Source organism: Bombus huntii, chromosome 11 (genome assembly GCF_024542735.1).
Source record: "Bombus huntii isolate Logan2020A chromosome 11, iyBomHunt1.1, whole genome shotgun sequence".
Classification (NCBI taxonomy): Eukaryota; Metazoa; Arthropoda; class Insecta; order Hymenoptera; family Apidae; genus Bombus; species Bombus huntii.
The window spans coordinates 12719800-13873232 of NC_066248.1; the positions used below are offsets into that span (position 1 = coordinate 12719800).

A 1153433-nucleotide genomic window follows, 5' to 3' on the forward strand; every position below is an offset into this window, starting at 1 on the left:
TATGTTGTTTACATATTTTATTATATTTATATAACGTGTTAAAAAATATTTCTACAGTTTGGCATAAATTTGATGAATTTAAAAATACGATATTTATATTTTTCTTTAATTTCAAATGCTTATGTATGATACTGTGTTGATGAATATGCCAGTTTAATGGATCACGATTATGAAGTAGTAACGATTCGATTGACAAGTAGCTATTTAGTAAGACAATTGAAGAATTGAGAAATGTGGAATAAGAAATGGAACTGTTTAGAAACAGCGTGCAATCTTTGTTAGTAGAGAATGTGCAATATTAAGAACAAGAAACTATCATTGAGTCGCTGTTGCATTATTTATTTAATGATTCGCGAAACACATATATCCAACTAGCGATATTTTATAATAGACATTATATTAACGATGATTTATAAATAATACACGTACAGAATAATAAATATATAAAAATTCGCGCGACGCTGCTTAATTGCAACGTATTTGCAATTGCACCTGCCCAACTGTATGATTGTAATACTCCTATAGGCGTTAAACATTTACTACCGTTATACTAATCGTAAGTATTGCGTCAGTACCCTCCCTTTAATTTATTTTTCTATATATGATCATAAAATATAAACTCAAAGGATGAATCACATATTGCAATTGTATTCGACATTTTTATTTCTTAAATGTCATATTTTTGTCATGATAAATCATGTTTCACGTAACGCATCATAAAAACGATTTATTAATCGAAATTGGAGGACACCAACGAATACGAGCGAGTACAGAAAATAAACTATGAAACTAACAATAAGTCGAATTGTAGTATCTACTTCCGACGTATATATTTATTATATATATAATACTTTCGTTTTTGCAAGGTAAAACACGATGAACATCCGACAATTTTAATTTCTTACAAAAGAAAGAAACGATCAGGTACTCCGAAAAGAAGCAAAATTACGCTCAAGATGCAATCAAAGGTTTCCACGAATTGGAATCGTTTTGGTCCGATGTCGAAGAATCTTCAGACGATTGTAACATCATTGCTTCTGGTCTGAAAAAGTCGATAATCGGGTGGTAATTATAATTGATTCGCCTCTGCGGTTCTTGGTACTCGTCGTCGAAACCACCATTTTGTAGCCTTGACGTTGCGTCCATTTGCAAATCGTATGGTTGACTGTATCTGTGTAATTCCAAATTTATTTAATTCAACGTCCAAACATCTATAGGTTTTACATCCTTAAATTTAAATAAAAAGTTCATTTAAATTCAATTCTAGATTTTTCATATTTAATGCAATATTTAAAATTTAAATTGTTATTACTTCTAAGTAATAAAAAATTGCAAATTTCGGATTTTTACATTTTAAATAATTCAAAATTCCAGGTTAAAAAATTTAAACTTTAAATAATTCAAATTTAATTCCAAATTTCAGATTTTTTAATTTAAAACGTAAGATTCCTGACTTTATGTCATGATACGTAAGATCATTGATGGTTACCTATTTAAAATCGTACTGTTCGCAGTCTCGGTTTGTTCCTCAACATGAGACGTGGATTCTCTTCTATATGGTGGTCTATTGGGTCTACTTGGTCTAGAACCTTTCAGTAATGGTCCAGTATATCCTGGTGCTCTAGTATTCGGTGCGTGTTGCTGAGGCAATTTATCGAATGGCCTTGAACTTGTAGACGAAGGTTTCTTTGGTCTTGTTCTTACAGGTAGAATAAACGGTGGTCTACTAGGGGTAGTTTCTACTGTAGGTTTTTTATTGCTTGCACCTGCAAGGTTTTAGAAATTTGTCCCACATTTTCACCTGGTTTTATCTTTCAAATTCTTTCACGATAAATAAAAAGAATGTTATATCTTTGATCAATTTACATACCAAGAGATGAATCGAAAGGGAACTTGTTTAAATAATTTAATTTCGGAGACTCTTCAAAGTCATCTTTTTGATCGCTGGTGGCGAAGTCAGATCCAGGAAACGATTCTTTAATTCTGAGTGATGGGTCCTTTTGATGAGGTGGAAAAATATCAGCGTAACCGTGCACATGGCAACTACAGCAAGATGGAACTTTAAAAATATCCATGTGAAGACCCAATTTATTATCCCAGGTTAAAAGTCTATGGTAATTGTACACTTGCATGCAAGAAGATCGATAGTTCTCTGATATGAAAGAGCAGCTCGACTGGGGGTTTCTGAAAGCGAAATTTAACGTCAGAGTGTACAATGGTAAAAAATTTCGAATAATTTTTTCCTGGAAATTTTCTTCTGCAATATTTCAATTTGCCTTGTTAACGTGGTAAAGTATCATTCTCTTATTTTCAAGGAATATTCAGCTTCAATACCACAAAGAAGATATTTTGCTCACTGATTTGTAACAAAGTATCGAATTTCGATTTCTATCGCGAGAGAAGATCCTCCGCTAAATTTTACTGGGAAAGTGTTAACCGAATCAGTTGCATTCAACTACAAAAATAAATCATTGGAACGAACGACCGAGGTAAACGGAATTGCCTTTTAAACCGAGCAGGAAATCTCAGCTTTAACCGTGGCTAAAAGACAATCTTGAGCGTAAAGTAGAAGGAACGTTCTGGTAGATTGCTGATTTTATGTAACGCTTGATGCGAATTAATTGCGATTGTCTTTTACTTACGAGCATTTCTCCATTCGTAGAGTTTGCGTGTGTTCACCGGTGTTTATTATGTATTTCCAAATACCGGAAGCGGCTCTAGCTAGTTGTGGTCGTGCATATTTGATGACGGATGGACACGTGAAACCTTCTTCGACATTTTCAAATGATGAACTTGCATCGGATCTTCTAAGATAAATTGATATGAAATTGACACGAATTAATTTAATAGAATAGAAAATAATCTTACATAATAAAAAATTATTGTGATTTATAAAAAGAAAACTTCGATAGATATTATGATTCAGTGTAAAATGTATATAATCCTGTATCATGATACCACGCGTTGCTACAAAGCATCGCTGTTGGCCCCAGTTGCCATTCAACAGGAGCACAATAGAACTAAACCTTTTATTCGACTCATTTCTTAAACAGAAATTCCTATAATTATAGAATTACGAGTTAACAAAGACGAATTCTAGTTAGATAAATTTTAGTTATACAGTATAAATCTGATATAATTTATTTTAAATAAAGTTGAATATAAAACAACGAGTAAAAGTTGGGATCTATAAATGAAAGAATTGTTATATTCAAATGAGAAATTAATTCGTCTTTCCCAATTGAAGAATTAATAATTATTATAAGTTTATGAGTCTCACCTCCTAATTTCATTACTCTCGTATCGATTTTCATATTTATTTTCCAGGGGCAATGCAATCGGAAGACTTTCGGCAGATTCGTCAAAATCTTGCGACTTGTAATCAGTCAACAATGCAGCGACCATCTCCTTGTTGCCTCTCAGACTCCTCGTAATCGCCTCGCTAAGAAAATTTCATTCTATTTAAATCCACGTAATAATAAACATAATAATAAATTCAATGAGGATTATTCTTCTTTTAATTTAATTCGTAACAACTTTCTCACAATTCAACGAAATCATGAGAACAAATGGAAGAAAGGAAACGAAAGTTTTGACAATTGCTTCCACGACTTCCTTCTCTATCTGGATACCCATAATTCCTAATTAAAAAAACAACTTATGGTTATGGTTATGAGAAAACGGAGGTCGAATAAGCATTGCGCAATGAACAATTCGAACGTGGAATCGTAGAAAAGCGAGCGCACTTTCTTTTAGTTAAACGAGCCTGCGAATTGTCTTTACTATCGTGAAACGACGTTTTAATTAACGTTAATCCCTGTTCATCAGAGAAAGTTTAATTTAAATGCGAGACACTGAATTAGTTGCGTAATTGTTGCAACTTGTTGGAGGGAAGAGAGGAAAAAAGAGAAGAAAAATAGTAATACATGAAACTTACTGTGGGTAATCAGCTATTTCGAGACAAACTGTCTTCGTGAAGAAAGTACATTCTTTTTCTGTTGGATCTCGTTTTACTTCTGTGGGCCGTCTGGGTGGTCTTATTAGTGGTGTTCTCGATAGATCTGGAAAGTAATTATTATAGATCGATTTTGTTATATGATTGATAGACTGAAAATTTCTATGCATTTATGGTAAAATACACAAGATAAAACATTCATTAAAATTAGATTAAGAATGTTTATGTAAATTCATATTTTTACGAATAGAAAAGAAATGAAACCATACTATGAAGTTATATTGTGGCTATTTTATATATTTTTGTATATCATGCTTATTTTTACATCTTCCCGTAAATTTCCCGTAAATACACAAGAAATACAGATTTATATTTTTGCGAGCTGAGAAGAAACAGAACCTCAGAGACTTGTTTTTTTCTTAAATATTGTAACAAGTACTATAAATATTTTATATACGTATTCTGCGCATTTCTGCATTTTCAAATTCTCAATAAACGCTCGAACATTGTCTAATTATAATATTTAGTAACTGAAACAAAGTAAATTTACATAAACATACGCAGTCTATTACGTAATATGGAACGTATTAAACAAAAAGTTTCATGCAATATCCTGTCCGAAATTTGTTAGGACTAAATATAGAATAAAAGTATGAAAAATAACCTGCATAGACATTCCTTCGATTTAGAGAAGTTGGTCTTCTTGGAGGAGGTCGATAACCAGGTCGTTTCCGCAGGTTGGGTCTTATAATTCTCAATTCTTGTGGCTGTAATAAAAAGAGAAAAAGAAAACTTATCATAATCAGTGAACTCTGATACAGGCTATTTAAGCTATTTCTTTATCTCGTCAGTAGTAAACGAACATGTATTCTTTTAGAAAATTCTATTTATCGGTCGAGAAATCTTAATTACACATAATTAACAATATATGTTCCTCGAGCGTCCGTTAGCCATTTTAGCCTGGTTGCTAATTAGTATTCAGTAAGGAAGGTTTCGCGGCATCCTTTGAGAAATTTACATACATAGTTTTGCCCGAGATCCTCTGAAAATTACGACTGGTAATATAATAAACACACTAATTAGAAACTCGTGAAAGTAATCGCGGAAAAAATATATGTTGTCATCAAAAAGAAAAGCATTTTCTTGGAAATTATCACGTTTCAAGTTTTTATGTTTTAACCTTTTAATTTAGATTTATACAGGGTGGTTGGTAACTGATGGTACAAGCGGAAAGGGGGTAATTCTACGCGAAAAAAGAAGTCGAAAATATAGAATAAAAATTTTTCGTTTGAGGCTTTATTTTCGAGAAAATCGACTTTGAATTTTCGCTCGGTACGCGTGCACTTTATCACGTCTCGTTACAACGGATCTCACTGTAGATCGTTGTCTCGATGGAAAAATTAAAAAAAAAAAATTAAAAAAAAGAAATTAAAAGAAAATTTTTATTCTATACTTTCGACTTCTTTTTTCGCGTAGAAACACCCCCTTTCCTCTTGTACCACCAATTACCAACCACCCTGTATATTTCTAAAGATTTATAGAAGATTTTTTCAAAAATTTATGCATATTGTATAAATGACAATGTTTAAAGAAGGAAAGGATAAAGGATATCATTTTAGAAATCCCTGTATTAACAAACCTGTTTTACACAGATCTTTGCGCGTAATGTTACGAACAGAAAGTTGAAGTCCGAAAATACAATAATTGCACGGAATAGCGGCCACATATGACAAAATTGTACATTTCGATATGATTTACGATAGAAAGGAGTTCGAAGTATGACTTTCTAGGAATTTTTCTTGTAACGAGGTAAAGAGCCATCAATCTTTCATTTGAATACAATAATATTGGACCCAGAACATCGTATTTACTGGGAAATGCAAAGCGATTCAGAAGTTGCTTCTTTAGCGTTCGTCGAACCTTGTACAACCATAAAAGTGATTGAAGTTAAATCGATGCCTGCTATTTGGTATTTATGGGTTATGCAGTATAATTTACTTTCCTATATTAGGTATAGAAACGTGCTAGGACGAATAAATACATAAAAGTGATTGCCAATAGAAGTAAGCTTTGCAATCATCGCGACGCGACGTCATCCTCGATCGGAACAGGGTCAACTTTACAATACAAAAAGGGTATCGAGGATGAGCTAACAATCCTTTATAATTCTATTAAGTGATACTATTCTTTTTTGAGTCACTCGCGTTAGTTTTTTCTTAGATGGTTATTTTTTCATATACCTTATTCTTTTCCCAATTTCGTTCTTTTTTCTACAAACGAAAGGATACTTAATGTTTGAAGAAATAAATTTAACATATACTTAAAACGAAAAATCATGTATATTAAGAATGAAACAAATCTTGAATATTTTCTATAAATCTAAGAAATTTTGCAGCAATAGAGAGAAACGTCTGAATACAAAATGATTTAACAGACGTAATGGTGTTAATCGAATAATTTATATAAAATATATTTATATCATCAAAATACTAAATAATTGACAACAGAATAGCATAATTTGTTCTTTTTATCGCTTACCTCAGGCAATTCTTCCAATCCTTCCTCATCACCAGTGGGATCATCGGATATGACCTTCGCGATGTCCGCGCTTTTCGGTAGCATGAGTTCCCTGCTGGCATTTTGTCGACTTCCATTACTCAATAGTGCACGAACTTTTTCCAATTGCTGTTGAGAATTATAATAAATGAGAAAATAATCGTGATTGACCTTTACAAAAAATATGCAACTTTCACAAATCAAATTGATCAACTACCCAAATACAGGACTACTTTCCATTTTGAAATTTTTCCATGTTGATCAATGTGGCTTCTGAATAGCTCATGCTTGACACATTCTAATATTGCTTTCCAGTTTCTCTAAAAATTTTGTAAATCAGCAAACCAAGAAAAGGAAGAATGCTTCGAAAAGCAACTATAATACATTTATAACTTCACATGGCAGAAGCAATTTACAGAATGTAATGTATGTCTTAATAAATTTCAAAGATGACTATAATTGTCAAAGTATAGTTTTTCCGAAACACATACGGATGTGCACGTATTGCAAGGTGTGTTTCATGCAGGTCTGTTTTCGTGTTCTCATCAACGCTAATACGTTAACGATATGTTTAGCTCGTTAAATTAACAGCAGTTAACCCGACTAACACGGCGTGTAAGCGTTATTTAAGTAAATAGAAACTTCTTTCACTCACACTCTCTCGTAATTTATCTGTCCTGTTCTTGAATGCTACGTCGTTGATCTTGATGGACGTGACCGTCGTCTCGTTGTTTTCTTTATGATCGTTGAGATCCACGTCGTCTTTCAAATCCTTCTCAACGCTGACGTCGATCGAGGACAGTAGCACGACTGCCTAGAGAGTGAAACGAACCCCGTGTATTCGCGTAAACTTATTATTACCGCCGAAAATTCTGGGTCAGCGAGATCTCAACTCAGACACGCTTATTCTTCATTTATTCTCGACGAATCTTCTTCAACTATTAATCATATTTTCACTTTGTAAGGTAAAACGTATTTTCTATAATTCGACCTCGAATTCGCTTTCGTTCGTGCGATATTTAAATGATTAGATGCAGAAAGTTTCCAAGAAGAGAAGAAATAACGTTCTAAAAATTTTTGTAAGTTTTAAAAGAAGAAGTTTGAGAAAAGAAAGTGCTTTGAAAGAAAGTTTAAACGTACGAGGAGCTATATTTAGATTGGAAATATTTTAAAGAAAGATTTAAACCTATTAATTCCTGTTATATTTTTTTTTTAAATTCATGGTATTGAAGTTACATTTTAAAATGTCACGCAGATGTCTGTACAATAAATGTACAGTTTCAATTAGTTTGATTATTGCCATTCACCGACCAATTTACTCCACAGATAGTCACACATATGAATATTAATCGAAATACTAAACCACAGTTAGTAGAAATGTCCATATTAATAGTCCTTACGAGGATATCGGATACTCATACACCATGTAGACAAATAAGTACTGTTAATAATAATTCCTTGATTCGATGTAAAATTCGATATCTTGAGCTAGCTATCGAATTATCAATGACTTATTGTCATCTTCGAATATCTGATTAATTATCCCTTCTTCGTTTCCACACAAAATATTAAACTTAATTTAATAAATTCTATATTTTATATAAGAACAATCCTTTTCCTTTATCCAAATAATTACGATTCGCCAGATTCTGTTAAATAGACAAAACAGAAAATCATCGTCCAGGAACACGTTCATTGACTTCCATTCTCTTTAAATAGATTTAATTCAACGACTTCTACATTGTCCATAAATTCTTCCCTTTATTTCAATAAATTATTTCAAGGAATTGTGCACCTTTTACAGAAGCTTCGTTTTACATTATCTAAGTAATTATGATTCAATAAATTCTTTTAAACAAAGAAAGCAGACATTCCCCCTTTAAAACCACGTATGCATATTTCCATTTAATTTACTATAAATAAATTTAATTCAGCAAATTTCATATTCTCTGTAGAATATTCCTCTTCTATAGATCTAATAAATTCTATATTATTCAAATTTGTATTTTTCATGGAAACTTCCTCTTCCTTTAATTAAACAATTATAATTCAATAAATTCTTAGACTATGCAAGCAGACATTGCTTCTTTCAGGAACACGTATACCGTCTTCCGTTTTTTCTTTTTTTTTTTTGTTTCTCGCTGAGACAGTACAGTTTATCGCCTAGACGATCTTTTATTCGAAACAAATCCTTTCCCTTTCATAATCGTAACAACGATAGGATTTCCCGGCGGATACAATAGCACAATTCTTCTATTATGATTGCGGGAATTGATCGCTAGGGAAACGTTGTACGGGCGAGCTTCTCGTTTCTGTGGGTCTGGATATCACGGAAGAAATCTTTGGCGCGTGGTGGAAGCGCGAGCCATAGAGAAACGTTAATTTCGTTTACGTTGCAGCGGAAGTGGCGTTGTAAAGTGACGGCGCGTAACGCGTCGTGAAATCGTCGTGAAAACACGACCGAGTGGATTTAACGACACGGACCACGTGTCGGTCCGGTGAAATTATGTGATTTTTTCTCCGGACGACGCCAGTCTAGGAAATGATAAAAAATGCACATAGATACAACACGCTCGCAATTCGCGGGTGAAAGTCACGTTGTTCCGCATCCATGATTAGTTTCGAGCAAACGCAACTGCCGGTGTGTGCAGTCGCATGCACGGATTTTTCTGCGATTGGGAGATTGAACGAAAGTTTCTATTGAACAGCGTTCACGCGCCATAGTTGCATCGAGTAAAATGTAAATCATGCGATCGATGACGAGCGTAGTGGTCAAGATAATGAATTCATTTATTACGTTTACCTGGTTTCTCTGTTTCAATTTAAATGAATGGTTGTGTAACTTTCACCCCGATGCAGGACCTTGAACAGAAGGGTACTTTCTAAAATATGAATTTCTTAATGATATCGATGATATCAGTGTTTCTATCTTAGGGTTATCCTAAATTGGGGACAAAATCGATAAGATCTAGCCTGAGGTGGATCTACGATTGTTTGAGTGGAGTCGGTATATTTCTGAGAATTTAATAATCTCCCGCTCTTACTTTGAGCCATCTAACAGGATATATCACTTAAGTATAACACGTCAATTTTAATGAAATTTACATGAGATAATTCCTAGAAAGATATTTGACACATATTGTTTTTTTCTAAGGGGTAAAATCAGTTTCTGAATACAAACAAAAATGGTTTGGACAAGAGTCGTGAATTTTTAATGGCAAATTTTGCTACATAGACAATTTTTCAAAATATTTAATAATTTATGTAAAATACATATAATAAATTATTAAGTGTGATTCAATTCTATTATATTTCAAATATGTATATATGCATTTTCATCCTTGTTCATACAAATTATTTATTAAACTCATTCCAGTTTATTCTACATTATTTAACCACTAACTTTATGCTAATTGTTATTAAACTTTGCTAATTACAATTTGACTTCACAAAGTAATTATTAACGACAGCTGTACAGTTGATTTCTTTCTTATCAAATTAAGTTAGATACTATCGTATCATGGGTGGTCTCGTAGCTACGGAAAGCTGTAACTGGCTACTTTGTGATCTGTCTGACGTCGAGTTTAGCATAGCCAAAAGCGACATTCTGTCACACCTCTTAACGATATCCTTGGACTGTGTATCTCAGTTTCCACTAACGCCACCCTTATCAGTTACAACACTGTTATCGCATTGTTATCGTTTCAATAAATTATTATTCCCATTGTTCCATCCCTATGGGACATTTCTCGAGTTTCTATAGTTCTAACACGGACCACAATGTGTTCGAGATTTCCTAACATAGAAAGATAAGAGAAATGCGAATACGAAGTGTTTGTGTTAATGTTGCCATTGCAGGAAATGGTCGATGTAACAACACGTGTGGAGACTCGACAGTATTAGGCCACGTGAAATAACCATAAACGTGGAAATTCCAACATATCCTCTGCTGTTTGCAATGAGCGCTGACCTAGTAACCATGATGCTCAGCAGAAGGAAGAGCTACGATTTCACTGAGTGATCCTTTTTTCTTTTTATATCGCGGGTGTTCATCAATTCTTAGCCAATAACGTACGATTTTTCAGGATATTTTGTAACATTGTTGTACGATTATTTGTTTAAAACACGTGTAACATTTCCTGGTGTTTTGTTATTCGATTAATATCGATTTCTGGTGATCTTTCTTTTTACTTCTTCGTAGTCTTCCGAATGGAGGACTAAATATCGTGTGTATATGTATATTATATATACGTAATTGTATATAAATAAAATCTGTACATGGATTCGTCTTTTTGTTTTATAAAATATTATTTCTGTAATATTATATCGTATTAGGTTGAGTAATTAATTCATTTACATTTTCTCAAAACATCGAATGTCGACGTTAATGTACGTCGAGTGTAATTACTTTGATATAAAATCTATTCTTTTTAAAAATGTAAATTTTCATAAAAATCCACAATCGGCGCTTGTGAATTCCGTTCGCCTGTAATTAGCTGAGAAATCAACAACTTTCGAATACCATATTATATTATAATGAGTCACAAATTTTGAAGGAGCCTCATTTAAATGCTTGAAACGTTAATACCTCTCGTGTGAATGGAAAAAATACAACAATACGACAGGCTTTCTACCAATACATGTAGCAGCTTCTTTTTATAACATTTCCTTCGTACACGATGTTTTTTCTTTCTCGTTACGAATATCGACGTCGTTAAATTCCTCGAGTTACAAAACTTTCATGAAACATTTCATAAGGTAAAACATTTCACCTTAGATTATTATCGAGAACTTTCACCGTACTTATCGTCCTAAGAAGATATACACTTGTTGCAAATTATAAGCCGGTACATCGATATCATTGATTTATTCCGACGTATCAAATCAAAAGATCTGTTCAGTGAAATTTAATACGTAATTATAATTACGGTTCAAAGGAATTACTTGTAATTTTAAAGATGGAGGATCTTTCACAAATCAGGTAGTGCCGTAATCACATCGTTGGTTTGTTCAAATAACGATATATTTAAGAAAATCTTTGATTTCAAGATGCCTGCAAAAATTAACTTCGATAATGAATTATTTGATTACAACATAAATTATTCTATTTTTATCTTTATTTGTATATATATATTACAATCTAACATTTTCAAGAATAGTGTCAATATTTTACTTAATAGAATAATAAAATATTAATAATGAAGTAATACTATTTAATAAAAAGAAGGTCGCAATTAGAAAACAGCCTTCCTGTAATAATAAGCAATACATATAACAAATGTTTTATTACTGATCCTTAAAAGCCAGAGACCATTAGCTGAATCATAAATGAGCAAAAATTTGTCATTATAAAATGCTCAGGTAATTAATAACTTTCTTTCTGAGATTGAGTTCTAGAAAAAATTTACTCCTCTTGACTGTCTCAGTCTTTTACTGAACAATGATGTACATAATTTGTAAAATACAGTTTTAAATACATATTTTAAATATACTAATACCATTTACAACACTACACAACTTATCTTTGTTTTGAAGATCAATAGATTGTACGTTAATCTGTTAAATCAAACTTTCAAAGAACCATCTCATTCGAGAATTTTACAAAGATCAGTTAAAGGTAACTAACGTGAGTTACAATATACGTAAATTATATCGCATGATAGGTGATTTCGTCAATCAGAAACGAACAGGAACTGATGACGAAGCACGCACATTGAGCTATCTATCGAACAACCTAATTCTCAGGGTCCAACAAGGAAGAAACCGAAGGAATAAGCAAACTGATCGATTAAATACGATAAAAGGAATTGCCTCTATTGATAAAAGAAAAAACACGCGAGTAGTTGCACGTTCTGCCAACGATCTTATATTTGTAATCGTCGATAAATCTTTCACTCGCCAGCACGTGAGAGGGAACTCATAGCAATTAAGGGAATCTATTTACTTTTCCTGATTCCGTCAGGTTACCGGATCAAGGCCATGCAAAGGTTGTTCCACTTTACGCGAAGAGAATCACAGGCGCAGAGTGTTAGTCATCCGTTCTTCACGAAAATACGGAAACTTCTTTCGAGTTCCTATCGACGAACTTAGGAATGTTTGGTTGAACATGTTACATATCAGTGATGTGACGTTTCATGTTTCGTGTTTCATCATTAGGAACTAATTAACGGGATACCTTACGGTTTATATACGTATATAAACGTGATATATATATGTATTAATCAAGAACAATTACTTCGAAGATTGCCTCCTGGTAATTATTAATTATCTCTGTACATATTAATTGTCGATCAATACGAAGATGTTACAATATAGCTTCGTATGTGTCATTTTTATCTTTATTGAAAAATTTAACGTGTGAACTATATTGTATATGTACGGATTTTAATACTTTTTCTCGAAAATTGAAGACTTCAATGAAAAAGAAAAAATCAAAAACAATCAAGTCACATAAAAAGCAAACTGATGAAATACTTGAAACTACTTGAAAAATTTGTATAATAATAAATTTGTACAAATTAGATATGTTCGGTTTGATTTCCGAGTAACTTAATTACAAGTCAATAACAAGTGGCAACACTTGGTTGCACGTGAATGCTTCGGACTAATTTGAACTTTCTTAGATCATTTTTGTAATGTTCATAACTAAAATATTAGGATCATTTATGAAATCGTGTCCATGAAAGTTACTCGCGATTAAAAAGCCATGGGACATTAGTTAATTATCGACAAATTGGCGAAAGTAGAATTGTCTGGCATGTTCTCATACATTTAAGACAAGACACGTGTTTAGAACCATTAAAACTACCAAAATTAATAATATAACAAAAATTTCAATTTCTTACCACGGTGATAAAAAATAGTCCACGCGTCATCATCATTCCTTCATATGATCTCTCATCAAGGTCTTCTCACTTCTTCCCAACGCACAGTACCACATTCACTATCACCACCAATTATTTTAATCCTGTTTTTCAATACTAAATACGCTTAAATAAACTATCTTTCAAGTACCAATACGGCTAATATCTAATAGTAATCAATTAGAAAAATGGAACAAATCACTGAACATCGATATCAGCCTCCCCTATCGATTCTCAATCATTCACCCAGCAGTTCTTCAGCAAAAACAACGTGCTCCGGTTCGACGACAATTCCTCAAGCCTAACAAAGTCTCTGAAGCAATTAATCGACGTTGCTTGAAGTTCAATCGCACTTCTCATCGACGTCCACGGAACAACGACGTCTGGAGGCTGCGTGTTCCACCAGGGGACGAAAAATTGTGCGCTCGTGGAAGCGCACCGACCTCTGGTTACAGCTGCCGCGGAACGGGCACGGTCCTCGTCTTCATCAGGTGGAAGGAGAGATGCCAAAGGAGAAGAAGAATCGTGGCCCGATGCCTGGCGGGTCTCACGTGGGGATAATGTAGGAACGAGCGTGCTTCGTCCTGCGTGTTCCCCCCTCGTCGAGCCATGACCGAGAAAACCGGACGGCCGGATAAGCGTGTCGTATTCGAGAGGAGGAAGAAGTCGGCCAGTCGATCTCCTCCTTTGCTCTTCTTCGGCTCAGCCTACAGCTTTACTCATGGGGAGCACCGACAGAGTGGTGGTCGCCCGCATCACCCTTGATACGACAGCACGTGACGTTTTCACCGCGATTGTTGCTTTTCATTCTCTTGCTTCCTTACTTTCTTTCGTTGCGTCTTTCTTTCTTTTCTTTTTTTTTTTCTTTTGTGGAAATTTGTTTTATCGTCACTGTGAGTAATTTGAAATTTGTATGTTAATTGTGTTGGTGAAATTAGAGATTTTGCCTATTTCGGGAACTTGTGCCGTAATGTAATTTGGAACTTCTATTTTAATTATGTTGGTGGAATTAGGTATTTTGTCCCGCTCACTTCCATACTTTTTTTCTTTCTTTTCTTTTCCTTTCCTTTTTTCCTCCTTCTTCTCTTGCTTTTTGTTAGTAGCGGTTGTTCGAAGTAGTAGCGGCTTTTCAAAATTAGGAAATTTCAATAGATCAACGTTATTAGATGAAGTAATAAAAGATTTGTGAAGAAACGAGTGTACAGTCGTAGAATTAATACAATTCAGTATATGAGTTGAGCTTCCTTGCTCCAATGAAACTTTTACAAACTGAACACCTTGCAAATGAAATATTTATGAACAGATGCTTCCAATGAAAAACGACGCAGGAAAATATATTCTCACTAATTTTCGTTACTTTTTCTAGACGATAAAGTGAAATATTTTCAAGCACCTATGATTAAATTCTCGTGATCGAATGAAAAATGACGTCTGATTCGTCTTTGGAAGTGACGCGCGACGTTTTCTCCGTGATTGCTGTCATTAGCACGCATGTAACTTTCGATGTAAATCGGAGTTCCATCTCTACCGCGATCTTACCTTTGTCTGTCTTCATGCACGAGTAAATTTGTATGATAAAAGGCGCAATACAAGTGGTTTTATAGAAAGGACATAAATCTTCATTTACTTCTCCTGAATATTTTTCTGACTCTCGTTATACATTAAGAAAGAAAGATGCTTTCATTAAAACGAAATATCATCGTCTACAACTATGATTCAGGCAACAGATGGTTGATGATGTTTTCTCTTCGAATCCTTCGATAAGGTCCAAGTTGAGAAAAGAGGGTAAGATACAATCTGCATTTTGAAATACTGGGATAAAAGATCGACCTATGTATCGTTCGATGTCACGTTGGGAAAGCTAAACTATTTTAGAAAGTTAAGAGTAATGCTTTAATCAATGTCGATACACTAATTTCGTAAGTACAGGACGAATCAACATTCATATACGTGTATACGAGTATCAATGAATAGAAAATGAGACTATGTTACTTTCTAATCTTTCATTTATTAACATTAATAAAAAATATATCGTGTGTATAGATACGTTGAAATTCATACAAATTAATTTATAATCTTGTTTGAATTGTCAGAGCGTTAGTAGAACGTCAAAGAATGTAGAAAATAAGGTATAATAAAACTCTTACTTCTATAAATACCTTATTATAAAACGTATCTACATAAAACGTACACTCAAATAAAAGATTCTAAACATTGCAATCATTTCTACACACATCAAATAATTTTATTAACAAAAAATTAATTTTCATTAAATCACGGCCAAACAACCGATCATTAAAATAAATCACAGCGATTAAAAATTAGTACGTCTACATCCTGTTCTTTATTTTCGCGTATATAAATTTCCTGGTTCGAGATATTAAATCCTGCAGTATTTCAAGTTCGTTTTTCTCGTGTTTCTAATGGCGTTGTTGCGACGAATCGAAGGGTGAAAGCGACCAAGCGTTTCCGAATCAAACGGCGCGAGTCTTCGAGTTAAACCCACGACCAGCGTTCGTCACTCTCACATAAGGCACTCAAGGAAGTTTATGAGATATTCACGACCCTTGCCGTAGTCTGTAATTGGCGACATTCTGTATAGAAACGAGCAGTCGTCTCGACGTTTAACGCAACGTTCGGTAGAACGAAATTGCAGATAGAACGTGATTAACTTGCAATGAAGCAACTGGTTTTAGATATCTTGAGAAGCGAGAGAAGGTATTGAGTCCTCTGGATACTCTTATCGCTGTTTATGGGATTCTTAGTACCTATTACGTTTCTATTGCAGTGTTTATTAGTAAGCAGAGAGGCTCACTATAGGTGTAAACTATTCTTACCCTCATTAAATAGACCTAAGATAGACCTATATTCTTGAATAAACAATAAAATAATAATATTATATGCTTAAGATAACTGTTTATGCTGTATACTGATATTGTACTAAATATATGGTTGCAATGAATATTTTATAATTTCTATATATATTTCCAGATTGGTTCCAAATTTTACCAACATAATTATGGTCATTCGTGTCTGATTACGGTGTCGATGAAACTTCAAAATATTTTACAGAACACGTACAATATATACCTAAAAATTTTCTAGCTGTTCAAATATTTTCATTAACTAGTGTTCGTTCGTCAACCATGCTCTAACATTTCATATCAACCCTACCTTGACAAATCTTTCTCAAAACATTCTCAAATACCTTTCAAGCAATCCAGAACACGAAGACAATCGATAAACCAACAAATTTCGATCGTTTTGTAAAGCCACGATCCTCTTTAAGCATCCTCCTAACTCCACTCGATAAATATCCAACTGTGAAACTGTCAGGGGCACGCGTAAACTGTCACGATGTACTTGGCTTGGTAGATACTTGGCGCCGTTTCCATTGTCCTTCGTGGCGAATCTGCATTCCGAAACGGCGCGTGCAACCCGCATAAAGATCGTTGGAACGCGGCCGTGAGGTGTTTCCTCTGTTAAACTTAACGATAGCCTGTGTATCGTGGCGCGGCGAGTATTTAAAGCAGTCGTGGAAATCGAAATAAACGGACGACGAATCGATCGCGAAACGATCCGCGGCTCACTTAACTCGATAAAGAGAATGGTTATTGCCAGCGTGTGAACCATTCGCGTACATGTATTCAAGTGCATGTTGAGCTAGAGAGTAGGTCTTGTTGTGTCGGAACGCGTACGACCGTACGAGTTCAAGTTAAAGTGGTAAAAGGAATATTGTAACCCTTCGTTCTTGATTTACGCATCGATGCGCTCGAAACCCTGCGACTAGAAACCCGGCGATGTTAACGACGCTTTCGATCGGATTCCATGGAAGATTTAGAGTGTTCGTAAAATTTGTCAACAAGTATCAAACGGTTTGTCGTGGATCGATGAAATTAAATGGATTTAGTTTGGACGAATTGACTTGAATATTGTCTAAATAGAATATTTGGAGAATCATTATATAAATGATATATCGTTCTATGTGGATAGATATATTGTAGACGAGAGTAAAATAATTTGGCTATACTGTTTATGACTTAGATGTACGCAAAGTGTGATATTTAAAATAGAAATTAATATTGACATATAAGTTATTTATTTTATTTGCAGATATTAATTTTAAAGATTATCATAAGTGAGTGTTCTGCGCAACACGTGCTTTTTAAATGAAAGATTAAATGTTTCATTATTATTCGATTCTAGACGAAGAGCAGGAGAGTCATTGTTTTCAGTGATTGCAAATACGGTACTGTAGTACAATATTAAAAAAGATTAATATAGAATGATATTTCAATTCAAGGGTTTAATTCAAGGGTTAATTAAAGAAAATGATATAAATAAACTTATTATTTTCCTATGTTATTTCTAATATAGAAGTAATATTCTAGTTAAAATGATTCTTTATTTCAAATTTTTACTTTGTATCCTCGTTTGAAATGAAACTTGCCCAAACCTGGAATAAAATACTCAGAAACTACGGAGAAATTGTAAAGAGTAAGTTGAAATTTTATTACCTGTGATACTAAAAAGGTGATACTACGATACCTTTTTTGCATGCATCCTTACTGGTTACAATTATACAGGCGTATCTTTTTGTTATTTGTACAGATTAGTGGAAGTTACTTTCACTGGACATTTGAAAGACTATTTGAGCACCACATAGCAATATAATTTACACGACGGCTGAAATTACCCGTTTTCCTTGTTCGCTCCTTTCGTGAGAACCAATTATATTCCCTCTCAGTCGTTTTATACTTCCGGTACCCGTATAACGTTACCGTTATAGTGATTGTTATTGTAATGTACAAGCTATTTATTCTTTTCATTATATTCTCACTCTTTTTTGGTTTTTAATATGAAGTTAAAACTCATAACATGTTGTCCACGCTTAAAAGTCGTAATATGCTATATTCGATTTAACTCTTATTTTTACATTTTACTAAAAATATAGTATGCTCTGTATGTCATCTTATTATTTGTACACCGTGCTTGAATATAAAAATGTTTCATTCATCTGCACTAGCAATTAAAGAATTTTTAAGATCAAGTATTTATCCATTCGTTGTAACTTTCCTTACCGTCTGTATGTGATATCAAGAAGCATCAAATTATCTAGAGCTCATTTGCGCTTTATTGCAATAATTCTACTGTAATATATGTTATTACATATTACATACTATTGTATATTAATATGCAATAATTCTACAATAATTCTATAATAATTCTTATATGAAATTCGAAATTTTACAAATCATAAATTACAAGTTAGTAATTCCGATAAATTCTCTTGAACAATGCCAATACGTTTGATGGTAGAACGAATGAAGTTGTACATATAAAATTGTAAATTTATAAGAAAGAAGTCTATAACTTATAATTTGCAACTTGTCGATTCACTGTCATGATTTTAATTGTGATTAATTGTGCAAAAAAGTCAAGAAGAAGAATTGACCTTCGAAACAAGAATCGTCAAGTCAAGACCTCAAGGCTGCCGATCTCTCTTATTTCAAAGGATCAAACGATGTAATTCGTTCTGCTCACAAAATTGGAAGACGGATCTGCTTGAAAAAGCCTGAAAAACGTCTCGCGTCTGGAACCAATCGAAACTCATTACTGCGCGGCGGTGCCTTTTGTTTCTACGAGGTTCTCCTCATCCTCAATTCGTTGCTGATCTTTGTTCTCGCGAAGGATGGTAAATGCAAAAACATTTCGTCAGAAACTTATTTAGCCGATATCAAAAACCATCCAACAGCGACGGATAACATACTAACGATATTTTCGATGCGATACACACGTTCTGATGTTATTTCGGCACGTTTTCAGTAAAGTGAAACGCGCTTATTTCGAAGAATATTTGGGTCGGCGGCTCGTTAACATTACTATAAAAAATATGGTGTTGATCAACGCAAGACAGAATTTTCAACTCGCCACGAATGAAAGTGGAACGTGTCGCCGCGATCTTACTTTTAATCGCGCGTTCGTCCCAGGGAATGGAAAGGATCTTCTAACTATCCAGCAATTATTTGTTCGTTTTACGACCATAAGTTATCGCGATAAAATTAATAACTATCCAGCAGGAATTTTATCGCTGGACAAAATATTTGACGTACTTTCAAATGATTTCTGTATATTATCATATAAATGCAGATGAGAAAGTTAGTTCTAGCTGTCAGTTCTAACTGTAAGCTAGAAATTCATCAAAATGAATTTTATAAAACATTAATTATTTGAACGACTTGATGTATTAATAATGACAATATTAATAATTTTTGCTTTCATATCATTTCAAAATATAGTGTTTGTGAGATATCCAATATAATCGAATGTGATTTGAGATACTCTCGATATATGTTAAGTCGTTTTTCATCTTCATTAAATTCTTATGTTGTTACCTCGATACCGTTGCTGGATCTCTAGGCGAAAGTCTTTCCATAGATAGCAACCGCGACCTAGTCACGTGGAGGATGTTTCCTGCGTAAATCTCCTCAAGTGATCCTCATGAGACTACAAGGCATCGTACTTAACTCGTTAAGTCACACCAATAAACAAGCATAAATTATCATCCTTCAACATTTAAAGAATTTAATTTTAATTAAGATTTAAAGAAAGATTTGAAGGTTACTCAAGATCACATGAAGACTATGCCAAGGTTATTCAACAGTAACTCCGAGATTGCTTGAGATATTTAAGGCCATCTGAAGGTCATTTCTAAATCATTTGGTTGGTTACAAGGTCACTCTGTCGCTTAAATGAATTTAAGAGATCTATTTTGAAGATCTACAATAGTGAGGAAATATACAGGGTGAGCTAGTTCTTTGAGTCAAACGTTATCAGTAGATTCCATAGGTCAAGATAAGAAAAGAATGTCATACAAGCCTATGTCATTGGAAGCATTGTAAAAGAGTTATATCGACGAGTAATAAACGAAAACTTCAAAGAGTATTAATAATTAATAAATTAATAGCGAACATTTTGAAATGGTGTTATAGCTGAAGTCGTAGAAGTATTACGATTGGATTTACGCGTTAACCCGAAGATATCGGGTTGAGTCGGGTCAAGAATTTTTCCCGGGGTCTGGTCGATTTCCCGAAGGTGTCTCGTATTTCCGGAAATTCCGAAACTCTTAAGAAAGTCGGAACTCCCGAGAATTTCGGGATTCTCGAGAAAGTGGGAATTCTCAGGACTTTTGGAATTCTTGAAAATTTTCAAATTATATAAGCTAGAATACTGAGCAAAAAAAAAAAGGGGGCGAAGTACATGATAGATATAATATTTCATTATGAAGTATTATAATTTGCTATATAATTTTATAACTCTTGAATCATGACAATCTCGAATTACGAGATACTTTCAGGATCCGAAACGACTCGTATTATACGAATATTGGATTTCTGATATTTTCGGCTTTGCGAACACCTCTAATTATGTTACATTCTGACTGTTGCTACTTAAGTATTTCTAATCTATTCATACTTTGTACTAATGCACGCCCACTGTCACTCATTCCGTATAACGTTTCTTTTTTGTTATAGCACCTTTTTGTTTAACAATGCTTCCAATGACGTGTGTTTTTTAACATCTTTTTTTATCTTTATCTATAGAATGTATTGAGTATCTACTGTATGTATTAGGTTGTCCGGAAATTTCTTTTCCAGACACGTCTTTTACAACAATACATCTTTATACAAATATGAAACCTAATTTTTCGAGCGTTGTGATCTTTAGTTTAATAGAACAAAATGGATCATACGTAATTCGATAAAATAATATAAAACGGAAAATATTATGCATCTCATTATTTCCTTATAGAACGCAGGAAACTTTTCGGACGACTTAATATATGTATGTACATGATGTACTGTATAATATTATTTGTTCGATATTTTTCACATTCTACAACGTATAAAATCTATAACATTAAAAATACATACATATCCATAATAGTTTCTACATAATAACTTTTACATTTTGTAATGTATATGAACGAAAGCGAAATACACTGAATGAACTAAATTTACAAGTATTTTTCCATCGACGTAAGATCTCATTCGATCTCATTCGATCATCGAACTACCCATCACTATAAACAGGTTTCGACGTTTTACGACTATTTCAAGATTTCCGGAATGCGATCCAATTTACGATAACGATCCTTACCCCAATACATGTTGCAACATACGACAGCTCTGAAAACTACTGCACGAGACGTTCATACATATATGCCATCCACGCAATTCCTACTGACAATTCTCGAGGATGATTGGAGACGTTCAACGATTCTTCGTGCGTTCCGCATGTTTCCTTTAGGGCCAATCTGATTCGAGTGACTCCTATCATATTCACTTTCAGTTCCTTCTAATATATTCGTTCGATGCGTTTATACTATAATTGATTAAATGAGTTGAAAGATACGAACCTTAAATGTTTCAATATTTATATTGTATATATAACGTGTCCTTCTGTTTGTACTTTTAGCTATTTTATATTTTAACTATTAATGACAATTCGATGTTAAATATTTCTATCGCTTTCTATCCACGATATACAAAAGTATGTAAAATAATTCGCTACGAAATTCTTCACTACGAAATTCTTTAGTATACGAATTCTTCACAAGAATAAGTATCAATAGGAATTTCAGATGCACGAGGATATTACACGCCCATCAAGTCACCGCAAATCGAAACGTCACGAGACGATAGGGTGTAAACTCGTGGAGCGTGAGCTTAATTTCATGCCGGGCAAAAACTAAAATGGCTCGCCATCTTATCTGATAGTCGGCGATAAATTACAAAATCCTTAGTTCAATTATTGCACTATAACTCGAATAATTCACTCAGCCGTAAAACATCGCGTGATGCGAGAATTCAATTAACGCACCAACTGTTCGCGCCTTTTGCGGAATCTTTCCACCGAAGAACACTACCGTTACAAGGATTGCGTGATAAAGTCTTAAAATTATGCAAACAACTTCTGAAAATTTTATGAGAGAAGCCCAGGCGGGGATAACGGAATCCAATTTTACCGATTCAGCTTGATGAAGCTTTCATTGACCACTCGGAAGTTTGGATTTAATTGCAAATTGTATTTGGTTTCACAGTTATTATTAATCATTAATCCCTAAATATGTTTATTGCATTAATAAGTAATAAATTAAATAATTTTGCCTTTAAATAATTATTTTATTACGGCCCTTGAATTTGGCAATTCATATCATAAACTTAATTGATACATCAACCGACGAACTTATTTCGATGAAAAATATTACCTGCGTTTCTTTTTAAGGTTTTAGGAAAAAATTCAGAAGAAGATTTTGGGATTACATACCTTTTAGAAAGTTGGTCACCACAAACAGGTATAATTACGATTTAAAATCGTAGGATAATAGAGACAGGTGAAAGTTTTGTGATCATCAACATCATACTGTAATGAAGATGAATCTCTTGTTACACAGAAATAAATTATCAGGGAGTACATTTATTTGAACAGGAAATATCAAGTCTAGAAATGCAATATGTATAAGATTAAATTTACTCTAACTACCTATATTATTCCTAAACTTGGCTACTAATACAGTATACTGATAATAATTTTTACACATAATTTCCCATTTACACACTCTACTGTTAATAAAGAAATGGAAGTTTCTGAAATTCGATTTCTAATGCGCTACTTCAGAATACATGTTAAACGATTTTATCACAGGTAACAGATTGCTGTAATAATTTGTAAACTCATTATTTAATAGATATATTATTTAATTGCCTATACACGATTAAATTCTTTTCAAATTTTTCAAATATTATTCTCTCTTTGTTTAACCGTTTTTAATAAAAATTTAAGATAACCGTGTCACGTGTAATCGTGCGTAGGAATGCACCCTCTTTGATGCGTTGGAAGCAAGTTAATTAAGATGCAAGCAGTAAAAAAATAATCGAGAAACAAGAAAACTCACGCACGATATCATCGTAACAATTCGTTGCTACGATTTCGCAATTAAACCGGCGGGAGACCGAGAGTTTAATTGAGGCCTGCATTCTCGGTCAATTATTCGCGCATTCTTCACGCGAAAAATGCAATCATTCTATATATTAAAACATTTTCCTCTCTTTACCCAGATAGGTATTAATTAAACGAAAGCATATTAATTAAATGCTATATTTAATTCTTGACTCTTTACGTGACGTTTCGGCTTCCATCTTGTTTATTCAAATTAGTTATTTTAATTGCAAACTTTAATCTTTTTCATTTTTAATTATTAATTTTGATCGTGGCATATTATTTTATAGTTTTTATGAGTTAAATCCATAATTTATCGCTACATATACCTATCTAAATATTTCTAAAACTTTTTAAAGGGAATAAGAATTCTTAACATACATATAGATCCTTTAAGGAAATTTATATCGATTACAGGGTACCGAAGAAAAATCGCTATCGTACATGTATATTAATGAATAAAATTAATGGAACTATTATAATTATTTAGATGCCTCGCTAGGGACATAGACCTTTTTATCATATCTTCCACGTTGTTTTTATCTTGTATCATCGCTCCTAAACTTTTACTTTTTTCTCGCTGTTGTACGTTATAAATGAATCTATTTACACAGTTTTGACAAAATCCGATTGACGACCTCATATGTTTAAAGTGATTAAGTAATTCACTGGTCTATGGTAATCAAAGACCAAGAAAATTGTTTATAAAAAAAATAAGAACTGCGTGAATTTACGACAACGTTTACTGACAAAAAAATCTTCTTACAATAGTTGAGTTTACATACAATAATTTGCATTTTTTTGGGGGCAGGGGTAACAAAGAACGGCAGGCAAAAAAAAAAAAATAGGAAAAGAGTATGTATATATGTGATCGGATCGCAAAACTACGCAAAAAGTAACGCCACGATAAAGTCTAAAAAAATTGACAGAATCGCTTCTCTTCGATATTATAGAAGCGAGGTCGGGATTCTCGAAGAGATGAGTCGACGTTCCATTTTAACGTACAAAACTTAATAAAACAATCAACCGACAATGATGGGGCTTTAATCGGCTCTAAAGGGAAGTTCTCGTAATATATCGTATAAAAAGAAGAAAAAAAACGTACGAAGATATCACAATCCAGAATAATAAATTTACACGCGATTTCTGTGCTTAATTCAGGACCAATCGCCACCCCATACGCATTAAGAAAGACTAGAATGATTAAGAATATTAATCGACGATTGGAAACTTATAAACGTACGTGTTTAATAACGATTCGTTAATAATGATACGGATAATAATAATAATTATTACAATAATTCTCGATATAACTACGATGAGACGATCAAGAAAAATTGTTCTTCTGTTTTTTCAACTTTTTTTTTTGATTGACACGACGCGTTTATAATAATGCGAGTTTATGTACAATGATTATAAGTGAGAAAAATACATTAGACAACTGGAAAACGATGTACGTCGATCGTTTTGCGTTGTCATGAGATTTATGCGATGGGTTGCGTAATTGATCGTTTACATATCGGAGTCTTTTTTATTTCAAAAAGTTTTTGTTGAATGCGAGCAAAGTTAAACAATATGGAAGTTTCTCTATCACCTTACTTCTTCGTTTTTTCCTTTTTTGTGTGTGTTTGAATCTTGTTATAATATTGTTATTTTATTCTATATAGTAAATCATGTTTGTTGCATTATGTTGAACGAAAAACACCGATATGAACGAACTTTCAACGACTGGCGCATTAATTGAAGAAAATGACGCTAGACATAGTGTAGTAATACTAAACGAAATACTTAAGAGAATCTTAGACATCTTCTCCGCGTTGAAAGAAAGAAACAGTAAAGAACGCCTGTTATCCCTAACTGTACAGACTGCACGTTACTTTACCATCGTATTTGCATTGTTAAATCATCCTTCTCGCCTCATAATTCGCAATTTCGTTTTCGTTTTAACAATAAAATCACTCTCACACATATATGCTATCGATTGTCTTTCCATAATTTTACGTTCGATGCAAAATATTCTTCACCTTTCACGAATCTCATAACATATCAGCACTTTTTTTTCTGAAACCCGTATGCACCCGTATCAAAACGTTTCAAGAACAAGATGTAATATTGTCGAAATTGTTCTTTAATATATACAGATTCCGTATACGCTTCGAGAATTACTTTTTTTCACAGATTTGTTTGTCCTAAGTACATAGAAGTGATATAAAAAATTAGAATCATATATGGACGGATTCTGATTTTCACATCTCGCAACAGATATTTGGAATTTTTACGAATTCACAAATTTCACGCATTACCAGATCCATGTTGAGGCAAAAAATCTCTCTCGACCACCTCCGCAAAACCGCGCAGATTACCTCATACAAAGAGAAACATCATATTCCATTCACATTCACGCGTTCCACAAGCATCGATCAGTTGTCGATACCTTTCGAATGGATCGAAACAACCAAACTTACGATCAGAATTTCACGAACTTGAAATTGTCCACCTGTTCAAGACAGAGGATCGATTATTGGACATGAAACAATCGTGTTTATGAACCGATGGTCCAGAATGCTCGATTATATGTGACAAAAACGAGCAAACGACAGAGAAACGATTTCCAATGAATCTCTATTGGATGATGCTCAATCGGTGCATTCTGAGGCGAAGCTCTCGAGATCTACGTAATGTCCGTTCATATTGTCTTCGAGTAACTGCGCCAGATCCCTCCTTAGAGTCTGGAACTCCGGCCTGCGGTCTGGATCAGCCTGCCAACATCGGGATATCACCCTGAACAGCTCGCTTCGACAATGCGAAGGTCTCTCCAGCCGATAACTGTTCTGCACGTTTCGCATCACTTCTCGTGCCGTCATGTCCGGGTACGGTGTCGAACCTGCGTTAGGGAAATTAGTTCTTTTGTTATTGATAACGTTGATAATATAATAGGAAAAATATCTCCAATAAGATATCATTAAATATTTAATTAAAAAAAATTGCAATACTTCTAAGTAACATCTTATATTATGATTCACAAAGATAAAATAGTGCATTAAAAAATACATATCTGTTTTATAAGTTGTAAATTATTAAGACAATTACTTAAATGGGAATGGCAAATAGAAATAAGGGAATTAAATAATTACTTAAATATAAAATAAAAAATGAGGAAATGATAGAATATTAATAGGACTACGAAAGTATCAAGAGTAAAAGAGACAGAGAAATAAAGAAAAGCGAATGAGCGAACGAATTAATTAAGAATTAGAAGACAAGAGTCGACGAAGAGTTAAGATTATAGAAGTAAGGAGGAAGGTTGTATTATTATTTTATCGTCAATATAGTTACTATTATTTCATTTATAAAGTAGTCAGACTTAACACTAAAGAAATTTGGAACTGTGATTGGAATATAAAATACCAAATTCGAGAAATCAATGATTCACACATACCCAGGGTGACGATCTCCCACATCAAGATCCCGAAGCTCCAAACGTCCGTCTTAGTGGTGAATAGCGAGTAGATCAATGACTCGGGCGCCATCCACCTTATTGGCAACGCGTTTCTGCCGTGTCTCGTCTCGATCACTTCCCCATCTTCGTTCGCAAATCTGGACATACCGAAGTCGGCGATCTTGCACAGCTTGTTATGGTCCACTAGCACGTTCCTCGCGGCAAGATCACGGTGGATGATCTGCAAAATCGAACAAAAGCACACGGCTCGATCAACGTTCCTCCATGAGACAGTGACCGCAGGTGGACGTCCTGTTACGCAACCGCACTATAGTTACCACATCGCATATACAAGGTATCAAGTGATAGAGCGAGCAAAGTCGAATCCTCGAACTGGTTGGATTGTCGCGTAGAAAAGTCTCAAGACCTCTTCTACCACCAAAGGTATTCTTCGACGACGGGACTCGACGAATAGATTTTATGACCCGCGGATTCTACGTTGCTCGGCTTCGTAATACGGCGGCAGAGACACGTTATTGCTGATTATTTATTGTACGTCTGATTTATCGCGTGTTCGTCGTACTGTTATTCGCCGCGGAAGCCTGAGCTTGATTTATTTTACGTTCTCATGTGGCCAGCCACCGCGGACCTCGTGAACCGTGTGCTTCAATGGAAATTGCTTGGCGTACCGGTAAATACGCCTGAAATTTAATTGTCGTACGACCTCGACGCGTCGATCAAAGTCGGTGATGATGTTTGAGCAACGATGAAAGCTTCGATTAAACTAGTGAACAGTACTGGACTGTGTTGCAGACTTCCGTCATAGATGATTACAGGTTCAAGTCTCCGGGGAATATTCGAGGAAATGGTACAATCGTTATATAACACGAGTTTGGATGCAAAGCCTAGTCAAAAGTGTAAATGGTTGAGTTTCTTTTAGTTAAGAACCTATCGTTAAGAACCTATCAGTTAAGAACCTATCAGTTAAGAACCTATCGTCGGGAGAAAATATATTTAACATAGCAGTAGCAATTTTCTCAAAAGCTATTTTTGATCGATTAACCGATCAACAATGTTGATCCGCGTACATACATACATTTCTCTGACCTCAGAGGATAAAATGGACCATCATCAATGAATCACCAAAGTCTCCATATTGAAAATCAAAGTTACACAATAAAAACACGCTATGAATCATCTTATTACCAATTAATTAACAGAAATCTTTCACAGAATAAACAGCAGATTATTGTAACTTTCCAAGAAAATTTTGTTTCAAAAGAATATTCAAGAAACTTTGAAACAACACGGAAGAGTACGAATTAGGCTGTCGGAAAATCGGGTGAGCGGGCTCTCGCCGTTCGACCGTGGCCGATGCTAATGAACTTGCGCTGCTCAATGTCAAGGCGAACTGGATATACATACGTCTTTGCCGTTTCTTTAATGACTTCATCTTCTAGATTTATAGCGCGCCGCGCGACCACCGGTGCAAAACTCGAACGCGAGTCCATTTGTCGTGTCGACCTGCTCGTGTTTCTGCCCGCTCCTCAACGTTTTGTACGGATGAAAAATATATTTTCGCGACTACTTGCGCGTAACATAAGATACCAGTGTATCTATGGTATGCCGGCGTTACCGTATCAGAAGAAAAAAAAAGATGAAATATCAAGAAGCCAAGCGATTTGTATTCCGATCACGTTTAAGTCACGTTCTCGTGATAAATATTTTGGACGCGTGTCGTATAATTGATAAATAATCTAAAATTGTTTCATTGCTTACGTATTATTATCTTTATTACACTGACAGGAGGAAATTTTGCTTTTCCAGCTATCGTTTTAACTGTCATAAATATCCTCCGTTTGTTTTAAATTTGTCTGTGTTTGTGTCTTTCTTTTCATTTTTATCTTGAACTTGTCGAAGACTCGCGTTATTTAAAAAATGTCAAGTGAAGAAAATTTCTAAAAATTATAATTCTGTAAAGTATTCTCGATTCTATGATGTTACGACGTTAAGCTTCATCCTTCAATATTGAGAGGAAAGACGATAAATAATTCAGAATAAATATTTCCCCGGATGTATATCCGTATTAATTTGCAACCGAAACAATACCTCCACGGTTCGTGCGAAGTAAGCATAATGATCTCGATCTTAAACCAATAAGCCTCGCTGTTTCGAGGCTTTAAATCATTTCATCTCGTTCGTGCATCAGCCGTGGCTTCCACTTTCAATTAAGGGTACTATGTATGTCGGGAGAATTATTGGAGGAACAATTCTTGAGAAGAATTTCTGCGAACTCGTATATAATCTTTGATTGAAATCGACATCCTGACTCGGTTGCTCTTTGCCCGTCCTTCCAACGACGAACATAGCATACTGATTCCAATCGAGACTTCGTTCCCGCTGTTCGATGCCTCGAGCAGCCTCGCCGCGTGCATCTCCATCAACTGAATCATAACCGGTCGATGATGATATTTAGCTATTTACCATTTTTTACCTTGCTACTGCATTGTCATCGATATTCGATAAAAGAAAAAGTCTGCGTCGCTGCGTTATTCCAGTAAAAGTGTCAGGTTGATCGGAAAGTTTTGTTGGTTCAACTTTTAGCAAGACGGAAATTGCTTATTACAATCGAAACCTTTTTTATCTAGTAACTCATTTGAGTTATATCTATCCAAGTATTAATAATTCATTCCTCAATTGCTTAATCTATATGTATATATTTTTTCAGCGTCCAGTATTTTATGGTATATTTTTGTCTATAGAAAGATTTTCAGGAAAGAAAAGGAATCGATTGTTTTAATTAAAATTCCTATTTATTAGTCTTTGATATAATATTCTAGCAATTTATTTAGTAAATTTACGTAGTGAACTGTTAGTTTTTTATTTTTTATTATTAAAGTATTCTCTTAATGCATTTACAGTCTGATTCTCAGAAACCTAGTTATTCTCTTTTGGAAAATAGTTCTATAAAGGTCTAATGGAATTATTTGAAAGCGTAAAAAGGTTGCGATATCTACCTTCATGCAATGTTTCTGCCTGACATTCGTCTAAGGTTCACCTTATTATAAAACAACTTACTCATCAAGTTTTCAAGAGTAATTAATTTTCCGAACAAGGCACAACATCACCTTCATTTGAAAACTCCAATCATTTTGCAACACATACGAAAAAATGATTAAAATACCTCGTGACTCATGAGCGTTCATGTTCGCACTATGAAGTACATGATTTGTTATTCTAATACGTCGGCAAAGGGAGGATTATGGAATAGATGACACGACAGAAGCACGAACCAGTCAGATGAATTATGGAAATGATGCAGATACGTGTTGGTTGCTTCGTATGCTTGTATAAAAAGTTAAGTAAACCAGTTGCTAAGGAATGTTTCATACGATGCAAAAACTTCATCCATAACGAGTAATATGTTTTTAAATGAATTTTTCACACTCGAGAAGATAACGACGAGATTCGAGTTGCACCTTTTAAACGATGTTATAGCTAGCAGAGATAGTTAACGTACAGTTGAAGTTTAAGGCACGTTTCTCGCGGTTGGTAGAGCGAAAAAGAACCTTGATGTTCTCCATGCCGGAATGTACACTACCGTTTTCCTCCCGATGAGTAATTATCGTCCACTAACTTCAGAAAATTAGCTTTCACGCGGCAATTCTCCGAAGACGATTACGTGAACACCATTCGATATTCGTAGAAAATAATTATGAACGGTTCATTCGATATTTGCCCTTGCAAGAAACAGCGTGAAATTATTCTAATCGAAGGTTTACCATCGGTAATATTCCTTCTATAGTTGCTTCCACAGAGATGAATTTCATTTTTGCGCCATTGAAACTGACTATTACATTTCGAATTATTAAACATGTTATAAAATGAAAAAAGTGAAATTTAGGAAATTGTGTACAAAAAGAAGCTCCAAAAGATATATTATTCGAATATTTACGCAGGGCTATAAAGAAAACGAACAATAATTTAGAATGTTGACTTGGACTTCGAGTCACGATACTATCTCAAAAAAAGAGTCCATTAAACGTCGTTGAATGCATAAAAATGTCTGTTTTATGGTTCCGAAGCGAATCACGTGCCTTCAGCAAGGAGGTTAGAACCGTAATATTAAACGCGCTCGTGTCACTCTACGGTTACGGCGGCATTACCAGCTTCGAGTCACACGTTTTTTGGCTTGAAATTTCATAAATCGACAATAAACATTCGACACCTCTGACAGTGCCCCAACTTGGATCTTAGCATGATTTAAAATGTGTCCGCGGATGCCTAACTAATTTTTTTAATCTACGTAAACGACTTGGAACCATAAGATCATTTTCAGTACTCTACATTTCTAAGATTTCGATCTTCATAGAATCCCGATTTTCTTCAGCAATATTTCAACAACGAGATTTTATTAACATCGAACATTTTCTTTGATCAATTTGTCTCGACAAAGTAATACAAGTTTTTTTAATTATCCAGTTTTTAAATCACCATATTCAACATCCTTTCTAAAATTATTAATTTTTTGTAAATCTAAATAATTGAGCTACTTAAAAGTTGGAAACTGGTTCATCGTCGAATAAATTTCATCAGACACGAGACAAAAAGATATTAGGTCTTATGCTAACTTTCTTACAAGGAAAGAACTCGCTTTAATCGATACAAACTTCTTCGCGTATTCCCGCTAATATAAGTTTATTGCTGTTCACACCAACTTACGGTTGTAGGATGATCGTGTCAGAATTTATCTCATTTGACCATGTCATCCATTTTTGCCCACTGACACAGATTCACTGGTGAAATGATCTCTGGTCCCGCGTCTTTCCGACGCTAAGAAAATATTTGACGTACAAATACCACCGGCAAGCTGTTTGTCATGTCGTCGCTTTTTCACTCGCGACCTTCAGTCGTAACGTATAGGCAACCTCGAAGGACGAGGTATTCGGTTTTTAATGCGGGGTACTCTTTTGACACGTAGATGTTTTTGAAACACATTGGAGACTTTAAAGGCGATATTTTATCGTTTCATTATCTTCGTTATTGAGAAGCTTCGATTTATGGCGAGTTTATAAAGCTTTGTCAGATTAAAGAATATACTACGTGAAAAATACACTACGCGAAGAAAGGAATTTTCGCATAGAAAAAAGTATGAAGAGACTAAATCAAATAGGAGGGGGGGGGGGGGGTTGAAAATGAAAAGAAAAGAAACTTTTGCACAGATACAATTTGGAAACGTGGAAATGTAAGAAATTACATCAAGCAGGATTGTAAATTTGCAAAAGAGGAATTTTTGTATAGAGAAAAATTTAGAAACATAAGAATATAAGAAATTAAATGAAATAGGGATGTAGATTTGAGAGACTGAAGCTTTGCATATTTTGTGTAAAAAGGTATAGAGAAAAATGTTATATTGATTACGAAAGAGAACTATTTCATCTAAGTTAATTTCCAATTAAGTTACCAAAAATACTGAAAGTTTAATCATTGACATTCTTATGAATTAATAAATTTGTATGACATTTACGAAGTCTGAATCTTTCCTTTGTTGTTGCGGGATGAAATGCAGTATCGATCATAGATTTGGAAAGAATTAAGAACAAGATCGGCATGGCACGGATATAACAACATCGGGGGTAATACTTTGATATAATGTTACAGTAAGTAGACGGTCGCTGTATCGTTTTGGCTTCGTCTCTAAGATTCCTTTAACACGCGAGCATGTAAGGTCATAATAAATTTTCGGCCAACACCAAGAAGCCTCGTGAGCGTAATGGAAATACAAATAAGGGGGGAGTGATAATTTAAACGCGACCACGAAAGGGTACTTTTAATAATTCACAGATATTAAAAGCTGTACGTGACGCGATACTTACGATTTAACGTCCTTAAAAATCAACATGATAAAAAGATTTAGCTCTAAAGTATTTCAGATTATTAATAGATATAGTATCGTTTAATTCACTTGACAATTAATTTCTCTTGAAATAAAAAATACAGAAAAGATGAGATGGATTTTTGAAACTATGTTTCTATAGTTTCGTATCGCATAAATTCACGTTTTCAAAATCTCCTATTAGAAAGAATTGTACATTTAAGAGTTAAAATCTATTCTCAATTCATTTACACATCGTCATGATAATCTACAATAAATTAACCGAGGAAAAGTGCGAATAAAATGTCGCGTTAATGCACAATTGCGTTAAGAAACACATACACCAAAATGATTTATATTAAAATAAACAATAAAAAAAATCAAAAGAAATATACATAGTAAAATCAGAGTACACTCTCACCTTTTTTGACGCAAGATACTCCATGCCTCTTGCCACGCAGTATCCAAAAACAGTGAGATCCCTAGAGGTGAGCGCGGCCGAGTCCTCACTGAAATTGTAGAAATCCTGCCTGGTGCGATGATCACGCAGGTACGCCAACAATTTCCCGTACATCACGTACTCGAGTATAAGATAATGAGGCTCTGCGAACAAGCATACACGATTACACAATTAAACGGTCTTAAAGCTTCGCGAAATTGCAGTTTGATCAGCATTAACTCGGTGAATGAAATAGCGCGTACGATGCCGTGCATGGGATTAGGGGACCCCATATGGTGAGAATACGAAGAGCTGTACTACACAGTGAGGCCCTTAAAGTAATTTAACCGGAGCACTTTCGGGCCCCCGTAGGTAGTATCAGGCTGATTGTAACATATGGGCCCACTTTTGCTGGCTGCACGAGCTCATAACTTTCATATTAGGATAGCATTACCAGCCTTTAATAATTTTCGTTTGTTAAGGAGCGTTCTTTTCTACGAGTAGATTTGTTCCGCGCAAGACGATCTGTACACTCAGTCATAATATTTGCACGGCGAGAAATGTAACATGGCGAGTGGATAACGCAATCAAGATACAGTGAATTCTAAGTTTGGACCGGTTGTGTTGTTACGATGCTGTTACTGGGGCTAACAGCTGTACTCTTCAACAATGAATGTGCTTGCTGCTGTTATCATGTCGACAGCATCGGCAAACTTTAGTCAAATCTTATTCAAGGATTATAATGTAGAGTATAGGAACTGATCTTTATTAAACATCGGTGTAGTTTTTTATTCTTTAGATCTTTATCAAATTACAAAATTTCATACGACTTCATTGTTTGATTAAGCAGTTCCAATTTTTAGCTTGCGGTGTAAAAGTCATAAAATCTGGCGTGGAACATGAGAAAATTACGCAACCACGATAGAATGATCATAAGGACTCGATTGAAATCATCTTGGAGTCATATTTGATGATTTGTAAAATTATAGTAATCTAGGTCGTACATTTTGGTCTTTCACACAATGCCTTGAATGAGGCCTCCACGATCTTGTGATTATTTTTCCCTTATGTTTCTACTTTTCCAAGGAAGAGACAAAATTTCAGTAATGTAGTGTCTTTGATATTTAAACATGTTATATACTAATTCAGCTTAACTAGTTGTTATCCAAAGCTGCTACAGGGGAAATAAAGTGTAAAAACCTCGATGAAGCTTTTTTCAGACGGTCATCCTAATAAATATCCTCAATCTCGTATTTCAGAAACTGATCACCGCTAATTTAGAAATAAATTACTACCGACATCAATAAATGGTAACGAAATTCGTGTTTCGCACCTGGGCTAATCGGATTCTGAACGAACGAGACGCCGCTACAACCCCTCAAAAGGCAAAAATTTGTCACCGGTAATTGGCGGTGGTGACATAATTAATGTCACACGCGATACTTTATCGAAGAGTATCGATCTGTCGCGAGATCAGAAAAATACGACACTAAATGGATCCTTACTTGCGCTCCTAATTTATCCACGATAAAATATTATAGAATCTCCATGTTCCATGTGAATAACGCCGACTCTCGATTAAACCGTGAAAAGAAGAAGAAGAAGAAGAAGAAGAATAAAGCGGAGAGAAGAAAAACGTCGGTATCATCAAAAGAACTCTTTTAAGGATCGTGAACTCTGAACACCAGGGATGTCAGAAATTTTTCAACGTGCCACAGATTTGTTTTTCAAAGGAAATACCTAAGCAAACTGACTAATTACTGTCACACCTTTACCTAGAAATACTTGCTTGAATTACATTTATCTTCTTCTTTTTATTGCTGATGGGAAATAATGCCAAATATTCTGCTAAAGTTCGACACAGCAGTTCATAAATATTTTTCCATCCTTGAAGACAGTCACAGTCCTTTTATTTAGTCCCTCTTTTTAATTTGTTGAAAGGGATCCTTTTGACAAGAACCGGCCGTCAAAGGACGAAAACGTCGCTCGGAAGGAATTCGAACGCGCCCACCATGACCGAAACGATAAATACGGGGGGCCAGAAATTTAGATGCCGTAAATCTTGCGAGTAGGTTCACGCAGGCGTGTTTTTTCTTCTACACACGTCGAACGTAGTCGAAGGACTTTCGGGGTGGTGCATCCCAAAACGAACACGCCACGTCCTCCATGGACCTTGAGGGTCGCCCACAATTATTAGAACCTTTTACTTCAACTCTTTCTTTATACGACCATCTCAAAAGAATATTTTTCTTAAAAGAAAATTCTTCAAATATTCATCAATAGACTGTGGATAGTTTATGCATCTATGAAAAAATGTAAATATACACAACCTTACACATAATACAACACATAATATTTGCAATAATCTCTTCTAACTTTTGCAAGTAGCTTTTACGAGTTTTTGCACCATTATCTCCTAATCATAATTTAAATGAATGATCGTTCTATATGAAACCAGAAGGTGTCGCGATACTTATAGTACTAATACATTTTCCATACAACTATCAACATATAGCTGACAAAACTATCATAAATCTCATACAACCTAATATAGTATCACGAAACCTACAATAATTTCTCTTCGAAAGCTTATCGTACGTAAAACCTAATTTTTCTAAACGTATCAAGAAGCTATTTCCCAGAAGGGATTACATTTTATACTATTACTAGACCAGCTCTGTGTGCATTAGCATACAATCGCGAAAAAGACTATTCCGCGCATAAATATCGAGGGAAGGCCGTAACGACGTCAAATCCAGATCGACGTCCAAGCGGACCGATCGTATCAATACCGGTGTATCCTCTTCCGAACCCCGCTACGAACCATCATTTCGCCGACTTAATAGACGTATTGTGCCACGAGGATCGTCGCCGTGGGGACGCATATGGAAATTTATACGATGAGAGCGACGATACCGACGAGCTTCCAACGAAAGACGTATAATGGGCCTTCCTCTTTGAAATCTACCACGACTAAAACTTCGAGATTGTCTCGTTGCTGTTTTTGACGTCTCAACCATCGGATTTGTCATTAATGCAGTTGTTGATGCATATGCAACTTAAACTGAGAAACGAACTTTTAGTTCTATATCTAATTGTTTGTTTATTATTCTTCTATTTATTCTCAAGAATCGATACTTTGAAAAATTCTTCTGATGTCCTTGGCATTGGATTTATTGACAGTGAAACATATTTATGCAATGATGCGGATATGCAGTTTTGATAAGAAGAAGAATTTTTGCCATCACTTGATCGTTGATCTGTTTATTCTCAAGAATTGATTCTTTGAAAGATTCTCATCGATGCTGTAGAAAGAATTTTTGAATTTCTTTTTTTCAAGGGAATGGTACTCGAAGAATACTCGGTTTATCGTATTGAAACAGCTGGTCATTCTTTTATTGTCCGATGCGATTGTGTTTCGTTGCGTTCTTCGTCGCAGTTTCACGCGTATAACTGCGCACAATCGACAACTGGAAAAACGAAAAACACGACGGCAATTCACTGGTTTATCCTCCCATCGAGATAATTGCGACCAATGTGAAGAACTGTGATTATTTAGCCATCCTATGTCGATGTAATAGCAATTTATTATACCTCAATTAATCAGACAATAGTTACAACCCATACGCAAGCAAATAGCTTTTAACCATTTCACGCTTCGACTTTTAATGCACCACGAACTTGCACGATAACGTTGTAAAATAAAATTTCCTTTCCTCGATGTTTCATAATCGATATTCGTATCACGATCGGTATGTGCTGAACTTAGCAAAAATGTATTTCACGCAATTCGCTGAAGTTGGTAAAATTCACAAATTAGCGAATTCCATATAATTTCTTTACACAATACTTTATTGTACGTTATTTCCAAACAAACCATTCAGAAGCGAAAGCAATCAACTTCGCTTTTCATAAATGTCTTAATTTCATTATTCCAGTTCAGAATTAGTTTTGCCCTTCTCAAAACCCAAACTATTTATTTCCATAAATTGATTCACTGTAAGAAGGTGACACAAACAATCGTAGATATAAAGAAAATTCTTAAAAAACACAATCTAACTTTTTTCCACTTTTTAATACATAATATTAACCAATGTATCTTCTTAACAATTCAAATACAATAACGGATTGTATTCTTTATCGCACAGTGTCTCTTAGTCAAAGAAAAAAATCGAATTCTAACATTGTCGCGATTATCCAACCGATTGGAACTCATTAATCCTTCCTTCGTGGTGGCTCTGCGGAGGCAGTTCTCCAGAACTATTACTCAATTACCTGCAGGATGATCGCACGTAAACAGCGAGTCCTCCTCCGCTGGTACCAGCGATCGATCTTCCTTTTATTTGCAAAACAATAGTGCACGCGTGTAAATGATTACGGTGGTCGGTTGAGACGGAGACGAAGGAGAAAGAAGACCTATCATTGCTGACTCAATGACGAGGAATGCATCTCTCTTGCGATCCCCTAACGACGTCTTCAATATGCATTACGCCGTGTTTCACGACGATACGATCTGTGGATGGTCGTCGAAAACAGGGAATCGTAAATAATTAAAGATGCGCTAGTCGGCGAGATAAGCGCGATTTCAGAGGCGACTACGATCAAAACCAGTTATTGTGTGTAGTTTCGTAGTCTACGCAACGCAGGTGTGAATTACTATTTAAGCCATTAATTCTCGGGAAACGCGATGGCGTTGAATAACAGGGAGGAAAACGTGAAGAGCGAAACGAAAGAGATTGGCTCTTCATTTTGGGATTGAAAAAATCCTCACGACTAGATTTTTATACGTTTATGGAAAATTCGAAAGCACATGCGTGAATGCACGCGATTTATGTACAAAAGTATATAAAATAATCGAAGTAAAATACTCGTTATAATATTTAGTAAGTGAAATAAAAATTAAGTTCCATTTTTTTGGATATATTCATAGAAATAAAAAATTGCATAGAGTCTACAGTATCGTCATCACAATAGGAATATTAATGGAGACGTTATTTTATGCGATAGACGTCAGAAAAAGACCGAAGAACAATCGTTTGACAACATGGATGGGTTGGAATGTAACTTTTCAAACAAACGAAGCCTCTTCTTACAATTAGAATCTTGATTACTTAATCATCGTATTTTGCAATCTCCGTAAACGAACTGCCACTTAAAACTCCACTAGTTTTTGTAAAGCTAGTCGCTGACGTTTACACAGGCAAGGTCAGGAATAAGTGACTCGTGAACTTGGTAACAAAGTAATATCTGCCGGACTCGAATGCGAAAACAACACCTGCGATATTTATTTAACAAGTACTGAGTATTCCATTTCCAACACTCCATCGCATTCCTTGTGCAAATATAAGGATGGTTTAAGAAACGAGATATTACCATTTTAGACAAATTACAAAAATAAGGAATTCTTTAATAGATTTTTTCTTACACATTAAATAATACCTTTACTTGGACTTTTCTTTGTCTTCTTTATAAAAGCATTAAGGTAAGGAATGACATATTGATCTAAGAAATGAAGAACTACCTTTATTCATATTATCTCTTATACTAATTACAAAAATAAAAATATTTTTAAGAAATACTTCCTCAGATATTAAGTATTTTGACATTATAATTGAGGTGTTGTCTGTGCACATATTAAATGACATGATTTCGAATTAAAAACTGTATGAACTATGTTGAAATTAATTTAATTGAGCCTACCTTGTTCTGTACAGCAACCTAGAAGAGTTACGACGTTCGGATGGCTGCCAAGTTGCTGCATGATTTCGAGTTCTCGAACCAGATCCTCCTTCTCTCGTTCGGAAGCACCTTCTTTGACGGTTTTGACGGCTACTAACCGGGTCGTTCCTTGATGACCAGTCAAATCGTCGGCTTCAGCCTTCCAGACCTAAACGACCAAAAAATACAACGTGAATTCGACTTTCTAATAGGATTTTAATTATAAACTCCATCTTCTGCGTGAAACTAGGTTTTAGCGTTCAGAATTGCATACGATATTACACGTTAGACAGAAAATTATGTAATAAATAAGTATTACCTAACGAATGTCTTTTGGTTGAAAAACATACGTTAGTAGCAATTAAAACAGTATTAAAGATCAGTACACTAAATGTTGCAAAGTAATTTTCTCGTTAGATATATCTTAGATTGTAATTCTCACAAAGTATTTCAAAGAAAAGAATCGGTAATGTATAAAGAATTCTTATACAATACAGTTGTATAATAAAAGAATTCACATGTTGCCGACAATCGACAAGGTATTCACTGATTATTTGCTTAATAAGAAGCATAGTTCCACCTAACCAGTATTCCAGGAATCACTAAATCAAAAGTAATTCGAATGTCTATGCAAACAACAACTGTTTATTGAACATTTGAAGTCCATTATATCACCGCGAGTTCCACGGATCATTACATAAATGATAAACAACGATCTATCTATCGTCCATTGAAACACATGAAATCAATAAACGTCCGTAAAATCGTCATACGATCGAACAATTTAATACACACTTAATAAAAATAATGAATAATAGATTAAGAAATTTAGTGAAAAAGATAATAAAGAATTTAATACAAAGAAAAACTAAATATGCATCATACATGTATAATTTTCTTTCCTCTACTTTTTATTAATGAGTCACTCTCGCCAGTAAATAAATGAATAAAAGAGTGTTTCACAAGAGCGTTTCAAGAGTTGTAACCGAAATTTCGCGGGCGGCGCGCGTTTCACGTTAACGTCGGACGATTTATTATCGCCGTCTCTCGCCTGAGGACTCGCTGTTCCTGTTCCGTTCGAGGGAGAGACTAACGCTTTACCTGGCCGAAGTTTCCTTGGCCGAGGACCGTCTGTAACCTAAGCTTATCTCTAGGAAACTCCCATCTGGATTCTTGCGACGACGGAGGCGGTGGTTTCTCCGCTTCGTGACACTAAACAGAAAAAGAAGACTGTATTGAATCGCGAACGATAATTATTTAAAAATGCCTGACGAATAAATCTGAGGCCGGCCAGTTCCTTTTGATGTACCGCGACTCCGGGCGAAAAGGTGAGCAGAATGGCGTTCTGCGTCGTGAATTATCGTTTCTTCGCGGCGATTATTTTCAAATGAACCATCCAAATAGACGCAACAGCATGGAACTACGCCGAAATGGCCGAGTATTATTGTAATTTATTTTCGTAATTTTTTATTCACTTACTTTAATTAAGTTAACCCTTGATTACCTTTTGTGAAAAATACATATGATTTATATAAAGATTTTAACAACTCTAATAACGTGTATAAATTATTCACGAATAGAAAAAGTCTTATCTGTTATGATTACTTTCTGATAAAAGTTACATTCTATCTTATGATTTTAAATATGTAACCGATTATCGTAGAAACGATAAAATTGAACACGTAAATAATTATGTTATTAAAAAAAATTTATATTCTATTCATATGATTTAGAAGATACATAAGATATGCGACTACCAAGTGTTGTATCCTCGGAAGCTTCGTGATCGCCTTCTCGATGGATGTTTTGAAGTCACCATTTTCAAGATTCAGCGCGTCTTTCCGGCAGCTTATTTCCGACGATGTGTCCGACTCCTCCAGTACCTACGAAAAAATCAACGTCATCGTGTTGTACATGCAGTCGACAAGAACGATCGAGCGTGCAATTTACGAGAAACTTCGATTTCCTTCGAGTATTTTCGCAGCTCATAAAGTAATCGTGACTCGAGTAAAGGAATCGAGTCTGCAATAACAAGTAGTCATGTTTTATCGATCGTTTTGTTTATTTAATTACGAACGTTCGACAAGTAGCACGGCGTTTCGTTATAAAAAGAATTTATTTATAGCCGCTCAAGAAATATGAATTTCGTGAATAACGTTGATAAACATGAAAATATTATGAGAGTGAAATTGAAAATATGCAAAATACGAACGAACGTTAGGATGTCAACGAAGAAATATGTGTTTGACGCAAATACGAGAGAAAATACGTGACTGTTCGCACTTTTGCATTCGAAGATCATCTTTGTTACATTTACATCGTCTTTGAAGAAGCTGTTTCCTGCATACCACGATAAATCAGTAATTTTTCAAGACGAAAACACGACGTGGATAAAGCGGGACACGGGTAGCTCTTTATCATGGAAAATGATTAATTTACGTCAATACTTATCCCTACTTAAAAATTTATACATTTTTTATTGGTTGATTCTGAAAAATTCAGCGAAGTTGAATTTCATTTTCTTTTTTTCCTTTCTTTATACAATATGTTAAATTACTGCGATTTTTCAACGGTTGCAATTTAATTTTTTTCAACTTTTATGCTCATCAGAGAGTGCGCAATTAAACGCTTATCGAAGACAAAGACGCAAACGATCTTCGCATTATATAATTTACTTTCTCATTATTTCAAGACACTGTACTATCCGATAGATCGAAACACACGAAACGATACACTGTATTTTTACGGGAAAAAAGGCAACGGATTATTCAATCGATACAATGAACCTAACCATCGTGATCGGACGTTCATTACAAATCCGGTGAATCACTGGCGATCCTTCGCGAACCGTAAAAATTAGTCGACGACCGAGTTGTTGTGGCCATTCGCGGCGAGTTCAGGGACAAAGCGCGAAGAAATTTGCAAAAAAGCGATCGCGTCACGATGCCTGATTTGGTTTTCTACTCCGTCTATTTCAACCAAAAGATTAGTATTTACGTAAAAAGTAATGATATCGAGCGTTTTTCTTAAACGATTGCAGAGTTCTCTTCATATTTTTTATTGTAATAATAATAATAGTAACAATGAAGAAAGACTTATGTAAGACCCTCAGAAGGCAAACTGATCAAGTAAAAAAGAATCCAACTAACACTCGTCATACAAACTAATCTGACGAACCTTCGCCAAACCATTCCAAAATAGAAATGACTAACACACGTCTCATGTTTTTTATCGGCAGTCATACAAATATTTTCCTCGTCTGAGACCATTCAAAAAATTATGTCACAAATTCATTACCAACGAAATCCATCACGATCTATAAATTATCTGCAGAAACTCGAATAGTCGTATCGTTAACGATCGCTGAAGGCATTCGCTTCCTAGTACGCGCTTATGCGAAAGCATTTCCAGTTACAAAGGAGGAGGAAGTGGCGATCTTTCATTATGGTTCATTCAACGCGAACTCGGGGATACGCGCCAGCTCGATCTTAGCGACGCACAGTGTATCCAATAGCAATTCTAGTAAATAAAAAATAGTAATTAATAAGAGCCAGCTTCCTGTATCTTTTACTTGTAGCGATAAACATACGAATGAGTGATTATAGTCATAAAATTTACGAAATTCGAGATACAAGTAATTCTTTCTGTATTAGCATAAGAATAAGAAATTACAAATTCGTAATAAGTAATAATAATAAATTCATAATGAAAATTTATGTGTTTCTTGTAACTGTAATTAGACTATAAATTTTTATGCATTTCTGGGACATTTAGAAGAGCAAAGACGCACATAATGCTCGGTTTTTAGGGTAATTATTGAAAAGTGACAAACAAGCACACGCACGTGGATCTACTTTGCGGAAGATAACGAAAGTCTTGTCTGTTAATGGCCAGATGATAAATGCTCGCGGTCGACGATAATCCACGGGGCCAGCGTAACGGTACTTAAGTGGCACTGGTATACAATTCGCGTTTCGATTTAGCGATCATCGGCCAGATACGCTTTACGGTACACAATCGTAAATCAAAATTTTTTGTCGGGATAATGCGGCTGGTGAGCAGCAGGCTCAAGAGGAAATTACACCGCTGGACGAGAATCACGGCGAATAAAAATGAAACGTTTAGCGGCTGAAGGATACCATTTCAAACGGCCACCCCTCGGCTACACGATTGGGAGCGTCGCTTTCAAACCGTCCCGTCGAACAAACTCGGGTAGATAACCTGGGAGAGAAAATTTTCTAGGGGTGAGACTCGAGCAAGATGTTTTTATTTCAGGGCGTTTGATGTAAAAACTGCTCTGGCTAAAACGAAATGTTTGAGACAGAATTTGGAGAGGAATGTTTTTCCAGACATAGAAGTTTTGTTGTACGATACACTCATGCATAACGTATGGATAACATTATAATAGAATTTCTAAATCTCATTATACAACATTGAAAATATTAAAAAATTCCTTGTTTCAATAATTTTATCTTTGATTAGTTACACTTTGCCAATTTATTACCTACTTTCACATATTAAGAACTCTGAATCTGGCAAATTATTTGTATTTCTCATTATGTTATATCAAAATTCTGCTCTTTAACCATAAAGAAGTATTAAAATCAATAAAAATGTACTTATCATGGTTTTCTCTTCCATACGATCATCACTTGTTATACGTGAAATGTAATCCTACAGGTTCAACTACTATGAATAAAGTATGCAACATTTTTTAATAAAAATCTAGAAAATCTATTACATCCATCTACTCATAGCACTCATGATATAAAAAATAATAGAAGATAACTAAAAAAAGAGTTACAAGCTTTTCTTTGATGCTTTAACAACTCGATCAGTAGACAAAAGTAGTGCACACAGTTCGAGATACCGGCCCAAAAATAATCAGGTCACTGACACCAACCTTGTTCCTACACCTCTGCGAACTTTCACGTGAAACGGAGTCTGGCCACTGGACCAACATCAAACGTCACTAGACCACTTTCATCCGGCGACCTATATTATATAGCACCTCTACAAATACTTTCTAATGCTGACACCCTATATTCACAACTCCGTATGTAAAGACTTAAAGTATTCTAACATCTGTAGACATATTCTATGAATATATATGATATGATATATGGAACATTTAAAAATGTCATTAATACCATTATGAGCCTGAGCAGACTTTGAAAACAATCTAAAAACGTATATAGTAATGACAATATATCTAATACAAGCATATATTCCGCAAAAATCACAAAAATATTTAAACAGTTAAAGATACATTATATTAATTAACATCAATATTCAGTGGAGCCAGGCTTTAACGCCTATAATTAGCTGAAGATCATAGTCGTAACAATCGTATCTCACTACATTGCTAATGAAATTTCAACATATGGACATAAAAGTTTTCTATAGTAAGTGTTCAAATATTACTTCCGTGAGGTACTGTATATCCACTTTAACCGAAAAAAAATCTCACTCACCTTACGATTCCTAAGTATCAGTCTTCTTAGAATTAGGCCAACGCCAACAGCGATTGGAAAGACGACCAGTGTCGCCAGGATGTAGCTCACCACGGCTACAGTCTCCTGCGATGCAATGGCATCTCCATCGTGTCTCTTCGATATCACTTCACTGATATTCACCGATTCCCTTGGACTAACCGATATCAATCCACTTTCAAAGAACGTCCTATTCAGTTCGTTGGAATATACAGAGGTGTTGTATTCCGGCAGAATCGTGTGGTGATAAATTGGCCTATGTTTCGTTCGATTGTTACTACTTCCGCCCGTGGATCCTCTACCTGGACCCGTCGGTGGAACCAGCGTGGTCGTATCACGATTTTCTTCCTGTTTATCCTTCCTTGTGCTTTCTGGGACGCGGATAGAATTCGTTTCGTTCGTAGCACTTTTCGGGGTAACCGTGTCGTTGGCTTTCTCGGTCGTTCTCGAAATCTCCGGTTGCTTCGTGCTCACCGGAAGTTCCGCTCGTCGTTCCATACTGCGGGAGAACGAGTTCACGGGACCAGTGTTGTTGAAGATATCTGAAGTGTTGTATAGATGCATTATAGGTAGCACGTCATCTTTGTCGGATGATGCGTCCTGAGATTTATCAGACAGGTTTCGGCCTCTAACTTCAGGTGACCTTTCACCAGACGTTCGCTTTCCAGTTTCTGTCGACGGATTTGTGGATATTTCTGACTTTACTCCTTGCGAAGTCGAATCTGAAAACGGGACAGGTTTCACTTCTGAACTCGGTATTTTCGAATCAGAGATTGTACTTTGGTTTTCGGGAATAGTAGAAATTTCTATTTGAACCGTGGTTATCGTAGTGGTCGGAGCTTCCGTTGTAGTGAACGAAGTCGGTGCACCAGCTGTAGTCGTAGTTACGGTGGTGTCTTTTGACCTGTACATCTTTTGGATTTCCGAAGGATGTAGGTTAGACGTTTTAGGTTTATCCAGTTCGATCGTTTTGATATCCGTCATAGCGGAGTCCGTTGGCTTCAAGGTGAAAGTTTCTTTCTCGACTGACGCTCGACTCGCTTCCGTGATTATTCTGGGTGTAACCGGAAAAACTGGCGCCGACATCGGCGTGGTACTCGTTTCTTTGGGCACGATCGTTTCGTCGGCCGTCGCGGTCACTGTCACGGTCGGCGAACCACTTCCGTTATTATTACCATTATCCGCACTACTCTCGTCATTCCTATCGGACGCGTTACCATTACTAGTGGGAACACTCTCGTTTTCACTCTCAAACTCGGTATTTTCGTCTTTGGTATCAACGTTCGTATTTCCACTTGGTGAAGTGACCACTTCTGTCACATTGTTTCCATCTTCCTCTGTGGTATTCACAGGTGTCTGAGGAGTAGTACAATCGATCGTTTCTTCCACGGAGGGAGGAAACGAGATCGTAGTAGGCGAAACTCTCTGCTGCATTGTTACGCTTTCCGCCGTCATATTTTCCAAAATGGTACTTGTTCGATTCACATCAACTTTTGCTAACCTAAATCCTCGACCCTCCACCACATCCTCTACATTCTTCTCCTCCAAATTTTTCTTATCGCTGACCAAATAAGATCCGGACCCATTCACTTTACTTAAATTCTCTTCTACGATCTTGCTCGTCCCTTTAACTCTTCTATTGGATACTGTCTGCCCATTTGTTAACCTTCGTCTCTTGCCTATTACCGGGGGCACGACGTCCTCTTCGGGACTTGCTCCAATTCGTTGATTGAGCACTGCGCTGGCCGACTTCCTGAGAAACCTCCTGTCGTTAAACCCCTCCAAATCCGTATTTCTAACTTTAGTGTGATTCCAGCGGACGGCGCCTCGGTGGCTCGGTTCCGTCGGCTTCGTTGACCTCGGCCAGGTCTTGTTTACGCTGGTCAGCTGCACCAGCGACGTTCTGTTGACCGCACGTTGCTGCGACTGCGGCGGCGCGACTGTAACCACTTTCCTCTGTCGTTCCCCCACCAGGTGAGCAGCGGACGCTCCACCGGCTGCGGCTGGTTCGACGGTCGTGCCGGCACTGAGTTCCGCCGGCGCTCGGCCTGCCTCTATACCACTACCGGCACGAGGAAGCAGAAGAGACAGCGGCGGTGGCTGACGCCGCTGCGCTGATCCGGTCGTTATCTCGGTCGTACCGGTGCTCCGCTCTGGACCTCCTTGTTCCTCTCTGCTTAACCCAGGTCCGGTGTAGTTGCGCAATAGCCGCGTCACGTTCGTTATCGTGTAAGCGTACACGTGCTGCTGCTGCTGTTGTTGTTCCTGCCGCTGATGTCGATGAGGATCCTGATTCCCCTCGTGCTCTACCTTGCTGCTTCCTTCCAGCTGCTGCTGTTTCTGTTCCCGATGTCGAGACTTGGACCGAACTAACACCGGCTCGATCGTAAACGCGCCTAACTGAACGTCGCTTGCGGACCAACTCGTAGACGCGATCGGCGTGCTCGATGCAACCGCGTCCGCAGCGGGAACATCGCCGGAAGCCAAGCTGCGAACTCGTTCCATCGTAGAATCGACCGGTTTAACGGTATACTTCTCCGCGGCATCTGCACCGATCGCGAAACTCTCTTCTAAACTCCCCTCGGTTACGATGATCCGCAGGGTGGACGTCTCAGGAGACGCCCAAACGATCCGAAATGGCTCGGTGGTCGATCGACCAATCTTGTCTCTGGAAGTCGAAGTCTCGATGTTATTACTCTCGCGGGAATTAGTCACGTGTACTTGGTCCGCTTGCGGTTCTTCCGTTTTGAAGATATCTGGGTGATCGTTTATGTCGTATACATCGATCCTTCGTATCTTTTTCTCCGTCTGCTCTCCGTACATTTCTGTATCTGTAGTCTCTGGAGGATTCTCATATTCAAATACGGATTTGTTTTCGGTACTGACGTTTACGGACAAATTATTGTACTTCCTTCTTCGTGTGTAACTCTTCATTGCCTTCGTATGCTCCACGCGGTTCAACGTTGTGGAAGCGGTTTTGGACTCGTTCGTATCCGCAGGACGATGCTTAAAACTGATTTCACTTTCGGTCTGGTCGTACATGTTCGCGGAAACGGGCTGCGCGTACGGTATCTGGGTCGAGTTGGTCGCATTCCTCGTTTCAACGGCCACGTGGGTTGCAGCACTTCCTCTCTCGCGCCGCAGCTGGTCCGCAGCGTCAGCGTGAGCGGACGAGTTATTGTCGCGAAATTTATCTCCAGAGTTTGTTCTAGCCTCGCTGCCGTTTCCTGCCTCCTTCACTGCGATCATATTCGAGGCGATCGCCCCCTCCGTTGGCCTGGCCTTCCTGTAGTAAACGCCATTTTCCGCGCTTCTAAATGCGTTCTTAATCTTCGAGACCTTATTCTTCTCGACCGTCTGCCTTTCTACGGCTATATTCATCTCTTCATTGATAATCTCTTCCAACCTGGGCACTGGTACAGGCGTCGTAGCACTGAATCTCTTCATGGAATACCTTCTTCGAGAACTGGGTACGGTTGGCACGGTTGGCGTGGATTCAACCGAATTGTTCCCAGTTGTATTCTGCGTATCTGGTTGAATCTTCTGACCAAAATATAGAAACTGTGACATGTCTTCTACGGGTATATTACTTTCTACCGGTCTAAAGTAATTGTACAGAGATTCTGGCATAGAGACAATGTTCTTTTTACGAACTTCCGTATCGGAAGCTTTCTGTGTATTTACGATGACAGTCGCCGAGGATGACGAAGAGGAATTTCTTTGATTAATTGAATGGTTGCTTTTAAGGTTACTAGAGACTGGTTTATCTTCGATAGCAGAGACAGTGAGATTCTCATTGCTCAGTTTTGTTGAACTTTGCTCGATCGTTTGTTTGCCTTCTACGTCCTTCGATACGAATTCGATGTCCACATCTTTGCTCGACAGTTCTGACACGATGATTCTACTTGCTGTTTCTTCGTCCTGTTTAATGGTAGCTGGTGCGGTTACGTACATTCCATGCCTCGTCTCTTGAGCCTCGAGAACATCCGGCGAATCTTTCGCGGACGCGTCGAATGGTCTTGGTGTGCGGTTCAGATTCCGAGATTCGATCGGCCGTTGGCTGAAGATCTGTCGTCTTCTCGCCGCGAGGATGCTGCGAAGCGCCTGCTCCCTCTTCGCCTTCGACGACGGTAGCTCGGCTTGAAGGGACATGCGACCCTGACGATGATCGCCGATCGAGGAATCTGCAAACAAACAGTTCGTCGTCAACTTTAACGAACAATTCTTAACTTCAAATACAAACGACGCATTTTTCCTTCTTTACCGAACAATAGAAATTATTTCTATTTAACAAATTTCTTTTGGGCTGGAGGATTATCTTCCGTGGATTGGAATTTGATTAAATATACACCTTTCTTCTTGTGACTTCCGCAACGTAAATCAAACAATTATAATATTATTACGAACTTGGCGGTCGAATATTAAAATCAAACGAATTCGTGCACACTCATCAATTTTTGAATTCGGTGACTTATATTAGCGCTTTACTAATTCTGTATAGTTCGTAATTGAGCATTTTTGTTAATTTCTAATAACTTATAATTAACTTTTCAAGATTACAAATATTTATGTAAAGTCATAATTTTTCGAATTAAAGAAATGAAAACTACGCAGAAATTTGTTTCGTTACTAAATACTCTACTTTATTTTTGCATGTTATATTCTATTCATTCTATTCATTTCTTAATCTAAACACGCTAAAAAATCCGTAGTTACAATACATAGTAAGCGAAACTAATTTCCATTCAGAATTCACTTCCTTAGTTACACATCTAATAATGTAAATTTGCATAAACATGCACGATCTAGCAATTACGTAAGAAATCAGTTTGATCGATCTAACTGCGCACCAAATCATTGGCTTGAATTTGACGCGCGATTTTAATCGGATCATGACTTCGGGGAATTTCAGCGGTGTGACGGGCCACGAAGAAGGTGACGTAAAGAAGCAAACGTTCACTGCCGCGTACGGAACCGTGAAATAACGGTACAGGGTGCGTGGAACCCTGCGTGGAGAGAAGAATGAAAAAAGGAGAAAAATAAAAAAGATAACAAGTCCAGTCGGCTATCCGTGATCTTAAGAAACGTTCCGCTTATTTCGATGTTCCATGAATTCGGTCCCATTCACGTTCTGTTTATCCCCGGTTGGTCGATGGTGTGCAATTTGAATGGAATGCGGTGTAAATCGACCGATTGATAATAATTAGCCTCTGAACAGATGATCTAAATGCTCGATAAACAGGTTGAACCTACTTTTGGTAGGTATATCATGACAAGAAACGATTACGAGCGAGTCGAACGAACGATGGAAACGATAGACTCGTTTGTTAATGTCGCGAATGAGAACGATTAAATAACTAATTGGTCATACAATATTTAATTTTCCAAGATCGCTGTTTGTTAAATAATGTCTGGTTAATCTCAGACTTGTATCGTAACGCAATCAACTACGAAACGTTGGAAAGATACTTTTGCATTGATCTATTGATTTCGTGAATTCTTTTGGCGTATATTATGCGTGTTTCAAAAACGGGAAAAAAGAAGGAAAGGAATTCGTAGCCGTGAGTACGAGCTCGTGTAACAACTGTATGTTTTACTATTTCTCGACGTATTGTTACGGATCCGTTTACATTAACCGGACTTTCTCTCTACGAATAGAGCCGGAACGAGACGGAATTGCATGTCGTCGTGATTATGTAGCACCGCCTTATTCTGGTCAATTATTCATATCGAGATCACTGAACACCGTAGACGCTTCGTTCATTGCTCTATACCTCTATGGAAACGTGAAATCGATCGATACTGATTGCAATCTTTTATAGATGAACGTAAGATTTAAGGAACAAGATCGAAGAAAAAGGCAGTGCTAATGTATTGACTGAAATTAATTATATTGTACACTCAATCATGTTTGATTCTCAAACCGTCTGAAAACGTGTTGTAATCGTTTCATTACGACTGATTTATTTAAAGGATGTTATCTTAGATGTGAAGAGCAATTTTTCTTGTAGAAAGAACGTGAGTAGTAGAATAAGATCGGTAGTCTGTGAGAAAAGAATTTGGTCGATCAAGTACCAAGGCCTCAGGTCGAGTTACCTCGTGCATGTAGACAAGAGGAAGACTTTCATCGTGATCGTGGATACATCGGCAGGAGAAGGAGAAAGGATCTGATAGTACCGTTAGTAGCATTGAAGTATAGTACTCGTTTATCGTTCTTGAACTTCCGAACAGATATTAAGGAAGACTCTCAGGAGAAAGTTAAAGAGTTTACCATTATTTAAAACATATTAACATATGTTTCTTCTGATAACATATAACAGTTACATTAATTTCAAGTATTAAGTTAATAATGACGAAGGAAACGATTCCTATAAAAATCATTAATATAAAACTCATAAAATGTAACAACAGACAGCTTAAATTCAATACTAACTTTTTTATCTCACTTATACATAAATTTAAACCTATTTGTACAATGCTTAACTACCAACATCTAATTTTGAGACACTAATACTCATACGAAATTTACTAGATTCTGATGAAAATTGAGTGCTGCTATGTATTTATAAAATTAATGTAACACTAACTTTAAATTTTAATACAGTACAAATTGCTATTTGAAAATATTTTATATGTTTATAAACAGAATTTAAAAAGCTACCAAGCAAGCGTAAAGAAACATATCGCCTAGAACCCAATCAGATTGTTTGTCAGTAGTTAAGGAATCAATAAAATTTGGATTTCTCTAAAAATTGTCATTACTTGTGTATTTCGTATATTATATTTCTGTGACACGCTTTGCATCCAATGAAAGGAAAGTGGTGTCACCCTCTGTAGGGTCCACGAAGCTAACGGTGTCCCTCAATGAAGAAAGGATGCGGTTGAAGTCAAGTGTCAAGGTCTCGGGTCAAACCACTTTATAAGTACGGACGAGAGGAGATCTCTATCTCGACTCACGGTACGACAAAGAGAAAAGTGGAAAGGGTGTGATAACACCGTAGCGGTATCCCAAGGTAATTACATGGTACCAGTTTCCTTATAAGCAAACAGAAATAAAAGATATTGAAGAAGCGACCTGCCACGCGGACGACCAATCCCACCGACTCGTGTCCATTTTTTCCATCACATTCTCTGCTAATCCAAGTTATTTCACCGTTCAGATTGGTTTTAGTATTATCAGAAATACTACGCAGAAGAAATTATATCTGCACTAACTTATCGGTACATTTATTTGAAAAAAAGACGTTTGTGTATACATAACTTGTTGGCTAAAAGAGGATATCTTAATATGATTCGCAATTAGTTTAAAAAATGACTTATCATGTTTCGCTTCTGTAATCCTTATTTACGATATGTTTCAAGACAAATGAAATACAATTAATCCTTGGTTCGTTCTAGCGTTAATATCTCGGAGAATAATCAAAAAGTAAATAGTTCCTATTTCGTATGATCCAAAGCAATCTACCATTTTTACTTTAAATATCAATATTCTAAGCAAACATTGAAGTTTCCAACCATCCTTTTTATCAGTGTTCGATTTTGCACACGATAGGTAGATTTTTATCGAATTCATTTTTTACGACGCCGATATCTATCTCTTAACAATTACATAAATAATAAATATGAAAATTTACAAACAAAGAGAAGTTCCCGCAGCGAAATAATTGACGGCGTGTAGTCGTGTCTGGGGAATATTCAACGTGAAATTTATTCGTAAGATGTTACAAATCAGTAACGCGTTCGTAATTAAAGGCGGTCGATAAATCAGCGAATCCGCTAGTTCTTCCGGCAACGTTCCACAGGTTTCGCGATAATTTACACTTTTTCTTGACGCCTATATCCTAGGTACGGATGGACAAAATTTTATCCGTAGGCCGCGACGATGTTACACGGCGCGAGAATGACCGCATCAGGCACTTACGTCTCCATATGCACGCGCATAACTTACAAGTCTACGACACGTGGAAAGCAGTTTTAAGCGCGCGAGAACCGCTTCCGTGGTAAATCATCAGTGACGGGAAAAGGGATGCCTCCGTGCACGGTTAACACAGTTGTCTTACTGTTTCCACGTGAAGCGTAAATTATTCATTAATTTCCTCCGTTTTTCCATTTATTACACTTTGTCTTCCTTTCTGTTAAATTAATTGGTCCTTATTGTGTTTTAGAAATTCATTTAATTTCTGTAATAATTAAATTTCCGTAATACTCGAATCGTAAGATGCAGATAATATTAGCCAGCGTTTTACGAATATAACTAAAGAAATGAAATCAAAATAGAAGGTTCCGCTTTATCAACGGCAAGAATATGGTTGATGTCTAAAAGCTCTACAAAGCCTTCTGCGGCACTTTTCAGATCGTAACTTATCAAGATTGGACAAAAACTTCCGAAAAAAAGTTTTATTGAGGTCAAGTATAATTGGCAACCCATCAACTTCCGACAGCTCATACGTATTCTTGCATGGAAGGAGTGCCATAAACTTCACGGCAAAACACCGTATTTCGCGAAACGAATTACAAAGCAAGAAAGAAACAATTAATTTAATGACTTCATCAATATATCCATGATAAACGCAATCTACCATGCGTACATTTTTACCAAGAAATTCCTATGTATAAATATTGCTTTGTTACATTGGAATACAGAATTTTTATACGAAAATAAAAGATTAATATTAATCTGGTTAGAATACCATTATTACAATGAACTATGTCAAAAGTGTAGAGGGTATATTAAAGTTGATTCAAAATTAATGTGATTTAAGGAATCGTTTCTCTGGTGGTTGATAAGAAAACTAACTAGATGCACTATATTTACGTTATACACAGGCAAGGAACGCCTGGGGGATCTTCGTTCGTGGCTTTCTCACACGCGATGGTACATCGACATCTTCCACCCTATCGTGCGGTTAATGGGCAATTCTCGTTTTGTTTCACCACGAAAAATGACCCCTTCTCCAACTTCAGTCAGATGAATGGTTGTGCGAATCGGAGGAATTGACTGCCACGCAATTCCGTCATTTTTGTTCCCAGTATTCGATGTCGTTTAAATAAAACTTGACAGAGGATTGTAAAACATATCCAACTTCTTTTCTTCGGTGCTTAAATACGATTTACTTATTTTTGGATTTTAAGCTTTCACGGTGAACAGATGGTGTTTATTTATGAATCTTCGAGTTCCAGTCGTATTATCAGTATGTTAGTATGATACCGGTATGTTGATGTTGTTTATGTTCAACTATAGACTTGGTATTACGTTGATTTTTACGAGCACGTCTTAGGATCCTGATTGATGTTGTTTTCGAACGATTCAGTATTTTGATTATTGGCGTGCTCAAACCACACAACAAAGTCGAGATACGCATAACCAACGCTCATGACAAAAACGTGAGTACCAGATCTCGTTCACTCAGCAAAACCAGATATGATTGCTATGAGAACATGCACTTTGTTGCATGGAACCGTGCAAACCGGTCGCAATTTTCAGAACCGGATGACCTGGAAAAAATTTTAAGGGCGTTACAATTGCAGCTTAATCGACATTTTATTTACTTGTTTTCCAGTGAAATAGTTTACTCGCGTATTGCGCTACGTGATTCTGAAATTATTCACAAATTATACAGAGTAGAATTCCATAGAAATTAGACCCCAAGTACTGAATCATCAAGTGGTAATCTACAAAATTGCATCACAAATTGCAATATAATTTTGAGAATAAAATATTAAACTTCTTTTACTCGTTATCTCCTTCCTCTAAATAAACGTACCCATTTTTCAGAATCCAAAAAGTCTAAGTTTAATTTGTAACTGGTATAGCGTTCAGAAAACATAGCGGCTAATCAAATATCAGCAAATATCTGTCGTCTCTGAAAACTGTTCAAAAACCAAACACTGAAGAATATGAGCTCAGCGTATCCCAGAGAACTCACAAGTACAAAATCACTGATCGTCGAAACATTTCAAGCGATTCACCAAATTATCAGGGATTGGTGCATAGGAAGATCGGGGCAGAAACGAGCCCGTACACCGTTGTTATTCAATTCGAAGTATCGAATCGCTTCCACATCGACGAGCGGGCATTTTTGTCCGGCGCAATCGTAGCGGTTAAACGTGAGGTCCGACACCGAGCCATGGTCTTGGTCCTGCATCCTGAGGTCCTGAATAATGCAGACCACCTATTATCCCTTCCGGAATCGCGAGTCATCATCTGACCTTCTGCACTGGCGCGCAAGAATCCGACGTTGCACGGAATTCTAGAGGGGTCCATGGGTGTCCTCCCTGTCCCGCCGGTGAAACCGGAGGAACCGACTGGCACAGGCGAAAAAAAGAATTGGCGGATAATAATAATGGCAGAGGGAGAAGAAAGGGGAGAACTCGGTGGCGAAGCTGGCGTCGCAACAGAAGAAGGCACGAGAAGTCGTGGGTTATCGCCGCGAACGTGACCGCATAAAAGATCGTAATGTTTTATGTGAACACGTGTATAAGGAAGGTCAGTGCTGTTCTTTCTGTCCTTGTTTCCTTGATTCCACTACGGCTCTCTCCGCTAGAACAGCCATTGTTCCGCGCGGAAAACAGCCATGTCGCCGGACGATGTAGCGATTACTGTTTCTTCATCGATCACGACGGCCCTCGAGTCTCTTGTCCTTTCATGGGATCGTATCTCGCGTCTCATACGGAATTATATACATATTTACGAATTTTAAACATCAAGTGGATGATAGAATCTGGTGACAGGATTTTGCAAAAATTGGAACGAAAGTTGTTAGTATTTGAACGAACATCTTTTAGTTGAATCGCAGGTGTTTGAATAAATTATTATTCGATGTGGAGGTATCGAATAAATGAATACTTTGTGATATGTCGAAATGTGTATTTACGAGAATGTACAGTTACTAGAAGAAGCATTTGCATATCATTATATTTATTACAGCATTTATACCAGCATTATGTTTAGTTAAATCGAAATATATCGAATTTCGTATTACTCTGTAGTACTTTCATGTGATTAAATATGATTATATAATATATATAAATATTAAAAATGAAATGTGCTTGATAAAAAAAATGCTTTATTAAAAAGTAATGGTATTTACAGCGTAATATGTAGAACAAAGTACAGTATAGTTTATGTAGCTATTGCATACACTACCTAATTGAGTTCCAGCTAAACTACGATTATGCTCCGTACAATTGATAAACTGTTCTAAACAATGGCTTTTTGATTCCTGTCTGACTCTCACTGTGAATTTTATATTTTACCAATACTTGTGCGTTGTTATCCATATTTTCGTGAAAGTGGTGTCATATTTGAACAATTACAATATTTTTATTGTTGTATTTCACGATGGTGTTTCTCTGATAGTTCAATGAAACATTCATTAAAGTCATTAAATTATCCAAACGCTCAATAACGTTAATTCTACGTAAATTTTGATCAAAGGAAGGTATTCAAGGTATTTCAAAATGTTAAAATATCGCTTCAAAGATCTAACTTTGTAGGGTTTGTCGCGTGGAATTTCGGATGGAACAACGGATGGTACGCTTTTACGAGCGCGCGACTCGGACTGTGCACGCGCCACAAAAGGAGGAGCGCAAGAAGTGCGCGAGATTCGCGCCAGATAGAAGTCGGTCTTGTCGCGCCGTTCCGACTGACGTACAAATTGTCGGACGGCTACTTTAAAACGAACAAGTGTTCATTACTCGTAGCGCGATAACTTTGCCCGCGTCCGCGGCTCTCCATCGTAAATTCAAAGGCCGAAACGGACTGCGCTCGGCGACTAAATGCTTGGAAACGTTCTTGTATCCCCAACTCGTCTCTTGTTTTAATCCAGCCACTTCGTCACCTCGTGGCCTTCATTGTCCTCGAGACTCGCGGGTAGCGCGCCGATTACTATAAGTTACTATAATTGTTCAAGCGTGTCCGCCGATTGCGCGGACTTTCGATGTACGTGCTATATAGTATCATATTTTTCGTCCTTATTCGGATGTACATGCGCGGTACGGCGATTCTAGAGAATTATTGCGATGGTTCCAACGCGTTCACCTCCCCCAGCGTCGTTTAACTTAATTTAGCCGGTTAATAAAGTTTCGAGCCACTTACGCGCAAATGTGATTATCGTAATACGTATGGTTTGATGTTCCAGCAACGTAATTGCCGCGTAATTTCGTTTGAATGTTTTTTCTGTGTAAAAGTGAATTGTCCGCTTGAAGGGTAGTATTAAATTTTGCATTTAGGTTCGTTCGAGAACAATTAACTTAATTCGCGTTACGTGATGTAAAGTTAGTGGTCGGTTGTTGAATTCAATTTTTATATGCATGCACGAGACAGAGGTAGCATCTTGGCAATTTGCTGGCTTTGTCTTAAGCTGGACAGGATCGTAATCACGCTTCAATGTTGTCCAAGGCATTGTGCATAAGATAACTCGTAGGATTGCTCCGTATCTATGAGTACTATCTCGGTATTTATGCCGAAGCCGTGACCCTGTGACAACGTGGATGCCATGAATGGCTCCTTCTCAAAGCAACCAAAGGGGAGATTAGTAATCCGCGTAAACGAATTATTTTGCGTATATGTCCTTCATAAAGAGCTGAAAATTTTGCACATTTCTTGTCGAAAATGTTGTTACAGTATTATTAAAATTTTATTAATCTAATTATGAGAAAAATCTTTGATCAAATTTGATAAAAAAACTCAATAACTATAATAATTGTATTAGGGTTTTAGAAAATCTTAATGGAAAATTAAAAATTGTTTCATCATAACTTAATAAATAATTTCCATCAAATACGCTTAGTCATCGCGTAATTATCCGTGGAAACCTCATTTTACAGACTTGACGTAATCAAGGTCTCGCCTAATGGTTTTATGTAATACTCTTGAAAGATGTAGATTAACGACCCAGAAGACCAGACTGGTTCTTCAAACGTTCCTTTTCCTTACAACATTCGTGAAATTCGTTAAAAAATATTCGTCAATGCTTCCGACTCCATTTGCTTCAATACATTTACCTCTGTTGCTCTGATAAATTCTCTTTTGTCTTCTGGCATCCGAGAACTTTATTCTATTTTTTGAGATATCAATTACCTGAACAGATCAATTAATGAACAGATAATTCATTTAACACAAACACTAATTGGGTAGAGAAAAAGTTTGCGGAAGTTATTCGTTTACAATTATACTACACGTCTCGAAGAGTATTCATTAAATTTATAATAGATGTGGTAATAACCATAGCGCGTATTCGCATTAAAATCTGTTGGATCAGTCTCGAATATTCATAGAACCAGATGTTCGTGTTAGCCTCGGGGCGACCGGGGTCTATCACAAACAAAATCGATAATATCGAGATCATTGACCCTTCCGTTTTTTTCTCATTATTACCACTCGATTATCGGCATCGATAATAATTACCTAATGATATTCCGAATTTATTTCTTTCTTATTCGTATCGTGTTCCAACCAAGTTACAAATCATTTATAGTACCGTGTTACGACCAAACGATTATGCCAATCATGGACTTTAAGAACTATGAGTGATTTATACGTATTGTTATGGACGCTTAGGAAATTTTGCAGAGAAGTTGCTACCGATCGAAAGGAGGTAGAACGAACTCGATTCCTGTAGACTAGCAATATTCATCTAATTAAAGCAATCAATCGTCTGCAAACAGAGTTACGTATAGCAAATAATTACAAAATTTATAAAAATTTTACAGACTATGTACATTTGAATCGACTATATTCTTTAAAAGAATTAATCTTTAAAATGGTTTCTAGAATTTTGATCCATCACTTACTCCTAAGATAATTGAAAACATTTCTCACGATGCAGTATTGTTTCCAACTCTTAAATAATTTATAAATCCATGCATAAAAAATTCACGCGAGAATAAAACTGATCGTTATGCATTGAATGGAAAATTATGCATATACAAAGTAGGCGTAAAAAATCATAAAATAGTTGCACTTAATGAACGCTACCGAGGAAGCAAGTAAGAATTTCAATTGGAAGCTGGCTGTTTTAAAAAAGCGAACGATCGCATGATCCTTAAGTGACGCACGAATGCATTCAACGCACATATGATGCGCACATGTTGAACAGGTCTAACCACCTGTTGGACACACTCCCTTTGTTGCACGCCATTTTTCGGAACAATACTCGAGGAATGGCAACGCAACAGGTTACATGCTCTTCGAACACGTTCAACTGTACCCGAATGTTTATTACCGTGTTCTGCAACCTGCGTCCGTATCTGCTACGCCAGAGAAACGCGTTCGACTATGATGAAAACACATTAACCTACCGGTGAAGCACGATTTATAGGAATCGAATAGAATTGATGGAAAGGATCGTGAGTTCAATACAATTTAATGTTTTGAAATATCGTGGCACATGAAAGTATCCGAACACTTGAAGAAACCTTTCATAAATATCTTATAAGTGTTATATTACACATTCTTAAAATTCATTAACACTGTAGTGAAGCACGACGAACATGATAGTATTGGTAAAATTTAGAAGGGATTTGAAAATGTATATAGATGTTACAAGATATTTATTTCAAACATATTCACGAAAATTATCAAACTACTTGAGTAGCTAATTATTTATTACAGTATCAGGTCACGATATTTACTAATTGCAAGATAATTTTTTCAGTGCATGTTTGCAATAAGTTTCATACAAATTCTACATACCATTTTTTTGAATTGGTTTGAATCTGGTCGGTGCTAATGGAGTCCGAATACTTTCGTGAGTTAATGTATCTTTGATATACTATAAATAACAAATTTTATTCAGTAAAATAGTTTAATTTTTGTTAAATTGCTTTCTGTTCGATAAGTTCACAAAAGTTGACATTTTTGTTTTGTTTCCTTGGCTGGAGGAACGTATTCTATTCTGAATAGTACTGACAAATTGTCGAATGCCGTTCGACAATTGATACAAGCTGAATCGCCGTGAAAGAGCTAATTGCTAGTCATTGAATTCCAAAATAATAGGCATTCGTCGATCATCACGAAACGACGAATTCATTACATAATTATCAATGAGTTATTTGTGTTCAGTGACCGGAGTGTCCTCTGCGACTCGTCCCGCCGGAAGCGGATACACGCTTCACGAAAGACGACCACAAGTGGAACGAGCCATGCATGTACAGACGCAGTGGCAGTAGGTGCGCCCGTGTGTGTCAGACGGAGAACGCTTTTCTGCCGTGTAAAAATGGACGATAGCTGTGCTCTGTTTTTTTTTCCTTTCTCTTCTTCTTTTAATAGCTCTTCGGTGAAAATTATAAATTATTCTTTGCGCATCTTCACTAAAAACAATAGAAAAAATGTATTTCGCTCTAATATTTAATGTTCTGTTTCTTTGTTTTGTAATACTCTTCTAGTGAGGATTATAAATTATTCTTAAGGTATTTTTGTTAAAAATAATAGAAAAAGATAATTTTATTCTTGCGTGTTTCTTAAAATTGACGTTTAATTTTTAGTCATTTTTGAATCGGAAAAGTCGAAGTTATTGAGCAGTGAAGATTTCACGGTAGATCCATCAATGAAAACTTTCACGAACGAAATCGAATCGACAGCGATCAGCGAGCTTAATGACCCTTTTATAAAACGTTTTATAGCAACCATCTATCGAAAGTTTCCACGTTCTGCAATCTGAAAATGCGCTCATGGTTTCTCTTCGAGACTTGTGTATGATTTAATGGAAGATCCCAAGAGCTATTATGCAACGAGGAGTCGGACCGATGCAATCTTCGGTATGTAATCATAGTTTGAACGATTCGCGAGTTACTGCCGCAGGACTGATCACATGTGTGCGTCTTTATTGCTGGTAAGTCACTTTGGAAACGTGGGAGTGACCGTGACACTTCGTAAAAAGTTGAAAAATTTCTGGTTTACGTATTGAAATTTAAGTGCAAATAATCGTATCTTTTCAAGTATGATATAACAATAATGGTTATCATTCTACATATTTCGGATCTTTTTACATCTTTCTTGCAATATCTCAAAATAAAGATACGGTAAAATAAAGCAAAGCCGGATTAAAATTACAATACGTAATATACAGGTATAATTCAGTTAATTTTGTTTAGAATTTGATGTTAACCACAGAACTCGTGTCACGCTTATCGATGTCGAATCTTAAGCCTGTTTCACAAGGAACTAACACTGCATCGAATGTCCGTTTAAGGACCTTTCGGTAGCATCGATAAAGTTACGCATGCGATTACGTGTCGAAGATGTTATCACCTAGAGCGTCGTTACATAAGATTTCCAGGGACGTACAATAGGGCCCCGATGTTCCATTAAACCGTATGCAAATATCGGGAGAACAATGGAACGCGGACGGTCAGATCGACGTTCGCGAAAAGTCAGTGGTCGGCTGCCGGAACGCTTCCTGGATGTGGTAAGCGATCCACAGGATCCATGAAAGAGGATCCTAAAAATTCGAGATCGTACCCAACCCATCTTGCAGCTACTCGAATCTCGAACAAATATTTTAATTCTTCCATATTAAAATTCCAACGTATCAATATTTTTATATTACAATACTACTATCGACTACATTCTTTTGAAAATATAGACTTATACATATATGTAATAATTAATTATTATTCCAGGCTACTTTTAAATATTTTGATAGAACAGAACGTTTTTCTATTTTCCTTTTTTTTTCGAGTGTTCTTATTTAAATTTAATAGCAAAGAAAGTGATAATCACCAACTTTTTACTGTGAAATACTTGTTAGACATTTATTATGATTGTGTATGAAAAATGAATCCCGTTAGACACGCTAACCCGCAGGCGTCAATGATTCGATATAAATTATAACAAATTGTACGACAGTGGGGTATTAATTTACGGGCCGATGATTTAAGATATTGCGTACCGTGCGTAATTGACGCCTCGTTTCCGTATCCAGCCTCCTTGACAGCAACAGAAATTCATCTTCTTCCTAGAAACCATCGGATCTCGAATGTTTCCTGGTAACGGAATTCGAATCGTTTCTCGGTGAGCACGTGATCGATCATGCGTGCCCGACACGTTCGTTATCTCCGACGACGTTCGTGGGTCGAAGATCATCCGGATTCTACGAATCATTCCTCTGCTTCTATTCAAAATTTAACTTCGGAGAATTTATAAAAAATTGTAGAATACTCTTTAAAGCTTCATCAGCCGCTCGAAGCATCTTCAAGCAGGTTCTTGCGATATTTATGTCAAGTCACGAGGAAAAAATATGGAGTTTCTCTGAGGAGCTGAAATATTCATAAACTACGTTACTTAAGTATCGAACATTTTCCAATGATTTCCTGTAAGGTATTCGTGGCATTTTACAATCAGCAACAAACGATAGAAATACCAATGAACGCGGTTTTGCAGCGGAATCCTTCTTCCTCCAGAAGGTTAGCGGGCGTACCAACGATCACGATCAAGATCATTGACTTCTCACGAATGTAAAGCGATCCCTTGAAAGCCTCCGTTCTGTCGGTGCGATCTTTCGCCCGGATATCACGTGGACACGGAGAAAGGAAGGAATTATCAAAGTCGTGCATCGCCACCACGTCACGAACTGGCTCACACAGAATTCTTTCTATCGCCACGATGCTCTGTATGCCCTTCCCTCTTTCTCATTCTTTCTTTATATTTTGGACGGCACAGTTAAGCCTTATTTATACCTTCTTTTATATTCTGGATCTCAGAAGATATGTTCGTAATTTGTCCGTGGCACAAGATGTTTTCTTGATCTCTTTCTGTTACCTTTATGCTTGCGGCAGAAAAAAATATGATTCTTTCTCTATGTTTTCGAATGAGAATTTTGAAATACAAGATTGCTTTGTATCTCGTATTTCTAGTATAATACGTTCATCGTTCAAACCTTTAATTTCTATTCAGAAAAGAATAAAATATCCAGTTTAAATATCGTTTAGATATATGTTCTTTTTCTAAATATATTTTATCAGATACGTTATTTTTAGAAGGACCATTAAAATCTGTTCGAAATAAGCACGTACAACGAGGATAGCGAATCATCCAGCTGAATTAATCCAAACTCCATACAGGGGACTCAAAAACATTCTTATGTGAATTTAGTCACACACTAGACGAACGTTAATTTTGATCCAATAACAAAATTATCGGTAGATTCAGTACAGTTACAACATAAAAATTGATTTCAAACTTTTATTCGTAGCTGAAGAGAATCCTAAAGAAAATATTCTTCATAAGAGGGGAATACCCATTTACGAAATAACGCGATTCGAAGAAAAGGAAAATCTTTGTGGAATGATATATCCTTTTATTAAATTACCTTCCTAACCTTCTTGGAAGCTAATACGGAAGCAAATGAATAATCATTATATTTATGATCGCGAAGCATCAAGTTGACAGGTGTTCTCTGGATGAAATGTAAAAGAATCTTTCGAGATTCCTCGAGTTTTTCTCCAATGAAAATGTAAATGAGCGAGGTGATGCATGTACAGGTAATCACGACACGATATTACTGTTCGTTTTCTGTTTATTTTATTTTGCGCTCGTTGGACATCGTATAAGAGAAACGGTCGATGACAGATGGCGATTGTCCAACACTAACGACGTGACCGTGATCTTGAGAGTGTGGCCTTGAATGAGCATTTCAGCATCGAGCAAAGATGGAAAGTCATACTTGCTTTCGGTTGATCGCTGCTACTACGCTATCCAGGCGTTCCATTGAATTTATTCCCTTTATCAGTTCGTAAGTTTCCCGGCAATACCAGTGGCGTGATAAAGTCGAGCCTGGGGAGCTGTTTAGATCTCTCGATACTCGTCGCGCGTGCACATGCTGCTCCTTCCAAGATTATTACAATAGGATATTGCTGAATCAATGGAGTTTCAGAAGATCGATTCGGGTTATGAAGATATTTCAGAATTTAAGATAAATTTATGATACTAATACGTTCAATGTCTTGTAATCATACATGATGTATAGTCTGTTTTTTAATATGCATAACGTACCAGCCGCTAATATTAGAACACCTACTTGTCATTTGTTTATTTATTGAATATACAGATATTAATAATAATAGCCTTGGATATATTTTTTTTGAATTAAATTCTTAGGTAGCAGAATCATAAACTGACATATTTTTAAATTGATGAATTCGGTGCAACAGATACTGATTCTTTTGTCGATATAGCCTTCCTTTGGTTACCAAAATCCTATAGATATAAGATAGATGTAAAATATAAGGTATATATAAAATATATATGTCGGGTTCACATTATGATTAGGATCAGGGGCGTGAAACGAATCTTCATTTGGATTAAACATTGTTGTTATGCAATAGAGAAGATATTTACTAGTGCAAATATGATTATTACAGAATTTGACAAGTAACCGTGGTAATTAGATACTCGAGATGCTAATGACAATGATCCCAGGCCCAACAACGAATCCGCGGTCAACGGGATAACAAAATGCGCCTTCCTTCAAAGTCCAAGTTGTACCCAACTTCCTTGTCTACGGTACAAGTATTACTGAACTAACTCTTTGTTAAAACGTAGAATATCCACCGAGTGTAAAGACGCTATGTAACTCGCTAATGAGACGTCACGAGAGAATGACATTCCGTCACGATGATGCTGCAGAGGAAAACTATGATGGGATGTGTCTAAGGACACGAGATCATCGGATTCGTCGAGGAAAGCCTTCATTCGGAAAGTGAGGGTTCCTGTTAATTGGTCAATTTCTATGTTGGTGGCTGAAGAAGGATGCTAATCGCCCTTGAGAGAAAGTTGCTAGCGGGAAGCGTCGTTTGTGAGAAAAGCAGATTTCCCGTATTTTCCCGTAGTAGGTGGTAGATTCAGGGACTGTTAGGATAAAGACTGTTTGTCCGTTTGAAGGATCTTAGTTAACTAAATCCTAAGATTTATAGCGGGTCCTCAGACTAGCTGAATACGTACTGTGGAGATACATCGACATCTGGTAATCATCTTGCCCGAAGAATAGGGTCTGTGTGTGGCGAGCCACGGAACAGAAGCTGTTGGAATGTTTACTATCGCGTGCCGCTACAACTATTCCTTTTAACTAGATCTATAGAATTACTCCACATCTCTGTTAGGTAAAAACGTTCAACCTGCGACCGCGGCTACGTTCAGCGACTAGTTGTCGCCTCGAGCCCAAGCTCATTATCACAAATCTCGGACAATTATAATCGAGTTAAATTATAAAGATTAAAATATTGGGGATTTTCCCAAGAATTCCAAAGAGAAGGCCCCGGTATCCTTTCATCTCTGACATATATAAGATATTATTTAGCGAGTTCTCGCGATATTTGACATCCAACCAATGGAAAATAAATCAAAAGTTGCATACAACTTACCGAAGCCACATTTGGAATTACCGTCATCGCAAGTAATATCTATTTTTGCATCGAGGCAGACAAACATATTTGCGAAACGAAGGCCAACGAAGGAGAGTACAGAACTAAAAGCGCGTATCTTAAGTGGCACTCTTAATACATCGGAGGCTCTTAATGCTGCAATTCTATTTTTATCTTCCTTTCGGGAAAGCATTTAATCCGATGCTTTAAAGAGAACAAACAAAACACGAGACCTTCTACCTCTTCGATGATAACGAAAACGTATGTACTCTCGAGCCACCGTGGAAAACATTAATTACCGAAACAATTTAAAAAATTACAGTCTCATCAATTCACGTCGAGAGAATTTAAACATCACTCTTGTAGCCAAACAAATTAACCTTCCACTAACATTTTGTCGGAAGAGGTCTATACATATGTATCATCAAGAGTGCTTCCCGTCTTGCAGTATGTTGCATGTTCACTCATAGAGGTGAACGTAATCTCTGCTGCAGGGTGTTACTCGTACCAAGGTCCCTTGATGTACGATTCACCGTGATCATCAGCTGAGCTCGTCTATCTTCGACCATTCCGTCGCCACATTTTGCACGAACATTGAACTTTGATTACGGGTTGGAAAGGTAGATGTCGTGCTACTATGTGTTACATACTAACGAACCTGCTCGTATTTCGGTATTTGGCTTGTCGTTATTAGAAAGACGAAGATGCAACAATCGTGTCCCGTGGATCAGATTTTTCTCTCTTACGATTCGAGTCACACGAGCCAGCCGTTGTAGCGTAATTAGTCACACTGGTGGTAGTTTTAATTAGCGAATTGACAATTAGCCGTTGGTGTAAGGGAATTTAAAAACGAAATGTACAACCTTCTTCGAGATTCTAAACGTTCCCAAAGATAACATGGGAACAACGTGATACGGTATAGTTTGTTGATTTTCTAAATTTAATAGGGCTAATTATAAATTTTAAGCTTCGCTTTAAAAAGAGTAACTTGAGATAAAGTTAGACCAATAACGTGCCTCTGTTAGAGCTGAAGTAAGAGAAAAGATATGATTATAAAAGTTTAAATAACTGAGATCTTGTATGTACAGCATGTATGATCGGAATAGATAGTACAGAATATTTACTCGATGATCGAGCGGATCGTCGACTGTACACACGCCGATCATTTACACGCGATCTTCTTCCGGCACGTAATACCGTGGCTAATGAGCCTACGTATCTTGAGTACAAGTTACATAAACATGTGGATGCATCCCGAGAAAGACGGAATAATTTAAACAAGAAAGACCAATACGATGGTTTACCTGCGAGAACTTAAACGAATAGCAATCTTGGCAAGCATTACATGCAGTAACGTTTTGCTAGATCTAACTATATAAATTAAGATTTATTATTATTATCATCTTAACTATAGTTAAATATCTTATCTATTAGTTAGGAGTTTGAATCACTTTTCCAACTGTTCCTATACTGAATCAAAGTCGTAATTTTATTATTAATTTTAAGTTGATACTACCTTGAATCATTTTTGGCGGGAGAAGTTTTCGGAAATAGCAGAATTCTAAATGAATCTTTGTTTAATCCTTATATTCTATGAAACACGTGATTTCAAAGTCTTAGGGGAACAATGCAGATAACAATCAAATTAAAAGGCATTATTCTGTTGTATTGTTAAAACTATAGACTACAAATATATATATGTATAAAATTGTAAAGAATATATATTCAAGGAAATAGGAAATAGACTTTGGGTGAAGTTAATAGAGATTAATTTTTGCAGAATGTGCAGCCTACGATCGCGTCCTCCCACCAATGTGAGACAAAGCCTGTAAGGATACAGGGATAAGTATCGTTACATGTGCCAAGCCACAGGGATAGTCATAATGTAAGCATTGAACCGGCGACGGTGCCTGAACTGTCCATTGTATTCCGTAGCCGGAGTCGCAGGTTCGGCTAGCCTTGAAGCAGTGAACCTCCCAGCGCGACAAGATGATGCATTGTTACAATGCGCGGGCCTATAGTTGCCCTTTAGGGTCACGCAGAAAATCGCAAAGGTTAAGAGGTATCAACGTAGGTGCATCTATGTATGTACACCCCAAGATGTATAAAACAGCCAACATTTGGATTTCGATGGCATCAAACAATTCCATTTATTCACATTACACGCACAAATAAAATCAAATAATTGTATCATAAGAAAATTGGTCGTATGTATGACAAATATAACAAATAAATACGCGACAACATATATTATGTAAATACTTTATATAAAACACATAAATAATACACAAATGTGAAACCTTGAAGGTGGAGTCACAGGATGCAATTTGGGTCACACTGAGGTCACGGAACTTGACTTCCATGTTCTCAGAACAGTACAAATCGAATCTAACTACCCTGAGATTGTGGGATCTAAGTCGAACCATGATTGTGGGACCTCTATAACCTCGAGGTGGCAGAATCCGAATTCGATCACCTCGAGGTCGTATGACTCAAATCGAAGTTAGCAGGCATAGGCTATCATAACACTATATGTACAGAGGTCAACGGATCTAAGTTTGACTAGTTTGGTATAAACGATACGATTCTGAAGTATTCTCGTAATTTTGAAGGTGTTGAAGTAAAATTCTATAGTCCTGAAATCTTCCCCATTGTGTCCTACAACAACAAGATCCCAAATAAATCTCGTGTCATCAAGGTCATCGGGATCATGATTCTGCGACCTCGTTCTAATTTATCACAAATACCATGACTTAGAATGGCCTGCGATGACCCAGGGGCTTGTATTTAAACCCCTATTGTATTCTATGTTGTACGATCTAGAGGCTGGATAACGTGAATTCCATGACTGTGTGGACATAAATAAATATTCATGGGCTGATCTGATACCATTCCACTACTACAGTAATTAATTGCATTATTTGTTGTCTATTTAATGATAAAATGTTAATTTAACGACAAAATTTCTATGAAATATTACTACGTTAGAAGTACGAACTAAGAATACATTCGTTTTTAGACATTACAGATATTTATTCGTTATGTCATATATTTTTAAAATATATTATTCTACATGCATAGTATCTAAGTTCCTCAAATATAAAGGGAACTATTTCGGTTTCAAGCATCGCTCAATATAACGAACTAAACACTCAAAAAGGTTAAGATAAAGCAACTAAAACATATTCTTCCTGATATAATCAAACCATTACTGACTATCTCTCAAACGTACCAAGTTATCAGTCAACAATTGCGAAAAACGATAAACACAGAAGGTGGTAACACGAACGCGGTTCATCTGTTTGGTACAAAGTTCGTGGTGATTCTAGTGGTCCGTAGGTGAAAGAAAAAGCTCAATAATGGATATCGATGATGTTGGAAGAGACATTGGCACGTCCGCACGCATTCCGGCAGCCAGTTATAAATCACTGATTCGTATCTCGGTAAGGCCCCCTTAACCAAATGGATGCTACTGTCGATTTGAATTACTGCCCTTACTCGGCGAGAGCCATTGCCACAGCCGACATCGACGAACAAACGGTTCAAAGTTCTATGTAAACTACCGCCCACGTTTACATTCTCCTGGGCCACGAGTGGTCCGCTGTTGGCTCTTCTCGTGTGTGAGAAGGTTCTATGTCCTCTGCTCTTCTTCAAGAGTGATCTAAGGAAACGTCTGCAGGGCTGGAGCCGGGCGCTGTCGCACATGACTGCCGGCGATTTAGAATCGGGGGTGATAGCGACTGAATAAAAGATGAAGGAACAACCGCGCGGATCGTATCTCACGGAATAAGGATTTCGTAAAAGTTTGCGTCCGGTCGAGACGCGCGAATCCCCACGTTCGCTATCCGTCTTCCTTTTACTTCCACCAAGGAATCTCATAGAACGACGTTGATAAATTGAGATTCTGACGTAAGCTTTCTGGAGCGTCTTACTTTCTTCGAATCAGAATTGATCTTTAACCACACGGCTATCGTCGATTGCGCGAATTCATTAGGGAAATACGGTGATTTTGATACAGTTTACCTCTTTCATTTTTTATCGCGTCATTGCTTTGTTGTCTATAATCACATCAGATAAATATTGACCATTTTCTTCAATACTCTCCATAGTAATCGGGAATCTACATTGTAATTCTTGCGTAATGGTAGCGATTTTTCCCACAATTATTCCCGAGTTCATTCTACAAGGAAAAAGAATAGCTCTAGAATAGATTCGGTAGAAGTGATAAGTTTGTGTCATTGTGATTTTCGCTGAAATAATTTTATTAGAATGCAAACAAACATTGCTATATTTCTAATTTTTATCAGTGAACTTTAAACACTCACTCAAGCATTAGAATCTTCCTCAAAACTTTTGATTCCTAAAGTTCTTCCATAATTCAATATCAATGAAACCTCACGACGATTTCCAGGAAATAGAATAGAACTGTTGGTAATTGGATTTCCAGAGAACCTAGCTGAACATATGGCCTCACCTGCTAAAGAATGTGATCTCACAGACAATAGAATCTATTCTTTTTAGCTAGACCCTTGTCAGGTCTCACAGATCTGACCTGCAAATTGGATTGTCAATGACGAAACATTCAACGAATCATCTCGGTTTTGGCACACTTTTTATGACTGGAAACGTTTCAAAGTGTTAGATGTCTGTGTGCATAGAAGACAGTATGAGTCGAGTGTGAGATTGCGTAGGCTGCGGAAGATGCGTCTTGAAAATGATTGTCTCCGGTGTCTGGAGACTACCTTCGAACGAACGTTAGCCTGTCTCGTGGGGAACAATTGTCTATTGTGCTTTTTTAAGAAATTGAGTTCGTTTAATGAACCCTGACGAACAACTCTGTCTAACAATTATACTTAAAAACAAATCTGATTTTAAACAGAACATTTATTATTAAACTGCGGTTTGTGCATTTATATTGAAGTTTAAAGATGAAAAAATGTGCGAAATTTTCTTACGATGACTATTGACGATGATTGTAAAATAAAATAAAATAAAATAAAATAAGAAGGCAATTTTGATAACGTAAGAATTTTAATCTCGCTCGTAAAAAGATAGAAAATGTGACTTATCCCTTGTATTTTTCATATAAAGTATCCGAAATATAATACTCATTATAATATTTAAGTCAAACAAATTTCTGCGCAAATTCCATTTCATTCATAAAAATATAAATTTGTATAAATATTCACAATGTATTTATGATTTGTTCGAAACCGGTACACTTTCAGTATTTGTAACTCTATAACTTTGTAACGCTATAACTTTGTAACGGACCTTATCTAACTTTTGATCAAAATTGCCAACAAATGTTCAGCAGTGTAGAATGTAGACCCCTTTTAGATTATCTACAGCTGACTTATTGCGTTGCATACAATGTTTATTATACTTCGAAACGGTTCGCTGTATGCTATCTCGTCACGAATTGTCGGTCACGAGAAATCCCAAAAATAAGGAGCTCGAGGTCGACAACCAGTCTGTCGTTCGACTCGAGGCAACAAGTGTGCTTTCAGGGTGACTGATTACGCAACCAGCGATACATTAAATCGATTGACGCGTATCGATAGAATTGTGTGAACTCGCAAGCAGCGCAGTTAGTATGCAGAAGTGCAGAGTGTCTGCAGCTACAGTGCCTAGGAATTCCGCTTGAGAAGGGTAATTTTAGCTTCTCCTTGTTCCCCGACCTTGCCAACTTTGTGAAACTCGCACGTTTCCAAGCGCGAGCATCGGCTGAAACGAGAGACGAAGGGTGCTTCTGAAGGACAAAAGTTCGTGGAAACTGAGGAGAATACTTGAAATAATAAAAATAAAAAGAAGCTCTCGTGCGGAAATTTACTCTTCTCAAGAGTGAAAGATTTAAGAATTGAATTGTTTGAGAATGCAATAAACTTGGTTCATAAGCAACACCTGATCAATTGTCGATCTTCGACATGGCGAAATTAATTGCTAAAATGCCAATGGAAGTAAGAAAAGGCATCGCGTATCGAATTTGCGACCTATCACGCGTATTGAACTTTCCACTTTCCGCAGATACGTGCATATACGCAATACCTGTGAAGCATATGAATATTTATGAACTTTAGGAAACCACGCCTAGTAAAAAAAAAAGTTTTCTTCAAAGTTCTCTCTTCACAAGCGTTGTTCGTTTGCCATACAGATAAGAAAATAATCCTCTTCCTGTGAAATTCTCAGAAGTGAAACCAACAAAAATTCGCAAAACCGTATAGAAACCATATAAAAACATAAGAAACAAGACGTCCAATAATTTAATCCGTTAAAAACCATGCAATAGTTTGTAATAATGTTATAAATACTCCAATTTCTATAAACTTCGTAAAATTGTAGAATCTAGGTGAAAGAGATAGCGACAAAAAAAGATATCAATCGAGTTCATGAAATTTCCTTCCATAGTTACAATATTTAAAAAGAAAGAATAAAATAATGTAAATAAAATGAAAAAGATTGCAAATAAAACGTTTCGTTAACGCAGCATTGTCTCGTAATGAGTTAATATTTTCATCTAACCAATGAAATATCAGTCAGACTGCCACTTTGCAGAATGTCTATCGGTCGATTCTCGTTTCTCTGACAATAAGTATATTTTTCATTCGAGAAGTCTCGAACCCTCCGTAGGCTTGTCCGCCTTCACGACGAAAAGTGAGTTTCAGAATTCAAATCGGAACGTAGGCACACGTGCGTAGAGAGCTGTACCATTATTCCAAGCAATATACACGGAAACCACGAGCATGAGCGCGCGCGCGCGCACGAGCGTTTCTGCATTAGCTGGTGGCAGCAGGGACATCGTGACAGCCACGGCTCTGAATCATTCATTCGTCCCGTGGCGTTGCAGCGCCCGTTGCACTTTCGTGGTCCTTTTTGTCGTCCTACCATATCGCGGTTAATATTGTACGTACACAATGCAACATCGTCTCGAGGCGTAGGCAGCCCGCAAAAGGGAGAGGCACCATTCCCCCCAAGGGTTTTCTACCTTCCTTCCGTTCACGTTTTATTCCCATCGGTCTCTTTCACTTGTTCCAACCGTGACGAATTTTGTTGCGCTAACATTCTGCACGCTTCGTAGTTTCCATTTGATGCGAGACTGCGTGGAAAACATTTCTGCTTTTTATCAAGATCTTTGAAGAGAGAATTGGTATATGTAAATGTTAATTCTCCCCGTTTGTCGTGGTCAAATGTCTTCCTCTAAGGTGTTTCTAATTGGAATATGCTATTATAATTAGATTGCAGATGGTTATGCATTGATACGAAAGGTGCAAAAATGTATAGAGTACACATAATAAAAGGGTGAATTTAGAAACTGTTGCCCTATAAAAAGAAAAAGAAAACATCATGACTTATTATATTTTTCCCCTGTAGTATATATGTACAAACTATCCAAAGTAAAATACTCCTTATGATACATAGAAGATTCATCGCTTCAATTGCGTTCATGTAAATATGAATTTACATAACATCCAAGTTTAATCACATGCTATTACTATATTATATCAAACAAGTTAATCTTAGTAACTTTGATATGTATAAAATCAAGGAGACCCATACGATATTCCAATAACACTGAATCTCCTAAAAAAAGATCCGAACCAAATCAGCAATTCCAATAAATTCCAACAAACATTAGTAAACCGTATCGAATGAAACATCGCACGTGAAACCCAGCTCTTTTAAAGTCTACAAGCCCGTAACACAGTTCTCGAGGAACCATCAACCATCCAAGAGGCAATATTCCCGAGGCACGTTGAGAGCTTTATCGAAAAAGCTGGGAAGCAAAAGCACGGCAGTAGGCGCGCGCCCCGCTATGTATAGGAAAACGTCGAGGCGGTTGATATACCGGCAGTTCCGCCTGGTGGAATCACATAGGACGATACAAACTGGAAAGAGGGGAAAAACGACGGGAAGAAGAAGGACTTGGCCGGTACTAGGAAGGGGAACGGACGAAGAAATACTGGAGCCGTGAGCTTCGTACCGGCCGTCTTCGTTCCACTTCACGAGAATGGACGGTCGGTTGGTCGTGCGCTCAACTTGTGTACCGTCTTAAGGCTGCCGCGGCCCTTGCTCGCTACGGTTATAACGCTGCCGAGCAGCTCGAAGAATGTTGCTGAGGAATCATAGACGGACGTGCTGCGAGTGACTGCCACGCAAAAGGACATTAGAGAACTAGGCTCGAACCCAACGCCGCCGCCACGTACCTACAACGCCGCCACTCGTTCCCGTGACTCTTAGAATTTCCTCCAGCCGTGTACACATCCTTTAGCCCTCCTCCCCAGTCTCGTCTTTCTTCACGTTCGACGGGAAAATTGAAATGCGCACGGCCACCTCGCGGAAGGAGATTTTTTTATATACCTTGGAAGGGAGCCAGCGGTTTGTGTACCTCGGTCAGCACGACTTTGCTCGCAGTTCAGTAATTTCTTTGGTCAGACATTTTACGTTCTTTAAGACTGCTCCGTGTAATCGTGTAAGTTCACTGTGCTCCGTGTATTTGAGGTTCTCGTCGAGCTAACTTCGTTTCTTGCTTTTTGGGGAATTTACATTGAAATTGGAATATTCTTTCGACAAATGTTTAATTCATTTTATATGTTGAGTCGTAGAAGTAGGGCATAGAATTAATACATTATCTTCTGCTATGTATTTAGCGAAGTAGAGAAAATAGAATTATTTCTAAAGCAATGGTACTTGATTTGTACCTCCGATTTTTTCGAACAATCCAGTACTTTAGAATAGTAATTATGAGTAATTAATAATGAATACTTGCTCGACTTACCTTTTATTCATTCTGGACATTTCCAAACAACAACAGAAATGCAAAGTTCTGTGTTGGAATTAGTAACAAATTTTCTCTCAACTTATTCTGGAAATTGTAAAACGTTAAAAGAAATGAAAAATTGTATAGAACGTAAGTGATATATGAATGAGTTCTGTAATGAAATAAATTCTTGCACATTTATCATTATTCTTCACGATTTCTGCAACAACAGCTCAAAGTTCAGAGATACATCGAAGACAAGCGTATTCCAGAAAGATTGACAACAATCGTAAATGAAATTTTGCAACGATTACACTCTCATTACACTCTGTGAACCATTATACGCATTGAACGTTTCTCTAATCTTTGCGCGAGGTCTCGCACGTACGTTACATCGGATAATTCATGCGAAGTTCTCGGGGCTATGGCAAATGCTACTTGCTCTCGGGATCGATTGAGAAACGCCGCGAAATTAGACACATCTTAGGTACGTGTTGAAATTATCTTCCCGTGAAGGGGGCCAGTATCGCCGCACTCTCACGGTTGCACATTGTTCCAAGAGCGATTTATGCGCGTGCTGATTGAATTATGTAATTACAGCGTGGCGCGGCTTTAAGCGGATTACAAAGTCGATTATGACGGCGGAACGAGTTGCTTGGCCGTGGCCGACGATCGTTCGTGTTCGTTTCAAGAACGATAGTTCAAATTCGAGGAGCTGTTCCGAATAAGAAACCTGAGTTATTCGAATAATCGCAGTCGAATGAAAGATATAACATACGGATTTTATTGCTTTTAAATGGATTTTATATCGACAACCGATGATAATTCGATTACGGGATCATTTCTTGCGACGTAATTTCTTTCCAATTTTTTTTTTTTTCGAGTAATTTGAGTAATTTTATATTTGTAATACAGCTACCGAGAAATTTTCATCCATAAATAATTTGGATAATAAGTAGAAATAATATTTAATTCTACCGTATTCTTGAACCGAAATATTCTCCTCGACTAGCAACTTGGCGATATGGTGTATTTTATTCAAGAAACGCATTGAAACCAGACACTGTTCACCCCTCTCCGTCACTAGACAGTCGGACTCACCGCTGCCAGCAAATGGAGAGATAAAACTCGCGACTATACACGTTCCCATCGCAAACGTTAAATCACCTATTGTTCGGGTAAAAGAAAAATCGAATTCGTCGCTTCTTTTCAAATATTTCTTCCTGCTATCGGATTACTGGCTCACTGGAAATCTACCTGTAATCAGTAAACCTTTCCATTCATGCTTTTGAGAGGGAAATTGAATTTGCACCTTGCTAAACCAAATAAACGTTGCCTAAGAAGTCTAATTCGCAGTTACTCTATCGGAATCACCAACAGGTTACTAACGATGCGCTTTTCGTTCAAAAAACATTTAAACAATTTATTGTTTAATTATATCTCTTAAATTAACGAAGATATCGATTTAAGAATGTATGCAAATTTAAGAATTTTGAAGCCTTGATTATTATCTCTACAGTATTTATTTAAATTACTCAATTTACGTATTACTTGAAATACTTATGTATCTAATATTTATACACTGCAGTATGATTATTTTATATAGAGTACTAATTAGAAATCGTCAATAAGTCCCTACGATTCATTTTAAATTCGTGATTTCTCGTTTGTTATTCCTCAGCGTGGAAGATCGAAAGAGTGATTCGCATGTTCGAGGAACAACCGAAAGGAGACGATGCGAAACGAGAAATCTTTTCGTCGACACGCCTAGCTGCGGCCTTGCACGGGGCATTGCGTGGTCCTTTCGATAGCCGCGATTATTCTCGCGGGAATAATCGATCCTATCGTTTCATCAGGGTCGCATTGTGGCTCTGTTGGATGAAACGAATTCCAGCCGTTTCACGTTCCCCGTAAGCGAAATGCGTCGCGTTCGATCGCCTAGGCGTCTCTCTTTGAGAACGAGCCGATGGGAAAGAAAACGAAACGACCGCGACGTTTCGCCTGCAGAGAAAAGAAATAGCGTGCACTGGACATGGGATGGAATCGATCGTCGCTAGAATGTGCGTTTTAAAGATCGAAAGATTGAGTCCGCTATACCATCCAACGATTGTACCGATTATGATCGAGGTTCGGTCGAATGATCTATTATATTCGTCAAGTAGAATGACGTGTTATTTTATTGGTCGAATTACATAAGTCAATTCGTTTGTAAAAAAACCGAAGAAATATAAAACACGTCTACAATTTAATCGACAATTTATTACAATATCGAAGCAAAAGGTACAAGAAAAAATATGAATTCAGACATGTGAAAACGATGTAAATTTCAAAATTAACTCTGCTATACTATATCTGTACATAATCTTATGCTATACTGAAAAACTTGTAATCTGTAGATAAATAAAAGTAGAATTTAATACGAAATATAATTTTATTGGCATAATATTCATTTCAAACAAGTCCAAACCTACTTGTATTAATCATGTTCTTATTGGAAGATTATCAGGCAAATATAAATAACAAAAACCTTCTAGAAATAGTAAGAATGAAAGTAAATGGGGAAAATAAGGTTAAAATCACATCATGTTATTAGAAAAAATTTGGTAAAATGTAAAATTATGTTACAAACATTCTTACGACTAAACATGAAGCATCATCGACCGTGTACCAGAGATCGATGCACGAGCGAAGAACGGACGGCTACGCATAAAAGTCCACCGATCCAGAACGGAAGGATCTACGGTAACGCGAGAGCGAACTCATTCATTCGTTTCATCCCGATCGTACGGGCGAGATGATAACTCGACTGTACGCTTCGCTGGCATTCCCTCGCCTCGGTTAAAGACCTAACCGAGCCTTACTTAACCTAGCCTAACGCACAATTCCATAGAACCCTTCCTTCCTTCCTTACGTGCCGACGCGCACACAGGGACTATCACCGACAGCTACGTTGGAAGAGAGTGCAGCCATTTTGTTATATAACTCGCACGCGAGCATCCTCCTCCTGGGTCCGCTAGAAAAACGCTTAGACAATGCTGCCTCGCGGCTTGCATCCTATAAGGACCGTCTAAGATGCAACGACCCTACCGGGACGCTTTGTTCTTCCATCACCCTCGAATAATTACAGGAACCTTGAACAAACTTGTTGCTTTGACGAGCTCAGAGTCACTGATTAGAATTTCCTAATTTAAATTTCATGACGTAGTTGGAATTTTTGAATTACAATGGAAGTTGTAGAGAGATTATAATTTTTCGAAATTTTTACTAGAATTAAGACTGGATCGCATAAATAAGATTGTAAACTTAGTATCGTGGAGTAAGATTTGCAACACCCTTGAATTTCTTCAGTATGGATTTCTATTTTACTCACAAACAGTTACGGGGACTTTGGGACAATCTTACTGTGATCAATTTAGAGCCACTGATCAGAATTTCCTAATTTAAATTTTACAATGCAGTTGGAATCTTTGTATCGAAATAAAAGTCGAGATACGAAGTTGTACAAGTTGCTGAGAGACTTTACAAGGGGGATAATTTCTCCAAAGTTTTACTACTATTAAGATTTAGTCGTATAAATGAGATTGTAAACCTAGCATGGTGGAGTAAGATTCACGACAGCCTTGACTTTCTTCAATAAGAATTACTATTTCACCCTTGAATGATTACACGAATCTTGTAACAAACTTCTTACTTTCACAAACTTAGGGCCATTGACTAGAATTTCCCAATAGAAATTCCGTGATATGGTTAGAACTTTTCAATTGGTATAACAGCTGAGTCTAACGAAGTTTATAAATTTGCAGCAAGAATTCCCCTTGCAAAAAACTTTAAGGAATCCTCAAAATAAACGACGAGGGTCCAGAGTAAGAAGACAATGGTTCCAAACTACTAGAACAAAGGAAACTTTAAGTATGGGCGTTATGGTAGCTGGGCCAGGAAATTTACGTGGTCCACGAGACCGCGTTTCGTGTAAAGCTCGAACCAGGCCTGGAAAAGAGAAGGATCGAAACGGGGAAGAATTCGTGAACAAGACAGGGGCCGGTGCCCGCTTTGGAAAGGGGCAAGGAGAACGGGAATAAGCGTTAGGGTACGAAAGGGAGAGACGAAGTACGATTCGAAGGAATCGTAAATTGCCTAAAGGCTGCGTGGCCATCTGTTCATCCTGGTATCCGTGCAAACCATTGTCAGCTATTTTTTTCTTCCTCCTTCTCCACCTTCTCTTTCTCTCCACGGTGCTATTTACTACGGACCTATAAGGGTTTGCGAGCAACAGCACGGCCACGTGTTTCTCTCCTCGAACCGGTGGCATTCCCCGGGAGTTGGGCCCGGATGGAAAACAATGCTGACGGAAATGAAAAATCCACAGAAATTCTGTAATTGCCAGGCCTGGTATTTCACGTACGTGCATGCGTGCATCTATTCTGTAAACGGTCGAACTCGTGTCAGCGCATACTTTACAACAGATTCACGGGAGTACAGTGGGACGCGGATATCCATCTGTTGTAAACTCGCCACCTTGTCGAGGATTCAGCGTGTTCCCTCTGAGATTGCTTGAATCGTTGGTTGTAGGGATTCCTTGAGGATTCATTCTACTGGCACCACGATATTTTATTAACGAAAGGCTCAGACGTGTCTTGTTACGTATATCAAGTAAGAATTTAAGAGGAAGATAATATCAGAAATTGAAATAAACGTTCCTCTTCTATATGTATTAGGTTGATACAGGTCGTGGAGTAACATGGACTGTGGTTTTCATATGAAAATAGAAAATTGCTCGTTGGCAATTGATCAGTGATGTCTTCTCATTTGTCTTTTTGTAAACCTCTATCTTTCCTTATTATGTTTTTTATTCCAATTAATAAAGCTATAGTAACAACTTTCATTGTTTTATTTATTTAAACATGTAGTTGTTACTATAGCTTACTATAGTTGATAGAAAATTTGAGAAAAATTAGAGGAAGAAAAAATGAGGCTGTTACGACGCCTAAAACATCTGCACGCCAGCCCGCGCGACCGGACAACAACCGACCTGCGTAACGGCACTTCGACCCTCAATAAACCTAAGGACCCACCATAACTTTCACTTCCCTGCATTGTTTAGCCATATGTCTTCAATCCGATTGTCTTGAAGAATTGCTAAAACCTAAAAATATGCTCGAAACACAGTCGATTTTATAGGTGTCCTTGGGTTTATTAGTCGCTTTTAAAACACGGAGAAAGCGGGTATGCACCCATTAGGAAAACCCAAATAGCCCTGTAATAAAACAGGCTAGGTTTTCTCATACACACAGTCATTTACGCACCACGATGGTAGAAGACTCCCTACTCATCCCTTCGAGCAGTAGTGCAGCATGACCAATCGACACCGCGGTTCGTTACCCTCACTTTTCCTAACGGAAGTGGGACCAACGAATCCGCGTTCTTTAGGCACAGGGGCACACCCACACCGAACTTTCTTCCGTATTAAACAAAAGAGCGACAAACAGTCTCCAACTAACGCCTAACGCGACAGTCTACCCACTAACGCCTAACGCGACGGTCTACCAACTAACGCCTAACGAGACAGTCTACCAACTAACGCCTAACGAGACAGTCTACCAACTAACGCCTAACGCGGCAGTCTACACCTAGCGCGAGAGTCGCATACTTCACGCAAATCCTTTTGTAACTAAGTGCTTGGAAATATATACTTTATAATACTGTGAATCCCAGTGTTATACCAAATCAATCACCCCTTATTATCTCAAAGGAAATCAGGGGATCGATCAATTCGTGGTGTCGATTGTTATAATCGTAACGGGGATTTACGACCCCCGTTGACGACTCTCCACGCGAGTACGTCTCCCCGCGATTGGTCGAAATTACATGGTCCTTCGAGCCGGATCTCGTGCCACCAAAAAGTGCACTGACCAGTGACTATATAGTGTCGTGTGAGATCCAAGTTCCAACCACTTAGTCAACTGAGCAAGGGAACCGCCGTCGGAGAGAAGCACCTCCGTCGCGCAGCATCTACACGAGCCCACGCCGCATCGTAACGATTAGCAACAGAATCCCAGATCAACGTCCATTTGATCAAGGTAAGGGCGTTCATTATCAAAATCAAACATGGCCCAAGCTGAATCAATCAGCACGTTACGGCGGAGACGAGGCGTCCTAGCCCGTCGACTTGCAACCATAAGGCGCGAACTCGATGAGTACGAAGCGTCTGGGAAGGCAAACAGAATCTTCCTAGCATCTTGCCGCAGCTCGTTCGATGAGCTTTGGAAGAGGATACTCGAGGTCCAAGAAGAGTTAGGTGTGGTAGATGAGGGGGAAGATGCACGGGTAGATTCGTTATCGCAAGAGCATCGGGAGCTTGACATGCGGTTCCGAGAGCTCTTTGAACAAATATCAGCAACAACCCCGTCGACTACAACAAGAGGTGAGACATGCCGGAAACCAGAGCCGACCACCGTTCCAGAGGTCCGCGTGCCCCAATTCGACGGTGCCCTCGAGAATTGGACCTATTTTTACGACACGTTCACATCCATAGTGGACCGTAACGAAGGTTTGACGAATGTCCAAAAGTTCCAGCATCTACGCTCATCTATAACTGGACGGGCCGCACAGAGTATCCAGTCATTAGAACTCACAGAGGCCAACTATTCCATCGCGCTTGATACACTGAAGGACAAGTTCAATTGCCCCCTCCAAATCTGCATGCGCCATTGGAATCTGATGCGCAATTATCCGGAAATAAAAAAGGAAACTCCAGAGGCCCTGGAGGATTTGCTGGAAACCATCAGCGTAAATCTAAAGGCGCTCGAACATCTAAAGGAGCCCGTCACTTCAAACATAGCGATGATCGAATTGATCGCGTCGAAGTTGCCCGCGTCCAGCCTGCGTAAATGGCAACGCACACTGCCCCGCCAAAAGGTGCCATCCTATCAGCATCTGATAGACTTTCTCAAAACACGGGCGAACGGGACTCAATTCCTCTCTAAAGAGAAGGAATCAAAAGGGTCAACACACAAACACCGCAGTCAGCGAACAACCATACCGCATGGGCGAACCCTTGCTACAACCAGCAGAACGGTGGTGTGTCCGACCTGCAACGGACATCACGAGATCAGACACTGCAAAATATTCAAGGCCAAATCAGCGACCAAACGTTTTCAAATCGTGAAGAAGGCATCGTTGTGCATAAATTGCCTAGGCACAGGACATTCGCCGACACAGTGTACATCGGGTTCGTGTCGTATCTGCGGTCACCGACACCATACGTATCTACACCGCGAAAAAACCCAGGTAGATTCATGGTCGTCGAGCGGTCGATCTTCGAGCGGTCGATCGTCGAGCGGTCGATCGTCGAGCGGTCGGTCGGCAAGCGGTTGGTCGCCGAGCAGTCGGTCGTCGGACAGTCGCGCATCGAGCGGTCGGTCGTCGGGCAGTCGCGCACCGAGCGGTCGATCGTCGGGCAGTCGTTCATCACACAAGCGAGCCTCCACCGAACAATCCCCATCGGGATCATCGAAGTCGCGGTCGTCCCACAAATCGAGGCGAACATCCGATACTTCACGGAAGCATACATCTTCGGTTCCAAGAGGTACGAAAGAGCATTCCTCGTACGAGTCACGCTCAGCCCGGATCCGGAACACCACCCCAACCTCTTCATCCAAGTCCCAACCGGGGCAAAACTGACTGTCCGAGACTACGACAGCAAGGGGGATCGGACTAACAAACACATCTCCCCACACCCCTCTGCATCATGATCTGTTGGCCACAGCACAGATCAAGGTTTTGAACAAACAGGCACAACCAATCCGAGCCCGAGCCTTACTCGACACTGGGTCGAGCATGAACTTCATGACCGACAGGCTCGCGAACTCCCTCGGTATAAGGCAAAGGAGATGTGCGATCCAGATCGGAGCCCTCGACAATTTGAGCACCACGGCAAAACGTTACACCACGGCCACCATCACGTCGACGGACGGCGAGTACAAGAAGACATTGAGATTTCTTGTTATCCCGGCCATATCGATCCTCGTACCAAGCGAGCCCATCGATCCCTCGAGTCTGGGATTACCCAGAAATATTCATCTAGCCGATCCACAATTCCATTGCCCAGCCCCGATCGATGTTTTACTTAGTACCGGATCAACATTCGCGTCGCTGTGCATCGGGCAGGTCAATCTGGCACAACCAGGCGAACCTGAACTACGTCTACAAAAAACACGCTTCGGCTGGGTAATCGGGGGGAGTCCCACGTCCCAAACCGCGATAAATACGTTCCACGCAACCACAACGGCTCTGCAAGAGGACCTCGCACGGTTTTGGGAGATCGACGAGGGACCGGCCACTACTCATCTTTCGGAATCGGAACGACTATGTGAAGAACATTTCCGAAACCATGTCCGACGAACCAAGGAAGGCAGATACATCGTTGCATTACCGTTCAACGAAAGGCTTTCCTCACTAGGGTCATCGAAGGCCGCTGCAATGAGCAGGCTCGCCTCTCTTCATCGCCGATTCCAACGCGACAAACAATATGAAACCGCGTATAGTGCTGTGATTCAAGAATATTTAGACTTGGGTCACATGACAAAGATCAACACGGATCACGCCACCGACCACGGATATTATTTACCACATCACGGCGTGACCAAGGAATCGAGCGACACCACCAAGCTACGGGTTGTGTTCGACGGCTCAGCTTCAAGTACCACGGGAGTGTCTCTAAACGACGCCCTTCATACGGGTCCGAAATTACAAGAAGACCTGAGGAGCATCCTATTGAGATTCCGGTCATTTCAATATGTCCTTACCGGCGACATCGAAAAGATGTACCGCCAATTCCTCCTACGTCCAGAAGATCGTCCCTACCAAAAGATTCTGTGGCGTGCCGACAACGGAGAGATCGAAACTTACCGACTCAACACCGTAACGTTCGGTCTATCCGCAGCCCCGTATCTGGCCATCCGATGTCTCAAACAGTTGGCAGAGGACGAGGGACCTCGATTTCCGAGAGCAGCGCAGATCCTACGGCGAGACTTCTATGTCGACGATGCGTTGACCGGAGCCGATACGAAGGACGAAGCCCTATCAATCAGGAATGATCTCACGAGATTACTTAAGCTAGCCGGTCTAAATATCCGCAAATGGGCCTCAAACGATCGGGATCTGCTGAGAGGGCTACCTGAGGAAGACACCAAGCAGAAATTACATCTCGGTGAGTCATCCACGTTAAAAACACTCGGCGTCTTTTGGGATTCAGCCGACGATACCATATTATATTCGGTCAAGACGAACAGTGACACTTCCCGAATCACAAAGCGATCAATCAGCTCAGTCATCGCACAAATATATGATCCACTAGGATTGCTCGCGCCGGTAATCGTTCGAGCAAAAATGATTTTGCAACAAGTCTGGACGTTGAAGGTAGATTGGGACGAATCCCTTCCGTCAGACGTACACACAGCATGGATCAAATACCACACCCAATTGCCGTTGTTAAATGCGGTAAGGTTCCCTCGGAAGACCATCCTAGAATCCGCAACGAAAATTGAGCTCCACGGATTCTGTGACGCTAGCGAAAGGGCATATGGGGCGTGCGTCTACGTGCGGACGACTGACCGAAAGAACAATATTTGGACTCGACTCCTCACGGCGCGGTCGAAGGTAGCGCCGCTCAAATCGCTCTCCATACCACGTCTCGAATTAAGTGGGGCACTTATTCTGACGTCCTTGATTTCGTCAATACAACAGGCCCTGACGACCAAGATATCGCGAATAGTTTACTGGACTGCCTCCACCATCGTACTCCATTGGATCAGGTCTTCGCCGCACACCTTGAAAACATTTGTGGCGAATCGAGTCGCTGAGATACAGACCAAGACCAATATCTCCGACTGGCGTCATGTGCCTACCGACGATAATCCAGCGGATCTCATCTCCCGAGGCCAGACGCCCAAGGAATTCCTATGTCCGTCCATTTGGAAAAACGGGCCAAGGTGGCTCCTGCAAAGCGAAAGCTATTGGCCGGTCTGGAGCCCGACACCGGTAGTCGACCTCCCGGAGCAAAAGAAGACGATCTGTCTGAGGACGAGTGTTAACGACAACACTCTCCTCCATCGCTACTCGTCTTGGCCAAGACTAATAAGAATCGTCGCCCGGTGTCTTCGATGGAGACATAAGCAACACCGAACTGCCCATCTCACCACAGACGAACTGACCGCGGCGTCAAAAGACTGGTCCCCTTACCCATCCACCCAGATCCAGACGAGGCCGAACGCCCACACGGAGCGAAGGAGGTCACCAACGACACACCAGACTCCACCGCCAGAATTTGATCGGTGCCCTCTCAACGGGGGGAGGATGTTACGACGCCTAAAACATCTGCACGCCAGCCCGCGCGACCGGACAACAACCGACCTGCGTAACGGCACTTCGACCCTCAATAAACCTAAGGACCCACCATAACTTTCACTTCCCTGCATTGTTTAGCCATATGTCTTCAATCCGATTGTCTTGAAGAATTGCTAAAACCTAAAAATATGCTCGAAACACAGTCGATTTTATAGGTGTCCTTGGGTTTATTAGTCGCTTTTAAAACACGGAGAAAGCGGGTATGCACCCATTAGGAAAACCCAAATAGCCCTGTAATAAAACAGGCTAGGTTTTCTCATACACACAGTCATTTACGCACCACGATGGTAGAAGACTCCCTACTCATCCCTTCGAGCAGTAGTGCAGCATGACCAATCGACACCGCGGTTCGTTACCCTCACTTTTCCTAACGGAAGTGGGACCAACGAATCCGCGTTCTTTAGGCACAGGGGCACACCCACACCGAACTTTCTTCCGTATTAAACAAAAGAGCGACAAACAGTCTCCAACTAACGCCTAACGCGACAGTCTACCCACTAACGCCTAACGCGACGGTCTACCAACTAACGCCTAACGAGACAGTCTACCAACTAACGCCTAACGAGACAGTCTACCAACTAACGCCTAACGCGGCAGTCTACACCTAGCGCGAGAGTCGCATACTTCACGCAAATCCTTTTGTAACTAAGTGCTTGGAAATATATACTTTATAATACTGTGAATCCCAGTGTTATACCAAATCAATCACCCCTTATTATCTCAAAGGAAATCAGGGGATCGATCAATTCGTGGTGTCGATTGTTATAATCGTAACGGGGATTTACGACCCCCGTTGACGACTCTCCACGCGAGTACGTCTCCCCGCGATTGGTCGAAATTACAGAGGCAATTGCGTCGAAGCTTCGCTTTCTAGCCAAGTTTTCACACGAAGGTTTAGCACATTTCTAATTCAGAAAATATCGTTTTAGAATAATCTCTTATGATTCTAGAAAACGATTATGATACTATGCCAGAAATGTGAAGGACTTAAATTTCTCTGACAGATGCAATCTCGAAAAATCGAATAACTATCTTGACTAGCATCTTCAATTTAACTCACCGTGGATTCATGCATCGGAACGTATTTTCTTCTTGAGTGAAGAAGCGCGAGCGCGGTGCAGGCGCGAAGTACAACCTTTTTCTACCCCTGAAGATTGCCCTCCGGCCTTCGGTGCACCACGAATCTGCATGCGGTAATGACTTCCTGCCGTAAACCGGCAAAATAATAAAACCGAGTGATCCCGTTACTGCGACGCGCGCACATGTATTTCAAACGCGTAACGAGGCGAGCTGTCGGCTGACGCCAACCGCATTCTCGTGCGTCCGTCAAATTAAACTTATCCCGAAAATAGAACATGCAAGGTAACTGAAGACATCTTGAAGCGAATTTAATGGAGGTTATTCGATTTACATGAACAAACATTCCGATATACAGGATTCGTTTAGCGAGTTTCATTTTACGCATCATAAGGTAGTTAAAGCTTTTCTTGGCTAATTTTAAGTGTGAGGAGAAATTTTATGAAAAATTTTATCAAAAGGAATCAAATTAGAAAAAAAAGAAATCGATCTCTTTCGAAATTATACGTCTGAGAAAAACGTATAAGTGGCTCGCAAAAGTATTCGAACAGTTATCATAAAAAATTTTTATGCATATATTGTATGTGCTATATAAAACATTTAAAAATTCTATTGTACTATAATGAGACACGATAGTCATGATTAAATTGCTCGAATTTAATAAAAATTGATACAATAATTTATTATAACATTTACCTAGTGATTAATTCCCAAGTATTTCCAGTACTTTTATATGAACACAAAAATTTGGTACTACGAAAACGAAATGTAGAACCTGATAAAAAAGTGCTTCATTGGAAAATAAGAGAATCTATATGCTAATACTTTTTGGAGCTTAATCAAACATATACTGTTGTGTATAGATTCGACCATCGCTATTATTTTTAAAGTTGAACCTAACTCAACAAAATCGAAACTCAAATCAACTCACCTCGAAACGAAGAAAACCTAATTCCCTGAATAATACCTTTAACAATGAACTTTCTTAACACTGACCCGCATTGATCACGCACAGACAGTGAAGCTCGAAGTGAAACGCTAGCGCATTGTAGCGCACAATCGCGTTGTGCAACGATACACGAAGCGTTTCGTGGCGCGTATCGCGTGACATCGCGAGCCACGCGCAAAATTCGATCGTCGGTGCGCTCGAAAGACGCCGCGAGAATTTCGATCCCGAGGTGAACACGATGCCGGTCGCGATAATCCAAGCGCGATCTTTATTACAGCGCGCACCTTGCGGATCGGCTTGCAAGCGGATCTTCGCCACGGCTTTGTAGCTTCGTACAACCTGCATGCATTAATGCGAATACGTCATGCGGTACAAGCGGAGCCCATCAAGTTGCGCACCTTTAGAATGATATATCTTGTATAAGATAGATCCATTGATGAGCGATAAGCTCTAGTTCAATGAAAAAATGAAGCAATCTTGGTTAATTGAGAAGCTTAAATGGAAAATGGTATAAATTGTTGGACAAGAATTTGGATTTTTGTAATTGTACGGTTAGGTGAGAATAAGCTCATGTATCAAAATTAAGTATCAATAATTCTAAGGGAAAGGCTACATCTTGTCGTATTTATTTGTATTAATAATGACATTCGGAAATAGGTATAATCTTCAAATTCTTGTCTTTGCTTTAATTATAGAAACTTGCTTTTGTACTTCACAGAAACCGTGTTTATCTGTTTTAGGATTTTTGTATAATTTCTATCTTAAGATTGTTATGCCAATCGTGTAATGGAGATATTAATAATTGACATTTTACTCTCCGTCCATCAAGAATCCATCACTTGAAAAATTGAAATTCTTCTATTTGATGAAGTTTACTATGTAGAATTGATTGTTATATTATAACGAGATAATTCTATTATATGAAGTACAAGCCATATTTTGATCAATTTTATAAACTAAAAAGTATTCAAAAGTCATGATGTTTCACACACTCGTTTTTAAATTTATCTTAGAATTTACCATAATTTAGATGATCTTCCTACGACGAATAAACTTACAAAAGTAAGTCACTTGTTGCTTGAGTATTGAATATCAATTGTAAATGTTAATCAAGTTGATGAGTATGGCCTCTACGAGGCTCGTTTCTTCTAATTTAAATTATGACAGATTGTAGAATATCGTTTGTCAAAACTTTTCGTATTTAAAAAATGGACATTGTTTGATAATAAGTTAATAACATTGTTCCTTATACACACCTGTTTCCTTGTACTTTTTGTCAGTAGCACGTAATATTATGGTCAGGCATTACACAATCGACAAGTGAATAAAAATCGCAGAAGGACCCGTCAATCCTTCTACAAGGTAGGAACGTCTCTCGGGTCGAGAGTGCTTTGAAAAAGCAACGCTTGTATCGTTCGCGTCCATCTTCCCACATGTCCGGATGATTATCCAAAGTGCCGAGTGGCCGTCAAACAGTGTAGCCACCGCGTTGCATTCGGTAGATTTCAACGTCAGCATTGAACAACGACCTACACGCGATAGGGGAAATCGAGGAATCGTTAATTATCGTACACTTGACGTCAACATTTCATTTTCTTTGTCATCTCCAGAATAGAATCGTTTGAGATAATTTCTTACACCATTTGAATAGACGTATACGCAATAGAACACGCATAAATTCAATAAAAATCTACGGCGATGCAGTTAAAATAGCTCTACATACATATAAAGAACAATCAGGAAGTACAAAGAGAGCACACGTGAAAGTATATTCCGAGAAATAGAAAACAGCGACTGTATCTAAGAACACTTGGTAATTAACCTAATACTACTATGCATTAATATACATTACAAAAGAGAGCCTAGTCATTATGTAATTATAATAACTGCATTGCTACATTCGTTTAATCTTGATAAGCCAATCACTGAAACACAAGCTCAAATTGATAATAATATCATCCGATAGAAAATAATAAATAGACTAGAAATTTCTATACTATTTTCTTATGAAATTTTCTTTATGAAAAATTTTGAGGTACCCCAATGTGCAGGTAGTAATAAATAAAAATCGTGACATTAATAAACCTATTCAAAAATAAGTAAAAATTCTCGAAAGTTCCAGTAATAAACACATATTTTAACAATAAAACTTGAACTAATGGAAACACTATTTTGTAACGAAAGCTGTTCCATCACCTCCTGGGGGCTAAGGCAATTTTCTCTTAGCGTGAAATCCGAAAACCGTCATTGTATTGGTCGACGCATTAGATGGCAGACGGTTGAAACTCGTCAAGGTGTTCGCGTTTCCCGCGGTTTACCCAGCAGGTAGCAACGGTTGACGAATGATGAGTGGCGACGCTTTCGGAAAAATCAAGCCGGTCCCTAATTATGGCGAACGTTGAACCGCGTAAGTCTGTTCGTTCGTTTTCATCGAGAGCAGTAAGTGGCTGGCGCGTTCTCACCTTGGCCTTCGTCGGTTGCTCAAGGTTACGATACGGTCGACTACGACTCATGAATCACGTTTACGATCAAAGTTCGTAAATGCTCCGAGCACGTTTCAACTATTCACTGGGTCACACGCATAAAGTGGGACCAATGCGTTTGACATGGTTGATCGAGAAAGGAAGAGGAGAGAAACGTTTCTGGATGATCGAAGCGGCAAATATGGATGATGGAGAAACGTGGTTGATGGCCGGGTATATGGGTTGCGGCAATTGAGTTTATCTTGTGCTAATGACGAGCAAAAGGAGGCCGGCGGAGTATATTGATGAGAATTGCTATGAAAAATGATTGATGTTGATGAGAATGCTCGACGACGGTTTTGGATGCTTCTGTGGTTGAAAGGGAAAAGTGGAAAGGCGGTGATGATTTCTAGTATTCCACGATGAAATAACCTTAATGATAAAGTTTACCTTTAATAACGAATATCTGACAATAAATATAATCCTATGGAAATGGAAGTCTCAAAGATTTCTTCTCTTTTTCCTATCGTCTCATTCCTTGCATTTTTTCTCACCTCTGTCGTTCCTTTCGTTCTTCGACTTTTATTTTTATGATTCTTAGAATTGATCCTTCAAATGTAGAGACTCTTTAAGAATCCCAATTTCATCATGATGTTGCATATCCCATAAAATTGTTGCCCTTTGGGAAAAAAAAGCCCTTGGAATGATAGAATTCTCGCCTGACGTTTCCATTGAAAAAGGTAAAACACGCTGATGTCTCCATTGAAAAAAGATAAAACGTTGCACGCTACTGCCAGTATTAATCGATCTCGCTACTTGACGCCTTAATTTACAATCTCGCTACATCGCGAAGGCAATTACGACTGAAGGATGTACATAAAAGATAATTTCCTGAAGTTGGTCATTTGCAATGAATAAACTAACAACAGAATGATAATTGTCACTTTATCAAGAACACGGCCCCTATTCACATTGAAAACAGGAAACTAACGATTAGTCATACTATTATTCGCAACCTCGTGTAGATTAATACTCTGTCTTTCTTACGTGTTTTACGAAAGTACACTCACTTTTCCACGAATCCTTCTCGATCGCCGAATGAATCACTTCACAGTACCTTCTTCGTGCCTCGAGGCTACGTCACGACAGTTTTAGTACATTGTACGTCGCATACGTTTAAACAGCTAGCCGCAAGTACAATAGCGACGCTATATCCGATTTGCCAGCCTTTCTAGAAAAGAATCCTGAAAAATTCTTTGCAAGTACGTGTCCCCTTCGTAGTCGTGCCACGGACGCGAGTTAAGAAACTCACCTTGTAATACATTTCCATAATGATCCGGAGCTTCATATCTGATTGATTACAATAATTGAATTTATCGCTTGTTCGCGGCATTGTACATTTGTTTCAAGATTTATGGTGTGCGTTATAATCGAACGCGTAAACAATCAACCACGATCAACAATGGCTCGACATCACCTTGCTTGGATCATCCTTCATCTCCTTTAAAAAATTCTACCTATCATCACTTGCGACAATGAAATGGTCTCCTGCGTCAGAAGAAGAGACAATAAATTTTCTAATCGTAGTAATTTTTAAATCATTTATACCAACATCTCTGATGAAGAAGCAGTTTGCTTCAAATTAATCTTTCGATATTTATCTTATTTCTTTTATTTCGATTACCTTTTACCAAACAGAAAAATACGTGTCAAAAATATCGCAAATTCTGCATCACTAAGAATTCTCCGAAAACCAGCTAACACAGGAATCCACAATGTCAGAAGACGAAACATAGCTCGCTACGTTCGTGGGAGCCAGCGTGTCAGTCTACGCAAAACTCATCACTCAGCTTCATGCATATTTAAATGACACCTCGCAGCCACTTGATTCAATTTTCTTTCGAGCGCTACGTGCCAACTATTCGCTACCATCCCGCTCGAAACCAACAGGTCGATTCACTTTCACGTTCGCGTCTCATGCGAGCAAATCGGAGATAAAGACACAGCGCTTATGTCAAAGACGATGGCGCGAGCGCGAGGAACCCAGAATCCGCGAGATTCACAGATTATTCCGTGCAGGCTCTGTTCAATATTCTCACCGCGCTGTTCAATATTCTTACCGTGCTACCGTTGCTTTCCATGTCGCCGATCGAATGCTTTTACACGCGCACGAAATCCAGAAGTCGTCGTCGGTCCCGAGCTTCTACGAAGAAATAAGTTCTGCCGCTGGGAGCGTGACGCTTTTACCGAAAGCGAGAGGGCTATCGATCGCGAAGGATATTGCAGGAAACCTTTCTTACGGAGGCCTTTTTGAAAATCGAGTCGAACAGAATGTAATAACTAAATATAATTCGTCGCGAATCATTGAAACTATTTTTACAACTCTATTGCACACTTATGAATTAACATTACTCACGAAACTTTATAGACTATCGATATTAATATATTTTTTTACATAACTTTGAAGAATTTAATTAAACAAGCAAATTAAGTATGCAATTTATTTTACATAATATATTTTCACAAATCAGTATAAGAAATTGATCATTAACACTAATAATATGCGTTGTAAAACACTTTTGTGAATATATTATAAGCGTTATTCGTTTGGTGATATTTTAATGAAACACGATTATCAGGATCGTATTGTTGAAGTTCGAAACAAATCTAAAAATGCACACAAAAGCTACGAAATATTATACAATATGTACATGTATATATAGAAGTATATACGTATATATAGACATTTTTTATGACAAGTTTTCAAATACTTTCAGAATCTACTATGCATGATAAATCTCATCAAAATCAGGCATATGATAAATCTCAAACGTTTTTTTAATAAAACATTCATTTTACATTAACGTATCTTAATGGCACGCGTATTTTCGATCGAGTAAATATTTACGAACGATACTATAAAATCATAGGTACATCGTTTACGCGTTTCGTTCCATATGAATTTCGCTCAGCATCTGTATTCATATCACTCTACTTCTACGCGTCTCGTTACGTCCGCATGCGTCCCTTTACGTCCCCTTATGTCTCCGTAGTGTCCTCTTAGTGATGCGCCTCGCAGGACTTTAAGGAGGACTCCCGTCGCACACGGGGACATTTAAATAAGCTTCAAGCGCTTTGTCGAATCCGACAGACCGTCGGATTAACTCGCCGAAAACCGTCTCTACCTTCTCCTCAATACAGACGAACGACAAATAAAAATTCACTAACACGTGAATCGCGTCGACGATATCCACTCGTCTTCTATTCAACGCACAAACGAAATCTTTTTTCTCACGAAGAAATGGCACGATGCGTTGAAAAGCAACGAGTTCTTTCGTTTCTTTTCGCGGCGCTCGGTAATCGCTCGACGAACGAAAGGATTTTAGATCGGCGTCTCTGTCTCCGTGGACGAGCGCAATTTCCACAGGTCGGCCGGCGTGGCAAAAAGCTTGAGAGATCTACCCGCGTGTGTCGTTTGCGGCGGCCGTACGCCAGCGACAGAAGTGGTCAATGCCAACGGTGTCGTTCACCTCGTGTTCGTCGTCGTTGTCTGCGCGGACAGCCTATGCCGCGTGCACCCCGCGAGAGCTGGAGCATAGGAAAAGAGGGACGAGGACACGGCCGGAATCCACGGTGGTTCGTTTGCGCGTCATGACGTTTAACTGGCTCAAGAATGCGTGGCATCAGTGTGCCAATCGAGTAAGGTACAGTAAGCTTATTTTAGTCATTTAGGTTTCAATCTTAAAATTCAAGATCTGAATAATTGAGAGTCTCGTAAATTGACAAATTACAAAACGAATTATCTAATTCGCCTCTAACATTCTTCTTAAACAAATAACACTTGCAACACAATATCGTCGAATATTCTTATTATTGCAATCGTTTTTTGCATGACAGACGAGAGCATAGCTATCCTTAGAATGAAAAAATGTCCTTCTTCTATTTCTGGAAGGTTTCTTATTTCCCGAGTATGAGGTTGTTTCATGGTTATTGGAAACCTCAATATTCCCGTGACGTTGCAAATGAATAATAGTATCTGTATATCGCATGAAGGAATTATCGGCGCGAACGAAGCAGCGTAAAAAGGACGTTAAAGCATGCAGCATGACCGCGTTGATTTTGCCGTGTCAGAATATAAATGATGATCAGCGTGCTTGTTTGAAGCGCTGTTTAAATAAGTCGATGCTTTTTAAAGAACTTTGAGAAGTATTTTAGCGCCGGATTAAAAGCCGAAAGTTTGTATTGCAGCGAATAAGAGAATATTTTCATTCACAATATTGAACTAATATTCTCGTTTCTGATTGTTAAATAGCCGTTCATGTCTCGTCTTACGTTGAAGATAAAATATCAAAGTGGTATCAGAGAATTTCAAGGTGCAATAGATGATTTAGATCAATTGTTTTTAATCAAGACAAACGATGTTTCATAATATGCAACAAGTTTAATTATACTGTGCAATATTCAAGATTAAACTTGGAGACGTTTTAGCTTGACTGACTCAAATAACATTAGTACTTTACTATAGTAAGTTTGTCTAGTAACTTTCGATCGGTGCAATGACATCGGCGATCATCGTTGGTGCAAAGGTACACGGCGAGAAAGAAAATGGTGAGAGGAGGGCAGGTGGAAGGAAAGAGGGAGCTGACGAGATGCCGCGCTGGAGCAACTGTGGAACGGTGACAAGAAAAGCAGCGAACGCATTTATTTTAATTGGAGGCAACGTACTTCTATCCGCGTGGCGGCTACCACGGCGCAAGGACGCGGACGTTTCTTCTGCCTCTGTGCCGGAGGATAATTTAAGGATTCATTGTAAGTGTGACGCCCGAAACGAATGGCTTCCCCTCGTCATCGCAGTTCAGAGGGTCCTGACTAGCCTTTGGGAACGTCCGCTCTTCTTCGCGAAGATTCGATGAATTCTTCGAACGTGCCATATTTTTGCTAAGTAATTGCGACAGCTCCCAGTTCGGAAGAAGCTTTTAGTGTTCGTTAGATCGCTGAAGGCCATTTCGTGAAGATCGTTAATCGTTGTACTGGATAGTAATAATTACAGTGAAATAAGAGAAAACACAGATTTTTGTGAAAATTGTACGTGTATGTTCTTGTTAGTTTTTTGGATAAAATTAACATTCGATTTCTAAAAATACGTACACCGACTGGCCATAAATATCATGACATTTACTGGTTACAATCACCGGAAATCTTTAACAAATTTTACTTTATTTAATATCTTACATTACAAAACTCCAATAATATGAAATGTCTAAGAACAAAGTAAAATAAAGTCAATGAAAAGCATTCAGTTCGTATCGAATATCAATGCGTGTCTTAATATTTATGACATCAGTGTACACATGTTGAAATTTCTTTAATGAACGATATTCTATGACGTTTTTATTAAAATTATACGATATAAGAATTTACATCGACTACAGTTTCCTTAGAATATCAGACGTTAATTATTGCACGTATAAATTGTAGTTTTATCCGGAATAGGTCAATAATGAAGTACGATGCTGATTGAAACATTTTAAATTAATTAACGAGTAGATTTGTAAGGAATTGCGTCATACAAGAAAAATAAGGATTTCGCGCGAATACCATGGTCGAGTTGAGCTCCACGTAGCAGGTTAACTATCAAACCCGATTCTCAATAACGAGAGGTCGTGATGTTGGTAACAAGAAGCGCGGGCCGAGTGTTTGCTTTTAATTGGCGCCGCGTCTGCCGGAATCGTAAGAGCGTGCGTTTCTTCTTAGGGTAAGGATAATTTATTTCGTTTTGTGTGACAAGCGAATTCTTACATTCTCGTGAAAAGCCAACCACGATCTCCTCACAGTACTAATTTCTCTACCATTCAATTCTTCGAATTCTTTTCACTTTTCATTATTTAAAGAAATCTTTGTTGCACATATGTATTTTCAAACATTTGTAAAAATTTCTCCAAGGAACATTTATTAATGAAATCGAAGATTTTTTTGTTACAATCTCAATATTTCTCTAGTACAAAATTATCTTTATCGATTTTCAAATACTTTATTAATTAGCTGTATATCGTATAGTTCATAATGATGCTGCAAAAGAACGTGTCTCGCCAAAGTCTAACAACAATCTCGAAACGCCACGACCGGTAGAAGGGCACGATGAATATGTCCGACAATCTGTCATCGCGAGTAATGTACAAACCAGGCCATGACGAGGAGAAAAGAAAGTGCAAGATATTCGACGTGATTGGATAAAAATGAATTTATTTAGCAATTAATTTACCATTAATATCTGTCCGCCTTTATGCACGATAAATTCGATACGAAACAACAAACGTTATGCTGTTTCGTCATTCATATTCTTTTTTTTCATTCGAAAGTGGTCTGTTATATTTGTATGGGTGTAACTTATACGGCTAACGCGTACGCGTAAAACAGCACAGAAACACCACAGACAAGGGCCTCGTAAAAGGCGCCATTAATGCGATGGCGCATCACACTGCGTCTAGAAGGCACTTCTCCAGCCGCCATGACAGAAGCGGCTATTAAAGTGATTACAGTGGTGGGTACCCCCGTAAAGCAATTATTATGGGGCTGAATTTACATTTATTCATTGCGTCCTGGGACTGAGAGCTCATGCTTTATACATGCCTGGTAGCTAGGACTACGCTACCTTTATGCAGCCACGGATAATACGTGCATCGACCGATGTTTCTTCGAAACGTCTGTCTGTTTTCTTTTCATCCATCCCCTACTTCGTAGTTTTCGGCCGAACCGGAGGAAGAAAGAGGAGGGTGACAAAAACCATCCAGTAGCAGAAGAACGGGTCTTGGGAATTGGTGGGATATGTGAAAATGAGTGGAGCGGATTTTAAATTGTATCTGGAATTTTTTAATACAGCGAGCTAAAGCGCTGAAAATGTTCTATTCTTTAGGTGGTGAAAACGATAGAATTTCATTTATCTCAATTGCATTTATTGCAACGAAATTTTAATTATTTGAGCATGAACCGTTATTATATTATAGAATGAACAAAAAATGGTAGATACTGGAAAAAATACTATAAATAATGAAATGTAGAACCTGATAGAAAATGCATCATTGGAAAATAAGAAAAATATACAAATACTTTTTGTCGCCACACAACTGTTCACATATTTCCTTAAAGAGCAATAAAACCAACTTTATAACAACGATCGCCACTCAAGTAATTGTTATCTGACCTATAAGATTGTACTTTCTTCTCCTAATATGATAGTTAACCGATCTCAACTGTGATCGACAATTCCGAAGAGAATAAATACTTTTCAGCCAGCACTGAAAACGACCCAAAATGTTGCAAAACCGACGATGAGCTCTTATTGACTAGTTTCTCGAACATGAGACAGACTCGTATAATACGTTGGTTAAATATTCGAATGAAACTGCTTGGAAGAATCTGTCGTCGAGATTGGAAGTTCCTTGATTGATCGGCATGTTCGTCGAATAATTAGTTGTAAGATCAAGCGAAAGCACGAGTTCTTGCCCTCGGTGTCTACATTCGCGTCGGTATGATTTCTCTTCGCACGGAGGTGCTGTGATGGCTTTTGCGGCCGGAACGTCGATGAACGAACGATCAACTTACGTAACCGGTGTACGCTCGCTTTAATGTATCCGTTTTCTGCGCACGAAATTCCTTTCGTAATTGATTCTTCCCCACAAAGAACATACTCTTGGCTTTGGTGGTAGCTGCCTTCTGAAAACCTTTCGTTACGTGGTCTTCCGCGTTCGAACGCGTCATTAACGCCCGTAAAAACTTCGAAGACGCTAACGAGAAAACAAAAGATTCGATGGAGAATGATCGATTCGAGCAACTGTCGGCAAATGATGTCAGACGTAATTGAAGAATTAGCGCGTGAAGTCATTGTGTTATAGTTAGTAAAAAATCTACAAAAGTGTTCCGTTTAACCTTGAAGTCGCACTAAAATTATAAGTCTGCTGTCTGGTCCCTTAGATGATGTCAAGTATCAACTTCAATCGTATTCGATTCCGAGAATCTTTCTTACAATTGCCGTCACCGTGATTTTTTCAAAAGGAGAAACTATGAGTCAGGTATAACAAAGTCGAAGAACGTAAGTAAGATTTGCTTCATATTTTGTACTAATTTTCATATCTTATACTTTGTCCATCACTCTGAAATTTTTCACAATTTTCCTCTTCCTCACAAAATTCCTTCACAAAATTCTAACAAGGCATGAAGTTCCTTATAGACATATTATAATAAATTCAAATAAGAAAATAAAGCTTACGGTATTTTCTATACTTATTTCCACATTTTACGCTCTATACATTACTCTGAAAATTTTTCACAATTTTTCTCTACTTTAAATGATAAAAAATTCTAACAATTAAAGATTAAGGATTGTAAAATATTTTTGCTATTTGAGGAATGAACTCCTTGACTTCGTTTCTCCTCGTTAGGTTGAATCTGTGCGATGTCGATATTTACTTAAATAGTTTGCATTAAAATCCGAATTCCTAGGAAAGTTCTAAGCGAGCAACCATGGAACAAGCAATGTATTTAGGTTTTCTAAGGCAACCATTGCTAATCCGTAGCTGGTCACGGTGGATGAGGGTATATTGCATTTGCGTGTTACCTCTTCCACCGCGGCCACATATCTGCATTTATCACCAACTTTTCTGAGAGGATTTTGTCCCTAGCTCGTGTCTAGGTGATCGTGCACGGCTCTCACCGGGGCATGGCGGTATAGTAAGTCACGATGAGTCCGACGATGGTGCGGCGGAAACCGTATCGGCGGGATATGCGGGTCGTGCGAAAGTCGGGCTCGATTTGTCGATGCACGACTCACGAGCTGAGTGGCCACGCGAACTCGTTCCACAATGTACGCAGTATTCGGGTTATGTTCATGTTCCGAACGCCGATGAATCGATACAGATTTTTAATTTCAAGATTGTCACATTTTTACTTTTCTCTTCTACTACTAAGAACGTTCATGTATTCTATAGGAAGGCTATTTCTAGTAATGCTAGAAGTACCGAAACAGTCAAATTTATCTTGCAATTTGTTATTATTGTTATCTTCTTCTTATACTAAATGAACTGATGGAAGTACCTGTTCCTTGAGAATTGATTAATTTAGTGCAATCGTTCAATTTGCCATCTAAGAAGCTCATATATACGAAGACTTTTATCAATATCTGTAGTTCTGTGCCTTTCTTAAAAATGTTGTACTAATTGCAAGATAGAAAGCAATTTCTATTAGAGAGATTAGATTACCTCGGACAATGATACGAACGTTCTCTGATGTTCTCCTTCTCGAAATACTTTCTAGTTCATTAAGTTCGAACGACTTTCTCAACGTTAGTCTGGCGCGGAAAATTAATCGATACCGTAATACAGTTTCTGCTTTGATTATCGTCCGCGTGTGTAATGTATGACTTTCTTTGGATGCCGATTAGGTTGACTGCCTCGAATCAAATTTTTCCGATAAAACTTTATCTTCACAAAGAACAGCATAATTTAAACCTCAAGCGCAATTTATTTTTCATTTTAGTCTTTTCTGACTAAACTGACGTTGCGCTGATACGGTGGCCGTGCACGAAGATAAACGACGAGTTAAATGGTTGCGTGGTAGTGTAGCCGATCGTGTGAAAATCGATGGTCGACCTTCGATCGGTTCGTTAAACCAACACTGGTTGCACATGCGACAAAATGCAACCGGACGTGCAACGTATCCGCAATACTATCGTGCCACTGCACTGCTGTATACTTTATATTCGTATCCTCGTCCATCAGGTAATTCGAATTACGACAGAAGTGTTTCTCGTCGGGAATTCGTTTCTTCTTTATTACACCGTTCCCGCATTTTACTTTTACTCCAATCCTTATCTTACAAGTAATCACTTCTATGTGTAGAATTTTTTACGACTAATTATAATTGCATTTCTATGATTCATTACCGGGAAAACTTTTCTACTTTCCGTAATGTAAACTCCGGTTATTTCACTTTTTTTTTTGGTGGCTTTACGATTCTTGGATTAGTCAGGTGCTTAAGATTTGATGGAAGAACCACTTAGAGAGATTCTAGTCTTTGAAGCATTGATTATTTAATAGGTATGACTTAGGTACATAGATACTTCCGGCTGCAAATTATCGCACACCTGACTTGGTCAGTCCAGGCCCAAGGCGTAAAAAGGTGTTAATGTTGATAGAGAGTTGATGAAAGCCTGTACTTGAAAGCCTGTGATTTATAGAACTAAAAGTTCTTAATTTCAAATATTTAGAAAGACAAAAATGTAGGAATTAGAATTTTTGAAAGGTATATTCTCTTTTAGCAGAGATCGATCTTTATAATAATTCAGCTCGTCGCATCATAGCGAACGATACTTCATTAGTCAAACCAATCAATCAACGTTTCGAAGCGTACGTCAGTAAAATATCCCACGAAAGTAGAAGTCAACCAAGTGTCCAAATGCGGGTGCACGCATCTGTAACATTGTGCGTCATCGGTGCACGTATATGAACGTGCAATCCGGTCTTCAACAGACAGTGAAAGCTATGAAGAAGCTTTAATGGCGAGGCAAATTGCGTATCCCGTTGTAATCTAATGAGTGTCGCGATAACGTAAGGAGAAATTCGATGTACTTCAAACGACAAGTTCTGACATACCTAACCATATACACCTTTCTATTTGTACTCTGATTATCACTGCAAAATTAATGTTGTAGATATCAATAGCAATTCCTTTGACTAAAAAATTGTTAAAGAAACAAAATTTTAAGCTTACTTTTTCTATCTTTGATTCTTGAATTCGAAATCTCGAAATTTTTAACCGGCAATGACATATAAATAGCCTAATTTTTTAAAAATAAAACATAAGAAAAGCTGGTCTAATCATCTTCTGTAATTCTATGAAACAGTATAATGATTTAAAATCTTTAACCAGCAGTATATGCAGATGAACGTCCCTAACAAATTCTGAGCTGCCTTTACGTTTCCTTTTAATTCTGAAATCCGATGGAACGATGATGATACCAAATTTTTAATTAGCGTTGTACACAGATCAACTTTCCGAAAATAAAACACGACAGAAGTTGGTGTAGTTATCTATTTTTCATGTCGTTCTCCGTTACAACTTCCTGACACGATGGTCAGGTCACGTCCTCGGCTTCGAACGAACTTGCAACCGCGAGACCGGCGTTTTATTACTAACAACAAGTCGCCATCCGGTATCGTTTCTATCAATTACCGTCGTCTGCGCTTACCGTAACCGCCAGGATCGTTGTTTCCGTGAAAGCAATTTCGCTTGCTTGGAAAATCGCCGATCTTAATAATGATTCTTCTATGTTCTACTCTGTATCGAAACACACAGGTGAAAGCGTATTTTTTCCTATATATCCTAAGATTTTAACGTCGTTCGAAAACATTGTCGTTACCTAAACGCGTTATTTCCTTTGGAATTCTCGGCTTGTGTTATTCGAAACGCTTCTGCAAATGGTCCATAAAGTGCGACGTTACGGTATCGTGAATTGAAGATCGTAAACGGTTTCCTTTTCGGGAAAGATTTCTTCGTTTTGGATCGTTGTTATAGACAATAAGGAAACGCTATATTTTCGTAAATTTTACAGACTACTCGTTCACTCAATTATGAAATATTTAATCGATCTTTGTAAACGATATATTCTCTAACCCTATATTAGACCTACAGATCAAATTATACGTGCAATAATTTGAACAATCAATTTCCTTTCTTTTAAGTGGATATAAAATATTTTAGTGGAATTTCATTGCTTGGAAATCCACGAGGACTTTTATTCATGTAGAATGAACGGTTGTTAATCCAGAAATTAATTATAAAAGATAATAACTGCGAAAAATTAATCTGCGACATTGCCTGCAACGAAGCGCTTAATTATCAGTCAAGTATGCGGATTCGTTTAATGAACTAACGAGATAATTCGGTAACATGCGGTCGCTGAGCGCTTCGTTACGGTAATCAGACACAAGGCCAACCTGTATTTTCACCTGCAATTCGCTGAAGTAAAGCCAAGAAGCAAAGTTTGCAACAATGCCTATCTAATTGCGGGATTTACCGGATTCGCGGTTGCGATACGTTGCGTCCCTTTTGATACCATTGCTTCCTCGAGCCAGCTAAACGCGTCGACTGTCGAAATTGCCAATTTATTACGCGATTGATGTTACAATTTTCATAATGCCAATTAATGTACCTTAAAATCACTCATTAAATCGCATAAATTTCTTTCGAAAACATAGATCTCTTTAAAAAAAATTTAGAGGAATATTTGAGATATACTTCTTGTTTGTAAATGTATTAAGGTTTTGGTTCTAATAACCTGGTTTTACCAGTTTACAGGACCTAACGTCACTACGATATCTAAATATTGATTCTTCCTTCCTCTTTCACTGGAAACGAACGAAAGATTATGCAAGTCCAAACAGACGGTTAAGCCTGTCCTTGCAAACGGTTCTCCTCGCGTTTCCCATATTGGTATTTCATCACCGTTAGATATCCGGAGATGTTACGAAAATTAAATATTGAAAGAAGAGAGAGGACGTTTTGGTTTCGTAATCACGAAAATTTTCACGTCCTGATACCTTTACGAAATCAGGAAAAATAAAATCACGATTGATTTAGTACACTTTTATACGAAAAATTCAATTTTATTATTTGCCTACTTCCATGGAATTATTTTAATATTTGTTGCATTTATTATTCAACGATAATTATTTTCAACAAAATCGTGTTTAACAAGGAGAATAAATAAGTTCGTTTCATACCAAATATTTGCAATTTTGCGTTAGTAGTCGATAAGTCTCAACGAAACATCCGTTTCCGTGCAGAAGGTTTCAAGCAGTTGGCAGTAAATGCATCATACCGTACTTCCGATAAAGCCAGATATTCTCACGCCACAATAGCATCCGGTCAACATACCTGGAAAAGAAGAGCGAGCAAGCTTGAATTAGACCGAAGCGACTTGCGAGCGTAATTGCGGAACGATGTGTAAATATGGAAACGTGAAAACAACCACGGTAAAGGAAAACGTAGAACATAAAACGGTGTCAGTATGCTACAAGCATGACGCTTGGTATGTCATAACTAGACTGCGAATGTTTATGCATCTATAAGAAATTTACTAGTATTTTACAAAAATGTGTAGAATGCACATAATGTATTTAATATACGGTCGATGTTTTAATATATTTGATCTTATTATCTCCCATAAAAATTAGAATTTACATAAATGTCTACAGTCTAGTCATAACATATTTACAATATGAGATATCAAGTCCAAATGAATAACACAGACAGAGGAATTTTAAATATGTTTTAGAGATATCTTAATCTCTAGAGATCAAAATCGTACCAAGACCATGGTTTAAGGAATGCAACCAGGACACGGATCGAGCTTTGAATCTAAGAACTCAATGATCCAAGACTAAGCCTCCAGTTTAATATCTTAAATCAAATACCAGTTACTCTATAAACTAATAATAGAAGAATCCTGTGAAAGAAAATAAAGGAAACAAGTTAGGCTACTAGATTAAATCCAATTAACTTTTTCCAACAATAAATTTTAATATTACCGATCGAATAACATAAAACCATGGACCACTTCATAAATTATGAATCACGTATAATGTAACACCAACTTACGTTTCTAATTTAAATTCTGTCAACTTTTCTCCCTCAGTTTAACATTCGCAATTTTAATATCGCCGATCAGATAACAACAAAACGACGCACCGGATCTGCATAAGTCGCGAATCGACTCGTCTCTAGTTCCCTTATCGCAGAACTCGAATGACATTTAAAGCATTTAAACGCTCTGTTTTTGCTGGAGAACCGATCGAACAGGCTTATTGGCGTCTCGCACTTGTTCCCGTCGAGGCAAGTGCCCCTAGACTTTGCAGATTCACCGCGAACGCGCACCGGTTTGAAAAATCACGGAGCTGTCGAGAGACACCGGTATGACAACTAGTTCTCGAGATCGTTCGAAACGAGCATAGGGAGACAGGGCGAGCGGTGCCGAGCGAGAAAAGAAAATTCTGCGACGTAGACTGTACGAGAGCCAGAACTTGTCGGACTTGTAAGGACGCGATGAACCTGTTGCAAGCGCGTATATGCGGGAACCCGCTTGAATTTACGTGCCATCGATCGCTGCATTGAATATTCCTCGAACGACAACCGGTGGAAAACGAGCCGAGTAATTTGTTCGAGATCACGAGTGAGTCGAGGGGACTGTCCTTTGGGAAATTTGCATGATTAGCGTGTAACGATGAGTCGCTGAGGAACGAGGCCTCCGGGCCAGTTACATGAGATGCAAGCCAGTTTAAAGTATGATGGATCGTGCTCATGGTCGAGTAGGGTATTTTCGATAATCGCAATAATAGCATGGTAATTTTAATAAATTCTACAGGGATGTGTTTATCGTGTAGGAATTTTATTTGTTGAATATTTCTGGCTTTGATGGAAAGATGGAATTGTATGATTACATTGTTGGTCACATAATACATGGATTTATGTACATATTATATATGCGTGCGGAATTGGGCACGCAATACGAAATGATTTTTCTATACAAATTATTATATTCTTGTGTAACATTCACGCAACAATCGTGCTTTTACAATCTTATTTAAAGGATTTGTTCTTTTATCAAAACTTAAATTTTCTACTTTTCAACGATCCTTATTACACGCTGATTCTTATGATCAAACTGTCAGATATAAGACCAGCCATATTTTAAACACGTATGTTTTGAACTACATAATGTCCACATAATAAGTTTAATTGGTATTCTTTTATTCGAGTTACGTTCTCGACTTTCAGTTTTGTCAAGAGAACGTCGGCTAACCAAAAAGAATTCATTCCTTCAAAAGGAGCTGCGAGTTAAAAGCTTAGACCATTAACGTGTCTGATCAAGACGGAAAGACCGACTTTCACGCTAATGACAATGGCCACATCGTGGGTACTGAATCGTTTTCTGGCCGGACGCGCCGCAAGCGAAAGGACATGTTCGGCGACAAGGCGCGAAAGTGAATCCATGTGTACCTCGAACTAATCGGCCGATAAACGCGTCTGAAAAATCGGGACTACGACATCCAACTTTACCCTCCTTCCTTTTACGGGAATAATACTGAACGAGCCAAGGTAAATCTGATTCGCTTTCGAGAGATCTACTCGCAATCGAACATTTTTGTTTAATTAATATCGACCCGAACGAGAGCAATTTCAAGAATTTGTTAATATTCTTGCCGTGATAATCAGAGTATTACAGCTACGCTGCTTCTACTGAGATCTAAATTGTCATTAACCGAATTATGTCTTATTGCGACTTTGTTTAAAATTTAATTCATCGATAGTGCATATACATGTCAGAAGAACATTTTCTGGATATCAATAATGAATATCTTTATGTGATGTTCTTTAGAATGAATCGCGTGTAATTGATATAAGTGATGCCTATAATGAACAGTTTATAAATAGTTTTAAAAGTTCAATTTTTCATTTAGTACGCCATCAAATCTAATTTCATCGAACACTGGTACACACCTATGCGAATCAATCCAAAGGTGTGGTGCGCATTATCCTTTACTGTTCTTCGTGGCTGTCTCCATTCATTAGGCTTGTTTATTACGTCGGTGTAAAATCGAAGGTTTACGAGTAATTGTTCGAAGATGCTTATAATTTCCAGGTGCTTAGGGGAATGGTACTTAGAAGCATTTCTTTGAAACTTGTTTACTTTGAAACAAGACCAGTTTGATACCTTATATAGGAAATATATTCATCTCCAACCATTATAAAAAACAATGAAATTTTTCAATCTAAAAACAATGATAAGACTGCCAATTATAACGCACTTTTGTATTCTCATAAACATAGTTAAAGAAATAGAACATAGATAGAAATTTGTCTCATTTACTAAATATTATAATAAATACTCTACTCTGGATATTTCATATATTTTGATATTATTATACGCACTGTATGTATTTTGGCATTTTTAAGTTTCCCATTCGTCTACCAACGATCATATCAACAACTCCGAATTCTATTTTAACAGCTTTTGTAGAAATAAAGCAATTTTTTTCCAAATGCTCTATTAGTATAAATAAGATCGTTTAGAACGGTTTCATTGGACTGAAAGGAATGTCATAACTAAACAAACAATGGCAATGTACGGGCAGCGCGTTAATTGACCGCGAAGGAGACACGCCGAAAGTTTCGGGCGGGAGACGTCGTTTTGATCGTTCAAATTCGTTTTACGGTTCTCACGTGGTATTAGCAGCCGTACGTGAAACGCGTTCTTTGAGACCTGGCGACCACCCAGAGACGACTAGCCGATACGAAAAATTCGACCCACGACGCCATGAGATAACAATTACGCGACTGTTACATAAAGCAACCCAGAAACTCGGCGAAGTTCGCCCGCCGTGGAACGAGCGGAATTTCACGTCGCGCTGCTGCATTCGGAGTCATGCTATTGTATAGTCGTGGCATGTACGATCGTTGCTCGGCCTCATTTCGCTTTTCGTGTATTTTAAGTCGTTCTACTATCCAAGAAATCCGATCTTTTTAATCGCGTATCGTGAATCCTTGTAATGGATTCTTATGGTGAATTCTTGCAGTGAAACGAGTGCTACTAACGCTACTGCGTTCCACTGGTGTTGATTAGGTCGTATGTATGATACAAAATTTACTATTTTTCTGTATAATTATCGAGGTTACATTAATTAATTATCGAGTTGATGCGATATTTCACGACTCCTTCATACGATTGTTGCGATTCATATAGGTTTGTAAAGATTCTGATCTCTGAGTGCGAAACTCAAAGATCTATGGATGTTGCTTGATACGTACGTTATTTCTCCTTCTTGTTTTTATTTGTCTCTTTATTCCTTTTTTTGTTTTCCTCAATTTAGTGGCGTGTAGGTATAATTGATCGCGTTTGTACTTGTTAACTTGGCAGATAAACTTTTGCGAAAATATACCTGCCTTTGGTCGGTTTTAAACATCAGATCTGCAAATTTTTAAGATTCTGTGTTATATTCCCGATGTATGTAAAAATATCAGAAGTAATTAAAATCGCAAGATACAACACTTTTGCGCGATTAAAGTAAGAAGACTGCAAAATAAATGATGGTGGTGGTAGCGCAATTATTGCAAATATGGAAAGACTGGCGAACGCCTCAGGCAAAACCAGTTAATTTGAGCTAATTGCGTGTCTGTTGGATCATAATATTCAGCCTGAGTCACTTTATAACGTATGCATACTGTATAACATGCGCATGCCATCTAATTACAGGTAGAAAACTAAAAAAAGCTACCTTTTTTAGGTTTTGTAATGATAGGTGTCTTATTATCGGCATCTGCACTTGACATTCACCCTACATGCCATAATGGGTATTATTAGTTTACGCACAAAATTATTTCAAACATTTAATACATCGTACATTTAAATGTTCTGTGGATATATGAAATTGTTAATAATCCGAATTTTAATAGAAAGTTCGATTAACGAACCGATTCGCTTGAACCTTCCACATGCAAAAGAAATAGTCACGCACCTCCTCGATAACGAGGTTTCAGTCCACCAGAAACCTTGTCACACTTCTTACGCTAATCGATAGCGTGAATTAACAAGAAACGGGAAAGAAGAACTACCGTTCTTCTGTATGCTTATTTATCGCTACTCAAGCCCCGAGCTAAAATACTTCTTTGAGCAGCGATTAAATTACGCACGTACGAAATTTCTTCACCGATCCAGTCTCCGACGTAACTGTATATTTTTCGCAGCGGCACTCTCAGAACCTTCCATTCTCACAAATTAAAATAAAACAACCACTACGGAAAATCAAACCAACTTCAAGTATAGGAAAAAAGAACTTTTTACACTTTTTCATCTTAGAGGTAAAAATATCAATGTAAATGCAACGAAATATTTGCTATTTATTTGAACCTATCAAGGAATATATAATTTATACAAATATCGTAGATTGACACAATACTAGTTCGCTGATTCTTCCCACTAGGATTTTTCATCCAAATGATAGGAGCACAGATAAGTAAATGGAGTTCAGATAAATGGATTTAATTGATAAAAATTTAATTAATCACTGTTGATACGTTACTTACGCATTAGAAAATTCTATTTCGATGAATAGAATTTTAGACAAATAGAATTCTACTCTCCGTAGAAGCACAATTCGAAAGAAAATAAAGAAGCGGAAAGAGTCACGCTGACGTGTAAAAATAGGACCACGTAACTCTCAGGTGATTACGAATCAATAAATTCAGTTTATTCCAGGAACAAAAATTCTAGAGTACAATGTAACTACAAATTTGCAGCTATGCTATGAAAGGGAAAATGAAAGTACAGGGAAGATTACATATTTTGAGAGGTCGCTATCGCTCAATCTCGTTTGCGTATCCGCGTGAAACGTGGAACGTGATCGTGGAACGGGGCGAAGTTCCACGAAGTGGTCGTCACACGGGAATCGGTAATATCCGAGAGATTTGCATGTTTTATACAGTCGCGGTACGCCCAGCAATAAAGGAGAATGGGCGGGAACCGATGCACCCTGACGCAAAAACTCATACGGCTGACCGCATCGCGGATGTATCCCTTGGCAGACCCTCAATTATATTTCGATACGTCGAGATTTAAGGTTAGGGGTCGACCCACGTGGCAACCAGGGCTACCCAAAACAATTTTCGAATAAACGAGCCCTTCGTTGCCTTTTTTTCCTTTCTTTTCTACGTAGCCTTTAGCCCAGCAATATGGTTTATTAAAGTTTACTACTAAAGTTAATATGGTTTATTAAAAGTTCATCATCAGTGGACAATTTGATATAAAGTCGGCGTATGAAGAAGCAAGTTTTTCATTCCGGTTAATATAAATTGGATGACGGTCTATTTTTTGTTGTATTTTTGAATGAAAATCCTAATTCTAGAATTTTTCTCTGTGCAAAGGAATTAATAAGAAATTCTTGATATTATATTCTACAATAAACGATCAAGATTCGTATTAAAATGTAAAAGATCAAGGCGAGGAATTTAGTGGAAAAGCGATCTAAGTGGATTTTTCCTAAGAATGAGTTACACGTATACAAGTATTTATCAGAAGAAAGATTTTCTTAGAAATTTCCAAATCCTTGTAGCTACGTATAGTACCTATATATAGCAAGATATTTTCATGTTCGAAAGCATACGGATTTCTGTAGTTCGATTTAACTTCGCTTAAAGTTCGATCGAATTAAGGTTCTATTATTTGTATCATCTTTCATTTAACAATGAGCTTAATTGTTTTTTAGGGAGATGAAGATTGGAACATGTTTATTGTTAGAGAGTTGACGATTGTAGTAAACTCACATATGTATTGATTATTGGATACACTTAATTGTTTAAGTTCTCTTTTCTACTTTTGCTTTAGTTAAAGGTGGTAAATGAAATGATTGACAGACACTTATATTGTGTACTTGATTGTTCTTTGAACAAAGAGCTCGATAGAGTTCTAGTAGCGAATGCATCCTGTGTTTCTTATTCATCTTTTCTGTTCTTTTATGCAGTCCATGAAATCATGTAATGATGGAAAGTAGATATTTCATTGTTAAGAAATCAAATTAAAGGTTGAAGCGAACTACTAAACCGAATGCTAATCTTCCATCCTTAATCGATTACCGTAATCTTTAATTTAATCTATCCTTCTATTCTTAGTCGCCATGCTATAATAATATGCAATGGCTGCACAAAGTACTGACAAATTATCCTGTCTATCATAGAATTTAATTACGTCCAAGTATATTAAACTTCACACCATTTAACACTACTTTATATGACTGCTATGAAAATAAAATGTCACAAATATTGGATCAAAAAAAACGCTTCGTTGAAAAATAATGTTACGTGCCAATACTTTTTGCAATCGCTATAAAATCTTGTTGCATCATGGTGGCTATTATAATTGTCCCGTGTTTAAAAATTGTTACCACTACTGTAGCAATTTTTAAATTCCAAAAGAAATGACTAGCTTCATGTCACAAAGTCATTTGCCAAAAACCTTCTCCATGGTCTATAAATTAGCATCATCTCTAGGATCCTGATAATTACTATCTAATTATCTACGGAATTAATGAAAAGTAGGCACACTGTGCTTAGAAGGCACAGAGTCAAGAAAATTACGCTCCCACGGATTTCTGATGATTGGTAATAATCGAAATCGATGGGACTCGATCACGAAGCTGTCGAGCTCTTGTTCATTTTTTTCTCTGAACGAGCACAGACAACGCAACGAGCCAAGGAAGAGGTTCACGTTGATTTTTCTATGGACTAATTATCATGATAATCAGTGACTGTCATGAAAGTGGCACGAGGTTAACAGTTACACGATTCACAGAGTCACGCGCCGATGGTAAGGAAAACCGTCGTCGTCCCGTCAGGACAAAGATCATCGACTAGATGACATGGAAACTACGCCAAGGAAACAAGTATGACATAAACGAGTCCTCTTCTGGCTTCGCGTGTTACAGATTGTTTCCGTTCTTTTTTATTCCTTCTTTTTGTTGCGAAGAAAAAGGAATTATATAGGAATTATATTGAATGGAAAATATTGTGGCGCTCTGTTACGCAAGTGTGACACAGATTACTTTTATGTAATAATTCTTGGATAATGGTAACGGCGCGTCAATCGTTTTATTATAACATTAAATATTGTAACTATTTTATTAGACAAATATTAGTATTCTGAAGAAATTTTCATTTTAATTGTTATACTCTGACTTCGATTTGAAATTATCCAAAGACTTGCTTTTTGTTAACACGGTGAGGGGATGTGTCGTGATAGGGTCGGAAGGAAAACTCAGATTTATTCAACGATAAATGTTTATTCACTGTAATGTCAATGAGTACACTTGACGCAGGACTCGCGATTATATTCGGTTCGCGAATGCGCGGTTATAGGTTAGAGCTCGGATAGCTATGATTCGAGATGCGCTACGAGTGCGGACAATGATTGTGCGAGATGTCGAGAACTCAGGTAATTATTCGGCTCGAACCGCGTAAGTGTAACGATCGTTGTGTGTTGACTCGCTGTAATAGACTGACTTTTTTGTCGCGATGCTGCTGCGGAGGAAGACTGCGTTGGGATGTGTCTAAGGATGCGAAGGCATCGGATTCGTTGAGAAAAGCTTTGGTTCGGAAAGTGAGGGAAATGTACGTTAATGTTTATTGGCTAATTCGTGTTGGTCGTTGGAAAAGGATGCTAGCTGCCCTTGAGAGGGTGTTGCTAGCGGGAAGCATCGTACGTGAGAGATAGCAGATTTCTCGTGTGTCCCCGTGGTAGGTGGTCGACTTCGAGACTGATAAACAAAGACTGTTTGTCTCTTTGGAGGACCTTAGCTAAAATAAATCCTAAGATTTATAGCGGTCCTTAGGCTAGCTGGAAATATTCGGTACGAATGTATCGACATCTGGCAATCATCTTGTCCGCAGGTATAGGTGTCGTGCGTCACGCGACGTAAACTGTTGGGAAGTTTACTGTCAAGTGCCGCCACAATGGAACAATTTGTAGATTGGAAATGACTGGTAATGTAAATCAAGATTTTGAAAATTTCATTTTAGACACTTATTTAGTCAATTCTTACGAGTATAATCCTTTCCAGTTTCATAGCTAATTAAACTATAACTTTCTTCTCTACCACAATACGCTTTCCCGATATAAAAAATATACTGAATTCCTTATAATAATAAACACAGGATACTATTTTATGACAAATAGCAATGAACTGACATACTCTACTATAATTCTCAGTCGGCCAATTGCATTGAAATCTGAATATTGAATTACGAAATAAAATATTAAATGAAGTAAATTTCTTGTCTTTAATTTTGTCACGATCGCCCTTCTCTTTATCTCCTCGTTTCCGTATTCATCGGATATTCTAAAAACACAAACGCAAAACAGCCTTAAAAGGGGATACAATGGCCGCGTTTTCCAACGCTAAATAAAGACAGCTAAAATAGAATCGCGCAACTCTTTATGCTGGTAAATAACGAACCGATTCTAATCAATGCGATTTGTTTCGCGGCCACTTCTATGCACCAGAGAATCAGAATACATCTATTGAGACGTTTCCCTTTCTAACGAGCCTCTTGCTTCCTTACGAATGCGTTCAAGACCAATTACTTGAGAATCAAACATAAAAACGGTGAAACTTATGAGGCAGTCATCTAAGGAAATGTTGCTTTTAATTATCTTTATTTCTTCAAATAGTTGAATAATATCTTTTTTCTATTGAAAGACTACTACTCTTTCAGGATATATGGATTCAGAATACACTTTATACACTATACATCTTATTAACAAAATTATTATATATATATATAAGCAGTATAAGAACAAGGATCTTCCGAAAGAGACTATTTAAAAAGATTCTTTCTCTTCACATTTCCTTTTATGTATCAATAATAAATGTATACAACTCCACTTTTTAACATGAATCAATTACAGAAAGTGAGTAAAAAGATGCTAGTCAACCAGATAAATTTAAAAATATATAATTTACATATATTTACATTTATATATATTTTACCTTTCTCCATTTCTGTAATTGATTCATTTAAAAAATGGAGTTGTGTACATTTATTATTGATAGATAAAAGGAAATATGAAGAGGAAGAATCTTTTTAAAATAGTCTCTTTCGAAAAATCCTTGTTCTTATATTGCTTTTATACATATATTTTCTAATTTCATGCTTCATTAGCTTGGAATATTATTATTCATGAAAGGCATGATTTAAATCGTAAAATAAATTCTAATCAATCAAAATTACGTTGTTTTTACCTATTAGATATGTATCAACAGATACACTTCCTAGGTGAAAGAAAGAACTTTAAGGACGGAAGAATGCAAAATTGCACCAACTACTTCCTTCCGTTACTGTCCGTTTAACGATAAGCATCGATTCCAAAAATCCGATCTATTGAACCGAATGATCAGTGAAATGTTCAGTGAGTGGCAGACTTTCAACGATAACGAGCATTCATAATTATGCTGTGAACTGTTATGCTATTTCCATAATTTACTTTCAATTGGCAGTCTACTGCCGATCCCAACTATACCTACCGTTCTTATAGCCTTTCTACAGTCTTTCACTTGCATCGTTATTTCTCACTAAAACATCTAAATCAAATCTCTACGCCTTAACAAATTACCCCTCTAATTAGTAGAAGATAATATAAGAAATCATATTCTCACATTAATGTATTTTATATTAAATTATATCCACATTGTGAACTCATGTATACGCGTAGACTACGAATGTTTATGCATTTATGGGAAAATGATATGAAAATGCACCGAATACATACATAAAAGATCCAAACTATAATACTTGCTGTAATAATATATTTTGCGAGTAAAACAAATCTCTGAGTAAATTCCATTTTTCATAGCTACATTCATAAAAATATATGCTTACATAAATGTCCGCAATCTGCACGTGCGATTCTACTAAGGATCTATACCGAACTATTAATAAAATTAAATCTAATATGTAAATTTCGCCATCTTTCTAGCGATCTGGAATCGCAAGTGGCATTGTCTGAAACGTTTAAATCCACATTAACTATCTGCAGTCTTTGTAAATCTCGCGAGTCTCTGTATCTAAAAATATGAAATAACCAATTTCCCAGCAATCAACTCCCGAGAATTTATTTCGGAATCTCCTACGAGCCAATTAAACCAACCAATTTACCAAACCATTACGTTATCTAAGATTCACACGCTGCAAACTAAAGACTCGCATCTCCATTATCGACGTACGTTTTCAATTAACTTCGCGAGCCGATTCGTCGCGATATCCCTGTGGTTTTTGCACGGGACCAACCTGGTACATATATACTCCGTGACGAATAATCGGCTTAAATGGGACGAGTTTTGCTGAACGGAGGTTCGAAAAAACCGACAGGAACAGGCGGGATGTTGCGAGGAACCGTTATACACTCTCGGGTCATCCGGCTATCCGCGATAAACTGCGCCTCGTCGAACACGACTACCGCAGTAAAATTCGACCGAGTCCACACTCTCGTTTCTTTCTTTTGGCTCCGAGTCCCTAGCGCCGGCAGACGACGCACGCTCGCTTCCTGGTGCCAGAGATGCCATCGATTTTCGATAGCCTGGATTCCACGACCGGTTCGTTTACCTCTGTCGATGCTCGCTTTTTACACGTACACACATTGCGGAAGTATTCTGGATGAATGGCTTCAACCCCGCCGCGCTCCTTGAATTTATATCTTTCAAATTGAATCTTCTTTCAACAAAAAAGATGGCTTTAATACTTGAAGAAAACGTTTCGAGTATAATTGAAACGAGAAATGATGCATATCGACAACGATTGGTTTTGTGTTAAGAATTTTTAACAGAACGCGATTAATTACTCTATTTTGCGTGAAATTATAAGACAAGAGCCTATAACCTGTAATTTGTTAATGGTCGATTCGTTAAAATTATTTTGTAAATTATTTCATAAATTATCTAATAAATTGTCGTGCAAAATAATCGGGTTCCTTTTACTGTGAATAACGACGTTGTTCGAATTGTATTTTTTAAATTAATCACAATATTAATATGACAATTTATGAATATGTTAAAGAGTTGCAATCATCTTTCCAAATTAAAAACTTATGTTGTAAATTGACAGGAATACCTCGTATGCGATTTTAATCGTTATTTTATATTTCACAAAGTTCATTACTTGTACGTCTTAACCGCTCGGCAGGCAACAGTGATGTAACAACAAAGCGCGGCGTTTATCATACGATACAATACACAATGACTCGTTGATGACAACAACAGGTGTCGTGATTACACTAATTCTGTGTCTAATCTAACAAAATATTATTTGCGATACATATATTTTTGGTTTATACATTTTAATGTGATTATTTCTCAGAGAATGCAAATTAGACAGCTCCTTCATTAATACGGTAAGTTATATAATAGTTAATATTCATATATTGAGTTACAATGTAGAGGAATAGTTCGAAGGAAGTTGAGAACCTGCTAGCAAGCTGGGAAGAAAAGTCAACGTACCGGAGGCAGGTGGCTGGCACTCTTTCACGTATCACGCTTGAAAGTTTGATAGTAATTCCCCAATCGTGAATTCACGGCCCGTGAAGGAAATCGCCGTAATGCCATCGATGTACCGTTAGATCAGTCGTTTAAATATTTGTGCATCTCTCGAAACATGACATTGGGTTTGTTTATAAGATCCTTCGATTCGCCAGAAAGTATAACTTCGTATATACATATGTGTAAATTGCGTAATGTCGTGTAGAGTCGATCTGTGCGTATCAAAACTGAGAACGTTCAACGCGTTCAACGATTTATAGATACATAGAGCGATGGAATAGATCTTCAATAAGGATGCAAACAGAGATGCGTAATTAGCATTGAAGGGATAAGCGCAAATTCGCGTTACGTCGTCACGTACGAAGTTACACCTCGAAATTATCTGTGCTCAAACGCCTGTTACGATGCACAGAAAGTAAAAAGAGCGTTACTCAATTCTTTACTCTTCTTTCATCACCGAGAAACCTTTCCCATACCATTGTATTTTATAGATTTTTGACGTCCCGCCGCCAATTTCGTTGCAAAATCTCATGTTTCAGTGATTTCACAATATCGTGTGTTTTTCCACATCTGTTACACCCTAGCGTCTGCTTATTTTCTACCATTATTGTTCCTTATTATCAACCCAGCTTACTTTTTATTACTATTTGCTTCTATGTTACTATTACTGTCCGTTTCTAAACGCGTTGCCTTAATTTTATTGAGTTCGTACATCGTCGTCTATTGATCGCATTAAAGTAGAAGAAACTTAATGCGAAGTAATATATCTGTTCAATGTGAAGAAAATGCACAATAACGAGCTGGTTATTCGTCATCACGAGTAACCAGAATATTTGTGTGATCTTGTTCCGAATTTATATCTGAAAAAGATCTGAAGAATATTCTACGAATTTGTTATCCCTAACGACAGCCAAATTATAAAATAAGATTTATAATGTAAAATTTTATTGCAGAGAATATTTTAATATGAATAATTTAAAGAACCTTTGTGCTTAATAGCAGACAGTTTATAAAATTTATAGTGCTAAATTTTATTGCAAAGAATGGTAAATTAAATGAGAGGCAATAACCGTGTTGTGCATCATTTCTCATAACGCTAGCCATAATTCGAGCGAAGCCAGCATGAATCGCGCATTAACCGCGCTTCTTCCTTTTTATCAAAGCCTCGTATATGCGATTCCTATGTATCGTCTTACGGCCCTGGCCGATAACGTGATTGCACGCGATCGTGCGTAACGATTTCTCGATCATTGATGGTTCGTAGGAAGTACGAGTCGCGAAATTGCGCTACACGGAATATCCGGCTGGAAACTATTATCGTAATGCACGAACAACTCTCACGACCATATCGCTAATAGACTATAATGGCAAGCCGTGGCTAATTTATAGTTAAGATATGACAAGACATTTTGGAATTTCTTTCGAGAATTAAGGTGAGCAGCTTCTTCCTTTGGCGATTCTTTCACACTTTTTGTGATCCTTTAATGCAAAGTCTACTTATTTTGTAACCATTGGAGATTGGATTAACCCCCTTACCAATAACGTAGCAATTTTCGTTGGGAAAGTTCGTTGGAGTAAATAAACATATTATTTAGTGTTCTTCTTTTAAGGTTTTCATTCAAACCTATACATTTTAAATATCCTTCAAATAGATGATTTTTATCTTCCTTTACTTAATGCAGAGAGATTCAACTTTTTTTCCGATAGCGCATTAAAACAAACAAACAATAATTATTTTTTTAAGATCACTCACGAAATATGCAGCCAGGTTACGATTTAACTCTCACGTCGATAACCTTAAATCTTCGCATGGTGTACTTACGCTAAAAATTAATTATAAAGGAATTATTACAGTGACGGACTGCTTGCTCGAAAGCACGTAAATCGATAAGTCTTTCTACAAGCATCGTGCAACAACCTGTTGTTTCGTTCGAGCTTAAATATTACCGTTCCTTAAGGTTAATTTTTAATATGTGTACATGCTCGATGCAAATTATCGGTTTATGAAATATCTCGAGAAATTGTTGTTCTCGCGTTACTGGACCACACAGACGCGTTACGAATGGGAATATCGCGCGTGACATTAATATGGAAATAAGAGGCGATCGATTTGAATTTTACAATCGCCAACTCTCGTTTCCATTTCGGATACCGAGAAAACTGTGTCCCCCCCTCCCCCCTCGCGTTATTTCCTCAATTTATAGTGCATACTTTCTCGCTACATTCGGTTTAATTTTCACATGATTGCATTATTATACAGCAACGATATTTAGATCCTTAAACGAATAAATACGATGCAGTTTCACGCGTGTACGGGATTGCTATGGTGGTTACGTGCTCGCTACGACCTCGAGCTATTGATCATTGAAATGTACGCGACGATAATACGCCAAGTGATCGTGGCATCGGGACAGGTATGGATGAAAATTGCCGAGAACTTTGGTTAAGTATACTGGACGGTCGTGAGAATTCTTAACCTTTGCAGCGTGGTTATCCTTCAAACCAGCAACGCGTGAAGCGATTGGAATTTTGTTCTCTTCTTTGTAATTTTGTCGTAATCATTTTTGTGAGTAGATACATATAGTGTTACAGGGGCGAGTTAATAATACATTTTACTTTAATATTTCCTCGCTATGTTGTAATCGTAAATCAACGAGACGATTATTGCGGAGAAAATCAACACGTTAGTCGAAGAAACGTTTAATCAAGATAAAAAGTCGATATTCAGGATCCTACGTAATACATAAACATGGTATTCAATCTTATTGATTCAGCAAGATGAAATAATAAAGTTCTTTCTCTCGAATTATGCATAAGTGTACCCAGAGAGAAAGGAGAATGAGAATTGATAACGAAGCATACGTATACTCGTGATTATTATTTTTACGTTTATTAGTCTGACGAGTATAGAAATGTTCTCCTATAGCGGTTAATCGATTCTATTAAAAATTGAAGATCGTTTTTACAATGAATTTGACACACAGTGTCGAAATCATTGTAAATATTAAATAAATACAAGGGGTGGAGGAGATACGAAATTATGTACTAAATCAAGAGAAAAGAAGTGAATAACAAGTATTTTTAATTCCAATCCTAATGTAAAATTATCATATTAATATTTATCAGTAATTAAACGACCTACTGAATATCGAGGGAACTGAGTTAACCCAAGCATCGTTAATTAACCAAGTATCGTAAACCTCGACGTAACTTCAAATGCAACGTAACGCACACGCGATCGTCGAACTACTAATTTCAATCTTAAACCAAGCGAGAACAAAATACTCACGAAGATTCTGTCTTATCGTCTATCACACAGGTATGAAAGTAGCTCGTAATGTTTCGAAGCTCTCTGTAAAAATCAATAAATACGCAGACACGTGGAGTCGAATGGTGGAAGCATTATCCAACGGAATAACGTACTAACTATGCGCCCTGAAGAGCCGTGCAGTACCAGTGACGCGAACAAATTCCCTTGAATAACTCAAATCTGTAGTACAACCGCATGGAAGTTATCAAACTGCCATGGAATACGGATGCGCGTTATTACCGCTCACGCGTGTATATACGCGCCACTCCGATCCGATCTCGAAAGAATCCACGCCAAAGAATGGCCCGACACGCCACTTCCGAGAGGAATAAATAACGCAATTCTGACGGTGGCTGAATCGCGAACGAGCTATCGGAGTCATTTATCAGGCCGAACGCCGCATTGAGACTACGACCACATAAATTCCCACTGATAAAATATAATTCCGCTCATAGTTTATTCTCTGACTTTGATTCTTGCAGATTTCTACCCTATCTCGTGTTTACACGAATTGGATATGATTTTCTTTAACTCGAAAAGACGCATCGTTATTAATACGTAAGAAGATTTATATTGGACAACCAAGAATTTTTGTTTCAGAGATTTTGGATTTTACTTGACAGAAGGGAATGATGCGCAATATATGCAAAAAGAATTTTATTTACCAACATAGATACTCTTACTCTGATGAATGATCGTTTAAGTACATCGTATCGTACAAACGAAGATGTGGGTTATACCTTTGTTTCGCACGTTCAAACGAACGCATCATTTACGATTAACGTCCGAAGGGAATGACTGAATAGAATGCAGTTGCAACGGAGGAATTGAGAAATCTGTTTAATCTGCAATTAAGGATACATCACAGAGACCGAGGATATTAATCAAGCTCAGCGTTTACGTAAATCGAACGTGTGCGAAAAATCTCTTCCGAAAATCAATTGCTACAAGCACCGTCAGAAAACTACGTATAAATCCTCCAAGATACATCGCAAAAATCTCACCGATAAATCATCGAACCTTAATCTCCGAGTCCCCCGACGTTCGTATACGTCGTTGTTGTTCGTATACATTTGTTGTTAAGATCCTCCTTTGTTAATTCTATTATCCAAAAGGAGAAAAAAGAAAGCAAATCCGCGTTGTAGAGACGCAAAACAAATCGTCTATCAGTTTCCAGAGATTCTAAAAGAAAGTAATCACGAATAGTTGGCGGTGACTCGACAAAGGGACACGACTAGCTACCGAACTCATTTATTCGCCTAACAAAATTCTTTGTCACAACGAACTGCCTAAATCCGCGAGAGGTTCACGCTTATGCTCTACGCCAGGTTGGAGAGACACTTTATCATCGAGGCTTTCGCAGGTTGCTTCGTTGTTGAAATTAATAAGCACCAAATAAACGAACCTGGCAAGACAAATGGTGGCGCATTGTGTACCGCGAGCGTGGTCGTGGCCGGCTTATTTATTTCGCCGTGAACACCACGGCCCTCCATGCTCAAACACGACCGCGTGATTAAGGAGATGAACGGATACCGTGGCCCACGATTTCCGTCCCCTTTTCAACCGCCCCGCAACCTCATTTGCTCCGATTTGCTCCGACCTTGTTACTCAGCATCGCCGGATTAACCGCCACTCGACATGGCGCCTGGAAGTTTCGATGTATACGCTGTTTCGTAAAATTGAAGACTCGAAAATTTAAAGATATAATTGGACATTCTGCTAGGTATTTTGATCAAATAATAAAGCGAAAATTTAATGAAAATTTAATCAGATTTCGTGATAGGATTGGAGTAGTTGGAGGTTTCTGGAGTTGTGAAATACATTGCGTACTATACTGAGATGGAAAGACCTCAATCTTATACGAATTTTTGGCTATATTTCGTATTAATGGCCGAAGTGGTTATGTGTACTCTTACAGAGTAATGGCACAAGATGTAGCAAGGTGATTTTTAGAAATATTGATATAATTTTTCTGGCACGATTATTATTCTGGTATTATAGACAAAAGCAATGATATTACGAGTTCTGTATCTTTTAAAATTTATCATTTATTTTACCATTATATTTTTTTATTTGCCATTATACATTTACTTGTGCCATCTTTATAAGACGAAAGAACTTATGAATACTTAAATCATGAAACTGATAAGAACCATAGTTAACCATATTGATTTCTAGAAGAATCGTATGATTAAGAGAAAAATTCGTCGCGAAAGGTTGATCGTGTGAAGAGTTGCTTGATGCAACGCAAAGCTTGACGAAACCATCTGTACCATCGGTTAGTCTTCTCTCCAGCCCTGCATAATAGGAATGTATGAATAGTTTACAGAACCAATCGAATTCTTGCAAAACAAGATAAACCAGTTAGTCTTGCTCCGCGATATTAGCTGCACAAAGATGAATTCTGTTAGTGGTACACGTTCGATAGAAAGAAAAGCTATCCTCCGCGTCATAAATCGTCTTGGAGATCGATTACCCCTTTTGAATGTGCACTGAGCTCCCCAAGAAGCTTCGAAGTCGCGAGAAGATTCTCTGGAAGCTGGCCTCGCGAGACATGTTTCTTCGAAGCAAAGGACTTTTTGCAATGCCTCGGTCAGCACGATCGAACCCGAACCACCGTCCGGTATGCGTTCAACGTTATAGATCGGAATCCCTCGATGCAGCGGCAATGTGACGCCCTCGTTGCGACGCGGACGTGGCACAAGTAGAGGATCGGCCGAGCATAAATCACCCACGGAGAAATAAATGCCGGACTGTATATTTCTCCGCGTGGGGATATATACGAATCGAGGCCGCATGTTACTATAAATCAACAGATTGTCCGCGGAAAGGACGCTGCTGGTAGTCGTCCCTCCGTTTCTCTGTCGTTAGATGGAACAACGAGTATGCACTTGGTATAGAAAAGTACAAAACTGTGTACTTCAGGTTCTAGATCCCCATAACTTTTGAACTTATGAAACAAATTGTGTAATCAATATCGCATTTATTAAATGTCTCCATAATGAACATAAAATAATACAAATAGTATTCAAGAGTTCAATTGTAGTACTTAAATTAACAATAAAACAAAATCCCTTTATTCTCTGACTTTGATGTCCATGGAGAATGGGTCTTGCTTTTAATATAAACTAAGAATAGTAATATCGATGATTGTCGGGTACATCGAATTTATAAACAGTAAAGATGAAATATACCCACTCAGCATTCGTTACATACCGTGTAAAACGTTTGTCCAAATGGCTTATTACTGGCCATATTACTTATGAAAACGTACGCAAAGGTAGTTGTCATTATTATCATTAAACAATTGCTAAATAGTGGTTTTGTATTGGTTTCCCCTGTTAGCCAACCTAGCCTCGCAAAGCTTGTTCTCCCACGATTCTGATGCCAATGTTTCAAATACTTTAGGTGGGTACTCGATGACCAGGTGCGGTTCAGACTGACGGTGATTGATCGTGGCGGTCGATCCCGTCAGATTCGCGCAGTATTTGAAATTCTACGATGTTTCAGGAGTGGCCGAAACGGCTAGATGATTGATGCCGGATCTCTGCTAATGAAAAGGTGATGGTAACACGAGGGACTTTCTCTGCTCGTTAAGGAATTGATTTCGCAGCTTTCGCGACGTGCACCTTAACGACTAACGATCGATTAAATTGGTAATATGATTAAGAAACAATAGGTCTTAGATGGCCAGAACAATGACAGGTTTTTCCATGAAATCTATATTAGAATTCGAACAATGGAGAAGACAGTAGAAATGAAAAGAGAAATAACGGATGAAATAATAAAGAGAAAAGCACTGAACCGATATTTAATTCCAGCAAGCTAATCATTTAATCGATTCTACCATCTACGTACAAAACAAAAACAACCATACCAAGATTCCATTCCAACTCCTGTTGCAGTTGCCTGGGGTAAAGCTATCGAGAAACATCCGTTCGAAGTCGATCGCCATTACGATGGTGGATCAAAAATCAAACGGCGACTGAATGCATCTCGAGTTCCGTCAATTAACGACTCGTTACGTCTCGACCATGAAAAGGAGACTGTTCTCTTTTTTTTTTTTTTTTCGTTTCGTAAGATAATCTGAGGCTAGCAAGGGAGCGTACCGAGGCCATGGTATAATTAGAGAGAGACTGGAATCACGGAGTTCGGTCGAAGCGAAAAAATATCGATTCCACATTCTTCGAAGCGCATACCATCCGGCTCGATAATCTCTCTGGCTTGCGAGAGAGCTACGAATCGCAGATCGCCAGGTATTCGAACCGTACCTAAAATCAGCAACTGCGATCCGTCTCGAGTTAGCTCATTATCTTCCAGCTCTTTTGATGCTTCTAATTGCTGGAACGATACGGAAGCGGAGAGAGAAGGAGCGAATCAGCGTGAACGGAATCGCGTGATTGCTTTTATCGATTTCTTCAGGGTATTCGGTCCGATACCAGGCAATTCTATTAGGAACCTGACTGAAAACGTTCCACATAATTGATAGGAAAGATGTCTGATTTGTTCTATGATTATCTCGCGACGATATCTTTGAGTCGTTGATCCGAAAGATCGATGTAATAGTTCCATTAAATTCGAAGAGATAAACGAGAGAGGTAGTAGTCGCTATCGAATCTTCTTGTAAATTTGTAGTGTAGTAATTTATAGTATAGCATGTCTGTTATTAGACTCGCGAAAGCTTGTTGTCTGCTATTTAGATCACTTTCTCTGTAATAAATTTTGAAAATTACGCGTTTGAAACGAAGAACGAAGAGATTTTGCTTCCTATTTCACAATACTTTCACACCTGTACGAACTACGGAAAGACGTAAAAGTGTAACATCCTTTCACAATTGATTACACAATCGCGCTGGTTGACTCTAAACGTTGTAACTGATTACAAGAACGCTTCCTTGTAGAATAAATCCATAGGAACGTGTACACCATTATCGGGGAGTTTTTTTTTTTTTTAGAAAAAGAAGATGTATAAATATATCGCTACAAGAAGTATTTGCATACGCCCTGAGTTTCAAATGAAGCTTCATTTTATAAAATTCTACATTTCATAATATCAAACTTTTCTAGCGGTACAAAAGCATTTCTAAATGATATGAAACGTTGAAAAAGTAGATGGATAAATACTTATGTGGTAGACGATATGTCAAAAGAGATTTGGACAATAGTTAAAACACATAAGTCAACTGAACTGCAAGCGAAGTAACAGAGCTTCCGTGACCATCAATTGGGAAATTAATTTACGCGGCGCCGTACGTCTGCCACGAACGAGGAACGCCGCCAAACAAAAATATGGCCTATGACACCAGTACCGTAAAACACGTTAATATCGTACGGAAACCCCTGACCACCTTACCGGTTAAAGCGGCGAAGACTAAGGACGACCTCGTGGCCAGAATGAGGAGCGGTCGTAATAATCGTGAATCATTCCTTTCCTTCTTTCTCTCTTCTTCGTCGAGTCGTCCAGCTTCCTTCGCACGGGACAAAAAAAATTCAAACAGCGCCTACGCACCAACCCGCCTCAAATTGTTCTACAGCTTTACGGCCGTTCCGCCACTTTTCAGAAGCGACTCGTCTTTTTTTTTAAACTCCTTTCTTACGGTTTTTCGCTCATTTAATGGAGACGATGTATTGAAGTTCTACAATTTCACTGGGTAGTCTGACAATTTCAAAAACACGAATTCGAGAAGCTTATAAGCTCCTGTCTTCGACGAAAAAATTTCGGTAACTATGGATTTGTTCTCGACTGAACTGAGACAAGACAATATTCGGTAAAAAATGAGGTAAAGCTATTGTTTCATCAAAGCATATTCTTTTTATATTAGCGATGATTTTTGGAAATGATAGGATTTATTATGGAGTCTTATAGTGTTATATGACTCACGAAAATATTACTATAGAAAATATTCATATTGTGTGTGTTATATGAAATATTTTGAAATTTCATTAGCACATTAGAAATGTTTTGAGATTTCATTAGCATGGCAAAAATTTCGAGATATTATGTGCATTTAACGAATGCTTCTATCTACACCACCAGTACAATTTATCGCAGAATCGATCAGCTGCTAGATTTAAGAAAGGCGCATCGATTTCAGAAACAGAAAGTGTTACGATATTTCCCTAATCGTCGATTCGGTATAACCTTCGACTGTTCGACGAGAATTTGAATTTCATGGCGAGGCGGCGCAAGCAGAACGAAGGAAATACGCTCGCGTGCGGTCGTCGTGTACTATGAGGCTGCTTGGCAATTCAAATCGGCCGCGAATCAAAACTCTATCAGCATTCACTGAAACGGCGCCGAATGAATAAACAGCCAGCGAAGAGAACGTTCGGAGCCACGGTGGAAAGCGGCGGCGAAGTTGAACCGTGATTTCTTATTCCAATGGATTCGCAGGTCAAAGGCTCGCTCGTCATGGTCCTCCTTTCGCCGCGGTTAATGGGACGCGATTCTACTTGATTAACGTTTAACGGCGATACTCAGCATAGCTCCACATTCCTCTTGATTTCTTGTTGTAAATTGCGAGAAGGTTGATGCTCTTTTGCAATCACGAACGAATTGATAATAGCGTGCAAATATTTCCAGTCAGATAATTTTTTCGCTTTATATTCCGATAGTAATATCTAAGGAAATTTTTAATATCATTCGATACAAGGGTATAGTGATAAATAAAATAAAACGCCATGACGAATAAACATCATTGTATAATTAGCTATAGCGAGTACGAAAAGTATTTCTTTTCCTTTTGTTTGTTAATAGTTTATGGAAGAAACGGACAATTTCATCGAGACACTTTTAAACGATACGCGCGGTATTAATTGCCAAGACTCATTAAGGGGAAACACGGTTTTTTAGAACACAGCGGAACGAGGTGCGTTCCGTTGAACGAGTTTCTGGATCGTTTAATTCGGGATTTAGTGCTCGTTAAGCGTATCAAGGGACGTCAAGCGTCGGGTTTATAAACCGAGTCTAAAACCGTGAAGGAAGAGGGAGAGATTATTAATCGAGTCGAAAGTTCTGTCCATTCACGTTGATGAAAATGAATGGAATTTACTATGACCTTCCTTGTGAATCTTCGAATATTTTACTACCTTTGATACCCGATTGTATACGGTTTCAAATTATATATTCATAGACACAAGGAATGTGATACAGGAAGTGGAGAAAATTGTCTTTCATTTGTAATGGATGAAAACTTGACCACAGGAGAAATTTCCGCGCATGCTAGAGAAAATAGTGAAAAGAAAGGAAAATCGACAACGGAGGAGATCGCGGAAGGAGCTCTTTGTTGCCTAAGAAAACAACCGATCCCCGGCCGGAAATAATATTTCACCGGGGAAGAAATAACGAGCGCCTCTCTTTGGGGGCAAGACACGCTCGATGTTCCTCCTGTTATGAGATTTTACGGCGGATGCGCACATTATAAGATTTTTGTGCGTGCAAGAAACGAGCAAAAACTGAGCGTAGTTTATACAGCGAGCGTCTCGGGACGATGTTTGGCAAGAAAACATTTCTTCCGGTGTTCCAACGCAGTCAGTTCGCAGCCTTTTTAGAGTGAATTTCTCGCCAAGGACGCATCGCGATACAAATAGCGATCTCACCGAACGAAGTCGCGGTTTAAACCACGGTTAACGCAATATGGTAATACCATGAAACATACGCACGATAATTCCATCCATTGTTTCTGAGAGTTGCTTGCTTACTTCGGGCCACATTGACGACGCAACAAATTAAACCGTTATATTTCAATGAACAATTTATTAATCGAGTAATCAATAACGATAAATAACATGCAAGCTTTTCTCGGCGATACCTGGTTTATAATTTTATACGTCCAAACTACGTCCTTTACGAATGCAACTTTACATCCAAAGAAAGTTTCCTCTATGTATATTTACAGTTGCTGACGAAAGTATTCAAGCATTTGTAAAGCCCCCTAACGAATATATTATGCGTCTAATACGAAACATTTTATTTAATAAATATTTAGTATTTATTTATTATTCGATATTTAGTGGGTCCATCTTCAACATTCACCGCATACCTGAGATGGCAAAATATAACACATACAATATACACGTAAAAGTTTCCTGTGATAAGTGCTCAAACACTTTCTAGCAAACCACTATATGCTCCGACAACACCTGGGTATACCTTTGCGACTCCATACGACTATCCCATATCACCCATTCCATCGATTCACAATTCACACCTGCGACCAACTCGTCCTCTATTCTTCCCCTAGCGTCGAGCAAGCAGATGGAAACCTTGATGTATTGCCGACAGGATCAAAATGGTGCGTTCCACGAGGACATCTCCCTTTGAATCTGCGGCAGGCAGGATCGCGGTGGAACGAGACGAGTCGATTCAACGGGGAATCGAAGACGAAAAATGCGGTTGACACGGGCGGAAGGCCGACTGATTATTTCCAAGGATGCATCGGCCGCGTCCGGAGATGGATGTATCTGGCGAATCTCTCTGGTTGGTTTGCGCTACGTCTCCATAGGCTGAAGGCCTCGCGAGCTGACCTCTTGCCATCGGCAGGCGTGCACGCTGCATAAAAGAGCCAGCGAGGAGCTCATCGAGCGGCGTCGTCCCCTTTGATTCGATAATAATTATCGACCTCGTGATAAAAAAAATATGTACGTGCACGCGCGAACATCACATGCTAGAGACAATGAAGCCAAGCTATATGGTTACACGCGTTCCAGCCGGAACGTTTCTTAATTACGTTCGAAGTATTCTAACCTCGAGCGCTAAACACGATCCTCGGATAATGGTATCGTCATCAACATGGTCGATGACACGGGAGATCGTTTTTTTCTTCCCTACGTTGCGTCATGTGCGTTTCAGAATCCGTTGCAGAGAGAGTATATATGGGTCGAATTATTTTTATACATTTTTAGTCATTGTTGTTTCATCGTTTTTCTGTTTTTTTTTTCATATGTTTCTTCTCGGTTTTCTGTTTGGGTACTTATCAATTGTCGTATTGTATCTTCTACAGCGTTCATTTTATCGATTGAATATTTTTTACATCGTCAATTTTGATTGGAGTTTTATACAGGATTGATTTTATCAATTATCGTCTAATTGAATATGTTTTACGTCGTCAACTGCATAAATTGCCTAATTGGGTATTTTCTGCACCGTCAATTTAATCAATTATTTAATTGGATATTTTTTACTTCGGCGAAAGAAATGCCATGGTTCATCGAGACTTGTTAAATTTCAATTAAAATATCGTTCCTCTCGGAGAAAGAACTACTGATATTAGGTACATTCAATGCACACCAAGTAGCGTGGAAAATTGCGGTAATTTGTGTCAGCGTGTCGATTTCGCGAAATCGTGGAAAACAAGAGACGCTGCGATTCTTTCCGCTTTCCAATAATAATAACCGAACCAAACGGTATAATCCTCGTGCTGTGAATCCGTTTGCCTCAACCTCGAGTGATGAATAAAATTCCCAGGTGTCGATGATGTTTTTATCGGCTTAATCGACGACACTGGAGTCCTTAAAAACCGACGAACGACGATAATCGGAGAAAGAAAATTATCGTGCCGAAGGACGCGGACGATTAAGGAAATTACTGGAAAATTATAAATACCATAATTGAATAACTACCAGAGGTAAAATCATCGAGAATTCAATCCGACCTCTATCTGAATGACTAATCCCTTCTCCGTTATATTGTAAAATATTTATAAATTCGTTCAGTGTCCCAAAAATTCTGCTGAAAAATCAAGCCTCAAAAATCAAGCCTCGTCAAACGATCACGATAATATCTAAATTCTCGTCTCGTCTCTCGTCGTGCTTCTTCGAAAGAAAAACAGAAGAACAAATCGAAGGGATCCATTGAAGAAAACGAAGATCTACGATCGTCTCGCACGAAAGTCAAACTAGCGAAGGATAAAAAATATTCGTGACTATTTTCTTCTTCGAATCCTGTTGGAAAGCTACACGAGAATAAGGACAGGGAAGGCTATCGTGCGCGTCGTCTCACGTTCGAGATCGAAGGACAAGCGTCGATCGTTGGCGAAAAAGAATCGGATGCTCAGTGCCCTGGTCGCAAATTACCCGAGCGGAACCACGAAGGAAGAAAGGGTCCATTTCAGAGTCAAAGGTCCGCCGGTGAAACGAAGGCTAAGCAAAGGGTAGGTTAGAATGATTGCACGAGACGGTTGGGAATTTACTGCACCATAGAAGTTCTCCCCCGACTGTTTTAGAATCACTATCGAAGTGCAATATGCGCCGCGGCTGGACTTCGCGCGAGAATGGATGAAATTTACTTTTTTTTTATTCGTTCTCTTCCTCTACCGGCTCTTGTGTATCTTCCGTTGCAATGGAATACGCAATAGCCAGCCTCCAGGGTTTCTACATGAACCCACCACGATTAGGTATATACCTTGTGAGTATTGTGTGTAATTCGGTAAGACGTTGGATTCGTGGAATGTCAGATGTTACAAGTTTATTGATATATTTTATATTTTTCGCGATGAAAAATTTGATAAATATCGAAAAATCAAATATTTGTTGGCAATACGTACGATAATGTGGAATAACTAAGCTTCGAACACAAGTTTACGCAAATTGGTATCTTTGACAGAAATTTTCTTTATTAAAGTAACTTTCTCTCACTCTACGTTTTTTACGTCTTTAAATTTCTTATATACATATATCCGAGCACCTGCAATCTAACAATAACATGTTCTTCCTTATTCAAGCAGGAAATGAAAGAGCTCCAATAATAATTATTATATCGTATAAATATCGTAAATAGAGGAATACCATTTCCTTATTATCTATTATTTAATTTCCTTTAATTTTTTCCTCTTACGTTATACGATAAGGCTACAAACATTATTTCATGCACCAATTACCGCATCTAACGTGTCTTAAATTCAACTTCCGAGATCAGACTTAGATATCTCGCCGGTTCTATCAATTCGTCGATAGTTTGCGCGGCTCTTTAGCGATCATCTCTCGCCGTGCCCCATAATCCGCGTTAATTAACATTCGAGACGCGCGTTTGTAAACGAGCTAGCCGGTACCTCGAGATAGACGCAATTTCGCAATACGCGATACATTCAAATGCTAATGTTACTAGAAAGCGCTGCTCGGCGACTCATCGAGTCGAATCAAGTCGAAACTCGGAAAGCGAAAGGATCATAATGAAAGAGGAAACAAGGGAATTCTAAGATGAAAAATCTATAATCGACTAGAAACTTTGATAGGAATTTTTGATAGTTGGTGCAAAATTGTAATAAATTCATTCGTGTCTTCTTAAAAGAGCACGCGCAGTCTCGTCACTTTTATATAAAATTTTTCCATCTCTCTAAAAATATATATCCTTTATCAAAAAATTCAAACGGGTATTTTTATATTCCTTAAGCAACTTTTATAAATTCTTCGAAATGTATATATTAGTAGAAATCGAACAAACTTAGTTATTCAATATAATGTGTAAAGTTTTAGAATTTAATAGAATATGTCATAACAATACATTCGTTTATACTCAGCGGTAAATTATACAAAGCTATTTATATAGCCATCACCTTTACACATTGCTTGTCCGTATTTTTGCTAATTTTTAATTTTTCAACCTATCATTTAATGTCATACATATCGGATATAATAACAGCGTAGAATTGTTGCGTAGACTTGCGTAAGAATGAATTTTACAAATCGGCAAAATTCTCATCTCACAACGATGAAATATTACACAGGTACCTAAGAACAGTTAACATAACTCTGACACGAAACAACGAAGAAACATTGAAATAATGCGTCTAATATATTGTCATAATACACAATGCCGCGAAATAATTAACGGGTTGGAGTTGCCACGTTCGCGTTTAACATTTAGACAGTTACGAAGAAAAATAGGCTCCGTTGCAACGTTACACCCATACGCTTTCTCGCTAAACACGCCGCGCGCTTTGCCATACAGGAGGATGTCGATATATCTTTCGCCACGCCGCACATAACCACCTGTATGGTAAGGAGAGAATAGAGTATTCATGTGGCACGGAATAACGATAATTAATTAGAGAATTGCTTGATGGAAAGCTGGATGACCCAACGTTCCATTCTTGATACTTGCTACGCAAGTCCAGATCGAAGAATTGTATGGAAATCTGCGAGCATCCTTCTATTTTCATCTAACGTTCCAATCTATTTTTCATTTGGTATGAAGAAGTAAAAAATCGAAGATTCATTTGTATTTACTTCCTTGAATATATTATCGAATATAGCATTGAATATATCATTCATTTCTCGCAATAACATTTTTTTGAACATTTACTTTTAAATGTCTGCTTGCCTCAAAGTAACAAAAACGATAATTTCAACTGAAACAATTGACGAGAAGTAAAATTTGAATTATTCTTTAACACTAGTTTACAATGACAGAACCAAATGTTGCGTGTTTTTATATTTTCTCCTTCTTAAAAGATTGTAAATAAAATCATTTATTTACTGCCATTGAAGTTTCAGATGCTCGATAACAAACGTAATATCAAAGCAGAAGCTCTCGAATATCAAACAGGGTCTTATTCTACTCAAGAATCGATAATTCCAATGAACAAACTAACCAGTAATTCGATACCAGTAGTACTGCCGTTCGTGGTGTGACGCATTAGGATTTTCCAGGAGGAAAGCGCGACTGGATATACTGTCGCTGTTAATGGCGTTATTAAGAAGAATCCGACGTACAGAACGTGACGCGCAGGTGCGTACAGGGCGTTGCAAAAGGTGCAACGCGACCGCCGACGATTTTATCGAAGCCAAGGAAACCTGTTAGAAGAAGTGTTATTGCGATGCGCTGGTGTATCTGTATGTACGATCGCTAATAAATTCCAGCAACTCTGAGCCGCGCGGCTCCACTCATTTTCCACAGCTAACGTGGCACCGTCTCTTTCTCTGCTCCTCTATCTCCTTATCCCTCTTCTGTACCCTAATGTAATCCTCGATTGAGTTTGCGTGCCTCGACAATGACGCGAAATATATCTTCATACGTTCTTAATATCGAATAAATTAGTACCATTCGTTACTTTCTTCGCGTTCGTGACTTGAACACACTCTTCGCGCTCACGTTTTACCTATGTATGAAACGACACGTTTGAAAATTCAGAACTCTGTTCATATTAATTCCAGTTGTACGAATTCAAGTTATTTGGCCAACTTGATTTATAGAACAAATATCAGCAAGTACGAAATTGAAAATAATATTACAACTTCACTTGAAACTGGAAATTTCAAACTGGAAGTAACAAATTCACAGTAGCCAAGGTTTCTAGCTTAGTTAAATTTAAATTGGAGAACTGCACTCCGTTTGTTAGAACAAACTTTCGATTGATACCTGATCAACTAAACTCCTTTCGGTTGAAACCACTTATTTGAACGCGAAGCTATAATCATAAAATTCTCTAAAAAAAGCCTACGTAATAAGGAGAATCAGTATATCCCTTTAATATAAACTGTTATAATATGAATCATATGTCTCTGAGGAAGTTCAACGAATGAAACTCTATTAAACCAAGAAATCAGACATAATCATCCTAACGTAGTTTCGTTTCCATTAATTCCCATTCCAAACACGAATAAAACCAATAAACCAATAACAAAGAAAATCACTATACTGCTTTAATATCAACTATTTGTTCCCTAATGAAATCCGACAAGTGTACTCTACTACTACACCAACAAAATCGACGTAATCTTTCCAACATCCTTTCATTTCCATTAATCCTCTTATCCTCGATGAAACCAATAAAACTAAAGGAACATCCGCCATGTTAGAACCTCTAATTACCACAGTGGAAATCCGGATATAAAATATGCGTTCGTCCGTTTCGATAGTATTACGTTTCAATTAAAATCGTCGTATCTTGGTGCAGTCGGCTGTGCAGAAAAAAGAAACCTACACGGTCGTCCTCTAAAACCGGCTGACTAGGATGTACTCGAGTAGCTCTTGTTTCTTAGCGGACGATATATGAAAGCCGATTGCGTTTATTAAACTTTGAGTAGCGACGAAGAACGATGTCCATTAGGCAGCATAATTCCTGGCAAAAATCGTGCACGTTTCATTAAGCCACGATTTCGATCACGGCGCGGCGCGAGAAACTTTTCAAGGTGAACCTATCGGGGATGCACAATCTCTTTTTCTTGCTCCCCTGAAAACAATTACCGACTGGCTCTCGCGAATAGCGTCTCGTATACACAACGCAACGTCGGCCAGCGCAACGAATCTTCATCGAGATACCAGACCTCCAGACGTGTAAAATATAAACGATGCTGGCATTTTAATTGCTAAGGCATTCGTAACGCATATCCTTAGTATAGCTTTCCTTCTTTTCGTCGAGAAGCGATGAATATGAAGGGTAAATGTGTAGAGCTTAGCTCTATTACAGATTGTAGAATAACGTTGCGTTACTCGCTGATTCGAAACGTCGATGCATTGGAAAATTGATGTGTTACTTATCCACCAGATCCTTTTGATCTGAAGCTTTGTAATATGATAGAGTGAATCAATACGTTTAACTTTTCTTGAAAGAAATAGGATGTATATTGGTAAGATAGATAGGACGATGATACTCGAAGGTCTTCGGTTTCTGTCTAACAAAACGAAGGAGTAAGTGTTAATCTAACCTTCAGATATCCTGGAGTACATTGAAGCAACAGTGATAATGGTATGTAGCTCTGATTTACTCGTTAGTTTGCTATCAAATATTATGTCGATAGGTTGATAATTAATTATTCCAATACAAGACAATATTAATAAACAGATGAAAATGTTTATGAAGACATCGACACTGCTTTTTTACGGGAGAAGCATGTGTAAGGGGAGGATCGATTGAGGACGTGGGAGGATGCAGAAATCTTGTGTCGAGTGTGTCGATATGATTTGTTGCTCACTTCCCGCCTGGTTACTGCCAGGAAACAAAACATAATTCATTACGCTCGATATCCAGCTAGATGACTGTTCAGTTTGTAAGAGAGAATATAGAAAATTAAAAACAGAAAATTGATCGACCTTTTATATTTTATTTTGTTTTCATGAATTCTCCAATTTATTTATATATCTAATAATTTTGAAAATCAATGTAAAAAGTCGATAGATATAATAAATATGTGGATTAATACGACTGTTAACTGGTATCATTGTGTCAATTGCATTAATACGCGAGGAAACAATGACTCACCATCGTCACCACAATAACAAGATAACCATCCTACGTCACATATTCACAGGTTTTTTCGCCGCACATATATCAATGTTTAGCAACGCCACGAGACCGTCTTAGGAATGACGATCCTGCAACGCGTTGTCCCACTTCTCGTTCGAACGATCATTGAGCAAGTATCGAGCGAACCTCCGCGGAATCGTGAAACACGACCACCTTTCAGAGCTCTATTTTTATCGAAATAAATTGGTTGTTCCACTAAACGTATCGTTAATTCGATCGATTAAAAAACGCTTGTTCGTGCCTTTTCTTCTTAAACAAGACACTACGTTCAAGATTTATGACCTTGATACGGATTTATTAGCTAGCTTCCGAATATTGATCGTGGAAGGTTACTAAAACACATTTAGCTTACCTTTAAACTTCTACAAGTACAGAATTATAGGCTGATAAAGAAAACTGTAAACGAAAATGTGACGTAATTTATTTAATAAAAGAACGGAGCTATACGTAAAACAACAATCGGTATTTAAATAAAAGATGGAAATAATTCATGTTTCTCAGTTAACGATTTAAAAAACTGTTATAAAAGAATGAATTCTAGAATGACACTTATCATTCCCATTAGAATTCCAATATCTTCTCTAAAGATTGGAAGGGACATAAAAATGCGATATCGCAGACTTCTTTCACAGAGACAAAGGATAGGAATCGATTTAGGCACCACGACCTACTTAAACAACCAACTAAGCGTTGTTCGTAGTACCGTAAACCTAGGCAAAACTGATAGAACAAGGTTTCAGAGATGAGTTCGCGTCTCTAAGCTTCGCATACTCGCAAACTCGGTTTACAGTTACTTGGCCTACCCATGCGAGACGTTCAACCCATGTGTACACGAGGATATTGCGTTATCACTAGCTGATATCGGTCGTTAAACAGAACTAACCTGCCCTCGGCTATCTCTGCTATTTGCGATTCATCTTACATACCGTGAAGAGATATAGAGGAACTTTATAATAGAATACATCAGAAAATTACAATAGCTGCTTGTTATCAGAAAAGCATCATATTACGTCACAAAACATGTATGTGACAAAAAATTGAAGTAACCCTACTTTATTGTATTTAAAGTTAACCCTAACTAGAGACAATTTGTTGAGATTTATGCGTTACTCGTGCGCATCAATACGTAATTAATAAAAATACACATGTAACTTTTACATTATTCATTTTGGCACACAAAACTCACGAGACTCAAAAACTTGTTACATTCAATTAACATATTTATATATAATTAGACATAATACATATAATTAATATTGTACATTATATTACATATAATTAATGAATTTCTGTGCGTTTGTGAAAAATTCTCAATTCATGTAACATACAAAAGTATATAAAATATTCAAAGTAGGTTACCCGTTCTTATAAAAATATAGTCTATTTCGCAATAAGCTAAGAGCAAACGAACAAAGACAAAATGCATTACAGTTTCCTTTCCAGCGATCCTGACAGTGCTAATGACAAAGGCACTCCATAGACAAGGGTTAAAGGCGTTCGTTCAAAAGTAACCGTTTATTATACCGATCGATCATTTTACGTTCCTCCTTCCACTTACGCCCGTGGAGCAGCGATCCCTCAGTTTCTTGCGGTGTGCACCGATGAGTTTCATGCAAATGGATGTTGCTTTCGTTTCAGAGGCGCGCGTACGACAGGCTCGGGACGCGCGCCTGACAGGGATGCACACAAGTGCACGTGACTTCCTGCAATGTGCACGAGGTTCTCTACACGATCACCCTGACAAGATGCGCGCTCGGTACGATTCCTACGCGTGGGCGTTGCGTTGCTTTCACTCAACAATACGCTGCGTTGCGTCCGGTAATTGGTATACATACTGATGCGGTCTCTCCCTCTCTCTTTCTCGATGAGGGGCTCTCTGACTTGGCAGAAATGTTCAATTTCGCGCGAGAGGGAAGAAAAAGAAAGAACCGAGGATCGTCATCCCCGTGGGGCTTCGAGATATAGCAGTGAGAGAACTCGTCAAGAGAGAAAGAAAGGGACTTCAGTTGCGGGCAGGCGCGGGACTTTAGTTAAACAAATTGGCTGGCGCATTAAATTTTAACGAACGGCGTAGGAGCACATGTATGAATCAATTGTATGAAGTCATTTATTATTTAAATGGAGGCCATTCGTAATGGGTAGTGGTAATGGTAACAGGCTCGGCTCTAATGATCCCACGAATCAGCTACAAGAATAATAAATACATCAGAAACAATATCTCGGTATGTTGAAACGAGCGTTCGTACGCTGTTAGTTGCACGATTTAGAATGAAATTATGCTCGCGACTGTTTAAAGCCTCGCTAAATTCCTCGCTCGTAGCCCATTGTTTATTGCCAATAAATTCTTCAGTCGTAAATTAGTTTTGTTTTACCGCCGTCTATCCCTACCACTCTTCGCTTTATAATCCTCTCCCTCCAACGTTTAATTACAATAGAACATCCTTCGATGAGAGCCATACACTTCTCTAGTACTTCATGTTGCCGGCGCTACGGTTCGCCATTCATAATCGATTACCTCTCTAAACGCTATACCTCCGACTACCAAAAACGAAAATCAAAAGGTTTTACGAGACTACAAAGGACGGCGGTAAAGCAACTAAAACACTGACTTTTCTTCTTTTACGATATTTTATTTTTCACCCGGCGAGTACTTATAGTACCATTATACAGCCTAACGTACATCGCAAGCTGACACGACGCTTGGCGGCCATGGTCTTTCACGGTTATATGTCAAATAAATCTTCGTTATATCAACTTTTCTAGCTCGAAAACAAACAGGTTAAATAAAAAAAAAAAAACAGATTTTTCCTCATTGCCTCGATACTATATTAAAGACTAACGACGACTCATAACGTACAAGTTTGATTATTCTGTGCAAAGATCAAGGTTGAATTTTACGATGTTGAAACTTAGATGATTTATACAATCGTACCTCACTATATACATATGTGCTAAAAGATATACTAAAAGGTATGCGTAAAAATTACATGTGGTCATATTCTGCCATATTCCTCCCTCGCTGCGGAGACCTGGTTTATCGATATCGTACTGAGCTTCTCAGGCAAAAGGGAACCAAGGCAGAATAAGGAAAAAATAAGAAGAAAAGAAGCTCAAGGGCTTTTCAATAAAACTTATAGTCCTTATAAACCATCGCCGGGACAGTGCAGCGGCATGCGGCCTGCACGCAAGGGTAGGAACATGCACTTTATAATAATAGTAAAAATAACGCGGCGGCGGCGGCGGCGGCGCAGCATGCGAACTTCTTGCATGCAAATAGATTGCAGGTAGACTCGTAGGTACCTTGGTATCCCGTGTGCTACACGTATATATACGTTGCTCTGTAGCGACGTGTATTTCACCGGGCCACCAGACCATTCGGCGCGTCCAACTCTGCTTTTTTAGTCTGTTGGTCGCCTATTTCCCTCTCATTTTTTCTCTTATTCGTCTCTCTCTATCTCTTTCAACGACCAGTTTTATGCATCGATTATTGAAATAATTGTAACGCCTACAGCTGTCGTGCGCGAACACCGCAAACGAGTCTTTATGGCGTAATCATTGTCGGACGAATACGGCTGCTCCATCTTTACGACCCTGTTATTTATTCGGATCGCGAACCAGCTTCGAACCGGACGTTCGTATCGAGTTCTTTCGTGAAACTCCACGAGAGATTCGTGAGTTAGGTCGTCGATAGTGGACCGGACCTTGAGTGGAAGTAATGATCGCTGATAGCGGTTTTAATTGTTTCTTGCACTTGAAGCGAAACGATCGTTTAAATTCTTCTTTTAAATCGATTGGGATAGGTCGTACCTTCCATAAATGTTGTTTTTAAAAGTATTGTAACAAAGAATGTAAACGTAACGATGTGGATTCCTGTCTTAACGATAATTACGTTAATCCACTCCTTGAGAATTAATCCTTGTTAAAGTTAAGAAAAATTGTACAACACGAGAATAGCTTCATTTGCACAGTTTTAATTCTGTGTATCGTTAAATAAATGTACAAGTATGGAGTTATCTTATCGACTGTCTTACAGAACAGATCTGTCAACAAAGAGAGGATAAAGCAAATGAACCGTTTTAAATCCTCTCAATTTTCTATCTCGCTGTTTTCTATTTTCAATCTCGCTAATTCTTATTTCATTCGCTTTACCACGATTTGCGTATTTTTACATTGCATTGTTATTAGAATTTGTAGCAAACCGGCAAGAAATATTTCTACCTTATAAGCGTATTAGTACGTTATAGCGTATTTGTACATTTTAAGTAAGTATTTGTAAGATACAAGTGGTCTTAAACTATGTCGCGTAAATAACGAGGTATACATTGACTGTCACGATCGCCTTCTGGTAGCGACCACCTTTCGAATGACATCGCTGCACGAGATGCTGTGAACGCATTCAAACGCACCAAGGGTCGGTCGAATCTCCTCGAGTTTCTTTCTGCGTCGTTCGGGCTTGTACACGGATCTCCCGACAAGAAAAAGGAAATGGAAAACTGAACGTACTGTAATCCACGAATAAAGGAAAGAATAAAAAGAACGACAAACCTGGCACAGCTACGATAACAATATATTATTTTATACCAAACTTCTCTAAATTCTAACCACTGAACATACATGATAAACGACTGTCATAATTAGCAATATAAGATACAGGTACAAATGCAGCTAATACTTAAGCAGAATTAGTTTTCATTCCCCCGCAAGCTACGTCAGTCACCCATAAACTACGTTCAAGCATGGTGCTTATATTCCTAGGTCCAAGTAAACAGAATGGAATGAAAAGGAAGAAATACAACGAGTGACGAGCCTGCCGTGAAAACGCTATACTTTGGCGTATATCATCAAGCACAAGGTGATAAACGTTCGAATTAATGTAACCTGCAAAAAATCCCTACTTGTTAAACATTATTTTTAGCCGACTGTTAAGACTACCGAGATACCGTGTATTCGTCGTTTGCGCAAGAAGCTACGAATAAACGCGTAACGACCAGTTTCTACCCCATGGCGCGGTAATCGAACATTAAGGAGCATTTACAGGCCGTAGGCATTACACATCATCGAAAATACCGAATACCGGTCACTGCGCTTACGCGTGCGCCGTTAATTGATCGAACGCACGCGATTTTGGTATTTACGATCGTTTACACGGGACCACTGTTCATCGTTAAGAAGCTACGTAAAGTGTATTTGACGCCGATTTCGTGAACGAACCACCGTGTGTACGCTTGGTACGTCGCGTAATTCTTCGATGGCCGATTAAAGATAGCCTCGAGGACCTCGACACCTGTACGCCTCGCTTAAACGTCTCGATCGTATGTCATTCGCGCGAGGATGCAACGTTCCTTGAAGAATGTTCCGAACGAGCCATGTTCACCGGTGGTCCGTCCACTCTACGCGCAGAAGCGACTGCGAAACGTAAAAATCTACTGTCAACGCTTCTCCGGTTGTGTTCACGATTGCGCTGTCGAGTATCTTGAGTTTCAATGGCAGGAAAAGGGTTTCGACTGATTCGTCGATGAAATCCTGACGTCAGAGGAAGATAATTTCTGACCGTTTGAAGATGATTGGAAATTCTATCGGCGGGTTTGAGTTTGAAGGATTTGTTTCTGGGATGGAGTGATGTGAATGGAATGGTGGAGACGTCCTCGTGGTTAACAGTAATTCATTCTCGACGAGTTTGAGTAAGAATGTTTTTCGTAGAACTGATTATAAGAAGCAAGACTCTTGGACGGTGTACAATTCATTTTAGGCAAGGAATTTTAATGACGAAGATAAATAAGTTGCAGAAAAAGGAGAATTCCTGTTATTTCTAAAACATTGAAATCTAAGAAAATTTATTATTTCTAGGAAAAGTGTATGAAAATATCAGAAATTTTTGTTTTAATCGAAATTAATATTCATTTGTAATTATTTTTCAACGAATTTACATTATCTTTCGTATCCTACTTTTTAACATTGCAGCTATAAAAAAGGATTCCAAGTGTTCACTGAATATTTTTTTCGATCGCTATCATACATTTTCCTAAATCCTACATTTTGTTTGAAAAAATTTAAAGAAATTGACGAATAGATTATAACATTATGACTATTACTCAGATCGTAATTAATTAAAAAGTTTGATAATAACTCAAGTATTAAGTAATTCGGAAATATTTAAAGAAGCAAGAATGCTTAGTTAAGGAGATCATGATTTTACCGCAGCATTGTGTCAAAAATAATTGCACACGTGGTCTGTGGTAACCTACTCAAGAACCAATATCCCTCGTATTCTGTTTCAAGACATTATTCATCGTTTTGCCAGCTGTCGGCTGGGTGGTACGCGCGCGTACTCCCACGAAGAATTTCCGCTACCGTGGGTGGATTATATTATGCAATTTCACGGACAACATCGGCGATATGTAAGCACAGGGGATTAGGATTGCAGCAGCGTATCAAAGGAAGCGGCCACGTACGCCTGTGTGTATGTCGGTAGCCTGCCTCGTCTTGTAATCGTTGGATGCTGGAAATACAGTGGATGCGGGAACACCGCTCGAAAGATAAATTTTGTTCGCGATAATCGGCGTGACCATCCACGACTGCATTTGTATAATTTGATATTCTCGATATTGCTGGCGATGGTCGGAACAAAACAACGTACTCGCTCGATGGCAATATTGGAATCGGGAATTGCGTGGATAACGACAAAGAACGAAATATATTTGAATATATGATCTTTCATACTTGACTGATCTTGTCACATTTTCCCCGCCGTTATAAGTATAATTATTAACATAATATTCAATTAAATTCATTCTTAATTTATGTTTAATTCATTCTTAATTTGTAGTATGTGTATATTACAGGAATGAATTAAGATCTGAAGTTGAGAGTTGTAACAATGACCATTGTCATTTGAAAAGGTGTCTCGAGATCAGAAAGTTAGAAAGCACCTTTTATTAAAATTTATGAAAAAATGATTTTTTTCATTTTTCAAGAATAACTTTAATCTAATTCCTCCAAGAACCTTAAATTTCTCTGTGATAGTTAACTAGGTAACTAATACCAGTGCATATAGAGCCATATCTTAATCGAAGGACTTTGATACCCATACCTGTAGTTATCTATAGTCAGTTAGAAACCACTAATGGACATTTTTCCCAAAACTATTCTTACTTAATACTTAATCACCTATTATGGATGTTTCTGAGAACCCCTATACTTATATAAACACAATATTCATCCTGAGACGGTAATATGATAAATTATCGATCACCCTGAGGGCAACCCCAATCGACAATATCATTTTACCGTGATGAAATTAAGGCTTTCAAACATGTCGACATTTGAGTAAGCCTACTCAGGCAGAATTTAAGCAATAAAATACAGTACTAGAAAATGAAAGGAGAAATTCCATCGATTAAGAAAACAATGCAAACACGTTAAAAAAAGCATCTTGGCAATAAGATGGAAAATAATGAGGAACTAAAGAAACGAAATAGAAATTTCTGCAATAAAAGAATGCAGCATGATTTTACGGCCACATTAAATCATACTAGCTGAGAATTTATAGGTAAAAGTACCGTTTTATTTCTCATGCAAAGTCTATAATTCTAATGTAATGTACGGATAATAACTCATACAAATGAGACGGAACAGGCTGAAACAAGAAAGTTGTAAGATAAATGTAGATTCCTCGATTAAGCAGCTGTTCGATGACTCAGAGCGCAATGTCTTCGAACTTTTCGATGCAATTAAACTTTATTGCAGATTCAACTCAGTCTTCACAGAGAAATTTACAAAATGTTACAGAAAATAAAACGAGATAGAGGAAGATCGACGATGAATTAGGTGCTTTCACCCAACAACATGAAGAGAGAATCGCAAGTAAAAGGAACTCGATAGCGAAAAATAAACAGGACGAGATCCATGGACGATTTTGCTTTCCTTTGGCGAGACCTTTCTTCCCGCCATTAACCGGCATGCATGGGAACCGTTAGGTGAAAGGGAATCACGGAGCTGTGTACAGTAAATCGAAGAAACTCTTTCGCCGGTTTCTGCGCCGCGAGATTGTCTCGCAATTCAATGGTAGGCGGGTGCACACCTTCGACAGAGACCAACGACGATAATTTATGACGGTCATTTGACTGTTCCGGAATCGGACGATCAGTCTACACGAAACTACAAAAAATTTCATTACCTTTTGCGTGAATTCGGCCGTTCACGCCTTGACGAATAGATTTCATTCGGCAAAAGCAGTGATTCATGTTGGTTTGATATGATCTTGGTAAATTTTAAGATTAGATATGTATTAATGTGAAATATAGATTATTGTCCAGTATGTAGATATCGCATAAAGAAATTTTTTGCCTAACCTTCTTAGTTTCCATGATTTATAGAATTTGCCTAATCTTTATTCCATTTGCATAATTTGCCTAAGATTCCTGTTAATATTTACTTACTTGAATTAACAGCTTGTCCTTGCAATCTTCTACTGATTTGAGATTAAATCCAACTAATGACGTATTACGTAAAAAAGTAAACTTCCGAATGATATAATTAGCAAACACAATTCCCAAAATATCAAATAGTAAACGTCGATAAATCGAAATGTCATCTGTTCAGCAAATATGAATTTCAAGGTAGGACAAGTTGGAATGGAAATCAAGGCGAGAAGGCTATGGAAGCCTCTTGGCTGATACATGTAAATTCAAGGCAACGTAACTTTATCCCATAATGCTGAAATTTATAAAATAACGAATATCCAATGACACCCGAAAGTGCCCATACATATTTTCACATAGCTTGTGAATTCAGAATTATAACATTATACATATCTGCAAGGATGATTACACACAGACTACTAAATAAAATCAAGTCTACTGAAACAAGTCTGGGGTATATTATTATATCATAGCTTAATCCAAGTAAGAAATGAATTTAGTAAGAAATAAAGGAAATATATAGATGAAATAATATATTCAAAATTTGTTATATTCTATCTATTCAGATCTTTTATTCTTCATTATTTCCGTGTTCTATGTCCAATCTAGATTTGCCCTATTTTCTATATTCATTTTATGAATTTTATTCTACACTCAATATAGAGTCCAATCTATCTACCCGCATTAATATTCAGGTACAATGAGATGCGGTACATTATCGTTATATACATTTGCCTATAACGCATAACTAGATGTTCTTAAATATACAAGCCTATATGTTGCTTAACAGCTTAATATATTAAAACAAATATCGTTGTTGGCAAAAGCATGTATTTTATTTACACAATGCACATACTTTCTTCGAATACGAAACAAGAAGCTAAATAATATCCGGACGCTAATGTGAATCGCTGTATACCCGTTCTACGTTCTATAACATAGTCAAATCCACTATCGTAACCTAAACTATTCAAAGTCTACGGAAATCTATGAAATCACCGATCGTTGTCGATACAAATTAACCACCAGAAAGATTTCCCTTCGAATAAATTGTAAACTCTCCTAGAGAGACTCGCGCCAAGTTCCTACGCTGTTGAGAAAAATCAGGGAACTCCAGCCGCGAAACCCATTTCCGAGGGAGCGGAATCCGCGTTTGCAAAATGAATTACCACGTATTAACGCGTTGCGCGGCAGGATGCGTGTGTACACCGGCTGCAATCGCTCATAAGACGCATTAACGCCGACTGACGCGTCTCGTGCATACTCACCGGTCGTACACCTGCTTTATTAACGCGGCCGTATCTTCTAGAAACCGGTAGAGGTCGCATAGAGACTTACACGTCTTGCACACCTCCGGTTTGCACGGTCGCGAGTCCGCGCCAGTCTCGCCTAACAAACGGAAAGAAAAACAAAATAGAAAGAAAAAACGGCCGCGTTAAATTATTGGCATAGCTGGTGTCACGGTTCTCGCGTGTATATTTTAGAGGCAAGCCAACCTCGCTCACTGCATCTCTCTTCGAATACGTAGCTGGTGTTACCGCGAATGCATCGCCGGTGCAACGTTGCACCTATATCGCCGGCCTTTTGTAAGATCATAAATCGCGGGCCAAGTGAAAAATCCTGGGCTTATTCGCGCCGCCGGATCGGATGTCCGGCGAATGTTTATCCATTTACGGTTTCTCTGATAATTTACCCTAGTCGTTAGCGCGAGCAAGCCATTTTGACGCTCGTCCACTGGAGGAGAAGAATGGTTAGATCAGTGAGTAAGAGGAGGCTGTAGGAAACATGTCCGGTTGGAGAAGCTGCAGGTGATTCGATCTTCAAAAAATTGCTCGTTAAAGATGTTTTCTTGTGAAAGTATAATTTGCAGGGGGCATGGTTTATGTAACGGGATGGGAAATGTGATGTATGTAATAATGCGGATACGTTTTTAAGGTCAATTAGGGGTTAGATTATGGAACACGACGAAATGATTACACGATTAATTTAAAGGTGGGAAAGTGATACACACAAAAAAATGATATATATATAACATCCGAATTTATCCAAAGAATTTTATTGTGAAGTTTCGAGACTTTAGGGTTATATACATGTAGTAAAGTATTTTAACGTGATAATCTATTAGAACATGATTGAATTAGGTAATAAATCTAGGTGACAATATTTGGAATAAATTTGTCTGTAGCTTAGTTACATTCTTTATCCTGTTATTTGTTAATCACCTGCAGTTTGGCGATAAAATATGCTAGAGAAAGAAACTATAGCGAATTGTTTCAATTTACGAGGGACACGAGATAATTTTTAACAGGTGACTGAAATTACATAGATTTATCTCGTTTCTCATGATTGTGCTAGGTCGACTCGATTGTAATAGGTCGAACAACGAGCCCAGGAACTTTCCCAGACATTAAACGACGCGGTGAATACCGATAAAATGTGACAGATATTTCGTTGAACCTGTTGTTACACGAATTTTAGAATCCGGCCTGTTAGGAAATGATTCTTTACACTTGCGATAAATCCGAGGGCACGGTATCCTAGGAATTTCAGCATCCTCTGGAAATGTGTTCCAAACGATTTTCCTTTCAGCACATTAGCCAACGCTTGCGAAACGGCTGTTACATTCTGGCGATACGTCTGTGTCTCCATCAAAATCCTCTAAATACGCGTTGCTCAACGTCTTCCTCTTGTTCAACGTTATTCAATAGTTACAGCAACATCTTAAGCATCGGGAAATACGAAAACAAATTTGAAGATCGTTAATCGTAGAAAGCGAAAACACTGTTTCGTTTCAAGCCGATATCCTCTTCGATTTGTTTATAATACTTTCGTGAGCAACTGCAGAATCTCATTCGCGAAATCACTTCCTCCATTCTCTATCAGACAATGTATCCTCAAATTGGACATGTACATCCCAGAAACAAAACACGTACACACGAAGAGAGAAATACCATTAAGGTGAATAACCAGCAGGAATAATATAATACGAAGTCAGGTGAGGTAACATCGACAAGGTATCAATCAAATTATACAAAGACGAAAGAGAGAAAGAGAGAGAGAACATAATAGGAAACAAGCAACCACGGGGTAAGCAAGGTATACTATACGGTCGGCCATAAGTATTAGGACATCTACTGATATTTAGTACAAATCGAATGTTTTCCACCACATTTATTTTCTACTTATTTTACTATAAATCTGTTATTTTGTTCACGTCATATTTTATTTGAATACGAGTCTGTTATGTTATTTACACGTGCCACTTGATATATATTATTAGAAAAAGTAAAAATTGTTGGATTTTTAGTACAATCAACCCATCTATAAAACGATTAATTGGTTCCACGGTATATAGAAATCGCGTTAAACGAAACCAGAACAATGTGATGGAAACATTCCTGCTACCTGTGGATGGTTGTGAAGTTATGCTATATGGAACCGGCAATTTTTGCGTCGCGTTATACCGAAACCGCGTTTTCAGTTTGCTATGTTATAAGAGGGTTCAACGTATTTATGGCCGACAATATACGTGAAAACAAGCTGTTATTTCATCGAAAGGTTTCTATCTCGGTGAGGATCTGTGATATCTGGCCATCCTACTATGACGATTCGAATCCCGTTTCGCGTGTTCGATAATCATCTTAACGCGGAACATCGCACACGCATCAGCGTGCGTACACGCGCGAACATGTACGCGATTCCACACCGCAAGGTTGTCGAACTTGCTCGGGTGAGATCCACTAGTTTCCACGGCGGAAGTGCGAACACAGCGTTCCTTCGATCGCTAGCTAACATTGATTACCCCGAGGTACTATAGAAGGAATCGATGATTGCTTGCTAACCAAGGGAATTTCTGAAGAATTCCGTTTATAGATAACGCTTGATTTTTTAACAAACTTTCTTTTAATTGATTGTTTACGAAGCAAAGAAACGTTAGATAGGGTACCGTTAGGGAAGAATGTCGCTTGTCGATGTGGAGGAGGATTATTGAACAGTAAATTAAGTTTATGATTAAGCTGATGCTTCCTGGAAATGATGAAGGATGGCTCATTGTTAGCTAGGAGATATTTATTGAGTGAATATTTTTCTTCTTCGTAAATATACCAATTGCTTGATTGCACTTTACGGTAATTTGAATAAATTTAAACTCATTTGTAATTGATGAGCAAATTGAAAATGACTATGATGCAACTTATTAAAATTTATAAAGAGAAGATAAATAGAGAGATGGAATTTTAATAAAAATTCTGAGATTTTACATCAACTATATATCGTAACGAATGTTTCGATTTTAACGTGTTTTAATATTTTTACGTGCTGTGTATACGTTAAGTACACCTTCAAATTCCAATCTAGCCATTTATCTTATCCTTCAACAAAAACAAAAAACTTCCAGCTCCTGGCATTTTAGTTTATTTGAATTTAATAAAGAACAAAAAAAAACACCATACCGTAGTATGAATTATACGTTTCGATCATTCTAGACATTTAAAAGGCATCAATCAAAGGAAGAGAAAAGCTACTTACGCAAATCACATTAGGTAATCCATAATTTACTCATAAAATCATCCACGCACAAATTAGCGGAATTAAATATCAACTGCGCCTGACTAAAATTAATTACTCTGAGAAAATACTATTCACACGATGGGTCAAATTTTACACGTGCACTTGTTTGCAAGAACATTCGACCCTGCATGAAACTTGCCGATCGATTTAATCGTTTGAAATTGTTTGGAATCCTCTGTATAATGTTTTTCGTGATTCTGATCGGTCGTTGCATTCGAGGTTTATGATTCATCCGCGCAATTGTTGATCGTTGAACCTAATCGGCGTGTTTTACGTCATGAAATTGCATAACGATCGACTGAAAGGAACAGAACGAGGAGTTTACTGCAATTTCAATTATTCCAGTGATTTATGATCTGATTTATATCACGTTTTGATTGAAAACCTGGCAGACACGACGAAACGTAACCGACCATCGATTGGTCCGGTGCCCGAAACCAGTCGCTTGTTATTCCCACGGTCAGATGCGCAGGAAATAACGGGAACATCCTGGCGATGATTACGATAATGTTAAAACATGGCCAGCTCTCACGAAATTAATGACTGCCTGAGCTCGTATGGTCTATTCATTCGTGCCTGCTGCCTGCTGCCGAAGGTTATCGAACTTATGGGACCCATCCACGAGTCCGTTGCCGCTAATGGCTGTCGTTTGTCGCCATCGACTTTCGAGCACCCTCTTGAAACCAAAGTCTTGTTCCTTTGTTAAAACATATGAAATATGTAAGATCTTTGCTTGAAACTTTTAAAAAAGGTACAAGGGTTGAGTTCGATATGAAGGTAGTGATAAGAATATTAATAAAAATATGGCAAGTGAGAAAAAGTTGTATTTCTTTGCTATAGTATATGAAACGTGTAAGGTTCTTGCTTGTAACTTATAAAAATAGTATAACGAAGGGTAAAGTTCATACAGGTAACGATAAGTGGTAATGATCTTTCGGTAAAAATATAATGAGTGAGAGAACATGTAAGGCCGTCTCAATCGATTTCCTGTAGTTACCTGTACCTGAGTGAGGATATCTCCTTCGACCAGATTTGATACCTCGAATAACACATATAAAAGGCATTTACATGTTCCGAATCAAAATCAGATTATTAAAGATTAGCAGAACAAAATTTGTCAGAATTGTAATACATCTAATTGTACGATAATAAATTTCTAGACGAATAATGAAACGAAGAAAAATTCTATTGAAAACAAATACCGATACACTGCTCCAGATAAATCTCCGATTCGATCAGATTCAATGATAGGGATCTTGATTCGTATTTCGCAAAGGTTCGAAGCATGGCAAAGAGAATCGGTCTCGCCTCGTTACAGCGAGATCGGCTTTAGTCGTCGCTAACGAGCGATTAGCCGACATTGGTGCTACTGGGCGAAGAAACTGATGGTAACGAGGTCACGAGTAAGTAGACAGGCAACAACGTTTCGCTTTCGTTATCGCTCATCATTCGCTAATTACGTAAGCATCGTGACAGTGAACACCACTTTGCACGTCGAGCTGGTAAAAAAAACGAGCATTTTGCAAAACGATAACCGTAGAAAATCTCGAAACCAGAATGGCTACTCTACGAGAAAAAGAGCAAAAGTTTCTCGTTGATGTCTCGACAAGCTTTGCGCATTATTTCACGGGATCAACTTTCTTTTTTTTTTTTATCTCTCCCCATTACTCATCCGAAAATGCCATTTTAAATTCAGTTTCTTGTTCCGACCGATGTTATTACGAGTTTTTCTGATATTTTCTCCAATTCCTATTTTTATAAATATTATGCATTATTCAATTAAAAACGGGAACAGGTGTTCATACTCGTGTATGTTATGATCTGTGAGTTTCTATCATCTAATTTGCTAATCCAAACTGACGTTTCAAGAAACGGAATGACTTACAAATTTTTAAAGCAAATTGTAAAATAAGATTGAAGCGAGAAATTACACGTGGTAACAACGATTCTTGAATGATTTTTCATCAAACGAATCTTCATTTGAGAACAGAAAACATCGATTGAATAGAAAATAAACCAATGGGCGTGAAGTTAAAGTGAGAAAAGATGGTATTTGGCGTCTACAGAGATTACGGTCTTTCAAATAATTTCGTGTGATCGGTCGTGTTACCGACGAAACATCAGGAGTTTACATAAATACATAGCTGGGAGGAGTGTTCCAATTGTGAATCATTTTCATCGGGAATGTAGGTGCCCTTAAATTACGTCGGTGAACGGATCGGAGCACTGTGTACCCCAATTACAGCCAGGAGCTACGAAACTTGGATTCTTAATGCAATCGTCTCTTGTTGTGGTAAATAGTTAGGAATGCCTCGGCTCATCGAGTCATTCTGCTTCTTAACGAATTCCAAGCGAACTCTTTTAAAGTAACAAACAATTTCAAACAATTTCAAAGTAAACACGATAAAGATTCATTTGCGATAGACAATGAAAAAACAACTACATGTACTTCCATTTGGTTAAGATCTATCTTGCAATTATTCTTAGGAGAAACAGATTTGTTACCACGAATATGTATTTAACAGATCTACCAGATAAGATTTTATTCTTGGAATATAACAAGTGAAAAAGCAATTCTGACAGGATATCGCAATTATCTACCTCCAGACCCATTAATAATTAATTCGTCGATAAATCGATCAGTACAGAACCGTTTTCACGATCGAGCAACAAATCCCACGCGAATATCACTATTCCCTCTATAATCAATCAGAGAAACCAAAGTAAGACGCCAAGTGGAAACCAAGGAGCGAGAGAGCAGAAATTTATACGTCGCTGCGATTATTACGAAAAATATTTTAAAAACGATCGATCATGCTTTTATATTTATATACACTTTCCACTCTACGAGTATTAGCCTCGAATATTACGTATTGGGTTAAACAATGAAAACGAACAGCGAACAATTGTAAAACAATAAGCAACCTGAATTTAACTGTCTAAAAATCTTGTAAACTTGATCCCTCTGGTTTAAGCGATCAGACGACAAATCGCAAGCGAATATCTCTACGCTCTGTACAATCGTTGAAGGAGACTAAAGTAAAACACCAAGCGGAAGCTGACGTACAAGGAAGCAACATATTTTATGCAATCGGTGCAATTAACCACTCGCGCATCTCTTGGCTCTTAACCAACCTCTTGCAACGAATCCCGAAGCACCGACAGGCTCTTAAACTTCTTGGAGTCGCGTCAAGACTAACCACGGAGTGGTAACCAACCAACCCGTCGTGCGTCTTATGCAATTGACGTAATCGACCGAGAGAATATGTTCGGTTTTTGCTTTACGAGCAACAGGCCCGTAATTATTCGCGCGAAGGAAATGCCCTCTTCCTGTGTGAAAGCCTCGCGAAGAAGCACTAATCGGCAGAAAGGAGGAAAGGAAGAAACACTAATTGTCGTAGGCGTGTACCAGTAGCCTAAATCAAAGCGTTAATCCGTTAACGTTGACCTATAGAACTCTCTTCGCGAGTGGAACGTTATTATGGTCGGTGAAACTCATGGGAAAACGGTTTCAACCGACGCAGAAACGTGCTTTCCAAAGATACTACTGGTTATTTATGCACGTATCGTAGCCACCAAAAGGGGCACAGAGCAAGCCAGTTCTTTGGTGCTGTGCGGTTTACGATGCGCAGATTGCTGGGTTATGTGTGGAAGCGTTATGCAAGCTAATTAATTCGGCCGCAAAGCGATCCGTTTTGACTCAAGGTACTGTTAAATAGCGAACGTTTCGTACGGAATGGGCCTGCTTAAGTATACCGTTTGTTTTTAATGAATGAAGAGAGGATACGGACTCGTTCGCCTGATCTCGTAGCGCGGTTTCCGACTAACTTTATGGAGTAATGAAAGTAAGACTCTGATAGCTGCAACGGAGGAAAGAAAGTAGTGTTACTGATGAATTTAAATGACTCGAAATTACATTGTGTAATTTTTGTACTCAGTTTAGTGACCATTATGTAACTCCAGTAATCTTCAATTTTGGAGAGCAAGGAAATTTAAGAAATATTATATCTCGTAAATAAATCAAACGGGAATCGCGAAATAAATATTTTTATTTGCGGAATGTGTCACGAATCGACTGTAGTAATATTTGGACTTATCTAATTTTTACAATCCAAAAATTTGTACAGAAAAATATACACTGCCACTTAGAAAATCCCCGACGATTTTAGCATTTTATAGAAACGAAACAATTTCAAAAATTGATTTCATACCAATAGATTCTCACTTAGTATCGATTAACTTCCACTTGGAAACGTTCTTTCTTTAACCTATCAGGATCAAAAAAAAAAGATATCGTGACAATTGATTTATGAGTGAAATTTTCTGCACATACAGTTCGCGTGTTTCATGCAATGCAATATTAAAAACGGTAGAAACGTGTCTTGAGGAAGTGTAGATAGACAAACGTGGTATTTCGCTTGCAAATATCGTGGCAGGAATAGACCGAGAGGTTAGACGAGATGTGAAGAGGTTTTCTCGGGGAAACGTCGAAGCTGTATATTGCTCGTGAGCAGAAGCTCTCTGCATACATTACGTCCGTGCTCGTAATAATGTGCGCTATGTTTCTCGACTGGTTCCGATGTAACGTAAGACGTAAGCCACGCCAATAGCAGCGCCTTTATGTTACGATATTGTGTAACAGGATAATATTATCGCAGAAACAGCTTCCGACACTTGCTTCTTCGTGCTCGGGCTGCGTGTAGTGTCACTTCATCCGTGATTTTCTTAATGTTCCTGGTAGCGGTGATATTATCGGGATGAATGACGTTTAAATAACACGCGTTAGAATATCGTTTGATACTCGAGATGTATATAGTAACGTTCTATTTATGATTATGAAACGAATCTTTTTTTTCGTTTAATCTTTTATAACATTATTTAACATACATATAAGTTACATGTATATACGTTTACTTCTTAACTTTATCATCTTTCCTATTATTGTATTATTCTATTTTACTAATACACCATCCTACTAACTACTAAGTATTATTTCTCAAATTCCAGACGAAACAAACAAGACTTATTAAATTTCTAAACAAATCTAATCTTTAAAAAATACCAATTTGATTCGTCGTAAGGTAATCACAAAGTAGAAGGATACAAATGATAATAAACGTGGAATAACCGTATTGTATAACAACTATTTCGTAATCCGCGTCGCATTCATACCACTCCCCCCGCTATACCTGCGTCATCAAACAAAATAATTCAATAAACATTCACTGTTATCCCCGTACATGCTGCCACCAATTGTTGCGTGTACACCGGACAATTGACAACGCACATAATATCCAATTCTCCGATTACACAATGGGAAAAAGGATCAATTTGCATTCAGCGACCCCGGCACGAAACGCGATTCGTTCCCCTCGGTGTCCATCGGACGCAATGATTCACAATAGAGTTACAAGAGTTACGGCTCGATTGCCACACATTATCCACATTCCACGTTGGCGATCGAAGGGATTCCCTCGGCTTCCTGGTGAAACGCAATACCAGATTTCAATCCGCGTGGCGCGCGTGTGCATCGTGGCTATGCCCCCATCGGTGAAATCGAGATAGCAAAACCCTCTTATCTGGGAACATCTATCAGAGACCTTTCGACCCCAGTGATTCGTCTCTCTTGTCGAACGTGCCTACATACCTTTAAACTTAAACGATTCGTTCCATTCCCTCGTACCGTTCACTCGGTCAATTCTGATCGCGTCAGGGGCGTGCTTCTTCCTATTTCACGACTTTTGTGGATCATCGCTCTATGCCTGATGCTTTAGGAAAAATATCTGCATCGTATATTTGTCCTTTGAAAAAATTTACCTTGGATGACGATAAGCGAGGTTGTGAATAGAGCGTTGTTATCAAGCTTCATACTTGGGAAGACGTTAAATCGTTGCTATTGACATTGAACTATAGTCCAACCTTACCTATAGTAACCTTATCTATAGGTTCATCGAATAGAAAATTGTGTATATTGATTCCTTAATGCTAATAATGAGAAGTTGGATTTACGTAATATTTGCTGTTCTAACGTTATAAGTTATTATACGAGAATGAATCATGAGAAACAGCATACTTAGATATTTGATTAAGTATTTTCACACACAAATACCTACCTTGCTTTTGGATTATAGGAATTGAAAAAGTGCATCGATTGGTGTATAAAGAGTAAATATTTTAAAGAATATCGATCAAAAAATGAACCTGAGAAAAAATTTTTTCCAATGTTACACGTGTCTCTCTCTCAATCTTTTCTATAAATTACAAATTTTCAAAAATAATCGGCTCAATAGAAAGAAAAGAAGCAACATCGTTACACGATGCACTGCAGGCATAGGATCGTTTCCCGTCTCTTCGCTCATTTAATCCTATAATCAGCATCTGAAGACGTTCGTTTAGCGAGTGGGAGTACACGAGGATCACGAGAGAAATCGTCGGTAATTTCAACGACGTTCGAACCACCGTGAGAAGAGATCCACAGGTTTGTAGTACGCACCTCTGCTACCTGATTGTTCTTAAGTGCTTTCAGATTCGCTTGATCGGCGCACGATGTACCCGGTGAAATCATCGTGCTTGGGAAAGATTAAATACAAGTCGAAAGACGATAGTAAATCTCGATACTACAAATAATTACACAGTATTCGTTATTATGTACTGAAATGATGTTTTATACGCAGATGAAAGAATCATGTGAGAATTTATTACGATTCTTATCAAAATGTTACCTGGTGGAAATAAACGATTAACATTGCTTAAAAAAATAATCTTACACGTTGTATGAATCGACTTTTATACGGGATATTAGAAACAGATGCGAAATTTATATCACAACGATTAGTTATTATGGGTTCCTTTATCTTGTCCTACTTTCCTCTCCCTTCTCTATGAATATTAAAAGAAAATAAGCAAATATCTTTGTTCGCTGAACAAAAATTTCGCAAATGGTTTCGAAATTTAACCCAGATCAAAGTCAGTATTTTTATTTCATCTCGACTCGAAGTAAACTAAAGTGATGTTACATTTTATTTCGATCTAATTTATAATGTTTCTTTTCTTCGTTTTTAATTTCATTCGAAACTTAAGTCAAACCAAGCTAATAGATATTTTCAATGAATAATGAACAAAACAAAAACACAAATGAACAAGAGTATCCCACAGAACGATATGTTCTCATATAATTTTCACTGTTGTCACATAATGAGAGGAATGAGTGCGTTTAGAGTTTACGATCTCAAAGTATCGTTACTTTCCATGTCCGGCCTGTAAGTACTTTTTCACGCTTGACCCGCGAAGAATCGTCGGAGCCAGACGTTTTCACAGCGTTTTACAAACATCCGGTGACTGGAGCAGAGAAAGTTGAAGAGGAAGCGCAGCCGGACCGCGTAATTCACGTCAAGGCGCGCGTCTCCGCGTTCGTTCTAGGACGATTTCATGGTAATTCGTAACGATGCCCATAAAGGTCAAGCCAGAAGGAACGAGCTGCTGGCAAGGAGTTCACCAAAAATGGCTCGGCAACACGTTGCTCGCCACGATTTACGATATTGATTTTAAAAACGATCGATTGTGTGGTATCGACGCGGAAGAGAATCTTCTATTTAAGCAGCATTCGTGCCTTATTAGAGCGCTTGAAATATCGTGTGATTAGGCATACAATCCCTAATTAGGCAATTTAGGCTATATAATGAAATTGAACACTGAACAATAGTAAAATCACTAACCACATTGGACTTGCTGAAAATTTTAAACTTTTCATCCAAATAAATCAATCAATTCATTCAAGTTCATCATTCAGTTCGTTTCTACCATCTCGATCGTATGTCATCTCGTCACCTTAATCAACGAAGTGCTTTCGTGCAATTAATTATCTGCGACTGCATGCAGAATTTACGAAACATTGATATACAAACTGAGATATGAATTACAAGGACATCACGAGGTATGGACATTAAATAGGATATCACTAATGTAAAAATATTCATTGATTCTTGCAAAAATTAATGAAAGACTCGGAAACTTAATATTCTTGTCCTTGAATTTTGCTTTTGATCTTTTTTAAATTATCTTGCAAGCTTCATTATTGTTGAAGCAATAGCATTGTCAAAGCATGCTTGTTGCAAGCATTATTATTGTCAATATCCAAGGTTCTCAACATTATCGTACGTAAAAGACACTCTGTACGACCAATTGTCAATACTATGTTAAGAACCCTGAATATTGACAATAATATTGATCGTCTAAACGGTCCGTAATAATTTAGTTCCTAGTTGCTTAAAGATTCATTAGATAATCTATAATTCTGATAGTATCGTGACCATCCTCTTACGTTCCTTTTGCTAGAGTAATGATACTTGTCCCGTACTTGACAAATGATGCTCCAGTAGACAATGTAGAATTTCTTCACTTCCGACGCGCAAGATCAGTTCCACCTTACATCGCTTTCGAAGATGTAATCAAAAAATCCCAATAGGTATCTGTTTCTCAAGCAATCCACCTGATGAGTCTCGGTTTTAGCTCTCTTTACCCCGATGACTGGGCGAAAGGATTCTTTTGTGCGTCCAAGTTTTCGAGTTCGCAGGACTCGTCTGACTATCGACCGAATCACCTTGTACAATGCCGTGTGCATAAAGAGAAGTCCTCAGCTTGCTGCCGGCAGCGTCGAAATTAATTCTCGTTACATTGCAACAGATAGGGTTCGTGATAACACAGAACGCGCAACAGGTACATAGATCGATCGTGCCTGACAAATTCAGCACCAAATGATACGATGACACGCGAACTCTCTTTCCTGACTCGTCGCTCAATCTTCCATCGAAAAGTCAGTTGCAATGATTAACAATGTAATTACCCAGTTTAGTGACCCGCGAATAATTAATAAGTTACATCGCGAGAATCTGATATTCCTCTTTCCTTTAATGTACTAGAATAATAAATACATTGCAAAACCCGAATACAAAATACACTTTGAAAAAAGAGATACTTTGTCATAATGCTATAAATATTTTAATCTTTTCAAACTTCAAATTTAACTGTTTCAAACTCAAAAGCATTGTGCAAAATTCTTGGAATTTCTTTTTATAATCACAATATAAATTCGATAGAATCCAATAGTGTGAATTGATTGAAAAGAAACTAAAAACAGCAATAAGCGTATGGTAATGGAGGAACGTATAGACTCGCAACCACTGGAAAGTTCATCGTTCTCGAGAGTTTCCCGAGGAAAAGAGTTCCGCTGAATCATTGGTAGACGAACGGCGCACGCGGCGCATCATAATGATCTGCCGGCGAGGGCAGAGCATAGAAACCGCGAATGAAAAATCACTGAACGAGCAAGCAACAGTCCAACGAACATCTCCAGGACCGCGGCCCGGTAATTTATGGTACGGACAGCGTGACGTGAGAACGCGCAATTTACAGGCGCGAATCGTTACGACATCTATATACACAAGCGCTATTTAATTTCGTTTTGATCGGCGCTCATGGATACTCTGCCGAGTATATTTGTTGTAACCATTTAAGAATACTGGATCCTAATGGTTTTTCAATTATCTGGCTTCGAGCAAACGAAAGATTTCTACGCCGGTGACGATGTTGTATCGCACAAAGTCAACTTGATGCAAACACTCGATTATACGAAGAAATACACGAGTATGGATACGAAGTATTTGATAACTGGTGATAGAAAATTTAATAGATGTTTCTATAAGTCAAAATAAGAGGAAAATGAAAAATTTAAAGCTCTATTTAATAAGTATTAACGTTTTAACTTAGTTTGAAAATTTGTTTATTAGTTACTGACATTTAAACATTTGAATCTTTCGTCATTAATTATCGATATTTTAGCATTTCAATATCCCTGAGATCCAGTAAACTGCTGCACATAAATGAATAGTACCTATGGTACAGTACTTAACTATAACAAGTATAATATTTTAAGATCTCGTTTGACGATTAGCGTTTTATTCGCTAACACTACCTAATCTTTGTGACAATAAACGAGAAAAATCGCTCAGCTGCATCTAGTCTAAAATCATCAGGTCCAATTTCCAGTAATATGGAGCTAGTTTAATTTTGTCGAGGCAATTAAACAGAGAGAAAAAGTACGCTCAACGAGAGTACTTGCTTTGTTTTTCATAGTGGTAGGCTGACGTGACAGCCACTCGTAATTCAGACTAGGTGAATATCAGGTTTGAACGGCAAAGAGGCGTTTCGAGCTTGGTTCTACCGATAGATTTGCCGAGATAACCCTTAATGCCGTGTTAATTATCCGTTGCTGGCCAGCAATTACCATTGGAGTAGCAGCACGCCCCAAATTCCAGGCCTGCCATGCTTTATGAAAAAAGTATTGTACGGCGATGGAACCGGCCCCCGATCGTGCCAACGATGCTTTATCACTTTTTTTCTCAACACACTGGCCCTTGTACACGCCACTTTTTGCGGCCTGTATTTGTGGGTTGGTCTGGTGAGGTGCTGCAGGGCTTCGTTTTTATATTTGCAGAGAGAAACTCGAGACATTGGCAGGCCCTCGCGAGCACTTTCGTTAATTTTAATTGCGCTCTTTCGAATGATTAATAGAAATTATAACCGAAAACAATTGAAGATTACTTGGAAAGTTCAATGCATTTTTCTTATGAACCTTTATGAGGTAATGAAATAATTGAACAAATGGATCTTAGGCAGGTTCAATTCTATCTGTCCAATTCGATACATATAATATCATGTCATTATTATTCATTTTGTTCTTTATAAAACTTATTTAAGAGGCATAAAAAAGATTCCAAGACTCCAAAGACTTGTAAAAGTTAGCTGAATAAATTGTACATTATTTATATATATACAAATTGTACAATATTTTGTACATAGAGCAGTAAGTTTCTATGCGAACGAACTATCGTTTAAGTGAGTTTCAAATGAACTTTATTTGGAATTAAATGACTCACATGCAATATTTCGAAAGATACAAGCTAGTTGCGTAGGGTGTGATTTGCGAGTTCCATAATTAAATTCCTGTTTCAACCACACGAGAGAAAGTGATAGGGTTAGTCAAAATCAAGTTGGAACGAATTTCACAACAAATTTTTCATTGACATTTTTACCATTTCACTGTGGTCGAACCGCATAAAAATTCGTGACACGCGTATAAGAAAATAACAAGGACGAACCGACTGTTCGCAGCTAATACTTCGATATCAGCCAAATCGTCCACTTAGCGATGGTTACGATGGAATTTGCGGTCGAGGAGTTTGCGCTTTACCCATGATGCCACGATGAAACGTTCCCTCGTGATCGACTTTCGATATTATCTCGCGGGGCAAAGCTATGGATTACAGCTACGAAGTATACGTACTAAAAGTTATAAGATACAATTGTTGAGAATTGTGGATCTTAATTGCCGAAATGAAAGTAAAGGAACACTAAGGTTACACTTAGAATTCATATTGGAATAGTTTTAGATTTATTTAATAAACAATTTCCAGGATCTTCGTCGATATACATTTGCACGCGTCTCAACATTTTCTTTGTCTCACCATCTTCCATACCACACTGCCAACGGAACAGTTGCATTCATCTGTTTTTCGAGACGCCGTGCACACACATACTTCCACACACTAATATTCACATACGTGTGTCACTACCACGCGGCCAATCTAGTCTAGTACACAAAATTATACTCAATTATACTATATTATATCTCAATGACAATATCTATAGAAACTTCGGAACATCCAGATTCAACGATCTGAATTTCCTTTAGTTTTCTTTCTGAATAATCTTTTTCGCATTAAAATATTTCAATAATCCTCGTCAGGAACAAATAGAAAGAATGAAACGTATAAAAGTCCAACTAGCTGTATATAATATGTATAGCGCATACAAGTGGAGGTAATAAATTTCTCGACGAGTAGACGCAGAAGAGATTGTAACAATTTGATCATAATTACGAGAGGCGATACGATCGTCATTTGGCCGCAATTACGTGTCTTGATAGAACGCGTATCACTCTCGTAACAGGTTTCTTCTGTGAAACATAATCCGCTCGGTGAGCATCGATACGACCCTCAAAGGGATCCATGTCTGAATAAGCAGCGTTAAATTCAAGCAACACGAAGCGAACACCGCGATGCGTCCCGCGTGCACGTGATGTTGCAGTTCGTTGCAATTAAACCTCGCAGGCAATTGGCGTGCCAGTCCTGTTATTACGATCAGATAATCCGAGCGTAACGTTCTACGAGAACAGGTGGATGGTTCAAGGGCACCGTGTGGCCTCTAATGCACGAAACCTTCCCTCGTCTGTCTTCGCTGCATTTTCACTTTTGCCCAAGTTCGTGAATCACAGCGTGGCGCAACACGTTTCGCTAATTGGATAAATCCATTCATTTTGATGAAACGCCCAGCAACTTGGACGGTGAAAAAACGAATTTAGTAGAACGAAAGTAGGAAGAATAAGGGGGATGAGTTTATTATTCTCATGAGAATTCTACAGAAGAGTTTACGATCTTAAAGAATGAAAGATAATGAAATTTACTCATTGACGTTATTTGGATCATCGCGATCAAAGTAGCAAAGTGTAATTTCACTAATTTGAAAAGTTTATTCAGAGAAGCAAAAAAATGGCACACAGCGTACTTTAAGGTTGCACAGTTCGATAATTTCCCCGCGGAGACACGCGCTTACTAACTCATTTTTACTAGGCAATATATTCCGAAGTGTTTTCTCGAACGTTTCGTGCGCGAGTCCGATATATCACGATGGCAATCAACATTATCTCACATCGCCCCGTCCTCTAATTATAAGCCGCCATTGAAAGATATACATTTCTCAAAGTTGTTTCGTGCCTCGAGGGTGCATTGTCCTTTGAGAACATATTAACTGAACGACCATAGAATAATGTTAAAAACGCAACAGTCCAGCCATCCCTTCGATAGTGTCCAGTATCACTATTCGCCATATTTCATCTGTGCTTTTCGTGCGATACTCCGTTCATATTTCAGGCTTATCAACGCGTGCCCAGAAGGTCTCACGCTCTATCTTCCCCTTTTTTTCTGCTCCGTCTACGCCACCCCACAATTATAGTATGATTTTTACGAAAAAATGCAACGAGATCCTTTATTCATTTTTATACAAGGCCATAAATAATGCAGATACGACGAAATGTGTGTCGATGGGAATTTTTCAAGACAGCGCGGCGTCTTTCGCTCGAAGGCGGGCTCATCGAAAAAGAACCAATGATTCATATACATATTAATACCGCCTCTATCCCCCTTTTAAACTCGTATTTATAGCTCTCCGAGAAGCAAAGCTATGCTGCTAAATTCCATGAACCAGTTCCTTCGCGTATTATTCGAAAAGGAATTGTATTAAGAGCGATCAGATAAATCATGCGTCTATAGTCAAATACCAACATAACGATCATCCTATCGTTCTAAGCGATATTTATTAACAATACATTGGCTTCAAAGTCCAATCCCTATGATTGCTTAAATTCCGATCGATTAGTACATCGCTGATAATCTGAAAATCGGATTTTGATTGTTCGAATCCAATGAAATTCAATGCAACGCTTTCATAGTGATTAGGTACGATTTTAATTATCTCAACGCTCGTTGTCTGTTCATCTAGCTGGTCCTTTTCCATTTACATTTAAATATTTAACAATTAAAATACCGGAAGGCTTATCCGCGGAGCTGTTTAAAACCATAGATACAACAATCCTGTTCTAATCATATACCTGTGTAATGCAAGTGACCGGAATGGTATGATAATAGTCACGCGATTTCCAGCAATCGAACTGATCGATTGAACGATCGAATAAACGATAGTTAACAACAGGGTAATTTGATGGCTATAGTTGATTGTATAGAATTTTAATCGCACAACGACGAAAGAATATTCAATTTTTCGAATCTTTTATTTAAAATATATATTATGAAACAAATCTTTATCTCGAAAATTCCAAACGAAAGATACGGTAGCTTTATTCATAAATAGGAAAGATGAAATGCTTTATGATAAATACCATTCGATGCATTCGTGATTTCGCTTCAGTGATATGTAAGGCCACAACTATTTATTTATTCGACAAGATAAATGGAATCTCTTCCAAATCACAAATTGCGATTTCTTCATTTGGTGAAACTTCGAAGTAAAATATCCAACGTTACGTATAACGATGTAGCCTGGTATTTGAGGCAAGTATGAAAAATTAGAAAAATGAAAAAAATACAAGTTTCTGACTCCATCTAAGTATAAAATTTACCATTCAAGTTCAAAGTTCGTACGATTGAATAAAATAATAAAATTCCATCGAACGATTACCGCGTTTTCTCGATAGAAAATTCTGTTATTGCAGAACGTGAGTCGTTCACCTAAGGTTACAATGCGTCTTAAACGAACATCGATGCGAAAACAGTCGGCGGCGGAACTCGCGGACGAATAATTATTATTGAATCATCCGATTACGCGGCGTAATCTCACGGCTGATCTCTACGCGGATTAAAACGTTGCAACGTTTTTTCTTAAGGGATAAATCCGGTTCCTCGACGCGATAAAAGCGTTTTAATTAAGTATTGAACAGCGTACGCTTGTTATTTATTTTCATTCGTTCCATTATTCATTCGCCCCTATCCCATTTCTTCGCCTATCTTCGCAACACAGTTTCAAATTAAGCAGAAGACTCAACTTCGTCCTGAGACCACTGTAATTCCTATCTCACGACTAACGATCGTTGTTGAACTCATTTTCTCTACTTACGATTTTTTATTAAATTCCGGTATTCTGGAATTCATCGCAGCTTCACTTTTCAGTAATTTAATTTTAGTCTTGCGATTACAAATGCGTATATTATGCTTTTAGTGCCTCCTTGAACATTTAAAGAAACGAAAACTACGTTCTTGAATATCAGTTATGCAGACTAATATTAATTAAATTAAACTAACAATTAAGTGAACACAATAACTAAACTAACATTATTCCTTTCTTACAAAATATCGTGGGCTTCTCACCGAACAAATTTTTATAAATACGAGTAAAGAAAGAAAATCTAAGCGGATATTTTATATATTTCTTTATATCATATGCACTTTGTACATTTTTGCAGCTTCTTTCCCATAAATCCAAAAATATCCGCAGTCTAACGACTCCAAACTGTCGACTAATGGTCTATATGCTGCATATATTACACATTTTTTTTAAACATCTTTCATTTTGATCTCTCCGATACAAATTTCATATCGTAGTCGTCGTTTAGTTCTAGAGTTAACAAAGTGGTGCTCGAACCGAGGCTCGTGTCGCGGTGCTTGATAAGTGCGAATGTAATGCGAATTTCGTTGGTGGTTTTATTGTGAATCGAGCTAGTCGCGCACTTGCCAATTTACGAGCAACTTGTTCAGCTGGTAGCTGAACTAGGTGGAGCTCTCTTGTACACACGGTAGTAGTACGCGACCACGATAAAACGTTCCGTTCGAAGGGTTGCCGGTGCGTGCTGGCGCAGATAAATTTCGAGTGTAGAAAGCGATTATAAGCGACGTTGATTAATGCTACCGTAATGAATGGGCATTCTATAGGACTTACCAGCATGGATGGGTGTATACTGATGGACCTTATCTTATTGGTATAGAAGGTCGCGCAAGAAATAATGTTTTTGCGATGAACCACTCGGATAATAGACGACTAATGGCTGATGAGCTAAGGTTTGTTTGCAGTTAATTGATTATTCAAGAGTCTTTTCTTAACTACGAATATAGACATTCTCCCACGATCTTGCTACGTACTCTGACACTGAACTATAAACATTACAATAATCGAATCTGTGTTTGTAAACTCCATTAAGAAAAACAAAACTATATATAGTGGCTCGCAAAGTGATATAATGAGTTCTCCATGGTAAATATTCAAATATTTTCACGAGCTTACCCACAGAGAACTACTGTTCTTTAACTCTATTGAGGCTAACACAGTTATTGAGAAACAACAACTTCTGGGAGACCACCTTATACCTCCGAACGTCTTCGTTTTCCTAAAGCGATTTCATTGGCAAATGATCGGAGCTTCGATCGAAGTGAATTTAAACCGGTTTGCGTATGCGTAAAGTTGATCGAGGTAAGGATAAAAAAGGGGATAAAAAAGGACCAATAGCCACGTTGTTTCGAGTGACTACGACCGGAGAAACGTTCGCGCGATATCTTCTCGCGGAATCCGGAGCGGAGACGCGTCTCTCGCGAAGTGAGCCGTGCAAACTTGTCGCGTAAATCGTATCAACTCGGTGTGTGTATAGTGCGGCACCGCGGTGGCATGCAGAAACAACTGAACTGCGGCATCGTAAACCTTAATTTTTTTTTGTACCTACCTGTTGTTCCTCTCTGTCCTTCTGAGTCCTCTTTCCCTCTTTCGGTGAATGGAAGCTGCCTCTTTCGCTCCGCTAGCAAGTGGAGCACGCCTATAAAATAAATAGCGGCGAACCTTGCCTGCTTCGGTTGCTATTGAACTTTAGAAGTCGCCATAAACCTTTCAGTACTCCTTTCTCCGTTCGTCGCGCTCGAGTTCGCGCGCTCCGACTCGTAAGCGCTGCGCTAGCCAGAACGCTGCTCGTCTTATCGACTCGCGATTAAATCGAGCTACGTCCTTTACCGATCGGAGTCAGTAAAGTTAACGAACCTCGAAGAAAAGGGTGAATGACCTCGTGTTAAATCTCTTGCTATGAGTTTTGACGTTTCCATTGAAATACAAACGAGGAAGATATATAACAGTTGAAGATCGCAAGAGAAAAATATGATAAGTTCGTTTTTGTTGATCCTCTGACTATTATGCCATTTGGTGGATAAACGTGAAACGGTTGAAGAGAGGAATAGCTTGATATTCAAATTAATATTCAAAGATATAAACCTTCTGAAAATATGTAGGTATTTATTACAACATTTAATACGTAAAATAAATTTTTATTCAGGATTCATTTCAACAAAATATGAATTTTCATAAGTATCTAGTTCATAAATCACTATTAATTCAAGTTTATAGGTATCAAAAGTAACTGTCCTTACTTCGGCAGATTGTTCACTAAACAATTTTCTAAAGAAATAACATTCTAAAATAACGTTGTTTCTTTTAAATTCTTGGTTTCCAATTTTTAAATTCGCAGCAGTTCGAAATCTCTGCTGGTAAATGATTCTGGAAATTTGATTACTGTAAAAAATATAAATTGGTCATTTTCGTCATTCTGACGATTTTAATATTACAGTAAACTGAGTAAGTGTTCTTGATCGGCACGTTCACGTGTGTTACAAGCCGACCAGTATAACATTCCACTCGTGAGAAACGCGCTCACGGCTACGCGATCAGTTTCTGTTAGATGATTCGATTAACCTAATGACAGTAGGTGGGCACGAATCTAGCGATTTTCCCGGTTAAATTCCCCGCGTTATGCACGCGAAATGAATTGCAGCACGATTGGCCTCGCGTCAACGATCGGTTGCGTTCGATCGACCACGATGACTTCGATGTCTGCTAAAGGCAGCTTCTCCTCGTGGGATCGCGTCATTTACTCTAGTTCATTCACTCATCGTGACTTTGACTCGCTTGCTGCTTCGTTTCTATGTAAGCTACTTTTTCCTGGGAACGATCGACTACTGTTTCAATCTGTCCTCGTGATCAAGACCTAAGTCTATTCTAAGCTAATGACGCACCTACGAGACGCGTAAATGTATTACTTATACTTATCATAATAATAGTAACTATGTGTGATTCAGAGATTTTACAATCCAAACGAAATTAACGGCTATTCGATATTTAGTTCTTGTATAATCTTTCAAGTTTAGGTAAATAAATTAGATAAATTTGAAGAAAGATTTTCGTTTTTATAATAAAATTTCGAACTTTACTGAAATATTTGCTATAGTTTCACGAAAGATCAAAGGAGGCAAATCTTTGTGTTTGCCTCTGTCGATTGGTGTAATTATTCTTTCCTCCATTCTTTCTCATTCAAAATTCAATCGTTCCAGAATTAGTAATTTAAGGTACTGATTAAATGAATCCATCTTTTCTATCTCTATGTTGAGAATCACATCTTCAATCCTCGTACGGAAACACAGATATACAATCACGTCGATACAAACTGTGTGTTAGTGTTATTACTATAGCATCACAATCAGCAAGCAACCATTGTTTCTCAAAGATAAAAAGTAGAGCCTTGAACTTATCTCGATAGTGCATTCCGAGAGATCGATCTGTCGAGCGATCACGAGTTCACGATCTATCATAGAGCCCTCTAATTGTCGATTAGCGATATAAGGGTTGGCCGATCGTGATTGAGAGTGCCTTCACGATATCGCGAAGGGGAGGAAGGGGAGACATCGAATAGGTCGAGGAGGTCTCTTATTAAAGTACAGACAAAATGATCGGGTCGTCTTTGAGGAGTGAGTGCCGCTTGTCAGCTTATTGTAGCACGGGGCAAACTAACGCAGCTATCCATTTATCGGCCTCCCATCAAGATAACAAGACTTTTTTCCTTCGTTAACAACGCTCACGAGGATAGCGCACGATCCACTGGACAAGACCCTTCATTATAGCCCTGCGTAATTAAGCTTTGTACACGAAAAGAATGGTTCCCTTTTACATTCTTTTTTCCTCTTCTCTCCTTCTGTCGTTTGGCCATCAACCTTAGTACTATCATTTTGCAGAAACGCCAATAAGTCGCGGTAATACGATGGCGCTATGGCGATGGTGTTAAACGATGTTACAAAAGTTCTTGGTTTTCATAGCAGAAATAAGTAGTCGTTTCGATATTTCATGATGCCACGATATAAAATAGAACAGAAAATACCGAAGTATGCTGTATAAAATGTTCTAGTTAAAATGTCGATAGTAAATACTGGAAAATTTATTTGTGATTCTGAGTTTTCACTTCGAACGATCTATGAATCAATATTCTATGCGATTTTGAAGCTCGTTAACGAAACGTTTCAGAGCAAGGGTTATGGATGATGAGTATATTTCGTGCAGAGAAGCGAGGTTTACGAATCGCGTGAGTTACGATCGTGGCCAGCGGCCACGTACCTATAACCGACACAATCGCGTCGTAAAAAGTTTAATCGCGTATAAAGACACGTACGTACCGCGAATCAACTTTCACGTCACGACGTGCAAAGTGGATGCGTGCCGTGAACTCGCGTCGATTTATTCTCGTTTTCGCGATACGCGTTCGACCATTAACATTGGCCTTCCTCCGCCGACCTGTGCCCTCGGGCGACAATTTTATTTCAAATTACACGTTCAATTTGAGGATCGTTCTTCATTAGCTCCCGTTCTGTAATTGTCGTTTATCAATAGCTAAATTGCCATTGAAACTCAAATGGAGCAAATAAGGACACGAGAAAACGTTGATACATCAATTATGATTATTCAAGGTACGAACGATATAACGTGTGAGAAGTAAATGAGGAACGATATACGGGCGAAAAATAAAAATTTCAGACGGGAGTAATTGGAGCCATTAATTCTCTAAGAGTCAACTGCTTCCAGTCGACTGAACGATGAAAAGCTAAATCGCGTGTTCGAATTACCATTTGAAGCGAGAAAACGAGATCATCAGTCCCGGCAACCTACGGCCTTCGCCTCGTTATATTTCTCCCCTATATTGTTAAACGAGATTTACGCTGCTCCGTAGCAGTAAACCATCCGCGATGCAGTTTCTTGGCACTCGGACTGATTGACCACCTAGCAAATGGTCGTACACCGACCTCGGGGATTAACACGTTTGCAGCATAACGCGACACGAACGACATTGCCTAAGAACGTGCGCTATTGTTGCTTAATCCGACGTTGATGTCCTTATCAACCGTCTATAAACTCGCATATACGATACACGTACAGTGGGTGACAAAAATATTTGAACATTTACCGTAAAAAACTAATAAGAAGTTTTGAAGTTACACAATTAAGGATACTGTGTATCTAACGCACAAAACGAAGTACGCGAACATTTTCTCGAGAACGCGGAGCGTAATCAATGATCGCAATACGATTATGGTTGCGTCAAGATCTTCCGCGCGCGAGAGATCGTATCGCGTCCCTCGTAGCTGTATCGTTACAACGCCGGGGAATAGTTAATAAGAATAACAGTGAGTAACGTTCCTCACAAAGCATCGTGCGGCCAGTCGAGCATGTGGATCCCCTTACATAACGCAATCGGCAATAAATGTACAGGGTGTGCCGCGAATCTATTGCCAACTGATTCAGTCGCTGGTTCGTACGTTTACGTGACGAATGGCAAATGTGAAGTTCTGTCGATATCGATTCGATGAATTGTGGGACCCTTGCCAGATAGGTTTGTCGTTGAATTGATTTGTGATTAGAGGTGATTGAGGTTGGAGGTAGATAGATTGGTGGCTGTGTAATTGAAGTTCCATGGCATTGATTGAAAGCAAACAAACATTAAGACGATGTGGTTTAATGACGATAATAATAACACGTTAGGTTATTTCCTATATTTCACTTTTATTACTATTGAAACAATAAAATTCTTTTTTCTCGAAACTACAAACAAAACTGTTCTCTGCGGATAGACAAAAAACGGTTATAAGTAATAAACTCGTTTCCCATGATCTTTAGTTCAACCCATAAATATCCTAATAATATTTCACAATGTATACACAGCATGACTTCGATCCTTATTATTTTCGTAATCTTTTGCCATCGAAACACACTTGAAAAAATAAGAGGTCGAAGCACTCGAGACTTTTCCCTTCTTTAATATCGTAAAATCTTTAAAGAATTAACGATTAATTCACGATACACCCTATGTATAATACCGATTTCTTCGTGAAAAAACAATCGTCTAACTCGCTGAAACGAGACCATCTTCGACATTAACCACATTTCATCTTCGTCCACTGGCAACACGATCGAAGATACGAGTTCTCGTAGACTTTAATAAACAAGTTGTCTTTCTCGCGCGTACATCAACTTTTCCATTAAACTTTCGACGAACCGTTGTCTCTCGTTGAACACCCACGCATTTCGTCTGACACGAGTCTCCCCGCGATAACAGCGCAGCGTAAACGTTTGTGATGTAACACACGAACCTCCCATCGATGCCCTAGAACCTCTCGGTGTCGGTGATTTACGGAATCCAACTGTTTGCGAGGCGTTTTGTGTACGTTTGTCGTTCCACGGTTACAAAACGCTCAATGTCCGGTCGGAACGAGAACCTTGCTTAGAATGTACCATCTAAATTTCTCATGGACGATTTACTGCTTCGAAGTTACATCTGGGGCAGTTCCACTCGAACGCGCTTACTGGATATTACGAAATTCTCTCTTCTGCCATGGATGATGCTTGTGATTCACAGAGTATCTCATAATGTATGGATTTTCATCCTTGAAACAGAATGTACTCAAAGCGAAACATAGTATTACGAAAAGAAAATAATTGCTAAGGAGAAGAACTATTTCTTCGACGCTATATTAATTTTACGTGAGAAAAATTATAAGAATAACGAATTAAATGATGATCAAGTAGATAATCCTCAATTTTTTGCATATGATAATTTCTTTATTTACGAATCCCCTAATTTTTGTGTGTCGTTTTATTTTTTAATTAATAGTCACTTTGTTAGAAACATTATTTTATAGTGACCAGAATTGACATAATCGAAATTGATTTGCTCTCATGGACTATCATGAAGTTGAAACTGATTGGATCGAATCGTTCGTGATTATAAAAGTTTCCTGTTAAGGAATTACCTAGTTAACGGGTAAAGCTTCTTGCAGACAGATTGAATTACGCGTCGGGGATTTCTAATGCTCGATTAGTACCCGTTTGGAAATTCGTGGCGGAGTGTTGGTTCTTGCTATTCGTGTGCAACGCCACGATACTCTTACAAAGAATACGAATGTGGCCATTGTCGCGAACAGTTTCTTTCACAGACCTCTGGAAAGCTGAGTGTATGGTGATTTTTTTCAGAAGACAGCGCGATACGTGGAACATGAGAACAATGTACCCAGGACAAGTGAAAGCTACATATATTTGATGCGTTATGTATTAAGATTCATGCGTTAAAACCGTTCGTATACATTATCGTATTCAGTGACCGCAACGATATTAAATATTCGAATTTTTCACACGATTCTTGAACTTAGAAAATCACGATGTAAAAAGGATTTGTTGTATTTATAATGTACAAAACGTCACGAGAAAGATAATGATAACTTTGATCCTAATAACTACGCTGTAAATATTTCGGACAAATTTACATTTTTACGAAAATAATTAAAAAGATAACATCCAGACAATTGGTATTTTTTCGCCTATTGTTCTATTATTGGTAGTACTATATAGTTTGAATATTTAATATATTTTTGTTCATTATGTACGTTCTATGCATTTCTGTATCTTGAAATTTCTCATCCGATACTGAAAAAGTATGAAAAATATTGACGAGTTACAACACTTCGAGTAGAATGAATATTTAATTTCCATTTCTGGTTAATTCTTTCATCGTGTGAAAGAATAAACAACGCGAATGAAACGCGCTGTTATAACACTGACAATTTAAGGGAGTTACCTTCATAAATTCTATAATGACTTTTACCATTGTTTTTAACATGCCCCGGTTTCACTACCGAGTTATTCGTGTGTTAATACATTCACCAAGCCTATACAGACACATCTATAGCAACTAAGAAAGCTGACCTCGTGGATGGCTCTATAAGGCTTGAAAAAAGCCGAACGTATGCCTCGAAGGTGCAATTTATGACTTCGTCATTAAAATGTATAAAGGTTCTGCTTATCACGTGCAACGTCGATGTATACGACGCGGTATATTGCGAGGCGGCCTTTTACGCCGCGAAGAAGCATCAGTTTCTTCTGCAATGCCTAACAGCGCCAACAAAAATCAAATCGTTCCAAAGTAAAACCTAAAAAACGACCAATAATTGTCGTAGTATGATTTGCAGATAACGAACGTCGTTGGAATAAATTGAAAGTTAATTGGACTTTAAAATTCAATAACGATACGCGTCGCTGCATCATTTATCATCCCTGACTGTGTTTCATGCTCACCCTAAACAAACAAAGTTAACGTTATTAATGACCAACCAAGAATTCTTCACTGAGGCATGGCTTGAAAAATATCTATCGCGAAAAGATCTCCGAGTTGTGTAAAAAAAGAAGGAGATCTAAGGAAAATCATTTCACTTTGCAAGCCGCAGGTAAAGAAGGTTTATAGACGTGCGATTTTAAAATCCAATATGTTGTCAGCGAATCTCAGGTCAGAACTATCTGTACATCTGATTTTCGGATTAAATACGTGTTGTGTTACTTTCTTCCATGAAATATTAATAACATTAGAGTTACGTAGACTAGTATTAATCGTTTCTTAAAAAACACCCTTCGTACACCTCAAACTATATCCTCCATAACGATCTCAAAATTCTTTTCGCTACAGAAGAAATAGGTAGACTATCATCAAAGTATCAAGCTGCACGAAATGTAACAAGAATGCTAAAACAATAGGCAGTTGATCTACTACAGGCGAGAGCAGAAGCAAGCCAAAATTATCAAAGATCAAGTACAAAGACCTAGAGGTCGGTATAAAGATCGGTATCGTCGCTGGATGATGTCTCTGCTCACGTCAAATCACATCACAACACATTTGCTTATTATTCTATATGCTAAAGAGTAGATTGTAAATAATGCAGAGTAAAATAAAAAAGAGTAAACACCGTGGGCCTATTTTCAAGTATTCCTTTGCAACTATTTCACGTTAAAATACTTCGTTTTAATCAACAAATGAAAAGCGATATCAAAATTCAGAAAATCAACAAAAGTATTCTTCGTCTGCTATTAATCACGAGGATCGATTTATCTCTTCTGCGTTTTTCCACGTCGCTTCAGAACGCATCGTAAACCGCTTACTCGAGTCTTCAAGGATTATCGACTAACGATTGCTGTCCTCCGTGAAGAGCTCGATGGGTGTGTACGAGATCCATTTTCGGAACGTTGGAGAAAAAAAGTTGCAAACAGCATGTCGTCACTCGGAGCCACCCCGCGGCCTCGCGACCGACTTTATACGGCTCGCGATGCGAGTTAAAGAATTCTACGATCGAGAGTAAATCCTGGCCTCGTTCGAGAGGAACGACAGCTATTCCACGCGCGTAGGCATACGACAAGTTTGGAAACGACACAGTTATCGCCAGCTGATTACGCTAGACTTCCGAAGGAAAATCGACCAACCGTAACACGATCTCAAATCGTAACATCTTTCCCTGATCCATCCTGCGCGTCAACGATGGCAATTCCACTTTCCATTGTTCCAGCTTGTTACATTGTGCTCCAGATATGTCTCGATACGTCGTTCGAAGCATCTTTGTGGAACATTTAATGGCCCAAACACGACACCCTATTTCTTTCACGATGCCTGTTGGTTTCGAACAGTTACGAAAATTCATAGGATCTCATGATTTTGTAACCGTAAAGCATTGTGCTTGTAGTTAACGAGTCTACGACGGAACCTCGTAAAACCAAGGATATTTACCTCGAATCCCACGAATCTCGAGTTATTTACGGACTCTACAGGTTCACAGGTATCGAATCACGCGAGTTAACGATCGTTGATATCAGATTCTGCCAATCACCATACACTACGGATTCAGAATCTTTTCTAATTGTAAGAGTCTAAACTATTACCGCGGCCCTCTTGCACAATCGAACTAATATTGTTAGTAAAATTTAACAAGTTAAATGTTACAACTTACCGGTATCAAGAAATACCCTTAAAAAACAATGTTAAGTTTCTTAATAAACAAAAATGAGCTCTGATAAGTTACAATCATTCGATTATTTTATCAAATGCAAAATTTCAAGATTGGAAAAGTGAAGTCTATAAGCGACAACGTGTAACTTGTCGATATATTGATATTATCAGTCAGGAAATTATCGTGCGAAGACGACTTATCGATTAACAAATTTTTATGTTAAATTTTACAACATCCTTGACCCGAACGTTTGTCCCATTCAAAATTTAAGCTTGTTATACTCAGCACACGTATTTTTTTATTGCACGTACCAAGTATGTTCGAGTAACTCCATAAACGTTGTCCGATCATAATCAAGGGCCACGAGCTTCCTCTGTAATGTCGTAACGGTGACCCGGGACATTTCACGGCGACACGCGTGACAATTGTTCACGTGTTGAAATCACACATAATCCACGTCGGAACCGTGTCGAACAAGGTCGTGGCAGAGTCGTGTGTCGCAAAGCCGACGTACCTAACTGCATTCTTGGCCCGCGAGCGCGTAATTCACTCGGCAGGCAATTACCAACGGACGACGTCCACCTTCGGATTTATCGAAATTGGAACACGCTGCGAGCGATAATAAGGAGAAACCAACCGGATGAACCCTGCAGCTTGTCGCCGCGAGTTAACAGGATTACGGACGAGCGCAATTAATGGCCGTACTGAATAATCGATGCGACGCCTGCGCATCATCGCGAAAATAAACCGTGTCGCTCGATCCGACTTGCCGCCATTTACGATCTCTCGCTGCGTTTACGGCTGGCTTTACGAGAATGATTATGCTTTCCTTGCTTTTGCCTTTTTTAGCGAAATAAAATGTCTAATTAAATAAGCTGAAAATGGTGTAGAGGAAGGCAGGTTGATATTATCGGAGATTTCTTACTTGGTATGTTACGCGTTCTTAGCAGCATTTCAGATTATTTGATTTTGTTATTGGTCGAACCACGGAGGGAAATCCACGCCATAAGTATATCTGTAACGAAACACGATGCTCGTTCTTACCTGAAACAGAAAATAGTTTCCCATTAAGTTGGAAACTCTCACTGCCGATTTACATCTCTCTATTCTTAAGTATTATTTGCTATGTACAGTTACATAACATGATTGTTCCTTATTTATGAAATAATACGACCCCTGATACTTTTAACTGAAAAGTAATTACAAAAGGCTATCAGATATTTGATATTCTTTATTTCGTTAAAATTCACAACTCGTAACTTCTCCCATATGGGACAGATATCCGAGGAATGCGAGCAAAAATTAACACACAATTTCCCTCAGCGGAACGTTTCCCGCGCGAGATCCTATTCTCCTTGATGCCGAGTCTCTCTTTCTCCCGTACATTTCTACGGTTGCGTAATCTAATATGTACTAGAAAAAAACGGTTCTCTCGTACGCATACGAAACGCAGTTGATCACCGTGAGACTGGGCAAAACGCCAGAGATAGGAATAAAATCCAACAACCTTCTCAGGGGTCGTTTTCTCGATACTCGACCAATGTTCGAGATTGTTAATCCGATTTTTCTGCGTCTTCTCTCTACGGTACGAGCCGAGCGGAGCTCCGATCGATCGTAGTCTCGAACCGAGTCAAGGTATCGAGTTTCAACGTATACAACGCCGCGTACTGTGAGACAACTGGGCGTGTGATGTACCGGGGTCGTTTCGGTTGGCGAGTAATGCGACTGCCCGCCATTAAACAAGATATACGCGGCTACGACCGGTTGGATTTCGTATGTTAATTTGATGGTGACGACACTTTGAGGAACGACGCGACGGTCGTCCGGCTGTGTGTTTCGTCGGATCGTCAAAGACGGCCCCAGGGATCCCCCATCGCACTCTCGTGTGTCTCCGAACAATTCGTTCATCGATCATATGGAAATTAGACCTTAACACGAACCTTTATTCAGGTGTCCACAGAGGAAACTAACCGTGTTATGAGAGTCATAACTTTTTGGAATAAGAAATTGATGAATGTAAAAATGAATAAAGGGGATTTAACACTAATCTTGCCAGGTTCGATCAAATGATCGGTTTCAAAATTTAATGTAAAGTTGTACATTCATTGTTATTTCTTTTCTTCATCTAGCTTTATGTAAATTCTTATATTATCTGATTGATCGATTTCTCAATTTTTACTGATATAAGAATTTACCTAAAGTTGGATGAACAAAAGAGACGACGAACGTACAATCTTTAATTAAATTTTGTAACCGGGCTTGATTAGTATTAAAGAGTAACTCTTTTAATCGGATTTACATAATGAAGATAATGATGAGAAATAGTTTTGGAATTGATTGGGGAAATTGGGAAAGATTTTGGAAGCAACTTTGTCGAATTAAGTGCGTAATAAGAAGTAAAATTTAGTTATTTAAGAGTAAATTTTAACAATGGAAAATTAAAATGTAGGTAGAATATAAAAGAAGGGAGAGTGTAATTTGAACACTTTATCCCAATTTTATACTTCTATTGGGCACAAAGTTTGCCAATTCAAATGCATATTGGATTTCAAATAAATCGTAACTTTTATTTATAAACCTAAATATAAAAAGTGATATGGACTTCAACATAGAGGTTCACTTAGGTAGGAAACCGATTTAAGGACAATTTCCAGATCTTATTTAAGATTTTCTTAATTCTCTTAATTATAGATATTCTTTCCATGAACATTATCTAACATCACGAATAACTTATAATGACCCAAAATATCTCTCGTATAGTAACATAAAAATTATACTTACCGTTTCTGTTATCTATCATACCACGTATATTAATTTGATAACACTGACATTATAAGAAAGGCCGACTATCCCGCTGTATATTTCGTTGAGACGTCAAGCGTGCCCCCGGGAGTGTGTATTGTAATATTTGTAATACGCCTTCTCCGTTTCGTAGCTTCATGGCTTATGGGTTCGTCGATCATGCGTGTATAACCGCCGCAGCACAATTCCCATATCTTACACAGCGAAATCTCTTGTATAGCAAGAGATATTACAGTTATAAAAGTATTTATACTTATTATTGACGTGCACGATGAACACAACGATGGCGAAGCAAGGTGTTGTTGATGGGGTATTCAAGAGCGCGCTTATGTGCTCGAATAATGTATTTATGTGCCATTGAAATATGAAACAAAGAACCTTCCATCATTTCGAACGGTGGAAAAAGGGAAAAAATTTCAAAGGAAGGCTATGAAATTAAAACATAAAAATAAATTTCTCGAAAAATATTGATATAAAAAAGTTCAATGGGCCGATTTTTAGCGCCTATTATATATCTGAAAGAACTATTCATACAGTATATTAATTTTTTACTAAGCATATGTAATATCGTAAAGTAATTTGAATTAGAGATCGGTTGAAATTAGAAAAAATCGTCGTCTTTCTGTGGTTCGTTTACATTTAAGAGCGCCTATGTAACTAAAGTCACCTAGTTCTTACAGAGATATGAGAGAAACAATAAACAACGTTAGAGCAGAAGGACGGTTTCGTGTTTCAACGGGGGATGACCGAGAGGTCAGAGTATGCGAGTCGAAAAGTGTGTGTGTTGCGAGAGTCAGAGTTGATCGAGACATCGAAGAGTAGAGTTGAGAGAATTGATCGAGTTGTGAGTGTTGCTAGTGAGAGAGAGAGAGAGAGAGAGAGAGAGAGAGAGAGTGTTAGATTCGTTGTGACGAGAGTTGCCAAATAACTGTAAAGTTATTTGAGATAGATACGAATATCGCATTTAGTTTCAGTTAAACAAACATGTATATTCAATTTATTATGAATACATTGTAAGTAATCAGGGAAAAATTTATATCTTAATTTCCACGATACTACATATATATATATGTCGGAGATGAAAGAACATCGGAGTCTTTGGAATTTTGATTAATCCCGCAACATTATAACTTAGAGTCTACTATAGCTGTAATTAAACAATTGTAGTTATTCAATCCAATTGTAATTGTTCGAGAGTTGTGATAATGAGCTTGGGCACGAGGCGACAGCCAGTCGCCGAACATAGCCGCGGTCACGGGATGAACGCCTTGTCTAACAAAGGCATGGAATAATTCTATAGCTCTTAGTTGAAAGCTATAGTTATAGTTATAGAAAGCTATAGTTGAAAAGGAAATAGTTGTAACACTCGACAGTAAACATTCCAACGGTCTCTGTCCCGTAGCTCGCCACACGCAGACCCTATTCTTCGAGTAAGACGATTGTCAGATGTCGATGCGTCTCCGCGGTACATGTTCGGCTAGCCCGAGGGCCCGTTATAAATCTTAAGATTTAGCCAACTAAAGTCCTTCAAACGGACAAACAGTCTTTGTCTCAACTACGGGAAAATAGGGGAGACCTGTTTTTCAACGAGCGGCGTCTCCCACTAGCAACTTTCCCTCGAGGGCGGCTAGCATCTTTTTCTAACCACCGATATGGAGATTGACCAATTAGCAGCAACGCCAATTTCCCTTTCTGAACGAAGGCTTTTCTCGACGAATTCGATGATCTCGTGTCCTTAGACACACCCCATTATAGCTTTCCTCTGTGGCATCATCGGGACGGGAAAGACATTCTCGCTCGCGATCTCATCGATGAAAAGAGTAACCCCTTACGACCGGTGAATATTACGCGTCCGACTTAGATTTTGTGAGTACGTTCATCTATCATCCCGTCGACCGCGGATTCGTTATTGAACCTAGGATCATTGTCATTAGTTTCTCGAGTACCTAACTACTACGGTTACTTGTCCGGTTCTATAACAATCGTACTTGCACTAGTCAATGTCTTCTCTATTGCATAACTACAACGTGTAACCCAAACGAAGATTCGTTTCACGCCCCTAACCCTAATTCTAATGTAAACCCGACATATATGTTTGCAATACAATCTTGTAGCTATCTTGTTGCTTCTACATACATCTTCAGTTTGGTTTAAAATTTTACCGATTTAGTATTGCAATGCTATATCGTTATAACGCTAATGAAACCTCAAAATGTCTTGCATAACACATACTATATACACGTAGAAGTTTTCCATGGTGAGTGTTTAAATACTCCCGCGAGCCACTATCGGGCTATAAAATATGTAAAACCTGTATACTTTTGATACATAACAACGATGTTTTACCGCACGAACTACCAATTTGAATATTCAACGTCTGTTAACTTGTAACTCTCGATACACGGTGCACGCAAACTCATTCTTCCGTGCTCATAAACAATTCAATCATACCCGCACGCATACCTGACCTTATGGATTCGATTGTTCCTTTCTCACGACTGAGTACTCCTTCAGATATACATACACGAGTATGTATATTGCATATGTTCTGGACAACACACGAATGACAGATACAAGTTTCGTTACTTAACCAACGATATCGTCGAGGAAGGAATAAAAAATGCGCTCGTACCGTTACCAAATCGAACGAGCTCTTAATACCTCGTAAAAAGGATAAATAAAACCATAACGCACTTAATAGTTACGCAAACGCATCATAGATTTACGATTTGCTCTGCCTCGCAGAAAATAAAAGGTTTCTCGGAAACGTCGCATTGGAATTCTCGATGGCACGAACCAATAAGAAATTCACATGTTTCACAATGCAATTATTACATAGGTATTTTGTCGAAGAATCTTTTTGTTTCAACTTTCACGAAATTGCTACCGTTACAAGAAAGAATTAATTGTTCTGAATTTTACCTTGGAATTTTTCTTTTTTAATACTGTCTTATTGTCGATTAACAACCGTGTCAAGAAGATTTACTTGGAGCTCATAATTCTTGTAAATCTAGAATAATGAAACTCCGTTATCGGTTGGGAAAAAGGCATTGATTAACATAGAAATTACTTTGATCCGATGTACATATGTTATGAGGATTTAATTATGCAAATACATGCAGCATATATATGATTAAAATCTTATTTAGAGAAACGACAATTTATATGCAGTAAACTAACATTTTGCGCTTTATAATCTCAAAAATGTTTGAATTATCAAACGATTATACATTTACATATTTGAAGAATCACATGGTGTTTTAATGTACACCTATAAAGAATAGTAATAGCAAAAGGTAACGGCGGATAAATTATGTAAATTGTTAGTTGCATTCAGAGATAATGATACAGAATGCGTCGAATATGTTTAATCGAATTAGTAATCGTTCGAGAATACGATAAGTGGCAATGTAATTAATACATGCAATTTTCATTACTTAATTCGAGTGTTACTCGAGCAAAGTGAGAGAGCGCACACTCGGTAAATTACCCGTCGCTTACACTCTGAATGTCAGCAATTTACAACAAGGATAATACGATATTAAGCGTCCTCAAGCGTATCACTAAACGGAAATAATTATAGACCGTATATCTATAAAATATGGTAATAAACTTGTTAAAATAGACGACTTTTATCGTCTCCGCGCGATAAAACTATAACGATTCTCTGTGAAAAAAAGAACCGAAGGTCAAAATTACGTTGAAATCGTATGCAAGAAAGTTATTCGCGTTCTACGAGTCCAAGGTTTCCGTATCGAGGAAGCGATTAGCTTAACTGTGAGAAATCCTTTCCCTATTCAGAATACCAAGTATTGTCACGTACGAAGATCAACTGGAATAAATGCGGTTAATCGTTATCCTGTTGCGAAAGCCCAATGACAATTGATAGACAGATTGAATAATAGATACACATCGCAGCCTTGATTGTCTTGCACAATAATTTACCGAGTAATAATATTATTAAATTAACAAGCTACAAGTTGCAGCTTAGAAACTTCTTCTTTACAATTTTATAATTTTACGACTTGGAACAGGATCATTAGACGAATTGTCATTTGTAAAATTTACTTAAAAATTTAATTTCTTTTATTATATTACTGCTATACAAGAAAATTTATTAATACTTGTAGCTAGGAACTTGTCAAATTTACTAACGATATTAGTTTAATTGTGCAAGGAAGCTGTTGTAATAAATTTATGGTAAAAATGTTAGTTTATTTGCGTGCTATGTTCTGTGCGATATCCAGAATAGATAATAAAATATATCGCTTATAGTAACGCACACAGAGTAAATATTCGAAGTTTTTCGACTAGATAGGGGAATTGTGATGAACATGGATACTCCCTTGCCGATAATGTTAGTGGTGTCCGAAACGTAAAGAGAGAGGCACGCTTGGTAGCAGTTTGTTTCACAAATCACCTGGCCAGCGAGGGTCACGTTCACGTACACACGTGCGAGCGTGCGTTCCACCTTCCATCTACGACGTTTTATCTTTCCTAGGCGATTTATGCCTGTGAGTCCCTCTCTAACATCGTCTCCTAGACAGCTTGTACAAGCACTACGCCTCTCAGCGGCTTCTCAAAGGCCACCGAATCCCGCTACGCTGCTTACTTTACGAGTTAGAATCATGGGAGGCGATATTTTCAAAACGAATGTTTCACTCGCACCGGACCAGCTATGGGACGCCCCGAATCTCTCATTTTTTGGATGGAAAAAAATGCTGCGCTCGGTAGCAGTGTTAGCGACAAGATAGACAACAAATTTATAATATTAACGCTACATCCTTTGTTCACTTTGAAATATTATACAGTTGCAACTAAATTTTGGAATATTTAAATTTCTTAGTATTTAATCATTCGAATTCTCAGACTTTCAAGTCTTTATATTTAATTATTTAGCGTCCCATTCAAAGAAGACTATTAAAATCTGAGAGAGTGAGATCACTCGTGCAATCGGTCATCTCACAGACCCTCGAACTACCTTCAAATGACCCCAACTGCCAAAACCTAGGAACAGTCGGACAAATCAGGTAATGTTATCTACAATGACAAATGGTCCCGTCAGAAATTCACAGTATATGATACCATCTGACCTGTACGTTCTTAAAGTTTCATTAAGGTTGCACCGCGATCCATCATCCAGACTATCGAACTTTCCAATCAACAGCATCGTTAAAAATCCTACTATAAAATATCTAATAAATCGTAAGATTACCTTAACGTTTGGAAACTTGAACAAAACGCACGTTTCGCGAACGTAACGTTAGCTTACGCAACGCGAGCAATGGAAAAGATTTGAAAGCCAAAGAGAATAGGGACAGAAGCGTGGATATCTGCATAGAAAGAGTGCGTAAACCGCGGATTGTGTACGATTCAATAGGCTATTTCCTACCAAACATAAACGAACATACGAACGCAAATGTTTTACGATCGAGTTCGCTTGTCAGAAGTCCGCAACTTTTATGACGATTCGCAACATCCCGGTGCTCTTTGTTCATTGTTCTAACCACGCCTTCGACACAAAGGAGGAATAAATTTCGTAAGATCTTATCCGACAACATTGAATATCGCCGATCTATACCGAAAATACTGTTCGATCGATCAAGGTTAAATTAGAATAGCGAAATATACTTTCGAATTGCGCTATATTATATTATATATATTATTATTTATATATTATTATATTATATTATAATATAACAAAAATTCTTCAAGATAAATACACGAAAATCGATCATCCGTCGCGCTTAATGAAATCCAAATTGTCTCATGGAAATTTCTCAGCAAGACCACTAATAATAGAGAATGATCGACGTAATTACACGCTGGATTTAAGGAAAGAAAGTAATTTATTTGTACTGTCTAATCGGCCTTGTTTCATGATGGCACTCGCAGACTTTAATCGCACTAAAATCGCAACTGTTATATTCGTTCTTTTTACTCTGGCGCCGGTCGATTTACGGGAGAGGTGAAATCAGAGCATCGCGTGTAGAAAGCTAATTTCCTTCAAATTATATTCCCATTATGCCGATTAAAGTTGATATTGCAACATATTTCTATTATAACTCTGAATTCTGCAGTTTCATCTTTAATAATCTCCCCGATCTTCGATTATATTAGACCAGGACTCTCTTGTACAATAACCTACCAACCAGTAATATTCCTAAATTGACAAGTTAGAAATCACAGATTATGAATCTTTCTCTTCTAATCTCACAACTTTCTTTCAAATACAATCAATTTTATGATTTACGATTACAATCAACTATTTTGTAATTTCTAAAATTGTGACCTGTCGAATCTCTTTTTTACTAAACGTTGCTAACTAGATCCATGATCGAACTAAATTTCGTATCATTTAGTAGTACTTTCATACGACGATAAAAATTTCATACCGTGAAAATAAAACGCGGAGCCTGATACAAAAAAAAAAAAAAAGAACAGGTTCGTTAAAAAGTAAAGATATTTGCAAATATTTTCTGTAGCCATTGTGTGTGAGTACTTGAGACGCGAAGAATAACGTAACGCTGACAGACATCGACAGACAGGGACACGGTTGTCGAACCTTCATCGCGGAGACGCCAAGGTCGGGATAGGACAAGCTGTCGGTTTTTCAGTTGGCTCACCGTACAGCCGGCGACACACTTACGAGACGTTGACCTCGCGACTGGCTCCGTAAACACGGTGAATATCTTCATTTGCGTGTTTGTAGGCGTCCACGATGCCCGTATGCACGCGGAATAAGTGGGCAGCTGCAACGGCGCACAGCTCGAATACTATCTGGGTAACCCGGTCCCAGAAACTCGTTCCGCCCTTCCGTGGACCACGTTCGACCGTGTAAAACCCGTGTTCGCCCGGTCAGGAAGCGAACACATCCAAATTCTTTCTCTCTACGTAGCGACAGCTGAGCTCCTCCACGCAGGAACAGGAACTGTAATCGATACGGTGGTTACGTTCACCAAGATACTCGCGTGTCTTCGATACTCTCTGAGATAATTCTCGTAAGAAATAAGGATGTTATGGGTAATTTATTGGTGGATTATTACGATCGTGGAACTTCGCTGCTGGATTTCATCAAAATACTGAAATTCGTAAAAAAAACTATTTACGTTGTGAAGCTGCTTCAGCCCATTAAGCATCAAGCGGTAGTTTATCATAATGTTATATGTAGTTCGACTTTCTTAAATTTCATAAAATTGTGAGAGAAGGTGACAGTAATAACGAGGAAAATGGTATTGAGAAAATTCTTGGAATTTCTTTTTAAGAATTTTCGTAAAAATTCTTTATATTGAATTATGTTTTTAAGGTGTTTGATGAAATCTCAAAGCATAATTTTAGTTTTGGTTCTATATATAATACGAGTTTATTCATTAATATCTACATATACCGTATATTGTAAGGTTAAAACGGAACGAGGAATTCGTAGGACGAAACGAATAAAAAGTAGTTGGCGACTTGCTCATTTTATGTGGGTCACCCGGTTCCAAAACTTGTCTCGTCCTTTTAAGGATCTTCCAAGTCCAGTTTCGTCGAATTCTGCAGGAAGCAGCGAAATGTCACGCGACGAGATTCTTTTCGAACCAATGTCACTGTTCTTGTAACGAGTCAACACTCGCGAAAGAATTATAAAATTGCACACGTAGTAAATACCGTGCGAGTAGTATTTTTTTATGTGCAAACGTAACATAGTCTTAAAAGTATTTATTTGCAAAGCGTGTTAGCGTCGAAGCAATAATAATATAATAACACGACACCGGATACCATTGACCCAGATATATTCTACAGTGATTTGCCTGATCTATTAGCACAATAAATCATCAAGGTACGATTATTACCGTTTCAAAGAGTTTGGTTCACCTGCTAATAGCGGTCTGAGGCTAACACGAAGGTTTCGTAAACGAACCTTAACGCCCCCGTTCGAATTGTAAACTGGTACGTTGCCTTTGTTCCAGACTTCTCTCTTGCAACCGGCTACAAATAGCCGTTAATGGTACTCATTTCGAACAATTGTTAAACGCAGAAAGATCAAAGACAAAAGTCACATACGAGTACACAGTGAAATTCGAGTCTCATTGTGTGGTACAGAAAATGCTGCCGTGATTGAGCATATACGGACAAGAATAGAAACAACGCACTTGTAGCCACTAGTGGCGAACCTATTAAATTAGATTGGGTCACTGATAATGGTACCAATGCCGGTTAGACGGTGCTGTAATTATTTCGCGACACTAGTACCGTTGCTGGTTACAGTTAAATAACATCTACTCGAGTTTAACGATAATTTAATTTTCGATGTGTAAACTGGTAGATAATTATAAGATTAAGAAGTTTTATGTAAATTTGATTTTTCTGAACGTAACTAAAGAAATGAGAGAGAAATAAAAATTTGTTTCGTCTTTCCTTATTTCGTATATTTATACGGATACTTTTCAATATTATATAAAATTGATTAAACATTCTAATCAGCATTATATCTTTTCTGCGAATTGAAGGAAGAGCATGTGTCAGATGACACATTTGACATCGATTCAGATCAAACAAACTGTCTTATTAACATTCAACTTTCTCAATCAGTCAGTTCAAAGATAAATTCACTTGCATTCTTTGTGTCTTTGATCCAAACTGATATTTTAATTAAATTCTATATTTCATGTGACGCTCTCGCTGTATAAAAAACAAGACTTTAAAGACAAGAACCGTCACAAAGAGTCTTTTAAGTAAACAGACTCGATAAATATAAAATAAGTAATTCGTGTTGGTTATCAATTTAATTCTTTATTTTTTAGTTACAAACTCGAAAATCATTGAATCACAGCTTCGACTCAGTCTTTTAAAAACGATCAACTACCTGACCGACCAAAAAATCGGAGATCCCAATGTAACTCGATAACAGGGGATTCTTAACGTATTAACTTGTTCTCGATATAGATACGATATCGGTATTGGAGAGCGGAAAATGATAACGGCGGAGTTCTCGAATCGTGTCGATCGTGTCCCGCAAACCATCTGTGCACTTTCTCCGCTACGATCGGCGGGAACACAGGGAGATCTAGATTCCGACAAACGGAGAACGTGAACTTTCGAATGCGTAGGTTACCTCTTGTGTCACCTTTCAGGATCATTACCTCCGATGTCGTGAAGTCGAGAGTCCGCCTGCGTGGTTCTCCACGGAACATTCTCCAATGTGCCATTAATTGAGTTCTCGGAGTTCTTGTGAATGCTATGTGAAAGATCGTGGCATAATTCTCCTTTCGCTTAGTTGCCAACCGATCGACTTTCATCACGAGTAGAATACTAATATCTATGTAAATTTATATTTTTACGATGTGGATTAAGGAAGTAGAGGCTAGATAGTCACCGTGCCAGAAGTTTAAAATCAATACGTGTTTTACAGCATTGAATAATTTGAGAAAAGCTCAGCTCAGAATTCTATCGATCTAGAAAATTCTTTTCTTAAAAATCTATCAAAATATGGAAAATTATCATTGAACTCTAAGAATTTAGAAAGAGAACAGTTGAAAATTTTGATAGATCGGAGAACTTTTTTCTAAAAGATTCGTCGAGCTTGGAAAATTATTATTGACATTAACGGCATTCATTTCTAATTAATCGTAAAATTACCAGGAAATTCGCTATAGACACATCTAGAGGAACGATTCCAAATTTTTGATCAACGGTGTATTTTATCCTTTAAATATCACTTTGGATATTTTGTATATTTCTACATATTTACATTTCCCACAAATACACAGACATCCGTAATTTATTCGCGAGAATCGTGAGTATTCACGATATGAAATCGAAAACTGTGTCACAGTTTTAGAAAGTCTGAACGTAATATGGGCGACCGTTCTACCCTTGGTTGCGGTTCTTCTTCGAAAGGATGAGTCGAGTCGAAAGGGGAATCCTCATCGAAGAGAAAGTGCACGTTTGCTTATTAAATATTTCATACGCGTCGTAATTATTAACTCGCTTACGAACCTCTTCTTACGTAAAGGCTAACAATTTCAGCGAGAGAGGATCTGAAAGAGAATATATATCTCGACAGATCGATCGGTTAGATAAACTGGCTGGAGATTGTTCAATTCCGTACGTAACAAAGTAACTACACCGTAAATAACTTCACTGGCAAGAGATGCGCTCGTTCGTTTATTTGGTCAGACGAAAGATACTTGGAATTGATACGATAAAAGATCAGTATACTTCTCGTTTCTAAGTTTTTCCTTGGTAAAACGTTTCTTACTTTATTTATAACGATGTAGAATTATTTTTTCGAAAGAACAAATTTTTACGACGAGAAGCAAGAAGTGTCTAGAAACGACAGTCGTAAAACGAATTGTTAACGGCGTGAGAAGGAAGAGTGAACTAGAAAAGAAGGTATAAAGACGAAGGGAAGCAGAAATTATTTGACAGCCGGGTTCCACTGGCCAACTAATCTAAATAAAATAAATGACAGCGGAAAAACATGCAAAGGGTGTTTCTCTAAGCTGATCTACCACACGTCTTCATTGGTTTCGTTTCTGCGAATTTTTGTTCCTTTTTCGACTCTTCATTCTGCCTACTAAACGCAACCGTAGAAGCACTCTATACTTGGCTTGATATCCATCCTTGTAAAATGGCATCGCTGATATTAAAAGGTAGGAGATACTCATCAAAGTATAAAGTAACCAACCTTTATAAAGTTTGTTTCTAAAAAAAAGGGGGGGAAATTCTTCGACGGATAAAAATGTAAAAAACGAGATCAGCATGATGCAAATAATCAGTTCGTAAGGAGACTGTTTGAGTTCTTCTATTGATTTTCAGAGACCAGAATTTAGATCGTATAACATTATAAAGATGCTTCAACCTTCCAGAGTAGAATTGAAAAAATCTTAATTAAAAATCTGATGATAGTATATTCTATTGCCAAAAAATTCTAAATAATACATGCAGTCCTGTATCTACATACGTAAAATACAATATCAGAGAAACCGCTACAATGAATAAACAATCAAGCCAAAGGAACAAGAACGAACTAAGGTATCTGTTAGCAGAAACAGATTAGATCATCGAAGCAACCCATATAAGACCGCGCACCCTACAAGGGTCAGAAAAGGAACAAATTTAGACATTCCAATTTACATTCTAAAAACTGAAAAAAGAAATCCTCAGCAATATATTTGGCGAAGCGAGCCGAAGAAGATATTTCCTGCGTAAAATGGAAGTGACTATACTTCGTCGCTCCTGTTTCGAATTCGATTCCCACCGTTATAATTTCACCTGAGGGCGAGAAGATGATGCAAGTCTATTAACCGAATTTATAGAGGGCTTCGAGGAATCGAAATGCAATTTCGAGCGTCCTCCCGCAGCGTAGGACGTGGTAGAAACTCCCTGTATCGGCTCTAAGAAAGGCACGAGATACAAGGGAGCAGAGAAACGGTAGATGGAAAAAGAAAGGAACTCAAGGAGCCAAGCAGATAGGAAGAAAAGGAAGGACGGAGGTTCTAGGAACCGTCGTGCTCGCGCATCTTCATTATCCTCGTTCAGGGCCTAAGGGCATCCGTGTATACAACGGTAGAACCGTGCTTGGACTCGATCAATTAGCGTACAGACTTCGTGATCCGAAAGCGCAAAAACGAGCAAACGAAGATACACGTGCAGATGCACTTTCCGCTTATGAAAGTAGCGAACGCTGTGCAGTCCCTTCTCCCTCGTTTCGCTAACGAACCCGTGTCGCGATACCTCGCGAAACGGTTTCCTAACTTCCAATAAATTTCTACATGGAGATCTACCGGTTACGGATTTGATTTATATCAACGTTACTTTCCGTATACCAAGAGAATCGAGCACTCGAAAATGCTAACGTTTCGTTCCTAATTATTTTTGTTTTATTACGAAAAGAGGCAGAAGAAGTTTAAGTCTTTTTATTGAAGTAATTGAGATCTCCGTATAGAGATTATTTCACAATAGGTCGTACATTATACGTAATGAAACAAATTACAAAAGAGAGAGAGAGAGAGAGAGAATCAAATTTTGATGAAATATCTTCATCTAAAAAGGCCAACCAGCTCGCTACGGAAGTTACTTTCTTTATAGTTCTCGTTAAACATGTCATTGCGTAATTACGGTTAAGAAAATCAAAACATCGGCTATTTTTAGACAACGTGTAAAAAATGAGCGTAATTACACGAATACGACACACGAGAGAACAATTAACCACGCGACGAAAGAATCGGCGCACATCATTTCAACCGATCTACGCGTTTGTTAAGTGAAATGAGTCACGAATTCAGGTGTTCACCTGAAAACATACGGTGTATTCAGTAGTTGACACACGTTGACGAGTAATGCGGCACGATGACAAGCGACTATGACAAAGAATGTCCTCGTACCACATATGCATACTAAAGAAAAAACATATTTTCGTTCATAATAATTGGTTGGTAACGCCAATAGCGTAATGTAGCTAATGACTTTTTCTTTAAGTAATTATTAAACTGTGAATATTTATTCATTCATAAAAAATTAAATGACGCCAAAATGCATAGAATATACATGAACATATTAAATATCCAAAATAAAATATTCGACGTGATACTTAATAGGTGAAACAAATCTCTACTTAGGTCCTACTTTTATAATTATTTTACTGAAAATATAAGTTTGCATAAATATATATCCACAGACCAGTAATGATAGAGATTGTAATTCACTAGCGTATATAGCAATAAAACATTAACAAAACAATAATGTAGACAGTTATACCAAAAGTCGGGACACACTAATGACACAGTGCCAAGGCAACAGAGAAACACCGCCCAAGTAACAATGGATACAGTCATATTAATAATCTCCAGCTAGCTCAAGAAAATATAATAGCACAGGGCTAACAATAAGAACATAACAAATTACTTGGAGATCCTGATGTACAAGTCGAACAACTCTTGGGGCGTGGGACGAAGCATAATCAAGTTATGAACGCAAATGTTACGATCGCAGATTCGAATGACTCGGTCAAGAATGATGCAGAGCACACAGACCTAGATAGAATTAGCCCTAAGGGCCGAGGTACCAGTCTGGGGCGTACTCCGACTGTGAGTCGAGGGATCCGACAAAAGCCTATCCTTCGAATCGAGAGACCCACTCTGGACCAGCCATCTAGGACCTGAGGCGATTGTGCAGTCATGGTGTCTGGCAACCTCTGACCTCTTGGTCCGGATTGAGTGTCTCGACCCTAGGGTTGGTCCTGTTCAAGTATCTGGTCTCACGACTGATCCTGGGCGGATTTCCGTACTTAGAATTGGCACTGGTTGAATCTTTGGTTGCGGAATTTGTCTTGACCAAGTTCATGGATTCAATTTATGTAACTCTTGAAATTTGAATAACCTTCGCTTGCTACTGCTGAGTCATAGGAAACTGATAAAGGGATAATAGTCGAAGATCACAGGTAAAGAATATAATAAACAATTTTAAAATTCAGTAATCAATTCCATGTTAGCATAATTTTCCTTTTATATATACATATATCCATTTTTATATCTTATTGATCATTCCAGAAATAATTCTTCGCTCGATTGTGTTTCTAAAATTTTATACATTTACCAGCTATCTTCAGAAAGCTTGTATTTGTGAATCTAACGAGTTGTTCTGTATTTTACACTGCGAAACATGCCACGTTAAATAAAATCATGCTCAATAATATGAATCCAGAATTGAATTTTTCGATGTAGGAGTACCAATGCTACGTTTCTAAGTGAACAAAGTCCAACGTATAAAAATGTGGTCCGCATTGCATTAATGCTTTCAATAATTAAGCTGACTTTAATCTTTGATCAAATCTTAACGATACCGTTAAGACTTACGATACTGTTATGATCATAAGACAATAGACATCATAGTTATTTGTATCAACACCATATCGATATAATTATCGACACACGTTATTAACTATTATTTACGCTATCATTAGAAAGTGCCCATACGTGTTTAACGCCCGTTTCCATGCACCATATTCGATCTTAAATCAATCAATTCATCGCGTTGGCTTTACAGCTTTGGCTTTGCAGCATTAGCTTTAGCAACGTCTCGTGCGTCGCAATAAGATATCGATCCAGAAAACGTGGGTGTATTAACAGCACGGTCGCATGGTAATGGAACCGTTCAAAGTCAATTGCCCGTTTCTACAAACAGCTAGATGCAATTCTTATTACCGGCACGCGTGCACGCCAGACAAGCGCGATCAGTGGACGAAGTTTAATGCTGCTCCGATCACAGACGATTTCATAACCGTGACCACCTTACGGTAACGCGGTTGGTGACTTCGACGCTCGCACAAGCGCTGCTTTTCTCACTGCACACCGTCGAGTTTCATCTTCACTGAGAATTATTAAAACTTTAAATTTACGACAATCTATGGTAATTTGTCTCTGTCGGTGTCATATTTGGATGAAACAGTAGTAACGTTACAATTTTTATCCAAAATGACGCAGCTGGAAACTTCAACGCGAACAAAGGCACGATTTTGTCATGACAAATTTTCGAGCTTGATTTTCACTGGATTCTTCTTTCAGGTTAAGAAAGTTTATGATAATATGTCACCGTTGGTGTCATGTTCTTGTCAAAGGATAATATTATAAACTTTCTGTCCAAAGCAACGAGACGAAAATCACAATGTAAGTATAAGCGTAATCTTCTCGCTGGACACTGCCGAGTTTTATCTTCACTGAGAATTCAATCTTTAAATTTATAAACGTTCATGGTAATTTGATGGTGTCGTGTCTGTATGACACAATATCTGGCCAATTATGACATAATAACGGGACTCTTCAATGTGGATACAAGCGCGATGTTTTCATGGTAGATCGACCAACTCGATCTTCATCGTGTTCAGTTTTTCAGTTCAAAAAGATACATGGATATTCATTACTGTTCGTGTCATATTCGCGCAAAAGAATAATGATATTATACTTTTTCTGTTCAAATGTAAATGTAAGTGTTATATGAGGACGTTGAGAAATGTTATGACGAAGAATTGTTCATTGATGACGTGGCTATTGAAATACGACACGATTATTCCGCGATTTGTCATAACGATAACGAATTAAAGCTTCGAGTCGATCTGTGATTCCTTACCAATGACAGTTCTAAACCGTATAATTACGAATCGATAATGTCATCGAACCGATGACGAAGCAGGGAGTCGAGATTGGATGTATCACAATCGGTCGTTACCGATACTGATTTTCAATCATTTACTATGCAACTGCGACAATTAGAAGTTTCCGAATCGCCGAAATGATTATAGTTAGATTATAGTTCAAGATAATGGTGAACATCTCGTTAGTAGAGTAGAATTTCTTACCATTCTAAACTCTCCTTTACTCGAATTGTAAATTACTATTATTGTAATTATTATTATTTATAAATCTTCGCTAATTTAATTAGATTTGTAAAATATACGGTTATGAAATTCATATCCAAAGATTTAGTTTAATGTTAATGACCGTTTAACGGTTTCACAGCGAAAGCGAAAAGTTCGTTGAAGACAAGAAAATCATCGTTTTCTCTATTCTTTTCGATGATAATGGGGTGTACGGTATTTAGATGCATGAGTTATACCGTTAGGTAACGATATAATTATCGTGGACAACTAAGAGAAACTGAACCTTAAAAGTTTAACTTGGTTTATGATCCTGAAATTGCAAGGCACAGAAGAAAGTACTTTCGTTAACATCGTCTTTACGCTCACTGATTTCAGTTATGAACATGAGGGACCGTCGTGAAAGAACCGGCAAGAACTTAACTGTACTTTGTACCGAGAGAAAACGACGCTGGTATTATTCAGAAAAAAAAAGATTTCTGTTTTCTAGTTGATACAGCGTGACAGTCGAAATAAAGACGTACGCTATTCTGCAATGTAAGTACATTACTTATATAATCAGAGACGAACTGAATTCTAATTCGTAATATTCCGAAAGCGGATAACATTTATATTGTGCAACTTTTTTTACTTGAAGTTCCGAGTCTACTTACAGTTATTATATAACGGATGTCATCCTTGTATTTTTAAATTATTCCATGTCACGTTATATTTATGTTCATATTGTATATCATTTTGTGTTATCATAAATACATCGCATTTTGTCCTTTCAAATTCTTATTTACCAAAACATAACTTCCCAACTCATAAATTAAACGATTGTCTCTCCTATAAAAACTTCTACCAAAGAAATCAAAATGAAAAGTATATGAAAAAAACATAATATAAAAAGGAAAACAAGCTTCGATCCGTATATTTTACAGAAAATCATTCAAATTCCTAAAAATGCACTGTTAAACATTCTGATCATCTAAGAGGTAAACGAAGATAAATCGTCTTCTTAAATCACATGATCGAAAACATTCTTAACGTTGATGTCTAGATTGCAGATTTTTATGTTCAAATTCATATTTCTTTCCAGAATATAATTAAAAAGGCACAGATTCCATAGAAAGTTGTTTTATCTACCAAGTATTACAGAAAGTATCGTAAAGTATTTTGGGTATGCTATATATTTTCAAATTTCCTACAAATGCGTAAAAATCCACTGTCCAGTGACGTCCCTCAAATCCTCGATTTCTGCGCGTTTTCAAGCCCGCCTTTTTCTTAAGGACCTGAGAGATGAGCAGGATTGGAGCGCCGGTGCATGCGCGCATGCACATCGGTGCGCATATTCGCGGTGCATCGGTGCATACATGCGTGTCGGAGGAGCTGCAACGCTTGGCGGCGGTGTAACAGCGGGTCCGTAGGTGGCTTAGTGATCTCATGTTTCATATTTATACTCTCATCTGCATATTACGAGCGGGGTGTGCCTAGGTGGCTGCTAGCCGCTCTCGCATGCACTGACAGCTGGAATGCGCTGGATTAGATTGCCCAGAGCGTTTCTCTCATAACCTGCCGTGAATACGGTGTTCCTTACTCCCTGCGACAGCCATCCTTCCATGGAGAAAACGTTTTTTCAAATGACGGCCTCGATGATAAATCTATTTGATTTCGTTGTTGCTAGATTCTCTGTTGTATACGTACTCGTATGACCCTGGCAGAGTTTAGGTTACAGATCGGATAAGGGATGAAACTTTATCTTATCTCTAGAACAAAGGTTCAGCAGTTCAGCTCAAACATGCCTGAGACTTTTCATAGCGATGTAATTTTTCCTTTATTTGCGAAATAAATTGAAAGACCTACGTGTCGACCAAATTTTTAATTATCGTTAACCGCTTTCAGAAACCAGCCATATTTGGAAAAGAATGTCGGACAGTATCGAAATTTGAAATTACTCTTTCGAGAAAATGATAGACATTTAAACTGTTTAGAACTCGCATCGATCAAGTCTATAAATTGAGAAGTACAGATAAGTGATGGTGTTACAAACACTTAGAACGTATCATTATTTATGTTTCTTAAGTACCGAAGATTGATTATCTACTTACGTAACGAGATTAAGAAATTAATAAATGGTAGAGTTGATTACGAGTGCTTAGGTTTCTCAGAGATTCACATCTAGCTTAAATATCGGATTGCAGAGTCTGAACTCTCGGTGTACAAAGAATTCTTTCTATTTAGACGAACGAAGATTCTCGTGTGAGAAACGATTTCTCCAATTCGCGGATCGAAGAACGTTGATCGGGGAAAAACGCACAGCATTTCCCTATTTCTTACCTAAAGCATTACGTTACGCATCTCGGTTTCGTTTCTCGCGAATAACGATTAACCTGTTTAACCACAATTAACGGTACCGTGTCGGGTTTTCAATTAACAGTTGCTACAAGGGTAAGATTCAATCGTCACGCGACCGGATAGACTTCGCAGCCTTAAAGGGAATACAATGTCGAAAGGGGAAAGGAAGCGGGGGAGGAGAGAGAGATATCTTGCCGCAGTGTCTATGCTTGTTTAACGAATGAACGCGTATAGCGTGCAATTACATCGCAATTTGTCGCGACGATATTACCGCACGTTCATTGGACCACTTTTATCGCCTTGAATTTCAATGCCAATAAAGACAGCCGATGCCTGCTTCCGTATAATTCAGAGAACAAATTGGAAACATCCGTTTTCACAAAAATTAATAACGAGTGAACGTCGAAGATAATATCTCAACCGAGCATGCAAACTTTTAAGCAAGAAACAAATATTTAATTATGTAAACGCTATTTACGCAATCGTTACTGTTGTTTCAAAGTCATATTTACATGTGTTAATGACGATATTTCGTAACCACAAAATATACATGTATACATGTATCATACAAGTGATAATCAAGATAAAAATGAAAGTGATAGGATCTTAATACATCTGATTTTTTCATGCTACAGCAGTTGTATTAAATTATTAAACGAAAAGCAAACACCAATGCTCGTTCATAAGAAAATATATTGAACAAGAAGCAAATGCCAATGATTGTATATCCATCTGATTTGATTTTCTGTAATTACTTTCTATTTCATTCGACATTTCAATAGAAGGCTCGCCACGAAGACATTAGAACCGTATAGGTGGATACGACAAGGATTCGAAAGAAATGGACGATTTTTAAAAACATGACGCGTATTTGAATCGATACGTATTGGCAATCTTGTTACGTTTCTTCAATCATGTACCATCAAGACAAAATTTCACGATTAGCATTGAAACATCAGATAGAAAAAGAGCGCGACCGAATTCGTATTAGTGGCAGATCCAATTTCTGAATGCAAGAAACGATTGCATCTAGAAGAATCGTAAGAATATTATGGTCCACAAGCGACCGGTGCATAGACCACAACAATTTTTCTGTCGGACTCGTTGAACCGGAGTGAAATGTTACCTCTCCCTTGCTCGCTCCTCTCGCTTAACCGCGGTGTAATGTTACTACGTAAAGGTGCACTCCATAAAATCCCATAAAAGTTGCCGCAACTAGCCTTTCAGAACACTGGCACGGACGGAAAATATGGATTTTTATCTTGGGCCGCGACGTAACGCGTGCAGGAATTTTAAATATGGGGTGCACATGGGAGCGATAAATTTGCTCGAACGGCAACCTACGATATTGAACTTTATGCTAGCGATACGCACAAGAAACACAAGTTCGCTGCCAGTAAAAATTCCCTGTTCTGTTATGTTAACACTTTTTATGGCATTTCAGTTCTTCTGGCATTAAAGTTCTATTATTAGGGAGATAAACTATAAAGTAGAAAGTGAAACGTTTAAGATTGAAGAAACTACGTCATAAAAACTGTTTCACATATCGAAGATTCAAAGATTTTCCAAGCAAAAGTAATTTCATTGAATCTAAATATGTAAATTTACGCAAAGAGAAAGATGATTCGTAGTAGCATTTAATTTCTCATCACTGAATTCTAATTATCGTGAAATTAATTATTGTTGTTTTTTAAGACACTGCCATGAGATGCAAATAATTGAAAGACACTCTATTCAGTCTTTTCTCCTCGGATAAAATAAAGATTTAATTGCGGTAAAAAGGAATAAGACCAAAGGAAAGTAGCGGAATATCTCGAATCGAGAGCAACATCATCTAGTCTTCTCCCAAGTTGACCATCCTTCTCCTTTCTCCCGCTACGCCGACAGAAATTTCTCTTTCATTATGTCCAAAACGACTGTAATTACGCGGGCAATATCCTTTGGAACAAGAAAAATCCAAGGCTATAGCGGTATTCTGATTGTCATCTCATAGATTGAACCTTAATACGTGCTTGTTCAACCGACTCTTAAAGGTGAATACACTGATCATACAATTCAAGAGGAGATCAGCTTAACGGGCAAAGAAAATTACCAGGTTATTTCTTAACAGATGGTGGGTAACAGAGAAAGAACGGAATAAAAGACGAGAAGACTTAGATGGAACTTAAGAAAATAGCTGTGTTCTTAATTCAATAAGATCATATTAACTTCATACGAAAATTAGCATATTTATCCATTCAACTTTCAAAGCAAACGTAATTTAATTATCAATTTGATTTAGTTTTCAAAGCAAGTATGATTTAATTATCAACTTGAAGCTTAATCAGTTCGTTACTATTTAGAGCAACTATTCAGAGAAAAGAGGAACGTAGATGTCAATGATGGTGATATTAATAGCTATGCAAAGCACTAGAATGCAAGATCAGGAATCTTCCTCGGAAGTGTCGTTAAGCGAAGCAACAACAAAGTTGAGAAAATCAACTTAATGACCAATGTGCTTCCAGCCAAAGGCAGGAAGTGTTCTTTCGAACAGAGATGAGAGAAGAGAACGTTACTGAAGATCGCAACAAGAGCTAAAAACACGCAAGAGGAAGGATTCTACTCTTCTTTTCCATTCTTTTCTCATCGAACGAGCCAAATTAATTGCTCGAAGCTAATGAAGCAACTCCCTTCGAGCAAAACAATCCTTCTTGTTCGATCAGTTCATTGAACTCCCCCAGTTAGTTACAGGGATGATCAGCTCATTAATTGTTCGAAATTAACAAGCTGATTCGAAAGATGCGATCATTCGGAGTCTCATCGACCGGCAAAACATTCACCGCGACTCTAATGAAAATTTACTGTTCATTTTTCAACTCTTATATTTCCGACGAACTAGTTTATATCCTCTTGCTTTCCTTTCTAATCGTCTCCAACGTTATCTACGAGATCGTGCTGTTACGCTCCATTTAACGTAAGCTGAAATTAGATGCTGTATATTGCCTTTTTTGTTAAGTAGAAATGTATAGAATATCGCATTTAAAGACGGGATATCTCATATGAAGACCGCAGGTGGAAAGCATATGAGTCACATTTCCTGTCTTTCATAGAAGAGCAACTTTAAAGTTCAATATGTTGTTAACTAATTCCATGCTAAAACTATCTTCCTATTTGATTTTGAAGCTATGCGTTTTTGTCACCATCTTAAACGTCGAAAAAACATTAATAACATTACTTATACAGACTGATATTAATTAAATTAAACTTCCAAAGGGGCCTATATCTTCGAATCTATCAGATTATTCCCTTCTTCAATTCCATAATTTCATATTACAATACTTCTTTTCAACCACCAAGTGATATAAAAATCAGAAAGTTAACGAAAATGTATTTATTGTACTGTAAAGAAAAGAAGATAATAGATTCGATATGCCCGAAAATGCAGTTCAATGCAACAGTGACGTGATCCGTTTATCAAGCTACGATTAAAACGCGATAAAATTCAACAAGATAATCGGTGCCCAGAAGGAACGTATAAATCGAGAGAAAGGTCTGACCAGGGCATATCATGCGCGACGTACGAGGATTACGCGGATAATAAGGATCCCAAGCTGAATAATCGTGCCCCTCCGGATCCTTGCGACGCCCTTTAAACGTTAACAAGTAACGAAACTCCCCTTATCCTCTTAGACAAGAGAACCCCGCCAACGTCACTGCTTACTTCCAGCTTGCTTCGAGCTTAGTCCGAGAGACTAAGTGCGCCAAGTGTCTAAGCTACTCGGAGAGGGTTGCAAGAAACACGCGGACGAAACGCTAAACTCGGCGAAAGGATTAATGTTCCCATCCTGCGAGTGGCATTGTGACGTTTAAGAGGACCGTGAATCGCGGCGTGCCATGCATCACTCCTAGCTGCTACAATATGCGTATGTACACAAACCGCGGTTGCATCTAAGCTAAGGCGAAGTTATATTAATGGCACCGTCATTAGTTCCACCGTAGGACACTCGCATGCTTTGCGCGGTAAGAACGCCTCTGCTTTCTACCGTCTCCCTTTATGCAAGCTTCTTCCTGCTCGAGTGTCTCTCTCTGGTCTCTTGTCTGTGCGCCTCGACCCTTCTCTGTTCGATAGAATCTGCAGGTCTTTCGAATTGCTTCTTCACTTTTGTAGCAGACTAGGTTTAGATTGTTTACACAGTGGTGGAATTATAAGCTTGTCAATCAGTTTGGAGATACGATTACAAGTTCGAAGATGATTCCCTATCTGAGATATGAAATTATTTATAATTAGAAGCAAGAATTTAAGAGGGAGCCTGTGGCAGTGATATTCTTCGAGATTCCTTTCGTATCCAGTGTGAGAAGGTGTGGAGCTAAGGAATGTTCTCTTAAAAACATATAGAATAGTAATCGAGGAGTTTGCAACGATATTTAAGATGTATTAAGTTGTATGGCTAAAAATGCAAAAGTTTAATACTACGAATATTAATCGGTTATGTATTATATCATGAATTATAATAGGCTTGACAAAGTGATTAGTGAAACGTGTTAACTTTGTGTTGTGTTAAAATTTTTAAATGATGACCTCCACGCCATGAAGCTAGTATTTTTCTAGATTCTACTTTTATCTTTAGAATCTACTCGTCAAAAAACTATGATGTGTTATACAGAAGAAGTCACGAATTTGCTGTGCTCTAAAACGAAGTTTAGCTCCTTAAAATTTCCTAAAATTATGCACCATGGGCGTGTAGAAATCAGAGCAGGGAACGAAGGGAACTGAATTTGATGATACGCTTTCTTCAAACATTTCCTTTTCAGGTCGGTGCAGACTGAGAACGTAATCAATGTCGGAACGATTCTATCGTGGCTCTTATTTTCTTTCGCGCTCGAGGATTTGCCTCACAAATCAGAATCAGTCCCGAAGCGAAATTTGGATTGTACCTGACGGCAGACAGAACGAGACGAGAATGAATTTAACTTTCGATGAGTCACGAGCTGAAAGACAAAACACACGAAGAGAATCCTTAGATACGTTCTTAAGATAGAGCTTTCGACGCAACGTTTACTCGCGAATCGGGCATAAAATCTCACCATTTACGTATATCGCTAACCCATTGTGCTCTTTTTTCGACAACTAATCGGCTATATCGCAAATCAGACAGCTAAACAGGTAGTTCAAAGTATTCCGGCGAACCGCAAAAGCAAAAAAATCTCCTCACCTGACATGGTAGCGATTTCATTTTCGGCTCCACTGACGTTAAAACCCTATAGAAGCATCTCGCTACCCGTCTACTGTTTTCAATCCGCTTGTTCAGCTCGTACGATTCGTTGCATCGTGATCGGAGTCCACGCAAATTCGTTTCGCTTCAGCTCACTGACAAACTGCTAAACATCTTTAACGCACGACCAGAACAACTGCCCTAACCAACGGTTTTTTAGAAAACAAAATTAATGTTGGGTTACAGACAGATTCTTACTTAGGAATATGAAATAAAATAGTAAAAAGCATAGTCTTTCCGAATAACTTTCAATCCTCTCAAACCTCTGTTTATTTAGATCTCAAATTACTTTCTCAACTTTTCAACGATTCACATAAAATTCCTACATATTTCTGAATAATACTGCAATTTTATAAGTTTCAAACGTACAACTATTTTGCGACGAGCAGCCAAATGCAGTACCTTGCAATGCCAAATTTCTATATGAATATTCTAAAACGAATAGATATCTGATATAAAAATCCACGAAATTTTCGATCGCTCGCCATCCACGTAAATTCTCACTCTCGCGTTAAATATTTCTCAGCCGAAACATCCCAATAACTATCAAATGCTCGATTTCCAAAGAGGCTGTGAAAAAAGTACGTTCCAATTGACAATTTCCAACAACAAGATCAACACACGTAGCTATGGAAGAGCGATCACTACGAGCTCATTCCTTGAATAATACCGAAGATGTTTTATTGTGACCAGCGTACTCGAGGAGAATCGATAGACGTGTAGCTATTACAAGAGGATTCGCTGCAGGCGGAGAAGATATCTCGTGCATACCTCACCTAGGACGATCGAGTTCATTGTTGGACCTAACCTTCGATAAAGCCTTTGTCCCTGTCCTTTTCTTTTTCTCCGTTTCGTACGAAGCTATCCATTGTTCCGAGTCAGCGTAATTAGTAGACCTTGAGGGATAATCTCTTCGTTCAACGACTCGTGTCTTAGCGGGAGACACGATCCCTTCATTCGTGACTTTCAGACAGTTTGATGAGGCAGATAAGCCTGCTCGGATGAATGCAGTCGTATCCTCCAGCTATGTTTTCCGTTGCTGTCCATCCTTGTGGACCTGGTGTGATTTTAATTTCTTGCTGCGGAGATACGAGATGCCTGGGATCTGAATCGACCAGTAAATACATATACACGTATGGAAAATATGTAATGAATATGGAAATCCGTTTACAATGTGAAAAACAAGTATCTAGTTAATATACTCAGTTATCTCTTTAAAGTGTGTAAAACTTGTTTTAAGCAAATGTGGAAAACTTGTTTCGATGAATATACCGTATGCAAGAGTTTTCGATCAGCTATGTTACTGGTCTTTCAACGACAGGTACTAAGTGCATTCTTTTGAAAATGTTTTTATATACTGCTCCATGGAATGGAATCTTTAGGTACTCTTTTCGTGTGTTACTTTTTATTTTATGATTTTTTACGACGAATAAGTTTGCTGAACATTCTGCAATATGTTGAATACGTATGAAGTCACTTAGAAAGAAAAACAGCTTTTGAAACGTCGGAAACAGAATGACAGAAAGTATGAAATGAATTTATTACAACATTATTCGACAATGTTAAACATTATGAAATTCGCTTATAAAAAAAATTCATTTAAAATTATTTAAAATTATGACATTATTCATTATGTATAATATTTTTCCATAGAATTATATAACATTAGTTTTGCCAAATATCGTTAATAGAAAAAGTCGGAAAACATTGACACAATGCTCGGAACCTCCGAAACTCTTAAACATTCACGATAAGAGGATTCTAAATTTTACGATGAATATTCTATTATTTTATTTCGTCTGTTATCCAGCGGTGAATCTTGGCACAAACGATCGTCTAATTACGTTCTATTTCGTTCGGCCGCATCCAAAAGTAGCCCGGCTTTGTATCCCACTTTTGGATGAAAATAATCTATCCGCGGATCTCCAGCACGGTCCCACGATTTCTACATCGTCCGTTGCGTTCATTAGGACCGGAGATCCTCGCCACGAGCACGGTGCCATGAGAAAATAAAACGAGATAACGAGGAAAACGGAAAGCAGATAATAAGTAGTCGAAAGAACGTGGAAGGTTCTCGAAAGGGGGAAGCTGTCCTGAAGATAACGCGAGATCGTGCCGCCATCATTGCATTAAATATCCAAGTAATCGAATATTCTTTAATTAAAAAGATATTCTGAAAAGTTTTCACAAATTTTTACTATCTGCCCCAAAGGTATAGACTTCTAAAAAGAATCACTCTCTTTGCTCAAGGGAAACGTTTAAAGAAAACGAAGATAACCCAAAGTCATATCAAGCACAGAACATGCTTTGAAGAATACTGCATTTAATTAATAAAATAATGACCACTGATGGTTTTTAAATTACAAGACGTGTATAATTATACATCATTCCTTTCCTGCCTCTTTTTCTTAATATTTGAATGTCTAACAATCGCGCGAAGCATATGACGTGAATTTATACGTGAATACTCGGTATATCAGGATTTATTTGTCTGTATTTATGCGTTAAATTTTGCCTGCAGCTCGACTGTGACTTACATTTACGACGCAATTTATTACTTTGAACGGACAATAATGTTTTTACTTCTAACACGTAATAGTTTTTTGCCTCTCTTTTTTTTAAATCAAAATCGCTGCCCAAAATGATCTTGTATAATTTATCTTAAATAATACGTCTATATGTAAAGGTGAAACTCGATGATATATTTTTATACGAACGAAGGAATTTTTTACTTGAACAGATGTTTCAACTTCTTCGTGTGGAAGTAAGTGCAGATTCTATACGTATAATAGCACCCACAATCGTGGTCTCTCGATTCGCATCTCCATAATAATCCGTTTCGTGGAAGTTGAACGGCTCGTTTACGATGGATCTTCTACCTGCAGCCTTGAGGTGGAACGATCCATTCCAATTTGGCGATTTGCCGAACGCACGTCTGACATCACGTGCTTCGAGTCATCACGCGAATAATCGCGCAAATTATCGGAATTTCATTCCCTGTAATATTCGTACAAAATACTCGAGAACCGATTCTGCATTCCCTCATTACACAAAGTGTTTTTCGAAGAGAAGATTATATTCCGAGATTAAATTTATCAGAACATCGTACGTGTTCTTCAGAAGTGACACAACTCGAACAATTTCTTCGCGAAAAACGAAGAACTATCTTTTATAAAATTTATTTAGAAATCTCACATAGAAATTTAATTAATAAATAAAATTGAATACGAATAGATGCGAATAATTGTAAATAATTTATTAGAGGGACGCGCTAGCCATCGCAAAGAGAAGATCGACTTTCGGCCGACTGCAAAGGAACACTTTCGATATCGTGACCTTTTTCCATGCACAAAGAACAATGCCTGCCACGCAGAAACGCATCGTCAATCATTAATCAATGCCCTGCGAAAACGTTGGAACCTATTGTTCGGCGGCGTACAAATGAACTCGTTGCCACGGAAGAAAGGAACGAGACGCCGCAAAAGAACTATCGAATAGTCTGAACAAACCTTGACTGATTTCGACCCTGGGGATCATCGAAAGCTCGCACGATGAAATTTCAATGGGATTTATTACGCTCATCGATCAGAGTACATCGATCGATATAAATAAACGATTCCTGCTCGCGTTCTTAACGAATCTATACAGAGTTAGAGTTCACCTTAAAATCTTCTATGGATAAAATTCAATGAACAGAACTTCAAAAATCTAGCCATTGAAGACCGCTGGAAAAAATCATGATAACATTTTCCATTCTTTACAGAGAAGAGGTTTCAAAGATGAGATAAATGATTCTGCCCTGTTGTATGGTCCTCGGTTTGTGTTCGATTCGACTAACAAAGTGAATTTGATATACGCGAGTATGCTCATTCAAAATTTATTTAAATACTTGGAACGACCGTGTAAAAATTCACTTACGGCATTTACATCGCTACACTTGGTGGGTATGATAATTTTCTCTGAGAATACGGAAACGCAATAAGCACGTGATAAATGCACGGAGTCATTTTTCGCGTATCAAGGAAGAGATAAATTCGAACGTCTGTCGTGAACGTTGAACCAAGGTGTAGAGCTGTTACTACTACGAATACAAATTACATCAGTCATCACTGATCCCGGTGTTCACTAAACAGCAACAGAAAATACATATTCATCTGGTTGGTACTTAACGTTGTCACACGCTACAACAACTCGATATATTATAACGAACCTACGCAGATTCACGTAGAAACCTACTCCGATTTAAACTAGACGCAATTCTCGTTTCTACTACAACTGTAAATTATATTTAAGGCATTAAAATCCACCAGTGTTTGAAATAATTTCTTTTTGTCGAAGAATTTTAAGAGGGAAATTAATGAAAACAGACCCTACATTTTATCAGAATCTATCAACATTCCATTTGGTATATTATAATTCTAACAAATTTTATATTTTATTATTAGAATTTTAATTCACTGCTGGATATCAAACAGAGTATCGTATATTTCGCTTACTGGTCAACACTTATTCGCTTCAAAGTTTGCACAATAATCGCACTAATACAAATTATTACTATACAAAGTTTTATCGTGCTGCAAAGGTTACGATCTGGTTTACGTTAATGTGATCGGCGTTATAAATATCTTCCTTCGCCTTTTCATCGAGCGCATCTCCAAGAATTAAGATGCTCGATCCAGATACAAAAGTCAAAATGTTTCTGAATGGTGGATTACAACTTACGAGGCTTCGCAGAATGTCAGACTGATTATTGCGCCATGGCAATCTTCGTCGGTTTATGATTGGAAGAAGAGGTGCGATCGAATCTCAACAGATCTGACACGGCACGATATTGTTGCCGGAATACGGTGAACGGAAGATAGCTTTATGGGAATGGAGTAAATCCTTGGAAGCTAATGATATAATCGAAGGTGACTTTCCTGCAACCAGCCACGAACTCCTCACCGCGATGATAATTGCCATTAGGTACGATTACGTTGAAACGGATATATCGTTTAGAATTTTATTGCTACCGCATCATTGCCTATATCTATGATTACAAACGTTTTAAAAATAGTATAATTCTTCGCAATCTTTTTATGCTAATATGACAAATGTACATTTTATTCGATGGTGAGGAAAATTATTACTTTATTAGATAAGAGGATTTTCAAGAATATATACGAGTAAATTCACGTGTCTCGTCGTGAAGCTTTGTAAGCTGTCACAATTAAGTGTCGATTGTCATCTTACGCGTCATCTCACAAATTTAGTTTCTACCAACACGAATCACGTGGATGGATACGATATAAAATAATAAGAACTGTATCTAACAGTAAAATAGAAACAATACGACAATAATACAGTAATTCTACAATGATTTTCGTTCAACGCGATTCGACACTCAAACTTCGTTTCTCTGATCCCCTGACTCTTATTTTCAGTAATCTCTCGATACTCAATCATACCGCAATCTTATAAATCTTACACGCGCAACACATATTCCTGCCACGTGCAATCAAATCTTCGTGTCGCACCTTGCATATCAATCATCCACGTGTATTTTCTGAATTGCTGCTCTCTCGCCACCAGCGTTCTAGCATCAACATTCCACCGAATCACAACCACTCGTCACCCACACGAATTCTCAATCTCATAACGTTACTCCAACGATAGATTTTTCATCGAAGAAAATTCATATTAATACCACGACGATTTGTAAATCTCTCACCGATCGAAACACGCCGACCGTTAAATGATTGAAACGTTACCATGGAAACGGGATGAGATCACTATTAATTAGAAGGCCTGGCACGTAACGTGTCACGTTTTTCCCGGGAAATCGGCGAACAAGCGTTAAGCCTACCCGATTTGCAATGCAGATGGACCTCCTCCACGTGTCTCTTTTTGCAACCTACCTTTTCCTTCGTGAGCTTAGCCAGGATTTCGAGTCTGCAGCGGATCAGGATGCGCGCCATAGACAGGACCTCGCGTTATACCATCGATCACGTCGATTATGAAATGATCGTTAAACAGCCCGCGGTAACGTCACCGATTTCTAACCTTGCGATAGTAATAAACACTGCATCCGCGTATCGTGTACTGTCTAAAGCCGCGTCCTCACTACGCTGAATATTATATCATAGCATACACAACGTATATAGTATTTCATTATATATATAGTATTCGTATATATATTCACGTATATAGTATTCATTTTTCTAGTATTAACAGATATCAGCTGGAAATTTTGACGAATACTTTTTGGAAATTTTTCGTTAATGTCCACATCGAAGAGGAGATAAGATATCGTTGGAATTTTGTAGCAGTAAAGCTAGATTTAAGTAGACTTAGACTTGGTAGATTTAAGGATTCTCTAGACTATGAATGAAAAATATTTGGACGTCAAATATTCGTTATATAGCGAGTAAATGTGCGAAGTACAGAGAACTCTTTGTTTAATTCCATTTGCCGAATATCGAATACGTGGAACCAACTTTAAACGAACTTCAAAAGAAGCTGTGAACGCGCACAAATGATAATTTTTTATTAATTCTCAGACTACAAAAGAGACATGTAGCTAAACTACTAACCATATCTAAGAATCTGAGATAATTTAAAAAACACTTGCCGTTGCTCCTAATATATTTCAACAATCCTACAAACATTTCATCTACTTAACGTACATATAATGAAAAGAAGCTTAAATCACAAAAGCAAAAATATGGTAATCTCAGGTTTAAGGTCTCGACGCTAATTGCAAGTACTCGCAAAAGTTATCTACCTTGTTCGTATGCAACAAGTAGCTAGCAAACGTCCATGAACCTATCGCAAAGCCAATGGATACGCGGCTTAACGCGAGCTTACGCAAAGAGGTTGGAGCTTATTCGCGGCACAACGCGCCACAAATCAAATAACATATCATCTTGTTGCTCTTCCGCATAGCCACGATGCACATTCTCGATTCCCCAGTTGCATTCTTCTACGCTGCAAGGCAGTAAGACGCAGAGGGAAAAGGGATGAGGATCGCCGGTTGCGACAAAGTATAACGACTACGAAATGATTTATCGACAGCAGGACCGTCGACCTGTTCCATTCTGCGACGAGAACGAAACACGGAGCCAAGGGACGATCCGATGGAGAAGGTTGTACTGTATTGTCGCTTGTTTGTTGGAGGAAACAAGAGGAATAGGAAACGAGCTTGCGAACGGACCACACATAAATAGTTCACGGATATAAAGAATCTCGTATCGAGTCTGGAGAACCAGCGGAGGAAGGTAGAAGAATGTACAATGCTTTGGAAAAATCAGAAAATAGAGAAGCGGAGAATATTGATAGTAAGTATTCATTTATTCATTTATTCATATATTCATCAAAATTAATGGGTAAAAACCGCCTGAAGTGTAGAGAAAAAGAACAGAATCAAAAAGGAGCCGTTGTCGAATACTAAAAATAGTGGAATACTTGTTCGGTCTAAAATTAGTATGTGAACAAAAAAAGTTAAGACATTTGCAGAAATTATTGACATTAATAAATATCAAATTAGTTAAACTGTCCATAAAGAGTGCTATGCTGACCCTGGCGTTGTAGGTAGCTGTGTCTTAAAGCTGGCCAAAATATTATTAGTCCAAAGGAAGATACAATTTCGGGACAAATAACAGCACCATTGAAGGCCTTGAGGGCGAACAATGGGTCAAACATAAGACGGCGACGCTCAGTATGATAAGCTTAAGACGAGACAGCATCCTTGTATAGTCGTGTTCAAATGTTATGGGATCAAGAATTTCCTGTTAAACTGGTTTTTGGAAAGTCTTGGATTATTGAACTGTATTGAAAAATGAAATCAAAAATTATTTCTATGTATTATTTCTTCATAGATGTATATATATATATAGTGTACAATTATATCAATTGAAACATAATCAAGGGGTCAAAATATCAAGAGATCAAGTATTGTAGAAACAAGAATTTCGTGTTAAGCTAGTTTTTGAAGAGATAAAAATTATTTTTATTATTCAATTATAATCTACAGTTACAGGGATTGTAACGTAGTGGGGATTAGTATTTAATCGACAACAGATCATTCCACTATAAAAATATATTTCGTACTTCTCTATGAAACTTGCATCCAGCACGCTCCTTTCCATTCATCAGAATTCGGTGCGCGTGGCTGAATGAAATTCTTGAGCTACCGTATTTATTAACCACGATATCAATTCTCGCTGCATGAGCAACGTAAAGCACTCGCGAAACGAATTCTTAAGCCGATCCTGTTTTCGATCGATCTAAAACTCGCATACGCAACGAATAATGCCGCGAACCTCGCGTGTGTAACCTGTGTGCTCCTTGAAAATAAATCATTAGCAACCGTGGGAAAGATTGCAACTGCCTCTTGACAGAATTCGAGAGTGGGCGATGTTCGTATCTTGCTGTTCTCGATAAAATGAAATTTCTCGATAAGCAAATCTAATCCTCGACTAGTACCTGTAACGTATTCTATATTTCGTATATTTCTCACGTATTATGAAAACTATTGAAATAATTTTTTAGGTTCGGAGATATGCTCGATAGAAATCTTTATGTCTATATCCATTTTTCTTCCATACACATTTTTTCTGACATTTCTTGTCGAAATATAATTGTTGTAAGTTTTATAGAATCTCAGATAACTATTTTGATTAATATAACATATTTTTCGTTGTTCGTATTACATTTTTCGTATTTCGTATCTTTCTAGTGTATCACGGAGCTGCTTAAATCAGTTTTCAGGTTCAAAGGAATAACTAACGAAAAAATCTTTATGTTTACCATTAAACTCGAGTTTCGCTTAAAGTTGTTTTATTAAAACGTAATCGCTGTAGGTTCCGTAAAATCTCGGAGAACAGGATGGTCAACAACAACGCACGTGTTAAACATTTCTCTGAAATTATATGTTCCATGGAGATAAAAAATTCCGTGGCCCGAAGAACAACAGAAAATCATCCGGTGTACGTGTTAAGCTACCTGACGCAGGTGATTCACGGCCACACGAGAGTTAATTTAGATCACTGGATCGATAGGTTCCTTACTCGAAGTGGACCTCACGTGCACGTTACACTGCTTTCGCTTTTTCAAATGGATCGCTGTACCAGATAATACGTTTCGTTGGGGAGGAAGAGATCGAGCTATTTAAAGTAAGTAAATCGTTCTCTGACTACGAAATAAACGTCTGCGAAAGCTTCGTGGCAGGTTATAATAAAGATAAAAGCAAGAGCAAACGTACAAAAAGATTTAATTAATTTCCAGAGCGGATACGATGCCTTCGTAATGACTGAACCAACGATCACTCGTAATTGAAGTCGTTAATAAAACTTTTGAAACCATTATGACAGCCGCAGGGCGGATGCTTGTAATTTATGATACTCGAGTGTCGAGCAATTACGCGCAACAAATCTTCTCAAAATCGTTTTCAAATCTAAAAAAATGTAGAATCTATTTTTCTCTGACCAAAACTAAAATTGCCATTCGTGGTCATCTCTAAACGCCACTCGTTTCTGTTATTTGTTATTACTGATCTCTTGTCAAATGTCCAATAGAAACCTTCGAAAATTTTCCAAAGAAAAGAAATTAGTAAAATAGACCAGATTCAACACAACTATCGAACTCGTGCTCGTTTCTTATTCCGTCTCATAACCATAATATTGAAAAACATAGTTCAATAATCTACATTACGAAGGAAGTTTTGCATGCGTAATACAACGCTAACGCAACGTTGACCGTTAATGCATGAAACGGTACTACTATATGAAACACGTGCGTGCGAGCAAATCGTGCGAAGAGGAAAGAAAAAAGAAAGGCGGCCACACGTGAATCGACGTTGACCTTGTACGAAGCAGACGAAAAGGAATAATTATTCCAACGTTACTCGTGTGTGAGCGAACGTTACGGTAGAGGGAGCACGGTTTCGTTCTCTACGGAATAAAGTAGCAACAGGATCCTCGCGTTGACGAGCGAAATTTTTGTTCGCCTTCCAGTTTATCGCGATCGAAGGAGGCAACTCGTAACATCGCGGTTGCAAGAAAGAGCACGTTTCTCGAAACGGGGACGCAACACAATGGATTACAGGCAAGCCACGCTTTCGGCTGCATTGTGGACGACGATGAAAGCAGTTCTTGCCGGATATGGGTGCCACTTCCCGTTCTCATCCACGACCGATTTCAACGCGGGAGGTCATCGGAAGTTTTGCCTTTTAACACCGGCTGCCACGGTGATGAATGGCTCCAGCCACGGTAAAAAGGCATAACTCGCGCCGTTTTACACGACCCCTGCCTTAACCGTTTGTGGAACACGCTTTCTTAATGAGGTAACGTCCAGGCATAATTATCTGAATTATTACGGCTACGAATCAACCAGCGCCTAAGTTATTTTAGAAGATTCGTAACGATTTCTGCGCCGACACGCTTTCTACGCTCCTATTTCTCATGTATCTTGCAAATGATTTTTCATTGAGTCTGAAAAACGAACAAGAGAATCGGCGATTTCATAGTATCATAAATATTTCGTTAACCGTATAAATTATCACTGATAGTTGGATTTCATATGGTAACTATCGAACACTCGATGGTTGCGTTGCTAGAACGCATAAATAAAAGGAGAACTCGCAAGTGAAACAAATTCATGAAAGGAAACAAGTATATTATCTATTGCAGACTGTGTCTTAATACCGGTAACGAGACAACAACGCAATCTCGCGAATACCTACGTGTAATCGATGACAGTTCTCTCGTAAAATGATCGAACGAGTGGATCTGTTTATAACGGGCAGATTTACCTGACGCCGCATTGACGATATAAATTGCGGCCATTCTCCACGGCAGATTATTTGCAACGTAACCAGTCTAACGGGGAATATTATTACTGCCGTTAATGATTTACCCGAGACTTCGTTAGAATCCTTCTAATACGAAAAAAAACTCGCTAATTTCTATTCAAAGTGGAAAAACTTTTTCGGTTGGAGAAAACGATCGGCTTGAACGTGGGAACGAGAACAAACGTGTACATAATAATTTCTCTTTTCTTTTTTGTTCGATATTATCCGCGTACTATTAGTCATTGGTTACTCGGTGCAACGATAACACCCAATGCTTTGATCGTGTTCGTAGAATTATAATGCACGCCACGTTAATTTCATGCTGGTGCGTGAACGCATATTCGTTCGATTATACACTGGCTCACGAAAGTATTTGAACATTTACCGTGGAAAACTTTTATGTTTATTATATGTCATGGGTGTGTTACATAATACATTCTACAATTTCATCAACACTATAATGACATGCGACTGTTACGATTATATCGATCAAATTTGTAACCAATCTGGAAACGTATATAAAATTTATAAGATGTGCCCACAAAAGATTTCTACAAATATTCAAATGCTTTTGTGAGCCTGCGTATTTAAAATTCCGAGCGTGAGCTTGAATTGATTATCGCGCGAGGAAAACTCGGATCAAGGATAGTTTCTCAACGGCAGATCGTCGGATGCGTTATTTTAACACGTAATAACAATGTACATTATTCAAGCACTCGGGGCAAAAGAAATTTCCATATGGTGTGCGCGTGATGAATACGAAATATCGCAAAAATTAAAACCAGTTCCCTTTCCAGCTAAGAGACCGATATCTCTGCAGTATCGAGCAACGTACTATTCATAATATTCCATCACTTGGAAATACCTCATCCATTCTCGTCTTCCCTCGGGCACCTCCATTATCCTTAATTATCCGTAGCTAGCGACCGTGCAACAAAACTCTCTTCCTTTCTCTCTCTTTCTATCCGGAGAACGCTTCAAAGTGCGTCTACTTTTCCAGGCCCTTTAGCGTGCACGAGGAATATCGAAGACGCTGGTAACCCTACGACGATAAACCGATGCCTTCTAAGCATCGATAAATTTCACTCAGCCGGCTGCAGGAATTAACTTTATTGTATGGTCGATTTCCGGTTTTATTTACGATTTTGCTGACGCTTTGACTGAGATCGTTGTTATTAGTTTAAAACTCTTACGCACGATAAAAAATATAAAGGAAAAACAAGATCGATAAGAGAAGGAATTTATTAGAATATTAACTGAGGATAATTTATAGAATAAAGTTTATGTAGTGCCTATTGAACGGTATACTATGCACGGAGTATGGTGAGTATAATTATCTACAACATTTCGTTATCCCGGAACGCCTTCCCTAACAGTTTATGCCAGCTTGCGTAAGCTCATTATTCTTAATTATCCACAACCAATTCTAGCAAAACTTCGGACGAAACAGGTTTTTCGGGTACGCGTAACCTTTCTCCAGAATAAAATAAAATTCTTCGTGAGTGTCCTTGATGTTAAGGGCAAGGTGAATGATAAGATCGACGTAATATGATTGTAGCTACTTACTGACATACTTTTGCTCGTTCGTGTTAATTTTTATGCTACGAGTGCTTTAATTTTTAAATTTTCATTGTAAAATGTTTGATCGATGCGAGTTTTACAGAAGGTTTGATCAAAGTTTGATCATTATATATTTGGCTTGTTTTTTCAAAATTAATCAAAGATTGAACGTAGTCTTTCCTCAAATTATTAGTCATTTCCTACCACGTATGTAATCAGATAATGATCACCTCTGACATCGAAACGAATCGAAAAACACAACGTAGTTGCTTCTGTATGAGATATATCTTTATCCTTTTTCATGCACAAACGTGCGATCAACGTCTAGTATATACTTTTCGATCGAACAAAGCTATGCATATGTTTGTTATGCAAAATTCTTTCGCATACTAGCTGATTACTAACTGTTACGCTATGAAATTTATGGCTAACCTGACTATTTTGTCATTCCTCTGCAACAACAGGGATAGACAAAGAAATGTCACAAAAAATATTAAGAAATCTGTAGTCTCAGCAAACTGCTACCTTTGCTTAACTAAATCTCATACATCTAGAAAATTCCTAATCTTTGCAGAAATCTGTTCTTAATTCCCTGCTATCTAATCAACATCGATACGACTATTTCTCTGGAAACATACGTTCCAACCACTCGATCTTGCCAACATCGTGCTCCTTTGTCAAACCTGGAAACTTGCAGTTCTGCTCGGAAACTTGGAACCAAGTCTACTATCAACTCCTTTTCTGAATAAACTTAAACACCTACAGCTTCTATCAAACACATTGATTAACTATTTAACAGTGTAGCTCAGAGGAGATTCGAACTGTCTAATAAACCGCTATGAAATCATTCGTTCTGAATTCTTCGCCTTTTTACATCTATAAATACAAAATACATATTAATAAACGTGTTAATACAAAATCTTCAAATTCTCACCAATAATTTGAGGAGAAGATTCATTTACGTTGTCGAATGCTGGAAGTTGATTTTTATTGCACTTTCTTTACTCCTCTCCGTGACTATAATTAGCCCTAAAAATCTTACTCCTGTGTGTTAACATCCTGTACAAACTATTTGCCCCCGAAAAATTCACACATATAAACGGAATTCTACTATATCTTCTACCATATCGGCAGATACTCAAGAAACAGGCTTTGCATATATGAACAAAAATTAACAGGTAGTGGGAAAAGTTGTTAGTCGCCCAATATATATGAACTGCAATTTTGTAAATTATTCGTCCCCCGAAAAGCTCATACAAACGGAATTCCATCGTACTTTCAGTGAAAGATGGTTAAGAGACAGAACTTGCGCTCACGACGTGCCATCCCGAAGGAATCCCTCGAGTGTTACCATTAGTTTTCCGCGCGCCAATAAATCTGGTCGTGGGATCAGGTAGGCAGCGAGCGTGGCAGTTCCTTACTGCTTGGCTCGCGGCGGCTCGCCTCTCGAACGGAGAGAAACGCGGCTTGACTCTTTCTCGCGGTAACGAGCTCCCATGTAGCACGTCGCTCGCTTTCGACGCTGCAGAACCTCACTCGTCCGTTTGCCGGAGCGTCTCCGGCGCGCCTGTGGCCGCGCGCTCGTGCTCGAATTATAGCGAGCGTAACGCTATCCCCGCGCGTACGACATCGCCCGACATCGTTCGAGGGTCATAGGTCAGCCGGGAATCCGAGCTTGTAATGCACGCTGTAGTACGCGGGCAAGCGCGATCTCGTCGCGTGCACCGTATGCGAGAAATGACGAAGATAGGAGCATAAGGCTAAGAGTCAAGGGGAGACGAACGTGAATCGCGCCCGGCTTGACGTTTACGCTTTTCACTGGATTTATGGAAGAAGATTAAGATGTCCCGTGTACCACGCGGTGTAAATTTCACGCGAATTGAAACTTAATGGTCCGCTTTGAGTTCCCCTAGCGTGACGCTGTGGTTCAGTGTGGAAAGGTGATTAGCTAGGTAATAGAAGTATTTAAAGTTTGGAGGCAACGATCATTAGAAGGCTATGGATCTTTATACAAATTCGTGCTTTCAGAGATACAGGCGAGGAATATAGACTCAAATAAAAGAACATCTTATTCTCCGTATTTTACTTTTGACAGAGGACGGAGTTGATCGGATTGCCTCGTTGAGAGGCTCGTTTATTTTATTTGTCATAAATATCGTAGAACAAAAATTCAATTACGTATATGTATTATATTCTGAAGATTTTAAAAGATTAAAGATTTAAACTCGATAGATTCTGTTATTTATAAAAAACAGTTTAGGCTTTTACGTTTGAAATATGTAAATCCTCGACGATTTTCATCGAATGACGAAACACTTGAACACGCTTCGCGTTATGCATAACCATCAAGATGATTTGCATAAAGTCTCGCGATAGTTAGGATGGTGTACAAATTATTCGGGATCATGAGTATTGCGCGTCCCTTACGTGACACTTTGACGCAAAACAAGAGTTTTGATCGTTGTCATCCATAATGCATACGTCATGTTTAATGTAACGATAAGAAAGTGACGTTGGGTCTTCGCGTCAGACACCGGTTGACGTTGCTCGCGATCAGGGGCCACAAAGTGGCAAATCACGTTGCACCTACGTACGAGAAGGACGATGGACTCGTGTGAAAGCGAATTCTGCTCTAATTGAGGACGCAAAGAACCAAATGCCGCAATTTTCGTAATGACAACTTTTCCTAAATGGCAGCTCGATAAAAAGAAAGTACGCCTCTATTCCTACTTCCGTTCCAGCACGAAACTTTCGCGGAAATTGAAATATCGATTACTGAAATGTATCAAACTTCTAACTGAGACGTCTCGATCGAATATGTGTAACAATTGAAACGCTGTAATTTCTCAAGCGAATTCGCATGTAAGCGATAATAAGTACTAACATTATATAGGATTAACATCAGAAATGTCTGACTTGTACGGATAATATTGATTAGGATCGATGTTAAAGACTTTCACATATTTTGCAATAAAACAGAAGCAACAAAATAATGTAAATTATACTATAGATAGTATCGAGACACCTCGTTTATTCTTCAAATGATTAACAAAGAGAGAAGAGTTAGAGAAATTAACTGTAAAGCACTTACATATCCACCCGATAGATTTTGTCTTCTAACATAATAAAATTCATCATACCTGCAACAAAGAAAAATTTTCTAATTACAAATCTGTCTAAGTTACTTAATTAAATACAACCAAATGCACTAGAAAGAAAAAAGTCTAGAGCTTAAAATCACCATTACTCTTTTTCTTTACTCCCATCATCTACGTATACGGCTACACGTAACAACCAAAAACGCTAGAATAAGAGAATGCCTGTCACTTAATTCCATACGCTTTCCAAGCACGAAACGATACAACATCACGTATACGTAAGGCTATACTCTGAATTGAAGCTGCAGGCCAGCCACGATCCCTGTTCCCTCCGCTTGTTCACAGCTTGGCCGCCCTTTAAAAACACAGTTTATGCTGCCTAAGTCACGTGCAGCCGGTTAGAAAAGGGGACAACATCCGGTGGCCGAGGAGATGCGCCAAGCACGCCGATAGAGGAACACGACGGGAAGACGGATAAAGGTTCTCCTCGTGGCGAAACTGAGAAGAAGAAGGACGAGAGCGAACGGTTCTACCGTTTGCTTCTACATCGCCGCTCTGCCATCGCCGGGGAAACGAATGCTTCGCGTAGAGCAGAGAGACCCGGTATTACCATATTCACGAGGCTTCCATCTCGAAGTCAATGTCATGGTCCGATGGAGCCCCCGGGCAACGCGAACGATCCCACAGGCAGCCTTGAGGAATGTTAGTGTCAGGGTCTCCTATCGGCCCGAGGCGACAACGAAACCAGTTCGCAGTTACGTGTCGGACCACCGTCGTCTCTTAAAACAATATTAATAGCCACCTCGCGATATTGGACGGGCCGTCGAAAACGAAAACCCTGCTCAACCCTTCGCCCCAAATATCTACACCCTTGTTGATAAGCGTGAAGACGCTCGCTGGTTTCGAACAGGATAACTGACCTAGATTTCTGGAAAATAATTGATCAATTTCATCGAAAATACACGAGGGAAAGTTGTGGAAACTATCTTTAAGAATTTCCAGGGAAAATAATGAAGTAAACAATTATATGTAGAAGACTATACAATTTGCTGGTTTAAGAAGAATTGAAAGAATTTTAACTGAATCGAATAGCCCATAGTTTAAACCTGGCGCTTGGAATTATTAATAGCATACGAGTAAATAACGATATAAAAAATAGAATAGAATAACTATTTAATATAAATAGCAGAAACTTAATGTTTAATATGAACAGCAACGACTAACCCTATCATACAGAGTCAGGTTCGAAACGATGTTTAAAAATTTTCTAATGCTTCGTGGGGTTTATTTTATTTTTCTGCAAGTGTTCTTGTACCTATGAACGAGGGTGCACATGGCGTTGCGTGCCTGCGTTGCGCGATGAATCTGGAACACGTCCGTGACTTTCGCGTGGCCGATAGATAAGTAGAATGTAGGTTAATTCGACTGTGCACAAGTCGAACCTTTTATTTATGATTGTATCTTTCATGGCTTCTTACTGATTCAAGAGTATGGACGAGCAGGAGAACCTCCGTGGTATTTGTTAGACTGCAAGCTAACGCCGATTTCACTCGTTAGCCTTGTTTATTGGTCAAATTAGTGTGCAGAGGTTCTACATGATATTATACATATATGAATGTGCTGTTAGAATGTGATAAAGTAGCGAGAATTGAACAGTTTTTAAAGAAACATTCATTTTAAGTTTCCAACTGGGTTTGACAACTCTAACAGTAAGAAATGTAAAAGATCGTTTGCGAAATATTTGCATCGGAATTCGTAGTTTCTTGGGGATGAAAAACAGAACGTAACTGAAACAAAATGTAAATGAACGAATTGATCAGAATGATCCATTGATTTTGGTCCACCATCGGTGCAGGATAATACCAAACTTAAGACCACCGACTGGTTGAAATATGTACAAAACCGTTTGAAATTTTTATACTGTCATTGCGTTTATATAACATAGTCTTCGTCAAAAAGTCACTCGAACACGCGATAGCTGTTTACTTACAAAACTCCTAGCAAAAAGAGAACTCCAGTGATCGTTCGCAAGCTAATTACTTGTTTGTAATTGCCAGACTTTCTAACACCAATGCTACGTACGAACGATTAATTATTTTTGAGCGATGCGACAAAACATTACTCGATAAAATCAAGAAGAATGCAAACGACGCGAATCTTGCATTAGAAGTCGAGAAGAATATCGGTCGTAGGCAGCCTCTAATTAATGACTTTGAACGCGCTTTTCCGAAGGCAACGACGGGCGTTAATAAAGTGCAGGGAGCCGAGAACTTTCACTAGCATAGTCATTCTCATGTCTGTCCAGACTTTAAAAGTTGCGCCTCCATACACCGTGAACTCGCTTCACAGCCGATGGAAAATTCAATTTCCTTTTACTTTCGACGGATACTAAGGTCAGTTCTACAATTCGCTTGAAGTATTTGTTCGAGTCAGAATTCATTCCCAAACCTTTGAATCGATTACAGTTTGATTTGAATGAAGTATAAAAAGGTTTTAACGGGGGGATTGAAAATAGCGATGATGAAATTGTAAAGTATGCATGGATTTAATTATTAAGCGAAAGTATTTAGAATGAATGTAAGAGAGGAAACTATGAATATAATATGTTAATATCGACTTGATACTTGGATTTTATACAATTACAAGGTATACAATTATTCAATTTTTTATCATTTTTTCCGAAAGACAATAAATTACAGGATTATAATACAAGAATATGAGACAATTTTACAAAGCCAACAACATGTGCTACAGCAAAAGATTAAGCTTTTAATCACTTTCTTTTCATGCGACAGGAAACTGTGTCTGACAACTTTTATCTTATACTACTGATCTTCAATACCAGAAATGGAAAATCAGTGCTAAATTCAATTCAGTCTGCCAAATGATACCAATAATTTATACATCATTACGCTAAAACCATACCAAAAGGAACAGGTAAAAGACGTCGAAAATTAGTCAAACGAGTAATTCGCTATATGTCATGTTATTGCCTTAGACAAATTGGTCGTGAACGAATCGACGATCCATTCGCACGTAATAAACGTCTCGACCGCCAATAAAATTCGTTTTCTTCATCCAACGATATAGGAGCTGTAGATTTAAAGCGCGTATATTTTCACCGTGTTCGTTCCCCTAGCGAGTTACATGCACCAAGCGAAAACTGAGTCGCCAAGTGCATCCTACTTTCGCCGTGGTCGTCGTTCCTGCATGCTTACGCGCATACAAGTTTTGCGTGGGACACGAAAGTCAAACAAGTCGTTGTAAAAGTGATTCGCCACGAAACGCGCGTTCTCTCGTGCCTCTCGAATAGACTCAACATGCAATCACGACGATTCAGAACCGCGCGGGATCGAAACACAGTGATTTTAATCGACCGCGAATCGAGTCGCATGGGAGGCAGTTGCGACGCTCCAATGACCTGAATGTTTCTGTTAATGGAACGATTGGAGTTCAGTAAAATGGTAATTTTAATAAATGCGGAGTTTCTTAACTTGGAAATAATTTTGGGAAAGTTTCATTATTTTTTAGTTAATGTTATTTTTTTGTTATTTTAATGTTATTTAGTTATTTTTTTTATTAGGAAATTTGAAAAAATTTAAGTAAATCGACGATAAAGATTTATTAACTCTGGAATCTTATAGGGGGATACTGCATTCTCCATTTGTTTTCTTTTAGCTATTTGTAAGAGATGATAGCTCTCTGTGAATAGCTCGGTAATTAAGAATCGGTAATTAATTTGATCTTGTTTGAAATGTGGTATTGCGAAGTAAAAATTTTCAAGATAAGATAAATAATCTAAGAAATTAATCTCTCTAAAATCTGCATTTTTATCTTCATACTCACACACTGAAAAGAAAAACTAACTACAAGTAAACAGTTTCCTTTTAATTTCAATTAACAGTTGAAGAAAATGTTGCCAAACCCGTGAGTTACAATTTTGTATCTCTGTATTGTCTCCGCGAACAATCGCCACCGAACCTTTATATGATAATCCGCTAATCTACTAATCTATGTATAAATTAGAAACCCCAAAGTTGAAAGGTAAATTCACGATCAACGATCGTTTCATGCACTCGCGAGTGTGCTGAATGTGTCAGAAATTCGTAGGAGTTGCGTACCGTGAGAAAGTTGGTCGACTCGTTTACTTTCTCGCGCGAAGATGCAAGCCGAAGGGAAGAACCACGATTCGACCACGATTCACGGGAAAGAAACGCATCGAATCGCTGTCCAACATCTTCAAACATGTGTTCGTGAGATTCCCGGAGAGGAAGTATCGGCCGTTCGTGACGATTTCTCCGCGGGAAACCACCTACGCTTCCAACGATTAATCCCTGACTGACATTAATATCGAAGCTGGAAAGCGTTTTACAATTATTAGCCGACTTTCCCGCCTCATAACTGGAGGGAACAATAAAATTGAACGGAGAAATCCTAGAACACAATAAGCACGAATAAAATACAATAAAGATTGCGTGATCTGCGAGAAAGCTAAGTGACATTGTAACCCGGAAAATAATTAAAATAAACTGGCTAATGTGTCAGGAGAAACCAATCTAATTATTGCATCTCGTATTCACAGCCTGTTAACTAGAGAAGACTAGGGAAGAATTTAATTTGTCGTTCGCATTGACTATCTCTTTAACGTAATTCCTTTATTAACCCATTGAGAACGATATAGCGAAATATACATAACAGAAGCCCACTATATAGATCAGAGACATAAAAAGAAATTCTATAGCTTGAAAACAAAAAGAATAGTTTATCAGGATAAAGTAAAGTATTTCAACTTAGCCAATGTTCATAAAGTTACAGGATCTAGATGGAAAAAGAAATACTATAATAACGAAGAAGATGTTGAGAAACTTTTTGAAATTGCTTTTCATAATCACAATGTAAATTCAGTAGAATTGAATGATGTGAAATGACTAAGAAACATTACGAACGAAATATCGCGTGAAAAAAAATCGCGTTTACCCTTAACCCTTTATCCTTAACAGACTAAAGAATCCTCTATATCTTACATGTTGTCTTATTTATGTTAAGGGCAGATTATATCAGATTTACAGGTCGACCCGACAAAGAAACTGTCAAGTTAACTAGTTTGAACGGACCATTATTCAACAAATTTGAAAACCAGGTCCACACAACATCAAAGCACGTAACATAAGTCATCATTCATCGTAAGTCAATCTACAGTATCTATATATCGAGGAACGTCAACACCTAATCAAGTTTAATCAATCCTGTTCAACGCTATAACCATCTAAGTCGATAGTTTCAATGCCACGCCTATCAAAGACATATTTCAACATCGGACAAGCAGCTAGGTAAAGGGAGAAAGGAGCAAAACAGGCAACAGACTTCTCGCTGCTCGATAATCAACGAGCATCGAGCGTAAGCTCACGCTAGCCAGACCTAAGCGCAGATTCCTGTTTCTCTGACCAACACGTCCGACAGCGATGTAATTCTACGAACCGCAAGAACGTAACGTAACGCGTATCGGTCGCCACCAGTGGTACACAGAGAATCCTGATTCGCTATAGCAACGTATACCAGAGTCAGCCCAATAGGGGAGCAATGTTCTGTTCGTCTTTTTCGTCCGCTACGCTTTTTACGCCTGCGGGACAACGCATCCAGAAGGAAGCCACGCGGTGGTTAGAAGCCGGTCTTCGTTGATTCCGGCCCCTCGGGACTCAATTTTACTCATTAAGGTTAGATTCTTGCACGAAGCACGCGGAGAGTGGCCGCCAGCAACGAGATCCCGTGACGGGATAGCTGCAGCTATGTTGCCCGTAAACAGAAGCCAGCAAAACGATACCGTCTCATGAGAAACTCGCGTGAATTCTGTTTCTACGCTTGCAGCATGCCGAAGTACACGATCGCTGTGAAAACGATACACACGCGAATTCTTATTCCGCCGGACACCGACATGACGCCGAATGCAATCAGTTGCGTTCAGGAGAAATCGACCGTCTTCGTCAGATAGTAAAACAGGTTTACGTGATGTAGAGAATTTTTAGAACATGTGATTATAGGAATTTTGGTGGGTCGTCTTTCGAAAGATGGAAAGCTGAATTTTTATAGAATATCTTCTATCTAAGATCCAGAAATCTTCAAATCAATTCATATGTCCATAGACCGTTCAGCCAGGTACTTAACTCCAGTAATCTTAGTCTCTTTATTCAAGTATTTAATCTTAAACATTGAAAACTCAAGCACTCGTCACAAACATTCGCATCAAATTTTCATTTTCACATGATCTTGTTGGTATAATAGGCACGTCTAATTGCGGCAAATAAAAGGAACATCTTCTACTTTTACAATATAGAATTTAATTTTCAATAGCTCTTTTCCTTTATCCTTCCTCCTATCTGATAAGAGTCTAAGAAGATTGCTATTTTGTATAAAAGTTACACCTACGATCGAAAATCAAAAGCGAAAGTGAAAATAGGAGGACAAACAGTCGCGTATATATGCTTCCGAGGGAAAATAGCTATCGAGAGCAAACGTACAAGCTTGTTATCCCGAGCGCAACACGAGCACGGATACTCTCGCCGACTTATCCCATAAAATGCAAGATACACGCAGAGATCGTCGAAATTCAATTTTGCTGCACGTTCCGCGCAGCCCGAAGACTTGTAAAAGCCGTCACGTGTGCAGACACCCTGCGATTATCGCCAACAAGAAAAAATTCTCGCCACGCAGAGGCCAGATATTACTAGGTTGAGAGCGGTAACGCGAAACACAGAAATCAAGTTAGATAATAGTAGGCTGAAAGCGGAACGAAGCTGGCCCACCGAGGAATCCTATTCGATTTTATTTACTGGAATTGCTGCTCCCTCGGGGTGAACTCGTTCAAAGCCGATCGCAGAGTCTAAACTGCTCGTGGCTGACACCTTTTATCCTCAATTTCCGCGACGTAAAAAGTATAACGGAATGATGTCGTTTAGGGTCACCGTTGAATTTCTTTTCACTTGATTTCAAGTTAGTCGAAATGGATGCGTGTACAGCTATTCATGAAAGTTTTCGAATATTTATAGAAACATTATACGCGTAGTTCCAAACATTATAAAATTTCATTAACACTGTAACAAGACTCGCGCTTAAACACTTATCATAGGAAACTTGTATGTATATATTGCATTTGTTGCATAAAATATTTCGAAATTTCCGTATCGTATAAAAATCCACCTCTTCATCTCTCCAGAAATAATCCAACATAATATCCACAATTACCTCGAAGCCAAATTTGATCAATGTAATCGTAGTAGTAGTGTTTTATTATGGTGATAATGAAATTTCAAAATGTTTTGTATGACATACGCAATATGTACGTATGTTTCCTATGCTAAATATTCAAATATCTTTATGAGTAACTGTATATATAATAGTTAATTTATAAACAATCTGGAGTGTATATAGAAATAAAGGAACATGAAGATGATAATAAGGTAGCAGGATAGAGTATAATCTCGATAATATTGGCGGAAGGAAATTGAGCTTTCGATTTGCCGATGGAATTAATCGATTTAATTATAGCGTATAATTTGCGTTTAACTCGTTACGATAAATCATTGTTCTCATTGGACCTCGCTGTAGATTAACGTTATTTCGCGTTGCTCTATAATTTACCGTAAGCGGCTTCATAGGTATCAGGATTTAAAAGATGCAACGGACAACTGGCACTCGAGCACGCTATTGAAAATAGAAGTTCATGAATGCAGATACTGCGCTACAGTTCACCGACTGTAAGCATGTGCCATAGAACCAGTAGCCAACGCTTCCTTGGCTTATTTGCGATTGTATCGATTTCTTATCTGTATCTCCTTTATTTAGTATATAACGATTGAGCTAGTAAAAATACTAAATTCAGTTTGTTTTCGTTTTACTTTTTACAGTAAATTATAATTGTTCAAAAATATTGCTTCCTTGTAATTATAAAGACAAGACGGGAACAGATGATAAGTCATATTCTTCATAGAACTTCGTAGATTTGTGATTTCTTTCGTTGATCGTTTAAAATTCAAAATTAGGACACGATCGATTGAAGAAAGAACAGACTTCAGACGAAAGTATTTCCCTTCGATGATGGCGAAACAGCGTCAAAGGAAAAGCGAAACACGATCGCATACAGTTCGAAAATAATAGCTAGCTTCGTATTCGTAGAAAGCAAAGGCGTACTCTTGAAATGCTGACCTGTTATTTACTACATTGTGCGAGCTTATACGATAGCGTACATGTAAGTACGATCACACATTCCACTATCCCAACCATATTCTTTCGATTGTTACGTGGGAATTTCAATCCATTTTTTTTCTACCCCCACCATTTTCTAACTGGTTCCCGCGTAAAAATCACACATCCATCCTGATGACCACCCAGCTTTCACAACGGTAGCAGAAATGTTAATCAAACGCGCCTAGCGTTTAAAGCGCATCTAGCATTGTTATCGTGGAATTTACAGCGTCATTAGTTATAATGAAGCCGCATCTGAACGCAAGGAACGTGCGTAAATGATACAGAGAAAATAAAGGACTATGCGTAGCATATGCGCATAAGCAAACGTGACTGGAATAAAGTTTACGCACGGCACGTGAATCAGATGGCACAGTTCCCCGCTGAACGAAGATGTCTACGTCAAAAACAAGTTACCTTCGAACAATCTCGATTTCATATCGGCGAACATAAATCTGGCTAGATGTGGTATTATTAAACTCGCGGATCCTAACCGTGCCGAGCCGCCCAACCAAATAAGGAATCCACGATGAAAGACGAATTCATAACCTATCGACGCTAGAAATGGGACCGTAACAACGTTGTTTCGAAACAACTGAACAAGCATCCAAAGCGAACGTTTATCTTGACATATAGTGTCCTCTTGCACAATCAAACTAATATTATTAGCGAAATTTCATAAATTACATGTTATTGGCACGATAGATTTTCTTCCGTAATCAAAACAATTTTGGTCATGAAGCACAGAAAATGTTTATTTCGTTTAACGTAAAACTGTAACTCGAAATTTGTCAAAAAATTCACTAATATTTTAATTCGTATAGTATCATGATAGAAGTTCAAGATGTGTCAATTAGATCTAGAAAATTTTGCGAAAAATTATTAAAAATGTGAGGCATATTTTAACTACATTGAACATTTATTTATAAAACCATTACCTACGATAAATGTAAAGATTGCAATAATTTCAGTATATGAACGTGAAAAACAATTCTAACATTAGAATCGCAACTATCTATTACTAACGTTAATAATCTAATACATTGGAATCATTTTTTACATACACAAGCCTGACACTTGGAAGCCTTGACTATCGATAAACACGTTGATCGTGAAAGTTCAAGCATCAATCATTTCTCATAAGAAACTATACCGCACAATGGTAAACAGAAAAGGAAGCGTAAACCGATTAGCATGCTTTCGATTTTGTTTTACATATATAACTCGACGTTAACCGTTTGGAAATGTTGCACCTGGAAAGACCTTAATCTATCGTGCAACCGGTGGGACAGGTGTCTCATACCTTGATCTTTACACCTACGTATCAGAAGCTCATCTCGTAAGTATACTAATGAAACATAATCGAAATGGCTGCGAAGATACCGTGATAAAACTAACGTTGGCTCGCGGTCTCGACCAGAACATTTTGTAACGAGTTTCAAGACCAGCGAGGGTTCCAGACGAGATCGTTAGATATGAGGTACCTAGAAATGCCAGAGGAAAGAAACAGAGAAGAGAGACAAAGAAGATCGATGGAGAGAGAAAGAAGACAGTGGTTGCACTATAAGCCACCTGCAAAAACCTGGATGGCAACCTGTTCTTCGAGCACCGATCGCGCATCTACTCGAGCTCACTCGACTTCTGTGATGAGACTCGATAATACGTGCTCCGGTAGGAATCGCGCTCGCGAATGGGAAAAAGGAAATTCCTGTTTTTAGTCCTCGTTCCTAGTCAGCCTTGGGCCGATCGTATCCATTGCAACCCCGTACGATCGTGAAGTAATACCAATGTACAACTACTGTACTTGGGTGTCTATTTTTATTCGAACGTTAACGACAGTAGCCTTTTTGGTTTCGAAAATGGTTCGCAAGAAAAAGTTTGAGAAATATCCTGAATTTATACTTTGCATTTGTTACTTTATTTAAATTACTCGATAATATCAATTAACCAAAATATGGACGTACTCGCAGTATATAAAAATATAGTGAGGTGATGTGTGATTTGACGAGAAACCAACGTAAAACAAATAATCGTAGAAGATTAATATCTACTGATTCGTGGTGATATAAATTAAATTAATAATACAATGAAAACTATGTAAACCTTCAGAATTATCTATTAGAGGCGACGTCGAAGATTTAGCAAACATTGGTATCCTTAAAGAAACCATCCGTACTTTTTCTCCATACTTCTTGACTATCTCTCGTCGTGTTCTCCTTTTTTGTATTCTCATTCCTCTTCGGAGGAAAAGGATATAACCTTCAGTGTGATTACTGCTCGAAAGCCAGCTTTTTCTTACATTTACGTGGTATTTCATGGTTTGGTGCTGTTACTAAGGGAAACTATTTTCTTCGAACGAACGTTTCGCAGAAACTCTCTTAAACCTCGAATTTCCTAGTTACTTTAGAACTTAGAAGGCCATTTTGTTCTAAGATTTTGCTCGGGGATATCATCTCTAAATTTAAAACTAAGTTCTAATTTAATTTCCTGAGTGTAGAGCTAGATCGTAGGAAATTCAACGACTTCGAAGTCACAACGTTCTTACAATTCACAATTATTATATGATCCATGAGGAATATTACACAAACCCGAATTTGTAGTACCTAATATTCGAAGAGATAATCTATGCTAAGTCTCGTGGCTTCAAAAGTAAGTTCTTCGATCCATATTCAAATCATAGTAACTAGTTTTAATATGGTGAAACAGTTGTAACCAAATGCAACGTCATACGGCTAATCCTACTAGAATTCATCCTACGTTTCGTAATGCTAGATTATCTGATACGAATCTTGTGACCCCGGCATAATGCATACAGGATTTTTGAAGTCAAAGATGACTCGTAAATCTTAAATATTCTCTGTCGTACCTTGAGAATGCAGGATAAAAACGAAGGATGCGATTACATGATAATGTTATTTTCGTAATCGCTTTCTAACGAATTCTTTAAAACGCTATTTTAGTACCATTTTTCAATAGAAATCCGTTAAAAGAGGAAGAATTCATCGAATGAATAAGTAACTAAAGAAAAAGCACGCTATTACATTTCCGGCGACTAAAGGAATGTAAAGGAGCTTATTGAAATTCTGGATGCATCCAGTCGCCTTGAAACTACGTACCGGTTATGTCATGTCACCGCAAGTGGGCCACATCACGATCTCTTTCCCTCGGTTGTTTTATTTCGACCGAGCGAGACACCGAATATACGCATCGTCACGAACTTAACGTCTCTTCTCTGGGTCTTTATCTCTTCTCGCTCTTAGCGACTCTTCTTTCATACGCAAGAATTACTCCGCGGTTACGGCCACTTTGAAGAACCTGATTTCCCTCTTGTGTCACTCTCGCCGCGTAGCTGCTTTAGTTGCAGTAATGTTCAAAGGTCAAACGCGCTCAGTTTGTTTGTTTATGACTATTATAGCGGAGGAGCGTCTCGTAAAATGTCTCACGTGTAATTCAAGGCATGAACTTTGTATGAAAAACCGGCACGTATCGCACAATGTTCTTATCGAAATGATCTGTCTTCTAATTTAACGAGTTATTCGTTACAAAGACTAACTGTTTAATCAAATTCTGTAATACCTAATTATTACGGTAGATCCTCATTAATCAAGGAAACTTTAAATTACCTGCAAACCTATTTCTCAGGTAGATACAAGTTAGAAACGCCTCTGAATCCTACCAATGCCGTACCGGTTCGACTACTAGCATTCGAGGCTAGTTCTCAAAGAGTCGATAACTATTATACCGGAGAAATATCTTGTAAAACACACGCGTATAACTCAAATCATAAAGTTCAATGAAAAGTTCGCATATGCCGTGTAATATTCTTATCGAACATGATTTCAAATTTAACGAGTTCTTATATAAGGACTACGTAAGTCGTTCAGTATCCTCATTAATCAAAGAAGCGTTAAATTATTTCCAAATCTATTTCTCAGATAGATACAAGTTAGAAACGCCTCTAAATCCTACCAATGCGATATCCACTCGACTATTAGTATCCGCAGATGTTCACAAAGGGTCGATAGGCTGAATGATGAGAGTCGAAAGATTAATTGATTACCGTGAGACTTTGCCCTCGGATAGAGGCTCCCGATACGTTCATCCTCGAAGGCTGAGCTCCTACCTCATTTATTTGGTTACCCGGCCTTATCTCGGCAACCCTTGACCAACGCTGTCGGCGTTATTACCTTACAAACCGAATAATCCTCCATAACCGCACACCAGGCCAGAACAACAATGTGATAGACATAACCCGTGACCCGATACCCTAATGAGAGGAGTCGGGCCTCCGACTGGCTCTACGCGAGACCTGTTCTTGTAGCGATGTAATCGGTCCGTTGTGTTCGGTAAATTGGATTCAATGATAGAGGTCTTTCTACATTGTGCGCTCGTTGAACCTCTCGCGCTCGCGTACTCCACACGAATTGCTTTGAGTTAACTCTGACTGATCCCGTGGGCGGTGTTTGACGCGTGTTTTCGATCGATGGACGAGGCACTCGTTCGTAAGAAGACCCAAGATGCGATTTGCAACGTGGTGCAAGATGATGATGAGAAAATCCAAAGTTTCGTGAGAGATTTCTTCGTGCGATATAAAACAAGATATGTATGGAAAATCAAAATGGTATGAGATCAATCGATACAAGGACCAAATATAAGACTAATTAATCTAAGATCATGTCACATATATTCTTTAAAATATTCTCATCTTAACATCCTTGTTCTACTTTTTTTGCTTCTGGAATCCCTTTTTTAGCGTTCCTGCCACTTGCTTTATTACTGGAATCATGGTCTCGATGTTCTTGCACTATCTTTTAAATCCCTTTGTGATACACTGTCATTTTTTACTGGAGTTCCTTCTTTGCTGTGGGTTTGCATATTTTAGCCTCGACTCAGCTCCCATTGCAAAGGATAGAATGTTAAGTACCATATAGCCTTGTATGCCGCAGCATCAATCGGTCCCTTTACTTCTTGGTCCTTTAATTTAAAATCCTACTATGTCATGGACACTGCTGTTGTAATAGAGTGGTTACATAGCAATGTAGTATGAGAGACATTTGGCGCGGTAACAATCCAATCACCATCCGCCTACGTGAACGCAGTAGTAGCATCGAAGTCAAGAAATGTACCTGTACTCTTCAGGGTATAATGTTACACCTACTTCCAGTAACACGAAATGACAGTATAACTCGAATATCTTGACTCGAATGCAAAGATAATGGTACCTGTTTATTCAAAGAAAAAATCAAAATGTATGGTAAAGATAACAGAAGAACATTATTTTCTACGCCTTTGTTATGTATCTAATGTAGGTGGTTGTCAAATAGACCGTACCGACATCAAACGCTTGTGACATTAGGTGCCATTATCTAAAGGCTGCCGCATTATTTCAAGCGATGAAGCAATGTGATACTATTTCTTCAATTATTCTCGCACCGCTAAGTAATGTTTCGCGTTCATGATCATTATGACTCAATTACCTGTTCTTAAAAAAAAACAGGCATGAAACGTTAGACAAGAAAAATCACTGTATGCCAACAAAAAGTTCGAAATTATATGATGGAAATTTCAGCAAAAAAAGTGAGCTTGACGTTTCAATCACGTAACAAAAATGAAACGTTTCATATAAAGGAAAAGATTCAATCAAATTACACGATAGAAATTTCGACAAAAAAACGATCGACGTTTCATTCATCCGGCAAAGACCTGGTATCACGCATGAACAACATTCCTTTTAAACTGACGCGGAAGTCGTTTCACGCGTGAATAAAGAAACTGCCGTAAAGCGAATTCCAATGCTCGTGATTATAAAAAGCGAGGTAAGTACTTACTTATCTGCTTGGTAAGCGTGGACAATGCGTTACACGTCATCTGATGCAAATCACGCTTTATCCGCTGGTGTACACAGTCTCGTCATTGCGACGGCTATTTCTACGAGAATCCCCCTTAATAATAAAGTCGTCAAGAGATCAGTGAAATGCTATCAACAGACCGTGAAACCGTAAAATTGATCGAAATGAGACGACAGAAATGGAAATTCCTTTCGCCTAGTTTCTTGCGCATTTTTCGACCTTTCGCTGAGAATGAGGATTTACTCGGACGATTTATAGCGATATCGAGAACACGGAATATTTTAACCTTATTTTAAAGTAGTTACAAACTAAATGAATCGTTATCAATTAGTAAGAAGCAATTAAATAGAAATTAACCATGATTGGTGCCATTAATCGTCCACTAAAGTAGGTTTCTCCCGTCGTTGCTGCATAATTACGCTTTAAATAGGTTCCTTTCACTGCAAACGTCGAATTTATTTGATTAACAAAGAAATCACTGATATACGAATAACGAGATAAAGTACCAATTGAATAAAATTGGAAGGCAACAAAACGTATTTGGTGACTAATGACCGCCACCGTCGTCCGTTGAACCAAAATGTTAATACACAAATGACGTTCATTTACACGGCGAAACCTAACGAGGCATTTTTGTGCCAGTGTACCTACCAACGGGACAAAGGACTGCGTGGGTTACAAGGGTGGTGAAGGATTGCACTCGCAAGAAGAAACAGCAATTTGGGACTCCCCACATCGCATCTACGCTTAACATCGCCATTTCGTGTTCTCTGGGGCCGCGCTATAAATCAAGCAAGACTGCAGTTCCGGGGCACACACGTTCCTTTATAAGCTACCAGGTAGACTCTGAATTAAATGCAATTCGTATTTTAATTATCGCGATCATTTATTACGATGGAAACCCATGAAGGATGCAGGAAAAATAAAGAAGAGGAGACGAAGAGGCAAGAAACGATTAAGAAAAGAAGCAACAGAGTCGTAGGACCGTTAAGCAAACACGTTAGCGAAAAACAAACATCAAACGATTTTCCTCAACGCGGTGTCGACAAAGAGTCGAGGCTATTCATCGAAGCCGAAGCAACGGAGGAACGAGCCACGGATAAGCGCGGCATATGCGTAGATGATCAATCTCGTGTATAGGGCAAGAAGCAGTGGAACGAGACCCCCAGAGCTTGCTAGACTAGTCTAACGAGATGTTATCCTCCTTTCCTAGCATTTTCTACTGTCCTCTTCTCGCGATCCGATCTCCTCTCCCTTTCCCTCCTGACCGACCGTATGATATTTTTTTTCTCCCTCCTGTTTCCTCTGCTTCTTGTTTCTTCGTCCACGAGCGAGGAGCCGGGAGCGTTCTCTTTCTCCGTTCCCTTGCTTATATCTCTCTTCGCGGTCGTTCGATCTCGATCCTTTCGGCCGCGCAGGCAACTACACGCTCCAGATCACAGCAGCTCGATATCGGCAGCAAACGAGAACGAGCGCGGCAAAGAAGAAACTGATACCGCGGGTAAAACGAACGTACCGGTCGTACGTTTAATGAATGTAATCAAACAAAACGCCTACGGAAAGGATTCGTCCTTCCTCTTCCTTCCCATTCGTTTCGTTTCCATTCCTTTCTTTCCCCGGTTCTACTTCCCATCTCATTCGATCGTTCGTTTCATTTCGTTTCGTTTTCCAGCGTTCGATCAAGAAACACTGGTAGACAGTGTGGGACATTTCAAGATCGGATCACGCGTTAAATTGTGAACCTCTCGAGAGGTCCGATAAATCATCTTGAGAGATGGCCACTTTACGAGGACACCCTAATAATCGTTGTGGATACGGGCAAGCATTTATAGCCGAACGGAATTGATTCCGTGCCGAGACGATATCGCACCGGCATTTTTCAAATCGATTACGTGCACGCACAGAGAGTAACACTCAAACCCTGACAGTGACGATTCGGCTGCTATTTATCTTGGTATTCGGACGCCTTTCTTAAGACGTCAAACGCAATTACTTTTGATTGAGTCGGAGACGCTTACCGAACTGGGATCAGGAGAATTCCAATTACGGACACATGCCCATCGATGGAGATCTTCTTCTTATGATTACGCTCACAAAAGAATAAAGAACACCGACCAACCTGCTTATACATACGAGAACCATTGTTAATGAAATAACGCTTATAACGAAAATAAATCGAGCCGGTCCATGAATGAGATCAAAGGTGCAAGAAAGAAGAATAATTTAATATTTGTTCATTAATGCCAGGTGCGTGATATTTCGGATAAAACGAAGCAAAATATTTCTCTTGTGATTATACTCATAGAAGAACAAAGTTACATCTAACTTGCTTGGACGTACGAGAAGCATTATTGAAAAAATCATAATGCATAGAATAAAAATAAATTGAAGTGGATACGAACAAAATCGAAAAATATAAGGAAGAAGATGATTTCAGAATCACGATATTTCGCTTTTTTTAAATCTTAATTTATGAATGAGTTAAATCCGAATACCTATCGAATCTTCCCTTATGATCGATAGCGTGAATGAAATCACGCTGTTGATTGGCGGCGCACGGCACGATATAAAGTTCGAAAAGCCACTGCTGGCGGTTCTCCGAGCGACCAGACTCCTGGCGAGGTGGTGAATAACGATTGAACGCCCACCAGCGCGTGTCGACTCCTCGACATCGAGATCGGACACCACTGTACAGTCTGCTAGACGCCTAAACTTTATGACGACGTTCGATTTTATGACGCGCACTGTCACAGGCGAACTAGAAACCGTCCTCTCGCGTGAAAGGAAAATCGTTTCAGTTAATTGAATGTCCATCCTTAAAAACGAACAAGTTATACCAAGAAAAGCCTGTGGAGGCAGTAGAAAGATGGTGGCAGGAATTATTGTGTGCCTCGTTCGAGATACAAACCGAACCTCGTATTTCAATCGACAATAATGAAATATTCAATTACGGAACGGTGAATCCGTAGAGATACGACTTCCATGTTATACTGTGTTAAATTGAAATTGAAAGCAATTGCAACGCAGTAACTAATAGGATATAAAATCTAACGAAAAGACAGCTTAATGGAAAATGAAAGTGTACCTGCTGAATTACGATCAAAGGAGAATTAATAAAATCCTTAGGGAATAGAGAACAGCCGGCATGAATTTTCTAGCTAAAGATGCATTTCAGGATTAGTCCCTCCGTATCTAGGATCTCGTCTCGTAGTTTTCGTGCCAGTCAGTTTCATAACAAGGAGGACAACAGGGGAAGTCCCACGTTACTATCCGCATAATCTACCGGCAGCTTACGGAATTTCCATTAACGTCTAGTTAAGAGATCGACGATCGTTGTGACAATAAACGACAAGCGAGAACGAAGAACAATGCGTGTGTACGGAACAACGAATTGATTGACAATAAGAAATAATGACGATTGTAACGACCACCAGAGGGGCGTGCTTCGCTCCGATTTGATAAACTTTACATGTTTTATTATACTTATTACAAAGGGCCTGCAATCTAGGTACGTTGCGACGAGTAATTTCGCAACATTGTTACCTCGTTTTGTGGAAATATCCACCTTGGAGTACAGATAGCAATTGCACATCATTTGAAATGCGCTTGCGAAAGTATAATATATAGGCATTCATAGAGAGGTCTTGTGAATTTTATGCAAATCGTGTAAACGTTACAACGGTCGACGGAATTGTATAGAATTCTATATGAATACTAAGAGACAAGAACGTGATAATTCACTTTTTCTATTTTTTACAAATACAGCAGTTTTAAAATTGCGTCATGAATTAGTCTCACGGTATCAAAATTGTTTTTAATGCCAGGCTATGGTTTAGAAGCTAAACAGGTTGTTTTCGTTTTCAATCGTGTGGTATTATAATTCTTCCGCGTAATCGCCAAACGCCATTGAAACTAGAAAATCAACAAAAGTATACTTATAGTTTTCTTCTATGATCTCCATATAAAATCGTTAGAAACCCGATTCCTCGGTTTGAAAATATTCCCCAGACGATTAACTCAATACGCAACGAATGAAAGTCTGTTGGTTCCAAACACGTGTCGAGGAACTAATTTTTTTGAAAACCGATCCTTGAACCGGCCCATGTTACTTCTCGTCCCGATCGGCCTTGGATTCATACGAAATATCCGAAACCATCGCGAATCTAGCAAATCGTGCATACACTAGCAGGACGCGTCGAGAACGCAAGTTGAATTACGTGTTACGCATCCGAAACGAATGAAGATTCCATGAACAATCGCGACCATGGCGGCGGATCTTCGACGTTAAAGCGTGCCGGTACATAATCGCTACGCTCCAAACCTATTACCAGTCAGCCATCGATGCATTACAAACTCGCGCAGCCGAGCTGCGAGACGACCGAGACAGCTGCCAGGAAATAAATCAAAGATCGGCCTCGATTCCTCGACGCACGGTACAAATGATCACGCGACCACGTGGGCATCGTGCACGAAGCCATCGCCACCATTAGATTTCTACTAATGATTGCGTTTAATAGACCCTTACGTAATTATGCATCGAGCCACCCACGCACCGTCGCGAAGACTTCTCTTCGAGCCCTCTTCGTCCACTTGTTTCTCTCTTTTCCTATCCATTCTTCCACGTCTTCTTCTTCGCCTTTCGCTCTCGCTGACTGTTCCTTTATCCTTACCCTTCATTTTTCTCCTTCTTCCTTAATTGTTATTCTTCTAAATCTTCTTTCTCTTCATTTACCTTTTTGCTTGCCTCTTTATAGACTTGCTTCGCTGTTTTTATTAACATGTACACTGCCGTTTATAAGTAATAGGACAGATTTTAATCTCGTATCGAACGCGACAACTTGTTTAAGTTATATCAAAGAAATCATTAATCGACCACGATCTTGTTACAAATTTCGAGGCGAACAAAATGTATTAAGAATCACACGTGTTAATATTCACAACCTCCTCAGCTAAATCACATTGAAAGCTTAGTTAATTATGATTTATAAAAATTCCTACTTATAATTTGTAAAATTTATCAGCAAAAAGCTTTATTCGTTTTATTACGGAACTTGTTAATGTTATACAGAAGTATTGTAACTTGCAAAATGTCACTAATTATTTTCAGTAGTGCAAGATAACTCGGATAAACTAACTCTTAAAGAAATTTCTAATCATTTCTGAGAATAATCTCGCTATCGGTAAGTGTCCTAACTCTTATGAACGTAGGGGTGTAACGTAGAGTACACGATTATTTACGAGCCGTTTCCCAATCGCAGGATGCACGCAAGTCGTTCTCAAGCATGGCAGAAAGGCAAGCGAATGTTTCGTGTTGGACTGGAGATCCGACGAGAGCGTTCATTGATAAAACGATGGGAGCTTTCCTTTTGCCGGCGCGAATTAATTAAGACGATCGATGCGTCCCGACGACCAGCACCCTCGCGGTATATAAACCCGTGGTTAAGCGTGCCGTCGTGCGTGCCTCTGGCCTCCTCTCTTATCTGGATCTTCGTGAAATGCGACGTGCGCGGTGTCTACGGCATCCGATGACCGATCGCCAGGATTTACGTGGTTCGTTAAATTAAATTACGCCGACTTGTCTCCGCGCGAGCTTGCCTATCGCCGATGGAAGGAGTTATATCCGCTCTAGCACGACTATCGCGTGCGTTTCACGCTCGTAAGTCAACAACGGTGTGTAACAGGCAGTTCGTTATCAAACCTAGTTCTGATACAACATTGGTAAATATTTCTGAGAACTTTAAATGTTTAAAGATAAGTTACGAAAACGATACTTCGGTGTAGGATCTAAGAAATATCTGAATTGCTTGGATAAAAATTGAAATCAAAATTTGTGCTATTTGATCTTAAGACAATAAATTCTAGAAGCAATGCTGAATCTTTAATGCGGAATGTGGGCAAAAGTGTGAATTGCTTGGTTGACGATTGAAATTTGTACTACGTGGTATTCAAAGATAAAGTCTTTGCGCTAGGTAGAAAGAGGAAACATTCTAAAAGCGGTGACCACCATGGATACGAATTTCAATGTCAGATGACCCTGAGTCGATCAGAGTTGAGACACGACATGAATTTAGCATAGCGAACGCGAGTAGCTATCGTCAGTATTTTAAAGCATCTCACGGTCAATAACTATCATCTGTTGGCAGAATTCGAGAAGCATAAAACTTTCATGAATCCGCGATAGTTCAAGTTCTACGGCCAACTCAAACGAGAGGCTGGTTCAACTTACACGTTGCAATTACTTTTAGCGTTATAACAGCTCCTATGATGACGCGTGTACGGCACACACAGGGGATCCGCGGTCGACGTAAAAAGCTAGTTTCCTCGAGTAGCCGGGCAAAGCACGTTGGAAGTGTAGAGGTTGTAATACGTCGGCCTCGTAAAGCAGAAATTATTAAGTGGTTCGTAAAGACGAGACTCACCTTGCGGTTAATATTCGAGAAACAAACCCCTTGGTTTCCAGCCGAGACTTAAATCAAAATAAATATTAATATACGACTGTTAACAATTGAAAGATGCGATATTATAATGTGGCCTGAAAATATTTTGAGAAATATGCTTGAAAGATACTTAATATAGTATTTAACAAACCTGATTAATATTGTAGAAATAAATGTATCTCGTATGTTAAAAGAATATAAAGGTAATTGTGATATTTATCTAAAATAGGTCAAGCATCGAGAGAACATGAAGAGGCCAACGATATTGGGTTAATAGAGCACTAGTTGGAAGATTGAAGAAAAAGCAAACTGCTAGAATTAGTTCCAGTTCTACTCGATCATCGGACGTTGCTGCATCATCGCCATTTAACAAGACGTCGATATAACAGTTCTAAAAAAACCGTATAATAGGCGCTCAGAAATCTTGAGCACGATTTATCTTTGCCGTATCTTTGGTTTATTTATTTATACTTTGAGCTTTATTCACCTACATATTACGGATGAAACATTTCGCTCTTTGCAGCAGTAATTATTGTTAGCAATAGTTACTAATCATAATTAACTTAATCAATTTTTAAAAATAATTAAAAATTTACTATTTTTAAAGCTCGGATTATAGATGCAGTATGGGGCTCAGGTACAGAATTCAAGAACAAAAGTGTGACAAGGTGCTCAACTAATTAATTTACAACGCAAGCGACACGTTCGCCTTCGATTAATGCTCGATGTATCATCATCAGTATCACCTACAAATTATAGTGATACAAGGCAATAAATCAAGCATTTAAATCTCTGATATCAAATCTACATTAATAGTCAAATACTCTCAAATGATACGATTTCGACGTAGCTCTGTAATTTATTCTTAACGAACGAGATCGACAAATTTGATACGCTCAAATTACCATTAACTCTCATACATCCGTCAATTATCAATAAATTTGTCAATTAGTTCTTTACTAACTATCAATACAAACAACGATAAGCAACAAATAAACTGCTTTGAAGACAGAATTGCCATAACCTCATTTTCCAAAAGCGTGACGAGGAGGCATGCACGAATGTCGAAACGAAATATTTAATGACGGTGCTGGGTACGCGATGACACAATTACACATACAATTAGCCGCAACAGCGACGCGATGGTCAACCATGCCGATGGACGTTCGAGTAGTAAAAATGCCTACGAAAAGTGTTTTTAAACGGCAGTTTCTCGGAAGTATAGTGATCGAGCAATCAAAACGAACGACGCAAGAAAAATTGCAGAAAAATGTTTCCATGTGAAACACGCGAAGCGTAATGAACAGGGTCGGTCTACCAGAGGCTCGGCAACGCCTTTTTACCTCATGAAATAATAATAAGCCGCTATGACAGCGTTTTTGACTTGCGTAAATGCTCATTGAGCGGCATTTTACCTCGCTTCCACGATCCTCGTAAATAGCACGTGCAACGACCGCAATGCTGTTCACAGAGGAAAACTTTCGGCCGTCTATTACGCGTACCAGAACAACATTCACGTTTCGCGCAATAGAATGCTGAAATTAACCGTTTAACGTGAAAAATAGTGTTGTCATATTTCCTTCGCGTGCTCTTCATTTAACATAGAGAAACATACAGTTTAAAGTACAAATGTTGAACGTTGAAGAATGGGTATATTTAAAGAAATTGAAGTAATGAGTCTATTTAAAGAAGTTGAATAACGAGTTTATTTAAAGAAGTTAAACTAACGAGTCTATTTAAAGAAGTTGAACTAACAGTTAGATCGTTAATAATAACATCGCGTGCACGAATTCTTGTCATGGAAGAAAAGTCATTTACCGACGTCTTCATTAGAGGGCGGCAACGCGCAACGCATCCCCAACGCAAAATTGCGGTTTACGAGCATTAGGAAAATGCGTTGGTGTGGACTCGTGCGCTTATAAACACACGGCTCTCTGATGGACGTTACAGCGAAGGGATATCCTATAATTGCTCTTCTCTATCTCGTGGTCGTTAAACCGTCGCAAATTGTAAAAACACCACTTACCATCGCCACGAGACGATGGAAAACTTCAGATAGTTGCTATCTTCTCGTATAAACTGTTTTCTATAAACCTTAATTGGGCTCTATATAAGATTATCCTCGCTCTTTTTCCTTTTCAAATAGCAAATACCGTATTAATGGTTATCAAAAACGCACCCTTAATGACCAACTCGAAATTCCACCGTTTACGTTTATAGAATTCCACGGTGCCACCCTGCAATTACACGGCCTCTTATTTTCGCATCAAACGCCAGCATCAATCCAAATACCGCGTGGCGTCGCGCCGCGTAAAAGGAGCCTACATTCCACGAAGACATTATCATCTATAAAGCCCGAGGATGAACAGGTCCACGGCGGGTATCGTCTGCGCGTAAGCTCACGCACACACGCGATCCTATCTACATTCCCGAACACGCATCTCGGCAACCGAGACCGCGTATGAAGTTGACGCGATAAAAATGCCCACGAAGACGAACGCAATCGCGGATTATCTGAAATGAGCGGTCGCGCTCGACCGTGAGAGCTGCACAGAGCAATCGGTTTAGACAAGTTTGAGCTTTTTACTCGTCTACCCTGATCCGGTTGATGGATGGTCCCAACCTACTATAATATAGTCGCGTCCTGCGCCATCGACTCGACGCTCGCGTAAGTACTTGTTGCTTACGATCAACCAAGATTCTTCCACGGTGGATCGTAAGTATACGCGCGACGTCGATCGACCGAGGAAAAGAAAATCCCACGTCGCCAGGGAAACGACCGGCCAGCGCAACTGTTATCCTGGCTCACCGCTGTGAAACGGAAGAAAAACCACGGTGAAAAATCGCGATCGCTGGATTACGAGCGCGCCAAGCCAGTCTCGATTTCAAGTTCGAGTTCGATCGCACGGTAGATTCTCAGAAACACGCCGGTGTCGCGGCGATTTTTCATCCGGCGTCCCTTGGAAACCTGTTTAGAGTAGCCGCGATTATAGCTATGTGTACCGCGGCTGTCGTACGACTATCCGCTCTGGGAAATTGCCGATATTCTGATTAAAACGGAGCAAAATACGCTGCGTGTTATGTTCAAGCACCACGCTCCGATGAAAGGACGTAGATCACGGTTGACTACGAAATATCGAAATGCTAGTTACTTTTTTCAGAATTTCAAGAAGAGCTAGAACCGGCTGGTAATTACTCTTCTGAGAAAAGTAAGCGCACCAGGACACGCACATTTACCATTCTTTCGTAACGCGTTAGGAGCTGCTGGCACATTCGGTTTTTACGACTTGTCAATTTTCACGTTTATGAAAGATATCTTGAAAACAGTGAAATAGTATATCGAAGAAACACTTGTTTAAATAATTGTATTGTACTCGAAGACAAAGAGTCGCTATCTTAGAGAAGCATCTCCTTTTTACGCTGCTCTTGTTACAACGATGTTTCTCAATTTTTCAGTTTATATGAGACATAATATTAAGATCAACGCAATGCTCGCGCGTTAACAGGCTGATTATTACATCAAACAGTAAAAACACCTGTTAGGTTCACAATGCGCGTACGAAGTTTATTTCGGCTTCGATGCTTTTTTCTACTTAGCATATTTAATTGTACGTTGGAAATAAATTGTGTATATGAAACGGCCGCTCGAAGAATATCCCATGTAGCAGCAAACTTGCGAAGGATGAAATATGTTTACGAAGTGAAACTCCTAGATTCCCATTGCTCTTTAAATCTTGTTCAATAAATTTTCCAAGAAGAACGGAGGCCCCGTGAACGTTTAAATAAATCATCGAATGCCTGAAAGCCATCGCTGCAGGCGTTCTATTATAGATGTACTTTATACCGCAATATATTACAATTAATTCTACCAGAAAAATTTTCAGTTGAACCTTGCGCCCGTTACTGTTTCCTACTTTACTTTCAACGTTTCAAAAATATACAGGTTACACAAGTTTGGATTTGATCGTAAAAGAGCTCGTAAATTTTGACTCTTAAAAATACACGATACTATGTACTATTATAGTAAGAAGATCGTTTCAAATATACTAAATAACAGATTTATTGGATAAAAGAATGCACGACTGGAATACATGCAAAAGCAGAAGACATTTCGATCTAAACCGGCTTTGTGTAACATAATAATAAAGAGATATCTCTTTAGCTATCAAATTCGAAGTTGTATGGAATTAATTCCAAATACCACCATAATTTTGAGTGAAACATGATAGGAAAAGTACGAATATTATAGCCAATAACTATAAAATCTAAATTACGAACAACTGCAAAAATTGCTGTATATGATTCGTATTATTTTTCGATGGGAATTTGCGATTTTATTAAACCCTTCGTTGTATATTCTCGCAGAGCAGCAAAATCGAAGTATCCGTTGCGGATCTTCATCAGAAAAAGACCAGAGAAAAATCTATCACCTGACCGAACGCTTATTCGGAAAATAAAGCATCCATGAGTGGAGCAGCCTCGGCCTGGCTATCTCGACTGACCGAGCTGGTTGGTGTAATCATCGGAACCCCCCATATACCAGCAACCACCTTCAACAGCAGGACATAACAAGAGGTAAGCTAACCAAGGGGGAAATACCATGTAAGAGACTTTAATGCTTCGTATCACGAGAAAGAAGGATCGTACGCGTGTATGCGCCAGAATATTTACGGACTGAGTGTTATCGCACGAATTTGAGGGGTTGTCGCGATTAAGAAGAAGCTCGGGATAAAGAGAAACGACGTACTGTATAATTAGATCTAAAAAAAAATTATGGAGGAACGAAAATTTAAGTTATACCTGTACAAAAATTATATTATACGTATACGTAAGAAGGAATTTTTCTTTATTTTGACATTAATCGATTGCCTTATAGTTTTTATCGTTAGCTATATTTGGTGCTCTTATAACGTATCAGGCGCAATAAATTGCAGAACTATACGTAATTTGTATTTAGTGGACCTTACTAGATTAATTCCAAATAAAGTTAAAGCTAACGTTAAACCTTACCGTAAATATCATTCGCATTCGTTAGATCAGAATCATAATCTACGCGACAAGTGCAACTTGATATTATAAAGCAAGTTAAGAAGTCGAATTAAAAAGAGTAATCCATATAAGTCGTAAGGGCATAGAAATACGCTGCGGGAGACTTCAACGAGCACACGAGCGATATCAATCGCAGTGTTCTAAGAATTTACTTTCAAAATAATCGACCAATTCTTCTAAAATTCAATTTCATGGGTATTCGACATTCTACAAAATAAGTGCTATAATTTTTTCTCCGCAGTGCTACCATCGTGCTCAATAACTGCCATCCGAGTCACGCCAGAAGCATCATCGTGCGAATTCATGGGGACGCAACGATCATCAAAGTGACCGACGAAAAAAAGGACGAACGGAGGAGGAAGAGATTTTACACGGCACGCCGGACTCCGACACAGGCGATTCCTCACCGTTGTCCGACTCCGTAATGATGGATAATGACACAGGATGCGAGTGACCAGTATAAACCTGCGCGCATTCAGCAAGAGGACCACGACGACGGTAACTCGTATCATATAAAATGGCGAACGAGACACAAGGAAAAAGAGAGAAGGAGAGTGGCATCCGTTTACCACCGAGATCCCGCTTCACCTGTGCAGCTTATATGCGTCGTGTACTCGACTACGCACGCTGTGTTACACAGCGAATGTTGAATTCAAACCCACCTCGCTCCTTCTGATCAGGACATCCAACACAGATCCCCTAAGGAGGGCTCAATCTTTACAACGTGGCATGACACAGTCCCATGGGGCCTGTTTCCGTTTGGAAAAATTCAATCTTTTATCTAACTAGTAACTTCTCGAGATTCTACTTTAGAATTTAAACTTCAAGTTGCTTCAGATGGCATTTCGTATGAAGATCACCGGAAGAAAATATGACAAATTGTCATTTCTGTTAATATTTTGATGTTATAGTATTCGGAAACTGACTCTTTATGATAATGCGATCTCTTTGTTATTAAACTGGAACTAGAATTCGTTTAATTCTTCGTGCAAATTCAATATTCTCTAGAACAAAATTTTCAACTAAACATGAATTACGAAGATTCATAGCACGTTAAATAGAGAAGATTCGTCCCAATATAAACCGTGATAAAAATCGTAATTATTTCAATTTTTTCAGTGGAAAATCGCTTCGATAACAGAAAGATGCGAAGGAGAAAATGTTAAACTTGCTTCTCCTCTGCGAACATTTCGAATCAACGTTTAGATGCGCATTTTCGTAGTATTAACAATTTTTGTTTCATTTTTAATCAATGCGCCGCGCGATCATTCCTGAAAAAAACATGTCGGTGATTCGCCTGTAGTACCCACATCTATACCGTTTCAGTAAATACGAATCGCGGATAATTGCAGCGTTTTAGTGGCTGAAACGCTCCCTCATCGGTTTAAGAAGTAAAAACACCTTGATGTTGCCACGAATTTTAACGTCGTGACCGGTTATTATAATCAACTTTATTACCTTTACCTTTAATTACGACAACGTGATCGTCGATGAAGAAATTTCTCACCCGAGTCACAGAATGATAACCTAATCACAATGAATTTTTCTTGTAAACGTCGGGTCTTGCAAATAGAACACAGGTGTAATCAATGGAGATTACGTTACAGAAAATCCGATCGTACATTGCGAATGATCGATCAATACATTTTATCGATAGTATTAGATCGTTTCTATTACTCGCTTCACTTTTATATTTACCGATTCTTGACCACAAAAACTAGGCGTGAACAGCGGTCGTCGTACTGGATTGTAAACCGCGTTGCCAAATATAGAAAATCTAGTCTTTCAACTTGAAATCCGATTTGGAATGCTATCTTTTGCATCTAACGCCGTGATATCCTGTAACCACTGGGCAAATTCGATATTGCATTCTCGTGATAAATAATAAAATTCCGATCTTTACTTGATACTTTGAACATTTCTTAAGGAAATATACTATATTTTATTCACTTTCTCGATGAGTTCTAAAGGTTTCTCTTTTATATTGTTATCTACAGTAAATAGCGGTCTAGTCCTACTTTATAACGAAGCGCAGCCTTGTGAACCAGCTATACCTACACTGTACAGTATACTATTGCAGAAGTCTACCCTACACACCCATTTCATCGCGAGTATCCAACTAACCTGCATTTACATTCACCTGTGTATACCCGGAGCTCGCAGCGGCAGTCAATAATCATCATTTTACCTGACTATTAATTTTAATTACCGCCACTACCATTTCTGCAAATCTGCTCTCTTTTAATCCTGTTGTTACTTATTTATCGCAACGACCGCAATCAGAAACTCGGACCACCGATCAATGTGAATCATGATATACTGGTTCGTTTGCTACGATTCGAAGCATTCGCGACAGATAAGATCAATCCTCTATATAACAAATAACGATACACGATACGAGGTAATAAAATTTTCTCACAAAAATTCCAATAGCCCGAAGTGTTCGAAATAATTAGAAAATCACGCATACACGAACGCTCCATACTTTTATATTTATTTCTTGCTACGTATATCAGATATCATCTCGACCAACAACTAACATAATACGCTATTATACGGAGTATAGGTTCCACACCCTCTTCTCTGCAAATATCGAGCACGTTGTACGCGCATTCACGTTCACCTCCTGTACCAATACAAACACGCATCCTAGTTGTACCACTTGATAATCGTCATTTTGCTTCTTGGGTACCATTTTAAACGGGACCGCTGCACGAACAACTCCGATAGTTTCTGCTATTAAAATTTATTTCTCACTGATCGCGGCGGTCCTTCAGAAATAGCAAACACAAGAGAAAAAAAAGGAGATGCCTTCCTCAATTGATTTAACGAATCCACGCAAACCAACGATCGTCCCCTCGTAACGATGCATGCGTCTTTCCAGCTGGAGAAGCTATGACGGCGAAACGTTGGCAATGTTCGCGTTAGTACCATTGTACTGTCAGCGCTAGCAAAATCTTGAACAGCCCGCAACAGGAGGTATCAGAACGTCAAAACGACGCGAGAAAAACCGCATTCCGCGTGCACGGAACCGGCATACAATGAAGCGAAAAACATCGCTGCGTGTGATAATTACTGTCCCGCGGCACCGATTTATTGCTCGACGATATCGAGAGACGCAGAACCAACGCCTTTTTCTCGTCAATGTTTTCACCGAGCCACGTTTCCCACCGCCCCTTTATTTACCAATTATACGCCTTGGGATATTTTTTTCCCGCAGCTCGCTTGAAACAACAGGGTAGTTATTTCCGTGCGTTCGCTCACGCTCCAGCAATGCTACTGTGCGTGGTGAATTTCAGCAGGTGCGAGTTGCTTTGTCACGAGCTGGTAGGAGTCCTGTTTCAGGGTTTATAACCCACTGTACAAGTGCATGTCGCGATAGTAATCGAGGCAAGGACAAAAGTGTCAAATACTTATTTCACTTTTTGGTTTATGGAATTTTAGAGCAGGTGTAAATAAATATTTAAACGAACAGCTCTAACCAAGGAACGATACACTACAATGGCTATCGTAGAAAAATGTTATAATCTTCATAATCCTTGATCTGTAATCATTGTTACAGATATCAGTACCGTATATATAAATAAAAACCCTAGTGTCTGATATTCCTACTTTCTCCACTATATAATTTATTCATCCCTTCTTTAAAATTAAAAAAATTTAATGATAAACAATACTGCTTAGCTCTTCATATCGAAACAAAGAAATGTTCTCAAAAATCAGACGACTCCGTTATCTTCGAAAGAGAAGAAGATGCGAAGGAAGAGGTCATTGATTCCTGTAATGATAGCTTTGAAACGACCAGCAGCTTTGGTGGCTCGGCAATAAAGCGATCTTAACTATTCATTGTTCTGTATAATAACGGGAGCGAAACGACCGTGCCAGACGTAACGGGCGGACTTATGCGCCTTCGAGAAGAATGCAAAGCCATATCTGCTCGGCAAAAAGAAGTTAAGCGAAGTTAATGTCCCTAATCGCGATCGGTGGCAAAATTACACCCTTCGAATCGCGAACGAGCGAACGATCGTATTTTGCTCGGCTCGTAAAACCAAACCGAAAAAACGGAGGGCTCCGTGCAGGAAATGGTAATGCGTAAGAAAACTCGATGACTCGGCTTGTTACTAAAACACACCGCGAAACGTGCCAAGTTCTTTTCGCACACTCGAATTCTCAGCTCGTTTTGTTATAAAGTGATACACGAACAAGGTAAAAAGAAAAGTAACGAAGTTTACACGACGTAAATTTAATAACGTGCGAATACAAGTGTATAATCGATGGTGTTGTCATAAATAATTAACAGAACGACGCTGAATTTGAAATCTATTCGAGATTTCAATGGCATCGGATAGCGTTATTTAAATAATGCAGGTTCCCCTTGTAATTCTACTTACCATCATGGTCATGCTTTGAGATTGTTTGCAAATGTGCATTCAAGTAAATAAAATGTCACGAATTCAGTGTATAAAACTAGTATCTACCGGTACGTTCTATTTTGTTCGGATAATTGGTGAAATTTCAATTTCACATGTACGGCGAAATAATTGGAGCAATAAAATCGCGGGGAAAAAGAGGTATTGCGGGAGAACTGGTTTGCTGTCCAACTTTCAATGGCAAGTTATGCATGATTTATTGCAACTTCGTTTAAATCTCGTTTGGATCCTATCGGTGTACGCAACACAGACGAATAGGAGAACTGTTCATAACCATATAGGCGAAACCTTGAAATCCTTGCATCGCATTACAAGACCATACACGTAACACGTAGAAGGCAATGCGCAACACTTTAAGGAACACGTAGCGGCCCTGACTATTATTATCATTAAAATTGCGCGTACATAGATCCATTATAAATAAGCAAATAATTATCGAATATTTCTAATCAGATCGTGATGATGCACGCGACCGTTCGCGGTCACAATTGAAACTAAATTTCTTCCTGAGATAGAGTCACAATGTTATTTGTACGCTCATCGTTTCTATTATTTTATATCTGTTCGTGTATTTCTGCAAAATTTGTATGATATTAAAGGATCGATTAAATTATTTTTTGAAAATACTTTACTTTAACGGTATTAAGTTACAATAGGTTAATGTTTAATAGACCAGTTACGGAACTTCCTGGATTCGATGGGACACGAAAACTGTAAATTACATTTGTTCCGTAACAGCGTAACACTGTATACTTGCGAATTAGGAGAATCATCTAAAGCGATGGAATTAATCTTAATTAAATCTCCTCCAATCATCTAACATTGCGTGTACATTAATCTTCGAGGCTTCCTAGTGCCTAACACGAAATTCACTCTTTTATCCTATTTGCTTTCTTGCGTGTAACTATCTAAACGTAAGAAGATAAGAAGTTCGCTCACAATCTTATACGTAGATTCTCTTATCAAAACGTATAGTTCCTATACGCTGTAGTGCATGGTGCTCCCTTCGCGTACCTTTAATTCATTTCCTGTACTTCTACGAACACTTACATCTTGCAGATAAGATTTTCGAATGGCTAACCTAACACGTTTTGAAGAACAGCAAGAATTTTAAAATAATACCGGACAGTACATAAACACATGTTGATCAAAAAAATCAGGCAACTACTATTTGAAAGCATGTATCACGACACTGTAAATCACGACACTATAAATACTTTATAGAAGACCGTTAAACAAATGACGATAAAGAGATGACGAATGAGACACAAGAAGAATTTTCATGATTTGAAAAAAAATAGTTTATTATAGTGACTACTTCAATTTCTTTATACTTCATAAAATTGTAGGTTCTAGGTTGCAAAAGAATAATAGCGAAAAAATATTAGACAAATTCTTGAGATTTTCTTTCGCAATTAAACTGTTAAATTGGCGAATCATTTAAAAAAATTACGAATGCTTTAACACAACGTTTCTGTAGATTCGCATTAACGTTTCGTATAATAACATGAAGAATTTCAGTAAAAATCCAACAACACTAATCGTAAGTATCGCACTTACGTAGAAAGAAAATTAATTATGACACAGCAAGCAACTGTCGAACTGTGGAACGAAAAAGGCAGCAATCGTGGATTGTCATCATCCCGCATGCTTAAAATGTCAGGTAATTTATTAACGAACTTGTTCCAAACCGTAAACAATGCTAACGAATCGTAACTGCTGTATTGTTAAATGAACGCTCGGAGCACATCAGGCTCGTACGGTCAACCATTGGCAGAATTCGTACGATACCGAGCTCTTAACAACAGCCTCAACACGTACACGGGATACCATTCGCACCAAGGTTGAAAAAGAACTCTACGTTGCCAGCACGTTTACGTTTAGTGCATGCATATGCATCAGATGTGCCAGACAGTGTCTCACGTACTAAAATAACTCGTAATGTTTGATTCGCTTGTCCGGCGAAAATTACAGCTATGTTTCATTAATAACCAGTTAATTAGAAAAAAGACGATTACGCTAAACGACGTGAGTTATTTGAAGCATAAATTGTGATTACAATTACAAATGATTTGATCATTTGTAATTAGTAATTAGTGTTTCAAATTTGTTTATTCGGACCAAAAAGAAATCTTTTAAAAAAATTTTTATACGAAATAGTTATCACGGAATGGAGAGGAAATTCTTATAAAAATAACACGCCTTTTCAATGATAATACATACATAGAAATGAACAACGATAAAAGACGAATATGTGCATAGCCTTGCCTTATTAGATTAGAGAAAAACCGATTGTTTGCGACCACTCGGTTAGAATGTCTCTGAATCAATTTCGTTGTACCACGGTTTCAACACGTCCAGGTTACACCATATCCTGTATTGTTTCACACCGGCAGCCTTCGTGTATGAAGATCTTCAAGCAGAGAATTTTGGCTTAATTATCGTTTGGCCAGGAGTGATTAAAGAACGCGCACGTTCACGGACAAGACACGACGTAAAATTCTATTTAACGTTCGTACGCTGATAGAAAGCGCAATCGCACAAATAATTTGCACGCACAGTTAGACGTTCGTTTGAGAGTTCATCGAGTTGGCATACGACACCTCCCTCGACACGCACAGAAACGCATTTCCGCCTTTCTAAACGAATGCAAATTAAGCGAACGCGATTAAAGCTAATGCGATGGACACAGTCCAACGATAGCTATCGACGAATTCTTTTACGGCGTGGGAAATTTTTCTAGACGAGGTGAATGCGTTAGTTAGTCACCGTTAATCCTTTAATGAAATGATCAGGCAGCTATCGTTTAATTAAATAATGTAAATAATTGGAATGAGAGATTCTGACCTTGAAATGTTTGAACATAAAGTAGTTTAATTAAACTAGCGATTATGGATATAATGACTGGTAAAAGCATCCGAGCATTTACAGAACCTTCTCATGAACATGTGTGTGTTCTCAAAATGTTTAATTAGTTCAAAAATACATTAGTATGTTACAAGACATTTGGTAAAAAATTAGTATACAATATGAATAATATTGTACGAAAATAAAGATATACTCAAAATGTTAAAATTTACATTACTCCTACCTTTCAAACATTATTTCGATAACGAATAAAGTTAAACAGCAAGAAAAAAATTAAACAAACTATATTTGAAAAAGTTTCATCCGAATGAAGCAAGTTCATTGAGAAGTGTTATTAAAACGAAATGATCGTGTCGCAAAGCTGTCTCTCTGTATAATGCACACAATTAAAAATGAGCAGTGAAACAACCGACCGACAGATTTCGCTAGAAATTACGTAATTCGAACCTTCGCTACGGATGTTACCTCAGTACCAGTTACTTCGACGTGAATTATCGAAACAACGGGGACAATGCAGTTCAACGACATACGTGATCGTTAATCCTAGTGGAGAGTCAAGTCATCTTACAAACTCTTTCCTCTTTTGCATTGAATTATGAGCGAAGAATCCGTATAAATCGAGAATCATTCCAACATATCCACCATGAAATCCTTTTGTTTTTCATATCGTCAATTGCATTACGTTATATTATTTAATCTTGATAGCTTATTTTGAATTAAAAATTTGCGAAAACTTTATTATACTACGCAGAGTATCGATGATATAGGATTAATTGAATAAAAATGGGAAGAACTATATTAATTCTAATTAACAATGAAAATTTTTAATAGAAATTTAGCAATTATTTAAATTTATTGAAATTAACAAATATTTTAATAGAATGAAATATTGAAAATTTAATTACAAGTATCTGAATCATGAAATATATTTAGAAGTTAATATATACGAAGAATTACGCCTAAGAATAACAGATTACAGTTTCTAATAATGGCTTTCCTGGCGTTTCTTAACGCGCGTGGCAAATTTATGATTATTTCATAGTTCTATTTATAAATAACAACGTAGACCAAACACGGAGGCGCGTGGAAATATTTGACGAAAATACGATTTCACTTAAATTTCGACGACACAGAAACCAAAGGAAAAATGAAATTTCCCCATGAAAAGTAGGCGTGCGTTAGAAGATTACTTCGGAAAGGCACAAGGCCTTACTCGGCGAACGTATAATACTTTCACAGAAGCGTTAGAGCAAAGGTCATTCTTCCCTAGCAAATCCAAGACGGGTAACAAAGTTCAAGCATTCACCGTCATACTGTTCTTTTCGAGACAGTGCAATTGCCATACCGCAAACAGAAAACATTTATAAATGTTATTTATTTTTTCATTTCACGGTGAAGACTTCCAAAAGAATAAATTAACGTCAAAAAAATAATTCAAGTATTGTATTATCTTCTATAACGATCATAAAATATGGGTAATTGAAAATAGATATATAGTTTACAAAATAGTACATGTAATTAACAATGCTAATATTTTCTTCGCAGTAAGGTCATACGTCTTAAGAAGGTATCGTGACACACATTGTGCAACAAACATAAGCGATACTTTCGATAATTTAAATGAGCGGTGACATTCAATGCAAATCGTGACGTGTATAATCATTGCCGAGAAAACTCGAATATATTGAATGGGATGAACAAAACGGGAAAAAGGGAGTCTTTTTCACGCGTAAAAATAGTCTTTCGGTTATGTACTGATATGTAAAATACGTTGAAAGCTATTTAAAAAATGCTATCCCATAAATCTTGTAAATCCAGTAAAATTTACAAATGTAAATAATAATACTATGTAGTCGCGTATTGACCACGCTAAGTAAGGGAAAAATCATATATGAATCTGAACGCTCACTACCGATAGTATTCAAAATACATACTGTAGAATTTTTGTCTGTATGGTAGTGTTATTCATTACATATATGTATGTATGTATGTATGTATGTATATATATAATATATTTATATATATATATATAAATATATATATATATATATATATATATATATATATATATATATATATATATATATATATATATATATATGTACATACACATAATCACATAAATATAGGTTAATATTAAAAAATCTATAGGAAACAATCTCGATAATATTCAAATTTTGATACATTTGTAAAACATCGAATAACAAGTTTAGATAAATTAAACGAACGAGAAAGATGGAGGAAAACGAGCAAAAATCATTCAATCTGACCTGTATGGACTCGGTGCCGGGCGTTGGTCTCGTTCACCGGAAGGAGATCGTCGTACTCCAGTGTCGTCACGTCCTTCGTATGAACCAAAACAATTACGCTCGTCACCAGCATCAACACCATTGTTATCACCGATCGGTTCACCGTCATTTTGATAGAAAAAAGATTTGCGCTTACCGGGCACGAAAAATCCGTCGCGCGACACAGGGTATGCCGTTCGATCACATTTTCACGAGCCGCGAGAATCGGCGCTTCGAAGAGGAAAGCTCGAAATTATCGAGCGCTCGAAGCGGGAAGTTCGAATGCCGGAATCGCGTACCGGGCGTCAATCCTCGCATATTATTCAAACCCAAACAAACGCGACTATACGTAGACGAGACACGATTACATAGAATATACGAAATCGTCAATTCGTTACGATTTGCGCATTTTTCCCGCGCATTTTAACCTTGTGTGGTGCAAAGTTGGCCCTTTGAGGGCGCGTAATCGATAGGTGCGCAGATCGAACGAACTGTCATTATTACTGCGCATAGGACAGAATTCGCGTGCGAAACGAGTGCACCGTTCACGGATGAGAAACTCGAGGTCGGTGAAACTTTACGAATCTTCTTCGTCCGATCTCGTCCCCCTCGATTCGTGACACACGAAGGGCTGTCAGTCGACGGACATTACACACTCGTCGACTGTCACTCGCGTATGCCTAATTGAATACGGCCTGCTCGGACGCGAAAATAAAAAGAATTATCTGAGACCGCGCGTGCTACCTGTTTTAAAAGAAGTGTGCGCTTGCCGCACGAGTCCATGCTGCACTGCTAGGCACCAGTCAGGTGTTTCAAGCAGCCGCCACGCGACATCCGCGCCATCTGTCCGCCTATCACCGAACTTTTGGCGTCGCGCGTAAACCACCGGCACGCTTTTCACGCGCACGTTCCTTACGTCGTTCTTTCTGTGTCACGTGGTCACTTGACTTCATTCATGGAGACAGGTCCTTTTATACCACGAGCGTGTATGCGTAAGTATCAACCGGGTGCGTAGTTATGCGTCGTTCTTAACTCTTCTCCTTTTTTCCATCACTATATGCAACACAGTTTCTATATATGCAAAGCGGAAATTATATCCATTACTTTATTATTGAAGCCTCGATTTCTCATGGCCTAACGAGGTATCGTCAAAATATTACTCGTTCGATAAATCGATTTCGATGCGTTGCAGGTTCTCCATAAAAATGCACGCGGTGTAATGAACGCTTCTACGAATCGGCCGCAGCCAACCAAAACGTAATCGATTCGAGGAAAACTGAATTTTATAAGCTACACGTAATCGAAAAATCAACACGTGTTTTATTCCCTTGCTGGTTTCTTATTCAACATGCACTCGTGATTCAACTTTAACCAATAACTGGTATGGTAGTCATTTTCTCACGTAAACTGAATGATAATATATGTACAGAACTCTATAAAAGTCCTTAGAAATTTACAGTTAATGAAAAAAGTACAATAATATTATATATATATATATATCATATTTATTACTGTATTTAAAAACTGATTGAATCATACTGATTAGCAGGTAGCTGCCGTTACGCACGACATCTCACAGTAGCTGTTTTCCAAATTACTATCATTACCAAAGTAAAAATTGCTTGGACGCGATAAACTTCGCCTTACCAGTTAGAGGTTAAAATCATCTTTGCATTTATCGCTTTTTCAATCTTCCACAAATACCTCCAAACGCGTATCTTCCCTTTTATGATTGCCAAACTTGAAACATGGTGTGCAAACGTTACCCAACACCGGCGAACCGTTCGCCGGCTACTTCTAAACAGTTTCCTGCACGAAAGCAGTCGCGATTCGTTCGTTACCTACATTTCCCTATCGGCGGCGATTTCTCACCGCCCCCCCCCCCCTCTCTCTCTCTCTCTCTCTCTCTTTTCCTCTCTCTCTCCATTCCCGGCCTTAGCAAGGTAAAATCACGCGTCGCAGTCACGTAAGCGTGGCCTCTCCGCGAAGAGGACAGGGATGGCTCGGTCTACCGGTATTTAATTAAGCCCGGTCGTTCGAGAAAAAAAGCCGTTGGTACAGGAAGCGATGGGTTTCGAGTACGCCGAGCAGCGGACCGTAGTTCGAGCCCCGTTACGGGACAGATTCATTGGCGTAGTCCCAATCGATCGGCCAATGTCCTTTGCACAACGGATGTTTGCGCATCGCGGCGCCTCGACGCCGTTGCAGAATGCCGGTGCAACTTCTCGCCGGTATTCCGCAGGGATCGCGAACCGCGTCGACCTTAAAAATTATCGACACGAGACCCGAGAGTAATGGTCAGGGCAGAACACCGTCTTTGTCTTTGTCGCGCATTCCCTTTTTCCGCTTTATCTCGCTCTATCTGTCCACCACAAAAGGCAAACGATCCGTGTTGTTTTTCAGCCTGACAAGAAAACGGACGGTCGATGCACTTTCAATCGCAGTTCGATCGCGATACGTAATCTCTGAGCGCACAGAGGCAACCGAATCGAGTAATGTGCATACCATGAGATTCGAATGGAAGAATTAAGATGAAAAAAATACACGACTTGCCACCTGCATATTATCCTTGATAAACGGGCTGTCTAATTTTAGCATGATCGTAGGATAATGGGAATGAGATTTGACATAATGATTGTTTACTCAATAGCGTAGAGTTTAGAAAATATGTAGAACAAAATGAGGAAATGAAGATCGAGCTGATTTCACAGGTAGTGAAGCTTTCTGTGGTTTTAGAATAGCGTAAAGTATAGAAGATCGTAAAACGTATCTTCCTTTTAATGAGCCACTACTATTCAACCATCTTTCTCACGTATGAAGAATTCACAATACTTTATTGTTCAGCCTCTGAAGACGACAGACTTTTGCCTCCTTCTAATAGTCGCTACAACATTAAAATATCTTCCGGTGTGATTGTAACTGATCGTAACTGCCAGGCTATTGCATTAACATCTGTCATTTATGGTGAATAATTATTTAATGTTATTCTATGTACAAGATGTATCACACTTAAGGTATTGAATAACTTTCAGAAGATGTTCAAGAGGAAAGTCACAGTTGATGCGTAATTTCGGTATAGTGTCTAAACATTGCACTACGTACCAACGAAGTTCTTCTATGCTTCTTCATTTTAGTCGCCCTTTTTCAAGCCTTGGGGGACATATTCTCACGAAATCCGGTTCTACTGGTTTGGTGTTAGATACGAAGGTAAAGTTTAGTCTCTGGTAGCCCGGGAAATCGGCACCTCTGTCGATTACTATACTGCAATGCACCGCATTAGATTAGTTCATTTATTACGTAAAAGAATGTAGCTGCCGTGTTAGAAATAAGATCCAAAAATCTGTAAAATCCAAATCTAAACGCTATAATGAACACTTTTCATTCATATAGACTCAACTATTCATTTAAGTAAACTCCATATTATTCTGTAGCTTTACAAATATCTAATAATTAATAAATATAATCAGAACAAAAATAAAGTTGATAATCCGATTTTGGCAGATGTTAAAATGATGCCAGTTAAATAATTTTCAATTAATTTGTAGATTAATCTCGATATCGGCGTTTATCTTTGGTTGCAATCTCTTTCTCATTTTCATATGTTACGTACGAATAAATGAAAAGACATTAGCGGCGCTCACATTACAGGTTGTCACGTTCTCAAAGGAGATGATATTTATTACTTCAAATTGGTTACAAAATACGCCATAACTCTCGCATAATTTATGACTGTACCGATGGTGTTGACGACGCATCCCGTGAATACATCTCTCTCATATAATATTATACATACGAGAGCAATACGAGAGACCAGGTGTATTTAAATATTCATATGCAATGTATCACGAATCATACATCAGTTTGCGGCTACGAGCATTACAAACGCCGAGTCTACGCAACATATACAGAGTGACTTTTTAATAAAATCATTGATTACCTCCCTTTTATTAATATGTGCAATGCTTATGACTTATGTGAAACAAAAAATGATTTAAATAAATATGATGTCTGCCGCGAATCGCTTTTAAAAAAGCCAAAGTATTCAACAAGTAAAAGAAGTTCTTTGAAATTGTAACAATGCATAGCTAGTATCGGGAGATAAATGTTTCACTCTGTATGCAAAAATATCATGTAGCCAAACACCATCTCCTGCACAACAGGTTGTTAATTCCTCTCTGTAAGATCCACGGCGGTGGGCTTCATTAAAAATTGAACTGGTCAGAATATCAGAGAGAAGAATAAATTTAATACGTATGAGCCATTAATTAGCGGTCCAATTGCTGATATTCTTATTATACAAGGAGGGCGTAACGTACGTAGAATGTGCTTCCAAAAAAAACCTTCGTAACTACATCGATTTGTTTGCTACGTTTGTATGGGAAATAAAAACTAACAACATTATACGCGCGAAACCTATATAGTACGTTTAAATATGGTAAAGTGCAATCATATATTTACATAAAAATGTCCATAATTCATATATACCTGAAAGGCTAAAGAATACAAGCAGAAACCGAGAATAACAAGCCAGAGTCCAAAGACATCGCCAGGACCAGTCTTGGATCGAGCAACAACTCTATATCCTCACTGGAATAAACTATGCTTACTATAAGAATCAGCGAAAAAATAAGAAGATATTACGCTTAGACAAATCGAACGATCCCGCTAATATCAATCACTACGTCGAAAAAGTTCAATAGCACTAGTTTTGCACCGAACGATCTTAACTTATTCTAAATCCCACAAATCTATCTACATTCGTCTTGGGACAAGGAATACCCCAATGGAACTCGTTCTGGGTTACAGAATCCTATCTACGTCTAAACGACAATTCGAACTTTAATGATTTATTTGCAATAATTGCGTCGAGTAGTAATTCGGAAACTAAATTTGAGGATTGTATAGATATGTTAAATCAATTTGAAAGGAATTCTCTTCGTGAAGGACTAGAGAGAGGAGAACATGGCAAGAAAAACAATTAACTCTACACAAACACATTTATAGCTGCCGGGTTTCGCGAGCAATGAACTCATGGGAAGTACGTACTTACTTACTTGCATCGTGCTAAGATGCTGCTACGAATAACCGCAATGCTCATCTCATTACTATGAGTGTTAATACTTACAACATCTTATCTACAACATCTTACAATACTTACAACTTTATCTTTTCGTACAAAATTTTGTCTAACATACTTCTACCGATTTAACAGTTGTCTTTTTCTTTACAGACATTAAAATATCTTCGGAAAAGAAGGAGACACATATTTTGCTTACTCCAACGCTATATTTATTTTAAACGTACAGCTTTAAAATACAAAATAAATGTTTGCTTAAACAAGAGATACGTAACTGTCAAATGGAATTTCTGCCTTCTTCTATTGACGCATGTTTATTAAAACTTAAGGATCACCCTTTCTTATGCTAATCCTGTGCTTCCTCCGTATCTCAGCTCATTGTATGTATATTGAAACTACATTTATATAAGTATGTAATGTGTAAAGATTAAAGGCACATCAAACGTGAAAAACAGGTAATACAATTATTGGACGAACAAATATTGAATTAATTATTATTAAGTATTCAAATTAATAAAAAGTTAGTTTAATATTAATAAAAAGTTTATTAAAGTAAAATGTTAGTAAATTTTTTTTGGAAAAAATGTTAATACAGGCACATACGTATATCTAGGAAATAATATCTTTGACAAAGAATTCGTGAACAATGTGCAATAGACTTCTGTATCATACACATAGCTCGAGGAATTTTTTAAAAGAATTTTTCTAGGCACGCACAATGTACACCAGATCGGACAGGTAAGATATAACGAGTGGGAATACAGAAAGGAAACCTCTATAACGGTATAAAATATAGTGGAACTGTTTGCTTGCAGAAAACAAGAAATGGAATACGCAGTCTTTTTCCCTGAGGACGATCTAGATTACAGAATAAACCGCGCATTACGAAGGGGACCGCATTTCCTCAGGTTATCTGTGTATACATTTGGTACAAGCAGAGAAGAAATTTCTTCTCTGGTACAAGACAAGATTTCCATACGACTTTATTACAGAAACGTCTATTTGGGTGATCTTATACGGTATTGTGTTTCTTTGCAATGATGTCACAGAAAAAAATACTAAATAAAAGTACAAAGATAGTTTATTATTAATATAAAGAACTAGAAAAAATAAACATATATTTATATGATCTTTTAATTTCATTAGCTGCAAAATTTTATTTACACAGTCATAAAATCCCGCCACGACACGCTATCATCATTTTACCAATTTGAAATTTTCGCACGGCACCATTATAGCAATGTCTTAAGGCTTAAGTAATATCCTGAAGTGACAGCGGCGGATATTACCTACTGCAACTTCGTACAAAATAGACGTTACGAGGTCTGCCGATGCACAATTGAGAAACACTATTTGAATAATTTCCTTAGCAATAATTTCTTCAGTCACGAATAAAACGCGTATCATTTTGCTCGCATAATACAATCACTAGAGCAATTAATTTGATTTTTTGAACATCATTTAATCATCAAACATCATTATAATTAAATGTAAAATACAACTTTCATACATTATTCTTAATATTTATCATTTTATGGAAGATATTGAGACAATTATACATTTTAATAGATCTAACTTATAAATATTTGATATATTTAGTTTTCATTCGATATATATATAAAATCTTTCATATTACATAATTACATAAAACTTTGAGAGATTAAATTAATATTTAATAATGCATAAAAAATAATCTGTAACATATTCAAGATATATGTACATAACAATGAATTATAATATGTGGCACTGACAATGAAAGCAATCACCAGTACATCTATAAGATTTCATAAATTTGAGCTCCGGAGATGGTTGTGCAGGTCCTAAATTTAAAGAATCTTCACTTTCTTCACTCATTTCTTCAATGCTAAATGTATCAGTTAGATCTTGCTTATGCTTGGAGGAATCTTTTGATTTAGTTGTTGGAAAAAGAGTCATTTCTCCTTCACTAAAAATATATAAAGATACATAACTATACTACATTTACTATACTAAGAATTACTACATATATAATATATACATTATTAACTACCTTTCACTATCACTATGCCAATATTCAACAAGAGGAAGATGTTCTTTATTCTTATTTGGTACAGGAAGTCTTTGAATAGAAATCAGACCAGCAGCACTACTACCACTCCCGCATCCCTTATCATATTTTGGCAACTTCACATAATCTGAATTACGCTGAATACGTTTAGCTTGTTCAATTCGTGCTTCTGCCCAAAACAGATAACATATAAAGGAAATTGTAAATATTGTGATATTTGTAATTTATAAAACAACAATTAACAATTCAATACCAAGCTTTCTTTGCAATTGTTTAGTAGTAGAATTATGCTGTGATGTCTGTGTCTGATTGCTGCTACAACTGCTATCGCTTCCCTAAAATAAAAAGAAATAAAGCAACGTGTCTCTTTCATTATTATCTCTATTTACTTATTTTAATTTTAATTTATAAAATGGATAATATTATGGATCATATATTTACCAAGAAAAGTCTTTCATCTTCTGTATGACTAGTGGTTTTTGGATCACTGTCAATCCCACTATCTTCCATCACAAAATAAAAATGTATTGTAAACTAAAGATTAAATCTCTCAATTCATCTGAAATGAAGGTAAGACATTTTTAAATTTCCAATTACACAAAATTTTCATACACATAATCACATGTATAAATATAACAACATTTTTTAAAATAACTAATAAAATAATACCTCTTGTCACTTAAATATTCAATAACAATGCACACATTCCACCTTTAATTTATGTACTGTCATCTTTTATATACAAGTACTTTGAACAAGTACTTAAAAAATAATAATTTATTCTGAAATATAATACAATTTACATGTAATGCACATTCTATGTAAAACCATGCTTAATGAAAGATAATCTGAAAATTGTTACTCACAAGTATTTGCAAGCTATTCTGACTTATCTAGTAGGAAGCATGCTTACATTATCATGGTATGCTCCATTATTGATTTTCTTTCTCTATATAACCACACACAATATGTTAAAAATATTGCCCTTATTTAAAAGATAATCTTATATGTTTAAATGTATACTTTACCTCTATCTAAATGTATATAAATTTACAATTAAATATATTTGAGCACAGTATATTATATTCCTTTATTTATGCATATATTTAGCACTATAATATAATTTAAAATTTTTAATATATAAACCACCGAATATTTAAATTTGTAGAGCTTTAAAATTTGTATCCTGGCGTAACTTAAATAAATTATTATATTGTATGACAGAATTATTAACTTAAAACAGATAATATTTAAATGTTATGATAGTATAACAAGTTTCCTAGGAAACCAAAACTTATTTCTATGTATTTATTGAGAAAAATAAGAGATATAAAGAACTTCAGTTTAGTTTTTATTTAGTTTTTTAATATATGTTTACTATAGTAGAACAGTTTTCTATTCATCTAGTACAAAAGCCAATTTAGTTAATACAAATATACAAACGAAATTCCATATCTTTTCATAAACTGAAAAATTTTAATATTATTATTTTAAATTGTAAGAGTTTGAATAAATATTATTCAATAATATAATATTAAAATTACATTATTGTTAGAAAGAAAACGAGAAATTAAAAAATTAAGAATAAAAATATACATAGAGAGAGAAAATAATAACTTTTATATAATAATAAACATAAACACTAATTTGCAATATTTCTCTATGTAGTTGGATACTAAGTAAGTTCTAATCCAAGAATCATGCGTCCATCACTAGTAAAGAGAACACTTTCTAAAGTGGCAGAAGTATCAAAAGAACCAGCAAGAGTTAGTATTTCACACATTTTATTTAATTTAATACAATTTCGGACTCATTTAATAAAGAATTAATAACTATTTTCTTATTTATGTTTAGCATATAAGCTTCTTGAAGAGCCGTGTGGATCTAGGTGGTGGTGATATGGATTGGTTACGAGGAAGAGTTTTCTTAAAACCAGAAGATCAACTAGTATTAACAGATGCAGTATGTGCACCTTTTCATTATTGAAACATCATACATTCCAACTACGAGTTTCTAAGAGAGTTTGTAACTAATTCAAAAAGTAAAACTTTAGGAATTACAAGAAGAGATTGCAAGAGTTCTGACTATACATAACACAAGAGTTCCAGATTCTTTAGTTGAGTGGTCATGGAAATTAAAAAGTTTCATATTATTACCTCCTCCACCACATTTAATAACTGTTCTAAGTGTTCCTGGATCACTATTGCATAAAGATTCTGAAGAAGCTAGAATACAATTGGCAGGAGGACTTGTTGGTAAAATTCCATAAATACAAATATAAGAATTTTACAATTAATTTAATATTTTATTAGGTAACATTTAAATATATCATTGTAGTGGATACTCCTTTTGAAGAAGCCATATTACATGATGATGAGGAAGAAAGAGAAGAAGAAGAGGAAGAAGATGAAGAAGAAGGAGTAGATGTTGAAGAGCAAGAAGGTAAGATGATTAATTATAATAATAGAGAAAGTTACAAAAATCTCTTCAAATATTTATTTTTGATAAAAGTGAAAAATAATTAAAAAATTTCTGTGTTCAAAATTCAAAATTTTGAAAAAATACTGAAAATCGTGAAGAACATGAACCTGAACCTGACCATGAAGATGATCATGAAGAAGAAAGAGTAAAACCAAAAAAAATACCAAATCAATTTAACTTTTGTGAAAGAGCTGCTTTAACTTATACCAATCCTATGCGAGTAAGTATAGAACAGTTTAGATTTTATAGACTAAGATCTATTTAATTATTTTTATATTAATTTATAGGAAATGAGTACCCAAACAATACCACCTCCAACAGAGACATTTAATACCCATGTTTTTCAATGGACAATTTTTGATGAATATCAGGTATGTATTTTATTTTGAATTAAATGATTCAGAATTATATGAATTAGAAAGATGAATGAATATATATCTTAGGAAGATTTTGCTCAACAACAACGTGAAAGAGAAAGAGAAAGAAGAATTCCATTTCTACAACTGAAGAAGGAGGATATGAAGAAAAAAGCTCAAACTGAATCCACAGCATTAACATCTAGAATGTTACAAGCTGCAAAAACATTGGAACGAATGGTAAATCAAAATATTTTTGATGAAATAGCACAAGGTTAATATTTTAATTCAGTGACTCCCCAAAAAATTTATACTTTATTTAGAGAAATATTTAATATAAATATTATTAGATTACAGATATTGGGATGATCCAAGTGATGAATTTAAAGTTGGAGAAGGTTCATTACTACCTTTATGGAAATTTCATTATGAAAAAACCAAGAAACATGATGTTACAGATTTATGCTTCAATAGTAGATATTATGATTTATTTGCAGTTTCATATGGGACAAGTTAGTAAAAAATATAAAAATTCGGTTATATACAAATGCTTATATACAAAATATTTCAGTGTCATTTAGTAATTCGATAATAGATGGAACAGTATGCTTATTTAGTTTAAAAAATCCATCATATCCAGAGTGGATCTGTCCAACAGAATCTCCCGTAATGTGTTTAGACTTCAGTGAACAACATCCACATCTTTTAGTTATTGGTAATAAAAACAAATATTATATAGTACATTTTCATTATAATATCATTACTATAATACTGTCTTTTTTAATGATAAAGGTACTATGGATGGTGCTGTTGCTGTTTATAATATTATGTTGCCACCTACAGTCCCTCAATATAGAAGCAATGATGTTGTTCAAAAACATGGAGGTATTGTGTGGGAGGTTTGTTGATTACAAATAAAAATATCTAAAATGCCTAACAACATCACTGTGTTAATTATTTCAAAATGTATTTATCATTAATACAATATTTATGATATATAATGTTCAAGGTACATTGGGCACCAGACACGGAAGAAGGTAATTTAGCATTCTACAGTGTTAGCATTGATGGAAAAGTAAACTACTGGATATTAAGTGAAAATAATCTTGGTTTGACAACTGTGATGACCCTTTTTCTGGACAGACCACCAATACCTGGACCAGATGGTACTATAATTACACTTAAGGGTGAGAATATTTTATACCTTTAATATAATTTCTAAGATTAACAAGCTCCAATAAATATTAATAAAATTTACTAGGTTGTGGAACATGTCTAGCATTTCACCCTGCAGATCAAAATGTATTCTTGGTAGGAACAGAAGAAGGAACAATTTATAAGTGCAATACAGCATATAGTAGTGTTTATATGAGAACTTATAATGAAGCACACAATATGCCAGTCTACCGGATAGTATTTAATAAATTCAATTCCAGCATATTTGCAAGTTGTTCTGGTGATTGGAGAATAAAAATATGGGAAGATGATAGGATGTAAGTTTCAATTACATTCATAATTTTCTTAAATTCTTAATTTTTTCTTATGTGTTAAGTATGCACTATTTTAGGGAACCCTTATTTATGTTTGATCTTGGCGTTCCCATTGGAGATGTTCAATGGGCACCATATAGTTCAACAGTATTAGCTTGTGTTTCAAATGATGGGAAAGTTACAGTATTTGATTTGAATGTAAATAAATATCGACCAATATGTAGTCAACCAGTTGTTAGCAGAAAAAAATATAAACTAACTAGACTTGCATTTAACAATAAATTACCATTCATTATAGTGGGCGATGATAAGTATGTAATTATTTTATAGTTTTATTCAATAATATAATTGTATGTTTAATGAATAATGTTATAATACAATTCCATTTTCATGTCTCGTCAACAGAGGTACCATAAATACATTGAAATTGTCACCAAACCTTAGATTAAAAGTAAAACCAACTAAGAGGCAACTTCATTTGACAGATAGAGAATTAGAAATTATGAAATTAGAAAGATTATTAAGTTTTGTACGTGAACCAGCTATTTTACCACCACCAAAAGATATAAGGGTAGAAATCTAAGCCATACTTTTAATCACAAATATATTTGCATATGCTTTTTTAAAATAAAATCTGTTTAGATATGAAAATTATATATTGCAGATAATAATGATAATCATCACTATTGTATAATACTATAATAAAAAATTATAATATTCTCTAATTTTTTGTAAACATCAACACTTTATTAACATTTGCTATAACAGAAAATACATATTAATATCTATGTCTTTATATGAAGAAATTGGCACTAAATTTAGAATGATTTACAAATTTAAACTTATCTATATAATTACTATAACATGTCTTCTAAACTAGAAGCGAATTATTAACGATTATGAAACTACTTTAATACATTCCTTTGTAAACAGAATTATTAATGTTTTTGCAATTCCATATATAACAGTACCACATAGTTTCATAATAAGTCTTTAAATACTTTTAAAGAATAAGTTAGTGATTTCAGAAATAGTTTACATTAATTATATACATATAATAATATTTGTTGTTACCTAAATTTGTATATGAAATTTAATATGTATTAAAAAAGGATAATAATTAAGAAAATATCAATGTAAATATCGAGTTACGTATTTAATAATAGCTAATATTATAAGAAAATGTGGTCCAAATGAAATTGTAATATCCTTACAAAGAAAAATTTGATTAATGGTTTTAAAAAGTGTTTTAATTCCGTAAGTTTTAATTCAACAGTATGCACAATTTCCTATAAACTTAATACAAGCATTATTATTACACAAATCTTATTTTCTGATATTTCAAATGTATTAAGCACTGGCTATCACAGTGTCTGTTATCTTTAATTACCTTTTTAATATCAAAGAAATATTTATATATAAGTTGTTATATCAAATTAAATGTTATTGAACAAATTATTTTTTCGAAAAAAAAAATGATGTATATGAAAAAATATTAACATTTATATAAAACAATTTAGGAACATATAATATTAAATAGAAATAATTTTAAAATAATATATAAAAATACTAAATAACATACAAAAATATTGATTATAAATACAGTTAAAAATATAAAAAGTATATTATTCATTAAACTGAATAATTTTTATATCTTTGGCACATCTATTTGTTGTATAAAACGAAATCGAAATGAAATATTTAATACTATAATTAATACTGACAATGCATATGCAAGAAATTAAAATCATAATATCAACTTATAAACTATATTTCTTTTACAAAAAAAAAACATATTTTATAATTATCTAACCAACAAGTTTCATTACTATATTACATTCAAAACAATCTGAATCTTTCTTAGGAACTTGATATCATGATAATTTATTATTAATGAAACAAAAAAAAGAAAATTTTTTTATCTCCAATACGCAATTATTTAAATACAATTAAAATTTAAGTACCTATATATTTATTATAAATGTTAGAAAATATATAACATCTACATTTTTAAGGACATTTTATAGAACCTTCTCTTTGTTCTCATACTAAATTTCTAGCCAAATTAGTAATAATTCTTATTCTAGCATAAAATCGCGTAACCTTATACAATATCGGAAAATAATATTTCTCATTCGAAAATGCTATAATGTATTCCCAATACAATTTTTTCAGAGGATATACTAATTCGGATGATTAAAATTATGGAAAAAGATTGTAAAGCCTAAATATATTTGTAGATGAGATAATTATAGATTACATAATTTAAATTATGTATTTTGGAAAAATTTCTTTCCCAATTTCATATATGACTTACTACAAGACTAACTTTTAATGAAGAAACTCTTGAAAAGAAATTTTACCAGGGAGTTCTGGATTTTCTATCACACCCCTGAAATATTTTAATTCTAAAAAATCCCTAATATTATTTGGGCATGGCACTTGTCTGCCAGCAAATTCGATACTTGACATTGGATGAAGAAATTGCTCTGGAAAATCTTTATTGTTTAAAAACCATGCATCTCTAAGCATAGACCCATTTTTTGCATAAAATGGAAGTATGTTTACAGTTAAATGGTTTACCTTTGAATACTGTACTTTAAAAAATTCACCTTCTATTGCCTTTTTCCAGACAAAACCATGATTGTCAACAACAGGTTTATCCATGGCTTGAATTAACCATGATGATCTCTCAAGATCATCACGATTTACTCCTATTTGTACTTCATGATCCCATGGTAAAATATCACCATTTCTCATAGCACCAAGTAAAGATCCACTTTCTAACCAATATCTGATACCAACTTCTTCTAATTTATCAAACACATGATGAGCAACTTTTCTCAATCCTGAGATGCAGCAAGGTGGAGTAAACCGATTTTGATAAAGATAAGATGGAATACCATTTATGACTGGTCCAAAACATCTACTACTTTCTCTAGAACAGCCATACCATTCTATAGAATCAGAAGCTCTTGTAACCTTCTTAATTCCCAATTTTTCAAACATAGTTCGTTCACGATCTTGATGTAACTGTTGTACCTTCCATAAGAATTGCGAACCTTTATATGATGATTTTCCTTCGTTGAAATGATAATTTGACAACATATGAATCTGGCAACATGTAATAAATTATTTACTTGAATAAATTTTGCTTATTATTAATATATTTTTATACATTAAACATCGTGGATCATAGTATTTGAATCATAAACTTAAACAAAGAAATAATAAGTAAAACCTTCAAATATACAAATAAAAACCTTTTCTTTGTTAAAAATTAAATATAAATTACAAACCTTTACACCTAATGCAGTTGTTTGAATATATAATGCATCCGTAAAAGGTAGTAAGAAAGGATCAGTTAATTTTCGTAATAATTTTGTCTCAAGCATAGTAGCATGTTTTCCATTTATTCCATCACATTCAGTGCCCATTGTGTACGAGAACTTCAGACTCCATTCTTTTACTTTTAAATCTATATTGACACAATTTAAAGTTACGGTTCCTACTGGTACACCTATAGCACCTAATTTTGTAGTTTGTGATACAGTCTCCTGAAAAATATTTGATATAAGACAATTAAAAAAAAGCAAATTATTGCCTTACAATAAAGTAATAATGTTATATATAACGTATTTCTTACTTCCATGCTTCGCTTGGTAGAAAGCCTACTACCATCAGGTAAAAATAAAACGTATTTTGTACGTATATAAAATAGTGGATTTCTTTCATCGTAAGATTTATTAAATTCCGGTTGCAAATTTATTAGTTTAACATTTTGCATGCTTTCATTTGCAAAGTCCAATTCCAGTGGAGGATATGGTAATTCATTGCTTACTATTAAAATTGGTATAGTAGGAAAAAGACTTAACACAGACTCTACAGTGGAAGTTACATCATTTTCAAAAGTTTCAAATTGTCGTATAACCACAGTTACTAATCGAGCTAATCGCCGATGAAGTTTTTGCGGAGGATCAGGTGTTACGACGGTAGTTGGTGTCAACAATCGCAAAGTGTTTTGCGTTGAAAATAACCTCCATATTCTGTGCCACACAATAATATTAGCTAGTAGTGCAAGCACTAATAACGTTCTTACAAACTTAAAACGCATAATTATCACATATTTTGTGATATCATCGTAGATAAAATTTTTTTTACTTCATCCTTATATTATCACACCTCCAAATTACGTTTAAATGTTTGACAAATCACAGTACCTCTGCATGTTTCAATTCACTTCTACTCAGCATTGCCAATCTATTATTTTCCGGATGCAACATAAAAATATAACAATTGAAATACTATTTATATTACATCATCATTTAATAAATATTTATTGTATTATTGTAAGATTTTAATATTTTTAACTAATTTTCTGTAATAAAAAACGAAAGTTTTAATCCAACATTTAAAAAATTCAAAATTACGCTACGATCTGGTGACATTACAAATGTAAATGTTTAGAATACTGTCTTGCTGTTGTTTTTACATAAACGTCAAAGTCTACATTTGTTGCAATCGGCGTTCCAATGAAATTGGTAGGAACGTAGAACTAGTTCTGTGATCATTGTATTATAATTTACGTAAACGAGAAGTAATAAAGTTCAGATAAACTTTGATACGGAAGCCTTTCTATCGAAGTACCATGCCTCTCCATCGCTATACTCATGCAGTTCTATGTAGAATTCCTCTTTCGCTTCGTACAAGAGGCGAGGTCACATTAGACGAAGCTAGAACTCAACATTTGGCACTTGCTCAGCTTCTACGAGAACTCGACATCGACGTTGTTGAAATGCCACCGGATGAAAATTCACCGCTCTGTGTTTTTGTCGAAGATATCGCAGTTGTGTGCAATGGTATTGCACTTATAGCACGGCCCAATGAACCATCGCGCCTAAAAGAGGTATATTTATAAAATCGTATAGTAATTAATAAATAGTTTCTAATTATATTATTGTTATTTTATATAAATAATGAAATTTCAGTCTATTATGCTATTGTATTATTTAAGAGAAAAGCTAAATCATTAAATATCATTTTAAGTATATATCAATATACTATATTGTATATCAAATTATAACATTAAATTAAAAATATGAATTGAACAATTATTTCGTGCATATTCGCATAAAAAGAATATAACTTCATTACATTGTTACATGTATTAACATTATTATTCTGTAATGTTTCCAGTATGTGAATAACTAAAATGATGATGATCTAATTCCAGATTGAGACAATTAGAGCTGTTTTAAAGAAGGAATTGGAAATTCCACTTATAGAAATAGCTGACAAAAATGCTCGTCTAGATGGAGGAGATGTTTTATTTACTGGTAAGTTTTGTTTTTAATATTAAGTTAATGAACTTACAACCAAATTATTAAACAGAAGTAACTGATTATTATAGGTCGTGAATTTTTTGTTGGATTGTCTCATTATACTAATGAAGCAGGTGCAAGAGCAGTTGCAGCAGCATTCCCAGAATATCCATGTGTACCTATTAAGGTTGGTTAATTATTAAAAGTTATGTTAGTAGTATTTAATATAATTTATATAGTCATCTGCTTTTTAATATATATTACACTAACATTTCAGTCCTCTATTTTATATAAATCTATATTTACTCTAAAAGTGTAAAATAATGCATGAATTATTTTGTTAAATATCTCTTGAAGTAAGAAGGAATTGATGTTGTTTGCATAATTGGATTTTATTTGATATTTTTCAACATTTTTATTTCATTATATAATCTGTGTCATCAATGAGTATCATGTGTTATAAAGAAATTAAAACATATATGTGTATTGTGATTGTTTTAGAAATATACTTTTGTATTATTAGTATCTATATCATGTAGTCTTTATTATATCTTGAAAGTTAGTTTAATGAAGTCATGTAATAATATATTATATGGGTAATTGTACTTTGGATTTTATATCCATATATTAAATAAATAATTATAGTCTATATTATTAGTTGCATATGAATTACCAAATAGTTTTGTTAGTAAATATTAAACTAAAAAATATTACTACTTAGATTAAGAAAACTTGTTTAAAGCATACTACTTATATAATACATAACAAAATGCGCGTGAGACCACACACACTTACACATATAGGTTATAAAATATGATTGACCACAACAAAAGGTTAAGATCAAACAACTTACCATTCTGGTATTCATTTAAGGTGGGTGATGGTGGTGAAGAGGTGATAGTGGAGAGTCTTACCTCAGCCCCAATTCAGGTTTGGGTGTATTAGACTGACTCTCTTTTGCATATTATATTGAAAAAAGATTTCACGATTTAGAAACACAATTTTGCACGGTTCCAACAAATTTGTTTGTGAATATACTTTTTACAATTACCCATTACAGATTTAAAACAGAATGCTTTCAGAAATGGAGTTTTATATACATAGTATGTAAGTTATGGCTTGGTGTAATTATGCACATGAAACACATACATACACTGATACACAAGATCATATTTCACTCTTGCATGTGATTAATGTTTGTATCTTTTTGCATAAATTTATCATATTGCAGAACTTCATACTGTGCAACTTCAATCAATTTTATAAGTATATATAAAAAAATGTATGTAGAATATACAAAAATATTTTTGTTAAAAAGTATATTTTAATTTCTATAATTATAAAATTTTAATAATTGATTGAAGATACATTATTTGCTACTCTTATTATGCATATTAAACTCATAAATCAAAAATAGTAATTCCATCAATTTTACTTGGTTATTTTTCTTATGCAATGCTACAGAGGACTTACATATATGTATTCATTTTTCATTTTCTATTTTATGCATTGTGTTTATTATAAAAGCTAGCTGATGAAAATGATGCTTAAATTATCTAAATATGTATCTATTTTGTTCTAACCTAAGTTATATCTGAAATAATATAAATATCATGAATATAAAAAAAAGGTTAATAATTTTATCATTATTACATTCATGATTACAATTCATGTATTGTTTGAGATTGAAAATACTTATATTTTTATTTAATTATTGTTTATAGGTTGCTGAATCCAAGCGTCTTAAAGGTTTAGTTACAATGGCTGGCCCTGATATTATTTGTGTAGGTGCTGGGAAAGAATCTCAAGAAGTCTTGAAGGTATTTATTTGTAATTCAAATATCATTACTTTTTACATTTGTCTATATCTTTTCAATTTGCCCATCTTTTACATAATATATTGTTTATAATGCAGAGAATTGAGAGGGAAGCAACTTATAGTTACCAAACATTAACTGTGCCTGAAGATGCTGCAGCGAATGTACTTTATGTTAATGGAACTCTAATTCATAGATCAGAAGATGAGATTCCACAATCAAGTAAAGTTTTTGCAGAAAAAATTGAGTTTCCAACCAGATCCTTACGTATGTCTGAATTAGCGAAGGTTAGTTCCGGTTTAACTTCTTGTTGTTTACTGGTGCGTAGACCCAGACATATTCGCAGTATTTAAGCTATGGAATGAAGACCAGAAACCTATGACAACCTAGCAAACGTGTTAAATTGCTAGGATCATATATTGATGTGAACCATAAAATCAAGAATTTAAATATTTCTAATAGGAAATATTACCGAAATGCTGTGCAAAAAACTATAATATTGACGTAGCACGTACGTCACTCCAAAACTCTAATAACTACTTTAATGAACAGAAAGATTATTTTGTAATTATTTTATAAAAAGATTATCTTAATATAAAAGAGATTTTATAATTAAGAAGATTAATATATTTGATTTTAACGTATTTACAGTAGAGATAATATATTGAGACTTTATTTACCTAATTTGTAGTTTTATATCACATGAAGTCATAATTTCTATCTTGCCATTTATATAATATTTATCTTTTTTTGATACGTTTCAATTTTGTTATGACAGCATTTATAAATACATATTTTTTATATTTTCGTGATTTCAAACCTATTTTATGATTGTTTTTTAGTTATTATATTTTATATTTTAATAATATATGATGAACTTTTACATACAATAAATTTAATATCAAAATATTATAGTAATTTAATTATATTGCACAAAATTTCTTTTTTATAAAGACCAAAAATATAAAAAAAAATTGATCTATAGATTATACAAGTAAATCAAAATGAATTTTTAATTAAGCACAAAAAGAACAAAATCATAAAATAAAAATAAAAAACCTAATACCAATCTATGTCTTCGTCTTTTGATATTTTGTGTTATATTATTAAAAATCAGTTATTAGAATCATCAATCATCAGTATTCTAATACCTTTGAATGCATTTGCTACTAGTCTATTAAAAGTGTTCACTTAATGTTCACCTATTCAAATAGAGTTCTTCTATAATTCAATTATATACTACAGAGTTAATGATATATAAAAGCACTGATAGTTAAGAGTTAACATGCTGATTCACATTATAGCAAAGTTACATGGTTAAGAGTCTACTGAGCAAAAGGAGAAGTAAAATTTCTGTATAAGAACAAATTTCATATATACACAATATATATTGCAGCAAGCTTAAACCGTTTTGGCAAATTTACATCTGTAGAGTATCAATACGATTTGTGGTACTATAATATAATTTCTTGATATTTCTTAAAATCATGACAATATTAAAATCAGTTTGTTATATTTTTATATACTTTAATATGAATGTTTTCATATTAATCCAAATTTTTCTTTCGTTTTTGCAACTTTTCTTATTCTTTTTTATTGCAATTATATAAATTTTGTAAATTGAAAATAATTTCACAACGAATATTTTACACGTTATGATATTAGGTTTAGTGTCATTCTGTATATTTCTCAAAAAATTTTCCAAAGTGTATAAGGCTACGAAGTTGTAAACAAAATAAAAAATATATGCTAGACGTTATAGTCTAGTTTTGATTAATTGATTCCCTACCTAAGTGAATGGAGGAATGTAAATGTATTTATTACTAGATCCATTAATAAAATAAGAGATTTACGTATTTAAAAAACGTTCTCACAAAACATTTGCAATACTTTATTATGAGTGACTCAGTATAGTACCTGCAATGTAATTTAATTTTAAAATTTTATACATGGTTTTATACTTTGATATAAATAGATACCAATTTCAATTATAGTGCTACACCTAGGAATAGTATTTTTTCTCAAATTTTTATCTTAATATTTGCCTATATTTCATATTTCATATTTGCCTATAATTATTGAAAATATTTTATTTAACGATTGTCAATAGTTCTCTAAATAAATTAATTAACTATAATATCTTTATATATTATCGAAATTTTGAATAATTGTACTTAAATATGTAAAACATGTTATTGGTGATTGTACAATTTACAGTATGTGATAACGTCATTTATTTTAAATATTTATGAGGATGCAGTTATTTCTTTTTACAATTGGTGGATGGAAAACATTTCGAAATTCAGGAACAGTTATCGTAGCGAACGTGTTTTTAACAAATAATACAGTCTTGCTGCATTCGTTGTATATATTCAGGGGTTAATCCTTGCTAAACACACCTGAATACTAATTCATTCAAACATGTGTCGCTCTCATTATAAAGGCCTCTTACTGTTATCTATATTCCGCGGCAGTTCTACTTTTCATTTTAATCAATTCATTCGTATGTGCATCTATAATGTTTAAGTCATTGGTAAAATACTTCAATTAACTTTGATAGTTATTAACGTCACAATGCACAAGTATTGTTATTTGTTTTCCCTTATTAAGAATAAAAAGTTAAGACGGATGTATGATTGCCTCGAACAAGCAAAAATGGTGGCATGTCGCGTGTTAAAGTTTCAAGCCAAGCCATATAAAGAGGTGCTGATACAGCACCCTTTCGAGGCATTGGCAATGTCCTGAAAGGAGAATAAAATAATACAAAAATAATTTCAGTGAATCGAAAACATGGCGGTAAAAGTGTAATTTTGTTTATACAAGTACTTACATAACTACTAAATTAGCTTCCATTGAATTTTCAAGTAATAATTCTCTTAAACGTAAATGCCGATTTGTTTTCTCATTCATAGCGGTTAATTCAGACTCTTTAATGATATCTGAAAATAAATCGATTTTTAGGAATTTTTTAGAATTTTATCAAAATACGCGTGTAATTAACATAATACTACCATCGTCTGTTTTTGTATTTTCCGTTTCTTGAAAATTTGCTATTAGTGTATTAAAGAAATTTTTGGTAGTATCCTGAGCTGGTTTTGAAATATCTGGTATCACGTTTAAGGCAGAGTAATCTATCCTGAATTTCGATAAAAGACTTGCCATACTAATGATAAAGCAATAATAATATTAATAAATTTGTTTTAACTTTCTTTTTTGCTCGTAGAAATACATATTATATACTTACTTTCTTTGCTCATATTCGAGCTCTGAGTTTTTATTTGCAAGAGCGAAAACTCTTAACTTACTATTAGACCAATTACGTCTTGTACTGATTATATAGGGTAGCAGAAGGGTTAAACCACCATCATCGTACAACCACCATACATCTATCGTACCCTTTTTTTGCTTACGTTGAAATTTTGTTACGGTACTAATATCTTTTGCTACCGGTAGAAAATTCTGTTGATTTTCGCGTTGACCTTGCGCAGTTGGATTAGGATATTCGTTAATTAGTTTGGACCTTCTTGGAGCTGGACTCCCAGGAATAGAAATATCTGACGTACTACTAGCTGTAAGAATAACTATTAGTTTAAAGGCACGATAAGGATTATAACAAAAATTCAGTGTTTATGAAAACAAGCTTTTCAGATATTCCACAAACCTTGGCTAAGTTGGGAAAAGCTTTGATTTCCTGGAATTGTTTGCGCATTTTTCTTTTCTTCTTCAGCATCTCCTACAACCGTGCTACAATCTAAACCCTCGCTTATTCGAAGAAGTGCTACTGCTATATGCATGTCCAAAGCTTTGCTATATATATATATATAAAATTTTCGTGAAATTTTGATTTCATTTAATTATTATATTTAATTATATGAAAATACTTACTGCATTACATTAAAGTACATATTCAAATTTTCTCGAGGACAAGTCGCCCAGTCTTGTTTGTAGCCCATTAACAAAATATTGGGCCTCATCTTTCCCAAGCCAGCGGCTTGCAAAAGAGAAGTAGTGCCGTCTTGAAAATTTGCACCATCCACCATGGAATAAAATGCCTTAATTTTATTCGCTCTAAACCACGAAGTACAGTTCACGGTCATGGAATTGCGCGTCTTATATGAAATTGGTGACTAAAGTATGGAAATTTAAATGTATTAAACATTACATAAAAGATGTGTATCACTTCTTACCGAAAAATACTGTACCTCGATAATATGCCCACAAATAAATAAGCTATTATTTTTAGTAATATAATGTGCAAAGTCAATGAGCGCTGATCTTGTACTTGGAGTACCACTGAGTACTAGCAGTTGAGGTCTGTAGTTTTTAACGTGTTCTTCAACTCTATCTAACTGCTGAACAGCGTTTAAGGCGTTATTATATGTCTGAGCTTGTGTCGTAGAACCCCAATTAACATCTACGAAATCATTTTTAGATTATTAACGTTGTCATTACAACATAAAAAATACTTAATTTGTAAAATATTACCTGGTTTTCTGTACGAGACTACTAAATAAAGTGCTAAAACTACGAATAACGTGATTAGCGCTGTCCACCATGAGATCAAGAACATCACAGAAACACAGAGAATAGCACCAGCAAGACTTAGCCACATGTTATAATACTGGAATAAAATTTATTTTGCGACTAATAATCTCTTGTTAGAAAAATAATTTAATGCAAATTGTACCTTAAACGTTGGTCTCCAACCGATTGGTTTAGCCAATGAAGCATGAAACGTGCTAAAATTAACAAGAGTATAGGCAGCCAAAAAGAAATTTGAGATCAACGGAGCTATGGCATTCAATTCTCCTACAATAAATGAAATTTTTTATTAGAAACAATTAACATCGGTGAATAATGTCATTATTTATCTAGAACAAGATAGTATAACTCTAACCGATTAAAATGAAACCAACAGCAATTATAAATGTAAGAAAGTAACCACGAATTGGCTCTTTGTCTTTGTCACCACTAAACCACTCTATTCCAGGATACAATTTATCAAGACAAAGTGCCTGAAATACTTTAGGTGCAGAAACTAGTGATGCTAAGGCACTTGATAAAGTAGCTGCAAAGCATCCAGCATAAATAAATGGTCCAAATACAGAAACCAATTCAATCGCCTAAAACAATCGTATGAAATAGTCAATATGAAAATTAAATATTCATTCGCATTCCTTTGATTGCTAACTGTTAGAAGAAATACCTGAAAACTATTATGACTACCATAAAGACAATGTCCTGTACAATTAAATTTTGTGCCATACATGCTCCATACTATTTCGCTAGTATTTAAGGTAGCAATTGGGGACTCAGTTGTTTCATTAGTCGCATTCAAACTCGATAAGGCAGTATATGAACTATTGAAAATGTTCCACAAGTCATTAATATCACCAGACGCGTCTCGCATAACTGTGCCGCCCACCATAAGCGCCATAAAGAGGTAAGATATAGTTGTTAAAAGAATAGCCAACAGTGTTCCTTTAGGAATAGCTGTTTGTGGATCCTATCAAAAATACAAATTCTCTGTATGGACTATAATAGACATATATTTGTTGCTAATACTACAGATGTATGCAACATTAAGATACACGGCGAGTTAAATGCTAAGATTTAATATAATGTAATTATAACATGTAATGTATAAAATAACAATATAATGTAATATCAATGAAACTTCTTAGCAATCAAAATGTTAAAAGATATTCCCTATAGACGAAAGGGCTAAATCACCTTCAAATCACCGGATATATTCGCACCTGCCAGGATACCCGTAGCCGCAGGAAAGAAAATAGCCAAAACTGAAAAAAAGTTGTGTTCCATCCCTTCGCTGTATCTGTAGTCCGAATAAAAGTTCTCTTTAAATAGATCAGCTGTGGACATATAGAAAATAGGATATGAATTAAACTATTGTAAAAACCTTAAATATTTTATCTGCAACATATGTTGATTATTCATCGTTATTTAATTCATAATTTAGTTACTATCTCTTGAACAAATGATATTATCAGCAGTAACCGTATGTATTACCGTTGTATCCTATAAATCCTTTGGCCCGTTCCTGATCGTTTTTAGGTCCAATGATGGTGCCAATCATGAAATCTGCGATAGCTAAGAGCAAAATAATCAGCAAACCAATCTGAGCCTTCGCCTCCCATTCCAAACCGAACATAACGATCAACAGCAACAGAACTATCGTGATACAACCTGTACGGAAGGGAACCATAAGAAATTCTGTCCAAAAAAATCATGTACATGGCCTTTTATACCGACCTATAATTCTGATGTCTGTATTGTCGCAATCAACGATACAAATCCCATTCGCTTTTAAACAGTCAACCATACTTTCACAGAATCCAACAACGTACATGGAGCAAGCGACAGCATTCGCCAAAGAAAATATAAGTCCTATAGAACCTCCGAATTCGGGTCCCAGTGATCTGGAAATCATGTAATACGTGCCACCTGCGGCAAGTAATTAATCTTATCATCTGACATCAGAGACAATAAAGAAAGCAAAACGTGTCGACCGACGTAGACACATTTTTTCCAATCATTGTTCGAATCGATAGTATATAACAGGTACGTATTCGTTGGTATTTACCTCCTTTAATGAGCCCATTTGTGCTAATCGCCGACATCGATAAAGATGTTATTGTGGTTACAGCTGTCGTTATTGAAATCAATAAAATAGCTTCCCCTAAAGGGAACAGAAGGAAAATCGCATGAAATCTATAAGATACATTTTCTTTTTTTTTTTTTTTTTCATAGTTACCTATGCCAGCTTGTGCTACGACCCAAGAGAGTCGTAGAAAGAGCATCACCCCCCAAATATTCAGAAGACATCTCAATAAGACTCCTTGAATCCATCCGAATTTTATACCGGAAATCGATGATTTCACCTGTGCTATTTGTAATATATGCGAGCCTGGGTCCTACGACATTAAAGCAATAAGCATAATTTTAAAGCGACTTAATGATATCGTTCAATCTAGCTTAAGCCCGAATAGAAATACAACATCGATGTATTACAATCAATTATCTACTTCATTCAAGTTCAAGTTAAATCATCGTCCTACATACTGGTCGATGACTGGTAGATTTTCTTGGATGACGAATAAGATTGTTTCAGTTTCCAGGTCCATTGGAACAAACAAGTATTTATGGAAATAAACTGCAGAATTTATCGAGAGATTCGTAGATCTCTCTATGTGAGTGTTACGCGTAAATTGAGATTTAGAGGTGGTTATCGGCATTGAAGGTGATTCGTCTAGAGGAAGGGTCGCCAGTCAACCAATGAAGACTAACGATTTACGTAACAATGCCTCACATGCCATACATTACACGCGTCGCCCAATGTTCAGATACTTTTTAGAAATACTTTTTAGAAATTTAGAATATTATCAATAAGCAAAAATATATTTTACTCGTTATGGATGAAAAATAACATTGATAATGATATTGACAATATCTACGCTGTAAATCCCAGGCGTAACAGAATAAACACAATAGTCGAAATTAAAACAATGGAAATCTAAATCAATGAAAGCTGAAAAGTGGAATTTATAGAACGAAGTAGTGTCGATGCGAACTCTTCAGAGTATTTACATGAGAATCAAACAAAGCTGAAGGAACTTTCGTCTCTCTAAATACGTATGGATCTGATCAAACAAACGATTGTAGAAGCCTTAGAAACAAGCTACTATGTAAACACTAATTGAATTACACCCTCTGTAATAACATGATATTTACGACGAATAGAGAAATCAAGGATTTTCGATACGAAACTGAAACATTTAGGTATTATGAATTACCTAAATGCTTTTTATAGCAGCTTATTTCAATTTGCACCAGCTAATACGATGATTCTTTTCTATCGTTAATACGCCAAAAATTTATTCGAAGAATAAATAGCAAGTACGAATATCCGCGGTTCAAAGATATTTTTCTACGAGCCTGCTTCAACTAGCGTCTAACTCTTAGAGAGACGATTATTTCATCCCATTATTTCCCGTTATATCCTCGAATATCGTGCCTTGAAGTTCGGTATAATTGTAAAATTATTCTTAAGCATCTGCACGGAGCCAATCTTGCGTCGACTTACCCTTCGTAACGTGACGAGAATGTTCCTCGAATCGATCAAATAAATGAAGCTACCCTGACAAGAAGCTTATGAACTGTCAAATAATATTTTCAGATTCTCAATCATTCGATATTTCAATCTCGATAACGCAGTCCAAATATAAGTGTAGAACTTGAACTTAACTTTCAACAATTTCATCGCCTCGTAAAAACGTGTCGTGTTTCTCAATGCCGCAAATTGTTTAACTTAACGAGAGAAAATTTCTCGAGCGATCCTCTTACTACAATTATTGTACCTTGAAATGTTACAACGAGAGGCACCAACCTGATCCTTCTCTTCTCGGAACCAGTACATTATGAAGATATACTTGGAGAGAAAAAGCAGCCTGTCCAAAGATGAGTCGTCTGTTCATCGTTGCAGATCATGCACGTAAGTACTTACGACGCGCATAAGTGAATTACGAGCGCGTTGCATCGAAAGAAAAAATCGACGAGGAAAAGAACACGCTTCTCGCCTACTGGCCACATACACACTCTTTCAAACCGACACGTCCGTACGATACGTGGTATAATAGTCAAATAATAACGAACGCTTATCTCTCGACTCGTAATGTATTCGGAGCACGCGTTTTACTGGTCCTACAGATGCTATCATTAACTCATGTGTGCCACACAATTTGGATTTACAAGTGATATTTCAATTTTCTTCTCTATTCGTTCCTTTTCACCGTCGTCAGTCGTTCAATCTACATATTTATTACTCTGTAATCGATCTAGTCAAATAAAATTGAATCGTTTATCGTTGACCTTTTGCACGTTGCGGTCGACTGATACGATGAAGTAATAAGAACGAGTACATGCATTGATACCAAATTCGTTCAACGACTTTCGTATGGTCTTGGTACGACGAAGCAGACGAAGAGAAACAGATAACCGCATCGATACAAACGTGTGATAAAATGATCAAAGTAAATGGTGCCTCATGGTAAGACAAAATTCTATTGTCCTTGTACAAAGATGTTAATTTCTCGAAAAGACGGTACGATTTGTCGAGCATTGCGTTGTGGATGAGACAGTCTCGTGGCATTTACGATTACTTCAAGTGATGCTTTAATTGTTCAGCCGAACGTGGGGGTTCCTATTTTAACATTCTACGATCCGCGAAGGTTGCTGCGTTTCTGCACGCGATTTCTAAGATTTCATGGCAAGGGCCATATAATCGATCCTCGCAGAAGTAAGTCTCTGCTAATTAATTCCAACGAAATGGACAACGATCTCGAAAATAGCGCTCGATCGTGCTCGTTTTCCATAGGAATCGCAGACAACGACAAAAACATAGTCGACTTTCATCCTGCTGAAAGACGCGTTGCTAATTAGTTCTGTCGATTCGAAAGATTACGATTCAAGAATTCGTTTGACTTCACATGAATCGATACGCCCCTAAAAATAAAAATTGCTCATACGCGTTTACTAATATTTGCCGATCCTTCTTGATCTTTTAATTAAAAACCTCATAAAAGACGCATCGCTAATCAATGTTGACTTTTTAATCTTTCAAAGTGAAGCTTGTTTAGGTTCGTGGATTACTTTCAAATTTTCAAAAATGGATATTGATAATAAACTTAACAGCAGCAGCGAATGGCTCTGTAAGCAAAACAAAAAGCGGAAGCATTATAAACGTACGATGTTTGAAAATTTACTATGAAAATTTACTAAGGGTAACGCAGCTAATTGTTAAAATATTGCAAGTAACGTAGACTAAATAAAGAGACGGAAATGGAATATTTTCTCCTCACTTTTCATTATTTTAATTAACAAGAAAGGAGAGCGCGTCGGGAAATGATTTCTACATCCAAATGCACGATCGATAAACTACGCACGTGCGTTTTCACCTGTTAACATTGTCAAAAAATGACCATCCATCTAATGTATGCCACACAGTGTGCTTTCTCTAACTCTGTGTCGTTCTCTAGCCCTCTAGCTCTTCCCTTTTCTCCTTTGATCCGTTTGGAAAGTTTTCGTTTCGTCACGTACTGTACAAGACGCTCCGTGTCCTCTCCTTTCTCTTTCAACCAACTTCCTCGAATTACCTGAGGAACGTGGTTGCTCGTAATCGAATAAGTTTGGCCGTACCGACTCATCTCAATCGATCTGATTATACGCATCGAGGCGATCGAGCGAACTCGATTGTATCCGAAATTTATTTAGGTTGAATTATAGTTAACCCCGTGTCAGGGGCAATCTAGATGATGGATTTAAGTCGTTACGATCCTACGGTTATGCCGGACATATCATATTTCGTCGTAGTAGTCAGTTTAGCGGAGCTTATATTTAGCTAAACATACCATGAGACTTAATGAAAAAGTTCTGCTGGCTCGAAACTGTTCTATTATGATTAATGGCGAGGATTTATTGTCAACTTGAAATGAGAAAACTTGATGGGAACAAATGTAACGTCTGTTCCGTCGTTATATGATTTCAGCTGGGGTTAATCAAGAAAGGGGTTAATCGCTTCTAATCCCTGTATTTTTAAATACTTTTACACAATGGGATATACAATTAAAAAACCCTACTAGTCGTTTTAGTTATCCTTTCTAGGAGTACTATTTCTTAAAACACGGTATATTTACATCTTACTCCCTACTTAGCTGTTCGGTACGTGTAGTATGAAATCAGGTTCATTGAAATTCATCTAATTCGATACTGACCCAAGCATAAATAGCAAACGACAAATTGTGTTTCAGAAGAAGGTATTTAGATATGACAAATTTTTGTTTTAACAGATGTATCGAACGTAAAAATATTGTTGGACTATTGCATCAACTGTAGTTGACAGAGTGAAACATTATGATGTGAATAAACAAACGTTCTAATCAGTTTCTTAGCGGAAGAAGGATTAAGAAAATAACGTTTAACGAAGCCTCTTTGTTATCACAAGGAATAGGTCAATCACGGTAAATAGAACAAGATGAATATCGTTTTCTTTAATCGTGTAAGTTATGTAACTTATTAGAAGGCATTCAGAAAATGAATAAAATAACAAGCTTATTTAGCTAAGTTTGATAAACACTGTGTATAGATACTAAAATATTCATAAGAAACTAACGACAAACCGATTACCGAAAAAAAAAGTTATCGCTTTCCGACACAGAATAAATTCAAATCGAACAAACTCGTAAATATAGCGCCGTTTCCATTGACTCTTACTATTTCCGAGTAACACGAACAGGAAACGGAACGCTATGTGATACAAAGAATACACCGATTCAGCAGCTAGTAATACAAATTCAGACGTACATTCAATATACATGGACTTTTGATAAATCAGCGTGGCGAGTACGAACGAAGATAAAATACTGTTCATTTCCCTTCGTTTCCGTTGTGGTAGTCTCGCAAAATTCTTCCAGTTATTTCTCTATGCTTTTTCTTTTTCCTACAATCTGACAAAACTGCTTAATTATTATCTCATCGACAAGCAACAGACGTATGAACATATATATGAAGAAAGAATGAACGAATCTGTAAGGCATTGTTCGTTGGCGAATGCGTGCACGACCACGTTTACTATACTTGGTTAATTTTAGACCGGAGTAGTTGACGAGAGAGGGTCGTAGATAAGGGACGAACTCGGTTAAGAAATGCTTGAATGTCAATGTACACCGTGTCAGCCGACGTACATGTGTTCGTACATGCATCGACGTACCGCTGTTTCAAACGAGGAAGATAGAGAAAACGCGACGACTATACAAGGCAACACGTATAGAAACTTATTCTAAATATACTGTACCATACATTTGTTATACAAAATATTTTGTATATGTTACATACGATTATGTTACGATCGAGATAGTTTGTAAGAATGCTGTAAATGTATATGAAAGTTACAAGATATTAAAATCACAGAATTATTTAAACAGTCAATGCTCCATTATATCAATAAGCCTCGACACTTAATAAGACCATCTTTCGCGTAACAATCTTTTTATCAAACATATATTTGCGATAAATACGTCGCAACTTGTGTATACATTTCCAAATTAGCTTTACTAGTATACATTCTTCCAGCATAATCGTGACATTCGTATCACTTCGTTGCAATGCTAATGAAACTTCAAAAAGTGTTATTATATTCATGAAAATTTTCTACGATAAGTGTTCGAATACTCTCGTAGTATATGTATACTATATCATATAGTTCGAAAATTCTCCGAACGAACGTTGACTCGATCTTAAGGCTCGACACTCGTTTAAATAGCAAAGGGCAACTTTCAAGTGACCCACATAATTTTTTCACGGGGTGGAGTCTCATTGATTATGCTTTTCCACAACTATTTGCCTTGTCGCTGAAGTCTAATGTTTAGTCTGCAAACGAAGTACCGACACACTGACTGAATTAGCGATAAGCTGCAAGTTGATTAATTGTTTGTTGTAATTGCAATTTCGCGACGTGCAAACATAATGCAAACGACGTTATGTAAAACGACATCAATCATATACATAAAGCGTAAATTCTACCTACCGCCTCAATTGAAATTAAATTGATCTCACCCTAGTAGCCACGAAATAATTATGAAACTTCTCTCTAAACGATAAACAAATTTTATACGAGTTTACTATTCAATTATACGATTCAACGATTTAAAGAACAATAAATAACGCGATAACGAGACTCGAAAATAAACTTGCTCGTTTATCAAAATGACATCAAAATGAAGTGAAAAATTGTCTCGTAAAAGCACGTGTTGGGTGATTCAAAGACGTCTGGAGCTGGAAATCAAGCGAGGAGAATACCAAGTGCATAATATCACACATCGTCGTAATCATAATGAACACAACTACAGACGCATTATAAAACAAAGTAATAGCGGTCCTATTAATGGTCAAGTATCATCATCCTTACCTTGTTAAGCAGAGTGGGATTGTGAAGCTCGTCCAAAGACGGTCTATGAGCAGCCTGAATACTCATAATGTTTCTATAATTATCCAGTCTAGGGAGAGCCTCCCTCGTCATGTGTCTAAGAGACTTTCTCGTTTCCTGTTCGCCAAGAAGGCTGGCACGACCTTCCAGACTGTCTACTCGATTTACGTGGAATCTGGTTCTTCTCAGGGAATTCAATTCCACCGTTTCGGAATCGGTATCGCCGTTTACGCCGTTCTCGTGAGCCATCTTCTCCTTCAATATCTCTTTGATTACTTGTTTTCGGCTCTGTGATCCTTCTACTTTTCGTTCGTTACACCGCTGACGATGCAGCTGACGACAATCAGGTTCGACAACGTCTTCTGGAAGCTGGTGAACTGGACGTATGATCGTTTCGCCTTTACTGATTCACCTTCGAATTAAAATTCTCTATTAACAGTTGGCTCACGAATGCAAGTTTGTAAATCGTTAACTACGGATAATATTCTTCGAGTCTTTGTAAGAGTAAGTCAAGTCTTGGAAGGTTTTATAACGGGGAACGTAACTTCCTTTTGTCTTTATCGGAAAGACGAAGATCTATTTTCATTTTGCATTATACGTGTGGTTTGATAATTAAAAAAAAGGTTGGAACTGACTAATAGCTAGACTGCGGATGTTTAGGCAGATTCATAGGTTTGTCAACTAATTTAATTTTTTGTAAGTGTACAATTTTTGCATCTTCAAATTTTCTATAAATGTATAAACATTCGCGGTTTGATAATTCTAATCGATCTTTAAGTAACCGCCGAGAGATCTTGTTTACAAAAATGCGACTGGCATTTGCAATTTCTGAATAATATTAGCCGGAAAGGGCTAAAAAATTGAAAGAACGAAGGGGGAGAAGTTACAACGATCTTGACCGAAAGCAACGATCGTAAAGATTATTTGCAAATGCCATTGTAGATATGGAATTATTCACGAGTATTCGATTTTAATACGGGACAAGCTAGATGAAAATCCGTATTCGTAACATTTTTTTGAATCGGTCTGTCTTAAATACGATCGATACCCGATGCCCTTGGTTCTCCAGTTACAATTAGTTAACAACTGCCGCGTAGGCTTGTCAATTATGAAATTACCCTTGTTTACAACACTCCGTACATAATTACTAGCTCTCGACGGGTTAATGCATGAATGATCTAGTTATTGAATTAATCGTTTCTTCTAACGCCGTAAAAAGATAGTTTTCTGATTGGAGTAGAAACTAACTGTTTTATTTTTTAATGTACGAACAGAAGGAAAATATTTATCAACATCTGTTCAAATTAATAAAATGGAAAATGAGAAAAGGTTCTTTCTGTATGGTACGCTGCTTCCGTGAAACGATCTTGGGCGGTGCTCGATTAATTGATAAACGTTTTATAATTTATTTCATGACAAGATTAAAAAAGATGGGAGGCTGGCAATGCATCCTTAACGGTTAATGGTTTGGGTGTACTTTAAACGAACAATTAAACGCTTCGCGGAAAAGTTTTATAAGCGAATGTATAACTATTTCAATCGCTTTATGAGCAGCTTCTTCGTTATTTTACTACCATAAATATTTCATTAAAATGGAAATTAGTGTTCCTATCCATTGCAAATGAGCTATGCTATTGGTAATTAGAAAAAGTAATACTAATAATGGAAAAGCACTCTATTCGTTGTCAATTAATGTTCCGCTCTTGACAATTAACTTAACTTCGATTTAAAATCGGAATAGAATCGAATCGTAAAGAGAATTAATAGTTGTAAAAAGAATTTATGTGACCTTTTGTCTTGTTATTATTTATTAAACATAGTCCCTGCCTTTCGGCTTTGGACGACTTCCGGTTTACATACTTTCTTACAGACCTTTTGTCTTGTTATTATAAGAACAAATTTCGGTGTAAGTCGAAGTACATAAAGTAAACCAAGTAATTACCGCAAAAATTGGTCTCGATTAACGTCTAACTAGATCATTCTAATTTACGCAAGTTCAAAACTGCATTTTTAACGACAGCTCGTCAGTCCGTATCATTTCAAAATAGCTGCAACGCAGGAGTATCGCGTAACATATTAACCTGAAACTGTTAAACGATCGTATATCATTGAATTTACATATGAAATTATTGTTCATTTAAGTATAATAATTACCTATAGTTTCGAATTACGGCCCATTCAGAAATTGTTTATTATTTCCCTTTGAAAATTATTATGGTAAATTAAAAACATAATTTAAGTAAACTTGCAATATTTTTATACAAGCCAAGGAAAATATCAGATTAATCAACAAGTGAAAAAGGTCTTCTTTCATGCAAGTATACGATATCATTTTATTACATTTCGTTCATCATCGAACAGTTTTTTATTTCGTTTACACTATTTTGACTATTGACTTAACATAAATATTAAGAATCTAATATATTTCAATTCGATTATTCAATGAAAAATTTGAAATTCGAGCGAAATACCGGAAGTCGTACTTCGCTGGTTCACATAATGTTCACAAAAACGTTCATGATAAGCAAGAGACCGTGGCAAATATCCTGGTAACTCTCACGACCACCTACTTTTTCATATTTCGACTGTGTCGTCGATTCACGTATGAGTAAAATGATTTTCTCTATGTTTTATTTTAAATACGATTAATATTCTCTTAAGTTTATCGTTGTATGTCAAAAAATAATAAGAAGTCGGTATATCGCTGCTTATTAGAAAAAAGGACAGCTACTCTCTGTCTTCTCTATTATAAATATGTATACATATATTATGTCATGTTTTACTAATTCATATTAACACTAGCATGCCTCTCGATTGGTCTTTTTAGAAAGAAAGGAATCGATTCTCTTTCTTCATTTTTTTAAGTTTTCGGATATTCTTTAATCATTTCACGATTGATCGTAGTCTGTTCATGAAAATTTCAAAATCCCGATTAGCAACTAAGAAAGATTAATTTATGTAATTACACATACACACACATATATATATATATAGACAATCCACGTGTAGATATATAAAATTTAATTGTAAGAACACAAACTTTTAAAAAATTTGCTAACGGAATTAATCAACCCCAATATTGACCCAAGAAAAATATGTATTTTAATAGATATAATAAAATTTTATATTGGAGATATTGTAAAATTTTCTATTAAAGAAATGACGAAAATCTGAGAAAATAAACATTTTAAAAAAATAAACAGTTTGAAGAAACGTTACGGGGTTCATTGTAGGAAGGAAGCCGACTCACCCTAGACGCCGGCGAATGAAGTCTAGTACTTTGTAGCATTATTCGTATAGATACAGAAGGGAAAGGCCAGTGCAGATGCTCGAAAAGGAATCATTCACAAAGGGATCAGGTATAAGGGAATAAATAGAAGCAAGCATTTCATTCTTCACCTTCTTTCTCAGTCAGGTAAAAAGGCCGTCAAGTAGAACAGAGTATCCGTCAGGTATTCGATCCCCCCATAACCTCACGCCATGAATATTCACGCTTTCGATTTGTTCTCACATCTGTCCATTGAATATGAAACAACGATGCTAACATTCGATGTTTTTCTGGAATATAATCGACCGCATGTCAGGTAACATAAAACGAAGCCGGCAACTTCTTAACTAATGTCCAGTTACACCACGACGCGACTGTCCTTTCTGTCAATGAACTTACACTGTACGAGAATTGGACCGATGTGTACACTTATATGTTTGCGTAAGCACGTGCCGCTTCTGTCATACGTACTCGTGTGATTTCTCAGACTCGCCACTCCACGACGCGTCCAGCCGTCACAAAATCCCGATTCCTACTGACGGAACATCGCACAATTCCCCTTCACTCTAGCTAAACCGTTCGTGCGCTCGCGTACACTAGTTCACACGCAGTCGCATTCGTACCAATATGTATACATACACGTGCACCACCTTTGTACACATGTCATAAAACCATCGCGATACAAGCGTTATTTTGTACATGCACTTTCTTACAAAGCCCTCCGAGACCTTACTTACTCGCTGTCAGAACATCCTTTATGAATAATCTATTCTTCTTTTCGTCTGTTTCAAATAAAAAATATATAGTAGTATTGCAATTGCAGGTTTAAGGTTTGAGTTCGTGAAATTTGTAATTCTTTTATCTGGTGTAAGTTTTAAATTTTGTATTAATTTGAATATTTTATTAGACTGTAATATTTTCAATTAAAATTTTATTTACTTCAATTTTATTCTATATAAGTGCGTATAAATGTATTTACTGTATCGGATAATAACAAATAAGAATCGAGTAATAGATCAATTTTTAATATTATTTTTAGTGCAATAAAACTTTATCACCATGCAGTTAAAGGGTATGACGTATTTATTTAATATTGCAATGTAAATACCGCTATTATACCACATGGTTTGCACGTGCTATTATAAAATGCATAAAATTAACATAAACCATGTATGTATGTAAACCATGTATGAGCAAAACCATCAGTTTCCGGAAATATTAAATGATAAAAGATATTTCACAAGAAATAAACATATTAATTACTAAGTATTCAATTTTATTACTTTATATTTGTCGGTTTTATGTACATTAACAAAATTGTATAAAATATAATTATTAATATTATCAAAAGTATATAAACAGATTATAATTCTTTTTTCTTATTTTAACATAAAAGTTTTATCTTATATATCTAGCTCGAAAATTTTGTTTATAGATTTTCAACAATTGTTTTTAAAACCAGAGAAATTACAATGATTGAAGTTCTTTTGAAATTAAAGAAAATTTCCATTTTTTAAATTTCATAAAGATCATTTAGTTTAATGCATAAAAATAAGACATATACCGTTATATTTTTGTATATAATGTTCAAATGAGGGCACTGGTGATTCTAATTTTATAAACTTAATTATTGCTAAATCCGCTGAACACAAGTTCAATTGCTGCTATTACATCATGATTTGTGAGATGTAATGCTCGAAGATTTAATGTATCATTTTGCAATCCTAGTTCATGCATTTGCGCTAACATTCGTCGTAAATCCGAAGAGCGTGGTAAAACGGACGGTGAATGAACTTGCTGCATAGCTTGTGTAAACATTTCCGTAGTTATTATTCCAGAATTCGTGCTGCCAGCTGAAGTGGAAGAAGCAGGATTGGAGAGGGGAAAACTTCCAGCTCTTGCTCTAGAAACTGCTGCTGCAAGTTGTGCAACAGTAACGGTAGAGTTTGTTGGATTAGAAGATAAATTTGGTGTTTGTGTAGAATCTGAAGACTGAGAAGAATCTCCTGCCATTTCTTCATCACCACTTAAATTGTCTAAACTATAAGAATAAGCGGCAGGCTGTGAATTAGATAGTGAAGAATTGGAGCCAACAGTTACGTTGTTATGTGCTTCAGCATGAACAGCTGCAGCTATATTTTGAGCAGCTTCCACCAAGACTGGATGTGCTTCTGCAAATCTACTCATATAATTAAAACACGTAATAATTTTCTAGAATTATAGTTTTGAAAAATATACATAATAGAATTTACCTTCTAACAGTATCAACGTCTGTGAAATAAGACATTAAATCAGGGTCTTGTAAAATTGCAATTGCTACTGTATCTTCGTGTAACCCAGGAGAAGATGAAATGATATTGTCCATAACTTCTGGTTTCTTACCTATGCGCTAAAATTAACAAATACATTTTGTAATAAAATTTAAGTATTTTTACGTAAGTGCATATTAACTAATGTACATTTAAAGCACTTCGAAGCCCAGGATTTTCTTTGAAAGACTTAAATGCAGATACTAGTTGTAAAATTCCGTCTTCTGATATGCATTTAGGAAATGATGGCAGTTCTGGTTCCCTTCTTCTTAAAACATGTACCATTGAACCATTTTTCAAACCGTACGATTCTAAAGTCATGTCATCCTCAAGGACACATCCACAATAAATTAATTCTATGGAAAAACAAAAGAAAAATATTTGTGTTTTAAATATGTTTATGGTTATAATTTAAAAATTACTTTAACAAAGATGATTATACATTATTTTTATAATACATCATTACTACATTATTGCTTCAATGTTAAAAAACTTAAAACACTGTGATTCACAAGAGAAATGGAAACAAGAAACAAAGAAAACATCTCACCAAATAAATCTTTTGATAGGTTAACCCTTCCAGCTGTTTCATATTTCAATTTTTCAACCTTTGTCTTAAAATTAATATCATTTAATTTAATGGTAGTTAATGTTTGAGGATCTAAACGTACACCTAGAATCAATTCTGAACTCATTATTGTCACAGAAACACTACACAGAAAACACAACACGAACACGATACACTTTCAAATCGATACACTCTTCGATTTTACAAAATCATCATGAAGCGTTTATTGTGTCCCTCATATCATTTTATTGCTTTTGACTTCACATTATCTTTTAACCGCTCTATCATATATTTTTAACTGATTGAGATTGAAATCACTTTTACTAACTTCGTTTTAATATTTTATTATTATGAATGGACTTTTAATAAGAATAAAACAAGTAAATGCAAACGACATTTTACATATTCAAATTATTATAAATTAAAAAGGAACCAACTATTAGATAAAATAAATTCATTATATTTACATACGGAATGAACTATAATTGACGTTATTTGAAATTTTAATTATTAAAATATATATCTTAGGAATAACATTTTTAAATTTTCTAAATCGATAAATGATTTCGATGACTCGATGTTGAATACATTCGGTATATCGATATCTTTGCGATATGCAACCTAACGCTGCACTAGCAATATGACGAGAAAGTTCCGTGAAATGTTTGTAATAAGTTTTCATAGCTGACATTCAAGTAATTTGTTTATAATGTTGTGCAATATACAACTTTGATATGACATAAGAATAAGCAGAAATGCAAGACATTTGCGAAAATATTCGTACAGCTATTGAACATGGACGTACCGATATAATTAGATCCCTTTTAGATGCATGTACGTGTCACAAATTTTACATTATATTTAAATTTTAAATATAATTATCACATAATGTTGTAAATAAAATATTTTTATTTAAAATAGAATAACAGAGTGAATAAAAATGTATCGTGTAAAATGGACTATAATTCGTATATTGAATCCTTTAAAGTACAATCTTTCAAAATCTTTATGTCACTTTTATGATAGGTGAGAATGGCAATGCAACTGAAGGTATAACAAAGGAAAAAATTCTAAATCAACCACTTTTAGAAGAAGGTACTTTCCTTTCATATGCTTCAAAGGTAATCATACATATCATACATCATAAACAAATAATTTGTGTAGGTTCATAAGGACTAAAATCTTTTTTTATCTGTTTATATTAAAATACAGGCAAACCAACCAGATATAGTACGAACATTGTTAAGCTGTGGTGCTAATCCAGCTGTCCAGAATACTAATGGACATAATGCTGTAGATGTTGCATCAAGTGACATAATACGTCGTACTTATATTGAAGAGTTATTAAGAGCAACTGCTGCATCTGAGTATGTGATCAATATTTTTATTATATAAGTATATGATATATTAAAATAATTTTACATATAAGGATACAATTATTTAAAGGTTGGATAGGGTAGTACAATTATTAGATGCTGGATTAAATGTAAATTCATGGGATTCCCATGGCAGTAAAAATACTCCTTTACATTGGGCAGCTTGTTATGGAAATAAAGATATTGTCACATATTTAATTGGTAAAACTTTAAAAGTATTAATTTTGTGAAACTTGTTTTTTATTTTTTAATTTAACACGTACAATTTTTCTGTAGATAGAGGGGCAGATGTAAATGCTGTTAATGGCTGTGGTGCTATACCATTACATGATGCAGTAAATCGTGGTGATGTTGCTATTTGTCAAGAATTATTACAAGCTGGTGCAAATCCCCTTGTACGAGCAACTAAAGGGTAAATAGGCAATATTGTATTTCTATAACATACGCTTAAACATATTTTAAAGGATTGTGTTATAGAACTTTTGCAGGGAAAACTCCATATGATCTTACTAGAGGAAAACAATCTTTGCACTGTTTTCTTCAAAGATTTTTATCAAACTTTATATCGAACGACAGTGAAACAATGCATAGCCCAACTGCAACATTTACAGATGGAAATTTCTGTCAAAAAAGCATTTCAAGTAACATGAGTCAACTTTCTATTGAATCTACCAAGTCATTAGATCCAGTTTATGACTTACCATTACGCGAATCAGGCAAAGAAAGCCCCACTAAAAGTACAGAAAAAGATGGAATTTATAGTTTACTTTGGCCACAACCAAAAACCATTGTTGAATTGAAAAATTCTTCTACATCTTTTATTGCTGGGAAAGAACTTTTTATATCTATAATACAGGTATATTGTTGATAGACAACTGTAATATTGTTTTATTCAGTTTTTTATACAATGTATTGTTATATAGGGTAGTGAATCCATACACAGAATATTAGATGTTTGGGAAATTAGCAGGACTCATTTACTAGAATTAGGTTATGACGTTAAAATTGGTGAAGTACATCCTAGCTCTGGCAAATTATTAACTGATAATCGAATTGAATGTATAGTTAATAAAAGTCTGTTTAATACACCTGAAGGATATCAATTGCATATTTCACAAAATACTATTAAAGTTGGTGCTGGAAGTTTAGCTGGTTTACATTATGCAGTTTGTACTTTTGTACAGATTTTGCGATTAAGTAAAAATCATAGTAAATCAGAAGCATGTGAAATCGAACCAGTTTTTATAAAAGATGAACCGCGATTTACTCATCGTGGTATACTGTTAGATATCTCACCGAGAGGACGAATACCTACATTAGAATACTTACTTCATATGATCGATTTATGGTCGTCATTTAAAATATCTTACTTACATTTATATTCAAGACTTACGCCAAATTGTGATTGGCAATTATGTTATTCAAAATCAGAAATGGTTACTCTAGATCGTTACTGCAGGTATGTGTACAATTCTGTAACATTATTTTTCTTATATTCTTATGTTTATGTAACTTAAATATGTTTTGTAAATAATTCTTATTTCAGAGATCGACATTTGGATTTAGTTCCAACTTTGGATGTTGATTCTAATGTAGGACAACATCATTTGTCACAAATGTGGCCTATATTCCAAGAATTATTGGCAGTATTTCCAAGTTTAAGTTATGTTCATGTTGGGCCTAGATTGGCTAATTTGCTTGTTCAAGCAGAGAACCTTGATTTGAATTTGTCAGTTAATGAAACTATAGAAACAGATATGTCAGAAGTATTTAAATCATACTCTTGTCTCCAAGAACTTTGGCATATCTTAGATTTAGGTCCAAATACAACTTTACTACTTTGTTCAAATGGCTTACATTCTAAAGCAGAATTTCATAACATACCCAGTAATATTATTCTTGTTGAATACGGATTTCAGGTAAATAAAGTTTTATGTGATTCAATAAATATAATATCGAAATTGAATTGAATTCGTTATTATAAGATACTATATTACAGGCTGATTATGATTTTTCCGAATGGACAGAAGCATTTAGAACAGCAGGTGGTAATGTATTACCTAGTTCTGGAACAGCAAGTTATAATAGTTTAGCAGGATGTCCAGCATCAACATATGCAAATACAAAGAACGCAATAAAAACTTCTCTTGAACAGGATTCAGTGGGTATAGTTGTAGCTCATTGGTCTGGAAGTCATCATCTTACTCCTCATCCTTTTGCATGGATTGGATACTTAATAGCAGCAGGATTGGCATGGAACCCAGCTAGTGAAGTAGATATAGGTATCAATGATAACTATGAAATACCTGAAGTATTTGGATCAAGGTAATAAATATATTAAATTAAAAATAATGTATAATTGTTACACATTCATGTAGAAGTGTTAAAAAGAGAAATTGTATATTATTTTACAGGCAGAAATGTATTACGAAATTATTAGATATTCATGTTTTTCAAGATTCTGAATATAAAATTGGTAATGCAATATTAGAATTAGGACGTTTAGATACTTTAGTACTTACTTTAAGTAAGAATCAAGGAACAAAAGATCTACAACAAATCCCTGACAATCGAGGATCAACTTTGTACAGATTATTAACAGATCCGGATAATGTAAATTTAGAATACCTTTCGGCTGATTTATTTGCGGTAAGAAAAACTATACAACCCGGAGTATATTAAAGACAAATGAATAATGTTCTCGCTTTATTTAATAGAAAGTAACAAAACAAGTTAAACGTATTTCACATTCATTATATGAAGGAAGTCTATCATCGAAATTTGCATCAATGGAACTACAAGAGCTCCAGTTGACCGCTGATTTAATGTTAACAGCATGTAAAATTGGCAGAACATTGATTGGCGTTGGTGTTAATCCAAATAGTAATATGGGCCTTGCAGTGATTAATTTAGGTATATGTAATCTGCCTCCTACATTTAGGACTGATGTAGCAAACAAAATGTTGGCTCATATAGAACAGTATAAAGGTTCATGGTTACAAAGACATTTACCTCAGGGCCTTCAAAGCTCTCTACTAGTCTTGACTAGTGCTTTACATAGGTTCGTGCCAGAAACATAATTTTTTGAGCTTTGAAAATATAAAAGACTATTTGTATAAGTATACAAAATGAATATCAGTTCCTGCTATACAAGACTGCAGGTATATACATGCTGTGCTGAAAGCAATTATATAGAGAGCTTATGAATGTTCCTTTATAACAAAATTTGCTAGTATAGAATAGTGTAACATGATAGCATTCCACTTATTTCAAATACAATTTTAATTGTTTTTTTCAATAGAACAATTCATATTATAGTAACATTTAATATTTATGTGAAAATAATTATACATGTATCTAAGGGAACATTCTCAAGGTCTAATAAGATATTTATATAACAAAGTATTGTTTTTGCCAATTTATAATATGAAAAGTGAGAATTAAAATTATAGAATTATTTTTATTTAATATGATTGTATTAAGTAATTGTGTATATGCTTCCAAGTCATTACATATAAATTGTACAAGATTTTTGTGGCGAGATTGGTATTACAAACCTATGCACGAAAGTATTTTAATACTAAGTGTTACTAAAACAAGGTAATATTTGTACACTATGAATCCTTTATATCAATATGTAACAATTTACAGTAACATTACTATTGTATTAAACAATACTTTAATTAGTATCCAATGTGAAATAATTCAAAAGCTTACAGTATTGTTAAGTTCTTCTTAAAACAACACTTTTATACTTATATGTTTGTAATATTAATTTGTGTTAATCAAATACAATATATTCTGGTATTTCTAAAAGTTGTTATACTATTAAATACATATGTAAAAAATGATTAAGATACCATAGGTATTTTTAAAAGTGACATTTTTTATGTGTAATATTGAAATAAATGATTATAATTGTTAAAATATTTAACACTGTAACAACTTAAAGATTTTTGAACACTTGCAATATTGAATCATAAAATACTTTATGAATATAATAATTGAATGAATAAATATTATAAAATGCATAATTTAATGATACATTTATTGCACATTATTTACAATATTATTTTTGCTGTGATCGTTCCACCCACCCATTTCCAAATCCTGTTTACGTTGCATTTTATTTTCAAGAGCTTGAATTCTATAGAATTCATTGATTTCAAACTGATACTTGGGTGATGTAATTCCGAAAAAACCCGCTAACCATTCACCTACACAATCACATCCTTCCAGTACTTTATTACCAATTGAAGTGGTTTGATACCATGCCCACGGTAACCAAGTCAGAGATTTCTAGTAATTTTATTTTTTAATTTAGTATAAAATCCATTGAAATAAACTATTTATAAAATATATAGAATTCGGCGTAATACGTAATTACGTCGTATTATTCGATGTAATAGCAGTTTAGAATAAAACTTAACTGGATCTATTTGATTCACTGTGGTATTTATATGCGGTACATCTGTTTCGTCTTCAGAATATTCTTCTAAATCACCATCCGAAAAATGCAATATACGCTTTGGTCGTTTTAATGACTTACGGTCCTAAAATTGTTTTATATTTTAATAAAAATACAATTTTGACAAATGTTTACTTCTATAATATCACATACTTGCATGCCAGTATCAGTTTCGTTTAAAATAACATCCGATAAATCACAAGTTTCATTCTTCTTCGGATCCATAATCGATAAATTTAATTATTTACGAAATAACAACCTTATATTAAATTATTTATCATCTCTGACAGCTCACATCTGTAATCTAAGGTAAGCAAAACAACGGATATCTTGTTACTCATTCTTATATGAGTCATACAGTCACATCAACATGCACTAACAAGATATAGTATAGATCTGACATCTTAGGGGATTTTGTATCACATATTCTGAAATACCGGCCATTTAAGATTTAAATTAATTAAGAAAACCGAAGTTTCGTTATTAACAAGTGATAGAATAGACATGATATGTTATGGAATTTCATACACAAATATTCAATACGTTAAGACTCAATGTATTTTTGTATTATATATGTAATACCGTAATACGGAGCTCTAGTACTCCTTTACCATTTCAATGTCATCCCCAACATTACCGATTCTGCACAAAAAGTATGTTTTTGGAAGTGGATATTTCAAAATATGTTAACGAGAAATTCCATAAAATGCCAGATTTATTTTGAATTTCATTTCTGGTTCAATATACGTAATTTTTTATGTATTCATTCTAAATTATAGAGGGCGCAAAAATCATCGATTTTTTGGCGAGGTCGGTATTTTAGCATCAGAATTCTCTATTGCATCTACACTATTTCTTGTCTATGGAAAACACATGATCCTCGATTTTAATCGATGAAAAACAAAAGTGTAGATATATCCTTTGGTATGAATAAAGGAGGAAAAAGATATATTGCAACATAAAACGTACATTATTTATATGAAGTAATAACATTCGAATTCTATTGATAAGGCTAGTAGCATAATTGGTTACGTTTGTAGCTCAGTGCTATAAGGAATGTCGGTTCAGGTCTGAGGTTTGCGCCTGGTCACCGTGGTGACAGTTCTTCGATACCTGATAGTGACGCTTTCTTCTTTTCCTTGGCTTGTATTAACTACACCTTCCGTTCATGTTGTTTAAGTGATTTCTATTAATAAATTTGTGATGGCACAGACGCTTGTTTGTATACAGTACTTTCTCATCGGTGGTGCTATTATCATTGGTGTAAGTGCAAATTTGCTACCCTTATTTTAAATGGTTTATTTTTACGCCTGATGGACCACGATTTAATGTTATCTCAAAGAAAATTTGTCTTATTTAAGTTCTCAGATAAGTATCAAATGATATTACCTTTTCTCAGTTTCGTTTTTCAACATTCTATTATTAAGTGTTTAGCAGTTGATGACTAGTTTTAGATTTGTCGTGGAATTGGATATCCGCCAACTTACTATGCTTGCTATTCCCCCGTCATTTTTTTGGACACTTTAACCTTTATGTTTCGAAATTCGATTGTAGTCGAATGTTGTTGCTACGTATCGATTTTAATACATATGCAGCAGAAATTTATTCTTCTTTATTGTAAGGATTAAAAAGAGTTGAAAATTGAAGAATTTTATTGTACATTTAGAATTAAAATGTCTTAAAAATAATTGGAGAAATGAATTACTCAGCATAAAGACTGTTTCGACTTCTGAATTATTATGTATTTTTTTTCTCAATTAATTATTTTTATTTATTGATTATTATTATCTATCGATTAATAGATAAGAATAAAATAAGAAAAAAGAATGCTTTCTTTTGTTAAAATTATTGGAGTTTACGTAACTAAATTTTTTATATAGATTCGCATAAGTTTTTGATATCTAGTAGATAAACTTTGTTTGGCTTTCATATCAATATCACGTATGCACAGTAAAATTATCGCATTATCGATAGCTCAAATCCTTCGTACTGGTACTTCCGTATATGTGAATGCAAATTTGTGCAATAGAACATTATTATATATATTCAAAGAAAATTTTTTATCAAATTTAATTAAAAATATTTGTAACATTGGTTTTAATATTGTGTTGGACTTATAGACAAACAACATAATGATCTATAGTTCAATTGATCTATAGTCAACAACTGAAATTGAAATGTAGATAGAGTGATAATGCTAAAGTATGTCAAGACCGATTTGTTCACGGAAAAGGGAGTGAAATCGATCTTTAATATCGATGTCAAAATTAAAATTCGTAATTTGCGAGAAATGTTATTTCATAAAAACTTAAAATGTCTTATCATCCAATCTCTTTCGAAACCTTTAATCTCACGATTACAAGCAACATCAAGATTAGATATAATTAATCATCGCTTATCACAGATGTCAAAGTATGTTATCACCGTAGAATTCATTGTATTACACCATAAATGATAAAAAATTTTCTGTTTACTGTCCATAGGTGTGTGGTATCATAGAAAGTGTTTGCGCGGGATATTTCATATACCAGTTGTATGAATATTCATCCCTCACGTCTAGCAATGTATGTGGTTCAGCGATAATATTGGCCGTGATGGGTTTGATAACGTGTATGATAGCTTGGTGCGTTTGGCAATTCCTAGATTTCACAAATAGGGGCCAAGTTATAATTGTAAGTGAACCTTAAATTATTATTTATTTCAATTATCAATTAATAACGCTTGTAAATACCTTTTTCTAACAATAACGGATTTTACTTAGAAGTATATATGTGTATAAGTATATACATTTATATATTTCTGATCATTATATCGCTTTCTGTTCTTCGATAAAATTTCCTTCCTTATCCATCTTCGATAAAGAAACATATAATTTTTCATTTAGTTTTCTGTACTGCTTATAATTGTTACAATTGTTAACACGAGCGCTGGAATTTGGGCCCTTGTTAGACATGAACAAGTGGATTTGTTGCCAATAGCGCATCTCGAACATGTATTTGAGCTTGCTATAACGGACGATAAGTCTCGTTGGGATCGTATGCATTCAAAGGTACATTTAATTACTTCAAGTTAATATATAATTCATATATCACATATCATATTCGAGTTAAATACTTACGTATTCCTTCCTTAGTTACATTGTTGTGGAATAAACGGACCAGCCGATTATCGTAGTCAAAATGCAGTTCCTTGGTCTTGTTGCGATACTTCATCACTTGCAAATCCTAATGATGATAAAGGCGTGTGTACTACCATGTATACGCGTGGTTGCCAGCATGTAGTATTAAATCGTACTAAATCGATTCTTCTTCATATTTTTTTGCTTGCACTGTGCTCAGTATTATTACAGGTAATGAGATCTGTTAATCAGTTAACCACTATAGATAGAATCGGAAATGTGATTGTATTGCTATTTTTAGGTCTGCTTCATAACGTGCATGTCATGTTACGTAAAAGCATGCCGAGAAAGGATGGAAAGAAGAAAGAACATGATGGTCATCTCTCAGTCACTCGAGCGAGCGTCCAAAGATTTCGGAACAGGCGATAATCTTCTGAATCATCAATGAAAATATTCAAAAACGGTGCCTGATGCATGATAATTTGAATTTTTATTCTCTTCAGAAGGAATATTTGTATTTTGATATTTACTGTTTATGCCTGTATTCCATTACATAAGCACTTTCATTTTAATCATTGTAGTATTTTATAGAGATTGTGTGCTGTACTTTGGTATCTTTTTTTAGCGTATTCCTTTACTTTAAAAGTGTCGTTTATATTGAATATGTTAAATACATAATATTATATTAACATAAATATTAACATAAATATCAGTAACAAAAATATCATGTACATTGCATGGTGTTATGAAACTATTCATGCCAAAATATTGTGCCATTTTACAAAATGTACCAAATACGAAGTTCCTTAGCTGAAAGACATTTTACAATTAAACACAAAAAAGTAAGCAAATCATTATTAACAAAGAATCAAGTAATATTACTAAATATTATTAATATATTAATGCGAGAAAATCAATCTCTTATTATAAGATTTATCCTTATACCAAGAATGTCAGTGATTTACACTTTGATTAAAAATTTGTATACTTTTAATATGAACAAAATAAACGTTTGTAAATAATTGTAAGTAAATCAAACCCAATCTTGATGTATATATAAAATGAAATAACAAATTTTTAAGTTTCGATAAGTTCCGAGCACGAAAATCTTTACTATTAGAAGTTTCTTAGGTCGGATGTTGAATTGTTTTTAAGAAGTTTAAAATTGATCGTTAAAAATTTCAGTAAACCCTTCGGTGAATTTCATATTCTACGACTCATATTTTTAATGTTACGGTATCAAAATCAACGGGAAATTCATACAAGAGCTTTTTTAATCTTTCTAGATAAGACAGGTACGGCGCTATTACGCTTCATGACTGAAACTCGTTTCGCTTAGCGTCAGTAGCGTCAGTTGAACGCGAGACGTCAGTGTTGTAAGTGTTGCTGTTCTGGTTCGTGCCGTCCTTTAATCTAACCTGTTGAGCATCTTTCTGCGCGTCTTCCGAATTACTTCTGGTATTTTAACGGATTTATTTTCTCGAAACAGAAGTTGCTGGAAAGAAAAAAGCTACGAAGATGGGCTGTGGAATAGGAATGATAAAATACCTGCTTTTCATATTTAACTTCATCTTTGCGGTTAGTATGTTTAGTATTAATCTAACATATTTCCACGATCTTTTTTATTTGCCCATGACGTAATATTCAATTTATATCTTATAATTTTCCAATGTGTTCTCGTTTAACGATTTATCATTTAAAATATATTAAAAGATAAATGAAATGAAAAAAGCTTGTCTGCAATAATGATAAAAGCGAATGCTGTGCTTATAAAATGTTTAAACGTGTAATGATGTTACTGTTTTTCTAGCATTATTCGAAGGCACGTTGGTAATTTACTAAAGAGTATACTGTAGCCTGCCGTTTCACTATGCGATATGAATAGATTTTACGCCGTATTTGATTTGTAACCGATCACCATTGCTATTTTTGAATACTGATTATTTTGAATATTGATCTCTTTTAACTTTACTGTCCTTCTATGATTTTTTATTAATCGCGTAAAAGGAGCTTAGTAATTGAAAAATTTGAGTAACTTTTATACGTGAATTTGGTTTTATTCAACAATTTTGATTTTAATACTTTCGTTTAACGTGTTCTTATTCAAGAACTAAAAAATAATGATTTTTCTTTTACCGTTATAATGTTATTAATTATGATTACTCGAGTATCAATAACAATACGTTATGGAAATCTCGCAATAAATTTAACGCTTTCTTCGTCAATATTATCGCGCCAATCAACTGTGAAATTTGATATTTCCTTAATATTAATCATTATACAGTACTTGAAATAGCAACAAAGATAACAGTGAAGGGTGGGTCACAAATACTGAGTCAGAGAAAGTTTTACACGGTTGTTTAAGCATACGACGATGTAAATGATAAGCCATGAGTCATGAGTCATGAGTCATACGATAAGAAAAATCCGTTGTGGTTGAAAAATACTAAGCCTTTCGGGAACTGTCAACACTAGGCGATGTTTAGCAAAATATACAAAATAAGTTTTTTTCTTTACTCAAATATATTTAAAGATATAAGATATAAATCTAGATAATTTATTCTATATTTCGTATTCTTTTGAATTCAATCTTTTCAAACTACGAATAGCAATAACATCGAATTAAAATGTAGCATAAATTTAAATGCGCATTATAATATCGTTACATGCATGTAAATATGTATAAGTATAAATAACATTGCGCAATTCGATAAAATATTACCAACAACTGGGGATATTGTAATTAAGCAATTGTCGTCATTCAATTCGATTGTATTTGTTCAAGATTTGTGATATTGAGCTTAGGCTCGAGGCGACAACCAGTCGCCGAACGTAGCCGCGGTCAAGGGATGAACGCTTTGTCTAACAAAGGTATGGGGTAATAGTATAGCTCTCCTTAAAAAGAAATAGTTGTAGCGGCACTCGATAGTAAACATTCCAACGGTTTCTGTCTCGTGGCTCGCCACACGCAGACCTTATTCTTCGGGTAAGATAATTACCAGATGTCGACGCATCTCCACAGTATATGTTCAGCTAGCCTGAGGACCCGTTACAAATTTTAAGATTTAGTTAACTGAAGTCCTTCAAACAGACAAACAGTCTTTGTCCCAACTACGGGAAGATAGGGGAAATCTATTTTTTTCACGAACGATGCTTCCCACTAGCAACTTTTCCTCAAGGGTGGCTAGCATCCTTCTCTAACCACCAACATGGAAATTGACCAATTAACAACAACATCAATTTCCCTCACTTTCCGAACGAAGACTTTTCTTAACGAATCCGATGACCTCGTGTCCTTAGACACACCCCATTATAGTTTTCCTCTGCAGCATCATCGTGACGGAAAGTCATTCTCTCGTGAGGTCTCATTAGCGAGTTACATAGCGTCTTTACGCTCGATGAATACTTTACGTTTTAACAAAGAGCTAGTTTAGTAATACTTATGCCGTAGACAAGTAGATCGAGTCCAACTTAGACTTTGTAAGAAAGTACATTTGTTATCCCGTTGACCGCGGTTGTCAATTCTGCAATATCCACACTTGTACTAATAATCATATTTGTATTAGTAAATATCTTCTCTATTGCATAACAACAATGTCTAATTCAAATGAAGATTCGTTACACGCCCCTAACCCTAATCATAATGTGAACCGGACATATTAAATAATCGATGTAACGATTCAAGTTGTATTAGAACTGTGGTGTACTCTCGATTTTATAAAGTTTGCTTAGATAGAGTAGTTGAAGTAGAACATCTATATCTCAACCTCAATAATTTTTTCTATAATGTAATCTCAAGATAAAAATGTAGTCTTTAAATCGATACTGATCAAAAAGTAAAATTTCATAACATTTTTAGTAATCTAAAACATAATTGTTTCTTGGCAAATTATCAGTGGAGACGATATATAAACTGCATGATTGTAAACTCATGCTGAATTCTTATCGTTTTTTCCTTATCGAGATTTTACGTTTTTATGTCTTAAGGTTACGTTGCTGATCTCTCGCAAGCACGTTCTTCTCTCTTCGTCTTTTTTAATAATAGTAGTGTTGCATATAGTGTTAAGAAATTGCATTCTCTCACAAATGACGTAAACGCGAATCATTGGTTGCCAGGGAATCCCGAATGATGAGTGTATGTTGCATTGGTGGACGAGAAACAGAGATAGAATGAAGAGACTTTTTCTCACGTATTGCGGTAGATACGCTAACCGTAGGTGTTTTTAATGCTCGTTCCACGTTCGTCTCGTTAGATCAGTGTGCGTATCGCCTCGATCGTCCTTGTGACGTTACGCGCGTTTCTCTTCTGTTTCGATTGTGTCGTTTAATTTTTTGTCATCAAAATCGTGTGGTGAAAAGATCAAGATGAGTTGCATCTCGGATTGTATTAAATATTTGCTTTTTATTTTTAATTTTATATTTTTGGTAAGTAAACTTCGAAGCCAACAAGCTCTGCAAGATCACGATTCAAAAACCTTTAAACTGTTTTACCTACCAAATGGCCGGATTATAGATGGCTCTTCTTCTTTCTTAAATTTAGGAAAGGAATAGTTTATAGTGGAAGAGAAAAAGGTACTAAAAAGAGTTTTAAATATTTCTTAGGGAATCTGTCGAGACTAGGTTTAGTCACCAACTGGTTTTCTATTTGTGAAACAGAGCAAGAGAAAAACAGGAAATGGGGTTGGAATTTTAGGGTTGTGGAAATAAGAAAGCACGTTCTGATGTTTAACTGCCATGATAAAACTGGGATATTAGATCACAACGGTTTGCATGTTTTACAATGGAATTGCGTCATTTCTTCAGAGAAACTCCCCTCCAGTCAGAGAAAAACTGGATGTAATTCTGCTCTAAATTGTACGTTTTAGTCAAGGTTCGGTTGAACTGTAGTATCCTTGACATTTTATGGATCGTTAAGAACGCACCTTTATATTCCGTTTCTAAACACTATCATATTATTCAAGTAACTCGAGCATGTATTTTACATATGTTACATATATTTTGCATTAATATTTCATAATATTGGATGAATTCAGAGTTCATACTACTGTACATTCATAGTTAAAAATGCAAATTACATATAATGAGATGTGTTTATGTAAGAACACTTTATGAATAATAGGAATCGTTGCAAAGTGAAATATTCGGTGTATGTCTTATTATAGTTGTTGATATCTCCACGTTAATTAAAGGAATCGTTTCTTGTATTGTGCGTTATGTCATTAAGAACTCATACATAGGTAGAGTTTTAGAGTACGCTGGTGTGAAATTTAATCGCTATCACGATGTAAATTCAACGTCATGCGGTATTTGCTCGTGATTATGGGCATGTTCTGAGATATCTCACAATTTATATATATGACGCCATTTTCCAGGAAGTCTGAAATCGTGTTAATTAACGTCGACAATAATACTAGTAACATTAGCACTGAAATATGAAAATAAAAATATTATAGCTGAAAATTACGCTTTGTCTATTTAACAATAAATGTCGAAAAATAATTTTAAAAAATATTGAATTCTCTGAATTGTTTGCTTTTACATACATAGCATAGCTTCCTAGTGAGATGCCGTAAAGCTCTTTGATAGTCTGTATGTTTTGGTAAAGAAGTTGTGTATAGTGAATAAGTTAGGTGAATCGAAGGCATTTTCTTGATTTTCTTGTATAATTGCCGAATATATATATATCAATATTTGGAAGAGAATGGTTCAATCAGAAAAATATTTCCACCACATAACCGTATTCATTATTTCAGTCAAATCTTGCTTCTCTTCTAACCATTTTGCATATAATTACACATAGTCTTTTTTTTTTACTCACAGTCTTTTGTATTAGATTTTTTACGTAACATAGTAATTTTCGAGCGTACCACGAGGTACTGTGAGATCAGTAGTTACTGGTTACATCACGTACGAAACGGGATCATGCGATCGGTAGTATATTTTCTTCTTTGTCTTTGTCCATTATGAAAAAGTACAATATTGCAAGCACGTCTAGCGTTGAATAAACGGAGATTAAATTGTCCACTGTGTGATTTCTATATTGTAAATAAAATTTTGGCACAGAAACCTATATAAAATTGGCACGTAAAACTAAATGAAATTCTGAGATTGCCGTAATATAATAGCTTGACGAATGAGATAATATTTAAGTATTGGCATTTTTAAATTTTAATTCATTACGTAAACGAATAAAAAGAATTAATCAGACTGATTGTTTGACTGAAATAACTTGAGCTGGATTCTTTGTATGTCAAACAATCGATATATACAATTCATCTATTTAGTATATTGCTGATAACTCTTTCTCCCTAACCAGACAATTAATCCAACACGAGTAAAAAAGATTGCCTGACACATTGGTCGGCTATCGAATCTATTGAAGATAAACTTAAATCTCATTCTGTATTCTGTGAAACGATATACATTACACATACTAACGCATGACGTACTCCAAATGTTTGACCAGTTTTCTACGCGATCAATAATTCATACGAAGTAGCAATATAAAAAAGAAAATATTCGCGATAAATTAGTTTATCTACAAAGCAAGGTTGCACTATTTATTTTATGTAGTTATTTAATATATCATTATCATATAAACCTGCTCTATCGTATTTACATTGTGTATTTAATATTAGCGATTAATCTTACGCAAAATTTCTACCTTAAAATCATGATCTATATTAATCTATAGACATATACAAACAATTAAGTTTATATTAAGATTTATTTGAGGAATCGACTTGTGTAAAAAGGAATCATGGTAACAAGCTAACATATAAAAGCGTACATGAACATAGTTTTCGTAATTTTTTAACGCATTCGTGGAATGCAGTGGATCGACTTTTGTAGCATTTCACAAAGATAAGTATCGCCGCAACAGGGAAGTACACGATTTTACTCTTTCTAAGAATAGAGATAAATATCGGATCAATGGTGAAATAACCGGTTCCGTTTGCTTTTCACAGTCTTTCATAAATTTCGACGACTGTATCGCGTTTCATTATAGTTTTGTTATCACGAACTTGATTATATATGCGTCAGAAACCTTGTCCTGGAAATGTTGACTCATCTGCGTTTCGGTATATTTCGGGTATTTTGCGCGCAGGTACTACAAACGTAGCTACGTATGCGAGATTTTTCAAACAGAGAAAAGGAAAAGAAGACGTTGCTCGTTTGGCAACGTTTCTTTTGTGTCGCGACGGAACACTTTTCAAGGCTTCGCTGTTTTTCAAACCGAAAACAGGTTTTATTAGCGTTCTAGAAAACTAGCAAGATAGTTGATTTTTCTGAAATTGAAATCATTTCCATTACGTGACACAGTTGAAAATATATATTTTTTTCTTCTTTTTCGTTTTAACTTTGCATTGCATGTTTAAAAGAACTCTAGATGATAGAACGATGATGCTTTATACCGTCAATTAACAGCAATAACGTGCCAATAAGTATCGTTCTCTGAAACTATCAATACGCCTATAGTAGTTTTAACTGCAAGCATTAAGCTTTACGGCTAAATTGATTTATGTACTCACAAAACGAACTATTACTGGCGTTAGAATATTTTTTCCTATTTGGAAATGTGAAATGTATTAACATATATGAATAATATTTTCTGTTTAAAATATTAATCTTTCCGAATTTCTAAACTGTCTCTTTCAATTATTTGATAATATATTATGATTTATTGTTAACGTTGCTTTTAACGTAAATAACGTAAAATAAGATTATTATCATGGTACTGTAATTAGCTTTTTTAGTTTAGTTTTTTATTAAAATCATTGATTACGATCTCAAGATAAACTCTGTGTCATTGAATATCGATTATATTTCTGTTGATTTTTTGGAAAACTTGGTATTATCTATAAAATTGTCCAGTATTATTTTTCAAATATTTCAAGCTACAAACTACTCTTACACGATTTTCATTTAGAAAGTTCCAGATGGCAGACCTTGGCTCTTCATTCAGAAAGAATCTTTGTTCAGGCGGAGATATAAATGAATACGAGAAACAAACTGCAAGTTAAAAGAACGTACAGTTCAGACAAAGTCAATTCGAAACTTATTTCCATCGACAGAGACGTATGTTGTTTCAGAGGAAGTCAGTACCGAGGCATATGTTGAATAGGATGATGTCATCTAGTTTGAGCGATCAAGTATATAGCTCGCGTGTTCTCTATTCTCTGACTATTCATGTTATCACGTCTAGGAATATTGTGTCCGATTAAACCAGCTTGATATGACTTCAAAAGTTCTTAACTCTTAATCCTTATAGTGAGAGACATCTTAGACGTTACAATTATCATGATAATTTTCTCTCGAATGTCATCTTCGTCATTATAGACTCATATAAAAATTTTTATTTAAGTAAAAATATTAAACAAAAATACGATTAATATTATGGATATATAATTAAATAATAACACTTCAATTGGAGTTCAACAATTTACGTATCTTTTTTTCTGATCAAAGGTAGGGTGATAATAATTGGGAATTGAATCGAAAGAAATACGTAAATAGCTTGTAAATATATTGATGTTTCATCATCGAGAGTGATAGAAAGAGGCACAGTATCATAATTTCTGAATAATGCATAGATTAAATAACGCGCCGTTACGCTTTTTTTTTATTGGAATTTATTCTCGACAAAATGCATCACGCCACTTAGAATCAGTCTTGAATTCCCATGAGCTCCTCCGTGTCAGACATTCATCATTTAAGAGTCTGTGCATCGATCTTCAAATTGTTCTCGATTCTTTAAAATCTACTGTAGAAGCTTGTATAATAAGAATAATAATAATAACTTGAAAATAACTACTCCAAGTAAATCGAAGTGTACAGTCCTCCAACTCGAGGAAGCTATAGCCGAGGAATTGTAAGCAGATTTCAAATGATAAATTCACATCGCGGACTAAAAATTGCGTGACAGACATTCGCACATGTCCAACTCTCAGTATCGATCACAATAGTTTCAAACATACGCGAGACACAAAGGAAATATACTACAATATAAAGTATCAAGGATACAAACGGCGTATTTACGTATTGATATGCAATTGGCTTTACTCAAGCGAAGTACAACCATTGATCTGTTTATTCTCGTGAAATATAATTTAACTTCTAAAACTAGAATCTCACCTAGTTCTAAAAAAGAAAGTTACGCTACATTAGAATCTCTTTCTTTAATTTGATCTGTGAAAATGAATTGTTCTGATAGTGAGCACAATGATGTATGGTTTAGAATCAATAAAACCTAGAAAATTATTAATTATTATTAATTTTGACAAATTCAATATCGTGAATTTTTAATTCTGCTCGATTTTGCGTGATCTCAAGTGATTCCTAACCGATTTTGTGATTAGACGTTGCCGAAGTAGCCCTCGAGAATGCTTTTTTCTCAATTCAATATTTTAAGAAGTTATTTATCTGATCTCGATGCCATGATCAATATTTGTGCACATCCAGTCTAAACAAAACTTCGAGCAATCGCAATTTCACTGAAACGTTTATCGGTCTATTTCCTACTTTAATCAAATGATTGTATTCCATAGCAATATCTTATCATTGATTGCTTATTATCCACGATCGCTTACAGTTTACATTTTACAGTAGCTATTATTATTATATTTTTGATCGGTAGTAAAATTCTACGAAAGATTTGATATTATCTGTAAAATAGAAAAAATTAATAACTCCGTTTTATTAATCGCATTATATTTTTACAATTCCTAAAACGTTAATTTTAGATAACTTTCCTATGATAACATGGTTTCATGGAAGAGTATCTATTTTGAAGTTAGTTATCCGATTAAAAAGAGATATTTATATCAATCAAAATTTATATTTCGATATAATCATAACAATGATATGCAGGATCGTATTACTTAGAATTTTATTACTTATATTGTATTAGTTAGAAAGACTTGCGTATGTTACGTTGTAAATATTTCTTGTCTCTTGTCTAAAAAACGTTTCAAGTATCGAGCAGATAGCATTATCATTGTTCTTGTTTTATCAATGAGACACTTGATATTAACAAGAAAATTCATTTATATAGATACTGTGCTTAGTTGTTAAACATTACAAAAATAAAAATGAAATTTTTAGAATATTGTATTCTTTACATGTATTGTATTCTGTTTATTTTGAATCATCGTGGATTTTGGTAAATTTGTAAGTAATATGGAGTGCAGATAATTTACATTACAGAAAGGCAATGATGACTCAAAATTTTATTGATAAAAAAGTCCGTTGATATTATTATAGGAATTTTTAACATTTCTTTTTTCTTGTCCAACGATATTTATTATCTTCTTTTTTGGTTGCTCATTTCTTTTGTGCAAGTTATACCATTGAACGTGTATTTTATTGAAAAGATCCTGATTTGCTCCAGGTCTATTGTCAGTATGCTTTGTTGAAAGTCTGTTCAACTACCACCTGGCTCGCACCTGGAACATGACCTAAATTCACCTACGGACGGTTGCAATTGTAGTGTACCGTCTACAGAATGTTCAATGCCAACCGGTTAATATTGTGCAATGTGATGTAATAAGTTGCTATCTTAACCTTCAATCGGTATATATATTTAGAAACTCGACGATCCAATCGATTAAAAGTGGCACAAAAATTAATTTAAAATGAAATAATATTAAATATTATCAAATAATCCTCTAATTGATATTTTTTGTAAATTTTATATTTCTTATATTAGACATATATTATATTTTGTATTATATTTACTCAAATTGAATTTTTGTTCATCCTTGACATTTTTACGTGTTGCAGATATGTGGATTGGCTATTTTAACTCTTGGCGTTATTGTACATCTGCGAGTGTCAGAAATAACCGATCACATTGATACCAATCTTTTATTCCCATCGATAACGTTGATCGTTATCGGCAGCATAATCTTCATAATATCATTTTTCGGATGCTGTGGCGCCATCCGGGAGAGTCATTGCATGACAATTACCGTAAATATATTGATCATATTTATCACTTCAAATTCCACCTAACATTTTATTATAAAGATATTACTTAATAAGATACAAATTATTTCCCTCTTTTAGTTCGCATCGTTCCTTTTGTTCATCTTAATCGTGCAAGTGGCAGTTGCTGTTTATGTGTTTGTTGTTGTTAAAAACAGCGATGACAAGATTGATATCTCCGAGAATTACGAGAAGATATTCAAAAATTACGGCACGGACAAAGAAAGCACAAGAGTGATTGATATTGTGCAGAGTAGCGTAAGTAACTTTACGGTTGTTAAATGAAAGAAAGTATTCGTTTCTTGAAAAACATACTTCTTACCGAAAAACATCCTATCTAAAAACGTTATGATATATCAAATTCGGATTGCTTTTGTACAGTTGCATTGCTGTGGTGTCTATTCTTCGAAAGATTTCATTCTCCACAATCTCCGTATTCCGCCAAGTTGCTGTGGTTTAGCAGAAAATCAAACCTGCTCTTCAAACGATGTGTATGAGGTAGGCTGTGTGCCAGAACTAAGGCAAGCGATCTCGAACGCTGGAACTGTACTTGGCAGCTTAGCTATTGCTATTGCCGGTGTTGAGGTAAGTTTTTTTTATCGCTGTATTCAGTAAATATCGCGTTAGTCGTAAATAAAACTAGTGAGCCGTATTTGTGCCGATTTTCACGATATTTTATAATTCCTTCTGTGTTTTATGTATATATACAACATAAAGTATATAGTGTACTATAAAATATAGTAGGAATATGTAAGATCTGTATATAAATTATGTATATCATGTTTCAGTTGATCGGAATCATATTCGCACTTTGCTTGGCAAATTCTATAAGGAACGCTGAACGCAGGAATCAAAGAAATATATATTAAAAACGAAAAGTAATATAATTGGTAACACTACCATTAATAATTTGATCTTAAGTGACAGAAGAAGTGCAGTTATTCTATGAAAACAAATTTAGATATTTTTTTAAATGGATCAATGAAAACGAAGACGGGAAAAGTGCCTGATTTTCTAAGTTGAAGCACGATTTTTGTTTAAATTTTGACTTTGTATATGTGATATGTGAAATGTATAAACATGTTATTTAATCCCTTAACCTACAACTACGAGCATAGCCCGTAATACGATGATCGGCCCAAATATAACATGTAATATAATATATAATAGCTTGTTTACGTTTTCGGCCCAAAATTCTCGAACGTAAATCATTAAGGGGTTAATATATTTTTAATTTTGGTACATTTCTGTTAAATTGGATATATTTTTTTATGTGCGACAAATAAAATAATTGTAATAATGATAACCTGTCATTAATAATAATAATTGATGCAAAACGTTTTTAGAGATTCGATACATTTCATGCCACTTCTTGTTGTATAACTTTTGTATACATTCACATATATATATATATACATATATAAATATATCTATATATGTAATATAATGTCTTTTGCACACAATTAGCAAAAATTGTTATTGATGCACCAGAATATCAGATCATTTTTTATAATATAAAATTAAACATTACGGAATATTCTGGTAAAACACTAAAACAATAAGTTAAGTCACATTGCATTATGTAGTTCTGCGACTATCATAGGAAAATATTTTTATAATAATATTTAAAAAAATACATATGTATTACACAGTGCTTTCAGATGCTTTTATAAAATACTGTTTATATTGTTATTTATACAGCACACATTCACTATATTTTTCAGAGGATGTCGAAATATATATTATTTCTTGTAATAAAATTTATTTGATCCAAATTTTTAAGATTATTAACATATTATTTTGTTTCTCTAAAAGAAATTAATCTTATAATTTACGAAACTTGAGACTATCATACTTTTAATTTATGCATCAGTATCTAACTATTACAGCTATTTACATGCAAATGAAACATTCGCATAATTAAATTACTTTTATTATTTATTGAAATATTTGTCTATCTTAATGGACAATATGATCGAGTGAACTGATAATATTTATATGTATATCAATAGTATTTTTATAGGAACGGTTTTCTAGATTGAACATCGAATATGCGCCTTTACATTCGTTATATTGTCGTTATTTATTAAGTTCAAGAGAGGATAACTTACATCTGTTGTGCTATAATACATACTATTTACAATGTCCCAATCACGAGTTTATATCCATCGATGGATTTTCTTTCTGTCAATTGGGATAGAGGATCGGTGCTTTAATCATCGCATTTTCGATATAATGCATCTCACACGTACCTTATAACTATCATTAAACGATTACTTTGAGACTGCAGGATATAAGTTGTTTTCGTTTGGAACTTCTTCGTTGTAGTTATTAAATATTAAAATCAGCGATGCGGTAAAGTTTTATGTAATCATTAGATATAAACAATAATAATATACTGGATTTCAATATAATATGTATGTATAGTATTTTTTATCTCTTTTTAACATATGCATAAAGGATGAATTGATTATTCTAGTCTCATACACATTGTATATATGATAATAAGAAATTGTGTGTAAAAAATGGACTAATGGAAAATACAATTCTATATTCGTACAGTCTCCATTTCAATATTGAAAATGTTCACCGAGTTTAATACATATATATAATATATATATATATATACCTACGTGTAAAATATTTCAATTTCTATCGACTTGATACCTTAAACATTATATGAACTATATTATTTCTAGTAATTTGACCAAACGCAAGTTAACGATTTATCTCGAACGTTATATGTTCTTGAAATAGTGTGAATCATCTTGTACAAGTTATGACGAAATTATCTACTTGGTACGGCGTTTTGATCATAGCGTTACTATTTTTCTGTTGCGAGTTTTTTTTACTTACGTTATTTCTATCATCTAGGTATGACTCATTCGCCGAGCGTATTTTAAATATATCCGTTTGAATTTGAACTTCTTCTATTTTATCTTACAGATCATAAGTATTACATTCAATATATTTTCGTTGAGGACGGAACAAAAGGTTATATCCACTCATAGCGTACATATAACACGTGTCTCATACCAACAACAGGATATTATAGTATGTCCTCAACGTTTATTGATGATCGACGAAGAAGAGTACAAATTCATATTCATACAAAATCGTCGAGTACTCTTAATCTAAATTTTTCTAAGCTCAATTTTGGGAAGATAATACGCGACATCGCATTCTTTAAATTATATGTTTTGGTTTGAAAAATGTAAAAACAGTTGTTCTATCTAAATATTTTAAAGTTACGTTCCAATCATGATTTGTTGTAATCGACTTCTGAATCTTTAAAATTCTTTATGAAACGTATATTAAAAGTGTAAATTAAATTTCATGTGCGTAAGAAGTAGATTTTGTTAAGATCACCTGATATTTTATGATCCTGCCAAGATCATCAATGGAAGTACTATTTGAAATATGTATTCAAGTGTACAGTAACCTATAATCATAGTTCCAGTCTATGATATTTTTCTCATGATAGTTCACATATACTGTACATATTACACTAATAGTATTTTTTGTATATATGTATAGACCACCTCTTAGATAATGTTATCCATACTTTAATGTTTATGTGTATATAATAATTAAGGAGTCTACTTCCATCTTGTGAGCAAGAGCATACTTCAAGTATGATAAATTGTTCTAGGACTTTTTATGTATATAAAGAAAAGGTAAAAGGAAATTCATCTAACGTTTTGTTCAAAGGAAGTTTTCAAACAAAAAATGAGCATTAATTCTAGAAATTATATACCTAAGTTTTCACCATAAAGTCAAACAATATTTTTTATATTGTGATTATCTCAATAATAATTTATATTTATATCTAAAAATTTATAAAAGCCGTAATACACCATGGTATTCAAGATGCAAGTAGATCATGAATAATTATTCTTATTTATAAGAAAATCAATATCCTATTTACAGATTTGAATATTTACGAATGTGATAACAAGTAGCAAGTCATTAGACACCAAAGAAAGATGTACATCTTGAGAATCTCTATGATAAATAGGCAAACAATATAACAGTACCTACGTTTAGTGGCTTTTATTTCGTTAACTTATTTAATAATTAATTTTGTGCAGAAATATTCATGTTTATTCAAAAAGGAGGTACGATTTAAAGTAATAAGAGAGTATAAGAAAAAATTCTTTTTATACTATCGAATTTTCTCTATATTTTATACGTTATACTACGAAAAAAGAATACACATCGTTGAAAATTTGTGTCGAAGATTTTTGGGGTAATTTAACAAAAATAAATAGATATCGTCGCAATAACACTATACTGACCCTTAGCAAAACACCCGTAGAATATATTCGTACAAGAAGAGCAACTTGTACGTTTCCATCGAAATTATATGCAAATTACTCGCTGTAAGTGTACGTGTAATGTAAGTGTACGCGCGACTTAACAAGAGTAATAAAACAAAATCAATGTACCCTTCAAAATGTTATAATACATTTTGTCTCCGTAGATTTCAGTTTCATGTACTTATGTACTTTTGATACAGCATTGAAGCTTAACACCGGCGCAGCATAAGTTCACCATAGTGTAACAAAGTATGCGCGCCGACCTACAATTAAAACAGGATATTTTTCCTACCCTTACAAGAGTGCTCCCATCGTGTCAACGTGCAATTTTACGATAGACTTCTATGTCGAAGCTGATTCTAAAGAGGAGAAAGCTTCATGATGTCGCTACGAAGCTCTGTAGGTGGTGTGTCATCCAAATCGATGAGACTAGCGTTCGAGCCTGTCGAGGAAGGTGCCACGATCTCGTCGAGGAAGTCAAACGAGGCCACAGCTTCGCGCTCCTTGTCTCCGTATCGCACGAAGAAATCGTCACCTCGTCCGATGATCGACGGCCTCGATGAACCCCAGGTTGACGGCAATCGCAGCACACGGTGTGCCTGGGCCGCCGATGCTGAGAAACCAAGCGCAGCGGGTCAACATGCCTCAGACCTCACTTGATCTCTTTTCTCTTTCTTCCTATACCGGCTCTAGCAGACACAGAGTAGCTCGGCTTAGCACTCTTACACGTATCACGTTCCTCTCTCTTTCTCTCCCTCACTCTCCTTTATCATAACGTATCTGTCCATTTTTTCTCTGCCTTCCATTGCCACGTGATCGTTTGTTGATCTCTCTCATGAATGGGTACTTTCGTATGGAGAGTTTTAAATATTGGCAAGTGCTCGATTTTCCATGTACGATTTCGCGACAGCCAAACAGCACAGTTGCAGATATGTTTTGTAAAATTTATTTACGTAGAGGTAACTTTGGAAGTATTGCTATGTAACGTTGATATGTTTAAAAAGAAACTGATTCTTTTTCGGTTATTTACCTGCAAATACATGTTGTTTGTCTGCCACGAATAACTTGACGTGATTGAAACAAATGAAAATGAGATATTTATATACGAAAATTATTATGCTAAAGGTTAATGTACTAGGTATGTAAGGTTTGTGTCTTACTTCCGTGCTTTTTCTTATAAGATGACGAATAATAGGAAAATGATCGAAATAGAAATAGTGGAAAAGTCGAACACCTGCCAATGACGGAAATCAACCAGTAGTAGTACTTTTCAGAATGAGAGAGAAAGTAACTGTTTTATATAATCCTTGACGCAATTCCAGACGCAGTTAGATTAGATACAATGACAATATATAATAAATAATAGAACAATAGAGAAGTATTTACATAACATGTAATTTTTAAATACGAAAACAATTTTCAAATATCTGTTCTGTTTTATTAACTAACCAAACTTACTACGTATCTGCGTACAAATTTCACGTATATTCTAGTTACAAAATCATCCTAAATAATAACGAACGTTATTTTGTACGTGTAAAAAAAAATAAATAAATAAATAACAATATTATTAACACATTACGGACAAATTTTTAGGAAAAACTATAGACATTGCCTTTATTAAATGTTTAAAAATAATAAAACAAAAAATATATGTAATATAAAAAATTGTCAAACGCATCGTTCGTAATGTGTTAACCGACGTCAGATCGGAATTTATTAGATATGTATATATCGGATTTTCATTCGTTTAATAGCAAAGGTGGAATTGCGTAAAGGTGACTCGTAACGAATTCGTTCTAACGTCTTCTGGTTAATAATCGGTTAGTAAGCCAATAGAAAATCCGTTGTAGCCGTACAGTTCACGTTGGATCAGGCCAAAATAGGTCCCGGTGAAACGATTCCTCCCAACTGGCATGTCGGTTACAGAAACTGATCGTCACTAAGCCGAACTACGTAGCTTTTCTTGTGACAATCAAAGCACACCGCGTAGGAGCTACCATCTGAACAGAAAACGTGGAAAAGGCTATGTACAGCGAGGGCTACCAGCGTTCGTGTTCATGTTCCGTTTTCTTTTGTAACTGTACAGTGACGGGGTGTTAATCGGCCAAAGCCACTTAACAGCGTGACGTGTTAATGCGTGTTGGTGTTCAATCCACGCTAATATACATACTTATTACTGTGAAAGTTTAAAACGGCACTGAGTAATTATTTTTATTTAACTTTTCCATTTACTTTAAATACATTCAAATATTTCTTAAATGAACACATTCTACGTCAAATAAATATTTCACATATTGGAGTATAGTAGCGTGATTTTTGATACTGTTGTTAGTAATGTTATTTCGAATATGATAAGCGGAAGCGATTCTTTGTTTCACAATGCATTCTTGGAAGAAGAAACATGTATATATTGAACGAGAGGCAGAAAGATGTCGAAATTGAAAGTATGGTCGAGATTCGCAAGCTTTGAAATCTTATATTTTAATAACCTTTGTGTCTGTTGAATTATATCGTGTCCAGCGAAAGATACACTTTATAGATAGGAGAAAGTATCTCAGAGTGATGTGCAAGATTGGACAAGAAGATGTACTACTAAGGAATTGTTAATAAATACCTTTCTTTTGTCGTCGGTATCGGTGTAGTCTATGCAAGTGACGGTAATCAGGTGGTTCATCCCCCGAGTCACTTCCGGCTGATCCGCTGCTCGATGTCGCCGAAGAACTTTCACTGCTTTCTAGCATCACGTCTAATAAATTGGCTCTTGCCTGGAGAAATATGAATTTTATGTGAAAAAAATGATAATTAGGTAATTATTATTTTATAAATTTAAATTCGCAATTTTCTAATTGACCAGTTAACTGCGGAATTTAGTTTTAGGAATCTCTCATGGGCTTAGGTCATGGAGTGCATCAATAAATATAAGAGACGACGAGTCGCAGTTAACTGGTTAAAATAACTATTGAATTTTTTACGACTAGTACTCACTTTTGGGTCGGTAAAGTCAATATCTCGTTCAACGTGAACCCATCCAGTCGGACAGCAGCAAGCGAGATCCAATTTTTCAAGCGGCACCTGGGTTTCTTGGGTAACGGTGTTCTCTTCACCTTTTCTGATCATTCGATTCAGTTCATCTATCACATCTTTCGACGTGGCACGTTCGTGAAAGCTCAACGATCTGTCCCTGCCTTCAACTAATAACGGTGCTCTTGCTGGGCTTACCTAATGAAAACGTAATGTCAAAATACTGTCCGAGCAATAAGGATTGAACTAAATTTTCCATATTATACATAAAACATTTAACCATAAAGCTTTGGAGAAAACACATAAATGAAATTTAAAACAAAGATGTTTAAATTTTAAATTATGATTTTTCGTTCCAAATTTTTACTATAGAACTTACAACTGTGCTTGGTGTAGAGGAAGTAGCAGCTTCCTCGTCTTCTTCGGGAACGGCACCTAATTCAGACGGCGCGACCGTAGTATAAGAAACACCACCATTGCAAGCTACCGCACTGATTATTCTCTCCTCCGGCGCTAAAGAGGGTACGGGTATCTGATCGAGCAAATCGTCGTTACTGCTCGTTTCAGCAATGTTCTCGATGTTGCTGCTATCTTGATCGACAGATGTTTCTATTTCGGCGCACATCGCCTCAGTTCCAGACTCATCCTTGTGTTCGGTTTCCTCTAGAACTTTTTACATAATGTTCGATTTTAATCCGTGTTCCAAGATATTTCGTTATTAGTTTTCTTAAATATTCTTTTCTTCCAACATTTTTGTTGCTTAGAATTGTACCATTAATTTTGTGTTGTGACACGTGAACTTAGGAATAAATTTTGAAATAATAAAATACAGCAAACATAACGATAAGACATATAGACATGAAAAGAATATACCTTCCGTTGCAAGAGTTGCACTATTATGTTCTAGTAGATTATTTGGCAATTCAGCCAAATACATTTGTTGTTCAGCGATAAAGGACAACACGCTCTGCAATGCTTGTTCCCTGTCCGGTGGAGGTCTTCCGCTTCTCGACGATGTGCTTGCCAAGCTTTTCGTACTCTCGAACTTTACCAGTCTATAAAAGTCTCTGGTAAAATCCGTGCCAATGGATGGAGAGTCTGGATCATCGCTGCAGCCGGATAACGCCGCAGAGGATCGTTTGCTGGAATTTTCAAATGCTCCTTCTTCGCTGCTCCAGGAAGCACCAGGACTCGTAGCGTATGGCCACGACCCAGTCGCTCTGGCATCCATAAGAAGAGCAACCTAGGTAACGAACAAGAGATTCCCAAATAAAAATTGTATACAATTGCATTGTTTAACGAATAGCCTAATCTAAGACTAAGTAGAACTCTGTTTATATGAACTCCAATTATTTGAACCAAGTTGTATTCAATACCCGGTTAAATTAACTCTTGTTAGTTAAATCCATTTATTTAATCCACTTAAATTCACTTAAATCCACCGAATGTAAACTCTTACCATTGAATGAAAGATCATAAAGCGGAGAATCAGTAGACTTTTATTGTATGAAATCTAATTACGTACATTACCTTTCTATTGGAAAGTTTGTATAAATGGAGTTCTATCAAAAATTTATCAATTGTTAAAACCATATCTAATTTGAAGAAGATATAAAGAAACAATATTGTTTTCTATTCTTACCAGTTCGCCTCCTGTTCTATCAGCAAGGTAACTGGCACCATTCCACAAACATTCATTCGCGTCTTCTTCCAATTCCAAAGGATTATGTTCCTTGATTGCTGGAAGAGCTGGGGTGGTAGTGGTGGAGGGTTCCTTCCATACCGTAGATTCATTTTGAACAAGGTCCTCGGTGGACAACGAGAAACTCCAATCTTCCAGTTCTGCTCTGTCATATTCCAACTCGAGGTGATCTCGATGTTGTTGAGCACTTCTGCTGTCGTCCAACCTTTGGGTTGCAAAAATTTCAATTTGTTTTCAATTTGTTTTTCAACCCATACCATTGTGTTTTACATATATTCAATTTTAAATCGAATTTAAACTGTCAAACCAATTTGATCGTCACGATCAATTTCCAATAAAAGTAAATTAATAAAAGTAAACAAAAAAATCATATTACTTTTTTTTGATAATTTGTAGTTAATGATTACGGAAAGAAAAGGACAGGGAAGTAATTAGGAAGTTATGAACGAACCTGAGCCATTGTTGCACATACTCGGCATCCCAGCCTTCTTCTTCGACTAGAAGAAGAGAAGAGGATCCCATGGGGCTTGGTAGCTTGTACGGTGTGAAATTGGTTGTAGTAGTCAGCTTAAGGCATAGGTGACTGTCAGAGAAGCTGCGCATCACGTGCTGATACGGCAGCAAGTCTTTGGTTGGGGGATAACTGTGACGTGGATTTATTCCTACGGTGAGATTCAACGGCAAAAACAGCACGTCCGGGTCGCCAGCGTCGAGGGCGACCAGCCGTGCATCCGGTGAAACGTCTGCCTCGGTCTCGTCTGTCGCCTCCTTTAGATCTTCTAACCCTCGGGATGGTTCCTGTCGAGCACCCTCACCCTGTACGTCGCTGGACATCGTTGAATAACCCTCGTCTCTATTCCCACTTTCTGGACTCTCGCTACCTTCCTCTTCTGACGGTTTTTGTGCTGAATTATCGCGGTGAGCATTACTTTAATCTTATTATCTTAGCATTTGGGTTAATTGTTAATACTATAATGGTATTGCAGATATAACGAGTAACACGGGTAATTGTTGTACGACTATTGTGAATACTTCAACTGTACATTTGATTTATAAGCATAATGCTTATTTTAATTCTGGCTCTTTCAAGTCATGTCGTATCCTTAATTCTTTTACGAGCGAAATGTTTCTTGGACTGTGTAAACAAATTTTTCCTTCTTAATTATTATATATATTTGTGAACTTTTTATAAGTGAGATGCAATGTACTAAAATTAGAATCAGTTTCATTGAAAGTAAAATATATTTACCGTTTAATTAATTACTAAAATTTGAAACTACAATCGAACGCGTAAGGATTAAAGATTTCACACGCACAACGTACAATCACACGTGGAATTATCTAGTCAAGCTATATATATTTTTAAAACGATTACTCGTTCATAAAAGATATTTCTATTTGGTATTGATAAACGTACCCAAAGGTCTGTTTCTTCGACATTTCGTAGCAGCCATGACTGGTATCTGTAAATTGAGCGAGCGTGGCCTTGATAAGGGAACCCAAGCTGGGTCCAGACCAAGAGCAGCGACTAGTGCCGCCGGTCCAGCTTCGAGGATCCCTTGAATCAATTCTGTCGGACTTCCAGGATTTGCGGCCTGGGCCAATAATCCTGAAAGTGCACGATTTTGAGCCTCCAGCTCCCGTATACGCCTCTGCAATGCACCGATTTCTTCCCTCAGACCCTATACAGCATAAAGAAACAATAAGTACGCCGTTTTTTCAAACATAACCTTAAAAATGACAATAGAAAGCGCGTTAGCGGACAAACAATGAGGATTTCAAAGTAAAATGTTGAAAATGTGATTGGATAAACAAGCGTTTGCTACACGAAAACTAGCATTAAATAAAATAAAATATTCTTCTGTTCGCTGTTTTTCCTTCTACGTGCTAAAAGGTTCGAGCAACGTCAACTTATTCGAACGCAGAAGTTTATCCCCTGGAAAATATTGATAAATATATTCGTGTTATTTAATCGAGCTAATTTAGTATGCGTGAACACACATTTGCAGCTTTGCAATCTCGCAGCTCAGCAGATGGATTAGACGGGATCGACATTAAGGGTGAAATCTGGTTAATCCTTGGTAGATTTCTTTTAAACGGATAGTACACATAAAAGAGGAGAAGAAATTAAACACAAATATTATCCCTTAAAGGCCAACGTCTTATACTAGTCAACGAAATCGACTCAGAAGTATGAATATATCTCAAATGCAACATAATTTACTTCGAGATCACAAATCTTCGGGTATCATCAAATAATTAGACATAAAGATCGAATGACGTGAGTATTTCATCACGACAAAAGATGAATAAAAAATGAGAATTAAAAGAGGAAATGAGAAGAGAAGAAAGACAAGTCGAGGACGTGGTAACGAGAGCATAGCAATGAACCTTTTGGGATAGAAGGGCGCGGACCACCTGGTTGGCGACGTCGTCCAGGCACCGCTCGTACTGGCGACGCTGAGCGTCCGCGTCTCGTGCCAAGGCAGCGTGTTCCGTTTCCAAGGTCGCCAGACGTGCCACCAACGCAGCATGCACCTCACCAGCACATGCAGCCTCCAAACCGCGCAGCTGACCCCTCATCGACTCGTTCTCCAGCTGCAGCTTCGAAATCTGAGCCTGATACTGATGCACGCGTGCCTGTTGGTAAATGAAAAACAAAAAATAAAACGTAATTAACGAAAAAGCGGTTCAATGTAACTCGCGTCACAGTTCTAACTCGACGAGGTGATTACAATAACTCGAACTAGGATTAGATTTGAGTTATTTAATTTTAAGTGGATTACAAATGATAATCTTCGTCACGTGAATCGCAGAATACAAATGAGAATAACAAATATTCCAAAATTATACGTAATATTTAATTCAAACTCTCGTAGGTTATAGCATCAATTGAGAAATAATACAAATGCCACGAGAAGATGATAAAACTTTTTCTCGGATGTTTCAAAACGATGGATAAGAAAATCAAGGAGCGCTCCTTTGCTTACTGAGAAATCGGCAATAATTTGAAGGACTATGGCGATAGTTCGAAGAAGTGTCGCGCCTCCTCGGTGGCCAACTGCACTTTTCTCAAGGATTCGGCGCAGTTCCGTAGTCAGAGTTAATAACACAAGCGGTCGTTATTAGCAGAAAAGCGTTTAACGTTAAATTAGGGCTGTAGAGACCTGTCGGGGACAGGGGTGCTAATAGAGGGTGCGTGTGTCTGATTTATAACAGTCGTGCCAGCCAACCGGCCCTTGCTAATGTCTACACTCCCTTCTTCTTTCAAAGCTGAAGGGAGAGCAACGATTTTCTGTCATCTCGCGAGAGAAGAGCAACGAAAAATAGAAATATAAACTGTCCGCTTCATGGAGTTCTTCCCGCAGCGTATCTTTTCGCGTCGTTTCCCGCCACTTTCGACTAATCTATCGTCGCACTCGACAGCATCTGCTCGCCTCTGAATTGCACGCATCGAGTACAGGGACATTTCTAATCTAATCAATTTCTAATCTTGAAAAACACACTTGTAACAAGACGTTAAATTCGAATGTACGAAGAATTCAAAAGACAATTTACTCGAATTTATAAAGAACATAGGAGCGAAGGTTACGAGTTGCAATTTTTAGCACATCCTATTGAATTAGATTTCTTTCCTCGTATTATCAGCTCCTCTAATCTACTAATAAAACAACGTTAATTTATTAATACTAATAGAACTAAAAAAAAAATTCGTCAGCGATGTGACGAAACCCATTCGCCTTTCTTACCAGAAAAAATTATGTTAAGCGGAATTTTCAAGCAACTTTTCGTCCTGAGATCGCGAAGAAAGAAGGGGGATGCGCGCTCCGCAAGTAAAATCGAACAGCTACAGAGAACACTTGCAGGCATTATGGATATACTTCCTCATAGCCGGCAAAGGGACTTTTAGGGGGGTGGCATCGGTAGGGCGGGACGACATTGAACCAGGGGATCGAGTGACGATCGATAATAAACGGTATTTCGTGGGGCAGTGATGCACACCCCACGCGTTCTAAATCTACGACTCTTTTAGAAGCAAACCGGCCGTGAACGAGATAGTGCGTACCATTCTAAGGGTTCGTAGCAAACGCGACCGTTTACCGTTTCCTCCCCTTTCATTGTACACGGCCGCGTTACGTTACTTCGTTAAGTCAGGAATATTGGTCGTTGGCAAATATGTGGCGAAAGTATTGTCAGTTCGCAGATGGCTCGCTTAGGATCGAGCAGAATTAGGGAATTTGCTGGCGGTCTTTGCCAAAATTGCCTTTCTACGAAACCAAATTCTATTCAAATATGTTTCTCTGTCTTTGATTTCCGACGTGGTTGGACAGGTATAACGGATAAAAATAGATTTTTAAACATAGATTTCACATATGCTGTAGGTCGTAAATGATCGTAAAAGCACTTTGAGGGTGATTCTACGTCATATTATAGTATAGTTCATAAGGCATATGGATTCGAAAATGAAACCTGTAGAACCTAGAAATGTAGAAGTTTCCTTGAATTTAAAGTAAATATATCGTAAAGAAATGAAAACATGAAAACATTGTTTTTAGAAAAGAAGTTTTCGGTACGGTGGGAGACATTACGTAACATACATAGTTTTTCTATAAACGAAGGGGAAAATTTAAGGTCAACTTGATTTTTTTAAATGCCATACCCTCCTGTCTACAATACGACAGACGAATTTCTCAGACGAATTCATAGATGTCAATCTTTCGGTTTATTGGGAACATAGATTAGTCAAGTTGGAAGAGTTTCGAATAAACGCGTTCCCTTCCACTTGCGTGTGCGTCTGCTTCAAATGTACAGAGAAATTAATTGAAACGCCGATCGGTAACAGGTCTATCGAAAAGAATATCCTTAATCGCACCGATCGAGTGTTTTTAATCGACGCGGAGTATACATCGCGTGCATATCGCGTTCTTTAGCCCATTGTGTCGCTTCATGGACCGAAAGTACCGAATAAGAGGACGAAATAAATTGCGTTACGTGAATTCAACGATAAACCCAGCACCCCGCTTTGTGTCGCCGGCAGGAACAATCGTACATGACAACTTCAGCTGAAATACAATAACAGCTTGTTGGTTCGCATTACGAGAGCGTTGTTATTGGACCATGGCAGCTGGAAGCTTTTTACCAGAGTGTCATCGTGTCTCGACTTCTGTTTACAAAAAAAAAAAGAGAGAAAAACAAATAAATCGTAGAAGAGAAAAAAAGAAATAGCCGCCACGATAAACGATGGAAACTCTGTTCGATAGACTAGAGAATTTGACAGCCTCTTCGTTATCTGTTCGTGCTTATCGACAACGGGACCAATGGTTGAATCAAGGGGGAGACACTCCGCTTTTCATTTCACCCTAGATTCGGGAAGCTAAAATCCGACGAACCACTCGAACGAATATAAATTCAAGGAGGACGGTACGCGCAATTGAAATTCTGCAGAAATTGAATTCCTTCAGGGACTTATGTTTCGATGTAACATGCGATACGACTAATTATCGAGCGATCTTGATCTTTTGAAATCAGAAAATTTAATGGCATCTCGTAATGTTACATAATTTAACATTTTCGAAAAGTTCGAAGCTCACAAGTGACTGGCAAAACATTTTGAAGTTTTACCAAATACTGCAATGAGACATAATAATCATTGAATAGGTATTAAACTGACTGTTAAAAGTGGTTCTGCTGAATATCGAGGTTTATTAATATTATGGATAATCGACTAAACTTCTGAGCTACTTGGAAACATTTTTTTGGTAAAATCTTACCTCGTAAGAAAGTGTGAGCGCAGTTTTCTCTTGCTTCAGCTGTTCGGCCCTGTGCTTATGCTGCAGCAACCCCCGTGATGTCTCCTCCATCCTGGAACAAATCGAATTCGCTTGAAGGAGCTGTCCAGTTTTAATTCTCGTCGAAAAGGTTCTAACTGAACCCGTACCGTGGCCCCGTTCAATCCCTTTGCCATTGTTGCGCATGTTTCAATTGCTTCCAGCGTGATAATTCTACCGTGAAATATTAATACTTCAGAGTCCAATATAACTCACCGAGGTCGAAACGTTTGACGATAAATAAAATTTCAAATAAAGAAAAAAAGAAAAGAAAGGAAAAAATGTTCCAATGCAATTAGCCTGTAAAAAATGTATCCTTTGTCACTGAGTTTCACGGTGGAACAGTTTGTGGATTTAAACGATCGCTGCATCGTCGATGTAATCGTTATGATTATGAAGGTGAGAAATTATTATAAAGGGAGATGGTAATGGATACAATTGTGAAACATGTTGTCACAGCTGTGTCGTGGATAAAAAATGGCTCTCATTTGGAAGACAGTTGCCACTATACTTTGCTACCACCTTCGCTTTCCACCCCCGTTACGAGTTTCGGAACTTTAACCATCTGTCGTAGAAACCATTCTCTCTATTACTGTAACGACACTTCAGACGTCTTTAGTCACGAATGCTCAAAATTCGAGAACCGCAGTAACTTTGAATACATTTAGTACTCGTCATTGTCTCTATGAGACACTTGGATTCTACGACTTTCTGTAATCCAACAAAGTATTTAAGTAAGTATCAGATTAAATAAGTATGAAGCTTAAATAAGCATCAAAGAAGCGAATAGTATGAAGAAGTAAATTAGCTTAAATAATATTTGACGAAGCATTAAAAAGGTATCTCTAACGTTACGACGAGTTTCAACATTTTCGTGAATTAATTTCATTGCTTGGCTTTTGATTAAACGTAGTGTTCCGCGTCGAAAGAAGAAAAAAAGAACTTGAGGCGGGAAACGTCCGGAAAATATATTACGCAAAAAAAGAAAAGCAGGAGCATGGTGAAGAAACGAAAAGCAAAGGGAAGCTAAAATATACATAAAAAGAGAGGGGCAGAATTTCGCCAAGTTTGGCCACCCACTTTACAAGCAACCCCAGTCGTAGTTCTAACTTAATAACTCGTCGAGTGTATCCGAAGGTTTATCGACAGGCGTGCAGATTTACGCGCAAACCGAAACGGAAAAAGTCGCGACCCCTCGTCAATGTTGATTCGATTATACATTTTCTTCGCGAGTCACGCGGAGGACTCGGTTTGCGACAAATTTCTTCATGCGCACGCTCCGCGAGCTTAATGATCTGATTAGAGATACAAGAGGGTTGCAGGGGCTAAGATATGAAGCCGATTTAAGCTTTCCGAGGGAGACGAGTCGAGGGCGAGTCTCCAACACGCCTGGCAACACCCTTTTCGTTTTCCCCCGCTCTTCTCTCTCTCCTTCTGCCTCTTTCGAAACTAACTTTCCAAACTAACTGCACGCTCCTTGGAGCAAGCGTCCGATTGTTTTCCATCGTAGCAGCCATCTGCAGGAACGCGGAAGGCTTTAATGAAGATTAATTGATAATTACTCGCTGCCACGCTCGACTATCCTTTCCAGAGCCGCGTTTTTTTATTAGAAAAATTACCTCTGGAGAAGGGTACGACTTTGTTGCGACTCTCTCGTCTTGATAACGAGTTCCTGAACTTATATTATGTGCCATGAAGAAGTTGGATAAATAGTAGAACAATATATACAATGCATACCGCTCGTAGCGTTTCTTCGCGAATAAATTTTAAAGCAGATGAAACTTATCTAACTGCAATCAAGAGTGATGGGATCAAAGTCAAGATTCAATTAGATGGTCACGTTTGACAAATGTTTGATACTTTTAATGATTGCAAGATTGCAAAGAGTTCGACGAAGGTATTTTTAACCTTCGAATGTTTGAACCTCTGAATTTCGAAATTTACCAACGTATAAACATGAATTTTCAGGAAACATGCAACGAAAGATGAAAAGATACGCGAAACATTGAACATTTCAAATGCTTTTATTCGGAATTTCACGTCCTAGAGAATTTAGATGTAATGAGAATGTAGATCCAAAGTGTAAAAGTCGAAGCCTAAAACTTTTAGAGTACAAATTTTCCAGCGAACGAGAAAGATGAAGAGATAATAATGCAGAGGTTTAAAATCAATGAAAGAGCGCGATCAATGCCCAAGTTCGTAATTAAGTCTCCTTTGAGAAAGTCGATAAGCAGCTGATCGATTTCAATTGTTTCTCGCTTTGGAACGCCTGGAAGACATTTTTATTGTCCGTTTTTCCTCAGCATCGTTTCATAAATAGCTCGTTTGTGTACATACTGGATCGTGGAAAGAAACTCCGCGAATAAGCTGATTGTCCCAGCGAACTTGCTTGTTCAGACTCCTGGATTGTGTATATTCGAGGAGTTCGAGGATGTTAATCGGCTTAGAAGTCCGTTCGTTAAAGCTCCAAGTTTACTTTAACTCTTACCGTGCTTCCGAAACGATTATGAAAATGGCATTCAGTAAGATTGAAGTATCCGATCGGCCTTAAACCGTCTACCTTTATTAACGCGTTCGTTGAAAGGTGACAACGTCTTTATGCGTTCGCTATCTCATCCCGTTATCGTTCACGCTGCCCTGTTTTTACGCTCGTCTCATTTCCATCTCGTTTACTTGAGGCTTCATAGAATCGTTTCTGATACGAGATGAGCTACAGCATCAACGAAAGATTGTTGTGGTTTGTTGAAACAACATTTTATCTACTAAATTTTTATATCTATTCCGTGATTGCGTAAGTCTTTTAAAAAGTGAAATTTTATTTTTATTCCATAGAATTTCATAACTTTCCAGCTAACTCCTCTGTTATTTTAGAATATCTGGATTAGAGAGGTTTTAGATCTAATGTAACATAATTTATTATAATTAGATGTTTCTGCAGTCATGAAAAATTTAATGATGCAAAAATGCACAGAATGCACATACTATGGAAAAACATGTAAAATATTCAAAGTAGAACCCTCGTTGTAATATATTATATAATATATACAAAATATTAATTATATATATAATAATTTACAAATTACGTTCCGCCTCTGTATTTCTGTAATTGCGTCTATATTGTAAAAGTATAAATTTATATAAACATTTTCGAATCTTTGAGTCTTTGGATCTTTGTATATATATAATAATAATATCTGTGTATTATTAAGTTAAATTTTTATTTTGAAGAGCAGTTTTTCCATACGTATAGCTCGTGAATATTAACGAACGTAGGAGTCTTATTTCTCTGTCTTTGGATCTTTGTATAAATAATAATATTTGTGTATTATTAAGTTAAATTTCTATTTTGAAGAGCAGTTTTTCTATACGTATAGCTCGTGAATATTAACGAACGTAGGAGCCTTATTCCTCTTCCGGGGATAACGTAATAATTCACGAGATCTGCAAGTAACCCCGTAACCTTCTTCATTAGAGTTTTACTTGGAAGTCGATTCCAGTTGTGAAACGGGGAGACTTTGCACGGTGATTCCCCGTAACTTATCAACTAGGGTGCCATTTCAGGCGTCAGACTTAAGAACAATGCTCCGCAAACAGTAATTATAAGTGCAAATAGAAGAGCGATTGTCAGCGAGCCCGTCATACGATGAATAATCAAGATTGCAGCCTTTAGGGCTACCTTCACTTTGCACATCGTTCCTTTATGCTCTCCCTCCAACATTTCGTGGATTCGTTCGTCCTCGATTGTTTGGTCTGCAGGAAATTCAACTAGAACTTAACTATCGGAAGATTAAACGGCTCTGCTTTCAACTGGTATTGGAGTTCAAATTTAGAATGCAATTCTCAAGTAGAAACTTTTTAATCTAAAACTAAATTACGTTTAGATTTGAAAATTTAGAAATTCAAAGATTTAAAGATACAAAGATTAGAAATTCTCCTTACAAATTCTTTGCACTTTAAGGCTGCGGATAAATATAATTCTTATGCTTTCTTATATTCTTCTTGCTAATTAAAGTACGTCAGCAGCATCGCGAAAAACGCTTGTTCTTCCTTTTAATTAAATCCCACGGCAAATTTAACGCTTTCTCCCGGCGTCAAAACGTCGCCAACTTTTTATCAACTATGGTTGCATTCTTCACGTGGGAAAACTGTTTGAGCTGCGATAAAGAGGCGAAGTGCGATACCGGAGACAATACGTGGAAGATGCATTGTCCCCAACAGTTTCCGGCCGTTCCAACAAGTGAGCGGAAGATGATTATCGTTTAATGAAAGTCCGGCTACACGCGGTTCCGCGTATAATTCGGCAAACGGTGTTCCTGCATCATTATAATCAAGTTTGCAAGGCAATAGCAGTAAATCACGAGGAACGGCTGGCCGGTGCCATGTGTTCCGGTTGCTGATAGAAACTCCGGATGCCTCGGCGACGATGTAACAGCCAGGAAGATGGAGTTCCGAAATTACCATAAAATTATGTTAACAATTTCTGAATCTTCCTGTTATGATTGCATGTGTTGCAGTTGCTGTTAGTATTATTTTATTATTATTTAATAATTATTTATTTATTATAATATTCTCTGAGTATTTTTGCATGAGTAGACATGTAACAAATTTCTTTGGGAAGATTGTAACTCTAGAATGATAAAAGTGGCCAGTTGCATCTAGTATTTACCTAATATTCTTTCGATATTTTTATGCGAGTCGATTTATGTTTTCTTTGTTTATGTTAAAGTGGCAAAGATAATTTCACGAATTGATGACTCTTTATAAGAATTTTCTAGATTTAATCTTTATGTACCGTTTTTTTCTATATATATTTATATTGTACTTACCTTTATTCGTTAAATTGTTAATGATATACCACTTCATCAGGAGCAATTTTCATATTTTAGTAGCAGTATTAATTAACGAAGGTACTTTACGGACAGTTAAAAAATTGAAATGAATTTTTAATATAATATCGAGGGTCAGCGAAGTGGAGATGGATAACACGCGTAAAAGTCAGAGCTCTCGAAGTGTATATGGGGTGGAAAGTTTCTAAGGGTAGAGAGTGAAAGTTTCAAGGATGACAAATATGGGAGAGTTTAGAGACAAGAACTTTAAATGGTATGCTTAACTGTCTAAGAACTTCATCGCTGACGTATTACATTCGAAACGAAATACTGGAACTATAAGCACAATATATTGAAAAATCATATGAAAAATTATATATTGTGCAATAAATAAAAATACACATTAGAAATAAATACAAAATATAATAATATGTTTTTGTTAATTTCAATATTTGAATGTCGCTTTATGAGTAAACCAGATAGATTCACTGTTAAGACAAACAATATCATAATATCTTCGACGTGTTAATGTTTCTCAATATTTTAGTATTACGAGCAATATTTTTTAAATTAAAAAGGGACAGAAAAACATCTGTTCAGCTCCAGAGTGAAAAAGAAAGAATAATTTTAGTAACTGCAGATTAGTTCACAATGTACTGAATTCGAAAACTAGAAAATAAGATTAATATCGAATTCTACAGCCTGTAATCTTCATTTAGAACAGTCTCGTCTGGATCATTTCATATTAATCACGTTTCTATCCATCGATTTCCATGTTACTCTCGCAAAGAATCGCCATAAACTCGTATTTCATTAAAATCTATCGCTGCAAAAAAAGAAGAGCGTACAGAACGATCGAGCAGCGTTCGGTCGCTGCACTTTGCGCAAAAAGGCGCATAAAATGCAGCAATCCGGAAAAAGGGTTGGCCTGCAGAGTGTAATCTGCCCCTGTGGCATTATTGTAGTCGTGTGCACGAGCGCTGGTAATTGCCAGCGATCCGTGCTTTGTCGAGGAATTGATCAAGAGGCGCTCGTGCGTTTCCGTTCCCTTCGTTTTATTTCATTCCGTTTCGTTCCGTTTTGTTCGACGAGATTCTTTCTCAACGACAGGCAACATCCTCGCGAAACCATTAATCTCGTTTCGTGAATTGGTCCGGGTCACGGGCATTTTTCAACCCGGAACAAGCATCCGTGGAAGACGTATTGTTACAAGACGCGATTGCCAAACCATTGCCGATCCTCGGACGATAAATTGGAAAATCGCGCGATTACTTTCGTTCGTATTACGTCTGGACGAGCAGGGAGCCGGTTACAGGGATATATTGACGACAAAATAAGATTTATTAGGAGAGCGGTCTTGTAGACATGTATGTAGCCAGACGTAGGTTTTTCTCACAGTAAAATAGGAAACATACTATACATACTGTTCAAAATTGCTTGGACGTTTGCTTGTTTCTGGTCTGGATGTAATTCCATTGCGAAAATGCAGACGAAAAGATAAATCATGATCTTTCTTTTTATTTTTATTCCAATGTATATTACAAAGAATGTTTATAAATTATATGGATGATTCTAGACATTAAGATAATAAGGAAAGTTCATGTATATAAATGTCGAATGTGCATGGCACTTATTTTTCAAGTTCGAGGAAGTTGAATGTTGCGCTAGGGTCGCCTGTAGATATGCAATCCAGCTTACATCAGTGCGTGCATTTGGTCGAACATCAATGGAACATTCAGTACTGATATTAATAGTATTGAATATAATTATCAAACGTTATGGAGCACTTTTGTTGTTTAAAAGATTCTATATCCTCATATCGTTTATGTGTTCAAAGTATCGTTCGAATAAAAATATTGAGATATTTACGAGAGATAGCATAGGGCCGATAAAACAGAACATAATGTATTTGGAATTCGATGTTTAATATTTCAAGTAGCGCATAAGAATCTTCGATATTGCACCATTTCTACGATCAAACGACTATTGAATTCGTAAACTACTCAATTTTAATCAAGGATACTCGAACGTATTCCTCAATTTGTATTCTACCTATTCGCGTTTGCGATATTACTTACTCGAACTACTTGCAAACACCTTACGTAATTTTCACGACTATATTAATGATAGAAGAATATAGTAAAGATAGACCACAATGTAAATGAGAGTAGACTGTAAATTGCAGTTCGTTGAGACCAAAATTGAAAACAAAACCAAATCTTTAGTCTCAACAACGGACTAAAATAATACCTAGGGTATTGTACAAGATATTGTTCTCTGGGAACACCCTGCCAAATAAACCAAGGGAGCTCATTATATACAGAAATTCCGTTACTAGTTCAACTATCACCCTCTCTTACAACATAATCCTCGCCGAATACCATATTTCGGTACTACAGCTGCACCATGTGCAGATGTATTGTTTTTAAACGCTCATCTACGATAAAATCGTTATAACGCAACATCAGTCTCAATGGGTTAAAGCAGTGTTGCTCGTGCTAAGCTCCGAGGCTTTGGACGCTATTATATTTCAGTTATTACTGTACATAAGCATCGACTGCTACTGTGTTACCTTTGGAAATATATTAATAACATCGCGTTTCATGATGGCTAACAAAATTTGAAGTTACTTTTCCCCAACTAAATATCCTAAGCAAATTCTCAGTCTACAAATTTTGTATTAACTTACTCTTAGGACGACATAGGATGTGATAGACATACAATAAAAAATACGTTGCTTTCACGTAACTGAATATTCTAAGAAAATTTTTATTTTCAAAATTTTTCATTCGCCTAAGTTTAATCTGACACAAAACGTGCCAGGTATAAAATGAAAAATAAATGTATTTTTTAAGAGAAATAATGACTTTTACGTAATTGAACATTTTTAAAAAATTTTTATCCCTTACATTCTGCAATCTTAATTCTCATGTATCGTAGGATATGCTATGCAATAAAAACACGGCAGAAGGTTGGGAACAGCAACGTGTTGAAAGGTCTTTATTAACGAGGAAAAAGGAGGGGAGAAACGAGCACTATCGTTGCAGTCTTATTGTAAGCGTTATAGTTTCCGCGGATAATAATGGCGCGAGTACACAAAGGTGGCTCTGACACCCCGATTCAATACTACATTCATGGATACCTGTTTGTCTTAGCCGCCGTCTGCGTTTGCATAGCTCACGTGTACGTGAACGTGCATGCTCCGTACTATCGCTCACGTGCGATCTAACGTGTAAACAATAATTACTCTCAGCAGCTCGAGACGCGTCGTCGACGGGGATTTTCCCATTTTAGAAGGGGTAGAAATGTTCGTCGAAGTATAATCACGTGTCGCCTATTGATGACAGATGAAATGCGAAAGGGAGTGTAATCGAGCCGTTTCTGCAAATTAGTCACACGCTTTACTATGGCTATGAGAACAAGGAGCTGATCGTGGTTTGCAGGGTATTTACAAAGTTTTTCAAAAGGGGGAAGAAAGGTAAATGGAATTTGTAAGGAAAATGGAAGAGTTTAAGAGCTGCTCTTAAAAATCTTTTTCTATTGAGAAAACTTGGAAGCGCTTGTATCGTTGCTTTGAAAGCTCATGCATAGAATATTTGTAACCATAGAAGAATCTCATTTAAATTTTAATTTAAATCTACACGCGATAATTTGAATTCTTTGGGATGTGTAATTAAAAAGACTAGCTTACAAGGTAATAAATAGCAAACAATATTATTCTAGACCATGAAAGATCTCATGTAATTGCTCTGGAAGATCACATATATGGAACTAGGTTCCCATTTGTCGGATTAAACGGGTATAGTAGTCTGTCTTTGCCAAATGTCTGGGGGTTCGCTATCCAATCTGTGTTTTTCTCTATTTGGCTTTTCTTACAAGTTACATTTCCGAGCGAATAAGTCTCTCGCAATATCGAAAGCAGTTCGCACTCCATAGCTTTATCTCGTTCCTTAATTTCTGTACTATTGCTTCAATATGATGCATTATGTTTGAAAGGAAATAATAATTGCACCAGTTTCTAGGGGGAAAGACAAGGAAGCCGCGAATACTCTAAAACAGCGGAGGCCGTTCGTTTTCTCAGAGCCTTACAAGTGCATAATTTATTTATGAATCGCAGAAACTAACTGAAATATAGGGTAAAGCATCTCGCAATGCATTTATACGGATTGCACGGAGGCGACGTGCCGTTAGCAGCGAAGACAAACGCGGTTTCTGGGCCGAGGGTGATTGTGAACCTTTTCCCAGAAGGCGACGGTAAAGTTTGATAACAAAGAAGATTGGATGGTGAACAGTGACACGATAATGGCTGGTTTATTATACGAGACCGCGCTTTCGTCTAACACGCACCGGCTCCGGGGTAAGTGTCTGCACGGGGGTTGAAAAAGAATCGTTTCGTCTGTTCGGAGCATGAAATTCATCTGAAAATGTTACGATCGTAATTTCTCCATGATTTTCGTTTTTTATCATATAAGGAAGATTTTTATTTCAATAGCACGAATATTTTAAATAAGAAAGAATGTTATATATATTTTTTATCGAACTAATTTGACGTTTATTCTAAAAAAAATTCTTTTTTTAAATACAGTTTATGTATTTGGTTTTCATCTACGTTTTTTATTTAAATAAGAACACTTTAGACAGGTACAATTATGTTATATGTTTCTTATCAAATTAATTTGACGCTTATTCTAAAGAATTCTAACTTTGGAATACGATTAATGCATCTAGTTTTTGGTCTTTGTTTTTCATTTCAATAACAAGAATATTTTAGATAGGAAAATATTACGCTATCTTTTTCGATGAATTAATCCAATGTTTATTGTAAAGAATTTCCACCGAAAATTTGGAATACAGTTTATCTATCTTTCGATCTCCTCTTGTCAGTGTCAAGATACGAACATCAAAATGTCCATGATGGTGTATGGGAATTGATTGTTTTATCTTCGCAGTGGCGTAGCTTTGTTGAAGGGTGATAACGATCGAGCGAAAGTCTCGCGATTATTTTCCCACAGAGACCTACTTTTATCGGGTCGAATCGGATCGCGTGCCATTCCTGCGATCCTATTATGAGAAGCGAAATCTACCCCAATTTTCAATCTACCGAATGTTCGATTATCCCCGCTTATGACAGCTTTGATCAAATACAACCGATAGCCACGAAAATTGACTGTGTTCCACCAGAATTACTATTAACAATACCCCCGACGAATTCATTCTTCTGTGTACTGATAGCTGTGTTCAAATTTACATAGAAATACGCTCACCCTATATACACACGTGTCTATATACTTTATTAATGCTTTCAAGGGAGTTGAAAAAACACGTACATATATCGCAGTTACAAAAATTATATTCGAATAATAATTTCCTTTTTTTTACGATCGTATCGATATTCCATAGCATGATCCATATTTACAATCAGTTCTATTTACAAATATTGTCGCTTCGATCTTATCAATATTCACATCGTATAAACTTTGACTGAGGTTTCCCAAATAAAAAAAAATGCCTAATCAGCCATCGATCTATAAAAAATTGGTTCTTGAAATACTCTAATACAAAATCTATGAAAACTAAAATCAAAATTATAAATATATTAATAGTACTATAATATTCAAATAATAATAATGTATACTATCTCCAAACACGATATCGATATTGAACAGATGAAATTCATTCTGAAACTGATCAGAAGCCCGAATACATTGCATCGCGAATGCTAATAATATATTCCCGTATGAAGTGGCCGATAACCGCGATACGATATTCCTTTACGCGCTGGTTCTTGTCACGGGAGCAGAGTTAATTTATTAACACTTTACCGACCGCTAGCGGTTCAACAGCATACGCGCACGTTCGACCAGCAGCTCAGGCGCAGATTCTTCCTGGTGCAGGCTCTGTTTCGGTTTAGACTCTCCAATATCATTCTTTTCGTTGATCGCGAACGGTAAGTTTTTCAAATTGGTATAAAACTGTGGGAGCTTACAAAGCAACGCAACTGAGCAATGCATCTTAGCACTAAATAACAAATTACTGTTCAGATAATGAGAAAGATTGTCGGCGATAAAAAAGCCGATTAATAGGCTATCGGTCGGTAAGTGTTGGCGACAAAAAACTGATTAATCGGCTATCGGTCGGTAAAGTGTTAATAACGAAAGCGTTCGACGCGCGCGTCTTTACTCACCATTCTGCCATCGCTATTCTATAGGTACGTTTAACCGGCGATGATCGTTTCGAGGCGCGATCGTGCTCAGTCGCGGATGCATTTACGACAAAAGTAGTCGGTGGATGGGAGGTGGTGGCTATAAAACGCGTAATAAACGGTGCTCCGTGTATCTGACTAACACAATGCGACGGTAACCGTGCTTAACAGGCACTCGTAAACCTGTATTTGGTGAAATAAATTGAACGGCGCCGTCATACGGCGAAACATCCTGATCCTGTGCTACGCAATAACGTCGAACGTGTCCTGGAACAATAGCGAATGGAACGCGGCGTTCCCGAGGCCACGATTAAATCTTTCATCGATCGTTAGGCTTATTTCCAGCCTCGGTTGATCGCGTGCTGAAAACAATTCTGGTTGATCTGCTTCGCGATCGACAGCTATGATTGAAAATGTTTGGCGAATTGGGTGCCTGATCCTCTTGATACGATATAGTCGGAAGTGTGAATATCTTTGGTGTCAGAGAGAAGCAATTTTTGATTTACAGGGGAAAACGTATGCGTGTGAACATTTAGCTCGTAATTACTATAGATTGGTATGTTGGTATACCAAGTATATAGATTGCTATATATTGGTATATTGGTATAGCTCGTATTTAGATTGGTATATTGGTATATAATTAGATAGACAAATTGTTCAGGAGTTTGCAAAAGATAACAGACTGGTAGACATTAAGTTCTAGATTGGTCAACGACATAGTACTTCATGACTCACACATTCCAAATTACCACGAGAATAAAAATTCCTAAAGATTCATAGGTCCTACCAATTATGGGTTAAATACTTTGCACGGTCAATGATGGCGCAACGCACAACGTGTGAAAATACAAATCGAAATATACAGACTATTCCGCGTGAAGTATTACAAGCCATCTTCTTAGAAACTATACCGGACTAGGTTTTTTTTTACATTTTAATGATACAAGAGGACTAATTATTCGAGGAACAATTCTTTTGAAATGTAATGCCATATTAATTTCGCTTTGTTAAGATATTTCTTACAAAACTAAAGAACATTTGCCTGAAGCGTTTTTCGTTAATTTGCCTAATTAAAGAAGTCTAACGAAAGGAAACTCTGTGAAGAGGCTATCTAAGACGTCAAAGAGTAATTGAAATAGACCTATTGTGAGATGAAATTCATTTCATTAGGTGTTCAAAATGACGATCATTCGTTTCTAAACATTTGGTTGTTATTTTCATGATATCGTTCTGTACATCGGACAACATTGTTGCAGGTACGGATTTACAGAATTTTCGTAACACTTTACGCGGACAACCCTGTATAATGGGAAGAAGAATTCAACAATAAATAAATTTTGGCTGTCCAAACTTTTCTATGTATCCAACGTAGAACAATAAATAATACGAATTAGGTGATGCGAAAGATTTACAGAAACACGATTAGAAATCACTTGATATCTGACATCGACAAGAATTTACGGCGCCAGAGCAATTTTCGAAGGGAATTTGGCGACGCGTGAATATCGTAACATTTTGCAGAGACCCGAAATGTGCGGCATGCGTCGTACTTTACGGTATAATTACAAGGAAGGCTCGTAATTACCCGGAAAAATGAAAAATGTCGGCAGGAAATGGCGGCTAATTCGAGGTTAATGGGCGCGGCGCGGCCGCACACAGACCGGCCATAATTTCGCGGCAATTTTCGATCGTTACCATCGAGATTGCCATTTCCACGTGGACTTTGGAATTGAATAATTTTCACCTATCATTTCCGTGTTCTCTGGCGACGCGCAAATTTCGCTGGCTAATTCGGCCTCTCCGAGCTGGCGACGGAAATCGTTCGGCCGCCTTCTGCCGAGTAGATGGGAATTCCGGTCTGTAATTTGCGCGACGAACTTTCGATTTTCAGCAGGTATCGCGCGAACGCGTTCCAGTACGCTTTACGGCTGCAATAGACCGCGCTTTACGATGTAACCATCCCATTCCCGATCGTTTGCATCGCAAATACGGCGAAATTGCCACGTTTCATAGGGATAAGCCAGCTCAAAAGTTTCGTTTTACTATGCACTCGCTGTAGTATATAAAGTGCACGAAATAAAACATGTTTTGAATTCTGATTGCATTTAAATTACCGTTGAAAAACTTCCTTCGGGGATTGCGTCGTATGTTCTCTTTGGAATCGATGAGACATTTTCGGGATCTATCCATCGAAGAGAAAGAAACGAAATTATGTCGCGATGCAAGCTTCCTTCGCGTTTACACTTGTTCCATGTAGATTTTATTCTCCACTAATTCGTATTATTTTTTACTATATTTATCGTTATTAGTAGATTACGAACGTATATACAGTCGTGTGAAATTTGAAGAAATTTAAAGATAGGCATTTTAAATTCTTAGATTTTAGTATCATAATTACTTCATTTTTGGCAAGAAATAAACTAATGGAAGTAAGTTATTAGTTTCTTGAAAACTGAACATTATTCGTGTATTTTTGCGATGAAATTGAAATCTTGACGGAAGATGGAGCCGGTCGGTGTAACTGCCGAGAAATGCAAATCAAAAAACAAAACCAAAAGCTTTCCGTATACCTCAATGCACCAAATTCGCCAATTTAATCGCCAGTCACGAGAAACTACCAGCGTCTCGAAGGAAGATCGATCGACGATCGTGACGCAACTCGTTCATTGTCCTCTTGGGTCGAAAGAGACGAGACGTGCAACGAACTCTCGTTCGACGTCACTTTGAAATCACGAGCAAACATTGCACCCTGCCAGGCCAGCGGAAATTACCTAACAGCCTGTTAAGCGCGTTTGTTCGTGGCTAGTCGCTTGGCTGGCAGACGCGGAACCGCTCGAAATTTCGCGATTTCGCGCTCGAAGCGAGGACACTCGTGTATTTCCCGTACGATCGGACAGGCAAACAGTCTCGCGATAGAGGCTCTCCTCTGTAAAAATTAAAAATTCCATCCTCGTACGGGCCGAGCGGTGTTTTACGAGCGGAGTCGCGCGTTATTTTTGCGCGGGCAGACACGAAATTCAATTTTCCATCCACCCTTTGCCGCTGGACACGTAACCGTGAGCGTTCTCTGCGTCCGAGAGGGCCCATTAACAGCGCTGAGGAACAATGCCTGCTAAATAGGCGCACTGAAAGGGTGCTGCTTTGGGAACAGAAGGGGATGAGGAGAGGAGGAGGGTGCCGGAGGAGCGCGAAGAGTGATATGCGAAAGAAACGAGGGAGAAGGAGATTCATGGAATGAGAATCGAAGAGGAAGATGAAAAATGAGGAAGAGGTGTAGAATTAGATTGTGTTGAAGGGAGGACAAATGGAGAGCTTGGGAAAATAGCGAGTAAACGATAAGAAGAAGTGGAAACAGTTTTTGTAAATCTTTGCGTTGAACCAGCGAATAAAGTCAGAAATAAAGAATTCGAAGAGAAGGTTGAAAGGCTAGAAAAAGAGAGTCGAATTAGGTTGTGAAGAAAGGCAGAATATGTAACGAGGATGTCGAAGAAAAATTGAATGAAAAACAAAGGAGGATGGATGGATCATTTTTTGTAAATGCTTCTCATATCATCGAATGAAAGAATAATAGGAATGAAAAAGTAAGACATAATGTGTTACGACCGTTCGCGTAGAGACGTGATCGCGAGAAAAACGCGTCAGCGAGAGGCGTAAATTCTCGCTACGATTCTGACAATCGACGCCGCGAATCAGCCGTTCCCCTGTTTCGATTAGGATAACAGAGGTAGTTCAAATGATTGTGACACTGAATTAACGGGATTAGTATAAACTTGCATATTTAACAATATTTAAAATTATAATGAACACGTCACAAATGATTTAACGATGATACAATTAGTTTGTTAGTGTAATTCGACCCGATTTTATGGTATTTCTCGATGTATTCGTTTGACTAAGCTACCTCGATTTTATTCTTCTGAACTTCTCGATGCATTCGGTTTGAATCCTCATTTGCTACTGACTGCCCTTCGATCTTGTCCTTTATCTTCTCTGGGAGACGACCCCCACCACGCACGGCGCAACCGTTCGCACCTATGATCACGTATGCCATCTTTTTTGTGTAAATAAAATAACGGACCGAAGGCGAACTCTTCTTGACGACAACTATGCGTTTATCGCTACTTTGTGTATATCTCGACGGTCATGTAAGACGATCTGTCCGCGACACTGCAGCACCAAGGGAGACGGTTAGGAACACGGTCTATAGTGAGCCTCGGGGCGTAACATAATGCATTATAATTTATTATCGTGTTATATGACAATTGTAACAGAAAGAGGGGAAATAATATTTGTGAAGTAAAACATAAGATACAGTGAGTAATCTGTTATTAAAGACGACTCCATCTTGTTGAGTAAATAAATTAAAAATAGGTATATTTAAAAAAGGGAGAAATAGGGAAGGAAATCCTCAAAGATGAATTAATATGGGATGAGAAGAGGAGAAAGTCTTCGGGGTATAATGAAGTGGTTAAAAGAAGTAGTTCAGTGCAAAAAAAAAAGGACAGAGCGTAAATAGGAATCAAAGGGCAGAGAACGAGGAAGTTAAAAACCATGAAGGAATAAAACGAGAAGAGTGGAGAACCGAGCAAAACAAAAGTGGAGGAAGAACAGTTAAAGCGACGAACAATTCAAAGGACAGACAGAGCAGCATGGAACAAAGAGAGGCGGAGGCGACTGAAGAGCCGCGTAGACGAGAAGAAAAACGAGCACGAGGAAAAAAGGAGCGGAAGCGTCGCGCGGATAAAAGCGAAAGAGAAAGAGAACGATTTAACGAACGAGCAAGAAGGAAAGTCGCTCGTGACGGTTGCATTTGAAGTTGGAGATTCGCAGCTGTTGCAGGCTGCGTTATTTCGCGAATTTGTTTCGGCTGACGCTTAAGGAATTAAGCGGAAGTTTACGAATTATTAATGTTGTTAATATTAGCTATATGATAAATATAATACATATAGTTTGAATTTTATTAAACACAGAGATAGATGTTACACATGTGGGTAATTCTGCTTCACCGGATACATGAAGTTAATTAACTGAAGTTAATCGATAATATATATGTCGGGTTATCATTAGAATTTAAGGCGCGTAACGATTCTTCGTTTGAATTAGCCATTGTTTTACGAAACAGAGATTATATTTACGCGAATATACAAGATTTTACAAAATATTATGAATAATGAGTTTAATGAATGATAAGATTAACAAACGATAAGTTTAACTAATGATTAGATTAAAGAATAATAAGTTTAACGAATAATATGTCTTACGAATAATAAATTTAACGAATAATGAGATTAACGATTGATAGGTTTTACGAATAATGAATTTAATTAACGCTATTAGCAATATTCCGGGGTTCAAACGAATCCACGGTCAACGGGATAACTCTTTACTATGCGTAGAATAATTTTAAACACAAAAATACGATTGCTGAGACACTCGGTAAATTGCTCGATGTATCACTTTCCAAGGCGATCACACGAATGAATATCTGATGAAAATCTGTTTCGCTATACGACTGCATTTGTTTGTTATATGCTCGCTGGAGGCATCGAGAAGGTTCCAATCGTCGTTGCTAGGCAGTTTCTGTCAAAAGTTTGTTGTATACTCTTTGGAAGCATCGAGAAAGATCCAAACGCCGTCGCTAGGCAGTTTCTGTCTGGAGTTTGATTCCTAATACAACGTGTGTCCCATTATATCGACATCTCCAAAGTACAATTCTATGTGATTTCTAGGGAGAACAATACAACCGATCCACACCTTCGTCAGGCAAAACGTTTATCCCGTGACCGTGGCTACGTTCGGCGACCAGTTGTCACCTCGAACCCACTTTCGCTTTCACAAATATCAAACAATTACAAATGACAATTGCTTAGTTACAGCTGTGATAAAATCTAGGCCAAAGCATTAGAAGACTTCCTCAAAATTGCAAAGGGAAGGCTCCGGTTTTCCTTTCATCTCCGACATATATATAAAGATTTTTCATAATCAAAATTAGTTGAAGTTCCATAAAAAGTCAATAATATAACCAATGCTGCGGCAACCAAGAGTTTTGAAGTATGCAAAAAGTAAAACATGTTTAGTTTCAGAATCGAGCAATTGTAGTTTTCAGTTGATTCCGAAGGTAATTAAAAAATTTCCTGAGTAGAATTTCTGGCGAAGTACACACAAAAATTTCTACTCCACCGGCATTCGATTATATGTACTTAGATGATTTCATTTTGATTTCATTTTCCAAAGTACATGTAAAAGACTCAAATATACTAGATCTAGTCCTTTTAATATCTACTGTATTTTAACATCAAATGAAAGAATATTCTCGTTTGTAAAGTAAAAGTTTCGGTTTCAGTGATTAATCGAGATATTCGGCCACAGGGTGCAAAACGTGTAAATGCGTTAGAATGAAGATCGAAACGTGCACATTGCACACGGCTCTTCCACCCCTTTGGCGGGGCACAGCGCGTGATGACGTTTCGTGCAGGCCGTTCATAAATTGCGACCGTGCACACGGTTCGCGTACTTACGCGAGAAATTGCGGGAATTAATTATCGTTGATTCACGCGTCGCAGCGGCTCTCTCCTCTTTCCGAGTCACTACTCTGTACGCGTGTACCATTTATTATCCCTAATTCGCGTTTTTACTAGAGGAATCAGGATATGCTGGAAAAATCAGAGAAGCGGAAGGTGGAAAAAACGGAGTTGATATTTGAATTTACCACTTGTTTACTGGCTGACTAGCTATGCAAATTAATTTGCGTTTTATTTTTGCAATGAATAATATGTATATCGATAGAACTATCTTCTCTCACATAATAATCGTAACAGCAAGGTATACGAAACTGTACTATTAACTGAAATTGTTATAAGCTGAATTATGTAAAATCACGTGACGAAGAAAGGGAACATACAGAGGATGTATCGAGACCATATCCATCGCATAAATAAATTAATTAATAATAACTTCGGTAATAAAACAAATGAAATTTTGCAAGTGGTTTGGTTATTCTATCTGATGAGAAATTATCAAAAAAGGATGATTCTGGCGGAGGAGAATTAAAAAAAAAGAAAAGCTAATAATCTATAAATTGTAAATTGTAAATTTGTTAATATCGTTATACTTGGTAAATTTACATACTGGTAGAAGTGATAAAAGGAGACAAGATAGAAATTAAGATAAAGCAAAGAGCAATAAAGTTTCACGAAAAAGCAGAGGAAAAACAAAGAAGAAAACTGTTGAAAGAAAGATAAAGGGAAAGGGAAAGAGATCGGGAGATGACGATTACGAATCGAACAGCTTAGGAAAGCAAGAAATGGTGAAAAAGGTAAAAGAAAGGGACAGAGAAATTCAAAGACAAGTACAATATAAGACAAGATAAAAAGTGCAACGTATAATGTAAGCTACAAACAGATAAGAATAAATGTACCGGCAGAGTATTTCAAAAGAGCTGGGGATGAAAATAGTCAGATGCTAATAACAAAGGCTAAATGTGGTAATATAGAAACATGGGATAGGTAATACGAAAAGAAGAAGAGGAAAGGAAGTGCGAGATTTGCCATGAAGGACGAAGCATCTGGAGCATATGCTCAGGAAATGCAAAGAACTGGTAAGGGGGAACTTGAGAAGGACATAGTCAATGGTAGGGAAAGAGAACAGCTAACAAAATTAGTTGTGCGAAGTGGAGAAAAGGAAGAAAGACGAAGAAAATCGTAAGCATATGTATACATATAGTCATTTGATGTTAATTGACATTGTAAAGAGATTGTGAACGATATCATTTTCAGGGCTGTGAGGCCAAAAATAAAGATATACACGTATATATGTGATAAATTATTGTGTCAAATTTCTGTCGCTCATATATAAACCATAAAATGCCTTTTCCTTCGACATTTGTGCAAACAGAAATTTCCTTTTCCTATTTTATATTATCTTCGAACGATGATTCAATTTAGTTTTTGCTTTTGTACGAATGAGTTACACAGCGAAGCGGCACGTAACCGATTACAGCGGTACAAAACAAAAGTATAAAACGATCCTCGTCGTCTGTTGTTGCTCGGTTTTGATTATCGCCACGCGATCCCCGCCGGGTAATTATGCTCATTAATTAATCATGAGTTAAATAATAAATTAACCGGGCATACGTTTGCGAATTAACTGACCATTGCGGCAAATAAACGCGCTGACAAGTTAAATACAAATTAATACGTCCGACCACTGTTAATTATTAATACCGGTCGAATAAGTTCCTGATATTCGAAGCACGCGGATAATTCGATACCATCAGAATTTCAATCGATTTACGCGACGGACCGCAATGAATAAGTAATAGGATTTTTTTTTGGAAATGTGAAAGTATTAATTATGCGGAACTAAAGGGTTCATGGCGAACTTAATTGATAATGTCATGTTTAAATTAGTATTAACGTTAATCAAGAGCGTATTTTTCCTCAATTATATCGCTGTTTATATATTTGCTATTGTATGAAATGTGTTCGATACATATTTTATTGTTTTATATATTTCCCTTCTAAAATAAAAATGGTAAACGCTGCAGTGGCATAACTTTCAAGTGATAAATAATGCAAGTATCAAAATTAGTTTTTATTGTTATTATTATTATTGTTATTGCTTATTATTATTAATTTCTATTATTTACTTCTATCATATATTATACTATTATACTCTTATACTATTCGATACAAATGTCTGGTACACCGCTTACCATTTCAATTCCTTAACCCTTCGAAGTCCACCTCCGTAATATTACGTTCGATAAAACACGTTATACGTATCACGTAAAGCGTTTCGTTCTCACGTATTTTTCAAAAATTCAGTGAGCCCTTATTAAAGTCTTAATAATACTTTTATCTATATTCATAGTTAGAAAATTATATTATATAGATATATTATCGCAGAATTAAGAGAAAGGTAAATAGTCGATTCTTTCGCCATTTCTTTTTTTACGTGAAAGCTAAAAAATTTTCGGTCGTATACGTAACCCTTGTCACGACCAGTGTCGATGAAACGAAAGATTTCCAGAAAGGGTCGAAGGGATCAATTCTCCGACGCTGTGAATTCCTGCCGGGAACCGTTCCAGGAAGGAGGGGCATGCCAACTCACGCACCGCGTAACACGCAAGCAGAATGCGTGTACATTGGCCGGACATTTTTGTTCTCGAGGATATAACGCGACATGATGCATTACAACCGGCCGGATATACCGGCTGACGGTTTTCTGTCCTGAATGAATAATCACATCGGTTAACGCGACACGTTCGCCCATCTCTGCGGCTGGAATTCTCTTCGTGTTCAAATCACCATGCTTCGACTTTTCATTAGCGTAAAGAACATCTTGTCGAGGTTCCTTCTTCTTCTTCATCTGCTCGTTTCGTTATCCTTGAAATGATCTGGTTTCGATCAATCAATACCATTTGTACAATCGTTCAATATAGTTTGACAGACATTTTTTACTGCATTATTTACGTTAAATAATATTTCTCGAGAAGCATAATGTTCATTTTTATTACATGAAATTCCTTGCAAATTCTTCTTGAAAAATATGATAATGGATATACATGTGGCGGCACGGGCCACGGAACTTTTCAACGGCTCCGGATGCAAAGCGCGACGCCGCCAAAGCGCAACACCGACGTGCCCAATGTACCATCGATATCTTCACACTCTTTCCGCCGAATTCTCGGAAGAGCATACACGTGCCAGCACTGGCGGCACATCTAATGAATGCACGCTAGTGGGGGATATCGATGGGCTACGAAGGGAAGAATCTGCGCGATCCGAAACAAAAGGGCAGGCAGTTTGTCTTACGCCATTAAATGTGTAACTCCTCGGTACTTTTTGCATAGCAACGCGTCGAATGATCTCTCGGTGTCTATCGTTATTCGTTAGTTGTTACCAGTTGTCTGTTAAGTGTAATTGTTAATTGTTAATTGTTAACTCTGATTGTTGATTAGTTCTAAATAAACTATTGTTCGTTAAAAACACCAAGGGTAGTTCCTTACGCACCTATCATTATACCACCTCATACATAATGATAATTAAGATACATTTAACGTCAAATAATTAATCAAATTTTCCTCAAGGGAAGATGTATCCCTTTGATATCTTCTTCCCAAATTTTAGAGAAAATTTTGAGCATCTTGGAGGATTTGGGAGTTTATTCATAAAAAGTGCATAGAATCGTAAGGATTACACAAGTAGCACAATTTAAATATATCGATTATTTGCATGGATGAAGATCACGTATGTAAAGACTACTTATATTTGGATAATATCTACTGAAATATAATGTTCATTTCAAGTCACATAGACTTGACGAGAACAACAGGGTCGAAATATATCAAATAGTTACAGATAATGCGACGTAAAAACGCAACGTAGGTAAATGCATCGAATAATTCTTTCGATCGTATGATAATCCACTAAAGAAACAGTTCAACAGATAATTTAGTCAATCTGGACAGGGTGCCCAAGCTTTTTACAAGATGAATTTAACGTTAAGATACGTTAAACAGAAAAAAATGCCTATGAAATTACAGGGCACGTAGATCGAGTGGTTCATCGCCGCGAAAAGCAAACGGTAGACTGTAATTTAGTTTAAAGAGGCAATAAAACAGCATAGATTTATCGAACATGACGTCCTATCGGGATGTTCGGATGAATTGAGACTCGGAACAGCGCAGGGGCGATGGGACCAAAGGGTGGCGTCGTTATTGCTGTCTGTAGACTGTCATTTCCGTCGGTAGCATGGCTGATATAGCCGTGTCGTAGGGATGTTATCGACTTTTCAGCAGATACCAGACACGATTGATCGCGATAGATCTTCCACTTTGCAATTTCTATGACTTTACAGCGGCTCATGAAAGTATCTGAGCAGTTACGGTAGGAAACTTTTCTATATAAATATATTGTGCGTGATATACAAAATAATTTGAAATTTCACTAACTAAAATGATTGTCACGATTATATTGATTGAATTTGAAACCAATTTGAAAATGTATATAGAAGTTACAAGATATTTATTGCAAACATACATTTAATAACAAATTAGTATAATTGTGAATAGTCATTTTAAACATACAACGAGTGTCAAGTATAGTCCCATTGAATAATGAATAATAACGACTATTTAAATAAATATCTTTGTAGCTTTGATGTATATTTACAGATTTGTTTCAAATTTTACTAATGTAATAATGATAGTCGAGTTCCACTTTATAGATCAAGTAAAAAATTTCCTACAAATATTCGAATACTTTGTGAGGGTCTGTATGTGATTTTATGTTAAATAGGGCTTGAAAATTATCGTGTTTCTTTTTTATCTTTTTTCTTTTGTTATATTATATGTGGTAAGATTATTTGTCTGGTATTGTCGATAATTTTGGGATCTCAAGATCTAAAGGGAGTTTAGACATCTGGCATTCATAAAGACCTAAGACTTACCAGGATCTTAGGAACGTTGAATATTTCAGAGTTTCCATGGACCTCGTATTCTGAAACCCTGCCAAATTCTCAAGATTTTCAGAAATTTCTAATATCTCCGGAAACCTTGAAACCCACGAGACTTCTAAGGCCTCAGGATTTCAGGGATCTAGAAATCTTTCAAACTACCTAATGGTCTCGAGACCCTTGAAATGCTACGAATCACTCTGTCGCCGTAATACTTTTTGAAACCTTTACATTTTACATATGTATACCTTCCTGAGCCGTATCATCCATTTTCAAGAACCTACACTCATCGGACTCGGATATCTATTATCCAAATTCTGTACATCTGCATCCGTTGGAAACGTAAACCGGTTTATGTGCTGAGACGAAACTTTTGTTCCATTTTGCAAGAGAATGATTAGGTTCCGGAGTATGTTTCTTACGACACCTTTTCTGCGCTATTTCGAATATCAGCAGGCTATTCGTATCGCACATCTTTGCTTTCTCAATGATTGATCTACTCTAACGTCTTCTGCTTTGACATTTTTTATAAGATGAAATAAAAAGTTTAAAATTTCCAAGTCAAGGCCAGATCTACACCGATTGAAAAAAAGATTCATACACAAACAGACCATATACAGGAATATTTAATTAAATTGTTTCCTATTTATTGTTCCATTGTCTTGGTATCTAAAATCGATCCTGTAAACAGCGTCTACATCTTTTATTTGCAGCCTCTGTACGACCCAAACTTCCTCTCGTATTCGAATCTTTTCCCGCATTCGATTAACAAAATCAAACGCAACACGAACAAAGTACGCAGATTTTAGGCGAGTCTACGAGAACGCAATGTATATCCTCGGAGAAGGTCTGTGAGATTCCCATGCAATTTCAAGTACGCTTCACACTGTTCTCCAAGTTCAAAACTGCATTTTAACGAGACGCGTCTCTATTACGCATCTTAGTCTATAGTGGGTATCGCTGCTTTCAAGCTAAATGCTTTCATGTTTGTTAAGAGTTTCGCTGATTCCATGGCCTTTCGCCGAATTCGTAGATATCGTTGCGCCGTGAAGTTTCTAGTAGCTGTTTGCAGCGCTGTCATACTCGAGGCATATGCTTCGCACTTAGATCAGCCGACGTGCCATTCGTGCGAGACGAGCCATTTTCATGAATATTCTTGCGCAGACGAGCTTTGTATACATTCGTATTACTGATGTTGTCTCGATAAGAGAATGGACATTACGTTACACTCTGTATTTAATTTTCCTTTCTATGAAGATAAACCTCAACAAATCAAAAAATGAAACAAATATAGAGAATTTTTAACTTATCTATAAACATTCCCGTTTGCTTGATTTCTGAATTTCATTGGATAAAGAAAATATCGATTTGATGTTTAATCGTTTCAAAATTTTGGAGAGTCATTACAATTGACGACCATTGATCATCAAAGTCGTTTCAGGGTCATAAGGTGTTACAAAAGTCATTTCACTGGCAGTCAGGATCGTTACATGATTACACAGATTTATATCGAGGTCGTGTCATTGCTAAGTTACAGCACTAGACACTGAAGCCTTACTATTACTATTCAAGGACATTCAGAGACCTCCAAAAGTCATCGAAATCGTATTATTGACATTTAAGGTCACTTGAAAAGCACATATAATTTTATGCTTTATTTGTAAAAATATATACGGACATTTATGAGCGAAGCTTATTCCAGTAATGTTTTCTCAAAGTACAGAGTTTAAGAATCGTGAAATTTTTCAGGGTCCAATGGATTACATTGTGAAGAAGTATTAAAAATGGCACGAGCTTACCAGCGATCCAATCGACATAACGTTATTGTCCGGCAAGGGGCCAAGAAGTTCCTTAATAAAATTCAAACTTCCACGATATAATGCGTAACCGTCCCGATTTTCGGAGGCTATTGGCGACGGGAAATACGATACCGGTGCCAAATGGGGTTGGCGATAAAAATTCGTTTCGCCGGCTGGGAATAGCATCGCGCAGAAATCGTAAGGAGACGTGCTTACATGCCAAAAGACGGGAAAATGCGAAATACGCTCTTATCGATGGAATTTCATCTGGACGTTTCTGACTGAATCCATTCCTCAACTTATGTCACTATATTCAAAATGTCTTTATGTATGCCAGCTCGCGAAACCAACATTTTCCCCTAAAGTATGAAATCTTTCTTCGTATCTATGGTCACGAGAATCGTTACAAATTTCCTCAGATCGTAAGAGCAGAAGATTGTAGAGCCCCTTCGATCTATTTGATCAAAGATCAGCGAATCAGAATTAAAACAAGTCAGATTTTTAGAACATACAGATATTGAAATCGCGATATCTATGGTTATCGCGAATGATAACTGTAATTTTCTGGTTTCTCTTCTTCGAAGTTCCTCTTCTTTGTTTTTCGACGAGAATACGTCTATTCAAGTTTCACTAGGTTTTACCTTTTAGCGTTAAGTATAAATACACTACTGGTTTAAAGCTTGGAAAATACTACTTGCACGTTTCATTAAATCCAAGAATTTTACGGGAAAACTATTATCTTCGAAATTTTATTCAAACACCTATCGCGATAAACGAGATTATTATCCATGTCTACGATATTAATTTCGAATTAATAGCAAAAGCAGCTGGAGAGAATCTTGCGCAATTGAATTAATATCAATGCTTTTTCTTGCTTATAGATGCAATTTTCCTCGATGACGCGTTCCCTGCACAGTTATCGTATCTTTCTAGCATTAGCATAACCATAATCCACTCGCAGCTGAAATGACGTGCAAAGGGCATCGAGAAGTCGTGGTGCATCTGCGTTTGTGCAACCGGGATAGCGTGAGAAGCGCATCGACGCTTTTGTTGCGAGCACGCACGATGCTTTGTTGTCTCGCTTCTCGTGGCATTCTGCCATAAGCAACCCCTTCGCAGAATCGACCCTGTCCCGTTTCCGAGATGCGTTCGACGTGACTCGAGTCGAGGGGTAGATCCCATGGCTCCGCCTTAACGTGCTCTTCTGTCTGCTTGGCTAGCCTCGTTTCTCGCCAAACACGCGTTCCAGTCTCCGTTTTTTTATTGCTCCAATGACAATGTGCATGCTGGCCAAGGATCGTTGTCTGATATTTCCGTAGGTATTTCTGACATAAATGCGATATGGCTCAAGGTAAGGAGAAAGAGTATGTCTTTTCGTGGTGTGAGTTTGAGGGTGTATAAACGGAATCGTTATCATTCCTTGATAGAAGATGTAATAAATGCAAGTTTTCATAATAGCGACAGTAGATTTTAGTAATCTAATATCAGTCGTGTTGTGTCGACCTTTCCAGAGGCGAATAAAAAAAATTCTTATCAATTTCGATCTTTTCTGAAGCATTCATGTTTTTTAAGATTTCAATTTCCTCTAAGAAGATTTTTTAATGTAATTTAATTCATATTAAGTTCATGGCTAATCTGGTTTTGGTAAGTGACGAGTTTAAAATAAAAACGAAACTTTGGGGAGATGCATCGTTGCTATATTACCGACAAATAGATGCCCATTTCCAGCTGAAAAGCACTAGGACACCTTTCATTTTTAATTCAACTTTTACTAATATTTGATGCACATTATGAGCATTAAATTGTACGAATTTTTTAGTAAGATTCTTAATATGAATTAATGTAATCAATTCACTTTATATCTTATTCCCCATATAAAGTATAAACTTTTGAAAGAATCATATTGCTCATACAATAACCTAATATTTCACATCAGCTACAAAAGTTATCTTCAAAGGATTTTCCAATAAAAAGTGTAATTACTTGCTTTTATTACTTAATCCGACTAATAAAAATTTCACAAAAGATCAGTGTCGACGTCATTTTCTGACTTGGAAGATTTCTTTAATTTAATTCGTAAGTATACGGCCAGCAGACGCATCGATTAAAATTTTGGAATTCAATAGGCTGTTTACGCGGCATTTGCGCGGGAGTACAATCGAACGCGGGAATTAAATTTTAATCATTTATGGGAGAACCGGGATACGCGGCGGTCCTTTAACGTTGTATTTTACACCGCACTTAATACCCTATTTAACGCTTGCTTTCGTGTAATTGGACATGACTAATGAATTGCAGATAATTAAGCAATTATTCGATTCCTGCGAATCATTGCAGTCGACTGCGTCATTAACGAGCTCGCCAAGTCAGCTTCTCCTTCTTTTTGTCTCATTTATCTTCAAATGAATTTGCGATTAACTATTGTAGCGGAAACGAAGAAATCGACCACCCCTCGAATCTTACGCAGTAATAATGTTCGTCGCGATGGGAATATAATTTATTGGCTAGTCGTTATATCGGCTTACATGTTGTCAGGCATGAAATAAGGAATCGATAAGATTCGTTAATGGACTGATTTAATTTATCTCTTATCACTGATCACGAATATAAGAGACATAGGAAGATACAGGAAAATCGTTACATAAGATCGTTTGATTAATGGTAAAATGACCCGAACACATTGTACTGAAGATTATATGAAGTTTGTACGATATTGTAATTTTCTTTTACAATTATCGAATATCCTTAACCCCTTCGCTACGGACAACGTATACATTTCTGTATAAAAGTTTTAGGACGACTTTCAATTTTAGTAAGAGTTTAGTATTTGATAGGAATTATGATGTTACACCTATTTTTTGATAAAATCTGATTAAATTGACTGGGTATGTATATGTATTGTTGAGAATTGTGGATCTTAATAGCCGAAATAAAAATAAAGGAACACTACGGTTACACTTAGAATTCATATTAAAATAGTTTTAGATTTATTTAATAAACGATTCCCAGGATCTTTGTCGATACACATTTGCACGTGTCTCAGCACTTTCTTTATCTCACCTTTATTTGTCTCTCTTCTATATCACGCTGCTAAGGGAACAATTACATTCATCTGCTTTTCGAGACGCTCTGCACACACATACTTCCATACACTCACATTCACATACGTGTGTCACTACTACGCGGCTAATCTAGTCTAGCACACAAAATTATACATATCTCAATATGTATATATTTATAGATAGTAACTAATAGAAATATTAAATAATATTATTATATAATATCAATTGCTAAAGGCGTATGTGTACGTTGTCTATAATGTAGAATAGTATTAACGTTTCTATGGTTTAAACGCAGCGAAAGGTTAAAGGTCTTACATTCAATATAATCTTCGAAGACAACGTTTCCAACTTCGTTCGCGAACGTGATCCTTCAATAAAACGAACAACCACTATGATTTAACGTCACAGTACCAGCTTCCGATATCCGGTGTAATATATCCGGTTGATAGCATTTCCGACGGCGAGATTTGTCATCGAAAAAGGTTCCGATATGAAAGAATTATCGCCGATCTCTTACCTCGTAGGCATACGTTATCCATAAACCTTATTCCGATAGAAAGAATTCAACAATTTTTCATATTATTACGATCTACTCCCAAGGTCAAAATTGTGAAGATAGATATACAGAGAGAAAAGAAGAGAATTAATTTTATTACATTAAACTAATGCGATTCTTATTATAATATGGAATATATAGATTTTTTATAGTCTAACGTTTCGAATGAAATATCATCCTCAAATGTTTTGATAATTCCCTAATAATTTTTCAGATTTACTTAGATTTTCACAAGTGCCTTGATATTTCTGAACGGGGATGTATACATTTTTCTTTGTATTTAATTCCATCAAAGAATGTTACTCGTATAAAAAATCTATTATTACCATTTATGAACAGTCTTAATATTTATGAGCAGACGCGTATATATTTCTCGTTGTATTTAATTTTATTAACGAACGTTATCCGTACGATAAATACCAGTAATTATTATTATTATTTCGAATACTCGTATATCGAAACTATGCTCGAACAACCCTCGAACGATGGGGTTAAAAACTCGAAACATTCCATGAGCAGCGGATGATGCATCGTGCAAACACTTGAATCCCTCGAAACGTTCGATGAACGCGGACAAAACGCTAATCTACGTAGCACGGTGAAACGATCGTGTGAAACAAATGTGTAAATGTTAGCCAAGGTAAAATTTCCGCAGCCCACCGCGTTCGATTCGCACCGTAGTTTGGCCGAGAAGGGAAAACTTGTAATCTCGATACAACGCTGCGATAATACGTTCGCGAGGGAGGTTTTGGTCGGTTCGAGATATGTTATTGGAAGGACGCCAATATCGATGATTTACCATGAAATCCGGTAGTTATTGCGTGGGAAACGCGGTCGCATTATTTATACGTTATATCGAGTCGATACTTTTCCGGCGAACTGTGCACGGGAAATAAAGCGCTGTCTGTGGCTCGATGAAATAAGCGATTTTCGCGAACCCGTGCACACATGCACATATATACGCGTGTATAGATACATTTACGTAGAGAGGAAGGCAAAGGAAGGAGAAATCGATGTCGAACAAGCGTCTCGAATTATTACCGGATGTTTGGCAACCGCATCGATTTGCAGGCCTGGTTTCTCTTTTCCTGTCTATCGATGGGAAACGTGGATCCCTGCATAAACGAAGTTGCACCGAGTTGTGCTCTCCCAGGGTTACGGGAGACCTTGTTCTCTTCTGACGGTAGAATATATAGGGTGATAAAGTATTAGAAGCTATCTTCTTCGAAAGCACCGCAGATACCGAATTGAATTTGTCGACGAATTATGAGTTTATTGTTTTCCTCGCTTCGTAGTAATTTTATACTGCGCTTTAAAAAATTCTCTATGTTGATGAATCTATTCAATTAACGGCCAGCTCGTCGTATCTCGTCGCTCCTGTATCGTAACTAATTCATCGATATAATTAATGTCTGTAAAGCTTTTTACATTTTTAATGACTTTAATAGAGAATTAAACGAATCAAAATATTTTTATTCTTATTACATATTACGTAATTTTTCGTTATGCTCATAATTCGCAATAGTTAAGCTTCAAGAACATGAAGCTCTTCGTATTCGTATTTGTTTGTCTTAAATAGGTCAGAGGGGTTAACCTTTCACACTGTATAAAATTCTGGGGTGAGTGTTTATGGAATGGCATATTAAGTTTGCGTTATTCGTTATGCTGCACTTTATGTATAAATATATCTATGTATATATATATGTCAAAATATTTGTAAAGTTAATTTTGGTCAGAATTTAGATTTAATTGGCAACAGGGGGATTTTTCAATTAATGTAGTTGATGCACGAGCACACTTGAAATAGATAGAAAATTACTGAAAGCACGTATTCGCTTCGAACTCGAGTAGACCAATTTATATTCCGTATGCATATGTATTTTTCCATAGGGCTGGTTCAAGCGTTTTTTTACTATGTACAACATGAACGTGTTTTAATTAAATTGGTTGAACGTGTTGTACAAACGTTGCAGACGGGGAAAATAAAAAATTAATCGATACTGCAATGAAATTGGAATTTTTTATTTCGACTAGATTTTGATAAACGAAATAGTTTTTAAATCTGGTATCTTGTAATCTATCGACTGAATTTTTAGGATATTAATAAAAAATATATCCACAACAAACTGATTCAATTTTCGTATGAACATTTTATGGGAAAAATATGATGGGTCACATTTTCTGTTTATTATATGACAATAATGCTAAAATCCAGTACTTTGTTAACCAATAATACATTACCAAAACTATCTTTTTATTAAATTTGTTTATTGGATTCTCTTGAAAAATATTTATTTGTCAAAAAATATTGGCTATCACATATTATACATGTATTAGGTATGCCATTAATATTTTCATAAAGCTTCATCAATTTATCATCTATTAATAAATGACTTATATTTTCAGATCAAATATGTTGTGTTTCTCCTTAATCATATTATGTCAAAGTACATTATATTATTATCTTATCTTTCATCATCAAATAACATAGAAATCAGAAAATTAACGAAAGTGTACATAACATATCATTCTTCTGTAATTGTCATATATAATATAGAATGTTTTCTTACCTGGCCAGTTCTCTCTGAAGGTGATGAACCCTGGAGCGTGCTCTTTCAGCTTCAGCCGTAGCTTCGCGTACCCGAGCTTCGGCTTCCATTCGTTGTCGTCGTTCGCGTTCCACATCTCGTTGCGTAGCCTCTCTCTGTAACAAACGAATTAGTGTTTTCTATCAGTCAACGTAACGATTCTTGTTCCCGCTCTGGAGACATCTTTTTAATTTTCACGCAGAAAAATCTAGCATCTAATGAAAGTAAACACAAGTACATATTTCCCTTCATCTTCTCGAGCGAATCCATTCAATCCCCATTGAGCCAGTTCTTCTCCAGCGTCGTCCAGCAACGTTCCACTGCCCTCCATACCGATCATCAAGAACCTTTATTCATGTGCAAATTTATTTCACTTCAAGACCATTGATCTCATCATGGATGCACTGAAACGTGCACGTTTTTATCCATGGCTCTATCTCTGCAGATGTTCATCAGGCGAACGCGATTCGCTCCCCTCATTCATGATAATTTTCAATGCTGCTTCCACCCCTTCAAGATTCTGCTGAGTTTTATGCATCGTGAACGCTTTTCAACTCGAACGAGCATAAGCGAGCAAATTTATCGCCGACTCCACAGGACGCGAAATGAATCGTAAAAAAAAGAAAAAGAAAGAAGTTTGCCGAGGAAGTAAAATATCGGACAGTAGTCTGTCAGGCAAATACGACCTATTTACGATCTCTTTTCCGTTAGAAAATGTTCGTGTATATCGACAATGGGACTTTGGCTTCCGGCGACGTCACGTTAGTTCAGAATTTGTCGATTTCGATTTTATTTTCAGTGGGAAGTCTCGGCTATTGGAGAGTGAAAACTCGGGCTAGTAGGGAGGAAGGCAAATCGAACGAGAATTGTTTACGCGGTTGCGCGATTGATTCGATCAGAGATGGACATTCGTGTTAGAGGATTTTATGTTGGAATTAATTTCGCTCGGATTATCGACTGGAACGAACCTGAATTGATTCATCGTGGATTAATGGCTCGATATTCTTCGTTTCCTTTTCTTTGTAAATTTTGGAATTAAGATTTGCGTTAATTGACAGTATTTGTAACTTGAATGGCACATAAAAGGATAGATGCATGTCCGTGTAGAAGAAAATGGGACAAAGTTTCAAACGCTTGTTACTACGAAGATTATGTTTATGCGTTTATGCATTTATGCATTTGCGGAAAATTTAAATATATAGAATGTATTCTTATTATATTCTTAAATCACGCGAATATGTAAAATAGTATTTAGAGAACGCAAGATGATTTGAATTTTTCATAGAAAAAATGTTCACAAGTATCCTCTGTTTTTTATATTAAAATGAAACATTATTATAATACTTTTACGTTAAACAGAGATAGGTCAAATATGCTGACTTTTATACAATGATTGTTCCGATCATATTTCAAGTTATTCGTAACTCGAACCATATGCAAGCTTCTTTGAATTTGCACGACACAATCTCCACCACATTATTTTCACCAAGAACCAAAAGACAACCACGAAAGTTTCGGGGGTATCGAACATTTTCTTGATTAAGCTCGGCCCGATCGAGCAGAACGACCCGATAAAGCCAGGATGGTCGGCGTAGGAAGACAAAAGAAAAAAGAAAGACGGAAGAGAATGGAAGGGAGCTCGTCGATCTTCGGCCTGGCCGCTGGGAGGAATTATTCATGAATTTAAATCGAAGCGTTGCACGGTACATTGATTGCACCCTTTCGATTCTGAGCGCGGCTACAGCCTTCGTCTATGCTTCTGCTGCGAATCCGCTGGCTGTCCTATCAATAATTGCGCTCGACGAATGTGCCGAAAGCAGTATTTCACGCGATTTAACTCAATGTGCCCGCCGCGACTATCGACGTCGATAATAAATTGCCAGAACCGGTGGAACTTGGAAAATGCGCGACGAACCGCACTCGTATTGGTCCCAACTCCAACCAAACGAGTTTTAAACCGTCCTCCCGGCCTCTTCGATGTTTCAATTTCGTTGGATGTTCGAGAAATTTCCTCGGAATTCCGTTATTTTGTTTGTCAGGTTTTAGTGGATACGTTCGTTCCAGGAAAAGACCACATCGCTTTTTTCTCGTCGGATAGGACATACCGGTGTCTCAGGCCGAGTTCCTTGAAAGGCTGCAGAGAGTAAGTTGCTTGATCTATTTGTCGAAATGAAATTCTTCGAGTTTGGATTCTTTTAGATTTTTGTAGAAAAGAGACGGGTAGGATAAATGTTATTACGAAGCATTCTCTCGATATCAGGAAGGTTAAATATCTTCGAGTATTGGAACTGTTATTAGGTTTGCACGTAACTCAGTCAAGATTTGTACCTCGTTTGAGCGTTTTACAAATTTTTGTTATCAAAGCAATTCGGTCAATTGCTTGCCAACTGTTACAAATAACGATCGCGTTATTTTATCATTGAAATATTTCTTAAGTTTGAGAAAAATATAAGATGCGTGATATTTGGCATATCTTCTACGCTGTCTGCGTATTGTCAAATGTTCCGATTTGAAACGGGAGGATTCGACAGTCTTCTTGCTCGTTGAAAGGAAATCCAGGTTGACACATAAACGCGTATTACGCGCAGGATTAATTCACTGTACATATTCACGATGAATTGTGTCGATCGTTTAAAATCTAATCTACACTACGACAACGAATCAAACGTGCTTTGTATCTTACAGCCCTGTCAAACCTCTTCTTCATCCCCGAATTCATTTAATCCTACAAAGAACACCGAATACTACAGCATTCTTATCTTCCCTTGTCTCGATCTTTCAGATCCTCCGATTTCACTAGTAGTTTGCCAGACGAAGAAAATTCAATCTTGCAGGAAATTCGACGCTCTCTAGATCGAACACAAGCGGAGAATTAAACCGGGCCGCGCTTAAAGTCATCGCGATCGAAATAGGTGGCGGTCCATTAAGCGGAGTCAGGTGAAAGGCGTTTAGTCGAGGGTCGAAACGGGAGATATCGCGGAATACAATCTGGTAAAAGCCGAGTGACCACCGCGTACGGGGCTTAAGGGATGCTTCGATCGGATTTATGGAGCCTTAAATCCCGACGAACGTTCTTCTCCCTCGTTGTGCTATTCTTCTTTTTCGGGGGGGTGGCCACTCGTCGAGACGTAATGCGATCTTGTCCTTTTTCGGCTGCCAGTCGACGGAAACGCCGCCATTGCAAGGCTTTGAAGGAAGCACAGGCCAACCGGGGTTACTTTTGACTTCGTAACTTTGTCTTGTCTATAATTTAAAGAGGATTTAAATGGATGCGAATATAAAAGCTGGAAAGCTTTCGTATTGATTTTCATGTAGAGATTTTTCAAAGGCTTAAGATCATTTACCTTTCTATTATTTTGAGGAAGATTTATTATGCTATCGTGAAATAATATATGATAGTGTATTATATTACAAGCGATATTGTTTTAGAAGATTTCAATAGAAAAGTAATATTTGTGTTGGTGACACATCGATGATTGCTTAGACTATTTCAGCTATTACGCGTATTATGCGATCTCTTAAGCGTTAAATAATATCGTTTGGAAGGTGTTTCCATCGAAAAATAACAATACTTGTGTGCACTTTTCAGCAATTGTATAATGATGATTATTTAGAAGGATCGTTTGAATTTTACAGAATTCAATTTCATTAAGATCAGGTATGTGGTTTCAGAAGAATTAACTCTTTGCAGGTTGAACAGCGTTCGACATTTCACTGTAACTGATATATCGGAGACTTTGTTTCTTGGTTTCTCGATAAAATCACGTTCGTGTGGAAACGAAGCGAGGCATTGAAATTGCGGAACACAGGGAGCAAAAATTAAGGAATACAGTAGCAGTGTCCGTGAGAGAGAGAGCTTAACGTATTCTAAAAGGAACGGCATTGCTTACACAACGAGTAAGGTGGGCACGTCGATCGATAACCGCATGTGAGTTTCATTCGAGACACGTGCGTCACGTAAAAAATTTACGTTCCTAACGAGATTCAGCGATGAGCTGTCTCAATGGCGTATCGAAAGGATTCATCGATAGATTAACAAGCTTTCGACCGTCTTAACAATCTTTCTTGTACACGTTTTATTTACATCGACCGACAATTTTTTTTCTTTCTTTCTTTTCTTCTTCTAGGCTGTAGTCACAACTTGGAAAATAGATATGAAATCTTTGATGTTAATTTTTACGAAAATATGATTCATAATCTAATTCCTCGAACATTTGTACTCGATCATTTATCACGGAAAGGTTCATTTATATACCCGTTCCTTAAATACGATTACTACATCATCAATCACAAAAGAGTTATTTCTCATGTTCATCCCTTCTTCTTTGCCAGCCTTATAATACGCATAACATGATATAATGCTATATAAGCTTGTAGTACTTAGGTTACACTCCTCCTTAATACCTTCTACGAAATTTCTTCCTTGAAATATGGACATAACATAATATATATGTGTCGAAACACTTTATATAATGATGCAATTAATTTTATTCATAAAAAGTCAAACCATTTCTGCACTATGAACGAGCCAACTTAATTCCTTCACGTATTCATTAGCAACTAGCTCCGAGCCTGTCATGTTTCCGCTAACATCGAGTTCCGTTCTTAACTTAATACTCTCGTTAATTATATTCATTCGCCTTAAAATTCCAAATTTCTTATTTATTCGCTAATCTCTTAAACACAGTACAACGTTTCAATTCACTTCATCGTATTAACGTTCTCGATTTAATTACGAATAAATTCACTTCGCAAGTTCCAATAAGTTGCAATAATCTTTCGTGTTTCACTCAAAGCATGTGACTCTTCCATGTGCCTCATAATATTAGCAATCTTAATCTAACTGCGAATAATTTTCGTTACCAAAAATCTCCAATGTCCTATTTTTCTATCGCCAATACGTTCCAGGAAGCTTTTCCCTTTAATACAAAGCGACGCACTCCTCGCAACCCAGCTTTTCCATACGCCTGATAATTTAAATATTTTTAATATAAATGCGAATAAATTCAGTTATCGAAAATCTCCAAAACCCACTTTTCTATCACCAATACACCCCAGGAACATTTCTCCTCTAACAACAAGCGACAAACTCTCCTCGTAACTCAGCTCTCCCATTCGTCTCGTGATATCAGTAGATATTCCTAATTGAACTTAATTATCAAAAATCTCGAGAATCCCATCTTTCTATCACTAATACGTCCCAGGAACATTTCCTTCTTAACGCAAAGCGACACACTCTTCGCAACCTAGCCACGCAGCTCTTCCATTCACCTCGTTGTATTAGTATTCTTGGTTTTTCGGCGGGCAGGACGCGGCGTCGCGTCTGTTCAAAGTCCCCGGTGACTCAGTGCGTGCACGCGTTCGTTTCATTCGAAGCACGTGCGAGCCGCGAGGAAGCTGCGAGTGGACCTCCACGTTGGACCGTCGACGTTGGCCCGAGTTAAAAGGGTTCCCGATATGTTTCGAGGGCTCGTTGATCGAGTGACAAATTATTAATGAGATTCGCCAATGATAGCGCGTACGCGTATTGGAGAAACGCGTGGAGGGCTGAATAATTCAGAATGCGAGCAAATTCTCGGCCACGATCGGATTTCTAGCTACTTGTACGCGAGGGGATCGTCGTTTTCAGAGGGAAAGTAAAAGCTGGAAAGGCAGGTGAGTGGTCGTGGCGCAAAGGGATTGATAGCTGGGTCACGTGCCACTGATCCTCACCTCTCGTCGTTGGGAAAGCAATCGCGATAAATCTTGCAGGCTCCTTCGCGCCTTCTAGGAGAATGTTGCCCTATGGGGACGTAACTGTGCCATAGTTGTTTTATTACGACGCGTATCGAGTCAATTATCTGCCCTTTTTAAATGACAGAGGATGTGTTACGAAGTTGGTCATCGTCTGATTGCCTGTGGCGAGTCGTTCGACGTAATTTGGAAGACCCAGTTTTTAGCGAATGGATTTTGTATTTTTGTCTTTAGTATTCGTTTGATAATTGCCTGAACGGTACAAATGTCATTCTACGAGGTTTTCCAGTAGAGAAATTATAAAAACGCGAATTTCTTTCCTCTTATGACGATGTCGTATAAACATAGGATCGTCGTTATTTTAGAAACATGAATTATAGAGAAACCAAGAATAGAGTTACGAGAGTTATTAGTTATTCTTATGGAATAAGAATAGAAAAATAACATATGTATTTCATACAAATACCAATGACTTGTCCAAATCAAAATATCAAAACTACATAAGTATCTATAAGATCATGAAAAATGAAAAAAATCAATTTTTCTCTTCAAACATTATCAAACACACCGTACACATCCATACAATCCTTGAATTGCAAAAAGAATTACTCTCGAAAACAAAGATTCCACGCATCGCGTTTCACTTAACAGAAAAAGAAGCTAAATTCGTGGCGCAGATGTGAATTATAAAAGCTGGTGTCAAACACCGGACACGTATCAAAGGTAGCCACGACAAACAATCGCGGTACGAGCACAACTGTGCAAACAAGATAATTAACACCTCTCGACCTCGACATTATCGGTGCAGCATACGAGCCTTGTGTACTTTTCCATTTCACGGACGGATTTCACGTCGTTGTTTGTCGACAAACTTGCGATCGATTCATCGAATTGTGCATTCGCGCGAAAATTCGCATTGCAACAGCGCCGATTAATGCTGGCTATGATTTGAAGCAGTTTTTGCAGGGTGTATGAGTCTACAGGCTACTAAAGCGAATCGATGTGCGAATAGGAGCGAGTTGGGTCGTTGGACGCGTTAATATTCATGTTCGTTATGGCTACGAATCGCCTTTCTCTTTCGCTTTTTGTATGTTCTACTTTTTTAGTTTTTATTATCAACGAAAAATTCTTTGGCTTCGATTATTTGTACAACGATGATTCTGCAATTTCCTTTGTTTCTTTTGTCGTAAGTGAACAATTTTTTTACTGTCGTTGCATACTCTACTTGTTCGTTCTTCATTGTCAACGAGGAACAGATAGTACAGATTTTATGGGTTAGCTTTTGTCTGGTACAGTTATATGTTTTCTACAGCTTGGTATAGTCTTACTATATTTTTTGTGAGAGAGAGTAAAAAATAATTTTGTGACACAAGATCGTGAACACGATATAGCACATAAAATTAATTCTTTTTGTAAAATAGATGAAACATATTCGTATTATTACGTCTACTATTACTATTATTAGACGTTACGGAGCTACATGATCTATAATTTTACTTCACATAATATTATGAACGTATAAAAAGTGACTCAATATTAATTTTTCTATTTTATTATAATCTACGAGAAGCGTCACACAGATCAACGAATCCTACGAATTTTAAAACTCCATCGTCTCTTTCATTAATACTTTTTCGTATTATCCGCATATGCAATTTCGCTTCCAAAATCCAGCCTGGTACAAAAGCTTCCATATAACCATTACCGACCGTATAACAATTTCGCGGCGGTTATCAAAAGAATCGGTAATCGTAGAGCATGCCTCAGTGTAATTCGAGTAACGAACCCAAATGCAAATTCACCTTGCCTCTGGTGAAGAATAATTAAATCCTTTCTCTCGTATTTTCATGGTTTTCCATTTCGACCGGACAGTGTAACGCGTTCTTTAGCGATCGATCGGTAATTAGTCGAACCGCGATAAAGGAACCGTAACTTACGATCTTCGACACGACGTTGCACGAGTTACAAACGACGTGGTCCCGTTCATTTACAAAATGAACGCCAGTCAACGACGTTTTTCCACGAATTCGTCGAGTTTCGTGCGGTTGCACGATCAGCCTCCCGGTATCGTATTATTTAGGGGTTGCTTTCACCATGATTTATCGCTGTGAACCGCGTTGATACGCGTCGTTACATTGATCCGTGTGCTAACGATGATAACGCTAGTTTCGTACACTCGTTGAAAATCCTGGAATTAGCCAACAGATATACGGGGCTATTCCTCTCGGTATGCACCGTGCGAACCGCGGCTACGTTTCCGGTATTCTACTCGAGAGAATTTGTGAATCGTACGGCTTGCTACAGCAAGAATGCTGGGCATAGCGGATCACGGTTATGGAAGAAATTCTTTGAACATGTTGGAGAAATTCGGTGATTCATGGAGGAATAATATCGTGTAGAATTTTGATTCTAAAATTTCCTTTCTCAATTTGAATTTCAGTTTATTTATGGCGAGCAAACACATTACAGTATACAATATTATATTACAGATTACAAGTTATAATAGAATTATGAATTAAGACGAGGCACAGTACAAAAAGTACTTCGTTGCTTTTTAAGTTTGAGAAAATATAATAATAGATGGATGTGCAATGTTCGTATTTAACGCAATGCGATTGAAACCAGAAACATACCCAAACGATTTGACACTGCATATGAAGGAGATCCTAGGATAAGGTATGATATCGCAAGTTTCTTCTAGCAGCAACATTGATTTTGAAATTCTTAATGATTTCAGGGCAATCTATAAGCACGTTAAACACTTTGTGACAAAATAGAACGTTTCTGAGTTATTCTTCTACATTCCAATTGACTTGTAAGGCCAAGAGTAGATATTATGGGCTGATAATCATGAAATGTAAAAAGCATGGATTCATCACAGTACTAAAGTTTGTATAAATAATAGTTTTCTTTCCTGTAGCAGCATCCTTAACCTTTTCAAACAAACATATTTTTTATATTTCGTAGTCAAATTGGATCTTTTGTATGCAAAATTGATTTTCTCGCTGTTCTACGTGTTTGAAAAATCTAAGAATATTTCGCGATGTTTATCAATATTCCTACGATGTTATATAATTCCTTGCTAAGATACAAACCGTTTTCCAATAAAAATAAAAATTCGCAGGATGAAATTTACTTTATGAAAATTAATTTTGTCGTTCAATGTTGCCTAATTTTCTTTGTCAAATTTGTTAATTTTCACGAAAACCAAATATCTTTTCTAAGACAACTCAAAGGTTGTAATCACATAAATTTTCGATATCTCTCAATATGCAATTGTCAGAATAATCATAGTAATTTTAAAAGACGTAACGCCGTAGGTACTGACATTAGCGATGCTCGGGTTAATCAATCTTCAATTACTTGGACGATCTTGATCATAAGACAGAGAGAGAGAGAGAGAAAAGAGCGGATGAATAGAAATCGTGGAGGGTTTGTGTGAGCTGAATCGGAAGAGATTCAGCGGGCGTGATTCAAATCGTCAAAGTAAACTCTGTCTTTTACGAACGCACGAGGCGCATGAATGCTTCATTCATCGGCACGGAAAGCGGCCGGTGAATGGGTGTCTCTCATGGGCACAGATATCTACGCGTGATACCTGCGGCAGAGCTTAAATGGCCCATGAATTTCCTCGTTACCTTTTTCTTCTTGTCCCTTCTCCTCTTCCGCCTCGCATTTTTATCCTCCAAGCTACCGTGTGCTCCGATTTCAACGAGAAACTGTCGAACAACGGTATTCTTTTAACAGAATCGGTGATATCAATTTTCTAAGACGAGAACAGACTGTGTTTCTTCTTTTCCGTCAAAAAAACGGGATCTTCGACGGTTGAAACAATTTCACAGGTTTTTCATCGAGTTCAAAGGATAATCATCGCTTCTACGATTTCGCAGAAAAGAAGAAAATTACAGATATTCGAAGGTGAAAATAAAGAAACGATCGTAAGAATGAAATATTTTTTTTGGGAAAGTAAATGGTTCACCATTTCTTCTTCTTCGAAGTTCAAGTTAAACAACCCTTCGCCCTTATAGTTATAAGAAAGACTAATCCAAACTTCATCTCAGTCTTCAGAAAAGAACGTTTCTTCTCCGCAGAAATATAGCGCACTTCGAGTTTTTACAACCGCGGTGTGCGCGACTTCAATGCTGCTCCCTCGCAGGGGAGAAATATTCTAAACTATAAAGAAACTACGAAGCGCCAGAGACGCAAGAAACGTAAACGCTTCCCCTTTAACTTAGCAATTTGACCTAAAAACTTGGTTTCTACCACTATCGTGAAATTTCTCTCTTGCTTGAAAATTCACGCTTTAACGTCCTTCTACATTTCCCAGTTTTATACGTCGTCGAAAAAAAAGACTGCTGGTTCCGTTCGATTATCGTACGACTTTTTCTACGGCCACAGCAGCTACTCTTTCAAAGGACGTGAATCGAGGGACGTAAAAAGTTACGAAAGTATAGAAGTTACGAAACTAGCCAGGACGGTTTTGTTACGGGACAACGGTTATGCCCATGCTAGCCAGACAAAACTTTTTACCCGATTGTCGTTTATAGCGCGAGACGAATATCCAAACAAGTTCAACGGTACGATTCGCCGCGAAACTCTTCCTGGCGTTCAGAACGAATGGTCCGGCTAGTTTCCAGCAACGAATAAAATGTTTCATCGCTGGAACTTTCAAAGATAATCCGTTTTGCTCGTGTAACGATAATAAAATGAATTATGCCTTCCGTTTGTATGGTGTTTTGGTTCGCCTTGAAATGTCCTTTACTTGAATATGGAAGCTTTATGCGATAGTAGTTTAATAGAAGTTAGATGGCTTTGCAGGACATGGGTGCAACTACCGCTCTATTCGGGGAGTTTAAGTGGCAAGAAGAAATAAGAAATTTTTTACTGGAGAATAATTACGCCGAATATACGGTTAATCGTTGTAACTAAAGTAATTTATCTTTGCTTCTAGATTCATCACAAAGTGGATATCAGTTTCAATTTCTCGTACGAATAACAGAAAGTATATGATTTTCCAAACAAAACTACACTAAACGTTTTTAAAATCGCAAGGAATGCTCCAGAGACAATAAAAGGTATAAAATCACGATGCAATTATGCTACTCGTAATACGACATACTTTCTAACGAACCCAAAATTACTCAACTTCAATGTCTCAAAAGAAAAATCGCAATTTTCCAAATATATATCCATCGCTCCGATCTTGAACCCGATACACTGTCCTTAACCTCGAATCGCTCTATTCGCACAAAGCACCATATGCAACCCCGCAAATTCTTAAAAAATCGATCTATAAATGTACCTTTATATTCCCCATTCACGTTCTAACCCATATACTGCTTCATTATCCAGCGAAAAAAAGGAAGAAAGAAAGGAAGGAAAAAAAGGAGAAGTGAAGGCTGGACGCAGCACGCGTGTTGTTGGTAACGGGTCGAGAATCGAAAGAAGCTCGCACGGCCACCCCTCTCGAGCGACTCACCCTGCTCTGCTTAGTGAGGTTGGCGCCCATCAGCCGGCGATTCTTCGTGGCGTCGAGGACGTTCCGACGGGGGGTGCCCTCTCCGCCGGGACATTCCCGTCCTGAGGGTGCAGAGGGATTGACCCCTCCTGCTGTTCCCCAACGGTGCACTCGTGCGGCCACCCTGCCTATTGGGCCCTCCACCAGTCCCCTTAGAAGTCGTAACGTACTACCCCTACACGATAGTCCACCACCACCACCACCACCGCCACTACCACCACCACCACCACCACTGACACCACTAGTAACGCAGCTACCAACGCCGTTACTACCACCGTTATTATTCTTCTGCCCACGACTGTCGCCGTGTTCGTTGATAGTCCCACTGTCGTCACCGATAACACCACTGCCACCACCACTCCTGTCGTCGACACTTTCACCCTCCACCTCCTTCGTTTCCAGCCTCGTTGTATGTTTCGTCTCCTCCACCCTCCCCGTTGGTCTTTCTCCTGTCACCTTCGCAGATGATCGGTGTCCTCGTGATTCCCCACGGTCTCCGCCACCCTCTGGAGAAGCGCGTCGCAGCTGTCTCGAAATCGTTGCAGCTGCAACGCGACCGCTCGATCGACGAACCTCGTGTCGTTGCTCGAGCCTCGTAGCTCACGAACGCTTCTCTCTGCTATGAATTTATTCGGATCTTTTCTGCAAATGGAATTTTTTCTCCAAAAAGAAGAATCTCTTGAAGTGGAGATCTTTGTTATTGCGAAAGTTTCTTCTTAATTTTGACTTGTTTAGAAATTCATCGGATATGTCGATTTCTGATTTAAAACAGAATCTCGTTGATAAAGTTGATGGTATTTATGGAAGGATAGGAGGGTGAATTAACTTCCTGGAAGACTCTTGCTCTCGATGGTGTTTTGGATGGTTGATGAGTGATCTCGTGGGTTCGCTTACTTGTAAAAAATACATACAAAAGATATATCACGATCTGGAGGTAGAGGATTTCGCGGTTGAAAGCGAGTTACGTTCTAGTGCGAGTAAGGCAACGATCTTTCTAGATTAGGATCGGTAAAATTTCGGATCGGCCATCAGCTGAACACGTTCTCGTTCATCTCTGTGCATCGTTCGAACGTACCAGGTGTCCGCCTGTCAACTCCCATTACACAGTCCGTTCACTGTCATGTCCCGGTAGACGGTACTCGTCATACGAACTCGTGTTCACTGGACATCGATACTCGCACGTCGCTGCGGCCGACAGCGAGACAACGAGCCACCCCTTCTGTCCTTCAAAACTCCGATCGATCTTCTCTTTCGATTAACTACCTCGCCAACTGTTACTTAAACCTCCACTGCCAGTTAAAACTTTGATATTTCAGGCATCGAGAGTTCAGGAAACTTTTAGTAAAGTCTACATATAGAATATTCGAAGTTCTCTATAGAATATTCCAACATTTGTTCATCCCTTATTTAAGCATGCACCAAGTTCTCGAAGTTGCAATTTAGAAGATCGCAGAATAAAAGTATGAGAGTCATTGATAGGACATTTAAGAAATTGTTCAAAACTATCCAAGCAAAGAATATTTTCTTATAGTGGAAGAGGTAGCTGATACGAGCGAAGGTGTCACGCGCGTCGATGACGACGACGAAGATCGGCGTGGAACGGGGCGAAAACACGAGCTGACGTCCGTGTGGCGCGCTGGTTGCCGACCGACTGACTGCCTATCGCCGATTAACGGCCTCCCTTCGCCGTGTGTCTGACTCACTCCAACCCTTGGGGAGGATTTTCAACGGTGCGCTTGCGTGGCTCGCGCGTGCATACGCACGGTGGAGCGCGTGAAACAGCGCTGCTGATCCTCCTGTTCTTACATGTTCAAAAACGACGAAGAAGCGAGATTCTCGTTGGACAAAGCTAGTAAAACTTTCTACGTATACCTCTTGGTGGTGTTTTCTTCTGCTTCGTTCTTTCACGTTTCCTTTTTGTTGCGTTTGCAGTTTGGTTCTAAAGCAAAAGGGGTGGTGGTAGTGGTGGTGGTGGTGACCGAGGATGGTAACGCGGATGGTAGTTTTTTTAGGTTTTTTTAAGGATCAGAATTTTTCACGGTCTTTGATGGTTAAGAAAGTTTCTTGTTCGAGATTTTGGTTTCATTTTTGAGTCTTTTTTTTAAGGGGTTGTAGAAGTACATTTATAGCGTGTCGTTTTTAGGTATTTCGCAATAGAAAATCTAATAGCGAAAGACTAATTGAAAATTTCTAGTTTGTACGAACAAACAAGGCAGCGAGATTATATTAGAAGATCGGTATCGATTTTTCTTGAATAAGTACACTCAATCTCTATCATGAATGATTCTATCATTTGGTGGTATTTGGTGATCGAGGAAGTTTGTGGTTTGGGATTTTGATTTCATTCTTGGATTTTCTTTTATGAAGTTGTAAAAGCTTTCCTTTTAGACAATTAATGAACAAACTAGACAACGAAATTCGATTACGAAATCCGTATTGATTTTTTTTGTCCAATAATTTACTCAACCTCTATTGTGAATTATTCTACTGGATCAATCAAATGATCAGAAATGAGACAGTCTTATAGACTGATAGATTGAAAGTTTTATAGATTAACGTGTTATTAGTTACACAACAAAAAAAGATTAAGCTTAAGACAATCGTTAGATAAAAATGTACAAACAATATATGCAATTTTCTAATTGTTTTGGGTAGCTTAAAAGAATTTCGAATATAAAATTCGATACAATATAATAATACATATGATATTATAAAAAATCATGTAGATGGTAGACAAGCAAGATTTGCGTTGATTAGGGTCAGTAAAAGCAACTCGGCCAAGCAGCGATCTAAATCGCTCAAGCTCATCAGAATCCACTCCCTCGTAAGACACTGGTAATTACGTAAACAGGGTATGAAGGCGGTCGCTATGGAATCGCTTAGATTAAGGTCTCGTAATCTCGTTTCCTATCCTCTAATAAATTCATAACATCGATTGACCCCCGATATCCTTCGCGGTTAATCCGCTTTATGACATTTTAAAACTGATTAGGGGATTGCGCTCACATCAGCTGCCCCTCATAGAAACCGCCATTATTTTGAAAATTCATCGACGAACAATAGTCGCGTATCAATCACGTACGAAATAATCGATCCTCGTGATTTATTATCGCGCGTTTTACCACGGAACGACGTGAATTTTATTTTAACGGCGGAGTATTCGAACACCGTGATTTGCTAGAATTTTCGTCGGAGGGTAAAATGGCGTTACCGCGTTTTATATTTATAACGGGAATTTTTCGCTGTCCGCCGCGTTTAATATAAGCCGCTGGGGTCAGAGATATTGAGGTTTGACGACATTTACAAATCGCTGACGGCGAACGACGCGGTCGTTGTTTCGAACGAGGAATTCTGTTTCGTGGGATTATTCCTTGCGAGCTGCTACTTTGAGAATTAAATTGAATGGCATGGATAGCGGTGTTCGTTACGTCGACATGCACCAAGTTTGCAAACCTGACGCGAAACGAGTAGCAGCAGTTGGCGAAATAGCTGTCAAAGACTTGGCGCGATGAGAAGCTTAAAAGCTCTTGACGCGTTCGTCGAAATTAACCGTCGTTAAGACACATACATTTTGACACGGACACACGATATTTCTTGATGCAATGTCATTCACATTTTAAAAGAAGAAAACTTCGAACTAAACAAATGAAGTTTATAATTCTCTGATATTAAACCAGAGATCGAAAGATATAAACTAATATAAACTAAGGAAAAATATCATCTTACAGTGTCGACATAATTAACGAGTATTGTAATAATATCAAATATTTATATCACAAGATTTCACATGTGAAATAACTCGTGAGACAATAACTCTATTAATTTGCTGATGGACTGACGATCAATCAGGAGTATCATTAGACCACAGAAACAACACTAGACGATGATAAATACACGTTGCTTTCTGAAGGAAAGCGAAACTGCCCTGTTCGATCGATGCGTTCGTTGCTTCGCCATTCCGCAAAGTATATTAACAGGTTGCCAATATCCCGATGGCGAGCAGGCAAGAGGATCCATGGAGGGCGACATTGTGAGGCAAACAATTTAATATGCGCCGCCTCTCAACGAAAGTCCTTGCTAAGGACCCTTCCTCGGCATACCTTATCTGTCTTCTAACAGTCACAAAGCCGAGATCTCCACGTTTATTGGAAAGTTCTACTGTCGTGCGATCCCCGGCCAGGATGAAAGGTGCTTCTATACCCCCGTCATCATTCCTCCCTCTCTCACTCTCTCTCTCTTTCTTGTTTCTCTCCTCTTCTCTGTTCTCATCTCTGTCCGTTCCGTATCATCGATACAGAGAAGCCGGTAGCTCCGGTGCCTCTTATCTGTTGACTGTTCAACGTTTCGTGGTACGCGGGCCTGATTCGGTAGAAAGCGGAATTTGCCTGGCATTTCCCGTTTTGAGAGATTGCCTGGATCTTCTCGAGCTATACAATTAGACGAGATAAGACATCGTAGTCGTAGTGGAATTTTATTCGGCGTTGAGTCGGATTTCACTCGGTTTGTTCTTCTCTGATCTCTGGAAGTTATGGGAGAGCTAGGGTGTTTCAGAGAAAAAGGGTGGTTTTAAGTCACGGTGGACGCGATTCAGATATTTAGTCAAAGAGAACGACAGATCGTAGGAATTGAAGAATACGGCAGGACTGTGTTTCTAAGGATTTAAAATAAGGAGAGGAAGATTTCCTTGAACGTCTGTGACGAATTTAAAAGAAAATAAATCGTGAATTATGCTGATTATACATACATTGTGATATGAGAAACGGTGGATATTTGGTTGAAAAAAGACTAAATCGTATATTTAAGAATTTGAGATAAGGAAAACTATGTTGATTATGACAAATTTAAGATATTTAGTAAAAAAAAAAAAAAAATTCTCCCAGAACTTGACAAATAAAAGATCGATATACAAGAATTTAAAATGAAGAATTCAAATGAAGAATTATTTACGCTAAATATTATCTTGACAAGATAGAAGTATGGAATTTTCATATTTTTGTGATCTTCGATCCCGGCACGTTCATTCCTTTGCACGGTGCATTTTTTTTTCATTCACTGCATTGCTTCGAAAGCATGCCACCCTCGAAGGACGGCTCGAACAGCTGGATTCTGTGCCTCCCTTGTTCTTTCCTTTTTCTATCAGTACGGTCGACCGACATATGAAAGACGGAACGTTCACGACGGCGAAATTCACCAAATGAGTCTCGTTTCATACATATGTCAGTCGCTGAAACGTCTACATTCGACGTTCAATATCCTAAGAATTGGTTTCACTTCAAATTCAAAGCTTCTAAAATCCGAAAATTCTTCCAACCTAAAATCCCAACTGTCTAGAAAATCAAAGACAAGTTATTCTCCTCAGCCCTACCTCACACCTATTCAAATGTATAAATTTCAAAAAAATCATGTTATCTCGCTCGAAAGCGTTATACTCAGACACGGTGGACAACGGGAAATTAGCCAAACAAAAAACACAAAAAGACACCATAATTTTCCAAAATGTATTTATATTTACCAAAAGAAACGGATAAATATACGATATACCAGGGAAGTGATGAGCGTTATTAATGCGGTAAAAAATTGTTAGTGCAGAAGTTATTAAAATTCGTTTCTGCACATCTTATTCCCGGAAGAAAAGTGATGCAACGTGACAAAGCTAAAGTTCAAGACACGCAAAATGCGTGTTGTTACACGGGGGTCGCGAAAACAGCGAGGAAACACGACGAGCAACCGGTAACGTGTTAAGTCACACACGGCTCGTTTCCACGCATAACAATGTACGAGAGAAACCGGCAGGAACAATGACGTATGCCCATCATAATGCGCTGCTGTGTACGTCTTCATGGCAATTAGCATGCATCCAGCGAAGCTTAGGCCACGTTGAGGGGGTGTCCGAATAATCCCGCGTGATCTACGCACGTTTCCGATACCCATATGCACTGTGCTTATGCCAGTGCTTGCCGCAAACCCCACGTATACAAGTAGCCCTGTATTACGTCCACGTGGGGGGAACAAAGAGGGCGGAGCCCTTTGAATAATTTCCCTTTTTACTCCGGGGAACCCACCCGGCTTTATTTGTTTCCTGCTGAAAATCGATCAACCATATTGCTGTAACCACTGTTTAATAACGATCTACTTCAGCCAGAGGATTTGCTGTCCTCTGGAAACAGAGCGAGGATCAGCGATGATCGATGATGATTAATTGAGACGTTGCGTACGATATGAATTAAAATCATAATTATTATCTCTAATAAGTATCTTTGGCTTCTATAAGTATCTTTGGCCAAATATAATTTTCAACTTGACGTATTGCACTTTTAGCGAAATATTCCTTTTTGAATGAGAAGTAACGTTCGTGTACAGAAATCAATAAGAGAGAACTTATCGTGTCTTTTCCTGTGATGCTCAATCGTTAAATACTTATCGGTTAAATGTTGGTTGCTCGATAGGATATATTTGACAATATTCATTGAAGTTCGTCAAATAAAAAAGGACTTTAAATTTTTAGAATAGAAAGTAGTATTCGTTAACCAGTTTCTTTATTCTACTCACGTTCCTGTAGGAAGTAGCGAATGGTTGGAAGATACATACCTGAAACAGAAGAAGAATATTCTCATCAGCGATGCACTATGAAATGAAGGATTAAGTTTCCTCACGTACTATGATCAATCAAGCTGACACAGTGTACAATTGTAAATATTTGTAAACGACTCGATCAATTTAAAAAAATGTGCTATTCGAGACTTCGGAAACATTGCCCTACATCCTTCTCATCTTTTCATGTTTACCGCGAACCGATTACGTAGCTCATTTCATTTCTGAAACTTTCATGCCATAAACTTCAACTATGTACGCAACTTTTATGATAAAAACTTCCGCGCTTTGAAACTGTGATTTTTGCATTCTACTCGTCAAAAAGTACCATATTATTACAATAAGAAAAATATGTCACAAAGTCGTAGTGCTCCAAAATAAGATTTCGCCAACATGTTTTACGAAAATGAATTCCGTATAGCGAGATAGGAAGCGTAGCAAACAACGTAAGCGTCGCAGACGAGGATCAAAAGAACGTGGCGTTTCTGTAAATCGTAGAAAGAGAGAGAAAGAGGCAGGGGAGAGGAAGAGAGCAGCTCTTAATACAGGAATTACACGTCGGGAAGGAAACGTGACGAGACTTTTACGACAGGAAGGAAAACGTTGACGGCGACAGGAGGAAAATTCGAGATTTGATATTTCGGCGAGGACTCGCTGAAGACTCTGCACGGCAAAGCGGAACCGAGTCTCTCGGTGAATATGAACAAGAAACGAGTCGAGCGATGATAACGCTGAAGAGCTTTCCGCTGTACTGTATCGTATTTACTACGCGTGAAAGTATGAAACGACTCTCGGCGACTTGTAAGCGTACAGGAGAACGACGATTAGCGGCATGCAATAAAATAACTTTTAGCGAGCACCGTTGCGCGATACTGGCTCGTTTTTTACATCGCAAGTTGCAAGTTGTTGCACTTTCCAGTTCTGTCGTCGTTCGTGTCGATGTAAATCACGCGATTCTGCTGTTTTCTTCAATTTGGCAGTGCATCTGATAGACGATTATTTAGTAGCTGAATCATGGTTTTTGTTCGGGTCTGGAGTGTTATATATGTTTTTAATTTTGAAATACGTAAGTTGCATTATGCAGACTTCTGTGAGTACATACGATGGTATATCATTAATTCGTACACTATGACGATGGTTTTTTCGTTTATTTTAAATTCGAGTTCCATACGAATGGATATAAATACAATAGATACGTCTTTTGATATTCTATGAGGTGGAACTGAAATAGTGTGATTGAATGGTCCTATTTAAGATAAGTGTACGACTTTGAATGGCTCTAAAATGTTTCAAATATTGATGTAATTTTCAATAATCTCAACCATGAAATGGCTATAAATATTATTCAAACGGCCTTGTTATGACCTTGAATAACTTTCGAACGAACCAGAGTTTCTCTGTGCTTGCCTTTGATATTTGAACAAATATCTGATCACAATAAACGTATATCACTTTATGGCCACCTGCTACGAAAACATTTTTGGCGAACAATCGTATATTTCGTAAATAAGGGCGTGTCATTGGTTAGGTTATCTACGTTGATGTTTTTGCTCTTTGTCCCCACCATAAACAGGGGTTGGATGATGCTCGTCGAATAATTGGTAGGGCAGTAATGACAATCATTTAGATTTTCTCTGTGGTTATTCATCTTCGGTCATGCGTTCAATGATATTGCAGGGAATCGCAAAGATCCACCCCGAGGAAGATAGCTATATCTTTTTTCTTTCATTTAATGAATTTAATGCACAATAAATTCTTGTCCTAACGAGCAAGAGGAAATTACAATTCTCTATTTCGTCAGTACATAAACATCGAAGCTGAGACATTGTCATGTTTGTTCTATTCACTTCCCGCTTCTTCTAATTTTGTTCATTTGTTTTCATAATTAGTTTCAATTATTCCGAAGTTATAACTTATTCAACTAACGTTTAGTAATATCGTATAAACTAATATAAATAGACTATGAATTTTTGTGCATTCATGGCAAATTTGAAAAAAAAATATTATTAGATAATTTTCCACGTATGTTCCACTTTTGAATTATATCCGTAAAAATATAAATTTGCATAAATATCCAGTCTACAATCGTATGCTTTTTTAAATTCGACAACAAGATCCAACGTTACATAAATTTCTTCTTCCCATGAGAGTACCTGTCGCATGCAAAGTTACCGGAAATTCTGTCAAATTTGGCGAACGAGGGCACGTCCCTCGGTGGGTCAGTAACGACACCCCTTTTATCCTTGGTGGTAACCCCCAGGAAGCGGTGATGCTTCTCCAAATACATAATTCGTCGGCGAGGAACGAGTCTATACGAGTCGCATCCCTGTTTTCTCTTGAGCGTGGTTGGTGGGCGTGTGTGCGTCTCGCCATTAATTAAAGGGGCCCCGGAGTGCACCCTTCTCGATAAAAACCTCCGGGCGTATAGAGCGCGGGGGCGACGATGGTTGTTCCGCGAATGCCGGGGTGCGGCTTCGAGATAGCCGAAATAACGTGGGGTCGTACGGTCCACCGACGATCTCCGGATTTTAGTTTAAATTTCCAGCTACAAGCCGTGTCATTAACGGCGATTTATCGCTAGTCGGAAACACCGATCGATTTCAACCCTTTTATCGATTCCAGATCAGAGCCTTTTTAACTTTAAAATAGATTTTGGGATATAATTTGTCATACAAGAGAAGAAGGTCATTGATCTTCAAAAATTCTTTCTAGGATTGGGAAGTTGAAATGATAAATGATAATTTAACGAATAAACAAACTTTTTACCGTATAATATACAAGTAAATAAATGTAACGAATCTAAATAAATTTTATTCTGTTTAATCTCCTTCTAAATCTGTGAAGATAAATTTTACTGAAAATCAATAACGTTCAAACGATAAATGCTACAAAATTAATAAAAACTGACTTGTGACTTCTTGGTTACATTCTTTGCCATTTTAACTTCTCAATTATGTTGTTCTAATTTCTCGTTATTATAGTGCGTAATCTGAACTCTTTTGATACACAACTCTACCGATACTCATATGAGTATCGGTACAAGATACACAGATACAAGAATATTCTTGTATACCTATATTTTCCTTTTACTCTCTTTAAATATTCGAATCTTACTTTACATAACATAACTACACCATAGCTACTTTATCAAAAATGTTTCAGCAAAGATTTACTATGTACGTGTAACTAGGCAGCAATTTTATTTTAATACTTTTTGCTCTTCTATCCCCTATGCCTTTAATAACACGCAAGAACGCGCAAGATCGGCTTTCTACTGTGCAAAAGAAGGGCGAAAGGCAGGACATAGAAACAAAGAAAGAAAGGAGCGGAGACTATAGAATTTATCGGCAAGTTCTGTTCGATCTGGGCGCAGATTTTTGTATCGGCGGGTCGGCGAACAATTTACGTTCGTTGTCTGGCTGGGCGCAACGATTTATCGTCGTCTGGCTTGTTTTCCAGCGCGCCGTGTGTCGAAGAGTATACGTGCGAATTGAAATACTAGAAAACACTTGAACCAGGGCTTTTTTTCTCTCTGACCCGAGGAACGAACGCGAAACGAACCAAATTTCTACCTCGCGAAATTTCCATTTTGACTTCCATCCCTCTTTCGGTCGACTCCATTAAAAAACGCCAACGTGTAAAAGGGTGGTCCGCGTTATCGTGTCACCGATACCACTTCCTCACCGCGCTAGTTCATCGACTGTCTCGATTGTTCGTTCATAAATAATCGGCCGGCAACATTTCCATATTGTTGGCACGACGTTTTATCAATTTGCGGATTGCAAACGAGCGTATCTTCGGTGCACGGACCGAAGAGTTTGTTGTATAGAAGCTGGCGGACACGTCTGTTTCGTGGCAAGTTTGGATTTACGTTAGAACATGAAGATCACAGGAACAGAATGTGATAAACAATTTTAGGACTCAGCGCACTATCGATCAGATACCATTTTGTTACTAGTTATCTAAAACTATTCATTTTTTGAACACATTTCGAATATTCTAAGGATCTAATGTCGATTGTTGCAATATTAAATATATTCTTAATCGTTTACAAGGCTTCGTAGATATACCATCTGTTATTAGGAGATAATTTTTATATTCGAATTTAAGAAATTACTATTTCTTCAACTATGTTAGCCGCTAATTAACATCGACAGTATGAAATCAGCAAATATGGTGATGAAATATTTCCAGTGTGCTCTTTATACGGTCTAATATTGAAAGAATTCTGGAGTTGAAACGTTTATAGGTAAATATGCTTCTATTAGTCGATTAGCGATCTGTTTGATCAATTTATACTCTTCAAATTATTTGCATAATTATAGAGATTATTTGCATCTGTGATATCAAGTGGCATCGTAATACAGGTATTAAATGTGTAATCAATAATAATGGCTACTGTTCCGCGTTATCTGGTTAATATAGCATGGAAAAAACAGTAATAATGACTACAGACTGTGGATTTTCACATTAACTAGATCGAATGATTATCGTTACCAGCGATTGGAATATTATCTGCTCGTTACACATTCGTAATTCTGAATGCATGAACGGTGTACGCAATCCCGGAAAATACTGAACGATGTCCGTCATGTAATATTCATTAAGAAGTGTTTATGAATTATTCGTATAGAGATGGAACTTGCGTGATTGACAAATTATATATATTTATAAATTCACGTTGCTTATTTAAAGACACGGTAAAAATTACAGCTAAACACATATCGATGTACTTCCAGGTTTTATTGTTTTAGTCTACGTTTTACAATAAAAGATCTACTACCCCACGATTCAATATCACTTTCAATTTACTTTCCTATGCAAACGTGTACAAGCATAAATTGCCGTTTAGTTATACAACGGATGCTCATTGTTCCAAGCAACGAGCATATCATACCGGATTTGATGCAACGCACAGAAACGACGCGGGTCGAAGTGCGAAGTTATGTACCGATCAGCTGCGCCACCGTAAACCACAACGCGCACTGTTTCATCCCCTAATGTGGCCCGGTCATTAGTCATTACTTAGGCCTGCTGTTCGACCGATTAGAATGGGTTAGTGGGATGCGATTTACTATCCCGCGGGAATTTTCAGCCTTTTGCCTCCAGATACTATCGTAAGGGGCGTGACGCGTCTTCGAACGCGTTCATTGTTATGGAAAAATCGACACATGGAACGTGTGCCATCGATACGACTTCTATTCGAAGGGTAGATTTCACCCTCTTGCGATGGAACTAACTTTTTGAAGCTTTCTCGTGATTTTATTATGATTGATGGTTACATGAGAATCTATATATATATAAAAGATTATTAATAACTCAGGCATGCGTATTACTCTTCCGAAAGAATGATCAGAAAATAATCTTATTATATTCTCTCATCTTTATATATTGTTTTTACAGTACGCAATATTCTTTCGAACGCATAGCTGCTTTTTTACAGGACGATAATATTAAAACAAAACATTCAACACTGTTGTATTTAAATCTGAAATAAAGCAAAAGTAACATTATTTTGAAATACACAAAAGAACAATTCAAACGTATTCGCGTTAATTATATTTGAAGAGGCATTTGCTTTCAATTAGTGACTCGGATAGTAGGAAAGGAAATAACATTTTAATCTATTAAATTCTGTAGACAATCAAAGATATATCCAATGTTATGGCAATCAAAATTATTGAAAAAGCTAAGTTCTATATTGCTTATCGTGTATTTCACCCATGGTCTTCGTTTGGAGAAATATGAACTTGCATAAACATACATAGTCTAATAAAAATCTGCAATTCCAAGGGCTATCTGGATATTCTGAAGAACAAAAGTAGTGAAAATTGCACCCTGTAGCGCCAGGTATAATCGTGTCCTACTCGTAAATCAGAGGATAATATTGCCCTCGGAGGGATCGATCGAATTCTACGTAGTCCCCTTTGACCATCGAATTAATTGGTTCCTATGATTTACTGAATTTTCGCGGGTCGATCAGCGTATCCACGGCGTAGATTCGAGGAATCATTGAAACGAGTATCGTACCGATACTCGGCCGATCTTGAACCGTCGACGCGATCCTTTGATCAACACACGCTGATAGCAGTCATCGCGAGCTATTCCCCTCGATGACAATTTGCATTGAACGTGACTACGTCGCGATTAATTGAGACGTAATCACGCGGTGATTCGAAGCGTAAGATTGCGTTCGCGCGGTGTAACCGAACGCGAATGCAATGTGCGCAAGATTAAGCGATTTCAGCCGTGCACTTGATGGATAATCGATGGACAGTGAAATTATCGAGTTATAATTATTATATAACAATCGAAGACTATTTTTACGTAGATTCGGAATATTATGAATAAGATTAACAATGGTATTCTTACTTTTCCAAGTTCGTATCTCGTTAGATGTTCCTTGTTTCGGATATTTTATTCGATTTATCACAAGTTTTATTAATGTACCGTTGAAAATGCAAACGAATCAATTTTTGAAAAGATAAGTAGCTTCGAAATTTGCATTACTGAATTTACATTGCTGAAGATGCTAACAGGCTCAGTCCGAGTGTAAACACGTGAGGGTTAGGCGGATGATTAAATACTCCTTTAGACAAGGTACGTTTACCTCGGTGTTCACAAAAAGAGGGTAAAAGAAGAATGCTTGTGCAAATTACAGACTGACAAAAACTAGTTACCCATCACTTTATCGTCGAAGCGTTGGGAAAAAACTGGGATTAATGAAACGAAAGTAAATGTTCCGTAAGATGGTGATGACAGTTTGTTATTCGCAAAAAGTTAACGAAGTTCTTCGTCTTCGATGCTTCCCGTTTCGTGATTGCAAAAAAGTTACATTATACAAGCTCAGTATAGGATTTCCGTCATTCTAACAAGCAAAATCGAACGTAAACTAAATACCAGTTAATAAATATCAGATTAATTAAATTAATTTCAACTTCTTTACGTCATTTTCTTTGCACTGTGTTCGTTGAATCTAAAATATTTGAAAAATACATTCTAATTCAGTCTTGACCACAGTGAACATTTGCTGCATGCAGAATTTTCCTTCAATACAATACAAGGAAAATATTATTTACTATTTATTCGTTGGATTCACAATTTTTAATAGCGCAAGAAAAAAGATTGTTTATTAAAGATTTAAAAACCTCACAATTCCTATATTTCATTGCAAACAAAACAATCATGCCTCAATTTATCGGATGAACTGAATTTCTCTATATATAGCAAGAATGACCCCTTCAATAAGGGTGGTTTATTCATGGATGGCTTTCAATATTTAAACAACGACATAGCAATTAATGGCGATCGGTTGTGCAACAGCGCGAGGACGACGTTTACCCGATTGTCGAGAACGCGTGCACGCGTTGCATTCGGAGCAGAGTCGCAATCTATTAAGGGGTTTCGCGCCCTACGCGAGCCTATCCGGTTCAACCCTTCGAGTACGCGATGACCCTTCGTTGGAAAACCGCGGGTTCCGCTTTCCTCCCTTTCTGGTTGCGGTTCTGCACCCATGCGTTCTTCCTCGTTCGAGGAATACCGACCGAATTTCCTTCGTTTCTGATTCAACAGCCGGAAATAGGGAAATATTTGACTCCCTGGACTGAAAACCATAGGACCGGACAGGATATAAGCTTGATTCTGTATGTTTTGATTGGTCTGAGGTATGTGCTAATTGAGTAAACATATGGTCGTATATAAATTTTGAGTTTCAAGTAGTCGTTGTTCACGATGTTGGAATTATCGATGCAAAAGGAAGAATTTTTTTTTGCGAAACTTCAATGCTCGTATTATATTATATTTTAAAACTATTCGTCGGAAATACTTTAAATGTAATAATATTAAATCTTCTTCAAGCATGTTTAAATGGAAGTCATAACGAGCAAATAATGAAATTAGGAGAATGACATCAAAGAACACATTGAAGACCAAAAACAGTGGTTTATCATAACGTTATGAATACTAAAATTTCTTTAAATTTTATGAAATTGCAGAATCTACGTTCAAGACCCTCAAGTTTTCAATTTATTCTAAACTTTGCGCAATATTAAATTTCTTCGATCTGTTTACAAAAATATCTCAATTATACGATCGTATGATATATTGAATATATTCCTTCAAATATTTATATCATAATTAAAGTCTCGCTACTACCGTGAAATTATACTTGAGACATTGTAGCCGTTTAGTAGCCAGTCTCCACCACCTTCAAATCTTTACCACATACTCGCGTCTCAAAGATTCTATTTCACTTTTCACAGAATGAAAGCAATCTTCATATCCAAGTGACGTTCATCGTGCAAGTTGAGAGTCTCGCGGAACACGTAGAATTTTTACACAGAGAACGAGACCAAGCGCGAAGCTAAAGCACAGCAACGCACGACGAACGAAAGTAAAGTTTATGCAACGATAACGATCGTCCTGTACTTAAATACGCGTGAATTTCCATGGTTTTTTCTCCCGGCGTAATTCTTGGAAGCGGTTTTACGACATTTTTACTGTCCTTGGCAACCCTCGTCACCGGAGAGATACCTGCGGGGGCTGAACACGCTCGGAGTACATTTTAAAATTATCAAGCAAGGCCACACGGAGATACTCTTCTTCCGCGCGTCGGCAAATATCCCCGCGAACGATTAAAAACCTCAACGTTTATGACATTGCGTAAGAGCGTCTGCCGCAGCAGATTCGCCAGTCGACAAACACCATGGATATCAAAGGATTCCAAGAAATGAGAAAAACTGGTTTACGCTTCCTAAAAGTGTCTCTCCGATTAAGTGGCTTCGAATCTATAAAATGAAATTATGAAATAGAAAATTTCATAAATTTCGAATTAATCAAACAATTTTGTCCATGCAAAACACACATTTTAGAGTTACACTTCTGCTCAAAAGTCTTAGGATAGCTACTGGATTTAGATTATGTAACTGAAGTTTTAAATAATTAAAATTAAAAATTAATAGATACGAAGGAAAATCAGTTAACTTGATGTTTTATGCGATAAGGAAAGTGTAATGTATAAAGTATTAATCTATTAAAATTCATACTATAAACAAGTATACTAAATCTATATTAAATACACTTATTAAAAACAATACGTGTCCTGAGATTTTCAAGCGAAAACGTATATTTCTATTCAGTTTGTTTGAATGTTTGTCTTACGTCTGACCTCATGTATCTTATTTCACTTATCTTAAGTCGCTATTGAAAAATATGTACTATTGCATATGTACAAATATTTATATTGGGTATGTAATATATATTGAATTATGCTTATATTGAATACGTAATTATGCATTACTATAGAAGAAATAAATCTTTTTCAAATAGCTACGATAATTATTTAAAAGCGTGGCCTCCTCACCGATTTCAATGATCTCGAAATATCAAGGTCATCATTCTGAACAACTTTTTCTTATACAGTTACCGCTCGGCTTTCGTTTCTGACATATTTGCAAAAAGCTTTTGTTGAATTTAGATTTATAAATGGTGGCACATGTATTTCTATGCTAGCGCTGCCGGCCGCCGAGAAGCGGCCGGATATAAATTTAGCACATCGTATAAACCATTAATTTTTCTGCTTTGTTATGTAGATTAGGCTACATTATGGCAATGTGGTCGCCGCTAGGTGACCGCCTACGTCTGAATTCACGCTGTAACGAACATTCACGAGGTAGGTTTAACAAAAGTTTTTGCAAATATCTCGGAAACCAAAACCGAGCTGCGGTAACGTGTATAGGAAAAAGTTGTTTTATTAAGTTGTCCGAAAAGTGTCTTTCTTTTACATCTTTTTGACACGTCCTTTACAACGACGCATCTTTGTACAAACATGAAGCCCAATCTGTCAAACGTTGTGATCTTTATTTTGATAGAACAAAATGGATCATACGTAATTTGATAAAATAATATAAAACTTTTCGGACGACCTAATATGTACGATGACCTTGACCATGTACTTCAAGATCATTGAAATCGCTGTGGAGGCCACATTTCGAAATAATTAGCAAAAATTACAATATTACCAGTTCAAAATATGCAATATCCTAACATAAGAATATGAATATAATTAATTAAGGAACATCATAGGATTTCCAGTAAAATTAAATCATTCGTAAATTGCAGATGAAATGTATATGAAACTAGCAATTCCTGCATCTCTCAACCTCGTACAGCCACAAACTAATCGATACTGCGAGGCGACCTCGGTGCCAATGATTGATAAGAAAAAATCAGCCAATAAGAAACACAATCTTTTTCGACGATACCAGACGTTTCTCGAGGGTTCTCCGTTTCTTCGCCCCGATTGTTTTTCATCGTATTAATGATCGATATAGCAACGAGTCACGGTTCGACGTAGTTCTGGTGATATCGTACCTTTAGACTGTTTGCGACGTCGCGGCGCCATGAAATCCGGAGGGTAGTGTCCCTTCTCTGTTTCGTCCTTTCGACTTCTATCCTTCTCGCTCTGCCATTCAGACCCTTTCTTCTCCATCCCTCGCCATCCTTCATCCTCGACGCCTTTGAATTTACTTCTGTCGCCTCAAGGACTGGCTGCGTATTGATATATCGTCGTTTCGATCAACGTTGCTACGTGGATCGCCGATCCAGCTCAAACACCATTCCCGCCCCGATAAATTTCGTTTTCCAACGATGCATTTATTTTTATTCTCTCCACGATGCAGAGGGTCAATGAGATACACGGACAAATGTAAATTATATTCAGTGAGAGACAAAAGTATTCGTACGGTTGGAATTATTAAATTATTAATTATATTAGAAATAAAAGGAGCAAAGAGTTTTCTATACTGTTAAATATATTTAAATGATGTGTAATGGCATATTACACAGACATTATAACAATAAATTTATAGAAATATAAACGTTTTACTTGGTAATTTATAACGAGACAATCTAATGATAACGTTCTGAAGACAAAAGTATTCATACAATATTAATAATTAGTGTCCGTGTTGTAATTAATTTTTCGTTGGCTTCCTTGTTTGACGAATAAATGGCTGCAATTTATTGAGTACAGATAATACCAAGTTATTAATAACATTTGGTATTGCGGATCGTTTTTAAACATTTATTTTTACGTTGTATGGCATTTGTGGATTAATGTTTATTGTATAGTCACACATGTATGTAGAATCGGGGAAAAGGGCCTAAGAAACATCGAGTTAACTATAGACAATGTCGCGAGAGCCGAGGCGCTGTCGGCTCCATTGATGTGTTATCGGTCCTTCAAATAAATAGCTTCGCCGAAAAGGCCTACGTGACCCTGGCTATGAGTGTCCGCGGAACACGTATGCGGTGGGCCTAGCAAAAGACAAAAGAATGCTACAACGGCCATAGAGTCAGTTGAGAAGCAGAGTGTGAGTTGAGCGGACACAGTTAAATTTACCATCATTACTTGTCCTTACTCTAAGAATCCATCGGTTACTACATGTATGTTCGTGTTTCATGTCTATAATAAACTAACTGTACAAATATTTTTTATTCCCACCATTGTACAAGCGATACAATTGGCTATTGAAACGGACTGAATCGCTGAATATCGATTCAATAGATAAAATTTGGACATTTTCGGGAACCGCCGATTGAACAGATAGATGCGGTTACAAACTGTACGATCGTTAATTAATAACAAGCAAATATTCGTAAAACAACAGACCCACCAAAATCTCGAAACCACAGTGAACAACCTGGAAACTTGAATAATATAACGGTCGAATAAAAAAAGGAAAGTATGGAAACACCGATAACCGCGAATCAGAAATTCAAGCAGCTCGCGAAAAAGCATCTCTTGGAAGCGGGTATAATGGAATAAAATACGGCTGGCGGAAACGAGCAAGTATCGAGAAGCCAGACACGGTAATTCATAATTCCACGACATACGTGTACACATACGGTACAAGAAGGGGAAAAATTTGCAAAGGAAATTACCGCGTGTCTCTTTTCGTGGTGCATGCTAATCCGGTTGCATTACTCACAAAAAAAAAAAAAGAAAAAGGAAAAAGAAAGAGAAGGGGATGAAACAAAAAATGTGGGAGGAGGAGTAAAAATTAGGAAAAATTTCTATATCAAAGGGATGCTAACTACGTTATGAAAGACGCGACGCAAACATCGATGATTATTTATGTAAATTTGTATCATGCGCACCGTTAACATCGATTCATTGGAGATTCACCCTGGTCGCTTGGACAACAAAGAACTGTCTCACCCTGCACGTGCGCAACCCTGTAATCCTTTCAAAACAGATCCGCGCGCTGGCCATGGAAATCATGCGCGGCTCACGTACCGACGAAATTTGAATTTCAACGTGGGAACTTCGTGTCCTACAACTCTCGCTGTATTTGTTCTAGATGTCATGAGGAATAGTTGTACCGATTTATTTTATCCACAATCGTATTACAACGTTGTGAAAAAGCAGAATTTCGTTCGAGAAAGACGGAAGAACGAAGTGTGGACGGTGCGTAAATTCGGCTGGAATTTTGCGGTATTTTGAACGTGTCTAATGAGCGATTCAGGTGGTAATTTATCTACAGAATATTGATGTGGCGCTTGCAGCGTGAAGAATGATTTATAAAATATTTATAAAAAATGGGAAAGAGATGATCTTTTTCTAAATTGTTGTCTATTAAGATAATTAAGACAGTGACATAATAGAATGAAGTTATTTTTTTTAATTTTTTACTTATGTATTTATATTTAATTCGGTACTTAAGTAATGAAATTAAGAAATTAATAGAAAATAAAGCTGATCACTTTTTGAATAGTTAATTGTCGTATTTCCTTTAAAATCATTTTTACAATTATGGGGTGGTTAAAAAGATTGGAAAGTTGCGTAGTTATAGAAACCAGAAAAGTCAAAGAAGTCTTTTCTACGAAGTATCAGATTGAAACTTTTAATGGGTAAAAGGCTCGATCGAGTATGTGTTCCTCTCATTCGCAGATTTCGTAACCAGAACACCACAAGGAAACTACGAAGACAGATTAAGAAGTTTCCGGAATCACCGTCACAAGTTGCTTTATTTCTTATTGTTATTGTCATTCCGGAAACTTCCCAATTTGTCCTCGCGCAAGGACGAAACTTTACTCAAGGTGAAGCGTTTTCAATGCAGAGAAGCCTGCAAGTTCACTGATCTACGGCGTATCTTGTTAATTATTATTTACCTGCCTGGAGATAGAAGTAATTATACCGTGAGGCGGTCTGCTTACATTTTGGATAATTATTCCATGCATATTTTAACAATTCGACGTCTGGCCCTTTGAATCGTCCTGTCGGGATACTTATTGTATTGCAAATGTACATCGTGACTGACGATAACGCGATTAAAGCGGAATAATCGCGGGGAGCGAAAATGAAAATTCTATTTTGCTGTATTTCGCGACACATTCCCGTATTAAATTACCCTGTTCCACGTCCCTCTTTCTACACGTGCTTTCCTAGCTGTCGTTTCCTTCGTTTCGCTTTCTATCGTGGTTTTATCAACTGGCAAGGTAATTTGTTACTTTCCCCTTCCTCTGCTCGTTCACCCTTTCTTCCTTCTGTGGCGGAGAACCCCCCGTCGATCTTCGAGCCGCGTGAATACAGAATCGAGGGGCGAGCTCGGATATAATAACCGAAAAAATAAGCGCAAACACCACGAGTGATTGCGTGAAAGTTTACGACATAAACTGCGTTGCACGAACGGTGATTCACCTGGATTTTTAAATATTTAACGAATGAATTAATTCTAAGAATTATAACGTAGTGATACTAATATAGAAAAGTGTTACGTAGATACTATATACGTCTTTGTACAAAATATGGGACAATCGAATGGAATATCAAGTAGATAGAACAATTCTAAATACAATACTAAAAAATTTGGGAAAGATAATTTTATCTTTCTATGGGAAGGAGAATTATTCTATAGAAATTTTTGAATGTTTCCTGGCAAGAAGAATCTCCGAAGACTTTTATCTTCTCATACATTCTTTCATATTTTCTATGGTTGTACGATTTATCAATCATGACTTCTCGAGCTGGTGTTGCTCTATTTCTCCCCATGCAAAGTAGATTTATTTCTCATCGATTCGATTTATTATCCATCTGCTTTCGTCAGAAGAGCTCGCATAATTCGGTCAGAACAGGCATGATTTGTCAGAATCGTCTCGTCAGGACGAACCCATCGACGCAGGAAGCGTACTGCAGACGTCGTCGAGCGTATTAATCTTTTTCCCTCGACGAGTGTACCAACCGTGTCGGATTGATGCTTAAAATCGTTCAGAGAAGCGAAAATCCGCGAGCCGCGCGCGTGTCGTCGTGCGCCAGGAAAAAATCTATATCTCCGCCTGTAACTTCAGCTTCATTTTTTCTCTCGACCTATCATTTTTCATCCAGCGAGCCAGAGACCGTCTCTATGTACGTGTAACACCGCGGTAAGGTCATCAATAAGGCTTGCCCGTCTCTCACATAAATATCCAGGGATTAACATATATCGACCTGTTCGCTGACGTTCAAGGTCAGCTTAAAACTCAAGATTCTGCAGAATCTCTGGTGCGTGTTTATGGAAATCTCTATTTTTACTTCTTATCTTGATGTGGAGATTTTCAGTCAGATAAATTTTGTAATCTCCAACGTATGTACGTATATAAGTTATCTTCTTTAGGTAGCGAGAGAAATAAGTCAAAGAAATATAAGTACCTTAATAATAGAGTTTATCTATTGAGCAAGTAGAATATTCCGTCTGACTATTGGATTATTTATTTCCTATCTGCCTAGGTTTTATTTTTTATCCACGTATAATATGAAATCGAAGATTTCGAAATATAAGATTGAACTAAGCAAGGCTTAGATGGTTTCCAAATAGAAGAAGACTCTATGTTTTCTACGAAACAGAGTAGAATATTCATGAAATAAAAAATTCTATTATATTCTGCCTCTTCAAGAATATTCAAACGTATAACTCCAACAGAATCATCGACCTATTCGACTAATCGCTTCTTAAAAACACCTGATCTTCAGATTCACATGGCGAATATTCGTTTTGACAACTATCAGGGGACTACTCGAATTGTTCTTCAAATAATTATCACACATACCTCACACACGTGCATCCACATACAAACCAAATGAAACCCATACATATCCCAAGGGTAGCAGAGATCTCCACCGAGCAAAACGTTAATTTCACCTCTAACATGAAGGCGTTCTAATTAACACGGACACGCCGAATAGAAGCATCCTTCCAACGAAACTTTTTCGTTCAGCCAATCGCCAAGATCTCCGCCTGCACCACCAGGAAGAATCTCGTAGAAAAACACGAAACGAGTCGTTTCTACCTTTTCGAGAAGATCAAACCGTGTTCTGGAATCCTACAGGATCCTTCGTAGTATCTTTTCGAAATTGGGCTTCCGAACGTTTCGTTTGACCGGCTGAAGCGTCGCGACGCGACGCGTCTCTTCGAGGCCGCAGAAATATTCGCGCACGATAAAAACAGGGGCAATTTGCCAAAACGTCGGCTTGATGGCTGTTCGCGTTGCAGACACGAGGGTAACGATGTACAGGAGGCTCGAGAGCGGCCTCGACAGACAGGAAACTCGGCAAGAACTCGCGAAAGGAGGGTGAAGGCAAAGGGGAGAAGGATAGAGGAGAGACAGAAAGGAGGGTTCGTAAGGAAAGGCCAGGAACGGAGGATATCTTCTTGCAAAGTGGGATGTAAATTGCTCGCACGGACATTAGTCATCATCACTCGCAGCCCTCTCACCCTCCACTTTGTTGCCACCGAGTGGATGCCCTTTCCTTTTCTCATTCCTCCACTTCCACGTGTACCGCCTGTCTCTTAGTATTCGGTCAGCCTTTGTGCGAGCTTTTTGTTAGACATTGTTGTTTTAGTTCAAGCGTTTGAATCTAGTTTTCATATAAATTCTCGTGTCTATTATATAGTGGGGAGTTTGGAATATCAGTGAAAGTAATTAGGAAGCCTTATTATTTACCGCTTTATTTATTTAGCTCTTATATTTAATAGAATTTTGGTATTTGCTAAAGATTATGAATTTTGCATTGTATACATCTTTTAATAAAATTATTAAAATATTAGTAATCTATGTACTTTAGATCATTCATAATCTTTTTCTAACTTGGGGCAAATTGAGTAACTATCATACGACTTTTGAACGCGGGTGTTTGAATGATTTGTAGAGTGTAATATTCGTTTCTAATTAGGATTTCATCGTTTTGATTATTTTGATCCAAGTGTACCTTAGGAGACCATCATTAACAAATTTACAATTTTTGTCTACATCTGATAGGGATAAAGAAAATTAATAGCAGGTATAAAATTGAACGATACGATGAAAATCACTTTGCAAAAATCTCGAATAATCATCTTTCACTTTAATCGGTTTTACATAGATCATATTTAGAATTACCACTTTCCTGTACTGGAAAAAGAGGAGAAAGAACGACTTTTCCGCTCATTGATTCTGCATTGTGCAAGAAAAGATATCAGAAACAGAGCTTCGTGCCTTTGTGTTCGAAATATTTCCGTTTCTCGAAATTTCTCGACAAAAGCTCCTCTATTGTCGTGCTCAAAACGGTATCGGTATCGTAGTGAAGATACACACACGTTTCTGTATTCCTACAAAGCAACCCGTCGCGTCGAACCAACGGAATTCCTTTTATATTTGCTTTCTATTTACCGTTCCGCTCCTTTTTCTTCCATTTGCTGTCAAATGTTCCACAATTTCATTTCTCGCGTTTCACTCCGTTACGCGGTGTATTTATTTTCGTCTCCGCGTTATTTGTCCAGTCAAGTTTCCTGCATTTTGCCTCGTGAATGCTACTACTACTAATACTAAACCTAATGAAACGCGTTACCATTGTTGAGAGAGAAATTGCCCTTGACGATCGAATTTTATACGATTGTTATCACATTCAGAATTATTATTACGTTTCGCAGGAGATATTGCCATTATTACTATCATTCGTAACGTTGCTGTTATTATTATTCCAAATGTCGTTCACATTGTTACCGTCAATGTTATTCCGACTGTCATTTTCGTCATCATCGCTATTGTCCAGAGATGTAATTACTGCCTAATTTCTCAAAAATGTGTAACTCTGGTACCATTTCCATTTTCATTGCTATTGCTGTCCCTATTGTCAGTTGCACGCTCGTCATTGCTATTACTATCATAATGTCGTCATTATTGCTATTATTGTTAATATTGCTATTACCATTTTCATTGCCCAAATTTCATCTTCCGAAAGAAAAATTTCAGTAATTTTAGTGAGTATTCAAAGAGTTAAAAATATAGAATATATACGTATATCTATTCGATCAGAAATTGTCACTAGCACTATCAGAATTTCTTGCTTACATTCCTATCGCACGCTCTTCGTTGCCTCGGTTATTTCCTGTCTGCAGTTTCTCGTCTCCGTGGACTTCGTCCCTATCGGTCAAAGTCGGCCATCGCAGTCCGTTTCTATGGCTCCCTTATTTTCTCTCGTTTCCGTTTACCTTTCGCGTCTGCCATCAAACGACGCTTGTGCGACCTAACATGAAATAAATTCGATCGAGAGGAAATTGGTCGCTAGTTTCACGTAGATGGAATTTCGGACCGATTTGCATGTCGACCTCTTCTTTCCACTCGTGGAAGTGTGATCATTCCGCGGAATTTCTTCCGTTTCATGAAATGATTCTACATCATTTGAAATTTCCCATGGAAATTAATTTTCCAAAAATTAACGTACGTAATACATAATAACGGATAAATTAATTAAATTAAACTAAAGAAGATCAGGGCAACCTTGCAATATTTGCATTTGCTCGAACATTTCATCAAAGCTTTTAGCGAGTCTGCCACGTGAATCTTATATACATTTTGCTTTAGAAGACGCATTGTTGAAAACTTTTCAGTCTATGAAATTTGTCGTATTTTGATCATTCTAAAAAAATTTTAGTAACGTGGGCCACCGATGACCACCGTGGTGGTCAACGTGTTAATTTTAAAGAAGTGTTCTACGATAAAATAACTCGTGAGTTTTTTTCTTATCGATGATAGAAGACTCGTAATTTTAAATATTTCGTCGAATTTCGATATTAAAAGTTTAATAATCTCTCAAGGCAATATCGACTGCCTTAAGGAGCCAAATTTTTCTTTCACCTTGGCTGAACAAGCTGCACGATCTTCCAGCTGCTTCGTATGGCAACACAATGAAAATTCCTTTTACCGTCCGTGCCACGCCAGTTAACCGGCAAAGACTTAATTAATCGACGACGATATTAATAATTTTCTGGAACGTCGAAGACCATCTCAATAACTTTCCCCGCTGCAAACAAAACGTTAATTAACCACGGGTTGAGAGTTGGCCGGTGCACTCGGTGAAAAATCTCTTCATTATAAGTTCGGTAAGATTTTAACAGGGCTCAGCAGCCAGCTCGCCCGAGGATGAACTTCTTCATTTTAAACCCGCTGTCCGAAAGGGCGAGCGTGTTGTTACCTTCGATCGCGTCTTTGCCCTGACTTCTCATTTAAACCGATCAAGAATGAGAATCACTCAAAGATTTTTACGTTATGCTTTCTGATTTCTTCGAAAATTTATGACGTGCAAATGTTTAGTGTTTATTATTTGCTAGTAAACAGTAGAATTTTTAAAAAGATATTTAGTAGCAGAGTTGCTGCAACAATTGAATAATTCGAATAAATCGCCAGAAACCGCTCGAAGAATTGAAAAGTGAAGTTGATTAATTCGGCTTCTCAGGAGCTCGTACACGAATAATCCTATATTTAATATAGATTTATTTAATCTTCGAAGTCGTTAGTTTGCACATTAATACCGGCGTTCTAATCCCAGTTCAAACAAATGACAAATCGGTGCTTTCACGAGCTTACCAGCTCGGCAACAGAGTCTACTACATCACCTCATGAAACATTCCGGAGTTTTAAGCCAAAGCTCGTTCTAATTAAGCCAGACATTTGTTTATTTTCCCACAGAACTTCATACGCTTTCACCGCCAGTATTCAAATAAAACCTTCGCCATTCCCTCGGCCTTCAATCCGCAGTCGCCCACTCGCAATTCTGAAATCGTTATTCATTAAGCCGACTCGTGGCAACAATAACGCGTCGATTTAAATATTTAAACTGACGCTGTTTTTATTTTAACTCTTCTCGTTTTCGCTTTCCATCTATCGACTAATGCAAAAAGTAACAACAGTAAAGAATGCGCGAACGAAGGGAGAGCAAATGAAAAGAAATGCAAATGAAAGAACGAGCAAATGAAAAAAGAGAGAGAAATAGTAATAGAGCGCGAGAGAAAGATATTCGCGAGTACAACGACCGATGTTATTAAGCTTCAGAAATTGGTTAATTAATGTCGTGTACACGATAAAGAGGCAAAGGCGAGATGGTTTTTCGAGTAGGTGGCACACGGTCCACGTGGTCGCGCATATCATTGAGGAAGAACGGGGGTGGATCGGTAAATCTTGCTTTTTACGACGTATCCACAAGGTTTATTGTCGCGTTTCCGCTGGATACGCAACTGGGAGATAGTCAGGTCGACTGTCTGATGACTACGTTTCTCGATATCGGTGATTTATCGTCGCGCATTCAAACCACGTTTGCGTTTTCACTGGATTACCGTTTGCTGCTGTTAAAATCGATCCTCTTATCTTCCACGCGAAATCGAGATGACATAGGTGAACGTTATCGTGAAATATGTTCTGTGCTTTCTAAAAAATTTTGTTTATTAATTCATCTCCTTTTGTGTCTTAGTTTATGCATTTTACTTGATTTTCTTTTAAATAATATGAAAATGCTTGTTTCCAGATAAGAAATTTTATATGTTTTTAATGGCGAATCTACCAAAGATTCGCACTCAGTTTCCTCCTCTAATTGTACAGGGGAAAGTACCAACGGCGACGAGGGTGAAAGTTTTTCGAAGAGCAGCTCGACGTGAAATTTTAATCCAGCTCCGGGAAACTTAAGTCCCCAGTTGCTCGACCCTCGGTTCCAGCCAAGAAGTTGCAAAACGGCAAACAAGAATATTAGCGCGATTATCGACTGTGTGTCGTGGTTTCTTATTCTCAACCACGAGGAGAAAATACAAATCGTTTCCCTTTGCTGCCCGGTTTTCGTTTCCCTTCTCCAATTTTGTTCACAAGCTAACGACGTAGAAAAAATCTATGTCTCTTTAATCCTGCGTTGTCTCGGCCATTTTCCACTCAATTGTGTTTTCCGTGTTGCTAAAAAAGTGTTTTACATTCGAGGAAAATAAGAGAAAATCGCTGTTGTAATGCGTAATCTTCAATCTCGTCTAAAGATTTTCTCAAAACGTTAAAAGTTCTTTCGTTTCTTGAAGCAAAGATAAGTCTGGCTAAGACTATCGATTCATAATTTGTTACGCAAACATACTTGTTTGTCCAAGCTTATTTTTCTCCTTGCCCGATACATCTTCCTCATTCATCTTTCATCTCGATTTCTCTGTCACAACTTTTATATTTTATAATCGGTAGTTCAAACGTTAGAAAACTTCTACAAGGATCTTCCGTTTGTTGCTCAAGAAATAAAAGAGCGAAGCCGTAAGCGTTTGACGGATGAGCTTTAAATAGAAACAGCGAATAGACTTTCGACGATGGCGCCGACGTAACCAAGAATAATGAGATAAAATCTGCGAAACGGGTCGTTCAACGGACAGCCTGTCCCGTTGCGACGAATTCTCTCCATTTGTCGCGGAATAACACGGACGATCGTTAATCAGCGACGATTAATAATCGAGCTGTTGCGTCCGAGTAAAAGGACATTCAAGTATTACGTAACTGCAAAAGAAGAAGACATTGACCGGACTTAACTCGCGGAGGATGGTGATTAATCGATAAACGGCTGCAACTAACTTTCTTCGACGATTTATGCCACTTACGGTAAATTGATCGATCCCTCTTGATGAACGATGATTAATGACGTTAACGAAAGCTCGTCTATCCTGTTCGGCTCCAACGAATATCTTTTTTTCTTTCTTCTTTGTTTCTTCTCTTCTCTTTTTTGTCCCGCGAAATAATATTTAATAACGTATTCCATGTCGTCGTAGCCCGTTGTCGGCTTCTCCCCATCAATCAACCCTGATATTTTACGCGCGAAAATTGACTCCGGAATCGTCTTAATTGGCGGACGCGAAAGGGGTACACGGCCGTTCAACAATGATAAATTGCGTCTGCTCCGAGCAGTTTCTCTACGATGAATCCCCGCAGCACCTGACGTAACGACTGCTCGCGTAGAAATTGCGATCCTAGTGTCGTCAAGAGCTTTTAAATCTTCCTTCGACCAATGGCTAGTTATATCGTGCGCTTCAATTTCGTTACGTTCGTCCGTCAATTTTTCATCGACTGCTTGGGAAACTAACTAACGACGAACTATTTTTTAATCTCCTATATCTCAAACAGATACTTCCAAGTTTTTTAAATTAACCCTTTGTACTCGAGGACTTTTTCGGTCGGGCGTAGCAGCTACTCCGTATGATTTAGCGTAAAATGATTTTATATACAAATTAACTTACAGAAACATTATATTCTAATAATTTATCTATATCTACATCTCTGAAAATATGATTTTCCAATATTAATTTCTGTATTTTTTTGTATGATAATTTATAAAGCATTCACAAAGATGCATTCTTGAATATAATTGATCTCATTTTTCAACAGTTCAAAATTAAGTTCATCTTCATCTGAGCCAATTTCATTTTCGCAATCCATTTTTTTAGGGTTTCTAAACTATAATACTTTTGCCATGATCGTCGAATCCGAACTAACGTTGGAGACATTGTCCGAACCATAGTTTCGGAAGAATTTGAGCATAAATATTTCATCTCCATCTTTAAAGTGGAACACTTCACACTCCATATCAAACAATATAAAGAGCTAAGGAACCAATTTACGAACCAATATTGCACTCTCAACAATTGGAGATATCGAAATCTAGCATAAACAGGGACTGTTACGTCGCGTGGCACATTCCGTGCGCCGTCTTTCATTGTCATCAAAAGCCTTCAATATACCTAAAGAACAACCATTAACAGAATCTTCTTAACGAAATCTTCAATCCTGTAAGTATTTTCTGTTTATGGCTGATACTTAAAATAGTCCTTGAGTTTATTATTCTCTCTTAAAAATCACGAAGAAAGCGAGTAGTTACCTAACAGGAAAAACGAATATTTGTCTAACGGAAAAGCTGGTTTTTCCCATGAACAAAATCACCCACGAGCCACGTTGGTAGGAGGTTTCCTCCTCATATCTTCACTCATTAACGTGGGCCATAACCAATGGGCATTGCGGATAGTTGCCCTCACTTTCCTGACGAAAAGCGTGAATAACGAATCCGCGTTCTTCGTTCAAAGGGAACACCCATACCGAGCTTTCCCCCGTAATAACATACGAGCGAATAGTCAGTTAAAACCAGTTCGAGTTAAAACACAGTTCAAGGAACAGAAGGAGTCAGAAGTCAAGTCAGCAGAATCGCCAAGTCGAAGACAGTCAATCGACAGAAGATACATCATCACAGTCGCCAATACGAAACGAGTCTCAGGTAGTATTCATTTGTAGTTTGTCATTCCACATACGTAACCTTGTATCACATTGAAGTTGTTGGATCTTTGAAAATATATGTTAACCTGTTAATATCAGCGTTATATTCATTCAACCACCCCTATTATCATAACCGAAATAAGGGATCGAACGATTCGTGGCGTCGATTATTCAAATCGTAACGGGAATTTACGACTCCCATTGGCGCGCTTATTCGAGATCGCGTCTCCCCGCGAACGGTCGAAAGTTCAGGGACTGTAGCCTCTCGCTCGCCACTGGAGTTGCAGCGCGGAACGTCGTGGTGATTGAGATTCGCCTCTCGAGTGCAAAGGGTTAAGAAAATTAGAGGTATTTTCCAAGATGTAGTAATTGGGTACGTGATATAAATCATGCATTTAATGTGATATAAAAAATAAACAATTGTAGCATCGTATTTCAATTGAAGATCGTGCACGCCTGAGAGGAGATAGCATGAAAGAGACGAGGATATGATAGGTGAACGAATAGGTATGTGACCAGCTGTATATACAATTACGTAAAATATAGCGAACAAAGAACAAGAGAGATAAGTTCGTCGTAACGATATTTAAAAGTCATCAAAATATTCCCTTCTCCTTTTTGATATGAATTATTAATGTTGAATATATAGTACATTTGTATTGTACGCGCGAGAGTGAGGGAATGTAGAGCGAAAACACACACAAGTATGTATCCCCTCCATACTATGTATGTAACGTCGTATGATGACCTAGTTGAGAAAAAAGGGGATGCAGTGTAAAATCTCGTGCCCTAGGCTTCCGGCGAGTAGCCCACGTGGTGAGCGAAGTTATGTGAATATTAGAATAAAATTATTTGTAATACCTCTCCAAAGTCCTCTCCATACTTTAACAATTAAGAGATACTTTCTCAGAATCACGGGATTTCTCGTCCACATGTAACATTTGAGTCAATAGCACACATAATCTGAAAGTATGCACCGACTCGAATCTTACTTGTCGTACGCAATGCGTTAAATATGCGTATTAATATGTTAAATCATCCTAAAACTCATTCCACCTCGCACGTCAAACTCGCGCTACGCAAAACGAGGTATTCACCTCCTAAAACGTATCAACCAGAGGTTCAAACTTTACTAGGGAGCGTATCGTCCCCGTCGAAATCACTGTCAACGATTAACCCCGTGGGGAAGGCGTTCGAGATAAAGATCACGGGAAGATCTTTGCCACCGTGGAAACTTCGAAACTTTCCCCGGTTCTTGGTCATCGTTCTCGCGACGTTTAATCGATAATCGTTAAGGAATCCGAGCGAAAGGAGAAGAACGGTATATACAGGAGTTGAAAAGCGGCGTTCGTTTATAGGTAGGCTGGTTCCCGCGGGAATGAATGACTGATGAGCGTTCTCCTCTCGTTCCCTCGTCTCTCTGTCAGCCCCTCTGCCAGCCACGGCCAACAGCAATTCTAAGATTCACTTTGCGGAGACGCGCGAGATAAATTGCGGTCGCATGCAAATATCCGCGATACGTCAACGCCATCGCGGTGACTCGTTATACGCGTGCCGCGTGAAAACGACGCCATTATGGCATACCATTGTTAACACGAGCAACCAACGACGCGACACGGTGATAGGCGATCGCGATTTGGCTACGTCGAACAAGTGGTTCAGACTGGTGAAAATGTTGGCATGCGTGAGCCACGGCTGCTTCCATGTAATGTGAGGTACTACCCTGTTAATGGATCGATCCGCTCGTTCGTTAGGAGAATAGGATTGTTTAAGGGATTGTTTTATAGCAAATTTATTATTTTATATATTGCCGTTGTAATGATAGAAGTATTAGAAATTTGATGTGTATGAGTCGTTTCAATTTGAATATTTTAGTTAATTTAAACATCGATCGTCATCGGTGATCATGATAGTATTCAGTGTGTTAAGATCAATGTTGGAATCGGTTAGAGCTAGATTTGTGCAAGTTACACACGGGAATTACAATGAAGAAACAAAACGCACGATCCAAGATTAAGAAATGAAGGGCTAAATTAAAAAATTGCGATACTAACATAAACGAAAAATATAAACCATGTTTATATTTTACATTACACTACTTTATATCCTTACAATACTACTTTGCACACTTTATACCACCTATCTTCTGAGCATTTCAAATCAAATACCACTCGAGATGAACTATAAATAAAACTAAAACAAGAAGTTACTAAAGATGTAGTAAATCTAATCTAGCCAAGCCAATACCAAACTCAAATAAGTTCTTTCCTTTCTTTTCTTATCCTCCGAGTAATATAATTTTGCAGTAACTTCATATTTTAGAGCTACATATTTTTTAGGAAAATGTCTTCTTTATTATAAGCAGCAATGAAACTCACATGTACATCAGGCAACAGAGTTTCGTTGGAAGATTAGAAGCTTCGTCCGCAGGGCGGAACCGCAGAGCACGCGGGGCAACATCCGGTTTACGCCCCCGCAGACGAGCCGCGGTGTAATAATGATTATCCTGTCGTCCTGCGCATTAAAGTTACGACTTCCCTTCGCCGTCAGCGGTTCCGACTCTCGCGTATCCTCCTTAGCTCCATGGGGACCGCATCACTCATTAACGGAAGATGAATTCATTTCTTCGATGATGTATGAGACACCTTCATTTATTTCGATCGGGAAATTTAATGTTCTGGACTTGACGGATGAGTACGCATTGATCACGCACGTGCGTGCTCCAAGAGAATGCTTGTGTTACCGTCACACCGATATACATTTCATCATCTTCTTGTTAATCTTTGTGATCCCTTGAAGTTTCTGAGTCATTTATCACCTTCATTTTGTAGCGATTTACAGGAAGCGATCCAATATTTGAATTTATTTGCGCGTGGCAAAATAATTTGACGTCTGGAGAGGCTGAGAACGTTTCTTCTACTTTCTTTTTACTTCCTATTTGGTTTAAGTCACCTTTATTTGCAATTGTAGCTGTACTTTTAAATTTCCCTCGTACAAAGAAAACTTTTCCTACAATTTACCATCAACGTTAAACCGACAAGAACTGGAATTTTCACGAATAAATACTACGAACGATAAAATCTATCACGGAAATATTAATTGTCCATCAGTCCGCGAATTTTTATAAATCGTCGCCACTCAAACATCCATTGCCTTGCTATGTTCCTATTTGTTTTTAATACACTTTAATACATCGAGTTTGAATAGCAAACAGCGAGAAACAATTTGAAACGGATTGAAAACGGAAGAAAAACAGCGATATAGTGGACGATGGCCAAACTACGTCACCGCGTATGATTGGCGTTCATAAACGTAACAATGAACAATGTGAAACGATAATAGACGCAACCTAACTCTCATTTCGAGAGACAATTTCGACGAAGAGCGCGTAACTATAGATCAGAAGTAAGGGCCAAGTTGCTATTGTATCAACGACGAGATAGTACATATATACATGTTCCTCTTACAATACTGACCAAAAGTTTCGTACAACTATGCAGAGCTGAAAAGAAATCTAGCGAGACAGAAGAGGGATAAGAATATCCTGTTTGTTTTACATGTCAAGTGACATAATTAATAAACCATTTCGGTTTATAATACGCTAGAGTCGAGGTAAGTTTAATAAGCCAGAGATCGAGGTAGTCATATTGTATATTTGTATATTGTGGGAATAAACAAAGCAAACAGCTTTTTCTTTTTATCTATAGACCTAGTAGCTTAGTAGTAATATGGTCAAAGGAGTCGTTAGCCACTGAGAGTTGACTATACAAAACATCACTAATGTTATCTTTGTTTATTCGTAAAATTAAGTAATTTTTACAGTTGCGCAATAGGAGATTATTAACTTATAAATTTTTTAATTTAAATTATTAATTTATAAGTAACTAAAATCTACCAGCGCCTAATCCATCATGAGTATTATGATCAATCGAACTCGTATTCCATTCGCTCATCTTTTTCCCAATTTTGCAGAATATAAAAATTTCTATTTCTTTTCTTTTTTTTGTAATATTCTAATCACGAATTTATCGAAATAAAGAAGATTGCCATTGATATCTGTGATATTAATATTTGAATTAGTAATAAAGATTAGCAGGAGTTTTAATATAGGTAGAGTTGTAAAGGTAATTCCAAACTTTTGGCCCGTAGTGTATGGACATATGGATGTGCGTGTACGTGTAGATGTGTGGCGCCGTCGCGACGGGTGGCTTTCCACTTCGAAAAGCCCAGAAGCTGTAGCACATAGACGCAACAACGACGAAGACAGTCGAAGCGACAGGTTCTTTAACCTTTACGGGGAGGAACCTTTATTGGAAGCAAATTGCGAGCCACGGCGATCTCGAGCAAGCTTGGACGAACGTTATCGATCACGTTGGAACGAGAACGGCGCTATGGTTGATTTTATGTTCAATAAAGATTAGAACGCCTGTAGGGAACGACGCTTTGCCAACGATTCTCGTCTCAGATACGGGGAAACGAAATGATACGACGTAAGTTTGTTGACTAAAGGGTGGTCATTGTATCAAATTTGTATTTTTTGTGCGTACATGATTTGTTTCCATACGATGGATAAATGGCATGGGATAACTACCTTGAATTTGTACTATTAAGGATATTATATTTCTAAGTGGCGATCTATGATTAACAAATACTAGTCAATTATTGTCGAATTCAAATACGTGTTTAATACACTGCGGTAGATATTTGGTAGAATCAATAAACTTTATATATGAACTTCAGTTATATAAATTATTTATCTTTCAACAGATTTATATCAGCGCGGTTCTACCGTACTCAAAGCAATTGGAGGATCATCCTTTCGTATCATCATGATTTCTATATTCAACTCTAGTGCTTATACATTGTTTAAAACGAATACCTTAAAGCCAATCTGCATCACACTTTTATACGTATTTCCATCTATCAATCTCCTAAACGTCGTTTCGATTAGTTAAATAGAACTAAATATAGTGTAGCGACCTTTGAATTGTTTCGAGCAATTGTCTGTTAATTGAGCCTGTTTCAAAGAAATACTTTCGACTGCACGATTCCAGCATCCCTTAAGAACATGGCGGTTCTCCGAGGATGGCTGTACGCTGGACGATTTTTAGATTAGGTTCTTCCGTGCAGCTGCGTACACGTCCTTAACAGTGCAGAGTAGGTTTGAAAAACCAGAGCAGGCACATGGGTACGTGGTCAGGTTGCAAGATTCCAGCAGAAAGCTGATGTATGTGGACGCGGCGCGCGGTCTGAAAGGGCCAGAGATAAACTTAATTGAATGGCTGGGTCCCGGCGTGAACTGCCGTTTTGTCGTCCGGTTTTCCTCGTTTCTGGTCGGAATCGTAGCGACGCGCTTCCCTATCGGGGTGATTTACGCCGGCCTGGACCGGATCGCGTCTACTAAACGCTTCGGATCTTGTAGGTTATAAGGCGGCTGGGAAAAGTCCTGGTACACGTGGACCGTGTCTCCGCCGTTCGATTCTTCTCGTCCGAATAGAAATCCCCTGCTAATGGAATACGTCCAAGATCCACAAGATCGTCCAATAGATCGCGCACTTTCTCACCCTGTTTAGCTGATTGCCACGTGCTGTAGGCATTACTCGGGGGATCGAGCTGGGTGTACCAGGAAGAGTAAAAGGTTGAAGAATACAGAGTGGAGTTTGAGTTTTTTTTTTTTGGAGAGAATGCGGTATTTTCGTAATAGAATATTTAGATGTTTATGCAAGAGTATTTAAAATCGAGTGATCGAGCACTTGGGGGATTACTAGGATTCTACAGTTTAACGTTTCGGTAGGTATCTGTTGTTAGATGTTCGAGTATTAATTGGGATAGATGAATATTTAGGTACTTGTGTACCCTTAGATATTTGAAACTGGAATGCTTAAGTACTTAGATATTTGCAATAATTTGGATACTCGAGTGTTTTTGCGTACTTAAGTGTTCGATACGTATATACTATTTACACTGTTGCACTTAGCACTGATACGTTCAACACTGCTCCGTCTAACACTGTTTGAGACATTCTGGAAAGAGCCGTGTGCAGAAGGGAAAGAAGACACGTAGTTATATAGTTAGATACTTCAATATCTTATAGTTGTTGATATGATATTACGCTTTTTCGATACTACATTTTGGCTATGGTAGAATAATTTATCAAGTAATAACATCGGCGAATTAACAACTTAAAATTGTAGGCTATGGACTTCTGATATACAAAATTTAATTTCAGTAAATGGATCTACTGTATCTTCTATTATACTTATGCAGTAAATCTGCCTCTATATTCAATAATTTATCGTCCTAGTGATATAATAAAACTATATACTGCAGCTACAAAATTTTAGCAGTCAACATGGATTTATATTTTTGTAAAGCGTTTTAGAATTTATCTTAGCCATTTTTTGTTGTATACCTTTTACCGTTTTACAAAGAGAATTTTGCACTCAATTCTTTTATGGTTTCTATTCGTTCAATGAAGTATTGACAATGAAAAAGAATCGAAAACATTTTTAGAAAACGCGATCGACGATCTCTGTTACTTTTACAACCCTGGCGTGTTTCGGTGCAAATGGTTACGTATCTTATCTGTCCCCTATACTATACGATACTTCCAGTTCCTTCCTTTCCATTTCGCCGGTCCATTTCACCGTTCGTAAGTTCATTTTTCCGTGATATCGTCCACCTCGTGCGTAAAACGGCCATTCGGATCTACTCGAATTTCGAGCTTGTCCATAAAGTCGCTGTAAAGCACGGAAATAGGAGCCAGTTCTTTTCGGATAAGAGACATTCCTTCCAACGACTGACCTAGTTTTCACAGATATCTACGATCTCGATGGAGAATTGTGTTTCTTTTTTTTTCAACGATAGCGATCCGTATGGTTGGAGATAGGGATTCGTGCAAATATAACTTTACCCTCAAACTTTTATCTCAATTGGCTTAACTTTTGCTCGTTGGAGCTTACTGGCAACATTACTCGATCTACTAAAGCCATTCTGGAAAAGGTATTTCACTATTCTTTTTCCGTGAAATATATTTTGGTAAAATTTATTCTCTATTAATACATTAATACATTAATTACAGTGTCTTACTTTATTTCTTTCTTATATCTTCGATTATATATAAGCTCGCTAATATAAAATTTGTCTATTTGTATATCGTAACATATTTCATAAAAGATCTTCTACTACGTTTATTATTATTCCTTTTTCGTTTATTATTTTTATTTTTATTATTCTTATTTTAGAATATCTTTTCAGTAAAATTGATTTCAACCGAGTAACGTTGACTGACTTTACTTTTTATGTGTCCTTCAAAGCTTACTAATATACAATTATTTGCATTTCAATATTTCCACAAGTTTCATTATAGATACTTCTACAGATCTTCTAATTCTATTAATCGTCAAAAATAAAAAATCTACAACGTTCAAGTTCTCTTTCGCAAACGAGTAATTCTGAATAATGAAGTTGCTGAAAGAACTTCTGCAACTTCGTTAAAAGAGATATTAATCCGTCGTTAGCAGTTGTTCGGCGGAAGTTTCTCATCTGGAAGAAGCAAAAAGAAAAAAAAAAGAAGAAGAAAAAGAAGAAAAAATGATGGCTATTGTTCAATGGCAAAGTCGAACATTGAAAAGAGAACGCAGATTCTTGGTTGAACGAAAGCCTCCGGATCAGGCGGCAGTCTGGCACGAAGGAGATTCTGGCTCTCCTTAAACTCACCCTTCGGCCTTATACTTTCCCTTCCGTTCGCGCGGCGTCCCCAACGGTCCTCTCCGTTAGGTTAATGGAACGCATTGCCGCAAACGGCAGGAAAGTTAAGGTCGTTTCCGATTGCAAATGGACCGAAGGCAAATCGCACTGGCGACGGTTCGTCGAATTCGTTGCGTGCCAAGGGGTTCTAAGGGCACGCAGGTATACACATCGAAAAAATCTATCCGGAGAGGAATTTCTGGAGCTGGTTGCCAGCGTTAACGACCATTAAACCGTTTTACTCGGGTTGTTGGTTATTTTGTTTGGCAAGGATAGAACAATATTTGTGTGGCCGTGCGCATAGAAATAGCTTCCTCTTTTTCGAATGTTCAGCAAGAAGTTGGGTTTTCTTGGTAGTAGGGAAATAGTAAAAGTGGGACCGTGATACTCTAGGAGCTTCAACCTGTTGCCTTGATGTAGGTACATAGGTGGAAATTGGCGAAATCGAGCGAGAAACGAAGTCTGAAAAACTTTTTTACTTCTTTTTCTTCGTGTTCTTACTTGATAGATCAACCTCTATTTCTGGTGGTCCTGGTTTTTTATGGGTACAATTCCTTCTTTTGGTATCTTTTTTTAGTGCTGTAATTCCCCCCGTTAGCATCTGTGCTTTGTTGTCTTATATGTTAACTTTTTTTTTATTGTCAGTAACTGCTTTTTTGTTAACCTTGTGTTGCTTGCAATCCTTGCGTTTTTTTCATACGGCTAGAACCTTTTTCCAATGTAGCAGTTTCATTTTATTTATTTATTTTTATAGCGTTGTTTTTTATTGCTGGCACCTTTTTTTCTAAAAAGGTCTTTGCGTTACTAGAATCCTCCCTAGATTCCCCCTCCGCCAAAAAATTACTCTTCCCCACATGAAAACGTGAAAATGTTTCGAAGTGTCAATTTCATCACGGTAGAGCGTGCACCCCATGAAGGTATTACCGAAGGGAAGTTTCTGGGGAGATATATTGTTTCCTATCACTGATCTCGAATAGACATTGTCCACGCAAGTAGTTGGAACCGAGTGCAAAGCCCCTAAAATATTTACGCTAGAGGTGTTTTCTGTGGAACAATTTCGGAAAGAATGACTTTTAGTGACTACTTTCTGACTGATCGTGTGTTAAACATCTACTTTAGACTACTATACATGATATACGATACATAAATATCTGTAATTCATTTATGAATAATATAGAATGAAAATTTCTAACAAGAGCGTCGAATAAAAAATTTGAGAATTCGATAATTCTTTCCTTATGACGCGACGTTAAGTAAAAAATACGATGATCGTTCAACTTGCATATTTTACGAAATCTACATTGGTCGAAAAGTAATTCTATCATAGGAGGTGCACTGCGTTCACGTTGAATTCCGTTAAAAGAGAAAGTTAACAACAAAAACGAAATTTTCCACGGCAAACATAATTGACATAATTGACTCACATAATTGACAATATCGTTGCATTAGCATTTCTCTAAAAATACGCACGTTGGAAATGTCAACCGGGGTGTTTTCTCAAGAGTCTCGAGCTTTCACCTGTCCTCCCTTTCAATTCACTTTCACGGAACGTTGCTTCGCCAAGAATGTGCTTTGTCTTTCTTACTCTTCTTCGTAAAATTCAACAAGCGTGCGTGAATATACTTATATCTCTATCTTTTGATTATCCTCTTCTTTTGACTAATTTGAATCACTCTACGTATCGATAGAAATTTGTAGAAGTTATTTATTTACGTTAATTTGTGTTTGTTGTATTATTCTATAGCAGGCATTTTACAGAAAACAAATGAATCTTCTAACACAATATAATTGAAATACTATGAATACTATGAATTATTACGATAGATTATATATTATTGCATTCGCATCAAACCAGCAATTTGTATTCATTTGACGACTGCGTTCATGTAAAATAAATTCTATTCGAATTTAATATTAAATGGGACGCCAATATACAACAACCAGTGCCAATTGTAGTTTACTGCCTTTATTGCTATTACTATGGCAATTAAATAAAAATTAACGTCCCGTATTTTGCATAGAATTAGGTGGTGCACGTTTAATAGCAACCCCAAGAACGTAGAATTATAATCGAATAACATTTCCATTGGATCTGACCCTTTACAATCTCCACCCTAAGCAATTTTATCTCGCAAAGTCAGTATTCGTTACAAATAATAGGCTATTTCCTCGACAACCACTTCGTACACGGCACGCGTGTTACTCGAGTGGCGTTGAAATAAGTTGGAAGCACCATGGCTCCCATCCGTCGCTTTCCAGCAACCCTTTTCTCTGACTTATCGAACGGTGCGGCATGTGGCGCGAAATAACATTTGAAAATTGTAAGACAACATCCGATCTGAATGATAGAATTCGACATGGTCGAAGAAGGAAAAATAAAAGGGTTATATATAATAAAGATATATGCAGGATATTTGCATTGTGTAATGAAAAAAAAAGTATGTACAAAATTTGCAAGAAGCGATATCGTCGTCCTAAACTGACTTCAAATGGTAATCGTGGTAAAAAGATGGAAAATGAATTAATTCGTTTACAGCGAAGTCGTATACCGAATGTTTGTAACGTCTTAAGAGAAAAGAACAAAATTTGACACGAAAGGAAGATAGGGGAAAGAGCAGCAAAATGTGTTAACGCGTTTAAGACGATCCTGTAAGAAAAAGAAAGAGAAGTATTTAGTATATTTTGTCAAAGAGATGAGATATTTTGAAAGACAGACAAAGAATTTTCATATGCCTTTTAGGTACCAGGAAAGAAGTTCGATAGCGAAAACTGGTCGGAGAGACAATTCGAAGTTTCGACGTGATTTAGACACGGTCTGAAAATTGTCTGAAAGTATCCCGCGAATTTTTTGCATTCCAGCTTCGAGAGCTATGCGGAAATTCAAATAACTCCGATGAAATTCTCCGGCAAGTTGCGGGAAACTCTCTTACCAACAGTTACCAGGAGACCTCCTTAAACTTCTCCTTTTTGCCTTTTACTTACAAGAACAGCCAGACAAAGAAGAGTCGGGGACGAATGGGTACAAAGGATAATCGGAGATAGCCCGCGAAAAAATAAAAATCAACCGAAAAATGACTTTGTACTATAGATTCTTCCTTAACTTTCTTCCCTTTCAAAAAGAAACTTCGATTTTTTTATCGTTTGTTATATGTATCGCTTTCTCCTACTTCTTTTAAATATATCTAAATTTTATTTAGGAACTATACTCAAAAATTCCAAAAACTCTTTTAATTCTATTTTCTTAACCCTTTTTGATGAATTTATTTTTATGATGGGATTTTAGCCTCAATTGCCTCAAAAATATTCGAAGAACATAACAGTATTTCTAAAAATTACTTTTCTTGCCAATTAAAATCTTGCCAAGATTAATCAACTGGTATCTTGGTGATGCATAACAGTTTGACGTGGATTATTTAATTTTAGAGAACTTGTAATTTATATTTCGTACATCGTGTGATAAAGACGATTAATGGTATTTATCTGCTAAAATATAATATATATATATATATATATATATATATATATATATATATATATATATATGTACACAGATTTAATGATACCGATCAAGGTTTAAAATACTCCAGTTCATTCACCACAGTGAAACATTCGATTACGATCATCTATGATCCAAGTAATCACCTATGAACCGATAAGTTAAAACATTTCACAATGGACACTTTGTTCAGCACTATGAAAAATTCGGTCATAAATTTTCAGGACACAACTTCGCTCGATTTCACAGCGTTTACGGTTTGATCGAAATCGTCAGTATCAATTTCTCCACGTGCACGGAATTGTTCCGCACAGAGTATCGAAGAGAAATAAATAATTTTAACGCGTCTCTGAGTCAGTCTCCAGATTGGCGTTAACGGAAACTTAACCGAAAGCACATAAATCATGCGAGATTACGTTCCGCTGTTGTATTTCCCGATTTTTCCACTCGTTACCCCCGTTTGTTTTTGTCACGATGGTTTATAGGCCTGTTGAAACGAAGGGAAAGGGCTGACGATGTCAGAAACAGACCACGAACGCTGGTCCCGCTCGTGCATCATTTTCCTTCAGCCAGGGCAATTTCCACCGCACCGTTTCGAATGTGAGAAACTCGGAAACGCGAACGGATTAAAAGGGAGTATACGGGATTATCCGGGATCTGCTGGGAATTTATGCGTCTTCGTAAGACGCAGCTTCCTTCGTGCTGTTAGTGAAATCCTAAGGATTTCAGGAGAATCCCGGAGAGTGGCTGTTTCTTGGGAATTTTTCGCGTGGTTTTTCATGTTTTCATGTTTTGCTTTCGCGAAAGGGAAGTGGTAGAGAATTATTGATGAAGATGATTAGCTCTTCGTTCGACATAAAAATCTTGAAAGTTCAAGAGTAACAGAGGGACAAAGAGACAGAGAAAGAATCACACTAAGGTTTCATTCATCTGAATCTGCCAGGAAAAAGATAGAGCCACTTTTACGAATTTTTTAATTTCAGTGCGATGGTTATAAAAAGTATTTGCACACAATTGCATTTGTTGGAGGATCTACATGCTAATTGCTTCAAGTATATTAAATTTCGTATGGCTTAGTATTACCTTTATATAACTAGAAAAATGTGATGTTATGAAAAAGAAACCTAGGGCTCAATAGAAAACGCTTCATTGGAAAATAAGGACGCGTAGAAATACTTTTTGTAGTTACTGTACATGATCAGAGCTTAATTCGTTAGAAAAGAGAGATTTATTTTTAAGAGCTGATGAATTGAAAATTCAACTGTTCGTTAATAAATTGCTGTGCGTTAATAAATCGACTGTCGCGTATTCTGCTATTTTCACACAAATCAAATAACATTCCCACAGCGTTTTTAATCTGGAAAAATGATCTTAGGCAGGAGCCCTGCCACAACGGTCACTGTAAATTACCTAATACATTCCAATTGCAGTTAAATTCTCGCGTATCACGAAATAACTGGTCTCTGGATAATCCGCGGAATGGTGCGAGATAATTCAACGGATTCCGCGAGAACTGCAGGTCGCATAAACCAGACGGAAGCGATTACAGGCGTTGCAAGGCAATATCTAAATTACACAACTCGAAATAAATCGCGAGAAAGGAAAGACACGTGATTATAATTAAGCGAACGTTTCACTGAGTTTAACCGAACTCGCGATACGACAACTGCAACTCGTTCGAAGAAGTCTAATCTCTTTCTCTTGATTTTTCACGTCTCACTGGCTTCCTTTAATCAGCACTTTCTTTCGAACGATTAATCGATTTAATTTGTGTAATGGGCAATTGATAATTCAGTTATTGATTCGTATGTTTCCGATAATATATTATATCTTATCTGATCGTGATTACAATGAATCACGAATAAGTTATGCATTGTAAGAATTGTTCGTGAGTTACGTATGTTTGATAGATATGATATTCGATAATGTTTGTAGATAGTCATGGATTGATTATACGATATGATTACTTGAAATCAGAGTCAGTTTTGTTTGACTCACCTTGTTGATCTGTCTTTGCAACTTCGTAATCGTCGCTCGGTCTCGTTGCGCAGCAAGACGTTCTGCTTGCAACGCCTGTTCCAGTTCTTGTACCCGCTCTTCCAAGCTCTCCTGAAATGGAAGACAATCGTTAGGTACCAACAGACTGCTTAGAATAATTCATTCTGCTCTTAGACTCTTGCATGCAATTGCTTCAGTACTTTAGTACGTTTTTTTTTTAACTCAAACAGCTAAGCTTGAATATTTTAATGTCACAGCTGTTAAGTATTTTAGTATTTCGATAATCAACGTAGGGCAAAGCAATGTCAGAATTTCAAAGCACTTGAAACATCAAACATGAATCATCGGTATCGATGTCGCAAATTATTAAATTAGGTTAATATTAATTCTAATAATTTTAGAATTATTAATAGACCTATATATCAGAGTTACGAATTCATAAGAAAGAGAAGAAAAAATTGTGTGTTTCTCAGTTTGGAAAAACGGAATTCGGCATCTGCGTGTTTGTAATCTCTAAGTACACGTAGAGTGCGATCTCTCGAGGAACTTTAAGCCCCTGTTAAGGCAGCTTAAAACTCGAGCAACAGGAATTACGCGGGAGAAGGAAATCCTGCTGAAAGTTACAGGGAAAGTTTCCAGTTCCGTTGCGTTTGTGGCCGCGAAAGTTAATTGAGAAACGCTCGACCGTAAGCTTCCGATCTATGCGCGATTCAGAACCCAATCGTTGGTCAACTTGTTCCATGAGATAACATTTTAGAGTTTGAACTTCGAGCGAATAGAACTTCGACTGTCGTTCAGTTTAAGAAACGATTTTTAATTGCTAGCCCGACATTGTAATAGAAGATACAACATTACTTGACAATTGAATAATAAAATAGAATTGTTGTGAATAGGCGATTTGATAGTTAAAATCGATATTTTGTGATATTTTCTGATACATTCCGTCATACAGTTTTCAGCTTAAATATGGATAGAATTATCGAAGAAAATTTTCATAAATTTTGCATATTTTAATCATCGGTGAAAGCTCTTAACGACGGTTTTGATGTAATATTTTCCGTTCTAACCTGTTAATCATCCCTTAAATAGATCGAAAAACTTCAAGGATATTATATAATAAAAGTAAAAATTAATATACATAATTTTCTATTACATTTTAGTTCTTACAAATCGCCGCGCTAGTTCTTAAGTGATTTAACCGCATTTATTAAATAAATGTAATTAATCAATCCGCATACGTCTCATTAATATAAAGAATACAATAAAAAAGATATTCAGTTCTAAGCCTTAACACCACACGATAGAATGGTTAAGAAATAAAGTGATTAAATGTATTTACATTACAAGTATATTCCAATTCGTCTTTAAGAAATGCGAAACGACACATAAAAAAGTAAGACGCCGCAAATAAAGAAGCTATTGCATCTGACAAGATACTTCTGTCAAGTTATTAACAAATTGATACACCGATCTGATCAACGCGGCAAAAACAATTTCACAAACCTCGTCAAGAACGCTCGACCCGCCTTCCACCTCTAAAATTCACTAAATTCGAAGAATCTCAAAACTTCCTCGATCCCAATTAAAATTTCCAATCTTCCCGCCCAAGTTCCCTACCAGCCAGGTTCAAGTGCACCGCGCGCTCCAACCGCCCAGAAAAATTCCATCATCTAAAGAACACCTGAGAAGTCACGTCCGAATCGTAAAGCCAGCTGTCCTCAAGGTCTCCGCATAACCACCCTTTTCACTTTTCGCCCCGGTAACCCCTGTGCGCGGTGCAATAATAACGGCACCGCCCTCGCCTAATTTACGTCTTCGAGCGGGTATTTCCGATTATCAAAAGCACTCATTCAGTTGTGCTCGAACGGAATGCTAATGAGCATTGGGCCTCGAAGGGCTGTTGGTCGCGATTTGACCATAAGTATCGGTGCGATCTATTAGATTCGAGGCGACGCCGACGGTTTCAGGGGCCCTCGAGCCAGGCAACGACGTTTCGCGCCCGTGCGCCGGTCCACGCGAAGGGATGATTCGTATGCCGGTGCACGTAGCTGCAATTCACCCTTTCCAACCCCTCCCAGCTCGAGTCCACGTTTTGCTGCTCCACGAGCACGCTTGGCTATTGTTTGTCGCGAACCAACGAAATTATACCGGGTGTGCCGCGTGTCTACGACCACCGTTCCACGAGGACAAATAAAAAGCTTCAGCGATTCTTTTTTATATGTTCCATTCGTTACTCTGTGTGCTTAGCAAGGGTATGAGTTTTTATGCGATACGAAGCGTGTAAAAATAGAAGAAGGGCGGAGGTTTGAAAATTGTAGTTGCTAATAAATGATTATGAAAATTATTTTAGTTTGTAACTATTGTACACAGCTGCCCCGTTTTTGTTCGTTTTAATTCTTTGAATTATCCTTGTAGTCTTTAAACTGAATATTTTAATGACTGTTTAAGAAGATTTGTTGAAAATTTGATAACGTATATAAAGTTTTTCGCGCTATGAATCGAAAGTAGAAATGTAATTGGAGAAAAATGCAGTTAAATCGTAGAAGTGTGTACGTTTGCGAGAGAGTTTCATTTGTTTCGGATTCATTCGTAATACACCCTATATAAACAGGCTGGGGTAGGTTTCCTTGTTGGCTCGCGTATACTTGTAAATCTGTATTAAAGGGTTCCTAGAATGACCATGGTTGACATTATCGGGAAAGTATTGGTTTCCCTTGGATTTATGGCGTGTACTACGCTGTGAATAATTATGAGTCGGCAAGACCAGAACAAACAAGAAAAGATTTAAGGCTTGGCCAACCCTCGCTGTAATTTTTGTCTGGCTTCGAGTTGTATATCACCCTTTGTTCCCTTTTCCCCGAATTTCCCCTAAAATATTTGATTCTTTATCGCTTATCCATTAACGCATTACACGAAATACTATTTTCGAGTACAACTTGCCAAATTAATGTTTCAATCTCACCAATTTTCACACAATAATATCTTTCTTAATTAAATATCCTATCAACCATCTCGAAACTGAAGTAAGCTTTCTTGTTCTCCATTCAATTTAGTCTACCCAATTGTTATTTCTTAACAATCTGCATAATATAACTTCACTTGAAAGACAAAGAACACGGGAGCTTCAATCTTTTCGATGCATCTTGAAAAATAAAACGAATCCCAAAAGAGAAGCAGAGATCTCTGTTCATATTGTAAAACTTTACGGATATGCTTGCCATAATTATTATACAAATTTCGTTGCGATCACGTAACTTGTGCGTCTTGCATTCACATCAGTGAACCTGTTAAACTCCGTCATCTATCTCTAATTCCACCGACATTTCAAGAATTCCTTCGCAGATGCTCAAGTAGAATGCTTTCTTTGAAAGATCCTCGTCTTTCTTCGCATTCCTTCATAATTAATTAAATCCATCGGATCTCTGCAACGAAGAAAGATACTTGTTTCCTTGGTCTTTCAGGTGCACCATGAAGAAAGCTGGCGCAATTATAACAAGCCAACCCCTGTGTAACTGGCCCTTGTCTCGCGTTCACCCTACACTATGGACGAAAGGGCGTCACCATTGGAAGACCCATAGAATTAGTACAGGGACTTCCGGGACGTCATTTAGAGTATAGAACCGCGACGATGAGGCCACTCTATATGCAGAGATTCCGTTAAATTGCAAACGTCCATTTTCCAAGGTCGGAAGAGGATAGATAAAGGTGAACGGGAACAAGGGTAAGGTCCCGTGCACGCCGCCCTCGAGTAATCAGACGGTTAACTCGATCCTGTGAACGTTTACGGGACGACAGCCCGAGCCGATTTTCTTGTGCCCCGAAGAGAAAAGCCTGTGACTACGCTCGTATCTTCTCGTCGATGGATCTTCTCCTCGGGGAATGTTAATTTCGACCGAATGAATTTATTCGACTCACTCAGAAAAGATTAAATCGCGCTCGAACGACTCGTTGAGATCGTTATGAAAGACATCGATCGAATGGAGTCAGTTGGCATGCAGCTGCCTCTTATTGCTAAATGAAAGCAAAATTCCGATGGTGATTGGTTTTCTGGTTGATTATTAGGAAAAAGAAGATTTTTCTGACCATCTTAGGGACTCGATCTGTGTAAAGTTTCTGTAATTTCGAACTCCACGTGTAACTTGTAGTTTTTTGAATCGAGACAAGTTCGCCAAATTTTATGTGTCACGTCCTCTAGAAGAATTTGTTGTTTCTATTTTATTTGCGTGTAATTATTACATGTAATTATCATTTGTCTTCGTTCATATAATGAATATAAGAACAGAACGAATTTATGTTACACTCCAATACTTATACAGGATGGTTGGTAACTGGCGGTACAAGCGGAAAGGGGGTGATTCTATGCGAAAAAAGAAGTCGAAAATATAGAATAACAAATTTTTTAAAATTTTTTTTTTAATTTTTCCATCGAGACAATGATCTACAGTGAGGTCCGTTATAACGAGCGAAAATTCAAAGTCGATTTTCTCGAAAACAAAGCCCCAAACGAAAAATTTTTATTCTACATTTTCGACTTCTTTTTTCGCGTATAATCACCCCCTTTCCGCTTGTACCACCAGTTACCAACCACCCTGTATATTACGTTTCTAAAATTTCCATGATTATCATCGTTAATCACTTTTATCACTTCGTCTGAGAACGTACACGAGAAGTATTCAATATTAGTAGAAGTACTTCGAAAAATAGCAAGACTATCCTTTTGTATGATAATAAACAAAATCCAAAACAAAATAGATAAGTAGATACATAGATATGTAAAAGGTTAAACAAGAAATTGAAGTTCCAGTACTTTTTCACGCAAACGTACGAACTTCTCTTTTATTTCCGATTAATTAGCCCTATTTGTTTCGCGCACAAACACATGTACTTTACCATAATCGAGGATTCTTTCACCATTTACAGCACGTAACAGAAACGAACTGGATATGAGAGAGGCGCCGTCTATTTCGAGACGGAGCAACGAGAACGAACTATTCAAACGGTCGTGTTTAGGCAAGATCTTGATTTAAGGGTGTTTCGTGTCTCGTTGAGACGCGTCGGGCCGAGCAGCTGTTAGTTGAAATTACGATCGTTTCGCGTTCGTCCAGGGGTGGGAGTCGAACACGCAGCTCTCGGCCAAAGCGACGCTGGCGTCGGGAAATTTGCGCCGACATCGCGGCGCTCCTTTGTCGCCGTCTGATGCTGACGCGCCCGTTCAATTTCGACGTCAACGAAGGTGTGAAACTCGTCTCTAAACAGCGACACGTCGAGCAAAGCGTCCAGACCCTCCAACATTCTCTCTTTCTCTACGAAACGTTTCATGTTACTGTGTTCGTTCCGTTAATTGTCACAGATTTTATTTAACATTTATCGTACGTTCCGCGACTTGATTTACGCGATTTTTAATATACCAGACGACGAAGATACACGTTGTTTTAAATATTGCACGACCCTCTTTAAAACTTCGCGTTTTTTTTTCAAGAATTCATTGGTTTGAGTTTAACGGAGAAGAGGCTTCCTTTCAAGGTTTCAAAGATACAACTTTTTATGTTATGTGCTATTACACGAAAATCTCTGAATTCGATTTTTATGTTCCGAAACATCACTGAGAATGCAATGCTATTTCAAGTTTCGTGTAATTTGTTGAAAAATCCCAAAATTTTGAAGAATTTATCGGCTTCAGTTTGTCGGATACCCTTGAAGTTTTCACAATCAAAGTTCTGTTGCATAATTTACTATTATAAGAAGACTTCTTGACCTGATTTTTGTCTTTCGAATCAATATCGAAAGTTAAAAATTCTTTATACCACTACCAGTAGACAGGAACAACAATAACTGAAAGAATTTTTCTGTTTCTAACATCAAAGTGGATCTGCCAACTAGAAGAATTTTTTCCATCCGTAAGAGACCGAATCAAACGAACTCGAAGGGAGATATCGAACGAATGCGTTCACAATCGCGAAGAAGCCGGCGAAACTCACGACTTAAATGGGATAATTCGTAAAGTGAAAATATCGTTCGGATTGTGGCTTCTCGTACGGAGATTTAATAGACTTTCGACGCGAAATATGATCGCTTTGCATACGCGAGAGCCCGAAGCAAGGGTGTCCTTTGCAGAGCGGCTGCCACTTACTGCAAAGCGACTCACCCTAAAGACGACAACAGCTCTTTGGTGTCGAAATACGTGCGAAGCATTCGTGCCTCTAAATTCGAACGCCTCAGGTTAACACCAACCTCTCTCGCTTCCACGATCATCCCCTTCTCTCTTCATCGTCTCGACGCGTGCAAACGCTCGGCTCGCGTATTCCTTCAAAACGCGTTACCCATAAATCTTAATGAACATCGAGGATTTACGAATCATTTATACACGTTGCTGGAAACTCTCGGAAGATTAATTGAACTCGTGAAATGAAATGTCGAGATACGAGTCGGCAGATTTGTGGCGTGGGAAAGATTCAGTTTGTTTGATCAAATAGTTCGAGCAATTTGATAGTTTCTCGAGTGATTTAGAACACTAAAATGGGCATAATTTTAACGGTGATTTGTATAGGAAGAAACGCTGAAGTTCTTTGACCATCAAGCTAATTTTGGTTGAAAGTATTCCTTGGCCATAGTATGATTTTTAATCAGTTGTAATCAACACGATTTGTAATCAAGTGTAAACAATTTGTAATCAGTTAATATCGAAAATTATCGGATAATATTGAAAAATTAATCGAAGAAATAATATTACACAATGAGAGTATTGTAGAGATCGATTGCGTGAAATTAAGAAATGGTATATATTGTACATATTCAAAGTGTTTTAAGGATTTTCGTTTAGGTTAGAAACCGGGTTCAGATGGTCTAACAGATTCAGTTATCACATGTCTGACTCAGTAGTCGAGGAACTTGACCGTGTCAGCACTATTCTACTGGTAAAGTGAACAAGTGTTAAAAAGTCACGTTATTTTGCGTATTTATTTTATCAGTAACGTTTATAAAACGACCTAGTTCGTCATCATTATGTCAGAATAGGGATGAGATTAATAAATTGTAAATTAAATGATTAACATATGAGCCCTTCGGAAGCCAATTCGATCAATTCTACTTTCTATTGCTATCATGTAAGTACATAACGAATATTCAATTCTAAAAAAACCAAGGACTTTCATAAATTCATTCATCGGAGGATAACATAAATAATGGCAAATTATAAGGCGAATTTAAAGAACACTTTTCAAAAGGTTTTCTTACATATCATCACTTTCTTATATTCTTTAATTTATAGAATCGATCAATGTGGCTATTAAGCGATTCATATGTCGAACTAAATTTTTTGCTAAATATTACTATTACTGCTATTTATACTTCCTCTATATTTGTTATTTTTCTTTAAAAGCACGAATACACCAATAACCTATCATTATTAGAGCTATGAAAACTCAAGTGAAACGACCATAAACGGAATTTCTAACGGTACGATCGTTTCCCCGAGTATCATTTGATCATACGTCCGAGACATGTTGCAACGGCCATCTGCCTGATTTACGTTTAAATAAACTGGACGTTATTTTCTGAGCGCCCAATAGAAAACGGCGTACGTATCGTCGTTGAACATGTTCGGTTCTCGATGAATTATTAGTCAATATCGTCAGATGCAAAACCGTAAAATCAAAGCGGCGTTCACGTCGCCGACACGCGTTTTTAATTTCCGCGTGCAAATGCTGGTGAGCGGCTTTAAAGGCGAACCCCAAACTGGAGAGGAAAGCCACCGCCGCCCTCTGCAAAGCTCGTCTCACTCCTACGGCGCGCGGCTAATGAAAATCGAACGATCAAGAGCTGGAAAAGGCGATTCCCATTCGAGCTATTTTCCCTTTGAGTCGCGCGCAGAGCGTCAGAAATCGAAAAAATCTCGTCAAACGCGTTTAACGCAGGCTTCCTATCGTTGGATAAAGTATTCCGTATGGGTAACTTATTGGAGAAAGTATTGCGCTTTAATTTGGTTTCAGTAATGTGACTTTGGGTTATCGAAATCATTTCAGAACTCAGACGAAAGCGGTTTAAGGGAGATTTATCGGATGTAGGGTGGAAATGGATTATTTTTTGAAGAGTTACAGGGATTGGAGTTCTCTCGAATAAAGAATTGCTTCATATTTGAATTCTAGTATGGACAATCGAATATCCATTTCTACATCTTTCTTCTTATCTTTCAGTAAGAACGTAATATCGAGATGTTCCATCGAAAGATTTAAATATCGAAGCTTTAAACTTACACGTTTTTTGGATAAGCGCGACATTTTGTTTATATCAAAGAATACTCTATTTTGAAAACTTTAAGTAACAACTTGTCATATTTAAAAACGTTCGAGAATCATACACTTATACACTTGTCGGACAACGAAAGTGAATTTTGCTTATTTAAAAAGGATTAAATATTTATTATGGAAGTTCTTAGTACTTCAGCCCATTTCATATGTAAATTCCCTACATTTTTACATTTGATTTTAAGCACGTAAAAATCCAACTAGTATAAACCACTAAATCTAAAGGAAGAAAAGAGAAAACGCTATATACCTTCCACGTATCATCTTTTCAATAGTCACAAATCCACTTTTTCCCATCGTCGCCATCGTAGCGGACTGAAAGAGGTCACGTGTTACTTGCACAACTTTTACCAAGCTTCATCAACGTGGATTACTTTTCTCTCGAATGGAAACCCGGTCGTTTCTCGTAATACAGTTACAGGTCGACGCAGAGTATCGCGGCGAATAAAACACACCGGTACAAACGGTAACGAATCGTCGTTATAAATATCGTTTCGCCAAGTAGGATGAACGCTTAGTCCTGGCCGACCGGGCATCGCCAGTTTGTTTCGCGTTTCCCTCTGGTATCCGGGATCTAAGAAATATTCTGCTGCCGTAGCGGTAAATTATAGCAACGTGTCAACTGGTGATAATAAATCGCCGTGCGCACGTTAAAACGGCCGCTCGACGAACGTTAAAACGCACCGGCTGTAGAATCTGCGATCGCGATCGGTATTCCGTATACGTATGTTCCTTTGATACCATAATCGCCATAATTACTACCCGTTTTCTTGGCCCACTGTTCTTGCCTCGACAACGATCGATCCGCGTAAAATTCTGATTGCGTGTCGGTATCGCAATTTTACAGGCTGTTGTAATTACTCGGTCGTTAATTGGTCGAAATTATTTGATAGCTGCTGGAGATTGTCGAGGTCGATGGGGTTCGTTGGAACAAGGAATGGGAATGTAGAGAGTGGTGGCTAGAATCTTTGGTGTGGCTTGTGGAGAAGAGGATGGCCTTGAATAATGAAAATCTTTGATCAGGTAGATATTATACCGGCTGGAAGTGATCCAGACGCTATGATCGATTTATAGTAATAGGACGCGAGTCCTAGCGGAGTGTAATTAGAGGTAAAATTATTTATTCGAACTTTAGCCACGAAATATATTTACTGCTACATAGGTACATTTGCCATATTAATATCACTGCTTGGATCAATATCGGACATTTTTCTATCGGTTTGGAGGAGCTTTTGTACAATCTGCTTGTAATTGAAGAATTGAAGAATTTGGAGATTAAGTGCTTGTCAAACAACGAAATAGTTCTATGATCTTGATAATTGTAGACGTCAGTCGAAAATTAATTTAACTTGCCAATTCATCTCTCAGTTTGTAATTGAATTACATGAAGACAAATAGTATCTGAGTATCTTTGAGCAGTAAATTACATACATAGAACAAGTAGCAATAACTTTTATTTTTATTTGTATTATCCTGAAATTTGAAGATTAAAATTTAAAGTAGAACGTAACTTTCAATTTGTCAATTCAAATCTTTTGATATTTAAAAATTATTTTAATGATGAAAAGTTCTGTGATGAGAAGGGTAGGTACGTTATAACGAGCAAACTTCCTGTAACCTCGTTACAATTCAGCCGATCATCCAGCATGTTAACATTAATTACCAGTAACGCGAATCGAACTCGATTATTACGATCACGGTATCGTTATATTGTGCAAATGGGATGATGGTCGCGGCGAATTGCCTCACAGCCATCGATGTGCAATGCCAGCGGTCGCTTTCTATAGAACAATGCGACATCACGGCTATTATTTGTAGCGAACCGGAAGAGCAAGTTGACTCGCGTCCCATTAATATTAATCAGTGCTTCGCTCACGTTGATAACTATCTTCCTTATCTTTCTTATTTTCCTTTCTAAACCATATGAAATATCTTTGTTAAAAAAATAAATAAATAGAAAAATAAGAATAAAAATAATGTTTTATTCGTCAAAAATTTGCTAGTTTGTAGCGGACAAGTAATCGCAAATTTTCCTTTGTAAATTCGATTTTCGACTAACAAGTTGATTAAACACGAAGATGAAGGGAATTGGTAGAAATTATCGAGTAGGTGCTCGCGTTGAGTAATAATTAAAATAACAGACGTTCACTCGGTCTATGCTGAACGTCTGTTCCAAATTTACTCGAAATGCACCAAGTTAGTCAACGCGTACCTAAAATATACACGTGCTCCACATGCACGAACACGCCCAACTCGTTTGCATGTAAACTATTTGCAAGAGCGAGTATCGCCTGGCATTCACGTCGACCGAAATGCAACACGTGCTTGCTCTGGTCGGCCCGCTTGAAGAACATTCGGATCGCATCAGAATGTAACTAAACGTCTGCTCAAATTTAACATATTTGACCAAATGGAATTTGGCAAACATGGAAATTTTCATTTCTGCTAAATTAAAGTACATTTAAATAATTTCATTTAACATACTTTGCAAATTTTAATATCTTCGATAAACGAACATAGAGAGATTCATGGTTGGAGGATGGTGACATTTCGTATATTTTGAATATGCAATTCTTCCATAAAATACTTCACTAAAAATAAAAAAAGAAATAAAGAACTTTTTAATAACTCATATCTTAGTCATATCCCAGGTCTTTAACGCAGTATCCTATGAAATTATTTTTCCTAGCCTTTCTTCTCAAAACAAATTTCTCTTACATTTCTTTCAATTCTTTTTCCAATTACTTTCTTTCCCCAAAAGAATACTTTCTTTTCCCAAATTAGATCTAGTGCATTGTTCTTCAATATCTACCCAATCTAAAAATTTCCCCCTGCTATCTCTTCTTCTCCAAAAATATTCTCTTTTTATTTCAATTCCTTCGTAATATATACATATACTTTCTTCTTCCACATTAAATCTACTTTAAATAAGATAATACTAAACAAAATAAATAATCCTGCAAATATTTAACTCAATGCCATAATGTATTACACGATGAAATTCCATGAACTCCAGAAACAACTTAGAGTCTCTCGATTCACCCTCGCCATTACCAACTAACCGATACCCAGCGAATCAAAGACAGGATTAGCTGATTAGCCAATTTAACGAAGATCACGAACGCGAATAGCCCGTATTCGTACCGGCTCGATAGGTCCAGCATCGAAATCCTCTTTGCCGTTTTCGAACGCGGCTCCTAACTTTGATCCTGATTAGCGTGGGCTGCCCCCATCGTAACGAGAGCACGCTTTTAGGGCTATCGAAAATCTGGCAAAAAGGGGGGCCCATCGTTGCTACGCGTGTTGCTCCACGTTATGTACGCGGAAGAAGGCTCTCAGATGTTCTCACGTCCAGCTGAGCTTTTCGGGCCGATAATTAGGTGGTGAAAAAGCCAGGGAACAGGGGGGATGAGACAAATCAGGTGGAAAACAATGTACTTCAAAGGCCTGTGTACCTCGTTACGCTACTGTTCGAACGCTTTCTTTCCTTGATACACGGCCAAAATAACCAAGAACGACCGTTTTGCGTTCGTTCAGTTCGTGTACAAAGGTGAAAGAAAATTGAGGGCCGTTAACCTTGTGCAAGGAAACAGGAAATGTCTTTTTGATCAGCCGGTTTTCTTAGCTGGAGGTTTAAGGATATGGTGAATTTCAGAATTGCGAGAGGGTAGTGTGTTTTACGGAGAATGGAAAATTCAATCGACGATTCAAAACGATCTAATAATTTAAGATTTATTTTGATTTCGGGGATTATCGAAATACTTGCTGGTTTGATTAAATTTTACGAATGAGTATACTAAACCCTAAATCTGATATTTTTTGACATTCGAAGTATCATTTTATCATTTAATAGCTATGTTAATCCAAAAGTTATTATCAAATGGAATAACATTAACGCTTGTGTTATATGAAATTTCAGTCTAGTACATATTTTTTATTTTACATATTCATTAAATTAAACGTAAATAGCGCAGTTAAGTGCTATATTATTATTCGATATTGACTGGAAAGTAGAAAAATGATCGTTCCTAAAGGATGCAAGTAACGTTGCTATGGCAACAATAATATTAAACTGAATTGTTATAGAACGATATTACTAAACAGATATATCGTACAATAATTGAAATCTCATCTATAATAAAATTCTTTCTACAGTCTTTTAAATATTACCGTATAAACATTTGCTCGTCCAGACACCTTAATCCTTTCTCATCCTATACCGAACGACCAACATCAAAAGCCAATCTTCACTCCTTCTTCGTGTCTCGTAAAAGATTTCTCAAGATCATCTAGCTCCTTAACTTGATTAATTTTCGATATTGCCAACAAGGTCGAGATTCACGTCGGAGAATGCTAGAACGGAAAAGTGACAACGAGTTAAGCTCGTGCAGCGTATTAAGTTCCGCGGATATCTCGAGGGCTTCCGCGAGTTTCGCATAGTGAGAACACGGCCAGGCTGGTGCAAAATTATGCAGGAAATACATATGTACAAGGCACTCTTGTATATTGGCCGTCGAGGTAGAAAACGCGGCCCACCCTGCGCCTTGTAAATACGCCTGCAAATACGGCTAGAATTATCGTTGTCGTCCTCGTCGTCTGCAGACTTTGAAACTGTTGATGCGTTAATGCAAATGCAGCGCCGTTTCCGGTCTAGCGTTTGTCAGAAGATCGTACACGCCTTCTGAGAGCGACGGAATTAAAGCGCAATTTTTAACTTTTTTTAAGCTTAAATTTTTAATCGGATGAGATTGCAGAAACGGAGAATTTAATATATTCGTTGCTACTGATGAAAGTTTTGCGTCGATTTAATTGTTTTGGTAATGTTGCAGATGCAACTGCTGCAATTTGTGTGTGCGTTTCGATAAAATGGCTTAAGAAGATAAACGAAATATCGGGTAGTGTGCTGGAACGAACGTTATTACATAAAACGGAAACATTTTTGAAGAAAGAACGGAAGACCTTCAAAGGCTTCGGTGAATATGTTAATTGGTAAAGAATGATCGTGAACAAATAAATAACTGAACATTTATAGATCATAAAATTACAGGATTAATCTCGGAGACTTCATAATTTTGAACGTTTCATTATGCTTCTGCAAAGCTTCTCAATAAACCAAAAATCGGCTGGTCGTAAAACGATCATAAAACGGTCATAAAACGATGTTCGGCCGATTTTAGACACGAAGAGGAGAGGTATGCGAAGCTGAAAGGGGACAACGGAACCTGAAGTGCCATTCCCGACGAGCTCCTTCGATTTTCTGTTAAAAGTCCCGGTAGAATCGTCTTCGAGGGCCGTTACAGGGCCGAGAGTCAGCGGGATGCAAAGGGGGTCAACGAACGAATCGTTCATGCATGATTTTTCCACGAGTGCTCTCCATTACCCGGTGAACGCTTGGAATTCGTCTACCAGCGCATAAATCTCCATCTGCTTAAAAGCATCGGCCACGCACAAAGAGAGGCAAGTCGTTGTCGGTGGATCATCATCTTCGATCGTTTTGCGAACAATAATTTCCGGTATGTTCGCATAGTAATCCTTTTTTCTTCATAGCAATTGTCTGTGTATCTGTTTGATCATATATTTAGGATCCAAAGTTTTATCATTTTTGTAGAAAATTCCTATTAACTTTGATTTATCAGATAAGAAGAGATAAATTGACCCTCCAAAACAGTATAACATTAGATTAAACAACAATTTTCTTTCTAATTTAATTAATATACAATTTAACTTTTTCGACAAGGATTCTTCTTTTAACTGTAATATAATAATGCGAACTATAACACGCTCATGCTTGAAAAAAATAGGTTAATCATAATTCTTAAAACGGGATATGTAGTAGCATTTATAACGAGATCCCATGTCTCAGTATGTCTCAGTGGTGAAAGAAACGTTATAAAACAATCCAATAATTATTCTAAAAGTTATCTCGTGATATATTGTACCGTCAGCCTCACGAGGTTGAGAAAAGTTAGCGAAATATTCACCAGAAAATAAAATATTAGAAATGTGAATATACGGCTAGCAAAAAGCAATTATGCATTGGGAATTCCACGACTTCGGAAATAGAGAAAAGGCGGCAGAATAGTACCGATAAAAAGAGGAATAGAAATCCGTTTCACGCGATTCGACGGCGGCTTCCTTTCACCACCGAGGGACTCTATTACCGCGCTCTGCAAACAGACGTTCTTGGGGACGTAATAAAGTTAGAGAGAAGCAGACAGCGGTGAGGCAAGGGGAAACGCAGTGGTAGGTGGACGAGGCTAAGGTGGAACCGCAAAAGTTCAAATTGATTTTGCAAAACCACGGTCCGCTTTATGTAAATTCCAGCGGCGGGACACTTCTCGACTGGAGGGTGTTTTCATGGTCCTTGGCTCCGTAGTCGTCGCTGAATTATGACCGTGATTTCCGGCGAGATGGACCTTCCGGTCTGGCAGAAGTCCAGTGCTTCGAGAAAGTACGCGGATAAATCAAAAGCGTTTTTCGTGGTGCACCAAGGCGTTAGTTTATTGCCATGTAAATCATCCGCGTACAGCAAGAGACACGTCGATCGAGGAAATAGTACGCGCGACCGTTCGTCATCGTCTCTTCTCTGTGACGAGATAAATGTCACGACTTCTCGATACCGATGGTGACACGTTTCTGAGAGAACAGCTTGTGATTTACTGTATCTTGGCGCTCCTTTTTTGCTCTGTAAGATTTTAGAGTGGATAACAACGAGTAGATGTTTACGTTGATGAGTATCGATCAGTTTCGACACTTTTACGATGGATAATTCAAGGATGGAAAGATTCAAATTTCAATTGGACAAATTGTTTAAATTATCGCTGGAGTTAGTAGTTTCTCTTCGTTAAAGCACAATCGAAGCTTCTTTCATTTTACAAAAGAGTTTTAACAAATTTGCTAAGATTCGAGCAACCACCAATTACGTTTTGCTTTCACTATTATTTATAGTCCTGATAACTTGAATTTTAATCGTCGTGTGCTATATGAAAAATTAAACTTCTTGATGCAATTGAGACTATATTTATATCAGTCTGTGAGGTCTGCAATAAAATTTACGATTTTAATGTCGTTTAATTATTATTTGAAAGCTATTAATGATAAAATTAAAGATAAAATAAAGAATATTATAATCTACTGTTTTCAGAAGATTTATTCATTTATATTTCGTCTGATACTTTCCAGAAACGTCGCATACTTTCTTTGTCTTTGCAAGAATTCCAACTCACTCCATAGGTGGTCTTCTACGTTCGCGGCGTGTAGCGAGGAATCTTACATAGACACGTTCAGGCTCTGTGTTATATTGCATTTTATTACCCCACCGTATACTTGCCAGAAGTAATAGTACGAAATTTATAGGCACCAGCCTTATAACGTCTCTTTCCATGCTCTAACCTATATCGACACGTTGTTATCTTCACTTACTACATCCCGGCAGGATTTCATTTCGGTTATTTATGAAACTGACTCCACGTTATTTCGTTAAAATGTATCACACGCTCCTATCCTATAAAATGTATGTGATCATTTTGTTACTCTTATGTCTCTTTTTGTCTGTCCTCTTTAGGTATATCTTCTATTCGAGTTTCAATAAGTTAGAACAATTATTTTAATTATTATTTTAAATATCGAAATTCGTTCAATTTCCTTAACATCCTCGCACACAGAATAACTCAGCTCGAAAATTAAAGAATATCTAATGCAAATATCAATTTTTCATATTTATTTTATAATTCTATAACATTCGCGCTATTTTAATTTAAAAGGAAAGAAACATGTCCATGTATCGCTAGCTGCTTAAGTTTTATTTTACAAAACTACTTCGACCAACCTGCTACGATTATTAATTGTCGAGTAACATTAATCAAACTTTGCTATCTATTTAGATATATACTGTCGGTCGAAACTTTGCAATCACTACTAGCATCCCATCAAATTCAACGATTCAAGGAAAATTTTAGCTTAGAAATCTATTTTTTCAAAAAAAAAAAAAAAAATTTTTTAATAAAGAATCTACTGCAGCAAAGAATTTCGAATTAATGAGACTATTAGCAGGAGATTTATTACGAGTTCTAAACTTTTGACCGATAGTATATAGCGTGGTATGTGTACACATAATCCTTCATTAATATTTCTGTCACACTATAATAAAACGTCAACGTTCGTCTGCTGGGTACCACAGCGTGAAACCATAATCTCTCGAACGGTACGAGCAATTTCTTCTAGCGAAAGCAATTCAGGGGCAGTGAACATCGAAGAAGTTGGCGCGTATTTGTTTGGCGAAACGGAGAAATCTGTATGATGCAGACGACCATAGTCGAGTCGGCTATAAACGTTGGCTTCGCGTAGAATATATCAACCCTTTCCAGACAATGTTTCGCTTTATAAGGAAGTTGTGGGGAACCTACGAAGAGTCCCACAGGGGATTCAATCCTCGAGGAGAACGCCGCCGAAATTGGGAAGAAAAATGGAAAATGGGAGTAGCCGGGAACGAGAGCGGGGAAAAAAGAAAATAGAGGAAGGTCAGGCAAAGAGGAATGGAGGAGAACCAGCCGCAGCATACGGAAGAACGCGTCCGATGACGTAAAGTATGGTTAACGGTGGAATGCCGAGTACACAACGGAAATGAAGAATTATTGCGGAAAGGAGTGCTTAAAAAATTTATTCGTTGAAGAATATGATTTATATGGCATTCCATCGGAGAAAATCTAGGAATTTTAGAGACATAATTTAACTCGAATGTTAAGCTCTTTGACTCAGCTTCGAAATCGAGGAAATAGAGAAGTTTGTTTGATGAATTGAATTATATAAAACATACAAAGAATTTTCTGTGAATATAATAACTCGTCGATCAATTTTATATAAAACGCAGTCAAGTATCTTTTTTTTTAAATCATTTTCGATTTATGAAGCTAAGAATCGCGAAGAAGCCATCGTTTCTATTTTCCTATTGAAGATTCAAAGTACTTGGCAATTTTGTGTTTTGTATAAATCGATGAATGTATTCGGTTCCTTCTGCCAATTATTATTTAATCATCAAATGTTGGACACGAAAAAATATACTCATAACTTTATACGTAATAAATTACACATTCCTAATATCGAATTATACGTAGGAATTTAGTAATGTTGAAAGTGTTCTAATTTTATGTTTTTATGAAAAAGAGAAAAATGCTAAAGTAGTTTCGAAATGACAAAGTATTTCGACAAGAATTGATTCGGTCGAATGATGAGACTTGCAGGGGGAACACGTTCGTCTGAGCAGGGAAGACAGTCGAAATAACAAGAAAAGAATCGGGGAACAAAGAGACGACAACGGAAAAAGAACGATTGATGAAAGTAGCTTTCTTGAATTTGGCATCTGCGTTTTATTGCGCCACGCAACCCTATAGAAACGTCGAATACACCACCGGGAAACAAAACGTTGGTCGCTTTTGTTCACCTTGGCGAGCAAATCAACTTCCATAAAATAAGTCCAATTTCGTATTCTTGTAAAAACTCTATTTTGTAATGACACTACTACAATTTCTGAAGAGCAGCTTTGTTCCTTCGAATAAAAACGTCTCTGTTCGTCGCTGAATTCATTTGCAAGGAAGTATAAAATGCACGACCGTGTGTCCAAAAATTCACGAAACAATTGATTCAGTAATCCCAGAAATGTTAGAGAAATTTTGTAAATAGTCACTGACAAATTCTAATGACTCTTTAACGATACAACGTTATTTTAAACGTTAACGTTACATTAGAATTCTCTTTGTTATTACCAAATCATAATAGCTCATCTCTTATTCTGTTGGTACCACATCCACTTTTAATCATTCGCTTGTGCTCATTTACGTTTCATAGTACCAACACATTGATATTTTTCACGGCACAGGGGCATGTTTTAGGCATTCGATGCACGATTAATCCTATTGTATCCAATTTTATCTTATTTGCATTTGATGTCAAAAGGCTTTTACTGGAAAATAAATAAATAAATAAAATGAAAGCACCCACGAGCCTAAAAATCAACAAAAGGAGTCGTTGCTAAGTTTATGATGCCCTAGGGAAAGAACGCATATAATAGACTCTTCATCGTTCTTGCCACAAAACCCTACGGGATAGAATACGAGTATCGAGTCCCTTCTTCACGGACTTTCTTTTTGCAAAGAAGTTGCGACGACCGGGTTTCCAAAGCGTTCCTAGGGGAATCGATCTCGCGGAAGGACGAAATTCTCGAGCAGAAAGGATACAAACGGAAGAAGGCGCAGATGTAGAGATTAGAGAACGATGGAAAGCGTGGAGGAGCAAAAAATCTTCTACCCCTCGATACGCTTCTTCTCCGCGGAGATATTTTAATTTTACGCCCCTTCTAAGCGACAACGTATCGAATTCCATTTGCCAATCTTCTCGGTTTCTCACTGTCATATTTCAAGACGAAGAAACCATCGAACGACCAAGTTTGTCCAAGTTTCGAATTATTATCGAGGTGATTATGTCTTTTATTTCGTCCGTAGCTAATTAGCGGATACTTCAGAGAGCGGATCGTTCGCTCTTGGAAAACTTGGATCGGATTTTTATCTAGAAACTTCGCTCGAGTTGCATTGTTCCGCCAGGAACAAAGGACTTTACAGGGATTTCACGTTTTTTTTGTTTTTTCTGAGAGAAAATTGAGTTGCTGAATAATTTATGAAAGGCCTGATATTCGGTTCTATAAATAATCTCGTGTTTTAAAGTTGACAATCTCAGGAAATTTGGTTTTGTGATTCTTTTTTCGTTTCCACATATTAATTCGTCGCATATATATTTTTTTAGTGGTAGATGAAAAGTATATAAATAATAAAAAGATCTTCAATTTTTATTACAGGTTTCTTTAATTTTATAATATAATCTCTCTTAAATTTCGTTACGAACTTATCGAACGACTGAATACTTTATCAATATCTCTCTTATTATATCCTTTTTCAACTCCGTTCCTAAAATATACACCCTATACAGTTAAGTCGACGCGGACAGAAAGTCAGTCGAAACGGGTGCGCCATTAACTAAATCAACATTTACTTATCCTATTTTTGCCGCGGAAAATTGAGACCACATCCTTAGCGAGTGCTTGTCGAAGATTGTTTTGTACATATGGGAAACCGATACGTGCAACATATTCTACTTAAACCTCGTCCCATCCAAAAACGTTGGAAACCAATCAACCCTGCTGCAGTCTTCAAACAAGAAGACTTTTACTATTTCTATTGAGATATATGTAATTTTGTGTGCTACACTGGATTAGCCGCGAACTAGTGATACACATATACGAGTATGAGTCTCATAAAACAGAAGAATGCAACTGTTCCGTACGCATGGTGGTAAAAAAGATGGTGAGACAAAAAGAATGCTACAAATCTCTTGTATCTACGTATCTACGATTATCTTGTAAATCGCATATTAAAACGCATACACTATATTAATATCATTTTTATATGTAATGTAAATGTTCCCATACATTTATTTCGGCGACTAAGATCCACAATTCTCAACAATTTCATTCAAATATTTACTAAGAAGCTTAGTTTAAGAAGAATAATAATCATGTCGCTTCTCCTTCAAACTTAGGGAACCTGTTGACGAAAGAAAAATACGATTAGGTGAAAAACGGGATCTGGAAAAACACAGCAGGATAAAGAAACAAACCTATCGACAAAAGTCAGATATTAGTACTATTGCTTTTATTTTTATTTTTATTAGTATAGATATATAAAGAGCTTCTTGTAAAAATCTTGCCTAGGAGCAATCCATCACTCTACTATTATTAATCGTTCAGAAGATTCGAGCTAACAAATCAAATCAAGTATTGCTACAAACAAATATTTAAAAAGTTCTAATGAATACCTAACGATCTCGTCAAGGGTGCAACAACAGCCATGGCAGTGCTATTAACGATTAATCGTTTAAAAGCTGTTGCCTCGACGCAACCTTAACGAACGCTTTAATCAATCTAACGTAAATGAATTACGCTTCTCCGCGTTTCTTAAGAGCTCGCGTCGTTTCTTATTCACGACAACGGGAGTCCGCAACCCTCTTAAGTCATTGGCGTCGAGAAGCATTTGAAAAGACCCTAATCTCTTCTCTTCCTTCCATCGCATCGTCGCCAGTATTTTCATCGTAATAAATCGAACGCAGCAACGCGACGCGATTTACCGGCCATCCATCGCGTTCATGTGTTCGCCTATCCATCAGTGATTACCACGCAAATATATTCGGCGCAATAAAAGATCTCCGGTTCGATTTATAGCAGCGAAAGTGGCGCTTTATTGGCGCTATCGATCTCGCCGATCCCGGAGATTCCCTACACGACTGTTCTGCACCGTTGATACCCGTCGAAATAAGAGGGATTCGATGTAGCAGGTGTCGCGGGTAAACTGACAACGGTGAAATATAACGCGCGCGAGTTTAATGTATGAATAACTGTAGATAATTTATCTTTTTATTTCGATTTTCTTTTTTCTTCCTCATCTTTCTTCCTTTTGTATAGCGCTGGTGGTGTTGATGGTGATACGTTATCGCCTTATTTGCTGGTTCGCGCGCGTATCACGCGAACTGGCTATTTATATTTCGCGTTGATGCATCGGCGGGTGTGCTAACATTGAGATTTTTCAGATTTACGTTGCTGGAAATTGGACATCGTTGTATGGTAAATAGGATGTTTGTACTTGACTGCTATTTATATTTCCTTTTTATGGTGTTGCAACTTTTTGTGTAAAGAAATCGAAGGAGTTGTTGCAATAAGGAGACACTCTTTGCATACTTTCCAGTAATTCGAACAAACTAGCGAAAACCAATTTAGAATCAATCGAAATCAAATTATTTTTTGAACTGGATATACGTAACTGAAGAAACAGAGCCTAAATACATATTTGTTTCATCCATTAAATTTCATGAAATAATAAATACTCTACTTTGAATATTTTACATATATTCTTATATGATATATATGCCACGGATCTCTGCACCCTTAAATTTCCCTAAAACATAAACTTTTCCATAAACATCCGCAGTCTGTAATACTGAAACGTAACAATAAAATACCCTAAACAATTGTACCAATCTATCGACCCTATCCTGACCGGCAAAATCGAATAGAATCTCGAGAAACTTACTTTATCCAACGACAATCTCATCCAACCGACTCAAAGGACATATCCATTACTCGACACCCCATAAAAAGCCGTAAACTTCCAGGAAACCAGGGTAAACTACCCCAACTTGTCTTCCACTTTTCGCATCGAACAGAAAATATTTGTCGTTTCTCAGATCCTGAAATCTTCTCACGAAATAATTGACTCTGGTGGCGGACGAGTTAGACGTTGGTTGGCGAAAGGGCTCGAGGGGTGCACCTTTAAGATCGAAGTCTGGGCGGCAGAGAATGAAGAACAATAGGGGAAGGATGAACGAGGAGAGTATGGGAGGGAGTGAGCGGTTTAGAGCGAGGGGATTCGAGCTTGTGTCATGGGTTCTCTCGGGCTTCTTGGTGGAAGGCCTAGCGAGAGATAGAAGGGTGAAGCGACTCGAAGGGAGGCTAATAGAAATGAAGAGGCCGCCTGTCGTCAAGGCATAAAGCCGTAAACTGTACAGGTGCCATCGTTCTCTCGCTGCTTTCGCAATTTCAAAATATCGAACGGGGAACAAACCGACAGATCCATAGAGTCTTTGGGAATTTTGTTTAAAAAGGTAACTGATTCTGCTGTTCTGCTTAGTACCGTTTTACATTCCTACATTTTCCGATATCTTCTTTCGAAATTTGAATTCACGAACAGTGTGAAATATGCAAAGATTTCAACAATATTTTATACAATATTAATAAAGATTCAACAATATTTTAACAATATATATCGAGGTGAGAATTTTTATCCCGTACTATGCAGACCATAGGAGAACAGCGGGATTAAATATTCGATGAAACATAGCTTCGTGGCTAACATATTAATGGGAAGTATATATTCTTGTTTCGTTCGATATGGGAAATTTCCAGTTCTTGAATAAACATTCAATAGAATTTGTCGGAATTTATCTAAAAATTCAAGTGAAAAGCTGTCTGTAAAAGTAAGTAAATTTCAAATTTTCTGAAGAGCTTCGAAATTGTCGATAAAAATGGAAATTCTGGAAGGAACGTTTGGTATTCGAAATAATACTCTTGAATTGGCATCGAATCGACGGGAAGAGGGTAGTTCACCCTCGAACGGATAAGAAATACGCTTCACGAATTCTCGGTATCTATCATTTGTTTACGAATTCCATCCAAAACTTTACTAGGTTATATTTCTTTACTTAAAATTTCATCTAAAAATATCGTGTTTTAAATAAATAAAAGCCAGATCCACCGCAGCTATACATTATTTAAAGCCTCACGACATTTTTCGCTTGGAATGCCTTCAAATCGAAACCTCCAACTTCCTCAAATTCCTCTTCTTGTCTCAAAATTTCAGCGAAGAAGACGACGTTTCAAGCATCTCGAGAAGAGGAGGAAAGTTTCAACGGATTTCTTCCCGACTCGATCTCTTTTTGTTCGCGGTTCTGGTGCAAAAATGGGTGAGACTTAAAAGATTTAGTGCTTCCTTCGGTTCCGACACTTTCCTCCCTTTTCTGTCACTCGTGCGTCTCGCGGATCCTCCAGTTATGCAGATTTCGTGGAAATTCCCGCCGAAAATTGAAATTTCATCCACCGCGGGGAATACTCCCTTGAGATTACGTTCGCGTACGAAACAATCACAACTCATCCCTCTCAACCCTGTTTCATTATCGAAAAAAAGACGACTCTTTGTCTTTTGGGGGATACGAATACCTTTCGTGCTTTGATCTACTCACGTTAATGCACGCTCGAGACGTCAGGGAAGAATTTGTGATGCTGCAGTGGCAGGTACGTACCTGAAAGCAGAAAGAAGATATTGTTTTTTTTTAAAGGATATAAACGAATAAAATGTGATATGAACTCAAGAGAATTTCATACTAATTTTTTTATAAGTAACTCGTTGAAATTTTAGATCTGACCTGAGATTAGTGCCTATGTTCGTCTAAGAGATTGTGAATGACAAACTAAATTAAGATGTAAAAACAAGTTCATCGTATGAATTCCATAGAATCGAATAAAAGAAATTATATGTGGAGAAGTGAATAATAATAAGGTTGCGTAGATATTGTCGAGTTATGGTGATGAGTTAATCCCTGGAACCTGTTTCCCAAGCTACAATGTTAGAAATCAAACTCTAACACGAGAATATAACGTAAATTGATTGAAAAATATTGCAGATGGAATGTTATACGTTTGCGCAATGTCGTCTTTTAATGAGAGAAATTTGCGACAGAGTTCTCAACAGCTCTTCTAAGCTGTAAAAACGCATTGTGTAAAGTCTCACGATGTCGAAGACAAGGCAGGTCGTCGTCAATAATACACCCGATTTAATCAGAGGGCGCGTGTCGCCTCGACGAAAGTACGGCTCAATTTGGTGCCCAGATTGCCTCTGGCGATGACATCTACGAAATCCTTCGTCCCCTGCACCAGCAAGATCCTAGTTCGCGTATACGTTTAACGGAGATAAGTTCTGGTGAAAATGAGCCTTGAAGGCACGTGGTCCTCTCCCTTCGATGAAACGAAAGGAAAAAAACACAGAAGTAGACTTGCTCCAGTTACCCGAAAGGGTTAACCAAGTTTCGTTACGAGGGTTGAAGATGCGGACGGTAACGGAGGAAAACAGGTTCCCATCCGTTTTGACGTAGGCCAGCCTCGTTGACCCTTTTGCTCGTCGACGTACTGCCTAATCGTCCTTAAAGACTCCTCAACGAATGATGAATCGCCGGTTTAACGAGGGTTCCTCTGTCAGTCGTAGATGTATCGGTTTACCGATCATTTCTTCGGCTCCTGCGGCAGTTTCTGTTCTGCAGTTACAGATTAAGTTTGGATAAATCGCGTGTCTTCGTTTCGTTAGTTTTCCTAATGTGTCTGTGGTTACTTGGTTCCATAAATGTCGCACGGATTTTCATAGATCAGATTCTGCTTTTGGATAGAGTTTTCAGATTTCAATTCTTATCGACGATACTTACGCAATTCAGCTGAAATTTTTTCGACAAGATTTCGATCGGGAAACTGTGGGGACTATCGTTTATTCTTTACTTTTTTTTTATAACTCTCGTATATTTTATATTTTATAACTATCTTATAACGTAAACAGTTCCTGACAATTATTTATCGTACATTTCGTGGGTCCTTATCTTGTATAAATGCAAAAGTCTAATCGATTGCCTGGTTTGCCTGACGATCCAGCCCGATTATTGCATTTTGTATGAGATCAACAATGTGCCAATATTTATGAATAGAGCTGTATATTGACACATTCACTTAGCACGTTCACGTTCCACTCAGGAATGTGTATGGATCGAGGAAAAGGAAACCAGTTCATCAAACAATGGATCCGGATAAAAAAAGATCGTACCATTCCCTCTCAGATCAACCTACTTTCATCTTGACTATACGTAAAAAAATTGTGGACAGGGTATGTCAACTATTTTTCATGTTCATCCGACCGGCTCTCATTTGCTTTTCGTATTCACGAGACTCAAAAAGGTATTTCATGCGGATGTACCACCTAAAATTAACATCTGGAACATCCAAACAATGAGAGCTTCGGGGTATTCAGACAATAAGACACCTGTATCCGAGATCAGTCTCGCCGATGCCAACTCGAACTAGCTGCTCTATAGGATACGAAATCAATAGCGTTTAGCGTCATTACGTGTCCATTCAACTTTAATGAATGCAATTTGTATTTTAACGCGTTCTCAAAGATCGTCGCAAGTCGACGTTTCCCGTGTATTTCCCTACGAAACCACGGCTGAATGTAACGCTTTTCAAAGTTTCGCCGATAAAGAACGTTCGCCTTTATAAAGTTACAAGCAAGTTTCAAGGCTTTCGTTTGAAACGCTACGTATATGGAACGTGGACTGCCACTCCGAAGCTTTAAGGTTATAAACTACCTACGATGATAAAATTCTTCTTGGGGTAGTTTGAGATTTACGAGCGGAGCATAATTGATCCTCGTTCCATGTTTCTCTGGTGTGCAGTGTCCTTGTGATTTGTTGCTTCTGCGACATTGGGTACAATAGGTTGTTGCAGGACTCTTCTTACGCGAATGCAGAGGAATCTCTGAAGAAACACGGATCGTTTAATAAAAAATAATTGTAAAATAACTGGTACTTCTCAGAAAACATAAATTCTAAAAAATATATCTGCAGTTACTTTCGTCCCTGAACTCGGACAAACTTCCCAAGAAAGAGATGTTAAATTTATATCAGTCTAAAATAATTGCCAATTAAACTGAGAAGTTTAATTATTATAATCGGATCTAACTAGCCACGAACCACGAAAAATCGATCCCTCCCATCAAATAATTAAATCCAGAGATTTAAAAATTTCCTGAGACGTCTTGGTGTATGGCGAAGCCAAAAGCAAAATTACAACAACGCTACAATCAATAAAATTACCTCAGGAAAATAAATCGTTACATATTTTTGCTAAAGCTTTTTTTTATTTATCCGCATTTATTTTACAATCGTCCTGGCGAAATGTGCCAAACTCGATGAAACTTCCCCAGTAAGAAATCCTAAATTTATATCACCTTAAAGATATTATCGATTAAGTGAAAAATGAAATTATATAGTCTAATCTAACTAACCGCAAACCAAATGAAAATAAATCCTCTCGTGAAATATCCACAGACCTGGAAGCTTCCTGAGGCGTCTTGGTGAATGGCGAGAAATCAAGGATCGACCATGGAAGTCGAGCTCCTTGAGACTTTCTTTTCTTTTTGTTCACGGATGGCGGCCCCGCGGCTGTGATTGCATTCAGGAAGGAAGCCCGAACGACGATTATGAATCACCGATTCGTGTAATCGGTGCCTCGTGGGACTCCGTTAAGAGTCGTCGAGCCTGGAAAGAACCCTGGCCGTCGTCATCGTTCGCCGAACAACGTGGGAGGATACGGTACGACGAATATCGCGATTCACCAAGGCGCAGAGCCCTTGGTTTCAGCCGCAGGAAATGGAAGATCAATATGTACTCTCCTACTTTGCAGTGTCTTGTTACGCGAAAGAGATCCACGGTTACTCGCGCGCGACGATTCCTTCCTCTTGCGCGTGTTTGCATGTAACAACGTGCACGTGTATTCAAATTAAACGCTGCTGATGAAGAAAGCATGCTTGTCGCATGCTTCGTTTCACGGTAGCAATGACTATTCTTGTATATGGACCCAGCCTGTGAAATTGTAGGGTGCAGAGACTAGGGGATGTCCATCGTGTAGTTGGGAAACTTTGATTGGTTACGCTAGGTATCCGTCAGTTGATATATGTATTGTTATTTTTAGAAACTGGAAATTGAGACCGTGGGACTTTGGAAATTTGAGAACGTGGGAATCGTGGAAGAAAGAACGGAATGATGTGAAAAGTGGGTCGGAAGTGGGTAAAAAAAATTGTTATACGTCGCAAGTAGCGCAAAGGTAAGCTAGAAGCAAGTAGAAAATTTCAAACGTACAAGTATTCGATTCTCAAATTTTCAAATATTCAAATATTTAAATCTTGCAATTTCCGACCCCGCAAATTTGGATTGAATGTTCCAAGCTTCGATCTCACAAAGTCCATGAATATCCAAATTTCTGATCTCTTCAATTTTTTAACGGTCATATTTTCCATCCCCCAAATGTTTGAATTTTCGACTTTCCAAATTTTCGAATCTCTAATTTCACGACGGCTTGATTTTTTGAATTGGTTCAAATCTTCGCTCTTCCAAATTTTCTAATTTTCACGGATTGACTATACTAATTTCAAATGTAATCTCCCTGAAATCTCTCCGAAACGTTTAGCCTTACGGAATCTTATTACATACAAGGAGAGTAGGACTATTTTACAATCCCTTGCACGAATACCGGCGAATACCAAGGTCTATTATACGCCGATAAAGAGATCGAAACGTATTCTCACCGTCTCCCGCTCTTTACTTTATGTAAATACCAACGCAATCTTTTGCAAATCAAGGAGGAAAAATATATTCCTGGTGAAATACGTTTCGAACGGTGGAGGTTCGAAGAGGTTTACCAGAAGAAGAATACAGCTTCCATTCTGCCCTGGCAAACGAACGATGTACACACTTTCCTCCCTCTACGCAGACAAAGAAAGATTCCCTGATCGACTGTTTCTACTTTTATATTAAAGCAAACATCGAAATCTGCTTACTGCTTGTAACACAAAGTCTCGACGAATACTTTCGTTGAAGTATCCAAGAAATAGAATTGTAATTATTCAACGTATTGATGTACTCTGATTATTTCTACCCTTCTAGTTCTTTAATTCCGAGTGGCTACACAAATGTTAGCAGTATTTATTATAGCATTTACATACTAATTAATTAGGTAGGAAGAAACGGGAATACGTGAAAAGTGGGACAGAAAATCCTAGAAAATTTGTAAGCCGCGGACGGATAGAAACTTTCAAATTGTTAAAATTTCGGACGTTGGAAATATTTAAATTTTCGAAATACAAATATTATATTTCGAATCTTTAGTAGTATTTTCATACGACTACAAAAATCTGATACTATGAAGGTTAAATACATATTGGAGGGCGAAAGAAAGTTTAAAGGCTGAGCAGTACAAAACGATTATAATTGACAAGAACAATTAAATTATGAATAGATATATTATAGATGACTGTTGTCAACATATGATATGAACATAAAAATGTTTAGTACAACAAAGTTACCATTAATGTAGTGCAGTTATTATACATAAGTATGAATTTTAAGCTTCTTTTTGTCTGCCACTGTGTATGGAAACTGATAAAAAGCTTTAATGGAAAATGGCGATATGTGTCGATGCTTCTTGTTGATGCTGCATTCTTCGCGCGAAATATACAAATTACATTGTCAAATGCAAGTACCGAACGATTCGGAATTATTCCAAGCACGAATGGAATGAACACGTGCAACTGTTCGTTGAATTCCTCGTGGAGAACACATCAGAAGTTCATGTTACATATTGCGCGGCTGTCGAGCGAGTTTGACCGCACCTTAAGGGTCACGGTCCGCGATGGAGGAGGCGAGTTAGAACTTCCGTAAGTAATAAAATATTCGACTGTCAGGTGTACAGCTACTCGCTCGACAAGCAGTTTACGAGCTGCACGTTTCGAGAATACTGTGAACCTCGGTTGTACTATTTCCATTTCTGCTATTGAAAGCACCGAAGAAACTGGCAGTTAAGTTAACCAGGTTCAGTGCTATTTGTAATAAAAGTAGAATAACACGAAAAAGGCTTCTAAATAAAAAATATGACCATGTTTAAGAAGGTGATCTAAAAGAGAAAAAATGATATCATGTTAAAGATAAAATATCCCAATAGATTATTAATATAGATTATTAATCATCAGTCACTGTACACTTTGATGTGGTCAACTTACGAACACATGAAAATGGTATTTTGTCTGGCGAGGGATTAAAGACGCGAGTTTATCAGAAATGGATGATATTAAGATTACTATATCACAGTTAGTAATCCTCCTAAACAAATCTAATATCTAAAAAATCCTAAACAAACTCAATTTATCTCAACTGATCTCAATAATCTTCAGAATCGAAGAATCGACATTTGACTGTTCAAATCTTAAGCTATTCAATTACACAAAATCACAATAAGAATTCTATCTTCGATTCTAAACTACCAACAATTTCTTTGATCGTCCCTTTACATCCTGACGAAGCCATCATTAATCATCTATCGAGTCTGAACCTAGCAAATCGCAATTCAATTAAATGCTACGAAACGTCAACAACAAATAAATCGACGTCACTGTTGCCTTCTCGCATATCGATTGACGAGCGAAAAAGAAGACATAGAAGAAGCAGAGGAATTCTCGCTGATGCGGTGGAAAAGATGATTTCTTCTTTAGAGAAGAAGAAGGGATGATTCAAGCACAGGGGAAAAGAACTTTGATTTCGTGACATCAGCTTCTTCTTGCGAGTAGGAGTATTTCATTTGGTTATATCACGAGGGGCCGTAGTAACCGCATTAGTCAAGCTGTCGTGCTTCGTTCGAGATCGCTTGTCAGTCGATCCTTTGACAGGGGCTGCTGGCCCGGACAATAATTTCATATCTCGGAAAGTGCCGGCCAATCTAGCGCGCATCGTTGCGCTTCGTCGCCTCCACTTGCTTTCTAGTCGATGAATATCGATATTCCACCCTTATTACTTTTCTTCGCGGTACCGGTCTTCCTGGCTCTGTCCCTTCGATCTACGATGCGCGATCGACGCACGATAGTTATTATAGATCGTTCAGACTGTGTAAAGTCACACGTATGAAAGTTCGAAGGATTCTTGAGAGTGGAAGTTTGGTTTTCCATCTTCTTTGGATGACAGCAGTGATTTCCGATAATTGGCTGATAGAATGTTTGATGGATGATCCGGTCGTTGGTTTTGTGCAGCTCTTTATTCGAAGCTTTTTTGGTGTAAAATTTTGCTTGGAAATTCATACAGAAATTATTTACACATATACTTCAGATATCGATTTATTTAAAATATGTTTAGAGTTATTGAATTAAATATTTAACGCTTTTACATGCTTTCTAAGATTAAAAAATATCCTTACAGCTTCAACAGATTTAGAGTAAGATTGAGAAATAAATATTCGAAAGGTTAAAATGTAAAGTATCGCAAATTATTTAAAATTGTTAGATGATATTGATATAAGAATTAAGCTGCATTTATGAATCTGATTTATGTAAAAGCTTCCATTTTGTTTGCCTTACGAAAATCCCTCTGTACGGGGGAAAAAGTAAGCTTATTAAACTCTGTAGCATTAACGAAATTACGGACATTCATTTGTTTGCAAATGTTTGCTTATCATATAAATTCCTTCACTCGTTACGCGATCGTAATCAGAAGCGTGACCAGCACTTTAGAAAATTATGACAAGCCATGCGGGCGAGGAACGTCAGAATTCGTCGGCGAGTACCAGAAAGCCTTTGTGCATCCTTCAAGCGAACTGACAGATGAACAACAAAGGGAAAAATACATAGGGAGAAAAGATAATTGTGAGGGGGTGAACGTAGCTGCGAGGCTGTCGTTTGACCCAACTAATTCATCAATGCGCGGCAAGCAAGGAAGCAGATGTTGCTCTAATAGAAACTACGAAAATGAAAACCCTCGAACGCGTTTTTGTTTCCGAAATCCCACGGAAAATGTATAATCAGTTTTTTCAAAGGAAATTTTTGTATATTATATTTCGAACATTCCAAAGACACAAAGATTCAAAGATTAAAGAATCAAAATTTGCAAAGATTCAACGTTTCAAATATTCAAAGACTATTGAGATATGTATAATTTTGTGTGCCAGACTAGATTAGCCGCGTAGTAGTGACACACGTATGTGAGTATGAGTGTACGGAAGTATGTGTGTGCACAGCGTCTCGAAAAACAGATAAATGCAACTGTCCTGTTAGTAGTGTGGTATAGAAGATGGCGAGACAAAGAGAGTGCTGAGACGCATGCAAATATATATCGACGAAAATCCTGTAAATTACATATTAAATAAATATGAAACTATTTGAATATCTTTTCTACGTGTAATGTAAGTGTTCCTATACATTTATTTCGGCGATTAAGATCCATAATTCTCAACAAAAACTCCAAGATCCAAGGATCAAGGACAATCTTTAATTTCAGAAGACTCAAAGATTCTAAGCTTCCAGGATGCAAAGTTTCAAAGGTGTAAGTATTCGACAATTCGAAAGTTTAAGTCTACCATTATATATTAAACAATTCTGTATTCTATATAAATCTAAAATTAAAAAATCCGAAACTTGTAAAGTTCCACGATGCCAAGAACTAAGGATACAACTATTCGCGGAACTCTAGAAGTTAACAAATTCCACAATTAAAAATGTCAAAGAGCCAAAGATTCCAATTGAAGAACTTTGATCAAGGCGGATCCCCAAAATGCAAGTTTCGAATATTGAAAGTCGACTGCTCGGTAACACAATAAACGCACGAACAAACTCGGCTACGTGGTCGGTTGAAAAGCCACGAAAGCCCCTGGCTCGAAATATTCGGCGGTACGATCGGATTCCCTGGCGTTCGTTCGGTCGCGATTCAATGGAGAAGTCGGATCACCGTCGCGATTTATCGTTGCGTACCAACCGTCAATCCGCTTGCGAGTCGAGAGTACGTATAATTGGAAGGGCCAGGGTTCGGGTGTTCGTCCTGGCTCGTGTTTAGCTACCTTTTGTGGGATCAAGGTATTTCCAGGACCGGCGCTGCTCCCGTTGCCATTGTTATCCTTCCGCGCGCGGGGTGGCTTTCATTGTGACTCGTGGCGGGCGAACGCCAGAGCCGCCAACCTACGAAACACCGGAAGTTACGGGCCAGCGTTCGCCGTTAAATTTTACCGCTCAATAAAACACCGAACCCGACCCAAAGGTACAGTGGCTCGGGAAAGTATTTGAACACATATTACGGAGAAATTTTGTGTACGCATTATATGTGTCATATGAAAAATTGTCAAGTATCATCGACACTGTAATAAGTAGGCTTGGATTCCTATGAGAATTTATATTTTGCACAAATTAATTAAAAAAATTGAATCTCGGTAAAAAATTGTTTTATCTATCAAGTACTATGGAAAAATATATATTTTGAATATTTTATATATTTTGTAATATTAGACACAATTTTGCACTTTGTAGAACTCCACTTTCTGAAATTCTTAAGATTTCGGGTCGAACATATGCAGGCAATGTTACTATACGATAAAGGGCGCTTCGTAGAATAGGGGGTGGCTTATGGCAGATTATGGTGTCATAATGGTAATCGTTTTATAATATATATAATTTATCCTACCATATACCGTTCATAAAGGATTAGATTTCGGAAAGAATTAGATTGATCGGCTTTTTCTCGTACATATTGAAATTTCAATTAATCTGTTTGATTTAAGAATTCAATCTTCAATACGTCTTTATACTGGACAAGTTTATGTAACATACAAACGTAGAATTTATCAAATCATTTTATGCAAGTTCGGGGAAGATTGCTTGCAACAAAGGGAAGAGAGAAATGACAGAGACCACGGAAGAGGATGTCGGCTTTCCTGGCTCCACTTTTGGTTTTATCCTTGAAAGGCAACAGATGGCTGGACAAGCCAGCGCCGTTCAGCGATTCCAGAGGGAATTACCTGCTTCTCGTTTCCCTTTTGTTCGCCTCTCATGGGCACGAATTTGAAAATAATCGTAGTAACGATGACTAGGGGCTATGAAGAAGCCACAGTTCGCCGAATAAAGGGATATCGATGGCCGTGAGTCGGTTCTTATCGATTCATCTGCTCGAAAATGAAAGCCGTGTCGACCATTCTCAATGTAGGGGAAATAAGAATGATTTTAAAGTACTTTGAAATCTTTTCACCCACTTCGTTCTATTTATGATTTCTTAAATTCTTTAGGGATGTTCGAATAAATAAAATAACTCTTATATATTTAAAGATAGATTGTTTGGAACAGATAGTTGTTCGATGTGATCAAAGACATTCAAATGACACCGTTGACGGTTTGTACAAGAAACAGCGAAAGGTGGAGCAAAAAGATCATCTATTACCGTTTCCGCTTCCTGACCGCGAGAACAGACGGTTCACAGCAAAATGTAAGTAGAAACTGTGGTTTCTGGTTTCCAGCCACTGTCTGTATCTGATGGGAACATTCAGATGCCACACTTGACACTGGCTACGATTTTAACGCAATCGAACCCCAAACATCCTTCGCTTCCATTCACGATGATTGTAATCAAACCTCAACTACGCTAACACTCTCTGTATAAAAGCAATATGTACAATCAAGTACCAAATTTTTCCAACATTTACAAATTATCATATTCCAATGTGAATAAAATCCCAATACAATACAATACAATTCGCCCTATTTCTTTGATAAGAAAAAGTACAATTAGAATTTCAATGTTATGAAAAAAATGTTAAATTCTACCGTCTCCTTAGACGAGAGAAAGAAAATAGTGTACAGATTATAAACCATATTTCACTCGTTGAAACGTTGAACTCTCGACGCAGTAAAAGATACACGTCACAGAATATTTGTGTAAAAGGTTTCACTTAATCCACCCATGGGAGGCGATACCGAAGGATCAGACGCGATAACACAGTGTCCCCATGGATGCACGTCACTCTTATTTGTTCCTGTCAATCAAAACAATCCGGGATCGAGCGCGATCACCGAGTGGAGGGTGAGTTGACCACATTCGTGCAACGTGCAGAGGGTGCGCGTGACGTTTAGCCCAATATCCGACCGTCTGACCCACGCTGGGATTAATCTACTTCAGAGATCCGCGCCACGTTTCTTTTCCTTCTTGTCCCGGCGTTTCTGTATTTCTTAATCAATAAGATTCCTTGATCTCGAAATAAACGTTGAATTAAACATTTGATATTATCTCTTATGGATCCGATACATTACATTGCTTTATTAGGAAACGATCGATCATTTGAATGCGTGCAAGTTGATTTATCGGTAGATTATGGATTCATCTGCGCATTTATGGCAAGTTTAGTGGCGTGAAACAAACGTGTACGATTAGAAATAATATAAAAAGATATCAAATATTCCAGCAATAAAAGTTAGGATATTTGAACACAAAAGTATAAAATATTCAAAGTATAACGCTTGTTGTAATACTTCACGAGCGAGACAAATATCACTTAGAATTTACGTTTCTCCAGTTCTATTCATAAAATATCCGCAGCCTGCTCATTAGAATTGAGAATAAATACTGGAACTTTAAGGAGTAATACTGGAGTTTAAGGATTAAACAAATAAGTATTGTTAAGTTTCAAAAGCGAACTATTTTTACGCTAACAAACTGATTTTTAAATCGAGAAGAGAAGGCAAAGTTATTAAGCCGATGAAAAAAATCGGGGCACGAGACAAAAAATAAATACGTTTAATTTCCTCCATGTATTCCCTGTTATTATTTCGCAGTTACACGAGTGCATGCAGTCGTAGAGCATAATTGCTCTTTCTCTTAACGACAGCTACACTTTTCGTAGCTAATCGACGAAGGAAAATACGAAACCACTTATGCAAACTCGCTTCAACCTTGTCAATTACAACCTTGAGAAACACATGCCGATCAAAAAATTTGCAATTAACAAGACGTTAAACCCAAAGAAACATAAGCACAGGTACTATACTCGGGACTATTTATAATCTGGAAGATTACACGAGCAACCCTTTAATTACTTCGAATAGCACGATAAATTACATACGAGTGAATTCGCATAGATTGTACCTACACTTTTAAAAACTTGCCTCGGATCGACCAAGTATCAGCCACGGTGTATCTAAAGCAATAATATCCTCCTGGCGAGAGACAACATAAGTTCCGAGGTCTTGCTATGTCCAAGCTCAAAGCTCGTGCGGAGGCGGCTTCGAGGAGCTCGTTAGCACCAGCCACAAAACGATTTATAATTATCGCGAGTCCCTTCACCGAGACAGAAACGGGTACACGCCAAGTAGAACGACAAACAGGGAAAGGATGATAAAGAGGAAGAAAGTGTCTTTCTGTTCTCTCGAGTAAAATTTCCCTCGTTTATCTGTACATCATCGACCGCACGCTCGATTCGTGACTATCCTTCTTGAGTACATTTACCGTTCTAAATGCTCCAGGTATCGCGCTGGGCAGAGATGAGGCTCCTTAATCCTCTTTAATGCGAGTACACGTTCGGTGTGCGCAGAGATAAGTCGACTTGCGCTGTTTTCGTGCGGATTAGGCGTTAAATTCCTGTTCTTCTGGTTGGTACTGTTCTTCTTTATTTGTGCGATACTCGAGGGAAAATATGGCGAAGATAGATGGAAGTGCGATAACACTACGTTTATATGAATTTCACTTGCCTCGATGAAATTTTAATCGGTGTCTGATTAAGCGAATTTCTGTTGCTTGAATCTACTTATTTGAACGTGAACTCCTATTACGCAGACGAAAAATCGTATCTGATGGATAGATTACTCTCGTACATCAGAATGAGTAGATTAATTAATGAGTAGATTACATGAATATACGAACTGTTTATCCTCCGACAAATTAACGGTGTCATGACAAGATGTACATTAATTACGAAATTACGAACAAATCAAGCGGAAATGATCCTACTCTTTACAATCACGATGATCAAATTGATTTTTAAAAGTCAATATATAATAATAAAACTGATACTCGTAATCGTCACATCTTAAGACAAGCTCTTTAGACGATTTAATTTTTGCATTGTACGTTGGATTAAAAGGGTTCTTATAAACTAATAAGAATAGGATAAATAGCAAAATATATTATTACCATGCTTTTTAACAGATACTTGAAATGTATACTCTGCTGGTCCTATAAGAAAGTAATAAGCGCTGATTCTAATTATTAATTTGTCATTAGCTCGTACATTTGATACAATCCAGATACTTCTTCAGACTTTTCAACCTCCACGAAAATTAGATGTGAAATGATGATTAGAATCAAATATGTCCTTCATTCTCAGACATGCTCCGAAGAAGTGAACAGCAATGTTCACGAAACATCAGAACAAAGCGCGGTATACAAAGAAAAACATCACTGAACCTCAAAGAGCCACAGAAATGTTAATTCAGATTGTTATTGCAAATGGAGTGCATATATATATATGTACTCATACTTCTAACCTACTTTTTATATCCAAGAAGATCTCAGCTCCGAATAAACAAATATAACTAAATAAAGTTCAGCAGAACACAGACAGCGCAAACACGAAGAAGAAGTCTCGGATCGGAGTCGCGTGGATCGCGTATAGTCGATCGCGCGTTCGATTGTACGCTTGCGGTCTGCTTTTTGAATGAAAAGTGACGGGACATTGCTCGACCGCGTATCTCTGGTAATCGATCTCGAAGCGCGTCGAACCGGCGGGATTCTCACACGTAGAGAGCCACGGTCTCGTTGCCACGGATCGTATTCCAGATAGGCCAATGGCATTGATCGCAATATCGCGTATCCGCTTTGGATATTGGCTCGCGTGGGACGAACAAGCAAAGCGTGACGTTCGCTACGCTCGCGCCTGTGTTCTCCCGCCTTCGCCTGTCTTTCCTCGCCGCGTTTTCTTCCTGGCTGAAGCGAACCTCGACGCGACGGTCAGACACCGCTAGTCTTCGATCAGGAAAAATTCACCGGCGGTCTTTAAATAGAGAAACGTGAATCAGAGGAGGAGGAGGAGGAGGAGGAGGCCGGTCTCGCTTTCGAAAGGCCTCCATGCAATTACCCAGCTGCAATTAAGGTTCGTAACGCGATCGACCGTGTGGGCGTCCGTGCTTTTTCTTGTTACGATAACGAGTAATCTCGATGATCACTTTTCGTCTGCAAGCGTGTACATGTGGCACGGTTTTATTCTAACCTTCGTCCGTTAGAATCGCAAAAGTCGACAGTTCGAAGATTGTTTTGCAACGGGACAACACGTAGGAGTAGTAGGTTGTAGTGTTTGTTCTATGGGATATTGCTTGTCGTCGGTGTTAGAGCTTCCGCAACGTAGACTTATGGCTGGAATATTTGCAGATAGATCGACGTATCGAAGAAGTGCAGATAACAAGGATATTTGAATATGAAGTGCGTAGTGGACGTAGCAGCTTTAAGTATTGCATGACAGATGTTAGCAAATTTCGGATTTCCATGAAAAGGAATCTTTGTACTTCGATAAGATTTTAGAAAACTTTCGAGTATTAATATATGTAAGAATTAAAATTTGTATCTGGCAGGTGTTCATTGTGTTTCCAAGTTTTAATCCTAAGGTTGCCAGGTCGTATAGGTGCATTTAAAAATTTTTCAAATTGCTTCCGATGTTCAATCGTAGATGGTCTTTTTGCCAACAAGTTGTTACAGTCGAGGATTACATTGACTCAACGTTAGGCAACATTCGTGACAAATGTGCCGTAACAGATTTCCAGATGGAATACTCGTGAACGGGCGTCCATGAATTACCTTTTACGATTACTGCATCGTCCGTGGAGATTCTCCGGCACCGACGGATTAAAGATACGCAGGCAATTTACGCGGCACATAATTTGAGAATTCAATTCGCAACTCCGACCTTCGATTGTCGACGCTTCGTTCCATCGTGAAATTATCCATTCAACTAACGATAAACTAGCTGACGTGTTGTTCAATGCTGTTACAGATGAGGAACAGGCTCGAGTTATTATCAGACTCTAATTTGACTTTCGATAGAATTACAGATAATGCATATAATTACAGATAGAATTACATTGAACTAACGCGTGAAATAGTCCTTGTAAGAACCCTAATCGAACCGTCATTCGAACCCGTGTTTTAGGCCAGTAATACGACTCAGAATACATGTCGTGTTACTGATTCGGGGATCGATAATTTGGTTAGATTATAACTTTCAGTATCGAGATCTTATCTGAATCGTTATTCCAACACTTTATTCGAGTTTTATTCAATTTGCTAGATATCTATTTTGCTGGTGTTAGGTTTCTTTACCGACTCGATCGGCGTCGAATCGTCTAGCTTAACTCTGCCTGTTTAAAGTTGCACATACTGGTAAAACCTGTAAATTATCTTGATTGTAAAGTTTCATGAAAAGAGAAGAAATAGCGAAATCTATACATAGAGCGATTAATCGTTGTTACATTTATTTGTATAAATAAATTTGTTCACGTTGGACTTGAAAAATAAAAAACAATTATTATAACACATGGTGATCTGAGGATCATAATGGTGTACGTCAGTTCATTACTATTTCTCATAAAATGTTGTTTCATATTTGTCGCTACGAAAAAATCTACTTTTTGATCTTATGGAAAGAAGGCCGACGATGAAGTTACACCTTTTACGAAATTAAACGAAAGATACTTTCAAGAGTATAAATATACATGAACAAATTTCTGAAAATTTTGTTTCTTAACCCAATACACAATATTTTAGTTTGCCAGAGCTACCCAGATTCCGTCCATTTTCCATTCTTATCTTCATTTTCTTAATCCAACGTAAGATAAAGACGTATATACATTTACCGCATCAAAGAACACCAATGGCAAAAATACACACGCACGTACGTGGGCAAAACATCGAACACTTTTCAACCGGAATGAAAACGAAAAGGCGCGGATGAAGAGGGGTGAATCGATGGAAGAGGGAATAGAAGAAGGATACTGATGAAGAGAGCAAGGTTCTAAGGACAGATGAAGAGCGGTACTGGGTCGAGGGTTCGAATGAATGAAACCACCGAGGAGAAACCTCTCTCGTCTTGTAGCACGGGACAAAGAACCTTCGTCGACGACGACGATAGCAACGTCGAGAATACCCGAAGGGAAGTTTACTTTGATTAAAACTGTTCCAGTAATGTCGGGAGTCTTTTCATGCGTGGCTCGCGCACAGAACTCGCTTGGCTTACATTCAAGACGCACCGAGAGCGCCACTTTCATCGATTCGTGTGCCGCGATGCGTGTTAGCAAGCAATATCGTGTTACAATTACGGGCATGAAACACCAAAGATATTTATGTCCTTTTAACGGGGTGTAGAAAATTATTTCTACAATTCGCCTTTTTCTATGAAAGAAGGACACTTTTGAATCGGCAAAGTGAAACGAAGGGGTTTTGATAATTTAAAAAATAGTTTCTATTTCGCAATTCTCAAATTCCTATAAGAAATCGTGAGAAATTAAACGTTTAAGTGCTGTTGTCATAAGTAACAATTTCCTAGAGGACAGTCGTGAAGAATTAAACTTTCATATCGACAGAGTAACGTATTATTTTCCGAAGAAACTGGAACTATTCTCTTTTCAATTTTCCATGAAAATATCCTACAACATTTAACTTTTAAATCTTTAGAGACCAGAATCTAGATCACAAAAACTTTGATATGAAATTTGTATTCACACTGTTTCAAAATAGTAATTATTCTTAATGTTTCGTTAATCGAAATTTTATGCACAGGAAGATTTCACTCTCGGGTAACCCACAGTCAGATCATCAAACAATCAACCTCCTTTACCTAGTCTCTTCCACACGATTCATGAGGACTAGCACGATGTAGAGCGAAGGGATGTCCGAAACATAGAGCACCGAGGAAAATTAAGCGCATCGTGGAAACAGTATTAATAGAAAGAGAACCCTCGAGACAATTTGGGCTTGGTACGACATGAAAGACGAGAGGCTGACTCCTTCACGGTTTCATTCACGACAACCCTCGACCTAGTAGCAGTCTCAGTCTGTCCTCAAAGCCTTGTCCTCTTCATCAGCTCTCTCTATCACCCTATCATTCTCTCTATCGCTCGCCGGCTCCTTATACCACTGTCCTTTCTTCGCGACCTTCGATCCAACCCCTTAATTTCACTCCCTACAGACTCGACGAGTACTTATGGCTGCTGCTGCTAGCCTTTTCACCAGGATCTTAACCGCTCATTGAATTACCTTTGATAATTACTTAAGATACTCGAATGCTCTTTGTTAACACACAGATGAAAAGAGAAATATATTTATTTTGCTGGAGCATCTTGTACCTTCGAAGTTTAGTCTTCTATAGAAAATGAAAGGGGAATTTTCAATTTTAAAAGGCACTAAGTAGTTGAGAGAAGTCGATACTGTCTTTTTATTGAAACTCGTATTTCAGACTGCGAATGCTTGAGCAAATTCATGTTTTTATGAATGCAATTAAAAATTAATAGAGATTCGTTTCACCATCCACATTTTATAACAAATGCCTCACTTTCAGGTATTTTATATTCTTTCGTATATAAATATAATCTATATACGCAGTCTATTGATAAAGACACTACATATATAAAATGATACAAAGTATTAGTAGAATCTGTTCTATCTTTGTAAAACTTTACTATGAAAATAGATCATTCTTCATACATATTTTTTATACCAAAATTCAATATATTAAAATATATACATATTTCACCTTATTTTAAAAATAAAAAGAAAACAATCTTCTTAACTTTCGTTTCTAAAATTAGCTCTTGTATGAAAGTTCATAATCATCAAGGAATCGTCATGCACGTGCGTTATTGCTTAAGTCCCCCAAAATCAATAACCAGCTGTTCATTTCCAAAATCGAAATAGAACACCAAAATAACCGCAGAAGTTTCTCCGCAACATTCGCGAAACGGGGAAGACTAAGTCATCATATCGAACACTTCAAGCCCGCATAACGTAGTTTATTGTGGCGAATAAAACGAGAATCCGAAATGTCGCGAAATAATTGAAAGCGTCGACGCGAAATCTTTTGTCCACCTGGAGAAACAAAGGGGCAACGAGAGACTCGCGCGAAACTTCGTCTTGATTAAAATTGTTTTAATAGGACTGGTTACTTGTTTCTATGTGTAACGAGTTTATACTGTTTATAGCATTAGCACGAGGACGGTAAAAAGTAACTTTACCCCCAAATAAGGATTGTTTACGAGGAACTTTACGCCCTTCCATTAACGACTTGCGTTTAATCGCGCGTCTCCCTTATAAAAGGAACTCCTGCACAGTCGAGTAATATCGGTTTCGTCTCGTTAGTATATTTAAACGTTGCGATTTCACGATACTGCTGGTTCAAGATTCAAACTTTAAACGATTCTGCTGGCCTCGCGTGAAATAGTTTCCTGCAAATTAATTTTTGTTACGTTTCGCGAGAGAAGGTTTGTCTTTTGCGAGAATTTACAGATCAGGCTTTTAATTTTTATCTTTCTCAATAGTAAGTAATAATATGTGGGTGACTTTGATCTTAATTAGAAGAACGTTGGACTGTCTGAGACGTTTCAAGAATAGAAAGAAAGAATATATTCTCTATAAAGGTTTCCTATATACGTTTTATTACAAAGTTATCAGTCAATAAAACTGAAATATGTGTTTAGCAGTGGAACTTGCATTATAGAATATGAACGATATTGTACTCAATACGCAGATCGTATTTTTAGAAACCAACATTTCATTCACGATAACCTTTTATTATTCGATCTGGTATCCGTAATAAAAAATTCGCAAATATTCCCATAAAAACACGAGGTTGCAAACGGTCGACGCAAGTATGTATTTTGCTATAAAAGATCATCGATAAATACAGCTGGCATTCATTGACTGGACCAATAAACACGACCCACGTTTTCCGCCTGTGCTCTGTATTTTCTTAGCTTCGTACTGCTATCATTCATCGCTACTCAATGCTATTCTACCAAACTGTAATTTCATATTTATATTTCGAACCATACTTTGCTCGAGACTCTCTTCCACGATACTCCATCTGGTTAAATATCTTGCACACTAAATTGACTCGACTACAACAAATTATCCCGTAACTTATCGAAAGGAAAAAGTACAAGAAAAAAGCAAGCAAGAAGGAAAAATTGTCATTTTTAGAATGCATGACGAATAGGCGAGTTGCCTACGCGTTTCATTTCTAGATACATCGTTTCGCAGGAAACGTGACTACGTTCTTGATCAATTATTTGTTCCACGTCCTTCGATATTTATGCCGTCGTGCACGGTCGTTAAAATTGCAATTGCTCCCCCCACCCTGGCCGCCTCTCCGACGACCATAAATTACATGTACCGCGAACTGGTATAGAACACGCTGCTAGCGTGCAACCGGGCAACAAGTTGCAATTATAAAGTGCCCCCGGTGCTGCCAGAGCTCGACATGACCGCCGAACAAATATTTCCTGTCGCGGGAAAAATTCATCCACCGATTTATTTATTCTTTCACTCGTCATATCCTATCCCATCCCATATTGCTATCATTCTATCTTTTCCATTAAACGAGCGTGAAGCTGACGCTTTATTTATTTTTGATGATATTTCTACACTGATTGCTCGATCGTATTGGTGTTGACATTACAAATAGATTGCGGATTTTTATTCATTTTGGGGGAATTTAAAGGTGCAAAAGTCTACAAAAATATGCAAAACATCCAGATTACATTTATTAGAAGTTAGGAAACGCAAACAGCAATCTGGTTTTGAGTAGCAGTAGAATGTGGACGCACGTTATCACGGCCAGAAATAAGTAGAATTAATATCATGTGCGTTATGATTTTGTGTGGAATATTATGCCTGTCATACTATCATATAAAGTGTTACGCTCAATTGACCAAACGACTTGAAATAGAAAAGAATGTTTTGCATTACTTTTATTATATATATTTCCTACCGTATACGTTTACAACTTTATTTAAAGCTGCACCTATTTTTAGATAGAACTACATAGGTGACATTTCTTAGATAGATCGCCACCTTGGATCATTCTACGTACGAAAATCTTATAGTTACGTGAGCGTAAACTAGATATAGTTTAAATACGTCAACTTTCTTAATAATACACGCTTTTATCTCTACAGCCTTGTTCACGCTTCGTAACGTAACTCCATAATTAAATTTCATAGGCGACGCATTAAAAAAAGTTTGATCCACATTAAATTGACAATCTGCGATAACGATTCAAATCTCCTCTTATCTCTCACGTTTGTATGAATCGTAGATAATTAATTCCATGAATCCATAATCACTGTTAATGATCCTTTGAGAGGCAGAAAAGTTGTTTTAACGTTGTGGAATAATTACACCACGATCCATGAGGGTAATAGAACTAAAGTGTGCTGTATCGAATCAAACGACCAGAAGAGTGAATTTTTATCATTCAGGCTGGAAGATATTAATGACCGTCGAAGGGAGGTATAATAATTCAGCGTAAGACAAAAAGCAGCAGAAATAACCGGGAAATCTCATCAATCATCCGGACAAGAGTTCGCGCGCGTTCTCTTTCCTTTCGAACGACTCTATCGAGCACGCGCGATCGATATCGACCTTTTAAGGTAACCCTGATCCAGACAGACGATTTATCACTTAGGAACGATGCGTGAAACGGAGCAAGGAATACGATCGAACGCATGGACAGACGAAACACGAGATATCGTACGTGGAAAGGTGGCTCACGCGGAGAAATCAAAGGCTTGTCCGTCGAGGATCAACAGCCGTGCGGTCGTTTTAAATCGAGCAACAGGATGTACCTTTCGCGACGATTATCATCGCTGGAGAATTCCACTTTCGTGACATAATAAAGTCAAGAAATTACAATTTTATTGTGTACATTTCTCTTGAACTAGATTTCTTCCTTTATTTTTACATCTTGTTCGACGATCAACGACAATCATAAGTTCCAATTTTACTTTTTATATTTTTTCTCTTGCTCCATTTTTGTATCCCAATCGACAATTAACAAGTACAAAATAATCGATAAAAAAAGGGAGGAGATAATATCGATCAGTTTCGTGACATACCAACGTCTTTAAAAACCACTACAGGCAATATCACAAGTTCCAATCCCACTTTTATATTCTTCCTTAATCGGAATTCTTTTTTATACTTTCGTTGCAATCTTTAGCGATCAGCAAACGCAAGGTAAACGAAAAATGTGGAAAGAGGAAGGTAAAAATATATTATATCGAGGAGCTCGAGTTCATTATATCGGAGTAATTTTTAAATTGGTGTACGGACAGCACCAACGGCCAGTTTAAATCGACGAAGGACTGGAAATTTAATTGGCGATAAACGTACGTAACGTTTAAACGAAGTTACGCCGGTTGAACGAGAGTTTACCCGATTACGCAATAACTCCTACGGGGAATCGTCGGTCCCCTTTTCCTTTTCGTCGTTTCGTATCCTGTCAGCTACAGGGGAGACTTCTCTCTCTCTCTCTCTCTCTCTCTCTCTCTCCTTCTCTGTCTCTATTTCACTCTCCTTTCCCCTCTAATTATTTTGTTTCCGTAACCCTGGCGACAAACGGCGAACCGCACAGCGTTCTATCACTGGCAAGGATCGTGCCTGGCCTCGTAATGCACGAATTTCCATTCGAGAAGATAATTTCTTTCTTTCGTGCACGGATAACCTCGAGGAACATGTGCCACAGAGGCGACTCTTCGACCATCGATCTTTCCACGAAGCGACTTGAAAAGGGTTACAGAGGGGACTGAGACGTTTGGATTGTTCTGGTTCGTGTTTGGTGACAGAGGGTAGAATACAGTTGAGATAATGCAATATAGTGTTCAAGAGTAAGTATGACTTACTTTAATTAATTAAAATCCACGAGATTAACTCCGTTTAAAATTGCTAAATCTTTCGTCGATTTAGAAAATTTTGAGTAGAAATTTCGTCGTTAAATTTCGAGTAGAAGATTGTAGAAATACTTCTAAAGGAAATAAAATTTAATTAATTCAAACACTTGATCGTGTTGTATATTTTATTGAAACTATTACGAGGTTGATAAACACGAAGAAGATTCGTTGAAGGTTCAAGAGGGTTTTAAAAACGGGAAAAGAACCTTTAATGAAGCATCTCGTAAAATTTTTGAAACCTCGAAGCGCACCGTTCTTTGATTAATAAAGAATTTAAAGAAGAGTATAAAGTCCTTCTAAGAATTACAAATAACAGCGATTAATGTTCATAATGAATAGCGAGGAGATGTTCCTACCGGATAAAGGAAAGAAATACCGTGGCGATTTATAATCCGCGAAAGTTTCCCCGTTTTTATTGCGCGAAGGCTGCAGGGAAATCGAAAGAATCGCGAGACAATAAAACGAACGATGAAACTGCAAAAAATATTCCCTATTATTTACGATCGTGCGCAACGAGTCAGGTAGCCTAACGGAGGCGAAAGAATTAGAAAGCGAATGACAGGACACTTTCGAGGTGTTTCGCAAAATTCTTTTACGATTGCAATTACAGTCTTCACTATAAAGATACTGGAAGCTTACAGAAAGTAACCAGTAAAATTGTATTTACCAGCAACGTTTCTTTTACGCAACCATTGCGATAGTCGATGGACCTGGCGAGAAGTTTCATCGAAACAACCTACAGACGAGGAAATGTGAAAACTTTCTGCGTAATTCCATGATGCGCTTGTATATGCAGCTATATATTCATGATAATGTCTTCATGAAGAATAAATTAAGAGCTTACTTTCGTTCTCGATAAAATTAAACAACGATTCATATCAAATATAATTAATATTACACTCGGTTGACCAAATAAAGTGTCATAGACTGTTTTCTTCGGAACCGTTGCATTACAGAGTATCGATTCAGATTATTCTTTGTTTTTCACGAAATGGTATTCTTCAAGTTTTAAATACTTGTAACATTTTTGTTGAAGTGGTTACCACTTCTAAGAAAACTCTACAACTGGTCTTTTTTTAGTTTTCTCAAGCACTGAAGCCATCGACAGTGTGTAGACAAAAGACTGCGACGAAGACAGACCATAAACAGTAGACAGGCGATGTTGGCTTCGGGGTTTTCAGTTATTGGGTAACACAGCTAGCGTGTGGATCTGGACCAGCTCAAATTGTATTCTTACTTATAATTACACTTCTATTTAAATATATTTTCTACCTTACAATTTATCCACGAGTTTTCTCTGTTTACACGCCGAATAACCTCAACAATTTTTATTAAACGAACATCATGTTTTAAATATTTCATAATATGAACAAGGCAACCAATACATAGGCGGTAAGTATTCTTATTTTTGTCTCTTTTTATTGCAGAGACGATAGCTATCGTTTTATATTTTATGCAATGCCGTAAGAAAGAATCTAACGTTTAGATTAAGGAGATCATTTCAAACTTCCAATAAAAATACCCTTCAACCGGTATACGTTTATTTTGATATCTTTCGAAAATATGTCTCGAGAAAACTATACTTGGTCGTAATTTTTTATCTATGTAGAATAAAAAAAATATTTTAAATGAACGTTATTAAGTCCACTACATTCGAAAAAAAAAAAAAAAAACGGAGAAAGATACTCTTTACCTCCTTAGAAATTTGCGCACCAAATAATCAGCCCAGTTCTATTTAGCATAAACCAAAAGGAAAGGAAAAAATTGAAGTGAAAATGGTTTGCGAGCTGCGACACTTGACGTAGTATATACTGTACACTATATATATATTGAAAAGAAAAATTATTAGCTTTAATTAATTTCAGGTTGCATTAAACCCGATCTATATTAAACTCGGTATTTCTTTTCCACTTTTAAATTATTGTCGATAAATTCTATACATACAAGATACAACTTGTTCCAAGACACGCGCGTTTCTTATGGGAAAACAGATTCATACGAAGTCGGCTAGACATAAATCACCTTATCAGCGTCGTACTATTAAACACGCGCGACTCGATAATAGGACTAGTCCCGCACGTCGCAAATGCGTTCGACTTCTAGCAAGCAGTTTGTCGGTATCTGCTCGGTGCGACGGTGTAAACTTAGTTAGCGTTGTCGTTGAACCGTACGAGAAGCGGATAAGCAGATAACACGATTAATTCGCGAGCACATCTGACCCCCCTTGCTTTCGATCTCAGGGAAATTTCTGATTGATCCACTATACGTCTTCGCTGTCACGAGTTTGCAAATTCGGGACACGTTAGCTTACCCTACAAGTCATCATTCTGTCGTGACATTGAATCTAAGGACGCCGCCGAATGACCCATGAAAGATAAAAGACAACTGGGAACACCAAGCGAATATTAAACGAAACTGATGTGCAGTATGTTTAGAATATAATTTTAGATTTAGAAAGTTGAATATATACTACGATGAACTTGATACTGTGATACTATTGGATTATGATACTATGTTTAGTTGAAGACTATTATAATATTACACATGGACAGTGGCTACAAGAAGTGTTCATACGCCATTGTAATTATTATAACATTTATATTCCAATTAATTAGATGTAGATATATTAAATTTCGTATCATTTGTATCGTTCACACATACCTTCATGCGACTACAAAAATTTAACATCTACTATGAAAATAATAGCCACTGCATCTAAAAAGTATCGCAAATGAAAATGATTCAGCCCTGCGTTAGAAGAACAAAATCGCCAAACGGATATTTCAATAGTTAAGAATAGAAAATTACAAAAATTGTTTTCTGCGCTCTATTTCTTCTCCTAACATTACGTATTTTTTAAATAATATTTTTGTAAGCTTCCAAATAGTTTTCCCAAAGAACTTGTTTGAATTACCTAAGCGTAGAATAAATACCCAGTTGGAAATTGGCATGATTCGAGTGCGTCGAATGGAGGCTCTAGCGAAAGCAGTTTTCGATTAGTTGGAACGACCCTTTGGAGGGCGAGCGTCGCGACGTAGGCGGCGTCCCGTTAATCACGTCGTATTCACCGCTCTTTCCACGTCCTACAATGCGAGGCAACAAGCAGATGGTATCGCGGTTGCAATCAGCCGGTCGATTAATTGAGAGAGCGCTGGATAACCGCGAGTACAATGCGCGTGTCCTCGTAGGAGGCCTCCAGGACGAGCTCGCAGCTGGACAACGCGCTTGATCCTGCACGCGTCTCGATATTTATCACGCTCGATAAATCCGTCGGGCTCTGCCCGATCGCGAACAATCGACTGGTAATTGCATTGACAGCTAACACGACTTTCCTCGGAGTTAGGTACTCTTGCAGATATATGGAACTGGATCTTTTGTACGCCAACCATAACACCAAGATACAGAGACTCTTTGCTCGATCACAGTATCCTGCGATTACTTATCAGGATAAAGAATCGATAAATTGAGATTCTGAAGCAGGATTTCAAGTTTATCTGTCGTGTAAGGACAAATAGATGTTATTGTGTATAAGATGTCCTGTGAAGTGTGGTATCACTGAGCTGGATAACGTTCTGGTTAAAAGAATCATATTCTTTTAGCGAGGCTAGAAAGTTCTTATAAGACTATTTTTGCATTTTGTATTTCCTGTGTTTATCTATCAATCCATTCTGATTTGTTATCACGACGAATTTTCTTACGGTATTTATAATTCGAATATGGTCGAATAGTTTTTTTTTAATTGTCGATAGGAATATCTAATACAGATAGAGTTGTTACATTTTCAACATTTTACGTTTACGTGTACATTTATTCGAACAAAATTTACTCCAATGTTAGTCCGATTATTTGAACCTTGCTGATTAAATTCACTTATTTGAACACGAGTTCCTGTGCAACAAAGTGCATACACTCTTTGAGGAACACCCTGCAAATTGAAGTTTAGATGCTTAAGTGGAACAGAACTTCCTTCAAGGTTCAAATGATACGAGAGACATCCTACAAATTGAAGTTTAGATGTCTAAGGAGAACACGATTTCCTTATTTAAACGATATAATATATGCCAGATACTCTGTGAATTGAAGTTCAGATGCTAAAGAGTAATTGATACTCTTCCTCGTTCAGCACATATTCATAGGAACAAAATAATTTCGAGAGAAAAGATAGGATTCATTCTGGCTAGAGTGTTCTACGTTTGAAGACATTTGTAACTGCATGGCGAAAGTGAGATAGCTATCGATATGCCTTGATTTGGGTCATATTTGTAAACAGCAGAGTAGCAGCAATGTATCGTGGTAATAATACATCATGCTGATCTATTGCCCGACACTCAGGAACGGGTATCATGATCTGACTAATCAGATTAGTCAGTTCGCAATTACATATAATTGCACTCTGACGCCGTGCAATAATATGTTCTCGACCAGCAATAGACCAAATACGGAGGAAGAGCGAAATTAAATTTGCCGTTGCAATAGAGATGGAACTCGGCTTGTTCGTTTAATCAAACCCCCATGTAGAAGCAAATTTTTATTCATTACTGACCGATGCCAAAAAACAAAGAAATGCTGCGGATGTGAAAGTAAATTACGTAACGATAAATTGCTACGAATTCCATTATTAAACAATAACCCCGTATTACTATGAAAAATTCATTTTCCAAAAGATTTGTTATTCAACACAGCTGTTGGTTCACGTCCTCCGGAATATAACGTTGATTGAAATTCATAGAAATTATTGTTTGCTAAATATCCGCATAAATGGAATTGTGTATTATTCGGAGAATTTCATAGACAATTATTTGACAAAAAATAATTTATGCTTTGTTGTGAAATGGAAGGATATCGAAAGTTCGACGGGTATACAATGAGTTTTGGCGACTATTGAACTAACGAAAATACTATAATGCTAATAGAATTCGTAGAAAAACGAAAGAGCAATAAATTCGATTCTGCCAGTGAGCTTTCTCGCCACTTTCCACAGTGTGTTAAATCTACGTTAATAAATAGAAGATAATCTACAGCTGACCAAAAGCAATAATGACAAAAAGGAAACCATGATCGACTGAAGAAAGTATTTTTCTTTTTCTTAAGAATTTCTCTTCTTAGACTCAGAAAGAGAAGAGTTATTTATCAACGTTTATATAGAATTAATGGCAACTTTTTCTTTTTCATAAAACGACTTTCCATTAAATACACTCAACATCAAACTTTCTCAGTAATAATTTAATTCTCATAAAATCTTATTTATAAGAGATTAATATTTTATCTTATCAATGCTTAAATCCGTATAATTCATTAGTTTTGGCATTTTACGTAACAAATGCACAGAAGAAACGTAACGAAGAGCACAGGAGAAAAACACAATAATGATTTTTCTTTTTCATATGACAGCAACTTTAAATCTCACTACCTCGTGAATTACCAAACTTGTCTTTTTCTTTCTGAATGAAAAATATTTACATTAAAAAAATTGATTTCTTAAACATATTGCTTATTATATATTAGATATATCCTTATTTTTTCACAAAACTTTCTAGATTCGCCTTTTAACTATTTTGCATAAAACCACTTCTCCCTAAGCGCTAAATAACGTCAAAATCTGCAAATCAACAAAATTATACTTAATACATTTTTTTCTGTGATCCATATGGTTTGTTTAAACGAAAATTGCCCTTTAGAAGATACATGCAGATTTCTATATATAAGAAATGACAAGATCTCTCGCGAATATCTTCAAATGTTTATAGTTTGCCCAAAGAAACTGTACGTTTGTAATTGCCTTCGTTAAAAAAACGCTGTACGAGACTCGTAAGCCATGCATCAATTGATTTTTCCTATTCCCCCAATCAGTGGCTCCGTAATGGACAGAGACACGGCAAACGAAAGTTACCCGATAGACGATCGTCTTGTATCGTGATCGTACGTCAAATAGCACGATAGAAGAAAACGAAGCAGGCGAACGAGCCAGATAAGGTCTACATTTCTGATCAAGTATTAGCACGGCTTTGCTTAATGTCCCTGTCTTATCGCACATGCACTCGTTCCACTTTCAACGCGGTTCACCCTTTTTCTGTCATTGTTGCTGACAAAGGGTTGGAAAGAAACACGCTGTATTTCGATTATCGGTCGCGTACACAAGCCGCAACAAGCGATTGCTGGAACAATAGGATCCGAAGAGCGGAGACAACCAGATTAACCGTGGCTGCTTTATGACCGATACGCATCAGATCGGTATGCGACGCGATCGATAATCGTTTACGCAGTTAGACGACTGCCAGCTGGAGATAGAATTCAGCGACACTCATATTAAATTGAGGTTTCGCAGTCTTGATTGTTAAAACTATGAATGAACGAATCATTTGATTCGCAATTCAATTTGTTCGATGTATCTTGGCTGCATCTTGTGTTATATGCTTTATGCAAAATGTGTATTCGTAGAAGAAGTAGCGGAGTTATGAGAAATATTCTGATAAATAGACTGTAGGTTTTTATGTATTTATGGGAAATTTGAAAGCGCAATAATAAGGCGAATAGTATGTAAAAATAAACAAGTTTTGGTAGTATTTTATAATTACATTATATTTATAAAATTATGAATTGTCATAAATATCCGCAGTCTACTGATAAGTACTGAGCTAAATTTGAGTGATTACGGTAGAGTGCTTTATAATTTACTCGATTTTCCTATGCGAATCTTTTGTTGTACGTTTATATAAAATTTGTGGTATGATGAATATTCAATCGAATTTGAACGACTGCGATAAATATCAGATACATTTGTTAAAAAGGATGTAAAATTTCTGTCCATGGGAAGGATAATAGTTATGATAAATATAAAATTGCATTTGAGTAATTGCCATGAATATTACATTTGTCAAGCGAGAATTTTTATAGAAAAAATATGATGTAGCTTGTTGTCGACTGACTTTAATCTACGAATAGATTTTGTCTAGAGATTTGTATAGATTTAAAGAGAAACAACTATGCGTTAATAGATCATTTCGTAGCTGGATCAACGAACTCTTAATTACACCGAAGAGAATGCATAGACATGAAAGTGTTTGTAATTCACAAAACAGTTAGGAGTTCGTCGACGTTTCCGTTAAAAACCAGCTGGATCAATGGAACGTTATCGGGTCTCGCCACGGTTCTGAATCAGGAAATCTCACGAACTAACGCTCTGATGCACCTTGCTATCAGAAGCGGTGAATCATAAAAAAGGATAGAATTATTCTTTATAGAAACGAATATTGAAAACTAAATAATAATATGTAGTAATAAACTAATACGGAAGTTTATGTTATTTATATTTTATGTTATATATATTATGTTTATGTTATGTATATTTGCGACGATGTACATGTACCTTACAGTTGTTCGTTTGGCACAGTAGCAACAGGACGTGGTTTCACTCACCTGCAACAGGAAATGATACCAAGAGACATTAGCAAATTTGTAAATTTCCTTGAAACAAAAGTGCATTTTTAACAAACGACCTTTCAATATTTTACTATAAATTAAAATAGATTAATTAATAGATACACCGCAGTACTCAAAACACAAATGTGCAATTCTTTCGTGCCATTTTCCTGACCACAGTTTCTAAGAGAGAAGTAGCTAGCTATATCGTTCACCTAATCCGCGAGGGACGGTTAGATTGGTCGCTTTTTGTCCTTCAGGGTCGATCGAACAGAAAATTACAGCACGTTCTTGAAACTGCTGCTACGTAGCAAGACGAAAAACGTGGACGGGTCGAAGAAAACGATTCAAAGGAGAGAGTATACCGGATGAAACTAAGAATATACCAGGAAGATGAAATTGAGAACAGAATAAAGGAAACGGACGTGGCAAAATTGAACATTCCGAAACATTCTCTGTTCCAATTGTTCTTTTCTCTTCTCTGTATAAAAAAATAATTAAACCCAACGAACAAACAGCATTGTTTTAGATATAATCGCCGGACAAATACAGAGTGAGCAAGAAATTGTAGTACAAGAGAACAGAGAATGATTCTACGCGGAAAAGTAAATAAAAAATTTGCTATGCACTTTTTCATTCAGAGCTTTGTTTTCTAAACAAAGGGCTTGAAAGAACCTCACGCTAAAGTTTTCACGTAGAATCACCCCTTTCCGATTCTACCGCGATTTCCGGCTTAATTTGTACCCCAAGAAACAAACAAACATAGGTGTCTGGATAATATCTTCCCTAGTCACAAGCGTTTTTGCAGCTCGACAATAATAAAACTGGAAGGAGCTCCCCGGGGAAACGTGGGATGATCGGCTGAAAGCAGGCGGAACTTAAAAATACCCAACGAGCTTCTTCCATTCACCGCACAAGAAAGAATATCCGTTAAAAAGGAGCAAAACGCCGACGTATAGGGTGCAACGAACGGCACATGCAAGGGAGTCAACGAGTAAAGAAGAAACCAGGGGAGATTTTCGTTTTTCAAGATGTTAATTAAGTTAAAAATGCTCAACAACGAATAAAGAACACCATTTAACTCTTTAGAATCGACGACTAAGCGAACAACGCAATGTTTCTCAACGTTCAACAATTCAACGACGTAGCATGTTTATAATTTGCAATTCTATTCTTATTCATTCGTTCGCGTTATTTATTTCCTTATTTCATATTGTGTTTTACTTTATCGACAAATTATTTTCCAACACTCAATTCCTCGGTGAAAATATTTACCACTTTATGTACCATTAACGTATCAAATATCGACTTTAATTTAATACACTAACGATGATCATTAGTCAACCAGGTTACTACATTACTCAGAATGATGAAAATCAGACAGATTTCATGGACCAAGAAGTTTCCAATAATGCGAATGCTTTAGATAGCATTGCTAGAAAAAAGTGCGCGAATACAGTATAGTATCAGTTAAACGTTATGATGTAGTATACTTCGATCTATCGAGAATGCTAAAGCGAAACATGTGAAATTCACGTAACGCTTTTATCACGAATCGAACGCTGGCCGTATCTATAAAAGAAGATGGAATCGTCCGAATGAATGAACAAGAGAAGATAGGAACGTGATCGCATCGAATGAAACTAACATAAGACGAAGACAAAGATTCGCAGAGAAAGGCCAAGACAGACTGTGCAATAAGAACAACACGAGAAAGAAGGAAGAAGAGAAGAAGAAGATAGTGGCGAACGATAATGTCTGGCCGTGAGCGTTACTCTGGTCGTGAATGTGTCTGCGTCGGGTCCTCATCCTTCCAAGGACTATTTGTTCCACGCAACGCGTAAATTACGGCCAATCGGGCCGGGGAGAGAGCCGGCGGAGCAGCTACGACGACGGTCCGTTGTTTCGACGTCCATTATGGATCTCGAAGAGCAGGGAATTTCGCGAGAGCCTGCCCAGAGGGTACTGATCCGGAGCACGTCACGGTTCGACGCTCGGTTCCGACCGAATTTATCCTCCTGAACGTCGCACAGGTTCTGTACCAACAACCTTCTACCTTGAATTTAGTTCTTTTTTAGTTTGATTACTCGTGTCTTGTTCCTTTATGAGGATGTTATCTGAAGTTTTCCAATGGAAAATGTAGTCATTTGGGAAGATACAACAGATATTCTCGACCTCTTTTTAATTAAACTTCTGTTTACTTTGCCGAGCTTATTCTACTAAGCGTCGTAGAGGTTTCGCGTTAACTCTAACTGGAATTTAGTTTTGTTTCAGTTAGATTGCTGGCGTCTTGTTCTTCTACATGAATGCAGTTCTGTTGACTAATTTCCGAAATGGAGGCAGCATCTATTTACATCTCGGATCTCTTTCTAGTTAAATCGGAAAGACAAAATCTTCTATATCATTTGCTCATTCCTTTCCCTCTTTTTGAAGGATCATGGAAGATCTTTCCTCAGTGAGACGTTGCGAAGCGACGAGAAGGAAAATTCTAGGATTTAGGCGCCTGGCTTTACGAGTGTAAAAAAGGAGCAAGAATACCGAAGATTTAGAACTTCCGAAGGAACTTCGACAAACGAAGATATACACACCAGCCTACCGAATAAATTTCGAATCGAAACGTTTCTCTATTAAATCTCTATTAACATTTCAAGACCGACAATTATCAACTATCTTTCAAGATGAAACCTCATCTTACGTTTATTATACCCGATCGAACACGAATTTTACAGTCACCTGACGATGCTAGTATTCGCGGCTACATGCTTCTCCAATGCATTCGAGCCGATATTATACTCATGTTCCGATGATTGCGCGACATTATTTTCCGTGATTCATCAGGTTCTCACGGGTAAATGTACGAATCACCATACAAATGCAAATTGCCGAGCAATTGCACGTTCGAGCGTTACGTTTTATATGGCGCTATGAATTACACTCGTGGGTATCGGAGGGACGACATGAAAAAAAAACAAACGCCGGCAAGAAAAGCCGACAATAATGAAACCTGCGTTCAACGCCGAAGAGATATGAAGCCATTATCCCCAAGAATTACCGACAGCCTGATCTTTGCCCTATCGCGCCGCTCAATAGAATGAAATATTTTCAATCATTCGCCTCGTGAATCTGTTGAAAAATATCTGTGCATTAACTGCGAACGTACGAACTGCATTGTACGGGTCGGATGTGAACGACAATTGATTAGGGTAATGTATGTTATCGTTCTATTACACGTATATGTGTTATTACGCTCTGAATGGGCTATCTGAGTAGTTAAAGTATGTACGTAGTTTCACTTATTGCGTTGTAACGTACAGAGTGTCTGACTTTCAACGACGTATTTCACTGAATTCTAAAAATGGAACAATCGAAATCACGTAAGAGAATATTCTCACAATTAATATTAAAATGATATATACACGTTCTAACAGAACAATGAAGGCCGAATTTTGGAGTAATTTACAGCGACAACATGCACACGATACAATATCGAAAGTATCCTGACTCGTTTATCGAGATGTCGTTGTAGTATTATTCATAGTTGGAACAAACTGAAACAATAATTTTCGAACGATAAATCACGATGATTCAACGATTCGCGAATAAATCGATTTCTGGCTCTTAACTTTTCTCGTTTCGGTAGCAGGCAATCCAGATAATCCCGAAGGCTCTCTGCGGTCGAGGCTACGATTGATTTCAATTTTTCTCGTCATCTTACCTATCTTCGGTATCAATATCTGAGAATAAATTGAATTCGTATCGATTATCTCTACCTATCTTCCTATGTATCGCGATTACTATCCAATGAAGAAGCGGAATCGAAGGAAGAATCAGCTGAGATCAGATTAACCTATGGAGTATTATACATCTTCTCATCGTACTCCATTCTTGCTTCAAAGTAAATACCCCTCAATTATTTAAAATACCGTACTTGAAAGAAATTATACTTGTTGCCAGGAACGAGCACTTTTGGTAATCCAACCCAATAAACGTTTCAACTTTACCCCACCTACGAACGAACGAAACCTGCTCCGAAAGAGGAGCAACAGAGTAAAAAGGAAAGAAAGAAAGAGAAACGTTCGAGTTTTCGGTCGCTGAAAGCCGAACAGGAACAAATTTTATCGCCACCAGTAAACTTTTTCGTCCAGCGTTTTCCCCTGGCTCTCGTCAGCGCCTTCAGGGTCCCTCTGCCAACATGATGCAGACATTAAGATAATCGCTCGTGCCGAGAACGTTTCTCTTCGCTCGAGACGTGGTGGGATACGTCGTTCTCCTGGTCGAACGTCGATACTGGTATCGTCTCAGGACCGAGAGGATCGGTTGCCTTATTTTCTGGCTTTGCTATCGGACCACAACTGCTTGTGATTGCAGGCTTTCCGCGACTCGAGCCACGAGGAAAAAGCTTCCGACCGAACTGAGTCGCGAAACCACCTTTCTTCGATCTCTTATATTTTTTAGAACGTTGTAGAGTTAAACAGAAGAAAGAGAAAAGTGGATCGTGAAATGGAACAAAGATTGCTTCGGCTTAGGACTTCTCGTTGCCGATTGGTTAACTGAAATTCTGTAGAATTTACCGTGGAGATTGTTTCGTGGAATGATCAGGTCGTATTGAATGTAGCGTTGTTTAGTTTGTTCAGATTGCACGTAGATTTAAACGATTCTTCTTAAATCGAGGTTTACGGAATGATTATATTTAAGTCGACGTAGAAAGTGTATTCGCTAATTATTACAGATATAGAGACATTACTTATCGAATTAACGCGATAATTCGAAAGAAATGCTACTCAGAGTACAGTGTACCACGAATATAACAAATTTACGTGGCTGGTAGCAAACAGATATATAGATTTACTTCATCCTGTTTTTCATCTTTCAAGTATAATGGAAACAGCACGATTTAGAATAAAGTACCCGATTATCGAAACGTGTTTCACTAATTTAAAAGCGATAAACGTGGAAATCTACATTTCGTAGATATACTCCTTCACCCGCAAACCCGAAAAAAAAGAGAAAGAAGAACGCAGGGAGAAAAAAATCCCGCAGTATCTCCAAACGCAATTCGAAATCCGAGTTCTGTGATAAAAAAAAGGGTCGTTTAAAGAGTGGAAGGTATAGCCACCCCGCATCCGCTATAAGTCGTAAATTGTATAGCATGGAAACACGATCTAATCGTTGCGAGTCACAGCTGATAACAAAACGTGGAAACGGAACGAGCACGAAGTGGCTTCGACCGTCATCGTCGGGAATCGCGACAGCATCGAAAGGACATTACGAGCGAAAAGATAACGACGAAAACTAACGACGTGAAACGAGCGAACCGGGCGAAAACGATGCCGAATAAATGAGCAACGGTTAATCCGAGGCGCGAGCTTAAAAAGCAAATCCCTCGTTTCCGCGGACTTTATCGTCCAGGCCAGCAGCCGTACGAGCAAATATAATCACGTAGGCAGGATTTAGTCCGGACGGAGGTTAATTCGGTGGCGGCGATGGCGGCCGGGCCTGCTGATCGTCGGCCATTCGGCCCGCTTTAAATTCAAATTTCGCGTCTCCCCGAGTTCCGCCCCGTTGAATTACGATTTCACCGTGTGGCTCGTTTTCGTGCGACGATCTACAAGCGGTCCCCATGGAAATGATTGCTCCCACGCGAGATGTCTGGCTCATTAGGCATTCCTTCAGTCTGCGGTTGTGCCCTGGCCTTCTCTCTCTCTCTCTCTCTCTCTCTCTTTCTCTCTCGTTTTCTCATATACATACTCCTTCCTTGTCTTTCAGCCTCTCCCTCCATCTGTTCCATTCTCGACTCGCGTGTGGACAGAAAAGATGAACGGAGACAAGAGTAGCCACTTCGAGGTCAGTGAAGATAGAGAGATGAAAATCGCACGGCAACGAGGAGCTGATGGCCTCTTCCAAGGCGCGTGAATGCCGGAGACGGAAGATGATTTTCAGTCAGAAGCCGTGGAATTTCTTGCATCGAAAGGGAAATAAATGCACACTCTCGTTCATAAGTATTGGAACAGGATACACATAAGTATAGGAACTAGGAAGAATTAATGTGAATTATCAAAGAATCGATTAATCGATCGGAATTTTATATTCATATATAATATTCATATAGCATATGAATATAAAATTTGGATAGATTAATTGATTCTGCCAATATACAATGGCTATAGAAATTATTTGTGAACATAATTTGCATCCATTATAGCATTTACAGCCAGATGAGTTAACTGAAAGTATATTAAATTTTATATCGTTTAGTAATACTTTCATATGATTACAAAAATTTGATATTATAAGAACGAAACGTAAAACATTATAAAGAGAAAAGTCTCACGGTCACTGAGAAATTTGTGTTTCGCTAACGTTGAGGCGGAGAATAGTAGAAAAAGAAGACAGGCGAGATGAAAGGTAAAGTGAGATATGTAAATGAATAGGTAAGTACGATAATTGTGTGGGAGTAGGTTGAACGGTCGAAGGTAATTTATGGTTTAACAGGTAGATGTTAACATGTCGGAAATAAGGGAAGTCTAGAAGTCTTCTCGGGATATGCGAGATGTTAAACAGTCTCAGTTTAACAGGGATGAGGAGGAGAGAATCGTATCTATACGTGCTCCTCTTTAGAAGCACGCACGGAAACAAAAGATCAAGAAAATCGAGGAAGAAGCTTAGAACCGTACGTGGTTGGATCGAACGGTTGTGCATATAGTAAAGCTATGCATCGAGCAGCGTAAGAGGAACCAATACTCAGACAGAAACGTACAAATATGCAATTGAGACACGTGAATCCCCTTGCAAACGCTTGTGTAGACTGAAGAGATAGAGGAAATGTGGCAAGAGATGAGATTGTTGCGCTATATAAAGTGACGATAGTTTCACCGAAAACATTTCACATGCAAATTTTCGAATAAATTAATTGAAATAATACTTGGGACAGATGTCAATAATACGATTAGAAAGTGGTGACAGTCGGAGAGCCACGTTACTAAATATTTTAAAATGATTAAAATAAGATAAATTTCATCGGTTAAGGAAGCTTCAGCACCGTGGCCGACTTAGATAACACTATCAAGAAAATGATGCGCAAATACAACATAATATTTTGCAAAACTGAAATATTATAGCGTACTATACTCCAATTCATTGCGCCTCCAGGGAAAAATATATAAAGTTCACGTGGCAGTCAACGTGTTAATAAATTTTTCTTAACGTGTTAATAAATTGAAAAAAATCCACTGTTATCGACGATCAGATTTGTCTAACGTCGTTATCGACGTTAATGCTTAATACTTGAGACAGATACACTCCTCGTCTAAAAGATAATCCAGGTGTGTTATTTTTAATTTCTCAATGACGCGTGTAAAGTTTTTCGTCCGTAACGTATAATATCAAAAGGTTATGAGCTCAGGATATGCGGTTCGTTGAAAATAATTTAAAATATTATGAGGTTTAGTGTGTAACAAAAAAAAAAATTGTTTTATTTTAAGAACGAAATGATAACACATGTACAATAAGAAAATAATAATCAACATAAATTGTGACTAACAATAATTACTTATCAAACATATATACTTATTTAATAATGGGTACATCCCCCTTTATTTTCTATTACTTCTATTATACAATTTGGTATCGATTTATATAGTTTCTGGATATAATTTTAACGTATCACATTCGCGTACAATTGCATTTTTTAATTCTTGTACGTGTTGATATTGCTTTCCATTCGCGTATACGCCGTGAACGAGTTCTGTCCAGCAATTTTCAATAATATTAAGGTCCGGGGAGCGTGCAGGCCACGGCAAAATAGATATATTATTTTCATTAAAATATGATTGAACCAATCTTGATGTGTGTACAGGTTTATTATCTTGTTGAAAGATGTAATCAGATCCAGAAATGCGTTCTGCATGATTATTTATTTCTTCTTTGATTAAATTTATGTATCGGACACTATTCATTCTCCCATCGATGAACTTGATATTTGTCTTGCAGAAATAACCGATGCTGGTCCAAACCATCACGCTGCCTCCTCTCATTTATCGTCGAATTGCTGACATTGTCTCTTTTCTTGTATCATGAAAATAATATTGGAACCCACCAGGACCATCCAAGTTGAATTTTTTTTCATCTGAAAATAGTATCCTTCCCCTTTCCTTTTTCCAATGCACTCTTTCTTTTGCAAAGCGTAAACGTTCTACTTTGTGTTTCGTTGTTAACGAAGGTTTCTTTTTCAATTTTAACCTTTTGATATTTTTGCAGGATGGTAGAACTCGATGAACACTTGAAACACTGGCACTAACATTACATTTCTCCATTATTTGCTTTGTTGTTAACTGCGAATTGAAAGCTACACGTAAAATTTCTCACTTATCACGATCGGATAACGATGACGGCCGACCAGTACTTTTTTTTTTGCCATAATCTTCAACATTTTTTTAAGAAATTGTGTATTACCTTACGACTTCTTCTTATTACTTTCGATATTCTTGCTACCGATAACCGTTGCTGTTTTAGTTCAAGAATTTCCTTTTTTTCAGACTCGTTTAATCTTTTTCCGCGTCCCATACTTACAAATTTATATAATATATATACTGTAATCTTTACTCGTTGATAGATCATGAACTACTGAGCAATATCTAAACATATTAACAGAGTGTATTATTATTTCGATCTTAGTATGGAACAGTTTTTCTTTGTTGTATACAAACATCTACGATATTGCGCGACTTATTTCCAGCAAGCCGCATATCCTGAGCTCATAATGTTTTGATATTATACGTTACAGACAAAAAACTTTGCACGCGTCATTGAGAAATTAAAGATAACACATTTGGGTTATCTTTTTGACGAGGAGTGCAGTATCAGTTAGTAGTACGACTGCAAACTGATGCCTTAGAGTCATCAATGAATTTTTTATTCGTATCAGTAGCCACGAGAAGATCCAATATTACGTAATCGATGCAGTGTTAATGCGTTAGAAACGATGGGAAACGTAGAGATATAGGATGGCGAATCCTTGCACGAACTATTAAATATTTAACGGTGTGGATGTCTGCCGAATACGGAATACCGTATGGGTATTCATGCGCGTTGAATTACTTAGTCATGCCAACATCTCCTGTAGGCGATGCCAAAGTGGTCGTTGTCTGTAACGAACAGTATCTTGCTAAATTTGTAGATGGCTTCAATCTGCGAATTTACATATATTCATGATCGCGTTTGTATTGTCGGAATTCAGTTTCATTTCTCAAAGTAAATTGTTATATCTTGACCAAGATTCTCTTGCATGAGTTATGAATTAATAATATTGGTGAATCAATATGCGATAAGGTGTAGATTTTTGATGCTGAAATAGCTTTTACAATTTTATAATTTTACATGGAATAGATACAGCTTATTTATAGTTATGAAAATTGGCCATACTTGTTTTAATCAAAACCTTTTCTTTTTATAAGCATTTGAAAACTCGAGGTTTGCTTTAACTTACACGAGTATGTTTGAATTTCTTAATTTATTATTACTTAATATTCTAGTTTGATATTATATTAAATTATTATTATGATGTTAAATTTAAATTAAATTAATAATATTAATTTGATTGTGCAAGCGGTCCCCATGAAATGTAGAGCACTTAATACGAAAAATGAATCTTTAGAATTCATAACAATCAACTGCACTGAAAATATTTGATTTATCTAAGCAAATAGTTTCGCCTTAGGTCGGCGCGTTTTTACACCTCAAGTGAATTAAAATGCGCGTCACGATGGTCATTTGGGACAATTCGATTTCCGATCGGCAAATTTCGAAGAGCTACGTAATGAAACGTGACTCGTTAACGGGGAACAGGTTCGTTCGTCCAGATGTTGCCGAATATTCGTGGGAGACGCGAGTTAGGTGAATCAGCTCGATCGTTGGATTCCACTGCCCACGAGATTTAGCTTTCTCTTTGCCTTTCCCTAGTTAGCCTTCCGTAATCCTATTTGCATTTGTACGCATATTATCGTTGGAAATTGTGTCGTCGACGAACCCTTCGGTAATCAGTCGTTTTAACAGTAAATGATGTCGAGCAAAAATTTATCTATCTTTGGCGTCTCTGCCTCAGCTTTTATCCTTCTAACATATTCAAAGATTACTATTCGTATAAAAACTTCCGTAAAAAATCTAAACATACTCAGCGTTACTTTAATTACAGAAGATTGTGATTCTTCTACTTTAATTAATGAAACTCCTATCGACCACTTCTCTCCTATCTCGCACTTAACAACTTTTTCTTTCATTTTTCCATGATTTCTCTAAGTTTCAATGATATAAATAATGCAAGTTGTCAGTGATAGGATATTTCAATTATCAATGCAGGTGAGCAGGAGTTCTCATAAAAAAAAAAAAAAAAAAGAAACAAAGAAAGAAAACGGAGGTAGATTAATTGAAAAGAAAAATCTGGATAATCAGTAACCGAGTGATCAGTGAGCCGCCCTACCAAGTTTAATCGGCAATGAGCTACTAACACACGTGCAAATGTTAACGGTAATCGCACAATTACATCGGCAATGCCCCTTCGCGGCGTTCGTTCGTAATAATCCGCTATTTATGGTCGCGTTTGCGCGCCGGCGAGGGTGCTTAACCGTTTAAATATAAGCAATTTACCGAGCATTCCGCGGAAAGAAATATCCGAACGGTCGTTCTACGATGTTCACCGCGTGTAGAACGAGGACCATGGAACGGGGAACAGGCCAAAACATCGTGGTCGGAGGTTTGGGATCGTAAAAAGGCAGCTGGCACTACTCCGAGGTGACTTGACCTCGTGCAATCTTCAGGAATTCTCGCAATCAACTTGAACGAACGACAGAAAGACTGTCAGGACACTGGCAATAATTACTTGTAAGACTCTGGTTTTACAGTGGATGTATGTTTTGGCGAATCCAACGTATCGAAGCAATTAAATAGCACAAGAATAAATATGATAAGTACGTTTTCGTTGATTTTTTCATATTTACATCGCGTTATGACTAAAAATGAATATTTTAATATGAAATAGATAAAAATGGAAAAAAAGATATGTTGGACCCAACCAAGGTATAATTGCAAAAGTAAATAATATTTTGACGGTCTGGATGTTTTAGTGACTTTCGATAGTTTAATATTCCAATAAGCAATGTCTTTTAAATTTTGAAGACAGTGGAAGATATTGAGGTTTAGCTTCAAAGCACAATTAATAAAAGCACAATTTTGATAACATAGGATTAATTGACAATTTGAATTTGCAAAGTGCTAGCCTGAAAAGAATGGAAATTGTAACTCATTATATGTAACTCTATATGTAGTTTTCGTACGTACATAAATTGCTATGAACACACAAAATGCCTTAAATATCTCTTACAATTTCCACGTGTATTTTAAGATTCGTTCCAAACTTAACCAACGAAATCACGACCATCGTATCTCATTACGGTCCTAGTGTTTCGAAATGCTTTATATAACATATACAGTGTGAACATAAAAGTTTTCTATGGTAGGTGTTCAAGTACTTTCGAGATGCAGCGTAATTTCAGTAATCCTACAGTCCATTTTGCCATTTTAAAAGTCTCGAATGCTCGTACGAGAATTCGTAGCACAGCAAAGAGAAAAAAAATTAAAGGAGAAGGAGAAAAAGAAAGAAAGAGAAACGAAGGGAGTACATGCGTAAAAGGTGTCACGTCCTGCCTTTAACTCTTCTTAGCACAGACCAAGAGCAGGAGAAAGAGGGAACCTGATGGTTGTACTTGAACACGAGGATGCCAGAGAAAGGAAGAAGTTGAGAAGAGAGATTGAATCTCGAGCCGTCTGGTGGCAGAGACCTTGGCTTTGGCGGTATCCATAACCAGATTAATGACTGCTGGCTTCTCGAGGCCTTCGGAAATGCGCGAATTGTGAAATTTACACGCCCACGACGTGCATGTGTGCACTGGCTTGAAAAAGCTTGGCGCCGACGTTCTTCGCTTGCTTCGCGCGCTTGTTTAGCGATAAGAACGAAGAAGTAACACGGAGAAAATTATAGGTGACGCTACTTTCACGGGAATTAGCGTTAATTTACGGGCGGGCTCTTCCACTTTCCGAACGTATCGCGTTCATTAACGCTTTTATTTGTTAGCTGTGTCCTCGTGCGAGTCTGGAGGAATGTCCTGCTCGAAAAAAAGGATAGAACTACCGAAGGATCGGGAATTTTGCAAAGAAACTACGTAGCGGAAATCGAGTAACGTGGAAAAATTTGGAGTCGCTGGAGAATTCAAGATAATTTCTTCGTCAAATTTTCCATAACGTTTTATTTTTTTAGCAACGTTACACCGTCTTTTTATAGTTCACGACTCCACTGTCAAAATATGTTACGCGTAGTTGAATTAAAATATACGCGTAATTACGTGCAATTTGCGGAAATTATCAGCGAGGTCGTAAATAGACAAACGAGATTTACGACAGAGCTTTGCGATCAAATTCATACATCGTTAAATTGTTTGACAGAGGATGTGTATATCGCAGTAAAGTATATCTGGATCACGTTTTAGGAATATTGGAATTAAATATTTTAGAAAAATTGAGTATTTGAAAATTAAGAATGAAAACATTTAGATGGAAATTACGCGCGAAAATACCAAAAACTATACGAACTGATATACAAAGAAGCATTTTGAAACGTGAATGCTAATAAAAATTGTTACCGAAGTTTCATTGCGTTTCTATTAGGCCGACGAATTATCGCGTTTAAAGACCTGTTAATTCATTTCCTCAAAACGTTCTCCCGTGTTTTATCATCAAAAAAGGCACAGTCTGCGCTGCTCGTTATCTCGGTCGCTGTCTTCGATCTCTTTTTTTGGAGATAACGGTACCAAGCTGAACGCATGGCGAATTATTATTTTTCTTTTTCACGATACTCAGCGCGTTGATGTAACTCGACTGTTGTAATTATCGTTAAGGGCCATACATTCTCCACGGCGAAAATGATGGTTTTACCTGTGAATCATCCGCGAACAACGAACACCGAAATGCGTTTTACCGCTAAACTCGGTCACACTTTAATACAGTTTAATATCTTAGCCACGTGATTGATATTTATGGATTTTTGATGGTATTGCGGATCGGATAGCGGAGATATTTATAAATAGTATTGAAGAAACGATGCATTTAAGTCATAAAACTTTATACCTAAACATGTTTGATTTTAGGTTTCTTTCGTGACGCGGTAGAAATTATCACAGCTTCGTTTCGATTTACAATATTTCATATTATTATTAAAATTTCAATTGTTTCAATATTTGGGAAATTTTGTGCACATATTTGAAGAATATGAAAATACACCTATATTGGAATTTGCTGTAAAAAAAAAAAGATCAAAGCTGAAGTGATGGAATAAAATGTCACATAATCCAATTACAACAAATAATAAAATCAAATAATGAGTTGGCTGAATAGATCTCCTACGAAAGTAACTATTTTTGATGCTCTTCCAAAGAAATACCAACGATTGCCAAGAATTTAGCATACAAACTGATATAAAGAGTCGTAAATCCAAGCCTTTGTTCTTTAAACAATGGAAACGACGCAAAATTAATATCTTCCTCGACGCCAATTAATTCCAGAAGGAAATTCTAAAGACGACGAGGGTAGTGAAACCTTCACGGTACATTCTACCGATTAAAATAATCCCGAGGCGAACGAGAGCAGTGAAATACACGACGTACTTCGAATTTTTCCATGGAAGCACTCGTTTTTCCGCAAATACACATCCCCAGCCTCAATTACGGCGGATCTGGGTTGGGCAGCGGCTCCAGACCGCTCGTTTACATAATTCGACGGAAATCATCGAGCTTATCCAGCAACGGAGAGGACGAGCGAACGGACTCTCAAAGCATAATCAGCCAATTTAGAATGGTTGGCAAGTATAGTGCATCTGGTGAAAGAACACCTATGATCCACGTTGGAAATCTCGAAATACCGATTCGATGATATTATGTTACTGCATACACTGGCTGATGAAAGTATTTAAATAATTATAATAAAAAAATTGCACGTTCATACCGTAAGTGTTACGTGGAACATTTTGAAATTCCACTGGAAACGTAGTGAGACACGACCATAATTATATCGATCAAATTGAGACCAGTCTTCTTAAAATATACGAGCACGTAACTTCTATACGTATAGAAGCATGTATAGAAGTTATAAGGTATTTATAAAATTAATTTATTATTAATTATTAAATTCATGTTTAATAATAATTTATTAAATATGAATTTAATTTAACGAAGAATTACAAGTTATTTTGAATACATAATATGTATTCAAGATGGTTCCACTGAATACCGTGAGTTATTAATATAAGGGGCAATTAGCTACTTAAATACTTTTGACATTTCTGCGAAATACGCATGTATTTGCACCAAATATATTGCAGAAACTTATATATATTATTTTTTTCAGATTTGTTTCAAACTTTTCCAATGCAATTACCCCAGTCGACTCCTAATGAAATTTCGAAATCTTCCATATAACAAACATAGTACATTTACAAAAGCTGTCTGCAAGTATTGAAATACTTTCATGAGCCATTGTATATTCTACTCAACTTTCATGCTGAGTCTCGAGCGGTTTTATCCTTCTGTAACGCTGCCAGCGACCAATTCCAATGCAGAAAACTTCCTCGAGATCTCTAAATAAGCCTTATTTTATGAAAGAATCGAAAAGAGGAATTCTTCAGAATCTTAACAAAGATCATGATACTTCTATGAATTTCTTTCTCTCGTGTCCTTCTCGTCCAGTAAATTCGCTTTCTTCGTATACTTGAAAGCCGTATATTTCCCAGGACAGCCGAACAGGGTCGTAGAGCCGAGCTAATATTGAAACAATGGCATGCAAATGAGCCAGCATTCATTCGTGAACTTTTTTCTTCGCTGCACCGTGACAAGTGGCAGCTCTCGGTTTGCAAAACAAACCGGTTAATTGCAGCCACGAAAGAGGAACGAACGAAACGGATAGAGAAAGGAACAGGTAGAAAGGCAAAGGCAGGACGAGGCCAGAGGATCCTGTCTGCTTACGCTCGTCGCGGAGACACCTGTGAATTCCGGTTCGTTTCGGGCTCTCGCGAACGTGCCCGGCCAATTTAACATTCGCTCGCGACCGCAAACTGCCTTCACCGCAGACTACTCCAACTGTACAGACGTATAGCTTCGAGGAAGTGCTGTTTTAACGCCTCTAAGGAGGAAAGTATCATTGATTTTTTAAATTGGTGGCTCTCTTTCGACGCGGTACACGGCACGAGGAAATTAGGACTATGACACAAGTTTATATATATATATATATATATATATATATATATATATATGTATAAAATAAATGTAAAAAGATTAAAAGAAACTATATATATATATCTATATTTTTATTTTCTTATATATGTATGGAGAGAGAGTGAATTGTTAGATAAAATATGTTTTTTTTTTGATGAATTTTACAATCAATTCTCAAAGATAAAATATGTGATTGTGGAATAATAGGAATACAGTAGATCTAATTTCTTAACATTGGCAAGACGTGAGAAAATTACGAGTAACATGAAAATTTTGATAAATTCATACATTTGCAGATAGATTGATCATACAATAATAGAAGTAGATCTATTGTATATATTCTTGGCACATAAAAGATTTATGAAAAGAATATTTAAGCGAAGAATAGAAATTGATCTATACCTCTGGCACTCTGATATAGGTAAATCAAAAGCATTAAAATTTAGACAAGAATCGAAGGCAGAAATATTTGATTGTTGGATAATAGAAATAGAATTTTTGGTGCTTCGATTTCTTGACAGAATTAAGATTATGAAAATAATTTTGGAAGAAAGTCAAGAGTTCACGATAGAGTATTTAGTTACAGATGAATAAAAATAGTCTTTTCTTATAAATATTTTGTATATTCGTATATCTTGTAAATATCTTTATAAATGTTTTAAAAATCAATCGAAAGATATCCTTCTTCATTTAATGAAGTTCTATCTTTGTTTCCTCCCTATCATAGGTCACTGGCACCAAACGCATTAAGACATCCTGTATCCCTGTTCTCGAAACTTGTTTGCGCCACATTACGCGTCACAACAGTGTCGCTACATTTGTAATTTGCAAAGCGGAATAGTACGTTTCTCGTCAAAACGAGTTTTGAGGATTCAGACTGGCTGCTCGATGTAATCGTAATTAATTAAACGCTTGGTGCTTCTGTGCTTTTCACTGGTTTAATCTTCCATTTGTTTTTGGGTAAAGAACGCGAGACAAATGCTACTTTCGAAAAAGGTTCGTTCGTGCGCGGAGTCAATTAATCTCCGATTGCTTGGAACGCAAAACTTAACTTTGATAGTGGAATTTTAACAACAAATTTTCTTATACAGCACACGTTAAGGTTTTACAACATACAAATGGTTTTCGTATGAAAATTATTTATCACAGTGGGTAATAAAGCATTTGCACATCATTATATTTGTGTATTATAATATTTACGTATTAATTAATTGACGTTCAGGTATATTAAATTTTATAGTATTCAGTAAATTTGATACTATGGAAATGAAACGTACGCTTTGATAAGAAACACTTAATTACACAAAATAAGGGCAAGGAAAAATATTTTTATAGCCGCTATAAATTATATTATAAATTAAATGATAGAAATATAGCCAACAGAAAACTAGTTTAGTTAGTATAATTTTTTCTTTCTGTAAAGAAGGAAATTCTTAAACTCGTATACTAAATATTCAGTATAGTATATCGATAATAAGTATTCCTTATAATTCTTTACACCTTTCACTTCTGTGAAACGACCTAATCAAGAAGTTTACAACTTGACGGTTTTCATTCAAGCGAACGTCATAATCTTGAATAAGATTTAATAAACGAGGACAAAGAGGCCGAAGGCGAATAAAGCGACAGACTAAGGATGAGGTCAACGACGAATGGCAGCGAAGAATTAGCCTCACTGATTGAGATAATCACGACCACTGTCAAGGAGGTCAATGCGGGTTAAAACATTCATCGTCGAGAAACCGCGGTCGTAACTCGCGGTTTTCCATTCTGTCGACAAACGAAACTTAACTGGAATTGTTCGAGCGTGAACGTGCGTGAGTTATCATTCTCTTTTCCTTTATTTTATCCGATTTTCTTTCACGGAACGGTACATTTTCTCGATTCGTAACAGGGAAATGTTAGATCTCGACAGATTGATCGGCTCAGGAGTTTCAAAGATTCGAGAGGGAAGAATTTTAATTAGTTACCAAGACAGGGAAGCTTCTTAAGGATTCTCAATGGCCTCTCGAAGCACCTTCGAAACTCTTTAAAGCTTCGGGTGCAAGGGAATAAAATCAGTTCCTCCGCCTTTTTTCCTGCTCTTTCCCCCGTCGCATTGCTACGTCCAACGAGTAGCTAAATGAGCTGTTCGTTGCGCCTGCCGATCCTATCCTCCCTTAATTCTTTTTCTCAATTACCGGACACCGCGCGGGTAAATAGAAAGTCCCCGTGCCGACGCTTCAAACTTTCCCCAAAGCTCGCTGACTCTCATTAGATGTAATTACCAGCGACAAACTAACTATCTCTTTCTTGTAATTTATTTTGCTCAACAGTACAATGAGTACTGAGATAAATAATCGTAGGTCGAACCATCGTTTTTTAAAACCTCTTGCAATCGATTATTAGATACAACTTGATATTATATATGGTTTTATGTGTACTTAACGAACGAAGTGCTAATTTGTCCAAACTTATACTGTAAACTGGATATGATTCAAGAGACGTATAATCTATATCAAACACGGAAGCTTTATTAAAGATAGAACGTATCTGAAGACCTTTGAGCATCGAAGAAGTAATATCTACGACTAAAATATGAAATTCTTATAAACTCTAGGAAAAGTTATTTATGCAACGTGTTTAAATATAAGTTCATAAAAAAATCATGAGATACGATATGGGTAAAATCGTATCATTTCAAACTTTCAGCCCATATCGTACATAAAATAGAAAGAAGAAGATGCTAGGATCGATGGGACACACAGACATCCAAACGTGCCAGGAATCACAAAGGAGAAGTAGACAAAAACGTAACATGGAAAAAAGCTAGCGAAGGGACGAAAATGGTCGAAGTCGCTCATCGACAAATTACGCTCTTCAAGTCGGTCCCTCCGTCAAGATCCCTTTTTTCTTTCGAAGAGAAGCGATCAACTTCCATTCTTCCAGCATGTCCGACCGTTTTCCTCGTTTTCGAAAACGGCCAGGCCGCGACGGCTCGTTCTACTTGGACGGAGCAGGGGTTAGAAAGCGGCGGAGGGTCGCTGAAGTGGAGTCTCTTGCCTCCCTTGGCAACGGTCACTTGGAAACCCGCCGAAAGAGTGGACATTCCGCGGAGCACGCCGTAGAGGGGACTTTTCGAGGAACTTTTCACCATATACAAACGGTTTTTCGAGGGTGTGAACGTTGAAGAACGAATTCTCTTCTTGAAATTTTCATGAGCAACTCCCTGCCGTTACTCTGAGTCGAATTATTGCTCAATCTGGTCTTAAATACGCTGCAAACGAACTGAAAGGGCTTACGATGGAGACTTCTAGTTCTTAATGTTCGACTTCGTTCGTGCTTACGAATCCATAAAAAGAAAGATGATCACGGCGGGTTGAGTCGAAAGAGATAGGTGACTGGTTTTAGGCACGCTTGATAGAAATGTAAATTATGTTCATGGTCAGAGTTATTGATCGTGTTTCCGCTCGTGATGATGAGACTCTGCTTCAGTAAGCGAATTTTTTAGCATAAAGATCTGAATTGGTGCAAAGATGGAACGTTTTACGAGCTTTCTTAGGTCTAGAAATAGAAACGAAATTATGACCAGAAGCTTATTATTTGAGTCTTTGGGGAAACAAACTGATCAACTTCAGTTTTTGTAAATTTCTCGCAATCATCGTCCACGCAATTAATAATTTTCAATTCATTGTGGGAGAACGACACATATAACAATAAATTTCAAAGCATACTTTTAAGAATAATGTTTATTACTATCGGTTATTGTCTACCTTCGAACGATTTCTGATAAAACTCCTCTTTCATGATATAATAGCTAATCGATACTAGGACAATTATTTTCAAAAATGAAGCTTTTATTAAGCGACCGACTGTTAATTAGCAGTACTCCGCTAAATCATTATCCTTGACTCAACGAAGGTTACAAACGGACCTCGACTCGAGGCGGGATGTCTTTTTACACGTTCAACAATTACGAGTTCCGCATCCGAGGCGTCAATCATGAAAAGAGGATGTTCTCGCGAGGATACGGTGAAAATACGGCTAACGAAGACAGAAGCGCAGTGCAGAAAAGGCTTCCTTCCAATTTACGGCCGCGCCGGATACGTGAGTAATTGCAAGACAGTGAAACAAAAGGTCGCGGCTAAACAAAAGATTGACCCCTGACTGCCTTGTCACGACAGTTTCCCTTCACATGCTTACGTACGATGTATGATTGCGTGCCTGTTGACTCTTACGCCAAGAGAAAAGGCGAATCAGTTTGCACTATTCGCGTGGCCGACGTTCACTTCCTATCATGGCGACTACTATAATTTTTCTTGATAACACTGGGGGTGCAGTGAGACTCGCTGTGCAGCGAGGGATCTCAGAACGATAAGTTTTCTTAAAGAATGTAATTTCGCTGCTTTTGTTAATTAAGAAATGTAAATCAACGTGCTATAGATGAATTACGCAATTACATAATTACTTATTCGTTCATCTTTGAAGATGTATGAAGAGGAATATTTACAATTGTTGTTGTTTATAATAGTTAATTGTATAAATAAATCGGAGTGCATTCGCTAAAAATTATATTAAGCTTAGATTTAAAACTCAATCTCATTGATTGAGTACGATGAAAAAGGGAATTTATAATTAAAAAATGAAATTAGAAAAGAAACTGGGTTTGTTTGAAATGTTTTTATATGTCCTGATACGATTGGGCGTGTATTCTTTAGTATTAAATTTATAATTTGCAACAGCATATTTATGGAAAATTTTTTAAACAAAAGGTCAGTTAATTCAGAGATGTAGAACAATGCGTTCGAAAGCTGCTGATGGACGCAGATTTGTTACCACGGCAAGATAAACGAAATGGGGTTGCCTTCCGGTGCAACCTCCCCTTTCTGTTCCTTTTTCGCCTTCGTTCGAAGGGACGAAGAAACAATGAATCACGAGAACAACGCCGAATATACGCCTCATTTGCGATAACAGTGTCCCGCTAAAAGACACGAATTGATAAAACCAGCTGTAGAAATAATACACGGAAATATCCGTCAAAAGAAATACAAATTTAAAAAAAAAGTATTTTTGTTAATAGAAAACCTAGTTACAAAAACGAACTGTGTAAACCTAACTGCAATATGACCTCTCTTGCCAAACTTTTTCAAACAAAATACACTCTTCCAAAGTATCCTTCAAACAAAATATAAAAAAACCTTTACTGAAACTTAAAAGATCAACTTAATCTCAAACAAATTCAATCTCAACATAAGTACACTACCTTACCAATCTCCCTTTAATATCAAATTCGTTCAAACAGACTTCAAATCACAAACAGATCCGTGTACTACAATCAGTACAATACTATAAAACTAGAATATATTGCACTACAATAAAACATTTCCTCTATCCTGTCGAATAATCCCATCAACCGATGAAATTGCATATTACATTGACAGATTATGTGTTCCAGATACGATAGCCATTCGTTACATAATTTCTTCTTGCAGCTACTTCCGTTGGAGAGAAGCAGAACAAGATCCAGAGGATCTGGCACGAGCGGAACACCCACATACCCGATGGGCACACGTCTTATTTACGATAATTGCCTTTCATCTAACTAACAGGCGGCCTTCTGAGTCGCGGAATCCGCTTGTTCTCGACCTGGACCGGCTCCGAGTAACAACCAGCTACTCTCGCAGATATTAACCCGTTCTGGTAGCTAGACTCGGTCCTTGCCTCGAAGCGCTTTCTCGATTTACGGCTTTATCGAACAGAGATTTCTTGCGCTCGCGAGAGATTCATCGTAGAGTAGCAGCGCGGGAAATCGCGTAACGAAGTCTCTTCTTGACGCTAGTCGATCGTCCCTGTTATCCACTTTGATCGTCGATCGTCTGTCTGCAGTGGCCAGCACCGGGTTATTAATCACAGAACCCTTGATGCTTTTTCGATGATCGTCGTTTTTGTTTCTCGATGGCGACGGCGAGATATTTGTTTACTTACCGATATTTATTTTATCGCCAAAGTGGTTGAGATATGACTTGTGGTTCCTTCTATATTTTATACGAGCTTTTACCATCGAATCTTAATCACCTTCAGAAACTTTTAACGAGTCATCCTTCGAAGCACTAAATAGCATACGCCAACTTTCACCGATCATAGTAACGTACTTGCATTGGGTAAGATATATTGTAATCTTTTATAATATATTTTACTACAAATAGACTAAACTGTAAACGATATATGTCCATACACGAGCATGTACATTATATAACCAAGTTACATGTGTAGTAAGATAGAATAGATCCTTTCAATCTTCACGCCAATTTTGTATAGACGAAGTACTTGTGCAAGCGCCGACCTGTGTCATAAAGAATGGAACATTCTATAAAAGTTTTCATATCTTTAGCAGAGTCTCCTCTATTAAACCTTCTATTATAATAACGTGAATTTGACCATCGCAAGTGAAGTATAGATAAATGGATCGTGAAGACGGTTGCTACGAGATATAAATACTTGCTTGAATATTTCTTGTCAAGTAAAGGAGGTTAGCTATCGGATAAGAGAGGCGTGATTAACGTCATGGTGGGACATGGTTTCGTCACGTGCGACATCGATGAAAGTATAGCACCCAAGTGGCCTAGGCATTAATGGATTTTAATTTTTTTCTTTTTTTTCGAAATTAGCCGCGCCTTGTATCGATCAAACGGCGGCCACTGCCGACTAACATCGTAATCGATGTTGCAGCCAACGAGCCGTGAAAGTGTCTGCCATGGAAGAAATCTCTCGCGGCTTCCATGCGAATTTTGTAGTACGGCGAGCCTGCTTTCCAGCGCTCGTTCCATTTTCCCTGGCGAGGCTATTGTTGGATCCTTTCAGAAGTTACTTCTATTCACATCGTAAATGCTTATCCATGGTCCAGTTTCGTCATTTGACTGTAGTATATATAAATTTACTTTGCATTTTATATTTTACCAGACAGAGATCACTGAGAGATTTTATAAAATTAAGCATTTCATATTGGATTATTTGTGATTAATTTTGATGTCTCAATTCCGCTCTCCTTTCGATGGACAAAAGTATTTTTTACGTATCGAGAGAAACTATAGCTTGAAATTGGAACGAGAAATCGCGAATATTAACACGTTAAATGCCACGCCAGTTTTACAAGGTTTGGCCGTAGTGCCACGATGAATTTTTTATTATGCGATACATATAATGTTGAAATATTACCTACAAGAGATACGTTACGGTGTATAATCATCATTAATAAATTTATGTCACTGAAGTCACCGGTGACTCCTATGGAGCTGTAGTGCAATTTCGATCGATTCACTTATTTTTGCGATTATCAATTATTTCATATTGTTCCTTTCCTTCACGTTGCTGAATAATTGTTCTCTGTTGTTACGTTTCGGGACCTACCATAAACCGCAATCCAGCCTTCGGTCATACTTATTCGGACCCGCAATAATCGTCACAAGATTTAGCATTTTTTACTTTACTGTCGAAGCCCTTAATTGCCATCAAACATTTTTCAAGTTGAAAGTTGTTCCTTAGGGTTATTGTTCATTAAGGTAAAACACGGAAAAAGCGGGGTTTTCACATGTTCGACAGCCACTGGTGGAGACGCACATAATAGACCTATATTTCATGTATAAATAAAACTATCTTTATATGTTTTACACTGCATTCATTTCATCACACCATTATAGTGACAAGTTGCAGCGTAATAATAAAAAATGTATAACTATTGACATTTGTTCAAATTATGTATTTTTACTAATCTTGGTGCGCCGATCATCGGCGTCCCCCACAACGCCACGGCCAAGTTGAGTGCCGGTCACCGGTGACCCCTATGGCATTCAACGTGTTAACGGCGGTTCCTTTATCAAACTTAATACAAGAATTAACAATTGAGAATTGATAGACGAATACGGAAATGGTCGAAGGGACAAAGAACATCGAACTATCAACTAACTTTATTTCCGTAATTAACGTGTACAAGTACCTAAAGTGCCTGAAAGACACAATCCTCTCTGCACAAGAATGAATTTATTGTTTCAAATTGGAACTGAAATTAACTTTGAAGCCAGAGTAAGAAACTTCTATTCGGAATAACAAAGGACCGATCGAAAGTGATCGAACGATACCAGCATTTAGCACGATGAACCTTAATGACCCGCCTTAAATCCCAGCAGTTGGGATTCGACGAAAGATCGGTCGAGATTTCGAAGTATGCGGGCAAATCGATAGATAGCGTATCGAAGTTGACCATGCGCGAAAGACAGAAATCCATTATGGCCTAATGATCGTTGAACGATGGCCGTTCCAAGGGAGAATCACAAAGGGAAGCTGTTCGATGGCTTTATAAACGATTTCACTGACGCCACATGGCATAGATGACGAATGTGACATGACGAAGCTCACCAGAGTCGCTTGTTATCGTTAAGAGTCATTGTGTCAAATGGGAACATTAAAAGGAGATAATACTATCTTTTCGCTTGGTATAAAGCAAATATGGTAGTTCACAATTCGAGAAACCGTGTAATAAATAGTAATCTTATTATGAGAAGTTGCGTTTGTGAAATTGCTTTCTGGTTAATAGAGGGTCGATTTAAATTGCAAAGAAAATAAATAGAATCGAGAAAAACATAATCAGAGAATTATGTACAAGTCACTCCGCAGGCAAACTGATGAGAAACCGTTAAACAAAAACCAAAAGAGAACTTCAACTATAACCATGAAAAACATATTCTTCGCATAAAACACGAACGTTTAAAAACATTGCACCTAAAACCTCATCCGCATGAAGCCGGCAATTATCGTCCATCACCGATCTCACCTCGTATGCCGTCCGATCAGACCCACATCTCGAGCAGCATATAAAACGTCTGCCTTCATCCTTCGTACTTACTCGCGATAATCGAGCGAGCCGTGTCCTTTCGAGAAAAAACCACGTCGGTAGAGACACCCTGCAAGCTACGCCGCTATTCCAACTAACGACTCGCTCCATGGATAATAAGTATCCTGGCGCCGGCGAGGAAAACGGTCCCAAGGATCATAAAGGATGGTTTCGACACGCGTGAACCGAGGATATCGCGTGACGATTCTCGTGTACGGACCGTGAAAAGAAACCCCGGAGACGTTTCCACGGCTGCACGAGGCGGAACCAGCCTGGAATGAACAGTCTGGCCTGCGGGCGTAATTAAACTTGTCGCTTAAAAATGAGTAGCCGCGAAGGAGGCGCCGTAAACAGCCGACTTTCGGAGAGTGCAACACGGTGAAGCCGGTAATTAACGTTCAGCCCGATGACTGGCTGAAGCGAGAGAAGGCAACGAACACCGAAGAACAGGAGGAAATTCCTCCGCCTCTTTTTTCTTCTTCTTCTTCTCCTCTTACCGTCGAGATTTTATCCTCGAGTGGCTCGCTTACGAAGAACGGAGCGGAAAGGTGGAAAGCGTAGAAAAGAAAGACGCCAGGTGACAATGTTGTGGAGTATGGGAACGTAATTTGGTGGTATCGTGGTTAAGGAATGGAAAGCGAGGGTACGGAAAGTTTGGATGAATCGCGAATATAAGATCTTTGACTTGAAGAGGTTTTTGTCTTGTGGAATGACGGGCAATGAATTTTATGGCTATGGAATTCAAAGCAATTAATTAACGGGTGAAGGATGTAGTTTGGTGAAATCGTGGTTGTTCGAAAATAAAATAACGATGCTTAAAAGTAGTTTTGTCTCCGATCAAATAAAGACAAAAGTCTAAAATCTTGGTATACTAAATATACAAGATGGAAATTGAAACTTCTAGAACTCTGAATCATACACAAACTGTAAAACGTATACGTCAGTTTATAATTCTATTGTCCTAGTCGTAAGTTGTAGAAAATTTTATTGGCACTTTTAGTAGTCGTAACAAGGCGGAAAGCAAGAGAATGGGGGATCGAGTTGGCTATGAGAGTAAAAAGGGGAAATGTCTCTTTAATCTTTTTCGATTTCCTATCGAGAAATTCTTGCCTGGTTAAAGAAAAGATAAAGAAGAAGATAAAGAAGAAGATAAAGAAGATGGAAGGGAGAAGGCAACGCGGTGACCTCTTCCGCCGATAGGATCTAAATTAAATGGCTAATTAATTGGCGGGATGTGCATCGTGGTGAGCAATTAATTGCCGTATTTCGCTGCAATGGAATTGGCCTGCGGTGACAGTCTGATGAGAATTATTACGCCATTAGGTCAGAGAAATGAGTCAACGTTTCTGAATCCTAAACTCTGGACAAATAACATTTTCATTCCGCTCGAAATTAGCCCTCCGACTTGTACTTGCAAATTTCTCATTTCGCGGAATTCATTCAGACAGACGGAATAATGATTCGATTTGTTCTTTGGTAACTTTCCTCGATATGAATATTAAAAAGTAATTGCAATAAACTAAATTGAAAATCGTCACTTTGTCACATTTTACAATCCTCTTGGTAAAATTTTTCATAAAATTCTCTTTATAAAATCGTCAAACGCATTGAAAGCTATTGTGACATTTATAGAAGATCTACAGATACGTGAATTAATCGTTTTCCTAATATCGCAGAAAATAGTTAACTCTGCTGTTGTCTTCGATAGACTTTATTAAAATACAGATAGTTTTTAAACATTTGATTCTTAGTATTCCACATAATATAGTCATTTTTTATAGTCTTTTGGATGCTCCACGCTTTTTATAAATACAGTAGCATAGTCAAAGAAGAGAAGATATCTGAAGAGATATAAAGAAAAAGGTAAAAGAACAGTAGAATAAATAATCAACTTTCAAAATATTTCGCGTGAATTCCAACAAAGATGTTGCAACTTCTAACACTATTCGATTCAATTGTGGTCTTTTTCCCCATCGCCATCGCAAACAGATTAGCGAATGCTCTTAAAGATACCAAAGGAATAAAGAGGCGGACAAGAGAGCACATCACTTTCGTGACGAGGGGCGTGGTTAAATGAAAGAATAGAGTTCGCATGCTGCTGGTTTTGGGAGTAAAAAGGATGAACGTCCCATCTCGCGGGAAGTACTTAACGAAATCCTCTCATCCGCGTGGCCATCTTCCGAAGCTGATCCCTCTTCCCGACCTCGAGTTTTCCTCGTAAAACAGCTTTAATTGCGGACATTCTCGGAAGAAAACCACCACTCTGTGGGAGATTATTTTTAATGGTGGAATCGGACTTTGCGCGAATGGACCTGAAAATATTACAGGCCCCTTCTACTCGGCGCTTTGTAGAAGTGGTATTAAAGGTCGAAACTTAAGTTTGAAGGTCTTAAGATTGGAGCTACTCAATGAACATTGTGAAGAACGTTTTTAAGTAGACACGGCCGTCAATGATCAGACACGAGTTTTTAACGGTATCTCCGGGAATTTGTGACAGGAAGAAGAAATTTAAAGAAACGTGTGTTCAACGCTAAACGAGTAAAATAACTTCATATTCTTACTGTAAATTTTACACACACCTGTTTATTTTAATTAATTCCGGTATCGTCAGTTTCCAATGATCACCATTACATAAATAAAAAGTCTGGTGTCTGTATCAACTCATCGAGCAATAAATAAAAGAAAAATTGGGAAGACACTGACGGTAGATCTATTCACAAACTATATTGCAACAATATTAGAAATCACAAATCTTCCTACATTTATTTCCATGACATCGATCGTTTCTCTTCAGGTAAAAAATATATTACGAACCACGAAGAAAATAATATGCCGTTATTCCTTTTAAAAGCTATAGAGCTTCCTTTTAGAAGCTATTATAACGATTTATTAATGCGATCCACGGGATATCATATTTTTTCTTTACCTTGGTCGGATCTCGGTCGTATCGCGGAACATCCGTGCGTTCGCCTCGCGAAATCTTCCCTTGCCAGTAAATCACGATCCGATGCAAGAATACCGCTGGCTCGTATGACCGTCATTATTTACGCATCCTGCTACGAACAGAACGAGGGTTGGCCCTTTGCACCCTTCTGCAACCCCATAACATCGCCCCGAGAAATCCCTTCCCAAACCCATTTTGCGTCTTAGGGATTACGGTCTCTCGTCCATGCTCTTCGCCCTTAAAATTCGATGAGTTTGTTTTTCACACATGTCCAAGGACATGTTCGTCGTTATTCCAATCGCCTTAAGAACCTCCTGCCTTTTATGGGCTAACCTGGATTTTCATATTTCCAAGGGTGAATTGTGTATTTTTAAGAGAATATTTTGACACTTTGCTGCTATGTTAAGAATATAGCCTGAGAAGGTTTTGGGTGTTATGTAAATAAGTTGAAGTGATGGGTATTTTATGGAGTTGGTTATTTATGGTTATACTTGAATGAATTCGAATTACAAAATTCTAACACACTTTCACCAAAATCGCTGTAAGATATTCTAATTAATTTAGTGTCGCAAAGTTACTTTGCAATTTTTTTGTATTCGTTCATACTCATTTGCCCTTGTGCAAAGATCATAGAATTACTCCATAGTCAATCATTAAGGAAAATCAAGCAAAGTTGCGAGCAAAGGTGCGACACGACGAAAACTTTCTACCTTTCTTTTTACTTATCTTTTATTATTTATCTAAGCAACAATGAAGTCTATATTTAGCAAAAACATGCAACGTATCGAGTTCTGCGAGAGAAACACCTAGAATTACGAGTATCATGATCTACGTGACGGAATAGAAGAGATCGAGTTTATAAATTGCACTTAATAGCTCTTCCATCAATGGCAATTTCGCCGTAATAGAATGTTATTAATTCGAACGTCACTGAACGTAAGACTACTTAATCGAATTCCCGGTTCTACGTGTAATAGCAATAACAGCGTAATGCAACTTTAACGACGCACGGCTCGATTTGTCTTTACGTTTCCGTAGTAATTGTGGGAACGACTTCTTCGAAGGAACGTTACACCAGTTACAACTTTCGATTTCGAAGAACTACAAAACTTAAATACAATTATTCGAGCCTGCAGCCTTTCTAAAACTATAAAACAAATTTTCTTGTAGCATTGATAATGTATATTTTACATTGATCGCACGCCTACTGCGCGGTACGAAACAACACTGTAAAATTTAATATGCGATTACGAACCTGCGTCTCTGTAATGCAGCGACAAGAATCTGTGATAAATGTTTTGGGATTTAGTTTTTAAAAAATTCGGGACACGTTCGAAGAAATAAAAAGTGACATAACACATACACTTGAACTGATTGTACGAGTTTGATGGTGTCTAACGAAGAACATTTTAATATGAAGAAGAGAAAAACTTATTTGCGTGAAGATATATCCATTTAAAATATAGATGACATACTTATAGAGTTTTTAAAAATCAAAAATATAACTAATGTTATTTGTTAATGTTAATAATAAAGATATAAATTTAATTTCAAAATTAACAAAAATAGAACTGATTATCAAGGTATGAAATATTGAAATTACTCCATCATAATACATGAAAAATATAACTTATCGTGTAATACTGAACAGTTGATTAATAATAAGTCTACTCAATAATTTTATTTAATCACGCGACCCTTTCACCATCTTCAGAATTACAAGCTCGCAAAATTATTTAAAAGTTGCTTCAACGCTACGTAAAATTTTATACTGTTCAAAGATAAAAGTGACTAACTTTCTCTTTTCACGTTCGACGAGCTGGCACTCGCGTATATTCGCGAGCGAAGAAGCTTAAAGTAACTGATGATAACACGAAGCGGAAGTAACGAAAATAAGGAAAAGGAAGAACTGGAGTTCGCGCACGGAACTCGAAGAAAAGGGCGACAGGACGTGAAGGACGCTTCTGTTCGGCGAAAGAATCATCCCCGGCTTTTCTATACCGAATACTTTTCCAAGCTATTTTCCGTGGTCGTATTTTAACGAAGCCTTCGCTCTTTGCCAGAAAGAAAAAAGAAGTAACTTTCTTTAGAGCCGTGGTCTTGTTATCCACGCAGTTTACGTAATTACAAGCCGGTTTCTCCGGAGAAAAGAGTCTGCCTTGTTTAATCCCTACGGGAAAGGCAGAAGGATGATTGTTTATCTATTCGAAAAGAAAAGCTTCGCGCGAACGAGAATCGAGAAAAGGCGTTTGATGAGGTCGGCACAAAGGTGTTTCACAGTTGGAAAGTTTCTCTCCTTTTCGGGCGAGTTTCTTTGCTACGGACGTGTCAGCTTATTTTCACTTTGTACAATAGAATCTGACGATAAATTATTCCGATAGAATAGTAATTGTCGGTGTGACAGTGGTAGACGCGCACGTCGATGTGTTTTCGCTGCAAGAAACGCGACTGCAATTGTCGATCACGAAGAACGGAAATGGAAAAGGATCGGTGCCAGCGACACACACAGACAGCATTGCGCGACTGATAGTAAGATACTGTTCAGGTAATTTATGAATTAGAGCTGGGATGTAATTCAATGTGAATTATCTCTATACCTCTCTGTTTTATAACGTAAAATGTAACGACTCATCAAAGAATCATGGGTCTCATAAGGAAAGTGATACACGTGGTGAACCTTTAATTTTTAAAAACTGTGAATGAAATTCAATCCCGATATAGAAGTTTATACGTTTCCAAATATTAAAATATCTTCCCATACGTAGTCATGAAAGCTTGAAAATAATTTCGTTCATGGACAAAATTACACCTATACCATTTTTTAATTAAAAAATCTTAACAATAAGAATAACCTCCTTTGTTTTAAACATCAGAACAATAAAGTTTTAATGTGCATTTAAGCGTACTCTATACGTATTCTATACGTATAAATCATTATAATTAAAGTAGTATAATAAACATAAAATTCCATCCCAACAAAAGTCGACATTAATTTTATGACAAGCGCTACTGTTTTTCGGTTTTACTGTTATCCAAAAAAATCTGTATCTCTTTCAGTAGCGTTAAAACAAACTATTCTCGCATTCTTCTAACTGCTACGAATAAAAGAAAAGAGGACCAACACGCGATCGATCAAAAATCAAACGAACGTTCTGAGGTCGATTCACGTTAATTGCCACGGTTTAGCCCCGAAAACCATACGGATCCAGCACATCTATATTTTGAGAGAGCCGCATAACAGATAAAATCCGGTCGTATAGCGGCACGGTGAAAATAAAAGATCGCGTCGGCCATGTTCGATTCGCGTGGCCGGTGTGCGTTTAACGATCGGCACTGTATCATCGCTCCCCGGCAATATCATTAAGAATTTCGATGCGAAAAACGCAGCCATAATCTGTGCGGCGAACGCAGCTGGCTTTTGGCGTAACGACATCACGACACCAGGTGTCCGTGTCCGGCGAATAACCCGTTTAAATTGCTCGTATGAAATAGCGCGCGTCCCTCCGTTTGCCAAAATGACGAAGAAACGAGGGAAAAAAGATAGTGCGGGACGGTGTTGCTGTGCCGCGAATCCGCACACTTGCACTCAAATAGCGCATTTTAAAATATAATAGCAAAGTGGACCGCACGATTGGTAAAGATTTACGGTTACGCAATGTTTGAACACTTAGCTATGGAAAATTCTTGCGTTTATATTATATTTGTTACATAAAACATTTTGAGGAAATGAGGGTGAACCTTTCATAAAAAGCGTTTACGAGAGTTTAAATACTTCCTGAGCTTGGCTATCAAAATCCTATTTCTGATAGCTGGCGTGCTGACCGAAAGGAATTAGTCAAGTTATTAAATAATTATCTCTTTTAGAGTATTAGAACGAATATACATCACGCGAGACAGGAGGAATCTAAGGTAGCAGACTAGTCGCTCGCACAGACCTTGAGAATTCGCGAATCGACGACGAGTAAATTTGCTATCGAAGTGCAGAAAGAAACTTCGAATACTTCGTTAATTCTAACAAATTAGAAGACGAAGTATAGTAAAATTGCGTATGGAAAATCTAAAATAGCAGGGAAATCACGTTCGCATCATAGACACTGCCTCAAACTAACTATAGCTCACGTTTTAACAGAGGTGAAAGAGGGTGAAGGGGAGAAAGGTGTCGATCGAGCAACGTCTACCTGCCTATTTATTTGTCTATCGACGAGATAGAGGGTGAAACGGACAAACGGGGATGGAAAGACAGGAATACACAGGACCAGCAAAAGCTCGGGGTAAAAGGGAGAAAATGAAAAGAGTACGCGTCTGAGTGGATAGACGCTGGACGAATTCAATCTTTTTTTTTCTCTACTTCTGTGCACCTCCTCTTTGATCGAACGGACATATAGGAGTGCTTCTGATAATTAAAGTATTGTGCGGAGGGTGTAGATAAACTATAGATTGAACGATCAGGAAAAAGGGTGGTCGGAACGAAAAATGAGTGGTTTCGACAAGGGCATTCGAAAAGTGATAGTTTCGATTCTGAAGTATCAGAGTGACTGATCTTTGAATATTAACGTTTCGTTAAATTATTGTTAAATTATATCAAAAAATAATCAACATAAAAATACCTAATTTTATACAAAATTCTACTTATCTATCATCGTTAGGCGTAGCTTCTTTTCTCTCCTAAAACTCCTCTGAAGATCGACACTTTCACCCCTAGAATAGCTCCGACTGGCAAAGAGATCAAAGAGCCAGGGAAGTGCCAGAGGGAAAAAAGGAGAGAGACGAAGGATGCAAGGGAAGAGACATCGAATTCCGTAAGCAAACAGGACAGATAGGTAAGTAGATAAATGGAGACATAAACAAAGAGAGAATAATAGATATGGGAGGATGTAGGAAGAGAGCGTAGAAAGACGGAAAAGAGAGATCGGTCACGCGACGAAGGGAAGGAAAAAGAGGTAACCTGAATGGGATTCGGCGGATCCGTTCAAACCTATCCTGGAAATAATACCCTTTGTGCATTGTGACCAGTCTCGTTAGTTACCTAACGTTCTCGTGCGCTCGCGCGCTCGCTCGTATCACCCTGCCAATTCTCATTAACGTCAGACGGTAAAAATAAAAGAGGGCAGGCCGTCAGTGACGAGGCGTGACGCGACGTGCTGGCACGTGAAAATTTCGGAACCGACGGGAACGCGTTTGGAACACGGCCGAATTAATAGTGAAATCTCCACCAACTGGGATCGGCCTCGTCGTTCGAATGAACGAGAGGAAACCGGGATCAAACCGATGGGATGGGATCGCGGGAAATCGATCTCGGCAACGAGTTGATTTACCCTCGGAACTTCGTGTCTGCGATGTTTTTCGGGGGATTTAATGGTTGATGCGCTGATACATGCCGTAAGATAATTTAATAACAGCTACATGCGCTAGTTTAGCGGTTTATTTGTTGCGTTTCGCTGGATCGTGGGAAACGACACTGAGAGGTAAACTAAATTTTCATGTCGTTTGGTAGAAGAATGACACAACTCGGGGATGTACACGCTCATTCATAAATATTAGGACATATTTTGAATTTATATAAGACCTGATAATTAGTCCAAATTATTTTTAATTACGATTAATCGATCAAAATATTGTGTTCGCGCAAAATAAAGATGTAGTAATTTGTGAAAGCTATTTGAAAGAGTTACCGGAGAAATATGATAAGTTAAGAATTACACGTTGGATGTAATCACTTTCTCAAGGGTTTACGATTTTAATTAATTTAATAAAACAATCTCCGAATGTACATATAACAACAATTATATAAAAACAACTAAATCTACAAATTAATGAAATCCTCCCGTAATAAATCTTCCACTACAAATACTCAAGTATAATCGTATTTCTAGCTGCTCACACGAATTCGTCCGCTAAGCTCTGCAAGGGACACAGGTGATGAAAATCGTCTAGTCAGCACGGGTCTCTTTCTCCTTCTTTTCTAAAATTGCCCCGATGAGCATTATAAACGACACGGGTCGCGCATCTAACGCATCTTATCGAACAGATGAACGTATTCCATGGAGGAAAGGTGAGTGGACGAGTACCGAGACATTTTACGGCATCGTAAAATTCTTTAACGATTGCCGTGCGGGGAATCGACGTTAAAGAGGTCCGTAAAAGATTGTAATAGACAACGGAAGAGAAAAGGGAAGATAAAAGTACGAAAGAGGAACGCAGAAAATATCCTCGAAATGTCGTTTTAATATCGTCTTAGTGGCATTTTTTTTCGAGCTCGCGTGGAACGATCGAAGCGGTCCGACCATTTTGGCTGCTTCTTCGAAAATACCAAAGATGTTCTCTAATTTTTACGTGAAAGGAACCCCGTGTTGTTTACGAAACGGTTGCAGGATCACGGAATTCGCTCGTTTACGGCGCGTTGAACGCGTTTCAAGCTGCGTCGGCGTCGGCGTCGGTCGTTCTATCTTCTTGACAGACAGAACTCGCTGGGTGTGACGTCTTGTTTCGGTCGCGTGAGTCCAGCCACTCAAGGGTGGAACCGTAGAGTTGTATAAACGAGCTGACTGACGCTTTATTCTTCGTGAATTCTCGCGCGAGGGTGAGCGTGCGTGGTTAGCAAATCGAATTATTCTATTATTGTTCTGTTTGCTTTGATTGTTCGGGGATTTAGATTGGTTTTTTGGCCAGCTTTCAGCGTTGCTTAATGGAAGGTGTGACTAACGTACGTAAATATTCCAACCATGAAGCTAAAGAAGAATAAAGTTTAGATGGTTAAACGTTTGCTTCAAACGAATTTAAATCTATTATTCAGCTAGTCAAAAAGGTCCAGGTTTCTCTTATATGTAAATAACTAAAGAAAACAAGTAAAAATATAATACGTTATTGTTAGTATGGTATTATAGAGCGAATTCATTCAAAATGAAATAAAATCGACAATGAAAGGGACCTGAATAGAACTATAATTTTAAAAATCTACCATTAATTAACGATCAAAATAATCCTGATACTCGTAAAGAAAGAAAACACCTCTAACAAACACGATAAAACGCCAAAAGACTCAAAATCGTTCTACGCTTCCTTTTCAAAACAGGACCATAATTTCAAAAATTTACTACTAACCAACGATCGATATAATGTTCTATACTGCCAATAAAAGACAACCCTAACGAACTCGACGAAGCACCAGTAGACTCAAAAACCACCCTCTACCGTTCCTTTTCAACAGCCGAACTCGTCCGTAACAGGAACGGTTTCTCCAAACAGAAGCATAAAGCGTGCGTCATTAAACGCGATTCGACGACGTTCTACTCATTCAGTATCGTCGCGTGATTGACACGCATGGGGTCGAAAACGCATAACGGAAAGGGTAGAGGCAGCAACGGAAAAGACGAGACGGAGGGAGCGCGGCAGGACGATCGGCAGACGCATACGATGAGTTATCGATTTCGGTTTCGATTGTCCGCTAACCCTCGTGGCCAGCGTTGCTCTCGGTTTTGTTGCCACCCCCGCGTGTTTCGGCGCAACCAGAGTCACCGTCGCAGCTATCAATAGCCTGCCCGGTGTCTTGTTAATGAATTCTCTCTCTGGTAACGCTCGGTAGCTCACGCTCTGTCTGCTTATCGATACGTCTCAAGTTGTGCGGAAAAATCGCTCGACGTACGCTTTCGTTCGCATCAATATACGCTGAAATTATGCTAATCAAACCCCGACATGAATATTACGACGTCACGATTTCTGCTTTGTAGCTGACGCGATCATGTTTGGTGCGTTGACATAATGGAATAAAGTTGATAAAAGGTGGCGAATAAAATATAAAACTGTAACAATGTAACGCGTGAATTTTTATTCCTAGAAGGAATTATTCGGAATTTCCGTGGTTTTTCATAGAAAATTCTTAAGATAACTGCAACGCCGTAATTTCCAATCCGGCAAGGATAGAATCTGATCGCCAAATTCCATCGACAACGCTTCGAAATTCCGTTGACAAACGTTCTATTATTATTTGCAGAACTCACGGCGCGAATTTATTTATTAATCTCGCGCGCGATGTAATTAAAATGTGTTCTAGTCCCGGTCGATTGTAACTGCTGAGAGCGATAAAATTCATATTTTACGCCTGTAATTGCATCGTTTAATTACGATAATAAATAACGAGCGGCGTATTTCAGGCTGACACTCGAAAATGTCCATGCATGCGAAACCTTCTCTACGCTCTTCTTTCGCCCCCTCCCTCCCTCTCTCTTTCTCTCTTTTTCCTTTTCTCTAAATGGATCGCGGATGGTTATAAATACACGAAATGATTTAGCGATATTACAATCGCTTTTATGCGGGTAATCAATTTCGATTCAACTTCTTGCTCTCCTTCTTCCTTCCCTTGCGACGCCAGTGCCGCGTTTTCCGTTAATGAATTCGCTACCAACGATCAGATATCTGCGTACTCGTTGGCAATGAATCGTTTCGTGAGCTCTTCCACACATACACATGGACACATTGTGCACACAGACACGCGTGTGCCGGCTCGTTTTCAACAACGATACCGGTCCTTACCGTTACTCCACACAGCGACCGATTAATCACGGATTATTCTTCGATTAGAGCTGATCCTCTCGATTAGTCGAAATTCTACTAATTACTCATTTACATAGTAAATGCACTGCTCGCGTGCTTCGTAGGAATTACTCGCAACTGGAGACTAAATCTCTAAGGAGTTTACAGCCAGGACAGGATTGACAATCTCAGATGAGTACGATATGATCCAAGTATTATTAAAATAAACTGAATCGGCCTATTTGTTCGATAGTAGGTTGCGAGCATTGAAATTGATTTTTTCTTTTTATTTGGCGTTTCTCTTTGATGGTAATTCTGCTATGAATCGTTCAATCCAAGTATAATATCCAAATATAATCCTTCGATTTGCAATCATTAAACGCGTGTAAATGTTTTTGACAGGATTAATTTTTACTGGTATCGAGAAAAAGATACAATTACGTACGCTTGTTGAAAATTAATGTTGGCTTTCATTCCTGATAAAAATATAATTATATACGCCGTTTTATATTTTTCTGTACGATACGTGCTCTTCTTATATCGCTAAAAAAAATCATTGTACTTAACAGTTGGAAAATTTAATTCTGAATATTTCTTGAATATATTTGGATAGAAAGTTGCGAGACGATCAGTTTGAGTTCCATGTTAAATTGATTTAAGTAGCGTGCAAGATTTGACGATTGAAACGTCTCGATTACGCGTAATGTGAAACGAATATGTCAAATTGTAAAGTATAAACAGGGACGCGATTGGTTTTTTACGCAATTCAGCGCCGGAATAAAAATCGTTCTACACGAAACAGCCATTAGACAGAATACAATTTTTAGGCGGAGTATTGGCCAATGCCGAGGGTTAATTTAGTTTTCATGCTGCGGAGTTGCGAATGCTTCCAGGCCATTAATTCTTTAATGGTCACGCCGGTGGTAATAATTGCGTATGGAAATTTGTTGTGTCAGCGTTCCACCACCGTCGCGAATATCGTATTACGCTAATTTTCATTTTATTAAAAGCCCCTCTTTCATTTCTTCTCAATTAATATCATACTCGTTTAATACAGATGGCTCATGGGCTTATACGAATACCTTAATATATATAGACGAAATTTACGATACGAATATCGATATTAAGAAACGTACTTTACTAAGAAAATTATTAAACATGTATAGCACAGATAATTTTATAATGGAAAGAGATTACCAAGGAGAGCACATTTTGTTTCTTCACTTACTTTACGATCTTAACTTCAATGTACTCACGTTTCATCGAAGAGACTGTTGCTGAACGTAATTGCAATGCATTAAAAGACATACCTGAAACAGAAAAAGAAATATTTTCTTTAAATGCTGTATCAAATATTATGATACAACATAGATGAACAAATCAACGTTGTAGTATTTTTATAACCAGACTGCCAATACTTATGCTTTTATGACAAACTAAACAGAAATGTATAAAACGCACGTGATCTTCGAAAATATATAAAATATCTCAAAATAGATGAAATCGAATATGTATTTAAATATATTTATTTTATGTATTATATTTATGTATGTAATGTATTCATTTATATATATTTAAATATTCACAATATACCGTCTAAACCACAATCCAAAAAATGAACTATTTCAAATATTTCACAGATCCTCGCGATATTACAAACGATTCGACACAACGTATACGTCCCGCAATACTTTCGTACTCGTCGAAATAAATTCTTGGCCGAGCATTGTTCCCATTTTTCTCGGCAATCGCGAGTCGCTTTTTCATCGCGTAGCTGCGGACTAAGTCAGGTCTTCTCAGAATTGTTAAGCACAGCCTTAGCGGTGGGCGTTGACTTTCGAGGCCGACTACGGTGGACGTATGCATTAACAACTACTACAGGAGGGATCCTGAAAGGACGAAGAAAGAGGAACGAACCGAACGACGCAAAGGGGAGGGAACGGAGAAAGCCCAGACAGGGTTAAAGTCCCCGCTCGGGAACTGTAGGGCAGTGCCGTAACCACAGCTTGATAAATTACAGTATTTTTCGATACCCCGCAGGAAAAAGAAGAGACCGGCGTCGAATATGAGTGGCGCCCTTAATGGAATCCGACGGATTACACCGTCGAAAGGAACGATTTCTCTTGCGCACCGCGCCCTGCTGTGTTCCTTTTTTATCGAGTATAATCTCAATTTGGCAAGGATCTTCGTAGCCCATGATCTTTTTTTCTCTTCCCTTCCCTTTCTCTTGCTTCTTGCTTATTCGACCATAGATCCGACTATTACGCTCCGCCTTTAATGAATGACCATAATGTTTGTTGGTACTTTGGTGTCCCTTCGAAGAATCATATGGAAATTTTTTTCTGTATCGATTTAAGTTGCGCGTCACTTTAATTTTCTGCGTTGTTTAATTTGGAATAACACAGTACAGAATATCGATTAAAGTAAACTTGAAGAAAAACGAACGATGAAAGATCTATACTAGCAATCTGTTTTAAATTCTATCATAAATACTTCCTACTTTATAAGTATTATACAACTTATAAAAAGTTACAAGTGTATATTATTGTAGTATCGTGGACGAAAGGCCTAAGAGATATCGAGCGAACTATAAACAATATCGTGAGAAAACCGAAGTGCCGACAGGCCCAGCAATGTATTGTAGGTCCTTCAATCGAATAGTTTCGCGGAAAAGGCCTGCGAGACCCTGGCCACGAGCGGTTGCGGAACACGTGCGTGGTGGGGTTAAGACAAAAGACAAAGGGATGCTAAGGGAGAAAGACGAATTAACAGTCAGTGTTAGTTGAGAAGTCGGAGAGTGTGAGTTGAGAAGTCAGAGAGTGTGAATCGAAAAGTCAGGGAGATAGTGTTGCTAGCGTTGTCGAGAGAGTGTGGCCCGCGTGAGAGAGAGCGTTGGATCCGTGGTGACGAGAGTTGCAAATTAACTATCTAGTTGTCTTAATTATAATACGTTATTGTGATTAGTTCACAACCATCGTCTCCTGTTTAACCAACATTTGTTTAATTCATTTATTATACATAAACTAATTATAGTAAAGATCCTACATTATAATATAACTTGATAGCTTCCAGCAAACAAGTATCATATCAATTCTCCTAATATTCTTTAAAAATACAAAGAACTACTTTTCTTCAAACCTAGAATAAGAGAGTTCTCAAACAAATCAAGATAACACGATACCAGTGTACCCTAAGAAGGGGAAGAACTTGGAAGAACCATTAACAAATAGTGAGCAAACCTACGTGACACGAATCTGGTTCAAACCAAAGTCTTGATAAGATTTTTCAGCAGAACCAAAGAAATTTGTCCTTTGAAAAAAGACGAAAAGAAAGGAAAAAAGACAGGTCCTTTGCTATGGAGCACCGCGTCACAGGATAGCCTAAGGAAGACAGAGGCAGCGAAGAACTATTAGGGTGACACATCACGCGGTGGTCTTATCTTTGGAGGGATCTTCGTTCTTCGTCGGGTACTCGCATTAGGGTGATGCTCGTGGTATTGTTCGACCTTGTCGACGCCGATGATGGCAGGCCTTATCTCGGTGGACGCGCGTGACTGGTCTCTGACAGAAGACAGGGGGTTGCTTTTGCAGCCTCGGGAAGTCTGACGCGGCGTGTTCACGCCGAAAACGCAGAAACGTTGCAGATAACGAACGGAGACGCGTGCACTGAGTGAGAGGGGAGAGAAAGAAGGAAGGACGAGATTACGTAAATAACGAAAAGGAAGAGAAAGGTCAGAGAGTACGATGGGAAAAAGCGTGTATCACGGAATGAGATAATGCGGCATTGTGCGTTTTTAAAGAGACGTGCAAGTTAGAGGACGTAGATAAATGTTATTTCCGAATTAGAAGAGACGTTAGAGGTGCAAGATAGAAACGAGAAAATTTGATTTTAATCTGCCATTGCAAATTAGGAAAGTGTACACTTGCTGATTGTGAGTTGTGAGAAGAAAGCGATTTTAGGTTACAGGAGATTGTGATTGAAATATGAATGTTAGACAAGGATCACGTGCATTCTTTCCAACGAAGTTGAGATGGTAAGGACGTGTTGAATGATATCAAATTATTCAGTGTAGAGCTTTAACAATGTTTATTTCGATGTCGAGAGTGCGTCGTTTTAGATAGTAACGAGCACTTGTCGAGCTCGAACGATGACGATACAGAAGTGATACAAACTTACTATAACTATCTGTCTGATAGACTAATGGTGTAACTACCAGCAACTACCGTGAATTGCTATCAGCTATCAACTATGACGGATTAACATCGACTATCCCGAGCTTTCTCTCGTTTCCCTTTTTATAGGGTGCCGAGGTTCCTAGAAGAGAGAGTTTTCTTCCGAGGTGAGGATGGAAAATCCTGTAGGCGATAAAACAATAAATTTTCTTTTCGAAGGCCCATGGGTTTTTTTAGTAAGTCCCAGGATTTATTCTTTTACGACGTCCTATCCTCGGACGTCGTTTCGCGGGCCATGTGACCAACACAACCAACCCTGGAATTTTCTCTACAGCCATGGACCGCTACAAAATCGTAAGACGTTTTAGGCATCAATTAACGAGTCATTGCTAGGTGATATTAAACGCGTATATGAATTAGACGTGAACTGATAGTGTTATTGTTCCCTAAGAATTGCACTTGTATATGGCCAACATCTATTATTGAATTAAAGGGACTCGTACGGAGATAACGAAGAGTCGTATAAAAATCATATTGCATCAAGAAGATATTTGCATTCAAGGCATATTTTCCGCCACTGATAACTATTTCACAAAAATTCTTCCCGATCTAAACTACCAAATACAGACAATACCAAAACAATCTCACAACCGTCCGGTCATTTCTTCTGGTCCAACAAACCCCATCTCCTTCCATAGAAGGTAAAATATAAAGCTCAATGAACTAGAGAAGACGAAAGGAAGAAGGCAGAAACAATGAAACAAAGAGAAAGAGGGAGAGACGAGAGAAACGGAAGAAAAAGAAGTCGAAGATGTGGTGTCGGATAGTAGCAGATAAGAAGGAGTAAAGGATGAGGTGCGAGAGCGAAGTGGATCGCAGAAAACGCGAGAGGGAAACGGAGAAAATAGAGGAACAGAGGATGTAGAGGGTGGAAGAGGGTGGAAACGTCTGATAACGGTTCTCGTCTCGCCGACAACCGGCGCCGGTCGCACGGCGTATAAAACACCCTCGCGCCTCGATGCATCGATGCTGCGACTGCAATTTCCACCTCTGCCGGCGAGTCGATGCCAGTTTTCCGTGCTTTCTCAATGGCGATTCAGATAGCCGCTCGTCCTCCACGATTCGTCCCGCGATTGACGTGTCATTCCGTTACGTAGGTGTGAGGGAGGTAGCGCAGACGATAAACAATAACCTCGCTGCGCAATGGAACGAGGAAAGTGAAGTCACTGAGAACTGATAGCTTCTCGAAAGTTAAGAATTTAAGGAGAAAGCGTTTTCTCGCGTTTATTTATTACTACACGAGATTACTTCGCGAATCGCATCGACGCTTTAACGACAATTGACGATCTATGTGAAGTAATGTGTGCACGCGAGATATAAATATTAGGTTGTCCGAAAAGTTTCTTTCGTTTTATGAGGATATAATAGACGCACAACGTCTTTTGTTTTATATTATTTTGTCGAATTACGTACAATCCACTTTGTTCTGCTGAGATAAACACCGTGACATTTCACAGATTTGATTTCACGTTTGTATGGTGGTGTATTGTTGTAAAAAACATGTTTGCGAATGAAAGACATTTTCCGGACCAAGTAGTACACGCTTTCGTCAATGTTAGATGAATAACGTAGAAATAATAATCAGGGTTTCTTATATCCGCATATCTTTATATAATTCTATATTTAATATACGAAGGTCGCAGGAGAAAAACATAATAAGTGCATCTTTCGAAACGAAAAAAGGGAACGCAGTTTTTATAATACGGGATTGATTGACAACATGTCGGATTTGGAAGCTGCTCTTCTATAAAAGTGTCTCTAGTTATTCACTTACGATTTTCATTCTCTTCGGTATCTTCATAACGATATACCTTCGTTAATTTATAAAATACAATTTCAATAAAAGCAATCACAATGAAAGCTCTATGTTAATAAAGCATCGGTACTGCACGCATTAAAACCTCATGTTCTTCAATGCTACAACATAGAAAACCTGAAATCTTACAAAAATATACCTATACACATTGACAAAGGTACGTGTTGATTAATCGTACAGCAATACCTCGAACTAACCCAAGCTTATCCCAATTCTCCATCGTGGACATTGAAGCCGAGTAAAAGTCGTACACGCGTGACAAATCGTTTCTACCGTCGCGAAATTAACACCCAAGGTCCACGACCCCAAGTTGTGCCGCTGATGGCCGAACATAAAGCGTTAATCGGAGCCGAAGGAATTCATTTTACGAAACCGATGATGCCGAACGTCCGGACGCCGCGACGCCTGTACGTTCCGCCTGGACGTCGAAGTTCCGCCAATTAAAATCTCTTTGGAGTCTTTTTTAGGGCGGCTCGCCAGCATCAAGGAAGGGCGGGCTAATGAATTCTGGCAGAGGGTGTCGGGACGTAAAGCCGGTTTCCAACGTAAACGCGCGGGACCAGATATCGAACAGAGAAAGAGAGGGGACGGGAGATAAAGAGAAAGAAGAGAGAGAGAGAGAGGCGGGGGGGGGTAGGGTGGAAGGCGTTGGTACAGGGATTCCTGGTGTACGGTACACCCGGCAGACAGGATCGATGCTTCCTGTCTGCTCGAGAGCCTTTAAGCAACGAGTCATTGACTGGCTACGCGTTTGTCAAGGCAATGAACTGGAAATTTTCGCACTTGCGTTTTAAGGTCGACGCTGGTAGGGACGGGCTAGGTCGTGTTCTCGTAGCGATCACGAAGAATTGCCCTGAAATGATGCTAGAAGGAAAGCGCTTCGGCTCCATCGATCGATCTCTCGAGTACCGAAAGACGTAATTTTATGTATGGAATTTGGTAATGCTTATATATATACATATACTTGGAAGATTTAGAAAAATTTGTAATTTTAGAATAAGAAATAGTTTCATAAAGTTTAGAGCACACGTAGCATAAAAAAGTGTTATTCCATACAAAAAGAATTGATCAATTCTATAATTATTTATTATTTCGGATTATAATAGAGTTATGGAAAGTGAGAATTCAAATTAACAATACCTAGGCATCGCAAATATACAAATACGTAACTATAACAACTCGGTAGATACATACGACGTTCATAGAAACTTCCTTAGCGTCTGACTATGTACGTCGCAGTTCGTAGGCAGAACTTTATTAAAAAAAGGTTATTTATACAGGTTGTTCCAGTCTTCATCCTATAGCCTATGAGTCTATAGGCCAAGATAAGAAAATGATATATAAACATATGTCGTTGGAAGCTTTTTAAAAATGTTATAGCAAAAAAAAAAAAAAAAAAAAAAGAAGAAGAAACATAAGAAAGGAACGGTAACGAATGCGCGTTACTACGGCACAAAATATGAATAGGTTAGACACATACTACATAGACCTACTAGGTTAGACCTACTACATAGGTTATGTAGTAGGGGTCAGAAAGTATTATAATATTTCTATGGCTTCAACTACAACTCCATTTCAAAATGTTCAGCATTCCTGTCAATACGAGATTGGCAGCGGTAAAAGATAGAATTTATTACTCTTTGAAGTTCTCGTTTGTAACTCGTTTTGGAGTTCGTGCCATAGATGCATGTATTATGATACATATTATACCTTCTGACTACTACTAGATGTAAATATGTCTGACCTATTCATACTTTGTACCATAGTATGCTCGACCGTTCCCGTTTATTTGGTGTATCGTTTTTTTGTTAGAACTCTTCAGCAATGCTTCCAATGACATATGTTTACATGATTTTTTTTATCCTGACCTATAGAATATACTAACTACGTTTGACCGGAAAAAATTAGAACACACATATGACATTTCAAACATTAACGCATACGATCGATTCACGTCGATACGCGTATCGACATTATTATTCTAAATATCTTTTTTTTATTTTGTTCCGTGTCCTGGACATTTTTCAAGTAAAAACGAGAAAAAGATATCTTCCTCGATATTCGTTGCGCAAATGCTCCCGCATCGAACGTACTAAGCAAAAGAGCTAACTTTTCACTTTAAAAATGTGTGTATAATAAAATCTACTAATGAAGTCATCGATCAATATATTATATTTTCTAACGGTGTTCACAATTTTTTGACAAGATGTAGAAAATGAACGAGCCGTTGTCGTTGAAGCAGAGATCAGAGAATTTCAGGAAGGGACGTGGTCGAGGACGAAGGGTGGAAAGATCGCGGTTCGAGGGGGTTGATTTATGGAAATTCGGTGGCCCGGTTGAAAGCACGCCGCGGCTTGTTGCGAGCAAAGAGGGCTGGGGTTGTGAAAAACATTGGCGAAGCGAGGGCCGATGTGAGCCGATCTTTGATCTCCGATTTCGAGGGCAGAACGAGGCGCGAACCGCCCCGCTTTGCTATTGTTACACGGGTAGCTTATTGATATACTTTCATCGAGAGATTATCTGCATTCTAAACGATCTGCCACGAGATCAAAGGAATCGCGTTGTTTTCCAGAATTTGTTAAGCGAAGTGGATCCCGTTACTTGCGTTAATAAGCAAACCTTCAAAGACGATCCACGGGATGGTACGCGTCGCTCCCGTTATTCGATAGTCGAGCTTAATCTACGTAATTGAATTGCCTGAAACGGATGTTGTTCTAAGGAAACTAATGTTGCACAGAATTGAGAGAATTTCGTCGGAGAACCGAGGAAGAAATTGTTTGGTAGAAAGTGTTTGAGAGAATTTTTCTTGCTTGTTATAGTGGACATAATTAATTAAATATATATCTACACTTATTACGGCCAATTAATTTGATAAGTAAATGTATAGCTGTGTAGGAAATGTATACGCAAGCAATTAAACTGAAAATTTTGCTAACATTGGTATACTGCATTCAGTTGTATAGTATAGATAAATACACTTACTAGACAGAAGTAGTATCTAAACATGTTTTTATATTTAATATTATATATTGTATTTTACATTTTATGTTAAACATACTTTCTAAAGTATGGAGAATTTATCTAATTTCTAATTCCTCCGCTAAAACCTTACATAAACGATGTACTGGTTCAGTATACTCCAGCAAAATGTATAGTGGCTACAAAAAGTATTTGCATATATCCTTATCTTCAACGCAGTGTTTCTTTTTTAACGTAATCTACATTTCGTTTCCATAGCATCTATTTCATAGCATGTAGCGTACTAGTCATGATATAAACGTACCATTAAATGATAGCAGAGTTAATATACGTAGGCCTAATTAAATAGAATATAAATTCTCTCGTAACTACTGTGGTGTGCAAATATTTTACTTTTCGTCACCATTGTATTTACTAATTTCATTATTAGTAATATTTGCTAATAAGACACACATACATATATACATTCTAGTCAAACAATACCATATGATTGTATCTTTAAACGATTAATTATCTCACATAATTATACATTCAAATTCTCTGGGAAATTCCCAGTAACATATGTCACGTATGACAGGCAATTTTCACGTCTTCTCTGGAATCCCTCGGACCCGTGAAGAGCCCTTCAACGTTAATTAGAATATAATGGAGCCTCTTCCGTTCTCTTTGGCGGCCACATCTTTGTGACAGATCAGAATGATGCAGACCTGCGCTCACGTCTGCCAAAATTGTCTAAAGAGCCTGTACGTGTCTCTATAAATGTTAATTAACAATAATTACGGGACACCCAGCCTGTTTAACGTTCCTGGCAACCGTAGTCCGGCCTCTAGATGCCATTGGCACAGGCTGCTGCGTGCCTAACGCTGTTAGGCAGCTTTCTACGTCAACGTGGACGAACGTAACAATGAGAAATTACCCGGAATTCGGGCAAAAGCCTCCGTGTCAGTCTCATTCGTCATTCACCCCTTTGTTTTTACGCTCTCTGCTCTGGTCTTCCGTTTTTCGATTGAATATTTGACTATCTTGAATTAGTGATCTTGATTAGTGAAAGATGGTAAATGAAAGTGAAATGTTCGTCGAAGAAACAGAAGTATGCTTCGCCAACTAAGATAAATGCAAGAAAATATCAAGATTTATTTATATTTTTACGTTTAGAGAAAATTCAAAGAATCTAGTTTCCAACTGAAAATATGTAATGCTTCGCGAGAGTATGCTTTGTCACATCGCCTAATTAGAATAAATATCAGGGAACATGAAAACATGAAGAATTCGACGCAAATATTACGTTTGCCTAATTCGATAATCCAATACATCAATATATTCTTTTCGTCTGGGTTGAAATTTCTACGTTCAGGAAGTACAAAACGCTCAGTTTTCTTCGGACATAGATCGTGTTAAATTGACCGAGGAGCTGTACGAGATTGCATGTAGACACTACATGCAATCTCTACATTGTACTTACGCAACGAGTTTCGATGGAAACCGATAGCGAAAGATACCGATCGAATAACCATTACAGTTATTAGTAAAAGTCCGAAATCTATGTAACGAGATAAACAGCAGAATGATCTCGGGAATCAGCGAAAGTGTTGTTACGAAATCAATTAGGTGCATTACGGGATCCGGTCGCCAGTCCCTAGCAAGACAGAACGAAAACGACAGAAACAGAACGAGTAAACGCTGACTAATCTCGTACAATGCTTCCCGAGAATAAATAAACGCGTGTTCCATCGGGTTAGGAGTCGTGTTTCGCGAAACAAGCCGCTCGATTACGATCAGCCGCCGGTAAGTCGAGAACTCCGGGGAAAATAGGTGTTAAATACCGCATGTAACAGGTTTCACGACAGTCTGGCGTGCTATTGCTCCTTCGAAAACGTTCTTGATCTTCTGTTTTTCCGTAAAAAAGGAAAATAACACGTGTACCCCTGTATCTTATGTACGATCGGCTTGAAGATTTACTACATCCAGCGAATAATAATCGTGTTACGGTACTTGTCGTTTTTATAAAATATAATGATGCGTATCAATCGTTACTTAACCCCTGCAACCTTTCTACGCAGATCCCTACTTCGTGTATTTTTATATACCCATATCGATTATTAACCACTCGCAATAAAACGACATGCGTGTTTCGCGTTACGTTTTTTAGAAAAGGATTTTCCGATGCGATTGTCCGTTGTACGCAAAAAAGAAAATTAATTAAACAGATGAGACTTAATTTTTCCAATATTACGAGATTTTAATCAGCCACTGGAAATTTCTACAGTTAAAAGGTCTTTATTATTATGCTATATGTTAGATCTTTAATATGATAGGCGCGTAGCTAAAGAATCTTTAGATGAAATTTTCTCAGAAATAAACACTTCTAACAGAAATGTTAGTCTATGCGTTCTAACCATTTTCGCACGTAGAATTACTCCCCACTTTCAGTTGCACTACTCGTTAAGTTTCTTACTCTATGTACAGCAAAAATTTCTTTAGACTTCTCGGCGTGATACCAACCGACATAGCAGCACAGGTAATGGAATACTTCTAGAAACAACGATAGAATCCACGTAACACACAAAATCCACCATTCGATACAAAGAAACATAAATTCCACCTCGTTTAATCGTAACAATTTTCCTGAAACAAGTTACGAAATTCATGCTTCGAATAGTTCAACTACCGTGTTGAAACAAATTCGCTCTGGATTGTTTATGAAATTGTTCGGGTGTGCCCATTAGTAATTAGCAGGCATCATTCACCAGGCCGGGATATTTTCGAGCTCGCATTTGGAAACTCGCTTGAGCCAGTAGCAACGCGGCCCCGTAGGAACAGCCGTAATTAGTCGACCCTTTGAGGTTTCAGACCCTCTTTCGAGCATCGATATCAGTAGTATTGCGCACGAGAATCGTTGGTATCCGCCCTCTTCTTTGCACGTGGAGCAAAGCACGAGGAAGGGTGACCGATGGAAACAACGCGGCCGAGTTTGTTGGCGCGTGCTTCCACGAAAACCGTCCCAGAGTTGCCGAACTATTATTGCTATATTCAAATGTGTCCTGATTGGAATATATTCCCACGTCGTCCGTCTTCTGCCCAAAGATATGTTTTCGTACGAATATCGAAGCAACTTTAACAAATTATTATTGCCACCACGAGTTATTCGTGAATAATAATATTGCGTATGATTTGAAAAGAAGATTGGGAAAAAGTTCGAAAATATGAAATTACATATGCGATTTCTTCTTGCATTGACTCGAAGTTAGAATAGTAATTGAGAGTTGAGAGATGAAAAGGTAACTTTGCAAGATTGAACGTGTTGGGTAATGGTACATCAAATATTTAAAGGATTAGTCATTGATAAAAGTCCTCTGCAGATTTCCTGGCAAACCTATTTACGAACATAGACTTCTGCGAACGCCTTCAGTAGAGAAATCGGGACTCGCATTTAGAAATAGATCAGTCTTGAGAATCAGGAGTAGAAGTTTCCGATCGTGACGACTTCACGCGTTCTAACTATACTTTCGTAACTTCTAGAACTTAGATCTTTTGCAACTTTCTGTCGCAATGTCAATATCTATCTTTACCAATTTTAACTCTACTATTCTTACTTCTTCGTGTTTTCATCTCCTTAGATGTCTTCTGTTTTTGCAACATTTTGCTCGAAAAAAGTATGAAATACAGAAAAGATAGTAAAATTATATCGAACGCAAGTAACCAAATATTTAATATTTAAAAATTACCTATATTTTAATAATATCTATTAAAACTTGATACCCATTTCGAGGTTTATAGACCTGAAAAGAGCAAGATTAAAAATTATGTTTGTCATCGTCTGTCCCTAGAATCTCTATACCAACCACTCACAAACGTTCAAAATTTCATACCATTCAAATTCCTAAATTAGGAGGAAAGAAAAAAGAAAATTTGAATATATCTGAATTAATCTCTACTCTGAAATCCGATTAATGAGACAGCTGTTACCGGAGCTGCAAAAATGACTAACGTAGACGAACGTAAACGACGCGTGAGAATAATTTATGCGTCGCCGTTTCCAGCGCAAATTACTCGCTTCCAGCGAAAAGTATGGCCCAAGGAAATTGCTCGTCGTTTCACGCCGACATAATCTTAATACCACCGAGAGAGATTACGCCAATCTCGACGACCGTGGAAATCGCCCAATTATAAGACAACAAGATTTTCTAATATCAGCATCGAAGAACGAGGAGCAAACTTCTGTTAACCGCCTACTACGGTGTGTAACACGGGATTTCTTTCTAAACGATCGCGTCTACCTAACCCGTAATCGGATCAAGGGATAATTTTCTCGTCGCTTAGGTAACCTTCCATTTTCCAACGTGCGACCTTTTTCCAGCGGACAGGAATTATTAACGTTGCGGATTTCATCGTTCTATAGATATCATTTTCCGCGTGCTGCTGCTCATACAAGCCGTCTCTGGTGCCTAGCGCACTTTCAACGGGTAAAGTTGCATCAGTGACGCGCAACTTTGCGTTACGTTCAGCTTGCCAATGGGTAACACTGAATTCTAAATAAATCTTCAATGCCAATCAATTGTTAAATGCTAAACTTTGACGTAGAATCATTTACAGCCTATTCATTATTTTGATTAATATCAGAAAATTCGACAAAACGGAATGGTACTGTTTATCTTGGGAAATCTCAGAATCTGGATTTTTTTTATCGTTTTTATTTTATCACTGAACTACGGATTTTCATGCAATTATGGAACATTTGAAAGTACAAAAATGCACAGGATACATGTAATACGGAAAAATATGTAAAACGGTCAGAATATAGTAGTCGTTATAATAATTGTATACCTAAGTTCCATAAAATATACATGTAATCGAAATATTTGAGAAATAAAGATATTGATATTAATAATGATAAGGATAAAAATATGAATTTACCGAAATATCCAGTTGGTCGTAAATTACTGTATCATTAGTTTCATACTTCTTGAAAAAAAGTTAACTTTTATGGACGTAAAGTGCTAGAATTTGTAGTATCGCCACGTTTCAACGTATATTCTTTTCGCTTTTTAAATTCTTTAGCGATATTATGTACTTATACGTATAATTTTAATTTCCTCCCGCGGTATAATAAGATCAATGAAAATGGTTCAGTACCGAGGTTAATAGCTCGACTATTTTTCCTACGAGCAAGTTAAGAGCCCCTGGCTGGAATATGCACTTTAACCGATAAAAAATTTGTGCACCACTGCACTAGATTGTGCCCGCACGCGTACCCGTACACACACGAGCTATTATTAGCCAACCACCTGTGCGACCTGAGGCAATTGCTCTCGTACAATCGACTGCATATGTACCAGACCCGAGGGCCAGGATCGAGTCGCAGCAGGAAGCATTTGCGAATCTAATTGTCTGCCACAGAACGCACTCGAAGTCCTTCTTCCCAAGATAATATATCTACGATCTTTCGCATTAAAGATTTAGGTATGCTCCTAACACGTTTAAAAAATGAACAAGATATATCAACGTACTAATGTATCGTATCAGGAATTAAATATTGCAGGAAAAATATATGAATCATAAATAAGAAAATTTACATCGTCGTCCAGAGGTCGTTGAAAGATATTTTCAAGTTGTGTTACTCTATTTTCTTTTTTAACTTAAGGGAGTTTAGGTAATTGGAGAAGATAGAAGAAAGTGTTATTTTATTTAATTCCTACATGACAAAGAAAATGATATGATAAATGCAACATATATTTTAGAGAATCCAGATGAACTATACAAAACATGTATAGGATACCTTCAGTCATGTTCATCGAAAATCCTAAATAGCAACCTAAATCTTTCAGAAATCAGTCACTTGGTTTAAAATTCAAATGTTTACTTTACAATGCCTACAAATCTTCGAATTAAATATTCTTGAGGTTTAAATGTTCATTAGAAATTCCCATTTCTATTCAGAATTTCGTTCTTGAGCATTTCTAGTGAGAGATCTTCTAATTCGTAGTATTTAATCCAAAACTGGTAAGTGCGGTCCATGAAACTCTAAGAATTGTTATTATTGTTGTAACTTGGAAATGACGTATTGTGAGTTATTATAACAAATAGCAGTTTATGTATAATTTCTAGTAGCACCTTTTGTAAATTTCTGAACATTTCTGTCTATCTGATAGACTGACCACCGTACGAGTTTAATTATCTTAGAAAAGTTTAAACGAAAATTTTTTTTTTAAAGAACTGAAACTTGATCTACAATTTCCTCATAGATCGCTTTTCGAAAATTATTCATACGGATTATCATTAATCGTAGAAGTATAATAAACAGAAGCTGGTCGAACAAAGATCATAAAGCTTCGACGAATCGATATTTTATCGATTAACTTCGTACGCGGATTATTTATTAGTCGGAGCAACTGAACCGTAGAGAATCAAAATTCATAATGAAGTTACTGCGACGGAACAGCCGTGAATGTCTCTCGAAAGGAAAATTTATCCGCGCACAGTCTTGTTCCGAGTTGAAGTAACCTGTTCTCGACCAGTGTCCATAAATTTTCTCGATTAATTCGAGCGAATCCGGTCTGATGTCGCGATTAAAAACCTCTGAGCAAATCGAATCTCTCCGACGAGATTCTGTAACATCGCGAATTAATTCGTAGAATTATCGGTCGTGTTTTGCAATCTGGACGAGTTACGAATAAATTCGTTCACGACAATCGACTCTAGAATATAGCGAATTAAAATAACTTTGAGTTATGTATCCTGGTATCTGAATCGTATAAACGACAGGGATCTGTTTAAAAAAAATAATGACTTGTAATGTTTTGAAAATGTTGAAGAGGATAAAGAAACACGCGTTCAACTCTAAAATGAAATAAAAAGATAATTTTAGAATCTCCTTAACATGCAACTTCCTATTTGCTAATATGTTGAGTTTTAAAACTGTTCCCTTTAAAAAATAGAAAATGTGACTTATCATCTTCCTCCCCTCTTTGTCTTGGTATATCTTCACCTAATATACAATGACCAATATATAACTGACTGATTCTCATTGTTAATAACTTTCAAATAAAACAAGAAACAACAGTCGCTTTAATATAAGTCATTTGTTACTACTTGAAAATTGTGTATGGAATATCAGAAAGATGTCCGCCTCTAGTCACTGTCGAAACTTTCATTACATTTTCAGGTGGAAAATTCTTTCAACTACTTAATTGCGTTTGGTTTATCGACATGTGCTTTACTATTAAGAAAAGCCCATAAAGAAGAAGTACGGTGCAGTTAAATCAGACGATCTATGTAGTCAGATGATATCGCCAAAACGACGATATCGATAGCTTGACTTAATTCGTGTAAGGTCGCCATCATCGGTGAATTTCTTTGACAAAATGTTCTAACAATTTTTTCTCGCTCCTGGAATGTATAACGCTCCATGATTATTTTGCTGTGGATCCATAAAACAATTCCTAAATTGGAACAAAAGATGATGCGTCGTTTCAGAATGGCGAAACCTTGAAATTAGTCAGTTACATATTGTCCATCGCGTACATAGGTAGAAAACCGCATCATTTATGAGATAACGTAATATTTCATAGAATGTGAAAAATATAAAAGTGCACCTCTGGAACACCCACTCTAGAGTTATTAAACTTTCATAAACAACCTCGGATTCCGCTAAACTTATTTTACCAAAGTTAGTCTCGAAACCAAGAACACTTCCAGCGAATCGAAAAGCTCGTTTTTTTTCTCGAAAAACTTTCGACACCCGTTTCCCTTGAAAATTCTGTCTCTCCGAGCTACGAATTTCTAAATTCAGGTTACGTATTCCTTCAAGACCATTTCTTTCATAACAGGTCCTAGTTTGATTCGACGATTAAAGAGCTGGATCCCGAAACGATCGTCTTAAATGAACACTGACAGCTTCAGGACACCGGTCGATGTTCAAGCATCCATTTCATGCGATTCGATGCAAATTCGAACGTGAAACTCTGCAGGAGGGTGAGCCAATGTATTCGTCCGAGTTCCCCGCGGCGCTGCTTGCGACAGGAATAGCGATAGAACGACGAGTAATTAGGCTAATCAATCGAATTGCATCGGCCTCGTACACGTGTACGTTTGCCGATACGTCCCTGCGCGACGTGGATTCATGACTATCGCCACGGACTTCAAAGGGTCCACCGTGCAACTGTGTGCTAACTTTTCCATCACGATCAACATAAGCACAGCTGCTGCCAAGTAGCTGAAATCGCCTCAACGACGTATTGTAAATGCGAGGAAGTGCTTGATGATTTATTATTTGCCTTCACAAACGCGTATGATTATTAAGTAGCCGAATAAGTTTCTTTCAAATTATGCGATCATGTAAGCTCGTTGATATATGTATTAGATTGTCAAAAAATGGGTTTTACCTTCCAGAAAGTTTTTCGTCTTTCTTGGTAACGTATAATAACGCATAATTTTTACAGATTTACAAAATTTCTACCTAAAATAAGGTTATTCTATATTAGATGAATGCCACAGGTAGAGTTGAACGTATCAGTTAAGACGTAAAATTCCTTTCTTGTTCTTCATGCATGAAATTCAAACCTGTCTCATTAAAAAGAAAAGCCTATTTTACTTCAACGAGTTTTAAACGTTTTTTCCTAATTCCCTTTAGGATCAAACTAGGACCAGAATTTCTTCTAACATTTCTTTATATGCTAGAAGCTCATAAAAGATTCTCAACAATAGTTAAACCTCCCTTAACTTTCACTGCGAATCTTCAGAACAATCCATAACAGAGAAATGTACATATCTCGATATTCTTATTGCGGCAACTTTTGTTTCCACCGATCGACCCCAATCACAAACTCCATTTCATTGCATCTAAAACGGAGTTTCATCGTAGAAAAGGCGGAAATGGATCCATTTGCGTTCCGGCGGGAAATTTCGTCACTCGTTTCAAATTCATGTCACGACGGTTAACACCATGATTTAACCATTTATTAGCGAAATTACGTTTGCCGTGCAACGTGGCGGGTATTCCACCCTCGCCAGGGTGGAAGCTACATGTGGATCGCTGTGTGCCTATCGTTTTCGGCAAACAAGCGATTTGGTCGTCGGCGCGGCATCCTTTGAAGTCCATGACTGTGCTCCCATCAAGGCCGTGTCTGCCATATTTCACATGGAAAACGATACGAGGCTCGATTTTCGCGTGTCCTTCGCGTACGGACATATCTCACTAATTACTAGAGGCGCCATAATTAAATTTAGGAGGTCGTGCTCTGCGTATCATCGCTTTCCGCGTGCTTCGTTAGGCGCCTAATACCTCTCTGCATTCAATTTTTCGATATTTGCATATTGGAGAAAATTTTATTCCTCTTCACTTTTCTATCTATTCTAGTAGCTTTTCCGTTTCAATTCCTCCTCTTTTACTTGTTGATTTATTTAGCGATGATTTTCTAATTTGTGCTAGTCACTCACAAACGTGTTGTGCATCTTACAGAAAGGTAGTTTTTATTCAAATAAAGCATATATATAACACTCATCCATAGAATCTAAGGATCTCTACATTTTTCACCGAAAAATTGTCCATCCGTAAACTACTGTAACTGTCTGAAGAAAAATCCTACAACACTTTACCTGAGATTATTCCAAAATATGATATATTTACGTTCGCAATTCCAAATTGAAGCTTTTCGAAAACGCTTTCGCGTTTAAAAATGAAAGAAAGAACTAAAGATGTCTCTGTTCTAAAGAAATTTTTACGAATTCAGAATTTACAAAATTTTATACGAAGAGAATTCGGTATATAAAATTACAATAACACGAACCGTGTTACCTCTATCGCTACATTTATATCGTGAATATATAAGTTTCCTTAATAAAGAAACGAAGAAATCGCCATCACTGAGTCGTAGCGTTAAAACCTAATTAAAATCCAGTCGATACGATCGAGGGAAAAGGGAAAGTGGTAGGCTCGGCTTAATTTAATCTTCGCTTCGATCTGAAATGGAGCAACGAGCTTCGCTAGACGCAACACGCACACTGATTATCGCAAGCGAGATTATCGGGTACGCCTTTCGTTTGCAAAATAGCCACTGGCTGGTCGATAATGGGACAGAGATAACCAGGAGTACCGGGGCAAGTGTCGTCGGCTGAAGATAACATTCCTAGAGTTCAGGTAGCGCTCGTGAGTGCTGAGTTAACGTGTCAACCGGTAATGAAACGGTTACTCTCGCAATTCCAGCAAAAATGTTTCTCTTAGATCTTTCCCTTGTAAACGTCGTGAAATAATTTCAGATAGAGCAATGATTTCTGTGATATTTATACCCAAATTTTTAATCTTCAAGTTACAGTTAGTTTACCGCAGATTCTACGTTTCGTTTTCTATGCAATTGGTTCGTATTTTCCAATCTTTTTTGTTGAAATTTACGAGTTTTATTGAATTTGGAAAATTTCCCAAGGTATCATTTCTCTTCACCGTCTTTAATTTTTTTTTAAATCGATATTACGAGAGTTGAAGGGTTAATAAGTGAAGCGAAACCTGTTTTTTACGTTCGTAAAACTCGAATCCGAAATTTTGCAAGATATCGAAACTCCTGAAACCCGGACGTTTATTCCCTTTCTCCAAAAGAGTATCGGTTTCGCCAGGAATTCAAATTGGAGGAAATTTTGAACCGAAAAAATATGAAATCATATCAATTGCAGAAGGCATAAAGTTTAAATAAGCTGCATTCGATTACTATTATGATAGCTAAATAAAAATAAATTCACGTCGTCACAATATCTTTGTATATTATTTGTACAAATCATTATCTACCTGATAGTTTTGAGGGTTTTGAACAACGAAAGAATTATACAGTGTCCTGGTTGATAACCGTTTAGAACAAAAAATTGATGGTGATGTAAAAATCCTTGCCGGCCCTAAAATAGTCCCCTATCAGTGGAGATGCACCTGCGTATCACTGGTGTAATTATTTCTAATTAGCAGCAGCGATACGCGTGATCCTCCGATCAATTAAACTCCGGTAAAGGTGCGCGTGCCAAGCTTTTTTCTCGCGAACCTCGTGCAACCGCATTGTACACGTTAATTAACGCGCAACGCACGCTCGTATAATCGCCATGGTTTTATTCGCGACTTATCACAAACCCTTAATTAACGACGAAACTATCGGCCCAGTCGATGATCCGCCATTTAATCTGCTAGAACTTTTTTTCTACCACAACGATAAGATCAAAAACCAATGGAACGTCAAAGCGAGTGTTCGAAAGTTGCAACGCCCTGAGCCGTGAGATTTCAGGCAATATTTTCGTCCCGGCAGGAATTCCGCAAATACCGACGCGTTTCACCAATTTTTCACTCTCTATAGCTTTAAACAGACACTCCGAGGGAAGATACATCCCGTACACGTTTCGCCGTTTATTCGAACCCTTCGATTGACTTCTTTGGAAGTTTTCAAACTGTACAAATTGAACAAAAATACGTGTAACGATTTCTTTCTCCATTCCTCTTCTCATATGACGAATGTTACATAAATTTTGTATTTTTTACTCATAGCGCTGATATATTATTGCATTCTCAGTATACGTATAATGCACGTATATTTTATGTACATGTTGAGAATTGTGGATCATAATTGCCGAAATAAAAGTAAAGGAACATTAAGGTTACACTTAGAATTCATATTAAAATAGTTTTAGATTTATTTAATAAACGATTTCCAGGATCTTCGTCGATATACACTTGCACGCGTCTCAACACTCTCTTTGTCTCACCATCTTCCATATGACACTGCCAACGGACCAGTTACATTCATCTGTTTTTCGAGACGCTGTACACACACATACTTCCATACACTCATATTCACATACGTGTGTCACTACTACGCGGCTAATCTAGTCTAGCACACAAAATTATACATATCTCAATAGTACATATATTTTATGAGAATAGCAACTTGTTTACGCTTTTACTAATATAGTTCATATTTCACATTGATATCGTAGTATTGATGACCATCATTTATTTATTTTAACGGGTACCACCGTTTGAAAAAGTTAACACAGTTAAAGATGAATAAATAATATGCATAACAAGACGCGAAAACAGCGCTATGATATATCGCGTGACGTAAACTGTACACGATTTATAAAACAGCGAAGAGAACAGCCAAAAAGGTCAAGCCGATGAGTATACGAGCTGGCCTGACTACACATACGGGTTAATACAATCATTAACAGTAACGTTGGCTCGACATGGAGATACATGGAATAATGAGTGCCTGCTGAGGGCCCTAAGCGGGCCATTAAACTGAACTAAACTGAGGATGTCAGGGCATTCAAGATGGTAATTCAGAATTTTGGAAAGAAATGACGAGTCGGATATAAGCATAGGTCATTGAACGATAGGAAGTCCGAGCGAACTTAGAACTGCGCCATAATCATAGCAAGTTCTCGAGATTAGCTTTTGAATTTTACGGGTAACGAAGCGCAAAAGCTTATGTTGAATTCTTTCCATGAAGTATATATGATCTTAACGAGATTCAAGTTAAGAACGAAGAAAAGAGGAATAAAGGATTTTAAAGACGTTAGATATTATTAAAGTTAAATGCTGTTCTGACGGTGAGAGCTTGGCGAGCATAGTGAGAGATCGGGAGCTCTGGGAGTTCTGAGAGAGAATTATATCACATAATCTTCTTGATTATTAACATCAATTATTTACGACGAAAACTCAGATAAAGTTTAAACTAGCATACAATATCGTATTATATTACTTTGTTGAATAGTTTCCTCTACTTTAAAATGTTGATAACATTCTCGACTGTACTTTGCTCCGAAGTATCCTTCATAGAAAAATTAATTCCATAATGAATAATTTTTTATTTCATCCTAGCCATTTAAAACTAATTCTTTCCCCGGTAATCCTTCAGATCACTAAAGAAACGATTCACGATTGTTTTTCCTTCAAGTTTTTAATTAACCTTGTGGTACCTACTTAACGGTACAAAAGCGACGTCTTCGCGGTACAATATCGTCGCGGAAAACATCGCAGACGGTACCAAAGGAAACCAGCGGACGAGTGGCAGGCCACGCTAATTGCAATAACAATAGGCCGCCGCTTTGAAACTTTCTCCTCGGCTGACCGTGTACTGAACCTTGAGGGGCTCCTAATTAGCAAGAACACGTACCGCTCGTGCAACCTCCTCATTCATAAATTCGTCCGCCATTCATGTTGAGGATCGGTGTACGAGTTCCTGAGGTCACAAGCACGTTCGTCGATTTCTTCAGCGAGAACCACTAAATACGATCGCGAATGAAATAACTCGATGAAACTGATTCGTCGAGCATGTGTATATCGTTGCTTTGCTTCTAAAAATAACGATCGCCAGCGGCTCTTAGATTTTATCGTTGATGTTTAATGGGACGCAAAAGAAATTACTGAAAAAGTGGAAAGGATCGCTAGCTTTATGAAACCGGATTTATCGAGACAAACGAATTTAGTTCTTTTGCAATTGATAATGAGTAGATTTGTTCAATTTTATACAAACTTTATTATACAAACAAGATATATTTATATATATACAACTGACAACATAGAATCTAAATTCATGTTTGCCTCATCTTCTAACTACTGTTACGTATACTTTACATATTAAATACATCCTGTGTATTTTTGCGCGTATAAATTCCCCATAAATGCATAAACAGCCGCAGTCGAATAATTAGATAACGTATATATTGATAAAATTGTTGCAAGAAGCAGAACTTTAAAACACAAATGTAAATTCTACTTTTATGACGTAAAAGAATTCCAAACCGTTCCACGTATATCTTCCAGAAATGAAAATCATATTTCGATAGACGATTTTTCCAGCTGTTGACCAGTTGGCTGTTGCGACCTCTTTGAAAATTTTGAGAAGTGTGTGCATAAAATGTGTCGCCAAAAGTAAGCGATGACGAGTATACTCGTCAAAAACAACTAACTGGTTAAAGGTATAATACACTGAATTGTTTTGTAGTACGTTAACAGAACAAAGGATTTACCGTGTTTAATTAAAGAGACAAATGTTTCATTGTTATATTCCAATACCTGGACACACCACTCCCTGATATACTGAAAATTACGTGCGATTTAAACAGAAACGACGATAATTCCGTGCTATTGTACAATATCCCCCATGTCAAGTATCTTCGACATCGAAACAGACAGCAGCACTTAGCCATAGAACTTTGACACGGGGATGCAATCGTATCGACAGCGATTATTGCTCCCGTCGTTCAAGCTACGTTTTCTCCTATCCGGAACACAATATGAGAGTGTCCATCAGGAAGAGAATTTGTCCAAATTTCCGAGGGCAAATTGCTCCTCGTTTCCAACAATTCTATTCTATCGTTAAACTATTCTGTTCGACTTAACTTTGCCAAATGTGAGGGCTTTGAGAAACAGAGGAAATTATTTCACGCTATTATGACATATAATTTTTAGCACAACGATCACTCACGATCGCGAGATTAACAAGAAATATTAATAGCAAATGTTTGTTGGAAAATTTGTATACTCTGCAGTGCTTTTACTGGGAAATTTTAATAATTGTTTTCCATACTGGTCACAATATTTTTCACATAGAAATAATTCATCTTAGATTTGTTTCATTATAATTAGTTGCAGAAGTTTCAAGGCTGTAATTTATCAAGTAGTATCGATAATCAAGTAGAAATGTAAGGTAGGTATATTAACAAAGAATAGACGATCGAATTTGAAGAGATCGTAAAGAAACGAATATCTTTCACGAAATCTGAAGCACCCAACAACAGCAATTTGTCACGTGCCATATCTTTATGTTGGTACTTATTCCTTGCTCTCTCTGTTCGCGTCTACTCTGAGCCTTTTAAAATTTTATACGTCTCGCGATAACAATGGATAAGTCCGAGGGAAATCCTTTCGATTAATGATGCCACAGATAACCTACAACTAGGGTCAACGTCACCCAGATATGGACAGTTTTACCCGGGATATCCGGATATTATCAGATCCTGGTCACTATGACCTCTTTGTGGGTGAGAATTTGTCCTAACCTAATTTTCGAATACCTTTTCTGAAACTACCTGTAGAAAAGATACGTCCGTTTCACCTTGTTATTCGAGACATCCCTCAATTGAAAATGTCTATAATCGCACGATTATAGAAACTTCGATCCTCAAGATGTAATCTTGTAATAAATCCTTGAAGTATAAATACAACGTAAGTTATTTCTAAGAGAAATGAAACGACACGTAAGAAGATAGGCGATAAATAAATTATTGTATCCAATAAATTGGTAATTTCCAGCGAGAAATTAACTCGTCTTCCCCGGTCAACAGGTTAATTACACTCATTCAATCAACGTATTCTCATGTATTTATCACGTCATATTTGAATTACTCAAAATAATTACTCGTCCTATTTAATTATTCCACCAATCAACAAAATATTTGCCTGCGCCGTGATGCTATAAAACACTTTCTAGAAAATGTATCGATTAAAACTATTACAAAATATCGCAAGGTATAAACGAAACTCTTCTATTTCGCCCGTAAACGAAGCGGTTACTTCTGCCAATGGTTCGTCATAAATAAACAAAATTTCTCTCAAGGAAGGAACCAGGCTTCTGTTTAATAGCTGACACGCTCTATGGATCGTTTCGCTTTGATCACTCGTTATTTTCCTCGTTGCTGCAGCCGGAACAGCTCTGCAGTTTCGCGCGAGGAAACATGTAAGTCACGTTACGCCTTTATTGTGCCTTCAACGATGTTACGAACATTTTACTTCTACACATTTTTCTTGTTAACACCACGAAACAAAGAACCACCGAGAAAAGTTGCATCGGCAATCAGTTATGCCTGTTTCTTCGTTGCAGAAGTAGAAGAACCACTTCTCAGTGCCTGGAAAACTTCCGTACTCGATTGCGCGAACTTTATCTCGAATTCTTTCGACGTGACCCGTCGATCCCATCGAATCACCGCCAACCATACCCTGCTAATTTCGTTTCCGGTCGATGGTAACTTCGATCAAGTTTTCGGTAAACTGGATAAAACGGACTATCCACTGTGAAAAAAAAACCACTGCTCTATAATTACATGATTTGATACTGTGAATATAGACATTTTGGATATCATAGAATTGTACTTGATTTTTTTTTTAATGAATCTATTTATGTAACTAAGGGATCTGTGATATTTAAGTTACGTTATGAAGATTTCTCGTGGTACAAGCTAAAACTTTAAATAGAACGATGTCTTAAACACAGACAAACCTGTTTAACGAAACATCTGTTTCTTGAAATCAATTTTGTTGCAAAGTATAATTGAAAATTCGACAAGATAACTTTGGAAGATTAATTTTCGAAAATTCATTTAGTGAAAAATTATTTAATTCCTTCAACAAAATACTTTCACGGAGGTTGTGGTTTTTATAATATTTGCTCATAGATTTGTACGTATATAAGTCGTTTAGAAGGCATATTGATCAGCTGCATGGTAATAATGTCGCAAACGCTGCTTTTTATATTCTATATTTACCTTGTAATTTACTATTACTTGTGTCATTTTCTAGTGATAAATGAATTCATGGAGGTAAGTGATTTGTTTTAAGAAATGAACATTAATCTTACGATTATGTAATGAAACTGAGAAATTGATAAAAGGAGTTTGGCTTTTGAGAGATCCATATGGGGACTACAATGTTGGCATAAAAACTACAGGTTTAAATTTTACAGGAAGAAATTTCAATAAACATGGAAACGTTGGGGCTGTGTCGAAAGTCCACCATGCCATGGGTACATTTTCATGAATCCTCCCCGAGGAAACCTGAACGCTCGTAGAATATGTTAATTACAGTAATCAAAGAGCGGAACTAATTGAATTGAACGAGGTAAAAAGTTTCAGGCCGAAAATTAACATAAATTAGAAGAGCTATTAAAATCTTTTTTAGCCTGTTCCTGGGGCTGCAAGCTCGACTGGCTGTTTCGTAGCTGGTCGATTGGCCAAACGGTACCTAGATACCAGTGTCAGATACCAACGTCAATTTGTACCGATTCACCGAAAAGATTTTATCGTTATTGAACCGGCTCGTGTGTTTCCTTCCAATGTTCGCGTTTCAGTTTATTTAATTTCCTGAAAACATTTTCGCGAAAAACATCGGTCTCTGTTTCGCGAAATGGACACTTGCATTTAGGAAATTAAACCGTCTATAAATATAATAACTCGTCCCTTCCCTTTTAACATGTATCACTCGTATTTTCCAACCAAAATCACTCGGTGGGATTATTCATCGTAAAAAAGAGAATTACTCAACGAATCCGTCATTTTGTTCAACCTTAATTTCTCGCTTAAAAATATAGTTCTCGAAGTAAAAATCATCCAAAAATGTATATACGTATAATTATTTTAATTTCTTCGCTTTAGAATATTACTATGTTTTAATTCTTCTCGTCAAGAGGTATCATGCTACGATTTAAAAAAGGTCACAAATTTGACATATAATAAAACGAAATAGTGCCTAATCTTCTTTTAAAAATACAAAAGTCGTTAGCTTGGATTCGCACGCTTTCTCCAGTTTATATAGAGCCGAAAAGTCGCCGAACAGCTGTTCGACAAAAGCTACGTCACGAAATTTCACTTGCGCAACTACGCAACGCGTGCTGTGTAGAGCTCGCATAGGAACAATCAAAGTACTGTCCACTGTGATTTATAACGTCCCCACTCGATGAATAGGACCTTAATCAACTCTCCTACCGCGATTAATTATTATTCGTAACGGCGGCACACACGCGCGTGCCACCAAACCGCTAGACACGTCAATACGCATCGCGTCCAAAGGCCTCCACTTTGCTCCACCAAATTATTCATTCCTTCCACAACCTTGTTTAACCCTTATTTGCAATCTTAAATTGACATTTTCATTAGGTGTACCAGTTGAATTTGCACACGAGTAATTACTAGTTATTTATTTTACTTCTCAAAATGAACGTTTTATAATTTGTATAAATTCGTTTCTTTCTACTTTCAAGTGTATTTTATGATGTACGATTAATCACACAAGGGGAAAGTGTTATTCGAATCAGTAAACTCTATTGTATCACTAAACCACGGATTTTGCTGTAAATTCGTTTAGAATCGTGCGATATAGTAAGAGAAGGATATTAAATTTGAAAAATCTTGCAATATCTTATAACGTATCACACTGTGACCGGATTAAATAAAAAGATACATGAAATACATGAAATAGACACACAGAGTGCAAAGGATTATTCGGTATAATTGCACGAGTGTTGGCGAGAGTTGGTCGAAATTCGAGTTAATGGAGGCGGCGGTAATTACGAAATAATATAAAAGTAAACCGAAAGTATTCCACGGACGCATGAATTTCAGTTGCGCCACTATTTTATCCCTATATTTTATTACCCTTTTATTTGACCGCGAGCCGCGGAGTGTTCGTAATTAAAATTAATTCGCTCGGCCGCAAAAAACCTTCGAATAATTCCAGCCGGCTAGGCTACGTGGAAACCGCGTAAAAAGTCTTTCGCCGCCGTCGTAATGCACTCATTTCCATCACGAATTTCCATGGGATCCTACGTGTAGACGAATTGAAAGAGCGTTGTACGCGACCGTTGGATTCCGCTCTGTAGAGGTTTTCGTTGAAGTCGATCAAAGAACTGATTGCTCGCGTGAAAGAAACGAATTATTTCGGCGGATTATATGAATACGAATTTATACCAAATACTTGACCAGTCGTCCTAATTACGTTCGTATCCACATTAAGCTACAACGAAACGGAATCAAGAATGAATTAATAATCTGAATAATTATACAGTTCAGTAAGTTAGGATCATTTTTACGAGCATTATCGTATCATGAAAACAAGAGATCAATCAAAGAAGCTGATAACGCTAATTAATCTTTTCTTGCTTAAAAAAAAAAAAAAAAAAAAAGACTGGAATCAAATAATCGAAATTGAGGAACGTCACTAAAGTAGATACAACTACCATAATAACCACGAAAAACATGGATAGCTCTTTTAATATGGTCGTACGTGGAACTTAATAACATCGCAGCTGGTAGCTTCTAAATATCCCGAAATTAAATTTTTGTCCAACCACCCTTTAATTAAAAGGCACCCCGTCAATGGCATCAAACGAAATTGCACTTAGTTTGGTATAGAGAGAGGACAGTGCCAAAGTATTCTAGGTTCCCCTAATTTTCCCTATCGTAGTGTTAATAATAAAAGAAAGAATTCGAAGAAAGAGCGTCCAGTTGAGCGAGTGTGGCGAGGAAAGTCGACTGATTAATCGCATGCAAATGCCCTGTGACGACACCTCGAAGAAGTTTAATATGTACTTTGTCAGAAAACGTGTCCCTGGGCCTGCTAAAGGTCGAACGAACATGCTGTAAAAGGGATTTCATCATACTTTCAACCGTATCTAAAGCTGTTTTTCCGCATTACCTAACGTGAATCAATAACGTAAAGAGGCAACTAACGTTGTAAATTGTTTCTGGGCGATTAGGTGGAATGTACGGTCTATTAAGGCTGTCGCTTATTTGAAAGCATAATATATGAGCTTCTCAGAAGTCAAAATGATTAACTTTTTCTGAATTTCTTAACTTCGTTGCATAAGTATAAGATTAATATTCGATTATCAAAAACATGGATGGCTCGTTCATTACGAGAAGATGTCATAAATAATAGTGAATTCTAAGGTAAATTTAAAAAACAATGTTTATATCAACATCATCGTTTTTCTGTATTTTTCAATTTATACAGTCTAATGTGGCTTCTAAGTAGGTCACACGAATGACATCAGACAAATGTCGATAAATTTACATTATACGTTTGAGACCAGGTCGACTTAAGTTCGTTAAAATTGACCCAATTGAAGAATCTGGTTCTCTAACTATATCAAAAGTGGATTTGTCATGTTTATTCCGTGTGCTCTTCAAATAATTAACTATAGCTTCGACATAATAACAGAATGCTACGAACGAAATATTTATTTCCTTAATGAAATCATTATTTTTTTTTAAATCCTAACACGTTCCAAATGTTCCAGCGAAAATATACATCGTGTGAATTTCCAACTTTACTTTTTTTACAATTATGTATACAATTATAGGTTTCTAGGCTTCATCTATGGCAGAAAGTTAACAGCGCCAGAAAGAGTTTTCACACGAATTCGACAATGGGACTTCGCTTTAGCCATAATCGACCCTAAATACCGTAGAAACGAAGAAACGGGCACGGGCAAAGCGATAAGTCGTTAGAATTGCCGGCGACGAAAACGCGACACGCCGCGAAACGTCGTTAATTTCGGAATAATCGCCGCGTATCGACGCGAGCGGGTGCGAACGTTCGCTGTCGCCTGCTGCTCGCTCCAATTTAATATGGAAATCCTGCGCTACGCCCTATCGAGAAAATCAATTACGTCTAATGAATACAACATGAAGGGTTAAAGGGTTCGGCAGGAATCTGCGCGCACTTTTCCCCCGATTCGAGTGACGTTCGAACGGCGAGAAAGAACAGGGTGAAAATTTCCAGTCGAATTGCGGCGGCCGCGACAACGTTTCCAAGATCATTTGATTAAACGTGACTGTTTTTCGAACGAAGCTAAATGGTGGCGCTGGAATGAAGTCAGTTGGAAAAGTTATATAGCCAATTAATGAAATCTCAGAGCAATTTGAGGGTTAAATCACGCGTCCGATCCGTCCGAACTATTATCGTGTGAATTTTCATACTTTCTTATCGAATGGAATATGAGATAGCATCGCTTTTCTGTTAATTACGATTTTATAAAATATTGGTCGTTTCTTTTAGTATAAGATTCCCATAATATGACAGATAAGTGCAAACGTTATACCCATTACTCATTTCTAATTTTATGACTAACTTCTGGTGAGAGAGAAATTATGTCTCATTTCTGACGAGAGGAAAATTATGGCTCATAATTCTAAATACGCAGCTATATGATGCTTACAGTGGGAACGAAAGAAAAGAAGAGAAAACGTAGAAGCATATAATCAAGGAGCGGAGAAGGAATTTTAAATTTAATGAATATACCGCTTTTTTTTTAAGACGTAGAAAGCGTAATATAATTATCGTGCGTTGTCAGTTGGAAATTAAAAGAACAGTAATAATGAAAGAAAGGACAGAAGGATTTAATGCGATATTTCGACTAGAAACTAACGAACTACGTTGATTTCAGACGCGTTGGTAAGCTGTCGTTAGACGATGGTTACAGTATTTTCACACGTTACGACTTATTCCATTATGGTTACGTCTAATGAATACAACATGAAGGGTTTAAGGGTGTTCAACAAAAATCAGCGCGCGTTTCAACCCCATCAAAAACACAGCTAACTGAATTCATGGTTGAGTGGGTCGAAGAAATGCAATTTGTCAAGCTGCGAACAGCACTGGACCGCATTAAGAAACGCCGTCGCGACATCAATTAAAGATTACACAGTATTCAACCCTTTCACGAGCTGGCGGCTAATGGACTTTAAACATTAAACGAATTGTTAGCATTGCTAACGTTAATACGAACATTATCACGCGGCGACATAAAAATAAAAAAAAGTCAAATCCTAACGTAATCTTCATATGCATCTCGCCAAAAAATTCATCAAAAGGCTGCATTATTCTATTCAATTTAACAATTATAACCAGTGGCGTGCCAGGTGCGTGGCTTATCTTATCCTTCGATAAATAATATAACAAGCTCAGCTGGAAAGAGTTAAAACTAACGTAGTATGGGCAAAGAAACTGTTTCGATGCATCGAAACAACTCGAGTTCTTTTCTCTTCTTGAAGCTCTTAAAATATTTGCCTCTTAACCGAGCGACAAAGGCCATTTAAACAGCTGATCCTCGCTTATTTCGAGCAGCATGTAACATACGAAGACAAATCAAAGAAACCGTTTCACAGACACGCGGACGTGCACTACAGTCTAACCAACTTCTATTTATTTAACCGAGATTCCGTCATCTTCCTTTTGTTTGCCCTTTTAAAAAGAAGTAAAAATTCGGTGGTGGTTTTCGTAAGTACTAACCAATACCGTCGTGGTTCACTCGGTTGGCCGAGTTCCCCAGTCCGAATGAGTCGTGTAAACAGTGTCTAAGCAGACGGTCGCGTGAAAAACGGGCGGGTGCAAGTTGAACGACCGATGGAAAACGAATGAGGATCCACTTACCTTCGCAGGGTCAGACTTTTCGGACTCGTCGTTGAAGGTCTGCGAGCCACGAGACATGGTGTTCCTACGGGGTGTCGTGGTGCCATCCTGCGAGGGGCGGACAAACTCGATTCTGCCACCCTCGACGACGATGTTCGGGGCTGGTGGAAAATTCTCTGCGTTACCGAGCGGATCGCAGTAGCCTAGGAGCCCGGCTTTCTCCCCGTACAGGGGGTGAATTTGTCTGCAACAGTCGGTAAAGACGCGCCACTGTTAGAGGGTTGCAAATCCAGATGGAGTTTTCAACTTAAATTCTAGAACGAGAGCTGATACCAGAGAAGGAGCCGCAGGTTTCCGGTGAAAGTCTCCTCACGAGGAATTTAAATCGTTAGCTGAGTGGCCTGAACAATGAATCACGAGCGAATGAGCAACCAATTCGAACAAGAGATATTGTAAATTTGCACGTGAATGCGGATAATTCGTACGCGACGAGAATTTCGAGGCGAATCGAATTGATCGCGCCGAGGTGAAAGCTGCTTTTAATCGGGACATTTATCGATGAAACTGCAGGCTAACGAAATTAAAAACCGACTGGCGTTTAATCGTCCATCGGCGATGCATTCTTCTCCCTGCCGTTTTCCGATAAAACGGAACGTTCGCTTTTGCGCGCATATGATCTCCAATGATTTAATATTCCATTCGTCTCTGTCCTCGCAGAGAGTAAACGAACCGTGAAAACGCGCCAACAGCTCTAAAAGTATTCGACCAGGATTGAATCGCCAATTTAAGGGAATAAATCTGACCGCTAGCTGACTCGAGGCTCGTTGAAATTCAAATTGGTAAATGAAAATTTGCGAAGTACTTGCTTTGGAAACTAAATAGAAGATAGTAGACGATACGATTATCAATCGGGAATTTGAAATGCAAAACAATCCAATTATTGATTTTACGTACTGCGTACGCGTAATGGGGAAAAATAGCAATCCGATTCATTGGTGATATGGAAACCGTATTCACTAGCTCGCGAAAGTATTTAAACACTTGTTATAGAAAGCTTCTATGAATATATTGTGCCTGTTTGTCGCTCACTAGCATCGTATTGCGACACGACTGCCATTATTACACTGGTTTTCAAATCAATCTAAAGATGTATACAGAAATTACAAGATATTTATTGCAAACGTATATTTAATAAAAAAATTAATATACAGTATGAATAGTTATCTTAAAACAAAGTAATAGTAAAGCGTTAAATATGATCCCATTGAATATTAAGGTTTATTAATATAGTGTATCGTTAGCTATTTCAACATTTTGATGATCTTTATAAAATATATTATACTTGAATTTGAATATCTTGTAATTTCTAAATGTATCTCCAAATTGGTTTTAAACTTCACCGATATAATCATGACAATCTTAAAGCAAGGCTAATCAAATTTTGGAATACGTTCCGTAAAATACGCATAATATATAAAAATAAATAAATAGTATCTACAAACTTAGAATACTATCGTGAGACCGTGTACGTAGGTAGAATTAATTAACAGAATTAGTTCATATAAAATAAAAACGATGTTGACAATATAGTGCTCGTAGAACCCCGATTACGTGGGGAAGGTTTCTTGATGCGGTCGCGACGACGATTAAAACCGCTGCCGTTCTGGTCGATGAGATAAAAACTACGGGGAGGAAATTACATTACCGCTAGTTGAATTTTCACGGCAGACGCTCACGGCACATCACGACTAAAAGGACAGTGCATACGCAATTCTCGCTTTTTCTGCCTTTTGTAACGTGAGCTCGACCGAGTAAAAATGTTTCGCAACTTTGGGTCTAACGTTGCGCCGGCGCGACGATGCACGCGATACTTTACTGAATTAACGCATAACGTCTTTCTTGCGAGCGAATGAGTTTCATTAGCAACGGGTTTCGTAACATTTTTGTAACTGGCATTTGCGCTCGTGTCAGTGAACTCGTTTAATTTTCCTGTTTATTTCATTGAAATCACAGCTTCGCAAAGAATTGTGAATCAGCATTGAATTTATTATACAGAGCGAAAAATTTCTTACGGCCAAGCTATTTCAACATGTCCTTTAAGTACCTGTAGATAAGAAGATGTTGTATGAACATTAATCGTTTGAAGTTTTTACAAATTATAATAAAAATACGATACATAAAGAAAACAATACTCTTGAAAACCAACTGATTTTATCCATTAGATTTTTATTTGTAAGGAATTTTGAAATTCTTATTTGTAAGCCATATTGAATAAGAATTTATACTTGTGGTTAACTAATAAAAAGAATCGATTTATCCATTGAAATGGGACAGGATGAAATTTGTACAATAATAAAATCAATAAATTCGTGCATCTTATATAACCATGTTATTCTTGTTTTAACAAAAAAATGGTGAAGATTTTGAAGAAGCGATTATTAAGCAATTCTCATCTTGTACCATAGAAACCTCAAGTTACCGTCCTCTTTATACTTCATATTTTTATTATAACATTTTAATAAATTTATACTCACAAAACACACTAGAAAAGGAAACACAAAGTTTGACTAGAAGAAGCAGGGAATGCGTATATTAAATTTTCCGGGTTAAACTTGTGTAACAGGTTAATTTGTTAAGGCATCAAACTTAAGTAGAGTCGCATTTTTTAATCAGGTAAAGCGTACCAATTCGTGTACTTTAGAGATTGAGGTCAAGTTGGACCTGTTCCATGAGTTACATAACTAGCACTTCACTCTATTGCATTGCAGCTGAGAAAAAGTTTAAAGTTGTGAGCACTTATGTGTCAATGTGTCGTCAAATGAAACATGCACCGCTGCTTTTTTATTAAGTATCAAGTTCATTCTATTTCTATTTTTATTTTTATTTTTTTTAATAACGAATCCAATCTTGTCGATTTAATTTTTAAATTATTTCCAGCGTTTCCTATGGGAAGCTTTTTAACAGTGAACGACGGCCTAATTCTCACGGATGCGATTGTAATATATTGTAGAACACTCTGACATCACGTAATGCATTACACCAGTTTTATACATGCATTTCAATGCAACGTGCGGTTATTGAGCAACCGGAAAACTGACCGACTTAACCACGCAACTTAAACGCTGACAAAGCCATTTGGTTGATTATTCGTTCACGCTTGGCGCCGATTATGCGAGGAGTGCATTTGCGTATCAACGACAGTAATCTTACAAAGGCTCAACTTTGATACAATTACAAAGAGATCGACTAATAGCACATCCATTTTCACACGTTTATCGGACGCCACTCTATAGAAACTTACGTCTTACGTCTATTAAAAACGTTTTGCTATTGTGACAACAATAGTAACTGACAGACCGAGACTTTGACATTATGCTATTATGCGTATTAAAATATGTATTGATATATCTCTAGCATGTACACGACATGTACATACTATACTTTCAAAGAAAATTAAAGTCCATTATCGAATTTCACGTTATTTGAAAGGCGCATTTATGAAATGATTTATTAATAAAGTCACAATAACAGGAGAAGACGAAATATTTATGGAAATCTGAAAAAGCAGAAAAACCGTGCACCGACATAGCATGAAATCGTAATTTCGTGGACGAGAGAATGAGTAATCGGTTTATCGTGGATTCATGGATGTTTCAAGAGAACATAAAACCAAGCACTCTCTGCACACAAACCACATTATTATGTTTTAATAATAAAAAAAAGAAAGATACACCAAGGATATTGGTTTTTAAGAAGCGTATAAAGTGACCTTTTATCATTTACGCTGCATCATCGTAAAAGTTTCCATCGAATTTGAACTGACGTGAAATTGAACGCGATAAAGCGCAGTGCCGATTTCAGATTGTAATAGAGCCACGAAAAGTTGAAGAAATCCCATAAATTTTACGTTTATTACTCGAGATGAAGAGTATTTTTATGATATTCGTTTATTCGAACTCAAATAATCATTTATATCTGCCAAGATTTGATCGAAATGTTCATCCAATAGCAAATATTTATGTCACGTTCCAATTTCTGAAATATTTAATAATAGCTTGAATACAATGAAAAATGTGTTTGCGCTGAGAAATTTTTCGATAAAAAGAACAGCACGACGTTTTAATATTCCAAAGAAGAATGAAATTTTTCAATTTACAATATCGTACTGACATTCGACGAAGCTATTTTACAACTGACCTGTTAGCACTAGGTCAGCTGAATTGATGAACACAAATAGCACTGCAAGTTATGCGAACGATGCAACCACGCGAAACGATCGAGCAAATATTTCGAGGAGAATTTCGAGGGTAATGCTCAGGCGTACACGATCCATTGGATTGTTAACTGGCTACTGGCCGACCAAAATTTGCAAGCGAAACTGAGCAATTTTGGTAAACTTCGAACATTAATCGTCTGGAATAAGATTTACAGCAGAGAGTGATTTTCTAACGTATGTTTCACTTTGCCCACGACAAAAATGAAATGCCTTAATAACAAACAAATTTTTAAATTATACATGCATATCTGAATAAAAAATTCCTTATCGTCGCTTGAATTTCACAAATAAATTTCCAAACTTTTATATGAAAAAGAGAAACCTCCTTAAATAAGAATCAATATTAAAACTTAACTAATACATTGCGACTCTAGTTACGAAACAAGTTTTACTATTCTTTTTCTCCGCAGAATAATCCATACGCTATTGAAAACCAGCAACATATTTTAATTAGACGGTGGAACGAGTTGCCCTCTAATTATGACTGCTTTCGAGTCTCTCGCGTCTCGTCGTTTTCATATTCCCGCCATGGAATTTTCCTTTCCTTTCTTTCTATATTCTTTTTCTTTTTTACTGCTCTCTCGCTGCGCTCACGAGCAAAGCGAAACACACATGAGCGAGGAAAAAGAGAAGAAGAGCGAGAAAACAAAGGAAAGCTACGTGGATGCTTGATAATAAGTGGTTTAGCCGGGAAATGCGATAGGGTGAATCTCTCTCTCTCTCTCTCTCTCTCTCTCTCTCTCTCATCAGGTGGCGAACAAGAGTTCACGGGGGTTCGATTCCGCCGTAGTTGACAGAGCCAAGGGCTCGAAATATCACATGTCGACGAGGAAATAAAATAGGCGTTTCAGTGTGCACGGCGAATGGTTTATTGTTGCCAGGCTTATCGAACGTCAAGCCTTCGTCGAGGGGTGAATCTCGGTGGGTAGAGGATGAAATGTACCAGCACGGTTAAAAATAGAATTTCCTGAGTACGCTTCAGGAACTACGGTTTATTAGCACTTCGAACGCAAATACGATGAAATTAAATCGGCAAAGAACCAGTTGCCTTTTAACTAATTGAATTAATACAATTACGAAGCTTCCGCCGTTGTTCGATACGAATTTTCAATTGAATCCTATGTATTCCAGAGAATAATAATTCATAATGATAATATGATTGTAGTAAATTAATCCGACAAATGTTATCAACAGCATCGAAGTCACTTAGGACATGACTTTTGTATTATTTCTGAATTGCGCTCTCTTGAAAATGAACACACCTGGCTGAACACGGAATACGTCATGTATAGATTACGAACATAATCTTTTAAATTACTTTCATGAATTATATACTAAGAGCACAGTTCCGATTGATATAGATACATCATAGCCTCTCCTTAATGTAGGTCGAAGCCCTTCACGAAGATGAACAGCCCCGACCGTGAGAAACGGAGTCCTTCGACACTGCCTGGCCAAGTTTTCCAATTAACCCGTGTTTATTACGCGGGAAATCGAGGTCGAGGTTTTTCATTCGCTTTCAAAGGGTGAGAAAAGGCTGCAATCGCAAAGTAGCTTACCTGGGTGATGGTATGGGACGAGGCTTATCAAGCGCCAGATCCGAGCTCAGGGGCGAATCAGGTCCGCGGACGCTGGAAGCCCTAGGCAAACAGAATTATCGTTAGCTCGATTGCTATTCGGAAGCCAATAACGTATAAAGAAGGCTGTATCTTACGTTTGCCTTTATGGAGGTCGATGCCCAGCAAATAGTGCATATATATGTATATATAAGTATCCATACTATCATCACACACACATACTTCAGATTAACTTACAATATAGTATCTAACCCTATAAGAGAAACATTATTACAAACTATAATATCTGTAAACAATGTACAAAGCTTTAAAGCAATTTGACGAGAACTGTCTCGTTACTGAATTTCACGGAATCGTGCAGTAGGTACGCGGTATGCTTTGCAAAATATTACTCGATTTATGTACAGGGGAAATGCTAATCTAACCTACAATTTCACAACAGCTAGTTCTCGCAGAACTTTACGGGATAGAACAATCGGTATATGGTGTATTTTGCAATATACATATTAATCGATTTATGTATAGGAGAAATGCCAATCTAACTTACAATTTCACAACAGCTGGTGTCGCTGCAGAACTTTACGGGATACAGAAATCGACGCATGGTGTGCTTTGCAGCATACATATTAATTGATTTGTGTGTAGGGGAAATGCCAATCTAACGTACAGTTCGAGAACAGCTGTTTAGTTGCGGAACTTTACGGGTTAGAACGATCGATACCTGATGAGCTTTGCGGCATATTAATCAATTTGTGTGTAGATGAGATGTCAATATAACCTACAATGTTACCTACACAAACACCGTATAAAATTTTGAAGTACTTTCACGATGACTGTGTTGTTACCAAAGCTCACAAGATCGAACAATCAATTTACAATGTACTTTTAATGTGTTAATTAACTAACACGTTATGTAGGAGATGTATTACTCACAAGTTCTTATTTTCACGAGTTGAAATTTTCTGTCACTGTCCACAAACTATGGCGACGTATTAATTGCGAATTAGATCGACGCATGCGCGCACCCTCCAAGTTACGCTCCAGGACAGTAAAAGCGCGCGCAGGCGCGCGGATTTTGAAAGATCTATAATCGATATCACAGTTACAAGACGTACATAATCAAAGTTTCTAACCATTATGGAATATTTATAGAAAGACCTTCTTTATTACTGGTATCGATCCTTATAATTATGAATAGCACAGGATGGACGATGTATGATTTAAGACACGCATTTACGTAATTCTGCGGCTTTTAAAATTCCCTCGAGCTCTCGACTTATTAAATCATCGTTCGAATTGCTATAATTACGCTATGAAAATAAAGTGTCCGGGATCGATCGTAAATTACACGGTATGCGGTTTAAATTATTGGAAAATGGGTATCTCTCCGGTAGACGGGTCAAACGATTATTCTGAGAATAAGCTTTACAGGATATTCACCCTTCTGTGTGGCGTTACGTGTCGACGTCGTTACCATACATACGCAAGTACTTACGTACAGTGTCGTGGTTATTCAGACGCAACGAAGCATCATCAGAATCGTCTCGTGAATTTCTTTTTATGACAACGCACGCACGTAATTTGTTGCACTTGCGTAACACCCGAGAACCTCGTCCACACTTTTACGGATCGTATGCTTTTAAATAATTTTGAATACATAAAACAGCTCCCGTATCGAAGTTAAAATATAAAATTCATTTTCGCGGACCATACCCTACCCGCTATAGATCTATTTTCATTGCCCTTATCTCGATCAGCGATACTGAAAAAACGACGTTCGATTCGAACGAATTACGATTACATAATCACGATTCAATATGCGTTTCTCCCCATTACGATATTTATATCTTCGTTCCCGGTATATGACAAGGCCCGATATCATGAACTCGCCTTTCGTGAGAACGTGCCGTAACTCAACTTCTGGCGCCCGACTGCGTGACATAAATTAATAAGTTGGACGAATAAACGCGACAGCCTCGGATACTTTACGCGCAATCGTAGAATTGATGCTTTTCGTTTTACGACAGACATCCCGGATGCAAAGGCGATCGCGTGATCGTACCGATAAGTATGTTGCAGAAATTCGCGGTGATCGTTTCGCCGATTCGGCCTTAACGTTAGGATTATGTAACGATATCGTCTTATTTCGTAGCCGAACTTTTCAATTGATTCATTTATACGCATAAACACTCTATTTCCTTTTGATTCGTAAGTAGCTTCGCGTGTTCGCTTCATTGTGTAGTTCGATATCGTAATAGGCTATTTTGCGTGAAAAAGATAGTTACAAACGAACTTAGTTGAATAGAGGAACTTTCTAATGCCGTGATTAATGCGTGGTTTTAAGCAGCCTAGACCCAGGCTAAGAAGTTTGGCGTGATTGACCGATACTCCAAGCCATAGTTCCGCTATCTCATCCCTAAATCCACTTAAAACTACACTCAACGCTGGTAATTATTCCCCGCTGTCGCAAGAGAGCCATAGAGCTTCCACCAACTTAAAAGCTGTGATTAATCACTATTTCAACTTGGAACGAACGTTTTTTGCAGAACATCTTACACTCGGAAAACCCGTCGAGTATTTTATACTTTGTAGACTGCAAACCGCGTTAAATCTATTCACGCGGAAGCGATACATTCTCCACCGTTTTATCGCTGTTCGATGGACATTTCACCAAAATTGTATTGTGAGAAGTCGATTTAAAATCCTATACCCTCGTTGCTACTTTCGATCAATACTTTACGCAATAATAAAAGGATACAAGTTGTTACACAATCTCTGTTATAGAAGATAATAGTAATCAGTAAATACTGTACCGTAAGGATATTATCTTATAAGCGATTCGATGGTTATATTTGCTATATCCAATCTTCTTCCTTTTCCCTCAACTCACTGTAACAAGATTTGCCGGACGAAGACAATCGCGACTACGAGATTCCTTTCTCAGTTTCAAACTGCTTGGGCAGTTATTTCCCTGATTAATGCCCCGACGAGAGTAAATATATTTCAACATAATGAAAGAGAAAGAGGATACTCCAAGTGGATTTCCAGTCGGTAGAAACGTGCAATTACGAGGTTCTGGCTAATTAATAATAATCATCTGCGGATCGCTCCTCGTGATAAAGCCTGTATATTATCACGGGTTCCAACTGAACCAGTCGTTTGTAATTACGTCTGTCTTTGGAAGTGGCGATCCAGACTCACGGTTAACACGTATTTATCTCAATTAAAATACCGGCTCCTCTGAAAACGTCTACGATTGCTTGTACACAGTTAGATCCATCGTTAATCAATTAAAAAGCGAACCGTGCACAGGATGTCTGTAATTAGACCTATTCGATTGATTTCACGAGTACGTAAGAACTCGTTTCTTTGTACGATACACCTATTATCTGTCTAAACATTTTCTGTCGTTTGTTTCGTTAATACACTGCCTGGAGAATTCCTCCTTTCAAACGAATCTGGAAGCAGAATCGATCTGTCAACCTTAGTTTTTGAAAAACATGATTTTATTCTAAAAAAAATATATATATATATATAATTTTGGATGGAAAATTAAGAATATCAAGATAATTTAATTTACTTTTCAGTCGCAGAACAGTTGGAAATTGCTGCGTGTTATTTGGAACATAAAACAAAATAAAGAATCTAAAATTACCCGTAAGAGATATTGTTCCATACGTTTGTATAAAAAAGTAATTAGCAACAATTTCGTTGACAAACATTTTGAAGGCTGAAACGCTGTTCTCCACTATTTCACATATTTCTGTTTATTTAATTCAAACCAAATACAGGTCCAATCAGTAACGAAAATGAATGAATAATGCATTTGAGTTAAACGAAAAATCAATAGCTTTCATTAAAAGTTAATAACAGCAGGAAAAGCGAGACTATTGGAACGAGAAAGAAAACGCGTAGGACATGGACGAAAAATGGTCGTGTAAAAGAATGGCACGGCTTCGTTCAGTGGCCGTATAATTGGCAAAAAGGGCTTTGTATTTTGGAACTTTCATTCACTTGATAGATTCGCGCGCGACTTCATTATTTCTGCGTTGCTTATCGAGAGCATCGAACGCCTATCGAGATTTTAATTTTCAGGACGAGATGTGCACGCTGCTGCTCTGCTAGAAGTAACGAAAAACGGATCGATCCGGCGAGTACGTCGACTGAACGTGAATTTCCATGATAATGCGTTTCAACGAAAAGTCTTCTAATTAATTTAACAATTTACGGAGAGAATTTATCGCGCGCGTTTCACGGTAAAGCACACGGTTATATCGCGTTGATATGGCGAAACAGACACGTTCTGTAAAATATGCTGTACCATTCTTGCTGGAAATTCGTCTGAATTACATGATAAACACGTTTTATCTCGGAAAACATATCTGAATTTATCGTTTTATAAACAGGAAGGATTATTCATCGTTTTTTCTATTTAACTCGTGATGATCGCGCTTAGTGAAAAAATCATTATCTGACTGTTATCTTTATTAATTAAGCTAATATTTATTATGCTTTGGCAAACGTTAATATGTGTATAGGATTATTCATGCGACTGTTTCAGGTTATAATAATAGCAGAAAAACATCAAGGTAAGAAGACATTTTTTTATAAATTCAGCATTGTGCGGACATTGAACAATAACTTTTTTTCTAATGCAAATGCATTTCTTTGTACAAACAAATATACCACAACCACAAACCAATCGGATAATACAAGACGTATCGATGCGTCAGATATGTCTCTAGTCAACAATGTATTAGTTAATATTTTAACAAATTGTACAAAGAGGCATTGTCGGCTATTGTAGTGTAGAGAATATTAATCCGATATTTCTATAATATTCGACAGCTTTCTCAATCATCGATCGGCAATGCTCGTGCAACGCGAAAATACCTATCGCTCAAAGGTAGTTACATTTCTCGAGGGCAGATGTTAGTTTCGCACGGGGTATGCTGCGGTATTCGCGTACAAAATACATAAAATAGCGAATCACGGTTCAGCGAGTCAATAACTTCGTTCACGCATGTGTCCACCAATCTCTTCCGATACTCATATCGTAACACCACTGATGAAATAAAATCGAACATATTCGTTGTTGAAGAGAAATATCATTTGTAACACGAGACCGGGTAGTACAGAAAAGTAATGAAACTTATATTTCAAATTTTCGATAAAGGTATCATATGACAAATATACACAACGAAGGGAGAAAGATAATTTTATTACATCACATTGATAAAATTATTGTTATAATATTAAATATGAGTTCTTTGTAATTAACATTTTGAATAAGAAAATAACTCTTGAACGTTTTAATAATTTCGTTAATGATTTCTCAGGTTAAGGTAATAAAATTCAATTAGCTTCCCCTTTTTTCCTGCCAATAAAATTATGATAAAATGACTGTACCTTAAAATCACGATCGAAAGTTTCGAGGTTTACGAGTGATCGCGAAAAATTGATCCAGGATGGAAGTTAACAGGGAAAAAGAACCCCTGATAAAAGTGCGGGAGAACTCGTTCATCCTTTTGCAGAAACGACTGACAGAACGCCTGAAGCATTTTCATCAGACGTACCTTCCACCTCTTTTAATATCCCCGTTTGCGATCAGACACGAATCCCGTTGAAGTCGTTTTAATTAAAATCGACAGGAACTTCGAAACGTTATGAGCTCGTGCTTCGGTAAACTCTATCGTTCGATGTTTGCTGTTAAACGTTCTGGTCAGTTATTAATCGCCGTAAGGTATTTTCATTGGAATAATCGGTTGGCAGAGTCGAATTAAAGAAATTCAAAGCTCACTTAATAGTTGACTTCTGCATTGCATATGGATGTGTACTTTCAATAATCCACTCTTCAATAATTTGCACCGATAAAAACAAACTGCAAATCAATGGAAATTCAATCGTTTTCTTCAAACGTGCTACAAATTTATATGTAACTAATATCTTTTCTGATATTTTGAAAAGAATTATAGTACATGATTTGCACAAGACATTTTTAGCGATTTAATAAACTATTTAATAAACTACTAGAAAAATTATCTAAGGAATACAGCAGAGTTCATTTCATTAATCTGAATGAATCTGTTTAAAGGAGAAGCAATAACTCTCGAACCTCTAAGAAGCTTATTGTCTTGGAAAAATAAAGAGAATCAAGAAAAAGAAATACGTATGAAGAAAACAAGCGAGTCCTCGCGAAACAGAGAATAGAAAGAAGCAAAAGAAGGAAAGAAGCAAAAGCAGGAAAAAAGCAAAAGAAGGAAAGAAGCAATTGGCACTCTTTGTGGACAAAACTGGAAGCCGTTGGGCGTTTCAACGTTCCCAGTTTTATCGCGCGATCCATTCGCTGTTTCGTAAAGCATTTGCCTTTCCCCATGGTCGCCGAGGAGTTTCCGCCGAGGAAATCTAGACGATGTTGAATTCGCACAAAACGTGCATTAACGGGAATCCTCTATCGTCTATCGTCTTTGTAAGAAACGCTGGTCCCACACTGTGGCTTCCGGTCCCGATTTAATAAGCTGCCTACCGGCAAGAAAGTAGATCGCGAAGTTTGTCAACTCTTCGCCTTTCAACGAACACTGAATCTTCCAAAGGACAAAACCGACGTTTGAAAAGCCAGAGGAAAGGGAAAATATCGTGTCAACGTTTCCGCGTGGCGAGATCGTAGACGAAGAAATTGAAAGTTGGCAGATTTTTCTCGAGATTGTTTAAAAATAATGATATTATTGAGCAATGTCGTTTCTACGTTTTCTTCACAGGAAAATATAATTATCGATTCTTCAAGATTTATAAAAAGAATAACATTGCCCTACTACCTAAACAGAGGGAGATAATAAAGAAATAACTTCAGATATAACTGAATCGAGTAAATGAGGTTTCATATGTACAGTTTTAACTCTTGTTCCAGTTACCTCATTGTATCATGAAATTATCGTGTTATTACAATCCTTGATTTCGGCCACTTTCATAAACTTTAAATTTAATCAGCATTTAAATTTAATACAAAGCAGATAAAAAGATATACGAGACATTTGTAGATGATAATTCTCTTACTAAACCTTATTAATTGGACAATTGTAAAACGAATTATTGCATGGAATATAAGACAGCCAATAAAAATAAAGGGATTAGGTTAGATATAGAATTGAACTAGGTTTGATCAACGTGGCGTAATATGAGATAACATATTACAGAGACAGAAACTTCGCTGTGTCGACATTTCGTAGATATGATTCGTTCTATTATACAAGCAATGTCTCAACTGGGTGTCACAAGTTTTCCGCGGCGTACAGTTTGCACACTGAAATTTCACGTACGAAAACAGAATTCGTGGACGGAGTTACAGAAATCCCAACATCTGAAACAACATCTGACACGTAACCAGGTATGCGAAACAAACGGGAGACGTTCCACGCTCGCTAGATAAATTATATAGTTTCCATAATTCTTCGTTGTGGAATGTGACGCAACGATCGAGCACGCAATTATGCAAGCAAGACAATATACCTCCTGATTCTGTTGTTCAGTTCCGCATGAGTAAATAACTGCGGTTAAAAATCTGACCGCGGTTGGCCGGCAAGCGATCCGTTTCAAAATTAACACAGAAAATGGAAATCTGAACTTATCGACCACAATTGTTACGTAATATTTGTAAATAGAGGCCGTGGTTCAGAAGCAGTGAAAGCATCATAACATGGTCATTGCTTTTTACTTATAAAAGCTCTTTATAGTTGTAAATTAGTGACAATACAAATTAATCGGCCATACACGTGTTATCCAACCTGTGTTTTACCGAGCAAAAATTATTCACAGAATAATTATTATTAAATAGAAGTTGCCAGAGAATACATTAACAGATGCTTCGTCTCCTAATGAAAATTCACGTCGAAGAACCTAATCTAAAGCATTATGAATCACTCACAGGTCTAAGGATTTGCGTTGGACCACACCAAGAATGGGGAGTCTATCGCAAACTAGGTTAAGACCGAGAAACTTAGCCTCTGGTCCATGGCAAAACCAGAAGACACACTCTGGACTTGTCAGAAATCAAAAGGCACTCTCTGCATCTCCGCGAGACCAAAGTTTTCACCGCAAATCTCCCAAACCTCTACAGCTTCTCGAGTTTGGAACACACTAGATATGCTCTATGAACCGGAACTTATTGCGTCCGCTATTTTCCCCTGAGAATTTTGAGTGATACGAGCATGCTTTACGACATCATTGTAGTTTAAGATTAGAGTGCACAACCTTGGAATGGTTTTCAAGGTTCAGCGAGTTCAGAATGATACGGCTATGGACCTTCGACCTGGTGACCACGAAGGTCAAGATTTTACGGCAGACTCCGTAGCCTGTAGCTGTTTCCGTAGTTACAGGGTAGTAAAATTCGGATTTCACGACCTAGAGATTCCCTCGTATTCAGTTCAGTGATACTAATATCCCCAGTGACCTGCTCTTTTCTGGATTACTGTCTATTACTTTGGGGTTTATTATTTTTCAACTTGGGAAACCATCCCTTTCATGAGATAGGTTTATTGCTACATAAATAGGATTTATACGTAGGATTTGTAAGAATATCGAACATTTTCCTCACGTGTTCGTGTATTTTCTACAATTCGTGGTTTTATGTTAAATGTTACACGTAGTAGCATTCCACTTATTCGAAACAACTTGTAGTTGATTCGAACGAAAAATCATAGCTAATGAAGAGAGTCGACGAACTTCTTTAGTATGAACGTACACAAACGACCTCTATTTATCAAAAACGAAATAAGAACGTTCGAAATAGAGAAATTCTGTCTCTGAATCATTTATTTGCTCATGAACTTCTATTAATAACGTGTAAACGAGAAATAATAGCTAGTAGTACATCCAGTCATACGAAATCTAGATATATGATAGCTTCTACTATAATTCTTAATCATATCATAAAATCAGACACCTTCCAGAAACGAAAATTCTATCTTAAGGCGCTGTATATTTAACACACGATTTAGCGTACGTCGACTACGAGTAACCTAGATTTCGGTCTACCTTTATTATTTACGACGCGACGATTTCACGAAGTTAAAGTTTCGTCAGCCCACTGTCAACAATAATAATTCCAGGCCGCTTCTCCTCGCTGGCAGAAGCTCGACGGAGCAACGCAAGTTGGGAGTTGCGGTTGTTTTAGAGGAGGATATTGTGTTACAACGCGGAGACGAGATCCCGAAGCTGCTAATGCACCAGCATCTGACACCGACTTCATTCGAGAAATATGCACCGAGGGTGTACCGTTACCGGTCGCACAGCTTTGCTGTCGCGGATTATGCAATGCAAAACGAGTAGGAAAAAACGTTTCGTCTCTTTCCTTTGTTAATTAAATTGCTCGCTCTTTTACGTTACACGCCGATGATTAAACGGGTGTTCCGAGAGATTAAATTGCCCTTCAGTTGAGAAAAAGGCCGATACGTCATGCGAATCTCTGACTGTCTGCCATCTTCCTCGATTTTTAATTACACCTTTTAATTGGAAATTGAGTAAACCCTACTTGATTAATTTGTCTGTTTATATCAAAAGTCTGTGGCAAAAAATTCGAAATATTTATTTTTCGTTTTTGACTAACCTCGAATTTACTGTATGAGATTATTGTACAATTCAAATGCTTCGTTTATCGTCTATGAAGTAACGAGTTTCTAAGCGCTCTTGCAGTTTTGGAACTTAGAGTTGATCGTAAGGAAATAAATATATCATTGGTTATACAATTGGACTCGTTAACTAAGACCTCTTACATCGTAATTTACATATTAATAATATTGATCAATTGATAAGTTACAAATTTATATAAATTTAATAAACCAGAAATTCTTCTTTTATGATTTATTAATTTTTGAATGAGGGTATGTAAAAAGAAGAAAAAAGTAACATTGGCTTCTTCCTATTCCCTTCGTTGCTTTTATTCAAGAGAATTAATCAGTTTTGTAACTCGCGATTTGTAAAACTTCACTGATATTAATTTAATTATGCGAAACGATCGTAATAAGAAATTTGGGACAGTACAATGTAAGCTTCATCGGCACAGACGATTATTTTTAAATATAGGTTCACTGAACCTCCAAAAAGAGTTCACAGGGAGAAACCTCTTGCCGAGCCCAACCTGTAACTTATTATACCGTGCAACTACGCTCGGCAATCAGCAATTTTTTTCATCTAGCCTGCAACAGCGTACCGTCATCTGGCACACATTTTTTCCCCCGACGTTCCTCTTATTTTTCCATGATCTCATCAAAGAGCGCCAACCAGCCAGCCTGTGGTTTAAGTTACAACCAAGAGAACGTTGGGTGCGAAATAACTTGCCTTCCTGGTGGCCATTTCTGTTTCGCCATGATTTTCGACCGACCAGACGTTCCCGTTGCATTTTTTACAACGGGAACAGCGAGGCAACAGCGGCCCACAATTTAGGTTCCACGGGGACCGGAATGAAATTTTCGTTCTGCCACTTCCTCGGATTCTTCTTCGTTCCGAGTCACGTACTACGTCGCTTCCCCTTTTTCCCCATTTTTCTTCTTTTTATCACGACCCTTTTTCACGACCTAAAGGAGCAATTCTCCAAGAATTCTCCAGCTTTTCCTTCAAGGAAGTAGAATCCGAGTTAATAGCTGTATTTCGTGAGAAGAGTTTACTTAAGATCTTTCGTACTTCGCAATGAATTGTAAGAAATTTGTAATTTGTCGGATTACGATCGTGATTTCGATGAACATTCAATTAATACTCAGGGAATGATTATATGACAATCCACATGACATATTACACAAGGTTATGACCATAGTTATTAAGTTCCTACAACCACAGTACTTACTTGTGACTCTATTATTCTCTAGAAAGGCATACGTGTGGGAGCAGTAACTGTCACTTTACTTTTCTTACCTGCAATAAAGGAGAACAGATATTAGTTTACATGTATGGTAATCGAATTTACTTTAAATTTAATTTCAATGTACTACGCGCTTACAAATTATGAAAGATACAACCATCGACAATAAAATTTTCGTTTAGACGGTAGAACAGTCTCCTAACTCTTACCCTCGTTCTCTCTCCTCGTTTTTTCGCTCGTAAACTGTACCAGTGTAGTTTTTATACGAATTACTGCTACGTAACACCTTCGACATAAAAAAGGAGCAAACGAAACCACAAATGTCTTGCGTGGGTTACAATTCACCAAAAGACACTTTTAAAATTTCGAAATCCACCTCGCTACTTCATTTATAGAAAGATTATTTAGAAATGTTTCTTTTCGTAAGCTTCCTTCGTCGAAACATTATTAATTTATACATACAATCGGAGCCGTAATACGGAACCCGAATACAGCTGATACACGAGTGTATTTGATCGAACTCTAACGAAAATTTCGTTGAGAAAAGTGGACCTCTACCTTCTTCTGGACTTTTGTGGTGGACTTCTGTTAGTTTGATCTGTTTGAAATAGAATACTTTTCTCATTCATAGTTCCAGTACCAAGATAGCACTCTGTACTTATATTACTATCGTGATTTCTATTCAACCTTATTTTAAACAAACCATTAAACTATAACAGCGCTCGTATTTCCTCGTAGTCTTTCACTGCCATTTTCGTTCAGACTATACCAATAGCCAGAGTGCTTTATAGCTGGTCCAGCAGAGCACAGTGGATACGATGTCGTGTTTAAAACGAAACACAAGTCCGATTCGCATAAAACGTCGCTACCAGTCGGATTAATATTATCTGTCCCCCTAGCTGTGTTAGCGAGACAGCTCCGCAAGCTCGAAGCTGTCGCCAACGTTAATGATAATACCACCGGCGGCCGAGTATTACACGTTTATTGCTATCCGGTAGCCATGGCTGTTGTTTTACGGCGTCGTTTGCCCTTTAAGGGAGGACTGAGCGCTAATTCAGTCGTGAAACCGAGTCCTATCGTCCGATTCGTGTCAAAGCAGTTACTTGGTCTTGCCGAGATCCCACATGGTAATTGGGACAACGCGACTCGAAAAAGTTCTGTGATTCTAAAGATTCTGGAGATGTACAATTTTCTGCATAGGTTCCTCAACTTTTAAAGTTAACTTAAAGCTAAAAACCAATTTAATATACTATAATAATATAATATAATAATAATAGCTTGAGACTGTTTCGTAATTAATTACGTAACGCGTAGAAATGAAAGTACTTGTGGTACGGCGCATAGAAATGAAAAGAAATATGAAAGAAAATATGAAATAGAAAGAAAAACGATTGCATAGGTTAACATATCGGAAAAAAAGGAAGCTACTTCAATGCTTCTTCTTTATAATGCTTCAATGCTATTCAATGCTTCTTCTTAAGTATATCCTTCTTTTCATAGGAAACGTATACGCGAAAGATTGCTCCGATCAACTTCGCTGCATTCTAATGAAAAGACACGCTACGTATCTCGTGTAATGAGTACAAAGAAATTGATACAGAAGTTCTAGCAGAAACATGAAATTTTAAAAGATTCGAGGAACCCCTCTCTCATAACTTATTCGCCCTCCTTAATTTCAACCACCTACACACGTAGCAAAGTACACCTTTACGAAACTTCCTCGTCATTTGTGCAACGATCCTGACGTGTCCCGAGAACTTTCATCGAACCCATGAATTTCAGATAAGAACAAGGGTACCTATTCGACATAGAAACCCTGCAACCTCTAGTAACCTTAACGAGAGCGCCTCAAACTGCATCAGCGCGAAGTGGCTTATTAAAGTAATTTAACTGACCGCGCGAGTATAAAACACCGGGTTGTCTCGAACGTCGTAAATCAGCGTCGATAGCAAGAGCGAAAGGCACGAAACGCTAAACCTAAAAAAGCGTCGAACAACGGTTTTACTCGCGTTGCTAACGAACGCGGGGCTACGCTCGTGGTTCCCTTTGAGTTCACTGGCCAGCGTCTTGAGGGGTCGAATGCCACGCTGCATGATTCTAAGTGGTTCGTAATAGACTTTCGGGAAACCGGCACTTTTAGAATTTCACAGGAGGGTGTGATTCAGCCTTTCTACGCGCGGGAATCCGACGAGAACGACGAGATGAGGAAAAGGTAGAAAACGAAGAAGAGGAAGGAGAAAGAAGGGGGTCAAGCGAGATTTCGACCGCGATTCCGTATGCGAGCAGCTGTCGACTGGTCGCGATGTTCTGCTCGTGCCTGTCAGCAATTTTGGTAATTGCTTCGGCTTAGCATGCCCGACGTGGAACGCACGACGATGCTCGTTGCCCTCGCGTTGTATCAAAATGCCAGCTCGAGGGTGGAACGTTGACGGCGTAATTTGCGGAACGAGATTGTTATTATAATTTTCCCGGTAAATGGAGATGCCATTCCGAGGGTAATTTAAACCGGTGAAACATGCGAGGTGTTTATGAACGTTCCGCCAATTTGTGGCTGCTTCAGAAGTGTCCTTCCGTAGCAACTTTCCTGAATAGTTTCGGCGAATTTACGTTTAGAGGTTTGTACCAGTGTTTCGAAGACTACTGTTTGCTTCGCGAAAGGAATAAAGTGTCTCGAGGGAAATAGTAACTTTGACGTTTTTGACTTGAGAAATATAGAATTAATTCTGTTACGGTGCTTGAATTCTTATGCCTCAGCCTCACTCCTATTTTATCTTAAAATTAAACGTTAAATTAAAAATTTCTAACTTAATTGCTCAAAAATTAAAATTCATGTTAAATGTCAACAACTATTGTTGCTTTGGGGAAGCTTTTAACGATAGAGAGGGATACAATAGAGTACAAATTTACTAAAGTTGAAGTTATGTTCTCTAAAAATGAAACCAGTTTTTGGAACAACATGCGTAATTCGAATCGCAGGAAATCAACGTTGGATTCGAATTAAACACGCTTAATTTCAGACAATATGCTGTACAAGTTGTTTCAAGCTGCACGTCGATCAGACAACAAACAATACCGATACATGACACGGTATGTGCTCGGAATGCAAGCTCGAAACGCGTGGCGAGCTCGCGACACTCGCATTCGAAACAAATACCATGCCATCGATTTGTTTAATGCCAACCACCGAATAGCTTGTTCGTGTATCTGATTTGTCAAGCGTCCGTGATTAATTTGGACAAATTGAAGGAAACAGATCACATCGAATTTAAGCGAATAACGCTTGCACCGAAGTTCCTCTGAATTCATCGTGGATTCTCCTTAATTTTGATGCAACGAATTCTTAAGTATAATATTACAATATACATTGCGTGCAAAACTTATTCTTAAATTTCTTCTGTTTTAATGTAATTCAATTAGTGTGGTTCAATTTAATTAAATAATATACCGCGAAGCGAGAAAATTCTGTAATTAGATACAGTAAAAAATGTATGGAAAAAGCCATGAATTAACTTGCAAGAACAGTTGCTTCTGTTGCACTAACGAATTACGCGCAAGTTTCTCTAAATTACTTCTGTTCGAAACATTTCACAATTTCCCTACGCTTTCTCCCCCATAAATCTTTCCATATGGCACGTTTACTGCGTCGAATAAATAAAGAATTCATTAAGTATAATCGATAATTCTTCCAAATTTTTCCCCTTCGAGATTATTATAGAAGAAAAGCTCGTTAAAATGTGAAGTAGCACTAACCAAGGCGATGATCGACCACACAAATATCACGCGTCCTTTCTCGCCTAAGAAGAATGTCCAATAAATATGCGACACTTTTGACACAAAATGATGCCACAAAAGAAGCTTATACCACAAGTCAATGACAATCTCGGAGAATAGAATAGAAATGTAAAATTAAATTCAAAAGTCTTTAGATTCTTAAAATAAGTTCAATTATTTAATTCAATATATCTTTCTTATTAAACCAATGTGTTTGCCAATAACTTCTAAGGTTTGGTAAAACCTTAAGAATAAAATTAAAAGAGAAATAAAAATTAAAAGAGACAAATGTTTCGAAGATAAATGAAAATACACTTAAACGTAATAAGAAAATATTTAAAATACGAAAAGAAAATGAGTGTTTCCAACAGACTTCCTGGTTCCGGTGGAATGTCTGGACGGAGAAGTGTCGCGAGTGTAGTCCCGCGTCCGCATCCAGAACTTCCAGGTCGTTTCGGTCACGCGACGGAAGATCAAAGTCAGCCGTACTAGATATTTCATCGCAAACGTCTGAGCTGCTGCCAAGAGCGCCAAATGCGTCCGTCCGAGGATTTGCGAGCGGAAGTGAGCGGCCACGAGCCGAGAAAAAAGGGAAGCGAGCAGAAAGCCACCGCCATCGCGCGTAAACAGACCGACTACGCTTCCGAGACTTTTTGTTTTCACGCATCCAAGTGTCACTCATTCATGGTGGTTAATTTCCCCTTAAATTACCACTGGAGGCCATATAATAACGATTCTGCGCAGTATAATACTCGAAATATCAGAGTAATCAAAACGAGAGCGATCTTGTGTCAAAGATTTATACGTAGATTTACAACGGTGCATTTTTAGGTCTTCGCATGACTTTTTATAAGATATCTGAATAAAGATTTGATTTTTCCTTTGAATTATACAGGCTGTATAATCAAGTATAGGGTAATGTTATATGAAACAATACGTCAAAAATAAAGAATAACATTTTTTCGTTCGAACCCTTATTTTCATTTGTATATTTTTCCATATACCTTCCAGTCTGAGCTTCTTCGTACAAGTTTCTTTTTATTTCAGTCGTTTAATGTGAATCACCGCAGGAATAGCAAGGACGATTCGTTCTCTTTCTATAGACATCGACGAAACTTTTGTCAGTTAGGTTTTCCAACAAGAATCACAGATTAGAAAGCTGACAACATTCTGAACGTTAGAAGATGGTGGAGATATCAGTCAAGATACACAGATCCAAGCGAGAAGAATTAGTTTCGAGCGAGAGAACAGGTGTTACATTCGTAAAATAGTAAATCGTTGACGTGTCCGGCAAGTAAATTTCCAACCTATCTAAACACTTTCCTATCTTCTCACTAAGTTTCACTAAAACCTACTTGTCCGCCTTTCATTCCGGCCACAGAAACCACCACTTCTACCTTAAACAATTTAATCGATTGAAACGATTCATCATCAAAAGTCTCTTTATCAAAGTATCCAGCAATCTCAATCTTCGCAACGTGCTACCTCATAAATCTCATAAATCCATTTCGACACGCACATGCTATCGTCGTTAAAACGAGTTTGGTCATCACGAAGCCACGATCGAACGAAGAGCAAAGTTCAGTTTGATCACGAGAAGACAAATCGAGGAAGATTTCTTTTCGACGTTCGATGGTCGATCCATTCTTCGGTCTATTCCAAGGAGGTCGTGCACTCAATCGTACGTATTAAGGACAACACGTTTTGGGCAATTCTTGTTTTTGGAAGACAGATTTTCGCTTCTTTACCATTTAGGTATCAGCGCTCAGATGATACCTGACTTATTGCTAGGAGTCTAAAAATATATTCGAATATCTCATAACTAGAAAATTTTGAAGTTTTCCAAAGGATTTTGCGACGATTCTATATCGTAGAATAACAAATAATAGAATAATAAATAATAAACTAAATAAGTAGTAGAGAAGAGAACACTGTGGTTCTTTGAAACCCATAGGACAGTTCCCACAGGAATAGTTTCAAATAATTCGTAGCTTCGCTAGTTTCAACCATAGTTTTCATAACTTCGTTTAAAAATTTGTTCAACCATCCATTTGTTGTTCGTACAATCCCGAGTTCTACATCCTAGGTGATCCTTCAGAAATACGTACAACAATTTTAGAGTAGAATTGGACGTGCACACTTGGTGAATTTACAAACTCGACTTTCTCAAAAATGGAGCCTCTAACGCAATTTTGTTATTCTTGACTTTTATCTTATTTTCAGCCATAAAATTTTCCTGACCGCTTGCACGAGGAATTTAGATGCACAGTGTAAGTGCAAATTTTTGTCTTTTTCATGGATTCTTTAGTGACAGTAAGATTTGTCCGAATTCGAGTTTTCAAGACGTGTCATTATTAACCCAACTTTTCATACTGTTAAAATGAAACGAAGAAAATAATATATGAAAAAAATAATGAGAAATAAAATCAAAAATTAAAATTATAATTAAAATTAAAATTACAAATTAAAATTAAGCAAATAGGCAACAAAATTTCTTCTGTAACAAATTATATTGAGAATCTTTTAAAAGACCGTATGTATCTTTAAAGGAACGTTGTTGTTTCTTTAATTTTTGTTTAACATGGACGAGTGAATTATTCACAGTTATATACGTGAAATAAAATGTATTTTTTTCTGAGTTCCGAGGCCTTTAAAAAGACCAGATTCGAGGGAGTCTGGAGGAGAAAAGAATGTGAAACTGCAAGAAAGACATCCCTCTGTGGAAACGCAACGTTTCCCACGGCGTTCGGCACCTGCGCCACACTATTTCTGGCCAGTACTCGTAGCCGTTCCACGCGCCACTGAAACGACGTTATATTTACCGCTTCCTCGTACTCGAGACAATGTCGAGACGTTCCGCGGCTACTCCTCGTTCTGGGTCAAAAGTTCCCCGCGGTCGATGAGGAAGAAAGAGCCTCGAATACGAAACAAGTGGCTCACGGAACGCGGCAGTGCAATTTCTGTTTCCGTGCTTCGTACTTTTGTACATGTTCCAAGTGGAAACTTTCGATGCTGTGGAGTTATTGATCAAGTTGGCGAGTGTTCTATATTTTTTCGGCTGGTGTCTGTTGTGTAATAAATAACAGGAATTTTTGTTATTGGTGCATAGACAAAGCTTTTGAAATTTTTAAAAGCAGCGGAGAATCCGTGGCATGATGCGGATTTTGATGGAATATTTAATCTTCTGTAACCAGAATTTTTTTGGCAGAAAGGAGGATTATAAATCATCGATCTTTTGTAGTTTAATATGAAATCTAGGAACTAATAATTAAATGGCGGATGTTCACGTTTTTACAAGAAATTTATACGAACGTAAAATATAATCTACATAACATCATGAAATATTTATAGCAAGATACTTGTTGCAATATAGAAATAATAAAATGGATAAAAATCTGGATTTAGATTCTGATTCTTTAGCCGCGTTCTCGTATAAGTTGTATCTTGTTGTTAAATTTATCAAAAGATTAGTAAATATTATTCTTTTTTATTGAACCTGAAATTCTTCTTCAGGAGAAAGTTTAGATATTTGTTCTTTCGTCGACCAAAAATTCACCTGTTTTTCCGGGATGCTGTAACTACACGGTTGTCGTGTACGCAATGTTCTCCTAAACGTTTTTACCTATTATGTATGCAATAAGCGTTATATTTATGAACGCACATAAAATTCTGCAAACCTATAATCTTCTCGACTATTCCGCGGTGCTACAGAACGAAAAGAAATCTGGGCGTAAAAGTTGATGGCCCGTGCGAAAGAAACTATCTCTCTACTGCTCCTTTCTCTATGTCCGACACATCCTCCAAATACGTGAAGTAACATTTTTTTTATACCAACATTCACGTCTATAATTCTAAATTGTAGTTAATTACACAAAATTATAACAACTTAATTTTATAATTACAAGACACTACTGCAATAAACATCGATTACTGACATTCAGATTTATGAGCTTTGAATTTCTAATTACGTCACGTCGTAATTTCATACCATAAATTTCAGACCTATTAATCAGCGCAAAGGTCAAATCTTTATTATATGCTATTTCCCTTTGCTTCTTCGTTCGTATCTATGAAGTACCTTCTTTTCAAATTTCGAAACACTTTGTTCGTGAGAGCGTAAACCACACGTAATAAACGTAGTAAAATTATATCGAATACTTCAACAGAATACGTTCTAGCAATATCTATTGAATTATAACTTTTATTTTGGGTCATACAGCTCTGAGAAGAACAAGTTTAACGTTAACAGATACGTAGAAAATCCTTTTATTGCAATATCCTAGCATAAATTTATTTAAGACAGCGGCATTCGGAAAAGGTGGAGAAAATGAATTTAGACTAATAAATTTTGAGAAAATTAAGCGTCATCCGGAAGAAAAGAAAGGTACGAAAGAGCAACGAAACAAGAAACGGTATAATATCGTGAAGAAGAGCGGAACGCTCTTGGAAAAACACTCGGTTCGCCACGAATGATAACTACTTCCGCCGGATACGCCACTCACGAATCCTCCTTTCTCAGCCACGGCTCCTTTTTCCTTCGTGACTTTCAATTTTATTCCCTCTCGATCCGCCGGCGATTCGGTCTCGATTCTTTTACACGAACACGATTCCGAAACACGGCTTCTCGCCATCGTTCGCTTCGAAATGAAATGTCTAAAAAATAACAAACGACGCGCGAGAAACTTCCCAACGTCCAGGCAACTTGTCTTTTTGTTTTCACGATCGAAATCTCTACGACGACCTCGTGAATGTATCATTTACTTCTAGGACAGTGCATGGCCTGCATGATAAGAGAGTATTGATTCTTTTAATAATTTAATGTTATATCTTCGTGGAAATGTTGGTTTGTTAAATTTCAAATATAAATTCAATTTGTTAAATATCACATAAATTGGATTCTTGTAAGTAGGAATATAATTATAAACTTGTTGCATATTTTCAGAATAATTCATAGTGAGAGAGGATTTCGCTTAATATTACATTTTCATGAAAATATAACATTGGTTTATAAAAATTCAATTTACTAAATATTACATAAATTGGATCTTTGCGAGTAGAAATATAATTATACATCCGATATGGATGGACTATAATATGAATTTATATGTATAAATTCCCCTATTACCACATTCAATCTTCCTCTCCTACTTGTATCCAACATTCTATTGAAATTCAATCTCATCGATCATCCTCTAATCAACTACTTTTACCTGATGCTATCAATTCCTCCCAAAAAACCCACGCTTGAACGAGTTAAGCAATCATTCCACCACTGAGAAAATACTTTCGTCGCAATAGCGTTTCAATGCTATTAACATTCTAGTAACGTGCAACCATCTTAACCAGTTTCTTAACATCGCTACGAACCTAATCCGAATATTATGAATAGATTACATTTCAGGATATTTTTATAATAGATACCACAGAAGAACACGAAAAAAGCTACAGAGCCAGGAACAACGTAGAAAAGTAATCGTAACTTTTTCAAAAGTGTTTCGACAAAATTTCTTACGTATTAAATCACAAAGAAATTTTTAAAAACTGAAATCGTCTTTTCTTTACGATTCTTTCGGTGCATTAAAAGCAGCTTGTTTTCGACCCGATCACCACGGTCATCTGTGTCCATCGTTTCGGACAATTTACCATGGAATATATCGCGAAAAATGTTCATCAAGGCAGGCGCTTTCGATTATTTCTTAATTATTGTTACTATGATGTATGCGAAGCTTCTCTAATCTCATCTTCCGTGAAAGATTATTTACATAATATGAAACGCAATATATTATACAGAGAGAGAAAAGAAAAGAGAGAGAGAGAGAGAGAGAGAGAGCAGACATTCACCTCTATCAGCCGCCATTGTAATGTAAGTTAGCGAGTCGCGGCCTGGTAATGATTATCCGCTGATGTATGCACGCGAGTTTCCAGCCATGCTTTGTAAATTTTTCTTCTTTACACGAATCAATGGTCCGGATAATTTAGTATAATCGAGCAAGATGTTCTTTATAATGTCTGAAGTAATTTTGCTTCGAGTTTTATTCTTCAACCTATTAACCATGGAAAACGATTTAACTCGTCATTCAGACTACCAATCTGTTGCACGTAATAATTTCTTTATACAGATATCCTCCATTTTTTCACATACTCGTGTCTGTTAAGAATAAATTATATTGTATTTATATTTGCAAGAATCGACGTGGCTGAAATTAATTTATCTCTATCGAATTCTAATTTTTCAGTTTACCAGGAACAGGGCACCTAGTTAAGAGGTTAGAGATGATCGTTAGTATTTTATGTTAAACTCGGTTACACGCGAAACTGAGACAAATCACCACACGGTGAAACTCTTAAGAAAAATCACAAAATTCCTCGTATCTATAGGAAAACACTGTTTCGGTCTAGCAGCTAGAAGACGAAGGCCTTCGGCAGTAAAGGTTAAATTCATTTACGAATGAACCCGGTGGCGGGTGGGTTGCGAAACTTGAACCGGCGGCGTGACACTCGTAACGTAGACGATATACGGCGGTCGACTTCTCGTAGATCATTCACGGCGACGTCGTTTGCGTAATTTCGTGACACCGACGCGGAAAGCGATGGATCGCTCGTACAGAACCAGTTCCTGGCTATTTTTCCGCGTGTCGATCTTTACGCGCCGGTTGCGCCATCGTGCTTGGTGTCGTTGCACCGATGAAAGCGGTTTTCGTGTGGGCCCTGTGTACAATCGCGTAGATGGGAATCGCCGGACCCGCTTTGTTGCCGACTTTCGTAATTCGTAACCAGCACGCGAGACGATAAACCGACTGTATTGTTGCGTTCATTGTTATCTATAATTTGTTGATGGGATGCAATGGAAGCAGGATATCCCGGTGGATGTTTCCTCGATGAGTCACTGGAAAATTATTTTCTGAATGGAAGACGACATGGTGTTTTATTTTTTCAAAAATGAGTTTCTTGTATTTGATAGTTTTGAATTTTTAGCTAACTGGTATGGTAGTTGTTACGTAGAGGCAAACGAAGAGAAGTTTCACGAGAGTTTAACGAGAAATGTTTAGAAATTTATAAAAGGTGGTACAGTAGTGGAATTTCATTCGTTCGAACTACATTTATTTGAAGGCAATATTTGTTAGTTAATTGAAATTTATGGATTGGATCTATTTATTTAGGCGAGGTCCCATTATGTGAACGAAAAATAACAGTACTCGTAAGTGGTTAGGAAAATGGGTGAATTTCTATTGTATGAACTCCAACTCATATAAAGTGCTCGTCTCCTGACAAATTCAAATAAATGGAGTTCTGCAGTATTATGCGTTATACATACACTGGCAGTTGTTAAATTATACATTAGTTGTCGGTATGATAGAACAGATATTTAAAAATTTGCAATGAATAAGAAAATTTTAAAAACACATGGGATAACAATCCGACCTCGACATTCTATCTCTGTATCGATAAACATGCAAGACAGAAGACAACCAGTAGTTAACAAGAATTCTACGTCTTGTTTCAAAACGAACCATCTGTCCTACGCAAATGCAAGATCAAAGCTGATCGCTCGCTATACAAAAAGACCAGAGACGATCGTAACGTTGCTGTAAACACTTGTTTCTTGTCTATGCGGAATTCGCTGATGCGGCTTGGTTGGACGCACGATTAATCAGCGCGCGGTTTCATTTCATCGCACGGAGGCCCGATGCCGCGATATTTAATCATGTCAACCGCGAAAGACCGAGACGTATACGCCGCTGGTACTACGAATTAATAGAAACGACCTAGTAAGGGGGGAATTTTGTTTGAGTTACGGTGGATCGTGTTTCGTAGTTGACGAAATTAATCTAAAATTTGTCTTGGTTCATTAAAACGTTTATTTAGCTCGCTGTAATTAGAGCTTCGTTTGCTAATGAAGAGAATTTTGCGGCTAACCACGGCTTATCATTTTAACGTTTTAGGTTCAGAATTTACCATCCAAAGGTATCTACGTTCTTTCTGTTGTTTTAAAGCTTCAAGCAAGAAACTGCAGATAATAACTTTTCAGAACTTTGAAGAACGATATAACAAATGATTAAATCACGGTTCAAAAATTCAATAAAAATATGAAAAATACAATTATCGACGCAATTCTCCGTCAACAAATGAATTCTTTCGAAAACCTAACAAACTTCTGATTGAAAATTAAACAGAATGGAATTCAGGAATGTGAATAAGAAACGAAGCAACGTTAAAATTTCAACTCTTTACAATGTCCAAGACATATTTTGCGCTTCGAATTCGCAGAAAGTGAAACAGCTCGAATCCACGCGAGACCATGAATGAAACAAGCGAGGAAAAATGTTGCCGGTACAAGCCATTAATTCTACTCTGTTCTATCGCGACTCGAGATTCGTTATTACGCGACGCGTTTAATACTGGAACGAGATGCGCGTAACTCGCGCTAAAGGTAACGCGAGAGATCAATCAAGGGAGACGGTGCTATTAATAAACCTGGACGAGGTCTATTAATAAAGAGGAACGGAAGATTAGAAACGTTTCTTGCGCGCTGTGCTGTGAAAGACCATTTTGCAGTAGAGTCCGGATACACGGCGAGCACTGTCAACGATGCAATGACTCACGTTGGCCAACGCTTCTAACGCAACCAACCCCCCGCGGGATTCGTTCGAGTTTATACGGTCCCAGCGAGGTAATATGATTCAGCCGCTAATTACATTCCACGCTGGTAGCCGGCGGCGAATCTGAAATAGATTTTCGGGAACACGGAAGAATTCACCGGTCATCACCTTTTACAGCGCCCTGGTAATTATAGGACGCCCTATTTCCGGCGAATTTACGCCGTGAAAATACAGCTTACTTGGGGCATAGAAGCTTTGTTCCATTCGTGCAACGAGAAACGAAATAACAAGTTGACTGAAGTGGAATTTTCTGAACTGAAATGAGAATGGAAATGTCTCTCGTCTTTCATATTTCTTTTACTGGACTTTTACATCGTGATATAGAAATTTCATTCTCTGATGTTAACTACGAAATGAACATCAATCAGGAGCTTCCATATTCACGAAATAAAAAGTTAATAAAGGTAAATCAGTTCCTATTAAGTGAGTTCTAGTTCTTGGAAATTTTAATATCGTATAATTTATTTCCAAGTGAAAAGAAATGTAAAATGGTTGTGAAACTCTGAATTCCTGAACGAAATTATTAGGTCCAGGAGATCGCTGATCTAAGCGATAAATTAACCCGTATTTTTCGGTTGATAGTTTAAAAGATGGTTGTTCGATTTATAATAAAATTTTATTTACAAGAATTCGTGTAACTGCACTTGTACTAAAATTTTCGCGATTTTTCTTCATTATCTATGATTTTCCGCTTGGATAATAGAGGTTGATGAACAAGTAGATTTAATCAGCGCAGGTTGGACACGAAATAAAATCTCGTTTTTTATTCAAACATTTTATTAAATGGAATTAAAATAAATTTCTATCTCTACCCTACCTGAATAATTGGTGAAGCTAAAAGGAGAGCTACATTTGAAGTTTTTTGAAGATTCTTTATACAAAATACGGGATATTTAGCTATTGCTATTTAAAACATGCTTATTATTTAAAACAAAAATTGTGACAGACTCTGAATCAGCATCATAAATCAAAAACCTATTTTGTAACATACTTGCTTATTCGATTTTACTCTATCAAGGCTAATACCATCGAAAACCTTCGAACCCTTCAAATGAAATCATTCAATAGGAACGAACGAAACCTACAGAGAGAAGAATCCATAAGAGAAAAAGTCAACGTCGACTTGTTAAACTCGCGTGGGACGAGAGCCCGTACGTTTCTCCTATGATTATCAAGGTTTTCTCAATCCGTAACAAACGCGCCGATTCCACCTTCGCTCTCGAACCAAGTTCCAGCCGACGAAATTTATCGGACGCGATGTCTCCGTCGCATAAAACACAACGTACACACGGATACACTGGTAAAACATTATAGATGCGTGAGAGAGCCGGCCACGCGTGGGAGCTCACCCACGCGTGCCCTGACCATGTTTGAATATTTATCCATCTAAGGATCGAGGTTCGTTCATGGTTCGTTCGTCACCGATTGAGACGACTCTTAAAAAACCAACCGTGTCCACGCTGACGATTGCACGCTAGTTCGTGCTGGTCTTCCAGTATTTGTTTACAGAGAGACTTTGGATAGAAGAACTTTGTGTCTTTCTCTTTGCTTTTAGTGGAGGAATCAATTTTGTGAGTAAAGATAAAATATATTGATAAAACTACTTAATAAAACTAAAAAAAGGTATATTGCGTGTGATTTTCGTTATTTCTGAAGATTCGGAATATTGTCAGGTAACCCCGTTGTTTGTAATGAAAATATCTTTTGTTTTTGAAGAAGATAAAATAAAGTAATTACAAGTACTTATGATCGATATATTTTCTCTCATTTTCCAAATTCTATTCCATTTCTCTATTAGTTTCCCTATCTCTCTATCATTCAATTTCTTCGTCACATTTTTTCATTTTACTATTGATTTATGCGATGTCTTAGTATAAAACATGGCTGATAACATAAATTCGTCCCGTTTCCCCATTTATGCAATAAACATAGAAATAGGACACAAAAAGAAAAAGAATCATCTATGAACATGAATGATCTTGTAACTCTTGAGTCTTATTTATTTGATCATGAAATAGTCGAATTCTGGGTCACGAATGAATAATTATTCGTAGGAGAAACGTTTAAATATCAAATATTCCTTTGAATTCTACTACTCGGCGTTCTACAGCTTTGTTAAATATGTTACAAGTATTCGATAAAGTATTTAATTATTCTTGAAAGTTCCCTTGTATTTACGCGAGAGTAGAATTTGATATTCCAATTAAATTGCAGATACTCAAGTTTCCTGACTCTGCATAGTGAGTGATGTATGATAAAGCCGGCAAAACGGAGATTCAAAGCAGGGATTATGGGATTAACTCTTGGTTTCTGGACTACTCCAGTGGAGTGTGCCACGTGTACTGCATACTTGCCTTACATTTCGTGTAACAAGCTTGCGTAGCACCACAGAATGGGGGGAAATTTACCTAAAATATCCTCAATGACTCTCTTATGTTTTATCATCTTCAAACTTTAAGGTTTTTTTATTGCGAAATCAGCACAAATTTTCAAGGATTGAAATCAGAAGACCGGAGAAGAAAAGCAAGAAGACTCGACATAAAATCCAAAGATCGAAGATGACAGTGGAAAACTTTCGTTTCTCAGCAAAGTTTGACAGATCGTAGAATTGCTACAGTCATCCAAATAAACTTTAATTGCGACAAATCGCAACTCTTTTCCAAAGATTGCTATCACGCGATTGAAGAAAGAGGAAGAAAGATTCGAAAGTTGAAGATAGGAACAGAAAACTTTCGTATCTCGGAAAAATTCAGCGCGTCGGGGACACTATATAGGATAATAATTCAAATCTACAAACGTATATTACTAAGACAATTCTAAATTTCAATCGCGAAAAATCGCAACTCTTTTCCAGAGGTCGCTGTCACAAGATTAAAGAAAGAAGGAAGAAGACTCGAAAGTTGAAGATGCGAGCAGAATATTCCGCGGTAAAAATGCAACGTGTGCACTATGGTATTTTGTATATACAATTGCGTATTGTCATGAGAATTCTGATAAACTTCGTTCGCGGCATGTTGCAACGGCTTTTCAAAGATCGGAGCTAGAACGTCGAAGAAAAAGGAAAAAAGATTCTAAATAAGATTCAAAGACCGTAGATGAAAATGGAGGACTTCCGTACTTTTCAAGAAATTCGTGTCTCAGCGAAATTGTCATAGTAACAAATCGATCTTGTGGAAAATTCAACGTGCTAAAATCGAATATCGAATTGCGGATAAATCGCATCACGAGGATATGATACCGGGACAGAAATCGTGAAAGCGAACGACGACGACGTCTCTCCTGAAAATCGAGGCACGCTTTCACGAGACATCTCCATTTCCGCGAGCTATCCGGGCCAGATTTACCGGCCGGGAACAACGGAAACGTCGAAGATGCTTCGTCAAGTGATATTTCGTTGGCTTTAATAGGTTGCATCGAGGAGCCAAAGCTCAACACGCGATCGTTTCGTTAAGATCTTTATTTCGTATGCTTCCTACCTTCTTAACAGAAAGTTCCGCTTGGAATTTTAATTGAACGCACCTTCACATTAAACCAGAGACGCGTGTGGTTACAACTTTTAATTGTTATATAAAGTCTCGATATTATTGACCACGACAGTGGCGAGTATTTTCAGTTTTCCAATCGAGAACTAGTTAACGCTCGACAAAGAATTGGACGTTGGATCTTTGGAACAGGGCGAACCGCTTCAGCTAATTAAGTTGCTGTTAAGAGAATAACGTTGCTTCGTAATTTATCCTTAATGATGTCGTTGTTAATAAGACAGATTGAATTACTCCAGCGGCGGCAAAGAAACGCGTCGAGGTGTTCCGGATAAAAACTTGAGAAAGAAAAAGTGAATATCGCCATTGTCAGAAGGTAATAAACAGCTGGATTTATTCGGTTGCGGCGGTGCAAATGAGCGAAGTTAAGCGGTGAAACGAGATTATACTGAGTCGATCGAAGATCCTAAATATTTCGAACTACACGATTATCAGAGCTTTCAGGCAACAATTTGCGCTGCAGCACTGCATTTTGATAATTGGTCGAACCTTCTGTTTACGGAATATCGCCATCAGTACATGTGCTACTTTCACGGTACTCGAAATCCAAGATACGATGACACGTTCATAAAGATACGCTTTAATTAACTTCTACAAACCGTCAACGGGAATCGGTAGAGTACACGATTTTCTTGACTCGCGATTTCTCTTTCACGATTCGTGACATAAGCTGCAATTTTAAGCGCTTCCGTCAACATTTGTTCTGCGTGTTTATACTTTTAGTATTCCGTGAACGCTCTTTTTTAAACTGTAGTTGTGATTATTGCTTTTCAGTATCATTTTTTATGAAATGGTTTTTCATCGGGGAATTGACACTTCCATACAAGTTTAGTTCGATTGTACAAAAGAATATATATATATATATATATATATATATATATATATATATATATATATATATATTCTTAGAATATATAGAATATAAAGAATATATAGAATATATATATATATATATATATATATATATAGTGGCTCACGAAGATCTTTGAATACTTATTATATCAATGTGTTATGTCTGTCATACAAAACATTTGGAAATTATATTTCAATTGGGACGTTTCCCTACTATCATCGATAAAATTTGAAAAAAGTCTAAAAATATGTGTACGGGGTAACAAGATATTTAGCGCACGCATACGTCAGTTAATTATTTGTTACGTTAACAAGCCACGATATTTAGTGGATCTATCTTTGCCACTAATTCCACGTTTATACCCCTTGAAACTGTTGAAGTTGACTGGTATAGGAACGAGTGGATGAATTTCTAATAGAAAAATATATTGAAATAAGTATAAGTATAGTGTATGCTGATCCAGATCCTCGCTCTAACAGTGTTACAATATAAAAGAAGAAGCTACGATAGGGAACACGTTCATATATTTATAGCAAAAGACATCACCAAAAAGTTAACCTTGTAACTCTAGCTGAAGATTACAAGAAACAATAGAAATCTACTTATAGTTCTTTAGTTTCTAGATCTTGTAACTCAAAACATAATTTATATTCAAAGGCACAATAATATGGACCTCTTCTTATTCCGAATTTTTTGTTTCACTAAATTCTATTCTCTTCGTAACAGCGGTCTCCATGCTACGGATATACAAAAGTAAAGATTTTTTCTTGAAGTAATTACTTCAACAGGAACAAAATAACATTTACTTGGAACGTTTTTCAGAAGAGCGAATAGATGGGAAGATAATGGCATTTAAAGCTTCAAATAGAATAATCTGTACAAAGCTTGGTCAGTAATTCCTCCGTGTACTGACAAAGTCTTTAGTTCGATATCGTCGAACATTGTCGAGTGATTAGTTTCGACATTTCGAAATTTGATCTGTACGTTGGCTGCTCGCGGAATTCGTAGTACAAACAGAGGGATTTTAGGCAAGTTCGCGCAACGATACAGCTCGAGCCGCGAAAATTTACGAGTTGGAGATATCATCCGACTAAAAGTTTCAGACGCGTGGCCAAACAAAATCTAAAGGAAATGATGTGCCGGCTGTGGCGGTGTGGTGTTATTTTTGCTCCGTTCCTGCTTTTAAATTGTTTCACGACGAGTTGCTTTCTTTCTCGTCTGCGGTGGGTTCATAAAAATGTTTGGAACATCCTGCGAATGATTTGTATTCGTTTCTGCAAATGTATACGCACCATATTAACACTCATCCGTCCCTCTTCTATCATTTTACCACTTATTATAATTATTACAATTTTTCATATGGTGCCAGGTTGACACAACGATAAAAGATGAAAAAATAAATACGTACAAATTTGTACCGTTCGTTAAACTTCGTCAAATTTGCAATTCACCATCCAACGCCCACCTTTCAAAAGAAAAAAAGAAAAAAATGGAATTTTTGTGTCAACTTATGTAACAGCTATGTACGTATGTATATGGTTTATTTTGCAATAAAAATCCAATTCTTTTCATTATATGCGCAGTCGCTATATTTTTCCATTAAACACTGGCCGATTATTTTCTCAATATTTTCAAATATTTTTGAAAATTCGTTGTTAAGTGCAGCATTCTCTTCTAACCTGTTGGAGGCCATTCAATTCTTGTTCCACTAATTCTCTCCTATCCCCTTCGATTTAGGTAATCTCTCTTCCCTTAAGGGGATTGGAATTTGGAGGGTGGCTTCATCCCTTGAATTTGGGTTATGGCAGTCAAAAAAGTTACGCGTCTAATATTTGTGGCGGTTCTTCAAACCTATAAAGTTCCATGCAAATTAGACCATTCGCGACCTTTCCTTTTCAAGCGTCTCGAGGCGTAAATATCGCGAGAGGCTTCGTTCGCGAAGCGTGACACGCTCGTAGAACAAAGAGGCCTTTGCGAAAGATACATTTTACACAGATTCACACTTGAACGAGGTACAAAGTAACAGACAACGCGAATTTCAATGAAATTAACATTCGCTGATAGTATCGATCGAGTGCATTTTACTTGTCGCTCTTGGTGTTCCGCTTACCGGCGCGACAATCCTTCATTTATAAACACCGTCAAAGGGAGCAAGAAGTGAATTACAAGAACCTCTCCGCCGTCTCAACACGATCCTTTAATTCCTGTTTCTTTGTCAGACATTTTTACGCTAAAAGATTAAAAGAGAGATTGAAGCGGTCGAGTGGGTGTAAGGATAAAGAGAAACTCGATGATTCCATGGAGATAATTAAAGAGATCGGAAATATTTCCTTCGGGTTCTCGTCCGAGTGTCGACAATTTCAAGTGGATATTTCGAAACTGGCAAAGTTGCGTGAAAAAAGTAGCGATCATGATATTTCGTTGCTTCTCTTCACTGTTGCTAATTTAGAAAATTAAGTATTTGTAGAACTTGAAGATACGAGATTTAAAAAATTAGACGATATCAACGTGATGACAATACAAGGATAATCAGTGCATCAGAATGCACAAATACAAATCAAAATATTGCGGATCAAGTTTTTAATTATTATGAATTTCGTGTGAAATAAAAAAATTTTTTAATTACAATGCAACAAAGTTTTAAAATCATAAGCACACTTAATACAAATCTAAACGTTATTGATTAACACTGACTAAATATTGAATCGTATTCCGCCTAGGTCAACAAATTCTCTCGATTCAAAGGTCCGAAGGCAAATGCTGCCCAAACACCCGCTATTCCAAAATCTAATCACGAAATTCGCTCACAGGCCAAAACACACCTCGAAACAACGAACATACCCGGTTTACCCAAACTCAAATATCCCAACAGAGTTTACCTGACTATTTGAGTATTAGTATCCGTGGTCAGATATAATCGATTGTGGATTAGGTTTCGCGGCGAGAAAAAATTGACTTTTGCTTACGTGCGTGACGAGTCTATCTTCGATGTTAAATCAATCATTGCGTAGCTTAAACAGGAAATAATTATTGCGATAATTACCATAACTACATATTTATGCAGAGATGTTTATCAACTTCTACGTGTACATACAATACAATCACGAATCCATTGCATGTGCAGATATAGTATATTTATCATAATATAGATAAATAGATAGCAATGTTACACGTAAAATGTGATTAATACGAAGTATGCTAAGAGAGTAATTTCCCATTTGAAACTGACGTGATCTTCGGTGCGATTATTAGTTTCGTTCCACAGAGAATTTCACTCGGAAAAAGAAAAAAAGAAACGAATTTCTCCACTCTTGTACAATTATTACAGCTATAAAGTCAGAATCGGAAAAAATGTACTTATTAATGGCTTAATATACTTGCTTGATATACTACTGAATATATTTATTCCGATGCTACAATCTCGCATACGTAAATGCCTTTGAAATTATTTTCTATTAAAACATCCTTAAGCTTAAGAGCCTTGGGAAAATTCTAGAGTTCGGAGCTAGTCCTCGTACCATAAATCCAGTTAAGTACCCGAACGTTAAACTAGCCGGATAATACACCGAACTCTTTGTGCATATCCGCATATCCGTGCATTATTCATCGTCGACGAAACACGATCCAAAGACCGAGTCAGCTGCGGCGTTTCTCGCTTTTCTCGCGACGCATTAAGAGAATTACAACGCGCTCTCACAGCTTACGAAAGCTTTTCGTAACGCGTGCAAACGTTCCAGCGATTTGTCGCCGCCTGGACGCAAATAATCCCGATAACAATGCACCGAGGGATTCGAGCGTTCTGCCGCGTGCGAGATAGTTGCTTCCACGGAGCAGCAGGTTGCCGGTCTCTCTGTAATTTGTAACGTCGTCCATTCGACCGTGTAACTCCGTAATGACGCGTAATGATCCCGCCGCGAGACCCGTATACGTGTGCATCCGGCCACAAGCCCGTTTCCTACGTAATATTATGGACGAGCTATAAGCTCGTCCCGCGTCTTTGCGACGCGACGTATTACCCCAATGGCTCTCGAGTTCCGCGAGTGCCGCGAATTCTGCGCGCGTTCCCCGATCTGAGATCTGCCAAGCAGCATGCGACTGCAAGTTAATGAGGCAGAATGGAATTTTTGAGATACGACGGGATCGCTGGAATTTTAGCTTTTGCCGTTTGCGTGGATCGTGTAGAGGGATTGATAGCAGTTAGTGGATTTGGTAGTTAGGAAGTTCGTTTATAGGAGAAACAAGTCCGGAGTTAATTGTGCGAATAATCTACCTACCGTGGTTATTCCTGTTGTACAGCTTTGTTCCAAAGGAACCTCTTTTCAGGAAAGAGACCTAAAGCAGACCAGGAGCCGAAACCTTGTACAAAGATTCGCGTGGAATGCTCAACCACGTCGATGCCCATTGTTCTACTTCGACCAACTTTCTAATTCTCGTTACTTCGAATGAACCAACAGATTTTTATTATCTACTGTCATTTGTCATTTATTATCTGTTATCTACTTTCGCTAAAACTAAATCTTTTTTCGCAAAGGGAATTGCTAAAAAACTTAAAAACATTGAAAAAGACTCAAAGAAGGTCATGAGGCAAAATTTTCTATAAAAATTGTCGGAGAATTCCCAACCATATCGACGCCTCACTATGCAACTTCAATTAACTTCTTATCATCTACTACCATTTATCATTTATTATCCGTTATCTATTATCATTTATTATATAAATACTTCCCTTAAAAACGATTTTTTTTCAAGAAAATATCGAGAAGAAACCTTGAAATGCTTAAAAATATCGAGAAGAAGTACAAGAGGACCACGAGTTGAAATATTCTCCAAAGATTGTCGGAGAATTTTCAACCGCGTAGATGTTCACCGTTTAACTTCAATCAACCTCTTAAAGTTTATCCCTCCAAATAAACCAAGAATTTTTTATTATCCATTATATTGTCATATCCTTATCAGATATTTCCATTCGAATCTGTCTTTACGAAAGAGAAAAAGAAGCTTCAAAAAAGCTTTAAAAAGAACTCGAAAGAGGCCGGAAACCAAAAGCAACAAACCATCGTCTGCTCTCGATTTCGCCAAAGTTCCTCAGGTTTTCAGAGGCGAGACTCGCCGAAGGTGACTTCCTGGGCGGACAGGAGGCTGCGAGCCGTGTCTAATTAGCAATTACGATTCACGAGCAGTCTGGAAAGCACAGTGAAGATAGTCGAGTGCGAGACGGACGCGATCTGTTCCTTCCGTCCCGAAATCACGAAAGCAATCTCGTCCTCGCCGCGAAACGAGTTATTAACGAAGCATGGTGGTGCACTCGTGCGATTCGCAGGATTAACGCAGCCGAATTAAGCTCGCTAGAAGACCATGAATAATCCTTCATCGGTGACGCGAACGGAATTCAACCGCGCCAGCTTAATATGGCCGTGACCACTTGTACCTGTTTAACGTTACGCTGCCTCCCATAAACACGCCGCTGGTATGCAACGAATAAATCGATCCACACGAGTTCACGCGGGATGTTCGTCGACCGCGGAAAATCGACTTTACGTGGTCGAATACGTGACGAATCACAAAATCGAGCAAAATTAACGATGCACTTTGTTTATCGATGTTTCTCATTTTATTTCGATGATATTCATTTCTTTTTCTTCTTTTTTTTTTTTTACAATTCTATCTTTCCTGAAGAAAGCATCACGGAACGACTTTGAACTCACATTATTCGGGTATTTTTACTTGGAAAATTTATACACAAATTTTACCGTTAACACAGAACTTTCTTTGAAAGATCTTTTACTGACAGAATTTCCTTTAAAGGTCAATAATAGGTATGTTTGATGTAAAGGTCATCTTCTGGAAGTATCTAAAATCGTTACTCTGAGATTTCGTAGCACTTCAGTTTAGTATAATAATTTTGTAGAGTGTCCGAAGATTTTTTCGGACCACCGTGTTCAGTGTAAGGTTAGAAATCGTAGCGGAACAAACGGTTAATTTTGAATAATCGTCTCATAGTCTGGATGATCTTCGTGAGGACTGAAACCAGACGTGAGATAGATTTTGCTACGCGTAACAGTCAGAGACACACGAATATCGGTATGGTGTTCGCATGGTATGGGGAATGTGCGGTATTATGAATGGCATGCCGAAGCATCGCGAGATTATAGACGATACCTTTGATCCAGATGATCAAGGATTCGTTCACGTGTGCCGATTGCAACGAGAAATCAATTCTGCTTTAATAATTGTTACACGATAGATACACAATGCTATCTCGAATGCAGCGGATTTCTAGTATCTCGTCAGCAACAATAAATAGAAATTACGAGGGCTCTTGAATTTTAATATTCGATGGCATTAATTAAAAAGTGACTTATCATCAAAAGAACTGCTTTATTTTCATCCTTGAATCGATAAATACCGATGACCGAAAGCTCAAGAAAAAATCTGTAGCTACTTCAATCATATTCAGTGTACTGGAAGTTGTATTTCTCCAGCGATGTTATACAAAATATCTTCCAGTACGAACTTTAAACGTCCACGCAGTCCAAAAATGTTCGTAAGCGAACCGCGAAATTGGATCACTCGACCGACTATACTCAGAGTTCAAAGAAGAACTAAATTAAACCTCGTTCCAAAAGCTCGACGCACATGCAAAAAGTATTACCTTAACAGCTTTTGAACAATTCTCAAAGAAGAAATTTAAAAGACGCAAATTCTCTTTCAGCTAGCTTCAAAAACGTAATAAACACGTAATTCGCTACAAGATATTATTTGTTAATTTGAGACGACCAATTAACCTGTCATTCGAAATGCGTGATAAGTTTACTTTAATTTCTAAATAAAATAAATTTCTTTATTTAGTGATCCTCCATTCTTTTTGAAATTATCCTGAAGATGATGTGTCGTTTCATTTTGTGTTAAGAACAAATCGTATTATATGAAACTGATTTCTTTCTATCCTTACTTGATGTTGAAATATTTAATTAAAATTTAGGCATCCGGTTAACAGATTAGAGGCCACGAAGTCAACGATCCAACAATCGAAAGAATCTTGCAAACAGATAAATACGGCACAAAGTAAAAGCACACAGACGCAAACACTGCTTTATGCAATTTTATGAGAAAGACGATAGTTATTTGTACATGTTTGGCTATGTTTTACGAGACTTATACCGTGAGAAAGCGTGCCATGGCCTTTCGCAGAAAATACTTTTACCCGTTCGATAAAAACAGCCGCTAAAACTGGGATACTATCTGATGGAGACAAATTCCAACGGTCAAGTGTTATAAATTAGTAGCGAGCGCATGGGTGCACGACCAGCACAAGTGAAACAGATTCGACAAAACCATTTATCTTAATTAGAGGTCCCAACGAGTTTCTAGATCTTTTTTCGCTCGAAATTTGCATTCTTTCTCAACGTGAACCATGCGAACCGTTGCGTGGCTTGAGCAACTTCAACAAAGTTGAATTCAACAAAAAAAAAAAGACTTTACGGATTGCGTGCCGCATGTAATGAGGTTTGATTGCGTAACACAGATAATATAAGCGACGTTTCCTAGGTTTTATCCGCGAAAACTTGTCCCTCGGCTCGACAAAGGAAAAGGACAATTGAAATGATGAAACTCGGACAAAAAGGTTCCGTTTAAATAGCCAACACGTTTGTTTGTTGAATTAGATATTAACGATACGTTTTTAGTATAATTCTTTAGAAATTTCTAAGAATAGAATTTCTATATAATAATCATGTTATTCAACAAGTATGCGAAATCACAAAAATGTTAAAAAGCTACGGTAATTTATTTGGTACGGAAGTCTATTGAAATTAATTCTTCAAAATTACAGAAATTACGTAATATCATATAATCACACGTATGTAAACAGTAAACGATACCAATGATGGCCAATAAACATAAAACCAAAAAATAAAAAACAATTACAACATAAAAAAGATAATAATAACAAATAACGAAATGAAACAAAAATTGTCCATAAATAACAAAATTCTTCTGAAGTATCTAGGAATGCTTTCTTTTCAGCTGCATGTGGAACGGAGAAAATACCAAGTTTCCAAAATGTACATGAAAACTATAGCACGAGAATACATACTCATATGTACTTGTCTTCGTGGTTTATGAAGTATATCGCAACATGTGACGATATTCAAGTTAAAGTTAAGACCAACGTAAAGTACGTATACATCTCTCCACAATGTAAATGTATCCGGAATTAATCGCGAAGCCGTATTACGTTCGATTTAACGACGTCCATTAACAACGCGTAGCCAATCGAAACGCCGACCACAAAATCGGTCATCGCGCGCTAAACCGTCTTTACGACCTGACAGCGGTGACCGCACCGCGGTCGTTCGGAACTTCCACGAAAGAATCACGATCGTATCATGAATTTAACAACCTCTGGTTAAAACGTTGCCCCAAGTTCTTCTATCGTTCATAAACGAGCATCTATTCTGTTTCATTGTGTTTCTAAATGTTCGAAATTTACGTTGAAATTATACCTTCCGATAGACTAATTAAGTAAACGAAAAATTGACTTTAAAATCGATCTCAAAGCATTTATCATTTACATATTGGAATTATAATTAACGATTTATCGTAAAAGTGTAGAATTAATTATATTCTACGACTTTTTATTCTTTATTTTCACTCAAATTTTATTTACATTCCTAAAATTTATACATTTCACGGTTCTCTGTTTATCTATGTTTCTCCTCCGTTTAAGACAAATATTTCGAATAAAAATCTCCGTAAAACGCGAACATTTCCAACGGCAAACAGACAAGAAACGCGCGAGAAATACGCAGGAATTTCAGAAGTTCCACAAGAATTCTATTACACGCGAAAACAATATTAGAATATGCACAAGGAACAGAAGAAAGAAGTCTTCTTGGATCCTCGAATGAAAACGCCCAGGTATTCAAAGAGATTTTAATATCAGAAGAGCTCGGCTGCAACGAAACCAAAGACTTCTCGTGTATTTTCTCCCTCTCTTGTACCAGAACCGGAAGGGAAAAAATATAACGCGCCCACTTTCATTATCTCGAAGAAAATAACACACGACCGAGAATGAAGATTGCACGAATAAAGTATACCGCGCACGCGATCGCCTAGAAGCGTTTCGTGCTCCTCTCCGACCTTTTACTTATGTCTGACCACAAATCTATCGACTACTGTCCGATAAACGGGTCCGTTGCCATCGCGAGTCGAATCGTGCGAATATCATTTCTCCGTGGAGTTTTAACGCTGAAATTTATCGTTAATTAATAACTGTTATTATACCAACAATACTACAATAATATAATTTACAAATCGTATATTTTATGATCAGCAATATAATCGAAAGCAAATTTCTGTTATCAATATAATAGTAAATATTAATTACTATTGTAAATTGTGGATCACGAGAATTATATAAATTGCAAAAGATACGCGCCAAATTAAAATTGAACAACCAATTTACCATTTTTATAGAAACACTTGGGATCTTAATGCAAATTTTTAGGGATATTTAACCGATTAACTTAGAAATGTTAAGACGTCTAGAACGAGTTAATGAGAACACTAACTGACTTATCATTTACCAACTGATTTATCACTTTTAAAAGGACAGATGGGAATTTTACTGTCAATTTTTAATAACATTTAAATGTCTAGCGTGGAAATGGTGGATTGCAGAAATGTAAAGTAAAGTAACGACTACATATTATATATTTAACACGATCACGGTCTCTTGACAGATATGATAATCAAAAAATGGTAGAATTTATGAAATAACAATATATTATAAAATATCAGTAAATGGAAATAATTTCATTAGCGCTCGTCAAAATAATCGAGTCTCTGGCGGTTAAAACAATATTCATATTGGAAAATGTATTTCCAGGCACGGAGAAAAATATAACACGTGATTTCCGACAACAATTATCGATAATGAAAGCTAATCGATGGTTGAATAAACGATTCAATTGTAATTAGCATATCCATTCGGAAGAATTTTCATGCCCTTCCTCTGTGTTCATATTCAATATCCATCAGTAAACCCTTTCGAAATACCAATTCATGAAATGAGTGTATTGTACTCGGGGGGCGGACATGTTTTGACGTTGTAAATGGATATTTGTATTTCCGTGTAAAACATCGAAATTCGATGTATATTTGAATATATCCCGGAGAATTCGATGAGAATTAATTGTAAATATGCCATGATAACATGAAGCTGTGTTATTATCATTATTTACGTAAAAGGACGATTTATTAATATTCGTACATACGTAATAAATTACGTAGGAAAATATAGATCTCTTCGCGCAATTTTAATTCTAGAGAGCTTTGGGTAATTTTAATAGGAATCAATTGAGAAACTTTCTGAAAGACAAAACGGTAAGTTAATTAAATTTCGTCGACAATTTTAGTTGTACACTTTTGATATATAACTGCGCTTGAATCGTTACATTTTCTCGTATTTATTTCTTTACTTCTATTACTTTGGTTATCAATTTTTTATATTTTATTTATATCCTCGTTTTATATTTAGGAAATAAATAAAAATTTCATAATGGTTCAACTATTTGTTCAAAAAATACACCCGGAAACTATAGATATTGTATTCGAGGCATTTGTAGGTATATAATTATAGCTATTATATATTTTTACGATAGAGACTTGTAGAAGCTTTTTTTAGAAAACTCCTTGATCAGTCTCATTGAACTTTAACTGGAAATTTGGCAAAGTCTGTCAAACGATCGAATTCACAAATGTCCGAAATCAAACGATTCGTTCCTTTGCCTGGACACAAACTTCGCTTTCTTTTCTTCTTTATTAGTCTTCCACTAGCTTTCCTTCTTTTACCTACGTTTATTGGCAATCTATACGTATACGCGACAAGGCAAATATTGGCTGTGGTTCGTAACAAGCTAGGACGAGAATTTACTAATACCAGGACTAATGTAAACGATATCGTGCCTTTTAACCATTCTAGTATTTCTTTTACGTTCAGGGGCTAGACGTTAGCCAGGAACCGGTACTCAATGATTTACGTGCCACTGCTCGCAAATCGCTGTAATTGCGAGCCTTTCAAACGCTGCAATAAAAGAAAAACGGGAAAGAGTCGTCGATCTTTTTAAAGTTCCACCTAGATGAACTTTCGATAAAAAGTAGCCGGGACTGGGATCGCCGATCACAAATATTAAGGTTTTACTCCGGCGCAGATTTTTCTCTCCGAATCGCCGCTTTCAGCATTTCAGACGTCGTACGGCATTTATTTCGCCGCTTCTCGGCTTTTAGTGCTTCGTAGTTGACGGAAGTTTGATCGAAATTGGTCAATCGAAGCGGAGAATTGCACGTTCCGCTGTCGAGAATGGGAAATGTACAACGAGAATTTGATAATACGCGTGGAGTTGAATAATTTGCGTGTGATTGCTGCACTCTCTGATCTGGCTTTCACTTTTTTAACTACATTCGAGAAACACGAATTTCTATAAATATCTGCAGTCTGTTTATCGTAGTCGAGTCTCGTAACTAGACTATGGATTTTTATGCAGATTTGTAACTTTTAAAATATAATTAAAAATATAGAAGCTCGATAGAGAATTGTTTACCTGGCGAATATTATTGGATATTTTATATAAATTTCTATATCGTGCGCTTTCTGTGCAATTCCGCGTTTTCGGATTTTCCATAAACACGTAAAAATCCGCAGTCCACCTATAATAGTGTCAAATGAAATTCCAAAATATTTCGCATAATACGCGTCATATATTCGCGTTTAGACTGTCTACAAGCGTTGGTATACTTTCGTGAGCCTGTGTAATAATGCACCGTGCAACAGACAACATGTTATTTTTTTCGTCGCGAAACCGCGTTCCGTTTCTCGCGTAGTCTGTGTCAACGCCAAGGACTCGAGTCCGCAACAATGTGGTTCGAGTAGTAGCCGACCGGCAGCCGCACTTTCTATCGATCTTATCATATCTCACTGCGAACAAGACGGCCAGTTATTGTAACGCGAGCAATGAATAACGACTAATGCGAGGAGATTAGACAATACCGCGTGTGCTACGTTCCTTGGCCGAGTGGTAGGCCGTGGAACGTCGTGAAAAATCGTGGCAACTGCGTTTAATGAGGCTTACGTAAAACGACGCGAGGGGAAATTGTATAAATTGTGAGCGGTGCGATAAAGCGGTACACGAGTCGAAACAAATTATCGCGAAACTGTTACGGCAGGGTTTAAATCAACGATATTGTCGGTGACAGTTCGGCATTGCGGGCCCCGGTTGGTTTAAGCGGCACGCCTGCCGTTCCACATTAATACCGGCGAAATATACGATGAAACACGCCACAGGCCCAACCGATTGAAATACGCCCGTGCAAATCGCCAATATCGAAGAGCTAATCCAGTTCCGCGAATAGAAATGTTTGGAGCCATTTAGGAAGGCGCGACAGCTTGTTTCGATCGAACGTACAGTGGCTACAAAAAGTATTCGTACATTGTCGTATTTCTTATAACGTGTTGGGGTTCGATATGTAGTAGATTTGAAGTATCTTCGTTATTAAATTGAAGATGATTCTTCAAGGCTACTTATACCAATATCAGTCAAAACGACTGGTACTTGTAAAAGTGTAAAAGGGTGCTGCAATCTGTTTATCGAACACCAATTAACCAGTTTCCTCGTTTTGTGCAACTTCCCGCACGTTTTTAAAATTTTTACTATGTATCATTCAATATGATGATATTAGTTATCAGGTGGATCAAGTGATCGCTGGATCGCCAGATGCTAACACTAGAAATATCACAGCAGTCAAAATGACTGGTTCTACAATTTTATAAATGTGTCAACCCTCGTTTAGAGATCATGGTCCCAGATGGATTAATAATACCAAAAATCTACTACATAACATGGAATTGCTTCTGTAAGAAAATAATAAATCAATAAATATAAAAATATTTTATTATTACGTATTTTTTAAAGACCATTCATTCTGAGTGGTAGAAATAGCTTCGTGTTAATTATCGGTAGTTCTAGTGTTAAGGACTTCACGGCTTTTAGATGATAATCGTATCGACCTGAATGTGGCGCGTGAATTAAAAATCCGAAAATTATAAAAAAATATTTTTCAGAATAGTTTCGTATTTCGCAATATAAAGACAGGTATTGTAAGAAGATATTTTATTAACATATACCGTTGTAAGAAATGAAGTTCGAAACCATAAAACGTGCTAAAGAGTTGCAAAACATTTCGTATCAGTTAACGAATTCAAAGAATTGCTCTTTCGTTTATTTGTCGTTATCTCTTGCGAAAAATACGTTTACGTAAGTACTAATTAATTAAATCCAAGTGTATTAAGTTCCATATTATTTGGTAGACCTTTTACAAGACTACAGATATTTGATACTATGAAACTGAAATGCGTAAGTTGATAAGAAGGGAAGTTTCATTGAAAAATAACGCTATGTGCAAATACTTTTTGTAGCCACTGTACGTATAGTACATCAGCAGTGGTATATATTGTACGATCTTCGCTTCACTACGTTAGAAAATAGAAGAAAATCTTGTGACATCATATTTGTACACAAAGTATCCCATGATCTAATAGACTGTTCCTAAAATATTGAGAAATTCAAACTTGATGATGAGTAAAGAGAAGACTAAGAATTCTCGATAACTGAGACTGAGGTACCTATATTCATCCGAATACTGAATACTGGCTACTGAAATTTTGGAACCATGAAATTCGAAAGCAGAGATCCTGTAGATCTGGAAACTATTACTTGGAATAGTATCGTTCGTCAGAGATGATGTAGAGGATATCGAGGATGTCAAAGTTGGGAGACGTAATACGGGGAACTCCCGGGGTACATCTTGTGGTCTCTAGGGTTGAATTGGTCTGCTACGAGAGTATGGAATTTGGCTTTAGATTATACTTGCATCATGGAACTTGAACTTGACTGTTTTTAGTTCGTAATGTCCAGGTTTGTATACCCTAATGATATAAAGTAAAAGGTATTCCTCAATTTGAAATACTAAATTAAGAAACGTAAGTATGTAAAATATGCTAGGCCAAAGACTCAAGATTCTTACATAGACATTTTACAGGTGTTTACGCCTTACATGAATTTTGTATGAGTTTTCATCTTGAAATTTCCTAGAAATGTATAAAAATTCCTGCTCTAACGATAAATTATAAAGTTCAAACGTTCAACAAAACTTACAGAAGCATTATATTTGCGAGTATTTTGCGATACGGAATCGGAATCAGTATTCTGTCGGGCTTACGAAAAACTTTGGTGTGCTATTCCAGGATTAACAGTAATTTCAGAGAATAGAATTCGTCGAGGAACAGCCACTTTTGCCAGGAAATTATATGGGCTACATTTGGAATTTTATATAAAATTCATTAAAAATTCAACGTGTATTTTATTATATAGAAGCAATGTCGTGAGATATAGAAATGTTGGTGGGAGTAATCGGACAAATATTTTTATTAATAGAACTGCATGTTTGGTGAAAAAATGTTATGAAATCGAGAATTTTAGATACATCTCATTCAAAATATTGGCGAAAAGCTAATGGAAAATTAGTAGGTGGAATATTTGTAATAATTAAGTTGCTTATTTGGTGGAAAAACGTTAGGCAAATGATGGATATTGGTAATAATTAAAGAGAAAGAGGAGAACTTTTTCTGAAATATCCAGAGAGACAGAGAGAGAAAAATATAGGAAATTCTAGGTATATTTTATTAAAAACAATGGTGTAATGTGGAACGTTAATGGAAGTAATCAGAGGAATATTCGTATTTCGACTAAAACTGGATGTTTCTGGTGAAAACGTTATGCAAATGATGGAAATGGATATTGGTCAAAGAGAGAGAGAGAGAGAGAGAGGAAAACATTGGCTGGAAATATCGCGGTACGTTATGCATGTCGGTTCTCCGACAGCGTAAATTATGAGCATAGCAGGTAACTCGACATGTGACAATTAGCAACATTTTTGTTTCAAAAGACGCGTTTCGATTATGGAAATATTCGAACCGTTCTCTCGCAACGAATCAAAGTTTCGTTTCCGCTTCGACGCCCATTGAATTTACGATCCTGGAACCATGAACGATCAAATGGTAATAAATTCTTCAATTAACATCGAAGAGTCGTTAGGATCAATTTTGACAGGGCTTTCATGGCGCAAAGTAATTTCCATGCGCATTATGCACGGCGTGATATCGGCTCGCTGACCATTTCATCCACTTTCGTTATCGTATTTGGAGTGGAAAAGGCATCGATGAGCAACCAATCTTCCAGTGCGAACCATCGATCGTCTCGCAGTCGATCTCACGCTGACTCGAGACTTCGAGCTACCCAACGCACAATATCCCTTTTCCTCTCTGAAATAATAAAGTGACACGTTCGCATCGTGATCAAATCGAATTTATCCATGCGAATAACTGTTTTATCGACTTTTTAATCTATTCTCTTCTATACAAAAATACTTGGGTTATAATTGGACTAATACATTATTTTTATCTGTAAATAATTTCAACGAAAATTCATCTTTTCCATAGATTTTTGTCCTTCAAAAGTTCCATTCTATGTAGCTGCTTAATATAATTGAACTTTTATTGACAAGTATTTTTCGTACAAACAGTGGACTTTGTTTGTATGACACGTCAGGTATCAAAGGAATGTTACTTGTAAATAAATAAATAAGTGACAACATAGGAAACCTTTTCTCTCAATTTTCCTTTTGTTTTATATATCTAAAAATCTAGATCTTTTATATTTTCTTTTCCTTTCTTATTTCCTAAGTCTACAGCCATTTTATCTTTGACGTTCTTTTTTTCCATTTTCTATATTTAGAAACCCCTAGTTTCTCGTGCACGTCTGCTTCATCATCCCCAACGGCAGTTTAATTCGATGCGTCGTCGATCGCGTGTTTATGGGAAGTTAACTTCATCAGCGCCATTAAGGTCGCGACAATCGCGGTCACCGCGTGAATTGTTAGACAACTACGCGATATTCTATTGTGAATAAACGGTAGTGCCCGGTTTTATAAATCAGTGAAACGATCTATAGTTTCACGATAACATGATCCGTAAAATGATAAGGTGATAAACAAATAATATAGAAAATATGAGAAAAGAAAATGAAAAATCGGCTGATAAATAAGCGCCGAGGTGTAATAGATATAAGACAGATAAGTTGTAGTACAGGATGATAAAGTTCATGAATAAATCAGGAGACGCAAACTTAGCGGCGTAGAGTCAGAGCAAGAGAAATATTGATTTTTATAACACGCTGCTAGAATCGTGGCAAATAAAAATCGCTAGATTATAGCAAGAACTGGAAAACGAACGCGAGATTTACAACAATCGATAGCACGAGTTACGTGCGCAACCAGTCTTCTACGTGTTTCCATAGAAAATATCGCTCGATAGGTTAATATTTTACAGTCGTCGATACGAGTTTCTCTATATATAAAATCCGTCAATTTATCACCTTAAAAAATCTGCGACATGTACAGAGATAAGGCACCAACTTGACATTACCAAGCCAAACATATCTATCGATACTTCGATCTGTCCCTCGACTGCATGTTTCATTATTTTCAAAAGTCTGTCTTTAAATAAAAATACACTGGCGATGAAAGCGAGGCAAACGTTTGCTTAACCACGGAATGATTTCCGAAAGAAATTGCTGCTGACCTTTCGTTCAAACATTTTTTACCAAACAATCGCAAACAGTCGATGTTTGTAATGGCTTTACTCAATGTTTTATAAATGCAGGATACAGTGCGTGGAAAACACGCAACCGCGCGAATCGCATACAATTTTTAAAATCACAATGCGTTCGATTCGAGGAACGAACTGCAATCGATAAGTATGCAATAGCCTAGAAACGCGAGTGCGATCTGCTCCTGTCGAGATATTGTGCAACAAGCAAGTGACCTTTAAATACTTAGAAATATGTGTATATATATATATTAAGAGACGTGCGAACTGAATTTTCTCGAGTTGCGATCGGCGAAAAATTCGTGGAATTTTGTAGAATTGTTTTCCCCTGCATAATTAAATTCTGCGAAAGGTAATAAAGCTTCACGGACCATTGGTCGCTTCCGCTCTGGCATTGAGCGTTGCATTTTTCTTCTGTGGCTGTCGACCTTGTAGATTTTTATTTTTAGATAACACCCTTTTTACGACCGGCGTGTACGAATTTGTTTCTTTCGCACAGTAAAATATATTTTAAAAGCGTATTCATGAACGCTAACAAGTGAACTGTCCAAAGTTAGCTTCCAACAAAAATCAATATCGTCGAAAATCAAAGATAGTTAACGAGGTGAAAATGTTCACCTATCAGAATTAACTGTGTAATTCAATTTTCTAAAGCTGCAAGTCTTTGTACAAAACACCTCGATTAATTCTTTCTATGTTTATCTAGTAAAATCTTGTATATTGAAAAATCAATAAGAAGTAATCTGAAACTCACGCAAAACGAATCTTTAAAAATAATGAAAACCACTCCTTGTCTTCTTCATTGCTGGACTGCGGATGCGCGGACGTTTATGTAAATTTATATTTTCACATAATATAAAATATAAATACAGCTAGATAAGTGGAACTTAAGTAGAGATACTTTTGCCCTTTAACATTTATAATTATTACTTTACTTTGAATACTTTGTACATTTTTGCATATTACACGCAGTCTGTATATTTTTGCACATTGAAATTTCCCATAAATGCATAAATATCCGCAATATCTACTCATTACCATACGATTTTCATTTTATAAACGTCAGAATCGCCAAAAAGAAAGCCAAAACTTCCAACGACAAGATTCTACGCGTGGTACAAGAAGCTAAAAAAAGGAGAAGAAGATTTGCGTAATGTACCATCGCTTGTTTCTTATTAAAGAAGGACGTCGGAGTAGCGAAAGAACGAAAAGAAGAGCAACTGTGATATCGTCGATGTTTTCAACCGGCAGAGAGCGAAAGAAGGCCGAAACAAGTTTCGGGAGTGCCCTTAGGGTTTTATCTGGAATAATTGACCGAAAGAAGGAGCCTCCTCGATTCAGCAAGGTGTCCACGGATAATTTAATCCTCGGCTCTCAGCTTTATCCGTTCCATTCGGATGCAAAGGACAACACTCTGCGTCGCCAACTCGATAAGGTTCTTTAATCCGAGCAAAACGAACAAGAAACTCGAACAAACTGTGCATAAGTTATAGTTGAGATCAGTATAATGGTTGATATACAACAAATGGTGGAGATTTGATTTTGATCATTTCTAATTTCGCTAATCTCGATACGATGATACAAATTCTGCTTGTCCCAACTTTCGCCCTTTTACATCAACGGAATCTTTCTTCGTTATTGAAGAACATTGAAGAACAAGGAGATACTCCGTCGTCAGAGACCAGTTTCAAGAGCGATTAATTTATATGCTAATAAGGGGGTAAATTGTTTCTTTCCGGAGGTGTCGTTTACGTTGAACAGAGAGGAAAGGAGAAACGAGTTGTTCCAATGCTTCGTCGATCGTGACTTGGATAATTGGAAAGAAGTTACTGCGAAATGTTACGCATTTCTGAGAAGTTTTAAGGCGTAACGATGCGCACAATGCACATACTACACAGAAATATACGAAATATGCAAACTATAATATTTATTACGACATTTAGTAAGTAAAACACACTGTCTAGATTCCGCTTTTGAAATTATGCTCGTAAAAATATGAATTTTCATAAATATTCAAGTTCTACCGATTAGCAATATCTTGAGCGTAAGAATTTATATCCGTAAAGATCGACTCTGACAGTTTCATCGAGAAATCCTTTCACCGTGGTCTACGCTCGAGTAAATCAAAACTTCTGCAAATCCAAAGTCCCTTCTTCCGTAAGAAACGAGGGGAAACCATCGTCGTTCCTCTGAAAGGTCGTTGTGAAAGAAAAAAAGGACGGACCAATGGGAGGTCAATCTTGACACTGAAATAGCTGGCTGAAATAGCTGACGAGATTATCCGCGCGGTCGCGTGATTTCGCACGCGAGGAACACCCTATATAATACGTATATACATATGTCTCGAATCCAACCAAAATTCCGATAATATTCAACGATAAGGGATGGCGTGAATGTTCCTGAAAATGTCCTGTGGCGACCGTAAGGCGATTACGGTGTATTCTGGCCTCGCGACGCTGCATTTATCGGAAGAAAGCGAGGAGAAGAGGAGAAATGACCGTGGAAGACGATAAATTCGTCCACGGTCGTAAGCCAGAAAAAGTAACGGTCCATCCGGGAAAGGGGGAGTTTGATATCGAACGAGAATGGCCAAAAGCGTAACCGGCCGCGAACGTTGATGGAAATTCGATCGGGTTGGTTCGAGTCGAGGCGTTCGGGGTGGGCGAGTTACGATTACATGTAGGGCGAATGTTTATGTTTTTATTTATGGAAATTATTTATTTATGGAAACTTTAAAGATGCAGAATCGTACTGTTAAAGTAATAATATATAACGTTTTACTAAATATACAATTTATAGTATGTAACAGAATAATTTGAAGTGTTAACGTACACCGCTCTATTCTCTTATACATGTCAAACAGGAATGAATTTGTTTTATTACACATTCATTCATTCAATATACGCGATGCGCTCGTCTCATAGCGTTTTCCTTTTGTCTTCCTCGCTCGTACAATACAGATGAACACACATCTATTTTCTAATACATACAATATGCAAAAGTATATAATATGTAAATATACGTTAGATATGTTCCGAGCAAAGTACCTACTTATTTGATATAACATTTAGTAGGTTAAACATATGTGTACTTGGAGCAAGTGTACTTAAGTGTACTTGCATGCTCGTGACAGATTTTGACAAGTGCGCGTGTGATTGAGCGGACATTTGACAGAATGAGTGTCACACGAGCAAAATATTAAAATTGAGAGTGTTGATATTATTTGAATGCAATGAACTTTTGGAAACCATTCGAATCTTTCAATTTGTCTTTCAAAGCTAAAGAGAATTTATCCTTCAAATCAAGGATATTGTTTGCACACGTAAAAATATATTCGTAACCGTGGACATTTTGACAAACGAGAATTCTCGTGTTGACTGATTAAAAACACTGTTTGATACGTATGCACTGATATGATAGGGCCAGTGAATTTCATTCACAATGTAGAATAACGGTTTATGAAACGTTTCGATTGTTTTCGACAAATACGCTTTCCCGTTGATGAATGCTAGGACACGAAGTGATGTAGACGAGGGGGAAAAGCGCATTGGCGACTGTCGCCGAAGCAGAATAAACTGATTCTCGGGACAAGAGCCGAGTCAATATTTGGATGATTCTTTATTATCTGTAGCTAAGCTGATGGAGATCCGTTACTTACGAGCGAAGGTATTGTTAGATCTCTGATACCCTGAGTTTTTAATCAAATTTTCTGTCATGATATATAGAAAATAATATATTGAAATTAGTGATTGTAATTTACATCAAATTTTATACTGTGTTAACTATTTCGAAGGAACGTGGATAAAAGTTTCATCTTTCGCTGCATTATATCTTTTTGATATACGCGTCGTTTCATTTCGACTACTCATCAACCTGCGAATTTGTACGCATTTACAAATTTCATTAGAAATTTAAAGGTACAAAAATGCATAGAATTCAGATAATTTGCAAAGAATGTATATCACTTTGGTAGTTAATAAACTTTATTATTAAAATTCTCTCACCTCCAAACTCTCAGTAAAAAGAGAAAAACTTCGAGCGTTTCTAATTCGATGGCCAAAGACTGTAATTTTCTCGTTCTCGCTGTCTCCGATTTACCAATCATAATAGTCGGCGAAAATCGAATCACCACGATGAAGATCTGAGTCATCGCGAGCGAGATAGCCTCGAGCAATCGAATGAAAAGGACGTGTTCGTTCTTTCTACTTGATCATCCTCGAGGCGAATACGCACGAGGGTAGAACGAAGGATTAATCGCGCCATGGCAATCGAAGTGAACCAGTTATTTCGTTATGCGACTGCAGATTGCCGACAAGAGCGTAATTGGCTCGGTTCGCTTCAAAATAGAAACACGTCAGCCTAGAAACCCCGAAAAACGCCACGGGGTAGCTACCCCAACGTCGACCACCCAAAACATCGATCGCTAACGGAACATCGATTTCCACGGCTCGAGCAATTTCCCTTGCGTGCATCCATAAACGCAACGTCGTAACCGAGGGTATCTGCTGGTCGACGAGGGAGAAGTTTTTTGGGGCAGAAGCCTCGATGGAAGATACGAGGGTGGAGAAAATCGGTGAGAGAATCCTTCTGAATAGAGTACCTATGTATATATGAATTTTTCAAGCCTGTGGTATTGGATATATTGGAAGCGTGTCGTGGTTAAAATGAATTCAAGATTTGGGAGATGTTATTTTTTAAATTGTAAAAAGGAGTTCCTTAATGTCCCCCACTTTGATATGCTTTATGCTTTTTGTTCCAGCTTTCTGATCTTTTTATTTTACGTGGGAGAATAGAAGTATTTTATAGACTGCAATACGGTTTCCTCAGTGTTCTTTGTTGCGTTTTATGTTTTTTTCTTATATTTTTGCTTGTCCTGGTTTAATATTTTACTCTCCATAGGAGAGTTGGAATATTTTGTGAATTTCAATACGGCTCCTTTAATATTCTATGTTATCCTCTTATTCTTTGGACTATCTGGGTTTGTCGATCAAATATGATTTCCTTTGTATTCTCGTTCTTATATTATCGTGTTTTTTCCCTTATTTTTATTCCATTAATTTCTTAACTTTTTATCTTAGGAGAATTAGAATTTGTTATACAAATAAGACACATAATTCGTGAAAATCTCATTGTTTCCAAGCGGATGCTTAACCACCACGCAATCTCGATTGTTGGTTATGGTAACAAGCTGACGATAAATACGCGGTATTTTAATCAACCTGAATCTTGCAACGAGCAACAATGGCGAGGACGAAACAACACCGAGAACACGAACTAAAATTTACACTACGTTTAATTACTATTTCAAAGGCGGAGAATTTAATTACTTCCAAATGAAGTCCCTTCTGTCGTGAACAGCTTAATTAAAAACGTTATTACACAATAGCATCGTAACGACAGATCTGTTCTTCTATCTTTTACTATTATTTTAAAATAATTCTTGAACACACGAAGAACATGATAATTAATATCTTACCTCCGTTTTACAAAAGAGAAATTCTAAATTTCAACACTAGCAAAACACTAGCGAGTTTGATAATAATACAAACGAAACTTTCCAAGTAAATTTTGAAAGCTATAAATTACCCTTAATTGTAAAAAAAGCTATATTTGTATATAAAACAATCTTTCTACCATCTATAAATTATAAACTACACTACCTATAATTTATAACTTTTCAATGTACTAATATTGTTAGTTGATATATCGTTCTACAAAGAAGGTGTGATATTCGGATTACGTGTCTGCAAACGTTATAATGCAACATCCAATACACGATCCACAAAAGAGAATCCCGATTTTGACTTGTAAACTAGGTCCAAATGGATGCAAAAACGAAAAATATAGGCGTTGTCCTCGGCGTGATCGTGATCGTGAAACGTTGTTTTATCGGCGCGAGTTGCATTTATGCGCTGCATCGAACTATCTGCCGCTGCATCTGGCCCGATATGCATCAAACGTGTGTACTTAAGTACGTTCTACCTGGATTCTACGAGCCAAACGCGGCTCAAGATGCGGCTCCAGAAACAAAGATTTACTCGCATGCTTTCTGCTATTTATTGAACATGCTGAAAAGGCCAACCGAACGGGGAGCGAATAACCGTGTTCGCTGGTTTCTCTTTCGGATCGTGCTCTTTACGAACGTCGATAATGCGAAGAGGCAAAGAATCGATGGTATTTGTAGGTTCGATTTTTTCCTCAGCACGGCGATCGAATTTAATCGACTCTGCTCGTTGAATTGTGTTTGGTTTGTTGTTACTTCAGAAGAATAGAAAGATGTGTAATCGCGTCGAATGAAACTATGATGGAAAAGTAGAATTCGATAGCATGATGTGTTCATTTCAAAATACCCGGCTGAATCACCATGAAAGTTCATCTATTGTAGTAAAAACATTGGTAACATACGCAATTACGAATGCTATAAGAAGGAATCTTTCACAGTATCGTTCGTAGTATCGTTCCCCTCTGTCGCTAATAAATTTGTACAAATTTTATTTTAATTTCTCTTTTTTCACAAACTCGGCGAACTACACAGGTCATTTCACATATCGTCGATCGATCAAGCTTAAACCAAATTAATCAAGCGTACAATCAGTTAAGCGTTTCAAAGAATCATGATAATTTATTATAATTGATTATTAATTATGATCATGATGAATTATTTATTGTATCAACAAGCTTCAACGTTTACCATGGCACCATTTTTAACATTTGTTATATTTTTCAAATGATTATTCATACTATACACTACTTCTTTACCAAGTACAGACGTATATATTAACAGTAAATGTTTCGTAACTTTTATATAAATTTCCAGATTAGCTTGAGATTCTATCGGTATAATCATGATATGCACTCATGAAACTTCAAACAGCTTTGTAGAATGCATACAACGAATTAACTGTGCGTGGGTCACGGTGCATAAAACAAAACTTGCTAGGTAAGCTACGTATAAAAATGGAAAATTATTATTAAGGACGTAAGCTCGTTAGCAATGCGTTTATCAAGAGCTACATGCAAGACAAGAAACTTGTGTGAAACGATGTCAGCGATAAGTAAAAGGAGTCGTTCAAGGAGAGGTTAATTAATAATTGGAAATCCGTCACGCGATCGTTCGTGTCGAAGACGATACGCGATGCGAATTCAGCGTTGAAAACGGAACAACGACCGGCGCGGCGTCCCATGTGATCGTGAAACACTAATTAATGAACGGAGACCAACTATTCTCGTTAAACATAGAGGAACGCTATTCGAAACCGCCATTTTATTTCACGACAATGCTCGACCACACGCTGTTAATTGGACAACCGAAACACGACCTTACTCCGTGTGATTTTCACCTTTCGATTGTTGTCTACGTTACCGGAAACCAGTGCACGACTTACCGAAACGGCTTGGATTACCGTAATTCGTCTCGTTAATTACCATCGAGCGCTAATTGTACAGAAAACGAGCTAAATTTCTTCGTAACTCAATGTTTATTGTATTTTATAGAACGCATATGAACGTAAAAATTTTCTCTGACAAACGTTCAAACGCTTGCCTAAACCTGTGTACATGTGAAATGTCGATAGTGTCGTAAATAAGAAAAATAAATATTTTTTAACCCATTGAAAAAGAAGAAAACTTCAATCAGAAATCGATGATTTCTTCTAATAAACGAAAGTATTGACAGGATGGTTTAAACGAAGAGATAACTAAGAGTTGCCTGTTATTATACAACAGCAATAATACTGAACCAGTAGTATTTTATGCAGCCGTTTGTAAGAACGGGTTTCCTAGAGAGTTAGCAGCGTAACGTTTAGGAAATGGACCTTTTAGGAATTCATGTGCACTCGAGAGATCAAGTGACCTTTCTGTACATGTCTCTACATATGTCTCTACATGGGGAAGCTTCTTAAAGAGCGCCAGTGTATGGGTTCTTGAAAATGGAAAAAGGCGAATTCAGAAGCATGTTTGTAATATAGAAAAGAGAAAAATGTCCTAGCGAAGAAATTTATGATTCGTCATCACGTTTAATTTGCTAAATTCATATTCGATATTCGCCAAAGAACGTCATACCATGGACGTGAAACATTCGACAAATTTCTACCAATTTCGCTAATATCTCTCTAATCTGCAGAAACCGCTACAAGTTCGTATTCAACTCCTACATTAGTCCAACTATGTCAATGATTCCAACTTTTAACTGTATACACACGCAGACACAAATGTCACGCTAATAGTCTGATCATTTCTAGACGAAACACAAACGCAAAACAGAAATACAAAAGCGATCGAGCTAAGGGGAATTTTCAGGCGGCACAAAATAATTTAACTCTCGAATGACGAATGCTCGATCGATTCCGACTCGTGCAGATATTTTACGATTGTTATTTTTCAGTTTCACGAGCGTTACTTTCTATTGTTTCATCTTCTGAGTAACTTACGATATTTTGTATATTCTTGCCTCATGTATATTGTATCATATATCATACTATATATTCTTCTAATTCATTTTCTTCAAATTAAATAAAATATCTAACGAAAGAAAAATAGGATTCTCGAAAATGAGCCAAAGCACGCAGCAGAATTAAGGAATTTTAATTGTCGTTATTCGAATCGGAAAGTCTTCTTAATTAGCTCGTTGCGTTATCGCTATACGATAAGACATTCGACGCTCTTGACAACGATGATTTAACTTTCGTTTTTCAATGGCCAAAAGAATACGCTCGAATCCGAATCATCGACTCAACGATCCATCTCGAGATCGACCAATGCGTTCTGAATTTTTCGTAAAATATCGTATTGCATGGAAACCGAGACGCGGACATGCGTTGGTTGCCACAAAGCTCTGGTCCGATGAATCGAACAGCCGCTTTGAAATCGACGATTCACCCGATATTCCTTTGTGCCTCAACGAGATTGCGTAAATTTCACTGGCAAATGTAATAATATTCGTATTTGACGCGCGTATAACGATATTCGTCGGTGGCACGGGGCTGTAGTTTCTGTGAAAGGAAATTTTTAAGTAGAATGAATGGTTTATTGTCGGTCATGAGTCACTAGGCTGTTGCGGCGAACGATTAGATGTCTAAGTTTATTGTTGTGTGGTATTGTGTATCGAAAGAATGCTGAGTTATACTCTGCGCGGATATTTCTCTTATTTATGAACTCAACAGTCTGTATCTCTAAAACCTACGAGCTATCAGTCAATTTTTTAGTGTTCGATGTCTCTGACGTTTTATTTCTTGTTCTTTCTAACGAGATGTATCATTACAATTCATTCTGTCTCTTACAGACTCTTATAATTAAAGATTCAATCCAGCATCTCTTTGTTTGTCGTCTTACATCCTTTACAATCTCTGCTGTGTTACACTATTTCTTTGACTTCTACAAATCCATTCAAAATATATACACGCTACTCATACATTAATGGGATTCGATAAAATAAATAAATAACAAATATCCTTGGATCTAGCATTCTTTTAACAACTTCGAAAAATCGTTTCCCACGATCTACCCGCATATATCGAAACAAAATTTCTAAAAGTACATCCTACCATTAACTTTCAAAGCAATCCACTCGTCGACCTATTCCCAGCCAATCTTCATCTCTAAACACTTAAACAATCCCCTTGAAGTCTAATAGAAAGTAATCTCGAGCCTTGAAGCCGCGGATGAGTCACGCGAGATGAAAGATCGCGTCGCGCGCGCAACATTTCGCGCGGTCGTAAAACGTGTTAACACGTTCGGTCTCGTTTCCGATCGCGAAAACGGAAACGACACGAAGCACCGGCTACCTCGATGCTCGTTCACCGGTTCAATTCTATCGCGTCCAGTATGACAGTCCGGTTCGTCGCTCTCGAGTAAAGATCAGTTCGAACACGAAGCATTTCTGCTAAGCAGATATAACAAGGCAGATAAGCGTAAGCCGCGAATGATTTACGACGAAAACCTGCACCCGCCGTTCCTCCTCGTTAAGATCGAACTCGAAACGTGTCGTGGTAAACATCCTGCCGCGTTTCCGCTCCCCGTCGGCACGCACGCAGCCACTTTCCCTCTGTTTCTTCTTTTTTGTGATTTTAGATTACTTTTCCAGAGGGAAATTTCGGGATTATCGGTTGGGAATTAATCCAGAAGAATGCGATTCGGGCGTTTTCGTATATTTTAAATATTTCAGTGGAAGGTTTTTGACTTCTGCAAATGTTTGAAGAGAGGAGATTTTTCTAAGGGGAATTCAATGGAGATGTATTTTCGAGAAAGGCTTGTTAATTTTCAGAGATGTTCGAAGGGAGATTTTTTAAGGCCGACGTAGTGACAACATGTTAAGTTTTTTCGTACGTCGCAGGATAGTCGTTTCATATTCTTGAGAGTGAAATATTATCAGAAGTATTGAGATATGTGTAATTTTGTGTGCTACACTAGATAAGCCGCGTAATGGTGACACACATATATGAGTATGAGTATGAGTGTGTGTGGAAGTACGTGCGTGCGCAGCGTCTCATAAAACAGAAGAATGCAACTGTTTCGTACGCCTAATGGAAAAGAAGGTGGTGAGACAAAAAGAGTGCTGAGACGCGTGCAATGTGTATCTACGAATATTTTGTAAATCACATATTAAATAAATCTGAAACTATTTTGATATCATTTCTACGTGTAATGTGAGTGTTCCCATACATTTATTTCTGCGACTAAGATCCACAATTCTCAATAAGAAGAAACCTCTTGACTAACTGGTTACGAGTATGTTGGAAACATTGTGAAATTAAAATTTCCTAGTAAATATTCATAGTAAAATTTCCTACTTAATATAATCTTCTCCAACTGTATTACGTTTCTTAAAGGAAATCCCACAAAAATTCGACAAGAAGAACACGATGCAAGAAGGTGTGTAACTAAGATAGGCCTTCACCGAGGGAAATATCCATCCTGCCTCTCCTTTCTCGCGCCTCAAGCGACGCAAAGCGGCGAGAAAATCATGGGGTTATTCACGGCTCTCGATCGAATTCGTATTCGCGGCTGGAGAAAGAGGGTAAAGCTAGCGTGCCGGTCTTCGAATTACGATCACCGATTTGAATCGTACGAAAGAGAGACGATCGAGAGCATTAAAAGCTAAAGGAACGCTCGGTGAATCGAGGCTCGAATCTCGCAGAATTCTCTTCGCGGGAACTAAAAGCGGAGACGTTCCAGTTGAAAGGCTTCTCTCGCACGATTCGTCGGGATTCTGCGCTTACGTGTACAACGAAACGGCGAGCAAAAAGAGAAGAAAAAAAAGAAAGAATTTCAGATTCACCGATACTGAACCTCGTGCACCGTGGATCCCACCGAGTGATCTATCGTGATCCACGCTTCCTTACCGATCGAGCTTCAATATCCACTGCCTAGAACTGTTTCGTCGAATCGACGCCTAACTCGAATAGCAGAGATTGTCCGAGTGTAATGGAATCGAGATTCGGATCGGTCAAAGTTTGCCCGATGAAAGGGAACCCTGTATTCCATTGTGCAATTTGAATTATCGTGGTACAGCTGGCCATTGTGATTGCACAAAGCCAAGATAATTTCTAGTATTATGGAAAATAACAATGCGCGGGCTGAAACGCGCCATTCGCGTTTACATATATTGATTATGAATTAATCATGCTCGTTTGGTCGGTTGATTTTATCGTCGATTCCACGATAGCCGATTAATTGCGAAAAAGGGTAAAACATTGTGTTTGATATACGAAATGACCTATTTGTCGTGACGTGTTACGAGTTTCTTCGATGAATAACAACGTCAGGACGAATTGTACGAATGCCAACTCTTAACAGCGTTGTTCTTCAATCTTTTTACGCAGAGAGTTGCAGAGTAATAGAATCTGAACGAGAGATGAGGAATAATAGAGATTGAGTGTGGCAATATATGTATTTTGAATATAAGTCATATATTAAGAACGCTTTGTCTCCGACAAGAGGGAGAAGTGGGCGTTTTTCAAATTCTAAAAAAAGACGGAACCTTCACGCACATTTTAACTTCTAGCTCTGACGTCACTTGTACTTCAGCGGCGAAAATATCGTTTTATCATGACCTTGACGTTTTTCAAGGTCCAGTTTCCTCAGTAATGCACAGATGTTCTTCGAGAGGTTCGAATCCAGTGAGGATCATGCACCGCGCCGCATTATTCACAGCTTGTGTGGCGGATACAGCCGGGTTCGCATGCATATCGCGTTATTATTGCGTACGTCGTGCCGTCGTTATGTCTTATTGCAGCAGGGACTGGACATGACCACGTTAAAGGCCTATCTCCGTCCCAGCCCAGGAAATGTGGGTGCGCACTGAAATCGTGTTCGCGAACCCGGCGTTTATCGAAAGCAAGAAATACCGAGTTACATGGCCGTTTGTTTCGACCTGGCCTCGTGACAAGCATTTTATTGTCGCCAGGAGATTACGTTGATAGCAATTTGCGTGTGTAAAGTATCTTCGTGAAAAGGCGAATAATCGAATAATCGATGTGCGTTCAGATACGATGCTGTTTGCCTGAAAAGATACCGAAGAAACGTGATTTTTTCAAAATATTTCAGTATTTGTCCTAATCACTGGTTGCGTTAAAAGACCGCAGGATTTTTATAAATATAGATATTATGCAACAGTTTGCACGTGTAGATCAAATGACCAATCTACCTCTGTTGCAATCTTAATTATACACGGTCAAATTTAAAAAAAAAAACATCAGGTTTTTATCGATATATCATTTTATATCAGTCTGCACGCGTATAAGTAACAACTTGTACAGTGATCTGTCTGTGGAAATCAGAAATGACTGTTACTTTGACGATGACGTGTCAGGAATTTTCCTGTCGAAACATAGGCAAATCTAAACCATGCACAACGAAAAAAAGTCCTTAGGTTTTTCATCGATATCTTATCATACGCAAGTCTAAACATACAGATCCAATAAGCAATTTACCTAGCTGTGACGCGAACGAAGCTCAACCGTACACGACTAAATTCCTGAAAAACGAAACACCTCGCGTTCCATCTAAAATTAGCGCGCCTAACGGTGTCCACGAGATGTCCGATAACATATATTACACATTCCTCGACGAAGCAAGAACATGTACATGTAAAACGCACAAATAGATCCTACAAGAAAAATAACCGCAGGATGAAATCGACACTGAAACGCGATGGAAATTCCTGACGCGTGAAAATCGCTTGGAATATACACGAGCTCGCAAATTACAGATTGCAAAATGACGGAACAAGCTCCGATAGGTGGAAGAAGGATCAAAACGATCCTCGTGGAAACGTTTCTCTCTGGATCGTTCGAGGCGTTTGTTCGACTATTTCCACGGAAATAAAATATCGGCCGATCGTTGGACCATTACGCGATAAATATACGGGAACGGCTACGAACTGGCACAATAAGACGTAAATTACGTTCGTGCAATGGCCGCGTCATTAAAATACTCTTCGACGTCCCACACGTTTTACACACAACCGGTGGGAACCATTAAACGCGTATGCGTCTTATCTGCACGCACGCGAATGTTAGAAAAGGCGAACGAAGAAGGTGTAAACGTTTCTAATTGCATTCACTCCGCGGACCCACCCTTTCTGTCTTTTTCTATGTCCATTCTACAAGCATATACTCTTCTGTGCTTCTAAATATACGTATACCTGTTTTTCCTTTTCTTCGTTCCATTCACGTGGCATTAGGACGTTAAAGGTTAATGGACCTGGATTTCCTGATGATGCAACGTGTTACGCCTGTTCCCTCAGGGACTTGAACCTTTTATCCGGCGGAAAACGTTGGTAGAAGATGTTAAGATGTTTGGAAAGTGAGGTTGTTGTAATAGTAGCGATTTTCTCATGTGCCTTTCGAGGTTTAGGTTTTAAGAACCGTCGATGGGCTGTACTTATTTCAGAAGATAATCCGCGGAGATGTGGGAAACAAAAAGATTGTGACGGCTAAAGGTGAAGATATGGTAAGTCGCGTTTCTTGTCTTTTATAGATAGGCAATTTTACAATGCTACATCAAAACTATCCCTGTATTTGATTTTGAGACATATACATTTGAAAAATATTAATAACGTCAATTACGCATAGACTATTATTAATTCAATTAAATTGGCATAACAATCAAACAAACATTAGTCGTTTTTTAAAGGATATTTTGGATTTACCATCTATTCTTAAAATGCTTATACCTTCAAATTCAAAGGATTATCGAGTCAGAGTATCTACGAAATTCGACCTATCTTATTTTTCTCATATGGTCTTCGATCGATTCAAAGAGTGGCACCAGGACGCGTCAGCTAGCGATACGCTATTACATATAATAATTTGTCAAATGTTTCTTCAAAAATTCAAGCAAATCGCAGAAAACTATATGGAAGATAGCAAACAATTTATATTACGCGACAGTTTTGATCAATGCGCGTGCTCGTCTTTGTGGATTGTGTTATTATTAAAAAACCAATCGAAGCCGAATTTACCTAATTTTCTTCTCGGTTCTATTATACTCAGCTGTACGTACTCTAAGTATCGTTCACACAATAAATTCTCGTATTTGTCCGTATACACGTCGTATCTGATCTGTGCTCGTGTATCCTCGTGGTATCGTCTTGGTGAGGAATCCAGGGATGATCCTCAGGTAGACGTAAACAATGGTGATATCGGGATTTGCCGTTATTACGACGTATCGTCGCGGCTTCGAGGACTGGTTTACGTACGACTGGTGACTCAGTCGCGGAATGCCGCACACGCGCCCTGCCTTGATTGCCTATCAGACTCCGTGGCTCGAGCCTCTATAAATAATACGACACACGTGTATATGTCTGTACGTATGTAGGTACGTGCACGCAGGCTAGAGATGGGATCAAGTTGGTAATTGATTCGTGAATTTCAAACAATCGAGCGGAATTGGGAAATCTGGCGTATTTGTTGCCGTTTTGTCGTAGGTTTCCTCGTTGACAGGCCGAGTTGATCAAAATCTAATCGACAGCCTGTAGCTGGTTGCAGACTCGCTTTTTGAAAGGCCCGGGATGAATTTATCGATCGGGTTTTTTAACCTTTTGTTTTATGATTACGCTTGTCAAACTTGATTGTTTGCTTTGGAATTATTGCGATTGATATGGACATCTGTCACTCATCTGCATATTTCGCGTGTCGTATATTATATCATAACTTGACTCTAACGACTTTATGGTAATGATTTCTATGGCTTGATACTAATGACTCTAATTTTGAAGCATATTTAAGACTTAATTAAGGCGATAAACGAAACATAATGCAAATAGAATTTCGATTAGAAGAATAGGTGCAGTAGAATTGGTCGGTATTGGTATTTTTCTGTGATAATATGATAATATGATGGGCAAATCTATATCGCGTATTATTGAGATAAACCGGTTCTACTTAATTGAAAGAGATTTTCTTCTTCTTTCACGTTCTCTATCTTTCACCTCAAGATAAAGAAGATATTCCATCCATTTCAATACAACAACGTACTGCAGAACACAAAGGGTCATTAAACGGATCCTAGCCGATAAAAGTAACATTCAATCAAATTAATCCACACGACTGCTTTCGAACAGAATTTACACTCTATTTGATTCAATTGAACCAGGTATTTCATGTACAAAGCAGTACACCTTTGTCTACGTCGACATTTCCATAGTCGAATCCTGTACGCTGGCTAGCCAGAGGTATCAATTTTCTATGCTGTCGATGATGTACGTGCGATGTAAACGCGGCTTGATCCCATCTGCATCCTTCCCTGGAGCAATGAAAGGCAGGTCTGCTGCGTTTCTCGAAACATCGAAACAACACGTTCAAAGAGAGACAGAAAGACAGAGAGAGAAAGAGAGAGAGAGAGAGAGAGAGAGAATATAGTAGTCCAGGAAAATATTTGGATAATTATGGAACACACACTTGGACGCTTATACGAAACATTTCGATCGATTTAAGATTTTGGCAATATAATCACCGTAGTCGTATCTCATTACAGTGCTAATCAAATTTCAAAATATCTCGTATAATACACACGATATATTCATAAAAATAGCAAGTTCGTTACTACGAGAACCATCATATGACGATGGATAGAAAATCTAGCAGTGAAACTTGGAAAAGAATTAGACCAACGAAAGATAATGAAGTTTGGTAATCTTCTACAAGATAAATCCAAGTTTCTTCGATGCAATTGTACGTTACTGTGGCGCAAATAGGACGAGCAGCGAGACTAATCATCCGCGCTACCTATCTCTATCGTTGAGAAAATAGCTACCGCCTACGAGTCACGTTGACTGGAACGATCATCCACAGCCGGGGGAACACAATATTGCCGTTCGTGACGCGAGGATAAACGCTTCTTCTGAAAATTATAGGCACCGACCAAGATCCAGAAGATGCCAACCTGATCGTCGAGATTTAATAAACCTTGGCCATCGTGTATGATAGAGAAGCAACTAGCGTCTCTTAGATACTTTTCCATCGACCGAAATACTCATAGTATTAACACTAGAACTACTACACCAGTCAAATTGGCTGGTTTTATAATTTTATTTTAAAATACCTACTTCATGTTATGTTATATTTTTTTCCGCAATGATGTAATCACATTCGCAACAATAACTAAAAGAATAATATAATGAATTTTATTTTGTTTTTTATATATTCAAACTCAAAATAATTTTGTATCAAGGCTACTTATACCAAGTCTTACTTATATTGTATACTTATACCAGTCAAAATGACTGATACTTGTCAAAGTGTAAAAGGATCCTGCAATCTGTTTATCGAACCCCAATTAACCAATTTCCTCGTTTTGTACAATTTCCCGCACATTTTTTAAATTTTTACTGCGTATTATTCAATATGATGATATCAATTATCAGGAAAATTCCGGATCGATCGCTGGATCGTTAGATGCTAACACTAGAAATATCATACCAGTCAAAATAACTGTAAAAAAGTAATAAAATAGTATTATATAGTTATAAAAAAGTATAAAAATATTTTATTATTACGTATTTTTTAAAGACCAGTCATTTTCACTGGTTTTGGTAGAAATTGCTTCGTGTTAACTATCGGTAGTTCTAATGTTAATTAGGAGAAATTGTATCACAGCTGGAGAGCTGTTTCTTCTTTCAAACTTCTGAGACATATTCCAGGTTTCAGACTTCCAGATCGTTTTCAGATTTAGTTAGAACACAAGCAGAAACGTCTTAATATATCGATATAAATTTGTACACAATGTAGAACCATCCATTATCGAGGATTTAAATATGCAACGTATCACAGGGGATGATATAAAAAGGTTGACATTCTAGTTGCCGTAATAATCCAGCACAAACTTACAGGAAACAAGTTTCAGATAATACTATTTTATGTATGACTGATTAGCAAAATGTCATTTGCTTGCGTTATCGGGTTCACATTTCATTGAAATTCATAATGGTGCACCTATCGACCATGTAGCTTTCGTGTCACCGTTATTTTTACTGCGAACCGTTAGAAAACTCGTCATCTTCGAGCGACACCCATTGAATTACTGCAAGGAAGAGCCCGTCGTCTAACAATAAACTCAATTAAGCGACCGTTCTTTTCGTTTCGTCCGACACGGCCACTAATGGGAACTGTCGCCGATCAAAACTGTGCCAGCTCTGGAAATTCAATCTTCCATTGTACTCGTCCCGAGAAGTAATAAGAAACGTTGTAAAACAATTTCAAAGAGTTGGTCGACGATGGCGCAAAAATTAAAATTGAATTCTCCAAACTACCAGGAAATTGGAGCAAACTTGGTGAGAGCTAAGTTCGTGCCTGGGAAATTGTGTTACTGTTATTATTGGTATTAAGTTATTACACCATGATAACCGAATTATATGTTATACAATTAGCCTATTTTCTACAAATATCCTCGTTGTACTTATGATAACCGCTAGAGAGACAAAAACGTCTAGATAATGGAATTTTCAAGGTATTCAGATTATGAGAGTTTGCAAATTTAAAGATACAAACATTCATAGAATTTACATAATAGGTAAAATATACGTAAAATATCCGACACCCGTTATAATATTTAGCAGATGAAACAAATGTCCCAAGTTCAATTTTTCTAATTGTATTCATAAAAATATGACTTAAAAATTCCTCAGTCCAGTTATTAATAACAATTACTCAAGCGCTGCTATTATTATTATTATCTACCATCGTTATTGAGAAAATTTAATCGACACGGGTCGTTAATCATCGATCGATCTGTCAAGACGCATCGATACGCCTCGTATCTCGCTCCAAGTCAAGATTGAACCGAACACGTGGACATGCAGGTTGAACAGCTGAAATGTCCCTTTATATTCATTCAACGCCCGCGAACCATCATCGATCTTCTCATTGATCGAGTCAATCGTTATCGAGAGTAATTCTTTGTCCAAACCGTACCTCGAATATTTTACATTTCAAAAGATGAGTCGGTAGAATTTTCATCGACAGCGATTTCGACTACCTTTCCACGCCAGATACAAAGAAGCAGACACTTGAATCGCCATGGCAGGTGATTAAATCTCCATGTCACCTTTAATGAAATCGATCGAAATGAAATGGAGAGTGATAAAAATATCGATTTAAAAAATGATAGAATATATCCTTCGAGCGGTATATAATTAGATTTTATAAATAATTCGTTATCTTTGCCTTTGGAAAGATACAAGTGACATTTTCGTAATCCAAAAACGCTACTTTGAAAAGTCCATCTTATTTTTGCAACAATTCCTCGACCCGATTAACGTCGACATAACGAACGAGCTAAAATACCTCTTTAACATTTCAACGACGCGTGACATTTTATGCCCCCTGCCGGGTTTGCATCTACACGCGAGCAATCTCAAAGGAGCCGGACGCAATTACGAGGAAATTTAATTGGTCTACAGTGGATGCGTTTAATTACATCAGAGGCCGCCGCTTGAAGAAGGTTACGACAAGCATTGCGAAATCTAATCCCGCGTACAACCCGTAGATGAATCTCTTTAACGACAACGCAAAAAATCATTCCTCATCGTGTAATCCAAAATGCTGTTTGAAAACAAGGAAAAGACAGACTTACAATTAGTTAGCCTTTCTATCTTTGTTACTTGACTAGCTTCGCATTAAATCTCCAACATACATCTCTCAACCATAAAAATTCGTTCATAAGTTAGACAGGTTCCTTGAATTCGAGCTCCAGTTCATTTAAATCAGAATTATTCAAATCGAACGGTTCAAATTAGTGGAACGACTTCGAATAGTAAAAAATGACGTGAGAAATGGCAGATTTATAATAATAATACAGTAAATAACAGATTCACGTTGGTTGAGAGGATTTTTATATCTTTTAGCACTTTAAACAATTTGATTGATCTAAAGGAAGTTTAATATTACAAGGACCGATGATGCTGCACTATCATTTACGCATTCCTTCAAACATTCATTACTTCTAGTACTTTATTTACCAAATACTCGAAATTACTAAATTCTCTCGCATAAAATCTATACGTAAAACCCATAACATGTTGATTCACGACTAAAAGCTAAAGTTATAGTGTTAGCAACAATCATTCACGGAATCTTCACCATCAAAAGATCAGACATCCCGCAAAACTTTGGTTTCCACGATCGTAAATCATGCAGCCAGGTAACCCAGACTGTTTCCAGCCGTTTAATCCCTCGCTCGTTTTCTCCAGTTGATGCCAAAAAACGAGCGATCCTCCCGGAGACGATTAATCAAACTCCTTTCAACGTGCAACAACACCATTCTGTCCGCATGCCGGTTCATAAATTTCGAGATTAAAGGAGAGAGCTATCCGCCGCGGACAAGCGTAATTAAGAGCAATTTTAATTGGCCCTAAGTGGGCGACAGCCTGAACCACGCCATCTCTTCCGCGAATCTGCATTCCAATCGCGTGACCGGCGTACGCTCACTGCACCTGCCTAACGCACGAGCGCCAGAGCAAAGCGTTCATCGAGCGAGAAGACGCGCAAACCTCGGCCTCTTGGCTATTTTCGTCAGCTTCAGAAACGTACCGCAGGAGCGTCACACTGTCTGTTCGCGAGGGCACACGTGCCAGCGGCTAATGGCTCATTCAAGACAACAGCGTGAAAATTGAAATCAAAGAGTTACACACTTCTCATTTTGGAAGTAACGTGACTGAGTGTTTCGTTGTTCCACTGTGCTTCCGCGTCTGCTTCAAGATGCATTCTTCACGTTCGGCAAGAATCTTTATTAGCGTGTTTCCTTCGATGCGCAGAATTACTTCCGAGCTTCGTGCGCCTCTAGTGGAAATCGAAGGATTTACCTTCGCTGTATTTTTTATTTTATTATTTACCGTGTTTGACATGGAAAAACCAAGACATTACAGTGGCAAAAAGGATGTCACCTTGTTCCAAGTAATTTTTCTATTAATAAGTGCATGTTTTTCGATCGTTCGAACCTTCCTTCGCGTATTTTCATGAAATCGAGGTACACAGTTCCCCGTCATAGTATAATATCGTAGGGCTAATTATGTCTTTTCCTCCGACTTGGTCTGGAAAAAGAAACAAATCAGTTTTTAATCATCCAATCTCGCATGATTCTCCGTGGCAGATTTTTTCATCAATTATTCGACACCGACATAATAATTTACTCGAGTGGAATCCTTCGCTGTATCAGTATACACGCTTTTAAATTAAAAAGCTGACGTCGAAGAGCAGCAGAAGACTTAAAAAAGGATGGCTGAAAAAAGGGATCACCTTAAAAAGAGTCCACTCCGATGGAAGCAAGTCGACAGCGTGAGCCGACAGCACATTTTTCCAGACTCCGATCCATCAGGGATCTCGGAGAAAACACGCGATCCTCTGAGGTCTGGCGCAACCACGATGTACGCGAGCGTGACGTGATACCGGATCCGCCTCCGGTTGGACATCGAGTATCGCATCCGAGGCAATTCAGCTGCACAACTCGGTTATTACCCGGAGCAACTTCTCGTGTGTCTCCATTCTCTCACCCCTGATTTTCCTTGTCCGACTCACCCTTCTTTGCTTTCGCAAATCGACTCGCAAATCCCTTCATTCTTCACTGAGTGAATCAGCATCCCTTAAATTTCTCTAAGTTGCTAAATATTCGCCAATATTGCGAGTATTGTTACTCATCAGTATTATTTTATTATTTACTAATACTGTAATTTGCATTGTTACTTTTATTTATTTATTATATTTTATTTATCTACTCGCATTGTTATTTACCTATATCGTTATTTGCTAGTATTCCTATTCATAAATGTTTTTATCCACAGATATTGTTAGAGGAAATATTCTTAACAGCGATGTGGAAAAATAGCGTAATGGTTAAGGTACGAATATTTATGGAAAAATCCATATTTTGAAGCTTTGGATAATGTCGAAGAATTCTTACTGGAAAATAATTTTGATCTAGAACTTTTCATTTTAAATTCAACCACAGCATTCGTTGGAACAACAAAGAATCTAATCGTAGAACGTCCGGCTAATACGAAGCATAGGTACACCACGATAAAGCAAAATCTACGGAAGATATGGTGGCAGGAAACCAGAGGCTTATTTAGCGGCGCACCACGTTTCAAATAGCAAACATTCTCCACCAACATCCATTGATATGATTATTGTAACGGACCGTAATCAAAGCGTATCTGTTGCAACTACCGGTCGAAAGCTGTTCGCTGCATTAATATCGTTGGTGGATAAAGTCTAAAGGCCTGATGAGAACGATATAAACTCAGCCAATGACAGAATCACGTGAATGAATAGTAACCCGCATAGAAACACCGGGATTATTAAACGGTTCAATGGTGGATTAACAAATCCAATTTTTAATTTTTATTGCCGCGATTATACAGGTTTATCTTGTATGCATCAGTTCCTTGAAAACGACGAATATGCACATTCTAATATATTAAAATATCATGGCAATATTTTTATATGTAGATATGTATAGATAAGATTATTAAAATACAAAAATAGACATAACATAAAATACACACTATACGATAGTCCTCAATTACAAACAATCGCTATACATTAGCTTTTAATGTTCTTCACACAAGTTTCATCTAAGTACGATGGGTTTTAAAAATGGAAACTAACGTATAATGTAATCGTTAATAACGCAATCAACTGATGTCGTTTCGTAGAAAATTTGTAAATGGAAATTTTGCTTTTACTCTGTATCGTTAGATATTAAACTTTAACTGTGTAGGACAAGATATTAAAATATTAATTTCATCTAAAGTTCCACAGGGCTATAGCGATCCCCATAATCCACATGAGAGTTAATCGTTAATATGTATTGAATTTAGAAACGGGAAGCTAACAATTACAGCATGGTGTTTCTTATTTAGATATCACCAGAAATAGCTGTGCGTAACAGCAGGCGATGGAAACGGTACATCGTAGCGAACAATTCCCAATGGTAATCAACAGGGATGAAAATGGAATCGCAAACGGCATCGAGAGATTAGCAATTACGTTGCGCGGAACAGTCGCGACGAACAACTTTCCGCATCGCCGGAATAATACAATCAAGCCCTCTGTACGAGTATGATAAAACAGCCGCGTTTTCTCGATCCGGCTTCATTACGCCTCTCATTACATGTACATGTCATGTCCGTAATTTCGCCAACTATGCGGATGAGAACACTGTTGCAAGCTTGCGAATAATGCGGAAATACACACAATTTATACGTATATATATATATATATATATGTATTGACTTTATTCTGTTCGACAATAATTTCGAGAAGTGACACTTGTATCATGACAATCGCTTTCAAAATACTTCCTATAATGAATTTTTTGTAGACTCTCAGACGTACAAGCAGCGGACAAAAGAAGGTTTAAAATTGTTAAAGACGTTTATTCGCGTCGTACACGACTTTGCATATGTATATATTAGTAACTTTTATATTGGATATTTTTTACTAGTTTGCTAACAGTCACTTATTTTATATTATGTTATGTTTTATATTACAGAGCATAATATTATTAGGTGTACTAGTGGATAATCCAAAAGTTTATTTAAAAAGAAGAAATATCGCACGTCGTTCGATCAAAGTGTCTGTCATTAGTTTCTACAACTTTAAGCCATCTATTAGCCAAGTGATGAATTCCAATGCGGAAAATGCCTTTAGACAAGATCCAATAGTCAGGACAAAGGTGAACGTCCTTTGAAATTGTTGCGTGGCAACGCTAGGTCACACACTGCTTCTGCGACAAAAGACATCATAATGAGCCTTGGTTGGGACGTCTTGCAACAGCCAGCTTATTCACCAGACGTTACTCCATCGGATCACCACCTGTTCCAATCGATGCAACAGGCCTTATCCGATATACACTTCCAATTAAGGAATGAGATACATAAATAACTGGACGATTGGATCTTGTCTAAGGACGCAGCATTGTACCGTGATGGAATTCGTCACTTGCCTGATGAATGACTTAAGGTTATAGAAAGCAACGGTGATTACTATTTTGATTGAATAACCTAACGTACCTTTCTTTGAAATAATCTTTCAGTTTCACTGACAAATTTTTATTTGTTGAAGTGGTCACCATTTCTAAGAAAACTCTACATCTGGTCTCTTTAGTTTTCTCAAGCACTGAAGCCATCGACAGCGTATAAACAATAGACTGGGACGAAGGCAGACCATAGACAGTAGACAGGCGACGATGGCTTTAGGGCTTTCAGTTACAGGGTAACACTGCTAGCGTGCGGATCGGGATCAGCTCAAATTATATTCCTACTTGTACTTACACTTCTGTATTAAAATATATTTTCTACTTTACAATTTATCCACGCGTTTCTCTGTTCATACATCTAATAACCTCAACATTATTCAACATTTTTATTCGTTGCTTTTGTCAAATACAGTTCTGTTTTATAAAGTTACAATACTTTTTGTATTTGTATTATTTACATTTAAATTTTCTTTTGTCCGCTACCGTATACGTAGGAATGATACAATGTATGAATGCGTGTGTATTACTGCGTGCGTAGAGCAGTGTGTAATTATCGGTATCTATTTCATGAATTTTATTTTTCTCGTTGCAAACGCATTCTGTGACCATAGAGAGGAAGAAATTAGCAATTCCTTTGAGAGAAGTGCGTATTTATTATTCATGTAGCTTCTTGCATTCACGAACCAACCGAGAGGACTTCGAGTGAATTCTTCAACTTGAAGAAATGGCGACAACGCCCAAGGAAACTAGCCCAGTTTTCCAAAATGAAGGTAATTTTTGTAAATAGAATGGAGCTAGCGCGTTAGTCGTTGGCTTTAGGGATTTCGATGTAAAGTTGAAGGAGAATCATGAAATTTTTTGATACATTACGATTAGATTTAATCGTGACAATTTACTTTATGTACGTCACTATTTAATTTACTTTATTTGCTGCATGATGTAACCTTTTACTGCTGTCTTATTTTCTGCTAGCTCACTTCCAGCGTTAATTTTTGCAGATACGTGTTTCAAAAGTAGCGATATTTATACGTATCGCTCTTCTAGGAAACACACGATATAAAATTCCAAGGAAGAAATATTTATAAGTAATCATTAAGATTTCAGAAGCATCTTGAACCAAGATGATCCGATTATTGGATGAAACATCCGCTTCAGAGCAGAATTTTAATAAGAGCGGTGCTTTCTCAGGTCTATTCAGCGTGGCTTATTTCTTATAGAATATAACCTAAACATAAGATTGCGAGGAAAAGGAAGTACAATGTAGATTGTGGAGGTCCGTATTGCAACTTATCTTACTCTTTTTATACTATTATACTTCGCTATAGAATCGAACAATGTGGCTGGTCCAATTTATCCAAGAAAATACTGTTATTAATAAACGTGATTCCATAATACATCTGAAATATAACTCCTTCGTCCTTATTTTGTAAAGAAAAAAAAGGAGAGAATAAGTTGTTGTAAAGAGAAAAAAAGATGGCATTGAATCGTTTATCTTTCGATGCTTTCATTTTCTCAAATTTTTCCTGAGTAACAAACGGAGACAGAAGTAAAAATTACGATGAAAAATGTCAGGTTCGTTCAATAAGCTCGCGATAGAGCGGAATGAAAATTTATCAAAAGACATATGTTATAGTAAGAGCGAACTATAAATTCTATCCCATCCGACATCAGTGTCGCCTTTTATAAATTCTCGGATTAATAACGCCGACTGGTATTTCGGCCTTTGGTAGAATTAGAGATTTACTTCGCCTTTCTGGTTCGTAAAAGTAACCAAGCTTGGAATAAAAATACTCGCACAACTGAAATTATAAAACTATGAAAATTAAATTCTTCCTATGTGAAACGAAATAAATGAAGAGTCTCAACATGTTGATCTGCTTTACTATTTTCGCTAGATATCTCAACATTAGAGCCATCGAAATTAATTGATAGGTTTTCTCCCGTAAAATTATTTACATTGTACAGAATGTTTCTGACAAAATTAATCTTGGCTTTCATTCGGATAAAAACATGGTTATATACATATATATAACTGTTTATCTTCACTATGTCATTTTAATTATAAGCATCTGTATGTACACATTACAAGCTGGTAGCTTTAGTATTACATTGGAAAGGCCAAATTAAACGAGAACAGAAGTGGCTGTGGTGTTAAGGAAACTTCCAACATGACAAAATTCAATTAATTCACACATGCAGCATTGGATTTTCTCTTCCCGTTATATTTACTGTTTCAATTAAACCCAATCTGGAGATTCTTACGATACTGAAACACACTAATAATAAGATCTGACAGCGACCAAGTCGGCCACGATACCATATAAAATATAAAATCACTTCGGAGATTTATTGATCGAGAAATAATTCTCTCGATATCGATGCCTGATACTAAACTGATTCTTCTGTTTTTCTGTTTTCTTGAACGGTACTTGTTAAATAACGGAGGAATTAAATGGCGATGCGATTCTTTGCAGAATGTAAACTTACGTTATATTCAGAAAATATTTGAATGCATTGAAAAAGATGAAAAGAGTGAAAACATATTGTTAAGAATAGGTACACGTATCGATGAATCTAAAGTCGGCCGTAAGCAAACCGATGTATAAAAATAGCAGATTTTTTGATGATTTCATAATTACGAGATACAGCAGAAGAATAAAAGGATCGACAGTTCAAACTGCAAGTCTAAAACACGATATTGCAAGCTGAAAATAGTAAACTACTTGATCTGGAAAGCAAAATAAAATTGAAGAAGAGGATGTGGCAATGTAGAAGAGGAATTCAGGGAAGCTGAGACGAAGAAACGGACGCTCGAATTAACAAGAGGCCGTGTAAAAGGGGTGCGAGCGTGGACAATGAAGAACGCAAGGCAGAGGGCACAAAGGCAAAGGAAGCTGGACAGACGACAAGAAGATAAATAGATAGAATAGAAGAAGACGAGCGGTCAGGCTATGGCGTTATTAACGGGAGAGAGAACCTCTTTACACAGAAGACGATGAAATCAGAGCTCGAAAATCACTCGAGATTCCCATCTCTCATGGCTAGTGTCGATCTCTTTTATTCGTCGTCTCTCGGTTTTCGTTCGCCGAAACGAGATCACGGTCCATAGATGGAATGCTTCAATCTCGAGGATCACGAATTCCTTAGATTCATATCTCGGATATCGACTTTGCGTGTTCTGATATAGATCGAAGCGACTACGCTTTTGTAGAATTAAAATTGGCTGAATAACTTTCTTAGTAAAAAAGATAATCCGATAAGTAGAAGAAAAGTGATGTTCCGCGATATTTGTAACGTTCTTTGATAATAAAGAAGCAATTATGGAAGACCTAAACGTACATTTAAATTTGTAAGAAGTTAACGTCAGCACCAGAAACCAAAAGTCAGCAGAACGAGGTTTCGTTTTAGCCAATTAGCGAACGAAAACCAGACGAAATTTCAATTTCCAAGACTCGAAGCTTTCCAATTTACGATCGGTAAATGTTTCTCTCGACGATCTTCGTACCGATCGAAGCAGCCATTAAATTCTGTTGAATCACTAATTTTCAAATGTCCTACGGGATTCTGGCTATTGGAACCTGGTAGAAGTTTAGCTCCTAGTCGTACCGTCGATCGAATTAATTTCACGCATGGAAAACTGTAAACGATCGGCACTTGTTTCCTCGCTGGTCCTTTCACGCTATTCGATTACTCGAAATGGATAACAAGGGGCGAGATTTTTATGCGGATAAAAAAGGAAAAAACTTGACAGAAGTCGGAGGTAAAAGGCCGATCCTATCTAGCATATTTATTCAGATTTGCATGGAACGCGTCACGCGAACAATCTCGATTCCTGTACCTACTCTCGTTTCGTCTCACGTTTCATCATCCGGCGCCGATCAAACGAAAAATCGAGTTTCTCCTTGCCCCGTGATTGGATCCCCTTTCACGCGCTCTTTCCCGATCGGATACATCGATGAATGATTATTCATGATATCCAATGATCGACTTTTACCGACCATGAATCGAGGATTAAGATATATATATATATTGCCGACTTTCCTAATAGAAAAACATTTTATTTGAATTTATTTTATTATATCAACATGATTGGATTGCAGGATTACACGATTTAATGCGGGTTAACTATATTTAAGAGTAGTTTACTTTGTTATTTTATCGTATCAGGATAGTACAGTTTAATGAAAAATAAAAATAGATGCGAGAATCCTACTTTCTACGAATTTCTACGATATTTTCTGTCAAGATTTTCCCTTGTTTTGGTATGCTGAGGAACGTTAATACACACATATACATGCGTGCATAAAGTAAATTTAATATGCGTGTGTTGACGAGATATCGAACTAACGAACACAAATGGATTCACGTGTTTCGTGGCCGGACTCACGAGCTGAGATCAAATGCTAATCTCGCTAATCCCATTAGGAAACAAAGTCCTGAAACCAGTTTACCGAAAGAAGGGACAGCTCGAAAAGTTGCAGACAGCAGATATAAGTTCTCTTCGGCCGACTAAAGAGAGAACAGATTCTAATTCCAGAATTCACGACGGAGTTGAAAGCTTTTTGGATTCCTCGATCTAAACTCAAGTACCACGAACTCGTTTCAGAACGAAACGTTTCAAATTTTTCTACAAAATCTCGAGTTTTATTCCTTCGCAAGTCACTGTAATCTTTACTCGTCAAAATATTTATTCCATCATCACGCTACAAAATGTACGTATCATTCTAATAATTACATTGCAAATCTAAAATAATAAAGGAACGCGAATTAATTACGCCAAGTGCAAGCAGTTTTACTATCCTCATCAAGCGTGTTTCCTTGAACTTAGGAAAGTAGTCGTTGCCACTAACGGCAAGCGATTTTCTGCGAACATTTTATAACGAGCTTCGTGGAAGAGGTTCTCCGACGAGTGCCTTGAACCTTCCACGGTAGACTACCAGAGGAAAACCGGTAGTTGTAATGCCAGTATCTCCGAGTGTCACCTAGACATAGCCTTATCGTCTTAAACATTAAGGGCAAACTAGTGCGGAACAAATTCGAGGATTAAGTTACCAAAGGACGAAACCTGCTGCTAACGTAACGAGAAATAATCAAAACTTGTATAGAAACTCTATTCTCATCCAGAGAAACGTAAAATCAAATAATCTTCAAAAGTTGACATATTACAGTACTTACGTTCTTGAAAGTTGCGGAAAGATCTTCGAGGTTGTGGGGGCCAATGTCATTTGAACGCTACAAAGAGTCATTGAGGTAGTGTTATTCGCACTCAAAGTTAGTCGAAAGTCGCGGAGAATCATCGAAGTGGTGTCGTAGGTATTCAAAGTCGCTTGAAGATCGAGAAGTCGAAGAAGACAGGTTTCATAAGAGGTTTCTCTGTGCGTTTAGAACGAGATGATTAATGTTGAAAACTTTTTTCAAACTGTTGGATGTTTAAATCGAGCTCGATTTGGTACGTTTTAGTCTCGAAGAAGACTTTAGTTTCGATTCTAAAAATAGAATAATTACATGGAGCAGTAATCATCATCGAAGTAGGTTGGCACACGAGAATTCTTTTATTCTTTTCGGTTCGTTCCAGTCTTTCCAGTTTTCTCGTTAGATTCAGTGCAATCGAAGTGGCAGATTTAATGTGCAATTACATTAAACTCGGAACACAGAATCGAAGGAAGGTGTATGGGTACAAGGTGCGAAGTGACATAAAAGTAGCATTACAATTCCTGCACCGACAATAAAGCACAAGACACTATGTTTTTTATTCGTTATAAAGCCGCATATTGGTCGCTCGCTAATGTCCACGGAGACTTGATTCACCGGACGATCCTCGAACGCCGATAATCCAGTTTGGCATGCTCGTAAGAACCAGCTATACTAAACACCCTCTTTGAGCCGTACAGGCGGATTAACGATAGTAAACATTCGCCATTTTACGAGTCAAACAAGCCACCGTACCGGTCAGATCTACACATATTTCCAACTACTAGCTACCCGTTCGCTGTCCAATACTCGATTTCCTAAGATACGCTATGAAATAGAATTAGATGTTACGTTTTTCACCAACTAGTAATACTTTCTATACGATTGCAGAGGACTTGTGTAGAGGGTGTTTGATCGTGATATTTATTAAACGAGATTGCTCGTTGTTGAAACCGTCGAATATATTTAAAATAATTAAATAAATTATTATATAAACAATATTTGCTGAAACGTTCGTACAGTGTATAAGTCGCAAAATAAGATCGCTGATAAATACTCGATAAATGCTCGATAGATACTCGTAGAGTACTTCTCAATCTTTTTCCTTCTAACCATTTTTCTTGTTCTTTCAATATGAAAATAAATGATCATGATATACAAACAGAATTTATACTACAACTGTATAATACGATACATTGGCGAAACAGGCCAACGGTTATAATCCTCTTTCGCTGCTCCAAAAACAACCAGCTTCTAAAGTCTACTCGTCAGCATTCCAAAAAGTCCACGATCAAAATAACAATCGCTAACAATACACGTCCGAGACAATGAATACAAGCTCTGGCAATTTAAAACAGAATGCTGATCTCTCGACTCTCCATCGAAAGCTTTCATAGCAGCATAAAAACATATTCCGCTAAACAAGTTTCCTATCTCCTGCTTTCGTCCCCATTGAAAACCAACCGCCATTCAAGTTTTCTCGTTCAAGGCGTATAACGAGCACGCGCAGACTGTCTCTTTGCGACTAATCGGTCGCAATTTTCCATTTTCGCCTTGAAACGGTCGCGATCCTCTGCAAAACAGAAAACCGTACGAACAAACTAATCTCGTTCCGCGGTTATCTTATCCGAGCTCGCGTCGCTCGCGGCACGAGTACCCTTCTTTCAGCCGACAATAAATTCATTACACGGCCTGACAAGCTTCCCATTCTACCTGTGGCCTGTGCCAACGGCGCTGACAGACGTTTTATGGCGCTTATCTGCGAGCACGCTTCCACGTTGCCGACGATTCTCGCGAACTGCGCCACTGGATACGCTGAATGCAGCTGGCGAAATGGTACCGAGTAGAATGGCCCTACTGCACTTTCATCGAACGATTACACAGCGCGCGAGATTTCAGTATTTCGTGAAACGCGAGTGACAAAAATGTCACAGCTTTGTTTGACACAGCAAAAAACTGTTACAGAGCTGCGTCGGTTTATGGTTCCACGAGCGGTTGAATGGTGTAGACGTTTTTTCGTTTTGGAGAGTGACGAAAAACGCGTGCAAACTTGTGACAGATAGTAAAAAAAAAGGCCTAAACAGGGATTTATTTCGCAAATTTGCGCATTTTTTATGTTTCCCGTAAATGGATGAATATCTGCAGTTTATTTCTTACAATTGCTTATGACTATATCCTGCGTATTATAATTGCTTGAAAAGATGCATATACATTCGAGTTTAGCTAACTCGAATCTCAAGGGAAGAGCTAAAATCTTCGAATTGTATTCGACTTATCAAAATTTCCAAATAAAGAAGGTTTAACAAAGCAGAAGAAGCTTTGTACGAAGGCACAGTTATATTCATCTTCTCAGAAAACGTTAGTATTCTAACCTTTCTCTTAAAACTAATTTTATTCGGCGCACATAAATGCAACGCTTAAAGACGCGCGAGATAGCAGCAATTATTTTTTTAATTATTATTTATTAACTTGACGAAAAAAGATTAGCTTCCATGGATATGGAAGGCTTACGTCGTTTTACGTTTGTCGTCTTATGTTATTCGAGAGAATCCTAACAGTTGGAGGAAAGGAGACAATAATATCGATTGATTGGTTTCTCACATCTTGTGACGCATAGCATAGTTATAGGCGGTACACATCGAGCTGGAAGAGCTAGCAACGATAAAACTTTCACTTGCAGAGGTAAACATAAGACTTACAGAAGTCTGGCTATTCTAAGCTCGAATCACAGAGATAAAATAATGCAGCTGGACATGTGGCAAATAATTCGAGTTAAAGTAACATTTATTTCGACTTCTAGAGATTTTCGTGGCGGACCGGCGGGGGATTAACAAAATTATAGCGGTTTGTAACGGTTTTCGAGTTATAGAGATTCGACTGTAATGTGCAAATATATAAAAATATATAAAATATCCAAAGCATAGTATTTAAGTAATCGAAATTATAGTTCGAAGAAGAATAATGTGGTTGAAGTATTATTGTGACAAGCAATATGTCATACATGTATTAACCTAATAAAAATAGCGAGTAACATTTTTATAGTTAATCTTCGAAGAGGAAAGTTGGAATTTACAAGAAAAATAATTCCCTTCAGATTCGATTTTCTATTTGGAATAAATACATCAATCTGCAAGGTATTATTTCTGTATCAAACTTGGAGATACTAGTTCAATAAACCTGCATATAGGTACAAACGATGGAATATTTGTGCAACGCTATTTGTATGAGTAAAAATTGCCCAACTTCTCTGATATTTTACTTACGGTTCTCAGTTTCTCAATTTAAACTAAACAACGTTTTTTCTTTCTTTTAAACTGAAAAAGCTTTCGGCTTTTCCGTTTGTTGTTGTTTTACTTTCGCGCAAGTTTGAACAAGCGACGAAACGTGGCATCGTGCCGAATATTCGATTACAATGATCTTGTTATAGGATAAAAGTGTAGAAACATCAACGTCCATCCAGAAAGGACAAAGCAAAAGAAAAAACAGATCGGAATAAAATCGTCAAACCGTCGTTTTCGTTTGCTCTGCCAAAGGACAATTCTTTTAACGAATGTTGTTTAACGAACGCAAAACGATCGTTGCGATTAATTTCTCATGTAACAAAGCGCGAACGAAGATTTTTTACTTTCAAAGAGATGAATCACGAGAGAGAGAGAGAGAGAGAGAGAGAGAGAGAGATCTACTAATATTTCCTGAGAAATGAAGTAATGATAAAAAAGCGTACACCATTAAAATCGAAAATAGAACGTACGCGCGGGTACAAAAACTAACGAGATCCATATTTTCTTATTCGTCTAGAATCAGCCGACTAACCAGTATATTTCTATATCTGATTCGTACTTCGTCTCTCCGTTGGCCCGTATTTTCCAACGGAAATTCGATCATAATTCAACGTGGTCGTTACGCGTTTCGATTCCCCGGCCGCACGGAAGAACGCGAAATAATTTACAGCGTTCGAGCTTTAAAACTTGCATCCAACGTTTTTCGATTCGCCTCTGCATCAAATTTCCAAACAAACTCGGCTGTTGCACGTTTCATTCGGACACTGGCTTTTTTCAACGCAACTCTCGACAAATAACGACACGAGATACGCGCGTTACTAAAACGCTCGTAGCCAACGAATATATAAGTTGCTTTAATTTCCATGAATCGGGCAAAACTAGCTGCTAATTGGAAATTTAGTTCGATCGTGAATGTTGCTTGCTCCGCCTGTTTCGCCTCTGTAAATTCGTTGAACGAAGAAACTTCTCTCGAATATCAGAGAATGTACAATTTTCGCGGAACGCAGGAAGTTGGTGAAAACGACCGAATCGTGATTTACAGAGAGAATGCACGAAACAAAATGCAAACAAGACGTGGTGATATCGTTGAATAACTCGATAGGAGGGAACCGCAGAAGCCACAGTTTATATTCCTATCCACGGGAGCATAAAACGAGCTCGTAATCGACCGACTATCTCAAAGTGCCACTCGTGTTCGTTCCTAATAGTTTACGGGCCGCATCATCTGGCACACAGAGCGTGCAAATAATTTAGGAAAGCAAGTTCTACCCGGCTCTCTGACTACGAGATTCATTTTGATTCTTGCTTCGTCGAACATTGTATTTCGGTCTTCTGTGATTCAAAGGTTCCCTTGAGACCTTCGCACAAATAAAATTGCATCTACTTAAACTGGAATGAAATACTCGTTAAATATCAGAAGCCTTAAACGTAACTGAACTCTCAAATTCGTAGATTACATTTTATCACCATTACGTTCTTCGTATCATTCTCCAATCAATCGCTAGATAATTAGTTGGTCATCGTTAGTTTTGTATCGTTAGAAAGTTTCTTAATTTTTAGGAAAATATAAAACAGTCGCTGTTATATATATGTATCGATCAATTCAATTATATAATCATCATCGATTCTGATAATCGTCAATTCCGACCTATATCAATTTTTGATATCGATTCTACCAAGTTACAAGTCTGAAATGTTACAAGTCTTCTAGTATGTCCAAGTTAAAGTAAATATACAGAATCAGTTAAAAGTTTCAAAGGGCCAAGAACCTGATAGAAACCAGAAACTAAGGGTTGGTGCGGTAGTAAATCTTTCCAATAGATCGTGACCCTAAGCGCGGTAGGGTGCATGAATATTGCAGATCCTCGTTCAGCCTTAAATAGGGCAGGCCGGTATCAATGATCGAATCGAAATCGATTGTCCAAACAGACTGTCCAAATAGTTTCGACCGTGGCGTAACTTGGAGCCACGCTCTAACATGCTGTGCGCCATACTGCTTTTTCCAGTAGGAACCTACGCTATTATGCGAAAGATAAACATCGATACTATGTAAACTCTCGCGTTCTACCCAATTATCTTCCATGGCAACGAAGATACACGATAAGAACATAAGAAACGCGTATGAAAACCGAGCAAACATTCGTTTAACGAGAAAAATTGATGAAGCAGAATGGCTTCTTCGAAGTATCTTTTCGGCGAAATTAGCTTCCCGGTTTTAAAATTAGATACACGTTAAACGAAAATTCTTTTCAAAACGATTCTATCGCTTACAGGTTTGAAGTATCCCTGGTGATTCAGCGTCACGAGGATAAATATTTGCAGATGGCATTTTAACATCGCAGAATTGTTCCTTACCTGCAACAGAGAAAAGAGATAATTCATAAGTAAAGAAAGCAGTTCCAGAGACTCGTTAGCGATAATTTGCTGTATGTTCGTAATCGAAACTCACCTTTGCTTTATAATATCGTGTCACAGTCGTGATACGTGTTGCGATTACGATTTAATAATTGCCAACTATATCAATAATGAAGTTTAGCTTCAGCGACGACTTTAATCTTTCGAACTGCAAATCTTCAAATACAGATTATGCGAACGATATTACGATAGAGAATACCTAACGACCACTTAAATCTTAAGTAGTTACCGGAAAAGTCATAAGATCAGGGGTTAATAGCCTCTTGCATAAATCAACTTCTTCACCCTCTAATCTTCCAATTACCCCCGACGTCCATAATGTTATCTCATACTCGTTTATCATCCTCCTACTGCTCGTTTTTCGTGATTAAGAGGACTGAATAATAAGTCAAACGCATCATTCGTTTTCATGCTTCTATAAACAAAAGGCAATATGACCATCCCTTTACGAGGGATAAATAATTCCAAGCTCGTTTATTTTCATCCATAAAGTGCACGTAGTAGAACACGCGGGTTCGCGATCGTTCTTACCATCGACAAGCTTTAACGCGCAAGGGATTATGGCATTGTCACGCGTTACACCGAAAATCCAATAATTTCTTAGGCGAAATCGCCGCGACCGTGTACCAACACGTCGCGCATTTATCAAACGCCGGGTGGAATGGCGTATTGCATCTCCGATACGCGAATTCCTCCGGCGATAAAACACGTCGCCGTATTAACAGGCCACCATGTGGATGGTTTATGTGCCGTCTATGACAATGAGATACATCTTAACGACACCACGCCGGGCAATGCAATAAGGATCAATGGCAAAAACAAAGGGACCAACGAAATCGAGGAGAGAGGAGAAACGAGAAGGAAATCTACCGCCCACGTGTTCTCATAAGAGTGTGGTGGACGGTGTAACGTGCTATTGGTTAAATCAATAATGAGACGAGTTAATTTAATTAACTATATTCACAGGTATTTTAAACTGTAGAATACAAAATTAATCGCAAGCGTCTTTCGCTTGATGATACTCTGCATAAGATTGATTCGTAATACTAGTTCGCTCTGACTGACTTACTTACTGACTCCATACTGATATTCGTTCGCATTACTAATGACTCGTGGAGAACTTGGTCGTCTATTTATACTAGTCGAGGGAGGTACCGAAGGGTTTGAACTTGTTGCTGTGGTAGATTGCACGTAGCAGCGAAATTGCTTTATCCAGAGTTTGTTTATTACATATGTGCGTCGTACAGTGTTAATCCTCTGAGGCAAAAGTCCTAAGACGCATATGCCGCTACAAGCGTATTTTTGGCGATTTCAATGATTCTTGCGAAGGCCTTTTCTATTACTTTATGTATTTTTATATATATATTCTTGAATGTGAAATTTAGTCCCGCATTTAAAAAGGGATAAAACTAATAATCCTAAGTCAAACCTACCGCCCAAGCGTTTTCCAAAGAGCATTTCTGGAAATTTCAATAATTCTTGCGGAGGCTTGCTGTTTTTCTATTACGTTGTGTATTTTATATCTTTGAATGTAAAATTTATAGCGGCCCGTGAAAAAGAACGAACTGATTTTTAAAAAATCGCGTTACGCCCACGGAAGCGTTAAGCTAAAATTTCTGTGGACTTTTGTTACCCAAAATTTCCTATATTACTGGAATTTTTCTCCTACCTCCATCTATATTGAAGTTTTTTAATCAAAACCCAGCGAGTATTTTTTTACGATAGGTTACGTTCCCATTTTTGACAGGACAGAACGGAACAAAACTCTTGAAATAAAAATAGTGGAAAAACAAGGTACGCGCGATTGTTTCGAACGATTTCTGTTTAGGAAGAGAAAAATAGCATAGGTGGTAGAAACTGAATTTTCTACGCTTACGAATCGACGCTCGCACGGAAAACACGTCGCGTTTATCGCGATTGTCGCTTCGATATGTTTCCTACTATCCATTCCAAGTTTCCGTCGTTTATTTCATTCCTTTCAACTCGATTACTCGGTTCGCCAACAAACGAGAAAGTAAAGCTTCAGAAAGATGAAAACAGGAAAAAGGACGAAAGAACGGAAGAGTTATCGGCGATACGACGAGGTGCATGAGGCATTACAGAGATCGGGACTTGTGAAAGGATTCCCAGCCACGGATCAGGTAGTACGCGCCACGCGTGTGGTCCATCTCTGACCTCTCTGTTTTCGGGTCGAGTCCAAAAAGGTCCGCGTATAAGTATTCTGATGTACGATCGGCTGGAATCGTTACTCCTTCGTGGCTGCTTGACCTTTGTCCATTGCTTCGTGCCAGAACCTTCTTTATCGCGGGCCAATTCCTGTAAATATTTACGTGTCCCATGGCAGAAAGAATGGGAAATGCCCGAACGACATCGGCAATTTATAAAGGAGCCTGGCAAAATTTATAAAGGAGGTCTTTTTCAAATCGTTACGCGTTATTTATCGACGAGGGTAGCAAGTATGAAATATGCTTCTCCGGCTTGACGCCACGATAAACAAGGAATCATCTTTCTTCTCTTACGGAAACCGCCAGAAGCTAAGTGAAACGTACAATTTTAATCTTCTTTGGAAACTTGAGAATACTTGAATTAATCGCGATAACAGTCGCAGAGGAGAATCCTAACTATGCGATGCCTAGAATGAACTGCGTATTTAGAAATCTTATTGTAAATTATCTGTAACTTAGGCTCTAGTATAGTAAAATATTCGGCAAAATATTCGGCTAGAGTGACTTTTTCAGGTCGCTGAAGCTAAACGTGATTTTCACGGAAACAAGGCGTAATAAATTTCGGTCAACCCATTGACGCGTGTGACTTTCTCGTGGATTTTGACGATACCTTTCGTAAAATTTGGTATTCTTAACCCGTTGCGTGGCTTATTCTGCATATGTTTGGATCGTGGGTGTTGAATGAGGCTTGGATTATTTTTTATTTGAGTATGTATGAGTATGGCCAAATTGGCATTTGGAGTATCGGCATTGGCTGTGGCAAATGTTCATAAGATGGAATTTTTAAAACCGTACAGTTCCATGAAAAATGATCCTCAGTTTCGACTTTAGCGACCTAAAGTACCAAAATCAAAAATTTTACAATCCGGATACTGTAATTCATCATCTAGATAACTTATCTGGAAAGTATTTGAAGTCTTAAAATACTTTCATGGACACATTCTGTCTATCGTATCAAATTTAATAAAATTACCAGAGAAAAGAAAGAAATATCACAAGAAATGCTTAGCAGCGTAACGAGACGATAATCGTGATTACGTCGATAAAATTTGAAAGAAATCTAAAGACTTACACAGGAATGGTCGCAAGAATATAATTAACATAAGAATAGTGAAATCGTACTAATATAATGATTAATTAATCGACTGCTTAAATATTTTCAAATATTTTCGATACCTCAAGTCGATTTACGAAGAGACATATCCTCGAGAAAGAAAGTTTCGTAAATTAACTTCTTTGTTAGGAGCTCGAGACATTATTCCAGTAAATCACAAAGAAGAGACGACGGCCTCTCGAAGTATTTCTCTTCACGTCGCGTACCTCGTTACCATCAAACGCATTATTTCGTCTGGTGATCCTGGAGATAGGGTTGCATCATCGTTACAAGACTAGCTGATATCTGATGTCTTGCACCAGCATCTAGCGTTCCGCCGTGAGAACCCTCCCAGAGGGCAGACAGATACATGACGTTTCATTCCTCTAGCTTTGTCACGAGCATACCCATGGACTTGCTTTCAATTTCAGGGTTGCGCGTGCAAGTATCAAGGCAGTCGGACGAACGTAGATCGATATCGACAATCGTAAAACTTCCGACTCATATATCCCTCTATTCTGCTGGAAATTTTACATCTTGGAGCAGGGCCCTTAATCGTTCCTTTATCTGATATGTTTCGTTGTCCAACAACCTGCTGTGACACATATCGTAAAACGTTCGAACTATCTCTACGAAGTCAAACGTTTCGTTTAGAAGATCAGATCGATCGATCTGTTCAACGTTGTTACAAAAGGGTTTTGCCTACTTCGTTTGAAGTTCGCTTTGAATTCGTAGCGAAGACCGTGTTGCTTTAAGCACTTTAGTAGTTTTGCTTGTAATATATTTACTTCGTGAATTTTTGTGTCTCATAAGCTACGCACGGGTGGTTCTAAGAAATTTAGTAATATTTTACACAAGTAAAATCGATTAGAAATAGAGTTGAAATCAAGATAGAGCGTGGGAATAACTTTACGCAACTGATCAGGGACAAAAATGAGTGATTGTTAAGGTATGGAGAGAATTTGGAAAGAATAAAAAGTTAAACTTTATTTACATATTAACTAAATTTAACTGTACACGTGGGTCACTCGCTGAAAGGCTAAAAGACACTCTCACTCGCTTGCTTTTGTTCCTCTAGTCGCTTTTTTGTCTCAACGGAGACCTGTCTTGCGACGCTCACATACATTCTAGGGAGGGGATGCATACATGTGTCTGCTCGCTCTTCGCTCCCTCACTCTCACACGTACAATATAAATGTACTATCTATTTAACAGTGATATCAGTGAAGTTTAACGAAACTGGCGTCATTGTTATATATTCAAGTTTTATCTAATGTTGCGAATTATCGACTAAAGAGCAACCATTCAAGTCAAACTGATCGATCGATATCGCGTACCTCGAATAAATTAACGCTCAAGGTGGAGGGAGTTTAATAGATCGAGTGTTAGAGCAATCCAGCACTGTATTTTTACTTGTTGCATTAAATTAAAGCGTGATGTTGTGAACACGGCGGTGGTAAGCTTGTTGGGAGTGAAGTATTTCACCCGTACGATGTTTGTTGACGAACTGTCCTCCTACGTTGCTGATTCTCCCTACCAGCCGTTGGGTTTCGTCTGTCCATCGTGCCTTTCCGGCTGATCCTTTCCCGGGGTTTTTTACCTGACCTCGGAGTCATTAGGTTTACAGTTCGGGGAGGACATGTAATTCGGAATTTCCTAAAGAAGGGAATGGGCCTGTCCGCTCAAAATTCCGAACATCTACTATATACTCTTATGCTATACGTATTATTCTCTAAATAATTGGAATTAATATTGACACTTTTGTGAGAACAAGCTACCATATACTTAACGAAACTTGATCAATATCTATTTCCACTACCTATCCATTTATTTTTATCTCCGATCTATCAACTCAATAGTCAAAATTCATGATGCTTCGCTTCATCCACGAACACACTACCTTCGTGTTACCTGCTCAGATTCCCAAGAGAATGAAAGCGGCCGTGATAGAAATAATACGGGAGGCGTCCAGCGGACTATTTCAAACGAATCTAACTCACGTTGTCAAGCGACGAGCGTTGAATACAAAACGAGTACTCTGTAAAGTCCTGTAAAGCCGAAACTATGCGCGTTTCCAGACTACTCTCGCACGTTCCACTAGCTATTAGATAGAGGGTCGAAACGGGAACCACAGGGTTGCTTCGAACGAGTCGAGATATCGGTGGTCGACATCGAGCATCGCCGCGGCGTGTAGATACGATAGGAATCTGTGAACCGTTGGATTCTACCTAATCGCTCAATCCTATCGTCCGTGGCTGTGTCACGGGGCAACCAAACAACGACATGAACTTCTCCGATGTCAAAGGCCGAACTACCGTTCTCGTGATCTCCAGGTAAACCGCGACAAACGTTCAATTTGCGAATTCGAGGTGTACGGTGATTCTATTGAACGGAGAATTAAACCTGGCTGCGTCCAAACGAATGCGGTGGATCATCGAGTTAGACAGGAGAGATTACAGAAGTGGAGATCATAGGGAAAAAACACGAAGAATCACATCTATTTTCTGTGGGAAAGAAACGTTAAGGTTCACCGCGTTATCTAGCAATCTCGTATCGGCAAAATTCTTATATTTTTATATTTGATTTTGGAATTAAACGTAGGTTCTTTAGTCCACTATAAAATTATCCAGCTATTTCTCATAGTCAGAGTATTACAGTATCGGAGGCGTTAAAACATTCCTTGTCTTCACGGTTATATCTCTGGGTTCCATAAAACGTGGTCAATTTATCACTTATTTTTTAAAAAGTAGGCAAAGATTCTTTAAAAAGAGAACGAAGTATTAAAAAGACAAAGAACGAAGAAAACTGGATAAAAGAAAAGGGGAGCGAAGAAACGAAAAGGTTAGAAGCATGAAGAAGCAAGAAGAAAAAGAAGGAAGAGACGAGAAGAGAATTAAAATCTATTACTCGTAGTAAACATTTCACACTCATCAGCGAAGAATCTTTAATTAAGAATCATTAATTATACAAGGAGAACAAAGCTAACCGCAGATCCACTTGACGTTTTGTTTCGTTCACGATAGTTAAACCAGAGCGTGTAACGTATACGAGACAAGGTAGCAGTTCACGGAGTAGAATCCGAGAAGAAAAGGCGTCCCACTTTCAAGGTGTTCGGAGCTAATTGCATCCTTCTGATGAAAAACGATCTAGCCCGGTTTCCAGCAGTGATAATCGTGAAAAATGTGTGAGAGAATTACTTTGCCGGTGGTCTAAATTAGCGGACGGCGAAGGTTGCCAAGTAGTAGGCTAGCGATTTAATTTCAGTTTAAATGCGCCTCGTCCTGTAGAACCACTGCCAACTGTTCCAGACACACAGACACAGGACTTTAATATTCTACGACGCATTTTACGAGTATCATTCTGGAACGGTTTCTGCCGCTCCAATAACTTTAATCCAGGTACAACGTCGGATAAGTCCCGGTCTAAAGTCCATAAAATGAATCACAAACGGCAACAAGACTGCCCATGAATTATTTCGATTTTATCGCTTACGGCTCTCTTACATAATAAGTTACCAACTAATTACTACTTCATTGACAAGTTATAAGTTACAAGTTACAGACTTTCCTTTTACGATTTTACAATTTTACGTCGAATAGAACAATCAAATAACTTATCATTTGTAAAATTTGTTTGTCGATATTATGCAATGATGTTTATCAATACTTGTGAAATAATTCAATCGAGCAGGCCGGTGCAGTTCCTTCAATCTGCGAAAGACATTGAACGTCTGTTTCTTCGAATACGCTTCAATTTTCTGCCTTTTGAAAAGATATCGCGCGTAATGGATCCTAATGCATCTGATTTAAATAGTTTTGCATATCGTCGCTCGGCACGGTAGTTCAGTGGCGTTACTCGAAAAACCGGCTCGCAAGACCAGAGACAAACACTGGCGAATTTAAATGCCAGCCCGGACCAGTCTTATTCAATATTATCGCTGTATTCCCTTACATAATCGTTCTAATCGCGATCTAGCGCGCCGTATAATCCTAATCGTTAGCACACATCTTTGGCCAGGCCTCAGGCGGGGTTACGTAATGCAAAATCAAAGGCCGTATCGCGTTGGAAATGAAGTTAATCGAGAAATACGAATTGCCGATCGACGCGTCACGCTTCTTGCGCTACGGTTAACACTTAATTTAATTCCACGCTGATGATTCATTACTGTTTACAGGAAACGTTTTCTACGAGCTCATCACCGTGCGTGAACGTACACCGATGGATGAAACTCGAAGAAACTGGAAAGCGACGAACCGCGTTGCACTATCGTTGCTCAAAGTTGGTTTCACAATCTATGAACGACTTACGTCGAACGAAACGACTATTCAAACAATTTAATAAATCCATCGTTGTTTAATCGCCTCAGGGCGTATTTACTACTTTACAACATCGTAACACTGGAAGCGTTGAACATTTCTTTCGATACGATCATTTACTTAGTTTAAACGACACGATCAATCATTCGCTATCAATCAACGTGTTGAACGTACAATTCGCAACTCTAAAACTTCCGATTAAAGAGAGGCATCGATTCAGCTAGCAGACTGAACGCCACACTAGAAAACAGTTCCATCATTCACTGTCCAGCAGAGAAACACCAACACAGAATTCAAACAATCCAGCCGACAACCAGATCGCCGGTTCCCGAACGTTGAACACGCGTGAACGAACCCTCAACTACCGCGTGATACACGCCTCCTTCAAACGAGATTCCATAAATCAGGAATACGAAGAGCAGGAAAGGGTCATTCGTAGACTCGACGAGGGAAGAGAGTTCTGTGATCGTTGGTCCGACCATCTTCTCAGTGTCGTGCATGGGGCGGCGTCGCGACGCCTCGGCTCGGCTCGTTAAGCCAAGGGATCGAAGACGCAACGGTGCGTCCTATCGAAGTACCGTTCCGCGGATGTAGCCGCGAATAATTTAACGCGCGCTCGCCTGCTCTCCGCGAATGTGTTACACTGAGATTATATCACGGTGCATCCGTTACGCGGCGGACAACGCGTACTTAATATGCATGCACGGCTTAATTTACATTAGCCGCGGCGCGCTCGCCTTGCATTATGTACACGGAAGCGAGCTCTGGGGACGCAGCTAGAACGACGGATCACGTCGTAAAACAAACGATACAGGTAGAAGGGGGGACGCGAAAGAAGGGAGAAGAAGTGGTTAATGAAATAGCAATTCAACGTGGATAGCTACTAGATAAAGCGTCAAGACGTAGGCGAAATTCATTTGCAGATTTACATCTTTCTATTTGGTGCTACGAACGATACAAAACTCCTGATAAAAAGCTTCCAATCAGACACAATAATACGAATTTTACTAGGAACATTCATATTTCGGAACTATGCTAATATATATATTGTCAACAAATTTATATTATATATAAATACTTCTATGAATAAATAAGCAATATATATTACAAACTTCTATTTATTACGAAACATGAATGTTTTTAGTAAATTTTGTATTAGCGCGTCTGATGAGAAACTTTTTATCAGGGTCTGTGGTAGTAGAAATTGATTCTCTTTAAGCTGACATTTCAGTCATGCACATTACCGTACATAAGTATATGGACGCTTCTAAATTACTGCAAACATCTTTACATCTGATGTTAGTAAATACTGATAAAAGTAATAGTTAATATTAATCGGCATAAATAAAATGGATACAATTTGAGATGGATGAAAATTGGTCCTGCAGACACCTGAGATACGTGGCTCTAAGTGTGTCTGTTCAATGTTGGAATGTTAGAGCGATTAAAGTATTCATTCCCAGCCACATTCCGAAAAGACTATATGAATTTTCTGAAATGTTAGCTATTTGTTAGAGATGAATATGGAATTTGAGCGATGAGATAAGTATATTGCTCGTTTCGATTTAAGCTTAGCAGAGCATTTGATCCCAATTATGGCACGGAGTATAGGAATTCATCGGAAACATTCTTCGATTATAACTGAAAATATAACAGAGGTATTAATCTTTTGATCGAATTACATCAGGTACAGGTGCCCAAATATCTATATACGATAGCGTAAGTACCGGCGCGAATGAGACAATTGAAGATCGTTTAGAAGTATGCTTCTTTAATGTATTGTAAATTACGTTACAAGCACCTCGCATTGATGGGAAGTCACTGTGGATGAATATGTCGAATTAAAAACGTAACGACGTGTTGAGAACTGTGGATCTTAATTGCCGAAATAAAAGTAAAGGAACACAAAGGTTGCACTTAGAATTCATATTAAAATAGTTTTAGATTTATTTAATAAACGATTTTCAGGATCTTCATCGAAATATACATTTGCACGCGTCTCAGCACTTTCTGTGTCTCACCATCTTCTATACCACACTGCCAACGGAACAGTTACATTCATTTATTTTTCGAGACACACACATAGTTCCACACACTCATCCCTACATGCGTGTGTCACTACTACACGGTCAATCTAGTCCAGCACACAAAATTATACATATCTCAATAAGACGTATGTTTTCTAGGAAATTCAACCTTCGAATATCCAAGTCTTTATGCGGATGCGTCCGAATGTCGCGTTTGATAATATTTGAGTAGATTGCTCGAAGTCGAGTACATTGCATAGGAAATACGCGTCAGAGATAGTTTTCGAATGGTAGTCGTCGAATTATCTCGCATTCTAATGTATTCTATTTTAAAATTATTTTCAACACACATACGCTCGATTAAAGTTTCATTTTTTATTTTTTATTTTTTATTCTAACGTCGTCATACTCCTATGTTTTTACATTTTCGAAGATACTATAACAAAAATTGTCACGATAAAACGACACCAGTCACTGGAAAATTATCGCGGAGAGCTTAACGCCCCGTTCTAAATCACGATAAACGAACGAATATAGAGATTGTGCGGAGAGTTCGTATGAAGTAGCTTGGAACGAGAGGGCGTGGAAGGATAGAGAAAAACAGAGGATACGGGTGGAGAGGAAAACGATTAAACCGATAATATAAAGCGTGGACGAGAAGCTAACGAGCGAGGAGGAACAGGCACTAGAAAGGTTTGTTGAGCTTTAGCCTGGTGTTAAAATGAAATTAGCGTGTAACAACGTGTACGAAGGAAAAGCAATTAACTGTCTGCGTCTATGGCGACCGTCTTTCCTGTTTGTTCTTCAGACAATTCGATTCGTTTTGGTTAAGAGGTTTGCGAGTCGTAAATGAAGGAGACGTTTCCTTGTCAGATACAACGGCAGTGATATAAATAAAGGCGAGTGCAAGATTGCCAATGAATGGTTACAAGGGAAGAAAGGTATTTCGAATCGAGAGAAAAACGAGCCACGCGAAAAGAGATTAATGGCGGATCGTGAAATTTACGAGAGAGTACAGCTAGGAGGATCCCGTGTCGGATATCTCGATGTCGTAATCAATGGGGGTTTACGGGAAGAGAAATCACTTAATACACGGATGGATGAAACTTGTATAAATAGCATCGTACGGCGAACGAAAGGAAACGAAACTTCAAAGTATCACGATTCTGTGTAGTCTCATTCAAATTATTCGTGGTGGTCGAAATTAAGTCGCTTAAATAAGGCTAGAATCGGCAACTTGACTTTGTATTTTTATTCGTACGAGCGATTTGACTTCAAGTTTATACTCAACTTCCAGTCTGTATTCATACGAGTCAAGCTGTTTGACTTGAAATCAAGTAATCACAATTCAAATAGATACATAATACAAAATGAATGGTTAACATGGTGTATATACTTAAACCAACTGTTCTTCCTTCCAAATCACGCAATGGTTGTAACATCGAGTCAGTTTCTTCAGCTTAAAGGAATTAAGAGCGAATTTCAGTGTCTTAACTTAAGAGCAAGTTTCAAGTGTTCATACGAGTCAAGCTGTTTGAGTTGAAATCAAATAACCACAATTCAAGTAGATACATGATAGAAAATGAATGGTTAATATGGTGTATATACTTAAACCGACTGTTCTTCCTTCCAAATCAAGCAATGGTTGTAACATGGACTCAGTTTCTTCAGCTTAAAAGAATTAAGAACGAATTTCAAGTCAACTAAAATATCAGATTTACGCTCGGACAAAATTGCCTCACGTTGCTCAACTTCGACTGACTTGACTAATCTAAAGGAGATATTAGGAACATTATTTTCTGCACGAAAGACAGAAAGAAACTTTCTCAAGGAACGAGAACAATATGTGTAACGATTGTTTCGAAAGATCGTTTTAGAGTGTGTAGTACAATCAGTAACACCAGTTGGTCGCGGAACGAATCAGATTACCGGACCTTAATCGGTTAATATTCTTTCTAAGCTGCTAATGAACCGATACACGCCAGTCGTTAGACGCCGGCGTTCAAGAAACAACTTCGTATAATGAATGGTACACGTTTTTGCTCGCGCTACGCGCTTGTCGGACAAATCATCGCGAATGAATGACCGACGGGATGATATCGTGATATCTACGATCTAGCCAGCAATAATTTACGAACCGGATTAAGAGACGCGTGTTATTACCACCGTGTGCTTGCTTATTTACTCCTCGATTTCTCTTTCGTTCGAGTTCGCAGCGAGGCGAAGGTGCCGGGATTTAATCTACGAAATCTAACTTTCGATTGATATTTCACATCTTAATAACGTTTATTGTTCCATCGTTTAGCTGGCGATTTGCCAAGTTTTTTATAATCTTTCTATTACGTAGGAATAAACCACTTCACTGCATTGCGACGAGGTAAATATCGTTCCGTCCTATGAATTTCATTACTTTAGTATTTCATTTCTATTCTATATATTTTCTTCGCGTATGATTCCCAACTCTTTGAAACCAAAATTCCTTTTCAGTTTGTTAAGCTGTAGACGATTTTTTATTTGTTGACTATCAATTATAGAAACGCACCTTTTCTGATCTTTTTGATTTGAAAAGACTAAAATTAAGAACAGGATTATTTAAGTCAAATATATTTGTCGTTTAATTCCTTAATAACATATTAAGCACAATATGATCTAACAACATTACGTGCATAATCAAGAATGAAAAGCGAGCGTAAATACGAAAATTGAATAACCCTGTTTTATATGACATCAAAAAGCATATTCCAAACGATAGAATACTACGTACGGTGGAATTAATCGTAAGAGGAGTTTACTCGAGATGTTCGTACCAGAAATCGGCAACGATCGAAATGCTTCCAAATGAGAAAAAAAAACGAGAGGAACGCAGTCGAGTTTCACGTTCCTAGAGAATCCACCGTGGCACGAAGATCAACTGTTTTTCGATAAACATCGCCGCTACTTGCTGCTAATTCTCGGCTCGTGTACATTCGGCTCGCGAAGTTATTCGCTAATTAGCGAGTTATCAGCAAGCGCAGCATCCCCTGGCGAGCTTTTATGCGCAGGCTGTAACTGAACGTTCTAATCGCGCTGCATTCATTCGCCTGGAACTTCCTGCGATTCCATGATTCACTGGGAACAGTTTTTGCAACTAGCTTTCAGTATTCTCACCGATCTCTCTTTGTTCTGCCTCTTAGTTCCTGTCATCAACGCGTTGATATTTGCGGCCGTTATACCTTTCTTCCGACGACGATTCTACGGACTAAAATGAGATTTTCTTGCAACCCAGGCCAGCATGATTGGCTTTTAGAATAATCCCACCAAACAGATTGCCTTTGTTTCGGATAAATACTTTGTTAACGGGAAGTCTGTGAGTTACAGTACGAACATCGCTTCTTTTTTAATTTAATCGCCGTCCTTTTCGATATTAAACTGGCGGGCTGAAAAATTAAATAACATCAAATACTGGTACTAAATTGAAGAGATTTGCAGAAAATTGAAGTCTGAAATCCTTACTAGATCCGAGTAACCTTCTGCCTGATTCAAATATAACCCCACCACTAAATCATTTTCTCATTTTTAATACTTTATCTTCCTGTATCCAATGTCCACGTTACTTTCTCATACTTTGGTTATTATATCAAAAGCCAGCAGCGTCTAATAATACGTAAGTTTGATTATTCTCCAAGTTCCGGACTGAATTTCAAGGTACTGAAACTTAGCTAAATTAAATAACCCTACCACTACCTACTTATGTACGTATGCACGTATGTGAGTAACTTAGAAAACATAGACAGATTTTGCTTAAACGATCAACCACGACAGCCGCGGTAATGAACGTATAAAACAAAAAAATGATTTCTCCTTTTTAAAAACGGTCTTGATACATGTTGCGAAGTCCATCTGGCCCGAAGCATACGATACGCGTGACATGGAACGGCAATTAAAATGCACGGAACTGTGGCGTGTCACGCGATGCTCCTGCGTCGCGTCGATTAATCATACCGCAGAATATTTGTTAATCCGTGCTGCAGTACACGGAAAGCCGGACAATCCCTCGGAAACCGGAACACGTCCGTTAATTCTTCGCCGACCTCTGACATATCAACTCGTGGCACGGAATCAGCTTCTCGAGGATTCGCTAATAGATGCATGAACTTCTCACCTATCACGAAAGTTTAGCGACCGGCTACCGCGTTTCCTCGAACCGCGAACGGGCGCATTTCGGCGCAAATGAAAATGCCACCGCGACAAATATAGCGCATTCGGACTGGGTCAACCGGGAGAAACTAGGTGGCTGACATTTGCATTGCAGAAAACGCTCGAATATTATCATCGTACGACACGCGAACCTATTCCGGACACGCGTTTCGTTGCCTATCAATGGAAGAGGTTAAGCGAAACGGAACCTTAAGTGCGATATCCACGTCAGAGACAAGGAAAATAGAAGGTAAACTTTGAATCGTGGGTCGATGGATATAGAGAAGATGTAGCTGTTTCGTTCGAAAATATAAGGAAGAAGGGTGACGCGATGCAAGAATTGATAGAGATAGTTGTATCAAAGACGGAGTATTCTTCGAGAAGGGAGATTTCTCTCGAGACATTGACCTCGGTACTTCGCACTTGAAGTAAGCTCGAGTGTCAAGATGAAAATAGCGGCTTTGGTGATGAGGTCATCGACATCAAGTGCAGAGGCCGAGGTACACGCCTCGAAAGCGTCTCAAGGTGGCAAAGGTCGAAGAAGTAGGCGCGCTAATAAAACTCGATGGTGTCTGACCACGTGTCGACGAACGTCGATTACCAAACGGATGAAAAGCAGTGAAAGACGACGATGAAAGCTTACCAATTTCGAGACAAATGTCGTTCGTTCTAACCACGAGGCTAGTCGCTTTTCTCCGAGGCGATTCAATGAACACCGAGGCTTTCAATTTTTACAATTCCACGATATTACGATTGAAACGGCACCCAAGACAGTTACGTTGAAGAGTTTCCATCTCCACGGATCTCTACTCTCAAAGGGCCGTTCGCTTGAGTCGTGTCTGCAATTACGAGAGTGCAAGCTGCATTTTACGAGCTTTCCCAGTGGAAGTTGCCAACGCTGACGAGCAACTTACGAGATACACTTTGTCGTATTCCTCGTAGCCGCGGGGTGCAAATACCGAGAGTTCAACTTAACTTGCAGACAGTCCAACTTCTGATCAAGCTGGGAGATCGTGATGAAACCTGCAACGACCGACGCGTGTGCAAATAACGGAACTTGAACGAATCGTAAACCGCTCACATGTAACGTCTGTGTAAACGTACAAACTTGCGTTATCTAATTGTCAGAATTCTTCTTAGACCTCTAGAGAAGCCTTGAACGTGTGGCAATGCCATCGTGGTACCGTATAATGAGATTAAGGAGTTCCTCGAGACAGATTTTAGGTGTAACCTTTAACGACGAGATTGTACGGATCAAGTTTTGAAAATAAAGAAATTTACGACACGATGGGTTTATATCATCGTGAAATCGTAAATACTGAGCGAAGGATTCTCCGGCTTGTGAATAATATTCAGATTATTATCTATGATGAAACTGTAAATGCGATTAAAGCGGAAAAGAAACACGTTTTGATTACGAGAATCGAAAATGTGACGCAAGTATTGAAATCCTTTGCCTCGTCGATGTGGAAATCAGATTCTAACGAATCTTAATATTCTGTGTATTTTAGATAAAAAAGATATTGCATCTATGATAATATTAAACGCGTAACGCTAATTGTAAAGTGAAACATAAAAAATTCTAAGACTCGAAGGATTAAATCGGAAGATTAAGATACTTCAAAACTTGAATACAATCTCCTCGAGAAAGCGACACTTTGAACTCTGTTAGAAGAGAACCCACCCTACGTCAATCCTAAGTTGTGAAACTTTGAATCCCAGAAGTTCGATCTCATTCGTAGATGTTCAAATATTTCCGTGCTTCGACGCATTACGTGCTGCTAAAGTTTCATTTCGAACGAAAACGTCATTTCATATTCACCAACCTAATAAAACAATGACAATCTTGAATCATTCCGTCACGAAATCAGCTTGTCTACACGCGAGGCGAGCGTGGAACGTCTGGAAGCTGAGAAGATCGAAAGGCAAGGTGCGGTGACCTATCACCGTGCAGCCGGTTACACGGCAGGCCGACTATCGGCAGCGAGAACGGCGCGGTAAGAGTGACTCATCCGCTCCTAACCGCTCCACTCTCCTCGTTCCTTCAACCTTACGCTCGTTCCGTTCTGTTCCACTTGGCACCGCCGTGGCATGGCACAACGCGCCACGATATCGCTTTTCCAGCTCCTAGACGTTGTTGCTCGTCTAGGCGGATCCGCTGCGCGTCCGCCTCGCTGAGCTCGTTGCATTTCGCGCTTGAAGAAGGATGCTCGGCCAGCCGGCGCGTCTGCCTCGAACGATGGCTTCGTTTTTGGCCTCGAGCTGACAACCCTCCGCGTTGCGACATCCATTATACACTGCCAGTCTTTTGAATGCGGTGCCAGCGTATTGTTCGCCAGATAAAACAGATAGCAACAATTTTACAACGCGAGTTTTCCCTTCCTTTTACAACCACGCTTACGTAGTCGCTCCAGGGAGACGCTCGGGACCGGACGATACTTTTTCAAGATTTCTATGGTTATCTCTTTATATTTTTCTCCTCGGTTTGCGCTTCGTTGAGGAGGTTTCAAGCGGTTTAGAGTTTCTCAGCGAAATTTGTTGGTAAACGTTTGTTACGGAATAATGAATCGTAATTTGATTTGAATTCTTTTTCAAGAATTCGTTGCTGAGCTTCGACGAGGTTTGCAGAATTTTGTAGAATTTGTCGATGAATGTTTGTTGTAGAATAATCATTCGTTCGTCGAGGAGGTTTGAGGCAGTTGCGAGATTTTTCGCCTATTGGTGAACGTTTGTCGTGGAACAACGAATCGTAACATTCGAATCCTTTTTCGGGAATTGTTTGTGTTAGTGAATGTTTGTTCTAGAATAATAAATTGTAATAAACGGTAAACATTCACTGAACAGTGAATTATTGCAACGCATTTGAATATTTTATCCCTTTTATTCCTTATATCTTGGTAGGAGTTATCGTTGACATTTGAGCGTCTTTTCCAAGGTTCTTTACCGCTGGAAATAGTAAACACTAGAATTTGAAACTCAGATTATAGAAACTTTAATATCATTCGCTGCTGCGTTAATAAAAGAACGGTAGAGATTTGCTCGGTACAACTCAGCCAAGTGGATATTTCGCCCGGGCAACGACCATCTCCGTTTCCAGTACAGAAATCGTGATGCACCGATTACTACACTCGTTACACCAGTCGTAGCCTGGCCTGCCGACGATATTTTGAGTGACGTTTAAAATTACTTCGTGCCAACTGACAAGAGATCCGTTCTAACGCGTACTAAACTGGTTCGTGGCACGAACATCTTAGCTCGGTTAATTTTCTCGAATTTGTTACGTTACACGGTGAATCCTCCGTCAAACGAACAGCAGCACCGCGAGAACAATCAGCTTGTACTGTACCTTGATAATCTCTCAAGACGTTTCATTCCTTCCTCTCCAGCGTTTTCTTTATCGTCAGATTAACAATTCCAAGTAACCCTCATTAGTCATCGACTCGAGTCAGAAACGATCAAACCTTAAATGACATAAGACGACTGAAACGTAAGAAACATTGTAACGATCTCGTTTTATCACACGCACGAGTTCACTCAACGAAATATACGCTGTCACATCGAGCAAACGCTTTCGTTTTACATATTTCATCTTTCCTCTATATCGCTCCAATACATTCTACGTTATAATTACTCTCTTTCTCCTGCCCTCTCTTTCTCTCTCGTGTGCTCGCCGCTTATTATATTTCACGCTGTTCGAACGAATTATTTTCGCAGATCGAACTAAGCGATTCCGGCAGGTTTGTTTGAACGGTCGCGTGGAAAGCGTCGACAAACCGTGACGCTGACGTCCTTCGTAAGAGAGAATTGTTTCAAAGCAACCGTCCCCGATTTTTTTAACCGAATGAAAAACGCGTTACAATGGCACCGCGTTCGATGATAATTTCGTACGACGTCCACTTTTCCAAGCTCCGGGTTTCGAACCGCTCGACACGCACCGTCCGCTTCGTTGAACTTGTTGCGCTTCATGCTTCAAAAAGGTTGCTCGATCAACCGGTATGTCTGGTCGAGAGACATACCGGTGCTTCACTCTCGGACGGCTTCGAGATACAGACTGCACGAAATCGAGTCGACCCACTGCGTCTCGATCTCCGATCGTTAGCAATTCGATTCTCACAGAGAAGCAATTCTTTCGTGCATCATAAAAGAGTCGGAGGAACATGCTTTGACAAAATTTACAATTAAATGAAAATTGAAGAATTCGTGACAGAGACGAGGTCGACCTGCTACGTCTCCATCTACATTCTATCTATTCTAATCTACGTCTCGTAATCGATCTTTTAGCTATTCGATTCTTAGAGAAAACAGTAGGAAAGAATTCTTTCGCGAATTGGCAAATTGTCAGGGAAATATTCCATGACAAAATTTGCAATTAAATGAGGATTGAAAAATTCATGACAAAGTAGCTCGTGGAAACTGTATTTAAAATTTAGCCAGGCGCTTTTAATAATAGGATTACAGATGACAAAAAATGTTATATTTTAATAACATTTGTAGGACAGAAATGGGAATAAAAAGTTTATCAATACGAATGTCAGTTGACTATGAATTTATTGCACGTTTCAGAAGATGATTTGATTTCGATTGACTTTGAGTTGGTTTTGGTCAATTTGGTTACTGCAGCAACGCATTCGATTGGTTATTTATACTACGCTAGTTGTTTATATTAAATCAGAGTAACCAAAAGCTATGAAACTGGAATCATATCGCATTCGAAGGTGTGCAAATTGAAATTAATGGCAATAGAAAACGTTTGTAAATTTACATCTATAATATTTTTAAATGCTGGCCAAGTGAAATTTCAAATTGCAATAACTAAAATACAGAAAGATGACAAATACAAAACGTGTTGCAGGATGTTAACGACAATTACTTGCGAACGAACTCGACCAAAGTGGTGGACATGGTGAAATACAACTGTTGGCAAACATCATTAGCGCGATTTACGGTCTCATGGCTTTTTATCATATATTGTCAGAACGACAAGCGCGAGCAACGTGCTTGTAAACTGGAATTGGAATTTTTTCCAGCTACGAGAAAATGTATCGACGGCGAGTCGAATTAAAAGACGACGTTTACCATGCGGAATATTTTGATCGATTATTCAGCGTCATTCGTCAAAGACGAATAATTTGAATAATGCATCGCGCCGCTTAATTGCCTGCTTAATAATCCTTTCGATGCTGACAAGGATCGGTAAATTGCATTGAAACTTGTCCAAGAAACAACGTGCAAATCCGTGAGCTTTCTTCTTTTGCTGTTGCGTCTAAGACAAGTTGCAGTGTGAAGAAAGAAGCGTGTGAAGATGTAAAAGAGAGGGAAGACACGTAAGCATTCGATTAGTTAATCTCTGTTGCAATTACTCGTAATGAATTCATGCATTGCGTTACATGAAACCACTAATTGATAAGCAGTACCGCGTCAAATTCATCATTACCGAGCATTTATCTTCGAGTCTTTAATTCTAAAAGCTCATTCTCTATGTAATAATCAACATTCGATTCTTCTAATTGATATACCGTCAGATTTGATGTGTAAAATACAATATCCAGTATCGTGTACTTAATAAAACAACCAGCCTTTGATATTAATATGTATGAACATACTGGATATTTGCTGGTTTGCAGCAGCTTTTAGGTTAGATGTAGAGTATTTTATAAAATAGAAACAAGATGAAAACGTTGCGTGAACGTAAGGTAATAAATCGTTCGGTAGAAAGTTATGGGAAAAATGTGAAACATGAGGAAAATTGTAATGGTCTCGCTCTCAATGTAATACAGACGATATTTAATTTTCTGAATAAATTCAATTAGCTTTCTTTTAGTTACTTCAATTATTTCTGACTTTTTTGTATTTACTGAACGCATCTGAACACATCTTCAAGTACTGACTTTCGAATGATTTTACTATCGAATTATAACACGTATTTCATACGCTGCTCTTGATGTTCATATCCCTCTCCTATCTGTGTTTGAAACTGAACCAAATAAACATTACATTACAAATATTTTGTGATATTATTAATTTGTAATAATATTAAGTTATAGACTATTTATGGTATTGGATATTTACCAACAAAAAAAACAAGAAAAAATAATCTACGTTTTTAAAAAATCGTACCACGAGATATTAAAACTTGTTAAACGATTCAAGATTTTCTATTACAATTTTCTAAATTTAGCGGAAGCTACACAAACGGAACTATATAGCCTAACCTAAACTGCTAAAATCAGGCTGTACGCAGTGTTTGCACAAACACAGGATGTACAATCGATGGAAGGGGAGCTATTGGTTATCTTCGAGCCCGATATTCGTTATCAATCGGGCAGTTCGATAGTCTAACAGTCACGGTTCTCTGGTCTAGAGCAAGAAGCCCAGACACAGCTAGTGATCGGTCCGCTGAATTTGAGGCGCTTCATGCTTGAAAAAGGTTGTTCGGCCAGCCAGCAAGTCTAGACCGACGACGACAGGTTTCACCTGAATAGAACCGATGGAGCAACGTCGGGACGGCATTAAGCCGCGCCTACAATGGACCGATTTTTCGAGGCTGTCGTCTACACGCCACTAAAGTTACTTGTCGATGGGTTTATGGCCGAAAATTCGTTTCACGTCTGTGCTTCCGTGAAATTTCGTTCGACCATCCGATCATACATTGTTTCATGAACTTGTCTTCTCAATGAACATTTGTTTCTATATACGACGTTTATTTTGAAGCTTCCTTTCGAATTTTAGTTAAGTTGGATTAGAGAATCTTAGGGTCTCCATGAAAGTTTAGGATAATAATAATACTTTCATATGGAACGTGATAGTTGCGATGGAACGATCAGTTTTGTGAAATTTTAGCAACTTTGAATAATATTCGTGAAATAATCTTCGAATATTTAAAACATTCATTCATTGTTCTATTAAACAATTAAGATAAATAATATTCGTCTGTTCTTTAAACTTCGATCAAAAATTGGTGTCAATTGTTATTTGAAGAATCGTTAGAAAAATAAGATAGTAATCAAGAGACAAGATTCTAATTACTTTAACCAACAATCAACCCAATGAACAATAGAATAACATGTATAATAACAATACGAATTTAAAAAACGACAAAAACACCTAATATACAATGGAAACCATATTGAATATAAAGCTGCAATAAAAATTTTGTTCAAAGATTTAACAGGCAAATTCACAATGGCGACTCAGAGCAATCAGTGATGTCAACACGGTTAATTACGCTATACGCTGCTTCTTTGACACGCATAATTTACCAGAGATGTCATGCCAATGTGTCGTGATGTTTTTTACTTGGTCAAAGAATACAAGGTTTCCTTTGTTCTAAAAACAAGCCACGTAATTAGAGAATGTACCGTTGGAAAATGGAAACACAGAGTGAATACACTTTGTAATCAACTAATCACCGTCAGGATTCTACGTCGACTACGAATCGCTTGTCCTTTTCATTTACATTTTGCCTACCAGTTTGCACTCCGGAGTTTGAGAGAAACTGCCAGATACGTTCCGTATTTCATCTAGTAAACGCTTTGAAATTGAATACGAAGCTGGAAACGGTAATTTCTGGACGAGTTTACGTGTTTTCCTAAGAACGTGAGATATTATTTAAAACGATGCTTTCTGAAGTTTAAAATAATTTACAAATATATTGACATCTTTGTTTTCAGATTGCTGTATTGCTAATTTATATATCTACTGGTGTATAATATTTGCTATATCCATTTTTCCGTAACGTTTAACCGACAGGTATTTTCCATTTTGAATTACGTCATATCAAATATATACAGCGACACGAGAGTGAGAAACTCGATAAAAGTATACTTATCGCGTTTTCCCCTCTCATTTTCATTTGCGAATGACAAACGTTCCACTCTTTCATATAGCAAAATATAGATTAACTGCAGACGAGTAAATCGTGCAATCCGTAAATAGAATTACCTAGCACTCGATGGAAAAGGAAATTTCGTCGCGTCGGGTGTGTCTTTTAGTCATTTCGATAAACGAAATTGAATTTTCAGGGGAACAAAAGCGTACTTCATCGGCCATGCTCGACAAAAGCGGAAAATAATTCCGCGTTGGTTATTTCGATGATTCGATTTACACAGAGCAGTATCTCAGTCGCTTAATCGGATAATCTTCCGTAGATTCGCTTTCACGGACGATACAGCGGCAATAACGAAGAAATAACAAGGTGAGCCCGTGGATAACTGTGTTAGCGAGAAGTTCTTTCAAATTGATGTACAGCGGGCCACGATATTGCGTCCTTTCAAGGGGAATTTTAATAACCTCCGTGTTATCAAAACCTCGTCAGATTCGATTAATCGGTTCCTCGTACATTTTCATCGAACGAGGTAAAATTCTTGGTGCGTTCATCGAACTTGTTAAACTTCTACCCTCACTTGTTTGTCACTGACGATCAAGTGAAACTTCCGTTCCAATATCCAGTTTAATATAGCAACAATTAGACGGTACTGAGAGGAGAAATTTGGATGCTTTTAAATTTTTTAAAAGGATATGATTTTTAATAGGAAGAAAAATTGTAACTTTCTTATTGAAATGGATAGAAATTAGCGGAACGTCCTTTTTGGATTGTTTTTATTGAGTTTCTTATTATATATAATTTGAGTATTTTATTATATATAATTGAGTTGAGTATTTAAAAAATGTCAAATATTGGACTTCCTCCTTCGTGTAGTGGATTATCTTTCTCAAAACGTGTAATTCTTATGACAGAATATTTTTACGTATGAAATATGTGGAACTCTCAGACACATTCTATTGCAATCACTGTAACAAAATAGCACCGATACATTAGACAAATAATTTGAGCAGCTAGAAAAAGTATTCGCATAGCATCGTATTTGTTGTAGAATTTACATTTGGATTAAATCAGATCCAAAAACGGTTTTTGTACTATTTAGTGGTATTTTTATACGACTAGAAAAATTTAATACTATGAAGAACTGATAAAGAATAAAGTAACAAGTAAATCGTCTCTATCTGAATCAGATCATAAAATCGATAAAATCCACGGACCTACAAGCGATTAAACCGTATTTCTAACGTTATACGAATCATAGTTAGGGGATAAACAAACGCGTTCCATTCATGGTCGATCCGGGCCATTAAATTTCGACCGTACGCATTACAAGCGCAGTTGCGGTTTTACAATCTCACGCGTGACGCGTTTAACGTAAACCCTTGGATTTGTCTGGCTTTTGAACGCGTCGATTTTCACGAAGCGCGACGCTTTTCACCACCAAACGAACTAATTTACCATTCAGCCTGAAACAACATTCAAACTGACATAGCTACGTATGTCCCAGGAGATCTTGAAGAATTCATGCGTGCGTGAATAGCTGACACACCACAAAGGATCCCTACGTTATTACGTTTTAAAGTGCACACAGGTGATGATAATATTTCAGATATACCGTTAGTTTTACTAGCTCGAGAGGCGTGAGAAATAATGAAATGAATGGAAAGAGAAAAGATGGTAAAAGAGAGAAATGCTATAAATGTGGTTGCAAGTTACATACACGAGATGTTACTTTATTACGAATGTAAAATCTCAATTGAAATTTGGAAGTTTTAATGAAATTAGGGGAATAATCCTATTTCAAAGAACAAGCAATTTAATAGATATTATTAGATACAGAGATGCGATAATTATAGTAACGTTGAATATATGTATTTGAATTCTTTATCTATCATTGTATACGTTTCAAAGCAGATAATAATTGTTAAAAATTTTAATAACTTTTGACCATTTCTGAGGTCAATTTCATTTTTAACTGGTGTTCTAATACTTACAAACGAGAGTGTATGTAACTTGTAATTTATACCATATTCTTTGATATATCTTTCGGAACTTACGAAAGCTAGGGCACTACATGTCACGAAACAACAATTAAAGCTTAACCAACTGAACCTAACCGGGTAGAATTTCAAGGCAAACGTCTGCTAAAGCACGAGAAATAATTCTTCAAAATCCTGGCACGCACGAAGATCCATTAATCCTGCTGCTATCAGGAAGGTCTATTCTCGTAGCGTAGCGACGTGTTTCGAGTCTAAACACACCTCCGTGTGTTTCGAATTAACGGGGCGACTCTTTTGCAAAATCTGACCATATAACGCGGAGCAAAAGGGAAATTATATATAGAAATCGTATAGCTGTCGTCGTCGGAACGAGAGGTTGAACAACGTTCAAGAGGCGTTCGCTTCCTTTTTACCCTCTCGCCAACGGGGGTCTAGTTCGCGTTATTATCTTATTGCCGGTGGCTTGTTGTCGCGTGCGAACGTACGCGAATTTTCAACGGTCTATAGCGCATAAAGGAAGCCAGAGGCTTCGAGAACATATGGAATTGCCATGACGCGATGGACGAATTGAACGCAAACGGCCAACAGCTGCCACCACGCGCGCACCAAGCACCCCACCAAAGTACAATTATAGGCTCTTCCACCTATACAAATAGTTGGTAATTTCGCAGAAAGCGAAATACGCCGATGGACGAATCGCGAATGGCATCGAGGTATTAACGTTCGTCGTTAGGCATCTTGAAATCCTACGGTTGCGTGTTTATGGTTGTGCGAGTGGATTCGTGAAACGTATTGGCTTGAAATGGTCGTTTTCAAGGCAAGGAAAAGTTGGGAAGCTTCTTTGGGATCTTCTTCTTTCTTTATTTTTTCTTTTTTCTTTCGCTCTGACGCATATATGTGATCTTACGACTTTGATAAGTTTTGCTCGATCGCCTCTCTTTTGATGAAAATTTACCGTTACGAGTAAAATAATCCGACTCGTCCGATTCCATTAGTTTAGCGTACTACTAGCTCAGTTTGATCCACCGCTTGCAAGCTTGCGACGTAACAGAGATAGGAACGTTCCTGTCGATCGATTAGATTGATCGAAGCAGATGGAAGCTTAGGCAACTAGAGAAAGTTAGATGTCGAATGTTTCCAAGATTGAGGATAAAGATTTATTACGTTGCTCAGGCTTGATCGGGACGCTTGAATGTTATAAATTACGAACTAATTGGTCCATACATAATCCTGCTGGCGCTTGAATGTTATAAATTATAAACTAATCCCTTGGTATATAATTCAGTTAACACTTACATAGCAGCCAGTGTTACGAACATAGAAACACAGAGATAGAACCATATGTTACCGTGTAAATGGATGCGTTGTGGGAATAGAAAGAGAACGTTTCATAGAGAGCCTTCTGTCCTTGTCTAATCGGGCATGCAGGCTATTTATCGTACGATAATTATATGCGTTGTTAGACAAGAACACAAGCTGTCTCTATGTAGCGTTCTCTTTCCATTCCTATATCTCTATGGTTATAACTCATAAAACGTTACACGTTAACAATGTCTCTACAAAACGTTTTCTAAAGTTTGATCTCTTCAGATGTTGCTTGTTTTCAAGTAGCAAAATGTCGTCTATTGATTTTTGTACAAGAATTTTAATTTCTTTAGATGCTATTTGTTTCTAAGTGGGAAAATGTCGTCCATTGAAACTGTACGAGAGTTTTGATATCTTTAGATGTTACTTGATTTCGAATGATAATATGTTACTCATTGAACTCGTCAAAGTGTACCACACTTAGTAGACTAATATTTCTACACGTGTACGCGTGTATTGTGAATTTGAGATAATAGACAGGGCCACTTTGTTTGCTTCTGGAAGTTAGGTCTGTTTATTAGTGGCAAATCTGCTTGTTCTTATTCCCTCGATTACTATATACGGAGTTGGGTGAAGAAACTGTGTCGCGTGTCTGTAGCCCTGTTCCGTGGCTGCGTTTAGCAGTTTCGTAATAGGCAAACTTGAACACGTTGTTCAAACAAGGTTTCACGAATGCCAGCATTTCGACATCGGTATTGACAATATCTCGCTAGTGATATGATAACTAACAGCTGCTACTAAGATCTATTTACATAATCCGCTCGAGCTTGTAGCGAAACTAAACATTATAGAAAATCCTAATAAACCGAGGTTGAAAACATTTTATTGAAAAATTTAGCTTAATACAATTGTACAAATATCAAAACTTCGTATCAGACTAAATTTTGCATTTCTTCTATTCTAATCTATTCTAAGTACCCATCGCACGAACATTCGTGTTTTAGCCTTCTTGTTATTTTCGCAAAGCTCATTCATTCGCACAAAAAAACGAGCTAAAAATTAATTTAAAAAGTTACAAAAATAATGAAATAAAAAATTACTATAAAACTACTACAGAAAAGACTCCATCGCGCAAACGTTCGTAGTTCATTCCTTTCTCTATTTTCAAAAATTCGTCTCGGGCAGCACGAATGCTTAAAAAGAAAGAAGCTAAAAATTACTATAACGATTTCCTCTAATTCCGGTCATAAAGATATTCATCTTTCGCTCTTGCCCATCCCCAAAAATCCGCTTCATTCACATGGTACAAATCTTCAAAAAGAAGCAAGAAGGAAATGATCGCTGCTAAAAGCATCTTCCACGCTAATTTGATATTCGGATCGCATGAATAATAACGAATCCGAAGTGATATTCTTTCATTAAAATATAGAGGTAGGAAGCACCTGCTGTGCAAAAGGTGAACAAACGCAAAGAGGAAAGGGAGAAAGGCATGTTAAAAGGTATCCGCAGCAGTTACACGAGTATGACATTGGCCGTGTACACGATTCGTGTACGTTGCATCGGTGCAGTCTGCGCGCGTGCAGTCCTCGCTCGTATGCCTATGCAAATATGCGTGCAGCAGCCCTAAAGAGAGACTCGCCTCGTTAAATTATATTTAAAACGGCTGAAACGTTCATGCCGGCTAAATTATCCCCGGCTCGTCGTCGGCATTCCTCGCGCAACACGTTCCTCTGTAATCGCTAATAATTACGGAATAATTTGTGCACGCCTGCGTAAAGCCTCCTGCTTCGGTATTTGCCGTATGATTCAAATGTACGCAGTCGAAGGTGAAAACTGGTTTCGTTCGAATTTGGTGCAAGGGAAATATTGTGTGTCTTTTCTTTATTCATATGTAATCTTCTTTCCTTAATCATTCCTGTTTATTTAGAGGAAAAAAAATTATTCTATCTTATTCTCTTTTACTCTTGAGACTTCAGAATTAACAGTTGCCAATAAAAATTCCAACACAGTGGGTACAATGAAACATGATGATTACATAAAATCCAAAAGATACAGACGTACAGGTATGTAACTTTCAAATCGCACGATACTATACACGTTTAAAACGATGATGCAAATTACTCGAGCGATGCAAGATCAATTTTCTTAATTATCGTCCGAACGTTGGAACAAAATATCGGAGTTTCGTTTTAACTTTCGAACGAACATTTTCCACTTGTCGGATTTTCGAGCATTTTTATTACGATTTACGTGATAAAGGTTGACAACTTCTTCGTGTAAATTAATCGCATCCAATGGCAAAGTTTCTGCGTGGATGTTCCCATCTGCAAGCTCTTTCTGTTTGCCATTTCTACGAGCGTAAATTTTCATTAAACTGAAAAATATCTCTAACGTAAATTTACCAGCAACAGCATTTTATAAGCTTCCAACGATGCCACGTGTTTTAACAGAGTTTTCTCTAGTTGAAACGCGATTCGTTCACGCGGCCAATGACGCTATGTTCGTCCTTCGGCACAAGATATAACCAGCTTGTTAAACTGTTTAAGGGCAGAATCGTTAAAGCGTCCCTACCTGTCCGCGAGAAGGTTCGTTGAAGCGAAACGTTGCTACAGGAACGCGTCTTGCCAACCGCGAACGGGTGCAGGTGCAAGCCAATTAGCAACCCCTTGTTCTTACGTAATGGCGAACACTGTCGTTGGAAAGCGGCCTGGTCCATAAATTATATTATTTTGCTGCTACGTAATGCTTAGGGGAAATGAATGGACTACAAATTACTTCGCCTAAACAACTTACAAGTCTCTGTATACACGTACTTTGTTCAAAGAAGATCGATTCACATTGTACGCATAGTTGCACTGTGTTCCTTCATTGTACTTCACGGTCATTTATTATACACTTTATGCCTTAACGATGCTCGCGAAGAATGCAACATTTTTTTTTTTGTTTTTCATATTTCATATCAATAAATTTTAACATTCGATATGTTGTTAAAAAACTGTATTTGTGTAAAATTTGGACATAAAGTTTGATAGGTAAGTATAGCAAATGATAGGAACAAAAATGTGATAAAAAACTGCAAAAATTATTTATGCTTAGAATACACGTTGTTCGAACAGTTTTCAATGGACATTTTCCAAATTTCAAAGGAAAACAACAAATACAAAGTTGCAGAAAAATAATTGATATTAATCGAAATGAGTAGCATTACACGACTGGCGAGAAGATAAACAAAAGTCGCGATAAACATCAATTCCGCTTCTGTATACATTGGGTCTGGCAAACCCCCTTGAAAAAAGAAATTCGAAAACAGTTTTCGTTTAATATGTAATCGCGTTATTAATTGGTATCTGGTAGAAACGGGTTGAATAAATTGAGCCAACGAGGCGAGATAATTTTCAATAAACAACGAACCACGCGTATTTACATAATTACTAATGGCTCTGTAAATACAGACTCGCACAATGTTTCTCCTTCATGCATTTTAATGAATGCAAACTAGTAGGTACGCGAGTCGCCCTTTTCACCCGTAGGAATTTCATGCCGCACTAGATCCATTAAAATTCTGCATTTGAAAAATATCAGCCTGGATCCGGCAATTTCTTTCTCGTTGCATCTTCGAAAACTTCCGGAGCAAAAGGCATCGCTGCTTCTGGCAGAACCTCCAGAAAAGCTCAAGTTTCCCTTACTAAACGAAAGCTTCTTTTGATCTCCTGCAGCGCCTTTTTCTACCATTATTCATAATCTACTGTAAACATGTTGAAAGTAAAGTTCTATTTTAGGATGCGTTCTTTTTCTCGAACAAAGTTTTACAAAATGCAAAATCCATATAAAAGCATGGTTTTACGTGGAATTTAAAGGAATCTCGAATTTTGTATTCTGTGCTTTCCAATAATATATTGGAATTTAATTTGAATTTGTAAATACATATAATAGAAACGCGCTGATTCTCCCTATCAACTGTTGCTTCTCTTCTCTCTATTAATATCTTTTTCTCTATTAATATTAATATCTTTCATTCATATAATAGAAAATCATGCTCAGATCCAAGCAAAAGTTAGCCACCAGATAGATTTTTCATTTTATATCACAAAGGAAAAATTTATAAGAATTTTTACTGTACTGTAATTCGTGATTTATGATCGTGAATTATGATATTCTATAAAATAAGACAATTTGTTTCGCTTTAAACGTTTCCATCTGTAATTCCAGTGCGGGGATATTCGAGAAAAAGTGAAGACGAAAGTAGGTTAAAACAGAGACTGCAAACATGGATCGTTGGTTAAAGAAGAAACTGTGAAAAAGTTTCGCTGGAAAAATGACGAACATTCTCCGGTAGATTTTCCTTAATAACGAAGCAGGTGTTTGAAAAATAACTGCAACGTAGCTAGAGTCAAGACATTACAAACTCCGTTGCTTTCCGAATAACGGAAGAATTATTGCTCTTACGAAAATCAAGCCGGGTGGAAGTTTCGGGGCGAACAGTAATAAATCATTCGTTATTATCGCACACAGTAGTCGTGCTTCTTTTTCATTTCATTTTTTCAATACTCTATCGTCATCAATCTTACTCCGAAATATTACGTTCTGATAACACCAGAACGAATGAGTACTGAATACACCATGTATAAAGACGTCTGAGTTTACCGTTAACGGATACGGTAATCTGAAGAATAAAGCGCGAGAACTCTGACAAATTGTAAACCTAAATTCGTACAAAGGATATTTATAGAATAAAAGAACGTTTAAAAATAGAATCATAAAACGTTGAAAGAAAATTCGGAGCAATAAAAGACGCGAAGATTTGAGAAAACAAACAGAAATATCCTGCCCTGTGAAGAGGCCGCTTCGTTGATACAAATCGACGTTAAAAAGCCGAGGAACTACGTGGTCAAACATTATTCCCGTTCCAGCAAGGGGTTGTCGACACTCCACGATCATTTTCTTTCTGAGAACTCCGAACACACAGGTGCTTACTGCTTACACACTCGACGCTCTCTTCGAACAAAAACAAATTACGATTAATAGTCGAATACTCTGTTATAGGGGTGAACTGTTGGAGAAGCATAAGGCGACGGAACGAGTTTTACTCGACCATCAAGGAAAGTTTTTTATCGATTCGTCAGAAGCCAGAAGCAGCCGTTAACTTTCGACCAAAGCAACTTACTTTCTCTTAAACATAAAAAATGTTCTATAATTTGTGTAGGACGCTTATCACGTTCCACTATGATGTCCTATTTCTACGTTAATCGATCAATTACTCATATTATTTCTATATTAATCGAGTCAATCTATTCAACCATTAACAAGTTTCTTCAAAAACAAGATTAAACAATTGTTCGTTGAAACATTAGATACTTTTTAATATTTGAAAATGAAAGCATGGTTTAAAGTCCACTTAACGAACAAAGATTCGAGCCATAATTTTCATTACCACTTCATCATCCTCCCCCACGGCATTCCATCAACGATCCGGACTAACCCACTGACGAAGCACAAATCTGTTCATTCATCAGACAAGCGAAGCACGCGCTACCCACAACAAAGATCCCCCGTAACCTCGTTTTCTATCAACCCTAATATCCTCCCATTTAACTTCCATTTGCAAACATAAGCTGCGATCCTTCCTAGAACTCATAGAAGACAGATGCTCGCACGCTTCGTGCGGTGCAGAGCGCAAACAAATCGTGATTTAACAAAGCGAGCAGAGTGTGTCGCGAGAGCCGGGGTACACGACGAGTTTCAACTTCTCATCCGCGCGCTATCTATTCCGGGTTTACTAGGAAAAGTTCCTGTCCTGGCAGCCGGGAATGCAAAGATGTATAAATACTTGAGAACCATTTCTCTCCTTTCCTTCCTACGTCTCGTTTCTTCCTTCGCAATACCAAGTTTCGCCTCGCCTCCCTTCAGCCCTTCGCAGCATCCTTCTTCCTCCTTGTTCACGGCACTCGCCGCTAATTGCCAGTACGAAAAATTCGACGACGATAGAACGCACTGAGCATCGAGTCTCCCTTTTCTGACACAATTTAACGCGTGACGCAGATCTCACACCGAACGTTTCTTCATACAGCAAAACGTTCTTTCTGACAGAGTGTAACCTTTGGTTGTTATGTACTGTATCGGACTGATGTTACTACGCGTAATGTTTTCCGTTTTAGAAAGCTTAACCTCTTCGCCTACACGCTATCTGCCGATCGCGCGAGCCACAGTAAGCAAGAAGTTCGGTCACACGCCATGCCATTCATCTGTTCAGCCGTGTGCCCGAACTGGCGCAAGACGTATTCTTATGACATGTATATTTAGGGGCTACAAAAGGAATTGTGAAATAATAAACAACGTTTGAGGACAAACAGTGTTTTTAAGACGTCTAGGGCGTAATCATGATCAATTAATCAGTTAACAAAAACAATTTATTATTTCAAAGTGGATAATGAATCATTAACAATTTGTAAATTAATACTTAGTTAATTTAATGAAAATTAGTAGTACAGAAAAACTGTATAGTATCTTTCAAAACAATTAGGTACATGTAACGCAACTCGTTTTTTCTATATTTGAAAGGTGTGAACGTAACGAAGTCTTACGCTGAACTAAAGAGATTATCCAATGTCGTCAGAAACAAATGATAAAAACAAAACACTGATTAAAACAAAACACTTACATTCCAAGGAAAGATACTCGATGTGAATACGATATAAATTCCTCGCCACGAGTCTGACTCGTGGTTTTCGCTTATGGTACAAATCCCTTACCACGATTCTCGCTCGTGGTTATAGGACAAGGGGTTAATTCCTATCTGTGTCTTATATTTCACGTGATAGATGTCGGGTAGTCTCTATCGTGCAAAATACCATGTAGAAATTGGGACTAGGTACTGTAAAATTAAATAATTTATTCCAAGGGTTTACCTTGGATCTTCGCGGATTGTCGTTCGAACATTGTCGTTCGTACCCGAAAGGTAAATTTTCTTGAGGTGGAGCGTTCTAGATGAAAGAACTTTCTTTGATCGTTACGCGCCTTGGTCTTTGAACTTTTAAGATCCAAGTTTTCTGACATACAGAGTACACACGAGCTTCTTTATCGTGAACGTAGACTTTTGAAACTGAGATTTTAAGAATATACAGAGAAATAGGGCGTTTTTAAGTAAATCTCTCAACCTTAAATCTCGTAATAGTAAAGTTTCTAAATCAAAGCTATTGGGTGTTGCACTTGCAGATTTAGAACTAATCCTTTGGATAATTTATTAAGTACTTACACATTCTCGAAGATCCTGAATGAATATCAATCGTAAGATAAGAAATTTCAACAGCTCTTACCTGAAAACAATAAAAATATCAATTAGATACTCGGAAATATTACTTAAACAGTTAAATAATGAATATGGATATGTGAGCAAATAATAAAAAGTTGTACATACAAGATATTATATAGATAATAAAATCTCTATTTATTAAAAGATTACGTTGCGAAGGTAGAAAACGTTTTTCACGCAGCCCCTTGTTTCAACGCGGCAAGTTTATTGCACGTGCATAACTAGCCACGCGAACAACATGGAAAACTATCCCGTTAGCGACGGGGACAGGCAAGAAATTTACGAAGGAAGAGCCTTGCAGACGAGAGAACGTATCGACCTTGAGTGTACGTGCAAGATCGGTGCAAAGAAACTCGGAAAGGTGAAGGACGCAGCTCGTCGAAGGTCTCAGACCACGAGACCACACATGACGCGCGCAATTTACTTAAAATGCTTTCAATTAACGCGAATTACCAATTAAACCCTCGATAATTTTATTGGCAAGCCTTTTACCGAACGCAGCGCGTCGAATTTTGCGCGATGTATCACCAAGCAAGATGTTACATTACGATCATGACGTGTAATTACATTTAATTATAATATAAGTCTGCGATACACATTTTCGTAGAATATTAATAACTGTTTAAACACAAGCGTTTTCTTGCTTTTATCGATCTGATCTGTGTTAATATACTTGAAAATATACTGGAAAATGTCTCTTTTAAACGCAAAATGACGAATAATTGAATATAAGAGACGCGGTCATAAAATCCTTAATTTAAGAAACGATGGATAAAATTCAACTTCGTTGTATACTTCTATACAGTAACATTGCAACTATCGGATTAATCAAGCCAACAAAATCCCAAAATATCATTTTTCATAGAAATTGTATAAAATCACACAAGAATTCGAACAACGTATAAAACGTGGTCATAAAATTTCAACAACTTATAATGAAATTCTAGATAAATACAGATGTCTATAGCTTTCACCCATCCTCTCCTATATTTATTCTATTATTCTATAAAGTGTATTTATATTTCTCCACGAAGCTGTTCGCTATATCATCGCACATATGAAGTGTAAACGTGCTTCTCACACGTAAACGAGTTTCGCGCACGATTTGCAAAATAGACGTTCATGTAGCTTATACGCGTCGTTTCGATAATATATCATAATTATTACGAAAGGGGCGCACAACGATTCGTATTTACTGTCGGATTATATTGCACGGCTGAATTAGCTGTAATGCATCATGTCGCTTAAACGATTTCACCGCCAAGATGTATTTACTTCGGCCGAACTCAGGGCCTCGGTAACTTTGTGTTCTGAATTATTAAGCAACTTCTAAGCAAAAGAGGATGACAGTTGTGTACCACGCAGCTTGGAGAATTGCCACATTCTCCTTGGCATGCGGTCCAGACAGTAGCTCTATGTTAGCATCGAAACGCTAACGTCAGACTTCTTACACCAGTGCATCAGTTCTGCTGACCAGAACCTTTTCTTTCAAATTTTTTCCCTCCTCCGCGGGATCCTTTAACGTCGAGATAACGCATCCACAGCGGCACCATTGCAATCCCAATAAAAAGCTTGCGGCCATTCTTTGTGAATGTTGCTGCGCCGCTGTTTCCTTTTTTCATATTTCATTAATAATATCAACGAGTTAGATATTCGGAAACGTCGAGAACGGAGGAAGCGATAGAAATTTAATTTCCTTCGGATTATAACGTAAACTCGTTTATACAGTACATATAATATATACAAGAAAGTAGGATAAATTTATTTTTACAAGCCAACAAATTGCATTTGCAATCGTATTAATGAATATTATATATTCGAAAGAACATATTATCGGTTTATCGACGTTGGACATTATTTTGATGCACATATTTTTATAATAGTATTGACAATAAATTGTTCTTAGTATATTAAAGGAAATATAGTATGTGATATTTTGTATGCTTTTTTAAACCGGTAACAATAGAATAAATAATGCTCAAGTTTCATATCCGGATACTAATACCAGTCACTAAAAGGCTTAAATAAAGATACGTCTCATTGTCTAAATCTGGCGTGTTTCACATTGGATATTTATTGGATATTCTGTATCTATAGTTTCGCATTGGATAAATATTCGTATTCTACTTATGCCCGGCCATGAGTCGCACGCGCTACATTCTACTGCTACTCAAATACAGATTCTAACGCGCGGAACTATTTATGAATTAATTATGTAGAATTAGTTATTCATTATTCGGATTACTCATTAATTATTCGGATTACACTGTGGAATATAGAACGTTCATTTAACCGGGATAATCCTTGAAGAATATTAAATTCTTGAATCGTTCAATGCTAACCGAGTTAACCTTCTCTACTGAGATGATTGTAATCTAGCTCATTTCAAGTATTCAATGCCAATGTATTCAATGCCAATGTATCGAATGACGAGCTGCTCTAGATAATTGAAACAGAGAGCATTCAGTGTAAATGAATGGGAACACAAATATTGCTTATTAATATTTAATTTTAAGCCTCGAAAGTGTGTCAGTATTTCCTATTTCTAATCTGTAATTCAATTCTAATTTTAAGAGAAAATTAAACGACGTATCTATTTATATACATATGGTCGTCTGTAAAAAGATTGCTAAGAAGAAAAGAAATAACAAATCTTTCTGATAAATAGCCTCATCATTCAATTCGAAACATATCGAAGATACGACCCACCTGCCATCCTACGTGCAACAAAATTGCAATGAAGGAGACAACCAATTATAATCTTCGTCAAAAGTTACTGCAGTCGCCAATCTTATTAAAAAGTTGCATCAATGTTGTTCAAGATTGATTCGTTTTTAAAATGCGTCCAACAAATTGACCAAGTGATTTCAGCTGCCGCCTTATCTTGCACCTTTCACCAAATAAAGCTTTAAAAAGAGCAGAAATTTCGACCATGTCTACTGTTCTCGACTGAGAACTTAATTAACAGGAGGAATGCAGATCTGATTGATTTATAGCGTAAACAAACCTATGCCAAAGATACGCAAATACGTTCTTTATAACGTAGACTCATTTTTATTTCCCTTTGTGTGTATTACGCTACAATTAATTATTTATAGCGGTTTAATATTCACGCTCATATCTTTTCCATATTTATAAAAATTGACTTCATTTTGTGTATCAAAAATGGGTAAAATACGTGCACATATATTTACATTACTGCTCAAAATAGTCACATCCCAAAAATCGGTCATCTACGGTGATCATCTATCGCTCATCGTCTACAAATATCATTTATATACTAATTAATTAGTCCCAAGTATATTAAACTTCGTATCATTTAGTACTATTTGCATACACCACTTGCACATAGCCACAAAAATTTGAAAGTGAATTCTGGAATCTGATAAAACGTGTTTGATCGAAAAAAAGAGCGGATATGTGCAAATAATTTTTGTAACCATTTTACATTTACAGATCAGAAGAGTGACAAGCAGACATCTCTTGCCCCTGTGTCGTCTCTGTGGCAACCTTTACAGAAGTTAAACTCACGTTGCTCATCCAGCTATGTCCCAAGAAGATACATCAAATCTGGACTATTTTCGCGAGTAAATGTCCCTGTACGTCGCACTTGGTGCCATAGGTGCGGAGAGGCGTATTTCACGGTGCCAATCCTCACGTCGCTCGTTTCAAACAAGAGCAAAGCGGGCATACTCGTCAAGCGTGTGCACGCGTCCAACACGAACGGGCCGGCCGATTGGCCGCCAGTTTCGCGAGCAAACGCACCTGCTGCCCCTTTATGCGTTCAAGCAGACCCATTTGCATGAACATATGCCCTCGACAAAGATCTTGATGGGAACACGATAGTTATCTACAACGAAACGTGGATGCCGCACACGCGTTCAGACGCAATAAAACGCGATTCCAAACACTTTGGTGGACCTACGTCGTAGACAGCGATGGGTGTTTGAATTTCAATATCGAAGCCACTCTTTTTCAAAACGAACTTTTTTCAGATTACGAAGGTACAAACCAGAACTTGTAACTCGCGATCTTAGAACTCGTAAGAGTGCTGATTAGTATTCAATCTGTAATCTACAGTTTCGAGCATTTCTTGAAAGTTTCCAGAAATATCAACATTTATAATATATGCAAATTATAAGGATGAATAACGTAAATAAATATATTTACGACGATGTTTAGGTGCTTTCTTAAATACCTTGAAAATGCTTGTCAAATATTTGATACTTATCAAGTTAGTCGTATTCTCAAGCCTCCCAAGACTTCTAAAACTGATCAAGACCTCCAAAAAAAATTGTTCGTTACATACACAGACTCGGGGTGTATCGAAGTGTTTCACATCCGATTGTTGGTTTCTCTAATCGTTGACTGGAATCGTGGGCTCGTGATCGATAACCGTGCACGACATTCTATGTAGAAACGAGATTAGAACGCGGAACGAGAGCAATAAAGTTGGTCGCGACTGCTTCGACGCGTGCACAGATTAAAGTATATAGTGCATGAAAAGATTTCGTGAATGCCACGATGGTTTTAATAACCGCAATTAGAGTTGCTAGTATGTAAACGAAGGGCGATTCGCGCGAGTGTATCCGAGTTCGGGCGGAACAGGTGAATCAACGACCATTAAAATGCTTATCGTTACCATTCGATCTCGAATGGTTTAGAATGATGAATGCCTCCAAATGATAGGTCTGCAGAGACACTACACGTTCGAATAAAGACATCAGAGCTACAATGCTTAAATTAAAGCGATGTAGAGACAAAATGGAAACTCGTTTATTCGAACTTCATTTATCGAAATGAAATTTCTATTAACGTCTGATTAAATGGACTGGCACTACCTCAATCTAATTATATAAACGAAAGATCACAATTAACGAAGAGAGATGAGATAAGTTCTACTCTACTATCGTATTCAAATGCTATAACCTAATCGTAATATTAGATCAAGTTTCCTTTAATACCGCGTTTCTTCAATTGCAAATTCTCCTAATTTATCGTTTTCATATACGATCCTTCGATTTCATTCAGACAATAGTATCGCTTATCAAAATTTATCAAAGAATCACGCAAACACACTGACAACTACATAATTACCTAACATTTTACAAACGCGACGCAAGTTCCAATCAGAGCTTACTTAGGTTAAAAGTGTAAAAGGAAAAGAGAAAGAAGCTGCTCGATTTGGTAGAGTCACGCCGCGTGGTCGAGATTCACTCGGACAGGCTTATTAAATTCCACGGCACACAACTAGAAATCCAATGTTACGACGCGCGACCGTCTGAATTCTCGCACGTGCTCGAAGTCGTTCCTCCTCGCTGAATCACTCTGACTGGATACGGTACTCCTCTGAGGAATATCGCACCGGTATGTCTTGTGTATGAAACGGCCGTGCAACGAAAGTTCGAGCGCACTTGGAGCTGTCGCGCGCGCATCTCCATACATATTTACATGATACACGAAAGCCGTGTGTGTCTGTTGGCGCGTGACGAACAGGCTGGCGTATCCGGACTGGTTGCACGTGCGCGTTTCGCGTTTCCCGCTGGTGAACGCCACGTGGGCGACGAGAGCCATCGCGAGACAAAAGACCCGGACGAAACCAGCCCCTTTTCAGCCACCGAAGGTCCATTGTAATGAGTTCGAAGGAGGAACGACGCGTGAAAGCCTGGAGAGTGCCTTCGTTTCAAGAGCGAGTTTCACGAGCCACGTATTCAAAAACGATGTCCCTAATCCTTCGTGTCCGGCGCCCGTTTCTTTTCGCGGTGAAATCGATGTTTTTGATGGCGAGGTGATTCATCGTGCGACGTAGAAACGTGGAATATGTATACTGCCGGTCATAAGTATCAGGGCATTTGCTTGCTGTTACTTTTATTGGAAGATTTGATCAGATTGTATTTTATTTGATATTTTAAGCACGTTATAGATGCATAATCAGAACGAAATAATAGAATTCTAAATAAAGTGAGTAGAAAATAGAAGCGCTGGAAAGCATCTAATTTGTGGATATTTTGAACTAAATGTTAACAGGTGTTGCGGTACTTATGATCGGCAATGACAATATTTGAACACTGCGTGCCATCACCGAAAGTAACTAAGATAAGCACATATTAAGATAAATGAAACACCCTGTATGTTTTATTATGATTTTAGGCTTTCGCGTATAAGACAAAGGTGTCCAACAGTAGTTAGGTATATCCTCGTATTGATTTAGCACCGCAGATAGATCTTTCAGAACCATAGCTAAGACAAAAAGTTGTTTTCCTAAAAAATAAGTCAAGGAAATCCTTGGAACTTAAAAAGCATTCCAACGATCTCATTGACTATTGATCTTTTAAATTGTTCATGGATAATTTATGATGTATGCTGATCACCTTAAATTGATCCGCATTAATAAAGTGCTCCGCGTAACGTTTTTTCATTTCTCATGATATGTTGAGGTATTTGAAGCTTCTCGTATCATTTACCATTTAAGTCAAGTTGTATTGTACCGGCTGTATTTGAAATTTCAATGTACGTTTTACATTCGAACATAGGCAGGAGCAGTTGCACTTAACAGGTGCGTCACCACAGAAAAACCGTGATCCAAGGATGATAAGCTTTATTATACCATTCAACCTTTTTCCACCGTTACTTTTTGCCCCCTTCGATCGAGGAATAGATACGGCTGGTACCCGATCGCGTGACTCATATCACTGTGAAAGAAAAAAGAATCGATCGACCGTATCAAGATTCGAACTCTGATCTTTTCGTTCTCTCGTATCTAATATTTAATAAACGACCAATCGCTCGGAACTGGTTCGATTTAATTGGATGACTGGCTGAAAATTCGTCGGTTTTAATTTTACGAATGCCAATTGGACGTGTCGATAACTGGATAGATTCTTTCGACAAAATTCGTTCGAATATTCTTACGAGTGGAAAAAGAAACCACTGTCGTCCCGTACGATTTACGATCAATTACAGAACGATAACGTTTCAAGCCTAATAAGTTTCACGTTTGCAAATATTTGCATCGACACGCGTATTTGCGTATCAAAAGACATTTTGCAATGGTTAAGAACGCCCGTATCTGCAGATAAGCGCGTTAAAGGCGTAACAGCGAACCGTTATAACTCTGGCACATAATAAATATCGTATCCCAACTCCGTTGCAAAATGCATATTCCGCAGTGAGAACAAGTTTCGATCCCGCGCGATGGATTTATTGGCCCATTTTATAAACCCCGTTTATCGTCATCCAACAAAAGATAGACCCAAGATTTTCCCTGGGATAACGACATGACTCGTTATTTTAATTTTGCGAAAACGCGATGCAATGCGCGACGCAACATAATCGTGTCGAAAGATCTCGCTGCATTTCAGATACTAACGTGCCTACCGATCGATCGATAGATTCTCAAAACTAAAAAGACTATACTGCTTACTGATTACGACAAAGTCTCGTTGCTATGAATAGGATATACTGTTTACTATGTATTTACCGTGCATACAGGGTGACTTGGAAATCGGGGTACAATCGAAAAGTGAGTGATTTCACATAAAAGAAATAAGTAAAACGTTTGATATGAAGTACCTCGTCAGAGGGCTTGTTTAGTAGAAACTCATTTCGAAAATGATTCTGAAAGATGATTTTGGAAATTGATTTTGAAAATTGATTCTGAAAATTTGATATGTTATTCCACTAGTGGTTTCTGTTAGAGTTAGTGCTGATCAGATGAAGAATAAAAAAACGAAAATTTGCGAAGACATGTATTACTCTAAATATGCCACTGTCGGTACTTAAACATATTAGATAGCGTGGACGGAATTACTTCACTAATTACTGCATACATCACTGACAGTTAAATATACAACACACAATTCTACTCGTTCTAACCAATTTAACTTTGCAAATCGGTTTTTCCCAAAACCAATGCCTCGGTCGAAAAATCTTCGTAGCAAACTTTTTATATAGAATCATTTTGTCTTCGGTTGCATTACAGTTTTCGTTCCACCCTGTATATTATTTGCACACTGTCACACACGTTTCTGTCTCCCATAAATTGTTCGATCATTGACATTTTCTTCGGGACTTTACGTAACATCCGTTAATTATCTCCGTACAATCGACTCGGGTGACCCAATTAATCGTTCGCGTTGCAACAAATGCCATAGCTAACGGGAGAAAGGGGCTTCACCTTGCGAACCTTCCTCATAGTTATTGATTATTCATTAACTCAGCGGAAGAGAGAACTGCCCCAGATATTTCCCGACGTTCGGCTTATCTCGCCGACGGTTATCAATCGCACGTCTTTCATCCTTCGATCATCGTGACTTCGGATGTCTGTCCGCGATCAAAAACCACTTACAGAGATAAATTCGCGCGAAGCGCAAGAATGTTGATCGAATTCGATTCGTGTAATTCACCGTGAAGTGATTCGCGTCCGAGAAAGATATACGTTGATAGCACAGATCTGTTTTGCGATACGACTCTCGTTTCATCTTTTCGATCATCGCTGCACCATATTTTTTAAGATACATAAATGATATTCTTCAAATATCATGATTCATGGTAATTTCAATATTGTTCGATGCTAAATCAGGATCAAATTTAATGATGCTATCCGTGTCTATATATATACGTATTTTATTACTATTATTATCATTCGCCTGCTTTTTTCTCAGATATGCACGTTAAGATAAAGGCGTATCGTTCTTATCGTTATCGAGAAAAAGTTAACACGGGAGTAAGGTGATTGTTAAAGCTGCCATAAGAATTTAATACCTGTGTCATCGAATTCCGTGTTGACCAAAATCTTATGGGTCTTAATTTTGATTTTTCGGTATCAGTCTTAAGCGCGCTTTTCGAGAGACATGGAACTACAAGGGAAAATTAACGTTTCCATTTACAATATTATCGTATCCCTTCTCCCCTTTCTTCTTTATTACGAGCCACGTTATTTTAAATAGATACGTATTATTGGTCAGACAATCGAAATATAGCAAAATCTTGATTATTCGAACTAATCATGGCACACGCTATTCAGACAGTCAAATAACTTTGTTTTCATATTAGAGGTCATTTACTTCCAACTACTTTATGAATATCCATTGAAACACGACTAAAAGTTTTCGAATAAAAACAATACAATTTCATTCAATGCCTATTCTTACTTCCTAATCCTTTTTTGCAAGAGACTATCTTTAAATTGTCCATAAAACAATGTTGTTGTAATTGAGCGAGGTTCTACCGTAATACTAAACAGACGAAGACGACAAATGCATGATCACGGTCATGGTAGGATTAAAAAAGCAAGGTCGCGTAGCAAAGAGCCTAACCAAGTCCGCATGAAACATGTTCGTCACGACGTTTTCTTCGTGACTGGCGCGTTCACCGTTTAATTGTAGCATTGTGAAATTAATTAGAAAAACGTTGACCGGGCGCAAACGAGACCGTCCGATTTATTCTGGCTGCACGTTAATCGATATGCTGGAAGCAAGAATCGATGCCTGTTTGCATAATGCGCTCTCTCGATGGCTCTACACCACGGAAAAAGTAGGACGTTCCCTCCATCGAATTGGCAATTCGCATGACGAAATATCGTACAATTATCGTAACGCGACAATTAAAGTTATCACACACGTGTCGTGCTGTTGTACGATAAACTGGACATGTTATGTATATTATGGAAATTGAAAACAATTGACTTGGAAATGTACGTTAAATCATAATAAAATTGCCCGATAGAAGATTCTGCGACGAATTTGTTAATATCAGAAAAGATAATTATTTCTCTCAGAAAAATATCGTTTACCTGTGTAACTATAATATCCTTTAAATCTTTTTTATCGGAGAACTGAGGATAATCGGGTCTTTCAGAAACCGAACTGATCAACCTTTTGCTAATTTCTCAATTTCGTTATTCGAATGAATGACCAATATTCAATTCTAAAAAAAAAAAAATCATCTACTTGCATAAATTGGTTCGTCGTAAAAGTTACACGAATAAGGATAAATTTCAAGATGAAGTTAAAAAGAAGCGATGCTTATCGCATTATCGCTTTTCTCTGCTTTCCAATCACGGAGTTGGCTGCAGCAATGCAGCTTCGGAATGGCTCACGCACACGTGCTGATATTCCCCTGAAAATGTAAAAGCCCGGATTCCACAAAATCGAGTCATCTACCTACAAAGACTATGACTCTACTTATCTAACGAGAAGTTAACTAGACAGTAGTAGTCTCAGGATTCGATTCAAGACAATCGTCTAGTTGAAAGGGACGCAACCGATGTATACGACGATCTGTGCCAGCTCCTCGATAATTAAAGCAGCAAGCAAACGGAAGCGACCCGAATAATTTTCGAACCAGTTTCGCGGGCAAAAAGGAAGCTGCACGGCACGTGACTACTAACGACAATCATTCCAGCGACTTTCGACACGCGTATCCGGTCCGACGAGATCGGCTGGCAACGATCAGAAATTCAGAACTTGTCCCTGGCAGCCGGACGAACGACTGTCCGCTGGTATACGAGGCGAAAAACCGGTGCATTGACTTTGCTATGACGTAAAAGAACACGGCCCGTTTCTTGTACAGAACGTCTGCGGAGTTCCTTTCAATGGGAGTCACTTCGATTCACGTTTATTCGACTTCCTCCCGTACCTCGAGACGCGACCATTGGCGTACGCCCCGACGAAGGTGCGACAACCCTTTGTCTCGCAAAAATGTTTGAAGACGGTGGAACCTCAAACAAAGGGCCGCACACCCTTTCAGACGAATACGACGGTTTTTTAAAGGAGTCCGAGCAATACACCACCATGGTAATGCATCTCCACCGAGTCTTGAATCGTACGACTTTGAAAGTTGTTTTTGGCAGCCAGAATTATTATTTTGCGTTGTTTCTTGTCATGTATTTGGCTTTGTGAATTTTCACGTAAGGGAGGAATTTTGCATCGAAAGCCTTCGAACCTTAACGAAGAAAAATAGTCCTCCATAAACAATGTTTTTCACATTTCGTAGACATACTTGATTTTTTATTCGGTCAAGTCGAACTTTTTACCGTTGTAGACTTTCCAAAAATATGAAAAAATTCTGGCACTCAGAAAAATATATCGCTTTTAGATTTGAATCAGCTTTGCCAATATTTTGACAGTCGTTTCTCATTACGATACTAATGAAATTTTAAAATGTCTGGTATAACACATAGAATATATTCGTGAGAAGTTTCCTATAAGTCTTCAAATATTTCACGAGCCATTGTACTTATCGATGACTCTATTACACAACTATTTGATTACCTAAAGTATCACTTAGTAAAATTAAAGATCGCAAGGAAGAAAATCCAAGGATGACATTTCGTTTACTACGACTCCACATTGCGATTAGTATAAATCGATACGTACTAACTTTTAAATACAAATTGCTTACACATTAAAATTCAATTTAAAAGAAACAAATTCATGTGATTCCCATAATTAGAAGCTGTTTTATCTCTTGAATCGCGAAGTAGATTTCCATGGGGATTACGAGCGTAAAAGCGTTGTTGCGATTCATCGATGAATCTTACGTAACTCCGGCAACCTACCTTTAATCGAGTAGAAAGCAACGCCCCGTGTGCAGCCCTTGGTGCCTACAGCACTGCGCATGTACCTCCCGACCACCGCACTGGCGAAGGTCAAAGAATGCAACTGGGATGGTTAATATAAGCTTCGATTGAAATGCAACTCGCGAACGAGACGAGGACGCCGACCAGTCTGCGCAGTGCGTTCCACGTTCGAAATTCATCTCGCTTCCTTCTTATCGAAACTCTACCTCCTTTGCCTTCCCTTCATCGGCCAACTCGCCATGGAATGCTTAATATGACGATACCATAGCTCATCGTACTCCAACACGACGCGTCTCTCCATGTTATCCATGTAAAACTTTGGTTTATCTACTTTAATCCTTTTCATATCTAATTTCATTTTCCCTAGGTATCGTCGTCTTTTAGTTTATTATTCATATATTTTCCGATATGTTTTGACATATCGTTGACGGTATACCGTAAAGTAAATTTTACCTGATCTTGAATTCCTTTTTGTACGTGAAAGGGTAATTTCTTTTTTCGAAGCTTCGCTTTGCTCAGAAATAACGCGCATTCCTTCGGAATTTAAAAAATTCTGCTTTCGGTCGCTGCTTCAGCACGCGTCGTTCGTTCGTCCGAGTTGAGAACGTAGCAACAGAGCGTCGTTTAGTTATGCACGTTCTTCCGTAGGACGTAACAGTTGCGTTACATCGCGTCATTCCCTTATCCCTGGGCTTTCAACGTCACCTTTGACACAAGTTGCGCGCAGTCGGTAGTCGCAGTTAACATCTGCCGCCGCGCCACAACCAGGAAACCGAGGGACATTGTTGTCCAGACTTGCAACGGCAAGACACGTACGACGATTGTTAATTCGCGACAGTACAAAATATCCGACGGCTATAAGAAGCACGTAAGTACGTGTTCGATGAAGACGTACGAATCAGTAAAGACCTTGACGCTTATTGTCCTATTGTTCGGATCGAGTTCATAGGTCAATTGCATGGAATAATACCGACCGACATTTCAATATTGAGACAGCAACATGTGGAACACCAACGGTAACAACGAGTCGAGAGCGTCTTATAAAAGAAACGATCATTGTTAAAGAACCGTCGGGGATTTGCAATTAACAATAAGCGATAAGATAAAATTAATTTAATGAAAAGAGAACGGTATATTTAATGAAGATATTTAAAGGTTGCGGTATACGCTTCATTGTCGCATAATGGGTGACAGACTATTCAAGATTCGAGGTTTCAACTTAAATAGAATTCGAACAGCAGGAATCCGATTAACTCGGTCGCTAGGAACTAATTATAAACCAAACGATTCCAAACATCTGGATACCACGTAATAGTAGTCTGGAATCGTAGGAGTTCGTGCAAACCACAGTCTCAAGAATCAACATAATAATACCGATTCGAGGCAGCAGGAACAACATGATCTTGATATCGTGAGATTTACCACGGGTTACCATCGAGTTGATCAAAATCCACGACTATGAGATGGTCTGGAGCCGAGAGAAAGATCTGACTTAAAACATTCTACTGTTGAAAGATCGCAAACTTTGTAACTTTCGAGTCGTAGAACTCGATTCGATCTACATCAAGGTCGATAGTCCACGATATTTATGATTCGATTAATACGAGATGGGTCTCGCTATTTTGGGTTCGTGATGATGGAGATCCTAGGTTTTCTGGGTCTGTTTCAGGTATCTCATTCTCACGATACTTCGATTCTTTTATAGTTTCTGTGATAATTTCTATAACCCCTTTATTCCACTTCTAGAATTCTAAATTTAGATTTATTCTATTTAATTCTGCGAATATTGCGTTTTTACAGTATCAGTTTCTTCACACGTTTAGCTATTAGAAACCTTATTATGGAGGTAATGAGTTGGAAAATAAATTATCTCGCTGTGGTAACTAACCTGTTTTATTTCATCAAATCCATAACTTTATACAATTACTTAGATGCAAACGTGGGAAAGCTGTCTTAAAGCTAGAATTGCAAAATAATTAATACTCGCATTTTTACGTCTCTTCGATGAATCCAATTTATTCGAGACTTTGAACCACGTATACTCGCGTAAACAAGATCATATTAAAATTTCAATGCATTCGTCATACAAATATATAACGCAATTTTTCACTTTTTTTTCTCTCCTATAATTAGTTTATTTTTTCATCCTCTTGAAAGGCATCAGCCATACTCTGAAATTATCAAGATCGAACATTGATCTGCATGCTCTTTCTCTCAGTAATAAAAACCACGAGTCATTGAATTTCATACGAACCTTACGCGAACACCGATACACAATGGAATAATACTTTCGAGATCTCGATAAAGGAGCAGGATTCAACGTACAGTGAAACAAGAAAAAGAAACACTTATTAATGTCCGCTCGATACCATCACTCGATGACTAAGCAACGATAATAAATCCAAGACCCATCGTTCCTACACAAATAAACATGTGCATACCCAAATGTTTTTCGCGACTTTTGAAAGATTTCGAAGAATGACGGAGATCAATGAATCGTATGTATCTGGAACTGAATCAGAATCCTGGTGGTTGCCAACGAGACGACGGAACCATGGCATGGCTCAACAACGAAACGATGAATGGCAGCGATTGGGGGAAAAAAGTCAATGTAAAAAGTAACAGAGACCCTCCGCGATCACAACGCGACATCCAAGAGCAAGAAGTTGGCTGTTCGCTACCTCCGGATTACCAGTTTATCGCAGCCTTAATCAATCGGCCATAAATTGGCAGGCTGTCCCGGCTTAGTTGGAAAGAGGACCGACCTCCGCTGCTGGTTTGTCGTTGATCCATCGCTTCCGATTTCTTGGCGATAGAGGCTCGCTTCTCCCGGCGGATATTCATTTTTCACCAGAAGCGCAGGCCAGCCCTCATTTTTCGTAAAACGATCACCGCGAAACGAGGCCCACATCCGCTTTTGTTTCTCCATTTTTCTCGTCCCTTTCGGCCTTTCCATTCCACCGGTCCGTCACGACGTCATTTAACGACTCGTCGTTCGTTATTCGTTCCACGAAAACTGGGCCTGGCCTCTCGCTAAAATGCAATTAAGTCGCTTCTCTCTAACGTCATTTTTCGATAAGAAAAAAAAGAAGAACTGTAAAAATTGTGTGTTCGTTAATTGCGAACGATCGAACGATATCGGTGAAAATACTGTCAAAAAATTTTGAGGTCTGACTTCCGCATGATCTTCCCGTATTTCTACAAAAATTTCCAATATTGTAAATGACAGATAATATCGTCAGTAAAAAATCAGTAAATACCGTTGTGGTGTAGTATATCTCGATCTATCGCAAGGCAAGGTAAAATATACTTTTTTCGCTTCTGATAAATATCCTTTGCTTGAAATCTACGGAAGTAAAACTTAGTGTCTTGTCGGGTTGTGGCGGTTAAAGGACAGATGACAGATGTAACTTCCTAAGCTTCGTGAAACTATTAACAGATCGTCCGTGAAGGCCATCAACGGTTATTTAAAGTCACCGTTTAAGACTTGTCAGACTCGAAGAATGAAATTCGTGAAAATAGTCGTGAGTACCGTGACCTAAATTCTCGTACGTATTACGTACAATCGTTTGCGTGGCGAGGTCAAGAGTGCAACCGAGCGACCCTTGTGGCGGTCGTATTTCGCATTTCCAACTTTTCCAAGCCTTTTAGAGGCTCTGTTTTCTTCTTCGCCTCTAGCAAACAGGAATTCTATATTCGAAATAGCCGAATTCTTGGAAGTTTCCGTAATCGTGCTCGGATATAATAGAAAATTGAGCCAATACTACTTGGCTGGTTTCGGAACCGAGGGAAATATCTTGGCTCGATTGGCTTTCACAAGATCGGAGATTCCGGTTGTGTGCGAGGCGACACAGAACATCTTCGCTGATTCCAAAAGAAACTTTTCCTATTCGTTCGAGCTCGCTTCGAGAACACCGATGAACTTGCTGAAACATGAACCCATTAAGACTAAATCGTAACGTCTATGTTTACTAATTTATACAGTAACTCGCGAATATTCGAACGCTTCAACAAACATTTTGTATGCGTTTTGTACGAAACATGAAATTTCATTAGCGTTGCAACGAGACACGGCTATTGTGACTACGTTAGTATTTGAAAATTACAAGATATCTTTGTATATTAGACTCATTTTTACACCTTCAGGTTCCATACAAATGGATAAACATTCTACAAATTTTACAAATATCGATTTTTATTTAACATGTAACAACCATCCATAAGTGTAAATATCTGTATAATCGTCCCTGTGAATTACAATCTTTTGACTTTCAATTTGTGCTTTTGACTTACAATCAACGCGTTGATTCACCAACAGCAAACTTCCTACCGCGTCAAATTATTCCAAATATATTTGATATACGAGCCATTCCTAGGACCTTCCAATTATCATAATTAGGGGCAAACGCCCTCCAAACAACTTGATCGTCCGTTAGACGAAAGTTAGACGAAATGATCGCAGGCCGGATCCAAGAAAGATGCTTCTTTCGTTCATACATTATGCAGAGAATTCCGACACTCCCGTATGATTCCACGAACAAACGTAGCGATCTCATCCATCAGCTGAGCTACACGGTTGTCGTTGCTTAGCTCGATGTACCGATAAATCTATTCGATATACGTTCACGTACCACGCACAACGATTCGTTTTGTTTTCAACGGATGCAAAACTCGCAGGACGACGCGGCTCTTCGACCTTACGTGGTGAGTGCAATCGACGAAATTGCAGATTCCGATCAATACACTCTGGCAATTTGCTCTTCAATCTCGTTACGTCTAACTGCAATGCAGTTGCTTTCAGTTAGTATAGATCGGCTGTGAAATTTATTTTCGCTACACAAGCCAACGTATTTGGGAGGGAGGGGGGGGGGGGTCACGTGCGGATCATCGTTACGAGACGAAGTAACGATTTCTCGTTTGCATCAACGTACGAGTATCGACATCGAGCTCCTTTACAATTTATTGTTTTATTTTATTCGCGCATGGGATTGATAACAATTGAATTTTAAAACTGCTCGTCGTTCTCTTACCTTGTGATCTTTGTTTGTCTTCGTTTCCTTTGAAAGCTTCGAAGTGTTCCGTAATCGTGATTTATGCGTTCAACGAAACCTTGCGTCTCTTCTGCTCGCGACGGCGCTTGTGAATTAAAAGCAATGCAAAGTGCCAAGTTACGAAACGCCGGCATGAGAGATCAATTATTCTTGCACCAGCTATCGGTCTTAATCATCGCGAGATTTCACCTAACTCAGGCTCCTTGCAATTATATCAAGTTGTGAAAGCAGGAACGAGCTCTGCCACAGAGTTCCTATCGTAGGCACCGAATCTAAGCGATTATTTCGCTGCGCTTTGCCTCGCCTCTAAATCTGCGGTTGGCAAGATTCCCGCGTTCGATCGGTCTACCCGAGCAATTTACTTTTAAGTCCACGTTCATCCCCGACAGCAATGTATCGATCCTTAAACGATCACAATCCCTTCCAACTTATTGATTTTAACATATTTTGCTCCGTTTAAAAAGTTAACCTCCTTCTACGAGAAAAATTGTTCGAGGGTCATAAAAAATTCCGATCAACCGGACGAACGATCGACGTTGGATGGAAGATGAAAAAAAGAAAAGGAAATTAGCATTCTTTTGATTCGACGCGAGTTCAATCTCACAAAACCCGAAAAAACTGCCAAAAAAACCCCAATCAATCTCTTTCATCGCGCGTTATATCGAAACAAAGCGTGGCATTTCATTTCTATGCAACGTATTTTCGACGATCAGCGCTGCAAATGGAATAAATTCCACAAATATCCTCGAATTTCGCTTGCTTTTGCTCGTTCATTCTTTTCTATCTTTCTCTTTATTTTTTTATCATTGAGTTCTGCAAAATCAGCACACTCTTGCACGCACAATTGGACGAATATTATTACTAAAAATTCTCTACAACTCACAAGTTACCAATAAGTGTAAAGTCTCCTTTATTACAGTTACAGTTTTGGATTTTGGTAATAAAAGTCATTCAAGTTTATACATAAATCTGACAAATGACCAATAATTTGATTATTCCATGTGACGTAAAGTTGCAACATTGTAAAAAAGAGATGTATAACCAGCAACTTGTAACTTTCCATTTTACCGATATTATTAGTCCAGGAATTATTGTGCAAGAGGTTGGTAACGACATCTGATAACAACCATAGTGATCGTTAAATAACATCTAGTTATATCCACCAGCATTGTGGATCGATTACGTAACGCTCGTACCGCTACAATACTTATGAATCGACACAGCGAACCTGAATGGCCATGCTCTTGAATTCTAAATGCGAGATTGGCAAGATTCCCAAATTCGATTTTCGCATCCCGCTAATTTGCTCATCGATCTCGTAGCACTGCGGCTGTCGCGCGATTTCTAATTGGATCTAAGAACGTCATGAATTATCGTTCTATCTAAAGAATACCAAATGTTCATAAATATATCCATACGACACTTTGTGCAACACAAAATGGAAGCAAGTCGTGTTTACCTGCTAAACTTGTACATAACGTAATAGACGATCTAGAATTGTTAGCTCTTAGTCTTAAGGATTAGAATTTTGTATTTGTACAAAATAACGATTCAAAATGCCAAGCAGAAAATTGTGAAAATGAATTGCAAGAATTGCATATAGATAATAAATTATCCGCTATATAATTGTTCGATTTGAAACACATCGAAAAGATAAAAAATGAATGAAACGTTTCAGTTTAAATTATTGACAGGGTGCTATCAAAAACAACGACATACAGAACATGATAAAGCGAAATACGCTCGGTCAGATTCTAATTACGATATTGGACATATGAGTTCTTTACAGTTTAATGTTCCAAGTGATGTTTAATAATCTCCTGATCATTTATCAAGGTTTACCTTGTTTTTTTTCTAAGCTCCCTAATACCTACAAACGGATGTGTATGTTCGATCGAAAGCACAAAAAGAACTTAGGCAAACAGATTTTTCATCCAGGAGGAAGAACATTTCTCCGCAATGAGAGCGAAAAATCTTCTTCAGCGAATCCTTTTATCCCAAGGATATTATTTGACCGTCCTCAAGTAGAAATCCTACCCTCGAAAATCGAAAGACGAATGTAGCACACGCTTCTCGTTTCTCTCTAAGATACGCGAAGCTTGAAAAATCGGACGTCTCGCTGCAAGGATCGAGAACACGTATTGTCCCCAATGTTCTATCATCGACAGGGACACGTAAATCTTCGAAAGAAATTCGAGCGAACGTCACCGAAATTCCATCGAGTTACTTTCGTTCGTTTAAGATCGACGATGACGACATAACACCCTGAATGCAGCAATGGAAAAGTTTGCAGGCGGTCTGGCCGTAAACCGAATTTATGACGAGCGCGGATGGAACTTGATAATATTTCGCGCATAGCGTTGGATACTTTTATGGGAACTCGTTTGTTTCCCTCTAAATTTCCGTGGATAAATTGACGCGTTATTGCGTTGCAGATATTCAAATGGCTGTCGTTAATTGCGACATTATTCACCTCGATAGCCTGAGTGCTGACGTAGGTATCACTGATAGAGGAATTTCATGCCTAAATTTATGATTTGGAAATATGCATTAGCCATCGAGATGATAGGAATTGCTACATAAGATCTAAGTTTAACTCTTTACGGCTGTGAGATTTCATTCTGAATCAGAGATTCGAATAACTTCTGAAAAAACTACGTTTTTTTCATTTAAGAGGAATAATTCAAGTTAGAGCGGCTTAAATTTTGTTTCATATATATGGTCTTCGTCGTACATCTTCTATACTTCGCTAGATCAAAAATCTTGTACTGTTAATTAAGTTAATGTTCGTTTTATAGATGGTTCTTTTATAATTCGCTAGTTCGTCAATTCGATACTCGATAACAATTTGATATTCGACAGATTTCTTCCTAATAAGCAATTCTACGATATCCAGGTTTCGTCATAACGAAAAACGCGGTCGATTTAAAATTCTAACTCGATATCACAGCGTGTTTCGGCCGCGCTGCCCTCCAGGAGGATTCGATCGTCCACTTGCTAAAAAATGCTCTACGTCAACGAAGGGTAGAATTGAATAGCTGATATCCTTTCTACCGCAGGTTCTCCCGTGAAATCTGGCGATTCTTCGCTGCTCGAACACGTTGAAATTTTCATAATTGCCACGAGCGATTCTCTCCCTTCTCGTGAAACAGTCTCGTTGTGAGAAGCGTCGAGAGGATTCGCGCATTGAACGACCGATTCAACGCGAAAGAGCGCGGAAAATTTGGCGTTTCGCCGGCTGTGATTTCAGCCAACGATATATGTATATTTCGCGCGGGCAACGTAATTACCTGTGCAACGTGGCCAAGGAAAATATGGCAGAGCGCGGCGCGCAAATAAAAGCTTCAAGGTACGCGCGTTTAATTAAATTTCAACGGTACGCTGGTGTGGCTTAAACAAATTCGAAGCTCATCGATTTTGCTGGAAAAACGAAGGATCCCGTGAAAAATACGCTTGTAGACAAATACTCTGTACCGTTTCGATGTTTACGTTTTAATTCTCGCGTTTAAATTCGCATCCTCTTCGATCTCAGGCTGACACGATCGATCCAGTAGCAGATTATATAAAGGCTGCGCGTGCAATTAACAACATGTGTTGCCGATTACCGTCGGACTAAACGTTTCGCACGACATGAATGAGTATTAATAGGTCCAGGCGAAACCTGCAGCGATCGATAGGGTTATCCGCTGGAACGTTCGCAAATAGTCGCCTAAAGGTTCGAGCCGATGGTTGCAAACCATCTCGTGAAAGTGCATAGACAATGAGAAAATACGATTTGATTTCTATGCTTTTAAAAATGATTCTTCCCTTTACGATAATGTGACCAACGTACCAATGGCGAAATAGTTGGACATTAATCAATCGAGGATCAAGCAATAGTTTATTATAATATTATAAATACTTCAAATTCCTTAAATTGCATGAAATTGAAGAACTATAGAACAATTACATATATCACTCGATTTTGAAAATTATCTTCTTTTTACAAGAACATTTTACAAATTTACAATAACATTAACATAAGTGTACAATAAACCACGATATAGCATAGGCGTCTATAACAGTACAATGTATAAACAACAAATTATTGTTACTAACAGACTTATTACATTCCGCAAACAGAATAAAACACACTAATAAGAAAACGATAAAGATCTGTACAAAAGACGTCCAGGATAAGGATTATTACAAAACCTACCTCAATTTCATAAATAAAATAACGTAAGATTAAACGTACGTAAAAGCGAATAACGAAGAATATTTCAGTGCAATTTGCGTACAATTTTTCCAACGATGCAAAACCGTGCGCTGAAATCTCTTCAGCGAATGCTCCATCCATTCTCGGTTAAATTAAAAAAGATTCAGAGTCGTACGACTGGAACGTAATCGTTTTACGCGTAGAAGCATCGATACACCTGTGTACCACGATATAACCATAAACGTAACACGGCTCTACAGACAGAAGGAGAAATTATGTGTACGCGTTCCTCGGAGCAAATGCTACACGCCGGACCATCCTGCATATTAATTAATTAAGGGACATCAATTAACGGTCGCCCAATCGGGTCACCGCATTGTTCACTGAATCAAAACCACGTACATATAATGTAATATACACGATGTGAACTTGGGCAGAAGCTGTGTTTATTTGCTGTTGAATGTAGCATACATTATTGTGCATATGCGTATTTGAGCACTTTTAAATTATTGCAAATATATAAAATATATTTCAAACGAACAATATTAAAATTCAATATATTTCCAACCAGCTACACATTAAAACTACCTTTTTCTTAAATTTTGAGATCAGATACGTGTCGTTCTTACTCTCTTGAATTCTATTGAGATATGTGTAATTTTGTGTGCTACACTGGATTAGCCGCGTAGTAGTGACACACATATATGAGTATGAGCGTGTGTGGGAGTAGGTGCGTGCGCAGCGTCTCGTAAAACAAAAGAATGCAACTGTTCCGTACGCATGGTGGTAAGAAGATGGTAATAAAAAGAGTGCTGAGACGCGTGCAATGGGTATCTATGAATATCTTGTAAATCACATATTAAATAAATCTGAAGCTATTTTAATATCATTTCTACGTGTAATGTGAGTGTTCCTATACATTTATTTCGGCGACTAAGATCCAAAATTTTCAACAAACTGTATTTAGCAAATATCAATAACATTGTGTTAAGAGTATAATAAAAATATCTATAAATATATAAAAATAAATATATAATAAAAATAAATAAGAGTATTAAAAAAGAGTATAATAAAAGTTTGTTATACTTCGTTCATTTCGTCTAGTAAAATAAACTAATTAATACAAATCTGAAGTTTGACTATTCGTAGGCTAATTATGTATTATAACATCGGTTTTGTCCAATTGATTTTATCACTGATACAACGTCTTGCATTTCAGGTTAGTTTCAATAACAAGAGCATCGAAACTCGATGTACTTAATGTCATCTACTAACTATTCCCATGTTCTCGATTAATCGTAAGATTCGTGAGTTAGATTTTTCAACGACACACGTAACGCATAAAGATAACTAGCCTTACGCCACACGCTTCGTTAATTGGATAACGATTTCTTCTACTTTCGATCGTAGCAGATCACGATCTACGAGTCGAGAATTGCCAACGCTTTAATTGCTTGCACGTGTGAAGTTCGCCAGCGATGTTATCGTGCTTCCGTTAATCGAGCAAAACTTCTTCGCTGCCCTAAGAAAACGCTTAGACATAAATTTCGAAGCGCAGAAACATAAATTCGATGCTCTGAGCGACTTGTAAAACGAAACGAACAGGTTTGATCGCATTAAAGAAACCTCCTTCCAACAATTTAATCTTGCAAATTCAACAACCTCACCTTCGAGCTTGTGCTAACCTTTATTTTGTAGTTCGAGTTCCTGGCGAGTTTAGCGTTTGAACTTTGACCTCGATTTTATCACGAGCCCGGGATCCACTCTAAATTCCCAAAATTCTTCCGCCGATTCTTCCTCGACTAATCTCGCGGATTACAGCGAATCCAGAGTCCACGGTGTGTGTTTCCGTGTACGTGTCTGGGTATTTTTAGTCAACACCTGTTCACCTTCGAGCGTATCTCGTGCGACTGCAATTTTTAGCGCTCTCGAAAAACGATAAGTGAGTAACGATCCTGCAAGGTGTCGGCCGCAAAAGGACCGGCTTATCGGTTCACGGACGTTTCGCGTCGGATTCTGAAAGCAAATGGAGAACCGTCGTCGTGTAAAAAGGAAAAGATAGAACTCTGATCACACTCGCCACCATGGGAACCTCGATATCGGGGTGCGTAAGGATGTCGAGGATCGTTCTCCACTTTCATTACGATCGTGTTTTTTTTCCTTTTCTCGCGCTTACCGCCCTTGCTTGGTTCATATTTTCTGAATAAAAGTCTGAATAAAAATGTTTCGATTTTCCTGACGGTATTTGAAATACGTGGAGATAGACTGAGAAGGTTTGATTCGTTATCGATATTTTACCAACTGATTCATCATGGTCAATAGATTATACACATACGTATTTTAATTCAGATATATCCTAACAGTTCCATAACGTATGTCCTGTTTCTCCTCTTTTTATAGTGGAATCTCGCAATGCGTTTATTATTCTAATACGATTTTTGTACCTTGACAAAACAGGAATTTACGTTTTACCGGCTGAGTTAACTGTATATGATCGTTTGAAATATAGCAGCTAGATGCCAATTAGATTAAGACTGGATTAATTATATTAATAGAATTAGATTAAAAAGTTTCATTCCAAATAACGTTCATATATTTTGAAAAAGTGCGAATACTTACATAGGCGACAATGCAGGTACAGCGAAGTTACTCGAATTCAATAGTTCACGAGAACTTAGAGAAGGTTAACGTGATTTAAGTAAAGTCTTCTTACCCATGCATATACTTCAAAGGAACATAATTCATCGTCTTAAACTCTCCTCTAAATCTTCCGCTACCAAGCCTGTTTGACGTCGATACATGAAATATCGTAGAAACGTTCCCGTGACTATCCAAAGAGAATTCATAGTTCTAAGGAGCAAAAATTACCAGTTGCAGGTAATTAGAGGAACAACGAAAGAGCGGAGGAGAAAATAAGCGACGATATAATGGCGCGCTGCGATTCCGCCAGGAGGATCCTAAACGATTAAGATCGAGCCACCACAGAGAGCCCTTTGTTCTTGCATTCCCGTTGCCCCGACATAAATATCGTCGAAACAGTAATTCGAGACCACCACCCCCTCTTGGGCTATTAAACCGGATTCGTACTCGCGCAGGAAGACCATGCTCCTTTTTGCACGAATTTCACCAGCTACCGACCCGCGCATAATTCACATTTTAATCCCAGTTGGACCAAAGAAGAAAGAAATCCGAGTCAAACGATCGTGTACTTCGAGTTTAAGGACGTATTTTTAATTCTATTATTTCGAATGAATTGAAACGCGTTTATTTCGGCTTACAAACTTCGGCAGCAAAGTTTAGGATGCTACGGATGGACCTATGTATTTTTCTCATGGTTGTGGAATTTAGTATATTTAGTATATTTAGAAGTTTGGGAATTTGAAAGTTAAAAAGCTCTAACGTCGGAAAGTTGGAAAGTTTGAAAGTTGCGAAACTTTGGGAATTAAAAAATTGCAATATTTAATCTCTCGAATATTTGAAGATTAAAAAATTACAATATGGCAAAGTTAAAAAACTCGAATACTGGGCAATTTAAGTTTAACAATTTAATCCAAGAAGACTCGAGGCTCTGAAATTTTATCTATTCGACATGTTATGTCGAGAAATTGATCATTAGCGACCGTTGAATTCGCTGATATCTCAACATTACAGCGGATTTATCATCGTGTCGCGCACTGTCCGACACTTTCTACGTGTAATTTCCGTTATCACTAATTTACGGTATGATTATTATTCTACGCGCAATAGGCACGATAAGCAGAAGATCGTAGATTATGTCTGGAACATCTATTGCTTACGCAACGCACATTTATCACAGCGTTCACTCAAAATGATTGTGTTCTCCGTAACGTTCAAACGATTGTAAGTTAGTCACCGCAACGAAAGTTTCCATAAACGTGCAGTAATAAAAATCAAGCAATTATTACGAAACTTTAATACAATGGTATTATAATCCATCCTACAATAATCCATCGATGCATTAAATATATTTATAAAACAATTCAAGAAACATATTGATTGTAATGTAACATGACAATTACATTCTATCGAAAGTTAGGTCTGTCACTTTCTATGATTACATTGCTAAACATTATAATAAATTTAGTAAAATTCAATATCTATATAAAATTCTAATATAATAATTTATTAAATCAGAGCTATAATTTATTGAAAATCCAATATCGGAAGAGCGTACAGGAAATTTAATCTCTCGTAAAAAGAAGATATGAAGATATTGTGTATTGTATTCTACAATTTTATTCTACATAGCTAAATTAATAAAATTCAATACAATGTGAAATTCCAATGTATTCAGATATCAGTTCTATTTATCTCAACGTACTATTGAATTTCCAAAATATTCCCAGATATCAGACATCGTTATTTCATACCACAATTAAATTTCCATTTAAATAGATTTCTATCAAAATCAAACGAAAATTCTATTCTTTGTTAAACATTTCCAATGAATATGCATGTCCCGTGACACGTCAGAGGAATTCAAAGAATTTTAATTGCGCTGGAGAATCTCTTGTAAATACAAAGGGCCGAGGTCAAGAAGGTAAGCAACGGGAGCGGACTTTTCATCATTTCACGCACAAAGCAAATTCGAGACGCCTCTTTTCAAAGATTTACCCTGAAAGCGGTTGATCTCTTTAGAGGATTTAATGCATGCGACGTGAAGTAGTCGCTTTATATGCATTGCGGAAAAACACCGAGAAAACATTCTGAAAAACATGCTCGTCACTTGCCAATTTCACATTCGTGGACGCATGATCGCTACTTTAATTACTTCAACCATATCGAACCAGAAATCGTGACGCCAATACAAAACGTGCCAATATGATGTTTCCACATCTTTTTCGAAAATCTTTTTATTTTCATCGAAACTCTTCTTAACATTGAATACGCGTGATCCATAGCTTATTCTTTTTTAACCCATTAATATCACAAAGTATAATACATATATTTGTTTAAATCATACAAATTCTTGTTGTATCTTTTCCTTGTATTCTGATTTTGTATTCATTATTTTAATATATTTTGTGTACCTTAATAAAACGATAAATAACTCAATTCGTTATCATATAAATATACAAATAACGATTCTATTGCGTATATTTTCCTTAAACTGAAGAAATCTTTCAACGCTAGAAAAACAGGACTAGGTGGAAAATAATTCAAAAGATGCAACAAAATTAACGTGATCGGTAACAGCACGAAATTTAGTGAATAATACGATCCATCAAATTCTATTTTCGCAGAAACGTCACCGTTCTTCTCAAGATGGAAACGATGATATCACAAACTTGAAAATACAAAATAAAATCAAGATCGAAAGGAAGCATCAGAGACGTACGAAATAGAACTTCCATTCTGGTATTCGTTCTATTACCTGCCGCACTTGCCAAAGTCCATCTTTCAAACCGATTCCTTCACCTACATTTACACCTCGAAAGTCTTCCAGGCAACGTGTCTCTCTGTTCGTTTCTCCTGGAAAAATCATTCACAAGCTGCGCGTGAAACTTTCCGAGCTGTTTTCCTCGGCGAATGTTCCTTCGGAAATTCTTGCCGAAAGGTCGAAACTACTCGCATTGAAAATCACAAAGCAGCAGAACTGTATCGAACACGTATTAGAATAGAGAGGGGGAGCCGCCTCTGAAACGGCTCTCTTCAGTTCGAATGTCCTCTTTGAAGACAACCCTCACCTTGCGAATGCTGCTCGTGTGGTAGTAGGTCAGTAATGCCGAGGGCGAGCTGCTGAACTATATTCGCCAGTAGAGGACAGGGTGGGGCACGCCGAGCTTCCTCAATCAATAAACCTCCAACTGGCGACATTCAGATTCGGTCAGGAACTCGACTGCGTCACCGTAACAGGCAAATGCCAGAACCCGCTGTGGCAAACTCTGTTCTCTTACTACGATGGAGCACGAAATGTCTAAGGATCAAGTATATCGTTGGATCAAATATGCTGTAAATAGCTTGAGATCTTCCTGGATATGAGATTTTCAATATTTCGAGAGTACTTTGATGAAATGTGTAGAAGGAACAGGTTCGAATTTTTGATCAAGTACTTTGAGAAATTGGAGAGATACAGCTTAAACTCGATTAAATAAATTCGCAGGTAAATGACGTTTAGAATGTTTTAGAAGCATCTCGAAAAGAGAAAATCTAGATAAGACAGATTGGAATCTTTTATCGAGTGTTATATTTTGAGAAATCTAAGAGGTACAGATCAAGCTTGACTAAATAAATTCGAAGCTGAACAAAAAGCTATCTGACATTTCAGGAGTATTTCGTGGAAGAAAGAAGCTAGATTGGATAGGTTAAAAATATATTTATAATTTTATGAAGTATTTCGAGAAAAAGGTAGACAAGAAACAAGGCTTGCAAGTGTACGTAAGATTGACTAAGCCGATTCAAAGCTGGTTATAAAGCTCTGAAGATTCCAGAGGTATCTCGAGAGAAGGAATCTAGACAAGATAGGTAAGAATCTTTCACAAATATGCACTTTAGAAAAGTTAAGAGGTAATTTCAAAGTGTAATTTAAACTTGGCCATGTAAATTCGAAATCTTTTGCGTGAAAACTTCAGCCGAAAGCTCGTAATAGCTTCAGTTCGCAGTATTAAATTCTAGAAAAATCGATAAAGTCTATGTTAAGCTTACTTCTATTGGTTCTAATTCTAATTTAGTAAGACTATAAGGATAGGAAGGTATAATTTATGGTGAGAATATTATATAAGATAAAATATTGTAAATGCAGACGTAACCGAAAGCCATCCAAAACCGAAAGGCATGGATCACAAATAAAATAATAAAAGATGATAATATATCTGGTTTCTTATCTTTCAAGGTACGAGTATTACTTTTGCTTTAAATGCAATTCTTTTCAAATATAGAAGTGTATTCTTTAGTCTGATACGTTTTGAGGTTTAAAAACAGCTTGTATAATCCGAATATATATATATATATATATATATATATATATATATATATATCATAAATGCGGAAAATGAAACATAACCTGTTATATGTAACATGCAGATAGATACATACACATGGTATGTAGGTATGTTTCATACGTATGAGTAGTCTTATTCCATACATGTTGAAAACGATTCTATAGAACGTTATATACCTAAAGGAAATGAGCCGAACATAAGCAGGAAATTGAAGGAACGTTGCATTAGATATATCAATCCTGATACTAAGAGATGAGATTACTAAAAGATGAGATCGCTGAGAGAACATGTAGTAAAAAACCTTTCCAACATTAACAGCGTGGATTTTCTTTAAAAGAAACTATTAGGTTTCTAGGAAACTGTGTACCTTTTTACAGACAAAATATTTTTTATATTGTTATCAGCCATAAACGATGTTGCATAGGTATACGTTGTATAAGTTGAGAATATATTTAAACGAAGAAAGATGAAAAACGCTATCATTAAGTAATTAAAACAAGCAATGATAAAAATGAATTCAAGATTAGAACGAGAAAAACCGGTCAGATAGCGTTATTTGTTTGGATGTCGTCGTAAAGAAAATACGTTTACCTGTTTCCCATAATTACGAAGTTCTTGGTACCTGAATGAAGAAATTCACGCACAGCTCGGCGGAATACAAACGTGCATGTTTTCCATGCTTCTAATCTTCAAAGATACGAGTTCTCGTGGTTTACCTGAGAAGAAACTGTCGTCGTTTGTTCCAGGAAAAGATCGGATGCTATTCCATCTCGCATTCTACGTTCGTGTGTCACAATATAACACAGTTATTGCATCGGACATAAACTCGACGCTATTGTTATTGAATTACATGTGGTCGACAAAACCATAATCAACAAATGCAGTGGGATGAAATAAACTGAAAGAAGTAAATCAATTAAAACAAAATATTAAGTCGTTTTACAAAAAACGATGCTTCTCTGAGAGTTGAATTTTCGAAGCAATAGAAGTCAAGAATTTAAGCGTGGAATTGTAAGAATTTATAAATGTGGAGTAAAATATCTGAAGAAACATAGTAAATAAATATAGAAATGAGAGAAAATACACTACTAATCGACGTTAATTGACACATTTGCAATCGGTAATTTTATGAAAATTTGAAACTAGAAAATCGCAAGTTTCTAAAAATTAAGTCAAAAATAAAAATTAGGAGAATGTTCTTTCGAATATTATATGCTTCGTGAATTATTATTTCTTCAGAATCATTGATACTAATAATAATTAACCTATCTGCCCTAATCCTGAAAGACATCATATTAACAGTAGTTCTTTATGTATTAATTACCGACAAATAATTGCTGGTTTTTCGCCTGATGCACTTATCGTTATGATAAGAAATCACGTTACTTCTGTCATGATTTCTACTTAATAGATGACTTGGTGCTTTCTCCTTTCTGATCGTCCAAAAGAACCCTGTCTCGTTCACATTTCCTTCAAGGTTTTCTCGAGGTTCTTTTAAAATCATTTCTTCTGTAGTCGTTTCGTTGTCCAATGTCGTAAACTAATGGGGCACTCGGAAAATTCAACAAAGCAGCGCCCTTGGGGTGGAGTCTTATTTATTCGGCATACAGGAGTGTCGCGCACAGGCAACTACCTTCCTGTGTCAAACATGCTGGCCCTGTCCTTCGTTTATTCGCCGAATGGCAAATGGGGCTACATACAAACGATCCCGTGTTCTCCGCAAACAGCCACGCTATACCACAACAACCTCCTTAACGCTTCGTTTCCACACGGGACTCGAATTCGAATCGATCCGCGCACTCGACAACGATGATATCATTCTTCTCTGTCGGTAACAAGGATTATTTCTGTATTTTTCAAACTTGCTCGACTGGTTTGTGACAAGGCGATCGATCTTTTCAAAAGCAAATAATTTCTGATATAGAGGCTGCGCTGAATTAAATACATTTTCATTCCTACCGAGTGCGAGTACAGGATCTGATTATAAGGTCGTAAGTAGGTGAAACGCTATTTTACTCCACGGAGAGTAAGGAATCGCGAAAACGTAAAACTAAAACCAAGATATTTGTTACTGCGCGATTTTGAACTAGAATTTTGTAAAAAAAACTAAGGCATGTAATTCGATAAGATTTGAATATGTATCCTTAAGATTATTACATTTGTATCCGATATGAGATACAAGAGGTGAAATGCACAAAATTATCAATCTGAGGAGGATGACCTTTACGCGGCTTAATATAATATTTCCAACAACGAATCCAAAACAGATTCGAATTCGAACTCTTTAAACTCTGCTCTACATGGCGCCACTATGTATTCAAAACTGTTATACTTGAGAGACTAATCTCTGCTACTTTAGCTGTGCCTATCGTGCCAAATTAGCTAATAAAACTCAACGATGGGTTTTAGCACGTCATAAGTATGATTTTGTCTGTTCAGTCTCGGAAAATCTCTATCTTCCGGACGACAGAAGACAACTGTGCAAATTATGATGCTCTAACGATTCACCTCGGGCTCGCGGCAATGCTTAGAGGATCGTATTTCGGTAGACGGAAGAGGCGAATAGAGGTAAGAATAGACTGACCTCCAAAACCTGCCCCGAGGGACTGCACCGAATTGCAACTGAGATGTACAATGGAACCTAAGAGCGTATAATGAGAGGCATATAATGGTTTCAGTGCGATCTCGTCAACTCCCATGGAGACAGACGTTGACAAGATAGTTAAACGTTCAACCATGACTTTATCGTTGAATTTATAACGACCTAATGCCATCTTTGCCAATGCTCCTTCCCGTTTAAAATCATCGCTTAAAAGCGTAATAACGAAGAATCGATCGAGAAATCCTTCCTTTGTATAATTATTAATTTTGCTACGATGCTTTTGGTCATTTTTTAAATAGTCGTGTTTTTTTATTATTAAGAACGCGTGAAAATTTCTGTAAAAACGTGTTCCCGACATTTACGGAAAAGGATGCATCGCTTGAAATGTTAAACATAGGCTCATTGAAAATGTCTTTGACATCACGCGGATAGTTTAATAACGTAATTAGTAATTGAGATAGTTACATCAAAATTACGCTGTGTTTTCTTAAAACATGGTCAACCGTCCGTGAAAAAATTTGAAGTGCCTCGTTTAAAGTCTATAATTACCTGACGATCTTTTTATCCTAAATGTCATCTACAGATGATGGCTTTGGATGAGAATTCAAACTTCCCTCATAGACACACCTTCTTTCACGATCAATCATAAAGATAAGTCACGCGAATGGCATTATAGTATAATCTCGTATAACGAAGAAAGCAATCAGGTAAACGAGACCAAATCTCTTGCACTCGCACATCGACTGTTGTCGAACGACAAACGCGGCAAAAATTCTGACAACGTGAACAATTACTGAAATCGCATGGTCATTCTTCTCCGAGAGTATAGTGTAATACGCGAATTGGTCGGAATGATAATCTCGTAATAAATCGTCACGAGCGTTAAGCGAGTATTTAAAAGCAACGCATAACCGGTCGCAACGGTATCAAGGGGCAAGATTTATCGAGCTATTCATAAAACGTTCGCCTATAATCTTTCTCCTAGGATGTTGCGCTTAATGGCGATGCACTGGAGCGAGGCCCGATCCGCGAGCCGCGTGAAAATTAATAAGTATCGGCTACACGTTCGTAAAGTATCTCGCTAATAACAGAAAAATCTGACAGAGCAAACGAGGAAAGTGCTGGTTCAACGAGGTGTTTCTAAACGATCGTGCCAATATACCACCAACTAACAGACTCTAAGATATACTCCATCTACGATCTCATAAGTACACGGCTGCTATGGGAAATTGAGGTTTACGCTAATTTGTAGACACGAACCATAATCGTGGTAATTATTGATTAAGGATATCTTTGCTGATCATATAACAGTTATGACCTAAATTATAAAACTTATTACATAATATAGGAATTAGTGTTTTAGTTTAAATGATTTTCGTCGGGAATAACCATTACCGATTATTTTTACCAATAAACATCAGCGACGTCGGAGTCCTTTTTTTACACCAAACTATCATCGTTTAATTTAATTTTCCCAGAACATCGTTTAAAACGAAAACGACTAGATATATTACGAAATTTCGCAGAAAGCTGCGAAAGCTTTTAAGCTGTAATTTATACGCCATGAAAACAGGTTAATGGTTATGATAAGCAATGCGACTGAGGCCAGAAGGAGATATGTCCGTGGCATGTTAAATTAATACGACAGAGCGTGGCGGAAGCCCGATGCGATTGTAGCGTCTCTTTTTAATATCCTGAGAGCATCCCGTGGCGGGCATTTGCTCGCATGAATATCGAAAAAAGAACGCGAATCGACGGCGCCTCGAGATCGTAAAGAGTTGTCGCTCGAATTCAAATTTTAAAAAGATCCCGCGCGGTCGAGTGGGTCTAAAAGGTCCACTGGAGATTTTAAGAGGCGACGTTTCAAGGTTAAACGCGTCGCCCTGCCAACCCATCGTGAATCCTTCTCTTCTCGAACAACTTTTCCACGGTTCCATGACAACTTTCAAAAAGACGAAAAAGGAAAAGGAGCAAAAGAAGAAACGAGAAAGGAAAGAGATGTAGAGGGAAATTAAAAGATACAACGAACATATCGAGGACAGTCATTAGACTCGAAGCAGCGCAACTTCTTTAATCCCAGCAAAGATAAGCTATTGTGCACGTTCAATGGAAAGAAATCAATATCAGTGCGGCAACTGTGTGCAACTTCCTTTCCGCCTTGCTTCCCGGTTCAGTTTTCATCGGTAGACTGCTCTTAAAATACAGAGGAACCGTCCTGAAAGCTGATTGTCTCTTCTGCCCGGAAGTGGTTTCGGTGTCTAACCGCTTCCGCCAGAACGGACTTTAAACTTTCCGCCGCAGACCCTGATGGGAAAAAGATGATATCTCCAGAAACAACCGACTCTTACATGCGGAAACTTTGCATCAACATTCCCCTATCTATGTTACAACGTTCGACTTCTCGTCGTTGTTCGAATAACACTCGCTGATATTAACGAATTGACCCGATCTTATCTGAATTCACGGTCGAGAAACTTGCGTCGACCGTGTTCTTATAAATTCGGAACAGGTCTTAACTGCTGGGAACTTCGCAGTGGCAAAGGGTGTTCCGCCTGGTTAAACACAGAGTTTCACTTCGAGATCCACCCACTCGATTTCTCATGTATATGTTTCACGATGATAACGGAGAAAACGATTTAATATTTCGTCGAGTATCTTACTTAAGTATGGCGAGACAAATATCGATATAACGAGAGACGAGTCTTCGATACAAGAGTAAATTAATATAAGGAGTTGAACACGAAGAACGCATATTCATTAACCTAACGACTGTCTCAGACAAATTCAAGCTTATTCAAGCTTACTGGTTTGTCTATGCCAAAAACTTGCCGAAAATCGTAAATGATAAAGACAAACAAGGTATTCCAAGGTTACGTATCGTGTAGAAGATGCTTAGGGGAATGTAGAAGATCCATGGGTCCGGTTATCAGCCTGAAAATAACTCCAGCGGAACTTTCATCCACGTCGAAGCGACCTCGTAAAGAACGTGGGATCGCGTTCGAGAGTTTATCGGCGATATTTTTCGCGGACGTGTCATTCGAAGGGTTCGTTATACCCCGTGTCGGTGCCAAAAACTCTGGTAAGAGAAAAAGAGACGAAAAAGGGAAAGAAATTTGAATTTTACGACCTCTGCCCGAGGAACCACGGAGGCCTTCCTTACTTCTGCCTGGCTTCGCTGCAATTTCTCGCGACACTAAATTTCCATGTGACGTGCGCATAGCTCGCGCAATTTTTACGAGCTTTCATTAAGAGCAACGCGCGCGGACAAACGCTGGATAAAAGCGAGAAGAACCGAGGAGATCCGAGCGTGGATCTTTCAACGCATAGACGGCATTATTGTCTGGCCCTTTAAAAATAGAATCGTTCAAACCGTAGAGATACGTTTCCTGTGCACTGCTCAAGCTGCAGCTGGTGCAAAGGGCACATTTCGTTCTGCTGCTGTTCGTAGATCGGCAGGAGGTCAAAATTAAAAATAGGTCTCGTTAAGGAATTAAGATCTTGAATCATAAATTATGAGTAAACTATGCACAGATTTATATTTTTATCCACACAATTGTCTTTTTAACATTGTGATTACGAAAAAAAATTCCGAGAGCTCACTCGATATCTTTTTCTACATTCGTTAAAATAAATCACTGCTCGGTGCTTAATGGGGTAAGTTTTCTGCGGTTTATTCATAAGTTTAATTACATCAAATCCACTTGTAGCGTGGATTAGGAATCAAATAGAGGAGAAGTGGATTCTATTTGTATCAAAATTCAGATTTAAATTTGAAGATTGAATTATCGGATAATTATTTTCAGATACGTATATGGCTAAAACAGAAAATGTCTAACACGGAAAAACTATGCAAATAATAAATCATCAATGTAATTGAAGAGATAAAAATGTTCTTTTCCCTTGAAATAAATTATAAGACATCTAGAAAGAGACAAGTACTTGAAGGAGTCTCTATTTATTGTTCAAAGATCGAAAATCAATTCTTACCGTAGCAACATCAAACTTTTCGTCCAACGTGGTTTCTTTAGTTTTCGTGAGTGGATGTAGTATATCATACGAGTAACTCGTACAGAAAGAGTAACGAGTCATTTAGGAGTTATTAGTTCCGCCTCGAAAACAGAGAAACATGAAAATAGGGAATGGGCGAAAAGGCGAAGGCGCAAAGGCAGCGAAGCGTATCTCTCCTGCACTCCTGTGTGTTTCCCTTGAACCAGCCCCCTATGAATTCGGTCTAACAGAAGAAACTACGCCTGTAAGGTCGTCGCTTCACGAAATGTACCATTCGTACAATTGCCACGAAAAGAGGGACTCAAACTCCGTTTCTACCGTAATATTTATGTAACCGTTTTGGGATGCCCTTTGGTAAAGAGAAACGCAAATATCGTTGACGTAACAGATTGCCAGTGTACACTGCATGAGCCGTCTTCAAGAAGACAATGATATAAATCGTTTAAATAATACTTTGAAGTTTAAAAATTGAAATGTCCGAGAAGTCACTGTAGTGGCACATGAGTAAACGGAAGATTCGAATCGGGAGAGACTCATATTGTTGTGTGTCAACTGGAACCTGGAGTGTCAACGTTGTTTTGGTTTGCTAGATTCAAAGGTAAATGAACTCCGGACAAAATATTATCGCCGTTATTTGTAATCGTCAACCGGAGTTACATTCGAACTTTTTATAATACCACCGGTCGATACAAATAAACGAACGTGCTCTCTAGGACAATCATTATAGCGAGTTATTATAGCAAGTCATACAGTCGAATAGCGAGCGTAGAGTTGAACAGTAGCATTGAGGGAGCGACGATTACGACCGGCATACACTATCTCTGTACTTGTATTTCAACTGATTTTTTATATACATCGACTATTATAATTTTATCACTCGTCTCTTTAATAAACCAACACGTATAACAAACCACCTCGTCACATTTGCCGGCTCTTATGGACAAGCAATCTTGCATTTCAATAACGTTGTCGACTAGCTTTATATCAAAACAATCTTTCCATTTAACTTTTGAATTGTAAATGTGTATATTCGTCACTTTCTTAGACATTTTAGAAATATTAATAACATTATCTATACATCGGTTAATGTTAATTAAATCAAACTGATATTGCGCAACCTTCGAATTTGTAGGAAACTTCTGAAATGGTTCGCGCCAGGATCATTTTCTTACAGAATATTTCAGGCGATTCCTAAATGCACTCTGGACGAAAGGAATGGAAAGGAAAGGAAAGGAAAAAGGCGCGTGTAAAGTTAAAAGCGTTGCGTGTTATACGTCGAGACAAATGCTTCCAGAGAACGGCACCGTGTTTTGATTTTTCTTGCAACGTTAATGTGTCATGCAAGAGTTCCGCGAAATCCGGCGAAATAACGGTGGTAAAAAAGAAACGACGCGGGACAGGGTGGGAAGTTTGCTGACGGCGTGCCCCGCGGCCGCAAGAAAATTTTGTACGTAGAAATTTATTTCGGATAACGACGCACGGTTGACAAATTCAAAAAGCGAGAAGCTTGCTGCTCGTGTAACGCCTTCTTGCGAGAAACACGGTGACAAATACTTCCCCGGAAACCAAGTAATAATATGTACTTTCTTGCATTGTCGAAAATATCGCGAGACAACCATCGCGCGCGAAGAATACGTGTTCCAAAACCTTTTACCGATATAGTATGAAATTTTACGTTTGTTCGTAGTGTAATAACAGTATATGTGTTTTAAACATTTCGACTTTCAAAATATTGTAATTTTTCATCTGTAACCTTCGTTTGCTGTTCTTGTGAAAACAATTCTCGCAGGAATTTTGTAACTTCTCCGATTAACTTTCACAGGTCGAATAAAATAAACATTGTCCTTTCTCTTGGCAATACCTCGGATAATAAACGTAATTTCCACGAATTAAGTGCACTGTGGAGATTCGATTAAATAAAGGAAAGAGGGAAAAGAAATTAGAGACGTCCGACGGAAACGAGATTCAATAGCGTCGTTAAAATACCGAGCAATTAGCTGGAACACAGATCAACCAACACTCGCAGGAGAAGGATTCCGATTTTTTGCCAGAAATACTGACTGGTCGTCGAAGCGAATTCGCGGTTTCGGCCGGCGTTAAATCGAGCGTTACCATAGCGAGGCTGGAATTCGCGAATCGCGCCAACAAGGCGGAGGCGTTCTGCTCCGACTAATCTACTAATTGGAGGGTGGCCACGATGCCACTGGGGGGTTGTGCAGCAAATTGGGCTAATACAGAAGCAAACAGCATGACGCCTATAAATACGCGGCATCGTGGCACCATCTTCCAGAAGCAAACGCGTGCGATGCATATTGTCGACGTACGCGTGCATATTTAAAGGTCTGTCCACAGATCGTCACGGTACAACTACGTTTCTCACTATTCTTAACCTCTCTTTATTGCTTTCCAGATATTCTCTGCGAGTTACTGTCGTATTTCATTTCATCAACTAACGTTTTGTACGGGAACTGGATCGTTGATAACCTGAATTAAATTTTATCCTTGAACTTTTTTTTCCCTGACAATTAGAAACAATGTCTATCTTTGTGCAAGACGATCAGCGAGTTTCAGATGGGAATTTTCGTGAAAGTAGATAGGCTTGTTTGCTTGTCTCAAATGACTGATCCGTTGATCTTCGACTAATTTTGAGATCATTTTTCCTAAGTTAATCAAGAATACCTATCGTATATACGCTACTGTTCGTTTAAATGACCACAGCTTGAGGACCAAGTGGAAGGATACGTTTTGTTAAATTTGTTTCTTCTAATATTCTACAAAATTTTTAGATTACAAATCATTTACAGTTACTATATTTTTCAAGAACGAAAGAACACGATCAACTCTCCGCGAGCTTATCGATCAAACTTCGGACTTAACGCAGCTACGTAATACTCTACGATTATAGTTCCCAATGATTCTACGACGTACATGAAACCTTTGAATTAAGAACCACAGAGATTGTTAAGCACACTTAAGCAAACGTAATATCGTTTTCTAAATTCATTGTAGAATTATAAGAACGATATTAAGTCTCGACCGAACGACGTTATGACGACAAAGAGGACAGCTAGTTTCACGTGTGAATGAAGCTTAACGGGCGAAGGCGCTTCAAGCGCTCGAGGGTGAAGAGGAGAGGCCTGCTACTTCTCACCCTCGAGATACGGGTAGCACGCCACGTTTCTATAATAAGTCCTTAACGACCTTTCTAAATGCAGTCGGTACCTTCACAATCGCTACCCACTATGTGACAAGAGCATCCATTAGACGGGGGTTACGTGGCCGCGTATCGTAGGGACGAACCGGCTCGATGAAGGGAGCCTCTCTCTAACCATGAAACGACAGAAACGAACATTTTTTCCTTTCAACCGGCAACAAGAAGCGCCTTACCCAAAGCCTTGCCCCTTTGTGTTTTTACTTGTCATAATTACTTGGCAGAAACATAGACAAACAACAACTGCCAGCTAAGTTAATAACGTTTTGTTAGGAGGCATTAGGTAACCTCGGAGATTTGGTCTAACTCGATTTCTAGAACTCATTTTGAAACACTTTTGTCTATTTTGATCGTTATTAAGATAGTAGATATACCTGTAGGTATATAAATATATATATATTATCTATATTTTATTGATGTTGCACACGCATATACATTAAGGGGGCGGGGTTAATTCGTGCAAAAATAAGACATGTTTTTGTGAATTATTTGTGACGACACAGTTAAAATCTCTTTATTAAAACCAATAGTACATTAAAGTATGACATTCGAAGAATATTGTATAAAATTTTCACGGAGAAATATTAAAAAATACGGCAATGGCAGTAATTATTCGGACGTGTCTCCGAGAAAAGTAGAATTGCTCATAACTTGGTGCTGGATCATCTGAAATCAAAAAATCAAAGTCCATTCGTTAGGTAACAGTTTTCCCCAGGTAACGCTGGGAGGGTTTTCGAAATTTCAATTTTTCACTTTTTTGGAACACTTTGAAGGGATAAATTAGCCGATTTTGCGAAAATTTGCGGCTAATTTTCCCTTTAAAGTGTTCCAAAAAAGTGAAAAATTGAAATTTCGAAAAACCCTCCCAGCGTTACCTGGGGAAAACTGTTACCTAACGAATGAACTTTGATTTTTTTATTTCAGATGATCCAGCACCAAGTTATCTGAGGCACCGCAATTCTACCTTTTTTCCGAGACACGTCCGAATAATTGCTGCCATTGCCGTACTTTTTAATATTTCTCCGTGAAAATTTTATACAATATTCTTCGAATGTCATACTTTAATGTACTATTGGTTTTAATAAAGAGATTTTAACTGTATCGTCACAAATAATTCACAAAAACATGTTTTATTTTGTACAAATTAACCTTACTCCCTCCCCTCCACCTTAAATACATTACACGTATACATTAATAACATATATTTACAAGTGATTCCATGAGATCTAAGGATTGAAAGACAAGTTGGATAGAAATTCTTTTATCCTAGAATACTTTGTAATTAAAAATCTGTCGAAATAAAGGAAATCAATATTCCTATCCGTGGTACTAATCTCGAATTAATGAGAAAATTAACAAAAGTTCATTGAAGATACAATTAGTAAAATAATTAAAAAATTTTGGCCGGTATTTGCAATTTCCTTCAAGCGAGACACGTTAAACGCGCAAACGGCAATTTCCGATGGTAATAAGTACTATGTAAATCACTTACCACTGAATTTTTCTTCTAACTTGAAATTAGCTTGAAACACGAACTTGTATAAATCAACCAAGAAATGGAAACGTTTGCAGCCGCGTAGTAACCGAGATTCCAGTCGAGCAATAATTACAATAGTTTTCGAATACTCTGGCGGTTTTCTCATGCAACAAAACAGAGCTAGCTTATTTTCAAGCGCCGCAATAACCCGGAATTATGCAATGCACACGCAGCTACCTATGTGAAGTGGAAGAGCCATATGCGGAGAGCGCTTACAGGTTGCAGGTGCACCTGTACTGCGGCAATAATTCAATGTATCGAAGCGACCGGGCACGGTGCACAGCTCGAGAGGCATGAACGAACACGAAAGTCGTGGAGAAATGCAGAAATGATAAATTATGTGCAACGATCTCCCCGTTCGAGTTCGTCGTCCATGTCAATTATTTAAGAAACAAAAGTTCTCGCCTGGACGCGACGCGAAAGAAACGAAGAAGGATTTTCGAGTAGAGTCGGATTTGCCAGGATGTGCCAAGACAATAATTCAATTGCCTGCGTTACAGTGGTGCAACCAACGACCCAAAGAGGTGGCAGCCTGGTAGATGGTGAAAAACGCGTAGAGTATACGAAGGCCGAAACTTGCAACATTTCGTTGAAAGTTTCCAACTGAAATAGAGGAAAGTCGCCGAGAAATGATTAAGAAAAGAAAAAGACAAGTGGAGATGAAACGTTGCCAAGACCTTTCTACCTACGTACTGTTGCAGTAGAATTCTATGAAGTTTAGCAACGAAGTACAACGATAAAAATGTAATACTAGAATTTGATGTGAAATTTACAATCATTTTAAGGCAAACAACATTTTCATATCTCCAATACTTTTAATGTTCTCAAGAATTCTATGAAGAATTTTATGAAGAAGGTGCAATAATACGCATTTAGTACCAAAACCAAATAAAAAAACAGTTTTGGTACGACGAATAACAACGTGACTCAACTTTTTAATCTGTCCTCCGCTAAAAATAAAAAAATCTTTCTTATTCCTTGCTTCTCCTGTAGTCATCAAATATTACCAAATTGAAGCATTGGACGAATGCCATATTGGATCGATACCGTAAAACTTAGAGGGAATAATCTTGGAAATATAAAAGTTTAAATATCTAACTCCACTGAGACCACTGAAAATTCCCTTGCTTCGTCGGTAGAGTTACGTACAATGCAAGTAGTCTCCTACACGCGGGAGAATCCGATTCTACAAAACGGATGTACGCAGGACAGGTACCGTTACCTTTTAAAGGCGTATTCATGAGTTACATCGTTTGGAATTGTCGTTCAACGTAACCACCCACCAACAATGCTGCGGTTGCCTGTGCGAAAACGATGTTCCATAGTCCCATGATAATCAATCTACGAACAAGGAAGTCACCGGTGCCCACTTGTATACGATTAAAGCAGAATCTGGCTGTTTTCACGTCATATTTCAGTGACTTATTTAAAAGCAAGCCAACAACGTTCCTGGCCCTCTCTCTCTCTCTCTCTCTTCCTCCCTCTCTCTCTCTCTCCTTCCCTCTCTCTCTCCCCCTCCCTCCCGCTCTCTCTCTCTCTCTTTCTTTCTCTCAGTCGAACGAACGAAAAAGGAAAGGATACTGCCAGCTCATTCTTGAATTCCTACCATTCATCCGGGGAATGTTGTAATCAGTGTTGGGTTCATTCATAAAAATATCAGTGAATGATTTCAACGAAATGATGTGACTGTACCGCAAAGAAATGTGTAGAGGAGGGTTATTTTCTGCGTGCATGTTTTGTGCAAAATTAATCAAAAGGAATTATTATAAAATATTTGTTCAACTTTTTAAATTTCATATTTCGTATTAATCAATGAATATACACCGTTCGGGATAATTAGAGTATCATTACTTTAAACGGTTTGACACAGCAATGTAATATAATATAATAATTCTATCAGTTGTACACAAAAATATTTGCGTATTGTTATATTTATTATAACATTTGCATACTAATTTAATTAGGTTCGAGTTATTAAATTTCGTACCATTTACCAATATTCTTATGTGACTATAAAAATAAATACTATGAAAATAAAATGTACAGAATATTATCAAAAAAAGCTTCATTGGAAATAGTGAAACAAAGTACGTCCAAATACCTTTGTATCCACTGTATAACGTTTGTACAAACAAAGAGCATACAACTAGAGAAACAGATGATATCAAAGAAAACGTTACATCAAACTAAGCAAACGATGATTGCACTATGCAATTCCCCAATGATTTCAAAGAACTTATTTTTCGCTGTTTTTTTCTTTTTTTTTTTCAAGTTACCTAAGAATTACCTTTTTGCTTACATTCTTTGGGCACCGTACTAGATAGACAAAACGCTACAACTCCCTGGAGTAAACATGCAAGACCGAACCGCGGAAGCGCAAGTAGAATTTCTAGCATCGGAACGCGAACATTCCACATCCTAGAAATGTTGCTGAACCATCGTTCTAAGGCTAGAACTCGCACGAAACTCTGGCAGGTAATCGAGTAGAAACGGAAGTTGGAAACCAGAGCGCGTTTTTCTACGGGGAAAAGAGAAGAACCCGAGACGACGAGGCTCGAAGAAACTCAAGATATCCGGCAGTTTTGTGTGAGAACGTGCAACCCTTATGCAGAATTTTGCATGCGACCCTGTTCGTGATCGCGAGGCTACCTCTATCGACTAAACACGGAACACACTGGCAACCGAACACACTGACCTTTGAGATTCGACCCGCGATGGGAGAGGATACCTACGATTCAAGTCAGCCGAGAAAAGGTGAAAAGAGCAAGAGGATAAGTTCATCCGCGTCCGTAGTCCGCACAAAACAATAGTATCAGGACTATATAACTCCGATGCTCCCCTATTTTGGTTAGATCTGCATGCAATTCGGAATAAAAACTACGCCTCAATATCTATTATGATTATAGATATTTGATTTTATAATCTGGCCAATGTGATGGAGTGTAATTTTAGAACTGTGTAATTACGAGGTTCTTAATTACGAATTTTGCGTAGAATCAACTAATCACGCGTGCTTGTACGTTATAGTTGGAGTAGGTACTAAATATACATATAAATCTCATAATTAAATTTAAATTATACAAAAAATACCTACCGATTCTTGATGTCGCTTGAACAATTCTGTATAGTAGTTTATATTCGAATGTTCGAAGCCAGCCTGAAAATTCGTCGATACGGATATTTAAATTTTACGTTTATTCGTTAAAAATCCAAGATACTTCATTCTCATACGTCTGGAAAATGAAATGCATCTTATGATTTGATAAAATCCTACAACTGGTCATTCTCAGACCGCAATGATACCGCAAGAACAGATGGTATTTTGTCGTAACGTGTGAAATGTTCAATTTCTTCAGTTAAGACGAACGTGCTTTCGTTCTTTATGAGACTAAGTTCGCTAATCCAGATACTAAACGTAAAAATAAGAAACGATACAGAAAAAGACTTATGCAAATAAACTGTTTAAAAGCCAATGGTCACAACGATTGAAATCCTCATACAGCAGTAACAACACTAGAATTTAGAAGTCTCGCGTAGAGCGTGAATCCAACGTGTCTCGAAGAATTCACCGTGAACATTATGCGGCGCTGGTAGCCGTGCATCGTCGTTCAACAAACGACCAGACGTCGTTAAACCGCTATAAACGCATAGACTCGGGATATACGAGCGTTGGAAGCAAGCCATTAAAGAACGCGCCAACCACGACTCTAACGCGCGCCTCTAAATCCGCGATTCCTTGAAATCTGCGCGGCTCATCTCGCGAATCGAACGCCACGCGTAAATTTTCGGCGAGTAGGTGTGTCGAGTGGACACCACGTTATGTATATACACGTTGCATCGTAATAAGCGGACATCTGTTTCGAGAGTTTGTAACGATAATAGCTACAGGATGATACGTTTTGATAAATGGACGAAATCGAATGTATATCAGTTTCAAAAGATCCTTTGCTCTTTGATGGCGTGATAAAATCACGAGGAATGCAGAAATGGACGATTTAAAAAATAATTATTCTCTGGCCCTCAAGATTTCCTGCGTTTCTATGACATACAAAAATACATATTTTCAATTGTTCACAGAAATTGTTCACAATGCGTGTGATAATATTTAAAGCGTGAAATTTATAACGTTACATTTGATCATCTTTCTGAGTCTCTCTAAGTGTATACTGTTAAAGAATTAATAAAAAAAAGCCTTTTTGCATTTGATATTACGTAATGCGACTTGGCTCCTTGAAAAGTGTTATTCGATTTTTTGTTCACGAATTGAAGATAAAGAAAAGGAGACGGTTAGCTAGCGTATATAAATAAATTAAATTTTGAATGCGGATATTTATATCCTTCCCTTCCCGCGATATATCTTCCAAAAAAACTTTGAGAAAGAATATTGAAACTGTTGATCGATATTATTAAAGAATTCTCTGGGTACAAATAACTGAAGTAAAGAAAATATTCTTAAACTTAAATATCAGATGTGTCTCGTGTTCTCAGTTTAACGTAAAACCAGCGGACATTGATTAACCTAAAGGACGCTATCCCTTCTCATTACGATGTTTGACATACCATTTACTATACTGCATCGCTAGTCCGGTAAATTAAATTTCTACCGACGATGAATCTTATCCTATCCCTTCAATAACTTTCTAAAGAAGATTATTTCTTTCAAGCAACCGGCTATGAAAATAGCTTTCTCAGCGCTTGCAAAATCCAAGAGGTCAGAATTCTGTATAAACGGAATTCAGAGGGACCTCCAACTATTTGGCACAGGTGCTGGAATTTCGTGGACGAAGCTATTTCGTGTTCGTATTTTCACCGTGCATTATAGTCCAATGTTATTAACCTGCTCGAATTGCAGAAAACACACCATTATACCATTATTTCAAGTATAAAATAGAATAAAATCGCAGGCAATTTAAAGGAAAATCATTTCAATTCTATTGTTCCAGTACAATATCATTCGAATCTATCCGTACGATCGGGATATCGATCGAAGCAATCGCAGCCTCCTCCAAATCGATCGACTGCTATCGTTGATCACACACGTATAACGTACAATATCGTTCAAGAGAATATATTTTATTTATAAAGTTGCAGATGCTTTTACAAATGCTTTTACAAATACCTGCTTTACGATCGTCTAGTACAATAGAATATTTTGACGCGATTACGTTACTTTTTTAAAAACCAATATGCAACGATAAAGCTGGTATTTATAATTTTCAATCCTTGCTGAATTATTTTCTTAACGAAAACACTTCATCTTCAGATTCTACAATCCTTGAGTCATCAATCAAATCAAGAAGGTTCTTCCAAAGGTAGAAAAACTTCTTACATCGACCTATATACGGTAGTCTTTTAACAATAATTTACATTTATTGTTTCAAGCGTATGGATATTTAATCCGCTATCTTTGTACGAAGATAAAAAGTATTACTCGAATTGCATATTCATTCATCGTTAAGTTGCACAGTTTAGTGAAATTCGAATACCGTTACTATAAATCGATCATAGCATTCGGATGCTTCTGAACGGTAGTGTATTATACATATATTACACATATGTTAAATACGGAGAGAAAGAGAGGGGAAACAGACAGAATAGATAAAGAAAAACTGAACGTGTCCCGAAGCCTAACGATCTTTCTACCGAGGTAATTAATCTAACGATACGAATCTCTTTATTTCTCTCTTTTTCTCTCTCTTTCCATCATGGCTTTTTTTCCTATGGACAAACGCTAATTAGAAGCAATATATTACCCACGGTCGCTTATCAACGGAAGAACTTGAATAATTCAACGCATGATTACCGTCAAGGTGAGCCGGTCGTAGGGTCATTCTTCCATGGTGTCCACGAGCCTCTAGCAATTAAATTTATCCGCCAGAGAAGAGCGAGAGACCGGCTCCTTGCCAAATGAAAAAGCGCTTCTACCGGCGGAATTTGTTTGTTATGCCTGCGTCATCGTGGATGCCAGAACGATAATGGAACTTTGAGACGCCAAAACTCCATCAGCCTCCCTCTTTCAAACGCTCGTACGGATGGTAGAGACTCGATGGCTAACGCTTCGATGTGCTCGAGGTCGCAAAACTCTTCGTCCTTATCAAACCGACCGTGAAAACGGGTCACGGGTTTCAAACGTGACTTTGAGGCTGGTAGACTAGTCACGAGACACTTTAATCGATCTTCCTGCTGTAAAGAATATCGTGTTCGACGAGGTTTTTCGTAACGAGTTTCTACGGTTATGTTCTACTTTTTCACGATTTATATGACGATACATCGATGCACTCTGAATGGATTATCGGCTTAAAGTGCGAGTTTCGAGTTGGTACACCGATCGTGAGACACAGTGACCGATATTTCTGCTGAGAACATTGCGTTTGACGAGGTTCTGGTAATTGCGAGAGAAATATAGTTGCAATGAGTTTTTATGGTTTTCCTTCGCTTTTTCACGATTTATATCCAGACTTAATGGATTCTATATGAACCACGAGGCAGTTTCTGTTTTATAGAGAAATAGAGGAGATCGTGATGGAAGAAGTGGCAAAGGATTATGAATTGTAAGTTACTTTTAAAAAAAGATCGTTGGAGTCGATACTAACACTGACGATGTCAGAATCGATTACAGCGCTTTAATTATAACATGACAAGGCATGAAATATAAAATAGAAGAGAATCTAATATATCAACTGTGTGACACGGGAGAAATATAAAACAGAAAACACATAATAAACAACTGTATAATATATACAAAAATCAGACCAATTACACTGAGAAATAAGAAATGGTCAGAGATAACAGTAACAACGACGACCGAAAAACAAATATAGGAACTTCGTAAAATGTAAGTAAAATTGGAGAATCTTTATTTTTTATTGGAAAATGTTCTGTATATCAATGAGAACGCTGTAGCACAGAATTTAAGTGCAATTTCCCTTTGTAAATAGTTATTAATAATGCTAAACGATACTGTCACAACATCGCTTCGTTTATGCATACGTTAATGCTACGTTAATGCATAAGTTTCCCTCCTGGGAAATTTATTTCTTGGCACTTACAGTGTTTTCTATCAACGTTTTTCAATAAAGATTTAGCTTTACGCAATAAGCTAAGACAGAAACGAAATGTAAAGGGCGGGCACATGCACAAAAAGATTGTAATAGGAATAAGGCTCGGCGCAATAAACAAACACAATATAATAAAAATACAATACAAATACAATGCAAGTACTTTCTGTAATGGATATTCTGGAAGAAACATATATATTTAACGCTTCAATGGATGTATAAAATTCTTAAAATAAAACTCTTTCGATCATTTTTCCAATAAGCCGTATTTTTCGTGCAAACGCTATGCGATTCTAGTTTCACATGAAAAAGCTATTCTCGTGACGTGGTCGAATGTTCGCAGCTCCAAGCCGAGTCGTCGGCACTCTGGTGAGTTTATTGCGCGCCTAGCACCTAGCTGCGTCGGAATTTCGGGTTCCGCCAGAGGAACACGAAATCACTGCAACCGCTGCTTAGCTTTTGCTATTTTTACTCCTTTTAGTCGATGCACACGCGCAACCCAACCAGGGTCCCCGCGATTCAGGTTCGCAAAGCTTGCGTGTACTCGAAAAGCTCCGCGAAAGAAGAATGTAAAACCACGATTCACACTGACGCTCTTCAGATTTGTGAAATAAATTAAAAGAAGAAAAGGAAACGAGAAATATTTCTTGTGAGTTAAACTTTTGAACGAGGAAAATAAATCGTTCGTTAATTCTTAATGATGCAGATGTCTATGTTATTCTGTAATTTTATTTACAGTAAGTCAATGTAATATTTCAAAGTGCAAAGATACATAGAATACACATAATATGCAAAATTACATAGGATAACAAAAATGGAATACTAGTCATACTAATCGATAAGCGAAACAAATTCCCAACAAGGAAGATATATTCGTAAAAATATAAAATTACAATTAAAGATACAAAGTAGAAACGTAGTCCAGCGATAATGAAATAAACATTGCCTGTTTTTAAAAAGTTGTTTGTAGGATTAAAGCGTTTTACAACTTCGTTTGACAAAACACGTTCGAAAGCAAGTAAAAGCCAACCCCAAACACGAGTTCGATCACTAGCCCGAATATCAAGCACTGTATAAACACGTCTAGCCGCTGATCAAGCTTCGACTATGATTCTAAAGCGGGTAACCGGAGGAAGAACCGAGGGTGGTACTCAGAAAAGTCGAGAATATCCAAACTTTTCAAGCGATGCGAACGTAAAACACGTCGGTATCGCATCTCGTTCCCCGGTTTACGACCGATTACTATCAATGATGATGTTTCAAAGAAAGTATCGACAAATGCGACAAACGTTTCTCATAATTTCACGGTCACCGAAAAGCTTTACGCATTTAAGTATTAGGACACTTACAGAAAACGAATTAAGCCGCAGAGATTACTATTACATTTTTAAGAATTATTATCTCGTTTGGAACCTGATGAGAAAAATCTCATCTTTGGGTATTACAAAATAAAATCTTTTTTTCTTTATTCCTTCAATCATGACATTTGTATCGTAATGTAATTTTTATATTTTACTTGTTCTTATCCGATTCAGATTTTCATTCGAAATTATTCCAACAAAGTTTTAGCATTTATCACGTTTCTCTTTTAAGCTCTTTGTGTCTCAGTTCTCTGGTTTTACACCTTTTACGAATCTTTAAATTACTTTATTTTTAGACAAAGACGTACGTCGTAGGTTAAAGCGTAGGTACGCAACCAGTTTCTTCGAAAAGAAGGATCGATCAAGTATAGGTAAGGTCGACTCTAAAGTTAGATCGACTCTCTGCATAATTTCTGTTCGACGCGAGTTCGCAGAATTGTGTTTGGTTGTTGCTAACCGAACAAATTCCGCTGGATAGGCAACAAAGTTCTACGACTACGACTTGAATATTTCGCATTTCTACCACATATAAAAGACACATTTAAAAGTATGTTATTTCAGAACGTTCTTTTGTTTCTTTTCAACTCACATCAGCTCACAGAAGTGTTCGAATACTCGTAGAATATCTACTACATACCAAATTTGTACCATATATATGTTTGCAGTAAATAGCTCGTAACGTTTATATAAATTTTCAGATTGGTTTCAAATTCGACCAACATAATCACGACAGTCGCGTCTCGTTACTGTGCTAATGAAATTTCAAAGTATTCTATCTAACACGTACGATATAAAAATTAGGTTACAAAAATTTATGACATTATTATAGCATTTACATTCATCAACTAGATTTACTCGATTTTGATGATTTCTGAATTTACTTGACCAACTAGATCCAAGCATATTAAATTTCGTATGAGTTAGCAACGCACTCATATCGTTAGGAAAATTTGGCGCTATGAAAAAGAAATGTAGAATCTGACAAAAAACGATTTATTAATTAATAAGGGTGTGTGGCAATACTTTTTGTAGCCACTGTATATATATAAAAGATTTCTGTGGGGAGTATTCAAATATTTTCGTAAGCAATTGTATACTTTATACATGCAAGTTGCGTAAGTCACGATTAAAAGTTCGACGCCAATAAATCGTCGCTTAAAAACCAATGTCTCGACTATTGGAACATACTAAAGAGGTGAGAAGAGAAGAAAAAGGAGTTTTCGCGACGACTCAGAGTCTCGTGTGACCCAAATACCCAACGGTAAAGCGTTCTCTTTGATGAGAATCGTTATCGAGGCGATCTAGAGGTTTCGGTTTGCTTTCAAAAAATCTGAAGCCACGATGCTTTCCTCGAAAATACGAGGAACGCAACGAAATCGTCGAGTAACCGTGCGGAGGAAGAGCGCATCGTATTTCCACGAGTAAAAACTTTCGACAGGCCAGAAACTCGGTCGGAATTTAGCAGCTCTACTCCGTTCAGTACGATTTCTTGCTCGTTTCCACTTCTAATTGGCGCCGCAAAAGCAGCCCGAGAGGCTGGATTTACCGCTGGAATTTCATCTGTCCATCGTTATGTGCCGACACAATGAAATTCCAACCAAAATCACTGCTTTTCTAATGCATGAATTACTGCGATCCTTTTACATATCTATACATCTTTCAATCGATTAAAAGTACGCTCGTTCGTTTTTTATGTCTCTTCCAATTAAGATTCAAGATAATTTCTTCCCTATTATTGTACCAAAGATTGATTTAACTAATAATTAACGGCTTTCTCCTGGATATTTCTTTTTGAAATATCACGTCGTTTCATCCGATGCCCATGATCCATCCATTCTCGAGCTATCTTACTTTATTTGCAAGAAGCTGACGAAATTTGAGTGCAACGGAACCCGATTACGATCCGTTCTTATTTTTCGTAGCGTGGCAGCTTATTCTCTTTTTCATGCCGTGCGCGGTCTCTTTAGACTTCTCTGCTCCTCTCGTCTCCTTTCATCCCCCCTTTCTTTCGTTCCTTGCGCATGAAGGCCGGAATATCCGGAAACGAGAGAGGATTTCGCTTGATCGAATTGCACGCTTCTCTCGCGCGACAGATATAATTGTGAATGAGATTACAGCCTCCAGCAAATCCTATTCAACGGTTTCACGTTGCTCCCCGTTTCATGCACTTTTGCGAGATGGATACACCGGCGTCAAGAGAGCAGGGAAAAAAGCTAGCTGATTTTTATCGAGTAACGATGCGTTCGTCCATTATACTCTTTCCAAAAGGCCACCTCTACCGTCTAATTGCAGCTTATTTGACGTCGGGCATGATCCTGTCTCTTTTATTCCTAGCATTTCCTGTTTCTACACAGTTATGCACATAACAACGACATGACGCGTTCAGATGAATTTTATACAGATAAGAATTGTGTCCCTAATTTGGAATACTTCTATCGGATTGAAATAGGAATTATTGCTGTCTTTATTTATTACTTTCTTATCTTTATTTATTAGGCTATCCCTTGACTTGCAAATAGTTTTTAAACGAAACAAGATAGACAGAGAGATATTTTTTATCAGAGAATAATTTCCTCTTTCAACCTTCTAATCAACCTTTTTACAAACTTTATTAAAGTGCAAATGTGAACAATAGCAATGACGATACGCGTCTTCCTGCAAAATATAAATCCACCACGCGTGTGTCTGTCGCGTTGATCAGCAAAAAATCACGCGAATATTTATCTTCTTCAACGAACAGTATTCTCTTCGTTTATATGTATATATCTAAATTTATATTACGACTATGTGATTATCGACATACATATGTAATGTGACATTATTCAAAGCTACTTGCGAAAACTTCAAGGGATCTCGATTAATTCCAACTTCCATTCAGTGGACCAAAGCCATTAAACTCTGTTACACACACGATACGAGAAAAAGCTCCATAAATTATAAAATATCGGGGAAAAGCAGGATGAATTAATTAAATATCCTGGTGCAGCGTTTCGAATGGAAACGCTCGAACGATCGACGCGGAAATTTATAAAAGGAAAGTCTAGCTTGTCCATTTATGTTCACGCGAACAAGCAAAAGGAACGTATTTTGCATGAGATAATCCAAGCGCGCGAAATTGCATTGTTTTTAGAATAACCACAATCCTCTCCCGTACCACCCACTGTCCTTTTCGGTTCATTCCCTCTCTTCTCCCCTAAATTCCCTATAACTGTATCGCATGATACACTCGGCGCATTTCCTGTGGGTAAATTCCTTGACGAACTAGTTTTCAGCTACGTTTGCATTTCGACCGCATCGCGCGCATTTTTTCGCTCGGGAATTCCGCGCACCAGTTAACATTTTGACCGAATAGAAGCTTGATCAGAAGTACCGTTACGAAATTACTCGTCCGACAAATTTATATTGAATGAATCGAGCCGATAAGACTGACGAGAGATCGGTCGTTTTCGATAAGTTGCGGATTAGAAGAGATATAGGTATCCGATATGGATCTATTAAACGAGCAAGATGAGTTAACTCGTCATTTAGATTGCAAATCTTTCGGGTATAATAATTGATTTATTTTATCTTTATTTTTTTTCCACTATCATTCCATTTCTGTAAAAAATAAATTATATCGAATTTATGTTTCTGACGACTGAAACCGATCTAATTGAAATCAATTTGTTTTCTCGAATTTTTAATATCGTGATTAGAGAAGTTTATAGAATATAGAAAATTCTAGATAACAGATGATTCGGCTAATGAGTTCATTTCGTCGAGGAAATGCGTGATGAGAATGAGCAAGGGTAAATCGAAATTTATAAGAACGATAGTCTCACGTAGCAGAACGGAATGACAATAACGTACAGGAGAAAGAAGGAAAATAATAATTAAGCTATAGATTCTTATGTATTTATGAGAAATTTGAAAGTACAAAGTTAGGTTTCATCCCTTTAATTGTTTTCACAAGAACATAAATTTCTTTAAATATTCACTGTTGAATAATAACTAAAAGAAAATACATATATAGCAGATAATGTAACGTGCGAGGACGAGATTGAAAAGATAAGGAGACCTCTGTTATCGAAACTAATAAAATAAAATAATGTAATATTTGACGAATGTTTTACATCTCTCTTTTTTTGACGATACTTACGTAAGTTATTTTGATACCTTGATTTTTGATAACTTGATAGTTGCAACATATTTATATCTATATCTATTCTTCACACAGAAATATTCCTCAACACATTTCGTGCAAAATAAACTGAATATACATTGGCATAAAAGGTGTGAAATGTATCAAATGTTCGATATACACGAAGCAATCTCTGATTACGCGTAAATGATGATTTTAAATAGTAGATTTTGCTCGTACGAATCATCAGATTACGAATCATAGCCGACATTTAGAAGCGTGTAAGGTCGGTGCAACATTTTATCGCAGGTCGTACTTAAAACACTTGAGATCTATTTTAACAGAACGGAGTTCCGAGCAACACGTTCGAGAGCAAATAAATACGTGCACCTATGTATGTCGACGATTCGTTTCTAAGAGGAAACAAGTGGAAAAGCCGTTTGAGTAATCCTCGAGAAGATACGTGAAGAATTCACCGTGCTCGTTACGCTAATAATTTTTAAGGCATGCGATAATTGTTAAGATACACAAAAAACAATCGATATTTTCGAAATATTTGAGAGGATGATGAAAAATACAAACGCAATCTACGAATTAGCCAGAAACAAAACCTAAATAATGTGGCATAGTTAAGCACAGTGTATTGAATTTTAATCCTGAGATGATTTCAATCTCGTTCGTCTATTACGAACTTCAAAAGTCTTTTGAAAGACTTTTAAGAAACACTATTCTCCTCAACTTAAAAGAATTTTGTAATAATAGAAAAACGAGTGGAAGATCGCTGCTCGAATGATCTTCTTCGATTCTACGTAACAAAGGTTAAAAGCTGTCATTATAAAAAAGTTGAATTATACGAAACACTTGAGATAACCTAATTACCTAAGTACAATATCCATACGGTAAAACTTAAAAAATACACATTTCATATTTAGCTTGTATTTTTAAACAACGCCCTGCTTTTACGCCCTGCTTTTCTTCCTACTTTTTTTTACAGTTCTTGCGTTATAATAAGCAAAAATAATTTTTTAAGAATCATCGTTTGATAACAATCATTTCGTTTCAAACCTAATCAACCACAAGTAGTCTAATGAAAATTAATGCAGAGAGACCAGAACGCAGCAGGTGTTATGATAATTCGTTTAAATTAGTCCAGGTAAACATCGGCATGCAAAATTATGCAGGGAGTTAAACCTTCGTCGTGTGAATCGCCGTACACTAGGGATCGCGGTATTATTTACGCCGTTGCAATTATGTTACATTGATCCCGCAACCCTGTTGCCTGTATTATTTTAATTTATTGTGCAAGTATGCACACCGATGTTTATCTGGATTACAGTTCAGTTCCGATAATAATAGATGTAGTTCGTCGTTTGTGCTCTGCTTGTTGAAAGATCTCGTGAAACTCGACGTGCCCACCAGGTATATTTTAATCGATGGAACAAACGAACACATAAAGCGAGTACAAACCGGCGTGGGAGATGAATTAAACCCATTATTAATTTTACAAAAGGTAATTTTTAAAATTGTGTAATCTCATGATTTAACAGAAATTTAACAGAGATAGATATTTATTTTACGATATGGGACATGATTTGTACTCAAATATGGAATATAAATTAAGTTTGAATATTCTAGGTATATACGTGGTTCATTTGTTTGATGGTGCATACATTATCACTACTTACACAGATATTGATAAATTAATTTTAGCCAGCCACTACAGGAATAAAGAAGGATCGACCTACAAAACTTTCAGATAGCCTGAAGGAAGATGCATCAAGAAGTTCGCGTGCCGCATCATAAATATATTGCTGAACTTCGAGCCAAACGTGAGAAGTTTAATTACTTGGCACGATAAATACCAACGAATCGATTATTTTACTACAAACTTTATATTGCTTTCTCCAATTAGTCTAACGTTCGCGTGTGCACAGAAATCCGCCTAATTATTATCTATATTGCCTTCGTTTTACAAACTTTCTCTCCAATTTCAAATTCAATGCCAATTAGCCTAAGCACGAAACATAAAAATTCCAAAATTTTTTCAATCCAGAAAAAACGCAGAGGAAAAGCTACATACACGGCTCCCGTTGTTTCGGTATCGAAACAGGCGAGAAAAATAAAAAAAAAAATTTTCTACATAACAGAAAAATATAACAGGAGAGGATAACGTCAGTTCGCCATTCCGATTCCATTCGAATGAATTTTTCACTCGAAATTAATACCAATCGTTTGTTGAAGTCGTTGCTCCGATAAGCGTCTGTTCTTTTCAAAGCTTTTCGCTCTTATAAAACCTATATACATGTGGCGCGTTCGTCCGACGAATATGATACGAAAAAAAAACAGGTATATTTGCTTCTACGAACGAAACTGACGAGCACACCGAGTCACAAAGACAACCTCCTTAGGACGTTCCACGAACAGGATACACACAAGGAGATCCACAGTGTAAGAAAAATTCCACGACAAATAACGAAACGTTGGAATTTGTCTTTGATCTCGACTCCATGTCCCGATTATTTTTCTGCCTTTTCGGTAAACCGAATGGTTAGAGGGATTCTGGTTCTTACAACGCTGCCTCTCGTTACCGACCGCATTATTCTATTGTTCCATTGTTCTACTGTGGTTAGTTATAGGTAGCACAGTTATAAATAACGCATTAACAAATTTCTTCGTGCCGTAAATATTGGCACAAATTTACCCGTGTTTTATGGTACACGTATGTACGTGTACAGATATACGTGTAATGTGGCTCACTAATATATTTGGACACTTACCTACCATAAATAATTCTCATCCTATATATTATGGTATATAAAACCTATTCTATGTATATTGTATAGAAAACATTTCATCGTAGTACTGTAATGAGAGACGATTGTCATGATTATGTTGGTAAAGTTTCAAGCCAATCTGAAAGTGTATATAGAAGTTACAAGATATTTATTGCAAACATACATATATTTCAGTAGGTGTCATAGCATATATTGTAATAAACATTGCAAATGTACCCACTCAATATCGAGATTTATTAAGAAATATGATGATTATTTATTATCAATATAACAGCTTATTACATATTAATGAAATTTCAATATGTTTTATGTAACACGCACAGTACATTCATAAAAGGTTTCTATAAATAGATACATATTCGAACAGTTTTATGAGCCACTGTACGTGGTTTTGTGTTCGAAAGTCGACTTTGGATATCTTTCGAGTGCGTGTGTACTGAAATAGCTATGTATACTCAAATAAACTATTAGATAGGTATATCGTAGTTGAATATATTCGCAATATTATTTACATCACTTTTGATATAGAGGTTATGTAGATCGATTGAAACGAAATATAAGAATCGATACTGATAACTAACAAAAAGAAAACGCCGATACCACGGATATATTTGTTAATCATTGATAAGAGTAACGTTAGGTATGACTAGTTTTCGGATGAAATTTGAAGCGCAATTATCGTACAACGACCTCACTTTCGTAATTAAAGTGTCACGTTACGTTGCTCTAACTTTACGCGGCAAGTTCAATGCACCGAACGATACCTCGCGATTATCGATTACCGAACGACGCCAATTTCTCGTATCGTTTCCAAACAAAGCAATTTATCGATATTTCTCCTAGCACATTTTTTATAAATTAGGAAATTAATCGTTAAATAAAATTGTTACTCGTTGAGACGTTTCTTTTTAGTTAATATCTCTTGTTTTGAAGTCAAGTACCACATTGTACATGTTATTTCAAAAGTGACATTTCGGACAAGTTCTTGAGAAAAAGCAACAAATTATTCAGCACTTACAAAAAGGATAAGTTACTAAACACATAACATTGATAAAATGTATAGATTCTATGGAACAATTGTCAAATATTATTTTTGCAATTTTTCATTCTTAGCCTTTGAAACCCCCCTTTCACCGTTTCAATGTATTTTTTTTTTTTTTTTTTTTTGTAAAACAAGCTGTAGAACATTCAAGTGAATCTCTTCATTTTAATACAACTGAATTATTACAAGTCGTAACACTTTTAGGATACATGTACGATGTAGCAGTGAAAAAGAAAGAAAAATGTAAAAGAGCACTCACCTTTTTGATGGCTTCCAGCGCCGCTTCAAAACTCCCAGCATGAGTAAACCGATGTAAACGAGGCCCAAGTGCCAACGGGCTTCCGACTCCCAAGAGCGTATCAACCACCACAACCAAAACCAATCACTACACAACCACCGGTCAATCTCGTCGACCTTTCCGAAAGATCAATCTAGTCACCCGAGTCACACCATGATCGTTCACTATGTAATTTCTTATTTCGCACCGTTATCGGTCTATCGCGAACAGCTCGACACTTGATCAATTGATTCTCACGAATCCGCTGCAAAAAGAGTCAAACAAACTCCCTAATTGGTCTACTGATTCGCGCGGGAAGCTACGCGATTCGCGAGACGATCGAAACAAACTACCAATCGTAGCGCTGCTACCAAAAATCCTATCGACTAATTAGTCGCTTAATTTGAATCAACTACAGTCATAGAATCTATCTCAACTATTTTTTGCCTGTATAAAACCAAATAACATGTTCTTTGGATAAGGCGACTTATTAATGCTTCCTTATCGACGTTTGTGAAACTTTTTTCTCGAGTAACTGACGATAAGAAAACTTTCAAGCTCGACTAGCAAAGAACTTCTACAGTCCCTGTGATCCGTTCATGCATAATAAGGTCTTTGCACGTCAATATGGGTGAACGTCCCGCAATTGTATTTCAATGCAAGATACGAAAAAAAAATATATTAATAGTGATGATGTGTTAATTTTGAAAAAGAAGTTAAAGAAAAATATTAAAAATGAGTAGATTGTATCGATAACATTATTCATTGCCTTATCAATAAACCACTATCAACACGATATACTTAAAATACTCGATTATAGTTACTCAACCGAAAAATTATAAATTCAAGATAAAATGACATTTCAGAAAAGAGATGTCTCACTGATATGATCTTTCAAAGAACAAGAAATTATTCTTTTTTGGTCAACAAGGCAACAATTTATACATTTATCATGTGTGATCTTTAGCAATTACACAATAAACGCGAGAAATATAGATATCGAAATCGATTAATTATTACTTTCTATTCTTTGGCGAGGAAAACATATTGACAATATGGCTGTCAAACAACGAGAATCTTCGTTACGGTAGACATCTCTACGAACGTCTTACGAGGGATGTCTGCTGTACAGAAGATACGTATGCCACTGATTAATTAGTCGCCAATGATGTCAGCGCTACCTAGGTATTTTTGATTAATCGTTCGTCGCAATAATGAAGCCAATAATTAACTTCGAATTTCCAGAAAAATCTGTACCTGCTCTCGAAATCTTATTCAAGTTTTTTATTTTCATCACGTCTACCACCATTACCACGGTCGAAAAATCGAGACAGCTTCGAGTATAATCTACGTAATGTTGGAGGAACGACAAGAAAACTATGCACTATATATAATAACACTATCCCCACTATAAAGCCTCAAATTTAATTGTATCACACGTTTATTCACTGCAAAACACTAATTATAGAACTACGTACATATATCGTCGCATTGGTTCGTTAACAGAGTAAATTCTACAAATCGACCATAAATGGAATACCATTGAATATTCAACCATTTAACAATGAAAAATTTCGTTTTCTTCGTAATTTAGTTAATAGTCTCTAGAATTTGAACTATTAAATCAACAGAAAAATCTTTTAAAAAAGTGTTAAATCGGCTCTATATCGAATTATGACATTCATGTTAAATATTAGATTGTCTGAAATGTTTCTTTCGTTTTATAACTAAATATAATAGACGCACAATGTTTTTTGTTTTATATTAGTTTATTGAATTATGCACGAACATAATAATTGAAATAGAACGAAATGGATCATACCTAATTCAATAAAATAATATAAAACAGAAATTGTTGTTCATCTATTGTCACCTTATGAAAGGAAAAAAACATTTCGGACAACCTAATAGTATAGTATTATTAGCTTAATAACCGCTACAAAGAGCTCACTTTTAAAGTTAATTATCTCGATATTTCGAACTAACAACAACAATATAATAACGAGATAATATCGAACACGTTTTTATTTCGCGTACTTATAACGAAAACTGTCATAACCAAAAACGCATCAACGCAAGTAAGATGTGTTTTAAAGGAAAACTGTGTGCTACTAGTCTGAATGTCGCAGCTCGAACACGTACATAATCGATCGTTGCTTCGTGAACATATGTATCTCTACCAATCGATATTTCAGAGTAATTTAGAGAGCAATACGTATTTACGTTTGTGAAATGTCACTATTCGGAGAATGAATATCGAAGAAGCTTGGATAGGTAAACACAACGAATCGTTCGCGCGAAAACAATACTAGCAAAACAAACCGCTTACGTGTTTCTTACGTGCGTCCAATGAATCACCGTTTCTTTGGAAGCGTCGCAACAAGCAATCTACATACTATCGATTGCTGTACGTCACCACCATAGATCGACGTACACCATGGAATTTTACGCAGATTCACCTACACGAAACAACGATGTTTTCGACTAAAGATCACACTGAATCATAGAAACTGCAGAAACTCGTGAAAATGGTTAGCGACGCTACGAATTTATATGAACGTTATATATACGAACATTTTGGGAATTCGACCCGGTGACCGCGTTCTGGATTAAAGGAAGATGAGGAAACACTGTGGAGGTCGACGACGTATCGACGCGAGTCGCGGAGATGAGACAGCGTCGATCAGGCGGAAATCGCACGCAGAACACACAGACACGAACCGGCTGCGCGCCGAACTCGAACTAAACTAAAGACAGAGATGGCAGACACGCGGTGGTACTCCTTCCCGGCAGCTCGCCGGGCTCCTCGCTGCCCCTACTCCATTGGACTTTCCACAAGCTTCCCCACTCCAACGCGCACGACTCAAGGTACCGCCGCGGCGCCGATACGAAGCGCCACGGGTTACTATGCTGATAATCAATCGCATTAGATTAATCTATGATCGACGGTTTTCTTCGGCATTGAATTTTTGCCGTAAGCATTTGTGCAATTTTAAATATTATATTAAGTAATTATAAATAATTAAAAGTACAAAATACGAAGTATTTTGATTGTAAAAGGTTATATTTTTAACCTTTTTCTATGTATAAATTAATGTGTAAGTAGATAATTTAAAATTTATAGATTAGAAAATATATTTGTTTAACTTTAATAGAAAGAACTATATTGAGAATTGGACGATTTGCAGAAATAAAGAAGCAGCACCAATATTTAAATTGTATCTATTCGAGGAGAAAGGAAGGTATGAATTAAAGATAGATTAAAGGATAGAAAAATTTATTAATCTATTAATATTAATGTTGATTAATATTAAAGTGGTCTTTGCATCAAAAACACGGTTACATATTCAACAGCAAAAAAAATAAAAAGGAAAAAATAGCAAGATATAACGCAGCTGATAAAACAGGAAGATTTAAGTGAAATAATATTATGTAAAGTGATTATTTTGAAGTAGAGTGCTAGAGAGATAAAGAAGTATTATAATTTATAAACATGTAAGGTAGGAAGTAAAAGCTTGTCCTGGTGTAACTGTAAGAAAGGTCCCACTATAAATCGCAATTGACACATAATAATATGCACGCGCAACAAATTTTTCATAGTTTGCAATGAAACTGTTTCAGTAAGTATTTTATTAGCAGTATAATATTTTAGATTATGTTATATTATATTACGTTATGTAGTATAACATTATATAGTATTACGTTATAACGATTTACGTTATATAGTAACACGTCATAACGTTTTAAGTTCTATAGTATTACATTATAGCGTTTTACGTTATATAGTACTGCGTTATGCATTATTACGATATAACGTACTACAGTATATAGTAATACATTATAAAGTATTACGGTATTTGGTATTACGTTGTACATTATAGTATACGTTGTAGTATAACGTTATAACGTATTACGGTATATAGTATTACAATATATAGTATTACCGTCTAACGTATTACGGAATATAGTATTTCGCTACACACTCATACGAGATATAGAATTACGATTTAACGAATTACGGTATATAGTAATACGTTATATAGCACTACCGTCTAACGTATTACAGTATACACAATTACGTTATATAGAATTTCGTTATATACTATCACGTTCATACGCATTACGATATATAGTATAACTTTATATAGTATTACGATATTCAGGATTAAGTTACATAGTATTACGGCATATAGAATTACGATATATGCTACTACGTAATACCGCATTACGATATATAGTATTACGTGATATAGTATTATGGTATATTCTATTACGTTATATAGTATTACGTTATAAATTATTATCTTATATAGTATTACGTTATACAGTATTACGTCATATAGCGTTACGGTTTGCCATAATACGTTACATAGCAATACGGTATATAGAATTGCATTATATACCATTGCGATGTACAGTACTAAGTTATAACGTATAACGTTATATGGTATAACGTTATAACGTATAACGTTATATAACATAACGTTATAACGTATTACGTTATAAGGTATAACGTTATAACGTATTACGATATATAAAATATCTTTATATGGTACAACGTTATAACCTATTACATTAAATGGTATAACGTTATAACGTATTACGTTATATGGTATAACGATACAACGTAGTACGTTATATAAGATATCTTTATATGGTATAACGTTATAACGTTTTACGTTATACATAATATCGTTACATGGAATAACGATATAACGTATTACGTTATATGGTACAACGTTACAACGTATTACGTTATATAAAATATCTTTATATGGTATAACGTTATAACGCATTACGATATATAAAATATCTTTAGATGGCATAACGTTATAACCTATTACATTATATGGTATAACGTTATGACGTATTACGTTATATAAAATATCGTTATATGGTATAACGTTATAACGTATTACGTTATATAAAATATCGTTATATGGTATAACGTTATAACGTATTACGTCATATAAAATATCGTTATATGGTGTAACGTTATAACGTATTACGTTGTGTGGTCTAACGTTATAACGTACTACGTCATGTCGTAAAAACGTTATAACGTATAACGTTATATGCTATAACGTTATAACGTATTACGTTATATGGTATAACGTTACATATTATTACGTTATATAACATAACGTTATAACGTATAACGTTATATGGTATAACGTTACAACGTATTACGTTATATAAAATATCTTTATATGGTATAACGTTATTACGTAATACATTATATAGTATATCGTTATAACTTATTACGTTATATAAAATATCGTTACATGGTATAACGTTATAACGTATTACGTTATATGGTATAACGTTACAACGTACTACGTTATATAACATAACATTATAACGTATTACGTTATATGGTACATCGTTATAACGTATTACGTTATATAAAATATCGTTACATGGAATAACCTTATAACAGATTACGTTATATGGTATAACGTTACAACGTATTACGTTATATAACATAACGTTATAACGTATTACGTTATATGGTATAACGTCGTAACGTACTACGTCATATGGTAAAAGCTTTATAACATATAACGTTATATGGTATAACGTTATAACGTATTACGTTATGTGGTATAACGTTATAACGTATTACGTTATATATAATATCGTTTTATGGTATAACGTTACAACGTATTACGTTATATAAAATATCGTTTTATGGTATAACGTTATAACGTATAACATTATATGGTATATCGTTATAACGTATTACGTTATATAAAATATCGTTACATGGTATAACGTTACAACGTACTACGTTATATAACATAACGTTATAACGTATTACGTTATATGGTACATCGATATAACGTATTACGTTATATAAAATATCGTTACATGGTATAACGTTATAACGTATTACGTTATATGGTATAACGTTGTAACGTACTACGTCATATGGTAAAAACTTTATAACATATAACGTTAAATGGTATAACGTTATAACGTATTATGTTATATGGCATGACGTTATAACGTATTACGTTATATGGTATAACGTTATATGGTATAACGTTATAACGTTTTACGTTATATGCTATAACGTCATATGGTATAACGTTATAACGTATTACGTTATATGGCATAACGTTATAACGTATTACGTTATATGGTATTACGTTATAACGTATTACGTTATATGGTATAACGTTATAACGTCTTACGTTATATGCTATAACGTCATATGGTATAAAGTTATAACGTATTACGTTATATGATATTACGTTATAACGTATTACGTTATGTGGTATGACGTTATAACGTGTTACGTTATATGGTATAACGTCATATGGTATAACGTTATAACGTATTACGTTATATGGCATAACGTTATAACGTATTACATTATGTGGTATTACGTTATAACGTAATACGTTATATGGTATAACGTCATATGGTATAACGTTATAACGTATTACGTTATATGGTATTACGTTATAACGTATTACGTTATATGCTATAACGTCATATGGTATAACGTTATAACGTATTACGTTATATGGTATTACGTTATAACGTATTACGTTATATGGTATTACGTTATAACGTATTACGTTATATGGTATAACGTTATAACGTATTACGTTATATGGTATAACGTCATATGGTATAACGTTATGACGTATTACGTTATATGGTATTACGTTATAACGTATTACGTTATATGGTATAACGTTATAACGTATTACGTTATATGCTGTAACGTCATATGGTATAACGTTATAACGTATTACGTTGTATGGTATTACGTTATAACGTATTACGTTATATGCTATAACGTCATATGGTATAACGTTATAACGTATTACGTTATATGGTATTACGTTATAACGTATTACGTTATATGGTATTGCGTCAAAACGTATTACGTTATGTGGTATAACGTTTTTAACGTATTACGTTATATGGTATTACATCATAACGTAATACGTTATACGGTATAACCTTATAACGTATTACGTTATATGGTATAACGTTATAATGTATTACGTCATATTGTATAACGTTATAAAGTAATACGTTATATGGTATAACGTCATATGGTATAACGTTATAACGTATTACGATATATGGTATAACGTTATAACGTATTACGTTATATGGTATAACGTCAAATGGTATAACGTTATAATGTATTACGTCATATTGTATAACGTTATAACGTAATACTTTATATGGTATAACGTTATATGGTATTACGTTATAACGTATTACGATATATGGTATAACGTTATAACGTATTACGTTATATTTTATAACGTTATAACGTATTACGTTATATGGTATCACGTTATAACGTATTACGTTATATGGCATAACGTTATAACGTATTACGTTATATGGTATAACGTCAAATGGTATAACGTTATAATGTATTACGTCATATTGTATAACGTTATAACGTAATACGTTATATGGTATAACGTCATATGGTATAACGTTATAACGCATTACGTTATATGGTATTACGTTATAACGTATTACGTTATATGGTATAGCGTTATAACGGATTACCTTATATGGTATAACGTAATATGGTATAACGTTATAACGTATTACGTTATATGCTATAACGTCATATGGTATAACGTTATAATGTATTACGTAATATTGTATAACGTTATAACGTAATACGTTATATGGTATAACGTATTACGTTATATGGTATTACGTCATAACGTAATACGTTATATGGTATAACGTTATAACGTATTACGTTATATGGTATAACGTCATATGTTATAACGTTATAATGTATTACGTCATATTGTATAGCGTTATAACGTAATACGTTATATGGTATAACGTCATATGATATAACGTTATAACGTTTTACGTTATATGGTATTACGTCATAACGTAATACGTTATATGGTACAACGTTATAACGTATTACGTTATATGCACTAACTTCATATGGTATAACGTTATAACGTATTACGTTATATGGTATAACGTTATAACGTATTACGTTATATGGTATTACGTTATAACGTATTACGTTATATGGTATAACGTTATAACGTATTACCTTATATGGTATAACGTTATAACGTATTACGTTATATGGTATAACATTATAACGTATTACGTTATATGATATAACGTCATATGGTATGACGTTATAACGTATTACGTTATATGGTATAACTTTATAACGTATTACCTTATATGGTATGACGTCATATGGTATAACGTTATAACGTATTACGTTATATGGCAAAACGTTATAACGTATTACGTTATATGGTATTACGTTATAACGTTATAACGTATTACGTTATATGGTATAACGTTAAATGGCATAACGTTATAACTTATTATGTTATATGGCATAACGTTATAACGTATTACGTTATATGGTATAACGTTATATGTTATAACGTTATAACGTTTTACGTTATATGCTATAACGTCATATGGTGTAACGTTATAATGTATCACGTTATATGGTATTACGTTATAACGTATTACGTTATATGGTATTACGTCAAAACGTATTACGTTATGTGGTATAACGTTTTTAACGTATTACGTTCTATGGTATTACATCATAACGTAATACGTTATATGGTATAACGTTATAACGTATTACGTTATATGCTGTAACGTCATATGGTATAACGTTATAACGTATTACGTTATATGGTATTACGTTATAACCTATTACGTTATATGGTATTACGTCATAACGTATTACGTTATATGGTATAACGTCATATGGTATAACGTTATGACGTATTACGTTATATGGTATTACGTTATAACGTATTACGTTATATGGTATAACGTTATAACGTATTACGTTATATGCTGTAACGTCATATGGTATAACGTTATAACGTATTACGTTATATGGTATTACGTTATAACGTATTACGTTATATGGTATTACGTCAAAACGTATTACGTTATGTAGTATAACGTTTTTAACGTATTACGTTATATGGTATTACGTCATAACGTAATACGTTATATGGTATAACGTTATAACGTATTACGTTATATGCTGTAACGCCATATGGTATAACGTTATAACGTATTACGTTATATGGTATTACGTTATAACGTATTACGTTATATGGTATTACGTCATAACGTATTACGTTATATGGTATAACGTCATATGGTATAACGTTATGACGTATTACGTTATATGGTATTACGTTATAACGTATTACGTTATATGGTATAACGTTATAACTTATTACGTTATATGCTGTAACGTCATATGGTATAACGTTATAACGTATTACGTTATATGGTATTACGTTATAACGTATTACGTTATATGTTATAACGTTATAACGTATTACATTATATGGTATTACGTCATAACGTAATACGTTATATGGAATAACGTTATAACGTATTACGTTATATGCTATAACGACATATGGTATAACGTTATAATGTATTACGTCATATTGTATAACGTTTTAACGTAATACGATATATGGTATAACGTTATAACGTATTACGTTATATGGTATAACGTCATATGGTATAACGTTATGACGTATTACGTTATATGGTATTACGTTATAACGTATTACGTTATATCGTATAACGTTATAACGTATTACGTTATATGCTGTAACGTCATATGGTATAACGTTATAACTTATTACGTTATATGGTATTACGTTACAACGTATTACGTTATATCCTATAACGTCATATGGTATAACGTTATAACGTATTACGTTATATGGTATTACGTTATAACGTATTACGTTATATGGTATTACGTCAAAACGTATTACGTTATGTGGTATAACGTTTTTAACGTATTACGTTATATGGTATTACATCATAACGTAATAAGTTATATGGTATAACGTTATAACGTATTACGTTATATGCTGTAACGTCATATGGTATAACGTTATAACGTATAACGTTATATGGTATAACGTTATAACGTATTACCTTATATGGTATAACGTCATATGGTATAACGTTATAACGTATTACGTTATATGGTATCACGTTATAACGTATTACGTTATATGGCATAACGTTATAACGTATTACGTTATATGGTATTACGTTATAACTTATTACGATATATGGTATAACGTTATAACGTATTACGTTATATGGTATAACGTCAAATGGTATAACGTTATAATGTATTACGTCATATTGTATAACGTTATAAAGTAATACGTTATATGGTATAAGGTCATATGCTATAACGTTATAACGTATTACGATATATGGTATAACGTTATAACGTATTACGTTATATGGTATAACGTCAAATGGTATAACGTTATAATATGTTACGTCATATTGTATAACGGTATAACGTAATACGTTATATGGTATAACGTCATATGGTATAACGTTATAACGTATTACGTTATATGGTATTACGTTATAACGTATTACGTTATATGTTATAACGTTATAACGTATTACATTATATGGTATTACGTCATAACGTAATACGTTATATGGAATAACGTTATAACGTATTACGTTATATGCTATAACGTCATATGGTATAACGTTATAACGTATAACGTTATATGGTATAACGTTATAACGTATTACCTTATATGGTATCACGTTATAACGTATTACGTTATATGGCATAACGTTATAACGTATTACGTTATATGGTATTACGTTATAACTTATTACGATATATGGTATAACGTTATAACGTATTACGTTATATGGTATAACGTCAAATGGTATAACGTTATAATGTATTACGTCATATTGTATAACGTTATAAAGTAATACGTTATATGGTATAACGCCATATGGTATAACGTTATAACGTATTACGATATATGGTATAACGTTATAACGTATTACGTTATATGGTATAACGTCAAATGGTATAACGTTATAATGTATTACGTCATATTGTATAACGGTATAACGTAATACGTTATATGGTATAACGTCATATGGTATAACGTTATAACGTATTACGTTATATGGTATTACGTTATAACGTATTACGTTATATGTTATAACGTTATAACGTATTACATTATATGGTATTACGTCATAACGTAATACGTTATATGGAATAACGTTATAACGTATTACGTTATATGCTATAACGTCATATGGTATAACGTTATAATGTATTACGTCATATTGTATAACGTTTTAACGTAATACGTTATATGGTATAACGTCATATGGTATAACGTTATAACGTATTACGTTATATGGTATTACGTCATAACGTAATACGTTATATGGTATTACGTCAAAGCGTATTACGTTATGTGGTATAACGTTTTTAACGTATTACGTTATATGGTATTACGTCATAACGTAATACGTTATATGGTATAACGTTATAACGTATTACGTTATATGGTATAACGTTATAACGTATTACGTTATATGGTATAACGTCATAACGTAATACGTTATATGGTATAACGTTATATAGTATTACGTTATATGCTATAACGTCATATGGTATAACGTTATAATGTATTACGTCATATTGTATAACGTTTTAACGTAATACGTTATATGGTATAACGTCATATGGTATAACGTTATAACGTATTACGTTATATGGTATAACGTCATAACGTAATACCTTATATGGTATAACGTTATATAGTATTACGTTATATGCTATAACGTCATATGGTATAACGTTATAATGTATTACGTCATATTGTATAACGTTTTAACGTAATACGTTATATGGTATAACGTCATATGGTATAACGTTATAACGTATTACGTTATATGGTATTACGTCAAAGCGTATTACGTTATGTGGTATAACGTTTTTAACGTATTACGTTATATGGTATTACGTCATAACGTAATACGTTATATGGTATCACGTTATATCGTATTACGTTATATGGCATAACGTTATAACGTATTACGTTATATGGTATTACGTTATAACTTATTACGATATATGGTATAACGTTATAACGTATTACGTTATATGGTATAACGTCAAATGGTATAACGTTATAATGTATTACGTCATATTGTATAACGTTATAAAGTAATGCGTTATATGGTATAACGCCATATGGTATAACGTTATAACGTATTACGATATATGGTATAACGTTATAACGTATTACGTTATATGGTATAACGTCAAATGGTATAACGTTATAATGTATTACGTCATATTGTATAACGGTATAACGTAATACGTTATATGGTATAACGTCATATGGTATAACGTTATAACGTATTACGTTATATGGTATAACGTTATAACGTATTACGTTATATGCTATAACGTCATATGGTATTACGTCATAACGTAATACGTTACATGGTATAACGTTATAACGTATGACGTTATATGGTATTACGTTATAACGTATTACGTTATATGGTCTAACGTTATAACGTATTACCTTATATGGTATAACGCCATATGGTATAACGTTATAACGTATTACGATATATGGTATAACGTTATAACGTATTACGTTATATGGTATAACGTCAAATGGTATAACGTTATAATGTATTACGTCATATTGTATAACGGTATAACGTAATACGTTATATGGTATAACGTCATATGGTATAACGTTATAACGTATTACGTTATATGGTATAACGTTATAACGTATTACGTTATATGCTATAACGTCATATGGTATTACGTCATAACGTAATACGTTACATGGTATTACGTTATAACGTATGACGTTATATGGTATTACGTTATAACGTATTACGTTATATGGTCTAACGTTATAACGTATTACCTTATATGGTACAACGTCATATGTTATAACGTTATAACGTATTACGTTATATGGCATAACGTTTTTAACGTATTACGTTATATGGTATTACGTTATAACGTATTACGTTATATGGTATAACGTTATAACGTATTACCTTATATGGTATAACGTTATAACGTATTACCTTATATAGTATAACGTCATATGGTATATCGTTATAACGTATTACGTTATATGGTATAACGTTATAACGTATTACGTTATATGGTATAACGTTATAACGTATTACGTTATAACGATATATGGTATAACGATATAACGTACTACCTTATATGGTATAACGTCATATGGTATAACGTTATAACGTATTACGTTATATGGTATCACGTTATAACGTATTACGTTATATGGTATTACATCATAACGTATTACGTTATATGGTATAACGTCATAACGTATTACGTTATATGGTATAACGTTATAACGTATTACCTTATATGGTATAACGTCATATAGTATAACGTTATAACGTATTACGTTATATGGTATAACGTTATAACGTATTACGTTATATGGTATAACGTCATATGGTATAACGTTATGACGTATTACGTTATATGGTATTACGTCATAACGTATTACGTTATATGGTATAACGTTATAACGTATTACGTTATGTAGTATAACGTCATATGGTATAACGTTATAACGTATTACGTTATATGGTATTACGTCATAACGTAATACGTTATATGGTATAACGTTATAACGTATTACGGTATATGCTATAACGTCATATGGTATAACGTTATAACGTATTACGTTATATGGTATAACGTCATATGGTATAACGTTATAACGTATTACGTTATATGGTATTACGTCAAAACGTATTACGTTATGTGGCACAACGTTTTTAACGTATTACGTTATATGGTATTACGTCATAACGTAATACGTTATATGGTATAACGTTATAACGTATTACGGTATATGCTATAACGTCATATGGTATAACGTTATAACGTATTACGTTATATGGTATTACGTTATAACGTTATAACGTATTACGTTATATGGTATTACGTTATAACGTATTACGTTATATGGTATAACGTTATAACGTATTACCTTATATGGTATAACGTTATAACGTATTACCTTATATGGTATAACGTCATATGGTATAACGTTATAACGTATTACGTTATATGGTATAACGTTATAACGTATTACGTTATATGGTATAACGTTATAAGGTATTAGGTTATATGGTATAACGTCGTATGGTATAACGTTATAACGTATTACGTTATACGGTATAACGTTATAACGTATTACGTTATACGGTATAACGTTATAACGTATTACGTTATATGGTATAACGTCATATGGTGTAACCTTATAACGTATTACGTTATATGGTATTACGTTATAACGTATTACGTTATACGGTATAACGTTATAACGTATTACCATATATGGTATAGCTTCATATGGTATAACGTTATAACGTATTACGTTATATGGTATAACGTTATAACGTATTACGTTATATAGTATAACGTCATATGGTATAACGTTATAACGTATTACGTTATATGGTATTATGTCATAACGTAATACGTTATACGGTATAACGTTATAACGTATTACGTTATATGCTATAACGTCATATGGTATTACGTCATAACGTAATACGTTATATGGTATAACGTTATAACGTATGACGTTATATGGTATAACGTTATAACGTATGACGTTATATGGTATAACGTTATAACGTATGACGTTACAACGATGTATGGTATAACGTTATAACGTACTACCTTATATGATATAACGTCATATGGTATAACGTTATAACGTATTACGTTATATGGTATTAGAATATAACGTATTACGTAATATGGTATAACGTTATAACGTATTACCTTATATGGTATAACGTCATATGGTATAACGTGATAACGTATTACGTTATATGGTATAACGTTATAACGTATTAGGTTATATGGTATTACGTTATAACTTATTACGTTATATGGTATAACGTTATAACGTATTACCTTATATGGTATAACGTCATATGTTATAACGTTATAACGTATTACGTTATATGGTATAACGTTATAACGTATTACGTTATATGGTATAACGTTATAACGTATTACGTTATATGGTATTACGTCAAAACGTATTACGTTATGTGGCATAACGTTTTTAACGTATTACGTTATATGGTATTACGTCATAACGTAATACGTTATATGGTATAACGTTATAACGTATTACGTTATATGCTATAACGTCATATGGTATTACGTCATAACGTAATACGTTACATGGTATTACGTTATAACGTATGACGTTATATGGTATTACGTTATAACGTATTACGTTATATGGTCTAACGTTATAACGTATTACCTTATATGGTACAACGTCATATGTTATAACGTTATAACGTATTACGTTATATGGCATAACGTTTTTAACGTATTACGTTATATGGTATTACGTTATAACGTATTACGTTATATGGTATAACGTTATAACGTATTACCTTATATGGTATAACGTTATAACGTATTACCTTATATAGTATAACGTCATATGGTATATCGTTATAACGTATTACGTTATATGGTATAACGTTATAACGTATTACGTTATATGGTATAACGTTATAACGTATTACGTTATAACGATATATGGTATAACGTTATAACGTACTACCTTATATGGTATAACGTCATATGGTATAACGTTATAACGTATTACGTTATATGGTATCACGTTATAACGTATTACGTTATATGGTATTACATCATAACGTATTACGTTATATGGTATAACGTCATAACGTATTACGTTATATGGTATAACGTTATAACGTATTACCTTATATGGTATAACGTCATATAGTATAACGTTATAACGTATTACGTTATATGGTATAACGTTATAACGTATTACGTTATATGGTATAACGTCATATGGTATAACGTTATGACGTATTACGTTATATGGTATTACGCCATAACGTATTACGTTATATGGTATAACGTTATAACGTATTACGTTATGTAGTATAACGTCATATGGTATAACGTTATAACGTATTACGTTATATGGTATAACGTCATATGGTATAACGTTATAACGTATTACGTTATATGGTATTACGTCAAAACGTATTACGTTATGTGGCACAACGTTTTTAACGTATTACGTTATATGGTATTACGTCATAACGTAATACGTTATATGGTATAACGTTATAACGTATTACGGTATATGCTATAACGTCATATGGTATAACGTTATAACGTATTACGTTATATGGTATTACGTTATAACGTATTACGTTATATGGTATAACGTTATAACGTATTACGTTATATGGTATTACGTTATAACGTATTACGTTATATGGTATAACGTTATAACGTATTACCTTATATGGTATAACGTTATAACGTATTACCTTATATGGTATAACGTCATATGGTATAACGTTATAACGTATTACGTTATATGGTATAACGTTATAACGTATTACGTTATATGGTATAACGTTATAAGGTATTAGGTTATATGGTATAACGTCGTATGGTATAACGTTATAACGTATTACGTTATACGGTATAACGTTATAACGTATTACGTTATACGGTATAACGTTATAACGTATTACGTTATATGGTATAACGTCATATGGTGTAACCTTATAACGTATTACGTTATATGGTATTACGTTATAACGTATTACGTTATACGGTATAACGTTATAACGTATTACCATATATGGTATAGCTTCATATGGTATAACGTTATAACGTATTACGTTATATGGTATAACGTTATAACGTATTACGTTATATAGTATAACGTCATATGGTATAACGTTATAACGTATTACGTTATATGGTATTATGTCATAACGTAATACGTTATACGGTATAACGTTATAACGTATTACGTTATATGCTATAACGTCATATGGTATTACGTCATAACGTAATACGTTATATGGTATAACGTTATAACGTATGACGTTATATGGTATAACGTTATAACGTATGACGTTATATGGTATAACGTTATAACGTATGACGTTACAACGATGTATGGTATAACGTTATAACGTACTACCTTATATGATATAACGTCATATGGTATAACGTTATAACGTATTACGTTATATGGTATTAGAATATAACGTATTACGTAATATGGTATAACGTTATAACGTATTACCTTATATGGTATAACGTCATATGGTATAACGTGATAACGTATTACGTTATATGGTATAACGTTATAACGTATTAGGTTATATGGTATTACGTTATAACTTATTACGTTATATGGTATAACGTTATAACGTATTACCTTATATGGTATAACGTCATATGTTATAACGTTATAACGTATTACGTTATATGGTATAACGTTATAACGTATTACGTTATATGGTATAACGTTATAACGTATTACGTTATATGGTATTACGTCAAAACGTATTACGTTATGTGGCATAACGTTTTTAACGTATTACGTTATATGGTATTACGTCATAACGTAATACGTTATATGGAATAACGTTATAACGTATTACGGTATATGCTATAACGTCATATTGTATAACGTTATAACGTATTACGTTATATGGTATAACGTTATAACGTATTAGGTTATACGGTATAACGTCATATTGTATAACGTTATAACGTATTACGTTATATGGTATAACGTTATAACGTAATACGTTATATGGTATAACGTCATATGGTATAACGTTATAACAAATTACGTTATATGGTATTACGTTATAACGTATTACGTTATATGGTATAACGTTATAACGTATTACCTTATATGGTATAACGTCATATGGTATAACGTTATAACGTATTACGTTATATGGTATTACGTCATAACGTATTACGTTATATGGTACAACGTTATAACGTATTACGTTATATGCTATAACGTCATATGGTATAACGTTATAACGTATTACGTTATATGGTATTAGAATATAACGTATTACGTTATATGGTATAACGTTATAACGTAATACGTTATATGGTATAACGTCATATGGTATAACGTTATAACAAATTACGTTATATGGTATTACGTTATAACGTATTACGTTATATGGTATTACGTCATAACGTAATACGTTATACGGTATAACGTTATAACGTATTACGTTATATGGTATTACGTCATAACGTAATACGTTATACGGTATAACGTTATAACGTATTACGTTATATGCTATAACGTCATATGGTATTACGTCATAACGTAATACGTTATATGGTATAACGTTATAACGTATGACGTTATATGGTATAACGTTATAACGTATGACGTTATATGGTATAACGTTATAACGTATGACGTTATATGGTATTACGTTATAACGTATTACCTTATATGGTATAACGTCATATGGTATAACGTTATAACGTATTACGTTATATTGTATAACATTATAACGTATTACGTTATATGGTATAACGTTATAACGTATTAGGTTATATGGTAATGCGTTATAACGTATTACGTTATATGGTATTACGTCATAACGTAATACGTTATACGGTATAACGTTATAACGTATTACGTTATATGCTATAACGTCATATGGTATTACGTCATAACGTAATACGTTATATGGAATAACGTTATAACGTATGACGTTATATGGTATAACGTTATAACGTATGACGTTATATGGTATAACGTTATAACGTATGACGTTATATGGTATTACGTTATAACGTATTACGTTATATGGTATAACGTTATAACGTATTACCTTATATGGTATAACGTCATATGTTATAACGTTATAACGTATTACGTTATATGGTATAACGTTATAACGTATTACGTTATATGGTATAACGTTATAACGTATTACGTTATATGGTATTACGTCAAAACGTATTACGTTATGTGGCATAACGTTTTTAACGTATTACGTTATATGGTATTACGTCATAACGTAATACGTTATATGGAATAACGTTATAACGTATTACGGTATATGCTATAACGTCATATGGTATAACGTTATAACGTATTACGTTATATGGTATTACGTTATAACGTATTACGTTATATGGTATTACGTTATAACGTATTACGATAGATGGTATTACGTTATAACGTATTACGTTATATGGTATAACGTTATAACGTATTACGTTATATGGTATAACGTTATAACGTATTACGTTATATGGTATTACGTTATATGGTATAACGTCATATGGTATTACGTCATAACGTAATACGTTATATGGTATAACGTTATAACGTATGACGTTATATGGTATAACGTTATAACGTATGACGTTATATGGTATAACGTTATAACGTATGACGTTATATGGTATTACGTTATAACGTATTACCTTATATGGTATAACGTCATATGGTATTACGTCATAACGTAATACGTTATATGGTATAACGTTATAACGTATGACGTTATATGGTATAACGTTATAACGTATGACGTTATATGGTATAACGTTATAACGTATGACGTTATATGGTATTACGTTATAACGTATTACCTTATATGGTATAACGTCATATGGTATAACGTTATAACGTATTACGTTATATTGTATAACATTATAACGTATTACGTTATATGGTATAACGTTATAACGTATTAGGTTATATGGTAATGCGTTATAACGTATTACGTTATATGGTATTACGTCATAACGTAATACGTTATACGGTATAACGTTATAACGTATTACGTTATATGCTATAACGTCATATGGTATTACGTCATAACGTAATACGTTATATGGAATAACGTTATAACGTATTACGTTATGTGGCATAACGTTTTTGACGTATTACGTTATATGGTATTACGTCATAACGTAATACGTTATATGGAATAACGTTATAACGTATTACGGTATATGCTATAACGTCATATGGTATAACGTTATAACGTATTACGTTATATGATATAACGTTATAACGTATTACCTTATATGGTATAACGTTATAACGTATTACGTTTTAACGATATATGGAATAACGTTGTAACGTATTACGTTATATGGTATAACGTTATAACGTATTAGGTTATACGGTATAACGTCGTATGGTATAACGTTATAACGTATTACGTTATAAGGTATAACGTTATAACGTATTACGTTATATGGTATAACGTCATATGTTGTAACATTATAACGTATTACGTTATATGGTATAACGTTATAACGTATTACGTTATATGGTATTACGTCATAACGTAATACGTTATATGGTATAACGTTATAACGTATTACGTTATATGGTATAACGTTATAACGTATTACCTTATATGGTATAACGTCATATGTTATAACGTTATAACGTATTACGTTATATGGTATAACGTTATAACGTATTACGTTATATGGTATAACGTTATAACGTATTACGTTATATGGTATTACGTCAAAACGTATTACGTTATGTGGCATAACGTTTTTAACGTATTACGTTATATGGTATTACGTCATAACGTAATACGTTATATGGAATAACGTTATAACGTATTACGGTATATGCTATAACGTCATATGGTATAACGTTATAACGTATTACGTTATATGGTATTACGTTATAACGTATTACGTTATATGGTATTACGTTATAACGTATTACGATAGATGGTATTACGTTATAACGTATTACGTTATATGGTATAACGTTATAACGTATTACGTTATATGGTATAACGTTATAACGTATTACGTTATATGGTATTACGTCAAAACGTATTACGTTATGTGGCATAACGTTTTTAACGTATTACGTTATATGGTATTACGTCATAACGTAATACGTTATATGGAATAACGTTATAACGTATTACGGTATATGCTATAACGTCATATGGTATAACGTTATAACGTATTACGTTATATGGTATTACGTCATAACGTATTACGTTATATGGCATAACGTTATAACGTATTACATTATGTGGTATTACGTTATAACGTATTACGTTATATGGTATAACGTTATAACGTATTACGTTATATGGTATAACGTCATATGGTATAACGTTATAACGTATTACGTTATATGGTATAACGTCATATGGTATAACGTTATAACGTATTACGTTATATGGTATTACGTCATAACGTATTACGTTATATGGTATATCGTTATAACATATTACGTTATATGCTATAACGTAATATAGTATAACGTTATAACGTATTACGTTATATGGTACAACGTTATAAAGTATTACGTTATATGGTATTAGGATATAACGTATTACGTTATATGGTATAACGTTATAACGTATTACGTTATATGGTATTACGTCATAACGTAATACGTTATACGGTATAACGTTATAACGTATTACGTTATATGCTATAACGTCATATAGTATAACGTTATAACGTATTACGTTATATGGTATTAGAATATAACGTATTACGTTATATGTTATAACGTTATAACGTATTACCTTATATGGTATAACGTCATATGGTATAACGTGATAACGTATTACGTTATATGGTATAACGTTATAACGTATTAGGTTATATGGAATTACGTTATAACATATTACGTTATATGGTATAACGTTATAACGTATTACGTTATATAGTATAACGTCATATGGTATAACGTTATAACGTATTACGTTATATGGTATTATGTCATAACGTAATACGTTATACGGTATAACGTTATAACGTATTACGTTATATGCTATAACGTCATATGGTATTACGTCATAACGTAATACGTTATATGGTATAACGTTATAACGTATGACGTTATATGGTATAACGTTATAACGTATGACGTTACAACGATGTATGGTATAACGTTATAACGTACTACCTTATATGCTATAACGTCATATGGTATAACGTTATAACGTATTACGTTATATGGTATTAGAATATAACGTATTACGTAATATGGTATAACGTTATAACGTATTACCTTATATGGTATAACGTCATATGGTATAACGTGATAACGTATTACGTTATATGGTATAACGTTATAACGTATTAGGTTATATGGTATTACGTTATAACTTATTACGTTATATGGTATAACGTTATAGCGTATTACCTTATATGGTATAACGTCATATGTTATAACGTTATAACGTATTACGTTATATGGTATAACGTTATAACGTATTACGTTATATGGTATAACGTTATAACGTATTACGTTATATGGTATTACGTCAAAACGTTTTACGTTATGTGGCATAACGTTTTTAACGTATTACGTTATATGGTATTACGTCATAACGTAATACGTTATATGGAATAACGTTATAACGTATTACGGTATTTGCTATAACGTCATATGGTATAACGTTATAACGTATTACCTTATATGGTATAACGTCATATGGTATAACGTTATATCGTATTACGTTATATGGTATAACGTTATAACGTATTACGTTATATGGTATAACGTTATAACGTATTACGTTTTAACGATATATGGTATAACGTTGTAACGTATTACGTTATATGGTGTAACGTTATAACGTATTAGGTTATACGGTATAACGTCGTATGGTATAACGTTATAACGTATTACGTTATAAGGTATAACGTTATAACGTATTACGTTATATGGTATAACGTCATATGTTGTAACCTTATAACGTATTACGTTATATGGTATTAGAATATAACGTATTACGTTATATGGTATAACGTTATAACGTAATACGTTATATGGTATAACGTCATATGGTATAACGTTATAACAAATTACGTTATATGGTATTACGTTATAACGTATTACGTTATATGGTATAACGTTATAACGTATTACCTTATATGGTATAACGTTATAACGTATTACGTTATATGGTATTACGTCATAACGTATTACGTTATATGGTACAATGTTATAACGTATTACGTTATATGCTATAACGTCATATGGTATAACGTTATAACGTATTACGTTATATGGTATTAGAATATAACGTATTACGTTATATGGTATAACGTTATAACGTAATACGTTATATGGTATAACGTCATATGGTATAACGTTATAACAAATTATGTTATATGGTATTACGTTATAACGTATTACGTTATATGGTATTACGTCATAACGTAGTACGTTATACGGTATAACGTTATAACGTATTACGTTATATGCTATAACGTCATATGGTATTACGTCATAACGTATTACGTTATATGGTATAACGTTATAACGTATTACGTTATATGGTATAACGTTATAACGTATTACGTTATATGGTATTACGTCAAAACGTATTACGTTATGTGGCATAACGTTTTTAACGTATTACGTTATATGGTATTACGTCATAACGTAATACGTTATATGGAATAACGTTATAACGTATTACGGTATATGCTATAACGTCATATGGTATAACGTTATAACGTATTACGTTATATGGTATTAGAATATAACGTATTACGTTATATGGTATAACGTTATAACGTAATACGTTATATGGTATAACGTCATATGGTATAACGTTATAACAAATTACGTTATATGGTATTACGTTATAACGTATTACGTTATATGGTATTACGTCATAACGTAATACGTTATACGGTATAACGTTATAACGTATTACGTTATATGCTATAACGTCATATGGTATTACGTCATAACGTAATACGTTATATGGTATAACGTTATAACGTATGACGTTATATGGTATAACGTTATAACGTATTACGTTATATGGTATAACGTTATAACGTATTACCTTATATGGTATAACGTCATATGTTATAACGTTATAACGTATTACGTTATATGGTATAACGTTATAACGTATTACGTTATATGGTATAACGTTATAACGTATTACGTTATATGGTATTACGACAAAACGTATTACGTTATGTGGCATAACGTTTTTAACGTATTACGTTATATGGTATTACGTCATAACGTAATACGTTATATGGAATAACGTTATAACGTATTACGGTATATGCTATAACGTCATATGGTATAACGTTATAACGTATTACGTTATATGGTATTACGTTATAACGTATTACCTTATATGGTATAACGTCATATGGTATAACGTTATATCGTATTACGTTATATGGTATAACGTTATAACGTATTACGTTATATGGTATAACGTTATAACGTATTACGTTTTAACGATATATGGTATAACGTTGTAACGTATTACGTTATATGGTGTAACGTTATAACGTATTAGGTTATACGGTATAACGTCGTATGGTATAACGTTATAACGTATTACGTTATAAGGTATAACGTTATAACGTATTACGTTATATGGTATAACGTCATATGTTGTAACCTTATAACGTATTACGTTATATGGTATTAGAATATAACGTATTACGTTATATGGTATAACGTTATAACGTAATACGTTATATGGTATAACGTCATATGGTATAACGTTATAACAAATTACGTTATATGGTATTACGTTATAACGTATTACGTTATATGGTATAACGTTATAACGTATTACCTTATATGGTATAACGTTATAACGTATTACGTTATATGGTATTACGTCATAACGTATTACGTTATATGGTACAATGTTATAACGTATTACGTTATATGCTATAACGTCATATGGTATAACGTTATAACGTATTACGTTATATGGTATTAGAATATAACGTATTACGTTATATGGTATAACGTTATAACGTAATACGTTATATGGTATAACGTCATATGGTATAACGTTATAACAAATTATGTTATATGGTATTACGTTATAACGTATTACGTTATATGGTATTACGTCATAACGTAGTACGTTATACGGTATAACGTTATAACGTATTACGTTATATGCTATAACGTCATATGGTATTACGTCATAACGTATTACGTTATATGGTATAACGTTATAACGTATTACGTTATATGGTATAACGTTATAACGTATTACGTTATATGGTATTACGTCAAAACGTATTACGTTATGTGGCATAACGTTTTTAACGTATTACGTTATATGGTATTACGTCATAACGTAATACGTTATATGGAATAACGTTATAACGTATTACGGTATATGCTATAACGTCATATGGTATAACGTTATAACGTATTACGTTATATGGTATTAGAATATAACGTATTACGTTATATGGTATAACGTTATAACGTAATACGTTATATGGTATAACGTCATATGGTATAACGTTATAACAAATTACGTTATATGGTATTACGTTATAACGTATTACGTTATATGGTATTACGTCATAACGTAATACGTTATACGGTATAACGTTATAACGTATTACGTTATATGCTATAACGTCATATGGTATTACGTCATAACGTAATACGTTATATGGTATAACGTTATAACGTATGACGTTATATGGTATAACGTTATAACGTATTACGTTATATGGTATAACGTTATAACGTATTACCTTATATGGTATAACGTCATATGTTATAACGTTATAACGTATTACGTTATATGGTATAACGTTATAACGTATTACGTTATATGGTATAACGTTATAACGTATTACGTTATATGGTATTACGACAAAACGTATTACGTTATGTGGCATAACGTTTTTAACGTATTACGTTATATGGTATTACGTCATAACGTAATACGTTATATGGAATAACGTTATAACGTATTACGGTATATGCTATAACGTCATATGGTATAACGTTATAACGTATTACGTTATATGGTATTACGTTATAACGTATTACGTTATATGGTATTACGTTATAACGTATTACGATAGATGGTATTACGTTATAACGTATTACGTTATATGGTATAACGTTATAACGTATTACGTTATATGGTATAACGTTATAACGTATTACGTTATACGGTATTACGTCAAAACGTATTACGTTATGTGGCATAACGTTTTTAACGTATTACGTTATATGGTATTACGTCATAACGTAATACGTTATATGGAATAACGTTCTAACGTATTACGGTATATGCTATAACGTCATATGGTATAACGTTATAACGTATTACGTTATATGGTATTACGTCATAACGTGTTACGTTATATGGCATAACGTTATAACGTATTACATTATGTGGTATTACGTTATAACGTATTACGTTATATGGTATAACGTTATAACGTATTACGTTATATGGTATAACGTCATATGGTATAACGTTATAACGTATTACGTTATATGGTATTACGTCATAACGTATTACGTTATATGGTATATCGTTATAACATATTACGTTATATGCTATAACGTAATATAGTATAACGTTATAACGTATTACGTTATATGGTACAACGTTATAAAGTATTACGTTATATGGTATTAGGATATAACGTATTACGTTATATGGTATAACGTTATAACGTATTACGTTATATGGTATTACGTCATAACGAAATACGTTATACGGTATAACGTTATAACGTATTACGTTATATGCTATAACGTCATATGGTATAACGTTATAACGTATTACGTTATATGGTATTAGAATATAACGTATTACGTTATATGTTATAACGTTATAACGTATTACCTTATATGGTATAACGTCATATGGTATAACGTGATAACGTATTACGTTATATGGTATAACGTTATAACGTATTAGGTTATATGGAATTACGTTATAACATATTACGTTATATGGTATAACGTTATAACGTATTACGTTATATAGTATAACGTCTTATGGTATAACGTTATAACGTATTACGTTATATGGTATTATGTCATAACGTAATACGTTATACGGTATAACGTTATAACGTATTACGTTATATGCTATAACGTCATATGGTATTACGTCATAACGTAATACGTTATATGGTATAACGTTATAACGTATGACGTTATATGGTATAACGTTATAACGTATGACGTTACAACGATGTATGGTATAACGTTATAACGTACTACCTTATATGCTATAACGTCATATGGTATAACGTTATAACGTATTACGTTATATGGTATTAGAATATAACGTATTACGTAATATGGTATAACGTTATAACGTATTACCTTATATGGTATAACGTCATATGGTATTACGTTATAACTTAATATGTTATATGGTATAACGTTATAACGTATTACCTTATATGGTATAACGTCAAATGTTATAACGTTATAACGTATTACGTTATATGGTATAACGTTATAACGTATTACGTTATATGGTATAACGTTATAACGTATTACGTTATATGGTATAACGTTATAACGTATTACGTTATATGGTATTACGTCAAAACGTTTTACGTTATGTGGCATAACGTTTTTAACGTATTACGTTATATGGTATTACGTCATAACGTAATACGTTATATGGAATAACGTTATAACGTATTACGGTATTTGCTATAACGTCATATGGTATAACGTTATAACGTATTACGTTATATGGTATAACGTTATAACGTATTACGTTATATGGTATAACGTTATAACGTATTACCTTATATGGTATAACGTTATAACGTATTACCTTATATGGTATAACGTCATATGGTATAACGTTATATCGTATTACGTTATATGGTATAACGTTATAACGTATTACGTTATATGGTATAACGTTATAACGTATTACGTTTTAACGATATATGGTATAACGTTGTAACGTATTACGTTATATGGTATAACGTTATAACGTATTAGGTTATACGGTATAACGTCGTATGGTATAACGTTATAACGTATTACGTTATAAGGTATAACGTTATAACGTATTTCGTTATATGGTATAACGTCATATGTTGTAACCTTATAACGTATTACGTTATATGGTATTAGAATATAACGTATTACGTTATATGGTATAACGTTATAACGTAATACGTTATATGGTATAACGTCATATGGTATAACGTTATAACAAATTACGTTATATGGTATTACGTTATAACGTATTACGTTATATGGTATAACGTTATAACGTATTACGTTATATGGTATTACGTCAAAACGTATTACGTTATGTGGCATAACGTTTTTAACGTATTACGTTATATGGTATTACGTCATAACGTAATACGTTATATGGAATAACGTTATAACGTATTACGGTATATGCTATAACGTCATATGGTATAACGTTATAACGTATTACGTTATATGGTATTAGAATATAACGTATTACGTTATATGGTATAACGTTATAACGTAATACGTTATATGGTATAACGTCATATGGTATAACGTTATAACAAATTACGTTATATGGTATTACGTTATAACGTATTACGTTATATGGTATTACGTCATAACGTAATACGTTATATGGTACAACGTTATAACGTATTACGTTATATGCTATAACGTCATATGGTATAACGTTATAACGTATTACGTTATATGGTATTAGAATATAACGTATTACGTTATATGGTATTACGTCAAAACGTATTACGTTATGTGGCATAACGTTTTTAACGTATTACGTTATATGGTATTACGTCATAACGTAATACGTTATATGGAATAACGTTATAACGTATTACGGTATATGCTATAACGTCATATGGTATAACGTTATAACGTATGACGTTACAACGATGTATGGTATAACGTTATAACGTACTACCTTATATGCTATAACGTCATATGGTATAACGTTATAACGTATTACGTTATATGGTATTAGAATATAACGTATTACGTAATATGGTATAACGTTATAACGTATTACCTTATATGGTATAACGTCATATGGTATAACGTGATAACGTATTACGTTATATGGTATAACGTTATAACGTATTAGGTTATATGGTATTACGTTATAACTTATTACGTTATATGGTATAACGTTATAACGTATTACCTTATATGGTATAACGTCATATGTTATAACGTTATAACGTATTACGTTATATGGTATAACGTTATAACGTATTACGTTATATGGTATAACGTTATAACGTATTACGTTATATGGTATTACGTCAAAACGTTTTACGTTATGTGGCATAACGTTTTTAACGTATTACGTTATATGGTATTACGTCATAACGTAATACGTTATATGGAATAACGTTATAACGTATTACGGTATTTGCTATAACGTCATATGGTATAACGTTATAACGTATTACCTTATATGGTATAACGTCATATGGTATAACGTTATATCGTATTACGTTATATGGTATAACGTTATAACGTATTACGTTATATGGTATAACGTTATAACGTATTACGTTTTAACGATATATGGTATTCCGTTGTAACGTATTACGTTATATGGTGTAACGTTATAACGTATTAGGTTATACGGTATAACGTCGTATGGTATAACGTTATAACGTATTACGTTATAAGGTATAACGTTATAACGTATTACGTTATATGGTATAACGTCATATGTTGTAACCTTATAACGTATTACGTTATATGGTATTAGAATATAACGTATTACGTTATATGGTATAACGTTATAACGTAATACGTTATATGGTATAACGTCATATGGTATAACGTTATAACAAATTACGTTATATGGTATTACGTTATAACGTATTACGTTATATGGTATAACGTTATAACGTATTACCTTATATGGTATAACGTTATAACGTATTACGTTATATGGTATTACGTCATAACGTATTACGTTATATGGTACAACGTTATAACGTATTACGTTATATGCTATAACGTCATATGGTATAACGTTATAACGTATTACGTTATATGGTATTAGAATATAACGTATTACGTTATATGGTATAACGTTATAACGTAATACGTTATATGGTATAACGTCATATGGTATAACGTTATAACAAATTATGTTATATGGTATTACGTTATAACGTATTACGTTATATGGTATTACGTCATAACGTAGTACGTTATACGGTATAACGTTATAACGTATTACGTTATATGCTATAACGTCATATGGTATTACGTCATAACGTATTACGTTATATGGTATAACGTTATAACGTATTACGTTATATGGTATAACGTTATAACGTATTACGTTATATGGTATTACGTCAAAACGTATTACGTTATGTGGCATAACGTTTTTAACGTATTACGTTATATGGTATTACGTCATAACGTAATACGTTATATGGAATAACGTTATAACGTATTACGGTATATGCTATAACGTCATATGGTATAACGTTATAACGTATTACGTTATATGGTATTAGAATATAACGTATTACGTTATATGGTATAACGTTATAACGTAATACGTTATATGGTATAACGTCATATGGTATAACGTTATAACAAATTACGTTATATGGTATTACGTTATAACGTATTACGTTATATGGTATTACGTCATAACGTAATACGTTATACGGTATAACGTTATAACGTATTACGTTATATGCTATAACGTCATATGGTATTACGTCATAACGTAATACGTTATATGGTATAACGTTATAACGTATGACGTTATATGGTATAACGTTATAACGTATTACGTTATATGGTATAACGTTATAACGTATTACCTTATATGGTATAACGTCATATGTTATAACGTTATAACGTATTACGTTATATGGTATAACGTTATAACGTATTACGTTATATGGTATAACGTTATAACGTATTACGTTATATGGTATTACGACAAAACGTATTACGTTATGTGGCATAACGTTTTTAACGTATTACGTTATATGGTATTACGTCATAACGTAATACGTTATATGGAATAACGTTATAACGTATTACGGTATATGCTATAACGTCATATGGTATAACGTTATAACGTATTACGTTATATGGTATTACGTTATAACGTATTACGTTATATGGTATTACGTTATAACGTATTACGATAGATGGTATTACGTTATAACGTATTACGTTATATGGTATAACGTTATAACGTATTACGTTATATGGTATAACGTTATAACGTATTACGTTATATGGTATTACGTCAAAACGTATTACGTTATGTGGCATAACGTTTTTAACGTATTACGTTATATGGTATTACGTCATAACGTAATACGTTATATGGAATAACGTTCTAACGTATTACGGTATATGCTATAACGTCATATGGTATAACGTTATAACGTATTACGTTATATGGTATTACGTCATAACGTGTTACGTTATATGGCATAACGTTATAACGTATTACATTATGTGGTATTACGTTATAACGTATTACGTTATATGGTATAACGTTATAACGTATTACGTTATATGGTATAACGTCATATGGTATAACGTTATAACGTATTACGTTATATGGTATTACGTCATAACGTATTACGTTATATGGTATATCGTTATAACATATTACGTTATATGCTATAACGTAATATAGTATAACGTTATAACGTATTACGTTATATGGTACAACGTTATAAAGTATTACGTTATATGGTATTAGGATATAACGTATTACGTTATATGGTATAACGTTATAACGTATTACGTTATATGGTATTACGTCATAACGAAATACGTTATACGGTATAACGTTATAACGTATTACGTTATATGCTATAACGTCATATGGTATAACGTTATAACGTATTACGTTATATGGTATTAGAATATAACGTATTACGTTATATGGTATAACGTTATAACGTAATACGTTATATGGTATAACGTCATATGGTATAACGTTATAACAAATTATGTTATATGGTATTACGTTATAACGTATTACGTTATATGGTATTACGTCATAACGTAGTACGTTATACGGTATAACGTTATAACGTATTACGTTATATGCTATAACGTCATATGGTATTACGTCATAACGTATTACGTTATATGGTATAACGTTATAACGTATTACGTTATATGGTATAACGTTATAACGTATTACGTTATATGGTATTACGTCAAAACGTATTACGTTATGTGGCATAACGTTTTTAACGTATTACGTTATATGGTATTACGTCATAACGTAATACGTTATATGGAATAACGTTATAACGTATTACGGTATATGCTATAACGTCATATGGTATAACGTTATAACGTATTACGTTATATGGTATAACGTTATAACGTAATACGTTATATGGTATAACGTCATATGGTATAACGTTATAACAAATTACGTTATATGGTATTACGTTATAACGTATTACGTTATATGGTATTACGTCATAACGTAATACGTTATACGGTATAACGTTATAACGTATTACGTTATATGCTATAACGTCATATGGTATTACGTCATAACGTAATACGTTATATGGTATAACGTTATAACGTATGACGTTATATGGTATAACGTTATAACGTATTACGTTATATGGTATAACGTTATAACGTATTACCTTATATGGTATAACGTCATATGTTATAACGTTATAACGTATTACGTTATATGGTATAACGTTATAACGTATTACGTTATATGGTATAACGTTATAACGTATTACGTTATATGGTATTACGACAAAACGTATTACGTTATGTGGCATAACGTTTTTAACGTATTACGTTATATTTTATTACGTCATAACGTAATACGTTATATGGAATAACGTTATAACGTATTACGGTATATGCTATAACGTCATATGGTATAACGTTATAACGTATTACGTTATATGGTATTACGTTATAACGTATTACGTTATATGGTATTACGTTATAACGTATTACGATAGATGGTATTACGTTATAACGTATTACGTTATATGGTATAACGTTATAACGTATTACGTTATATGGTATAACGTTATAACGTATTACGTTATATGGTATTACGTCAAAACGTATTACGTTATGTGGCATAACGTTTTTAACGTATTACGTTATATGGTATTACGTCATAACGTAATACGTTATATGGAATAACGTTCTAACGTATTACGGTATATGCTATAACGTCATATGGTATAACGTTATAACGTATTACGTTATATGGTATTACGTCATAACGTGTTACGTTATATGGCATAACGTTATAACGTATTACATTATGTGGTATTACGTTATAACGTATTACGTTATATGGTATAACGTTATAACGTATTACGTTATATGGTATAACGTCATATGGTATAACGTTATAACGTATTACGTTATATGGTATTACGTCATAACGTATTACGTTATATGGTATATCGTTATAACATATTACGTTATATGCTATAACGTAATATAGTATAACGTTATAACGTATTACGTTATATGGTACAACGTTATAAAGTATTACGTTATATGGTATTAGGATATAACGTATTACGTTATATGGTATAACGTTATAACGTATTACGTTATATGGTATTACGTCATAACGAAATACGTTATACGGTATAACGTTATAACGTATTACGTTATATGCTATAACGTCATATGGTATAACGTTATAACGTATTACGTTATATGGTATTAGAATATAACGTATTACGTTATATGTTATAACGTTATAACGTATTACCTTATATGGTATAACGTCATATTGTATAACGTGATAACGTATTACGTTATATGGTATAACGTTATAACGTATTAGGTTATATGGAATTACGTTATAACATATTACGTTATATGGTATAACGTTATAACGTATTACGTTATATAGTATAACGTCTTATGGTATAACGTTATAACGTATTACGTTATATGGTATTATGTCATAACGTAATACGTTATACGGTATAACGTTATAACGTATGACGTTATATGGTATAACGTTATAACGTATGACGTTACAACGATGTATGGTATAACGTTATAACGTACTACCTTATATGCTATAACGTCATATGGTATAACGTTATAACGTATTACGTTATATGGTATTAGAATATAACGTATTACGTAATATGGTATAACGTTATAACGTATTACCTTATATGGTATAACGTCATATGGTATTACGTTATAACTTATTACGTTATATGGTATAACGTTATAACGTATTACCTTATATGGTATAACGTCAAATGTTATAACGTTATAACGTATTACGTTATATGGTATAACGTTATAACGTATTACGTTATATGGTATAACGTTATAACGTATTACGTTATATGGTATAACGTTATAACGTATTACGTTATATGGTATTACGTCAAAACGTTTTACGTTATGTGGCATAACGTTTTTAACGTATTACGTTATATGGTATTACGTCATAACGTAATACGTTATATGGAATAACGTTATAACGTATTACGGTATTTGCTATAACGTCATATGGTATAACGTTATAACGTATTACGTTATATGGTATAACGTTATAACGTATTACCTTATATGGTATAACGTTATAACGTATTACCTTATATGGTATAACGTCATATGGTATAACGTTATATCGTATTACGTTATATGGTATAACGTTATAACGTATTACGTTATATGGTATAACGTTATAACGTATTACGTTATATGGTATAACGTTATAACGTATTACGTTATATGGTATAACGTTATAACGTATTACGTTATATGGTATTACGTCAAAACGTTTTACGTTATGTGGCATAACGTTTTTAACGTATTACTTTATATGGTATTACGTCATAACATATTACGTTATATGGTATAACGTTATAACGTATTACGTTTTAACGATATATGGTATAACGTTATAACGTATTACCTTATATGGTATTAGAATATAACGTATTACGTTATATGGTATAACGTTATAACGTAATACGTTATATGGTATAACGTCATATGGTATAACGTTATAACAAATTACGTTATATGGTATTACGTTATAACGTATTACGTTATATGGTATTACGTCATAACGTAATACGTTATACGGTATAACGTTATAACGTATTACGTTATATGCTATAACGTCATATGGTATTACGTCATAACGTAATACGTTATATGGTATAACGTTATAACGTATGACGTTATATGGTATAACGTTATAACGTATGACGTTATATGGTATAACGTTATAACGTATGACGTTATATGGTATTACGTTATAACGTATTACCTTATATGGTATAACGTCATATGGTATAACGTTATAACGTATTACGTTATATGGTATAACATTATAACGTATTACGTTATATGGTATAACGTTATAACGTATTAGGTTATATGGTAATGCGTTATAACGTATTACGTTATATGGTATTACGTCATAACGTAATACGTTATACGGTATAACGTTATAACGTATTACGTTATATGCTATAACGTCATATGGTATTACGTCATAACGTAATACGTTATATGGAATAACGTTATAACGTATGACGTTATATGGTATAACGTTATAACGTATGACGTTATATGGTATAACGTTATAACGTATGACGTTATATGGTATTACGTTATAACGTATTACGTTATATGGTATAGCGTTATAACGTATTACCTTATATGGTATAACGTCATATGTTATAACGTTATAACGTATTACGTTATATGGTATAACGTTATAACGTATTACGTTATATGGTATAACGTTATAACGTATTACGTTATATGGTATTACGTCAAAACGTATTACGTTATGTGGCATAACGTTTTTAACGTATTACGTTATATGGTATTACGTCATAACGTAATACGTTATATGGAATAACGTTATAACGTATTACGGTATATGCCATAACGTCATATGGTATAACGTTATAACGTATTACGTTATATGGTATTACGTTATAACGTATTACGTTATATGGTATTACGTTATAACGTATTACGATAGATGGTATTACGTTATAACGTATTACGTTATATGGTATAACGTTATAACGTATTACCTTATATGGTATAACGTTATAACGTATTACCTTATATGGTATAACGTCATATGGTATAACGTTATAACGTATTACGTTATATGGTATAACGTTATAACGTATTACGTTATATGGTATAACGTTATAACGTATTACGTTATAACGATATATGGTATAACGTTATAACGTATTACGTTATATGGTATTACGTTATAACGTATTACGTTATATGGTATAACGTTATAAAGTATTACGATAGATGGTATTACGTTATAACGTATGACGTTATATGGTATTACGTTATAACGTATTACGTTATATGGTATAACGTTATAACGTATTACCTTATATGGTATAACGTCATATGTTATAACGTTATAACGTATTACGTTATATGGTATAACGTTATAACGTATTACGTTATATGGTATAACGTTATAACTTATTACGTTATATGGTATAACGTTATAACGTGTTACCTTATATGGTATAACGTCATATGGTATAACGTGATAACGTATTACGTTATATGGTATTACGTTATAACGTATTACGTTATATGGTATAACGTTATAACGTATTACGTTATATGGTATTACATCATAACGTATTACGTTATATGGTATAACGTCATAACGTTTTACGTTGTATGGTATAACGTTATAACGTATTACGTTATATGGTATTACGTTATAACGTATTACGTTATATGGTATAACGTTATAACGTATTACGTTATATGGTATTACGTCATATGGTATAACGTTATAGCGTATTACGTTATATGGTATTACGTCATAACGTATTACGTTATATGGCATAACGTTATAACGTATTACATTTTGTGGTATTACGTTATAACGTATTACGTTATATGGTATAACGTTATAACGTATTACGTTATATGGTATAACGTCATATGGTATAACGTTATAACTTATTACGTTATATGGTATTACGTCATAACGTATTACGTTATATGGTATATCGTTATAACATATTACGTTATATGCTATAACGTAATATAGTATAACGTTATAACGTATTACGGTATATGCTATAACGTCATATGGAATAACGTTATAACGTATTACGTTATATGGTATTACGTTATAACGTATTACGTTATATGGAATAACGTTATAACGTATTACGTTACATGGTATTACGTTATAACGTATTACGTTATATGGTATAACGTTATAACGTATTACCTTATATGGTATAACGTTATAACGTATTACCTTATATGGTATAACGTCATATGGTATAACGTTATAACGTATTACGTTTTATGGTATTACGTTATAACGTATTACGTTATATGGTATAACGTTCTAACGTATTACGTTATATGGTATAACGTCATATGGTATAACGCTATAGCGTATTACGTTATATGGTATTACGTCATAACGTATTACGTTATATGGCATAACGTTATAACGTATTGCATTATGTGGTATTACGTTATAACGTATTACGTTATATGGTATAACGTTATAACGTATTACGTTATATGGTATAACGTTATAACGTATTACGTTATATGGTATTACATCATAACGTATTACGTTATATGGTATAACGTCATAACGTTTTACGTTGTATGGTATAACGTTATAACGTATTACGTTATATGGTATTACGTTATAACGTATTACGTTATATGGTATAACGTTATAACGTATTACGTTATATGGTATTACGTCATATGGTATAACGCTATAGCGTATTACGTTATATGGTATTACGTCATAACGTATTACGTTATATGGTACAACGTTATAACGTATTACGTTATATGCTATAACGTCATATGGTATAACGTTATAACGTATTACGTTATATGGTATTAGAATATAACGTATTACGTTATATGGTATTAGAATATAACGTATTACGTTATATGGTATAACGTTATAACGTATTACCTTATATGGTATAACGTCATATGGTATAACGTGATAACGTATTACGTTATATGGTATAACGTTATAACGTATTAGGTTATATGGTATTACGTTATAACTTATTACGTTATATGGTATAACGTTATAACGTATTACGTTATATAGTATAACGTCATATGGTATAACGTTATAACGTATTACGTTATATGGTATTATGACATAACGTAATACTTTATACGGTATAACGTTATAACGTATGACGTTATATGGTATAACGTTATAACGTAATACGTTATATGGTATAACGTTATAACGTATTACGTTATAACGATATATGGTATAACGTTATAACGTATTACGTTATATGGTATTACGTTATAACGTATTACGTTATATGGTATAACGTTATAACGTATTACCTTATATGGTATAACGTCATATGGTATAACGTGATAACGTATTACGATAGATGGTATTACGTTATAACGTATGACGTTATATGGTATTACGTTATAACGTATTACGTTATATGGTATAACGTTATAACGAATTACCTTATATGGTATAACGTCATATGTTATAACGTTATAACGTATTACGTTATATGGTATAACGTTATAACGTATTACGTTATATGGTATAACGTTATAACGTATTACGTTACAACGATGTATGGTATAACGTTATAACGTACTACCTTATATGCTATAACGTCATATGGTATAACGTTATAACGTATTACGTTATATGGTATTAGAATATAACGTATTACGTTATATGGTATAACGTTATAACGTATTACCTTATATGGTATAACGTCATATGGTATAACGTGATAACGTATTACGTTATATGGTATAACGTTATAACGTATTACGTTATATAGTATAACGTCATATGGTATAACGTTATAACGTATTACGTTATATGGTATTATGTCATAACGTAATACGTTATACGGTATAACGTTATAACTTATTACGTTATATGCTATAACGTCATATGGTATTACGTCATAACGTAATACGTTATATGGTATAACGTTATAACGTATGACGTTATATGGTATAACATTATAACGTATGACGTTATATGGTATTACGTTATAACGTATTACCTTATATGGTATAACGTCATATGGTATAACGTTATAACGTATTACGTTATATGGTATCACGTTATAACGTATTACGTTATATGGTATTACATCATAACGTATTACGTTATATGGTATAACGTCATAACGTATTACGTTATATGGTATTACGTTATAACGTATTACGTTATATGGTATAACGTTATAACGTGTTACGTTATATGGAATTACGTCATAACGTATTACGTTATATGGTATTACGTTATAACGTATTACGTTATATGGTATAACGTTATAACGTATTACGTTATATGGTATTACGTTATAACGTATTACGTTATATGGTATAACGTTATAACGTATTACGTTATATGGTATTACGTTATAATGTATTACGTTATATGGTATAACGTTATAACGTATTACCTTATATGGTATAACGTTATAACGTATTACCTTATATGGTATAACGTCATATGGTATAACGTTATAACGTATTACGTTATATGGTATAATGTTATGTCGTATTACGTTATATGGTATTACGTCATAACGTATTACGTTATATGGTACAACGTTATAACGTATTACGTTATATGCTATAACGTCATATGGTATAACGTTATAATGTATTACGTCATATTGTTTAACGTTATAACGTAATACGATATATGGTATAACGTCATATGGTATATCGTTATAACGTATTAAGTTATATGGTATTACGTCATAACGTAATACGTTATATGGTATAACGTTATAACGTATTACGTTATATGGTATTGCGTCATAACGTAATACGTTATATGGTATAACGTTATAACGTATTACGGTATATGCTATAACGTCATATGGTATAACGTTATAACGTATTACGTTATATGGTATTACGTTATAACGTATTACGTTATATGGTATAACGTTATAACGTATTACGTTATGTGGCATAACGTTTTTAACGTATTACGTCATATGGTATTACGTTATAACGTATTACGTTATATGGTATAACGTTATAACGTATTACCTTATATGGTATAACGTTATAACGTATTACGTTATAACGATATATGGTATAACGTTATAACGTACTACCTTATATGGTATAACGTCATATGGTATAACGTTATAACGTATTACGTTATATGGTATCACGTTATAACGTATTACGTTATGTGGTATAACGTTATAACGTATTACGTTATATGGTATAACGTTATAACGTATTACGTTATAACGATATATGGTATAATGTTATAACGTACTACCTTATATGGTATAACGTCATATGGTATAACGTTATAACGTATTACGTTATATGGTATTACCTCATAACGTATTACGTTATATGGTATAACGTTATAACGTATTACGTTATATGGTATAGCGTTATAACGTATTACCTTATATGGTATAACGTCATATGTTATAACGTTATAACGTATTACGTTATATGGTATAACGTTATAACGTATTACGTTATATGGTACTACGTCAAAACGTATTACGTTATGTGGCATAACGTTTTTAACGTATTACGTTATATGGTATTACGTTATAACGTATTACGTTATATGGTATCACGTTATAACGTATTACGTTATATGGTATTACATCATAACGTATTACGTTATATGGTATAACGTTATAACGTATTACCTTATATGGTATAACGTCATATGGTATAACGTTATAACGTATTACGTTATATGGTATCACGTTATAACGTATTACGTTATATGGTATTACATCATAACGTATTACGTTATATGGTACAACGTTATAACGTATTACGTTATATGGTATTACGTCATAACGTAATACGTTATATGGTATAACGTTATAACGTATTACGTTATATGCTATAACGTCATATGGTATTACGTCATAACGTAATACGTTATATGGTATAACGTTATAACGTATTACGTTATATGGTATAACGTTATAACGTATTACCTTATATGGTATAACGTCATATGTTATAACGTTATAACGTATTACGTTATATGGTATAACGTTATAACGTATTACGTTATATGGTATAACGTTATAACGTATTACGTTATATGGTATTACGTGAAAACGTATTACGTTATGTGGCATAACGTTTTTAACGTATTACGATATATGGTATTACGTCAAAACGTATTACGTTATATGGTATAACGTTATAACGTATGACGTTATATGGTATAACGTTATAACGTATTACGTTATATGGTATAACGTTATAACGTATTACCTTATATGGTATAACGTTATAACGTATTACCTTATATGGTATAACGTCATATGGTATAACGTTATAGCGTATTACGTTATATGGTATAACGTTATAACGTATTACGTTATATGGTATAACGTTATAACGTATTACGTTTTAAAGATATATGGTATAACGTTGTAACGTATTACGTTATCTGGTATAACGTTATAACGTATTAGGTTATATGGTATAACGTCGTATGGTATAACGTTATAACGTATTACGTTATAAGGTATAACGTTATAACGTATTGCGTTATATGGTATAACGTCATATGGTGTAACCTTATAACGTATTACGTTATATGGTATTACGTTATAACGTATTACGTTATATGGTATAACGTTATAACGTATTACGTTATATGGTATTACGTTATAATGTATTACGTTATATGGTATAACGTTATAACGTATTACCTTATATGGTATAACGTTATAACGTATTACCTTATATGGTATAACGTCATATGGTATAACGTTCTAACGTATTACGTTATATGGTATAACGTTATGTCTTATTACGTTATATGGTATTACGTCATAACGTATTACGTTATATGGTACAACGTTATAACGTATTACGTTATATGCTATAACGTCATATGGTATAACGTTATAATGTATTAGGTCATATTGTTTAACGTTATAACGTAATACGATATATGGTATAACGTCATATGGTATATCGTTATAACGTATTAAGTTATATGGTATTACGTTATAACGTAATACGTTATATGGTATAACGTTATAACGTATTACGTTATATGGTATTGCGTCATAACGTAATACGTTATATGGTATAACGTTATAACGTATTACGGTATATGCTATAACGTCATATGGTATAACGTTATAACGTATTACGTTATATGGTATTACGTTATAACGTATTACGTTATATGGTATAACGTTATAACGTATTACGTTATAAGGTGTTACGTTATAACGTATTACGTTATATGGTATTACGCCAAAACGTATTACGTTATGTGGCATAACGTTTTTAACGTATTACGTTATATGGTATTACGTTATAACGTATTACGTTATATGGTATAACGTTATAACGTATTACCTTATATGGTATAACGTTATAACGTATTACGTTATAACGATATATGGTATAACGTTATAACGTACTACCTTATATGGTATAACGTCATATGGTATGACGTTATAACGTATTACGTTATATGGTATCACGTTATAACGTATTACGTTATGTGGTATAACGTTATAACGTATTACGTTATATGGTATAACGTTATAACGTATTACGTTATAACGATATATGGTATAATGTTATAACGTACTACCTTATATGGTATAACGTCATATGGTATAACGTTATAACGTATTACGTTATATGGTATTACCTCATAACGTATTACGTTATATGGTATAACGTTATAACGTATTACGTTATATGGTATAACGTTATAACGTATTACCTTATATGGTATAACGTCATATGTTATAACGTTATAACGTATTACGTTATATGGTATAACGTTATAACGTATTACGTTATATGGTATTACGTCAAAACGTATTACGTTATGTGGCATAACGTTTTTAACGTATTACGTTATATGGTATTACGTTATAACGTATTACGTTATATGGTATCACGTTATAACGTATTACGTTATATGGTATTACATCATAACGTATTACGTTATATGGTATAACGTTATAACGTATTACCTTATATGGTATAACGTCATATGGTATAACGTTATAACGTATTACGTTATATGGTATCACGTTATAACGTATTACGTTATATGGTATTACATCATAACGTATTACGTTATATGGTACAACGTTATAACGTATTACGTTATATGGTATTACGTCATAACGTAATACGTTATATGGTATAACGTTATAACGTATTACGTTATATGCTATAACGTCATATGGTATTACGTCATAACGTAATACGTTATATGGTATAACGTTATAACGTATTACGTTATATGGTATAACGTTATAACGTATTACGTTATATGGTATTACGTCAAAACGTATGACGTTATATGGTATAACGTTATAACGTATGACGTTATATGGTATTACGTTATAACGTATTACGTTATATGGTATAACGTTATAACGTATTACCTTATATGGTATAACGTCATATGTTATAACGTTATAACGTATTACGTTATATGGTATAACGTTATAACGTATTACGTTATATAGTATAACGTCATATGGTATAACGTTATAACGTATTACGATATATGGTATTACGTCAAAACGTATTACGTTATATGGTATAACGTTATAACGTATGACGTTATATGGTATAACGTTATAACGTATTACGTTATATGGTATAACGTTATAACGTATTACCTTATATGGTATAACGTTATAACGTATTACCTTATATGGTATAACGTCATATGGTATAACGTTATAGCGTATTACGTTATATGGTATAACGTTATAACGTATTACGTTATATGGTATAACGTTATAACGTATTACGTTATAAAGATATATGGTATAACGTTGTAACGTATTACGTTATCTGGTATAACGTTATAACGTATTAGGTTATATGGTATAACGTCGTATGGTATAACGTTATAACGTATTACGTTATAAGGTATAACGTTATAACGTATTGCGTTATATGGTATAACGTCATATGGTGTAACCTTATAATGTATTACGTTATATGGTATTACGTTATAACTTATTACGTTATATGGTATAACGTTATAACGTATTACCATATATGGTATAACGTCATATGGTATAACGTTATAACGTATTACGTTATGTGGTATAACGTTATATGGTATAACGTTATAACGTATTACCTTATATGGTATTACGTCATATGGTATAACGTTATAACGCATTACGTTATATGGTATCACGTTATGAAGTATTACCTTATATGGTATAACGTCATATGGTATAACGTTATAAGGTATAACGTAAAATGGTATAACGTTATAATGTATTACGTCATATTGTATAACGTTATAACGTAATACGTTATATGGTATAACGTCATATGGTATAACGTTATAACAAATTACGTTATATGGTATTACGTTATAACGCATTACGTTATATGGTATAACGTAATATAGTATAACGTTATAACGTATTACGTTATATGGTATTACGTCATAACGTATTACGTTATATGGCATAACGTTATAACGTATTACATTATGTGGTATTACGTTATAACGTTATAACGTATTACGTTATACGGTATAACGTTATAACGTATTACGTTATATGGTATTACGTTATAACGTATAACGTCATATGGTATAACGTTATGTCGTATTACGTTATATGGTATTACGTCATAACGTATTACGTTATGTGGCATAACGTTTTTAACGTATTACGTTATATGGTATTACGTTATAACGTATTACGTTATACGGTATAACGTTATAACGTATTACGTTATACGGTATTACGTTATAACGTATTACGTTATATGGTATAACGTTATAATGTATTACGTTATATGGTATTACGTTATAACGTATTACGTTATATGGTATAACGTTATAGCGTATTACGTTATATGGTATTACGTTGTAACGTATTACGTTATATGGTATAACGTTATAGCGTATTACCTTATATGGTATAACGTCATATGTTATAACGTTATAACGTAATACGTTATATGGTATAACGTCATATGGTATAACGATATAACGTATTACGTTATATGGTATTACGTCAAAACGTATTACGTTATGTGCCATAACGTTTTTAACGTATTACGTTATATGGTATTACGTTATAACGTATTACGTTATACGGTATAACGTTATAACGTATTACGTTATATGGTATTACGTTATAACGTATTACGTTATATGGTATAACGTTATAACGTATTACGTTATATGGTATAACGTCATATGGTATAACGTTATAACGTATTACGTTATATGGTATTACGTCATAACGTATTACGTTATATGGTATAACGTTATAACGTATTACATTATGTGGTATTACGTTATAACGTATTACGTTATATGGTATAACGTTATAACGTATTACGTTATACGGTATAACGTTATAACGTATTACGTTATATGGTATTACGTTATAACGTATAACGTCATATGGTATAACGTTATGTCGTATTACGCTATATGGTATTACGTCATAACGTATTACGTTATATGGTACAACGTTATAACGTATTACGTTATATGCTATAACGTCATATGGTTTAACGTTATAATGTATTACGTCATATTGTTTAACGTTATAACGTAATACGTTATATGGTATAACGTCATATGGTATATCGTTATAACGTATTATGTTATATGGTATTACGTCATAACGTAATACGTTATATTGGATAACGTTATAACGTATTACGTTATATGGTATTACGTCATAACGTAATACGTTATATGGTATAACGTTATAACGTATTACGGTATATGCTATAACGTCATATGGTATAACGTTATAACGTATTACATTATATGGTATTACGTTATAACGTATTACGTTATATGGTATAACGTTATATTGTATTACGTTATAACGTATTACGTTATATGCTATAACGTCATATGGTATTACGTCATAACGTAATACGTTATATGGTATAACGTTATAACGTATGACGTTATATGGTATTACGTTATATGGTATAACGTTATAACGTATTACCTTATATGGTATAACTTCATATGTTATAACGATATAACGTATTACTTTATATGGTATTACGTTGTAACGTATTACGTTATATGGTATAACGTTATAACGTATTACCTTATATGGTATAACGTTATAACGTATTACGTTATAACGATATATGGTATAACGTTATAACGTACTACCTTATATGGTATAACGTCATATGGTATAACGTTATAACGTATTACGTTATATGGTATAACGTTATAACGTATTACGTTATATGGTATCACGTTATAACGTATTACGTTATATGGTATTACATCATAACGTATTACGTTATATGGTATAACGGTATAACGTATTACGTTATATGGTATAACGTTATAACGTATTACCTTATATGGTATAACGTCATATGGTATAACGTTATAACGTATTACGTTATACGGTATTACGTCATAACGTAATACGTTATATGGTATAACGTTATAACGTATTACGTTATATGCTATAACGTCATATGGTATTACGTCATAACGTAATACGTTATATGGTATAACGTTATAACGTATGACGTTATATGGTATAACGTTATAACGTATGACGTTATATGGTATTACGTTATAACGTATTACGTTATACGATATAACGTTATAACGTATTACCTTATATGGTATAACGTCATATGTTATAACGTTATAACGTATTACGTTATATAACGTATAACGTTATAACGTATTACCTTATATGGTATAACGTCATATGTTATAACGTTATAACGTATTACGTTATATGGTATAACGTTATAACGTATTACGTTATATGGTATCACGTTATAACGTATTACGTTATGTGGTATAACGTTATAACGTATTACGTTATATGGTATAACGTTATAACGTATTACGTTATACGGTATTACGTTATAACGTATTACGTTATATGGTATAACGTTATAACGTATTACGTTATATGGTATTACGTTATAACGTATTACGTTATATGGTATAACGTTATAGCGTATTACGTTATATGGTATTACGTTATAACGTATTACGTTATATGGTATAACGTTATAGCGTATTACCTTATATGGTATAACGTCATATGTTATAACGTTATAACGTAATACGTTATATGGTATAACGTCATATGGTATAACGATATAACGTATTACGTTATATGGTATTACGTCAAAACGTATTACGTTATGTGGCATAACGTTTTTAACGTATTACGTTATATGGTATTACGTTATAACGTATTACGTTATACGGTATAACGTTATAACGTATTACGTTATATGGTATTACGTTATAACGTATTACGTTATATGGTATAACGTTATAACGTATTACGTTATATGGTATAACGTCATATGGTATAACGTTATAACGTATTACGTTATATGGTATTACGTCATAACGTATTACGTTATATGGTATAACGTTATAACGTATTACATTATGTGGTATTACGTTATAACGTATTACGTTATATGGTATAACGTTATAACGTATTACGTTATACGGTATAACGTTATAACGTATTACGTTATATGGTATTACGTTATAACGTATAACGTCATATGGTATAACGTTATGTCGTATTACGTTATATGGTATTACGTCATAACGTATTACGTTATATGGTACAACGTTATAACGTATTACGTTATATGCTATAACATCATATGGTATAACGTTATAATGTATTACGTCATATTGTTTAACGTTATAACGTAATACGTTATATGGTATAACGTCATATGGTATATCGTTATAACGTATTATGTTATATGGTATTACGTCATAACGTAATACGTTATATTGGATAACGTTATAACGTATTACGTTATATGGTATTACGTCATAACGTAATACGTTATATGGTATAACGTTATAACGTATTACGGTATATGCTATAACGTCATATGGTATAACGTTATAACGTATTACATTATATGGTATTACGTTATAACGTATTACGTTATATGGTATAACGTTATATGGTATTACGTTATAACGTATTACGTTATATGCTATAACGTCATATGGTATTACGTCATAACGTAATGCGTTATATGGTATAACGTTATAACGTATGACGTTATATGGTATTACGTTATATGGTATAACGTTATAACGTATTACCTTATATGGTATAACGTCATATGTTATAACGATATAACGTATTACTTTATATGGTATTACGTTGTAACGTATTACGTTATATGGTATAACGTTATAACGTATTACCTTATATGGTATAACGTTATAACGTATTACGTTATAACGATATATGGTATAACGTTATAACGTACTACCTTATATGGTATAACGTCATATGGTATAACGTTATAACGTATTACGTTATATGGTATAACGTTATAACGTATTACGTTATATGGTATCACGTTATAACGTATTACGTTATATGGTATTACATCATAACGTATTACGTTATATGGTATAACGTTATAACGTATTACGTTATATGGTATAACGTTATAACGTATTACCTTATATGGTATAACGTCATATGGTATAACGTTATAACGTATTACGTTATACGGTATTACGTCATAACGTAATACGTTATATGGTATAACGTTATAACGTATTACGTTATATGCTATAACGTCATATGGTATTACGTCATAACGTAATACGTTATATGGTATAACGTTATAACGTATGACGTTATATGGTATATCGTTATAACGTATGACGTTATATGGTATTACGTTATAACGTATTACGTTATACGATATAACGTTATAACGTATTACCTTATATGGTATAACGTCATATGTTATAACGTTATAACGTATTACGTTATATAACGTATAACGTTATAACGTATTACCTTATATGGTATAACGTCATGTGTTATAACGTTATAACGTATTACGTTATATGGTATAACGTTATAACGTATTACGTTATATGGTATAACGTTATAACGTATTACGTTATATGGTATTACGTGAAAACGTATTACGTTATATGGTATAACGTTATAACGTATTACGTTATAACGATATATGTTATAACGTTATAACGTACTACCTTATATGGTATAACGTCATATGGTATAACGTTATAACGTATTACGTTATATGGTATCACGCTATAACGTATTACGTTATGTGGTATAACGTTATAACGTATTACGTTATATGGTATAACGTTATAACGTATTACGTTATAACGATATATGGTATAATGTTATAACGTACTACCTTATATGGTATAACGTCATATGGTATAACGTTATAACGTATTACGTTATATGGTATTACCTCATAACGTATTACGTTATATGGTATAACGTTATAACGTATTACGTTATATGGTATAACGTTATAACGTATTAACTTATATGGTATAACGTCATATGTTATAACGTTATAACGTATTACGTTATATGGTATAACGTTATAACGTATTACGTTATATGGTATTACGTCAAAACGTATTACGTTATGTGGCATAACGTTTTTAACGTATTACGTTATATGGTATAACGTTATAACGTATTATGTTATATGGTATTACGTCAAAACGTATGACGTTATATGGTATAACGTTATAACGTATGACGTTATATGGTATTACGTTATAACGTATTACGTTATACGATATAACGTTATAACGTATTACCTTATATGGTATAACGTCATATGTTATAACGTTATAACGTATTACGTTATATAACGTATAACGTTATAACGTATTACCTTATATGGTATAACGTCATATGTTATAACGTTATAACGTATTACGTTATATGGTATAACGTTATAACGTATTACGTTATATGGTATAACGTTATAACGTATTACGTTATATGGTATTACGTGAAAACGTATTACGTTATATGGTATAACGTTATAACGTATTACGTTATAACGATATATGGTATAACGTTATAACGTACTACCTTATATGGTATAACGTCATATGGTATAACGTTATAACGTATTACGTTATATGGTATCACGTTATAACGTATTACGTTATGTGGTATAACGTTATAACGTATTACGTTATATGGTATAACGTTATAACGTATTACGTTATAACGATATATGGTATAATGTTATAACGTACTACCTTATATGGTATAACGTCATATGGTATAACGTTATAACGTATTACGTTATATGGTATAACGTTATAACGTATTACGTTATATGGTATTACGTCAAAACGTATTACGTTATGTGGCATAACGTTTTTAACGTATTACGTTATATGGTATTACATTATAACGTATTACGTTATATGGTATCACGTTATAACGTATTACGTTATATGGTATTACATCATAACGTATTACGTTATATGGTATAACGTTATAACGTATTACCTTATATGGTATAACGTCATATGGTATAACGTTATAAGGTATTACGTTATATGGTATCACGTTATAACGTATTACGTTATATGGTATTACATCATAACGTATTACGTTATATGGTACAACGTTATAACGTATTACGTTATATGGTATTACGTCATAACGTAATACGTTATATGGTATAACGTTATAACGTATTACGTTATATGCTATAACGTCATATGGTATTACGTCATAACGTAATACGTTATATGGTATAACGTTCTAACGTATTACGTTATATGGTATAACGTTATAACGTATTACGTTATATGGTATTACGTCAAAACGTATGACGTTATATGGTATAACGTTATAACGTATGACGTTATATGGTATTACGTTATAACGTATTACGTTATATGGTATAACGTTATAACGTATTACCTTATATGGTATAACGTCATATGTTATAACGTTATAACATATTACGTTATATGGTATAACGTTATAACGTATTACGTTATATGGTATAACGTTATAACGTATTACGTTATATGGTATTACGTGAAAACGTATTACGTTATGTGGCATAACGTTTTTAACGTATTACGTTATATGGTATAACGTTATAGCGTATTACGTTATATGGTATAACGTTATAACGTATTACGTTATATGGTATAACGTTATAACGTATTACGTTATAAAGATATATGGTATAACGTTGTAACGTATTACGTTATCTGGTATAACGTTATAACGTATTAGGTTATATGGTATAACGTCGTATGGTATAACGTTATAACGTATTACGTTATAAGGTATAACGTTATAACGTATTGCGTTATATGGTATTACGTTATAATGTATTACGTTATATGGTATAACGTTATAACGTATTACCTTATATGGTATAACGTTATAACGTATTACCTTATATGGTATAACGTCATATGGTATAACGTTATAACGTATTACGTTATATGGTATAACGTTATGTCGTATTACGTTATATGGTATTACGTCATAACTTATTACGTTATATGGTACAACGTTATAACGTATTACGTTATATGCTATAACGTCATATGGTATAACGTTATAATGTATTACGTCATATTGTTTAACGTTATAACGTAATACGATATATGGTATAACGTCATATGGTATATCGTTATAACGTATTAAGTTATATGGCATTACGTCATAACGTAATACGTTATATGGTATAACGTTATAACGTATTACGTTATATGGTATTGCGTCATAACGTAATACGTTATATGGTATAACGTTATAACGTATTACGGTATATGCTATAACGTCATATGGTATAACGTTATAACGTATTACGTTATATGGTATCACGTTATAACGTATTACGTTATGTGGTATAACGTTATAACGTATTACGTTATATGGTATAACGTTATAACGTATTACGTTATAACGATATATGGTATAATGTTATAACGTACTACCTTATATGGTATAACGTCATATGGTATAACGTTATAACGTATTACGTTATATGGTATTACCTCATAACGTATTACGTTATATGGTATAACGTTATAACGTATTACGTTATATGGTATAACGTTAAAACGTATTACCTTATATGGTATCACGTTATAACGTATTACGTTATATGGTATTACATCATAACGTATTACGTTATATGGTATAACGTTATAACGTATTACCTTATATGGTATAACGTCATATGGTATAACGTTATAACGTATTACGTTATATGGTATCACGTTATAACGTATTACGTTATATGGTATTACATCATAACATATTACGTTATATGGTACAACGTTATAACGTATTACGTTATATGGTATTACGTCATAACGTAATACGTTATATGGTATAACGTTATAACGTATTACATTATATGCTATAACGTCATATGGTATTACGTCATAACGTAATACGTTATATGGTATAACGTTATAACGTATTACGTTATATGGTATAACGTTATAACGTATTACGTTATATGGTATTACGTCAAAACGTATGACGTTATATGGTATAACGTTATAACGTATGACGTTATATGGTATTACGTTATAACGTATTACGTTATATGGTATAACGTTATAACGTATTACCTTATATGGTATAACGTCATATGTTATAACGTTATAACGTATTACGTTATATGGTATAACGTTATAACGTATTACGTTATATAGTATAACGTCATATTTTATAACGTTATAACGTATTACGATATATGGTATTACGTCAAAACGTATTACGTTATATGGTATAACGTTATAACGTATTACGTTATATGGTATAACGTTATAACGTATTACGTTATATGGTATTACGTGAAAACGTATTACGTTATGTGGCATAACGTTTTTAACGTATTACGTTATATGGTATAACGTTATAGCGTATTACGTTATATGGTATAACGTTATAACGTATTACGTTATATGGTATAACGTTATAACGTATTACGTTATAAAGATATATGGTATAACGTTGTAACGTATTACGTTATCTGGTATAACGTTATAACGTATTAGGTTATATGGTATAACGTCGTATGGTATAACGTTATAACGTATTACGTTATAAGGTATAACGTTATAACGTATTGCGTTATATGGTATTACGTTATAATGTATTACGTTATATGGTATAACGTTATAACGTATTACCCTATATGGTATAACGTTATAACGTATTACCTTATATGGTATAACGTCATATGGTATAACGTTATAACGTATTACGTTATATGGTATAACGTTATGTCGTATTACGTTATAACGTATTAAGTTATATGGTATTACGTCATAACGTAATACGTTATATGGTATAACGTTATAACGTATTACGTTATATGGTACAACGTTATAACGTATTACGTTATATGCTATAACGTCATATGGTATAACGTTATAATGTATTACGTCATATTGTTTAACGTTATAACGTAATACGATATATGGTATAACGTCATATGGTATATCGTTATAACGTATTAAGTTATATGGTATTACGTCATAACGTAATACGTTATATGGTATAACGTTATAACGTATTACGTTATATGGTATTGCGTCATAACGTAATACGTTATATGGTATAACGTTATAACGTATTACGGTATATGCTATAACGTCATATGGTATAACGTTATAACGTATTACGTTATATGGTATTACGTTATAACGTATGACGTTATATGGTATTACGTTATATGGTATAACGTTATAACGTATTACCTTATATGGTATAACGTCATATGTTATAACGTTATAACGTATTACCTTATATGGTATAACGTTATAACGTATTACGTTATATGGTATAACGTTATGTCGTATTACGTTATATGGTATTACGTCATAACTTATTACGTTATATGGTACAACGTTATAACGTATTACGTTATATGCTATAACGTCATATGGTATAACGTTATAATGTATTACGTCATATTGTTTAACGTTATAACGTAATACGATATATGGTATAACGTCATATGGTATATCGTTATAACGTATTAAGTTATATGGCATTACGTCATAACGTAATACGTTATATGGTATAACGTTATAACGTATTACGTTATATGGTATTGCGTCATAACGTAATACGTTATATGGTATAACGTTATAACGTATTACGGTATATGCTATAACGTCATATGGTATAACGTTATAACGTATTACGTTATATGGTATCACGTTATAACGTATTACGTTATGTGGTATAACGTTATAACGTATTACGTTATATGGTATAACGTTATAACGTATTACGTTATAACGATATATGGCATAATGTTATAACGTACTACCTTATATGGTATAACGTCATATGGTATAACGTTATAACGTATTACGTTATATGGTATTACCTCTTAACGTATTACGTTATATGGTATAACGTTATAACGTATTACGTTATATGGTATAACGTTAAAACGTATTACCTTATATGGTATCACGTTATAACGTATTACGTTATATGGTATTACATCATAACGTATTACGTTATATGGTATAACGTTATAACGTATTACCTTATATGGTATAACGTCATATGGTATAACGTTATAACGTATTACGTTATATGGTATCACGTTATAACGTATTACGTTATATGGTATTACATCATAACATATTACGTTATATGGTACAACGTTATAACGTATTACGTTATATGGTATTACGTCATAACGTAATACGTTATATGGTATAACGTTATAACGTATTACATTATATGCTATAACGTCATATGGTATTACGTCATAACGTAATACGTTATATGGTATAACGTTATAACGTATTACGTTATATGGTATAACGTTATAACGTATTACGTTATATGGTATTACGTCAAAACGTATGACGTTATATGGTATAACGTTATAACGTATGACGTTATATGGTATTACGTTATAACGTATTACGTTATATGGTATAACGTTATAACGTATTACCTTATATGGTATAACGTCATATGTTATAACGTTATAACGTATTACGTTATATGGTATAACGTTATAACGTATTACGTTATATAGTATAACGTCATATTTTATAACGTTATAACGTATTACGATATATGGTATTACGTCAAAACGTATTACGTTATATGGTATAACGTTATAACGTATGACGTTATATGGTATAACGTTATAACGTATTACGTTATATGGTATAACGTTATAACGTATTACCTTATATGGTATAACGTTATAACGTATTACCTTATATGGTATAACGTCATATGGTATAACGTTATAGCGTATTACGTTATATGGTATAACGTTATAACGTATTACGTTATATGGTATAACGTTATAACGTATTACGTTATAAAGATATATGGTATAACGTTGTAACGTATTACGTTATCTGGTATAACGTTATAACGTATTAGGTTATATGGTATAACGTCGTATGGTATAACGTTATAACGTATTACGTTATAAGGTATAACGTTATAACGTATTGCGTTATATGGTATAACGTCATATGGTGTAACCTTATAACGTATTACGTTATATGGTATTACGTTATAACTTATTACGTTATATGGTATAACGTTATAACGTATTACCATATATGGTATAACGTCATATGGTATAACGTTATAACGTATTACGTTATGTGGTATAACGTTATATGGTATAACGTTATAACGTATTACCTTATATGGTATTACGTCATATGGTATAACGTTATAACGCATTACGTTATATGGTATCACGTTATAAAGTATTACCTTATATGGTATAACGTCATATGGTATAACGTTATAAGGTATAACGTAAAATGGTATAACGTTATAATGTATTACGTCATATTGTATAACGTTATAACGTAATACGTTATATGGTATAACGTCATATGGTATAACGTTATAACAAATTACGTTATATGGTATTACGTTATAACGCATTACGTTATATGGTATAACGTAATATAGTATAACGTTATAACGTATTACGTTATATGGTATTACGTCATAACGTATAACGTCATGTGGTATAACGTTATGTCGTATTACGTTATATGGTATTACGTCATAACGTATTACGTTATGTGGCATAACGTTTTTAACGTATTACGTTATATGGTATTACGTTATAACGTATTACGTTATACGGTATAACGTTATAACGTATTACGTTATACGGTATAACGTTATAACGTATTACGTTATACGGTATTACGTTATAACGTATTACGTTATATGGTATAACGTTATAACGTATTACGTTATATGGTATTACGTTATAACGTATTACGTTATATGGTATAACGTTATAGCGTATTACGTTATATGGTATTACGTTATAACGTATTACGTTATATGGTATAACGTTATAGCGTATTACCTTATATGGTATAACGTCATATGTTATAACGTTATAACGTAATACGTTATATGGTATAACGTCATATGGTATAACGATATAACGTATTACGTTATATGGTATTACGTCAAAACGTATTACGTTATGTGGCATAACATTTTTAACGTATTACGTTATATGGTATTACGTTATAACGTATTACGTTATACGGTATAACGTTATAACGTATTACGTTATATGGTATTACGTTATAACGTATTACGTTATATGGTATAACGTTATAACGTATTACGTTATATGGTATAACGTCATATGGTATAACGTTATAACGTATTACGTTATATGGTATTACGTCATAACGTATTACGTTATATGGTATAACGTTATAACGTATTACGTTATATGCTATAACGTAATATAGTATAACGTTATAACGTATTACGTTATATGGTATTACGTCATAACGTATTACGTTATATGGCATAACGTTATAACGTATTACATTATGTGGTATTACGTTATAACGTATTACGTTATATGGTATAACGTTATAACGTATTACGTTATACGGTATAACGTTATAACGTATTACGTTATATGGTATTACGTTATAACGTATAACGTCATATGGGATAACGTTATGTCGTATTACGTTATATGGTATTACGTCATAACGTATTACGTTATATGGTACAACGTTATAACGTATTACGTTATATGCTATAACGTCATATGGTATAACGTTATAACGTATTACGTTATATGGTATTACGTTATAACGTATTACGTTATATGGTATAACGTTATATGGTATTACGTTATAACGTATTACGTTATATGCTATAACGTCATATGGTATTACGTCATAACGTAATACGTTATATGGTATAACGTTATAACGTATGACGTTATATGGTATTACGTTATATGGTATAACGTTATAACGTATTACCTTATATGGTATAACGTCATATGTTATAACGATATAACGTATTACTTTATATGGTATTACGTTGTAACGTATTACGTTATATGGTATAACGTTATAACGTATTACCTTATATGGTATAACGTTATAACGTATTACGTTATACGGTATTACGTCATAACGTAATACGTTATATGGTATAACGTTATAACGTATTACGTTATATGCTATAACGTCATATGGTATTACGTCATAACGTAATACGTTATATGGTATAACGTTATAACGTATGACGTTATATGGTATAACGTTATAACGTATGACGTTATATGGTATTACGTTATAACGTATTACGTTATACGATATAACGTTATAACGTATTACCTTATATGGTATAACGTCATATGTTATAACGTTATAACGTATTACGTTATATAACGTATAACGTTATAACGTATTACCTTATATGGTATAACGTCATATGTTATAACGTTATAACGTATTACGTTATATGGTATAACGTTATAACGTATTACGTTATATGGTATAACGTTATAACGTATTACGTTATATGGTATTACGTGAAAACGTATTACGTTATGTGGCATAACGTTTTTAACGTATTACGATATATGGTATAACGTTATAACGTATGACGTTATATGGTATAACGTTATAACGTATTACGTTATGTGGTATAACGTTATAACGTATTACCTTATATGGTATAACGTTATAACGTATTACCTTATATGGTATAACGTCATATGATATAACGTTATAGCGTATTACGTTATATGGTATAACGTTATAACGTATTACGTTATATGGTATAACGTTATAACGTATTACGTTATAAAGATATATGGTATAACGTTGTAACGTATTACGTTATCTGGTATAACGTTATAACGTATTAGGTTATATGATATAACGTCGTATGGTATAACGTTATAACGTATTACGTTATAAGGTATAACGTTATAACGTATTGCGTTATATGGTATAACGTCATATGGTGTAACCTTATAACGTATTACGTTATACGGTATTACGTTATAACTTATTACGTTATATGGTATAACGTTATAACGTATTACGATATATGGTATAACGTCATATGGTATAACGTTATAACGTATTACGTTATGTGGTATAACGTTATATGGTATAACGTCATAACGTATTACGTTATATGGTATAACGTTATAACGTATTACGTTATATGCTATAACGTAATATAGTATAACGTTATAACGTATTACGTTATATGGTATTACGTCATAACGTATTACGTTATATGGCATAACGTTATAACGTATTACATTATGTGGTATTACGTTATATCGTATTACGTTATATGGTATAACGTTATAACGAATTACGTTATACGGTATAACGTTATAACGTATTACGTTATATGGTATTACGTTATAACGTATAACGTCATATGGTATAACGTTATGTCGTATTACGTTATATGGTATTACGTCATAACGTATTACGTTATATGGTACAACGTTATAACGTATTACGTTATATGCTATAACGTCATATGGTATAACGTTATAATGTATTACGTCATATTGTTTAACGTTATAACGTATTACGTTATATGGTATAACGTTATATGGTATTACGTTATAACGTATTACGTTATATGCTATAACGTCATATGGTATTACGTCATAACGTAATACGTTATATGGTATAACGTTATAACGTATGACGTTATATGGTATTACGTTATATGGTATAACGTTATAACGTATTACCTTATATGGTATAACGTCATATGTTATAACGATATAACGTATTACTTTATATGGTATTACGTTGTAACGTATTACGTGATATGGTATAACGTTATAACGTATTACCTTATATGGTATAACGTTATAACGTATTACGTTATAACGATATATGGTATAACGTTATAACGTACTACCTTATATGGTATAACGTCATATGGTATAACGTTATAACGTATTACGTTATATGGTATAACGTTATAACGTATTACGTTATATGGTATCACGTTATAACGTATTACGTTATATGGTATTACATCATAACGTATTACGTTATATGGTATAACGTTATAACGTATTACGTTATATGGTATAACGTTATAACGTATTACCTTATATGGTATAACGTCATATGGTATAACGTTATAACGTATTACGTTATACGGTATTACGTCATAACGTAATACGTTATATGTTATAACGTTATAACGTATTACGTTATATGCTATAACGTCATATGGTATTACGTCATAACGTAATACGTTATATGGTATAACGTTATAACGTATGACGTTATATGGTATAACGTTATAACGTATGACGTTATATGGTATTACGTTATAACGTATTACGTTATGCGATATAACGTTATAACGTATTACGATATATGGTATAACGTTATAACGTATGACGTTATATGGTATAACGTTATAACGTATTACGTTATGTGGTATAACGTTATAACGTATTACCTTATATGGTATAACGTTATAACGTATTACCTTATATGGCATAACGTCATATGGTATAACGTTATAGCGTATTACGTTATATGGTATAACGTTATAACGTATTACGTTATATGGTATAACGTTATAACGTATTACGTTATAAAGATATATGGTATAACGTTGTAACGTATTACGTTATCTGGTATAACGTTATAACGTATTAGGTTATATGATATAACGTCGTATGGTATAACGTTATAACGTATTACGTTATAAGGTATAACGTTATAACGTATTGCGTTATATGGTATAACGTCATATGGTGTAACCTTATAACGTATTACGTTATATGGTATTACGTTATAACTTATTACGTTATATGGTATAACGTTATAACGTATTACGATATATGGTATAACGTCATATGGTATAACGTTATAACGTATTACGTTATGTGGTATAACGTTATATGGTATAACGTTATAACGTATTACCTTATATGGTATTACGTCATATGGTATAACGTTATAACGCATTACGTTATATGGTATCACGTTATAAAGTATTACCTTATATGGTATAACGTCATATGGTATAACGTTATAAGGTATAACGTAAAATGGTATAACGTTATAATGTATTACGTCATATTGTATAACGTTATAACGTAATACGTTATATGGTATAACGTCATATGGTATAACGTTATAACAAATTACGTTATATGGTATTACGTTATAACGCATTACGTTATATGGTATAACGTTATAACGTATTACCTTATATGGTATAACGTCATATGGTATAACGTTATAAGGTATTACGTTATATGGTATAACATTATAACGAATTACGTTATATGGTATAACGTTATAACGTATTAGGTTATATGGTAATGCGTTATAACGTATTACGTTATATGGTATAACGTCATATGGTATAACGTTATAACGTATTACGTTATATGGTATTACGTTATAACGTATTACGTTATATGGTATAACGTTATAACGTATTACGTTATATGGTATAACGTCATATGGTATAACGTTATAACGTATTACGTTCTATGGTATTACGTCATAACGTATTACGTTATATGGTATAACGTTATAACGTATTACGTTATATGCTATAACGTAATATAGTATAACGTTATAACGTATTACGTTATATGGTATTACGTCATAACGTATTACGTTATATGGCATAACGTTATAACGTATTACATTATGTGGTATTACGTTATAACGTATTACGTTATATGGTATAACGTTATAACGTATTACGTTATACGGCATAACGTTATAACGTATTACGTTATATGGTATTACGTTATAACGTATAACGTCATATGGTATAACGTTATGTCGTATTACGTTATATGGTATTACGTCATAACGTATTACGTTATATGGTACAACGTTATAACGTATTACGTTATATGCTATAACGTCATATGGTATAACGTTATAATGTATTACGTCATATTGTTTAACGTTATAACGTAATACGTTATATGGTATAACGTCATATGGTATATCGTTATAACGTATTATGTTATATGGTATTACGTCATAACGTAATACGTTATATTGGATAACGTTATAACGTATTACGTTATATGGTATTACGTCATAACGTAATACGTTATATGGTATAACGTTATAACGTATTACGTTATATGGTATAACGTTATATGGTATTACGTTATAACGTATTACGTTATATGCTATAACGTCATATGGTATTACGTCATAACGTAATACGTTATATGGTATAACGTTATAACGTATGACGTTATATGGTATTACGTTATATGGTATAACGTTATAACGTATTACGTTATATGGTATCACGTTATAACGTATTACGTTATGTGGTATAAAGTTATAACGTATTACGTTATATGGTATAACGTTATAACGTATTACGTTATAACGATATATGGTATAATGTTATAACGTACTACCTTATATGGTATAACGTCATATGGTATAACGTTATAACGTATTACGTTATATGGTATCACGTTATAACGTATTACGTTATATGGTATTACATCATAACGTATTACGTTATATGGTATAACGTTATAACGTATTACGTTATATGGTATAACGTTATAACGTATTACCTTATATGGTATAACGTCATATGGTATAACGTTATAACGTATTACGTTATACTGTATTACGTCATAACGTAATACGTTATATGGTATAACGTTATAACGTATTACGTTATATGCTATAACGTCATATGGTATTACGTCATAACGTAATACGTTATATGGTATAACGTTATAACGTATGACGTTATATGGTATAACGTTATAACGTATGACGTTATATGGTATTACGTTATAACGTATTACGTTATACGATATAACGTTATAACGTATTACCTTATATGGTATAACGTCATATGTTATAACGTTATAACGTATTACGTTATATAACGTATAACGTTATATGGTATTACGTCAAAACGTATGACGTTATATGGTATAACGTTATAACGTATGACGTTATATGGTATTACGTTATAACGTATTACGTTATATGGTATAACGTTATAACGTATTACCTTATATGGTATAACGTCATATGTTATAACGTTATAACGTATTACGTTATATGGTATAACGTTATAACGTATTACGTTATATGGTATAACGTCATATGGTATAACGTTATGACGTATTGCGTTATATGGTATTACGTCATATCGTATTACCTTATATGGTATAACGTTATAACGTATTACGTTATGTAGTATAACGTCATATGGTATAACGTTATAACGTATTACGTTATATGGTATTACGTCATAACGTAATACGTTATATGGTATAACGTTATAACGTATTACGGTATATGCTATAACGTCATATGGATTAACGTTATAACGTATTACGTTATATGGTATTACGTTATAACGTATTACGTTATATGGTCTAACGTCATATGGTATAACGTTATAACGTATTACGTTATATGGTATAACGTCATATGGTATAACGTTATGACGTATTACGTTATATGGTATTACGTCATAACGTATTACGTTATATGGCATAACGTTATAACGTATTACATTATGTGGTATTACGTTATAACGTATTACGTTATATGGTATAACGTTATAACGTATTACGTTATATGGTATAACGTCATATGGTATAACGTTATAACGTATTACGTTATATGGTATTACGTCATAACGTATTACGTTATATGGTATATCGTTATAACATATTACGTTATATGCTATAACGTAATATAGTATAACGTTATAACGTATTATATTATATTTTATTACTTTATAACGTATAACGTTATATGGTATAACGTTATAACGTATTACGTTATATGGTATAACGTTATATGGTATAAAGTTATAACGTACTACCTTATGTGGTATAACGTCATATGGTATAACGTTATAACGTATTACGTTAGATGGTATCACGTTATAACGTATTACGTTATATGGTATAACGTTATAACGTATTACGTTAAATGGTACAACGTTATAACGTATTACGTTATATGCTATAACGTCATATGGTATAACGTTATAACGTATTACGTTATATGGTATTAGGATATAACGTATTACGTTATATGGTATAACGTTATAACGTATTACCTTATATGGTATAACGTCATATGTTATAACGTTATGACGTATTACGTTATATGGTATTACGTCATAACGTATTACGTTATATGGTATAACGTTATAACGTATTACGTTATGTAGTATAACGTCATATGGTATTACGTCATAACGTAATACGTTATATGCTATAACGTTATAACGTATGACGTTATATGGTATAACGTTATAACGTATGACGTTATATGGTATTACGTTATAACGTATTACGTTATATGGTATAACGTTATAACGTATTACCTTATATGGTATAACGTCATATGTTATAACGTTATGACGTATTACGTTATATGGTATTACGTCATAACGTATTACGTTATATGGTATAACGTTATAACGTATTACGTTATGTAGTATAACGTCATATGGTATAACGTTATAACGTATTACGTTATATGGTATTACGTCATAACGTAATACGTTATATGGTATAACGTTATAACGTATTACGGTATATGCTATAACGTCATATGGAATAACGTTATAACGTATTACGTTATATGGTATAACGTTATAACGTATTACCTTATATGGTATAACGTCATATGGTATAACGTTATAACGTATTACGTTATATGGTATTACGTTATAACGTATTACGTTATATGGTATAACGTTATAACGTATTACGTTATATGGTATAACGTCATATGGTATAACGTTATAACGTATTACGTTATATGGTATTACGTCATAACGTATTACGTTATATGGCATAACGTTATAACGTATTACATTATGTGGTATTACGTTATAACGTATTACGTTATATGGTATATCGTTATAACATATTACGTTATATGCTATAACGTAATATAGTATAACGTTATAACGTATTACGTTATATGGTATAACGTTATAACGTATTACGTTATATGGTATTAGGATATAACGTATTACGTTATATGGTATAACGTTATAACGTATTACCTTATATGGTATAACGTCATATGGTATAACGTGATAACGTATTACGTTATATGGTATAACGTTATAACGTATTAGGTTATATGGTATAACGTTATAACGTATTACGTTATATGGTATAACGTTATAATGTATTACGTTATATGGTATTACGTCAGAACGTATTACGTTATGTGGCATAACGTTTTTAACGTATTACGTTATATGGTATTACGTCATAACGTAATACGTTATATGGAATAACGTTATAACGTATTACGGTATATGCTATAACGTCATATGGTATAACGTTATAACGTATTACGTTATATGGTATTACGTTATAACGTATTACGTTATATGGTATAACGTTATAACGTATTACGTTATATAGTATAACGTCATATGGTATAACGTTATAACGTATTACGTTATATGGTATTACGTCATAACGTGATACGTTATACGGTATAACGTTATAACGTATTACGTTATATGCTATAACGTCATATGGTATTACGTCATAACGTAATACGTTATATGGTATAACGTTATAACGTATGACGTTATATGGTATAACGTTATAACGTATGACGTTATATGGTATTACGTTATAACGTATTACGTTATATGGTATAACGTTATAACGTATTACCTTATATTGTATAACGTCACATGTTATAACGTTATAACGTATTACGTTATATGGTATAACGTTATAACGTATTACGTTATATGGTATTACGTCAAAACGTATTACGTTATGTGGCATAACGTTTTTAACGTATTACGTTATATGGTATTACGTCATAACGTAATACGTTATATGGAATAACGTTATAACGTATTACGGTATATGCTATAACGTCATATGGTATAACGTTATAACGTATTACGTTATATGGTATTACGTTATAACGTATTACGTTATATGGTACAACGTTATAACGTATTACCTTATATGGTATAACGTTATAACGTATTACCTTATATGGTATAACGTCATATGGTATAACGTTATAACGTATTACGTTATATGGTATAACGTTATAACGTATTACGTTATATGGTATTACGTTATAACGTATTACGCTATATGGTATAACGTTATAACGTATTACGGTAGATGGTATTACGTTATAACGTATGACGTTATATGGTATTACGTTATAACGTATTACGTTATATGGTATAACGTTATAACGTATTACCTTATATGGTATAACGTCATATGTTATAACGTTATAACGTATTACGTTATATGGTATAACGTTATAACGTATTACGTTATATGGTATAACGTTATAACGTATTACGTTATATGGTATAACGTTATAACGTATTACGTTATATGGTATAACGTTATAACGTATTACGTTATATGGTATAACGTTATAACGTATTACGTTATATGGTATAACGTTATAACGTATTACGTTATATGGTATAACGTTATAACGTATTACGTTATAACGATATATGGTATAACGTTATAACGTACTACCTTATATGGTATAACGTCATATGGTATAACGTTATAACGTATTACGTTATATGGTATCACGTTATAACGTATTACGTTATATGGTATTACATCATAACGTATTACGTTATATGGTATAACGTCATAACGTATTACGTTATATGGTATAACGTTATAACGTATTACGTTATATGGTATAACGTCATATGGTATAACGTTATAACGTATTACGTTATATGGTATAACGTTATAACGTATTACGTTATATGGTATAACGTCATATGGTATAACGTTATGACGTATTACGTTATATGGTATTACGTCATATCGTATTACGTTATATGGTATAACGTTATAACGTATTACGTTATGTAGTATAACGTCATATGGTATAACGTTATAACGTATTACGTTATATGGTATTACGTCATAACGTAATACGTTATATGGTATAACGTTATAACGTATTACGGTATATGCTATAACGTCATATGGATTAACGTTATAACGTATTACGTTATATGGTATTACGTTATAACGTACTACGTTATATGGTATAACGTCATATGGTATAACGTTATAACGTATTACGTTATATGGTATAACGTCATATGGTATAACGTTATGACGTATTACGTTATATGGTATTACGTCATAACGTATTACGTTATATGGTACAACGTTATAACGTATTACGTTATATGCTATAACGTCATATGGTATAACGTTATAACGTATTACGTTATATGGTATTAGGATATAACGTATTACGTTATATGGTATAACGTTATAACGTATTACCTTATATGGTATAACGTCATATGGTATAACGTGATAACGTATTACGTTATATGGTATAACGTTATAACGTATAAGGTTATATGGTATTACGTTATTACTTATTACGTTATATGGTATAACGTTGTAACGTATTACGTTATATAGTATAACGTCATATGGTATAACGTTACAACGTATTACGTTATATGGTATTACGTCATAACGTAATACGTTATACGGTATAACGTTATAACGTATTACGTTATATGCTATAACGTAATGTAGTATAACGTTATAACGTATTACGTTATATGGTATTACGTCATAACGTATTACGTTATATGGCATAACGTTATAACGTATTACATTATGTGGTATTACGTTATAACGTATTACGTTATATGGTATAACGTTATGTAGTATAACGTTATAACGTATTACGTTATATGGTATAACGTTGTAACGTATTACGTTATATAGTATAACGTCATATGGTATAACGTTACAACGTATTACGTTATATGGTATTACGTCATAACGTAATACGTTATACGGTATAACGTTATAACGTATTACGTTATATGCTATAACGTAATGTAGTATAACGTTATAACGTATTACCTTATATTGTATAACGTCATATGTTATAACGTTATAACGTATTACGTTATATGGTATAACGTTATAACGTATTACGTTATATGGCATAACGTTATAACGTATTACGTTATATGGTATTGCGTCAAAACGTATTACGTTATGTGGCATAACGTTTTTAACGTATTACGTTATATGGTATTACGTCATAACGTAATACGTTATATGGAATAACGTTATAACGTATTACGGTATATGCTATAACGTCATATGGTATAACGTTATAACGTATTACGTTATATGGTATTACGTTATAACGTATTACGTTATATGGTATAACGTTATAACGTATAACGATAGATGGTATTACGTTATAACGTATTACGTTATATGGTATAACGTTATAACGTATTACGTTATATGGTATAACGTTATAACGTATTACGGTAGATGGTATTACGTTATAACGTATGACGTTATATGGTATTACGTTATAACGTATTACGTTATATGGTATAACGTTATAACGTATTACCTTATATGGTATAACGTCATATGTTATAACGTTATAACGTATTACGTTATATGGTATAACGTCATATGGTATAACGTTATAACGTATTACTTTATATGGTATTACGTCATAACGTATTACGTTATATGGTATATCGTTATAACATATTACGTTATATGCTATAACGTAATATAGTATAACGTTATAACGTATTATATTATATTTTATTACTTTATAACGTATAACGTCATATGGTATAACGTTATAACGTATTACGTTATATGGTATAACGTTATATGGTATAAAGTTATAACGTACTACCTTATATGGTATAACGTCATATGGTATAACGTTATAACGTATTACGTTAGATGGTATCACGTTATAACGTATTACGTTATATGGTATAACGTTATAACGTATTACGTTAAATGGTACAACGTTATAACGTATTACGTTATATGCTATAACGTCAAATGGTATAACGTTATAACGTATTACGTTATATGGTATTAGGATATAACGTATTACGTTATATGGTATAACGTTATAACGTATTACCTTATATGGTATAACGTCATATGTTATAACGTTATGACGTATTACGTTATATGGTATTACGTCATAACGTATTACGTTATATGGTATAACGTTATAGCGTATTACGTTATGTAGTATAACGTCATATGGTATTACGACATAACGTAATACGTTATATGCTATAACGTTATAACGTATGACGTTATATGGATTAACGTTATAACGTATGACGTTATATGGTATTACGTTATAACGTATTACGTTATATGGTATAACGTTATAACGTATTACCTTATATGGTATAACGTCATATGTTATAACGTTATGACGTATTACGTTATATGGTATTACGTCATAACGTATTACGTTATATGGTATAACGTTATAACGTATTACGTTATGTAGTATAACGTCATATGGTATAACGTTATAACGTATTACGTTATATGGTATTACGTCATAACGTAATACGTTATATGGTATAACGTTATAACGTATTACGGTATATGCTATAACGTCATATGGAATAACGTTAGAACGTATTACGTTATATGGTATAACGTTATAACGTATTACCTTATATGGTATAACGTCATATGGTATAACGTTATAACGTATTACGTTATATGGTATAACGTTATAACGTATTAGGTTATATGGTATTACGTTATAACTTATTACGTTATATGGTATAACGTTATAACGTATTACGTTATATAGTATAACGTCATATGGTATAACGTTATAACGTATTACGTTATATGGTATTACGTCATAACTTGATACGTTATACGGTATAACGCTATAACGTCTTACGTTATATGCTATAACGTCATATGGTATTACGTCATAACGTAATACGTTATATGGTATAACGTTATAACGTATGACGTTATATGGTGTAACGTTATAACGTATGACGTTATATGGTATTACGTTATAACGTATTACGTTATATGGTATAACGTTATAACGTATTACCTTATATTGTATAACGTCACATGTTATAACGTTATAACGTATTACGTTATATGGTATAACGTTATAACATATTACGTTATATGCTATAACGTAATATAGTATAACGTTATAACGTATTACGTTATATGGTATAACGTTATAACGTATTACGTTATATGGTATTACGTTATAACGTATTACGTTATATGGTATAACGTTATAACGTATTACGTTATATGGTATAACGTCATATGGTATAACGTTATAACGTATTACGTTATATGGTATTACGTCATAACATATTACGTTATATGGTATATCGTTATAACGTATTACGTTATATGCTATAACGTAATGTAGTATAACGTTATAACGTATTACGTTATATGGTATTACGTCATAACGTATTACGTTATATGGCATAACGTTATAACGTATTACATTATGTGGTATTACGTTATAACGTATTACGTTATATGGTATAACGTTATAACGTATTACGTTATATGGTATAACGTCATATGGTATAACGTTATAACGTATTACGTTATATGGTATTACGTCATAACGTATTACGTTATATGGTATATCGTTATAACATATTACGTTATATGCTATAACGTAATATAGTATAACGTTATAACGTATTATATTATATTTTATTACTTTATAACGTATAACGTTATATGGTATAACGTTATAACGTATTACGTTATATGGTATAACGTTATATGGTATAAAGTTATAACGTACTACCTTATATGGTATAACGTCATATGGTATAACGTTATAACGTATTACGTTAGATGGTATCACGTTATAACGTATTACGTTATATGGTATAACGTTATAACGTATTACGTTAAATGGTACAACGTTATAACGTATTACGTTATATGCTATAACGTCATATGGTATAACGTTATAACGTATTACGTTATATGGTATTAGGATATAACGTATTACGTTATATGGTATAACGTTATAACGTATTACCTTATATGGTATAACGTCATATGTTATAACGTTATGACGTATTACGTTATATGGTATTACGTCATAACGTATTACGTTATATGGTATAACGTTATAACGTATTACGTTATGTAGTATAACGTCATATGGTATTACGTCATAACGTAATACGTTATATGCTATAACGTTATAACGTATGACGTTATATGGTATAACGTTATAACGTATGACGTTATATGGTATTACGTTATAACGTATTACGTTATATGGTATAACGTTATAACGTATTACCTTATATGGTATAACGTCATATGTTATAACGTTATGACGTATTACGTTATATGGTATTACGTCATAACGTATTACGTTATATGGTATAACGTTATAACGTATTACGTTATGTAGTATAACGTCATATGGTATAACGTTATAACGTATGACGTTATATGGTATTACGTCATAACGTAATACGTTACATGGTATAACGTTATAACGTATTACGGTATATGCTATAACGTCATATGGAATAACGTTATAACGTATTACGTTATATGGTATAACGTTATAACGTATTACCTTATATGGTATAACGTCATATGGTATAACGTTATAACGTATTACGTTATATGGTATTACGTTATAACGTATTACGTTATATGGTATAACGTTATAACGTATTACGTTATATGGTATAACGTCATATGGTATAACGTTATAACGTATTACGTTATATGGTATTACGTCATAACGTATTACGTTATATGGCATAACGTTATAACGTATTACATTATGTGGTATTACGTTATAACGTATTACGTTATATGGTATATCGTTATAACATATTACGTTATATGCTATAACGTAATATAGTATAACGTTATAACGTATTACGTTATATGGTATAACGTTATAACGTATTACGTTATATGGTATAACGTTATAACGTATTACGTCAGAACGTATTACGTTATGTGGCATAACGTTTTTAACGTATTACGTTATATGGTATTACGTCATAACGTAATACGTTATATGGAATAACGTTATAACGTATTACGGTATATGCTATAACGTCATATGGTATAACGTTATAACGTATTACGTTATATGGTATTACGTTATAACGTATTACGTTATATGGTATAACGTTATAACGTATTACGTTATATAGTATAACGTCATATGGTATAACGTTATAACGTATTACGTTATATGGTATTACGTCATAACGTGATACGTTATACGGTATAACGTTATAACGTATTACGTTATATGCTATAACGTCATATGGTATTACGTCATAACGTAATACGTTATATGGTATAACGTTATAACGTATGACGTTATATGGTATAACGTTATAACGTATGACGTTATATGGTATTACGTTATAACGTATTACGTTATATGGTATAACGTTATAACGTATTACCTTATATTGTATAACGTCACATGTTATAACGTTATAACGTATTACGTTATATGGTATAACGTTATAACGTATTACGTTATATGGTATTACGTCAAAACGTATTACGTTATGTGGCATAACGTTTTTAACGTATTACGTTATATGGTATTACGTCATAACGTAATACGTTATATGGAATAACGTTATAACGTATTACGGTATATGCTATAACGTCATATGGTATAACGTTATAACGTATTACGTTATATGGTATTACGTTATAACGTATTACGTTATATGGTACAACGTTATAACGTATTACCTTATATGGTATAACGTTATAACGTATTACCTTATATGGTATAACGTCATATGGTATAACGTTATAACGTATTACGTTATATGGTATAACGTTATAACGTATTACGTTATATGGTATAACGTTATAACGTATTACGTTATAACGATATATGGTATAACGTTATAACGTATTACGTTATATGGTATTACGTTATAACGTATTACGTTATATGGTATAACGTTATAACGTATTACGGTAGATGGTATTACGTTATAACGTATGACGTTATATGGTATTACGTTATAACGTATTACGTTATATGGTATAACGTTATAACGTATTACCTTATATGGTATAACGTCATATGTTATAACGTTATAACGTATTACGTTATATGGTATAACGTTATAACGTATTACGTTATATGGTATAACGTTATAACGTATTACGTTATATGGTATAACGTTATAACGTATTACGTTATATGGTATAACGTTATAACGTATTACGTTATATGGTATAACGTTATAACGTATTACGTTATATGGTATAACGTTATAACGTATTACGTTATATGGTATAACGTTATAACGTATTACGTTATAACGATATATGGTATAACGTTATAACGTACTACCTTATATGGTATAACGTCATATGGTATAACGTTATAACGTATTACGTTATAAGGTATCACGTTATAACGTATTACGTTATATGGTATTACATCATAACGTATTACGTTATATGGTATAACGTCATAACGTATTACGTTATATGGTATAACGTTATAACGTATTACGTTATATGGTATAACGTCATATGGTATAACGTTATAACGTATTACGTTATATGGTATAACGTTATAACGTATTACGTTATATGGTATAACGTCATATGGTATAACGTTATGACGTATTACGTTATATGGTATTACGTCATATCGTATTACGTTATATGGTATAACGTTATAACGTATTACGTTATGTAGTATAACGTCATATGGTATAACGTTATAACGTATTACGTTATATGGTATTACGTCATAACGTAATACGTTATATGGTATAACGTTATAACGTATTACGGTATATGCTATAACGTCATATGGATTAACGTTATAACGTATTACGTTATATGGTATTACGTTATAACGTACTACGTTATATGGTATAACGTCATATGGTATAACGTTATAACGTATTACGTTATATGGTATAACGTCATATGGTATAACGTTATGACGTATTACGTTATATGGTATTACGTCATAACGCATTACGTTATATGGTACAACGTTATAACGTATTACGTTATATGCTATAACGTCATATGGTATAACGTTATAACGTATTACGTTATATGGTATTAGGATATAACGTATTACGTTATATGGTATAACGTTATAACGTATTACCTTATATGGTATAACGTCATATGGTATAACGTGATAACGTATTACGTTATATGGTATAACGTTATAACGTATAAGGTTATATGGTATTACGTTATTACTTATTACGTTATATGGTATAACGTTGTAGCGTATTACGTTATATAGTATAACGTCATATGGTATAACGTTACAACGTATTACGTTATATGGTATTACGTCATAACGTAATACGTTATACGGTATAACGTTATAACGTATTACGTTATATGCTATAACGTCATATGGTATTACGTCATAACGTAATACGTTATATGGTATAACGTTATAACGTATGACGTTATATGGTATAACGTTATAACGTATGACGTTATATGGTATTACGTTATAACGTATTACGTTATATGGTATAACGTTATAACGTATTACCTTATATTGTATAACGTCATATGTTATAACGATATAACGTATTACGTTATATGGTATAACGTTATAACGTATTACGTTATATGGTATAACGTTATAACGTATTACGTTATATGGTATTGCGTCAAAACGTATTACGTTATGTGGCATAACGTTTTTAACGTATTACGTTATATGGTATTACGTCATAACGTAATACGTTATATGGAATAACGTTATAACGTATTACGGTATATGCTATAACGTCATATGGTATAACGTTATAACGTATTACGTTATATGGTATTACGTTATAACGTATTACGTTATATGGTATAACGTTATAACGTATAACGATAGATGGTATTACGTTATAACGTATTACGTTATATGGTATAACGTTATAACGTATTACGTTATATGGTATAACGTTATAACGTATTACGGTAGATGGTATTACGTCATAACGTAATACGTTATATGGAATAACGTTATAACGTATTACGGTATATGCTATAACGTCATATGGTATAACGTTATAACGTATTACGTTATATGGTATTACGTTATAACGTATTACGTTATATGGTATAACGTTATAACGTATAACGATAGATGGTATTACGTTATAACGTATTACGTTATATGGTATAACGTTATAACGTATTACGTTATATGGTATAACGTTATAACGTATTACGGTAGATGGTATTACGTTATAACGTATGACGTTATATGGTATTACGTTATAACGTATTACGTTATATGGTATAACGTTATAACGTATTACCTTATATGGTATAACGTCATATGTTATAACGTTATAACGTATTACGTTATATGGTATAACGTTATAACGTATTACGTTATATGGTATAACGTTATAACGTATTACGTTATAACGATATATGGTATAACGTTATAACGTACTACCTTATATGGTATAACGTCATATGGTATAACGTGATAACGTATTACGTTATATGGTATAACGTTATAACGTATTACGTTATATGGTATAACGTTATAACGTATGACGTTATATGGTATAACGTTATAACGTATTACGTTATATGGTATTGCGTCAAAACGTATTACGTTATGTAGCATAACGTTTTTAACGTATTACGTTATATGGTATTACGTCATAACGTAATACGTTATATGGAATAACGTTATAACGTATTACGGTATATGCTATAACGTCATATGGTATAACGTTATAACGTATTACGTTATATGGTATTACGTTATAACGTATTACGTTATATGGTATAACGTTATAACGTATTACGAGAGATGGTATTACGTTATAACGAATTACGTTATATGGTATAACGTTATAACGTATTACGCTATATGGTATAACGTTATAACGTATTACGGTAGATGGTATTACGTTATAACGTATGACGTTATATGGTATTACGTTATAACGTATTACGTTATATGGTATAACGTTATAACGTATTACCTTATATGGTATAACGTCATATGTTATAACGTTATAACGTATTACGTTATATGGTATAACGTTATAACGTATTACGTTATATGGTATAACGTTATAACGTATTACGTTATAACGATATATGGTATAACGTTATAACGTACTACCTTATATGGTATAACGTCATATGGTATAACGTGATAACGTATTACGTTATATGGTATAACGTTATAACGTATTACGTTATATGGTATAACGTTATAACGTATGACGTTATATGGTATAACGTTATAACGTATGACGTTATATGGTATTACGTTATAACGTATTACGTTATATGGTATAACGTTATAACGTATTACCTTATATTGTATAACGTCATATGTTATAACGTTATAACGTATTACGTTCATATGGTATAACGTTATAACGTATTACGTTATATGGTATAACGTTATAACGTATTACGTTATATGGTATTACGTCAAACCGTATTACGTTATGTGGCATAACGTTTTTAACGTATTACGTTATATGGTATTACGTCATAACGTAATACGTTATATGGAATAACGTTATAACGTATTACGGTATATGCTATAACGTCATATGGTATAACGTTATAACGTATTACGTTATATGGTATTACGTTATAACGTATTACGTTATATGGTATAACGTTATAACGTATTACGATAGATGGTATTACGTTATAACGTATTACGTTATATGGTATAACGTTATAACGTATTACGTTATATGGTATAACGTTATAACGTATTACCTTATATGGTATAACGTCATATGTTATAACGTTATAACGTATTACGTTATATGGTATAACGTTAAAACGTATTACGTTATATGGTATAACGTTATAACGTATTACGTTATAACGATATATGGTATAACGTTATAACGTACTACCTTATATGGTATAACGTCATATGGTAAAACGTTATAACGTATTACGTTATATGGTATAACGCTATAACGTATAAGGTTATATGGTATTACGTTATATGGTATAACGTTATAACGTATTACGTTATATAGTATAACGTCATATGGTATAACGTTATAACGTATTACGTTATATGGTATTACGTCATAACGTAATACGTTATACGGTATAACGTTATAACGTATTACGTTATATGCTATAACGTCATATGGTATTACGTCATAACGTAATACGTTATATGGTATAACGTTATAACGTATGACGTTATATGGTATAACGTTATAACATATGACGTTATATGGCATTACGTTATAACGTATTACGTTATATGGTATAACGTTATAACGTATTACCTTATATGGTATAACGTCATATGGTATAACGTGATAACGTATTACGTTATATGGTATTACGTTATAACGTATTACGTTATATGGTATAACGTTATAACGTATTACGTTATGTAGTATAACGTCACATGGTATAACGTTATAACGTATCACGTTATATGGTATTACGTCATAACGTAATACGTTATATGGTATAATGTTATAACGTATTACGGTATATGCTATAACGTCATATGGAATAACGTTATAACGTATTACGTTATATGGTATTACGTTATAACGTATTACGTTATATGGTATAACGTTATAACGTATTACGTTATATGGTATTACGTTATAACGTATTACGTTATATGGTATAACGTTATAACGTATTACCTTATATGGTATAACGTTATAACGTATTACCTTATATGGTATAACGTCATATGGTATAACGTGATAACGTATTACGTTATATGGTATTACGTCATAACGTATTACGTTATATGGCATAACGTTATAACGTATTACATTATGTGGTATTACGTTATAACGTATTACGTTATATGGTATAACGTTATAACGTATTACGTTATATGGTATAACGTCATATGGTATAACGTTATAACGTATTACGTTATATGGTATTACGTCATAACGTATTACGTTATATGGTATATCGTTATAACATATTACGTTATATGCTATAACGTAATATAGTATAACGTTATAACGTATTACGTTATATGGTATAACGTCATATGGTATAACGTTATAACGTATTACGTTATATGGTATAACGTTATAACGTATTACGTTATATGGTATAACGTCATATGGTATAACGTTATGACGTATTACGTTATATGGTATTACGTCATATCGTATTACGTTATATGGTATAACGTTATAACGTATTACGTTATGTAGTATAACGTCATATGGTATAACGTTATAACGTATTACGTTATATGGTATTACGTCATAACGTAATACGTTATATGGTATAACGTTATAACGTATTACGGTATATGCTATAACGTCATATGGATTAACGTTATAACGTATTACGTTATATGGTATTACGTTATAACGTACTACGTTATATGGTATAACGTCATATGGTATAACGTTATAACGTATTACGTTATATGGTATAACGTCATATGGTATAACGTTATGACGTATTACGTTATATGGTATTACGTCATAACGCATTACGTTATATGGTACAACGTTATAACGTATTACGTTATATGCTATAACGTCATATGGTATAACGTTATAACGTATTACGTTATATGGTATTAGGATATAACGTATTACGTTATATGGTATAACGTTATAACGTATTACCTTATATGGTATAACGTCATATGGTATAACGTGATAACGTATTACGTTATATGGTATAACGTTATAACGTATAAGGTTATATGGTATTACGTTATTACTTATTACGTTATATGGTATAACGTTGTAACGTATTACGTTATATAGTATAACGTCATATGGTATAACGTTACAACGTATTACGTTATATGGTATTACGTCATAACGTAATACGTTATACGGTATAACGTTATAACGTATTACGTTATATGCTATAACGTCATATGGTATTACGTCATAACGTAATACGTTATATGGTATAACGTTATAACGTATGACGTTATATGGTATAACGTTATAACGTATGACGTTATATGGTATTACGTTATAACGTATTACGTTATATGGTATAACGTTATAACGTATTACCTTATATTGTATAACGTCATATGTTATAACGTTATAACGTATTACGTTATATGGTATAACGTTATAACGTATTACGTTATATGGTATAACGTTATAACGTATTACGTTATATGGTATTGCGTCAAAACGTATTACGTTATGTGGCATAACGTTTTTAACGTATTACGTTATATGGTATTACGTCATAACGTAATACGTTATATGGAATAACGTTATAACGTATTACGGTATATGCTATAACGTCATATGGTATAACGTTATAACGTATTACGTTATATGGTATTACGTTATAACGTATTACGTTATATGGTATAACGTTATAACGTATAACGATAGATGGTATTACGTTATAACGTATTACGTTATATGGTATAACGTTATAACGTATTACGTTATATGGTATAACGTTATAACGTATTACGGTAGATGGTATTACGTTATAACGTATGACGTTATATGGTATTACGTTATAACGTATTACGTCATATGGTATAACGTTATAACGTATTACCTTATATGGTATAACGTCATATGTTATAACGTTATAACGTATTACGTTATATGGTATAACGTTATAACGTATTACGTTATATGGTATAACGTTATAACGTATTACGTTATAACGATATATGGTATAACGTTATAACGTACTACCTTATATGGTATAACGTCATATGGTATAACGTGATAACGTATTACGTTATATGGTATAACGTTATAACGTATTACGTTATATGGTATAACGTTATAACGTATGACGTTATATGGTATAACGTTATAACGTATTACGTTATATGGTATTGCGTCAAAACGTATTACGTTATGTAGCATAACGTTTTTAACGTATTACGTTATATGGTATTACGTCATAACGTAATACGTTATATGGAATAACGTTATAACGTATTACGGTATATGCTATAACGTCATATGGTATAACGTTATAACGTATTACGTTATATGGTATTACGTTATAACGTATTACGTTATATGGTATAACGTTATAACGTATTACGAGAGATGGTATTACGTTATAACGAATTACGTTATATGGTATAACGTTATAACGTATTACGCTATATGGTATAACGTTATAACGTATTACGGTAGATGGTATTACGTTATAACGTATGACGTTATATGGTATTACGTTATAACGTATTACGTTATATGGTATAACGTTATAACGTATTACCTTATATGGTATAACGTCATATGTTATAACGTTATAACGTATTACGTTATATGGTATAACGTTATAACGTATTACGTTATATGGTATAACGTTATAACGTATTACGTTATAACGATATATGGTATAACGTTATAACGTACTACCTTATATGGTATAACGTCATATGGTATAACGTGATAACGTATTACGTTATATGGTATAACGTTATAACGTATTACGTTATATGGTATAACGTTATAACGTATGACGTTATATGGTATAACGTTATAACGTATGACGTTATATGGTATTACGTTATAACGTATTACGTTATATGGTATAACGTTATAACGTATTACCTTATATTGTATAACGTCATATGTTATAACGTTATAACGTATTACGTTCATATGGTATAACGTTATAACGTATTACGTTATATGGTATAACGTTATAACGTATTACGTTATATGGTATTACGTCAAACCGTATTACGTTATGTGGCATAACGTTTTTAACGTATTACGTTATATGGTATTACGTCATAACGTAATACGTTATATGGAATAACGTTATAACGTATTACGGTATATGCTATAACGTCATATGGTATAACGTTATAACGTATTACGTTATATGGTATTACGTTATAACGTATTACGTTATATGGTATAACGTTATAACGTATTACGATAGATGGTATTACGTTATAACGTATTACGTTATATGGTATAACGTTATAACGTATTACGTTATATGGTATAACGTTATAACGTATTACCTTATATGGTATAACGTCATATGTTATAACGTTATAACGTATTACGTTATATGGTATAACGTTAAAACGTATTACGTTATATGGTATAACGTTATAACGTATTACGTTATAACGATATATGGTATAACGTTATAACGTACTACCTTATATGGTATAACGTCATATGGTAAAACGTTATAACGTATTACGTTATATGGTATAACGCTATAACGTATAAGGTTATATGGTATTACGTTATATGGTAAAACGTTATAACGTATTACGTTATATAGTATAACGTCATATGGTATAACGTTATAACGTATTACGTTATATGGTATTACGTCATAACGTAATACGTTATACGGTATAACGTTATAACGTATTACGTTATATGCTATAACGTCATATGGTATTACGTCATAACGTAATACGTTATATGGTATAACGTTATAACGTATGACGTTATATGGTATAACGTTATAACATATGACGTTATATGGCATTACGTTATAACGTATTACGTTATATGGTATTACGTTATAACGTATTACGTTATATGGTATAACGTTATAACGTATTACGTTATGTAGTATAACGTCACATGGTATAACGTTATAACGTATCACGTTATATGGTATTACGTCATAACGTAATACGTTATATGGTATAATGTTATAACGTATTACGGTATATGCTATAACGTCATATGGAATAACGTTATAACGTATTACGTTATATGGTATTACGTTATAACGTATTACGTTATATGGTATAACGTTATAACGTATTACGTTATATGGTATTACGTTATAACGTATTACGTTATATGGTATAACGTTATAACGTATTACCTTATATGGTATAACGTTATAACGTATTACCTTATATGGTATAACGTCATATGGTATAACGTGATAACGTATTACGTTATATGGTATTACGTCATAACGTATTACGTTATATGGCATAACGTTATAACGTATTACATTATGTGGTATTACGTTATAACGTATTACGTTATATGGTATAACGTTATAACGTATTACGTTATATGGTATAACGTCATATGGTATAACGTTATAACGTATTACGTTATATGGTATTACGTCATAACGTATTACGTTATATGGTATATCGTTATAACATATTACGTTATATGCTATAACGTAATATAGTATAACGTTATAACGTATTACGTTATATGGTATAACGTTATAACGTATTACGTTATATGGTATTAGGATATAACGTATAACGTTATATGGTATAACGTTATAACGTATTACCTTATATGGTATAACGTCATATGGTATAACGTTATAACGTATTACGTTATATGGTATTACGTCATAACGTATTACGTTATATGGTATAACGTTATAACGTATTACCTTATATGGTATAACGTCATATGGTATAACGTTATAACGTATTACGTTATATGGTATTACATCATAACGTATTACGTTATATGGTATAACGTTATAACGTATTACGTTATATGGTATAACGTTATAACGTATTACCTTATATGGTATAACGTCATATGGTATAACGTTATGTCGTATTACATTATATGGTATTACGTCATAACGTATTACGTTATATGGTACAACGTTATAACGTATTACGTTATATGCTATAACGTCATATGGTATAACGTTATAATGTATTACGTCATATTGTTTAACGTTATAACGTAATACGTTATAAGGTATAACGTCATGCGGTATATCGTTATAACGTATTACGTCATGTGGTATTACGTCATAACGTAATACGTTATATGGTATAACGTTATAATGTATTACGTTATATGGTATAACGTTATAACGTATTACGTTATATGGTATTACGTCATAACGTATTACGTTATATGGCATAACGTTATAACGTATTACATTATGTGGTATTACGTTATAACGTATTACGTTATATGGTATAACGTTATAACGTATTACGTTATATGGTATAACGTTATAACGTATTACCTTATATGGTATAACGTCATATGGTATAACGTTATGTCGTATTACATTATATGGTATTACGTCATAACGTATTACGTTATATGGTACAACGTTATAACGTATTACGTTATATGCTATAACGTCATATGGTATAACGTTATAATGTATTACGTCATATTGTTTAACGTTATAACGTAATACGTTATAAGGTATAACGTCATGCGGTATATCGTTATAACGTATTACGTCATGTGGTATTACGTCATAACGTAATACGTTATATGGTATAACGTTATAATGTATTACGTTATATGGTATAACGTTATAACGTATTACGTTATATGGTATTACGTCATAACGTATTACGTTATATGGCATAACGTTATAACGTATTACATTATGTGGTATTACGTTATAACGTATTACGTTATATGGTATAACGTTATAACGTATTACGTTATATGGTATAACGTCATATGGTATAACGTTATAACGTATTACGTTATATGGTATTACGTCATAACGTATTACGTTATATGGTATATCGTTATAACGTATTACGGTATATGCTATAACGTCATATGGAATAACGTTATAACGTATTACGTTATATGGTATTACGTTATAACGTATTACGTTATATGGTATAACGTTATAACGTATTACGTTATATGGTATTACGTTATAACGTATTACGTTATATGGTATAACGTTATAACGTATTACCTTATATGGTATAACGTTATAACGTATTACCTTATATGGTATAACGTCATATGGTATAACGTTATAACGTATTACGTTATATGGTATTAGGATATAACGTATTACGTTATATGGTATAACGTTATAACGTATTACCTTATATGGTATAACGTCATATGGTATAACGTTATAACGTATTACGTTATATGGTATTACGTCATAACGTATTACGTTATATGGTATAACGTTATAACGTATTACCTTATATGGTATAACGTCATATGGTATAACGTTATAACGTATTACGTTATATGGTATAACGTTATAACGTATTACGTTATATGGTATTACATCATAACGTATTACGTTATATGGTATAACGATATAACGTATTACGTTATATGGTATAACGTTATAACGTATTACCTTATATGGTATAACGTCATATGGTATAACGTTATGTCGTATTACATTATATGGTATTACGTCATAACGTATTACGTTATATGGTACAACGTTATAACGTATTACGTTATATGCTATAACGTCATATGGTATAACGTTATAATGTATTACGTCATATTGTTTAACGTTATAACGTAATACGTTATAAGGTATAACGTCATGCGGTATATCGTTATAACGTATTACGTCATGTGGTATTACGTCATAACGTAATACGTTATATGGTATAACGTTATAATGTATTACGTTATATGGTATAACGTTTTAACGTATTACGTTATATGGTATAACGTTATAACGTATTACGTTATATGGTATTACGTCATAACGTATTACGTTATAGGGCATAACGTTATAACGTATTACATTATGTGGTATTACGTTATAACGTATTACGTTATATGGTATAACGTTATAACGTATTACGTTATATGGTATAACGTCATATGGTATAACGTTATAACGTATTACGTTATATAGTATTACGTCATAACGTATTACGTTATATGGTATATCGTTATAACATATTACGTTATATGCTATAACGTAATATAGTATAACGTTATAACGTATTACGTTATATTTTATTACGTTATAACGTATAACGTTATATGGTATAACGTTATAACGTATTACGTTATATGGTATAACGTTATATGGTATAACGTTATAACGTACTACCTTATATGGTATAACGTCATATGGTATAACGTTATAACGTATTACGTTATATGGTATCACGTTATAACGTATTACGTTATATGGTATTACATCATAACGTATTACGTTATATGGTATAACGTTATAACGTATTACGTTATATGGTATAACGTTATAACGTATTACGTTATATGGTATTACGTCATAACGTATTACGTTATATGGCATAACGTTATAACGTATTACGTTATATGGTATAACGTTATAATGTATTACGTTATATGGTATAACGTTATAACGTATTACGTTATATGGTATAACGTTATAACGTATTACGTTATATGGTATAACGTTATATGGTATAACGTTATATGGTATAACGTTATAACGTACTACCTTATATGGTATAACGTTATAACGTATTACGTTATATGGTATAACGTTATAACGTATTACGTTATATGGTATAACGTTATAACGTATTACGTTATATGGTATTACGTCATAACGTATTACGTTATATGGCATAACGTTATAACGTATTACATTATGTGGTATTACGTTATAACGTATTACGTTATATGGTATAACGTTATAACGTATTACGTTATATGGTATAACGTCATATGGTATAACGTTATAACGTATTACGTTATATGGTATTACGTCATAACGTTTTACGTTATATGGTATATCGTTATAACATATTACGTTATATGCTATAACGTAATATAGTATAACGTTATAACGTATTATGTTATATTTTATTACGTTATAACGTATAACGTTATATGGTATAACGTTATAACGTATTACGTTATATGGTATAACGTTATATGGTATAACGTTATAACGTACTACCTTATATGGTATAACGTTATAACGTATTACGTTATATGGTATCACGTTATAACGTATTACGTTATATGGTATTACATCATAACGTATTACGTTATATGGTATAACGTTATAACGTATTACGTTATATGCTATAACGTCATATGGTATTACGTCATAACGTAATACGTTATATGGTATAACGTTATAACGTATTACGTTATATGGTATAACGTTATAACGTATTACGTTATAACGATATATGGTATAACGTTATAACGTATTACGTTATATGGTATTACGTTATAACGTATTACGTTATATGGTATAACGTTATAACGTATTACGGTAGATGGTATTACGTTATAACGTATGACGTTATATGGTACTACGTTATAACGTATTACGTTATATGGTATAACGTTATAACGTATTACCTTATATGGTATAACGTCATATGTTATAACGTTATAACGTATTACGTTATATGTTATAACGTTATAACGTATTACGTTATATGGTATAACGTTATAACGTATTACGTTATATGGTATAACGTTATAACGTATTACGTTATATGGTATAACGTTATAACGTATTACGTTATATGGTATAACGTTATAACGTATTACGTTATAACGATATATGGTATAACGTTATAACGTACTACCTTATATGGTGTAACGTCATATGGTATAACGTTATAACGTATTACGTTATATGGTATCACGTTATAACGTATTACGTTATATGGTATTACATCATAACGTATTACGTTATATGGTATATCGTCATAACGTATTACGTTATATGGTATAACGTTATAACGTATTACCTTATATGGTATAACGTCATATGGTATAACGTTATAACGTATTACGTTATATGGTATAACGTTATAACGTACTAGGTTATATGGTATTACGTTATAACTTATTACGTTATATGGTATAACGTTATAACGTATTACGTTATATAGTATAACGTCATATGGTATAACGTTATAACGTATTACGTTATATGGTATTACGTCATAACGTAATACGTTATATGGTATAACGTTATAACGTATTACGGTATATGCTATAACGTCATATTTAATTACGTTATAACGTATTACTTTATATGGTATTACGTTATAACGTATTACGTTATAACGATATATGGTATAACGTTATAACGTATTACGTTATATGGTATTACGTTATAACGTATTACGTTATATGGTATAACGTTATAACGTATTACCTTATATGGTATAACGTTATAACGTATTACCTTATATGGTATAACGTCATATGGTATAACGTTATAACGTATTACGTTATATGGTATTACGTTATAACGTATTACGTTATATGGTATAACGTTATAACGTATTACGTTATATGGTATAACGTCATATGGTATAACGTGATAACGTATTACGTTATATGGTATTACGTTATAACGTATTACGTTATATGGTATAACGTTATAACGTATTACGTTATATGGTATAACGTCATATGGTATAACGTTATAACGTATTACGTTATATGGTATTACGTCATAACGTATTACGTTATATGGCATAACGTTATAACGTATTACATTATGTGGTATTACGTTATAACGTATTACGTTATATGGTATAACGTTATAACGTATTACGTTATATGGTATAACGTCATATGGTATAACGTTATAACGTATTACGTTATATGGTATTACGTCATAACGTATTACGTTATATGGTATATCGTTATAACATATTACGTTATATGCTATAACGTAATATAGTATAACGTTATAACGTATTACGTTATATGGTATAACGTTATAACGTATTACGTTATATGGTATTAGGATATAACGTATTACGTTATATGGTATAACGTTATAACGTATTACCTTATATGGTATAACGTCATATGGTATAACGTGATAACGTATTACGTTATATGGTATAACGTTATAACGTATTAGGTTATATGGTATTACGTTATAACTTATTACGTTATATGGTATAACGTTATAACGTACTACGTTATATAGTATAACGTCATATGGTATAACGTTATAACGTATTACGTTATATGGTATTACGTCATAACGTAATACGTTATACGGTATAACGTTATAACGTATTACGTTATATGCTATAACGTCATATGGTATTACGTCATAACGTAATACGTTATATGGTATAACGTTATAACGTATTACGTTATATGGTATAACGTTATAACGTATTACGTTATAACGATATATGGTATAACGTTATAACGTATTACGTTATATGGTATTACGTTATAACGTATTACGTTATATGGTATAACGTTATAACGTATTACGGTAGATGTTATTACGTTATAACGTATGACGTTATATGGTATAACGTTATAACGTATTACGTTATATGGTATAACGTTATAACGTATTACGTTATATGGTATAACGTTATAACGTATTACGTTATAACGATATATGGTATAACGTTATAACGTACTACCTTATATGGTATAACGTCATATGTTATAACGTTATAACGTATTACGTTATATGGTATAACGTTATAACGTATTACGTTATATGGTATAACGTTATAACGTATTACGTTATATGGTATAACGTTATAACGTATTACGTTATATGGTATAACGTTATAACGTATTACGTTATATGGTATAACGTTATAACGTATTACGTTATATAGTATAACGTCATATGGTATAACGTTATAACGTATTACGTTATATGGTATTACGTCATAACGTAATACGTTATATGGTATAACGTTATAACGTATTACGGTATATGCTATAACGTCATATTTAATTACGTTATAACGTATTACGTTATATGGTATAACGTTATAACGTATTACGTTATAACGATATATGGTATAACGTTATAACGTACTACCTTATATGGTGTAACGTCATATGGTATAACGTTATAACGTATTACGTTATATGGTATCACGTTATAACGTATTACGTTATATGGTATTACATCATAACGTATTACGTTATATGGTATATCGTCATAACGTATTACGTTATATGGTATAACGTTATAACGTATTACCTTATATGGTATAACGTCATATGGTATAACGTTATAACGTATTACGTTATATGGTATAACGTTATAACGTACTAGGTTATATGGTATTACGTTATAACTTATTACGTTATATGGTATAACGTTATAACGTATTACGTTATATAGTATAACGTCATATGGTATAACGTTATAACGTATTACGTTATATGGTATTACGTCATAACGTAATACGTTATATGGTATAACGTTATAACGTATTACGGTATATGCTATAACGTCATATTTAATTACGTTATAACGTATTACTTTATATGGTATTACGTTATAACGTATTACGTTATAACGATATATGGTATAACGTTATAACGTATTACGTTATATGGTATTACGTTATAACGTATTACGTTATATGGTATAACGTTATAACGTATTACCTTATATGGTATAACGTTATAACGTATTACCTTATATGGTATAACGTCATATGGTATAACGTTATAACGTATTACGTTATATGGTATTACGTTATAACGTATTACGTTATATGGTATAACGTTATAACGTATTACGTTATATGGTATAACGTCATATGGTATAACGTGATAACGTATTACGTTATATGGTATTACGTTATAACGTATTACGTTATATGGTATAACGTTATAACGTATTACGTTATATGGTATAACGTCATATGGTATAACGTTATAACGTATTACGTTATATGGTATTACGTCATAACGTAATACGTTATATGGTATAACGTTATAACGTATTACGGTATATGCTATAACGTCATATTTAATTACGTTATAACGTATTACTTTATATGGTATTACGTTATAACGTATTACGTTATAACGATATATGGTATAACGTTATAACGTATTACGTTATATGGTATTACGTTATAACGTATTACGTTATATGGTATATCGTTATAACATATTACGTTATATGCTATAACGTAATATAGTATAACGTTATAACGTATTACGTTATATGGTATAACGTTATAACGTATTACGTTATATGGTATTAGGATATAACGTATTACGTTATATGGTATAACGTTATAACGTATTACCTTATATGGTATAACGTCATATGGTATAACGTGATAACGTATTACGTTATATGGTATAACGTTATAACGTATTAGGTTATATGGTATTACGTTATAACTTATTACGTTATATGGTATAACGTTATAACGTACTACGTTATATAGTATAACGTCATATGGTATAACGTTATAACGTATTACGTTATATGGTATTACGTCATAACGTAATACGTTATACGGTATAACGTTATAACGTATTACGTTATATGCTATAACGTCATATGGTATTACGTCATAACGTAATACGTTATATGGTATAACGTTATAACGTATTACGTTATATGGTATAACGTTATAACGTATTACGTTATAACGATATATGGTATAACGTTATAACGTATTACGTTATATGGTATTACGTTATAACGTATTACGTTATATGGTATAACGTTATAACGTATTACGGTAGATGTTATTACGTTATAACGTATGACGTTATATGGTATAACGTTATAACGTATTACGTTATATGGTATAACGTTATAACGTATTACGTTATATGGTATAACGTTATAACGTATTACGTTATAACGATATATGGTATAACGTTATAACGTACTACCTTATATGGTATAACGTCATATGTTATAACGTTATAACGTATTACGTTATATGGTATAACGTTATAACGTATTACGTTATATGGTATAACGTTATAACGTATTACGTTATATGGTATAACGTTATAACGTATTACGTTATATGGTATAACGTTATAACGTATTACGTTATATGGTATAACGTTATAACGTATTACGTTATATAGTATAACGTCATATGGTATAACGTTATAACGTATTACGTTATATGGTATTACGTCATAACGTAATACGTTATATGGTATAACGTTATAACGTATTACGGTATATGCTATAACGTCATATTTAATTACGTTATAACGTATTACTTTATATGGTATTACGTTATAACGTATTACGTTATAACGATATATGGTATAACGTTATAACGTATTACGTTATATGGTATTACGTTATAACGTATTACGTTATATGGTATAACGTTATAACGTATTACCTTATATGGTATAACGTTATAACGTATTACCTTATATGGTATAACGTCATATGGTATAACGTTATAACGTATTACGTTATATGGTATTACGTTATAACGTATTACGTTATATGGTATAACGTTATAACGTATTACGTTATATGGTATAACGTCATATGGTATAACGTGATAACGTATTACGTTATATGGTATTACGTTATAACGTATTACGTTATATGGTATAACGTTATAACGTATTACGTTATATGGTATAACGTCATATGGTATAACGTTATAACGTATTACGTTATATGGTATTACGTCATAACGTATTACGTTATATGGCATAACGTTATAACGTATTACATTATGTGGTATTACGTTATAACGTATTACGTTATATGGTATAACGTTATAACGTATTACGTTATATGGTATAACGTCATATGGTATAACGTTATAACGTATTACGTTATATGGTATTACGTCATAACGTATTACGTTATATGGTATATCGTTATAACATATTACGTTATATGCTATAACGTAATATAGTATAACGTTATAACGTATTACGTTATATGGTATAACGTTATAACGTATTACGTTATATGGTATAACGTTATAACGTATTACGTTATATGGTATAACGTCATATGGTATAACGTTATAACGTATTACGTTATATGGTATTACGTCATAACGTATTACGTTATATGGCATAACGTTATAACGTATTACATTATGTGGTATTACGTTATAACGTATTACGTTATATGGTATAACGTTATAACGTATTACGTTATATGGTATAACGTCATATGGTATAACGTTATAACGTATTACGTTATATGGTATTACGTCATAACGTATTACGTTATATGGTATATCGTTATAACATATTACGTTATATGCTATAACGTAATATAGTATAACGTTATAACGTATTACGTTATATGGTATAACGTTATAACGTATTACGTTATATGGTATTAGGATATAACGTATTACGTTATATGGTATAACGTTATAACGTATTACCTTATATGGTATAACGTCATATGGTATAACGTGATAACGTATTACGTTATATGGTATAACGTTATAACGTATTAGGTTATATGGTATTACGTTATAACTTATTACGTTATATGGTATAACGTTATAACGTACTACGTTATATAGTATAACGTCATATGGTATAACGTTATAACGTATTACGTTATATGGTATTACGTCATAACGTAATACGTTATACGGTATAACGTTATAACGTATTACGTTATATGCTATAACGTCATATAGTATTACGTCATAACGTAATACGTTATATGGTATAACGTTATAACGTATTACGTTATATGGTATAACGTTATAACGTATTACGTTATAACGATATATGGTATAACGTTATAACGTATTACGTTATATGGTATTACGTTATAACGTATTACGTTATATGGTATAACGTTATAACGTATTACGGTAGATGTTATTACGTTATAACGTATGACGTTATATGGTATAACGTTATAACGTATTACGTTATATGGTATAACGTTATAACGTATTACGTTATATGGTATAACGTTATAACGTATTACGTTATATGGTATAACGTTATAACGTATTACGTTATATGGTATAACGTTATAACGTATTACGTTATATGGTATAACGTTATAACGTATTACGTTATAACGATATATGGTATAACGTTATAACGTACTACCTTATATGGTATAACGTCATATGTTATAACGTTATAACGTATTACGTTATATGGTATAACGTTATAACGTATTACGTTATATGGTATAACGTTATAACGTATTACGTTATATGGTATAACGTTATAACGTATTACGTTATATGGTATAACGTTATAACGTATTACGTTATATGGTATAACGTTATAACGTATTACGTTATATGGTATAACGTCATAACGTATTACGTTATATGGTATAACGTTATAACGTATTACCTTATATGGTATAACGTCATATGGTATAACGTTATAACGTAGTACGTTATATGGTATAACGTTATAACGTATTACGTTATATGGTATAACGTCATATGGTATAACGTTATGACGTACTACGTTATATGGTATTACGTCATATCGTATTACGTTATATGGTATAACGTTATAACGTACTAGGTTATATGGTATTACGTTATAACTTATTACGTTATATGGTATAACGTTATAACGTATTACGTTATATGGTATAACGTCATATGGTATAACGTGATAACGTATTACGTTATATGGTATAACGTTATAACGTATTAGGTTATATGGTATTACGTTATAACTTATTACGTTATATGGTATAACGTTATAACGTACTACGTTATATAGTATAACGTCATATGGTATAACGTTATAACGTATTACGTTATATGGTATTACGTCATAACGTAATACGTTATACGGTATAACGTTATAACGTATTACGTTATATGCTATAACGTCATATGGTATTACGTCATAACGTAATACGTTATATGGTATAACGTTATAACGTATTACGTTATATGGTATAACGTTATAACGTATTACGTTATAACGATATATGGTATAACGTTATAACGTATTACGTTATATGGTATTACGTTATAACGTATTACGTTATATGGTATAACGTTATAACGTATTACGGTAGATGTTATTACGTTATAACGTATGACGTTATATGGTATAACGTTATAACGTATTACGTTATATGGTATAACGTTATAACGTATTACGTTATATGGTATAACGTTATAACGTATTACGTTATATGGTATAACGTTATAACGTATTACGTTATATGGTATAACGTTATAACGTATTACGTTATATGGTATAACGTTATAACGTATTACGTTATAACGATATATGGTATAACGTTATAACGTACTACCTTATATGGTATAACGTCATATGTTATAACGTTATAACGTATTACGTTATATGGTATAACGTTATAACGTATTACGTTATATGGTATAACGTTATAACGTATTACGTTATATGGTATAACGTTATAACGTATTACGTTATATGGTATAACGTTATAACGTATTACGTTATATGGTATAACGTTATAACGTATTACGTTATATAGTATAACGTCATATGGTATAACGTTATAACGTATTACGTTATATGGTATTACGTCATAACGTAATACGTTATATGGTATAACGTTATAACGTATTACGGTATATGCTATAACGTCATATTTAATTACGTTATAACGTATTACTTTATATGGTATTACGTTATAACGTATTACGTTATAACGATATATGGTATAACGTTATAACGTATTACGTTATATGGTATTACGTTATAACGTATTACGTTATATGGTATAACGTTATAACGTATTACCTTATATGGTATAACGTTATAACGTATTACCTTATATGGTATAACGTCATATGGTATAACGTTATAACGTATTACGTTATATGGTATTACGTTATAACGTATTACGTTATATGGTATAACGTTATAACGTATTACGTTATATGGTATAACGTCATATGGTATAACGTGATAACGTATTACGTTATATGGTATTACGTTATAACGTATTACGTTATATGGTATAACGTTATAACGTATTACGTTATATGGTATAACGTCATATGGTATAACGTTATAACGTATTACGTTATATGGTATTACGTCATAACGTATTACGTTATATGGCATAACGTTATAACGTATTACATTATGTGGTATTACGTTATAACGTATTACGTTATATGGTATAACGTTATAACGTATTACGTTATATGGTATAACGTCATATGGTATAACGTTATAACGTATTACGTTATATGGTATTACGTCATAACGTATTACGTTATATGGTATATCGTTATAACATATTACGTTATATGCTATAACGTAATATAGTATAACGTTATAACGTATTACATTATATGGTATAACGTTATAACGTATTACGTTATATGGTATTAGGATATAACGTATTACGTTATATGGTATAACGTTATAACGTATTACCTTATATGGTATAACGTCATATGGTATAACGTGATAACGTATTACGTTATATGGTATAACATTATAACGTATTAGGTTATATGGTATTACGTTATAACTTATTACGTTATATGGTATAACGTTATAACGTACTACGTTATATAGTATAACGTCATATGGTATAACGTTATAACGTATTACGTTATATGGTATTACGTCATAACGTAATACGTTATACGGTATAACGTTATAACGTATTACGTTATATGCTATAACGTCATATAGTATTACGTCATAACGTAATACGTTATATGGTATAACGTTATAACGTATTACGTTATATGGTATAACGTTATAACGTATTACGTTATAACGATATATGGTATAACGTTATAACGTATTACGTTATATGGTATTACGTTATAACGTATTACGTTATATGGTATAACGTTATAACGTATTACGGTAGATGTTATTACGTTATAACGTATGACGTTATATGGTATAACGTTATAACGTATTACGTTATATGGTATAACGTTATAACGTATTACGTTATATGGTATAACGTTATAACGTATTACGTTATATGGTATAACGTTATAACGTATTACGTTATATGGTATAACGTTATAACGTATTACGTTATATGGTATAACGTTATAACGTATTACGTTATAACGATATATGGTATAACGTTATAACGTACTACCTTATATGGTATAACGTCATATGTTATAACGTTATAACGTATTACGTTATATGGTATAACGTTATAACGTATTACGTTATATGGTATAACGTTATAACGTATTACGTTATATGGTATAACGTTATAACGTATTACGTTATATGGTATAACGTTATAACGTATTACGTTATATGGTATAACGTTATAACGTATTACGTTATATGGTATAACGTCATAACGTATTACGTTATATGGTATAACGTTATAACGTATTACCTTATATGGTATAACGTCATATGGTATAACGTTATAACGTAGTACGTTATATGGTATAACGTTATAACGTATTACGTTATATGGTATAACGTCATATGGTATAACGTTATGACGTACTACGTTATATGGTATTACGTCATATCGTATTACGTTATATGGTATAACGTTATAACGTACTAGGTTATATGGTATTACGTTATAACTTATTACGTTATATGGTATAACGTTATAACGTATTACGTTATATAGTATAACGTCATATGGTATAACGTTATAACGTATTACGTTATATGGTATTACGTCATAACGTAATACGTTATACGGTATAACGTTATAACGAATTACCTTATATGGTATAACGTTATAACGTATTACGTTATATGGTATTAGGATATAACGTATTACGTTATATGGTATAACGTTATAACGTATTACCTTATATGGTATAACGTCATATGGTATAACGTGATAACGTATTACGTTATATGGTATAACGTTATAACGTATTAGGTTATATGGTATTACGTTATAACTTATTACGTTATATGGTATAACGCTATAACGTATTACGTTATATAGTATAACGTCATATGGTATAACGTTATAACGTATTACGTTATATGGTATTACGTCATAACGTAATACGTTATACGGTATAACGTTATAACGTATTACGTTATATAGTATAACGTCATATGGTATAACGTTATAACGTATGTCGTTATATGGTATTACGTTATAACGTATTACGTTATATGGTATAACGTTATAACGTATTACCTTATATTGTATAACGTCATATGTTATAACGTTATAACGTATTACGTTATATGGTATAACGTTATAACGTATTACCTTATATGGTATAACGTTATAACGTATTACGTTATATGGTATTACGTCAAAACGTATTACGTTATGTGGCATAACGTTTTTCACGTATTACGTTATATGGTATTACGTCATAACGTAATACGTTATATGGAATAACGTTATAACGTATTACGGTATATGCTATAACGTCATATGGTATAACGTTATAACGTATTACGTTATATGGTATTACGTTATAACGTATTACGTTATATGGTATAACGTTATAACGTATTACGATAGATGGTATTACGTTATAACGTATTACGTTATATGGTATAACGTTATAACGTATTACGTTATATGGTATAACGTTATAACGTATTACGGTAGATGGTATTACGTTATAACGTATGACGTTATATGGTATTACGTTATAACGTATTACGTTATATGGTATAACGTTATAACTTATTACCTTATATGGTATAACGTCATATGTTATAACGTTATAACGTATTACGTTATATGGTATAACGTTATAACGTATTACGTTATATGGTATAACGTTATAACATATTACGTTATATGGTATAACGTTATAACGTATTACGTTATATGGTATAACGTTATAACGTATTACGTTATATGGTATAACGTTATAACGTATTACGTTATATGGTATAACGTTATAACGTATTACGTTACATGGTGTAACGTTATAACGTATTACGTTATATGGTATAACGTCATATGGTATAACGTGATAACGTATTACGTTATATGGTATAACGTTATAACGTATTAGGTTATATGGTATTACGTTATAACTTATTACGTTATATGGTATAACGTTATAACGTATTACGTTATATAGTATAACGTCAAATGTTATAACGTTATAAGGTATTACGTTATATGGTATAACGTTATAACGTATTACGTTATATGGTATAACGTTATAACGTATTACGATATATGGTATTACGTCAAAACGTATTACGTTATGTGGCATAACGTTTTTAACGTATTACGTTATATGGTATTACGTCATAACGTAATACGTTATATGGTATATCGTTATAACGTATTACGGTATATGCTATAACGTCATATTTAATTACGTTATAACGTATTACGTTATGTGGTATTACGTTATAACGTATTACGTTATAACGATATATGGTATAACGTTATAACGTATTACGTTATATGGTATTACGTTATAACGTATTACGTTATAACGATATATGGTATAATGTTATAACGTATTACGTTATATGGTATTACGTTATAACGTATTACGTTATATGGTATAACGTTATATCGTATTACCTTATATGGTATAACGTTATAACGTATTACCTTATATGGTATAACGTCATATGGTATAACGTTATAACGTATTACGTTATATGGTATAACGTTATAACGTATTACGTTATATGGTATAACGTTATAACGTGTTACCTTATATGGTATAACGTCATATGGTATAACGTTATAACGTATTACGTTATATGGTATAACGTTATAACGTATTACGTTATATAGTATAACGTCATATGGTATAACGTTATAACGTATTACGTTATATGGTATTACGTCATAACGTAATACGTTATATGGTATAACGTTATAACGTATTACGGTATATGCTATAACGTCATATTTAATTACGTTATAACGTATTACGTTATATGGTATTACGTTATAACGTATTACGTTATAACGATATATGGTATAACGTTATAACGTATTACGTTATATGGTATTACGTTATAACGTATTACGTTATATGGTATAACGTTATAACGTATTACCTTATATGGTATAACGTTATAACGTATTACCTTATATGGTATAACGTCATATCGTATAACGTTATAACGTATTACGTTATATGGTATTACGTTATAACGTATTACGTTATATGGTATAACGTTATAACGTATTACGTTATATGGTATAACGTCATATGGTATAACGTGATAACGTATTACGTTATATGGTATTACGTTATAACGTATTACGTTATATGGTATAACGTTATAACGTATTACGTTATATGGTATAACGTTATAACGTATTACGTTATGACGATATATGGTATAACGTTATAACGTACTACCTTATATGGTATAACGTCATATGTTATAACGTTATAACGTATTACGTTATATGGTATAACGTTATAACGTATTACGTTATATGGTATAACGTTATAACGTATTACGTTATATGGTATAACGTTATAACGTATTACGTTATATGGTATAACGTCATAACGTATTACGTTATATGGTATAACGTTATAACGTATTACCTTATATGGTATAACGTCATATGGTATAACGTTATAACGTAGTACGTTATATGGTATAACGTTATAACGTATTACGTTATATGGTATAACGTCATATGGTATAACGTTATGACGTACTACGTTATATGGTATTACGTCATATCGTATTACGTTATATGGTATAACGTTATAACGTACTAGGTTATATGGTATTACGTTATAACTTATTACGTTATTTGGTATAACGTTATAACGTATTACGTTATATAGTATAACGTCATATGGTATAACGTTATAACGTATTACGTTATATGGTATTACGTCATAACGTAATACGTTATACGGTTATAATACGTTATACCATATAACGTAATACGTTATCACGTTATACCATATGACGTTATACCATATAAGGTAATACGTTATAACGTTATACCATATAACGTAATACGTTATATCCTAATACCATATAACGTAATACGTTATAACGTTATACCATATAACGTAATACGTTATAACGTTATACCGTATAACGTATTACGTTATATAGTATAACGTCATATGGTATAACGTTATAACGTATTACGTTATATGGTATAACGTCATATGGTATAACGTTATAACGTATTACGTTATATGGTATTACGTCATAACGTATTACGTTATATGGCATAACGTTATAACGTATTACATTATGTGGTATTACGTTATAACGTATTACGTTATATGGTATAACGTAATATAGTATAACGTTATAACGTATTACGTTATATGGTATAACGTTATAACGTATTACGTTATATGGTATTAGGATATAACGTATTACGTTATATGGTATAACGTTATAACGTATTACCTTATATGGTATAACGTCATATGGTATAACGTCATAACGTATTACGTTATATGGTATAACGTTATAACGTATTAGGTTATATGGTATTACGTTATAACTTATTACGTTATATGGTATAACGTTATAACGTACTACGTTATATAGTATAACGTCATATGGTATAACGTTATAACGTATTACGTTATATGGTATTACGTCATAACGTAATACGTTATACGGTATAACGTTATAACGTATTACGTTATATGCTATAACGTCATATGGTATTACGTCATAACGTAATACGTTATATGGTATAACGTTATAACGTATTACGTTATATGGTATAACGTTATAACGTATTACGTTATAACGATATATGGTATAACGTTATAACGTATTACGTTATATGGTATTACGTTATAACGTATTACGTTATATGGTATAACGTTATAACGTATTACGGTAGATGTTATTACGTTATAACGTATGACGTTATATGGTATAACGTTATAACGTATTACGTTATATGGTATAACGTTATAACGTATTACGTTATATGGTATAACGTTATAACGTATTACGTTATATGGTATAACGTTATAACGTATTACGTTATAACGATATATGGTATAACGTTATAACGTACTACCTTATATGGTATAACGTCATATGTTATAACGTTATAACGTATTACGTTATATGGTATAACGTTATAACGTATTACGTTATATGGTATAACGTTATAACGTATTACGTTATATGGTATAACGTTATAACGTATTACGTTATATGGTATAACGTCATAACGTATTACGTTATATGGTATAACGTTATAACGTATTACCTTATATGGTATAACGTCATAACGTATTACGTTATATGGCATAACGTTATAACGTATTACATTATGTGGTATTACGTTATAACGTATTACGTTATATGGTATAACGTTATAACGTATTACGTTATATGGTATAACGTCATATGGTATAACGTTATAACGTATTACGTTATATGGTATTACGTCATAACGTATTACGTTATATGGTATATCGTTATAACATATTACGTTATATTATATAACGTAATATAGTATAACGTTATAACGTATTACGTTATATGGTATAACGTTATAACGTATTACGTTATATGGTATTAGGATATAACGTATTACGTTATATGGTATAACGTTATATCGTATCACCTTATATGGTATAACGTCATATGGTATAACGTGATAACGTATTACGTTATATGGTATAACGTTATAACGTATTAGGTTATATGGTATTACGTTATAACTTATTACGTTATATGGTATAACGTTATAACGTATTACGTTATATAGTATAACGTCATATGGTATAACGTTATAACGTATTACGTTATATGGTATTACGTCATAACGTAATACGTTATATGGTATAACGTTATAACGTATGACGTTATATGGTATTACGTTATAACGTATTACGTTATATGGTATAACGTTATAACGTATTACCTTATATGGTATAACGTCATATGTTATAACGTTATAACGTATTACGTTATATGGTATAACGTTATAACGTATTACGTTATATGGTATAACGTTATAACGTATTACGTTATATGGTATTACGTCAAAACGTATTACATTATGTGGCATAACGTTTTTAACGTATTACGTTATATGGTATTACGCCATAACGTAATACGTTATATGGAATAACGTTATAACGTATTACGGTATATGCTATAACGTCATATGGTATAACGTTATAACGTATTACGTTATATGGTATAACGTTATAACGTATTACGTTGTATGGTATAACGTTATAACGTATTACGTTATATGGTATTACGTCAAAACGTATTACGTTATGTGGCATAACGTTTTTAACGTATTACGTTATATGGTATAACGTTATAACGTATTACGATAGATGGTATTACGTTATAACGTATTACGTTATATGGTATAACGTTATAACGTATTACCTTATAGGGTATAACGTTATAACGTATTACGGTAGATGGTATTACGTTATAACGTATGATGTTATATGGTATTACGTTATATCGTATTACGTTATATGGTATAACGTTATAACGTATTACCTTATATGGTATAACGTCATATGTTATAACGTTATAACGTATTACGTTATATGGTATAACGTTATAACGTATTACGTTATATGGTATAACGTTATAACGTATTACCTTATATGGTATAACGTCATATGGTATAACGTTATAACGTATTACGTTATATGGTATTACGTTATAACGTATGACGTTATATGATATTACGTTATATCGTATTACGTTATATGGTATAACGTTATAACGTATTACCTTATATGGTATAACGTCATATGTTATAACGTTATAACGTATTACGTTATATGGTATAACGTTATAACGTATGACGTTATATGGTATAACGTTATAACGTATTACGTTATATGGTATTACGTCAAAACGTATTACGTTATGTGGCATAACGTTTTTAACGTATTACGTTATATGGTATTACGTCATAACGTAATACGTTATATCGAATAACGTTATAACGTATTACGGTATATGCTATAACGTCATATGGTATAACGTTATAACGTATTACGTTATATGGTATTACGTTATAACGTATTACGTTATATGGTATAACGTTATAACGTATTACGATAGATGGTATTACGTTATAACGTATTACGTTATGTGGTATAACGTTATAACGTATTACCTTATATGGTATAACGTTATAACGTATTACCTTATATGGTATAACGTCATATGGTATAACGTTATAACGTATTATGTTATATGGTATAACGTTATAACGTATTACGTTATATGGTATAACGTTATAACGTATTACGTTATAACGATATATGGTATAACGTTATAACGTATTACGTTATAACGATATATGGTATAACGTTATAACGTATTACGTTATGTGGTATAACGTTATAACGTATTACGTTATATGGTATAACGTCATAACGTATTACGGTAGATGGTATTACGTTATAACGTATGACGTTATATGGTATTACGTTATAACGTATTACGTTATACGGTATAACGTTATAACGTATTACCTTATATGGTATAACGTCATATGTTATAACGTTATAACGTATTACGTTATATGGTATAACGTTATAACGTATTACGTTATATGGTATAACGTTATAACGTATTACGTTATATGGTATAACGTTATAACGTATTACGTTATATGGTATAACGTTATAACGTATTACGTTATAACGATATATGGTATAACGTTATAACGTACTACCTTATATGGTATAACGTCATATGGTATAACGTTATAACGTATTACGTTATATGGTATAACGTTATAACGTATTACCTTATATGGTATAACGTCATATGGTATAACGTTATAACGTATTACGTTATATGGTATAACGTTATAACGTATTACGTTATATGGTATAACGTTATAACGTATTACGTTATAACGATATATGGTATAACGTTATAACGTATTACGTTATATGGTATTACGTTATAACGTATTACGTTATATGGTATAACGTTATGACGTATTACGGTAGATGGTATTACGTTATAACGTATGACGTTATATGGTATTACGTTATAACGTATTACGTTATATGGTATAACGTCATATGGTATAACGTTATGACGTATTACGTTATATGGTATTACGTCATAACGTATTACGTTATATGGTATAACGTTATAACGTATTACCTTATATGGTATAACGTCATATGGTATAACGTTATAACGTATTACGTTATATGGTATTACGTTATAACGTATGACGTTATATGATATTACGTTATATCGTATTACGTTATATGGTATAACGTTATAACGTATTACCTTATATGGTATAACGTCATATGTTATAACGATATAACGTACTACGTTATATGGTATAACGTCATAACGTATTACGTTATATGGTATAACGTTATAACGTATTACCTTATATGGTATAACGTCATATGGTATAACGTTATAACGTATTACGTTATATGGTATAACGTTATAACGTATTACGTTATATGGTATAACGTCATATGGTATAACGTTATGACGTATTACGTTATATGGTATTACGTCATAACGTATTACGTTATATGGTATAACGTTATAACGTATTACGTTATGTAGTATAACGTCATATGGTATAACGTTATAACGTATTACGTTATATGGTATAACGTCATATGGTATAACGTTATAACGTATTACGTTATATGGTATCACGTTATAACGTATTACGTTATATGGTATTACATCATAACGTATTACGTTATATGGTATAACGTCATAACGTATTACGTTATATGGTATAACGTTATAACGTATTACCTTATATGGTATAACGTCATATGGTATAACGTTATAACGTATTACGTTATATGGTATAACGTTATAACGTATTACGTTATATGGTATAACGTCATATGGTATAACGTTATGACGTATTACGTTATATGGTATTACGTCATAACGTATTACGTTATATGGTATAACGTTATAACGTATTGCGTTATATGGTATAACGTTATATCGTATTACGTTATATGGTATAACGTTATAACGTATTACGTTATATGGTATTACGTCAAAACGTATTACGTTATGTGGCATAACGTTTTTAACGTATTACGTTATATGGTATAACGTTATAACGTATTACGTTATATGGTATTACGTTATATCGTATTACGTTATATGGTATAACGTTATAACGTATTACCTTATATGGTATAACGTTATAACGTATTACGGTAGATGGTATTACGTTATAACGTATGACGTTATATGGTATTACGTTATATCGTATTACGTTATATGGTATAACGTTATAACGTATTACCTTATATGGTATAACGTCATATGTTATAACGTTATAACGTATTACGTTATATGGTATAACGTTATAACGTATTACGTTATATGGTATAACGTTATAACGTATTACGTTATATGGTATAACGTTATAACGTATTACGTTATATGGTATAACGTTATAACGTATTACGTTATATGGTATAACGTTATAACGTATTACGTTATAACGATATATGGTATAACGTTATAACGTATTACGTTATATGGTATTACGTTATAACGTATTACGTTATATGGTATAACGTTATAACGTATTACGGTAGATGGTATTACGTTATAACGTATGACGTTATATGGTATTACGTTATAACGTATTACGTTATATGGTATAACGTTATAACGTATTACCTTATATGGTATAACGTCATATGTTATAACGTTATAACGTATTACGTTATATGGTATAACGTCATAACGAATTACGTTATATGGTATAACGTTATAACGTATTACCTTATATGGTATAACGTCATATGGTATAACGTTATAACGTATTACGTTATATGGTATAACGTTATTACGTATTACGTTATATGGTATAACGTCATATGGTATAACGTTACGACGTATTACGTTATATGGTATTACGTCATAACGTATTACGTTATATGGTATAACGTTATAACGTATTACGTTATGTAGTATAACGTCATATGGTATATCGTTATAACGTATTACGTTATATGGTATAACGTCATATGGTATAACGTTATAACGTATTACGTTATATGGTATCACGTTATAACGTATTACGTTATATGGTATTACATCATAACGTATTACGTTATATGGTATAACGTCATAACGTATTACGTTATATGGTATAACGTTATAACGTATTACCTTATATGGTATAACGTCATATGGTATAACGTTATAACGTATTACGTTATATGGTATAACGTTATAACGTATTACGTTATATGGTATAACGTCATATGGTATAACGTTATATGGTATAACGTCATATGGTATAACGTTATGACGTATTACGTTATATGGTATTACGTCATAACGTATTACGTTATATGGTATAACGTTATAACGTATTACGTTATATGGTATAACGTTATATCGTATTACGTTATATGGTATAACGTTATAACGTATTACGTTATATGGTATTACGTCAAAACGTATTACGTTATGTGGCATAACGTTTTTAACGTATTACGTTATATGGTATTACGTCATAACGTAATACGTTATATGGAATAACGTTATAACGTATTACGGTATATGCTATAACGTCATATGGTATAACGTTATAACGTATTACGTTATATGGTATAACGTTATATCGTATTACGTTATATGGTATAACTTTATAACGTATTACGTTATATGGTATTACGTCAAAACGTATTACGTTATGTGGCATAACGTTTTTAACGTATTACGTTATATGGTATAACGTTATAACGTATTACGTTATATGGTATTACGTTATATCGTATTACGTTATATGGTATAACGTTATAACGTATTACCTTATATGGTATAACGTTATAACGTATTACGGTAGATGGTATTACGTTATAACGTATGACGTTATATGATATTACGTTATATCGTATTACGTTATATGGTATAACGTTATAACGTATTACCTTATATGGTATAACGTCATATGTTATAACGTTATAACGTATTACGTTATATGGTATAACGTTATAACGTATGACGTTATATGGTATAACGTTATAACGTATGACGTTATATGGTATTACGTTATAACGTATTACGTTATATGGTATAACGTTATAACGTATTACCTTATATGGTATAACGTCATATGTTATAACGTTATAACGTATTACGTTATATGGTATAACGTTATAACGTATTACGTTATATGGTATAACGTTATAACGTATTACGTTATATGGTATTACGTCAAAACGTATTACGTTATGTGGCATAACGTTTTTAACGTATTACGTTATATGGTATTACGTCATAACGTAATACGTTATTTGGAATAACGTTATAACGTATTACGGTATATGCTATAACGTCATATGGTATAACGTTATAACGTATTACGTTATATGGTATTACGTTATAACGTATTACGTTATATGGTATAACGTTATAACGTATTACGATAGATGGTATTACGTTATAACGTATTACGTTATGTGGTATAACGTTATAACGTATTACCTTATATGATATAACGTTATAACGTATTACCTTATATGGTATAACGTCATATGGTATAACGTTATAACGTATTATGTTATATGGTATAACGTTATAACGTATTACGTTATATGGTATAACGTTATAACGTATTACGTTATAACGATATATGGTATAACGTTATAACGTATTACGTTATAACGATATATGGTATAACGTTATAACGTATTACGTTATGTGGTATTACGTTATAACGTATTACGTTATATGGTATAACGTCATAACGTATTACGGTAGATGGTATTACGTTATAACGTATGACGTTATATGGTATTACGTTATAACGTATTACGTTATATGGTATAACGTTATAACGTATTACCTTATATGGTATAACGTCATATGTTATAACGTTATAACGTATTACGTTATATGGTATAACGTTATAACGTATTACGTTATATGGTATAACGTTATAACGTATTACGTTATATGGTATAACGTTATAACGTATTACGTTATATGGTATAACGTTATAACGTATTACGTTATAACGATATATGGTATAACGTTATAACGTACTACCTTATATGGTATAACGTCATATGGTATAACGTTATAACGTATTACGTTATATGGTATCACGTTATAACGTATTACGTTATATGGTATAACGTTATAACGTATTACCTTATATGGTATAACGTCATATGGTATAACGTTATAACGTATTACGTTATATGGTATAACGTTATAACGTATTACGTTATATGGTATAACGTTATAACGTATTACGTTATAACGATATATGGTATAACGTTATAACGTATTACGTTATATGGTATTACGTTATAACGTATTACGTTATATGGTATAACGTTATAACGTATTACGGTAGATGGTATTACGTTATAACGTATGACGTTATATGGTATTACGTTATAACGTATTACGTTATATGGTATAACGTTATAACGTATTACCTTATATGGTATAACGTCATATGTTATAACGTTATAACGTATTACGTTATATGGTATAACGTCATAACGTATTACGTTATATGGTATAACGTTATAACGTATTACCTTATATGGTATAACGTCATATGGTATAACGTTATAACGTATTACGTTATATGGTATAACGTTATAACGTATTACGTTATATGGTATAACGTCATATGGTATAACGTTATGACGTATTACGTTATATGGTATTACGTCATAACGTATTACGTTATATGGTATAACGTTATAACGTATTACGTTATGTAGTATAACGTCATATGGTATAACGTTATAACGTATTACGTTATATGGTATAACGTCATATGGTATAACGTTATAACGTATTACGTTATATGGTATCACGTTATAACGTATTACGTTATATGGTATTACATCATAACGTATTACGTTATATGGTATAACGTCATAACGTATTACGTTATATGGTATAACGTTATAACGTATTACCTTATATGGTATAACGTCATATGGTATAACGTTATAACGTATTACGTTATATGGTATAACGTTATACCGTATTACGTTATATGGTATAACGTCATATGGTATAACGTTATGACGTATTACGTTATATGGTATTACGTCATAACGTATTACGTTATATGGTATAACGTTATAACGTATTACGTTATATGGTATAACGTTATATCGTATTACGTTATATGGTATAACGTTATAACGTATTACGTTATAACGATATATGGTATAACGTTATAACGTACTACCTTATATGGTATAACGTCATATGGTATAACGTTATAACGTATTACGTTATATGGTATCACGTTATAACGTATTACGTTATATGGTATTACGTCATAACGTAATACGTTATTTGGAATAACGTTATAACGTATTACTGTATATGCTATAACGTCATATGGTATAACGTTATAACGTATTACGTTATATGGTATTACGTTATAACGTATTACGTTATATGGTATAACGTTATAACGTATTACGATAGATGGTATTACGTTATAACGTATTACGTTATGTGGTATAACGTTATAACGTATTACCTTATATGGTATAACGTTATAACGTATTACCTTATATGGTATAACGTCATATGGTATAACGTTATAACGTATTATGTTATATGGTATAACGTTATAACGTATTACGTTATATGGTATAACGTTATAACGTATTACGTTATAACGATATATGGTATAACGTTATAACGTATTACGTTATAACGATATATGGTATAACGTTATAACGTATTACGTTATGTGGTATTACGTTATAACGTATTACGTTATATGGTATAACGTCATAACGTATTACGGTAGATGGTATTACGTTATAACGTATGACGTTATATGGTATTACGTTATAACGTATTACGTTATATGGTATAACGTTATAACGTATTACCTTATATGGTATAACGTCATATGTTATAACGTTATAACGTATTACGTTATATGGTATAACGTTATAACGTATTACGTTATATGGTATAACGTTATAACGTATTACGTTATATGGTATAACGTTATAACGTATTACGTTATATGGTATAACGTTATAACGTATTACGTTATAACGATATATGGTATAACGTTATAACGTACTACCTTATATGGTATAACGTCATATGGTATAACGTTATAACGTATTACGTTATATGGTATCACGTTATAACGTATTACGTTATATGGTATAACGTTATAACGTATTACCTTATATGGTATAACGTCATATGGTATAACGTTATAACGTATTACGTTATATGGTATAACGTTATAACGTATTACGTTATATGGTATAACGTTATAACGTATTACGTTATAACGATATATGGTATAACGTTATAACGTATTACGTTATATGGTATTACGTTATAACGTATTACGTTATATGGTATAACGTTATAACGTATTACGGTAGATGGTATTACGTTATAACGTATGACGTTATATGGTATTACGTTATAACGTATTACGTTATATGGTATAACGTTATAACGTATTACCTTATATGGTATAACGTCATATGTTATAACGCTATAACGTATTACGTTATATGGTATAACGTCATAACGTATTACGTTATATGGTATAACGTTATAACGTATTACCTTATATGGTATAACGTCATATGGTATAACGTTATAACGTATTACGTTATATGGTATAACGTTATAACGTATTACGTTATATGGTATAACGTCATATGGTATAACGTTATGACGTATTACGTTATATGGTATTACGTCATAACGTATTACGTTATATGGTATAACGTTATAACGTATTACGTTATGTAGTATAACGTCATATGGTATAACGTTATAACGTATTACGTTATATGGTATAACGTCATATGGTATAACGTTATAACGTATTACGTTATATGGTATCACGTTATAACGTATTACGTTATATGGTATTACATCATAACGTATTACGTTATATGGTATAACGTCATAACGTATTACGTTATATGGTATAACGTTATAACGTATTACCTTATATGGTATAACGTCATATGGTATAACGTTATAACGTATTACGTTATATGGTATAACGTTATAACGTATTACGTTATATGGTATAACGTCATATGGTATAACGTTATGACGTATTACGTTATATGGTATTACGTCATAACGTATTACGTTATATGGTATAACGTTATAACGTATTACGTTATATGGTATAACGTTATATCGTATTACGTTATATGGTATAACGTTATAACGTATTACGTTATATGGTATTACGTCAAAACGTATTACGTTATGTGGCATAACGTTTTTAACGTATTACGTTATATGGTATAACGTTATAACGTATTACGTTATATGGTATTACGTTATATCGTATTACGTTATATGGTATAACGTTATAACGTATTACCTTATATGGTATAACGTTATAACGTATTACGGTAGATGGTATTACGTTATAACGTATGACGTTATATGGTATTACGTTATATCGTATTACGTTATATGGTATAACGTTATAACGTATTACCTTATATGGTATAACGTCATATGTTATAACGTTATAACGTATTACGTTATATGGTATAACGTTATAACGTATGACGTTATATGGTATAACGTTATAACGTATGACGTTATATGGTATTACGTTATAACGTATTACGTTATATGGTATAACGTTATAACGTATTACCTTATATGGTATAACGTCAAAACGTATTACGTTATGTGGCATAACGTTTTTAACGTATTATGTTATATGGTATTACGTCATAACGTAATACGTTATATGGAATAACGTTATAACGTATTACGGTATATGCTATAACGTCATATGGTATAACGTTATAACGTATTACGTTATATGGTATTACGTTATAACGTATTACGTTATATGGTATAACGTTATAACGTATTACGATAGATGGTATTGCGTTATAACGTATTACGTTATGTGGTATAACGTTATAACGTATTACCTTATATGGTATAACGTTATAACGTATTACCTTATATGGTATAACGTCATATGGTATAACGTTATAACGTATTACGTTATATGGTATAACGTTATAACGTATTACGTTATAACGATATATGGTATAACGTTATAACGTATTACGTTATGTGGTATTACGTTATAACGTATTACGTTATATGGTATAACGTCATAACGTATTACGGTAGATGGTATTACGTTATACGGTATGACGTTATATGGTATTACGTTATAACGTATTACGTTATATGGTATAACGTTATAACGTATTACCTTATATGGTATAACGTCATATGTTATAACGTTATAACGTATTACGTTATATGGTATAACGTTATAACGTATTACGTTATATGGTATAACGTTATAAGGTATTACGTTATATGGTATAACGTTATAACGTATTACGTTATATGGTATAACGTTATAACGTATTACGTTATAACGATATATGGTATAACGTTATAACGTACTACCTTATATGGTATAACGTCATATGGTATAACGTTATAACGTATTACGTTATATGGTATCACGTTATAACGTATTACGTTATATGGTATTACATCATAACGTATTACGTTATATGGTATAACGTCATAACGTATTACGTTATATGGTATAACGTTATAACGTATTACCTTATATGGTATAACGTCATATGGTATAACGTTATTACGTATTACGTTATGTGGTATAACGTTATAACGTATTACGTTATATGGTATAACGTTATAACGTATTACGTTATAACGATATATGGTATAACGTTATAACGTATTACGTTATATGGTATTACGTTATAACGTATTACGTTATATGGTATAACGTTATAACGTATTACGGTAGATGGTATTACGTTATAACGTATGACGTTATATGGTATTACGTTATAACGTATTACGTTATATGGTATAACGTTATAACGTATTACCTTATATGGTATAACGTCATATGTTATAACGTTATAACGTATTACGTTATATGGTATAACGTTATAACGTATTACGTTATATGGTATAACGTTATAACGTATTACGTTATAACGATATATGGTATAACGTTATAACGTATTACGTTATATGGTATAACGTCATATGGTATAACGTTATGACGTATTACGTTATATGGTATTACGTCATAACGTATTACGTTATATGGTATAACGTTATAACGTATTACGTTATGTAGTATAACGTCATATGGTATAACGTTATAACGTATTACGTTATATGGTATAACGTCATATGGTATAACGTTATAACGTATTACGTTATATGGTATCACGTTATAACGTATTACGTTATATGGTATTACATCATAACGTATTACGTTATATGGTATAACGTCATAACGTATTACGTTATATGGTATAACGTTATAACGTATTACCTTATATGGTATAACGTCATATGGTATAACGTTATAACGTATTACGTTATATGGTATAACGTTATAACGTATTACGTTATATGGTATAACGTCATATGGTATAACGTTATGACGTATTACGTTATATGGTATTACGTCATAACGTATTACGTTATATGGTATAACGTTATAACGTATTACGTTATATGGTATAACGTTATATCGTATTACGTTATATGGTATAACGTTATAACGTATTACGTTATATGGTATTACGTCAAAACGTATTACGTTATGTGGCATAACGTTTTTAACGTATTACGTTATATGGTATAACGTTATAACGTATTACGTTATATGGTATTACGTTATATCGTATTACGTTATATGGTATAACGTTATAACGTATTACCTTATATGGTATAACGTTATAACGTATTACGGTAGATGGTATTACGTTATAACGTATTACGTTATATGGTATAACGTTATAACGTATTACGTTATAACGATATATGGTATAACGTTATAACGTATTACGTTATATGGTATAACGTTATAACGTATTACCTTATATGGTATAACGTCATATGTTGTAACGTTATAACGTATTACGTTATATGGTATAACGTTATAACGTATTACGTTATATGGTATAACGTTATAACGTATTACCTTATATGGTATAACGTCATATGTTATAACGTTATAACGTATTACGTTATATGGTATAACGTTATAACGTATTACGTTATATGGTATAACGTTATAACGTATTACGTTATATGGTATTACGTCAAAACGTATTACGTTATGTGGCATAACGTTTTTAACGTATTACGTTATATGGTATTACGTCATAACGTAATACGTTATATGGAATAACGTTATAACGTATTACGGTATATGCTATAACGTCATATGGTATAACGTTATAACGTATTACGTTATATGGTATTACGTTATAACGTATTACGTTATATGGTATAACGTTATAACGTATTACGATAGATGGTATTACGTTATAACGTATTACGTTATGTGGTATAACGTTATAACGTATTACCTTATATGGTATAACGTTATAACGTATTACCTTATATGGTATAACGTCATATGGTATAACGTTATAACGTATTATGTTATATGGTATAACGTTATAACGTATTACGTTATATGGTATAACGTTATAACGTATTACGTTATAACGATATATGGTATAACGTTATAACGTATTACGTTATAACGATATATGGTATAACGTTATAACGTATTACGTTATCTGGTATTACGTTATAACGTATTACGTTATATGGTATAACGTCATAATGTATTACGGTAGATGGTATTACGTTATAACGTATGACGTTATATGGTATTACGTTATAACGTATTACGTTATATGGTATAACGTTATAACGTATTACCTTATATGGTATAACGTCATATGTTATAACGTTATAACGTATTACGTTATATGGTATAACGTTATAACGTATTACGTTATATGGTATAACGTTATAACGTATTACGTTATATGGTATAACGTTATAACGTATTACGTTATATGGTATAACGTTATAACGTATTACGTTATAACGATATATGGTATAACGTTATAACGTACTACCTTATATGGTATAACGTCATATGGTATAACGTTATAACGTATTACGTTATATGGTATCACGTTATAACGTATTACGTTATATGGTATTACATCATAACGTATTACGTTATATGGTATAACGTCATAACGTATTACGTTATATGGTATAACGTTATAACGTATTACCTTATATGGTATAACGTCATATGGTATAACGTTATAACGTATTACGTTATATGGTATAACGTTATAAGGTATTACGTTATATGGTATAACGTTATAACGTATTACGTTATAACGATATATGGTATAACGTTATAACGTATTACGTTATATGGTATTACGTTATAACGTATTACGTTATATGGTATAACGTTATAACGTATTACGGTAGATGGTATTACGTTATAACGTATGACGTTATATGGTATTACGTTATAACGTATTACGTTATATGGTATAACGTTATAACGTATTACCTTATATGGTATAACGTCATATGTTATAACGTTATAACGTATTACGTTATATGGTATAACGTCATAACGTATTACGTTATATGGTATAACGTTATAACGTATTACCTTATATGGTATAACGTCATATGGTATAACGTTATAACGTATTACGTTATATGGTATAACGTTATAACGTATTACGTTATATGGTATAACGTCATATGGTATAACGTTATGACGTATTACGTTATATGGTATTACGTCATAACGTATTACGTTATATGGTATAACGTTATAACGTATTACGTTATGTAGTATAACGTCATATGGTATAACGTTATAACGTATTACGTTATATGGTATAACGTCATATGGTATAACGTTATAACGTATTACGTTATATGGTATCACGTTATAACGTATTACGTTATATGGTATTACATCATAACGTATTACGTTATATGGTATAACGTCACAACGTATTACGTTATATGGTATAACGTTATAACGTATTACCATATATGGTATAACGTCATATGGTATAACGTTATAACGTATTACGTTATATGGTATAACGTTATAACGTATTACGTTATATGGTATAACGTCATATGGTATAACGTTATGACGTATTACGTTATATGGTATTACGTCATAACGTATTACGTTATATGGTATAACGTTATAACGTATTACGTTATATGGTATAACGTTATATCGTATTACGTTATATGGTATAACGTTATAACGTATTACGTTATATGGTATTACGTCAAAACGTATTACGTTATGTGGCATAACGTTTTTAACGTATTACGTTATATGGTATAACGTTATAACGTATTACGTTATATGGTATTACGTTATATCGTATTACGTTATATGGTATAACGTTATATCGTATTACCTTATATGGTATAACGTTATAACGTATTACGGTAGATGGTATTACGTTATAACGTATGACGTTATATGGTATTACGTTATATCGTATTACGTTATATGGTGTAACGTTATAACGTATTACCTTATATGGTATAACGTCATATGTTATAACGTTATAACGTATTACGTTATATGGTATAACGTTATAACGTATGACGTTATATGGTATAACGTTATAACGTATGACGTTATATGGTATTACGTTATAACGTATTACGTTATATGGTATAACGTTATAACGTATTACCTTATATGGTATAACGTCATATGTTATATCGTTATAACGTATTACGTTATATGGTATAACGTTATAACGTATTACGTTATATGGTATAACGTTATAACGTATTACGTTATATGGTATTACGTCAAAACGTATTACGTTATGTGGCATAACGTTTTTAACGTATTATGTTATATGGTATTACGTCATAACGTAATACGTTATATGGAATAACGTTATAACGTATTACGGTATATGCTATAACGTCATATGGTATAACGTTATAACGTATTACGTTATATGGTATTACGTTATAACGTATTACGTTATATGGTATAACGTTATAACGTATTACGATAGATGGTATTACGCTATAACGTATTACGTTATGTGGTATAACGTTATAACGTATTACCTTATATGGTATAACGTTATAACGTATTACCTTATATGGTATAACGTCATATGGTATAACGTTATAACGTATTACGTTATATGGTATAACGTCATAACGTATTACGTTATATGGTATAACGTTATAACGTATTACCTTATATGGTATAACGTCATATGGTATAACGTTATAACGTATTACGTTATATGGTATAACGTTATAACGTATTACGTTATATGGTATAACGTCATATGGTATAACGTTATGACGTATTACGTTATATGGTATTACGTCATAACGTATTACGTTATATGGTATAACGTTATAACGTATTACGTTATGTAGTATAACGTCATATGGTATAACGCTATAACGTATTACGTTATATGGTATAACGTCATATGGTATAACGTTATAACGTATTACGTTATATGGTATCACGTTATAACGTATTACGTTATATGGTATTACATCATAACGTATTACGTTATATGGTATAACGTCATAACGTATTACGTTATATGGTATAACGTTATAACGTATTACCTTATATGGTATAACGTCATATGGTATAACGTTATAACGTATTACGTTATATGGTATAACGTTATAACGTATTACGTTATATGGTATAACGTCATATGGTATAACGTTATGACGTATTACGTTATATGGTATTACGTCATAACGTATTACGTTATATGGTATAACGTTACAACGTATTACGTTATATGGTATAACGTTATATCGTATTACGTTATATGGTATAACGTTATAACGTATTACGTTATATGGTATTACGTCAAAACGTATTACGTTATGTGGCATAACGTTTTTAACGTATTACGTTATATGGTATAACGTTATAACGTATTACGTTATATGGTATTACGTTATATCGTATTACGTTATATGGTATAACGTTATAACGTATTACCTTATATGGTATAACGTTATAACGTATTACGGTAGATGGTATTACGTTATAACGTATTACGTTATATGGTATAACGTTATAACGTATTACGTTATAACGATATATGGTATAACGTTATAACGTATTACGTTATATGGTATAACGTTATAACGTATTACCTTATATGGTATAACGTCATATGTTATAACGTTATAACGTATTACGTTATATGGTATAACGTTATAACGTATTACGTTATATGGTATAACGTTATAACGTATTACCTTATATGGTATAACGTCATATGTTATAACGTTATAACGTATTACGTTATATGGTATAACGGTATAACGTATTACGTTATATGGTATAACGTTATAACGTATTACGTTATATGGTATTACGTCAAAACGTATTACGTTATGTGGCATAACGTTTTTAACGTATTACGTTATATGGTATTACGTCATAACGTAATACGTTATATGGAATAACGTTATAACGTATTACGGTATATGCTATAACGTCATATGGTATAACGTTATAACGTATTACGTTATATGGTATTACGTTATAACGTATTACGTTATATGGTATAACGTTATAACGTATTACGATAGATGGTATTACGTTATAACGTATTACGTTATGTGGTATAACGTTATAACGTATTACCTTATATGGTATAACGTTATAACGTATTACCTTATATGGTATAACGTCATATGGTATAACGTTATAACGTATTATGTTATATGGTATAACGTTATAACGTATTACGTTATATGGTATAACGTTATAACGTATTACGTTATAACGATATATGGTATAACGTTATAACGTATTACGTTATAACGATATATGGTATAACGTTATAACGTATTACGTTATCTGGTATTACGTTATAACGTATTACGTTATATGGTATAACGTCATAATGTATTACGGTAGATGGTATTACGTTATAACGTATGACGTTATATGGTATTACGTTATAACGTATTACGTTATATGGTATAACGTTATAACGTATTACCTTATATGGTATAACGTCATATGTTATAACGTTATAACGTATTACGTTATATGGTATAACGTTATAACGTATTACGTTATATGGTATAACGTTATAACGTATTACGTTATATGGTATAACGTTATAACGTATTACGTTATATGGTATAACGTTATAACGTATTACGTTATAACGATATATGGTATAACGTTATAACGTACTACCTTATATGGTATAACGTCATATGGTATAACGTTATAACGTATTACGTTATATGGTATCACGTTATAACGTATTACGTTATATGGTATTACGTCATAACGTATTACGTTATATGGTATAACGTTATAACGTATTACCTTATATGGTATAACGTCATATGGTATAACGTTATAACGTATTACGTTATATGGTATAACGTTATAACGTATTACGTTATATGGTATAACGTTATAACGTATTACGTTATAACGATATATGGTATAACGTTATAACGTATTACGTTATATGGTATTACGTTATAACGTATTACGTTATATGGTATAACGTTATAACGTATTACGGTAGATGGTATTACGTTATAACGTATGACGTTATATGGTATTACGTTATAACGTATTACGTTATATGGTATAACGTTATAACGTATTACCTTATATGGTATAACGTCATATGTTATAACGTTATAACGTATTACGTTATATGGTATAACGTCATAACGTATTACGTTATATGGTATAACGTTATAACGTATTACCTTATATGGTATAACGTCATATGGTATAACGTTATAACGTATTACGTTATATGGTATAACGTTATAACGTATTACGTTATATGGTATAACGTCATATGGTATAACGTTATGACGTATTACGTTATATGGTATTACGTCATAACGTATTACGTTATATGGTATAACGTTATAACGTATTACGTTATGTAGTATAACGTCATATGGTATAACGTTATAACGTATTACGTTATATGGTATAACGTCATATGGTATAACGTTATAACGTATTACGTTATATGGTATCACGTTATAACGTATTACGTTATATGGTATTACATCATAACGTATTACGTTATATGGTATAACGTCATAACGTATTACGTTATATGGTATAACGTTATAACGTATTACCATATATGGTATAACGTCATATGGTATAACGTTATAACGTATTACGTTATATGGTATAACGTTATAACGTATTACGTTATATGGTATAACGTCATATGGTATAACGTTATGACGTATTACGTTATATGGTATTACGTCATAACGTATTACGTTATATGGTATAACGTTATAACGTATTACGTTATATGGTATAACGTTATATCGTATTACGTTATATGGTATAACGTTATAACGTATTACGTTATATGGTATTACGTCAAAACGTATTACGTTATGTGGCATAACGTTTTTAACGTATTACGTTATATGGTATAACGTTATAACGTATTACGTTATATGGTATTACGTTATATCGTATTACGTTATATGGTATAACGTTATATCGTATTACCTTATATGGTATAACGTTATAACGTATTACGGTAGATGGTATTACGTTATAACGTATGACGTTATATGGTATTACGTTATATCGTATTACGTTATATGGTGTAACGTTATAACGTATTACCTTATATGGTATAACGTCATATGTTATAACGTTATAACGTATTACGTTATATGGTATAACGTTATAACGTATGACGTTATATGGTATAACGTTATAACGTATGACGTTATATGGTATTACGTTATAACGTATTACGTTATATGGTATAACGTTATAACGTATTACCTTATATGGTATAACGTCATATGTTATATCGTTATAACGTATTACGTTATATGGTATAACGTTATAACGTATTACGTTATATGGTATAACGTTATAACGTATTACGTTATATGGTATTACGTCAAAACGTATTACGTTATGTGGCATAACGTTTTTAACGTATTATGTTATATGGTATTACGTCATAACGTAATACGTTATATGGAATAACGTTATAACGTATTACGGTATATGCTATAACGTCATATGGTATAACGTTATAACGTATTACGTTATATGGTATTACGTTATAACGTATTACGTTATATGGTATAACGTTATAACGTATTACGATAGATGGTATTACGCTATAACGTATTACGTTATGTGGTATAACGTTATAACGTATTACCTTATATGGTATAACGTTATAACGTATTACCTTATATGGTATAACGTCATATGGTATAACGTTATAACGTATTACGTTATATGGTATAACGTCATAACGTATTACGTTATATGGTATAACGTTATAACGTATTACCTTATATGGTATAACGTCATATGGTATAACGTTATAACGTATTACGTTATATGGTATAACGTTATAACGTATTACGTTATATGGTATAACGTCATATGGTATAACGTTATGACGTATTACGTTATATGGTATTACGTCATAACGTATTACGTTATATGGTATAACGTTATAACGTATTACGTTATGTAGTATAACGTCATATGGTATAACGCTATAACGTATTACGTTATATGGTATAACGTCATATGGTATAACGTTATAACGTATTACGTTATATGGTATCACGTTATAACGTATTACGTTATATGGTATTACATCATAACGTATTACGTTATATGGTATAACGTCATAACGTATTACGTTATATGGTATAACGTTATAACGTATTACCTTATATGGTATAACGTCATATGGTATAACGTTATAACGTATTACGTTATATGGTATAACGTTATAACGTATTACGTTATATGGTATAACGTCATATGGTATAACGTTATGACGTATTACGTTATATGGTATTACGTCATAACGTATTACGTTATATGGTATAACGTTATAACGTATTACGTTATATGGTATAACGTTATATCGTATTACGTTATATGGTATAACGTTATAACGTATTACGTTATATGGTATTACGTCAAAACGTATTACGTTATGTGGCATAACGTTTTTAACGTATTACGTTATATGGTATAACGTTATAACGTATTACGTTATATGGTATTACGTTATATCGTATTACGTTATATGGTATAACGTTATAACGTATTACCTTATATGGTATAACGTTATAACGTATTACGGTAGATGGTATTACGTTATAACGTATTACGTTATATGGTATAACGTTATAACGTATTACGTTATAACGATATATGGTATAACGTTATAACGTATTACGTTATATGGTATAACGTTATAACGTATTACCTTATATGGTATAACGTCATATGTTATAACGTTATAACGTATTACGTTATATGGTATAACGTTATAACGTATTACGTTATATGGTATAACGTTATAACGTATTACCTTATATGGTATAACGTCATATGTTATAACGTTATAACGTATTACGTTATATGGTATAACGTTATAACGTATTACGTTATATGGTATAACGTTATAACGTATTACGTTATATGGTATTACGTCAAAACGTATTACGTTATGTGGCATAACGTTTTTAACGTATTACGTTATATGGTATTACGTCATAACGTAATACGTTATATGGAATAACGTTATAACGTATTACGGTATATGCTATAACGTCATATGGTATAACGTTATAACGTATTACGTTATATGGTATTACGTTATAACGTATTACGTTATATGGTATAACGTTATAACGTATTACGATAGATGGTATTACGTTATAACGTATTACGTTATGTGGTATAACGTTATAACGTATTACCTTATATGGTATAACGTTATAACGTATTACCTTATATGGTATAACGTCATATGGTATAACGTTATAACGTATTATGTTATATGGTATAACGTTATAACGTATTACGTTATATGGTATAACGTTATAACGTATTACGTTATAACGATATATGGTATAACGTTATAACGTATTACGTTATATGGTATAACGTTATAACGTATTACGTTATATGGTATAACGTTATAACGTATTACGTTATATGGTATAACGTTATAACGTATTACGTTATAACGATATATGGTATAACGTTATAACGTACTACCTTATATGGTATAACGTCATATGGTATAACGTTATAACGTATTACGTTATATGGTATCACGTTATAACGTATTACGTTATATGGTATTACATCATAACGTATTACGTTATATGGTATAACGTCATAACGTATTACGTTATATGGTATAACGTTATAACGTATTACCTTATATGGTATAACGTCATATGGTATAACGTTATAACGTATTACGTTATATGGTATAACGTTATAACGTATTACGTTATATGGTATAACGTTATAACGTATTACGTTATAACGATATATGGTATAACGTTATAACGTATTACGTTATATGGTATTACGTTATAACGTATTACGTTATATGGTATAACGTTATAACGTATTACGGTAGATGGTATTACGTTATAACGTATGACGTTATATGGTATTACGTTATAACGTATTACGTTATATGCTATAACGTTATAACGTATTACCTTATATGGTATAACGTCATATGTTATAACGTTATAACGTATTACGTTATATGGTATAACGTCATAACGTATTACGTTATATGGTATAACGTTATAACGTATTACCTTATATGGTATAACGTCATATGGTATAACGTTATGTGGCATAACGTTTTTAACGTATTACGTTATATGGTATAACGTTATAACGTATTACGTTATATGGTATTACGTCAAAACGTATTACGTTATGTGGCATAACGTTTTTAACGTATTACGTTATATGGTATAACGTTATAACGTATTACGTTATATGGTATTACGTCAAAACGTATTACGTTATGTGGCATAACGTTTTTAACGTATTACGTTATATGGTATAACGTTATAACGTATTACGTTATATGGTGTTACGTTATATCGTATTACGTTATATGGTATAACGTTATAACGTATTACCTTATATGGTATAACGTTATAACGTATTACGGTAGATGGTATTACGTTATAACGTATGACGTTATATGGTATTACGTTATATCGTATTGCGTTATATGGTATAACGTTATAACGTATTACCTTATATGGTATAACGTCATATGTTATAACGTTATAACGTATTACGTTATATGGTATAACGTTATAACGTATGACGTTATATGGTATAACGTTATAACGTATGACGTTATATGGTATTACGTTATATCGTATTGCGTCATATGGTATAACGTTATAACGTATTACGTTATATGGTATAACGTTATAACGTATTACGTTATATGGTATAACGTTATAACGTATTACGTTATAACGATATATGGTATAACGTTATAACGTATTAGGTTATGTGGTATTACGTTATAACGTATTACGTTATATGGAATAACGTCATAACGTATTACGGTAGATGGTATTACGTTATAACGTCTGACGTTATATGGTATTACGTTATAACGTATTACGTTATATGGTATAACGTTATAACGTATTACCTTATATGGTATAACGTCATATGTTATAACGTTATAACGTATTACGTTATATGGTATAACGTTATAACGTATTACGTTATATGGTATAACGTTATAACGTATTACGTTATATGGTATAACGTTATAACGTATTACGTTATATGGTATAACGTTATAACGTATTACCTTATATGGTATAACGTCATATGTTATAACGTTATAACGTATTACGTTATATGGTATATCGTTATAACGTATTACGTTATATGGTATAACGTTATAACGTATGACGTTATATGGTATTACGTTATAACGTATTACGTTATATGGTATAACGTTATAACGTATTACCTTATATGGTATAATGTCATTTGTTATAACGTTATAACGTATTACGTTATATGGTATAACGTTATAACGTATTACGTTATATGGTATAACGTTATAACGTATTACGTTATATGGTATTACGTCAAAACGTATTACGTTATGTGGCATAACGTTTTTAACGTATTACGTTATATGGTATTACGTTATATGGTATTACGTCATAACGTAATACGTTATATGGAATAACGTTATAACGTATTACGTTATATGCTATAACGTCATATGGTATAACGTTATAACGTATTACGTTATATGGTATTACGTTATAACGTATTACGTTATATGGTATAACGTTATAACGTATTACGATAGATGGTATTACGTTATAACGTATTACGTTATGTGGTATAACGTTATAACGTATTACCTTATATGGTATAACGTTATAACGTATTACCTTATATGGTATAACGTCATATGGTATAACGTTATAACGTATTACGTTATATGGTATAACGTTATAACGTATTACGTTATAACGATATATGGTATAACGTTATAACGTATTACGTTATAACGATATATGGTATAACGTTATAACGTATTACGTTATGTGGTATTACGTTATAACGTATTACGTTATATGGTATAACGTCATAACGTATTACGGTAGATGGTATTACGTTATAACGTATGACGTTATATGGTATTACGTTATAACGTATTACGTTATATGGTATAACGTTATAACGTATTACCTTATATGGTATAACGTCATATGTTATAACGTTATAACGTATTACGTTATATGGTATAACGTTATAACGTATTACGTTATATGGTATAACGTTATAACGTATTACGTTATATGGTATAACGTTATAACGTATTACGTTATATGGTATAACGTTATAACGTATTACGTTATAACGATATATGGTATAACGTTATAACGTACTACCTTATATGGTATAACGTCATATGGTATAACGTTATAACGTATTACGTTATATGGTATCACGTTATAACGTATTACGTTATATGGTATTACATCATAACGTATTACGTTATATGGTATAACGTCATAACGTATTACGTTATATGGTATAACGTTATAACGTATTACCTTATATGGTATAACGTCATATGGTATAACGTTATAACGTATTACGTTATATGGTATAACGTTATAACGTATTACGTTATATGGTATAACGTTATAACGTATTACGTTATAACGATATATGGTATAACGTTATAACGTATTACGTTATATGGTATTACGTTATAACGTATTACGTTATATGGTATAACGTTATAACGTATTACGGTAGATGGTATTACGTTATAACGTATGACGTTATATGGTATTACGGTATAACGTATTACGTTATATGGTATAACGTTATAACGTATTACCTTATATGGTATAACGTCATATGTTATAACGTTATAACGTATTACGTTATATGGTATAACGTTATAACGTATTACGTTATATGGTATAACGTTATAACGTATTACGTTATAACGATATATGGTATAACGTTATAACGTACTACCTTATATGGTATAACGTCATATGGTATAACGTTATAACGTATTACGTTATATGGTATCACGTTATAACGTATTACGTTATATGGTATTACATCATAACGTATTACGTTATATGGTATAACGTCATAACGTATTACGTTATATGGTATAACGTTATAACGTATTACCTTATATGGTATAACGTCATATGGTATAACGTTATAACGTATTACGTTATATGGTATAACGTTATAACGTATTACGTTATATGGTATTACATCATAACGTATTACGTTATATGGTATAACGTCATAACGTATTACGTTATATGGTATAACGTTATAACGTATTACCATATATGGTATAACGTCATATGGTATAACGTTATAACGTATTACGTTATATGGTATAACGTTATAACGTATTACGTTATATGGTATAACGTCATATGGTATAACGTTATGACGTATTACGTTATATGGTATTACGTCATAACGTATTACGTTATATGGTATAACGTTATAACGTATTACGTTATATGGTATAACGTTATATCGTATTACGTTATATGGTATAACGTTATAACGTATTACGTTATATGGTATTACGTCAAAACGTATTACGTTATGTGGCATAACGTTTTTAACGTATTACGTTATATGGTATAACGTTATAACGTATTACGTTATATGGTATTACGTTATATCGTATTACGTTATATGGTATAACGTTATATCGTATTACCTTATATGGTATAACGTTATAACGTATTACGGTAGATGGTATTACGTTATAACGTATGACGTTATATGGTATTACGTTATATCGTATTACGTTATATGGTGTAACGTTATAACGTATTACCTTATATGGTATAACGTCATATGTTATAACGTTATAACGTATTACGTTATATGGTATAACGTTATAACGTATGACGTTATATGGTATAACGTTATAACGTATGACGTTATATGGTATTACGTTATAACGTATTACGTTATATGGTATAACGTTATAACGTATTACCTTATATGGTATAACGTCATATGTTATATCGTTATAACGTATTACGTTATATGGTATAACGTTATAACGTATTACGTTATATGGTATAACGTTATAACGTATTACGTTATATGGTATTACGTCAAAACGTATTACGTTATGTGGCATAACGTTTTTAACGTATTATGTTATATGGTATTACGTCATAACGTAATACGTTATATGGAATAACGTTATAACGTATTACGGTATATGCTATAACGTCATATGGTATAACGTTATAACGTATTACGTTATATGGTATTACGTTATAACGTATTACGTTATATGGTATAACGTTATAACGTATTACGATAGATGGTATTACGCTATAACGTATTACGTTATGTGGTATAACGTTATAACGTATTACCTTATATGGTATAACGTTATAACGTATTACCTTATATGGTATAACGTCATATGGTATAACGTTATAACGTATTACGTTATATGGTATAACGTCATAACGTATTACGTTATATGGTATAACGTTATAACGTATTACCTTATATGGTATAACGTCATATGGTATAACGTTATAACGTATTACGTTATATGGTATAACGTTATAACGTATTACGTTATATGGTATAACGTCATATGGTATAACGTTATGACGTATTACGTTATATGGTATTACGTCATAACGTATTACGTTATATGGTATAACGTTATAACGTATTACGTTATGTAGTATAACGTCATATGGTATAACGCTATAACGTATTACGTTATATGGTATAACGTCATATGGTATAACGTTATAACGTATTACGTTATATGGTATCACGTTATAACGTATTACGTTATATGGTATTACATCATAACGTATTACGTTATATGGTATAACGTCATAACGTATTACGTTATATGGTATAACGTTATAACGTATTACCTTATATGGTATAACGTCATATGGTATAACGTTATAACGTATTACGTTATATGGTATAACGTTATAACGTATTACGTTATATGGTATAACGTCATATGGTATAACGTTATGACGTATTACGTTATATGGTATTACGTCATAACGTATTACGTTATATGGTATAACGTTATAACGTATTACGTTATATGGTATAACGTTATATCGTATTACGTTATATGGTATAACGTTATAACGTATTACGTTATATGGTATTACGTCAAAACGTATTACGTTATGTGGCATAACGTTTTTAACGTATTACGTTATATGGTATAACGTTATAACGTATTACGTTATATGGTATTACGTTATATCGTATTACGTTATATGGTATAACGTTATAACGTATTACCTTATATGGTATAACGTTATAACGTATTACGGTAGATGGTATTACGTTATAACGTATTACGTTATATGGTATAACGTTATAACGTATTACGTTATAACGATATATGGTATAACGTTATAACGTATTACGTTATATGGTATAACGTTATAACGTATTACCTTATATGGTATAACGTCATATGTTATAACGTTATAACGTATTACGTTATATGGTATAACGTTATAACGTATTACGTTATATGGTATAACGTTATAACGTATTACCTTATATGGTATAACGTCATATGTTATAACGTTATAACGTATTACGTTATATGGTATAACGTTATAACGTATTACGTTATATGGTATAACGTTATAACGTATTACGTTATATGGTATTACGTCAAAACGTATTACGTTATGTGGCATAACGTTTTTAACGTATTACGTTATATGGTATTACGTCATAACGTAATACGTTATATGGAATAACGTTATAACGTATTACGGTATATGCTATAACGTCATATGGTATAACGTTATAACGTATTACGTTATATGGTATTACGTTATAACGTATTACGTTATATGGTATAACGTTATAACGTATTACGATAGATGGTATTACGTTATAACGTATTACGTTATGTGGTATAACGTTATAACGTATTACCTTATATGGTATAACGTTATAACGTATTACCTTATATGGTATAACGTCATATGGTATAACGTTATAACGTATTATGTTATATGGTATAACGTTATAACGTATTACGTTATATGGTATAACGTTATAACGTATTACGTTATAACGATATATGGTATAACGTTATAACGTATTACGTTATATGGTATAACGTTATAACGTATTACGTTATATGGTATAACGTTATAACGTATTACGTTATATGGTATAACGTTATAACGTATTACGTTATAACGATATATGGTATAACGTTATAACGTACTACCTTATATGGTATAACGTCATATGGTATAACGTTATAACGTATTACGTTATATGGTATCACGTTATAACGTATTACGTTATATGGTATTACATCATAACGTATTACGTTATATGGTATAACGTCATAACGTATTACGTTATATGGTATAACGTTATAACGTATTACCTTATATGGTATAACGTCATATGGTATAACGTTATAACGTATTACGTTATATGGTATAACGTTATAACGTATTACGTTATATGGTATAACGTTATAACGTATTACGTTATAACGATATATGGTATAACGTTATAACGTATTACGTTATATGGTATTACGTTATAACGTATTACGTTATATGGTATAACGTTATAACGTATTACGGTAGATGGTATTACGTTATAACGTATGACGTTATATGGTATTACGTTATAACGTATTACGTTATATGCTATAACGTTATAACGTATTACCTTATATGGTATAACGTCATATGTTATAACGTTATAACGTATTACGTTATATGGTATAACGTCATAACGTATTACGTTATATGGTATAACGTTATAACGTATTACCTTATATGGTATAACGTCATATGGTATAACGTTATGTGGCATAACGTTTTTAACGTATTACGTTATATGGTATAACGTTATAACGTATTACGTTATATGGTATTACGTCAAAACGTATTACGTTATGTGGCATAACGTTTTTAACGTATTACGTTATATGGTATAACGTTATAACGTATTACGTTATATGGTATTACGTCAAAACGTATTACGTTATGTGGCATAACGTTTTTAACGTATTACGTTATATGGTATAACGTTATAACGTATTACGTTATATGGTGTTACGTTATATCGTATTACGTTATATGGTATAACGTTATAACGTATTACCTTATATGGTATAACGTTATAACGTATTACGGTAGATGGTATTACGTTATAACGTATGACGTTATATGGTATTACGTTATATCGTATTGCGTTATATGGTATAACGTTATAACGTATTACCTTATATGGTATAACGTCATATGTTATAACGTTATAACGTATTACGTTATATGGTATAACGTTATAACGTATGACGTTATATGGTATAACGTTATAACGTATGACGTTATATGGTATTACGTTATATCGTATTGCGTCATATGGTATAACGTTATAACGTATTACGTTATATGGTATAACGTTATAACGTATGACGTTATATGGTATAACGTTATAACGTATGACGTTATATGGTATTACGTTATATCGTATTGCGTCATATGGTATAACGTTATAACGTATTACGTTATATGGTATAACGTTATAACGTATGACGTTATATGGTATTACGTTATAACGTATTACGTTATATGCTATAACGTTATAACGTATTACCTTATATGGTATAACGTCATATGTTATAACGTTATAACGTATTACGTTATATGGTATAACGTCATAACGTATTACGTTATATGGTATAACGTTATAACGTATTACCTTATATGGTATAACGTCATATGGTATAACGTTATGTGGCATAACGTTTTTAACGTATTACGTTATATGGTATAACGTTATAACGTATTACGTTATATGGTATTACGTCAAAACGTATTACGTTATGTGGCATAACGTTTTTAACGTATTACGTTATATGGTATAACGTTATAACGTATTACGTTATATGGTATTACGTCAAAACGTATTACGTTATGTGGCATAACGTTTTTAACGTATTACGTTATATGGTATAACGTTATAACGTATTACGTTATATGGTGTTACGTTATATCGTATTACGTTATATGGTATAACGTTATAACGTATTACCTTATATGGTATAACGTTATAACGTATTACGGTAGATGGTATTACGTTATAACGTATGACGTTATATGGTATTACGTTATATCGTATTGCGTTATATGGTATAACGTTATAACGTATTACCTTATATGGTATAACGTCATATGTTATAACGTTATAACGTATTACGTTATATGGTATAACGTTATAACGTATGACGTTATATGGTATAACGTTATAACGTATGACGTTATATGGTATTACGTTATATCGTATTGCGTCATATGGTATAACGTTATAACGTATTACGTTATATGGTATAACGTTATAACGTATTACGTTATATGGTATAACGTTATAACGTATTACGTTATAACGATATATGGTATAACGTTATAACGTATTAGGTTATGTGGTATTACGTTATAACGTATTACGTTATATGGAATAACGTCATAACGTATTACGGTAGATGGTATTACGTTATAACGTATGACGTTATATGGTATTACGTTATAACGTATTACGTTATATGGTATTACGTTATATGGTATTACGTCATAACGTAATACGTTATATGGAATAACGTTATAACGTATTACGTTATATGCTATAACGTCATATGGTATAACGTTATAACGTATTACGTTATATGGTATTACGTTATAACGTATTACGTTATATGGTATAACGTTATAACGTATTACGATAGATGGTATTACGTTATAACGTATTACGTTATGTGGTATAACGTTATAACGTATTACCTTATATGGTATAACGTTATAACGTATTACCTTATATGGTATAACGTCATATGGTATAACGTTATAACGTATTACGTTATATGGTATAACGTTATAACGTATTACGTTATAACGATATATGGTATAACGTTATAACGTATTACGTTATAACGATATATGGTATAACGTTATAACGTATTACGTTATGTGGTATTACGTTATAACGTATTACGTTATATGGTATAACGTCATAACGTATTACGGTAGATGGTATTACGTTATAACGTATGACGTTATATGGTATTACGTTATAACGTATTACGTTATATGGTATAACGTTATAACGTATTACCTTATATGGTATAACGTCATATGTTATAACGTTATAACGTATTACGTTATATGGTATAACGTTATAACGTATTACGTTATATGGTATAACGTTATAACGTATTACGTTATATGGTATAACGTTATAACGTATTACGTTATATGGTATAACGTTATAACGTATTACGTTATAACGATATATGGTATAACGTTATAACGTACTACCTTATATGGTATAACGTCATATGGTATAACGTTATAACGTATTACGTTATATGGTATCACGTTATAACGTATTACGTTATATGGTATTACATCATAACGTATTACGTTATATGGTATAACGTCATAACGTATTACGTTATATGGTATAACGTTATAACGTATTACCTTATATGGTATAACGTCATATGGTATAACGTTATAACGTATTACGTTATATGGTATAACGTTATAACGTATTACGTTATATGGTATAACGTTATAACGTATTACGTTATAACGATATATGGTATAACGTTATAACGTATTACGTTATATGGTATTACGTTATAACGTATTACGTTATATGGTATAACGTTATAACGTATTACGGTAGATGGTATTACGTTATAACGTATGACGTTATATGGTATTACGGTATAACGTATTACGTTATATGGTATAACGTTATAACGTATTACCTTATATGGTATAACGTCATATGTTATAACGTTATAACGTATTACGTTATATGGTATAACGTTATAACGTATTACGTTATATGGTATAACGTTATAACGTATTACGTTATAACGATATATGGTATAACGTTATAACGTACTACCTTATATGGTATAACGTCATATGGTATAACGTTATAACGTATTACGTTATATGGTATCACGTTATAACGTATTACGTTATATGGTATTACATCATAACGTATTACGTTATATGGTATAACGTCATAACGTATTACGTTATATGGTATAACGTTATAACGTATTACCTTATATGGTATAACGTCATATGGTATAACGTTATAACGTATTACGTTATATGGTATAACGTTATAACGTATTACGTTATATGGTATAACGTCATATGGTATAATGTTATGACGTATTACGTTATATGGTATTACGTCATAACGTATTAAGTTATATGGTATAACGTTATAACGTATTACGTTATGTAGTATAACGTCATATGGTATAACGTTATAACGTATTACGTTATATGGTATAACGTCATATGGTATAACGTTATAACGTATTACGTTATATGGTATCACGTTATAACGTATTACGTTATATGGTATTACATCATAACGTATTACGTTATATGGTATAACGTCATAACGTATTACGTTATATGGTATAACGTTATAACGTATTACCTTATATGGTATAACGTCATATGGTATAACGTTATAACGTATTACGTTATATGGTATAACGTTATAACGTATTACGTTATATGGTATAACGTCATATGGTATAACGTTATGACGTATTACGTTATATGGTATTACGTCATAACGTATTACGTTATATGGTATAACGTTATAACGTATTACGTTATATGGTATAACGTTATATCGTATTACGTTATATGGTATAACGTTATAACGTATTACGTTATATGGTATTACGTCAAAACGTATTACGTTATGTGGCATAACGTTTTTAACGTATTACGTTATATGGTATAACGTTATAACGTATTACGTTATATGGTATTACGTTATATCGTATTACGTTATATGGTATAACGTTATAACGTATTACCTTACATGGTATAACGTTATAACGTATTACGGTAGATGGTATTACGTTATAACGTATTACGTTATATGGTATAACGTTATAACGTATTACGTTATAACGATATATGGTATAACGTTATAACGTATTACGTTATGTGGTATTACGTTATAACGTATTACGTTATATGGAATAACGTCATAACGTATTACGGTAGATGGTATTACGTTATAACGTATGACGTTATATGGTATTACGTTATAACGTATTACGTTATATGGTATAACGTTATAACGTATTACGTTATATGGTATAACGTTATAACGTATTACGTTATGTAGTATAACGTCATATGGTATAACGTTATAACGTATTACGTTATATGGTATTACGTCATAACGTATTACGTTATATGGTAAAACGTTATAACGTATCACCTTATATGGTATAACGTCATATGGTATTACGTCATAACGTAATACGTTATATGGTATAACGTTATAACGTATGACTTTATATGGTATAACGATATAACGTATGACGTCATATGGTATTACGTTATAACGTATTACGTTATATGGTATAACGTTATAACGTATTACCTTATATGGTATAACGTCATATGTTATAACGTTATGACGTATTACGTTATATGGTATTACGTCATAACGTATTACGTTATATGGCATAACGTTATAACGTATTACGTTATGTAGTATAACGTCATATGGTATAACGTTATAACGTATTACGTTATATGGTATTACGTCATAACGTAATACGTTATATGGTATAACGTTATAACGTATTACGGTGTATGCTATAACGTCATATGGAATAACGCTATAAAGTATTACGTTATATGGTATTACGTTATAACGTATTACGTTATATGGTATAACGTTATAACGTATTACGTTATATGGTATTACGTTATAACGTATTACGTTATATGGTATAACGTTATAACGTATTACCTTATATGGTATAACGTTATAACGTATTACCTTATATGTTATAACGTCATATGGTATAACGTGATAACGTATTACGTTGTATGGTATTACGTTATAACGAATTACGTTATATGGTATAGCGTTATAACGTATTACGTTATATGGTATAACGTCATATGGTATAACGTTATAACGTATTACGTTATATGGTATTACGTCATAACGTATTACGTTATATGGTATTACGGTATAACGTATTACGTTATATGGTATAACGTTATAACGTATTACCTTATATGGTATAACGTCATATGTTATAACGTTATAACGTATTACGTTATATGGTATAACGTTATAACGTATTACGTTATATGGTATAACGTTATAACGTATTACGTTATAACGATATATGGTATAACGTTATAACGTAATACCTTATATGGTATAACGTCATATGGTATAACGTTATAACGTATTACGTTATATGGTATCACGTTATAACGTATTACGTTATATGGTATTACATCATAACGTATTACGTTATATGGTATAACGTTATGACGTATTACGTTATATGGTATTACGTCATAACGTATTACGTTATATGGTATAACGTTATAACGTATTACATTATGTAGTATAACGTCATATGGTATAACGTTATAACGTATTACGTTATATGGTATAACGTCATATGGTATAACGTTATAACGTATTACGTTATATGGTATCACGTTATAACGTATTACGTTAAATGGTATTACATCATAACGTATTACGTTATATGGTATAACGTTATAACGTATTACCTTATATGGTATAACGTCATATGGTATAACGTTATAACGTATTACGTTATATGGTATAACGTTATAACGTATTACGTTATATGGTATAACGTCATATGGTATAACGTTATGACGTATTACGTTATATGGTATTACGTCATAACGTATTACGTTATATGGTATAACGTTATAACGTATTACGTTATGTAGTATAACGTCATATGGTATAACGTTATAACGTATTACGTTATATGGTATTACGTCATAACCTAATACGTTATATGGTATAACGTTATAACGTATTACGGTATATGCTATAACGTCATATGGAATAACGTTATAAAGTATTACGTTATATGGTATTACGTTATAACGTATTACGTTATATGGTATAACGTTATAACGTATTACGTTATATGGTATTACGTTATAACGTATTACGTTATATGGTATAACGTTATAACGTATTACCTTATATGGTATAACGTTATAACGTATTACCTTATATGTTATAACGTCATATGGTATAACGTGATAACGTATTACGTTGTATGGTATTACGTTATAACGAATTACGTTATATGGTATAGCGTTATAACGTATTACGTTATATGGTATAACGTCATATGGTATAACGTTATAACGTATTACGTTATATGGTATTACGTCATAACGTATTACGTTATATGGCATAACGTTATAACGTATTACATTATGTGGTATTACGTTATAACGTATTACGTTATATGGTATAACGTTATAACGTATTACGTTATATGGTATAACGTCATATGGTATAAAGTTATAACGTATTACGTTATATGGTATTACGTCATAACGTATTACGTTATATGGTATATCGTTATAACATATTACGTTATATGCTATAACGTAGTATAGTATAACGTTATAACGTATTACGTTATATGGTATTAGGATATAACGTATTACGTTATATGGTATAACGTTATAACGTATTACCTTATATGGTATAACGTCATATGGTATAACGTGATAACGTATTACGTTATATGGTATAACGTTATAACATATTAGGTTATATGGTATTACGTTATAACTTATTACGTTATATGGTATAACGTTATAACGTATTACGTTATATAGTATAACGTCATATGGTATAACGTTATAACGTATTACGTTATATAGTATAACGTCATATGGTATAACGTTATAACGTATTACGTTATATGATATAACGTTATAACGTATTACGATAGATGGTATTACGTTATAACGTATTACGTTATATGGTATAACGTTATAACGTATTACGTTATATGGTATAACGTTATAACGTATTACGGTAGATGGTATTACGTTATAACGTATGACGTTATATGTAATTACGTTATAACGTATTACGTTATATGGTATAACATTATAACGTATTACCTTATATGGTATAACGTCATATGTTATAACGTTATAACGTATTACGTTATATGGTATAACGTTATAACGTATTACGATATATGGTATAACGTTATAACGTATTACGTTATATGGTATAACGTTATAACGTATTACGTTATATGGTATAACGTCATATGGTATAACGTTATGACGTATTACGTTATATGGTATTACGTCATAACGTATTACGTTATATGGTATAACGTTATAACGTATTACGTTATGTACTATAACGTCATATGGTATAACGTTATAACGTATTACGTTATATGGTATTACGTCATAACGTAATACGTTATATGGTATAACGTTATAACGTATTACGGTATATGCTATAACGTCATATGGAATAACGTTATAACGTATTACGTTATATGGTATTACGTTATAACGTATTACGTTATATGGTATAACGTTATAACGTATTACGTTATATGGTATAACGTTATAACGTATTACGTTATATGGTATAACGTCATATGGTATAACGTTATAACGTATTACGTTATATGGTATTACGTCATAACGTATTACGTTATATGGCATAACGTTATAACGTATTACATTATGTGGTATTACGTTATAACGTATTACGTTATATGGTATAACGTTATAACGTATTACGTTATATGGTATTAGGATATAACGTATTACGTTATATGGTATTACGTCATAACGTAATACGTTATATGGAATAACGTTATAACGTATTACGGTATATGCTATAACGTCATATGGTATAACGTTATAACGTATTACGTTATATGGTATTACGTTATAACGTATTACGTTATATGGTATATCGTTATAACGTATTACGATAGATGGTATTACGTTATAACGTATTACGTTATATGGTATAACGTTTTAACGTAATACGTTATATGGTATAACGTTATAACGTATTACGGTATATGCTATAACGTCATATGGAATAACGTTATAAAGTATTACGTTATATGGTATTACGTTATAACGTATTACGTTATATGGTATAACGTTATAACTTATTACGTTATATGGTATTACGTTATAACGTATTACGTTATATGGTATAACGTTATAACGTATTACCTTATATGGTATAACGTTATAACGTATTACCTTATATGTTATAACGTCATATGGTATAACGTGATAACGTATTACGTTGTATGGTATTACGTTATAACGAATTACGTTATATGGTATAGCGTTATAACGTATTACGTTATATGGTATAACGTCATATGGTATAACGTTATAACGTATTACGTTATATGGTATTACGTCATAACGTATTACGTTATATGGCATAACGTTATAACGTATTACATTATGTGGTATTACGTTATAACGTATTACGTTATATGGTATAACGTTATAACGTATTACGTTATATGGTATAACGTCATATGGTATAACGTTATAACGTATTACGTTATATGGTATTACGTCATAACGTATTACGTTATATGGTATATCGTTATAACATATTACGTTATATGCTATAACGTAGTATAGTATAACGTTATAACGTATTACGTTATATGGTATTAGGATATAACGTATTACGTTATATGGTATAACGTTATAACGTATTACCTTATATGGTATAACGTCATATGGTATAACGTGATAACGTATTACGTTATATGGTATAACGTTATAACATATTAGGTTATATGGTATTACGTTATAACTTATTACGTTATATGGTATAACGTTATAACGTATTACGTTATATAGTATAACGTCATATGGTATAACGTTATAACGTATTACGTTATATAGTATAACGTCATATGGTATAACGTTATAACGTATTACGTTATATGATATAACGTTATAACGTATTACGATAGATGGTATTACGTTATAACGTATTACGTTATATGGTATAACGTTATAACGTATTACGTTATATGGTATAACGTTATAACGTATTACGGTAGATGGTATTACGTTATAACGTATGACGTTATATGGTATTACGTTATAACGTATTACGTTATATGGTATAACATTATAACGTATTACCTTATGTGGTATAACGTCATATGTTATAACGTTATAACTTATTACGTTATATGGTATTACGTTATAACGTATTACGTTATATGGTATAACGTTATAACGTATTACCTTATATGGTATAACGTTATAACGTATTACCTTATATGTTATAACGTCATATGGTATAACGTGATAACGTATTACGTTGTATGGTATTACGTTATAACGAATTACGTTATATGGTATAGCGTTATAACGTATTACGTTATATGGTATAACGTCATATGGTATAACGTTATAACGTATTACGTTATATGGTATTACGTCATAACGTATTACGTTATATGGCATAACGTTATAACGTATTACATTATGTGGTATTACGTTATAACGTATTACGTTATATGGTATAACGTTATAACGTATTACGTTATATGGTATAACGTCATATGGTATAACGTTATAACGTATTACGTTATATGGTATTACGTCATAACGTATTACGTTATATGGTATATCGTTATAACATATTACGTTATATGCTATAACGTAGTATAGTATAACGTTATAACGTATTACGTTATATGGTATTAGGATATAACGCATTACGTTATATGGTATAACGTTATAACGTATTACCTTATATGGTATAACGTCATATGGTATAACGTGATAACGTATTACGTTATATGGTATAACGTTATAACATATTAGGTTATATGGTATTACGTTATAACTTATTACGTTATATGGTATAACGTTATAACGTATTACGTTATATAGTATAACGTCATATGGTATAACGTTATAACGTATTACGTTATATAGTATAACGTCATATGGTATAACGTTATAACGTATTACGTTATATGATATAACGTTATAACGTATTACGATAGATGGTATTACGTTATAACGTATTACGTTATATGGTATAACGTTATAACGTATTACGTTATATGGTATAACGTTATAACGTATTACGGTAGATGGTATTACGTTATAACGTATGACGTTATATGGTATTACGTTATAACGTATTACGTTATATGGTATAACATTATAACGTATTACCTTATATGGTATAACGTCATATGTTATAACGTTATAACGTATTACGTTATATGGTATAACGTTATAACGTATTACGATATATGGTATAACGTTATAACGTATTACGTTATATGGTATAACGTTATAACGTATTACGTTATATGGTATAACGTCATATGGTATAACGTTATGACGTATTACGTTATATGGTATTACGTCATAACGTATTACGTTATATGGTATAACGTTATAACGTATTACGTTATGTACTATAACGTCATATGGTATAACGTTATAACGTATTACGTTATATGGTATTACGTCATAACGTAATACGTTATATGGTATAACGTTATAACGTATTACGGTATATGCTATAACGTCATATGGAATAACGTTATAACGTATTACGTTATATGGTATTACGTTATAACGTATTACGTTATATGGTATAACGTTATAACGTATTACGTTATATGGTATAACGTTATAACGTATTACGTTATATGGTATAACGTCATATGGTATAACGTTATAACGTATTACGTTATATGGTATTACGTCATAACGTATTACGTTATATGGCATAACGTTATAACGTATTACATTATGTGGTATTACGTTATAACGTATTACGTTATATGGTATAACGTTATAACGTATTACGTTATATGGTATTAGGATATAACGTATTACGTTATATGGTATTACGTCATAACGTAATACGTTATATGGAATAACGTTATAACGTATTACGGTATATGCTATAACGTCATATGGTATAACGTTATAACGTATTTCGTTATATGGTATTACGTTATAACGTATTACGTTATATGGTATATCGTTATAACGTATTACGATAGATGGTATTACGTTATAACGTATTACGTTATATGGTATAACGTTTTAACGTAATACGTTATATGGTATAACGTTATAACGTATTACGGTATATGCTATAACGTCATATGGAATAACGTTATAAAGTATTACGTTATATGGTATTACGTTATAACGTATTACGTTATATGGTATAACGTTATAACTTATTACGTTATATGGTATTACGTTATAACGTATTACGTTATATGGTATAACGTTATAACGTATTACCTTATATGGTATAACGTTATAACGTATTACCTTATATGTTATAACGTCATATGGTATAACGTGATAACGTATTACGTTATATGGTATTACGTTATAACGAATTACGTTATATGGTATAGCGTTATAACGTATTACGTTATATGGTATAACGTCATATGGTATAACGTTATAACGTATTACGTTATATGGTATTACGTCATAACGTATTACGTTATATGGCATAACGTTATAACGTATTACATTATGTGGTATTACGTTATAACGTATTACGTTATATGTTATAACGTTATAACGTATTACGTTATATGGTATTAGGATATAACGTATTACGTTATATGGTATTACGTCATAACGTAATACGTTATATGGAATAACGTTATAACGTATTACGGTATATGCTATAACGTCATATGGTATAACGTTATAACGTATTACGTTATATGGTATTACGTTATAACGTATTACGTTATATGGTATATCGTTATAACGTATTACGATAGATGGTATTACGTTATAACGTATTACGTTATATGGTATAACGTTTTAACGTAATACGTTATATGGTATAACGTTATAACGTATTACGGTATATGCTATAACGTCATATGGTATAACGTTATAACGTATTACGTTATATAGTATAACGTCATATGGTATAACGTTATAACGTATTACGTTATATGATATAACGTTATAACGTATTACGATAGATGGTATTACGTTATAACGTATTACGTTATATGGTATAACGTTATAACGTATTACGTTATATGGTATAACGTTATAACGTATTACGGTAGATGGTATTACGTTATAACGTATGACGTTATATGGTATTACGTTATAACGTATTACGTTATATGGTATAACATTATAACGTATTACCTTATGTGGTATAACGTCATATGTTATAACGTTATAACTTATTACGTTATATGGTATTACGTTATAACGTATTACGTTATATGGTATAACGTTATAACGTATTACCTTATATGGTATAACGTTATAACGTATTACCTTATATGTTATAACGTCATATGGTATAACGTGATAACGTATTACGTTGTATGGTATTACGTTATAACGAATTACGTTATATGGTATAGCGTTATAACGTATTACGTTATATGGTATAACGTCATATGGTATAACGTTATAACGTATTACGTTATATGGTATTACGTCATAACGTATTACGTTATATGGCATAACGTTATAACGTATTACATTATGTGGTATTACGTTATAACGTATTACGTTATATGGTATAACGTTATAACGTATTACGTTATATGGTATAACGTCATATGGTATAACGTTATAACGTATTACGTTATATGGTATTACGTCATAACGTATTACGTTATATGGTATATCGTTATAACATATTACGTTATATGCTATAACGTAGTATAGTATAACGTTATAACGTATTACGTTATATGGTATTAGGATATAACGTATTACGTTATATGGTATAACGTTATAACGTATTACCTTATATGGTATAACGTCATATGGTATAACGTGATAACGTATTACGTTATATGGTATAACGTTATAACATATTAGGTTATATGGTATTACGTTATAACTTATTACGTTATATGGTATAACGTTATAACGTATTACGTTATATAGTATAACGTCATATGGTATAACGTTATAACGTATTACGTTATATAGTATAACGTCATATGGTATAACGTTATAACGTATTACGTTATATGATATAACGTTATAACGTATTACGATAGATGGTATTACGTTATAACGTATTACGTTATATGGTATAACGTTATAACGTATTACGTTATATGGTATAACGTTATAACGTATTACGGTAGATGGTATTACGTTATAACGTATGACGTTATATGGTATTACGTTATAACGTATTACGTTATATGGTATAACATTATAACGTATTACCTTATATGGTATAACGTCATATGTTATAACGTTATAACGTATTACGTTATATGGTATAACGTTATAACGTATTACGATATATGGTATAACGTTATAACGTATTACGTTATATGGTATAACGTTATAACGTATTACGTTATATGGTATAACGTCATATGGTATAACGTTATGACGTATTACGTTATATGGTATTACGTCATAACGTATTACGTTATATGGTATAACGTTATAACGTATTACGTTATGTACTATAACGTCATATGGTATAACGTTATAACGTATTACGTTATATGGTATTACGTCATAACGTAATACGTTATATGGTATAACGTTATAACGTATTACGGTATATGCTATAACGTCATATGGAATAACGTTATAACGTATTACGTTATATGGTATTACGTTATAACGTATTACGTTATATGGTATAACGTTATAACGTATTACGTTATATGGTATAACGTTATAACGTATTACGTTATATGGTATAACGTCATATGGTATAACGTTATAACGTATTACGTTATATGGTATTACGTCATAACGTATTACGTTATATGGCATAACGTTATAACGTATTACATTATGTGGTATTACGTTATAACGTATTACGTTATATGGTATAACGTTATAACGTATTACGTTATATGGTATTAGGATATAACGTATTACGTTATATGGTATTACGTCATAACGTAATACGTTATATGGAATAACGTTATAACGTATTACGGTATATGCTATAACGTCATATGGTATAACGTTATAACGTATTTCGTTATATGGTATTACGTTATAACGTATTACGTTATATGGTATATCGTTATAACGTATTACGATAGATGGTATTACGTTATAACGTATTACGTTATATGGTATAACGTTTTAACGTAATACGTTATATGGTATAACGTTATAACGTATTACGGTATATGCTATAACGTCATATGGAATAACGTTATAAAGTATTACGTTATATGGTATTACGTTATAACGTATTACGTTATATGGTATAACGTTATAACTTATTACGTTATATGGTATTACGTTATAACGTATTACGTTATATGGTATAACGTTATAACGTATTACCTTATATGGTATAACGTTATAACGTATTACCTTATATGTTATAACGTCATATGGTATAACGTGATAACGTATTACGTTATACGGTATTACGTTATAACGAATTACGTTATATGGTATAGCGTTATAACGTATTACGTTATATGGTATAACGTCATATGGTATAACGTTATAACGTATTACGTTATATGGTATTACGTCATAACGTATTACGTTATATGGCATAACGTTATAACGTATTACATTATGTGGTATTACGTTATAACGTATTACGTTATATGGTATAACGTTATAACGTATTACGTTATATGGTATTAGGATATAACGTATTACGTTATATGGTATTACGTCATAACGTAATACGTTATATGGAATAACGTTATAACGTATTACGGTATATGCTATAACGTCATATGGTATAACGTTATAACGTATTACGTTATATGGTATTACGTTATAACGTATTACGTTATATGGTATATCGTTATAACGTATTACGATAGATGGTATTACGTTATAACGTATTACGTTATATGGTATAACGTTTTAACGTAATACGTTATATGGTATAACGTTATAACGTATTACGGTATATGCTATAACGTCATATGGAATAACGTTATAAAGTATTACGTTATATGGTATTACGTTATAACGTATTACGTTATATGGTATAACGTTATAACTTATTACGTTATATGGTATTACGTTATAACGTATTACGTTATATGGTATAACGTTATAACGTATTACCTTATATGGTATAACGTTATAACGTATTACCTTATATGTTATAACGTCATATGGTATAACGTGATAACGTATTACGTTATATGGTATTACGTTATAACGAATTACGTTATATGGTATAGCGTTATAACGTATTACGTTATATGGTATAACGTCATATGGTATAACGTTATAACGTATTACGTTATATGGTATTACGTCATAACGTATTACGTTATATGGCATAACGTTATAACGTATTACATTATGTGGTATTACGTTATAACGTATTACGTTATATGGTATAACGTTATAACGTATTACGTTATATGGTATAACGTCATATGGTATAACGTTATAACGTATTACGTTATGTGGTATTACGTCATATCGTATTACGTTATATGGTATATCGTTATAACATATTACGTTATATGCTATAACGTAATATAGTATAACGTTATAACGTATTACGTTATATGGTATAACGTTATAACGTATTACGTTATATGGTATTAGGATATAACGTATTACGTTATATGGTATAACGTTATAACGTATTACCTTATATGGTATAACGTCATATGGTATAACGTGATAACGTATTACGTTATATGGTATAACGTTATAACGTATTAGGTTATATGGTATTACGTTATAACTTATTACGTTATATGGTATAACGTTATAACGTATTACGTTATATAGTATAACGTCATATGGTATAACGTTATAACGTATTACGTTATATAGTATAACGTCATATGGTATAACGTTGTAACGTATTACGTTATATGATATAACGTTGTAACGTATTACGATAGATGGTATTACGTTATAACGTATTACGTTATATGGTATAACGTTATAACGTATTACGTTATATGGTATAACGTTATAACGTATTACGGTAGATGGTATTACGTTATAACGTATGACGTTATATGGTATTACGTTATAACGTATTACGTTATATGGTATAACGTTATAACGTATTACCTTATATGGTATAACGTCATATGTTATAACGTTATAACGTATTACGTTATATGGTACAACGTTATAACGTATTACGTTATATGGTACAACGTTATAACGTATTACGTTATATGGTACAACGTTATAACGTATTACGTTATATGGTACAACGTTATAACGTATTACGTTATATGGTATAACGTTATAACGTATTACGTTATATGGTATAACGTCATATGGTATAACGTTATGACGTATTACGTTATATGGTATTACGTCATAACGTATTACGTTATATGGTATAACGTTATAACGTATTACGTTATGTACTATAACGTCATATGGTATAACGTTATAACGTATTACGTTATATGGTATTACGTCATAACGTAATACGTTATATGGTATAACGTTATAACGTATTACGGTATATGCTATAACGTCATATGGAATAACGTTATAACGTATTACGTTATATGGTATTACGTTATAACGTATTACGTTATATGGTATAACGTTATAACGTATTACGTTATATGGTATAACGTTATAACGTATTACGTTATATGGTATAACGTCATATGGTATAACGTTATAACGTATTACGTTATATGGTATTACGTCATAACGTATTACGTTATATGGCATAACGTTATAACGTATTACATTATGTGGTATTACGTTATAACGTATTACGTTATATGGTATAACGTTATAACGTATTACGTTATATGGTATTAGGATATAACGTATTACGTTATATGGTATTACGTCATAACGTAATACGTTATATGGAATAACGTTATAACGTATTACGGTATATGCTATAACGTCATATGGTATAACGTTATAACGTATTACGTTATATGGTATTACGTTATAACGTATTACGTTATATGGTATTACGTCATAACGTATTACGTTATACGGTATATCGTTATAACATATTACGTTATATGCTATAACGTAATATAGTATAACGTTATAACGTATTACGTTATATGGTATAACGTTATAACGTATTACGTTATATGGTATTAGGATATAACGTATTACGTTATATGGTATAACGTTATAACGTATTACCTTATATGGTATAACGTCATATGGTATAACGTGATAACGTATTACGTTATATGGTATAACGTTATAACATATTAGGTTATATGGTATTACGTTATAACTTATTACGTTATATGGTATAACGTTATAACGTATTACGTTATATAGTATAACGTCATATGGTATAACGTTATAACGTATTACGTTATATAGTATAACGTCATATGGTATAACGTTATAACGTATTACGTTATATGATATAACGTTATAACGTATTACGATAGATGGTATTACGTTATAACGTATTACGTTATATGGTATAACGTTATAACGTATTACGTTATATGGTATAACGTTATAACGTATTACGGTAGATGGTATTACGTTATAACGTATGACGTTATATGGTATTACGTTATAACGTATTACGTTATATGGTATAACATTATAACGTATTACCTTATATGGTATAACGTCATATGTTATAACGTTATAACGTATTACGTTATATGGTATAACGTTATAACGTATTACGTTATATGGTATAACGTTATAACGTATTACGTTATATGGTATAACGTTATAACGTATTACGTTATATGGTATAACGTCATATGGTATAACGTTATGACGTATTACGTTATATGGTATTACGTCATAACGTATTACGTTATATGGTATAACGCTATAACGTATTACGTTATGTACTATAACGTCATATGGTATAACGTTATAACGTATTACGTTATATGGTATTACGTCATAACGTAATACGTTATATGGTATAACGTTATAACGTATTACGGTATATGCTATAACGTCATATGGAATAACGTTATAACGTATTACGTTATATGGTATTACGTTATAACGTATTACGTTATATGGTATAACGTTATAACGTATTACGTTATATGGTATAACGTTATAACGTATTACGTTATATGGTATAACGTCATATGGTATAACGTTATAACGTATTACGTTATATGGTATTACGTCATAACGTATTACGTTATATGGCATAACGTTATAACGTATTACATTATGTGGTATTACGTTATAACGTATTACGTTATATGGTATAACGTTATAACGTATTACGGTATATGCTATAACATCATATGGAATAACGTTATAAAGTATTACGTTATATGGTATTACGTTATAACGTATTACGTTATATGGTATAACGTTATAACTTATTACGTTATATGGTATTACGTTATAACGTATTACGTTATATGGTATAACGTTATAACGTATTACCTTATATGGTATAACGTTATAACGTATTACCTTATATGTTATAACGTCATATGGTATAACGTGATAACGTATTACGTTATATGGTATTACGTTATAACGAATTACGTTATATGGTATAGCGTTATAACGTATTACGTTATATGGTATAACGTCATATGGTATAACGTTATAACGTATTACGTTATATGGTATTACGTCATAACGTATTACGTTATATGGCATAACGTTATAACGTATTACATTATGTGGTATTACGTTATAACGTATTACGCTATATGGTATAACGTTATAACGTATTACGTTATATGGTATAACGTCATATGGTGTAACGTTATAACGTATTACGTTATATGGTATTACGTCATATCGTATTACGTTATATGGTATATCGTTATAACATATTACGTTATATGCTATAACGTAATATAGTATAACGTTATAACGTATTACGTTATATGGTATAACGTTATAACGCATTACGTTATATGGTATTAGGATATAACGTATTACGTTATATGGTATAACGTTATAACGTATTACGTTATATAGTATAACGTCATATGGTATAACGTTATAACGTATTACGTTATATAGTATAACGTCATATGGTATAACGTTATAACGTATTACGTTATATGATATAACGTTATAACGTATTACGATAGATGGTATTACGTTATAACGTATTACGTTATATGGTATAACGTTATAACGTATTACGTTATATGGTATAACGTTATAACGTATTACGGTAGATGGTATTACGTTATAACGTATGACGTTATATGGTATTACGTTATAACGTATTACGTTATATGGTATAACGTTATAACGTATTACCTTATATGGTATAACGTCATATGTTATAACGTTATAACGTATTACGTTATATGGTACAACGTTATAACGTATTACGTTATATGGTACAACGTTATAACGTATTACGTTATATGGTACAACGTTATAACGTATTACGTTATATGGTATAACGTTATAACGTATTACGTTATATGGTATAACGTTATAACGTATTACGTTATATGGTATAACGTCATATGGTATAACGTTATGACGTATTACGTTATATGGTATTACGTCATAACGTATTACGTTATATGGTATAACGTTATAACGTATTACGTTATGTACTATAACGTCATATGGTATAACGTTATAACGTATTACGTTATATGGTATTACGTCATAACGTAATACGTTATATGGTATAACGTTATAACGTATTACGGTATATGCTATAACGTCATATGGAATAACGTTATAACGTATTACGTTATATGGTATTACGTTATAACGAATTACGTTATATGGTATAACGTTATAACGTATTACGTTATATGGTATAACGTTATAACGTATTACGTTATATGGTATAACGTCATATGGTATAACGTTATAACGTATTACGTTATATGGTATTACGTCATAACGTATTACGTTATATGGCATAACGTTATAACGTATTACATTATGTGGTATTACGTTATAACGTATTACGTTATATGGTATAACGTTATAACGTATTACGTTATATGGTATTAGGATATAACGTATTACGTTATATGGTATTACGTCATAACGTAATACGTTATATGGAATAACGTTATAACGTATTACGGTATATGCTATAACGTCATATGGTATAACGTTATAACGTATTACGTTATATGGTATTACGTTATAACGTATTACGTTATATGGTATATCGTTATAACGTATTACGATAGATGGTATTACGTTATAACGTATTACGTTATATGGTATAACGTTTTAACGTAATACGTTATATGGTATAACGTTATAACGTATTACGGTATATGCTATAACGTCATATGGAATAACGTTATAAAGTATTACGTTATATGGTATTACGTTATAACGTATTACGTTATATGGTATAACGTTATAACTTATTACGTTATATGGTATTACGTTATAACGTATTACGTTATATGGTATAACGTTATAACGTATTACCTTATATGGTATAACGTTATAACGTATTACCTATTATGTTATAACGTCATATGGTATAACGTGATAACGTATTACGTTATATGGTATTACGTTATAACGAATTACGTTATATGGTATAGCGTTATAACGTATTACGTTATATGGTATAACGTCATATGGTATAACGTTATAACGTATTACGTTATATGGTATTACGTCATAACGTATTACGTTATATGGCATAACGTTATAACGTATTACATTATGTGGTATTACGTTATAACGTATTACGTTATATGGTATAACGTTATAACGTATTACGTTATATGGTATAACGTCATATGGTATAACGTTATAACGTATTACGTTATATGGTATTACGTCATATCGTATTACGTTATATGGTATATCGTTATAACATATTACGTTATATGCTATAACGTAATATAGTATAACGTTATAACGTATTACGTTATATGGTATAACGTTATAACGTATTACGTTATATGGTATTAGGATATAACGTATTACGTTATATGGTATAACGTTATAACGTATTACCTTATATGGTATAACGTCATATGGTATAACGTGATAACGTATTACGTTATATGGTATAACGTTATAACGTATTAGGTTATATGGTATTACGTTATAACTTATTACGTTATATGGTATAACGTTATAACGTATTACGTTATATAGTATAACGTCATATGGTATAACGTTATAACGTATTACGTTATATAGTATAACGTCATATGGTATAACGTTATAACGTATTACGTTATATGATATAACGTTATAACGTATTACGATAGATGGTACTACGTTATAACGTATTACGTTATATGGTATAACGTTATAACGTAATACGTTATATGGTATAACGTTATAACGTATTACGGTAGATGGTATTACGTTATAAAGTATGACGTTATATGGTATTACGTTATAACGTATTACGTTATATGGTATAACGTTATAACATATTACCTTATATGGTATAACGTCATATGTTATAACGTTATAACGTATTACGTTATATGGTACAACGTTGTAACGTATTACGTTATATGGTACAACGTTATAACGTATTGCGTTATATGGTATAACGTTATAACGTATTACGTTATATGGTATAACGTTATAACGTATTACGTTATATGGTATAACGTTATAACGTATTACGTTATATGGTATAACGTCATATGGTATAACGTTATGACGTATTACGTTATATGGTATTACGTCATAACGTATTACGTTATATGGTATAACGTTATAACGTATTACGTTATGTACTATAACGTCATATGGTATAACGTTATAACGTATTACGTTATATGGTATTACGTCATAACGTAATACGTTATATGGTATAACGTTATAACGTATTACGGTATATGCTATAACGTCATATGGAATAACGTTATAACGTATTACGTTATATGGTATTACGTTATAACGTATTACGTTATATGCTATAACGTTATAACGTATTACGTTATATGGTATAACGTCATATGGTATAACGTTATAACGTATTACGTTATATGGTATTACGTCATAACGTATTACGTTATATGGCATAAAGTTATAACGTATTACATTATGTGGTATTACGTTTTAACGTATTACGTTATATGGTATAACGTTATAACGTATTACGTTATATGGTATTAGGATATAACGTATTACGATATATGGTATTACGTCATAACGTAATACGTTATATGGAATAACGTTATAACGTATTACGGTATATGCTATAACGTCATATGGTATAACGTTATAACGTATTACGTTATATGGTATTACGTTATAACGTATTACGTTATATGGTATTACGTCATAACGTATTACGTTATATGGCATAAAGTTATAACGTATTACATTATGTGGTATTACGTTTTAACGTATTACGTTATATGGTATAACGTTATAACGTATTACGGTATATGCTATAACGTCATATGGTATAACGTTATAACGTATTACGTTATATGGTATAACGTTATAACGTATTACGTTATATGGTATTACGTCATAACGTATTACGTTATATGGCATAAAGTTATAACGTATTACATTATGTGGTATTACGTTTTAACGTATTACGTTATATGGTATAACGTTATAACGTATTACGTTATATGGTATTAGGATATAACGTATTACGATATATGGTATTACGTCATAACGTAATACGTTATATGGAATAACGTTATAACGTATTACGGTATATGCTATAACGTCATATGGTATAACGTTATAACGTATTACGTTATATGGTATTACGTTATAACGTATTACGTTATATGGTATATCGTTATAACGTATTACGATAGATGGTATTACGTTATAACGTATTACGTTATATGGTATAACGTTATAACGTATTACGTTATATGGTATAACGTTATAACGTATTACGTTATAACGATATATGGTATAACGTTATAACGTACTACCTTATATGGTATAACGTCATATGGTATAACGTTATAACGTATTACGTTATATGGTATCACGTTATAACGTATTACGTTATATGGTATTACATCATAACGTAATACGTTATATGGAATAACGTTATAACGTATTACGGTATATGCTATAACGTCATATGGTATTACGTCATAACGTATTACGTTATATGGCATAACGTTATAACGTATTACATTATGTGGTATTACGTTATAACGTATTACGTTATATGGTATAACGTTATAACGTATTACGTTATATGGTATTAGGATATAACGTATTACGTTATATGGTATTACGTCATAACGTAATACGTTATATGGAATAACGTTATAACGTATTACGGTATATGCTATAACGTCATATGGTATAACGTTATAACGTATTTCGTTATATGGTATTACGTTATAACGTATTACGTTATATGGTATATCGTTATAACGTATTACGATAGATGGTATTACGTTATAACGTATTACGTTATATGGTATAACGTTTTAACGTAATACGTTATATGGTATAACGTTATAACGTATTACGGTATATGCTATAACGTCATATGGAATAACGTTATAAAGTATTACGTTATATGGTATTACGTTATAACGTATTACGTTATATGGTATAACGTTATAACTTATTACGTTATATGGTATTACGTTATAACGTATTACGTTATATGGTATAACGTTATAACGTATTACCTTATATGGTATAACGTTATAACGTATTACCTTATATGTTATAACGTCATATGGTATAACGTGATAACGTATTACGTTATATGGTATTACGTTATAACGAATTACGTTATATGGTATAGCGTTATAACGTATTACGTTATATGGTATAACGTCATATGGTATAACGTTATAACGTATTACGTTATATGGTATTACGTCATAACGTATTACGTTATATGGCATAACGTTATAACGTATTACATTATGTGGTATTACGTTATAACGTATTACGTTATATGGTATAACGTTATAACGTATTACGTTATATGGTATTAGGATATAACGTATTACGTTATATGGTATTACGTCATAACGTAATACGTTATATGGAATAACGTTATAACGTATTACGGTATATGCTATAACGTCATATGGTATAACGTTATAACGTATTACGTTATATGGTATTACGTTATAACGTATTACGTTATATGGTATATCGTTATAACGTATTACGATAGATGGTATTACGTTATAACGTATTACGTTATATGGTATAACGTTTTAACGTAATACGTTATATGGTATAACGTTATAACGTATTACGGTATATGCTATAACGTCATATGGAATAACGTTATAAAGTATTACGTTATATGGTATTACGTTATAACGTATTACGTTATATGGTATAACGTTATAACTTATTACGTTATATGGTATTACGTTATAACGTATTACGTTATATGGTATAACGTTATAACGTATTACCTTATATGGTATAACGTTATAACGTATTACCTTATATGTTATAACGTCATATGGTATAACGTGATAACGTATTACGTTATATGGTATTACGTTATAACGAATTACGTTATATGGTATAGCGTTATAACGTATTACGTTATATGGTATAACGTCATATGGTATAACGTTATAACGTATTACGTTATATGGTATTACGTCATAACGTATTACGTTATATGGCATAACGTTATAACGTATTACATTATGTGGTATTACGTTATAACGTATTACGTTATATGGTATAACGTTATAACGTATTACGTTATATGGTATAACGTCATATGGTATAACGTTATAACGTATTACGTTATGTGGTATTACGTCATATCGTATTACGTTATATGGTATATCGTTATAACGTATTACGATAGATGGTATTACGTTATAACGTATTACGTTATATGGTATAACGTTATAACGTATTACGTTATATGGTATAACGTTATAACGTATTACGTTATAACGATATATGGTATAACGTTATAACATATTACGTTATATGCTATAACGTAATATAGTATAACGTTATAACGTATTACGTTATATGGTATAACGTTATAACGTATTACGTTATATGGTATTAGGATATAACGTATTACGTTATATGGTATAACGTTATAACGTATTACCTTATATGGTATAACGTCATATGGTATAACGTGATAACGTATTACGTTATATGGTATAACGTTATAACGTATTAGGTTATATGGTATTACGTTATAACTTATTACGTTATATGGTATAACGTTATAACGTATTACGTTATATAGTATAACGTCATATGGTATAACGTTATAACGTATTACGTTATATAGTATAACGTCATATGGTATAACGTTATAACGTATTACGTTATATGATATAACGTTATAACGTATTACGATAGATGGTATTACGTTATAACGTATTACGTTATATGGTATAACGTTATAACGTATTACGTTATATGGTATAACGTTATAACGTATTACGGTAGATGGTATTACGTTATAACGTATGACGTTATATGGTATTACGTTATAACGTATTACGTTATATGGTATAACGTTATAACGTATTACCTTATATGGTATAACGTCATATGTTATAACGTTATAACGTATTACGTTATATGGTACAACGTTATAACGTATTACGTTATATGGTACAACGTTATAACGTATTACGTTATATGGTACAACGTTATAACGTATTACGTTATATGGTATAACGTTATAACGTATTACGTTATATGGTATAACGTTATAACGTATTACGTTATATGGTATAACGTCATATGGTATAACGTTATGACGTATTACGTTATATGGTATTACGTCATAACGTATTACGTTATATGGTATAACGTTATAACGTATTACGTTATGTACTATAACGTCATATGGTATAACGTTATAACGTATTACGTTATATGGTATTACGTCATAACGTAATACGTTATATGGTATAACGTTATAACGTATTACGGTATATGCTATAACGTCATATGGAATAACGTTATAACGTATTACGTTATATGGTATTACGTTATAACGTATTACGTTATATGGTATAACGTTATAACGTATTACGTTATATGGTATAACGTTATAACGTATTACGTTATATGGTATAACGTCATATGGTATAACGTTATAACGTATTACGTTATATGGTATTACGTCATAACGTATTACGTTATATGGCATAACGTTATAACGTATTACATTATGTGGTATTACGTTATAACGTATTACGTTATATGGTATAACGTTATAACGTATTACGTTATATGGTATTAGGATATAACGTATTACGTTATAACGTATTACGTTATATGGTATAACATTATAACGTATTACCTTATATGGTATAACGTCATATGTTATAACGTTATAACGTATTACGTTATATGGTATAACGTTATAACGTATTACGTTATATGGTATAACGTTATAACGTATTACGTTATATGGTATAACGTTATAACGTATTACGTTATATGGTATAACGTCATATGGTATAACGTTATGACGTATTACGTTATATGGTATTACGTCATAACGTATTACGTTATATGGTATAACGCTATAACGTATTACGTTATGTACTATAACGTCATATGGTATAACGTTATAACGTATTACGTTATATGGTATTACGTCATAACGTAATACGTTATATGGTATAACGTTATAACGTATTACGGTATATGCTATAACGTCATATGGAATAACGTTATAACGTATTACGTTATATGGTATTACGTTATAACGTATTACGTTATATGGTATAACGTTATAACGTATTACGTTATATGGTATAACGTTATAACGTATTACGTTATATGGTATAACGTCATATGGTATAACGTTATAACGTATTACGTTATATGGTATTACGTCATAACGTATTACGTTATATGGCATAACGTTATAACGTATTACATTATGTGGTATTACGTTATAACGTATTACGTTATATGGTATAACGTTATAACGTATTACGGTATATGCTATAACATCATATGGAATAACGTTATAAAGTATTACGTTATATGGTATTACGTTATAACGTATTACGTTATATGGTATAACGTTATAACTTATTACGTTATATGGTATTACGTTATAACGTATTACGTTATATGGTATAACGTTATAACGTATTACCTTATATGGTATAACGTTATAACGTATTACCTTATATGTTATAACGTCATATGGTATAACGTGATAACGTATTACGTTATATGGTATTACGTTATAACGAATTACGTTATATGGTATAGCGTTATAACGTATTACGTTATATGGTATAACGTCATATGGTATAACGTTATAACGTATTACGTTATATGGTATTACGTCATAACGTATTACGTTATATGGCATAACGTTATAACGTATTACATTATGTGGTATTACGTTATAACGTATTACGCTATATGGTATAACGTTATAACGTATTACGTTATATGGTATAACGTCATATGGTGTAACGTTATAACGTATTACGTTATATGGTATTACGTCATATCGTATTACGTTATATGGTATATCGTTATAACATATTACGTTATATGCTATAACGTAATATAGTATAACGTTATAACGTATTACGTTATATGGTATAACGTTATAACGCATTACGTTATATGGTATTAGGATATAACGTATTACGTTATATGGTATAACGTTATAACGTATTACGTTATATAGTATAACGTCATATGGTATAACGTTATAACGTATTACGTTATATAGTATAACGTCATATGGTATAACGTTATAACGTATTACGTTATATGATATAACGTTATAACGTATTACGATAGATGGTATTACGTTATAACGTATTACGTTATATGGTATAACGTTATAACGTATTACGTTATATGGTATAACGTTATAACGTATTACGGTAGATGGTATTACGTTATAACGTATGACGTTATATGGTATTACGTTATAACGTATTACGTTATATGGTATAACGTTATAACGTATTACCTTATATGGTATAACGTCATATGTTATAACGTTATAACGTATTACGTTATATGGTACAACGTTATAACGTATTACGTTATATGGTACAACGTTATAACGTATTACGTTATATGGTACAACGTTATAACGTATTACGTTATATGGTATAACGTTATAACGTATTACGTTATATGGTATAACGTTATAACGTATTACGTTATATGGTATAACGTCATATGGTATAACGTTATGACGTATTACGTTATATGGTATTACGTCATAACGTATTACGTTATATGGTATAACGTTATAACGTATTACGTTATGTACTATAACGTCATATGGTATAACGTTATAACGTATTACGTTATATGGTATTACGTCATAACGTAATACGTTATATGGTATAACGTTATAACGTATTACGGTATATGCTATAACGTCATATGGAATAACGTTATAACGTATTACGTTATATGGTATTACGTTATAACGAATTACGTTATATGGTATAACGTTATAACGTATTACGTTATATGGTATAACGTTATAACGTATTACGTTATATGGTATAACGTCATATGGTATAACGTTATAACGTATTACGTTATATGGTATTACGTCATAACGTATTACGTTATATGGCATAACGTTATAACGTATTACATTATGTGGTATTACGTTATAACGTATTACGTTATATGGTATAACGTTATAACGTATTACGTTATATGGTATTAGGATATAACGTATTACGTTATATGGTATTACGTCATAACGTAATACGTTATATGGAATAACGTTATAACGTATTACGGTATATGCTATAACGTCATATGGTATAACGTTATAACGTATTACGTTATATGGTATTACGTTATAACGTATTACGTTATATGGTATATCGTTATAACGTATTACGATAGATGGTATTACGTTATAACGTATTACGTTATATGGTATAACGTTTTAACGTAATACGTTATATGGTATAACGTTATAACGTATTACGGTATATGCTATAACGTCATATGGAATAACGTTATAAAGTATTACGTTATATGGTATTACGTTATAACGTATTACGTTATATGGTATAACGTTATAACTTATTACGTTATATGGTATTACGTTATAACGTATTACGTTATATGGTATAACGTTATAACGTATTACCTTATATGGTATAACGTTATAACGTATTACCTATTATGTTATAACGTCATATGGTATAACGTGATAACGTATTACGTTATATGGTATTACGTTATAACGAATTACGTTATATGGTATAGCGTTATAACGTATTACGTTATATGGTATAACGTCATATGGTATAACGTTATAACGTATTACGTTATATGGTATTACGTCATAACGTATTACGTTATATGGCATAACGTTATAACGTATTACATTATGTGGTATTACGTTATAACGTATTACGTTATATGGTATAACGTTATAACGTATTACGTTATATGGTATAACGTCATATGGTATAACGTTATAACGTATTACGTTATATGGTATTACGTCATATCGTATTACGTTATATGGTATATCGTTATAACATATTACGTTATATGCTATAACGTAATATAGTATAACGTTATAACGTATTACGTTATATGGTATAACGTTATAACGTATTACGTTATATGGTATTAGGATATAACGTATTACGTTATATGGTATAACGTTATAACGTATTACCTTATATGGTATAACGTCATATGGTATAACGTGATAACGTATTACGTTATATGGTATAACGTTATAACGTATTAGGTTATATGGTATTACGTTATAACTTATTACGTTATATGGTATAACGTTATAACGTATTACGTTATATAGTATAACGTCATATGGTATAACGTTATAACGTATTACGTTATATAGTATAACGTCATATGGTATAACGTTATAACGTATTACGTTATATGATATAACGTTATAACGTATTACGATAGATGGTACTACGGTATAACGTATTACGTTATATGGTATAACGTTATAACGTAATACGTTATATGGTATAACGTTATAACGTATTACGGTAGATGGTATTACGTTATAAAGTATGACGTTATATGGTATTACGTTATAACGTATTACGTTATATGGTATAACGTTATAACATATTACCTTATATGGTATAACGTCATATGTTATAACGTTATAACGTATTACGTTATATGGTACAACGTTATAACGTATTACGTTATATGGTACAACGTTATAACGTATTGCGTTATATGGTATAACGTTATAACGTATTACGTTATATGGTATAACGTTATAACGTATTACGTTATATGGTATAACGTTATAACGTATTACGTTATATGGTATAACGTCATATGGTATAACGTTATGACGTATTACGTTATATGGTATTACGTCATAACGTATTACGTTATATGGTATAACGTTATAACGTATTACGTTATGTACTATAACGTCATATGGTATAACGTTATAACGTATTACGTTATATGGTATTACGTCATAACGTAATACGTTATATGGTATAACGTTATAACGTATTACGGTATATGCTATAACGTCATATGGAATAACGTTATAACGTATTACGTTATATGGTATTACGTTATAACGTATTACGTTATATGCTATAACGTTATAACGTATTACGTTATATGGTATAACGTCATATGGTATAACGTTATAACGTATTACGTTATATGGTATTACGTCATAACGTATTACGTTATATGGCATAAAGTTATAACGTATTACATTATGTGGTATTACGTTTTAACGTATTACGTTATATGGTATAACGTTATAACGTATTACGTTATATGGTATTAGGATATAACGTATTACGATATATGGTATTACGTCATAACGTAATACGTTATATGGAATAACGTTATAACGTATTACGGTATATGCTATAACGTCATATGGTATAACGTTATAACGTATTACGTTATATGGTATTACGTTATAACGTATTACGTTATATGGTATTACGTCATAACGTATTACGTTATATGGCATAAAGTTATAACGTATTACATTATGTGGTATTACGTTTTAACGTATTACGTTATATGGTATAACGTTATAACGTATTACGGTATATGCTATAACGTCATATGGTATAACGTTATAACGTATTACGTTATATGGTATAACGTTATAACGTATTACGTTATATGGTATTACGTCATAACGTATTACGTTATATGGCATAAAGTTATAACGTATTACATTATGTGGTATTACGTTTTAACGTATTACGTTATATGGTATAACGTTATAACGTATTACGTTATATGGTATTAGGATATAACGTATTACGATATATGGTATTACGTCATAACGTAATACGTTATATGGAATAACGTTATAACGTATTACGGTATATGCTATAACGTCATATGGTATAACGTTATAACGTATTACGTTATATGGTATTACGTTATAACGTATTACGTTATATGGTATATCGTTATAACGTATTACGATAGATGGTATTACGTTATAACGTATTACGTTATATGGTATAACGTTATAACGTATTACGTTATATGGTATAACGTTATAACGTATTACGTTATAACGATATATGGTATAACGTTATAACGTACTACCTTATATGGTATAACGTCATATGGTATAACGTTATAACGTATTACGTTATATGGTATCACGTTATAACGTATTACGTTATATGGTATTACATCATAACGTATTACGTTATATGGTATAACGTCATAACGTATTACGTTATATGGTATTACGTTATAACGTATTACCTTATATGGTATAACGTCATATGGTATAACGTTATAACGTATTACGTTATATGGTATTACGTTATAACGTATTACCTTATATGGTATAACGTCATATGGTATAACGTTATAACGTATTACCTTATATGGTATAACGTTATAACGTATTACCTTATATGGTATAACGTCATATGGTATAACGTTATAACGTATTACGTTATATGGTATTACGTCATAACGTAATACGTTATATGGTATAACGTTATAACGTATTACGGTATATGCTATAACGTCATATGGAATAACGTTATAACGTATTACGTTATATGGTATTACGTTATAACGTATTACGTTATATGCTATAACGTTATAACGTATTACGTTATATGGTATAACGTCATATGGTATAACGTTATAACGTATTACGTTATATGGTATTACGTCATAACGTATTACGTTATATGGCATAAAGTTATAACGTATTACATTATGTGGTATTACGTTTTAACGTATTACGTTATATGGTATAACGTTATAACGTATTACGTTATATGGTATTAGGATATAACGTATTACGATATATGGTATTACGTCATAACGTAATACGTTATATGGAATAACGTTATAACGTATTACGGTATATGCTATAACGTCATATGGTATAACGTTATAACGTATTACGTTATATGGTATTACGTTATAACGTATTACGTTATATGGTATTACGTCATAACGTATTACGTTATATGGCATAAAGTTATAACGTATTACATTATGTGGTATTACGTTTTAACGTATTACGTTATATGGTATAACGTTATAACGTATTACGGTATATGCTATAACGTCATATGGTATAACGTTATAACGTATTACGTTATATGGTATAACGTTATAACGTATTACGTTATATGGTATTACGTCATAACGTATTACGTTATATGGCATAAAGTTATAACGTATTACATTATGTGGTATTACGTTTTAACGTATTACGTTATATGGTATAACGTTATAACGTATTACATTATGTGGTATTACGTCATAACGTATTACGTTATATGGTATATCGTTATAACATATTACGTTATATTATATAACGTAATATAGTATAACGTTATAACGTATTACGTTATATGGTATAACGTTATAACGTATTACGTTATATGGTATTAGGATATAACGTATTACGTTACATGGTATAACGTTATAACGTATTACCTTATATGGTATAACGTCATATGGAATAACGTGATAACGTATTACGTTATATGGTATAACGTTATAACGTATTAGGTTATATGGTATTACGTTATAACTTATTACGTTATATGGTATAACGTTATAACGTATTACGTTATATGGTATTACGTTATAACGTATTACGTTATATGGTATAACGTTATAACGTATTACCTTATATGGTATAACGTCATATGTTATAACGTTATAACGTATTACGTTATATGGTATAACGTTATAACGTATTACGTTATATGGTATAACGTTTCTAACGTATTACGTTATATGGTATTACGTCATAACGTAATACGTTATATGGAATAACGTTATAACGTATTACGGTATATGCTATAACGTCGTATGGTATAACGTTATAACGTATTACGTTATATGGTATAACGTTATATCGTTTTACGTTATATGGTATAACGTTATAACGTATTACGTTATATGGTATTACGTCAAAACGTATTACGTTATGTGGCATAACGTTTTTAACGTATTACGTTATATGGTATAACGTTATAACGTATTACGGTAGATGGTATTACGTTATAACGTATGACGTTATATGGTATTACGTTATATCGTATTACGTTATATGGTATAACGTTGTAACGTATTACCTTATATGGTATAACGTCATATGTTATAACGTTATAACGTATTACGTTATATGGTATAACGTTATAACATATTACGTTATATGGTATAACGTTATAACGTATTACGTTATATGGTATAACGTTATAACGTATTACGTTATATGGTATAACGTCATATGGTATAACGTTATAACGTATTACGTTATATGGTATTACGTCATAACGTATTACGTTATATGGCATAACGTTATAACGTATTACATTATGTGGTATTACGTTATAACGTATTACGTTATATGGTATAACGTTATAACGTATTACGTTATATGGTATAACGTCATATGGTATAACGTTATAACGTATTACGTTATATGGTATTACGTCATAACGTATTACGTTATATGGTATATCGTTATAACATATTACGTTATATTATATAACGTAATATAGTATAACGTTATAACGTATTACGTTATATGGTATAACGTTATAACGTATTACGTTATATGGTATTAGGATATAACGTATTACGTTACATGGTATAACGTTATAACGTATTACCTTATATGGTATAACGTCATATGGTATAACGTGATAACGTATTACGTTATATGGTATAACGTTATAACGTATTAGGTTATATGGTATTACGTTATAACTTATTACGTAATATGGTATAACGTTATAACGTATTACGTTATATAGTATAACGTCATATGGTATAACGTTATAACGTATTACGTTATATGGTATTACGTCATAACGTATTACGTTATATGGCATAAAGTTATAACGTATTACATTATGTGGTATTACGTTATAACGTATTACGTTATATGGTATAACGTTATAACGTATTACGTTATATGGTATTAGGATATAACGTATTACGATATATGGTATTACGTCATAACGTAATACGTTATATGGAATAACGTTATAACGTATTACGGTATATGCTATAACGTCGTATGGTATAACGTTATAACGTATTACGTTATATGGTATAACGTTATATCGTTTTACGTTATATGGTATAACGTTATAACGTATTACGTTATATGGTATTACGTCAAAACGTATTACGTTATGTGGCATAACGTTTTTAACGTATTACGTTATATGGTATAACGTTATAACGTATTACGGTAGATGGTATTACGTTATAACGTATGACGTTATATGGTATTACGTTATATCGTATTACGTTATATGGTATAACGTTGTATCGTATTACCTTATATGGTATAACGTCATATGTTATAACGTTATAACGTATTACGTTATATGGTATAACGTTATAACATATTACGTTATATGGTATAACGTTATAACGTATTACGTTATATGGTATAACGTTATAACGTATTACGTTATATGGTATAACGTCATATGGTATAACGTTATAACGTATTACGTTATATGGTATTACGTCATAACGTATTACGTTATATGGCATAACGTTATAACGTATTACATTATGTGGTATTACGTTATAACGTATTACGTTATATGGTATAACGTTATAACGTATTACGTTATATGGTATAACGTCATATGGTATAACGTTATAACGTATTACGTTATATGGTATTACGTCATAACGTATTACGTTATATGGTATATCGTTATAACATATTACGTTATATTATATAACGTAATATAGTATAACGTTATAACGTATTACGTTATATGGTATAACGTTATAACGTATTACGTTATATGGTATTAGGATATAACGTATTACGTTACATGGTATAACGTTATAACGTATTACCTTATATGGTATAACGTCATATGGTATAACGTGATAACGTATTACGTTATATGGTATAACGTTATAACATATTAGGTTATATGGTATTACGTTATAACTTATTACGTTATATGGTATAACGTTATAACGTATTACGTTATATAGTATAACGTCATATGGTATAACGTTATAACGTATTACGTTATATGGTATTACGTCATAACGTAATACGTTATATGGTATAACGTTATAACGTATGACGTTATATGGTATTACGTTATAACGTATTACGTTATATGGTATAACGTTATAACGTATTACCTTATATGGTATAACGTCATATGTTATAACGTTATAACGTATTACGTTATATGGTATAACGTTATAACGTATTACGTTATATGGTATAACGTTTTTAACGTATTACGTTATATGGTATTACGTCATAACGTAATACGTTATATGGAATAACGTTATAACGTATTACGGTATATGCTATAACGTCGTATGGTATAACGTTATAACGTATTACGTTATATGGTATAACGTTATATCGTTTTACGTTATATGGTATAACGTTATAACGTATTACGTTATATGGTATTACGTCAAATCGTATTACGTTATGTGGCATAACGTTTTTAACGTATTACGTTATATGGTATAACGTTATAACGTATTACGGTAGATGGTATTACGTTATAACGTATGACGTTATATGGTATTACGTTATATGGTATAACGTTGTAACGTATTACCTTATATGGTATAACGTCATATGTTATAACGTTATAACGTATTACGTTATATGGTATAACGTTATAACATATTACGTTATATGGTATAACGTTATAACGTATTACGTTATATGGTATAACGTTATAACGTATTACGTTATAACGATATATGGTATAACGTTATAACGTACTACCTTATATGGTATAACGTCATATGGTATAACGTTATAACGTATTACGTTATATGGTATCACGTTATAACGTATTACGTTATGTGGTATTACATCATAACGTATTACGTTATATGGTATAACGTCATAACGTATTACGTTATATGGTATAACGTTATAACGTATTACCTTATATGGTATAACGTCATATGGTATAACGTTATAACGTATTACGTTATATGGTATAACGTTATAACGTATTACGTTATATGGTATAACGTTATAACGTATTACGTTATAACGATATATGGTATAACGTTATAACGTATTACGTTATATGGTATTACGTTATAACGTATTACGTTATATGGTATAACGTTATAACGTATTACGGTAGATGGTATTACGTTATAACGTATGACGTTATATGGTATTACGTTATAACGTATTACCTTATATGGTATAACGTCATATGGTATAACGTTATAACGTATTACGTTATATGGTTTAACGTTATAACGTATTACGTTATATGGTATAACGTTATAACGTATTACGTTATAACGATATATGGTATAACGTTATAACGTATTACGTTATATGGTATAACGTTATAACGTATTACGATAGATGGTATTACGTTATAACGTATTACGTTATGTGGTATAACGTTATAACGTATTACCTTATATGGTATAACGTTATAACGTATTACCTTATATGGTATAACGTCATATGGTATAACGTTATAACGTATTACGTTATATGGTATAACGTTATAACGTATTACGTTATATGGTATAACGTTATAACGTATTACGTTATATGGTATTACGTTATAACGTATTACGTTATATGGTATAACGTTATAACGTATTACGGTAGATGGTATTACGTTATAACGTATGACGTTATATGGTATTACGTTATAACGTATTACGTTATATGGTATAACGTTATAACGTATTACCTTATATGGTATAACGTCATATGTTATAACGTTATAACGTATTACGTTATATGGTATAACGTTATAACGTATTACATTATATGGTATAACGTTATAACGTATTACGTTATATGGTATTACGTTATAACGTATTACGTTATATGGTATAACGTTATAACGTATTACGGTAGATGGTATTACGTTATAACGTATGACGTTATATGGTATTACGTTATAACGTATTACGTTATATGGTATAACGTTATAACGTATTACCTTATATGGTATAACGTCATATGTTATAACGTTATAACGTATTACGTTATATGGTATAACGTTATAACGTATTACGTTATATGGTATAACGTTTTTAACGTATTACGTTATATGGTATTACGTCATAACGTAATACGTTATATGGAATAACGTTATAACGTATTACGGTATATGCTATAACGTCGTATGGTATAACGTTATAACGTATTACGTTATATGGTATAACGTTATATCGTTTTACGTTATATGGTATAACGTTATAACGTATTACGTTATATGGTATTACGTCAAAACGTATTACGTTATGTGGCATAACGTTTTTAACGTATTACGTTATATGGTATAACGTTATAACGTATTACGGTAGATGGTATTACGTTATAACGTATGACGTTATATGGTATTATGTTATATCGTATTACGTTATATGGTATAACGTTGTAACGTATTACCTTATATGGTATAACGTCATATGTTATAACGTTATAACGGATTACGTTATATGGTATAACGTTATAACATATTACGTTATATGGTATAACGTTATAACGTATTACGTTATATGGTATAACGTTATAACGTATTACGTTATATGGTATTACGTTATATCGTATTACGTTATATGGTATTACGTTATATCGTATTACGTTATATGGTATAACGTTATAACGTATTACCTTATATGGTATAACGTTATAACGTATTACGGTAGATGGTATTGCGTTATAACGTATGACGTTATATGGTATTACGTTATATCGTATTAAGGTAGATGGTATTGCGTTATAACGTATGACGTTATATGGTATTACGTTATATCGTATTACGTTATATGGTATAACGTTATAACGTATTACCTTATATGGTATAACGTCCTATGTTATAACGTTATAACGTATTACGTTATATGGTATAACGTTATAACGTATTACGTTATATGCTATAACGTCATATGGTATAACGTTATAACGTATTACGGTATATGCTATAACGTCATAACGTATTACGTAATATGGTATAACGTTATAACGTATTACCTTATATGGTATAACGTCATATGGTATAACGTTATAACGTATTACGTTATATGGTATAACGTTATAACGTATTACGTTATATGGTATAACGTCATATGGTATAACGTTATGACGTATTACGTTATATGGTATTACGTCATAACGTATTACGTTATATGGTATAACGTTATAACGTATTTCGTTATATAGTATAACGTCATATGGTATAACGTTATAACGTATTACGTTATATGGTATTACCTCATAACGTAATACGTTATATGGTATAACGTTATAACGAATTACGTTATATGGTATTACGTCAAAACGTATTACGTTATGTGGCATAACGTTTTTAACGTATTGCGTTATATGGTATTACGTCATAACGTAATACGTTATATGGAATAACGTTATAACGTATTACGGTATATGCTATAACGTCATATGGTATAACGTTATAACGTATTACGATATATGGTATTACGTTATAACGTATTACGTTATATGGTATAACGTTATAACGTATTACGATAGATGGTATTACGTTATAACGTATTACGTTATGTGGTATAACGTTATAACGTATTACCTGATATGGTATAACGTTATAACGTATTACCTTATATGGTATAACGTCATATGGTATAACGTTATAACGTATTACGTTATATGGTATAACGTTATAACGTATTACGTTATAACGATATATGGTATAACGTTATAACGTACTACCTTATATGGTATAACGTCATATGGTATAACGTTATAACGTATTACGTTATATGGTATCACGTTATAACGTATTACGTTATGTGGTATTACATCATAACGTATTACGTTATATGGTATAACGTCATAACGTATTACGTTATATGGTATAACGTTATAACGTATTACCTTATATGGTATAACGTCATATGGTATAACGTTATAACGTATTACGTTATATGGTATAACGTTATAACGTATTACGTTATATGGTATAACGTTATAACGTATTACGTTATAACGATATATGGTATAACGTTATAACGTATTACGTTATATGGTATTACGTTATAACGTATTACGTTATATGGTATAACGTTATAACGTATTACGGTAGATGGTATTACGTTATAACGTATGACGTTATATGGTATTACGTTATAACGTATTACGTTATATGGTATAACGTCATATGGTATAACGTTATAACGTATTACGTTATATGGTATTACGTCATAACGTATTACGTTATATGGTATATCGTTATAACATATTACGTTATACTATATAACGTAATATAGTATAACGTTATAACGTATTACGTTATATGGTATAACGTTATAACGTATTACGTTATATGGTATTAATATATAACGTATTACGTTACATGGTATAACGTTATAACGTATTACCTTATATGGTATAACGTCATATGTTATAACGTGATAACGTATTACGTTATATGGTATAACGTTATAACGTATTAGGTTATATGGTATTACGTTATAACTTATTACGTTATATGGTATAACGTTATAACGTATTACGTTATATAGTATAACGTCATATGGTATAACGTTATAACGTATTACGTTATATGGTATAACGTCATATGGTATAACGTTATAACGTATTACGTTATATGGTATTACGTCATAACGTAATACGTTATATGGTATAACGTTATAACGTATGACGTTATATGGTATTACGTTATAACGTATTACGTTATATGGTATAACGTTATAACGTATTACGTTATATGGTATAACGTTATAACGTATTACGTTATATGGTATAACGTTTTTAACGTATTACGTTATATGGTATTACGTCATAACGTAATACGTTATATGGAATAACGTTATAACGTATTACGGTATATGCTATAACGTCGTATGGTATAACGTTATAACGTATTACGTTATATGGTATAACGTTATATCGTTTTACGTTATATGGTATAACGTTATAACGTATTACGTTATATGGTATTACGTCAAAACGTATTACGTTATGTGGCATAACGTTTTTAACGTATTACGTTATATGGTATAACGTTATAACGTATTACGGTAGATGGTATTACGTTATAACGTATGACGTTATATGGTATTACGTTATATCGTATTACGTTATATGGTATAACGTTGTAACGTATTACCTTATATGGTATAACGTCATATGTTATAACGTTATAACGTATTACGTTATATGGTATAACGTTATAACATATTACGTTATATGGTATAACGTTATAACGTATTACGTTATATGGTATAACGTTATAACGTATTACGTTATATGGTATTACGTTATATCGTATTACGTTATATGGTATTACGTTATATCGTATTACGTTATATGGTATAACGTTATAACGTATTACCTTATATGGTATAACGTTATAACGTATTACGGTAGATGGTATTACGTTATAACGTATGACGTTATATGGTATTACGTTATATCGTATTACGGTAGATGGTATTGCGTTATAACGTATGACGTTATATGGTATTACGTTATATCGTATTACGTTATATGGTATAACGTTATAACGTATTACCTTATATGGTATAACGTCATATGTTATAACGTTATAACGTATTACGTTATATGGTATAACGTTATAACGTATTACGTTATATGCTATAACGTCATATGGTATAACGTTATAACGTATTACGGTATATGCTATAACGTCATAACGTATTACGTAATATGGTATAACGTTATAACGTATTACCTTATATGGTATAACGTCATATGGTATAACGTTATAACGTATTACGTTATATGGTATAACGTTATAACGTATTACGTTATATGGTATAACGTCATATGGTATAACGTTATGACGTATTACGTTATATGGTATTACGTCATAACGTATTACGTTATATGGTATAACGTTATAACGTATTACGTTATATAGTATAACGTCATATGGTATAACGTTATAACGTATTACGTTATATGGTATTACCTCATAACGTAATACGTTATATGGTATAACGTTATAACGAATTACGTTATATGGTATTACGTCAAAACGTATTACGTTATGTGGCATAACGTTTTTAACGTATTGCGTTATATGGTATTACGTCATAACGTAATACGTTATATGGAATAACGTTATAACGTATTACGGTATATGCTATAACGTCATATGGTATAACGTTATAACGTATTACGATATATGGTATTACGTTATAACGTATTACGTTATATGGTATAACGTTATAACGTATTACGATAGATGGTATTACGTTATAACGTATTACGTTATGTGGTATAACGTTATAACGTATTACCTTATATGGTATAACGTTATAACGTATTACCTTATATGGTATAACGTCATATGGTATAACGTTATAACGTATTACGTTATATGGTATAACGTTATAACGTATTACGTTATAACGATATATGGTATAACGTTATAACGTACTACCTTATATGGTATAACGTCATATGGTATAACGTTATAACGTATTACGTTATATGGTATCACGTTATAACGTATTACGTTATGTGGTATTACATCATAACGTATTACGTTATATGGTATAACGTCATAACGTATTACGTTATATGGTATAACGTTATAACGTATTACCTTATATGGTATAACGTCATATGGTATAACGTTATAACGTATTACGTTATATGGTATAACGTTATAACGTATTACGTTATAACGATATATGGTATAACGTTATAACGTATTACGTTATATGGTATTACGTTATAACGTATTACGTTATATGGTATAACGTTATAACGTATTACGGTAGATGGTATTACGTTATAACGTATGACGTTATATGGTATTACGTTATAACGTATTACCTTATATGGTATAACGTCATATGGTATAACGTTATAACGTATTACGTTATATGGTATAACGTTATAACGTATTACGTTATATGGTATAACGTTATAACGTATTACGTTATAACGATATATGGTATAACGTTATAACGTATTACGTTATATGGTATAACGTTATAACGTATTACGATAGATGGTATTACGTTATAACGTATTACGTTATGTGGTATAACGTTATAACGTATTACCTTATATGGTATAACGTCATATGGTATAACGTTATAACGTATTACGTTATATGGTATTACGTCATAACGTATTACGTTATATGGTATATCGTTATAACATATTACGTTATATTATATAACGTAATATAGTATAACGTTATAACGTATTACGTTATATGGTATTACGTCATAACGTATTACGTTATATGGAATAACGTTATAACGTATTACGTTATATGGTATTAATATATAACGTATTACGTTACATGGTATAACGTTATAACGTATTACCTTATATGGTATAACGTCATATGTTATAACGTGATAACGTATTACGTTATATGGTATAACGTTATAACGTATTAGGTTATATGGTATTACGTTATAACTTATTACGTTATATGGTATAACGTTATAACGTATTACGTTATATAGTATAACGTCATATGGTATAACGTTATAACGTATTACGTTATATGGTATAACGTCATATGGTATAACGTTATAACGTATTACGTTATATGGTATTACGTCATAACGTAATACGTTATATGGTATAACGTTATAACGTATGACGTTATATGGTATTACGTTATAACGTATTACGTTATATGGTATAACGTTATAACGTATTACGTTATATGGTATAACGTTATAACGTATTACGTTATATGGTATAACGTTTTTAACGTATTACGTTATATGGTATTACGTCATAACGTAATACGTTATATGGAATAACGTTATAACGTATTACGGTATATGCTATAACGTCGTATGGTATAACGTTATAACGTATTACGTTATATGGTATAACGTTATATCGTTTTACGTTATATGGTATAACGTTATAACGTATTACGTTATATGGTATTACGTCAAAACGTATTACGTTATGTGGCATAACGTTTTTAACGTATTACGTTATATGGTATAACGTTATAACGTATTACGGTAGATGGTATTACGTTATAACGTATGACGTTATATGGTATTACGTTATATCGTATTACGTTATATGGTATAACGTTGTAACGTATTACCTTATATGGTATAACGTCATATGTTATAACGTTATAACGTATTACGTTATATGGTATAACGTTATAACATATTACGTTATATGGTATAACGTTATAACGTATTACGTTATATGGTATAACGTTATAACGTATTACGTTATATGGTATTACGTTATATCGTATTACGTTATATGGTATTACGTTATATCGTATTACGTTATATGGTATAACGTTATAACGTATTACCTTATATGGTATAACGTTATAACGTATTACGGTAGATGGTATTACGTTATAACGTATGACGTTATATGGTATTACGTTATATCGTATTACGGTAGATGGTATTGCGTTATAACGTATGACGTTATATGGTATTACGTTATATCGTATTACGTTATATGGTATAACGTTATAACGTATTACCTTATATGGTATAACGTCATATGTTATAACGTTATAACGTATTACGTTATATGGTATAACGTTATAACGTATTACGTTATATGCTATAACGTCATATGGTATAACGTTATAACGTATTACGGTATATGCTATAACGTCATAACGTATTACGTAATATGGTATAACGTTATAACGTATTACCTTATATGGTATAACGTCATATGGTATAACGTTATAACGTATTACGTTATATGGTATAACGTTATAACGTATTACGTTATATGGTATAACGTCATATGGTATAACGTTATGACGTATTACGTTATATGGTATTACGTCATAACGTATTACGTTATATGGTATAACGTTATAACGTATTACGTTATATAGTATAACGTCATATGGTATAACGTTATAACGTATTACGTTATATGGTATTACCTCATAACGTAATACGTTATATGGTATAACGTTATAACGAATTACGTTATATGGTATTACGTCAAAACGTATTACGTTATGTGGCATAACGTTTTTAACGTATTGCGTTATATGGTATTACGTCATAACGTAATACGTTATATGGAATAACGTTATAACGTATTACGGTATATGCTATAACGTCATATGGTATAACGTTATAACGTATTACGATATATGGTATTACGTTATAACGTATTACGTTATATGGTATAACGTTATAACGTATTACGATAGATGGTATTACGTTATAACGTATTACGTTATGTGGTATAACGTTATAACGTATTACCTTATATGGTATAACGTTATAACGTATTACCTTATATGGTATAACGTCATATGGTATAACGTTATAACGTATTACGTTATATGGTATAACGTTATAACGTATTACGTTATAACGATATATGGTATAACGTTATAACGTACTACCTTATATGGTATAACGTCATATGGTATAACGTTATAACGTATTACGTTATATGGTATCACGTTATAACGTATTACGTTATGTGGTATTACATCATAACGTATTACGTTATATGGTATAACGTCATAACGTATTACGTTATATGGTATAACGTTATAACGTATTACCTTATATGGTATAACGTCATATGGTATAACGTTATAACGTATTACGTTATATGGTATAACGTTATAACGTATTACGTTATAACGATATATGGTATAACGTTATAACGTATTACGTTATATGGTATTACGTTATAACGTATTACGTTATATGGTATAACGTTATAACGTATTACGGTAGATGGTATTACGTTATAACGTATGACGTTATATGGTATTACGTTATAACGTATTACCTTATATGGTATAACGTCATATGGTATAACGTTATAACGTATTACGTTATATGGTATAACGTTATAACGTATTACGTTATATGGTATAACGTTATAACGTATTACGTTATAACGATATATGGTATAACGTTATAACGTATTACGTTATATGGTATAACGTTATAACGTATTACGATAGATGGTATTACGTTATAACGTATTACGTTATGTGGTATAACGTTATAACGTATTACCTTATATGGTATAACGTCATATGGTATAACGTTATAACGTATTACGTTATATGGTATTACGTCATAACGTATTACGTTATATGGTATATCGTTATAACATATTACGTTATATTATATAACGTAATATAGTATAACGTTATAACGTATTACGTTATATGGTATTACGTCATAACGTATTACGTTATATGGAATAACGTTATAACGTATTACGGTATATGCTATAACGTCATATGGTATAACGTTATAACGTATTACGATATATGGTATTACGTTATAACGTATTACGTTATATGGTATAACGTTATAACGTATTACGATAGATGGTATTACGTTATAACGTATTACGTTATGTGGTATAACGTTATAACGTATTACCTTATATGGTATAACGTTATAACGTATTACCTTATATGGTATAACGTCATATGGTATAACGTTATAACGTATCACGTTATATGGTATAACGTTATAACGTATTACGTTATAACGATATATGGTATAACGTTATAACGTACTACCTTATATGGTATAACGTCATATGGTATAACGTTATAACGTATTACGTTATATGGTATCACGTTATAACGTATTACGTTATGTGGTATTACATCATAACGTATTACGTTATATGGTATAACGTCATAACGTATTACGTTATATGGTATAACGTTATAACGTATTACCTTATATGGTATAACGTCATATGGTATAACGTTATAACGTATTACGTTATATGGTATAACGTTATAACGTATTACGTTATAACGATATATGGTATAACGTTATAACGTATTACGTTATATGGTATTACGTTATAACGTATTACGTTATATGGTATAACGTTATAACGTATTACGGTAGATGGTATTACGTTATAACGTATGACGTTATATGGTATTACGTTATAACGTATTACCTTATATGGTATAACGTCATATGGTATAACGTTATAACGTATTACGTTATATGGTATAACGTTATAACGTATTACGTTATATGGTATAACGTTATAACGTATTACGTTATAACGATATATGGTATAACGTTATAACGTATTACGTTATATGGTATAACGTTATAACGTATTACGATAGATGGTATTACGTTATAACGTATTACGTTATGTGGTATAACGTTATAACGTATTACCTTATATGGTATAACGTTATAACGTATTACCTTATATGGTATAACGTCATATGGTATAACGTTATAACGTATTACGTTATATGGTATAACGTTATAACGTATTACGTTATATGGTATAACGTTATAACGTATTACGTTATATGGTATAACGTTATAACGTATTACGTTATATGGTATAACGTTATAACGTATTACGTTATATGGTATAACGTTATAACGTATTACGTTATAACGATATATGGTATAACGTTATAACGTATTACATTATATGGTATAACGTTATAACGTATTACGTTATATGGTATAACGTTATAACGTATTACGTTATATGGTATAACGTTATAACGTATAACGTTATAACGATATATGGTATAACGTTATAACGTATTACGTTATATGGTATAACGTTATAACGTATTACGTTATATGGTATAACGTTATAACGTATTACGTTATATGGTATTACGTTATAACGTATTACGTTATATGGTATAACGTTATAACGTATTACGGTAGATGGTATTACGTTATAACGTATGACGTTATATGGTATTACGTTATAACGTATTACGTTATATGGTATAACGTTATAACGTATTACCTTATATGGTATAACGTCATATGTTATAACGTTATAACGTATTACGTTATATGGTATAACGTTATAACGTATTACGTTATATGGTATAACGTTTTTAACGTATTACGTTATATGGTATTACGTCATAACGTAATACGTTATATGGAATAACGTTATAACGTATTACGGTATATGCTATAACGTCGTATGGTATAACGTTATAACGTATTACGTTATATGGTATAACGTTATAACGTATTACCTTATATGGTATAACGTTATAACGTATTACGGTAGATGGTATTACGTTATAACGTATGACGTTATATGGTATTACGTTATATCGTATTACGTTATATGGTATTACGTTATATCGTATTACGTTATATGGTATAACGTTATAACGTATTACCTTATATGGTATAACGTTATAACGTATTACGGTAGATGGTATTACGTTATAACGTATGACGTTATATGGTATTACGTTATATCGTATTACGGTAGATGGTATTGCGTTATAACGTATGACGTTATATGGTATTACGTTATATCGTATTACGTTATATGGTATAACGTTATAACGTATTACCTTATATGGTATAACGTCATATGTTATAACGTTATAACGTATTACGTTATATGGTATAACGTTATAACGTATTACGTTATATGCTATAACGTCATATGGTATAACGTTATAACGTATTACGGTATATGCTATAACGTCATAACGTATTACGTAATATGGTATAACGTTATAACGTATTACCTTATATGGTATAACGTCATATGGTATAACGTTATAACGTATTACGTTATATGGTATAACGTTATAACGTTTTACGTTATATGGTATAACGTCATATGGTATAACGTTATGACGTATTACGTTATATGGTATTACGTCATAACGTATTACGTTATATGGTATAACGTTATAACGTATTACGTTATATAGTATAACGTCATATGGTATAACGTTATAACGTATTACGTTATATGGTATTACCTCATAACGTAATACGTTATATGGTATAACGTTATAACGAATTACGTTATATGGTATTACGTCAAAACGTATTACGTTATGTGGCATAACGTTTTTAACGTATTGCGTTATATGGTATTACGTCATAACGTAATACGTTATATGGAATAACGTTATAACGTATTACGGTATATGCTATAACGTCATATGGTATAACGTTATAACGTATTACGATATATGGTATTACGTTATAACGTATTACGTTATATGGTATAACGTTATAACGTATTACGATAGATGGTATTACGTTATAACGTATTACGTTATGTGGTATAACGTTATAACGTATTACCTTATATGGTATAACGTTATAACGTATTACGTTATAACGATATATGGTATAACGTTATAACGTACTACCTTATATGGTATAACGTCATATGGTATAACGTTATAACGTATTACGTTATATGGTATCACGTTATAACGTATTACGTTATGTGGTATTACATCATAACGTATTACGTTATATGGTATAACGTCATAACGTATTACGTTATATGGTATAACGTTATAACGTATTACCTTATATGGTATAACGTCATATGGTATAACGTTATAACGTATTACGTTATATGGTATAACGTTATAACGTATTACGTTATATGGTATAACGTTATAACGTATTACGTTATAACGATATATGGTATAACGTTATAACGTATTACGTTATATGGTATTACGTTATAACGTATTACGTTATATGGTATAACGTTATAACGTATTACGGTAGATGGTATTACGTTATAACGTATGACGTTATATGGTATTACGTTATAACGTATTACCTTATATGGTATAACGTCATATGGTATAACGTTATAACGTATTACGTTATATGGTATAACGTTATAACGTATTACGTTATATGGTATAACGTTATAACGTATTACGATAGATGGTATTACGTTATAACGTATTACGTTATGTGGTATAACGTTATAACGTATTACCTTATATGGTATAACGTTATAACGTATTACCTTATATGGTATAACGTCATATGGTATAACGTTATAACGTATTACGTTATATGGTATAACGTTATGACGTATTACGTTATATGGTATAACGTTATAACGTATTACGTTATATGGTATTACGTTATAACGTATTACGTTATATGGTATAACGTTATAACGTATTACGGTAGATGGTATTCCGTTATAACGTATGACGTTATATGGTATTACGTTATAACGTATTACGTTATATGGTATAACGTTATAACGTATTACCTTATATGGTATAACGTCATATGTTATAACGTTATAACGTATTACGTTATATGGTATAACGTTATAACGTATTACATTATATGGTATAACGTTATAACGTATTACGTTATATGGTATAACGTTATAACGTATTACGTTATATGGTATAACGTTATAACGTATTACGTTATAACGATATATGGTATAACGTTATAACGTACTACCTTATATGGTATAACGTCATATGGTATAACGTTATAACGTATTACGTTATATGGTATAACGTTATAACGTATTACGTTATAACGATATATGGTATAACGTTATAACGTATTACGTTATATGGTATTACGTTATAACGTATTACGTTATATGGTATAACGTTATAACGTATTACGGTAGATGGTATTACGTTATAACGTATGACGTTATATGGTATTACGTTATAACGTATTACGTTATATGGTATAACGTTATAACGTATTACCTTATATGGTATAACGTCATATGGTATCACGTCATAACGTAATACGTTATATGGTATAACGTTATAACGTATGACGTTATATGGTATAATGATATAACGTATGACGTTATATGGTATTACGTTATAACGTATTACGTTATATGGTATAACGTTATAACGTATTACCTTATATGGTATAATGTCATATGTTATAACGTTATGACTTATTACGTTATATGGTATTACGTCATAACGTATTACGTTATATGGTATAACGTTATAACGTATTACGTTATATGGTATAACGTTATAACGTATTACGTTATATGGTATAACGTTATAACGTATTACGTTATATGGTATAACGTTATAACGTATTACGTTATATGGTATAACGTTATAACGTATTACGTTATAACGATATATGGTATAACGTTATAACGTACTACCTTATATGGTATAACGTCATATGGTATAACGTTATAACGTATTACGTTATATGGTATAACGTTATAACGTATTACGTTATATGGTATAACGTCATATGGTATAACGTTATGACGTATTACGTTATATGGTATTACGTCATAACGTATTACGTTATATGGTATAACGTTATAACGTATTACCTTATATGGTATAACGTCATATGGTATTACGTCATAACGTAATACGTTATATGGTATAACGTTATAACGTATGACGTTATATGGTATAATGATATAACGTATGACGTTATATGGTATTACGTTATAACGTATTACGTTATATGGTATTACATCATAACGTATTACGTTATATGGTATAACGTCATAACGTATTACGTTATATGGTATAACGTTATAACGTATTACCTTATATGGTATAACGTCATATGGTATAACGTTATAACGTATTACGTTATATGGTATAACGTTATAACGTATTACGTTATATGGTATAACGTCATATGGTATAACGTTATGACGTATTACGTTATATCGTATTACGTCATAACGTATTACGTTATATGGTATAACGTTATAACGTATTACCTTATATGGTATAACGTCATATGGTATTACGTCATAACGTAATACGTTATATGGTATAACGTTATAACGTATGACGTTATATGGTATAATGATATAACGTATGACGTTATATGGTATTACGTTATAACGTATTACGTTATATGGTATAACGTTATAACGTATTACCTTATATGGTATAATGTCATATGTTATAACGTTATGACTTATTACGTTATATGGTATTACGTCATAACGTATTACGATATATGGTATAACGTTATAACGTATTACGTTATGTAGTATAACGTCATATGGTATAACGTTATAACGTATTACGTTATATGGTATTACGTCATAACGTAATACGTTATATGGTATAACGTTATAACGTATTACGGTATATGCTATAACGTCATATGGAATAACGTTATAACGTATTACGTTATATGGTATTACGTTATAACGTATTACGTTATATGGTATAACGTTATAACGTATTACGTTATATGGTATTACGTTATAACGTATTACGTTATATGGTATAACGTTATAACGTATTACCTTATATGGTATAATGTCATATGTTATAACGTTATGACTTATTACGTTATATGGTATTACGTCATAACGTATTACGATATATGGTATAACGTTATAACGTATTACGTTATGTAGTATAACGTCATATGGTATAACGTTATAACGTATTACGTTATATGGTATTACGTCATAACGTAATACGTTATATGGTATAACGTTATAACGTATTACGGTATATGCTATAACGTCATATGGAATAACGTTATAACGTATTACGTTATATGGTATTACGTTATAACGTATTACGTTATATGGTATAACGTTATAACGTATTACGTTATATGGTATTACGTTATAACGTATTACGTTATATGGTATAACGTTATAACGTATTACCTTATATGGTATAACGTTATAACGTATTACCTTATATGGTATAACGTCATATGGTATAACGTGATAACGTATTACGTTATATGGTATTACGTTATAACGTATTACGTTATATGGTATAACGTTATAACGTATTACGTTATATGGTATAACGTCATATGGTATAACGTTATAACGTATTACGTTATATGGTATTACGTCATAACGTATTACGATATATGGCATAACGTTATAACGTATTACATTATGTGGTATTACGTTATAACGTATGACGTTATATGGTATTACGTTATATCGTATTACGGTAGATGGTATTGCGTTATAACGTATGACGTTATATGGTATTACGTTATATCGTATTACGTTATATGGTATAACGTTATAACGTATTACCTTATATGGTATAACGTCATATGTTATAACGTTATAACGTATTACGTTATATGGTATAACGTTATAACGTATTACGTTATATGCTATAACGTCATATGGTATAACGTTATAACGTATTACGGTATATGCTATAACGTCATAACGTATTACGTAATATGGTATAACGTTATAACGTATTACCTTATATGGTATAACGTCATATGGTATAACGTTATAACGTATTACGTTATATGGTATAACGTTATAACGTTTTACGTTATATGGTATAACGTCATATGGTATAACGTTATGACGTATTACGTTATATGGTATTACGTCATAACGTATTACGTTATATGGTATAACGTTATAACGTATTACGTTATATAGTATAACGTCATATGGTATAACGTTATAACGTATTACGTTATATGGTATTACCTCATAACGTAATACGTTATATGGTATAACGTTATAACGAATTACGTTATATGGTATTACGTCAAAACGTATTACGTTATGTGGCATAACGTTTTTAACGTATTGCGTTATATGGTATTACGTCATAACGTAATACGTTATATGGAATAACGTTATAACGTATTACGGTATATGCTATAACGTCATATGGTATAACGTTATAACGTATTACGATATATGGTATTACGTTATAACGTATTACGTTATATGGTATAACGTTATAACGTATTACGATAGATGGTATTACGTTATAACGTATTACGTTATGTGGTATAACGTTATAACGTATTACCTTATATGGTATAACGTTATAACGTATTACGTTATAACGATATATGGTATAACGTTATAACGTACTACCTTATATGGTATAACGTCATATGGTATAACGTTATAACGTATTACGTTATATGGTATCACGTTATAACGTATTACGTTATGTGGTATTACATCATAACGTATTACGTTATATGGTATAACGTCATAACGTATTACGTTATATGGTATAACGTTATAACGTATTACCTTATATGGTATAACGTCATATGGTATAACGTTATAACGTATTACGTTATATGGTATAACGTTATAACGTATTACGTTATATGGTATAACGTTATAACGTATTACGTTATAACGATATATGGTATAACGTTATAACGTATTACGTTATATGGTATTACGTTATAACGTATTACGTTATATGGTATAACGTTATAACGTATTACGGTAGATGGTATTACGTTATAACGTATGACGTTATATGGTATTACGTTATAACGTATTACCTTATATGGTATAACGTCATATGGTATAACGTTATAACGTATTACGTTATATGGTATAACGTTATAACGTATTACGTTATATGGTATAACGTTATAACGTATTACGATAGATGGTATTACGTTATAACGTATTACGTTATGTGGTATAACGTTATAACGTATTACCTTATATGGTATAACGTTATAACGTATTACCTTATATGGTATAACGTCATATGGTATAACGTTATAACGTATTACGTTATATGGTATAACGTTATGACGTATTACGTTATATGGTATAACGTTATAACGTATTACGTTATATGGTATTACGTTATAACGTATTACGTTATATGGTATAACGTTATAACGTATTACGGTAGATGGTATTCCGTTATAACGTATGACGTTATATGGTATTACGTTATAACGTATTACGTTATATGGTATAACGTTATAACGTATTACCTTATATGGTATAACGTCATATGTTATAACGTTATAACGTATTACGTTATATGGTATAACGTTATAACGTATTACATTATATGGTATAACGTTATAACGTATTACGTTATATGGTATAACGTTATAACGTATTACGTTATATGGTATAACGTTATAACGTATTACGTTATAACGATATATGGTATAACGTTATAACGTACTACCTTATATGGTATAACGTCATATGGTATAACGTTATAACGTATTACGTTATATGGTATAACGTTATAACGTATTACGTTATAACGATATATGGTATAACGTTATAACGTATTACGTTATATGGTATTACGTTATAACGTATTACGTTATATGGTATAACGTTATAACGTATTACGGTAGATGGTATTACGTTATAACGTATGACGTTATATGGTATTACGTCATAACGTAATACGTTATATGGTATAACGTTATAACGTATTACGGTATATGCTATAACGTCATATGGAATAACGTTATAACGTATTACGTTATATGGTATTACGTTATAACGTATTACGTTATATGGTATAACGTTATAACGTATTACGTTATATGGTATTACGTTATAACGTATTACGTTATATGGTATAACGTTATAACGTATTACCTTATATGGTATAATGTCATATGTTATAACGTTATGACTTATTACGTTATATGGTATTACGTCATAACGTATTACGATATATGGTATAACGTTATAACGTATTACGTTATGTAGTATAACGTCATATGGTATAACGTTATAACGTATTACGTTATATGGTATTACGTCATAACGTAATACGTTATATGGTATAACGTTATAACGTATTACGGTATATGCTATAACGTCATATGGAATAACGTTATAACGTATTACGTTATATGGTATTACGTTATAACGTATTACGTTATATGGTATAACGTTATAACGTATTACGTTATATGGTATTACGTTATAACGTATTACGTTATATGGTATAACGTTATAACGTATTACCTTATATGGTATAACGTTATAACGTATTACCTTATATGGTATAACGTCATATGGTATAACGTGATAACGTATTACGTTATATGGTATTACGTTATAACGTATTACGTTATATGGTATAACGTTATAACGTATTACGTTATATGGTATAACGTCATATGGTATAACGTTATAACGTATTACGTTATATGGTATTACGTCATAACGTATTACGATATATGGCATAACGTTATAACGTATTACATTATGTGGTATTACGTTATAACGTATGACGTTATATGGTATTACGTTATATCGTATTACGGTAGATGGTATTGCGTTATAACGTATGACGTTATATGGTATTACGTTATATCGTATTACGTTATATGGTATAACGTTATAACGTATTACCTTATATGGTATAACGTCATATGTTATAACGTTATAACGTATTACGTTATATGGTATAACGTTATAACGTATTACGTTATATGCTATAACGTCATATGGTATAACGTTATAACGTATTACGGTATATGCTATAACGTCATAACGTATTACGTAATATGGTATAACGTTATAACGTATTACCTTATATGGTATAACGTCATATGGTATAACGTTATAACGTATTACGTTATATGGTATAACGTTATAACGTTTTACGTTATATGGTATAACGTCATATGGTATAACGTTATGACGTATTACGTTATATGGTATTACGTCATAACGTATTACGTTATATGGTATAACGTTATAACGTATTACGTTATATAGTATAACGTCATATGGTATAACGTTATAACGTATTACGTTATATGGTATTACCTCATAACGTAATACGTTATATGGTATAACGTTATAACGAATTACGTTATATGGTATTACGTCAAAACGTATTACGTTATGTGGCATAACGTTTTTAACGTATTGCGTTATATGGTATTACGTCATAACGTAATACGTTATATGGAATAACGTTATAACGTATTACGGTATATGCTATAACGTCATATGGTATAACGTTATAACGTATTACGATATATGGTATTACGTTATAACGTATTACGTTATATGGTATAACGTTATAACGTATTACGATAGATGGTATTACGTTATAACGTATTACGTTATGTGGTATAACGTTATAACGTATTACCTTATATGGTATAACGTTATAACGTATTACGTTATAACGATATATGGTATAACGTTATAACGTACTACCTTATATGGTATAACGTCATATGGTATAACGTTATAACGTATTACGTTATATGGTATCACGTTATAACGTATTACGTTATGTGGTATTACATCATAACGTATTACGTTATATGGTATAACGTCATAACGTATTACGTTATATGGTATAACGTTATAACGTATTACCTTATATGGTATAACGTCATATGGTATAACGTTATAACGTATTACGTTATATGGTATAACGTTATAACGTATTACGTTATATGGTATAACGTTATAACGTATTACGTTATAACGATATATGGTATAACGTTATAACGTATTACGTTATATGGTATTACGTTATAACGTATTACGTTATATGGTATAACGTTATAACGTATTACGGTAGATGGTATTACGTTATAACGTATGACGTTATATGGTATTACGTTATAACGTATTACCTTATATGGTATAACGTCATATGGTATAACGTTATAACGTATTACGTTATATGGTATAACGTTATAACGTATTACGTTATATGGTATAACGTTATAACGTATTACGATAGATGGTATTACGTTATAACGTATTACGTTATGTGGTATAACGTTATAACGTATTACCTTATATGGTATAACGTTATAACGTATTACCTTATATGGTATAACGTCATATGGTATAACGTTATAACGTATTACGTTATATGGTATAACGTTATAACGTATTACGTTATAACGATATATGGTATAACGTTATAACGTATTACGTTATATGGTATTACGTTATAACGTATTACGTTATATGGTATAACGTTATAACGTATTACGGTAGATGGTATTACGTTATAACGTATGACGTTATATGGTATTACGTTATAACGTATTACCTTATATGGTATAACGTCATATGGTATAACGTTATAACGTATTACGTTATATGGTATTACGTTATAACGTATTACGTTATATGGTATAACGTTATAACGTATTACGGTAGATGGTATTACGTTATAACGTATGACGTTATATGGTATTACGTTATAACGTATTACCTTATATGGTATAACGTCATATGGTATAACGTTATAACGTATTACGTTATATGGTATAACGTTATAACGTATTACGTTATATGGTATAACGTTATAACGTATTACGATAGATGGTATTACGTTATAACGTATTACGTTATATGGTATAACGTTATAACGTATTACGTTATATGGTATTACGTTATAACGTATTACGTTATATGGTATAACGTTATAACGTATTACGGTAGATGGTATTCCGTTATAACGTATGACGTTATATGGTATTACGTTATAACGTATTACGTTATATGGTATAACGTTATAACGTATTACCTTATATGGTATAACGTCATATGTTATAACGTTATAACGTATTACGTTATATGGTATAACGTTATAACGTATTACATTATATGGTATAACGTTATAACGTATTACGTTATATGGTATAACGTTATAACGTATTACGTTATATGGTATAACGTTATAACGTATTACGTTATAACGATATATGGTATAACGTTATAACGTACTACCTTATATGGTATAACGTCATATGGTATAACGTTATAACGTATTACGTTATATGGTATAACGTTATAACGTATTACGTTATAACGATATATGGTATAACGTTATAACGTATTACGTTATATGGTATTACGTTATAACGTATTACGTTATATGGTATAACGTTATAACGTATTACGGTAGATGGTATTACGTTATAACGTATGACGTTATATGGTATTACGTTATAACGTATTACGTTATATGGTATAACGTTATAACGTATTACCTTATATGGTATAACGTCATATGGTATCACGTCATAACGTAATACGTTATATGGTATAACGTTATAACGTATGACGTTATATGGTATAATGATATAACGTATGACGTTATATGGTATTACGTTATAACGTATTACGTTATATGGTATAACGTTATAACGTATTACCTTATATGGTATAATGTCATATGTTATAACGTTATGACTTATTACGTTATATGGTATTACGTCATAACGTATTACGTTATATGGTATAACGTTATAACGTATTACGTTATATGGTATAACGTTATAACGTATTACGTTATATGGTATAACGTTATAACGTATTACGTTATATGGTATAACGTTATAACGTATTACGTTATATGGTATAACGTTATAACGTATTACGTTATAACGATATATGGTATAACGTTATAACGTACTACCTTATATGGTATAACGTCATATGGTATAACGTTATAACGTATTACGTTATATGGTATAACGTTATAACGTATTACGTTATATGGTATAACGTCATATGGTATAACGTTATGACGTATTACGTTATATGGTATTACGTCATAACGTATTACGTTATATGGTATAACGTTATAACGTATTACCTTATATGGTATAACGTCATATGGTATTACGTCATAACGTAATACGTTATATGGTATAACGTTATAACGTATGACGTTATATGGTATAATGATATAACGTATGACGTTATATGGTATTACGTTATAACGTATTACGTTATATGGTATTACATCATAACGTATTACGTTATATGGTATAACGTCATAACGTATTACGTTATATGGTATAACGTTATAACGTATTACCTTATATGGTATAACGTCATATGGTATAACGTTATAACGTATTACGTTATATGGTATAACGTTATAACGTATTACGTTATATGGTATAACGTCATATGGTATAACGTTATGACGTATTACGTTATATCGTATTACGTCATAACGTATTACGTTATATGGTATAACGTTATAACGTATTACCTTATATGGTATAACGTCATATGGTATTACGTCATAACGTAATACGTTATATGGTATAACGTTATAACGTATGACGTTATATGGTATAATGATATAACGTATGACGTTATATGGTATTACGTTATAACGTATTACGTTATATGGTATAACGTTATAACGTATTACCTTATATGGTATAATGTCATATGTTATAACGTTATGACTTATTACGTTATATGGTATTACGTCATAACGTATTACGATATATGGTATAACGTTATAACGTATTACGTTATGTAGTATAACGTCATATGGTATAACGTTATAACGTATTACGTTATATGGTATTACGTCATAACGTAATACGTTATATGGTATAACGTTATAACGTATTACGGTATATGCTATAACGTCATATGGAATAACGTTATAACGTATTACGTTATATGGTATTACGTTATAACGTATTACGTTATATGGTATAACGTTATAACGTATTACGTTATATGGTATTACGTTATAACGTATTACGTTATATGGTATAACGTTATAACGTATTACCTTATATGGTATAACGTTATAACGTATTACCTTATATGGTATAACGTCATATGGTATAACGTGATAACGTATTACGTTATATGGTATTACGTTATAACGTATTACGTTATATGGTATAACGTTATAACGTATTACGTTATATGGTATAACGTCATATGGTATAACGTTATAACGTATTACGTTATATGGTATTACGTCATAACGTATTACGATATATGGCATAACGTTATAACGTATTACATTATGTGGTATTACGTTATAACGTATTACGTTATATGGTATAACGTTATAACGTATTACGTTATATGGTATAACGTCATATGGTATAACGTTATAACGTATTACGTTATATGGTATTACGTCATAACGTATTACGTTATATGGTATATCGTTATAACATATTACGTTATATGCTATAACGTAATATAGTATAACGTTATAACGTATTACGTTATATGGTATAACGTTATAACGTATTACGTTATATGGTATTAGGATATAACGTATTACGTTATATGGTATAACGTTATAACGTATTACCTTATATGGTATAACGTCATATGGTATAACGTGATAACGTATTACGTTATATGGTATAACGTTATAACGTATTAGGTTATATGGTATTACGTTATAACTTATTTCGTTATATGGTATAACGTTATAACGTATTACGTTATATAGTATGACGTTATATGGTATTACGTTATAACGTATGACGTTATATGGTATTACGTTATAACGTATTACGTTATGTAGTATAACGTCATATGGTATAACTTTATAACGTATTACGTTATATGGTATTACGTCATAACGTATTACGTTATATGGTATAACGTTATAACGTATTACGTTATAACGATATATGGTATAACGTTATAACGTACTACCTTATATGGTATAACGTCATATGGTATAACGTTATAACGTATTACGTTATATGGTATAACGTTATAACGTATTACGTTATAACGATATATGGTATAACGTTATAACGTATTACGTTATATGGTATTACGTTATAACGTATTACGTTATGTAGTATAACGTCATATGGTATAACTTTATAACGTATTACGTTATATGGTATTACGTCATAACGTATTACGTTATATGGTATAACGTTATAACGTATTACGTTATAACGATATATGGTATAACGTTATAACGTATTACGTTATAACGATATATGGTATAACGTTATAACGTATTACCTTATATGGTATAACGTCATATGTTATAACGTTATAACGTATTACGTTATATGGTATAACGTTATAACGTATTACGTTATATGGTATAACGTTATAACGTATTACGTTATATGGTATAACGTTATAACGTATTACGTTATATGGTATAACGTTATAACGTATTACGTTATATGGTATAACGTTATAACGTATTACGTTATAACGATATATGGTATAACGTTATAACGTACTACCTTATATGGTATAACGTCATATGGTAAAACGTTATAACGTATTACGTTATATGGTATCACGTTATAACGTATTACGTTATATGGTATTACATCATAACGTATTACGTTATATGGTATAACGTCATAACGTATTACGTTATATGGTATAACGTTATAACGTATTACCTTATATGGTATAACGTCATATGGTATAACGTTATAACGTATTACGTTATATGGTATAACGTTATAACGTATTACGTTATATGGTATAACGTCATATGGTATAACGTTATGACGTATTACGTTATATGGTATTACGTCATAACGTATTACGTTATATGGTATAACGTTATAACGTATTACCTTATATGGTATAACGTCATATGGTATTACGTCATAACGTAATACGTTATATGGTATAACGTTATAACGTATGACGTTATATGGTATAATGATATAACGTATGACGTTATATGGTATTACGTTATAACGTATTACGTTATATGGTATAACGTTATAACGTATTACCTTATATGGTATAATGTCATATGTTATAACGTTATGACTTATTACGTTATATGGTATTACGTCATAACGTATTACGTTATATGGTATAACGTTATAACGTATTACGTTATGTAGTATAACGTCATATGGTATAACGTTATAACGTATTACGTTATATGGTATTACGTCATAACGTAATACGTTATATGGTATAACGTTATAACGTATTACGGTATATGCTATAACGTCACATGGAATAACGTTATAACGTATTACGTTATATGGTATTACGTTATAACGTATTACGTTATATGGTATAACGTTATAACGTATTACGTTATATGGTATTACGTTATAACGTATTACGTTATATGGTATAACGTTATAACGTATTACCTTATATGGTATAACGTTATAACGTATTACCTTATATGGTATAACGTCATATGGTATAACGTGATAACGTATTACGTTATATGGTATTACGTTATAACGTATTACGTTATATGGTATAACGTTATAACGTATTACGTTATATGGTATAACGTCATATGGTATAACGTTATAACGTATTACGTTATATGGTATTACGTCATAACGTATTACGATATATGGCATAACGTTATAACGTATTACATTATGTGGTATTACGTTATAACGTATTACGTTATATGGTATAACGTTATAACGTATTACGTTATATGGTATTACGTTATAACGTATTACGTTATATGGTATAACGTTATAACGTATTACCTTATATGGTATAACGTTATAACGTATTACCTTATATGGTATAACGTCATATGGTATAACGTGATAACGTATTACGTTATATGGTATTACGTTATAACGTATTACGTTATATGGTATAACGTTATAACGTATTACGGTATATGCTATAACGTCATATGGAATAACGTTATAACGTATTACGTTATATGGTATTACGTTATAACGTATTACGTTATATGGTATAACGTTATAACGTATTACCTTATATGGTATAATGTCATATGTTATAACGTTATGACTTATTACGTTATATGGTATTACGTCATAACGTATTACGTTATATGGTATAACGTTATAACGTATTACGTTATGTAGTATAACGTTATAACGTATTACCTTATATGGTATAACGTTATAACGTATTACCTTATATGGTATAACGTCATATGGTATAACGTGATAACGTATTACGTTATATGGTATTACGTTATAACGTATTACGTTATATGGTATAACGTTATAACGTATTACGGTATATGCTATAACGTCATATGGAATAACGTTATAACGTATTACGTTATATGGTATAACGTTATAACGTATTACGTTATATGGTATAACGTCATATGGTATAACGTTATGACGTATTACGTTATATGGTATTACGTCATAACGTATTACGTTATATGGTATAACGTTATAACGTATTACCTTATATGGTATAACGTCATATGGTATAACGTGATAACGTATTACGTTATATGGTATTACGTTATAACGTATTACGTTATATGGTATAACGTTATAACGTATTACGGTATATGCTATAACGTCATATGGAATAACGTTATAACGTATTACGTTATATGGTATAACGTTATAACGTATTACCTTATATGGTATAACGTTATAACGTATTACCTTATATGGTATAACGTCATATGGTATAACGTGATAACGTATTACGTTATATGGTATTACGTTATAACGTATTACGTTATATGGTATAACGTTATAACGTATTACGGTATATGCTATAACGTCATATGGAATAACGTTATAACGTATTACGTTATATGGTATAACGTTATAACGTATTACGTTATATGGTATAACGTCATATGGTATAACGTTATGACGTATTACGTTATATGGTATAACGTTATAACGTATTACGTTATATGGTATTACGTCATAACGTATTACGATATATGGCATAACGTTATAACGTATTACATTATGTGGTATTACGTTATAACGTATTACGTTATATGGTATAACGTTATAACGTATTACGTTATATGGTATTACGTTATAACGTATTACGTTATATGGTATAACGTTATAACGTATTACCTTATATGGTATAACGTTATAACGTATTACCTTATATGGTATAACGTCATATGGTATAACGTGATAACGTATTACGTTATATGGTATTACGTTATAACGTATTACGTTATATGGTATAACGTTATAACGTATTACGGTATATGCTATAACGTCATATGGAATAACGTTATAACGTATTACGTTATATGGTATAACGTTATAACGTATTACGTTATATGGTATAACGTCATATGGTATAACGTTATGACGTATTACGTTATATGGTATTACGTCATAACGTATTACGTTATATGGTATAACGTTATAACGTATTACCTTATATGGTATAACGTCATATGGTATTACGTCATAACGTAATACGTTATATGGTATAACGTTATAACGTATGACGTTATATGGTATAATGATATAACGTATGACGTTATATGGTATTACGTTATAACGTATTACGTTATATGGTATAACGTTATAACGTATTACCTTATATGGTATAATGTCATATGTTATAACGTTATGACTTATTACGTTATATGGTATTACGTCATAACGTATTACGTTATATGGTATAACGTTATAACGTATTACGTTATGTAGTATAACGTCATATGGTATAACGTTATAACGTATTACGTTATATGGTATTACGTCATAACGTAATACGTTATATGGTATAACGTTATAACGTATTACGGTATATGCTATAACGTCATATGGAATAACGTTATAACGTATTACGTTATATGGTATTACGTTATAACGTATTACGTTATATGGTATAACGTTATAACGTATTACGTTATATGGTATTACGTTATAACGTATTACGTTATATGGTATAACGTTATAACGTATTACCTTATATGGTATAACGTTATAACGTATTACCTTATATGGTATAACGTCATATGGTATAACGTGATAACGTATTACGTTATATGGTATTACGTTATAACGTATTACGTTATATGGTATAACGTTATAACGTATTACGTTATATGGTATAACGTCATATGGTATAACGTTATAACGTATTACGTTATATGGTATTACGTCATAACGTATTACGATATATGGCATAACGTTATAACGTATTACATTATGTGGTATTACGTTATAACGTATTACGTTATATGGTATAACGTTATAACGTATTACGTTATATGGTATAACGTCATATGGTATAACGTTATAACGTATTACGTTATATGGTATTACGTCATAACGTATTACGTTATATGGTATATCGTTATAACATATTACGTTATATGCTATAACGTAATATAGTATAACGTTATAACGTATTACGTTATATGGTATAACGTTATAACGTATTACGTTATATGGTATTAGGATATAACGTATTACGTTATATGGTATAACGTTATAACGTATTACCTTATATGGTATAACGTCATATAGTATAACGTGATAACGTATTACGTTATATGGTATAACGTTATAACGTATTAGGTTATATGGTATTACGTTATAACTTATTTCGTTATATGGTATAACGTTATAACGTATTACGTTATATAGTATGACGTTATATGGTATTACGTTATAACGTATGACGTTATATGGTATTACGTTATAACGTATTACGTTATGTAGTATAACGTCATATGGTATAACGTTATAACGTATTACGTTATATGGTATTACGTCATAACGTAATACGTTATATGGTATAACGTTATAACGTATTACGGTATATGCTATAACGTCATATGGAATAACGTTATAACGTATTACGTTATATGGTATTACGTTATAACGTATTACGTTATACGGTATTACGTCATAACGTAATACGTTATATGGTATAACGTTATAACGTATTACGGTATATGCTATAACGTCATATGGAATAACGTTATAACGTATTACGTTATATGGTATTACGTTATAACGTATTACGTTATATGGTATAACGTTATAACGTATTACGTTATATGGTATTACGTTATAACGTATTACGTTATATGGTATAACGTTATAACGTATTACCTTATATGGTATAACGTTATAACGTATTACCTTATATGGTATAACGTCATATGGTATAACGTGATAACGTATTACGTTATATGGTATTACGTTATAACGTATTACGTTATATGGTATAACGTTATAACGTATTACGTTATATGGTATAACGTCATATGGTATAACGTTATAACGTATTACGTTATATGGTATTACGTCATAACGTATTACGATATATGGCATAACGTTATAACGTATTACATTATGTGGTATTACGTTATAACGTATTACGTTATATGGTATAACGTTATAACGTATTACGTTATATGGTATAACGTTATAACGTATTACGTTATATGGTATTACGTCATAACGTATTACGTTATATGGTATATCGTTATAACATATTACGTTATATGCTATAACGTAATATAGTATAACGTTATAACGTATTACGTTATATGGTATAACGTTATAACGTATTACGTTATATGGTATTAGGATATAACGTATTACGTTATATGGTATAACGTTATAACGTATTACCTTATATGGTATAACGTCATATGGTATAACGTGATAACGTATTACGTTATATGGTATAACGTTATAACGTATTAGGTTATATGGTATTACGTTATAAGTTATTTCGTTATATGGTATAACGTTATAACGTATTACGTTATATAGTATGACGTTATATGGTATTACGTTATAACGTATGACGTTATATGGTATTACGTTATAACGTATTACGTTATATGGTATAACGTTATAACGTATTACCTTATATTGTATAACGTCATATGTTATAACGTTATAACGTATTACGTTATATGGTATAACGTTATAATGTATTACGTTATATGGTATTACGTCATAACGTATTACGTTATATGGTATAACGTTATAACGTATTACCTTATATGGTATAACGTCATATGGTATTACGTCATAACGTAATACGTTATATGGTATAACGTTATAACGTATGACGTTATATGGTATAATGATATAACGTATGACGTTATATGGTATTACGTTATAACGTATTACGTTATATGGTATAACGTTATAACGTATTACCTTATATGGTATAATGTCATATGTTATAACGTTATGACTTATTACGTTATATGGTATTACGTCATAACGTATTACGTTATATGGTATAACGTTATAACGTATTACGTTATGTAGTATAACGTCATATGGTATAACGTTATAACGTATTACGTTATATGGTATTACGTCATAACGTAATACGTTATATGGTATAACGTTATAACGTATTACGGTATATGCTATAACGTCATATGGAATAACGTTATAACGTATTACGTTATATGGTATTACGTTATAACGTATTACGTTATATGGTATAACGTTATAACGTATTACGTTATATGGTATTACGTTATAACGTATTACGTTATATGGTATAACGTTATAACGTATTACCTTATATGGTATAACGTTATAACGTATTACCTTATATGGTATAACGTCATATGGTATAACGTGATAACGTATTACGTTATATGGTATTACGTTATAACGTATTACGTTATATGGTATAACGTTATAACGTATTACGTTATATGGTATAACGTCATATGGTATAACGTTATAACGTATTACGTTATATGGTATTACGTCATAACGTATTACGATATATGGCATAACGTTATAACGTATTACATTATGTGGTATTACGTTATAACGTATTACGTTATATGGTATAACGTTATAACGTATTACGTTATATGGTATAACGTCATATGGTATAACGTTATAACGTATTACGTTATATGGTATTACGTCATAACGTATTACGTTATATGGTATATCGTTATAACATATTACGTTATATGCTATAACGTAATATAGTATAACGTTATAACGTATTACGTTATATGGTATAACGTTATAACGTATTACGTTATATGGTATTAGGATATAACGTATTACGTTATATGGTATAACGTTATAACGTATTACCTTATATGGTATAACGTCATATAGTATAACGTGATAACGTATTACGTTATATGGTATAACGTTATAACGTATTAGGTTATATGGTATTACGTTATAACTTATTTCGTTATATGGTATAACGTTATAACGTATTACGTTATATAGTATGACGTTATATGGTATTACGTTATAACGTATGACGTTATATGGTATTACGTTATAACGTATTACGTTATGTAGTATAACGTCATATGGTATAACGTTATAACGTATTACGTTATATGGTATTACGTCATAACGTAATACGTTATATGGTATAACGTTATAACGTATTACGGTATATGCTATAACGTCATATGGAATAACGTTATAACGTATTACGTTATATGGTATTACGTTATAACGTATTACGTTATACGGTATTACGTCATAACGTAATACGTTATATGGTATAACGTTATAACGTATTACGGTATATGCTATAACGTCATATGGAATAACGTTATAACGTATTACGTTATATGGTATTACGTTATAACGTATTACGTTATATGGTATAACGTTATAACGTATTACGTTATATGGTATTACGTTATAACGTATTACGTTATATGGTATAACGTTATAACGTATTACCTTATATGGTATAACGTTATAACGTATTACCTTATATGGTATAACGTCATATGGTATAACGTGATAACGTATTACGTTATATGGTATTACGTTATAACGTATTACGTTATATGGTATAACGTTATAACGTATTACGTTATATGGTATAACGTCATATGGTATAACGTTATAACGTATTACGTTATATGGTATTACGTCATAACGTATTACGATATATGGCATAACGTTATAACGTATTACATTATGTGGTATTACGTTATAACGTATTACGTTATATGGTATAACGTTATAACGTATTACGTTATATGGTATAACGTTATAACGTATTACGTTATATGTTATTACGTCATAACGTATTACGTTATATGGTATATCGTTATAACATATTACGTTATATGCTATAACGTAATATAGTATAACGTTATAACGTATTACGTTATATGGTATAACGTTATAACGTATTACGTTATATGGTATTAGGATATAACGTATTACGTTATATGGTATAACGTTATAACGTATTACCTTATATGGTATAACGTCATATGGTATAACGTGATAACGTATTACGTTATATGGTATAACGTTATAACGTATTAGGTTATATGGTATTACGTTATAAGTTATTTCGTTATATGGTATAACGTTATAACGTATTACGTTATATAGTATGACGTTATATGGTATTACGTTATAACGTATGACGTTATATGGTATTACGTTATAACGTATTACGTTATATGGTATAACGTTATAACGTATTACCTTATATTGTATAACGTCATATGTTATAACGTTATAACGTATTACGTTATATGGTATAACGTTATAATGTATTACGTTATATGGTATTACGTTATAACGTATTACGTTATATGGTATAACGTTATAACGTATTACGTTATATGGTATTACGTTATAACGTATTACGTTATATGGTATAACGTTATAACGTATTACCTTATATGGTATAACGTTATAACGTATTACCTTATATGGTATAACGTCATATGGTATAACGTGATAACGTATTACGTTATATGGTATTACGTTATAACGTATTACGTTATATGGTATAACGTTATAACGTATTACGTTATATGGTATAACGTCATATGGTGTAACGTTATAACGTATTACGTTATATGGTATTACGTCATAACGTATTACGATATATGGCATAACGTTATAACGTATTACATTATGTGGTATTACGTTATAACGTATTACGTTATATGGTATAACGTTATAACGTATTACGTTATATGGTATAACGTTATAACGTATTACGTTATATGGTATAACGTTATAACGTATTACGTTATATGGTATAACGTTATAACGTATTACGTTATATGGTATAACGTTATAACGTATTACGTTATAACGATATATGGTATAACGTTATAACGTACTACCTTATATGGTATAACGTCATATGGTATAACGTTATAACGTATTACGTTATATGGTATAACGTTATAACGTATTACGTTATATGGTATTACGTTATAACGTATTACGTTATATGGTATAACGTTATAACGTATTACGGTAGATGGTATTACGTTATAACGTATGACGTTATATGGTATTACGTTATAACGTATTACGTTATATGGTATAACGTTATAACGTATTACCTTATATGGTATAACGTCATATGTTATAACGTTATAACGTATTACGTTATATGGTATAACGTTATAACGTATTACGTTATATGGTATAACGTTATAACGTATTACGTTATATGGTATAACGTTATAACGTATTACGTTATATGGTATAACGTTATAACGTATTACGTTATAACGATATATGGTATAACGTTATAACGTACTACCTTATATGGTATAACGTCATATGGTAAAACGTTATAACGTATTACGTTATATGGTATCACGTTATAACGAATTACGTTATATGGTATTACATCATAACGTATTACGTTATATGGTATAACGTCATAACGAATTACGTTATATGGTATAACGTTATAACGTATTACCTTATATGGTATAACGTCATATGGTATAACGTTATAACGTATTACGTTATATGGTATAACGTTATAACGTATTACGTTATATGGTATAACGTCATATGGTATAACGTTATGACGTATTACGTTATATGGTATTACGTCATAACGTATTACGTTATATGGTATAACGTTATAACGTATTACCTTATATGGTATAACGTCATATGGTATTACGTCATAACGTAATACGTTATATGGTATAACGTTATAACGTATGACGTTATATGGTATAACGATATAACGTATGACGTTATATGGTATTACGTTATAACGTATTACGTTATATGGTATAACGTTATAACGTATTACCTTATATGGTATAATGTCATATGTTATAACGTTATGACTTATTACGTTATATGGTATTACGTCATAACGTATTACGTTATATGGTATAACGTTATAACGTATTACGTTATGTAGTATAACGTCATATGGTATAACGTTATAACGTATTACGTTATATGGTATTACGTCATAACGTAATACGTTATATGGTATAACGTTATAACGTATTACGGTATATGCTATAACGTCATATGGAATAACGTTATAACGTATTACGTTATATGGTATTACGTTATAACGTATTACGTTATATGGTATAACGTTATAACGTATTACGTTATATGGTATTACGTTATAACGTATTACGTTATATGGTATAACGATATAACGTATTACCTTATATGGTATAACGTTATAACGTATTACCTTATATGGTATAACGTCATATGGTATAACGTGATAACGTATTACGTTATATGGTATAACGTTATAACGTATTACGTTATAACGATATATGGTATAACGTTATAACGTACTACCTTATATGGTATAACGTCATATGGTATAACGTTATAACGTATTACGTTATATGGTATCACGTTATAACGTATTACGTTATATGGTATTACATCATAACGTATTACGTTATATGGTATAACGTTATAACGTATTACGTTATATGGTATAACGTTATAACGTATTACCTTATATGGTATAACGTTATAACGTATTACCTTATATGGTATAACGTCATATGGTATAACGTGATAACGTATTACGTTATATGGTATTACGTTATAACGTATTACGTTATATGGTATAACGTTATAACGTATTACGTTATATGGTATAACGTCATATGGTATAACGTTATAACGTATTACGTTATATGGTATTACGTCATAACGTATTACGATATATGGCATAACGTTATAACGTATTACATTATGTGGTATTACGTTATAACGTATTACGTTATATGGTATAACGTTATAACGTATTACGTTATATGGTATAACGTCATATGGTATAACGTTATAACGTATTACGTTATATGGTATTACGTCATAACGTATTACGTTATATGGTATATCGTTATAGCATATTACGTTATATGCTATAACGTAATATAGTATAACGTTATAACGTATTACGTTATATGGTATAACGTTATAACGTATTACGTTATATGGTATTAGGATATAACGTATTACGTTATATGGTATAACGTTATAACGTATTACCTTATATGGTATAACGTCATATGGTATAACGTGATAACGTATTACGTTATATGGTATAACGTTATAACGTATTAGGTTATATGGTATTACGTTATAACTTATTTCGTTATATGGTATAACGTTATAACGTATTACGTTATATAGTATGACGTTATATGGTATTACGTTATAACGTATGACGTTATATGGTATTACGTTATAACGTATTACGTTATATGGTATAACGTTATAACGTATTACCTTATATTGTATAACGTCATATGTTATAACGTTATAACGTATTACGTTATATGGTATAACGTTATAACGTATTACGTTATATGGTATAACGTTATAACGTATTACGTTATATGGTATTACGTCAAAACGTATCACGTTATGTGGCATAACGTTTTTAACGTATTACGTTATATGGTATTACGTCATAACGTAATACGTTATATAGAATAACGTTATAACGTATTACGGTATATGCTATAACGTCATATGGTATAACGTTATAACGTATTACGTTATATGGTATTACGTTATATGGTATAACGTTATAACGTAATACGTTATATGGTAGAACGTTATAACGTATGACGTTATATGGTATTACATTATAACGTATTACGTTATATGGTATAACGTTATAACGTATTACGTTATATGGTATAACGTTATAACGTATTACGTTATAACGATATATGCTATAACGTTATAACGTACTACCTTATATGGTATAACGTCATATGGTATAACGTTATAACGTATTACGTTATATGGTATCACGTTATAATGTATTACGTTATATGGTATTACATCATAACGTATTACGTTATATGGTATAACGTTATAACGTATTACGTTATATGGTATAACGTTATAACGTATTACCTTATATGGTATAACGTCATATGTTATAACGTTATAACGCATTACGTTATATGGTATAACGTTATAACGTATTACCTCATATGGTATAACGTCATATCGTATAACGTTATAACGTATTACGTTATATGGTATAACGTTATAACGTATTACGTTATATGGTATAACGTCATATGGTATAACGTTATGACGTATTACGTTATATGGTATTACGTCATAACGTATTACGTTATATGGTATAACGTTATAACGTATTACGTTATATGCTAGAACGTCATATGGTATTACGTCATAGCGTAATACGTTATATGGTATAACGTTATAACGTATGACGTTATATGGTATAACGTTATAACGTATGACGTTATATGGTATTACGTTATAACGTATTACGTTGTATGGTATAACGTTATAACGTATTACCTTATATGGTATAACGTCATATGTTATAACGTTATAACGCATTACGTTATATGGTATAACGTTATAACGTATTACGTTATATGGTATTACGTCAAAACGTATTACGGTATATGCTATAACGTCATATGGTATAACGTTATAACGTATTACGGTATATGCTATAACGTCATAACGTATTACGTAATATGGTATAACGTTATAACGTATTACCTTATATGGTATAACGTCATATGGTATAACGTTATAACGTATTACGTTATATGGTATAACGTTATAACGTATTACGTTATATGGTATGACGTCATATGGTATAACGTTATGACGTATTACGTTATATGGTATTACGTCATAACGTATTACGTTATTTGGTATAACGTTATAACGTATTACCTTATATGGTATAACGTCATATGGTATAACGTTATAACGTATTACGTTATATGGTATAACGTTATAACGTATTACGTTATATGGTATAACGTCATATGGTATAACGTTATAACGTATTACGTTATATGGTATTACCTCATAACGTAATACAATATATGGTATAACGTTATAACGTATTACGTTATATGGTATTACGTCAAAACGTATTACGTTATGTGGCATAACGTTTTTAACGTATTGCGTTATATGGTATTACGTCATAACGTAATACGTTATATGGTATAACGTTATAACGTATTACGGTATATGCTATAACGTCATATGGTATAACGTTATAACGTATTACGTTATATGGTATTACGTTATAACGTATTACGTTATATGGTATAACGTTATAACGTATTACCTTATATGGTATAACGTCATATGTTATAACGTTATAACGTATTACGTTATATGGTATAACGTTATAACGTATTACGTTATATGGTATAACGTTATAACGTATTACGTTATATGGTATAACGTTATAACGTATTACGTTATATGGTATAACGTTATAACGTATTACGTTATAACGATATATGGTATAACGTTATAACGTACTACCTTATATGGTATAACGTCATATGGTAAAACGTTATAACGTATTACGTTATATGGTATCACGTTATAACGTATTACGTTATATGGTATTACATCATAACGTATTACGTTATATGGTATAACGTCATAACGTATTACGTTATATGGTATAACGTTATAACGTATTACCTTATATGGTATAACGTCATATGGTATAACGTTATAACGTATTACGTTATATGGTATAACGTTATAACGTATTACGTTATATGGTATAACGTCATATGGTATAACGTTATGACGTATTACGTTATATGGTATTACGTCATAACGTATTACGTTATATGGTATAACGTTATAACGTATTACCTTATATGGTATAACGTCATATGGTATTACGTCATAACGTAATACGTTATATGGTATAACGTTATAACGTATGACGTTATATGGTATAACGATATAACGTATGACGTTATATGGTATTACGTTATAACGTATTACGTTATATGGTATAACGTTATAACGTATTACGTTATATGATATAACGTTATAACGTATTACGTTATATGGTATTACGTTATAACGTATTACGTTATATGGTATAACGTTATAACGTATTACCTTATAAGGTATAACGTTATAACGTATTACCTTATGTGGTATAACGTCATATGGTATAACGTTATAACGTATTACGTTATATGGTATAACGTTATAACGTATTACGTTATATGGTATTACGTCATAACGTAATACGTTATATGGTATAACGTTATAACGTATTACGGTATATGCTATAACGTCATATGGTATAACGTTATGACGTATTACGTTATATGGTATTACGTTATAACGTATTACGTTATATGCTATAACGTCATATGGTATAACGTCATAACGTAATACGTTATATGGTATTACGTCATAACGTAATACGTTATATGGTATAACGTTATAACGTATTACGTTATATGGTATTACGTCATAACGTATTACGTTATATGGTATAACGTTATAACGTATTACGTTATATGGTATTACGTTATAACGTATTACCTTATATGGTATAACGTCATATGTTATAACGTTATAACGTATTACGTTATATGGCATAACGTTTTTAACGTATTTCGTTATATGGTATTACGTTATAACGTATTACCTTATATAGTATAACGTAATATGGTATAACGTTATAACGTATTACGTTATATGGTATAACGTTATAACGTATTACGTTATATGGTATAACGTTATAACGTATTACGTTATATGGTATAACGTTATAACGTATTACGTTATATGGTATAACGTTATAACGTATTACGTTATATGGTATAACGTCATATGGTATAACGTTATGACGTATTACGTTATATGGTATTACGTCATAACGTATTACGTTATATGGTATAACGTTATAACGTATTACGTTATGTAGTATAACGTCATATGGTATAACGTTATAACGTATTACGTTATATGGTATTACGTCATAACGTAATACGTTATATGGTATAACGTTATAACGTATTACGGTATATGCTATAACGTCATATGTTATAACGTTATAACGTATTACGTTATATGGTATAACGTTATAACGTATTACGTTATAACGATATATGGTATAACGTTATAACGTACTACCTTATATGGTATAACGTCATATGGTATAACGTTATAACGTATTACGTTATATGATATCACGTTATAACGTATTACGTTATATGGTATTACATCATAACGTATTACGTTATATGGTATAACGTCATAACGTATTACGTTATATGGTATAAAGTTATAACGTATTACGTTATATGGTATTACATCATAACGTATTACGTTATATGGTATAACGTCATATGGTATAACGTTATAACGTATTACGTTATATGGTATAACGATATAACGTATTACCTTATATGGTATAACGTCATATGGTATAACGTTATAACGTATTACGTTATATGGTATAACGTTATATGGTATAACGTTATAATGTATTATGTCATATTGTTTAACGTTATAACGTAATACGTTATAAGGTATAACGTCATACGATATATCGTTATAACGTATTACGTTATATGGTATTACGTCATAAGGTAATACGTTATATGGTATAACGTTATATAGTATTACGTTATATGGTATTACGTCATAACATAATACGTTATATGGTATAACGTTATAACGTATTGCGGTATATGCTATAACGTCATGTGGTATAACGTTATAACGTATTACGTTATATGGTATTACGTTATAACGTATTACGTTATATGGTATAACGTTATAACGTATTACGTTATATGGTATCACGTTATAACGTATTACGTTATATGGTATTACATCATAACGTATTACGTTATATGGTATAACGTTATAACGTATTACGTTATATGGTATAACGTTATAACGTATTACGTTATAACGATATATGGTATAACGTTATAACGTACTACCTTATATGGTACAACGTCATATGGTATAACGTTATAACGTATTACGTTATATGGTATCACGTTATAACGTATTACGTTATATGGTATTACATCATAACGTATTACGTTATATGGTATAACGTCATAACGTATTACGTTATATGGTATAACGTTATAACGTATTACCTTATATGGTATAACGTCATATGGTATAACGTTATAACGTATTACGTTATATGGTATAACGTTATAACGTATTACGTTATATGGTATTACATCATAACGTATTACGTTATATGGTATAACGTCATAACGTATTACGTTATATGGTATAACGTTATAACGTATTACCTTATATGGTATAACGTCATATGGTATGACGTTATAACGTATTACGTTATATGGTATAACGTTATAACGTATTACCTTATATGGTATAACGTCATATGGTATAACGTTATAACGTATTACGTTATATGGTATAACGTTATATGGTATAACGTTATAACGTACTACCTTATATGGTATAACGTCATATGGTATAACGTTATAACGTATTACGTTATATGGTATCACGTTATAACGTATTACGTTATATGGTATTACATCATAACGTATTACGTTATATGGTATAACGTTATAACGTATTACGTTATATGGTATAACGTTATAACGTATTACCTTATATGGTATAACGTCATATGGTATAACGTTATGTCGTATTACATTATATGGTATTACGTCATAACGTATTACGTTATATGGTACAACGTTATAACGTATTACGTTATATGCTATAACGTCATATGGTATAACGTTATAATGTATTACGTCATATTGTTTAACGTTATAACGTAATACGTTATAAGGTATAACGCCATACGGTATATCGTTATAACGTATTACGTTATATGGTATTACGTCATAACGTAATACGTTATATGGTATAACGTTATATAGTATTACGTTATATGGTATTACGTCATAATATAATACGTTATATGGTATAACGTTATAACGTATTACGGTATATGCTATAACGTCATATGGTATAACGTTATAACGTATTACGTTATATGGTATTACGTTATAACGTATTACGTTATACGGTATAACGTTATAATGTATTACGTTATATGGTATTACGTTATAACGTATTACCTTATATGGTATAACGTCATATGTTATAACGTTATAACGTATTACGGTATATGGCATAACGTTTTTAACGTATTACGTTATATGGTATTACGTTATAACGTATTACCTTATATAGTATAACGTAATATGGTATAACGTTATAACGTATTACGTTATATGGTATAACGTTATAACGTATTACGTTATATGGTATAACGTCATATGGTATAACGTTATGACGTATTACGTTATATGGTATTACGTCATAACGTATTACGTTATATGGTATAACGTTATAACGTATTACGTTATGTAGTATAACGTCATATGGTATAACGTTATAACGTATTACGTTATATGGTATTACGTCATAACGTAATACGTTATATGGTATAACGTTATAACGTATTACGGTATATGCTATAACGTCATATGTTATAACGTTATAACGTATTACGTTATATGGTATAACGTTATAACGTATTACCTTATATGGTATAACGTCATATGGTATAACGTTATAACGTATTACGTTATATGGTATAACGTTATATGGTATAACGTTATAACGTACTACCTTATATGGTATAACGTCATATGGTATAACGTTATAACGTATTACGTTATATGGTATCACGTTATAACGTATTACGTTATATGGTATTACATCATAACGTATTACGTTATATGGTATAACGTTATAACGTATTACGTTATATGGTATAACGTTATAACGTATTACCTTATATGGTATAACGTCATATGGTATAACGTTATGTCGTATTACATTATATGGTATTACGTCATAACGTATTACGTTATATGGTACAACGTTATAACGTATTACGTTATATGCTATAACGTCATATGGTATAACGTTATAATGTATTACGTCATATTGTTTAACGTTATAACGTAATACGTTATAAGGTATAACGTCATACGGTATATCGTTATAACGTATTACGTTATATGGTATTACGTCATAACGTAATACGTTATATGGTATAACGTTATATAGTATTACGTTATATGGTATTACGTCATAACATAATACGTTATATGGTATAACGTTATAACGTATTACGGTATATGCTATAACGTCATATGGTATAACGTTATAACGTATTACGTTATATGGTATTACGTTATAACGTATTACGTTATACGGTATAACGTTATAACGTATTACGTTATATGGTATTACGTTATAACGTATTACCTTATATGGTATAACGTCATATGGTATAACGTTATAACGTATTACGTTATATGGTATAACGTTATAACGTATTACGTTATATGGTATTACATCATAACGTATTACGTTATATGGTATAACGTCATAACGTATTACGTTATATGGTATAACGTTATAACGTATTACCTTATATGGTATAACGTCATATGGTATAACGTTATAACGTATTACGTTATATGGTATAACGTTATAACGTATTACCTTATATGGTATAACGTCATATGGTATAACGTTATAACGTATTACGTTATATGGTATAACGTTATATGGTATAACGTTATAACGTACTACCTTATATGGTATAACGTCATATGGTATAACGTTATAACGTATTACGTTATATGGTATCACGTTATAACGTATTACGTTATATGGTACAACGTTATAACGTATTACGTTATATGCTATAACGTCATATGGTATAACGTTATAATGTATTACGTCATATTGTTTAACGTTATAACGTAATACGTTATAAGGTATAACGCCATACGGTATATCGTTATAACGTATTACGTTATATGGTATTACGTCATAACGTAATACGTTATATGGTATAACGTTATATAGTATTACGTTATATGGTATTACGTCATAACATAATACGTTATATGGTATAACGTTATAACGTATTACGGTATATGCTATAACGTCATATGGTATAACGTTATAACGTATTACGTTATATGGTATTACGTTATAACGTATTACGTTATACGGTATAACGTTATAATGTATTACGTTATATGGTATTACGTTATAACGTATTACCTTATATGGTATAACGTCATATGTTATAACGTTATAACGTATTACGGTATATGGCATAACGTTTTTAACGTATTACGTTATATGGTATTACGTTATAACGTATTACCTTATATAGTATAACGTAATATGGTATAACGTTATAACGTATTACGTTATATGGTATAACGTTATAACGTATTACGTTATATGGTATAACGTCATATGGTATAACGTTATGTCGTATTACATTATATGGTATTACGTCATAACGTATTACGTTATATGGTACAACGTTATAACGTATTACGTTATATGCTATAACGTCATATGGTATAACGTTATAATGTATTACGTCATATTGTTTAACGTTATAACGTAATACGTTATAAGGTATAACGTCATACGGTATATCGTTATAACGTATTACGTTATATGGTATTACGTCATAACGTAATACGTTATATGGTATAACGTTATATAGTATTACGTTATATGGTATTACGTCATAACATAATACGTTATATGGTATAACGTTATAACGTATTACGGTATATGCTATAACGTCATATGGTATAACGTTATAACGTATTACGTTATATGGTATTACGTTATAACGTATTACGTTATACGGTATAACGTTATAACGTATTACGTTATATGGTATTACGTTATTACGTATTACCTTATATGGTATAACGTCATATGTTATAACGTTATAACGTATTACGTTATATGGCATAACGTTTTTAACGTATTACGTTATATGGTATTACGTTATAACGTATTACCTTATATAGTATAACGTAATATGGTATAACGTTATAACGTATTACGTTATATGGTATAACGTTATAACGTATTACGTTATATGGTATAACGTTATAACGTATTACGTTATATGGTATAACGTTATAACGTATTACGTTATATGGTATAACGTCATATGGTATAACGTTATGACGTATTACGTTATATGGTATTACGTCATAACGTATTACGTTATATGGTATAACGTTATAACGTATTACGTTATGTAGTATAACGTCATATGGTATAACGTTATAACGTATTACGTTATATGGTATTACGTCATAACGTAATACGTTATATGGTATAACGTTATAACGTATTACGGTATATGCTATAACGTCATATGTTATAACGTTATAACGTATTACGTTATATGGTATAACGTTATAACGAATGACGTTATATGGTATAACGTAATAACGTATTACGTTATATGGTATTACGTTATAACGTATTACCTTATATGGTATAACGTCATATGGTATAACGTGATAACGTATTACGTTATATGGTATACAGTTATAACGTATAAGGTTATATGGTATTACGTTATAACTTATTACGTTATATGGTATAACGTTATAACGTATTACGTTATATAGTATAACGTCATATGGTATAACGTTATAACGTATTACGTTATATGGTATTACGTCATAACGTAATACGTTATACGGTATAACGTTATAACGCATTACGTCATATGCTATAACGTCATATGGTGTTACGTCATAACGTAATACGTTATATGGTTGAACGTTATAACGTATGACGTTATATGGTATAACGTTATAACGTATGACGTTATATGGTATTACGTTATAACGTATTACGTTATATGGTATAACGTCATATGGTATTACGTCATAACGTAAAACGTTATATGGTATAACGTTATAACGTATGACGTTATATGGTATTACGTTATAACGTATTACGTTATATGGTATAACGTTATAACGTATTACCTTATATGGTATAACGTTATAACGTATTACCTTATATGGTATAACGTCATATGGTACAACGTTATAACGTATTACGTTATATGGTATTACGTTATAACGTATTACGTTATATGGTATAACGTTATAACGTATTACGTTATATGGTATTACGTTATAACGTATTACGTTATATGGTATAACGTTATAACGTATTACGTTATATGGTATAACGTCATATGGTATAACGTTATAACGTATTACGTTATATGGTATTACGTCATAACGTACTACGTTATATGGCATAACGTTATAACGTATTACATTATGTGGTATTACGTTATAACGTATTACGTTATATGGTATAACGTTATAACGTATTACGTAATATGGTATAACGTCATAGGGTATAACGTTATAACGTATTACGTTATATGGCATAACGTTTTTAACGTATTACGTTATATGGTATTACGTTATAACGTATTACCTTATATAGTATAACGTAATATGGTATAACGTTATAACGTATTACGTTATATGGTATAACGTTATAACGTATTACGTTATATGGTATAACGTTATAACGTATTACGTTATATGGTATAACGTTATAACGTATTACGTTATATGGTATAACGTCATATGGTATAACGTTATGACGTATTACGTTATATGGTATTACGTCATAACGTATTACGTTATATGGTATAACGTTATAACGTATTACGTTATGTAGTATAACGTCATATGGTATAACGTTATAACGTATTACGTTATATGGTATTACGTCATAACGTAATACGTTATATGGTATAACGTTATAACGTATTACGGTATATGCTATAACGTCATATGTTATAACGTTATAACGTATTACGTTATATGGTATAACGTTATAACGAATGACGTTATATGGTATAACGTAATAACGTATTACGTTATATGGTATTACGTTATAACGTATTACCTTATATGGTATAACGTCATATGGTATAACGTGATAACGTATTACGTTATATGGTATACAGTTATAACGTATAAGGTTATATGGTATTACGTTATAACTTATTACGTTATATGGTATAACGTTATAACGTATTACGTTATATAGTATAACGTCATATGGTATAACGTTATAACGTATTACGTTATATGGTATTACGTCATAACGTAATACGTTATACGGTATAACGTTATAACGCATTACGTCATATGCTATAACGTCATATGGTGTTACGTCATAACGTAATACGTTATATGGTTGAACGTTATAACGTATGACGTTATATGGTATAACGTTATAACGTATGACGTTATATGGTATTACGTTATAACGTATTACGTTATATGGTATAACGTCATATGGTATTACGTCATAACGTAAAACGTTATATGGTATAACGTTATAACGTATGACGTTATATGGTATTACGTTATAACGTATTACGTTATATGGTATAACGTTATAACGTATTACCTTATATGGTATAACGTTATAACGTATTACCTTATATGGTATAACGTCATATGGTACAACGTTATAACGTATTACGTTATATGGTATTACGTTATAACGTATTACGTTATATGGTATAACGTTATAACGTATTACGTTATATGGTATTACGTTATAACGTATTACGTTATATGGTATAACGTTATAACGTATTACGTTATATGGTATAACGTCATATGGTATAACGTTATAACGTATTACGTTATATGGTATTACGTCATAACGTATTACGTTATATGGCATAACGTTATAACGTATTACATTATGTGGTATTACGTTATAACGTATTACGTTATATGGTATAACGTTATAACGTATTACGTAATATGGTATAACGTCATAGGGTATAACGTTATAACGTATTACGTTATATGGTATTACGTTATAACGTATTACGTTATATGGTATAACGTTATAACGTATTACGTTATATGGTATTACGTTATAACGTATTACGTTATATGGTATATCGTTATATCGTATTACGTTATATGGTATAACGTCATATGGTATAAGGTTATAACGTATTACGTTATATGGTATAACGTTATAACGTATTACGTTATATGGTATAACGTTATAACGTATTACGTTATAACGATATATGGTATAACGTTATAACGTACTACCTTATATGGTATAACGTCATATGGTATAACGTTATAACGTACTACGTTATATGGTATCACGTTATAACGTATTACGTTATATGGTATTACATCATAACGTATTACGTTATATTGTATAACGTCATAACGTATTACGTTATATGGTATAACGTTATACCGTATTACCTTATATGGTATAACGTCATATGGTATAACGTTATAACGTATTACGTTATATGGTATAACGTTATAACGTATTACGTTATAACGATATATGGTATAACGTTATAACGTACTACCTTATATGGTATAACGTTATATGGTATAACGTTATAACGTATTACGTAATATGGTATAACGTCATAGGGTATAACGTTATAACGTATTACGTTATATGGTATTACGTTATAACGTATTACGTTATATGGTATAACGTTATAACGTATTACGTTATATGGTATTACGTTATAACGTATTACGTTATATGGTATATCGTTATAACGTATTACGTTATATGGTATAACGTTATAACGTATTACGTAATATGGTATAACGTCATAGGGTATAACGTTATAACGTATTACGTTATATGGTATTACGTTATAACGTATGACGTTATATGGTATAACGTTATAACGTATGACGTTATATGGTATTACGTTATAACGTATTACGTTATATGGTATAACGTCATATGGTATTACGTCATAACGTAAAACGTTATATGGTATAACGTTATAACGTATGACGTTATATGGTATTACGTTATAACGTATTACGTTATATGGTATAACGTTATAACGTATTACCTTATATGGTATAACGTTATAACGTATTACCTTATATGGTATAACGTCATATGGTACAACGTTATAACGTATTACGTTATATGGTATTACGTTATAACGTATTACGTTATATGGTATAACGTTATAACGTATTACGTTATATGGTATTACGTTATAACGTATTACGTTATATGGTATAACGTTATAACGTATTACGTTATATGGTATAACGTCATATGGTATAACGTTATAACGTATTACGTTATATGGTATTACGTCATAACGTATTACGTTATATGGCATAACGTTATAACGTATTACATTATGTGGTATTACGTTATAACGTATTACGTTATATGGTATAACGTTATAACGTATTACGTAATATGGTATAACGTCATAGGGTATAACGTTATAACGTATTACGTTATATGGTATTACGTTATAACGTATTACGTTATATGGTATAACGTTATAACGTATTACGTTATATGGTATTACGTTATAACGTATTACGTTATATGGTATATCGTTATATCGTATTACGTTATATGGTATAACGTCATATGGTATAAGGTTATAACGTATTACGTTATATGGTATAACGTTATAACGTATTACGTTATATGGTATAACGTTATAACGTATTACGTTATAACGATATATGGTATAACGTTATAACGTACTACCTTATATGGTATAACGTCATATGGTATAACGTTATAACGTACTACGTTATATGGTATCACGTTATAACGTATTACGTTATATGGTATTACATCATAACGTATTACGTTATATTGTATAACGTCATAACGTATTACGTTATATGGTATAACGTTATACCGTATTACCTTATATGGTATAACGTCATATGGTATAACGTTATAACGTATTACGTTATATGGTATAACGTTATAACGTATTACGTTATAACGATATATGGTATAACGTTATAACGTACTACCTTATATGGTATAACGTTATATGGTATAACGTTATAACGTATTACGTAATATGGTATAACGTCATAGGGTATAACGTTATAACGTATTACGTTATATGGTATTACGTTATAACGTATTACGTTATATGGTATAACGTTATAACGTATTACGTTATATGGTATTACGTTATAACGTATTACGTTATATGGTATATCGTTATAACGTATTACGTTATATGGTATAACGTCATATGGTATAAGGTTATAACGTATTACGTTATATGGTATTACGTTACAACTTATTACGTTATATGGTATTACGTCATAACGTATTACGTTATATGGTATAACGTTATAACGTATTACGTTATATGGTATTACGTCATAACGTATTACGTTATATGGCATAACGTTATAACGTATTACATTATGTGGTATTACGTTATAACGTATTACGTTATATCGTATAACGTTATAACGTATTACGTTATATGGTATAACGTCATATGGTATAACGTTATAACGTATTACGTTATATGGTATTACGTCATAACGTATTACGTTATATGGTATATCGTTATAACATATTACGTTATATGCTATAACGTAATATAGTATAACGTTATAACGTATTATGTTATATTTTATTTCGTTATAACGTATAACGTTATATGGTATAACGTTATAACGTATTACGTTATATGGTATAACGTTATATGGTATAACGTTATAACGTACTACCTTATATGGTATAACGTTATAACGTATTACGTTATATGGTATCACGTTATAACGTATTACGTTATATGGTATTACATCATAACGTATTACGTTATATGGTATAACGTTATAACGTATTACCTTATATGGTATAACGTCATATGGTATAACGTTATAACTTATTACGTTATATGGTATAACGTTATAACGTATTACGTTATATAGTATAACGTCATATGGTATAAGGTTATAACGTATTACGTTATATGGTATTACGTCATAACGTAATACGTTATACGGTATAACGTTATAACGCATTACGTTATATGCTATAACGTCATATGGTATTACGTCATAACGTAATACGTTATATGGTTTATCGTTATAACGTATGACGTTATATGGTATAACGTTATAACGTATTACCTTATATGGTATAACGTCATATGGTGTAACGTTATAGCGTATTACGTTATATGGTATTACGTTATAACGTATTACGTTATATGGTATAACGTTATAACGTATTACGTTATATGGTATTACGTTATAACGTATTACGTTATATGGTATAACGTTATAACGTATTACGTTATATGGTATAACGTCATATGGTATAACGTTATAACGTATTACGTTAAATGGTATTACGTCATAACGTATTACGTTATATGGCATAACGTTATAACGTATTACATTATGTGGTATTACGTTATAACGTATTACGTTATATGGTATAACGTTATAACGTATTACGTAATATGGTATAACGTCATAGGGTATAACGTTATAACGTATTACGTTATATGGTATTACGTCATAACGTATTACGTTATATGGTATATCGTTATAACATATTACGTTATATGCTATAATGTAATATAGTATAACGTTATATCGTATTACGTTATATGGTATAACGTTATAACGTATTACGTTATATGGTATTAGGATATAACGTTTTACGTTATATGGTATAACGTTATAACGTATTACCTTATATGGTATAACGTCATATGGTATAACGTGATAACGTATTACGTTATATGGTATAACGTTATAGCGTATTAGGTTATATGGTATTACGTTATAACTTATTACGTTATATGGTATAACGTTATAACGTATTACGTTATATGCTATAACGTCATGTGGTGTTACGTCATAACGTAATACGTTATATGGTATAACGTTATAACGTATGACGTTATATGGTATAACGTTATAACGTATGACGTTATATGGTATTACGTTATAACGTATTACGTTATATGGTATAACGTTATAACGTATTACCTTATATGGTATAACGTCATATGTTATAACGTTATGACGTATTACGTTATATGGTATTACGTCATAACGTATTACGTTATATGGTATAACTTTATAACGTATTACGTTATGTAGTATAACGTCATATGGTATAACGTTATAACGTATTACGTTATATGGTATTACGTCATAACGTAATACGTTATATGGTATTACGTCATAACGTAATACGTTATATGGTATAACGTTATAACGTATTACGGTATATGCTATATCGTCATATGGAATAACGTTATAACGTATTACGTTATATGGTATTACGTTATAACGTATTACGTTATATGGTATAACGTTATAACGTATTACGTTATATGGTATTACATTATAACGTATTACGTTATATGGTATAACGTTATAACGTATTACCTTATATGGTATAACGTTATAACGTATTACCTTATATGGTATAACGTCATATGGTATAACGTTATAACGTATTACGTTATATGGTATTACGTTATAACGTATTACGTTATATGGTATAACGTTATAACGTATTACGTTATATGGTATAACGTCATATGGTATAACGTTATAACGTATTACGTTATATGGTATTACGTCATAACGTATTACGTTATATGGCATAACGTTATAACGTATTACATTATGTGGTATTACGTTATAACGTATTACGTTATATGGTATAACGTTATAACGTATTACGTTATATGGTATAACGTCATATGGTATAACGTTATAACGTATTACCTTATATGGTATAACGTCATATGGTATAACGTGATAACGTATTACGTTATATGGTATAACGTTATAACGTATAAGGTTATATGGTATTACGTTACAACTTATTACGTTATATGGTATAACGTTATAACGTAATACGTTATATGGTATTACGTCATAACGTATTACGTTATATGGCATAACGTTATAACGTATTACATTATGTGGTATTACGTTATAACGTATTACGTTATATGGTATAACGTTATAACGTATTACGTAATATGGTATAACGTCATAGGGTATAACGTTATAACGTATTACGTTATATGGTATTACGTTATAACGTATTACCTTATATGGTATAACGTTATAACGTATTACCTTATATGGTATAACGTCATATGGTATAACGTTATAGCGTATTACGTTATATGGTATTACGTTATAACGTATTACGTTATATGGTATAACGTTATAACGTATTACGTTATATGGTATTACGTTATAACGTATTACGTTATATGGTATAACGTTATAACGTATTACGTTATATGGTATAACGTCATATGGTATAACGTTATAACGTATTACGTTATATGGTATTACGTCATAACGTATTACGTTATATGGCATAACGTTATAACGTATTACATTATGTGGTATTACGTTATAACGTATTACGTTATATGGTATAACGTTATAACGTATTACGTAATATGGTATAACGTCATAGGGTATAACGTTATAACGTATTACGTTATATGGTATTACGTCATAACGTATTACGTTATATGGTATATCGTTATAACATATTACGTTATATGCTATAACGTAATATAGTATAACGTTATAACGTATTACGTTATATGGTATAACGTTATAACGTATTACGTTATATGGTATTAGGATATAACGTATTACGTTATACGGTATAACGTTATAACGTATTACCTTATATGGTATAACGTCATATGGTATAACGTGATAACGTATTACGTTATATGGTATAACGTTATAGCGTATTAGGTTATATGGTATTACGTTATAACTTATTACGTTATATGGTATAACGTTATAACGTATTACGTTATATAGTATAACGTCATATGGTATAACGTTATAACGTATTACGTTATATGGTATTACGTCATAACGTAATACGTTATACGGTATAACGTTATAACGTATTACGTTATATGCTATAACGTCATATGGTATTACGTCATAACGTAATACGTTATATGGTATAACGTTATAACGTATGACGTTATATTGTATAACGTTATAACGTATGACGTTATATGTTATTACGTTATAACGTATTACGTTATATGGTATAACGTCATATGTTATAACGTTATAACGTATTACGTTATATGGTATAACGTTATAACGTATTAGGTTATATGGTATTACGTCAAAACGTATTACATTATGTGGCATAACGTTTTTAACGTATTACATTATATGGTATTACGTTATAACGTATTACGTTATATGGTATAACGTTATAACGTATTACCTTATATGGTGTAACGTCATATGTTATAACGTTATGACGTATTACGTTATATGGTATTACGTCATAACGTATTACGTTATATTGTATAACGTTATAACGTATTACGTTATGTAGTATAACGTCATATGGTATAACGTTATAACGTATTACGTTATATGGTATTACGTCATAACGTAATACGCTATATGGTATAACGTTATAACGTATTACGGTATATGCTACAACGTCATATGGAATAACGTTATAACGTATTACGTTATATGGTATTACGTTATAACGTATTACGTTATATGGTATAACGTTATAACGTATTACGTTATATGGTATTACGTTATAACGTATTACGTTACATGGTATAACGTTATAACGTATTACCTTATATGGTATAACGTTATAACGTATTACCTTATATGGTATAACGTCATATGGTATAACGTTATAACGTATTACGTTATATGGTATAACGTCATATGGTATAACGTTATAACGTATTACGTTATATGGTATTACATCATAACGTATTACGTTATATGGCATAACGTTATAACGTATTACATTATGTGGTATTACGTTATAACGTATTACGTTATATGGTATAACGTTATAACGTATTACGTTATATGGTATAACGTCATATGGTATAACGTTATAACGTATTACCTTATATGGTATAACGTCATATGGTATAACGTGATAACGTATTACGTTATATGGTATAACGTTATAACGTATAAGGTTATATGGTATTACGTTACAACTTATTACGTTATATGGTATAACGTTATAACGTAATACGTTATATGGTATTACGTCATAACGTATTACGTTATATGGCATAACGTTATAACGTATTACATTATGTGGTATTACGTTATAACGTATTACGTTATATGGTATAACGTTATAACGTATTACGTAATATGGTATAACGTCATAGGGTATAACGTTATAACGTATTACGTTATATGGTATTACGTTATAACGTATTACCTTATATGGTATAACGTTATAACGTATTACCTTATATGGTATAACGTCATATGGTATAACGTTATAGCGTATTACGTTATATGGTATTACGTTATAACGTATTACGTTATATGGTATAACGTTATAACGTATTACGTTATATGGTATTACGTTATAACGTATTACGTTATATGGTATAACGTTATAACGTATTACGTTATATATTATAACGTCATATGGTATAACGTTATAACGTATTACGTTATATGGTATTACGTCATAACGTATTACGTTATATGGCATAACGTTATAACGTATTACCTTATATGGTATAACGTTATAACGTATTACCTTATATGGTATAACGTCATATGGTATAACGTTATAACGTATTACGTTATATGGTATAACGTCATATGGTATAACGTTATAACGTATTACGTTATATGGTATTACGTCATAACGTATTACGTTATATGGTATTACGTTATAACTTATTACGTTATATGGTATAACGTTATAACGTATTACGTTATATAGTATAACGTCATATGGTATAACGTTATAACGTATTACGTTATATGGTATTACGTCATAACGTAATACGTTATACGGTATAACGTTATAACGTATTACGTTATATGCTATAACGTCATATGGTATTACGTCATAACGTAATACGTTATATGGTATAACGTTATAACGTATGACGTTATATTGTATAACGTTATAACGTATGACGTTATATGTTATTACGTTATAACGTATTACGTTATATGGTATAACGTCATATGTTATAACGTTATAACGTATTACGTTATATGGTATAACGTTATAACGTATTAGGTTATATGGTATTACGTCAAAACGTATTACGTTATGTGGCATAACGTTTTTAACGTATTACATTATATGGTATTACGTTATAACGTATTACGTTATATGGTATAACGTTATAACGTATTACCTTATATGGTATAACGTCATATGTTATAACGTTATGACGTATTACGTTATATGGTATTACGTCATAACGTATTACGTTATATTGTATAACGTTATAACGTATTACGTTATGTAGTATAACGTCATATGGTATAACGTTATAACGTATTACGTTATATGGTATTACGTCATAACGTAATACGTTATATGGTATAACGTTATAACGTATTACGGTATATGCTACAACGTCATATGGAATAACGTTATAACGTATTACGTTATATGGTATTACGTTATAACGTATTACGTTATATGGTATAACGTTATAACGTATTACGTTATATGGTATTACGTTATAACGTATTACGTTACATGGTATAACGTTATAACGTATTACCTTATATGGTATAACGTTATAACGTATTACCTTATATGGTATAACGTCATATGGTATAACGTTATAACGTATTACGTTATATGGTATAACGTCATATGGTATAACGTTATAACGTATTACGTTATATGGTATTACGTCATAACGTATTACGTTACATGGCATAACGTTATAACGTATTACATTATGTGGTATTACGTTATAACGTATTACGTTATATGGTATAACGTTATAACGTATTACGTTATATGGTATAACGTCATATGGTATAACGTTATAACGTATTACCTTATATGGTATAACGTCATATGGTATAACGTGATAACGTATTACGTTATATGGTATAACGTTATAACGTATAAGGTTATATGGTATTACGTTACAACTTATTACGTTATATGGTATAACGTTATAACGTAATACGTTATATGGTATTACGTCATAACGTATTACGTTATATGGCATAACGTTATAACGTATTACATTATGTGGTATTACGTTATAACGTATTACGTTATATGGTATAAAGTTATAACGTATTACGTAATATGGTATAACGTCATAGGGTATAACGTTATAACGTATTACGTTATATGGTATTACGTTATAACGTATTACCTTATATGGTATAACGTTATAACGTATTACCTTATATGGTATAACGTCATATGGTATAACGTTATAGCGTATTACGTTATATGGTATTACGTTATAACGTATTACGTTATATGGTATAACGTTATAACGTATTACGTTATATGGTATTACGTTATAACTTATTACGTTATATGGTATAACGTTATAACGTATTACGTTATATATTATAACGTCATATGGTATAACGTTATAACGTATTACGTTATATGGTATTACGTCATAACGTATTACGTTATATGGCATAACGTTATAACGTATTACATTATGTGGTATTACGTTATAACGTATTACGTTATATGGTATAACGTTATAACGTATTACGTAATATGGTATAACGTCATAGGGTATAACGTTATAACGTATTACGTTATATGGTATTACGTCATAACGTATTACGTTATATGGTATATCGTTATAACAAATTACGTTATATGCTATAACGTAATATAGTATAACGTTATAACGTATTACGTTATATGGTATAACGTTATAACGTATTACGTTATATGGTATTACGTCATAACGTAATACGTTATACGGTATAACGTTATAACGTATTACGTTATATGCTATAACGTCATATGGTATTACGTCATAACGTAATACGTTATATGGTATAACGTTATAACGTATGACGTTATATGGTATAACGTTATAACGTATGACGTTATATGGTATTACGTTATAACGTATTACGTTATCTGGTATAACGTTATAACGTATTACCTTATATGGTATAACGTCATATGTTATAACGTTATAACGTATTACGTTATATGGTATAACGTTATAACGTATTACGTTATATGGTATTACGTCAAAACGTATTACGTTATGTGGCATAACGTTTTTAACGTATTACGTTATATGGTATTACGTTATAACGTATTACGTTATATGGTATAACGTTATAACGTATTACCTTATATGGTATAACGTCATATGTTATAACGTTATGACGTATTACGTTATATGGTATTACGTCATAACGTATTACGTTATATGGTATAACGTTATAACGTATTACGTTATGTAGTATAACGTCATATGGTATAACGTTATAACGTATTACGTTATATGGTATTACGTCATAACGTAATACGTTATATGGTATAACGTTATAACGTATTACGGTATATGCTATAACTTCATATGGAATAACGTTATAACGTATTACGTTATATGGTATTACGTTATAACGTATTACGTTATATGGTATAACGTTATAACGTATTACGTTATATGGTATTACGTTATAACGTATTACGTTACATGGTATAACGTCATAACGTATTACCTTATATGGTATAACGTTATAACGTATTACCTTATATGGTATAACGTCATATGGTATAACGTTATAACGTATTACGTTATATGGTATTACGTTATAACGTATTACGTTATATGGTATAACGTTATAACGTATTACGTTATATGGTATAACGTCATATGGTATAACGTTATAACGTATTACGTTATATGGTATTACGTCATAACGTATTACGTTATATGGCATAACGTTATAACGTATTACATTATGTGGTATTACGTTATAACGTATTACGTTATATGGTATAACGTTATAACGTATTACGTTATATGGTATAACGTCATATGGTATAACGTTATAACGTATTACCTTATATGGTATAACGTCATATGGTATAACGTGATAACGTATTACGTTATATGGTATAACGTTATAACGTATAAGGTTATATGGTATTACGTTACAACTTATTACGTTATATGGTATAACGTTATAACGTATTACGTTATATGGTATTACGTCATAACGTATTACGTTATATGGCATAACGTTATAACGTATTACATTATGTGGTATTACGTTATAACGTATTACGTTATATGGTATAACGTTATAACGTATTACGTAATATGGTATAACGTCATAGGGTATAACGTTATAACGTATTACGTTAAATGGTATTACGTTATAACGTATTACGTTATATGGTATAACGTTATAACGTATTACGTTATATGGTATTACGTTATAACGTATTACGTTATATGGTATAACGTTATAACGTATTACGTTATATGGTATAACGTCATATGGTATAACGTTATAACGTATTACGTTATATGGTATAACGTTATAACGTATTACGTTATATGGTATAACGTTATAACGTATTACGTTATATGGTATAACGTTATAACGTATTACGTTATATGGTATAACGTTATAACGTATTACGTTATATGGTATAACGTTATAACGTATTACGTTATATGGTATAACGTTATAACGTATTACGTTATATGGTATAACGTTATAACGTATTACGTTATATGGTATAACGTTATAACGTATTACGTTATAACGATGTATGGTATAACGTTATAACGTACTACCTTATATGGTATAACGTCATATGGTATAACGTTATAACGTATTACGTTATATGGTATAACGTTATAACGTATTACGTTATATGGTATAACGTTATAACGTATTACGTTATATGGTATAACGTTATAACGTATTACGTTATATGGTATTACATCATAACGTATTACGCTATATGGTATAACGTTATAACGTATTACGTTATATGGTATAACGTTATAACGTATTACCTTATATGGTATAACGTCATATGGTATAACGTTATGTCGTATTACATGATATGGTATTACGTCATAACGTATTACGTTATATGGTACGACGTTATAACGTATTACGTTATATGCTATAACGTCATATGGTATAACGTTATAATGTATTACGTCATATTGTTTAACGATATAACGTAATACGTTATAAGGTATAACGTCATACGGTATATCGTTATAACGTATTACGTCATATGGTATTACGTCATAACGTAATACGTTATATGGTATAACGTTAAAATGTATTACGTTATATGGAATAACGTTATAACGTATTACGTTATATGGTATAACGTTATAACGTATTACGTTATATGGTATTACGTCATAACGTATTACGTTATATGGCATAACGATATAACGTATTACATTATGTGGTATTACGTTATAACGTATTACGTTATATGGTATAACGTTATAACGTATAACATTATATGGTATAACGTCATATGGTATAACGTTATAACGTATTACGTTATATGGTATTACGTCATAACGTATTACGTTATATGGTATATCGTTATAACATATTGCGTTATATGCTATAACGTAATATAGTATAACGTTATAACGTATTATGTTATATTTTATTACGTTATAACGTATTACGTTATATGGTATAACGTCATATGGTATAACGTTATAACGTATTACCTTATATGGTATAACGTCATATGGTATAACGTGATAACGTATCACGTTATATGGTATAACGTTATAACGTATAAGGTTATATGGTATTACGTTACAACTTATTACGTTATATGGTATAACGTTATAACGTATTACGTTATATGGTATTACGTCATAACGTATTACGTTATATGGCATAACGTTATAACGTATTACATTATGTGGTATTACGTTATAACGTATTACGTTATATGGTATAACGTTATAACGTATTACGTTATATGGTATAACGTCATATGGTATAACGTTATAACGTATTACCTTATATGGTATAACGTCATATGGTATAACGTGATAACGTATTACGTTATATGGTATAACGTTATAACGTATAAGGTTATATGGTATTACGTTACAACTTATTACGTTATATGGTATAACGTTATAACGTATTACGTTATATGGTATTACGTCATAACGTATTACGTTATATGGCATAACGTTATAACGTATTACATTATGTGGTATTACGTTATAACGTATTACGTTATATGGTATAACGTTATAACGTATTACGTAATATGGTATAACGTCATAGGGTATAACGTTATAACGTATTACGTTATATGGTATTACGTTATAACGTATTACGTTATATGGTATAACGTTATAACGTATTACGTTATATGGTATTACGTTATAACGTATTACGTTATATGGTATAACGTTATAACGTATTACGTTATATGGTATAACGTCATATGGTATAACGTTATAACGTATTACGTTATATGGTATAACGTTATAACGTATTACGTTATATGGTATAACGTTATAACGTATTACGTTATATGGTATAACGTTATAACGTATTACGTTATATGGTATAACGTTATAACGTATTACGTTATATGGTATAACGTTATAACGTATTACGTTATATGGTATAACGTTATAACGTATTACGTTATATGGTATAACGTTATAACGTATTACGTTATAACGATGTATGGTATAACGTTATAACGTACTACCTTATATGGTATAACGTCATATGGTATAACGTTATAACGTATTACGTTATATGGTATAACGTTATAACGTATTACGTTATATGGTATAACGTTATAACGTATTACGTTATATGGTATAACGTTATAACGTATTACGTTATATGGTATTACATCATAACGTATTACGCTATATGGTATAACGTTATAACGTATTACGTTATATGGTATAACGTTATAACGTATTACCTTATATGGTATAACGTCATATGGTATAACGTTATGTCGTATTACATGATATGGTATTACGTCATAACGTATTACGTTATATGGTACGACGTTATAACGTATTACGTTATATGCTATAACGTCATATGGTATAACGTTATAATGTATTACGTCATATTGTTTAACGATATAACGTAATACGTTATAAGGTATAACGTCATACGGTATATCGTTATAACGTATTACGTCATATGGTATTACGTCATAACGTAATACGTTATATGGTATAACGTTAAAATGTATTACGTTATATGGAATAACGTTATAACGTATTACGTTATATGGTATAACGTTATAACGTATTACGTTATATGGTATTACGTCATAACGTATTACGTTATATGGCATAACGATATAACGTATTACATTATGTGGTATTACGTTATAACGTATTACGTTATATGGTATAACGTTATAACGTATTACATTATATGGTATAACGTCATATGGTATAACGTTATAACGTATTACGTTATATGGTATTACGTCATAACGTATTACGTTATATGGTATATCGTTATAACATATTGCGTTATATGCTATAACGTAATATAGTATAACGTTATAACGTATTATGTTATATTTTATTACGTTATAACGTATTACGTTATATGGTATAACGTCATATGGTATAACGTTATAACGTATTACCTTATATGGTATAACGTCATATGGTATAACGTGATAACGTATCACGTTATATGGTATAACGTTATAACGTATAAGGTTATATGGTATTACGTTACAACTTATTACGTTATATGGTATAACGTTATAACGTATTACGTTATATGGTATTACGTCATAACGTATTACGTTATATGGCATAACGTTATAACGTATTACATTATGTGGTATTACGTTATAACGTATTACGTTATATGGTATAACGTTATAACGTATTACGTAATATGGTATAACGTCATAGGGTATAACGTTATAACGTATTACGTTATATGGTATTACGTTACAACGTATTACGTTATATGGTATAACGTTATAACGTATTACGTTATATGGTATTACGTTATAACGTATTACGTTATATGGTATAACGTTATAACGTATTACGTTATATGGTATAACGTCATATGGTATAACGTTATAACGTATTACGTTATATGGTATAACGTTATAACGTATTACGTTATATGGTATAACGTTATAACGTATTACGTTATATGGTATTACGTTACAACGTATTACGTTATATGGTATAACGTTATAACGTATAAGGTTATATGGTATTACGTTACAACTTATTACGTTATATGGTATAACGTTATAACGTATTACGTTATATGGTATTACGTCATAACGTATTACGTTATATGGCATAACGTTATAACGTATTACATTATGTGGTATTACGTTATAACGTATTACGTTATATGGTATAACGTTATAACGTATTACGTAATATGGTATAACGTCATAGGGTATAACGTTATAACGTATTACGTTATATGGTATTACGTTACAACGTATTACGTTATATGGTATAACGTTATAACGTATTACGTTATATGGTATAACGTTATAACGTACTACCTTATATGGTATAACGTCATATGGTATAACGTTATAACGTATTACGTTATATGGTATCACGTTATAACGTATTACGTTATATGGTATTACATCATAACGTATTACGTTATATGGTATTACATCATAACGTATTACGTTATATGGTATAACGTTATAACGTATTTCGTTATAACGATATATGGTATAACGTTATAACGTACTACCTTATAAGGTATAACGTCATGCGGTATATCGTTATAACGTATTACGTCATGTGGTATTACGTCATAACGTAATACGTTATATGGTATAACGTTATAATGTATTACGTTATATGGTATAACGTTATAACGTATTACGTTATATGGTATAACGTTATAACGTATTACGTTATATGGTATTACGTCATAACGTATTACGTTATATGGCATAACGTTATAACGTATTACATTATGTGGTATTACGTTATAACGTATTACGTTATATGGTATAACGTTATAACGTATTACGTTATATGGTATAACGTCATATGGTATAACGTTATAACGTATTACGTTATATGGTATTACGTCATAACGTATTACGTTATATGGTATATCGTTATAACATATTACGTTATATGCTATAACGTAATATAGTATAACGTTATAACGTATTATGTTATATTTTATTACGTTATAACGTATAACGTTATATGGTATAACGTTATAACGTATTACGTTATATGGTATAACGTTATATGGTATAACGTTATAACGTACTACCTTATATGGTATAACGTTATAACGTATTACGTTATATGGTATCACGTTATAACGTATTACGTTATATGGTATTACATCATAACGTATTACGTTATATGGTATAACGTTATAACGTATTACGTTATATGGTATAACGTTATAACGTATTACCTTATATGGTATAACGTCATATGGTATAACGTTATAACGTATTACGTTATATGGTATAACGTTATAACGTATTACGTTATATGGTATAACGTTATAACGTATTACGTTATATGGTATTACATCATAACGTATTACGTTATATGGTATAACGTTATAACGTATTACGTTATATGGTATAACGTTATAACGTATTACCTTATATGGTATAACGTCATATGGTATAACGTTATGTCGTATTACATTATATGGTATTACGTCATAACGTATTACGTTATATGGTACAACGTTATAACGTATTACGTTATATGCTATAACGTCATATGGTATAACGTTATAATGTACTACGTCATATTGTTTAACGTTATAACGTAATACGTTATAAGGTATAACGTCATGCGGTATATCGTTATAACGTATTACGTCATGTGGTATTACGTCATAACGTAATACGTTATATGGTACAACGTTATAATGTATTACGTTATATGGTATAACGTTATAACGTATTACGTTATATGGTATTACGTCATAACGTATTACGTTATATGGCATAACGTTATAACGTATTACGTTATGTGGTATTACGTTATAACGTATTACGTTATATGGTATAACGTTATAACGTATTACGTTATATGGTATAACGTCATATGGTATAACGTTATAACGTATTACGTTATATGGTATTACGTCAAAACTTATTACGTTATGTGGCATAACGTTTTTAACGTATTACGTTATATGGTATTACGTTATAACGTATTACGTTATATGGTATAACGTTATAACGTATTACCTTATATGGTATAACGTCATATGTTATAACGTTATGACGTATTACGTTATATGGTATTACGTCATAACGTATTACGTTATATGGTATAACGTTATTACGTATTACGTTATGTAGTATAACGTCATATGGTATAACGTTATAACGTATTACGTTATATGGTATTACGTCATAACGTAATACGTTATATGGTATAACGTTATAACGTATTACGGTATATGCTATAACGTCATATGGAATAACGTTATAACGTATTACGTTATATGGTATTACGTTATAACGTATTACGTTATATGGTATAACGTTATAACGTATTACGTTATATGGTATTACGTTATAACGTATTACGTTACATGGTATAACGTTATAACGTATTACCTTATATGGTATAACGTTATAACGTATTACCTTATATGGTATAACGTCATATGGTATAACGTTATAACGTATTACGTTATATGGTATTACGTTATAACGTATTACATTATGTGGTATTACGTTATAACGTATTACGTTATATGGTATAACGTTATAACGTATTACGTTATATGGTATAACGTCATATGGTATAACGTTATAACGTATTACCTTATATGGTATAACGTCATATGGTATAACGTGATAACGTATTACGTTATATGGTATAACGTTATAACGTATAAGGTTATATGGTATTACGTTACAACTTATTACGTTATATGGTATAACGTTATAACGTATTACGTTATATGGTATTACGTCATAACGTATTACGTTATATGGCATAACGTTATAACGTATTACATTATGTGGTATTACGTTATAACGTATTACGTTATATGGTATAACGTTATAACGTATTACGTAATATGGTATAACGTCATAGGGTATAACGTTATAACGTATTACGTTATATGGTATTACGTTATAACGTATTACGTTATATGGTATAACGTTATAACGTATTACGTTATATGGTATTACGTTATAACGTATTACGTTATATGGTATAACGTTATAACGTATTACGTTATATGGTATAACGTCATATGGTATAACGTTATAACGTATTACGTTATATGGTATAACGTTATAACGTATTACGTTATATGGTATAACGTTATAACGTATTACGTTATATGGTATAACGTTATAACGTATTACGTTATATGGTATAACGTTATAACGTATTACGTTATATGGTATAACGTTATAACGTATTACGTTATAACGATGTATGGTATAACGTTATAACGTACTACCTTATATGGTATAACGTCATATGGTATAACGTTATAACGTATTACGTTATATGGTATCACGTTATAACGTATTACGTTATATGGTATTACATCATAACGTATTACGTTATATGGTATAACGTCATAACGTATTACGTTATATGGTATAACGTTATAACGTATTACCTTATATGGTATAACGTCATATGGTATAACGTTATAACGTATTACGTTATATGGTATAACGTTATAACGTATTACGTTATATGGTATTACATCATAACGTATTACGCTATATGGTATAACGTTATAACGTATTACGTTATATGGTATAACGTTATAACGTATTACCTTATATGGTATAACGTCATATGGTATAACGTTATGTCGTATTACATGATATGGTATTACGTCATAACGTATTACGTTATATGGTACGACGTTATAACGTATTACGTTATATGCTATAACGTCATATGGTATAACGTTATAATGTATTACGTCATATTGTTTAACGATATAACGTAATACGTTATAAGGTATAACGTCATACGGTATATCGTTATAACGTATTACGTCATATGGTATTACGTCATAACGTAATACGTTATATGGTATAACGTTATAATGTATTACGTTATATGGAATAACGTTATAACGTATTACGTTATATGGTATAACGTTATAACGTATTACGTTATTTGGCATAACGATATAACGTATTACATTATGTGGTATTACGTTATAACGTATTACGTCATATGGTATAACGTTATAACGTATTACATTATATGGTATAACGTCATATGGTATAACGTTATAACGTATTACGTTATATGGTATTACGTCATAACGTATTACGTTATATGGTATATCGTTATAACATATTACGTTATATGCTATAACGTAATATAGTATAACGTTATAACGTATTATGTTATATTTTATTACGTTATAACGTATTACGTTATATGGTATAACGTTATAACGTATTACGTTATATGGTATAACGTCATATGGTATATCGTTATAACGTATTACCTTATATGGTATAACGTCATATGGTATAACGTGATAACGTATCACGTTATATGGTATAACGTTATAACGTATAAGGTTATATGGTATTACGTTACAACTTATTACGTTATATGGTATAACGTTATAACGTATTACGTTATATGGTATTACGTCATAACGTATTACGTTATATGGCATAACGTTATAACGTATTACATTATGTGGTATTACGTTATAACGTATTACGTTATATGGTATAACGTTATAACGTATTACGTAATATGGTATAACGTCATAGGGTATAACGTTATAACGTATTACGTTATATGGTATTACGTTACAACGTATTACGTTATATGGTATAACGTTATAACGTATTACGTTATATGGTATTACGTTATAACGTATTACGTTATATGGTATAACGTTATAACGTATTACGTTATATGGTATAACGTTATAACGTATTACGTTATATGGTATTACGTTACAACGTATTACGTTATATGGTATAACGTTATAACGTATAAGGTTATATGGTATTACGTTACAACTTATTACGTTATATGGTATAACGTTATAACGTATTACGTTATATGGTATTACGTCATAACGTATTACGTTATATGGCATAACGTTATAACGTATTACATTATGTGGTATTACGTTATAACGTATTACGTTATATGGTATAACGTTATAACGTATTACGTAATATGGTATAACGTCATAGGGTATAACGTTATAACGTATTACGTTATATGGTATTACGTTACAACGTATTACGTTATATGGTATAACGTTATAACGTATTACGTTATATGGTATAACGTTATAACGTACTACCTTATATGGTATAACGTCATATGGTATAACGTTATAACGTATTACGTTATATGGTATCACGTTATAACGTATTACGTTATATGGTATTACATCATAACGTATTACGTTATATGGTATTACATCATAACGTATTACGTTATATGGTATAACGTTATAACGTATTTCGTTATAACGATATATGGTATAACGTTATAACGTACTACCTTATAAGGTATAACGTCATGCGGTATATCGTTATAACGTATTACGTCATGTGGTATTACGTCATAACGTAATACGTTATATGGTATAACGTTATAATGTATTACGTTATATGGTATAACGTTATAACGTATTAGGTTATATGGTATAACGTTATAACGTATTACGTTATATGGTATTACGTCATAACGTATTACGTTATATGGCATAACGTTATAACGTATTACATTATGTGGTATTACGTTATAACGTATTACGTTATATGGTGTAACGTTATAACGTATTACGTTATATGGTATAACGTCATATGGTATAACGTTATAACGTATTACGTTATATGGTATTACGTCATAACGTATTACGTTATATGGTATATCGTTATAACATATTACGTTATATGCTATAACGTAATATAGTATAACGTTATAACGTATTATGTTATATTTTATTACGTTATAACGTATAACGTTATATGGTATAACGTTATAACGTATTACGTTATATGGTATTACATCATAACGTATTACGTTATATGGTATAACGTTATAACGTATTACGTTATATGGTATAACGTTATAACGTATTACCTTATATGGTATAACGTCATATGGTATAACGTTATGTCGTATTACATTATATGGTATTACGTCATAACGTATTACGTTATATGGTACAACGTTATAACGTATTACGTTATATGCTATAACGTCATATGGTATAACGTTATAATGTATTACGTCATATTGTTTAACGTTATAACGTAATACGTTATAAGGTATAACGTCATGCGGTATATCGTTATAACGTATTACGTCATGTGGTATTACGTCATAACGTAATACGTTATATGGTACAACGTTATAATGTATTACGTTATATGGTATAACGTTATAACGTATTACGTTATATGGTATTACGTCATAACGTATTACGTTATATGGCATAACGTTATAACGTATTACGTTATGTGGTATTACGTTATAACGTATTACGTTATATGGTATAACGTTATAACGTATTACGTTATATGGTATAACGTCATATGGTATAACGTTATAACGTATTACGTTATATGGTATTACGTCATAACGTATTACGTTATATGGTATATCGTTATAACATATTACGTTATATGCTATAACGTAATATAGTATAACGTTATAACGTATTATGTTATACTTTATTACGTTATAACGTATAACGTTATATGGTATAACGTTATAACGTATTACGTTATATGGTATAACGTTATAACGTACTACCTTATATGGTGTAACGTTATAACGTATTACGTTATATGGTATCACGTTATAACGTATTACGTTATAACGATGTATGGTATACTGTTATAACGTACTACCTTATATGGTATAACGTCATATGGTATAACGTTATAACGTATTACGTTATATGGTATCACGTTATAACGTATTACGTTATATGGTATTACATCATAACGTATTACGTTATATGGTATAACGTCATAACGTATTACGTTATATGGTATAACGTTATAACGTATTACCTTATATGGTATAACGTCATATGGTATAACGTTATAACGTATTACGTTATATGGTATAACGTTATAACGTATTACGTTATATGGTATTACATCATAACGTATTACGTTATATGGTATAACGTCATATGGTATAACGTTATAACGTATTACCTTATATGGTATAACGTCATATGGTATAACGTGATAACGTATCACGTTATATGGTATAACGTTATAACGTATAAGGTTATATGGTATTACGTTACAACTTATTACGTTATATGGTATAACGTTATAACGTATTACCTTATATGGTATTACGTCATAACGTATTACGTTATATGGCATAACGTTATAACGTATTACATTATGTGGTATTACGTTATAACGTATTACGTTATATGGTATAACGTTATAACGTATTACGTAATATGGTATAACGTCATAGGGTATAACGTTATAACGTATTACGTTATATGGTATTACGTTACAACGTATTACGTTATATGGTATAACGTTATAACGTATTACGTTATATGGTATTACGTTATAACGTATTACGTTATATGCTATAACGTAATATAGTATAACGTTATAACGTATTATGTTATACTTTATTACGTTATAACGTATAACGTTATATGGTATAACGTTATAACGTATTACGTTATATGGTATAACGTTATAACGTACTACCTTATATGGTGTAACGTTATAACGTATTACGTTATATGGTATCACGTTATAACGTATTACGTTATAACGATGTATGGTATACTGTTATAACGTACTACCTTATATGGTATAACGTCATATGGTATAACGTTATAACGTATTACGTTATATGGTATCACGTTATAACGTATTACGTTATATGGTATTACATCATAACGTATTACGTTATATGGTATAACGTCATAACGTATTACGTTATATGGTATAACGTTATAACGTATTACCTTATATGGTATAACGTCATATGGTATAACGTTATAACGTATTACGTTATATGGTATAACGTTATAACGTATAAGGTTATATGGTATTACGTTACAACTTATTACGTTATATGGTATAACGTTATAACGTATTACGTTATATGGTATTACGTCATAACGTATTACGTTATATGGCATAACGTTATAACGTATTACATTATGTGGTATTACGTTATAACGTATTACGTTATATGGTATAACGTTATAACGTATTACGTAATATGGTATAACGTCATAGGGTATAACGTTATAACGTATTACGTTATATGGTATTACGTTACAACGTATTACGTTATATGGTATAACGTTATAACGTATTACGTTATATGGTATTACGTTATAACGTATTACGTTATATGGTATAACGTTATAACGTATTACGTTATATGGTATAACGTCATATGGTATAACGTTATAACGTATTACGTTATATGGTATAACGTTATAACGTATTACGTTATATGGTATAACGTTATAACGTATTACGTTATATGGTATTACGTTACAACGTATTACGTTATATGGTATAACGTTATAACGTATAAGGTTATATGGTATTACGTTACAACTTATTACGTTATATGGTATAACGTTATAACGTATTACGTTATATGGTATTACGTCATAACGTATTACGTTATATGGCATAACGTTATAACGTATTACATTATGTGGTATTACGTTATAACGTATTTCGTTATATGGTATAACGTTATAACGTATTACGTAATATGGTATAACGTCATAGGGTATAACGTTATAACGTATTACGTTATATGGTATTACGTTACAACGTATTACGTTATATGGTATAACGTTATAACGTATTACGTTATATGGTATAACGTTATAACGTACTACCTTATATGGTATAACGTCATATGGTATAACGTTATAACGTATTACGTTATATGGTATCACGTTATAACGTATTACGTCATGTGGTATTACGTCATAACGTAATACGTTATATGGTATAACGTTATAATGTATTACGTTATATGGTATAACGTTATAACGTATTACGTTATATGGTATAACGTTATAACGTATTACGTTATATGGTATTACGTCATAACGTATTACGTTATATGGCATAACGTTATAACGTATTACATTATGTGGTATTACGTTATAACGTATTACGTTATATGGTATAACGTTATAACGTATTTCGTTATATGGTATAACGTCATATGGTATAACGTTATAACGTATTACGTTATATGGTATTACGTCATAACGTATTACGTTATATGGTATCACGTTATAACGTATTACGTTATATGGTATTACATCATAACGTATTACGTTATATGGTATAACGTTATAACGTATTACGTTATATGGTATAACGTTATAACGTATAACGTTATATGGTATAACGTTATAACGTATTACGTTATATGGTATAACGTTATATGGTATAACGTTATAACGTACTACCTTATATGGTATAACGTTATAACGTATTACGTTATATGGTATCACGTTATAACGTATTACGTTATATGGTATTACATCATAACGTATTACGTTATATGGTATAACGTTATAACGTATTACGTTATATGGTATAACGTTATAACGTATTACCTTATATGGTATAACGTCATATGGTATAACGTTATAACGTATTACGTTATATGGTATAACGTTATTACGTATTACGTTATATGGTATAACGTTATAACGTATTACGTTATATGGTATTACATCATAACGTATTACGTTATATGGTATAACGTTATAACGTATTACGTTATATGGTATAACGTTATAACGTATTACGTTATATGCTATAACGTCATATGGTATAACGTTATAATGTATTACGTCATATTGTTTAACGTTATAACGTAATACGTTATAAGGTATAACGTCATGCGGTATATCGTTATAACGTATTACGTCATGTGGTATTACGTCATAACGTAATACGTTATATGGTACAACGTTATAATGTATTACGTTATATGGTATAACGTTATAACGTATTACGTTATATGGTATTACGTCATAACGTATTACGTTATATGGCATAACGTTATAACGTATTACGTTATGTGGTATTACGTTATAACGTATTACGTTATATGGTATAACGTTATAACGTATTACGTTATATGGTATAACGTCATATGGTATAACGTTATAACGTATTACGTTATATGGTATTACGTCATAACGTATTACGTTATATGGTATATCGTTATAACATATTACGTTATATGCTATAACGTAATATAGTATAACGTTATAACGTATTATGTTATACTTTATTACGTTATAACGTATAACGTTATATGGTATAACGTTATAACGTATTACGTTATATGGTATAACGTTATAACGTACTACCTTATATGGTGTAACGTTATAACGTATTACGTTATATGGTATCACGTTATAACGTATTACGTTATAACGATGTATGGTATACTGTTATAACGTACTACCTTATATGGTATAACGTCATATGGTATAACGTTATAACGTATTACGTTATATGGTATCACGTTATAACGTATTACGTTATATGGTATTACATCATAACGTATTACGTTATATGGTATAACGTCATAACGTATTACGTTATATGGTATAACGTTATAACGTATTACCTTATATGGTATAACGTCATATGGTATAACGTTATAACGTATTACGTTATATGGTATAACGTTATAACGTATTACGTTATATGGTATTACATCATAACGTATTACGTTATATGGTATAACGTTATAACGTATTACGTTATATGGTATAACGTTATAACGTATTACCTTATATGGTATAACGTCATATGGTATAACGTTATGTCGTATTACGTGATATGGTATTACGTCATAACGTATTACGTTATATGGTACAACGTTATAACGTATTACGTTATATGCTATAACGTCATATGGTATAACGTTATAATGTATTACGTCATATTGTTTAACGTTATAACGTAATACGTTATAAGGTATAACGTCATACGGTATATCGTTATAACGTATTACGTCATATGGTATTACGTCATAACGTAATACGTTATATGGTATAACGTTATAATGTATTACGTTATATGGTATAACGTTATAACGTATTACCTTATATGGTATAACGTTATAACGTTTTACCTTATATGGTATAACGTCATATGGTATAACGTTATAACGTATTACGTTATATGGTATTACGTTATAACGTATTACGTTATATGGTATAACGTTATAACGTATTACGTTATATGGTATAACGTCATATGGTATAACGTTATAACGTATTACGTTATATGGTATTACGTTATAACGTATTACGTTATATGGTATAACGTTATAACGTATTACGTTATATGGTATAACGTCATATGGTATAACGTTATAACGTATTACCTTATATGGTATAACGTCATATGGTATAACGTTATAACGTATTACGTTATATGGTATAACGTTATAACGTATTACGTTATATGGTATTACGTCATAACGTATTACGCTATATGGTATAACGTTATAACGTATTACGTTATATGGTATAACGTTATAACGTATTACCTTATATGGTATACCGTCATATGGTATAACGTTATGTCGTATTACATGATATGGTATTACGTCATAACGTATTACGTTATATGGTACGACGTTATAACGTATTACGTTATATGCTATAACGTCATATGGTATAACGTTATAATGTATTACGTCATATTGTTTAACGATATAACGTAATACGTTATAAGGTATAACGTCATACGGTATATCGTTATAACGTATTACGTCATATGGTATTACGTCATAACGTAATACGTTATATGGTATAACGTTATAATGTATTACGTTATATGGAATAACGTTATAACGTATTACGTTATATGGTATAACGTTATAACGTATTACGTTATATGGTATTACGTCATAACGTATTACGTTATATGGCATAACGATATAACGTATTACATTATGTGGTATTACGTTATAACGTATTACGTTATATGGTATAACGTTATAACGTATTACGTTATATGGTATAACGTCATATGGTATAACGTTATAACGTATTACGTTATATGGTATTACGTCATAACGTATTACGTTATATGGTATATCGTTATAACATATTACGTTATATGCTATAACGTAATATAGTATAACGTTATAACGTATTATGTTATATTTTATTACGTTATAACGTATTACGTTATATGGTATAACGTTATAACGTATTACGTTATATGGTATAACGTCATATGGTATAACGTTATAACGTATTACCTTATATGGTATAACGTCATATGGTATAACGTGATAACGTATCACGTTATATGGTATAACGTTATAACGTATAAGGTTATATGGTATTACGTTACAACTTATTACGTTATATGGTATAACGTTATAACGTATTACGTTATATGGCATTACGTCATAACGTATTACGTTATATGGCATAACGTTATAACGTATTACATTATGTGGTATTACGTTATAACGTATTACGTTATATGGTATAACGTTATAACGTATTACGTAATATGGTATAACGTCATAGGGTATAACGTTATAACGTATTACGTTATATGGTATTACGTTACAACGTATTACGTTATATGGTATAACGTTATAACGTATTACGTTATATGGTATTACGTTATAACGTATTACGTTATATGGTATAACGTTATAACGTATTACGTTATATGGTATAACGTCATATGGTATAACGTTATAACGTATTACGTTATATGGTATAACGTTATAACGTATTACGTTATATGGTATAACGTTATAACGTATTACGTTATATGGTATAACGTTATAACGTATTACGTTATATGGTATAACGTTATAACGTATTACGTTATATGGTATAACGTTATAACGTATTACGTTATAACGATATATGGTATAACGTTATAACGTACTACCTTATATGGTATAACGTCATATGGTATAACGTTATAACGTATTACGTTATATGGTATCACGTTATAACGTATTACGTTATATGGTATTACATCATAACGTATTACGTTATATGGTATTACATCATAACGTATTACGTTATATGGTATAACGTTATAACGTATTTCGTTATAACGATATATGGTATAACGTTATAACGTACTACCTTATAAGGTATAACGTCATGCGGTATATCGTTATAACGTATTACGTCATGTGGTATTACGTCATAACGTAATACGTTATATGGTATAACGTTATAATGTATTACGTTATATGGTATAACGTTATAACGTATTACGTTATATGGTATAACGTTATAACGTATTACGTTATATGGTATAACGTTATAACGTATTACGTTATATGGTATTACGTCATAACGTATTACGTTATATGGCATAACGTTATAACGTATTACATTATGTGGTATTACGTTATAACGTATTACGTTATATGGTATAACGTTATAACGTATTACGTTATATGGTATAACGTCATATGGTATAACGTTATAACGTATTACGTTATATGGTATTACGTCATAACGTATTACGTTATATGGTATATCGTTATAACATATTTCATTATATGCTATAACGTAAAATAGTATAACGTTATAACGTATTATGTTATATTCTATTACGTTATAACGTATAACGTTATATGGTATAACGTTATAACGTATTACGTTATATGGTATAACGTTATATGGTATAACGTTATAACGTACTACCTTATATGGTATAACGTTATAACGTATTACGTTATATGGTATCACGTTATAACGTATTACGTTATATGGTATTACATCATAACGTATTACGTTATATGGTATAACGTTATAACGTATTACGTTATATGGTATAACGTTATAACGTATTACCTTATATGGTATAACGTCATATGGTATAACGTTATAACGTATTACGTTATATGGTATAACGTTATAACGTATTACGTTATATGGTATAACGTTATAACGTATTACGTTATATGGTATTACATCATAACGTATTACGTTATATGGTATAACGTTATAACGTATTACCTTATATGGTATAACGTCATATGGTATAACGTTATGTCGTATTACATTATATGGTATTACGTCACAACGTATTACGTTATATGGTACAACGTTATAACGTATTACGTTATATGCTATAACGTCATATGGTATAACGTTATAATGTATTACGTCATATTTTTTAACGTTATAACGTAATACGTTATAAGGTATAACGTCATGCGGTATATCGTTATAACGTATTACGTCATGTGGTATTACGTCATAACGTAATACGTTATATGGTACAACGTTATAATGTATTACGTTATATGGTATAACGTTATAACGTATTACGTTATATGGTATAACGTTATAACGTATTACGTTATATGGTATTACGTCATAACGTATTACGTTATATGGCATAACGTTATAACGTATTACATTATGTGGTATTACGTTATAACGTATTACGTTATATGGTATAACGTTATAACGTATTACGTTATATGATATAACGTCATATGGTATAACGTTATAACGTATTACGTTATATGGTATTACGTCATAACGTATTACGTTATATGGTATATCGTTATAACATATTACGTTATATGCTATAACGTAATATAGTATAACGTTATAGCGTATTATGTTATATTTTATTACGTTATAACGTATAACGTTATATGGTATAACGTTATAACGTATTACGTTATATGGTATAACGTTATAACGTACTACCTTATATGGTGTAACGTTATAACGTATTACGTCATATGGTATAACGTTATAACGTATTACGTTATATGGTATCACGTTATAACGTATTACGTTATATGGTATTACATCATAACGTATTACGTTATATGGTATAACGTCATAACGTATTACGTTATATGGTATAACGTTATAACGTATTACCTTATATGGTATAACGTCATATGGTATAACGTTATAATGTATTACGTCATATTGTTTAACGTTATAACGTAATACGTTATAAGGTATAACGTCATACGGTATATCGTTATAACGTATTACGTCATATGGTATTACGTCATAACGTAATACGTTATATGGTATAACGTTATAATGTATTACGTTATATGGTATAACGTTATAACGTATTACGTTATATGGTATAACGTCATATGGTATAACGTTATAACGTATTACGTTATATGGTATTACGTTATAACGTATTACGTTATATGGTATAACGTTATAACGTATTACCTTATATGGTATAACTTCATATGGTATAACGTTATGTCGTATTACATGATATGGTATTACGTCATAACGTATTACGTTATATGGTACAACGTTATAACGTATTACGTTATATGCTATAACGTCATATGGTATAACGTTATAATGTATTACGTCATATTGTTTAACGTTATAACGTAATACGTTATAAGGTATAACGTCATACGGTATATCGTTATAACGTATTACGTCATATGGTATTACGTCATAACGTAATACGTTATATGGTATAACGTTATAATGTATTACGTTATATGGTATAACGTTATAACGTATTACGTTATATGGTATAACGTTATAACGTATTACGTTATATGGTATTACGTCATAACGTATTACGTTATATGGCATAACGTTATAACGTATTACATTATGTGGTATTACGTTATAACGTATTACGTTATATGGTATAACGTTATAACGTATTACGTTATATGGTATAACGTTATAACGTATTACGTTATATGGTATAACGTTATAACGTATTACCTTATATGGTATTACGTTATAACGTATTACGTTACATGATATAACGTTATAACGTATTACCTTATATGGTATAACGTTATAACGTATTACCTTATATGGTATAACGTCATATGGTATAACGTTATAACGTATTACGTTATATGGTATTACGTTATAACGTATTACGTTATATGGTATAACGTTATAACGTATTACGTTATATGGTATAACGTCATATGGTATAACGTTATAACGTATTACGTTATATGGTATTACGTCATAACGTATTACGTTATATGGCATAACGTTATAACGTATTACATTATGTGGTATTACGTTATAACGTATTACGTTATATGGTATAACGTTATAACGTATTACGTTATATGGTATAACGTCATATGGTATAACGTTATAACGTATTACCTTATATGGTATAACGTCATATGGTATAACGTGATAACGTATTACGTTATATGGTATAACGTTATAACGTATAAGGTTATATGGTATTACGTTACAACTTATTACGTTATATGGTATAACGTTATAACGTATTACGTTATATGGTATTACGTCATAACGTATTACGTTATATGGCATAACGTTATAACGTATTACATTATGTGGTATTACGTTATAACGTATTACGTTATATGGTATAACGTTATAACGTATTACGTAATATGGTATAACGTCATAGGGTATAACGTTATAACGTATTACGTTATATGGTATTACGTTATAACGTATTACGTTATATGGTATAACGTTATAACGTATTACGTTATATGGTATTACGTTATAACGTATTACGTTATATGGTATAACGTTATAACGTATTACGTTATATGGTATAACGTCATATGGTATAACGTTATAACGTATTACGTTATATGGTATAACGTTATAACGTATTACGTTATATGGTATAACGTTATAACGTATTACGTTATATGGTATAACGTTATAACGTATTACGTTATATGGTATAACGTTATAACGTATTACGTTATATCGATGTATGGTATAACGTTATAACGTACTACCTTATATGGTATAACGTCATATGGTATAACGTTATAACGTATTACGTTATATGGTATCACGTTATAACGTATTACGTTATATGGTATTACATCATAACGTATTACGTTATATGGTATAACGTCATAACGTATTACGTTATATGGTATAACGTTATAACGTATTACCTTATATGGTATAACGTCATATGGTATAACGTTATAACGTATTACGTTATATGGTATAACGTTATAACGTATTACGTTATATGGTATTACATCATAACGTATTACGCTATATGGTATAACGTTATAACGTATTACGTTATATGGTATAACGTTATAACGTATTACCTTATATGGTATAACGTCATATGGTATAACGTTATGTCGTATTACATGATATGGTATTACGTCATAACGTATTACGTTATATGGTACGACGTTATAACGTATTACGTTATATGCTATAACGTCATATGGTATAACGTTATAATGTATTACGTCATATTGTTTAACGATATAACGTAATACGTTATAAGGTATAACGTCATACGGTATATCGTTATAACGTATTACGTCATATGGTATTACGTCATAACGTAATACGTTATATGGTATAACGTTATAATGTATTACGTTATATGGAATAACGTTATAACGTATTACGTTATATGGTATAACGTTATAACGTATTACGTTATATGGTATTACGTCATAACGTATTACGTTATATGGCATAACGATATAACGTATTACATTATGTAGTATTACGTTATAACGTATTACGTTATATGGTATAACGTTATAACGTATTACGTTATATGGTATAACGTCATATGGTATAACGTTATAACGTATTACGTTATATGGTATTACGTCATAACGTATTACGTTATATGGTATATCGTTATAACATATTACGTTATATGCTATAACGTAATATAGTATAACGTTATAACGTATTATGTTATATTTTATTACGTTATAACGTATTACGTTATATGGTATAACGTTATAACGTATTACGTTATATGGTATAACGTCATATGGTATAACGTTATAACGTATTACCTTATATGGTATAACGTCATATGGTATAACGTGATAACGTATCACGTTATATGGTATAACGTTATAACGTATAAGGTTATATGGTATTACGTTACAACTTATTACGTTATATGGTATAACGTTATAACGTATTACGTTATATGGTATTACGTCATAACGTATTACGTTATATGGCATAACGTTATAACGTATTACATTATGTGGTATTACGTTATAACGTATTACGTTATATGGTACGACGTTATAACGTATTACGTTATATGCTATAACGTCATATGGTATAACGTTATAATGTATTACGTCATATTGTTTAACGATATAACGTAAGACGTTATAAGGTATAACGTCTATATGGTATAACGTTATAACGTATTACGTTATATGGTATTACGTCATAACATATTACGTTATATGGCATAACGTTATAACGTATTACATTATGTGGTATTACGTTATAACGTATTACGTTATATGGTATAACGTTATAACGTATTACGTAATATGGTATAACGTCATAGGGTATAACGTTATAACGTATTACGTTATATGGTATTACGTTACAACGTATTACGTTATATGGTATTACGTCATAACGTATTACGTTATATGGTACAACGTTATAACGTATTACGTTATATGCTATAACGTCATATGGTATAACGTTATAATGTATTACGTCATATTGTTTAACGTTATAACGTAATACGTTATAAGGTATAACGTCATACGGTATATCGTTATAACGTATTACGTCATATGGTATTACGTCATAACGTAATACGTTATATGGTATAACGTTATAATGTATTACGTTATATGGTATAACGTTATAACGTATTACGTTATATGGTATAACGTTATAACGTATTACGTTATATGGTATTACGTCATAACGTATTACGTTATATGGCATAACGTTATAACGTATTACATTATGTGGTATTACGTTATAAAGTATTACGTTATATGGTATAACGTTATAACGTATTACGTTATATGGTATAACGTCTATATGGTATAACGTTATAACGTATTACGTTATATGGTATTACGTCATAACGTATTACGTTATATGGTATATCTTTATAACATATTACGTTATATGCTATAGCGTAATATAGTATAACGTTATAACGTATTATGTTATATTTTATTACGTTATAACGTATTACGTTATATGGTATAACGTTATAACGTATTACGTTATATGGTATAACGTCATATGGTATAACGTTATAACGTATTACCTTATATGGTATAACGTCATATGGTATAACGTGATAACGTATTACGTTATATGGTATAACGTTATAACGTATAAGGTTATATGGTATAACGTTATAACGTATTACGTAATATGGTATAACGTCATAGGGTATAACGTTATAACGTATTACGTTATATGGTATTACGTTATAACGTATTACGTTATATGGTATAACGTTATAACGTATTACGTTATATGGTATTACGTTATAACGTATTACGTTATATGGTATAACGTTATAACGTATTACGTTATATGGTATTACATCATAACGTATTACGTTATATGGTATAACGTCATAACGTATTACGTTATATGGTATAACGTTATAACGTATTACCTTATATGGTATAACGTCATATGGTATAACGTTATAACGTATTACGTTATATGGTATTACGTTATAACGTATTACGTTATATGGTATTACATCATAACGTATTACGTTATGTGGTATTACGTTATAACGTATTACGTTATATGGTATTACGTTATAACGTATTACGTTATATGGCATAACGTTATAACGTATTACATTATGTGGTATTACGTTATAACGTATTACGTTATATGGTATAACGTTATAACGTATTACGTAATATGGTATAACGTCATAGGGTATAACGTTATATCGTATTACGTTATATGGTATTACGTCATAACGTATTACGTTATATGGTATATCGTTATAACATATTACGTTATATGCTATAACGTAATATAGTATAACGTTATAACGTATTACGTTATATGGTATAACGTTATAACGTATTACGTTATATGGTATTAGGATATAACGTATTACGTTATATGGTATAACGTTATAACGTATTACCTTATATGGTATAACGTCATATGGTATAACGTGATAACGTATTACGTTATATGGTATAACGTTATAGCGTATTAGGTTATATGGTATTACGTTATAACTTATTACGTTATATGGTATAACGTTATAACGTATTACGTTATATAGTATAACGTCATATGGTATAACGTTATAACGTATTACGTTATATGGTATTACGTCATAACGTAATACGTTATACGGTATAACGTTATAACGTATTACGTTATATGCTATAACGTCATATGGTATTACGTCATAACGTAATACGTTATATGGTATAACGTTATAACGTATGACGTTATATGGTATAACGTTATAACGTATGACGTTATATGGTATTACGTTATAACGTATTACGTTATATGGTATAACGTTATAACGTATTACCTTATATGGTATAACGTCATATGTTATAACGTTATAACATATTACGTTATATGGTATAACGTTATAACGTATTACGTTATATGGTATAACGTTATAACGTATTACGTTATATGGTATTACGTCAAAACGTATTACGTTATGTGGCATAACGTTATGACGTATTACGTTATATGGTATTACGTCATAACGTATTACGTTATATGGTATAACGTTATAACGTATTACGTTATGTAGTATAACGTCATATGGTATAACGTTATAACGTATTACGTTATATGGTATTACGTCATAACGTAATACGTTATATGGTATAACGTTATATCGTATTACGGTATATGCTATAACGTCATGTGGAATAACGTTATAACGTATTACGTTATATGGTATTACGTTATAACGTATTACGTTATATGGTATAACGTTATAACGTATTACGTTATATGGTATAACGTTATAACGTATAAGGTTATATGGTATTACGTTACAACTTATTACGTTATATGGTATAATGTTATAACGTATTACGCTATATAGTATAACGTTATATGGTATAACGTTATAACGTATTACGTTATATGGTATAACGTCATAACGTATTACGTTATATGATATAACGTTATAACGTATTACCTTATATGGTATAACGTCATATGGTATAACGTTATAACGTATTACGTTATATGGTATAACGTTATAACGTATTACGTTATATGGTATAACGTCATATGGTATAACGTCATATGGTATAACGTTATGACGTATTACGTTATATGGTATTACGTCATAACGTATTACGTTATATGGTATAACGTTATAACGTATTACGCTATATAGTATAACGTTATATGGTATAACGTTATAACGTATTACGTTATATGGTATAACGTTATAACGTATTACGTTATATGGTATTAGGATATAACGTATTACGTTATATGGTATAACGTTATAACGTATTACCTTATATGGTATAACGTCATATGGTATAACGTGATAACGTATTACGTTATATGGTATAACGTTATAGCGTATTAGGTTATATGGTATTACGTTATAACTTATTACGTTATATGGTATAACGTTATAACGTATTACGTTATATAGTATAACGTCATATGGTATAACGTTATAACGTATTACGTTATATGGTATTACGTCATAACGTAATACGTTATACGGTATAACGTTATAACGTATTACGTTATATGCTATAACGTCATATGGTATTACGTCATAACGTAATACGTTATATGGTATAACGTTATAACGTATGACGTTATATGGTATAACGTTATAACGTATGACGTTATATGGTATTACGTTATAACGTATTACGTTATATGGTATAACGTTATAACGTATTACCTTATATGGTATAACGTCATATGTTATAACGTTATAACATATTACGTTATATGGTATAACGTTATAACGTATTACGTTATATGGTATAACGTTATAACGTATTACGTTATATGGTATTACGTCAAAACGTATTACGTTATGTGGCATAACGTTATGACGTATTACGTTATATGGTATTACGTCATAACGTATTACGTTATATGGTATAACGTTATAACGTATTACGTTATGTAGTATAACGTCATATGGTATAACGTTATAACGTATTACGTTATATGGTATTACGTCATAACGTAATACGTTATATGGTATAACGTTATATCGTATTACGGTATATGCTATAACGTCATATGGAATAACGTTATAACGTATTACGTTATATGGTATTACGTTATAACGTATTACGTTATATGGTATAACGTTATAACGTATTACGTTATATGGTATAACGTTATAACGTATAAGGTTATATGGTATTACGTTACAACTTATTACGTTATATGGTATAATGTTATAACGTATTACGCTATATAGTATAACGTTATATGGTATAACGTTATAACGTATTACGTTATATGGTATAATGTCATAACGTATTACGTTATATGATATAACGTTATAACGTATTACCTTATATGGTATAACGTCATATGGTATAACGTTATAACGTATTACGTTATATGGTATAACGTTATAACGTATTACGTTATATGGTATAACGTCATATGGTATAACGTCATATGGTATAACGTTATGACGTATTACGTTATATGGTATTACGTCATAACGTATTACGTTATATGGTATAACGTTATAACGTATTACGTTATGTAGTATAACGTCATATGGTATAACGTTATAACGTATTACGTTATATGGTATAACGTTATAACGTATTACGTTATAACGATATATGGTATAACGTTTTAACGTACTACCTTATATGGTATAACGTCATATGGTATAACGTTATGTCGTATTACATTATATGGTATTACGTCATAACGTATTACGTTATATGGTACAACGTTATAACGTATTACGTTATATGCTATAACGTCATATGGTATAACGTTATAATGTATTACGTCATATTGTTTAACGTTATAACGTAATACGTTATAAGGTATAACGTCATGCGGTATATCGTTATAACGTATTACGTCATGTGGTATTACGTCATAACGTAATACGTTATATGGTATAACGTTATAATGTATTACGTTATATGGTATAACGTTATAACGTATTACGTTATATGGTATAACGTTATAACGTATTACGTTATATGGTATTACGTCATAACGTATTACGCTATATGGCATAACGTTATAACGTATTACATTATGTGGTATTACGTTATAACGTATTACGTTATATGGTATAACGTTATAACGTATTACGTTATATGGTATAACGTCATATGGTATAACGTTATAACGTATTACGTTATATGGTATTACGTCATAACGTATTACGTTATATGGTATATCGTTATAACATATTACGTTATATGCTATAACGTAATATAGTATAACGTTATAACGTATTATGTTATATTTTATTACGTTATAACGTATAACGTTATATGGTATAACGTTATAACGTATTACGTTATATGGTATAACGTTATATGGTATAACGTTATAACGTATTACGTTATATGGTATAACGTTATATGGTATAACGTTATAACGTACTACCTTATATGGTATAACGTTATAACGTATTACGTTATATGGTATAACGTTATAACGTATTACGTTATATGGTATAACGTTATATGGTATAACGTTATAACGTATTACGTTATATGGTATAACGTTATATGGTATAACGTTATAACGTACTACCTTATATGGTATAACGTTATAACGTATTACGTTATATGGTATTACGTCATAACGTATTACGTTATATGGTATATCGTTATAACATATTACGTTATATGCTATAACGTAATATAGTATAACGTTATAACGTATTATGTTATATTTTATTACGTTATAACGTATAACGTTATATGGTATAACGTTATAACGTATTACGTTATATGGTATAACGTTATATGGTATAACGTTATAACGTATTACGTTATATGGTATAACGTTATATGGTATAACGTTATAACGTACTACCTTATATGGTATAACGTTATAACGTATTACGTTATATGGTATTACGTCATAACGTATTACGTTATATGGTATATCGTTATAACATATTACGTTATATGCTATAACGTAATATAGTATAACGTTATAACGTATTATGTTATATTTTATTACGTTATAACGTATTACGTTATATGGTATAACGTTATAACGTATTACGTTATATGGTATAACGTTATAACGTATTACCTTATATGGTATAACGTCATATGGTATAACGTTATAACGTATTACGTTATATGGTATAACGTTATAACGTATTACGTTATATCGTATAACGTCATATGGTATAACGTTATGACGTATTACGTTATATGGTATTACGTCATAACGTATTACGTTATATGGTACAACGTTATAACGTATTACGTTATATGCTATAACGTCATATGGTATAACGTTATAACGTATTACGTTATATGGTATTAGGATATAACGTATTACGTTATATGGTATAACGTTATAACGTATTACCTTATATTGTATAACGTCATATGGTATAACGTGACAACGTATTACGTTATATGGTATAACGTTATAACGTATAAGGTTATATGGTATTACGTTATAACTTATTACGTTATATGGTATAACGTTATAACGTATTACGTTATATAGTATAGCGTCATATGGTATAACGTTATAACGCATTACGTTATATGCTATGACGTCATATGGTATTACGTCATAACGTAATACGTTATATGGTTTAACGTTATAACGTATGACGTTATATGGTATAACGTTATAACGTATGACGTTATATGGTACTACGTTATAACGTATTACGTTATATGGTATAACGTCATATGGTATTACGTCATAACGTAAAACGTTATATGGTATAACGTTATAACGTATGACGTTATATGGTATTACGTTATAACGTATTACGTTATATGGTATTACGTTATAAAGTATTACGTTATATGGTATAACGTTATAACGTATTACGTTATATGGTATTACATCATAACGTATTACGTTATATGGTATAAGGTCATAACGTATTACGTTATATGGTATAACGTTATAACGTATTACCTTATATGGTATAACGACATATGGTATAACGTTATAACGTATTACGTTATATGGTATAACGTTATAACGTATTACGTTATATGGTATTACATCATAACGTATTACGTTATACGGTTTAACGTTATAACGTATTACGTTATATGGTATAACGTTATAACGTATTACCTTATATGGTATAACGTCATATGGTATAACGTTATGTCGTATTACATTATATGGTATTACGTCATAACGTATTACGTTATATGGTACAACGTTATAACGTATTACGTTATATGCTATAACGTCATATGGTATAACGTTATAATGTATTACGTCATATTGTTTAACGTTATAACGTAATACGTTATAAGGTATAACGTCATGCGGTATATCGTTATAACGTATTACGTCATGTGGTATTACGTCATAACGTAATACGTTATATGGTATAACGTTATAATGTATTACGTTATATGGTATAACGTTATAACGTATTACGTTATATGGTATAACGTTATAACGTATTACGTTATATGGTATTACGTCATAACGTATTACGTTATATGGCATAACGTTATAACGTATTACATTATGTGGTATTACGTTATAACGTATTACGTTATATGGTATAACGTTATAACGTATTACGTTATATGGTATAACGTCATATGGTATAACGTTATAACGTATTACGTTATATGGTATTACGTCATAACGTATTACGTTATATGGTATATCGTTATAACATATTACGTTATATGCTATAACGTAATATAGTATAACGTTATAACGTATTATGTTATATTTTATTACGTTATAACGTATAACGTTATATGGTATAACGTTATAACGTATTACGTTATATGGTATAACGTTATATGGTATAACGTTATAACGTATTACGTTATATGGTATAACGTTATATGGTATAACGTTATAACGTACTACCTTATATGGTATAACGTTATAACGTATTACGTTATATGGTATAACGTTATAACGTATTACGTTATATGGTATAACGTTATATGGTATAACGTTATAACGTATTACGTTATATGGTATAACGTTATATGGTATAACGTTATAACGTACTACCTTATATGGTATAACGTTATAACGTATTACGTTATATGGTATTACGTCATAACGTATTACGTTATATGGTATATCGTTATAACATATTACGTTATATGCTATAACGTAATATAGTATAACGTTATAACGTATTATGTTATATTTTATTACGTTATAACGTATAACGTTATATGGTATAACGTTATAACGTATTACGTTATATGGTATAACGTTATATGGTATAACGTTATAACGTATTACGTTATATGGTATAACGTTATATGGTATAACGTTATATGGTATAACGTTATAACGTACTACCTTATATGGTATAACGTTATAACGTATTACGTTATATGGTATTACGTCATAACGTATTACGTTATATGGTATATCGTTATAACATATTACGTTATATGCTATAACGTAATATAGTATAACGATATAACGTATTATGTTATATTTTATTACGTTATAACGTATTACGTTATATGGTATAACGTTATAACGTATTACGTTATATGGTATAACGTTATAACGTATTACCTTATATGGTATAACGTCATATGGTATAACGTTATAACGTATTACGTTATATGGTATAACGTTATAACGTATTACGTTATATCGTATAACGTCATATGGTATAACGTTATGACGTATTACGTTATATGGTATTACGTCATAACGTATTGCGTTATATGGTACAACGTTATAACGTATTACGTTATATGCTATAACGTCATATGGTATAACGTTATAACGTATTACGTTATATGGTATTAGGATATAACGTATTACGTTATATGGTATAACGTTATAACGTATTACCTTATATTGTATAACGTCATATGGTATAACGTGACAACGTATTACGTTATATGGTATAACGTTATAACGTATAAGGTTATATGGTATTACGTTATAACTTATTACGTTATATGGTATAACGTTATAACGTATTACGTTATATAGTATAGCGTCATATGGTATAACGTTATAACGCATTACGTTATATGCTATGACGTCATATGGTATTACGTCATAACGTAATACGTTATATGGTTTAACGTTATAACGTATGACGTTATATGGTATAACGTTATAACGTATGACGTTATATGGTACTACGTTATAACGTATTACGTTATATGGTATAACGTCATATGGTATTACGTCATAACGTAAAACGTTATATGGTATAACGTTATAACGTATGACGTTATATGGTATTACGTTATAACGTATTACGTTATATGGTATAACGTTATCACGTATTACCTTATATGGTATAACGTTATAACGTATTACCTTATATGGTATAACGTCATATGGTATAACGTTATAACGTATTACGTTATATGGTATTACGTTATAAAGTATTACGTTATATGGTATAACGTTATAACGTATTACGTTATATGGTATTACGTTATAACGTATTACGTTATATGGTATAACGTTATAACGTATTACGTTATATGGTATAACGTTATAACGTATTACGTTATATGGTATTACGTTATAACGTATTACGTTATATGGCATAACGTTATAACGTATTACATTATGTTTTATTACGTTATAACGTATTACGTTATATGGTATAACGTTATAACGTATTACGTAATATGGTATAACGTCATAGGGTATAACGTTATATCGTATTACGTTATATGGTATTACGTCATAACGTATTACGTTATATGGTATATCGTTATAACATATTACGTTATATGCTATAACGTAATATAGTATAACCTTATAACGTATTACGTTATATGGTATAACGTTATAACGTATTACGTTATATGGTATTAGGATATAACGTATTACGTTATATGGTATAACGTTATAACGTATTACCTTATATGGTATAACGTCATATGGTATAACGTGATAACGTATTACGTTATATGGTATAACGTTATAGCGTATTAGGTTATATGGTATTACGTTATAACTTATTACGTTATATGGTATAACGTTATAACGTATTACGTTATATAGTATAACGTCATATGGTATAACGTTATAACGTATTACGTTATATGGTATTACGTCATAACGTAATACGTTATACGGTATAACGTTATAACGTATTACGTTATATGCTATAACGTCATATGGTATTACGTCATAACGTAATACGTTATATGGTATAACGTTATAACGTATGACGTTATATGGTATAACGTTATAACGTATGACGTTATATGGTATTACGTTATAACGTATTACGTTATATGGTATAACGTTATAACGTATTACCTTATATGGTATAACGTCATATGTTATAACGTTATAACATATTACGTTATATGGTATAACGTTATAACGTATTACGTTATATGGTATAACGTTATAACGTATTACGTTATATGGTATTACGTCAAAACGTATTACGTTATGTGGCATAACGTTATGACGTATTACGTTATATGGTATTACGTCATAACGTATTACGTTATATGGTATAACGTTATAACGTATTACGTTATATGGTATTACGTCATAACGTATTACGTTATATGGTATATCGTTATAACATATTACGTTATATGCTATAACGTAATATAGTATAACGTTATAACGTATTATGTTATATTTTATTACGTTATAACGTATTACGTTATATGGTATAACGTTATAACGTATTACGTTATATGGTATAACGTTATAACGTATTACCTTATATGGTATAACGTCATATGGTATAACGTTATAACGTATTACGTTATATGGTATAACGTTATAACGTATTACGTTATATCGTATAACGTCATATGGTATAACGTTATGACGTATTACGTTATATGGTATTACGTCATAACGTATTACGTTATATGGTACAACGTTATAACGTATTACGTTATATGCTATAACGTCATATGGTATAACGTTATAACGTATTACGTTATATGGTATAACGTTATAACGTATTACCTTATATTGTATAACGTCATATGGTATAACGTGACAACGTATTACGTTATATGGTATAACGTTATAACGTATAAGGTTATATGGTATTACGTTATAACTTATTACGTTATATGGTATAACGTTATAACGTATTACGTTATATAGTATAGCGTCATATGGTATAACGTTATAACGCATTACGTTATATGCTATGACGTCATATGGTATTACGTCATAACGTAATACGTTATATGGTTTAACGTTATAACGTATGACGTTATATGGTATAACGTTATAACGTATGACGTTATATGGTATTACGTTATAACGTATTACGTTATATGGTATAACGTCATATGGTATTACGTCATAACGTAAAACGTTATATGGTATAACGTTATAACGTATGACGTTATATGGTATTACGTTATAACGTATTACGTTATATGGTATAACGTTATCACGTATTACCTTATATGGTATAACGTTATAACGTATTACCTTATATGGTATAACGTCATATGGTATAACGTTATAACGTATTACGTTATATGGTATTACGTTATAAAGTATTACGTTATATGGTATAACGTTATAACGTATTACGTTATATGGTATTACGTTATAACGTATTACGTTATATGGTATAACGTTATAACGTATTACGTTATATGGTATAACGTTATAACGTATTACGTTATATGGTATTACGTTATAACGTATTACGTTATATGGCATAACGTTATAACGTATTACATTATGTGGTATTACGTTATAACGTATTACGTTATATGGTATATCGTTATAACATATTACGTTATATGCTATAACGTAATATAGTATAACGTTATAACGTATTACGTTATATGGTATAACGTTATAACGTATTACGTTATATGGTATTAGGATATAACGTATTACGTTATATGGTATAACGTTATAACGTATTACCTTATATGGTATAACGTCATATGGTATAACGTGATAACGTATTACGTTATATGGTATAACGTTATAGCGTATTAGGTTATATGGTATTACGTTATAACTTATTACGTTATATGGTATAACGTTATAACGTATTACGTTATATAGTATAACGTCATATGGTATAACGTTATAACGTATTACGTTATATGGTATTACGTCATAACGTAATACGTTATACGGTATAACGTTATAACGTATTACGTTATATGCTATAACGTCATATGGTATTACGTCATAACGTAATACGTTATATGGTATAACGTTATAACGTATGACGTTATATGGTATAACGTTATAACGTATGACGTTATATGGTATTACGTTATAACGTATTACGTTATATGGTATAACGTTATAACGTATTACCTTATATGGTATAACGTCATATGTTATAACGTTATAACATATTACGTTATATGGTATAACGTTATAACGTATTACGTTATATGGTATAACGTTATAACGTATTACGTTATATGGTATTACGTCAAAACGTATTACGTTATGTGGCATAACATTATGACGTATTACGTTATATGGTATTACGTCATAACGTATTACGTTATATGGTATAACGTTATAACGTATTACGTTATGTAGTATAACGTCATATGGTATAACGTTATAACGTATTACGTTATATGGTATTACGTCATAACGTAATACGTTATATGGTATAACGTTATATCGTATTACGGTATATGCTATAACGTCATATGGAATAACGTTATAACGTATTACGTTATATGGTATTACGTTATAACGTATTACGTTATATGGTATAACGTTATAACGTATTACGTTATATGGTATAACGTTATAACGTATAAGGTTATATGGTATTACGTTACAACTTATTACGTTATATGGTATAATGTTATAACGTATTACGCTATATAGTATAACGTTATATGGTATAACGTTATAACGTATTACGTTATATGGTATAACGTCATAACGTATTACGTTATATGATATAACGTTATAACGTATTACCTTATATGGTATAACGTCATATGGTATAACGTTATAACGTATTACGTTATATGGTATAACGTTATAACGTATTACGTTATATGGTATAACGTCATATGGTATAACGTCATATGGTATAACGTTATGACGTATTACGTTATATGGTATTACGTCATAACGTATTACGTTATATGGTATAACGCTATAACGTATTACGTTATGTAGTATAACGTCATATGGTATAACGTTATAACGTATTACGTTATATGGTATAACGTTATAACGTATTACGTTATAACGATATATGGTATAACGTTTTAACGTACTACCTTATATGGTATAACGTCATATGGTATAACGTTATAACGTATAACGTTATATGGTATCACGTTATAACGTATTACGTTATATGGTATTACATCATAACGTATTACGTTATATGGTATAACGTCATAACGTATTACGTTATATGATATAACGTTATAACGTATTACCTTATATGGTATAACGTCATATGGTATAACGTTATAACGTATTACGTTATATGGTATAACATTATAACGTATTACGTTATATAGTATAACGTCATATGGTATAACGTTATAACGTATTACGTTATATGGTACTACGTCATAACGTAATACGTTATACGGTATAACGTTATAACGTATTACGTTATATGCTATAACGTCATATAGTATTACGTCATAACGTAAAACGTTATATGGTATAACGTTATAACGTATGACGTTATATGGTAAAACGTTATATCGTATGACGTTATATGGTATTACGTTATAACGTATTACGTTATATGGTGTAACGTTATAACGTATTACCTTATATGGTATAACGTCATATGTTATAACGTTATAACGTATTACGTTATATGGTATAACGTTATAACGTATTACGTTATATGGTATAACGTCATAACGTATTACGTTATATGATATAACGTTATAACGTATTACCTTATATGGTATAACGTCATATGGTATAACGTTATAACGTATTACGTTATATGGTATAACGTTATAACGTATTACGTTATATGGTATAACGTCATATGGTATAACGTTATGACGTATTACGTTATATGGTATTACGTCATAACGTATTACGTTATATGGTATAACGTTATAACGTATTACGTTATGTAGTATAACGTCATATGGTATAACGTTATAACGTATTACGTTATATGGTATCACGTTATAACGTATTACGTTATATGGTATTACATCATAACGTATTACATTATATGGTATAACGTCATAACGTATTACGTTATATGATATAACGTTATAACGTATTACCTTATATGGTATAACGTCATATGGTATAACATTATAACGTATTACGTTATATGGTATAACGTTATAACGTATTACGTTATATGGTATAACGTCATATGGTATAACGTTATGACGTATTACGTTATATGGTATTACGTCATAACGTATTACGTTATATGGTATAACGTTATAACGTATTACGTTATGTAGTATAACGTCATATGGTATAACGTTATAACGTATTACGTTAAATGGTATTAGGATATAACGTATTACGTTATATGGTATAACGTTATAACGTATTACCTTATATGGTATAACGTCATATGGTATAACGTGATAACGTATTACGTTATATGGTATAACGTTATAGCGTATTAGGTTATATGGTATTACGTTATAACTTATTACGTTATATGGTATAACGTTATAACGTATTACGTTATATAGTATAACGTCATATGGTATAACGTTATAACGTATTACGTTATATGGTACTACGTCATAACGTAATACGTTATACGGTATAACGTTATAACGTATTACGTTATATGCTATAACGTCATATGGTATTACGTCATAACGTAATACGTTATATGGTATAACGTTATAACGTATTACGTTATATGGTATTACGTTATAACGTATTACGTTATATGGTATAACGTTATAACGTATTACCTTATATGGTATAACGTCATATGTTATAACGTTATAACGTATTACGTTATATGGTATAACGTTATAACGTATTACGTTATATGGTATTACGTCAAAACGTATTACGTTATGTGGCATAACGTTTTTAACGTATTACGTTATATGGTATTACGTTATAACGTATTACGTTATATGGTATAACGTTATAACGTATTACCTTATATGGTATAACGTCATATGTTATAACGTTATAACGTATTACGTTATATGGTATAACGTTATAACGTATTACCTTATATGGTATAACGTCATATGTTATAACGTTATAACGTATTACGTTATATGGTATTACGTCAAAACGTATTACGTTATGTGGCATAACGTTTTTAACGTATTACGTTATATGGTATTACGTTATAACGTATTACGTTATATGGTATTACGTTATAACGTATTACGTTATATAGTATAACGTCATATGGTATAACGTTATAACGTATTACGTTATATGGTATAACGTTATAACGTATTACCTTATATGGTATAACGTCATATGTTATAACGTTATAACGTATTACGTTATATGGTATTACGTCAAAACGTATTACGTTATGTGGCATAACGTTTTTAACGTATTACGTTATATGGTATTACGTTATAACGTATTACGTTATATGGTATTACGTTATAACGTATTACGTTATATAGTATAACGTCATATGGTATAACGTTATAACGTATGACGTTATATGGTATTACGTTATAACGTATTACGTTATATGGTATAACGTTATAACGTATTACCTTATATGGTATAACGTCATATGTTATAACGTTATAACGTATTACCTTATATGGTATAACGTCATATGTTATAACGTTATAACGTATTACGTTATATGGTATTACGTCAAAACGTATTACTTTATGTGGCATAACGTTTTTAACGTATTACGTTATATGGTATAACGTTATAACGTATTACGTTATATGGTATTACGTCATAACGTAATACGTTATATGGTATAACGTTATAACGTATTACGTTATATGGTATAACGTTATAACGTATTACGTTATATGGTATAACGTTATAACGTATTACGTTATGTAGTATAACGTCATATGGTATAACGTTATAACGTATTACGTTAAATGGTATTAGGATATAACGTATTACGTTATATGGTATAACGTTATAACGTATTACCTTATATGGTATAACGTCATATGGTATAACGTGATAACGTATTACGTTATATGGTATAACGTTATAGCGTATTAGGTTATATGGTATTACGTTATAACTTATTACGTTATATGGTATAACGTTATAACGTATTACGTTATATAGTATAACGTCATATGGTATAACGTTATAACGTATTACGTTATATGGTACTACGTCATAACGTAATACGTTATACGGTATAACGTTATAACGTATTACGTTATATGCTATAACGTCATATGGTATTACGTCATAACGTAATACGTTATATGGTATAACGTTATAACGTATTACGTTATATGGTATTACGTTATAACGTATTACGTTATATGGTATAACGTTATAACGTATTACCTTATATGGTATAACGTCATATGTTATAACGTTATAACGTATTACGTTATATGGTATAACGTTATAACGTATTACGTTATATGGTATTACGTCAAAACGTATTACGTTATGTGGCATAACGTTTTTAACGTATTACGTTATATGGTATTACGTTATAACGTATTACGTTATATGGTATAACGTTATAACGTATTACCTTATATGGTATAACGTCATATGTTATAACGTTATAACGTATTACGTTATATGGTATAACGTTATAACGTATTACCTTATATGGTATAACGTCATATGTTATAACGTTATAACGTATTACGTTATATGGTATTACGTCAAAACGTATTACGTTATGTGGCATAACGTTTTTAACGTATTACGTTATATGGTATTACGTTATAACGTATTACGTTATATGGTATTACGTTATAACGTATTACGTTATATAGTATAACGTCATATGGTATAACGTTATAACGTATGACGTTATATGGTATTACGTTATAACGTATTACGTTATATGGTATAACGTTATAACGTATTACCTTATATGGTATAACGTCATATGTTATAACGTTATAACGTATTACCTTATATGGTATAACGTCATATGTTATAACGTTATAACGTATTACGTTATATGGTATTACGTCAAAACGTATTACTTTATGTGGCATAACGTTTTTAACGTATTACGTTATATGGTATAACGTTATAACGTATTACGTTATATGGTATTACGTCATAACGTAATACGTTATATGGTATAACGTTATAACGTATTACGTTATATGGTATAACGTTATAACGTATTACGTTATATGGTATAACGTTATAACGTATTACGTTATGTAGTATAACGTCATATGGTATAACGTTATAACGTATTACGTTATATGGTATCACGTTATAACGTATTACGTTATATGGTATTACATCATAACGTATTACATTATATGGTATAACGTCATAACGTATTACGTTATATGATATAACGTTATAACGTATTACCTTATATGGTATAACGTCATATGGTATAACGTTATAACGTATTACGTTATATGGTATAACGTTATAACGTATTACGTTATATGGTATAACGTCATATGGTATAACGTTATGACGTATTACGTTATATGGTATTACGTCATAACGTATTACGTTATATGGTATAACGTTGTAACGTATTACGTTATGTAGTATAACGTCATATGGTATAACGTTATAACGTATTACGTTAAATGGTATTAGGATATAACGTATTACGTTATATGGTATAACGTTATAACGTATTACCTTATATGGTATAACGTCATATGGTATAACGTGATAACGTATTACGTTATATGGTATAACGTTATAGCGTATTAGGTTATATGGTATTACGTTATAACTTATTACGTTATATGGTATAACGTTATAACGTATTACGTTATATAGTATAACGTCATATGGTATAACGTTATAACGTATTACGTTATATGGTACTACGTCATAACGTAATACGTTATACGGTATAACGTTATAACGTATTACGTTATATGCTATAACGTCATATGGTATTACGTCATAACGTAATACGTTATATGGTATAACGTTATAACGTATTACGTTATATGGTATTACGTTATAACGTATTACGTTATATGGTATAACGTTATAACGTATTACCTTATATGGTATAACGTCATATGTTATAACGTTATAACGTATTACGTTATATGGTATAACGTTATAACGTATTACGTTATATGGTATTACGTCAAAACGTATTACGTTATGTGGCATAACGTTTTTAACGTATTACGTTATATGGTATTACGTTATAACGTATTACGTTATATGGTATAACGTTATAACGTATTACCTTATATGGTATAACGTCATATGTTATAACGTTATAACGTATTACGTTATATGGTATAACGTTATAACGTATTACGTTATATGGTATTACGTCAAAACGTATTACGTTATGTGGCATAACGTTTTTAACGTATTACGTTATATGGTATTACGTTATAACGTATTACGTTATATGGTATAACGTTATAACGTATTACCTTATATGGTATAACGTCATATGTTATAACGTTATAACGTATTACGTTATATGGTATTACGTCAAAACGTATTACGTTATGTGGCATAACGTTTTTAACGTATTACGTTATATGGTATAACGTTATAACGTATTACGTTATATGGTATTACGTCATAACGTAATACGTTATATGGTATAACGTTATAACGTATTACGGTATATGCTATAACGTCATATGGAATAACGTTATAACGTATTACGTTATATGGTATTACGTTATAACGTATTACGTTATATGGTATAACGTTATAACGTATTACCTTATATGGTATAACGTTATAACGTATTACCTTATATGGTATAACGTCATATGGTATAACATTATAACGTATTACGTTATATGGTATTACGTTATAACCTATTACGTTATATGGTATAACGTTATAACGTATTACGTTATATGGTATAACGTCATATGGTATAACGTTATAACGTATTACGTTATATGGTATTACGTCATAACGTATTACGTTATATGGCATAACGTTATAACGTATTACATTATGTGGTATTACGTTATAACGTATTACGTTATATGGTATAACGTTATAACGTATTACGTTATATGGTATAACGTCATATGGTATAACGTTATAACGTATTACCTTATATGGTATAACGTCATATGGTATAACGTGATAACGTATTACGTTATATGGTATAACGTTATAACGTATAAGGTTATATGGTATTACGTTACAACTTATTACGTTATATGGTATAACGTTATAACGTATTACGTTATATAGTATAACGTTATATGGTATAACGTTATAACGTCTTACGTTATATGGTATTACGTCATAACGTAATTCGTTATACGGTATAACGTTATAACGTATTACGTTATATGCTATAACGTCATATAGTATTACGTCATAACGTAATACGTTATATGGTATAACGTTATAACGTATGACGTTATATGCTATAACGTTATAACGTATGACGTTATATGGTATTACGTTATAACGTATTACGTTATATGGTGTAACGATATAACGTATTACCTTATATGGTATAACGTCATATGTTATAACGTTATAACGTCTTACGTTATATGGTATTACGTCATAACGTAATACGTTATACGGTATAACGTTATAACGTATTACGTTATATGGTATAACGTCATATGGTATAACGTTATAACGTATTACGTTATATGGCATAACGTTATAACGTATTACGCTATATAGTATAACGTTATATGGTATAACGTTATAACGTATTACGTTATATGGTATAACGTCATAACGTATTACGTTATATGATATAACGTTATAACGTATTACCTTATATGGTATAACGTCATATGGTATAACGTTATAACGTATTACGTTATATGGTATAACGTTATAACGTATTACGTTATATGGTATAACGTCATATGGTATAACGTCATATGGTATAACGTTATGACGTATTACGTTATATGGTATTACGTCATAACGTATTACGTTATATGGTATAACGTTATAACGTATTACGTTATGTAGTATAACGTCATATGGTATAACGTTATAACGTATTACGTTATATGGTATAACGTTATAACGTATTACGTTATAACGATATATGGTATAACGTTTTAACGTACTACCTTATATGGTATAACGTCATATGGTATAACGTTATAACGTATAACGTTATATGGTATCACGTTATAACGTATTACGTTATATGGTATTACATCATAACGTATTACGTTATATGGTATAACGTCATAACGTATTACGTTATATGATATAACGTTATAACGTATTACCTTATATGGTATAACGCCATATGGTATAACGTTATAACGTATTACGTTATATGGTATAACGTTATAACGTATTACGTTATATAGTATAACGTCATATGGTATAACGTTATAACGTATTACGTTATATGGTACTACGTCATAACGTAATACGTTATACGGTATAACGTTATAACGTATTACGTTATATGCTATAACGTCATATAGTATTACGTCATAACGTAAAACGTTATATGGTATAACGTTATAACGTATGACGTTATATGGTAAAACGTTATAACGTATGACGTTATATGGTATTACGTTATAACGTATTACGTTATATGGTGTAACGTTATAACGTATTACCTTATATGGTATAACGTCATATGTTATAACGTTATAACGTATTACGTTATATGGTATAACGTTATAACGTATTACGTTATATGGTATAACGTCATAACGTATTACGTTATATGATATAACGTTATAACGTATTACCTTATATGGTATAACGTCATATGGTATAACGTTATAACGTATTACGTTATATGGTATAACGTTATAACGTATTACGTTATATGGTATAACGTCATATGGTATAACGTTATGACGTATTACGTTATATGGTATTACGTCATAACGTATTACGTTATATGGTATAACGTTATAACGTATTACGTTATGTAGTGTAACGTCATATGGTATAACGTTATAACGTATTACGTTATATGGTATCACGTTATAACGTATTACGTTATATGGTATTACATCATAACGTATTACATTATATGGTATAACGTCATAACGTATTACGTTATATGATATAACGTTATAACGTATTACCTTATATGGTATAACGTCATATGGTATAACGTTATAACGTATTACGTTATATGGTATAACGTTATAACGTATTACGTTATATGGTATAACGTCATATGGTATAACGTTATGACGTATTACGTTATATGGTATTACGTCATAACGTATTACGTTATATGGTATAACGTTATAACGTATTACGTTATGTAGTATAACGTCATATGGTATAACGTTATAACGTATTACGTTAAATGGTATTAGGATATAACGTATTACGGTATATGGTATAACGTTATAACGTATTACCTTATATGGTATAACGTCATATGGTATAACGTGATAACGTATTACGTTATATGGTATAACGTTATAGCGTATTAGGTTATATGGTATTACGTTATAACTTATTACGTTATATGGTATAACGTTATAACGTATTACGTTATATAGTATAACGTCATATGGTATAACGTTATAACGTATTACGTTATATGGTACTACGTCATAACGTAATACGTTATACGGTATAACGTTATAACGTATTACGTTATATGCTATAACGTCATATGGTATTACGTCATAACGTAATACGTTATATGGTATAACGTTATAACGTATGACGTTATATGGTATAACGTTATAACGTATGACGTTATATGGTATTACGTTATAACGTATTACGTTATATGGTATAACGTTATAACGTATTACCTTATATGGTATAACGTCATATGTTATAACGTTATAACGTATTACGTTATATGGTATAACGTTATAACGTATTACGTTATATGGTATTACGTCAAAACGTATTACGTTATGTGGCATAACGTTTTTAACGTATTACGTTATATGGTATTACGTTATAACGTATTACGTTATATGGTATAACGTTATAACGTATTACCTTATATGGTATAACGTCATATGTTATAACGTTATAACGTATTACGTTATATGGTATTACGTCAAAACGTATTACGTTATGTGGCATAACGTTTTTAACGTATTACGTTATATGGTATAACGTTATAACGTATTACGTTATATGGTATTACGTCATAACGTAATACGTTATATGGTATAACGTTATAACGTATTACGGTATATGCTATAACGTCATATGGAATAACGTTATAACGTATTACGTTATATGGTATTACGTTATAACGTATTACGTTATATGGTATAACGTTATAACGTATTACCTTATATGGTATAACGTTATAACGTATTACCTTATATGGTATAACGTCATATGGTATAACATTATAACGTATTACGTTATATGGTATTACGTTATAACGTATTACGTTATATGGTATAACGTTATAACGTATTACGTTATATGGTATAACGTCATATGGTATAACGTTATAACGTATTACGTTATATGGTATTACGTCATAACGTATTACGTTATATGGCATAACGTTATAACGTATTACATTATGTGGTATTACGTTATAACGTATTACGTTATATGGTATAACGTTATAACGTATTACGTTATATGGTATAACGTCATATGGTATAACGTTATAACGTATTACCTTATATGGTATAACGTCATATGGTATAACGTGATAACGTATTACGTTATATGGTATAACGTTATAACGTATAAGGTTATATGGTATTACGTTACAACTTATTACGTTATATGGTATAACGTTATAACGTATTACGTTATATAGTATAACGTTATATGGTATAACGTTATAACGTCTTACGTTATATGGTATTACGTCATAACGTAATACGTTATACGGTATAACGTTATAACGTATTACGTTATATGCTATAACGTCATATAGTATTACGTCATAACGTAATACGTTATATGGTATAACGTTATAACGTATGACGTTATATGCTATAACGTTATAACGTATGACGTTATATGGTATTACGTTATAACGTATTACGTTATATGGTGTAACGATATAACGTATTACGTTATATGATATAACGTTATAACGTATTACCTTATATGGTATAACGTCATATGGTATAACGTTATAACGTATTACGTTATATGGTATAACGTTATAACGTATTACGTTATAACGATATATGGTATAACGTTATAACGTACTACCTTATATGGTATAACGTCATATGGGATAACGTTATAACGTATTACGTTATATGGTATCACGTTATAACGTATTACGTTATATGGTATTACATCATAACGTCTTACGTTATATGGTATAACGTCATAACGTATTACGTTATATGATATAACGTTATAACGTATTACCTTATATGGTATAACGTCATATGGTATAACGTTATAACGTATTACGTTATATGGTATAACGTTATAACCTATTACGTTATATGGTATAACGTCATATGGTATAACGTTATGACGTATTACGTATATGGTATTACGTCATAACGTATTACGTTATATGGTATAACGTTATAACGTATTACGTTATATAGTATAACGTCATATGGTATAACGTTATAACGTATTACGTTATATGGTATTACGTCATAACGTAATACGTTATATGGTATAACGTTATAACGTATTACGGTATATGCTATAACGTCATATGGAATAACGTTATAACGTATTACGTTATATGGTATTACGTTATAACGTATTACATTATATGGTATTACGTTATAACGTATTACGTTATATGGTATAACGTTATAACGTATAACCTTATATGGTATAACGTCATATGTTATAACGTTATAACGTATTACGTTATATGGTATAACGTCATATGGTATATCGTTATAACGTATTACGTTATATGGTATAACGGTATAACGTATTACGTTATATGGTATTACGTTATAACGTATTACGTTATATGGTATAACGTTATAACGTATTACGTTATATGGTATTACGTTATAACGTATTACGTTATATGGTATAACGTTATAACGTATTACCTTATATGGTATAACGTTATAACGTATTACCTTATATGGTATAACGTCATATGGTATAACGTTATAACGTATTACGTTATATGGTATTACGTTATAACGTATTACGTTATATGGTATAACGTTATAACGTATTACGTTATATGGTTTAACGTCATATGGTATAACGTTATAACGTATTACGTTATATGGTATTACGTCATAACGTATTACGTTATATGGCATAACGTTATAACGTATTACGTTATATGGTATAACGTTATAACGTCTTACGTTATATGGTATAACGTCAAAACGTATTACGTTATATGATATAACGTTATAACGTATTACCTTATATGGTATAACGTCATATGGTATAACGTTATAACGTATTACGTTATATGGTATAACGTTATAACCTATTACGTTATATGGTATAACGTCATATGGTATAACGTTATGACGTATTACGTATATGGTATTACGTCATAACGTATTACGTTATATGGTATAACGTTATAACGTATTACGTTATATAGTATAACGTCATATGGTATAACGTTATAACGTATTACGTTATATGGTATTACGTCATAACGTAATACGTTATATGGTATAACGTTATAACGTATTACGGTATATGCTATAACGTCATATGGAATAACGTTATAACGTATTACGTTATATGGTATTACGTTATAACGTATTACATTATGTGGTATTACGTTATAACCTATTACGTTATATGGTATAACGTTATAACGTATTACGTTATATGGTATAACGTCATATGGTATAACGTTATAACGTATTACCTTATATGGTATAACGTCATATGGTATAACGTGATAACGTATTACGTTATATGGTATAACGTTATAACGTATAAGGTTATATGGTATTACGTTACAACTTATTACGTTATATGGTATAACGTTATAACGTATTACGTTATATAGTATAACGTCATATGGTATAACGTTATAACGTATTACGTTATATGGTGTTACGTCATAACGTAATACGTTATACGGTATAACGTTATAACGTATTACGTTATATGCTATAACGTCATATAGTATTACGTCATAACGTAATACGTTATATGGTATAACGTTATAACGTATGACGTTATATGGTATAAAGTTATAACGTATGACGTTATATGGTATTACGTTATAACGTATTACGTTATATGGTGTAACGTTATAACGTATTACCTTATATGGTATAACGTCATATGTTATAACGTTATAACGTATTACGTTATATGGTATAACGTTATAACGTATTACGTTATATGGTATAACGTTATAACGTATTACGTTATATGGTATAACGTTATAACGTATTACGTTATATGGTATAACGTTATAACGTATTACGTTATATGGTATAACGTTATAACGTATTACGTTATAACGATATATGGTATAACGTTATAACGTACTACCTTATATGGTATAACGTCATATGGTATAACGTTATAACGTATTACGTTATATGGTATCACGTTATAACGTATTACGTTATATGGTATTACATCATAACGTATTACGTTATATGGTATAACGTCATAACGTATTACGTTATATGATATAACGTTATAACGTATTACCTTATATGGTATAACGTCATATGGTATAACGTTATAACGTATTACGTTATATGGTATAACGTTATAACGTATTACGTTATATGGTATAACGTCATATGGTATAACGTTATGACGTACTACCTTATATGGTATAACGTCATATGGTATAACGTTATAACGTATTACGTTATATGGTATCACGTTATAACGTATTACGTTATATGGTATTACATCATAACGTATTACGTTATATGGTATAACGTTATAACGTATTACGTTCTATGGTATAACGTTATAACGTATTACCTTATATGGTATAACGTCATATGGTATAACGTTATGTCGTATTACATTATATGGTATTACGTCATAACGTATTACGTTATATGGTACAACGTTATAACGTATTACGTTATATGCTATAACGTCATATGGTATAACGTTATAATGTATTACGTTATATGGCATAACGTTATAACGTAATACGTTATATGGTATAACGTTATAACGTATTACGTTATATGGTATAACGTTATAACGTATTACGTTATATGGTATAACGTTATAACGTATTACGTTATAACGATATATGGTATAACGTTATAACGTACTACCTTATATGGTATAACGTCATATGGTATAACGTTATAACGTATTACGTTATATGGTATAACGTTATAACGTATTACGTTATATGGTATAACGTTATAACGTATTACGTTATATGGTATTACGTCAAAACGTATTACGTTATGTGGCATAACGTTTTTAACGTATTACGTTATATGGTATTACGTTATAACGTATTACGTTATATGGTATAACGTTATAACGTATTACCTTATATGGTATAACGTCATATGTTATAACGTTATGACGTATTACGTTATATGGTATTACGTCATAACGTATTACGTTATATGGTATAACGTTATAACGTATTACGTTATGTAGTATAACGTCATATGGTATAACGTTATAACGTATTACGGTATATGCTATAACGTCATATGGAATAACGTTATAACGTATTACGTTATATGGTATTACGTTATAACGTATTACGTTATATGGTATAACGTTAAAACATATTACGTTATATGGTATAACGTTATAACGTATGACGTTATATGGTATAACGTTATAACGTATGACGTTATATGGTATTACGTTATAACGTATTACGTTATATGGTGTAACGTTATAACGTTATACCTTATATGGTATAACGTCATATGTTATAACGTTATAACGTATTACGTTATATGGTATAACGTTATAACGTATTACGTTATATGGTATAACGTCATAACTTATTACGTTATATGATATAACGTTATAACGTATTACCTTATATGGTATAACGTCATATGGTATAACGTTATAACGTATTACGTTATATGGTATAACGTTATAACGTATTACGTTATATGGTATAACGTCATATGGTATAACGTTATGACGTATTACGTTATATGGTATTACGTCATAACGTATTACGTTATATGGTATAACGTTATAACGTATTACGTTATGTAGTATAACGTCATATGGTATAACGTTATAACGTATTACGTTATATGGTATAACGTTATAACGTATTACGTTATAACGATATATGGTATAACGTTATAACGTACTACCTTATATGGTATAACGTCATATGGTATAACGTGATAACGCATTACGTTATATGGTATAACGTTATAACGTATAAGGTTATATGGTATTACGTTACAACTTATTACGTTATATGGTATAACGTTATAACGTATTACGTTATATAGTATAACGTTATATGGTATAACGTTATAACGTCTTACGTTATATGGTATTACGTCATAACGTAATACGTTATACGGTATAACGTTATAACGTATTACGTTATATGCTATAACGTCATATAGTATTACGTCATAACGTAATACGTTATATGGTATAACGTTATAACGTATTACGTTATAACGATATATGGTATAACGTTATTACGTACTACCTTATATGGTATAACGTCATATGGTATAACGTTATAACGTATTACGTTATATGGTATCACGTTATAACGTATTACGTTATATGTTATTACATCATAACGTCTTACGTTATATGGTATAACGTCATAACGTATTACGTTATATGATATAACGTTATAACTTATTACCTTATATGGTATAACGTCATATGGTATAACGTTATAACGTATTACGTTATATGGTATAACGTTATAACGTATTACGTTATATGGTATAACGTCATATGGTATAACGTTATGACGTATTACGTTATATGGTATTACGTCATAACGTATTACGTTATATGGTATAACGTTATAACGTATTACGTTATGTAGTATAACGTCATATGGTATAACGTTATAACGTATTACGTTATATGGTATTACGTCATAACGTAATACGTTATATGGTATAACGTTATAACGTATTACGGTATATGCTATAACGTCATATGGAATAACGTTATAACGTATTACGTTATATGGTATTACGTTATAACGTATTACGTTATATGGTATTACGTTATAACGTATTACGTTATATGGTATAACGTTATAACGTATTACCTTATATGGTATAACGTCATATGTTATAACGTTATAACGTATTACGTTATATGGTATAACGTCATATGATATAACGTTATAACGTATTACGTTATATGGTATCACGTTATAACGTATTTCGTTATATGGTATAACGTTATAACGTATTACCTTATATGGTATAACGTTATAACGTATTACCTTATATGATATAACGTCATATGGTATAACGTTATAACGTATTACGTTATATGGTATTACGTTATAACGTATTACGTTATATGGTATAACGTTATAACGTATTACGTTATATGGTATTACGTTATAACGTATTACGTTATATGGTATTACGTTATAACGTATTACGTTATATGGTATAACGTTATAACGTATTACCTTATATGGTATAACGTCATATGTTATAACGTTATAACGTATTACGTTATATGGTATAACGTTATAACGTATTACCTTATATGGTATAACGTCATATGTTATAACGTTATAACGTATTACGTTATATGGTATAACGTCATATGGTATAACGTTATAACGTATTACGTTATATGGTATCACGTTATAACGTATTACGTTATATGGTATAACGTTATAACGTATTACCTTATATGGTATAACGTTATAACGTATTACCTTATATGATATAACGTCATATGGTATAACGTTATAACGTATTACGTTATATGGTATTACGTTATAACGTCTTACGTTATATGGTATAACGTCATAACGTATTACGTTATATGATATAACGTTATAACGTATTACGTTATATGGTATAACGTCATATGGTATAACGTTATAACGTATTACGTTATATGGTATTACGTTATAACGTATTACGTTATATGGTATAACGTTATAACGTATTACCTTATATGGTATAACGTCATATGTTATAACGTTATAACGTATTACGTTATATGGTATAACGTTATAACGTATTACGTTATATGGTATCACGTTATAACGTATTACGTTATATGGTATAACGTTATAACGTATTACCTTATATGGTATAACGTTATAACGTATTACCTTATATGATATAACGTCATATGGTATAACGTTATAACGTATTACGTTATATGGTATTACGTTATAACGTATTACGTTATATGGTATTACGTTATAACGTATTACGTTATATGGTATAACGTTATAACGTATTACCTTATATGGTATAACGTCATATGTTATAACGTTATAACGTATTACGTTATATGGTATAACGTCATATGGTATAACGTTATAACGTATTACGTTATATGGTATCACGTTATAACGTATTACGTTATATGGTATAACGTTATATCGTATTACCTTATATGGTATAACGTTATATCGTATTACCTTATATGATATAACGTCATATGGTATAACGTTATAACGTATTACCTTATATGATATAACGTCATATGGTATAACGTTATAACGTATTACGTTATATGGTATTACGTTATAACGTATTACGTTATATGGTATTACGTTATAACGTATTACGTTATATGGTATAACGTTATAACGTATTACCTTATATGGTATAACGTCATATGTTATAACGTTATAACGTATTACGTTATATGGTATAACGTCATATGGTATAACGTTATAACGTATTACGTTATATGGTATTACGTTATAACGTATTACGTTATATGGTATAACGTTATAACGTATTACGTTATATGGTATAACGTCATATGGTATAACGTTATAACGTATTACGTTATATGGTATTACGTCATAACGTATTACGTTATATGGCATAGCGTTATAACGTATTACATTATGTGGTATTACGTTACAACCTATTACGTTATATGGAATAACGTTATAACGTATTACGTTATATGGTATAACGTCATATGGTATAACGTTATAACGTATTACCTTATATGGTATAACGTCATATGGTATAACGTGATAACGTATTACGTTATATGGTGTTACGTCATAACGTAATACGTTATATGGTATAACGTTATAACGTATGACGTTATATGGTATAACGTTATAAGGTATGACGTTATATGGTATTACGTTATAACGTATTACGTTATATGGTGTAACGTTATAACGTATTACCTTATATGGTATAACGTCATATGTTATAACGTTATAACGTATTACGTTATATGGTATAACGTTATAACGTATTACGTTATATGGTATAACGTTATAACGTATTACGTTATATGGTATAACGTTATAACGTATTACGTTATATGGTATAACGTTATAACGTATTACGTTATATGGTATAACGTTATAACGTATTACGTTATATGGTATAACGTTATAACGTATTACGTTATATGGTATAACGTTATAACGTATTACGTCATATGGTATAACGTTATGACGTATTACGTTATATGGTATTACGTCATAACGTATTACGTTATATGGTATAACGTTATAACGTATTACGTTATGCAGTATAACGTCATATGGTGTAACGATATAACGTATTACGTTATATGGTATTACGTCATAACGTAATACGTTATATGGTATAACGTTATAACGTATTACGGTATATGCTATAACGTCATATGGAATAACGTTATAACGTATTACGTTATATGGTATAACGTCATATGGTATAACGTTATGACGTATTACGTTATATGGTATTACGTCATAAAGTATTACGTTATATGGTATAACGTTATAACGTATTACGTTATGTAGTATAACGTCATATGGTATAACGTTATAACGTATTACGTTATATGGTATTACGTCATAACGTAATACGTTATATGGTATAACGTTATAACGTATTACGGTATATGCTATAACGTCATATGGAATAACGTTATAACGTATTACGTTATATGGTATTACGTTATAACGTATTACGTTATATGGTATTACGTTATAACGTATTACGTAATATGGTATAACGTTATAACGTATTACCTTATATGGTATAACGTGATATGTTATAACGTTATAACGTATTACGTTATATGGTATAACGTCATATGGTATAACGTTATAACGTATTACGTTATATGGTATCACGTTATAACGTATTACGTTATATGGTATAACGTTATAACGTATTACCTTATATGGTATAACGTTATAACGTATTACCTTATATGATATAACGTCATATGGTATAACATTATAACGTATTACGTTATATGGTATTACGTTATAACGTATTACGTTATATGGTATAACGTTATAACGTATTACGTTATATGGTATTACGTTATAACGTATTACGTTATATGGTATAACGTTATAACGTATTACCTTATATGGTATAACGTTATAACGTATTACCTTATATGGTATAACGTCATATGGTATAACGTTATAACGTATTACGTTATATGGTATTACGTTATAACGTATTACGTTATATGGTATAACGTTATAACGTATTACGTTATATGGTATAACGTCATATGGTATAACGTTATAACGTATTACCTTATATGGTATAACGTCATATGGTATAACGTGATAACGTATTACGTTATATGGTATAACGTTATAACGTATAAGGTTATATGGTATTACGTTACAACTTATTACGTTATATGGTATAACGTTATAACGTATTACGTTATATAGTATAACGTCATATGGTATAACGTTATAACGTATTACGTTATATGGTGTTACGTCATAACGTAATACGTTGTACGGTATAACGTTATAACGTATTACGTTATATGCTATAACGTCATATAGTATTACGTCATAACGTAATACGTTATATGGTATAACGTTATAACGTATGACGTTATATGGTATAACGTTATAACGTATGACGTTATATGGTATTACGTTATAACGTATTACGTTATATGGTGTAACGTTATAACGTATTACCTTATATGGTATAACGTCATATGTTATAACGTTATAACGTATTACGTTATATGGTATAACGTTATAACGTATTACGTTATATGGTATAACGTTATAACGTATTACGTTATATGGTATAACGTTATAACGTATTACGTTATATGGTATAACGTTATAACGTATTACGTTATATGGTATAACGTTATAACGTATTACGTTATATGGTATAACGTTATAACGTATTACGTTATATGGTATAACGTTATAATGTATTACGTTATATGGTATAACGTTATAACGTATTACGTTATATGGTATAACGTCATATGGTATAACGATATGACGTATTACGTTATATGGTATTACCTCATAACGTATTACGTTATATGGTATAACGTTATAACGTATTACGTTATGCAGTATAACGTCATATGGTGTAACGTTATAACGTATTACGTTATATGGTATTACGTCATAACGTAATACGTTATATGGTATAACGTTATAACGTATTACGGTATATGCTATAACGTCATATGGAATAACGTTATAACGTATTACGTTATATGGTATTACGTTATAACGTATTACGTTATATGGTATTACGTTATAACGTATTACGTTATATGGTATAACGTTATAACGTATTACCTTATATGGTATAACGTCATATGTTATAACGTTATAACGTATTACGTTATATGGTATAACGTCATATGGTATAACGTTATAACGTATTACGTTATATGGTATCACGTTATAACGTATTACGTTATATGGCATAACGTTATAACGTATTACATTATATGGCATTACGTCATAACGTATTACGTTATATGGTATAACGTTATAACGTATTACGTTATATGGCATAACGTTATAACGTATTACATTATGTGGTATTACGTTATAACGTATTACGTTATATGGTATAACGTTATAACGTATTACGATATATGGTATTACGTCATATGGTATAACGTTATAACGTATTACGTTATATGGTATAACGTTATATGGTATAACGTTATAACGTACTACCTTATATGGTATAACGTCATATGGTATAACGTTATAACGTATTACGTTATATGGTATCACGTTATAACGTATTACGTTATATGGTATTACATCATAACGTATTACGTTATATGGTATAACGTTATAACGTATTACGTTATATGGTATAACGTTATAACGTATTACCTTATATGGTATAACGTCATATGGTATAACGTTATGTCGTATTACATTATATGGTATTACGTCATAACGTATTACGTTATATGGTACAACGTTATAACGTATTACGTTATATGCTATAACGTCATATGGTATAACGTTATAATGTATTACGTTATATGGCATAACGTTTTTAACGTATTACGTTATATGGTATTACGTTATAACGTATTACCTTATATAGTATAACGTCATATGGTATAACGTTATAACGTATTACGTCATATGGTATAACGTTATAACGTATTACCTTATATGGTATAACGTTATATGGTATAACGTTATAACGTATGACGTTATATGGTATTACGTTATAACGTATTACGTTATATGGTGTAACGTTATAACGTATTACCTTATATGGTATAACGTCATATGTTATAACGTTTTTAACGTATTACGTTATATGGTATTACGTTATAACGTATTACCTTATATAGTATAACGTCATATGGTATAAAGTTATAACGTATTACGTCATATGGTATAACGTTATAACGTATTACGTTATATGGTATCACGTTATAACGTATTACGTTATATGGTATTACATCATAACGTATTACGTTATATGGTATAACGTCATAACGTATTACGTTATATGGTATAACGTTATAACGTATTACCTTATATGGTATAATGTCATATGGTATAACGACATAACGTATTACGTTATATGGTATAACGTTATAACGTATTACGTTATATGGTATAACGTCATATGGTATAACGTTATGACGTATTACGTTATATGGTATAACGTCATATGGTATAACGTTATAACGTATTACGTTATATGGTATTACGTTATAACGTATTACGTTATATGGTATAACGTTATAACGTATTACGTTATATGGTATAACGTCATATGGTATAACGTTATAACGTATTACGTTATATGGTATTACGTCATAACGTATTACGTTATATGGCATAGCGTTATAACGTATTACATTATGTGGTATTACGTTATAACGTATTACGTTATATGGTATAACGTTATAACTTATTACGTTATATGGTATAACGTCATATGGTATAACGTTATAACGTATTACCTTATATGGTAGAACGTCATATGGTATAACGTGATAACGTATTACGTTATATGGTATAACGTTATAACGTATAAGGTTATATGGTATTACGTTACAACTTATTACGTTATATGGTATTACGTCATAACGTAATACGTTATATGGTATAACGTTATAACGTATTACGGTATATGCTATAACGTCATATGGTATAACGTTATAACGTATTACGTTATATGGTATAACGTCATATGGTGTAACCTTATAACGTATTACGTTATATGGTATTACGTTATAACGTATTACGTTATATGGTATAACGTTATAACGTATTACCATATATGGTATAACTTCATATGGTATAACGTTATAACGTATTACGTTATATGGTATTACGTCATAACGTATTACGTTATATGGCATAACGTTATAACGTATTACATTATGTGGTATTACGTTATAACGTATTACGTTATATGGTATAACGTTATAACGTATTACGTTATATGGTATAACGTCATATGGTATAACGTTATAACGTATTACGTTATATGGTATTACGTCATAACGTATTACGTTATATGGTATATCGTTATAACATATTACGTTATATGCTATAACGTAATATAGTATAACGTTATAACGTATTACGATATATGGTATAACGTTACAACGTATTACGTTATATGGTATTAGGATATAACGTATTACGTTATATGGTATAACGTTATAACGTATTACCTTATATGGTATAACGTGATAACGTATTACGTTATATGGTATAACGTTATAGCGTATTAGGTTATATGGTATTACGTTATAACTTATTACGTTATATGGTATAACGTTATAACGTATTACGTTATATAGTATAACGTCATATGGTATAACGTTATAACGTATTACGTTATATGGTATTACGTCAAAACGTAATACGTTATACGGTATAACGTATTACGTCATAACGTAATACGTTATACGGTATAACGTTATAACGTATTACGTTATATGCTATAACGTCATATGGTATTACGTCATGACGTAATACGTTATATGGTATAACGTTATAACGTATGACGTTATATGGTATAACGTTATAACGTATGACGTTATATGGTATTACGTTATAACGTATTACGTTATATGGTATAACGTTATAACGTATTACCTTATATGGTATAACGTCATATGTTATAACGTTATAACGTATTACGTTATATGGTATAACGTTATAACGTATTACGTTATATGGTATAACGTTATAACGTATTACGTTATATGGTATTACGTCAAAACGTATTACTTTATGTGGCATAACGTTTTTAACGTATTACGTTATATGGTATTACGTCATAACGTAATACGTTATATGGAATAACGTTATAACGTATTACGGTGTATGCTATAACGTCATATGGTATAACGTTATAACGTATTACGTTATATGGTATTACGTCATAACGTAATACGTTATACGGTATAACGTTATAACGTATTACGTTATACGCTATAACGTCATATGGTATTACGTCATAACGTAATACGTTATATGGTATAACGTTATAACGTATGACGTTATATGGTATAACGTTATAACGTATGACGTTATATGGTATTACGTTATAACGTATTACGTTATATGGTATAACGTTATATCGTATTACCTTATATGGTATAACGTCATATGTTATAACGTTATGACGTATTACGTTATATGGTATTTCGTGATAACGTATTACGTTATATGGTATAACGTCATATGGTATAACGTTATAACGTATTACGTTATATGGTATTACGTTATAACGTATTACGTTATATGGTATAACGTTATAACGTATTACGTTATATGGTATTACGTTATAACGTATTACGTTATATGGTATAACGTTATAACGTATTACCTTATATGGTATAACGTTATAACGTATTACCTTATATGGTATAACGTCATATGGTATAACGTTATAACGTATTACGTTATATGGTATAACGTCATATGGTATAACGTTATAACGTATTACCTTATATGGTAGAACGTCATATGGTATAACGTGATAACGTATTACGTTATATGGTATAACGTTATAACGTATAAGGTTATATGGTATTACGTTACAACTTATTACGTTATATGGTATTACGTCATAACGTAATACGTTATATGGTATAACGTTATAACGTATTACGGTATATGCTATAACGTCATATGGTATAACGTTATAACGTATTACGTTATATGGTATAACGTCATATGGTGTAACCATATAACGTATTACGTTATATGGTATTACGTTATAACGTATTACGTTATATGGTATAACGTTATAACGTATTACCATATATGGTATAACTTCATATGGTATAACGTTATAACGTATTACGTTATATGGTATTACGTCATAACATATTACGTTATATGGCATAACGTTATAACGTATTACATTATGTGGTATTACGTTATAACGTATTACGTTATATGGTATAACGTTATAACGTATTACGTTATATGGTATAACGTCATATGGTATAACGTTATAACGTATTACGTTATATGGTATTACGTCATAACGTATTACGTTATATGGTATATCGTTATAACATATTACGTTATATGCTATAACGTAATATAGTATAACGTTATAACGTATTACGATATATGGTATAACGTTATAACGTATTACGTTATATGGTATTAGGATATAACGTATTACGTTATATGGTATAACGTTATAACGTATTACCTTATATGGTATAACGTGATAACGTATTACGTTATATGGTATAACGTTATAGCGTATTAGGTTATATGGTATTACGTTATAACTTATTACGTTATATGGTATAACGTTATAACGTATTACGTTATATAGTATAACGTCATATGGTATAACGTTATAACGTATTACGTTATATGGTATTACGTCAAAACGTAATACGTTATACGGTATAACGTATTACGTCATAACGTAATACGTTATACGGTATAACGTTATAACGTATTACGTTATATGCTATAACGTCATATGGTATTACGTCATGACGTAATACGTTATATGGTATAACGTTATAACGTATGACGTTATATGGTATAACGTTATAACGTATGACGTTATATGGTATTACGTTATAACGTATTACGTTATATGGTATAACGTTATAACGTATTACCTTATATGGTATAACGTCATATGTTATAACGTTATAACGTATTACGTTATATGGTATAACGTTATAACGTATTACGTTATATGGTATAACGTTATAACGTATTACGTTATATGGTATTACGTCAAAACGTATTACTTTATGTGGCATAACGTTTTTAACGTATTACGTTATATGGTATTACGTCATAAAGTAATACGTTATATGGAATAACGTTATAACGTATTACGGTGTATGCTATAACGTCATATGGTATAACGTTATAACGTATTACGTTATATGGTATTACGTCATAACGTAATACGTTATACGGTATAACGTTATAACGTATTACGTTATACGCTATAACGTCATATGGTATTACGTCATAACGTAATACGTTATATGGTATAACGTTATAACGTATGACGTTATATGGTATAACGTTATAACGTATGACGTTATATGGTATTACGTTATAACGTATTACGTTATATGGTATTACGTTATAACGTATTACGTTATATGGTATAACGTTATAACGTATTACGTTATATGGTATTACGTTATAACGTATTACGTTATATGGTATAACGTTATAACGTATTACCTTATATGGTATAACGTTATAACGTATTACCTTATATGGTATAACGTCATATGGTATAACGTTATAACGTATTACGTTATATGGTATAACGTCATATGGTATAACGTTATAACGTATTACCTTATATGGTAGAACGTCATATGGTATAACGTGATAACGTATTACGTTATATGGTATAACGTTATAACGTATAAGGTTATATGGTATTACGTTACAACTTATTACGTTATATGGTATTACGTCATAACGTAATACGTTATATGGTATAACGTTATAACGTATTACGGTATATGCTATAACGTCATATGGTATAACGTTATAACGTATTACGTTATATGGTATAACGTCATATGGTGTAACCTTATAACGTATTACGTTATATGGTATTACGTTATAACGTATTACGTTATATGGTATAACGTTATAACGTATTACCATATATGGTATAACTTCATATGGTATAACGTTATAACGTATTACGTTATATGGTATTACGTCATAACGTATTACGTTATATGGCATAACGTTATAACGTATTACATTATGTGGTATTACGTTATAACGTATTACGTTATATGGTATAACGTTATAACGTATTACGTTATATGGTATAACGTCATATGGTATAACGTTATAACGTATTACGTTATATGGTATTACGTCATAACGTATTACGTTATATGGTATATCGTTATAACATATTACGTTATATGCTATAACGTAATATAGTATAACGTTATAACGTATTATGTTATATTTTATTACGTTATAACGTATAACGTTATATGGTATAACGTTATAACGTATTACGTTATATGGTATAACGTTATATGGTATAACGTTATAACGTACTACCTTATATGGTATAACGTCATATGGTATAACGCTATAACGTATTACGTTATATGGTATCACGTTATAACGTATTACGTTATATGGTATTACATCATAACGTATTACGTTATATGGTATAACGTTATAACGTATTACGTTATATGGTATAACGTTATAACGTATTACCTTATATGGTATAACGTCATATGGTATAACGTTATAACGTATTACGTTATATGGTATAACGTTATAACGTATTACGTTATATCGTATAACGTCATATGGTATAACGTTATGACGTATTACGTTATATGGTATTACGTCATAACGTATTACGTTATATGGTACAACGTTATAACGTATTACGTTATGTGCTATATCGTCATATGGTATAACGTTATAACGTATTACGTTATATGGTATTAGGATATAACGTATTACGTTATATGGTATAACGTTATAACGTATTACCTTATATGGTATAACGTCATATGGTATAACGTGATAACGTATTACGTTATATGGTATAACGTTATAACGTATAAGGTTATATGGTATTACGTTATAACTTATTACGTTATATGGTATAACGTTATAACGTATTACGTTATATATTATAACGTCATATGGTATAACGTTATAACGTATTACGTTATATGGTATTACGTCATAACGTAATACGTTATACGGTATAACGTTATAACGTATTACGTTATACGCTATAACGTCATATGGTATTACGTCATAACGTAATACGTTATATGGTATAACGTTATAACGTATGACGTTATATGGTATAACTTTATAACGTATGACGTTATATGGTATTACGTTATAACGTATTACGTTATATGGTATAACGTTATATCGTATTACCTTATATGGTATAACGTCATATGTTATAACGTTATGACGTATTACGTTATATGGTATTTCGTGATAACGTATTACGTTATATGGTATAACGTCATATGGTATAACGTTATAACGTATTACGTTATATGGTATTACGTCATAACGTAATACGTTATATGGTATAACGTTGTAACGTATTACGGTATATGCTATAACGTCATATGGAATAACGTTATAACGTATTACGTTATATGGTATTACGTTATAACGTATTACGTTATATGGTATAACGTTATAACGTATTACGTTATATGGTATTACGTTATAACGTATTACGTTATATGGTATAACGTTATAACGTATTACCTTATATGGTATAACGTTATAACGTATTACCTTATATGGTATAACGTCATATGGTATAACGTTATAACGTATTACGTTATATGGTATTACGTTATAACGTATTACGTTATATGGTATAACGTTATAACGTATTACGTTATATGGTATAACGTCATATGGTATAACGTTATAACGTATTACGTTATATGGTATTACGTCATAACGTATTACGTTATATGGCATAACGTTATAACGTATTACATTATGTGGTATTACGTTATAACGTATTACGTTATATGGTATAACGTTATAACGTATTACGTTATATGGTATAACGTCATATGGTATAACGTTATAACGTATTACGTTATACGCTATAACGTCATATGGTATTACGTCATAACGTAATACGTTATATGGTATAACGTTATAACGGATGACGTTATATGGTATAACTTTATAACGTATGACGTTATATGGTATTACGTTATAACGTATTACGTTATATGGTATAACGTTATATCGTATTACCTTATATGGTATAACGTTATAACGTATTACGTTATATGGTATAACGTCATATGGTATAACGTTATAACGTATTACGTTATATGGTATTACGTCATAACGTATTACGTTATATGGCATAACGTTATAACGTATTACATTATGTGGTATTACGTTATAACGTATTACGTTATATGGTATAACGCTATAACGTATTACGTTATATGGTATAACGTCATATGGTATAACGTTATAACGTAATACGTTATATGGTATTACGTCATAACGTATTACGTTATATGGTATATCGTTATAACATATTACGTTATATGCTATAACGTAATATAGTATAACGTTATAACGTATTACGTTATATGGTATAACGTTATAACGTATTACGTTATATGGTATTAGGATATAACGTATTACGTTATATGGTATAACGTTATAACGTATTACCTTATATGGTATAACGTGATAACGTATTACGTTATATGGTATAACGTTATAGCGTATTAGGTTATATGGTATTACGTTATAACTTATTACGTTATATGGTATAACGTTATAACGTATTACGTTATATAGTATAACGTCATATGGTATAACGTTATAACGTATTACGTTATATGGTATTACGTCATAACGTAATACGTTATACGGTATAACGTTATAACGTATTACGTTATATGCTCTAACGTCATATGGTATTACGTCATGACGTAATACGTTATATGGTATAACGTTATAACGTATGACGTTATATGGTATAACGTTATAACGTATGACGTTATATGGTATTACGTTATAACGTATTACGTTATATGGTATAACGTTATAACGTATTACCTTATATGGTATAACGTCATATGTTATAACGTTATAACGTATTACGGTATATGCTATAACGTCATATGGTATAACGTTATAACGTATTACGTTATATGGTATTACGTCATAACGTAATACGTTATACGGTATAACGTTATAACGTATTACGTTATATGCTATAACGTCATATGGTATTACGTCATAACGTAATACGTTATATGGTATAACGTTATAACGTATGACGTTATATTTTATAACGTTATAACGTATGACGTTATATGGTATTACGTTATAACGTATTACGTTATATGGTATAACGTTATAACGTATTACCTTATATGGTATAACGTCATATGTTATAACGTTATGACGTATTACGTTATATGGTATAACGTTAGAACGTATGACGTTATATTTTATAACGTTATAACGTATGACGTTATATGGTATTACGTTATAACGTATTACGGTATATGCTATAGCGTCATATGGAATAACGTTATAACGTATTACGTTATATGGTATTACGTTATAACGTATTACGTTATATGGTATAACGTTATAACGTATTACGTTATATGGTATAACGTCATATGGTATAACGTTATAACGTATTACGTTATATGGTATTACGTCATAGCGTATTACGTTATATGGCATAACGTTATAACGTATTACATTATGTGGTATTACGTTATAACGTATTACGTTATATGGTTTAACGTTATAACGTATTACGTTATATGGTATAACGTCATATGGTATAACGTTATAACGTATTACGTTATATGGTATTACGTCATAACGTATTACGTTATATGGTATATCGTTATAACATATTACGTTATATGCTATAACGTAATATAGTATAACGTTATAACGTATTACGTTATATGGTATAACGTTATAACGTATTACGTTATATGGTATTAGGATATAACGTATTACGTTATATGGTATAACGTTATAACGTATTACCTTATATGGTATAACGTCATATGGTATGACGTGATAACGTATTACGTTATATGGTATAACGTTATGACGTATTAGGTTATATGGTATTACGTTATAACTTATTACGTTATATGGTATAACGTTATAACGTATTACGTTATATAGTATAACGTCATATGGTATAACGTTATAACGTATTACGTTATATGGTATTACGTCATAACGTAATACGTTATACGGTATAACGTTATAACGTATTACGTTATATGCTATAACGTCACATGGTATTACGTCATAACGTAATACGTTATATGGTATAACGTTATAACGTATGACGTTATATGGTATAACGTTATAACGTATGACGTTATATGGTATAACGTTATAACGTATGACGTTATATGGTATTACGTTATAACGTATTACGTTATATGGTATATCGTTATAACGTATTACCTTATATGGTATAACGTCATATGTTATAACGTTATAACGTATTACGTTATATGGTATAACGTTATAACGTATTACGTTATATGGTATAACTTTATAACGTATTACGTTATATGGTATTACGTCAAAACGTATTACGTTATGTGGCATAACGTTTTTAACGTATTACGTTATATGGTATTACGTCATAACGTATTACCTTATATTGTATAACGTTATAACGTATTACCTTATATGGTATAACGTCATATGGTATAACGTTATAACGTATTACGTTATATGGTATTACGTTATAACGTATTACGTTATATGGTATAACGTTATAACGTATTACGTTATATGGTATAACGTCATAACGTATTACGTTATATGGTACAACGTTATAACGTATTACCTTATATGGTATAACGTCATATGGTATAACGTTATAACGTATTACGTTATATGGTATAACGTTATATGGTATAACGTCATATGGTATAACGTTATGACGTATTACATTATATGGTATTACGTCATAACGTATTACGTTATATGGTATAACGTTATAACGTATTACGTTATATGGTATTACGTTATAACGTATTACGTTATATGGTATAACGTTATAACGTATTACCTTATACGGTATAACGTTATAACGTATTACGTTATATTGTATAACGTTATAACGTATTACGTTATATGGTATAACGTCATATGGTATAACGTTATAACGTATTACGTTATATGGTATTACGTCATAACGTATTACGTTATATGGTATATCGTTATAACATATTACGTTATATGCTATAACGTAATATAGTATAATGTTATAACGTATTACGTTATATGGTATAACGTTATAACGTATTACGTTATATGGTATAACGTCATATGGTATAACGTTATGACGTATTACGTTATATGGTATTACGTCATAACGTATTACGTTATATGGTACAACGTTATAACGTATTACGTTATATGCTATAACGTCATATGGTATAACGTTATAACGTATTACGTTATATGGCATTAGAATATAACGTATTACGTTATATGGTATAACGTTAGAACGTATTACCTTATATGGTATAACGTTATAACGTATTACGTTATATGCTATAACGTCATATGGTATTACGTCATAACGTATTACGTTATATGGTATAACGTTATAACGTATTACGTTATATGCTATAACGTCATATGGTATTACGTCATAACGTATTACGTTATATGGTATAACGTTATAACGTATTAGGTTATATGGTATTACGTTATAACGTATTACCTTATATGGTATAACGTTATAACGTATTACGTTATATGGTATAACGTCATATGGTATAACGTTATAACGTATTACGTTATATGGTATTACGTCATAACGTATTACGTTATATGGCATAACGTTATAACGTATTACATTATGTGGTATTACGTTATAACGTATTACGTTATATGGTATAACGCTATAACGTATTACGTTATATGGTATAACGTCATATGGTATAACGTTATAACGTAATACGTTATATGGTATTACGTCATAACGTATTACGTTATATGGTATATCGTTATAACATATTACGTTATATGCTATAACGTAATATAGTATAACGTTATAACGTATTACGTTATATGGTATAACGTTATAACGTATTACGTTATATGGTATTAGGATATAACGTATTACGTTATATGGTATAACGTTATAACGTATTACCTTATATGGTATAACGTGATAACGTATTACGTTATATGGTATAACGTTATAGCGTATTAGGTTATATGGTATTACGTTATAACTTATTACGTTATATGGTATAACGTTATAACGTATTACGTTATATAGTATAACGTCATATGGTATAACGTTATAACGTATTACGTTATATGGTATTACGTCATAACGTAATACGTTATACGGTATAACGTTATAACGTATTACGTTATATGCTCTAACGTCATATGGTATTACGTCATGACGTAATACGTTATATGGTATAACGTTATAACGTATGACGTTATATGGTATGACGTTATAACGTATGACGTTATATGGTATTACGTTATAACGTATTACGTTATATGGTATAACGTTATAACGTATTACCTTATATGGTATAACGTCATATGTTATAACGTTATAACGTATTACGGTATATGCTATAACGTCATATGGTATAACGTTATAACGTATTACGTTATATGGTATTACGTCATAACGTAATACGTTATACGGTATAACGTTATAACGTATTACGTTATATGCTATAACGTCATATGGTATTACGTCATAACGTAATACGTTATATGGTATAACGTTATAACGTATGACGTTATATTTTATAACGTTATAACGTATGACGTTATATGGTATTACGTTATAACGTATTACGTTATATGGTATAACGTTATAACGTATTACCTTATATGGTATAACGTCATATGTTATAACGTTATAACGTATTACGTTATATGGTATAACGTTATAACGTATTACGTTGTATGGTATAACTTTATAACGTATTACGTTATATGGTATTACGTCAAAACGTATTACGTTATATGGTTTAACGTTATAACGTATTACGTTATATGGTATAACGTCATATGGTATAACGTTATAACGTATTACGTTATATGGTATTACGTCATAACGTATTACGTTATATGGTATATCGTTATAACATATTACGTTATATGCTATAACGTAATATAGTATAACGTTATAACGTATTACGTTATATGGTATAACGTTATAACGTATTACGTTATATGGTATTAGGATATAACGTATTACGTTATATGGTATAACGTTATAACGTATTACCTTATATGGTATAACGTCATATGGTATAACGTGATAACGTGTTACGTTATATGGTATAACGTTATGACGTATTAGGTTATATGGTATTACGTTATAACTTATTACGTTATATGGTATAACGTTATAACGTATTACGTTATATTGTATAACGTCATATGGTATAACGTTATAACGTATTACGTTATATGGTATTACGTCATAACGTAATACGTTATACGGTATAACGTTATAACGTATTACGTTATATGCTATAACGTCACATGGTATTACGTCATAACGTAATACGTTATATGGTATAACGTTATAACGTATGACGTTATATGGTATAACGTTATAACGTATGACGTTATATGGTATAACGTTATAACGTATGACGTTATATGGTATTACGTTATAACGTATTACGTTATATGGTATATCGTTATAACGTATTACCTTATATGGTATAACGTCATATGTTATAACGTTATAACGTATTACGTTATATGGTATAACGTTATAACGTATTACGTTGTATGGTATAACTTTATAACGTATTACGTTATATGGTATTACGTCAAAACGTATTACGTTATGTGGCATAACGTTTTTAACGTATTACGTTATATGGTATTACGTCATAACGTATTACCTTATATTGTATAACGTTATAACGTATTACCTTATATGGTATAACGTCATATGGTATAACGTTATAACGTATTACGTTATATGGTATTACGTTATAACGTATTACGTTATATGGTATAACGTTATAACGTATTACGATAGATGATATTACGTTAAAACGTATGACGTTATATGGTATTACGTTATAACGTATTACGGTATATGCTATAACGTCATATGGAATAACGTTATGACGTATTACGTTATATGGTATTACGTTATAACGTATTACGTTATATGGTATAACGTTATAACGTATTACGTTATATGGTATAACGTCATATGGTATAACGTTATAACGTATTACGTTATATGGTATTACGTCATAACGTATTACGTTATATGGCATAACGTTATAACGTATTACATTATGTTGTATTACGTTATAACGTATTACGTTATATGGTTTAACGTTATAACGTATTACGTTATATGGTATAACGTCATATGGTATAAAGTTATAACGTATTACGTTATATGGTATTACGTCATAACGTATTACGTTATATGGTATATCGTTATAACATATTACGTTATATGCTATAACGTAATATAGTATAACGTTATAACGTATTACGTTATATGGTATAACGTTATAACGTATTACGTTATATGGTATTAGGATATAACGTATTACGTTATATGGTATAACGTTATAACGTATTACCTTATATGGTATAACGTCATATGGTATAACGTGATAACGTGTTACGTTATATGGTATAACGTTATGACGTATTAGGTTATATGGTATTACGTTATAACTTATTACGTTATATGGTATAACGTTATAACGTATTACGTTATATTGTATAACGTCATATGGTATAACGTTATAACGTATTACGTTATATGGTATTACGTCATAACGTAATACGTTATACGGTATAACGTTATAACGTATTACGTTATATGCTATAACGTCACATGGTATTACGTCATAACGTAATACGTTATATGGTATAACGTTATAACGTATGACGTTATATGGTATAACGTTATAACGTATGACGTTATATGGTATAACGTTATAACGTATGACGTTATATGGTATTACGTTATAACGTATTACGTTATATGGTATATCGTTATAACGTATTACCTTATATGGTATAACGTCATATGTTATAACGTTATAACGTATTACGTTATATGGTATAACGTTATAACGTATTACGTTGTATGGTATAACTTTATAACGTATTACGTTATATGGTATTACGTCAAAACGTATTACGTTATGTGGCATAACGTTTTTAACGTATTACGTTATATGGTATTACGTCATAACGTATTACCTTATATTGTATAACGTTATAACGTATTACCTCATATGGTATAACGTCATATGGTATAACGTTATAACGTATTACGTTATATGGTATTACGTTATAACGTATTACGTTATATGGTATAACGTTATAACGTATTACGATAGATGATATTACGTTAAAACGTATGACGTTATATGGTATTACGTTATAACGTATTACGTTATATGGTATAACGTTATAACGTATTACCTTATATGGTATAACGTCATAAGTTATAACGCTATAACGTATTACGTTATATGGTATAACGTTATAACGTATTACGTTATATGGTATAACGTTATAACGTATTACGTTATAACGATATATGGTATAACGTTATAACGTACTACCTTATATGGTATAACGTCATATGGTATAACGTTATAACGTATTACGTTATATGGTATCACGTTATAACGTATTACGTTATATGGTATTACATCATAACGTATTACGTTATATGGTATAACGTCATAACGTATTACGTTATATGGTATAACGATATAACGTATTACCTTATATGGTATAACGTCATATGGTATAACGTTATAACGTATTACGTTATATGGTATAACGTTATAACGTATTACGTTATATGGTATAACGTCATATGGTATAACGTTATGACGTATTACATTATATGGTATTACGTCATATGGTATAACGTTATAACGCATTACGTTATATGGTATCACGTTATAAAGTATTACGTTATATGGCATAACGTTATAACGTATTACGTTATATGGTATAACGTTATAGCGTATTACCTTATATGGTATAACGTCATATGTTATAACGTTATAACGTATTACGTTATATGGTATAACGTCATATGGTATAACGATATAACGTATTACGTTATATGGTATTACGTCAAAACGTATTACGTTATGTGGCATAACGTTTTTAACGTATTACGTTATATGGTATTACGTTATAACGTATTACGTTATACGGTATAACGTTATAACGTATTACGTTATATGGTATTACGTTATAACGTATTACGATATATGCTATAACGTTATAACGTATTACGTTATATGGTATAACGTCATATGGTATAACGTTATGACGTATTATGTTATATGGTATTACGTTATAACGTATTACGATATATGCTATAACGTTATAACGTATTACGTTATATGGTATAACGTCATATGGTATAACGTTATAACGTATTACGTTATATGGTATAACGTTATATGGTATAACGTTATAACGTATTACCTTATATGGTATTACGTCATATGGTATAACGTTATAACGCATTACGTTATATGGTATCACGTTATAAAGTATTACGTTATATGGCATAACGTTATAACGTATTACGTTATATGGTATTACGTTATAACGTATTACGATATATGCTATAACATTATAACGTATTACGTTATATGGTATAACGTCATATGGTATAACGTTATGACGTATTACGTTATATGGTATTACGTCATAACGTATTACGTTATATGCTATAACGTCATGTGGTATAACGTGATAACGTATTACGTTATATGGTACAACGTTATAACGTATTACGTTATATGCTATAACGTCATGTGGTATAACGTGATAACGTATTACGTTATATGGTACAACGTTATAACGTATTACGTTATACGGTATTACGTCATAACGTAATACGTTATATGGTATAACGTTATAACGTATTACGTTATATGGTATAACGTTATAACGTATTACGTTATATGCTATAACGTCATGTGGTATAACGTGATAACGTATTACGTTATATGGTACAACGTTATAAGGTATTACGTTAGACGGTATTACGTCATAACGTAATACGTTATATGGTATAACGTTATAACGTATGACGTTATATGGTATTACGTTATATGGTATAACGTTATAAAGTATTACCTTATATGGTATAACGTCATATGTTATAACGATATAACGTATTACGTTATATGGTATTACCTTATAACTTATTACGTTATATTGTATAACGTTATATGGTATTACGTTATATGGTATAACGTCATATGGTATAACGTTATAACGTATTACGTTATATGGTATCACGTTATAACGTATTACGGTATATGCTATAACGTCATATGGTATAACGTTATAACGTATTACGTTATATGGTATCACGTTATAACGTATTACGTTATGTGGTATAACGTTATAACGTATTACGTTATATGGTATAACGTTATAACGTATTACGTTATAACGATATATGGTATAATGTTATAACGTACTACCTTATATGGTATAACGTCATATGGTATAACGTTATAACGTATTACGTTATATGGTATCACGTTATAACTTATTACGTTATATGGTATTACATCATAACGTATTACGTTATATGGTATAACGTTATAACGTATTACGTTATATGGTATAACGTTATAACGTATTACCTTATATGGTATAACGACATATGGTATAACGTTATAACGTATTACGTTATACGCTATAAGGTTTTAACGTATTACGTTATATGGTATAACGTCATATGGTATAACGTTATGACGTATTACGTTATATGGTATTACGTCATAACGTATTCCTTTATATGCTATAACGTCATGTGGTATAACGTGATAACGTATTACGTTATATGGTACAACGTTATAACGTATTACGTTATATGCTATAACGTCATGTGGTATAACGTGATAACGTATTACGTTATATGGTACAACGTTATAACGTATTACGTTATACGGTATTACGTCATAACGTAATACGTTATATGGTATAACGTTATAACATATTACGTTATATGGTATAACGTCATATGGTGTAACCTTATAACGTATTACGTTATATGGTATTACGTTATAACTTATTACGTTATATGGCATAACGTTATAACGTATTACGTTATATGGTATTACGTTATAACGTATTACGATATATGCTATAACGTTATAACGTATTACGTTATATGGTATAACGTAAAATGGTATAACGTTATAATGTATTACGTCATATTGTATAACGTTATAACGTAATACGTTATATGGTATAACGTCATATGGTATAACGTTATAACAAATTACGTTATATGGTGTTACGTTATAACGTATTACGTTATATGCTATAACGTCATGTGGTATAACGTGATAACGTATTACGTTATATGGTACAACGTTATAACGTATTACGTTATACGGTATTACGTCATAACGTAATACGTTATATGGTATAACGTTATAACGTATTACGTTATATGGTATAACGTTATAACGTATTACGTTATATGGTATTACGTTATAACGTATTACATTATATGGTATAACGTCATATGGTGTAACCTTATAACGTATTACGTTATATGGTATTACGTTATAACTTATTACGTTATATGGCATAACGTTATAACGTATTACGTTATATGGTATAACGTTATAACGTATTACGTCATATGGTATAACGTTATAACGTATTACGTTATATGGTATAACGTTATATGGTATAACGTTATAACGTATTACCTTATATGGTATTACGTCATATGGTATAACGTTATAACGCATTACGTTATATGGTATCACGTTATAAATTATTACGTTATATGGCATAACGTTATAACGTATTACGTTATATGGTATTACGTTATAACGTATTACGATATATGCTATAACGTTATAACGTATTACGTTATATGGTATAACGTCATATGGTATAACGTTATGACGTATTACGTTATATGGTATTACGTCATAACGTATTACGTTATATGCTATAACGTCATGTGGTATAACGTGATAACGTATTACGTTATATGCTATAACGTCATATGGTATTACGTCATAACGTAATACGTTATATGGTATAACGTTATAACGTATGACGTTATATGGTATAACGTTATAACGTATGACGTTATATGGTATTACGTTATAACGTATTACGTTATACGGCATAACGATATAACGTATTACCTTATATGGTATAACGTCATATGTTATAACGTTATAACGTATTACGTTATATGGTATAGCGTTATAACGTATTACGTTATATGGTATAACGTTATAACGTATTACGTTATATGGTATTACGTCAAAACGTATGACGTTATATGGTATAACGTTATAACGTATGACGATATATGGTATTACGTTATAACGTATTACGTTACATGGTATAACGTTATAACGTATTACCTTATATGGTATAACGTCATATGTTATAACGTTATAACGTATTACGTTATATGGTATAACGTTATAACGTATTACGTTATATGGTATAACGTTATAACGTATTACGTTATATAGTATTACGTCAAAACGTATTACGTTATGTGGCATAACGTTTTTAACGTATTACGTTATATGGTATTACGTCATAACGTAATACGTTATACGGAATAACGTTATAACGTATTACGGTATATGCTATAACGTCATATGGTATAACGTTATAACGTATTACGTTATATGGTATAACGTTATAACGTATTACCTTATATGGTATAACGTTATAACGTATTACCTTATATGGTATACGTCATATGGTATAACGTTATAACGTATTACGTTATATGGTATAACGTTATAACGTATTACGTTATATGGTATTACGTCATAACGTATTACGTTATATGGCATAACGTTATAACGTATTACATTATGTGGTATTACGTTATAACGTATTACGTTATATGGTATAACGCTATAACGTATTACGTTATATGGTATAACGTCATATGGTATAACGTTATAACGTAATACGTTATATGGTATTACGTCATAACGTATTACGTTATATGGTATATCGTTATAACATATTACGTTATATGCTATAACGTAATATAGTATAACGTTATAACGTATTACGTTATATGGTATAACGTTATAACGTATTACGATATATGGTATTAGGATATAACGTATTACGTTATATGGTATAACGTTATAACGTATTACCTTATATGGTATAACGTGATAACGTATTACGTTATATGGTATAACGTTATAGCGTATTAGGTTATATGGTATTACGTTATAACTTATTACGTTATATGGTATAACGTTATAACGTATTACGTTATATAGTATAACGTCATATGGTATAACGTTATAACGTATTACGTTATATGGTATTACGTCATAACGTAATACGTTATACGGTATAACGTTATAACGTATTACGTTATATGCTCTAACGTCATATGGTATTACGTCATGACGTAATACGTTATATGGTATAACGTTATAACGTATGACGTTATATGGTATGACGTTATAACGTATGACGTTATATGGTATTACGTTATAACGTATTACGTTATATGGTATAACGTTATAACGTATTACCTTATATGGTATAACGTCATATGTTATAACGTTATAACGTATTACGGTATATGCTATAACGTCATATGGTATAACGTTATAACGTATTACGTTATATGGTATTACGTCATAACGTAATACGTTATACGGTATAACGTTATAACGTATTACGTTATATGCTATAACGTCATATGGTATTACGTCATAACGTAATACGTTATATGGTATAACGTTATAACGTATGACGTTATATTTTATAACGTTATAACGTATGACGTTATATGGTATTACGTTATAACGTATTACGTTATATGGTATAACGTTATAACGTATTACCTTATATGGTATAACGTCATATGTTATAACGTTATGACGTATTACGTTATATGGTATAACGTTATAACGTATGACGTTATATTTTATAACGTTATAACGTATGACGTTATATGGTATTACGTTATAACGTATTACGGTATATGCTATAACGTCATATGGAATAACGTTATGACGTATTACGTTATATGGTATTACGTTATAACGTATTACGTTATATGGTATAACGTTATAACGTATTACGTTATATGGTATAACGTCATATGGTATAACGTTATAACGTATTACGTTATATGGTATTACGTCATAACGTATTACGTTATATGGCATAACGTTATAACGTATTACATTATGTTGTATTACGTTATAACGTGTTACGTTATATGGTTTAACGTTATAACGTATTACGTTATATGGTATAACGTCATATGGTATAACGTTATAACGTATTACGTTATATGGTATTACGTCATAACGTATTACGTTATATGGTATATCGTTATAACATATTACGTTATATGCTATAACGTAATATAGTATAACGTTATAACGTATTACGTTATATGGTATAACGTTATAACGTATTACGTTATATGGTATTAGGATATAACGTATTACGTTATATGGTATAACGTTATAACGTATTACCTTATATGGTATAACGTCATATGGTATAACGTGATAACGTGTTACGTTATATGGTATAACGTTATGACGTATTAGGTTATATGGTATTACGTTATAACTTATTACGTTATATGGTATAACGTTATAACGTATTACGTTATATTGTATAACGTCATATGGTATAACGTTATAACGTATTACGTTATATGGTATTACGTCATAACGTAATACGTTATACGGTATAACGTTATAACGTATTACGTTATATGCTATAACGTCACATGGTATTACGTCATAACGTAATACGTTATATGGTATAACGTTATAACGTATGACGTTATATGGTATAACGTTATAACGTATGACGTTATATGGTATAACGTTATAACGTATGACGTTATATGGTATTACGTTATAACGTATTACGTTATATGGTATATCGTTATAACGTATTACCTTATATGGTATAACGTCATATGTTATAACGTTATAACGTATTACGTTATATGGTATAACGTTATAACGTATTACGTTGTATGGTATAACTTTATAACGTATTACGTTATATGGTATTACGTCAAAACGTATTACGTTATGTGGCATAACGTTTTTAACGTATTACGTTATATGGTATTACGTCATAACGTATTACCTTATATTGTATAACGTTATAACGTATTACCTTATATGGTATAACGTCATATGGTATAACGTTATAACGTATTACGTTATATGGTATTACGTTATAACGTATTACGTTATATGGTATAACGTTATAACGTATTACGATAGATGATATTACGTTAAAACGTATGACGTTATATGGTATTACGTTATAACGTATTACGGTATATGCTATAACGTCATATGGAATAACGTTATGACGTATTACGTTATATGGTATTACGTTATAACGTATTACGTTATATGGCATAACGTTATAACGTATTACATTATGTTGTATTACGTTATAACGTATTACGTTATATGGTTTAACGTTATAACGTATTACGTTATATGGTATAACGTCATATGGTATAACGTTATAACGTATTACGTTATATGGTATTACGTCATAACGTATTACGTTATATGGTATATCGTTATAACATATTACGTTATATGCTATAACGTAATATAGTATAACGTTATAACGTATTACGTTATATGGTATAACGTTATAACGTATTACGTTATATGGTATTAGGATATAACGTATTACGTTATATGGTATAACGTTATAACGTATTACCTTATATGGTATAACGTCATATGGTATAACGTGATAACGTGTTACGTTATATGGTATAACGTTATGACGTATTAGGTTATATGGTATTACGTTATAACTTATTACGTTATATGGTATAACGTTATAACGTATTACGTTATATTGTATAACGTCATATGGTATAACGTTATAACGTATTACGTTATATGGTATTACGTCATAACGTAATACGTTATACGGTATAACGTTATAACGTATTACGTTATATGCTATAACGTCACATGGTATTACGTCATAACGTAATACGTTATATGGTATAACGTTATAACGTATGACGTTATATGGTATAACGTTATAACGTATGACGTTATATGGTATAACGTTATAACGTATGACGTTATATGGTATTACGTTATAACGTATTACGTTATATGGTATATCGTTATAACGTATTACCTTATATGGTATAACGTCATATGTTATAACGTTATAACGTATTACGTTATATGGTATAACGTTATAACGTATTACGTTGTATGGTGTAACTTTATAACGTATTACGTTATATGGTATTACGTCAAAACGTATTACGTTATGTGGCATAACGTTTTTAACGTATTACGTTATATGGTATTACGTCATAACGTATTACCTTATATTGTATAACGTTATAACGTATTACCTTATATGGTATAACGTCATATGGTATAACGTTATAACGTATTACGTTATATGGTATTACGTTATAACGTATTACGTTATATGGTATAACGTTATAACGTATTACGATAGATGATATTACGTTAAAACGTATGACGTTATATGGTATTACGTTATAACGTATTACGTTATATGGTATAACGTTATAACGTATTACCTTATATGGTATAACGTCATAAGTTATAACGCTATAACGTATTACGTTATATGGTATAACGTTATAACGTATTACGTTATATGGTATAACGTTATAACGTATTACGTTATAACGATATATGGTATAACGTTATAACGTACTACCTTATATGGTATAACGTCATATGGTATAACGTTATAACGTATTACGTTATATGGTATCACGTTATAACGTATTACGTTATATGGTATTACATCATAACGTATTACGTTATATGGTATAACGTCATAACGTATTACGTTATATGGTATAACGATATAACGTATTACCTTATATGGTATAACGTCATATGGTATAACGTTATAACGTATTACGTTATATGGTATAACGTTATAACGTATTACGTTATATGGTATAACGTCATATGGTATAACGTTATGACGTATTACATTATATGGTATTACGTCATAACGTATTACGTTATATGGTATAACGTTATAACGTATTACGTTATATGGTATTACGTTATAACGTATTACGTTATATGGTATAACGTTATAACGTATTACCTTATACGGTATAACGTTATAACGTATTACGTTATATTGTATAACGTTATAACGTATTACGTTATATGGTATAACGTCATATGGTATAACGTTATAACGTATTACGTTATATGGTATTACGTCATAACGTATTACGTTATATGGTATATCGTTATAACATATTACGTTATATGCTATAACGTAATATAGTATAATGTTATAACGTATTACGTTATATGGTATAACGTTATAACGTATTACGTTATATGGTATAACGTCATATGGTATAACGTTATGACGTATTACGTTATATGGTATTACGTCATAACGTATTACGTTATATGGTACAACGTTATAACGTATTACGTTATATGCTATAACGTCATATGGTATAACGTTATAACGTATTACGTTATATGGCATTAGAATATAACGTATTACGTTATATGGTATAACGTTATAACGTATTACCTTATATGGTATAACGTCATATGGTATAACGTGATAACGTATTACGTTATATGGTATAACGTTATAACGTATTAGGTTATATGGTATTACGTTATAACTTATTACGTTATATGGTATAACGTTATAACGTATTACGTTATATAGTATAACGTCATATGGTATAACGTTATAACGTATTACGTTATATGGTATTATGTCATAACGTAATACGTTATACGGTATAACGTTATAACGTATTACGTTATATGCTATAACGTCATATGGTATTACGTCATAACGTAATACGTCATATGGTATAACGTTATAACGTATGACGTTATATGGTATAACGTTATAACGTATGACGTTATTTGGTATTACGTTATAACGTATTACGTTATATGGTATAACGTTATAACGTATTACCTTATATGGTATAACGTCATATGTTATAACGTTATAACGTATTACGTTATATGGTATAACGTTATAACGTATTACGTTATATGGTATTACGTCAATACGTATTACGTTATGTGGTATAACGTCATATGGTATAATGTTATAACGTATTACGTTATATGGTATTACGTTATAACGTATTACGTTATATGGTATAACGTTATAGCGTATTACCTTATATGGTATAACGTCATATGTTATAACGTTATAACGTATTACGTTATATGGTATAACGTCATATGGTATAACGATATAACGTATTACGTTATATGGTATTACGTCAAAACGTATTACGTTATGTGGCATAACGTTTTTAACGTATTACGTTATATGGTATTACGTTATAACGTATTACGTTATACGGTATAACGTTATAACGTATTACGTTATATGGTATTACGTTATAACGTATTACGATATATGCTATAACGTTATAACGTATTACGTTATATGGTATAACGTCATATGGTATAACGTTATGACGTATTATGTTATATGGTATTACGTTATAACGTATTACGATATATGCTATAACGTTATAACGTATTACGTTATATGGTATAACGTCATATGGTATAACGTTATAACGTATTACGTTATATGGTATAACGTTATATGGTATAACGTTATAACGTATTACCTTATATGGTATTACGTCATATGGTATAACGTTATAACGCATTACGTTATATGGTATCACGTTATAAAGTATTACGTTATATGGCATAACGTTATAACGTATTACGTTATATGGTATTACGTTATAACGTATTACGATATATGCTATAACATTATAACGTATTACGTTATATGGTATAACGTCATATGGTATAACGTTATGACGTATTACGTTATATGGTATTACGTCATAACGTATTACGTTATATGCTATAACGTCATGTGGTATAACGTGATAACGTATTACGTTATATGGTACAACGTTATAACGTATTACGTTATATGCTATAACGTCATGTGGTATAACGTGATAACGTATTACGTTATATGGTACAACGTTATAACGTATTACGTTATACGGTATTACGTCATAACGTAATACGTTATATGGTATAACGTTATAACGTATTACGTTATATGGTATAACGTTATAACGTATTACGTTATATGCTATAACGTCATGTGGTATAACGTGATAACGTATTACGTTATATGGTACAACGTTATAAGGTATTACGTTAGACGGTATTACGTCATAACGTAATACGTTATATGGTATAACGTTATAACGTATAACGTTATATGGTATTACGTTATATGGTATAACGTCATATGGTATAACGTTATAACGTATTACGTTATATGGTATCACGTTATAACGTATTACGGTATATGCTATAACGTCATATGGTATAACGTTATAACGTATTACGTTATATGGTATCACGTTATAACGTATTACGTTATGTGGTATAACGTTATAACGTATTACGTTATATGGTATAACGTTATAACGTATTACGTTATAACGATATATGGTATAATGTTATAACGTACTACCTTATATGGTATAACGTCATATGGTATAACGTTATAACGTATTACGTTATATGGTATCACGTTATAACTTATTACGTTATATGGTATTACATCATAACGTATTACGTTATATGGTATAACGTTATAACGTATTACGTTATATGGTATAACGTTATAACGTATTACCTTATATGGTATAACGACATATGGTATAACGTTATAACGTATTACGTTATATGCTATAAGGTTTTAACGTATTACGTTATATGGTATAACGTCATATGGTATAACGTTATGACGTATTACGTTATATGGTATTACGTCATAACGTATTCCTTTATATGCTATAACGTCATGTGGTATAACGTGATAACGTATTACGTTATATGGTACAACGTTATAACGTATTACGTTATATGCTATAACGTCATGTGGTATAACGTGATAACGTATTACGTTATATGGTACAACGTTATAAAGTATTACGTTATACGGTATTACGTCATAACGTAATACGTTATATGGTATAACGTTATAACATATTACGTTATATGGTATAACGTCATATGGTGTAACCTTATAACGTATTACGTTATATGGTATTACGTTATAACTTATTACGTTATATGGCATAACGTTATAACGTATTACGTTATATGGTATTACGTTATAACGTATTACGATATATGCTATAACGTTATAACGTATTACGTTATATGGTATAACGTAAAATGGTATAACGTTATAATGAATTACGTCATATTGTATAACGTTATAACGTAATACGTTATATGGTATAACGTCATATGGTATAACGTTATAACAAATTACGTTATATGGTGTTACGTTATAACGTATTACGTTATATGCTATAACGTCATGTGGTATAACGTGATAACGTATTACGCTATATGGTACAACGTTATAACGTATTACGTTATACGGTATTACGTCATAACGTAATACGTTATATGGTATAACGTTATAACGTATTACGTTATATGGTATAACGTTATAACGTATTACGTTATATGGTATTACGTTATAACGTATTACATTATATGGTATAACGTCATATGGTGTAACCTTATAACGTATTACGTTATATGGTATTACGTTATAACTTATTACGTTATATGGCATAACGTTATAACGTATTACGTTATATGGTATAACGTTATAACGTATTACGTCATATGGTATAACGTTATAACGTATTGCGTTATATGGTATAACGTTATATGGTATAACGTTATAACGTATTACCTTATATGGTATTACGTCATATGGTATAACGTTATAACGCATTACGTTATATGGTATCACGTTATAAATTATTACGTTATATGGCATAACGTTATAACGTATTACGTTATATGGTATTACGTTATAACGTATTACGATATATGCTATAACGTTATAACGTATTACGTTATATGGTATAACGTCATATGGTATAACGTTATGACGTATTACGTTATATGGTATTACGTCATAACGTATTACGTTATATGCTATAACGTCATGTGGTATAACGTGATAACGTATTACGTTATATGGTACAACGTTATAACGTATTACGTTATATGCTATAACGTCATGTGGTATAACGTGATAACGTATTACGTTATATGCTATAACGTCATATGGTATTACGTCATAACGTAATACGTTATATGGTATAACGTTATAACGTATGACGTTATATGGTATAACGTTATAACGTATGACGTTATATGGTATTACGTTATAACGTATTACGTTATACGGCATAACGATATAACGTATTACCTTATATGGTATAACGTCATATGTTATAACGTTATAACGTATTACGTTATATGGTATAGCGTTATAACGTATTACGTTATATGGTATAACGTTATAACGTATTACGTTATATGGTATTACGTCAAAACGTATGACGTTATATGGTATAACGTTATAACGTATGACGATATATGGTATTACGTTATAACGTATTACGTTACATGGTATAACGTTATAACGTATTACCTTATATGGTATAACGTCATATGTTATAACGTTATAACGTATTACGTTATATGGTATAACGTTATAACGTATTACGTTATATGGTATAACGTTATAACGTATTACGTTATATGGTATTACGTCAAAACGTATTACGTTATGTGGCATAACGTTTTTAACGTATTACGTTATATGGTATTACGTCATAACGTAATACGTTATACGGAATAACGTTATAACGTATTACGGTATATGCTATAACGTCATATGGTATAACGTTATAACGTATTACGTTATATGGTATAACGTTATGACGTATTACCTTATATGGTATAACGTTATAACGTATTACCTTATATGGTATACGTCATATGGTATAACGTTATAACGTATTACGTTATATGGTATAACGTTATAACGTATTACGTTATATGGTATAACGTTATAACGTATTACGTTATATGGTATCACGTTATAAAGTATTACGTTATATGGCATAACGTTATAACGTATTACGTTATATGGTATTACGTTATAACGTATTACATTATATGGTATAACGTCATATGGTGTAACCTTATAACGTATTACGTTATATGGTATTACGTTATAACTTATTACGTTATATGGTATAACGTTATAACGTATTACCATATATGGTATAACGTCATATGGTATAACGTTATAAAGTATTACGTTATATGGCATAACGTTATAACGTATTACGTTATATGGTATAACGTTATAACGTATTACCTTATATGGTACAACGTCATATGGTATAACGTTATATCGTATTACGTTATATGGTATAACATTATAACGTATTACGTTATATGGTATAACGTTATAACGTATTAGGTTATATGCTATAACGTTATAACGTATTACGTTATATAGTATAACGTCATATGGTATAACGTTATAACGTATTACATTATATGGTATTACGTCATAACGTAATACGTTATACGGTATAACGTTATAACGTATTACGTTATATGCTATAACGTCATATGGTATTACGTCATGACGTAATACGTTATATGGTATAACGTTATAACGTGTGACGTTATATGGTATAACGTTATAACGTATGACGTTATATGGTATTACGTTATAACGTATTACGTTATATGGTATAACGTTATAACGTATTACCTTATATGGTATAACGTCATATGTTATAACGTTATAACGTATTACGTTATATGGTATAACGTTATAACGTATTACGTTATATGGTATAACGTTATAACGTATTACGTTATATGGTATTACGTCATAACGTATTACGTTATATGGTATATCGTTATAACATATTACGTTATATGCTATAACGTAATATAGTATAACGTTATAACGTATTACGTTATATGGTATAACGTTATAACGTATTACGTTATATGGTATTAGGATATAACGTATTACGTTATATGGTATAACGTTATAACGTATTACCTTATATGGTATAACGTGATAACGTATTACGTTATATGGTATAACGTTATAGCGTATTAGGTTATATGGTATTACGTTATAACTTATTACGTTATATGGTATAACGTTATAACGTATTACGTTATATAGTATAACGTCATATGGTATAACGTTATAACGTATTACGTTATATGGTATTACGTCATAACGTAGTACGTTATACGGTATAACGTTATAACGTATTACGTTATATGCTCTAACGTCATATGGTATTACGTCATGACGTAATACGTTATATGGTATAACGTTATAACGTATGACGTTATATGGTATAACGTTATAACGTATTACGTTATATGGTATAACGTTATAGCGTATTAGGTTATATGGTATTACGTTATAACTTATTACGTTATATGGTATAACGTTATAACGTATTACGTTATATAGTATAACGTCGTATGGTATAACGTTATAACGTATTACGGTATATGCTATAACGTCATATGGTATAACGTTATAACGTATTACGTTATATGGTATTACGTCATAACGTAATACGTTATACGGTATAACGTTATAACGTATCACGTTATATGCTATAACGTCATGTGGTATTACGTCATAACGTAATACGTTATATGGTATAACGTTATAACGTATGACGTTATATTTTATAACGTTATAACGTATGACGTTATATGGTATTACGTTATAACGTATTACCTTATATGGTATAACGTCATATGTTATAACGTTATAACGTATTACGTTATATGGTATTACGTTATAACGTATTACGTTATATGGTATAACGTTATAACGTATTACGTTATATGGTATTACGTTATAACGTATTACGTTATATGGTATTACGTTATAACGTATTACGTTATATGGTATAACGTTATAACGTATTACCTTATATGGTAAAACGTTATAACGTATTACCTTATATGGTATAACGTCATATGGTATAACGTTATAACGTATTACGTTATATGGTATTACGTTATAACGTATTTCGTTATATGGTATAACGTTATAACGTATTACGTTATATGGTATAACGTCATATGGTATAACGTTATAACGTATTACGTTATATGGTATTACGTCATAACGTATTACGTTATATGGCATAACGTTATAACGTATTACATTATGTGGTATTACGTTATAACGTATTACGTTATATGGTATAACGTTATAACGTATTACGTTATATGGTATAACGTCATATGGTATAACGTTATAACGTATTACGTTATATGGTATTACGTCATAACGTATTACGTTATATGGTATATCGTTATAACATATTACGTTATATGCTATAACGTAATATAGTATAACGTTATAACGTATTACGTTATATGGTATAACGTTATAACGTATTACGTTATATGGTATTAGGATATAACGTATTACGTTATATGGTATAACGTTATAACGTATTACGTTATATGGTATTACGTCATAACGTAATACGTTATACGGTATAACGTTATAACGTATTACGTTATATGCTATAACGTCACATGGTATTACGTCATAACGTAATACGTTATATGGTATAACTTTATAACGTATGACGTTATATGGTATAACGTTATAACGTATGACGTTATATGGTATAACGTTATAACGTATGACGTTATATGGTATTACGTTATAACGTATTACGTTATATGGTATATCGTTATAACGTATTACCTTATATGGTATAACGTCATATGTTATAACGTTATAACGTATTACGTTATATGGTATAACGTTATAACGTATTACGTTATATGGTATAACTTTATAACGTATTACGTTATATGGTATTACGTCAAAACGTATTACGTTATGTGGCATAACGTTTTTAACGTATTACGTTATATGTTATTACGTCATAACGTATTACCTTATATTGTATAACGTTATAACGTATTACCTTATATGGTATAACGTCATATGGTATAACGTTATAACGTATTACGTTATATGGTATAACGTTATAACGTATTACGTTATAACGATATATGGTATAACGTTATAACGTATTACGTTATATGGTATTACGTTATATCGTATTACGTTATATGGTATAACGTTATAACGTATTACGATAGATGATATTACGTTAAAACGTATGACGTTATATGGTATTACGTTATAACGTATTACGTTATATGGTATAACGTTATAACGTATTACCTTATATGGTATAACGTCATATGTTATAACGTTATAACGTGTTACGTTATATGGTATAACGTTATAACGTATTACGTTATATGGTATAACGTTATAACGTATTACGTTATAACGATATATGGTATAACGTTATAACGTACTACCTTATATGGTATAACGTCATATGGTATAACGTTATAACGTATTACGTTATATGGTATCACGTTATAACGTATTACGTTATATGGTATTACATCATAACGTATTACGTTATATGGTATAACGTCATAACGTATTACGTTATATGGTATAACGTTATAACGTATTACCTTATATGGTATAACGTCATATGGTATAACGTTATAACGTATTACGTCATATGTTATAACTTTATAACGTATTACGTTATATGGTATAACGTTATAACGTACTACGTTATATGGTATTACGTCAAAACGTATTACGTTATGTGGCATAACGTTTTTAACGTATTACGTTATATGGTATTACGTTATAACGTATTACGTTATATGGTATAACGTTATAACGTATTACGTTATATGGTATTACGTCATAACGTATTTCGTTATATGGTATATCGTTATAACGTAATACGTTATATGCTATAACGTAATATAGTATAACGTTATAACGTATTATGTTATATTTTATTACGTTATAACGTATAACGTTATATGGTATATCGTTATAACGTATTACGTTATATGGTATTACGTTATAACGTATTACGTTATATGGTATAACGTTATAACGTATTACGTTATATGGTATAACGTTATAACGTATTACGTTATATGGTATTACGTCAAAACGTATTACGTTATGTGGCATAACGTTTTTAACGTATTACGTTATATGGTATTACGTTATAACGTATTACGTTATATGGTATAACGTTATAACGTATTACGTTATATGGTATTACGTTATAACGTATTACGTTATATGCTATAACGTCATATGGTATTACGTCATAACGTAATACGTTATATGGTATAACGTTATAACGTATGACGTTATATGGTATTACGTTATAACGTATTACCTTATATGGTATAACGGCATATGGTATAACGTTATAACGTATTACGTTATATGGCATAACGTTATAACGTATTACGTTATATGGTATAACGATATAACGTATTACGTTATAACGATATATGGTATAATGTTATAACGTACTACCTTATATGGTATAACGTCATATGGTATTACGTCATAACGTAATACGTTATATGGTATAACGTTATAACGTATGACGTTATATGGTATTACGTTATATGGTATAACGTTATAACGTATTACCTTATATGGTATAACGTCATATGTTATAACGATATAACGTATTACGTTATATGGTATTACGTTATAACTTATTACGTTATATGGTATAACGTTATATGGTATTACGTTATATGGTATCACGTTATAACGTATTACGGTATATGCTATAACGTCATATGGTATAACGTTATAACGTATTACGTTATATGGTATCACGTTATAACGTATTACGTTATGTGGTATAACGTTATAACGAATTACGTTATATGGTATAACGTTATAACGTATTACGTTATAACGATATATGGTATAATGTTATAACGTACTACCTTATATGGTATAACGTCATATGGTATAACGTTATAACGTATTACGTTATATGGTATCACGTTATAACGTATTACGTTATATGGTATTACATCATAACGTATTACGTTATATGGTATAACGTTATAACGTATTACGTTATATGCTATAACGTCATGTGGTATAACGTGATAACGTATTACGTTATATGGTACAACGTTATAACGTATTACGTTATATGCTATAACGTCATGTGGTATAACGTGATAACGTATTACGTTATATGGTACAACGTTATAACGTATTACGTTATATGGTATAACGTTATAACGTATTACGTTATATGCTATAACGTCATGTGGTATAACGTGATAACGTATTACGTTATACGGTATAACGTCATATGGTGTAACCTTATAACGTATTACGTTATATGGTATTACGTTATAACTTATTACGTTATATGGTATAACGTTATAACGTATTACCATATATGGTATAACGTCATATGGTATAACGTTATAACGCATTACGTTATATGGTATCACGTTATAAAGTATTACGTTATATGGCATAACGTTATAACGTATTAAGTTATATGGTATTACGTTATAACGTATTACGATATATGCTATAACGTTATAACGTATTACGTTATATGGTATAACGTTATATGGTATAACGTTATAACGTATTACTTTATATGGTATTACGTCATATGGTATAACGTTATAACGCATTACGTTATATGGTATAACGTTATATGTTATAACGTTATAACGTATTACCTTATATGGTATTACGTCATATGGTATAACGTTATAACGCATTACCTTATATGGTATCACGTTATAAAGTATTACGTTATATGGCATAACGTTATAACGTATTACGTTATATGGTATTACGTTATAACGTATTACGATATATGCTATAACGTTATAACGTATTACGTCATAACGTAATACGTTATATGGTATAACGTTATAACATATTACGTTATATGGTATAACGTTATAACGTATTACGTTATATGCTATAACGTCATGTGGTATAACGTGATAACGTATTACGTTATATGGTACAACGTTATAACGTATTACGTTATATGGTATAACGTTATAACGTATTACGTTATAACGATATATGGTATAACGTTGTAACGTATTACGTTATATGGTATAACGTCATATGGTGTAACCTTATAACGTATTACGTTATATGGTATTACGTTATAACTTATTACGTTATATGGCATAACGTTATAACGTATTACGTTATATGGTATTACGTTATAACGTATTACGATATATGCTATAACGTTATAACGTATTACGTTATATGGTATAACGTAAAATGGTATAACGTTATAATGTATTACGTCATATTGTATAACGTTATAACGTAATACGTTATATGGTATAACGTCATACGGTATAACGTTATAACAAATTACGTTATATGGTGTTACGTTATAACGTATTACGTTATATGCTATAACGTCATGTGGTATAACGTGATAACGTATTACGTTATATGGTACAACGTTATAACGTATTACGTTATACGGTATTACGTCATAACGTAATACGTTATATGGTATAACGTTATAACGTATTACGTTATATGGTATAACGTTATAACGTATTACGTTATATGGTATTACGTTATAACGTATTACATTATATGGTATAACGTCATATGGTGTAACCTTATAACGTATTACGTTATATGGTATTACGTTATAACTTATTACGTTATATGGTATAACGTTATAACGTATTACCATATATGGTATAACGTCATATGGTATAACGTTATAACGTATTACGTTATATGGTATAACGTTATATGGTATAACGTTATAACGTATTACCTTATATGGTATTACGTCATATGGTATAACGTTATAACGCATTACGTTATATGGTATCACGTTATAAAGTATTACGTTATATGGCATAACGTTATAACGTATTACGTTATATGGTATTACGTTATAACGTATTACGATATATGCTATAACGTTATAACGTATTACGTTATATGGTATAACGTCATATGGTATAACGTTATGACGTATTACGTTATATGGTATTACGTCATAACGTATTACGTTATATGCTATAAAGTCATGTGGTATAACGTGATAACGTATTACGTTATATGGTACAACGTTATAACGTATTACGTTATATGCTATAACGTCATGTGGTATAACGTGATAACGTATTACGTTATATGGTACAACGATATAAGGTATTACGTTATATGGTATTACGTCAAAACGTATTATGAGGCATAACGTTTTTAACGTATTACGTTATATGGTATTACGTCATAACGTAATACGTTATATGGTATAACGTTATAACGTATTACGTTATATGCTATAACGTCATATGGTATTACGTCATAACGTAATACGTTATATGGTATAACGTTATAACGTATGACGTTATATGGTATAACGTTATAACGTATGACGTTATATGGTATTACGTTATAACGTATTACGTTATACGGCATAACGTTATAACGTATTACCTTATATGGCATAACGTCATATGTTATAACGTTATAACGTATTACGTTATATGGTATAGCGTTATAACGTATTACGTTATATGGTATAACGTTATAACGTATTACGTTATATGGTATTACGTCAAAACGTATGACGTTATATGGTATAACGTTATAACGTATGACGATATATGGTATTACGTTATAACGTATTACGTTACATGGTATAACGTTATAACGTATTACCTTATATGGTATAACGTCATATGTTATAACGTTATAACGTATTACGTTATATGGTATAACGTTATAACGTATTACGTTATATGGTATAACGTTATAACGTATTACGTTATATGGTATTACGTCAAAACGTATTACGTTATGTGGCATAACGTTTTTAACGTATTACGTTATATGGTATTACGTCATAACGTAATACGTTATATGGAATAACGTTATAACGTATTACGGTATATGCTATAACGTCATATGGTATAACGTTATAACGTATTACGTTATATGGTATAACGTTATAACGTATTACCTTATATGGTATAACGTTATAACGTATTACCTTATATGGTATACGTCATATGGTATAACGTTATAACGTATTACGTTATATGGTATAACGTTATAACGTATTACGTTATATGGTATAACGTTATAACGTATTACGTTATATGGTATCACGTTATAAAGTATTACGTTATATGGCATAACGTTATAACGTATTACGTTATATGGTATTACGTTATAACGTATTACATTATATGGTATAACGTCATATGGTGTAACCTTATAACGTATTACGTTATATGGTATTACGTTATAACTTATTACGTTATATGGTATAACGTTATAACGTATTACCATATATGGTATAACGTCATATGGTATAACGTTATAACGTATTACGTTATATGGTATAACGTTATAACGTATTACGATATATGCTATAACGTTATAACGTATTACGTTATATGGTATAACGTAAAATGGTATAACGTTATAATGTATTACGTCATATTGTATAACGTTATAACGTAATACGTTATATGGTATAACGTCATATGGTATAACGTTATAACAAATTACGTTATATGGTGTTACGTTATAACGTATTACGTTATATGCTATAACGTCATATGGTATTACGTCATGACGTAATACGTTATATGGTATAACGTTATAACGTATGACGTTATATGGTATAACGTTATAACGTATGACGTTATATGGTATTACGTTATAACGTATTACGTTATATGGTATAACGTTATAACGTATTACCTTATATGGTATAACGTCATATGTTATAACGTTATAACGTATTACGTTATATGGTATAACGTTATAACGTATTACGTTATATGGTATAACGTTATAACGTATTACGTTATATGGTATTACGTCAAAACGTATTACGTTATGTGGCATAACGTTTTTAACGTATTACGTTAGATGGTATTACGTCATAACGTAATACGTTATATGGAATAACGTTATAACGTATTACGGTATATGCTATAACGTCATATGGTATAACGTTATAACGTATTACGTTATATGGTATTACGTCATAACGTAATACGTTATACGGTATAACGTTATAACGTATTACGTTATATGCTATAACGTCATATGGTATTACGTCATAACGTAATACGTTATATGGCATAACGTTATAACGTATTACATTATGTGGTATTACGTTATAACGTATTACGTTATATGGTATAACGTTATAACGTATTACGTTATATGGTATTACGTTATAACGTATTACGTTATATGGTATAACGTTATAACGTATTACGTTATAACGTATTACGTTATATGGTATAACGTTATAACGTATTACGTTATATGGTATAACGTCATATGGTATAACGTTATAACGTATTACGTTATATGGTATTACGTCATAACGTATTACGTTATATGGCATAACGTTATAACGTATTACGTTATATGGTATTACGTTATAACGTATTACGTTATATGGTATAACGTTATAACGTATTACGTTATATGGTATAACGTCATATGGTATAACGTTATAACGTATTACGTTATATGGTATTACGTCATAACGTATTACGTTATATGGCATAACGTTATAACGTATTACATTATGTGGTATTACGTTATAACGTATTACGTTATATGGTATAACGTTATAACGTATTACGTTATATGGTATATCGTCATATGTTATAACGTTATAACGTAATACGTTATATGGTATTACGTCATAACGTATTACGTTATATGGTATATCGTTATAACATATTACGTTATATGCTATAACGTAATATAGTATAACGTTATAACGTATTACGTTATATGGTATAACGTTATAACGTATTACGTTATATGGTATAACGTTATAACGTATTACGTTATATGGTATTAGGATATAACGTATTACGTTATATGGTATAACGTTATAACGTATTACCTTATATGGTATAACGTGATAACGTATTACGTTATATGGTATAACGTTATAGCGTATTAGGTTATATGGTATTACGTTATAACTTATTACGTTATATGGTATAACGTTATAACGTATTACGTTATATAGTATAACGTCATATGGTATAACGTTATAACGTATTACGTTATATGGTATTACGTCATAACGTAATACGTTATACGGTATAACGTTATAACGTATTACGTTATATGCTCTAACGTCATATGGTATTACGTCATGACGTAATACGTTATATGGTATAACGTTATAACGTATGACGTTATATGGTATAACGTTATAACGTATGACGTTATATGGTATTACGTTATAACGTATTACGTTATATGGTATAACGTTATAACGTATTACCTTATATGGTATAACGTCATATGTTATAACGTTATAACGTATTACGGTATATGCTATAACGTCATATGGTATAACGTTATAACGTATTACGTTATATGGTATTACGTCATAACGTAATACGTTATACGGTATAACGTTATAACGTATCACGTTATATGCTATAACGTCATATGGTATTACGTCATAACGTAATACGTTATATGGTATAACGTTATAACGTATGACGTTATATTTTATAACGTTATAACGTATGACGTTATATGGTATTACGTTATAACGTATTACCTTATATGGTATAACGTCATATGTTATAACGTTATAACGTATTACGTTATATGGTATTACGTTATAACGTATTACGTTATATGGTATAACGTTATAACGTATTACGTTATATGGTATTACGTTATAACGTATTACGTTATATGGTATTACGTTATAACGTATTACGTTATATGGTATAACGTTATAACGTATTACCTTATATGGTATAACGTTATAACGTATTACCTTATATGGTATAACGTCATATGGTATAACGTTATAACGTATTACGTTATATGGTATTACGTTATAACGTATTACGTTATATGGTATAACGTTATAACGTATTACGTTATATGGTATAACGTCATATGGTATAACGTTATAACGTATTACGTTATATGGTATTACGTCATAACGTATTACGTTATATGGCATAACGTTATAACGTATTACATTATGTGGTATTACGTTATAACGTATTACGTTATATGGTATAACGTTATAACGTATTACGTTATATGGTATAACGTCATATGGTATAACGTTATAACGTACTACGTTATATGGTATTACGTCATAACGTATTACGTTATATGGTATATCGTTATAACATATTACGTTATATGCTATAACGTAATATAGTATAACGTTATAACGTATTACGTTATATGGTATAACGTTATAACGTATTACGTTATATGGTATTAGGATATAACGTATTACGTTATATGGTATAACGTAAAATGGTATAACGTTATAATGTATTACGCCATATTGTATAACGTTATAACGTAATACGTTATATGGTATAACGTCATATGGTATAACGTTATAACAAATTACGTTATATGGTGTTACGTTATAACGTATTACGTTATATGCTATAACGTCATATGGTATTACGTCATGACGTAATACGTTATATGGTATAACGTTATAACGTATGACGTTATATGGTATAACGTTATAACGTATGACGTTATATGGTATTACGTTATAACGTATTACGTTATATGGTATAACGTTATAACGTATTACCTTATATGGTATAACGTCATATGTTATAACGTTATAACGTATTACGTTATATGGTATAACGTTATAACGTATTACGTTATATGGTATAACGTTATAACGTATTACGTTATATGGTATTACGTCAAAACGTATTACGTTATGTGGCATAACGTTTTTAACGTATTACGTTAGATGGTATTACGTCATAACGTAATACGTTATATGGAATAACGTTATAACGTAGTACGGTATATGCTATAACGTCATATGGTATAACGTTATAACGTATTACGTTATATGGTATTACGTCATAACGTAATACGTTATACGGTATAACGTTATAACGTATTACGTTATATGCTATAACGTCATATGGTATTACGTCATAACGTAATACGTTATATGGCATAACGTTATAACGTATTACATTATGTGGTATTACGTTATAACGTATTACGTTATATGGTATAACGTTATAACGTATTACCTTATATGGTATAACGTCATATGTTATAACGTTATAACGTATTACGTTATATGGTATAACGTTATAACGTATTACGTTATATGGTATTACGTCAAAACGTATTACGTTATGTGGCACAACGTTTTTAACGTATTACGTTATATGGTATAACGTTATAACGTATTACGTTATATGGTATTACGTTATAACGTATTACGTTATATGGTATAACGTTATAACGTATGACGTTATATGGTATTACGTTATAACGTATTACGTTATATGGTATAACGTTATAACGTATTACCTTATATGGTATAACGTCATATGTTATAACGTTATAACGTATTACGGTATATGCTATAACGTCATATGGTATAACGTTATAACGTATTACGTTATATGGTATTACGTCATAACGTAATACGTTATACGGTATAACGTTATAACGTATCACGTTATATGCTATAACGTCATATGGTATTACGTCATAACGTAATACGTTATATGGTATAACGTTATAACGTATGACGTTATATTTTATAACGTTATAACGTATGACGTTATATGGTATTACGTTATAACGTATTACCTTATATGGTATAACGTCATATGTTATAACGTTATAACGTATTACGTTATATGGTATTACGTTATAACGTATTACGTTATATGGTATAACGTTATAACGTATTACGTTATATGGTATTACGTTATAACGTATTACGTTATATGGTATTACGTTATAACGTATTACGTTATATGGTATAACGTTATAACGTATTACCTTATATGGTATAACGTTATAACGTATTACCTTATATGGTATAACGTCATATGGTATAACGTTATAACGTATTACGTTATATGGTATTACGTTATAACGTATTACGTTATATGGTATAACGTTATAACGTATTACGTTATATGGTATAACGTCATATGGTATAACGTTATAACGTATTACGTTATATGGTATTACGTCATAACGTATTACGTTATATGGCATAACGTTATAACGTATTACATTATGTGGTATTACGTTATAACGTATTACGTTATATGGTATAACGTTATAACGTATTACGTTATATGGTATAACGTCATATGGTATAACGTTATAACGTACTACGTTATATGGTATTACGTCATAACGTATTACGTTATATGGTATATCGTTATAACATATTACGTTATATGCTATAACGTAATATAGTATAACGTTATAACGTATTACGTTATATGGTATAACGTTATAACGTATTACGTTATATGGTATTAGGATATAACGTATTACGTTATATGGTATAACGTAAAATGGTATAACGTTATAATGTATTACGCCATATTGTATAACGTTATAACGTAATACGTTATATGGTATAACGTCATATGGTATAACGTTATAACAAATTACGTTATATGGTGTTACGTTATAACGTATTACGTTATATGCTATAACGTCATATGGTATTACGTCATGACGTAATACGTTATATGGTATAACGTTATAACGTATGACGTTATATGGTATAACGTTATAACGTATGACGTTATATGGTATTACGTTATAACGTATTACGTTATATGGTATAACGTTATAACGTATTACCTTATATGGTATAACGTCATATGTTATAACGTTATAACGTATTACGTTATATGGTATAACGTTATAACGTATTACGTTATATGGTATAACGTTATAACGTATTACGTTATATGGTATTACGTCAAAACGTATTACGTTATGTGGCATAACGTTTTTAACGTATTACGTTAGATGGTATTACGTCATAACGTAATACGTTATATGGAATAACGTTATAACGTAGTACGGTATATGCTATAACGTCATATGGTATAACGTTATAACGTATTACGTTATATGGTATTACGTCATAACGTAATACGTTATACGGTATAACGTTATAACGTATTACGTTATATGCTATAACGTCATATGGTATTACGTCATAACGTAATACGTTATATGGCATAACGTTATAACGTATTACATTATGTGGTATTACGTTATAACGTATTACGTTATATGGTATAACGTTATAACGTATTACCTTATATGGTATAACGTCATATGTTATAACGTTATATGGTATAACGTCATATGGTATAACGTTATAACGTATTACGTTATATGGTATTACGTCATAACGTATTACGTTATATGGCATAACGTTATAACGTATTACATTATGTGGTATTACGTTATAACGTATTACGTTATATGGTATAACGTTATAACGTATTACGTTATATGGTATATCGTCATATGTTATAACGTTATAACGTAATACGTTATATGGTATTACGTCATAACGTATTACGTTATATGGTATATCGTTATAACATATTACGTTATATGCTATAACGTAATATAGTATAACGTTATAACGTATAACGTCATATGGTATAACGTTATAACGTATTACGTTATATGGTATTACGTCATAACGTAATACGTTATACGGTATAACGTTATAACGTATTACGTTATATGCTCTAACGTCATATGGTATTACGTCATGACGTAATACGTTATATGGTATAACGTTATAACGTATGACGTTATATGGTATAACGTTATAACGTATGACGTTATATGGTATTACGTTATAACGTATTACGTTATATGGTATAACGTTATAACGTATTACCTTATATGGTATAACGTCATATGTTATAACGTTATAACGTATTACGGTATATGCTATAACGTCATATGGTATAACGTTATAACGTATTACGTTATATGGTATTACGTCATAACGTAATACGTTATACGGTATAACGTTATAACGTATCACGTTATATGCTATAACGTCATATGGTATTACGTCATAACGTAATACGTTATATGGTATAACGTTATAACGTATGACGTTATATTTTATAACGTTATAACGTATGACGTTATATGGTATTACGTTATAACGTATTACCTTATATGGTATAACGTCATATGTTATAACGTTATAACGTATTACGTTATATGGTATTACGTTATAACGTATTACGTTATATGGTATAACGTTATAACGTATTACGTTATATGGTATTACGTTATAACGTATTACGTTATATGGTATTACGTTATAACGTATTACGTTATATGGTATAACGTTATAACGTATTACCTTATATGGTATAACGTTATAACGTATTACCTTATATGGTATAACGTCATATGGTATAACGATATAACGTATTACGTTATATGGTATTACGTTATAACGTATTACGTTATATGGTATAACGTTATAACGTATTACGTTATATGGTATAACGTCATATGGTATAACGTTATAACGTATTACGTTATATGGTATTACGTCATAACGTATTACGTTATATGGCATAACGTTATAACGTATTACATTATGTGGTATTACGTTATAACGTATTACGTTATATGGTATAACGTTATAACGTATTACGTTATATGGTATAACGTCATATGGTATAACGTTATAACGTACTACGTTATATGGTATTACGTCATAACGTATTACGTTATATGGTATATCGTTATAACATATTACGTTATATGCTATAACGTAATATAGTATAACGTTATAACGTATTACGTTATATGGTATAACGTTATAACGTATTACGTTATATGGTATTAGGATATAACGTATTACGTTATATGGTATAACGTCATATGGTATAACGTGATAACGTATTACGTTATATGGTATAACGTTATGACGTATTAGGTTATATGGTATTACGTTATAACTTATTACGTTATATGGTATAACGTTATAACGTATTACGTTATATAGTATAACGTCATATGGTATAACGTTATAACGTATTACGTTATATGGTATTACGCCATAACGTAATACGTTATACGGTATAACGTTATAACGTATTACGTTATATGCTATAACGTCACACGGTATTACGTCATAACGTAATACGTTATATGGTATAACGTTATAACGTATGACGTTATATGGTATAACGTTATAACGTATGACGTTATATGGTATAACGTTATAACGTATGACGTTATATGGTATTACGTTATAACGTATTACGTTATATGGTATATCGTTATAACGTATTACCTTATATGGTATAACGTCAGATGTTATAACGTTATAACGTATTACGTTATATGGTATAACGTTATAACGTATTACGTTATATGGTATAACTTTATAACGTATTACGTTATATGGTATTACGTCAAAACGTATTACGTTATGTGGCATAACGTTTTTAACGTATTACGTTATATGGTATTACGTCATAACGTATTACCTTATATTGTATAACGTTATAACGTATTACCTTATATGGTATAACGTCATATGGTATAACGTTATAACGTATTACGTTATATGGTATAACGTTATAACGTATTACGTTATAACGATATATGGTATAACGTTATAACGTATTACGTTATATGGTATTACGTTATAACGTATTACGTTATATGGTATAACGTTATAACGTATTACGATAGATGATATTACGTTAAAACGTATGACGTTATATGTTATTACGTTATAACGTATTACGTTATATGGTATAACGTTATAACGTATTACCTTATATGGTATAACGTCATATGTTATAACGTTATAACGTATTACGTTATATGGTATTACGTCATAACGTAATACGTTATACGGTATAACGTTATAACGTATTACGTTATATGCTCTAACGTCATATGGTATTACGTCATGACGTAATACGTTATATGGTATAACGTTATAACGTATGACGTTATATGGTATAACGTTATAACGTATGACGTTATATGGTATTACGTTATAACGTATTACGTTATATGGTATAACGTTATAACGTATTACCTTATATGGTATAACGTCATATGTTATAACGTTATAACGTATTACGGTATATGCTATAACGTCATATGGTATAACGTTATAACGTATTACGTTATATGGTATTACGTCATAACGTAATACGTTATACGGTATAACGTTATAACGTATCACGTTATATGCTATAACGTCATATGGTATTACGTCATAACGTAATACGTTATATGGTATAACGTTATAACGTATGACGTTATATTTTATAACGTTATAACGTATGACGTTATATGGTATTACGTTATAACGTATTACCTTATATGGTATAACGTCATATGTTATAACGTTATAACGTATTACGTTATATGGTATTACGTTATAACGTATTACGTTATATGGTATAACGTTATAACGTATTACGTTATATGGTATTACGTTATAACGTATTACGTTATATGGTATTACGTTATAACGTATTACGTTATATGGTATAACGTTATAACGTATTACCTTATATGGTATAACGTTATAACGTATTACCTTATATGGTATAACGTCATATGGTATAACGATATAACGTATTACGTTATATGGTATTACGTTATAACGTATTACGTTATATGGTATAACGTTATAACGTATTACGTTATATGGTATAACGTCATATGGTATAACGTTATAACGTATTACGTTATATGGTATTACGTCATAACGTATTACGTTATATGGCATAACGTTATAACGTATTACATTATGTGGTATTACGTTATAACGTATTACGTTATATGGTATAACGTTATAACGTATTACGTTATATGGTATAACGTCATATGGTATAACGTTATAACGTACTACGTTATATGGTATTACGTCATAACGTATTACGTTATATGGTATATCGTTATAACATATTACGTTATATGCTATAACGTAATATAGTATAACGTTATAACGTATTACGTTATATGGTATAACGTTATAACGTATTACGTTATATGGTATTAGGATATAACGTATTACGTTATATGGTATAACGTCATATGGTATAACGTGATAACGTATTACGTTATATGGTATAACGTTATGACGTATTAGGTTATATGGTATTACGTTATAACTTATTACGTTATATGGTATAACGTTATAACGTATTACGTTATATAGTATAACGTCATATGGTATAACGTTATAACGTATTACGTTATATGGTATTACGCCATAACGTAATACGTTATACGGTATAACGTTATAACGTATTACGTTATATGCTATAACGTCACACGGTATTACGTCATAACGTAATACGTTATATGGTATAACGTTATAACGTATGACGTTATATGGTATAACGTTATAACGTATGACGTTATATGGTATAACGTTATAACGTATGACGTTATATGGTATTACGTTATAACGTATTACGTTATATGGTATATCGTTATAACGTATTACCTTATATGGTATAACGTCATATGTTATAACGTTATAACGTATTACGTTATATGGTATAACGTTATAACGTATTACGTTATATGGTATAACTTTATAACGTATTACGTTATATGGTATTACGTCAAAACGTATTACGTTATGTGGCATAACGTTTTTAACGTATTACGTTATATGGTATTACGTCATAACGTATTACCTTATATTGTATAACGTTATAACGTATTACCTTATATGGTATAACGTCATATGGTATAACGTTATAACGTATTACGTTATATGGTATAACGTTATAACGTATTACGTTATAACGATATATGGTATAACGTTATAACGTATTACGTTATATGGTATTACGTTATAACGTATTACGTTATATGGTATAACGTTATAACGTATTACGATAGATGATATTACGTTAAAACGTATGACGTTATATGTTATTACGTTATAACGTATTACGTTATATGGTATAACGTTATAACGTATTACCTTATATGGTATAACGTCATATGTTATAACGTTATAACGTATTACGTTATATGGTATTACGTCATAACGTAATACGTTATACGGTATAACGTTATAACGTATTACGTTATATGCTCTAACGTCATATGGTATTACGTCATGACGTAATACGTTATATGGTATAACGTTATAACGTATGACGTTATATGGTATAACGTTATAACGTATGACGTTATATGGTATTACGTTATAACGTATTACGTTATATGGTATAACGTTATAACGTATTACCTTATATGGTATAACGTCATATGTTATAACGTTATAACGTATTACGGTATATGCTATAACGTCATATGGTATAACGTTATAACGTATTACGTTATATGGTATTACGTCATAACGTAATACGTTATACGGTATAACGTTATAACGTATCACGTTATATGCTATAACGTCATATGGTATTACGTCATAACGTAATACGTTATATGGTATAACGTTATAACGTATGACGTTATATTTTATAACGTTATAACGTATGACGTTATATGGTATTACGTTATAACGTATTACCTTATATGGTATAACGTCATATGTTATAACGTTATAACGTATTACGTTATATGGTATTACGTTATAACGTATTACGTTATATGGTATAACGTTATAACGTATTACGTTATATGGTATTACGTTATAACGTATTACGTTATATGGTATTACGTTATAACGTATTACGTTATATGGTATAACGTTATAACGTATTACCTTATATGGTATAACGTTATAACGTATTACCTTATATGGTATAACGTCATATGGTATAACGATATAACGTATTACGTTATATGGTATTACGTTATAACGTATTACGTTATATGGTATAACGTTATAACGTATTACGTTATATGGTATAACGTCATATGGTATAACGTTATAACGTATTACGTTATATGGTATTACGTCATAACGTATTACGTTATATGGCATAACGTTATAACGTATTACATTATGTGGTATTACGTTATAACGTATTACGTTATATGGTATAACGTTATAACGTATTACGTTATATGGTATAACGTCATATGGTATAACGTTATAACGTACTACGTTATATGGTATTACGTCATAACGTATTACGTTATATGGTATATCGTTATAACATATTACGTTATATGCTATAACGTAATATAGTATAACGTTATAACGTATTACGTTATATGGTATAACGTTATAACGTATTACGTTATATGGTATTAGGATATAACGTATTACGTTATATGGTATAACGTCATATGGTATAACGTGATAACGTATTACGTTATATGGTATAACGTTATGACGTATTAGGTTATATGGTATTACGTTATAACTTATTACGTTATATGGTATAACGTTATAACGTATTACGTTATATAGTATAACGTCATATGGTATAACGTTATAACGTATTACGTTATATGGTATTACGCCATAACGTAATACGTTATACGGTATAACGTTATAACGTATTACGTTATATGCTATAACGTCACACGGTATTACGTCATAACGTAATACGTTATATGGTATAACGTTATAACGTATGACGTTATATGGTATAACGTTATAACGTATGACGTTATATGGTATAACGTTATAACGTATGACGTTATATGGTATTACGTTATAACGTATTACGTTATATGGTATATCGTTATAACGTATTACCTTATATGGTATAACGTCATATGTTATAACGTTATAACGTATTACGTTATATGGTATAACGTTATAACGTATTACGTTATATGGTATAACTTTATAACGTATTACGTTATATGGTATTACGTCAAAACGTATTACGTTATGTGGCATAACGTTTTTAACGTATTACGTTATATGGTATTACGTCATAACGTATTACCTTATATTGTATAACGTTATAACGTATTACCTTATATGGTATAACGTCATATGGTATAACGTTATAACGTATTACGTTATATGGTATAACGTTATAACGTATTACGTTATAACGATATATGGTATAACGTTATAACGTATTACGTTATATGGTATTACGTTATAACGTATTACGTTATATGGTATAACGTTATAACGTATTACGATAGATGATATTACGTTAAAACGTATGACGTTATATGTTATTACGTTATAACGTATTACGTTATATGGTATAACGTTATAACGTATTACCTTATATGGTATAACGTCATATGTTATAACGTTATAACGTATTACGTTATATGGTATATCGTTATAACGTATTACGTTATATGGTATAACGTTATAACGTATTACGTTATAACGATATATGGTATAACGTTATAACGTACTACCTTATATGGTATAACGTCATATGGTATAACGTTATAACGTATTACGTTATATGGTATCACGTTATAACGTATTACGTTATATGGTATTACATCATAACGTATTACGTTATATGGTATAACGTCATAACGTATTACGTTATATGGTATAACGTTATAACGTATTACCTTATATGGTATAACGTCATATGGTATAACGTTATAACGTATTACGTTATATGGTATAACGTTATAACGTATTACGTTATATGGTATAACGTCATATGGTATAACGTTATGACGTATTACATTATATGGTATTACGTCATAACGTATTACGTTATATGGTATAACGTTATAACGTATTACGTTATATGGTATTACGTTAGAACGTATTACGTTATATAGTATAACGTTATAACGTATTACCTTATACGGTATAACGTTATAACGTATTACTTTATATGGTATAACGTCATATGGTATAACGTTATAACGTATTACGTCATATGGTATTACGTTATAACGTATTACGTTATATGGTATAACGTTATAACGTATTACGTTATATGGTATAACGTCATATGGTATAACGTTATAGCGTATTACGTTATATGGTATTACGTCATAACGTATTACGTTATATGGCATAACGTTATAACGTATTACATTATGTGGTATTACGTTATAACGTATTACGTTATATGGTATAACGTTATAACGTATTAGGTTATATGGTATTACGTTATAACTTATTACGTTATATGGTATAACGTTATAACGTATTACGTTATATAGTATAACGTCATATGGTATAACGTTATAACGTATTACGTTATATGGTATTATGTCATAACGTAATACGTTATACGGTATAACGTTATAACGTATTACGTTATATGCTATAACGTCATATGGTATTACGTCATAACGTAATACGTTATATGGTATAACGTTATAACGTATGACGTTATATGGTATAACGTTATAACGTATGACGTTATTTGGTATTACGTTATAACGTATTACGTTATAACGTATTACGTTATATGGTATAACGTTATAACGTATTACCTTATATGGTATAACGTCATATGTTATAACGTTATAACGTATTACGTTACATGGTATAACGTTATAACGTATTACGTTATATGGTATTACGTCAAAACGTATTACGTTATGTGGCATAACGTTTTTAACGTATTACGTTATATGGTATTACGTCATAACGTAATACGTTATATGGAATAACGTTATAACGTATTACGGTATATGCTATAACGTCATATGGTATAACGTTATAACGTATTACGTTATATGGTATAACGTTATAACGTATTACCTTATATGGTATAACGTTATAACGTATTACCTTATATGGTATAACGTCATATGGTATAACGTTATAACGTATTACGTTATAAGGTATAACGTTATAACGTATTACGTTATATGGTATAACGTCATATGGTATAACGTTATAACGTATTACGTCATATGTTATAACTTTATAACGTATTACGTTATATGGTATAACGTTATAACGTACTACGTTATATGGTATTACGTCAAAACGTATTACGTTATGTGGCATAAAGTTTTTAACGTATTACGTTATATGGTATTACGTTATAACGTATTACGTTATATGGTATAACGTTATAACGTATTACCTTATATGGTATAACGTTATAACGTATTACCTTATATGGTATAACGTCATATGGTATAACGTTATAACGTATTACGTTATATGGTATAACGTTATAACGTATTACGTTATATGGTATTACGTCAAAACGTATTACGTTATGTGGCATAACGTTTTTAACGTATTACGTTATATGGTATTACGTTATAACGTATTACGTTATATGGTATAACGTTATAACGTATTACGTTATATGGTATTACGTTATAACGTATTACGTTATATGCTATAACGTCATATGGTATTACGTCATAACGTAATACGTTATATGGTATAACGTTATAACGTATGACGTTATATGGTATTACGTTATAACGTATTACCTTATATGGTATAACGTCATATGGTATAACGTTATAACGTATTACGTTATATGGCATAACGTTATAACGAATTACGTTATATGGTATAACGATATAACGTATTACGTTATAACGATATATGGTATAATGTTATAACGTACTACCTTATATGGTATAACGTCATATGGTATTACGTCATAACGTAATACGTTATATGGTATAACGTTATAACGTATGACGTTATATGGTATTTCGTTATATGGTATAACGTTATAACGTATTACCTTATATGGTATAACGTCATATGTTATAACGATATAACGTATTACGTTATATGGTATAACGTTATAACGTATTAGGTTATATGGTATAACGTCGTATGGTATAACGTTATAACGTATTACGTTATAAGGTATAACGTTATAACGTATTACGTTATATGGTATAACGTTATAACGTATTAGGTTATATGGTAATGCGTTATAACGTATTACGTTATATGGTATAACGTCATATGGTATAACGTTATAACGTATTACGTCATATGGTATTACGTTATAACGTATTACGTTATATGGTATAACGTTATAGCGTATTACCTTATATGGTATAACGTCATATGTTATAACGTTATAACGTATTACGTTATATGGTATAACGTCATATGGTATAACGATATAACGTATTACATTATATGGTATTACGTCAAAACGTATTACGTTATGTGGCATAACGTTTTTAACGTATTACGTTATATGGTATTACGTTATAACGTATTACGTTATACGGTATAACGTTATAACGTATTACGTTATATGGTATTACGTTATAACGAATTACGTTATATGGTATAACGTTATAACGTATTACGTTATATGGTATAACGTCATATGGTATAACGTTATAACGTATTACGTTATATGGTATTACGTCATAACGTATTTCGTTATATGGTATATCGTTATAACGTAATATAGTATAACGTTATAACGTATTATGTTATATTTTATTACGTTATAACGTATAACGTTATATGGTATATCGTTATAACGTATTACGTTATATGGTATTACGTTATAACGTATTACGTTATATGGTATAACGTTATAACGTATTACCTTATATGGTATAACGTTATAACGTATTACCTTATATGGTATAACGTCATATGGTATAACGTTATAACGTATTACGTTATATGGTATAACGTTATAACGTATTACGTTATATGGTATTACATCAAAACGTATTACGTTATGTGGCATAACGTTTTTAACGTATTACGTTATATGGTATTACGTTATAACGTAATACGTTATATGGTATAACGTTATAACGTATGACGTTATATGGTATTACGTTATAACGTATTACCTTATATGGTATAACGGCATATGGTATAACGTTATAACGTATTACGTTATATGGCATAACGTTATAACGTATTACGTTATATGGTATAACGATATAACGTATTACGTTATAACGATATATGGTATAATGTTATAACGTACTGCCTTATATGGTATAACGTCATATGGTATTACGTCATAACGTAATACGTTATATGGTATAACGTTATAACGTATGACGTTATATGGTATTACGTTATATGGTATAACGTTATAACGTATTACCTTATATGGTATAACGTCATATGTTATAACGATATAACGTATTACGTTATATGGTATTACGTTATAACTTATTACGTTATATGGTATAACGTTATATGGTATTACGTTATATGGTATAACGTTATAACGTATTACGTTATAACGATATATGGTATAACGTTATAACGTACTACCTTATATGGTATAACGTCATATGGTATAACGTTATAACGTATTACGTTATATGGTATCACGTTATAACGTATTACGTTATATGCTATAACGTCATGTGGTATAACGTGATAACGTATTACGTTATATGGTACAACGTTATAACGTATTACGTTATATGCCTTAACGTCATGTGGTATAACGTGATAACGTATTACGTTATATGGTACAACGTTATAACGTATTACGTTATACGGTATTACGTCATAACGTAATACATTATATGGTATAACGTTATACGGTATTACGTGATAACGTAATACGTTATATGGTATAACGTTATAACGTATTACGTTATATGGTATAACGTTATAACGTATTACGTTATATGGTATAACGTTATATGTTATAACGTTATAACGTATTACCTTATATGGTATTACGTCATATGGTATAACGTTATAACGCATTACGTTATATGGTATCACGTTATAAAGTATTACGTTATATGGCATAACGTTATAACGTATTACGTTATATGGTATTACGTTATAACGTATTACGATATATGCTATAACGTTATAACGTATTACGTTATATGGTATAACGTCATATGGTATAACGTTATGACGTATTACGTTATATGGTATTACGTCATAACGTATTACGTTATATGCTATAACGTCATGTGGTATAACGTGATAACGTATTACGTTATATGGTACAACGTTATAACGTATTACGTTATATGCTATAACGTCATGTGGTATAACGTGATAACGTATTACGTTATATGGTACAACGTTATAACGTATTACGTTATACGGTATTACGTCATAACGTAATACGTTATATGGTATAACGTTATAACGTATTACGTTATATGGTATAACGTTATAACGTATTACGTTATATGCTATAACGTCATGTGGTATAACGTGATAACGTATTACGTTATATGGTACAACGTTATAAGGTATTACGTTAGACGGTATTACGTCATAACGTAATACGTTATATGGTATAACGTTATAACGTATGACGTTATATGGTATTACGTTATATGGTATAACGTTATAAAGTATTACCTTATATGGTATAACGTCATATGTTATAACGATATAACGTATTACGTTATATGGTATTACCTTATAACTTATTACGTTATATTGTATAAAGTTATATGGTATTACGTTATATGGTATAACGTTATAACGTATTACGTTATATCGATATATGGTATAACGTTATAACGTACTACCTTATATGGTATAACGTCATATGGTATAACGTTATAACGTATTACGTTATATGGTATCACGTTATAACGTATTACGGTATATGCTATAACGTCATATGGTATAACGTTATAACGTATTACGTTATATGGTATCACGTTATAACGTATTACGTTATGTGGTATAACGTTATAACGCATTACGTTATATGGTATCACGTTATAAAGTATTACGTTATATGGCATAACGTTATAACGTATTACGTTATATGGTATTACGTTATAACGTATTACGATATATGCTATAACGTTATAACGTATTACGTTATATGGTATAACGTAAAATGGTATAACGATATAATGTATTACGTCATATTGTATAACGTTATAACGTAATACGTTATATGGTATAACGTCATATGGTATAACGTTATGACGTATTACGTTATATGGTATAACGTCATATGGTATAACGATATAACGTATTACATTATATGGTATTACGTCAAAACGTATTACGTTATGTGGCATAACGTTTTTAACGTATTACGTTATATGGTATTACGTTATAACGTATTACGTTATACGGTATAACGTTATAACGTACTACCTTATATGGTATAACGTCATATGGTATAACGTTATAACGTATTACGTTATATGGTATCACGTTATAACGTATTACGTTATATGCTATAACGTCATGTGGTATAACGTGATAACGTATTACGTTATATGCTATAACGTCATATGGTATTACGTCATAACGTAATACGTTATATGGTATAACGTTATAACGTATGACGTTATATGGTATTACGTTATAACGTATTACCTTATATGGTATAACGTCATATGGTATAACGTTATAACGTATTACGTTATATGGCATAACGTTATAACGAATTACGTTATATGGTATAACGATATAACGTATTACGTTATAACGATATATGGTATAATGTTATAACGTACTACCTTATATGGTATAACGTCATATGGTATTACGTCATAACGTAATACGTTATATGGTATAACGTTATAACGTATGACGTTATATGGTATTACGTTATATGGTATAACGTTATAACGTATTACCTTATATGGTATAACGTCATATGTTATAACGATATAACGTATTACGTTATATGGTATAACGTTATAACGTATTAGGTTATATGGTATAACGTCGTATGGTATAACGTTATAACGTATTACGTTATAAGGTATAACGTTATAACGTATTACGTTATATGGTATAACGTTATAACGTATTAGGTTATATGGTAATGCGTTATAACGTATTACGTTATATGGTATAACGTCATATGGTATAACGTTATAACGTATTACGTCATATGGTATTACGTTATAACGTATTACGTTATATGGTATAACGTTATAGCGTATTACCTTATATGGTATAACGTCATATGTTATAACGTTATAACGTATTACGTTATATGGTATAACGTCATATGGTATAACGATATAACGTATTACATTATATGGTATTACGTCAAAACGTATTACGTTATGTGGCATAACGTTTTTAACGTATTACGTTATATGGTATTACGTTATAACGTATTACGTTATACGGTATAACGTTATAACGTATTACGTTATATGGTATTACGTTATAACGAATTACGTTATATGGTATAACGTTATAACGTATTACGTTATATGGTATAACGTCATATGGTATAACGTTATAACGTATTACGTTATATGGTATTACGTCATAACGTATTTCGTTATATGGTATATCGTTATAACGTAATACGTTATATGCTATAACGTAATATAGTATAACGTTATAACGTATTATGTTATATTTTATTACGTTATAACGTATAACGTTATATGGTATATCGTTATAACGTATTACGTTATATGGTATTACGTTATAACGTATTACGTTATATGGTATAACGTTATAACGTATTACCTTATATGGTATAACGTTATAACGTATTACCTTATATGGTATAACGTCATATGGTATAACGTTATAACGTATTACGTTATATGGTATAACGTTATAACGTATTACGTTATATGGTATTACATCAAAACGTATTACGTTATGTGGCATAACGTTTTTAACGTATTACGTTATATGGTATTACGTTATAACGTAATACGTTATATGGTATAACGTTATAACGTATGACGTTATATGGTATTACGTTATAACGTATTACCTTATATGGTATAACGGCATATGGTATAACGTTATAACGTATTACGTTATATGGCATAACGTTATAACGTATTACGTTATATGGTATAACGATATAACGCATTACGTTATAACGATATATGGTATAATGTTATAACGTACTGCCTTATATGGTATAACGTCATATGGTATTACGTCATAACGTAATACGTTATATGGTATAACGTTATAACGTATGACGTTATATGGTATTACGTTATATGGTATAACGTTATAACGTATTACCTTATATGGTATAACGTCATATGTTATAACGATATAACGTATTACGTTATATGGTATTACGTTATAACTTATTACGTTATATGGTATAACGTTATATGGTATTACGTTATATGGTATAACGTTATAACGTATTACGTTATAACGATATATGGTATAACGTTATAACGTACTACCTTATATGGTATAACGTCATATGGTATAACGTTATAACGTATTACGTTATATGGTATCACGTTATAACGTATTACGTTATATGCTATAACGTCATGTGGTATAACGTGATAACGTATTACGTTATATGGTACAACGTTATAACGTATTACGTTATATGCCTTAACGTCATGTGGTATAACGTGATAACGTATTACGTTATATGGTACAACGTTATAACGTATTACGTTATACGGTATTACGTCATAACGTAATACATTATATGGTATAACGTTATACGGTATTACGTGATAACGTAATACGTTATATGGTATAACGTTATAACGTATTACGTTATATGGTATAACGTTATAACGTATTACGTTATATGGTATAACGTTATATGTTATAACGTTATAACGTATTACCTTATATGGTATTACGTCATATGGTATAACGTTATAACGCATTACGTTATATGGTATCACGTTATAAAGTATTACGTTATATGGCATAACGTTATAACGTATTACGTTATATGGTATTACGTTATAACGTATTACGATATATGCTATAACGTTATAACGTATTACGTTATATGGTATAACGTCATATGGTATAACGTTATGACGTATTACGTTATATGGTATTACGTCATAACGTATTACGTTATATGCTATAACGTCATGTGGTATAACGTGATAACGTATTACGTTATATGGTACAACGTTATAACGTATTACGTTATATGCTATAACGTCATGTGGTATAACGTGATAACGTATTACGTTATATGGTACAACGTTATAACGTATTACGTTATACGGTATTACGTCATAACGTAATACGTTATATGGTATAACGTTATAACGTATTACGTTATATGGTATAACGTTATAACGTATTACGTTATATGCTATAACGTCATGTGGTATAACGTGATAACGTATTACGTTATATGGTACAACGTTATAAGGTATTACGTTAGACGGTATTACGTCATAACGTAATACGTTATATGGTATAACGTTATAACGTATGACGTTATATGGTATTACGTTATATGGTATAACGTTATAAAGTATTACCTTATATGGTATAACGTCATATGTTATAACGATATAACGTATTACGTTATATGGTATTACCTTATAACTTATTACGTTATATTGTATAAAGTTATATGGTATTACGTTATATGGTATAACGTTATAACGTATTACGTTATATCGATATATGGTATAACGTTATAACGTACTACCTTATATGGTATAACGTCATATGGTATAACGTTATAACGTATTACGTTATATGGTATCACGTTATAACGTATTACGGTATATGCTATAACGTCATATGGTATAACGTTATAACGTATTACGTTATATGGTATCACGTTATAACGTATTACGTTATGTGGTATAACGTTATAACGCATTACGTTATATGGTATCACGTTATAAAGTATTACGTTATATGGCATAACGTTATAACGTATTACGTTATATGGTATTACGTTATAACGTATTACGATATATGCTATAACGTTATAACGTATTACGTTATATGGTATAACGTAAAATGGTATAACGATATAATGTATTACGTCATATTGTATAACGTTATAACGTAATACGTTATATGGTATAACGTCATATGGTATAACGTTATGACGTATTACGTTATATGGTATTACGTCATAACGTATTACGTTATATGCTATAACGTCATGTGGTATAACGTGATAACGTATTACGTTATATGGTACAACGTTATAACGTATTACGTTATATGCTATAACGTCATGTGGTATAACGTGATAACGTATTACGTTATATGGTACAACGTTATAACGTATTACGTTATACGGTATTACGTCATAACGTAATACGTTATATGGTATAACGTTATAACATATTACGTTATATGGTATAACGTTATAACGTATTACGTTATATGGTATAACGTCATATGGTATAACGTTATGACGTATTACGTTATATGGTATTACGTCATACCGTATTACGTTATAAGCTATAACGTCATGTGGTATAACGTGATAACGTATTACGTTATATGGTACAACGTTATAACGTATTACGTTATATGCTATAACTTCATGTGGTATAACGTGATAACGTATTACGTTATATGGTACAACGATATAACGTATTACGTTATATGGTATTACGTCATAACGTAATACATTATATGGTATAACGTTATACGGTATTACGTGATAACGTAATACGTTATATGGTATAACGTTATAACGTATTACGTTATATGGTATAACGTTATAACGTATTACGTTATATGGTATAACGTTATATGTTATAACGTTATAACGTATTACCTTATATGGTATTACGTCATATGGTATAACGTTATAACGCATTACGTTATATGGTATCACGTTATAAAGTATTACGTTATATGGCATAACGTTATAACGTATTACGTTATATGGTATTACGTTATAACGTATTACGATATATGCTATAACGTTATAACGTATTACGTTATATGGTATAACGTCATATGGTATAACGTTATGACGTATTACGTTATATGGTATTACGTCATAACGTATTACGTTATATGCTATAACGTCATGTGGTATAACGTGATAACGTATTACGTTATATGGTATAACGTTATATGTTATAACGTTATAACGTATTACCTTATATGGTATTACGTCATATGGTATAACGTTATAACGCATTACGTTATATGGTATCACGTTATAAAGTATTACGTTATATGGCATAACGTTATAACGTATTACGTTATATGGTATTACGTTATAACGTATTACGATATATGCTATAACGTTATAACGTATTACGTTATATGGTATAACGTCATATGGTATAACGTTATGACGTATTACGTTATATGGTATTACGTCATAACGTATTACGTTATATGCTATAACGTCATGTGGTATAACGTGATAACGTATTACGTTATATGGTACAACGTTATAACGTATTACGTTATATGCTATAACGTCATGTGGTATAACGTGATAACGTATTACGTTATATGGTACAACGTTATAACGTATTACGTTATACGGTATTACGTCATAACGTAATACGTTATATGGTATAACGTTATAACGTATTACGTTATATGGTATAACGTTATAACGTATTACGTTATATGCTATAACGTCATGTGGTATAACGTGATAACGTATTACGTTATATGGTACAACGTTATAAGGTATTACGTTAGACGGTATTACGTCATAACGTAATACGTTATATGGTATAACGTTATAACGTATGACGTTATATGGTATTACGTTATATGGTATAACGTTATAAAGTATTACCTTATATGGTATAACGTCATATGTTATAACGATATAACGTATTACGTTATATGGTATTACCTTATAACTTATTACGTTATATTGTATAAAGTTATATGGTATTACGTTATATGGTATAACGTTATAACGTATTACGTTATATCGATATATGGTATAACGTTATAACGTACTACCTTATATGGTATAACGTCATATGGTATAACGTTATAACGTATTACGTTATATGGTATCACGTTATAACGTATTACGGTATATGCTATAACGTCATATGGTATAACGTTATAACGTATTACGTTATATGGTATCACGTTATAACGTATTACGTTATGTGGTATAACGTTATAACGCATTACGTTATATGGTATCACGTTATAAAGTATTACGTTATATGGCATAACGTTATAACGTATTACGTTATATGGTATTACGTTATAACGTATTACGATATATGCTATAACGTTATAACGTATTACGTTATATGGTATAACGTAAAATGGTATAACGATATAATGTATTACGTCATATTGTATAACGTTATAACGTAATACGTTATATGGTATAACGTCATATGGTATAACGTTATGACGTATTACGTTATATGGTATTACGTCATAACGTATTACGTTATATGCTATAACGTCATGTGGTATAACGTGATAACGTATTACGTTATATGGTACAACGTTATAACGTATTACGTTATATGCTATAACGTCATGTGGTATAACGTGATAACGTATTACGTTATATGGTACAACGTTATAACGTATTACGTTATACGGTATTACGTCATAACGTAATACGTTATATGGTATAACGTTATAACATATTACGTTATATGGTATAACGTTATAACGTATTACGTTATATGGTATAACGTTATAACGTATTACGTTATATGGTATTACATCAAAACGTATTACGTTATGTGGCATAACGTTTTTAACGTATTACGTTATATGGTATTACGTTATAACGTAATACGTTATATGGTATAACGTTATAACGTATGACGTTATATGGTATTACGTTATAACGTATTACCTTATATGGTATAACGGCATATGGTATAACGTTATAACGTATTACGTTATATGGCATAACGTTATAACGTATTACGTTATATGGTATAACGATATAACGCATTACGTTATAACGATATATGGTATAATGTTATAACGTACTGCCTTATATGGTATAACGTCATATGGTATTACGTCATAACGTAATACGTTATATGGTATAACGTTATAACGTATGACGTTATATGGTATTACGTTATATGGTATAACGTTATAACGTATTACCTTATATGGTATAACGTCATATGTTATAACGATATAACGTATTACGTTATATGGTATTACGTTATAACTTATTACGTTATATGGTATAACGTTATATGGTATTACGTTATATGGTATAACGTTATAACGTATTACGTTATAACGATATATGGTATAACGTTATAACGTACTACCTTATATGGTATAACGTCATATGGTATAACGTTATAACGTATTACGTTATATGGTATCACGTTATAACGTATTACGTTATATGCTATAACGTCATGTGGTATAACGTGATAACGTATTACGTTATATGGTACAACGTTATAACGTATTACGTTATATGCCTTAACGTCATGTGGTATAACGTGATAACGTATTACGTTATATGGTACAACGTTATAACGTATTACGTTATACGGTATTACGTCATAACGTAATACATTATATGGTATAACGTTATACGGTATTACGTGATAACGTAATACGTTATATGGTATAACGTTATAACGTATTACGTTATATGGTATAACGTTATAACGTATTACGTTATATGGTATAACGTTATATGTTATAACGTTATAACGTATTACCTTATATGGTATTACGTCATATGGTATAACGTTATAACGCATTACGTTATATGGTATCACGTTATAAAGTATTACGTTATATGGCATAACGTTATAACGTATTACGTTATATGGTATTACGTTATAACGTATTACGATATATGCTATAACGTTATAACGTATTACGTTATATGGTATAACGTCATATGGTATAACGTTATGACGTATTACGTTATATGGTATTACGTCATAACGTATTACGTTATATGCTATAACGTCATGTGGTATAACGTGATAACGTATTACGTTATATGGTACAACGTTATAACGTATTACGTTATATGCTATAACGTCATGTGGTATAACGTGATAACGTATTACGTTATATGGTACAACGTTATAACGTATTACGTTATACGGTATTACGTCATAACGTAATACGTTATATGGTATAACGTTATAACGTATTACGTTATATGGTATAACGTTATAACGTATTACGTTATATGCTATAACGTCATGTGGTATAACGTGATAACGTATTACGTTATATGGTACAACGTTATAAGGTATTACGTTAGACGGTATTACGTCATAACGTAATACGTTATATGGTATAACGTTATAACGTATGACGTTATATGGTATTACGTTATATGGTATAACGTTATAAAGTATTACCTTATATGGTATAACGTCATATGTTATAACGATATAACGTATTACGTTATATGGTATTACCTTATAACTTATTACGTTATATTGTATAAAGTTATATGGTATTACGTTATATGGTATAACGTTATAACGTATTACGTTATATCGATATATGGTATAACGTTATAACGTACTACCTTATATGGTATAACGTCATATGGTATAACGTTATAACGTATTACGTTATATGGTATCACGTTATAACGTATTACGGTATATGCTATAACGTCATATGGTATAACGTTATAACGTATTACGTTATATGGTATCACGTTATAACGTATTACGTTATGTGGTATAACGTTATAACGCATTACGTTATATGGTATCACGTTATAAAGTATTACGTTATATGGCATAACGTTATAACGTATTACGTTATATGGTATTACGTTATAACGTATTACGATATATGCTATAACGTTATAACGTATTACGTTATATGGTATAACGTAAAATGGTATAACGATATAATGTATTACGTCATATTGTATAACGTTATAACGTAATACGTTATATGGTATAACGTCATATGGTATAACGTTATGACGTATTACGTTATATGGTATTACGTCATAACGTATTACGTTATATGCTATAACGTCATGTGGTATAACGTGATAACGTATTACGTTATATGGTACAACGTTATAACGTATTACGTTATATGCTATAACGTCATGTGGTATAACGTGATAACGTATTACGTTATATGGTACAACGTTATAACGTATTACGTTATACGGTATTACGTCATAACGTAATACGTTATATGGTATAACGTTATAACATATTACGTTATATGGTATAACGTTATAACGTATTACGTTATATGGTATAACGTTATAACGTATTACGTTATAACGATATATGGTATAATGTTATAACGTACTACCTTATATGGTATAACGTCATATGGTATAACCTTATAACGTATTACGTTATATGGTATTACGTTATAACTTATTACGTTATATGGCATAACGTTATAACGTATTACGTTATATGGTATTACGTTATAACGTATTACGATATATGCTATAACGTTATAACGTATTACGTTATATGGTATAACGTAAAATGGTATAACGTTATAATGTATTACGTCATATTGTATAACGTTATAACGTAATACGTTATATGGTATAACGTCATATGGTATAACGTTATAACAAATTACGTTATATGGTGTTACGTTATAACGTATTACGTTATATGCTATAACGTCATGTGGTATAACGTGATAACGTATTACGTTATATGGTACAACGTTATAACGTATTACGTTATACGGTATTACGTCATAACGTAATACGTTATATGGTATAACGTTATAACGTATTACGTTATATGGTATAACGTTATAACGTATTACGTTATATGGTATTACGTTATAACGTATTACATTATATTGTTATAACGTCATATGGTGTAACCTTATAATGTATTACGTTATATGGTATTACGTTATAACTTATTACGTTATATGGTATAACGTTATAACGTATTACCATATATGGTATAACGTCATATGGTATAACGTTATAACGTATTACGTTATATGGTATAACGTTATATGGTATAACGTTATAACGTATTACCTTATATGGTATTACGTCATATGGTATAACGTTATAACGCATTACGTTATATGGTATCACGTTATAAAGTATTACGTTATATGGCATAACGTTATAACGTATTACGTTATATGGTATTACGTTATAACGTATTACGATATATGCTATAACGTTATAACGTATTACGTTATATGGTATAACGTCATATGGTATAACGTTATGACGTATTACGTTATATGGTATTACGTCATACCGTATTACGTTATAAGCTATAACGTCATGTGGTATAACGTGATAACGTATTACGTTATATGGTACAACGTTATAACGTATTACGTTATATGCTATAACTTCATGTGGTATAACGTGATAACGTATTACGTTATATGGTACAACGATATAACGTATTACGTTATATGGTATTACGTCAAAGCGTATTACGTTATGAGGCATAACGTTTTTAACGTATTACGTTATATGGTATTACGTCATAACGTAATACGTTATATGGTATTACGTTATAACTTATTACGTTATATGGTATAACGTTATAACATATTACCATATATGGTATAACGTCATATGGTATAACGTTATAACGTATTACGTTATATGGTATAACGTTATATGGTATAACGTTATAACGTATTACCTTATATGGTATTACGTCATATGGTATAACGTTATAACGCATTACGTTATATGGTATCACGTTATAAAGTATTACGTTATATGGCATAACGTTATAACGTATTACGTTATATGGTATTACGTTATAACGTATTACGATATATGCTATAACGTTATAACGTATTACGTTATATGGTATAACGTAAAATGGTATAACGTTATAATGTATTACGTCATATTGTATAACGTTATAACGTAATACGTTATATGGTATAACGTCATATGGTATAACGTTATAACAAATTACGTTATATGGTGTCACGTTATAACGTATTACGTTATATGCTATAACGTCATGTGGTATAACGTGATAACGTATTACGTTATATGGTACAACGTTATAACGTATTACGTTATACGGTATTACGTCATAACGTAATACGTTATATGGTATAACGTTATAACGTATTACGTTATATGGTATAACGTTATAACGTATTACGTTATATGGTATTACGTTATAACGTATTACATTATATGGTATAACGTCATATGGTGTAACCTTATAACGTATTACGTTATATGGTATTACGTTATAACTTATTACGTTATATGGTATAACGTTATAACGTATTACCATATATGGTATAACGTCATATGGTATAACGTTATAACGTATTACGTTATATGGTATAACGTTATATGGTATAACGTTATAACGTATTACCTTATATGGTATTACGTCATATGGTATAACGTTATAACGCATTACGTTATATGGTATCACGTTATAAAGTATTACGTTATATGGCATAACGTTATAACGTATTACGTTATATGGTATTACGTTATAACGTATTACGATATATGCTATAACGTTATAACGTATTACGTTATATGGTATAACGTCATATGGTATAACGTTATGACGTATTACGTTATATGGTATTACGTCATAACGTATTACGTTATATGCTATAACGTCATGTGGTATAACGTGATAACGTATTACGTTATATGGTACAACGTTATAACGTATTACGTTATATGCTATAACGTCATGTGGTATAACGTGATAACGTATTACGTTATATGGTACAACGTTATAACGTATTACGTTATACGGTATTACGTCATAACGTAATACGTTATATGGTATAACGTTATAACGTATTACGTTATATGGTATAACGTTATAACGTATTACGTTATATGCTATAACGTCATGTGGTATAACGTGATAACGTATTACGTTATATGGTACAACGTTATAAGGTATTACGTTAGACGGTATTACGTCATAACGTAATACGTTATATGGTATAACGTTATAACGTATGACGTTATATGGTATTACGTTATATGGTATAACGTTATAAAGTATTACCTTATATGGTATAACGTCATATGTTATAACGATATAAGGTATTACGTTATATGGTATTACCTTATAACTTATTACGTTATATTGTATAAAGTTATATGGTATTACGTTATATGGTATAACGTTATAACGTATTACGTTATATCGATATATGGTATAACGTTATAACGTACTACCTTATATGGTATAACGTCATATGGTATAACGTTATAACGTATTACGTTATATGGTATCACGTTATAACGTATTACGGTATATGCTATAACGTCATATGGTATAACGTTATAACGTATTACGTTATATGGTATCACGTTATAACGTATTACGTTATGTGGTATAACGTTATAACGCATTACGTTATATGGTATTACGTTATAAAGTATTACGTTATATGGCATAACGTTATAACGTATTACGTTATATGGTATTACGTTATAACGTATTACGATATATGCTATAACGTTATAACGTATTACGTTATATGGTATAACGTAAAATGGTATAACGATATAATGTATTACGTCATATTGTATAACGTTATAACGTAATACGTTATATGGTATAACGTCATATGGTATAACGTTATAACAAATTACGTTATATGGTGTCACGTTATAACGTATTACGTTATATGCTATAACGTCATGTGGTATAACGTGATAACGTATTACGTTATATGGTACAACGTTATAACGTATTACGTTATACGGTATTACGTCATAACGTAATACGTTATATGGTATAACGTTATAACGTATTACGTTATATGGTATAACGTTATAACGTATTACGTTATATGGTATTACGTTATAACGTATTACATTATATGGTATAACGTCATATGGTGTAACCTTATAACGTATTACGTTATATGGTATTACGTTATAACTTATTACGTTATATGGTATAACGTTATAACGTATTACCATATATGGTATAACGTCATATGGTATAACGTTATAACGTATTACGTTATATGGTATAACGTTATATGGTATAACGTTATAACGTATTACCTTATATGGTATTACGTTATAACGTATTACGATATATGCTATAACGTTATAACGTATTACGTTATATGGTATAACGTCATATGGTATAACGTTATGACGTATTACGTTATATGGTATTACGTCATAACGTATTACGTTATATGCTATAACGTCATGTGGTATAACGTGATAACGTATTACGTTATATGGTACAACGTTATAACGTATTACGTTATATGCTATAACGTCATGTGGTATAACGTGATAACGTATTACGTTATATGGTACAACGTTATAACGTATTACGTTATACGGTATTACGTCATAACGTAATACGTTATATGGTATAACGTTATAACGTATTACGTTATATGGTATAACGTTATAACGTATTACGTTATATGCTGTAACGTCATGTGTTATAACGTGATAACGTATTACGTTATATGGTACAACGTTATAAGGTATTACGTTAGACGGTATTACGTCATAACGTAATACGTTATATGGTATAACGTTATAACGTATGACGTTATATGGTATTACGTTATATGGTATAACGTTATAAAGTATTACCTTATATGGTATAACGTCATATGTTATAACGATATAAGGTATTACGTTATATGGTATTACCTTATAACTTATTACGTTATATTGTATAAAGTTATATGGTATTACGTCATATGGTATAACGTTATAACGCATTACGTTATATGGTATCACGTTATAAAGTATTACGTTATATGGCATAACGTTATAACGTATTACGTTATATGGTATTACGTTATAACGTATTACGATATATGCTATAACGTTATAACGTATTACGTTATATTGTATAACGTTATAACGTAATACGTTATATGGTATAACGTCATATGGTATAACGTTATAACAAATTACGTTATATGGTGTCACGTTATAACGTATTACGTTATATGCTATAACGTCATGTGGTATAACGTGATAACGTATTACGTTATATGGTACAACGTTATAACGTATTACGTTATACGGTATTACGTCATAACGTAATACGTTATATGGTATAACGTTATAACGCATTACGTTATATGGTATAACGTTATAACGTATTACGTTATATGGTATTACGTTATAACGTATTACATTATATGGTATAACGTCATATGGTGTAACCTTATAACGTATTACGTTATATGGTATTACGTTATAACTTATTACGTTATATGGTATAACGTTATAACGTATTACCATATATGGTATAACGTCATATGGTATAACGTTATAACGTATTACGTTATATGGTATAACGTTATATGGTATAACGTTATAACGTATTACCTTATATGGTATTACGTTATAACGTATTACGATATATGCTATAACGTTATAACGTATTACGTTATATGGTATAACGTCATATGGTATAACGTTATGACGTATTACGTTATATGGTATTACGTCATAACGTATTACGTTATATGCTATAACGTCATGTGGTATAACGTGATAACGTATTACGTTATATGGTACAACGTTATAACGTATTACGTTATATGCTATAACGTCATGTGGTATAACGTGATAACGTATTACGTTATATGGTACAACGTTATAACGTATTACGTTATACGGTATTACGTCATAACGTAATACGTTATATGGTATAACGTTATAACGTATTACGTTATATGGTATAACGTTATAACGTATTACGTTATATGCTGTAACGTCATGTGTTATAACGTGATAACGTATTACGTTATATGGTACAACGTTATAAGGTATTACGTTAGACGGTATTACGTCATAACGTAATACGTTATATGGTATAACGTTATAACGTATGACGTTATATGGTATTACGTTATATGGTATAACGTTATAAAGTATTACCTTATATGGTATAACGTCATATGTTATAACGATATAAGGTATTACGTTATATGGTATTACCTTATAACTTATTACGTTATATTGTATAAAGTTATATGGTATTACGTCATATGGTATAACGTTATAACGCATTACGTTATATGGTATCACGTTATAAAGTATTACGTTATATGGCATAACGTTATAACGTATTACGTTATATGGTATTACGTTATAACGTATTACGATATATGCTATAACGTTATAACGTATTACGTTATATGGTATAACGTCATATGGTATAACGTTATGACGTATTACGTTATATGGTATTACGTCATAACGTATTACGTTATATGCTATAACGTCATGTGGTATAACGTGATAACGTATTACGTTATATGGTACAACGTTATAACGTATTACGTTATATGCTATAACGTCATGTGGTATAACGTGATAACGTATTACGTTATATGGTACAACGATATAACGTATTACGTTATATGGTATTACGTCAAAACGTATTACGTTATGAGGCATAACGTTTTTAACGTATTACGTTATATGGTATTACGTCATAACGTAATACGTTATATGGTATAACGTTATAACGTATTACGTTATATGCTATAACGTCATATGGTATTACGTCATAACGTAATACGTTATATGGTATAACGTTATAACGTATGACGTTATATGGTATAACGTTATAACGTATGACGTTATATGGTATTACGTTATAACGTATTACGTTATACGGTATAACGTTATAACGTATTACCTTATATGGTATAACGTCATATGTTATAACGTTATAACGTATTACGTTATATGGTATAGCGTTATAACGTATTACGTTATATGGTATAACGTTATAACGTATTACGTTATATGGTATTACGTCAAAACGTATGACGTTATATGGTATAACGTTATAACGTATGACGATATATGGTATTACGTTATAACGTATTACGTTACATGGTATAACGTTATAACGTATTACCTTATATGGTATAACGTCATATGTTATAACGTTATAACGTATTACGTTATATGGTATAACGTTATAACGTATTACGTTATATGGTATAACGTTATAACGTATTACGTTATATGGTATTACGTCAAAACGTATTACGTTATGTGGCATAACGTTTTTAACGTATTACGTTATATGGTATTACGTCATAACGTAATATGTTATATGGAATAACGTTATAACGTATTACGGTATATGCTATAACGTCATATGGTATAACGTTATAACGTATTACGTTATATGGTATAACGTTATAACGTATTACCTTATATGGTATAACGTTATAACGTATTACCTTATATGGTATACGTCATATGGTATAACGTTATAACGTATTACGTTATATGGTATAACGTTATAACGTATTACGTTATATGGTATAACGTTATAACGTATTACGTTATATGGTATTACGTTATAACTTATTACGTTATATGGTATAACGTTATAAAGTATTACCATATATGGTATAACGTCATATGGTATAACGTTATAACGTATTACGTTATATGGTATAACGTTATAACGTATTACGATATATGCTATAACGTTATAACGTATTACGTTATATGGTATAACGTAAAATGGTATAACGTTATAATGTATTACGTCATATTGTATAACGTTATAACGTAATACGTTATATGGTATAACGTCATATGGTATAACGTTATAACAAATTACGTTATATGGTGTTACGTTATAACGTATTACGTTATATGGTATAACGTTATAACGTATTACCTTATATGGTACAACGTCATATGGTATAACGTTATAACGTATTACGTTATATGGTATAACATTATAACGTATTACGTTATATGGTATAACGTTATAACGTATTAGGTTATATGCTATAACGTTATAACGTATTACGTTATATGGTATAACGTAAAATGGTATAACGTTATAATGTATTACGTCATATTGTATAACGTTATAACGTAATACGTTATATGGTATAACGTCATATGGTATAACGTTATAACAAATTACGTTATATGGTGTTACGTTATAACGTATTACCTTATATGGTATTACGTCATATGGTATAACGTTATAACGCATTACGTTATATGGTATCACGTTATAATGTATTACGTTATATGGCATAACGTTATAACGTATTACGTTATATGGTATTACGTTATAACGTATTACGATATATGCTATAACGTTATAACGTATTACGTTATATGGTATAACGTAAAATGATATAACGTTATAATGTATTACGTCATATTGTATAACGTTATAACGTAATACGTTATATGGTATAACGTCATATGGTATAACGTTATAACAAATTACGTTATATGGTGTTACGTTATAACGTATTACGTTATATGGTATAACGTTATAGCGTATTACCTTATATGGTATAACGTCATATGTTATAACGTTATAACGTATTACGTTATATGGTATAACGTCATATGGTATAACGATATAACGTATTACGTTATATGGTATTACGTCAAAACGTATTACGTTATGAGGCATAACGTTTTTAACGTATTACGTTATATGGTATTACGTTATAACGTATTACGTTATACGGTATAACGTTATAACGTATTACGTTATATGGTATTACGTTATAACGTATTACGTTATATGGTATAACGTTATAACGTATTACGTTATATGGTATAACGTCATATGGTATAGCGTTATAACGTATTACGTTATATGGTATTACGTCATAACGTATTACGTTATATGGTATAACGTTATAACTTATTAGGTTATATGGTAATGCGTTATAACGTATTACGTTATATGGTATAACGTCATATGGTATAACGTTATAACGTATTACGTTATATGGTATTACGTTATAACGTATTACGTTATACGGTATAACGTTATAACGTATTACGTTATATGGTATAACGTTATAGCGTATTACCTTATGTGGTATAACGTCATATGTTATAACGTTATAACGTATTACGTTATATGGTATAACGTCATATGGTATAACGTTATAACGTATTACGTTATATGGTATAACATTATAACGTATTACGTTATATGGTATAACGTTATAACGTATTAGGTTATATGGTAATGCGTTATAACGTATTACGTTATATGGTATAACGTCATATGGTATAACGTTATAACGTATTACGTTATATGGTATTACGTTATAACGTATTACGTTATACGGTATAACGTTATAACGTATTACGTTATATTTTATTACGTTATAACGTATTACGTTATATGGTATAACGTTATAACGTATTACGTTATATGGTATAACGTCATATGGTATAACGTCATATGGTATAACGTTATAACGTATTACGTTATATGGTATTACGTCATAACGTATTACGTTATATGGTATATCGTTATAACGTATTAGGTTATATGGTAATGCGTTATAACGTATTACGTTATATGGTATAACGTCATATGGTATAACGTTATAACGTATTACGTTATATGGACTTACGTTATAACGTATTACGTTATATGGTATAACGTTATAGCGTATTACGTTATATGGTATTACGTTATAACGTATTACGTTATATGGTATAACGTTATAGCGTATTACCTTATATGGTATAACGTCATATGTTATGACGTTATAACGTATTACGTTATATGGTATAACGTCATATGGTATAACGATATAACGTATTACGTTATATGGTATTACGTCAAAACGTATTACGTTATGTGGCATAACGTTTTTAACGTATTACGTTATATGGTATTACGTTATAACGTATTACGTTATATGGTATTACATCATAACGTATTACGTTATATGGCATAACGTTATAACGTATTACATTATGTGGTATTACGTTATAACGTATTACCTTATATGGTATAACGTTATAACGTATTACCTTATATGGTATAACGTCATATGGTATTACGTCATAACGTATTACGTTATATGGCATAACGTTATAACGTATTACATTATGTGGTATTACGTTATAACGTATTACGTTATATGGTATAACGCTATAACGTATTACGTTATATGGTATAACGTCATACGGTATAACGTTATAACGTATTACGTTATATGGTATTACGTCATAACGTATTACGTTATATGGTATATCGTTATAACATATTACGTTATATGCTATAACGTAATATAGTATAACGTTATAACGTATTATGTTATATTTTATTACGTTATAACGTATAACGTTATATGGTATAACGTTATAACGTATTACGTTATATGGCATAACGTTACATGGTATAACGTTATAACGTACTACCTTATATGATATAACGTCATATGGTATAACGTTATAACGTATTACGTTATATGGTATCACGTTATAACGTATTACGTTATATGGTATTACATCATAACGTATTACGTTATATGGTATAACGTTATAACGTATTACGTTATATGGTATAACGTTATAACGTATTGCCTTATATGGTATAACGTCATATGGTATAACGTTATAACGTATTACGTTATATGGTATAACGTTATAACGTATTACGTTATATGGTATAACGTCATATGGTATAACGTTATGACGTATTACGTTATATGGTATTACGTCATAACGTATTACGTTATATGGTATAACGTTATAACGTATTACGTTATGTAGTATAACGTCATATGGTATAACGTTATAACGTATTACGTTATATGGTATTACGTCATAACGTAATACGTTATACGGTATAACGTTATAACGTATTACGTTATATGCTATAACGTCATATGGTATTACGTCATAACGTAATACGTTATATGGTATAACGTTATAACGTATGACGTTATATGGTATAACGTTATAACGTATGACGTTATATGGTATTACGTTATAACGTATTACGTTATATGGTATAACGTTATAACGTATTACCTTATATGGTATAACGTCATATGTTATAACGTTATAACGTATTACGTTATATGCTATAACGTCATATGGTATTACGTCATAACGTAATACGTTATATGGTATAACGTTATAACGTATTACGTTATATGGTATTACGTCAAAACGTATTACGTTACGTGGCATAACGTTTTTAACGTATTACGTTATATGGTATAACGTTATAACGTATTACCTTATATGGTATAACGTTATAACGTATTACCTTATATGGTATAACGTCATATGGTATAACGTTATAACGTATTACGTTATATAGTATAACGTTATAACGTATTACGTTATATGGTATTACGTTATAACGTATTACGTTATATGGTATAACGTTATAACGTATTACGGTAGATGGTATTACGTTATAACGTATGACGTTATATGGTATTACGTTATAACGTATTACGTTATATGGTATAACGTTATAACGTATTACCTTATATGGTATAACGTCATATGTTATAACGTTACAACGTATTACGTTATATGGTATAACGTTATAACGTATTACGTTATATGGTATAATGTTATAACGTATTACGTTATATGGTATAACGTTATAACGTATTACGTTATATAGTATAACGTTATAACGTATTACGTTATGTAGCATAACGTCATATGGTATAACGTTATAACGTATTACGTTATATGGTATTACGTCATAACGTAATACGTGATATGGTATAACGTTATAACGTATGACGTTATATGGTATTACGTTATAACGTATTACGTTATATGGTATAACGTTATAACGTATTACCTTATATGGTATAACGTCATATGTTATAACGTTATGACGTATTACGTTATATGGTATTACGTCATAACGTATTACGTTATATGGTATAACGTTATAACGTATTACGTTATGTAGTATAACGTCATATGGTATAACGTTATAACGCATTACGTTATATGGTATTACGTCATAACGTAATACGTGATATGGTATAACGTTATAACGTATTACGGTATATGCTATAACGTCATATGGAATTACGTTATAACGTATTACGGTATATGCTATAACGTTATAACGTATTACGTTATATGGTATAACGTAAAATGGTATAACGTTATAATGTATTACGTCATATTGTATAACGTTATAACGTAATACGTTATATGGTATAACGTCATATGGTATAACGTTATAACAAATTACGTTATATGGTATTACGTTATAACGTATTACGTTATATGGTATAACGTCATAACGTATTACGTTTTATAGTATAACGTCATATGGTATAACGTTATAACGTATTACGTTATATGGTATTACGTCATAACGTAATACGTTATACGGTATAACGTTATAACGTATTACGTTATATGGTATTACGTCATAACGTAATACGTGATATGGTATAACGTTATAACGTATTACGTTATGTAGTATAACGTCATATGGTATAACGTTATAACGTATTACGTTATATGGTATTACGTCATAACGTAATACGTGATATGGTATAACGTTATAACGTATTACGGTATATGCTATAACGTCATATGGAATTACGTTATAACGTATTACGTTATATGGTATTACGTTATAACGTATTACGTTATATGGTATAACGTTATAACGTATTACGTTATATGGTATTACGTCATAACGTAATACGTTATACGGTATAACGTTATAACGTATTACGTTATATGGTATTACGTCATAACGTAATACGTGATATGGTATAACGTTATAACGTATTACGTTATGTAGTATAACGTCATATGGTATAACGTTATAACGTATTACGTTATATGGTATTACGTCATAACGTAATACGTGATATGGTATAACGTTATAACGTATTACCTTATATGGTATAACGTTATAACGTATTACCTTATATGGTATAACGTCATATGGTATAACGTTATAACGTATTACGTTATATGGTATTACGTTATAACGTATTACGTTATATGGTATTACGTTATAACGTATTACGTTATGTGGTATAACGTTATAACGTATTACGTTATATGGTATTACGTTATAACGTATTACGTTATATGGTATAACGTTATAACGTATTACCTTATATGGTATAACGTTATAACGTATTACCTTATATGGTATAACGTCATATGGTATAACGTTATAACGTATTACGTTATATGGTATTACGTTATAACGTATTACGTTATATGGTATAACGTTATAACGTATTACGTTATATGGTATTACGTCATAACGTAATACGTTATACGGTATAACGTTATAACGTATTACGTTATATGGTATTACGTCATAACGTAATACGTGATATGGTATAACGTTATAACGTATTACGTTATGTAGTATAACGTCATATGGTATAACGTTATAACGTATTACGTTATATGGTATTACGTCATAACGTAATACGTGATATGGTATAACGTTATAACGTATTACCTTATATGGTATAACGTTATAACGTATTACATTATATGGTATAACGTCATATGGTATAACGTTATAACGTATTACGTTATATGGTATTACGTTATAACGTATTACGTTATATGGTATTACGTTATAACGTATTACGTTATGTGGTATAACGTTATAACGTATTACGTTATATGGTATTACGTTATAACGTATTACGTTATATGGTATAACGTTATAACGTATTACCTTATATGGTATAACGTTATAACGTATTACCTTATATGGTATAACGTCATATGGTATAACGTTATAACGTATTACGTTATATGATATTACGTTATAACGTATTACGTTATATGGTATAACGTTATAACGTATTACGTTATATGGTATAACGTCATATGGTATAACGTTATAACGTATTACGTTATATGGTATTACATCATAACGTATTACGTTATATGGCATAACGTTATAACGTATTACATTATGTGGTATTACGTTATAACGTATTACCTTATATGGTATAACGTTATAACGTATTACCTTATATGGTAAAACGTCATATGGTATAACGTTATAACGTATTACCTTATATGGTATAACGTTATAACGTATTACGTTATATGGTATAACGTCATAACGTATTACGTTATATGGTATAACGTTATAACGTATTACGTTATAACGATATATGGTATAACGTTATAACATACTACCTTATATGGTATAACGTCATATGGTATAACGTTATAACGTATTACGTTATATGGTATCACGTTATAACGTATTACGTTATATGGTATTACATCATAACGTATTACGTCATATGGTATAACGTCATAACGTATTACGTTATATCGTATAACGTTATAACGTATTACCTTATATGGTATAACGTCATATGGTATAACGTTATAACGTATTACGTTATATGGTATAACGTTATAACGTATTACGTTATATGGTATAACGTCATATGGTATAACGTTATGACGTATTACGTTATATGGTATTACGTCATAACGTATTACGTTATATGGTATAACGTTATAACGTATTACGTTATGTCGTATAACGTCATATGGTATAACGTTATAACGTATTACGTTATATGGTATTACGTCATAACGTAATACGTTATACGGTATAACGTTATAACGTATTACGTTATATGCTATAACGTCATATGGTATTACGTCATAACGTAATACGTTATATGGTATAACGTTATAACGTATGACGTTATATGGTATAACGTTATAACGTATGACGTTATATGGTATTACGTTATAACGTATTACGTTATATGGTATAACGTTATAACGTATTACCTTATATGGTATAACGTCATATGTTATAACGTTATAACGTATTACGTTATATGGTATAACGTTATAACGTATTACGTTATATGGTATAACGTTATAACGTATTACGTTATATGGTATTACGTCAAAACGTATTACGTTACGTGGCATAACGTTTTTAACGTATTACGTTATATGGTATAACGTTATAACGTATTACCTTATATGGTATAACGTTATAACGTATTACCTTATATGGTATAACGTCATATGGTATAACGTTATAACGTATTACGTTATATAGTATAACGTTATAACGTATTACGTTATATGGTATAACGTTATAACGTATTACGGTAGATGGTATTACGTTATAACGTATGACGTTATATGGTATTACGTTATAACGTATTACGTTATATGGTATAACGTTATAACGTATTACCTTATATGGTATAACGTCATATGTTATAACGTTATAACGTATTACGTTATATGGTATAACGTTATAACGTATTACGTTATATGGTATAACGTTATAACGTATTACGTTATATGGTATAACGTTATAACGTATTACGTTATATGGTATAACGTTATAACGTATTACGTTATAACGATATATGGTATAATGTTATAACGTACTACCTTATATGGTATGACGTCATATGGTATAACGTTATAACGTATTACGTTATATGGTATCACGTTATAACGTATTACGTTATATGGTATTACATCATAACGTATTACGTTATATGGTATAACGTTATAACGTATTACGTTATATGGTATAACGATATAACGTATTACCTTATATGGTATAACGTCATATGGTATAACGTTATAACGTATTACGTTATATGCTATAAGGTTTTAACATATTACGTTATATGGTATAACGTCATATGGTATAACGTTATGACGTATTACGTTATATGGTATTACGTCATAACGTATTACGTTATATGCTATAACGTCATGTGGTATAACGTGATAACGTATTACGTTATATGGTACAACGTTATAACGTATTACGTTATATGCTATAACGTCATGTGGTATAACGTGATAACGTATTACGTTATATGGTACAACGTTATAACATATTACGTTATACGGTATTACGTCATAACGTAATACGTTATATGGTATAACGTTATAACATACTACGTTATATGGTATAACGTTATAACGTATTACGTTATATGGTATAACGTTATAACGTATTACGTTATAACGATATATGGTATAATGTTATAACGTACTACCTTATATGGTATAACGTCATATGGTATAACCTTATAACGTATTACGTTATATGGTATTACGTTATAACTTATTACGTTATATGGCATAACGTTATAACGTATTACGTTATATGGTATTACGTTATAACGTATTACGATATATGCTATAACGTTATAACGTATTACGTTATATGGTATAACGTAAAATGGTATAACGTTATAATGTATTACGTCATATTGTATAACGTTATAACGTAATACGTTATATGGTATAACGTCATATGGTATAACGTTATAACAAATTACGTTATATGGTGTTACGTTATAACGTATTACGTTATATGCTATAACGTCATGTGGTACAACGTGATAACGTATTACGTTATATGGTACAACGTTATAACGTATTACGTTATACGGTATTACGTCATAACGTAATACGTTATATGGTATAACGTTATAACGTATTACGTTATATGGTATAACGTTATAACGTATTACGTTATATGGTATTACGTTATAACGTATTACATTATATGGTATAACGTCATATGGTGTAACCTTATAACGTATTACGTTATATGGTATTACGTTATAACTTATTACGTTATATGGTATAACGTTATAACGTATTACCATATATGGTATAACGTCATATGGTATAACGTTATAACGTATTACGTTATATGGTATAACGTTATATGGTATAACGTTATAACGTATTACCTTATATGGTATTACGTCATATGGTATAACGTTATAACGCATTACGTTATATGGTATCACGTTATAAAGTATTACGTTATATGGCATAACGTTATAACGTATTACGTTATATGGTATTACGTTATAACGTATTACGATATATGCTATAACGTTATAACGTATTACGTTATATGGTATAACGTCATATGGTATAACGTTATGACGTATTACGTTATATGGTATTACGTCATAACGTATTACGTTATATGCTATAACGTCATGTGGTATAACGTGATAACGTATTACGTTATATGGTACAACGTTATAACGTATTACGTTATATGCTATAACGTCATGTGGTATAACGTGATAACGTATTACGTTATATGGTACAACGATATAACGTATTACGTTATATGGTATTACGTCAAAACGTATTACGTTATGAGGCATAACGTTTTTAACGTATTACGTTATACGGTATTACGTCATAACGTAATACGTTATATGGTATAACGTTATAACGTATGACGTTATATGGTATTACGTTATAACGTATTACGTTATACGGTATAACGTTATAACGTATTACCTTATATGGTATAACGTCATATGTTATAACGTTATAACGTATTACGTTATATGGTATAGCGTTATAACGTATTACGTTATATGGTATAACGTTATAACGTATTACGTTATATGGTATTACGTCAAAACGTATGACGTTATATGGTATAACGTTATAACGTATGACGATATATGGTATTACGTTATAACGTATTACGTTACATGGTATAACGCTTTAACGTATTACCTTATATGGTATAACGTCATATGTTATAACGTTATAACGTATTACGTTATATGGTATAACGTTATAACGTATTACGTTATATGGTATAACGTTATAACGTATTACGTTATATGGTATTACGTCAAAACGTATTACGTTATGTGGCATAACGTTTTTAACGTATTACGTTATATGGTATTACGTCATAACCTAATACGTTATATGGTATAACGTTATAACGTATTACGGTATATGCTATAACGTCATATGGTATAACGTTATAACGTATTACGTTATATGGTATAACGTTATAACGTATTAGGTTATATGCTATAACGTTATAACGTATTACGTTATATGGTATAACGTAAAATGGTATAACGTTATAATGTATTACGTCATATTGTATAACGTTATAACGTAATACGTTATATGGTATAACGTCATATGGTATAACGTTATAACAAATTACGTTATATGGTGTTACGTTATAACGTATTACCTTATATGGTATTACGTCATGTGGTATAACGTTATAACGCATTACGTTATATGGTATCACGTTATAATGTATTACGTTATATGGCATAACGTTATAACGTATTACGTTATATGGTATTACGTTATAACGTATTACGATATATGCTATAACGTTATAACGTATTACGTTATATGGTATAACGTAAAATGGTATAACGTTATAATGTATTACGTCATATTGTATAACGTTATAACGTAATACGTTATATGGTATAACGTCATATGGTATAACGTTATAACAAATTACGTTATATGGTGTTACGTTATAACGTATTACGTTATATGGTATAACGTTATAGCGTATTACCTTATATGGTATAACGTCATATGTTATAACGTTATAACGTATTACGTTATATGGTATAACGTCATATGGTATAACGATATAACGTATTACGTTATATGGTATTACGTCAAAACGTATTACGTTATGAGGCATAACGTTTTTAACGTATTACGTTATATGGTATTACGTTATAACGTATTACGTTATACGGTATAACGTTATAACGTATTACGTTATATGGTATAACGTTATAGCGTATTACCTTATATGGTATAACGTCATATGTTATAACGTTATAACGTATTACGTTATATGGTATAACGTCATATGGTATAACGTTATAACGTATTACGTTATATGGTATAACATTATAACGTATTACGTTATATGGTATAACGTTATAACGTATTAGGTTATATGGTAATGCGTTATAACGTATTACGTTATATGGTATAACGTCATATGGTATAACGTTATAACGTATTACGTTATATGGTATAACGTCATATGGTATAACGTTATAACGTATTACGTTATATGGTATTACGTTATAACGTATTACGTTATACGGTATAACGTTATAACGTATTACGTTATATGGTATTACGTTATAACGTATTACGTTATATGGTATAACGTTATAACGTATTACGTTATATGGTATAACGTCATATGGTATAACGTTATAACGTATTACGTTATATGGTATTACGTCATAACGTATTACGTTATATGGTATATCGTTATAACGTATTAGGTTATATGGTAATGCGTTATAACGTATTACGTTATATGGTATAACGTCATATGGTATAACGTTATAACGTATTACGTTATATGGTATTACGTTATAACGTATTACGTTATATGGTATAACGTTATAGCGTATTACGTTATATGGTATTACGTTATAACGTATTACGTTATATGGTATAACGTTATAGCGTATTACCTTATATGGTATAACGTCATATGTTATAACGTTATAACGTATTACGTTATATGGTATAACGTCATATGGTATAACGATATAACGTATTACGTTATATGGTATTACGTCAAAACGTATTACGTTATGTGGCATAACGTTTTTAACGTATTACGTTATATGGTATTACGTTATAACGTATTACGTTATATGGTATTACATCATAACGTATTACGTTATATGGCATAACGTTATAACGTATTACATTATGTGGTATTACGTTATAACGTATTACCTTATATGGTATAACGTTATAACGTATTACCTTATATGGTATAACGTCATATGGTATTACGTCATAACGTATTACGTTATATGGCATAACGTTATAACGTATTACATTATGTGGTATTACGTTATAACGTATTACGTTATATGGTATAACGTTATAACGTATTACGTTATATGGTATAACGTCATACGGTATAACGTTATAACGTATTACGTTATATGGTATTACGTCATAACGTATTACGTTATATGGTATATCGTTATAACATATTACGTTATATGCTATAACGTAATATAGTATAACGTTATAACGTATTATGTTATATTTTATTACGTTATAACGTATAACGTTATATGGTATAACGTTATAACGTATTACGTTATATGGCATAACGTTACATGGTATAACGTTATAACGTACTACCTTATATGATATAACGTCATATGGTATAACGTTATAACGTATTACGTTATATGGTATCACGTTATAACGTATTACGTTATATGGTATTACATCATAACGTATTACGTTATATGGTATAACGTTATAACGTATTACGTTATATGGTATAACGTTATAACGTATTACCTTATATGGTATAACGTCATATGGTATAACGTTATAACGTATTACGTTATATGGTATAACGTTATAACGTATTAAGTTATATGGTATAACGTCATATGGTATAACGTTATGACGTATTACGTTATATGGTATTACGTCATAACGTATTACGTTATATGGTATAACGTTATAACGTATTACGTTATGTAGTATAACGTCATATGGTATAACGTTATAACGTATTACGTTATATGGTATTACGTCATAACGTAATACGTTATACGGTATAACGTTATAACGTATTACGTTATATGCTATAACGTCATATGGTATTACGTCATAACGTAATACGTTATATGGTATAACGTTATAACGTATGACGTTATATGGTATAACGTTATAACATATGACGTTATATGGTATTACGTTATAACGTATTACGTTATATGGTATAACGTTATAACGTATTACCTTATATGGTATAACGTCATATGTTATAACGTTATAACGTATTACGTTATATGCTATAACGTCATATGGTATTACGTCATAACGTAATACGTTATATGGTATAACGTTATAACGTATTACGTTATATGGTATTACGTCAAAACGTATTACGTTACGTGGCATAACGTTTTTAACGTATTACGTTATATGGTATAACGTTATAACGTATTACCTTATATGGTATAACGTCATATGTTATAACGTTATAACGTATTACGTTATATGGTATAACGTTATAACGTATTACGTTATATGGTATAACGTTATAACGTATTACGTTATATGGTATAACGTTATAACGTATTACGTTATATGGTATAACGTTATAACGTATTACGTTATATGGTATTACGTCATAACGTAATACGTGATATGGTATAACGTTATAACGTATGACGTTATATGGTATTACGTTATAACGTATTACGTTATATGGTATAACGTTATAACGTATTACCTTATATGGTATAACGTCATATGTTATAACGTTATGACGTATTACGTTATATGGTATTACGTCATAACGTATTACGTTATATGGTATAACGTTATAACGTATTACGTTATGTAGTATAACGTCATATGGTATAACGTTATAACGCATTACGTTATATGGTATTACGTCATAACGTAATACGTGATATGGTATAACGTTATAACGTATTACGGTATATGCTATAACGTCATATGGAATTACGTTATAACGTATTACGGTATATGCTATAACGTTATAACGTATTACGTTATATGGTATAACGTAAAATGGTATAACGTTATAATGTATTACGTCATATTGTATAACGTTATAACGTAATACGTTATATGGTATAACGTCATATGGTATAACGTTATAACAAATTACGTTATACGGTATTACGTTATAACGTATTACGTTATATGGTATAACGTCATAACGTATTACGTTTTATAGTATAACGTCATATGGTATAACGTTATAACGTATTACGTTATATGGTATTACGTCATAACGTAATACGTTATACGGTATAACGTTATAACGTATTACGTTATATGGTATTACGTCATAACGTAATACGTGATATGGTATAACGTTATAACGTATTACGTTATGTAGTATAACGTCATATGGTATAACGTTATAACGTATTACGTTATATGGTATTACGTCATAACGTAATACGTGATATGGTATAACGTTATAACGTATTACGGTATATGCTATAACGTCATATGGAATTACGTTATAACGTATTACGTTATATGGTATTACGTTATAACGTATTACGTTATATGGTATTACGTTATAACGTATTACGTTATATGGTATAACGTTATAACGTATTACGTTATATGGTATTACGTTATAACGTATTACGTTATATGGTATAACGTTATAACGTATTACCTTATATGGTATAACGTTATAACGTATTACCTTATATGGTATAACGTCATATGGTATAACGTTATAACGTATTACGTTATATGGTATTACGTTATAACGTATTACGTTATATGGTATAACGTTATAACGTATTACGTTATATGGTATAACGTCATATGGTATAACGTTATAACGTATTACGTTATATGGTATTACGTCATAACGTAATACGTGATATGGTATAACGTTATAACGTATTACGTTATGTAGTATAACGTCATATGGTATAACGTTATAACGTATTACGTTATATGGTATTACGTCATAACGTAATACGTGATATGGTATAACGTCATATGGTATAACGTTATAACGTATTACCTTATATGGTATAACGTCATATGGTATAACGTTATAACGTATTACGTTATATGGTATTACGTTATAACGTATTACGTTATATGGTATAACGTTATAACGTATTACGTTATATGGTATAACGTCATATGGTATAACGTTATAACGTATTACGTTATATGGTATTACATCATAACGTATTACGTTATATGGCATAACGTTATAACGTATTACATTATGTGGTATTACGTTATAACGTATTACCTTATATGGTATAACATTATAACGTATTACCTTATATGGTATAACGTCATATGGTATAACGTTATAACGTATTACGTTATATGGTATAACGTTATAACGTATTACGTTATATGGTATAACGTTATAACGTATTACGTCATATGGTATAACGTCATAACGTATTACGTTATATCGTATAACGTTATAACGTATTACCTTATATGGTATAACGTCATATGGTATAACGTTATAACGTATTACGTTATATGGTATAACGTTATAACGTATTACGTTATATGGTATAACGTCATATGGTATAACGTTATGACGTATTACGTTATATGGTATTACGTCATAACGTATTACGTTATATGGTATAACGTTATAACGTATTACGTTATGTCGTATAACGTCATATGGTATAACGTTATAACGTATTACGTTATATGGTATTACGTCATAACGTAATACGTTATACGGTATAACGTTATAACGTATTACGTTATATGCTATAACGTCATATGGTATTACGTCATAACGTAATACGTTATATGGTATAACGTTATAACGTATGACGTTATATGGTATAACGTTATAACGTATGACGTTATATGGTATTACGTTATAACGTATTACGTTATATGGTATAACGTTATAACGTATTACCTTATATGGTATAACGTCATATGTTATAACGTTATAACGTATTACGTTATATGGTATAACGTTATAACGTATTACGTTATATGGTATAACGTTATAACGTATTACGTTATATGGTATTACGTCAAAACGTATTACGTTACGTGGCATAACGTTTTTAACGTATTACGTTATATGGTATAACGTTATAACGTATTACCTTATATGGTATAACGTTATAACGTATTACCTTATATGGTATAACGTCATATGGTATAACGTTATAACGTATTACGTTATATAGTATAACGTTATAACGTATTACGTTATATGGTATAACGTTATAACGTATTACGTTATAACGATATATGGTATAACGTTATAACGTATTACGTTATACGGTATTACGTTATAACGTATTACGTTATATGGTATAACGTTATAACGTATTACGGTAGATGGTATTACGTTATAACGTATGACGTTATATCTTATTACGTTATAACGTATTACGTTATATGGTATAACGTTATAACGTATTACCTTATATGGTATAACGTCATATGTTATAACGTTATAACGTATTACGTTATATGGTATAACGTTATAACGTATTACGTTATATGGTATAACGTTATAACGTATTACGTTATATGGTATAACGTTATAACGTATTACGTTATATGGTATAACGTTATAACGTATTACGTTATATGGTATAACGTTATAACGTATTACGTTATGTAGCATAACGTCATATGGTATAACGTTATAACGTATTACGTTATATGGTATTACGTCATAACGTAATACGTGATATGGTATAACGTTATAACGTATGACGTTATATGGTATTACGTTATATGGTATAACGTTATAACGTATTACCTTATATGGTATAACGTCATATGTTATAACGTTATGACGTATTACGTTATATGGTATTACGTCAAAACGTATTACGTTACGTGGCATAACGTTTTTAACGTATTACGTTATATGGTATAACGTTATAACGTATTACCTTATATGGTATAACGTTATAACGTATTACCTTATATGGTATAACGTCATATGGTATAACGTTATAACGTATTACGTTATATAGTATAACGTTATAACGTATTACGTTATATGGTATAACGTTATAACGTATTACGTTATAACGATATATGGTATAACGTTATAACGTATTACGTTATATGGTATTACGTTATAACGTATTACGTTATATGGTATAACGTTATAACGTATTACGGTAGATGGTATTACGTTATAACGTATGACGTTATATGGTATTACGTTATAACGTATTACGTTATATGGTATAACGTTATAACGTATTACCTTATATGGTATAACGTCATATGTTATAACGTTATAACGTATTACGTTATATGGTATAACGTTATAACGTTATAACGTATTACGTTATATGGTATAACGTTATAACGTATTACGTTATATGGTATAACGTTATAATGTATTACGTCATATTGTATAACGTTATAACGTAATACGTTATATGGTATAACGTCATATGGTATAACGTTATAACAAATTACGTTATATGGTATAACGTAATAACGTATTACGTTATATGGTATTACGTTATAACGTATTACGTTATATGGTATAACGTTATAACGTATTACCTTATATGGTATAACGTTATAACGTATTACCTTATATGGTATAACGTCATATGGTATAACGTTATAACGTATTACGTTATATGGTATTACGTTATAACGTATTACGTTATATGGTATAACGTTATAACGTATTACGTTATATGGTATAACGTTATAACGTATTACGTTATAACGATATATGGTATAACGTTATAACATACTACCTTATATGGTATAACGTCATATGGTATAACGTTATAACGTATTACGTTATATGGTATCACGTTATAACGTATTACGTTATATGGTATTACATCATAACGTATTACGTCATATGGTATATTGTCATAACGTATTACGTTATATGGTATAACGTTATAACGTATTACCTTATATGGTATAACGTCATATGGTATAACGTTATAACGTATTACCTTATATGGTATAACGTTATAACGTATTACCTTATATGGTATAACGTCATATGGTATAACGTTATAACGTATTACGTTATATGGTATTACGTTATAACGTATTACGTTATATGGTATAACGTTATAACGTATTACGTTATATGGTATGACGTCATATGGTATAACGTTATAACGTATTACGTTATATGGTATTACGTCATAACGTAATACGTGATATGGTATAACGTTATAACGTATTACGTTATGTAGTATAACGTCATATGGTATAACGTTATAACGTATTACGTTATATGGTATTACGTCATAACGTAATACGTGATATGGTATAACGTTATAACGTATTACGGTATATGCTATAACGTCATATGGAATTACGTTATAACGTATTACGTTATATGGTATTACGTTATAACGTATTACGTTATATGGTATAACGTTATAACGTATTACGTTATATGGTATTACGTTATAACGTATTACGTTATATGGTATAACGTTATAACGTATTACCTTATATGGTATAACGTTATAACGCATTACCTTATATGGTATAACGTCATATGGTATAACGTTATAACGTATTACGTTATATGGTATTACGTTATAACGTTATAACGTATTACGTTATATGGTATAACGTCATATGGTATAACGTTATAACGTATTACGTTATATGGTATAACGTTATAACGTATTACGTTATATGGTATAACGTTATAACGTATTACGTCATATGGTATAACGTCATAACGTATTACGTTATATCGTATAACGTTATAACGTATTACCTTATATGGTATAACGTCATATGGTATAACGTTATAACGTATTACGTTATATGGTATAACGTTATAACGTATTACGTTATATGGTATAACGTTATAACGTATTACGTTATATGGTATAACGTTATAACGTATTACCTTATATGGTATAACGTCATATGTTATAACGTTATAACGTATTACGTTATATGGTATAACGTTATAACGTATTACGTTATATGGTATAACGTTATAACGTATTACGTTATATGGTATTACGTCAAAACGTATTACGTTACGTGGCATAACGTTTTTAACGTATTACGTTATATGGTATAACGTTATAACGTATTACCTTATATGGTATAACGTTATAACGTATTACCTTATATGGTATAACGTCATATGGTATAACGTTATAACGTATTACGTTATATAGTATAACGTTATAACGTATTACGTTATATGGTATAACGTTATAACGTATTACGTTATAACGATATATGGTATAACGTTATAACGTATTACGTTATACGGTATTACGTTATAACGTATTACGTTATATGGTATAACGTTATAACGTATTACGGTAGATGGTATTACGTTATAACGTATGACGTTATATCTTATTACGTTATAACGTATTACGTTATATGGTATAACGTTATAACGTATTACCTTATATGGTATAACGTCATATGTTATAACGTTATAACGTATTACGTTATATGGTATAACGTTATAACGTATTACGTTATATGGTATAACGTTATAACGTATTACGTTATATGGTATAACGTTATAACGTATTACGTTATATGGTATAACGTTATAACGTATTACGTTATATGGTATAACGTTATAACGTATTACGTTATGTAGCATAACGTCATATGGTATAACGTTATAACGTATTACGTTATATGGTATTACGTCATAACGTAATACGTGATATGGTATAACGTTATAACGTATGACGTTATATGGTATTACGTTATATGGTATAACGTTATAACGTATTACCTTATATGGTATAACGTCATATGTTATAACGTTATGACGTATTACGTTATATGGTATTACGTCAAAACGTATTACGTTACGTGGCATAACGTTTTTAATGTATTACGTTATATGGTATAACGTTATAACGTATTACCTTATATGGTATAACGTTATAACGTATTACCTTATATGGTATAACGTCATATGGTATAACGTTATAACGTATTACGTTATATAGTATAACGTTATAACGTATTACGTTATATGGTATAACGTTATAACGTATTACGTTATAACGATATATGGTATAACGTTATAACGTATTACGTTATATGGTATTACGTTATAACGTATTACGTTATATGGTATAACGTTATAACGTATTACGGTAGATGGTATTACGTTATAACGTATGACGTTATATGGTATTACGTTATAACGTATTACGTTATATGGTATAACGTTATAACGTATTACCTTATATGGTATAACGTCATATGTTATAACGTTATAACGTATTACGTTATATGGTATAACGTTATAACGTATTACGTTATATGGTATAACGTTATAACGTATTACGTTATATGGTATAACGTTATAACGTATTACGTTATATGGTATAACGTTATAATGTATTACGTCATATTGTATAACGTTATAACGTAATACGTTATATGGTATAACGTCATATGGTATAACGTTATAACAAATTACGTTATATGGTATAACGTAATAACGTATTACGTTATATGGTATTACGTTATAACGTATTACGTTATATGGTATAACGTTATAACGTATTACCTTATATGGTATAACGTTATAACGTATTACCTTATATGGTATAACGTCATCTGGTATAACGTTATAACGTATTACGTTATATGGTATTACGTTATAACGTATTACGTTATATGGTATAACGATATAACGTATTACGTTATATGGTATAACGTCATATGGTATAACGTTATAACGTATTACGTTATATGGTATTACATCATAACGTATTACGTTATATGGCATAACGTTATAACGTATTACATTATGTGGTATTACGTTATAACGTATTACCTTATATGGTATAACGTTATAACGTATTACCTTATATGGTATAACGTCATATGGTATAACGTTATAACGTATTACGTTATATAGTATAACGTTATAACGTATTACGTTATATGGTATTACGTTATATGGTATAACGTTATAACGTATTACCTTATATGGTATAACGTCATATGTTATAACGTTATGACGTATTACGTTATATGGTATTACGTCAAAACGTATTACGTTACGTGGCATAACGTTTTTAATGTATTACGTTATATGGTATAACGTTATAACGTATTACCTTATATGGTATAACGTTATAACGTATTACCTTATATGGTATAACGTCATATGGTATAACGTTATAACGTATTACGTTATATAGTATAACGTTATAACGTATTACGTTATATGGTATAACGTTATAACGTATTACGTTATAACGATATATGGTATAACGTTATAACGTATTACGTTATATGGTATTACGTTATAACGTATTACGTTATATGGTATAACGTTATAACGTATTACGGTAGATGGTATTACGTTATAACGTATGACGTTATATGGTATTACGTTATAACGTATTACGTTATATGGTATAACGTTATAACGTATTACCTTATATGGTATAACGTCATATGTTATAACGTTATAACGTATTACGTTATATGGTATAACGTTATAACGTATTACGTTATATGGTATAACGTTATAACGTATTACGTTATATGGTATAACGTTATAACGTATTACGTTATATGGTATAACGTTATAATGTATTACGTCATATTGTATAACGTTATAACGTAATACGTTATATGGTATAACGTCATATGGTATAACGTTATAACAAATTACGTTATATGGTATAACGTAATAACGTATTACGTTATATGGTATTACGTTATAACGTATTACGTTATATGGTATAACGTTATAACGTATTACCTTATATGGTATAACGTTATAACGTATTACCTTATATGGTATAACGTCATATGGTATAACGTTATAACGTATTACGTTATATGGTATTACGTTATAACGTATTACGTTATATGGTATAACGATATAACGTATTACGTTATATGGTATAACGTCATATGGTATAACGTTATAACGTATTACGTTATATGGTATTACATCATAACGTATTACGTTATATGGCATAACGTTATAACGTATTACATTATGTGGTATTACGTTATAACGTATTACCTTATATGGTATAACGTTATAACGTATTACCTTATATGGTATAACGTCATATGGTATAACGTTATAACGTATTACGTTATATAGTATAACGTTATAACGTATTACGTTATATGGTATAACGTTATAACGTATTACGTTATAACGATATATGGTATAACGTTATAACGTATTACGTTATATGGTATTACGTTATAACGTATTACGTTATATGGTATAACGTTATAACGTATTACGGTAGATGGTATTACGTTATAACGTATGACGTTATATGGTATTACGTTATAACGTATTACGTTATATGGTATAACGTTATAACGTATTACCTTATATGGTATAACGTCATATGTTATAACGTTATAACGTATTACGTTATATGGTATAACGTTATAACGTATTACGTTATATGGTATAACGTTATAACGTATTACGTTATATGGTATAACGTTATAACGTATTACGTTATATGGTATAACGTTATAACGTATTACGTTATGTAGCATAACGTCATATGGTATAACGTTATAACGTATTACGTTATATGGTATTACGTCATAACGTAATAGGTGATATGGTATAACGTTATAACGTATGACGTTATATGGTATTACGTTATAACGTATTACGTTATATGGTATAACGTTATAACGTATTACCTTATATGGTATAACGTCATATGTTATAACGTTATGACGTATTACGTTATATAGTATTACGTCATATCGTATTACGTTATATGGTATAACGTTATAACGTATTACGTTATGTAGTATAACGTCATATGGTATAACGTTATAACGCATTACGTTATATGGTATAACGTCATAACGTAATACGTGATATGGTATAACGTTATAACGTATTACGGTATATGCTATAACGTCATATGGAATTACGTTATAACGTATTACGTTATATGGTATTACGTTATAACGTATTACGTTATATGGTATAACGTTATAACGTATTACGTTATATGGTATTACGTTATAACGTATTACGTTATATGGTATAACGTTATAACGTATTACCTTATATGGTATAACGTTATAACGTATTACCTTATATGGTATAACGTCATATGGTATAACGTTATAACGTATTACGTTATATGGTATTACGTTATAACGTATTACGTTATATGGTATAACGTTATAACGTATTACGTTATATGGTATAACGTCATATGGTATAACGTTATAACGTATTACGTTATATGGTATTACATCATAACGTATTACGTTATATGGCATAACGTTATAACGTATTACATTATGTGGTATTACGTTATAACGTATTACCTTATATGGTATAACGTTATAACGTATTACCTTATATGGTATAACGTCATATGGTATAACGTTATAACGTATTACGTTATATGGTGTAACGTTATAACGTATTACGTTATATGGTATAACGTTATAACGTATTACGTTATATGGTATAACGTTATAACGTATTACGTTATAACGATATATGGTATAACGTTATAACATACTACCTTATATGGTATAACGTCATATGTTATAACGTTATAACGTATTACGTTATATGGTATAACGTTATAACGTATTACGTTATATGGTATAACGTTATAACGTATTACGTTATATGGTATAACGTTATAACGTATTACGTTATATGGTATAACGTTATAATGTATTACGTTATAACGATATATGGTATAACGTTATAACGTACTACCTTATATGGTATAACGTCATATGGTATAACGTTATAACGTATTACGTTATATGGTATCACGTTATAACGTATTACGTTATATGGTATTACATCATAACGTATTACGTTATATGGTATAAAGTTATAACGTATTACGTTATGTAGTATAACGTCATATGGTATAACGTTATAACGTATTACGTTATATGGTATTACGTCATAACGTAATACGTTATATGGTATAACCTTATAACGTATTACGGTATATGCTATAAGGTCATATGGAATAACGTTATAACGTATTACGTTATATGGTATTACGTTATAACGTATTACGTTATATGGTATAACGTTATAACGTATTACGTTATATGGTATTACGTTATAACGTATTACGTTATATGGTATAACGTTATAACGTATTACCTTATATGGTATAACGTTATAACGTATTACCTTATATGGTATAACGTCATATGGTATAACGTTATAACGTATTACGTTATATGGTATTACGTTATAACGTATTACGTTATATGGTATAACGTTATATGGTATAACGTCATAACGTATTACGTTATATGGTATAACGTCATATGGTATAACGTTATAACGTATTACGTTATATGGTATTACGTCATAACGTATTACGTTATATGGCATAACGTTTTTAACGTATAACGTTATATGGTATAACGTTATAACGTATTACCTTATATGGTATAACGTCATATGGTATAACGTTATAACGTATTACGTTATATGGTATAACGTTATAACGTATTACGTTATATGGTATAACGTTATAACGTATTACGTTATAACGATATATGGTATAACGTTATAACGTATTACGTTATAACGATATATGGTATAACGTTATAACGTACTACCTTATATGGTATAACGTCATATGGTATAACATTATAACGTATTACGTTATATGGTATCACGTTATAACGTATTACGTTATATGGTATTACATCATAACGTATTACGTTATATGGTATAACGTCATAACGTATTACGTTATATGGTATAACGTTATAACGTATTACCTTATATGGTATAACGTCATATGGTATAACGTTATAACGTATTACGTTATATGGTATAAGGTTATAACGTATTACGTTATATGGTATAACGTCATATGATATGACGTTATGACGTATTACGTTATATGGTATAACGTCATATGATATGGCGTTATGACGTATTACGTTATATGGTATTACGTCATAACGTATTACGTTATATGGTATAACGTTATAACGTATTACGTTATGTAGTATAACGTCATATGGTATAACGTTATAACGTATTACGTTATATGGTATTACGTCATAACGTAATACGTTATACGGTATAACGTTATAACGTATTACGTTATATGCTATAACGTCATATGGTGTTACGTCATAACGTAATACGTTATATGGTATAACGTTATAACGTATGACGTTATATGGTATAACGTTATAACGTATGTCGTTATATGGTATTACGTTATAACGTATTACGTTATATGGTATAACGTTATAACGTATTACGTTATATGGTATTACGTCATAACGTAATACGTTATACGGTATAACGTTATAACGTATTACGTTATATGCTATAACGTCATATGGTATTACGTCATAACGTAATACGTTATATGGTATAACGTTATAACGTATGACGTTATATGGTATAACGTTATAACGTATGTCGTTATATGGTATAACGTTATAACGTATTACCTTATATGGTATAACGTTATAACGTATTACCTTATATGGTATAACGTTATAACGTATTACGTTATAACGATATATGGTATAACGTTATAACGTATTACGTTATATGGTATTACGTTATAACGTATTACGTTATAAGGTACAACGTTATAACGTATTACGGTAGATGGTATTACGTTATAACGTATGACGTTATATGGTATTACGTTATAACGTATTACGTTATATGGTATAACGTTATAACGTATTACCTTATATGGTAAAACGTCATATGTTATAACGTTGTAACGTATTACGTTATATGGTATAACGTTATAACGTATTACGTTATATGGTATAACGTTATAAAGTATTACGTTATATGGTATAACGTTATAACGTATTACGTTATATGGTATAACGTTATAACGTATTACGTTATATGGTATAACGTTATAACGTATTACGTTATAACGATATATGGTATAACGTTATAACCTACTACCTTATATGGTATAACGTCATATGGTATAACGTTATAACGTATTACGTTATATGGTATCACGTTATAACGTATTACGTTATATGGTATAACGTAAAATGGTATAACGTTATAATGTATTACGTCATATTGTATAACGTTATAACGTAATACGTTATATGGTATAACGTCATATGGTATAACGTTATAACAAATTACGTTATATGGTATTACGTTATAACGTATTACGTTATATGGTATAACGTCATAACGTATTACGTTTTATAGTATAACGTCATATGGTATAACGTTATAACGTATTACGTTATATGGTATTACGTCATAACGTAATACGTTATACGGTATAACGTTATAACGTATTACGTTATATGGTATTACGTCATAACGTAATACGTGATATGGTATAACGTTATAACGTATTACGTTATGTAGTATAACGTCATATGGTATAACGTTATAACGTATTACGTTATATGGTATTACGTCATAACGTAATACGTGATATGGTATAACGTTATAACGTATTACGGTATATGCTATAACGTCATATGGAATTACGTTATAACGTATTACGTTATATGGTATTACGTTATAACGTATTACGTTATATGGTATTACGTTATAACGTATTACGTTATATGGTATAACGTTATAACGTATTACGTTATATGGTATTACGTTATAACGTATTACGTTATATGGTATAACGTTATAACGTATTACCTTATATGGTATAACGTTATAACGTATTACCTTATATGGTATAACGTCATATGGTATAACGTTATAACGTATTACGTTATATGGTATTACGTTATAACGTATTACGTTATATGGTATAACGTTATAACGTATTACGTTATATGGTATAACGTCATATGGTATAACGTTATAACGTATTACGTTATATGGTATTACGTCATAACGTAATACGTGATATGGTATAACGTTATAACGTATTACGTTATGTAGTATAACGTCATATGGTATAACGTTATAACGTATTACGTTATATGGTATTACGTCATAACGTAATACGTGATATGGTATAACGTCATATGGTATAACGTTATAACGTATTACCTTATATGGTATAACGTCATATGGTATAACGTTATAACGTATTACGTTATATGGTATTACGTTATAACGTATTACGTTATATGGTATAACGTTATAACGTATTACGTTATATGGTATAACGTCATATGGTATAACGTTATAACGTATTACATTATATGGTATTACATCATAACGTATTACGTTATATGGCATAACGTTATAACGTATTACATTATGTGGTATTACGTTATAACGTATTACCTTATATGGTATAACATTATAACGTATTACCTTATATGGTATAACGTCATATGGTATAACGTTATAACGTATTACGTTATATGGTATAACGTTATAACGTATTACGTTATATGGTATAACGTTATAACGTATTACGTCATATGGTATAACGTCATAACGTATTACGTTATATCGTATAACGTTATAACGTATTACCTTATATGGTATAACGTCATATGGTATAACGTTATAACGTATTACGTTATATGGTATAACGTTATAACGTATTACGTTATATGGTATAACGTCATATGGTATAACGTTATGACGTATTACGTTATATGGTATTACGTCATAACGTATTACGTTATATGGTATAACGTTATAACGTATTACGTTATGTCGTATAACGTCATATGGTATAACGTTATAACGTATTACGTTATATGGTATTACGTCATAACGTAATACGTTATACGGTATAACGTTATAACGTATTACGTTATATGCTATAACGTCATATGGTATTACGTCATAACGTAATACGTTATATGGTATAACGTTATAACGTATGACGTTATATGGTATAACGTTATAACGTATGACGTTATATGGTATTACGTTATAACGTATTACGTTATATGGTATAACGTTATAACGTATTACCTTATATGGTATAACGTCATATGTTATAACGTTATAACGTATTACGTTATATGGTATAACGTTATAACGTATTACGTTATATGGTATAACGTTATAACGTATTACGTTATATGGTATTACGTCAAAACGTATTACGTTACGTGGCATAACGTTTTTAACGTATTACGTTATATGGTATAACGTTATAACGTATTACCTTATATGGTATAACGTTATAACGTATTACCTTATATGGTATAACGTCATATGGTATAACGTTATAACGTATTACGTTATATAGTATAACGTTATAACGTATTACGTTATATGGTATAACGTTATAACGTATTACGTTATAACGATATATGGTATAACGTTATAACGTATTACGTTATACGGTATTACGTTATAACGTATTACGTTATATGGTATAACGTTATAACGTATTACGGTAGATGGTATTACGTTATAACGTATGACGTTATATCTTATTACGTTATAACGTATTACGTTATATGGTATAACGTTATAACGTATTACCTTATATGGTATAACGTCATATGTTATAACGTTATAACGTATTACGTTATATGGTATAACGTTATAACGTATTACGTTATATGGTATAACGTTATAACGTATTACGTTATATGGTATAACGTTATAACGTATTACGTTATATGGTATAACGTTATAACGTATTACGTTATATGGTATAACGTTATAACGTATTACGTTATGTAGCATAACGTCATATGGTATAACGTTATAACGTATTACGTTATATGGTATTACGTCATAACGTAATACGTGATATGGTATAACGTTATAACGTATGACGTTATATGGTATTACGTTATATGGTATAACGTTATAACGTATTACCTTATATGGTATAACGTCATATGTTATAACGTTATGACGTATTACGTTATATGGTATTACGTCAAAACGTATTACGTTACGTGGCATAACGTTTTTAACGTATTACGTTATATGGTATAACGTTATAACGTATTACCTTATATGGTATAACGTTATAACGTATTACCTTATATGGTATAACGTCATATGGTATAACGTTATAACGTATTACGTTATATAGTATAACGTTATAACGTATTACGTTATATGGTATAACGTTATAACGTATTACGTTATAACGATATATGGTATAACGTTATAACGTATTACGTTATATGGTATTACGTTATAACGTATTACGTTATATGGTATAACGTTATAACGTATTACGGTAGATGGTATTACGTTATAACGTATGACGTTATATGGTATTACGTTATAACGTATTACGTTATATGGTATAACGTTATAACGTATTACCTTATATGGTATAACGTCATATGTTATAACGTTATAACGTATTACGTTATATGGTATAACGTTATAACGTTATAACGTATTACGTTATATGGTATAACGTTATAACGTATTACGTTATATGGTATAACGTTATAATGTATTACGTCATATTGTATAACGTTATAACGTAATACGTTATATGGTATAACGTCATATGGTATAACGTTATAACAAATTACGTTATATGGTATAACGTAATAACGTATTACGTTATATGGTATTACGTTATAACGTATTACGTTATATGGTATAACGTTATAACGTATTACCTTATATGGTATAACGTTATAACGTATTACCTTATATGGTATAACGTCATATGGTATAACGTTATAACGTATTACGTTATATGGTATTACGTTATAACGTATTACGTTATATGGTATAACGTTATAACGTATTACGTTATATGGTATAACGTTATAACGTATTACGTTATAACGATATATGGTATAACGTTATAACATACTACCTTATATGGTATAACGTCATATGGTATAACGTTATAACGTATTACGTTATATGGTATCACGTTATAACGTATTACGTTATATGGTATTACATCATAACGTATTACGTCATATGGTATATTGTCATAACGTATTACGTTATATGGTATAACGTTATAACGTATTACCTTATATGGTATAACGTCATATGGTATAACGTTATAACGTATTACCTTATATGGTATAACGTTATAACGTATTACCTTATATGGTATAACGTCATATGGTATAACGTTATAACGTATTACGTTATATGGTATTACGTTATAACGTATTACGTTATATGGTATAACGTTATAACGTATTACGTTATATGGTATGACGTCATATGGTATAACGTTATAACGTATTACGTTATATGGTATTACGTCATAACGTAATACGTGATATGGTATAACGTTATAACGTATTACGTTATGTAGTATAACGTCATATGGTATAACGTTATAACGTATTACGTTATATGGTATTACATCATAACGTATTACGTTATATGGCATAACGTTATAACGTATTACATTATGTGGTATTACGTTATAACGTATTACGTTATATGGTATAACGTTATAACGTATTACCTTATATGGTATAACGTTATAACGCATTACCTTATATGGTATAACGTCATATGGTATAACGTTATAACGTATTACGTTATATGGTATTACGTTATAACGTTATAACGTATTACGTTATATGGTATAACGTCATATGGTATAACGTTATAACGTATTACGTTATATGGTATTACATCATAACGTATTACGTTATATGGCATAACGTTATAACGTATTACATTATGTGGTATTACGTTATAACGTATTACCTTATATGGTATAACGTTATAACGTATTACCTTATATGGTATAACGTCATATGGTATAACGTTATAACGTATTACGTTATATGGTATAACGTTATAACGTATTACGTTATATGGTATAACGTTATAACGTATTACGTCATATGGTATAACGTCATAACGTATTACGTTATATCGTATAACGTTATAACGTATTACCTTATATGGTATAACGTCATATGGTATAACGTTATAACGTATTACGTTATATGGTATAACGTTATAACGTATTACGTTATATGGTATAACGTTATAACGTATTACGTTATATGGTATAACGTTATAACGTATTACCTTATATGGTATAACGTCATATGTTATAACGTTATAACGTATTACGTTATATGGTATAACGTTATAACGTATTACGTTATATGGTATAACGTTATAACGTATTACGTTATATGGTATTACGTCAAAACGTATTACGTTACGTGGCATAACGTTTTTAACGTATTACGTTATATGGTATAACGTTATAACGTATTACCTTATATGGTATAACGTTATAACGTATTACCTTATATGGTATAACGTCATATGGTATAACGTTATAACGTATTACGTTATATAGTATAACGTTATAACGTATTACGTTATATGGTATAACGTTATAACGTATTACGTTATAACGATATATGGTATAACGTTATAACGTATTACGTTATACGGTATTACGTTATAACGTATTACGTTATATGGTATAACGTTATAACGTATTACGGTAGATGGTATTACGTTATAACGTATGACGTTATATCTTATTACGTTATAACGTATTACGTTATATGGTATAACGTTATAACGTATTACCTTATATGGTATAACGTCATATGTTATAACGTTATAACGTATTACGTTATATGGTATAACGTTATAACGTATTACGTTATATGGTATAACGTTATAACGTATTACGTTATATGGTATAACGTTATAACGTATTACGTTATATGGTATAACGTTATAACGTATTACGTTATATGGTATAACGTTATAACGTATTACGTTATGTAGCATAACGTCATATGGTATAACGTTATAACGTATTACGTTATATGGTATTACGTCATAACGTAATACGTGATATGGTATAACGTTATAACGTATGACGTTATGTGGTATTACGTTATATGGTATAACGTTATAACGTATTACCTTATATGGTATAACGTCATATGTTATAACGTTATGACGTATTACGTTATATGGTATTACGTCAAAACGTATTACGTTACGTGGCATAACGTTTTTAATGTATTACGTTATATGGTATAACGTTATAACGTATTACCTTATATGGTATAACGTTATAACGTATTACCTTATATGGTATAACGTCATATGGTATAACGTTATAACGTATTACGTTATATAGTATAACGTTATAACGTATTACGTTATATGGTATAACGTTATAACGTATTACGTTATAACGATATATGGTATAACGTTATAACGTATTACGTTATATGGTATTACGTTATAACGTATTACGTTATATGGTATAACGTTATAACGTATTACGGTAGATGGTATTACGTTATAACGTATGACGTTATATGGTATTACGTTATAACGTATTACGTTATATGGTATAACGTTATAACGTATTACCTTATATGGTATAACGTCATATGTTATAACGTTATAACGTATTACGTTATATGGTATAACGTTATAACGTATTACGTTATATGGTATAACGTTATAACGTATTACGTTATATGGTATAACGTTATAACGTATTACGTTATATGGTATAACGTTATAATGTATTACGTCATATTGTATAACGTTATAACGTAATACGTTATATGGTATAACGTCATATGGTATAACGTTATAACAAATTACGTTATATGGTATAACGTAATAACGTATTACGTTATATGGTATTACGTTATAACGTATTACGTTATATGGTATAACGTTATAACGTATTACCTTATATGGTATAACGTTATAACGTATTACCTTATATGGTATAACGTCATATGGTATAACGTTATAACGTATTACGTTATATGGTATTACGTTATAACGTATTACGTTATATGGTATAACGATATAACGTATTACGTTATATGGTATAACGTCATATGGTATAACGTTATAACGTATTACGTTATATGGTATTACATCATAACGTATTACGTTATATGGCATAACGTTATAACGTATTACATTATGTGGTATTACGTTATAACGTATTACCTTATATGGTATAACGTTATAACGTATTACCTTATATGGTATAACGTCATATGGTATAACGTTATAACGTATTACGTTATATAGTATAACGTTATAACGTATTACGTTATATGGTATTACGTTATATGGTATAACGTTATAACGTATTACCTTATATGGTATAACGTCATATGTTATAACGTTATGACGTATTACGTTATATGGTATTACGTCAAAACGTATTACGTTACGTGGCATAACGTTTTTAATGTATTACGTTATATGGTATAACGTTATAACGTATTACCTTATATGGTATAACGTTATAACGTATTACCTTATATGGTATAACGTCATATGGTATAACGTTATAACGTATTACGTTATATAGTATAACGTTATAACGTATTACGTTATATGGTATAACGTTATAACGTATTACGTTATAACGATATATGGTATAACGTTATAACGTATTACGTTATATGGTATTACGTTATAACGTATTACGTTATATGGTATAACGTTATAACGTATTACGGTAGATGGTATTACGTTATAACGTATGACGTTATATGGTATTACGTTATAACGTATTACGTTATATGGTATAACGTTATAACGTATTACCTTATATGGTATAACGTCATATGTTATAACGTTATAACGTATTACGTTATATGGTATAACGTTATAACGTATTACGTTATATGGTATAACGTTATAACGTATTACGTTATATGGTATAACGTTATAACGTATTACGTTATATGGTATAACGTTATAATGTATTACGTCATATTGTATAACGTTATAACGTAATACGTTATATGGTATAACGTCATATGGTATAACGTTATAACAAATTACGTTATATGGTATAACGTAATAACGTATTACGTTATATGGTATTACGTTATAACGTATTACGTTATATGGTATAACGTTATAACGTATTACCTTATATGGTATAACGTTATAACGTATTACCTTATATGGTATAACGTCATATGGTATAACGTTATAACGTATTACGTTATATGGTATTACGTTATAACGTATTACGTTATATGGTATAACGATATAACGTATTACGTTATATGGTATAACGTCATATGGTATAACGTTATAACGTATTACGTTATATGGTATTACATCATAACGTATTACGTTATATGGCATAACGTTATAACGTATTACATTATGTGGTATTACGTTATAACGTATTACCTTATATGGTATAACGTTATAACGTATTACCTTATATGGTATAACGTCATATGGTATAACGTTATAACGTATTACGTTATATAGTATAACGTTATAACGTATTACGTTATATGGTATAACGTTATAACGTATTACGTTATAACGATATATGGTATAACGTTATAACGTATTACGTTATATGGTATTACGTTATAACGTATTACGTTATATGGTATAACGTTATAACGTATTACGGTAGATGGTATTACGTTATAACGTATGACGTTATATGGTATTACGTTATAACGTATTACGTTATATGGTATAACGTTATAACGTATTACCTTATATGGTATAACGTCATATGTTATAACGTTATAACGTATTACGTTATATGGTATAACGTTATAACGTATTACGTTATATGGTATAACGTTATAACGTATTACGTTATATGGTATAACGTTATAACGTATTACGTTATATGGTATAACGTTATAACGTATTACGTTATGTAGCATAACGTCATATGGTATAACGTTATAACGTATTACGTTATATGGTATTACGTCATAACGTAATAGGTGATATGGTATAACGTTATAACGTATGACGTTATATGGTATTACGTTATAACGTATTACGTTATATGGTATAACGTTATAACGTATTACCTTATATGGTATAACGTCATATGTTATAACGTTATGACGTATTACGTTATATAGTATTACGTCATATCGTATTACGTTATATGGTATAACGTTATAACGTATTACGTTATGTAGTATAACGTCATATGGTATAACGTTATAACGCATTACGTTATATGGTATAACGTCATAACGTAATACGTGATATGGTATAACGTTATAACGTATTACGGTATATGCTATAACGTCATATGGAATTACGTTATAACGTATTACGTTATATGGTATTACGTTATAACGTATTACGTTATATGGTATAACGTTATAACGTATTACGTTATATGGTATTACGTTATAACGTATTACGTTATATGGTATAACGTTATAACGTATTACCTTATATGGTATAACGTTATAACGTATTACCTTATATGGTATAACGTCATATGGTATAACGTTATAACGTATTACGTTATATGGTATTACGTTATAACGTATTACGTTATATGGTATAACGTTATAACGTATTACGTTATATGGTATAACGTCATATGGTATAACGTTATAACGTATTACGTTATATGGTATTACATCATAACGTATTACGTTATATGGCATAACGTTATAACGTATTACATTATGTGGTATTACGTTATAACGTATTACCTTATATGGTATAACGTTATAACGTATTACCTTATATGGTATAACGTCATATGGTATAACGTTATAACGTATTACGTTATATGGTGTAACGTTATAACGTATTACGTTATATGGTATAACGTTATAACGTATTACGTTATATGGTATAACGTTATAACGTATTACGTTATAACGATATATGGTATAACGTTATAACATACTACCTTATATGGTATAACGTCATATGTTATAACGTTATAACGTATTACGTTATATGGTATAACGTTATAACGTATTACGTTATATGGTATAACGTTATAACGTATTACGTTATATGGTATAACGTTATAACGTAATACGTTATATGGTATAACGTTATAATGTATTACGTTATAACGATATATGGTATAACGTTATAACGTACTACCTTATATGGTATAACGTCATATGGTATAACGTTATAACGTATTACGTTATATGGTATCACGTTATAACGTATTACGTTATATGGTATTACATCATAACGTATTACGTTATATGGTATAAAGTTATAACGTATTACGTTATGTAGTATAACGTCATATGGTATAACGTTATAACGTATTACGTTATATGGTATTACGTCATAACGTAATACGTTATATGGTATAACCTTATAACGTATTACGGTATATGCTATAAGGTCATATGGAATAACGTTATAACGTATTACGTTATATGGTATTACGTTATAACGTATTACGTTATATGGTATAACGTTATAACGTATTACGTTATATGGTATTACGTTATAACGTATTACGTTATATGGTATAACGTTATAACGTATTACCTTATATGGTATAACGTTATAACGTATTACCTTATATGGTATAACGTCATATGGTATAACGTTATAACGTATTACGTTATATGGTATTACGTTATAACGTATTACGTTATATGGTATAACGTTATATGGTATAACGTCATAACGTATTACGTTATATGGTATAACGTCATATGGTATAACGTTATAACGTATTACGTTATATGGTATTACGTCATAACGTATTACGTTATATGGCATAACGTTTTTAACGTATAACGTTATATGGTATAACGTTATAACGTATTACCTTATATGGTATAACGTCATATGGTATAACGTTATAACGTATTACGTTATATGGTATAACGTTATAACGTATTACGTTATATGGTATAACGTTATAACGTATTACGTTATAACGATATATGGTATAACGTTATAACGTATTACGTTATAACGATATATGGTATAACGTTATAACGTACTACCTTATATGGTATAACGTCATATGGTATAACATTATAACGTATTACGTTATATGGTATCACGTTATAACGTATTACGTTATATGGTATTACATCATAACGTATTACGTTATATGGTATAACGTCATAACGTATTACGTTATATGGTATAACGTTATAACGTATTACCTTATATGGTATAACGTCATATGGTATAACGTTATAACGTATTACGTTATATGGTATAAGGTTATAACGTATTACGTTATATGGTATAACGTCATATGATATGACGTTATGACGTATTACGTTATATGGTATAACGTCATATGATATGGCGTTATGACGTATTACGTTATATGGTATTACGTCATAACGTATTACGTTATATGGTATAACGTTATAACGTATTACGTTATGTAGTATAACGTCATATGGTATAACGTTATAACGTATTACGTTATATGGTATTACGTCATAACGTAATACGTTATACGGTATAACGTTATAACGTATTACGTTATATGCTATAACGTCATATGGTGTTACGTCATAACGTAATACGTTATATGGTATAACGTTATAACGTATGACGTTATATGGTATAACGTTATAACGTATGTCGTTATATGGTATTACGTTATAACGTATTACGTTATATGGTATAACGTTATAACGTATTACGTTATATGGTATTACGTCATAACGTAATACGTTATACGGTATAACGTTATAACGTATTACGTTATATGCTATAACGTCATATGGTATTACGTCATAACGTAATACGTTATATGGTATAACGTTATAACGTATGACGTTATATGGTATAACGTTATAACGTATGTCGTTATATGGTATAACGTTATAACGTATTACCTTATATGGTATAACGTTATAACGTATTACCTTATATGGTATAACGTTATAACGTATTACGTTATAACGATATATGGTATAACGTTATAACGTATTACGTTATATGGTATTACGTTATAACGTATTACGTTATAAGGTACAACGTTATAACGTATTACGGTAGATGGTATTACGTTATAACGTATGACGTTATATGGTATTACGTTATAACGTATTACGTTATATGGTATAACGTTATAACGTATTACCTTATATGGTAAAACGTCATATGTTATAACGTTGTAACGTATTACGTTATATGGTATAACGTTATAACGTATTACGTTATATGGTATAACGTTATAAAGTATTACGTTATATGGTATAACGTTATAACGTATTACGTTATATGGTATAACGTTATAACGTATTACGTTATATGGTATAACGTTATAACGTATTACGTTATAACGATATATGGTATAACGTTATAACCTACTACCTTATATGGTATAACGTCATATGGTATAACGTTATAACGTATTACGTTATATGGTATCACGTTATAACGTATTACGTTATATGGTATTACATCATAACGTATTACGTTATATGGTATAACGTCATAACGTATTACGTTATATGGTAGAACGTTATAACGTATTACCTTATATGGTATAACGTCATATGGTATAACGTTATAACGTTATAACGTATTACGTTATATGGTATAACGTCATATGGTATAACGTTATGACGTATTACGTTATATGGTATTACGTCATAACGTATTACGTTATATGGTATAACGTTATAACGTATGACGTTATATGGTATAACGTTATAACGTATGACGTTATATGGTATTACGTTATAACGTATGACGTTATATGGTATAACGTTATAACGTATGACGTTATATGGTATAACGTTATAACGTACTACCTTATATCGTATAACGTCATATGGTATAACGTTATAACGTATTACGTTATATGGTATTACGTCATAACGTATTACATTATATGGTATAACGTTATAACGTATTACGTTATATGCTATAACGTCATATGGTATTACGTCATAACGTAATACGTTATATGGTATAACGTTATAACGTATGACGTTATATGGTATAACGTTATAACGTATGACGTTATATGGTATTACGTTATAACGTATTACGTTATATGGTATAACGTTATAACGTATTACTTTATATGGTATAACGTCATATGTTATAACGTTATAACGTATTACGTTATATGGCATAACGTTATAACGTATTACGTTATATGGTATAACGTTATAACGTATTACGTTATATGGTATTACGTCATATGGTATAACGTTATAACGTATTACGTTATATGGTATAACGTTATAACGTATTTCCTTATATGGTATAACGTTATAACGTATTACCTTATATGGTTTAACGTCATATGGTATAACGTTATAACGTATTACGATATATGCTATAACGTTATAACGTATTACGTTATATGGTATAACGTAAGATGGTATAACGTTATAATGTATTACGTCATATTGTATAACGTTATAACGTAATACGTTATAATGTATTACGTCATATTGTATAACGTTATAACGTATTACGTTATATGGTATAACGTTATAACGTATTACCTTATATGGTATAACGTCATATGGTATAACGTTATAACGTATTACGTTATATGGTATAACATTATAACGTATTACGTTATATGGTATAACGTTATAACGTATTAGGTTATATGGTAATGCGTTATAACGTATTACGTTATATGGTATAACGTCATATGGTATAACGTTATAACGTATTACGTTATATGGTATTACGTTATAACGTATTACGTTATATGGTATAACGGTATAGCGTATTACGTTATATGATATAACGTTATAAGGTATTACCTTATATGGTATTACGTTATAACGTATTACGTTATATGGTATAACGTTATAGCGTATTACCTTATATGGTATAACGTCATATGTTATAACGTTATAACGTATTACGGTATATGCTATAACGTCATATGGTATAACGTCATATGGTATAACGTTATAACGTATTACGTTATATGATATAACGTTATAAGGTATTACCTTATATGGTATAACGTTATAACGTATTACCTTATATGGTATAACGTCATATGGTATAACGTTATAACGTATTACGATATATGCTATAACGTTATAACGTATTACGTTATATGGTATAACGTAAAATGGTATAACGTTATAATGTATTACGTCATATTGTATAACGTTATAACGTAATACGTTATAATGTATTACGTCATATTGTATAACGTTATAACGTATTACGTTATATGGTATAACGTTATAACGTATTACCTTATACGATATAACGTTATAACGTATTAGGTTATATGTTAATGCGTTATAACGTATTACGTTATATGGTATAACGTCATATGGTATAACGTTATAACGTATTACGTTATATGCTATAACGTCATATGGTATAACGTTATAACGTATTACGTTATATGGTATTACGTCATAACGTATTACGTTATATGGTATTAGAATATAACGTACTAAGTTATATGGTATAACGTTATAACGTATTACCTTATATGGTATAACGTCATATGGTATAACGTGATAACGTATTACGTTATATGGTATAACGTTATAACGTATTAGGTTATATGGTATTACGTTATAACTTATTACGTTATATGGTATAACGTTATAACGTATTACGTTATATAGTATAACGTCATATGGTATAACGTTATAACGTATTACGTTATATGGTATTACGTCATAACGTAATACGTTATACGGTATAACGTTATAACGTATTACGTTATATGCTATAACGTCATATGGTATTACGTCATAACGTAATACGTTATATGGTATAACGTTATAACGTATGACGTTATATGGTATAACGTTATAACGTATGACGTTATATGGTATTACGTTATAACGTATTACGTTATATGGTATAACGTTATAACGTATTACTTTATATGGTATAACGTCATATGTTATAACGTTATAACGTATTACGTTATATGGTATAACGTTATATCGTATTACGTTATATGGTATAACGTTATAACGTATTACGTTATATGGTATTACGTCATATGGTATAACGTTATAACGTATTACGTTATATGGTATTACGTTATAACGTATTACCTTATATGGTATAACGTTATAACGTATTACCTTATATGGTTTAACGTCATATGGTATAACGTTATAACGTATTACGATATATGCTATAACGTTATAACGTATTACGTTATATGGTATAACGTAAAATGGTATAACGTTATAATGTATTACGTCATATTGTATAACGTTATAACGTATTACGTTATATGGTATAACGTTATAACGTATTACCTTATATGGTATAACGTCATATGGTATAACGTTATAACGTATTACGTTATATGGTATAACATTATAACGTATTACGTTATATGGTATAACGTTATAACGTATTAGGTTATATGGTAATGCGTTATAACGTATTACGTTATATGGTATAACGTCATATGGTATAACGTTATAACGTATTACGTTATATGGTATTACGTTATAACGTATTACGTTATATGGTATAACGGTATAGCGTATTACGTTATATGGTATTACGTTATAACGTATTACGTTATATGGTATAACGTTATAACGTATTACCTTATATGGTATAACGTCATATGGTATAACGTCATATGGTATAACGTTATAACGTTATAACGTATTACGTTATATGGTATAACGTCATATGGTATAACGTTATGACGTATTACGTTATATGGTATTACGTCATAACGTATTACGTTATATGGTATAACGTTATAACGTATGACGTTATATGGTATAACGTTATAACGTATGACGTTATATGGTATTACGTTATAACGTATGACGTTATATGGTATAACGTTATAACGTATGACGTTATATGGTATAACGTTATAACGTACTACCTTATATCGTATAACGTCATATGGTATAACGTTATAACGTATTACGTTATATGGTATTACGTCATAACGTATTACGTTATATGGTATAACGTTATAACGTATTACGTTATATGCTATAACGTCATATGGTATTACGTCATAACGTAATACGTTATATGGTATAACGTTATAACGTATGACGTTATATGGTATAACGTTATAACGTATGACGTTATATGGTATTACGTTATAACGTATTACGTTATATGGTATAACGTTATAACGTATTACTTTATATGGTATAACGTCATATGTTATAACGTTATAACGTATTACGTTATATGGCATAACGTTATAACGTATTACGTTATATGGTATAACGTTATAACGTATTACGTTATATGGTATTACGTCATATGGTATAACGTTATAACGTATTACGTTATATGGTATAACGTTATAACGTATTTCCTTATATGGTATAACGTTATAACGTATTACCTTATATGGTTTAACGTCATATGGTATAACGTTATAACGTATTACGATATATGCTATAACGTTATAACGTATTACGTTATATGGTATAACGTAAAATGGTATAACGTTATAATGTATTACGTCATATTGTATAACGTTATAACGTAATACGTTATAATGTATTACGTCATATTGTATAACGTTATAACGTATTACGTTATATGGTATAACGTTATAACGTATTACCTTATATGGTATAACGTCATATGGTATAACGTTATAACGTATTACGTTATATGGTATAACATTATAACGTATTACGTTATATGGTATAACGTTATAACGTATTAGGTTATATGGTAATGCGTTATAACGTATTACGTTATATGGTATAACGTCATATGGTATAACGTTATAACGTATTACGTTATATGGTATTACGTTATAACGTATTACGTTATATGGTATAACGGTATAGCGTATTACGTTATATGGTATTACGTTATAACGTATTACGTTATATGGTATAACGTTATAGCGTATTACCTTATATGGTATAACGTCATATGTTATAACGTTATAACGTATTACGGTATATGCTATAACGTCATATGGTATAATGTTATAACGTATTACGTTATATGATATAACGTTATAAGGTATTACCTTATATGGTATAACGTTATAACGTATTACCTTATATGGTATAACGTCATATGGTATAACGTTATAACGTATTACGATATATGCTATAACGTTATAACGTATTACGTTATATGGTATAACGTAAAATGGTATAACGTTATAATGTATTACGTCATATTGTATAACGTTATAACGTAATACGTTATAATGTATTACGTCATATTGTATAACGTTATAACGTATTACGTTATATGGTATAACGTTATAACGTATTACCTTATATGATATAACGTTATAACGTATTAGGTTATATGTTAATGCGTTATAACGTATTACGTTATATGGTATAACGTCATATGGTATAACGTTATAACGTATTACGTTATATGCTATAACGTCATATGGTATAACGTTATAACGTATTACGTTATATGGTATTACGTCATAACGTATTACGTTATATGGTATTAGAATATAACGTACTAAGTTATATGGTATAACGTTATAACGTATTACCTTATATGGTATAACGTCATATGGTATAACGTGATAACGTATTACGTTATATGGTATAACGTTATAACGTATTAGGTTATATGGTATTACGTTATAACTTATTACGTTATATGGTATAACGTTATAACGTATTACGTTATATAGTATAACGTCATATGGTATAACGTTATAACGTATTACGTTATATGGTATTACGTCATAACGTAATACGTTATACGGTATAACGTTATAACGTATTACGTTATATGCTATAACGTCATATGGTATTACGTCATAACGTAATACGTTATATGGTATAACGTTATAACGTATGACGTTATATGGTATAACGTTATAACGTATGACGTTATATGGTATTACGTTATAACGTATTACGTTATATGGTATAACGTTATAACGTATTACTTTATATGGTATAACGTCATATGTTATAACGTTATAACGTATTACGTTATATGGTATAACGTTATATCGTATTACGTTATATGGTATAACGTTATAACGTATTACGTTATATGGTATTACGTCATATGGTATAACGTTATAACGTATTACGTTATATGGTATAACGTTATAACGTATTACCTTATATGGTATAACGTTATAACGTATTACCTTATATGGTTTAACGTCATATGGTATAACGTTATAACGTATTACGATATATGCTATAACGTTATAACGTATTACGTTATATGGTATAACGTAAAATGGTATAACGTTATAATGTATTACGTCATATTGTATAACGTTATAACGTAATACGTTATAATGTATTACGACATATTGTATAACGTTATAACGTATTACGTTATATGGTATAACATTATAACGTATTACGTTATATGGTATAACGTTATAACGTATTAGGTTATATGGTAATGCGTTATAACGTATTACGTTATATGGTATAACGTCATATGGTATAACGTTATAACGTATTACGTTATATGGTATTACGTTATAACGTATTACGTTATATGGTATAACGGTATAGCGTATTATGTTATATGGTATTACGTTATAACGTATTACGTTATATGGTATAACGTTATAGCGTATTACCTTATATGGTATAACGTCATATGTTATAACGTTATAACGTATTACGGTATATGCTATAACGTCATATGGTATAACGTCATATGGTATATCGTTATAACGTATTACGTTATATGATATAACGTTATAACGTATTACCTTATATGGTATAACGTTATAACGTATTACCTTATATGGTATAACGTCATATGGTATAACGTTATAACGTATTACGATATATGCTATAACGTTATAACGTATTACGTTATACGGTATAACGTAAAATGGTATAACGTTATAATGTATTACGTCATATTGTATAACGTTATAACGTAATACGTTATAATGTATTACGTCATATTGTATAACGTTATAACGTATTACGTTATATGGTATAACGTTATAACGTATTACCTTATATGGTATAACGTTATAACGTATTAGGTTATATGTTAATGCGTTATAACGTATTACGTTATATGGTATAACGTCATATGGTATAACGTTATAACGTATTACGTTATATGGTATAACGTCATATGGTATAACGTTATAACGTATTACGTTATATGGTAATACGTCATAACGTATTACCTTATATGGTATAACGGTATAGCGTATTATGTTATATGGTATTACGTTATAACGTATTACGTTATATGGTATAACGTTATAGCGTATTACCTTATATGGTATAACGTCATATGTTATAACGTTATAACGTATTACGGTATATGCTATAACGTCATATGGTATAACGTCATATGGTATAACGTTATAACGTATTACGTTATATGATATAACGTTATAACGTATTACCTTATATGGCATAACGTTGTAACGTATTACCTTATATGGTATAACGTCATATGGTATAACGTTATAACGTATTACGATATATGCTATAACGTTATAACGTATTACGTTATATGGTATAACGTAAAATGGTATAACGTTATAATGTATTACGTCATATTGTATAACGTTATAACGTAATACGTTATAATGTATTACGTCATATTGTATAACGTTATAACGTATTACGTTATATGGTATAACGTTATAACGTATTACCTTATATGGTATAACGTTATAACGTATTAGGTTATATGTTAATGCGTTATAACGTATTACGTTATATGGTATAACGTCATATGGTATAACGTTATAACGTATTACGTTATATGGTATAACGTCATATGGTATAACGCTATAACGTATTACGTTATATGGTATAACGTTATAGCGTATTATGTTATATGGTATTACGTTATAACTTATTACGTTATATGGTATAACGTTATAGCGTATTACCTTATATGGTATAACGTCATATGTTATAACGTTATAACGTATTACGTTATATGGTATAACGTCATATGGTATAACGATATAACGTATTACGTTATATGGTATTACGTCAAAACGTATTACGTAATGTGGCATAACGTTTTTAACGTATTACGTTATATGGTATAACGTCATATGGTATAACGTTATAACGTATTACGTTATATGGTATTACGTCATAACGTATTACGTTATATGGTATATCGTTATAACGTATTACGTTATATGCTATAACATAATATAGTATAACGTTATAACGTATTATGTTATATTTTATTACGTTATAACGTATAACGTTATATGGTATAACGTTATAACGTATTACGTTATATGGTATAACGTCATATGGTATAACGTTATAACGTATTACGTTATATGCTATAACATAATATAGTATAACGTTATAACGTATTATGTTATATTTTATTACGTTATAACGTATAACGTTATATGGTATAACGTTATAACGTATTACGTTATATGGTATAACGTCATATGGTATAACGTTATAACGTATTACGTTATATGGTATTACGTCATAACGTATTACGTTATATGGTATATCGTTATAACGTATTACGTTATATGCTATAACGTAATATAGTATAACGTTATAACGTATTATGTTATATTTTATTACGTTATAACGTATGACGTTATATGGTATAACGTTATAACGCATGACGTTATATGGTATTACGTTATAACGTATTACGTTATATGGTATAACGTTATAACGTATTATCTTATATGGTATAACGTCATATGTTATAACGTTATAACGTATTACGTTATATGGTATAACGTTATAACGTATTACGTTATATGGTATTACGTCATAACGTAATACGTTATACGGTATAACGTTATAACGTATTACGTTATATGCTATAACGTCATATGGTATTACGTCATAACGTAATACGTTATATGGTATAACGTTATAACGTATGACGTTATATGGCATAACGTTATAACGTATGACGTTATATGGTATTACGTTATAACGTATTACGTTATATGGTATAACGTTATAACGTATTACCTTATATGGTATAACGTCATATGTTATAACGTTATAACGTATTACGTTATATGGAATAACGTTATAACGTATTACGTTATATGGTATAACGTTATAACGTATTACGTTATATGGTATTACGTCAAAACGTATTACGTTACGTGGCATAACGTTTTTAACGTATTACGTTATATGGTATAACGTTATAACGTATGACGTTATATGGCATAACGTTATAACGTATGACGTTATATGGTATTACGTTATAACGTATTACGTTATATGGTATAACGTTATAACGTATTACCTTATATGGTATAACGTCATATGTTATAACGTTATAACGTATTACGTTATATGGTATAACGTTATAACGTATTACGTTATATGGTATAACGTTATAACGTATTGCGTTATATGGTATTACGTCAAAACGTATTACGTTACGTGGCATAACGCTTTTAACGTATTACCTTATATGGTATAACGTTATAACGTATTACCTTATATGGTATAACGTCATATGGTATAACGTTATAACGTATTACGTTATATGGTATAACGTTATAACGTATTACGTTATATGGTATAACGTTATAACGTATTACCTTATATGGTATAACGTCATATGTTATAACGTTATAACGTATTACGTTATATGGTATAACGTTATAATGTATTCCGTTATATGGTATTACATCATAACGTATTACGTTATATGGTATAACGTCATAACGTATTACCTTATATGGTATAACGTTATAGCGTATTACCTTATATGGTATAACGTCATATGGTATAACGTTATAACGTATTACGGTATATGCTATAACGTCATATGGTATAACGTCATATGGTATAACGTTATAACGTATTACGTTATATGGTATTACGTCATAACGTATTACGTTATATGGTATATCGTTATAACGTATTACGTTATATGCTACAACGTAATATAGTATAACGTTATAACGTATTATGTTATATTTTATTACGTTATAACGTATGACGTTATATGGTATAACGTTATAACGCATGACGTTATATGGTATTACGTTATAACGTATTACGTTATATGGTATAACGTTATAACGTATTACCTTATATGGTATAACGTCATATGTTATAACGTTATAACGTATTACGTTATATGGTATAACGTTATAACGTATTACGTTATATGGTATTACGTCATAACGTAATACGTTATACGGTATAACGTTATAACGTATTACGTTATATGCTATAACGTCATATGGTATTACGTCATAACGTAATACGTTATATGGTATAACGTTATAACGTATGACGTTATATGGCATAACGTTATAACGTATGACGTTATATGGTATTACGTTATAACGTATTACGTTATATGGTATAACGTTATAACGTATTACCTTATATGGTATAACGTCATATGTTATAACGTTATAACGTATTACGTTATATGGTATAACGTTATAACGTATTACGTTATATGGTATAACGTTATAACGTATTACGTTATATGGTATTACGTCAAAACGTATTACGTTACGTGGCATAACGTTTTTAACGTATTACGTTATATGGTATAACGTTATAACGTATTACCTTATATGGTATAACGTTATAACGTATTACCCTATATGGTATAACGTCATATGGTATAACGTTATAACGTATTACGTTATATGGTATAACGTTATAACGTATTACGTTATATGGTATAACGTTATAACGTATTACGTTATAACGATATATGGTATAACGTTATAACGTATTACGTTATATGCTATAACGTCATATAGTATTAAGTCATAACGTAATACGTTATATGGTATAACGTTATAACGTATGACGTTATATGGCATAACGTTATAACGTATGACGTTATATGGTATTACGTTATAACGTATTACGTTATATGGTATAACGTTATAACGTATTACCTTATATGGTATAACGTCATATGTTATAACGTTATAACGTATTACGTTATATGGTATAACGTTATAACGTATTACGTTATATGGTATAACGTTATAACGTATTACGTTATATGGTATTACGTCAAAACGTATTACGTTACGTGGCATAACGTTTTTAACGTATTACCTTATATGGTATAACGTTATAACGTATTACCTTATATGGTATAACGTCATATGGTATAACGTTATAACGTATTACGTTATATGGTATAACGTTATAACGTATTACGTTATATGGTACAACGTTATAACGTATTACCTTATATGGTATAACGTCATATGTTATAACGTTATAACGTATTACGTTATATGGTATAACGTTATAACGTATTCCGTTATATGGTATTACATCATAACGTACTACGTTATATGGTATAACGTCATAACGTATTACCTTATATGGTATAACGTTATAGCGTATTACCTTATATGGTATAACGTCATATGGTATAACGTTATAACGTATTACGGTATATGCTATAACGTCATATGGTATAACGTCATATGGTATAACGTTATAACGTATTACGTTATATGATATAACGTTATAACGTATTACCTTATATGGTATAACGTTATAACGTATTACCTTATATGGTATAACGTCATATGGTATAACGTTATAACGTATTACGATATATGCTATAACGTTATAACGTATTACGTTATATGGTATTACGTCAAAACGTATTACGTTACGTGGCATAACGTTTTTAACGTATTACCTTATATGGTATAACGTTATAACGTATTACCTTATATGGTATAACGTCATATGGTATAACGTTATAACGTATTACGTTATATGGTATAACGTTATAACGTATTACGTTATATGGTACAACGTTATAACGTATTACCTTATATGGTATAACGTCATATGTTATAACGTTATAACGTATTACGTTATATGGTATAACGTTATAACGTATTCCGTTATATGGTATTACATCATAACGTACTACGTTATATGGTATAACGTCATAACGTATTACCTTATATGGTATAACGTTATAGCGTATTACCTTATATGGTATAACGTCATATGGTATAACGTTATAACGTATTACGGTATATGCTATAACGTCATATGGTATAACGTCATATGGTATAACGTTATAACGTATTACGTTATATGATATAACGTTATAACGTATTACCTTATATGGTATAACGTTATAACGTATTACCTTATATGGTATAACGTCATATGGTATAACGTTATAACGTATTACGATATATGCTATAACGTTATAACGTATTACGTTATATGGTATAACGTAAAATGGTATAACGTTATAATGTATTACGTCATATTGTATAACGTTATAACGTAATACGTTATAATGTATTACGTCATATTGTATAACGTTATAACGTATTACGTTATATGGTATAACGTTATAACGTACTACCTTATATGGTATAACGTCATATGGTATAACGTTATAACGTATTACGTTATATGGTATCACGTTATAACGTATTACGTTATATGGTATTACATCATAACGTATTACGTTATATGGTATAACGTTATAACGTATTACGTTATATGGTATTACGTTATAACGTATTACGTTATATGCTATAACGTCATATGGTATTACGTCATAACGTATTACGTTATAAGGTATAACGTTATAACCTATTACGTTATATGGTATAACGTTTTTAACTTATTACGTTATATGGTATAACGTCATATGGTATAACTTTATAACGTATTACGTTATATGGTATTACGTCATAACGTATTACGTTATATGGTATATCGTTATAACGTATTACGTTATATGCTATAACGTAATATAGTATAACGTTATAACGTATTATGTTATATTTTATTACGTTATAACGTATGACGTTATATGGTATAACGTTATAACGTATGACGTTATATGGTATTACGTTATAACGTATTACGTTATATGGTATAACGTTATAACGTATTACGTTATATGATATAACGTTATAACGTATTACCTTATATGGTATAACGTTATAACGTATTACCTTATATGGTATAACGTCATATGGTATAACGTTATAACGTATTACGATATATGCTATAACTTTATAACGTATTACGTTATATGGTATAACGTAAAATGGTATAACGTTATAATGTATTACGTCATATTGTATAACGTTATAACGTAATACGTTATAATGTATTACGTCATATTGTATAACGTTATAACGTATTACGTTATATGGTATAACGTTATAACGTACTACCTTATATGGTATAACGTCATATGGTATAACGTTATAACGTATTACGTTATATGGTATCACGTTATAACGTATTACGTTATATGGTATTACATCATAACGTAATACGTTATATGGTATAACGTTATAACGTATTACGTTATATGGTATAACGTCATATTGTATATCGTTATAACGTATTACGTTATATGGTATTACGTCATAACGTAATACGTTATATGGTATATCGTTATAACGTATTACGTTATATGCTATAACGTAAAATGGTATAACGTTATAATGTATTACGTCATATTGTATAACGTTATAACGTATTACGTTATATGGTATAACGTTATAACGTATTACGTTATATGGTATAACGTTATAACGTATTACGTTATATGGTATTACGTTATAACGTAATACGTTATATGGTATAACGTTATAACGTATTACGTTATATGGTATAACGTTATAACGTATTACGTTATATGGTATTACGTCAAAACGTATTACGTTACGTGGCATAACGTTTTTAACGTATTACGTTATATGGTATAACGTTATAACGTATTACCTTATATGGTATAACGTTATAACGTATTACCTTATATGGTATAACGTCATATGGTATAACGTTATAACGTATTACGTTATATGGTATAACGTTATAACGTATTACGTTATATGGTATAACGTTATAACGTATTACGTTATATGGTATAACGTTATAACGTATTACGTTATAACGATATATGGTATAACGTTATAACGTATTACGTTATATGGTATTACGTAATAACGTATTACGTTATATGGTATAACGTTATAACGTATTACGGTAGATGGTATTACGTTATAACGTATGACGTTATATGGTATTACGTCATAACGTAATACGTTATACGGTATAACGTTATAACGTATTACGTTATATGCTATAACGTCATATGGTATTACGTCATAACGTAATACGTTATATGGTATCACGTTATAACGTATTACGTTATATGGTATTACATCATAACGTAATACGTTATAACGATATATGGTATAACGTTATAACGTATTACGTCATATTGTATAACGTTATAACGTATTACGTTATATGGTATAACGTTATAACGTATTACCTTATATGGTATAACGTTATAACGTATTAGGTTATATGTTAATGCGTTATAACGTATTACGTTATATGGTATAACGTCATATGGTATAACGTTATAACGTATTACGTTATATGGTATAACGTCATATGGTATAACGTTATAACGTATTACGTTATATGGTATAACGTTATAGCGTATTACGTTATATGGTATTACGTTATAACGTATTACGTTATATGGTATAACGTTATAGCGTATTACCTTATATGGTATAACGTCATATGTTATAACGTTATAACGTATTACGTTATATGGTATAACGTCATATGGTATAACGATATAACGTATTACGTTATATGGTATTACGTCAAAACGTATTACGTAATGTGGCATAACGTTTTTAACGTATTACGTTATATGGTATAACGTCATACGGTATAACGTTATAACGTATTACGTTATATGGTATTACGTCAAAACGTATTACGTTACGTGGCATAACGTTTTTAACGTATTACGTTATATGGTATTACGTCATAACGTATTACGTTATATGGTATAACGGTATAGCGTATTATGTTATATGGTATTACGTTATAACGTATTACGTTATATGGTATAACGTTATAGCGTATTACCTTATATGGTATAACGTCATATGTTATAACGTTATAACGTATTACGGTATATGCTATAACGTCATATGGTATAACGTCATATGGTATAACGTTATAACGTATTACGTTATATGATATAACGTTATAACGTATTACCTTATATGGCATAACGTTGTAACGTATTACCTTATATGGTATAACGTCATATGGTATAACGTTATAACGTATTACGATATATGCTATAACGTTATAACGTATTACGTTATATGTTATAACGTAAAATGGTATAACGTTATAATGTATTACGTCATATTGTATAACGTTATAACGTATTACGTTATATGGTATAACGTTATAACGTATTACCTTATATGGTATAACGTTATAACGTATTAGGTTATATGTTAATGCGTTATAACGTATTACGTTATATGGTATAACGTCATATGGTATAACGTCATATGGTATAACGTTATAACGTATTACGTTATATGGTATGACGTCATATGGTATAACGCTATAACGTATTACGTTATATGGTATAACGTTATAGCGTATTATGTTATATGGTATTACGTTATAACTTATTACGTTATATGGTATAACGTTATAGCGTATTACCTTATATGGTATAACGTCATATGTTATAACGTTATAACGTATTACGTTATATGGTATAACGTCATATGGTATAACGATATAACGTATTACGTTATATGGTATTACGTCAAAACGTATTACGTAATGTGGCATAACGTTTTTAACGTATTACGTTATATGGTATAACGTCATATGGTATAACGTTATAACGTATTACGTTATATGGTATTACGTCATAACGTATTACGTTATATGGTATATCGTTATAACGTATTACGTTATATGCTATAACATAATATAGTATAACGTTATAACGTATTATGTTATATTTTATTACGTTATAACGTATAACGTTATATGGTATAACGTTATAACGTATTACGTTATATGGTATAACGTCATATGGTATAACGTTATAACGTATTACGTTATATGGTATTACGTTATAACGTATTACGTTATATGCTATAACGTCATATGGTATTACGTCATAACGTATTACGTTATAAGGTATAACGTTATAACCTATTACGTTATATGGTATATCGTTTTTAACGTATTACGTTATATGGTATAACGTCATATGGTATAACGTTATAACGTATTACGTTATATGGTATTACGTCATAACGTATTACGTTATATGGTATATCGTTATAACGTATTACGTTATATGCTATAACGTAATATAGTATAACGTTATAACGTATTATGTTATATTTTATTACGTTATAACGTATGACGTTATATGGTATAACGTTATAACGCATGACGTTATATGGTATTACGTTATAACGTATTACGTTATATGGTATAACGTTATAACGTATTATCTTATATGGTATAACGTCATATGTTATAACGTTATAACGTCATATGTTATAACGTTATAACGTATTACGTTATATGGTATAACGTTATAACGTATTACGTTATATGGTATTACGTCATAACGTAATACGTTATACGGTATAACGTTATAACGTATTACGTTATATGCTATAACGTCATATGGTATTACGTCATAACGTAATACGTTATATGGTATAACGTTATAACGTATGACGTTATATGGCATAACGTTATAACGTATGACGTTATATGGTATTACGTTATAACGTATTACGTTATATGGTATAACGTTATAACGTATTACCTTATATGGTATAACGTCATATGTTATAACGTTATAACGTATTACGTTATATGGTATAACGTTATAACGTATTACCTTATATGGTATAACGTCATATGTTATAACGTTATAACGTATTACGTTATATGGCATAACGTTATAACGTATGACGTTATATGGTATTACGTTATAACGTATTACGTTATATGGTATAACGTTATAACGTATTACCTTATATGGTATAACGTCATATGTTATAACGTTATAACGTATTACGTTATATGGTACAACGTTATAACGTATGACGTTATATGGCATAACGTTATAACGTATGACGTTATATGGCATAACGTTATAACGTATGACGTTATATGGTATTACGTTATAACGTATTACGTTATATGGTATAACGTTATAACGTATTACCTTATATGGTATAACGTCATATGTTATAACGTTATAACGTATTACGTTATATGGTATAACGTCATAACGTATTACCTCATATGGTATAACGTTATAGCGTATTACCTTATATGGTATAACGTCATATGGTATAACGTTATAACGTATTACGGTATATGCTATAACGTCATATGGTATAACGTCATATGGTATAACGTTATAACGTACTACGTTATATGGTATTACGTCATAACGTATTACGTTATATGGTATATCGTTATAACGTATTACGTTATATGCTATAACGTAATATAGTATAACGTTATAACGTATTATGTTATATTTTATTACGTTATAACGTATGAAGTTATATGGTATAACGTTATAACGCATGACGTTATATGGTATTACGTTATAACGTATTACGTTATATGGTATAACGTTATAACGTATTACCTTATATGGTATAACGTCATATGTTATAACGTTATAACGTATTACGTTATATGGTATAACGTTATAACGTATTACGTTATGTGGTATTACGTCATAACGTAATACGTTATACGGTATAACGTTATAACGTATTACGTTATATGCTATAACGTCATATGGTATTACGTCATAACGTAATACGTTATATGGTATAACGTTATAACGTATGACGTTATATGGCATAACGTTATAACGTATGACGTTATATGGTATTACGTTATAACGTATTACGTTATATGGTATAACGTTATAACGTATTACCTTATATGGTATAACGTCATATGCTATAACGTTATAACGTATTACGTTATATGGTATAACGTTATAACGTATTACGTTATATGGTATAACGTTATAACGTATTACGTTATATGGTATTACGTCAAAACGTATTACGTTACGTGGCATAACGTTTTTAACGTATTACGTTATATGGTATAACGTTATAACGTATTACCTTATATGGTATAACGTTATAACGTATTACCTTATATGGTATAACGTCATATGGTATAACGTTATAACGTATTACGTTATATGGTATAACGTTATAACGTATTACGTTATATGGTATAACGTTATAACGTATTACGTTATAACGATATATGGTATAACGTTATAACGTATTACGTTATATGGTATTACGTTATAACGTATTACGTTATATGGTATAACGTTATAACGTATTACGGTAGATGGTATTACGTTATAACGTATGACGTTATATGGTATTACGTTATAACGTATTACGTTATATGGTATAACGTTATAACGTGTTACCTTATATGGTATAACGTCATATGTTATAACGTTATAACGTATTACGTTATATGGTATAGCGTTATAACGTATTACGTTATATGGTATAACGTTATAAAGTATTACGTTATATGGTATAACGTTATAACGTATTACGTTATATGGTATAACGTTATAACGTATTACGTTATATGGTATTACGTCAAAACGTATTACGTTACGTGGCATAACGTTTTTAACGTATTACCTTATATGGTATAACGTTATAACGTATTACCTTATATGGTATAACGTCATATGGTATAACGTTATAACGTATTACGTTATATGGTATAACGTTATAACGTATTACGTTATATGGTACAACGTTATAACGTATTACCTTATATGGTATAACGTCATATGGTATAACGTTATAACGTATTACGTTATATGGTATAACGTTATAAAGTATTACGTTATATGGTATTACGTCAAAACGTATTACGTTACGTGGCATAACGTTTTTAACGTATTACCTTATATGGTATAACGTTATAACGTATTACCTTATATGGTATAACGTCATATGGTATAACGTTATAACGTATTACGTTATATGGTATAACGTTATAACGTATTCCGTTATATGGTATTACATCATAACGTACTACGTTATATGGTATAACGTCATAACGTATTACCTTATATGGTATAACGTTATAGCGTATTACCTTATATGGTATAACGTCATATGGTATAACGTTATAACGTATTACGGTATATGCTATAACGTCATATGGTATAACGTCATATGGTATAACGTTATAACGTATTACGTTATATGATATAACGTTATAACGTATTACCTTATATGGTATAACGTTATAACGTATTACCTTATATGGTATAACGTCATATGGTATAACGTTATAACGTATTACGATATATGCTATAACGTTATAACGTATTACGTTATATGGTATAACGTAAAATGGTATAACGTTATAATGTATTACGTCATATTGTATAACGTTATAACGTAATACGTTATAATGTATTACGTCATATTGTATAACGTTATAACGTATTACGTTATATGGTATAACGTTATAACGTACTACCTTATATGGTATAACGTCATATGGTATAACGTTATAACGTATTACGTTATATGGTATCACGTTATAACGTATTACGTTATATGGTATTACATCATAACGTATTACGTTATATGGTATAACGTTATAACGTATTACGTTATATGGTATTACGTTATAACGTATTACGTTATATGCTATAACGTCATATGGTATTACGTCATAACGTATTACGTTATAAGGTATAACGTTATAACCTATTACGTTATATGGTATAACGTTTTTAACTTATTACGTTATATGGTATAACGTCATATGGTATAACTTTATAACGTATTACGTTATATGGTATTACGTCATAACGTATTACGTTATATGGTATATCGTTATAACGTATTACGTTATATGCTATAACGTAATATAGTATAACGTTATAACGTATTATGTTATATTTTATTACGTTATAACGTATGACGTTATATGGTATAACGTTATAACGTATGACGTTATATGGTATTACGTTATAACGTATTACGTTATATGGTATAACGTTATAACGTATTACGTTATATGATATAACGTTATAACGTATTACCTTATATGGTATAACGTTATAACGTATTACCTTATATGGTACAACGTCATATGGTATAACGTTATAACGTATTACGATATATGCTATAACGTTATAACGTATTACGTTATATGGTATAACGTAAAATGGTATAACGTTATAATGTATTACGTCATATTGTATAACGTTATAACGTAATACGTTATAATGTATTACGTCATATTGTATAACGTTATAACGTATTACGTTATATGGTATAACGTTATAACGTACTACCTTATATGGTATAACGTCATATGGTATAACGTTATAACGTATTACGTTATATGGTATCACGTTATAACGTATTACGTTATATGGTATTACATCATAACGTAATACGTTATATGGTATAACGTTATAACGTATTACGTTATATGGTATAACGTCATATTGTATATCGTTATAACGTATTACGTTATATGGTATTACGTCATAACGTAATACGTTATATGGTATAACGTTATAACGTATTACGTTATATGGTATTACGTCATAACGTAATACGTTATATGGTATAACGTTATAAATTATTACGGTATATGCTATAACGTCATATGGTATAACGTTATAACGTATTACGTTATATGGTATTACGTTATAACGTATTACGTTATATGGTATTACGTTATAACGTATTACGTTATATGGTATAACGTTATAACGTATTACGTTATATGGTATTACGTTATAACGTATTACGTTATATGCTATAACGTCATATGGTATTACGTCATAACGTATTACGTTATAAGGTATAACGTTATAACGTATTACGTTATATGGTATATCGTTATAACGTATTACGTTATATGCTATAACGTAAAATGGTATAACGTTATAATGTATTACGTCATATTGTATAACGTTATAACGTAATACGTTATAATGTATTACGTCATATTGTATAACGTTATAACGTATTACGTTATATGGTATAACGTTATAACGTATTACCTTATATGGTATAACGTTATAACGTATTAGGTTATATGTTAATGCGTTATAACGTATTACGTTATATGGTATAACGTCATATGTTATAACGTTATAACGTATTACGTTATATGGTATAACGTTATAACGTATTACGTTATATGGTATAACGTTATAACGTATTACGTTATATGGTATAACGTTATAACGTAGTACGTTATATGGTATTACGTCAAAACGTATTACGTTACGTGGCATAACGTTTTTAACGTATTACGTTATATGGTATAACGTTATAACGTATTACGTTATAACGATATATGGTATAACGTTATAACGTATTACGTTATATGGTATTACGTAATAACGTATTACGTTATATGGTATTACATCATAACGTAATACGTTATATGGTATAACGTTATAACGTATTACGTTATATGGTATAACGTCATATTGTATATCGTTATAACGTATTACGTTATATGGTATAACGTTATAACGTATTACGGTAGATGGTATTACGTTATAACGTATGACGTTATATGGTATTACGTCATAACGTAATACGTTATACGGTATAACGTTATAACGTATTACGTTATATGCTATAACGTCATATGGTATTACGTCATAACGTAATACGTTATATGGTATCACGTTATAACGTATTACGTTATATGGTATTACATCATAACGTAATACGTTATAACGATATATGGTATAACGTTATAACGTATTACGTCATATTGTATAACGTTATAACGTATTACGTTATATGGTATAACGTTATAACGTATTACCTTATATGGTATAACGTTATAACGTATTAGGTTATATGTTAATGCGTTATAACGTATTACGTTATATGGTATAACGTCATATGGTATAACGTTATAACGTATTACGTTATATGGTATAACGTCATATGGTATAACGTTATAACGTATTACGTTATATGGTATAACGTTATAGCGTATTACGTTATATGGTATTACGTTATAACGTATTACGTTATATGGTATAACGTTATAGCGTATTACCTTATATGGTATAACGTCATATGTTATAACGTTATAACGTATTACGTTATATGGTATAACGTCATATGGTATAACGATATAACGTATTACGTTATATGGTATTACGTCAAAACGTATTACGTTATGTGGCATAACGTTTTTAACGTATTACGTTATATGGTATAACGTCATATGGTATAACGTTATAACGTATTACGTTATATGGTATTACGTCATAACGTATTACGTTATATGGTATATCGTTATAACGTATTACGTTATATGCTATAACGTAATATAGTATAACGTTATAACGTATTATGTTATATTTTATTACGTTATAACGTATAACGTTATATGGTATAACGTTATAACGCATGACGTTATATGGTATTACGTTATAACGTATTACGTTATATGGTATCACGTTATAACGTATTACGTTATATGGTATTACATCATAACGTAATACGTTATATGGTATAACGTTATAACGTATTACGTTATATGGTATAACGTCATATTGTATATCGTTATAACGTATTACGTTATATGGTATTACGTCATAACGTAATACGTTATATGGTATAACGTTATAACGTATTACGTTATATGATATTACGTCATAACGTAATACGTTATATGGTATAACGTTATGAAGTATTACGGTATATGCTATAACGTCATATGGTATAACGTTATAACGTATTACGTTATATGGTATTACGTTATAACGTATTACGTTATATGGTATAACGTTATAACGTATTACGTTATATGGTATTACGTTATAACGTATTACGTTATATGCTATAACGTCATATGGTATTACGTCATAACGTATTACGTTATAAGGTATAACGTTATAACCTATTACGTTAGATGGTATAACGTTTTTAACGTATTACGTTATATGGTATAACGTCATATGGTATAACGTTATAAAGTATTACGTTATATGGTATTACGTCATAACGTATTACGTTATATGGTATATCGTTATAACGTATTACGTTATATGCTATAACGTAATATAGTATAACGTTATAACGTATTATGTTATATTTTATTACGTTATAACGTATGACGTTATATGGTATAACGTTATAACGCATGGCGTTATATGGTATTACGTTATAACGTATTACGTTATATGGTATAACGTTATAACGTATTACCTTATATGGTATAACGTCATATGTTATAACGTTATAACGTATTACGTTATATGGTACAACGTTATAACGTATTACGTTATATGTTATTACGTCATAACGTAATACGTTATACGGTAAACGTTATAACGTATTACGTTATATGCTATAACGTCATATGGTATTACGTCATAACGTAATACGTTATATGGTATAACGTTATAACGTATGACGTTATATGGCATAACGTTATAACGTATTACGTTATATGGTATTACGTCATAACGTAATACGTTATACGGTATAACGTTATAACGTATTACGATATATGGTATAACGTTATAACGTATTACGTTATATGGTATTACGTTATATGGTATAACGTCATATGTTATAACGTTATAACGTATTACGTTATATGGTATAACGTTATAACGTATTACGTTATATGGTATAACGTTATAAAGTATTACGTTATATGGTATAACGTTATAACGTATTACGTTATATGGTATAACGTTATAACGTATTACGTTATATGGTATAACGTTATAACGTATTACGTTATATGGTATTACGTCATAACGTAATACGTTATACGGTATAACGTTATAACGTATTACGTTATATGCTATAACGTCATATGGTATTACGTCATAACGTAATACGTTATATGGTATAACGTTATAACGTATGACGTTATATGGCATAACGTTATAACGTATGACGTTATATGGTATTACGTTATAACGTATTACGTTATATGGTATAACGATATAACGTATTACCTTATATGGTATAACGTCATATGTTATAACGTTATAACGTATTACGTTATATGGTATAACGTTATAACGTATTACGTTATATGGTATAACGTTATAACGTATTACGTTATATGGTATTACGTCAAAACGTATTACGTTACGTGGCATAACGTTTTTAACGTATTACGTTATATGGTATAACGTTATAACGTATTACCTTATATGGTATAACGTTATATCGTATTACCTTATATGGTATAACGTCATATGGTATAACGTTATAACGTATTACGTTATATGGTATAACGTTATAACGTATTACGTTATATGGTATAACGTTATAACGTATTACCTTATATGGTATAACGTCATATGTTATAACGTTATAACGTATTACGTTATATGGTATAACGTTATAACGTATTCCGTTATATGGTATTACATCATAACGTATTACGTTATATGGTATAACGTCATAACGTATTTCCTTATATGGTATAACGTTATAGCGTATTACCTTATATGGTATAACGTCATATGGTATAACGTTATAACGTATTACGGTATATGCTATAACGTCATATGGTATAACGTCATATGGTATAACGTTATAACGTATTACGTTATATGGTATAACGTTATAACGTATTACCTTATATGGTATAACGTTATAACGTATTAGGTTATATGTTAATGCGTTATAACGTATTACGTTATATGGTATAACGTCATATGGTATAACGTTATAACGTATTACGTTATATGGTATAACGTCATATGGTATAACGTTATAACGTATAACGTTATATGGTATAACGCTATAGCGTATTACGTTATATGGTATTACGTTATAACGTATTACGTTATATGGTATAACGTTATAGCGTATTACCTTATATGGTATAACGTCATATGTTATAACGTTATAACGTATTACGTTATATGGTATAACGTCTAATGGTATAACGATATAACGTATTACGTTATATGGTATTACGTCAAAACGTATTACGTTATGTGGCATAACGTTTTTAACGTATTACGTTATATGGTATAACGTCATATGGTATAACGTTATAACGTATTACGTTATATGGTATGACGTCATAACGTATTACGTTATATGGTATATCGTTATAACGTATTACGTTATATGCTATAACGTAATATAGTATAACGTTATAACGTATTATGTTATATTTTATTACGTTATAACGTATAACGTTATATGGTATAACTTTATAACGTATTACGTTATATGGTATAACGTTATAACGTACTACCTTATATGGTATAACGTCATATGGTATAACGTTATAACGTATTACGTTATATGGTATCACGTTATAACGTATTACGTTATATGGTATTACGTCATAACGTATTACGTTATATGGTATAACGTTATAACGTATTACGTTATATGGTATAACGTCTAATGGTATAACGATATAACGTATTACGTTATATGGTATTACGTCAAAACGTATTACGTTATGTGGCATAACGTTTTTAACGTATTACGTTATATGCTATAACGTCATATGGTATTACGTCATAACGTATTACGTTATAAGGTATAACGTTATAACCTATTACGTTATATGGTATATCGTTTTTAACGTATTACGTTATATGGTATAACGTCATATGGTATAACGTTATAACGTATTACGTTATATGGTATTACGTCATAACGTATTACGTTATATGGTATATCGTTATAACGTATTACGTTATATGCTATAACGTAATATAGTATAACGTTATAACGTATTATGTTATATTTTATTACGTTATAACGTATGACGTTATATGGTATAACGTTATAACGCATGACGTTATATGGTATTACGTTATAACGTATTACGTTATATGGTATAACGTTATAACGTATTATCTTATATGGTATAACGTCATATGTTATAACGTTATAACGTCATATGTTATAACGTTATAACGTATTACGTTATATGGTATAACGTTATAACGTATTACGTTATATGGTATTACGTCATAACGTAATACGTTATACGGTATAACGTTATAACGTATTACGTTATATGCTATAACGTCATATGGTATTACGTCATAACGTAATACGTTATATGGTATAACGTTATAACGTATGACGTTATATGGCATAACGTTATAACGTATGACGTTATATGGTATTACGTTATAACGTATTACGTTATATGGTATAACGTTATAACGTATTACCTTATATGGTATAACGTCATATGTTATAACGTTATAACGTATTACGTTATATGGTATAACGTTATAACGTATTACCTTATATGGTATAACGTCATATGTTATAACGTTATAACGTATTACGTTATATGGCATAACGTTATAACGTATGACGTTATATGGTATTACGTTATAACGTATTACGTTATATGGTATAACGTTATAACGTATTACCTTATATGGTATAACGTCATATGTTATAACGTTATAACGTATTACGTTATATGGTACAACGTTATAACGTATGACGTTATATGGCATAACGTTATAACGTATGACGTTATATGGCATAACGTTATAACGTATGACGTTATATGGTATTACGTTATAACGTATTACGTTATATGGTATAACGTTATAACGTATTACCTTATATGGTATAACGTCATATGTTATAACGTTATAACGTATTACGTTATATGGTATAACGTCATAACGTATTACCTCATATGGTATAACGTTATAGCGTATTACCTTATATGGTATAACGTCATATGGTATAACGTTATAACGTATTACGGTATATGCTATAACGTCATATGGTATAACGTCATATGGTATAACGTTATAACGTACTACGTTATATGGTATTACGTCATAACGTATTACGTTATATGGTATATCGTTATAACGTATTACGTTATATGCTATAACGTAATATAGTATAACGTTATAACGTATTATGTTATATTTTATTACGTTATAACGTATGAAGTTATATGGTATAACGTTATAACGCATGACGTTATATGGTATTACGTTATAACGTATTACGTTATATGGTATAACGTTATAACGTATTACCTTATATGGTATAACGTCATATGTTATAACGTTATAACGTATTACGTTATATGGTATAACGTTATAACGTATTACGTTATGTGGTATTACGTCATAACGTAATACGTTATACGGTATAACGTTATAACGTATTACGTTATATGCTATAACGTCATATGGTATTACGTCATAACGTAATACGTTATATGGTATAACGTTATAACGTATGACGTTATATGGCATAACGTTATAACGTATGACGTTATATGGTATTACGTTATAACGTATTACGTTATATGGTATAACGTTATAACGTATTACCTTATATGGTATAACGTCATATGCTATAACGTTATAACGTATTACGTTATATGGTATAACGTTATAACGTATTACGTTATATGGTATAACGTTATAACGTATTACGTTATATGGTATTACGTCAAAACGTATTACGTTACGTGGCATAACGTTTTTAACGTATTACGTTATATGGTATAACGTTATAACGTATTACCTTATATGGTATAACGTTATAACGTATTACCTTATATGGTATAACGTCATATGGTATAACGTTATAACGTATTACGTTATATGGTATAACGTTATAACGTATTACGTTATATGGTATAACGTTATAACGTATTACGTTATAACGATATATGGTATAACGTTATAACGTATTACGTTATATGGTATTACGTTATAACGTATTACGTTATATGGTATAACGTTATAACGTATTACGGTAGATGGTATTACGTTATAACGTATGACGTTATATGGTATTACGTTATAACGTATTACGTTATATGGTATAACGTTATAACGTGTTACCTTATATGGTATAACGTCATATGTTATAACGTTATAACGTATTACGTTATATGGTATAGCGTTATAACGTATTACGTTATATGGTATAACGTTATAAAGTATTACGTTATATGGTATAACGTTATAACGTATTACGTTATATGGTATAACGTTATAACGTATTACGTTATATGGTATTACGTCAAAACGTATTACGTTACGTGGCATAACGTTTTTAACGTATTACCTTATATGGTATAACGTTATAACGTATTACCTTATATGGTATAACGTCATATGGTATAACGTTATAACGTATTACGTTATATGGTATAACGTTATAACGTATTACGTTATATGGTACAACGTTATAACGTATTACCTTATATGGTATAACGTCATATGGTATAACGTTATAACGTATTACGTTATATGGTATAACGTTATAAAGTATTACGTTATATGGTATTACGTCAAAACGTATTACGTTACGTGGCATAACGTTTTTAACGTATTACCTTATATGGTATAACGTTATAACGTATTACCTTATATGGTATAACGTCATATGGTATAACGTTATAACGTATTACGTTATATGGTATAACGTTATAACGTATTCCGTTATATGGTATTACATCATAACGTACTACGTTATATGGTATAACGTCATAACGTATTACCTTATATGGTATAACGTTATAGCGTATTACCTTATATGGTATAACGTCATATGGTATAACGTTATAACGTATTACGGTATATGCTATAACGTCATATGGTATAACGTCATATGGTATAACGTTATAACGTATTACGTTATATGATATAACGTTATAACGTATTACCTTATATGGTATAACGTTATAACGTATTACCTTATATGGTATAACGTCATATGGTATAACGTTATAACGTATTACGATATATGCTATAACGTTATAACGTATTACGTTATATGGTATAACGTAAAATGGTATAACGTTATAATGTATTACGTCATATTGTATAACGTTATAACGTAATACGTTATAATGTATTACGTCATATTGTATAACGTTATAACGTATTACGTTATATGGTATAACGTTATAACGTACTACCTTATATGGTATAACGTCATATGGTATAACGTTATAACGTATTACGTTATATGGTATCACGTTATAACGTATTACGTTATATGGTATTACATCATAACGTATTACGTTATATGGTATAACGTTATAACGTATTACGTTATATGGTATTACGTTATAACGTATTACGTTATATGCTATAACGTCATATGGTATTACGTCATAACGTATTACGTTATAAGGTATAACGTTATAACCTATTACGTTATATGGTATAACGTTTTTAACTTATTACGTTATATGGTATAACGTCATATGGTATAACTTTATAACGTATTACGTTATATGGTATTACGTCATAACGTATTACGTTATATGGTATATCGTTATAACGTATTACGTTATATGCTATAACGTAATATAGTATAACGTTATAACGTATTATGTTATATTTTATTACGTTATAACGTATGACGTTATATGGTATAACGTTATAACGTATGACGTTATATGGTATTACGTTATAACGTATTACGTTATATGGTATAACGTTATAACGTATTACGTTATATGATATAACGTTATAACGTATTACCTTATATGGTATAACGTTATAACGTATTACCTTATATGGTACAACGTCATATGGTATAACGTTATAACGTATTACGATATATGCTATAACGTTATAACGTATTACGTTATATGGTATAACGTAAAATGGTATAACGTTATAATGTATTACGTCATATTGTATAACGTTATAACGTAATACGTTATAATGTATTACGTCATATTGTATAACGTTATAACGTATTACGTTATATGGTATAACGTTATAACGTACTACCTTATATGGTATAACGTCATATGGTATAACGTTATAACGTATTACGTTATATGGTATCACGTTATAACGTATTACGTTATATGGTATTACATCATAACGTAATACGTTATATGGTATAACGTTATAACGTATTACGTTATATGGTATAACGTCATATTGTATATCGTTATAACGTATTACGTTATATGGTATTACGTCATAACGTAATACGTTATATGGTATAACGTTATAACGTATTACGTTATATGGTATTACGTCATAACGTAATACGTTATATGGTATAACGTTATAAATTATTACGGTATATGCTATAACGTCATATGGTATAACGTTATAACGTATTACGTTATATGGTATTACGTTATAACGTATTACGTTATATGGTATTACGTTATAACGTATTACGTTATATGGTATAACGTTATAACGTATTACGTTATATGGTATTACGTTATAACGTATTACGTTATATGCTATAACGTCATATGGTATTACGTCATAACGTATTACGTTATAAGGTATAACGTTATAACGTATTACGTTATATGGTATATCGTTATAACGTATTACGTTATATGCTATAACGTAAAATGGTATAACGTTATAATGTATTACGTCATATTGTATAACGTTATAACGTAATACGTTATAATGTATTACGTCATATTGTATAACGTTATAACGTATTACGTTATATGGTATAACGTTATAACGTATTACCTTATATGGTATAACGTTATAACGTATTAGGTTATATGTTAATGCGTTATAACGTATTACGTTATATGGTATAACGTCATATGTTATAACGTTATAACGTATTACGTTATATGGTATAACGTTATAACGTATTACGTTATATGGTATAACGTTATAACGTATTACGTTATATGGTATAACGTTATAACGTAGTACGTTATATGGTATTACGTCAAAACGTATTACGTTACGTGGCATAACGTTTTTAACGTATTACGTTATATGGTATAACGTTATAACGTATTACGTTATAACGATATATGGTATAACGTTATAACGTATTACGTTATATGGTATTACGTAATAACGTATTACGTTATATGGTATTACATCATAACGTAATACGTTATATGGTATAACGTTATAACGTATTACGTTATATGGTATAACGTCATATTGTATATCGTTATAACGTATTACGTTATATGGTATAACGTTATAACGTATTACGGTAGATGGTATTACGTTATAACGTATGACGTTATATGGTATTACGTCATAACGTAATACGTTATACGGTATAACGTTATAACGTATTACGTTATATGCTATAACGTCATATGGTATTACGTCATAACGTAATACGTTATATGGTATCACGTTATAACGTATTACGTTATATGGTATTACATCATAACGTAATACGTTATAACGATATATGGTATAACGTTATAACGTATTACGTCATATTGTATAACGTTATAACGTATTACGTTATATGGTATAACGTTATAACGTATTACCTTATATGGTATAACGTTATAACGTATTAGGTTATATGTTAATGCGTTATAACGTATTACGTTATATGGTATAACGTCATATGGTATAACGTTATAACGTATTACGTTATATGGTATAACGTCATATGGTATAACGTTATAACGTATTACGTTATATGGTATAACGTTATAGCGTATTACGTTATATGGTATTACGTTATAACGTATTACGTTATATGGTATAACGTTATAGCGTATTACCTTATATGGTATAACGTCATATGTTATAACGTTATAACGTATTACGTTATATGGTATAACGTCATATGGTATAACGATATAACGTATTACGTTATATGGTATTACGTCAAAACGTATTACGTTATGTGGCATAACGTTTTTAACGTATTACGTTATATGGTATAACGTCATATGGTATAACGTTATAACGTATTACGTTATATGGTATTACGTCATAACGTATTACGTTATATGGTATATCGTTATAACGTATTACGTTATATGCTATAACGTAATATAGTATAACGTTATAACGTATTATGTTATATTTTATTACGTTATAACGTATAACGTTATATGGTATAACGTTATAACGCATGACGTTATATGGTATTACGTTATAACGTATTACGTTATATGGTATCACGTTATAACGTATTACGTTATATGGTATTACATCATAACGTAATACGTTATATGGTATAACGTTATAACGTATTACGTTATATGGTATAACGTCATATTGTATATCGTTATAACGTATTACGTTATATGGTATTACGTCATAACGTAATACGTTATATGGTATAACGTTATAACGTATTACGTTATATGATATTACGTCATAACGTAATACGTTATATGGTATAACGTTATGAAGTATTACGGTATATGCTATAACGTCATATGGTATAACGTTATAACGTATTACGTTATATGGTATTACGTTATAACGTATTACGTTATATGGTATAACGTTATAACGTATTACGTTATATGGTATTACGTTATAACGTATTACGTTATATGCTATAACGTCATATGGTATTACGTCATAACGTATTACGTTATAAGGTATAACGTTATAACCTATTACGTTAGATGGTATAACGTTTTTAACGTATTACGTTATATGGTATAACGTCATATGGTATAACGTTATAAAGTATTACGTTATATGGTATTACGTCATAACGTATTACGTTATATGGTATATCGTTATAACGTATTACGTTATATGCTATAACGTAATATAGTATAACGTTATAACGTATTATGTTATATTTTATTACGTTATAACGTATGACGTTATATGGTATAACGTTATAACGCATGGCGTTATATGGTATTACGTTATAACGTATTACGTTATATGGTATAACGTTATAACGTATTACCTTATATGGTATAACGTCATATGTTATAACGTTATAACGTATTACGTTATATGGTACAACGTTATAACGTATTACGTTATATGTTATTACGTCATAACGTAATACGTTATACGGTAAACGTTATAACGTATTACGTTATATGCTATAACGTCATATGGTATTACGTCATAACGTAATACGTTATATGGTATAACGTTATAACGTATGACGTTATATGGCATAACGTTATAACGTATTACGTTATATGGTATTACGTCATAACGTAATACGTTATACGGTATAACGTTATAACGTATTACGATATATGGTATAACGTTATAACGTATTACGTTATATGGTATTACGTTATATGGTATAACGTCATATGTTATAACGTTATAACGTATTACGTTATATGGTATAACGTTATAACGTATTACGTTATATGGTATAACGTTATAAAGTATTACGTTATATGGTATAACGTTATAACGTATTACGTTATATGGTATAACGTTATAACGTATTACGTTATATGGTATAACGTTATAACGTATTACGTTATATGGTATTACGTCATAACGTAATACGTTATACGGTATAACGTTATAACGTATTACGTTATATGCTATAACGTCATATGGTATTACGTCATAACGTAATACGTTATATGGTATAACGTTATAACGTATGACGTTATATGGCATAACGTTATAACGTATGACGTTATATGGTATTACGTTATAACGTATTACGTTATATGGTATAACGATATAACGTATTACCTTATATGGTATAACGTCATATGTTATAACGTTATAACGTATTACGTTATATGGTATAACGTTATAACGTATTACGTTATATGGTATAACGTTATAACGTATTACGTTATATGGTATTACGTCAAAACGTATTACGTTACGTGGCATAACGTTTTTAACGTATTACGTTATATGGTATAACGTTATAACGTATTACCTTATATGGTATAACGTTATATCGTATTACCTTATATGGTATAACGTCATATGGTATAACGTTATAACGTATTACGTTATATGGTATAACGTTATAACGTATTACGTTATATGGTATAACGTTATAACGTATTACCTTATATGGTATAACGTCATATGTTATAACGTTATAACGTATTACGTTATATGGTATAACGTTATAACGTATTCCGTTATATGGTATTACATCATAACGTATTACGTTATATGGTATAACGTCATAACGTATTTCCTTATATGGTATAACGTTATAGCGTATTACCTTATATGGTATAACGTCATATGGTATAACGTTATAACGTATTACGGTATATGCTATAACGTCATATGGTATAACGTCATATGGTATAACGTTATAACGTATTACGTTATATGGTATAACGTTATAACGTATTACCTTATATGGTATAACGTTATAACGTATTAGGTTATATGTTAATGCGTTATAACGTATTACGTTATATGGTATAACGTCATATGGTATAACGTTATAACGTATTACGTTATATGGTATAACGTCATATGGTATAACGTTATAACGTATAACGTTATATGGTATAACGCTATAGCGTATTACGTTATATGGTATTACGTTATAACGTATTACGTTATATGGTATAACGTTATAGCGTATTACCTTATATGGTATAACGTCATATGTTATAACGTTATAACGTATTACGTTATATGGTATAACGTCTAATGGTATAACGATATAACGTATTACGTTATATGGTATTACGTCAAAACGTATTACGTTATGTGGCATAACGTTTTTAACGTATTACGTTATATGGTATAACGTCATATGGTATAACGTTATAACGTATTACGTTATATGGTATGACGTCATAACGTATTACGTTATATGGTATATCGTTATAACGTATTACGTTATATGCTATAACGTAATATAGTATAACGTTATAACGTATTATGTTATATTTTATTACGTTATAACGTATAACGTTATATGGTATAACTTTATAACGTATTACGTTATATGGTATAACGTTATAACGTACTACCTTATATGGTATAACGTCATATGGTATAACGTTATAACGTATTACGTTATATGGTATCACGTTATAACGTATTACGTTATATGGTATTACGTCATAACGTATTACGTTATATGGTATAACGTTATAACGTATTACGTTATATGGTATAACGTCATATGGTATATCGTTATAACGTATTACGTTATATGGTATTACATCATAACGTAATACGTTATATGGTATAACGTTATAACGTATTACGTTATATGGTATTACGTTATAACGTATTACGTTATGTGGTATAACGTTATAACGTATTACGTTATATGGTATAACGTTATAACGTATTACGTTATATGGTATTACGTCAAAACGTAATACGTTATATGGTATAACGTTATAACGTATTACGTTATATGGTATTACGTCATAACATAATACGTTATATGGTATAACGTTATAACGTATTACGGTATATGCTATAACGTCATATGGCATAACGTTATAACGTATTACGTTATATGGTATTACGTTATAACGTATTACGTTATATGCTATAACGTCATATGGTATTACGTCATGACGTAATACGTTATATGGTATAACGTTATAACGTATGACGTTATATGGTATTACGTTATATGGTATAACGTTATAACGTATTACCTTATATGGTATAACGTCATATGTTATAACGTTATAACGTATTACGTTATATGGTATAACGTTATAACGTATTACGTTATATGGTATTACGTCAAAACGTATTACGTTATGTGGCATAACTTTTTTAACGTATTACGTTATATGGTATAACGTTATAACGTATTACCATATATGGTATAACGTTATAACGTATTACGTTATAACGATATATGGTATAACGTTATAACGTACTAACTTATATGGTATAACGTCATATGGTATAACGTTATAACGTATTACGTTATATCGTATCACGTTATAATGTATTACGTTATATGGTATTACATCATAACGTATTACGTTATATGGTATAACGTTATAACGTATTACGTTATATGGCATAACGTTATAACGTATTACCTTATATGGTATAACGTCATATGGTATAACGTTGTAACGTATTACCTTATATGGTATAACGTTATAACGTATTACGTTATATGGTATAACGTTATAACGTATTACGTTATATGGTATTACGTCAAAACGTATTACGTTATGTGGCATAACGTTTTTAACGTATTACGTTATATGGTATTACGTCATAACGTAATACGTTATATGGTATAACGTTATAACGTATTACGGTATATGCTATAACGTCATATGGTATAACGTTATAACGTATTACGTTATATGGTATTACGTTATAACGTATTACATTATATGGTATAACGTTATAACGTATTACGATAGATGGTATTACGTTATAACGTATTACGTTATATGGTATAACGTCATATGGTATAACGTTATAACGTATTACGTTATATGGTATAACGTTATAACGTATTACCTTATATGGTATAACGTCATATGTTATAACGTTATAACGTATTACGTTATATGGTATAACGTTATAACGTATTACGTTATATGGTATAACGTCATACTATATAACGTTATGACGTATTACGTTATATGGTATTACGTCATAACGTATTACGTTATATGGTATAACGTTATAACGTATTACGTTATATAGTACAACGTCGTATGGTATAACGTTATAACGTATTACGTTATATGGTATAACGTCATACTGTATAACGTTATGACGTATTACGTTATATGGTATTACGTCATAACGTATTACGTTATATGGTATAACGTTATAACGTATTACGTTATATAGTACAACGTCATATGGTATAACGTTATAACGTATTACGTTATATGGTATTACGTCATAACGTATATCGTTATATGGTATAACGTTATAACGTATGACGTTATATGGTATAACGTTATAACGTATTACCTTATATGGTATAACGTCATATGTTATAACGTTATAACGTATTACGTTATATAGTATAACGTTATAACGTATTACGTTATATGGTATTACGTCAAAATGTATTACGTTATGTGGCATAACGTTTTTAACGTATTGCGTTATATGGTATTACGTCATAACGTAATACGTTATATGGTATAACGTTAAAACGTATTACGGTATATGCTATATCGCCATATGGTATAACGTGATAACGTATTACGTTATATGGTACAACGTTATAACGTATTACGTTATATGGTATTACGTCATAACGTAATACGTTATATGGTATAACGTTATAACGTATTACGGTATATGCTATAACGTCATATGGTATAACGTTATAACGTATTACGTTATATGGTATTACGTTATAACGTATTACGTTATATGGTATAACGTCATATGGTGTAACCTTATGACGTATTACGTTATATGGTATTACCTTATAACGTATTACGTTATATGCTATAAGGTCATATGGTATTACGTCATAACGTAATACGTTATATGGTATAACGTTATAACGTATGATGTTATATGGTATTACATTATAACGTATTACGTTATATGGTATAACGTTATAACGTATTACGTTATATGGTATAACGTTATAACGTATTACCTTATATGGTATAACGTCATATGGTATAACGTTATAACGCATTACGTTATATAGTATAACGTTATAACGTATTACGTTATAGAGTATAACGTCATATGGTATAACGTTATAACGTATTACGTTATATGGTATTACGTCATAACGTAATACGTTATATGGTATAACGTTATAACGTATTACCTTGTATGGTATAACGTCATATGTTATAACGTTATAACGTATTACGTTATATGGTATAACGTTATAACGTATTACGTTATATGGTATTACATCATAACGTATTACGTTATATGGTATAACGTTATAACGTATTACGTTATATGGTATAACGTTATAACGTATTACCTTATATGGTATAACGTCATATGGTATAACGTTATAACGTATTACGTTATATGGTATAACGTTTTAACGTATTACGTTATATGGTATAACGTTATGACGTATTACGTTATATGGTATAACGTTTTAACGTATTACGTTATATGGTATAACATTATGACGTATTACGTTATGTGGTATTACGTCATAACGTATTACGTTATATGGTACAACGTTATAACGTATTACGTTATATGGTATAACGTTATGACGTATTACGTTATGTGGTATTACGTCATAACGTATTACGTTATATGGTATAACGTTATAACGTATTACGTTATATGGTATAACGTTATAACGTATTACCTTATATGGTATAACGTCATATGGTATAACGTTATAACGTATTACGTTATATGGTATAACGTTTTAACGTATTACGTTATATGGTATAACGTTATGACGTATTACGTTATGTGGTATTACGTCATAACGTATTACGTTATATGGTACAACGTTATAACGTATTACGTTATATGCTATAACGTCATATGGTATAACGTGATAACGTATTACGTTATATGGTACAACGTTATAACGTATTACGTTATATGCTATAAGGTCATATGGTATTACGTCATAACGTAATACGTTATATGGCATAACGTTATAACGTATGATGTTATATGGTATTACATTATAACGTATTACGTTATATGGTATAACGTTATAACGTATTACGTTATATGGTATAACGTTATAACGTATTACCTTATATGGTATAACGTCATATGGTATAACGTTATAACGCATTACGTTATATAGTATAACGTTATAACGTATTACGTTATAACGATATATGGTATAACGTTATAACGTACTACCTTATATGGTATAACGTCATATGATATAACGTTATAACGTATTACGTTATATGGCATCACGTTATAACGTATTACGTTATATGGTATTACATCAAAGCGTATTACGTTATATGGTATAACGTCATAACGTATTACGTAATATGGTATAACGTTATAACGTATTACCTTATATGGTATAACGTCATATGGTATAACGTTATAACGTATTACGTTATATGGTATAACGTTATAACGTATTACGTTATATGGTATAACGTCATATGGTATAACGTTATGACGTATTACGTTATATGGTATTACGTCATAACGTATTACGTTATATGGTATAACGTTATAACGTATTACGTTATATAGTATAACGTCATATGGTATAACGTTATAACGTATTACGTTATATGGTATTACGTCATAACGTAATACGTTATATGGTATAACGTTATAACGTATTACGTTATATGCTAGAACGTCATATGGTATTACGTCATAACGTAATACGTTATATGGTATAACGTTATAACGTATGACGTTATATGGTATAACGTTATAACGTATGACGTTATATGGTATTACGTTATAACGTATTACGTTATATGGTATAACGTTATAACGTATTACCTTGTATGGTATAACGTCATATGTTATAACGTTATAACGTATTACGTTATATGGTATAACGTTATAACGTATTACGTTATATGGTATTACATCATAACGTATTACGTTATATGGTATAACGTTATAACGTATGACGTTATATGGTATTACGTTATAACGTATTACGTTATATGGTATAACGTTATAACGTATTACCTTATATGGTATAACGTCATATGGTATAACGTTATAACGTATTACGTTATATGGTATAACGTTTTAACGTATTACGTTATATGGTATAACGTTATGACGTATTACGTTATGTGGTATTACGTCATAACGTATTACGTTATATGGTACAACGTTATAACGTATTACGTTATATGCTATAACGTCATATGGTATAACGTGATAACGTATTACGTTATATGGTACAACGTTATAACGTATTACGTTATATGCTATAACGTCATATGGTATAACGTGATAACGTATTACGTTATATGGTACAACGTTATAACGTATTACGTTATATGGTATTACGTCATAACGTAATACGTTATATGGTATTACGTCAAAACGTATTACGTTATGTGGCATGACGTTTTTAACGTATTACGTTATATAGTATTACGTCATAACGTAATACGTTATATGGTATAACGTTATAACGTATTACGGTATATGCTATAACGTCATATGGTATTACGTCATAACGTAATACGTTATATGGTATAACGTTATAACGTATGACGTTATATGGTATAACGTTATAACGTATTACGTTATATGGTATAACGTTATAACGTATTACGTTATATGGTATTACGTCATATGGTGTAACCTTATAACGTATTACGTTATATGGTATAACGTTATAACGTACTACCTTATATGGTATAACGTCATATGGTATAACGTTATAACGTATTACGTTATATGGTATAACGTTATAACGTATTACGATAGGTGGTATTACGTTATAACGTATTACGTTATATGGTATAACGTCATATGGTGTAACCTTATAACGTATTACGTTATATGGTATTACCTTATAACGTATTACGTTATATGCTATAACGTCATATGGTATTACGTCATAACGTAATACGTTATATGGTATAACGTTATAACGTATGACGTTATATGGTATTACATTATAACGTATTACGTTATATGGTATAACGTTATAACGTATTACGTTATATGGTATAACGTTATAACGTATTACCTTATAAGGTATAACGTCATATGGTATAACGTTATGACGTATTACGTTATATGGTATTACGTCATAACGTATTACGTTATATGGTATAACGTTATAACGTATTACGTTATATAGTATAACGTCATATGGTATAACGTTATAACGTATTACGTTATATGGTATTACGTCATAACGTAATACGTTATATGGTATAACGTTATAACGTATTACGTTATATGCTAGAACGTCATATGGTATTACGTCATAACGTAATACGTTATATGATATAACGTTATAACGTATGACGTTATATGGTATAACGTTATAACGTATGACGTTATATGGTATTGCGTTATAACGTATTACGTTATATGGTATAACGTTATAACGTATTACCTTATATGGTATAACGTCATATGTTATAACGTTATAACGTATTACGTTGTATGGTATAACGTTGTAACGTATTACGTTATATGGTATCACGTTATAACGTATTACGTTATATGGTATTACATCATAACGTAGTACGTTATATGGTATAACGTTATAACGTATTAAGTTATATGGTATTACGTTACAACGTATTACGTTATATGGTATAACGTTATAACGTATTACGGTAGGTGGTATTACGTTATAACGTATTACGTTATATGGTATAACGTCATATGGTGTAACCTTATAACGTATTACGTTATATGGTATTACCTTATAACGTATTACGCTATATGCTATAACGTCATATGGTATTACGTCATAACGTAATACGTTATATGGTATAACGTTATAACGTACTACCTTATATGGTATAACGTCATATGGTATAACGTTATAACGTATTACGTTATATGGTATCACGTTATAACTTATTACGTTATATGGTATTACATCATAACGTATTACGTTATATGGTATAACGTTATAACGTATGACGTTATATGGTATAACGTTATAACGTATTACGTTATATGGTATAACGTTATAACGTATTACGTTATATGGTATTACGTCAAAACGTATTACGTTATGTGGCATGACGTTTTTAACGTATTACGTTATATGGTATTACGTCATAACGTAATACGTTATATGGTATAACGTTATATCGTATTACGGTATATGCTATAACGTCATATGGTATAACGTTATAACGTATTACGTTATATGGTATTACGTTATAACGTATTACGTTATATGGTATAACGTTATAACGTATTACGATAGGTGGTATTACGTTATAACGTATTACGTTATATGGTATAACGTCATATGGTGTAACCTTATAACGTATTACGTTATATGGTATTACCTTATAACCTATTACGTTATATGCTATAACGTCATATGGTATTACGTCATAACGTAATACGTTATATGGTATAACGTTATAACGTATGACGTTATATGGTATTACATTATAACGTATTACGTTATATGGTATAACGTTATAACGTATTACGTTATATGGTATAACGTTATAACGTATTACCTTATATGGTATAACGTCATATGGTATAACGTTATAACGCACTACGTTATATGGTATAACGTTATAACGTATTACGTTATAACGATATATGGTATAACGTTATAACGTACTACCTTATATGGTATAACGTCATATGGTATAACGTTATAACGTATTACGTTATATGGCATCACGTTATAACGTATTACGTTATATGGTATTACATCAAAGCGTATTACGTTATATGGTATAACGTCATAACGTATTACGTAATATGGTATAACGTTATAACGTATTACCTTATATGGTATAACGTCATATGGTATAACGTTATAACGTATTACGTTATATGGTATAACGTTATAACGTATTACGTTATATGGTATAATGTCATATGGTATAACGTTATGACGTATTACGTTATATGGTATTACGTCATAACGTATTACGTTATATGGTATAACGTTATAACGTATTACGTTATATAGTATAACGTCATATGGTATAACGTTATAACGTATTACGTTATATGGTATTACGTCATAACGTAATACGTTATATGGTATAACGTTATAACGTATTACGTTATATGCTAGAACGTCATATGGTATTACGTTATATGGTATAACGTTATAACGTATTACGATAGGTGGTATTACGTTATAACGTATTACGTTATATGGTATAACGTCATATGGTGTAACCTTATAACGTATTACGTTATATGGTATTACCTTATAACGTATTACGCTATATGCTATAACGTCATATGGTATTACGTCATAACGTAATACGTTATATTGTATAACGTTATAACGTATGACGTTATATGGTATTACATTATAACGTATTACGTTATATGGTATAACGTTATAACGTATTACGTTATATGGTATAACGTTATAACGTATTACCTTATATGGTATAACGTCATATGGTATAACGTTATAACGCATTACGTTATATGGTATAACGTTATAACGTATTACGTTATAACGATATATGGTATAACGTTATAACGTACTACCTTATATGGTATAACGTCATATGGTATACCTTTATAACGTATTACGTTATATGGTATCACGTTATAACTTATTACGTTATATGGTAATACATCATAACGTATTACGTTATATGGTATAACGTTATAACGTATTACCTTATATGCTATAACGTCATATGGTATTACGTCATAACGTAATACGTTATATGGTATAACGTTATAACGTATTACGTTATATGGTATAACGTTATAACGTATTACGTTATATGGTATAACGTTATAACGTATTACGTTATATGGTATTACGTCAAAACGTATTACGTTATGTGGCATGACGTTTTTAACGTATTACGTTATATGGTATTACGTCATAACGTAATACGTTATATGGTATAACGTTATAACGTATTACGGTATATGCTATAACGTCATATGGTATAACGTTATAACGTATTACGTTATATGGTATTACGTTATAACGTATTACGTTATATGGTATAACGTTATAACGTATTACGATAGATGGTATAACGTTATAACGTATTACCTTATATGCTATAACGTCATATGGTATTACGTCATAACGTAATACGTTATATGGTATAACGTTATAACGTATTACGTTATATGGTATAACGTTATAATGTAATACGTTATATGGTATAACGTTATAACGTATGACGTTATATGGTATTACATTATAACGTATTACGTTATATGGTATAACGTTATAACGTATTACGTTATATGGTATAACGTTATAACGTATTACCTTATATGGTATAACGTCATATGGTATAACGTTATAACGCATTACGTTATATGGTATAACGTTATAACGTATTACGTTATAACGATATATGGTATTACCTTATAACGTATTACGTTATATGCTATAACGTCATATGGTATTACGTCATAACGTAATACGTTATATGGTATAACGTTATAATGTATGACGTTATATGGTATTACATTATAACGTATTGCGTTATATGGTATAACGTTATAACGTATTACGTTATATGGTATAACGTTATAACGTATTACGTTATAACGATATATGCTATAACGTTATAACGTACTACCTTATATCGTATAACGCCATATGGTATAACGTTATAACTTATTACGTTATATGGTATCACGTTATAACTTATTACGTTATATGGTATTACATCATAACGTATTACGTTATATGGTATAACGTTATAACGTATTACGTTATATGGTATAACGTTATAACGTATTACCTTATATGGTATAACGTCATATGGTATAACGTTATAACGCATTACGTTATATGGCATAACGTTATAACGTATTACGTTATAACGATATATGGTATAACGTTATAACGTACTACCTTATATGGTATAACGTCATATGGTATAACGTTATAACGTATTACGTTATATGGCATCACGTTATAACGTATTACGTTATATGGTATTACATCATAACGTATTACGTTATATGGTATAACGTCATAACGTATTACGTAATATGGTATAACGTTATAACGTATTACCTTATATGGTATAACGTCATATGGTAAAACGTTATAACGTATTACGTTATATGGTATAACGTTATAACGTATTACGTTATATGGTATAACGTCATATGGTATAACGTTATGGCGTATTACGTTATATGGTATTACGTCATAACGTATTACGTTATATGGTATAACGTTATAACGTATTACGTTATATAGTATAACGTCATATGGTATAACGTTATAACGTATTACGTTATATGGTATTACCTCATAACGTAATACGTTATATGGTATAACGTTATAACGTATTACGTTATATGCTAGAACGTCATATGGTATTACGTCATAACGTAATACGTTATATGGTATAACGTTATAACGTATGACGTTATATGATATAACGTTATAACGTATGACGTTATATGGTATTACGTTATAACGTATTACGTTATATGGTATAACGTTATAACGTATTACCTTACATGGTATAACGTCATATGTTATAACGTTATAACGTATTACGTTATATGGTATAACGTTATAACGTATTACGTTATATGGTATTACATCATAACGTATTACGTTATATGGTATAACGTTATAACGTATTACGTTATATGGTATAACGTTATAACGTATTACCTTATATAGTATAACGTCATATGGTATAACGTTATAACGTATTACGTTATATGGTATAACGTTTTAACGTATTACGTTATATGGTATAACGTTATGACGTATTACGTTATGTGGTATTACGTCATAACGTATTACGTTATATGGTACAACGTTATAACGTATTACGTTATATGCTATAACGTCATATGGTATAACGTGATAACGTATTACCTTATATGGTATAACGTTATAACGTATTACGTTATATGGTATAACGTTATAACGTATTACGTTATATGGTATTACTTCAAAACGTATTACGTTATGTGGCATAACGTTTTTAACGTATTACGTTATATGGTATTACGTCATAACGTAATACGTTATATGGTATAACGTTATAGCGTATTACCTTATATGGTACAACGTCATATGGTATAACGTTATAACGTATTACGTTATATGGTATAACGTCATACTGTATAACGTTATGACGTATTACGTTATATGGTATTACGTCATAACGTATTACGTTATATGGTATAACGTTATAACGTATTACGTTATATAGTACAACGTCATATGGTATAACGTTATTACGTATTACGTTATATGGTATTACGTCATAACGTAATACGTTATATGGTATAACGTTATAACGTATGACGTTATATGGTATAACGTTATAACGTATTACCTTATATGGTATAACGTCATATGTTATAACGATATAACGTATTACGTTATATGGTATTACGTCAAAACGTATTACGTTATGTGGCATAACGTTTTTAACGTATTACGTTATATGGTATAACGTCATATGGTATAACGTTATAACGTATTACGTTATATGGTATGACGTCATAACGTATTACGTTATATGGTATATCGTTATAACTTATTACGTTATATGCTATAACGTAATATAGTATAACGTTATAACGTATTATGTTATATTTTATTACGTTATAACGTATAACGTTATATGGTATAACGTTATAGCGTATTACGTTATATGGTATTACGTTATAACGTATTACGTTATATGGTATAACGTTATAGCGTATTACCTTATATGGTATAACGTCATATGTTATAACGTTATAACGTATTACGTTATATGGTATAACGTCATATGGTATAACGTCATATGGTATAACGATATAACGTATTACGTTATATGGTATTACGTCAAAACGTATTACGTTATGTGGCATAACGTTTTTAACGTATTACGTTATATGGTATAACGTCATATGGTATAACGTTATAACGTATTACGTTATATGGTATGACGTCATAACGTATTACGTTATATGGTATATCGTTATAACGTATTACGTTATATGCTATAACGTAATATAGTATAACGTTATAACGTATTATGTTATATTTTATTACGTTATAACGTATAACGTTATATGGTATAACTTTATAACGTATTACGTTATATGGTATAACGTTATAACGTACTACCTTATATGGTATAACGTCATATGGTATAACGTTATAACGTATTACGTTATATGGTATCACGTTATAACGTATTACGTTATATGGTATTACATCATAACGTATTACGTTATATGGTATAACGTTATAACGTATTACGTTATATGGTATAACGTCATATGGTATATCGTTATAACGTAATACGTTATATGGTATTACATCATAACGTAATACGTTATATGGTATAACGTTATAACGTATTACGTTATATGGTATTACGTTATAACGTATTACGTTATGTGGTATAACGTTATAACGTATTACGTTATATGGTATAACGTTATAACGTATTACGTTATATGGTATTACGTCATGACGTAATACGTTATATGGTATAACGTTATAACGTATGACGTTATATGGTATTACGTTATATGGTATAACGTTATAACGTATTACCTTATATGGTATAACGTCATATGTTATAACGTTATAACGTATTACGTTATATGGTATAACGTTATAACGTATTACGTTATATGGTATTTCGTCAAAACGTATTACGTTATGTGGCATAACTTTTTTAACGTATTACGTTATATGGTATAACGTTATAACGTATTACCTTATATGGTATAACGTTATAACGTATTACGTTATAACGATATATGGTATAACGTCATAACGTATTACGTAATATGGTATAACGTTATAACGTATTACCTTATATGGTATAACGTCATATGGTATAACGTTATAACGTATTACGTTATATGGTATAACGTTATAACGTATGACGTTATATGGTATAACGTTATAACGTATTACGTTATATGGTATTACATCATAACGTATTACGTTATATGGTATAACGTTATAACGTATTAGGTTATATGGTATTACATCAAAGCGTATTACGTTATATGGTATAACGTCATAACGTATTACGTAATATGGTATAACGTTATAACGTATTACCTTATATGGTATAACGTCATATGGTATAACGTTATGACGTATTACGTTATATGGTATTACGTCATAACGTATTACGTTATATGGTATAACGTTATAACGTACTACCTTATATGGTATAACGTCATATGGTATAACGTTATAACGTATTACGTTATATGGCATCACGTTATAACGTATTACGTTATATGGTATTACATCAAAGCGTATTACGTTATATGGTATAACGTCATAACGTATTACGTAATATGGTATAACGTTATAACGTATTACCTTATGTGGTATAACGTCATATGGTATAACGTTATAACGTATTACGTTATATGGTATAACGTTATAACGTATTACGTTATATGGTATAACGTCATATGGTATAACGTTATGACGTATTACGTTATATGGTATTACGTCATAACGTATTACGTTATATGGTATAACGTTATAACGTATTACGTTATATAGTATAACGTCATATGGTATAACGTTATAACGTATTACGTTATATGGTATTACGTCATAACGTAATACGTTATATGGTATAACGTTATAACGTATTACGTTATATGCTAGAACGTCATATGGTATTACGTCATAACGTAATACGTTATATGGTATAACGTTATAACGTATGACGTTATATGGTATAACGTTATAACGTATTACGTTATATGGTATTACATCATAACGTATTACGTTATATGGTATAACGTTATAACGTATTACGTTATATGGTATTACGTTATAACGTATTACGTTATATGGTATAACGTTATAACGTATTACGATAGGTGGTATTACGTTATAACGTATTACGTTATATGGTATAACGTCATATGGTGTAACCTTATAACGTATTACGTTATATGGTATTACCTTATAACGTATTACGCTACATGCTATAACGTCATATGGTATTACGTCATAACGTAATACGTTATATGGTATAACGTTATAACGTATGACGTTATATGGTATTACATTATTACGTATTACGTTATATGGTATAACGTTATAACGTATTACGTTATATGGTATAACGTTATAACGTATTACGTTATAACGATATATGCTATAACGTTATAACGTACTACCTTATATGGTATTACGTCATATGGTATAACGTTATAACTTATTACGTTATATGGTATCACGTTATAACTTATTACGTTATATGGTATTACATCATAACGTATTACGTTATATGGTATAACGTTATAACGTATTACGTTATATGGTATAACGTTATAACGTATTACCTTATATGGTATAACGTCATATGTTATAACGTTATAACGCATTACGTTATATGGTATAACGTTATAACGTATTACGTTATAACGATATATGGTATAACGTTATAACGTACTACCTTATATGGTATAACGTCATATGGTATAACGTTATAACGTATTACGTTATATGGTATCACGTTATAACTTATTACGTTATATGGTATTACATCATAACGTATTACGTTATATGGTATAACGTTATAACGTATTACGTTATATGGTGTAACGTTATAACGTATTACCTTATATGCTATAACGTCATATGGTATTACGTCATAACGTAATACGTTATATGGTATAACGTTATAACGTATTACGTTATATGGTATAACGTTATAACGTATTACGTTATATGGTATTACGTCAAAACGTATTACGTTATGTGGCATGACGTTTTTAACGTATTACGTTATATGGTATTACGTCATAACGTAATACGTTATATGGTATAACGTTATAACGTATTACGGTATATGCTATAACGTCATATGGTATAACGTTATAACGTATTACGTTATATGGTATTACGTTATAACGTATTACGTTATATGGTATAACGTTATAACGTATTACGATAGATGGTATTACGTTATAACGTATTACGTTATATGGTATAACGTCATATGGTGTAACCTTATAACGTATTACGTTATATGGTATTACCTTATAACGTATTACGTTATATGCTATAACGTCATATGGTATTACGTCATAACGTAATACGTTATATGGTATAACGTTATAACGTATGACGTTATATGGTATTACATTATAACGTATTGCGTTATATGGTATAACGTTATAACGTATGACGTTATATGGTATTACGTTATAACGTATTACGTTATATGGTATAACGTTATAACGTATTACCTTATATGGTATAACGTCATATGTTATAACGTTATAACGTATTACGTTATATGGTATAACGTTATAACGTATTACGTTATATGGTATTACGTCATAACGTAATACGTTATATGGTATAACGTTATAGCGTATTACCTTATATGGTACAACGTCATATGGTATAACGTTATAACGTATTACGTTATATGGTATAACGTCATACTGTATAACGTTATGACGTATTACGTTATATGGTATTACGTCATAACGTATTACGTTATATGGTATAACGTTATAACGTATTACGTTATATAGTACAACGTCATATGGTATAACGTTATTACGTATTACGTTATATGGTATTACGTCATAACGTAATACGTTATATGGTATAACGTTATAACGTATGACGTTATATGGTATAACGTTATAACGTATTACCTTATATGGTATAACGTCATATGTTATAACGATATAACGTATTACGTTATATGGTATTACGTCAAAACGTATTACGTTATGTGGCATAACGTTTTTAACGTATTACGTTATATGGTATAACGTCATATGGTATAACGTTATAACGTATTACGTTATATGGTATGACGTCATAACGTATTACGTTATATGGTATATCGTTATAACTTATTACGTTATATGCTATAACGTAATATAGTATAACGTTATAACGTATTATGTTATATTTTATTACGTTATAACGTATAACGTTATATGGTATAACGTTATAGCGTATTACGTTATATGGTATTACGTTATAACGTATTACGTTATATGGTATAACGTTATAGCGTATTACCTTATATGGTATAACGTCATATGTTATAACGTTATAACGTATTACGTTATATGGTATAACGTCATATGGTATAACGTCATATGGTATAACGATATAACGTATTACGTTATATGGTATTACGTCAAAACGTATTACGTTATGTGGCATAACGTTTTTAACGTATTACGTTATATGGTATAACGTCATATGGTATAACGTTATAACGTATTACGTTATATGGTATGACGTCATAACGTATTACGTTATATGGTATATCGTTATAACGTATTACGTTATATGCTATAACGTAATATAGTATAACGTTATAACGTATTATGTTATATTTTATTACGTTATAACGTATAACGTTATATGGTATAACTTTATAACGTATTACGTTATATGGTATAACGTTATAACGTACTACCTTATATGGTATAACGTCATATGGTATAACGTTATAACGTATTACGTTATATGGTATCACGTTATAACGTATTACGTTATATGGTATTACATCATAACGTATTACGTTATATGGTATAACGTTATAACGTATTACGTTATATGGTATAACGTCATATGGTATATCGTTATAACGTAATACGTTATATGGTATTACATCATAACGTAATACGTTATATGGTATAACGTTATAACGTATTACGTTATATGGTATTACGTTATAACGTATTACGTTATGTGGTATAACGTTATAACGTATTACGTTATATGGTATAACGTTATAACGTATTACGTTATATGGTATTACGTCATGACGTAATACGTTATATGGTATAACGTTATAACGTATGACGTTATATGGTATTACGTTATATGGTATAACGTTATAACGTATTACCTTATATGGTATAACGTCATATGTTATAACGTTATAACGTATTACGTTATATGGTATAACGTTATAACGTATTACGTTATATGGTATTTCGTCAAAACGTATTACGTTATGTGGCATAACTTTTTTAACGTATTACGTTATATGGTATAACGTTATAACGTATTACCTTATATGGTATAACGTTATAACGTATTACGTTATAACGATATATGGTATAACGTCATAACGTATTACGTAATATGGTATAACGTTATAACGTATTACCTTATATGGTATAACGTCATATGGTATAACGTTATAACGTATTACGTTATATGGTATAACGTTATAACGTATGACGTTATATGGTATAACGTTATAACGTATTACGTTATATGGTATTACATCATAACGTATTACGTTATATGGTATAACGTTATAACGTATTAGGTTATATGGTATTACATCAAAGCGTATTACGTTATATGGTATAACGTCATAACGTATTACGTAATATGGTATAACGTTATAACGTATTACCTTATATGGTATAACGTCATATGGTATAACGTTATGACGTATTACGTTATATGGTATTACGTCATAACGTATTACGTTATATGGTATAACGTTATAACGTACTACCTTATATGGTATAACGTCATATGGTATAACGTTATAACGTATTACGTTATATGGCATCACGTTATAACGTATTACGTTATATGGTATTACATCAAAGCGTATTACGTTATATGGTATAACGTCATAACGTATTACGTAATATGGTATAACGTTATAACGTATTACCTTATGTGGTATAACGTCATATGGTATAACGTTATAACGTATTACGTTATATGGTATAACGTTATAACGTATTACGTTATATGGTATAACGTCATATGGTATAACGTTATGACGTATTACGTTATATGGTATTACGTCATAACGTATTACGTTATATGGTATAACGTTATAACGTATTACGTTATATAGTATAACGTCATATGGTATAACGTTATAACGTATTACGTTATATGGTATTACGTCATAACGTAATACGTTATATGGTATAACGTTATAACGTATTACGTTATATGCTAGAACGTCATATGGTATTACGTCATAACGTAATACGTTATATGGTATAACGTTATAACGTATGACGTTATATGGTATAACGTTATAACGTATTACGTTATATGGTATTACATCATAACGTATTACGTTATATGGTATAACGTTATAACGTATTACGTTATATGGTATTACGTTATAACGTATTACGTTATATGGTATAACGTTATAACGTATTACGATAGGTGGTATTACGTTATAACGTATTACGTTATATGGTATAACGTCATATGGTGTAACCTTATAACGTATTACGTTATATGGTATTACCTTATAACGTATTACGCTACATGCTATAACGTCATATGGTATTACGTCATAACGTAATACGTTATATGGTATAACGTTATAACGTATGACGTTATATGGTATTACATTATTACGTATTACGTTATATGGTATAACGTTATAACGTATTACGTTATATGGTATAACGTTATAACGTATTACGTTATAACGATATATGCTATAACGTTATAACGTACTACCTTATATGGTATTACGTCATATGGTATAACGTTATAACTTATTACGTTATATGGTATCACGTTATAACTTATTACGTTATATGGTATTACATCATAACGTATTACGTTATATGGTATAACGTTATAACGTATTACGTTATATGGTATAACGTTATAACGTATTACCTTATATGGTATAACGTCATATGTTATAACGTTATAACGCATTACGTTATATGGTATAACGTTATAACGTATTACGTTATAACGATATATGGTATAACGTTATAACGTACTACCTTATATGGTATAACGTCATATGGTATAACGTTATAACGTATTACGTTATATGGTATCACGTTATAACTTATTACGTTATATGGTATTACATCATAACGTATTACGTTATATGGTATAACGTTATAACGTATTACGTTATATGGTATAACGTTATAACGTATTACCTTATATGCTATAACGTCATATGGTATTACGTCATAACGTAATACGTTATATGGTATAACGTTATAACGTATTACGTTATATGGTATAACGTTATAACGTATTACGTTATATGGTATTACGTCAAAACGTATTACGTTATGTGGCATGACGTTTTTAACGTATTACGTTATATGGTATTACGTCATAACGTAATACGTTATATGGTATAACGTTATAACGTATTACGGTATATGCTATAACGTCATATGGTATAACGTTATAACGTATTACGGTATATGCTATAACGTCATATGGTATAACGTTATAACGTATTACGTTATATGGTATTACGTTATAACGTATTACGTTATATGGTATAACGTTATAACGTATTACGATAGATGGTATTACGTTATAACGTATTACGTTATATGGTATAACGTCATATGGTGTAACCTTATAACGTATTACGTTATATGGTATTACCTTATAACGTATTACGTTATATGCTATAACGTCATATGGTATTACGTCATAACGTAATACGTTATATGGTATAACGTTATAACGTATGACGTTATATGGTATTACATTATAACGTATTGCGTTATATGGTATAACGTTATAACGTATGACGTTATATGGTATTACGTTATAACGTATTACGTTATATGGTATAACGTTATAACGTATTACCTTATATGGTATAACGTCATATGTTATAACGTTATAACGTATTACGTTATATGGTATAACGTTATAACGTATTACGTTATATGGTATTACATCATAACGTATTACGTTATATGGTATAACGTTATAACGTATTACGTTATATGGTATAACGTTATAACGTATTACCTTATATGGTATAACGTCATTTGGTATAACGTTATAACGTATTACGTTATATGGTATAACGTTTTAACGTATTACGTTATATGCTATAACGTCATATGGTATAACGTGATAACGTATTACGTTATATGGTACAACGTTATAACGTATTACGTTATATGGTATTACGTCATAACGTAATACGTTATATGGTATTACGTCAAAACGTATTACGTTATGTGGCATGACGTTTTTAACGTATTACGTTATATAGTATTACGTCATAACGTAATACGTTATATGGTATAACGTTATAACGTATTACGGTATATGCTATAACGTCATATGGTATTACGTCATAACGTAATACGTTATATGGTATAACGTTATAACGTGTGACGTTATATGGTATAACGTTATAACGTATTACGTTATATGGTATAACGTTATAACGTATTACGTTATATGGTATTACGTCAAAACGTATTACGTTATGTGGCATGACGTTTTTAACGTATTACGTTATATGGTATTACGTCATAACATAATACGTTATATGGTATAACGTTGTATCGTATTACGGTATATGCTATAACGTCATATGGTATAACGTTATAACGTATTACGTTATATGGTATTACGTTATAACGTATTACGTTATATGGTATAACGTTATAACGTATTACGATAGGTGGTATTACGTTATAACGTATTACGTTATATGGTATAACGTCATATGGTATAACGTTATAACTTATTACGTTATATGGTATCACGTTATAACTTATTACGTTATATGGTATTACATCATAACGTATTACGTTATATGGTATAACGTTATAACGTATTACGTTATATGGTATAACGTTATAACGTATTACCTTATATGGTATAACGTCATATGGTATAACGTTATAACGCAACTACGTTATATGGTATAACGTTATAACGTATTACGTTATAACGATATATGGTATAACGTTATAACGTATTACGTTATAACGATATATGGTATAACGTTATAACGTACTACCTTATATGGTATAACGTCATATGGTATAACGTTATAACGTATTACGTTATATGGCATCACGTTATAACGTATTACGTTATATGGTATTACATCAAAGCGTATTACGTTATATGGTATAACGTCATAACGTATTACGTAATATGGTATAACGTTATAACGTATTACCTTATATGGTATAACGTCACATGGTATAACGTTATAACGTATTACGTTATATGGTATAACGTTATAACGTATTACGTTATATCGTATAACGTCATATGGTATAACGTTATGACGTATTACGTTATATGGTATTACGTCATAACGTATTACGTTATATGGTATAACGTTATAACGTATTACGTTATATAGTATAACGTCATATGGTATAACGTTATAACGTATTACGTTATATGGTATTACGTCATAACGTAATACGTTATATGGTATAACGTTATAACGTATTACGTTATATGCTAGAACGTCATATGGTATTACGTCATAACGTAATACGTTATATGGTATAACGTTATAACGTATGACGTTATATGGTATAACGTTATAACGTATGACGTTATATGGTATTGCGTTATAACGTATTACGTTATATGGTATAACGTTATAACGTATTACCTTATATGGTATAACGTCATATGTTATAACGTTATAACGTATTACGTTATATGGTGTAACGTTGTAACGTATTACGTTATATGGTATCACTTTATAACGTATTACGTTATATGGTATTACATCATAACGTATTACGTTATATGGTATAACGTTATAACGTATTACGTTATATGGTATTACGTTATAACGTATTACGTTATATGGTATAACGTTATAACGTATTACGATAGGTGGTATTACGTTATAACGTATTACGTTATATGGTATAACGTCATATGGTGTAACCTTATAACGTATTACGTTATATGGTATTACCTTATAACGTATTACGTTATATGCTATAACGTCATATGGTATTACGTCATAACGTAATACGTTATATGGTATAACGTTATAACGTATGACGTTATATGGTATTACATTATAACGTATTACGTTATATGGTATAACGTTATAACGTATTACGTTATATGGTATAACGTTATAACGTATTACGTTATAACGATATATGCTATAACGTTATAACGTACTACCTTATATGGTATAACGTCATATGGTATAACGTTATAACTTATTACGTTATATGGTATCACGTTATAACTTATTACGTTATATGGTATTACATCATAACGTATTACGTTATATGGTATAACGTTATAACGTATTACGTTATATGGTATAACGTTATAACGTATTACCTTATATGGTATAACGTCATATGGTATAACGTTATAACGCAACTACGTTATATGGTATAACGTTATAACGTATTACGTTATAACGATATATGGTACAACGTTATAACGTACTACCTTATATGGTATAACGTCATATGGTATAACGTTATAACGTATTACGTTATATGGCATCACGTTATAACGTATTACGTTATATGGTATTACATCAAAGCGTATTACGTTATATGGTATAACGTCATAACGTATTACGTAATATGGTATAACGTTATAACGTATTACCTTATATGGTATAACGTCACATGGTATAACGTTATAACGTATTACGTTATATGGTATAACGTTATAACGTATTACGTTATATCGTATAACGTCATATGGTATAACGTTATGACGTATTACGTTATATGGTATTACGTCATAACGTATTACGTTATATGGTATAACGTTATAACGTATTACGTTATATAGTATAACGTCATATGGTATAACGTTATAACGTATGACGTTATATGGTATTACATTATAACGTATTACGTTATATGGTATAACGTTATAACGTATTACGTTATATGGTATAACGTTATAACGTATTACGTTATAAAGATATATGCTATAACGTTATAACGTACTACCTTATATGCTATAACGTCATATGGTATTACGTCATAACGTAATACGTTATATGGTATAACGTTATAACGTATTACGTTATATGGTATAACGTTATAACGTATTACGGTATATGCTATAACGTCATATGGTATAACGTTATAACGTATTACGTTATATGGTATTACGTTATAACGTATTACGTTATATGGTATAACGTTATAACGTATTACGTTATATGGTATAACGTTATAACGTATTACGTTATAACGATATATGCGATAACGTTATAACGTACTACCTTATATGCTATAACGTCATATGGTATTACGTCATAACGTAATACGTTATATGGTATAACGTTATAACGTATTACGTTATATGGTATAACGTTATAACGTATTACGGTATATGCTATAACGTCATATGGTATTACGTCATAACGTAATACGTTATATGGTATAACGTTATAACGTATGACGTTATATGGTATAACGTTATAACGTATGACGTTATATGGTATAACGTTATAACGTATGACGTTATATGGTATTACGTTATAACGTATTACGTTATATGGTATAACGTTATAACGTATTACCTTATATGGTATAACGTCATATGTTATAACGTTATAACGTATTACGTTATATGGTATAACGTTATAACGTATTACGTTATATGGTATTACGTCAAAACGTATTACGTTATGTGGCATAACGTTTTTAACGTATTGCGTTATATGGTATTACGTCATAACGTAATACGTTATATGGTATAACGTTATAACGTATTACGGTATATGCTATAACGTCATATGGTATAACGTTATAACGTATTACGTTATATGGTATTACGTTATAACGTATTACGTTATATGGTATAACGTTATAACGTAATACGTTATATGGTATTACGTTATAACGTATTACCTTATATGGTATAACGTCATATGTTATAACGTTATAACGTATTACGTTATATGGTATAACGTTATAACGTATTACGTTATATGGTATTACGTCAAAACGTATTACGTTATGTGGCATAACGTTTTTAACGTATTACGTTATATGGTATTACGTTATAAGGTATTACGTTATATGGTATAACGTTATAACGTATTACCTTATATGGTATAACGTTATAACGAACTACCTTATATGGTATAACGTCATATGGTATAACGTTATAACGTATTACGTTATATGGCATAACGTCATAACGTATTACGTTATTTGGTATAAAGTTATAACGTATTACCTTATATGGTATAACGTTATAACGTATTACGTTATATGGTATAACGTTATAACGTAATACGTTATATGGTATAACGTTATAACGTATTACGTTATATGCTATAACGTCATATGGTATTACGTCATAACGTAGTACGTTATATGGTATAACGTTATAACGTATGACGTTATATGGTATTACGTTATAACGTATTACGTTATATGGTATAACGTTATAACGTATTACCTTATATGGTATAACGTCATATGTTATAACGTTATCACGTATTACGTTATATGGTATAACGTTGTAACGTATTACGTTATATGGTATAACGTTATAACGTATTACGTTATATGGTATTACGTCAAAACGTATTACGTTATGTGGCATAACGTTTTTAACGTTTTTCGTTATATGGTATTACGTCATAACGTAATACGTTATATGGTATTACGTTATAACGTATTACGTTATATGGTATAACGTTATAACGTATTACCATATATGGTATAACGTCATATGGTATAGCGTTATAACGTATTACGTTATATGGTATAACGTTATATGGTATAACGTTATAACGTATTACCTTATATGGTATAACGTCATATGGTATAACGTTATAACGTATTACGTTATGTGGTATCACGTTATAACGTATTACGTTACATGGCATAACGTTATAACGTATTACGTTATATGGTATTACGTTATAACGTATTACGATATATGGTATAACCGTATAACGTATTACGTTATATGGTATAACGTCAAATGATATAACGTTATAATGTATTACGTCATATTGTATAACGTTATAACGTAATACGTTATATGGTACAACGTCATATGGTATAACGTTATAACGTATTACGTTATATGGTATAACGTTATAACGTATTACCATATATGGTATAACGTCATATGGTATAGCGTTATAACGTATTACGTTATATGGTATAACGTTATATGGTATAACGTTATAACGTATTACCTTATATGGTATAACGTCATATGGTATAACGTTATAACGTATTACGTTATGTGGTATCACGTTATAACGTATTACGTTACATGGCATAACGTTATAACGTATTACGTTATATGGTATTACGTTATAACGTATTACGATATATGGTATAACCGTATAACGTATTACGTTATATGGTATAACGTCAAATGATATAACGTTATAACGTATTACGTTATATGGTATCACGTTATAACCTAATACGTTATATGGTATAACGTTATAACGTATTAGGTTATATGGTATTACGTTATAACTTATTACGTTATATGGTATAACGTTATATCTTATTACGTTATATGGTATAACGTCATATGGTATAACGTTATAACGTATTACGTTATATGGTATCACGTTGTAACGTATTACCTTATATGGTATAACGTCATATGGTATAACGTTATAACGTATTACGTTATGTGGCATAACGTTTTTAACGTATTACGTTATATGGTGTTACGTTATAACGTATTACGTTATATGGTATAACGTTATAACGTATTACGTTATATGGTATTACGTTATAACGTATTACGTTATAACGTATTACGTTATATGGTATAACGTTATAACGTATTACGTTATATGGTATAACGTCATATGGTATAACGTTATATGGTATTACGTTATAACGAATTACGTTATATGGTATAACGTTATAACGTATTACGTTATATGCTATAACGTCATATGGTATAACGTTATAACGTATTGCGTTATATGGTATAACGTTATATCGTATTACCTTATATGGCATAACGTCATATGTTATAACGTTATAACGTATTACGTTATATGGTATAACGTTATAACGTTTTACGTTATATGGTATAACGTCATATGGTATAACGATATGACGTATTACGTTATATGGTATTACGACATAACGTATTACGTTATATGGTACAACGTTATAACGTATTACGTTATATGCTATAACGTCATGTGGTATAACGTTATAACGTGTTACGTTATATGGTATTAGGATATAACGTATTACGTTATATGGTATAACGTTATAACGTATTACATTATATGGTATAACGTCATATGGTATAACGTGATAACGTATTGCGTTATATGGTATAACGTTATAACGTATTAGGTTATATGGTATTACGTCATAACTTATTACGTTATATGGTATAACGTTATAACGTATTACGTTATATGGTATAACGTTATAACGTATTACGTTATAACGATATATGGTATAACGTTATAACGTATTACGTTATATGGCATAACGTTATAACGTATTACGTTATATGGTATAACGTTATAACGTATTACCTTATATGGTATAACGTCATATGGTATAACGTTATAACGTATTACGTTATATGGTATAACGTCATATGGTATAACGTTATGACGTATTACGTTATATGGTACTACGTCATAACGTATTACGTTATATGGTACAACGTTATAACGTATTACGTTATATGCTATAACGTCATATGGTATAACGTTATAACGTATTACGTTATATGGTATTAGGATATAACGTATTACGTTATATGGTATAACGTTATAACGTATTGCCTTATATGGTATAACGTCATATGGTATAATGTGATAACGTATTACGTTATAACGTATTAGGTTATATGGTATTACGTTATAACTTATTACGTTATATGGTATAACGTTATAACGTATTACCTTATATGGTATAACGTCATATGGTATAACCTTATAACGTATTACGTTATATGGTATTACCTTGTAACGTATTACGTTATATGGTATAACGTTATAACGTATTATCATATATGGTATAACGTCATATGGTATAACGTTATAACGTATTACGTTATATGGTATAACGTTATAACGTATTACCTTATATGGTATAACGTCATATGGTATAACGTTATAACGTATTACGTTATATGGTATAACGTTATAACGTATTACGTTATATGGTATTACGTTATAACGTATTACGTTATATAGTATAACGTCATATGGTATAACGTTATAACGTATTACGTTATATGGTATAACGTTATAACGTATTACGTTATATGGTATTACGTTATAACGTATTACGTTATATAGTATAACGTTATATGGTATAACGTTATAACGTATTACGTTATATGGTATTACGTTATAACGTATTACGTTATATAGTATAACGTCATATGGTATAACGTTATAACGTATTACGTTATATGGTATAACGTTATAACGTATTACGTTATATGGTATAACGTTATAACGTATTACCTTATATGGTATAACGTTATAACGTATTACCTTATATGGTATAACGTCATATGGTATAACGTTATAACGTATTACGTTATATCGCGTAACGTTATAACGTATTACGTTATATGGTATAACGTTATAACGTATTACCTTATATGGTATAACGTCATATGGTATAACGTTATAACGTATTACCTTATATGGTATAACGTCAAATGATATAACGTTATAATGTATTACGTCATATTGTATAACGTTATAACGTAATACGTTATATGGTGTAACGTCATATGGTATAACGTTATAACGTATTACGTTATATGGTATAACGTCATATGGTACAACGTTATAACGTATTACGTTATATGGTATCACGTTATAACCTAATACGTTATATGGTATAACGTTATAACGTATTAGGTTATATGGTATTACGTAATAACTTATTACGTTATATGGTATAACGTTATAACGTATTACGTTATATGGTGTAACGTCATATGGTATAACGTTATAACGTATTACGTTATATGGTATCACGTTGTAACGTATTACCTTATATGGTATAACGTCATATGGTATGACGTTATAACGTATTACGTTATATGGTATAACGTTATAACGTATTACCTTATATGGTATAACGTCAAATGATATAACGTTATAATGTATTACGTCATATTGTATAACGTTATAACGTAATACGTTATATGGTATAACGTCATATGGTATAACGTTATAACGTATTACGTTATATGGTATAACGTCATATGGTACAACGTTATAACGTATTACGTTATATGGTATCACTTTATAACCTAATACGTTATATGGTATAACGTTATAACGTATTAGGTTATATGGTATTACGTAATAACTTATTACGTTATATGGTATAACGTTATAACGTATTACGTTATATGGTATAACGTCATATGGTATAACGTTATAACGTATTACGTTATATGGTATCACGTTGTAACGTATTACCTTATATGGTATAACGTCATATGGTATGACGTTATAACGTATTACGTTATATGGTATAACGTTATAACGTATTACGTTATATGGTATTACGTCAAAACGTATTACGTTATGTGGCATAACGTTTTTAACGTATTACGTTATATGGTATTACGTTATAACGTATTACGTTATATGGTATAACGTTATAACGTATTACGTTATATGGTATTACGTTATAACGTATTACGTTATATGCTATAACGTCATATGGTATTACGTCATAACGTAATACGTTATATGGTATAACGTTATAACGTATGACGTTATATGGTATTACGTCATAACGTATTACGTCATATGGTATAACGTTATAACGTATTACGTTATATGGTATTACGTCATAACGTAATACGTTATATGGTATATCGTTATAACGTATTACGTTATATGCTAGAACGTCATATGGTATTACGTCATAACGTAATACGTTATATGGTATAACGTTATAACGTATGACGTTATATGGTATAACGTTATAACGTATGACGTTATATGGTATTACGTTATAACGTATTACGTTATATGGTGTAACGTTATAACGTATTACCTTATATGGTATAACGTCATATGTTATAACGTTATAACGTATTACGTTATATGGTATAACGTTATAACGTATTACGTTATATGGTATTACGTCAAAACGTATTACGTTATGTGGCATAACGTTTTTAACGTATTGCGTTATATGGTATTACGTCATAACGTAATACGTTATATGGTATAACGTTATAACGTATTACGGTATATGCTATAACGTCATATGGTATAACGTTATAACGTATTACGTTATATGGTATTACGTTATAACGTATTACGTTATATGGTATAACGTTATAACGTATTACGTTATATGGTATTACGTTATATCGTATTACGTTATATGGTATAACGTTATAACGTATTACCTTATATGGTATAACGTTATAACGTATTACCTTATATGGTATAACGTCATGTGGTATAACGTTATAATGTATTACGTCATATTGTTTAACGTTATAACGTAATACGTTATATGGTATAACGTCATATGGTATATCGTTATAACGTATTACGTTATATGGTATTACGTCATAACGTAATACGTTATATGGTATAACGTTATAACGTATTACGTTATATGCTAGAACGTCATATGGTATTACGTCATAACGTAATACGTTATATGTTATAACGTTATAACGTATGACGTTATATGGTATAACGTTATAACGTATGACGTTATATGGTATTGCGTTATAACGTATTACGTAATATGGTATAACGTTATAACGTATTACCTTATATGGTATAACGTCATATGTTATAACGTTATAACGTATTACGTTATATGGTGTAACGTTGTAACGTATTACGTTATATGGTATCACGTTATAACGTATTACGTTATATGGTATTACATCATAACGTATTACGTTATATGGTATAACGTTATAACGTATTACGTTATATGGTATTACGTTATAACGTATTACGTTATATGGTATAACGTTATAACGTATTACGTTATATGCTATAACGTCATATGGTATTACGTCATAACGTAATACGTTATATGGTATAACGTTATAACGTATGACGTTATATGGTATTACATTATAACGTATTACGTTATATGGTATAACGTTATAACGTATTACGTTATATGGTATAACGTTATAACGTATTACGTTATAACGATATATGCTATAACGTTATAACGTACTACCTTATATGGTATAACGTCATATGGTATAACGTTATAACTTATTACGTTATATGGTATCACGTTATAACTTATTACGTTATATGGTATTACATCATAACGTATTACGTTATATGGTATAACGTTATAACGTATTACGTTATATGGTATAACGTTATAACGTATTACCTTATATGGTATAACGTCATATGGTATAACGTTATAACGCAACTACGTTATATGGTATAACGTTATAACGTATTACGTTATAACGATATATGGTACAACGTTATAACGTACTACCTTATATGGTATAACGTCATATGGTATAACGTTATAACGTATTACGTTATATGGCATCACGTTATAACGTATTACGTTATATGGTATTACATCAAAGCGTATTACGTTATATGGTATAACGTCATAACGTATTACGTAATATGGTATAACGTTATAACGTATTACCTTATATGGTATAACGTCACATGGTATAACGTTATAACGTATTACGTTATATGGTATAACGTTATAACGTATTACGTTATATCGTATAACGTCATATGGTATAACGTTATGACGTATTACGTTATATGGTATTACGTCATAACGTATTACGTTATATGGTATAACGTTATAACGTATTACGTTATATAGTATAACGTCATATGGTATAACGTTATAACGTATGACGTTATATGGTATTACATTATAACGTATTACGTTATATGGTATAACGTTATAACGTATTACGTTATATGGTATAACGTTATAACGTATTACGTTATAAAGATATATGCTATAACGTTATAACGTACTACCTTATATGCTATAACGTCATATGGTATTACGTCATAACGTAATACGTTATATGGTATAACGTTATAACGTATTACGTTATATGGTATAACGTTATAACGTATTACGGTATATGCTATAACGTCATATGGTATAACGTTATAACGTATTACGTTATATGGTATTACGTTATAACGTATTACGTTATATGGTATAACGTTATAACGTATTACGTTATATGGTATAACGTTATAACGTATTACGTTATAACGATATATGCGATAACGTTATAACGTACTACCTTATATGCTATAACGTCATATGGTATTACGTCATAACGTAATACGTTATATGGTATAACGTTATAACGTATTACGTTATATGGTATAACGTTATAACGTATTACGGTATATGCTATAACGTCATGTGGTATTACGTCATAACGTAATACGTTATATGGTATAACGTTATAACGTATGACGTTATATGGTATAACGTTATAACGTATGACGTTATATGGTATAACGTTATAACGTATGACGTTATATGGTATTACGTTATAACGTATTACGTTATATGGTATAACGTTATAACGTATTACCTTATATGGTATAACGTCATATGTTATAACGTTATAACGTATTACGTTATATGGTATAACGTTATAACGTATTACGTTATATGGTATTACGTCAAAACGTATTACGTTATGTGGCATAACGTTTTTAACGTATTGCGTTATATGGTATTACGTCATAACGTAATACGTTATATGGTATAACGTTATAACGTATTACGGTATATGCTATAACGTCATATGGTATAACGTTATAACGTATTACGTTATATGGTATTACGTTATAACGTATTACGTTATATGGTATAACGTTATAACGTAATACGTTATATGGTATTACGTTATAACGTATTACCTTATATGGTATAACGTCATATGTTATAACGTTATAACGTATTACGTTATATGGTATAACGTTATAACGTATTACGTTATATGGTATTACGTCAAAACGTATTACGTTATGTGGCATAACGTTTTTAACGTATTACGTTATATGGTATTACGTTATAAGGTATTACGTTATATGGTATAACGTTATAACGTATTACCTTATATGGTATAACGTTATAACGAACTACCTTATATGGTATAACGTCATATGGTATAACGTTATAACGTATTACGTTATATGGCATAACGTCATAACGTATTACGTTATTTGGTATAAAGTTATAACGTATTACCTTATATGGTATAACGTTATAACGTATTACGTTATATGGTATAACGTTATAACGTAATACGTTATATGGTATAACGTTATAACGTATTACGTTATATGCTATAACGTCATATGGTATTACGTCATAACGTAGTACGTTATATGGTATAACGTTATAACGTATGACGTTATATGGTATTACGTTATAACGTATTACGTTATATGGTATAACGTTATAACGTATTACCTTATATGGTATAACGTCATATGTTATAACGTTATCACGTATTACGTTATATGGTATAACGTTGTAACGTATTACGTTATATGGTATAACGTTATAACGTATTACGTTATATGGTATTACGTCAAAACGTATTACGTTATGTGGCATAACGTTTTTAACGTTTTTCGTTATATGGTATTACGTCATAACGTAATACGTTATATGGTATTACGTTATAACGTATTACGTTATATGGTATAACGTTATAACGTATTACCATATATGGTATAACGTCATATGGTATAGCGTTATAACGTATTACGTTATATGGTATAACGTTATATGGTATAACGTTATAACGTATTACCTTATATGGTATAACGTCATATGGTATAACGTTATAACGTATTACGTTATGTGGTATCACGTTATAACGTATTACGTTACATGGCATAACGTTATAACGTATTACGTTATATGGTATTACGTTATAACGTATTACGATATATGGTATAACCGTATAACGTATTACGTTATATGGTATAACGTCAAATGATATAACGTTATAATGTATTACGTCATATTGTATAACGTTATAACGTAATACGTTATATGGTACAACGTCATATGGTATAACGTTATAACGTATTACGTTATATGGTATAACGTTATAACGTATTACCATATATGGTATAACGTCATATGGTATAGCGTTATAACGTATTACGTTATATGGTATAACGTTATATGGTATAACGTTATAACGTATTACCTTATATGGTATAACGTCATATGGTATAACGTTATAACGTATTACGTTATGTGGTATCACGTTATAACGTATTACGTTACATGGCATAACGTTATAACGTATTACGTTATATGGTATTACGTTATAACGTATTACGATATATGGTATAACCGTATAACGTATTACGTTATATGGTATAACGTCAAATGATATAACGTTATAACGTATTACGTTATATGGTATCACGTTATAACCTAATACGTTATATGGTATAACGTTATAACGTATTAGGTTATATGGTATTACGTTATAACTTATTACGTTATATGGTATAACGTTATATCTTATTACGTTATATGGTATAACGTCATATGGTATAACGTTATAACGTATTACGTTATATGGTATCACGTTGTAACGTATTACCTTATATGGTATAACGTCATATGGTATAACGTTATAACGTATTACGTTATGTGGCATAACGTTTTTAACGTATTACGTTATATGGTGTTACGTTATAACGTATTACGTTATATGGTATAACGTTATAACGTATTACGTTATATGGTATTACGTTATAACGTATTACGTTATAACGTATTACGTTATATGGTATAACGTTATAACGTATTACGTTATATGGTATAACGTCATATGGTATAACGTTATATGGTATTACGTTATAACGAATTACGTTATATGGTATAACGTTATAACGTATTACGTTATATGCTATAACGTCATATGGTATAACGTTATAACGTATTGCGTTATATGGTATAACGTTATATCGTATTACCTTATATGGCATAACGTCATATGTTATAACGTTATAACGTATTACGTTATATGGTATAACGTTATAACGTTTTACGTTATATGGTATAACGTCATATGGTATAACGATATGACGTATTACGTTATATGGTATTACGACATAACGTATTACGTTATATGGTACAACGTTATAACGTATTACGTTATATGCTATAACGTCATGTGGTATAACGTTATAACGTGTTACGTTATATGGTATTAGGATATAACGTATTACGTTATATGGTATAACGTTATAACGTATTACATTATATGGTATAACGTCATATGGTATAACGTGATAACGTATTGCGTTATATGGTATAACGTTATAACGTATTAGGTTATATGGTATTACGTCATAACTTATTACGTTATATGGTATAACGTTATAACGTATTACGTTATATGGTATAACGTTATAACGTATTACGTTATAACGATATATGGTATAACGTTATAACGTATTACGTTATATGGCATAACGTTATAACGTATTACGTTATATGGTATAACGTTATAACGTATTACCTTATATGGTATAACGTCATATGGTATAACGTTATAACGTATTACGTTATATGGTATAACGTCATATGGTATAACGTTATGACGTATTACGTTATATGGTACTACGTCATAACGTATTACGTTATATGGTACAACGTTATAACGTATTACGTTATATGCTATAACGTCATATGGTATAACGTTATAACGTATTACGTTATATGGTATTAGGATATAACGTATTACGTTATATGGTATAACGTTATAACGTATTGCCTTATATGGTATAACGTCATATGGTATAATGTGATAACGTATTACGTTATAACGTATTAGGTTATATGGTATTACGTTATAACTTATTACGTTATATGGTATAACGTTATAACGTATTACCTTATATGGTATAACGTCATATGGTATAACCTTATAACGTATTACGTTATATGGTATTACCTTGTAACGTATTACGTTATATGGTATAACGTTATAACGTATTATCATATATGGTATAACGTCATATGGTATAACGTTATAACGTATTACGTTATATGGTATAACGTTATAACGTATTACCTTATATGGTATAACGTCATATGGTATAACGTTATAACGTATTACGTTATATGGTATAACGTTATAACGTATTACGTTATATGGTATTACGTTATAACGTATTACGTTATATAGTATAACGTCATATGGTATAACGTTATAACGTATTACGTTATATGGTATAACGTTATAACGTATTACGTTATATGGTATTACGTTATAACGTATTACGTTATATAGTATAACGTTATATGGTATAACGTTATAACGTATTACGTTATATGGTATTACGTTATAACGTATTACGTTATATAGTATAACGTCATATGGTATAACGTTATAACGTATTACGTTATATGGTATAACGTTATAACGTATTACGTTATATGGTATAACGTTATAACGTATTACCTTATATGGTATAACGTTATAACGTATTACCTTATATGGTATAACGTCATATGGTATAACGTTATAACGTATTACGTTATATCGCGTAACGTTATAACGTATTACGTTATATGGTATAACGTTATAACGTATTACCTTATATGGTATAACGTCATATGGTATAACGTTATAACGTATTACCTTATATGGTATAACGTCAAATGATATAACGTTATAATGTATTACGTCATATTGTATAACGTTATAACGTAATACGTTATATGGTGTAACGTCATATGGTATAACGTTATAACGTATTACGTTATATGGTATAACGTCATATGGTACAACGTTATAACGTATTACGTTATATGGTATCACGTTATAACCTAATACGTTATATGGTATAACGTTATAACGTATTAGGTTATATGGTATTACGTAATAACTTATTACGTTATATGGTATAACGTTATAACGTATTACGTTATATGGTATAACGTTATAACGTATTGCCTTATATGGTATAACGTCATATGGTATAATGTGATAACGTATTACGTTATAACGTATTAGGTTATATGGTATTACGTTATAACTTATTACGTTATATGGTATAACGTTATAACGTATTACCTTATATGGTATAACGTCATATGGTATAACCTTATAACGTATTACGTTATATGGTATTACCTTGTAACGTATTACGTTATATGGTATAACGTTATAACGTATTATCATATATGGTATAACGTCATATGGTATAACGTTATAACGTATTACGTTATATGGTATAACGTTATAACGTATTACCTTATATGGTATAACGTCATATGGTATAACGTTATAACGTATTACGTTATATGGTATAACGTTATAACGTATTACGTTATATGGTATTACGTTATAACGTATTACGTTATATAGTATAACGTCATATGGTATAACGTTATAACGTATTACGTTATATGGTATAACGTTATAACGTATTACGTTATATGGTATTACGTTATAACGTATTACGTTATATAGTATAACGTTATATGGTATAACGTTATAACGTATTACGTTATATGGTATTACGTTATAACGTATTACGTTATATAGTATAACGTCATATGGTATAACGTTATAACGTATTACGTTATATGGTATAACGTTATAACGTATTACGTTATATGGTATAACGTTATAACGTATTACCTTATATGGTATAACGTTATAACGTATTACCTTATATGGTATAACGTCATATGGTATAACGTTATAACGTATTACGTTATATCGCGTAACGTTATAACGTATTACGTTATATGGTATAACGTTATAACGTATTACCTTATATGGTATAACGTCATATGGTATAACGTTATAACGTATTACCTTATATGGTATAACGTCAAATGATATAACGTTATAATGTATTACGTCATATTGTATAACGTTATAACGTAATACGTTATATGGTGTAACGTCATATGGTATAACGTTATAACGTATTACGTTATATGGTATAACGTCATATGGTACAACGTTATAACGTATTACGTTATATGGTATCACGTTATAACCTAATACGTTATATGGTATAACGTTATAACGTATTAGGTTATATGGTATTACGTAATAACTTATTACGTTATATGGTATAACGTTATAACGTATTACGTTATATGGTATAACGTCATATGGTATAACGTTATAACGTATTACGTTATATGGTATCACGTTGTAACGTATTACCTTATATGGTATAACGTCATATGGTATGACGTTATAACGTATTACGTTATATGGTATAACGTTATAACGTATTACCTTATATGGTATAACGTCAAATGATATAACGTTATAATGTATTACGTCATATTGTATAACGTTATAACGTAATACGTTATATGGTATAACGTCATATGGTATGACGTTATAACGTATTACGTTATATGGTATAACGTTATAACGTATTACGTTATATGGTATTACGTCAAAACGTATTACGTTATGTGGCATAACGTTTTTAACGTATTACGTTATATGGTATTACGTTATAACGTATTACGTTATATGGTATAACGTTATAACGTATTACGTTATATGGTATTACGTTATAACGTATTACGTTATATGCTATAACGTCATATGGTATTACGTCATAACGTAATACGTTATATGGTATAACGTTATAACGTATGACGTTATATGGTATTACGTCATAACGTATTACGTCATATGGTATAACGTTATAACGTATTACGTTATATGGTATTACGTCATAACGTAATACGTTATATGGTATATCGTTATAACGTATTACGTTATATGCTAGAACGTCATATGGTATTACGTCATAACGTAATACGTTATATGGTATAACGTTATAACGTATGACGTTATATGGTATAACGTTATAACGTATGACGTTATATGGTATTACGTTATAACGTATTACGTTATATGCTATAACGTCATATGGTATAACGTTATAACGTATTACGTTATATGGTATTACGTCATAACGTAATACGTTATATGGTATAACGTTATAACGTATTACGGTATATGCTATAACGTCATATGGTATAACGTTATAACGTATTACGTTATATGGTATTACGTTATAACGTATTACGTTATATGGTATAACGTTATAACGTATTACGATAGATGGTATTACGTTATAACGTATTACGTTATATGGTATAACGTCATATGGTGTAACCTTATAACGTATTACGTTATATGGTATTACCTTATAACGTATTACATTATATGGCATAACGTTATAACGCATTACCATATGTGGTATAACGTCATATGGTCTAACGTTATAACGTATTACGTTATATGGTATAACGTTATAACGTATTACCTTATATGGTATAACGTCATATGGTATAACGTTATAACGTATTACGTTATATGGTATAACGTCAAAACGTATTACGTTATGTGGCATAACGTTTTTAACGTATTACGTTATATGGTATAACGTTATAACGTATTACGTTATATAGCATAACGTCATATGGTATAACGTTATAACGTATTACGTTATATGGTATTACGTCAAAACGTATTACGTTATGTGGCATAACGTTTTTAACGTATTACGTTATATGGTATTACGTTATAACGTATTACGTTATATGGTATAACGTTATAACGTATTACGTTATATGGTATTACGTTATAACGTATTACGTTATATGCTAGAACGTCATATGGTATTACGTCATAACGTAATACGTTATATGGTATAACGTTATAACGTATGACGTTATATGGTATAACGTTATAACGTATGACGTTATATGGTATTACGTTATAACGTATTACGTTATATGGTGTAACGTTATAACGTATTACCTTATATGGTATAACGTCATATGTTATAACGTTATAACGTATTACGTTATATGGTATAACGTTATAACGTATTACGTTATATGGTATTACGTCAAAACGTATTACGTTATGTGGCATAACGTTTTTAACGTATTGCGTTATATGGTATTACGTCATAACGTAATACGTTATATGGTATAACGTTATAACGTATTACGGTATATGCTATAACGTCATATGGTATAACGTTATAACGTATTACGTTATATGGTATTACGTTATAACGTATTACGTTATATGGTATAACGTTATAACGTATTACGTTATATGGTATTACGTTATATCGTATTACGTTATATGGTATAACGTTATAACGTATTACCTTATATGGTATAACGTTATAACGTATTACCTTATATGGTATAACGTCATGTGGTATAACGTTATAATGTATTACGTCATATTGTTTAACGTTATAACGTAATACGTTATATGGTATAACGTCATATGGTATAACGTTATAACGTATTACGTTATATGGTATTACGTTATAACGTATTACGTTATATGGTATAACGTCATAACGTAATACGTTATATGGTATAACGTTATAACGTTGTACGGTATATGCTATAACGTCATATGGTATAAGGTTGTAACGTATTACGTTATATGGTATTACGTTATAACGTATTACGTTATATGCTATAACGTCATATGGTATTACGTCATAACGTAATACGTTATATGGTATTACGTCATAACGTAATACGTTATATGGTATAACGTTATAACGTATTACGTTATATGGTATTACGTCATAACGTAATACGTTATATGGTATAACGTTATAACGTATTACGTTAAATGATATTACGTCATAACGTAATACGTTATATGGTATAACGTTATAACGTATTACGGTATATGCTATAACGTCATATGGTATAACGTTATAACGTATTACGTTATATGGTATTACGTTATAACGTATTACGTTATATGCTATAACGTCATATGGTATTACGTCATAACGTAATACGTTATATGGTATAACGTTATAACGTATGACGTTATATGGTATTACGTTATATGGTATAACGTTATACCGTATTACCTTATATGGTATAACGTCATATGTTATAACGTAATAACGTATTACGTTATATGGTATAACGTTATAACGTATTACGTTATATGGTATTA

At 33.8% G+C, this 1153433-nt stretch overlaps 13 protein-coding genes and 3 long non-coding RNA genes across 31 annotated transcripts; 7 read left to right on the forward strand and 9 right to left on the reverse strand.

Annotated features, from left to right (window-relative positions):
• Positions 1–702: 702 nt before the first annotated feature.
• LOC126871155 (neurotrophin 1) lies at positions 703–14507 on the reverse strand. Its single transcript, XM_050629631.1, is given in 10 exon segments — positions 703–1171; positions 1490–1786; positions 1879–2184; positions 2643–2807; positions 3281–3442; positions 3938–4061; positions 4620–4722; positions 6494–6640; positions 7167–7325; positions 13357–14507. Coding segments are annotated over 10 exon segments (1719 nt in total). The 5' UTR covers positions 13393–14507; the 3' UTR covers positions 703–951.
• Positions 14508–24101: 9594 nt separating this feature from the next.
• LOC126871147 (uncharacterized) lies at positions 24102–246439 on the reverse strand. 2 transcript variants are annotated; one of them, XM_050629614.1, is made up of 8 exons: positions 246141–246439; positions 44322–48523; positions 40605–40730; positions 39949–40059; positions 38830–39016; positions 33112–33293; positions 26816–27056; positions 24102–26260 (listed from the first exon to the last, which is right to left on the reverse strand). In XM_050629614.1, the coding sequence occupies exons 1-8, from the start codon at positions 246286–246288 to the stop codon at positions 26013–26015; spliced, it is 5445 nt and encodes a 1814-aa protein (XP_050485571.1). In that variant the 5' UTR covers positions 246289–246439; the 3' UTR covers positions 24102–26012. The 2 variants fall into 2 exon arrangements, with proteins under 2 accessions (XP_050485571.1, XP_050485572.1); XM_050629615.1 differs by lacking the exon at positions 246141–246439 and adding an exon at positions 170076–170451.
• LOC126871167 (uncharacterized) lies at positions 58517–67392 on the forward strand. Of its 3 annotated transcripts, none has more exons than XR_007691542.1 (4): positions 58517–58688; positions 59404–59750; positions 59826–60172; positions 66481–67392. It is a non-coding gene; the product is annotated as an uncharacterized LOC126871167 (long non-coding RNA). The 3 variants fall into 3 exon arrangements; XR_007691543.1 differs by having other exon boundaries at positions 59826–60098; XR_007691544.1 differs by lacking the exons at positions 59826–60172; positions 66481–67392 and having other exon boundaries at positions 59404–59787.
• Positions 87814–90222, reverse strand: LOC126871168 (uncharacterized). The gene is made up of 3 exons (XR_007691545.1): positions 90035–90222; positions 89663–89898; positions 87814–89594 (listed from the first exon to the last, which is right to left on the reverse strand). It is a non-coding gene; the product is annotated as an uncharacterized LOC126871168 (long non-coding RNA).
• A 571-nt stretch (positions 246440–247010) lies between the features above and the next one.
• LOC126871166 (uncharacterized) lies at positions 247011–252926 on the forward strand. Its single transcript, XR_007691541.1, has 6 exons — positions 247011–247150; positions 248562–248869; positions 249003–249122; positions 249191–249365; positions 249807–251196; positions 251389–252926. It is a non-coding gene; the product is annotated as an uncharacterized LOC126871166 (long non-coding RNA).
• On the reverse strand, positions 252677–254278 carry LOC126871160 (uncharacterized). 2 transcript variants are annotated; one of them, XM_050629639.1, is made up of 6 exons: positions 254149–254278; positions 253952–254064; positions 253724–253841; positions 253536–253617; positions 253265–253448; positions 252677–253180 (listed from the first exon to the last, which is right to left on the reverse strand). In XM_050629639.1, the coding sequence occupies exons 3-6, from the start codon at positions 253790–253792 to the stop codon at positions 252967–252969; spliced, it is 549 nt and encodes a 182-aa protein (XP_050485596.1). In that variant the 5' UTR covers positions 253793–253841; positions 253952–254064; positions 254149–254278; the 3' UTR covers positions 252677–252966. The 2 variants fall into 2 exon arrangements, with proteins under 2 accessions (XP_050485596.1, XP_050485595.1); XM_050629638.1 differs by having other exon boundaries at positions 253265–253451.
• On the forward strand, positions 254192–258345 carry LOC126871151 (dynein intermediate chain 2, ciliary). 2 transcript variants are annotated; one of them, XM_050629626.1, is made up of 15 exons: positions 254192–254322; positions 254951–255048; positions 255137–255244; positions 255336–255537; positions 255620–255724; positions 255862–255983; positions 256051–256134; positions 256207–256393; positions 256470–256631; positions 256691–256834; positions 256912–257018; positions 257129–257306; positions 257381–257612; positions 257687–257920; positions 258015–258345. In XM_050629626.1, exons 2-15 carry the CDS (start codon positions 254983–254985, stop codon positions 258190–258192), a joined length of 2109 nt encoding a protein of 702 aa, XP_050485583.1. In that variant the 5' UTR covers positions 254192–254322; positions 254951–254982; the 3' UTR covers positions 258193–258345. The 2 variants fall into 2 exon arrangements, with proteins under 2 accessions (XP_050485583.1, XP_050485582.1); XM_050629625.1 differs by lacking the exon at positions 254192–254322 and adding an exon at positions 254459–254779.
• A 1213-nt stretch (positions 258346–259558) lies between these two features.
• Positions 259559–261877, reverse strand: LOC126871156 (ribitol 5-phosphate transferase FKRP). Its single transcript, XM_050629633.1, has 3 exons — positions 261256–261877; positions 260909–261166; positions 259559–260723 (listed from the first exon to the last, which is right to left on the reverse strand). The coding sequence occupies exons 1-3, from the start codon at positions 261721–261723 to the stop codon at positions 259941–259943; spliced, it is 1509 nt and encodes a 502-aa protein (XP_050485590.1). The 5' UTR covers positions 261724–261877; the 3' UTR covers positions 259559–259940.
• A 193-nt stretch (positions 261878–262070) lies between these two features.
• On the forward strand, positions 262071–266506 carry LOC126871158 (N(G),N(G)-dimethylarginine dimethylaminohydrolase 1). 2 transcript variants are annotated; one of them, XM_050629635.1, is made up of 6 exons: positions 262071–262515; positions 262843–262945; positions 263020–263117; positions 263804–263860; positions 264655–264750; positions 264846–266506. In XM_050629635.1, exons 1-6 carry the CDS (start codon positions 262258–262260, stop codon positions 265098–265100), a joined length of 867 nt encoding a protein of 288 aa, XP_050485592.1. In that variant the 5' UTR covers positions 262071–262257; the 3' UTR covers positions 265101–266506. The 2 variants fall into 2 exon arrangements, with proteins under 2 accessions (XP_050485592.1, XP_050485593.1); XM_050629636.1 differs by lacking the exon at positions 263804–263860 and having other exon boundaries at positions 262075–262515.
• On the reverse strand, positions 265568–281561 carry LOC126871148 (bumetanide-sensitive sodium-(potassium)-chloride cotransporter). The gene is made up of 18 exons (XM_050629616.1): positions 281147–281561; positions 277730–278159; positions 271523–271682; positions 271352–271447; positions 271021–271212; positions 270778–270954; positions 270481–270620; positions 269954–270253; positions 269645–269870; positions 269435–269556; positions 269233–269368; positions 268950–269161; positions 268633–268874; positions 268409–268554; positions 267992–268316; positions 267759–267910; positions 267578–267686; positions 265568–267488 (listed from the first exon to the last, which is right to left on the reverse strand). The coding sequence occupies exons 2-18, from the start codon at positions 277994–277996 to the stop codon at positions 267353–267355; spliced, it is 3138 nt and encodes a 1045-aa protein (XP_050485573.1). The 5' UTR covers positions 277997–278159; positions 281147–281561; the 3' UTR covers positions 265568–267352.
• Positions 281562–282284: 723 nt separating this feature from the next.
• Positions 282285–284244, reverse strand: LOC126871274 (ubiquitin-like protein 7). Its single transcript, XM_050629890.1, has 4 exons — positions 283875–284244; positions 283475–283680; positions 283268–283404; positions 282285–283194 (listed from the first exon to the last, which is right to left on the reverse strand). The coding sequence occupies exons 1-4, from the start codon at positions 284017–284019 to the stop codon at positions 282639–282641; spliced, it is 1044 nt and encodes a 347-aa protein (XP_050485847.1). The 5' UTR covers positions 284020–284244; the 3' UTR covers positions 282285–282638.
• A 242-nt stretch (positions 284245–284486) lies between these two features.
• On the forward strand, positions 284487–289105 carry LOC126871273 (uncharacterized). The gene is made up of 11 exons (XM_050629889.1): positions 284487–284726; positions 284919–285013; positions 285105–285259; positions 285339–285469; positions 285545–285680; positions 285746–286124; positions 286192–286727; positions 286815–287187; positions 287268–287593; positions 287683–287917; positions 287986–289105. The coding sequence occupies exons 1-11, from the start codon at positions 284648–284650 to the stop codon at positions 288346–288348; spliced, it is 2808 nt and encodes a 935-aa protein (XP_050485846.1). The 5' UTR covers positions 284487–284647; the 3' UTR covers positions 288349–289105.
• Positions 289106–289299: 194 nt separating this feature from the next.
• On the reverse strand, positions 289300–290125 carry LOC126871277 (protein FAM177A1). The gene is made up of 3 exons (XM_050629895.1): positions 289890–290125; positions 289699–289821; positions 289300–289567 (listed from the first exon to the last, which is right to left on the reverse strand). Exons 1-3 carry the CDS (start codon positions 289959–289961, stop codon positions 289316–289318), a joined length of 447 nt encoding a protein of 148 aa, XP_050485852.1. The 5' UTR covers positions 289962–290125; the 3' UTR covers positions 289300–289315.
• A 396-nt stretch (positions 290126–290521) lies between these two features.
• Positions 290522–294274, forward strand: LOC126871275 (tetraspanin-3-like). The gene is made up of 6 exons (XM_050629891.1): positions 290522–290999; positions 292220–292408; positions 292621–292785; positions 292870–293085; positions 293156–293317; positions 294141–294274. Exons 1-5 carry the CDS (start codon positions 290940–290942, stop codon positions 293300–293302), a joined length of 777 nt encoding a protein of 258 aa, XP_050485848.1. The 5' UTR covers positions 290522–290939; the 3' UTR covers positions 293303–293317; positions 294141–294274.
• LOC126871276 (CD63 antigen-like) lies at positions 294175–305181 on the forward strand. Of its 3 annotated transcripts, XM_050629893.1 has the most exons (6): positions 294175–294248; positions 294344–294432; positions 303637–303825; positions 303922–304098; positions 304222–304425; positions 304629–305181. In XM_050629893.1, the coding sequence occupies exons 2-6, from the start codon at positions 294373–294375 to the stop codon at positions 304707–304709; spliced, it is 711 nt and encodes a 236-aa protein (XP_050485850.1). In that variant the 5' UTR covers positions 294175–294248; positions 294344–294372; the 3' UTR covers positions 304710–305181. The 3 variants fall into 3 exon arrangements, with proteins under 3 accessions (XP_050485850.1, XP_050485849.1, XP_050485851.1); XM_050629892.1 differs by having other exon boundaries at positions 294218–294432; XM_050629894.1 differs by lacking the exons at positions 294175–294248; positions 294344–294432 and adding an exon at positions 297045–297279.
• Positions 305182–305760: 579 nt separating this feature from the next.
• LOC126871272 (uncharacterized) lies at positions 305761–697042 on the reverse strand. Of its 8 annotated transcripts, XR_007691603.1 has the most exons (18): positions 696850–697042; positions 694258–694540; positions 527430–527510; positions 521616–521838; positions 425993–426052; positions 402855–402965; positions 349186–349319; positions 318657–318747; positions 315277–315525; positions 314303–314567; positions 313337–313790; positions 312826–313090; positions 312057–312426; positions 311563–311852; positions 311148–311381; positions 310777–310927; positions 310019–310162; positions 308660–308848 (listed from the first exon to the last, which is right to left on the reverse strand). XR_007691603.1 is itself a non-coding variant. In XM_050629884.1 (17 exons), the coding sequence occupies exons 2-17, from the start codon at positions 694296–694298 to the stop codon at positions 308519–308521; spliced, it is 3246 nt and encodes a 1081-aa protein (XP_050485841.1). In that variant the 5' UTR covers positions 694299–694540; positions 696850–697042; the 3' UTR covers positions 305761–308518. The 8 variants fall into 8 exon arrangements, 7 of the variants coding, with proteins under 7 accessions (XP_050485841.1, XP_050485838.1, XP_050485840.1 ...); XM_050629884.1 differs by lacking the exon at positions 310019–310162 and having other exon boundaries at positions 305761–308772; positions 315304–315525; XM_050629881.1 differs by lacking the exon at positions 310019–310162 and having other exon boundaries at positions 305761–308772; positions 696850–697041.
• Between the last annotated feature and the right edge of the window lie 456391 nt (positions 697043–1153433).

What these genes read in the sequence shown, in the direction of transcription:
- LOC126871273 (XM_050629889.1), top strand. Translation starts at nt 284,648, where the DNA reads ATGCAAGACATTTGCGAAAATATTCGTACAGCTATTGAACATGGACGT. An exon ending in AGAGCAACTGCTGCATCTGA is followed by an intron (nt 285,260 to 285,338) that starts GTATGTGATCAA and finishes AATTATTTAAAG; the next exon opens with GTTGGATAGGGTAGTACAAT. An exon ending in TTTCGGCTGATTTATTTGCG is followed by an intron (nt 287,918 to 287,985) that starts GTAAGAAAAACT and finishes TTTATTTAATAG; the next exon opens with AAAGTAACAAAACAAGTTAA.
- LOC126871151 (XM_050629626.1), top strand. Translation starts at nt 254,983, where the DNA reads ATGCGTCCATCACTAGTAAAGAGAACACTTTCTAAAGTGGCAGAAGTA. An exon ending in AGATGTTGAAGAGCAAGAAG is followed by an intron (nt 255,725 to 255,861) that starts GTAAGATGATTA and finishes AAAATCGTGAAG; the next exon opens with AACATGAACCTGAACCTGAC. An exon ending in TTTTGATGAAATAGCACAAG is followed by an intron (nt 256,394 to 256,469) that starts GTTAATATTTTA and finishes AAATATTATTAG; the next exon opens with ATTACAGATATTGGGATGAT.
- LOC126871148 (XM_050629616.1), bottom strand. Translation starts at nt 277,996, where the DNA reads ATGGCTCACGAGAACGGCGTAAACGGCGATACCGATTCCGAAACGGTG. An exon ending in TACAGACATCAGAATTATAG is followed by an intron (nt 270,955 to 271,020) that starts GTCGGTATAAAA and finishes CCTTCCGTACAG; the next exon opens with GTTGTATCACGATAGTTCTG. An exon ending in ATGTACTTTAATGTAATGCA is followed by an intron (nt 268,555 to 268,632) that starts GTAAGTATTTTC and finishes ATATATATATAG; the next exon opens with CAAAGCTTTGGACATGCATA.
- LOC126871156 (XM_050629633.1), bottom strand. Translation starts at nt 261,723, where the DNA reads ATGCGTTTTAAGTTTGTAAGAACGTTATTAGTGCTTGCACTACTAGCT. An exon ending in CTACCAAGCGAAGCATGGAA is followed by an intron (nt 261,167 to 261,255) that starts GTAAGAAATACG and finishes AATATTTTTCAG; the next exon opens with GAGACTGTATCACAAACTAC. An exon ending in CAACTGCATTAGGTGTAAAG is followed by an intron (nt 260,724 to 260,908) that starts GTTTGTAATTTA and finishes ACATGTTGCCAG; the next exon opens with ATTCATATGTTGTCAAATTA.
- LOC126871275 (XM_050629891.1), top strand. Translation starts at nt 290,940, where the DNA reads ATGGCACAGACGCTTGTTTGTATACAGTACTTTCTCATCGGTGGTGCT. An exon ending in GTGGTGCTATTATCATTGGT is followed by an intron (nt 291,000 to 292,219) that starts GTAAGTGCAAAT and finishes TACTGTCCATAG; the next exon opens with GTGTGTGGTATCATAGAAAG. An exon ending in GGGATCGTATGCATTCAAAG is followed by an intron (nt 292,786 to 292,869) that starts GTACATTTAATT and finishes TTCCTTCCTTAG; the next exon opens with TTACATTGTTGTGGAATAAA.
- LOC126871276 (XM_050629893.1), top strand. Translation starts at nt 294,373, where the DNA reads ATGGGCTGTGGAATAGGAATGATAAAATACCTGCTTTTCATATTTAAC. An exon ending in TATTTAACTTCATCTTTGCG is followed by an intron (nt 294,433 to 303,636) that starts GTTAGTATGTTT and finishes TACGTGTTGCAG; the next exon opens with ATATGTGGATTGGCTATTTT. An exon ending in TTGCTATTGCCGGTGTTGAG is followed by an intron (nt 304,426 to 304,628) that starts GTAAGTTTTTTT and finishes ATCATGTTTCAG; the next exon opens with TTGATCGGAATCATATTCGC.
- LOC126871277 (XM_050629895.1), bottom strand. Translation starts at nt 289,961, where the DNA reads ATGGATCCGAAGAAGAATGAAACTTGTGATTTATCGGATGTTATTTTA. An exon ending in AAACTGATACTGGCATGCAA is followed by an intron (nt 289,822 to 289,889) that starts GTATGTGATATT and finishes AAACAATTTTAG; the next exon opens with GACCGTAAGTCATTAAAACG. An exon ending in CAGTGAATCAAATAGATCCA is followed by an intron (nt 289,568 to 289,698) that starts GTTAAGTTTTAT and finishes TAAAATTACTAG; the next exon opens with AAATCTCTGACTTGGTTACC.
- LOC126871147 (XM_050629614.1), bottom strand. Translation starts at nt 246,288, where the DNA reads ATGACGGTGAACCGATCGGTGATAACAATGGTGTTGATGCTGGTGACG. An exon ending in AGGTTGCTGTACAGAACAAG is followed by an intron (nt 33,294 to 38,829) that starts GTAGGCTCAATT and finishes GCTTGTTCGCAG; the next exon opens with AGCCTCATTATCTTATACTC. An exon ending in AGTATCTTGCGTCAAAAAAG is followed by an intron (nt 27,057 to 33,111) that starts GTGAGAGTGTAC and finishes TCGATTTTGCAG; the next exon opens with ATCATCCACCGTGATCTTGC.
- LOC126871274 (XM_050629890.1), bottom strand. Translation starts at nt 284,019, where the DNA reads ATGAGTTCAGAATTGATTCTAGGTGTACGTTTAGATCCTCAAACATTA. An exon ending in GGCTTCGAAGTGCTTTAAAT is followed by an intron (nt 283,405 to 283,474) that starts GTACATTAGTTA and finishes TGTTAATTTTAG; the next exon opens with CGCATAGGTAAGAAACCAGA. An exon ending in GACGTTGATACTGTTAGAAG is followed by an intron (nt 283,195 to 283,267) that starts GTAAATTCTATT and finishes TTATATGAGTAG; the next exon opens with ATTTGCAGAAGCACATCCAG.
- LOC126871158 (XM_050629635.1), top strand. Translation starts at nt 262,258, where the DNA reads ATGCCTCTCCATCGCTATACTCATGCAGTTCTATGTAGAATTCCTCTT. An exon ending in AACCATCGCGCCTAAAAGAG is followed by an intron (nt 262,516 to 262,842) that starts GTATATTTATAA and finishes ATCTAATTCCAG; the next exon opens with ATTGAGACAATTAGAGCTGT. An exon ending in TTACCTCAGCCCCAATTCAG is followed by an intron (nt 263,861 to 264,654) that starts GTTTGGGTGTAT and finishes TATTGTTTATAG; the next exon opens with GTTGCTGAATCCAAGCGTCT.
- LOC126871160 (XM_050629638.1), bottom strand. Translation starts at nt 253,792, where the DNA reads ATGGAAGATAGTGGGATTGACAGTGATCCAAAAACCACTAGTCATACA. An exon ending in AAGATGAAAGACTTTTCTTG is followed by an intron (nt 253,618 to 253,723) that starts GTAAATATATGA and finishes TTTTTATTTTAG; the next exon opens with GGAAGCGATAGCAGTTGTAG. An exon ending in ACAATTGCAAAGAAAGCTTG is followed by an intron (nt 253,452 to 253,535) that starts GTATTGAATTGT and finishes TGTTTTGGGCAG; the next exon opens with AAGCACGAATTGAACAAGCT.
- LOC126871272 (XM_050629881.1), bottom strand. Translation starts at nt 694,298, where the DNA reads ATGCTGGGAGTTTTGAAGCGGCGCTGGAAGCCATCAAAAAG. An exon ending in AAAAGTCTGACCCTGCGAAG is followed by an intron (nt 426,053 to 521,615) that starts GTAAGTGGATCC and finishes TTCTGCTTTCAG; the next exon opens with GTACGTACCTGCCACTGCAG. An exon ending in ATACCGACGACAAAAGAAAG is followed by an intron (nt 308,773 to 310,776) that starts GTATTTATTAAC and finishes TTGGTTTCTCAG; the next exon opens with CATCGGCGGCCCAGGCACAC.